Source organism: Corythoichthys intestinalis, chromosome 4, assembly GCF_030265065.1.
Source record: "Corythoichthys intestinalis isolate RoL2023-P3 chromosome 4, ASM3026506v1, whole genome shotgun sequence".
Lineage (NCBI taxonomy): Eukaryota > Metazoa > Chordata > Actinopteri > Syngnathiformes > Syngnathidae > Corythoichthys > Corythoichthys intestinalis.
The window spans coordinates 18,038,028-18,945,543 of NC_080398.1; the positions used below are offsets into that span (position 1 = coordinate 18,038,028).

Here is a 907,516-nt window from a genome sequence, read left to right on the forward strand (position 1 = left end):
TTAGGTTGCAGAGGGGATTTAAAGACTAAACTTGCCGCAGAAGTGTGGTTCTGCCACGACCTATAACACGGCGCCAGTCACATGATGATGGTGGGAGTCAATGAGAGCGACAGAGAGAGAGAGAGAGCGAGAGAGAGAGAGAGAGAGAGAGAGAGAGAGAGAGAGAGAGAGAGAGAGACTCAAGACAAACTCTTGGAAGTTGGAACAAAGTGGCGCAAGTGAAGGACTATATAGGCGACGAAAGCAGGTGATGGTCCATTCATCACTGTAGTAGTAGTTGTTTTCACTCCTACATGATTTTAGTGCGAGCGAACGGAACATTAGGTTACCGGGTAAGAGGGGGTCACCTGGAGTCACGGCGGCTTTGACACGGACCTATGTTGTGAGGATGGGCCGGTTCTGGGCTGTGTTATTATTCGATTTGGCTTGCAGTCTCGCGTTGAATCAGGTAAATCTTTGACGTGATCGCAGCACCTAGAAGGAGGCGTTCATAAACATGAACGTTGTAAAATTGCGAGTGTATAAAGGAAAACGCAATGTGTTAAGATTCATTCCACTTATGCAGATTCAATGCATTGAAATGAAACGTTGTTATGTGTGTTTGTATTAATTCTTTCAGGGTGATCTTTTAAGAAATGGTGCTGCAGGTGTTGACTATACCGGCTCATCTGATGTACTTCGTTCTCTTGGTTTATCTAAGCACACAGGTATTTTCATATAAAACTTTTTCAACTGAAATTTAATGAGATGACATTTAATTTTTTACGTGCTTCCCTCTTCAACTGTGCAGCATCTGCGCGCAAATGTTGTATCTCAGTTTACCTCTGTGGGATACGATTATTACACGTTCTCTGTGTGCATTCACCACAGTCTACATGGTTCATTCATCGCGTATTTGAAGCGAGGAGGCATAGTTCGGAAGGCTCTATAAAATAGTTTCATTCGTTTTTTTAGAATGGCTTCTTCTGCCATTAATATTTTATCAAATACCAAGTGTTTGTGCCCAGGTGATTTATTAATCTTAAGCAAGCGGTTATTTGAGGGCTACCCCCCGCCCCCCTTCAATAAAATCAGAGTGGTTTGCTGCATCAGCAACTGTTTTGGCCACTCAGCCATGCAGATTATTAGATAGTTTTACAAGTTGCCAATATAAGCAGAAACTGTGACAAATTAACCATCCAAAACTGAACTCGTGCATGTGGATGAGGACCATTGAAATTTTATGGTGTCTGATTGTCTGGCATGACATGAGGTTGTTACAGCTCTTTCGGCTTTTTAAACAGAAAAAAAAAAAAAAAAGTTTATCATATACAGTAGGCCTACATACAATAGATTATTTCTCAAGTAGATAGGAAAAGACCTCGCATGTCCATCCCAACCCATGTGGTGAGACTTCATATCAGTCAGCCTAGTAATGGCACTCAGGGGCTACTAAAGCCACAAACTAACCACTGCAGGATCTCGTCACGTTCCATCAGACAAGATATGTGTGTGCTTTCTGTGCTCAGTTCCCGCAGACTCTTTGTTTGTATACTGTCAGACATGGGTCGCTGCAGATGGTTTTAGAGTTAAGGGGTGTGGGGGACAAACATGAGTGGACTTAATTGTGTGTGTGTGTTGGGGGAAGGTTGACCAACATAGGAAGGCATATACTGTGTTTTGCCTAAGTACCTTCATGTCTGCAAAGTAGACTCTTCAGACTTGAAGGATTTGAGGGCTCCCTTGGGGTCTTTGTGGTATGATCACAGAGCTAAAACACTTCAAGGCTTCGAGATTGACTCCACGCTGTGACCACCCATGTTAAAAATAAGCAGAGGTAGCACCCAGTGCTTGAAATAAATGAACCCATTAAAAAGCATACATCATGTTGAGAGGATGTGCTTTTGTCAGCATCGAGATGCACCACCGAGTCTCTCTACCAGCACTTCATACCACCATTTAAGTCTCTGTGCTATTTGGGCTTTGTCATAGTATGTTGTAACTGAGAATGGCTTTTATTGACTTTGAGTCAAGGTTGTCACGATACTTATGTTCGCAAATAGCTGATAATTCTACCGTGTATCACTTTTAGTTGTCCATTTCATATAAGAGAATATCAAAGTCAAAAATGAAATTGAATATGATTGCTTGCTGGTGATTTGCAGACTCAAGTTTATAGTCACAGTAAACACTCTATAATGTGAATGAAAAGCTTTGTGTTCTTAGAATACTGTATATGCATGGGAGCAAAAAAAAGAATTGAGTTTTACAGGGCGATTCAGTACTGATCAGCACAATGTGGTGTGGAGTGGTTTCTACATTTGGAAAAGTAATTGTGTAGTGGCCCAAAAGGTTACACCACTTTTGGTTCAATTATCATGGGTCATTAAAGATACACATAGTTGGTCCAAGGAGACCATGTCTTTAACCATCTGCCTTTATGACCTGTAGTTACTTGACCTTAGCAAAGTTAACAAAAATAATTGAATACAAGAAATAAAGTAAAAACTATTGAAGTAGCTGGGTTGCAAATATCTCAAATTCTTCAATTTTTTATTTTTATTTTGACCCTTCCAACAAAATTAAGCAAGGCCTGTTGAGGAGAATTAATCAACAGGAACAATATGCATACTAAGAATATAAAACATGGGAACATATTTGAACAGGAGCAGCCACAATGAAAGGACATAAAGTTGTAAATGACTATATAAGGTAAAGACATCATATATGACAGAGAAGTATTAAACGAACAACCACCTGGTCCAGCCTGTGGACTGAGCAGCAGACTCACACAAATATACCAAAGTAAGAAGAGGCTCTGATCACTGGGTTGTTACTATCTGAACTAGTCAAGCAGATCAGGCCATTATTGAGCAGATGGCATTTGCTGTGAATGGACACACACGTATTATACCCGTATTTTAATGTGAATTAAAGTGGTATGTGAAGTGAAATAAAATGAATCTAAAGTTTATTTTAATCTTGACTTCAGTTGTTTGACTGCATTTTATTTATTTTCCTAATATTATTTTAATTTGTCACTCTCTAATCCTTACCAGAGTATGAGATTGTTTCTCCATATGAGGTCAACCATCAAGGGGTGTACATCACACATGAAATAACCCATCATCAACGTAGAAGACGACGAAGATCCCTGTCTTCAAATGCATCCACATCAAACGCTAATGATGGCGATGAAACGACTCACTTCCGGGTGAGCGGCTTGGGGCAGGACTTCCACATGGAGCTACAGGAGACATCCAAGACCCTGATTGCACCTGGCTTCACCATACAGGTCCTGGGAAAAAACGGCACCAAGAGCCTAAGGGCTTACCAACAGGACCACCAATGCTTTTACCAGGGATCACTGAGGCTAAAGGTCAACTCGTCAGTGGCGCTGTCCACATGCACGGGGATGGTGAGTCTGAACATGCCTAGAGTCAATTTATGGGAGGGTTTCATTGAGAAGGTGGGAGTTGATAAGGCAGGTCTGTGCAGAAAATGTGCACATTTCATCTTCATTTCAACAAATGTAGCAAGTGATTCGTAACAGTGCCAGGTAAGAACCATATTTTCGAAATTGATCTCCTATTGCGACCACTGACAGTATAGACATTCCGTGAGAATTTAAGTTCAACTAATGAGACTATAGATTTTTAAAGGAAAAAATGATGATCCTTTCAGAGTTTTAACACATTTATAAAAGGCAAAAGAACAGATAAACAACTGGATTTATGAACGTTATATTTCAGCTACTGAGTTGATGGAATGCCTAAATTGAAGATTCAGTTTCTAATGGCACAAATAGCAACCATAGTCAGTCTTGAAATCATGACAACTTCTATTTGACTGATCACATTCTGAAAACCAAAGTAGGAAATTTTCTGAATGAAAGTGTACTCGTTCCTCTGCCTTGTAAATGAATACATCAAAATGCATGGTAGGCATTGTGTTACAGTGACATGTAGTTAAACATTCTCATTCGCAGAAAGGTTTCATTAAACATGCGACCTCCCTTGATCATTAGTAACTGCAAATGAATTTGCTGAACAACAATATTATGTACAAAGTTATACACAGGCATTGCTTCAGCAGGAGCACAGCTCAACGCATCAGTGTCAAAATAAAGGATTGGGATTTTGCATGTACTGTAAGAACTATAACGTGCCTATCAGGCAGAACAATGCCGCCGACCTGATTGGATGACCTGGTGGGCCGTTTCCATGTGTTTGATAGCGTTGTTTTAAAAAAAATTTGGGTATTTTGGGGGGAGTGGGGGGATACATGCGCTTGTGCATGTTCAGGTGGTGTATTGTGGTCTTATTGAGACGATGACAAATCCTCACTTCATGCCCCACTTTTGTTCTGTGGAGACAGTTGGCAAAATTTCATTTTCTTTTCTCGGTGGTCGTATTTGCTGCATAAAAATAAAGAGGGAATGACAATGATTAAGCTTAAGTGAAGCAGCTCCAATATAAGACCACAAGTTGCTATGCAAGTCCTCTTAGCATTCAGGAGAACAAAGGACTACATTAATACACATGTAATCCGCTCAGAATTGAACAGACATTCACAGTAGGCAGATCAATTCCACATTGTTTTTTTTCCGAGTTCAAGTTCAAGTACAAAGCAGATGACATGTCATTCAAATTATTTCAAGGCTATATGAGCAGGTCAGGCTATTTTGTTGCTTATTATTTTGTTTATTTCAACCGATTACTGTATCCACTGGTATTCAGCAGTTCATCCATTCATTAAAAATATATACAGTACGGTATATACAGTATATACCACATTGAAGGTAAGTCAAAGGACGTTAACGTCAAAACACTGCTTCATGTTTTGGCTTTTGCCTATGAATATTTTTTACACAATCTCATGACAGACATGAGAGGGTAGAGAAATGGCAAATGGGAAACATTGGTCATTCAAATAAGTAGGAGAAATTCTGATTCGCCTAAACACCTTTTTGTGTGTGAAAAAGGTTTAAACATGTAAAGTCAATGCATGCATTTTCTTGGGCTGTGGGCACCCACATAGAGTTTGCTCAGCTCAGGACAAGGTGTTACAAGCAGAGCCAAGCAGACTACATATCTGAAATGGTCACCTGCAACTAACATGTGGAAATGGGAATATCTGAACTACTGAAATGTTTTTTTGCTCCCGATCCGATCTTGAACATTTTCGTTTGAGTATCTGCCGATCCCGATATTTCCCGATCCGACTGCTTTTTTTTTTGCTCCCGATTCAATTCCAATCATTCACGATAATTTTTCACGATATTATACATTTTGGCAATGCATTAAGAAAAAAATTAATAAAACTCAGACAAATATATACATTCAACATACAGTACATACAGTACTGTATTTGTTTATTATGACAATAAATCCTCAAGATGGCATTTACATTATTAACATTCATTCTGTGAGAGAGATCCACGGATAGAAAGACTTGTAATTCTAAATGTGACTTTGTATATTGTGACTAAATATTGCCATCTAGTGTATTTGTTGAGCTTTCAGTAAATGATACTGTAGCCATTTAACTTCTGCCCAAATGCATGATGGGAAGTGCAACCATGACTGTGCGTCGTGGTACCAATTGATATATCTTCTCTGCGTTGTGAAATAACATAGGGTGTTAAGAAAAAGATCAACTACTACCTTTCTTCCCCACATTGCTTCCCACGATTATTCTAATCATTGGGAGAGGGATTGTAAGGCTTTAGCCATTTAAAAAAAGGCTCCAAAGGCTGCCAAAATTCTCTCTACTCATTTTACGCTGCCTTTTAGCTCTATATGCTGTATGGGTAAAATGGCGCCATTATAGATTGAACGCGACAATGCGTGAGTGGGTCATGCAGCTCATGCATTAAATGTGTTAAATATTGTAACGTGATAAATGTAAAAAATATTAATTCTCGCCGTTAACGCGATAAATTTGATAACCTTACCTTAAGCTTAAACTAAAGACTCTGGAAGAGTGTAACACATAATGTCTTCAACGTTAAATACAATTAGAAAACGATTTAATTAAAAAATATATATACATTAAAAAAAGGCATGTCCAATATTTTTTTGCCGATTCCGATACTTTGAAAATGACGTGATCAGACTCGATCGATCGACATCTCTAATATATATATATATATATATATATATATATATATTAGGGCTGTCAAACGATTAAAATTTTTAATCGAGTTAATTACAGCTTAAAAATTAATTAATCGTAATTAATCGCAATTAATCGCAATTCAAACCATCTATATAATATGCCGTATTTTTCTGTAAATTATTTTTGGAACGGAAAGATAAGACACAAGATGGATATATATATTCAACATGCGGTACATAAGGACTGTATTTGTGTATTATAACAATAAATCAACAAGATGGCATTAACATTATTAACATTCTGTTAAAGTGATCCATAGAGAGAAAGACTTGTAGTTCTTAAAAGATAAAATGTTAGTACAAGTTATAGAAATTTTATATTAAAACCCCTCTTAATGTTTTCGTTTTAATAAAATTTGTAAAATTTTCAATCAAAAAATAAACTAGTAGCCCGCCATTGTTGATGTCAATAATTACTTACACTATAAAATCAGTCGCACCCAAGTGCCAGCAGAGGGCAGCAAAACTCCGCAAAACACAATTAACAAGTGGGCCTTTCACTCTACTGTCATTTAAATCTGTCTGAGCTGGGCAAGTGCGTTAATTGCGTCAAATATTTTAACGTGATTAATTAAAAAAAATAATTAACGCCCGTTAACGCGATAATTTTGACAGCCCTAATATATATATATAGTGTATATGTATAAGTATATATATATATAGTGTATATGTATGTGTGTATATATATATGTATATATAGTGTATATGTATGTGTGTGTGTATATAAATATATATATATATATATATATATATATATATATATATAGTATATATATATATATATATATATATATAGTGTATATGTATGTGTGTGTATATATATAGTGTGTATGTATATATATATATATATATATATATATATATATATATATATATATATATATATATATATATATATATATATGTATATATATATATATATATATATATATATATATATATATATATATATATATGTATTTATATATTTATATATATGTATATAGTGTATATGTATGCCCATAGTATCATGTTGCTCTTGAAAATCATATGAGCAAGTGTTCCACACATGGTAGCCTTCACTTTCACTCTGAACTGCTGACACAAGTTTTTGTTGGAGAGTTCATGTCTTTCCGCGGTTGTTTTTCATAAATCACTGTTCTTTGGTGCTATTTAATGATGCAAGTCTAGGGTATTGTTAGACAATTCTGTAGTTCGACAGAGAGAGAATCAAGTAGCTTTGACTGTGGAGCCAATAATGGAATATGACAGAATGTATGCATGACTGAACTGTAATTGTATGCAATGAAGCTGCAAGCGGCGCAATGTTTGAGATCGCAACATCCAACACCATTTTCTTTTAATCCAAAATTATTATTCCAAATCACTTTTCTGTACATCTTGTTATATAAATGCGTTGCTTTGCTGTAATTATTGCAAATTGGGTTGTTTCCAGAGAGGCATCCCTTTGCATAGTCAAAATGTACATATATATGTCCCTCAACCTAGTGGGCATGTTAAAATTCCTTCGGATTTATATGAAACTATTATTCATACGATTAAAAAAAAAATAGTCCGCCAAAAGGAAAAGTTCATGTTGCTCACAAATTACTGCAGGTACCTGTGCTTTCCTCTTGTAAAAGAGACGTTTCTTGCTTTAGGGCTTGTAGTGGTAGTAATAACAGAACGGTACGCCTCTGGGATTTCCAAGAATATTTAGAATGAGTGATGCGCCATTGATGTGATGCAGCTTTAAAGAATGCAGGAATGTTGCTACAGTCACTTTTCAAAACATGGAAGATCAATCAAGTGTTCTTAATGCATGACTTGTAAGACAGTTGGAAAATGTGTTGCTCTGTCTGTCTCAATATGTTTAAATTGGGGCTGTAAACGATTAAAATTTTTAATCGAATTAATCACAGCTTAAAAATTAATTAATCATAATTAATAGCAATTCAAACCATCTATAAAATATGCCATACTTTTCTGTAAATTATTGTTGGAATGGAAAGACACAAGACGGATATATACTGTACATTCAACATACGGTACATAAGTACTGTATTTGTTTATTATAACAATAAATCAACAAGATGGCATTAACATTAACATTCTGTTAAAGGGATCCTCTATTTTTAAGACAAGTAATTCTTAAAAGATAAATGTTAGTATGAGTTATAATAATTTGATATTAAAACCCCTCTTAATGTTTTTGTTTTAATAAAGTTTGTAAAATTATTTTAAGTGATAGGTCGCCATTCTTGTTACGTCGCAGTGCGTGACGTCACTGGTCCCGATGCCGAAATTCCAGCGTGTCACTAGTTAGCTTTCCCAACATGTCGTCAGTTCTACCCTTCCTATTTGAACCAGATCTGAAAAGTGAAGAGCAGGACAGCACTGTCGGTCGTTCACAAGACGAGCTTCAGGGAAAAATGCGTGCAGCAAATACCTGATCAGACAAAAGCTGGGCAAAACTGGTGATGCACTCACTGTCTCAATGGCAACAGAGCGACAGAGTGCTATAGACCCTACTCACATGACGTCACAACCACGCCCCCGCGCCATACTGTTGATGCATTACCGCTACGTAAATTCCTCATATTATGGCGTGTTTTTCTGCTCGTTAACATTAGTAATCAAAATGGTGAAGACGTGTGTGGCGGTCGGTTGCAATAACAGAGAAGATAGATGGAGAGACTTGAAGTTCTACCGGATTCCGAGAGACCCGGAGAGGAGAGCGAGATGGGCTGCTGCAATTCAACGAGAAAACTGGGCTCCAAACGATTACCACAGATTATGTAGTAGTCATTTTATATCTGGTAAGATGCATTTAATATATATTTAGAGGGTTTTGGGCTGACAACCACAATTAAGATCATTGCTAGGCTAATCGCCGACAACATACACTCAGACGTTGTGAATGAACTACCTGAAAATATATAATTATAAGGGGATAATAAGACAGTTGTCATACAATTAATTTACAATTCCACTATGAGGTCAAAAGCCAAAAAATAAATTCAACTAGGGACAATCTGGAGTAGTGCTATCGCACTTCATTTATTACATATCATATATGTATGTAGTGAGAGTGCTATCGCTAAACCATATAAACATTAAAAGCCCTAGCTCCATTGACAAATGACATGAAATACATTAGACTTGACAGTGGATGTTAGCAAGAACAAAAGATTTTGAATTGAAAATTTCGTAACTCACCTTCCCGAGCCCAAGATAGATTCCTGCCGAATTTTCGTGGACGAGGACCTGTTTCACCCAACCTCCTCCAAGCTCTTAAAGTTTTTCAAACTTTCGTGAGAATAGGCTGATTTTGTGTGGACAAGATAGTTGTAAATATCAGGGTAGCAGATGTCAAGCAGAGACGGCGAAGACAGCGGGTCGAAAAACATCGATTTAGGCATCAAATATGGATCTGGCGAATGGATAAACTGAAGCTTTTCCACATAACGCCTTTTATGCGATCCAATGAGTTTACAGCGTCAGATAACACCGGGGCTTCCATGAATTGCTCTATAAATTGCATGACTAATTGAAACAATTGAGAATAGGACTAAAAAATGACGGACAATATGGCGGCCGGATACAGCGACACGTCATTTTGTGACGTAGGTGAGTAGGGTCTATTGGGAACTCGGGTTGGGAGCGAGAGTGTTGGGAACTCCGGTTTTATTAGCAGATATTCAAGGTAGGCATATTGCGTTTTCAAACCTATCCCAATATAATTATGTAGATTGTTAGCATCCAGAGCTATCATGTGCTTTACATACAGTACAGGCCAAAGAGCACACCTTGTCTAATCCATGTCTTGTACATTGTAACGCGTGGTAGGTAGGATACGTGTATATAAGTACCAAAAAGGGGAGAAGCGTCCACTTACGCACATTTATTCTCAAAAAAATATTTCCACCTTGACCACTCTTCACTGGGGAGCTCAGCAGCACGCAAACCCGTGTTCCCTGACGAACTCCAACATTGTTGTAAGGTCCACGTCAGAGTCACTGTCGTCACTGTAGCGTGCCATAGTGCTTTAATTATTTAGTATGATTTGGGGAAAACTCCCACGAAGAATAGTCAACAAAAAAGATGGCAATAGTAATCCAAATCCGCGTTTTTTACTCACTCGAAGATCCAGGAATTAGACCGATCCCATGGCAATGTTCCAGCCGCGATCAGGCCGTCGATTCCACAAAATAGACTGATCCGAAAAGCCGCGGTGGGACCGACGAATCAAAACTATGGACAGATCCGAAACCAATATTGCAGACGCGGTGGGACCTGACTTGACTGAGGATCCAGGAAAAATGTTCGGGGGCCAGTTGTAATGCGTGGTGGGTAGGATACGTGCATACAGGGACCAAAAAGGGGGAGAACCTTCCACTTATGCACATTTATTCACTAAAAATAATAATTCCACCTTGACCACTCACTTCACTCCCCTTGTTTCCGTTTGACTGGAAATTGCATCCAAAAGCAGCACATCGTGGCATTTTACTCTGCGAGTTTAGGCAGCAATAAGCAATTGTTGAACACGCTACACATTTGGAAAGATGCCAATGACGTCATCACTGCGAGCCCGCAAACCATGGCGTCAACTAACGGTCAAAATATGTACTAAATATTATAAAATATTGCCATTGATTTAACATTTTATGTGTTTCTAACAACATATTTTAGTACAAGAAAACAATTGTGGTTTATTAGAGCCTACATGTATTTAAGTTAGAGGATCACTTTAAAGCGATCCATGGATAGACAGACTTGTAGTTCTTAAAAGAGAAATGTTAGTACAAGTTATAGAAATTTTATATTAAAGCCCCTCTTAATGTTTTCGTTTTAATAAAATTTGTAACATTTTCAATCAAAAAATAAACTAGTAGCTCGCCATTGTTGATGTCAACAATTTAAAAAATCAGTCGCACCCAAGCGCCAGCAGAGGGCGACAAAACACAGAAAAACACATGTAACAAGTGGACAAATCACTGTGCCGTCACTTTAATCTGTTTGAGCGGGGCATGTGCGTTAATTGCATCAAATATTTTAACATGATTAATTTAAAAAATTAACTACCGCCCGTTAACGTGATAATTTTGACAGCCCTAGTTTAAATATGTTTTGTATAGTGAGCTAGCACATGACTGAAGAATGGCTTGCATTGACACCAGCAACAATCCCGTGGCTTCATTGAGCCTCATGCATTGACAAAGCCCTATTAAAATAAATGGTGTGAATATCTTTGTTGGATTACCATTGCTCGGAGAACATTCAGGTCGATTCTATTGCAGCGCTGCATTTGCTTTTGCCACCTATAATATTAATTGTTGTTAGGAAAAAATGTGTTCCAAACTATTTTTGGACTTTACTCAAGGAGGAAAGGGGATTCCACACACGTGGTAAGGTGCACGATTTAACACACTGAATATTTCCTCTTCTTAGTTCCGTTTTCAGTAACCCTCCCACCCGTTCCTGTTGCAGCTTGTCTGGATGTGTCTGACTCCAAAGGGTCCAGCTGTTTGCGCCCTCCCAAGTAGTGTTTCGGGCATTTTATGACTGCTATTTGCACCTCGTAGAGTACAGTGTGTAATGTGATGACTTTGCTATGTAGGCCAACTCAATGTAGTGACCTCATCTCTTCACATAGGGATGTCGAAGCACTGGATGTACTGCATACTGTTTTGTTTACGATTATGCTTTAAGATGAATGAGTGACAGTGGTTTTGTAAAATCTATATCTGTTAACATTCAATTACTCATAGGTAAAAGTGTGTTTCGAATGAAGTCAAAAGGTTTACCAAATTGCATCAAAAGAACGTATTACTTTCTGTTTTATGCCGATTGTGAGTACAGGGATGCAAAAACAAAAACATCAGCATACATTTTGAACAGAAAAAAAATAGTATTTCTCTAAATGGTGGTCTGTGCTGCAAAATATGCAAGGCACTCATTCATGGTAGCTGCTCCTCTAAAAAGATGTTGGTTGTAGTCACACATAAACATCAAAAAAGGACATATTTGCTGCAATATGCCACTACAAGTACAGTGGTACCTTGACATATGATTGCTTCGACACACAATGTTTTTCGACATCCGACGTAAAATTTGACTCACCATTTGTTTCTACTTCCGCCGAAATGCTCAAAATACGACGATTTTTGACAGCGTCGCATTTTCATTGTTTCATTTTCTTGTGAGAGAAATCAACATGGGTTTCAAGAATGTTAAAGCAGGTGGTAAAAAAAGAAAAAAGGTGGGTCTTACCATTCAAATGAAGATGGAAATGATAGAAAAATATGAGTGTGGTGTGCCAGTTCATGAACTCCTTGTCAATACGGCCATAATCTCGACGGTCCTCCTCTGACCGCCGTTCGCCAGTCTTTATAAGTTAAGGTGACAATTATTATTGTGGTAACATCGCCAAAAAATCGCCAGCTTCGTAAGGTTTTTAATCATTTATTTCAAAACTTGTGCAACACAACATGCCTACTGTCTGCTGCAGCTGAACTAAGTGAAAGTAAAACATACTCTCTCACTCTGTCACGTCAGCCATGTGGTGCGTTCAGGTACACCATGCAAAACACATCTGCCACATTAGAGCCCAATTCATTACATTATTACTAGGGCTGTCAAAATTATCGCGTTAACGGGCAGTAATTAATTTTTTTTAATTAATCACGTTAAAATATTTGACGCGATTAACGCACATGCCCCCCTCAGACAGATTTAAATGAAAGTACAGTGAAATGCCCACTTCTTAATTGTGGTTTTGTGGAGTTTTGCTGCCTTCTGCTAGTGCTTGGGTGTGACTGATTTTATAGCCCATGCAACTTTGCCCCACCGTCTGATTTCTTTTTGGAACTTATGTTCGCTCTCTGTCAATTTGTGTACTCACACACATTGAGGACAGAATAGGGCTACTAGTTTATTTTTTGATTGAAAATGTTACAAATTTTATTAAAACGAAAACATTAAGATAGGGTTTTAATATGACATTTCTATAACTTGTACTAACATTTATCTTTTAAGAACTACAAGTCTTTCTATCCATGGATCGCTTTAACAGAATGTTAATAATGTTAATGCCATCTTGTTGATTTATTGCTATCATAAACAAATACAGTCCTTATGTACCCCATGTTGAATATATATATCCATCTTGTGTCTTATCTTTCCATTTCAACAATAATTTACAGAAAAATATGGCATATTTTATAGATGGTTTGAATTGCGATTAATTGCGATTAATTAATTTTTAAGCTGTAATTTACTCGATTAAAAATTTTAATCGTATGACAGCCCTAATTATTACCGGTATTATTATTAATATTATTATGATTACTATTCCCAATTTTTATTAATAATTTATTCCTTTTGCTCTGTGTAATTGCTATTTGCAATAGTACCAGCAGTATTTATTAAGGATTTAATGTAGGTTTTCGGGCTGTGGAACGAATTAATGGATTTATAATGTATTCTTATGGAGAAAAACCTGCTCAACATGCGACCATTTTGACTTACAAACAAGGTCCTGGAACAAATTAACTTCGTATGTAGAAGTACCACTGTATACTGTATTTTTATGTACAGCATAGGTAATAGAGTACCGAATTTTTTGGACTTTAAGTCACGTTTTTTTTTTTTATAGTTTGGCTGTGGGTGCGATGTATACTCTGGAGCGATTTATGTGTGAAATTATTACCACATTATTATATCATTTCACTTGTTATTTTGGTGTTTTGGAAATTTGGAGTTACACTGATGGTTTGGTATACTTGTTAGCATGTTATTTATGCTGTAGTTATCTGAATAACTCTTAATAGCTGTGTTACGTTAAAATACCGGCCACGTTCGCATTTCGTTGTTCATGCATCAGATAACATTATCATACTGAACACTTATTCAGCATGTTGTTCTCTATTGTATTTTTATTTTAAATTGCCTTTACAGATGACATATCTGTTCTATGTGTTGGTTTTATTAAGTAGATTTCCCCCCAAAATGCGACTTATACGTATATGACTTATACTCAGGTGCGACTTACAGTCCGAAAAATGTGGTAAATTAAATGCATACAGTAGCTATTACAAAACTGCATATGAATTTGATGTAAAAAAAAAAATCAATCAATCAATCAATCAATTTCTATGAATAATTTCTTGATTTCTGATTAAATGTTATAGGGCATTAGTTTTATTTGATATTGCGTCTGTTTTATTATGCTTTTTGGATGGGGGATCCACAAAGCACAAATGACTGATTGGCAGATTCAAGGAATTGAGAGGTTCAGGGGTAAAAATTAAAAAAATATGTACTAAAAGAATCGCAAATTTGCAGAATTCATTAAATACACTTAAAAATGACTCAATTAGCTGTTCAAATGATATCGTTTTTTCCCTCTTTCTTTCTTTTTGGTCATTTTACAAGACGTAACAGATGAGTACTTCCTTGTATGCATTGTGCCAATTTTTATTATGGGTTTAGGTCATTTTATTTCTCTTTTTCGGGGATGTGAGATGAAACCCACACAGGTATGGGGAGAACATGCAAACTCTTCATACTAACCACTCGTCCACCCTGCCACTCCTGGATTATTAGACAGCAGCCAGACGCTGAGACTCAGTAAATTCTCATTTAATGAGCGGAGTCAGTATGCAAATAAACAGTAGCTATGCACAGACCTAACTGACTGTTGACATTTACGAACATTTGTTGTATGTATCCAGACACAGTAACATACATACTATGCATACTTAATTTCTACTGAGCCAGCATATACATGCTGTACAAACTACATATACCAGGTTTCCCAACTTATGAAAATTATTGAGTGATAGAGTGTGGGTGCGTACACGTGTGTGTACAGTACTTTCTCTAGATCTTAGTAAACTCAAATTAAAAATGATATACTTGGGATGTCCACGATCTGATTATGTGAATGGAAATAAGCCCGATCACGTCATTTTCAGAAGACCAGAATCGGGTGAAAAAAACATGGTTTTACAGAGTTATTTATTGTTTTAATCTGTAAAGACTACTAAGCAACAAAATAATAAAAATGTACAAGGACATTGTATAAACGAAACGAAAAAGTATATTTTTTGTACTACGCAACATTACAAAACACACATACAGTAAACAAAGGAAGCAGAAGCAAACACCGCTGTTCGGAAAATGTTATGCTGGGTGTCTAGGGAGACTAACGTTAAAATAGACTCATGCAAGAATGATAGATAATGTCTGAAGTATGGAAATCTTTTACATTTGGATGTGGCGGAAAACACTCAGGTGACGTGAAGTTCTGCTCTGAGACCCCCAATTTGGCCAATTTTCCAAAATTGTCCCATATGCATGTGTGATACATCATTGAAAGCTTAAAATCTCAATTTTCTGGGGGAAGAAATATTTTGAACAGGAGGGCATTGTTTAAAAAACTTTTTTTTTTTTTTAACAGCAAAACCCTATCTGGAGGTGAGAGCACGCGAGAACAAATTTATAGACCCCATGACTTTAACGAGATATTATTGCGTACATACCTTGTTTCGATCCAAAAACTCCATGTAGCATGTATACCTGAGTGTCAAGACACAGCTGTGAATGGCCACAGCTGGATTTTTGAGGGATTTTATGGGTGACACATGGTAATATAACAAGGGTCGCGATGCAGAAATCACACACATTAAGGAGTGGTCTTTTTCATATATTTACCCATTTAACCTAAAAATAGTTCAGAGGCTTAATAGGCCATGGATCTGCTACGGCAGCATATAGACATATTGTTCTATCAAACACAACAGTTGTTTTGGCTTAAAATACAGCAGTTTCCTTTTAAAGAGAAGTGCAAGAGCAGAGACTGCTTTTTCACGTCTGGGTTTTCCGCTATGTGCTTTTTTTTTCATAAATAAAATTGCCGAGGTACTAAATGTATACTTGATATTGAAAGACCCTCAGAATCAAGTGTTCAGGACACGGGTGAAAAAAATGAGTGATCGGGACAACCCTATTACACTATATACTACAGAGAACATATTTAATGACTTGACCACTGTATCAATCTGCATTTTAACTGAGCATACATTGAGCAAACTTAAGACATTGTTGGAATATGAACCATTCATGCTCACACAATTTTCTTCTTATCTGACAGCATTATAAAGATTTCTCGATAAGGTGTAGCCCTGAGTAGCAAAACAGATGTTAAACATGAAGAAACACAGCCAGTAATTGAAGTGCGCCAAGTTGAATCTTGACTAATTGCTGACAGAGATGGCTAGAAAGGTTAGAGGAGAAAGAGAACGTTGGTATTTCTTTGTGGAATATAACTACATCCCTTCAGGCTACTTTCCATGAGTCGTTGTAGATGTTGGACCATATAACTTTTTGAATGGCATTTTTTATTTTTTTGTATGTATTTATTTTTCATTCATTTCTCTACTCATCTAGTGCTTGAAAATGTTGCAACTTGCATAGAAGTAGAACTTTTATCTGTTTGGATGTACTGAAAACAATAAATCATAATGTTTTGATAACCTTATTGTGGTTGTACACTATCCAGACACAATTCTGGCCGAGCACTATAATTAATTCCAATACAAAAGATGTATCAAATATTATATCTTAACAGTAATGTACAGTAAATTTTACATTTATTCTCTTTATAATGATCGATACAACTCTTAATATGATGTAGGGCAGCTTTACACTATTGCAACTGATCTAACATTCTGGCCGATGAATGTATGGCTTACTGTAATTGCAAATAAATATGAACTCTGCTTGTTTCATTGTTGGGAGCCACCGTTTTTAGGATAACTTGACTTTGCATTTTTCTTTCCAGACAGGTTTGATACGCACTCAAGATGCAGACTACTTCTTGAGGCCTGTGTCCCACCAATTAGCCCTGAGAGAGAACTACACAGCACCTTCCCATCACCAACCACACATCCTCTACAAGAGTGACAGGGAAAGAGGTCATCACTCTCGGGTGGTTCAGAAGAGATCAGCAGATTATACCAGTAAAATGCCAACCAAATTACAGACTGGTGAAGAAGACCAGGAGCGCCAGCAAAAGAATCATTTTCGTAACAGTGACACACATGATGAGCAGCAAGCACATCGCAGCAGGGGAAATGACCACAAATACTATCAAAAAGCCGAAGACTCCATACACACGGAGAAGCTGAGGCAACACTTCTGTGGAAGACGGAAGAAATGTATGTAAGGAAAATTTCTTATTATATTTAATGACCAAAACATGACAAAATTAATTTGTTATTGCTACCATTAACATGCACCAGAAATACAAAAATACAAAAAGCTGAGTCGACGCCACAATGAGCCAGAAAGAAAAGACGATTCACAAGTTGTTCAACTTCCGCCCATTAACTTTCTTCAGGCTAGTCTTTCCTCATTAAAGTGGCTGGTGTAAATATTCTGTGAGGTGTTCCCAAGAAAAAAAATATACATTTGTCAATGCAACAGTTCTTAAAAAGTGTATACTTCAATGGGGGGTTATGTGTGTGTGTTACCATATAAGCTTGAGGTAAATGATCACCAAGTTAGTACATGATGGCAACACTTTGTACCAAGCACTTTGTGTCAGTTTATGCTTTGGTTGACGTAATGTGGGAAAGGTTTAGGAATATATACAGTACATGGAATTAAATAGTCACTTTACATTGTGATGAATGTTTCTGCTTGACTTATGACTTTGAGATCATTTAAGCTGTGTAATAGACTGGTACTACCACCATTAACCTGCAGAACTCCAGCCTTTCTTGCACTAGTAAAAACAAAGTGAATGTTAATTTTTTTTGCAGAATGACATCAGTGAACACCTGCGCTGTTTACAGTCATAAACCCACACATCTTTTATTGTGCCACGTACAGTACATTACACTCCACAGGGGAGTTATGGGGGGCCGAGGCGATGGGGAAGATGTTCCTCGTTGTTGTCCCGCTGCTCCCTGTGTAGTGCAGTTTATGCTTCGGCAAAGAATATTCATTTCGGTGCATCCCTAGTTTCTCCTTACCCGGAGTATGACCAAAGCTTTTCATGCTGCTATAAAGTAAGAATTTTACATGGTGCACACTAGACATGTGCCGATTACCGGTTTCAAGGTATACAGTGGTATGAAAACGTCAAGGTTTCAGAACCGCAAAATTTTCCGTTATACCATCCCTTAGGTATTAGCTATTTTTTATGTCCCAAAAATGCAGGGAGAAATCCCTCGCTTGCAGCTGTAAGGCTCAACTCACCCCCAGCGGTTATTGCTCAGTGTATGTCAGCGGTCTCAAACCGACTCCACAAAGGGCCGCAGTGGGTCCTGGTTTTTGTTCCAACAGATCCAGCACAAACAGTTCAACCAATGAGGTTTCTACTAACATAAGCAGCACCTGATTGCAATCAACTGATTACACTTGCAAGAAACCAGATTGGTGAAAAGGTATTTGTCTCGTTTGGTTGGAATGAAATCCAGTACCCCCTGCGGCCCTTTGAGGACCGGTTTGAGACCACTGGTGTATGTGAATCAGCTGTGCTACTCAATGGCTGGAGGAGGTGAAACTCCTGAACTATTTCCCCCATTGAAGAAAACGAAATGGCTGGTATCGGAATACTTTGGCTACAGAAAAGTTACAAGCGGCCGCATCTTAGAGGAAGAGGGCCAACCGACATGTAAACGGAGGGTGGCTGCCGAGGAGGCAATACCTCCAATATGATTTCGCATTTACACAAAATTTAAGGTTAGCAAACACTGTCATGAAAGTTTCCCACCAGCTACGAGAGTTAACTTCAGCATGTTAAGTGTGTCTGGTGGTGGTAAAACGTGGTGTTTTTTTCTCTCTGGCAACTGTCTGTGTTGCGAAAGAGAGTGTGTGTATAATGTGAACATGATACGAGTCATACACGCGTGCTTTTTATGGAAAATAATTCAATTATTTTTGTCCTGATGGCAATAAGGTTGAGCTGTGGCTGTGGGTTTAGGCTCACCTAAAGGACTGTTGTTTATTTTAATTTTATTTAGGATATTTTTCAAATGTATTACTTATTCCTTTTAACTTTACATTTTACTTATGTTCCAATTACTAATATATTTCGAAAAATAAAATTTCTGTTCAATGGAAAAAAGTTGTTTTATTTTTTTGTAACTCAGATATCTTCAAGTCACACATTTTAGAGCTGTAATTGCAATACAGTGATACTGTGAAACCGTGATATTTTGGCTTAAGGTACATGATACAGTCAGAATATCATACGGCACATACCTAGTGCACACACAAAACTACAACCAATATCAAAAAGTCGACTTAAATGACAGTTTACCTCTGATATTATAAATCATAATCGAGTATTTTTTTTCTTTGTAAAGAATGAATGTCAGATAGAGAATCCAACTTGATCGTGCAATACCATAATTTTTTTTTCGTAGATACGTGTTCAATGTTGCATAGTTTGGAACTAATATCATTCTCTTCCAAGTGTTTCTGGTTTTTAAATTTTTACTTCACAGAGTAAGTTGTTTCAAATTACTAATGATTTATTTAATGTGTCTCAACACCCCCCACTCCTTCCCAGACATGCCAAAACCTCCAAGGGAACATCTCTTCCTGCTTCCAGATGAGTACAAGTTCATGTCCAGGAACAAGCGGGCAGTTATCATAAAGAACCAGAATAATCAACAGCTCAATGTTGAGACGCTAGTGGTGGTAGACAGAAAGATGATGGATGACCACGGCCATGAGAACATTACTACTTATGTTCTCACTGTGCTCAATATGGTGAGAAGATACTTTGTTAAACAACTGTGTCATGCGTTGATTCAACAGTAACCCTGTTATCCACTCCAAAGAACTGGAACTGTTTCTAGTCAATACTCTACAAGTTACAATTTTACAAGATTTATTGCATTTATACGCAAAGTCTCAAGTTTAATTTTGTTTGTTTTACTGCAAATATTAAATTCCTCTTTTATTTGAGTTAAGTGACTGCCATTCTTACGTATTGGACAGAATCCATTTAAAAACATGATACTGATACAAGATGAGCTCATGGCAGCACAGCTCAGTGTACCTTCTCGTCACTTTCAGCTGATCTGAAGGAAAATTCCGTCATGCTTCTTAATGACTGATTGACAAATCCAAAGATAAACCATCTATTTTAAAACATGGCTCCCACGTCCCAAATCGGTCAATCCATGTCAACTAATTGCAGTATGGAGTTTCACAGAAAAAAAGCTGACCCTGACCACACAAGCTCCCGTGGGCATCTACATATCAGATAATATTTTCTGAAACTAAAAGTGTACATCGTGAGCTATTTTACCGCCATTTGTAATACAGTAAATACTCTCCATAATATTCTGTATTTTTGGTTGTCAAACAAAATAAGATTTCATGTAAACACTTTTGTAATGATCTTTGAAATATTATGAAATATTTTATTGGTCCCATGTAACATGTCCAACTTTTATGTGAAAGTGAAAACAAAGTGATTCATTATTGCTGTTTTGGAATTTTGACAATCCATCTTGTGTTTTGGGAGATCTCAACTTTAAGTAAGTGGTTTTGATTGTCTCTTTGACCTCAGAGTTTGCGCTTGAATTCGGTAACAAAACATAGCTCTGAGTCAAGACATGTGTCAGTGCAGGAAAAAAAACCAAACATCAGGAACATAAGGAAAGAATGTGAATTTCAAGATAAGATAAATGCAGAGTGACAAGTACCTGTGGTATTTACTCAACCTGATTAAATGACAGAGTTAGTGAGGCACCAAGATCAAGAGACCATCAAAGCTTTAAAATGTCGGCAAACATCAAGAGCGCGTTCAAAAGCTAATGCCTAGAAAGTCTAATTGGCATGCGGCTTAGCATTTTTTTTTTGTTTGGACTGTTTTCTGTGCTTGTGTATTAATATCTGACAACTCATAAGTAAATGTCAAATTGCGTCAGTAGTTACAATATCTTTTGTTGTTCTGGTTAGGTTTCTAGTCTCTTCAAAGATGGTACCATTGGAGGGAGCATCAATATTGTAATCGTGGGACTTGTACTTCTTGATGAAGAGCAGGTAAGCGTGTAGTTTTACTTTTAGATTTAATGATAAGGCTTTTTCACTTATAGACAAGTTTCGTGAGCGAAAATTGGGCTGCGCCATCTTTGACATTTTCCACTACGGACTTGCGGTTTAGACAGAACACCATTAATTGCGGATGAAGTAGACAAAGTTTTAAACTGCTAAATCGGAACCCACGGATTCTCCAAAAATTGATTCAGCACGACGTAGATGACACTCCGAGACTTTCTGTGCTGTGCTTGGTTGTATGAACTCCTGGAAGCGCCTATATATAATCTTGGAAGTGGAATTTTTTGAACAGCGTCCAGCTTCAAAGTGCCTGTGTGGATCTACCTTGCCATACGCCTTCAATTGAAACTCGCATGTAACTTCATTAATCGTTCGTGGACAAAATTCTAACAATCTGTGCAGCCTGTGTTAACATGGGGTGTAGATTCATACGCCGGCCACTTGACTGACCAAAATGAGGCGAAATTACAAATAATATTACAGTTGAGAATGCAGAAGGGCTCAAACGGATTTTGTTGTATTATGAGCTCATCCCACATGTACAGTACATTTAAACACAAATACTATGTCATTCTTTTTTTATTGAAGCTGTTGATCACAATAAAACTTTTGGACAGCATGATTCGATTTCTTGTTCTATTTAAAACAATTGGTGCATGTGCAGGTCAACAGGTCGATAAATCACAATTTATAAAATTATTGGAAATATATTAAAGAAGGTGGAGCATAGCTCGAGCCTTCCATCATCAAGATAGTCTCGTAGTCTCGATATACGGTATGTAACGTAAGTGTTGTTGTGAAGCACATCAAGTCTTCCCTTGCCTAACAGGGTTTTCCACCTGTTAACAAATGAACAAAAAACGTGTAACACTTGAATTTATGCATTTAGGGTAAAAAGCCCGTGTATGAATTTTTCCATATTTTTATCGTTGAAGCTAATGCAAAGCTAATGATGTCTCACCTGTGACGCAACTCAGTCCCTGTTATTGCTTTGTGTGGCACTGTCTTGGTTCCACATCTGCCTTCATGAACACAAAATTCCCATATTCATGTATTGGGACGCATTCAACTAGATGCTTCGGAGATTATCAGGTCCCTGATTGCGTTTCCATCCACTGCCATTAGATCAATAAAATACAAAACTTTGTTTGTGGCCATTTCTTCATGTTGTCCTCCTACGTCGTGATGATTGCAGATGGATGCGGCATTTCCAAATTGTCTTTTTTAAGGGATTTTGATGAGTAATACCACCCCAGCTCCACTGTTGTTTTGGTTAGAGAAAGTGTAAAACGGAAGTCGCGAGCAGAAATGCGGAAGTAAAGCAGAAGTAGTACCTCGGAAACTTGTCTATATGGAGGGAAAAAAAGAAGACATGTTTTTGTAGTGTGTAACATAGTGCACCAATGTTACTGTACACTGTATGTGCAGTTCTCTCTCACTTGAACATTATGTATCATTTTAAAGTTGAGTTTTGTTTTATTTATTACTTTTATTCGGATTCATAGGATTGTTTGTCTCGTTGTGCCCTAAAAATTGGCTGAATTTAATGAGAACCAATACAAATAATTTATCTTTGGAAGGATAATAAGCAAAGATATAAAAGCTGAGTTTTGGCATTGACACTGTCATCAAAGTATTTTTTATACTGTACTGTAGATGTTTTGGTGTTGTGGTAGTTTAAAGAGATGTTTCAAACACAATGTTTAGCGATAGTATTTATAGCTACAGTAATTAGTCATGGCAATTAAAATTAGACAACTACATATTTCCTAAGCTTTGGAAATTTGGATTTCTAGAGGTGCAGAAGTACTGTACATAATGAAGTCTGGTCATAGATGTCTATGGTCATGTAAATACTTCTCAGTCATACCTTTTACCACTTTTTTTTTTCTCTTTACATCTTCAAGACCAACTATAATTGCCGTCTCTCCCATTATCACCTTTATGTCCCAGGATGGTTTGGTGATCAGTCACCATGCAGACCACACACTGAACAGTTTCTGTCAGTGGCAGTCCACTCTGGGAGGCCGAGAGGGTCAGCGTCATGACCATGCCATTCTACTCACCGGACTTGACATCTGCTCATGGAAGAATGAACCATGTGACACTCTGGGTAGGTCTTTGTCATTGTAATTGTACAGTTTGATATTATGCATTGTACTGTGAGTTAGAAATCAATTGTCCATACCTTTTGACCACTTTCTACAAATGTAAAGGGAAGAAAAAAAATTATAAATGACATATCAGAATGAAACTGAAAATGTGTCAGGAGAACTTGTTTTCATGACACAATGATGTCAACCTTGCTCATTTGTTTCATGGTCTTCCATCCATTATTTTCCCCTTAGTCTGGGAAGATGCCCCTGTCCTTTGTCACACGATGTGACACATAAAAAAAGATGAACAAATGAAAATATTCACTATTTTCTTTGTCAGTAAAATAAAAATGCTTACACAGAAAGCAAATGACGTCTCCTTAAAAATGTAATTAGTTACAGACCTTTGCATGATAAAGTATTAAAAACCATTTCATCATTTCAATAGTTTTACAATAATTGAGGTTATTGTTGTTTTTACCTAAACCACAGAACATTCTTCTCTGTGTAAGAAATTGAATAAGCTTTACACAAACGCGCACACACCCCCACTAGCTTTGAACTCAAAAAACAAAAAACAAAAAAAAAACGGGTGTGTTTGTGCACGTGAGCCTCTTTAATTAAGTTTAGGGAAAAAAAGGCACATCGGATTATAAGGCGCATCATCAATGATCTGAGTTTATTATCATTCATAGGTACATTAGTTCATCAATGTACTGCATTCGTCATTTGTTTTTTATCTTTTAACATTGTATTTGTTTGTTTTACTGTTTTATTCAAGCATACTCAATTGTTGCACACAAAATGTATTATGTTGACAATGACAACAGATAAACCAACCAAGCAAACAAAATTCAAAGAGTATTTTTTGTATCAATTTGTTCTTGATGAGCCTGATTGCATTGTTAATTCCCATCTAATTCCACTATGTCTTAAAACAAAATGTACTACTTGTTCAAGGTCTGGTCAGTTGTTCGGCAAGGATTTCACTATTTCCTATAATTTAACTGACATTTCTGCATGTAATATGAAACCTTGATACTTTTTTTTTCAGGTTTTGCCCCGATAAGTGGTATGTGTAGCAAGTACCGGAGCTGCACCATTAACGAGGACACAGGTCTGGGATTAGCATTTACCATTGCACATGAATCTGGACATAAGTAAGGATTTCCAATGATGTCATAATGACAAATAGAATAATTTTCTTTTACCATACAAATATTTTACACTTTAATACCTCAGTTTTGGGATGGTCCATGATGGTGAAGGAAACATTTGTAAGAAGTCAGAAGGCAACATCATGTCCCCAACATTAGCAGGTCACAATGGTATCTTCTCATGGTCTGTGTGCAGTCGTCAGTACCTCAGCCGCTTCCTCAAGTAAGAAAACACAAATTTGGTCTGATTACAGCTATTTACAGTATTAATAGCCATTAATTAAGTTATTAAAATAATTATTACAATTAAATCCCACTGATAGAATCAAGATAACACATACAGTGGTGTGAAAAAATATCTTAACCTTTTGGAATTTCTCACATTTCTGCATAAAATCCCCATCAAAAATTATCTGATCTTTGTCAAAATCACACAGATAAAAAAAACTGTGTCTGCTTTAACTGACCACCCAAACATTTATAGGTTTTCATATTTTAATAAGGGTAGCATGCAAAAAAATGACAGAAGGGGGGAAATAAGTAAGTAAACCCTTTGCTAAGGAGACTTAAAGAGCAATTGAAACTTGCCCAAACATTTTAAGTCAGGTGTGTGCCCAATCACTAATGAGTGTTTTAAAGCTGCCCTGCCCACTATAAAACACACACCTGGTAAAAAAAAATGTCTTGATGAGAAGCATTGTCTGATATGCATCATGTCTCGGTCAAAAGAGCTGTCTGAAGATCTGCGATCAAGGATTGTTGATTTGTATGAAGCTGGCAAAGGATACAAAACCATCTCTAAAAGTCTGGATGTTCATCAATGGACAGTCAGAAAAGTTGTCTACAAATGGAGAGAGTTTGGCAACTGTTGCTTCTCTTCCATGTAGTGGGTGTCCACCAAAGATGACGCCAAAAGTTCAGTGCAGAATACTCAGAGGTCAAAAAGAACCCTAGAGTGTTTTCTAAAGACTTACAGAAGTCACTGGCACAGTCCAATATCTCTGTGCACACATCAACTACTGTATATGTAAAACAATGGCCGAGAATTGTGTTCATGAGAGGACTCCACGGAGGAAGCCACTGCTGTCTAAAAAAAACAAAAAACATTGTTGCTCATTTAATGTTCACAAAAAGGCACTTGGACACTCCACAGAAGTTTTGGCAAAATATTTTGTGGACTGATAAAACCAAAGTTGAATTGTTTGGGAGTAACACACATCATGTGTGGAGGAAAAATGGAACAGCTCACCAACATCAACACCCCATCCCCACAGTGAAGCATGGTGGAGGAGAGCATCATGATTTGGGGCTGTTTCGCTGCCTCAGGGCCTGGCCAACTTGGAATCATCAATGGAAAAATTAATTAAAAAGTTTATCAGGAAGTTTGGCAGGAAACCTGAGGCCATCTGTCAGTCTGTTGAAGCTACAAACAGGATGGATGCTGCAACAAGACAAAACCAAAACACAGAAGTACAAAAAACTTCAGAATGGTTTCAGAAGAACAAAATATATACGTTGTCATTGTTTGCATACTGTCGTCATTAAAATATGAAAACCTATAAATGTTTGGGTGGTTTTAGTTAAAGCAGACACTGTTTTTCATCTGTGTGATTTTGACAAAGATCAGATCACATTTGATGGGGATTTTATGCAGAAATGTGAGACATTCCAAAAGGTTCAGAAGCTTTCATACCACTGCACCCTTTACCTAACTGGTGAAGATCATTCAACTCGATGAATGGAAGGTTTTAGGATATGACATTATGAGTTACAATGGTTTAGTATCCGCATTGAGTAGATTTCAGTGCTCATTTGTGAACATTTCGCAAGGATGTGAGGTTTTATTATATTATTATTGAACTTACTGGCAATGCAAACAGATGTTCCACTTAGAACACACATTTGTGTAAAGTCCCCTTTAAATTTGCAAAAGCGATAAAAAAATACTTTGGTATTATGTATGCAAGATTTGGAAATCTAGCAGTTACTGCAACTGAATTCATTCTTAGCATGAATATGAATATCCTCAAAGGCTGTAGTTGCATGTGTGCTGTATGTTTGTGCAGTAACTTTTTCACGCATGCAGCCTGCTCAGCCAAGCAAGCAAGTATGCATCACGTGTGTGTGTTGGGGTGTGTAGGCGTGAGTGTGTGCGCATGTACACATCATTCTGTCTGTCAGTCTGGCTTGCTGTCTGGTTGGGTGGCTGTCGGTCTGGTTGCGTGCGTTTCAGAGAGAGAATGAATGTTCTTGAAACAAGATAGCTTCCGTGCCGAGTGTTCCTACTAAATTTACCAGTGTGTTAACTGACCAGGCAGATCTTCCCGCTCACAGTCGTAGGGATAGTGTTTTCTTCGCTCAGTTACTAGAGCACAGTTGATGTCGTGTTAATTTGGCCTGTCAGTCTTATATTAAGCACAAGGCTACATGGTTATTGGGAATCTGTCAAACACTGATCCTGCTTGAGTTCAACTTTCACCAGTTCAATTTTACCAGTTTTTTCTTTAGATACAGATAGAAGAAGAATTGTGTGAACTGTTAGGAAATTAAAATATTGCCATAAAATTGTATCTGATCTTTCAACGAATTTTTATTGGAAACTACAATATACACAGTGTCATGAAAAAGTTTGTGCACGCACAGTGATAAAAAGTCATAACTAGGGATGGGAATCAAAATCCGATTCCAATTCGGAACCGGTTCCGAGTGTTTCGAGGCCTCGACATCACAATGAAAAAGCCTTAACGATCCCTTTAACGATTCCTAAAGACGCGTATTGTGTCGTGACGTGTCTTGTTGACGTAGGTTCGAACGCTCGAAAGTGTGTCTTCACGAGGAAAAATTACAACAAAGCGACTTGCAGTCATTGCAAAGTGGAGATAACTGCATCGGGATGGAATACGACTGCGCTGCCCTCACAGAGAGGCTAAGGCTCAGTCCTGGCTATACAGCTAGCTAAACTCCCAAATGACGATGCAGAAGACGTAGGTATAATTTGCTGACTTTATTCAACCATCACTTGAAGAGTGAAACTAAGAATAGAAATGAAACAAATCAATTTCGTCCCCAATAACAAACAGGTTTGCATCAACGTAAATCAGCGATGATTAGCTGCTAATAACAGTAATAACAAATGGTTAGCATTCGTTCGCTAGGATTAGCACATTGTTCAAACCACTACACAACTGGATTTAAGTGTCCGATCGCGAGTGGAAACACAACAACAACAACACAAAAGATGATACATACAGGCGTTGCCTCTGTAGATATTAACATTACCAAAGAACGTAGGCTCGTAGAAGTGTTTCCCTCTCTCACTAACTCGCTCACTCCCTTGGTTGCGGCATTTCTTCTTCAGGTGTAAGCGCGCTCTTCTTCACGTGAGCGCGTTCTTCTTCGCGTGAGGAAGCGCAAGGGCGCCCCCACTTGAGCATGTAAGCGCCACAAAAACCAAAAGGCATGCATTTCAATGTAATGGTAAATAATACACGTTAACCCATTAGTCCCAAAACTGCGGCCCACAGCCCAAATTTTTTTTTTTTTTTCTCAATCGTGTTATTTCCTGGCCTTTTCCTTGAATTCAGAGAGGGTTATCTGGTTATTATCTATTTAATTAATAGTGTTTTTATTATTAATTATTATTATTATTATTATTATTATTATTATATTATTATTTTTATTTTATTTACTTTCATTCCGTGAAGAATCCAGAAAGGGTTATTTGATTGTGGCTTTCTGAAAAACAATAATTTTTTACATTTATGCACTTCTGCAATCGTCACACTTTTTCTGTTACAAACTGACCCCGGCCCCTCATCAGAGAAGGGAAAAGTTATGTGGCCCTCACAGGAAAAAGTTTGGGGACCCCTGCTTTAACACATATTGCCAAAGGCAGAACAACAACCTATCTGCCAATATATACCGGTATTTTTTATTTCTATTAGTTAAATGTTTCAGTAAAATGTTACACATTCTTGTGTATTTGCCACTTATTGCCACAGTTAACTTTGAGGCTTTTGGGCCTCTTTTGATCTCGTTGTGAGTTTGTAAGGTTGTGACTTCTGATTAAACAAACTCGATGCCAATCAAAACGTTTGTTCTTCTTTTTCCCCAAATTAGAATCGATAAGAGAATCGATAAAGAATCGAATTGTTAAGCAATATCGATAATGGAATCGGAATCGTAAAAATCCTATCAATTCCCATCCCTAGTCATAACAGATGTTAGAGAGTCCATGGTTAAGAATAAAGGTCTGTTTAAATTCAGACAATTTAGTTCTGTAGCAACTCTTCCCGTTGAGTGGCTGTCCTGTAAAGAGGAAGATGTAAGAGCACAGTACAGAATGGCATAGTAGTTGGTGGTGGCTGTAGGGGATCCACAGACCAATGTGCTCAGGTTGTAAGGAGCTTTCCAAGAAACCATTTCTGACATAGAGTGTGTAGTCCGGACAAAGACGGTGCTCTTAAAGGACTTCTGAAGAAACCTGCCAATTGGTACAGAGGAGTCAGAGTTGCTCATTCCAATAGTGGTGCTGCCTCTCTTTCCAAATTGCATTCTTGCGCCTTACCACAAAATTACCAAAAAACCTGTCCTGAAATGTCCCTTTGCCTGGTGCAGACAAACGTTGGTTTCGATTTAGATGGTCCACAAAAATAGGGCCCTTCTTCTTCTTCTTCTTCTGGAGTCACTATGTATTATCAGATTATTCCAGCCCATTGTTTTGTCTGCAGTAAAAACATGATAACAGTTGTTCGAGTAATATTCGCTTCTTGTGATTCCCAATTTGTGACTTTGAAGTACTGTGATTTTTCTGACCAATTTATGCTGTATTAAATGTAATTTTCAAAGGTTTTTTGTAACTTTATGTTGTATTGCCTAGATATGTTGTATTTGGCTAAAACAGCTTCCACCATTCTAATTCCCTTGGCATTTCCCTATCTGTTCCCTTTTCATAGATTGTTTTTGAATTACTGTATTATGTTTAAATACACATCAGTTTAACAATGAAATCGCCATTCTATAATGAATATCAAATATAGATTGGAAAACACTAGAACAAACACTAATCTATTCCACCCATCTCTGCTTTTCAACAGCTCGGCCCAGGCTTTGTGCCTGTCGGATGAACCCAGTGGAGTGAAGGAGTATCGATATCCTGAGAAGCTCCCTGGCGAGCTCTATGATGCAGACACACAGTGCAAATGGCAGTTTGGTGAGAAGGCCAAGTTATGCACGCTTGATTTTAAGAAGGTAAACTTGTTTTGTAAGTTTTATACATTATACAATCTGGGCATTATGATGACTTAGTGATTGCTAGAACATTATTCACAAAGATGTTCTGAGACTTGATACAGAATGTTAGTTTCTCGGGGACAATGACGTCCTTCGAAATTACCAAAGCATGACTCTAAATTGTCAATAAGCGTAAATGTGAGTATGAATGTTTGCCCATCTACTATATACAGTAACTTCCCTGTAATTGACTAGTGACCGTTTGTCAGTGTACATGTCAATTAGGAGAAGAGTTGTATCATGCATTGTGCTGTTGTACTTTATCCAATGGAAGTATGATTAAGGGAATGAGGCCAAATGAAAATGAAACGATGAAGGGAAAACAAAATGGGAATCTCATATTTGCTTGCACTTGAACAAAAACATGCACGATCTCTCTTTGCACACACACACATAAACACACAAATCAAAACAAACAGTTCTACAATATATCCTATGAAATACTCACTGGACTGTTATGATTAAATATACACTGGAGCATTGCCAATGGGAATTGGTCCTTGTTACTCTCCCACTGTCTAATCACTGCTAATGTCTCTGTTTGACATAGACCAACAGGGTTCTAATTCCTTCATTTCTTAAATTGACTAAATTGACTTTTCACTGTGCAGGTGTACCTCATAAGTAGTCAATGTGTTAATGGACTGCCTGAGAGGCAATGAAGCTGCAAATATTGTAAACCACTTTCAATCCGACAATTGATCGACAAAACTAGCTACTGTGTGTCAATAACAAGGGCAAGCGTGTTTACACAGTAAACTCTGGAATAAAAATATCTCTAATTTTAATAACTGCTTTTTGTTATTGTTTATTTTTATTACAGAGCGAGCAATAAACAGGAAATAAGAGAAGAGGTATTTTTGTGAACAGTTTAGGGCGTAATCCGCCTTTTGCCCAAAGTCGGCTGGGATAGGCTCCTTTACCCGACGGGCTCTATGAGGAAATACGGTGTTCAAAATGGATGGATGGATGGATGGATGGATGGATGGATGGATGGATGGATGGATGGATGGATGGATGGATGGATGGATGGATGGATGGATGGATGGATGGATGGATGGATGGATGGATGGATGGATGGATGGATGGATGGATGGATGGATGGATGGATGGATGGATGGATGGATGGCATTAAATTTGTTGGTGTCAATTGTAGGGTAAGTTAGAGACTGATGTTCGTTCATTATCCGGACGGCTTATCCTGTGGTGCTAGAGCCTATCCAAGGTGACTTTGGGCAGGAGACAGTGTACAACCTGAATTTGTTGTCAACCAATTTCAGGGTACATATATACAATATATATAGACAACTTTTCAGAAACTCCATAAAGGACAATTTAGTGTCCTCAACTAAACTACCGTGCATATATTATTTTGGGAGGGAATGTGGGAAGAAACCCATAGTACCCAGGGAAAAACCACATAGGCTTGGGGAAAACATGTAAACTCCACAGTGGAAGGCAGGAGCCCAAAATCAAACCCTCGATCTCAGAACTGTAAGAAAGCGTTCTAACCAGTCCACCACCATGCCACCTGAAGCTTGCGTGATTTTGAAATGTAAACCTCCAGGGTTATGAACTTATTTATTTATTTAAATGTCCAACCTTTCCCCTCCAAATGGTTGAATCTCACTGTAACCTGCAAATTGAATTTAACATAGAGAATTAATGCAGCATGTTGAAAAGGTTTGGAACAAGGTTTCTGACTTCCTTATTACATAGATACGTCATCCTCCTAACATGCCTATCTAAACACCTAAACATTACAACACTCTCATAGTTTTTCTATTATGTTATCTTCATTTGTGCCTCGATTCACATTTTTCTTTTCTGCTCAAGCACGTGGTAGCACTAAAATGATTGAGCCCCAAATCTCTTAATAGCACTTGTAGTCTTGGCCTTTTTGGTGCTTGTCACTCATTAAAACAAAACACGACGAGAATCAGCCGCTCAGCTGGATTTTATTGCCTTATGAGATCATCTACTGTATTACCATTTTTTGGAAGGCAATTCAAAATTATCTCCATGCTGAGAGTATGGATCCAAAAAAAAAAAAAAGAGGTCTTTGAAAAACCCCATCAAATCAAGATACTGCAGGGTGTGTCAATGTGTATATTTCAATCTCATGGCTGGCTGTCATTTGTCCACTCACCATCTGTCTAACTTCCACTCTTTTTCTTTGTCACATTTTTTTGTCTCAAACAAGCAAAACATCTGGACAAATACACATTATGATGGACTCCAGGGTGGCTCTTGGGGCAAGGCTCTAAGGTGCCTGTCAGTGTCAGCATCTGTGCTGCCTTGTCAAACTTTGAGACAGTCATTCAGATAGTAAAAGAATGGAGTTGCTGAAAAGTAGCAGGCCATGTTTTTCTGGCAATATGATCTGGGAAACCACACAGTGCTCCCATTCGACTCTTTCAGACAACTGCTGAGAAACACGGCCGTTAGATCATGTGAATTGAGTTTGGCAGTTGTGCCCTATTATTCTTGTGATTGCAGATTATTATTTCTTTTTTCTATTTGTATCCGTCAGTTAAAATGAAAATACATTGAAAGTGACCCTCTTAATACAGTTTTCTTCCACTCTTACCAAAACACGCTCAGTACTGTGTGAAAGAATGAGACCCTCATTAAATCACTCAAGTGTCACTCCTCACTGGAGTGCACACTTCTGTAAAACTGCTACATTTTATTTTTGTTTTTCCTTGTTAGCAGATAGGCTACTTGTTTGAGGATGATCCCAAAAGCCACATTTTTACCAACTTGTATACACTGTTGGCCAAGAGTATTGGCACCCCTGCAATTCTGTCAGATAATGCTTAATTTCTCCCAGAAAATGATTGCAATTACAAATGCTTTGGTAGTAATATCTTCAGTGATTTTGCTTGCAATGAAAAAACACATAAGAGAATAAAAAAATAATAATAATAATAATTATTATCATTTTACAGAAAACTCCAAAAATGGGCTGGACAAAAGTATTGGCACCCTCAGCCTAATACTAGGTAGCACAACCTTTAGTCAAAAAAACTGCAAACAACCGCTTCCGGTATCCGCTTTTCGGTATGGGCGGCCGTGGAGCAGTTGGTAGCTAGAGTTGTCCTTGGATCGAAGGTTCAGTGGTTCGATTCCCGACTACGACTGCCCACTGTCTAAGTGCCCTTGGGCAAGGCACTGAACCCTGATTTGCCTCCAACGGGTTGACAGCGCCTTGCATTGCAGCAGCCCCATTGGTGTGTGAATGTGTGCGTGAATGGGTAAATGTGTGCTAATGCAAAGTGCTTTGGGCATGGAAACCATGCAGATAAATGTGCTATATAAATACAGTCCATTTACCATTTTTACCATCCATCAATGAGATTCTTACAATTCTCTGCTGGAATTTTAGACCATTCTTCTTTGGCCAACTGCTCCAGGTCTCTGAGATTCTATCCAAACTGCCATTTTCAGATCTCCACAGGTGTTCTATGGGATTCAGGTCTGGACTCATTGCTGGCCATTTTAGAAGTCTCCAGTGCTTTCTCTCAAACCATTGTCTAATGTTTTTTGTAGTGTGTTTTGGGTCATTGTCCCCCTGGAACACCCATGGCCTGTGAGGGAGACCCAGCTTTCTCACACTGAGCCCTACATTATGCTGCAAAATTTGTTGGTAGTCTTCAAACTTCATAATGCCATGCACACGGTCAAGCAGTCCAGTACCAGAGGGAGCAAAGCAACCCCAAAACATCAAAGAACCTCCACCAGGTTTCACTGTAGGGACCATGTTCTTTTCTTTAAAGGCCTCGTTTTTTTCCTGTAAGATCTATGTTGATGCCTTTTCCCAAAAAGCTCTACTTTTGTCTCATCTGACCAGAGAACATTCTTCCAAAACATTTTTGGCTTTCTCAGGTAAGTTTTGGCAAACTCCAGCCTGGCTTTTGTATGTCTCTGGGTCAAAAGTGGGGTCTTCCGGGGTATCCTACCATTGAGTCCCTTTTCATTCAGACACTGATGGATAGTATGGGTTGAGACTGTTGTACCCTCGGACTGCAGGACAGCTTGAACCTGTACGGATTTTAGTCAAGGTTCGTTATCCACCATCCGCACAGTCTTTCGTTGAAATCTCTCGTCAATTTTTCCTTCAGTCCACATCCAGGGAGGTTAGCCACAATGCCATGGGGTTTACACTTATTGATGGCACTGCCTACAGTAGACACATGATCATTCAGGTCTTTGGAGATGGACTTGTAGCCTTGAGATTGGCCAGGCTTCCTCACAATTTTGCTTCTCAAGTCCTCAAACAGTTCTTTTGTCTTCTTTCTTTCTGCTCAATGTGGTACACACAAGAACACAGGACAGAGGTTGAGTCAAATTGAATCCATTTTAACTGGCTGCAAGTGTGATTTAGTTGTTGCCACCACCTGTTATTTGCCACAGGTAAGTAACAGGTGCTGTTAATTACACAAATTAGAGAAGCATGATTTTTTTAAAGGGTGCCAATACTTTTTTTCCGGCCCGTTTTTGGAGTTTTGTGTAAAATGATAATGTTTTAATTTTTTTTTTTTTTTTTCGCATTCTCTTTTGTGGTTGTTAATTGCAAGCAAAGTAAATGCAGCTATTACTACCAAAGCATTTGTAATTGCAATCATTATCTGGGAGAAATTGAGCATTATCTGAAAGAATTGCAGGGGTGCCAATACTTTAGGACAGCAGTGTAGGTCATTTTAGTTTGCAATGATTCAGTTAAGATTGTTAAACATTGATCAAGCCTGTGCTTGTGTGTTTGACAGCTTCACCAGCAACACCATTACTTCATAGGAATTAGACATAGAGCATTGGTGTGTTAGTAAACAAAGCAATATACATACATTGAGTAAATTCGTCTCACTGTCATTAGCCACTGCATTTTCCCCCCTCCCATTACACTCATATGTTATTACACAAGTTTTCCATAAATTTAATCAACTTCACCTTGATGGATACAAATTTGAAATAGCAGATACTAAAAGTTTTCTGATTTTTTCCTCTTTTTTTAAGATGCAATTGTGTGCTAGAATAATTGCTTTGAAAAGGACAATGCAACAACAAGATGTTGTGACCTTGGACTTTTTCATAGTACTCTTCATTTACGACATGTAAAAATTTAGTTCTATCATCTTTCTTATGAAAAACAAATTATAATGTGCCATATTATGCATTGTTCTTCTCTTTGCTCTTGTTAAATACAATTTAAGTACAAATGGCAGTCTTCATACTTTTAACATTTGGAGAGAAAAGTAAAAAACAACAAAGTTGTCTTTATTTCTCCCAGGATATCTGCAAGGCTCTTTGGTGCCACCGAATTGGGAGGAAGTGTGAGACCAAATTCATGCCAGCGGCAGAAGGCTCTCTCTGTGGGCCTGATATGGTAACTCAGCATTGGTTTTAGCGCAAATGAAAAAGTTGAATGAATTTACCAAATAATATTGTTCAAGTTAAGCATAGCATGAAATTGCTGGCAGAGCGTACAGATTATAACTTGTATACTTTTTTTTAACTTAAATCTTTTGAGCAATAACATGGACAAAATTTTCCTTGTTGGGCTTCAATAATCATGTTCTGGAACGGAAACGCAGAACAATTGTGGCCCATCAAGCCAAGAAGCAGTAATTTGTGGGGGGGGGGGGTCGTTACTGTTTAGATCTGGTTGGTTTATATAAGTATGTGACTCCATGGCAACATATGAATTAAAATATATAACATAGGTGGAAAAAATCTCTTTGAAAAACAAACAACACAGCTGTAGCTTTGAAACTGGCTATATTTTCTCTTCAAGAATTAGTGGTGCCAAACATAAAGTCTTCCTCAAAAATACTCCTGAGAAATTAAGTGCCTCAAAAGACAACGAATGAGTAAGATACACTGAAGGAGACAATAGAATCAAATTACATTAGACGGTCAAAAGAAATAATGATATGACAAGACCTCGTAGTTCCCCCAATTGTTAAAAAAAAAAAAAAATTGACAGTAAAAACAATTTTATAAGAAGAATCAAATTTTATGAAAGCACGCTTGGGTGAGTGGTATGGAAGAACGTGAGAGGTCTGATTCCACTACCACTTCACAATAATCCAACTGTTAGCTTCTGTCCTACATATGTCAGATTTCATAATTAGACTTCTTTGATTAAACAGTATTTGAGATTATATCCATACAGGATAAATACAGTATGTTTTAATTATAGTGTTCAGGAAATAGCAGCAACTGCTTGATTGCTGATGTATCAAATTGTGCCCCAACAACAGCATTATCAGAAAAGGCAGTTTTCTGCATCATACTTATACAAAATATACGTTCAATAATAGAAACCGCCTGTTACGTAAGTCTGCATGTCCAAGAACTGCTCTAACATTATATTTGAATATTTGGAGCAAGTCTGTGCTTCTTTCGAAACAAGTATGTTGTTCATGAGTTGGTTAATGATTTTGTTTTAGGGGGAAAGAAAATCCATGAACTCTGCACAAATGCATCGTTCATCGGACAAACTAACACATGACAGCTAATCTACCGTCCGTGCTTTGGCTGGGTGGATAGATCACTTCATGTGACAATGCAGAGAGTGATGGTTATTATACGCAGTGAGACCTGACCCCATGTCTACTTGATCATTTTAAGCTCAAGACTAAATGCATCTGTGACAAGTGTTGAAATAAAGCAGGGGATCTGGCTTGAGTTTAGGAGACAAAAGACCCCCAAAGTAGCACTCAGTGTCTCATGTATCTTCTAAAAGGAAATTCGAAAGTGTGGCTTGATTGATTGAAATATGCTGTCCCACATGATTTCAAAATGTTTAATTTTTTTACGTTTCACCATCCATTGAAAGATTATTGAGAAATTATATACGAACAATGTATTTTTTTCAATACTATATTGTTAATTCAAATTAATTTAATATATGTGAAAGAAACTGTCAATAATTTACAAACCACTTTTAACGTGTTTATGTTCCTGATGGTTAGACAACACACTCATAACTTATAACTTATCGTCTCCAGTGGTGTCGAAGGGGTCAATGTGTGAAACACGGTGATGAAGGCCCAAGGCCACATCACGGCCAGTGGTCAGAGTGGTCGGCTTGGTCTATCTGCTCCCGAACCTGCCAGAGTGGTGTCACCTATCGGGACAGGCAGTGCAATAACCCCAGGTAGAGATATTACAAGATGCAGCACACACTTGCTTTCATGTAGTACAACAGCGCATCAAAAGAGCATCACACAAAATTGTCACTCAAAACTTGACTTGACGAATGGTAAATTGAAATTTTATTAAATGAGAACCATTACTATGGATGAATTTTTGGTAGCTGTTTTCCTAATCCTTCCATCCATTTGACAAAAGAAAAATTTTCAAGCATATCCACCAAATATTTATGACACAAAATTTACGAATGCCTACATAATAATGATCTTACCTTGGTTACACTAACGCATAAATTTACCTACTTAGAATTAAACCTGGCTAGAGTTTTTTCCATTTCGACTTTTTAAGATCAGTTGAATGTTGCAGGTTGCCTGCATACTATTTGCTACTGTGTGGGTCACATGATGTGTGTCTTCTTATCTGTTCATTTACTCACTGGCTCATTAATCACTTGGGAATATTTGCATAGCTAATCAGCCATGGAGCCTTCTATCTATCTATCAAAAGGTGAGGCCTCCTCTTTATCGGGTCCTGCCAAGATTCTGACAAATAACAGACGTAAGAGGTGTGGTGAGATGGGGGAGGTAGTGTAAGAGAGAAGAGAGAGATAGGAAACTATAGAGAGACTTAGTGGGTGAGAAAATGGTGACAGATAAATGTTTTTAGGAGATGACATGTCGGGATCCAAAGCAGGAAACGTAAGAAGATAGTATGAGAGTAAAAAAAAGAGATAAGTGACAGTGGGCTTATGTAGGAATTAACGGTAGGATCATTGGCCTGCAGATACACACCTGAGTCCTAAAGGAGCAAAAACACATTTACAGAGTGGAACTGCTCATAAAATGTTCGTATTATGACATTATTCATGATCTAACTGTGGATTTTTGTTACAGACCGGCCTATGGAGGAAAGTTCTGTGAAGGCTCCTCTCGGTCGTACAAGCTCTGCAACACACAAGACTGTCCCCAAAATGCTGTTGATTATAGAGCACAGCAGTGTGCTGCCTTCAACAGCAAACAGTTCAGAGGATGGCACTACACCTGGAGACCATATACAAGAGTGGATGGTAAGACACTATTTTAGTTCTAAACCAGAGGGGACAAAGGTTTGGTAACGGACATCTAATCAGTTCTTTACTCAACTTGCATTTGAGTAGTCTACCACATTCTTTATATACAGCTTTATGAGAACAATTTAAAAATTAACAAGTTCTGTTTTGTAAAACTGTGGTAAAATATGAAACATTGAAGGTATCCTATCCATCTGCTATAGATCAAGATGTCTGCAAACTATACTGCCTTGCTGAGGGGTATGACTTCTTTTTTGCCCTGGCCAGCAAAGTCAAAGATGGAACACTTTGCACTTATGACAGTAGTAACGTCTGTATTGATGGTCTGTGTGAGGTAATCCTTTTATAATCTTATGTCAAAGAATAAGACTTGTTTTAAATTCTGTATAATCATCATGTGTTGCCATGTTTTGAGACAACTATTAATATCATATCCGATTTTACAGTTCATTGAAATGCACAAAATATGTAAATCAATAATGAGGAAGGAATATAACAGTTTTTCTCCACAGAGAGTGGGCTGTGACCGTGTGTTGGGGTCCCCTGCAGTGCTTGATGTTTGTGGTGTGTGTAAAGGAGACAATTCTACCTGCAAGATCTACAAAGGACAGTACACAAAGCAGCATCATACTAATCGTAGGTCACAACTGTATCATGTGATTTGGGCGATTTTTAAATGTTTTTTTTTTCCTGATGAACTTTTTAAAACTCTTCCTTTCATTTTGTTATTTAGTGGCTAATGCACAACACATGGTAACTTTACAACCTTTATAAAATATTTTCATAACATTTGTGATAATATGTCGACTGAAAAGTAGTAGAATGGCACCTCTTTTATATCTTGACGGCGTCTGTATCGCTTTCATCGGCACTAATTAACTTTGAGGAGGTTTGCAAGAACCTTGCCACACAAAAAAACTACAATTGTGCTGACTGCTGTACGGCATACGTCACTTCCCCCTTTCCCCATTCATTATAAAGACGAAAGTCGATGCGAACGCTTTCATGCAAATTTTGCTAAGATGGCAGAGCAACAAGAGACAAAAAGTTTTTTTCTGAGGACAAAAAAAGGCAGGCTACCAGTACATACAGAATAAAAACTGGCCCGGCTTTCATTTGCTGTCGTGACACCCCCCACCCCAACGGAACTCATCTGGGGGGGCGGGGCTTTAGCCACACTAAGCCACACGGTTGCTAACTGACATATGCTATTGTTTAGCCACAACTGGATTCATTACCTTATTACTAGTCATCCTTCACCCAGCCGCTGGAAGCAGAAATGTCTTTTAATCCATCTGCAGGTGACCAGGAGATTGATTTTTGATCGATTAATGATTTTACGGCACTGTGGGTGTGCGCTGGTCCTCATGGGAAACGCAGTGTTGGTCCTAATGGGAAACATAGTCTGGCAAAACACTTCTGCTTTTGTCCACCGGCGTCACTAAAATCAACCAAAACTGAAAAGCTACCAAGTTTTTCTTTAAATGTTTTTTTTTTTTTTTTTTTTTTTTTTTTTAACATTATGATGTATTTCGATTGGAAGGATTTTTGACAGCTCATCATTTATCTTCTCTTACTTATTTAGAGAAGTTGACATATTTGGGTACTTGTGAATCTACAACATGAAATTAAAATGCCGTTTAATGTAATATAAAGTTCAAAATAAACCCGATTCATGTTCTTCATTTTCGGCTATTTCAGTCGGTTTAAATGGGAATTAATAAAAAACTGAAATCAACTATTTTAATCGTTTTTAGTTCATTTTAAAAATGCCTTGATTCATTTTCATGTGATATTACTTTCTAAAATTGACATTATAAGACTGATTTGAAATGATACCACTCAAAGATTTTGAGTTTGCAGATCTGATGGTATAATGCCTTGAATGAGCAGGGTGTCTCAGTGGCCTGCAAGAACAGGATCGTAACATGTATCGCCGCGTAACACCCTGACATCAACCACGCCCTTTCTTGCAAGTTCCGCCTCCGCCCTAGCCTCAACCACGCCCCTTCTTGAAAGTTCGGTCTCCGCCCTAGCCTTAACCACGCCCCATCTTGCCAGTTACGCCCTCGCCCATCCTCTTGCAGGCTACAGACAGATACACTTGCATTGAATGCGTTTTAACTGTGCACTGATGTAGTCAATCTCTACGGTACAGTATGTTCGATCTTTGTCAACACCATCCGACTTATAATTTACTGTGCTTTCTCACAGAGTACTATGGTCTGATAACCATTCCAGCAGGGGCCCGGTCTATCCGTGTTGTAGAACTGAATACATCAAGCTCCTACTTGGCGATCAGGGACACCCAGAGGCGTTACTACTTGAATGGACATTGGACAGTGGACTGGCCAGGCAGACATCTCATCGCGGGAGCCATTTTTGAATATAAAAGACCTTACAGCAGACCAGAGAGTGTCATATCAGCTGGACCCACAAATGAGACATTGGTTATTGAGGTACTGTATTGGTCAAATATACTGTAGGTTAAAGCTTTACATATGGCCTTTCATTCAGATTTTAGCAATTGTTATTGTGCTCAGGTATTTCACAAAACTTACATTGCACTTTTTATTTTGTACACTCTTTCAGATATTATTGCAAGGTTTGAACCCAGGTGTAAATTGGGAATACACTCTGATGAAAACTGATTCAGCAAGGAATCAAATCAAACACAACTATACTTGGGCCATCATACGCTCCAAGTGCTCAGCATCATGTGCAGGAGGTACACTTACTTGCTTTTTATATTACAAACATAAAAACTGCATGATGTTATGTTTTTAATCAGACACTACCAGATAGAATGAACCTGTAATCTTCCAAATGAGCAAAGTAATGTAGGTCAACAGAAAGATGATGATGATAGTTTGTAGATAAAGGGACCCACTCACAAAGCTCACACTCCTATGATCTGTAATATGGCCTCCGAAGTTAATTGGAGAAGTCATTGTTCCCATCATTACTTAGGGGACATTAACCACCTCCTCGACACTGTGTCCTATTTCACAGACACTCACACGCGCACACCCACACACAATAACAAGCAAGCATATACATGCAAGGGTTTGACCTGTGGCTTTTGTCCCACAGAAGCCCACTAATAACATGCTAGAACTAGGCACATTTACACGCCTGCTTTAATAACTGAGGTGGCCTGATGATTTAAGGTTGGAGGTCAGTGTGTGAACCTGGCTATGTATGTTGTGCATTATTTGCATTTCAGGGTTTCCCCTAGGATTTTTTGAAGCTGTGGTGGTGGTCTGCATAGGAGTCGGACAGCCTCAGCTTGCGAAACTTGGGGGGAAAAAAGTGCATTTATCAAGGTTTCGTCAAGCGTGATTGCGTATGTTTTTCTGCCGAAACAGCCTGATAGCATAGAAAAAAGTACGCTTGCCTCTCAGCTATTGGATGCGTTGTTGACATTAGCGCGGCGACGCTCTGAAAATAGAGTAAGGCTCCATTTTGGGCCCCCCTTCTCTGCACAAATTAATTCGAACTTGCTGTTCCGTCCAAGACGGCCGTCCACCGCTCACTTTCGCCGAAAAGTCCGATCCAAAATACTGTAATGCCCCGGATAGGGGGAAGAAGGAAAGGAGTTGGTAGTGTCTTCCCACTTTTTTGTGGCAACAATAATAAAGAAAACAATAATAAAATAACGGCAGGCTGCCGCGACGTACAACCGCTGTCTCTCTCTATCTCGCCCGTTCTCTCATTCCTCTAACCTACTTCCCACTACGTCACAGCTCCCCTGTCCGATCGACTCTTAAGGAGACCTCGCATAGTTACGGACATTACAATACACAATGAATAGGTTGCCACTGAGCCCTTCACACTAGGCTGCCGCTAGTTTGAAATGGCCTTAAAAAAAAAAAAAAAAAAATCTCATTTGCAAGGCGTGGCGTCTTTTATTTTTGTGTGGCGGTTCGCCACAATCTTATATGTAGGGGAAACCCAGCATTTTGAAATCCGCAGTGTGAAGGCAATTTATGCACATCTCAATGTAAAAGACTGAGGATGCAATAGATTCATCTATTGAAGTGCACTTGCCTTGATGACTGTGGTGGTGGTTCACAGTGTAGTTTGTTTTGATTGATATTGCTGGTTAAAGTTCCTAAACCTGTTTCGTTCCACTCCACCATTCCCACTGCCAGCTCAAAATGTCCTGACAGATGGGTTGGGGCCTTTTTCTTAGTAAAGAGTGCTGCAAACCTTGTTGGGTTGACCTTGCATCAGGTCAAAACTGACAAAATCCATTCAACTCCTGGCAAATTTGTATTCTTGAGTTGAAGTGCATATTTTACATTCTCTTGGATGTTTCCTGTTATTTTTAAGTGTTAGAGGGTTATATTTGCATAGAATACTGTATATGTAAAATACATTTTTATAATATATTTTCTAGCGCGTGTAGTTTTAGAGGATGAATTTTGATACAGCCTAGCAGCAGGGCTGTCTTTATTATTACTGTACTCTATTTGTGGAGCTCATTTATGGGACTTTGAATGAGAAAATGACAGCATCATTTTCCCATACAGGCCAAATGAACACAAAGCCTGCATGCTACAAAGACATGAGAGTCCAAGTGAATACATCATTCTGTAATCCCAGATCCAGGCCAACTACTGGAATAATACCTTGCAACACTCAACCATGCCCTGCCAGGTGAGTCAATACAGTTTGAACAAACCCACATGAAAATGTTTTCCAACAGAGAAAGTGTTCATCATTCAACAGTTAAAGGTTGGGTAGGCCTACGTTTGAGCCAAGTATTGCAACAACTACCAATGTCCTGTGTTCTTTATCCATAAAATGGTCAGATAATGTTAGAATATTGATGTAGGGTGACGGTGACAGATACAAATGCTTTTGACATTAAGTGGCCTCTACAACATCACATCTGCTCAATAAATTGTGCAAGGTTTAAAAAAAATGTGTTTATTGCATGAGTAGAATGTTCCAAACTTCTCCCACAATCTCCTAATAAAGAACAGACGATGTCAAGCTGAGACAGCTTTCTCCACCCTTTCCATATCCCACTAAACACCTGTTGTATAATTACACAATCTTTCCTTTCATATAATGTGAAAATAATTTGTCTTTTGGATAAAACATGTATGTGAGCCACAGTGAGAAAGGGGAAGTTTCTGTTGGATGTTATGTTTTTGCATGCATGTTTCTGTTTATCCAATTTTCTATGACACCTCAGTAACTGTCAGTACTGGTTAGCTTCTGTGTTTCTTTGGAACAGAGGGAGGACCAATTCTAATGTAGACCTAAGCTGAAAACAAAACATATCATATCAAAATCACAAGAGACATTGCATATGAATGTTACTTGTGAATAACAATCTCTGCTTGGCCTTATTGGTATATACTGTATACAGTTGTGGTCAAAAGTTTACATACACTTGTGAAGAACATAATGTCATGGCTCTCTTGAGTTTCCAGTTATTTCTACAACTCTGATTTTTCTCCGATAGAGTGATTGGAACAGATACTTCTTTGTCACAAAAAACATTCATGAAGTTTGGTTCTTTTATGACTTTATTATGGGTTAACAGAAAAAGTGATCAAATCTGCTGGGTCAAAAATATACTGTACATACATAGATCTGAAAAAGCGAATCACTGACTTGAACAAGTCAGGAAAGTCACTTGGAGCCATTTCAAAGCAGCTGCAGGTCCCAAGAGCAACAGTACAAACAATTGTTTGTAACTATAAAGTGCATGGCACTGTTTTGTCACTGCCACGATCAGGAAGAAAACGCAAGCTATCACCTGCTGCTGAGAGAAAATTGGTCAGGAGGGTGAAGATTCAACCAAGAATCACCAAAAAGCAGATCTGCCAAGAATTAGAAGCTGCTGGAACACAGGTGTCAGTGTCCACAGTCAAGCGTGTTTTGCATCTCCATGGACTGAGAGGCTGCCGTGCAAGAAGGAAGCCCTTGCTCCAAAAGCGGCACCTTAAGGCTCGACTGAAGTTTGCTGCTGATCACATGGACAAAGATAAGACCTTCTGGAGGAAAGTTCTGTGGTGAGACGAAACAAAAATCAAGCTGTTTGGCCACAATGCCCAGCAATATGTTTGGAGGAGAAAAGGTAAGGCCTTTAACCCCAAGTAAACCATGCCTAACGTCAAGCACGGTGGTGGTATTATTATGCTGTGGGGCTGTTTTGCTGCCAATGGAACTAGTGCTTTAAAGAGAGTAAATGGGATAATGAAGAAGGAGAATTACCTTCAAATTCTTCAAGATAACCTAACGTCATCAACCCGAAGATTGGGTCTTGGGCGCAGTTGGGTGTTCCAACAGGACAATGACCCCAAACACACATTAAAAGTGGTAATGGAATGGCTAAATCAGGCTAGAATTAAGGTTTTCGAATGGCCTTCCCAAAGTCCTGACTTAAACCCCATTGAGAACTTGTGGACAATGCTGAAGAAACAAGTCCATGTCAGAAAGCCATCAAATTTAACTGAACTGCACCAATTCTGTCAAGAGGAGTGGTCAAAGATTCAACCAGAAGCTTGCCAGAAGCTTGTGGATGGCTACCAAAAGCGCCTAATTGAAGTGAAAATGGCCAAGGGACATGTTACCAAATATTAGCGCTGCTGTATGTATATTTTTGACCCAGCAGATTTGATCACTTTTTTTCTGTTCACCCATAATAAAGTCATAAAAGAACCAAACTTCATGAATGTTTTTTGTGACAAAGTATCTGTTCCAATCACTCTATCAGAAAAAAATCAGAGTTGTAGAAATAACTGGAAACTCAAGAGAGCCATGACATTATGTTCTTCACAAGTGTATGTAAACTTTTGACCACAACTGTATATATGTGTGTGTGTGTGTGTGTGTGTGTGTGTGTGTGTGTGTGTATATATATATATATATATATTTAGTGCTGCCCAACGAGTAAATTTTTTAGAAAGAAGGAGAAATGCACAGTACTGAGCAGGAAAGTATTATTTTACTTATTTTACTGATTTTTATCCGTTTCATGAAGATAACTAATACCAAATATGGGACCAATGTAAATTGTACCCAAAAAACACTATCGGAATTTTGTGCAAGATTTTCTACCTGAATATCCAAGGCAAGTTTTTGTGTCTTGTTGTAGGGGTTTCACAAATGCATATCACAGTGTTTGAAAAGTTCACAACGCTGGAAAAGTGTTGCAAATTAAAAAATTATTACCTGTATGTTCAGTATAGTTTTCTATTAAATTTTGCTATGTTTTTTGAAATCAGAAAGAAAGATTGTGAATCTGTAGAATTACCTAGATGGCATACATGTGTTTATTAAAAACTTGAGGTATGTACTAGAGATGTCCCGATCGATCGGGTCCGATCACGTCATTTTCAAAGTATCGGAATAGGCAAAAAAATACTGGCCATGCCTTTTTTTAATATATGTAATATATGTGTATATATATATATATATATATATATATATATATATATATATATATATATATATATATATATATATATATATATATATATATATATTTTTTTTATTATTATTATCTTTTTCTAATTGTATTTAAAGTTACAGACATAATATGTTACACTCATCCAGAGTCTTTAGTTTAGGCTTAAGGTAGGGTTATCAAAGTTATCCCAAAACGGCGGTAATTAATTTTTTAAAAAATGTATCACGTTAAAATATTTAACGCAATTAATGCATGCACTGCACAACCCACTAACGCATTGTCGCGCTCAATCTGTAATGGCGCCATTTTACTTATATAGAGAGATAAAAGGCAGCGTAAAATGAGTAGAGTGAATTTTGGCAGCCTTTGGAGCCTTTTTTTAATTGGCTAAAGCCTTACAATCCCTCTCCCTATGATTAGAAATATCATGGGAAGCAATGTGGGCAAGCAAGGTAGCAATTGATCTTTTTCTTAACACCTTATGTTATTTCCCAACGCAGAGAAGATATATCAATTGGTAGCACTACGCACAGTCATGGTTCCACTTCCCATCATGCATTTGGGCATGGCTACAGTATCATTTACTAAAAGCTCAACAAATACACTAGATGGCAATATTTAGTCACAATATACAAAGTCACAAGTCTTTCTATTCATGGATCCCTCTCACAGAAAGAATGTTAATAATGTAAATGCCATCTTGAGGATTTATTGTCATAATAAACAAATACAGTACTAATGTACTGTATGTTGAATGTATATATTCGTCCTAGTTTTATTCATTTTTTTCTTAATGCATTGCCAAAATGTATATGATCGGGAAAAACTATCGGGAATGATTTAAAATTGAATCGGAGGCGAAAAAAAGCAATCGGATCGGGAAATATCGGGCTCGGCAGATACTCAAACTAAAACGATCGGGATTAGATCGGGAGCAAAAAAACATGATCGGAACAACCCTAGTATGTACTAAACACAAGCACATAAAAACACAACATCTAGTGATGGTGTGTTTTTGTGGGCTTTCATTTCACACACATCACTTTCCTCATTTGTCGGCTGAGATCTGCACAGTGTCACATGAGATGGAGCGCAGAGTAGGGAGAATGCAATGGATGACACACATGGGATTGTTTTAATCAGCAAGGTACATTGTTAATGATGAACATGTCATGCAAAATAAGTTTTCAAGTCAGATGTACAGGGCACAGACACACATACAGGTATGACAAAATATTTCAATAAAAGTAATCTCCTTCATTTAGTCATTTCAAATTGTTGGTACAGAAGTGTAGCAGGTGCAATTTCCACAAAATTATTTTTCAAAGACAAGCCACCATATAGTGTTGCACTCGATGAATGATTTCACTCCAGATGTATTAGACGTCCATCTCCAAAAAAATAACAGAATATTTTAGCTATCTGTGACAGCTGCTGCTGAAGCTTCAGTTCCTCTGGGTCTCTAAGTACTCCCACGTAATCGCTTTGCAGTGGTCTAAAAGATACAGTAAGTCAGATTCTTCCAAATGAAGTGGACACTGCTGAAAGCTACAACTTTCAAAGTGTGAAAAAAATAGCGTAACTGAGATACTGACCTCATCTTGCCTGTAGAGGTTTTTTTTTCTGCTATTTGTTGGCCAAGATATTGTATTTCGTTTTTTTCTCAATCTGGAACATGACCAAAGTGACACAATGGGCCTATATTGTGGCATGTCAGGGTTATGCGTGCAGGAACATCGTCTTTTAAGTGATAAGACTTTTATTTATTTATTTATTTTTTAAATTCTAATAGAGAACCTTGTTCAGCAACATACAATACCCTACCATAAAAATATGAAATGGTAAAATTCTCAAGGATAAGTCATTGGGTTACTTACAGTATTATGAAACAAGTGTCATTGGAATATAACATTATGTAGCCAATAATTGTCTAATTTCAAACAGTTTTACAAGCAAGGTTTTTTTTTTATTCATGAATCATTATGTTACATGTCGTTGGCTCAACTGCTGTCACTGTGAGTGTTTTTCAGAAGCACGGAGGAAGTAGTTGTTGGATATGTGGCTAGGTGATTGAAAACTAGAGATACTGGTTGTTGTACTGGGTACCGGGGAGGTGCTCCCTGGTGCCATTCTGTGCACCCCTCCTGGCCCGGGGGGGGGTTGGGGGGCCGCGCCTCTGTCCCCTTGGTCTGACTCTGGCCCTGTCCGCCTCTCCGGACCGCGCCGGCTGCCGCTGCCCTCCTATTGGCAGGGCCTCTGGTGGGGCTTGCTGTCCCTTGCTGGTGGGTTGGATGTCCCCTTGTCTCTGGCGCTCGGCGTAGCGTCTGTTCAGGGTGTTGAGTGGGTGCTCGGGCGGCGGGGGAGGGGTGGGCGGATGCGCCGGGGGTGATCTGGGGCGGGGGGTCATCGGGGCCCTGGCGCTTCTCCCGCCCTGCGGCCGGTGGTTCTGGCGGACGGGGCCACGCCTGTGGGAGCCTCCCTCTTAATTCACGCACTCCTCACTTTGCACTGTAAATACAGTATATTTCACCCTGGCAACTACATACTCATTCATTCCTCGGGAGAGTCGGGACGGGCCATACCTTGATTTTATTGCATCACACACCAAAGTTGTGGGATGGATGGGACCAGTTTGGGGGGTGACATCACAGTTACCTCTTCACCCAGGCCTCGCACATTTTTTTACACACCACACACATCATACTCCACGGGGGAGCTCCAGCAAAGGGCGGTGGGACGGGCGGCTGGGTAGAAATTTCATGCAGCAGTGCCACTGCCCCAAGCCGAGCTCTCCTATGGGGAGGCCGTGGCCCTTGGGTGGCGCCCACGCTCCATCTCCGCTCTTCTGCGCGGCTGTCGCGTGTTTGGTGGGGCTCGCGCACGGCTGGATGCGATTGGGCATGCTCGGGTAGGGGGCCCCGATGCTGGGATTGGCGATGGGGCGGCATAGGGTCGGTTGCCGACGGGCTTACACTCACAAGGGATTCACACGATCGCTGGTTTCTAGATCACAGATCTGATTTGTGTACACTCCACCCCTCCCAATCACTTATCTTATACTCTCCCCCACCCCCTCCCCTTCTTTCCCTGGTCAACAGGCCCCCCACATGGTGTCAACCGGAAATACATCTAGCTGACGATAGCACCAACATATTCATAGTTAGTGTAGGCGTTCAATGTATTTCTTGTTGTTGTTTGTGTTTCTTTTCTTTCTTTTCTTGTGTTTTTTTTTCTTCTGTTCCCCCATAACCCCTTTCTGTTCGCTGCTTTCTCATAATAAACGAGGTATGTTGAATGATCACAATGGGAGTATGTCATAGTATCAAAGTGAAACATTAAAACTGTTCAGACCAACCGGACACGTGGACTTCCATTCTCCGTGTCAAACAGCTGAACAGGACAGGTTAAAAAAAATAATAATAAAATAAGAGATACTGGTTGTTTTCATTCACGGTTCCTCTTCAGTTTCTCACACTGAGTTTGCTTATGATGTTACAGTACACATTTACTAATCCTAAGAATGCCAACACTTTGATGAGGAGACAGTCCTTGAGCATACTCTGAAGAACTTTTTGTTCAATGAAAGGTGCTCTGATTTCACAATGAAAAAGTCTATTTGGGAGTAATTTGATTTACCAGTAGTCATTCGATTTTATGTTTTTATACTTTTGTGGCATGTTTGTTTTGTGATATTCTGATATTTCTCATGAAAAGAGTTCCTTGGCTCACTAAAGGTGAATATGTACTGGATTACATCATAGAAGAGGGTTTCTGATGTCTACAAATGATACCATTCTTTTTTACAGCGTAAAATATATACAATGTAATACAACCTCGGTAAAGCAAAAGAACGGGGATTCACATAACCCATATACAGAAGTTAGAGGTTACGTAATGCTTCTACTAAACATCTACTGTAAACTAAACCCTCAACGGGTATGTGATCCCACACATTCGCTGTGAAGCTGACCTAATCATCTGCAATTCTAATGTGCCATATTTTATTTATGAAGATACACTTAATTAAATTTGTTTTTCTATGTGAACTTGTAGGTTTCGCAGCAGTGCCTAACATTTAGTGATAACAATATGTTGGATGGATTTTCAAGAGGGTCTTGGGGTACATTGGAGTGAGGTGTAGGAAAAATGACAAACCATGTAATAAAAGTATTTAAACAATTGTACTAGAATTTTTAGTAAACAAGCTGTTGCAGTAGCTTGATTTCAATGAGTCTCTGGACAAAGATTAAATAGTTGTGCAGAAAAAAGCAAAACAAAAAATAGATGCACATGATGGTTTCACAACAAGCAATCATTTGATTTTAAGACTTGTGTGTCTAACTACCCGTTGCAACACATTTGTTTCATAGGTTTAACGAAATATGTGCAATCAAAGCCAGATGTGGTGCTGTTTACTTCTAGAAGGGATGATCCCTGAGATAAGAAAAGGGTTTAAAATCTGTGGTTTTCATTTCCAGTCAAAAAGCTTTGAGTTTGGATTGTTATGACTTGCTCTGAAGCCAGTCAGCCATGAACAAATGTCTTACACCTTGGTTGGTTAAGCCTGAGGGCCATATCGCATGTGTCAGGTGTCAATGATATAAGAAGTAAAAAAAAAAAAAATCTTATGTTTTCAGTGGTGGATTATCTTTCTTGTCAGCGCTGCACCAGTTGTCTTCAAATGTTCGCAGGATTACTGTTCATTGTTGTGGTAACAAGGTGCAGGTTGGAATTTTGGCTCTTGGAATTTTGGCCGAGCCCCTTCTGTCTTGTGTTAGGCAGTATACAAAATAAATGGATGGTAGGATTTGGAAGAAAAATCGGCAAAACGTCAAGATGTCTAAGGCAGTTTATGTAAATATTTAAATCAGGGTAATGTTCCTTAGTTTTCTAGAAAAATCAGTTTTATTTTATTTATTTATTTATTTTTTTAATTAAAATACAAAATTTAGGAAATTGTTCATTACATGGGCTTGATTTTATTTACAGATTTTCAAAAAATGCCATGCTCAAAATTGTGCATTTCATAGGTTTACTGAGTCCATGGTCTTTCTCTAATAGTCAGTAGCATTGACTTTGTTATCAATGACTGCTTCTACACAATTCTTGTACGTGCCCACTGCCCTTAAGCCTCCTGTTTTTTCTTTTGGGATGTTGGCCCATTCCCCTTTGTCGAAAGCCTCAAGTTGTTTGGTTTCCTGGCCATTACTTTGGCCTTCAAGTCCCGTCACAAGTTCTTGATGGGATTCAGATCAGGACTCACTTGGCCATTCTAGGACGTTGAAATCATTATCCCACAATAATTTCTCCATTAACTTATTGGTAGGTTCAGTATCATTTTCTGTACGTCCATTTGTGGCCAAACTGGAGTTTTTCAAAAGATTCCTAGTTCCTACATATTTTCAACAGGGATCTTGATATGATCCTTCTTGCTCTTGATTCATTGGGCCTTGACGAGGTTCACTGTGCCACACACATGCTTGACAGTGGGTACAGTGTTTTTTGGATTCATCAGTCCATCATTGCACGGATCATGCACAAAGGAGTTTTCGACAGACGTAAGCCTCGGAAGATGTCACTGCTAAGGAAGAAACATTTAAAAGCTCACTATGCCTTTGTGCTTGCTAATTAGTTAATGGTGACTACGTCTATGGCACTACACATTTACAACATCTTAATGTTTATCTGCACGTTTTACCATGCCCATCGATTTTGATTGGCTCACATTCACCTATTCACGCCAGTGGTGCTGTCGCCAAGCAAAGCACTGACATAGCACACAATTTATGGTACAATGTCATGTCCAAGGACACTGAATGTAGGCAGTCACAGTCTGGATCAAACCGCTAACCCTTTGATTATTGGATGCGCTACTAACTGCCGTATGGCCACCACAAGTTTTAGATAACAGTCTTGTCAAACAAATGTCATAAAAATCAACTATTTCACAAATTATTCCTCAATCATGGATTGCATGTTCATTTGCATTCCGTGTTTCAGCTTTTAGAATGGTACCCTTACAATATTGTGTAGTTATCACATTGTCCTAAGTGAATTGGAGCCATGTAAATAAGGGATTGGGAGGCTGTGCTCAGGCATGAAAATCTCTCACCTTTCGGCGAAATTCACCGTTTTGAAGTCAAAAAGGGCGACCTACGTGAATTGCGTAGATCCGAGGAGAAATTCTTTTTGGGAGGAGGGGAGGTGGGGTCTGGAGGTTTTATTTAATTATTATTATTATTATTATCATCATGTGATTAACTTAGTACGTAAACTGAGCACTTAATAAGAACACAGTCAGCAAATCCTTCTAGATGCTTCGCTGACGAGAACCAATCATCGGCCCAAGCATGCGGGCTTTTATTCCAAACGCGCGCACTCCTTACGTGAAACAAGGAGTGCTCGGCGAGCCTTTGGTTGCATTGCAAAGCTGCGAAAACAAAAAAGCAGGCCTTATCCACACCGGGGCAGACCAGAGCGCAGCATACACACTTGCCTGTATTTGCCAGCAGATTGAATTTGGTGAGTAATGGTTTCAATCGTTTTCACATTTTGCGATATAAAAAAGTTAATGCCATTCGTTGCAGCTTGCGTTGAACACTGCCAGAGCTAGCCAAATCTCCCATGAAAAAAAATAGCTCCCGTTAAATTGGCGTCAAGCTTGTGTATTTGGCGGTAATATAAACGAAGAAACACACTGTTGAGTCAAATTAAGCGGCATGCTCTCGGATTGAGGGGTCGCCTCGCATCGCATCGCTCCCGTCGTCCGCCTTAGACGCGTTATTTTCGGCTGGGACTTGAGCTGACGGCCGGTGTCGGCACAACACCGGCCCGACGAGTGGTGGGAATGACTCTTGCTTCTTAAAGCTTTTCAGAAATACAGGGATCCCTCGTTTTTTGCAGTTAATGGGGACCAGAACCCGCCGCAATAAGTGAAAACCGCGAAGTAGCCCCCCCCCCGCCCCCCCCCCCATTTTTGGGGTGTGTGTTCAATGTATTTATTCAGATTTTACATTGGAAAAAAGATACATATATATAAGACATGTTTTTTCACTTTTTTCACCGAAGTATCATTTATAAATGGTTTTCAAGCACTTCAAAATGTAAGAATTATGATAAGTTTTAAACATGTTACTGCCCCACCGAATTATTTTTAAACAAGAATAAAGTAGTAAGAAAATGCTTGGCTTTATTAAATGCTTCATACTGAGTCTACTCAAACCCTCTCAGGCTTTGTTAAACGGTGATTGACACATGTGCAAAGTTTTTCTTTTTATATATATTTTTTGTTTGAAGCAACTTATTTGATTGAATAATAAAAACACAAATGTCCTAGCCAAAATGTGGCCCAAACGCAAAACAACGTTACTTCAATGGAAAAATTTGTTTCAATCAAGAAAAATAGTTTTCAAATGCTTTTTTTGTCTCAAATTTATTTTGCAGTCAAAAACATTTTTTTTTATTGAAGTGACTTTTGGGATTAAAAGTATAACTGTATTTTGATTGAAGCAACTTTGTTTTTGATAGAAGTAACTTTGTTTTTTGATTGAATAATAAAAACACAAATCTACCTCCATCGTTATGGAGAGAGAAAGAAATTAAGAAAGCTTTAAAACTAAAAGCCACCGGGGAGTCTTTTTTTTTTTTTTTTTTTTTTTTTTTTTATATTTATATTTCATTACATAGACATGCCTCTTAGGGAAAGGAGATTGAGGGATAAAAAAAGGAGTTGGATGAGGCTGCTAAAGGCAGCGGATACCTCATCAGCTGGGTGAATAGCAGACCTGGTAAGAACAGGTTTGCAAGGATAGTCGGGTATTAAATACAATTATAAACACATTACAATGTTATTTTTCTATAAGATTTTATGTCATTGCTTTATTAATCATTAGGTGCTAGAGTTGTTAAGTATGGATAATAATGAAATAATAGTTTTGAGAAAACTGTGCTGTTGGTGGCTCAGTGACCATCTGATGTGGTTTGTTCTCAGATGAACAAGTTGAGGAAGGAAGTTTTGATGCAGAGGTTGAAGGAAGAAAAGAGCTAGACTGACTGAGTCACAGCCAGAAAGTGTGGATGACAGTTTTGATTTCTATTCACTGTTGCCCCCTCCCAATTAAAGTATGTCACAGTCGCAGCCAATTATTATCTAAAGCTGGTTAAAATTGAAGTTATGTTGTTTTAAGGTGTATTAAATACTTGTTCATGTGCCCCTTTTGATCTACGAGCACCCGCCCCTCCACCGGTCTCTGCACGGCCCTGCTGAAACACAGTGTGGGTCGACAGAGCTCAATATTTTGTTGGGGTGTACAGTGTACTGGAACATATTTCCTCCACACCCTTCTCACCTTTTTAACCCCTGACCCATTTTCATGCCTGTGTGCTTGTTGACTCAGTTAGCTATGTTGTGTTTTCCCAGCTGGTCTATTGGGGCATGGGGGGCATGCAGTCAGAGCTGCGGAGGAGGGGAGCAGACACGACAGGTCCAATGTGTCCAAAGAAGTCAGACTACAAATGCCACCCTTGCTGATTCTCACTGTTCTCAGCCGACGCCAGCCAGGAGGCAGGCCTGCGGCATCCACAGTTGTCCACCAGCTTGGACCACCAGCTCATGGTCACAGGTAGGTTAGTTATTAAGCAAAATGCACCTAAAAATGAAATTGAGCACTACTGTGGTTGAGCTAATTAGAGATCATTTTAAAACAACAGAAATATATATTTTTTAATGATAAACTACTCTACCTGTAGTGGTTCTGTACATTCAGGTTTTAAAGAGCGCAGACAAGCTGTGACTTTACCGTGTCTTGTGACTATGAGCTCAATAGCTTGTAATGATTCCATTGACATCTACTCTATTGCCTCTGTCCAAAGATTTGTAACCTCAACTATCACCACTTTTTCAAAGACTATGAGCAAATAACTGGTCGTTTTTGGGAAAATGTGGGTGGTTTTTGGCCTTACCACTGGTATGCTGCTCATTGTGCCTCACAGTTGGGTTAGGGAGGTGTTTGCAGGCCTTTTATCATCCAGAAGCACAAGATGTTCTTCTGACTGGTTGATTTTCAATTCCAGTATTGTGAAGTTTCAATATGTCATTGTTTCTGCAAAATGATGCAGCTGTAATTGGGCCCTGGCCTGTTTTGTTAAGAGACGCTTATTTCCAGCATTCTTTTTATTACATTGTATCATATTGACCGAGTAGTTATGAATGGTACTCAATTTAAGATGAACGAAAAATATGATTTAAATCAGTAAATTTTCAGCCAATGGTCTTCAAATATTGAACGTTATATTTTAGATTTATAAATGTGAATTTAAAAATTGTCCACATCAGCATGTTGCTTTCCATTTACTTTTTGCCTTTATTGTATGCAGCAAAAAAAAGAAATTAGCAGATCGTTTGGCTTGAACAATGCTAAAATGTCACAATGTGTCTCCTTTTTCAAGAAAAGCTGAAAGGAGCATCTCCTTTCCAAGTATAGTAATTGTTGACGCATGTATGTTATTCATGTACAATTATTGCACGTTAGTTGAATACCCATTCCTTTGATGTATTTTATTGTTTGTTTTGTTAAGTGTATTATTTCTTTTCATCTTAGATCCTAGGTTCCTAACGGGGGTTTGATAACCCATTTCTTCCTTCGATTTTGAATTGACGGCTATGAGTTTTTCTCTGAGATAATGGAGTGTTCTCTCTCTATGTCTGAGCCCCATTCTGTAAACTTTGGGGTGATTACATTTCCATACATATTTTATGAGTTAGACTTCACATTTTTTTCACGCATGAAAACAACATAACCTGAACTCAACTAAAACTTGAATGCCAAATTTTAGAACCAAAGATGCAACAATTTTATCTGTAGTGCAGAAAACAACACGTCACACATGCTAGGAGGGATATCTGTGTGATTTTAGCACCATGCATGATGGGTAGTCTTATTTTCTCTTTCAGTGTTCTCGTCAGTGTGGCAATGGCTTGAGGAAGAGGACAGTGCTGTGTGCTAGACTTACCTCAGGGACACAGTCACAGACCTTGCAAGATACTTTGTGCGCAAGCTTGCCTAAACCTGCGAGTCAGGAATCTTGCTTTATCAAACGCTGTCTGAAACAACGCAAAGTCCAGTGGTTTGTCTCAACATGGCAAGAGGTAATTCTGGAGCAATTGTTGGACCAATACTAAAATTTGCTAGAATTTGTATACAAACTTATTTTCTGCTTCATATTTTGAATTCTTAGTGTTCAGTAACATGTGGCCGTGGCTATCAAGCACGTTTCATCAAATGTGCTGAAAAGGTATGCACTTCATAAGAGTTTGCAACACATACTAAAAGGATTCATTTGAAACAACAATTTTTTTCCCCCAAAATCTGATTACCGTATTTTCGGACTATAAGTCACACCTGAGTATAAGTTGCACCAGCCATAAAATGCCCAACGAAGAGGGAAAAAAACATATGTAAGTTACACATGAGTACAAGTTTCATTTTTGGGGGAAATTTACATGATAAAATCCAACACATAGAACAGATATATGTCTTCTTGAAAGGCAATTTAAAATAAAAATACAATAGAGAACAACATGCTGAATAAGTGTACAGTATGATAATGTTACATGATGCATGAACAACAAAATGCGAACGTGACCGGTATGTTAACGTAACAGCTATTAAGAGTTATTCAGATAACTATAGCATAAAGAACATGCTAACAAGTTTACCAAACCATGAGTGTCACTCCAAAACACCAAAATAAGATGTGAGATATTATAATGTGTTAATAATTTCACACATACAGTGGGGCAAACAAGTATTTAGTCAAACACCAATTGTGCAAGTTCTCCTACTTGAAAAGAATAGAGAGGCCTGTAATTGTCAACATGGGTAAACCTCAACCATGAGAGACAGAATGTGGGGAAAAAAATAGAAAATCACATTGTTTGATTTTTAAAGAATTTATTTCCTAATTAGAGTGGAAAATAAATATTTGGTCACCTACAAACAAGCAAGATTTCTGGCTGTCAAAGAGGTCTAACTTCTTCCAACGAGGTCTAACGAGGCTCCACTCCTTACCTGTATTAATGGCACCTGTTTTAACTCATTATCGGTATAAAAGACACCTGTCCACAATCTCAGTCAGTCACACTCCAAACTCCACTATGGCCAAGACCAAAGAGCTGTCGAAGGACACCAGAGACAAAATTGTAGACCTACACCAGGCTTGGAAGACTGAATCTGCAATAGGTAAAACGCTTGGTGTAAAGAAATCAACTGTGGGAGCAATTATTAGAAAATGGAAGACATAGAAGACCACTGATAATCTCCCTCGATCTGGGGCTCCATGCAAGATCTCACCCCGTGGCGTCAAAATGATAACAAGAACGGTGGGCAAAAATCCCAGAACCACACACGGGGACCTAGTGAATGACCTACAGAGAGCTGGGACCACAGTAACAAAGGCTACTATCAGTAACACCATGTGCCGCCAACGACTCAAATCCTGCACTGCCAGACGTGTCCCCCTGCTGAAGCCAGTACACATCCAGGCCCGTCTGGGGTTCGCTAGAGAGCATTTGGATGATCCAGAAGAGGACTGGGAGAATGTGTTATGGTCAGATGAAACCAAAATAGAACTTTTTGGTAGAAACACAGGTTCTCGTGTTTGGAGGAGAAAGAATACTGAATTGCATCCGAAGAACACCATACCCACTGTGAAGCATGGGGGTGTAAACATTGTGCTTTGGACGACTGATCTGTGTAAAGGAAAGAATGAATGGGGCCATGTATCGAGAGATTTTAAATGAAAATCTCCTTCCATCAGCAAGGGCATTGAAGATGAGATGTGTCTGGGTCTTTCAGCATGGCAATGATCCCAAACACACAGCCAGGGCAACAAAGGAGTGGCTTTGTAAGAAGCATTTCAAGGTTCTGGAGTGGCCTAGCCAGATCTTAACCCCATAGAAAATCTATGAAGGGAGTTGAAAGTCCATGTTGCCCAAAGACAGCTCCAAAACATCACTGCTCTAGAGGAGATCTGCATGGAGGAATGGGCCAAAATACCAGCAACAGTGTGTGAAAAGCTTGTGAAGAGTTACAGAAAACGTTTGGCCTCTGTTGTTGCCAACAAAAGGTACATAACAAAGTATTGAGATGAACTTTTGGTATTGACCAAATACTTATTTTCCACCATGGAAAATAAGTTCTTGGAATAAATTCTTTAAAAATCAAACAATATGATTTTCTGGTTGGTTTTTTTTCCACATTCTGTCTCTCATGCTTGAGGTTTACCCATGTTGACAATTACAGGCCTCTCTAATATTTTCAAGTGGGAGAACTTGCACAATTAGTGGTTGACTAAATACTTACTTACCCCACTCTAGGTCGCTCCAGAGTCGCACCCCCAGCCAAACTATGAAAAAGACTGCGACTTATAGTCCGAAAAATACGGCATACAGTGAGTCCTTTGAATATATTTCCTAATTTCTGGTTCTCTAACTGAAGGATGCAGCAGGCAAATACAGAGAGCTTGCCGCGAAAAAATGCCACCACATCCCCAGGCCCAATGTGGACCTTCAACGACTCTGTACCTTAGCTGAGTGTCAGGTTCGTACAACCCCATCAGTCCAGCAGTGGAATGTACATCATCATCATCATCATCATCATCCATCGTTACCTTACCCAAGACCTGAATGGCATGCATCTCCTTGGTCTCAGGTAAAGAACAAAACTTGAGATGAAACCTTTCAGTCTCCTCACAAAAGCAGCATGCGGTACTAACTTTTATTTAAATCAGGTTTATATCATTCATAGGACCAATTGTCTTTGTGCTAACAGTGTACAGTGACATGCGGAGGTGGGGTGCAGTCTAGGACAGTCCAATGCCTGGCACAGAGGAATCCCATTTCGGGCTGTGCCCTCCATCTAAAGCCTTCAATGTCCCAGGCTTGTAACACAAACTTCTGCCCACAAGAAGACAAAAAGGGTACAGAACTTCCTCTATGATTATAATGTACCGTATCTATTCATTGACTAAAACTCTTCATTACCCAGTTCAATCTGATGAATCTGATAAAAAAATAATAACTGACTGATGGATTCTGTTTTTAATAACGTTTAATTTTGATTTACACTCATTCCACAGATCTGGCATGTCAGGATTACTTCAACTGGTGTTATCTGGTGCCACAGCATGGCGTGTGCAACCACAAGTTTTATGGCAAGCAGTGCTGTCAGTCCTGTTTACATTCAAACCTATAATCTCATACAAGTGACAATGTCTGTGATGCAGACAGGAAGGTAATTAGATAGTCAAAAGACTATAATTGATGCCCATGCTTGGGAAGTTGTGTTGTGCTGTGATGTGCTTGTGTAAAGCACTAAAACACTCAAACAATAGTAGACAATGCAAGTTCCAGCGAGCTGCAATGACCGAATCTCTCCACGCAATCCTCGATATCTGAAAATGAGAACTTTTTACTGCGAATGTTACCGAGGAATGTGATAAGGACAGTGGTTAAAGAAGAATTGAGGTCCTGGAGAAACGAACCATTAGCGTACCTACCAAAAGAAGTGGAATCCCTGAAAATGTTCTTTTCAAGACAGAGGGAGAAAAGTTCAAACATCTGATGCATCCTTGTTGGCACTACACTGCTTGATGAACAAGAGCTAATGAAAAGGGACATCACTAAATCATTTTACTGTGAAACTTGAAGAAAAAGTCCTGAGTGGATTTTGTATTAGCTGGAGGAAAAAATGATCCTCTGTATTTACAAGGTTAAAAAATGAATAAATCTTGAATAAACTGAGGTACTCCTTACACTAGTTGTATACTCAGTGGTGCTATGGGGTTGTCATTTGCCACCATTACAATGAGGAATTAACATAAATAGTTGGCCCATGTACTGTATGTATGTTATTTATTGGCTTTTCAATACAGCAATGCTGGAAGGGTGTATTAATAAGCATTATAAATGTAACAGCTTATTACTCTACCCAAACCCATTCGTATTTTGCATTGTGTATCATAAAATACTGAAAATCTGCTTCATTTATTTGGAATACATTACTTTTCAATAAAAATATATACTTTGATAATGCTTAATTTGATAATGATAATGATTATTAACAACACTTCATGATATGACATGTGGTCGTCAACAACCTTGAAATATGTTGCTGTTTTTTATTCCAATCCAAAGTAAATAAGAGAGTGGGATGACTACAAGTACAGTATAAATGCATTAATTCAAGTTCAATATTGTGTTATATTTTGGCTGCAGAAGAACTGGAAAGTCATGGTTTGTGCAATGTCACAGCACAGCAATGTTTGCAATGTCAATAAAACAATTAAATGTGTTTTATTATCCAGAGTTCAAAATTATTCTGACTGAAATCGTGAAAAGTCCTACTGAACGTCTGTGTATCTTGATAGCCGTTTTCACTCGAGAACTTGCAGAGAATATTTGAACAATATCTAGACACAGTGGTACTGTGGGAGGTGTTTCCTTCAAATTTACCATAACTCTACACTCAAGCATCTGTGGGTGCTGCTGTGTCATATATTTTATGACATTCAGAGTCAGACTAAGGCTTTATTAATTCATGCCATCTGCTAAGAAAAAAAGCCACACACAGTCTTCAGACTGAAGTTTGTGGAATTTTCTGCTTGCGCCCCAGTCAAGTCAAAACTTGATTTAATTGTTTATGGCAAGAGAAGAGAACAACTTTCAAAGTTGTATTTCATAAAATACTATGTTGGGGTTAAAGTGTTTTTGTTTATGTGATAATGGCTTTCAGACAGTAACTTCCTGTAAACAGTCTAATGTGATCAAGATAAATCTGATAAAAGGCAAAACTTTACTAAAAGCAGGTCTTACTTAGTCCTGCTCTAAATGGTGCTATCTCTATCTGCATCTGTTTTGAAAGATTAGCCCTTTTGCCTGAAAACATTCAAATGGTCCACTTAAGGACACCGTTATCTTTCCATCAGGATGCATCCACATCAATCACAGCAACTTTAGTTGGATGCCACCAACTGATGACAACCTCCCACATTGGTGAAACGACTGAAGCAGTGCTGATTTCACAAAAAAACGGTTTCCTTGCGAACATAGGAAAACACAGCATTGCTTAAAATGAATTTGACACCGCTGTTCTTAAGCTATCTCCATCACCTGACAGTGACTTTTGCTGGAAATTAAAGTGCGTATGAAAACAAAAAGCATGTTTATTTCATATTTTAGCCTGTGTTTTATGCTCCTGAATTAAATGGACCGGTTGGATATGTGTGGAAGCGATCATGTTATATATTCAATTTTTGAATCCCGCGCCATGAAAATGAGTTACTTCCGGAAGTTCCGGCTCAAGTCTCGGGTTTAGGACGAATACGAATGTGACGTCACCCGGGTCAGCATCTCACCATACAGCATTGCTTTATAGCATGCAGATGGACAGCGGATTCATCTGATTTTGCGGATTAATTCATTTATTTTTCGCAGCATGCCAGTCAAACAGCTGCAGGCTTTTGTAGCTGCACCTGGGAGAGGCGTGTGAGCCTGTTTGGGTTTCAGAAAGTTCCTGTTCACCCCTAGAGCCCTTTAATGGTAGGCGTGGCTGAACGGCAGATTAAAATGTCATCTGCGCTTTGCCAAATTGATATATATAGTCGAATTGTCTCAAATTATGATTGTAATTCACTTAATAAGGCTATTTAAGACTTTTTTTCTCCTGTCGTAGGCATGTTAAGTACAGTTTGTCTAAAATTTGAATTCGGCATTTATTGTAGTTATCCTACGGTAACGTGAACGAGTCTATTGATTGGAAATATCAACTGTTATGCAAAGTTGTGACAAAAAGCAGTGGAGGATTTTTTTTCAGTTGCAGTCCACTTTATAAAAAGGCCTTTTGCACGCTGTTGAATGGCCGCCAAACCTAGGGTTAGCTAAATAGGGCCTAGGGCCAGTCTTATGCTATTCTGGGCCCAGGAGCAAAACCAGTGTGTATGGTAGGGGGGCCCACAACCAACACCAAGGCAAGGCAAGGCAAGGCAAATTTATTTATATAGCACAATTCAACACAAGGCAATTCAAAGTGCTTTACATCACATCCAAATGCCAAATCATTCAATTTTTTGCCAATCAATGTTTTCGTTTTATGGGTGCCATTGAATAGCTAGCATAGAATATATAGAATTGAGAAATTCAACGCCATATTTATTTTGTGCCTATTATAGCCCATCAAAGTAAAATAATTGATTTGGTCCAAAGTGACAAGTATGCAATTGTTGGACATGTTGAAGCCCCATTATTCTTTTTTTTTTTTTTTGCCAACCAGTTTGTTCATGATGGGTGTCAGTTCAAAGATGCTACAGTGTAAAATATGAAATACAGGAGAAAATTAACTCCATTAATGTTACAAATCATAGTCCATCAAAATAATTGATTTGCTGATTCCTAAATGACTATCATCTTGACAAAGTGACAAATTGGACACTTTCAACTCAAATTTTTCCTTATTTAATTTAAAAGTAGGTAAAGTATAGAGTGTGAAACATGCTAGAAACATGATCAAATCAAGAGTAACTCTCTTACAGAATTTTAACCAGTCGATATGTGAATGCAGCCAACGTGATAAAAAGCATTGCCATCCACAAGTAAAATAGAATAGACTTTATTTGTCATTGTAACAAGTACAACGAAATTAAAATGCAAAACAGATAAGGCAATTGCAGGTATTGAAGGTGGAACGGGGAGACAAATAGAAGGGAGCGCGACGGTTGTGCTAATTGACTTTATTTTGGTCGGTTGGAGGAGGGCCTCGATTGCACCTGTTGCTACCCCATAAAATCGCCCTTTAAAAATTAGAATTGAAAAAAAAAAAAACAGTCATTTAAAAGTCAAATTAAAATCAGGCAGGTTTTGTTCTAACCCTTTATTGCCAAATGTATCACAATTGATACACCTAAAATTTCATGATATTGAGACTAATTCAAAATTTGGACATTTCTTTTTGAAAAATAAAATGATGGATGCAAGTCAACCCATGCATCTACAGGTTCCATGAGAAAGAAAGAAAGAAAGAAAAAAAAACAGGATCTAGCTAGGGTTATAGATATTAGAGCGCTTATTACACATATTCATTTTGACTTTTCTTTTTACAAATTTGGGGGGGGTGTTTCATTAGGACCTTATTTTTCAAATTTTGGGATTCTCTGATAATTGCTTCATGTTGCAGGTATTTAAGGGTTAAGTATCTTTGAAATTAACGTATACATAAGTTCTGCCTTCCAAAGATCCATTTTACCTATGAAGTCGAGGCTCGCGACTCCACAAGCAGGACATGTTGTGGGTGCAACAGTACCATCTCGTGGCGATAGCGGGAAACACCCACCGAAATTCAAGTACAGTCAGACCCGATTTACTCAAATCAAAGGTGTTCGGTGTATAGAACATGGCAACTTAGTAATGTAGTGGCGATTATTGCGCTATAAAGTAATTAATATTCGTATTTGATTTAGTTTGGTAAATGGTGTGGAGGCAAGTTGAGGCGCTGCATCATTAAACCATTAAATTCCTCATTAAATCTTTACCATAAAGGCGCTGTTGACATTATTTCTTGCGGTTTGTACATATCTGGGTAACAAATACTTTACCTTATTGTGTCCTGTAAATTTGAAATAGAAACAAATCATGATACTTTAGCACTATTGCTGTATGACATGGTTTTGAATTAGTGAGGGGCGTTTTCTAGAATGACGATGATATAGGCTTTAAAACAATGCCTGAACAAAATTACTTCTAGTCTATAAAATATAACACAGAGTGGTTACAATAAGTTACATGGCTAAAATTTAAATATTTGAATTATTTATGATATATGTTTGAATACTTTTTGTCTTGAATATACTTGAACGAAAAGTGTTATTTTGTACACTGGCATTTACGGAAGTTTCCCTCCGCTGGGGCCTGATTTGGGTCCTTGACAACGTGGAAGACGCGAAAGATGTGTTTGTTTTGAACTTGTGTGAATATTCCCAATCACAGAACATGGTCGCCACTCTGTTTAGAGTCAGCTTGTAATATAGCTCTTCTTTTTGTTGTGTTTGTTCTTTATATACCATGATGCCCGGGGACACCCAGCCTAAAACTGTGGCAATAGCCTCAGACGCGACGCCTGTGAACTGTCAAAATTGCTCTGTTTTACACCAGGTATGATTTATTCTTTTATTAAGAGTCTTGGTATTCATGAAATAATCACACCCTTTCTTAATAATCTGTGTCACTTTACACAGAGTTTAACGGAGTATATATCATCATTTTTGACGCTGAAACAAAAAATTGCAGTCTCTGAGTGAGTATTGACTCGTTCGAATGACAATTAAAGACTCCGTAGTGGTGTCAGTTGCTCATTCTCCATCGTCTATGTTAATAATAATTTGGTATGCTTTTTTGCAGTGACACTATCACTCTGCGACAACAGTACAATGACCTTCAGCGCCAATTTGTCATTTTGGAGAAAAGAACAGAGGATTATGAGTCCGTGCAAACAGAGTTGGAAGAAAAAAAGGTATATCTAAAAAGGAATTGATTTTTTTTTTTTTTTTTTTTTTTTTTATTCCGATCGTGTCTTGATTATCAATAATAACTGATCGCTGACTACAATCATAATGCAACAATGAATCTCTCCGAAATATTCTACCTTTTCGAGGATAAATGCATTCATTGTATTATCCAGTAGTGTAACTAAATTAAGTCACGATCTTTCTTGATTACAGTAATCATACATTATATGAAATTTCTAGTTGGTTGTGTTGCGTTTTACTAATGTAAAGTCGGACACAGTACTATGGAGTGTTTTACTAGTCATTTCATTCAACTAACAATAGTTTTGTCAGTAACATCCATGCGAGTTATGAAAAAAGTTTCATAATAATAACAATTAGTGTTACTTTTGTATGAACTTCAAATGTGATTGAAATATGTCTTGTTTTAAATCTGATATGTCCTAAATTAAATTATTGCAGAAGATTCTTTTGGACTATGATCAGTTGTCTAAAGAGGTTGAAAAGTTGAAGCAAGAAAACAGTATTACACTGGCTGAGTAAGTTATTTATCCTACTTCAAAACATTGCCATTTATGAAATTATGGCTTTAATGTTCTTTTTGTCACCCCCACTCCCCCCATCCCTCAGGAATGGGAAGCTTGATACCCAACTCACAGGCATTGAAGGTACTTTAAAATGAAAATTTGAAGCATGGCTTTTTCATGATTAACAAAAAAAATCATTTAAATCTGTCTTTAAAACATAGAACTAATGGACTCTAAGTCACTTGAGAATGCACAGCTAAAACAAGAAAAGGCCGTTTTGGAAAATGATTTGCTGAACGTAAAAGTAAGTAAATGTGTCCTCTGGAAATGTTCTCTACCTTCTGATGTTATTGGAACGGGTCATGTTAAATGTCGCTTTGGCCTGTATCTACAGATATCGTTGAAGAAACTAATGGAATCGCAGTCACTTGAGAACGCACAGCTAAAGCAAGAAAAGGCCATTTTGGAAAATGATTTGCAGAATGTAAAAGTAAGTAAATGTGTCCTCTGGAAATGTTATCTACCTTCTGATGTCATCGGCACAGGTCATGTTACATGTTGCTTTGGCCTGTATCTACAGATATCCTTGAAGAAATCTGAAGAAAATGCAGAAAAAGTTGAAAAATTGACAGCGGATCAAGACAGATTAACAAACATGTAAGAAAAAAATAATAATAATAATTATGCACATTTAAGTTGCTTGTGCTCCTAACACAGTTTTGTCTCAACAGAAAAGAAAAGCTTGCCAATAGAGTTACGCAGCTCGAAGGTATTTAAAATACGTACCGTAATATCCATTTCCATGTATCAGAACAAAATGATAAATTATGCCTTCAATGTAATTTCACTTTTTCCTCCACTTGCAGAATCGGTTTCCCAAAGGAATGATCAAATATCACTGCTGAATAGGGAAAAGATGCTGCTGGAGAGAACCATTTTTGACTTTCAGGTAGAGTAGCCACAAACAATTCATTTGATAGTTGACTAATCAAAGAATATTTTTTGTGGTTAGTCAACTAATCTCTAATATGCGCGATAGTCCCATTGCAGGATGTGGGATTTTTTCCTTTGTTTATTTTTTGACCACACAAACCTTTGCTTTGCTTCATAAAAGCAGCAAGTGTACATAGACATGGCCACCTGGATCCCTTTTATATATAGAAATCTTCATCATTCACAGATGAACCCCCTTAGCTTGTATTAAACTATATTATACGAATACAATGCGGTCATGGTGAGTCAACCAAAGTCTTCCCAAGTCATCTGGTTAAAATTCTTTCCTTTTATTTTCCCCTCAATAAAATTCAAAATATAGCCATTAATATCTAAACCCCGGGCAACAAAAGTGAGTACACCCCTTTCAAAAAAACGTACATCCCCAAATGTCCAAATTGAGTACTGCTTGTCATTTTCCCTCCAAAATGTCATTGACTCATTACAGTAATGCTGTCAGCCTTGCTGCAGAAATTGAAGAGGTGGGGAGTCAGTCTCTTAGTGCTCAAACCACACACCGCACTCTACATCAAACTGGTGTGCATGGCTGTCACCCCAGGAGGAAGCCTCTTCTGAAGACTGTACACAAGAAAGCCCGCAAACAGTTTGCTGAAGACATGTCAACATAGCACATAGATTACTGGAACCATGTCCTGTGGTCTGATGACATAGATTACTGGAACCATGTCCTATGGTCTGATGCTGAAGACATGTCAACATAGCACATAGATTACTGGAACCATGTCCTGTGGTCTGATGACATAGATTACTGGAACCATGTCCTATGGTCTGATGAGACGGGCGGGCTTTCTTGTGTACCGTCTTCAGAAGAGGCTTCCTGCTGGGGTGATAGCCATGCACACCAATTTGATGTAGAGTGCGGCGTATGGTCTGAGCACTAACGGGCTGACCCCCCCACCTCTTCAATCTCAGCAGCAATGCCGACAGCATTCCTGTAACGAATCAGATGACATTTTGGAGGGAAAATGACAAGCAGTACTCAATTTGGAAATTTAAGGCTGTACGTTTTTTCAAAGGGGTGTACTCACTTTTGTTGCCAGGGGTTTAGATATTAATGGCTATATTTTGAGTAGTTTTGAGGGGAAAATAAATTATATTATAAACTGCACACAGAGTACTTTTCATTGTGTCATTTTGTCAGTGTTGTCCCATTAAAAGATATAATTCTCTGTAGAAATGCAAGGGGTGTACTCACTTTTGTGATACTGTATAACACAAACACCCAAAAACTCGCAATGTCAGTTTTTTCCGATATAGTTCAGCCCCAATATGAATCAAATATTATTTTATATTAATTTTGTTTTAAAGGAAGGCAAGTGGAATTATACCTTTTCAATTAAAATTGTGTGTTTTATTCACAGGGAAGATTGATAAAACTTGAAAGAGAAAGAAACAAAGGTAAGAAAACTCATTTTACACAGTAGTGGTTACCACAGTAATTTTCACTCACCTGTTCAACACTTGTTTCATACTAGTCTGAATTTCCTCTTTCTTTCCAGAATACAGGAGTGTATCAACTCAGGCACGATCATTGCCAGAACATAAAGTTGATAAAGGTTTGCTGTTTATATCATTTAGGACATACATACTATAGACCAGGGGTCCTCAAACTTTTTCTGTGAGGGCCACATACCTTTTCCCTTCTCTGATGAGGGGCCGGGGTCAGTTTATAACAGAAAAAGTGTGACGATTGCAGGAGTGCCTAAATGTAAAAATGTATTGTTTTTCAGAAAGCCACAATCAAATAACCCTTTCTGGATTCTTCACGGAACAAAAGTAAATAACATTAAAATAATTATAATATAATATAATAATAACACACACTATTAATTAAATAGATAATAACCAAATAACCCTCTCTGGGTTCTTCACAGAAAAAGCCAGGAAATAAATAACACAAGTAAAAAAAAAAAAAAAAAAAAATATATATATATATATATATATATATATATATATATATATATATATATATATATATATATATATATATTGTTCAGGGGGCCAGACCAAATGTGGAGGCGGGCCGTATCTGGCCCGCAAGCCGTAGTTTGGGGACCCCTGCTACAGACTCTTATAACTTATCGCAAGTTTTAAATATTTTCTGCGGATACTTTTTTTAAATTAAAAGAATTTTTTTTTTTTTTTTTTACACAGAAAAGGTTCGAATTCTTCTCGAGGATATTTGGGCTTGTGTGGAACCGCAACACCAGCAGTCATCCAATTTGTTGCATTTATGTGGTGAGGCTACATGAGTACATTCACTTCAGCAGCTTCCACCTAATTCAAAATTGTTGTTTTTGGGTTTCATTATATCCCTACCTCTCTTATATTTTAGTGCCCACCTCCTCACAGAGCAAATGTCAGCACAATGAAAGCCTGACTCCTTTCCATGGTTTTAGTGATATCCAAAGACCCCCCACACAGAAGAAATCCACTTACACTCAGTTGAAAATGTATCCACGTGCGAAGAAACGAAAACTATCTCCGCTAACAAAGAAAACAAATTCCAAACTACAAACATTTTCAACAAACAATCAAGTCAAACCAAAGGAGCCTTGTGATACCCCTGATCCTGCCGAGATATTGGAATGGTTCAAACCTCTTCCTCCTTGCCTGTCACCATTGCTGGAATCTGTAAGACATATAATACAGTTATTTACATACAATAAATGCAGTTTTGTAAACACAAATCCCACAAGTAACGCTTTTTTGTCAATAGATTGTTAACATGTCTCATTACTTTCAGGAGAACGGATCAGAGTCCATGGAGACAGAAACAGAAGATGTCACACATCATAATGAACAGGATTTTCCAGGCACAGTGACCAAGTCCCTTTCTCCAAAATCTCTTTCAACAGCCCCAGAGGAAAGTGTAGATTTTTCTAATGGCACAACACATGAAATTGAATGTAACTCCAGTAAACATGATTCAAGGGTCACCATAGAGCTGGAGGGCCCCAGCATGAATAATGAGGAAATTCAGTATGGAAAAAATACCGTGGAGCAGTTAGTATCAATTTCTACATCAGATACTGCTGTTTCAGTTGAGGATGCTCCAACAGGCACTACGGAACTGGAGATATGCGCTGCAGAACCTGCCACTAGTTCTGCTTCAAATAGTGTACAAGTAACAGACAACGGTAACCCAAGATATTTACAGGAACAAGCTAAAGGAAAACTAATCGAAGATGAGTGTGCTATTTCAGAGAACGATGGCAACAAAATATCTTGCCGCAAAACCCAAGACACTCTTTGTGGGGAATCTCCTAAAACAAAAACTATCATGAATGAAGTATTTGATACTTTTTCAACTTGTAACAACTCTGTAAAGGACACGGACAATTTATATAAGGAAGAAAAGCCTGAACAGAAAAATGAGGATCACAACTCGTGTCATTTAATGCAGGAAACTCAAAATGTGGCCGCCTTTAATCCACAAGAAAATGCAGAGCATGAAAAAAAAGACTCAGAAACGCAAGATGACCTGCACACAGCAGGCTGTGAAATTAATTGTAGCACCATCAATAAAGAAAGTGAAGATCTGAATGAAAATAAGGGAGTCTGTCTCATAGACAAACCACAGCAAGAAGCCCAAGAAACTAGAAGAGGTGAAACTATACCTCCTCCATCAGTTGCAAGCAGCATACCCCCTGTTCCAAACATTGATATTGCTGATGAAACCATTGCCAACAATATACCTTTTGTTGCAGAAGCTCCACTGACCAATCTTCAGAACTCCACATTGACAAAAGAGAAATCATTTTCTGACTCAGCTGTCAAATGTAAACCAAAAGAAAATATACATCTGCTGTGCAGTCATTTGAGTCGTTCTTCATTATTACCCAGTGTAAACACACATGTAACGGAAAAACATACAAAAACAGAAAAGTATCCTAGAATGAACAGAAAACACCTAGTAACCAAGAAAGAGCTGAAAACTTTTCAGAATGAGTGTGATGTGGAAGGGGCTGTTGTCAAACTCTTTCCACTTGACAAACCTTGCAATGAACAAAATGTTGACAATAAAAAGCATGCCGTTCTATGTGCAAATGGACAAGGTAAGTCAGAATTTTCAGCTGAAATGCCTGACAACCAAAACCAGGACATGATCAAAAGCAGTGCATCCACCACAGCTGTCCCAGTGACAAGTGCTACTGAAGAACCCAATGGGCAGTTGCAGTTAATAGGTGAAGCTTGCATTGAAATCGGTCCACCCCTCCCTCCTCTCATCACTCCTCTTAAGACACCCCCAAAAGCAGGCAAACCAATCAATCCAAGTCATGCCATTGGAAAAATTTCCTTTCCCTCCCCAATGGATGGATTGGCCTCTCCTTCCACTCAAATCCAGACAGCTGTTTCTCCCAACAGCCAAAACGTGAATTCAGCATTAAATCTCAGCAGTCCTCTCACTCAAAACAGATTACCCTCATCACCTCTTCAGTTTGGCTCTGCAACCCCAAAACATGCAGTGCCTGTCCCAGGTCGCCTGCCATCTGCTGTCAATTCCTCACCGTCCACAGCCTCTTGCCCATCTCAGGAAAACTCTGTGAGGATTCTGGATAGCATGTACCCAGACCTTTCTCCACATGCACGCACGTTGAGCATTCTAAGAGGGAACCTCAGTGTCAGTTCTTCAGAAAGCAACACCTCACCAACAACAACTGACAGTCAGATGTCCAGTTTTTCAACCGTCACGTCCACCACTACCGCATTCACCAAGACTGAGATGAATGGGAACAAACGACTTGCCGTAGAGTTGCCTCAACCTAAAAACAGCAAATGTCTCAGATTAGATGGCAGCTCTCCGGGTGTCAGCCAAGTAGTGGATGTTTCTGTGATAAATGGCAGCTCTGATTCACCATGTCGAACAGAAAAGCTAAAACCAACCCAATGTAATGAACGCGTTACATCAATGGAATGTGGAGAACCTGTTGAGAAAAATGTTATAAACCGACTTTTGAAGAGGATTGAACACCAGGTCTTTGATGTGTTACCTGTCATCCAAAGCCACATCTATGTTGGTAACATGCCCACAAAGCCAGTGCTGAGAGATGAGGAGAAAGAAGTTATTTCTGAGATTTCCCAGAGCAGTTTGGTTAGTATGTTTGTTTATTGTTGTAATTTGTCTTCCCTGTGAAGACAAACTGACCATTTTTCATGGCTGTAGTGTGAAGTAATGCTTTTTCCTCCTCTGTCTGAAGGCAAATGATATGACATTAGCCATCTTGAAAAAATTTAAAACGGAAGAGCTGGACATTGATGGAACATTTGCACAGGCCCTGTGCAGAGTCTACACAGCTATCTGTCGACAGAAGCGAGACTTTGAAAAAGCTCATGTCCTAGCTTATAGCTTGCTAGTTGAAGGTAAGTGGTATGATCGTGCTATTTAAAATTCAATTCATACAGCATTTCTAAGGCTATATTCTTTTACAGGATGTTTGACTGACTTGAGTGTTGGAATTCAGTATGTTACTTTTTTTTTTATTCATTGGAGAAGCATGTTTATTTGTAAAAATGGAAGCAATTTTAACATTTTATAATGTCTGGCCCCACTTAAAAACGGTAGAGGATGACCAGTTCCCAATTGCCTAGGGCAGCTAAAAAATATCACGTGCGCAGTAAGAAAACATACCACATTTAATCGGGCAAGCGTATGATCAAATATACAACAAGTGGAGATGATTTGATCGATCCGCCACTAATCAATATTTACTGATTTTCTTGTGATCAGTGACCATCAACATACACTGCTGGCCAAAAGTATTGCCCCCCCCCTGCAATTCTGTCAAACAATGCTCAAGTTCTCCCAGAAAATGATTCCAGTTACAAAAGCTTTGGTAGTAATATCTTCATTGATTTTACTTGCAATGAAAAAACATAAGAGAATGGGGAGAAAAAAAAAAACATGATCATTTTACACAAAACTCCAAAAATTGGGCGGACAAAAGTATTGGCACCCTCAGCCTAATACTTGGTAGCACAAGCTTTAGACTGAATGAACTGCGAACAACCGCTTCCGGTATCCATCAGTGAGTTTCTTACAATGCTCTGCTGGAATTTCGGACCATTCTTCTTTGGCCAACTGCTCCAGGTCTCTGAGGTTTGAAGGTTGCCTTCTCCAAACTGCCATTGTCATATCTCTCCACAGGTGTTCTATGGGATTCAGGTCTGGACTCATTGCTGGCCACTGTAGAATTCTCCAGTGCTCTCTCTCAAACCATATTTTAGTGCTTTTTGAAGTGTGTTTTGGGTCATTGTCCTGCTGGAAGACCCATGACCTCTGAGGCAGACCCAGCTTTCTCGCACTGGGCCCTACATTATGCTGCAAAATTTGTGGGTAGTCTTCAGACTTCATAATGCCATGCACACGGTCAAGCAGTCCAGTGCCAGAGGAAGCAGAGCAACCGTAAAACATCTGGGAACCACCGTTCCCTATTTGACTGTAGGGTCCGTGTTCTTTTCTTTGAAGGCCTCGTTTTTTGTCCTGTAAACTCTTATGTTGCTTTTGTCTCATCTGACCAGATAAACATTCTTCCAAAACGTTTTGGGCTTTCTCAGGTAAGTTTTGGCAAAATCCAGTCTTGCTTTTTTATGTCTCTGGGTCAAAAGTGTGGTCTTCCTGGTTATCCTACCATAGAGTCCCTTTTCAATCAGACGCCGACGGATAGTATGGGTTGACACTGTTGTACCCTCGGACTGCAGGACAGCTTGAACTTGTTTGGATGTTAGTCGAGGTTCTTTATCCACCATCCGCACAATCTTTCTCGTTGAAATCTCTTGTCAAATTTTCCTTCCGTCCAAATCTAGGGAGGTTAGCCACAGTGCCATGGGCTTTACTCTCATTGATGACACTGCGCACGGAAGACACAGGAACATTCAGGTCTTTGGAGATGGACTCGTAGCCTTCAGCTTGCCCATGCTTCCTCACAATTTTGCTTCTCAGGTCCTCAGATAGTTCTTTGGTCTTCTTTCTTTTCTCCATGCTCAATGTGGTACACACAAGGACACAGGACAGAGGTTGAGTCGACTTTAATCCATTTTAACTGGCTGTAAGTGTGATTTAGTTACTGCCACCATCTGTTATGTGTCACAGGTAAGTAACAGGTGCTGTTAATTACACATATTAGAGAAGCATCACATGAGTTTTCAAAGGGTGCCAATACTTTTGTCAAGCCCTTTTTTTTAGTTTTGCGTGAAATGATAATGATTTAATTTTTTCCCCCCATTCTCTTTTGTGTTTTTTCATTGCAAGCAAATTAAATTAAAATATTACTACCAAAGCATTTGTAATTGCAAAAATTTTCCGGGAGGAATTGAGCATTATCTGAAGGAATTGCAGGGGTGCCAATACTTTTGGCCAGCAGTATATGCCTTTGATTGCCAATCAAAATACATCAATAACCGGCCTCTTCTGGACAAGGCTGTGGTCAGGGCTAATACTCCCTCGTCATGCTCACCTCCTTCACACTGGATGGGCACAAGGGAAAGTTGTAGTGCATTTTAACTTCGATCCATCTTAAACAACTGGATTCATGCATTTTAATATACTGTACTGTCTTTCCTTTTCCAGATTTTCCCAATGTTGCCAAACTGATTTTGTTTATGGTGACAACATGGCCCAGTGTTTTGTCGCATAGCAGCCTTCTATGCCAGGCTATACATACAGTCACTAAACTTAAGGCAACAGAAGATATCTCAAAGTGCCTTTCAGCATACCTTGGATGGGAGCAGGTAAAATCTGTTTTAAACAACATTTTGTAAAGTTGCATTCAATAAACAAGTATTGCATAAAACTAATACTCTCTGTTGTTTGTCAAAACGTTATTTAATTCTGTAGTTGCTTGTGAGGGAACTATTAAATGTTTTGTGTATACAGTTTTTTTAAATACAGTGGTACCTCTACATACGATCGCTTCGACACACGAACTTTTCGACATCCGACGTAAAATTTGACTCGCCATTTGTTTCTACATCCGACGACATGCTCGAAATACGACGACAATGGCAGCACCGCAGACGAATGCACGGTGGATTTTCTTGTGTGACAAATCAACACTGGTTTCAGAAAAGGTTGGTACAGGTGGTGAAACAAGGAAAAAGTTGACGCTTACCTTCTAAATGAAGATGCAAATGACAGAAAAATATGAGCGTAGGGTGGGCATCCTTGAAATGGCTCAACAATACATCTCCACGGTCCTCCTCCGACCATTGTTCGCCAGTCTTAATAAGTTAAGCTGACAATTCTTATTGTGGTAACATCTCCAGAGAAATCGCCAACTTCGCCACGTTTTTATCATTTATTTCACAACTTATTCAAAACAAAAACACCTTCTGTCTGCTGCAATTGACGTTGTTCTCAAGAAAACATTCAAAGTGAAAGTGAAACTCAAGCTCACCGGTCTGTCTCTGGCAGTCAGCGCCGCGGTGCGTTCAGGGTCAGCAAAAAACGTCCGCCACATTAGAACCCGATTCGTTACATTAATACAGGAATTATTATTATTATTATTATTCCGATTTTGATTTATAATGTATTTGTTTTGCTATGTGTAACTGCCATTTGTAGTAGTACCAGCAGTATTATTTAAGGATTTAGTGAAGGTTTTTGGGCTGTGGAACGAATTAATGGAATTATAATGTATTCCTATGGGAAAATCCTGCTCGACATACGACCATTTCGATTTACAAACAAGGTCCTGGAACGGATTAACTTCGTATGTAGAGGTACCACTGTACTGTATTTTTTGCTTGTCGAATTCATGAGACCTACTAATACTGAGTATTTCTGTATCCCAACAGAGCCCACCCTGTGGTATTGAACTTCTATTGTCTAGGACCCTGTCAGAGATGCGGTCAGGGTCAGGGCTGTCTTTCTTGAAACACAGTCGATATGGTGATGATCTGGGAACGAAGGCTTGGGACCAGGTTTTCACCATCCATCTCCTCTGTGTACAGAAGTCATGGAAGTGGAGCTATGAACATATCTTGAGGTACTAAACTCTTTAAGTGCACAATTCTGCAATCACACTCAACCTAGTTCATTTTTAATTTCAATATTTGCAAACAGACCAATTTGTTTCAGGAATAAATTGCATTTCTGTATTGAAATTTGTTTTCCTTCAATATTTTGATTTCTAAATGAGTTTTTGACTTCTTTGCATCCCCATTTTGTCAATGTGGAGCAATGCATTGTAAAAAAAAAAAAAAATGCGCTTATACTCCAACAGTAAAGAGTTGTGGCCGCTCATGAACACCTGGGTGTCGCAGCCTCGAGAACAGCAAGTGCCCATCTCTGATGTGACAGTGGCAACCGTCCTGCGGCTAATTGGTGAGTTGTTTTGAGTATTCATCGTTTTCTCAAAAAAAAAAAAAAAAAAATTGTTCAACTAAGGATGGCCTTACACTACACGCTTTTCTTGGCATTGAAATTTGATAGCTTGAAAGACTACATGAGAATTGTCCCAGATTCTCGTGTCAGATATCTGATATCTAAACATGCATCCACTGCAGGATTTAAAAAAAAAAAAAAAAAAAAAAAAAGTGGGGTGCCACACACTACTACAATAATCTTTACTGAGTCAGGCCCAAACATGATCAAACGAATAACAATGTACGAGCAGAATTCCACATGCTCAGTATTGTAGCATCCGAAAGAATGGCGCCAAACCTCCGCTGTAGTTTCCCGGAGTTTTATTAGTATCACACCAAGACATCTGAATGAGCTACCACGCTATCGCTATTCACAGCCTTGTGCTGCATTCAGGAACAACACGGAAAATACTGCGTTTTGAGAAATACATTCAGCCCCGTAACCCGCAGAACACAGTCAACCTTAGTCGTCACCGTATGTTAAAGGATTAAACTAAACATATCTCGAGCTCGAAAATAAAGACACCATCAAATTACTCTTTTAAACATTTGTGTGTGTAAAAAATAATTTTATAATAAAAGATATAGACTAGAATTGTGCCCGACAATCACACTCGTCACTGCCCGAGCAGATGGCGTTATATTCATGCCACTATTCTGAGCGAGCAATGATAGATTTTGAACACTGAAAAAAAATGAGCGAGCAATTAAAGATTTTAACCGAGCAATAATACGTAGATTTTGAGCACATAAAATAAGGCTAGGTTCATACTGCATGTGTTTTTCCAACTCGAGTGAGGCATTTACTTGATATTCTGAACGGGACAGTTCGCTTGGAATTGGATCATTTCAAATCCTATCTGGGTAACTTTAGTGTGTGGTAGGGGTGTGGCAATATATCAAAATGGTGATATATCATGATATTTTGCATCCCAAAAGGTTATCGATACGCTCAGGCCAAGAATCGAGATATCGTTTTAAAAAGGTATCAATGTTTATTTAAAAAAAAAAAAGGAACCAACAAGTTGCTACCAAAATTTACTACATAATAGTGTTCCAGTTAACTCAATGGCAGCCATTGACAGTCACTCTTTCCGATTCTCAGGGCATTTACAGGTCACTTTCTAGAGGTGGGAATCTTTGGGCACCTAACGATTCGATTACGATTACGATTCATAGGCTCTGCTTTGATTATAAATCGATTATTGATGCACCACAACCCCCCCTCGCCCCTTCTAGAGAAGTCTACAGTTTTAAGATGGCGCCTGTTTACTAGCGCGGGAAAGTCCAAAAGAGTCTGGCTGCAGCCCGCCTCTCTCAGTATCCTGCGCCGCTCGTCTCAGTACCCACCCCGCAGACAGGAAGTGACGCAATATCGCAGCTGTCAGACCGGAAATGACAACATGATGCAGCGCTCGAGCTCCGAGCTTCCGGTTTTATCGTAATAGTTAGCGTCCATTCGAACGTAAATACTAGTTTACTTTTCTTTTCGGTTTCAGCATCACTCATTATTATTTAAATAATAATTTATTTCCATGCTCCTTAAATTGATTTGGTGAAATCGGGAGATTAACTCTTTAAGCGCGGTCAGTTTGTTAAAGCCTGCTGATTTTACCAAAATGAAAAACACGGTTACAGTACATCAAAATTAAAATACACACTACTGCAATAAAGGTTTAATTAGTGACTGAAAGATCGCCTGTGACCTATCACAGTGTGTACTTTAGTTTGTCAATTGTAAAATATACTCCAATTGAGAATTAGAAATGGCTGTCATCCTTACATTTTTATGAACGGACACATTAATATAGCTTCATTACAATTTAATGTATCAAAAACGTAATATTCTCTCAATGTTGCAACCAAACCAATTTTGTCTTTCATTTTGCTACTTAAATTCATTCATGTGGGTGAACATCCTAATTAACTAATTCAGAAACTATATTAAACTTTCTGCTCCAGGAAAGGCACCTTTATTTCAAACAGAAATGACAGAATAGTTGTCATGTGTTAGTTGTTTTTTTCTTTTATCTCAGACAATAGTTGTAGGTTGTTTTAATTACCTGACATTTTTCGGCAAGCACTCCCGCCTTCATCACAGGTAATTAAAACTACCTACAACTAACATCTGGGATAAAAGAAAAAAAAAACAACTAATTTATAAGTAGAAAAATGAACTCAATACAACCAGTTCTAATGTGGTAAACTTTATTTTTTTAGTTTTATTATTTTTTATTATTATTGAGAGAATACCAGATATTTTCTTTAGTCAACAATCTCCTCAAAAAAGGTAAATCCATCTTCCAGATGGTTGAAACAGAACTTGAATGGCTCCAAGACATTGTAGTTCGTGCTCATCCTCTTCCATCTGCAGGATGCTTGGGAACTCCTACTGCATTGATCCCCCCAGCCCTGTCCGAGGCTTTTGTGCTGTCTTGCACAATCCTTTTACCAAAACTGTTCATTGGAAAAGAGAAAGAAAAGAGCTATTTGAATATTACATAAGTAAAATAATAATGATGCTTTGTTAATTTTATACTTGATTTTTCTTTTCAGGCATTGCATTAAACTAGGTATATAAACAATCTTACCATTTTTTTCCCGCCATATCTTTTTGGAGTTAGCCACCACTAAGTTGAAGGAGCTGTGGTTGCACCTCTTCCTAAAAATAAATCAGTGAATAAAGGGGGGCATGTTCAAAAGTGCGTCAGAGTAATGGACACTAAAAAGTCTTTAAAAGCTTACCTCAGCAATTATATTCAAATTTCACTTCTGTAACTGATAGACTGGTGGCACTTCACCCTGCAGTAATGCTTTTGCCTCATCTGTCCAATGGGCAAACTCTTTCCTGTGGCTCACATAAGTTGAAAAAATACAAAAATAAGTATTCCACATTTTCCAACAAAGAATTAAGGTGCTGTGCACCTACTTTCCTATGAATGTCATATCAACAGTTTCAAAGACTTACCATGCACCCAAGTTTGAAATTGTCCGCTAGCAATATGCACCACCACTTCCTCAGAGTTGGCATATCAGTCTAACAAAAATTAAAAACAAGTGTAAATAAAGAATAACGACAAGGATATTTTGTAGCCCAATTTGAATGATTCGGTGAACTTCATTTTACAATGGTTAAACTCAAAGAGAGCATTGAGAACAGTGCAATGAGCATACTACAAATGGATAAATGAATACAAATATCACAGAGGGCAAAATTGGACAGTTAAACTCACCTACCATCAACATGAAGATGCCACAGTCCTTCCCCTATGGCTGTCCCGGAAAACCCTAACGTAAGAATTTAACTGAGTCACTTCCTTCAAGTTTTGAATCAATGAATATACACACTTTTACAAATACCTCTATTTCACTTCCAATCCTCTCTTTCCATGTCCTCCTGTTGATTGACTGTCAACGTTTTCTGCAATTGAAAATATAGGTTTATATTAAATACAGTAGTTAAACAATTACAAACGTGTTTCCATGCATAAGAACACCAACCAGTCAGGTTTAAATGATTCATGCAAACAAAACAAGGGCGTAGGTTTGCATAGGGACGGTAGGGACATAACACGACCAACTTTTCAGGATGCTAAAGTTGTCCCCACCAACTTTTGAGCAACCTTATTTGCATTATATTCGTCCCTACCAATGTTGAGACCGGGCCAACGCCCTTGAAACAAAACATTCGCAATTTTAGAGTGGCATTTTAGAAATTTGCTTCAAATGATTGGATGAATCATCTGGAGTGCAATTCTGCTTTAATTGAAGGGGCAACATAAAAGGATCGACTGGAACATACCTTCAAAACCAAACAAGGCTATTCTGGATCATCATGGAAACGCCATGCCAATATGAATGGATACTTAATTTCATTAGAGATAACAATAGTTCTCTGATCTCATGATTGGATCTGTTTTTCTTCCCACAAATGAATGGAATTTGGATCATTTAATTTGTTATGATTTGACTGTTCTTGGAAAATGAACCAATGCTCCGAGTTGTAGTTGTTACTAATCAGCCTTACAGGCAAATGCATGTGTGGGTCACATCCTGTAGGCTTTCACCATGTTGCAACAACATAGGGGTCAGCCACAAATATGGTCCTTCCCTGAAAAATACATAATCTATACACACGGACATATGTTATATAAATACAAACGTACGCAGACACCTACATGAGCCCATACAAGCATTCTGTAGGCTACATAGTTAAAATAATACCTTACACACGCCAAAAAATACTTTTTTATACCTTTGAATGAGCTACTTGTTAGACAAGTTATAAATATGCATTTCATATCTGCAAAAAAACAAACACAAAAAGTTACATTTTACTTAATTGTACAAATGACATTATGTTCTTTAGAGAAACTAAATCCTCAAAATTCACAGTTGATTCCATTTCATTGTTCAGGCCAGCGTTCCAAAAGTCAGCACGTGTCAATCAAACTTTCTTTTTTTAAACAATCAACACCATTTCTGGCCTCTTTATATTCAAGATTTGCATAAGCTAATGAGAATGTTGATTGGTTAAATAAACAAAGAGTAAATAATCAATTATGTCCAATTGTTAACTAATATAAGGAATAATAAGCCTATCCAGATTTCCACTGAGCACAACATTTGTCTCAGACATAAAAACATACCAGCCGTTCCTGTGGCCCATACTACGAAGCCAGTTTTCTGGCTTAGCAGGGTAACTTCGAGAGTAACTTCATCACGTGCGACCTAAGTTCGCAGCTAAGCGAGACTACGAAAGGTGGATATGTTGGAACCAAGAAGTGTTGCCATGGCAACACACGCCAAACCTGGTCGTCTCAGAGTTAGATCTTGCTTAACCCCAGAATTCTAATTAACCACGCTATAATTAAACAGCACTCCTCCGCGGACGTGTCCTCCTGACAATGACAGCGTACCTGGACGACCCATACGACATTGGCGCGCGGATTGTGAGGGGCTCTCTTCGGAGTGCACGGGTTTTTGGAGACCGCCAGAATCCGCTGGCGTACCCGGAAGATGTTCTCCATGAAAGATATAGATTTTCAGCTGAGGGAATTCTTTACCTGTGCCAAGTGATCGAGGCGGACGCCACTATAATGTAACCCGCCGAAGTCAGGCCCTCACAAACGGGCAGATTGTGTGCCTCTCCGTGCGCTCTTTCGCCAGGGACAATATATGCATTCCAATGGTGATGCTGAATATCTGCGTAAGAACACTGTATGCCGTGCGATTCGAAGTGGGGTATGGAAACGCTTCAAATTGATCGTTGAAATTGCTGAATGTAAACGAATGCGGAGCCTTGTTATTTCGTTGTGTAAATGAGTTAATAATCATCATAGAAATGTGCAGACTATTTAAACATTGAGAAAACTTGCGTTTTTTTTTTTGCCAACTCGAAGAGATTATTAAATGTCAAATCCACTGATAGGACAGACGCACAAATATAAAAGATATAAATGTTTATTGAATACTCATCTTACAGTCTTGTTTAACTGTGAAAATTCGTTACAAAAGACGGGCTTTAATTCACGCAACAACGCATGGCATCCCCGCATTTCCTTCTTCTCCTGAGTCCTCACAAAGATAACATAAAATTTTGGAGGGGGGGGTCGGGCTCGGGCCTGCAGATCAAGTTAATTGATCGGGCTCGGGTCGGGTCGGGCTTGATTTTTTAGGCCCAAACTAAGGGGAAAAAAAAGGACATACGTGTTCATACAGCCAATGGGACTAAAGATACAATTATCCTGCTTCATATGGTGATGCGCGATAAATTATTTCTTACTGTTAACGTACCAAATCTTATTTTGTTGTCCTGACAGCAGGCTTTATTTCTTTGCATGGACATAAGTAAACTGGCATATTGACGCATTCACAAATCACACGATCTGTAAATTCGCTGTCAATAGACCCGTCGCGCTCTACTCGCCGAAACGGTGTTCGATTTCGCGGTGAGGGTGGATTTGAATTCCTCATAACTCCGCATGATCATCGCGCATTCCTCCTCCGTGAAGTAAGGTGCCCGTGCCAACGTCACAAGTAGTGTTTGACTCTGGTCTCCACCCCTTTTTATGTGAACGCGCAGTAACTCTGACTGGGTTGACACAGGTTCGACTAATCAACCTCATAATCAGCGTCGTAGCACTGACTGACCACAAACTAGACAACCAGGTTTTGTCAACTCTGGTTACCCGCTGGTAAACTGGATTACTTCTGGGGAGGTTGAACTCAGTTGGTAGTATAGGCCACTGGGCAGGATGAGTTTGAACCGTCCATGAAGCTCGGCATGGTCTTATATTGTCACCATTGGTCGTGTCTGCACAGTGGGTTTTACAGTGTTCGATGTCTATCAAAAAAAAAAGTGTTCAGCACAGTCCAAAATCTAAAGTACATTACTACTTATGCTACTTACTTCCATTTGGATCTGTGTGACATCCCTGTATCTGCATGGGAAGACTACTATTTGGGGGTCGTGATTTAGTTTCTTCCCAATGGGGTGGTGATCTTGGAGCTAGTAAAAAAAAAAACAAAATAATGAAAAAATATATAGCTAAGCAGAGTAACAATATCAAGAAAAAAATTAGCTAAGCAGAGTAACAATATCAAGAAAAAATGATAACCTTGTCCTATTTGGATCATGCGACAACATTCAAACTACAAAGGACCAGACAAAACAAATGAAGGCAAAACAACAATACCATACAACAACAAAAACAGCGAGCTGCGAATTGCAGGCATGTACATAATGAAAAATAAGAGTGCAATATAATGAAAACTACACAAAGAAGACTGTTCATTGTGAAAAAAAAATGTAAAAAGCATTAGCAGCATTAGCCAATTCGCTGCTGAATTCATCAGTACGTATTAAACAATATAAGTAGAGCAAAGTCACATGCACTTAGTAAAGGAAGACATTATTTAAATTACATTAAGAATATTAGATATAAGTACAGTCTTTTCAACTCAGAATAAACACTTCATATTTTCACCGCAAGTGTTGTTTAACTATTTAACATTTTTAAACATGCATACGCTTTTAAAAACTTTTTTTCAGTGCGGCAACTTACCGTGTTTTCTTCGCGAGAGGTGAAATAACGTAACTTGTTTTCGTCGCAAGGGTTGACGACATTTCCGGTCTGAGGGGACTGAGAGCTGCGGTATTGCGTCATTTCCTGTCTGCGGGATGGGTACTGAGAAGAGCGGCGCAGGGTACTGAGAGAGGCGGGCTGCAGCCAGACTCCTCTCGGAAAGTCTGTCATTTCGCATCTAGTTCTTGGTATATGATCTAACACGGCTGTCGTCTGTCATTTCACATCTAGTTCTAGATATATGTGATATCTACCATAGCCGTATGTTGCTGTATGTTTGTAGCAACTAGCAACTGGGCGCTGTTTGCAGCAGCTGACAGCCGCAGTCAGGTATTTTTTTTTTTTTTTTTTTATCTAGCGACATGAGTTGAACGTGATATTTACTCTCGGTCCGTTCCTCATTGCATCCTGAAGACCGCGCTGACTGTGTTTTATTTCCGCTTTACCTGGTATAATTCAATAATCGGAATTTGGATGTTTGTGAATCGTTCTCCAATCTTCCACGGCCGAATCACGAATAATCTAAGAATCGGAAATTTCGCACGCCTCTATCACTTTCTGTTCATTTTAGGGCATTTACAGGTAACTTCGTTTTGAGTTTGAGTCACTGCCCATTCATTTGTGGGATTCCCGGCTCACTTCCTGTTCTGTAACCCAAAATCAACATGAAGTGGCCATAAAATGCCCCAAAATCAACAGGATGTGACTGAAAATCAACCTGAAATGGCCCCAAATGACTCCTTGGCTGGCATTAATTGGCTGCCACTCATGGCTATAGAAGTGGGAGGGGCCTGCTTAAAGTGGGAGTGGTTAATTTGCTGCCACCCTCCCAGTTCAAATGGATTGGACGTAAACTTACAGCAGAAGGATGAAGATAGCTTGTTTTTCTGTTTATTAGTCGTTTTGTAGAATGACTTCCTGACCAATGTATCGATAATTGCTGTATTGCTATATCGTGATATCATCGTTTTCGTGAGCTTCATATCGGAAATCGTATCGTGAGGTACCAAGAGGTTCCCACCCTGAGTATGTGGTTTAAATCTGATCTGGGCCACATTTTTCCAGAATGTGGTGGTGGTCTGAACTGTCAAGTCTCCCAAATCAGAATTCATGCAGCAATTACGTCAGCAAAGAACGAGAGCAGCACGCAAGACGGCAGCGATGTACCACTAGCTGTTCATTAGCGATAGCGCCTAGCTTGAACCAGGCTTCTACTACGCAGAAGAACGGGCTTGACAACAGTCATGAAAAAAATACAATGAAGGATAAGCCTGATAACGCACGGTTTTTTACTGTGCGCCAAATGAGCAATATTTAAGTATTGCTTACATGTCCGAGTTAGGGCAAACTGAAGCACACACATATGGCATATGTGTGTCATGCACGCACAGAAAAGCATAGATCTTGAGCCCGAACCCGACCCGAGTTTCGGGCCGTGTCGGCCGTTACTTCTCTCTCGCTAACTTTTTTAAAAATAAATATATATTCATATATTTATACTAAAACGATGCATGGATGTTAAACTAAGGAATACTTGTCATAAAAGAAATAATTTGGATAAAACAGAGTCCTGCCCTCTTTTTAATCTTCCCCTCCCGAGCTGGCACCCTCCGTGAGTCCGCATCCTGTTATTTCCGTTTCGATTTGAAACAGCAAAAAGTGAAAACCAACCTAAAGACGGGGGAATTGAAAAGGCACCGGTAGGAGTGGGACATGGAAAGACTTCAAATTGATTGAAGATAAGATGCTATAAAAAACATCAGCCGGCTTCGTTGAATGAAAACGAATGCAGTGATTTGCTTTCATACGAGGAATATATTTAACAAACTTTTCCAGCGTTATTTCGTTGTGTAAATGCATTTATAACGATCAGAAAAATATGTAGACTATTTAAACATTGAGAAAACTTGCGGGTTTTTTCTGCCACCTCGAAGAGCTTAAAATAAATGACAAATCCACTATCCGTCTGATGGAACAGACACACAAATATAAAAGATATATATAAAAGATATAAATGTTTATTGAATATCCATCTTACAGTCTTGTTTAACTGGGAGAATTTGTTACGAAAGACTGGCTTTAATTTGTTGTCATTATGCACAGGCATCGTCACAAATGTGATTACACAAAACTAGGGCTGCAGCTATCAAATATTTTAGTAATCGAGTAATCGACTGAAAATTCTATCGATTAATCGAGTAATCGGATAAAACATTTTTTTTTAGTTAAAGAGCAATTATAAATATACATGAGAAAAAAAGACATTTAATCCAATATTGAACCATTTTCAGTCAATCAATGTCTTTATTTTTGATATACAGTGCTGCTCGAAAGTTTGTGAACCCCACAGCGATGGTCAGATTTTTTGTAAAAAAAACTAAAATAACCTTATTAAATGTTAAGTTATACCCAAATCCACAATACTGACATTCCAAATAATGGACTGAAACAAAAGAAATAGTTATATTGTCATTCTTTATTTAACAAAAGTGGTTGATTTAAGAAAAACTCAGATATCATGTGTGCAAAAGTATGTGAACCCCTTCAGTTAATAGGATATTGCGCCTCCTTTTGCAGAGATTACCTCAACCAAACGGTTTCTGTAGTGACTAATCAGCCTCTCACATCTACTTTGGGGGATTTTTTCCCATTCTTCCTTGCAGAACGCAGTCAGTTGAGAGAGGTTTGATGGGCGTCTGGCATGAACTGCTCGCTTCAGGTCCCGCCACAGCATTTCAATGGGATTTAGGTCAGGACTTTGACTGGGCCAGTCCAGAACACGAATCTTCTTCTTTTTCAGCCATTCCTTGGTTGTATTGCTGGAATGCTTTGGATCATTATCATGTTGCATGATCCACCTTCTGCCAAGCTTTAACTTCAAAACAGATGGCGTCAGGTTATGTTCTAGGATTTGACAATATTCCTCAGAATTCATGATTCCCTGGACTATGTGGAGTTGTCCAGGTCCTGAGGATGAAAAGCAAGCCCAGATCTTGACATTCCCACCTCCGCTTCACTGTTGGGAGAAGGTTCTTTTGGTGGTATGCAGTGTTGACTTTTCGCCAGACATGGCGGTTTTGGTTGTGACCAAACAGTTCAATTTTGCACCTACATCAGTTGATGAAAACTCTTTTTAATTTAGTCTCGACAACACAGCTGTTAAAAAAACAAAAAAAAACTACTGAATTGATTGATTAGGAAATCAGGTTGAAATAATAGAAAATTCCAAAATGTTGAGGGGGTTCACAAACTTTTGAGCAGCACTGTACATTGTTGAAAACAGCCAAAAATTGCATCTAAGATGTAACTAGAAAAAAAATTCACTACTTTCACTCAAAAAACTTCTAGATCTTATTAAAAAAAAACATATTTCTTACCTAAAAATGTAATTACGCTTGATAACACACATCACTTGAAAGCTACGTGTTTTTCCCCACGTGTTTCAATTTCATTTCCATTCATGTCAAGCTATTTTTAAGTTCTAGTCAAGTTTTAAGTTAGTCTAAACTGTAAGTACTGATAGGATTTTGAGTTTTTGCAGTGTTCAAAATAAATGTATGATACCTGCTGTATTGGAGCACATTAGGGACCAGTGCTACTTGATGTTTTATTCAGCAATGACTACTGAGCTAAAACTGACAGTTAGCTTTATTATGTTTTTATTTTACACCCTCATCACTCTACAGCGCTGTGTTTTTACAGATTAAATAAAGCTTGTATGTAAGACACGTTAGCCACATATCGACAGTGGTCATAATCAATAGAAACCTAGCCCTCCGAAGGGCTAACGTTACGTGAGCAAGTGACAGTAACGTTATATTTATTAGCGATGAGAAGTCTACTACTTAAAGATGGCGGCTGTTTACTAACGCTAACCAGGCGCGGCCGAGTCTGTCATTTCGCATCTAGTCCTAAATGCATGCGATATCTATGAGACGCATCAGACACTACCTGCTACTAGCATCATGCGGGCGTAGTTTTTAGCAACGTCGGCGTAGTTTGTAGTGGCTGACGGCTGCGGTAAGTTTTTTTGTTGTTGTTGTTGTTTTATTGCTTCTTCCTCTACGCACGTGACGTCAGCGCGTTGTCCCGCATTAAAAATAGTCCGGGCAAAACGTGATGCTTAGAGCTGGCAAAATTAAACGATTCCTCGAGGTGAATAAAATTACTCGATCAGTTTTTAAACTCGAGTTACTCGAGTTGCTCGAGTATTCGTTTCAGCTCTACACAAAACCCAACCACGCATCGCATCCCCTCATTTCCTTCTTCTCCAGAGTCCTCACAAATAAAACATAAAATTTAAGGTTTTTTTTTTTTTCGGGCTCGGGCCTACAAATAAAACATAAAATGTTGGTGTTTTTTTTTTTTTTTTTTTTTTTTTCCGAGCTCGCACCTACAAATAAAACATAACCAAATTTCGGGTTTTTTCGGGCTCGGGCCTGCAAATCAAGTTAATTGATCGGGCTCGGGCCCGGTCGGGCTTATATACCAGCAGGTCGGGTCGGGCTGGATTGTTTAGGCCCGAGCTAACCTCGAATGCACAGTGCGTAGTTATTTGTTTTGATGCGTCCGCGCATGTGGGTCAGTTTGCTGAGCGCGTGTCGGACTGCGATACTTGAACGGTTGAACGGGCTCAATGGAAAAAGGCAGTCTGAACAGGCACGCAAAAAAACGGATATGATAAAATATCGGAATTGTGCATTAAGACCTGCGGTATGACCCCAGCCGATTATTGCACAAAAAAATCTACTCTGGGCTCCACAATTGTGGTTTTATCCCCTCCCACAGTCGCTCAAACTCAATTGGCTGTTTCCAAAGAAGTCATTCTGTCCAATTCAGCCAATCTGCGTACTTCCGCCAGCTCTCTGGTTGGCTTCGTGGCACTGCCAAACTGAGCGAGCAGAGAAAACAAACCAGCGAGAGCAGGGGTCGAGAGATTGAGCGAGAGCGGGAGGGGGGAATTGACCGGATAAATCCACAATTATGGAGCCCAGAGTAGTTTTTTTTTTTTTTTTTTGGCTCAATATTATTTTATGTGCTCAAAATCGCTCAATATATTTTTATGTGCTCGAAATCTGAAACTGCTCAGAATAGTGGCACAAATATAAAGCCATACGAGCGCCCAATTTCTCGTACGAGTCATTAAAAGCCCTTGTTTTGTGTAGTGCAAGGCCACTTTGTGTTACACATTCTTTTTGTTTGTTTTAAAGGGCTTCTCGGTCAGTGGGGAATCAAAGAAAAGAACATCTCTTCAGTATTAACTGTGGCCAATGTGATCAATACTTTTGGAAGGCACAGCCAGACTGAAGGTATGAAACTTCTGAGCAAAATGGAAATTATCCATATTAACTTGTATGTTGTGACATGTAAATATTAGGGGTGTCAAACGATTAAAATTTTTAATCGAGTTAATTACAGCTTAAAAATTAATTAATCGTAATTAATCACAATTAATCGCAATTCAAACCATCTATAAAATATGCCATATTTTTCTGTAAATTATTGTTGGAATGGAAAGATAAGACACGAGATGGAGATACATATATATATATATATATATATATATATATATATATATATATATATATATATATATATATATATATATATATATATATATATACATATATATATATATTAGGGCTGTCAAACGATTAAAAATTTTAATCGAGTTAATCACAGCTTTGAAATTAATTAATCGTAATTAATCGCAATTCAAACCATCTCTAAAATATGCCATATTTTTCTGTAAATTATTGTTAGAATGGCAAGATAAGACACAAGACAGATATATACATACAACATACGGTACATAAGTATTGTATGTGTTTATTATAACAATAAATCCACAAATGGCATTATTAACATTCTTTCTGTTAAAGTGATCCCCGGATAGAAAGACTTGTAGTTAAGTTTAGTTGTAGTAGATAAATGTTATAGTTACAAGTTATAGTCATTTTATATTAAAACCACTCTTCATGTTTTCGTTGTAATAAAATTTGTAAAATTTTCAATCAAAAGTAGAGTTAATATAATAATAATAATAATAATAAAAATAACAATAATAAGAATTGAGTGGCCAAAGTCTGAGTAATGCCTGTTCACTTTAATTGTTGTTTAGCTGTGTGAGAATAGGGCTTCATTACTACAGACTGAAGTGCTTTTCTTTTTGTGAACATTATTATTTTTTTGAGAGATAGAATATTATTTTTGTTGTGCTTTCACTAAATGATACTTATGTTTGTTGTGAAGGAGTTGCCGAAGCTTATGCCAATAAACGGCGCAGTCCAAAGAATGCCTGTGTCCACTCGCCTTTATAACAGATATATCTCTGTGCACATCTTACCCAAAATACAACAAGAGACACATAATTGCCACTAAAAGAAAGCAAACTTACCGAAATATGTGTTGAGCACAAATAGCACAATGCAACAGCATAAACGTCTCACAACTACTAATTCTCCCACTATTAGAAGGAATAACATTAGTATGGAACGGCGCTGCGCTGCCCCCAAGCGGCCAGTGGCATTCTCTTCACTCTTAATGTCCATAAACGGCGTCATTGAAATCTGTTTGAGGCAATGCGAGAGCAGGTCGTTCAATGCATGCGTTAATTGCGTCAAATATTTTAACGTGATTAATTTAAAAAATTAATTAACGCCCGTTAACGCGATAATTTTGACAGCCCTAGTAAATATATTACAATGTGGATTTTCATGAAAGATAAAACTTCTCATTTCACAATGTTGTTTCATGGCAAGGTGTACCGTGGGAAGTGCAGTTAGCAGCAGCGCACTGCATGTTTGACCTGTCACCATGCAACCCCAAAGAATCCCTGGATGCACTTGCAGGATGGCGGGCAGAAGCCGCACAAAATGTCCCCTCTGCCATCACAAGCTACATTTTCCAGCTGGCCTCGATCTGCAGAGAGGTCAAGAAATGAGTGGCGCATACTTTTCAATGTCATTTCTGGAAAAGCTTGAAAAGAACACTAACTTCAGCTAATGTTGACCATAGATGTGCTGAGCAAATTGGTTAATTTAGATCATGTATGTAAAGAGACGTTTTACAGTACACTCAAGTGTGCTTTTTTTCCACAGGAACTAGGGAAGAATTTTAAGTGTTTTTCCCCATTATTTTTGATTAAACATTTTTTAACTATTAACTTTCATTGTATAAATCGCAACAACTGTGTTTAGGCAATGTTTTAGATTGTTAATGTGTTTGTCGGACTCTGGTGTGCTTGGTAATGTTTCGTGTAAATACAAATTCGGTGTTTATGAAGAGCCCACCACAGTAATTGTTTGTACATATTCAGAGATTATTTATTTTTATTATTAAAGATATACATTCAGTGTGTAATAAAATCTGTGTCTCGACATCCAAGGACTCGTGTTTAAGGGTGGTCTTAAACAACAAATTAATCTGGGCATTGCAGTCTGGTAGCATGACACGACAGGGATAATTATTATTTTACCAGATTATCAAAACATTTCCAAACTACAAAATTAAACAAAAATTGGGGTACAGCATGTGTTGCAAGAGATCACTTCTACGTACATGAAATATTTAGTCAATTTGAGTTTCAAATTACATTTTAAAAAGTGTCATGTTCATATTTGCCAACATGAGATGCTCTTTTGTTGTTGCCTTGTTTTGAACTGTAATTATTTTGAGTAGGTATGGATATGTCATTTAGATGAGAGGAGTACATTGCTTCACTAACTTAAACATGCCTTTAAGACAATGAACGGTGCATGGTAACATGTGCTTATATTTTTAAGTTTGGAGTGGAAAAGTGCAATTGATTTTAAATTTATATTTGATAAATGATCATAAAATTTACGAATACCGATCTTTCAATATAGCAAATTTTGGTCATTTGTGTCTTGAATGTTGGTTTTAGTCATATTAAAATATATCTCGTGGTGAAATTTTATTTTTAATATTAAAAAAATATATAGACTAACAAAGAACTTAATAAAATACAAGCCCATTGTGCTGGAAACTTCCGGTTACATATCCATTAGTCTGAAGCATGTGGCCGAGAGGTGTGTTCAAAGATTTAAATCCCCACACATGCGCAGATGGCGGCGAGTGCTGCTGGGTGCGCCATTTTTGCTGGTTTACATGGAGAGCGGAGTTGGGGAAGCCGATTTTTAAAAACCACACCAGTTCCCGGACATGAAGCGCTTCAAGGATAACAAATGAACCAGAGCGGTAGGAAATAATTAGTTTACTTTAGTGCAAAGTGTTTCGTTAGTCTACTTGCTTGCAATTTCCCCCTTGTGAGGTTGTCGGTCAAACTCGAGTTCAATGGATCCCAGGACCGCTTGGATCCAGCCGGAGCAGAAGGGACCTGCCAATTCGTTATGGATGCACATTTGGGAAACGTCTCAGGGATTTGCGACCAATTCCGGCACCGACAACCAGCTTCAGTACCAACGCAACCACGCAAATGCGATCTCAAAAGACTCCAACAGCGAATACTGTAAAAGTATAGCCCCTCCGCCACCGCTCGGTGCTGTGTTCGGGAAACTGTCGAAGCGAGACGGCGGTGAGAGGGGGAGCGCCCGAAGGAAGGGCTCCTTGTCTCCGTCTTCCTCCTCTCTGGACTCTGAGGCCGAGAGCTCGTCTCCATCCGGCTCCTCTCTCCAAATAGACAGTTTGAACGTGGCAGAAGAGGCTAGCATGTTTTTACACTACGGCGAACACGAGCTGGACGAGAACGGCGTGAGGCGGCAACACCCCCCTCCTCCGCTGTCTTTCCACGCTGCTCCCCAACATTGTCGCAGCACGCAACAATCCGGCGGCCACACCCCCGCCAGGGTGAAGAACCAACACGGTAACAAGCAGCATCATTATCAGACATCGGTCCGCAGGAGGTATATGAACCGAGCCAACGTGCACGGCGTCAACGCGCTGCTTGGCTACGGCTGCTGTGGGCAACACGCCGACTCCTCATGTAGCCTGTGGAAGACGAGGCGCTACAGCCCAGGGGTCAATGGGTAGGTACAGAGGTCATATCTTCAGGTAACTGAACTTTGTTAGCTGTCATTTGCCGAGAAGTCAGTCCCTGGAGTCAGTATTTTGACAGATCTTTCAACTATCCCAGAATATTGTTTAATGACTATGTACACAGAAAAACTACCAAATGATTGATTCAATTTCTATTAGACTTACTTTCATCAGGAAATAAAGTTTATTTCTACTTTTATAGCAGTGGTTCTTAACCTTGCTAAAGTTACGAACCCCTTGAGTTTCACACGTGCATTAACCAAACCCTTTGGAATTCGATTTTTTTTTTCTTCCAAATTCTAAATCGATATATCTAAGCTAGCAAGCTAAAACCCAAGTGAATTTCTATTCCAAATTATTCTCATTTAGACGGCATGTTTGTAAAAATGTTTTTATCTAAACAGACTACTAAACCAAGACTCGCTGAATGCGCCAAATTTAGTGAAAAACCCACAAAATGATCGCAAAATTTGTACTCAAAGCCATTATGTTAAAAAAAATAAAATAAACATGCACATTCTCACAAATCCAATAAACTGTTTAAATTTACAACAAATAATTTTGCCTTTTGATTTATTTTACACATTGGCAAATTTAACTCTATTCATTTCACACTATTTCTATTTTAGTTTTCATGTCGACATTCTCATTTTTCCACATCCCTGCCTCACAAACTACTTTCATGTCATAAACTGTGACCCAAATGTTTTTTTTTTTTTTTCAATGTAAACTGCACGTTACCCGTAGGTCTGTTGTACTTCCTTATACCAAGTGAGAGTCAACCTTCCACTTAGCAATCCCGTTTCTCTTCCCATCAGGTAGAGGACTAGCAGTTGAAAGAATTGTAATAGAGCCTGTAAATTGCGGACTAAACAGTCTAAAACGCCACTTTGCCTAGATTTGGTCAACGTCCAAAAATAGGGCCCTGCGTGTCTGAACCTTCACCGAACCCCTGTGGTTCTATCGAACCCAGGTTATTAACCACTGTTTCGTAATTTTGGTTTCAGTGAGGAAAAACAACCTTTCGTGAAAAGATGCACGTGACCAGGTACTAGGGTGTCTCAAGCCCCCTATATAAAATCACATATTAACAGATTCGGACTCGCACACCCCTTCATTGTATTCGACTTGCTAAAAGAACCAAGCACACGAAATTTCACTCCCATAGCTGGTTGCTAAGGCTTCCCTCATTGACATTCCTACTGGACTGGCATTGGTTAACGTGTCGGTCTCGCACTCTTCTGACTAATGATCGCTCTCTCCCAGACCGGTTGTCTACCTTGCATAATTCACATTGGACAAGGTGTTACATGCACTGGTGCAATACAACTGGATAGTAGCAATACAACTGAAGACAGGGAAGTGACAGCTGCACTACTGGAAGTTGGCCTTGTCAGCCATGGGGAATTGGCGGCAGTGATGTTCGACGACCTGAAAGATGAGCTGCCGCTCGTCTTCGTCCTTCATCAGGCACTGGTTGAAGTCGGTCGCCAGCTTCACCGTTCGCTCGGCAACATCATTCACCGAATTCAGCTCGGACACGACAACTGGAACTTCCCGCAGATTTGCGACTGTAGCTGGGAGAGGCAGCTTCAGGCAGTGGAACAGTTTCTGCAACCTCCGGGTGATGAAGTCGCCCAGGTCAGCCCTCTTGAGTGTAAGGGTCCTCCTTCCTTCCAGCCGCCGCAGTTCCTTCCCTTTCTCCTGAGGTTGTGCAGCATCTTGGCCTTCTCCTCTTCCTTGGTCTTCGTTGAAAACATCGCCTGGGGGGCCAAGTCCTTGCTCAAGTACCAGAGATGCCAACGGAACTTCTTGAGAACAGCCGAGCCGACTTCACTGTCAACAGCTGTGTATCTGTCCAGGTCCTCGCACATCTCCAGGTCGTTGATAGGTGCATCGATGGTCACTGGAGCTTCGAACCACCGCTTGAGGTAGACCGTCACTGCGAACACGTTGATCTTGCTCAGAGCTCCTGCTTCATGTGGAGTGAGTTGGAACTGCTTCCGGAAGATGTAGATTTTCAGCGAGTAGATGCCTTTGGCCATCCGCCCCAGGCCGGTTGAAGCGGACAACTTCTGTTCCGGGGCCCGTGAGGAAGAAGCGGGCGAGGAGGAGGAACTCGCAGTAGTCGTCCCTGTAGTGGGTGGTCTCCAGCTGGCTGTCGATAAACCCGACGACTTCGTCCTTCTTGAGACGCACCCACTCGGAGAGGTTGTCGTTCGGATCGTCGTCAAAGGGAGATGCCTTCGAGTGGTCCAGAAAATTTCATTCTGCTTTGAAGCGGACGAACAGGGAAATATCAGGGCCAGATGATCGGAAGAAAGGTAAATGGTGTTATACTTAGAGTTCGAAGACAGCCGCGATGACCAGTTCCATGCTATGATCGCTTGAAAGTGTGATTTTCTCGAAGTAAAGTCACATTCTATCAGAAAAAGACTTGCTTAAACCACCTCCCACGAGGTAAGCTTCCCAAATCCGATGAGTTTTTCAAAATCGGTGATATTTTGGGGGGAAATCCCCCCCCCCCCTTCGAGTTTCAGATAGCTTTCCTGGATCGGCCACTGTCAACACCAGGTCAAGGCAACACCGCATACGTTCTATGCATGTGAGTGCAAATGGACAGTTGAAAACAGATCAGGATGACGCCCCTACCCGGCTGGACCCTGTATACGGCATAGCAGACATTACATGTGCTCTGAGGGAACCCTAAATATTAAGTGATCACAGTGAATTTTTTCTCACAGTACTTTGGCAAGAAATGGAATGCATTGAGAGGGTGTGCGAGATTAGTTTCCTGGATTTACTTTTTTGGGACACCCTACCAGGTACCGCAAAATGCTATTTTTAAGAACAGATTTTGGTATCATAGTAATAAAAATGATAAGTTAATAAAAATAAAGTGACGAGACTGTGGGGTAATAATCTGTCCAAGTGCCCATGTTCCTGGAGACAGCATCACTTGGGGATTCTTTGATAGGCTCTGTTGAGGCTACACCCCCATGCCATAAAACACCAGTTTGAAACAAAAAATATTTGAAGGTGAGGAAAATACGATTTTAAAACTGAAAACAAAAAAGATTTAGAAGGGAGAAAAAATCTTAAGGTGGGGAAAAAAGAAAAAATGTTTATTAACATGAACATATTTCTGCAACTGGAGGAAAAAAGTTTTTATATTTTACAAGATTTAAGAAATTAACCTTCAAGTTTGACTTTCGACATATTCAGACTACAATACTTTGGCCTTGATTTAGCTCCATAGATTAAAAATCATGAAATGAAGATTGATCAATTCCACTGTAGCGCTACCAAATGTTGTATCAGAAATACTAACCCCGTATTTAGTTGATATCTGATCATCATCAAAATGATATGTATTGGACACCACAAATAAAAACAATAAAACATGGCTTTTTGGATTGGTAACACAAGTGTTAGTAGCTCTCATATTCATTGTCTATATAGTATGGCCTTAGTGTGTTGTTGTATTTGTAGGTGATAATGGTGTAGTAGTATTCCAGTTTTTTTTTTTTCTTTCTTTCTTTGTTAAGAGGGACAACATACTGTACGGTGTTCACTTATTCTCTCCATGTTCTTGGCAAAATTATGAGAAGCTGTCAGAGTATTGAAGATTTATGTTCTGGCATTAGGTACAAATGTGTGTGTGGGGGGTGTTTTTATTATTTTTATTATTTATTACTTGCATACATTGACTATATATTGAATAATTTTTTTTGCTACTATATAGTCTCCATGAAGAGATAGTTGACTTCTTCAACTTCATGTCACCGCGTCCAGAGGAGGAGGCGATGAGAAGAGATGTTGTGAACAGAATTGAGGGTATCATAAAGGAACTATGGCCTACGGCACGGGTAAGTGTAGGAGTATGTCGCATGGGCACACAAATTCAAACTTTGGTGTGGAGGTGAACCATTAATTTGCTGTAAAAGACCGGTTCTCTGATCATGATGTACAATTCAAATTTTTAACGGAAGCAAGTGAAACCATCATATACAGTGGGGCAAATAAGTATTTAGTCAACCACTAATTGTGCAAGTTCTCCCACTTGAAAATATTAGAGAGGCCTGTAAGTGTCAACATGGGTAAACCTCAACCATCAGAGACAGAATGTGGGGAAAAAAATCCCAGAAAATCGCATTTTGATTTTTAAAGAATTTATTTGCAAATCATGGTGGAAAATAAGTATTTGGTCAATACCAAAAGTTCATCTCAATACTTTGTTATCTACCCTTTGTTGGCAATAAAGTAGGCCAGACGTTTTCTGTAACTCTTCACAAGCTTTTCACACACACGGTTGCTGGTATTTTGGCCCATTCCTCCATGCAGATCTCCTCTCGAGCAGTGATGTTTTGGGGCTGTCATTGGGCAACACAGACTTTTAACTCCCTCCACAGATTTTCTATGGGGTTGAGATCTGGAGACTGGCTAGGCCACTCCAGGACCTTGAAATGCTTCTTACGAAGCCACTCCTTTGTTGCCCTGGCTGTGTGTTTGGGATCATTGTCATGCTGAAAGACCCAGCCACGTCTCATCTTCAATGCCCTTGCTGATGGAAGGAGATTTTCACTCAAAATCTCTCAATACGTGGCGCCATTCATTCTTTGCTTTACACAGATCATTCGTCCTGGTCCCTTTGCAGAAAAACAGGCCCAAAGCATGATGTTTCTACCCCCATTCTTCACAGTGGGTATGGTGTTCTTCGGATGCAATTCAGTATTCTTTCTCCTCCAAACACGAGAACCTGTGTTTCTACCAAAAAGTTCTATTTTGGTTTCATCTGACCATAACACATTCTGCCAGTGCTCTTCTGGATCATCCAAATGCTCTCTAGCGAACCGCAGACGGGCCTGGGCGTGCACTGGCTTCAGCAGGGGGACACGTCTGGCAGTGCAGGATTTGAGTCGTTGGCCGCGCATTGTGCTACTGATAGTAGCCTTTGTTACTGTGGGGTCCCAGCTCTCTGTAGGTCATTCACTAGGTCCCCCCATGTGGTTCTGGGATTTTTGCTCACCGTTCTTGGTATTATTTTGACGCCATGGGGTGAGATCTTGCATGGAGCCCCAGATCGAGGGGGATTATCAGTGGTCTTGTATGTCTTCCATTTTCTAATAATTGCTCCCACAGTTGATTTCTTTACACCAAGCGTTTTACCTATTGCTGATTCAGTCTTCCCAGCCTGGTGCAGCTCTACAGTTTTGTCTCTGGTGTCCTTCAACAGCTTTTGGTCTTGGCCATAGTGGAGTTTGGAGTGTGACTGACTGAGGTTGTGGATAGGTGTCTTTTATACCGATGATTTTAAACAGGTGCCATTACTACAGGTAACGAGTGGAACCTCGTTAGACCTCGTTAGAAGAAGTTAGACCTCTTTGACAGCCAGAAATCTTGCTTGTTTGTAGGTGACCAAATACTTATTTTTCACTCTAATTTGGAAATAAATTATTTAAAAATCAAACAATGTGATTTTCTGTTCCACATTCTGTCTCTCATGGTTGAGGTTTACCCATGTTGACAATTACAGGCCTCTCTAATCTTTTCAAGCAGGAGAACTTGCACAATTGGTGGTTGACTAAATACTTATTTTCCCACTGTATGTTAACATTTTTATTTTTATCATGACACATGTTCTCAAAATCAATTGTTTTAAAGACCACACTTTAATCATAACACTCAAATTACAATACATTTTACTAACTTGACTTTGACAAAACTCAGTGAGATTGAGGTGATTAATGCACCAGGCATTACAGATAAAGACCGGACATGACCGCAAATTATGCTTTAGTATAACTTGGAACAAGTCACTATAGCAAAAATCATGATACGAAAGCCACTCCAGAACGAATTAATTTAGTTTCTTGTGGTACCACTGAATATGGGAAAAACTGAGGCCCTTTAAAACATTAAATTGCGATTTTACAAGGCTTTAGATTTTATTGGTATACTATTCAAGCTTTGACTATCCATGAATAGTCAATTGCCGTCGGGATTCTCAGTTTATGCCAACTGATTCTAAACAACAGCCTTTATGTGTACATTAAGTCAACCACTGATTAGCTGAGTAATATCAGGGGACCTGTGACGTTGCATGAGATTGGTTCATTCAACTTGCCTGTCAGGCTTTCATTTTTGCCTGCAATTTTAGTAAACCTAAAACTTCGATAGCCTGGTGGCATACTCAAAGCTAGGAGCTGCGGATTTAGGGAGGGGCGGGGGCTGTGTCACGCGACAGCAATTTTTAATTTTTTCTGTCCAAATGACCTTTGGTCGTCTTATGCACAACTCGAGAATTGTTTCACGTGTTTTCTAGGTGGAGATATTTGGCAGCTTCAGCACAGGTCTCTATCTTCCAACCAGGTAGCTTTTGTACCTTTACTCACTTTCTCTTTGATGCTAGCGTTTTGGAAGTAAGGGGTCAATGTTTGTATTGTTGATTTAAACATAATGTACACTTGCTTCTTTATCAAGACGGTGTTCTATCAAGGTTTTTTTTTTTTTTGTTAATGGTGGGGTGGGGGAGGGTGTGTCCAAGTGCAGCTACTGGTTGGCATCCAGTCAATTATTTAAGCTTTTGGGAAAATATGCTTTGGTGTTTGACTATGTTAAGGCATAGTTGGGGTACACGTTGCTCCAGCTTGTTTGTTCAACTCGGGATGATATCATTTGGGCTTGGCGTTATAACATTTTTATTGTTTAATAGCCTAAGACAAATTTAACTTGCATTGTCAGTGACATTGACCTGGTGGTGTTTGGAAAGTGGGACCACCCCCCACTGCAGGAACTGGAGCAAGCACTGAAGAGACACAATGTATCGGGCCCATATCCTATTAAGGTCCTTGACAAAGCTTCTGTGAGTCACTCAGATCCCTATGGGATTTCATTTGGTCTTTGCTTCAATTGGTTAATTGCTGTGAATGCTTGTACACTGATTCCAACTTTCTCTTTGTCCTCCAGGTGCCCATCATCAAACTCACAGACCATGAAACGGAGGTCAAAATTGACATCAGCTTCAATGTGGAGACTGCTGTCAAAGCAGCACAATTCATTAAGAGCTACCTGAAGGTAAAATTTCATACCTTCAGGAAATATCCACTTAATTTTTCTTACCCCCCAAATCTACTGTTTCATTCTTGCAGAGATACACTGTTCTGCCGCCACTGATCTTTGTTTTGAAGCAGTTCCTGCTCCAAAGGGATCTCAATGAAGTATTTACAGGAGGCATCAGCTCTTACAGTCTCATACTGATGGCTATCAGTTTCCTGCAGGTACACTTTTCTGCATGACCAAAAACGACAAACGATATTTGGAACATCACTCTGGAACTTGTTGACCTTGTGCTTGAACAGCTTTTGTGGCTTCCTCTTCCATTAAAAATAAACATGTCCATAGAGCTAATTAAATATTAAAGGTGGTGTAAAACAATTTTCATGATTTATTATTAGTTCAATTTTTCTTTAATCTCAGACATACGTTTTAGGTTGTTTTATTGATTTATTTTCATGATTACACATTAGTAGATCCCTGAGTTTCTGGCCAGGCCCTCCCAGTAGAGTACTGTATATGAGGAATAGGTGCTGTCAGTGGCCGTTTGCCGCAATTGCAACAGCCTCGTTCATAACTCTGCGACCAAGCTGTGCCTGATGGCAGATTGGAGTTCTTCTCCTAGCCACATAACTCCAGATGATGTAGGTGCATATTTGCCTTAACTTGAAGAGCTAGTCAAACACCTGTTTATACCGGTGTTTAAAACATGAGTGGCTATTTTAACCAAGTCAGAAGTACCCTCCTTGAACAGGGCGTTGACCTATGTCCACAAACATTTTTAGATATTTAAATTTTTTTAATGACACCAGGCAAAATGAAATGGCAAATATAATGCTTACTGTATGTTTAAATATGAATATAAAAAAAAAACACCCAAGTTGGTGTGACTGGGGGTTTGTATCTGCCTTATGAGTAACTACAGTAGTAGCCAATCCAGCACGTATCCTGCCTGTTATCCATTAGTACCTTGGAATACTGTAGGTTCCATTATGTGCGCCCCTGATGAATACAAGCGGTATCCCTGTTAATAGATTAATCGTAAACCTCTAATGATGCACATTAAAATCACGATCCTGTCTCGTGGTGTGAAGCAAATGTATTTTGGAACACATTTAAGCCAAGTTAAACCTAAATATTGGCATCTGGTGGTAACTCTCAACAAAACGGGCTGATTTGTTGACAATGACCTGTGTGCTTGCAAAAAACCCGAAGGGTTGCCCAAGCAGGGAGAAAACAATTCATGGGGAGAGGATGAGACAGAGGAGCTTGTCGGTGGGCACCCAATGGACATTGGCAATGTATTTGGTGACATTGACACATCGCAAAGACGTGGACTTGTTGGTTTGGTTGTAAAGTGTCCTTGAGTGACGTGAAAGGCGCTCTGAAATAAAATGTATTATTATTGTTATTACCATCGTTTTTCAATGACTATACTGCTCTACCACCTCTATACTGCTACCTTTTTATACAATTACAAATGCTTTGGTAGTAATATCTTCATTTATTTTTCTTGCAATGAAAAAAAACCCCACAAAAGAATGGAAAAAAAATAAATAAATCATTATAATTTTACATAAAACTCCAAAAATGGTCCGGACAAAAGTATTGGCACCCTCAGCCTAGTACTTGGTAGCACAAGATTTTGACAAAATAACTGCGAACAACCGCTTCCGATATCAATCAATGAGTTACTTACAATGCTCTGATGGAATTTTAGGCCATTCTTCTATGGCCAACTGCTCCGGGTCCCTGATATTTGAAGGGTGCCTTCTCCATTTTCAGATCTCTCCACGGGTGGTCTATGGGATTCAGGTCTGGACTCATTGCTGGCAACTTTAGAAGTCTCCAGTGCTTTCTCTCAAACTATTTTCTAGTGGTTTTTGAAGTGTGTTTTGGGTCATTATCCTGCTGGAAGACCCACGACCCCTGAGGGAGACCCAGCTTTCTCACACTGGGCCCTACATTATGCTGCAAAATTTGTTGGTAGTCTTCAGACTTCATAAATCCATGCACACGGTCAAGCAGTCCAGTGCCAGATGTAGCAAAGCAACCCCAAAACATCAGGGAACCTCTGCTATGTTTGACTGTGGGGACAGTGTTCTTTTCTTTGAAGGCCTCGTTTTTTTCCTGTAAATTCTATGTTAATGCATTTTCCCAAAAAGCTCTACTTTTGTCTCATCTGACCAGAGAATTTTGTTCCAAAACGGTTTGGCTTTCTCAGGTAAGTTTTGGCAAATTTCAGCCTGGCTTTATTATGTCCCTGGGTCAGAAGTGGAGTCTTCCTGTGTATCCTACCATAGAGTCCCTTTTCATTCAGACGCCGACGGATAGAACGGGTTAACACTCATGTACCCTTGAACTGCAGGACAGCTTTAACTTGTTTGGCTGTTAGTCGAGGTCCTTTATCCACCATCCGCACAATCTTTGGTTGAAATCTCTCGTCATTTTTTCTTTTCCGTCCGCTTCTAGGGAGGTTGGCCACAGTGCCATGGGCTTTACACTTATTGAAGACACTGTGCACGGTAGACAAAGGAAAAGACAATGTATTTGGAGATGGAGTTGTAGCCTTGAGATTGCCCATGCTTCCTCACAATTTTGCTTCTCAAGTCCTCAGACAATTCTTTGGTCTTTTTTCCTTTCTCCATGCTCAATATGGTACACACAAGGCAGGTAAAGAAAGTCTGTAAAGAACCAGACAAAGAGATACTTTTGTTGGTGTGCAAGTCGGGCAAAGTGCTTCTCGGGCGGCTAGAAAGAAACTGGCCATGTGACAAAAGTATTATACTAAACCAGCCCAAATGCACGTTTTGATGTACACTACTGGCCAAAAAGTATTGGCACCCCTGCAATTCTGTCAGATAATGCATATTTTCTCCCAGAAAATGATTAGAAATTACAAATGCTTTGGTACTAATATCTTCATTTATTTTGCTTGCAATGAAAAAACGCAAAATAGAATGAAAAAAACAAAAAAAAAATCATTATCATCTTACATAAAACTCCCCCAATTTTTTATTTTTAGAAACGTTACAGCCCAAATGAAATGATCACCATAGTAGTCAATTATGCGGTTAAACCATGAAACTGTTAAAAAAAAAAAAAATCTCTTAAAAAAAAAAAAAAAAAAAAAAACATTTGGCCTACCTTGGAATGCATTCTGTCTCCTAGTTGTGTTCATCTAGCTGTGTTTTTCTTAACAGCTGCACCCTCGCATTGACACGCGGCGTGCTAACATCAACCTGGGCATTCTGCTAATTGAGTTCTTTGAGCTGTATGGGCGTGACTTCAACTATATGAAGATGGGCATCCGGGTGAATGGTGGTGCCTACCTATCCAAAGAGGAGATGCTCAAAGCCATGGGGAATGGGAACAGGCCATCTATGCTCTGCATAGAGGATCCAATACAGCCAGGTCAGGAATTATACATTTTACTTATTTGACACTGAGACCATAATATGGTAACATGCTAATACATGTTGTTACTGCATTTTATGGGAGTTTGTTTATTTATTTATTTATTTCATCAGATGTTAATTTTTTGATTTATTGTTAATAGGTAATGATGTAGGCCGGAGTTCATATGGAGTTTTGCAAGTCAAGCAAGTGTTTGACTTTGCTTACATGGTACTCAGTCATGGTGTGTCTCCTCTAGCTCGTGCGTACCCCAACAAAGAGTATGAAAGGTAATCATCCCTTTTTTTGTGTGTGTGTGTGTGCGTGTCTATACTGTGTACAGTAAAAAGCCATTTAGTGTATTCCTGAAGATTAATATGACAAATATTCCTGTCTTGCAGTACTTTAGGTCGTATTATCAAAGTTTGCCCAGATGTTTTGGCCTACAGAGATTGGACTATAAAGACGTGGGGAGCTAAGCAGTATGCGAACCAAGAGAATCAAGGTGTGCTGTTAATTAAAATAAGTTCGATCCAGAATCAAAGAAACAAGTTTTTGGTCAAGTTGGTGTGATATCGGTAATGCAAGAATTTGTCATTATAAACTATTATAGTGCGTTGTTGTTGTTCGTTATGTTTTCAGTTCTCAAATCTAATTTGAGGATTACAATAGCTGTTTTACTGGATTTCAGATGTAGAGACCTGTGAGCAGGACCTTGCCAGACTAATGCTGGTTTCTGTGGCGGATCAACGAGACACGTCCTCCCCCGTCAGTGCTGATTCTTCCTCGCCCTCTCCAGTCTTCCTCAACAGCCCTCAGCACAATTCTTCATCCTCCTCTCCAAGCTCAAACTCTTCCTCCTCTGGGAGTGACATTGTAAGGCCAAAGTATAGTTTGTCTCAAAACATTGACTACATCAGTTAATCATTACTGTGCAGGACTTCAGAAAGGTTACAGTTGTGGTTAGAACACAACTGCTGTGTCAAATATTTGGTGCCCAGTAAAGTTTTTGAACACTCCCAGCTCTTAACGCTAAACATTTGTTTTTCTTTCAAGGAGTCTGACCCTCCCTTACTCACTAACGGGGTCAATCTCCAGGCCCTTAACCTGGCCTCTGTCCATTCCATAATGCAGATGGCTGCACATCCAGCAGGCTTTATCCACACGACACCGCAGGTTGGTTTCACCAGAACATGATCGTATTGTAAAATCTTCTAAATCAGCATAATGAAGTTGCGCAACCCTGTACTGTGCTTTGGTGCTGTGGAACAAGTTTATGTTTTGCTACAAAAATTCTCATTACACTTCGAGGTCCTGATGTCACTACCTGAAAACTTAACAATTTTCTCTTGATCTCTCTCTGATTGCCAGTTCTACCTTGAGAATCTACCATCCGTCAATATGGTGCACCGGCAAATGGTACAAGCTGCGGTTTCTCAGCACTCCAACTCCACAAGCCCTCTAACCAGTCCCCTCCACCAACTCCATCACCCCCAGTTGGGAGGGCAGCACCAGCACACAAATGCCATTCGGCCAGAGTCCAAGGGCTCATTTCAGCCCCCGAAATTTGGCTTCAAGCACAACCAAAGCAGTAGCCTCCGTGGTCAAACTCACTCCCAAGGTAGTTTCAGTCCCCAGCGGCAGTTTATTCCTCAGGGCCACAATACAGAACCAGGTTTGAGGAACCAGCAGCAGTACAACTGCAACACCTGGCGACGCAGGAAGAGGGAAAATCTCCCAGCTCTGAATCAGGGCAGATGAAGAATTGAAGCACTGATATAATCTACTTTTAAAGACTTTCCTCTTGTCGTCACAAACTGCCTGTTGCATAGCCAAGACAGTTATTGGGGACCTTTTATTGTCTCCAATTGTTTCAATTGGCCAGTACTTTTTCTTCTTCTGTTCTTCCAGCATGAAGCAACTACTTGACTCAGACAGGTGAACGACAATGGTCTTAAGTCTTAACTGTACTTGGTCAAAAGGTTTGAAATTTAGAAATACTCCGTCAACATTGGAAGCACACCAGCACCATGGCTGAGTTGACAACCCAGACTTGGTCCTCGCCAGTGTCACTTCCTTTAAACCTCTCAGAAAGCAGTCATGTGCCATATTAATCAATGGGTTCATTGAGACTGACCTGTGGTCTCTCTCTGTTTTTAATATTATTGAGCCTGTTGGGTCTGTTTTTTCCCCTTTGACTAATTTCTTACTCCGAATGCATCATTCCTTTTGCAACACAATTACAGCTTGGACTCTGTCCGTTCAACTGTAGTGACACACTACCTTTCTAGCTATGCAGCACAACGCTGACTAAATATTTTCGGTGTGATGGCACAAACCAGACCTTCTCAAGTGCTTAAACTGTGATGACTTGTTTGAATGTACTGAAGTAGTGCTTGTGTGTTGGAACTTATGTTCGCTGATGTTTGTCACTGAGGTTTTTCCCTTTCCCCCCCCCCCTCACATTGGCACTTTAATGTTGTCGCATTCATGTGCAATAGTTGGTTGCTTTTATTTATTTCACATTTTAGTTGTTCTTTTTAATTATTTAGTAGCCCACGCCCACTACCACCGCTCTCCAAGTCCTCATTGACCTGTGCAATATGTGGATTTTTAAGGGCCTTGAATGAATGTTTTCCACTTTCCAACAGAAGGGGGAGTTGTGGTGGAGTGACATGGAAAATGTGCCAAAAAATTCTCAAAAATCTCCCCCATGCACACTTGTAGTTCTCATTATAATTCTACCATTTGTTTTATTGGGGTGTCTTTCCTTGAAGGGGATACTATAGGGAAATACCATTTTACCATGTATTTCCTAATGCCATTTCAAAACTATTTGGTGCTACTTCGAACCAGCAAAGTGCTTTTGTTCTTGCCTTTATCTGCTTTAAAATGTGTCAAAGCAAAAGGTCCACTGCCTTCTTGGAAGACCAAATTCTCCCGTACATAGCCAGAGCTTTAGTTCAGTGTCCTGCTAGATTTATTACACATTAATAACGTAGGATCATAATGCGTCAGACATTGTAAGACGACATTGTTTTTTTTTTTTCCCTCCCACATCTAAAAATTTAAGTCCAGACCTGCATAACCTATAAGGAATCCATTCGGTTGATATGTAAAAGGGATGTGATTTGTTCAATGTTGCAGGAGTTTGGTGGAGTCTTCGAAAAGTTTAACAAAGTTGTTTTAGCATCCTATGTACCAAACTGATACAATCAGCCTGGTTTTGAAAACGTGTTTGTTTTCAATGCAGCTTTCCAAGATAATCAGCAAGCGGTTACGTATTGACATACCAAACCAATTCCCAGCTCATGTCTATGTTGTAATTAAGGATGTGTAAATGACTGACCTATAGATGTATTCTTTTTTTTAAGTCTTAAGTTTTTCTATTTTTTTAATAAACATTTTAAACGCCATTTTTTGATTGTTTAGTTGTATATCTATTGCATGTTGGTGCTCAACCCATCAGTTTTTGTGTGCTCATGTACGAGAAAAATTTAACCAAGAAGCATCTACAATAGCTGCACGTGTATCTCCCTCAGGGTCGTCCTAGCCAAACTGTGAGGGACATCTGTATGTAAGACACTTCCACATGCAGTCTGCGTCGTTGTCCTTTCGATACCTTACCAAAGCCCCAAACCCTTGGGTGAAAATGTACTGATATTTGGTTTTGGTATCCATATCTTACAAACCATTCTTCAACCACTGGTTAGCAAAACATAATTAAACTTCTCTAGATCAGCTAGCCATGTCCTCAGATATAGAAGTATGGTTCTCATTCCGGTGGCCTGAGCTGAGAAAACTACCACAAGGTAGGAGTAAGGTAATGAGCGCTATCCATTTTCTATATGGTGTACTTAAGGTAGCTAACTGGAACATATTCCATCTGAGTTTGCATGCATTTTAAAATGCATATTTATTTATTTATTTATCCCCCCCCCCCCCCCCCCCCCCCCCCCCCCCCCCCAACTTCCACATGCTGCTACATTTACATGCTGGTGCGTTAGTTTTCAATTTATATGCGTTTTATTTTTGTTTGGTCGCATATTGGGCTCCATTTAGAAACAATGTCTGATCCGATATACTTGCTCTGACATTTCAGAATGCAAAATGAATATCCAGTAATTTCCAAATCGAAAAATGTGGTTAAGTAATACAACTGCTTATTACTGCTCCTATAAATGAAATTGTAAGTGAAAGAAAAACATACCAAAATTCGAGATATCCAGACTTTCAAGCAAAGCTAGATAAACCCAAGTTAAAAAATAAAATAAATGAATAAAACAACGCCCCATTGATGAGATTACAACTAAATTCTGACTGCTGTGAAAATTTGAATCATAAAAGCACTTATTTTTTGTTCAGTAAATGTTGTAATTCCTATGGCCCACAGAAGAGAGCACTGCTGCGCCATTTTATTTTATTAATCGTTTAATTGTCACCGCTCAAACATCAACTAATTGTATATTTGATGCTAATGAAAACCGTAGTAGACAAGACCATTTTGCAACCTGACCCACATTAGAAGAAAAGGTTTGGTAGATTATTTTTGTCAAAAATAAAAACGAAAAACACATTAAAACAATAACGTATTTAACTCTGGGGATTAAATGTACTGTATATGTTGAAAACGTTTTTGTGTATTAATAACATGGTCACCAGTTGACACCTTGCTTGCTACCGGGTCACGTTGAATAAGGCGCTATTGGAACAGAAAAGTAAACTGTTTACAGACGAGGCGTTAACATGGCGCAAAAACGATTTTTTTTCTTTACAAAAATAGTGAAAATTTCTAAAATTCAATTTAAGGTAGAAAATGAAGATGATTAGCATGATAGTTCTATAATCGTGCCTAGCGAGGAAAAGTTAGCTGCAGATATACACTGTAGAGATAAAAAAGGAAATCTATTTTTGGTGTCTTCAAATAGGTAAGAGCATGGTATTGGTAAGACATGCTTGCATTATAGCTATACAGAGGTACCTCTACATACGAAGTTAATTTATTCCAGGACCTTGCTTGTCGAAATAGTCATTTGTCGAGCAAGATTTTCCAATAAGAATACAGTACATTATAATTCCATTAATTCGTTCCACAGCCCAAAAACCTCCTCAAAATTCTGAATAAATACTGCTGGTCCTATTAAAAATGTCAGTTATACATAGCAAAACAAATAAATTATGAATAAACATCGAAATAATATAGTAATAAGAATTCCTGTAATGATGTAACGACTTGGGTTCTAATGTGGCAGACGTTTTTTTTGCTGTACCTGAACACACACCGCGCGGCTGACGTGTCAGAGAGAGGGCGTGGTAAGGTTGACCTAAAAACCTGATGAAGCTGGCGATTTCTTTGGTGATGTTACCACAATAAAAATTGTCACTTTAACTTGTAAAGACTGGCGAACGGTGGTCGGAGGAGGACCGTGGAGATGTATTGTTGAGCCAGTTCACAGATGCGCACCCCATGCTGATATTTTTTTTACAATTTGCATCATTATTTCAATGGTAAGCGTCAATCACCTTTTTTCCTGTTTCACCACCTTTACCAACCTTTTTGAAACCTGTGTTGATTTCTCGCACAAGAAAATCTGCCGTGCGTTTATCTGCGGTGCTATCATGTCGTCGTATTACGAGCATGTCGTCGGATGTAGGAACAAATGGCGAATCAAATTTTACGTCGGATGTCGAAAAGATCGTGTGTCGAAGCGATTGTATGTCGAGGTACCACCGGATTATTATTAGGTGTTGCTGTTAAGCTTCAGCCGTTGGTTATACGTGTGCAATTGACCTGTGGCCTTTTAGTTTTCAAATATGTTCGTGTGTCATTGCGGCGTCTCGCTGCGGGGATTTTTGTTAAAATACACGGGCACTTTTATTTCCAGTACAAAAACTCTAACACACACTATAAGTCAACTAGAATGCTGTGTTTGTAGTAGCATAGTAATAGTACGTAAACTATCCAGCATGCATTTGTACTGCCATTGTGCACACCATGTATGGAGAAAATTCGCGAGCAGGACAAATTTGGACCAAAACGGCTGTTTTTGGATGGCACAAATTTAAAAAGATCATCAGCACCCCCTGCTGTGAGTCACTTCTAGCGCCCCTGCGTCAGGGCCACTTTATCCAACGGGCTAGGGTGGGCTGAAGCCCAGGGGCCTACGATCGAGGGGGGCCTGTCAGCGCGAGTGATTCTTCGCTAGCAAATCAAATAAGATTGAAGAACCTCCAGAAGATCAATGGGCCTTTTCTTTGCTATCAACTTCATTACTAGCATCACAGCAGGTAGTTAAAAAAAAGTAGTTAAGTTAAAACCCTGTTTTTTATTTTTTCCCCCAGACTGTTCCGAGCATTGTAAACTACATTATAGTTATGGTTGCCTTCAGATGTAGTGTATGAATGAATGTAAGAATGCCTCCTAATACAAACATATGACAAAATGAATGATGGAAGCAAGTATGTTTTTAGCAATATCTTAACATTTTTAAGAGTGGCATCCATCCATCCATCCATTATCTTCCGCTTATTCCGGGGTCGGGTCGCGGGGGCAACAGCTTCAGCAGGGAAGCCCAAACTTCCCTCTCCCCAGCCACTTCAGCCAGCTCCTCCGGCGGGATTCCAAGACGTTCCCAGGCCAGCCGAGCGACATAGTCTCTCCAGCGTGTCCTGGGTCGACCCCGGGGCCTCCCGTCGGTGGGACATGCCCGGAACACCTCTCCAGGGAGGCGTCCAGGAGGCATCCGAACCAGATGCCCGAGCCACCTCAACTGGCTCCTCTCAACGCGGAGGAGTAGCGGCTCGACACCAAGCCCCTCCCGGATGACCGAGCTTCTCACCCGATCTCTAAGGGAGAGCCCGGACACCCTGCGGAGGAAACTCATTTCGGCCGCTTGTATCCGGGATCTTGTTCTTTCGGTCACGACCCACAGCTCGTGACCATAGGTGAGGGTAGGAACGTAGATCGACCGGTAAATCGAGAGCTTCGCCTTTTGGCTCAGCTCCTTCTTCACCACAACGGACCGGTGCAGAGTCCGCATCACTGCAGACGCTGCACCGATCCGCCTGTCAATCTCCTGCTCCCTCCTACCCTCACTCGTGAACAAGACCCCAAGATACTTAAACTCCTCCACTTGGGGCAGGATCTCATCCCCGACCCGGAGAGGGCATGCCACCCTTTTCCGGCTGAGGACCATGGTCTCGGATTTGGAGGTGCTGATCTTCATCCCAACCGCTTCACACTCGGCTGCAAACCGCCCCAGTGAGAGTTGGAGGTCACGGCTTGATGAAGCCAACAGCACCACATCATCTGCAAAAAGCAGAGATGAGATGCTGAGGCCACCAAACCGGACCCCCTCAACGCTTCGGCTGCGCCTAGAAATTCTGTCCATAAAAATTATGAACAGAATCGGTGACAAAGGGCAGCCTTGGCGGAGTCCAATCCTCACTGGGAACGAATTCGACTTACTGCCGGCAATGCGGACCAGACTCTGACACTGGTCGTACAGGGACCGAACAGTCCTTACCAAGGGGCTCGGTACCCCGTACTCCCGGAGCACCCTCCACAGGACTCCCCTAGGCACACGGTCGAACGCCTTCTCCAAATCCACAAAACACATGTAGACTGGTTGAGCGAACTCCCATGCACCCTCGAGGACCCTGCCGAGGGTGTAGAGCTGGTCCACTGTTCCACGGCCGGGACGAAAACCACACTGCTCCTCCTGAATCCGAGATTCGACTTCCCGACGGACCCTCCTCTCCAGCACCCCTGAATAGACTTTACCGGGGAGGCTGAGGAGTGTGATCCCTCTATAATTGGAACACACCCTCCGGTCCCCCTTTTTAAAAAGGGGGACCACCACCCCGGTCTGCCAATCCAGAGGCACTGTCCCCGATGTCCACGCGATGTTGTAGAGGCGTGTCAGCCATGACAGCCCTACAACATCCAGAGCCTTTAGGAACTCTGGGCGGATCTCATCTACCCCCGGGGCCTTGCCACCGAGGAGCTTACCAACCACCTCAGTGACTTCAACCCCAGAGATTGAAGAGCCCACCTCAGAGTCCCCACACTTTAAGAGTGGCAATTTGTTTAAAATAGATTATTGTAGATGATGCGTTCTCTGGCCACAAAAATTTTGCGCCAGCGCCATATGGCTATAAATTCATAAAGCTGGCCACCACCTCTGCAATAAACACCAGCAGTACATCAGTTAAACAGATCATGCAATTGTACCACAAAATAAAATGAAAAAATCAATAAATACAATACAGTGCATCACAACAGTGAGTACACCCCTCGCATTTCTGCAGATATTTAACTATATCTTTTCATGGGGCAACACTGACAAAATGACACTTTGACACAATGAAAAGTAGTCTGTGTGCAGCTTATATAATAGAGTTAATTTATTTTCCCCTCAAAATAACAAAATATAGCCATTACTATCTAAAACCCTGGCTACCAAAGTGAGTACATCCCTTAGTGAAAGTTGTAAATATCCACATACAACACGTCAACTGTCAATATTTTTTGTGGCCACCACTATTATCCAGGAATGCCTTTACTCTCCCGGGCATGGAGTTGACCAGAACTTCACAGATTGTCACTGGAATGCTCTTCCACCCCTCCATGACGATGTTGTGGAGCTGCTGGATATTTTAGACTTTGCGCACCTCCACCTTCCGCTTCAGGATCCCCCAAAGATGTTCTATTGGGTTCAAGTCTGGAGACATGCTTGGCCAGTCCATCACCTTTACCCTCAGCCTCTTCAGTAAAGCAGTGGTCATCTTGGAGGTGTGTTAGGGGTCATTGTCAGGCTGGAACACTGCCCTGCGACCCAGTTTCTGGGGGGGAGGGGATCATGCTCTGCTGCAGTATTTTACAATACATGTTGGAGTTCACGTTTCCCTCAATGGAATGTAACTCACCAACACTTGCAGCACTGATGTAGCCACAAACCATGACATTCCCACCACCATGCTTGACTGTAGGCATGACGCATTTATCTTTGTGCTCCTCACCTGGTCGCTGCCACACATGCTTGAGACCATCGGAACCAAACAAATCAATCTTCGTCTCATCAAGCCATAGGACATGGCTCCAGTAATCCATGTGCGTTGTTGACATGTCTTTAGCAAATTGTTTGTGGGCTTTCTCCTGTACCGTCTTCAGAAGAGGCTTCCTCCTGGGGTAACAGCCATGCACACCAATTTGATGTAGAGTGCGGCATATGGTCTGAGCACTAACAGGCTGACCCCCCACCTCTTCAATCTAGGCAGCAATGCTGATAGCACTCCTGTAATGAGTTACGTGACATTTTGGAGGGAAAATGACAAGCTGTACTCAATTTGGACATTTCGGGATGTACGTAGTTTCTAAGGGGTGTACTCACTATTTTTGCCAGGGGTTTCGATATCAATGGCTATATTTTGAGTTATTTTGAGGGGAAAATAAATTAACTCTATTAAATAAGCTGCACACAGACTACTTTTCATTGTGTCAAAGTGTCATTTTGTCTGTGTTGTACCATGAAAAGACATAAAAGAAATATTCAAATACTTAAATATCTGCAGAAATGTGAGGGGGGTAATCACTTTTGTGATACAAACATTTGAAGTAATTACTTGAACACTGTATCTTTCTGGACAGACTAAACATCTAAAACAGACGGCTATGGGCCTTATTTTGGGGGAAGGTGACAATGTGTTATTTGCATGTACAAAGGTTGCCTGTTATACTGTTAAGCGCAACGGACGGACAGACGATTAAAAAAAAAAGTATTATATTCATGATACATTCATATTCCATGCTGTTCCCATCTGGCTACTTTGATTAAGCACTGTATATACCACCCTTGGAAGTAGCCCTTTGAACCCATCTCCAATAATAACAACACTAATAGTTTATTGACCGTAATAGAATGTAATACACTGTAAAACATTTTTCCTGACCATTTTATCTTAACTCATTGAAGTTCAGTGGTGGAAACACAAGTTCTGTACGTGATTGCTTTAAACTAGCTGTTTCCCTTTGGTGGCTTGTTTGAGGGAAGCGCTTAAGAAAATCCATCTGCTTTTCACAGATAAATTCATTTAAAGTGTTATGACAAAAACTGCATGATGAGATGCAGCTTTGAGGCAGGGCCTTGAACAAAAAACAAAATAAATCTGCTTGTTGCTGGATGGTTGCTGTCTGGCTATTCTACACTGTGTGCACTGAAGGGCTATACATTAACGCCTGCCAAATGAGGGTGAATTCCACTCCCACCTTAGCCCCTTGAGGGGATTTAATTTTTAAAATACAGTTTAAATGAATGGGGGCATTTTCTCCCAAAATGTCACAGGGCTGGCAAAATTTTATCTGCCCGCGGCTGTGCGACCAGTAATTTTGCTCAATTTGTTATTATTCTTGAAAATGTTACTGCTGCACACTGCCCAGTTTAACCAATAAATCACTAATGAAAAATTAATTTATCTATTAGTAATATAGTAGATTTGTGGAAGTGTGCATATTTACTACCCTGAACGTATTTCCTTCAATATGTACATTTTATTGTTGTGGCCCTAAACTTTTAAGTTTGGGGCTTGTGCACTTCTAGTAAAATGATAATAATAGCTAGAGGCTGCAATTTCTGGAGAAATTGCAATGGTAGCTTTGCTTTGACACGTAAACCTCGTGGATTCACTCCCTGTTGGTATCAGGTCATTTCCTGTTGATAGGGCATACATGGACGTCAATGGCATCGACTTACATACGCGTCAATGGAATCCAAGAACATTGGCATCAATAGAATGACATTAAGGGCCGTCAATGGCATTGACATACATGGCAGTCATTGACAAAGTCGTACATGGCTGTCAATCGCATAGACATACATGGCCGTCAATAGCATCGACTTACTTGGGCGCCAGTTGAATGTCAATGGACTGTAATCGTACGTTTTTGGTCAAAAATCACAACCACTCATGTTTTTCTGCCATTGAAAATGAAAGGAAATTTTTGGCCATTAGAAAATGAATGGTAGGACGTACATGACCGTCAATGGCATTCCTGTAGAAATGAATGGGAAGGTTTTTGGTGGATTTTAGGGGAACTATGTTTTTTGGCTAATTCTGTATACAACTTTTATGCCCCTTCCTGAAATTTTGATGTATGACTGTAAGAAGTGATGGTACATTTTGAAAAAAAAAAAAGTTTTGACATGAACGGTAATTTATGGGGGATCATTCTAAAGATTCCCTGCGTCGCACGAGAATTATGGTCATTTTGATATTCGAACGGTGTTGCTCAGTTTTTGGCTGGATGGCGCATCAAAGAAACGCCATGAAAAAAAAAAAAGAATTTTATAGATGTTAGCCTTCGCATTACATGCAAAGCTCCCATTTATTAATGATATTTAAGAAGTGAAAGCAGACCATTCAGGAGAGCAAACTGTATGTGTATATTCACTTACAAAGTAAATATTTAATCTTCTCGATTCCTTATATAACTAATAATACAGAGGCTCACTTCCAGGCGTTTCCGCTGCCATACTAGGTTAAGAGGGGAGAAAGTACACACTGATACTCCCCCATTATCCCTGATGTTGGCAACCTTTGCAACGCCACCACTGTAGCAACTGTACTGTATCCATTAAAAGACTCGTTTGAGGCCCTCTTTTTTAAAATTTGATCTTTCATCAGTTTCCCGGTCAGGAACAAAGCACAGATGGAAAATTAAACAATTAAAAGTTGGTCACTGCTGTCATGAAAACTTTGCAGTGATGCTTGATAGGGATTTGAATCTCTGCCCAGGAAAATTAATCATACAACGTCAATTTACCTTTCACTCTCTCCTCCAAAAGCCCTTCGCTGCGGGCTGAATTTAACCCTCTTGTCAAAGTGAAATACAATCACCAAGCTGCCTTTATTTCACACTATTGTGCATTTAATCTACTTCTCAAAGCCACACGGGTTGGATAGTAGTAATAGACAACAGTGGTCTTATAACCTACAGTGTACAGACAATCATTAACTGTTAATAACACTGGCAAAGTAGTATGTAATGCAGTAAGGTATAAATGTAAATATGAGTTTAAAGGCACTATTTCAGCTACTATTCCAACAAAACATTGTAGGTAACTTTTGAGAAATGAAAAAAGGAAGAAGAAGATATTCTTTTCCGGAATGTTTAAAAATTTGTAGGTAGATGTGAGGTTGGCATTTCCTATAGGTTAAACAACAAGGATCTGATAAGACCAAGGCTGGAGTACAACTCATTTTCAGCCCTGGAGTTTCATGCTACAGACCAGCCCACTTCATATCATGACTTACCATATTGAAATAATGTAATTATAACTGTACTGTCAAGCGTTTAAATTAAGCGATTAAACGGCTGTCTCCCAAAGCACTCATACAGTTCGAACATTTGTAAATTTCAGGGGACTTCACGCCCATCAATCCACATTAGAGTGCCATATTTTTGGTTAAAACACCAAAGTTATGGTTTGCCTGATAATGTGGATTTCACCCCAGTCCTCCATGTCTTTGTGCCTAAAAATAATGAGCTTCAGGTGGCTGTGACAGAAGCGCTAAGTGCCTGGTGCCTCCGTGCTGGAGTTTCTAGTAGTGCTCAAGAACATTCATATTCTTTGATTCAGTTTATCTGTGAATTTCAGTAATAAATGATAAGAATGCCACATTTTTGGCTAAAAAAGTTACATTTTGCCTGACAAGCGGATATCACCCTGAGCCTCCGTGTGCTTTTGCCCGCTTAAGTCTTGGGTGGCCACAACAGCTGCCCAAAGCTCCAGTAGGTTCATCACGTATTTTCTTCCAAACATGCTTGCAAACAACCAAATGTGTCGCGCCAAGCGGGTTTACACTCGTCACGCTGCCTCAATGTGCCCATTTTGGCCATTAAAACCCAAAATTAAGTTTTACCAGGTTAAAGTCAGAAAGATGATAATCTATCCCAGAGCTAAAAGCAATGGGAGGGGCCTTGAATTCCAAGCTACAGGGTGTGGGAAGTAACATAATTTATCGTACATAAAAAAAAAAAAAAAATTTAAAATTTTTTTTTTTAAAAAAGGCTTCAAAGAGGGGTTGCATTAATGCTGTTATTAACGGGTTTAACTTTATAAAAACGTATATTAAGACTGGCCCTCATCCCAACGTCAGGCCACTCCGGGCTTGGATAAGACCTTTTGGTGATAGATAAAAGCAAACAAAAAGAGAAACTGCAGGTTACATAATAAACCACAAACAATAGTGCTAAGATACTCTAGGTTTAAGATGGAACAATAGTCTTGGACCGAAAGATGGGCTACTCAAAGCCTGCAGGCTGTGCCTGTTGGAGATTCACAAACATAAAGATTGGACATTCAGAGGTTCTGTAAAAACACTGTTGGCCTTGAGCTTCATGAAAAAAGACATTCTGGCCTACTTACTATATACGGAATCTGAATATAAAACATCTTATTAGTCAATTTGACACATTTTGCCTGTCCATGTAGAAGTTTTTAATATCTAAGCAATAAATACACTCACCGGCCACTTTTTAGGCACACCTGTCCTACTGTTTGTTCACGCAAATTTCTAATCAGTCAATCACATGACAGCAACTCAATGCTTTCAGGCTTGGAGATTTGGTCAAGACACCATGTTGCTGTTCAAACCGAGCATCGGAATGTTGGAGAAAGGTGATTGAAATGACTTTGAATGTGGCATGGTTGTTGGTGACAGGCTCATCTCAGTTTTTCCATAAATCTATATATCCATCTATCTCAGAGGTGTCCAAACTTTTTGCAAAGGGGGCCAGAATCGGTGTGGTAAAAATGTGGGGGGCCGACCTTGGCTGACATCCTTTACGTAGAACAATATATTTATGCAAATTTTAGCAAGCCACATTTGCTTTATTTATTTTTATTTTATTTATTTATTTATTTATTTAAATTAATAATTTCCACAAAATCTTGCAACTAGCCTTTGTGGTGTTTTGTTTCGATTCTCGGGCTCTAGGAAATACTGCTGCTGTGAAATTAAACTAGCTTCAAGTTGCTTTAATTTCTCGCTACGTGTCTTCCCTGTAATCTTGTCGTACATGTCAGCCTGTCTTGTTTGGTAATATCGCCTCACATTGAACTCTTTAAAAACAGCGACTGTCTCTTTGCAAATGAGGCAGACATAGTTGTTGCGTATTTTAGTGAAGAAATAGTCAAATTTCCACCTATCCTTGAAGCGTCGGCCGTCGCAGTTAACTTTCTTTTTTGTGTTGATTGTCGCCATTTTAGAAAATTGGGAGTAAAGGGTCACGCGGGGTAATGTTGCGTTAAGTGCTGCTGCCTTTTAGTGGATAAATGAGGAGCAGCATTTGACAGCAATTGACAGTTACTTGTTCTGCCTCCTGACAGCGTCAGCTATCAGACTGTGCTCTTCGCGGTAGTACGCGATAATCGAGGAGGCACTGGACTTGTAGTGTGGTACCATATCTTTGTAATCTGACACTATGACCATTGAAAAGGACCACAAAAATTTTTATAGTTTAAATCTGGCATCATTCAAATGACCACTTATTACAAGCGAGGCACGGCTTGCACGCAGAAGAGCATCACTAAATGCACAACACGTCGAACCTTGCGAAAAACCAGCAGAAGATCACACCAGGTGCCACTCCTGTCAGCTAAGAACAGGAAACTAAGGCGGCAGTTCGCACAGGCTCAACAAAATTGTACAGTATAAGATTGAAAAAACATTGCCTGGTCTGTGAGTCATGATTTCTGCTGCTAAATTTAAATGGTATGGTCAGAATTTCGTGTGAATAACATGGATGCAAGCATTGGTTAAGGCCAGTGGTGGTGGTGTATTGCCACGGGGGATATTTTCTTGGTACACTTTGGGCCGTTTAGTACCAATTGAGCATTGCTGCAACGTCACTTCCTACCTGAGTAAACTGAAACTCCAAACACATCTGTTCAAATAATCCAAGCCATTTGAGCCTCACACCTATTGTCATGTCTGCGTGAGTTCTATTTTTCCTCTTTACAGCTTCTGGATGGTTGGGACCGTGCGACATTTTCGCGTTGTTGCTTGCCTTAGTCCTTATGCTTTGTTTTTGAAAGAACTTGGCGATCCCTTGATTTTGACTTTTACTGGCCATCCTTACCATTCTCTTTGTTTCACTCGGTTCGTGCTATTTTTATTCTTATTTTACTTGCTTTTTCTGGCGTACTTTCTTTGTTGTACTTTGTTATCATAAAACTGTACATATTATTTCTCGTCTCTGCATGTTTTGGGACCCACCTTCAATGACTTTCCGTTTCCATGTCATAATACCGTACATATGTATTATTTCTCGTGTCTGCATCTGCACCTTCAAGACTGTTTCTGTTTCATAACACTTATAATTTCAGTTTTGTTTTGTTGTATAACTCGTTAGTGTCTAGTTATATTCATAGTACTTTTTAAATTTCCATTTCTTGCACAGTGTCCTTGAGTGTTTTGAAAGGTGCTTTGAAATCAAATGTAGAATAAATCAAATGTATAGTAATAATAATAACATTATTATTATTGCAGGAAAGGAACCACACAGGTGTGCAGAAAGATGACACTGGAATCAATCGCATGAAATATTGGATGGAAAATAAATGATTGCCTCTATTGGTTGCTGGAATTTAATGGATGAGCTAAAAATGTCAATTTATTAATATTGTAATACATTAATATGTAATATTTTATAGATGTATATCACTGAGGTACTATTTTCCATTTGGAGTGGAAGAATTTGAATTTTAATGGCCGGGGATCATGCATAATAAGCGCAATTTATGAATTATCCATCAAGGTTTTTGTTTCTTCTGATCTTGTTATAAAACTAAATGACTCATTAAATTAATTCTCAGAGCAAGACTGAAAATAATAGCAGCATTTTTTATTTAAAAACAAAACAAATGTCAAGCAGATAAGCGGATAAATGTAATGTAGATGCCACAACTTCACCCTTCTCCCTCCTCCGATTCATGGCTTGACAATTAACACAACATCTAAACATAATTTTGTGTTTGTGTCTGATCCCGCTCTTAAATTTTTCTCAAAACTTTTTACATCATTTTGCATCATAATACTAAAATAAATAATCTAATCTAATCTAATCTAATCTAATCTATCTATCTGATCTCCCTTTTCTACACCACTTTTACACGTTATTGCGTTTGAGCCTATCTGAGATGGTTTCGGGCAAGTGGCCTTAATTAATAATCTTGAGTGAATAACATTAATTTATTTTATTGCTGTATATTATTTCGGTATAGTTCCAAGTTACAAAATTGTACATTAAACATAATATTCATTATTTACTGTACGATGTAGTTTGCAGCTCGGAAGAACAAGCCCAACATAAATTTCAATGGAAACACCATTTATTAAAACAGTTATAAGTTAAATTATTAAACTGTAAAAGTTACACAAATGACATTGCTGTAAAATTCATTAAGATTTGCGTATGCTGAGTAGATGAAAGGATTATTTAGATGATGGCAGATAAGATCCATGTGTTCTCTGTACTGTAACCTTTCCATTTATTTGGTAAAGGTCAGTGTTGTCTCATCAGTCTATAAATTCTTGCTAAAAAATTCACTCTGTCTAAAAAAAAAAAGACTCTTTCAGCAAATTTCACTCTAGCCCTCATGTTCGTCTTGCTAATGAGAAGTTAACATCTCTGATATTCTAACATCTCTACATGTTCATGTCACCTGTCCCCTCTTGAGGTTGTTGCTAAAGTCAATAACAAGTTTCTTTTTTTTTTTTTCGTTTCCTCTTAGTTTTTCTCAAAACTATTTGTTCAATCCTCACACTATCATATCACTAGTGCACATCAAAAACGCAGTTTCTCACTTCTTTGAGCAAGTTGGAGATGTTTTTGTGCATCCATGCAAATGATTTTGTACAATTCTCTGCTGTTTCCTACATTATCAGTTGCATCTGTCATGATGGTCAAAATCGATGATCATGTGTCTCCACTGAATAGTCCCACCACCCACAACATTTAGTCATTACTTCATTGCATAAGTCTTTACATGCAAACATTTACATTTCTAATCTTTATTTTGTTTTTTTCTTTGTGGTACTCAGTGCTGTCTTTTGCTTTCTGTATCGCAGTGACATGGTCTGACAAGAAATTGTAAAAATAGTAAAAGTGTAAACTGAATGTTGTCAAGTCTTTTGCACTCAATTTTTCACACAAAGGTGTAACTTCAAATTTTCATCAAAATTTACGTACACCAGAGCCTTCCACCAGAGTTACTGTTCAATTGAGAGCATGACGAAGCAATTTGACTGTCTTGTCTGTACACAATGAAACAAGGACTTGTTATTCTGACAGCAATGACATGTTCATTGACACAGAGATTATTTTGAGCGATAGACAAAGTATTTTGCACCAAAAAAAAAAAAACAACAAAAAAAACTGGCTTTTGCAGGTAATCCATGTTGTTTTGCTACTTGTGCGACATGTTGTGAAGATTAAACAAGTAGTTTGAGAATTTCAATTCTGATCCGAGAACTGTACCAAAGCAATTGAGAAAAACTGTAAAAGGTTTCTGTCTGTCATTATCCGGCACTATTTTCCTTTGGTCTAAGCTTGTTCTTACTTTCTTTTTCAAGACAATACAAATTCATGTGCCAAGTCCAAATTTTGGTATAATGGCAAAGATTTATTTCTCATTTTTCTAGCTATCTGGTTTCCATGTTGGGAACTACAGGTGACATCACATCATTAAGTGAGATTTATTTCAAGTCGTAAATACTTACCTTATTACCATATAATGTGGCACAATGTGATCATGTTTGGTATTCAACAATCACAAGCACACATAAAGCATATTTATTTCAAAAGCAATGATGGTGATTTTGATGGTGATGATGACGACCAATGAATGATTTCAACAAATTTAAGATGTCCAGCAATAAATCAATACAGATTTTGTGTACATAGTGTCCACATGCATATGTGCTAAATGGGGAAGGTGTGCACTTAAAACACCCCTTAGTTTGTTTTCTTAACCTTTACCTAACCCCTGACAGGTCAATAACTTCCAGCCGCTTCATTACTGCTTCTCATGCGTGAATTAACTAAATGACAAATTTAAAGTCTATTTCTGCATTGTTCTTATCACCTGTTAACTGTAGGGGACAGAGCCCAATTAGAATTTAAAAATTTATTCAACTCAACAGCCAGCAATCTTATTGTGACACTTTTCTATTATGGGCAGCTGGCAGGCAGTGGTGTAATTTAATACTTGCTTTTAGCGCCAACTAACAGTCCCAGTATGTTGATTCATTGCTGTTCATTTGTGTTTCATAAAACTGGGACTTTGTCTTCTCATTGATGATCCCATTGATGAAAATTGCACGCGAGATTAACACCAAATTACAGCTTTAGAAACTTTGTCCATGTGTAGATTTGACAAATATTTTTCTACCTGCACTTAGTATAAGGGCAATTTGAGAAGCTGAACTGATTGAATCAGTTTGTTCTGCAACCTTTGAATTAAAGTTTTACTCAGTAGTGAACGAGAAAACCACATTTCAGTGCACAAATAAGGTTAGAAAAATCAATGCCCTTGTCCACAAAACAAAAGTCAACTTTGGTTTTCCAAATGACTACTGGATATTGGTCAGGCCCCACGGTGGCATCCCTTCGTTCTCTCGTCTCCTCTCTTCCTCTCCCCCATCTACCTAGGTGTCCTCTTTTGGCCTTGGTGATGGTCGCCGGACTATTATTGCCGGTGGGGCGGCAGGTTGACGCTCCGGGTTGGAATCCTCTCCTGCCCTAGGCCATGGGGGTTCAGGGGTGCCCGGTCGGGTGGGGGTGGTTGCGGCGCTGGCGGAGGGTCCGGGTGGGTGAGTGGTGGTGGGCTTGAGGCGTGGTTCCACGTCTTGTAGTCCTCTTTTTTGACGGATGGCTCCTGGCTCTGAGCTGAGAGTGTTCCATCCGTTAGAGCTTGGCGACGTGCTGCGCTCGCTCCCCACTCGGCTGGCGGGGGCAGCACAGGGCCCACCCAGTGGCCCTTGCACAGCAGTTCCATTTTCTGCATGATTAGGTGCAACTAAGACACATTCAGATTCAGATTGTTGGTGCCAAAATTAGCGATCGATTAGCAAAGAGTAGGATGTCGACTTATCAATACTCACAGTTGACTTTCCTAATACTGGGTTTCGGAACTAAAAATAATAAATAGAATAATAAAATCAAAGAGTAATAAAAGAGAGAGAGAGAGAGAGAGAGAGAGAGAGTAGGAGCATTTCGATGGTGCTTAGGCACTAATGACGACACTTTTAGTGCCTCCTTCCCAGGTTCAATTCAATTTTATTTGTATAGACCTATATCACAACAAGGTTGTCTCAGAGGGCTTTGCAGAGTCAATATGATACACAGTCAGAAACAGTAGATGAATTAGATGAAGTTCATGTCCTGGGCATCCCACATCCTTAGACCCTCCATGTCGGCAAGGAAAAACTCCAAAAACCTTTTGGGAAAAATGAGAAACCTTGGGGAGAACCACAGTCAGGAGAGATCCACTCCCAGGACGGACAGGCTGTAGATGCACCATGACTGATGGTGGGTATTAGCAGCAGGAGGTCCAGTTTGTAGAGATGCAATGGAGTGAAGAAACAAGAGGGGGTCCATCTAGCCAGATGAGACGGGGGGGCAACAAGGACGTCCATCCAGCCACGGGTCAGGATAGTCAGAAGGCTGCGGCTGAAAAATAGTCCCTCCCCCAGAAGGGGAGGAGGGAAAGGGGACACCTGGTGACTAGTGATGAAGAGACTAGTCAACTAGATATTAGAATTAGAAAAGAGAAATAAAGACACGTGGTAGGTAGAGTGAGAAACAGGGGATAGGACTCAGTGGCTGTACTTTCCCCAGCATTATAGCTTCTAGTGCAGCTTAGACTGAACTGTGAGAGTCTAGTCCGATTTCAACTAGCCTGACCATAAGCTTTGTCAAATAGGAACATTTTTAGTATAATCTTAAATGTACAGACTGTGTCGGCTTCTTTAATACTAGCTGGAAACTGATTCCATAAGACAGGAGCTTGGTACAGTTGCGGTCAAAAGTTTACATACACTTGTGAAGAACATAATGTCATGGCTCTCTTGAGTTTCCAGTTATTTCTACAACTCTGATTTTTCTCCGATAGAGTGATTGGAACAGATACTTCTTTGTTCCAAAAAACATTCATGAAGTTTGGTTCTTTTATGACTTTATTATGGGTTAACAGAAAAAGTGATCAAATCTGCTGGGTCAAAAACATACATACATGGATCTGAAAAAGCGAATCATTGACTTGAACAAGTCAGGAAAGTCACTTGGAGCCATTTCAAAGCAGCTGCAGGTCCCAAGAGCAACAGTACAAACAATTGTTTGTAAGTATAAAGTGCATGGCACTGTTTTGTCACTGCCACGATCAGGAAGACAACGCAAGCTATCACCTGCTGCTGAGAGAAAATTGGTCAGGAGGGTGAAGATTCAACTGAGAATCACCAAAAAGCAGATTTGCCAAGAATTAGAAGCTGCTGGAACACAGGTGTCAGTGTCCACAGTCAAGCGTGTTTTGCATCTCCATGGACTGAGAGGCTGCCGTGCAAGAAGTAAGCCCTTGCTCCAAAAGCGGCACCTTAAGGCTCGACTGAAGTTTGCTGCTGATCACATGGACAAAGATAAGACCTTTTGGAGGAAAGTTCTGTGGTCAGACGAAACAAAAATCGAGCTGTTTGGCCACAATGCCCAGCAATATGTTTGGAGGAGAAAAGGTAAGGACTTTAACCCGAAGTACACCATGCCTACCGTCAAGCACGGTGGTGGTAGTATTATGCTGTGGGGCTGTTTTGCTGCCAATGGAACTGGTGCTTTACAGAGAGTAAATGGGATAATGAAGAAGGAGGATTACCTTCAAATGCTTCAAGATAACCTAACGTCATCAGCCCGAGGATTGGGTCTTGGGTGCAGTTGGGTGTTCCAACAGGACAATGACCCCAAACACACATCAAAAGTGGTAATGGAATGGCTAAATCAGGCTAGAATTAAGTTTTTCGAATGGCCTTCCCAAAGTCCTGACTTAAACCCCATTGAGAACTTGTGGACAATGCTGAAGAAACAAGTCCATGTCAGAAAGCCATCAAATTTAACTGAACTGCACCAATTCTGTCAAGAGAAGTGGTCAAAGATTCAACCAGAAGCTTGCCAGAACAGGGGTGCACATAATTTTTTTGCCCAGGTTCTCAGAGGAGGACCTGGAGATGTGACTTGGTCCTCATTGAGCTTGAGAGCCAACCCGCCTGATGCGATAAATTTATGACAAGCTTTACTTAGAGCCAATTAACTTTAATTAATTATATTAACAATTAATGCTTGATTAACATCAACTGGCACAACAAAATTGCCATTACTTTGAAGTGAAATGTAAAGAAATAAAAAGCACCAATTCAAAATAAAGGGCATTAGCGGCTCCCACATTAACTCCAAGCCTTTTTAAAAGTGGGATGTCCTCCTCATAAGACCTCATTGAACGTGCATGTTTAGCTTTGTAAAATGCGAGCAAAAACACGTTTGTCAGTGCATGTCGCTGTTCATTACCTTTATTCCGCGACTTGTCCATAGGGCGAGTGGGGTCCTGTTTGACATCGATAGTTTGCTTAATTGCCACATGCTCTGTTTTTTTCGTGCTTTTCAAAGTTTGGATGGCTGAAATTCTTTGACCCAACATAAAATGCGCTGCTCTTATCGGCGACATTGGGATTCTCACGGCACATTTTGTACCGCATTTCCGTGCGAGCATAATTTGCTTCTTGCTATGGTACCTCCTGTAGCCCCCTTTCAGCAAAAGTCCTTTTTTCGGTAGCTCCGGTGACGTCTGTCATCTGTCTGTCTTTTGACGGGGGTGGGGGAACACAGAAGTAATTACTCAGTGTGGCCTGCCTCTTCGACATTTTGAGAAGTTATTTTCTCGTGTCCGCCGCAAATACAGTGGTCAGCCATCGGTACGCAAAAGCGTATGGAAGACGTTGAGGGCCAGCGCGTTTGTCTACGTCCAGTACGCATGCGCGCATGCGGACCACTTATGTGCACCCCTGTTGCCAGAAGCTTGTGGATGGCTACCAAAAGCGCCTAATTGAAGTGAAAATGGCCAAGGGACATGTTACCAAATATTAGCGCAGCTGTATGTATATTTTTGACCCAGCAGATTTGATCACTTTTTTCTGTTCGCCCATAATAAAGTCATAAAAGAACCAAACTTCATGAATGTTTTTTGTGACAAAGAAGTATCTGTTCCAATCACTCTATCAGAGAAAAATCAGAGTTGTAGAAATAACTGGAAACTCAAGAGAGCCATGACATTATGTTCTTCACAAGTGTATGTAAACTTTTGACCACAACTGTAGCTAAAGGCTCTAGCTCCTACTGTACTTTTAGAGACCCTGGGAACTACCAGTAGTGGAGGAAAACAGGTAGCAAGAGTAGAAGGAGGAAAATAATGAAATAAACCCTTGCTTTCTTCTGGTAAGTCTGCAAAAAGCACCTGTGTTTTTCCCATCAAAGTAAGATATACATAAGTGCTGGGAGTAGTATTTCAATTGTATTATCATTTGTGGTACTAATCACCACACCATTATTGTCACTAATCAATTAATACATGGCAAATACTTCCTTATTCCAGGTGTGCTACCCCTCTCCTATCTCTTTTTTTCTCCCTTCATTCATTGCTCATTGTGAAAGACTTCAAATTGTTGGGAAATACAATATTTTCATCAAAAATGAAAATAAACAGAGATATAATGGCACGGAAAATAGGAATGCTGTCTTCTTCGATTGCCTATATACTGTATACGAGTATATTTGTATACCGTAACTGTGATGTACTTCGTAGGGCACCGACCGAATTGCGAGCTGAAGTGCCATGAAGTGCAGTCATCAAAAGACATGACAGAAATTGCCAAAAATGCTACATACAATTATAACAAAAGTCACTGTAAATCAAGATGTAGCAGAAAATATTGATTGTTCTTTGATTGCACCAGGTTAAATGTGACAATATTACCAATGAATTCATATTATTTTAAAAATTGAGTTTTATTTTTGTTTCATTTTGCACGTTATATAAAACGTTGTAAGATTAGTCGCTAATTTGTAAGGGCATACGTCACTATTTGTAAGATTGCCAACCGCCTTGGGTTGACAGGTATGTTCTACTCAGGTTGCTCAGTATACCGGTTGAAAAACACTGGTCTATTCGGCCAATGGCAGCCAATGAGTGAATGCAGGATTAGTTCTTCTAATGTTATTCAAACTGGAAATAACAAAGACAAAATGTGAATGTGGTCCTCCTATCATGTCTAACTTTGAAAAGTTAATTTGAAATCTGATAACTGTGATTATAAATTATTAACTTTTACCGAGGTAGTCATCATGAAATTTTCTCTTGCTTCCTTTTCTGCTGCTGCACCTTATTATATTCCATACCCTTCCCCCCATTAGGTTCTCCCCCCCCTCCCTTTTATCCTTCACTTCCCTCCCACTTTCTCCCTCTGACTCTAAAGAGCAGTCCATCTGAGCTCTCCCTTCACTTTCCGCTCCAACATGTTGGCAGAAGGAGGTGGGGGAGGAGGATGCTGCGCTCAAACCTTGGTGCGTTCTTGCCACCTCTACGGCCGGCGCATGGTGCCTCTGACTCAGAGCCACCTTTCACTTGCATTCGCCTGAAGGAATTAAAAAGGGAAAGGGGTGGCCAGATTACACAGGACATCAGGACTTCTCACACCAGGATCCCCAGAACAAGCAGCAGCAGAAGGAGAGTAGAACACAGCAACTGCCCCTCATCTTTTGTGGAAACTATTACCTCAGACGTCACCGCCTCCTCTGGTTTCCTTGACACTTCTCCCTTTTCAGCTCCAAGATCCATGTGGCAAGAAGCAATTAGAAAGAAGCGGTACCTCCTGGACCGGGCTGAGGGGTCTGGTGGGGGAGATAAGGGAGGTCAGGAGAGGAGGAGCACATCCCGGGACTGGTTGTATGAATCGTACTACTGTATGAGCCAGCAGCATCCGTTGATTGTGTTCCTGCTGCTCATAGTGATGGGAGCATGTCTGGCTCTGCTTACTGTATTCTTTGCGTCAGGACTGGTAAGTTCTACATCTACGCATATCTTCTGCAAATGTCATAAAACAAATGTTGTGTTAAGTCCTTATTTTTGCTTGGGCTTAACAACAGTATAAATATGCAGAATATTATAAGTATTCCTGCAAGGTTAACAGAATGTGGATGAGAGCATCTTCAAAAAAAAATTAATCAAAAAAAAATTAAAAAAGACAATTTCAAGAGAAAGTTTACCGCTAGGGACAAACAAAGTGTATGTAATGCACCCCTCACAAAATCACAAAATCTATCCACTGTCATCTGTGAAGCATGTGCCAACAACCTTATAACTTTTAAAAACATGAACACCCAAGCATGTGGGTTACATGATAGCACTAATGTGAAGCGAGGGTTACATAAAAGTGAGGGGGGAATGAAGTGCTTAGTTATTGTTTGAACTCACGGTTGACCGAACTACAAAGAAGAAAGAAGAGGCCATTTCTAGCTCAATATTTTGACACGGTTATCACCGCTTGGAAAGGATGACTCTCTGGAAAATAAAAAGGCACACATCTGTTTATCTGTTCAGAAATTTGTCACTTAATATGCAGTTCAGATGCATTCTGAAGTTTCAAGATTTTTTGTCTACCTAGAAATAGTCTCTTTGTTAGATAGTTGGTATAACACGTAACAAACGTAGAGAACTTCACTTTTTAAAGTATAAAAAACTAGTTTTGGTAGTTTGGGTACATGTATGTTTCTTAAATTTTGCTCCTCCTGTCATTCACTCAACTAATATGAAAGTACTGTCAAATAAAATTGACAATTGATAAAATGGACTTTGACCCAAAGCAAGGAAAATTATTGTTTAAAAAAAAAATCTGAATGGCAATAATTCACTGTTTGATAACATGGCTTTTCATACGCACCACAGTGCTTTTAGGGAAGTATAATCTCATCGTTTAACATATTTTACTAATAGAGCCCCTGTCTTGGTATATCCCTGATAAATCTGCTGTGATGGATGGATTATTCCAATCCACTCCGAAAGAGCCTCACAACACTGTCACAGAATCTTGCCAAATACCTAAGCATGGCAAGCATCATCCAAACTCTAGATCAATGATTTATGGGGAACTCATTTGCATAATTTGACAAACAGATGGTGACATCAGTAACATCCATTCCAGTGATATGCATTTATGATGAACATCACTTAACGTGTAACAGATTATAAGTAAATTGCCTACTGATAAGAGAAAATCATTAACTCAAAGAATATCTTGTCACATTTTAAATGGCTGAATGCTTTAACAAATTTTCTTCGCATGTTTAAAAATGGTTAATGAATAGATTTATTTACCATGCTAGCATATGCATGTGGGGAAGATTCTGACTCAGCATTTCAGCCTCGACTGGTGTTTCTTCCAGTATTGTGACTAAGATGTCTGGCGCTGGTAGCATTACAGTAGAATCTGGGGTTTAATTGCCTTGGTTTTTATAAGTTAAGCAAAGGCTGAGGTTTAAATGATAACAAGTATGTTCCATAACTTAAATTACTTGAATAAATACATTTTGAAAACAATGGATTCCTAGGCTGAAAACTCGCAAACATCTCGTGTCTTCCTGTCTTACATCCTGCCTTTTTGCTCTGGCTTCGTGCGAGATTGGTGTGACCTTTTGCTCCACCCTTCATTTCATTCTCCATCCTTCTCTATTTCTGTCCATTCTCAATTCTGTGCCTCTGTCATCTTTCACCTCCTCATATTTCTGTCTCTCTTTCACTTGTATCCTAGCGCCAACCCCCCTTCCTGCGAGCTGGCTGACCTAAATCCTGTTCTGTTTTGGACCTCAGCTCTGGGCGAGACAAACTCTGCAACCACATCCTCTCCTGTCCAACTGCATTGAATGCATACATGGGGGGAAAGACAGGGCATGTGGGGGGAGTGGAAGAACAACCTTAATGCCACGGAATAGATGGAAGGCAAAATGAAGAAATTATATGCGACGATGAGGTTTAAAATATTAACCAGCCAGTGAAACCTCTTGCGTTGCACAGAATCTGTTCCACAAGAAGGAATAATGTTTTGATATAAAATTTTTCCCAACAGAAAATCTTAAAGTAGCAAATAATTGAAGCACTTTTACTATTAACCTTAATATTGTTTGTTCTCACAGTTAAGAAAAAAAAAAAAAAAAGGGAAAAAAAGAAGATACCAACTGTCAATATTTTAATGTTGAGAAGCAAATACCATAACTTTCGGACTATAAGGTACATCTGACTATAAGCCGCCACCCACAAAATTTGACACGAAAATGACATTTGTTAATAGATGCGCCGCACTGGACTATACGCTGCAGCTGTCCTATGTATTATGGGATATTTACACCAAAAGATATTTAGAAAATAAAAAATATTTGACAGTCGCATCTAGGCATGTGCCGATTACCGGTTTCACGGTTTACCGTGGTGTGAAAACATCGCGGTTTCAAAACCACTAAAATTTTCTGTCAGACCGTAGTACGATATTCGCTATGTTTCATGTGTCAAAAATGCAGCCTGAAGTGGCTTGGTGCGGCAGCGCTCATCCCCTCCCGTTTGTTGCTGTGTGTGAACTGGGTGCCCCCAGGATTGATAAATCTAAATTCAAGACTTTTAAGACTTTTTTTAATGCCATTTCAACTGAAAATTAATGCTTTTCTCGCACCCATTATTTAATATTGAATCATATTGAAAAAATAAAGCACTGAACATCAAATTTAACCTCAATTACTAAGTGTGTTTGACAAAAGAATGCACATTTATTTAAGATATAATTAAAACACATTTAAATATAAGGTCTTTCAGAATTTTTTTATCCCAGGATAAAATGGATTTTACACTATTATTGTAAAGCAACTTCAGAAATTACATTTGCAATACAACAGGTTTCCCTGTTAAGAAAACACATGTTAATCCTTTGTTAGCTATTGAAGACATTTCTTTTTTTTATAATTTAAGTTTTTTATTTTTTTCGACTCACAAATAATACACAGTACTTTGTACTTACAATAGTGAATAAAGATCGTCCATTTCTCGATTCATTGCTTTTCCTATTAAAGGAAACGAGAAAAAAATAACACAATAACTTGAAAAAAAAAACAACAACAACAACAACAACAGGAATTTTTTTTTTTTTTTAAAATAAATAAATAAAGAATTTGGGAGCACATCAGGAATTGTTTTCTTACCCAGCAATAAGGGTAAGAAAACAATTAGGATAGGGATGTACTTTTTTGTTTGAGCGTCAATCGAAATCCATTCTAACTGGTTTCACGTACTCAGTCCATTTGGACCATATCAAGTAAAATCCATCCATCTGCAATATAAGTGAAGACATTTCTTTTAATCAGATAGAGAAAATCCATACTCTTATTTAATCAAGAAAAACATAAAACAAATATACCAGGAGGTGTTTTACTATCACCTACATTATAATTTGCCTATCACCATGCCATGTTATTCAGAGCAACGTTACCCCGCACTCGTTCCAATAATAGACTGTGTCAACCGTGTTGTGTATCTGAGAGTGATGGTGAATCTATGACTCCGGTTTATCCATGCTAAGGCTAGTGCACCCTCCAATACCCTATTGAACACGGCTAACTCTTGAGTTAAAACTGCGAAATTCACATTCATTCGAAAGGCAAACCGTGCAGAAATACATTATTACATCTAAGACATTTTAAATGGAGAAATTGGCTACTTACTTTGAAATGTCCACTGCCTTCGCATGACCCAAAAACTGCGACCCAAAGTATCTGGATGCGACTTAGTCGCCGATCCAATACCTCACATGCTGGTCCAACTGTTTGGACTTGGTTGTCTTGTTGAGGCTTTCGTCGAACATAACAACTAAGGCATCTGAGCAGTTCCTTGCATTAGCACACAGTACTGTGCGATTGCCTGCTGTTGTGATGTTGATGCTAATGATGCTAACAGCGCGCACGCACGCACGAGGTGCATTATGATTTGTAGTAAAGTGCATCGTAAAAATTCTACGCGTCATTTTCGTTATGGATTTAAAAAAAAAACAAAAAAAACAAACAAAAAAAAACATCACGGATATAATTTAGGTTGCACTAAGATGTTCTTGAAAATCAAAACCACAGTGAAAAAATTCCAGACTTACGACAGCTAATTTAATACTTTTAATACCTTTAATAATGGAAAATAAATTCAATGCTTTTTTAATACTTTTAATAACCCGCGGGTACCCTGGTGAAAGTGACGCTACCGGCTAGACAGCCAGTGAACCCAAAGACAAATACTCCAAACATAAGGCGTACTTTTCTTCAGTTTATTGAGCTCTCAAATCGTGGTAAGTGGAATATACAAAATGAATACATTTAAAACGTTGTACAATTGTATTTTTCCATGTGTGGGTAGCTTCAACAGATTAGCACCATGAAAAGTTCGCCAAAAACAAAGCACACATTTTCCTTTCAAATTCAATATACAAACTAACTAAAAGCTTACAAAGACGAATGTTAGCCTAAGCTTAGCTGGGAGAGCAACTTCGTCGAGTGTTACAGCCGCAGAGTGAGAAAACAAGCTTGATTCGCTTGAATGAAGGAGAGACAAGGGGATAGCATCAAAGATCGCTAATTGCGAAAGATGCTCTTGCCCTAAGCACAAATCCACATTCGCTGGATCAAGAAGAGGTCTCACTCCGAGTGTTTTTTTGTTTGTTTGTTTGTTTAGATGAAACCTTTCCACAACAATATTTACACTTTAAACTAACTTATACATTTTTAACTAACTTATGAATTCTTTATATTTTTTAACACTTATGATCATGATCATGTAGACTAGAGCTGACACAGTGGCTGAAAATGGCGAAACTTCACTTGAGCTTTTCCACCCTCCAAAAAAAGTCATGCAGTAGAATTAAAAAACATTTTCTTCAGAAGTGTTTTTACTTTTTTATAGAAATTATTTTGTTCTTGCTCTAATCTTGAGCAACTTGAGCTGTGGCTGTGGGTATAGTCATAAGTTATATTCATTTTATTTAAAATATTTGTTTTGTTTTTTTTATTGATAATTTATTTTAACAATATACTCATGTTTCAATTTGCAACTATGTTCTGAAAAAAAATCCCGTTCAATGGGAAAAAAAAATTAACCCATACATCTCTACATTTTGGAGCTATAATTGCAATACCGTGATACCGTGAAACCGTGGTATTTTTGCACACGGTTATCGTACTGTCAAAATCTCATACCGGCATATGCCTAGTCCCATCATAAGACTAAGTCCATATGAACCACCATTAAGCTTTGAACCAATTGGCTGCAAAGCTTCTTTTCTTCAAGAAGCTTCATTTGGACATCACTGTTCCCTTGGGGGAGACAGTCAACCTCTGCTGCCACCTGCTGTCAATGCTGTTGCCCTCCAACGTGCCTCCTAGCATGCATTGCAGCGCAATGCAGATGTCAGTTTGTGTCATCCGGCAAATTATCTTACTTTTGAATGAATGTAAACGATCTGAGCAAGACATAAATGGAGTTTGTGACAGAATTTGCCAGATGATACTGTATGATATCTGTCGTAAGCATTTATTAATGCCCCCGATAGGGTCATGTCTATACCTGCCAACCCTAGGCTGTTGGCAATCTTACAAATAGTGACCTATGCCCTTACAAAATGGTGACTAATCTTACATTTTATATATATTTATTTGTATAAAATTTATATAAAATTCAAAACTATTGAGAGAAATCCAAAAAACTACTTCATGCATTTTTCCATACGCTTTCATAAGCTTGAGTAAAATTACAGTGCATAATACAATACAATACTATACAACACTTTGGTAAACGAAATTAAAAAGGTCAGTTGATCACATTAAATTACCAATGCAATCTTTGAGTCAGGGAACATTTCTCTTGTTGATTCTGAGAAGTGATCAGCAATAGTTGCAGGCAAAGTGTGTTCGGCAACAAATTGGCAGAATAAAATCTCTGCTTTTGTCACAGCATCCGATGAGTGCGTGGTTTTGTTTTGCGATAAAAATTGAATCATTGCTAGGCTTGTAGCTTTTCATTCTGCAGACTGCATCTTTATGACCTTTTGTCTTGAAGGGCTTTCTGAGATCGAATAATCCTGATGCCAAAACTTTAATGTTCAACCACCCGGCACACAAAATGAATACTGTGGTCCTTTCGAAGACGCTTTTATCCATCCAGCGTATTCACCAGTTTGTGTCTCCCATTCTGGTAGATGGCGTCAGTTTTCCTATTCTTACGAGCTGGTTTATCCATATTTTTATCACGTTCGTATGAACTTTGTCAACTGCGAGTCACGAAATGGTGGCGGAAATGCAAGTGCAGTCACGTGATCGGAAGAAGCAAACGCTAAACCCAACACGCGAGCAAAGACTAATTCGGTGACAAAATTAGAACCGAAAAAAAAAAACGTAATGCACAAAAAACATACATATTTTGAACATACGGCGTACACATTTAAAAATCAGTGCTCACTTGTACAAATTACGCCGAAACCGTACAACTTCACAGGTATGCATGTCATTATTATGACTGTCTTATGGCAGTTTTATGACGCCGCTGTCAAATAAAGTGTTACCTATTAACCAACAAATCAACATATAAGGTGCACTGGACTATAAGCCGCAGGATTCGAAATGAGGGAAATTACGGCAACAGGTTTATCACTCTCTTCTACTTTCATTCTTTTCTCACACAAATTGTCTTGTTTGGGAGAACTCCATCAAAGCATGTTCAGGTATAGAATTACTACATTCTAAATTTGGAAAAATAATAACACATCATCCTTAAAAAAAAAGGTTATGACTTTTCAGAGAAAGTTCAATTTTTATCATTTGGACTAAAAAAATCTATACAGTGTTGTTAGTGCAGCTACTTGTTCAACCTTGACTCGCCTTCAAAATCAACATACATTTTGGCCTGATTCTGTTCACTGAGATAAAAGTCAGGAGTCTTTTATTTCATGTTATTAGGTGATGTCGATTACGTTGAGCAAATCTGATTAAAGTACTGAAATACCTTCAGTGAAAGGCTATTTGGTGTCTCAGTGGGTGACTTACACATGCCTGCTTGTTCGTTTAGTCAGAAAATTGAAGAGGGAATCTGGAAGAGAGGCTTAACTGTCTGGCTATCTCACGCCCCCTTGAGATGTATCAATTTTCTGTGTTTTTAAAGTCTTGTGTTCTTTACATCTCTCTGGAGAAAATTCTTTCACTTTACATTTGCTTGCTTAATATATCTTTTACCCTTCAAGTTGTGTTGTAATGATAACTAAACGTGGATGCATCACATGTAGGTGCAATGACGTGCATTACACTGATTAAAATTCATATATACAGTATCTGTTGAAGGCAGGACAGTGGTATAAACTTTAGTACACTGACTTATAGGTTTAAAGTTAGGGGATTGGTAAAATGTTAAATTAAGATGTTTTTGTTTCCTTCTAAATACGTCACAAAGTACACAAACTTCAATATTATATTTAGATTACTTTTTCTTGTATTGAAGACAAAATAATCTTTGTCATTGCTTTAGGAGTCATGGACTATCTACCTTCATAATACACACACAAACAGGGCTAGTGTGAGCACCTATCTTACTCCTTTTTTTATACGTAATACTGTATATGCAAGAAATAACTGACTTTAATTTAGATCATTGTATCGACTGGTAGGGGGAAAAAGCTGTGTTAGTATTAGGACGAACAACCTGTTTAGTGACTCCTCCATGTATTACTGTTTGAAATATTTGTTGCAAAATTGTTATGCAACCTAAAAGGTCCATAGTGCCAAGATAATCAATTTTTACTGACTTAGAGCCTGTGAAGTCACCACTCTTGTTGTTATTGATGGCAGTGTGTACACTGTCATTTTTTATCTGTTCCTCCATTATTTGTGGGAAGATCACAACAGGATTTGGTAGGTACTGTTAATTCTATGGATGTAAACGCATTGATCATCAGAGCCCCATTTTTTTCCTTTTTTTTTTTTAGTAGGTTGTTTTATTAATCTTTGCTTACTTGTTGCCTCTAGTTTAGGAGTTAGCATGTGTCTATTATATTATTATTGCATCTGCATGTGTGCTATTTGTCACAGCCTTCAGCCTGTAGTTTTTTTTTTTTTCATTAGTAAACAGTGTTTTTAATCTTCCTTATAAAAAGTAATTAGTTACAGTTACAAATTACTTCTCCCAAAAAGTAATTGAGTAAGGAACTAAATTACCTCAGGTAAGAGTAATTAGTTACGCAGCAAAGTAACTGATGTTACTTTTCATGTTCTACACGATATTACATTAAACATGCTATAACATCTTTCACTTCATAAATGTTTATATCACCTGACTGAAGAATAAAAACACTCTGTACAGTGTTTTAGAACATTTGGTATTTGTTTAGATCAAATATATTAGTCTGTTAAGAAAAAAAAATGTAAACTTAAGAAAAAAAAATGTAAACTGACCATTATTTGTGCAAATCTCTGAAACTGTATGTTAGACTGACAGCACAATGAGCAGAACACTATCACTATCCTTAAATATTCTGTAAAGTAACAATATTAACTAGGCCTGCAAGCAGGACTGAACGGGCCCTCGCAGTTTGGCACAACTCGGACGAACACCACGAAAAGGGGGGGGGGGGTACAGTGAAAAAACTTTTCGCTGTATGCCTGCGTTTTTATCCCCCCGCTTTTCGTGGTGGTTTACGAAAACCGCGAAAAATGGGGGAAAATGTTGAAAAAAAATTCTTCACGGTATTCCCCCGCTATTCGCGGTGTTCACGGTTTTTACGAAAACTGCGAGAAAAAAAAATTCCACTCTATTCCCTGGCTTTGCGGCAAAAAACTGCAAAAAACGAAGGAATACAGCGGAGAAAAATGTCACTGTATTCCCTCTTTTCTGCGTAAACCTCGAAAAACGAGTGAATCCGAAGAAATTTTTTTTCACTGTATCTCCCCACTTTTCCATGAAAACCACGAAAATCGCGAAAAATGAGGGAATACAGCGGAAAAAAATTCACCGCATTCCCTCGTTTTTTCACATTTTTGGGCCAATTCGACCAAGTGTGCCAAATTTCGATGCTCTATAATTTGCCTAAGTCCATGTAAAAAATCTGCTTTGTTTTCATGGCGTCACCTAATAAATCGATGAAAATTTCACATTCAATCCAAAGTACCCGAATTCCTGTTGAATTTGGAATATGGATGCAGTTTGGAGCAGTTTTGCATAGCGTATCGACTCCACAAATTTCCTCACTCTACGTTGAAAAAACCTAATATAAGAGGCCTTTTTGAAAAATTCAAGGGGGTGCCACTGAGCCATTTTGTTGCATTTTTTCGCAACGTTGCAAAATTATCCAAATTTATGCAAAGCCGCATGTATGTGTAAATTTTGGTAAGTTTTCGTGCATGTTAAGACCTCCAAATTGGCCATTTTCATTTGCTATGAAAAAATAAAAATCCTCTGCATTCCAATAGGGCTCTCGCGCCAGTTGGTGCTCGGGCCCTGAATATAAATCAAGTTTGAGAACCCTACCTTTGAAATTCCCTGGCCTGTCGCCATTATCTCTTTCATGTTGTGTTTGCCAGAGCGTGCAGTGAGACAGCGTGAACGAGCAGGGCATGATCCGCCCACTTAACCAATTATCATCGCGTATGCAACAGCGTCACGACTCACTTCCCACCTTCCCCCTTCCGCTCTGTTCTCTCCCAGGCAGCTGATGTATGACGAAATCTTCATTCAACAAATTGTAGTAACGGGCCCCTTCACATCCTCAGTAACGGTGTTGCAAAGATGGGAAAGTAGTTAATTAGATTACTCACTACTGAAAAAAAAAATGCCGTTAGAAATGCTGTTACACTCTAACGCCGTTATTAACAACACTGCTAATAAGCTACATATCTATGATGCTCCACCTGTTCTTAATGCAAAATCAGTAGAGGTGTGCATCGGCACTGCCCTCACGATTCGATTAGATTACGATTTGGAGGGCCACGATTCGATTCGATTCAGAGGGTCACGATTCGATTCGGTTCAATTCGCAAATGCATCTCGATGCATTAAAGCCTGGGATGCCTTAAAATTCTAAAGCAAAGCATAGTTTTCGTGAATCATGAGGCAACACAAGTGGTCACACATTAAACAACTTTTTATTGGCTCTTGTGTCACTCCTGTTGAAGTCAAATGAAAATACTTTCAGATATATATATTAAAAAAAACCAAAACAGATCACAGCATTTAATTAGTGCTTTGAATGAGACCAGGGCTTTCTCTTTTTTTTACACACTAGCAGCCTTTCACACAGTGCAACATCTGAACTCCTGTGCAAAATCAGTAATAGGAGTCACTGTATTTTAGTCACAACGACCCATCAATAAAAATATTCAAGTAAATATTAAAGAAAACGACAAAGAAAATATTGTAGTGCAGCAGCATCTTTATCGCAATATCAATCCAGGGATCAGTTCAGTTGCAAACAAAGCATCAACTCCTGTAAATTGCAATGTAGAACAAAAGTAAAATGTAGGCCTAGCCCACTATATATGTGCAATAGAGGTTAGATCGGACCTAAAAAATCCAGCCCGACCCAACATGGCCCGCTGGTATTAAAGCACGACCCGAGCCCGATCAATTAACTAGATTTGCAGGCACAGCCCGAAAAACCCGATTTTTTTTTTTTTTTTTGGGAGTGACACGGAAAAAAAAACGCAGCAGCAGCAATTTATTTTCATTTCTTCGAGTTGGCAGAAAAAACACAAGTTTCCTTAATGTTTAAATAGTCTAAATATTTTTATGATCATTATAAAAGCATTTACACAACGAAATAATGCTGGGAAAGTTTAATATACGTAAAAAAAAAAAAACCTTGGGTTTTGCAGACACACAGAAGATTAAAAAGGATCACATTTCTGTTGCCTTTGTGTGCATAAATAAAAGTGTCCTTCGTAACGAATTCTCAGTTGGCTGAAAAAAACCCGCAAGTTTTCTTCATATTTAAGTAGTCTACATACTTATATGATCATTGACCAAATAACGCCGGGAAAGTTTAATTAAAAAAAAAAAAAAACAAGCGGTTTTGTAGACACACAGAGGGGAAGATTCCAAAGGATCACATTTGTGTCGCCTTTGTGTGCATAAATAAAAGTCTTTCTCACTGAGTTCTCAGTTGGCAGAAAAAAACACAAGTTTTCTTAATGTTTAAATAGTCTACATATTTTTATGATCATTATAAAAGGATTTACACAACGAAATAACGCAGGGAAAGTTTAATATATTAAAAAATCAAAAAACATGCGGGCCACGGCGTTCATGTGCGTGCACAAGCAAATGCACAATACAGAGAGCCTGCTCTCGGTTTTATCCCATTTTATCCCGACCCGAACGTGAATGCTTAACATGTCGGGTCGCGCCCAAAATGTTAATCGGGTTTGGGCACAAGATCTCACCTCTAAGAGATAGCAGTGACGTGCGGTGAGGTTCATGGTTGGTGAGGCACTGACTCCTTTAGTGTTAGATTTCCAAATATATAAACCAAAAAGGGTAGCTTATTCAATTGGCTACTGGTTATTTCATATCTCATCAGCATTCTTCACAAAACACGCACACACGGTACATATTATCGATACGTAAAAGTAAGAAAATAACATGCATTTGCTCTACACCCTCAATGTGTTGGCCGTCGCAATTCTATAATTCATGCAACATAAATGAGAGTAAAGAGTGGTGTACAAAACCACAGAATTCAATTCTGACCTTTAGTGAAATATTCAGTTGTTTTTAAAACTTGTAATTCTGATACTTTAATCAATTTGTTACAGATTGCTAAACAAAAAGTGGTCTCAACATTCGTAGGGATGATATAACAGCATAACCTGCATGTAGGTACACTTTTTGCTGGGGACGGGACATTAATAAGACCAAACAGATTGGATGGAGGGGGCAAAGGGCCACATTTCTCATGTATATGAACCTAATTAATTAAAAGGCAAAATGATCAATGCAAAATAAATACTTATCTACTGATAATAACTTTTACATGCATTGGTTCAGATGATACACTGTTCGATTCAAACCTTTGTTTTCAAAAAATACTAAAGAAACATTTTGAAAACTTCCTGAATAAATGTCTGGTTTTTATTAGCAAACATAAACATAATGAAAATAATTCACTTAATAATGGTAGGGTCAATTCTATCCTTACAACATATGGAACTATTGAAAGATCTAAATTCTCTATGTAACTGAACATTATATCATGCAAAAAAGGTAAGGTTGCTTAAACGTTGGTGGGGACAATTTTAGCATCCTGAAAAGTTGGTAGTGTTATGTCCCTACCGTCCCTATGCAAACCTACGCCCTTTTTGTAAAAGTCCTCCTTATTTTCCTTTACATTAAAAAAATCTCTCCGCCTCAATGGAGAGGATTGCTTCAATTAGATCGTTCTGTGTTCTATTTGACAAGCCAGAAAACACAGTGGATGTGTCCAAATGTCTAGCTAACCTTTCATCTTTCGCAGCAAAACCATGTAATCGTTCTACATATATGCCACGTTTAGAAGAGTTTACACGCTCATCGTTACCACGAAATGTTAACTCCTGTTCAGCTAGGATGCAGGTTGCATTAATGAGGTCTTTCAAACTCTTTCGGATTTCCCTTACCGTAGCGTTATGGGTGCTACCGTTGAGCTTCCGCTGTTCGTCAAAGCCAAATCGATCCTTGAGCTTCCAAAAGTTTTTAAAGCAATCAGGCTTTGAATGTGAGTGGTCGAGCTCTCATGTTTGCTGAGGCTTCGTGGTAGTTTTTTAATGTCACAATATCTCGTGTTAGTCCAGACATTGGCACAAGTTGAGAAGAAAAGGAAGGGAAAGCAGCAAAGCCGATTTTTCGAAGGACAGCCACATAGCATCTTTTCGGGTGTACCAGTCCGTTTGAAAAGCGCGAGTTATCTTCTGTCCCGTAGTTTGAAGCAAACCTTTTAGCTCCGGTGTTGAGTTAATCGCGTCCACTTTTGACGGAAAGTCCCGTTTCACGTACGCCCCCTGCGCTTTTTCACTGCGGTTTTATTTCCCATCAGCAAAACTAAATATGTCGCTAACAAACATTAAATTTTAAGGGTTAAAGACATTAGCCAGACTGTGGAAAACCAGGTCAAATAAACGTATCTGGAAACATTATAATGGCGACATGCAGATGTACGGCAACCAGCACGCTCCAATTCAATATACCAACCCAGTTTGTTATGGATTGCGCAATCAGAGGTGAGGCTTTACTTGTTGCTGCCGCACCTCTCGTTTCATTTCTTTATTTGAACATGAAATAGGCAAATTCAGCGATTTTGACTATAAAAAATGTTTGAAATGAGTCATACATAAAGAGCAATGGACAAATATTAATATAAATTTGATGCTATAATTATTTTTTTGTCATGATGACAGGTGAGGCTCTGCCTCACCTGCCTCTCCTGACCGCACGTCACTGAGAGATAGGACATAACATAACAATGGCTGAAGCGGAGAAAGAGCGAGAAAGATTATTGATGCACCTAAGACATTGAAAGCAGACATCTGGAGACATTTTGGCTTCTACGAGGTTGGTGGGAAACTTGACCAGAGTTATGCAGTGTGTAAAAAAAATGAAACATGAGAATAATAATACAAATGGGGAAACCAAATCCGTTGCATCACCGGAATTGCGCAGGGAAGATACGTACGTAAGATAATGTACTTATATATTTTAAAATGCGCTGAATCGATTCGGCTTGTTGCCCGCATCGAATCGAATCGTCCATGCCCCGCATCGGGATGCATCGCCGTATCGATTATTGTTGACAGCAATAAAAATCAGTCCTGGTTTTGTTTTCTAATTTTTGTCATTCTTATTCCAGAACGTTGAGGACCATGTGGCCTTTGTAATCACAGTGCCCACAGCGTTGGCGATCTTCCTGACTGTATTTGTTTTGGTCTGCATTGAATCAATTTTCAAGAAGCTTCTACGGGTTTTCTCCCTTGTCATCTGGGCCTGCTTGGTTGCGATGGGTTACCTTTTTATGTTTTCCGGTGGGATCGTCTGTCCATGGGACCAGGTAAGGCCAAGAGTCGTATTTTGCTGTCAATTTATTTCTTGTGTAAAAGCTTGTGAAGCAACGTGTGATTTATTCATAGACAGTATAAATAACTAAATATAGCTTTCGGGTTTGAAAATGAGGCCAATGTGGAAGTGCCATAAACTTGAATTCTTTTGAATGCCCTGCAGGGAGAATTCTTGGCTGCCAAAAGCCTTCTTGTTAAGAGGTTTGAGAGAATTGAGCCTACCTCTCGCTTGATCTACTACCTCAATATTACAAATGAAACTTCACAAGTATCAATATTTTTGGACAGAAGAAACACAAACTCTAAAAAAGTAGAAATGATTTAGGATTTTTATGTGAATGATCAGCCTTTCTTTTTCATTTAGTCTTTAGAATCGTCATCAATGAAACATCCTAATTGCAGATTTTTCAAGCATTACTTGCGTAATGGGGCATTTATTCTAGCAAAACGCAATTCCTTTCAAGTACCTTTTCACTTCGTAGTCTAAATCCACCTGCTCAATACAGCTGAACGGCAATGCGCCGCTGTCAGCATCTTCTTGCCATTCTCAGAGGAGTTGAATAATAAATGCCTTCAATATATTTTTGAAGAAACTGCCTAGCATATAAGAACCAGAGTTGTTGTGTTCAGCTCATTTAGTGGAAGTAAAGATCACACTAATACATTTCCATGTTTAAGTAAGTGAGACACCCCCATTTTATTTTTGTAATTGCATGAATGAGGTGTGAATGTGGGTGTTAATGTGTATGAGATTTTTATTCCTTAATTGGGTTGCGAAATATGACCTCCTTGTGCTCATCATGTTTTGAATTTTCAGTTGTTTGTTTTTAACAATAAAAATGGGGGGGTAGGACACCCTGCGCCAAGCGTTATCAATAATGTACAGTATTAAAAGGTGTACATACAGCAATACTAAACTATATTTATTATTTCACCCAGTATGTCCTTGTGGATGAAATGACAAAATGTGGCTTCTCTGTTGGCAAAAATGTGCGCAGGCGATGTACATACATCCACATGAATGAGAGCAAGCTGAGCCTTTCATTTTACCCCCACTTTTCCCTTTATCCTCATCCAATTCCTGTAAAGCATTCTGCTTGTTCTTTGTCAGTTACCCCGCTGGTAACCTTTTCAATAGTACACCACCCTGGCTATCATTGCGGTAGGTGTAGGAAAAACGTTATATAAGATGATCCCTTGTAGTGATCCAATCAGAGCAAAGGTTTTCATAGTATGTTATACATGTTTTTTTTGTTTGTTTGTTTTTTAAGCAAGCTACAGCAGCTTTAAAAGGGCGTCTTAGACATTCATTTATTCATCTTCCATACCGGTTATCCTCTCGAGGGTTGTGGGCGTGCTGAAGTCAATGCCAGCTAACTATGGGCAGTAGGCGAGGTACACCCCAAACACATACTTTATAGAAAGACAACCATTCACACTCACAATCAAACTCAAAATCACACCAATGGAGAGTTTAGAGTGAATCTTTCCAACCTAAATTATATTTGAACCCAGATAAAAGGAGAAAATGTGATTAAAATAAAGAATACATGGTGGAACCTTTAAAACAGAACGACATTAGTACAACAAAGAGCTTTTTACGTGGAAACTTCTTGTGAATAAATCCGTAAATCTCTCAATTCTTTATAGACAGGGACATAAAATAGTCTCGATTCTTTAACAAAAGAGCAAAGAACTGTAAGCATTTGTTTTACGTAAATATGTCAACTGTGCTGCTAGTCTCTTAGCCACTGTAGCGCAGCTTTATCATCACAAAGAGCTTTTTCCCTTGAAAATTCTTGTGAATAAATGCTTAAATCCCTGAATTCTTTATAGATACAGTATGGACGTAAAACAGTCTTTATTCTTTGTTAAAAGATCAAAGTACCGGTGTTCTGCCAGAATATCCTACATCGGCGAAACGTCCTACATTAGTCGAATTTGACACCTAAAGTACTACCGTGTGCTGTAAACTTGTTTTGTTTAGATGCATACAGGAATAACGTACTAAAAAAATGCCTGCAAAAAATACTTAAATGTAGTTATATCAAATAAGGACGGTTTAAATACGCTACTCGACTAATGTGGTCAACTGCTTCAAAGCTAACACAAAAAAACACAATGATTAAAAGTATGAGAGGGTAATACATGCAAAAAGTATCTTTGAGGCTGTGAAAAGGTTATAAATAACTAAATAAAAACAAAAATAGTGAGTACTCGCCGCTTCCAACCGATGTGCGCATGCGTGTGAATGCATGCTCAAGCGCCCTGAGCATTGTGTAGGACGTTTCGCCGCGTAGTAAGGAATGGCCGAACACCGGGCAGTTAGCATTTATTTTACGTAAATATGTTGAATGTGCTGCGGCCGCCTTATGAAAACAAAGAGCTTTTTCCATTAAATTCTTGTGAATAGATGCTTAAATCCCTGAATTCTTCATAGATATGGACGTAAAACAGTCTCAATTCTTTGTTCAAGGAGCAAAGTGGGCAGTTAGCATTTATTTTACGTAAATATGTTGAATGTGCTGTGGCTGCCTTATGAAAACAAAGAGCTTTTTACATTGAAAATTCTTGTGAATAAATGCTTAAATCCCTTAATTCTTTATAGGTATGTACGTAAAACAGTCTTGGTTGAAAGTAAAAACAAAAACCGTGCAATTCGCATTTATTTTACGTAAATATTGTAAACTATGATGCCAATGCCGTAGCGGCTAATTTCTCCCATTGACTTTTTTACACAATGTTTCAAAATGCAAGCATGGTACGAAAAATATAATAATTATCTTCAATCCTCGAACAAATCACTCTTGAGACAATCCTTCCTGTTTGAATGCGATAGAGCTTTCGTACTTTATCAACCTAAATCCGACGTTAGATCGCTGCATGCATGTGTTATAGAATAACTCCTCTTGATGCTTGGTGTGGGCAGGCCCCCTAATTGAAGGCGTGGCGCAGTGTATGACGGAGGTGACCCGTCAATATCATTATGAAGTCAATGACAGTCAGTTAACATAAAATATGCAATAAATTTTCTGATTCTTTAGATTAGCTTAAATGAGTCCTAAAAGGTTTACAGAGTATTTAAAAAAAAAATCAGCTCGTCTGATTTAGAGCAACATTTTCCAATATTTGTTTGACAGATATTCACTCTTGTCACACTGGTTTGAAATTAGCAACGTTAAATGGTGAACGCAGACTTTGTCCCTCCCACCTGCATTGTTCCAGCCTAACACCGCACAATGATTAATCCTTTTGTGGATGTTGGCTATCTATCAAATTCCTCTTTTCAAACACTCAGTAAGCACCGCAACCAAACAGTGTGTTAATATGAGGCACTGTTTCTAACATGATGACAAGGGAAAATCTTCTATAAATTTGCTTTTCAAGGGAAATCTGTCAGAAAAACAGATGACATGACCAATATTTCTGACCTATCCAATATAACTAACTGTATATTATTTGTACACTTTTTAAAATAGCAATGAGTACAACATATTGATGTTCTTCACATAATGTTCCTTTTTTGATCAAATAGGCTCTTGCCACCAAGATGAAATGTACTTTTTCTGTGGCTACATTACATTAAGATCTGACAAGATTGCTTGCTATGCAGTGAAATATGTTGTTTAATGAAATTGCATAGAACATTGAATTGTTGCTTATACAAGTAACACACATTCACCAGTACCTTTTGAATGCAGATGTCTAATGTGGACTAATTTGTCACAAAGCACCATTTTGAGGTGTACTAATTCACACGTCATTCTATTCATCCCTCATCCACTGACTGAAAATATCAGCCCATTATGCCACCAGTGCACACCGACTACAGCACCCACATTAATTAACATTTGTCTGGCGAGATCAGCGTGTTGACTCACACTCCTGACTTGACTTCCATTTCTCAATAATTACATGCGTTTTTCCACTTACTTTTGGGCATCTTGAAATAAGAGATTTATGTCTTTTATGTGTTTCGTTTGTTAGAGTTCAGCTCGAAAAAGTCAAGATTTTTTAAATGCAATTTTAAAGCACTGAAAGCTCTGTACTAGTAATGTGCAGCGGTATGAAAAAGTATCTGAACCTTTTGGAATGTCTCATATTTCTACATTAAATCACCATCAAATGTGACCTGATCTGTGTCAAAATCACACAGATGTAAAAACAGTATCTGGTTTAACTAAAACCACCAAAACATTTATAGGTTTTCATATTTTAATGAGGATAGCATGCAAACAATGACAGAAGGGGGAAAAATAAGTAAGTGACCCCTCTACCTAAGGAGACCTAAAGAGCAATTGATACCAATTTTTACCAAACATTTTAAGTTAGGTGTGTGCCCAATCACTGATGAGTGGCTTACAGTTGCCCTGCCGACTATAAAACACACACCTGGTAAGAAATGTCTTGATGAGAAACGCTGTCTGGTGTGCATCATGGCTCGGTCAAAAGAGCTGTCTGAAGACCAGCGATCAAGGATTGTTGATCTGTAAAAAGCTGGGAAAGAATACAAAACCATCTCTAAAAGTCTGGACGTTCATCAATCGACAGTCAGAAAAGTTGTCTACAAATGGAGTTTTTCACTGTTGCTTCTCTCCCAAGGAGTGACCGTCCACCAAAGACGACGCCAAGAGTTCAGCACAGAATACTCAGAGAGGTAAAAAAAGAACCCTAGAGTGTCTGCTAAAGACTTACAGAAATCACTGGCACAGTCCAATATCTCTGTGCACACATCAACTATATGTAAAACTATGGCCAAGAATGGTGTTCATGGGAGGACTCCACGGAGGAAGCCACTGCTGTCTAAAAAAAAACATTGTTGCTTGTTTAATGTTTGCAAAAAGGCACTTGGACACTCCACAGAGGTTTTGGAAAAATATTTTGTGGACTAATGAAACAAAGTTGAATTGTTTGGGAGTAACACACGATGTCATGTGTGGAGGAAAAATAGAACAGCTCACCAAAATCAACACCGCATCCCCACCGTGAAGCATGTTGGAGGGAGTATCATGATTTCAAGCTGTTTTGCTGCCTCAGGGCCTGGACAACTTGTAATTATTAATGGAAGAATGAATTCAAAAGTTTATCAGGATGTTTTGCAGGAAAACCTAACGCCATCTGTCAGACAGTTGAAGCTAAAGAGAGGATGGATGCTGCGACAAGACAATGATCCAAAACACAGAAGTAAATCAACTTCAGAATAGTTTAAGAAGAACAAAATACACGTTCTGGAGTGGCCAAGTCAAAGTCCAGACTTGAACCCCATTAAGATGCAGCGGCATGACCTAAAGACCAGGATTCATACCAGACTTCCCAGGAATCTGACTGACCTACAGTTGTGAGAAGAATGGCCCAAAATTAGTCCTGATCGATGTGCCACAGATCTGCAGCTACAGGAAGCGTCTGGTTGAAGTTATTGCTGCCAAAAAAAAAGGGGGGGGGGGGCACAAAATATTAAATTTGATGGTGCACTTACTTGTTTTCCCCCTTCTGTCATTTTAGCATACTATCCTCATTAAAATATGAAAACCTATAAATGTTTGGGTGGTTTTAATTAAACCAGACACTGTTTTTTCATCTGAGTGGTTTTGACAAAAATCAGATCACATTTTATGGTTATTTTATGCAGAAATGTGAGAAATTCCAAAAGATTCAAATACTTTTTCATACTACTCTATTTCTGACTGTTTTTGCATTTTAGAGATACAATTTATAGCTGATAAAATTTATAGCCGACACATGTTGTCCTGCCAAAATAACAATATTATTTAGGTTGAGTGAAAAAAACAAAATGTCAGTACAGTAGTGACCTGCAAGTCAAGATAAACATCGTGCAATGGCTCAAAGTTAGATTTCCTTTTCTCAGTATGCTAGGGTTAGTTTGTATACATTTCAGTCTCCATTTCCCAACCTGAAATCAATTGAATGCTTATCCACTACCCACAAAGCCTCTCTGTTTGCAGTTGCTTGGGAGAAAGGCTTATCTGTGTGGTCCAGCTTCTGTCCCTTGCTGAGAAATGTCTGCGCCCTCCCTCATCTCCTTCCCATCATTCACCCACCTAGTCCCTCATGCAGGAACTTGTGTGCATGCGCCAAATTTCATCATTCATTGTTCACCACAACTCTGAATTCGTAATAATGAAATTAATAGATAATTAGATAATTACAATTGCTCCGATTACATTTTTGTGTATCTGTACTTTACTTAAGTACAAACATGAAGTGATACCTTTTACTTCATTACATTTTACACCACAGATCTGTACTTTTACTCCATTACTTTTCAAATTGTCACCTGCCTTACACATTACTTTAGTTTTTTTTTTTTTTTTTTCTCATTGTGAATTGATAGTTTTGTTTTCATGCCTCCGGCGCAATTGATAATTTGTGCACTAGAGGCAGCAACACAAGTACAAGCAGGATTAGGCAGGTGAAAAAGATATTGACTAACAGTGAGCAGGACACCTTCAGATTGTTGAGTGCTGAACACTCTTGTACAGTAGGTTGGGGTATGCACTAGACGGGAGCATGAATTATTTCGGGAAATCCCGCAAGTTACGGGACGGGAATAATAATCAACGGGAGCGGGCAGGAACACCTAAATAGATGATGATTTTCACCCGTGTTAAAAAACCGAGATGACCGAAGCGTCCATCTTTATAGTTTTATTTTCATGTGCCAACGCTGTCTCGACTTGTGTTGGCACGTCAAAAGAACTACACCAGGGGTGCCCAAGTCCGGTCCTCAAGAGCCCTTATCCAGCTTATTTTTTATTTCTCCCTCCTTTAACACACCTGAATCAAATGATCAGCTCCAGCTCATCGACAAGCTCTGCAGTAGCTTGATAACTATCTTGATTATTTGATCCAGGAGTGTTGGAGGAGGGAGACATGGAAAACCAGCTGGATTGGGGCTCTCGAGGACCAGACTTCAGCACTCCTGAACCACACATTGCATTTTTCCAAGTTTCCAACTCTCCGACATGAAAACCCGAAGAGAGAACTACACTTGAACCTGGGAAATAATGAACCATCAGTTAAACTGGAGGAGGAAGGTCCAAGGTATTAGAAAGCTTATTGAGAGTGAAATGCTACAGTGCCACTACAACAAGGGTCGGGAACCTATGGCTCGCAAGCCAGATCTGGCTCTTTTGATGGCTGCATCTGGCTCGCAGACAAATCTTTAATGATTAAAAAAAGTTTTGTTATACTCCTTTGTGCATTGCGTGAAACGGCGACAGTCACCAGTCATACGCTGGCGAAAAAACAAACTCCTAGTTTTTATGATATCTACAAAGAGAGTCTTCGCAAATACAACCAGGAACTGAAAAATGCTAGACAGTCATATTTTTCAGAGATCCTTAGTAGGAACACCAACAATACTCGCACACTATTTTATGTTGTTGACAAACTGACAAACCCACAAGGATCAATACCTCAGGAATTGGCATCTGAGCATCTGTAATAATTTCGCAGCATTCTTTACACACAAAGTACTAAAGATTAGACAGACTGTGTGCAACTCCAGATTAACAAATGTTACACTAAATGCCTCCCAAAATGTCTCCCACGTCAGTCTTAGACAGTTTAGCTTCTTGGACTATGCCACTTTAACAGAAATTGTGTCAAAATTAAAGCCCTCAACATGCTGCCGTGACATCCTTCCTTCAAACTTTTTCAAAACTGTTTTTCATTGCATAGCCCCAGACATACTTCAGATTATAAATACTTCTCTCCAAACAGAAGAGTTTCCACAGACTTTAAAAACTGCAGTTATAAAACCTCTCCTAAAAAACCTAATCTGGATGCCTCAACCTTTAGTAATTACAGGCCAACATCAAATCTGCCATTCCTGGGGAAAATTATCGAAAGGGTTGTGTTCGAACAGATCCAGACTTTTATGATGCAAAACAATCTTTTTAACTCATTTCAGTCTGGATTTTGGCCACAACACAGCACCGAGACCGTGCTTATCAAAGTCCTAAATGATATTCGTCGGAATACCGATGCAGGCAAATCATCTGTTCTGCTACTATTGGATCTCAGCGCCGCGTTCGACACGGTTGATCACAGCAGATGGGAACGGTGGGTAGGGCTTACTGACACTATTCTTCAGTGGTTCACATCCTATTTACATGATAGGGATTTCTTTGTGTCAATCGGAAACCATCAGTCAGAATGAACCAAATTCACGTGTGGAGTCTCTCAAGGGGTCAATTCGTGGACCACTCTTATTTAACATCTATATGCTTCCCTTAGCTCAGATTATGGAACAGTATGACATCTCCTATCACACCTATGCAGATGACACACAACTGTACATTTCTGTGTCCCCACATGATTATAGTCCCTTAGTCTCCCTGAGTAAATGCATTAATCAAATCAATGAATGGATGTGCCAGAATTTTCTCCAGTTAAATGTGGAGAAGACAGAAGTGATCATTTTGGGGCCAAAAAAGGAAAGGTCAAAGATAAGCAGGCACCTTAGCACAATGTCACTTACAGCTACAAATCAAGTCAGAAACCTTGGCGTAATTATTGACTCAGACCTAAAATTTGATAGCCATCTAAAGTCCGTCACTAAATCTGCTTATTACCACCTAAAAAATATAACCAGAATTAAGGGGCTTCTGACTCAACAAGACATGGAAAAACTTATGCATGCATTCATTTTCAGCAGATTGGACTATTGCAATGGTATATTTACGGGTCTTGATAAAAAATCAGTCAAGAAGCTGCGGCTAGTACAGAATGCTGCAGCCAGAATCCTCACAAATACAAGGAAGATGGACCACATTACACCGGTTTTGAAATCGCTACACTGGCTTCCAGTGAGTCAAAGGATAGACTATAAAATACTACTGCTCGTCTACAAAACACTTAATGGCCTTGGACCAAAATACATGCTTGATTTGTTAGATTCCTATGAGACATCTAGACCCCTAAAGTCGTCTGGAACCGGTCTCCTGCATGTTCCAAGAACAAGAACCAAGCAGGGTGAGGTTATTATAGTTATAGGTTATTAGTTATTATGCTCCTCACCTCTGGAACAAGTTACCTGAACGTCTGAAGTATGCTCAAACTGTTAGCTCCTTTACATAGGGGCTAAAAACGCTTTTGTTTAGCACTGCATATCCATAACTGTCTATATATCTCAATCTACTTGCTTTCTATTCCTCTTGTGCTTATCTCCATTGCTGATTATTATTTAGTAGTTCTTGTTTTATTTTTATTTATTTATTTTTATTCTATTTGTGATTAAATGCGATTTTTATGTATCATTTTACTTCCTATTTTGATTGTCCTGGTTTTTACGTTGTATTGATTTAAATGTGATTTTTATGATCTTCATGTGATGTAAAGCACTTTGAATTGCCTTGTGTTGAATTGTGCTATATAAATAAATTTGCCTTGTCTTGCCTTGCCTTGGTGTTGTGCAGTAATGAGCAGACGTGACTTTTGAGGCGTATGTTAACTTTTTTAATGCTCCGACAACACTTCCAATATCATCAAATAGCAACCTAGATGTGCTACGTTAGATCCCCCCAAGTCCTATGCCATTGGCTACATGACCCCAGGGTGATCATCGGACACATAATCCATATACTACAACCGGCGACTAGAAAGCCGGTTCGCAGTAATTTTAGTGGGAAAATGGCAAACATACCGGTTCATTTCGTTGTGTCTACCTATTTATCTATCAATCGCATAGGCAACGCGGATGAGGCAGAGACACTGTTCAAGTATTTTTGCGTATTTTGCTGTCGAAAATAGCGGCCGATGTGCGCGTGTGCGTGAGATCCTTGTTTTTAGTTTTGTTTTCAGTTTCGTTTTCTGCGTTGTGATCTAATTTTAGAAATCCTTTTGAGAAGATGGCAAAAAAAAAAAAAAAAAAAAAGACAAGGAGTATTGTACTTAGGAGGACATAAGGATATAAATGCGGCGCCGTTTTTTTCTCTCACTTTGAATGAGTCAACAGATGTAAGCAACTTCTCCCATTTTAGCGTGATTGCCAGGCTTTGACAAGAGGGGAGGATTTATTCAAGTCCTTCACTGAGTTCGCTAAAGAAAAAAATCTACTGATGGCTAAACATGAAAAGAGATGCATCCTAAGTTTCTCAACGCCTGCATGAAGTATTTTTATTTTTAAATATATTTTATAGCTCTCACGGCATTACATTTAAAAATATGTGGTGTTCATGGCTCTCTCAGCCAAAAAGGTTACCGACAACTGCATTACAACATAAGTGACGTGTAAAAAATGTGTGGGTCTAGTAGTAGTGACTCGGGGACGAGTGGTCTCAATTTGATTTTAAACTGCATTAAACACTGTTATCTAAAAAAAAAAAAAAAAAAACAATCAATTGACTTTCCAAATGACCGATTTAGAGGTGTTTTTAAAAAATCTGGGTGCGGGACAAATTTGAAAGTCATTCTACAGGAGTGGGACGGGATGGCATTTACATTTTTGACTCAACCTATTAATATTGGGATCGACAGTGGTGGAATGTAAGAAATTAAAAGTACTTAGTTACTCGACTTAAGTACACTTTTGTGCGTCTGTACTTTACTTGAGTACAAATATGAAGTGTTACTTTTTACTTCTCTTCATTTTACATCAGGTATCTGTTCTCTTTACGCCACTGCTTTTCAAATCATCACTTTCGTCACACGTTACTTTTGTTTATTTTCTTTTTTTCTCATTGTGAATTGATAGTTTTATTTTCATGCCTCAGGCACAATTGATAAGCCCCATGCAACTATACCATAACCAAGCACTGAAGGCAGCAACACGAGCACAAGCAAGATTGGCAGGTGAAGAAGATACTAACTCATTTGCTCCCAAAAACCTACAAGTACGTTCTATTTTTAATTGATTCAGTGTCCCAAAAACGTTTGCGGGTTTTTTTTTTTTTTTTTTTGACAAGAGGCATTTATAGGTTCCGATCTATCTGAAATATAATGTACAAAGCTCAAAACCCATTTTAAAGCAATAAATTGGCCACTGGAGGTCAGTAGCGCATTTTGTAAGAATTCATCTCGTCATCTCGGGCCAAGAAAGGAAGTGAAGAATAATAGTCGGGAAACAGAAGTTGGAGGGAACTTGTGAAGACGCGTGAGAATTTGAGAAAAATGTGTAGAATGATCGGGGGAAGAAAAGCAAAACGACACTGAAAAGAAAACGAAACCGTCATCAAAGAAGGATTCAAAAAAATCTATCTTGATGAGACAGACGGTGACGTCCGCAACAGCGTCAGGTTCCACACGTTCTGCGGAGCTCACGTTGTGTTACTCCTTAGCCCGAGGTTGAAACCAACGATGAAGATGATGAAAAAAGTGAGAACGATCTTGATCCGGACTCATCAGATTAGCCACGGAAGCAGCCGAGAGCCTTCCCCGTTGTTATGTGCGCAAATAGCTCAACAGTTCAATAGTTTAGTTATGTGTAAATAAATTGTTACTTTGCTATCAAAAGCTCTATTTGTCTTGTTGTTTATCTTATTTTGTAGAACAAAAACATTATTCAGATGTTTGGGATGTCACAAAAGCAAAAAATAGCTGTGTATAAGTCAAAGTTATGTTTGAAATGTATGCTTTCACAAAAAGCTCAATTACTCAGTTTTTTCATCAGAAATTGGAAAATTGCTCAAACTAAGCTATTTTCTAATGCTGATTTCTAAAGAATGGAAAAAGATATGAACTTTTTTTCCGCTGAAAGAATAGAGTCTAATCTTCCTTTAGGTTGGTTCCGTGTTTATATACTGTAGCAATAGAACAGAATTCTGTGAGCCTTGCAAATTCAGTCAAAATCCAGTAAAACGGGAGCGAAGGGGATTGCTCTGGTTAAAATGGCTGGGAGTGAATGAATTAACCAATAAAAAAACACCACCCTCTTGTACAGTAGGCGGTGTTATGCACCTGATAGTTGCTTGTAATCTGGTTTTAAACTAAGTTTTGGAATTTTTGATCTTAATTTCTGTTTACAGTGCAGTTTTAAATAAAACTGAGCAGTCATTTAATTTTCTGGTTCTTTCTTTGAATATTGACTCAGATCTCTGTATGTATGTGTGAAAATTTTACTTCGTACTTGTAAAGTAAATTTTAAAGCAAGTCCTTTGTATTTTTACTTGAGTACATTTTTCTTCGATACTTGTACTTTTACTTAAGTAATTTATTGCACCGTTATCTTATAACGTTATAAAAATGAGTACGCCATCCACCACTGAGGATTGGGAGTTTTTCTCTGGGAGCGGGAAGGAACAGGAGTGAAAATCCACTCCCGATTCATGCTCTAGTATGCACATGATAATTGCTTGGAATCTGCCATAAAGCTAAATTTTGAGCTAGTTAAGCTTCTGTTTACAGTGCAGTCAATTTTGTTGCGTGGTGTTTTCCATTTTGCACAGTTTTAAATAAAATTGAGCAGTCAATGAATTTTCTGGTTCTTTCTTTGCATATTGGCTCAGATCTCATATACCACATTTTTGCATCGGGAGAAAGTACTTTGATTTTTTACTTCTAAAGTAAATTCTAAAGCAAGTACTTTTGTACTTTTACTTGAGTAAACTTTTTCTTAGATAATTTTACTCATTTTTTCCCTCTGTATCTGTAATTATACTTTACTTTTACTTAATCCACCACTGTTATAAACATTATTGTCCATTGATTTTACCCTTGAATATTCATAAAATTGTAGAAAACGACAACATCAGTTAATTCATTTGTTTATAATTGTTTGAGAGAAGTTTCACAAAACAGAGAGTAGGGCGACAAGTCTTTTGAATTTAATTAGTTCGGTTGGAGTCTGGATGGTTAGAATACACAGTGCACTGTGTACCGGTACTCTGGTGTAGAAGTGAGTCCAGTAGTGGAGGTTGACAATGGCTGAGAAATATGTTTGTGCTTTCTAAGTCCTCATCCATATAATTAATCATTCATTTGTTTGGACTTACGTCTGTCCATATACGTTCAGTCATACTCTGAACGTCATTGGAGGGGACAAATATGCAGTGGTACCTGATACAGTACCTCAAATATAATTACAAGAAGTGAAGTTATAATTGCTAACAGCCGTAACACATCAACCCCTCCAATCAATCTAATATTTCACAAATGTCGTTATTGTCACTGTGATGTAATATGTATTCAAGGCAAACAAAAAAAAAAAGCAAAGGATCATTGGTGTGCTGTTAGACTTGTAATACAAACTAGTATGTCTTATTGGGTTTTGAATTTAATGACAAAACACGGCATCAACACGGATGACTCAACTCACAGACTTTAAGAGATTGAGCACTACAGGCACTTTGAAAGCTCTCAGTTTCAAACTGAAATATGTTCTGTGCAAACGGTGAAGTTTAAAAGAAAAGAAAAGAAAGGGGCTGATGCAACACAGGGATATAAAGTGAAATATGCGACTATGAAGAAGATCGTTTTTCTCTGGATATTTTGTGCCAAGCTCGTTTGCACAGCACACGGTCGCCTCTCTAGTGAAAGTGGGAGTGTATGTGAGACTGCTTAACTGCCTTGAAAGTGCTGCATTCAAATTATTTAGCAATACTGACCAGATTGATTTGAGAAGGTGCAAACTAACCACCTTAACAATGTGCATGTTTAGTATCATGTCTTTTATGCAGTAAATGTACTTTTGGAGAGAGGAGAAATAACAGATTGGTGAACATCACACATGCTTATGCTATAAATCAAGTCTTTAAGTGGATCCCATACAGATTGTCGACTAAAAGCTTCATGTAATCAGACACTCCATCTCCATAATTTGCTTTATGAAGCCGCTGTGGCATTATGGAGGATTTGCTGGAAGGGTGAAAGTAGCGCAATTTCCTTGATCTTGAAAATGCCTTAACGACATAATTGTCAGTGAGAAGCTCCTTATATGCTACCACACCAAAGAAGGATTCTCCGAATTTCATTACCACATCAAGCCACTGTACGGCATTGGCAGATATCTTTAAACCGGCTACCTGTTATATGTCTTTTTTAAAAAAATCCAATTACAGTAGAAACATTGAATATTAGAGGGTACTTTTTTAAAAATAAACATTCCACACTATGCTAATTATGCTGTGAGCCAGTTGGCATTGCTCAAAGATGAGCATTCTTATACATAGGTTGTGCTTTAAATGAATTTATTCATCCAGTATACTGTGGATCATGCAGTTCTTCTGATATCTCCTATATCTTACTTTACGATGGCTTTTGAAGCTCATATACATTGGGGCAAATAAGTATTTAGTCAACCACTAATTGTTTAAGTTCTCCCACTTGAAAATATTAGAGAGGCCTGTAATTGTCAACATGGATAAACCTCAACCATGAGAGACAGAATGTGGAAAAAAAAAAAAAAACCAGAAAATCACATTGTTTGATTTTAAAAGAATTTATTTGCAAATCATGGTGGAAAATAAGTATTTGGTCAATAACAAAAGTACATCTAAATGCTTTGATATGTACCCTTTGTTGGCAATAACGGAGGCCAAACGTTTTCTGTAACTCTTACAAGCTTTTCACACACTGTTGCTGGTATTTTGGCCCATTCCTCCACGCAGATCTCCTCTAGAGCAGTGATGTTTTGGGGCTGTCATTGAGCAACACGGACTTTCAACTCCCTTCACAGATTTTCTATGGGGTTGGGATCTGGTGACCAGTGTTGGGAGTAACGCCGTTATAAATAACGCTGTTACGTAACGGCGTTATTTTTTCAGTAACGGGGTAATCTAACTAATTACTTTTTCCGCCGTTACAGCGCCATTACCGTTACTGACGGTCAAAAGCGGTGCGTTACTTACTCTGAATAAACTGAAGAAACTACCAGCCGTGTCGAGTTGACTCTCTGCTCTGTTGATTTGTCATCCAAGACTTGGGGTGCGTTCAGGTTCGAGAATAGCGCACGTACTTCTGACTCCAAGCTGTTTATCCCTGCTCATTCAATCAGACAATGCTGTCCAAAGTTTGGTAACGTTTCTATGTTTGCTACACCTGATGCTAGCCTCGTTCCCATCTCCCACTGTCAGCCAGAAATAATTCTGCTCCCATCTTGAGGACGGCAGACGCTTTGAAGGTGACGTGAATTGTCGGGAAACGAGCCTACCTGAATGTAGCCCCTCTAGAGATGCGATGGAAGTGATTGTGATTGGCTGAGGGTTAGAGTCATGTGTGATTTCACAAGCAAACCGGAACAGCGCGTTCGGCAAACACACACACGCAAAACAGATGCACAGGGTCGGGATGGCAGAGCATTCAGAAGAAAAATTTTCCTATAAGAGGTGGAGATATAGACACTATTTCAAATTTGTCGAAATTAAAGGACCTGCATGTAATGTGTAATTTATGTCCCGGGGCAAACCTTTTGTCTACATCTGTGGTAAGCAATTCAAATCTGCTGAAGCACTTAACAAGTTAACTACCTGTCTGTTCTTCTCTATTCCACTGACTCGAATACTGCTCAGAAAATTTTAAATTCTTTGACATACAACAAGTTCTTTTTAAAGTAACGGAAATAGTTACTTTCCCTGGTAACTAGTTACTTTTACTATAGAGTAATTCAGTTACTAACTCAGTTACTTTTTGGAAGAAGTAGTGAGTAATGTAACTAATTACTTTTTTAAAGTAACGTGCCCAACACTGCTGGTGACTGGCTAAGCCACTCCAGGACCCTGAAATGCTTCTTACAAAGCCACTCCTTTGTTGCCCTGGCTGTGTGTTTGGGATCATTGTCATGCTAAAAGACCCAGCCACGTCTCATCTTCAATGCCCTTGCTGATCGAAGGAGATTTTCACTCGAAGTCTCTCAATACATGGCCCCATTCATTCTTTCCTTTACAAAGATCAGTCGTCCTGGTCCCTTTGCAGAAAAACAGCCCCAAAGCATGATGTTTCCACCCCCATGCTTCACAGTGGGTATGGTGTTCTTCCGATGCAATTCAGTATTCTTTCTCCTCCAAACACGAGAACCTGTGTTTCTACCAAAAACTTCTATTTTGGTTTCATCTGACCATAACACATTCTCCCAGTCCTCTTCTGGATCATCCAAATGCTCTCTAGCAAACCGCAGACGGGCCTGAACGTGTACTGGCTTCAGCAGGGGGACATGTCTGGCAGTGCAGGATTTGAGTCCCTGGCAGCGCATTGTATTACTGATAGTAGCCTTTGTTACTGTGGTACCAGCTCTCTGTAGGTCATTCACTAGGTCCCCCCGTGTGGTTCTCGGATTTTTGCTCACCGTTCTTGTTATCATTTTGACGCCACGGGGTGAGATCTTGCATGGAGCCCCCGATCGAGGGAGATTATCAGTGGTCTTGTATATCTTCCATTTATGCTCCCACAGTTGATTTCATTACACCAAGCGTTTTACCTATTGCAGATTCAGTCTTCCCAGCCTGGTGCAGGTCAGCAATTTTGTCTCTGGTGTCCTTCAATAGTTCTTTGGTCTTGGTCGTAGTGAGGCTTGGAGTGTGACTGACTGAGATTGTGGACAGCTTTCTTTTATACCGATAATGAGTTAAAACAGGTGCCATTAATACAGGTAACGAGTGGAGCCTCGTTAGACCTCGTTAGAAGAAGTTAGACCTCTTTGACAGCCAGTGTCTTGCTTGTTTGTAGGTGACCAAATACTTATTTTCCACTCTAATTTGGAAATAAATTCTTTTAAAAAAACAATGTGATTTTCTGGGGGGGGGGTTTTCACATTCTGTCTCTCATGGTTGAGGTTTACCCATGTTGACTATTACAGGAATCTGTAATATTTTCAAGTGGGAGAACTTAAACAATTAGTGGTTGACTAAATACTTATTTGCCCCACTGTATAAGAGCCTCAAAAGCCATCGTAAAGTAAGATATAGGAGATATGTGAACAACTGCATGATCCACAGTATACTGTATGAATAAATTAATTTAAAGCACAACCTATGTATAAGAATGGTCATCTTTGAGCAATGCCAACTGACTCACAGCATAATTAGCTTAGTCTGGAATGTTTATTTCTCAAAAAGTACCCTGTAATATTCAATGTTTCTACTGTAATTGGATTTGTTTTTTTTTTACAGACAAATAATGGTTGAGGTTTACCCATGTTGACAATTACAGGCCTCTCTAATCTTTTCAAAGTAGGAGAACTTGCACAATTGGTGGTTGACTAAATACTTGTTTGCCCCACCGTATATATATTTTTTACTCTCGCAAAAAAAAAAAAAAAAAAAAAAAACGGCCAAGCATGGAAGTCTCAAGGTCACCCTTGGCCCAAATGAGGACAATTAACAGAATATGGATGTTTACATTTCTAGATGGGTTAGTAAGGTGACATGATATTATTTTCATTTTCAGTTCATCTCCATTAATTTTTGTAACTCCATCAATTCGGTTGCCCCTAACCAGAGATAGGTTAACTGGCACTTCGCTACTGCCCGAAAGAACATTGACCTCTTTTGCAACACACATGCCAGCAGATGAGCTGCTTCAACTGTGCACCAAGAGAGAGTATTAAAGAGTAGGCCAATGTGTGTGGGTTCTAAGTCACAGCGATGTAAAATCGCGAAACACTCCCCGTGCTACATTAGAGCTGCCAGGTTCGGGGTAAAAGCGTTGACTGTCCCCTTTGCTTCATCTGCAGTCAAGGGAGGTTAGATAAGACATCAGAGACACTATTATTAATATGGGTCAACTTGTACACAGCACTAGAACATGATCACTGTCTTAATAAGAGCTGTTTATGACAAAATGTTTATTGCCAATGATTTAGTGGAAGAATGTTATTTTATGTTGTGAACTCTTTTGGAAATTCTTGCCTCATCCATACAGTATGTTGTCCAAACCTTTGCATTCATTTTTAGCCATAGCCTTTTCAGCGGTCTATACTCTATATCACCTTATGAATCCATGTTGAATTATTGATACTCTGGATCCCAGATCTTGATCATTAATATCAATATGTTCAATATTTCAGTCATTGGAGTGGCAATGTAGAGTATACCATCGGCGTTAATACAAAGTTGCTGAATTATTGCGCTCTTGTCCAAATGATAAGTGGTTAGTGGGAGTTGCTTTTGTGCAATTGTTTTGTTTAATTTATAAGTCCAGTAACTTCCGTCAGTCACTCAGTCTGACTCTACGAGGGTCCGATCACGTCATTTTTTAAAGTATCGGAATCGGCAAAAAAATATCGGACATGCCTTTTTTAATATATTTTTTTAATTAAATCGTTTTTTAATTGTATTCAACATTACAGACAAAATGTCTTACACTCATCCAGAGTCTTTAGTTTTGGCTTAAAGTGGAGCTGTCAAATTTATCGCGTCAACGGGGGTAATAATATTAAAATATTTAACGCAAATAGCGCATGCGCTGCACTACCCACTCGCGCATTGTCGCGTTCAATCTATAGTGGCCCCGTACTACATATACATAGAACTAAAAGGCAACGTAAAATGAGTAGAGCGAATTGTGGCAGCCTTTGAAGCCTTTTTTTAACTGGCTAAAGCCTTACAATCCCTCTCTCAACAATCAGAAATATCGTGGGAAGCAATGTGGGGAAGAAAGGTAGAATTTGATCTTTTTCTTAACACCCTATTTTATTTCCCGACGCTGCGAAGATATATCAATCGGTACCATTACGCACAGTCATGGTTGCACTTCCCATCATGCATTTGGCCAGAAGTTAAATGTCTGAATTATCATTTACTGAAAGCTCATAAAAATCCACTAGATGGCAATATTTAGTCACAATATACAAAGTCACATTTGTCCTTTAAGAATTGCAAGTCTTTCTATCCGTGGATCCCTCTCACAGAAAGAATGTTAATAATGTAAATGCCATCTTGAGGATTTATTGTCATAATAAGCAAATACAGTACTTATGTACTGTATATTGAATGTATATATTCGTCCATGTTTTATTCATTTTTTTCTTAATGCATTGCCAAAATGTATATGATCGGGAAAAATTATCGGGAATGATTGGAATTGAATCGGGAGCAAAAAAAAAAAAGCAATCGGATCGGGAAATATCGGGATCGGCAGATACTCAAACTATCACGATCGGGATCGGATCGGAAGCAAAAAAACATGATCGGAACAACCCTAGTATTTACAGTATGTACCGTATTTTTCGGACAATAAGTCGCAGTTTTTTTTTCAGTTTGGCTCGGGGTGCAACTTATACTCTGGAGCGATTTATGTGTGAAATTATTAACACAAGTTTATATCATTTCACATGTTATTTTGGTGTTTTGGAGTGACACTGATGGTTTGGTTGGCATGTTTTTTATGCCATAGTTATCTGAATAACTCTTAATAGCTATGTTACGTTCGCATTTTGTTGTTCATGCATCAAGTAACATTATCATACTGTAAACTTATTTAGCATGTTGTTCTCTATTGTATTTTTATCTTAAATTGCCTTTCAAGATGACATATGTGTTCTATGTGTTGGATTTTATCAAGTAAATTTCCCCCAAAAATGCGACGTATCCTCCAGTGCGACTTATGTTTTTTTTTTCCTCTTCATTGCGCAGTTTTGGGCTGGTGCAACTTATACTGAGGTGCGACATATAGTCCGAAAAATACGGTATTCTGTATTTATTCATATCTTTTTCATTATTATTCCAGGGCAACATCCAAAAACACAAAATCATGAGTGACATCCAATCAAATTGAGAACAGTAGACATTGCATTTAGGAAGAGTCCAAAAATGAATTGTGTGCAATGTCAACTCTGAACAGCCCAAATGTGATTTTTGATGTTTGTGGAAAAGCATAAGGAGTTGTGCCGACACAACAAACCTTGTGAAACACCTCAAGGCAAACCACAACATGTAATATGAGGCATTGATGATGGAGTGGTATTCCTCTGATGCTGCAGGGAGCTAAAGAGGGGGGAAATGTCGAGACTTTCAGTAATGCTAAATGATGTTGCTGTTAGAACTGACCGTATTATTGCTGTTGTGGAATAAGTACTTAATAAATACATGCCTTGACAGTAGCATGCATGAGTTCAACTTGGAGTAATAAATTCTTTATACAGTACGTGTAAAAGATGTTTTGAAAATTCCAATCATTTTCTTCAAATCTTACACACCATTTAAAAAATTCAAACAGCAGTGACAAGAACCTTCAATGGAAAGACATCATTTAACAAAAGGGAGACAATTGTCGGATCATAATTATGTTAAAATCGTCTTCTTTATTCACAACACGTAGTTACGAAGAGGATTAGGGCTAGTGAAGAAAGAAAAAAAACAGCCAAGATTCTAAGAATAAAGTCAGAATTCTCACTTTAAAAGACAGAATTCCAGCTTTATTCTCTGAATTCTCATTTTAAAGTCAGAATCCTGACATTCGACTGGAACCGGTCTTCTGTATGCTGCAAGAAAAAGAACCAAGCATGGCGAGGCAGCATTTAGTTATTATGCTCCTCACCTCTGAAACAAGTTACCTAAAAGTCTGAAGTGTGCTCAAACTGTTAGCTCCTTTAAATCAGGGCTAAAAACGCTTTTGTTTATCCCAGCACATCCATAACTCTCTATATATTTCAGATTTCAGGCTATTTGCTTTTTATTCATTTTATGTATAATTTTATTTAATGTTTCAATTGTCTTTGTTTTAACTTTCTTTTGATTTAATGTGATTTTTATGAATCCTTTTATCTCTGCGTGTGAATTTTCATGTGATGTAAAGCACTTTGGATTCCCTTGTGTTGAATTGCTCTATACAAATAAATTTGCCATGCCTTGCCTTCTCAGAATTCTCACTTTAAAGTCAGAATTCTGATTTTTTTTAAAATCTGACTTTAAAGTCAGAATTCTGACTTTTCAGTATTATGTGAATAATGTCAGAATTTTGACTTTAAAATGAGAATTCTGAGAATAAAGTCAAACTCTTGGCCGGCTTTTTTCCCCTTCAGTGGCCCTAATCTTCTTCCATAGTAGTTCAACAAGTGTCATAATAATTAAAAAGAAATAAACAAATAAAAGATGTCTTGAAACACCTTTTTCTGTACAGCACTGTATAGTCATTATGTAAAAATTAAAAAAGGAAGAAAGAAAGAAAGAAGAGGGGACGGATGGATGGACAGACAGAATAAAGGAAGGAAGGAAGGAAGGAAAATTACCTATTGACATTGTTTAGTCAGACTATTGTGGACATATTAAATCTGCATAGGTCGCTGTAGTATTGATATTTTGCATACATACCTGTAAAGTTGTATGGTTTCGGCGCAATTTGTACAAGTGAGCACTGTTTTTTATGTGTACGCCATACGTTCAAAATCTCTTCGTTTTTCGTGTATTACGTTTTTTTTTTTCTCTGTTCGGATTTTGTCGCTGTTTTGGCACTGAGACAACGTGCGTTACTATGTGTTACCACGTTGGTTGAATGACGCGAGAAAAGTCAGAGACACGGAGAGGATGTTCGTTGTAACGCTGTAGCAAACGCGATGCTAGGCTAGGTGCCGCCAATATTTCCTGACTGTAGCCGACAGCCTACAATCTACACCTAGATATCACATGCATATAGAACTACATGCAAAATGACAGACTCGGCGGCATTGGTAAACAGCCGCCATTTTAAAGCAGCAGACTTCTCAGAAAGGCTCTGTTGTAGTGAACCTTCCAAGCAAACCTAAGTAACTTTTTATGTAAAATACTCCTAAATCGGCAAAATCTTGACTTGAATCTATCTTTACAGGGTGACCCAAAAAAAAGTTTACACTCAGTTGACTGCTTGTTTAAAAGCCATTGAAACATATCTAAATAGGTTGTCATGGTTAAGTGATACATTAAGGTCACTCAATGCAGCTGGTAATCTCTCGTCTCTACAATTCCTGTGCTTCTGCTGAAAATGAAGAAAACTTTAGCTGTACCTGAATTGCTGCGTGCCGGTCTGACACCTACTGAGATTGCAGCAAATCTGAGAATATCCAGATGTGCAGTCTACAAAGTTAAAAAGAAGCTGAAAGATACTGGAACAGCCTCACGAAAACCTGGGTCCGGAAGTGACGATCTGTGCGGACCAAAAAGTTGATTGACAAGGTGATATGTGGCCACCCCAGAGTCCAGATCTCAATCCCCTGGATTATAGCATATGGGCAACTGTGGAGGACAGTGCCTGTAAGAAGCCACAAACTTCTGTGGCAGCCTTGGAGAGGTCCATTGTTAGATCTTGGGAAAAGATGACAGCATCCTACATAAAGAAGACTTGTCAAGCGTTCCGCAGGCGCCTGGAGGCTGTTGTGACACTTAAGGGAGGACACATTGAAAAATAGAGTGTACTGTACATGTTCTTTACAATAATGTATCTTTTGTGATGCAGTTCTAATTCTAAGATGAATAAACATGGCATTTAAGTTGTATTATGGCAGTGTAAACTTTTTTTTGGGTCACCCTGTAAATGATGAGACAGTTTTAAACGTCCACGTGTCAAAAGTAGAAAGAAGGGGACTAATGCAAAAAAGGGAGCAATTTTAACATCTTTAACAGTTGATTCACAACATTAAATGACTTCCAAACATAGCAAAGGTTACTATGTTTTTTGTTTTTTTTATTTTTATTTTTTTAAATGGAGAAAAAAAAAAAAAAACATGAAAGGTAACAACAGGTACTTTGCCAAATAACTAATTACCCTTACATTCAGTTAACTGAGTTACCAACTCAATTACTTTTTGGGAGAAGTAATTTGTAACTAATTAATTACTTTTTAAAAGTAAGATTAACAACACCGGTCATAAAGATGAAGTCTGCAGAATGAAAAGTGACGAAAGCGGAGTTTTATTCTGCCAATTTGTTACCGAACACAATTTGCCAACAACTATTGCTGATCACCTCTCAGAATTAATTAAATAAATGTTCCCTGACTCAAAGATTGCATTGGTAAGTTAATTTTATCAATTGACTTTTTTAATTTATAATTGGACACACTAATGAACTACCTTCAAGTCAAACTGAATTGCGAGCTGAAGTGCTATGAAGTGTAGCAATCAAAAGACATGATAGAAATTGCCAAAAGTGCTACATACTGTACAATTATAACAAAAGTCACTGTTAATCAAGATGTAGCAGAAGATGTCGATTGTTCTTTGATTGAACCAGGTTATATGTGACAATATTAACAATGAATTCATATATTTTAAAAATTGAGTTTTATTTTTGTTTCGTATTGCATGCTATATAAAACGTTGTAAGCTTAGTTACCAATATGTAAGAGCATACGTCACTATTTCTAAGATTGCCAACGGCCTCGGGTTGACAGGTATGATTCTACAAAAGTTGCTCATATTCATTTGAAATACAAAGTACATAATTGTTTTTTTGCCTTATACTTCTGCTTTTTTCCTCCATCATCTCACCACATTAACTCTGAAATCGTAAGTGTTATAAATGTGTGTATTTTTTGTGCTGTGATAACAACGTTTCCCCAATGATTCTCTTGAAATGTCTTTAATTGCTTTGAGCACATTGAAATGGTTTTGCTCAAGGTTTATCTAATATGGGTTTTTTTTTAGTCAACACTTTGTCTTTGCATGTTCACTGATAAATATAAAAGTAAAACTCATATCTTTCTCCACAGGTGTCCTTCTTTTTGTTCATTGTGTTTGTGGTTTATACGATGCTGCCATTCTCCATGCGGGACGCCATCATCGCCAGTGTTCTCACTTCTGCATCACACACTGCTGTGTTGAGTGTCTGCTTGTCCAATACAGCAGATCACATGGAACCTGTAGTGTGGCAGGTAGGCTTACAGTCTTCAAGCGGCAGGTGTGCTGCGATACTGTTGTCTGTTCCCACTGAAGTTAGAATAGATGAACCTTTATTCGCCATGTTTTTCGGATTACGAAATGCACCAGATTATAAAGCGCACCATCAATGAGCGAGTTTATTTTCATACAAAAAGCACATCTGATTATAAAGTGCATTACTACCCCAATGCAATGCACTCCATTTGTCATTTGTTCTTTAGCTTTGAACATGTAATTTTTTTTAATTGTATTTATTTGTGTAATTGTTTTATTCATGGGTTTGATGAAAGTGTGTCTTTAGATGTTTAGTGGAGCAGGAGAGTACAGCTATGATCCAACAAAATACGTTCTAGTGTTATGCACAACTATAATTCATACATGAAATACATGGGATTACTGTATAAGGCACACTGTCAATTTTTGGGAGTAATTAAGGATTTTAAATGCGCTTTTTAGTCCGAAAACTACAGTAGACCTTTTCCGCCCATTTAATATTCAACTGCCCGGTATGTAATCACTGGCTGAACATATTGTTTTGACATATAAAGCCACAGCCATATGTCATTTTTAGGGCTGTCAAAATTATCGCGTTAACGGGCGGTAATTAATTTTTTGAATTAATCACGTTAAAATATTTGACGCAATTAACGCACATGTCCCGCTCAGACAGTATTCTGCCTTTTGGTAAGTTTTACAGCAAGGCTTTTTGTGCTGTCTAACAGCGAACTCTTGTGGTCGCTTTGCGACATGGTTTATTGTTTTCTTGCCAGTTCAGTATGGCTGCACGACGTCTCGGGCTGACGCCTATGTTGTAATGTTGTGCTTATATGATCCTTGGACAAGATTTGTCCGTAAGTATGGTTGTTGTAAAGAATGTACATATTATGTTAGTTAGCGAAATGTTATATTTTTTGTATGAGACGCTTTTTTTTATGTTTAGTGAACCTGTATAGCGTGCTAAGCTAACGTTGTTGCTAATGCAATGCTTGTGTACTTTTTTTGTAGTTTTACGACGGTCTAAAGAGGGCAATGGTTTGAGACCATTTTATTAATAAATCAGATGAAAAAGGAAGAAGTCTGATTATTAAGGCGTCGTTCACTAACTGTCTAGCTTTGGAAAAAGTAGACGCTTCGGAGTGAGGACAGCAAAGACAGATTTAAATGACAGTAGAGTGAAATACCCACTAGTCCTTATGTACCGTATGTTGAATGTATATATCCATCTTGTGTCTTATCTTTCCATTCCAACAATTTATTTTACAGAATATATATATAATTTACAGAAAAATATGGCATATTTTATAGATGGTTTGAATTGCGATTAATTGCGATTAATTACGATTAATTAATTTTTAAGCTGTAATTAACTCGATTAAAAATTTTAATCGTTTGACAGCCCTAGTAATTTTATATCAATGAACCAATGGTGTCCATCAAATTAAAACAGATGATTATTCTAATGACACCTCATGCGTGTGCACAGTACGTGCAGTGAAATTATAGGCAGACAGAATTTAAATTCCATGTCAACATGCATATGTTTCCATTAAAACGTTTTTATAAATTTATTATTTGCTATTCTCCTGACTGTATTATTTAACAGAAATACTTTCAGACTGCATTTGCAGTGAATCGTTGTACATTTTCATTTTGCTGGCCAATTGAATTTATCCTAAGCAGATTGGGATAATCTTGAACTGTCCCAATAACACCAAATGTTTTCTCCAGCTTGTCCTAAAAAAAAACCACAAAATGAAAGCCCTCAGATAAATTTCACTTGCCTTCGTTGTCCACATTTTCTAGCACACACACACTTGAGGTTACTGTACTGTACATACAGTTTGAGTCCATAAGAGAGTGGAACTTGAATGATTTTTATTAACTTGAAGTTGTGATGATCACTTAAATCTTTTAACTTGGATTTAGCAACTCGGAATGAACACGATTGTCTCACTTAGGTCAGCTATTAAGTAGTTAAATTGTGTCTTCAGTCTTTAGTCTAACTCTGGAGAGCATAAACTACACTATTACCATAACTTCATTGAAACAATAGAATGCATGGCCTATGTAAGAAATGATTTAGTTGGTTTTATTGAAGAAAGCATAACATGTAAAACAGTTAAATACATCATTTTGAAGTTCCTGAGGCATTCAGGCAAATATAATTCATGCTTTTCTGTGCATTCTATGTGTGTGATTTTGATGCAGAAAACTCAGACGTACGGTACAATATGACGTGCCAGTAAATACACAGGTATGATCACCCACATTCAAAAGTACGTAGAAGAATAACAATAATTAATTAATAATTAATGCTAAATTCAAACTTGACTGCCTGTGCACTAATCGTCACAGCATTGTGTAAATGTATTATGATTGTGTTGACAAGATAAAAGCACAAAAATCTTGACAGTCCTCTATATGTATTTTTCCGTGTAGTGTCCTTATTGATCTCTGTTCAAATTCTTACATTTCGGGTTTTGTTTAGAAATATTTATTTTGATGTATGTGTTTTTCGGATTTGGAGAAGGCGTTTGATCGTGTCCCTCGGTGAGTTGTGTGGGAGGTGCATCGGCAGTACGGAGTACTGAGCACTTTGGTAAGGGCTATTCGGTCCCTGTACGACCGGTGTCAGAGTTTGGTCTGCATTGCAGGCAGTAAGTTGGATTTGCTCCCAATGAGGGTTGGACTCCGCCAAGGTTGCCCTTTGTCACCGATTCTGTTCATAACTTTTATGGACAGAATTTCTAGGCGCAGCCGAAGCGTTAAGGGTGTCTGGTTTGGTGGCCTCAGCATTGCATCTCTGCTTTTTGCAGATGATGTGGTGCTGTTCGTTTCATCCAATTGTGACCTGCAACTGTCTCTGGAGTGGTTCGCAGCTGAGTGTGAAGTGGCTGGGATGAAGATCAGATCAAATCTGAGACTATGAACCTCAATCGGAAAGGGTGGCGTGCCCTCTCCGGGTCAGGGATGAGATCCTGCCCTAAATGGAGTTCAAATATCTTGGGGTCTTGTTCACGAGTGAGGGTAGGAGGGAGCGGGAGATGGACAGGCGGAACGGTGCAGCGTCTGCAGTGATGCGGACTCTGTAGTGGTCCGTAATGGTGAAGGAGCTCAGCCAAAAGGCAAAGCTCGCGATTTACCAGTCGATTTACGTTCACACCAAGGGCGTAGGTTTGGTGTCCACATTGGTAGGGACGATATAACAGCATAACCTACATGTCCACTTTTTGCTGGGGACAGGACATTAATATGACCAAACAGATAGGGTGAACGGGGATCAGGGCTACATTTCTCATGAATATGAACCTAATTAATTGCTAGGCTAAATGATCAATGCAAAATAAACCTGTAATGACTCATACTTTAATGTGTATTGGTTCAGGTGATAAACAAAATAAATCTGATTGACTTATACTTTAATGTGTATTGGTTCAGTTGATAAACCGTTCGATTTGGACCTTTGTTTTCAAAAACTACTAAAACATTTTGAAAACTTCCAGAATAAAGGTCTGGATTTTATTAGCAAATTTAAATTGCAATATTTAAACATAAATTATATTAACATACACATATTAATCATCCCTTAACGATCCAGGAATGCACAAAAATTAACGTTTGTCTTTAAGACCACTAAACATTGTGTGTCTAAATAAAGAAATTAAATATAACTGAAAAAAGAAATCATAGTCATGGATCAACAAAAAAAAAAAGTTTAGTAAGTCTAATAAATGCTAACAGCTTCCTACTTGTATTTTGCAAGTTAGCAAATTCACACAGTTTAATGTTAACTTTGTGGTCGGACTTTTAGTAGCAAAATTAGTAGTGTGTTCCCCACCTCCATTACATTGATTTCTTTTTACATTACTTATAGTGGCTGCTACTGCTAGTGGTCGAAAAAAAAATTCAAAGGGGGCGGAAGAGGTGGCATGTTGTCGACATGTTACATTTTTGTGAGGGCTGTGAGTGTGTGTTTTGGGGGTGGGGGGTCAAGTCATCAGCCAATCAAATCGTGTGTTTGAGGGAAAAACATGGACTGGCACATTCAGCAAGTCGAAAGATGTAAATGTAATTCTGAACATAATGCAAATCACTTAATAATGATAGGGTCAATTCTATCCTTACAACATTTGGGAAGACATTCTAAATTACCCATATAATATGAAGTCATTATATAATGCAAATAGGGTTGCTTAAAAGTTGGTGGGGACAATTTGAGCGTCCTGAAATGTTGGTTGTGTTAAGTCCCTACCATCCCTATGCAAACCTACGCCCTTGGTTCACACCTTCACCTATGGTCACGAGCTGTGCGTCATGACCGAAAGAACAAGATCGCAGATACAAGTTGCCCTTAGAGATAGGGTGAGACGCTCAGTCATCCAGGACGGACTCCATGTCGAATCGCTACTCCTCCGTGTTGAGAGGAGCCAGTTGAGGTGGCTCGGGCATCTGGTTCGGATGCTTCCAGGACGCCTCCCCGGAGAGGTGTTCCGGGCATGTCTCACCGACGGGAGGCCCCAGAGACAAACCACGACACGCTGGAGATACTATCGCTACATTCATACTACAGGTCTTAATGCACGAATCCGATTTTTTCGTGTTTTTCCGACTCGAGTGAGGCATTAACTTGACGGTCTGAACGTGACAAGTCACATAGAACTGGACCATTTCAAATCCGATCTGCGTCACTTTCGTATGAGGTTCAAATCCGATTTGGCCCACATTTTTCCAGACTGTCGCGGCGGTATGTACTGTCCAGTCTCTCAAATTGGAATTCATGCAGCAATTACGTCATCAAAAAACGAGAGAGACGCTCTGGTAGCGGTGCGGCTGTGTGTCATTAGCGCCTAGCTTGCCTTGAACACGGCTTTTTAGGAAGGGTTGGACATGACAACAGTCATAAAAAAAAAATAAAAATGGGTTGAGGATAAGCCTGAGAATGATCGGTTTTCTGTCTGCTCCATATAAGCAATATTTCAACATTGCTTACACGGCCGAGAGTCGGGGCAAACTGCCCGTATGTGCGTGTGACATGCAAGGACAGTGCATGCATGCTATCGATCCATATACTTTGAATATAAGCCTAAACTGGAATTAATGTCTGATATTTGTGTCCTCTTTTTAAAAAGCAAGATATGGTATCCCTGGAATGACGGATGACAGCCAGCATGTGTGGTCATTTGTTTTGATGCTTCTGCGCATGCGGGTTGTCTTGCTCAGCGCGTGTCGGACTGCGAATTAATGCGCATGCGTAATACTTGAATGGTCTCAATGGACAAAGGCAGTCTGAACAGGGGCGCCAAAAAACCAGATATGACAAAAAAATCGGATTTGTGCATTAAGACCTGTAGTATGAACGTAGCCTAAGTCTCTCGGCTGGCTGGGAACGCCTAGGGATCCCGCCGGAGGAGCTAGTTGAAGTGGCTGGGTCGAGGGAAGTCTGGGCTTCACTGCTAAAGCTGCTGCCCCAGCAGTAGATAATGGATGAATGGATATTTTGATATTGGATCCATGAAAGAAACTGTCCTTTCCTAAAAAGAATTTCTTCTTGTTTAAAGCTGTTGCCTTTATATCACAATTGACCTTTAAAACTACTAGATTTAGAGTTTTGATAGAAGATAAATAAATACATTACAAAATAATTGCTGATGTATAGGTACATTAAACTCTCATTTATTGAAATACACAAATTGCAATCAACTAAGTATTTCTGTTATTATCCATATGTACTGTATTTTAGATTTTAAAATACATTATACACTTTGGTACCGTTGAATAAGGAGAGTAGAGTGTAATGCATGTGACGATGTTCTCTTGTTTCTTACATTTCAGGTCGGAAGTCACACTTTCTACACATGAAAAACGAACATTTCATGAAGTTCTATACGACAGCTATTTACTTGCTTATGAAATTAGCTGCCGTCATTCTAGGTTATCGGCTACGTTTTGTAACTGTTTTTTCTTTTTTTTTGTCTTAGTGATTGAATCTTCCAAATCACCTGTTATTGATTATGTTTCATTCAACTGAGACATACTAAGTTAGCTAATGATATTTACTGTAAGAGACATTAAGTTGTGTAACTGTTCTATAGGCCCTCGGTACAACAACAGCAACAAAAAATATGTGATGCACTGAGCCATCAATAAACAAACCACTACCTATTGAGAGATTAATACATACTATCCATATTCTGTACTGCATATCCTGACAAGGGTCATGGGGGTGCTGGAGACTATCCCAGCTAACAATCGGCAAGAGGCGGGGTATACCCTGAACCTGGTTGCCAGCCCAGTCGGTTTAAAAAGATAATCAGAATAATCGCTCAAATATTTGTACTGTATGATGCCCACATTTGGAAGGAAAAGCGGTACCAAAGTGATTAGTTGTTGTCAAGGTGTTTCGTCTTTTGTTCCCGCTCCTACAGAAGCCTGAACATAAATTAGACATGACTCGTCTAGCAACACAAAGGATGTCAAGCAGAGATTCTACAGCACTCTTTGTTGCTAAGACACTGGTGACCTTTTCGTAAACTGAAAGTATCTTTTAAATCAAGATTTCATTGTGTTGCGGATAAACATCCTCAGAAGAGTTTGGGACAAAATAGTTGTGTCTTGTGAGGTCATTTCATAATGTTGTAAAGACATTCATGGGAGCAGTTGTCTATGGTTACCACCTTAATGCAATTGAGACCCAGTTGCTATGGTTTGATGAATATATTTAGTTAGTTTTATTGCACTTCTCTCATGCACGTAGTAGGAACTTAGTTTCTGCTATTTCATGATTCTGAGTTCCTATAAACCATTCCTGGAACTCTGGTTCCTGAAACAGCATAAACTGCTATGTTAATAGTAGGTTCTCTGATTTATTCTAAAGTAAGCGTAGGGGTTTGGGAGAAGCTTTTCCTGAAATTGTATGTTTGATCTGTATAAAATAAACAAACACATACACGTTTAATGAGCTCTGACATTTGCATATGTACCGATTTTTGCAGATTTTGGCCAATATCATCATTTTCATGTGTGGCAACATGGCAGGGGCATACCACAAACACCTGATGGAGTTGGCACTTAAGCAGACATATCAGGATACCTGCAACTGCATCAAATCCCCCATAAAACTGGAATTTGAAAAGAGACAGCAGGTAACAGCGTCTATCTGTCAATGGGTAAATGTGAGACAGTAAAAATGAAGAGTGAAACTGCTTTTTGTCACATTACAGAAGAAGGGATGTCCCAAACGCATAGTTATGCACTCAAGTCACCTGATTTTAAGAATCTGTCGATACGGAGTCCCTATCCGATACCGAAAAAACAACAACATATAAATATTTTTTATTTTTATTTGAACAAAAGTTACAAACATGTTACAGTACTGTACTTTTTACAGTAAAGTGGTACCTCGACATACGATCGCTTCGACACACGATCTTTTTGACATCAGATGTAAAATTTGACTCGCCATTTGTTTCTACATCCGACAACATGCACGAAATACGCCGATTTATGACAACGATGTAGTTTATTTTCTTTTCCCGCGAGGTGGACGCATAATTTTTTGTAAGAGAAATCAACATGTTTTCCAAGAATGATTGTGCAGGTGGTGAAAAAAGGAAAAAGGTCAGGCCTACCATTGAAATGAATATGAAAATTATAGGAAAATATGAACGTGGTGTGCGTGTTCGTGAACTGGCTCGACAATACAGCAGTAGATTGTCTACGACCTCGACGGTCCTCCTCCGACCTCTGTTCGCCAATCTTGATAAGTTAAGGTGACAATTATTATTGAGGTAACATCGCCAAAAAATTGCCAGCTACGCCTACTGTCCGCCGCAGCTGAACAAAGTGAAAGTAAAAAGTCCCTCTCTTACTCTGTCAAGTTAGCAACGCGGTGAGTTCAGGTACACCACGCAAAACACATCCGCCACATTAGCCCGATTCGTTACATTATTACAGGTATATTATTATTTTTACTTTTATTATATTATTATTCCGATTTTTATTCAAAATGTATTTGTTTTGCTCTGAGTAATTGCTATTTGCAATAGTACCAGGAGTATTTATTAAGGATGTAGTGTAGGTTTTTGGGCTGTGAAACGAATTCATGGAATTATAATTTATTCTTATGAAAAAATCCTGCTTGACATACGACCATTTCTAGTTACAAACACAGTCCTGGAACGAATTAACTTTGAATGTACCACTGTACTTCCCTCTTACGCTTTTTCCAGGACTGTTGCGGGGTATAAAACGTTTATTTATTTATTTTTGTATCTTTTGGCAATGCCATTGTATTTCTTTAGTATTTTCTTACTTTTTAGGCATTAAAAAGCAAAAAAAAAAAAAAAAATGTATGAATTAAACCTGAAAGATATCACTGCGATTTTTTTTTTTTTTCTTTTTTTTGTGGTGGTGGTGGTGGTGGTGGGGGGGGTAATACTGGACTGTCTCAGGAAATTAGAATACACAATATTCTAATTTTTTGAGACAGTCCTGTGTATATATACATATTCTAATTTCCTGACTGTCTCAGGAAATTAGAATATTGTGTATTCTAATTTCCTGAGACAGTCCTGTATATATACACAGGACTGTCTCAAAAAATTAGAATATTGTGTATTCTAATTTCCTGAGACAGTCCAGTATATTGCGATAATAAAAATAGAAAAATTTTCAACAAATAACTTGAATTGCTGTTTGGGGTAGGCCTGAATGATATTGGAAAAAATTAGCATTGCGACAAAATGTAGGCGCACCCACATTTTTTTATTGCATCACCTTTAACAGCATACTTTTAATCACTCTACATAACGTTCATATAATTCATTCATTCAACTTCTGAACTGTTTATCCTTACGAGTTTCGCAGGGGTGCTGGAGTCTAGCACAGCTAACTCCAGGAAGAACACGGGGTATACCCTAAACCGGTTGCCAGCCAGTCACAGGGCACATATAGACACACAACCATTCACGCAAACACACCTACGGTCAATTTGGAGTGTTCAATCAGCATCCCATGCAGGTTTTTTTTGGGATGTGGCAGGAATCCTGACAAAACCATGGGAAGAACATGCAAACACCACACAGGAAGGCAGGAGCCGGGATTTAATCCACGATCCCAGAACTGTGAAGTTGATGTGCTAACCAGTTTCCTGCCTTCATAATGTGAATTATTTTAAAAAAATAACGTCCAAAAATGTGTGGCTATATTAAATGCTTCATTGAGTGAGTCCACTCAAATCCGCTCACGCAGATGAGAACAGCCTCTCACTAACACAATGAGTTGCCAAAGCACACTATCGCTAGTGTGTAACAACCTAAATGATGATTGACTGATGTGCGCCTTTGATAATAGAGTTACCAAGCTTCTCTGGCAAGATCAAAGTTACAAACCTTTCAATCATCGTTAACTTTACCTAGTAAACTCCAGTGCACTGCTGACCCAGAAAAGCAGTAGTAGGGAGAGAGAGGCTGTACAAGCATAAGCAGAAAAATAAAAATATATTTTTTAAAATTAAAAACCCAATCTTTTTCACCTGATTCCGATCCTCTGAAAAATGGCACAATCGGCCCAATATCCGGTCAGGTGATCGGATCGGGACATCCCCATACACAAGGTATATTAGCTCACAGACATATCTAGTATACCATTTGTAAAATGGATACGGCAGGGGTCCCCAAGCTTTTTTGCACCATGGACCGGTGTGATTTGGGTCTTTTTTCACAGACCGGTATTCTGTAAAATTTTGCACCCTTATAGAATTTTGCTCCCAAAGCTTTTGTGGCGGTGAAAAAAGCCCTCTTTTAAATTCAGTTGGACTCTCAATGTTATCCAACGATGCTAAAAAACTATTTCCATCATAAATATACATATGCAACACGAAAATGGTGTATATTAATGCTTAACGACACGGTGAAGTCGTTAAGTGAGAGAGCTGCGTGCAGTTGTTGTGTGCAGCTAACACGGCAAACGTAAGTTAATATTCCTTTCTTTAAAGAAAGTTTGTAGTGTGTACTTTGTAATCGCTGCATTCACGGTCATTTTTAACGTTACGTGCATGCCAAATTTGTCAGAACACCGGCAATGTGTGGCAGAAAAATACAGCAAATATAAAATAACAGTTGTTTTTAGCCCCGTCGTGTTAAGTGCAGGGAAGATACAACTCACCCGCTGAATCTGTGGGAGGCCTAAACTTGTTTGGTTGAGACGAGATGGTCCCGAGATGGGAGAGTGAGAGAAGCCCGCTTCACAAAGATACGATGTTGGAAATTGTGGCACAGTTTTCAGTGCTCTCCTAACGATGTTAGGATATTCAGAAATGACTTTAATCCAGAACCTCGGTAGAGTTGTTGTCTCAAATGTACGTTTAAGGTCACCGTAATTTGCGATCTCTACAAGCTGATATTCCTGTTGCACGACATGCTCGAATCACTCGGTTTATTCACATACGGGTCACGAATCCACTCCTTCGCAGTTCGTGGGTCTTTAGTGATTGGGTAGTAGCATAGATTTTGTTTTCTTCGAGGTTGTAGGCTCATCTTCTGGCTCGTCAGGTGCCCTTTTTCCCGTAAAAACTCTGTCCAAAGATGTCTGTTTTTCAGTCATTCTAGTTTGGGGGCTAATTATTTCCGGGAACAAATGTGATGCTCCTGCCCTACGTCATACATCATTATCGAGGACAAGCGCTCATAGATATGGTGGAAAACATTCAGGTGACTTGAAGTTCCACTCAGAGACCCCCAATTTGGCCAACTTTCAAAATTGTCCGATATGCATGTGTGATACATCATTGGAAAGCTTAAAATCTCAATTTTCTGGGGGAAGAAAAATTTTGAAGAGGAGGGCATTTTAAAAAAAAAATATTTTTTTTAAACAGCAAAACCCTATCTGGAGGTGAAAGCACACGAGAGCAGAATTACAGACGCCACGACTTTAACGAGATATTATCGCATACTTACCTTGTTTCGATCCAAAAACTCCATCTAGCATGTATCACTGAGTGTCAAGACACAGCTGTGAATGGCCGCAGCTGGATTTTTGGGGGATTTTATGGGTGAAATATGATAATATAACAAGGGTCACGATGCAGAAAATCGCAGACATCAAGGAGTGCTCGAGATTTTCTTTTTCATATATATACCCTATTAAACGTTTTTTTCAATTTTTCTTTGTTTGGATCGATTATTTATCATCTAACATATCGGAGAAAATGCAACATGTAACAAAAAATACAATTAAGCGATAGTTATGAGGTAGATAGCCGTGACTTTTTTACAGACGCCATTTTTTTCATTGTGACATAATTTGTATATGTGAGTGAATAATTTTTTTTAAGTCGTTTTTTTTTCTTAAAACAAAATATGAGACATCAATTAATGATTCTAAGCTAGAAACGACAGACATTTTGAATAGTAAATATAATTACCTTCGTTTAATGGCTGGGTTGAAGCAAAAGCGGTTGCGCGATGTCTGTAAATGGGGGTTTTCAGGGTAAAACGGGCAAATTAAAAATAGTTCTGGGGCTTAATGCGCCATGAATCTGCTATGGCAGCATATAGACATATTGTTCTATCAAACACAACAGTTGTCTTAAAATACAGCAGTTTATTTTAAAGAGGGGTGCAATAGCAGAAACTGTTTTTTCAGCCTTGTGTGTGTTTTCCGCCATATACAAAACAAGATGTACTGCTAGCAGTCCAATCAATGGATTTCTATGAAGACTCTCTATCCTGTAGTATTATATCTTGAGCAGACAGGGATATTAGAGTGTTAAGGGGCACACGCCAAAGATAATTTGGCCAGAATGCAGTCGTTAATAAGTTATTATTTCTGTGCGGCCCGGTAGCAATTGCGGCACGGACCGGTACCGGTTCGCGGCCCGGTGGTTGGGGACCCCCGGGATAAGGTATTAAAATATCATGGTATGATAGGATTTTGATATGATCGACAGTACGATATTTATTTTTGTGTTATTGGTGAGGCTCACGGTATTGTAAAATAGCTCACAAGCGATATTGTTTTTTTTGTTGCTGTTTTTTCAAATTATGTATATGTGTTTGCCAGATATTTGCACATACAAATACACCATCTGGAACACAGTGTGGTGTACATTGAGGTTGAGGTGTGTGTGAGCAAGGTGTTAATTGAAGTTTGGACTGCTGCTGTGTGTAACAGTCATTTTTAGAAGGTTGCAGTGATGGGGAATTGGAGGAGAAGGCTTCTGTTGGGCTCTATAGTTTACAAATATACAAAGAAGACTGTTTTGTTTCCTGCATGGTGAATCCAGATTGTGCTCTTTCATTTGAAGCTAAAAAGGCCTGGCTGGAGCGTTTCAAGTAGCTCGGGGGTAACGCTTTTGTGCTCAGTGCACTCATAATAGAAGCTGTTTCATGCATTCATCCAAAGTTCCAAATTGTGAGAGTGTACAGTATATTCAGAATCAGTAGTCCAAGAGGGGCAATGTGAATCATCATAAATTCCAAAGTTATATTTGCTGAGCAGACACCATGGAGTTCTGTTTCATTTGGGACTTAACAAATAAAACAACGGGGTGTAAGACATTGGCTCATACTTTTTACTGCCGCAAATGATAAAATAATGACCCTTGCCATATTTTGTTTTATGAATCACATCGCTGATTTGCACGCAAACATGGGATAAAATGTTAAATAAATCTGTCCTCATAATCATTGTCTCAACATTAGCCCGGGTCGATTACCGGTAATAATCAGAGTTTGACTTACAATATTTTTCTTTTGTTGTACCATCAGGAGCGTCTGTTGTTATCGCTGCTGCCAGCACATATAGCTCGTGTGATGAAAGCAGAGATCATTCAGAGACTAAAAGGACCAAATTTTGGTCAGATGGAGAACACAAACAATTTTCATAACCTCTATGTCCAGAGACATACGAATGTCAGGTAATTTATTGCTACTGTATGATAATCCTATGCAAATATCTGTAATGTAATGCACATTTTATGAGTGACATCTCGATGATAAATATTATATTTCTTTCATTTTTGTAGCATACTCTATGCCGACATAGTTGGATTCACACGCCTTGCCAGTGACTGCTCACCTGGCGAACTGGTTCACATGCTAAATGAATTGTTTGGCAAATTTGACCAGATTGCCAAGGTAAATCATATATCATTTCCGTCTCCGTATCACCAAAAAAACATATCCTAACATTGCCATGTTTTTTATTAGAGAATAATAATGATGGTAAATAATAATGATAAAACAATGGACAATGATACATGAAATGTAATAAAACAATGTCTATTGCAAATACGTAAATAAAAACTGAGAAAAGCAGCATTAAGGTTTCTTAAGGAAGCAAACTGCATTATGTTGCCATAGTGAGATGTAATCATAAGCGGATTTTAACAGGGGGCCAGCTCCCCCGGTGGCCGAAAAGTGTCATTACATGAAAATGACTTTCCTATAGATATGAAAGTTGTAAAGCAATAAAACTGCAACAAAAATGAATGAAATGAACAACAACATACATTTTTATAATGGGTCAAAATTATTTTTCGAACAGATCATGTGACTAGCACCTTCGAAGGTCATTTGCTTTGCATATAATTTTAAAAAAAAATTAGGGGAGGGCAATTTTATTTTTCAAATTGTTTTTTTTCTTTGATTGAAAATATTTTTTTGATTGAAGCAACTTGTTTTTGGGATTGAATGGTTTAGACACAAATGTCCTACTCATAATATGGCCCGAACACAAAAAGGATTGCTTCAATCAAAGAAAACTTTTTCAATGAAAAATTAAGTGTTCAAATGCACATTTTTCAATCTCAAATATTTTTTTCGCATTCAAAAACGTTTGAAATCTTTTTTTTTTTTTTTTTTTTTTTTTTTTTTTTGATTGAAGTGATTTTTCTTTTTGAAAGTATATATTTTTTGAAGCAACTTATTTTTGTATTGAATAATAAAGACAAAAACATCCTAGCCAAAATGTGGCCCAAACACAAATTAACATTACTTCAATCAAAAAAGTTGATTCAATCAAAAAAAAAAAAAAAAAAAAAACTGGACTCCAATCAAAAAAAAAAAAACATCAATCAAAGAAAAATAACTTTCACATGCATTATTTTGAGTTTCAAATTAATTTTTGCTTTTTTTTGATTGCAACAATTTTTTCATTTTTAATTGAAGCAACTTTTTTTTCATTGAATAATAAAGACACAAATCTACCTCCATATGGCCTAGCCCAGGAGATACAATTTTTGACTGGGGTAACTACATTGGCACGACACTGGCGGGGTTACCACATTCAATGGATGACGATCTTGGCTAAAACTATTGCCTAAGCAGCCTGATTTAGAATTCCCCTCAAGAATGATCGTAAACAAAAAAAAGCTCATTGTCAACTTATTATTATAAATATTCTTGTAAGTTAATTTTATTGCTGACTCTGCGTTTCGGGGCCATCAACATGTTGTGCCACCCTGCCCTAAAAGTCAAACTCTGCCTTTGATGTTAATCAAAGGAATTATTGAAAAAAAACTATCACAGCAATATTTGTTGATTACATTTGTAGTTGTGTCTAGTGTGTTTATGAGGCATCCTAAGTTCAGGAGGTTTAGTATGGAGATTTTCTTAGCCTGTGCTCTCTTGTACTCACAGGAAAATGAATGTATGCGGATAAAAATCCTTGGTGATTGTTACTATTGCGTATCTGGCCTACCAGAATCGCTACCAAATCATGCCAAGAACTGTGTCAAGATGGGGCTGGACATGTGTGAGGCCATCAAGTAAGTCAAATGTCTTCTTATGCAGGCCTTTATGCAACGCAGCATTCTGTCGACATGTTAAAAAACAAAACAAAACAAAAAACACACGATTGATAGTTTAAAATTTCACTACAGCTTTTGTTCTCTAAATCAAAAGATCCCTCCCACAATCATGAGATAATCACTCATAATTATTATGTCTACAGGGTGTGCAAATAGATTTTTACACAAGATGGTTGTGTCAACCTCCTTCCCCCCAAAATAATTTAAATAAATGATACTGGCTTGCCGCTACATAATTCACTTAATTTCCTAACAAGATTGATAGTTTGGATGTTGATTTTGTTCCCTCCTCCACAGTTATAAGTGTGGTTTTGATGCATGACAGGAAAGTGCGTGATGCCACAGGGGTTGACATCAATATGCGTGTTGGCGTGCATTCAGGAAACGTTCTGTGTGGGGTCATTGGACTTCAGAAATGGCAGTATGATGTTTGGTCACATGATGTCACGCTGGCCAACCACATGGAAGCAGGAGGTGTACCAGGGTGAGTGAAAATTGGCAAGAGCGCAGGAAGATGTGATATGTTTGGCAAAATATATACTATATACTATATACATCGCCAAAAATGCATTTGACAAATACATTTTTGGTTATTTACAGTACTGTATAGTGGAACCACTAATGTAGAATGCAATCCATTCAGGGACCCTCCACGGCCTTCAATATGTTTTTACCAGATTTCCTCAATAGTAAACAGTGTTGGGCACGTTACTTTAAGAAAGTAATTAGTTATAGTTACTCACTACTTCTTCCAAAAAGTAACTGAGTTAGTAACTGAATTACTCTATAGTAAAAGTAACTAGTCACCAGGGAAAGTAACTATTTCTGTTACTTTAAAAAGAAGTTGTTGTATGTCAAAGAATTTGAAATTTTCTGAGCAGTGTTCGAGCCAGTTGAATAGAGAAGAACAGACAGGTAGTTGTGTTATAGAACCTTGTAATATTTATTGCACCTCACCAGCAACAGATTTATCCTGCACTGGAAGGGCAATAAAAATAAACAGATTTGAATTGCTTACCACAGATCTCGACAAAAGCTTTGCCCCAGGACATAAATTACACTTTACATGCACGTTCTTTCCTTTAATTTCGACCAACTTGAAATAGTGTTTATATCTCCACCTCGTAAAGGACAAATTTTCCTCTCAATGCTCTGCCATCATATCCCTCTGCATCTGTTTTGCGTGTGTGTGTTCGCCGCACACGCTGTTCCGGTCTGTGTGTGAAAACACAGGCTCTGAAGTACGTGCACTATTAGGCTCCAGCGTTTACGTCACAGAATGGGGGATCACGTGAGATTTGACTACAACGCAGCCATATTGGAAGCAGGTCTGGCTCGCAGGACATTAAACTTTAGCTTCCCAGTTCGATAAAGAGACAAACTCGTTACTAAGGCGAATAACAGATATGTGATCAAACTTAAGGTTGTGAACAATGTTGACCCTTATGAGCAAGCTGAAGACAAATAGAGTAAAGACGTCGACGGGCTTCCACAATTACGCGAAATGGACATTCTGCTGTATTTATTATTTGGTTACTAAACTCATCAGCGATTCCGAAATTACAAATCGCTACAAAGCTACGAACAGTTTTGCTGCGGATAGGTGCAGGATATTCAGATTATGACCGTATCAAACGGCAACTCCATCGTTCTTGCAAAAGTAGGCTATGTGTGTTTACTATTTTCATTGCCGTGAACCTGAACGAACCCCAAGTCTTGGATGACAAATAAACAGAGCAGAGTAGACTTGCTTCGGCTGGTAGTTTCTTCAATTTATTCAAAGTAAGTAACGCACCGCTTTTGACCGTCAGTAACGGTAACGGCATTGTAACAGCGGAAAAAATAATTAGTTAGATTACCCCGTTACTGAAAAAAATAATGCCGTTATGTAACGGCGTTATTTATAACGGCGTTATTCCCAACACTGATAGTAAATAATTAAAATACAGGTTAAAAAATCCAAAATTCTTATCAAAAATTGAGATGGCATCAATTGATTAATTAGTTAAGAGCTGTTATGAAATTTTATTTTGATTCATAAAAATTATCACCCAACAAAAAAAACAAAAAAAAATATTATTTTTGTAAACAACAGACTTTAGAAGAGTTTAAAAGATTTATTGATAATCTGATTTATTAAGTGATAAAACTGAGCTATCGAATTATTCAACTTTATTTTGTACTAGCTTTTTAAGTCATAATAAATTTAATATTAAATTCCACACATAGCCTTTCTTGTGTGGTGCTATCAGCAAAAACACTTTAAAAAGGACCTTAGAAAAAGTGACAGATCAAAAGGCAAGGCAAGGCAAGGCAAATTTATTTATATGCACAATTTAATGTGCATCTTTAAACTGTTTGATGTCTCATATACAATTCTACCTGTGTGACAGCTCGAGGATACGATTTTAGCGGTTCCACTTTATATTATTGTTGATAGTTTGCGTCAGTGTTTAAAGGAAAGGACAACCAGGTTCATTATCATTCCCCCAAAATTGGACCAATTTGTCATTCCAGGCGAGTCCACATTACATCAGAGACACTGGAGCACCTAAATGCAGCCTATAAAGTAGAAGATGGGGATGGACAAGAGAGAGACCCTTATCTTAAAGAGCATGGGGTTGTCACATATTTGGTCATTAACCCAAAGGTAATGAAACACATTCAAATACTGTGTGTATTTATATTGAAATTAAAAAAAAAAAAAGAAAGAAAAAAAAGAAAACGTAAAGTTCTACAATAGTTTTCTTTGTTCAGGTGGAACGTCGCAGCCCGCAGCATCACTACAGGCCGAGACACACTCTTGATGGAGCAAAGATGAGAGCCTCTGTCAGGATGACCCGCTATCTGGAGTCTTGGGGGGCAGCCAAGCCTTTCGCTAATCTGCACCACAGGGACAGTATGACAAATGAGAACGGAAAGATCAACACAGCCGTGTGTAACTTTCTTAACGTTTACAATTTAGCGGTTGCTATTTGAAGTGATGGATGAAACTTGCTGTAATTGGTAACCTCTTGAATTCCTTTATCTGTCCAGGATGTGCCAATGGGGCAGTATCATTTCCAGAGATCTGAAAGGCAAGCGACTTATTTTACTGTTCCAGAATGATTTACTTTGACAGGATTATCCCTATTCCATGACTGTATAGTGACAGACAACTTTAGTGGTATTGTACCTCACGTACATTTTAGCACCTAACAAGCCCAACTCAGCCAACTGCTAAATTGTTTTTGTAGTTACTTATTTTCATACTTCTATTCATCATTGTTGTTGTCTGTCTTGCTTGTATAATTTTATGCACCTAACAATTTTGCTCTTTTATACTCATTTTGCTTTTATATTGGCTTTCAAAACGGGACCTGAGTTCTAATTTCTCAACATTAACATGTAAATGTGAACTGATGAGACAATAAAAATCCTTGAATCCTTGATCCTTGAAAAGTATCTGAACCTTTTCGGAATTTCTCACAATCAAATGTGATCTGATCTTTGTCAAAATCACACAGATGAAAATACAGTCTCTGCTTCGACTAACACCACCAAAAAATTTATATGTTTAAATATTTTAATGAGGATGGTATGCAAAAAATGACAGAGGGGGGAAAAATAAGTCTTCTCTACAAAACTGCTGACTGCTGTCTTGTTGGAGCATCCATCCTCTTTTTAGCTTCAACTGTCTGACAGACGGCTTCAGGTTTTCTTGCAAAACATCCTGATTAACTTTTGAATTCATTCTTCCATTAATCATTGCAAGTTGTCCAGGACCTGATGGAGCAAAACAGCCCCAAATCATGATACTCCTTCCACCATGCTTCACGGTGGGGATGAGGTGTTGACGAAGGTGAGCTGTTCCATTTTTCCTCCACACATGACGTTGTGTGTTACTCCCAAACAATTCAACGTTGGCTTCATCAGTCCACAAATTATATTTGTTATATACAGTATATATTTTGCCAAAACTTCTGCGGAGTGTCCGAGTGCCTTTTTGCAAACCTTAAACGAGCAACAATGTTTTTTTAGACAGCAGTGGCTTCCTCAATGGAGTCCTCCCAGCTACACCATTCTTGGCCAAGGTTTTACTTATGTGTGCACAGAGATATTGGACTATGCCACTGATATCTGTAAGTCTTTAGCAGACACTCTAGGGTTCTTTTTTTACCTCTCTGAGTATTCTGCGCTGAACTCTTGGCGTTATCTTTGGTGGACGGCCACTCCTTGGGAGAGAAGCAAGTGCCAACAGTGCCAAACTCTCTCCATTTGTAGACAACATCTCTGACTGTCGATTGATGAACATCCAGACTTTTAGAGATGGTTTTGTATCCTTTCCCAGCTTTATACAAATCAACAATCCTTGATCGCAGGTCTTCAGACAGCTCCTTTGATCTAGCCATAATGCACACCAGACAACGCTTCTCATCAAGACATTTCTTACCATGTGTGTCTTTTATAGTGGGCAGGGCCACTTTAAGCCACTGATTGGGCACACACCTGACTTAAAATGTTTGGTAATAATAAGTATCAATTGCTCTTTAGTTCTCCTTAGGTAGAGGGGTCACTTACTTAATTTTTCCCCCTTCTGTCATTGTTTGCATGCTATCCTCATTAAAATATGAAAACCTATAAATGTTTGGTTGGTTTTAGTTAGGGCAGAGACTGTATTTTTATCTGTGGGATTTTGACAAAGATCAGGTCACATTTGATGGTGATTTTATGCAGAAATGTGAGGAATTCCAAAAAGTTCAGATACATTTTCATAACACTGTATACTGTACTTTTAATAACTCTTGACTTCTGCTGAAGGCTTTGATACGCATTAACTATCCTGAGTCAAAACATACGAATATTCACTCTTTTTACTCTTGCATTCAGGACCAAGTCTCAGAAGAAGCGATTTGAGGAGGAACTTAATGAGAGGATGATCAGGACCTTTGATGGCATTAATTCACAAAAGTAAGGGTAAACACACGACTATATTATTTATATGGATTTTCACAATTTTGTAATGGTTGCAAATTCCAATTGTCTGGACACTGTGCTTCCAGGCAGTGGCTCAAGTCTGAGGACATCCAAAGAATATCATTGTTTTTTCACAATAAATCGCTGGAAAAGGAGGTAATAAGAAGCAATAGTTAACAAAACTACAGTACATGATAATTATTTTGTTAAAACTGTCTTTTTTTTATTTCAGTACAGAACGACAATCCTGCCAGCCTTCAAATACTACGTCACCTGCGCCTGTCTTATATTTTCCTGCATTTTCATTGTGCAGATACTCGTCTTACCAAAGTATGTTTATTTTGTATACTAATAACAGCAGTGAGTGAACAGCAAGCTGAAAAAAAACAAATGAAGAATGATTCAAATTTACAATTTATCTTTTCAGGACAGCAATCTTGGGAATATCTTTTGGTTTGGCATTCTTTTTCCTCTCCTTGATTGTCTTCATATGTTTCATTGGGCACTTCATGGTGAGTGACATGTTATTGTGTGGAAATTGATTCTTTCAACAAGACTAAATTCTGTGTTTCCTACATTTATCTTACGGTTTGAATTTTTTTGTATTTAATTGTCTGCCTGAAACCATGTGAAGTTTTTTAACACAGGTTTGATACTTTTCGTAAAATAGCATAATTCAACTTGGGGTAACGTTAAAAACACATCGACAAAAAAAACCCACACATTTGTTTTTAAAGGAGCCAAGTTGATTTTAATAATAATAATACATATTTATTTGAAGGCACCATTCTGGCACCAAATGTTGCTGTAGCATCATTTTAAAAAACATTTAAACACATTTAAGATTGAAAAATAGTAAAAAATAATAAAGAATTGAAAATTTAAGGCAGATTTAACATACTAAAGAGATGTAAAAACAATAAAAATTCGAATAGATGAAAATAAGTAGCAGAAAACTAAAACACAAAGAAATGGGGATTATTGTGGATAGGTGAGTCTGAACAGGTGAATTTTGAGTTTTGCCTGAAAAAGGGGATTGAGTCGGTGTTCCTGATGTCGGGTGATGGTGAATTCAAAAGCCGGGGAGCCGAGCGGCTAAATGCTCTGCTCTCCATGGTGCTGAGGCGAGAGGGAGGGACAGACAGGTGTAAGGAGGTGGAGGATCTGAGGGCATGGGTGGGAGTTGTAGCATGGAGAAGGTTGGACAGGTGTGACGGTGCGAGGTTGTGGATGGCTTGAATGTGAGGAAGAGAACTTTGAACCGGATGCCAAAGTGAACCAGGAGCCGATGGAGCTGGCGGAGGACTGGAGTGATGTGGTGGATGAAGCGGGTACTGGTTACGATGCACGAGCGACTGAATTTTTTTTTGGAATAATTTTATTGTCATCTTCATCGGTATCATTGACAATCATTGACAATTACAAAATGTGATATGATTTGCCCGAAGGAACCGAAGAAGAAGACAAAGGCGGATGGGAAGAAGCATATGCTTATCAGTTTCCCGACGCCCATACAAGTAAAGACGCACATTCAGACATGGTACATACATAAGATTGCCACAAAACAATCTGGGTTTAGTAACTCAGCGTCCAGTCAAGCAGCTCGTTTAATTTCAGGGCATACAAGGTTATGGCTTTGTCATGTCCTTGACATTTTTGCATCTGTTTGGTGTGGGAACATTTTGCTGTGGCTATATGCGTGGCAAAAGTGATTATGTATTATCACAGCTGGTATGAGTAGCGAGTCAAAAATGCTTTTCTTATAAGTCTCTTAAAAGGATACATTGCTAAGGTGTACATGGTGGCAACAATTGGCGCACACAAAGATCACTGTAACAATTTCATCAGACATGACGTCTCAACAGCGAGCTTATTATTCGTTTTATACAGTATCTTTTCCATATACTCAGTAAACTAGACATTTGAATCAGGAGCTCGGTAGACACAGCAGATAATTATGTTTTTACGTGTCATGTTATATCCGTGCAAATTAAAGTCAGAGCCTTTGTTATCTTTAGTAGATAATCCTTAATGTGTTCAAGATTCTTGTAGAGACTCCTGCCGTTGATAAGTTTCAGCTTACCGTCCACATCCACGAGTTGTTATACTGGTCCGCTGTGTAGTATTTACAGTTATCCAGCTATTGTAGAAGTTGTGGTCCAGAAGTGTGGTTTTAGATGTCATCATTAATTTTCGTCAGCTGGTCAAGACTCGTAATAGCTTTAATCTTCATATCTTGCATCTTGACAAGGATCCTGCAATCCGAGACCCAGGTGTTGGCTATTTCCTCAGCTTTCTTGAGTTGACGTGCTTTCCTTGCAATTTCGGCATTTCGGCGATTCAAGTTGTCATTCAAAAAAATCTTCAACCCTTTCAGGTGGCGGCGCTGGTTAAGCAGGGCAGTCCTGGTCTTGTGGTCTGCCAGCTTCATGAGCACCGTCGCCGGTCCTCTCCCCCCAGATGGGAGCAGAAAGCAGCAACGGCTGTCCAGTGGTTCCATGTTTATTCCATACTCTTTCAGCTTAGCAATTGCCAATTCTGGACCTGTTGGAGTTTATGTAGGTTATTTTGAGTGAGGCCAAAGAGGAGAGAGTTGCAGTAGTCCAGGCGGGAAGTGACAAGACTATGAATCCGGATGGCAGTAGAATGTGAAGGAGGGGCGGAGGAGATTGATGGTGTGTAGGTGGAAGTGGGGAATCCGGATAATGTAATTGTGTGATTGGAAAGAAAGTGTACTCTCCAGGATGACACCCAGGCTCTTGACTTGGCGGATGGGTGAAACGGTGGCATTGTCGATGGTGAGGGGATGGCTATGGTTTTTGGATGTGGTGGATTTGGAGCCGATGAGAAGCACCTCGGCACTGCTGTTGAGTTTGAGGAAATTGTGGGTATGCCCGTTTTTTAATTTGGTGATACAGTCAGTCAGGAAGGTGGGCGGGGGAGAGGAGGAGGGTTCGGGAGTGAGGTAGAGCTAGGTGTCATCAGCGTAACAGTGAATAGTGATGTTGAATTTACAGAGAATGTTGCCAATAGGAAGGAGGTATACTACCATTCAAACGTTCGGGGTATAAGCGACACCAAACTTTTGAACCGTAGTGTATCATATGGGATTTTTCATTGTGTACACTACGGTAAACTATTGAACGGTAGTGTAGATGATTAGGAGTAGCGGCCCGAGGACAGAGCCCTGAGGCACACCAGAGGTAATGGGGGAGGGAGTAGATTTAAGGGACTCGAGTTGTATAGAGTGAGTGTGTCCAGAAAGGTAGGATGAGAACCAGTTCAACAGGGTGTGGGTAATGCCAATGGTGGATAGCCGGTGGAGGAGGGTGGTGTGATTAATGGTGTCAAAAGCTGAAGATAGCTCCATGAGGATGAGGATGGTGAGGAGTCCAGAGTCAGCTGCCATGAGGAGGTCGTTGGTTATTTTTGACAAGTGCTGTTTCAGTGGAGTGGGCGAAAACCAGACTGGAACTGTTCATAGACATTATTGTGGGATAGGTGAAGATGGAGTTGAGAGGCAACAGTTCTTTCGAAGATTTTCGAGATGAGTCGAGACGAGTTTACTGCCGCCAAATTCTTAAATGATCCTTGTATTAAAGTATCAAGAAAAAGAAAGTAAAAAATTAAATTAATAAATATAAAACAGGCGGCACGGTGGCTGAGTGGTTAGCACGTCTGCCTCACAGTTCTAAGATCAAGGGTTCAATCCCGGGCTTCGGCCTTCCTGTGTGGAGTTTGCATGTTCTCCCCGTGCCTGCGTGGGTTTCCTCCGGGAACTCCGGTTTCCTCCCACATCCCAAAAACATGCTTGGTAGGCTGATTGAACACTCTAAATTGTCCGTAGGTATGAGTGTGTGCGTGAATGGTTGTATGTCTCCTTGTGCCCTGCAATTGGCTGGCAACCAGTTCAGGGTGTCCCCTGCCTACTGCCCCGAGTTAGCAGGGATAGGCTCCAGCACCTCCGCGACCCTCGTGAGGAAAAGCGGCATGGAAAATGAATGAATGAAAATATAAAACAAAACAAAAAATGCTAAATGATGACTCATATCTCAAAAAGTCACAAGTCAAGTCAATTGCATCTCAAGGCACCAATGATTTGCGTTTATACAGTATATATTTTGTACCTAAATAAAATTGAGAAGGCGTTGAATGTATTCTGAAGCAGACAATCTAGATAACACAGTGTTCAATGCCCTTGCTCATGTAATTGTACTGGCAGGAGGCATGAATTTAAAAATTTAAATCGCATCTGACCATTTGACCATGTATTTGACCTGCAAGTAGGCCTGCGACAACAAATAAATCGAATTATCGTCCAATATATAGAATTGCCAACGGTTTAGTTTTTCAGGGGGTGGTAATATACAGTACGTCTCCAATTTACATTCTTTAATTAGACATACGCATATTCCCAGAATTTATATGCTGTTTCCATATCTAAATCTGTTTTCTTTCGGTGTATGCATGTCATCTTTCAGCACTGCAGCAAAAGCGGCCCCACTTCATGGATGTGGCTGCTAAGGTCTTCATTCATTATTGCCAACAAGCCATTAGCCCGGATCACACTCACCTTGACAACCACAGCTCTCATACTCACTATGGCAGTATTTAACATGGTAAGTTCTAATGTGCAGACATACTGCTGGGATGTCATGGGAAATAATTAGGCTTGGTAATGGCTTCCAGGATAACAGTCCAGCAGATAACGCTACCCAATTAACTATGCGTTAATTGAGTGTTGAGTGCTGAGTATAATTCATAGGTCAAAAGCCAGATTTTTAGTATATTTTTTAATATCACCACAACAGCAAATTGATAAAGTTTCAACCTGCAGTCATGCACATGAAAATAAGACCATCACTTAGAAAAATGGTCACAGATGGCATAAAAATTAGCAGTAAAAGAACGGAAGACTTTAAGCCTGGGACCAATGTGCATTTGTTTTGTGTTTGTTTGGTTGTTAGTTGGTTTGCTTGTTTGTTATGTTACCATCACATCTTGATTTGACTGAACTCTGGAGAACTGTGGCATTGGTCCAAGAAAATACAATCATATTTCAGAAAATATTAAAGATCTATGAGTCCTTATTGTAAAAATTATCTAAGCCACCTCAGCTTTTATGAAAGGATTTTAGCACCACTGTTAGTAATAATGTAATTTAGTAATAGTTTAAGTTATTGACTAATGGTAATTGTACTTAATTTCATTTGTTCTTGTGTGGTAGCATCCAAGTAGAACAATTAAGATGGTGGTTGATAAAAACTATGGATTGCAATAGCATAATAAGTGAAATATTAGTGCTGTGAATTAAACCTTTCCACAAATTGTTTCCTGAGATGATAATCTTATTTTGTGTCTGTCATGGGTCAGTTGCTCTGGGCAGCTGAACAAAATTAACTTGGCTGTGTTTGCTCGTGCAGCCAATTCTTATTTTTGGACTTATTTGAGACCATCTCTCACCCAAGTCAGCTAGGATATGTAATAACCCTTTTTGACCCTGAACAGTAGTTTGAAAAATAGATGGATGACCTAAAAACAATTCAGATATTGTTTGGAAGAGCAGATTAAAGAATGTGTTCATCATATCAAGCGGGTGATGTTATCTCTGTTTCAGTTCTTTTTGGAAGACACTCCATTGCCTCCAATTTCTGAATACAATTCCTCCAATGAAACGCAGCTTTCCCCAGACGCAGCTGCTCTCATAGGAAAAAACAACTTCTACCTTCCTGTAAATTAAAGTTTGGATTATTAACTCGATATTTTTTCTACCACATTTCATTTTAATACATATTTATATTTCCCTTCTTGTCTTTCTAGTATTTAATTTACAGCTGCATTCTGGGCCTGATTTCTTGCTCTGTGTTCCTGAGGATAAACTATGAGTTGAAAATGTTAACCATGTTGACAGCTGTGGTGGTTTACAACATCATTATTCTCCAAACACATGCATCCCTGTTGGATGAATATAGCCGATTCCTGTACAGATCTGAAAGCCTAGACAGGTATGTGTGATGACAAATATATATAAGAGTGCTAAAATGCGTATATAATCCATTTGCGAGAGAGGCATTTATTTGCGGTCTCGCTGAGATGTCATTGTACTGTGTGAACGTGAGTAAAAAGAAAGCACTAGAGGGACATGAAAGTGCCTTTCCAGTCCATCTGGTCGAAATAGCTTGAAACAAGGCAATCAACATTTCCTCAAACACCTTTTTTCTTCCCTATTCCTCTCAGACGAAGATTATTTCATCTCTAGTCCATGACATTGCTGGCACAAAATTTGGAAGGATTCCAGTAATTTATTATATAACCCATTATTAAGAAAAAAATATTGATAGTGTAAGGCAGACATGTCCAAAGTCCGGCCCGGGGGCCAAATGCGGCCCGTGGTCAAATTTCATCCGGCCCCCAGCCTCTGTCATAAAATCAATAACACCTGGCCCGCACACAGACTTAATAAACTGGTCAGCAGTACTGCTACCAGCATATGAATGAGCTTACACAGTAAATTCTGCTGCTCATTTACCCACTAAAAGGCAGCAGCACTGTAAGCAACATTACACCGTGTGACCCTTTCCTCCCAATTTTCTAAAATGGCGACAATCAACAAAAAAAAGAAAGTTGACTGCAACGGCCAATGCTTCAAGGATAGAAAGAAATTGGACTATTTCATCACTAAAATATGCAACAACTGTGTCTGCCTCATTTGAGAAGAGTCAGTCGCTGTTTTTAAAGAGTTCAATGTTAGGCGATATAACCAAACAAGACACACTGACATGTATGACAAGATTACAGGGAAGATACGTAGCGAGAAATTGAACTAACTTGAAGCTAGTTTAATTTCACAGTAGCAGTATTTCGCAAGATCCCAAGAGTCGAAAGAGAACGCCACAAAGAATAGTTGCGAGATTGTTGAAATTAATAATTAAAAATAATAATAATAACGTAAATGTCACACACAGAAATATATTGTTCTACATAAAGGACATCAGCCAAGGTCGGCCCCCCACATTTTTACCAAACTAAATCTGGCCCCCTTTGCAAAAGGTTTGGACACCCCTGGTGTAAGGGATTTACAGTGGGGCAAATAAGTATTTAGTCAACCACCAATTGTGCAAGTTCTCCTACTTGAAAAGATTAGAGAGGCCTGTAATTGTCAACATGGGTAAACCTCAACCATGAGAGATAGAATTTGGGGAAAAAAACTGAAAATCACATTGTTTGATTTATAAAGAATTTATTTCCAAATTAGAGTGGAAAATAAGTATTTGGTCACCTACAAACAAGCAAGATTTCTGGCTGTCAAAGAGGTCTAACTTCTTCTAACGAGGTCTAACGAGGCTCCACTCGTTACCTGTATTTATGGCACCTGTTTTAACTCATTATCGGTATAAGACTCCACTATGGCCAAGACCAGAGAGCTGTCGAAGGACACCAGAGACAAAATTGAAGACCTGAACCAGGCTGGGAAGACTGAATCTGCAATAGGTAAAACACTTGGTTTAAAGAAATCAACTGTGGGAGGAATTATTAAAAAATGGAAGACATACAACACCACTGATAATCTCCCTCGATCTGGGGCTCCATGCAATATCTCACCCCGTGGCGTCAAAATGATAGCAAGAACGGTGAGCAAAAATCCCAGAACCACACGGGGGGACCTAGTGAATTACCTACAGAGAACTGGGACCACAGTAACAAAGGCTACTATCAGTAACACAATGTGCCGTCAGGGACTCAAATCCTGCACTGCCAGACGTGTCCCCCTGCTGAAGCCAGTACACGTCCAGGCCCGTCAGTTACAGAAAACGTTTGGCCTTTGTTGTTGCCAACAAAGGGTACATAACAAAGTATTGAGATGAACTTTTGGTATTGACCAAATACCTATTTTCCACCATGATTTGCATATAAATTCTTTAAAAATCAAACAATGTGATTTTCTGGGTTTTTTTCCACATTCTCTCTCTCATGGTTGAGGTTTACCCATGTTGACAATTACAGGCCTCTCTAATATTTTGAGTGGGAGAACTTGCACAATTAGTGGTTGACTAAATACTTACTTGCCCCACTGTATATTCAGTATATAAATACTGTAGTACTTATAAGATTACAGGTTGCAATAACAAAGTATATAGTGGAAAAAATACTCCAGAATGTTTATGCGCATTGAAAGAATCAGGACATGAGTGGGTGAGGGTATACAGTCCTTGAAAATGTGCGTGCTGTTGGCAATTATGCCTTAACGGAAATGGTTTTTCTTTCTTTTATTTATATAGAGATTAAATCAGGGACCTGGTTAGTTTTCTTGAGAATGATCACACATTTTTAGGAGCATTTTTAGGAACGTAATTATTTATATTAAAATTCTATTAAACCACTAAAGCCCCTTTCAAACACTCCAAAACACTGGGAATATCGCAGGATTTACAGTAACTGTGCAGCAGTTGTATGTGAAAACAATTTCCTGGGTCGACTGACACGAAGATTACGCTGACATTTCACGGGTCCTGTCTCAGTATAATGTCCGGGACTTTGCCGAGAAGTGGTGCGCGTGAAAGCAGGCGATAAATTCCCGGGTCACAGCACGATGGCTGATGACGCAAATATCATGGCGGGCCGATCGTCACTTCCTCTCTCTTCGCAGTAAGATGAAAAGCGGTAAACAAACATCGCAATTAGCAACATAGCAAGCTTGAAATTGCTAAATTAAACTGAAAACATAATGAAATTAAATTGCAACGGGATCGTAGAACCCAGGAAGGGAATCCATCATCCTTCTTTGGGAAAGTGTGGTTTATTTTGTTGCCGATGTTTGGGTCCGCTACTGCACAAACAAGGTTGTACTTCAAAGCAAAAAACAATTGAGGGAAGCGTTCAAGGGTTTATGAAATGCTAACAAAAATGCACTCGATCGCTGAAAAGAGCGAATAACACAACGGGTCCGTGACAGTAGAACCGAGGAAGAGAGTCCATCGTCCATCTTTGGAAATGTGTGGTTTATTTTGTTGCCGACGTTAGGGTTCGCTACTGCGGAAACAAGGTTGTACTTCAGAACAGACAACAACGGAGGGAAGCGTTCAGGGGTTTATGAAATAACAAACAAAAATACACGCTATCGCAGAAAAGAGGGAATAACACAATGGGTCCGTGATATCTTGACACCCTTCTCTTGGTTCGCCTGGGCCTAAATAGAGTATTGATGAGCATGTATTGGCAGCAGTTACGAAATCTGGAACGCTCACTCTAGAACAAAACACGATTTTACCAACATTGTGACAGCTGATGCCGACCACAAATGATGTAAATATCAGGGTTATAAAATCGCACCAGTACCTCTCCCCGCACAGAGAGCGCCAGTAGGCAACACGGGATAAGTGTGTGAAAGTGTCCAACCGCGTCATTCTCGGGACATCTCTACCTGCGTGAAAGCAATGACGCGAGTAAATCCCGTGTCACCTTACACGGGAATTTCCCTGGATATGTGTGTGAAAAGGGCTAAAGTAATAATATGGCAATATTTTAAGGTTCTCCAGAGTTTGCCTCACTTAATGACCAATCAAAGTGACTCCACTCATACCCTACAAAATTCTTTGCATTAGTCTCCCAATGAGAGTACATTTGAGGCAAACCTTGGACCGCCAGAAAAATTTTGCGCTATACCACAATTAGGTTGTTTACGAAAATAACACCCAAAGTGTATTGTGGTTTTTGTCCTCTTCGTCGCAGACATATAAATCCCCAGTCCTCCTGTGAAACCTCAATCGACCCAGTCTGTTTCTGTGCCAAGAACTAATGCAATAATGAACGAGACAGTTGTCTGAAGAACTCTTCTCTTGATAAGGCTGAACGTTCATTAATATGCAAAACATGCTTCCAAAAATGATTGCACTTACTTGAATGGTATGCACATTTGAAACTTCCATTAAATAATCAGTTTAATTGTAGATTCTAGGAAATCTAATTACAATACATTATCTTCCCACTAAATTAACATTTAAGTAGTCTTGATTTGTGAACACGGAAACAAAGTCCGTCTCTTAACACATTTACATGTGGCAGTAATTAGAGCACGCGCTGAATTAAGAGTCCTGAATTTCTTCATATGCTTTGTCTTTGATTATGTGTCTTCTGAAAAACATGGCACAGCAAGGGAGCGCGAATTGTAAACAAGCGCTTGTCACAGCAAAACAGAAGAGACAGTTTTAATTGAGTAAGAGCTTGAAATAATATGCTCTGTTAACCAATCATGTGACAAACTGATTGCTGTCTGCATGGCAAATGACGCAATGCTTTTATTTACTTGACACCGTCTCCTGGCCGTTGCCACACTTTCATTTTTCACAACTTATCATCATAAAAAATATCATCTTAATTGTTATCTATACAGTATTTGATATACTAGTACTGTTCACTCATAATGATTTTTTATCTTTTTCCTCTGCGCTTCAAGACCAGGAGTCCTCAAAGATCTGAAGACTATGGGTTCTATTTCACTCTTCATCTTTTTCATCACTCTACTCGTGCTTGCTCGGCAGGTAAGTTCGTTCACAAATGGTTTGAGCAATTCACCCACAGTGGGGCAAATAAGTATTTAGTCAACCACCAATTGTGCAAGTTCTCCTACTTGAAAAGATAAAAGAGGCCTGTAATTGTCAACATGGGTAAACCTCAACCATGAGAGACAGAATGTGGAAAAAAAAAAAAAAAAACAGAAAATCGCATTATTTGATTTTTAAATAATTTATTTTCAAATTAGAGTGGAAAATAAGTATTTGGTCGCCTACCAACAAGCAAGATTTCTGGCTGTCAAAGAGGTCTAACTTCTTCTAATGAGGTCTCACGAGGCTCCACTCGTTACCTGTATTAATGGCACCTGTTTTATCTCATTATCGGTATAAAAGACAACTGTCCACAACCTCAGTCAGTCACACTCCAAACTCCACTATGGCCAAGACCAAAGAGCTGTCGAAGGACACAGAGACAAAATTGTAGACCTGCACCAGGCTGGCAAGACTGAATCTGCAATAGGTAAAACGATTGGTGTAAAGAAATCAAGTGTGGGAGCAATTAGAAAATGGAAGACATACAAGACCACTGATAATCTCCCTCGATTTGGGGCTCCATGCAAGATCTCACCCCGTGGCGTCAAAATGATAACAAGAACGGTGAGCAAAAATCCCAGAACCACACGGGGGGACCTAGTGAATGACCTACAGAGAGCTGGGACCACAGTAACAAAGGCTACTATCAGTAACACAATGTGCCGCCAGGGACTCAAATCCTGCACTGCCAGACGTGTCCCCCTGCTGAAGAAAGTACACACCCAGGCCCGTCTGCGGTTCGTTAGGGAGCATTCGGATGATCCAGATGAGGACTGGGAGAATGTGTCATGGTCAGATGAAACCAAAATAGAACTTTTTGGTAGAAACACCGATTCTCGTGTTTGGAGGAGAAAGAATACTGAATTGCATTGGAAGAACACCATACCCACTGTGAAGCATGGGGGTGGAAACATCATGCTTTGGGGTTGTTTTTCTGCAAAGGGACCAGGGCGACTGATCTGTGTAAAGGAAAGAATGAATGGGGCCATGTATCGAGAGATTTTGAGTGAAAATCTCCTTCCATCATCAAGGGCATTGAAGATGAGACGTGGCTGGGTCTTTCAGCATGACAATGATCCCAAACACACAGCCAGGGCAACAAAGGAGAGGCTTCGTAAGAACCATTTCAAGGTCCTAGAGTGGCCTAGCCAGTATCCAGATCTCAGCCCCATAGAAAATCTGAGGAGGGAGTTGAAAGTCCGTGTTACCCAACGACAGCCCCAAAACATTACTGCTCTAGAGGAGATCTGCATGAAGGAATGGGCCAAAATACCAGCACCAGTGTGTGAAAAGCTTGTGAGGAGTTACAGAAAACGTTTGGCCTCCGTTATTGCCAACAAAGGGTACATAACAAAGTATTGAGATGATCTTTTGGTATTGACCAAATACTTATTTTCCACCATGATTTGCTAATAAATTATTTAAAAATCAAACAATGTGATTTTCTGGGGGGATTTTATCCACATTCTGTCTCACATGGTTGAGGTTTACCCATGTTGACAATTACAGGCCTGTCTAATATTTTCAAGTGGGAGAACTTGCATAATTATAGGTTTACTAAATACTTATTTGCCCCACTGTAGGTGAAGTGCAGCAACTGCTGCCGATGTAGAACTGCAACCTTTCACAGTGATATTGTAGTGTTTGAGTGAAGGAAATATGTTTTGCAGGATACAAATCACCATATTCCCAGTTTAGCTGTTACATTTAGATAAACAAAATTGTTAATTTATTCATCTGCTCTCATTTCCTAAAGCGTGCATTTTTTATCACCTTCCTGTCATTCCACCTGTTTTAACTAATTGCGATTATATGGAGTCTTGTGGCTCCGCTATAGGACAATTTTTTCTCTTTCCAATCAGATTGTCTAACAACTTTTAATTATGCATTTCTCCTTGTTTTATGCCTCCTCTTTATTAAAACTGCTCCTGTCTAGCTCTCGTCGAAATTTAAACACTAAATGTATTACACAAGGGCAGATTAGCTGTGATCGTGAAACTTCTAATTGTATTGAAAATATTTGTTATACTGAAACTGGGTGAGAGCATGAGGGATGACTGAATAGCACATTTAACTTCACTGTTTTAAACTTCCAAACACAGACTTTGGCCTTCCGTTGTTCTAAATTGGTTGAACAGTCTAAATTGTCCATAGTTATGATTATGAGTGTAAAATGTTTTATTTCTTTCTTTCTTTATTTTTGTCTAAATGTGGTCTTTGATTGGCTGTCAAACAATTTGGAGTGAACCACATCTCCGTCCCATAGTCTGATGGCATGGGTTCCAGCTAAACAACAACTCTCATGAGGATAAATGTGAAGGATAAATAAAATAAAAATTATTAGCTATATAACATTATTGTTACAATTAGCAGAAATAGTAGACTTGCAATATAGAATTATATCCCTAAAAATGCACAACTTTCACTTTTTTTTTTTCAAACAAATACAACTAAATTAAACTTTTTTTTTTTTTTTAAACCAAAGTGATTAAGAAGCTTTGTTGCTTATGTGGTGCAACCTCTAAATTCAAATACAGTCTGCTTTGAGACATTGTGCTCCCTCAGATTCGTTTTTGTTGAATTGAAGTCCTTGTAGAACAGAGAAAAATTTCCCATGATAAAATCATAGACTTCACTATCAGTTGAAGAGACAGCTCCTACAGACTTTGTGCCACGGCTTCCTGTAGGGGGGCTGGCCAGGCAAGTCGTCGTGGCAGCTTTCACTTCGATAAACTCAAACACACGCTGCGTTCTAACACCAGATTTAGGTGGAAGTCTGACGAACATTTTAGTGCAGGCAGGAGTGTCTCAAGAGTGATTTGGTAAAGGATTTAAGGTAATTATTATTTAAAATAACACCATGCATGCATTTTGAAACCTTGTGAAAAAAAATGATAGGAAAAAATGTGCGTAACTTTAGCTTAAAATATTTACGGAAAATTATTGATGACTGCCCTTTCTTTTTTTTTTGCTTTTATCAAAAATCTACATTGTTTTACGTTCATGTCTATTGAAATTCCGGGATTTACACACTTATTTACAAGAATTTTCAACTTAAAAAGCTTTGTTTTGTGGTGGCCGCCTTAAAAAGCTTTGTTCTGCGGTGGCCGCCATGTTGGATTTTGTATCCATACACAATATTGTAACTTTACATTCAATTAATCAGGTAATTTTTGGCCAACTGCCCGGTTTTTGGCAAAAAAATAGTAATTTGACATTTCTGCATCCATACAAATGTTTTTGGCTTTTAGGTGTTTTGATTTATGTAACACTTCAATCTAAAAACGGCAAGACGTGCTGAGGCAATCGTGACATCGGAATTCTACCTATATAAGTTGTGATTGTGTATAGAAAAATGCTAAATTTGCTTTAGTTGAGTAAAACATAAGATGATTCTGCATGCTTTCCTTAAGTATTAATTTTCTGATGGGAAAATTGAGTAGTTTATTAGCTGTTGAAAACTTACTTCAAAATTGCACTAAATAAAAATAATAATAATAATAATAATAACTATTTTGGGTAAAAACTTATATATTTTAAATATTGCGATTGATTCTGAAAATATAGGTGATTATCTCTGCATTTGGTGATTTTTGTGCATCTAGCGTAAAATCTGAGAATTTTATAGCCATTTTAAGTTATTTAAATTATACTTATATAAAAACTAACTAATCTGGATTTTATTAGGTAACGACTGAAATTTTTGGGTGCTGCTGCTCATGGAGACTCTTATATGCCTAAGGGAGGTGCCTGTTTTGGTTTTAGGTCCCTAGTGGTTTTGGTCTGAAAATATTTTTTAAAATTTTTTAATTATTTTTTAAAAATTTTAAATGGGCCCCCTAAAGAGCGGCCCTGCATCCCGTTTCCCGTCAACTGATAGTGAAATCTATGGTAAAATGTAAAACTGGGGTTTTTACACTGAATTTATGTACAACTCATATTTTTCCTGAAAGATTTCAATTTTTTTTCAGCAGTGAAATGAGAGATTCACCTTTTATGTGCATGTATGTGTGCTTTTAAAGACTTTTCACACTAGTGCAAGCAACATGCAGTGTGCCGTCGACAAACACATTCATTGTGTATGTGGTCAGGAGGTACAACCTGCACGAAGAAGTGTTGCTACATTTGTACGAAGTGGAGAGTCCACAAATAAAAAGTTATTCGAGAGTTGCAACACTAATGTCAGAAAGTGCATCCAATAAGAGAGTGGCTGGTGAAGGGATTTCGTGATATTTTAGTAAAAGTATCATCATGTAATAAAATTAGTACGTCTTGATAGATATGCATTCTTGGAATTTGCCAAACTACGGGTCATTTGAAAAGAGGGTTTCAAACTTGTTCACGCTCTGCCTAAATGATCTGTCATAACTGTTTGGTGGTCATTGTGTCTCACTAAGAGATTTTAAACTCGCCGCAATCTGACCAAAACTGGTAGAGCCTTTTTATTATGGGGTGTCTGTTGTTGCTGAATCCTTTTACTGACACTAGTGTGAAAAGGCCTTTATTTTTCAATTATTAAAGTATTCTTGATGTAAACAAGCTGTGCAAATGTACCTTCAGTCTCTTCATCTCTGTGTCCTCTTGTAACAGAATGAATATTACTGTAGGTTAGACTTTCTGTGGAAGAACAAGTTCAAGAAGGAGTGCGAGGAAATCGAAACTATGGAAAATCTCAACCGTGTCTTGCTGGAGAATGTCTTGCCCGCACATGTTGCTGAGCACTTCCTGGCACGGAACTGGAAGAATGAGGTTAGACCTATTAATAATGTTCATTTTGGGGTTTTGAGCCCCTTTTAACCGGAGTAGGTAAAAAAAAATCCCTGTGGTCTACGGTAGAGGTCGACCGATATGGGATCTTCAAATGCCAAAGCCGACACTATCTAAAAAAAATTTCAGTCAATCAGTCAAAACTGATTTTGTAAGCCGAAATTTAAAGCAGATATACTTTTCTTATTAATTATTAATTAATAATAATTAAAAAAAAAAAAAAAAAAAAAAAAACTGCTTCAACAGCTTCAAATTTACAATGATGACCTGAAACTTAAAGGATTGATTCGGTCTAGTGCTCCTAAACCAATGAACACAGCACTTCTTTTTTTGATTCTATACACTCAGCAAGGACAGTACATTATTTTCAAATAATTAAACCCACCAGGTTACGAGATTTTAACAAGTGAAAGTTAAAGTTTAAGGGGTACTCGCCATGCTAAAGCTAATGCGAATGGTATGCTAACGCTATTAGTTATATTTATCGTGTAAGGATCACTCAGTAAACACCTTAAAAGGCTAAAGCAGCTTTGCATATTCTCTCATGAAAAACAAAATAATCTTACAAGAGTTACAAAATAGGCAAGCCTCAACCTTCCTGATGCAGCCTGCCTTCAAGCGAGAAGGGTCTGATTGCAGCTACAGCCACGCTACAAACCACGCCTCATTAAAACTACGCCCCTCCAAACAACCCCTGCTGTTGGTACGGTGGCGCAAAAAAAATATTTACTGTACTACTTGAAGTTTAAAGGGTTTTTGGGACAATAGGCCCAAGTCAAATTCTTTACCCTAAACTTAACTAGACACAGGGGGATTTGCGGATATTGTGATAACTAGATTGTAACCTTTGCTATGTTTGGAAGTAATTTTATGGTGTGAATCAACCGTTAAACTTGTTACAATTGCTCCATTTATTGCATCATTTCCCTTCTTTCTACTTTCGATATGTGAAAGTTTTAAAATTGTTTAATCATTTAAAGATAGATTCAAGTCAAGATTTTGCAGATTTAGGAGAATTTTGATAAAAAGTTACTTAGGTTCGCTAGGAACGTTCGGTACAACAGAGCCTTCCTGAGAAGTCTACTGCTTTAAAATGGCGGATGTTTACTAACGCCGGCGAGTCTGTCATTACTCATCTACTTTTCTAAACAAGTCCTAACGCCACCGAGTCCGTCACTTCGCATCTCGTTCTATATACATGTAATATCTACTGTAGCATCATGTGGGCGTAGTTTGTCGCAGCGTGAGCGTAGTTTGTAGCTGCTGTCGGCTGCAGTCAGGTATTATTGCTTCAAGCTGCTGCAGGGTCCTTCCGGGGTCCAACCGTCACTCAGTGGCGGTCACAGTTGCCCACACAAATGACTGATCAAAATCCTTTTTTACCGGCTTATTCTTTTTGTTAATCGGCTGACAACCGATGTTGGGAAAAAGTCCATATATCGGCCAGCCGATATATCAGCCGACCTCTAGTCTACGGTGTGCAATGACTAACGTTACAAAGAGCTCAAAACTGGTCATGATTAAAAATAGTAAAACAAACAAAACAGTAAGATTTTTACAGTCAAAATCCTATTGCAAGCAGACATCGCAGATGACGTCTGAGCAACAGACATGTTGATTGTCAACTTGGGACAGGATCTCACCGTGGAACAAGACTTTGAAATATACCTACTCACTGAGTTATGAAAATTGTTTGTCTTATGCAAAGCAAAAATAATTGACAGTAAATTACCACCACAATAAAATTGTCAGATAAAATAGATAGCCTAGTGGCTTTTTTTTTCCTGTAATGTTTCACCAATCTGGGTGCCCTGTTCTGCAGTAGACTACATTAGGTCTCATTAAATCACGTTTCCAGGATGAGAAGCTACATTTTCATCATACAAATCAGCAAATTTTGTTGTACTGTAAGGTAGTCTCATGAACACCGGACACATTTTTGATGGTAGAATTTGTTTTATAGAATGACAGTTCTGATTAACTATTCAGAAAAGTCTATGTAAATACCAGTATGTGTCTAAATTATGAAGGTTTGAATACAAAGACCAATGGCATCTCAAGTGATGCTGATATACAAATCCGTATCTGGCTCCATCTTGGCTGTATCAATTTCATTATAATATTCCATGTTTTATCTAGGTTTTTTATCTTTATTTTTTTTTCATCTTGCAGGATCTTTACCACCAGTCTTATGATCTGGTATGCGTCATGTTTGCCTCCATTCCAGACTTTAAAGAGTTTTACACAGAATCTGATGTCAACAAGGAAGGATTAGAGTGTCTCCGGCTTCTCAATGAGATTATTGCCGATTTTGATGAGGTAATTGAAAATCGGAAGCAACCTGTGTAGCTTTTGTCTGATTTATCTGATATAAGTAATATATAAAGTAAGTTACTAATCACCCTATAAGTACTAATGTATGACAAGAAAAAATGTCTTCCCAAAATGTGACGCTGAATCAATTCGTAGTATACATATTTTTCAAGGATTATACATCATGTTGTTATACATGTATACATATTAGATATTCTGTGTATTGTTCAGCTATTGTCGAAGCCAAAGTTCAGTGGTGTGGAAAAGATCAAAACTATTGGGAGTACATACATGGCTGCTACAGGGCTCAACGCCTCACCTGGACTGGAGTATTCATCTCAGGTTAATACCATCACACATACTTTAAAAATACTACTCAATACATTATGATAACCTAACTCTCTCTGTGTTAAATTTTGTATTTTGTATTCATAGGAACATGACAGGCAGTACATGCACATTGGGACAATGGTGGAGTTCGCATTTGCTTTAGTTGGGAAGCTTGATGTCATCAACAGACACTCCTTCAATGACTTCAAACTCAGAGTTGGTGGGTTTAAAAGTGTGCATCGTGGTAACAGTTAATAGTTTGATAATATTTGATGTTTTTACCATTTTAAAAAAAAAACATACTTTAGTTGCTTGTTGAAACAGGGGTCAACTGAAATAATAGAATCTTCATCCATGCTTTAGATATAAACTGTATATAGTATACTGTTGGAAACCCGATAACAAAGAGAAAAGCAAAACGGACAGCAGGGTCCCAGCTCACTGCATGTAGCAAGTGCAAGAGTTCAATAGCTTCAACCTGTCTAAAGAGCACAGCATGTGATGCTCCATTAACTCAGCAGTGTGCATGTGTGTGACAGTACATCCCTGCTGTTTCCAGACAGACGCAAAGGAAAGCTGGTGGAAGTTCCCACCTACTGTTTTAACAGGATAAATGAGTATCACTGTATGGCAGTGATGAACTTCCTCTGTAGAAATTAACTCATTGGCCAACGTGGAGGCATGCTGTGCAGTATTCGTGAGCATAAAGAGCCTCATATTATTTAACCACTTACAAAAAGCGCCCACGTGCAAAATAATTGTTGTACATTTATTGCATTTTGAAGCATTATCTTCCCAGAATTGAATTAGAAAACCCCCATGTTCAAACAAAATCATTTCAGACAAATCAGAACATGGTTCATATGTCTTCATTTAGTACTGTAATGTTAGTAAATTACTGGAAAACATTGGGATAGAAGACATTGACCATGGCAGTGTGCAAACTCCAAACAGTCAAAGAGTGTGTCATTAGGACAGTACGATGACAAGAATTTAGGCTCAAAGTGCCTATGACAGCAAAAAGAATGTTTATTTCATATATTACACAGTATTTAGTGTTCCTTAATGAAATGGACCCCTTGGATGTGTGTGGAAGCGATCCATTTACATAATCAATTTTTTGAATCCTGCGCCATGAAAATGAATAACTTTCTGTTTTGAGGAGGGATGCAAATGTGACGTCACCCGGGTCAGCATCTCACAATACAACATTGCTTTATAATATGCAGATGGACTGCAGATTCAGCTGATTTAGAGGATTAATTCGTTTATTTTTCGCATCACACCAGTCAAATGTGCTCTAGGGTTTTATTGCTGCACCAGGGAGGGGCGTGTGAGCTTTTTTGGGTTTCAAAAACCCTCACCCAGAGGGGGTGGTAAAAACAAGTCCGATAACTGTGTGGGACCATTAGACTTACAAAGAAGTGAGTAAACATTTTTTGTATTATGTCAAGTACTGGGATCATGTCATTTGTCCGGCGGTCATTCTCCAGCTGCTTCCAGAGCAAACGAGTTCTCCTGCCCGCAGCAGGGGAACGACGAGCTGTAACTTGCTCGCTGCTGGAGGAGTTGCCGATCAATGAAGACAATCAACAACCCCGCCCCCGTGTGAAATGATCCAGGATAGTTTTGTGTTATTTTTCGCTTTAAAAGGCGAGAATAAAGCTTTGAAACGATGCTTGGTTTGGGTCACCATGTTGGCTAGCTGTCACGCCACCTGGTTTGTCTACGCTCTCCGAAGCTGGAGCAGGGAAATGTCAAAAGCCGGACTAACTCCGGTGGCATAAAATATCGTTCAGGAGGTGCGAGAAGTTGATAGTTTTGACCATTATGGAGTAATTTTGCCATGTCGTACTGAATAAATGCATTTTGAATATTTCATATGCCATTTAGCACAAGACTCTTATTGTCATGACCATACAATTTATCTAACAATTGTGGAAAAATACTTAGATAAAAAGAATATCCTGTAAAAATATTGGCGTAGAGATTAAAACAGTACTTCTCAAATAGTGGGGCGCGCCCCCCTAGGGGGGCGCAGAGGGATGCCAGGGGGGGCGCGTGTGACCTCGGGGAACATGCTTTTTTTTTTCTTTTCTGCCGCACTGGAATAAAGTGTACTTGCGCATCCACTCAGTGGGTGGCAGTGGCGCTCTCATTTTCAGAGTGTGTGCAGTATTTTTGAACTAAGGAAGAGCACTCATCACACAGAAAACAAATATGAAGAGCAGTGCGCCGCCGCCGTTTTCGAAAGACGTTTTCCGACCGGACTCACTCACGCAGCGACCCACTGTCTTGTCCGGTTCTCACGCCGCCGCCCGATAAGTGCCATTTTCGGCTTGGGATCGTCACGATGACCGCCCTCACCTACGGTTCTACCTCGGCCGCCGAGAATGCGCTTTGTTCGTGCCGTTTGCCTTTTAGCTTTGACTTTTAATACTGTGGGTGATGAGGAAAGACTGTTTACTGTGTCTAAAAATAATTATAGCGGACCGCCAGAAGCCAAATCCATTAAGACGCCACTTAAAGACATTCGACCCCAATCTCATTGATAAGCCGCTTGATTGTTTTTCAGCGAAAACGTGCCGAATATTGCCAACAATCGTCCTGCTTTGTCAGTGTTATATCAGTAAACCAGTGAGCATTGTTAGCATGCTCATTGCAAAATGACTCCACACCATTGCAAAGGAGGTAATACTGAGTGTGAGCAGCAAAAATAAAAACTGTCCTTCTGTCCAAGGACACTCTTTTTTTCCTTTATTCATTTTTGTTTTTTCAGTCAAATTTTTTGGCATATTGTCCTCATGAGTGAATGTTTCTAATCAATTTGAATTTGTTATTATTTACTGATTTTATTACATTTTATTTTTCTGTATCAAATGGTCAAAAATGTACCTTGAGTGTATTTTTACAGTTTGAATGTGACTTTTTTTTTTTTTTTAATTCAGGCAAATTGATGCACGTTCAAGTCTTCTCTGTTACAAACAAAACAATGTTAATAAAGTTATACTTTATTATAGGTTGATCTATGTTACTTTTTTTCTTTATTAGAAAAAAAGGACACAATATTAGGCAGATGCGTATTTATAATAGTAATTTTATAGACAAATAATACTATTTACAGTGGCGGCAGAGAGTTTGGGGGGGCGCGAAACATTTACGTCTTGCTTGGGGGGGGCGTAGCAGAGAATAATTGAGAAGCACTGGATTAAAACAATGACATTTTGTTGCTCTTTTCGTCGCATTTTCCTCATTCTGAATAATTCCCCCTCAATGGGCTGAATTCTAAATCAAATGAAATCGTGACCCTGCCGATGTCATCCTCCAGCTGGGCACGCTAGAGCGCTATAATGACAGGCAGGGTAAAACAGGATTAAAAGGCTCGTCATCTGCGCTTTGCCAAATTGTTGTATTTAGTCGAATCATCTCAAAATATGAGATATATTCACATAATAATGCTATTTAAGATTTTGTTTATGCTGTCGCAGGCACTTTAAGTCCTTTCAACTTTTAAAAAAAAAATTTGTTGCTTTTTACAAAGTTGAATGACAATAGTTCAAGTGCATTTTCATTCTAATACTGACTTTTTTTGGTTTGATGTAGGAATCAACCATGGCCCGGTGATTGCTGGAGTTATTGGAGCACAGAAACCACAGTATGATATATGGGGAAACACTGTGAATGTAGCCAGTCGAATGGACAGTACAGGGATACTGGGAAAAATACAGGTAAACATGGGAGATAAATTCCAAAAAACAACACATTAAGCAATTCAATCAACTTTATAATAGGAGTACAAAGATATGCAACAATGTGTATTACTATAGATTGTTATTTGTTCATTAGTAAAAGTTTATTATGCATCATGTGCCACAATATGTGCTTGTGTATGAATAAAGTAAGTAGGAGGGTAATATGTAAACGCAGTTAATGGCCACCATGCCCAACCAATGGTCAGTAATAATAGCCCATCTTTGTAAAAGCAAAAACTAATTGTATGAAATTTATAGAAAAGAAAAACATCAACTGTTATCTGTGCTGCTCTCAAGGACAAATCAGATTGAGTGCTTCTCTGGAACTGTATTTGCTCAATTCTTTGTTTCCTAAGCACGGCCATTTCATTTGTCGCTGTTGACATTTTAAATGACAGAACAGATGCGTCAAAGATAAAACTATTATTCTTGCTAGACAATCTATTTATAGCAGCAGGAACATCACATCCCAAGTGACGCCTTCTGCTTTTTCTATTTGCTCTCTGCCTGAGCACTGATAAACTGTAATGGTTTTCCACCTGAGTGACGTAAAGGATCTATTCATGCCTGCGGGCTGCACACATCTTACAGTCTTGAATACTGCACAATGTAAGTGTAGAAAGAATCATTTCCATCAAGAATATCTATTTGCAATGGTCCAACAGTAGAGCACAGTATTCAGAAGGTTGAGTCATACCTCATATGCTTTGTTCTTCACAAACTCATTTTTCTTGTCTATTGTGGTTCATTCAGAAGGCTGAAGGCATTGGCAAGTGAAATCGTGAACATAAAAAGATATAAATCAATGGATTTGTATCTATTTATGCACTGTATGTGTACTATATGTATATACAGTATGTATGTATTCATAACATCTAAATAAGATTTTCTTATATCTAATCAAATAACTTTTTTTGTTTTGAGTGTTGAAAACTGACAGATTAATGTGTATGATTATTAGACTTATTCATTTTTCACCTAAATAAAGAAAACATGCTTTAAAATAATGTTTTGAACAACATCTATTCTTAAATTAAGAACATTTCTGACAAATCCCCCCCATATAAAAAAATAAAACACTCCAATGTAACAAACAAATCACTTTTATTGACAGAGTTCATCTCATATTTTCAAAAAATAATTGATTTTTTTAATGTAAAACCAGAGGTGGGTAGAGTAGCCAAAAATTTGACTCAATTAAGAGTAGCGTTAATTCAAAATAATATTACCAAAGTAAAAGTAATCTTCCAAAAAATGTACTCAAGTACAAGTAAAAAAGTATTTGGCGAAAAGAATTCTTACAGTGGGGCAAATAAGTATTTAGTCAACCACCAATTGTGCAAGTTCTCCTACTTGAAAAGATTAGAGAGGCCTGTTATTGTCAACATGGGTAAACCTCAACCATGAGAGACAGAATGTGGAAAAAAAACAGAAAATCACATTGTTTGATTTTTAAAGAATTTATTTCCAAATTACAGTGGAAGATAACTATTTGGTCACCTACAAACAAGCAAGATTGCTGGCTGTCAAAGAGATCTAACTTCTTCTGACAAGGTGTAACGAGGCTCGACTAGTTACCTATATTAATGCCACCTGTTTTAACTCATTATCGGTATAAAAGACACCTGTCCACAATCTCAGTCAGTCACACTCCAAACTCCACTATGGCCAAGACCAAAGAGCTGTCGAAGGACACCAGAGACAAAATTGTAGACCTGCACCAGGCTGGGAAGACTGAATCTGCAATAGGTAAAGCACTTGGTGTAAAGAAATCAACTGTGGGAGCAATTATTAGAAAATGGAAGACATACAACACCACTGATAATCTCCCTCGATCTGGGGCCCCATGCAAGATCTCACCCCGTAGCGTCAAAATGATAACAAGAACGGTGAGCAAAAATCCCAGAACCACACGGGGGGACCTAGTGAATGACCTACAGAGAGCTGGGACCACAGTAACAAAGGCTACTATCAGTAACACAATGCGCCGCCAGGGACTCAAATCCTGCACTGCCGGACGTGTCCCCCTGCTGAAGCCAGTACACGTCCAGGCCCGTTTGCGGTTCGCTAGAGAGCTTTAGGATGATCCAGTAGAGGACTGGGAGAATGTGTTATGGTCAGATGAAACCAAAATAGAACTGTTTGGTAGAAACACAGGTTCTCGTGTTTGGAGGAGAAAGAATACTGAATCGCATTCAAAGAACACCATACCGACTATGAAGCATGGGGGTGGAAATGTCATGCTTTGGGTCTGTTTTTCTGCAAAGGGACCAGGAGGACTGATCTGTGTAAAGGAAATAATGATTGTGGCCATGTATCGAGAGATTTTGAGTGAAAATCTCCTTCCATTAGCAAGCGCATTGAAGATGAGACATGGCTGGGTCTTTCAGCATGACAATGATCCCAAACACACAGCCTGGGCATCAAAGGAGTGGTTTTGTAAGAAGAATTTCAAGGTCCTGGAGTGGCCTAGCCAGTCTCCAGATCTCAATCCCATAGAAAATCTGTGGAGGGAGTTGAAAGTCCGTGTTGCCCAACGACAGCCCCAAAATATCACTGCTCTAGAGGAGATCTGCATGGAGGAATGGGCCAAAATACCAGCAACAGTGTGTGAAAAGGTTGTGAGGAGCTACAGAAAACATTTGGCCTCCGTTATTGCCAACAAAGGGTACATAACAAAGTAGTGAGATGAACTTTTGGTATTGACCAAATACTTATTTTCCACCATGATTTGCTAATAAATTATTTAAAATCAAACAATGTGATTTTCTGGGGGGTTTTTATCCACATTCTGTCTCACATGGTTGAGGTTTACCGATGTTGACAATTACAGGCCTGTCTAATATTTTTAAGTGGGAGAACTTGCACAATTAGTGGTTGACTAAATACTTATTTGACCCACTGTAAGTAATGAGTGGCATTGTAACTGCTTATATATATATATATATATATATATATATATATATATATATATATATATATATATATATATATGTTTTTTTTTTTAAACAATTGTATTTTTTTCCTGAGTTTTTTCACAGTTATCTACAGTATATGGACTGTTGTTATAATGATACTGTATAATAACCCATTGCATAACCACATTAAGCCAAAGAAATACCAAAAAAATATATATCATCAAATTCCAACGAGACAAAAAAAATAACATAAATGAAGCATTATTCGTCTAAACAGATGAATGCCCTCTGGTGGAGAAAATAGTTCCAAGTTTAAATAGTGAAGAGTTCCTTCATAATTACGATTTTGAAATTAAAAGGATCATATCTCCAGTTTTTGTGGTCATTTGGTGCCAAATATAAACTGGGAGAAAGGTTAAAATCCGCGCTTTCGAGTCATGTTGAAGGCAGCACTCTGTAGCAAATACTTGATAGATTGAACAGGCTGGCGTGAAGATAGAAAGGCAAGCTTGCGTCTGATTGGTATAATGGAGTCGTGTGATTATCGCCACGAAGTCTCAATGTTGAAATCGGTAGAGCTACACCGGTAATACGCCAGGCACGTCTCTACTCTTGGCATCGCTGGCAAAAAAAAAAAAAAAAAAAAAATTCTAATATGTAGAATAAAGAGAAAAAATGTAACAGATCTTGTGTAGCCCAAAGTAGCAGAGTAAGAGTAGCATTTTTTTCTTCACAAATCTACCCAGTAAAAAGTATAACTAAGTAAAAAGTATAGCTTAGTAAAACTACTCTTAGGAGTACGTTTTTCTCATGTAACGCGTTACTATTCACCTCTGGTTAAAACAAGTAACAAACAGTGTTGTTAATAATGGCGTCAGAGTATAACGGCGTTACTAACGGTGTTACTTTTTTCAGTAGTGAGAAATGATAGACTCGCTGGCGTTAGTAAACAGCCGCCATCTTAAAGCAGTCGACTCTTCAGGAAGGCTCTGTTGTAGAGAACCTTCCTAGCGAACCTAAGTAACTTTTTATCTAAAATACTCTTCAAATACTCTTAAATCTTTACTTGAATCTACAGGGTGACCCAAAAAAAACTTTACACTCAGTTGACTGCTTGTTTAAAAGCCATTGAAACATATCTAAATAGGTTGTCATGCTTAAGTGATTCATTAAGGTCACTCAATGCAGCTGGTAATCTCTCGTCTCTACAATTCCTGTGCTTCTGCTGAAAATGAAGAAAACTTTATCTGTACCTGAATTGCTGCGTGCCAGTCTGACACTACTGAGATTGCAGCAAATCTGAGAATATCCAGATGTGCAGTCTACAAAGTTAAAAAGCTGAAAGATACTGGAACAGCCTCACGAAAACCTGGGTCTGGAAGTGCCCGATCTGTAGGGACCAAAAAGTTGACAAGGTGATATGTGGCCACCCAGAGTCCAGATCTCAATCCCCTGGATTATAGCATATGGGCAACTGTGGAGGACAGTGCCTGTAAGAAGCCACAAACTTCTGTGGCAGCCTTGGAGAGGTCCATTGTTAGATCTTGGGAAAAGATGACAGCATCCTACATAAAGAAGACCTGTCAAGCGTTCCGCAGGCGCCTGGAGGCTGTTGTGACACTTAAGGGAGGACACATTGAAAAATAGTGTACTGTACATGTTCTTTACAATAATGTATAATTTGTGATTAAATTCTAATTCTAAACTGAATAAATATGGCATTTAAGTTGTATTATGGCAGTGTAAACTTTTTTTGGGGTCACCCTGTATCTTTAAATGATGAAGCAGTTATAAAACTTTCACATATCGAAATTAGACAGAAGGGAACTAATCCTATAACAGGAGCAATTTTAACAACTTTTACGGTTGATTTACAACATTAAATGACTTCCAAACATTGCAAAGGTTATCTAGTTATCACGATATCTGCAATACTACTGTGTTTATTTGAGTTTAGGGTAAAGAATTGGGCTAGGGCCAGCTGTCCCAAAAATGCTTTGAACTTCACATAGGTTGACCTATGTTTTTTTTTTTTGTTTGGAATGAAAAAAAAAAACAATTAAAAGTAACACCAATTACTTTGCCAAGTAACTAATTACTCTTAAAATCAGGTAACTGAGTCACTAACTCAATTGCTTTTTGGGAGAAGTAAATTTGTAAATGTAATTCATTCCTTTTTCAAGTACGATTAACAACACTGGTAACAAAACATTTTAATCTTTGAAAACAAGTGTTTCAAGTTTATTTAACGATTTAACCGAGTTGTTCTGTTGCTTAGAATAGGAGACTTAAGCTTTTCTAAGGCTTAATTCCCTAGATTTGTTGCTTAGAATGAGTAAATCTATTTTTTTGCTTGCTCTAAACCAGACATGTCCAAAGTCCGGCCCGGGGGCCAAATATGGCCCGTGATCAAATTTCATCCGGCCCCCAGCCTCTGTCATAAAATCAATAATGTCTGGCCCGCACACAGACTTAATAAATTGGTCAGCAGTACTGCTACCAGCATATGAAGTAGCTTACACCTTAAATGCTGCTCCTCCTTTACCCACTAAAAGGCAGCAGCACTCTAAGCAACATTACCCCGTGTGACCCTTTACTCCCAATTTTCTAAAATGGCGACAATCAACAAAAAAAAAATAAAGAAAGTTGACTGCGATGGCCGACCGTCAAGGATAGGTGGAAATTGGACTATTTCTTCACTAAAATACGCAACAACTGTGTCTGCCTCATTTACAAAGAGACAGTCGCTGTTTTTAAAGAGTTCAACGTGAGGCGATATTACCAAACAAGACATGCTGACGTGTACAACAAGATTACAGGGAAGATGCGTAGCGAGAAATTGAAGCAACTTGAAGCTAGTTTAATTTTACAGCAGCAGTATTTCGCAAGAGCCCGAAAGTCGAAGGAGAACGCCACAAAGGGTAGTTGCGAGACTGTTGAAATTATTAATAAAAAAATAATAATAATGAAAATGTGACACACAGAATGCCTTGCTAAAATTTGCTTAAATATATCGTTCTACGTAAAGGACGTAAGCTAAGGTCGGCCCCCCCAAATTTTTACCACACTAAATCTGGCCCCCTTTGCAAAAAGTTTGGACACCCCTGCTCTAAACAATATGTTGCTTAGAGTGTTTAATGCTTTTTTTTACAGATTGAATCTACTTGATTTTTTGCTTGTTTTTTTTTTTTTTTTTTCCTTAATTTGCTGTTTAGAATAAGTAATTTTTGCTTGTTATACACAAAATATTACTTAAAATGAGTGTGTAAAGCTCTTGTTTTTTTTTTTTAAGATTAAATATATTATTGCCTGAAATAAGTCTGTTAAGCCTATTTTCAGCTTCTTTTTTTTTCTTGTTTCAAGAAATCTTAGTAAAATTTACTTGAAGCACTGGGAGATAATTTCATTTATCTCTAGGAGATTTACACTAAAAACAAGGGAATTTAAATATTTTAAGGAGGTGTTTTTGCAGTGTAGAAAGATAAGAGTTCTAAGTAAAATAGCATGTGCCATTGGTTAGCATTCATATGATGAGAAAAATAAAAACTGGATGGGCCTAATCAACTTTTTCCCCATTTGCAGGTGACAGAGGAAACCAGCCGCATCCTTCTAACACTGGGCTACATGTGCTCCTGTCGAGGCATCATTAACGTCAAGGGCAAAGGAGAGCTCAAAACTTACTTTGTTCACACAGAAATGACCCGCTCACTGTCTCAAGGGAATTTGGTGCCATGAGACTTGAGTTATACTGTTGTTATACTGATATCAGGTTGGAGATTTTTTTAGTGGCAGTGAAAGCATTTGTATTTGCATATTGTATAATAATAAAAAAAAAGAAAGTTTATGTTGCCTTGCCACAGTTGTAGTATATATTTGTCACTTATCTACGTGTAGCATGTACAGCAAGTAGGAAATAAAAAACATCTACAGTGATGTGACAAAGTATCTGAACCTTTTGAAATTTCTCACATTTCTGCATAAAATTACCATCAAATGTGATCTGATCTTTGTCAAAATAACTGTCTGCTTTAACTAAAACCACCCAAACATTTATGGGTTTTCGTACTTTAATGAGGATAGCATGCAAACAATGACAGAAGGTGGAAAAATAAGTTAGTGAACCTTCACATTTAGTATTTTGTGGCCCCTCTTTGGCAGCAATAACTACAACCAGACGCTTCCTGTAGCTGCAGATCAGTCTGGCTCATCGATCAGGACTAATATTAGCCCATTCTTTTCTACAAAACTGCTGTATTTCAGTCAGATTCCTGTGATGTCTGGCGTGAATCACTGTCTTCAAGTCATGCCACAACATCTCAATGGGGTTCATGTCTGGACTTTGACCTGGCCGCTCATGAATGAGTATTTTGTTCTTCTAAAACCATTCTGAAGTTGATTTACTTCTTTCTTTTGGATCGTTGTCTTTTTGCAGCACCCATCCTCTTTTTAGCTTCAACTGTCTGACAGATGGCCTCAAGTTTTCCAGCAAAACATTCTGACAAACTTTGGAGGTCATTCTTCCAATAAGGATTGCAAGTGGTCTAGGCCCTGAGACAGCAAAACAGCCCCAAATCATGAAACTCCCTCCACCATGCTTCACAGTGGGGATGAGGTGTTGATGTTGGTGAGCTGTTACATTTTTCCCCCACACATGACGTTGTGTGTTATTCCCAAACAATTCAACTTTGGTTTCATCAGTCAACAAAATATATTGACACAACTTCTGTGGAGTGTCCATGTGCTTTTTTGCGAACATTAAACGAGCAACAATGGTTTTTAGACAGCAGTTGCTTCTTCCGTAGAGTCCTCCCATGAACACCATTCTTGGCTATAGTTTTACTTATAGTTGATGTGTGCATAGTGATATTGGACTGTACCAATGATTTCTGTAAGCTTTTAGCAAGCACTATATGGTTCTTTTTTTACCTCTATTATTATTATTATTCTGCGCTGAACTCTTGGCGTTATCTTTGGTGGACGGCCTCTCCTTGGGAGAAAAGCAACTGTGAGTGTCAAACTCTCTCCATTTGTAGACAACGTCTCTGAATTTTGATTGATGAACATCTAGACTTTTAGAGATGGTTTTGTATCCCTTCCCAGCTTTATACAACAATCCTTGATCGCAGATTTTCAGACAGCTCTTTTGACCGAACCGAGCCATGATGCACATCAGACAATGCTTCTCATCAAGACAATTATTACCAAGTGTGCGTTTTATAGTGGGCAGGGCAGCTTTAAACTATTCATCAGTGATTTGGACCTGATTTAAATTGTTTGGTAAAAATTGGTTTCAATTGCTCTTTAATTCTCCTTAGGCAGAGGGTTCACGTACTTATTTTTCCCCCTTATGTCATTTGACAAAGATCAGATCACATTTGATGGTGATTTTATGCAGAAATGTGAGAAATTCCAAAAGGTTCAGATACTTTTTCATACCACTGTATTATAATTTGAATATTGGATTAGGAAAGCCCAAGTGGCATGAATCGGGCAAACCAAGTAAGTTCTGCTCTATAAGCAATCCAAAATATACTAACTCAATTCTGGCATGCTTCAAAGAGTTTATTGCCGCGGCAGTTTATCGCATCAAAAAGAAGACTGTATTCCATTCGCGTTACACATGACGAGTTGGATTAAGGCTGATGTGTGATGTGAAAGTGTGTGGAGAACAACAAGAAAGCCTTTTGTTCTACTTTGAAAATAACCAGCTCAGCGTGACCAATGAAAATGACACAATTTGACGTGCTTTAATTGAAAGATACAGGCCAGGAGGTTGTTGAATTGTCTTTTATTAAAATGAGGACTACAAAACAATACAGAGGAATACCTCCTGACTAAAGTTTCGGACATAGAAACGTGAATATATAACTACATCTACCTTTTTAGAAGCATGAGGCAATGAATGTCTATGAATGAATGAATTTAGTAAAATATTCATGTAGGGCTATGTTTTTACACTTGAATCAACTTGTCAAAATTGGCTATTTGCACAACACAAGCAGGTTAACCTCACACATTGTAAAAGAAAAACGGGTAGAGATTACATATGTGTAGGGTTTCTGCTTGTATCTGTGTAGAGGTTAGCTATAAGTAAGTGTTGTGGTATGGTGGTTTTGTAAGAAAAGAAAATACTACTCAAAAAGTGTTTTGATGTTTTGTTGATTAAGTTGTTTTTTTCTTAAAAACAAATCAATAAATCTTTGTGTATTTCTTTCTTAGTATGCTTTTTTAAAAATGAGAACAATAATAACTAGAAACTCCAATGGAGAAAGTCCTGTTGATATCACGTCCCATCCTGTCGATTTGGGGACATTTCGGGGACACGTCCTCTTGATATCAGGTCACTTTCTTTTGATTTGGGGATATTTCAGGGAGAAGTCCTGTTGATACCAGGTCACTTAATGTTGATTTGGGCACTTTTCAGAAGACTACCTGCTGATATTAGATCACTTCCTGTTGATTTGGGAACATTTCAGGGACACGTACTGTTGATATTAGGTCACTTCCTGTTAATCTGGGGACATTTCGGGGACCCTTCCTGTCAATACCAGGTCTTTCGTTGATTCGGGCACACAGTTTTTTTTTTGTTTGGTTTTTTTTTCCATTGAAAATGAATGGGCAAGTTTTTGGCAAATTTTGGGGGAGTCATAAGTTTATGGCAATTTCTGTATACAAGTTTTATGCCCCTTACCGTCCTACAAATTGTAGGACTATTACATTTGAAAATTTTCTTTATTGTTTTTCAGGGTCATTCGAAAAATTCCCTGCGTCGCGCGAAAATTCCGTTTTTTATGTGGCGCGCAGGAGAAACGACATTCAAAAAAAAAAAAAAAAAAAATGTAAAAAGGGAATTTTACTATCTGGGCTTTTGCCTTGCAAAGCCCCATCTCATATTAATACAGCTCCAATATGATGATCAGCTCATGTAACAAAAAGAAAAATCAAATCTGGGCATCAATTGAATAACTAGTTGCATATACTTCGGTGCAGACTTAATTTTTCTTCTACTTTTTAAGGTGAACCATTTTACCACACATTGAAATAGTCGATTAGTGATCATTTGACATCACAGAGGAGTGCCACACCCCGCAGGATCCAGTGTTCTGGAGCAAGGGAGGTCTTAAGGTCAACCGCTGCAATGTAGTTCAAGTCCGTCCTAACTGGCTTTTTGTAGATTGGACAGGAATAAAGGCGGCCGTCCTTCGTTCCTGCAGAATGTGAGGAAAGGTACATCTAATTTGAAAAATAAATAAATGAAAGATGTGAAGGAAAAAAAGTTTCATCACTGGCAGGCACCTGATGAAGATCTCAATAATCGTGCCAAAGTACTTATCCTTGAATTGCCGTTATTGCAACATCATTTGACGTCATTGCTTTGAAATATAGTGGTACCTCTACATAAGAAGTTAATTCGTTCCAAGACCTTGCTTTTAAGTCGAAATGGTCGCATGTCGAGCAAGATTTTCCCATAAGAATACATTACAATTCTATTAATTCGTTCCATAGCCCGAAAACCTGAAGTAAATCCTTAAAATATACTGCTGGTACTGTTGCAAACAGCAATTTGTCATGCCTTGAGTAGAGTTTTGTTAAGATTTTGCCCTAGTGTGTCTGGTCATTGTGATTACCAATTGATTTCACCTGTTTTGCCTGCTCCTTGTGTCTCGACCAATCCGCTCCCTCTTGTATCAACCACCTGTGTCTTATTTTCTCGTTACCCCATGTCTGTGTAGTTAAGCTCGCAGTTTATGTTCACTTCTTGTTGGGTCATTGTCAAGCCATGTGTCTATCCCAGTGTCTGTAGCTTCGTCCAAGCCCTTGTGCCTGTTTGAGTAAGTTTTGATCCACAGTCTTTTGTTCTTCTTGAGTTTGGTTTGTACTTTGCCTTTTTGGACTTTTAGTTATTATTAAAACCATTTTGAGATCACCGCCACCCTGCATTGCCTCCCTGCATTTGTTTTCCTACATTTGGGTCCTCCATGCCGCTCACCCATGACACAATTACAAAGAATGAATAAAAATCGGAATAATAATATTATAATACTACTAATAATAATACCTGTAATAATGTAACGGATTGGGTTCTAATGGTGCAGATGTATTTTTGCATGGTGTACCTGAACGCATCGCATAGCTGATGCGTCAGAGTGATGGAAGACTTTTTATTTTCACTTCACTTGTTCAGTTGCGGGGGACAGTAGGCATGTTGTGTTGCACAAGTTCTGAAATAAATGATTAAAAATCTGACAATTCTGGCAATTTTTTTGGGCGATGTTACAATAATAATAATTGTCACCTTAACTTAAGACTGGCGAACGGAGGAGGACCGCCGAGATCATAGACAGTCTACGGCCATATTGTTGAGCCAGTTCACGGGAATCACGGATGCACACCCCACTCTCATCTTTTATCATTTCCATTTTCATTTTAATGGTAAGCTCATCTTTTTTACTTTTTTCACCACCTGCACTGACATTCTTGGAACCAGGTGTCGCGTTAACCGAAAATTTTCCGTCGTTGACCGGTTTTTTAAAACGGTGACGGAAAAAACTGAAGTCCATCCATCATTTTGACAGGTTGCAAGTCACACCCCAGACCACAGGGTGGCGAGTGAGCATATTAATTAGCTATTGTCTCTCTTGATGCATGACGTCGTTGGCCTTACTCGGAAAAATGTCAAGGCAACTGAGCGTCCGAACTAATAAGGCTACGTTAATACAGCTACGTTCATACTACAGGTCTTAATGCACGAATCCGATTTTTTCGTGTTTTTCCGACTCGAGTGAGGCATTAACTTGAGGGTCTGAACGTGACAAGTCGCATAGAACGGGACCATTTCAAATCCGATCTGAGTCACTTTCGTATGTGGTCTAAATCCGATCTGGGCCACATTTTTCCAGACTGCCGCGGCGGTCTGTACTGTCCAGTCCCGCAAATCGGATTTAATGCAGCAATCACGTCATCAAAAAGCGAGAGACGGTACGGTAGCTACGGTAGCGATGCAGCTGTGCGTTATTAGCGCCTAGCTTGCCTTGAACACGGCTTTTTAGGAAGGGTCGGACTTGACAACAGTCATAAAAAAATAAAAATAGGTCGGTTTTCTCTCTGCTCCATATAAGCAATATTTCAACAGAGAGTCGGGGCACAGTGCATGCATGCTATCGATCCATATACTTTGAATATAAGCCTAAACGGGGATAATATATGCCTGTTATTTGTGTCCTCTTTTTAACAGCAACAAGCCTATGGCTACGTTCATACTACAGGTCTTAATGCACGAATCCGATTTTTTGTCATATCTGTTTTTTTGGCGTGCCCGTTCAGTCTGCCTGTCTGTCTGTCCATTGAGACTGTTCAAGTATTACGCATGCGCACTAATTCGCAGTCCGACATGCGCTGAGCAAGACGACCCGCATGCGCAGAAGCATCAAAACAAATGACCATACAATCACACATGCTGGCTGTCATCCGTCATTCCAGGGATATCATATTTTCCTTATTAAAAAGAGGACACAAATAACAGGCATAAATAATCCCTGTACAGGTTTATATTCAAAGTATATGGATCGATAGCATGCACGCACTGTTCGTGCATGTCACACACACATACGAGCAGTTTGCCCCGACTCTCGGCCGTGTAAGCAATGTTGAAATATTGCTTATATGGTGCAGAGAGAAAACCGATCATTCTCAGGCTTATCCTCAAACCCTTTTATTTTATTTTATTTTATTTATTTTTTTTTTTTATGACTTGTCAAGTCCGACCCTTCCTAAAAAGCCATGTTCAAGGCAAGCTAGGCGCTAATAACGCACAGCTGCTTGATGTGTGATGGCGCGGTGTGGATTCTCTGTTAAGCTTGTTCGGACAGAATATTAATTAAAGATGAATGAAAACTAAATACTATTGAATATGTCATTATTAACATTTTAAAAATTTAAGTGACGGGTAAAAATAGATTATGACCGGATTTTTATGACCCTGTCAGTCAAAATGACAGACAACGAAAAAGTCTAGCGCAACCTCTGCTTGGAGCCCAGTTCGATTTCTCTGACGCGAAAATCCGCCGTGCGTCCGTCTTGCGGGAAAACAATGAAACTGCGAAGTTGTTATAAAGCGTCGTATTTCGAGCATGTCATCGAATGTAGAAACTAATAGCGAGTCAAATTTTACGTCGGCTGTCAAAAAGATGGTGTGTCAAAGCAATCGTATGTCGAGGTACCACTGTAGTTGTTTTAAATTTTGATGATACTCAACAAACTCAAAGCTATTCCGAGATCATAAACATGCTAGGCTGTATAGAAGTTATAAATAATTGTCGTATTATTCATCAAATTTCAAACCCTTATCATTATAAACCCCAAAGAGTTTTGCTGTGTTCACTTCTTGATTTCATGAGACAAATGTTTAGGTGTCATGTAGGTCTTCAATACTGAAAATTAAAGCCAATTTGCCAAACAAATCTGTATGAAGATGCTACTATAATTTAATGAATACAAAAATTATATGTTAATGTTATTAAGTGAATTTTGTTTTTCATTTCTTGCTTGCTGTTTAAAACACGTTGTGGTACGTTTAATGTCAGCAATGAAAGTGTAGCAAAGTCAAAACATATTTTTGGGAGGAATTTGACCCATGTCTGTTGTCAGTCAATAAAATAGAAACAGTCTTGACAGTACGTATGATCAATCTAGACCCCTACGTATCCACACGTTTTACCAGTCTGCCTCAATTATAAACACAGCAGGGTGTTGCCTTTAAAGAAAAAAACTGAGGGATGGTGTTAGCTGAAAAAAAGTCTTTTCTTATCATGAAAAAACATTAGTGCCATCAATCAATACTTGAGCTAAATTGCTCTGTCAGTCAGCGTGTGTGGAAGGAAAATTGAGAGGAGGCTGGAAATGGTGTGTTTCTAAATACCCAAAATCAGGAAAAGGTTTAATTCACTATGTGCCCACAAACGTGAATTAACAATCTTACCATTATTCTCTGCATACATCCGGATTACGGGCATCATCTCAAAAAGGACTTTGGGTTTGGAATCAATGAGTTTGCAGTTGCGACGATCCCAGCCAGCACCCTCCAGATGGAGGCCATAGACATACACACCCTCGGCTGGGGGCTGCATGATGTCATCTTTCATCCACTTGGTCACTTCGTTACAAAGCACCATACGGTCCAACGCCCAGCCTTTATTGGCCCGGGTGATTTCCTGAAGGAAGACGTGTTAGACATATGAGCAGAATCAACAGCAAAGGTGAAATATGATGTCTTTCAACAAAAGAATCAATGTTGATAACAAGGCTGAAATAAAGGTTAAATCAAAACACTGTTGAGCGAAGAAGTACACTCCATCAACTAAATTGTTTGCGAAATGTGCGCCAACAGGAAGAAAATCAATCGAATATGACTAGAAAAAGAGCAAAGGGGAAACTAAGAGAGCCAATATAATAGAAGGAATGTAATAGTTGAATCATTTCAGGCAATGTTATTACTCAGACATGAAAATCTTTTGTGTGTAAACTAGAAAGATTTGAAGTCACAAATGTGAAAAGCACATACAGTCATGTGAAAAAATTAGGATACCCCATTAAATATTCAGTTCTTTATTAAGAAATGTTCACATATCAATGTCTGATCTTGTTTTTCATTTATCTCTGGGAAAGAAAGTGATTTAATTGCAGGTAAACAACAAAAATTAACATTGTTTTACTCATTAAACCAAATATATCAACGAAAATGCATATTCTAACAGAGGAAAAAGTTAGGACACCCTACCACCTAACAGCTAGTGTTACCTTCTTTGGCTGAAATGGCTTCAGTGAGACGCTTCTTGTAGCCACCTACCAGTCTTTGACATTGGTCTGAAGAAAGTTTGCCCCACATCTCAGCGCAAAATACTCTCAGCTGTGAGATATTTGAGGGGTTTCTTGCATATACAGCCATTTTTAAGTCACCCCATACCATCTCAATGGGATTAAGATCTGGGCTTTGACTCTGCCATTTATTCCTTTTCAGCAAGTCTTTGTGGATTTACTGGAATGTTTTGGGTCATGGTAATGTTGCAGATTCCAGTTTCGCTTCAGCTTTAATTTTGATGATCTCACATGTTCCTCAAGCATCCTCTGATACACGATATAATTCATGGTGGATTCTATGATGGTGAGCTGGCCAGGTCCTGCTGCAGCAAAGCATCCCCAAACCATGATACTTCCACCTCCATGCTTCACAGTTGGTTTGAGGTTCTTTTCCTGGAAGGCTATATTGGGTTTACGCCAAATAATTCCACATAATTTAATTTCAGATTCATCTGTCCAAAGAACATTATTCCAGAAGTCCTAGTCTTTGTCTACATTCACTCTGGCAAATTTCAGTCTGGCCTTCATGTTCTTCTTGGAGAGCAAAAGTTTCCTCCTTGGACACATCCCATGAAGGTTATACTTGTGAAGTCGCTTTCTGATTTAAGGGGCATATACTTTCACATCGAGAGTAGCAGGAGCCGCCTATAGGTTCCGTGATTACATTTTAGGGTTTTTGGAGATTTCATTTAACATCTTGCGGTCTACTCTCGGGGTGAACTTCCTTGAAAGGGGTAAGACTAGCTATTCGGTGGTAGGGTGTCCTAACTTTTTCCTCAGTCAGAATATGTATTTTTGTTGACATATTTGGGTTATGAGTAAAACAATGATACATTTTGTTGTTTGCCCGCAATTAAATCCCTTTTTTCCCCTCAGAGATAAGGAAAAACAAATCAGACATTGACATGTAAACATTTCTTAATAAAGAACTGAATATTTAATGGAGTGACCTAATTTTTTCACATGACTGTATGCATCGAGCTAGGATTTCAACCTGAGCCAGAAACCTCTTTTTTTATGAGTTTTTGAGGGCACTAGTACTACCATCGTACAGGTTTAAAATTAATAATCATGTAGTCACTGCTGCATTATACCAATTATAGAAACAAATTCCCTGCATGTAAAGTAATTAATCAAACATTTATGTGCAGTATATAGCACCTTCCAGATCTAAAAGCAACACAATTCGTCCTATACTCATTTTGCTCCATTTGCTTGAGGCATTTGAACACCTGTGACTGTTTGCACATGTGACCTTATGGTAACCTTTCACTTTCCCTAGCGTTTGGTGACACCCTCAGTTGTGGACATGTAGCCCAGTGCTGTGTGTACCTGTCTCATGGCTGTCAGAAAGCCCTGCGGGTTGAAGAAGCCAGTCATCCAGAAGCAGTTTGGTCGCCCCTCGAAGATCCAAGCCTGAAACTGCCGGTTACGCTCAAGTAACTCAGTAAACCAGAACCCCAGAGTGCTGGAGGCCCACGATTCCTTCAGAAAATGACAACATAAAATAACAATGTAAACATTTGGCGGTGCATTTCAGGGACAAAAGGTGGACATTAAAAGCTGTGAAATGTGAATCGCTGCTCAGTCGATGACAAGTAAAAAAGAATGAAGTCTAGCCAAGAACCACATGAATTATGATTAAAATATGTATTATAGTAACTAAACTGATCAAACTGAATCATCACAAGAAAGAGCTTACACTTTGCTGATTTAATAGTTTACAACAACTTTGAAATCAGATGTTTGTTGTTAAACTGTTAAAATGACATTGACATTCAACTGATTGATTGGTTTATGCTGCTTTCATGTTTAGCTTCAATGAAACGTCTCGTCCACATCCACTCAAAAAATTATTCCGTGTTTGAATAATTTATTATTTCCCTTCACTTTATTTTCTTATATCCATAGTGCCGCTGTGTGTGTAAACAAAAAATAACATGCACACATGTAAGGCATTGCAAAAAAGATAATTGGCCAGCACCTGTCAAATTTATGCAAATGACCTTTTGATGGATGACGTAAGCAACGTCCCTTTTGTGCAACAGTCAAAAATATGGTATTGTTAGGTGTTCCTTTTGACACCTGTTAAAGAACTATGGTTATTGGGTGTCTCTGAAGTCTGGTTCGTGTGTAGGTGTGAGAGGAAACCTGTGGAGCTGAGGCGCCAGGGTGTCTGGTAGTCTTTTGTTATTTGGGGTCTCCCAACGTGGCGAGGGGTTTAGGAGGAAGCGGGCTGTGTGTTCGTGGTGAGACACTGCGTCTGCGTTCGGCGGGGGGTCCGCCATGCAGGTGTTGTGGGGCGTCTTTGATGAGAAGAATAGTTGAGACATGTCCAGACAGCCCCACCTATGTAGGACCACGTGATCGGCGTGGGGTGGTCCCAGCGATTAGGTTAGTTTAGCCATGCAATGTTAAAAAGTCATTTCTGGTTAGCCTACCTTAAGAGCGCGCTGCGAAGCATCTTTCCTCCCCGGCTGTGGACCAAATTTCCTGACTTTCACGGTTTTGTTGAGCTAAAAGTTTTAAAAGTCTTTTCAACGTGAGGACAGGACCGACCATGATCAACATTGATGACACTACAGCTAGCCTGAAGCTGCTCCAGGTGAGTTTATTCAATCTTCTCTACGGTTTTTGATAGCTAGCATGTTCTATGATTACTTTAATTTATTTTACAAGAGCTTTTGTCAGTTAGCATGCTCTATTTAATGCAAAGCATCCAAATAAGAGTTAAATAGCGACCTACCAGCAATGTTACTGAAATGGAGACAAGCTTTTTAAGATGCATCATCCTCGCGTTGTCGTGGGATACTGATTTCCCACATGTTTCATTACACCTCGCGAATCTCCGCCCCCATTTTTGAGCAGCCCTATAAGGTTTGTGGTGGGGTTTGAAAAGTTGATGACATAGCTGAAAACCACGCCCTATAAACATGAACGCCATGCCCCTGAAACATGATACAATTTCCAAACCTGAATGTTTGACCGTAAAGTAGATTTAATGTTTGAATAACTGTAGACATAGCCTTTCTATTGACTTAGGTGAAGTTTTTTTTTTTTTTTTTTTTTTAATATAAAACATGTCTGCAACGCGTTGAGAAGCTGATGCCATGTGATACATAGAACTCGAGCGCCATCTAGAGACCCTCCACTATTTAAAAAAAAAAGGTGGAGTTACTTATTCATGTTTCTTTAAAACAAAGCATTTTCACACCTTGGCGATGGTTATATACTTCGCTCGCCAGACAGAGCATAGCTCCTTTACCTACAACCCAAACGCTGACCGCTGAGGAGAAAAGACATTGATTGGGAAAAGTATGATCTATTTTAACTTAATTGAAACTTAATATGTGATGTGTTGACATGATGTCTTTTTTAATTTTATTTTAATTCCCACAGTGATCAATACACATCCTAAAAAGCCACAGAATACAGGTAAACGCTCTTTTTTAAATATATTTTTCACAGCGCGGGGTTGAGTACACCAGTGATAAAAATGTTTAAACATGCCTCCTTTTCAACAGATGCTGATGCGTTTGATCTCACAGACGCGGGTATGCATTCTATTGACCACCATTTTGTATTTTAAAAGCAACTGGAGAAACCATGTCTTTTTTCCCTACCAGAACTTGTAAGGCATTATGATGACTTCTACTCAAAACACGGCGATACAGCGGCTTTAGACGGCTTCGAGGGCGAGAATGGACGCATGCGCGACAGCCAATTAGCAACTACGTCATATGCTACCGTGGACAACGCAGGTCATATTGTGGTACATCGTCCAGAGGCGACCGCGGGATTATATTTCCCGGAGTTATCATCCGACGAGGACGACGACGAAGCGGGGGGTAGACGACGTTGGCTCCCTGAATGGGCAGACCCCAAATATTATGGGAGTCAAGAGTCATATTTTGAATGTGGACAAAGGCTACTGACACCAACGCCGCCATCCACGTTGATAGAGCTGTGCACGCCTGGGATATATCTTCCACCTCGTGAGTATGCGTTTTGCAATATTGAAAATCAAACGCTTAAATGGGAACTATACAAAACGTTCGCTTTTTATTTTTCTTTTGGAAAAGAAAAAAGAAAAGAAAAGAAGAAAAACATCGGTACCTCGGTGGACCGACGCTCGAGCTACGGGACTATTACGCCACCACCACCACAGACAACGCGGGGTGTTGGTGAGTTTGTCTTTTTTATTTTACTAAACCAGCAAGTAAAAAAAAAAAAAAAAAAAAAAAAAAAAATTCTTTCACACGTGGAAACATTACGGGTTTTAAACTACCAACGACAACTTTTTTTTTTTTGCCACGTGCGATACATCATAACGCATGCATTGTTTATTAGGTTGGATACAGAGTGCGCTCACGCAAACATTTCCTAAGTCGGAGTACATCCATTTTGTTTTTCCAGCCCCACAACTTTTTCGTGAAATATGTTCTATTTTGTTTTTACAACAACATACACCGCCATTTTGCTTGACTAACACCACGTGCGTGTCTAACACCACGCACGGATGCAGCATGTTTGATAGACATCGGCGTCGGCCATTTTGTGACATCACAGGGGTCCATTTTGTTTTTTCCAGCCCCACAACTTTTTCGTGAAATATGCTCTATTTTGTTTTTACAACAACATACACCGCCATTTTGCTTGACTAACACCACGTGCGTGTCTAACACCACGCACGGATGCAGCATGTTTGATAGACATCGGCGTCGGCCATTTTGTGACATCACAGGGGTCCATTTTGTTTTTTCCAGCCCCACAACTTTTCGTGAAATATGTTCTATTTTGTTTTTACAACAACATACACCGCCATTTTGCTTGACTAACACTACGCACGGATGCAGCATGTTTGATAGACATCGGTGTCGGCTATTTTGTGACATCACTGGCAGCCATTTTTATTTTATTTATCAGCCATATTTTATTTATTAAAGGTTTATCAATATACTTTTCTCCTACAGATGCAGAGATACAGGCCGGGTTTGGCGATGTTAATCTCCGTAAGTGTTTTTTCATTCATAAAACAACACCGATTAGTGGTCGATTGACACATTTGTTTACTTTAGGCGTGTGTACATGTTCAACATTTTCTCATGACATGATTTGCTGTAAATATTTCAAGGTGTTCAAACCGATGTATCGACCCAGACGGACCCTTTAATTGATGTTTCAACAGATGGTATGCATTTTCTCATATTTCCAAAAATTGTATTGGTTGAGGGTTGAACGCTAAAGCCATCTATTTTTTAACAGATGCCGTGCGAGTGGTTGACACCCGTGGACGTAAGTCTTTTCTGAACAATATTAAGATTCTATTTAAATTGATTTTACCAACTAGCTCACACCGTTGCGTTTGTCTATTCCAGCCGGCGGAGGTCCAATAAGACACACAATTCAACTGCAAATCTCCACACCCTACGAGGACCGCCCGAGACCTGATTCCGCTTCTAGACAACGTCGAGGAGGTCATCCAAACTTAGATTCGGCGTCTACACATAGCAGTGTGGGGGTGCCTACCCCACCGTTGAGCCCTGCTCGAGGTCGTGAAGATCAGCCTTCTCCAGCGAGCACCTTGGTGGCACAGCATGAAGAACATCCTGCAACCTCGACAAGAATAACCAAGCCATCAGTATCGATTACGATTGGTGATGTCGTGGTATCCATCCACTCTAATTTTATTTGATGTGTGAAGGTTTGTGGGGGAGGTCATATTTTCTGATTTTTTTTTTTGTTTTTTTGTTTTTTGTTTTGTATATAATGGCTGGCGTTAATGACGAAGTACCGCACGATCTACAAAATATTGTGACGCAAATAAACAATGAAATTGTGGTGGAACAACCCGAGTCTTTTTCAACAGAGCTGGACAATGATCCATTTTTTCATATTCGTATGATAGATGATTTTGTAGACTTTTTCAATCCACTCAACGAGGCACTCAGGCTTTTAAATCAGCCGCATGAGCCAAACGCATCTGATGAGATAGTCCAAACTCCCACCTCTCCAGATTGCTTAAGCCCACCCGTGCGGGAGGTGTATACAGCCCCCCTTAATGACCCCGCAGCAACAATCTGTGATGTTGCTGATGGAGGATGCTCGGCGTCGTCAGAGCATCCTCCAACATCTGCACCACAAGATGTTGAGGACAATGATCCATTTTTTCATATTCGTATGATAGATGATTTTGTAGACTTTTTCAATCCACTCAACGAGGCGCTCAGGCTTTTAAATCAGCCGCATGAGCCAAACGCATCTGATGAGATAGTCCAAACTCCCACCTCTCCAGATTGCTTAAGCCCACCCGTGCGGGAGGTGTATACAACCCCCCTTAAAGACCCCGCCACAACAAACTGTGATGCTGATGTTATGGGATGCTCGACGTCGTCAGAGCATCCTCCAACATCAGTACCACAAGATGCAGATGTTGGAGGATGCTCGACGTCGTCAGAGCATCCTCCAACATCAGTACCACAAGATGCAGATGTTGGAGGATGCTCGACGTCGTCAGAGCATCCTCCAACATCAGTACCACAAGATGCTTTGCTGGCTGGGGTATCTGCGGTGACCGGACCTCTCGTTACACATGACAGTGTACATCAGCACATTTCCCCAGAACCTAGCGAACCACAGATTGGGGGTGAATTAATTAACAGATCTAAATTCAATGCTCTTGAGATCAGACTCGATTTGATTCCACCATTAGACGATCGCCCACCTGATTTTTCAGTCTTTTACAACGGCGTAATGGCTAACATAGATCGTCAGGTCGACAACGTGCTCGAACTAGCATCTCGCGGTGACATTATCCAAATTGAGATAATTGGTGACGGCGTTAGTCAAAATGATATTTTACAAATGGATGGCGATTCTGAAGACATACGTCAAGGTTTTCAAAATTTGTTTGACAGGGTGGTACAATCAAACGGTGAAGTTCTTTGCGACTCGAGGTTGGAATTAGTTGTTAAAATAGCCAAAGACAAAAAAGGCGGTGGCGGATGTAGGAGAAAACTATCACAGATGCTTGGGAGTGAGGTTATTCGTAAAAAACGACGTAGTCTTTGCATACCGCCGCCCCAAAACAATAATCTCTGTTTAGCAATTTCATTGGCCGGATTGATTGATAGCAAACTAACAACCGAAAATTTAATAGCGAGGGCTAAAGAAATACAAGCTGCGGTGGGATTGGATATTCAAACCCTAGCAGGGCTCGGTGACATACACAAATTTGAAAGGGTTTTAAATCGTAAAATTGTGGTTTTGATTTGGGATGACGACCTCGGTAAACCCCAAATGCATTTTGAAACCGATGCCGCAAAGTCGCCAGACGCTCTGATAGTGCTTTTAAAAGAAAGTCATTTTTACGGCGTTAAAAATCCAGCTCAATTTGTAGGCTATAGCTACTTTTGTAAGGGGTGTTACAAAGGTCACCAAAGTCTACACACCCACACATGCTCCCACAGCTGTAATGTCTGCGGTAACTCTACATGCAGACAAAGCAGACGTGAAATAATCCAATGCAACGATTGTCACAAAATCTGTCATAACAGGCTCTGCTATGCTAAACACAAAGAGAGAGTCCTGTTGCAGGCAAGTGGTTTGAGCGCGAGCATTTGCGAACGGTATAAGAAGTGTCAACAATGCAGTCTGCTATATTACACCCGGGTGGGGGGTCAGTCGAGAGCCCACGTTTGCCCAGTAGCTAAATGTCGACTGTGTGACGTGCCGTTGGACACGGATGACCTCGCTAGAAGCCAACACCAGTGCTACATTCAACCAATACGAGCAGCACCCCCTAACGAAAAATTGCTATTTTATGATTTTGAGACATTTGTATCGGCTGACGGTAAACATGTACCCTTCTTAGTATGTGCAAAAACATTGTCTGGAGCTGAACACACATTTTACGGATTAGACTGCGCTGAACGTTTCATCCGACATTTTAGGCAACCTAGATTCAAAAATTATGTTCTTCTGGGTCATAACTCGAGAGGTTTTGATTCCTACATTCTGATCTCTAAAATGCTAGAGCTGGGTATAAATCTTAAACCAATTATGCAAGGTTCAAAGGTTATTTGCATGCAGGACGCTAGTTACAAATTGAGATTTATCGACTCCTTATCGTTTTTAACGATGAAGTTGAGCGCCATGCCAAAAGCTCTCGGTTTTGAGGACAAGCTGAAGGGGTATTTCCCACACATCTTCAGCAGCGAAGCAAATATGAATTATGTTGGGCCATATCCGCAACCGGAATATTACGCCCCCGACCGCATGTCACCCAGCGAGCGGTCAAAATTCTATGCTTGGTACAATGCCGAGTGCGGAGGTGTTTTTGACTTCAAAAAAGAGGTCTTAATGTACTGTCGGAACGACGTGGACATTCTTGCGTTAGGCTGTCAAAAATTTCGTGATGCTTTTTTAAAGGCTACACGTGTCGACCCTTTTAATTGTGTGACGATTGCATCTGCATGCATGACCGTTTTCAGGTCGAATTACCTGGAGGTCAACACTCTGGCCATAACACCACCTGATGAATACAGACGACAACACAAAGCCTTCTCCCACGATTCGATACAATACTTGATGTGGGTGGCTTATAAAAAAGGTGTGCATATAAGACATGCCATGAACGGCGGCGAGCAAAAGGTCGCGGGCTTACACGTCGACGGCTTTTGTTACGTTTCAGATAATGTCATTTATGTCTGGGAATACGAAGGATGTTTTTTTCACGGCTGTCCCATTTGTTTTGACCTAGAGAGGGCGTGTCCGCTGACAAAACGTCCTTTTGCAGAGCTGTACGCCGCTTGTCAGAGGAAACACCAGCTTCTGAGAGCAGTACCTGGCGTGCGACTGACTGTTATGTGGGAGCATGAATGGGTCGCGCTTAAGCAGTCAGACCCGGAGGTGAGAGAGTTTCTCTCCAGATCAGAGTTCCCTAAACCTCTTAAGCCGAGAGACGCGCTTTTCGGCGGGAGAACAAATGCTTTCGTGTTGAGTTACACAGCAAAACCTGATGAGAATGTATCTTACGTCGACGTCGTTAGTCTGTATCCCACAGTAAACCATAAATGTGAATATCCCATTGGACACCCCACTGTTATCCACAACAACTTTGGTGACGATCTAACCAAATTTTTTGGTTTCATCAGAGCAGAGGTGCACCCGCCAAGACGGCTTTATTTCCCGGTGCTCCCCTTCAAAACAGCCCGAGGCAAACTTGTATTCACACTATGCCGCACCTGTGCTGAGGAGAACAATCAAGCCACCGAATGCACACACGACGACTCAGCCAGGTGTCTGACTGGCGTGTGGACGACTTTTGAGTTTAACAAGGCTGTCTCATTAGGCTACAGAGTTGGGAAAATATCCGAGGTGTGGCATTTTGAGCATTCGAGCACCGAGATATTCAAAAAATATATCTCTGCTTTTCTGAAAGACAAGCAGGAGGCGTCAGGCTACCCTGCAAATGTCGTTACCCCCGCAGAGAAGGAGCAGTACATTCAGGACTACCGGACACACCAAGGCATCCAGCTTGATCCCGATTCCATTCAAATGAACCCGGGTAAAAGACAGGTTGCTAAATTGTGTTTAAACAGTCTCTGGGGGAAATTTGGTCAACGAGATAACATGACTCAGACACAATTTGTGAAAAACGCTGATGAGTTTTTTAAAATTTTGTTCTCAGGTCTGTATGAAATCAAATATTTTGACTTTATTAACGATGATGTGGCGATGATTCAGTATATTTTCAGGAAGGAGAATGTCGTGCTACCAGGTCCAACGTCGAATGTATTTGTCGCATGTATGACTACTTCGTATGCCAGACTAATTATGTACGAGTATTTGGAGCAGCTACAGGAGCGTCTCATTTATATGGACACAGACAGTCTAATCTACACCACAGGCGCTGGACAGACACAGCTCAAGCTAGGTCCCTATCTCGGTGATTTATCAAATGAGCTTGAGCCTGGAGAAAGTATCGAGACGTTTGTTTCCGCCGGGCCAAAATCTTATGCCTACCGAACTCGGAATTCTCAAAAAACTGTGATGAAGGTAAAAGGTATTACACAGACATTTGAATGTGGACAGCATGTCAATTTTGACAGCTTTAAGCAATTGGTTGATGGATATGTTAATAACCACGGCGGCGAACACTCTGATTGTATCTACACACCACAACACACGATTACTCGCGATAAAAAAGGCTTTCATTTGAAAAATGCTTCATTTCTCAAAAGGGTGCGCGTCGTGTTTGACAAACGGAGAGTGTTGGCTGGTGGGAAAACGCTACCATTTGGCTATTAAATCTTAGGGGGGGAAAAAAAAAAAATGGATTTAGCAGAAACTGAGTTTGACCCACGGCTCCAGCCGCCATTCTCAATACTCATTTGTGGGCCCAGCTCCTCGGGAAAGACCTATTTTGTGAAAAATGCATTACAAAACCATGCTCATGTCATTAAAAATCTGCCTCAAAATGTTGTCTGGATTTACACATCGATGCAGCCCATGTATGATGAATTGAAAAAGTTGAATAAACAGATAAAATTTCTCAAGGGCCTCCCTGATTCATTTGATGATGAAAGTTTATTTCCTAGGGATCAAAGTCATCTCATAATTCTTGATGACCTAATTTTCCAAGCTTCGGACCACCCTGAAGTCGTGAAAATCTTTACACAATATAGACATCATTTAAACATGAGTGTAATTTTCATAAGCCAAAACATTTTTCACCAAGGTAAATACAGCCGTGCAATAAGTCTGAATAGTACGCATTTAATTTTGTTTAAAAACCCCCGAGACAAATTGCAGGTTAGCGTGTTGGCTAATCAGATCCTCCCAACAAAAAAAAAGTATTTCTTAGAGGCTTTTGAGGATGCGACGCGCCCTCCTCACGGCTATTTAGTCGTCGACTTGACGCCCAACTGCCCAGAACAATACAGACTAAGGACAGGGTTATTGCCAAATCAGTGGCCTACTGTTTACCTCCCGAAATTATAATATGTCTCAGCTAATAAAAAGCAATGCAGCTCTACTTAGGGCTCTGTTTCGTGCCAAAACAGGTGAGCGTAAGCACATCTTAGCTCAAAGCCCTGATAGTCTAATTAAGGCTTTATGTGAGATTGCACTTAATCTCGTGAGAGGGAACATCCCGCTGACTACCTGTCAACTCAGAAAGTTGAAAAAACAAAAAAACATCTTCCGCCTGCTCGCTGACAAGAAAAAGAGTCTGAAGAGAAAACGCGCCGCTTTGAAGCAAAGGGGTGGATTCATTTTCCCCCTTCTGGCAACATTGGCACCGGTCGTGGGGAGTCTCATAGGCGGCTTGATAAAAAAAGACTGAAGAAAAATGTCCCTTAAATCTGCAGACAAGATGTACCTCATCTCACCGCAACAGCTGGAACGATTAAGAAGTACCACCCCTAATATACGTGAGAAAGCAGAACAAGATTTGGACACTAGAATAAGGGATGTGTTAGAAGACCGGTCCTTAACTCAATTTGAAAAAATAAAAAAGTATGAATCTCTGATGCAGCGTTACTTAAGTCTCATTAAGCAGGGGGAAAAAGAGATGGAAAAAACAGTCGTAAGGGTTACCCAGGAAACTCCAGACCACCAGGGGGCGCTCAAATCCGTTGTCAAAGACGTCATCGAAGAAGAAAAGAAAACGGCAAAGGAAGACGTAATGGAGGGGGAGTCATGGCAGGAGCTGGTTCAAAACATACCAATCAGATATCGGAAAAATGCGTTGTGCGTGCTAAAAAAATTAACAGAGCATGGGATAAAATGGACGTCTAGGCATGAATTCATCTACCAAGCCAATGCTGTGAGGGGATCTCATATGACAGATCTGCTTAAACATTTGACAGCAGCTGGCAAGTCAACATCGTCACCGCCACCTAGAGGATGGGAGGTGTTCCTGCAGACGCTGTATGAGATCAACATACCGGAATCCCTTGTGACTAACGCCGGCGCCCGCCAGCAGTTCAGAAACGTGAAGCTGAACGGCGGTTTGAACGAAACCGTTCCCCCTGACGGTGGGGTCTCGAGTTGTAAAAAGAGAAGACCACGTAGGAAGAAGTCACCTCCATCTGTGCGCAAGTGGATAGGATTTACCCCATAGCGAATAATGAGACTGAGACGTGTGCTTTTACATTTTTCACCATTTTTATTCAATAAATTTTTTTTGAACAAATCAAACGTCTACAGACAATGGTATTTCTTAAATTTTTCATACGAACAGGTTTGTTGACCTGCGCACACATTGGTAGTACAGGCCTGATAATGCTTGACAAAAGCAGAAACCATAGCATCATTTTTAAGTGTGTCATTACTGTAACACGCTAAGACGTCATCATAAGACATACCGCATCCACGGTGGGCTAGGTAAAACACACAATGCTGCCCGCATGTCACCGAGAGTTCATTTTGCAGCTGGCGGTTGTGATAATATATCCGTAGCGCGTGTTTTTCCAAGAAAGACATGATGGTGTGTGGATAGTAATTGAAATCTGGTGAATATCCGTAAGCGTCAAAAAAAGTAGCTGTCCCGTTCGACTCCATCGTTAATGCCAGCCAGTGTTCTCCGGGTCGGCTTCGCGGGTGTGTATTCACAATATAAAATGTTGTTGACGCGGGGTTTAAATAAGCTAGTTCATCCGAAGCATAAACACCGCCGAATAACTTGCCTTGGAGTCGTTTCATAAGCGTTTCCAGTGCTTTGCCATTCATCCTCTATCAGTAATAATCCAATAACACCTCGCGTTTAGAATTTATTTCCAAAATGGAGTCGTAGCACGCGTAGACAATTAAGGTGACGGTTTGGGGCAATGCTGCTCGGAACCTCATCTCCAATCGGACGCTGCCGCTAGTGAGCGCGGAAAAAGCAGCAGAGTCGTCACTCGCCGCCAGGTTGAAGACGTACAGAGCATAGCCGGATAAAAAGTCATCGCGATCAATGCACAGAGGTAAGTCTTTCAAATGTCTTCCAGTCGCCGTGTACAGATTATAGAACTCTCGCTCCACGTTACCGCCGTCAAATTGCGGCTGAAACGCTTTAGACGGGATCTGACGTCCTTCCGAGCACAGGGAGAGAAATTCTAAGTCAAAATGATGAAAATTAAACGGATTACCGTGCCTCCTCCCGACAAAATTATTGTGGGATACTAGACTTAAAACCACATAACGTGGAATCGGCCCAAGAAAAAGATTGTCTTGTTGACAACTCCTCGAATTTTGTGGAATGGTATATGTCTTTATGTTAATACGTGATAACGGGTACAGCGCGTTTTCTTTGTTGAGTGCAGCTGCGTGGCCGAGGGCTATGGCCGGCGAGACGGCGACTCTCTTCACGAAGAGGGAGGCGCTTAATATCCTCAATTTGTGATCGGACCCGGCTGGAGCCATGAGACAAAAGTCATCGTTTGCTTTAATAAGTTTGATGCGCAAATCCACATTGTTTAGTAAGAGGCGTTCACAAAATAATATATCCGCATGCAGAGGTCCGATGACTTGAAAGGGTCTCGAACCCACAACGCGCTGGGCGCGTTTAACTAGCCCTTCGTTCACATTTTCCCCCTCGAGAGCAGTGGACTCCATCTGGCCGCGCGTGTCTTTATGGAACATCGACGCTGTAAATTGACTTTTCAAAGTCGAATCAGAAAAATTTAATAAAGTTTCTATGATAGCTCGGTATGGATGCGTGGCACTCGATTGAGAGATAAGACGGTCGCCGAGCGTGACATCTACTTGTGAAAAAATACTGTTTAGTGGATAATTAATTATGCCGACGCGCTCCTGCGCGGGTAGGTCTGATCCATCGGCGCGCGTAACCTTTAATTGTAGCTGAAGCAATGTGTCAGCCAAATCCAAATACTTTGAGCCATCCCCTGGAATAAAAAACTCAATAGGGCCTCCTTCGGTGAGAGCTGATATTGGTAGCATTTCGACATAATGGCTATGGTCGATGGATAATTGCGTTAATGGCGGGCTAAACAAATCCAGCTCGGCCATGCTGCATTCTTGAGACCGGTGGTGGATCAGCGCCATTTCGTGTCAGAGTGAATTAGGAAAAGATATCCAAGTTGCTTCTTCTACGCTTTGTTCTGGAGACTGTTCTCCTCCTAGACACGCTGCGTCGCTTTTTACGCTGCTTCTGACGACCCCGCCCCTTTCTGACGAGTCTTTGCGTAGGTCTTCTTACAGGCCTGCGTGCTAGGACCATTAAGCCGGATCCTTGTTGTGAGGACACCTTGTTATTGTTTTTAAATCGTTCCACGACACGCCCAGCTACGTCCGATGCTATGTTTTTAGCTGCTGTCTGTAGATGAGGCTTAGCCATGCTGAAACCTCTCCTGAGTAGCGGGCTTACAAAACGGAACAGTTTGGCGAAGATGGAACCCAACCCCCGGCCATATTGAACAGGTGTACCGTGGAATCCTGGTAGAGCGCCCCCTGCCTGAGTCTCATAGTATTCCACAAATCGATGGAGATCCGGGTGTGTCTCTAGCATTACCATCTTTTAAAAAAAACGGGGTCTGAAATGTAGTGTGACGATAACTTTTCCGTGTTTAAACTCCACAGGTTTGTTCTGGTCTGTCTTGACCTCGATCGAGATGTCCTCAATATGCTTCCTGTTAACTGGCATGTAATAAACTGGGTTAAAGCTATTAAACACTGTTTCTTTGGGCGCCCCTGTCACTGTGATTGTCCTTAGTAGCGGAGCCAGTACGTCACCGACCAGTTGGTGTTGAATAACATCGGTATAAAGAAAAAAATGTGAAAGCCCCGCACTTATATCCGCGGGGTACGGAGCCTGAGTGCCCCGGGTGTCGCAGGTGTACCATACACCTGCATCTAGACCTAAAATATGTGTCAACGGCGGATTAAAGCGTATTTTGTAGTCCCCTGTTCCTTGAAAAAAAAATCGACTTGTCAGCGAGTTGTAGAGAAAACGTATGTGGTTTTCACATCTTTTGTACAAGGCAGCTTGTATGGCCTTGGTAATTTTATCAGGTGAATCATAATACCCCTCAGGAATCTGTAGACTTGTGACAGAATATTCTCCACGCTCCGTCGCACTCTCCTTAGAAGCCTCATCACACTTCAAGTGTATGACGTCAAAAGTAGTCCGGTTTTCTGGAACGTTTAGCCAAGTATGTGGGTATGACAGTTCAGCCAGCCCGACCTCCCAGTCGCCTTGTAGATCGAGGTGTTGTGCCAAGCTTACTCTGAATTGAGCTATCGAATTGTCTGAAAAGACTTGGGAGCTGGCGTTGGAAGGCAGGGTGATGTAAAACCCGGCCGTTAAGCTCGGATTCATAGCTTGAATGAGAATAACCCTGATAGTTTATTTGCTTTTATATGTCAATGACCTGGCTCGAAGGCAACCACGTGTCAAATTTGGCTGGGTAACCTTTAAAGCGGATTAGAAATTGTTCAACCCCGCCCACTTTGCGTTTCTTCAATATTTTGTCAACTTTGTACAAATAGTCTTTTGCTAACTTCACTTTCTGGAGTTCTGCTTCGTAAAACGTTCCTCCTATCACCTCGTTGGCGCTATCTTTTAGTCTGTAGACGGGGTGTTTTCTACGCAGGCATTCCACCACGGTAAAGACCTCATCAGAATAGCTCTGTTCATATTTCTTATCAAATACTCCACGCAATTTTGACACTCTAACAAAGTCACCTACTTTGAATTTCATTGGCCGACGTCTTCGCGGGCATATGAACCCGTCGTACAAGTTACGAAACACCTGTTGCGCTGTCTCTGCGTTAACCTGGTTGGGCCTCATTTTAATACTAGAGTGATAGCTGTCATTGTAGCTAGCCACTAGATCCTGGACAATGTCAATGTAACGATGAGTGTTTTTAAATGTGAAATATCTCCACATGCGTGTTTTAAGAGTTCTGTTGAATCTCTCAACCACTGAAGCCTTCTTATCTGATGCCGTCGCGAAATGCGTAATTTTATGTTGTTTCATCAACTTTTGGAAGCTTTTGTTAAAAAATTCTTTACCGGCGTCAGTTTGTATTTTTTTTGGAACACCGCTCTGTGATAGAACAGCTTTAAATGCGTTGGTCACCTCGATAGCTGTCTTATTTTTCAAAACTTGTACATAGGCCTTTTTAGAAAAAATATCAATGACTGTCAATAGAAATTTAAACTGATCATTAAACTCTGATAAGCTATTCATATCACAAAGATCTGCCTGGAATTGTGAAAGTGGGGCTGACACAAAAACTTTATTCGTGGGGAATGTAATTCTGGCTGGTTTATGTAGGGTGTAAGCATCTTCACCGGACAAAAAATTGATAACTGTATCACGTTTTATTTTTTTCCCCGTTTCATCTTGCACCCCCTGGCGCAGTCTGGCCACACCCCCGAGACTCGCAGGGTGACCTACATCGTAGTAAATCTCTTTCATACGCCTCTTCAAGGCCATGATGGTGAATGAACCAGATCTGTGAAGCTGTATGTTTTTATGCAAAATGGGAAATAATGTACTGACAAGTTTTTTTTTTTTTTTTTTTTAATTTATTTATTTATTTATTTATTTATTTTTTTTTTAATGCACACATGTTGTTAGGTACAAAATACATTTCAGCATGACACCTTTATACAAAGGAATACAAATTATTTGTGAATGGTCTTTGAGATCTTGGTCAGGATCTGAGCTGGAATTCTTTTTTTCATAACACATTCAAAAGCATCCAGTTCTGACATTATATCGACAGGGTGGTTGTTGTCTAAACAAAATTTGGCGGCATCAACAAACAAGGCAATCATCGTCATAGTCCTACCTACCGAGGGGACGTCCACCCAAGTTTCTAATAGATTGTCACAGGTCTCTGCTAGACGTGCTTTGGCTGTACACGTAAATATACTCAGTAAAACCACGTACTTCACAAAACCGGTCCATCGCATATTAAATAGCATGGCTGAAAAAGGCCTTGCCAAATCCAACAAATACATCAATACCTCCACATGATCATCTATGGCTGTGTCACGGTTGTAACGAATGGTCCTGTGTAAAATATCCTTCCAATCATACTTTGTGGAAGCCTCCTGCTGGCAGCGCGTGGTATCCCACGCTTCAGATCTCTTTATCGGGGCTTTCACACCCCCCACCTCCACCTCCAACTCCTCCTCCCCCTCCTCCTTCTCCAGCAGACGTGAGCTGCGGCTACCCATGTTTCTCCTTCTTCCTCAAAGTCCAAAGTAAATTTGATCCAAACTCTGTTTAAGATCAGGTGTAAATGAGTCCTTGTTTACTGCATCCAATGTCTTAAAAATAAAGTCAGCCCGCTGGAGCTCGAGTAGAATGATCTCGGCCGCCGCTTCGACTTTTTTGCGTTCAATTGCACGACCGTGGAGTCTCAACATGTATTGTATACTGGGAATAAACTCTGGCTTGTACAGACGTTGGATCACGAGACGAAACTGAATGCCCAGGTAGTACTCTTCCGGGATGTATAAGCAAGAGTGTTGTTCTTGACTCGGGTGGCCGACTCTACATCCATAACATTCTTGTTTAATAAAGCTAGTTAGCACCCTTTCAAACAGGTAGAATATGGTATTTTTAATACAATCATATTCATCGGGGGTCAACCAACCTTCTCTAATTTCCCGGAAAAATACTCCAGCCCAACGGGGTGTTCTAGCCTTCTTTAGAGAATGATAGGGTGTGTCAACCACCACGTAGTCCTCAGAATTTGTGGAGGACTCGTCATTCTCAGCAGGTTTCTCTGGAGGGGAGGGGTTCACAGTGATCCGGGGAGATGGTGGTGGTGACGTATCCTTTTCCTTTGGGAAGATCGGTGATGCCGGTGACGCGGGCGTCCTGGGCTCCTCCGACGGGAACACAGGTGATACGCAGCCCCCCGTCAGCGCCGCCTCCAGACCTGCGCGCCTTTTTCCAAGTCTCACAGGGCGTGTGGGTGGGGGGTGCTCTTCAGGCCAAAAAGATGGTGAACCAGGCATGGTCACTGCAGCGTTTGAGCCCGCACCCTCAGGCTCGGTGGCAGGGTGGCTAATGGCGACCTCTGGACCGTTAAAAACCGAAGGCGCTGTAGATGGTGTAACAACGCCATCCTCAAAGGGAGTCCATGTTGTTTGTATGCGTCTCAGCGTGCGTGCTTCCATCTCCACAGGTCTCTGCTCAGAAGGTGATGTGATTGGCTCTCTCGTGGTTACTTGGTATACTCACAGTCAGGCTGTGGCCGTTTATAAAAACTGTTGAGGTGGGCGGGTCTGTAGGTGGGTCTTTTTCTCAGGGGGCCTGGTTTAAACATACGTCAGCGTTTTTTTCACACCTATAATGTTATGCCACAACCTCGCATTTTGGAAAAGGGCGGAGATTCGTGTCGCATACCGGCCCATGGTAGCACTCCAGTCAGATAGAGGCAATGATAGGATGGGTTCAAATACACCGCATTCGCTGCTAAACGAGTCCAGTTGGAAATCCAAATCGTCGTGGTCAATGGCTTCGCCATCCTCCTTGTCCAACTCAGGCTGCTGAGTGATCATCACACGGAAAAACCAACGCCCGCCATTGGAGGATCTGGATAGCCACACAAAACTCAAGTCGTCCCAACCCTCAGCTGAGGTCATGGAATTCTCCACTACCCCAGGTATGACATCACACAACACACCCCAATCATTTGAATTTACGTTGGCTGTTTCTGAAGACACCATCTGACCATCCTCGCCTTCACGCCGTGAAAAAAAGCGTAACTCTCCCATAGCATAGTTGAATTTGAAGCCCCACGAACCTGTGTCAGAAATGGGCTTCTCCACTGACAACTCCTCGTTTGGGGGTCGTTGTACACGGCGTAGGTACATCTGAGTCTTGCGTGGGGCTTCTCCATTCACGTTAGGACGCCCACGGGTAATATTCACACATGTCTCGTTGATCATGGTCGGTCCTGTCCTCACGTTGAAAAGACTTTTAAAACTTTTAGCTCAACAAAACCGTGAAAGTCAGGAAATTTGGTCCACAGCCGGGGAGGAAAGATGCTTCGCAGCGCGCTCTTAAGGTAGGCTAACCAGAAATGACTTTTTAACATTGCATGGCTAAACTAACCTAATCGCTGGGACCACCCCACGCCGATCACGTGGTCCTACATAGGTGGGGCTGTCTGGACATGTCTCAACTATTCTTCTCATCAAAGACGCCCCACAACACCTGCATGGCGGACCCCCCGCCGAACGCAGACGCAGTGTCTCACCACGAACACACAGCCCGCTTCCTCCTAAACCCCTCGCCACGTTGGGAGACCCCAAATAACAAAAGACTACCAGACACCCTGGCGCCTCAGCTCCACAGGTTTCCTCTCACACCTACACACGAACCAGACTTCAGAGACACCCAATAACCATAGTTCTTTAACAGGTGTCAAAAGGAACACCTAACAATACCATATTTTTGACTGTTGCACAAAAGGGACGTTGCTTACGTCATCCATCAAAAGGTCATTTGCATAAATTTGACAGGTGCTGGCCAATTATCTTTTTTCATTGCTGCTAGTTTGCCACGCTGACCAAATAACTTATTCAGTGAGGTGAACATGTAGTTAATGCCAAAACACGCAATTGGTAATGAATTAACTCTAAGCTTTCACATTTGTTACGGAGTGGTGAAGTCGACTGTTGTCTAGTTGACTTCACCGGTCGAACAACAGTCTAACGGTTGAATGGTTGGTTCAACAATTACCCTGGTGTAGCTAGTGATTACTTCATGAGTCTTTTCTGCATTTGAGTAAAATGTTTAAACCCGACAGGATAAAAGTCAATTGTGGCCCCCATTTCCATTAAAAGAAAAGGGAAAGTTGTGTCAGCAGACTTTACACGATTCAACAATCATTTGTCAATCACTGGCCAACGAGACAGAATCATGATATTCCAAAAAAAAAAAAATCCTCCAACTGAATTCAGCTGCTAGACAGATTTAACACTGACATTAACGGTTTTATTTCTTTGTGTATCTTGAAGTGCCTGTGACACGAAAAAGCATGTTTATTTCATATTACATGCGGTATTTTATGCTCCTGAATGAAATGGACCGCTTGGATGTGTGTGGAAGCGATCGGGATATTTATTTAGTTTTTTTGAATCCCACGCCATGAAAATGAATGACATCCGGCAACAGTCTCGAGTTGAGAAAGAGGGCTCTGTGACGTGTATGGAGGAGTCCTCTTCACTATACAGCCGTACTGTTGTATGAGAAGGAGTAAGGATTCAGCTGATTTTGCGGATTAATACGTTTATTTTTCGCATCACGCCAGCTAAACAGCTGCAGAAAAATCTTGCTGTAGGAGGGAGAGGCGTGTGCACCTTTTTGGAGTTTCAAAGGTTCCCATTCACCGGTGGATATTGGCCAAAACAAGCCCTACTACTGTGGAACCATGGGACTTACGAGGACGTGAGTAAACATCGTATTTTGTATAATGTCAAATACTGGGATCATTGTAGGTGGGTGGCTTGCATTTTGTGACATGCTCCTTGTCCCCTCAGCCGACGACCGGCGGGAGAGCACTACTAGTATACTCGGCTTATTCCCCTCTTCAAGTGCCCGGTGTTCTGTCAAATTTTCCGACCGATCAGAAATTGCAACTTTGTGTTAAAAATAGCCGCGAATATAGCGATTACAAAGTAAACTTTCTTTAAATAAAGGACGACTTACGTTTGATCATAGATTGGTATATAAATGTTCAGCGGTCGCTGTCCAGCTGCTTCATCGGCAAGCTCTCCTGTCCGTATTAGCAGGGGAACGAACTGTAAATTGCTCTCCGCCGGGCGGTTTGCCGATCGGCGAAGACAATCGACAACCCAGTCGTCATGTGAAATGATCCGGGCTAGTTAAGTGTGATTTTCCGCTTCAAAGACTTTGAAACATCACTCGGTTCGGGTTAGCGTGTCGGCTAGCTGTCACGCCTCTTGGTTTGTTTACATTCTTCGAAGCCAGGGAAGGGAAATGAGATAACCCCGATTTAGGTGGCATAAAATATCGTTCGGGAGGTGCGACAGTAAAGGTGAAGTCGACAGTTTTGACCATTATGGAGTAATTTTGCCATGTCATCTTGAATAAATGCATTTATTATTTCATATTTCATTTTGCACAAGGCTGTTATTTGTCATGACCATGCCATTTATTTAACTATTGGGGGAAAATACTTGGATAAAAAATGATATCCTGTAAAAATATTGCAATAGAGAGACTGAAACAATGACATTTTGCGGCTCTCTTTGTCACATTCTCCTCATTCTGAATAATTCCCCCTCGACAGGGTGACTGGTCTTTCTCAAGCCATTTATTTAGCTATTGGGGAAAATACCTGGATAAAAAGAATATCCTGTAAAAATATTGGAGTAGAGAGACTGAAACAATGACATTTTGCAGCTCTCTTCGTCGTGTTTTTGTCGTTGTGAATAATTCCCACTCAATGGGCTGCATACTAAATCAGATGAAATCGCAACTCCGCTGACATCATCCTCCTGTTGGGGATGCTAGAGCCCTATAATGGTAGGCGTGGCTAACAGGCAGATTAAAAGACTAATTTCTCGTCACCTGCGCTTTGCTAAATTGTTGTATATAGTTGAATCGTTTCAAAATATGATTCTAATTCACATAATAATCCTATTTAAGACTTTTATTCTCGTGTCGTACGCACTTTAAAGCAATTGTGAGCATTCCATTCAGCAAGCCAAAAAGTGTTTTGAGCTGACCTTCCTCCAGCGTTCAGGAATGCGGGCATCATACATGCAGTCCAAGGCATCTCGCAGGTTCTCACTCATGATGATGGTACCATCAATCGCCAGTTTAAGATCAGTCAGGGTGTTCCGGACCAGAACTATGATCCTCTGCATGCGGTCTATTTCTTGACGCAGGAAGATGTTCATTGGTTGGAAAGGACCCATCTTCTGAAGGTGTTCTTTCACCTGTTACGTTTATTTAGTCAGAAAAAAAAAAAAAAACGGCAGTGGATTTATTCTGAACTGGCCTTATGTCGTTATGTTGAAAGTGTCTCTAGAAACAGTAATAGTTCACATAGTTTTAAAATCTTAAAATGTTACAAAATCAGGTATTTCACAGGTTTTTGTCGTACTGTTGGTGCGCTTCAACAATGTCAACACACAAAATGAAAGATTCTAATCCCCCACCAATCCAGAAGTAGCTTACTTTTGTCCCACCCAAAACTAAAAAGGCAAAGCTGGATGAACTGTGTGATCCTCATATGATACTTTTGTAGTACAGTATGTGTATGCACCTTACCAGTGGCGAACTGTGAATAGTGCAGTTGAGCATTCACCTCCCAAAAAACATGCTCAAATGAGCTATACAGGCTGAAGGCTGTGACGAACAGTGTAGATGTACTCTAACACTAACTCCTAACTAGCAAACACAATAAATCCACAATAAGTTAAAAAAAATAATGGCTTCGAAGGATCTATGTTTATACATCCCGAGAATAGATCTGCCAAATTTTATTGCTATACGTCCATGAATGGCGTACTGCAAGCAACAAGTCACTTCCGCTCATTAATATTCATCACGTTAGCTACTGTTACTAAGGGAGGACACGCCACCCTTGTCCTTTATGAATGAAAATCGTCTACGAAGGAGATGTTTACAAAACTAAACCAAACAATTGTGTCTGAAAATGATGTCCCTGGTGCCAAATTCACTTGCAAAGATGTGGAAGTATACAAAAATGTTCAGTTAGAGAGATGGCTTGAGTGTCGAGGGCTAAAAAAGACAAAAAAAACGAGCCAACCTTAGCATAGCCTTAGCTTGTTTATCGACACCTTTTTCTTACGCGACTCACAATGACATTGTCCTGTTTCAACAAGCTATCCTTTACCACCAGCCCCGTCTTTCCTATATAGTATATCTTCTGGTTGTGCTACGTCTCTGACTGTTCTGTGGGGGGATTTATATTTTGTGTAGCAATGGCAAATGCTACTCAGTGACAGCCAAAGAACACTTTTAATTTTTCCGTTATTAACAAATCTTAATTCTATGATTTATTTACACTTCCCCCTTACTAAAGTTTTTTTTTTTTTACAACAGAAACGGTACCAGTGGTAGTCAGATACCATTGTTATTCTTTTCAGGTCATTCATTGTCAGACAGAAGCAGTACGGCACAACGTCATGCTATAAATAAGTTAAAAATATAAAAAATGGCTTACCTCTTTGTCCTCTGAAAGACCATGCCAACCCAACAAAATGTTTACGGCAAATGAAATGTGAATGGATTCACCGAGTTGGTGTTAAAGTCCGCGCAAGTTGATTCAGTCTTCACATTTTTTTCTCCCGAGATTTGGTTTCGGGAACCGTACGAAGAAAACATCCTTCGTATGTCGTAATGTCTAGAGTCGTTTCTACAAGTTTCAAAAAAGCAATGTGTGATCGTCATGTTCGTTTTTGAAAGATTACCGGAGAAAAGTAGCACAAATAACGTTGTTTCTATGCAAGGGCGGGTCTAAAATGTCCCACTTCGGCTTTACTTCCGCTTTACAATGCGACGTCACGGTCTAAAACTAGCATGCGTGCAGTACGCTATTACAGGGGAATACCTCAAAATGAAAGTGGACTCATCAACAACATGAGCAGTGACTTGACAAGCATTCCACCTCGAAAAATACATTGTCATACCAACAGTATACAACAAAGCTAGTAGAAAAGACAGAAAGACCAGAGCTATATTGCTATACAGTTTTCAGAATCTCATTGTCAATATACCCCAATTTTCGCACTATAAGGCGCACCTGACTATAAGCCGCCACCAACCAAATTTGGCACGAAAACGGCATTTGTTCATATATAAGCTGCACTGGACTATAAGCCGCAGCTGTAATCACTGTATTATGGGATATTTACACCAAAAGATAGCAACCGGTAACACTTTATTTGACAGCAGCATCATATGACTGTCATAAGACCAAATGAACCACTATTCATTGCTTCAAGAAGCTTCATTTGGCCATCACTGCTCCCTTGGGGGAGACAGTCAACCTCTTCTGCCACTTGCTCTCAACACTGTTGTCGTCCAACATGCCTTCTAGCATACATTGCAGTGCTACAGATGTAAATAATGATCAAAAATCCTGTTCTGTGCTAAATATTTCTTCAATTAATGTTCCAGTTGTTTCATTAATCGCTAGTTATGGTATTTGATAACAATTTATTTAACAGTGGCACCAAAAGACTGTACTGGTGTCAACAATAATCGATGCGGCGATGCATCCCGATGCGGGCCATGGACGATGCGATTCGATGCGGGCAACAAGCCGAATCGATTCAGCACATAGTAAAATATATAAGTCCGTTCAAAAATCTTCCAGTGATGCAATGGATTTGGTTTCCCCATTTGTATTATTATTCTCATGTTTACCTGTAGAGGGAGCTACTGTCCAAGAACTGCAGGGGGGAAATGCGTGGCCCTCTGAATCGAATCGAATCGAATCGTGGCCCTCCGAATCGTAATCGAATCGAATCGTGAGGGCAGTGCCGATGCACACCTCTATAAGACTGTCATTAGACAATCATAATTAAGACATGACACTGTCATGAGCATTAATGAATGCTTATAACAGATGTCATTTAGTGTTATCTGGCAAATTATCTCACTTTTGAATGGATGTAAAAGATCCGAGCTGGACATAAATGGAGTTAGTGACACAATTTGCCGGATGACACTTAATGGCATCTTTCATAAGCATTCAGTAATGCCCATGATAGTGTCATGTCATAATTATGACGGTCTTATGACAGTCTTATGAAACCGCTGTCAAAAAAAGTGTTGCCTATTAACCCAAATAAATGAACAAATAAGCCGCACTGGACAATAAGCTACAGGTATCAAAATGAATGAAAAAAGTAGCGGTTTATAGTCCAAAAATTACGGTTTTATCTTTATATTTTTTTGTAATACATTAGCTGTGATTTCAGGAAAAGTGCTTGCCACCACCTAACAAGCATTTGAAATTTGACTCCCTGTGTTAGAAAAATACACATTTTTGAGATAAATTAAGTATGAAAATTTTACACTAAAACATCAGTTCCCCAAAGCATTTAAAGTGCCTGTGACACGAAAAAGCATGTTTATTTCATAATACACGCAGAATTTTCTGCTCCTGAATGAAATGGACCGCTTGGACGTGTGTGGAAGCGATCGCTATGTTTATTTAGTTTTTTGAATCCCGCGCCATGAAAATGAATGACTTCCGGCAACAGTCTCGAGTTGAGAAAGAGGGCGCTGTGACGAGTACGGAGGAAGGAGTCCTCTTCACTAAACAGCCGTACTGTTGTATGAGAAGGACTAAAGATTCAGCTGATTTTGCAGATTAATACGTTTATTTTTCGTATCACGCCAGCCAAACGGCTGCAGAAAAATCTTGCTGTACGAGAGAGAGGCGTGTGCGCCTTTTTGGGGTTTCAAAAGGTTCCCATTCACAGGTGGATATTGGCCAAAACAAGCCCTACTACTGTGGGACCATGGGACTTACGAGGAAGTGAGTAAAAATCGTGTTTTGTATTATGTCAAATACTGGGATCATTTTAATATGTAGGTGGCTTGCATTTTGTGGCTGACGTGCACGCGGGGCGGCTATTTTTCGGCACAACACCGCCGGCTTGTCGCACATCCCCCCGCCAGGAGAGCACTATACTCCGCTTATTGTGCTCATGTGCTCGGTGTTCTGTCAAATTTTCCGACCGATCAGAAATTGCAACTTTGAGTTAACAATAGCCGCGAATACAGCGATTACAACGTATACACTACAAAATTTCTTTAAATAAAGGACTACTTACGTTTGATCACAGATGGGCATGTAAAAAGCTCTTCTCATACACATTAGCTGCACATGTTAGTTGCACGACAACTGCAGCCGCCCTCCTCCACTGAGTCTCTCGCTGTTTACGACTTCGCCGTGTAGTAAAGCATTATTTTGCCATATTCATGTTGACCATTTGGCAGCTACACACTCCTTCGACGTCGGCCGGTATGTTCAGCGGTCATTGTCCAGCTGCTTCCCCAGCGAGCGCTCCTGTCTGTAGTATCGTGGGAATGAGTTGTAAATTGCTCTCCGCCGGGCGGTTTGCCGATCGGCAAAGACAATCGACAATCCAGTCGTTATGTGTTATGTGTGATTTTCCGCTTCGAAGACTTTGAAACATCACTCGGTTCGGGTTAGCATTTCGGCTAGCTGTCACGCCTCTTGGTTTGTTTACATTCTCCGAAGCCGGGGAAGGGAAATGACATAAGCCCGATTTAGGTGGCATAAAATATCGTTCGGGAGGTGCGACAGTAAAGGTGAAGTCGACAGTTTTGACCATTATGGAGTAATTTTGTCATGTCGTCTTGAATAAATGCATTTTTATTATTTAATATTCCATTTACCACAAGACTGTTATTTGTCATGACCATGCCATTTATTTAGCTACTGGGGAAAAATATTTGCATAAAAAAGAATTTCCTGTAAAAATATTGGAGTTGAGAGACAGAAACAATGACATTTTGACATTTTGCTGCTCTCTTCGTCACGTTTTCCTCGTTCTGAATAATTCCCCCTCAACGGGCTGACTGGTCCTTCTCAAGCAATTTATTTAGCTATTGGGGAAAATACATGGATAAAAACAATATCCTGTAAAAATATTGGAGTAGAGAGACTGAAACAATGACATTTTGCGGCTCTCTTCGTCGTGTTTTCCTCGTTGTGAATAATTCCCCCTCAATGGGCTGCATACTAAATCAAATGAAATCGTGACTCCGTTGACGTCATCCACCTGTTGGGATGCTAGAGCCCTATAATGGTAGGCATGGTTAACCGGCGGATTAAAAGACAAATTTCTCGTCATCTGCGGTTAGCTAAATTGTTGTATATAGACGAATCGTCCCAAAATATGATTGTAATTCACATAATAATCCTATTTGATACTTTTCTCCTGTCGTACGCACTTTAAATAAACTCAAAATCCATTCTCCTTCCATTCTTCAAGAGGACTTCATTCGACATCTTGTTCTACAGTTTATCTGTGCATTTCAGCGCAGTGATGGGCTAGTGGGTTTGTGCCGGTCAATCCGCTTATAAGTGCCAAATATTGGGCTAAAAGTTCAAACTTTTGGAGCATTGTATGCCTTCAGAGAAGGACTAAAAAAACAGACCATTTAAAGAACATATTATACAAACGAGTGTTACATCTTGCTGGATAACTGTGATTTGACCCCGATCCACCGTGCGATTGTGGCCGAATAGCTCTCTCTTTCTTTATTGCTCGTTCTCACCAATCAGCGTCATAGTTTAGGACTTGATAAAGGACAGGGTGGCGCCTTGTCTAAAACAAATGGATACGGTTGCTTCCCCTGTCACTCTCGAAACCAACACATACAGCTTGGCCTTCCCAACCAGCCAGCTAACCAGATATTGTTAGAGGTTGACAATTCTCAATGGATAATATGCTTTCTGGATAGTAGGCCTTTGGTTGCTGATGTAAACTTAATAATGGACCTGAATAGACCACAGAAGAAATGTTTTGATGTATTCATTAAATTACATGATTTTTTGTTTGAATATAAATGTGTTGAATGGTCCTTCTCTGAATGCGCACAATGCTCTGAAAGTTCGTCACTGTATCTTACCTTTTTCTTCCACTCGTTGTTCTTGTAATGTACTAAATACGTAATTTGTATTCTTTTTAAATCCCCGTTTTCTCTATTACTGTCTTTAACACACACTAATGCACACTCCACCCCTCTGTTTGTCTTTACCACCCTGACACTTAGCACGTTACCAGTGAAAGGTGAAGAGTATTACTCATGATGTTTGGCTCCTCTGAAACACTTCCCTTAGGGCTCACAAACGCACCCACCAACATTTGCTGAGAAACACACACGTACGTTCGCTCAAACACATACATACAGGCACCCCCCCCCCCCACACACACACACACACACACACACACACTTACTTCAAAAGGTACATAGTCTGCGGGCAGTTTCTTCAGCATGTCGTCAGCCAGCCTGGACACCACAGCCTCTCTGGTCTCCCCTCCTCCTGATGAGCTATCTTTAGGCTGAATACTGAGAATTGTGTCTAACACATCTTTTGCCAATTTACTTTGGTAGGTGATGTCTGCATTCGGGTGCAGACCAAACACCTCTGGTGTGTCGTAAGCTGGGAGACCCTAACGGGAAAAAAAAAAAAAAGATTTCAGACAAGCTTTTGAATATTGGACACCAGTGTACCATTATACAAAGCTTTTACAGTATATGGGATACAAGGCATTAAATGATCAGACATCTTTTGAAAAAATCTATGAAATAAATCTTATTTTCATCTTTTCTTAGGACAACAACTTCTAAAGATCCTGATGGATCAGCCAATCGCAACAATTTAATTTAGCTAATCTTCCCTTAAATTGCTTTTACAGCCATAACATGATAAATAGACCATGTGAATATCAGTTATTAAATAAATAAAGGATAGGAAGAAGCTATATACTGACTTATCCTTTAGCTTTACCATACATTTGACTTAAATTCTCCGTAATATAACACCGTAAAATGTTTGTCCACAGTTGCAAGTAAAATAATTTCCATGTACTGAATAGCATGTAGGTTTTTTTTTTATTCACCACTTCACAATCACAGCAGGGTCAGATGGTTATCCCAGATGACCAGGAGTGAAAGTGGCGAGAATTTCTTGCCGGCCACGGAGCCAGAAATTGTTTATTTATTTATTATTTATTTTGGGGAGGGGGGGTGTCACCCTCCTAAAATCACCGGAATGCAAAGAACATTGCATTTAGCACAGTTATTCCTGCACACAATCAAACAAAGCAGATTTTACACATGCATTAGGCCAGTGGCATTTTACTTACTGTAACAAGGCAAACACGTAAAAACTGATTTTCATTCAAGATTGTATTTTTTCTGTTATGTGCAAAATAAGTTAATAATTTTAACTACTTTAGGACATAACTTAAGGACATGGAACGTACATTAAAGTTGAAGATAATGTAAATAGTCACTTATTTTCAGATTTTTATTATTTTAATTAATAATGAAATAAGTAACATTAACAAAAATATTGACAATTGACCCTAGGCAGAGTTTGTCTTTTAGGGCAGGGGGGGCACAACATGTGGATGACCCCGAAACGCAGTGTTAGCAATAAAAGTTAGCAAAAAAATAAAATATTCTTGACTTACAAGAATATTTATATTAATAAGTTAACAATGAGTGTTTTTTGTTTCCCATCATTCTTGAGGGCAATTCTAAATCAGGCTGTTTTGGCAATACTTTTCGCCAAGATCGTCATCCATTGAATATGGTACGCCCGCCCATGTCGTGCCAATGTAGTTACCCCAGTCAAAAATTGTATCCCTTGGGTGGAGTCATATGGAGGTAGATTGTGTCTTTATTATTCAATCAAAAAAAGTTGCTTCAATCAAAATATATATTTTCAACCCCAAAAAAAGTCGCTTCAATCAGAAAAAAAAAAAAAAAAAATGTGTTTGAATGCAAAAATACATTTGAAACTCAAAAAACTAAAACAAAAAAAAATCTATAAAATAGAAAATTCAATCATAGAAAAAGTTTTTGAATGTGAAAAAATATTTGAGATTGAAAATTTTGCATTTCAACACTTAATTTTTCATTGAAAAAGTTCTCTTTGATTGAAGCAATCCTTTTTGTGTTCGGGCCATACAAGTATTATGGGTAAGACATTTGTGTCTAAATCATTCAATCCCCCAAAAAAGTTGCTTCAATAAAAAAAATACATATATATATTTTCAATAAAAGAAAAAAAATCATTTGAAAATTAAAATTGGCCTCCCCTAATATATATATATTATTTTTTTTGTATTTTTTTTTTCGAAAATTATATGTAAAGCAAATGACCGTCTAAGGTGCTAGTCACGTGATCCGTTCGAAAAATAATTTTGACCCATTATAGAAATATATTTTTAAATATACGTATTTCATTCATTTTTGTTGCAGTTTTATTGCTTTACAACTTTTATATATAGCAAAGTCAATTACATGCAATGGCACTTTTCGGCCACCAGGGAGGGGCCTGGCCCCCAGCCACCCCTTACAATCCGCTTGCGCAATTGAAGTACATTATGCAAATAGAAATTAATTAATATTATATATTATTATAAATATCTTAATATTGTAAAAAAAATATTATACTGTATTTTATAAAAATAACTCAAAGATATATATTTTTTAAAATAATAAGGAAATAGATAAGTAGCCTAACAGAAATGAACACAAATAAGTCCAAATGTGCACAGCAACATGGAAGATGTGAACCTTCCAATCAGAGCAAATAAAATAAAATAAGCCTTTTCAACTCTTTCCTTTCTCATAAAGATCTGGTCAATTTTCCGTTGCATTGTCCTGTTTTATCGTAATAAATCAACAAGTTTGTCCGTTTGTTACATCTCTGATTTGTTCTTTTTTTCCCTTTTTGTTGTTCCAGAAAACGCATCTGCATTTGAACCAATAAGAGCTAACTATCAGTGCTGATCACATGTCAGTCTCTCAGTCAATCGAATGGACAACTGAGTCCAGAGTGGTTCGCTGCGCGCATGCGCATATCGACGTGACTCGTCAGATAGTGTGAGAAAGAGCCGGTGGACACAACTCTGTGGAAAAAAAAAAAACATTTCGGTGGCAACGGATTACGCTTCACAAGCACTTTACTGTGTTAGGTTTGTTAACATTTGTGTGTGTAAATCTGACGTTGGTAGATTGTTTTCTTTTGAAGATGCAGTGTGGCAGCCAGGCAGGTTTTTTAGCATGGGGTTTTGACAATTCATTTCCCTCCACAATGTGTTCTAAAGTTCCTCCTTTCATTTTGTAAGTTAAATAATAAAGTGGAAGTTCAGAATTTTTGACATCAGGCTTAATCTTCGAGTTAGCGAGGGTTCAATTAGTTGGTAATGTTGATTTCAACAAATTCCGTGTAGTTTGTTAGTTATTTGTTAGTTTCAGGACTCCGGAGTGGCTAAGCTAGCGCTAGTCAATTGGGCCGACTTAGCATACTTATAAAAAAACAAGAAGCTATGCACACATGAAAATCATCGATGACCTATGGAATCAATAGTGTTGGCAATGTTTCCAGGATAAAGTTAAGTAGTAAAGTAAAACTTACCATTGCGTGTCAATAATTGCAGTATGAACAGCAACATTTGTAATCCAAAAGCTTTGCAGAGGAGCAGGGCGGAGTGATATCACATAGTTTTGTTTTTTTTCACCGCTGATTTTTTATGTCGTAGCCAGCAGCAAGTAACCAGTTTATATTGTTCCTCGTTCTTCATAGGGAATTTGTGGAAACTTTCCTTTGCCCATTTCTTTTGTCTGTTTCCACAACCTCTAAATGTGCATTTCACCATGTTGCTGGCTGTCAGTTACCTCAGCAGACTGATGCTGCATTCGAGGAAGGTGGGAAGTCAGAGTTTTCAACCCACGAGCTGGAAAATATCATTGGAACGCCTCCACTATTTTATCGCTTACGAAAAGGCAGGTTAGCTAGAGATGAAAATCTCCTTTGATTGTCAAAATAAATAAACAACTTGTCACGATCAGCCATCTTTGCAGTTTACATTTGCTTGGAACGCTTTGAGGTTGCAACTTGTACCCTCTGAGCGGAATAAGTCCGACTTCCCACCTTCCTCGAATGCAGCGTGAGGTCGAGTAGCCGAAGCTTTCCCCTTTATTGTGGTCGTATTACGCATCTAAAAAACATAGCCCTGCAGAATGAAATGAATTACGGCAGTTTTTTGTGGGACAATTTTTTGGCCGCATCGGTGTTTAGGAACAATGATCTGCATTTTTAATTCATTTGACTAAGTTGCATCTGTTTGTAGATCTGTATCTTTTTTTATTGTCATGCTAAGTTGGCTCCATTGACTCACGATAGCTTAGGCACTCTGGCGCCCTGAAACTAGCAAATAACTTACAAACTGCACAGAATTTCAACTCCACCAACTAATTAAACCCCCGCTAACTCCAAGATTAAGCCTAATGTCAAAAATTCTGACCTTGCGCTTTAATTGTATTTTAGGTCGCTAAACATCTAAGTGATTTCTGGTCATCATTGTTAAAAATATGACATTTATCCCTGCAATACTTTCCTGACATGTTTTAATATTGCAATGGGCAGTTTTCAATGCAATAGTGGCAGTTTCTGCAATCTCCTTAATTGGTTTACAATATGTGCTTGAGGCAAGCGAAATATCCTTCTAGAAAAGAGTAAAATTAACAAGACTCCACGGGAGACTGAGGATCAAATCCCAAACAAATGAATGTGAAGGATGAGAAACCCCGAGGCATTTCACGCAATGATTGTTTCAGCTCATAGTCGTTTCTAATTCTTGCATTTTAGAAGATTGAGGTCAAGTCACGTCATATTGTGTCAAGCAGAACATAAGTTTAAAATATTGTATGCTTTTAAATTAGTCCAATCACTTAACCTTGTCTTCCTGTAGTCTGAAATAAAATCACAAATGAATAGCGCGTCTGGTTTGTATGGGAGGGAGAAGGTGAAGATGAGTAACCCTTGGGTGCTTAACACAATTACCTTTTGTCGTAGTTACTTTATTGCCTTTAGGGACTTGACACCGCTTCTGTCTTTTCGCATAAAGTTAAATACACAAATGCATGTGTGAGCACATAAAAGTGCAGCCTTTTGTCCAAGTAAAGGGAAACAAACCAATGGACAAACCAATGGATTTTTTTTTTTTTTTCCTGATAGAAAAAAATGTATATTCAGTATAATAAGTGTGTGTGCCTTTCCTTCATCTGAGCACAATAAGCTTCTATACAGACCCTGACAGCCACAAACATCCATCATAATGAAACAAGCCCATAAGCTGCCCACAACAGTTCAGCGCGCTTATTCTATCAGTAGTATTTTGGGGGAAAGGAATATATTTGCACTTAATCTAGACATATAGCTATCCAAATCCACATATGACAACAACATTGTTATGTTGATATGTTTTTGTTGATATGTTTTTGTAACAAAAATGTAAATGCATTCCCTTAAATAAACGTACCTGGATATATGTAAGATACTGGTCCACACTAGAACATTTTGGGATGCTATAACCTTTAAAGAAGTTAAATGCAGGTCCAAACATTTCCTCACTGAACCAAACTTTGGCAAAAGTGTTGAGAAGGCGCTTGTCATAGTCGTCCGTCACACGACCGCCATACTGAATTTCTCCAATCATGTATCGCACTGTACTCCATGACACACCCTGTGGAGCATAGAGTAAGCATTAAAAAAATAAATAAAACAGGAATATCTGTATCATTCATGGAAATGTATGCAACGAGCAATAACCTCCATTTTCCCTTCAGGATACGCAAAAGTCGCCATAATTGTCATAATTTTGTCTCTTTGTTGCTAACCAAGGTAGAAGCAATAGCGCAGAGCATTTGTGCTTTGTCCCATAGCCAAGAAATAAAAGATTAATATGTCAAAATCTAAAGTGCTAGACAATATGAGGAAAGCCAACAGTGTTGGGAGCAGTGTTGTTAATCTTACTTTAAAAAAGTAGTTAATAACAGTTACAAATTACTTCTCCCAAAAAGTAATTGCCTTAGTAACTCAGTTACCTGAATGTAAGAGTAATTAGTTACTTGGCAAAGAAACTGGTGATAATTTTCATGTTTTTTTTATCAAAAAAAAAAAAAAAACAGGTCACACAATGTGAAGTTTAAAGGGTTTTTGGACAATTGGCCCTAGCCCAATTCTTTACCCTAAACTTAACTAGACGGACTCATGGAGACGAGAAAGCAGAGCAGGAGTGGGGAGGAGGTAAGGGAGTGTGACGCCATTGCAAACGCGATGCTAGGTGGCTCCAATAATACCTGACTGTAGCCGATAGCCTACAAACTACACCCACATAATGCTTTGGTAGATATCACATATATACAGAACTAGATGCAAATGACAGACACAGCGGCATTAGCAACAAGTATAATAAAGAACTAGATGCGTGGGTAAACAGCCGCCATCTTAAAGCAGTAGACTTCTCAAGAAGGCTCTGTTGTAGAGAACCTTCCTAGCGAACCTAAGTCACTTTTTATCCTAAATACTCCTAAATCGGCATAACTTAACTTAAATCTATCTTTAAATGATGAAACCGTTTTATAACTTACACATGTCAAAAGTATACAGAAGGGAACTAATGCAATAACGGGAGCAATTTTAATAACTTTAACGGTTGATTTATAACATTAAATGACTTCCACACATAGCAAAGGTTACTATCTAGTTTAGAGAGAGAGAGAGAGAGAGAGAGAGAGAGAGAGAGAGAGAGAGAGAGAGAGAGAGAGAGAGAGAGAGAGAGAGAGAGAGCTGCGAACCTACGTTTATTTTTTATGCTTGTAAAATATCTCTACAGAGGCAACGCCTGTGTGTATCATCTTTTCTGTTGTTGTTGTGTGTTTTCCACCCGCCATCGGACACTTAGGCTAGGTTCATACTACAGGTCTTAATGCACGAATCCGATTTTTTGTCATATCCGTTTTTTTGGCGTGCCCGTTCATACTGCCTTTATCCATTGAGACCGTTCAAGTATTACGCATGCGCACTAATTCGCAGTCCGACACCCGCTAAGCAAGAAGACCCGCATGCGCAGAACCATCAAAACAAATGACAGACGTCATCCGTCATTCCAGGGATATCATATTTTGCTTTTCAAAAGGTGGACACAAATAACAGACATAAATAATCCCCGTTTAGGCAAATATTCAAAGTTTATATGGATCGACAGCATGCACGCACTGTCCGTGCACGTCACACACACATACGGGCAGTTTGTCCCGACTCTCGGCCGTGGAGGCAATGTTGAAATATTGCTCACTTGGAACAGAGAGAAAACTGAGCATTCTCAGGCTTATCCTCAACCCATTTTTATTTTTTATGACTGTTGTCAAGCTCAGCTCTTCCTCAAAAGCCGTGTTCACTGCAAGCTAGGCGCTAATAACGCACAGGTGCATCGCTACGGTAACGACTCTCTCGCTATTTGATGACGTAATTGCTGCATTAAATCCGATTTGCGGGACTGGACAGTACAGACCGCCGCGACAGTCTGGGAAAATGTGGCCCAGATCGGATTTAGACCACATACAAAAGTGACCCAGATCGGATTTGAAATGGTCCCGTTCTATGCGACTTGTCACGTTCAGACCGTCAAGTTAATGCCTCACTCGAGTCGGAAAAACACGAAAAAATCGGATTCGTGCATTAAGACCTGTAGTATGAACGTAGCCTTAGAGCCAGTTGTGTGGTTTTTTTGAACGATGTGCTAATGCTAGTGCTAATGCTAACCATTTGTGTCATTACATTATTTACGTTGATGCGAAACTGTTTGGTATCGATGACAAAATTGATTTGTATTATTGCTATTTCAAGTTTCACTCTTCAAATGATGATGTCATAACGACAGCCAAAATAAAGTCAGAAAAATTATACGGACGTCCAGCATCATCATTTGGGAGTTGAGCTCGCTGTATAGCCAGGACCGAGCAGTAACGTCCTGGTGAGGACAGTATATTCGCATTTCGTTGTTCATGCGTCATGTAACATTATCGTACTGTACACTTATTCGGCATGTTGTTCTCTATTGTATTTTTATATTAAATTGCCTTTCAAAATGACATATCTGTTCTATGTGTTGGATTTTACCAAGTAAATTTCCCCCCAAATGCGACTTAAATATTTTTCCTCTTCGTTGGCCATTTTTTGGCTAGTGCGACTTATAGTCCGAAAAATACAGTACTTGTGGCCTGAAAAAGAAATTACAAGACTTCCTAGGTAAGTTGCTTTTAAAAATAAAAAATATTTTCGATATCACAATATAACATGTAGTTAAAGTGAGTTCAAAATATGCAATTCAACTGGGCAGTATTTGGTCATTTTTTAGAACATGAGTGTGCAGTTAGGCTACTATATTCCCACTTAAGGCAAAACAATTAAAAGGTGCCCTTGAGCATGACACTAGGACACTCACGCCTAGAATTCTATTCAATTAAACTCTGGATGAAAATACGTATATCTGTGAAGGTCAGAGTAGTGTTGGCTGTGACTGGTCCATCTTAGGAGTGCTACAGTATAAGGGCAGCAGGGACAAAGGTTGCTTTCCTCCCGTGAGTCCTGCTGCATGGGCAATTGGCGCTGATTTAATTATGCTCACACGTGGAGGAGAATGTCTTGAGAGGGATACTACTTCTGGAAAATTTTCACTGTATTCTCCAGCTTTTCTGCGAAAATGGCGAAAAACGAGGGAATACAGTAAACATTTTTTTCGCTGTATTACCTCGTTTTTTACGTTTTTGCGGAAATGCGGGAGAACACAGTGAAATTTGATTTTGCTGTAAAATGTGAAATGCGGGGAATACAGTGGGTAAAAAAATCGTTGTATTCCCTCGTTTTTCGCGGAAAAGCGGGGGAATATAGTGAATATAACAATTGGCACAATTTTTGCCATTTTTTTAATTAAAATGGGGGGCTCGTTGACCTCAGATTGACCTATAAAAGAATTGTAAATATCTTAAAAACGATAGCAGCACACATTTTTACAGCAGACACAAGCACAAACGTAGCACAAATGATTGACATCATGTTTACATACATTTTTTATCTGATGGGGGACCAACTTCACGTTGGTCAAAGACCTTTGTTAACCCTCATTATTTTATAACACTTATTGCAGCAGACAATTAATCCATCAATTAAATTACAATTGCTATTTGAGGGAATTTAAAGGCTAATATATAGTAAATCTTTGTTGTCCAAAATATTTCACTCAGTGGTTGGAGATTTCCTACCTTTTTGACATCCATGTCATCTAGGTGGTTCTGAACAAATTGGACAGTGGCATTAAAGTCTGCCTGGTTAAACTCATAGGGAATATTCCACCCCAGAGGGCCGTACTTTCTTCTTTCCTGCACAGTGCTATGGAGAAATGCAACCCCATACAACATTGGCTTCCACTGGGCCATGTTGCTGACATCCAAAAGGTCCTGGTTAATGCCTGGCGAGGGAAACATGGATAAATGCGAGAGAGATACACTTGTAACATTTGAGCTATGACACAAAGTCGTCTAGCAAAAAGATTATACATTTCTACTGTGGATTTAGCCAGCAACTCGAAGGTGTTTATAAATTACACATACAGTATATTAGAAATGTCCAAAGTCCGGCCCGGGGGCCAAATGCGGCCCATGGTCAAATTTCGTCCGGCCCCCAGCCTCTGTCATGAAATCAATAACGTCTGGCCCGCACACAGACTTAATAAATTGGTCAGCAGTACTGCTACCAGCATATGAAGTAGCTTACACACTAAATGCTGCTCCTCATTTACCCACTAAAAGGCAGCAGCACTCTAACGAACATTACCCCATGTTACCCTTTATTCCCCATTTCTAAAATGGCGACATTCATTCATTCATTTTCCATGCCGCTTTTTCCTCACGAGGGTCGACAATCAACAACAAAAAATAAAGTTGACTGTGACGGCTGACGCTTCAAGGGTAAGTGGAAATTGGACTATTTCTTCTCAAAAATACGCAACAACTGTGTCTGCGTCATTTGCAAAGAGACAGTCGCCGTTTTTAAAGAGTTCAATGTGAGGCGATATTACCAAACAAGACACGCTGACATGTACGACAAGATTACAGGGAAGATACGTAGCGAGAAATTGAAGCAACTTGAAGCTAGTTTAATTTTACAGCAGCAGTATTTCGCAAGAGCCCGAGAGTCGCGAGAGAACGCCACAAAGGCTAGTTGCGAGATTGTTGAAATAATTTAGGGCTGTCAAACGATTATAATTTTTAATCGAGTTAATCACAGCTTAAAAATTAATTAATCATAATTAATCGCAATTCAAACCATCTATAAAATATGCCATATTTTTTTGTAAATTATTGTTAGAATGGAAAGATAAGATGCAAGACGGATATATACATTCAACATACTGTAGATAAGTACTGTATTTGTTTATTATAACAATAAATCAACAAGATGCATTAACATTAACATTCTGTTAAAGTGACCCATGGCTAGAAAGACTTGTGGTTCTTAAAAGATAAATGTTAGTACAAGTTATAGAAATTTTATATTAAAACCCCTCTTAATGTTTCGTTGTAATAAAATTTGTAAAATTTTCAATCAAAAAATAAACTAGTAGCTCGCCATTTTTGATGTCAATAATTGCACAATGCGCATGTTGCTGAAACCCATAAAATCAGTCGCACCCAAGCGCCAGCAGAGGGAAACAAAACACCAAAAAACACAAGTAACAAGTGGCCATGACACTGTGCTGTCATTTTAATCTGTTTGAGCGGGGCATGTGCATTAATTGCGTCAAATATTTTAACGTGATTAATTCAAAAAATTAATTATCGACTGTTAACGCGATAATTTTGACAGCCCTAAATTAATTTAAAAAATAATAATAAAGCAAATGTAACACACAGAATGGCTTGCTAAAATTTTCTTAAATATATTGTTCTACATAAAGGACGTCAGCCAAGATCGGCCCTCCACATTTTTACCACACCAAATCTGGCCCCCTTTGCAAAAAGTTTGGACACCCCTGCAGTATATCAAACATGGTTCATGTGAATGAAATGAGACGAAGTGATTTGAAATAGTTGGTCCTAATAGAATTCACTGGGAAATAAGATTGGTTTATTATTTATAATTCCAGCAATCAAAACAGTTCAAAAATAGAACTGTTTCGTTGGTGTTCTACGTCGTTCTTGTTCAATATATTCTAAATGTGCTTTGTTACTACTTTCATAATGAATTGAAAGTCACTGGGCTCAAGTGCTGAAAGTAAGTACTCTACACACCACATCTTTCGAATGTCCCTTGGACCCTTGTGTTTCCCTTCCAGCTTGAGGCAAGCAGAACCAGCTGGTTTATACATATTAATTATATTTTTCCGTCTCCAAATACACTCAAATGGTTATTTAAAATTTCAAGAGCTTCTCGTGCTGTTAGTGTTCAGGTATTAAATTTAATGAATTTATCTGCACATTATCCTCGCACAGTTTGTTCTGATGACACATCCAAACAATTTGGACAGGTTTTGAGAAACAGGAAAAGCATATACATGATAATAATTGACTTCCTTTTTCAATCATTTAAAGCTATTGACTGCCTACGCGATGATGAACTACGGATCGATCTGCTTAGATTTTAATTCATTTTTGCCATATTAATGCTTAGCAACGATTTTAGGCCGAAGCAGAAAATGGACTGAGATCAATATGTGTGAATCTTTATTCCTAGCACAACCACGTCTCTGGTGCCTTACTTTGTAGATTCTGATTTACCCTTATAATTTAAAATTAACACAAACACAGAACTGAGGCAATTATTCTGGCTTGGCAAAGCCAGGTTAAAAAAAATGAAAAATTGAAAATCCTTTGAAAGAGCTATCAAAACACTGGATTAAGGTTCAATTGTCAAGGTTTACGCTACGTCTATACTAGGACGGATCATGGCCTTAAACATGTAATTAGTTAGACTATACGGCGTGTCGGCTACACAAATGTGCCTCTTATCCGTGCAAGAACTTACACAGATAAGTTACCCAACTAATATCACCCGCAGCTTAATTTATACTAGTGTGTCCAAACAACAATTGGATACTAAAGAAGTGACGTCTTGCCATCGCCATTTTTTGTGTGGCATGAAGGGCTTGTAAACAATGGAGGCGGACAATCAAGAGGTGGCATTCCTGCTCCTCTTTTCTTATCCACAGTCATTGTTTTCAGTTCATCATCTAGAGCAGACATGTCCAAAGTCCGGCCCGGGGGCCAAATGCAGCCCGTGGTCAAATTTCATCTAGCCCCCAGCCTCTGTCATAAAATCAGTATCGTTTGGCCCGCACACAGACTTAATAAATTGGTCAGGTCCACTGCTACCAGCATATGAATGAGCTTACACACTAAATGCTGCTCCTCATTTACCAACTAAAAGGCAGAAGCACTCTAAGCAACATTACCCCATGTGACCTCTTACTTCCAATTTTCTAAAATGTTGACTATCAACAAAAAAAAAAAAGAAAGTTGACTGCGACGACCGACGCTTCAAGGATAGGTGGAAATTGGACTATTTCTTCACTAAAATAGGCAACAACTGTGTCTTGCCTCATTTGCAAAGAGACAGTCACATTTTTTAAAGAGTTCAATGTGAGGCGATATTACCAAACAAGAAACGCTGACATGTACAACAAGATTACAGGAATGATACGCAGCGAGAAATTGAAGCAACTTGAAGCTAGTTTAATTTCACAGCAGCAGTATTTCGCATGAGCCCGAGAGTAGAAGAGAACACCACGAAGGCTAGTTGCGAGATTGTTGAAATTATTAATTTAAAAAAATAATACAGCAAGTGTGACACAAAAAATGGCTTGCTAAAATTTCCTTAAATATATTGTTCTACGTAAAGGACGTCAGCCAAGGTCGGCCCCCCACATTTTTTCCACACCAAATCTGGCCCCTTTGCAAAAAGTTTGGACACCCCTGATCTAGAGTGTAGAACAGGTGTCAGGAAACTATGTCTTCACGAGTCATTTCTGGCTCTTTTGATGAGTGCATCTGCCTCTCCACCAACCCGTAATTTCAAATGTTGTACCGGCCGGCTGGCTCGCTCAACTTGAACGAGCAGTGATGAACTGATCATGCATACATTTTTCTTGAACCTTCAAATGTACTGTACGTTGCAATTCAGTGCCCATTTGTGATCCTCCCATCGCTGATTACACGGAGATGAGCATTTTATTACAGCGCTCGTCTCCCGCATTAAGTCTCCAATCAGCCATCTGCGGGGCTGGGCCCTTCCAACTCAATGCCAATCAAACGAGAGTATATAAAAATGCGTAGAATAAAATTAAAACCCCGAGAAGTAAACTGCGTGGTACCCCAAGTCACAGCTGCTAGATCAGTTTCTTTTTGATGACATTTCCGCCTGTCAAAACTGTCGCCACTGCCACTGATAGCGCAACTGAGCTTCGATTGTAACATCCCAAGTAATGATGTCAGGCTTTCGTTGTTTTCTGAAGATTTATTTCAATCACAACTCGGCGACCCTCCCTTCACTCTCGCTCCCGCGTGATGCGTTCAATTGTGTTTACAAAAAAAGCAGTAATCTCAAAATGGAGTTCCTGATCCCTGGTCGAGGTGGTGTAGTAATTTCGAAATTTCTCGCTGGCGAGTAACGCGTTTCCGGTTCTGAGGTAAACTGCGCGGGTGATGACGTAACACATGAGGCTGCTCCTTTCTACGCATGCGTAGTTTGCACAAATGCAACCCTACCTTGCAGAAGTGGGGGGGCCTTAAACGCACCTTCAACTTAGTGCGAACAGGTATAAAAATTGTCGGCATTATACCCTGGAGAAAATTACCTGTCCTAGTGTAGATGTAGCGTTAATATGCTGCTTATATATAGTTTCCCTGGTGAAATGTATTGCAATTAGCAATTGTCTGTTTCTACACTCTCAAAACCGCTATATATCTGTTTTTTTTTTTATCATTATTTTTTCTTCCAATCAGAATAAAACTGCATTGGATAAGACAGAGTAAAACAAAATGTAAAATAATTGAAAAAAATACAGTATTTATGACCTCATTCACTACCGAATACAAATAAACAATGTTCTTTATGATGCACAACTGCTCAAATGTCATTGCACACTGTTTAATGACAATAAAGGCTTTCTATTCTATAACTAAAGAACAAAAAAGAGTAAAAACACAATTTTGTTTATGATGAAAGAGGGGGACTCTTTCTTTTTGTATGTTCTGTGTTCATTGTAGCTAGAGAACACAATACTATGTGTTGGTTAAAAGAAGGGGATTTTTTGTGAAAAATGGCTGCGAGTGAATGAGTTCACTACAATTACTGGATGTTAAAAACAGCCCTCAACTCAAAAGAAGTATCTGGGTTAGTGGCAACATATTGCCCAACAAAACAAGGTTGAGCTTTCCCTTCATGTAGGTCCTTGTGAGTGTTATTGTTTTGTATTTATGTTCTGACTCTTTTCCTCAATAAACAAACACCTTGTCAACCATTTTACAATATTTGGGAACCTTTTATTGATACGGCTAAGTGTTATTCCCTTCATGCCTGAAGAGTTATTTTTACTCAGGTTTTAATGATTCATGTTGTGACTGAAAACAAACCACGAATACCTCCGTAGGTCCTTTTAAGCCCCGCTCTCAAGCCCTGTGGTGGCTCATTTGTGAACTTAATGGACATTTGAAGAAGGGTGATAGGGAAGTGTCTGTGGACTTCAGTGGTCATCCACAAGCGGAAACTATCATGGACAAAGTCTGTCTCTGTCACTATGTCCATGAGCTCATTCATGAAGTCCAGACCCAGGTGGCAGTTCTGGAGTAAAGCCCAGCCACCCTGAAAACAAGGAATATTGCCTCTAGTAACTTGCTCAGAATTTATAATCAAATGTGACCAAACGCTAAAAGACATACATTTTTAGACAAAAGGCGTAGCTCAACCTCTAATCAGTCACTTACATTAGCCATGTTCTGCTGCAGAAGTTTACGGGCATGGACCTCTTGTCCTTGTCCCATGGAGACGTATCGCGTCTCTATCTTCAGTCGTTTTCCCAAAGCAATGATGGAGTCTGTTGGGTCGGAACCCATCGACAGGAAACAGATCAGAGGCGTTCGAGAGTCTGATTCCTCCCAAGTCTTTTCCAAGTCTAGAACTGCCCCTTCAGTATATTTCTCTCCCATTGCATCCATTATGTATTTACGGGCCTGCAAGAGAGGATCAAAGTGATGAGAGTGAAATGTAGCGATAATTATTTATAAAAAGCAACATCTGACAGCGTTATTTTAATGGGTGACTGAATGAAATGTTGAAGGTCTTTCTTTCCTTTCTTTTGATTCAGGAGTAAACCTTGCTATAAGGGAACAGACAGACAAGGACAGCTGCACAGAAACAAAAACTGCACTTCAGGCTTGAAAGCATCATGCAATAAACCTATCTGTTAAGAGAAAAGTAAATGTCCATTAGCCTCAGAAAGACTAATTGTTTATGAAATACTTAGATGCATGTCCTACTTTCTGGAAAGCCTAGAACAGGGAAATAATGTAGCATGCATGTACATTTCTAATAAGCACACTAGCAAGGTGTGGTTTATATCACCACAAACATATGTAAAAAACATAAAACAAAAAATCCCTGAGAGCTTTCCATGCCCTCTCAGCTGGCCTAAATACAATGAGGAGAAATAATTGCGTTTTTCAAGCAAGATTATTTTTTTCTTGTTAAGAAAAAAAACTTTATTTTGATTTAATGTTTTGTGTTTTAACTTTCAGACTGCCTCAGAGAAGACAATTGGGATTTGTTAATTTGTGGCTCCTCCTACAATTAAAGCAACACTATGTAACTTTTCAGTTTTGGTCGATTTTAGCGACGCCGGTGGACAAAAGGGGTAGTGTTTTGCCTTAAGGAAGACCTGTGTTTCTCATGAGGACCAGCGCGCACCCGCACAGTGTCGTAATGATCTCCCGGTGGCCTGCAGATGGATTACACAAAATTTCTGTTTCCAGCGGCTGTGTGAAGGATCAATAGTAATAAGGTAATGAATCCAGTTGTGGCTAAACAATAGCATATGATGGTTAGCAACCGTGTGGTTTAGTGTGTTACGCCTGAGTTATTCTCCTGCGTTGCGGTGATGGCGAAGTGACTACGGCGTCAATGAGCATTCGATAGTTCTGCGGTGAGGTAGCGCATTGCTCTGTAATTCACCGCCAAGCCTCTAGTGGGGTGTGGCGTTATGTTTGTAAGGTTTTGGGGCATGCTTGTTGACTTCCTCTAGTTGAACGGAGAAAAAAAATAAAACATCACTAGATGGAACGCTTGAATGTGGATCTTGAGCGCATCAACATTGAATAAATGTTGATCATACAAATGTTGAGGCGCAGGCGACGCAGAAGACTGCTTCGAGGCGGTCTGTCCAACTTTTAATGGTGCACAGAAAGTTCTAGCCTTGGGTGGAAACCAGTAAGCTGTGGCGGCTAGCTTCAAACTGGCGTCAAGCACTGCGTCCAGCGTTATGTCCGAGGTCTGCAAAGTCCTCCAGCCCAATTTGTTTGCCAAGTCCGACAACCAGCCAGTGGGAAGCCATAGCAGATTTCTGGCGGCTATGGAACTTCTCAAACAGCGATGGAAGCCTTGATCTTAACGTTATCATAAAAGCACCGAGGCACTCTCAATCAGTGATGATGTATCGAGTGTGAACTGTCTGTTGTTGAAAATTAAATATCAAAACAACTCTTTTGACACCAAACCTGTGCTTTATTCTTCATATACTTGAAGTGTGACACGTAAATAAGTCACAGACTAACAGCAAACATATGTACACAATAAATGATGAAGTGCACCAACCAAAAATACGACAAAAAGTGATAAAAACTTGGCAGTTTCTGGCCGACTGGGTGACTGCGTCATATAGCCATTCGATTCCAAACACACACATACTTGTCTCAGTGGTTCTTCCATTTTTTTTATTCAATCGCTGGCTGACCTCCAGCTCCGTATTTTTTGCAATCTCCTCCCATGAATTACTTGCCTTTTGGTAATCTTCAGAATGTCTTGACGAGACATTGTGGAAGTTGTCATACTTGCTCTTCGTTGATACTCTTGTCGGCTTGGTCCATTTTGCGTGTAGCAAAATCATGTTTAACAATGGCGGTGATTTCGCGCTGAACCGGAAACAACAGTCTGAGCGGACCAATCACAGTCCATTTGCGCCACGTTGACGTGACGCGAAGTCAGAAAATTGAGAGGGAACAAGACGGCGGAGGGTCGTAAATCAAGTTTTACTTGACGGCGCACGTCTGACGCGGAAGCATAACTCGGCCTTCATAGGGGCTAAAAACTCAAGAGTTTGGGTGGGGATCACGTCAGTGGGTGAAAGCCTGGCAAATGTGTGTTGTTGAGTATCCTTTTATCCCTGGGAGCTTCCTTTTTTTGTCCCTCCTCGCACTAAACTTTTTGTCTCTATTGTTGCTCTGTCATCTTTGCAGAATTTGTGTGAAAGCATTCAGATCGACTTCTGTCTTTACAATGAGAGGGGGAAGCAGTGTTAGTTTTGACAGCCATTTTAATTTTTGTCTTAGTCTTTTGGATAAAAATACTTTTTAGTCATATTTTAGTCATTTCAAAATGTGTTCGTCTTCGTCTAATTTTAGTCAACGAAAAATCAGACAAATTTTGTCTAGTTTTAGTCGACAATTCTCAGAATGTTATCGTCTAGAAAATTCCGAAAGTTTTAGTCCGTGAATAAATAAATAAATAAATAAATAAATAGTTTCCAACAATTTTGAATGAACATGACAGACGAGCACATAATTGAACAGTGTACGAGGACATCACCATTTTCATGATAATAATACACACTCAGCAGGAAAACAGCATATTATTTGCAATTAATTAAACTCACATGGATGACACGAATTGTATGTAAAACGTTTTCCAAGAGATTAGAAGACACCGAGTCACCACGCTAAATGCTAATGCTAAAACGAACGCTGTGTTAACGCTACAAGCTAGTTTAGTATGTGATGATCACTCAGCACAGACCTTCAAAGGCTAAAACATCACGGTATAGTCAAGATAAGAAAACAAAACATACCAAGCAGCACCTGACACGTTTAACAAAAGGAGCCTGGAATGGGCACACGCTTAAGCTTGTGTGTGTGGTGTGGGGGGCACGTCACATGAGTGACACGACCAAACACTGCCAAATGTGTTCTAACTACACATACAATAAGAAAATATCACATATTGTGAATTTATGACGGAAACTATGGTGAATTTTCATCTCGACAAATGGCACCCAAAAAAATGCTCGTTGACCAAAAATTTTCATTATTGTCATTGTTGACGAAAACAACACTGAGGGGAAGTGACGTATGCAGCAAAACAATCAGCACATTTGTATTTTTTTGTGTGGCAGGGTTCCTGCTACCCTCCTCAAAGGTGAAAGCGATACAGACCCTCTCACGATATAAAAGAGGTGTCATTCAACTAGTTGTCAGTCGGCATATCATCACAAATGTAACGAAAATTGTTTATAAAGGTTGAAAAGTTACCTAGTATTGCCTTAAGTCGCTGCAGGTAGAGCACGCACTCAGCATGTTGATGTTAATTTGGTTGATAAATTCATTTTTGATCAATTAAATGTTTCCATGCAACATCTCTCCCTATAAATATCTCATATTAAGACATAGACACATGTAGCAGTCAGGTTCACCGTATACAGTATATGGATTTCTTTTCCTAAATTCGGAGAAGTTTGGGCTGTGCGGCTAATAGTCAGGTGCACTCTATAGTGGGTTAGGGTTAAAGTAAATTTGTATATATTTTTTCTCATATTCATTTATCATTTCATTGTGTTACTATCTCCTTAATTTCGCAGTTCCCATCCCATGTTTTCTCTCAAATAAGTTTCAGTTGCTTGGTGTTGCAATGTAATTGTTATCTGCCCACTTAGAATCCTGCCCTCTATAATTCAGGTTTCAATTTGAACAAATAGAATTCAGAAATGCCGGTTCACAAATTTGTTAGGGCGGGACTAATGCTAAATTTTGCTATTTATACTATTTATATTTATATTAGTTTGTATTGTTTTTGTTTGCTTTGTTTCTGGGAAAAAAAAAAACAGACATTGTGAGAAGGTGTTGGCAAACACCGCTGCTAGCTGGTTTCAAGTAACAAAAGAATGAATTTGTTTATTGATATGTCTTTTCCTACCTGTGCGATAGTTCGGTCAGGACACCAGCTGCGAATAAGAAGCAGGCGCCTAAAACAGTCTAGTGCCTGATCGTAGGAATTTGGGAGCTTTTCCTCTTCTGGTGCTTCTTTATCAAACCACAGCTTCCACTGCTTTTCATTGCGACCAATCTGTGAGGAAAATTTCAAATCAAATCTTAATTTAAGCATCATAAAGATATTCTAGTTTTGGTTGATGAAGTTCAATTGATCAGAAATTAGCATAAAATCAAAGACGGAAGCTATCTTGAATTTCTATTAAATGGTTAAATATATTCTGTGCACTAGTTAAAACAAGTCACGAATTGTCCAGATGAATTTTGGGAACACAATGAACATCAGCCTTGCTGCACAAATCTGCAACATATTTTGATAGGATACCTAGGCAGTAATTTTCCAAGTAAACAATGACAAAATAATCACTTTGGATACAAAATAATTTCTCTGTACAACATGACTGGGGAGGATGGGGGTACAGCATTTAAATTTTCCTTAAATTTCCTAAATAAATTAAATTTCCTTAAGTGGGAATTTTCTAGGGTTGCGTGGGATGGTTTTTGACGGTTCTTTTTCTCTCTCTCTCTCTCTCTCTCTCTCTCTCTCTCTCTCTCTCTCTCTCTCTCTCTGGAGAGGACAGAGGAAGCTGTCAAACGATTACAACTTTTAATCGACATAATTACAGCTTAAAAATTAACTAATCGTAATTAATCGCAATTCAAACCATCTATGCCATATTTTTCTGTAAATTATTGTTGGAATGGAAAGATAAGACACAAGATGGATATATACATTCGACATACGGTACATAAGTACTGTATTTATTTATTATAACAATAAATCAAGATGGCATTAACATTTTTAACATTCTGTTAAAGCGATCCATGGATAGAAAGACTTGTAGTTCTTAAAAGATAAATGTTAGTACAAGTTATAGAAATTTTATATTAAAACCCCTCTTAATGTTTTCGTTTTAACAAAACTTTCCCAAAAAAAATTTCAATCAAAAAATAAACTAGTAGCCCGCCATTGTTGATGTCAATAATTACACAATGCTCATGGGTGCTTAAGCCCATAAAATTAGTCGCACCCAAGCGCCAGCAGAAGGCGACAAAACTCCAAAAAAACACAAGTAACAAGTCAACAATGCACTTTGCTGTCATTTTGATCTGTTTGAGCGGGGAATGTGCGTTTATTGCGTCAAATATTTTAACGTGATTAATTTAAAAAATTAATTACCGCCCGTTAACGCGATAATTTTGACAGCCCTAATTATAATAAATAATGATAAAAAATAGTAAATATATTAAAATATTTTTAGAATTGGGTTTTTTGTGTTGTACCTGATCCAATACATCCGAAAACTCCCACAGTGTGCTGAGTGCCACAAGGTTGAGCCAGGTCATGTCAAGTATCCATTTTGCTGGTTTTGGAGGGCATGCTTTTAAGTCCAGGGATGCACCTCCTGGATGGTAGACAAAGTCACAAAAATATACCCTCAAGATAGTTTAATTTTCAACCTTCCTTAATCTATTGTTATATGAGCATCCAAAAACACGTTGTTCATGCATACATCTTACTAAACATCCAACTGCTTGGCAGTGTTTTTTTGAAAACTCATTGTTTTATCAAATGGGACAAAGTGGATCAAATTTCACCTTATTGAAAAAATGAATTCATACTGAGTCACTGGTCAGTAAGCCTAAACTGGCAGATCATGGATATGCATGCATGTAGGGTACTGTCGGAGCCTGTTTTTGTTTTGTTCCTAAACTGAGGAGCAATTTGCTTTGGTGCCAGTGTTTCAAATGTCTATAGCCTGCCACTTAATATAACATAAATACATTGAATCTACAGCCATGTATTTTCAAATTCAGTTGCACCTTTTCAAGGAACCTTGTGGCTCTTTTCAGAGTTATTGCTTTTATCAGTTAAAAGCTGGCTCATGTTGACAATATGGTTCTCTGCAGGGTCAGCATCTATACGGCAGTTGTTTTGTACTTCCATTTCACTTCATAATTTGCTACATCGCTTCACTGCTTTTTTCAATACGGGAAGCACTCGAGTTACGAACAAGCTCTGTTCCTACTCTGGTGAGGAAATTTCCGCGTTAGTCATATTTCACTGTTAAAGTTGAAATTTACGTCAAAATTCTTCAAAATTAGATAAATATATTAGAATAAAAAATTGAGTTGCAGTATTTACACGGGGTGGGAATCTTAGGGAACCTAATGATTTGATTATGATTCAGAGGCTATGATTCAATTATAAATCAATTATTGATGCACAACCCCTTCCCCCAGCTATTAGCTGCTTTTAATGTTTCGTGCATTAGTTTAAAAAAATAGTACAAAAATCCTCTCAGGCTTAAATAAACTACTATTTTAGTATCAAGTTAGCAAGTTCAAAACAGTAAATAAAATACTCAAGTCCCCATTCTGTATCAGCAGCTTTAAACTACATTCAATTAATTTAATGTTGTGATTCAACTGTTAAAGTTGTTAAAATTGCTCCCGTAATTTCCTTCTGTCTACTTTCGACATGTGAAAGTTTTAAAACTGTTTCATCATTTAAAGATAGATTCAAGTCAACATTTCGCCAATTTAGGAGTATTTTAGATTAAAAGTTATTTAGGTTCGCTAGGAAGGTTCGCTACAACAGCCTTCCAGAGAGGTAAACTGCTTTAAGATGGTGGCTGTTTACTAATGCTGGCGAGTCTGTCATTTCGCATCTAGTTTTCTATTCATGTGCTGCTATCACCTCAGAGTCTGTCATTTTGCATCTAGTTCTTTATACATGTGATAGCTACCGTAGCATTATGTGGGCGTAGTTTGTAGAAGCTATCGGCCACAGTCAGGTATTATTGTTTTTTTATCTAGCAGCATGAGTTGAGCCAGAGCCGTGAGTTGCGCATGACGTTTACTCTCGGTCCGTTCCCCATTGCGTCTCGAAGACCGCTCTGACTGTGTTTTAGTTTTTCTTTATCATATATCTCATATTTCAATAATCGGAATTTGGATGTTTGAATCATTCTCGAATCTTCCACGGCCGAATCACGAATAATCTAAGAACCGGAAATTTCGCACACCTGTAGTACATACCATTATTGCTGAGAGATGGCTGGAGCGTTAGTGTTTTCAACGGCTTATTTGCAACCGAAAACACAGAACACGAATACTGTAGGCCATAGCTGACGCCAACAAAACAAAAACAACTCACCAACACCTCCCCCACTTCCTCTCTTACTTCAGGCAAATATGTAGTGCATTTAGGGACATCCCAGAAAACACAAAACCCATCAAGCCAATTCTTTACAATAATGTCGTTATTTTAACGTTACATGAACTGGATGTGGTTTGGTTTCACGACTTTGACTGTTGGCGACATAAGATCAATGTGAACACAAAACTGCATTTGGCGATGACCAAGGCGTTTAAGCTTAAGTTTAATGAATACACATTACACACACATATCTTTACCGATATTCGTCAGTGTCTCTTCATTCTATGATTTGAGCTTCGCTTCAGTGGTTTTCAATTGATTTTCTTTTGGCATCGTAAATAGTAAGTATTTCTGTAATATATTATAATACGAAAATAATATAATGCTGGATATTAACCTGCCTGTTGAGTAACTTACATTCTACAGTATGTCTTTTGAGGAGTTTATGCCAATACAAATACTGAATTATATCAATTTTACATCCCGACTTAATCCCAAGCTTTAAAACAACTTTTACCTGAAGTAGAATACATAACTATACATTATTCCAAGTGATGAGCTCGTATATTTGTCTTTCACCTTTAATTAGTGTGAGAAACTCCTCATGCTTGACCTTGCTACATTGCATGTCGATCTTCAAAGTCAAGAGAAGAGTAAAAAGAAACTTGTGCTTCTCGTACAAGCCACGCACTGCGTACTTGTACACCTCGAAGGTCATGAACTCTATAATGTTGATGATACGCTTGCTGGTGATTGGACTTTTGAAGGACCTGTTTTGACAGAAATATCACACATTAAAACCCCAAAATCTATAAAGTATCATAATGGCGAGAAATTACTAAACAATACAGTAAAAACAACAAAAATCACATCAAGGTCCAGCTGATGATATGCTCCGAAATGACTTCTGTAATATTTTGGGTATGTAAAAATTTCAAAATATACCGTATTTTTCGGACTATAAGTCGCACCAGCCATAAAATGCCCAACAAAGAGGAAAAAACATATAAGTCGTACCGGAGTATAAGTCACATTTTGGTGGGAAATGTACTTGATCAAATCCAACACATAGAACAGATGTGATCTTGAAAGGCAATTTAAAATAAAAATACAATAGAGAACATGCTGAATAAGTGTACAGTACGATAATGTTACATGATGCATGAACAACCAAATGCGAACGTGGACGGTATGTTAACATTACATAACTATTAAGAGTTATTCAGATAAATATACTTGCTAACAAGTTTACCAAACCATCAGTGTTACTCCAAAACACCAGAATAACATATGAACTGATATAATAATGGGTTAATGATTTCACACATAAGTCGCTCCGGAGTATAGGTCGCACCCGCAGCCAAACTATGAAAAAAAAATGCGACTTATAGTCCGAAAATACGGTATTTGAATTCATAAAAAACAACAAATTAGAAAGCATTTGTGATCTCGGAAAAATACACATATTTAGTTATTTAATACTTCTTTTTCTTGAAATTTCGGAGGATATTTTGAATAACCGTAATTTTCAGACTATAAACCCATACTTTTTCCCCTCCTTTTGGATCCTGCGGCTAATTGTCCTGTGCGGCTTATTTGCTGATTTATTTGGGCGAATGAGAAACACTTTATTTGACAGTGGCGTCATAAGACTGCCATAAGACCATCATAATTGTGACATGACACTATCATGGGCTTTAATGAATGCTTATGACAGATGTCATTAAGTATCATCCGGCAGATTATGTCACTAATGAATGCTTATGACAGATGTCATTAAGTATCATCCGGCAGATTATGTCACTAACTCCATTTATATCCAGTTTGGATCTTTTACATCTATTCAAACATGAGATAATTTGCCGGATGACACAAAATGTCATAAACATTCATTAATGCTCATGGCAGGGTCATGTCATAATCATGATAGTCTTATGACAGTTTTATGGCGCTGCTGTCAAATAAAGTGTTAATAAATACCAGAGCTAGCAATTAATGAAACAACTTGAAGAGTAACTGAACAAATAATAGCACAGAACATGAGTTTTTATTGATAATTACGTCTGTAGCGCTGCAATGCAGGCTAGGAGGCATGTTTGATGATGACAATGTTGACAGCAAGTGGCAGCAGGGGTTGACTGTCTCTCCCAAGGGAGAAGTGATGGCCAAATGAAGCTTCTTGAAGCAATGACACTTTGCAGCCAATTGGTTCAAAGCTTCACGGTGGTTAACCCTTTAAGGTCTGGGCCTATTTTGTCTTATTTTGCATGCCTTTGAAGTTGCCTTTATATTTCAAAGAAAGAATTGTTTACGATGGCCTGGTTTGGTCCCTTTTTTTGTGACACCTTGAACTTCATGTCCAAACTGTTGTTTCCTTCACTGACCAATTATAAATCATCATTTTGGGCCCAAAAAGACCAAAAATTCCAAAATCGTTTTGTCAAAATTTTTAATATTGATGTCCAATTGACAACCAAACATGCGTAACGAACCGTTTTGAAACTTTGTAATATTTATTCAACATGTTAGGATGAACATTCAACCAAAAAAACTTAGAATAAATAGTCTTATATTTGACAAGTCATCATAAACAACAGGTATAGCCATAGGCGTTTTTTGCCTTTATACATGCTCTAGTCAAAACAGGTTATATACAGCAGACCAAACAGTGAAGAACAGTGAACAAATATACCATCTAACACAAAAAGTGTTTAGAGGCCATCTCTATATGAGTTTAGGTATTGCGGCCCATCACCTGATGAAAACTATGTACACACAATCAAGCTTCTTGAACACACATTTATTTCCACAAATTGAGAAGACTGATTGTGGGAAAAAAAATATATATATAACATTGGGGAAAAAAAGTGTTTTCAAAAATATTTACAATAAATAAGTTAAATTTTTTTCAGGCATGCCACTCCGAAAAGCAGTTTCGTCCTGGAATTAGACACAGGGCTACATCACACAGCCCACACTTCCATGGGGTGTCGGTCCTCTTTCCACCCTTTCATTTTCATTTCACTTTACTTTCATTGTCACTATAAATGTACATGAAAAAAAAGTCAGTATTTATGAAAATAATAAAATATAAAATAAAAATGAATGAAATGAACAAAAAAACATTTTTATAATGGGTCGAAATTATTTTGCACCTTAGACAGTCATTTGCTTTGCATATAGTTAAAAAAAAAATTATATATATATATATATATATATATATTAGAGAAAAAATATGTATTTTTAAAAATGATATTTTTCTCTGATTGAAAATATTTTTTTTGATTGAAGCAACGTTTTGGGGGATTGAATGATTTAGACACAAATGTCCTAATCATAATATGGCCTAAACACAAAAAGGATTGCTTCAATCAAAGAAAACTTTTTCAATGAAAATTGAAGTGTTCAAATGCAAATTTTTCAATCTAAAATATTTTTTCGCATTCAAAAACTTTCTATAACTGAAATTTTTCTGTTTTTGATTGAAGTGATTTTTCTTTTTGAAAATCTATATTTTTTTGAAGCAACTTATTTTTTAATTGAATAATAGAGGAAAAATGTTGGAGCCAAAATCTGACCCAAACACAAATCAACATGACTTCAATCAAAAAGTTGCTTAAATTAAAAAAAAAAAACTTGACTTCAATTTAAAAAAAAACATAATAATAATAATCCAAAAAAATAACTTTCACGTGCATTTTTGGGAGTTTCTTAAGTTTCAAACTTATTTTGCATTCAAACACATTTTTTTTTGATTGAAGCAACTTTTTTTGTTTGAAAACATATATTTTAATTGAAGCAACTTTTTTAAATTTTTATTGAAGCAACTTTATTTGGATTGAATAATAAAGACACAAATTAACCTCCATATGGCTCCGCCCAAGGGAAACAATTTTTGACTCGGGTAACTACATTGGCACGAAACCGGCGAGCGTACCAAATTCAATGGATGACGATCTTGCCGAAAAGTATTGCCTAAGCAGCCTGATTTGAATTCCCCTCAAGAATGATGGGAAACAGAAAATGCTCATTGTCAACTTATTATTATAAATATTCTTGTAAGTTAAGAACGATTAAGAAAGGTTTGGACCAGGGCATCACTGAGCTCCTGGACAGTCTGAGGAGCAACCTAGCTTTGCCAGATGGACCTAAACACAATGTCCCAGAGGTGTTTTATTGGATTTAGGTCAGGCGAATCAGACCATCGTAATGGAGCCCATTTCTGATTGTTTGGTCACAAACATTCACACCAGTGGCCTGCTGGAGGTCATTTTGTATGGCTCTGGCAGCGTTCATCCTATTCCTCCTTGAACAAAGGAGTGGATATCGAACATGCTAAGGGTTTAAGGATCTTCTACGGCCCTGTCCAGCTCTCCTGGAGAAACTACCTGTCTCCTGGAATCTCCTACAGGACGACAGGTTGGTCCTCAGAATGTCCAGGAACTCAGTGATGTGCTGGTCCAGATCTGGGTGGAAATTCCTCAGGAGAACATCTGCCACCTCATCAGGACCATGTCCAGGCATTGCAGCGAGATCATATACGCATGCAGAGGCCAAACACACTACTAAGCTTAATTTTGACTTGTTTAAAGGACATTACATCAAAGTTGGATCAGCCTATTGTGTGTTTTTCCACTTTCATTTTGAGTATAAATCCAAATCCGGACCTCCATGGGTTGATACATTTCATTTTCATGGATAATTTTAGTCTGACTTTGCTGTCAGCACGTTTAACCATGGAAAGAACAACGTATTTAATAAAATATTTCATTCATTCAGATCTACAACGTGTTATGTTAGTGTTCCCTTTATTTGTTTGAGCAGTATATGTATAAAGAAGGCTTTTTTTAAGTCACTGTGGCAAAACTGTTCATATGCAAAATTGTGGCGGATTCTCACCTAACCAGAGAAAGGTCAAAAAGTCCCAGGAACTGCCTCAGGGAAGTCTGATACATCACATTCACCATGCTCATTTCTGTGATTAGGAAATACAAGATACTTCCCCTGGTCGCCACTGAAATCAGACAGACAAGTAATCAGTACAAGACAAATTGTATCTTATGCTTTAATGAGTAGCGAGTACATGTCAGTGTTTCAACCAGACCATTGCAGCTCTATGTACAGTTATTGTTAGTGCTGATGCCTCAAAAAAAATAAACATTCTATCTTAATGTAATCCCACATGTAAATTATTTTGGGTTAAATGAAGATACAGAAAAGTTTGTTGATGTGAATGGTTGTACAGTAGTGATCTGTGATTTACTTGTAAACGATTAACGGTCTCCAGTCTTACTCCATTCTAACTTAACCCTTAACTGACAAAGAAAATATCCCACCCCCAAGTCTGAAGGGTATTGAAAATGGATGGCCAAAACCTGGTCGTAACATTCAATTTCACTCCATAAAACATTCAATAAAAGGGGAAATGTTGCCCCAAAGGTTGTAAACTCTGCTATAACCTACCAGGTCGATACTCCTCCCTGGCAGCATTGATTTGAACCTCTGTGTCAGCTGCAATCTGAAGTTTTTGATTGACCTCTTCAGCTGTGCACTTGGTGTTGGCAAGAACAGCAATCAGACTTTCATCATCCACTAGTGAGCCCTACAAATACAAACACAGTATTGATAACACTAAGTCGGGAAAGTGTTAATGTGGAATAGCTATCATAACGCAACATTAAAGTACGAGGAAAACGTTGCTTTTTAATGCACAAAATTTGCAAAATTGCACTAGTTAATGTTAATGATTTGTTTTTGTATCCGTCACAAAATTTATGCTGATGTTCTATCATAATAAAATAAGGATAATTGGGGGAAAAAAATCAATTGCAATCATTTCGATTACATTTTGCATATATGTTTTGGTTTAGAATGGGATTTCAATTATCGTCCGATATAGTGTTGGTTGAAATGGAGTGGGTGTCCTTTCCTGTGTGCTGGTCAGTCGACACAGGAGGTTGTCTTCAAGCTCCTTCATCTTCCGTTTGTTCAATGTAACATCTTCTAAAAGATCTGTCCGTTCCTTCTCCAGTTCCTGATGACATAAAAAAAAAAAAAAAAACCTAAAATACTGAATATGCACACAGTAGCCCTAAAATGTTTGTACATTTGATGAATTCCGTAGTAATATGTTAAAAAGTGTTATCCCCTTCGTTTTCTGAGACTTTTTTGAGAGGGTGGCCCTTTCACATCTAAGTCAGTAACTTTTTAGCGTAGTCCCCTAACTGTAGCGCAATGATTATGACAAATTTAGGCAGCACTAGGGCATTACTACTCCAATTTAAAAAAAAAAGAAATCAAGTGTGAAGCCCAGCATCATAAATAAAACACTTGTGGAGTCAGCACTTCTCCGCCATTCCACTGAATTAGACTTGTCAATTAAGGTACTGAGCCATGTCCTGTATAAGGCATATGTAGTGGATGCATCGTCAAACACACACTGGCTTTTTCATTTCACACTTGATAGGTGAGTGGCACCCCAGAGAGTCAACATTAGCATTTGTATGCAAGCAATTAAAAAGTGCAGTTTCTATAACATTAATCAACATATCGAAGTTCAGATAAATTCTGTTTAATGATTGAAAGAAAATTAAAAATAAATAAAAACTATTACAACTACTCTAAAATAACCAAGCAATCAAAATTGTGTATGCTGTGTCTATAAGAACGTGTCACCTGTTTTTCTTTGAGGATGACTCTGCCCAGAAGCTGGTCTTCCAGTCCTCGCATTGTTACAGTGAAGTCAATGATGGAGGTGCGGGCACTGATCTCAGGGGTGTATGCTGGGTTAGGCAGCTTGGTAGTCATATAGAGCCTGAACCCCTTCATGACATCCACCTCTTTGTCCCCAATTTTTACCTACATAAAGTAAGGCAGAAGTATTTCTTAAACTGCATTCTTTGCAATTATAGTATGCAGCAACCACTGTGGCTTAGGTCAGTAATCTCTCAATCTAAATGTTGTGAGTTCCATATCCAGCTTCCCCAGAACTATGGTAAACTGTCCTTGCACAATATCCCGGTACAGAATCCCCATTGTTTTTTTTTGCCATTTTTTTCCTAACCTGTCTTGTTTAGCTGCTTGACAGAGAGAATGGAAATATGAGTGTCCGATTGGTCTGAACAGTTTTAATGTATCACATGGAAGTATGAAGTGCTCCCATTGTGACCATTCAACGTGCCTCGTTTATTAGGAGAAAGCAGCGAACAGGAAGGGGTTATGGGCGTGATAGAAAAAAAATATATAGGAGAGAGAGACAGAAGTAGCACAAACAACAACAAGAAATACATTGAACGCCTACACTAACTATGAATATGTTGGTGCTATCGTGAGTTAGCTGTATTTCCAGTTGACACCATGTGGGGGCCTGATGACCAAGGAGAAAGGGCGGTGGGGAAGAGTCAGAAAGATAAATGATTTGGAGGGGTTAAGTGTACACAAATCAGACTTGTGAGGTGTATAGCCCATCATTTGTGTAAACCCTTATGAGTGTGAATATGTTGGCATCCTAGTCTATGCTGCCTGATCGCTAATCATAACACTGAGTTTCTTTACTTGAGTGTGTCTAATTGCACCTGCGTGAATCCCATCAGACATACTGTATGATAGTCCTGCAAATGGGTGGAAATGCCACACGGGAGCCACCCCAGGGCCATGGCCCTTCCCCAGCCAATCGTGGGGGGCTAAGCCAGCGCAGCCCATCCCTCCTCCCGCATCGCCAGCAAGAGGGCTGCTGTCATCCAGGAAGGTTCCCCGGGCCATCCATGCCCCCATCAACCGGCCTTCAGGGATGGGACGTGGGGAAGCGCCACCGCCCCCCACGCCAACTCCCACGCCAACCTCCACCCCAAACGAGCCATCCAGCCCATGAGCCACCGCAGCAGCCCCCCAACCAACATGGCACACCGCGGGACCCCCACGGCCTGCTAAGCCCAGGCAGGACAGGATCCACACCCAGAACAGGCGATACCTGGCTGACCCACTGCCGCCCAACCAGCGACCTATGCCGGGGCACAGGGAGGACACCCAGGCAGAAAAGAGAGGGGAAGGCAGAAGCAGGAGAGCGCCCAGAAGCCGCCGTGGGGCAGCGCGGGATCGGAGACCCAACCCCCCCGCCCCTGCGGCAGCCCAGGCAGAGAGGAGGCCATGCTCCAGGAGCCATGCCATTGCTCTCGTAGATAAAAAGTCAACCAATCCTAGTTGTGTCAACATTGGGTGGATGACATGTGTAGAATTTACCTGAAGTAACATTATATTCCTTTACCTGGCTGAATGAGGTGACAGTGTAAAACCTAGTGAAAATGCAAGATAATGTATAGTTGCACTTCTTTCCAGCTGTAACAGCTACTTTCATTGCGAGTTTGTTTGTACTAGTTGTTTGTTTGTTTGTTTGTCAGGCAAGTGGGACTGAACTGAACATTTTGTTTGTCATCGTAACAAGCAGACCTTTCTTATGTTCAATCAGGTTCAGTCTCAAGCCATATCTACACGTAGCAAGGTATTTGGCGAAAAGAAGAACTTTTTCTAAGGTTTGGACTGTCATCCACATGCACATTTAGACGAGGGTTCTTAAAACCTTCGTCCAAAATGAAGATGTGCGAATTCTGCGTTTGTGGCGCCATCATGTCGACAAGAAGATTTAACTGGTAGGGCCTCTGTCCCTCTTTCCTGAGCCCTGCCTTAGGTGAATGATGTTTGCCTGATTACATGTCGGACGTCAAATGGTTAGAGCTAGGGTTTCCACCTTTCAGAAATAGAAATAAGGGACGCCCCCCCATCGCGCCCGAAGCCTTACAGGCGAAAAAAAAAGGGGCATCCTCTAAACACCTAAAATGCATAGAAATGTATCTATGTTTAAATAAGAAAACTGTATTGTTCACTATGTGGGCATGGCAGTTTCTTTGCACTAGATTGTTGTTTTTTTTCTTTTTTTCTGCAGGTTAGTGAAAACAAAGTTGTGAATAACGTAATTAACATTTATGTTGTCGGCACTGGATGCGGTCACGTGATCCATTGACAAGCCAAATTTTTCAAGTGAATGTTCTAGGGGAGCTACAATTCCAGCAGCTGACTCGTCTGCATTCTCTATGAAGTCCAGCGTTTTGTTGGTGAACCTAGACTCTGGACTGAAATACAGGACAGCAAGGGGAAACGTCTTCCTGCTCAATTTATTCGAGGGATCGGTCTATATGGAGAATGGGACGGGTGAGGTTAAGATCTAGAGCACATCACCCACTGTCTTCGGAACCAGGACTTGTTTCAACAGTGCCTCTTGCTTTGTTCTCCCCAAAGTCATTTTCTTCACCATTTTGGAAACACATAGAATCTTCTGATTGAGCTTGTGTCCACAGTCAGCACTGTTGTGGCTCTGGCCACGTTTTACTGTGTGGTATACCTGTGTCACCTCAGCTGCAGTAATTTAGAGGGTAGGAGTGGGATGATGTCAAATTATTGCTTTAATTTTGGTATCACTTTTAATCAATTAATAGATAGTATATATTTGCATTAGGACTATTTATTGTGTTTATTTGCTATAAATCTCTTAGGAATAATTTCAAATGAGGAGCATTAGTTAGCATAACAAAATAAGATGTTCTTTATAGGTACATAAAGTCATTCTATATTGATTGATAATAAATACATGTTTCAAAAAAAAACAAAAAATCAACATTCCTGAAAATAATAAAGCATAGTAGCAACTGAAATAGCCTAGCTATGCTCCTATCAATGCAAGATGTATGAAGGTAAATATAAATATAGCCTATATGTTATCCATAATAAGATACCAAATCAAGCTCAGGGGATGTTTCAGGTACAAAAAAATGTGACGAAGGCTCCTCTGGGATCTTATATTCCGTTTGTGGAGGTCCCCTGCAGCATGCTGTTTCACATCTGCCACACCTCTATGAAACACTGCAAAAACTTTCCTGCCTGCCTTGCAGACGTTTCCTCTTTTGAGGACGAGGTGGGGTGTCCAGAGCATCTGATGTTGAAGACATCTTTGTTTTGAAGACGCGCGGGGAGGTGCACTGAGCAGAGCGAGCGAGGTAACTTCCGTAACTAGGCAACGAACCTGGAAGAGGAGTGCAGCGCAGGGCAGGGCAGACGGCAGCGGGCAGGCAGATAACTATTTTAGTGTCTTTAATCTCTCCTGCCCTTTTTGTTCAATATTGTTGGCTCAGTGTTCACTTATGAACGCGGGTTTGTGTTTGCCTGTGGCAGACGTGAATGTGCTAGGCGCACCGCCGCCAGGGCCACGGGTCGCGCGGGGTTGCCCCATGGGACAATTGTGAAATACGGAATAAACTGTTCCGTATTGGTTCAATACGGAACGCAACTTTTAATTCCCAATTATGGAACGATTCCGTATTTCAAGGGACGGGTGGCAGGACTAGTTAGAGCGGCCACAGCTGAGAGCAATTGTCATCAGCCAGCTTTAAAAGCCCAGCAGACACACCACCACATCGCCCGTGCAACTTGTCTGCTTTCTCCGCCAGTTGATTCTCACACTCCTATTATATACTAGTATATTGATTTTGACACCGGCTCATGATATTCTTTTCTCGCCTCAGGACCTGATCAGCGCGCCCCTCCATTTACCCGGTGAACCGTCAACCCGACAACCGCCGGCTACCCACATTGGCATTTACAGTACCCACCACAACCACTCCTCCTTCCGCCTGTGCAATATTCGTGTGCTAAATAAAAAGTGGCATCTACCCACTCTGTTTTCCTGTTGTCTGCGTTGGGATCCCCCACCGGTTCCGCGATCCCTAACTTTAACTGTGGAAACGTCACTGACTGCTACAAACTCAGGTCAGGTGCTTTTTTTGCTTCCATTTATTCACAAACTCTTGCAGTGCTTCATATTGAAGAACTTATGGACAATTATTTTTCACGCGTCGTTATGAATTTACTTAAAAATGAATGAATGAATGAATGAATGAGTTTGGCTACGTACTGGTGTGGACGTAATCATTTTTTCCCGACGTATTAGGGCAGGATCCTCGGTTTGGAAAAAAAAAAAAAAAAAACTGCTAAGTGCAGACATGGCCTCAGTCTCAGAAACAAAATCAGAGCAAACAAGCCTAGAAAGCTAAATGTCTATGTAGCCGATTGAAGTCATTACCTTGTAAGTGGATCCAGTCTTGATGAAATTTTTCTCAAGGATGTTATCGAGGGCAGGGTCCAACTCCTCTCCGATGTCCTCAATTAAGAGGGGGCGACCAAGAGACAAACTGTCTTCTAGGTGGTTCTTGAAGTATTTATGGTTCAATGAGGTGATCTGAGAATAAGAGCATATTCATAAATCTGCCCCATTTGACATGAGAATTATATTTTGGTACAAAAATGACAGGAATGTTAAGCATTTCTTTTTGGGATGCATCAATTACTGATAACTTAATGGAACCAGTATTTATTAATTGTGGCCAGTTAGTATCTATATCGAATATAATAACTAAATAAACAGACACTACATTAATTCAGCACATAGAGCAACGGAGGAAGGAATGGCCAATCCTGCTACAACTGACGTATTAAACCGAAGGCTAAACAAAAGCAAATGCATGTAGGCACAGATTAAGAGCACATTTTCTATCAGTGAATACTGAAGAGGATGTACTGCGCCAAACAGTTTAATAATGGCCCTCCTGTGGCATTTTTTTAAAGTCTATGTTGCCATGATGACACAATACTCCCCAAGGGTATGAATGAATTCCCATTTAAAAGGGATGAGGTACTCTCAAAATGAGTCCATTATTTCTCAGGAATGATGCACTGACCTACAGTAACCAATGTTTGCACATGTTGCCATTTATATCAGAATAATATATGTGTGTTCAACTAAACATGCCCGGGGTAAATAAATGAATATATTGAGGCAAGATCATGATTATTTTTAGTATATAGGACACTGTAATAATTTATGACAAACAACAATCCAAACCAAATATAAAACAAACCTGCAGCTCATTCTTCGCTTCTTTGTTCTTAATCCAAATTTTTCCTTGTGTTTGAGGGTCAACAAGAAGAGGAAAACGTGCAGCTTTTGTGACAATGATGCCATTCTGTATCGAGAGGTCATCATTAGGGAGCCCCTGTTAAAAGAAAGGATAAATGGCAAGAACATTTTTAACTATAAGTAATCATAGCCCCCAAAATTACATTTCACATTCATTTGTACCAGGTAATGTTTGTTTTGCTGTTACTTGTACCCCACAGTTACAACCAAATTAACAGATCAAAGTTTGATCACTGACCTGTAGATTCCACTCACTGACAGTTGGTGCATCAATAAGCAGGTCGGTCAGATTGAGATTGCTGTCAAACGGGATTTGACGCTGCTTCAGTTCATTTTGCCAATCAATGAGTAGGAGGTTACGGAACTCCTGGTTAAAAGGACCGGAGTAAGACAAGAACGCTGTGGCGAGGAGTATGTCACCTAGGGCAAAAAGACACATACAGTAAATGCATCCATCACTTTTCAATATTGCTTATTGTGTTCAGGGTTACAGGGAAACTACATTCTGCAATCTGGACTGACCTTCCACCAACCAAAGGACTGACATAAAGAGATGGAGGACAACTCACCCTAGCATTTACTATATACCAGAGGTGTCCAAACTTTTTGCAAAGGGGGCCAGATTTTGCGTGGTAAAAATGTGGGGGGCCGACCTTGGCTGACGTCCTTTACGTAGAACAATATATTTAAGCAAAATTTAGCAAGCCATTCAGTGTGTCACATTTGCTTTGTTATTTTATTAATGAATAATTTCAACAATCTCGCAACTACCCTTTGCGGCGTTCTCTTTCAACTCTCTGGCTCTTGCGAAATACTACTGCTGTAAAATTAAACTAGCTTCAAGTTGCTTCAATTTCTCACTGCATATCATCCCTGTAATCTTGTCGTACATGTCAGAGGGTCTTGTTTGGTAATATCGCCTCACATTGAAATCTTTAAAAACAGCGACTGTCTCTTTGCAAATGAGGCAAGACACAGTTGTTGCATATTTTACTGAAAAAATAGTCCAATTTCCACCTATCCTTGAAGCGTCGGCCGTCACAGTCAACTTTTTTTTGTTGATTGTCACCATTTTAGAAAATTGGAAGTAGAGGGTCACACGGAGTAATGTTGCTTAGCTCTTAAATACTTGCAACATGAAGCAATTATCAGAGAATCCCAAAATTTGAAAAATAAGGTCCTAATGAAACCTTTTTTTCAGATTTGTGAAAAGTCAAAATGAATATGTGTAATAAGCGCTCTAATATCTATAACCCATGCTAAATCGTGTATTTTTTCTCATGGAACCTGCAGATGCATGTGTTGACTTGCATCCATCATTTTTTTTTTTTTTTTCAAAAAGAAATATCAAAATCATGAAATTTTAGGTGTATCAAATGTGATACATTTGGCAATAAAGGGTTAAAGTGCTGCTGCCTTTTAGTGGGTAAATGAGGAGCAGCATTTCGTGTGTAAGCTACTTCATATGCTGGTTGCAGTACTGCTGACCAATTTATTAAGTCTGTGTGCGGGCCAGATGTTATTGATTTTATGACAGAGGCTGGGGGCCGGATGAAATTTAACCATGGGCCGCATTTGGCCCCCGGGCCGGACTTTGGACATGTCTGCTATATACGGTACCTAATTTACTGTAGCCAATGCTTTACATTAGAGTTGGGAATCTTGGGGCACCTAACTATTTGATTACGATTACGATTCAGAGGCTACGATTCGATTATGAATTGATTATTGATGCACCCCCCACCCCCACAGCTATTAGCTGCTTTTAATGTTTCGTACATTATTTACAAAAATTGTACAAAAATCCTCTTAGGCTTAAATAAACTACTATTTCAGTATCAAGTTAACAGTTCAAAACAGTAAATAAAATACACAAGTCCCCATTCTGTATCAGCAGCTTGAAACTACATTGAATTAATTTAATGTTGTTAATCAACCGTTAAAGTTGTTACAATTGCCCCCGTTATTCCATAATTTCCCTTCCGTCAACTTTCGACATGTGAAAGTTTTAAAACTGTTTCATCATTTAAAGATGGACTCAAGTCAAGTTTTTGTCGATTTAGGAGTATTTTAGACAAAGTTAATTAGGTTTGCTTGGAAGGTTCGCTACAACAGCCTTCCAGAGAAGTCTACTGCTTTAAGATGGCGGCTGTTTACTAATTCCAGCAAGTCATTTTGCATCTAGTTTTCTATACATGTGCTAACGCCGCCGAGTGTCATTTCGCATCTAGTTCTATACACACGTGATATCTACCGTAGCACTATGTGGATGTAGTTTGAAGCGGCTGTCGGCCCCAGTCAGGCATTATTGGTTTTTTATCTTGATGCATGAGTTGAGCATGATGTTTACTCTCGAGCCGTTTCTCATTGTGTCCCAAAGACCGTGCGGACTGTATTTTAGTTCAGCTTTCCTGGATATATTTCAATAATTGGAATTTGGATCTTTGTGAATCGTTCTCGAATCTTCCACAGCTAAATCGCGAATAATCTAAGAATCGGGAATTTCGTACACCTCTACTTAACATACAATTTTTCTCTTAGTTAAGCAACTTAAAGTGTCTTTTGGTAGGTTGCCTTAAAACACCTTTTAAAATAATTGGACTGAGCGAGGAATAGACAAATGCATCTGTTTTCTGTGTGGTTTGAATGCCAACCACTGTATTTCTGTGCCAGTCATAAGTAAAGGCAGATTTAAAAATAATAACAATAATATTAATACTCATTATGAAACCAACCGACGAGACGCTTGGTCTGAGCAGCAAATTCTTTACTCTGCTCTGTCCATCTCTCCTTCTCGCCAGCCAAGCCACTGATCAGACTGGAGGCAGTCTGCATCTTGTACCTGCAACGCTCAGCATCCTCCAACAGTGTCTGAAAGGGAGTGAAGACAGACACACAGATGAGTAATTAGGGTTTGGAGTTTCAGAATTAAAGTTTCAATTTAACAGTCTAAATAACATCATTTAATATTATATTTTATTTTATTTCAAATTGGATACATATTATCTGATACATTTCATCCAGGTGTTGAAAAAAAAAACATATAACATCTTGCCTACGGCACCACATAGTGTAATATAGTTTCAAAATATCTTTCTACATACTGGGCTATTTTTTTCTGCGTGTTCTGTAACCGCTAATGAAGCCACCTACCTGTTTCTCCATCATGGCCTTTTCATACTCGCACTGTACCACATCCAGTTCTGCCTGCTTGGCGTCCAGCTCTGCCTGAGCTTTCTGAAAATCCATGTGAGCGATGGTCAGACGATTCTCTTGCACTGCCAAGTTAGCCTGGAATGAGAGAGGGAGAAAAATTTAAAAAACATGATTTGTGCTGGATTTATTCCACACAAAACAGTGAAAAAGGTTTTGCCCACCCCCTTTCTAGGGCGCTGTAAAGGTAGATGGAATGAGTGAGAAATGATAAATAAGGAAAAATAAAGACTAAGTGGAAAATTAGTAATCTACTCACTACATGAGATATCTTAAAGAGAACTCAGTAAAGTGTAGACCTCAGCCGGGGTGGGATGCTTGTCTCCGTGGTCTGTGTAACAACTCGAATGATCCCTAATGAAACAGTTTCATACCAGAAAAAAAAATGCTTTGATTCAAGAAGTTGCCAAAATTTACCTGGAGTCTGGTTAATGCAGTTTGCTATTTAGTGCGTGTCCCTGAGGCTATACCATTAAGATTAGCAGGGGGTTGACTGTTTGATTGCAAAAATACATGCACACATGTAACAACACTGCTAATTTATGGTACTAAAATGAAAAGAGTGCAAAAAGGCAAAACCGGTAATATTATATATATAATATTTAAAGCTTTTTTTTTTTTTTTTTTATGCATCTTGTACGTGAAGACAATTTTTAAATGAGGGCTTCAAAGAATGGAGATTTACAAGAGGAAATTAGAAAGGTTGAGGGAAAAGCCAAGAAATAAAAGGGGATGATGTAGTGATATGGAGAACATGGCAGGAGGGAAAGGAATCAAGAGTACAGCAGTCACAGCACAGGGGTGATGAAAGAGCATTGGGGGCATTTTCTGATTAGAGTTGCAGTGAAAGCCTTGGTTTGAACACAGATTTAGAAAACGGTGTCAAGTACTTTTAGCCATGTGAGTCTGATTGCACAGAATTTGTGCAGAGAAGCCCAAGTGTTGAGAGGAGAAGGGTGCTCCTGTTCCTCTGAATGCCTCTTTGTTTGGCAGACCAGCTCATGGAGGGGGTACCATTAGATTGGAAATCAGAAAATCAATTTGTTAGTCTGTGCTCCATAGTGTGGGTAAAAAAATAGTAGCAGGAAGTTATTATCGCGCCTTCAAGACTGAATGTGTTAGTGAAGAGGGAGGAACAAATAAGAGGCAGGTCTAACAAGAGGCAAGTCAAGTGTTAGAATAACACAAATTCAGTCTGCACAACACGATAGTAGATAGTAGGGGTGTTTTAAAAAATCCATTCTGAGATATATCGCAATATTACGTCACGCAATCCTCGTATCGATTCAAAATCCGTCTGTATCGATCCCGACACATGTGCTTTGGTGGAAATAATTCAGTGGCTGCACTTCTACTCCCGTCCACTAGTTGGCAGTGCACAGCAGTAACAGCAGTAACAACAACATTAGATTAATCCGAGTAGAGATTTGTGTACGTTACCCTCAAGTAGTTGGCTGCCATTACTGGCATGTTTACACACCTATAGCAGCCCAGTGTCAGTCAATGTAAACTGTAACATTAGCTGCTGTTAGCTGTGTGCTGCGGGTGGCACACTTCAGCAATGGCGGACGTTTTTTTTTTTTTTTTTTTTTTTTTTTTTTTTGCTCGGATTAGTCATCCGAAATTTGGGCTCATTTTGGCTTTTACTGCAAAAATGGAGGCATGGAGTATATAGAATCCCGCATTTGAGCAGGTTTGGACTAAAGCAGTTTTGCACTAAAAAAAGAGAAAATGTTATAATGAAAGCCATATTTTGTTCAAACATTAAAAAAAAGTACTTGAGTGCTGGATGACGTTTCAGGGATAAATTGATTTAAATGTACTTTATGTCCATTTTGATTAGTTTTTTTTTCTAAAATCATCTTCAAGTGTAGTATCGGGATCAATCGAATCGAATCATGACCTGTGACTCGTGATACAAATTGTATCACCACATATGAGGCAATACACACCCCTAATAGATACTCTAGGAAAATCAAATGTTGTCCCTTCCTGCCAGGACTTGAATAGACTTATCACATTCACTCTCTTATTGTTATAAAACACATCTGAAGTTAATTCAAGGTTTTTAACAATTTCATACAAAATTCTATTGTGCTCAAGGTGCTTTGTGAATCAGATAAGTTAAATGTGGCCAGGTTAAATGGCCACGACTTGTCAAATTACATAATTTAGGTTTTCTTTCTTAAGGGCACTTTCACATTAGCTGTTTACATGGTGACTCTCCGAGAAGACGAAAAATGTCATGTTTGCATTTATATGGGCCCGTTTCCATTCGAACAATGTCGCAATTCCGCATGAAAACGATGTAGTTTTCATTCCAGGCCCTAGGGGGCAGTGCAGATTTACAAGGTGGCAGCAAATGATGCACTTTGACCCCACCAAAGTTCCTCAGCCCGGAAAAAAATATGCCCGGCCACTTGAAGCGATGGCATTTTTCTTTTGTTCAAAAAAGGCACAAAAAATTGAAACATTCAACATATTTAATTTAAAAATATTATTAAAAACAGTAAATTAAAGCCGACATTCCGCCATATTTGCTGTTTTTAATGTTTATTAGCACCGCTCTGCACGCCCAATGTGACGTGTACGAGTGCTGACGTTATCGGCGCGGTGTCGCGCTGCGGGAGCCTTCGATATGCATGCTGGGATAGCCCCCCTCAATCCCCCGCAATCGAATTCTTTCACTTTGGAGGCATGATTGAGAATTGTTCGTCTTCGCCTTCTGTCTTCGCCGACACCATATGCAAGCGAGGCCACTCCGCAACACAGTCATTGCGTCTTCCTGTCGCAGAGTCGCCATGTAAACTGCCCCCAAGAGGACCAGGGTCCGGTTGGAGACCTACCTCGCAACAACACTTGCAAATGACTTGATAAAAAAGTTTTTATTCACACTGCTCCAACCAAACTTTCGTAGTAGCATCACATGGATGAAAGGTGCACTCATTGATTGGACAAATTTAGAAGAGGAAATACCTACGTCCTGGGAGGGGACGTACCCCGGTCCGCTTGCATTCACAAGCGAACCAGGGTGTGCTTAAAGCTGACTAAGATCCACGATTTTTGAGTGGTCCAGAGTTCGTTTGTTTGGTCCGAACTTGAATTCGAAAGCATGTTGATATTTACAAAACGAAGCGGACTATCTGGAAAAAAACTAAACAAAACAAAAAAACGGTCCATTTAAAATGGACCCAACAGTGCTAGTGTGAAAGCGCCCTAAATGCCAATGTTCTTAACTGTTTTAAACTTTTTATGCAAATAGATTATATGTAAAGTAATAAAAATAAATGTTCAATTGTATAGCATAAATCCAATGAAAAGCATGCTGTATCGTGGACATGCAATTTATAGTCAACGAACCAGTGCCATGCTCTGTTAAGTATTACATTATTTTCAGAAATTCTCTGTTCATTGTTGAGGGATGTGGGTGAGTTGGAGCCTGTATCATCTAACTTTGCATGACAAACAGGGTACAGTCTGGAGGTTTTCAATAATGGTTATGTTTTCTCTTTTTGGGGGGGGGGTTGAAAAATAACATTGCAGAAACACAGTTGTAGAGCAGTGATGAATTTACATGTAGTACTCAGTTTTTTATCTAAATGTTTCAGCAGGACCTTGGTGAAAGGTTTATGACTGGAATGACAATGCTTTATTGCTCTCACTGTGTCCTACATATTGGCTTGTTAGGCCCGAGCACCAACAGGTGCGAAGACCCTATTGTTCTGCAAAGGATTTTTTTTTTTTTTTTTTTCATGGCAAATGAAAACGGCCAATTTGGAGGCCTGAACATGCACGAAAAGTCACCAAAATTTGCACATACGTGCGGAAAATTGGAAATTTTGATAATTTTACAACGTTGAAAAAAAAATGTAACAAAATGGCTCAGTGGCGCCCCCTTGAAATTTTAAAATTGGCCTATAACATTAGGGTCTGTCAGCGTAGAGCAGGGGTCCCCAACCTATTCCACTAAGGCACACTGTGGGTGCAGGATTTCATTCTTACCAAACAAGATGACAACACTTTTTCCCCAATCTGGTGTTTTACAAGTGCAATCAGTTGATTGCAGTCAGGTGTGGCTTGTTTTAGCAGAAGCCTCATTGGTTCAACTGTCTCTGCTGGATCGGCTGGAACAAAAACCAGGACCCACAGTGTGCCTTGAGGACTGGGTTGAAAACCCCTGGCGTAGAGCAATGAAATTTGGGGAGTCTATACCTTGTCCAAAACCGCTCCAAAAAAGCATTGGCACCCATATTCCAAACCCAACAGGAAATCTGTTATTTTGGATCGAATATGAAATTTTTATCGATTTACAGGGTGCACATTTGAGGCCTTTCCGCCAAGGGAATTAGTTGGATCATCTTCAAAATTGGTGAGACTGTCCAGGAGACATATGAAATCTTAAGTTTTTAAAATGGTGCGTTTTCATTCACGGGTCTGACCTGGGCGTGGTGCCAAAGTCGGCCATTTTTTCGGCAAAATGACAAATTCAGGAAATGACCAATAGTTCCTTGACACAACGTTCAATCTTTTTCATATCTGGCATGTACGTGCGGTATACCACCCTTAACACGAGTGCATTGAAATATTACCCATTAGGCCTAGCGCCCCCTAGTGAGAACAGGAAATGCCTTTTTTTACGAGACAGGTTCCTCCTCCAAGGGAAAAAAATCTTTTGACCTCAAACCTGCATCAGGGGAGCCTTAAGACCTGTGTTCAGGTGCCTGATGAAAAATATTGAGGTTTCGTTGAAGCGGAGGGGTTCAAACAGGAAAGTGAAAATGACAGTCAACAATTTGTCTCGCAAAAAAGTTTGAACAGTCATAACTCGGCAGATGTACAACATATCTGCGCCAAACTTCCCGTGCTTGTTGAGAGTCATACCCTGAAGGATCTTGTAGGGGTCATTTGCATCAACTCTACAGTGCCAACTAGTGGCGACAGAAAGGAGTTTTAAAAAAGGCCTTTCCTATTAGGTTTTTTCAACGTAGAGCAATGAAATTTGGGGAGTCCATACATTATGCAAAACTGCTCCAAAAAGTCTCTTGCACCCATTTTCCAAATCCAACAGAAAATCGGGTATTTTGGATCGAATGTGAAATTTTTATCCATTTGTAGTATAGTTTACATTTGGAGGCCTGAACATGCACGAAAACTCACCAAATTTTGCACATACATGCGGTTTTGCGTTGATTTCGATAATGTTGCAACGTTACAAAAAAATGTAACAAAATGGCTCAGTGGCGCCCCCTTGAATTTTTCAAAAAGGCGTTTCCTATTAGGTTTTTTTAACGTAGAGCAATGAAATTTGGGGAGTCGATACCATGTGCATAACTGCTCCAAAAAGTCTCTTGAACCCATATTCCAAACCCAACAGGAAATCGGTTATTTTGGATCGAATATGAATTTTTTATCAATTAACAGGGTGCACATTTGAGACCTTGTCACAGAAGGAGTTAGTTGGATCATCTTCAAAATTGGTGAGACTATTCAGGAGACATAGGAGATCTAAAATTTTCAAAATGGTGCGTTTTCATTCATGGGTCTGACCTGGGCGTGGTGCCAAAGTCGGCCATTTTTTCGGCAAAATGACAAATTCAGTAAATGACTAATAGCTGCTTGACACAACGTTCAATCTTTTATATCTCTGGTATGTATGTGCGGGATCTCACCCTTAACACGAGTGCATTGAAATATTACCCATTAGGCCTAGCGCCCCCTAGTGGGAACAGGAAAGGCCTTTTTTTAACAAAACAGGCTCCTCGTCCAAGGAAATAAAATCTATTCACCTCAAACCTGCATCAGGGGAGCCATAAGACATGTGTTCAGGTGCCTGATGGAGAATACTGAGGTTTGGTTGGAAGCAGAAGGGTCCAACAGGAGAAGTGAACATGACTGAAGCCATTTCGTCTCACCACAAGTTTTGAACAGTCATAACTTGGAAGATCTACAACATATCTGCGCCAAACATCTCGTACTTGTCTAGTCATACTCTGAAGGGTCCTGTAGGGGTCATTTGCATCAACCCTACAGCGCCAACTAGTGGCAATAGAAAGTCACTCGTTTTTCCAATACATGTCCAGTTCTTTTCAGGTTGGTTATTGTAGTTTTAAGACCTTTTGAAATACTTATTTTACGGCCCATGTCCACATGTCTCTGTCTGTTGCCGTGACGACCCTTTGTTTGCCATTAAAAGGAAATATTTTTTTTCTGAGACTCAGGCAGCTTTTAGAGCCACAGAATTTGGCACACTTGGTGGAATTGGCCTAGTTAGAAGATTCATTTTGGTTTTGAATAAGGGCTTGGCTGCACAGCTCAATAGCGGCTCCTTTTTTCTAGTACTTTCTCCAATAGGGTTTTTTATCTCTTAGGTGTGTGAATGTAAAGAGGCGATTTTCGAGCATGATAGGTTCTAATGAGATGATTAGAGAGGAGGATCTGCCACCACCCTGACCTGCACACTGTCCGGGTTGTGTGACGTCCGAGTTGCGCTAGATTGCGAGGGCCCGTTCAGTCCTGCTTGCAGGCCTAGTTATTATTCTTTTTTCATGGCAAATGAAAATGGCCCATTTGGAGGTCTTAACATGCTCAAAAACTTGCACAAAATTTGCACAAACATGCGGATTCGCGAAAACTTCGATAATTTGGCAACATTATGAAAAAATGTCAAAAAATGGCTCAGTTACGCCCGTGGAATTTTTAAAAAAGGCCTCTCCATTTAGGTTTTTTCAACGTAGAGCGATGAAATTTGGGGAGTCGATACCTTGTGCAAAAATGCCTCAAAATGTCTCTTGCACCCATATTCCAAACCCAACAGGAAATCGGGTATTTTGGATTGAGTATTGAAAAACATGCCATTTTTGTCGAAATCCAGGGTGCACGTTTGAGACCATTGCGCCGAGGCAGTTAGTTGGATCCTCCTCAAAATTGGTGAGACTCTTCATGAGACATATGACATGTTAAGTTATCAAAATTGTGAGTTCTCATTCACGGGCCAGACCTGGGCGGAGTACCAAAATCGGGCTTATTTGGGGATTAGGGTTAGGGTTTAGGGTTAGGGCTTTTTCAGGGCAAGTGAAAATGGCCAATTTGAAGTTCTGAACTTGCTCGAAAACTCACCAAAATTTGCACATATCAAAATGGTGAGTTTTCATTCACGGGCCTGACCTGTGCGGGGTGTTTTTTTTTTGTGTGTGGTGTGTTAGGGTTCACACTCTGCTACTTCTTCTGTGGGAGAAAAAAATACTTATATACTTTTCAATTAAATATATTAGGGATAAAACTACTTCTGTGGGAGAAAAAAAATACTATGTACTTTTCAATGAAATATATTAGGGATAAATTGGTTCATCTGACAACAGCAGTGAACTGCTTTGACTCATTAAGGCTGTTGCTTCACTCTGCTATTTCATCTGTAGGAGAAAAAAAGATACAATGTATTTTTCATTGTGCCAAAGTCGGACATTTTTTTGACAAAACACCAAATTCAGAAAATGACTAATAACTCTCCCATACAACTTTTCTTTTTCATATTTGGCATGTATGTGATGTATCTCAGCCTTAACTCGACTTCATTGAAATATCACCCATTAGGCCTGGCGCCCTCTGCTGGGAACAGGAAATGGCCTTTTTTACGAGACTGACTCCTCCTGGAAGGGAAAAAAACCTAATGACCTCCCCAAAAAAATCACCAAAAAGAAATTGGAGAAATTGACACAGGACTCCCGAGGGCCCGTTGAGTCCTGCTTGCAGGGCCAGTTTCACATTGTTCTTTTATTCAGTCATTTAGCCATTCATCTACGTATTATTTAATTTCATTGTAATCTTTAAATATTCCTCTTAGGCTGGAGTTGTATTTACTGTACTAGTATATACAGAATTGATTGCATAGTGGTGCATATAAATGAGTGAGCTGAAAGTTTCTTGACCAAGATTTTTGCCTGGGGAGAAATATTTTTGGATCTGTGCTAAAAGGATTAAAATTCAAAAGGGACATGGAAAGTTTCGTTGAGTATGCCTTTTTTTCTTGCTTTCAATTTCAGGGACACATAATCTGCAGTCAAGAAGCCAAAATGTTGGGGATATAAATGAATCTTTTAATATGAAACGGCACTGTGTTGTAGCCTGTGGCTCTGGTCTCCAGTAAAGTCCATGTTCATCAGTCAGAAAAAGCGGATGGAGCAGAGGATCTTAATGTGAATGTGTACTTGATCTGTTTCTTGCCAAGAAAATTCTAATTTGTCGAAAAATCATATTGCATTATTACCTTTAAGGGCAAGACTTCCTTGTTGATGGAAAAGAAAGAAGCCATGGCTTTGGTCCATGATGCAAGCCCGGCCACGTTGCCACATACTCTCTTGGCTGTTTCAATGTTGTAGTCGGGCATGTCAAAATAGGGTTGCAGGAGCTCCACCATCTCTTCATTAATGGTGTCTTTGGGGAATTGCTGCAAGGAAGAAAGGGTGTCGGGGTTAAAAATACAAAAGCATAAGAAGGGGCACATGTGGAACAGAGGAACAAATACAGAAGGTGGGGTTAGAGCTCAAGCCCAAGAGAGGGAGAAGGTATTAGATGCTCCGAGGTTGCAGTTCCAATGCACTAATGAGCAGATGAGGTTAGCACTGTGGAGCAGATAGATACACCACAATATTAAGTCAATGATGATAAAAGAAATGGGGAAACAGAATGATACGTTTTTATCTGTACCTTTGTACAAAAAAAAAAGATAATATAAAATTTAAAAATATCACCTGCCATTTATCCTTCCGACCCTGCTATGGTCTGTGTGCTTTCGTGTCACCAGCATAATATTGTGCCGTGTAAAGTTAAATTGCTATTTTTTACTTTGCAACGTTATGCAGTATAAAGAGGTGGATCTGGTCACATAAACATTCCAAATGCACCGACTGCCACAACTATATATAATAAATTTCTCCAGCTCAGTCATGACCATGAAAAGAATAAGTGGTAGAAAAATTAATTCTTTTGAAATCAGAAGTGAGGTCGAACAGTGTCTGAGATTAAATCATGTTTGTGGACCGTAAAGTTGGCACATTTGCTATAAAACTGTACAAGATTCTTCAAAGAACATATCCAAGGATTGCCTTGGTTGGCCTAGTCATGTTTTTTGCCAATGTAGAGCATATGTTTAGAATTTCTTGTACGGTTATTCTGTCTAAAAACTACTTTTTAACATTATACTGGCACATTTCCAACCCTAAGTCAAACAGACACTACATATGGCAGAAAACACTCAACTGACTTGAAGTTCCGCTCTGAGACCCCGAGTTTGGCCAGATTTCAAAATTGTCCTATATGCATGTGTGATACATCATTGGAAAGGTTAAAATTTCAATTTTCTGGGGGAAGAAACATTTTGAACAGGAGGGCATTTTAAAAAATAGATAAATTTAAAAAAAAAAAAAAATTTAAACCGCAAAACCCTAACTGGAGGTGAGAGCACGCGAGAGCAGAATTAAAGACGCCACGATTTTAACAAGATATTATTCCGTACTTACCTGTTTTTGATCCAAAAACGCCATGTAGCATGTATCACCAAGTGTCAGGACACAGCTGTGAATGGCCACAGCCGGACTTTTGGGGGATTTTATGGGTGAAACATGGTGATATAACAAGGGTCGCAATGCAGAAATCACAGACATCAAGGATTGGTTGAGATTTTCTTTTTCATATATTTAGTTTTAAACCTTTTTTTTTCCTTTGTTTGGATCGATTATTTATTGTCTAACATAATGGAGAAAATGCAACAGTAACAAAAAATATATATATATACAATTAAGCGATAGTTATGAGGTAGATATCCGTGACTTTTTACAGACGCCAATTTTTTCATTGTGATGTAATTTGTTTAAAAGTTTAAAATATGCGAGTGAATAATTTTCTAAGTCGTTTTTTTATTTTTAAAGTAAATGTTAGACATCAATTAATGATTTTAAGCTAAAAATGACAGACATTTCTTTTCAGACCTTCTTTTTATGGCTAGGTTGAAACAAAAGCAGTTGCGACGTCTGCAAATGGGGGTTTCCAGGGTAAAACGGAAAAATTAAAAATAGTTTGGGTGTTTATTGCGCCATGAATCTGCTATGGCAGCATATAGACATATTGTTCTATCAAACACAACAGTTCTTTTGGCTTAAAATACCGCAATTTATTTTAAAGAGGGGTGCAAGAGCAGAAACTGCTTTATCAGCCTTATCGGTGTTTTCCGCCATTTACTGATAAGTGAGAACTGATAAAACCATGGAAATCAGGAGCGATCTGAATTAATATGATAGATGAATAATGATTGTATAATATGCTGATGATTTGAAGAACAAACTACTGTATTAAATTCTTTATTTGCAAACTGTACCTGTAGGCTGCCTAAAAAATTTCCAGCCGTCATGAGTTTGAGAGACTCCTGCCATGATGGAGTGTTGCAGTTTTTCTCATGGTCAAGCTTCACAGGGTTTACCCTCCTTTGGAAGAGCAGCAGCACGCAGTCCATAATCCTCATGATGAGATGTGGGGGACGCCCTAAAGTGCGTACTGTTGCAATGTCAGATGGCTTGATTGTCTAAGTCGAGAGAAGAGATTTATATAAAACTGGATATTCACTGATTCAGTACAGTTAATGAGGGTATCGTTCCCTGGAAAATTCACATGTACTGTATGTATTTTTGGAACTGTAAATTAATAACCAACACTGTCAACACTGTACCTGCAGTGCTGCCTCTGCTTCCTCCAATGCAGGTTTGGCAGCTTTAAGTTTCTGCTCAGCAATGGCCTTGTCAGCTGAGATCAGTTCTAAAATGGCCTCAGCCTTGTCCTTGACTTTCTGAACCTCCACTTTTACACGCTCTGCTGCCTGGGCTTTGACTGTCACCTCTTTCAGCACCTATGAAATACCACAATTTTTTTCAGTCCGTACTGTACTAGCACTAAAATGATGGTGAATGAAATCAAAGTGAGAAAATATTTCACTTACTGCAAGGATTTGCTTAAAATGAACAACACACTGAAAATGTCTACTTTTTAATTAAATTTGTCTTTAAGGACAAAAGGTTGCCACATGGAAAATAAACAGATAAACTACAAAACAACATAGTGGTGTCTCAATGAAACCGTCTTTCAAGCAGGATATTTCTTTATTTCAGTTAACATTTTATGTACAAGTAAAGTGGATGTTCTCGGGGTGACATGCAAATAAAAAAGTAAAAAGAGCTGTTAATTAACATAAAGTTAAGACTTGTAAAACTCACCATATCTGCCTTTTCATTGGCCACCTGAAGCTCTTTCTCTTTTACCTCTAGCTCTTTGCTGAGTCCTGCTACTGACTCTGATGCTTCTTTCAACTTCTTAAGGCCTGTGTTCATCCTAAATACAAGCACAGGATTGGGTGAAAACAACAAATGTAACTCTAATGACAATTCATTTACATGTTTATCACTCTGACAATACAGTATCGGTCAAACATCTATCACATCTAATAATCTTCCCTGCATGTTTTTGTTCCTTCCTATGGATATAATTTTCTGCTTCAATGTCAAAATGTTCTTTGAGGTTATGGCTAAAGAGGAACTATTTTTCCATAATAGGGAAATTTGATGGCGTTGTTGGTTTACCTGTTGGCCAGATTCTTGACCTCAGCTCTCTTTTCCTCATAGATGTTCTTGTAGCCCTGTATGAAGGATAGGTAGGACTTTGGTGTAACGTGGGTTGAGCGACGGTATCTAAAACCACAATTAAAATACATCAATTTACATGTACTATACAGTAGCTTTATTATTTTGTTTTTCTAAACTGACGGTAGCGCAAGTAAAAATGTCAGACTTTTTTGTAATCGGAAATGAAACTAGCTTGAGCAATAACAATCCTTAGGGTCAAATATATTGTTTTGAAGTTACCGTATTTTCCGCACTATAAGGCACACCTAAAAGCTTTCAATTTTCTCAAAAGCCGACAGAGCGCCCTTTAATCTGAGGCGCCTTATACAGGGTGGGGCAGAGCAACTTTCTTATTTAAATTTGGCGCCCTGAAGCAATGGTTGCTTTGAGAATGGTAAGGCTGGACTTTTTTCGGAGGGTGGGGCTTAAGGTTTGGTTCTTAACGTGTGTTATTTATTTTGTGTTTATTTTTCAGGAACTCGAGCATCATGGAGTGGACGAAGTTGGATCGCACTTTTGCTGTTGTGGCATTTTAGTCAAGCGGATGCTCAATCGTCGCAATGCAATGTGCATTTCATAGACATTTCAATATTGGCCCACATTGTCGTGTTCCTGGCCGGGAGTCAATTATTTAATGGGTAAACAACTTCAGGGAAATGGATGATGTAAAGAAGAAGATATCTTTAAGAAATTATTTAATTTAATTTAATTTAATTTAAATAATTTAATTTAATTAAAGAAAGGCCAGGTTTCTTTTTCCCTACCGTCCTCAGAGCAGCCATCGCTTCAGGGCGCCAAATTTAAATAATCAATTTGCTCTGCCCCACCCTGTATATGGATCAATATTGGTTTATCATGTCATGACATTCCCTTTAGCACAGCTCCATCTAGTGGATGCATTATGCAACCACTACTACTACTACTACTGCGCCTTATAATGCGGTGCGCCCTATACAGGTAGTCCCCGGGTTACAAACGAGTTCTGTTCCTACGCTGGCGAAATAAAAAATTAACCCTTTAAGTACCCCTAATTTAAAAAAAAAAAAAAAAAAGTACACCTAAATACCCCCTAAATCTCAAAAATTACTATCCAAAAAAATTCTTATAAATCATACTAAAACAATTTAGTCAAAAATAATATATTATGAGATACTTTGCGTTAAATGCCGTTGTATCGGCCTTTACTCGCAAGTGAGTCGCCTTGCTGAGAGAAAAGGGTGCTGTAGAAAGCATAGGGAGGTGAGAAAGAAGGATATCTTTGCCGCTCTGGTCGCCAGTGTTGCATCTTTCAATGCGAGCCCGCCGTCTGAACTCAAAAATACAGATTGGGACTCGCAAGAGGAGTCGTCGCTGGAGGAGAAGCAGTAGTAGCGGCATGAAAACAAGGAAGCGGGGCCGGGCGGTGGATCTCCTGGCCGAAAGAAACTGCAGAACGGCAGCGACGATGAGGGGATCCTCATATAAAGAACGGAAAGGGGAACTAGGTACTGTTTACGAGACTATGTATATATTTTTTTAATACTTAAAAAAAAAAAACAACAACAACTGGAGATAATATGGCAGACGAGAGTCCAACGTCGTACAGTCAAAATCACATAAGTCGGGTACGTCGTAACTCAGGGACTAAATGTGTATGAAAACGGTTATAAAATAAGCCATTCATTGAGGGTGCGCCTTATACTCCAATGCGCTTTATAGAGCGGAAAATACGATACATGCAAAATACTAATTTCATTTTCTGTAAGCTTGAGTTTTGACATTTCCTAAAAAATGTCTTTTACACTGTTCATCACAGACAAACTGCAGCATCCATGATCTCCCTACTATGCTATCACAACATCCAGAGAGGCTTTAAGGTAACAAATTGTTTAAAGTAGCCAATCAGAGTCGGTGGACCACCCTGGATCCCAGGTGGGGGGGCGATAGCTCCTTTGCTGGGCTGCGAGAAGAGGGATGGGCTGCGCTGAACCCCCGCCCCGCACGCCCTCCCTCCCAGGCGTGGCTGAATGGGGGCCGTGGCCCTGGGTTGGCACCCGAGTGGCGTCTCCACTCGTCAGCGTGGCTGTCGCACGGCTGGTGGGGCTCTCATGCGGCTGGATGTGATAGGGCGCGCTCGGGTGGGGGGTCCCGGTGCCAGGATTGGTGATTGGGCGGTGTAGGGTCGGTCGTCAACAGGCTTACACTCACAAGGGATTCATACGATTACTGGGTTCCAGATCACAGAGCTGATTTGTGTACACTCTACCCCTTTCAATCACTTAGCTTATAGACTCCCCCACCCCCAACCCCCTCTTTCCCTGGTCAACAGGCACCCCACATGGTGTCAACAGGAAGTACATCTAGCTGACGATAGCACTAACATATTAGTAGTTAGTGTAGACATTCAATGTATTTCTTGCTGTAGTTTGTGTTTTTTTTCTTTCTTCTCTTGTGTTTCTTTTCTTCTCTTCCCCCATAACCCCTTCCTGTTCGCTGCTTTGTCATAATAAACGAGGTATGCTGAATGATCACAATGGGAGTATGTCAGACTCTCAATGTGAAACATTAAAACTGTTCAGACCATCCGGGCACTTAAAATTCCATTCTCCGTGTCAAACAGCTGAACAGGACAAGTTGAAATAAATAAATAAATAAAGTAGCCAATCAATTTGATATGGATACCTCTGGAAGTAATCCACACACTTCTCAGCCACGCCATCCTGGAAAGATCCCATGCATTGAACTACCTCACGCTTGACTTGTTGTGAGCAGTCAATATCAAATCCACACACAAAGTGCTCCGATACTGAAAATAAAATGCACAAAATTACCGCACAGTACAGCTCAGTGCATTGACAGACATAATATAGACTGTTGCAGTTCAGCAATGGTCAATATAATCTTAGTGGAAGAAATGTTTTCAATGTGGCAATGCCAGGGATTTATAATCAAATTCAATCCTGAAATGCTTATTTAGAAGCTAGAATAAAAGACAAAAAAACAAAACTAGAAAGATTTAAAAAAAAAAAAAAAAAAAAAAAAAAAGTTCATAAAGTTCAACTGTTCATATGTACCTGCAACAAGAGCATCTTTAGGCCAGCGTCGGAACCAGTCCATTGTGCAACCAGATATGAGTGCCGGGAATTTTAGAGCCCTGTTGCGGAACTTTTCCCCAACAGGTGAAAAGCACAGTATGACATGAAGGTTGTGTCGAACTCGTGCCATGAAGTACTCATACAGATTTTCATTGGTTGGTGGCCGTTTTGGAAACTCTCGCTTCATGATCGGGACTAGATCACTTAGGATCTCGTCTATTTCATCTCGAGCAAACAGGTTTGACACCTGAGGAGAAAAATGTAAACAATCACAGAATTTTTTAAATATAGTTGGATATACCGTATTTTTCGGACTATAAGTTGCAGGGTTTTTTTCATAGTTTGGCTGGGGGTGCGACTTATACTCAGAAGCGACTTATGTGTGAAATTATTAACACATTATTATATAATTTCACTTTTTTTGGGGGGGTGTTTTGGAGTGACACTGATGGTTTGGTAAACTTGTTAGCATGTTCTTTATGCTAAAGTTATCTGAATAACTCTTAATAGCTGTGTTATGCTAACATACCAGCAACGTTCGTGTTCTGCCTTTGGCAATGTGTGTTCAATTGTATTATTGACTTTTTTATGTTGAAATGCATGCTTTTAGTTTGTGGCATTTTCACGCCCAAGTGGGGGCGCACTAGCACTTGTTCAGACGCCAGAAGAAGACTGACAGCTACGCAGCTCTGAGCGAGTGGGCAAGTTAGCGAGAGGGAGAGAAACACGGCTGCGAACCTACGTTCATTGTTTATGCTTCTGAAATAGCTCTACAGAGGCAACGCCTGTGTGTATATCATCTTTTCTGTTGTTGTTGTGTATTTTCCACCCGCGATTGGACACTTAGAGCCAGCTGCGTGGTTGTTTGAACGATGTGCTAATACTAGTGAACACATGCTAACCGTTTGTGTCATTGCTATGATAGCAGCTAATTATTATTTATTTACGTTGATGCGAACCTGTTTGGTATCGAGGACGAAATGGATTTGTATTATTTCTATTTTTAGTTTCACTCTTCAAATTATGGTGTCATAAAGACGGCCAAAATAAAGTCAGCAAATTATACGGACGTCCATCATCGTCATTTGGGAGTTTAGCTCGCTGTATAGCCAGGACCGAGCTATAGCGTCCTGGTGAGGACAGTATATTCGCATTTCGTTGTTCATGCATCATGTAACATTATCATACTGTACATTTATTCAGCATTTTGTTCTCTATTGTATTTTTATTTTAAATTGCCTTTCAAGATGACATATCTGTTCTATGTGTTGGATTTTATCAAGTAAATTTCCCCCAAAAATGCGATTTATACTCCGGTGCGACTTATATACGTTTTTTTTCCTCTTCGTTGGGCATTTTATGGCTGGTTCGACTTATACTCAGGTGCGACTTATAGTCCGAAAAATACAGTAATTATTTTGTTATGTATGCACTTCATATCTACACCAATATAAAGATTAAGCAACCCTTCTAAGTTAATTGAAGTGAAAAATCAAACATTTCACCTTTGCAAACAATGTAATCCAAAAACCAAACATTTAAAGCAGTAATGTGAAGTAATTTCTTCACATGCCAAATAGGGTCACAAGTAAAGTAATTAAACATTGTCCAACAAACAAAGCATGAAAAAATAATTTATATGTTGTATATTTGACAAAATAATCGCGTTTCCGAAGTTCGAGCCTGAAAGGGGACGAACCCGGGAGTGATACGTCACACCGGGAACGCGATGGCACCTCCATACATACGGCCGCCACACAAAGCCCTTCAAACAATGATTCAAACAGCGATATAAGCGATAGATCAAGCGCAAGGGAGGAGATCCAAGTTTTTGAAGAGTTGGAGGAAGAAGAGGAGATTGGAATTTCATGTCATTAGCCAGACGCTAATCATGATGCAAACAATGTGCCTAGACTTCCTGACATGGAATGGATACAAGACCCATCGAGATTACAACATTGGTAAGATATAGGCTGTTATTATTTTCATGATTTGAAGATGCAGATATTTGCACACAATTTTATGTTTTTGTCTATCTGCTGACATTGTTAAAAAAAATAATAATCAGACTTCATGTTCATTTTGGCAGATCCGGCAGCTCTCGTGCATATAAAATAATAATATAAAAACGTTGGGGGGAAAGAAGGAGATGAGTCATTGTTATATCTTGACCGAGTGACCCACACGACACCTTTATTGGCTTTTACAACTTTAATCAACGTCTTGCCAAGTGACTCTGAACAACTTTTCTCTGTTTTAGTGAAGGAGTAAGGCACAAACAATAACACATCTAAATGACATGCGTACACTCTACTGGTGAACTCCCGTATTACAACTAAATAAAATCCACTATATCACAGTCGCCGATTGCTTTCTCCACTTTATTGTGGCAACAATAAGAAAACAAAGTGGCGTCTAATGGCGTGAGGAAATGTAGTTTTTTCACACAAGCGAACAGATTACAAAGCACCACTTCAGTGTTGTCCCGAGACTACATTTCCCATGATTCACTGCGTGGCCTGGGCGCTTGCTGATTCGCTGCCAGACATTAAAAGCAACATTTGTCACCTGTCAGCAGCTCTCGCGAAGCGGCGAAGCACAAACTAGAAGGCTTCAAAGCGATCACCGTGAAAGAAACGGCGAACTGTACAAATGCAATGCAAGGCTTGAAGCATGAAGGTGGAAATACATAATACAAATACAGATAAATAAAAAATAAATAAACAAACTCACCGGCGGTGTGTGTCTCTTACTGCAACGTGACCGTGAATTACGCGACGCTGACCCGCTTATGTGCACATCCACACCCCTTTCCCGATTTACAGTGGATTAACCCTTTCTGGCAAGATCGTAGATTACGCACAATTTAAACACGCTTAACATAGCGAACGCAACAACAACTATAATCGGGGATAGCCTCGGCTAACGTCGCTAGCTTATACTGTTCATTCCACAACAGTTGGCAGCTCTGCTTTGACAAAGTCATCAGTCATCTATCCAAAAATCACACATAAATTACTTTTTGGCAAATCCTTGATCATAAGCAGACATCTTCGAAGTGTTTGCAGCAGAGAACACTACTCGATGATGGCATGAAATTCATTCGCTTCGTGCGAACGAAAGATGTCCATTTACGTGCCCTTCTATCCTTTGACCACTCATACAACTTTTTGTTTGAGTGAGAACAAAACATCGCCACACACTGCCATGGCATCTTACCGAGAAGCAATGCAACAAACAATACTGTTCTATGGCGGACTTCCCTCGCACTTCCCGGTGTGAAGCAATTTCCGAAGATTTCCGAAGATTGCCGAAGAAAAGCATTTTCGTTGTCAAGGGCGTTGCTATGGGTTAAACAAAGAATCTGGAAGGGTTGCGTTAAAAAAAAAATGAAAATATGCTTATAATTGTTTAGCCATTGATATTATTCAAAAACATGGTTGGCCAACCTTAGTTCACATTTGGCCTTTAAAGGTAAATACAACTAAGGAACCTTTTAATGTGTAATATGAACACCACACATTTACACCACACAGTATGTAATGTGTTTTGCATGTCAAATTCTGGATGAGAAAAAGCTATCATGTTCAGGTCTAAAAACCCTGATGGGACTGTGTGCATAAAATTACAGGTTATTCATTCAAGTTACCTTTATACATTCAATTTAATTGATCTCATTTTTTTAGTGTACAAAACGAACAGTAATGAAAATAAAATGGCAATTCATCATACAACACATTTTCAAACTTTTCTTTGCTAAATTAATATAGCAAATCTCGGAAATCAGTGACTCAGACATACATGATGTTTCTTAATATGTTAGCTTAGATTTTAAAAAAATCACAAGAGGTTGGTCCTGATTGGTTTTTTTTTTTTTTTTTTTTTTTTTTTTTTTTTTTTTTTTTTTTTACTTTTTCACCACCAGCTAACTAATTGGAGTTTTTCTGTGTGCTTGTATGTGTTGTGTAGGTTACACATCTCACATAATGTACTCTCTGCTGGCCAACAACAACAAAGAAACAAGCCTAAAAAACACCAGCCTTGCTCTCCTATTTGCTTCTCAACACCTACACCTTTGTCACCTCTCTCACTCACGCACACCATCAAATTTTCTCTCAATCTCGCCTCCATACAAAACAACTGCAAACCCATACACATTGTTCCTTGGTTCTCAATTCAGCATCTCTGGAAAAAGTAATCTCTGCCATAAAGCTAGCAAGGCAATGAGGAGGAAAATAAGCAGACAAAGAGAATAATGAAAAAATTATGAATGACGGGAGACAGACTTGTGAGACAAATCTATGAATGCATGTATTTTTGTGGTTGACTGCAAACTGGTTCAGCTAAGCTTTACTTCCAGTTAGTTTAAATCCAGATCTGTTACATATCTTTGAATAAAGTGTTATTTGCAAAGGAAAAACAGAAAAAAAATATTGGAAAAGACAGAACTAAAATAGAATATGAAATAACAGTGGTGCAAATAAGTATTTAGTCAACCACTAGTTGTGCAAGTTCTCCCGCTTGAAAATATTAGACAGGCCTGTAATTATCTGCATGGGTAAACCTCAACCATGAGAGACAGAATGTGAAAAAAAAAAAAAACAGAAAATCACAGTATTTGATTTTTAAAGAATTTATTTTCCAAATCATGGGGAAAATAAGTATTTCGACAATACCAAAAGTTCATCTCAATTCTTTGTTATGTACGCTTTGGAGGCAATAACGGAGGTCAAACGTTTTCTGTAACTCTTCACAAGCTTTTCACACACTGTTGCTGGTATCTTGGCCCATTCCTCCATGCAGATCTCCTCTAGAGCAGTGATGTTTTGGGGCTGGCGTTGGGCAACACGGACTTTCAACTCCCTCTACAGATTTTCTATGAGGTTGAGATCTGGAGACTGGCTAGGCAACTGCAGGACCTTGAAATGCTTCTTACGAAGCCACTCCTTTGTTGCCCTGGCTGTGTTTTTGGGATCATTGTCATGCTGAAAGACCCAGCCACGTCTCATCTTCAATGCCCTTGCTGATGGAAGGAGATTTTCACTCAAAATCTCTCGATATATGACCCCATTCATTCTTTCCTTTACACAGATCAGTCGTCCTGGTCCCTTTGCAGAAATACAGCCCCAAAGCATGATGTTTCCACCCCAATGCATCACAGTGAGTATGGTGTTCTTCGGATGCAATTCAGTATTCTTTCTCCTCCAAACACGAGAACCTGTGTTTCTACCAAAAAGTTCTATTTTGGTTTCATCTGACCATAACACATTCTCCCAGACCTCTTCTGGATCATCCAAATGGTCTCTAGCGGACCGCAGACAAGCCTGGACGTGTACTGGCTTCAGCAGGGGGACACGTCTGGCAGTGCAGGATTTGACTCCCTGGCGGCGCATTGTGTTACTGATAGTAGCCTTTGTTACTGTGGTCCCAGCTCTCTGTAGGTCATTCACTAGGTCCCCCCGTGTGGTTCTGGGATTTTTGCTCACCGTTTGTTATCACTTTGACGCCACGGGGTGACATCTTGCATGGAGCCCCCGATCGAGGGAGATTATCAGTGGTCTTGTCTTCCATTTTCTAATAATTGCTCCCACAGTTGATTTCTTTACACCAAGCATTTTACCTGTTACAGATTCAGTCTTCCCAGCCTGGTGCAGGTCTACAATTATGTTTCTGGTGTCCTTCGACAGCTCTTTGATTTTGGCCATAGTGGAATTTGGAGTGTGACTGACTGAGGTTGTGGACAGGTGTCTTTTATACCGATAATGAGTTAAAACAGGTGCCATTAATACAGGTAACAAGTGGAGCCTCGTTAGACCTATTTAGAAGAAGTTAGACCTGTTTGACAGCCAAAAATTTTGCTTGTTTGTAGGTACCAAATACTTTTTTTCCACTCTAATTTGGAAATTCTTTAAAAATCGAACAATGTGATTTTCTGGGGGGGTTTTCCACATTCTGTCTCTCGTGGTTGAGGTTTACCCATGTTGACAATTACAGGCCTCTCTAATCTTTTCAAGTAGGAGAACTTGCACAATTGGTGGTTGACTAAATACTTATTTGCCCCACTGTATATGTCATCACACTTTGGAATCCTCATTTCTAATGGTTTTCTCACATTGGATTTTGTTTGTCTTTATACAAACTAAAATACATAAGGATAAAGATTTTTATATTGAAAAATTGTTGTCTGAGTCTTAAAGTCTTTCTTATGTGCATGTGTAATTATTTTATGTAACTACAGGACATAATTATTCCCTGTACGACCTGTCTAATATCATTCATCACAGCACTTTATGAGCAATAACAGCATGGGGTAGGAATACGTTGCATAATTTGACAGCAGGTGGGCAGCCAATGATTAGCCTAATAGTCGTCTCCCACGGACCTTGTAATCGAATAATTTAATAATTTACATTTTGTACTTGTGGAATAATTGCATTTTATTTTGATTAGTTTGTTCTCCTTGAATTGCTTTCCAAACTTATGATTTTTCCAGCAGTTCTATGTGAATGCAGTCAGAATTTTGTGGATTGTTGGAAACAAAACTGTGAAAGTTATATAATTTCATTTTGCTGAAATGCACAAAATACCTAATTTTATAGGCGGAGAGTGACTTTTGCGCAGTGTCAGCAATAAAATTAACTTACAAGAATGTTTAAAATAATAAGTTGAAAATGAGCATTTTTTTGTTTCCCATGATTTCTGAGGGGAATTCTAAATCAGGCTGCTTAGGACAGCTATACTTTTCGCAAGGATCGTCATCCATTGAATATGGTCCGCCCACCAGTGTCGTACCAATGTAGTTACCTCTGTCAAAAATTGTATCCCCTTGGCAGAGCCACTGCGCTGCACCGATTTGCTTGATTTCCGTGTTTTGGTGATGCAGTCATCTACAAGGTTTTAAAACATGGCCCATCCATAAAAAAGAATAAATAAAATAAAAATAAAAACTTTTTTTTTTTCTGTCGTATAAAGTAACATACGTACTGAACGTTAAAAAAGGCAATGTTTTATTGTTTTACCTATAACTGTTATTACTGGAATTCAAGTCCTGTATGGAGTGTCTCTAGTTTAATAAAAGTCGATGTCCAAAATACATAACTGTCGTTCTTTTCTGGCTTCAATTAATTGTTTAAGTCGACATACTAATGTGTGTGTGTGCGCTCCCACGGCCAGGGGATACCATTTATGACTGGGGTAACTACATTGGCAAGACACCGGTGGTGGCTCTGTTGTACAATTCGCATCTTTAGTGGGGGACATTGGAACTCCATGCACCATTTTGGCGGTGCTCTCTGGCATTCCATGGTCCAGATTTTCAATCCTTGGTTCTTGCTCAGTAGTTGTTGTTGCTTTTGAAAGCTTAGGTTTAAAAAAAAATTACACATATCCATCCTGCCTCTTCAGTCATTGGGTGGGTTTGGCTAAGCAAGCAAAGCAAATGACCGTCTAAAATGCTAGTCACATGATCTGTTCGTAAAATAATTTTGACCCATTATAAAAAAAATTTTTAAATTGTTCATTTCATTCATTTTTGTTGTTTGTTTTATTGCTTTACAACTTTTATAGACAATTCTTTTTACCGGAAAACTCTTCATTTTAAAATCACATATAGGAAAGTCAATTACATGAAATGACACTCCCCCCTTGAACTCTGCGTATGCTCAATCATCATGTTTAAAGGCTGATCATTTTAGCAAGGAGGAATTCCACTGCTCCCACATACTTTGTTGCTTAAGTATTGGGTTATGAAACTGTACAGAAAATATCTGAAACTGATATGAGGTGCTATTAACTGACACAACTTGTGGTCCATACAGAAAAAAAACTGCAAATAAAAAGTGAGATTCCCCTGTGTGCTTAAAGTAGGGTATAATGATGTGGTATAACTTGTTATACAGATCATCACCCAAACAATAATATTCTTTGAATACGCCTTTACTGAAAGCTGCTCCAATAAAGTATGAGAAATTGGGGTCTGGAGACTGTGGTAAAGAGTAAGACAGTAGTATTAGCATTTGGGATAGAAAGTCAATGGTTTTGCAGCAATGCACATTTACCACCTGGAAATCAGCAGTGCAGTTTTTTTTTTTTTTTTCATAACACTTTTTCATGTCTATTTCTGCAAATTTGCACTTGTTTATGGTAACGCAGAGCTAGAGATCTAAGGCAAAGAGGATGGAAGATAATGTTGAACTTGTTACTGGGAATGGACATAGAAGGAAAAGAAAGCTTGGTAATGGAAGTCATTTATAAAAGAAAGGGAGAGGTGAGCCAGAAGATGAGATTTAAATGGAAGGTAAATTAATCATAACAGAAAGGAGGGACTATTAGGTGTGGAAGACTAGAATACAAACATATATGGGTGTTATGGCTGGAAGAAAAGACCACTGAGTATAATTCATAAGCAGAGAAATGCACTGAAAATGCTTTTCAGAGGATGAAAAGGAGTGTTTGCATTCAACGGCTGAACATACAATCAGACAAATATTTTAGCAGATGCATTTGACCTTGAAACTATTTGCTGCTTTTGCGGATAAAAGGGAAAAAATGTCACTTGCAGCTGACATCAGACTTAAGTTCCTTTATCAAAAACAACATACTCTCAGTAAGAACTTGGCCAAAGTACAAACAACTATTGTACATCCTTTTTGGACTATTTCTTACTAAGAAATATGTTATTATATATATAATATTATTATATTATTATAATATACGTATTTCTTACTGTGGAAATGCCTACCTAGAGCAATGCTTTCTAAATCACTCATTCACCGGAAAATACCGCAGACCTACACAATATACACAGTACAAGAACATTTTAGTTTATTAAGTACTCCTTCATGATTTTTAATATATATATATTTTTTAAATAATTGTCATACTGGGGGCTTACAAAAACAAATATACATTGTGTATAGCCAATGTATTGGCTAATATCAACTGACTATCTGATGTATAAAATGAGATGCGCAAATGCTATGCTTCCAAGTGGGAATGGTTTACAGAAGGTCCTTTTTATTTCAAATATGATGTGTCCCATTCCAGAAATCACGGTGAATGCATATGACTACACTGCTGGCCAAAAGTATTGGCACCCATGCAATTCTGTCAGATAATGCTCAGTTTCTCCCAGAAAATGATTGTAGGGCTGTCAAACGATTAAAATTTTTAATCGAGTTAATCACAGCTTAAAAATTAATTAATCGTAATCAATCGCAATTCAAACCATCTCTAAAAATATTTTTCTGTGAATTATTGTTGGAATGGAAAGATAAGACAAGACGGCTATATACATTCAACATGCTGTACATAAGTACTGTATTTGTTTATTATAACAATAAATCCACAAGATGGCATTAACATTATTAATATTCTTTCTGTTAAAGGGATCCACGGATAGAAAGCCTTGTAGTTCTTAAAAGATGTTAGTACAAGTTATAGTAATTTTATTATTAAAACCCCTCTTAATGTTTCGTTTTAATAAAATTAGTTAAATTTTCACTCAAAAAATAAACTACTAGCTCGCCGTTGTTGACGTTGCCGAGCGGTGACGTCACAGCCGTTCTTCCACAGTGTCTTTAACTACGTGAGGTAGTGATTGAAATACACCACAAGGTGTCAAGGGCGAGTTTTAAATTAATCAGAGATCTAGACAAGTTTTTCTAGTGCGTTTTGCCCCTCGACTGATATCGTAGATTCCAGGTTCATTGTACCTTACGTTCATTTGAGTGTTGACATCACAACGTACGAGACCTCTAAGAGTTTGTATATTGTGACTAAATATTGCCGTCTAGTGTATTTGTTGAGCTAAACGAAATGTTTGACTAGAGTTTGACCAAAGTCTGAGTAAGTTTTATGTGTATTTTGCATTGCTATTTTGATTGGGAATGCCAGTTCTCTTTGCATTGAGCGCTTTTCTTTTTGTGAACATTATTTTTTGAAGGATAGGAATATTATTTTTGTTGTGCTTTCACTAAATGATACTGTAGCGACTTAACTGTTCTGCCCAAATGCATGATGGGAAGTTGGGCAACCATGACTGTCTGTGGTGGCTGCAAATGGTCTGTGTTCTGCGTTGTGTTCAATGAAGCGTGTTAAGAAAAAAAAAATCATCTCCTGTCAATCTTGCCCACGCTGCTCGCCACAACAGTTATGATCGTTGTGAAAGCGTTGCCACAGCTTATGCAAATAAATGGCGCAGCACCAATGAATGCCTGTGTTCACTCGCTTTTCTCTGCCTCTTAGCTCTCACTTAACAAAAACGGCGCCATTGTAGTCCGTTTGCGGCAATGCATTAGTGGGTCATTCCGCGCCGGCGTTAAACGCGTTAAATATTTTAACGTGATTGACTAAAAAAAATAATTATCACCCGTTAATGCGTTAAATTTAACAGCTCTATTGCAATCATTTAAAAAACAAATATGTAAAATTATAATGATTTAATTTTTTTTCATTCTCCTTTGTGTTTTTTCATTGGAAGCAAAATAAATGAAGATATTACTACTAAAGCATTTGTAATTGCAATCATTTTCTGGGAGAAACTGGGCATTATCTGACAGAATTGCAGGGGTGCCAATAACTTTGGTCGGCAGTGTATACATTTAAAAGAGTATGCTTCTCACCTCTCCAGATGACAAAACATTGTTCATGTATTCAAGGAAGGATTCCTCTTTGATTTCGTTGTCAGTGAAGAGGAAGCTGATGCCTTTTCCAAGCAGTCCTGCAGTCCTGTATAAACCTTTCAGGTCATCCATCAAGTTGGTCGTATTGTAGGAGCTGGAAAGGAATTAGCATGTAATCTCAATAAAATGGAATTTCTAGGAAAGTGGATTATTAGTTCTCTATAGACATAATTAACAAGGTGAGTCTGTTGTCTAAAAACATGAGGTGACCTTTCGTTGCCTTTTGCTTTATTTGTGTTTCATTTTCAAGCTATTTTGAGATATGATTCCCTAATCAAGCAGCAGCATTTGTGCTGGAAATAACCAATTTGCATTTCCAAGATAGTGGGGCTTTTTTATTTTCTGCTTAAGTGATTATCTTCGTCCATCCGCTTTTTTTTTTGTTTGTTTGGCAGTTTTGTTGAAGTACAAAGACAGATTCGAAATATAAACTAAAAGGAGACAATACTTTGAAAATAACGACTGGCATTAAAAGAATAATAATGAAATGCAAATGAATTTGCAAAAGCGTTGGGAGAGAAAGAGACTGACAGGAATGATGAGAAAGCAGGAGAGACAAGAAGATTTGGAGACAAGCTATTGACTTTCTGGTTTGCCCCACAGGGACCAAGAGAAGGAATACAAGAATATAGAATACTAAGTAGCTAAACCTATCTGCAAGGGGAATTAAAAAGGAAATCAGACGATGACAAATGCACATGAGAACAGGGGAAAGAAAGCTATTCAGGAAAAAAAGTTGGCAGGGGTCGCACCGAACAATAAGGCGAGAGGGACAAAGCTGAGACAAATGACACTGTTGAAAATGGTAGATTTTTACTAAAAGTTCAATTAAAAGGGAAATAAAACTGTCAAGTGAAAAAAAAGGAAATTGTTGAGAAATTAAAAAAACAAAAAACAAACTCAATTTACTCAATTTCTTACTCTGAGAGTCTACATTTGAATCCAATCTTGCATGGCAGCTCTGGAATTATGAATCTTAAATTGTGCTTTTCAAATTTTAGAAAATAGGACTAGCCTGAATTGCTTGAAAAGATCCCGTAGTTGTCGATGTGTTTGCTTGTTGGGGGGGGGGTCAATGGATTCAGTTCTTATTCTCATTCAAATTTGTTCCACATCTTTTAAAGGGCAACTGAGGACCTTTCCGGATTTTGGTGTAATTTTACGAATATAAACTTTAAACGAGTTCGTCAAAACAACCATGACATTATCAACACGTAATTGCAAGGATAATTTGCGTTTTTTTAGGGTGTTTTGCACTCCGTTAATGGTCCCTTCGCAAACCCGGAAGTGTGACGTAGATTCCCCGACGCAACAGGGAAGACTATCCACAGCTAGCATAGCAGCAACAACGATGTCAGTGATATTTCCACCAAAGGTAACCATTCAGGATCGCTCTTTCGTGACGCTACCGATGGCAAAGGCTCCCAGAAAAGATTTGTAAAACCAAGGTTGCATTGTTGTAGTTTTTCCAAGCTGTCGTGGCTGAAATGATGAAAACAATGAGCCGATTGGGGACCTGTATGCATGCTCACAAAAACGGTCCAAACCTTTGCAGAAGTTTTTTTGGACCACTCCGAGAGTCTCGAGTCTTCCTGTGAGCAATTCATCGCTACACATCGAGATGGCATGACGAATCCCGTGAGTAAAACCCAGAAAATGTTTTTAATATAAGGCGAGGATAGCGTGGTGCTAAATTTCCGTGTTCAGAGTGGTGGTGAGGCTTCCTGGAAGTTGTGTCATGAGGTAGCGGTCGGCAGGACGGCGCGTCCCTCGTTGCTATGGTGTTGCTATGGCCATAACTCAAAAACTACGCGGTCAATTATTTATTTTATTATTTTTTTTATGTGACTTTTTGAGACAGCAAATGATGCATTTAATACAATTCAACTAAGTAAAGCACTCAGGAGCGAAATCCGAAAAGCTCTTCAGTTGCCCTTTAAGCGTATCAAAGTAAGAGTACCGTGTAAGAGTGATCTGGAAAATCTTGTATCCAGCGATGAATGAGGCCAGTCTGGTCAAGCTCTGTTTTCCTGAACCTCCAACACCAACCAATAAGGCATTACCGCCGGGTGTCCGGATTATTCTTGATATCTAGCATAAACCACACAATCTTTTATATTTACCTTCTAATACAATCGATGCAAAGGTACAGAATGCTACAGTAAGCATTTCCACCCCCCAAAGTGCACTTGTATAGCACTTACACTTCAAATAGGTACTTTGATATTCCAAAAATGCGAGCAGATAGGAGTTTTTAATGCAACACTGGAGTCCTCATTGATTTAAAAAAAAAAAAAAAATCCATAGAGACTGAGAGTGAGGCGTACTTTACCTTGACCAAATGTATCATTGCATCCTGAAAGAAGACCATGTCCATGGCAGCACCCCTAACACTCTCATTGTAAAGATCGAGGAACATGTTCAGTCTGTTCTTTAAGCTCTCAAATGTCTCAATTGTCTCGTACACTTTGGGTAAATCCATATCAGAATCTTCAGGCTCCTCTCCTTTTAATGAAAATATTTCACATTAAGGCAATGACAATCTCAATGTCCCAAATTGCGTTACTGCAATGCAGTGTTGAAATTCCATATAATCATATTACGCTACCTGTTGCTTCAGGTGTGTCACGCAGAAAGTCAACAAAATATTTATCCACACCGAGGTCCACAATGCTTTTGTGCTTCTCGCCAAGCGTGTCCCCTACCAGTTTTGCCAAAGCTAGGTCAAACCACTCCACTTCTTCAGGCATAATAAATCTGTCAGCTATCACACGTTTGCATTCATGCTTCCATAATGCCAACAGCACCTGAAAAATGATTGACTGAAATTAAAAGTCAGTTAGGAGACGTCTGCAGGCTGTCATATTTGAATGCTACATAATTTTGACCGAGAATATAAATTTAGGTTACCTTGAGGCAATATTTTAAAGGGAACCTTGGACTTAAAGACTTGTAGGCTCTAATAAACCACAATTGCTCTCTTTTACTAAAATATGTTATTAGAAACACATAAATATTGCCATTAATTTAAAAATCTAGAATATTTAGTACATTTTTTGACCTGCAGAGGGCACCATGTTTTATGCGTGCAATGGACGCTCGGGGTGATAGCATTGTTTGTCACTTTCACTAGACGAACAGTACCTGTTTTCTGCAATTCCTTCTACGCGGCAAGACATTCAATACATGCGCACATCGGTTAAAAGCCTTGAGTACTTTCTATTTGTGTTTTTATTGAGTCTTTTATTACCTTTTAATTGCCTCAAAATACTTTTTGCATGTGCTTCTCTGTCATACTTTTAAGCATTGTGCTTTCTTGTGGTAGGTTTCAAGCAGATTGTTGATCTGTTGATATAAATTTAGGTTACCTTGAGGCAATACTTTAAAGGGAACCTTGGACTTTAAGACTTGTAGGCTCTAATAAGCCACAATTGTTCTCTTTTAGGCAAGGCAAGGCAAGGCAAATTTATTTATATGGCACATAGCACATAGCACATAGTCTATCCTTTGATTCACTGGAAGTCAGTGTAGCGATTTCAAAACCAGTGTAATGTGGTCCAGCTTCCTTGTATTTGTGAGGCCTCTGGCTGCAGCATTCTGTACTAGCTGCAGCTTCCTAACTGATTTTTTATCAAGACCTGTAAATGTACCGTTGCAATAGTCCAATCTGCTGAAAATGAATGCATGCATAAGTTTTTCCATGTCTTGTTGAGTCAGAAGCCCCTTAATTCTGGTTATATTTTTTAGGTGGTAATAAGCGGATTTAGTGACGGACTTTAGATGGCTATCAAATTTTAGGTCTGAGTCAATAATTACGCCAAGGTTTCTGACTTGATTTGTAGCTGTAAGTGACATTGTGCTAAGTTGGCTGCTTATCTTTGACCTTTCCTTTTTTGGCCCAAAAATGATCACCTCTGTCTTCTCCACATTTAACTGGAGAAAATTCTGGCACATCCATTCATTGATTTGATGAATGCATTTACTCAGGGAGACTAAGGGACTATAATCATGTGGGGACACAGAAATGTACAGTTGTGTGTCTTCTGCATAGACGTGATAGGAGATATCATACTGTTCCATTATCTGAGTTAACGGAAGCATGCAGATGTTAAATAAGAGTGGTCCAAGAATTGACCTTTGAGGGACTCCACACGTGAATTTACTTTACATGTGAATTTTACTAAAATATGTTATTAGAAACACATAAATATTGCCATTAATTTATAAATCTAGAATATTTAGTACATGTTTTGACCTACAGAGGGCACCATGTTTTATGCGTGCAATGGACGCTCGGGGTGATGACGTTGTTTGTCACTTGTTACTCTCACTGATTCATACGAATACTTAGGAATTTGGATTGACAGTAATTTATCATTCAAAACTCATATTCATCACCTAATCCATAAATTTATGTAAATTTAAACTTAGCTTCCTGTATAGAATCAAAGGCTGTCTGTCAACTTCTAACCGAAAAACCATTGTATTCTATTCTTTTGTTTCTGTTCTTGATTATGGGGACATCTTGTACTGTCATGCAGCTCCATCAACTCTTCAACAGTTAAACCCGGTTTATCACAGTGTACTACGTTTCATCACCAATGACCATTTCTGCATTCGTCATTGTACCCTTTATCAAAATGTTGGTTGGTCCTCACTACAGTCAAGAAGAAATATCCACATCATGTTATTCATCTATAAGGCTTTACTGTGCAAACTTCCTAACTACCTCACATCTCCTGTCATTCAAATCCAGTAACTACAAAACACGATCATCCAACTACTTAACCCCAAACATTCCACTCACACGCACTAATGTTGGCAGAACTGGCTTTAGCAACTATGCTCCTCTTAAATGGAACGAATTGCAATCTAGTCTTTAAACTACAGTCAATCATTCATCTTAGTGATTTTAAATCTCTTTTGTCTGATGTTTTTACTGATTATTGTAACTGTTTCCGTTAGTGTATTTTGTGTTGTTTGATATTTGTGAATGTTTTTTGTGCTCAGGCCTCTCTTGTAAAAGAGATATTAATCTCAATGAGACTGCCTGATAAAATAAAGATTAAATTAAATAAAATTTAAGAAATAAGACGACCCCCTCTTTTTCAAGACTCAAGTTTAAAAAACCAAATTAACTTTTATACAGAAAATAGTTATCGTACATCTGAAACAAATGATTATAACAATATTTCTGAGAGAAAAAGGATGTTATTTTGCCTCATTCAAATCTTAATATCTGAACATTTAAATATGTAAACTAAAGTCCAATCACATTCGTAAATGAATGGCTTCTCGTTTTTGAATTGTAAATAAACTAATCTATTGTGATAAAACAACAAAATTGCAATAACTGCATTAACCATCAAAGTGAAGTCTAACTAACTGTAGTCTTGAAACAAATCTGAATAAGGAAAAACATTGCAATAAAATAATGCAAACTGGTTAAACTAGTAGCTGAGATCTGCCATGACAGAACATCGCTTCAATGATATCTGGCTCCATCTAGCGTCGTGAATGGGGAGAGTAGCTGAGATCTGTCATACCAGAACATCGCTTCAATGATATCTGGCGTCATTTAGCGTCGTGAATGGGTATAATGTCTAGAACGCGAATATAAAACGACCCCCTCTTTTTCAATCTTATTTCAATGCAAAAACACCGTCTTATATTTGGGCCAATCTGGTATTTAAACCACCCTTATTTGATATTACAACGTTAAGTGTTTACTTAAGGCATCTTTAGTATGTTCTGTCTGCATGCATCAAAACAAAACAAGCTGAAATAGCACTGTAGTACTTTGGCTGTCAAATTTGCCTCTTGTAGCACGTTTCGCTGGTGAAGCATATTTTGACAGAAAAGTTTTTTTTTTCCTACTCTTGTCTCGTCTCATCCCGCCTTTCCTGTTCATTTTTCTTTTGCTGCTCGTTTTGTGAAATATCGCCAGTGCTATCATGCTCAATAATGTTCCTCTCAGGTTCAAATTGAAAGGGATGGAGAGAGTTTACGTCACTAAAGTCATACTCTGAAAGCCCGGCAGCGTACCCTTGTGATGTCACCGTCCTGCAACGTCAACAAAAACGGCGACCTACTACTAGGTAAACTAATTTTACAAATTGTATAATAACGAAAACATCAAGAGGGGTTTTAATATCAAAGTCTTTTAACTCATAATAACATTTATCTTTTAAGAACTACAAGTCTTTCTATCCGTGGATCCCTTTAAACAACAAGGTTGTCAGCAGTATTTGCTGTATGCTAGTTCTTATTATACACTGGACTGTCTTAATCATTCTTGAAAAAATGATTTTCCTTTCCTTATCTCTTGATTCCTATCCACCCGTGGCGTGAATTATGTTAAGTGTTTGTTGAGCCATTTCGTGAGACGGATACATCGTCTCACCTGGGTGGAATTAACCACCTCTGCCGTTGTATTAAGCATGCCTTGCCAGACCCTTGAGAGATCCCGAAGGTTGAAAATGTAATGGAACTTGGCAGGAGTTGGAAGCATCTTAATCTTAGTTAGCTGCCAAAGATGACGAGTCATGGACACCAGAGAGGACACTGTGCTTTGAACATCATCAGAAAAACTGCGACGAGCACAGAAGTAGCCTTCACCAATCACACCTGCAAGAAACAACAAGTTGACGACATAAAGTGAGTTACAAATTAGAAGTCAAAACATAAAGGGACATATAAATTGTCTACAATATAATCTGATGGTGGCATAGCTACATTTTTTAATCCATAGAGATTCTGTTTTGGTTTATTTTATTATTACCAAATATCTTGTCAATGGAGGAATTGGAGGGAAGTGTACAGTTAAAGATGGAAAACTGTCTTTTGAGTCTTTGTGGGATGTCATTACGCCCTCCTCCGGGATGTATCATAGCTGCAAGGAACTGGACGTCAATGATTCCAGTGAATTCTCCTGGTTTTTCCAGGTTGAAAAAGCCATTCTGGTCCATTAGCTGACGAACAATTTCATTTGTCACCTGTGTCCAAAATATTATATAAACATTATTTTTATTTTTTTAAAATATAAATACAAAAATGTTACTTTTATCCCAAACCTGATCACCCCACTCATTGATGACAGGCATGTTGACATCATCGATGAAGACTGACATCTTTTTCCCAGCAGGGGGTCCATAAGTGCTCCCCATCCTCTTATCTACATAACTCTCAATAGTTCGCTTAAAAGGAAACAGGACACAATTAAGAGACATATTTCTAAAGAAGAAGACAGGGAAGAATGTCGATGAAAAAGATGTTGTGGCCTTTGGGATATGAATAATCCATCATGACAGTGTAATCAATATACTACTGAGCCATGGACAGGGACAAAATGGTGCTCTCAATTTCAGCCTGCACACTTTCATTCAGGCAACCTAATCAATACCACTTTAAATATTATACCTGTTTCCATCATATTGTATCATTTAACTTGCTTATTTTATGACAACTCTAGAGCATTAAGCATGGTGATATTAATACAGAACGTGGCAGAAAACTAAATTGGTACTGTACTGTACCTGGAATATGAGTGGTGTAGTGGCAGAGGAAAAATTAAGACTCTTCCCCATGTGTGTCTCGGAATGGAGCTTAGACATATAGCCCTTCATCATGACCGTCTTGGCTGTACCTTGCTCTCCAATAAGCAAAACTGCCTAAAAATACATGTTTCAGTGTTAGTACTTGTGAGAAATGTACAAATGAAACACCACCCTACCCTTCAACAACAACAAAAAACAATAGCTTTGCATTGCGTTTGCTTCACACTAATTTCAGACTCTATGCATTGTTGGCATAAAGAATGGTAAACAAAGGGGGGGGGGGGGGGGGGGGGGGGACTTTTTTTTTGTTTGTTTGTTTTTTTTTGTTATTAAACATCACCTTGCCCTGCCTGGCAATGGTCTGTATCAGGAAGTCAGTTCGAACATTGTCAACATTGGGAACCAAGATGGAACTGTACTCTGGGGTTATTTCTGATGGATAAACATATTCCTCCACTTGTGTGCACCAGTGGACCCACTGACCTAGAATAAAATACAAATATTACAGCACACAGCAGTTATCTACATGTTGATGAGAAAAAAAATCATTCTAAGTGAAGGCACGGCTTAATGTTTTGCACATCTAGCTCACAGTTTCAACTGAGGAATTTGTAGTTACCCCCCCCCCCCCCAAAAAAAAAATGCATGTTATATTTAAATAGACTCTGAACTGCCTGAAAAGTCTCTTAAAATGACTGCACTCCTGTCTACCGTCTGATGTGACATAATAGTCGAACATGGTGTCTTCACAGTCAGGAGGGATATCAGGCAAGTTTAGATGGATACTGTCATGTCCTCTTAGCCACATCTCCATTTTCTTGCGGTTATCCAACTCAAGGACAGCTCCTGTGCTCCACATCAAGGCAAATACATACAGTCGCTCCAAGTGCTCTTGAGATAAGTCGACATACTGTTCCTGTGAAGAAACACTTATCAATAGTATAACTTAGAGGAAGGATGAACGATTATCATCAATCAATCAATGTCTTTTTGGTTTTACTATAAAAAAGTAAATGCACTTACAATAAGGGAAAAAGTGGTAAACCCATATTGGCTAGTTAACAAGCAAATTTAATGGAATTTGCATGTAAAATGTTCGAAAATACTGCATATAGTGTTTTTATTTTTCAATCAGTTAATGCAAACATCTTTGATGTGAAAGATGTTGTACAATGTATAATGTAATAATGTGTAGAAGATGAAAAGTAACCCCAATTACTTTGCTGAGGAACTAATAATGAGTGACTGAGTTACTAACTCAATTACTTTTTAGTATTTTGTAACTGTAACTACCATATTTTTCGGACTATAAGATGCACCTGAGTATAAGTCGCACCAGCCATAAAATGCCAAACGAAGAGGAAAAAAACAATTAAGTCGCACCTGAGTATAAGTCAAATTTTGGGGGGAAATTTACTTGAGAAAATCCAACACATCGAACAGATATGTAATCTTGAAAGGTATTTTAAAATACAAAAACTATAGAGAACAACATGCTGATTAAGTGTACAGTATGATATGATGAATGTGGCCGGTATGTTAACGTAACATAACTATTAGGAGTTATTCCGATAACTATAGCATAAAGAACATTCTAACAATTTTATCAAACCATCAGTGTCACTCCAAAACACCAAAATAACATGTGAAATTATATAATAAATAGTGCTGTCAAATTTATCGCGTTAACGGACGGTAATTAATTTTTTAAATTAATCACGGGTTTAAATTTTTGACGCAATTAACGCATGCACGGAATGACCCGTTCATGCGTTTACTCAAACAGTTTACAATGACACCATTTTATCACATGGAGAGCAAAAAGGCAGAGAAATGCGAGTGGACACAGGCGTTCATTGGACTGCGCCTTTTATTGGCTTAAGCTTTGGCAACTCATTCATAACAAATAAAAGTATTGTGGCGAACGACGTAGGGAAGAATGACAGGAGACGATCTTTTTCTTAACACGTTTAAATGAACACATCGCAGATCATAATACCATTTGCAGCCACCACTAACAGTTGTGGTTGCCCAATTTCCCATCATGCAGTCCAGCGGAACAGTTAAGTCACTACAGTGTCATTTAGTGAAAGCACAACAAAAATAATATTCCTATCCTTCAAAAAAATAATGTTCACAAAAAGAAAAGCGCTCAATGCAAAGAGAACTGGCATTCCCAATCAAACTATCTATGCAAAATACACATAAAACCTACTCAGACTTTGCCGTGGCTAGATCTCTAATTAATTTAAAACTCGCCTTTGACACCTAGTGGTGTATTTCAATCACTACCTTACGCAGTTAAAGACACTGTGTAAGACTTCCCGCTCGGCGACGTCAATAATGGCGAGCTATTAGTTTATTTTTTTGATTGAAAAAAAATTTTTTAATTATCAAATGAAAATATTAAGAGGGTTTTTAATATAAAATTACTATAACTTGTACTCAAATGTATCTTTTAAAAACTACAAGTCTTTCTATCCGTGGATCCCTTTAGCAGAAAGAATGTTAATAATGTTAATGCCATCTTGTGGATTTATTGTTATAATAAACAAATACAGTACTTATGTACAGTATGTTGAAAGTATGTTTATGTCCGTCTTGTGTCTTATCTTTCCATGCCAACAATAATTTACAGAAAAATATGGCATATCTTAGAGATGGTTTGAATTGCGATTAATTACAATTAATTAATTTTTAAGCTGTGATTAACTCGATTAAAAATGTTAATCGTTTGACAGTCCTAATGATAAAGTGTTAATAATTTCACACATTAGTCGTTCCAGAGTATAAGTCTACCCCCTGCCAAACTATGAAAAAAACTGCGACTTATAGTCCGAAAAATACAGTAATTACTTTTTTAAAGTAAGATTAACAACACTGAACATGCAAAGACACAAAAAGCTCCACAATCATACATTGAATTGCTTGATTAAAACCTTGAAAATAACATTTTGAATGTACAAAGGAGAAAAAACATGAGAAAAGCCTGCGCTTTAATTGGAAATGTTGAGCAACATCACCCCAACCTTTGTTGGTATGAGTCCTTGCAGCATGTTGATGCATTGCATGATGACAAAAGCCTCAAGCAGGTCTATTTTAAACTCAAGTGACTGTACACAGAAGCGGTATAGTTTGGTGAAAGATGACGAGAAGAGGCCCCTCAGAATCTGTACCTCCTGGGGGCACCGTTTTTTCAACCACCCCTGGACACACAATTAACAATGTTAGGCTTTTTTACAACATTCTTCTTCTGTACTGTATGTGTAAGTTTCATCTAAAAAAAAAAGATTTTATTGCATTTCATAACATTATTAGTATCACAGTCATGTTCTGCTCTGAAACAAACTAAATGCAATGAATTTGTTATATTTAATCACCTCTAATATAGGGCTCCAGCTGAGCACAGAAGAGCTCATGAACACCATGCCGTTGCGTGATACAGTAGCTGGAGAAGCATTGTCGATGTTATGTGGCTCAAACACCACTTTACAGTTGAGTGCCATGGGTATACGGTCTCCATTTGCCAATGTAAGAGTTCTGTTGTCATCCAAAACCGAGTTAAGATTCTCTATCCAGATTGCATCAACTGGCCCATCCAGGACAATCCATATGTGTTCTCCTGAAAGGTTTTGAAGCAAGATTTACACTGGGTGAAATAAAATATTGATTGTTTTGGATTATAAATAAAATAAATATGCAGTGAACGACACCATTAGTGCATCGAAATGATGGAACCACAAGCCTCAGAAGAATTAGTAGCTGGAGCAACTTTTATAGCATGGATGAATGGTCCTTCTTGTGTGGTGAGCAGCAAGCAGAACATAAATGTGAACATATAAAAGCCAACACATTCTATGGACTGTAAATTCACACCAGTGTACGCATACATCTTTAATGAATGCCCTAAGAAGATAGGAAGATAAAACAAACTCTAGTGTGGTGAGCTAGGACTGCAAGGACATCCCTAGGCAATTAAACTTTTCTGCGACATACAACATTACAGGTTTTCACACAGCTCTCTGTGAAAAAAAGATGCCCCTTCATCTACAAGGACCCGAAAGAATCATGGGAGAAATCAGTTCTGAGCTCTCCAGGGGCACTCTTTCATGTTTTTCATTTCTTTCCCTCATGCAACTAAGCAGAAAAGATGCATTTCTAATGCCATTCTTTCTGTGCACCAATGATACCAACCAAGGGCGTAGGTTTGGTCTCAACATTGGTAAGGACGCTATAACAGCATGACATGCATGTACATTTTTTGCTGGGGACAGGACATTAATAACACCAAACAGATTAGGTAAACGGGGGTCAGAGCTACATTTCCTACGAAAATGCTGATGAGTTTCCTACGTAAAAATTAAAAAAGTTAAAAATTATCATTTTCATGGGAAGAAGTCATTTTTCAAAATAGGGGAATCCTATTGGTTGGTTGGTTGTTTTTTGTGTTTTGGGGGCTGGGCGCTGTGGGTGGGGAGATAGAGTGGTATGAAAAAGTATCTGAACCTATTGGAATCTCACATTTCTGCATAAAATCATCATCAAATGTGATCTGAACTTTGTCAAAATCACACAGATGTAAAAACAGTGTCTGCTTTAAACACTGCTAAAACCACCCAAACATTTATAGGTTTTTATATTTTAATGAGGATAGCATGCAAACAATGACAGAAGGGGGAAGAATAAGTAAGTGAACAATCTGCCTCAGGAGACTTAAAGGTGTGTGCCCAATCACTGCTGAGTGGTTTAAAGCTGCCCTGCCCACTATAAAACACACACCTGGTAAGAATTGTCTTGATGAGAAGCATTGTCTGATGTGCATAATGGCTCGGTCAAAAGAGCTGTCTGAAGACCTGCGATCAAGGATTGTTGATTTGTATAAAGCTGGGAAAGGATACAAAACCATCTCTAAAAGTCTGGATGTTCATCAATCGACAGTCAGAAAAGTTGTCTACAAATGGAGAGAGTTTGGCACTGTTGCTTCTCTCCCAAGGAGTGGCCGTCCACCAAAGATGACGGCAAAAGTTCAGGCAGAATACTCAAAGAGGTAAAAAAGAACCCAAGAGTGTCTGCTAAAGACTTACAGAAATAACTGGCACAGTCCAATATCTGTGCACACATAGACTATTTGTAAAACTATAGCTAAGAATGGTGTTCATGCAAGGACTCCACAGAGGAAGCCACTGCTGTCTAAAACAAAAATTGTTGCTTGATTAGTGTTCGCAAAAAGGCATTTGGACACTCCACAGAAGTTGTGGCAAAATATTTTGTGGAAAGATGAAAACAAACTTGAATTGTCTGGGAGTAACACACAACGTCATGTGTGGAAGAAGAATGGAACAGCTTACCAACATCAACACCTCATCACCACTGTGAAGCATGGTCGAGGGAGCGTCATGATTTGGGGCTGTTTTGCTTACTCAGGGCCTGGACAACTTGCAATCATTAATGGAAGAATGAATTCAAAAGTTTATCAGGGTGTTTTGCAGGAAACCAGAGGCCGTCTGTCAGACAGTTGAAGCCAAAAAGAGGATGGGTGCTGCAACAAGGCAATGATCCAAAACACAGAAGTTAATCAACTTCAGAATGGTTTCGGGAGAACAAAATACACGTTCTGGAGTGGCCAAGTCAAAGTCCAGACTTGAACCCCATTGAGAGGCTGTGGCATGACCCAAAGACAGCGATTCATGCCAGAAATCCCAGGAATCTGACTCAACTACAACACCTTTGTAGAGAAGACTGGAACAAGATTAGTCCTGATGGATGTGCCAGACTGATCTGCAGCAACAGGAAGCGTCTAGTTGAAGTTGCTGCCAAAGTATGTGTGTGTGTGTGTGTGGGGGGGGGGTACAAAATATTAAATGTGATGGTTCACTTTCTTTTTTTTCCACCTTCTGCCATTGCTTGCATACTATCCTCATTACAATATGAAAACGTATAAATTAGATTAAACTTTTTATCTCGATTATTATAAATGTATGATTATCTGAAAATGATGTCTGTTGACAGAAAATAAATGAATACATTTTAATGAATGAATGCACTACTAGGTATTTGGTTTAAAAAGTGTAAAGTCACAACATGCTCTTCTAGTCTTCTTTCCTTCTAAACCAGGCTGTTTACAAAAAGAAAAGTAGCAGCATGTGTTCTTTTGACTGTCAACACTTTTCCTTCTAAACACAGACTGGGTCCTGGGACCTCTCTCACTAAGCAGCTTCTTGCACCAGGTTTGCTGGTTCTATAGCTTCTAGCAGAGTTCACTATATTTCTCACAGTTCAATTAACAATAACAGTACAAAACACATTGCAGATTTTAAATTAGACCGTAAATAAGCCTGTCAATCTTACTTTCAGCTAGCTATGTTTCTTATTTCCGTAAGTCAAATTTACTTCTAGCAGTGGCAGATAATTTCACCTATTTTATAGTAGAATTAAACTGAAATCAAGGGAATTTCACTCGTTTTAAGGAGGTATGTTTTTGCAGTGTACCCGAGTTCTGTAGGTTAGCAAGTTCACACAGTTTAATGCTATGCAAACTCTGATGCCGGTCGGACTGTCAGTAGCAAAATTAGTAGTGCGTTCCCCACCGTTCACAACACTGACGTCTTTTTACATTACTAGCAGTGGCTGCTGCCACTGGTGGTGGTGGCAGAAAAGGACTTCCAATATCCCTCCTCTTCGAAGGGGGCGCAGGAGGAGGCATGTAGACATGAGGTTATGTGTGTGCGTTTTTGTTGGGGGTGGTTCAGTCATCAGCCAATAAAACGTGTGTTTGGTTGGGTGGGGGGCTTGGAGATGGACCAGCACATTCAGCAAGAAAAAGGGGTTAATGTAAATCTGAACATATTGAGAATAATTTACTTAATACTGGTAGGGTCAATTCTATCAATACAACATATGGAAAGACAGTCTAAATGACCTATATAACTGAAGTCATTATATAATGCAAATGAGGTTGCTTAAAAATTGGTGGGGACAATTTGAGCATCCTGAAAAGTTGGTCATGTTTTGTCCCTACCGTCCCTATGCAAACCTACGCCCTTGATACCAACTACTACCTCCTTATCCTCGTACAGAATATAAAGTCTGTCGGAAAAGTTCCAGCACTGGTGTCGGCAAAGAGTGTTAAGTGTTACCATTCAATGTGGAGCAGACAACTAACCACTACTTGTACAAAAGCATCACCACACTTCTTGTACAAGAAGAGCAGAGAAGTGCTGGAACAACCTTCATATTTATCCATACCTTTTCATAAGAACCCCACCCCCCAATTTACAAACACACAAGAGGAAATTATTTCTTTAAATGTTACATTGTCAATGTAATTCTACATCTAAATTTATATTTTTAATATCTTTATATTCAAATGAATCATAAATGATGGAATAGCGATTTGATAAATGTGTTAACAGTCTTGTCACTTTCTCTGACCTTTCTTCGCCTTCAGTGTTTTCCTCCAAAGTGTTGAGAAGATGCCATCGGTCCAGTCATTTGTAGCCACATCAAGTCGACCAAACATCTGAGGCGCAGTGATGGCTTTGGGGTTCATGCGCATCTCTCTGTGAGGCTGACCGCACTCTGTGAATCAGGACAAGGACATTTTTTTCCCCAGAGCATCAAAATTCTTCAACATCATAACTTTGTGTTTTTACATGGACCTCCTCATTTGTTTTTAAATGCGTGACCAAATTTGACACTGTGTTAATCTCCCACCTGTCATCGCCTTCATCAGTGTATGGATACAAGTTGTCTTCCCTGCACCACTGGGACCCAGGGCCATCATGCCGTGACGGACCCTCTGAGTCTCAAAGAGCTGGATGATCTTCAGTTTCCAGGGTGGATGACAGATAAGACCTGCACCTTCAACCTGAAAAAAAAAAAGATTATATTGAAATCTTTCCATTCCTTTTTTTCGAATGCATAAATACTGCTTTCAACACAGCCATGCAGAAATGTCACAGGATGAGAATGGAATTATATTAGAAAAGAAAGATACAAACCAATAGTTTATAATCTAGAACAGTATGTACTTCAACAAAACGATCAACACCTTGCTGCAGTGGTGAAAGTACATTTTTGTGTATCTTTACTTCATTTGAGTACAGATATGAAGTGGTACTTTTGACTTTTACTTCACTACATATTACAGCAAGTATCTGTACTTTTTACTCCTCTACTTTTCAAATTGTCTTTTGTTTGTTTTCTATTTTTCTCATTGTGAATTGATAGTTTCGTTTTCATGCCTCTGGCTCAATTGATAAGCCCCGTGCAACTATACCGTAACTGAGCACTAGAGGCAGCAACACGAGTACAAGGAAGATTAGGCAAGTGAACAAATATTGACCAATAAAAACCACTACACTCTTTTATAGTAGGTGGCAGTATGCACCTTATGGTTGCTTGCAATGCGCCGTAAAGTTTTGGAGTTTTTCAGGTTGTTAAGCTTATGTTTACAGTGCAGTCAATTTTATTGCTTGTTTTTTTTCAGCACAGTTTTAAATTAAAGTGAGTAGTCAATGAATTTTCTGGTTCTTTCTTTGAATATTGACTCAAATCTCTGTATGTCAGTGCATCAGGAGAAAATACTTTTCCTTTTTACGTGTAAAGTAAATTTTAAAGCAGGTACTTTTGTACTTGAGAAAATTTTTCTTAGATACTACTAATATAACTTTTAATTAAGTATTTTTTTGCACCTGGATCTGTACTTTTAATGAAGTGAAAAAAGAAAAAAAAAGGGATTACTTCATCCACCACTGCCTGAGTGAGAGATCTGACTCTCAGTCTAAGGGAAAGGCTGCAACTGAAGAACATGGGTTGATATGGTTAAACAAGATCCAATAGAAAAAAGGGGCCAAGACCTTGAAGGGTTTGATAAATGACAACGCGAGCATTCAAATTGATCCGGAAACACAGTGAGCCAAGGCAGGGCATTTAAACCCAGTGAATGTGCTCCGTCTTTTTTTATCCTTTTATTTTATTTATTATTTATACGCATTCAATGCGGCTGAAGATAGTCTACAATAGTACCCCGTTTTCTCTAGACAACTGAGCATATTCTAGTAAAGTTTATTAGATGGAAAAATCAATTTTCATCTTAGTATAATTGTTGTATAAGTATATTGTATAATTTACATTTTTTCTATGTTTCTCTCCCTAAAATTTAGGAAAGACATCAAAACATTGGTTTTGAATTTCCTAATGTCTATAGAGCTGCATTTTTTTCATTCTTGTAGTGTGTCACTATTTTTGTGACAAAGCACCCATTTGTTAACAGACGATGGTAGTAATGTGTTACATTTACTCCGTTTCATTTACTTGAGTAACCTTTCTGAGAAAAATGTACTTCTAAGATTGGTTTCACCACGCCATACTTTTTACTTTTACTTGAGTAAATTTGTGAAGAACACTACTCTTACTCCGCTACTTTTTGCAACACTACTAGTCCTTCTCAAAAAATTAGCATATTGTGATAAAGGTAATTATTTTCTGTAATGTACTAATAAACATTAGACTTTCATATATGTTAGATTCATTACAGACAACTAAAGTAGTTCAAGCCTTTTATTGTTTTAATATTGATGATTTTGGCAAAAAAGTCATCAAAAACCGAAAATCCCTATCTCAAAAAATTAGCATATCATGAAAAGGTACTCTAAAGAAGCTACTAACCTAATCCTCTGAATCAACGAATTAACTCAAAACCCCTCCGAAAGATTCCTGAGGATTTTAAAAACTCTCAGCCTGGTTAATTACGCAAAACCGCAATCATGGGCAAGACTGCCGACTTGACTGCTGTCCAGAAGGCCATCATTGACACCCTCAACAAGAGGCTAAGACACAGAAAGAAATTTCTGAGCGAATAGGCTGTTCCCAGAGTGCTGTATCAAGGCACCTCAGTGGGAAGTCTGTGGGAAGTAAAAAGTGTGGCAGGAAATGCTGCACAATCAGAAGAAGGGACCGCACCCTGAGAAAGTTTGTGTAGAAGGGCCGATTCCAGACCTTGGGGGACCTGCAGAAACAGTGGACTGAGTCTGGAGTAGAAACATCCAGAGTCAACGTGCACAGGGGTGTGCTAGAAATGGCAGAAGCGCCTTACCTGGGCTACCGAGAAGCAGCACTGGACTGTTGCTCAGTGGTCCAAAGTACTTTTTTCAGATGACAGCAAATTTTGCATGTCATTCAGAAATCAAGGTGCCAGAGTTTGGAGGAATACTGGGGAGAAGGAAATGACAAAATGCCTGAAGTCCAGTGTCAAGTACCCACAGTCAGTGATGGTCTAGCGTGCCATGTCAGCTGCTGGTGTTGGCCTACTGTGTTTTATCTAGGGCAGGGTCAATGCAGCTAGCTATCGGGAGATTTTGGAGCACTTCATGCTTCCATCTGCTGAAAAGCTTTATGGAGATGAAGATTTCATTTTTCAGCACGACCTGGCACCTGGTTTACTGACCATGGCATTACTGTGCTCAATTGGCCTGCCAACTCTCCTGACCTGAAACCCATAGTAAATCTGTGGGACATTGTGAAGAGGAAGTTGAGGGACACCAGACCCAACACTGTGGATGAGCTTAAGGCCGCTATCGAAGCATCCTGGGCCTCTGTAACACCTCAGCAGTGCCACAGGCTGATTGCCTCCATGTCACGGCGCATTGAAGTAGTCATTTCTACAAAAGGATTCTCGACCAAGTATTGAGTGCATAGCTGATATAATTAATTGAAGGTTGACTTTTTTGCATTAAAAACAATTTTTTTTATTGTTTGGATGAAATATGCAAATTTTTTTGAGGTAGGGATTTTTGGGTTTTCTTGACTTTTTTGCCAAAATCATCTATATTAAAACAATAAAAGGCTTGAACTACTTTAGTTGTGTGTAATGAATCTAAAATATATGAAAGTCTAATGTTTATCAGTACATTATAGATAATAATGAATTTTATCACAATATGCTTTTTTTTTTTTTTTTAGAAGGACTAGTAGTCATTACATTTTTTTATTCCACATATTAGATTTTACTTTATTATTGCCAGAGATGCCCACAGTACCTCTACCATATTCAACAATGAGACGTCGCAACAATAAGCACATGACTCCATTATACCAAACGGACGTAACAGTACAGTCACATGACCACACACAGGCTTGCAGCCAGATGTCCAATGATCGTGCCGACCTGTTCAATCCCATAGTGTATTTAGAGCACCGTGAGGACTTTTGCCTATACCGCTGCCATTGACATTACTCGAAAGCAGCAATTTCAACCTCTCTCCCAGTTTTTATTTTGCATCGAATAACCACAGAAAACCAGAGATGTGATTTTCTAAGATTCCATGGTACGGCACTCATGCTCTTTGGATGGGTGATATTTAATTTCTGTAGATTTTTCTCACCGGAATTCAGTCTTTTTTTGGCCTAATATTGTCATGTAGTATAGTAAAATAATTATAACAGCTCAGTATGGACAGTACAATTATAACGGTTCATATAGATGACATGCTGAGAAAAAAAATATTAATAAAAATCAAACGATGTAAGCATTCATTACTTGAATCTTTTTTTTATTGAATAATTGTATTACTTGTACTTGGGTACATTTTTTAGATGGCTTATTTGACTTTTACCCACCTATGCTTTTTAACATTCAGATACCTCTTTCCTACCTGTTTGTCAATGGCTGCCTCAAGTTCAGGGTACCCGACTTTATCAAGCTGTATGCCCGGAAAGAGGTCTTCAATCAAGCTGAGGAAGAGTGGCTCATCTTCATCGATCTATGAAATGCATTCATGTGTACATTAATTTGAATAAATAATGAACAAAGGGTGAATATTACATGATTTAACTCATATCCCCTATTCAAACTGACCAGCTTTGAAAGATTCATATCTCTGAGGACCCTCATAACAATGGTAGACTCCGTGTCACTGGGATTGGCTCGTTTGGCTGCTCCCAGAGTCCGCAACACGGAAAGGATGTTCCTCAAGCCAAAGTCATAGTGAACCTGATGATGCAGTCAACAATATTAACTCAGCTATTTCTTATCACTAAAGTATGTCTTTCTTACTTGCTACAATTTCTTTAGCTTGGATGATTGTCTTGATTGCCAATTTTAGAAAACTGTGGGAACCTTGATGCTTCATTTACATGGACATATTATAAAACCCCAGACAAACATTAACAGTAATTAAATTAAGGTAATTCAAGGTATTCAAATAGCTAACTAAAAGAGAGGAGAATGATTGTTTTGGAAAGGCACTGCTACAGCATGTTCCCCCTGAGAAAGGCTTGGCTTATGTATTTAACTTTCTAATTGCATTGTAAACATGTAAAAGGTGTGTATATAATTCTCAATTAGTCATGAGTCCTCAAAGAAGATAATGCAATCAATTTGATTACTGTAATAGCCTGTGCCAATGCAACAATATTCCAGATAAAATAACTAATCAAACAAACAAAAAAACCACTGTGGAAAATTTCAGATCTTGGCCTTTGCTTACCTGCTTGGAGAGCTGCTCTTCACAGAGCTTGTAGAGAGTAAAAAATTTCCGAGCCAGCTCCATATTGTCTATGAAGCCACAGCTGGCTAGCTTCACTCTGATGATAATTTGACGGTCAGGAACCATCATGGCCACAGACCGAAAGTTTATCTTAAGGTTCTCTGGGAGTTCTTGTCGCCCTGCATAACCTGGGTTCTGAATGTCCAAGTAAGACAAGCAATGACAGACATGAATGAGTACACACCCTTTGCAGAGTCAGCTCTTTCTTCATTTCATAGCGAATGACAATATAAGAATTTTAAGAATGGCAAAATTCACCTGTGTCTGTGGCCAACATTTGGTTTTGATAGACTTACTTTATATTGGTGTCGTCTCATTTTTACAATGCTGCAATATCATATGACTGCAGTGACCGTCATGTGAAAAAATTAGAACACCCCATTAAATGTTCAGTTCTTTATTAAGAAATGTTCACATATAAATGTCTGATCTTGTTTTTCTCTGGGAAAGAAAGTGATTGAATTGTAGGTAAACATAAAAAATAACATTGTTTTACTCATGAAACCAGATATATCAACAGAAAATATATATTCTAACTGAGGAAAAAGTTAGGACAACCTACCACCTAATAGCTAGTGTTATCTCTTTTGGCTGAAATAACTTCAGTGAGACGCTTTTTGTAGCCATCTACGAGTCTTTGACATCCATCTGAAGAAAGTTTGCAACACTCCTTAACGCAGAATACTTTCAGCTGTGAGATGTTTGAGGGGTTTCTTGCATGTACAGCCCGTTTCAAGTCACCCCACAGCATCTCAATGGGATTCAGATCTGGGCTTTGACTCAGCCATTCAAGGACTTTCTTCCTTTTCAGTCAGTCCTTGGTGGATTTACTGGTATGTTATGCGTCATTGTCATTTTGCTGGATCCAGTTCTGTTTAAGCTATACATTTTTCACAGATGATCTCACATGATTCTCAAGCACCCTCTGATACACGATATAATTCATGGTGCAGTAATGAATCCCCAAACAATGACACTTCCAACTCCATGCTTCACAGTTGGGATGAGGTTCTTTTCCTGGAATGCTGTATTGGGTTTACGCCAAACATGTCCTTTGTTCTAGTGTCCAAATAATTACATTTTAGATTCATCTGTCCAAAGAACATTATTTCAGAAGCCCTGGTCTTTGTCTACATTCACTCTGGCAAACCAGTCTGGCCTTCGTGTTCTTCTTGGAGAGCAAAGGTTTCCTCCTTGCACAAATCCCATTAAGGTTAAACTTGTGAAGTCTCTTTCTGATTGTAGAGGCATGTACTTTCACATCGACAGTAGCAAAAGCATGCTCTAGGTCCTGTGATGACAATTTAGGGTTTTGGAGACTTATTTAACCATCTTGCGGTCCGCTCTCGGGTGAACTTGCTTGGACGGCCAGACCTGGACATGTTGGCAGTTGTTTTGAATGTCCTCCATTTGTAGACTATTTTCCGGACAGTGGAATGGCTGATTTTATATTCCTTTAAGATCTTTTGAAATGCCTTACCAGACTCATAAGCGTCTGCAATCTTCTTCCTGAAGGGCTCAGACAGCTCCTTTGATCTCACCATGGTGTTTTTTCTCACTTCAACAGTCAGTCACTGTTGAAAGTATTCTGCATTGAGGAGAGGGGCAATCTTTCTTCAGACCGATGTCAAAGACTGGTAGATGGTTACAAAAAGTGTCTCACTGAAGTTATTTCAGCCAAAGGGGGTAACACTCGCTATTAGGTGGTAGGGAGTCCTAACTTTTTCCTCTGTTAAAACATGCAATTTTGTTGATATATTTGGTTTAATGAGTACAACAATGTTATTTTTTGTTGTTTACCTGAAATTAAATCTCTCTCTTCTAAATCTCAAGATCAAACATTGATATGTGATTAATGCAGTGTCCTAATTTTTTCACATGACTGTATACTCGATAATACTTACTTTTAATATTTTTTTACATTGATTAAAAAAAAACTTAAAAATTGTAGATGCGTTTCAGAGCCCGTCCATCCAATTATTAGTGAAAATGTAATATTATATACAGTATTATATATTAATACAGAATAATACTTGATATGAACATTTGTGTGGAGGGTAGGAGTACAATGTGTTAAAAAGAGTAGTGCGGAACCATGATCAGGCTACGTCAAAACCAAGTAATCTACAACTTTCAAAATCAAGCAAAATGATAATAATAAAAAGTCGCAGGGGCCGAAACAGAGTATGTTTAGGTAATTTGAATCCGAACTTGTTTGTCGATAGTAACATTACCACGCAGATACTGGAGGTAATGTCCCCAAGTGCTCTTTTTCTTCATTTAAAAAAAAGGTGCCATTAGTTCACTAAATCCCTATGGAAAAATGATAGAGTGTTCATTCCATTGTGCCAGCCTTTAATTAACCCCTGTGTGCACACGAACACGGACATGCACACACACAAAGCATACATACACATATGCACATGAGCACACTCAAGGGGGATGAAGGGGATGAATAATCGTCCTTTACATATAACCCTACTTACCACATAGAGAAATAATCCCATTGCTCTTTTTTTCTTACTTCAATATTTTAATTGTGCCAACAACAATAATCTGTGATTGAACCTCGAGTATGCTAATTACAGTGATCCCTTGCTACTTCGCGCTTCAAACCTCGTACCTTCAGTCCATCGCGGATTTTTATTTATTTATTTTTTTTGATTAAAAGAATAAATAAAGTATTTTATAGAGCTGTCCCAATCCGATCACATAGGGTCTCACCCTCCCTCCTGCCTTTTTTCTTGGTCAGGCAGTACACTCGAGTTGCTTATTAAAGTTAACGATGATTGACAGACGTTAAGCTTTGATATTGCCAGAGATGCTGGGAAGCCAAAGCTTCAAAGCGCTGCATGCATCAATCATCATTAACTCAAACAGTTGCTGTGGCAACTCATTGTGTACAGTATAAGTGATCAGCTTGAGCGGATTTAAGTGGACTCAATGAAGCATTTAATAAATACAATTATCATTATACTTTATTGTTGTCTCAAAATATTTTGGTGGTATAGTAACATGTTTTTAAAAAAAATCATAATCACAGTGCATTTGAAGTGCTTCAAAAGCATTTATTAAAATCAAAAGTTTTTATTTATTTATTTATTTATTTATTTTTAATAATAATACTTTGGGGTTGAAAAGTGAAAAAACGTGCCTTATTTGTATCTCTTTCCAATGCTAAATCTGAATAAATACATTGAACACACCAAAAAATTTGGGGGTTGAGGGTGGGGGCGCTCATTCACGGTTTTTCACTTAACGCGGCGGGTTCTGGTCCCCATTAACCGCGAAAAACGAGGGATCACTGTACAGTAATACTGATACAATTATTGTACATCTTTGAACTGACCATTAGGAGAATTTTTCCAAGTCAATTAAATTACTTTCATTATTAATTTTAGGTTTTCAAACTGAATAAAAATGTTTGGACGAATATTTTCATTGATATTGGGAACATCTCTAAATACACACTAGTTATCTGTCACCTAGTCAACCTAATTTTTCATAGTATGTTACTTATTTACAGATCAACCAAATAAAGTGATTAATGTTTACTAATTACATAAACATGGCTATTAGTCCACTGTATTTTTTGGACTATAAATCGCACCTGAGTATAAGTCGCACCAGCCCAAAAATGCGCAATGAAGAGGGAAAAAATACATATAAGTCGCATTGGAGTATACGTAAATCGAATTTATGGGGGAAAATTTACTTTTTTAAATCCAACACATAGAACAGGTATTTCATCTTGAAAGGAAATTTAAAATAAAAATATAATAGAGAACAACATGCTGTATAAGTGTACAGTGTGATAATGTTACATAATGCATGAACAACGAAATGCAAACGTGGCCGGTATGTTAACGTAACATAGCTATTAAGAGTTCTTCAGATAACTATAGCATAAAGAACATGCTAACAAGTTTACCAAACCATCATTGTCACTCCAAAACACGAAAATAACATGTGAAATGATATAATAATGTGTTAATAATTTCACACATAAGTCGCTACAGAGTATAAGTCGCACCCCCAGCCAAACTATGAAAAAAACTGCTACTTATAGTCCGAAAAATACGGTAAATTGATAAAAACTTTATTTTGTGTTATTTTGAATGTTGTATATAAACGTGTGGGTAAAGTGAAATCATGTAAGTCAAAAACTCCATAAATTCTACAGGGCTAGTGTAGTAAATTTCTCCAGCACATAAGGCAGTTTCTCATCCATTTAGTTAGGCGGATTAAACTAGTGTAAATATTTCTGCTCTTTTAAAGTGAAAGAAATGCTACTTCTGTTTGAGCTACACTAGCTTTTGCAGTGTAAGCAATTTAAGATACAGCTAGCGTATCTCCCAAGAGTGTAAAAGTGTATCATAAAGCTTTTTCTGGAGAAACTGCAGAATGTGGTGTTCTAAGTACTGTTTTATCTTGGTGAGTGAGCTAACCTAGGCTACAAAATTCATTAAATTTCTGTGTAGAAAACTCAGTGTAAATGCCTTCTAAAATGGTGGTTTAGTTTTTTTTTTTTTTTTTTTTTTTAATTGTCGCATTATTTTTAATTTTATTACTTCTTGTTGAATGTTTCTGGACATAATTATAATCAATGAGATATTTATATGCCCCTGTAAGAAAAAAAAATGTTTAAGTATGAATATAAATGTAAAACCCACCATTGTTAAAAAGATACCAAATTCTGGATTCATCTCGACATTTTCTCCATCGGTAAAGACAAAATTTTTGCGGCGTTCTTTTTTGCATGTAAGCACTATTGAAATCTGCTGGGCTGCCACCGATAGGACGGGAAGGTCAATGCGGTTGAATTCATCAAAACATCCCCACGAACCAGACTGAGCGAGACCTGCAATGCATATACAGGCCAATGACATATTAGTGTTAGTGAAATTAAATAATGACACAATCTGTTATCTTCTATGGTCAAAGCTTAACACTCAAGCACTGTAAGTATTAGCATACATACTGTAACCCTACTAACCCTTGAATATTCTTCCTAGACCTCTGAAGTCCATCTGGTCAGAACAGTTGAAAACCACCACATACTTCCCCAGACATCGCCCCATATCTTTAATGGTTTCTGTTTTGCCTAAAATGAAAGAACAGGTTGTTAAACAAAAAAAGTCATATATTTCTAGGCCTACCAAATAAACGAAATATATACTCTTGTAATGTTAACCGTCTGTGAGCTTCCTGTTTGTGAAAAACAAAAATATGTTTGAGGTGTCTTTCATACCTGTTCCTGCAGGCCCTGCAGGTGCCCCACCCATATTCATATAGAGAGCTTGGGCAAGGGTGATGTAGCACCTATACCATGTAAGTGAACATAGAACAAACTGTTACATCAGGAGAATTATTTTGTTTTGCTTCTTAAAACAACAGACCAATTATCTCTTTAAAGTGTGTATTTCTCTTGTTCCTCATTTTCAATCTTGAGGCTGTGCCCGAGGGAGAATGCAGGGCAGACAAAGACAGAGTGCAGTGTGGAGAAAATGGCAAAAGCAGCAGTGGACACTGTGGATGAAGATACGTAGTATGCAAAAGATTGGAATATACTGTCACTGCGGTTGTTTAACATTGCTTTACCTTTGCTGTGTTAGTCAAACAATGTTTGTAAATTAATTATAGTGTCTCTCTGTGAGAGAGTTGCTCCTAGTAAATAAATCCCTGTCCCCAGTTACTGGCATCTGTGTAAATTAGGTATTGTTCACATTAAGGCATAATAAAATGGTTAGCAGCTGACAAAGTCCAACAATTTGACTTCTCCACACTGAATTGTATGCATGTGTTGATATTTATTCTATTCTGTCATTTAGCCCTTTTATATAATTCAAACATTTCCCTTTTGTATTTTTTTAAGCCCCATTCAGACATACGACATAGTCCGGTATTATTGTACCAGTATAGTGGCTCTACTAACAAAATTAATTGGTTCTAGAAGTAGTTTCGTGAACTGAAAATTCCATAAGTAGAGACACGTTTTCCCTGTAGATAATCCGTTCCAAGCACCCCAAAATTCAGATATAAATCTTTAATAAAGCATAAAAATGCATCAAATAACATAAAATCATCAAATAACAAATACATGTTACTATTAGATAATTGCACAATAACAATAAAATGACAGTTGGGCATAATGTAAAAAAATAAAGCTGTCGGAACACGAGGGGCGCTGGGATAGACACATACACGAACAACAGAGGTCCCTCTTAGCCAATTGGATGCCAGGAAGATGCTAGGCAATAGCTAATAGCAGAACAGCTATGCGTATGTTATGTTCAGTAAATACCATACTGTATCTTTCGTATCCTGAAATTTCTTTTGTAACACCAGGCAATATTTTCCTGTTGAGGCGTGTCTTAACCTGAAAATTTCTTACGCAGATGTTCATAAGTAGAGGTACCACTGTATCTACCCGCCATGCTCTACGTGTAAATGCAATTTGCTGGCTCAGCTGACACAGACATTAGCCGGAACAAAAGGTAATATTATGCTTCAGAGCGCAGCGGTTGATTGCGTAGCTATCATGTGACTACAGAGCAGTTCAATAAAATCCTCAGTTTTCTTCACTACATTTGACAAGCAGCAAACAAAGAAGTTATTAACTAATTTATTAACAAAAATAGATCACATGACTGTTCACACATCCGAGGACTGAGGAAAAGACTTCCCCAGTAGCAGGCGATCGTGTGCCGGATCTGGCCTAAGCTCGCCAGATCCGCATAGCAATCACATCCGATTAACGTCAGTGTGCCAGATGCAGCCCGGATCAGCACTATAACAGTTTTGCTTTAATTCTCGCCTTGATTGCACAGAGGGGTGAGCCAAGGGCCAGGTGCCACTGATTATTGTCAGCAGCTTACTTAAACCGGTCCTGCGGCCTCACATAATTGCCAGATCAACAACTCACCTACAGTTATGTGACTTTCAGCTAACAAAAAAATCTTGTAATCCTGATACTGAGCTCATTTTTGTGTTTTTTCCCTCCTAGATCCTATACTGCTTGTCTGGCAAAACGCCTGCCTGCCTGTTCTATCACCAAACTGCCCACCGGATTCTTTGGACACTATCTACCACTCCCTCTCATTGTCAATGAATTAGGTCCCCCATTACCCTAGCACCTTAATAAATACAATATGTTGCTTACAGTCTAAAAATGGGTCACCTTTAATGTAGAGTTGCTTGTTCCGAATAAAATATTTTGTGAAAAAAAACAGTTACCTTGTTATGTTGTTGTATGTCGCATCAATATCTTAGCATTAATAAATGGCATGAAAAAAGTGTTGTCACTATTGCTTTTAATAGACAAATTCATTTGCAATATAAACACCTTTCAGCATGGTACACTGAACAAAATAAACTCCAAATTTAATAATGAAAACAGTTTTGATACAAATCTGGCCCAGATTGGGTAACGTGGGACATATCCGGGCCATACATTAATATCGTGTCTGCTACTTTGGATCAGTTTTGGCCCAAAACTGTTTGCTGATCCAACAAGTGACTCATTACTGAGTTTGGGCCCTTGTTCAAAAAGACACTGGGACGGATCCGTTTTATAAAATTTTATGAAATTTAATGAAATTTGCAGTACATACATCCGCTCCAGTTATTATTTGCTATCTGGGTTAAATTTTGAATGGGACCATGCGGAACGAGTACAAATGTATTTTCTTTGTATTATTGATATTATTATTATTATTATTATTATTATTATTATCATTTAAACGTTGTGAGTAAGGCGGTGTCGTTGTCCATTCTGGTCTCTTTCAAATGAATGGGTCCGAATGGAACAGAAGCTAAAAAAACCCATCAGGCATGACTTCATGCCCGAGTCGCACTCTTCGTGTGAAAGCTGCCGAGCCAGGAAGATGTTACCCAGTAATGTTCCGGTACGTCATGTTTGAAAGCAGTTTAATTTAATCTTATGTGTGGTACTAACCTGTCAGTCAATGGCGTAATGACAAGCCTTTCAGTGCAGCCCAAAAATTCATTCTGGTAGACAAAGCCTACGTCTGTGATGCTGATGATCATTTTGTCAGAGTCCTCATTAAAGTAGAAACGACACTGCTTCAGCCATTCAAAGTCTCCAGGGTTTTTGACATGCAGTCGGCACTTGATAATGAAAGTGAAAAAGGAAGGAGGATTAATAAATTCATAGGAGTAAAAAATCAAGGGTGACAGGTCAGGATTAATAAAGGGATGGTGGTTGAAATTAAAAATACAAAGACGGTGGATAGAGGGTGAGAACAGAATAAAAAAAGAGGTTAAAAAGTAGGTGTGCGCATCATCAGTTTCATGACAACACAATATCGATTCTTCGGACAACAATACAATATTTGCAGACATTATAAAGGCTGACATGAATTTACAGTGGTATGAAAATGTATCTGAACCTTTTGGAATTTCTCACATTTCTGCATAAAATCACCATCAAATGTGATCTGAGCTGTGTCAAAATCACACAGATGTAAAAACAGTGTCTGCTTTCACTAAAACTACCCAAACGTTTATAAGTGTTCATCTTAAATGAGGATAGCATGCAAACAATGGCAGAAGGGGGGAATATAAGTAAGTGAACCCTCTGAAGAGAACAAAGGAAGAACAAAATACAAGTTCTGGAGTGGCCTATTCAAAGTCCAGACTTGTACCCTATTGAAATGCTGTGGCATGACCTAAAGACAGCGATTCATGCCAAACTGAAGTACAGCAGTTTTGTAGAGAAGAATGGGCCAAGATTAGTCCTGATCTATGTGCCGGACTGATCTGCAGCTACAGCAGGCGTCTGGTTGAAGTTATTGCTGTCAAAGGGGGGGCCACAAAATAGTAAATGTGATGGTTCAATTACTTATCTTCCCCCTTCTGTCATTGTTTGCATACTATCCCCATTAAAATATGAAAACCAATAAATGTTTGGGTGGTTTTAGTTAAAGCAGACACTGCTTTTTCGTCTGTGTAATTTTGACAAAGATCAGATCCCATTTGATGGTGATCTTATGTAAAAATGTGAGAAATTCTAAAAGGTTAAGATACTTTTTCATACCACTGTATGCGATTCAAGGGCCTTTAATCGATAAATAATTTGTTCATATTGAACACAGCAATAGAAAATACAACTCAATGTTGATGGTTTTGACAATTTTGTTCATGAAACATTTCAGGTATTTGAAATAAAACCACCTTTTGACAAAACTGCATATTTTTTATATCGATTTCAATTTGATTGTGCATGACCAATCAATATATCGATCCAAATTAATCGATGTATAGATAACTTTTTTTTAACTTTTTTAAAATTGTTGTTTCTAAGTTTATGGAACGAGGAAAGGGATGTAAAATTTTGTTTTGTAATAAGCAGCAAGAACACAGTGACTATTCAGTCAGAAAGGAAAAGAGAGAGGACTGCTCTGAAGATAAGAGGAGCGGTAACAAGGAGAGATAGATAATATTTGAGAAAACATGGTTCAAATTGAATAATAAATTAAGAGAAATAAAACATCAAATCAAAGCACTTTTGTTCTCCTTAGTGACAAGCAAGGCAATTAATGTGCCCAAAAAAGAACCTTTCATGACGTCCTAAAAAAATTAAAAGGCTGATTTTTTTTCTGGACTCTTTTCAAATAGTGGTACGCTGACAGCCAGAGCCTCATATGTTGGTATAAAAGGTAATTTAACAAAAGGAACAGTTTCCTATTTGATATACAGTTAGTGGCATCTAAAATTATAAGGCTCTTTTCAGTGTAACATTGTGGAAAGCATTAGCATTTATTGCTTGATCCCTTCAGACCCGCTGTTGGAGCCTATCCCAGCTAACTATGGACAGTAGGCAGGGAACCCCCTGAATCGGTTGCCAGCCAATCACAAGGCACAAGGACATGAACAGCCATTCACGCACACCTATGGACAATTTAGAGTGTTCAATCAGCCTACCATGCATGTTTTTGGGATTCCGCATTACCCGGAGAACCCCCACGGCAGTACAGGGAGAACATGCAAACCCCACACAGGAAGGACGGAGCCCGGGACTGAACCCTTGATCTCAGAACTGCGACACAGACATGCCATTCACTCGACCACCATGCCACCGGTTATTTTTAATGTTATCGTATATGAGTTAATGTGGTTTTGTTGAGAACTGAGCACTTTACATTAACCTTTTTAAAGTTGCGTTTGGTCAGCCATTTTCAAAGAGCCAAAAATTGCATGATTTGATTTTGATGGGTAAAGTTTCATCCAATCATCTCCCAGAAGAGGCAATAGCAACTAAATTCAGTGTATTTATTGGTTTAGAGACGTGAACGTGTTATGTCCTTCAGCAGCATGCTTAGGTCTGAAGGGGTAAAATTATCATATCCATTCCATACTTACAAGGTCGTCAAATATGTCCCTTTGATGAACATGGATAGTGATCAGCGTCTCATATTTGGTCCGATCAATGGCACTCAAGTCTCTTGTGGTCATGTCGATCAGAGTATTGAGCAGATCTAAAAATAATTGATTGGTTTTAGCCATAATACGACGATCATATCGAGCGTTTGTGAGAGCGTCCTCAGAATCTCTTGTCCATATCATCTGGATGCCCAGTAAGCCCACCTGAATAAAAAAATTAACAGGCCATGGTCAAGTTTGCGGTTTTCTTGTGTTTTTTTTTTTTCACAAACATGCTTGTGCATACGGAACATGTTCGAAAAAGGGGAAGAAAAAGTACAAACTCTGTCATTCCTACCCATTTAATCTTCACTCCATCATCAATAAATCAAAAGTTCTCTATATATAATTACACTGTCTGTTTTAATATTTGCTGTAACTTTAATATAATAATGATGTACCCTGTATTTCCAATACTCATGATCAAGTCCTTCCTCTTTTCTGTACATCTCAAAAATATTTATTGTATAATTCTTTTTTAACTGTTGCATGATTGGACATTGTTGAAGGTCAATATTCAATTTGCTCCAGGCTTTCACTCCATATACAGATAAACGAAAGCTCTGCAGTGTGCTTTGTCCTTGAATACTTTGTCATGAAGTTTTACATTTCCCTCAAACTGTAGCCACCTTCTCGCTCTGAAAATATATTTCTAATATTTCCCAGCAGTAAAATATGATCGTCCCTTCTCTGCTTTCGCTGAAGTAATAATATAAATTAAGTATTCCTTATGTCCCTTTAGAATACGAATGTGAACCAAGTTAGTCCAACAAGGAATGAATATATTACATCAAAATTTGTCTGTGTTTGACTCACTTGAGCTGGAAAAGCATTGAGAAAGTCAATTAGCTGAAAACCAGGTTCCTGAATGGCCAGGATAGCCTGCCGGATGATCATGTGCAAAGACCTTTGGGATTCGTTAAGGAGGGCATTGAGCCAAACCTCAACATTTCCTTCTGCTGTGACTGGTCGATCCAGTTCCATAGTTTCCCCCTCGCGAGATGATACAGACAGGATGCGGTCATATACCTTGAGAGGGTGTTACAAAGGTACGTTGAACAAAGGGAAATTCATTTGCAGCCTTGTTTGCCTGATTTAAATAATTAACCATGTACTTTATTTATATATATATCAGAATAAGAATGCCCTTTATGTGACTATGTGACTATGACTATGTGACATGTACAGTGGACCACCGCTTTTTGCCAGGTCTATTCGTAAATGTTATTTCAGGATTAATTTCAATATTTTTAAGGACGTTTGGGGGAGTTGAGGGCTTTATCATGAGGTAAAATGGTTAAATGACTCCAGTGACTATGCTGATATCACATCAGTGTAGCACAAGAGCAGTGGGGGTGCATCCATATTCCTAATGGAAAGTGAACATTTTGGAGACAGATTTTTTACAGATTGCTTCAAAGTTGATTGAAAAAATATTTTCAATTTCATTGTCCTAATCGAAAAATACATAAGATAAGTTTGTTAGTGAAAAATGGATTGTCTTGGCTGCAGAATCCTTTTAGTTTAAGCTATTGGCTTTAAGGCCTGGTCCACTGTATGTAAATATTGTAATGTCTTAGGTTGTAAGAATCACAAGAATTTCACCTTGTCATGGAATCTGACAGTTTTAATGTTATCAAAGACATTAAGAAGGTGGGCTTGGATGGTATGGGAGTCTGAAGCTTGACCCAGGATCTCAAGCAGGGCAGGGTCGGAGACGAAGAAGAATCGAGGAAATAGCAGACGTTTCTTTTCCAAATATCTATGAACGCATCCAATGTAACAATGTAATACATTAAAATAACAATGTTGTTTGAGTATAGAATTGTTAATATGGGTCTAACCCTGTCAAAGATTTCTGGCAGATCTCAAGCTGTTCCATTAGGTGAGGAAGTAGCTGTCCCATGGTCTCATCTCCGACACATGACTGGATCACATTGGGCATATCGTGGGCCCGTGTCATGATCTTAACCCATGATTTGTCAATATTAGAAAAACGCTTTGCTTCCTAGTGGACAATGAAAAGATCAGCTTTAGACACTGTAGTAATTAATCACCCAGTTTTGTTTATGAGGTGTCTTGCACTCTTGTCAAATACATATATTAACAAGTAGGCCTCTAAGGCTAATTACATAAAAGAGTCAGGAATGAGTTCCATTGTGTCATTTTAATAACATTGAATTTCAACTACATCTTGAGCCATAACAAACAATTGGATTACCTTAGGAAGCTGTTTGGCGATGTCTCCCCCCACAAACACAGCCTCGAGATAGATCCATAGATTCTGGACAGTCATCCAGTTTTCTATGATGTCTGTGGTGTTGGACAGATTCAGAACCCATTTTTGTATCTGAGCTTTAAATGGTGTGTTGTACCTGGACAGGAGGAAATATTGTCCTGCTTACTTAGGGTAGCTACTAAAATTGTTGGCTATTGATCGAGCCATACCTGTTGCTCATAAGAGATCCTAAAACCATTAGGCTGTCTTCCATACTGGCAATGATCTCTGATGTGCTGTCTCCTCTCAGTAAGAGCTCCCCACGGGTTTTAAAGTTGGCAAATGTAAATGTTTTATTGTCCCACTCAACAATAACTTGCTTCAGCTTCTGCTCAATGTCCCTCTCTTTCACTGCACTGATGCAAATATCCTGTATCAAACAAAAATACAACCAACATTATTGAATGTACATCATTTCTGTACCACATATTTTAAACATAAGGGCAGACAACATCAATACTCATACCACTTGATCTATTTCAGTCTTCAGTTAACCAAATATAAATAACAAATATAAAAATCATCTTGAACCAAACCATTAAATTACCTCAATCTCCTCTTTGTACTTGAGTAGAGGAGCCTCCATAATACTACGTAGTTTGAAAGTCTCAGTCTCAACTTCAAATGTATGTCCTGTCACCTGCTCAAATAACCAGAAAGATGGTAAATATTTAGCATGTATAATATGGCTACTTCAACATATTGTTTTACCGACCTCGGTAATTCTCTTCCAGTGCCGCATCATCATGGCTTTGTTGGCCATGAGCTCCAACAGGGGGCAGCACTCATTGAATTCATCTATAATTTTCTTGAGCTCCAGGAAGGCTTGCCATTCCTTCAGAGCCTTAGGTAGCTTTCGACATCTGGAGTTTGAAAAAAAATAATAATTAAAAATAAAAATGTACTAAGTCATAATTTACAATACAGTGATCCCTCAATAATTGTGGTAAATGGGAACCAGAACCGACCACGTAAAGCAAGAAACTGCAAAGTAGTGTCACCCCCCCCCCCCCGCCCATTTTTAATATACTTTTTTTTGTATACAAAATATCAATATGTGTATATAGAACCCTATAAATGCATATTTTATCATTAGAACATTAAATAAAAATGAATGAATGAGGTCATGAATGCGGCCTTCCTTCACTGTGTATGGGAGAGAAGTTGGGTGAAACATCTCGGCCAATCAGCTTGCGAGATTTCCGAGTCAGGAGGAATCTCTCGGGGGAGATCCTGGCCAGCGAATCAGAGAGGTGAATTTTGAGTTGTGCAGGCTCTCTCAGCCGTATACTAGCGCACAGGCAACTAACTAATATCTTCTCAATTTTGAATTTTTGATTAATATTTTTAACAATCCGCAATGCACTAGGGGCACCAAACTTGAGCCGCGAAGTAGTGAGAGATTACTGTATGTGTGTCTCAAAATATTATTTTCTACCAATATCCAATATTGTGTGCTGTGCAGATATTTGTTCCCATATGTTTGTTCATTGTACATGTACATTCTATATTGTTTTGTCTTTCTCATATAATTTGCACAGCTCTCAGTGTCTTCTCTGAAGGTCATAAACAGATAACACAGCTGCCTAGTATAATTCCACTTTCTTGTGAGCCACTTCATGGGCAAACATGGGGGTCTGCCTATTCGCATTGGAAATAACAAAAGGTGTATGCATTGAGAGTTCGGGGCAGATCTTTCGAGAGCACCTGTGCGGGGCTCTCGGGGTTGTTTATCCTGGCCGGCGGACTTGTAATTATTCTTTTCTTAATAAATGTATTTATCTCTGGTGATTATTGTTTTATTTTTGTTCCTGAATTGTGTGTACCGTATTTTCGGACTATAAGTCGCAGGTTTTTTTTCATTGTTTGGCTGGGGGGGGGCTTTACTTTGGAGCGACTTATATGTGAAATTATTAACACATTATTATATCTTTTCACATGTTATTTTGGTGTTTTGGAATGACACTGATGGTTTGGTAAACGTGTTAGCATGTTCTTTATGCTATAGTTATCTGAATAACTCTTAATAGCTATGTTTTGTTAACATACCGGCCACGTTGTTCATGCATCATGTAACATTATCATACTGTACATTTATTTAGCATGTTGTTCTCTATTGTATTTTTATTAGGGCTATCAAAATTATCGCGTTAACGGGCAGTAATTAATTTTTTTTTAATTAATCACGTTAAAATATTTGACGCAATTCACGCACATGCCCCGCTCAAACAGATTAAAATGACAGCAGAGTGTAATGTCCGCTTGTGACTTGTTTTTTGGTGTTTGGCGCCCTCTGCTGACGCTTGGGTCCAACTGATTTTATGGCTTTCAGCACAATGGAGTGAGCATGGTGTAATTGTTGACATTAGTTTGACATTAGTTTAATTTTTGATTGACAATTTTAAAAATTTTAATAAAACGAAAACATTAAGGGGGGTTTTAATATAACATTTCTATAACTTGTACTAACATTTATCTTTTAAGAACTACAAGTCTTTCTATCCATGGATCGCTTTAAGAGAATGCTAATAATGTTAATGTTGATTTATTGTTATAATAAACTAATACAGCACTTATGTACCGTATGCTGAATGTATATATCCGTCTTGTGTCTTATCTTTCCATTCCAACAATAATTTACAGAAAAATATGGCATATTTTATAGATGGTTTGAATTGCGATTAATTACGATTAATTAATTTTTAAGCTGTAATTAACTCGATTAAAAATTTTAATCATTTGACAGCCCTAATTTTTATTTTAAATTACCTTTCAAGATGACATATCTGTTATATGTATTGGATTTTATCAAGTAAGTTTCACCCAAAAATTCGACTTATACTCTGGTGCGACTTATAGTCAGAAAAATACGGTAATCAACTCCTGTTCATTAAGAGAATAAAGGAACCTATAAAAAGAGAAAATCAACTTTTTTCTTTTTCAGTATCATCTTCGTCCCTCTGTAAGTACATCTATTGATTTTTTTTTCCCCCCGAGTGGGTGATCACATAAGAGCATATGGCTTTAGAAAACATTACCTCATCAAAAATGTTTGGCAACAGATATAAAGACTAATTCTTCAAAATGAGGCTTTGTTTCCACTGAGCAACTTTTAAGTGAATAATCCACACAGATACAAGGTAGGGATAAATGTTGATGGGAAATTGAAATAATTCAGCCTTACACTTTTAAACAACACTATTTTTATATATTTGTATATATACTATGTATATACATATATATGGCGGAAAAAACAGACAAGGCTGAAAAAGCAGTTTCTGCTGTTGCACCCCTCTTTAAAATAAACTGCTGTATTTTAAGCCAAAAGAACTGTTATGTTTGATAGAACTATATGTTTATATACTGCCATAGCAGATTCATGGCCCATTTAGCCCCAGAACTATTTCTAATTTGTCCCTTTTACCCTCGAAACCCCCGTTTACAGACGTCGCGCAACCGCTTTTGTTTCAACCCAGCCATAAAAAGAAGTAATTGTATTTATTATTTAAAATGTCTGTCATTTTTAGCTTAGAATCATTAATCGATGTCCAATATTTCGTTTAAAAAAAAAAAAAAGACTTTAAAAAATTATTCACTCGCATATTTGAAACTTTTAAACAAATTACGTTACAATGAAAAAAATGGTGTCTGTAAAAAAGTGACGGATGTCTACCTCATAACTATCGTTTTATTTATTTTTTTATTTTTTTTTTTGTTAGTGTCGCATTTTCCCCGATATGTTAGATGATAAATATTCGATCCAAACAACAACAAAAATCTGAAAAAAAAAACATTTAAAAGGGTAAATATATAAGAAAGAAAATCTCGACCACTCCTTGATGTCTGCGATTTCTGCATCGCGACACTTGTTATATTACCATGTCTCACTCATGAAATTCCCCACAAATGCAGCTCTGGCCATTCACAGCTGTGTCTTGACACTCCGTGATACATGCTACATGGAGTTTTTGGATCGAAAAGAGGTAAGTACGCAATAATATCTCGCTAAAATCGTGGAGTCTTTAATTCTGCTCTCGCGTGCTCTCGCCTCCAGTTAAGGTTTTGCTGTTTAGAATTTTTTTTTTTTCAAAATGCCCTCCTGTTCAAAATTTTTCTTCACCCGGAAAATTGAAATTTTAAGCTTTCCAATGATGTATCACACATGCATATAGGACAATTTTAAAATTCGGCCAAATTGGGGTCTCAGAGCGGAACTTCAAGTCACCTGAGTGTTTCCCGCCATATATTGTTTTATTTTCATATTATATATATATTTATATACATATATTTATACTATATATTTTTCTATTTTATGTACACTATTAAAAAATATATAATTCTCCAGAAGCAGTTTTTTCAAATTTGATTTTCTTCAGAACAGCTGTACTGTATTGTCTATTCATTTCTGTTGCAAAGTTATTATTTGCACCTGTAATTTTTATTGTCCCGATCTAATACAAAACCACTGTAAGATGGTACAATCATTCTTTTCTCTCTGACTGTTGCGCTGGAATTTTCCACTCTGCTGGTGGTCACACCTCAGCTAAATAGTGTACCACCTACACCGTGCCACTTCAGCTATGCCAGGTCATCTTTATGTGATAACTGACCTTCCAGTGTTGGCATCCAATAGGTAGATGAGGCATTGTGAACCGTTGTGGCACATTAGTCAATTTGTTAAAATTATGGTATCCATTGCATCTCATTAGAATGTGAAACTTATGATGATATAGGGTGAGTTTATAAGCTTTAAAATTTATCAGTTGGATAGTCTCATTGAAATTGCTACAGCAAATTACTTTTCTCACCTTGTTTGAAAGTCCAGTAGATCATTATTGATTTTTTCAATGTGCAAGTCAGCCCAAAGGATGTCATTGTACCCATTAACAGTTTCAATGACATTGTTGTAAAGGCCGTACAACTTTTGCAGTAGCGACAGCTGCTTTTTAATTTCTAAGAGCTGAGGATGCTGAGTGACAGGAAGTCCAAACAGCTCCTCACCACCTGTGTAGGTGATGTATTTTCTGAACAGGTTATCAAATCGATTCTAAAGGGAGGGAAGAAGCAGAACGACAATTCAATCATTATCAATAGTCATTGACTATAATTTCTAATTCATAAGGAAACTATTTCACGTACCTGGTACATGATAAGTCTATCACTGGCATCCTGAGGTGCTAACCCCAACACCATTGGACCATCCTGTCATAGGAGTGGGGGAAAAGTCAATTTTGAGTATGATTATCATACAAACAGTATATAACTTTGAAAGTATATCCTTGTACCTTGTCATAGTCCATGTAAAATTGTTTACAGTCTTCCACGAATACTTGCATGTTGGTAAAAAGTTCACCTCGAAATTTGGGCTGCAAAGCAATCAGTTCATTTTGCACCTCAGTGCTCCGGAGCAGCAACTTCTCCCACATATAGCGTAGTGTGTCTACTTTTTCTGCCTCTTCTTTGGCAACCGAGAGCTCATACTTGTGAAGCATGGCGTAAGACTCCTGCAAGACACAGTTAGAGGAGTTGGCTTTTCATGTAAAGGTGATTGCTTTTGGAAGATGCCTGAATATGTTACCATTGATTACCACTGATTGTTACTGATTACCCTGAATTCAACAATGTCAAGTTAAGCCACCTTGTCTAACAAGATTTTCAGCTTTACCTCAATGGGACCAACTTGAAAGTCAATATCTATTTGGCTTTCTCTGATTTCCTTGAATGCTGCCATGGCAATGCGAATGTCATCCAGATCTTTAATCTGGCGATTTAGTTTTTTCCCTGCTTCATCAACGAAAGTGAAGATCTGATCCATCTCAGAACGATATTTCCTGTTGCAGTACAGCCCGTAATCCACCATCCAGTTCTTGGTTTCAGCAGTTAGAGACATCTTCAAACCCACTTGTAGAAGACACAACAAAACTTGTCATTTTATTAGTTAATCGGGATACAATTAGTATGATTGTTTAACTAACCTGTAAATAGAGCCAATGCCCCAACAGTGATGCACTCAGGTTCTGAATTTATTTCCAGTTGCATGTCTCGATAGTAGAGAATCTGGCTCTCAAACTCTGACAGCAATGGATGACCCTGAAGGAACCTGAAGTGGGCAAAGTAAATTACTGTAATGTTCTTTTTATGAAGTACTTTACCTGCCAAGCTACAGTGGGGCAAATGAGTATTTAGTTAACCAGCAATTGTGCAAGTTCTCCTCCATGAAAAGTTTAGAGAGGCCTGTAATTGTCAACATGGGTAAACCTCAACCATGAGAGACAGAATGTGGAAGGAGAAAAAAAACAGAAAATTACATTGTTTTATTTTTAAAGAATTTATTTCCAAATTAGAGTGGAAAATAAGTATTTGGTCACCTACAAACAAGCAAGATTTCTGGCTGTCAAAGAGGTCTAACTTCTTCTAACGAGGTTGAACGGGGCTCCACTAATTACCTGTATTAATGGCACCTGTTTTAACTATCGGTATAAAAGACACCTGTCCACAACTCAGTCAGTCACACTCCAAACTCCACTATGGCCAAGACCAAAGAGCTGTCGAAGGACACCAGAGACAAAATTGTAGACCTGCACCAGGCTGGGAAGACTGAATCTGCAACAGGCAAAACACTTGGTGTAAAGACATAACTGTGGGAGCAATTATTAGAAAATGGAAGACATACAAGACCACTGATAATCTCCCTCGATCTGGGGCTCCATGCAAGACCTCACCCCGTGGCGTCAAAATGATAACAAGAACAGTGAGCAAAAATACCAGAACCACGCGGGGGGACCTAGTGAATGACCTACGGAGAACTGGGACCACAGTAACAAAGGCTACTATCAGTAACACAATGCGCCGCCAAGGACTCAAATCCTGCACTGCCAGACATGTCCCCCTGCTGAAAAAAGTACATGTCCAGGCCCGTCTGCGGTTCGCTAAAGAGCATTTGGATGATCCAGAAGAGGACTGGGAGAATGTGTTATGCTCCGATGAAACCAAAATAGAACTTTTTGGTAGGAACACAGGTTCTCGTGTTTGGAGGAGAAAGAATACTGAATTGCATCTGAAGAACACTATACCCACTGTGAAGCATGGGGGTGGAAACATCATAGAAAATCTGTGGAGTTGAAAGTCCGTGTTGCCCAACGACAAACCCAAAACAAAATTGCTCTAGAGGAGATCTGCATGGAGGAATGGGCAAAAATACCAGCAACAGTGTGTGAAAAGCTTGTGAAGAGTTACAGAAAACGTTTGGCCTCCGTTATTGCCAACAAAGAGTACAAAACAAAGTATTGAGATGAACTTTTGGTATTGACCAAATACTTATTTTCCACCATGACTTGCAAATAAATTCTTTAAAAATCAAACAATGTGATTTTCTGTTTTTTTTTTTTCCACATTCTGTCTCTCATGGTTGAGGTTTACCCATGTTGACAATTACAGGCCTCTCTAATATTTTCAAGTGGGAGAACTTGCACAATTAGTGGTTGACTAAATACTTATTTGCCCCACTCTAAGTGTTAAGTGGTTGTATTGCCAATAGATTGATACAGTATATGTGCCAATAGAGGTTTATACTTTTGCATGGTGTCACCACGGTCCTTTCTCCAAATGTGATGGTAACTGCTGAAACGATCCAATGCTTGCATCACCTCCTGCACAACCAAGCATTACAATAAAACGTATAAATCAGAATATAATTGATGTCAGTATTTATTGTCCCTATTAATATCCCATAAATGGAAGTTCGAAGGTTTTAAAAAGAGATATCATAGTGATGAGACATGTCCGAGTTTGATGGTAAACTTCAGCTAAGAATGTCATTAAAAAGTGTGAAGCCTCTTTATGGAGGACTTGTTAAATGTTTATGTAAGTTTGAACAACTGGTTCAGTATCACGAAAAAAAATCCATGGTCTGGTCACTCCCACCTCAATGAACCACTGTTCTTGGAACTTATTTGGTATAATTGCAAACCTACCATTCGAGTTACACTGATTTCAAAATGACATTACCTTTCTGTTAGAGACAATTGATGTGCCAAGGACAGAAATCAGTTTGACAATCTCTTTGTTTTCAGAAACAGTCTTGTAGTAGTTTCTGGCTTGCAAAGGAATCGCTTGGCTCACATGCGCTGATATGTCCGACCCGCTGCCGTCTAAAAGGTATGAAGTTCAAAATGTGGCACATTTTTTTTAATGGTCAGAGCAATGAATGATATTATTTCTTTTCTATACCAGCAAGGCTGCGGTATGTTGTTGTTCCATCCTCAGATTCACTTTCAGAACTTTCTGGCTTCAAAGCTGCTATTCTTCTTTCATTCATTTTTCTCTGCAAAAGATTAAAAACTATGGTTTTGAGCATGTGTTGATCAACTTGTAGAGTACTTGATCAGTTGTTTCATGAGAGATGCATGCTACTTTTAATGCTACCTAATGAAGCATACCTTGGATATCCTTTCTTTGTTCCACTGGCCAATTCCTTTGCTAACACTGACCACATATTCTACCGCTCTATTCAATGCCTGCTGTACATCCTCCAGAGTTGGAACGATGGCAATGTTTGGGATAGAGAGGATCACATTGACTTTAAAGATGGCCTGCTGGCTGTTAAACCTCCCACGTCTGGGTGAATCGTTTTCACCTAAAAGACAGTTGAGTTTCTTGCTAGACAATATGACAGCTTAACAGAGTAGCATTTTTTTTCAGCTCGCTAGCCGGGTAAAGAAAAATAAAATCCTCTCGGTAATAAAAAATTGTGTTATAATATGGAAGCACTCAAATCAAAATCCCACCGATGAAGTGGCCAAGTGGGGAGGTCTGGATTCGCTTGCGTAGCATCTCCAAGGTGTTGCGCGTCAGTCTGAGCAAAGCATCTACATTGCGGTAGTTGAAATATGACAGCAGTTCCTGGGCTTCTACCTCCATCGCTTGCATCAGGTCCTTCTTCTTCTTCCTCCTCACCAAAGGGGAAGACAAACCAACACTGGCCGAAGGTAGCAAGGTGCTTCTAGAAAAGGAATGGGCTTCTAAGATGCCCCCAACATTCATTGGACAGCGTCACCATTTGTAGAAATAGTTGCTCAAACTAATGTTAAAGGATTAATAAAGTATACATTGTACAAGACAAAATGTTGACTGAAAAAATGTTCCTGTTACTTTATCCCTGTTTAGCATTATTAAACAGGTGCGGAAAATGTTGAATTTTGTAGAAGCAATTGCCAAAATAATCTCTGAATTCACATAAATTATCCAGGTTCAAAAAAAAAAAATAGCGCACAAGGGACTACAGATGCCAATGTAGTTGCTTCGTTGCTTTGTGAGAATTATAAGGATATTATCGTCTTGATCTTATTAGTAATGACCTTTCATTGTTCTTGCAGCTTTTTTGCTCATCATCGTATTGTGCATCACTGTTTTTCTACTGGATAAAGTGGTAAATACCTTCCCTGTTGACACTTTCTTCTGTTTTCCTCTTAGGGCAGTTTTCTTCTTCGATCTTTTCACCCTCCTCCCTTTGATTGTGGTTAAACTCCAGCAGCATGTTGATCAGTTCATTAGCGGCTTCCTCCACCTGCAGACTCTTTGTGTGCAGGCTCTGAGCTTGCTTTATACACAAGTCCTATACACACAAAGTAAAAGGACAAAAGGGCACATAGAATTACAGCCCAACATCAGCCCTTAAGGTTATGTCATGGATTGAGGCCTCACTTTTTTCATTCAGTGCATTTCCTCCCATTTAATTCAAAGCAAGCAGCACTGTAACAAGTACAGTAGATGCTTTTAATGTTCTATAGCTTGTCTCTAGTAAGTATCTTAACAACTGTACTTTACTGCTTTTGAACAATATCCAGTCTTGAACCAGAATGAGTTCAATGAACAAAAATTACAAACTAGACATATTTTGGCCACACGTGAACTAAATGCAGAATATTTCGGTTTCCTGTAGTCTTTTTAAACACATTTAATATGGTGCCAATGAAGAGATGGAATGATGAACTAGTTTGCTTTTTAGAGCAATGAATTTACTTCAAAAATTTGAATTTATGAATCTATGAACTGTGACATGAACTTCTCATTTTGGAAATTTTGAGCTAGTTCACCAAGAAAAGGAGCTCTGCCATCACTGTGTGTGTGTGTGTGTGTGTGTGTTTGTGGGGGGGGGGGGGTTGTCATCAATATTCATCTCTATTACTTAAAAAAAAAAAGTCATCCCTTGCTGTATCGCGCATCATATTTTGCGCCCTTAGTCAATTGTGGATTTTTTTTTTTTTTCAATAAAAAAATTAATGAATAAATAAATTCAGCGTTTTATTTAAAAAAATTTAGGATACATACATGTATACATGTACAAATTTTTGTTGTCTTTTATACATATGTCATATCATAATTAGGGCTGTCAAAATTATCGCGTTAACGGGCGGTAATTAATTTTTTAAATGAATCACGTTAAAATATTTGACGCAATTAACGCACATGCCCCGCTCAAACAGACTAAAATGACAGTTCAGTGTAATGTCCAGTTGTTACTTTTTTTGGGTGTTTGGCTCCATCTGCTGGCGCTTGGGTCCAACTGATTTTATGGGTTAGTACCATGAGTGAGCATGGTGTAATTATTGACATCAACAATGGCGAGCTACTAGTTTATTTTTTGATTGAAAATTTTACAAATTTTAATTAAACGAAAACATTAAGAGGGGTTTTAATATAAAATTTCTATAACTTGTACTAACATTTATGTTTTAAGAACTACCACGTCTTTCTATCCATGGATCGCTTTAAGAGAATGTTAATAATGTTGATGCCATCTTGTTGATTTATTGTTATAATAAACAAATACAGCACTTACTGCATGTACCGTTTGTTGAATGTATATATCCGTCTTGTGTCTTATCTTTCCATTCCAATAATAATTTACAGAAAAATATGGCATATTTTATAGATGGTTTGAATTGCGATTAATTACGATTAATTAATTTTCAAGCTGTAATTAACTCGATTAAAAATTTTAACCGTTTGACAGCCCTAATCATATTTATTTCATTTGAAATGCTTACAAACCATTTATTAAAATTGACATAGACATATAAGTTTTTTTTGTTTGTTTCTATTTTGTTTTTTCAAAAAGAAAAAAAGGGGGAAAGCATGTCTTATATGTATCTTTTCCCAATGCTGTCAAACCTGAATGAATACATTGAACACACCCAAATAAATGTAAACAAGCTCCGCCTCTACTTCGTGGATTTTCGATTTTCACGGGGGTGGGAGGTGCTTTGGGAGGGTCCTCATGAACCGCGAAAAATGAGGGATCACTGTATATCATTTTATAAAGTTCTGATTAGAAATTTTGCTTTTAATTGATGTTTTACTAAAAAGGAACAGTTTTGGTTATTGGTTAAAATTTTAGCTCAGGCTGATAATACATTTAATTCATTGCATCTTACATTATAAAGTCAGCACACCTGTATATTTTATTTACCGCTATGAATGCATTTACCCTGGTGGTCCTGGCAAAGTCCTCACAGGTAACTGGTTCATCTTCTGGGAGAATGCACAGTGTGCTTGTGCTCATATCTTGCAGCACTGCATCTATCCTGAACTCTGCCAGGTCATTGACTCTGTCCATCAACAGCTCCAGATTCTCTGGAGGTGAGAGGGAAACAAGACGCAGTTGCAGACGAATGGGGAAAATGATGACAAACAGTGAACAAGGACACAGGGAGAGTTTTGATTGACAGGAGTTGGAGCAGCCACCATATGTAAAGAATAATAATTCTAATATAATGTGAATATAATGAAGAGCATCACTGAGGCTGTACATTATATCAGTTATGAATGATGGCATATATTCATATATTGTAAAATAGCACATACTGGAATGATAAATATATTTGATCAGAGGCAGCCTATGCTGAGATGTAAAATAACTAATTGATTAAAGTAAGGACTTGAGCTTACTTGATGAACTTACCCAATGATTTTTCAATGTTACTGAGGTACGTGTCTATGTTCATTGATGTCCAATTTAGGGAGGTTAACCCTGGCTGTATTGCCTCATCAACCTGTCGAATTAGAAAAAAATTGAAGAAAAAAAATAGAATACACATTGTAATTATGTTTTGTACTGTACTCAATAGCTTCACTTACACAATCAGATGACCTAAAAATGATTTTAAAATAAATAATGATAATTTTAAATAAAAAAATAAAACATCATCCTTTAATATGTTTCTTTTCCAATCTTACAGCTACACTGTAAATGCTAATATTCAACTTAATGGCGTACCGCACGCAGGCTATTTTTAGACCGTGACGTCGCATCGTAAAGCGGAAGTAAAACCGAAGTGGGACATTATAGACCCGCCCTCGCATTGACCCAACGTAAAAAGTGCTACTTTTCGCCGGTAATCTTTCAAAAACCAACATGCCGATCACGCATTGCTTTTTTGGAACTTGTAGAAACGACTCTAGACATTACGACCATGAAGGATGTTTTCTTCATACGTTCCCGGAAACCAAAAACTCGGGAGGAAAAAATGTGAAGACCGAATCAACTTGCGCGGACTTTAACACCAGCTCGGCGAATCCATTCACGTTTCATATGCAGTAAACATTATGTTGGGTTGGCATGGTCTTTCAGAGGACAATGAGGTAAGCCATTTTTATATTTTTAACTTATTTTTTTAGCGTAACGTTGTGCCGTACTGCTTCTGTCTGACAATGAATGACCTGAAAAGAATTATAATGGTATCTGACTGCCACTGTTACCGTTTCTGTTATATATATATATATATATAAAAAACAACTTTAGTAAGGGGGGAGTGTAAATAAATTATTGGATTAAGATGTGTTATCAATGAAAAAATAAAAGTGTTCGTTGGCTGTCACTGAGTAGCATTTGCGATCGCTACACAAAGCTAACTAAATTACCCCCAAGAACGGTAAGAGACGTAGGACAACCAGAGGATATGTAAGAAAGACAGGGCTGATGGTAAAGGATAGCTTGTTGAAACGGGAGAATGTCATTGTCAGTCGCGTCGATAAAAAAGCTAAAGCTATGCTTAGGTCGGCTCGTTTTTTTCGTCTTTTTCAGCCTTCGACACAAAAGCCATCTCTTTAACTGAATATTTTTATGTTCTTCCACATCTATGCCAGTCAATTTGGCACCAGGCACATCATTTTCGGAGAGAATTGGTAGGTTTAGCGCTGTAAACGTCTCCTTCGTACACGAGTTCCATTCATTTCCTATTAGGGACAAACGATGGCTTGTCCTCGGTTAGCAACGGTAGCTAATGTCATGAATATTAATGAGCGGAAGTGACGTGTTGCTTGCGGTACGCCATTAAGTATGATATTTGAAGCAAACTCAATTTTGATCAACCTGTTGTGATTGATTTTAATAAGTAAGTAGTAATTTGGATCTATAACATGCTTAACTTGATGCATCTCAGTTACTGTAAGTCAACTTATAAAAAATATTTTTTTGTACCCAGCGTTCTTTGGACATTCTTTCAGACATGTGCAGATCTGCCTCGTCTATTTCACGCTTTTCCGACAAACAAAACATTTAACACGTCCACGGTGAACTGCACCATCAACCATAGCTCTCTTCAGCACCTTCAACTTACCTTACTTACTTCACATTGATTTGGTATGTAAATATTTTACTGTATTATAAACTGTCACACTGCCTTGTATACAACTGCTGTGTTGCAATACAACAGTTTATAAAAGAATAAAATATTGTAGCGACTGTGCATTGTTGAGCATTTTAAAATACTTAATTCCCCTGAGTTAATCCATTGAGTGTTCTTCATTTATTTACAGGTAGGATCATTACTTTTTGAAAATGCGTTTTTAGGTAAATTAGCATGTGCTATTTATATTGTTGAGTTCACCTGCATATGATGAATTAGCAGCACGAAAGCTAACTAAGGCTACATCTACACTAGGACGGATAATTTTCTCATGAGTATTTTGCCGACTATTTTTATACACTTCGTTTAAGGTGCGTTTAAGGCACCCCCGCTTCTGCAAGGTACACCTGCATTTGCGCAAACTACGCATGCGTAGAAAGGAGAAGTGTGTTACATATGTTACGTCATCACCCGCGCGGTTTACCTCTGAACCGGAAACCCCTTACTCACCGGCGGAAAATTTACCAAACCTTCTAGACCAGGGCTCGGAAACTTCTTGTGATCACAGTTTTTTTTTCGTGATCGCAATTGAACGACTCATGCGGGAGCGGGAGTGAGTGAAGGGAGGGGACGCTCGGCTTTTATGAGTAGTCGCCGAGTTTTGATTGAAGTAAATCTTTACAAAACAACAATGAAAGCCTGACATCGTTACTTGTGATGTTACAATCGATGCTCAGTTTTGACAGGCAGAAATGTCATCAAAATGAAAATGATCTAGTGCCTCTGTGACTTGGGGTACCACGCAGTTCATTTTTCGGCGTTTAATTTTCCTCTACGCATTTTTATATACTCCAGTTCGGCCGGCATTGTGTTGGGAGGGACCAGCCCTACTGCTGGCTGATCGGAGACGATGAACTAATCGTGATGGGAGGACCACAAATGGGCACTAAATTGAAGTAAAAATATTGTGACGTACGTTTGAAGGTTCTAAGAAAATATGTGAATGCATGATCAGCTCATCACAGCTCGTTCAAGTCGAGCCAGCCCGCCTGTGGAAAAGAAAGGAGCAGGAACGGCAAGTCGTGATCGTCCGTCCGCCTCCATTGTTTACAATGCCGACATGCCGCACTAAAAATGGCGATGGCACGCTCCATGTCGTCATGTCCTCAGTATCCGATTGTTGCGGCAGTCCATATTAAGCCGTGGCTAATATTACCCACCTAAATTATCTGTGTAGCAACCAATCCGGACAAGTGGTATACTAGTGCTGCCGACATGCTGTATAGTCTAACTAATTACACATTTATGGCCACATCCGTCCTAGTGTAGACGTAGCCTAAGGTATCAGTTCAGTGCTGGAAGCTTGCAATAAATAAATTGCTGTAATCTAATTCATTCAAGTTAATTTGAGTACTGCAAATTCAAAATAAACAATTCACTATAATCCACTTATCAAGGTTAATTTGAGTCCTTAAAACTTGAATTAAGTAAATTGAATCTAATTAATGGAAATAACATAAATTACGGTGTCTAATGCAGCTAGTTTGCATTTTGTTACGTAAAGTCAACTTGTCAAATTTTACAGTGTATAATCTACAGACTTGCCAGGAGCTGAAGCCATACAGTCTGTTAGTTATTTTTAGTTATTTATCCAGGGGTTTGACAAAATAATGGAAACACCTTAAAAAAAAAAATCAACAAACACTAATTTAATATGGTGTAGGTCCTCCTTTTGTGGCAATAACAGCCTCAATTCTCCGAGGTATTGATTAATACAACTTGTGATTTGTTTCCAAAGGAGTTTTAAGACATTTTTCGGTTAGAATACCCTCTAACTCTTTAAGAAACGATGGCGGTGGAAATCGACGTCTTCATTGAATCTCTACAACTGACAATAAATGCTCAATGATGTTGAAATTTCGGGGATTGTGCCGGCCATACGAGATGCTCAACTTCATTAGAATGCTCTTCATGCCGTTTTTTAACAATTATGTTCAATGATTATGAGGCCAAAATGTTCAGTGTTTCCATTATTTTGTCCAACCCCTGTAGTGATTTTCAATAAAAAACATGAGCTTTTCAGTACAATTTTGGGTTCTACTTAAAATAGCTTTAGACTCATTTCTCTCCACTAAATAGAGCCAATTGCAATAATGGAAAAAACTGACTTGACGTGATGTGACGTCATTTAGTTTTCTATGTCTGGCGAAAATAGACCTTACCTTAGCTACATGTGGCATGGCCAGTTGTTCAAAGGCACTCTGAATCTTTCCACGCACTCTGGCATTCTCACTCAACATGAACTGCAATAGCAAAGGTTAACACAGTATACTGTATTCACATTTATTTAATTATTTATATTTTTTTATATGTGAATGTGTGTGGGTTGATAGCAACCTGTAAGTTGTTTATGTTCTTTTTGAAGGTGTCCTGTTTACGCTGCAGCAGAGCAGCAAAGGGTGGGACCTCCAAATTGTTCCTGCTCATGCAGTTTGCCTCTCTGATCTGTGTCATAATCTCTGGGTCAAAATTCACGAATAGCTCTCCAGTCTCTGTTGATCGGATCAGCAAAGAGGCCTTTAGTCCTGGCCTGGCGTCCTCAACCTGATTAAAAAACGGATATATGTGATGCATAGGCTGAGTTTGACTTTTGGGGCAGGGGGGGCACAACATGTTGATGACCTCGAAATGCAGTGTCAATAATAAAATCAACTTACAAGGATATTTATAATAATAAGTTGACAATGAGCATTTTTTGTTTCCGATCATTCTTGACGGGAATTCTAAATCAGGCTGCTAAGGTAATAATTTTCGCCAAGATCGTCATCCATTGAATATGGTGTCGTGCCAATGTAGTTACCCCAGTCAAAAATTGTATCCCCTGGGCGGAGCCATATGGAGGTAGATTTGTGTCTTTATTATTCAATCAAAAAAAGTTGGTTCAATTAAAAAAAAAGTTGCTTCAATCAAAATATATATTTTCAATTTCAACCCAAAAAAGTTGCTTCAATAAAAAAAGTGTTTGAATGCAAAAATACATTTTAAACTCAAAAAACTAAAAAAAACAAAATGTTTTTTTAAATGCATTCATCTGAAAGCTATTTTTCTTTGGGGGTTTTTTTGTTGTTGTTGTTTTGTTTTGTTTGGTTTGGTTTTTTTGATTGAAGCAACTTTTTTGATTGAAGTAATGTCGATTTGTGTTTGGGCCACATTTTGGCAAGGACATTTTTGTCTTTAGTGTTCAATCAAAAAATAAGTTGCTGCAAAAAACATATTTGCAAAAAGAAAAATCATTTCAGTCAAAAATAGAAACATTTCAATCATAGAAAGGTTTTTGAATGCGACAAAACATTTGAGATTGAAAAATTTGCATTTGAAGACTTAACTTTTCATTGAAAAAGTTTTCTTTGATTGAAAAAAAAATCCTTGTTTGGGCCATATTATGGGTAGGACATTTGTGTAAAAATCATTCAATCCCCCAAAAAGTTTCTTCATTCAAAAAAAAAATATTTTCAATCAAAGAAAAAAAATCATTTGAAAAATAAAATTGCCCTCCCCCCCCTTTTTTTTTTTAATTGTATGCAAAGCAAATGACCGTCTAAGGTGCCAGTCACATGATGTGTTCGAAATATAATTCTGACCCATCATAAAAATATTTTTTTTTTGTTCATTTCATTCATTTTTGTTGCAGTTGTATTGCTTTACAACTTTTATTTTATATATATATATATATATATATATATATATATACACACACACACACACAGGGCTGCACATAATTTTTTTGCCCAGGTTCTCAGAGGAGGACCTGGAGATGTGACTTGGTCCTCATTGAGCTTGAGAGCCGACCCGCCTGATGCGATAAATTTATGACAAGCTTTACTTAGAGCCAATTAACTTTAATTAATTGTATTAACAATTAATGCTTGATTAACATCAACTGGCACAACAAAATTGCCATTACTTTGAAGTGAAATGTAAAGAAATAAAAAGCACCAATTCAAAATAAAGGGCATTATGCGGCTCCCACATTAACTCCAAGCCTTTTTAAAAGTGGGATGTCCTCCACATAAGACCTCATTGAACGTGCATGTTAAGCTTTGTAAAATGCGAGCAAAAGCACGTTTGTCAGTGCATGTCGCTGTTCATTACCTTTATTCCGCCCTATTCCGCCACTTGTCCATAGGGCGAGTGGGGTCCTGTTTGACATTGATAGTTTGCTTAAATGCCACATGCTCTGTTTTTTTCGTGCTTTTCAAAGTTTGGATGGCTGAAATTCTTTGACCCTACATAAAATGCGCTGCTCTTATCGGCGACATTGGGATTCTCACGGCACATTTTGTACCGCATTTCCGTGCGAGCATCATTTGCTTCTAGCCATGGTACCTCCTGTAGCCACTTTTCAGCCAAAGTCCTTTTTTTCGGTAGCTCCGGTGACATCTCTGTCGTCTGTCTGTCTTTTGACGGGGGAACACGGAAGTAATTACTCAGTGTGGCCTGCCTCTTCGACATTTTGAGAAGTTATTTTCTCGTGTCCGCCGCAAATACAGTGGTCAGCCATCGGTACGCAAAAGCATATGGAAGCCGTTGAGGGCCAGCACGTTTGTCTACGTCCAGTACGCATGCGCGCATGCGGACCACTTATGTGCACCCCTGTATATATATATATATATATATATATATATATATATATATACACATATACATACATAGGAAAGTCAATTAAATGCAATGACACTTTCAGCCACTGGGGGGCTGGCCCCCTGGCACCTCCTTAAAATCCGCTTATGATGTGATAGTGTGATGAAAAAAACAAAGTGTGTTTCTTCTACAGTTTACCTTTTTCATCCAGCTTTGGTGGTAAAGTATCTCATACTCAAGCAGAACTGTTGCTACCCTGTTGTAATTCCTGATGATCTTCTTAGCCTCTGGTATGGAAAGGACTCCAGTTTGCTATTCAGATATACAGTAAAAGGAGCAAAGGCAAAGTTTTCTTAAACACCATTTAAACATGTTAATAATACAGTTGATGTTTAAAATTAAAGATAGTATCAACCTTTTGAAACATATCCATGGGACCCTGAATTCTGCCGTACAGCTGCCGAGCCCACATGATCCGGCCAGACACCGGAGGCAGATCTCGGCCAATTGGGGGGTCTAGTTTTTGTTTCATGTAGAGATTAAACACCATTTCAATGTCCCAGCCATAGCTCTTGAGAACATGCTGGTACTTCTCATCAATGCCAAGGTTGGGGATACCCAGTCTATAGAATTATAAAATATATTGAAAAAAATACAAAAAAAATATTAAATAAGTCAATGAATGTCTGTACAATTACAGGTTAGTCCTGTAATTTCAGTTGTTCATTTTTAGTGTGTCAAACAATGCAAAACCTTTTAACATGTAGCATTTCCGTTTTGTTTTTGTATCTCAAATATTGACAAGGAGCAAAATACAAGAAAGTACAGTGGACTACCTTTCAAACCTTTTAAGCACATCAAGAGCTTGTTCAGTAGTTTGAATGTTGGAGAAAGTACAATCCATAAAATTTATTAGCTGCTCCTAAATAACCCACAAAAAAAGAGAAAGTATTTCAATTGAATTACTGGACCAGTAGTCTGTAAGTTAATGTTTAACATACATGAAGTTCATTGGTGCTTTTGCAGAATTCCTCATAGTCCACATCAAAGTCAGTTCTTCTCTGGTCAAGGAAACTGTAATGTTTTGTCTTCATGTTCAGCATTATTGCCTGCCACATTAACAATCACAAGCCCTCTCAAAAAATATATATATATAAATATATATATATATATATATATATATTTTTTTTTTTTACCCTGTCGGATCAAAATGAGGTAAGAGCTATCTAATCTTAAATTAATAATGAAAAATGTTTGCCATTCTTACCTCCCATTTCGCCTGCATTTCTTTAGTCTTGTTCACCCATCAAAGCAAATGCATGGAAAAATTCAGATTATTCATTGGACGATGGAATACGATAAATAATATTAAAAACAAAATACAGCACATTATTACAGCACAACATGATAAATGATATCAGTTGTGACCTCAAGCTGTAGGTTAGTAAAAGTGTGTTGGGGAAAATCACAATTTGAAATCAGAGTACGGATTCAATCAAGTACATTTAATTGCACTTACTTTTGTTAGTGAAACAAAAAATGGACTTGCAAAGCTAATAAAAATGACTTTAAAAAATACGAAAAATATTGTAATAGATAGATAGATAGATAATGAAAGTTTACCTTATATAATGCTTGTAATACCACATACCCTTGAATATCCTATACAAAGTTAACATTTTGTTAGGGACTCAAATAGCATCTGATCTTACTTGAAACCTGGTGGCCACTGTCTCAAGCCCCTCTATTTTTGCATCCTGAAGGGCCGAGTAGGTAGAAATGGTGCCCAACATTTCCAGGATCTTGTTGAGTCGTCGCTGGAATGTGTCAAATTTTCCAAAAATATACATCTCACTGAAGTCAAATTGTCTTTCTATTGGAGTTTGTTCTAGCTTTGCCTTGGTCTTATGAAAACAATCCTGATACTCCTAAAGAAATGCAAAATGGGGAGCACCAAATACTTTGACCAGGGAAACTTCTTTGATCGGTAAAAAAAAAAAAAAAAAACTCAATAATGAGTGAGGTCACTACCTTGTTTAATTGGATGGCTGCTCTGATTTTCTCCTCTACCATTTTTTGGGACTGATCCCAAATTGAATGTTCGCCATTGTTAGTGATGTACCCTTTGCAGGCTGTTATCATTTGGTTTGTTACCTACAAAGAAAAACATTATCTTGGACTACAATGCCTAAACATCCATATGCCACCTCAGCTAAGATCGGTATGATATGATCCATTGTCATAAGTTAAAAATAATGGCAAAATTCACAGTAAACAGAGCAAGAAATATATGCTTTGTAAAATATGTATTCTTTACCTTGACAAAGAGTGATGTAATCTTTTCTGATGTGTTATAGTAGCGAGAGATTTTGTGAATCATTCTTATAGCATTTATAAGACCCGGTATGGCATCAACCATTGATACCTGGTAATAAGCAAACATGCATAATATTGAATTTGTAAAATTATGCCCATTCTCGCAAAAATGTTAGGAAAAAGGAAGTTCTCATATTTAAGTGAATAAAAGGAGTTGCCTTACAGGATCACAGTTGTAAAGAGGATCACAAAACTTCTCCAAACTGTAGAGATACTTGACATTATCTTTGGCTTCGTTGGCTGACTCTGTGATTCTGGTGTCCAGTTCCCGCCACAACTGATAAAAGCAAATCATTATTGAGTTTACAATGGTGCGACAGTGCCATTTGCATGCAATTGATTCCTTACCTTAATGATTTTAGACTTTGCCATTAAGAGCACACCCAATATGGCCTTAACATCCGGACTTTTAAGTTGATCTAGAAGGTAGTTAAAGCGAGACATTCGTTTCTTCCAATGGTCCAGCTCAGCTCTTGGGCCAAGGTCTTCGGCTTCTTTCCTCAACTGGTCACTCTCAGCTAATACCTAAAGCATAACATCATCTGTGATGCAATTTACTATTTATTGGAAATACTGCATATATGGCAGAAAACACTCAGGTGACTTGAAGTTCCGCTCTGAGACTCCCAATTTGGCCAAATTTCAAAATTGTCCGATATGCATGTGTTATACATCATTGGAAAGCTTAAAATCTCAATTTTCTGGGTGAAAAAAATTTTGAACAGGAGGGCATTTTTGAAAAAAAAATAAAAAACATTTAAACAGCAAAACCCTATCTTGAGATGAGAGCACGCAAGAGCAAAATTACAGACGCCATGACTTTAACGAGATATTATCGCGGACTCACCTTGTTTCGATCCAAAACTCCATGTAGCATGTATCACCGAGTGTCAAGACACAGCTGTGAATGGTCACAGCTGGATTTTGGGGGGATTTTATGGGTGAAACATGGTAATATAACAAGGGTCGCGATGCAGGAATCGCAGACATCAAGGAATGGTTGAGATGTTCTTTTTCATATATTTACCCTTTTAAACTTTTTTTTTCCAAATTTTCTTTGTTTGGATCGATTATTTATCATCTAATATAACGGAAAAATGCGATAGTGACAAAAAAAATACAATTAAGCAATAGTTATGAGGTAGATATCCGTGACTTTTTTACAGACACCATTTTTTTCATTGTGACGTCATTTGTTTAAAGGTTTAAAATATGCGAGTGAATAATTTTTTTTTAAGATTTTTATTTTTTTTTTAAACGAAATGTTAGACATCAATTAATGATTCTAATCATTTCGAATAATAAATACAATTACTTACCTTCTTTTTATGGCTAGGTTGAAACAAAAGTGGTTGTGCGACATCTGCAAACAGGGGTTTCAAGGGTAAAACTGACAAATTAAAAATAGTTCTTATTACGCCATGAATCGTCTCTGGCATTATATAGACATATTGTTCTATCAAACACAACAGTTCTTTTGGCTTAAAATACAGCAGTTTATTTTAAAGAGGGGTGCAAGAGCAGAAACTGCTTTTTCAGTCTTGTCTGTGTTTTCCGCCATATATATTTTAAATCATTTGGAAGTTGAATTAAGGCATGTACTTTCACCAAAATTCATGGTTAAGGCATGGTATGTCTGATTTTTAATTTGAGAAAATATCCTATAATTCATGGAAGAATAGCGTGAATGTATTTGGCATTTAACAACTTTTACATAAGGGTTCTTACCCGTTCAATCTGTTTAATCCAGACTTTCATGCAAGCTTCTGCCTTTTCTATGGTATCTGTGTTGTTGGCTGCAGCCATGTAGTCCGATGGTCCTTTCAGGACCCTCACATCAAATGTGTCACACGGTTTCAAAGTAACCTGGACATATATGGACAATGGCATAGTCATAATACATGGATGCTGCACTGACTGTACTACAGGAGTCTTGAAGTATGCTTATGAAATAATAATTAATTAATTCCAGCATTTATCCATTTCATATTTTTCCATCCATCAATATAATTTCCATTGTTTCTGTGTGTAGAAATGCTCATTGTGTTTTATGTTACATTATCATTATACTGGGCTCTATTGTTCATGTAACCTACAGTACCTTTTCTTGTAGACTCTCCTGTGCCCCTGCCAATACGGACACAAAGTTTTCCAGTGATGATATGAAGTCCTTTTTAACTGTTTGGGCCTGAGGGCTGGCCAGCTCTCCCCAGCCATGATTCATCTTTGTCAGTGTTGGTATGAAGACTTCAGAGAGCAGCTGCTCCACACTTTTTAGCAACCCTCCTTCAGAGGTGTCCAACATATTGAAATTGACTTCCTAGGAATAATCAGTTCGCAAAACTTAATACAGTCATATCACATATTTAAAATGGAACTAATATTTGACTGCTGCTAAATTGAATTTGTTAATCTAGTAGCGTGCATTTGGAGCTCCTCTTCATCCTGTACATTAATGACTTTGTTAATTCCTCATCCGTGTTTCATAAAGTACTATTTGCTGATGTACAAATTTATTCTTTTCCCATAAACATCCCTCTGCACTTGAGCAAATCATAAATAGTGAACTAAAGAAAATAGACACATGGTTCAAATGTAATAAACTCTCACTAAATATCAATAAAACAAATTACATTTTGTTTCACTCCTATAAAAACAGCCCATCAAACAAATTTGTTTAAACATAAATGGAGAAACCACTGAAAGAGTCTGCTCTACAAAATTCCTGGGGATCCATATTGATGAGTACCTTAATCTTAAAAAACATATCGATGAGCTCACAAATAAACTGTCGAAATATGCTGCTCTGTTTTTTAAACTGCGACATTATATCCCACTATCTGCACTTCTCACCCTGTATAAATCTTTATTTGAACCACATTTACAATATTGTAATATCATATGGTGCAACACATTTCCAACCTATCTAAAAAAGCTTGAAACACTACAGAAAAAAAAAGTCATACGTGCCATAACATGGTCCGGGTTCAATCTCCAACTAAATTAATATTTCACCAGCACCACCTTCTGAAGCTAAAAGAACACAACTACTTTCAAAATGCTTGCATAATGTATCAGGTCATCCATAAACTAAACCATAAATTAAGTGATCTCATCCCAATCTATACTCCTCAGAACACATATACTACCAGAAGAAAAAAAAACACATCACAGGAAAAAACAGAAGGCTAAAGTCTACAAGCTTTGGCATTGTGTGCAGAGGACCACAGATCTGGAATGAACTGGACGAAACACTTAAAATGTCACACTCAATCTCCATTTTTGAGAAAAAACTGAAAACTCACCTCCTTGCAATGTATGCTTAATATGCTGTCCTTGAATAACATTACCAAGGTATTACATGTAAAATCCGATTTAATCAGAATTTTGAAATTTTCCATAGTTAATTGTATGTATGTGTATGGATGTGTGTATGTGTGCGCTGTTTGACTGGGCCCCTACTAAAAGCTTTAAATAGCTTATTCAGAGTGTCCCTTTCATGCATTCTGTGAGATGAACTGCTTGTATATATGACCATGTTCTTGTGTGTACCATGGTACGATGTGTGAATAAACTGAAACTGAAACAGATTTTTTATATTTTATCAGTAATATTGAGAAATTGTGTATATTTTCTTTACATTATACTGTACATATTATACGGCTACACTCAAGCATTGGCAAAATTACCATAACATAACAGTTTCTAGAGCATCCAATCAGTCAGTCAACCCAACCACCTTGTAAAATGAGACTAAATAAACAATGATGGTGATTGCTGTAATCTAAATAAAGCACAAAACACACCGTTTAGTCATGAGATCTTGGCAAGAGTCTGTCAAACTTAAGTGAGCCAGCTTTCATAAAAATAGATCTGGAATGCTTCCTTGAAAAAAACACATATTGCTTTATCACCCAGACAACGTTTATCATTCTAAGTAATTTTCCTCTCGTATGTACACGGTCTAAAAATGTATATTTCCAATCTAGCGTAGATTATAAAACTAAGTGAGAGTGAATTTGTTGTAAAATTTACAAATGTGCTAATAGCATTTGAAAGGAAGGTTTGATTCAAGTTGAAAATTAATCTAGGGTTGTTAAGCTTCTCTGTAATTGCTTCAAATGGCCTTACTCTGTGTATATTCTCAGAGGTGATCGCCTTGGAAGCAGTAGCTCTGGTGAAAAATACACACACTCCAGTCAGCGCCACATCCCTCCCATCAGTCACAAACACTTTTTTCTTATTATTTTGACTAGGTGGCTGAGGCAATTGTAGGGATGATGATGATGGTGTTCCTGCAAGGTACAAGTTGACATCATATTCATTAGCATATTTCCTTTAAAGGTTATTTTTAAATCTCATTGGTAGCCGCTGTTGTAAAGATTAAAATTCAATTGTTATAATAAATCATAAGTACCACCATCCAATGATCCAGCTTCTTGATAATAAAACATGAGGTGTAGAAGCCCCTCAGCCACAAAAAACTGCTCCATCCGATGAAGCTAAGGCAAAAATAAAAGTATTTCATTATTCATACAGCTATCCTAAAATTAGTTTGATTATTTAGACCACGCTACACTGAATAGAAAATACAACTCATGCATTTAAAACACTGACATTTATCACAAATCAGACCTGGTCTCCCTCCAGTATAGCATCCTCGACATCAGCCTTCTCCAATCCCAGGCATGAGGCCACAATACTGAGAACATAGTCATGTCTTCCATCAAGCTGGGCACGCTTGGCTTCACGCTCCTCCTTTAACTTTTGCTGTGTAACAGATACAGACTGTATATTAATATCAAGATGAAGGTAAGATGTAGGAGTTTTGAATTCTCTTCTACTTTGACGGGGTTTCTCAAGATCACAGTCAGTAATCAAAATGGGTCATGGATCAGTGGGCCAAGGGCTTAATGCTCTTCTGTATTCCTTTTATTTATGTATCTGATCCCACAGCACATATTTCCTCTGATATTACGCCGAGCAATATGTAGAAAGGAAATAACAGATAATTGTCTCTGGGAACTCTGCCCAAAAACAGTTTGGAGATAAGTGTCTTACTCAAACGACACTTTGAAAGTTCCTCTCAAGGATGGTGCAACTATCTCATAAATAATTTATTGGCATCTTGTGGTTTATAAATTAGAAATAATTTAGTTTCTTCAAGATGGTAGAATTTATTATAATGAACCGGTGATCGATCAAATTTAGTATAGTGTCTATGAGATGATCACTAATCAGAAAAATAATGAATGAAATCTTAAGTAAAGGACCTGAGGGAATTACACATTTTTAGATACTGTTTTAACAAAATACAAACTTAATATTCATTTGAAAAGGATGTTCACGCTTTTACCATTTCATTTGTGTCCTTTTGACATTGGCTTTATTGCGAATGGTGTTGCTTCAAGCTTCGAATCGTGTAGAGACATTTAAAGGTAGCATATTTGCAACCATACAGTTACCGTATAGTTAATAATTTCCACTGCAGATTTATTCTAGTGTCAATTTTCAGTAACCACTGGCTTTTCATGGTACAAATACTCTGAGCAGTTCAACAGAACAAAGTGTTCAGAATTATAACGGAAAGATTATGTGAATGATAGCAATACAAAAACACAAACAAAAACAATTACACTAATTGTTTCTAGTCGTAAGTAAATTAGTTAAAAGTGAATCCTGATTAGCCATACACAGGCAATTCCTTTTGACATTTACAACAATGCACCTCAAAAGCGCAGCGACATCCATGTAGTTTGGTTTTAGTTGGACTGCAATTATATAACATTTTACAATACATAAAATGATAAAATGTCAGCCTCCCTACCAGCTTTGTCATATGTGAACATTACATGTCAGCCTTGCCCAACCACCACATGCTTCCAAAAATGTGACACAACTCAACAAGAGGGAACCTTAAACAACTGCCGGCTGACCTTTTTGCAACAAGCAACAAACACCACACTCTTTCTGTTGCTATACCGCCCATTGTGTGAACAGCCCAGGCAAACAACACAGCTGCAGTGTAGTGACATGAAAACAAGCTGAGGCCAAAATCAAATTTACATGTACATTGCACAAGCCTGTAAAAGATTCCTATAACGGCAAGCGCAAACAAATTGTGTTTGTGCGTTTTTTCTGTTCATACAGCAGATATAGAAAACAGTTGAGCAAAAATGAAAACCCAGAGACAAAGAATGGTAAGACTAACAATCTTGAGCAAACAGACACTTTCATGATTGAGGTGAAAAAAGCACTGTTAAAATATATTCCGGTATGACTTTTTGGCAAAAACAAGTAATTAGATAACACATACAGTATGTTAAAAGTTTGTTTGTATTGTTTTTGTTCATTTTAAATACACAGTAAAGGATTGAACTAATTTACTAACTAAATCCACAAGGTAATTTAATTTACTACGAAAATCAATATCATTACATACATTGCTTTGCTGCCAGTCTTCCACTTGAAACATAATTGTTTGCTTACCTGGATAACCTTGGAGACTCCGTGTTTCCAGAGCTGTTTCCCAAACACCTGAGACATGACAACTCAACTCGCTACCTCACACCCCTGTAGAGTATCTCTGAGTGGTAATCTGCATTCAATTACTAATTTACATGAAGACAGAGCAACTGCGATTTTCACATCCAATCAATTTAGCACTGAAGCTCATTCTTTAACTCAGCAGTGGACAACATTTCTATTCTTAAATTATTACTTTGTAAGTTTTAGTAACATGTTGTTCAAAAACCAATACAAATAATATGTTTACTCAACTTGAAGTGTAAACTATGAGACAAAAATCACGTCTGTCATCATGTTATTACAATTTTAATTGGTTATAAATTGTCTTAAATCCACTACATTTGCATCAAGCTAGTTCAAATTCATACAGTACACAATAACATTAATAGAATTTCGAATTGTCAAAAAGTTAAAAAGTTACTCTTTATGTAACTGGTTCTGAATCATGTGACTTAGAATACTGTATTTAAATAAATGATCCTTTTCAAATAATGCTAGATACAGTGCTATACAAAAAAGCCTCTTTATACTGATACTTATACTTATGATGAAGTAACTGTAATTATTGTGAAAAAGCATCACCAAATATTTGGTAGGAAAATTTTCACTATGCATAGTTGTCAACTTGTATCAAAAGCCTCCTTTTGTAAATAATGTAATTTTAAAATATGTCATATACGAACGTAACTCACAATATATCTGTATTCTATTACATTTATATATCTCCAGCTGCAAGTGTATGGCTTAAATGCTGTCTTATGCACATGTAGTGGGGAGCAGAAGTATTTGAACCCTTTGTGTTTTTGCAGGTTCACCCACTTAGGAAATAGGTAGACATCTGAAATTTCAGTCATAGATGCATTTACACTTATAGGGACCTAATCTAAAAAAAAAAAAAAATTTTTTAATCCGTAACCAACATTGTATGATTTTTCAATACTTTCTTTGTAATTTACTGGGGCTCATAAGCATTTGTACCCCTCTCCTGAGAATATCAGTGTTAATAAATAAACGTCACGTAGGCACACCGAAAAAAAAAACTTTTTTTTTTTTTTTTTTTTTTTTTTTTTTAAATCACTACGAAATCTGAATGTCAAAAATTGATATTCGATATTTTCTGCGTCCTATATGGTATACTGGGGACGGGTTTCAATAAGCTTCGGCTTCTCCCGTCAGCCCTTTTCTTTTCGGGTTGAATTAATTGTAAACACATATAAATGCTGTATGTTTGTTTGGATTTGTCACGCCTGAAGGGAAAATAAATAAAAATAAATCAATCAATAAATAATATTTAGTAAAACAAAAAAGCCTTTGTTTGCAATTACTTTGCTTGCTTTCTGCTTTGATGCTTTCTGTAGTTTTTCACCAGGTTTTCACAAATGGAAACAAGGATTTTGGCCCATTCCTCCACACAAATACTCTCTTGCTCTGTCAGGTTTTGGGACTGTCGTTGAGGAACAGGAAGTTACAGCTCCATCCTGAGATTTTCTATTGGATTGAGGTCTGGAGACTAACTAGGCCACTCCAGAACCTTGATATGCTTTTTATGTAGCCACTACTTGCTCAGTTTGGCTGTGAGCTTCAGATCATTGTCATGTTGGAAGATCCAGCCACGACTCATCTTTAAGTCTCTGACTGGGGAAAGGAGGTTGTGGCTCAAAATGTGACGATATATTTCACCATTCATCCTCTGCTTTATACAGAACAGTCGTCCTGTCCCTTTTGCTAAAAAGCAGCCCCAAAGCATGAGGTTTCCACCCCCATACTTCACAGTCGGGATGGTGTTCTTAGGATTGTACTCATCCTTATTTTTCCTCCACACATGACGAGTAAAGTTTGCAACTGAAAGTCCTACTTTGGTCTCATCTGACCACATCTGACTTTCTCCCATGACCCCTCTGCATCATTGAGATGGTCCATGGCAAACTTTAGTTCTACTGACAGTAGCCTTTGAAATTGTGTATCCAGCTCTCTTCAGGTCATTGACCAGCCCCCGCCGTGTAGTTCTAGGCTAAGCACTCACTTTTCTCATCATGAGTGATGCCCCATGAGAAGATATTTTAAATGGAGCCCAGTCCGAGGTAGGTTATCAGTCATATTTAGCTTTTTCCATTTTCTAACAATTGCTGCAACTGCTGATTTATTCTCACCAAGCTGCTATCCAATTGTCCCATAGCATTTTCCAAGTTTGTGGAGCTCAACAATTTTTTCTCTGGTGTTTTTCGAAAGCTCTCTGGTCTTACCCATGGTAGCAGTTGGATTATGATTGACTGTGGGGTGCACAGGTGACAATAATGGGCTCAAAGGGGTGGTGGCTGGGTGTTTACTCATTGGGTAAAGGTGGACCATTCTTAGGGTAGACTGACAACTCTTTGAGTGTCGTAATTATTGCGGATTCTCAGGGGTACAAATACTTATGAACCTCAGTAAATTATAAATGAAATTAATTTTTAAAATGATACAATTTTAAGTCTGGATTTTTTACATTATGTTTCTATGAGTGGAACTGCATGTAAGATTGAAATTTCAGACCTCTACCCATTTTCTAAGTAGGTGAACTTGCAAAATCACAAGGGGTGCAAATACGTCTGTTCCTCACTGTATATTCCATTATAATTTTGACAAAACACCAAAAGGACTCATTTCTCAAATTGTACTGTTCAAGGTGTTTTGTTTACAAGTATCACAATTGACAATTACCAATGTAAAGAGAATAAATAAAAAGAGTTTGAAGCACTTTTCAGAATTTGCATACAATAGTTCATGTTTTCCCACAACATTTTCACATGCATCTCACTAAGCATGCATTTTTTTTAATATGTTCGTTGAATATAAACCGAGTCATGTATGATACGTGTCACTTGAATTATCATCCAGATGAAGTCAAAATGAAATTGGAAACATCCATGATGGGATGTTAAACCACCATAATTCTCAATATACTGCATACCATTTTCCTTTACAACCAAATTATTTGTTTCTACGCACATGATATAGCTTACTAAAGATTACCCCCACTGATGACAGAATAATTGCATTTTGACCTGAAAAGCCTTGCTGTCTAAAACTTCAGAACACTTGGGTCACCTTACCTCATTTTGATATTCTGAATGCAGCATCGTTGTTGCCCTTTCACACTGACATTTCTTTTCAAGTCAGTCCACCCTCCTAATTGGCTTCGGTTTTAGTGACATGGGAGAATTAGGGCAGCCAACAAAGACAAGACAGAGAACAAGTGGCTATGTGAGCAATCAACTTTCTTTTTTGCTATGTGAGAATGGTTGCTGCCTAGACATGATCTGTGTTGCTCTCAAACGAAGACTGCTAGCAGGATAATGCAGTGTAGGATAACCAGCTGTCGACCAGGTAATTATCATGGCCCTGTTCTCACCTTTCATGTCAGCACAATAGAGTGGGAGGAACAAGGGGAGGAATGAGGAGCTTTAGGTGTGGAGATGAAGGCGGAACAAGTGCAGCACTTTAAGAGTATAAATGCAAGTGTTTGCGTTGTCCGTTTGTTTACAGGTGGAAAATGCTGTTAGGCAAGGGAAGACCACTGTGGAAAATGCTGTTAGGCAAGGGAAGAGCACTCAATGTGCCTCACAACAACACTTACTGAACGTCGATGAACATATATCGAGACTAAGTGCGTTCTAGTTTGATGATGGTAGACTCGAATTATGCTCCACCCTCGTTAATTTTTTTTTGTAATGTTATAAATTGTGATTTATTGACCTGTTTTGCACATGCACCAATCGTTTTAAATAAAACAAGAAATGGAATCATGTTGTCCAAATGTTTTATTGTGATCAATATCTGCAATAAAAAAATAATGTCATACTATTTTTGTTTATACGTACTGTGCTGTCCTCACAACACGTCACGTGTGTTGCTATACAGCCAGCGAACCAATAAATGAAACTCTCCAAAGACAAGGCGTACTTTTCTTGATTTTATGGAGGTCTCAATTTGTGTGTATAACGTATGTTGTTGTTGTGATGCGGTAACTGAAATACAATACGAAATATAAATTAATAATACATTCAAAATGTTATACATTAATATCTTGCACGTGTGAGTAGCTTAGCACAAACACAATGTCTCCAGTCATATCAATGAATAACGAAAAAGTTCGCCATAAACAAAACACACATTTTTCCTTCAAACTCAACATACAAACCAACTAAAAACTCACAAAGACGAAGGTTAGCCAAGGCTTAGCCGGCAGAGCAAGTTCGTCGATGTTTTAAGCCTCGCAGGCGCTGAGAAACATGCTTGGAAGGAGGAAAAAAGGCTGGCGACAAAGATCGCTAATTGCGACAGATGCTCTTGCTTTCAACATAAATGCACGTTTGCTGGAAAAGGCGAGGTCTCACTCGCTATCATTTTTAGATGAACTCTTTGGACTACAATATTTACATTTGAACTAACTTATAGAATTTTAACTAACTTATTAACTTATGAATTACTTTTGTCTTTTTAACAAAAAGGCATGACACTCCCCGCTTGATATAATTACATTATATCACTATTAAACGAGAAACATATGACATCACATGTGGTATTCAGTTAATATCTGAAAGTAAAACAACAATTTCTGACACAGGTCTTAAGAACACTTTGGCTGTGCCATCTCTCACGATCCGCACTTCAACTTTGCGGACCCTATTGTCACCGCTGGGTACAGTTCTAACTATCAGTCCCATTGGCCATTCGTTCCTGTGTGCTTGAGCATCTTTCAACAGGACAATATCTCCTTCTTTCACATTCGGTTGATTGTTCGTCCATTTTGAACGTTTTTGCAAGCTAGACAAATATTCCATTTTCCATCTTTTCCAAAACGTGTCCGCCAGATGTTGGACCCGTTTCCATTGTTTCCCATATAGCTGACCCTGGGAAAAGTTTCCGGACGGAGCTGAAACGGAACTTGCCTTTTGAGTTAGTAGCATTGCTGGAGTGAGTACTGTTGGGGACTCAGGATCTGTGGACACTGGGACTAGAGGTCTTGCATTCATAATAGCCATCACTTCAGCCATGAATGTGCTTAAAATCTCATGAGATAGATTGGTCTGAGCATTTTTTGTCAACATAGCTTCCAGGATGCGCCTAGCTACCCCAATGAGACGTTCCCAAGACCCTCCCATGTGGGATGCATGAGGTGGGTTAAATGTCCATGCACATCCTTTCTCTTGAAGGAACTTTCCTGTAGCTGACTTATCAGTGTCCAAGCCCAGTTCTTTACAAGCTCCAACAAAATTAGTTCCTCGGTCTGAACGCAAAAGTTTAGCTGGCCCACGAACTGCAAAAAATCTCCTTAATGCATTTATAAAGCTGTCAGTTGACATGCTTTCAATTAGCTCGATATGTACGGCCCTAGTTGTCATGCATGAGAAAATAACAGCCCACCGTTTGCTTAGTGCACTGCCACCTCTCATGCGACGTGTAACTATTGTCCATGGCCCGAACACGTCCAAGCCCACTGTTGTGAAAGGGGGCTCTGGAGTCACTCGGTCAGCAGGCAAATCAGCCATTTTCTGAAACTGCATTTTGCCACGCAACTTGCGGCAGGTGACACAGTTGTGTATCAAAGAAGAAACGAGCCGCTTACCTCCCACTATCCAGAACCCAGCACTACGGACAGCTCCTTCTGTGATGTGCCGTCCCTGATGAGCAGACTGTTCGTGGAAGTGTCGCACTAGGAGTGTGGCTACGTGACTGGAAGATGGGATGATCAGAGGGTGTTTTTCATCTTCATTAAGTTCAGCAGAAGATAGGCGCCCACCGATTCGCAAAAGTCCATCCTTGTCCAAAACTGGGTTAAGTTTCATGAGTGTCTCTTTTCTTGAACCAATCATTTTTCCCTGTTTTACTTTTTTAATGATCCCACTGTATGCATCCTGCTGGACTGATCTTATAATGATATTTTTGGCTTGAGTGAATTCTTCCATACTTGTTATGTGACTTGAAAACCCTGCTTTTCTTTGCTTAAAGAGGGCAACAAATTGAATGAGCCTGGATATTGCCTTGCATGCTGTTGTCCAGCTTGAGAACCTTTTGAAGCGCTCTGAACCAAGCTCTGACTCTAGTACTGAGGTAGTAAGCGTTTTTACTTCTTGACGCATTTCTTTGTCATTTTCGGGTTCGACAAGTGGGAACTGACTGACTTTGGGCGAGTCATTTGAATACAGAAATTTTGGCCCGGTGAACCAGTTACTGTTTTTGAGTTCAGCAGCTTGGAGTGACCTAGTCGCCTGATCTGCTGGGTTTAACTCTGTTGGCACGTAGCACCATTGTTCTGGTTGTGTAGATCTCCTAATTCGTGTGACTCGGTTGGCTACATACATGTAGAATCTTTTCGAAGAATTATGTATGTATCCTAACACAATACGGCTGTCGGTGAAAAACTTGACATTGTGAATTTGAATGTCCATCTCATCTCGGATTAACTCGTACATCTCTACTGCGAGCACGGCAGCACAAAGTTCAAGCCGAGGAACAGTGTGTGCCGGACGAGGAGCTAGTTTAGACTTTCCCATCACGAAGCCTACGTGATATTGGCCTTGACTGTCCACAGAGCGCAGGTAAGCTGCTGCCCCTATCGCCACAGTTGATGCATCTGAGAAAACAAACAAATCATGACTTTGCATAGTACTCACTGAACCTGGCCCATAGCACCTTTTTATTTCCAGATCCTCAAGAGCATTCAAAGAGTCTTTCCACGAGATCCACAACTGCTCTTTTTCAGGGGGAAGATGTGCGTCCCAGTCTTTCTCATCACATGACAGTTCTCTGAGCAGTGCCTTGCCCTGCAGGATTATAGGAGCAGCAAATCCTAACGGGTCATAGAGGCTATTGATGGTCGATAGCACTCCTCTGCGTGTGAATGGTTTTGTTTCATTGGATACGCGATAAGTGAAACTGTCAGTTTCCAAATTCCAACAAAGTCCTAAGCTTTTCTGAACTGGAAGGGGATCAACTCCAAGGTCCAGATGTTTCAGTTCCTTTGCACGGTCCTCCATAGGAAATGCTTCCATGACCAAGCTGCAATTCGATGCAATTTTGTGAAGGTGCAGGTTGGATTCTGCTAACAAGTTTTTTGTTCTTGTTAACAGGTCAATTGCATGTTCTGGAGTAGGAACAGATGTAAGTCCATCGTCAACATAGAACTGTGTCTCGACAAACTGTCTAGCATCTGTGCCGTGTTCTTGCTCACCCTCCTCTGCTGCCCGGCGCATACAGTAAATGGCAACAGCAGGTGATGGACTGTTACCGAAGACATGTACTTTCATTCGGTATTCCACTACATTTTTTGTAAGGTCATTGTCTTTAAACCAGAGGTAGCGAAGATAGTCCCTGTGGTCTTCGCACACCTCAAAGCAATAAAACATTTGCTGAATGTCCGCTGTTAAGGCAACTGGTTCCTTCCGGAATCGCATCAAGACACCTAACAGGGAATTGTTCAGATCGGGTCCACTTAATAGCACTTGGTTAAGGGACGTACCATCACACTCTGCACTAGAATCGAACACGACTCTAATTTGATCTGGTTTCTGCGGGTGATATACGCCAAATGTTGGCAAATACCAGTGTTCTTTACCTTCAGGTAGAGGCGGTGCAAGTTCAGCTTGATCATTATCCAGCATTTTCTGCATAAATTGGATGTAATGCTCTTTCATTTTTGGTTTCTTTTCCAAAGTCTTTTTAAGTGAATAGAGACGCTTCAGGGTTGCATCTCTATTGTTTGGAAGCCTCCTCCTTGGTCTGCGGAAAGGCAAAGGAGCGACCCAATTGTTCTCTTTGTTTTTGCTCACGTTGTTCTTCATGATCGTTAGGAAGGTTTTGTCATCTATGGACAGTGCTACCTTGTCATCTGATTCATCTCTGTCAAACACAGATTGACCTAGCTTGTCTGTGATGTCTACAGAGTCCATTCTGTTTGTACTTGTCAGTATGTTTTGCTCAATCCCAACACTATGGTCCTCTTTTACAGTAATGACATTTGGACATGGCTGAAGAAAGGTTGTGCGCCCATTGTCCAACATGTGCGTTTTGTAAACATTGACCTCTGTGTTGCCGTGAATCTTGCCTAAACATACCTCCCCCACTACAACCCAACCCAAATCCAGTCTTTGGGCGTAGGGAGCGTTGTTGGGCCCGTTAATCTGCTCACGTACCTTATGAACCCTGAGAACGTCTCTTCCCAGGAGTAGAAGGATTGGAGCGTGGTGATCAATGGGTTGAATTTTGTCTGCAATTCTGAAGAGATGAGGATGGTGCTTTGCAATCTCAGGTGATGGTATTTCTGATCTGTCATCGAGTATTGAGTCACATTCAATCAAAGGAGGCAGTTTGATGTCAGTTTTGCCATCCATTGACTGTATGAAGAAGTTTGCTGCTCTTCTGCCTGAGGTTTCTGCCTTTCCAGAACATGTTTTCAGGGTGTATGGAGCAGGTTTGGCCTTGATTTCAAACAAATTAAAGAACTCTGTTCTTGCCAGGGACCTATTGCTTTGTTCATCGATCACTGCGTACATATTTAGCATTTTGTGTTTTTGGCCTTCTGGATAAGCTCTCACTAAACAGATTTTGGAGCAAGAGCGAGGGCTTTCATTTTGACCGCATACTTCCGTACACATGGAAAGCACTGCAGTTTCCTGCTCAGTAACTGAACTTTCTGAGACGTCATTTTTGGGAACAGAAGTGGGACCTGGATGAAGTGCCCACACGTGGTTAGGACTGTTGCACTCAACACACTTGACTGCCACCTTGCAATCTTTTGCAACATGTTGTACTGAGCCACAACACCTATAACAAATGCGATGCTCTTTGAGGAAGGCGCGGCGCTCTTCCATAGGCTTGTCTCTAAACAGTTTGCATTTTTTGAGAGGATGTGGCTTTTTGTGAATTGGGCATTGCCGATCTGGCTCCTCTATTTTATTTTGGTCAGGCCCACTCTGATTTTCGATTGCAACGTCTGTTCTGTGTACTGTCACAGCAAATTTACGATTGTGTGGTGTCGACCTCTCTGTGCGGCTGGACGTTTGAGCGTTACTGTTGTATAAGGCGAAGCTCGGATCATTTCGCATTTTCGCCTGTTGCTGTACAAACTGCACGAAAACTGAGAAAGGGGGAAACGGCACACTGTAAGTGTCTTTATATTGTGAGCCCACTACTGTCCACCTTTCTTGTAAATTAAAGGGGAGTTTTTCAACTATTTGCCTTACCCCTCGTGCCGTGTCAAGATACGCAAGCCCTGGAAGTGTTCCGTCTGATTTTGCCCACTCTAACTCTAACAAGATGTCACCAAGTTCTCTAAGCTTGGTTGGATCTTTATTTGTTAGTCTTGGGAACTCTTCTATCTTTTTTAGAAGTGCATCTTCGATCGCTTCTGAGGATCCATAACACTCTTCGAGGCGTTCCCAAATCATTTTTGTACCTTTAGCGGGATTAAGAGTGTGAACTATGCGGATTCTTTTAGCTTGTTCTGCTGATTTTGGCCCCAACCACTTTGTTAGTAAGTCTAATTCCTCTCTAGCGGACAAATTCAGATCTTTTGTCGAGCTGACGAAGGACGCCTTCCAAGCTCGGAGGTTTTCTGGTTTATCATCAAATTGCAGTAAACCAGTACTGACCAATTCTTTGCGTATGAGATATTTAGCGAACTCTGCTGCTCCATTTAGTTCAATTTGGTTGTTTTTTGCCGGTTGAAACGTATGAGCGTGTGGGTTCAAAGATTGGGTGTTATTTATATTTTGATTTATTTTCATTTCGTGTTTGACGCCCTGAATCGTGGGTTCTGAGACGTGCGAAGTTTCGGCTTTAACTCTGACATGTTCATTTGTGACTTGCATGTCCGAGCTATTAACTACTGTTTTTGATGACACTAATAATTTGTGTTGCTGTTCAACATATTCACTAGTGCGCTGTATTGAATTCAAAGGCACATTTTCAATTTGAGGTTCTATGTCTGACTCCCCGCTCTGACGTTCTACTTCTTCGTAGGCTGCAGCTTCAGCTTCAGCTGCAGCTATTTCTTTTTCACATTTCAGAACGTGGAGACTAGCCTCTAATTCTGCTCTTTGCCTCATCATGTTAGCTTCCTTTTCAGCAAAGCTAAGTTGGGCCTTGGCTGCCTGAGCTTTGGCGTAAGCCCTTGTTGCTGAGAAAACCGACGATGAAGATGAGTGTGACCGCCGACTGGGAGCGCTGGACCTAGTGCTGCGTGGAGGTGAAGGCTGTCGTCGAGGCGAGGACCACTGTTGAGGCGAAAGTTGTTGGCGAGGCGAAGACCACTGTTGAGGTGAAGGCTGTCGCCGCGGTGAAGGCTGCTGCCGAGGTGAAGGCTGACGCTGCGGTGAAGGCCGCTGTTGAGGTGAAGACCGCTGTTGAGGTGAAGAACGTTGCTCCATCGACGACGGCTGGACTGTAGGGTCTAGTCGATCTGTGGCTGTCCCGGCGTCCAGTTCGTCTTCCGAGTCGATTTGTGGCTGGAGGGCTGCTTCATCTTCAGTCTGTTGGTCGTAACCTCCCAGATAGCTTCTTCCTGAGCGGAGACTCATGTTGCCTCGATATAGCTCTGTGCTGCTGGAGCCTGCTGAGTAATCGTCTTTTTACTGTGCTGTCCTCACAACACGTCACGTGTGTTGCTATACAGCCAGCGAACCAATAAATGAAACTCTCCAAAGACAAGGCGTACTTTTCTTGATTTTATGGAGGTCTCAATTTGTGTGTATAACGTATGTTGTTGTTGTGATGCGGTAACTGAAATACAATACGAAATATAAATTAATAATACATTCAAAATGTTATACATTAATATCTTGCACGTGTGAGTAGCTTAGCACAAACACAATGTCTCCAGTCATATCAATGAATAACGAAAAAGTTCGCCATAAACAAAACACACATTTTTCCTTCAAACTCAACATACAAACCAACTAAAAACTCACAAAGACGAAGGTTAGCCAAGGCTTAGCCGGCAGAGCAAGTTCGTCGATGTTTTAAGCCTCGCAGGCGCTGAGAAACATGCTTGGAAGGAGGAAAAAAGGCTGGCGACAAAGATCGCTAATTGCGACAGATGCTCTTGCTTTCAACATAAATGCACGTTTGCTGGAAAAGGCGAGGTCTCACTCGCTATCATTTTTAGATGAACTCTTTGGACTACAATATTTACATTTGAACTAACTTATAGAATTTTAACTAACTTATTAACTTATGAATTACTTTTGTCTTTTTAACAAAAAGGCATGACACGTACATACCTTGTAGTATTTCCTTGTAACAACAAAATCCATGTCAGCCCTTCTGCACTGAGCAACTGTAATACTATTTGTAATTTCACCTCATTTTGGTCACTCAAGTGGCCAGCGTTAATAGAGGCTGCGCACACACAGGTTGTTTCAATTTTGTCCACAAATGATCAACGAAGTGATAAGAACAAACATACAATCTTTTAGAAGAATCCTTAGGTTTTAGGCAAGCTCTTAACTTATTGTCTGCAGCTGGTTTCAATTTAGGGCGTGTGACGAAGTAGATCCACACTGGCACATTGTAGCTACTAGCTGGTCGCAGATCAAAACATTCCACTTCCAACCATATATATAGGTGCTTCCAGTTCACACATAGGACAGAAAGTCTCGGCAACTCATCTATGTCACGCTGAACTCATTATTGGAGATTCCGTGGGTTTGATTTTGCAGTTTTAACTTTGTCAACACACTGCTTACTTCAACCGCGCTTCATGTAGTTCTGTCTAAATCGGACGTTCGGTGCAGAAATGATCAAAGATGGCGCCGCCCATGTTTCGCTTAGAAAACTTGTTGATATGGTATCTTCTGCCCTCAGTTGAGCGTATGGCTACTCGACTTCGGCAGCGAGCTAAAGAGTTGAGCGTATGGCTACTCGACTTCGGCAGCGAGCTAAACCAACAAAGAAAAATGGAGGCCCAAACTCCTTCCTCTCATTTATTTCTTCGTGTGAACGTGTGTGTGCGTGTGGTGAAACTGAAACATACATAAAACACCAATGTTATACACAAAATAAAAGGTTCTATACAATAACATGTTTATGTAAATAACAGAAAACTGGCTCCATTATGAGCTAATAAAATGAAGTGGCTACTTTAGCTTAGCACAAAACGCGTGGGTTCGCGCCACATCAATAACAACAAAATAACAGAATAGACACACCAAAATCACGAATAACCCATTGTTAAAACGTACAAATTTACAGATTTTGTTTTGACAAGGGTTCCCAACGATGTATGGTGCAGAGGAGGTGTGCAACGTCTTAACACCTCAAGGCCTCTTTTCCAACTGAAATAAAAAGGTTCTTTCTGCCTGCTGCTTACAGCAAGTCGCCACTAGGGGAAGCCAAGCGCACCCAGCAATACCAACGAAAAACTGCAAAGTCAGAGTTACAATAGCGATATCCTGTGGACGGATGAACAATGTACAATCCTAGAAAGAAATTAAACCCACATAGTCAACATCAGACCAGAGGACATAACACAGTATATCTACAGTATATGCACTCGAGGGTTCTGCACAGTATTTTAGCTGTTCCTAGGACAGCACTCTTCTGGATTGAAGCTTCAGATGTTGTTCCTCGGATCTGCTGGAGTCTTTCTCCCTGTTTGGGTGTTACTGCCCGGAGGGCTTCCACTACCACGGGAACCACACGAGCCTTCACCTTCCAAATTCGTTCCAACTGCTCTTTCAGCACTCAGTACTTCACCACCTTCACCTTCCACATTTGCTCCAACTGCTCTTTCAGCCCTCAGTACTTCTCCACCTTCTCGTGTTCCTTCGTGCTTATGTTGGCATTAGCTGGTATTGCCACATCTATCACAGTTACATATACATATGTGTATATATATACAGATACTGTATACGTGTGGGTGGGTGGGTGTTGTGGTGGGGGTGCATGTGTAAGGCTTGATCTCCTTCACAATGCAATGTCCATGACAATTTTAGATATGTAAGTTTTCAGCATGTATTCTGTACTTAAAGACACTATAGTCATATTGTACATCCAACATTCGTTGTGCTGAAACTGATACATTTGGCAATACGAGAATCCTGACTGACAGCTGCAATATGTACATAAATTATGTATTTCCATCACAATCTATCAAAGCTAGACTGGTATGACAACTTCCATATATTCAATGAGAATGTCCACTGACCCTACATTCACATTAGGTCAATTCTTCATAACTCTCACTGTGGGAAATTGCTTTTGCGCCTGTCAATGGAAGCGAGTGCTTAGGACAGTGATTTTGACACAAATGAGTTATACCCTCAAAAAAATCATCTTACGCATACATATGCACATACACACCGACCTCCCACCAATTGATAATAAATTCCATTTGTTTTTGTGACATCCAGCAAATGAATGGTACATCTCTCTTCACATGGATTCAAATGATGGACTTTTATTGAAAAACATCATTGCGTAGCATTGCATTTAAAAACAGTTATTATATCAATTATTCAATACACCATGACTGATTTTCTGGATTGAACTGTCAGCTTGTGAGCTACCGTGAAACAGGAGACTGGCTGTGAATTATACATGTGTTGAGATCTAAGAAAGCTACAGAGAGAGGGAGCAAGAGGCTTTTCTGTTAAATTCAACACTCTGAAAAAGGCATTCAGAGATTATACATTTATCTATATTTTATTGTTTGTTTGTTTATTTATTTATTTGTAAAGTTAATTAATTTCAGTAAAAATAGTACACCAATTGGAAACAATTTTAAGTTATTTGACATTAAATGTATAATCATGGTTGTAGATTTCAGCGGTATTAGTATTGCATCAATATGAACGCTTTTTGCGATATGTAGTTTGCAATTGCATAAAATGAGACACGCTTACCTCAAAACACCACTCTTAACCAGCATGTTTTTAGAGTGTGATACCTTTGCAATAATTCATGATTTTAAGAGTACTGGATTCTGAAGCTGGATTCAATTACTTTCAATTTGGGGGAAACAAATGTTACTAACAAACATTTAGGATCAAGTCAGTGGTCACTGACATTGGATGAAAGTTCACGCTTTTTTCTAGTTCATCCTTGTGGGTTTTTTTTTTTTTTTTTTTTTTTTTTTTTCCATTCAAACCAGGCATGCGCAAACCTGGTGTGCACTTGGATAGAAACTTGATCTCCCCAAACGTTTCCCGTCCAATTGTCTAATTGTCCAGTGTAATATGTAAGTTAAAGAAATGTGGGGTGAAACGATCCAACATATATACAGTCTATAGGTCATAACCAGAGGTGGGTAGTAAAACATTACATGTACTCTGTTATATTTACTTGAGTAACTTTTTAAGAAAAATTTACTTCTAAGAGTGGTTTTACTAAGCCATACTTTTTACTTGTTTACATTTGTGAAGAAAAAAATGCTACTCTTACTCCCCTACTTTGGGCTACACAAGAGTCATTACATTTTTCCTGTACATATTAGATTTATTATGTTTTTGCAAGTGATGCCAAGAGTAGCTCTACCAATTGCCCCAATGAGACATCGCAACAATAACCACATGACTCCATTATACCAATCAGACGCACGCTCACCGTTTTATGATCACGCCACTGACTCCAGCCTGTTCAATCACGTGGTGTCTTTAAAGTACCGTATAAAAATGAATTATTTGACATAAAGAGCCTTCAACATGACTCGAAAGCGCGGATTTAAAGCTCTCTCCCAGTTTTTTTTGGCATTGATTGACCACAGAAAACATATATATGATCTTTTTAATTTCTTAATAGTAACTGTGAAGGAACTATTCACAATTCAAACTAAGAACTAATTTTCTTCACTAGTCCAATCATGCTCTTTGGATGAATCCAGATTCAGATTCAGAGATTTATTTGTCATTGACACCAGACAGATGCAATGAAATCCCATTCGATGAGTGAGCATCGGGACGCTGCAGACTTTTTTCCGCGCCGCCACTTCTCACTCTTCTTCAGGCAGGAAGAAGAAATCATAATAAATAATAATAAGGTAGAAATAATACTTTTTTTCTCTCGGCAAACTTCATTATTTTTTTCTTCTTTATTTTGTATTTCTTTTGCTTAATGTGGTTATGTAATAGGTTATAGACCCCAATCACGTGACGTCACAACTCCACCCCCCTGACTGGTGCCACCATATTGTCCGTCAGCTCATCGTGTTTACATATTACCGCTACGTACATTCCTCCTATTACTGCGTCTTTTTCTGCTTGTCAAAGGAATCACCGCCTAGTAAATGAACCCAAAAACCTTCCTGACAATCGTTAACATTGATTAATCAAAATGGTGAAGGCATGTGTGGCGGTTGGTTGCAGTAACAGAGAAGATAAACGGTCATTTTAGTAGTTGCTATGTGCCCATTGTTAAAAGGGCCAATCTCTAAAGCAGCACGGTTTGTTTATCTCGGTCCATGATGCGTTTGTGTCGACGCCGTTAGAGAGCGGCAAAAACATCAATATGATGCCAACACGATCGCAGACATCATCAGACGGAGACTACGAAGCTCATCGCCACGGTCGCGCAGCAAGAGGGTGAGCGCAAAAACAGGTGTTGTGCCGAAAAATAGCTGCCCTGCGTGAAATGTCCCCCTTGACAGGAGCGCCCACACGGAAACGACTTTCTTGTACCGTGAATATGTATTATTTTACTCTGCTTGAACTAATAAATGTCATACCTGTGTGATTGTCATTGGGATATGGTCGTGAAAACCTGTAGACTAATACATTTCTGTTCAAAGATGGTTATGTGGCCCAGTCCACGATTTGTTACTAAAATACAGTACTAATATTTTGTGTAATTATTTAAAAGTGATCTTACAGTCGTAAATCCCTTACTGTAATGCGTCCATAAAAACATTTGATGTTTTCACGTCAATAAAGCGTTATAAATAAGCGCTCCCGTCAGGGGAGACATTTCATGCGGGGCAGTTATTTTTCAGCACACACTGGCCCGTTGTCGATCAAGTTTCATTTTACAATCGTGACAACGGTGACGCTCAGCTGATCAAATGTCGGTTTACATTCGGGCCGGTGCTGATTTTGGGTACCCGACTCCTCATCGTGACATAAACTGGAGTATGATTGGAAATTTTGTGCTCTCAGAACGAGCTCTGACGCACGGGACGGGACCGGACGGGAGAAAACATCGGTTTGGGCATCAAATATGGATCTGGCGACTGGATCGACCGAAGCTTTTCCAAATAACTGCTTTTATGCAATTCATCCAATGAGTTTACAGTGTCTGAAAGCACCGGGGCTTCCATAATTTGCAAGTGAATCCACCTTTAGAAACTACGATCAATGACAATACGGACACACAATGACGGACAATATGGCGGCACAATACAGCGATCACGTGACGTTGGTGATGGTGATTGGGGTCTATTGTACAGTATCATTATAAGAACAGTTCATATAGATAACTCTGTGCTGAGAGTAAAAAAATACCATTAAAAAAAAAAAATCAAACAAAAATGTAAGCAGTTACTCACAAGGTTACTCATTACTTGAGTATTATTTTCACCAAATACTTTTTTACTTCTATTTGAGTACATTTTTTGGATGACTACTTTTACTTTTACTTGAGTAATATTATTCTGAAGTAACGCTACTCTTACTTGAGTAAAATTTTTGCCTACTCTACCCACTCCTGGTCATAACACGGCATTTTCTCATGTCAGTGACCTTTTCCATGCATCCTATTCACAAATCACAATCCAATCATCCTATACTGTAGAAATGCTGCTATCTAGTGGACTATTCATGGCAATGCATGATACCGCATTCATGAATCACAGCTGCAAAAGTCCAAATAGAAGTGATTCTAAAACTTTTCATGGGAAAAACACGCTTACGCTGTCTAGAAAAATGCCATCTCGAAATGCACAGCCTGCAGTCGCTCATACCTGCAGTTCCTTGAGGGACTCCACGGGCCCAGTTGCCTGGCTGCTTCGGTTCCTATAGCTGACTTTAACGGGGCGAGACGTTGCTGACATCCCTCATGTAGCGGCCCCACCCCCTTTCGTCGATTCCAGTTGATTTCGTCAACAAATGTTTTGATATGACGACTGTTTCTTCAAATCCCTCGAGATTTGGTTCTGCTGTTCCTTCATTTAGCCAGTAGTGGTCATTGTGCTGTTGTTAGTGGTTACCAAGGTTACGCACACAAGTGCGAGAGATATTTTTTCTTTAAATTGTACGAGCCAGTCCTTAAAAAATATTTAATAATAACAATAACGACCCCCGCGGAGATATGCTCTTCAGAATATGATTGAATGAATAATGTTGTTTAATGATTGAAAAAATAATGTGTTGAATTCTTTGCAATAAATGCAGGGGAGAAACTTGGTTTAGTCAGTCACCAGCTGTTATTAATAATCATATATGTAGGTATTGAAGTTTGTTATTATATAGCAGGTGACTTCAGCAGTGTTTGGTTCCTTTACACTGCTGGCCAAAAGTATTGCCCCCCCCCCCCCCCCCCCCAAGCAATTCTTTCAGATAATGCTAAATTTATCCGAGAAAATGATTGCCATTACAAATGCTTTGGTAGTAATGCCTTCATTTATTTTACTTGCAATGAAAAACAACAAAAGAGTATGTTTTTTTTTATTTTTTATTTTTTTTTAATCATTATCATTTTACACAAAATTCCAAAAACTGGCCGGACAAAAGTATTGTCACCCTCAGCCTAATACTTAGTAGCACAACCATTAGACAAAATAACTGTGAACAACTGCTTCTGGTATCCATGAGAATTTTAGACCATTCTTCTTTGGCCAACTGCTTCAGGTCTCTGAGATTTGAAGGGTGCCCTCTCCAAACTGCCATTTTCAGCTCTCTCCACAGTTGTTCTATTCAGGTCTGGACTCATTGCTAGCCACTTTAGAAGCCTCCAATGCTTTCTCTCAAACCATTTCTAGTGCTTTTTAAAGTGTGTTTTGGGTTATTGTCCTGCTGAAAGACCCATGACCTCTGAGGCAATACATTATACTGCAAAATTTGTTGGTAGTCTTCAGACTTCATAATGCCATGCACAGGGTCAAGCAGTCCAGTGCCACAGGCAGCAAAGCAACCCCAAAACATCAGGGAACCTCCACCATGTTTGACTGTTGGGACTTGTGTTTTTTCTTTGAAGGACTCGTTTTTGTTTCTGTAAACTCTATGTTGATGCCTTTTCCCCAAAAGCTCTACTTTTGTCTCATCTGACCAGAGAACATTCTTCCAAAACGTTTTTGGCTTTCTCAGGTACGTTTTGGCAAACCCCCGCCTGGCTTTTTTATATATCTGGGTCAGAAGTGGGGTCTTCCTGGGTATCCTACCATAGAGTCCCTTTTCATTCAGATGCTGACAGATAGTACGGGTTGACACTGTTGTATCTGCGGACTGCGGGAAAGCTTAAACTTGTTTGGATGTCAGTCGAGGTTCTTTATTCACCATCCGCACAATCTTTCATTGAAATCTCGTTAATTTTTCTTTTCCGTCCACATCTAGGGGGGTTAGCCACAGTGCCATGGGCTTTACACTTATTGATGACACTGTGCACGGTAGACACAGGAACATTCAGGTCTTTGGAGATGGAATTGTAACCTTGAGATCGCCCATGCTTCTTCACAATTTTGCTTCTCAGGTCCTCAGAGTTCTTTGGTCTTCTTTCTTAATGCTCAATGTGCTACACACAAGGACACAGGACAGAGGTTGAGTCAACTTTAATCAATTTTAACTGGCGGCAAGTGTGATTTAGTTATTGCCACCACCTCTTATGTGCCACAGGTAAGTAACAGGCGCTGTTAATTACACAAATTAGAGAAGCATCACATGATTTTTGATAGGGTGCCAATACTTTTGTCCGGCCCATTTTTGGAGTTTTGTGTAAAATGATAATGATTTAATTTTTTTCCCCATTCTCTTTGGTGTTGTTTTTTTTTTTTTTTTTTGTCATTTCAAGCAAAATAAATGAAGATATTACAACCAAAGCATTTGTAATAGCAATCATTTCTTGGAGAAAATGAGCCTTATCTGACAGAATTGCAGGGGTGCCAATACTTTTGGCCAGCATTGTAAATTAATCATGATGATGTATTTATCTCTCTCGCATATTTAACAGTTGTTATCATCATCATCATCATTATTATACTGTATTTTTCGGACTATAAGTCGCAGTTTTTTTCATAGTGGCTGGGGGTGCGACTTATACTCTGGAGTGACTTATGTGTGAAATTATTAACACATATGTTATATCATTTCACATGTTATCTTGGTGTTTTGGAGTGACACTGATGGTTTGGTAAACTTGTTAGCATGTTCTTTATGTTATAGTTATCTGAATAACTCTTAATAGCTATGTTATGTTAACATACCGGCCACGTCCGCATTGCGTTGTTCATGTAACATTATCATACTGTTCACTTATTCAGCATGTTGTTCTCTATTGTATTTTTATTTTAAATTGCCTTTCAAGATGACATATCTGTTCTATGTGTTGGATTTCATTAAGTAAATTTCCCCCCCAAAACGCGACTTATACTCCAGTGTGACTTATATATGTTTTTTACCTCTTCAATGAGCATTTTATGGCTGGTGTGACTTATACTCAGGTGCGGCTTATAGTCCGAAAATACGGGTAATTATTATCATTATTAGTATTATTATTATTATCAGAAGTTGTAAGAGGAAGAGAGTTTTGCTGTTTTTGTTGTTGCATGGTAGACAGTTTGTACGTTTTTTTAATTTCATGTACAAACAAAATGATCAGGAAGTTATTGCCAGACTTTTTTCAATTTACGTCTTTAAGTGATACCCATTTTAACCCTTTGAACTCATTGAACTCACTGTCCGCCACTGACGACTCTAGTCATCCAATCCATTTTGACTAGGAAGGCTGGCAGCGAATGATCACTGCCATCCCCCAAAATGGACAGGACGTCTATTGCACTGTCCATGCACTGAATAGTCACTGCCAATTCTCCCAGTTTTATGGAATTTAAGGTCTATCGTAAGTGGCAGACAATGAGTTGGACACTGTGAAATAAATAAATAAAAATCTTAAAAATATTAGTGCATTTTTGTTTTTATTCATTCTGATTTTATAAATTTTGCTTCTATTAAATTTTATTAGTTCACATATGTAACTTAATTTATAAAAATATAATAATAAGTACAATACACATTAATAATAAAAGAATGGGTTTTAGTTTTTTTTTTCTTAACTAAATTTTAATTTGGTTTCATTAACATTTTACTAATTTATAAATATTTAATGAGATTCATAATTATCAACTTTAGAGTGCTATCGGGGGACATAACCAGCGTGTATTTATGTTTTTATTCATTTTTATTTTTGTTTGTTTGCTTGCATTAATGTTTTCTTTTTTTGTCCAGCTCAGATGGAATATTTTCTTTTTTTGTCCAGCTCAGATGGAATATAAATGATAGAAGCATTCTATTAATTTATCAATTAGTATTGAATTTTTTTTTTAAATAGGCTTTTATTGGGGGCCATGACCAGAGTGTTTGTTTTTATTCATTTTAATTGTATTAATATTCTTCTTGTCACATTTGATAAATATAAAAAAAAGTATTTTCAAAAATGTTTACAAATATAAAATCAATATTAAACAATGCTAATATAATAATATGAAAATCAAGTTTTTTTAATGACCAAAAATAGTAATAATAATTGCCCTGTGAGAAAATAGCCCTGAAGCAAAACAAGTACAAGTGTTGAAGTCCGCCACTAGGTGGCAGCAGCGCACTGTAACGCATCGACAAGCTCCAAGGAAGTATTGTCAGGAAAAGGAGAACCAGATTAGCATTGTGGGCCAAATGACCTCATACTGTGGCATCGTCCTCCTGAAAGCCGACAGAGATAGGCACGAACGCTGCATATATGATTGTGTGGATGTTTGACGTCCAAAAATATATTTCCTCACTCATTTGCTCGTGAGTCCAAGATCTGACACGCCTACGCCGGACGCTAAGCAGAGCTGTCAATGAGCTCATCATGTGCGTTTCATCTCGTGTGAAAAACCAGGAGAATGACACTCCCTCACGGCCCGCATCAGCACCGCAGTGACGTGGGAGGGGGATAAATCCAAAGTGGTGCACAATGCACCAACCCCACCTCCTCCATGAACGGAATCCCAGGATATCCCACCCCCAATCGTTTCCAATCCTCCTCCCCTATTTTCTTTTTTCATCCACCTTCTCACTACAGTATCTATCACCCCTCCCTTCTCTTCCTCCGTTCAACTCGGGAGCGCCGCCGCTCGGTCGTGAGGGTTTCTCCCTTCTCGGTCAAAATGGAGGAGGAGGTCTTTGGCTTAATGAGGGGAGCGCCGATTCTACGGTCGAATCTGCGCCGATGAAAGGCTCAGGCTCAGTCGTATGAGAAGAGCCTATACCGAATCGCTCCGGTTTGTGGATTTTCGGGGGGCTGGTTCGCGCACGAAAGCGCAGCCATGAGCGCGGCGGAGGGGCTGGATGAAGCTGCAAAGGACGCTCCAGACGTAGCGGCGTTTTTCAAATCCGGTAAGTCAGGAAGGGGCGAGTCTCGCTCCAAGCCAGGGGGAGTAACGGCACGACTGTCGGTGTGCTCACCAGCGGGTTGTATCGGTGTTAGCTGGCCTCACGGTAACTCTCGATGAGCACGAGACCTTTGGCCGCATTTGATTCCACCGGCTTGTCATGCTGTAGATCACAACCATTTATGATAGACTAAATGTGCGTGATCAAGTGCTGCGTGGCCGCCTTGGAGATAGACCGTCATGCACGGATTGCTGCACCTTATGAAACCAAACTGGACACGTATCATCAATACATTACGAAGAACAGGCCAATAATGTTTTATTCATTCATGAAAGGGCAATGTAACGCACGCACGAGGCCTCTCTGACATGATGGACGTCACCACCATCATCATAACGAATTGCCAAGCCCTTCTGTAACAATGCATTCAAAACATAGACACGTTTTATGGCCCTGCACTGGTGGGTGACATCATACACTAGTGTTGTTGTGATGATACTTGAGAGAAAAGAGCTATAATCATCTGATTTGTATTACCAGGCATGCATGGTGTCATTTCATCCCCTCAGTGTCAAACACACACAATATTAGTGTGCGCTCGCACACTGCAGAGTCGAGATCCAATACCAGAGCTGCATATGTAGACATCTAACAATGATCAGACACTGGCTGACAGTTTTTAGAGAGCTACTATTTTTAAATATCGTTTTGTCATGAAGTGAACTTTCCAGTACGGCAGTACAATCCATCACACCATAAGAGTTGTCTCTTATCAAGGACAAAAAAATACCATGACTTATACTGATGCGTTGCTGTTTGACGTCACTATAAACTACATCCGCATTAGTAAACAACCATCTAGAAACGTACAGACTTGTATTCCAGCTGACCTCAATGTCATTGAACAAAATAATTCGTTTGCATTTACCAAGTAATGTGGACCTAGGACCCACAGTGGCCCTTGTGGAAAGGTTACGACACCCCTGCTTTAGGGTGTTCCCTCCTGCCTCTTGCCTGTAGTCAGCTGGGATAGGCTCTAGCACCTCCGAAACCCTTGTGATGATAAACATAGTAGACGATGAACGAATATAAGTAAGTTAAAGAGATACAATTTTGACCTACTGTACGTCAATATATCAAATACTGTACTGCTTCCTGCTACCAACACTCCAAAAAATTGTGCATTGTTAGCCAAGTCAAAATGGACTGTTACTATGCATGTACAGTCGTGGGATCGGTTTTTTATAGAATGTAATTAGATTGTAAAACTATGAACTGGCACGTGGGTTATATGATTGCACTGTGTGGATGCTCACCCAGTTAAATTATTTTGCACATTTTATATACAAGCAACAATTACAATGAAGCTGTGCAGATTGTAAATTAAAAACAGAATTCAGTCATTTATAGATCTTTTTTAAAATTATCATAAATTGAATGCATTTCAATGAAAAGATGTTTTCGTATTTAATTAATTAAGTTTAATTATGTATATAATAGGCCTGCACAATATATCGTTTGAACATCGCAACGTGTGCATACGCTGTAGTCCCATCGCAGGCCATGCAATTTTTTTAATGTAACTTTTTGTTTTGCTTCATAAAAGCAGCAATTGTGCAGTGACATGGCTTCCTGGGTTCCCTTTATAAACACCAATCTTCATCATTCAACCCCCTTAGCCTAGCTTAAACGGTATTATATGAACACTAGGGATGTCCCGATCGCATATTTTGAAAATCTCCCGATACTGAGTCCAGATCCGATACCGAATTTTTTGTTTTGTTTTTTTGCTTTGACGCTCACACTGCCGAGAACAGCCTCTGACTTAAACAATGAATGAGTTGCCACAGCACACTTCAGACTGTGTACCAAGCTTAACGATGATTACCACATTTGTGCCTTTTTTCATAGAGCTACCGAGCCATTTCTAGCCAGATCAACGCTACAGAGCTGTCAATCATAGTTAACTGTTAAGTACCAAATGCCGGCTGCACTGACGACCAAGAAAAACAGTTTGGTCGCTTTGCTTAGGAAGAGGGAGGGTGAGAGGTTATACGAGCATAAAGCAGAAAAATATAAATACAGTGATACCTCAGCTCACGAACATAATTGGTTCCCAGAAAGTGTGTGTAAGGCGAAAAGTTCGTCTTCCGAACATTTATTTCCCATAAGAAACCATTAAAATGAGAATAATCCGTTCCCAGGTCCCCATAAAACATAATTTTCTACTAAATAAGTAATAATAACAAAAGTACACTCAATATGGTCCAAAATGTCTATCAAACACAAACCACGTCCGCACTCAACGAAAGGGAGGGGACGAACTGGGACGCCGTGAGCGTGCGTGAGCTTCTCATGGCGCTGTTCGACCGCGTGGTTTGGTTCGTCCGCCGAAAACTAGTTCGTCAGCAGAGGCTATATGCTCGCGAATTTAATGTTCTTGAGGCGAAAAGTTCGTGAGCTTAAGCGTTCGTGAGCTGAGGTATCACTGTATATATTTTTTTTCTATTAAAAACCTGATCCTTTTCACCCGATTCCGATCTTCTGAAAAATGGAGCGATTGACCTCATTTCCAATCACGTGATCACATCGGGACATCTCTAATGAATACAATGTGGTCATAGTGAGTCAACCAAAGTCTTCCCAAACGGAGCTATTCAAGTCATCCGGTGAAAATTCTTCTAGTTTCAATATCGCAATATACTGTATATCGCAAACGCCCAAAAAGTCGCAATGTCAGTTTTTTCCAATACCGTTCAGCCCTACTATTTAATATTTAACTGATGGATTTTTTTTCTCCCATTTTGGATTTGATTCTGAAAATATTTGACCACTGAATTTTCGGTGTAAACATATATTGTGGGTCGTATGTGATAGAATTAGGGCTGTCAAACGATTAAAATTTTTAATCAAGTTAATCACAGCTTAAAAATTAATAAATCGTAATTAATCGCAATTCAAACCATCGCTAAAATATGCCATATTTTTTCTGTAAATTATAGTTGGAATGGAAAGACAAGACGGATATATACATTCAGCATACTGTACATAAGTACTGTATTTGTTTATTACAACAATAAATTCACAAGATAGCATTAACATTATTAACATTCTTTCTGTGAAAGGATCCATCGATAGAAAGACTTCTAATTCTTACAGAATAAATGTGAGTTTGTATATTGTGACTAAATATTGCCATTTAGAGTATTTGTTGAGCTTTCAGTAAATGATACTGTAGCGACTTAACTGTTCTGCCCAAATGCATGCTGGGAAGTGGTGCAACCATGACTGTGTGTGGTGGCTGCAAATAGTATATCTTCTCTGCGTTGGGAACAATACAGGGTGTGCAGAAAAAGAAACTCCTGTCAGTCTTCCCCAACTCACTTCCTACAATAGTTATAGATGTTGTGGAAGAGATGTCAAAGCCTTTACCAATTAAAAGCACGGCCCCACTGAATGCCTGTATCTACTCTACTTACTTGACGCTGCCATTTAGATCTGTATATACGCAAGACAGCGCCTTTGTAGTGTATTTGTGTCAATTCGTGAGTGGGTCTTTCCATGCATGCGTTAATTGCGTTAAATATTTTAACGTGATTCATTTTTAAAAAAAATAATTACTGCCCGTTAACGCGATAAATTTGACAGCCCTAGAATAGAATAGAATAGAATAGAATAGAATAGAATAGAATAGAATAGAATAGAATAGAATAGAATAGAATAGAATAGAATAGGGCAATGGTATCGGTAATATGCACACCTGTGAAGGTACCATTATTGCTTAAAGGTATGCACAGGTTTTTGATGATAATATTTAAATGAACATCTTTACAGACGTCACTTCTTATTTCAGAAGACAATAAGAAAAGACACAAGACCCATTATCACAGTTTTTTAAAAAGTACATTTTCAGGTAGTGCATAGTGGATGCTAGATGTGATACTGCCCCTGTAAGACCACCACTTATCCACACCACCACCAACAAGAAGCAGCTGTCTCCCCCTCTCTTACTCAGCTGTTTCTCTGTCTTGACACCTGGTGCCACTGGGTCTGCTGTTCACCTTCTCCAAACTAGCACACAGCCTGCACACATTTGCCAAATTACATATGATGCATTCAAAACAGGAAACTTTATGCATGCACGTGTTTATTTCACTCATATTTCTTGAAAAAGCCATGTTAAGCAAATTTATTTGATGACAAATATGTCATTCATGTCAGAACAGACATGTTTATTTCATTTGTAATTCCCCATATTTTCTATGGTCAGTATTTACCTATGGCGGAAAACACTCGCTCTGTGACCCCCAATTTGCAATTTGGCCAAATTTCATCCTATATGCATGTGTGATACATTATTGGAAAGCTTAAAATCTCTATTTTCTGGGGGAAGAAAAATTTTGAACAGGGGTGCATTATAAGAAAAAATATAAACCCCTAAACCCTAACTCGAGTTGAGAGCATGAGAGAGCACAATTAAGGCCACCATGAATTTAACGAGATATTATCGCGCACTTACTTTCGATCCAAAAACTCTGTGTAGCATGTCTTACCGAGTGTCAAGACAAAGCTGTGAATGGCCACAGCCGGACTTTTTGGGGATTTTATGGGTGAAACACGGTAATATAACAAGGGTGGCAATGCAAAAATCGCAAACATCAGATTTTATTTTTCAAATATTTACCCTTTTAAATATTTTGTATTTTTTTCATTGTGACGTAATTTGTTGAAAGTTTAAAATATGCGAGTGAATAATTTTTTTTTTTTTTTAACTAAATATTAGACATCAAATAATGATTATGAGCTAAAAATGATAGACATTTCGAGTAATAAATATAATTATTTACCTTCTTTATATGGCTGGACTGAAACAAAAACGGTTGTGTGGTGTCTGTTAACGGGTGTCTCCAGGGTAAAACGGAAAAATTATAAAAATAGTTTGGGGGCTTAATGCGCCATGAAACAGCTATGGCAGCATATGGACATATTGTTCTATCAAACACAACAGTTTTTTGGCTTAAAATACAGCAGTTTATTTTAAAGAGGGGTGCAAGAGCAGAAACTGCTTTTTTAGCCTTGTCTGTGTTTTCCGCCCTATACATTTCGAAATATAAAATCATTTGTGACTTTCAAAATTGTATTTTCTCTCGTTTCATTACAAAATATCCCAGCAAATACAGTATTTTGGAGATGGCCTTTCACTTTCATAGTACTTTTCAGCGTTGAAGGTACTAAGAGCATGTGAACAGGCTTAACACTTCTCACCTCTTTGTTGACTTTCTGATTATCCTACTCTGATCAATTACAATTCGATATACTATGGGCATAGCGATGGTCTAATAAATTGTCTGTGAGAAATGAAATTTTCTAGCCTAAGTTGGGAATGTTGCCTTATATAAGTATTGTTAGAATTGCTCTACTTTTATTGTTGCATTATTGCATAGATGCCTTCCAATTTATTTTCTCCAAACTGTCATTTTGGACAATGAAGATGTCTCACAATTTAGTTGGGTCGTTTAGATGTTTATATAGCAGCAAAGGCAGCTCATACAGTATTCATGACGGAGAATGAAATGGGTAGGCCTCTAGAAACGAGGCTATTGTAGAGAATGTCAGGGAAAACACATTTTTGTTTTAAGGGGATAGACAATACCTTGATCATGTGCATCCCAGTGGAAAGAATCTTGTTTAATAAAGGGAAAAGAAACAGAATTTCATCTTTTTTAATGTGTTATCGTGGAGGAAAAAGTAAATGAAAGCCAATTTTTCCTAGTATAAGAATAAATAGCTATTGTCAGACATTTTTAAATTCCAGTAAAATCGAGTATCTCAGATTGTCCCAAAGCACTAACCTGTATAATAATCATAATATGTAAAAGTAATGGGAAGAACAATAACTATGCATTGAAATCCACAGTGGTTGGTTGTTCCTACTCATCTTGTTGTTTTTCTTGCCACTAGCACACTCAAATTATTATGGCCATGAGGGAATGCAACAAATTAAACATGCATTCATTCATTTAAGGTCCTTCTGTAACCTAATCCTCTTCATCCATCCATGCAAACATAGTATTGATTTCCTCAGTCAGTATTCTAATCTATCATTGTTGTGCAAAGTGCTCTTGAGCTTTAACTGCTGTTCAGTCAGTATTTATTTGGATAAATGGTCAATGGTATTTTTGTTTTAGTTATGCCTCTATACTAGGGGTGGGCAAACCGGTCCTCGAGGGCCACAGTGGGTCCTGGTCTTTGTTCCAACTGATTCAGCACAGACAGTTTAACCAATGAGGTTTCAATGGAAACAAGAAGCACCCGACTGCAATCAACTGATTGCACTTGTAAGAAACCAGATTGGGGAAAGGCTGTCCTCATGATGGGTATGAACAAAAACCCGCACCCACTGCGGCCCTTTGTGGAATAGTTTGCCCACCCCTGCTCTATACTCAAGTTTTATTAATGCCTTCAAATTTACCGTAGTTTGACTGAAGATGGCATGAAATCCTTAGATTTACATATATGTATGAATGAAATAGGATGGAAACCGTTTTATGTGAGTTTCGTCTTTTTGGTTATTTGGGGACTTTATCATTCTATTTTATGTACTCTTAAATTGCCAAGAATAGAATCTACAGTGGTACAAACATCTGGTACACACATATGTGTTAGCATTGGAATGATTCCTCCTCAAAGACTACATGCTGCTGTAAATGGTTGCAGTCGACGACCACCAATCTAGGGTGTAGTCTACCTTTCACCCAGTCAGTTAGGATCGACTCTTGTGTCCCTATCACAGATTAGGATTAGCAATACAAAATGGATGGATTTTATCTACTGCTAAATGTGACTCTATGGAATTACTTGACGTACTTCATATTTTAGGCTCACCTTGATTAGCCCTTGTCAATTTAAAACAAGTGATTTATTACCGGTAGAGCTTTATATCGACATCTGAGTCAGGCCCAGAGTATTACTCAAAATAGCCTCTAAATGATGCACTTTTTACAATTTATTATTAATTTAACGTTCTCTTGAGTAATATATAATGGAGTTACTGGGCGTGTGCAGTGGCATTATTGTACAAAACTGCATTGGGAAATTCAATTGGCGCAGAAGCTATTGGACGCACTCTGCAATAATATGTCAGATTGTCAGACCATCTTAACCTTATTGTAGCTGCATTCATGCCTAACTAGACTTGCCATACAATTGCAGTCTGTCCAAGAAAACTCGGTTTGGACAGGTTGAGTGTTTGCTCCTTTTTTTCCATCAAACACAATAGACCCGCGGTCGAACATTTTGAGACACTTTCTCATTCTGCTGAATGGTGAAGTGTCTCAAAACTATTGACCGATGGTGAACATTGTAGACAGGATTTCCAATGTGCGCATGCCTCTAGTGTTGAATAATGGATTTTTCCACATCAAGAGAATAATTTATAAATTAAAGCCTAAGAAATTCCAGAGCATTTTCTCTCTGTATTCAAAAGGGTTGTTTTTCATTAGAATTTCCTTACGTAGAGAACAAAGGGAGAATTACCAAATGGTGTATTTCATATGTAAGCACACTTAGGCATAGTGGATAAAGAGAGTGACAAATTAAAAAGAAAAAGTTAGGCATACTTGAAGGGATAAACAAGCCTTCACCCATCAAATTACAGAGTTCAAGTTTGTATGGACCACGCCTTGCAAAAGTAGGCTTCTTTGCTCTCCATGAGTCTGAACTCTTTTGGTTATATCAAGGGACAGTATAATTGGCAGTTGGTCAGAGATGAAGACCAAAAGCATATATCGGCATTGGCTTGTTTCTGAATAGCTGACCTTTGAAAAAAGAGGTTTCGAGGACAGATTTTATTTTTACCTTTTTTCTTTTTTTTTTTTTAATTCTGTGCAGTCACCACAATGTCTTGTATAGCCATCTCTGAATTACTAACTAGAACAAAAAGTAAGGACTACAACAGTCTGCTGAAGAAGTTATTTAGGATTTGGGTATTTTCACAAGTGTGTCTTCCTCAGTAGAGAATACCATTAATTTATTGATTCATTTAGATGACAGGGGAAAAACTAGATAAAAAATAAAAATGTACTGTATCAGTGCATAAACATTGCTGCTGTAAATATACATTTCACAGAATCCTTTCAATCTATATTAAGTGAACGTAACATAATATGTGCTAGGACTTGAAAGATTGAAGATCTAGTCATTGCCCACTGTAGGATGTAGGACGTGTTGAAATGTAAGTTGAAGTTATGTAATCAATGATGTCATTGATATTTTTTATTACAATCCAGCCTGCTTTTTGAGCCACTGACTGGTTTGATGTAAAAAGTAAGACATGTAGCAACTAACGGACAGTTTTCCTTGTAGGTTAGACATTTTGCTGCTAGAGCATGTTATAGTACAGCCATGGCTGCTGGCTGACTACTCGAAAGTCTTTTGGACATTGGCCACTTGGAAGACGAGGTGCAAAAAGCATTTAATTTAAAAAGCAAACGTCAATCTTTAAACAATGATGCAGAGTAGAGATGTCCCGAACTGATCATGTGATTGGAAATCGGGCTGATTACGCCATTTTTCAGAGGATCGGAATCGGGTGAAAAGGATTGGGTTTTTAAATAAATATATTTATGTTCTTCTTCATGCTCACGCAGCCTCTCACTCTCCCTCCTGCTGCTTTTCTTGGTCAGCAGTGCACTGGAGTTTGCTTGTTAAAGGTAACGATGAGTGACAGCTTTGATCTTGCCAGGGAAGCTTGGTAGCGCTACCTTCAAAGCCGCAGATCTGTCAACCATCATTTAGATTTTGTTAATGATTAGCGATAGTGTGCTGAGGTAACTTTTTGTGTAAGTGATATTATTCTCAGCAGCGTAAGTGGATTTGAGTTGACTCACTCAATGAAGCATTTAATCAAGACAAGCATTTTTCTACGTTATTCTTGTTTAACAATAATTCGGTGGGACAGTAATATGTTTTTTTCTTACGTATCGGATCGTGACTTGTTAGCGGCAGATTCTCAAAGTCAGGTGACCGGACTCGGATGCAAAATATGCGATGAGGACATCCCTAATGCAGAGTAGTAAAGACAGTCCGTTTCCTTTCAATATTTGCGTCTCTGAATAAATTGGTCATTTATGGCCAGCAACCATGAGGTAAAATGTCCGGCGAGTGTCGCAGAGGTTAATGATTTAAAGCATATGGTCCAGGAAGCCTCACATAATTCAAAATCATATGTTTAGATTGTTTTTCACTTGATGTTCATCATACAGCCCTGAGCAAAAAGTATGGAATTACCAATCTCGGACAAGCACTCACTCAGACATTTTATTATGTAGAACAAACTCGGATAAAACGCTTGAAAAAATAATGAATTAGTTCAAAATTGCAACTCTTTAGCATTCAGAAACATTAAAAAAAAATGAATAAAGAACATTGTGGTGGTCAGTAAATGTTACTTTTATAGAGCAAGTGCAGGGAAATAAATATAGAATCACTCCATTCTGAGGAAAAATATATGGAATCATGAGAAACAAACAAAAAAATAACAATTAAAACACATGTCTACTATTTAGTTGCACCACCTCTGGCTTTTATGGCATCTCTGAGGCATAGACTTGATGAGTGACAAACTATATTCTCCATCAATTTGGTGCCAACTCTTTGATTGCAGTTGCCAGATTACCTTTGCAGGCCGGAGCCTTGCTGTGGACCATTTTTTTTCCATTTCCACCACAGGTTTTCAATAGGGTCGAGATCTGGGCTATTTGAAGGCCATGACATTGACTGGATGAGTCTTTCTCCAAGGAATGCTTTAACAGTTTTAGCTCTGTGGCATGATGCATTGTCATCTAGGAAAATGATTTCATTATCCTCAAACATATTTTCAATTCAAGGGATAAGAAAGCTGTCTACAATTTCAATGTAAACTTGTGCATTTATTGAAGATTTAACCACAGCCATCTCCCCAGTGCCTTTGCCTGACATGCAGCACCATATCATCAAGGACTGATGGAATTTTGATGTTTTCGTCAGGCAGTCATCTTTGTAAATCTCACTGGACCAGCACCAAACAAAAGTTCCAGCATCATCACCTTGTCCAATGCAGATTCTTGACTCATCACTGAAAATAACCTTCATCCAGTCATTCACAGTCCATGGTTGCCTCTCCTTATTCCATTGCAGTCTTGTTCTTTTCTGTTTAAGTGTCAATGATGGTTTCCTCTTAGCTTACCTGTATGAAAATCCCATTTCCTTTAGGTGCTTTTGCACAGTTCTGTCACATACCTTGACTCCAGCTTCCTCCCATTTCTTCATTTGTCTTGTTGTACATCTTCTGTTTTCAAGACATATGGCCTATAGTTGTTTATCATGACGTTTGGATGTCTTCCTCGGTCTACCAGTACGCTTAACTTTAACAATCTTGCCATGCTGTTTGTACTTGGTCCAGCTGACTGTGAACAGCCCACATCTTTGGCAACCATAGGTGTTCAAGACGTTTGATAATCCTCTCCTTGGTCTCAAGAGACATCTTTCTTGTTGGAGCCATGATTCTTGCTAATCCACTTGGTCCAGCAGCCCTCCAAGGTGTGATAACTGCACTGTTTTTAACTGCTGACTAACAGGCAAATCTAGTCTGAGGCAGGGGCCCAATTAAGGAAAGGAAGTTGACTGGGCGTGTCTGTATTTTCTACTCAAAATGGAGTGATTCCATATTTTTTACTTCAGAATGGAGTGATTCTAAATTTATTTCCCTGGACTTGCTCTATAAATGTAACATTTACTGACCACCACAATGTTTTTTTTCATTTATTTTAGTGTTTTTCTTTTAGTGTCATTCTTTTTTCAAAGCTTTTTATCGGAGTTTGTTCTACATAATAAAATGTTTGAGTGAGTGCTCGTCCAAGACTGGTGATTCCATACTTTTTGCTAGGAGTTGTACATCTGTTTGAACCAGTGTTGATCGAGCTCAGTGTAGACTCCATGCTTTCGAATGGTCTAATGCTCTCTGCGCAAGTTACCCTCCTACATGTCACTAAAATATTGATTTGTTGAAAATATCATGTGTAGTACATACTGTACTTGCATGCGAAAGGTCATGTAATTGTCATATTTGGCCGAGAATGTTAAGGATTCTTTGTTATATATACGTATAGCTTCAGACTACTGGAAGAACATACTGTTTCCACTCTCTTTAATGTAACAAAGTGCGTCCCCATATATTTTATAATATATTTGCAAAAATATAAATAAAATTGCATTTCCCATTAGTAATTGCTTTTGAATGCTGAGAATGAATCCCATCCAACTGAAAGACCAAATAGGTAAATTATTTTAGCCACATACTGACATGGCTTCTGAATCTAGCCTTGTGATTGACAGCAGCGCTGTACACGATCCTGGAATCGCTATTTTAATAAAGATGACGCTGGTATTTAAATGATGACATTTAGGAATGCCAATAAAAAGTAATCTATTTGTATACGTACTCTCAGATATGTTGAGTGTATCTGGATGGCCTCATTACTTCACTTATACAGTGATTGCAATAGCAAAGAGGTATAAATCACTACATCCCACCCACGTCGCGTTGGGACCTGGAAATATGGACAAGGGGGTGGAGAAATGATGCCTGAGTGAGGCAAGTGTAGAAGAAGGATGGGTTGGGGGACATAAAAATAGAATGCGGGCTGGTCTCTGTGTCTCCTGCAAACCCCTCATCTGATAAGAGAGAACCCTCCAATGGTTAACTGGCGACTCCCACTGGTTATGTTATTTCATTCCTTGAAATGCCTCTTCTTGCACTCATCCCCCACACAGCAGGCTGTTATACGTATACAGTATATTTTGGACATTAAATCACTCTGGAGTACAAATTGCACCAGTCAAAAAATGAAAAATAAAGAGGGAAAAACATGTAAATCGCGTTGGACATACATTTCATCTTAAAATGCAAGTTGTAATAATAAATAGGAATATCATTTTTGCACCAGAGGGAGAGTCATCTGATTTTGAGACTCTGCTGATAGAGTCCTGATCCGATACAGAAAAAAAAAAGTTTATTTTTTTTCATTTTCAGGTTCATTTTTTTTTTTTTTTTACAAAAGTTCCAAAAATGTTACAATACTGTACTGTTTAGTGTTTACAGTACTTCCTCTTTTTCTGGCAGTGTTGCGTAGTATAAAATGAATATATATTTTTGTTTCTTTTGGCAATGCCATTGTATTTCTGGAATATTTTGTTACTTTTTAGCCCTTAAAAAATATTTTTTTAAAAATATTTTTTTAAAAATATTTTTTTGTTTTTTTGTTTGTTTTTTTAACATTAAAAACCAGATCCTTTTTATCCGATTCCGATCCTCTGAAGAATGGCGCGATCGGCCAGATTTCCAATCATGTGATTGTATCGGGGACGTCCCTAATAAAATAACAATGAAGAACACACTGAAAAGCTCTACTCTATGTTAATGTAACTCATTAATGGTTATTCAGCTACACGAAACAAAGACACCAAACTAAAAGGATGTCCGGATAGGTTAATGTAACATTTACAGTTATTCAGGTACAATATAGCATAAAGTGTAGGAAGGGTGAATACAAATAAAAAAATAAAGTTGTGACACACCATAAAGCAATTTTATCAATATCTCCATTTGCAACTGTAACATCGATGTATCAGTAATTTTAGCCCGGGCTCTTCCTTATTGTTGAGTCATGACCACTGACCTAAACTGAGGCAAGGGAGGTCTGCAGTTTTGTAGATGCGCTTCTGGGTTCATTTGTTACCTCATTGTTGTGTTGTCACTGTGCACTCATATTTGTTTGGGAAATTATATTATACCATTCTTTTCTTCATTTTTGGAAAATGGCTTTCACCATGGCTTTGAATTGGGTTTTTTGTAACCCCTTCCAGATTTATAGATGCCACTTTGTTTTTCTGTGGAGCTTGAATTTCTTCGGTTGGTCACTTTTAACTATGGTTGATACTTCAACTTGTTAATTACAAATAATTAATTACGCTTAGTTAATTAATGAACAAGTTAGAGAAATTTAACACATTAAGGCGATTAGATCGATTAATACATTACTTGCCAACTAAATTGACAATTGATTTTTGCCCCGTTTGGGTCCTTGTTTGTGTGCAATGTGAGGCTGCGCGGGTGTCAGTGATTAGAACGAGAGCGAGAGAGGTCACTGCTGCAACTGCTGCTGCAAGTTCTGCTGCTGCTGTTGGGTTGCTGAATCAATATTACTAAATGTTGAGAGTTCTTTTGCTTTGTTATAATCTAGTGTGCCTCAATCAGAGGTGAGTATATGAAGCCAATTGTATTGTTTCTATTATTTGTTGATGAGATGTTACTACTTAGCACAGAGTGCTAAGCTAGTTAGCGATTATGCTAATTATTGCCTTAAGTGTCAGTTTGTAATGTGTTTTGGAGAAGCATATTAGCACTTGAGTCATTGTTAGATAGTAAAGCTGTCTCATTTCTTTTTTTTTCTTTTTTTTCCCATAAAGAAACACTACAAATAACCACTTCATATAACAGCTTAGAGCAGGGGTGTCCAAGCTTTTTGCAAAGGGGGCCAGATTTGGCGTGGTAAAAATGTGGGGGGCCGACCTTGGCTGACGTCCTTTACGTAGAACAATATATTAAAGCAAACTTTAGCAAGCCATTCAGTGTGTCAGATTTGCTTTATTATTTTTTTAATGAATAATTTAAACAATCTCGCAACTAGCCTTTGTGGCGTTCTCTTTCGACTCTCGGGCTCTTGCGATATACTGCTGCTGTGAAATTAATCTAGCTTCAAATTGCTTCAATTTCTCACTGCGTACAAGTCTTCCCTGTAATCTTGTCGTACATGGCAGCGTGCCTTGTTTGGTAATATCGCCTCACATTGAAATCTTTAAAAACAGCGACTATCTCTTTGCAAATTAGGCAAATTAGTGAAGAAATAGTCCAATTTCCACCTATCCTTGAAGCGTCGGCCGTCACAGTCAACTTTTTGTTGTTGTTGATTGTCGCCATTTTAGAAAAGGGAAGTACTGGTTCACACGGAGTAATGTTGCTTAGCCCTTAAATACCTGCAACATGAAGCAATTATCAGAGAATCCCAAAATTTGAAAAATAAGGTCCTAATGAAACCTAATTCTCTAATATCTACAGTATAACCCATGCTAAATCATATTTTTTTCCCATGGAACCTGCAGATGCATGTGTTGACTTGCAGCCATCATTTTTTTTTTTTTTTTTCAAAAAGAAATTTCAAAATTCTAAATTAGTCTCAAAGTCATGAAATTTTAGGTGTATCGAATGTGATACATTTGCCAATAAAGGGTCAAAGTGCTGCTGCCTTTTAGTGGGTAAATGAGGAGCAGCATTTCGTGTGTAAGCTACTTCATATGCTGGTTGCAGTACTGCTGACCAATTTATTAAGTCTGTGTGCGGGCCAGACGTTATTGATTTTATGACAGAGGCTGGGGGCCAGATGAAATTTGACCACAGGCCGCATTTGGCCCCCGGGCCAGACTTTGGACATGTCTGGCTTAGAGTATCTTTTCAACACAAACTCAAAACTAAATAGTAATCCAAGAGTGTGCTTTGAAATTGGATTTGGATTGTATTCATGAACAACTGATAAGGAAAACTAATTCATTACAGTCTGCCTCCTTATATGATTTTGTTGTTTAGTTTTTATAAAGAAAGTAAATGAGTCATTGACACAGTTTATATTTGCACCTAAAACACTTTTTTTAATTTTAATGAACAGGACTTTTGTCTGATTTGTGTACTGAGAAATTATTTTAATGTTTTATACTCAAAACCTTTATTAAAAACTTTAATAAGTTTTATGTACTTATAACAGTACAGTTGTTGACTAACAGTTAAGTCAGGAGGCTGTAATAAAATATTTTTGAAGGACATAGAGTCATCTATTTTGCCTTCATTGTTACTTACAACATGCCTAAAACAACTTCAGGTTAAATTTTCTGATTAATCGTTTCATTAAAATCGTCTGATTAATCAATGATAAAAATTAATGTTAGTTCCAACCCTATAACACATTTTAATCGCAGGTTGCATTACAAACATGGAACCTTTATACAACAAGGAAACTTTGGCAGTGAGTGCACAACTTTCCAGCACTGACTTAATAGATTCACATGTTAATTGAGCTAATGGCTACTAAAATAAGAGAAATCCAATTAAATAAACACCTTTCATTTAAGAAAATGGAGTGGCCTTATTTTATTTCACTCACAAAACAAAGAATCTTGAGGATGTTCTGAAGGAATGTCGTTGTGGACTGGTTCTTCAGAATTTCTGTTTAATTTTGCCTCTCTGGCACCCACCACCACCTTATGTTATTCATTTGTACCAGTGGCAGCAATAAAGAACAAGTAAAGTTCCTTATTTCTTGCCCCAATAACATGCATGGACATACAGTAGATGCTAAAGAGAAGAGGACCTTATTCATCAAGGTTGTGGCTACAAGCATACGGAAATATTGGACCAAGAACGGTCCGCTAAATGGAGTTTGACTCACGTTTTGTGTGTGGAAGTACATGCAAAACTTACCGGCAGTTTACATGAATTTGGCCAGGGAATTATGCTCAATGAAATGAGCTCTTGTTTTAAAAAATATTTTCAATTCAAACTTTAGCATTTGATTCAGATGTTGGCTGTATCCCCTCGAGCTCCAAGGCCATGGTGAGTGACAGCTCAAGGCTGCTCTCTGCTTCTCGAAAGTTGGAAGTCTTGGATAACTGGAGTTCAATTGCTAATTCCCCTCTTTGTTCCACTTTACCCTTGGGTGTACGAGACATAGATATTAGTTGTTGATTTATTTTCGAATCCACCTTATTTATTGTTTATGTGTAATGTGATATGCACACCCATAGCCACACTTTGCGCCGAGTGTTCTCTCACTGCCCCATTCCGTCTCTCTCTTTCTCTCCCTCTCACTGAGCCCTTAAAGGGGCTGAACACACCCATCTACATAAAAATGCAGTCGTAACGATAATTCAAAATTAAAGCACTCTCTAAAAAGAGATGACTCATTTTAAGGGGGTATTTCAATAATAAAGGTTTCTTTAAAAGACAGCATTTCTGTGGTTCTAAGTTTTATCACAGATTTTGGTAGACTGCAACACACTTCATTTTTTTTCACAGTTCCTCTTTTAAAACAAAACCGGCTTTTTTGGATGGATCACACTCATCTGAAGGTGTATTTACATGCACTACGTGTGTGAGCTCCAGACTACTTGTCTTCTGTCAACAGCTGTGCATGGCCGTCCAACACAATCTGCGCTCTCTCTCCCTCTCAAGAGTGCACACAACATTCCCATTTGCTTTGAAGACAGCAGCAGGCTTTGATCCGCGTCGCGTGAACACTGCCAGCCCACTGGTCCTCTGGTTTAGAGAGGCTAAACTGCTTCTCGGCCTTCCCGGCGTGAATAGAGGATCAAACTTGGCATCCTACCACTTTTAGGCTTGCAGAATTACTGACATAGATTACATTCATACAGCAAATGCCCAGAGAGTAATGCATGTTTGAGCATCATGAATGTCTTTAAGGCTATTTGGTAGTAGCATTATCTTTTGATTTCCAGTTCCACACCCCTTGCATAGAAATTGTGTCTATAAGCATTCGCTCTTGCCCAGACGCCCATGCCAAACCACTTCGTATAAAATGATCCATACAGGAAGTGGACAGGTGCTTTCTGTAATCCCAAAGCATATGCCATGCTGTTCTTTTATAGAGAGACAGCTGGGTGAAGCTGAGGCAGAGGAGACATAAGCTGACCCTCATCCTTAGCTTTCTCTCGATGTTATCTTGTGCTACAACAGTGTCCTACTGAGGTGACCCAGAAAGAGGGCTTATCAGTGCATAGCTTGATGCAAGACAAATTCATCTAAATAAAGGTGTCTTCAGTGTCAGTCATGCTATAATACAACAAATTTTATGTCCTTTGTGTAAGCAGTGGAAACTTCTTTCAAAACCGTAACATCTTTAACATTCAAAAAATCAGCATCTCAAAGCCCTTGACCGCCAGTAGATTGAATGGAAATGTTCTTGTTTCAGTGTGAGAGTGTGTAAAAGTTCAAGTGAGTCAGAGTGAAAAGTGTTTTTGCACCTCTGATGTAATTATTAGAGTCTGAGTCACCCTGGGAATTAAGAATGAGTGATACTGAGCATTACCGATCAGGAACAATAATGATAAATTTTGCCATACAACACAATGCCGATGCTTGGATTTACACATACATTTTAAAATATACCAGAAAGACTTTTTTTTCATCAGTAATTTAACAGAAACATTACATATTTTACTTTCCACAATTAAAAGAACTTTAAAAGTAGTTTTCTTAAACATATTTTGGTCAAAATATTTCAATACCTGGATTACACATCAATAGGTCCTTTCAAGAAATCGTATAATTACTAGAGGTGTGCATTCGGCACTGCCCTCACGATTCGATTCGATTATGATTCGGAGGGCCACGATTCGATTCACAGGGTCACGATTCGATTCGGTTCGATTCGGCAATGCATCGCGATGCCTTAAAGCCTGGGATGCATTAAAATTCTAAAGCAAAGCATATTTTTCGTGAATCATGAGGCAACACAAGCGGTCAGACATTAAAAAACTTTTTATTGGCTCTTGTGTCACTCCTGGTTGAAGTCAAAAGAAAATACTTTCAGATGTATATATTTAAAAAAAAAAAAAACAGATCAAAGCATTTAATTTGTGCTTTGAATGAGACCAGGGCTTTCTCTTTTTTTTTACACACAGTAGCAGCCTTTCACACAGTGCAACATCTGAACTCCTGATTAAAATCAGTAATAACAGTCACTGTATTTTAGTCACAACAACCCATCAATAAAAATATTCAAGTAAATATTAAAGAAAACGACAAAGAAAATATTGTAGTGCAGCAGCATCTTTATCGCAATATCAATCCAGGAATCAGTTCAGTTGCAAACAAAACATCAACTAAATTGCAATGTAGAACAAAAGTAAAATGTAGGCCTAGCCCACTATATATGTGAAATCAACTTAGGAATGCAATCAGTAACTACCACATAACAATAAAAAATAATGAATTAAAATGAAGTGCAGCAGCATTTTAGCAGCCATAACAATCTGTTTCAACATGAGGAAATATCAGTTTTTTGCAATCGAGAGAGCAGAGAGATAGTAGAGGTTAGATCGGGCCTAAAAAATCCAGCCCGACCCGACACGACCCGCTGGTATTGAAGCCCGACCCGGCTTGGAGGTACGCGAAAAAAAAACAAAACGCAGCAGCAGCAATTTATTTTCATTTCTTCGAGTTGGCAGAAAAAAACGCAAGTTTTCTTAATGTTTAAATAGTCTACATATTTTTATGATCATTATAAAAGCATTTACACAACGAAATAACGCTTGGAAAGTTAAATATTAAAAAAAACATGCGATTTTGCAGACACACAGAGGAGAAGATTCAAAAGGATCACATTTGTGTTGCCTTTGTGTGTATGAATAAAAGTGTCATTCGTAACAAATCGCAAGCGCCACCGCGGAGGAGAAGAAGAAAAAGCGGGCGGCGCCACTGCGTTCATGTGCGTGCACAAGCAAATGCACAATACAGAGAGCCTGCTCTCGGTTTTATCCCATTTTTCAAAATAATTTATTAGTCCGGCGCAGCGGCCCGACCCGACCCGAACGTGAATGCTTAACATTTTGGGCCCGACCCGACCCGTTCGGGTTTGGGCATAAGATCTAACCTCTAAGAGATAGGACATAACATAACAATGGCTGAAGCGGAGAAAGAGGGAGTGAGAAAGATTATTGATGCACCTAAGACATTGAAAGCAGACATCTGGAGACATTTTGGCTTCTACGAGGTTGGTGGGAAACTTGACCAGAGTTATGCAGTGTGTAAAAAATGAAACATGAGAATAATAATACAAATGGGGAAACCAAATCCAGTCCATCACCGGAATTGCGCAGGGAAGATTTTTGAACGTACTTATATATTTTAAAATGCGCTGAATCAATTCGACTTGTTGCCCTCATCGAATCGTCCATACCCCGCATCGGGATGCATCGCCGCATCGATTATTGTTGACACCACTAGTAATTACGTTTTTTTTTAATTGTATATGAACTCTTTTAGGTTATTATTGTTATTTTTATTTAAGTTGCATTTGGACATTCCGTCCCGTTGATAACTTTTCAACTCAAAATACAGAGTAAATGGCTGTACATGTTTGGTTTTATTCACATTTATTAACTCTGAAGTCTAAATTTGTCCTCTGTCTTTTCCAGATTTCTCACTTCCAAAATGTGAATCTAAACTGGATGGACCTGGTCAGACTTCAGGTAGGATTCACTTATCCCACAGTTTTGGCAGCGCACCATGCAGTTTACATGTTTAGCGTGGAGGACTATTTTAACAGAATTTCCATTCCCTTGTGTCAGTCGCATCAGTGATTACACTAAGGATTACGTGTACTCTAATTGGTTTGACATCAAACCGCATTACTTGTTGCGAGGTAAACTGGGATTATCACAGTTAGGCAAACTTGAGAACTTGATGAATGAATTTCTTAGACGGTTTGTTGCAGCTGGTACAGAATGCTGCAGCCAGAGTCCTCACAAATACAAGGAAGCTGGACCACATTACACCAGTTTTGAAATCGCTACACTGGCTTCCAGTAAGTCAAAGGATAGACTATAAAATACTACTGCTCGTCTACAAAACACTTAATGGCCTTGGACCAAAATACATGCTTGACTTGTTAGAGTCCTATGAGACATCTAGACCCCTAAGGTCGTCTGGAACCGGTCTTCTGCATGTTCCAAGAACAAGAACCAAGCAGGGTGAGGCAGCATTTAGTTATTATGCTCCTCACCTCTGGAACAAGTTACCCGAACGTCTGAAGTATGCCCAAACTGTTAGCTCTTTTAAATCAGGGCTAAAAACGCTTTTGTTTAGCACTGCATATCTATAACTGTCTATATATTTCAATCTACCTGCTTTCTTTTCCTCTTGTTTTTATCTCCATTGCTGATTTCAATTATTATTATTTGTAGTAGTTTTTGTTTTATTTTTATTTTATTTATTTATTTTTATTCTGTGATTAAATGCGATCTTTTGTCTTCGTTTCTACGTTGTGTTGATTTAAATGTGATTTTTATGATCTTCATGTGATGTAAAGCACTTTGAATTGCCTTGTGTTGAATTGTGCTATATAAATAAATTTGCCTTGCCTTGCCTTGTTCGGCCATACCAACCTTTACAGGGAATACATTAAATGCTCGGGTAACATGGCTTCCAGGGAGTTTCACAACAAAAAGCATATTCAATAGGTAGTTTTTAACTTTTTAAAATAAAGTCACTAACACAGATAGAAAATTAAAACAATTCACTTATATTTATGTATATTAAATAGTGTGTTCCTAAAAGATAAAAGTACAGTGGTACCTCGACGTACAATCGCTTCAACACACAATCTTTTCGACATCCGACGTAAAATTGGACTTGCCATTTGTTTCTACATCAGACGACATGCTCGAAATACGACGATTTATGACAGCGCAGCAGTTTTTTTGTTTTTCCGCTAAACAGATGCACGGCCGTGTTAGGTTGTGCGTGAGCAGGAAGGGATCCCAATGCAGACAACTTCTGGCGAGCAGTATTTTATTAGCAATCGCGAGAAGAGCGTGGCGGGTGGAAGTTTGCTTGGCTCGGGGTAGTTGAGCTGACGAGGAAGCTCGGAAGGGAGGCAGGCGTGGAATCCGACGAGGGGCGCGCAGAAAACAGGACCTGGGGCGAAAGCAAGGTAGTCGTGAGCCAGTGAGCAAAGATATCATGTAAGGAATGCGAGATACAACTGACGTGAGTAACAGACGAGTTGATCGGGCGATGTGGTGGTGCGTCCGCTGGGCTTTTAAAGCTGGCTGATGGTAATTGCCCACAGCTGTGGCCGCTCCACCCATCTGACATCAGACCTGTAATCAGGCAAAATCCCCTCACCTGAGGCAGGGCTCAGGAAGGAGGCGCGGAGGCCCTAACAGGACCCCCCCTCCCACGGGCGCCACCTGGCGTCCGACGGAGAGCACCGGGATGGGCGCGGTGGAAATCCCGGATGAGAGCCCGAGACAGCACCCACCGGGATGGGACCCAAGAGCGCTCCTCAGGACCATAGCCCTCCCAGTCGACGAGGTACTGAAGCCCCCGGCCGCGGCGACGGACGTCCAACAGGCGCCGCACCTGGTACGCAGGACCCCCATCGACCGACAGAGGCGGAGGAGGGGGCGGAACAGGGGGGGACAAAGGACATGAAGAAACAGGCTTGACCTGGGAGACGTGGAACGTGGGATGGACGCGGAAATGACGAGGGAGCCTGAGGCGCACGGCTGCAGGGTTCACCACCTTTACAATTTCGTACGGGCCTACAAACCGGGGGGTCAGCTTAGTCGATCCAGTCTTCACAGGCAGGGACTTGGCCGCGAGCCAAACCTTCTGGCCCACGGTGTAAACGGGCGCTGGCATGCGACGGCGGTTGGCCTGGACACACGTTGCTTGCGAAGCCCGTTGGAGCGCCGTGCGAGCCCGTTCCCAGACCCGGGAGCACCGGCTGACGTGAGCTTGGACCGAGGGGACTGCAATGTCTTTTTCCTGTGATGGGAATAACGGCGGCTGATAGCCAAGGGAGCAGAGGAACGGGGACATACCAGATGAGGCGTTCGGGAGGGAGTTGTGGGCATACTCAATCCATGCCAGATTGTCGCTCCAGGAGGCAGGATGGGCCTGCGTGGCGCATCGAAGGGCGGCCTCCAGCTGTTGATTCGTGCGCTCGCATTGCCCATTTGACTGCGGGTGATAGCCGGAGGAAAGACTCACCGAGATGCCCAATGCCGCGCAGAAAGCCCTCCACACCTGGGAGGTGAATTGTGGTCCCCGGTCCGAGACCACATCTGCTGGGATACCATGCAGGCGGAGAACATGGTGAGTGAGCAGATCAGCCGTTTCTGAGGCGGTGGGAAGCTTGCGAAGAGGAACGAAGTGGGCTGCCTTGGAAAACCGATCAACTATTGTGAGGATTGCTGTGTTGCCTTTGGAGGGAGGAAGACCGGTGACAAAGTCCAGGGCGATATGTGACCATGGTCGGCTCGGGATAGGTAGTGGGTGTAGCAGTCCTGCGCTGGGCCGGGTGGTAGTCTTGCTGCGTGCGCAAACCGTGCATGCAAGGACGAACGAGCGGGCGTCTGTCACAAGGGTCGGCCACCAAAACCGCTGTCGCAGCACCGACAACGTCCTCCTAATGCCAGGGTGGCAAAACAAACGAGATGAGTGGGCCCATTCTAATACCTGGGCTCGAAGGTCCGGAGGAACAAAGAGCGTAGACTGTGGCTCCCCACGAGGGTCGGGGTGGTCCCTGAGTGCCTCTTTGACCTTCGCCTCGATCTCCCACTCCATGGCAGCGAGGAAGCAGGTTGGAGGGAGGATGGTTGAGGGTTCCGCCTGAGACTGGCTCTTCTGGAATTGCCGGGACAGGGCATCGGGTTTTGTATTCTTGGAGCCTGGAATGTAGGACAAATTAAAATTGAACCGGCAAAAATACATGGCCCACCTTGCTTGACGCGGATTGAGACGTTTGGCGGACTTGAGATATTCAAGGTTTTTGTGATCGGTGCGCACAAGGAACGGTGAAGACGCTCCTTCCAGGTGATGGCGCCATTCCTCAAGGGCCATCTTCACAGCAAGGAGTTCTCTATCGCCGATGCTGTAGTTACGCTCTGCTGAGGACAACCTGCGGGAAAAATAGGCGCAGGGGTGCACTTTGCCGTCGGCTCTGCGTTGGGACAACACTGCACCCACTCCGACCTCGGAGGCGTCGACCTCCACAATGAACTGAAGTGCTGGGTCGGGATTGACCAGCACAGGAGCCGTGGTGAAACGTGCTTTGAGGTCACGGAAGGCTGCGCCGGCAGCGTCAGACCAGCAAAAAGGCGTAGCTGTGGAGGTGAGGGCCGTGAGAGGAGCAGCAATCCGGCTGTAGTCACGGATGAAGCGACGATAGTAATTCGCAAAGCCCAAGAAGCGCTGGAGCTGTTTCCGGTCGGCAGGAAGTGGCCAATTCATGACCGCCGAGACCTTAGCTGGGTCCATGCGTAGTTGGCCCTTGCCAATGATGTAGCCCAGGAATTTGGTTTCAGGGACGTGGAACTCGCACTTTTCGGCCTTAACAAAGAGCTTGTTCTCCAGTAGACGCTGTAGTACTTGACGGACATGTTCCTGGTGTTCAAGGGGGGTGCGAGAGTAGACCAGGATGTCATCGAGGTAGACCACCACGAACCGATTGATCAAGTTTCCGAGGACATCGTTCACGAGGTTCTGAAAGACGGCGGGGGCGTTGGTGAGACCGAACGGCATAACGAGGTATTCAAAGTGACCCAGGGGGGTGTTGAATGCGGTCTTCCACTCATCCCCCTCTCGGATACGGACGAGATGATAGGCGCTGTGGAGATCAAGTTTGGTGAATATGGTGGCGTCCTGAAGGGGGGTGAACGCAGACTCGAGGAGCGGGAGCGGATATTTGTTCTTCACTGTGATGTCATTCAGCGATCGATAATCAATGCACGGGCGTAAGCCGCCATCTTTTTTCGGCACAAAGAAGAATCCGGCGCCCACCGGGGAAGAGGACGGCCGTATAATGCCGGTTGCCAAGGATTCCTTAATATACTGCTCCATCGCCTCCCTCTCAGGCCGTGAGATCGAAAACAGGCGCCCCCTAGGGAGGACTGCACCTGGGAGGAGGTCAATGGCGCAGTCGTACGGGCGGTGTGGGGGTAGCGAAGCTGCGCGTTCCTTACTGAAAACTTGCCCGAGATCATGATAACACTCTGGGACTGTGGAGAGGTCGGGTGGCTCCACTTCTGGGACAGGGCAGGACGGCATTAGTGACGACAGAAGACAGTGTGCGTGACAATACGAGCTCCAGGCGGTTATCTTGGGGTGTGACCAGTCAATGGAGGGGTTGTGTTTTTTCAGCCAAGGCAGCCCGAGGACAAGAGGAGAGCGAGGGCTCCTGAATACGAGGAAAGGGCTCACCTCCCGATGATTACCGGATACGAGGACGTTGACGGCTTCGGTCTGATGGGTCACCCGGAACAAGACTTGGCCATCCAAGGCAGTGGTCTGTAAAGGGGCAGAGAGAGTCTGCGTCGCCAACCCCAATTGATGAGCCAGCTCCCCGTCGATGAAATTTTCATCTGAGCCGCAGTCCACCAAGGCGGTGATGGTCCGTGACTGGCCCCTACAGGAGAGCGTAACCGGGAGTTGGAGCCGGCGAGAGGGAATGTTGCTCATATGGCTCACGAGTAGCCCCTCTGCTACTGGCGAGCCCGAGTTTCCCGGGCGTATTGGGCAGTTGCGGAGGAAGTGTCCTGCTGTTCCACAGTAGATACATAATTTGTTGTTAAATCTTCGCTCACGTTCACCTGTAGTTAGTCTGGTTCGGCCAAATTGCACAGGCTCCGGGTTGTTGACCGGGGGCGCTCCTCCGTGCACGCGCGCAGCCCTGGGTGACGGACCGGGAGGCGAAAGTGGCCGGGGGAGAGTGACGCGGGCGGGCGGAGCCTCCAGCTGCTCCCGGCGCTGTCTCTGTCGTTCGCGTAGCCGATTGTCCAGCTTGATCGAAAGAGCGACCAAGTGATCAAGCGAGGAAGCTTCTCTTGTGGCTAGTTCATCTTTGAGGGATTCGCTCAGTGCCCGGATGAAAACTTCCTGTAGTGCCTCGTCATTAAATCGGCTTTGCGCCGCCAGCGTTCGGAACTCTATGGCGAACTCTGCAACGCTGCGGGCTCCCTGGCGCACAGACATGAGTCGCTTGGCGGCTTCTTTGCCCCGAACAGGGTGGTCGAAGACCTTTTTCATTTCGTCTGTGAAGCAGGCGTAGGAATTGCACACGGGGGAATTATGCTGCCACACTGAGGAAGCCCACTCCAATGCGGCGTCGCGGAGACAGCTGATCAAATACGCTATCTTCGCCCGGTCATCCCGGTAAGTAGATGGCTGTTGTTCGAACACCAGGCTACATTGCACAAGAAAGGCGCGACAAGTGCCGAGGTTGCCGTCGTACGGGGCCGGTGCGGGGACGTGAGGCTCTCGGCCCGTCGTCGATGACGCCGGGTTGCTTGCGGGTATGTGGCACGGAGGGGTAGCGGCGTGACGTGGGGCTGACTGGGCTAATCGGGCTGGCGGAGGTGGTGTGAGCTGCTCTTGTATGGTTTGGAGTGAATGGGAAATGTCCGTTACCTTATTGAAGAGGAATTCTATGGCTTGGTGGTGGTCGCGGAGTGACGTGGGTGAGTCGGCGGGTTTGTCTGCGGGATCCATAATGGCCCGATCAAACTGTTAGGTTGTGCGTGAGCAGGAAGGGATCCCAATGCAGACAACTTCTGGCGAGCAGTATTTTATTAGCAATCGCGAGAAGAGCGTGGCGGGTGGAAGTTTGCTTGGCTCGGGGTAGTTGAGCTGACGAGGAAGCTCGGAAGGGAGGCAGGCGTGGAATCCGACGAGGGGCGCGCAGAAAACAGGACCTGGGGCGAAAGCAAGGTAGTCGTGAGCCAGTGAGCAAAGATATCATGTAAGGAATGCGAGATACAACTGACGTGAGTAACAGACGAGTTGATCGGGCGATGTGGTGGTGCGTCCGCTGGGCTTTTAAAGCTGGCTGATGGTAATTGCCCACAGCTGTGGCCGCTCCACCCATCTGACATCAGACCTGTAATCAGGCAAAATCCCCTCACCTGAGGCAGGGCTCAGGAAGGAGGCGCGGAGGCCCTAACAGGCCGTAAGAGAACTCAACATGGATTCCAAGAATGTTAGTGCAGGTGGTGAAAAAAAGAAAAAGATGAGGCTTACCATAGACATGAAGATGGAAATGGTAGAAAAATACGAGCGTGGTGTGTGTATCCGTGAACTGGCTCGACAATACGGCCGTAGAATGTCTACGATCTCGACAGTCCTCCTCCAACCTTCGTTCGCCAGTCTTTATAAGTTAAGGTGACAGTTATTATTGTAATAACATCGCCAAACAAATCACCATCTTTGTCAGGTTTATACTCATTTATTTCAGAACTTGTGTAACACAACATGCCTGCCATGCCTTGTCTGCCACAGCTGGACGACAGAAAAATGAGAAGAGAAAGTCAAAAGTCCTCTCTTTTGCACGTCAGCCACGCGATGCGTTCAGGTACACAGCGCAAAACACATCCGCCACATTAGAACCTCATTCGTTACATTATTACAGTATTATTATTATTACTATTCCGATTTTTATTCATAATTTACTTGTTTTGCTATGTGTAATTGCCATTTGTAATGGTACCGCAGTATTTTTTTAAGGATTTAGTGTAGGTTTTCGGGCTGTGGAAGGAATTAATGGAATTATAATTTATTCCTATGGGAAAACCCTGCTCCACATACAACCATTTCGACTTACAAACAAGGTCCTGGAACGAATTAACTTCGTATGTAGAGGTACCACTGTACGTACTTACTTCACTCTCACCCCTTATGTTGGTTACTAGTTGGAAACTAATGCCCAATGCAAAATTTCAGCTGGATCTTTTTTTTTTTTTTAAACGAAAAACATTACTACTCTCTAGCTTTTCATTAGCTATTTCCTCCCGCCTTTGCCTTCACAGTAATAATGGCTGATTGGATTTAGTGAAAGCAGCATTTTTGGGTGCAAACTTCCATTAAAACTTCAGGTTCTAAAGCTTTTTCTTTTACTATCAATACTGGTCTTCCTGAACAAGCAGTTGCAGCAGTATCAGCCAAGAGACGACTACAAGGAGCAGCTTGATCTTGCCATTATCATTCTCAATGGGAAGCCAGCAAGTTAAGTGCACTTGCTACGACCTGGCACCCTTTACCAGACCAGATGGATGGAGATGCGTCTCTAGTTGTTTAAGATATGGATGTTTCAAGACCAGTTTCTCCTGACCAATAAAGCGGGGTCTCCATGACGTGTGTCTTTTGTGTCCAAATCTATATCCCAGCAAGTGTTGCTGTTGTTGATCAACACTTTCTCAAGCAGTTGCTGTCTTTTGAAACCTACAACAATGTTATGTCCAAGGCTACAACTGCAACATTTCAGCGGCATCTTTGATGCCTATCTGAAACTTTGGTTGCCTTGTCCCCGTTTGATGATGGTGTGTCCAATCAAGAGAAGGAAGCGATTGTTTCCGCGCTGACCCAACTTTCACGTCATGGAAACAGAAGACTGAAAGCTACTTTCACTCTTACACAAGTTGAGAACATCCAACTGTATGAATTTGCTGGACCTGGCACAAAGTCATTTTTTTAAATTCTTGGACTGGACTTTCCTGAATTCTTGCAGCATCCACCTAGCGAGTGGCAAAATCCAACATATACATTATACAGCAACTGCTGAAGTCCTAAAGGAGCTTGCAGTCATCAATGATCATGCTGAGCGTGGAGTTGCCCTGATTCAAGACTTCAATTGTCACTTGACAGAGAATGAGGGCCAGCTGCAATTCTTATTGCGAGTGGTAGAAGCACACAGGAAAGGTTTTCCAATTGCTATCAAGTCTAATAATGTAAACTAGTCATTGTCATCAAATTAACCTATGTATTAACCTAAGTGAAACATGTTCATATTGTTATTTTTCATTGCAACCGTTTCTGTATATAACCAAACAAAAGAACTGTGCTTGTGCTACCAGTAAAAATGATCAGAAATGTTTCATTTTTTGGTATTTGCTAAGTTCAGACTGATGTGGATCTCATTTCTAGGGGTGAGACTAAAGAAAATCTGATTTTTTGGGGGGTATAGCTTTGGACCAGCCTAAAATTATATATATGTCTATTAGGGATGTCCCGATCCAGGTTTTTGCACTTCCGATCCGATACCGATACTGGCCGATACCGATACCGACCTATCTGAGCATGTGTTAAAGTTTGAAGTTATTTAGCCTCCTTACTTAGTTGTCAGACTCATGTTGAAAAAGGTTTTAGTACCCTTGATAACAACTAGCCAGCTGAATTAGGTGAGTTTGAATAACACACAACGGTTGGTAACAAGAAACTGACCTGTTTATTAGTGACAAACACAAAACATTATAAATAACAAACAGAAATGGCATAGTCAGTCAGTAAAACGTGCAAATAATATTGTACACTGTCTTAAAAAAGCAAAACACACCAACAACCTCAGTGGAAAATCCCACAAATCCCCCAAGCTATTAGATGCTTTTAATGTTTCGTGCATTAGTTACAAAAATTGTATAAAAAGCCTCTCAGGTTTAAATAAACGACTATTTCAGTATCAAGTTAACATTTTAAAACAGTAAATAAAATACTCAAGTCCCCATTCTGTATCAGCAGCTTTAAACTACATTCAATTCATTTAATTTTGCGAATCAACTGTTAAAGTTGTTAAAATTGCTCCCGTTATTCCATAATTTCCCTTCTGTCTACTTTCGACATGTGAAAGTTTTAAAACTGTTTTGAAGATAGATTCAAGTCAAGATTTTCCCGATTTAGGAGTATTTTAGATAAAAAGTTAATTAGGTTCGCTTGGAAGGTTCACAAAAGCCTACTAGGGAAGTCTCCTGCTTTAAGATGGCGGCCATTTAGTTTTCCATACTTCAATGTTGTTAACGCAGTCGAGTCTGTCATGTAGAATCTGGTTCTATTTACATATGATATCTATTATCTCCAGTAAAACGACGTTGACGTAGTTTGTTGCGGCTGTCAGCAGAAGTCAGGTATTCTTGTGTTTTTTATCCAGCGGCATGAGTTGAGCTAAAGCCGTGAGTTGAGCATTGGCATCTAAGACAAGTTATATTTACTTTGCGCAATGCGTCCCGAAGACCGTGCTGTGTATTAGTTCCGCTTTACTTGACATATTTCAATAATCGGAATTTGGATGTTTGTGAATCGTTCTCGAATCTTCAGCGGCCGAATTGCGTGTTGGATGGTGCGTCTTTACTCACGTGAGATAATGGCTTGTCATCCAGAATGAATTCTTCGGCAATGACTCTTGTTATTCCCTGGGCTTTGGGACTGTCCAGTGCCAGTTTGTCACGCATAGCAAAAGTTTCTGCCAGTGTTAGTTGCGTAGGACCTTTCTTTTTGTCTTCGGTTTTCTTAACATACTCCTCATATTGTTTGTGGTGGTATTTTATGGTAGTATTTCGCTAAATGCTTGATTAGGTTGGTTGCAATAAAACTTCTTACAGCTTTACCACTACGCTTGACTTTATTGTGGCATATGTTGCTCTCTGCCTCTTCGTCTTTGTCCTCCTTTAAGGTGAAATGATCCCACACAGCTGGCATTTTTACCGATAAAGTCTCTCGGTAAATTGGGAGACGGTAATGTAAATGTAGTGTGTTGAAGGTGTGCCGTAAAATGCGGACCGGATTTTAGGGAAACCGAAGCAAAAACTGGAATGGATTATGTAAATCTGTGCGCTGGAAAACCCGGACCGGACATTAAAAAAAAAAATGGATCGGAAGTCTGGATCGGAATTTTTCCCGTGTTCCGATCCGATACCGATGCGCATTTTTTTGCCCATATCAGCGTCCGAGCCGATCCAAATATCGGATCGGGACATCTCCAATGTCTATATATATTTAGGCATGTAACAGTACACTAAAATGCAATTTTGGTTGGTTTTCGATGAAGTGCTCAGTTCGCTTCATCTTTGGTACAAAAAAGGCTGGAAAAATACTTGCTATGCTTTTATTTTTAAAAGTGTAAACTTTAGAACTAGTGTAAATAAATAATAGTGACCCTTTTTGGGTGATATTTTAAATAAAATTACCCTGAGTTCTTAAGTTAAAACAAAGAAAATTGAACAATTATAACATTTTAAAATTATGAATAAATATGCAAAACTCTTAAGCTTCCTTAGCAGCAAGAACCTAAAAATGATAATGTAATTATCTAGGTTTTAACTTGTTTAGTGGAAGAGATTGACTACAGAAAAGACATAGCTGGTTGCAATGACAATATCCAGCCTATTTTCTTAATGTGTAGATTCAACATTCTTTATGGGATTGTGCCATATTAAATGGATTAAAGTATCTGTGTTCCATTGTCGATATAACCTCGGATTTAATCCACCTTCCTTTGTCCATTAGTAAGTTTAACAGGGAAACCAAATGGTGTTCCCCACGCTGCCACCAGTTGTAAAACCTAACCTGCTGGGCGCAGCCTGAGCGTCTGTTATAAGACCGCCGACTGCACCCGGCGGGACGGCCTATCAGTAGTAAAGTAAAAGGGAGCCCTGAGCGTCCGACGCTTAAGGCGTCTGTGCGGAAACTCCTCCAGCTGCTTCCGCACGTAGAGCTTAGCTTGCGCAAATAAAAGACATTTTAGAAAGAAAAAAATGCACAAAGTCAAACTGAAACGGTATGTGAGTGTACCAAACCAAAAATGCAAAACCGAAACAATACATCCACATGAACCGTTACACCCCCTAATATATATATATATATATATATATGTATATGTATATGTGTGTATATACACACACGCACACACACAGTATATGCACTATATAACTTTGTTGACAATGGCAGGAGAGTGGCCAAAGTGTAGACAAAGGTGGCAGACTGCCTATCTATCAGACATCAGTTGTATGTGGTGTCTGTAGCTCAGTGAGGGCCGTGTGGTTTACACAATTTTGTCCTGATGTTTCCAATTGGGTCATCCAGGGATAAACATTTCACAAGACCTTTTTCAACTGACATTCTGGTCTATTATTCCCAGTTACTAGGATGTGAAAGAGGTGTTAATAGGAAGCGATTGGACGTGCCAGCCAAATCCTGTGCTCAGCCTTAGCCCAAAACCTTTCAAATTTCTTTGTCGTAAATGCAGTGAAAAAGAGGTTTGTATCTTCACTTAACTACAGTCCATGAATGGGATTTTCACATTAAATTGAATGTAATGAGATTGCAGCAGAGATGTGGATGTTCTTCCTTTAAGAAAATGGATGGATAGATTTCAGATGTTTAAAGGTTTTTTTTTTTTTTATAGTTTAAAAAAAACATTGGTGAAAATGTGTAAACATTTTCTATCAACCAACATTGTCTTCCTTGAGTTGTCTTTCAAGTCGTGAAAATCTCCACTCACTTACTTTTAAAAAAAAATGTATTTGTGTAAAAATCAAGTTTTACTTGAATTTGTTGGATTATTTCCTTGTATCCAAAACGTAGCAATTAACATTATGACGCTAATTTTTTCTCTCGATTTGAATCCTGCGGCTTTATACCGAAGTGGCTTATTTTTGTATTTTTATTTTTATTCATTTTTTTAAATAATAAACGAGCTTCATGGGTTCTCGTTAAAAAATAAAAAACAAAAAACTTTCATTTACATTTTATTGCACTCCATGGCCCGGTGCGTCATAATGACATTGGGTCAACATTGTGTGCTCAAACGCAAATGCATCCTTAGCTTTGCTTTAGCGGTCCAAAAGCTCTGTTTGTGAGAGGGTGAGCATTTTCCAAGGATGCTTACTTTGAATATTAACGACTTTTGTTTGCGCTGTCCTTTCAAACAAATGAAAAGTTTGACAAACTGCGAAAAGCAGATTGCAAGACATGAAGTCTGCTTTAGCCAGAGACTGAGCTGTACTCTATTGGTTGCGGAGTAGCGTATGGTGAAAGTGTGAGGCAGTTCGACTTTAGGGGTCAACAATATAAATGGCCAGGTGGCCCGGACGTACTTTTAAAACCGTCAGGGCCACCAGAATGCTCCCACCACTGGCCCGGTGGGGCCAGTAAAAATAATGTGTCGATTAAGAAAAAAAAATCTTACTTCATATTAATTCCCAGTTGTTCCGTGTTTTGATGACGTTACGCTATCCCGATCAAAGACAACCTTTACAGTCTATTCAGCAGCCGTTGATCTCTGTGGGGTGTAAACACACCTCTGTCGCTCGCTCCCACATGACCTAATTTACTGCTGCTGATTGATTGTCATTATCTCAGTACCCACCTTATGTTATACGACAAGAAAACATATTTCTGAAACCCCCAGCAACTGGCCAAGCACTGGGGGGGGGGGGGCACTCAAGAAAGAGAGTCACCAGAGGAGTTGAAGGAAATCAAAATACAATATGAAAAGGGACCGAAGGTTTCAGCCCCAATGGCGAGACCGCTGGGATTGGCTCGGCTACGATCAGGCAAAACACGATGTTTACTATGAGGCAGGCCCGGATCTAGGTTTACCCACCAGAGTGGGCACTAAAAAATCTTGAGGGGGCACCCCCAATGCAGGCTTTTTTTAAACCTCTGCATTTCTCCGGGCTTGGGACCGGCGCAAGTCGGACACTGGCTTGTTGAAGCTGCATTAATTTTTGGGGGGTTTATTTATTTATTTTTTTCATCTAGCTACTTATTCTCGTAGTCGGCGTGATGTCACGATGACGTCATCTCGCATAGCAACCTGTCGCCATTTTGAAATGGGGACACGCACAGGTGAACATCCGTAGACAAACGTTGTATGAAATTCATATATTTCAGCTGTGTTTTGTTTTTTGTTGTTTTTTTTTTTTTTTGATAAAAACGTCTTAAGCATGACTTATTATTATCATGAGTCACTGCCGACAGACGCGAGGAGGCGATACAACTTAAAATTAGCGTTGAGGGCGTGCAAATCTGCCCATACAAAGTCGCAGCTGATAGCTGGATAAACAATCCAAAGGAATTGCCTGCAGTGGAGTTCGGAAACATCTACAGCTACCTCATAAAGTCACCCAGTAAGTTGACCTTTAGCAATTACGTGGAATATGTACTGTGTGAAATTAAGAAAACTGGTAGTATATACGGAGTGATTATTTCTGCCGTAACCAGTAATTCGCCTCCAAGTGTTATTTAGCCGTGAACACGTCATGGCAAAATAACCAATTGCCACCATGCCAATAATATACCGATTGACCGATCAAAGCAGTTCACGGCAAAAGAAAAATAACGCTTTGCGAGTTGTCGGTTACGGTAATAATAACCACTGCCTATTGTAATGAATCCTAGCAGCTAATTGGGGCAAAAAATAAAAATCGATTGAAGTTTACTCACCAGTAATAAAATGTCGGCTGCAAACGTAAATGTGCCTGGATTTAGGTTCCCACTGGCGAGAATGGTCCACAGAACAGTCTTCTTTTACTGTTCCTCGATTGATTGCTTTCAGCCATTTGCTTGTCCTTCTCACGAGGAAGAATGAAGAACTTCAAATGCGGCTCCAAGCTCCCCGATCTTTTAGTCATTCCAACGGAAAAAAAGACCGCAAAAAAGACAAAAGTTCAACGCGTTTGTACCACAATGCACGGCAGAGAAACTGCTTGTGACTTGTGTTTTGCCCCCATTTCAATATGGCGACGCCTTGTTGTGGCCGGTGATGTCATTAACGCCCGGATGTCTGACTGCGAGAATGTGTCTGAAGGAGAGAAAGAAAGCGCGCGGATGACAGACGAGGTTGGAAAAACAGCTTGTTTTGGTGATTGCTTGTTCAGCGTGGTTACGGCCAACAGAAACCGTTAATCCTGCAATAAAAAAGGTAGGCGAGACCAACTCTCCGTGCGTTCTCTATATCCAGTGCGATGCTACAATAGATATTCCCGACATTTTGATTGGGTGGGCAAGGCAAGACTCACGTCTGGGTGGGCCGTGCCCACCCCGGCCCCCCCATACATCCGGCCCCGCTATGAGGTGTGCAGCTCAATGGCCACATATGCAGACAAGTAAATTTGAGAATGAGTATGAAACCTTTAGTATGAACATAACGTGATAGTTCAGTTTAGCTTAAAAATCATGAGCCATAATTGCCTTAGTCATCTCTTTGTCTTGCCATGACAACTGAGCCGGGGAAGACTTCCAGAGGGCAGTAAGGGGAAAACATGAAAGCTTTGCCCAGCCTCGGGGCTCTACCGCGGGCCCGCCTCTCCATGGAGCTCCTAAGAAAAAAATGTTTTTTTGGTGTGTGTTTTTCCCGAAAACATTAAAATATGTGTAAGTGTTCAGTGTATTCGATTTGTGTTTATTCATGCTTCTGTTTGGGTCATTAGTGTTCCAGGTTGGTGCAAGTTGAAAACGCGTAGATGCTGACGGCACACAGAAATAATCAAAATTATAAACATCATTTTAGCGCAACAACTCCCTGATCGTGTGACCAATAGACTCAAAATCTCTGTGGGATAACAGCACTCCACTGGCTGCATGAGTTCGGCTATGCCTCTTGTTGGTGCATTATATATGATTTTAGATTGGAGCAGGGGTGTTGTTGAAATGTTGAAAGAGCCATATTGGACCAAAAAACAAATATGTCTGGAGCCGCAAAAAATTAAAAGTAGGGCTGTCAAACGATTACAAATTTTAATCGAGTTAATTACAGCTTAAAAATTAATTAATCGTAATTAATCGCAATTAATCGCAATTCAAACCATCTATAAAATGTGCCATATTTTTCTGTAAATTATTGTTGGAATGGAAAGATAAGACAAGATGGATATATACATTCAACATATGGTACATAAGGACTGTATTTGTTTATTATAACAATAAATCAACATTATTAACATTCTGTTAAAGTGATCCATGGATAGAAAGACTTGTAGTTCTTAAAAGATGAATATTAGTACAAGTTATAGAAATGTCATATTAAAACGCCTCTTAATGTTTTCGTTTTAATAAAATTTGTAAAATTTTCAATCAAAAAATAAACTAGTAGCCCTATTCTGTCCTCAATGTGTGTGAGTACACAAATTGACAGATAGCGAACATAAGTTCCAAAAAGAAATCAGACAGTGTGGCAAAGTTGCATGGGCTTTACTGAAGTCATCTCTTTTTGACAGGAGCACATTTCTTGTATTTTTGTAAAACTGAAAATAACAAGGCAATGTGTCAATAACTTGCATAAATCACAAAATAACATAAAATGTACACACACGTGTCCATTTGAGCAGTAGCACTAGCCAATTAGCTCACAAGCATCTAACAATGTAACTGCATTTCACCATATATGTGAACAAATTCAAATACACATAATCAATAACTATCTAATGCTCATGAATATAAACAAAGGAGGAATATAACTCACCAGCGATGCATGTATTAGACACAAACAGTGTGATGGGGCTATGAGAACTGCCATTGAATACTGGATGCGGACATTAGCTGGTGTGAATAGCACTGTCTATTAAGGCCGAGTTATACTTCCGCGTCAGACCTACGCCGTCAAGGAAGAATCGAGTTACGACCCTACGCCGTAGCCTGACGCGCACCTCTCGATTTTTCTAACCTTCGCGTCGCGTAGACGCGTTGACGTAGCGAAAACGGACTGTGATTGGTCCGCTCAGACTGTTGTTTCCGGGCGAAAATACCGCCATTGTAGAATAGAATCAAACATTATTTTCTACACGCAAAAATGCACCAAGCCGATGGGAGTATCATCGAAGAGCAAGTCTCGCCAAGAAATTATTATTGTGACTGCCAAATGGCAAGGTCGGCGATCGAAAAAATAAATAAATGGAAGAACCACCGAGACGTGGGTGGTCGGAATCGAGTGGCCACACGAAGCGGTGACACAGTCGGCCAAAAACTGCCAACTTTTTATCACTTTATGTCGTTTTTTTTGTTGGTGCACTTCATCATTTACTGTGTACATATGTTTCAAGTATATGAAGAATAAAGCACAGATTTGGTGTCAAAAGAGTTGTTTTGATCTTTAATTTTCAATAACAGACAGTTCACACACACAATACATCATCACTGATTGAGAGTGCCTCGGTGCTTTTTATGATAACCTTAAAATCAAGCCTCCCAACGCAGTTTGGGAAGTTCCCTAGACGCCAGAAATCTGCTATGGCTTCCCACTGGTTGTAGGACACGGCAAACAAATCAGGCTGGAGGGCTTTGCAGACCTTGAACGCAGTGCTCGACGCCAGTTTGAAGCTAGCCGCCACAGCTAGCTCTCTCCACCCGAGTCTAAAACTCTCTAAGTGCGGCATCAAAAGTCGGCCAGACCGCCTCGAAACCGTGTTCTGCGTCGCCTGCCCCTCAACATTTGTATGTTCAATATTTATTCAGTGTTGATGAGCAGAATATTTACTTTCAAGAGTTCCATCTTGCATTGTTTATTTTTTCTCCGACTAGCGGAAGTAGTCAACAATCATGCCCCAAAACCGTACAAACATAACGCCACATCCCTCTAGTGGCTTGGCGGTGAATTACAGAGCAACGCGTTCCCTCACCGCAGAACTATCGAATGTCGAATGATGCCGTAGTCGCTACGCCGTCACCGCAACGCGGGAGTATAACTCAGGCTTTAGTGTGAGTTCGCGTCGACATATAATCACGTCAGAAAAGCGCGCCGAAACCCAAATAATCAGCTGCACTGAATTGGCAGCAGAGGGCGACATTACGCCAAATAACATATGCAAGTCACACCCAAGCGCCAGCAGAGGGCGGAAAAACTCCATAAAACACAATTAACAAGTTGGCCTTTCACTGTACTGACATTTAAATCTGTCTGAGCGGGCCTAGTGCGTTAATTGCGTCAAATATTTTAACGTGATTAATTTAAAAAATTAATTAACGCCCGTTAACGCGATAATTTTGACAGCCCTAATTAAAAGCCTTAAATAACCCTAATAATGAAGGCAACACATGCTTGTAATTACAGTGGGGCAAATAAATATTTAGTCAACCACTAATTGTGCAAGTTCTCCCACTTGAAAACATTAGAGAGGCCTGTAATTGTCAACATGGTTAAACCTCAACCATGAGAGACAGAATGTGGAAAAAACCCTAGAAAATCACATTGTTTGATTTTTAAATAGTTTATTTGCAAATCATGGTGAAAAATACCGGCATTTGGTCAATACCAAAAGTTCATCTCAATACTTTGTTATGTACCCTTTTTTGGCAATAACGGAGGCCAAACGTTTTCTGTAACTTCACAAGCTTTTCACACACTGTTGCTGGTATTTTGGCCCATTCCTCCTTGCAGATCTCCTCTAGAGCAGTGATGTTTTGGGGCTGTCGTTGGGCAACACGGACTTTCAACTCCCACCGCAGATTTTCTATGGGGTTGAGAGACCTGGAGACTGGCTAGGCCACTCCAGGACCTTGAAATGCTTCTTACGAAGCCACTCCTTTGTTGCCCTGGCTGTGTGTTTGGGATCATTGTCATGCTGACAGACCCAGCCACGTCTCATCTTCAATGCCCTTGCTGATGGAGGAGATTTTCACTCAAAATCTCTCGATACATGGCCAGCCACGTCTCATCTTCAATGCCCTTGCTGATGGAAGGAGATTTTCACTCAAAATCTCTCGATACATGGCCCCATTCATTCTTTCCTTCACACAGATCAGTCGTCCTGGTCCCTTTGCAGAAAAACAGCCCCAAAGCACGATGTTTCCACCCCCATGCTTCACAGTGGGTATGGTGCAATTCAGTATTCTTTTTCCTCCAAACAAGAGAACCTGTGTTTCTATCAAAAAGTTCTATTTTGCTTTCATCTGACCATAACACATTCCCCCAGTCCTCTTCTGGATCATCCAAATGCTCTCTAGCGAACACAGACGGACCTGGACGTGTACTTTCTTCATCAGGGGGACACGTCTGGCAGTGCAGGATTTGAGTCCCTGGCAGCGCATTGTGTTACTGTGGTCCCAGCTCTCTGTAGGTCATTCACTAGGTCCCCCCGTGTGGTTCTGGGATTTTTGCTCCCTGTTCTTGTTATCATTTTGACGCCACGGGGTGAGGAGGGAGCTGAAGGTCTGTGTTGCCCAACGACAGCCCCAAAACATCACTGCTCTAGAGGAGATCTGTATGGAGGAATGGGCCAAAATACCAGCACTTGACAGTGACGTTTCGTTATTTTCGCTATATTTTTGGCCGAAGAGTCGAAATACTCTCCCATGAAATGCCTGCTTAAAAATAGTCCGGTTGTTCTTGAATGCGTTCGCTGAAACGTGCCTATTTAAAAATGCGTATGTAAAGTGATTGATGATATCGCACACAGAGAGTGTTATTAACAAATGCTAAAGTAATATGAAAGAGCAAATGTGTGCACACACATCTGTCGCTCTCGAAAGTGGGCCGAAAAATGTGGGGCTTTCGGCCCTTGGTACATATTGAGGAGAGACTCCTGATGCTGTAGTCTCCCGTCTTTCAGTAGTAGAAAATTTCCTCATATAAATCGTCCATGGTTATAGAAAAAAAGAACCCAACAGTTCGTGCAAGTGGTTTTGTGACCGACGTTTCATTTTTAAACAGGTTTTTTTAGAGAGAATTTCAAATCTTCGGCCAATAATATAACGAGAATAACGAATGTCACTGTCAAGCGCAGGCCCCCCCGATGGGATCGCGAGGGCGAGTGGAGAGTTGTCTATAATAGCCACAGAAATGTTGAAATTTAATATTTATTCGACACATTCTTACAGGATTGGAAAACATTAAGAATGTTTGTGTCATTTTTGTCCCTCTACAGAAACCATATCAAAACGAAAAATATATTTCCCTCAACCATTTTTTTCCATTTTCAAAGATTTTTGAAAATGCTCCAGGGAGCCACTGGGGTAGCGCTAAAGAGCCACATGCAGCTCTCAAAATACGGTTGCTGAGCCCCGGATTAGGGCTAGGATTATTTGCACTAGATTCATGTTTTTGCATGGTTTTGTTACACTTTTCAATAAATGTATCGCGAAAAATAAATGTTATTCATGTTATTCAAGCAAATTGTTCTTTTTCGTGATTATTGCGATCAATAACTGACGCGTTGACCTGGGCCAGTGGTTTTGATAGTGGGGCCAGTGACCTTCAAAAGAACGGGCCAATGGCTAATTTCCCTTAATGTACCCCTGCACTTTCTGTTGGAGCTCAACTATGTCTCTGTACTGTGCCCTGATAATTTAATGTTTTTCTATTGATCTTTTTTTATGTGGCACTTTGTGTCTGGTCGCCGTTTTGTTTCCTTTTAAGGATTTGACAGAATCTTCACTGGATACTTCCTGTTTTTCAGTCCAAACCGTGCAGGCTTGTTTGCCCGCGGTGTTTTTCAAAACACTGTTGTTTTCATGATTTTGTGAGTGTCCTCTAAGGCACTGACTGATGGTCTTTAAACACAGGGAAGCACCTTGCTTGTGTGGGTTTGTTATTAAAGACAGCATTTCCTGTTGGATAATAACAGAAAATAATACATTTAACTTGATTTAGAGATTATTTATTGTTACGCTTTCAGATTGGTCACGCACCAGAAAACAAGACATTGTCATCCATTGTTTGAGCTGGTATTGTTTTGTTTTTTTCAGTAACAGTGAGGAGGGCCTTGGGTCAAACTTCTGTTTCCTGTTGGTGCTGCACATCATTATAAGTGTTACATAAATAACGTAAGCAGTGACAACTTAATTCGGCATTTTAAAGATGTTTTTGACCAAGTTGTTGGGGTGTTTAAATTTAATAACCAAAAAGATGCCAAGATAATCAAACTGACACTGTGAAAGGATGGCAATTTTTTATAATTACAATTTTGATTTGTACTTCAAATTGGGATGTTTATAATTTCAGTTACATTATTTAGCTTCCGAAGGGCAACATATCGTAGCATATAAGTACAGTAGGTGTACGTAATGTTAAAGCAAGTGAATTTCTACTTTTTAGTGCATTACCTATGCACTTTCATCATGTTTTTTAGTTTGTTTAAAGGTTGTAGTTTAAATCCATTGGTTAATGGTTGAATGGTTGGACTTTTTCGTGGTAATGCTTGCACACGCACACATACCCTTATGAACTTACATGCGCCATGGAGGCAAATGTCCCGGAAACACTTTTGTCCCACATATGGATTTACAGACTAAGCGTGATCAGAGTAAATATTTGGACGCTCACCAGTTATGGTCTCGCTCTTAGGCCCAGATAATCTGCAAGAGTAGCCAAACGGCTGTTCAATCAGGATGATTTGGATCTCCTTCTGTCTTGATAATATTATCCTATTTAGCGTTAGGGGTCCAAGTGGTATGGGAATAAGTCCAACAATGATTCAGTGGTTCATTCACTCGTCATCTGTGTGGGGGTGATTCCTATAAATATTCAATCATCAAGATACACTATTTAGTCCTTCAATATATGGCGGAAAACACTCAGGTGACGTGAAGTTACGCTCTGAGACCCCCAATTTGGCCAAATTTCAAAACTGTCCATATGTGTGCATATGTGGAAAGCTTAAAATTTCAATTTTCTGGGAGAAGAAAAAATTTGAACAGGAGGGTATTTAGAAAAAATAAATAATTAAACAGCAAAACCCTAACTGGAGGTGAGAACACGTGAGAGCATAATTAAAGACGCCATGATTTTTACGAGATATTATCGCATACTTGCCTCTTTTTGATCCAAAAACTCGATGTAGCATGTATCGCCGAGTGTCAAGACACAGCTGTGAATGGCCACAGCTGGATTTTTGAGGGATTTTATGGGTGAAACATGGTAATATAACAAGGGTCGCGATGCAGAAATCGCAGACATCAAGGAGTGGTCGAGATTTTCATTTTCGTATATTTACCCTTTTATACGTTTTTTTTTTCTCCATTTTTCTTTGTTTGGATCGATTTTTTTCTCATCTAAAATATTGGGGGGAAGCGAAAGTAACAAAAAAAATACAATTAAATTATGGTTATGATGTAGATATCTGTGACTTTTTTACAGACGCTATTTTTTTCATTGTGACGTAATTTGTTTAAAAGTTTAAAATATGCGAGTGACTAATTTTTTAAAGTCGTTTTTTTATAACTAAATATTAGACATCAATTAATGACATAAAATGACAGACATTTCAAATGATAAATTCGACTACTTACCTTCTTTTTATGGCTAGGTTGAAACAAAAGCGGTTGCGTGGTGTCTGTAAACGGGGGGTTTCCAGAGTAAAACGGACAAATTAAAAATAGTTTGGGGGCTTAATGCACCATGAATCTGCTATGGCAGCATATAGACATGTTGTTCTATGAAGCACAAAAGTTCTTTTGGCTTAAAATAGAGCAGTTTAAAGAGGGGTGCAAGACCAGAAACTGCTTTTTCAGCCTTGTCTGTGTTTTCCGCCATATTTAAAGAATAATTAATAAGTATTATAATGAGTGTAATTACGCCATAATTCTTTTAACCAGTGCTTCTCAAATAGTGGGCTGCGACCCTCTGGGAAGTCGAGGGGTGATGCCAGTTGGGTCGCAAGTGACCCTTCGGAACATGTAATTGCACATCCACTATAGTAGGTGGCAGTGGCGGATTCCTTGTCACTATGCTTCAGGGCCTTTTTGCACAGAGATAAAAAGAAAGGCGGTTTTGTGAGCACTGCTTCGTTTTACATGTACGTAAGAGTGCAGTGCGCGCATGTCTGGTAGTGTTGAGTGAGTGAGAATGCGCTCTTTGGTAGTGTTGAGTGAGTGGATGATGAGAAAGCTAGCCGTATTTTTTGTGCGCTGTAGTTATCACATGCTGTGCTACAAAACACATCTGGCAATAAAGGCACCCAGCAAGTGCAACCCTGTGAGGAGATTTTCACTCTTGGACAATGCCGGAAGGGCAATCAATGAGGGTTAGGCTTAGTTTTTTTTTTTTTTTTTTTTTTAGTAGTACTTAACTTATTCTCTGCAATTGAAAACAATAATAATCCAATTCATTTCAACTGGGTGGACTGGCTGCGAGTGCTCATCTTTCAGTGACATTGACGGCGCTGGGCGGGTTAGGGTCTCCCAGTCAAAATGAATTGCACATCTAGTGCTGACAATGATAGTCAATGAGGTAAAGAAGTGACCTGTAAAAATGTGGGTCATGTATACTGTACAACCTTTCCTAGTGTTCTATTTATTTAGGAAATATTCCTTCTTTACTTGCTTCTAAATGTGAAAAGACAAAGGCACCCCCTTTTTCTTCCTTCCTGCTCCATGTGGTTCTGTTTAGTTTAATTCAGTTCAGTAGTGAACTTCAGCTGTGTTTCTCATCTGTACCCATGTCACTCTGCGGTCCCTTTTGAATTTGCCTTTGAATACTAAACATGTGCACTGCAGCCAGGCAAACAGGCTGGCATAACCACACATACTGTATTCAAATAACCTTTTTAAGAAGTAATGGAAGTGGTATTCGTTCAAGTTTTTGTTGTTGCATTCACCCTGTAGAGGTGGGCTTGAAATATATTGAACTGCATATTTGTGTGGTTGCTGGTATGATGTAATGCATTCTTATTCATTCATTTATTGATTTATTCATTCATTCATTCATCTTATCTTTCAACATAATTTTTCTTACATGCAGGATGTGCAGTAGAGTGAGTATGTAACATTCATTCAAGTATGCTTGAACACATTCCAGGATTTAGAAAATGCTTCTACAATAACAGTGATCAGTGAAAAATGCATTATTACTGTGATGGTAAAACACACTTTTGGATAAGAGAACTTGGTGTGCACCTGCAGATGGTGTGTTTTTCCAGCTATGAGTGAAGAGGGAGTTTAAAAATGCCATGCTTTGCATGGATGTACTTAATGTTAAAATTTAAATGAAAATGTGTGACGAGTAGGAGTGTGCCATCTAAGGCACCCCACGATTTGATTCGATTACGATTCAGGGTGCTACGATTCGATTACCAAACAATTATCACAGAATTAACGGTGATCACAATTTTAGATGCATATTTCCCCCCTTTCAGAATTTCTTTTTTCTTACTTTGTTGCTACTTCATACTTTTAAGCAAGGTACATTTGTCAGTATTCAGAATCAGCCGATTCCTGATCCAATACCGGGAAAAAAAGTGTGCTTTTTCCTTTTTTTTTTTGCACGTTACCTTCCCACCGTGCCACCTTCATAATGTGAATTATTTTAAAACAAGAATAACGAAAAAAAAATGCTTATCTTTATCAAATGTTTCATTAAGGTAGTCCACTCAAATCCGGTCACGCTGCTAAGAACAGCCTCTCACTTACACAATGAGTTGCTACAGCACACTACCGCTAGTATGTAACAAGCTAAACTACGATTGACACATTTGCGCCTCTGATTGTAGCGCTACCAAGCCTCTCTGGCAAGATCAAAGCTACAAACCCGTCAATCATCGTTAACTTTAAATAGCTAACTTCAGGCCACTGTTGACCAAGAAAAGCAGCAGGAGAGAGCGTGAGATGCTGTACAACATGGTAGAACATCTCGGTCATTGCTCAACTCACTCATAAAGTGCAGTGTAACCATGACATATGATTCTGTAGCAACTGACCCATGTCCTTAACAATCCTTAGCAATAAAGGTTGCGATGGATGATGCGATTCATTTCGCCCTTTCAGAGCTGCGGAAAAGTTTTGGCAGTCCTTCGTCTATTGGTTGCTGGATAGCAGCAACAACTGGCTGAATCGACTTCTTTAAATCGGGGTGGAAACACGAGAGGTGCTGTTGCATGTTTGTAGTGTTACCGCTGTACTTAATCCTGGTTTTACACGTTCTACATATGGAATAACTTTTGTCAATGCCCTTTCCATTGTCATGTTGATAAAAACGGAAATGCTTCCAAATGCTAGTTTGTAATCCTGTGGAGTAAATCTCTCGCTCAGTAACTTCAGCTGCAGCCATCCACACTTTGTGCATTCCTTTAGCATGCCCGGGTGGCATGCGTCTTTTACTTTCATTCAGCGAGCAGCGGTAGTGTTCCTGTCATTAAGTTATTATGGAAAATATTCGCTTTAGAACATTTATTAATCGTAATCAAATCGTCACGTGTCGAATCTTGATGAATCTTAATAATCGACGTATTGGCACTCCGCTAGTGACGAGTGCGTTCATATTCAGGCATCGGGACAGTGTTGCATACATTACAATTATAACTTCTCCAGTACAGTACATCACTCAATATAATGTAAACCATACTATGAATCCCTTGAATCTGTCTTCTTCTCTCCGTCCGGTTTTATTCGAAGACCATAAATTGCATATTGATCAAACTTGCTGGGAGGGTACATCTAGGGCAAAGGAAGAACGAGTTCATATTTTATAAGCAATTGCTAAAGAAATGGGCTCAAAATGGCAAAGAAATGTGATATAGTAAACCAAACGCAAATAATAATTTGGGTTTTGACTACCAGGCGTTGCCAGAACCATGGTAGCCAGCTGGTCCCCATCAAATGAAACAAAACACTCTTTATTATCACAAAGAGCTAACAATTCAATTCAGTTTTATTTGTATAGCCCTGGATCACAACAACGTTGTCTCAAAGGGCTTTGCAGAGGCAATATGATACGCAATCAGAAACAGCAAATGAAGCAACAAAGATGAATAAATAAAGTTCAAGTCCTGGGTATCCCCCATCCTTAGACCCTCCATGTCGGCAAGGAAAAACTCCAAAAACTCCAGAGTCTTTGGGAGAAAATGAGAAACCTTGGGGAGTACCACAGTCAGGAGAGATCCACTCCCAGGACGGATAGACAGGAATCCCCAGGACTGCTAATGGGAATTTAGCCGGCGAAGTTACAGTCCGTAAAGATGCAGTGGAGTAAAGGAACAAGAAGAGGTCCATCTAGCCAGATGAGATGGGGGTAGCAATGAGGACGTCCATCCAGCCAGGGGTCCGGACAGTCAGGAGGCTGCAGCTGAAAAATAGCCCCTACCCTCTGGGGAGGTGGGAAAGGGGACACCGGGTGACTAAAACTTAATGAAGCTTAATGAACAAAACTTAATGAACAAATAAAGCCAAAATATAACATCTCAACGGGATCCCTTGATCAAAAATAAATTATCTTTATGCATGGTTAATTGCTGATTTAATGAAGAGCCTGTAAGGTCAAATAATGGCAACGTATGAAATTAAATTAATGCTAAATTACTGGCCTGCTAGTAAACTATATGGTAACTGACTCCCCAGAGCAAATTCACTTCAGGGGTGTTCTGTTTGTGACCATCCAACATATGACGTTTTAAGCTTGCAAAGGACATGCAATGAAGTTGTCTACAAAGTTGCTAAGTCATTTCCTTCTCTCTGCACCTGTTTTTAATGTATTGTCATAATGTGAGTGATATGCAATAGCAGAAGCTGCATTTGCTGCTCTCTTCTTCAAATTATTTATTGGTCATGTTTGATCTATGTTTGAATAGAATATTAATTTCTAAATAGTGTTTATGTTATTACTGCACCATTAAGCTAAACAGCTCTGTCATAGTCAATGCACTATTACTCATGTGACATTGTCAAATCTTATATAACATTTGGTTGTGTGTAAGAGAAGGGAGGGCTTTATAAGGCACATGACCAAGTGTCAGGCCTGAGGCAGGCAACATCATTTACACAAAAACACTTAGACAAACCATGAGCATACACACTTCTCACCACAAACACATGCACAATAAATACATAAAGTATACCATACTGCATGCTAATTAGATCCTTCTGTTCTGAATAACAATTGCCCGAGAGGAAATTTTTCTTGCCTGCCAACATCATCACCGTACTACTCATCGTCATCATCATTATAAAGCCAAAATTGATCTAAGTTTAAAAAGCATTATGAGTTTATTGTTATTGTATTGTATGTTACATTTTAAGCTTTTTAGTTTCCTATCTGTCTGTTTTTCTCCTTTCCTCCCTTCTCTGACTCCACATCCCCTCTATCAAGAAAGATTTCTCTTCCCCACATCGTCATCCTTGTCCTCCTTTGCTGCCTCCGATCTGCTCTTTTCCTGGAAAGCAATGATGCATAGAGGAGCAAGGGTTCCGCCATTTCCTCCAGTCCATTCACCATTGGCCTCTCACCTTCTGTTGGCCAATTGCATCAAGACATGGCAAATGGGAGGCGGGCTAAGCATAAATGGGTGGGTCGGATGGGGGAAGTTGTGTGCATGCTCTTTGATGTGGGGGTATATTGAATAAGGATGCATGGCTGCAGGAACACTGGAATGTCACTGGATCTTGGATTAATTTAGATTCCTTGCAGGACTGATGCTCATATGTATAGGGAGAGAGAGTGTATGATGCTGAATAATTTTTCACCAGTGGATGGATACAACTTGAGTTTCTCCTGAAAATGATATCTTGTGATTAAGGAAAAGGGAAATTGATTTTGTAAAAGGGGATTCTCCGTTTTTACTGTTGATGTTATAGCAGAAAAGAAATCAGTGGATGGTAGCTGGAGTATATGAAATGCAATACTTGAGTAGATTCTCATATATGCATGGACCTAATCATGCACATGCTTTTATTCGTCTTGTGGAGATGACCAGCAAGTGCCATGTCCATCCACATCATCACTTCTGTTTCTTGTAAGTATAATATCTTGTATATGAACTAAAATTGAGCCTCTTCTCAACAGCGTTACTACATTGTATGTTTTTGGTCCCCTTGCTAATTAATGAATTTGCACTAGTTATACGATTTCGCTTCTCATAATAATTAGTTTTCATTTGACAAATCCTTTTCTTGCTGCAACAATATGGCTTGAGCTGAGCTAGCCTTAACCAGAAAGCTTGCAGTTAAAGCTGACTCTTTTATGATTGGCTTGCAGGTTAAAAGTGTTTTTATTAGTGTATATTTTGCCTTCAGTACAGAAAGTTCAAATACCTCCTGAATCCTCCCTGCCCAATTAAATGAATGGAGACTAAACTGGCCTTTTTATTGTAAATTTCTGGCTTTAATAGAGAATAACTGATTTTTTTTTTAGACCACCCAAGGGGACGTACCAACATCTCACTTTGTTGTTATTGTTCTTCTTGGAGATGACTCTCACTAAAATTAATACTCCTTCGCTATTCATGGACAGCTCACAATGAAATTTGGTAGGTACAGTATATTCTAGGCATGGATACACAAAATTTTACATCTTTACCATCACAGAGACACAGCTCCTAAGCCACTCTCGACATCAAGGCTAACCTCATGTAAATACTTCTCACATTGGCATTTTGGCACAAAAGACACTACGTCCAGTGTTTTACGATTCTAGATCCAGATTAAAAAAATTTTTTAAATTGTGTCAGGACTGTTTAATTACATGAATTAATCATTAAATTAAATTGCTACTCCTCCGTTATTTATGGATGGATCAAATTGAAATTGTATAATTACCCTATTTTGCGGACTATAAGTCGCACCTGAGTATAAGTCGCACCAGCCATAAAATGCCCAACGAAGAGGAAAAAAACATATAAGTCGCACCGGAGTATAAGTCGCATTTTTGGGGGGAAATTTACTTGATAAAATCCAACACATAGAACAGATGTGTCATCTTGAAAGGCAATTTAATATAAAATTACAATAGAGAACAACATGCTGAATAAGTATACAGAGTACACTAGTGCATGAACAACGAAATGCGAATATACTGTCCTCACCAGGACGCTACGGCTCGGCCCTGGCTGTACAGCGAGTTAAACTCCCAAATGACGATGCTGGACGTCCATATAATTTGCTGAATCAGTTTTGTCCTCGATACCAAACAGGTTCGCATCAATGTAAATAAATGATAATTAGGTGCTATTACAGCAATGACACAAACAGTTAGCAATTTACTTGATAAAATCCAACACATAGAAACACAATAGAGAACAATATGCTGAAAAAGTGTACAGTATGATAATGTTAAATGATGCATGAACAACGAAATGCGAATGTGGCCGGTATGTTAATGTAACATCGCTATTAATAGTTATTCAGATAAATATAGCATAAAGAACATGCTAACAAGTTCACCAAACTATCAGTGTCACTCCAAAACACCAAAATAACACGTGAAATGATATAATAATGTGTTAATAATTTCACAAATAAGTCGCTCCAGAGTATAAGTCGCACCCCCAGCCAAACTATGAAAAAAAACTTTGACTTATAGTCCGAAAAATACGGTATATTCTAGGGATGTATACGCATCGAGCCTTGTAGACCTTTTTTTTTTTTTTTTTTTTTTTTTTTTAAAACATTTTTTTTTCAGTTCTTATAAATCATTTTGATAATTTTGAAAGTAAGATTGCTACTCCTCCGTTATTTTCTGGATGGATCTGGATTAAATTAGATAGGTGTATTATAGGTATGTAATTTCAATTTTTTTTTTTGTCTCAATGCCGATAAATTACATTAATTAATGCAAAATTAACATTTCTATTCTTCTGTTCATCGTAGATGGATCACAATGAAATTTTGGTAAGTAAAATGCGTTCTAGTGATGTATTGGCATCAATCGAAGATAATAATCATCTGCCGATTGAAAATAGTTCTATTGAATATGTTAATGAGAACGTAAGTAATATTAGTCGACGAAAAAGCTTGTAAGTGTTCTGAAGTAAGAGTTTTGACATGGTAGGTTCCGAGTGTTGCAAGCTTCCGTTTCTGCCGCTTGAAACATCAAGATGAAGAAAAAGATGAGGATGCTCAGAAGACTTTTAATATTTTTGTCTGAGGGCTGATTAATTACGTTAATTATTGTGGAAGTAAGATTGCAGCTCCTTTGTTATTCATGGACAGATCAGAATGAAATTTTGTAGATATGTTCTGGATATGTACAGAATATTCATTAATCCTCTGAGCCTTATTTCTTTTTTTTTTTCTCAAGTTTGGCGATTACAGTAATTAATTGCAGACTTATTGTTGCCGGTAGATTCTGAGATAGCACGGAGAAGGAGTCAGTCAGTCATAGTTCATTTTGAACGTTTTATACCCCTTTTGAATTTTTTTTCATCCTCACAAGAAAATATATGCTGCTTGATTCAAAACATGTATTTACACTTACACCCGCAGTCACACACTGGGAAATTTTTTACCATTCAGTTGAATGAGAAAAACTAACCTAATGGTATAGTTTTGACATTTTGTCAAATGTGCCACAATTCTTAGGTTAAAAAATGCTGAATCCTTATCATACAAGATACTCGAGTGACCTCTACATGCTGAAAACTGTTACCGTATTTTTCGGACTATAAGTCGTACCAGCCAAAAAATGCGCAATGAAAAGGAAAAAAACATATATAAGTCACACCAGAGTATAAGTCGCATTTTTGGGGAAAAATTTATTTGATAGAATTCAGCACCAAGAACAGACATGTCATCTTGAAATGCAATTTAAAATACAATAGAGAACAACAGGCTAAATAGGTGTACGGTATGATAACATTACATGACGCTAGAAGTTAGATCGGGCCTAAAAAATCCAGCCCGACCCGACCGGTCCGCGGGTATTAAGCCCGACGCGGCCCGAGCCCGATCAATTAAGTTGATTTGCTTGCATGAGCCCAATAAACCCTGAAATTTTATGTTTTATTTATAGGCAGGAACTCGAAAAAAAACAAACTTTTATGTTTCATTTGTGAGGACTCAGGAGAAGGAGGAAATGCGGGGATGCGATGCGTGGTTGCGTTTTGTGTGATCACGTTTGTGACGATGCAGGTGCATATATGCATAATGATAACAAATTAAAGCCTGTCTTTTGCAACAAATTCTCTCTGTTAAACAAGACTGTAAGATGGATATTCAATAAACATTTATCTTTTCTGTTCCAACAGGCGGATAGCGGATTTGACATTTATTTTAATCTCCTTAAGTTGTCAGATGAAGAAACGCAAGTTTTCTCAATGTTTAAGAAGTCTACATATTTTTATGATCATTATAAAGGCATTTACACAACGAAATAACGCTGGAAAAATTTGTTAAATATATTTCTTGTATGAGACCAAAGCGCCACATTCGTTTACATTCAGCGAAGCCGACACAGATTTCCGTATCTTCAACAATCAATTTGAATCCTTTCTATATCCCACTCCTACTACAGTAGTTTGGTTTTCAATTCCCCTGTGTTTTCAATTCCCCTGTCTTTAGTTTGTTTTTTCCTCCTACAGCTGCTTACGATCGAAAAGGAAATACCAGGATGCTTGCGGTGGGGAAGATTGAAAAGAGAGCGGGGCCACTGCGTTCATGTACGCAGGCATGCACAGCGCCTTCTCTGTTTCATCCAAATTATTTTTTTTAACATCCATACATCGTTTAAGTATAAATATATGAATATATATTTATTTTTTTAAAAGTTAGCGAGAGAGAAGTCGGCCCAAACGGACCGTAAATAATCACACATAAGTCGCTCCAGAGTATAAGACGCACCCTCTGCCAAACTATGAATAAAACTGCGACTTATAGTCCGAAAAATACGGTACTTGTCAACTGCATGTTCATGTCAAAGCCTCAGCAAGATCAAACTGAGGAAATCTGATTTGGGACTTCTTTATAGTTAAGAAAATTGATATATTTTCCGAAAGTCCGAGCACTCTTCCATTGGTTATATCATTTGCTGCTTTTGGTTAGGTTTTTCATGGGTAACCATTGTGTGTATTGTATAATTGGATGCAAATGGATTCTGATATTGTTTACCTGTTGATTAAACCATTTTGTACCAATAGCCATCACATCAGTGTGGAGTGTGTGCATGCATGCTCACATTTGTGTGTGTTCATGCATGCAGATATTTCAACAACTAGGCCTGTTTGTTTAAGACAGTTGTTTTCAGAGTTGTAGCAACGCTCCAGAGCTGTTGCATCCACTGACCACCTCCTGGCCAAAAACTAAGTTCCCTGTCTGTTGGGTGTTTACTCAACAGGAGAGCAGTCTTTGTGGAGGACTAGTCTAGTGAGAATCTATTCACAGAGGAATAGAGGCAGAGAGGAGAGATGCATATTGCTTTGATAGTTGTCAAAAAAGCAGGGAAGAGAAAATTAGCAAACAATACACTTGCAGCAAATTTTCAATGTACAAAATTGGCATGGCTTCAAAAGACGCATACAACTTGCATGAACAAACAAAAGGATTAAATCGTCATGCTTTGTCTGTTTCTGTTTGTTTGAACGTAGACATAGAGACTGCTGGTCTATGATCAATGCAGATATTTGTGACAAAATGTTCTTGTGAAGAAGGTAAACAAAAGCAATTGCTCAGCAGCAGATAGTGCTTGTAATTTTTGCCTACTGCAATTTCTCTATTAATTGCATTTCACTGACTTTAAGAAGAAAAATACAGTCTATCACCTCTTTAGAAATATTTCTTCACAAATGAAAATCCCTTTGTAATTACAAACTCTGATTAGATTAGGATGTTACTCAGTACAAAGCTGTCTTTGTTGTTTTGGATGACACGACAATTTTGCAGTAAAATGTTATGACTGTCAGAATAGATTCTTTGTCTTTTTTATTTGCATTTTAAACGACCTTCTGTATATCTGATGTCACAATGTTAAGAATTTGATCTGGATATTGTACAATATTCCAGTATAGAACTACTGTACATAAATGTTAATGTCACTCAATAAAAACATGTCACTGTATAATTATTAGGGGTGGGAATCGAAATCCGATTCCAATTCCGAACCGGTTCCTAGTGTGTCGAGGCCTCGACATCACAATGAAAAAGGCTGAACGATCCCTTTAACAATTCCTAAAGACACATATTGCGTCGTGCCGTGTCTTGTTGTCCAGATGCATCAAACTAGCATGGCGCCAAGAACCACCCGCTCCAAAGTTTGGCTACACTTCACCAGGAAATAGGGTGAAAATGAAAGGTTACAATGTTTTAGCACGAGCATGGTAGCCGTAAACATAACAATGACAGCACGTAGGTTCAAATGCCCGAAAGTGTGTCTTCACTTCTCGAGGAAAAATTACAACAAAACGACTTGCAGTAATTGCAAGGTGGAGATAACTGCATTGGGAGGGAATACGACTGCACTGTCCTCACCGAGTCGGTAAGGCTCAGTCCAGGCTATACAGCTAGCTAAACTCCCAAATGACGATACAGAAGACGTTGGTATAATTTGCTGACTTTATTCAACCATCACTTGAAGAGTGAAACTAAAAATAGAAATGAAACAAATCAATTTCGTCCCCAATAACAAACAGGTTTGCATCAACGTAAATCAGCGATGATTAGCTGCTACTACAGTAATAACAAAACGGTTAGCATGCGTTCGCTAGCATTAGCACATCGTTCAAACCACTACACAACTGGACTTAAGTGTCCGATCGCGAGTGGGAACACACAACAACAACACAAAAGATGATACATACAGGAGTTGCCTCTGTAGATAATTTACAAACATTGACAAAGAATGTAGCGCCAGTGTTTCCCTCTCTCACTAACTCGCTCACTCGCTTGGATGCGGCATTTCTTCTTCGCCTGTAAGCGCGCTCTTCTTCACGTGAGTGCGTTCTTCTTCACGTGAGGAAGCGCAAGGGCGCCCCCACTTGAGCATGAAAGCACTATAAAAACTAAAAGGCATGCATTTCAATATACTGGTAAATAATACACTTTCAGGGGTCCCCAAACTATGGCCCGCGGGCCGGAAACGGCCCGCCTCCACATTTGGTCCGGCCCCCTGAACAATACCAGAGAGCATTTTGATTTTTTTTTTTCTCAATTGTGTTATTTATTTTCTGGCCTTTTTCTGTGAAGAACTCAGAGAGGGTTATTTGGTTATTATCTTTTTGATTAATAGTGTTATTATTATTTATTATTATTATATTATTATTTTTTATTTTATTTACTTTTGTTCCGTGAAGAATCCAGAAAGGGTTATTTGATTGTGGCTTTCTGAAAACAATAATTTTTGACATTCAGGCACTCCTGCAATCGTCACACTTTTTCTGTTACAAACTGACCCCGGCCCCTCATCACAGAAGGGAAAAGTTATGTGGCACTCACAGGAAAAAGTTTGGGGACCCCTGCAAGTTTAACAAATATTGCCAACAGAACAACGACCTATCTACCAATATATACCAATATTTTTTAATTTCTATTAGAAAAATGTTTCAGTAAAATGTTACACATGTGTCTTGTGCATTTGCCACTTATTGCCACAGTTAATATTGAGGCTTTGGGCCTCTTTTGACCTCGTGAGTTTGTAAGGTTGTGACTTCTGATTAAACAAACTCAATGACAATAAAAACGTTTGTTCTTTTTCCCCAAATTAGAATCAATAAGAGAATCGATAAAAAATCGAATCATTAAGCAATATCGATAATGGAATCGGAATTGTAAAAATCCTATCAATTCCCATCCCTAATAATTATCATGTGTAATAGTGCATGTTGCATCTAGGAGATTGTGCTATATCACGTCATGATATCAATCAATCGTTAATATCCCTGCCCAATTTAATAGGATATGGTTAGAGATTGACTGTTACTTCAATGTACCAGCATGTTTTTTTGGTTTTTTTTTTTTTAATACAGTGGTACCGCGACATAAGATCGCTTTGACACCCGATGTTTTCTACATACGACGTAAAATTTGACTCACCATTTGTTTCTACATCCGACGACATGCTCGAAATACAACGCTCTATGACAGCACTGCAGTTTATTTGTTTTCACGCGAGACGGACGCATGGCAGATATTCTTGTAAAGGGAATCAACATGGGTTCCAACAATGCTAGTGCAGGTGGTGAAAAAAAAGGGAAAATGGTAATGCTTACCGTTACCATTGGCATGAAGATAGATATGATACAAAAATATGAGTGTAGGGTGAGCATCCGTCATATGGCTCGCTCAAAAATACAGCCGTAGAAGGTCTATGACAGTCCTCCTCCGTTCGCCAGTCTTTAAAAGTTAAGGTGGCAATTATTATTGTAGTAACATCGCCAAAGAAATCGCCAGCTTCGTCAAGTGTCATTTATTCCATCAACTTGCGCCTAGTGTTGTCCCCCGCAGTAAGGAAACAAAGTGAAAGTGAAACTAAAAAGGCTCACTCAGCCACGCGATGCGTTCAGGTACACCACACAAACACATTCGCCACATTAGAACCCGGTTTGTTACAGTATTACAGGTATTATTATTGCTATTATTATATTATTATTTCGATTTTTATTTCTAATGTATTTGTTTTGCTCTTTGTAATTGATATTTGCAATATTAATATCGATATTATTGAGAATTTAGTGTAGGTTTTTGGTCTGTGGAACGAATACATGGAATTGTAATGTATTCTTATGGGAAAATCCTGCTCGACATACGACCATTTCAACTTTCAAACAAGGTCCTGGAAGTCCTGGAACCAATTAACTTTGTATGTAGAGGTACCACTGTGTTTGTGATTCCCATTTAGATTTAGATGTTAAAACACTTCCAGTCGTGACTGAGTGTGTAAGAATAGGGCTTGTGACAGAAGAGGTCACTCTATCATTTACTCTTAAGACCTCTAACTACCTCATACTGTTGTACCTGAAACTGCAGTCAGTGTAGTCATCTGTTTGAACAGAATTTTTGGGAAATGCAAATCTGTCGTTGATTCCATCCACCAGTCTGGTGTGAAATCTTTCAAGAACGATGTTCCCCAAAATCTTCCATCCACCTCATCTTCACTTTCCTTAGCATTTTGTATCATGTCATCAGTTCACCTCCCATCTGGTCCTTAACAGATGTGCTGTTATTTCCAACCCATTCTTTAAACTTCCTATTTCCTACGCTGTGCTCTGGGGCAGCAATGGAGATGTACTCATATACAAACTAAGACAAACACACTTCTGTCCCTTGTGAGGCCTGTCTGTGAAGTGTTATTTGGTGTACTGTGGCTTGTTGGCAGTTTTTTTGTTGTTGTGTGTCAGTACAATCGGTGGATTGAGCAAAGTTTGTATTGAGGAAGCTGATGAATGGTGTTCCTTGAGCTGTATAAAGTGTGCTCCCATGCTGCTTTGTCTCATTCATTGATGTATTTATGCAACTCAGCTGGCTACACTGTGAGTTTCTACTGTTTTCAAAAGGAGTCTTAAATACAGATAGTTGCACATGCTACTCAATACTGAAAAAGGCCTTGTCTTCCTTTATCATGCTGATTACACTGAGCACGGATCTAGGCATGGATACAGGACGGAAAGGCAAAAATATCAAGGGAGCATTATGCGCACATGTCCAACTCGAAAACATTTGTTGTTCAGTGGTTTTTGTCTTAACAGATTGCCTCAATAGGTCTCCCTCTACTGTAAGACCTGTCAAAATGAGGTGCACCAGTTAAAGACAAAGGTTTATCAGGCACCATGTCACCACGCCCCCTTCCTTATTATGTTAAAAGCAAATTGGAGGCCCCATTTAAACCGTAAACTAATATCTCAAAACTGTTTGTTCTTGTATTTATATCTCACTCATTGTTACCAGCCCAAATGTGGCAATTGCAATGCACCCTAAATTGAATCCCTAACATTTGGGATGTATTTTTTATTCATTTTGTTTCTCCATAACCTACCTACCTACCTACCTACCTACCTACCTACCTACCTACCGACCTACCTACCGACCGACCGACCGACCGACCGACCGACCGACCGACCGACCGACCGACCGACCGACCGACCGACCGACCGACCGACCGACCGACCGACCTATCTACCTATCTACCTATCCATCTATCTATCTATCCATCTATCCATCTATCCATCTATCTATCTATCCATCTATCCATCTATCTATCTATCCATCTATCCATCTATCCATCTATCCATCCAATGTATTTATATAGCTCTTTACAAAACCCGAAAGGTCCCCAAAGTGCTTTACAACAACAACCTATAAACTTTGAATGCACAATCAAAACATTACTTGGTTAAAACAAAATATTCTAACTCCATAAATAGTGCAGCAATGCAGAAATTTGGCTACTCGTACTAATTTTCATGCTAAACTTTGACTGGGTGTTTACCTGTGTGTGGCTCGGCTCTCACTGCCGAGCCCAACAGTAGATCACAAACAGCCAAGATCCAATGAAGATATACCAGATAGTTAAGGAAGTGTGTTTGAATTCTTTGCTTCACAATCCAACTTTCCTGTTTTATCCATTTTGTTTTAGCATCATGTTATCCACAGTCTTCCCTTCTATCACTTCACCTCAAGTTTTTATAAAACCATTTCATGCACAAATTCTAATGAACTAAATGGCCTAAATCCCAATTCTCAAGTTTTTATACAACTCCTTAAGCATGATCATAAATAATACACTAGCTGTCCACTCTAGTGGCCACTGTCCCTGAATGGGTTAAAGTTCTTATTTAACTGTGAACGTATTCATTCTGTTTTATATTGTACAGGTAGTCCCCGGGTTACGAACGAGTTGTGTTCCTAGGCTGGCGATGTAACCCGAAATTCCACCTAAGTCTGAATTAACCCTTAATGTACCTTTTAACACCCTCCAAATGTAAAAAAAAAAACAAAAAAAACTATCCCAAAACATGTATTTTACGTCATATTAATAAATGAAAGTCAAAAAAAAAAAAAAGATATTACTTCCCTCTGGTAACACTAATCACACCATAGTTCTTCTTCAAATGGCATTGACGTCAGACAAGGCCGAGTACAACAAAGGTAAGCGGACCCACGTAATTGTAGTATAATGAAATACCAGTTATACATAGCTATTACTGTAGAAATCCACCATTTAGATTAATTAGACCTAATGAGCAAAAGTAGCAAAAGTAAATGGCAAATAATTTACTGTACTTACCATCAATGCTGAGAGGTGGCAGACGCTGTTACGCGATTTAAAAAAAAAAAAAAAACTGCAGACGAGACACGCGTCGTAAAGTCAAAATCGCGTAGGTCGGGAATGTCATAACCCGGGAACTACCTGTATTCCATTCTTGAGGTTATGAAGTTATGGCACTAGCTAAAAGCACATAGCTAATCCAATTTCCATTACTTTTATGTTTGTGAGGTAACAGTACCTCACAGTTATTTATTCTAGTTGTATCAGTAAGAAATGTGACCTACATAGAATATGCCGCAATATACAGTACAAATGTAGATGTAATTTTTTAACTCGACACCAGAAAAGCCTATCATGTCATCTGTAACTGAAACGAGATGACAACAACTATTGAGTCACATTTATCATTCATCTGCTGCTTTGGATTTTTACTTTTTTATCGGCAGTTGGAAAGATCAAGAAGTTTATTACCCTAGCCCTTCAGTTAGAATTATAAGGCATTAATCATTCGGATCACTTACCCTAAGGGTTATCTTTTGTGACTATGATCATGTCCAGTATGACCACGCTTCTACATTTCACAGAATAGCCATTCTCAGCAACACAAACGGATTTACAGCTTTGGATCCATGGCTACTATCCACAATTAGTAGATAGTATTATAAAGTATTTAAGGACGCTGGATTTAAAGTAACGGAACTGGAAATGTGAATTGATGACAAACAAATGTACGACTTGTACTGATTCAGAAACGTTTGATTGTAAAGAAGTAGCTTAATAATTTGAGTCTTTCTATGGTCTGCATTGAAACGGAAATTGCAAACGTATTTGTTTTAAGATCATTAAACAATGGCTATAAGAAATATTTATATTACAATTTTATTTTATTTTATTTTTTATCTAAGTAGAGAGAGAACACAAAGGATGAGAAGCAATCATTATTAAAGCCTATTCCAACCAAAAATCTAACAGTATACAATAACTGTATTTGGCTGGTTTAACTTCTCACAGTTTTTTGTGGAGTAGCTCCTCAGGCAATCATGGGCTGGTAATGCAAAGCATTCGTTGTTCCTAAATCTTGTCTTGGGGAGGGGTTACTGACATGGAGGGACAAGGCAAAGAAAAGACAGTTGTGTCAGCAAAAAAGAGTTGGCAGTGCGTTTCTGCCGCTCAATGGGTGACAGGACATTAGTCGATATATGGTTCTGCTTTTCTCTGGATGCCTTCTTGCCATGCAACCATGTTACAGTCAGAAAGCAAGAGTGGTTGGAAGCTGGTCATGCTCGAGCTTACCAAGGGTGCAACATTTGCCTAGGCTGTTAAAGTTGTGTTCAGGACGGTTTTGTATAAATGGCGGTGTTGGACAACCATAGCTGGCAATATGCTCAAGCAGGGAAAGTTCTGATCAGACTCTCAGGTAATGGATTTTTTAAAATCATACACTCACACTGTTTATTTACTTCTTTGCTAAAGTAGCTTAAATGTGGCAGTCTACGTAGCATGTAAGAAAACTTTTCTAGAACTGTAGAAGCATGTCTAAAACTCCATTCGTATTTTTTTCTTGTGGCTGTATAGTCCATGCAGTATACCATTTTTATTTTCATACCAGCATTTTTAGGTAGTATTTACTCAGGTCCCCTTTGTTTTTATAGATGCTGCTGTTGACTGTAGCGTAAGACACGACACAAGTGTATTTCATATCATGCCAGCCAGACCACACCCAGACCAAGTAACAATTTTGTGAATGAAATGTGTAATTTTGCTGTGCGAGATGAGGTTTAAGTTCTGGTAAAAGGTAGATTGCTGGTCTTGCGTATGAGTGCAAAAGTTACCCTAACCCTAGTCAGACAGATACGGACACCAGTGTTCATTTTAGTGGGCAGAGCTTAACAAAATTAATTGACAGTGCCCCTCAGGTCTGCTCATACTTCCTCATACCAAGCGTCTGTCAACCATCAACTGAGCAAACCAGTATCCTGTTCCGTCACATTGTTAAAGGGAATGTACAGAAGACTGCTTACTGGTGTGAAAGTTGGTGGTGCTCATCCCTATTACCAATGCATACTGCCCTCTTTCCAAAATGCATGCTTTCGCGTGTCTTCAAAACATTGTCTAAAATGCTTGTTCCACACTCACACTGGTCTACATTTAAATGGAATATGAAAATACAGTAATTTATTTGGTGTCATTCTGGGACTCCATAATTGGTACATGTTGCTGGCGAAGATGCACTTATACAGTATTTTATGTTGTTGTCCGCCAAGTGGATCAATATGATGAAATGATTGTGGAACAGTCAAGATATAAATAAAGTATATGGTGCCATTACATCTCCCATGCTGCATTATTTAAAGATGCATACAATTGGTCAGGCTCTTGAGCATATGCAATGCATTAGTAGAAAACACTAACACAGATGGCCTAAATGATGCATCAGTTCAACTTCCATTTGGGAAGTCATTTAGCAAGTGCAGCAAATCAGGAAAACGAACTAACATTCCAGCTAAATGCAGGACTGTTTGTAGTTTAATTTTGTCTCACAAGCTGATAGACTAAAACACAAATCATATTGCTTTTACAGTGTGCCAGTAATTTGACTGAAAGCTCGACCAGGTTTCACTAAAAGATATATGGTAACGTATTTACCGTGTTAAAGTTGTAGAATATATCTGACACATTGTTGTACAAACCATTAGAAAACATCAAGCTGTACCTGAAAGCATATCACAACACTTGTCACCAAGGCTTTAATTTCAAATGCAAATACATCAGTAGTACAGTACAATACCATATGAAAAAAATACTTTCTTCTTTTGCGATTGTTGCCAGGCCTTGCTAGTTTGTTTTAGGGATGATTGCAAGTCATTCACTCAGTGTATCACATCAGGGCCGGCCCAGCCTATACGCAGACTATGCAGCTGCTTAGGGCCCCTGACCACTAGGGGGTCCCCAATCTGGCAATTGTTTAATTTATATTCTATTTTGTTTACTACAGTTTGCTTTATTTAACTTTTGTGAGTTTTGATACTTGATTACAAGCTTTAAAAAATAAAAGTTCTTCCTTAACTTCTTTCTTTCCTCTTTTAGAAAAAGGTTTGGTGCTATCTACTGTAAGTACTGACAATCATTTGGGGTGAGAAGTTTGAAGTATGCAGTGCAACAAAATCTGATTAATATACAAAATATGGACGTATGGCTTGGATTGCATGTATGGGTTTCACAGTACACTGTGACGAAATGGTGGGCCAAAAATATGGGCCCCTTTGCATTATTTTGCTTAGGGCCCCCAAATGGCCTGGGCCGGCCCTGTATCACATAGATTAAGTTGATGATGTTTCACTTTGTTTATTTCTTCGACACACACAAGATTCCATTTCGAGTGTTATCCTTTTCAATATGAACTTTAGGAGAGGAGAGGTCAACAACCTTTCAACAATCTTTTAAATATATATTTTTTTAAACCTCACTGTTTTTTTATTCAGGTACTGTTGATCATGGACTAAATATTCTTAAGTAAGAAATAATTAAGTAACGTTAAGTGATGCAGACAGTTGCCAATAGTGAGGCCAGGGGTACCATAGGGAGGGAGTGAGAGCACTGCATTGTGTCATGAATGATGACATCAAAGCCAATGGGAAGAATAACTTGGGTATTTGTTAATCTCCTCAGAGGAAAGTTTGTTAATCAGGCCTACCAAGGTGTGAAATGAACATAGAAATAGTTGTAGCAGAATTATAAAACCACAAGCATTACATCAGGAGTGAGTAGAAGACAAAGCAGCAAAAAACTGCTTAAACTATACACTCTAATATACTTGCAGTTTGCTCTGTAAGATAGTTTTTCCTCCAATGAAAGCCTCTAGTCTGCTGTTTAAGCTGCCTTTGAATTGCAAATAAGCTGGTAAACAACTACTACTGTAGATTGGACAACATGTGTTAAAATGTCAGTCACATTTTCCTTTTAAATGGAACAGTACCTATTTTTTACCAAGATTTACACAACGTTAGAATCAACATATATCATTTTCCGAACAGCAATGTGAGATTTCAGTCATCAGTACAAAAGTCCCTACATTGTCGAATTATTGTGACACATTAATCTCGCTTTGTATCTCTCAGGGTTATATTCAGGCCAAGGAGTTGTTGTATGAGTGAAGTGTTATTTTTACTGTAAGTCACACTGTAACAACAATATGAGAAACCCATTGAAAGTTGAGCTTACCACAGTCATCATGCCTCCTGCCAGCACTGGCTGAAGGTCACACAACTCAACTGAGGATCTTTTTAAGTGGTTTACCCAAGACATGGATATGATGACTTGTACTCAACTGTAAAGAAATAACAGAAAATGTGTGTACTGTGTACATGAATATACAGTAAATAGGTTGAGAGACACAGAGATTTAACTCATGGTTGTTTGCATCAATATGTGTGTCGGGTGTGTGCGTGTTTTGTAGTTTTCACACAGCTGACAAGACAAGCTTGTGACTGCCCATTCTAGACTTTACTGTTGTAAGTACTTGTTGTGCAGCCCATGACAAAACGACGTCCCTACCAAAGACAGCACCTACAGGACACAACACTGCAACTGCACACTAAAACTACAAAAAGAGGCAATTGTGGCCAAAAGTATAATCCCCAACTATGTAGTTGCCCGAAAGGTGTGGCCAGAATACCCAAGTTCATGCATTCTTTTAAACGGCATGCACTACCTGTATTTACAGTGAAGAAAATAAGTATTTGAACACCCTGCTATTTTGCAAGTTCTCCCACTCAGAAATTATGGAGGAGTCTGAAATTTTCATCGTAAAATTATGTCCATCGTGAGAGAGATAATCTAAAAAAAAAAAAAATCCAGAAATCACAATGCATGATTTTTAAAAAAAATATTTATGTGAGACAGCTGCAAATAAGGAATTTGAATACCTGTCTATCAGCTGGAATTCTGACCGTGAAAGGCCTGTTAGTCCGCCTATTAAAAATCAACCTCCACTCCATGTATTATCCTGAATCAGATGCACCTGTTTAAGGTTGATCGATGCAGAAATACAACTGTCCGCCCCATACAATCAGTAAGATTCAGACTTGTAACATGACTAAGACCAACGAGCTGTCCAAAGACACCAGAGACAAAATTGTACACCTCCAAAAGGCTTGAAATCATGCACGGCACGAAAGGTTCCCCTGCTCAAAACCGCAAATGTCAAGGTCCGTTTTAAGTTTGCCTATGACAATTTGGATGATGCAGAGGAGTCATGGGAGCAAGTTTTGTGGCTAGATGAGAGAAAAACTGAACCTTTTGGTTATAATTCCACTAACCGTGTTTGGAGGAAGAAGAATGATGCGTACTATCCCAAGAACACCGTCCCTACTGTTTAGCATGGGAGTGGTAGCATCATGCTTTGGGGGTGTTTTTCTGCGCATGGGACAGGATGAGTGCACTGTATTAAAGAGAGGATGACTGGAGCCCTGTATTGTAAGATTTTGGGAAGCAACCTCCTTCCCTCAGCCAGAGCGTGGAAGATGGGTCGTGGCTGGGTCTTCCAGCATGACAGTGACCCAAAGCACACAGCCAGGAAAACCAAGGAGTGGCTCCATCAGAAGCATATCAAGGTTCTAGCATGGCCTAGCCTTTGGAGGGAGCTCAAACTCAGCGACAGCCCATAAACCTGACTGATCTAGAGAAGATCTGTGTGGAGGAGTGGGCCAAGATCCCTCCTGCAGTGTGTGCAAACCTGGTGAAAAACTATAGGAAACGTTTGCCCTCTGTAATTGCAAACAAAGGCTACTGTACCAAATATTTACATTAGTTTTCTCAGGTGTTCAAATACTTATTTGCAGCTGCATCACACAAATAAATCATTTAAAAATCATCCATTGTGATTTCTAGATTTTGATTTTTAGATTCCCTCTCTCACACTGGACAGACATCTATGCTGAAAATTTCAGACCCCTCTGATTTCTATGTGAGAGAACTTGCAAAATAGCAGGGTGTTCAAATACTTACTTCACTGTATTTACTATTACAAATAAATGTTATGTAATGTACCACATATTAATCATTTAAACTTTGATGTTAAAAGTATTGTGGGTAGTGCTGCGCTTCAAATTTACATATGCCGCAATATTTTTTATATTACGCCTTCTGAAATGGTCCTTAATGTGTTCACGTAATATAGGACATATAATGTGTCCCATAAAGAAGGCTCCTTAAGTTACACATGCCTGTAAACATTCATACCTCTATGAATTGTCCACTGTTGCGAGCGCAAATCAGTCTTCCCAGTTTAAACAGAGCATTTCCCATATTTGGTGATGTCATTATTAATAGCATAGTCACCAGCTTGTGCATAAAAATAAGATTTAATGGATGTTATATGAAATTCCTTTCTAATCTAACTCACATGAACAATCATGTCCTTAAATTTCCTACTTTTCTTGCCTCACCATGTCGCCAAAGTGAACACAACCAGACCAGTGTGACAAACCGCCAACTTTTGCATTTAAAAACACCCTATAGTATGGTTCACACACTCGGCCTGGGCCCAGAAATGATGTATGAAATTCATCAGTCTTGCTGTGTGACAGTTTGCATGTGAGTTCATATAGCTCTGATTAAAAATAAATCACTTGTGGGATATTAGAATAGCTGAAAAAGACTTAGGAGTTGGAACAAAGTCAGCCATCAGAAGAAATATGGAAATATAAAACTGGAACAATTGGATTTTTCAACCCTGTTACCTAAAACATCTTTTGAAAATTAGTTGGGAAGCATTTCATATACAGTATCAGGTGACAGAACAAAATGTGTGTCAAGTAACGAATAGTTCCCCTAGCATTAACATTAAAAACAAAGCAAAGGGGTTCATTCATCATCACAGTATAAAATATGTTTTGTGTTGTGTTTTTAAACTCTAGTGACTCGATAGTCATATCCTCTCCTTGTCTTGATAACTGGATACCATATATGTAAAAACAAAAGATTAGATGGGGAAGAAAAAAAATACCTTTTGTTCAGGGAAAAAAATGACAACTGTCTTCAAGGTGGCAGATCAAGTTTCTATGCCAGTTTGTTACAATGTTGTGAAGTGGGAAAGCTCTATACATATATTCAGTTGGGTTCCATTCAGATCCCTTAGAAAAGTTGAGGTGCCTGGAAGAGAGACATTTTTGTTACCACACATATTGCAATTTAGGGTTTGGTCTATAAATGGTTCCTGTTGGAGTCCAAATTTAAGGCATTTATTCTAGTTTCATCTAATTGAATGAACTCACACACTGCATAATTTTGGTTTGAAGGATGTTTCAAATCTGTGTTGTAATCAAAAGTAAAAGGGGCCTCAGGAGGAAATGTAAAATATAGCAATGCATGTGTGTCTGGTCCACTGTAGAACAAAAAAAAAAATGTTTACACAAATCATACATCAGAAGAAAAAGCTAAACATTCATATTGTTGAATTGCAGTTCTGAAGACAAGAAGAATGCCCAGCTGAGCGCAGGCAATCTGATACATTTCAGTCCAATACCCCTGCAATTGTTTTCACATCGTACCAATATATTTTGATATCAAAAAGCAAAGACATCCTACAGAGACCTAATTTTAAAACGAACCATGAACTTCTTTAGTCCCACGCTCATTCTGTGACCTCAGCATGTAAGCTTCAATTTTGTCTCCCCCTCTGTATTCAGTGGTTTTGTGTTGTCTCCAATATCTCATCTAGAAACCAAGGGGTGGCTAATCTTGAAATATTCTACTTCAAGTTACTAGAGATACAGTACAGTAAAAAGTAAATAAGTAGTAAAACTAAGGATGAAGCTGACAGTTTCTTAAAATATGACTGGAAAACATTTTATTTCCACTGTTAGCCTGCTTCTTCCAGCAACTGTTTTGAGAAAAAAGGATAAATTTAAATCTTGCTGGTGTTCCAGTATTACTGTTACTGACGTTGTTGTCAAGAGTTTACTAACTAATGCATGCATGCAAATATGCAATCATACAGCATAATGTTTTCTATCTGACTACATGCATACAGTACGTGCATTCGAATGGAGACATCTAATAAGCCTGCACTGCTAAATGATTAACTACCTGTCGTGTGCTTAGCGGATCAACTAGATGATCGATGTGTCACAGTCTTTTGCAGGGATACTTTCATCTCTGCTCGTCTAGCTAGCTATCCATCCATCTTCTACATCAAATTAAAAATTAAAAAAAGAGCCCACTGTGACCAAAGGTATAAATTGCAGATCATATTACAGGTCCTCTGACTGTCTGTATAATGGATTGCTTTTATTATGAGTGTGCGACACACGAGCAGGGATTGAAAATATGTGATTCATGCTTGGCAGACTTTTTAATTAGTTTATTTGAAGTAAAGAGAAATGATTGCAGCTGTGGTTGTATTGTTACATTTATTGCACGTGCAATAAAGGGTGATGATAGGATTTCTTGAATGACAGTTTGCAAGCAAATGCCCAAGTCCTGGATTTGAATATTTGGGTTATCAGTTTGGCCTGCCTATGTTCAACAAATTTTCGCGTTTATTGTTAATAGTCATTAGCACTTTATTTTTGGCAGAAGAAGTCTTGTTAAGTCACTTATCTCTAGGCTAAATTTAGTTACAGGATATTACAGCAAATGTATGTTTTTTTTTATTTTAACTTTTTAAATTTTAACATGATATTGGGTGTGATTGGATTTGTATCAGGCCTTACACATGATAAACATGATCATGTATTCTTCTTTTTCCGTTATGAAATCAAGCAGCAGTTTCATTTCTTAATTTACAGTACTTCATTTGACTTTGATTCTTTGTTTTGTTTTTTTGTTTTTTTACAAATGCCTACACGTGTCATGGTTAAAAAAGTAGTCTAAGCATACTCAACTTTAAAAGATTGTTAGCAAGTCTGAAACTGAAATTGATTTTTTTTTTGTTGGGGGGGGTGATCACAGACCTTTCAAGGCTAAAGCAACATTGCATATTCTCTCTTGCCAAGATAAGTAAACAAATTTACCGTGTTTCCAAAGAAGCAAGATGCTCGTTATCATTTCGTCACACAAAAACTGGCATTGGTCTCGTTACGTTCTAGTCTCCTAAGCCACATTTTTAGCTTGTCATTGTCATGAAAAAAATTGTCATTGGCGAAATATTTTTGTTGTATTACCGTATTTTTCGGACTATAAGTCACACCTGAGTATACGTCGCACCGGAGTATAAGTCACATTTTTGGGGGAAATTTACTTGATAAAATCCAGCACATAGAACAGATATGTCATCTTGAAAGGCAATTTAATATAAAAATACAATAGAGAACAACATGCTGAATAAGTGTACAGTATAAATAATGTTACTTGACGCATGAACAACGAAATGCGAACGTGGCCGGTATGTTAACACAACATAGCTATTAAGAGTTATTCAGATAACTATAGCATAAACAACATGCTAACAAGTTTACCAAACCATCAGTGTCACTCCAAAACACCAAAATAACATGTGAAATGATGTCATAATGTGTTAATAATTTCACACATAAGTCGCTCCTGAGTATAAGTCTCACCCCCAGCCAAACTATGAAAAAAACTGCGACTTATAGTCCAAAAAATACGGTAATCGTAGACGAAAACAACACTGTTCCATGGTGTCTCTAGAATGGTTAATGTCTTCATGTCTGTATTCAGAACATGCACAGACACGATGTCCATTGTGTACTTGGTACTTTGGTGTACTTTGGGAAATGAAATCAAAACTTAATGGTAATTTAATTTGTTTTGACAAGTTACAAATTGTCGCTGATAGTGTAGTGGTACATTCGCCTGAATTCGGCAAAGGCAGCGTGGGATCGATTCCCACTCTGTGGCAGTGTGATTGTGAGTGCGAATGGTTATCTGTTTCTGTGTGAGCCCTTTGACTGACTGGCGACCAGTTTAGGGTGTGGTCAGCCTTTAGCCCGACTCAGCTCGGATAGGCTCCAGCACCTCATGACCCAGACAAGGATAGGCTGTGTAAAAATGGATGTATAGAAGTTAATAATTCTGGTGGTCCTTTCATTTCTGACCACTTTTGTTCTTTGTCTAGGTTTTCATCGCAATGAAGACATGAAGGCCATTGATGTGCTTCCTATCCTCAAGGAGAAGGTGGCCTTCCTCTCAGGTTGGACACTTAGATCAGATTATTAAATCATACAATAATACAACGGTATTGCTTAAGTGCAAAATTGCTGCACGTATTCATCTGTAAAGTCACTTATACTATACATGTACTCCAGACTGTCTCATGATGTACTTCTTACCTCACCCCCTGTCCATTGGGACCAATGTCGAGTGTGCTTTTGTTACCTTGACAACCAAGGGCAGGATGACACAAATGGCCACTGATAGCCCAGAGTGGAAAGAAAAATGTGTCACTGAAAGAAAACGCCCATTCAAATAATTGTTATTTTTCACTCATGGAACTAGTGTTTACAGTTGGAACGTACAATTTTGGGAATGCAAAATTTTTGCTGGTTTTGATAATATACATATTGTTCATTTAATGTTAATATTAATAATATGAGGGATTTTATTTTCTACACTGCCAGAAAGTGACACAACCACTTGATATTTCTGTTTCATGTTAATTTGAACTTGTACACCAGCGGTATCCAACTCTGGTCCTTAAGAGCCCCATATCCAGCTGGTTTTCCATGTCTCCTTCCTCCAACACATCTGACTCAAATAATCAGTATCGTTATCAGGCTCCTGCAGAGCTTGCTGATGAGCTGATCATTTGATTCAGGTGTGTTAAAGGAGGGAGACATGGAAAACAAGCTGGATAGGGGCTCTCGGGGACCAGAGTTAGATACCCCTGGTGTACAATGTATGGATAGTAATTATTTAGTCAATTAATTCAACGTTAGAAATTCTGTAAATTGTGCGTGATTGTTCTGTTATTTTGTCTTGAGCAGAGGTGCTAGTGAGTGAGCCTAAAATAGTTTGGTATAAAGAAGAAAAGCATGAATACACCAATGGGAACTTGAGCTGGATCAACACAGACCTTGGCTGTGATGCAAAACTTCAAAGAAAAAACAATTCAGTTCATTGCAAAACTGTCATCAAAACAGGTTTTTAAAACCTTCAATAACAGTAGAGCAAATAACTCATTAAAAGACTTGTTCCAAATACCCGATCAAGGAAATTTATTTGAGGGTTTGTGCCGTAGATTTGTTAACGTTGACCTCTTGCGCCGGCATATTAACTCCATGCAGGAGGCAGAGACAGACGAGGAGGTCCTGTTCTCACATTCCCAGCACGGAGCAACCATGATAGAATACGAGCAGAAGACCTGCGCCGGCTCGTAGCCTACTTGGCCACAATCCCAAGGCAAGTAATTCGTAAATCATGTGTATCTGTAAAGCAAAACCATAACACTTTTTATGTATTTGTTTAATTAATGCTCTTAGCCAGTGGTTCTTAACCTTGCTAAAGGTACTGAACCCCACGAGTTTCACAGCTGCATTCACTGAACCTTTAGGAAATTCATAATTAAGCCATTTTTTTTGCAAATTCAAAACTTAGCAAGCTAACATCTAATTGAATTCCTGTTCAAATTTCTACCAGTTTTCTAATTTACTACAAACAATTTTGCATTTTTTCCTGTTGATTTTATTTCACACTGTTCCTTTTTGTTTCCATGTCTACATTCTCGTTGGATTGCCGCATCACATACTGTTTACATGACGTAAAATGACGCTAATGTTTTTTAATTAATTATCCACGCAGTTCACGCTGCCTGTAGGTCTGTTATACTTCCTCATGCCGAGTGCGAGTCAACCTTCCACCGAGCAAACTGATTTCTCCTCCCATTTGATAGAGGGCTATTATTAGAAAGAAATGGAATAAAGCCTGTAAAATTTGGGCAAACCATTCCAAAACCTGTTCTAAAACGCTACTTTGCCTGGATTTAGTCAGCGTACAAAACAGGGCTCTGCGTTTCTTAACCTTCATCGAATCCCTAAGGATTACTACTGAACCCCTCGGGTTCGATCGAACCACAGTTAAGAACCGCTGCTCTAAACCATGTCCATGTATATTCTCTCTCAACCGGGTCATTTCACTCTAAGGGCACTAAATCAACCACAACTGAACTGTTCTGGTTGGTTGTTCATGCAACAAGTCTTATTTAGGACAGTAGAAACTTTAAACTAGAACTACCAAGGGTGGCTCAGTTGATACAAATCCCTTTTATACCCAGAGAAGGGTCATCTGACTTTAATCATCATATCTTTTGTGAGCATTAAGGTCCTTATTAGTCATTCCCATTCACACTCGCAAAACCACAGGTTTGGATTGCTCTAATTAGCATCTTGAGTGTTTTCAGGGCAGGGCTGCCTTGGCATTGTCGGACAGTGGACCGCTCAGGCAGGCAATCGGGCGGACAACCTTTTTACTATATGTTTTAGTGTTTGGTAACTGCTCAGTATGGTTGTCTCATGTGATCGAATTGTGCATGATTTGACAAAATTGGGAAGATACCAGAGCACTTTTTTTTTTTTTTAACTAGGGATTTGTTGCGGAGGATTGTCTGACATCACAGCAATGAGAAAAACAGCTGTCTCAATCTCTCATAATATTTTGTTGCACTGCTTCTTGTATGTGTGGAGCTATAATTGTCATATTGCGGATGACGGATGGCTGATGATGCACAAAACAAGTCATTTTTTTGCACAAAAAAAGCTTTTTATTCATTTAAGAAATGTATAAGAAAAAAGACAACAAAAGAAACTATATACAAGAGATGGTGTAATAAAAAAACAAAACAAAACAAAACATTTTTTTATGTGGTGACATATGACACTTCGCCCTTTTCCTGGGGCTAGGTGTTGGAGGTTGTTGCTGAAGCAATTTTTCCTTCTGCGCCCTCTTTGCGCCCACATGAGAGTGAGCCAATTCCTTTGCAAGACCCACCAAGAAGTCCACCCGTCTCTTTTGCCTTCCAGTGCATGCCTGATACAACACATATGCATTCAATGCTGCCATGTCAATCATATTGCAGAATACGGCGACTGGACATCTCCGTGTTCCTCCAGGTTTGAAAAAGCCAAGGGAGCCTTGGATTTGCAAATATTCAAGATGCTAATTGCAGTTATCCAGAGTGAAACCCCCCTTCGCACCTAGGGAGCAACTCCACAGGAGTATGTAGGGGGTTTTTCTGCTCGATTGCTTGTTTGAGTTGTCTATTGTTTGACAAAGCCAAGTAGTCAGTTTGGTATCGGGGTTATCTGACGCCCTTCTGGTCTTTCTTTATAGCCAAAACTGCCCCGTTACTTCCAGTGTAAATCAAATCAGAATCAAATCCACAAAGTGCTTTGCAACAACGATATAGTTCATAATAAATAAAAGGCAGGAAATTATTATACAATGACATTGAGAGGAAAAACAAGAACAACCCATCACAATAAAAGTCAATAAAGCAAATAAAACAATAAAACAGATCAAATTCAAAGCATCATAAGAAATAAAACCAGGCTACCCTAGTCTGGATAAATGGCGAGTCTAAAAAAGTGGGTCTTTAACCGTGATTTAAAAAGGTCTAATTCTTAATGGTGCGGATTTCAGGAGGCAGGCTGTTCCGCAATCTGGGGGCAGCAACTGCAAAAGATAGATCACTTCACTGTTTTAAGTCTCAACCTTTGAACTTGCAAAAGAAACTGGCCGGTAAATCTGCATTATAATGAACAAGAGGTATTTGATCACATTTACAGTGTCAATGAAAATGTACGTTTGGGGCTTATAGTACGTACACTGCAATTTTTAAAGTATTAATAATTTTTCTTGTATCTAGTCAAATAATTTTCTCCATCTTGTTTTGACTGTTAAAGACTAGTTAACAGATTAACTCATCAAATTATTCCATTTACTTCGAGTGAATGTTACTATTTGTTCTCATTAAACCCACACATCTAAAAGTTGGTAATTTTTCACCTAAATAAAAAAAAATTGGCTTTCAAATAACTATACTATAATAACTAATAACTAACTAAATATTCAGAACAATATCTATTTTTGCATTAAGAACGTTTCGACATTTCAACGCTTTTTTTTTTTTAAGATTAAACATACAAATTTATTGCTTAAAATAATTCTTTTAAGCTTATTTTCAGCTAGCTTTTTTCTTATTTTAAGAAATTTGAGTAAAACTTGAAGCGCTGACAGATAATTCCACTTATTTCTAGTAGATTTACACTGAAAACAGGGAAATTTAACTAGTTTTATGGAGGTGTGTTTTTGCTGTGCAATACAGGATGAAATATTTTCGATGAGAGAAAATGATATGTTATGAATGTTAATTTTCTACCTATTTTCTTTCACTCGATAACTAGGGGATTAGAAAGAGATGAATTATATTATTTCACTTAGTGCTGCAACGATTAATCGATTAACTCAAGTAATTCAATTATAAAAAATATTCGAATTAAATTTTGCTGCTTCGAGTATTCGTTTAATTAAAGTGGCGTTGTAATGGTTTGTTTTGAAACTGTTTGCATTTAGTGTCATTGATTTGGGTGGACACATTGCCTTCTAGTGTCAACAGTGAATATGACATAACTCATTTTACATGGCTGAATCCAGCTGCTCCCTGTTAAGACCAACATAAGCTAAGTTTTTGTTTGTGCTAATGTTTTTTAATGCATTCGTAATTTAGTTTATAGGTACATTTAGCTGATTTTTGTGGGAATATGTGTTTGAACCGTTTGTTAAGAGCGTTGTTAAAAAAATAAGTTAACATTTTATAGAATTTAAGCTAGCGGACTTTTGCTATATAAGTTAGCCAATTTGTTCTTTTGTTGTACTTAGATCCTAATTTATTCATTTTTTTATACCATTTGAGCCTCAATACAGGGATTTTAGTTTATTATCTCTCTTGTCCGATTACTCGATTATTCAAATTAACGAGTTCATCGATTAATCGACAGCTAAAATAATCGATAGCTGCAGCCCTAATTTCATTTGATTAAAGTACTCAAAGTAATCTTTCTCACTCTCGCTCTCTCTCTCTGGCACGTTCTCTCTAACCCTCCCCTCTTTTTCTGTGGAGCCCTTTGGCGGCTGCGGATCTGTTTTCATAGTGAGGTCAAAGCGAGTTACAGCAGGAGGCCTTTTGTGTTTTGCTATCCTAACCAGACAGATTCTGATTTAAACCTTCTAACACCAAAAAAATTACCTTTTATGGACTCATAGAGCCGTACAACACGTGGTAAGCAGTGGTGGATTTTTTTTTTTAAACTCCATTTACATAGTGATATCATTACCCACAGAGTTTAACTTTGTATTTGCTTTTGAAGTTCTACAAATGTTTACCAGGAAAGGTTTTATGAAATTGTTTATTATTTCTTATTGTATGATCTGTACTGCAGTGAGGAAGTGGTCAGACATGGCTTCACAGTTATTGTGGACATGCGTGGCTCCAAATGGGACAGCATCAAGCCTCTGCTGAAGATCTTACAGGAGTCCTTCCCATCCTGCATCCACGTTGCCCTCATCATCAAGCCAGATAATTTCTGGCAGAAGCAGAGGACCAACTTTGGCAGCTCCAAGTTTGAGTTTGAGGTAGGGGATTTAAATCACTGTTTGACTGCTTAGCAAATGCATTACTATATTAGCATTACTTTATTTGACTGGGCTGAAACTGATCAACTATTCAGATACATTCTAATATCATATTCTGTAAATTTTTCATATGGTATCATTCCTATTTTATTGGTGCCAATTGCATTACTCCTCAGTGACAGTGACACTGTTCGGTCCCATGTGGTCATGTGATACTGGTATATTTAGTCCTGACCCAGTTACTATGGAAACTGGATATATAGGACACCATGATGTATTTCACCCTTGTGGTGAGTTGGCCTAGGATAAGTTACTTATTGTTGAAACTATAGTTCAACTAAGTTCAGTTAACTATTATTTAGTAAGTATATGGGGTTTTTTACTGTTAAAGGCTGGAAATAATACGGTTGACAAATGTCTTTAATACAAAACTGGGAAAATTACTTGCTTAATCAAAAACTTTAAACGTTATTTGGCATTTGTTGTGGCTCTTCAGCAGTGTGTTGTCAATGTCATTTCTTAGTTCATATTAATTGAGTAGCCCACCATCTAAATTAACGATAACAGTGAAATTGTTACATAAAGTGAATGGAATGTTTTCACACCTGTCCAAACAGTAGATGTGAAAATCCACACAAAGCTCCACATACTTTATGTTAGGTAAGTAATACTGTGGGAAATATTCTCACATATTTGTGGTTTGGTTGTTTGGATTGTGACGTGAATAATCATCGCTGTGCTTTTCACCATTTGGTTTCTTTCTTCTTTGTGACACCAACAGACAGTAATGGTCTCCTTAGAAGGTTTATCCAAAATCGTCGACCCATCGCAGCTGACAGCGGACTTTGATGGCAGCTTAGAGTACAACCATGATGATTGGATTGAGGTTTGGCTGCATTCTCAAACATAAAACCATCACTTAGTTCACATAGACAGTCTAAGCTTAGATTTAGACTTAGTGTATGTATTTATATTTTGAAAGAAATGCATTTTTCCCTAGGTGCGGCTATCATTTGAGACTTTTGCCAGCGATGCAGCACGAGCTTTGGCACGACTCGAGGAGCTGCAGGAAACTTTGTCCCAGCGAGATCTCCCACGGGACCTGGAGGGGGCTAGGCGTCTTATGGAAGAACATGCGGCACTAAAGAAGAGGGCCACTAAAGCCTCAGTAGAGGAGTTGGACACACAGGGACGCAGGCTGCTTCAGAGGCTACAGTCCCAAACTGTGGGAAGCGGGAGTAGTGTTGAAAGCGTGTTTGGGAACCGAATTGGAGGTGCAAGTGGGGAATCCAATGATCACCATCATGGTTTCTACACGCATGCCGATGCTCACAACCTTGGAACCAAAGTGACTAATTTACTGGATAAGCTTCACGGGACGCGTCAGAATCTGCAACAGCTGTGGCACATGAGGAAGCTAAAACTGGACCAGTGTTTCCAGCTACGTCTTTTCGAGCAAGATGCAGAAAAGGTCAGAATGCTTTTAACACTTAACCTCTGAACTGTTCATGTCAGGCATCACAAAAAGCTCCCTAGTCTAGGCCCTCCTCACCATCTAATATGTAATTGAGATTTTTTCCTAATATGACATGACTTCCACACATTTAAGTAAGTTGACCATTTTTCACACAAATGCTGGCTAAATAGCAAGGCTGCATTTTGTTCTACTGGAAAGGTATCCGTTCTCTGATATGGGCCTCTGCAGACAGAAAAGAAATTAAAATGTTGTTTTTGATCAGATACTGGCAAAATTATAGGTATGCTGCTGGCCAAAAGTATTGGCACCCCTGCAATTCTGTCAGATAATGTTCAATTTCTCCCAGAAAAAGATTGCAAGTACAAATGCTTTGGTAGTAATATCTTCTTTTATTTTGCTTGGCATGAAAAAAAAACACAAAAGAGAATGGGGAAAAAAATTAAATCATTATCATTTTAAACAAAACTCCAAAAACAGGCCAGACAAAAGTATTGGCACCCTCTGAATAATCATGCGATGCTTCTGTAATTTGATTTGCTTCCTCTGGCACTGGACTGCTTGACCGTGTGCATGGCATTATGAAGTCTGAAGACTACCAACAAATTTTGCAGCATAATGTAGGGCCCAGTGTGAGAAAGCTGGGTCTCTCTCAGAGTTCACAGGTCTTCCAGCAGGACAATGACCCAAAATACAATTGAAAAAGCACTAGAAAATGGTTATAGAGAAAGCACTGGAGACTTCGCAAGTGGCCAGCAATGAGTCCAGACCTGAATACCATAGAACACCTGTGGAGAGACCTAAAATGGCAGTTTGGAGAAGGCACCCGTCAAATCTTAGACCTGGAGCAGTTGGCCAAAGAAGAATGGTCTAAAATTCCAGCAGAGCATTGTAAGAAACTCATTGATGGATACCGGAAGCGGTTGTTTGCTGTTATTTTGTCTAAAGGTTGCGCTACCAAGTATTAGCCTGAGGGTGCCAATAATAAAATAAATGAAGATATTACTACCAAAGCATTTGTAATTGCAATCATTTTCTGGGAGAAATTGAGCATTATCTGACAGAATTGCAGGGGTGCCGATACTTTTGGCCAGCAGTGTATGAGAAAGTGTTAAAAAACAGCGGAAAATGTTTGTGACTGCATGTTTGTTCTCAGTATTCCGCGAGCGTGAGTGGCATGCGTAGAGCTGATGAATGTAGTTATGCTGTGCAGAGCTGGGGGCGAATGTGGAGTCCTGCTGTGAAAAGTCTTAAGGCTGTAATTTAACACGCATTTTCATACAGAAAGCATGTCAACATAGAGGGAGTCACTAACGCCACTTCAAAGTTGAAGCATGGTGGACACACAGGCTCTGTTTTCATATGCAGCGCACATCTACTCTTGCGCAATCTTGCGCCAGGCCAGGAGACGTGTTGGCAATATAGTGGACGTACATAAGAAGGTACTTCTGAAAGTGCATTTTGTGCTGCTGTAAGCATGAACACTGCTGACTCCATTTGTAGCCAATGAGAAGCCATCTTGGCATTCTCTTTGAATGCAGTGCACAAGTGGCGCGTTTTCATTTTGACTTGAGAAAGAAGAAGCTGATTTGCTTGAGTTTGGTATATACTGTAGAAGCACACAAAGAATGAAAAACTGTTAGCAAACATCCACATTTGGTTGATGTTAAGTTGATAAGGAAGATAATTTACTAAGAGTTATTGTCTATGCCTGTTGTTTTTAAAAATGTACTGTATAATTTTAATGCGACTTTCAATCAAATATTGTTCATAATATTATAGAAGCCCTTCTTGGAATGGGCATTGGAAATTAGCATGAGCTACAAATGCTGTGGTGCTATTACTTAGAAATTTGTTCCTACATTAGCAATGTTGACATTCAATGAAAGTAAGTAAATGAAAAGAGATGGCATATCTGCACTGTGACACGGCTTCTTGGAGACCACCCTCCACCCTAATTGTTCATCATTAGTGTGTAATTCCTTCGAAAAATTGAGAGGATCAATAACAGTGTGTTTATTGAAGAAAATAGTTATGAATGTACTGTATAAACTTAAAATTTTTATTTAAAAATGTTTTTGGAGTTCAAGACATACAATAATATCCTGGCAGAAGCTGTCCGTTAAATCGCAAATTCGTTCGCGCCGCAGTATTCAGTGGAAGTTCTAGGATTTTTTTTTAAACGGGCCAAGAGTAGAATAGAATAGACTTTGTTTGTCATTATCCATAGTACAGTGAGATTAAAAGAAGCAACTCCCTTTCAGTGCATCGCACCATGAATTCATTTCATACATAAATAAATAACATACGATAAAATTTACCTTAAAATTAAAAATAAAAAACACCAGGCATAGGAGGTAGATTATTACGCACAGGGGTGCTGGAGCCTATCACGACCAACTCTAGGCAGAAGTCATGTTACACCCTAAACTGGTTGCCAGCCAGTCGCAGCGCACATACAGACACAGAACCATTCACGCACATGCTCACACCTACGGGCAATTTGGAGTGTTCAATCAGCATACCATCCACATTTTTTCGGAATGAGGCAGGAACCCGGAGAAAACCCACGCACGCCGCCTTCATAATGTGAAATTTTTTTTAAACAAGAATAAGGTAGAAAAATGCTTGTCTTATTAAATGCTTCATTCAATGAGTCCACTCAAATTCACTCATGGTTTGACTCTCATGCTGCCGAGAACAGCCTCTCACTTACACAATGAATAAGTTGCCACAGCACACTTGAGACTAGGCTACCGCAAGTGTGTGACAAGCTTAACGATGATTAACACATTTGTCCTTTTTATCGTAGAGCTACCTAAGCCCCTCTCACACACGCCGAAACACAGTGAGAATCGCAGGATTTAAACGGGATGCCCTTGTAAGTGAAGGCAATTTCCCGGGTCGATTGACACAGAGATTACGCGGACATTTCACGGGTCGCGTTTTATTATAATTCCCGTGAACGCTCCGGGACGAGGCTTATGTGAAAGCAAGCGTTAAATTCCCGTGTCACAGCACGATGACTGATGACGTCAATATCATGGCTGGCCGATCATCACTTCCGCTTTCTTCGCAGTAAGACGCAAAGCGGTAAACAAACATCACAATTATCAACATAGCAGGCTGGAAATAGCTAAATTAAACTGAAAACATAACAAAATTAAATTGCTACTGGCTCGTAGAGTCGAGGAAAAGTGTCCATCGTCCATCTTTGGAAATGTGTGATTTATTTTGTTGCCGATCACAACAGCGGAAACAAGGTTGTACCTCAATGCATAAAACAACAGAGGGATGGGTTCAAGGGTTTATTCAATACAAACAAAAATATACGCTATTGTGCAAAAGGGGGAATAACACAATGGGTCCGTGACAGTAGGTTGACAAAACAAATACCAGCACAAAGTAGAGGATTTCAAAACAAGGGGGGCAGAGGTGTCGAATGGCGTCCAGCAAGTTAATATCTCCGCACCCTTCTCTTGGATCGCCTGGGCTCAAATACAGTCTTAATGAGCGTGAATTGGCTTCAGTTACGACGGGTTATAAGGTCGCGCCAGCACAGGGAGCGCCAGTGGGCAACATGGGACAAGTGTGTGAAAGTGTCCAATCCGCATCATTATCGGGACATCTCTACATGTGCGAAAGCAATGTTGCAAGTAAATCCTGTGTCACCTTACACAGGAATTTCCCGGGATATGTGTGTGAAAAGGGTACTTGTCTTCTCTGTCCAGATCATAGCTACAAACCTGTCAATCATCGTTAACTTTAGGTACCAAATGCCAGCTGCACTGGTTACCAAGAAAAACAGTTTGGTCGCCCTGCTTAGCAGGAGGGAGGGTGAGAAGCTGTGGCGCTGTACGAGCATGAAGCAGAAAAACAAGTTTGTGTGTTCCCAAAAATAAATAAATAAATAAAGCACATCCTTGAGATGCGATTATTGCACATCCGCACAACGCCATGACGATGTTCAAACTATATATCCTTCAGGCCAAGTTTGGAAACAACATTCTCTCTCACTTCAGAAAACAAGGATTCACCGATTGCCATGCTTTGTGCTAAAATGGGAACCTGGGCACTTCAGGGGCCATTCAAATTAGAGGTGGGGCAGTGCCTCTCTGGCCCCACCCCTAAGAACGCCACTGACAGTATTACATTTGAGATAATATCATTGAAAAGAAACAGCTTTATTTATGGCCTGTTAAATTCAGAAAATAATTAAACAAACATTAAGCCACTTCTTATAACAAGACACATTTAGTCTATTGCATCACCTAACTCGTTCTTCTTTCCCATTTCTGTGCATAGATGTTCGACTGGATCATGCACAATAAGGGGCTTTTCCTCACCAGCTACACGGAAATCGGGGGTAACCACCAGCATGCTGTTGAACTGCAGACCCAGCACAACCACTTTGCAATGAACTGCATGGTAAGACGTTGCTGTGTTGTGTAAATGTACACGTACGCGCGCACATGCGTACACGCACACAGCGGAGCAGCAATCGCCAGCTATCATCATTACTGTCATTCATAGTAACCAGTAACACTCCGCACTCACACACAGACGCAAACGCACAGACCCTTCTCTTCTCAGCCTTTTTCCCAAACCCTTCCCCTCGCTTTGCCTGTGACTTGCCACTGTGTCTGTCCTATTATTCAGCTGTTTGCCACTCAGCCTCGCTCTGTCATATCTTATCACAGCTCTGTCCCAATAATTGACCCATATTGCCTCCATGCCCCTCCCAAAGCTGTGTGCTGCTCTCTGCTGCCCTCCTTGCTGGAGCAAGCAAAACTCCTAACTACTGGAGGACATTATACTGTATTGACCCTGTTGTCCAACACTGTTCTGCTCTGCTTGTTCATGAAAAAAAGAGAACCTAATGAATTTCTCCAGTGCAAACACCCAGTTTAAAATCAATGTTTGACCATATATTTTGTTGTCTCATTTATGTATTTTTATGTTCTGAATATATGATCCCTCTCTTTGACATATAATTAAAGGGGAAATTTCACAGCAAAACTAATAACAAAATATGAAAAATATACAAGCTTTCATAATCCCAACCTGTTTTGAAATAATACAGCAGCATAGTCTTTTTTATAGGCATTTTCATCAGTCTCGCGGTTCATCAGTGTCAAATGAAAATTCAAATGACATGATCGGGGCCTCTTGTGAATTTTCGGCGATGACGTCAACTATGGGAGACGAATGTAGAAAGCCTGCCGTTTAGTATAGGCATCAATGTGGGAACTGTATGCCACAAAATGCCAAACTATTGTGTTGTCGTTGGATCCAGGGATTTAAGAATATAATTGTAATTTAGCGGATTATAAACAGAATTTTCAAAAAAGAATGCACTTAGATGAGGGTGGGTGAGATTTGTGCAGCAAACAGTGAGCAATTTTCATGAACCTGGACCAGGGCTTTGGTCAAGCTAGATGAGGCGACACGCAGGCAAACACAGCATTTCTGTCATCCATGACCATATATTGAATGTTGCTTGATTATTTTTAGGAGATACCAACCAATTTTCCAGAATGTTCACGGCCATTTCTTCAACTTTTCTCTCATCAACGGCAGCGATCGCGTCATCTGCTGGAGGCTCTGACTCCAGCTTATAATAATATCGGGAAGACTAGTTGTCCAACGATTGTGCCGTATTAAGTGGGTTACAATATCCGTGCCGATGTGTCGATATAACTTTGGATTTATCCACCTACCTTCGTCCATTCCTAAATTTAATGGGGAAGCCAAATATATTTCCCCGCACTGCCCCGGGTTGTTACCAGTGTTGTTAATCTTATTTTAAAAAAGTAATTAATTACAGTCACAAAAAACCTCTCCCAAAGAGTAATTGAGTTAGTAACTCAGTTACTTCATCGTAAGAGTAATTAGTTACTCTGCAAAGTAACTGACCTTCATGTTGTACACGTTATTACATGATCCATTCTATAACATCTTTCATATCAAATATGCAGGTGAGAATTGAATCTCTTCCCTCTTCTATCTTTGCTCTAGTTGTTTTGATGTAAAAAATCACACACGGTTTAAATGGAAACGCCATTCAAGAAAAGTTTAGGGCAAGTGACTATTTTTTGTAATAAAAAAATAAAACAAATTATTATTATACAGAGTGTCCATAAAGTCGCTTTACCATTTCAAAAATTTATTGAAAATGCAATTAATTAGATATTTTATTAGATTTGTTTTATTGTATTCAGCGTTTATTGAAGTTTTTTTTTTTTTTGCCTCTTTTAACACTTCTACATTGGCACCATTAGTTGCACGAAGCACATCAAGACGGTACTCGATTTCTTGCCATGTTTGCTGTAGCATAGCCTCATCAATTGTGGCATTGGCATCAATTGTCACACAATGGTACACACAAATGCTGTGTAATAAAAAAAATTAATAAACACTGAATACAATAGAACAAATCTGAATAAAATATCTAACCAATTGCATTTTTAACAAATTTTTTAAATGGTAAAGAGACTTTATGGACACCCTGTATTGTTACATCTACAAGGACAACACCCATTTGGTGATGAAAATGCATAATGAACAGGAAAACAGTCTCTTATTTTCACTTAATTGTACCTGCTTGAACGCCACGAACTGTATGTAAAAAGTTTCCCGTGAATTTAACATGACACTCGCAATGCTAAAGGCTAATGTTAGCGAGATCGCGAATGCTATGCTAACGCTCCAAGCCACCTAGCATCGCGTTTGCAACGGCATCACAGCCCCCTTCCCCTCTCCCCTCTCCGGCTCTGCTCTCTCCGTGTCTGAGACATTTCTCCCGTCATTCAACCAACGTAGTAACGCATACGCACACCTTTACATCCTCAGTAACAGTAACAGCGTTGCAAAGATGGCAAAAGTAATAAATTAGATTACTCACGACTGACAAAACTAACGTCGTTAGTAATGCCATTATACTCTAACGCTATTATTAACAACACTGGTTGTAACGTCTCCTGCCAGGCACAGCCTGGTAGTCCGTTGCCACACCGCCAGCAGCTCCAGGCGGGCCGTGCAGAAACCCCCACAGTTGGTTCCGCACATAGCACTTGCGCTAAGAATCAATCTCATCAGGGGGAAAAAAAAATCATAAAACAAAACCGAAACGGTCCGTAAGTGAACCAAACCGAAAATGCAAAACCGAAACGGTTCACTACAGCCACGTGAACCATTACAGGCTTTGTGAAAAGGCGTCAGACACTTAAGGCGTTTGTGCGGAAACTCTCACAGTTGGTTTAGCATTTATTGCATAGCTTGCGCTAATAATACATTTTATGAGGAAAAAAAAAAATCATAAAACAAAACCGAAACGGTAGTTAAGTGAACCGAATCAAAAATGCAAAACTGAAAAGGTTTATTACATCCACGTAAATCGTTACATCCTTAGTGATTAGTGTATCGAGTTGTATATACTGGTATGTGTCAATACAACTGCCTCACGCCGATGATGTCACACCGTCGAGTAAACAATGTTTGTCCACGCTGATGAATTGGCCAATTGTCTTCGGAACTCCTGCAGCGTGGGAGAGCAAAACCAGCTTTTCTTCAATAAGTGTGATAAATGTTTTACGGTGGGTGACAGATTATTTCTGCACACACTATATTGTAATAGAAACAACCAAAATGATGTCATTTTCGGAAAGCGAAGTATTTCCCCTTTAAACGATGCTGTAATCTGCTCATCTTTGAATATGCATACTGTACTCTCATGGGCTATAACTAGGGTTGCCTACCGTCCCTTGAAAAACGTAATCGTCCCGTATTCAGAAACAAAAGTACGCTACTCGTATCAAGCTTACAATGGACGCTCTTTGTCCCGTATTATCATGAAAATCGAAAATAGTGTTTTATTTGTAGACTGAACGAATACAGTGGTAACTCGACATACAGTACGATCGCTTCGACACACAATCTTTGCGACATTCAACGTAAAATTTGACTCGCCACTTGTTTCTACATCTGACGACATGCTCGAAATATGCCGATTTATGACAGCGCCGCAGTTTCTTTGTTTTACTGCAAGACGGGCGCATGGCGGGTTTTCTTGAAAGAGAAATCAACATGGGTTCCATGAATGTTAATGCAGGTGGTAAAAAAGGAAAAAAGGTGAGGCTTACCATTGAAATGAAGATGGAAATGATAGAAAAATATGAGCTTGGTGTGCACACCCGTGAACTGGCTCGACAATACGGCCGTAGAATGTCTACTATTTCGAAGGTCCTCCTCCGATCTCCGTTCGCCAGTCTTTATAAGTTAAGGTGACAATTATTATGTGGTAAAATCGCCAGCTTCATCAGGTTTTTAATCATTTACTTCAGAACTGTTGCAACACAACATGCCTACTGTCCGCGGCAGCTGAACAAAGTGAAAGTAAAAAGTCCTCCCTTACTCTGTCAAGTCCACCACGCTGTGCGTTCAGGTACACCACGCAAAACACATCTGCCACATTACAACCCGATTCGTTTGATTAATATTTGATATAATTATTATAATTATTTTAGTTATAATTACTATTATCATAGTATTAATATGATTTTTGTTCATAATTTGTTTTTACTCTGCGTAATTGCTATTTGCAATACTACTAGCAGCATTTATTAGGGATTTTGTGTAGGTTTTCAGGATGTGGAACGAATTAATGGAATTATAATGTATGGGAAAATCCTGCTCGACATACGACCATTTCGACTTACAAACAAGGTCCTGGAACGAATTAACTTCGTATGTAGATGTACCACTGTATTAGTATAGCCCTTTTCAAGAAGATGTAGGGGAACACATTCACCAGCCCCTCCTGCTTTCTGACCAATGAGCTGACAGAACAATGACAATCCCTCTCATCTCATTGGTCGAGGAGGTACTGTCACTTGCCATAAGGAATACAGAAGACAACATAAGAATGTGGAAGATCAGAGGTTTGAGTGAAGCTCATGTAAAAAGCATGTTCAAAGTATTGACATTTGCTTTTTTGTTCTTCTCTGTTTACTTTATGTTTACTATTTGTATTATATTTTTGTGTTCTGTGATTTTCGTTTGCATTTCCACATTATATTTTTGGAGTGATCATTTGTGAAACTGTTGTTGCTGAGGGGACTTTGAACGCACTTCAATTGTTTTTTTAAAAAAAGTTTATCTCACAGTTAATGTTTGCACGTTTAAAAAAAAAAAAAAAAAAAAAAAGTATTTAAAAAAAATGCTCAAACACACAAAAAGTCATGAACCTTCATGGTTAAATTATACACTTTTAATTTTAGAATGACAGATGTTAATTTTATTTTTTTTACCATTTTTTTGGGGTTAAAAAAACATTGCTGATAATTATTGTTTTTCATGTACTTACGTCGAGAAAATATATACCTAATTAATTCAGTTTCTTTCTCTTTTTTTTTTTAAATCCAGTGCTGTCAGGGACGCGGGCAGGCAGGCAGGTTTGTGTGGACCCAAACGCAGGAAACAAAAATGCAAGGCAGGAGGCAGATGGCGATGAACTCAAAAAACGTTTTAATGATATCTAACAAAAACACAAAGTACAACCAAAACCGCTGGGGATCAAAAGGGCAAGATTCAAACAAAACTTACTTAAATCGGAGGGACGGATACACGAGGGCTTGGAAACGGACTTGACTTTGGCAGAGACGGACATAGACAATGACGCAACAAGGAGTGACAAGAAACTGGGTCATTATATACGCAGACAAGGGGTAACGAGACGAGGAACAGCTGGGTAACACAGGTGGATGCAGATTGCAGGATACACTGGGAAAACACACACAGGTGAGAGCAATGGGTAATCACAGGGACAAGTCACACAAGGAGAAACCAAACACAAAACCTAACAAGTGCAAAACACATACAAAAAAAAAAAAAAAATTAAAAGGTGACTTATCAGGCAAGCCAGCTCTACCAAAGAGGTTTCCTTTATTATTTTTTCAGGGAGTTGGCAACCCTAGTCCTAACATTGGGAGCCTCCTCACTAATTCATATGTGATTATATGATATTGAATTCATTTTAAGATCATAGTTCTGAAGACATACTCCTAGTTTTGATTAAAAGAGTTAGATAATAGAACTCTCAGCATCACTTTTGAAATACAGTACATTAAGATGTACAGGTAAGCCTAGATTTGTGGCCATAAAACCTAAGCATTGGACTCATTCAAGATAATTGCTCATGGCGGAAAAGCAAGCAACATTGCTAAAATCATCATGCAAAACTATGACTGGAGTACAAAAAGCCACAAAGCAGCGTCATTTTGAGCACACTCTAGAAAAACTACCCCAAAGCCAGTTGTGTCAACACCGCGGATCAGAAAAAGAAACAATAAATCCTGAGACAACAGGAGTACAAAAGACAGATGAGACTGCAGTATAAACGTGTTCATATATGAACAAAAACACATACAGGCTCGTCCAAACTGACCACCCATTCTTCCACAGGAAGCCACATTTCCCTTTCCTGTTGCCTGCCTGCATGGCTGAATGGAAACACTGCGCGAAAGAACAATGCGTGAGCAAGCGTGATTGAATTTGTTCATGTTATAACTAAGGCAAAAAAAAACAAAAATTTCTCTTGTTCCTATTTACCACTTGCCTTTTATAGTATGGCATACTAATGGTTTGTCATCCATTTAACTTTCTATAAGCAGACTCTTGAATAGATTGTAACTATTACTTTATGGATTTATAAAGAGTGATAGAGTAGATAAGTTTCCAACTTGACAATCATGTAGCATTATGTCAGTGTGTTGGTCATGTTTTTCTTAGACATATTCAACCAAAACATTGTAAGTGCACCGGCAACAAACTCCACACCTGTCACGACATGGGGGCACGGAGGACCCAAACGCAGCGAAACAAAGGCAGGGAGGCAAGGCAGGATGGCGGTCAACTCAAAATGCTTTAATAATAATACTAACTAACAAAAACACCAAGTAGAAACAAAAGCCTTCAAAAAGAGGATAAACAGAGGATGCACGATTACGAGGGCTATGGACGGCGAAATCGACATGAAAAAGAACAGACCTTGGGATAGACAATGAGAAAACAAAGCACATGGGGATCTTAAATACCTACTAAGCATGTGCCGATTACCGGTTTAAAGGTATACTGTGGTATGAAAACGTCAAACTTTCAAAACCGCAAAAAAATTCTTTCATACCGGCCCTAAGGTATTAGCTAGTTTTTTATGTCCCAAAAATGCACGTAGAAATCCCTCGCTTGGAGCTGGAAGGCTGAACCCTCCCCCACCGGTTGTTGCTCAGTGTCTGTGAGTCAGCTGTGCTACACGATGGCTGGAGGAGGTGAAAGTTCTTGAATTTTTTTTTTCCCCCATCGAAGAAAATGAAATTGCTGGTATGGGAATACTTCAGCTACATAAAAGTTACAGACGCCCACGGCTAAGAGGAGGACCAACCGACATGTTAAACATGTTTGCGGTGGGTGGCTGCCGAGGGGGCAATACCTTCAATATGATTTCGCATTTATACAAAATTAAAGATTAGTAAACATTGTCATGAACGTTTCTCACCAGCTACCAGAGTTAACTCCAGCGTATTTAGTATGTCTAGCGGTGGTGAAATTTTTTTTTTTTTTTTTCCTCTCTCTGGCAACTGCCTGTGTTGAGAAAGAGAGTGTATCTATAATGTAAACATGATACGAGTCATACACACGTGGTTTTTATGTAAAATAAGTCAATTATTTTTGTTCTGATGGTAATTATGTTTAGCTGTGGCTGTGGGCTTAGGCTCACCTAAAGGACCGCATTTATTTAAATTGTATTTGTATATTTATGTATTTGTTTTATTTTATTTATTTGTTTTTTAAACTTATTGTAACTGAACATTATACTTAAGTTCCAATTTGTTAATGTTTTGAAAAATAAAAATCCAGTTCAATGGAAAAAAGATTTTTATTTTTTTTTCCAGATATCTCATAGTAACACCTTTTAGAGCTTTAATTGCAATACCGTGATACCGTGAAATTGGAATCTCATACCGGCACATGCCTGATACCGACATGGGGTAATGAGACAATGAGAAACAGGTGGGTGACACAAGAGACAGCGGATTGGTCAACACACAAGTAGCAGGCCACAACAGGTTAAATCAATGGGTAATCACATGGACAAGATACACTAAGGCACAGAAGCAAACACAAACCATGACAACACCTCCACCAATGTGGCAGATGTGATATGCCAAATATTGTATATGTGTTAATCTATTACTCATAATGCATAACATTACACTAAAAAAATAATCACCTAAATTCCTAGTTGCTACATTACCGGTAGTTATGTTAGTAAACTATTGTAGCTAATAAATGTATTTTATCACTGTATCCACAGTGGGGAGAACAAGTTTTTGATACACTGCCGATTTTGCTGGTTTTCCCACTTGCAAGCCATGTAGAGGTCTGTCATTTGTATCATAAGCTCTCTTCAACTGTGAGGGATGGAATCTAATACAAAAATCCGGAAAATCACATTGTATAATTTTTAAATAATAAATTTGTATTTAGCTGCATGAAATAAGTATTTGATACATTACCAACTAGTAAATATTTCGGCTCTTAGTTCTTTTTTAAGAACCACTCATTACCGGAAGTAACTGCACCTGTTTGAACTTGTTACCTGTATAAAAGACACCTGTTCACATGCTCAAACAAACAAACTCCAACCTCTCCACAATGGCCAAGACCAAAGAGCTGTGTAAGGACATCAGGGATAAAATAATAGACCTGCACAAGGCTGGGATGGGCTACAGGAAAATAAGCAAGCAGCTTGGTGAGAAGGTAACAACTGTTGGAGCGATTATTAGAAAATGTAAGAAGTTCAAGTTGACGGTCAATCTGCCTCGTTCTGGGGCTCCATGCAAGATCTCACCTCGTCGGGCATCACTGATCATGAGGAAGGTGAGGGATCAGCCCAGAACTACACGGCAGGACCTGGTCAATGACCTGAAGAGAGCTGGAACCACAGTCTCGAAGAAAAACCATCGGAAACACATTACGCCGTCATGGATGAAAATCCTACAGCGCGTGCAAGGTCCCGCTGCTGAAGCCAGTGTATGTCCAAACACGTCTGAAGTTTGCCACTGACCATCTGGATGATCCAGAGGAGCAATGGGAGAAGGTCATGTGGTCGGATTAGACCAAAATTGAACTTTTTGGTCTAAACTTGGCTCGTCGTGTTTGGAGGAAAAAGAAGGATGAGTACAACCCCAAGATTACCATCCCAACCGTGAAACATGGAGGAGGAAACATCATTTTTTGGGGCTGCTTCTCTGCCAAGGGTACAGGACGACTGCACCGTATTGAGGGGAGGATGGATGGGGCTATGTATCGCCAGATCTTGGCTGACAACCTCCTTCCTTCAGTGAGAGCCCTGAAGATGGGTCGTGGCTGGGTCTTCCAGCATGACAACGACCCAAGGCACACTGCCAAGGCAACTAAAGAGTGGCTCCGTAAGAACCATCTTAAGGTCCTGGAGTTGCCTAGCCAGTCACCAGATCTGAACCCGATAGAAAATCTATGGAGGGAGCTGAAAGTCCATGTTGCCCGGCAGCAGCCCCGAAACCTGTAGGCTCTGGAGAAGATCTGCATGGAGGAGTGGGCCAAAATCCCTGCTGCAGTGTGTGCAAACCTTGTCAAGGACTACAGGAAACGTTTGGTATCTGTAATAGCAAACAAAGGTTTCTGTACCAAATATTAAGTTCGATTTTTTTGTGATGCATCAAATACTTATTTCATGCAATTAAATCCAAATTTATTATTTAAAAATCATACAACGTGATTTTCTGTTTTTTTGTATTAGATTCCGTCCCTCACATTTGAAGAGAACTCATGATAAAAATTACAGAACTCCACATGCTTTGCAAGTGGGAAAACCAGCAAAATCGGCAGTGTATCAAATACTTGCTCTCCCCACTGTATCTATCTATGCTAATAGAATGATTTGGCCTGGACGACCATTTTTTTATAGTTTACAGTTATTACAAACCAGGTAGTTTTGTTGCCAAGGTATGTGATGACTTTTTGGGAATTCATTTTTGTCTTGTTGCATTTTCCTCTTGCCCTCAGCCGGTTTAAATTAGGAATACCGGCTCCCCATCCCAACCCGACCTTGCTTTCAATCCATCAGTTTTAGATTAAGCCTTTACCACCGGCTGAGTTCTATTCGTCCAGCCTCCGTTATTTAATCTCATTCATAATGTCTTGCAGATGGTTCAAAAGGCCTTCAGGTGCCTTGGTTGCAACTTGGTAACCCTATGCCCCTGTTCTTCTCTTTATCTGTCTGTATATATGTGTTTAATGTCTGGCTGTCCGCCTGTTTTTCCCACTGACTTTTAGTTGCCATAATACCTTCAAGCCACCATTCATAAGATCTGTTCTCCTGGGATGTTTGATTTGTAAAATTGCATAATAAGATTAAAGTTCCTCTATTCACTGCGGTACTTTGTGTTCTCTACTGACTGCTGTGAGTTTGAGGACTGTTGGAGTCTTCAAGTGCTCATGTGAGCTTAAGCTCCAAGCACACCGCTGCTTCACAGCATCAAGCTGAGTGCATCTCTGTTGAGACACAGCAGCAAGAAGTGTCTTGACCTAAAATTTGTGACATAAGTGTGCATTTTTTTTAATATCAAAAAATCTGTCCTAATGTCTTGCAGCTGAAAAGAGCACACCACTTAATGACTTTATAGTTTTGATGAAAGCTCATTATTTAGGATGCAGAAACCACATTGTGTTCGTTTTAGGGGCACTGTTAATATTTAGTTAATCTTCCCTTCCCTTTGTGATCAAGACAAGAAAAGTAAGAAGCCTAATGTGCGCCGGGAGCGGTAATTGAATAGAATAACAGGCTGTTACCACTGTGTGTTAATTAGTGTTCGCTGATCTGTGCCTATCTACACACAACAGCTTGAAGCCCAGCTCTTTAAAAAGAAAAGATGTTGGAGGGGCAAATCGTTTTTCTCATTACTCACATGGGAGACGTACTCCCATGTGAGTTAAAACTTGTGTGTGAACTTGCATCAAAAAGTATTGACTTTTCCTCCCTCTTGTATTGCTTGCCCTATGAGATTATAATCACGCCCTACAAAGTAAATGCCACAGACTGGACATCAGTGTTTCCACATTCTTGAAATTGCTTGAATTTCAAGCTTGCTTTTTCAAATGAGAAAAAACTTTTAATAAAGCATTAGCATTAATATATGCCTAAACCAGGGGTCGCGTTAACCGAATATGTTCCGTCGTTGACCGTTTTTTTAAAAAGGTGACGGAAAAAAATGAAGTCCATCTGTCATTTTGACAGGTTGCAATTCACACCCCAGACCACAGGGCGGCGAGTGAGCATATTAATTAGCTATTGTCTCTCTTGATGCATGACGTCGTTGGCCTTACTCGGAAAAATGTCAAGGCAACTGAGTGTCCGAAGTTTCTTCAAAAAGCCCCAAAACGACGATGGTGTTGATAAAAGAGGTGAAAAAAGAGGGACTGATGCAGTGGAGGATGAAGGACAGCCTCTGCAGCAATCCCACTTGAGACATTTGATTATGCACAAGCGGGCACGCAATGGCGTACCGCACGCAGGCTATTTTTAGACCGTGACGTCGCATCGTAAAGCGGAAGTAAAGCCGAAGTGGGACATTATAGACCCACCCTCGCATAGACCCAACGTAAAAAGTGGTACTTTTCTCTGGTAATCTTTCAAAAACGAACATGCCGATCACGCATTGCTTTTTTGGAATTTGTAGAAACGACTCTAGACATTACGACGCATGAAGGATGTTTTCGTCATACGTTTCTGGAACCAAAAACTAGGGAGGAAAAAATGTGAAGACCGAATCAACTTGCGCGGACTTTAACACCAGCTCGGCGAATCCATTCACGTTTCATATGCAGTAAACATTATGTTGGGTTGGCATGGTCTTTCAGAGGACAAAGAGGTAAGCCATTTTAATATTTTATTTTTTTAGCGTAACATTGTGCCGTACTGCTTCTGTCTGACAATGAATGACCTGAAAAGTATTACAATGATATTTGACTGCCACTGTTACCGTTTCTGTTATATATATATATATATATATATTAAAAAAAAAACTTTAGTAAGGGGGAAGTGTAAATAAATTATAGGATTAAGATATGTTATCAATGAAGAAATTACAAGTGTTCGTTGGCTGTCACCGAGTAGCATTTGTGATCGCTACACAAAGCTAACTAAATTACCCCCAAGAACGGTAAGAGACGTAGGACAACCAGAGGATATATAAGAAAGACAGGGCTGATGGTAAAGGATAGCTTGTTGAAACAGGAGAATGTCATTGTTAGTCGCGTCGATAAAAAAGCTAAAGCTATGCTTCGGTCGGCTCGTAGCCTACCTGCTGGGGCCACAGTCAGCTGTTTTTGTCACTGCGGAGAAAAAGTTACATATTCATCTGCTTGATGTGTGATGGCATGGTGTGGATTCTCTGTTAAGCTTGTTCGGACAGAATATTAATTAAAAATGAATGAAAACTAAATATTAGTGAATATGTCATTATTATCATTTTCAAAAATTAAGTGACGGGTAAAAATAGATTATGACCGGATTTTTATGACCCTGTCAGTCAAAATGACAGACAACGAAAAAGTCTAGCGCAACCTCCTAAACTACCTTTTCCTACTTGTACATTTAAATATACTAGAGCTGAAACGAATACACGAGGAACTCGAGTAACTCGAGTTTAAAAAGTGGTCCAGGTAATTTTATTCACCTCGAGGAATCGTTTAATTTTGCCAGCTCTAAGCATCATGTTTTGCCCGGACTACTTTTAATGCGGGACAACGCGCTGATGTCATGTGCGTAGAGGAAGAAGCAATAAAAAAAATATAAAAAACCTTTCTGCAGCCGACAGCCGCTCCAAACTACGCCGACGTTGCTAAAAACTAGCCCGCATCATGTTACGGTGGTGTATGTTGAACTAGATGCGAAGTGACAAAGTCAGCGGTGTTAGTAAACAGCTGCCATCTTAAAGCAGTACAATTCTCAGCGCTAATAAATAAGATTAACGTTACTGTCACTCGCTCACGTAATGATAGCCCTGCGTGGCTAACGTGTCTTACATACAGGCTTTATTTACTCTGGAAAACATAGCGCTGTAGAGTGATGAGGGTGTAAAATGAAAATATGATAAAGCTGTCAGTTTTAGCTCAGTAGTCATTGCTGGATAAAACATCGGTCCCTAATGTGCTCCAATACAGCAGGTATTATACTAGGCCTGAACGATATATCGTTTAAACATCGCCATCGCGATGTGCGCATGCGCAATAGTCCCATCGCAAGGACGTGCGATAGTTTTTTCATTTCATTTTTTTAAATCCACAAACATTTGTTTTGAGGAAGGAGCGCGAAGGAGAGCGCACAGCCTGTCATCTCATTCCCTCCAACTCGCAGTCATCGGCTCCTCCCCCTCCCCTGCTACAGCGGAGTGGAGGGAGGAGGGGCCGAACAGCAGAGCGGAGGGAGGAGGGGCCGTTTTCAAAGTGAAAGCAAGCAACACGTTGAATAGGGAAGACTGTCTCCAAAAGGAGTTTTGGAAGTATTTTGGCTATCGACAAGAATATAAGGAACAAAAAACAGCCCTGTTGACAGTGCCTCGCCATGGTTGCCTCAACAAGAAGTAATCCGTCGAACATGTGGGACCATTTAAAACGCAGGTATCTATGCATTCCTGCTACGAGCTTCCCATCAGAGGCTTTTTAGTACAGGTGGGAACATTGTTACGTGCCAACGTTGTTGTCTCAAGCCTGCGATGGTGGATAAACTAGTAGTCTTGGCCAAAAACCTATGAGACCCAGTTGAGAATTGCTGAGCAAGGAAGGTGGACGATATGCAGACAAATACATAACACAGCTGCAGGAATGTCTTTTCTTCTTTTTATTCATGTGACAGCTAACAGGAAGGCAGGAAATTTGGGAGTTAAAATGGTTCTGTTATTCATCAGTTATTTGCTGTTATTCAGTTCAATTATTTACAAGTTCAATTGAGTTTCTGTTTCTTTTATATTTAAATTAATTGTAAATCGTATTTTTCAAATAACTATAGTACAGCTGCACATAAAGTTTTGATACTTAATATTTTTTAAATATTTTTACAACTTTGTTGCAGTTTTGCAGTTTTATATTGTTATATTTTGTGTAAACAACTCAGGGGACTAATGCACTTGCACTTTTATTTGACAGATTTAATATTTAAGTTCAAATATGTTGACAACTTTATTGTTTTACTGAGGTTTTTATTTATTGTTATAGTTTGTGAACAACTCTTATTTGTCATATTTAATATTTTTGTTCAACTATGTTTACAACTTTGTTGTTATTTTACAGAAGTTTTTATTTATTGTTATATTTTGTCAAAAACTTAGGGGACGAATGCACCTGCAGTGTTTCCCCTAGGATTTTTTGAAGCTGTGGTGGTGGGCTGCATCGGAGTCGGACAGCCTCACCATGTCGTGCCACAGCGAATTTTTTTTTCTTCATTTTTTCCCCCAAGAAGAACCATAACAAAGATATAGTTGAAATATTTCATTAGCCAGGCTAATGTTGTACCTCTCAGCTACAGTACATGTATGTAAAATGCGTAGCTGATTACAGCTACGTTACCCGATGTACTAATGCGACTTTTTTTCTCGTGGCAATAGTACGACTTACATCTCGTAGTGACTCAGGGTTGGCAACCCAAACTGTTGAAAGAGCCATATTTGACCCCCAAAAAAACACAAAAAAAACTGATACAGTATGTCTGGAGCCACAAAAAATTAAAAGCCTTTTACAAGCCTTATAATTATCAATACTAGCTATATTAGCCTACTATAGAAATACGTAATTAGCCTTCATGATTAAATGTTTGTTTTCCCTGCAGTGGATCCTATAGAGAATGACGCACCACGTGACTACTCTGTTGTACTATGCCACCACAAGTTTAACTTCATTACAATATTAATGAATTGAAAGAATGTTTGTGTCATGTTTGTCCTCCTAGAAATCCTATTAAAACAAAAAAATATATTTCCCTCCCCCATCTTTTTCCATTAAAAAAAAAAAAAAAAGCTCCGAAGCATCGCTAAAGAGCCGCATGCGGCCCGAGAGCCGCGGGTTGCAGACCACCGTCGTAGTCCTCCTTTTTCCTTTTATTTGACCCTCATAAGTACTACATTACCACAACAATAACAGTCCTTCTGTCAACTGACCCATTTAGAGCACTGGGGGAATTCTAATAGCCGTGTAAAGAGTTTTACTTGATTCGGTGAGAAGGTGAATAGTTTTTTCCCCGTTGTTCGTAAACTAAATTTCCACACAAAGGCACGTCGAGGTACCATTAACTTAGCAAGGAGAGGTATGAGAGTCATTTTTCGAGTGTCCCAGAGCTCGCGAAATTTGGGTGGAGGGGGCGCATTTATCAAAGTTTGAACTGATAAATCGTTTACTGTGACCAACGCTCTGAAAATAGAGCAAGGCTTTATTTTGGGCCCCGCCTCTCCGCAGTCTCTCAGCGCAAGTTAGTCAAAGTTTGCTTTCCGTCCAAGACGGCCGTCCACCGCTCACTTTCGCCGAAAAGTCCGATCCAAATTATTGTAATGCCCCGGATATGGGCAAGAAGGAGAGAAGTCTGTATTTGCTTACCCACTTTATTGTGGTAACAATAATAAAGAAAAACAATAACAAAATAACAGCGGGCTGCTACAACATGCGACCGCTATCTCTCGCTATCTCGCTCGTTCTCCCATTCTTCCTACTCGTTCCCCTTGCGTCTCTTAAGGGGGGGCCTGCATAGTTACGAACATTAGGCTACAATACACAATGAATAGGTGTCCGCTGAACTCCTCCCACTCGGCTGCCGCTAGTTTGAAGCGGCCTTAAAATTTTTTATTTATTTAAATAAATAAATAAAATACATCTCATTTGCCAGGCGTGGCGGCTTTCATTTTAGTGTGGCGGTGCGCCACAATCTGTTGAATATAGGGGAATCCCTGACCTGCTCTTTTATTTGTCATTTAATGTATTTGCTGCTGTTGAAGTGTCAAATATTGTGTTCAATAAATTATCTATTTTGTGCAGACATTGCTTCCTGGATCCCTTCATAATAATACAGCAATCTTAATCATTCACAAATGAAACGGTATTATATGAATACACTGTGGTCACGGTGTGTCATGCAAAGTATTTCCAAACAGCTATTCAAGTCATCTAGTGAAAATTTCTTTTAAAAAAAAAAACAATTATATATATATATATATATTTTTTTTTTTTTACTATCGCAATATAATATCGCAATATATTGCACACCTCAAAAAAATCGCAACAATAGTTTTTTCCAATATCGTTCAGGCCTATATTATACTGTAACGTTGACAAAGAGTCGCCCGCTTCGTTAGGTTGCAATTATTTCTTTTTCGCGAACTTGTGGAACTACAACAGCAACAGGAAGGCACGTCTCTCGCTCTCCCGCACCTCCCTCACCCCCGCACGTCAGGCGGTGCATTCAGGAATGCATGCAAATATCACCGCCATATTATAACCTGATATGTTACAATACATTTATTTTGAATTCTGCAAAACCTCAAAGTCCTATCAGAACTTACAGTTTAGACTAAATTAAAACTTAACTAGAATTTAAAAATGGCTTGAGACAAATGAAAATTCAATTGAAACTCGTGGGAAAAACACTTAACTTTTAAGTGATGTGTGTTATCAAGCGTAATAGCATTTTTAGGTAAGAAATATATATATTTTTTATAAGATCTAAAAGTTTTTGGAGTGAAAGCAGTAAATTGGTCTTTTTTTTATTTTAGTCACATCTGAGAGGCAATTGTTGGCTGTTTTCAACAATGTACATCGAAAGTAAAGACATTGATTGACTGAAAATGGTTCAATATTAGATGAAATGTCTTGTTTTCTCGTGTATATTTATAATTGCTCTTTACCTAAAAAATATGTTTTATCCGATTACTCGATTAATCGATAGGATTTTCAGTCGATTACTCGATTACTAAAATATTCGATAGCTGCAGCCCTAAAATATATCAACTTTGAGTACGTAGGACTAGTTGTATGAATATACAATGTATCACAAAAGTGAGTACACCCGCATTTCTGCAGATATTTAAGTATATCTTTTCATGGGGCAACACTGACAAAATGTCACTTGACACAATGAAAAGTAGTCTGTGTGCAACTTATATAATAGAGTTAATTTATTTTCCCCTCAAAATAACTCAAAATATAGCCATTAATATCTAAACCCCGGCAACAAAAGTGAGTACGCCGCCAAATTGAGTACTGCTTGTCATTTTCCCTCCAAAATGTCATGTGACTCATTATAAGAGTGCTGTCAGCATTGCTGCAGAGATTGAAGGGGGGGGGGGGGGGGGGGGGTCATTCCCACCACAATGCTTGACTGTAGGCATGACACGCTTATCTTTGTACTCCTCACCTGGTCGCTGCCACACATGCTTGAGACCAACCGAACCAAACAAATTAATCTTCGTCTCATCAGACAATAGGACATGGTTCCAGTAATCCATGTGCTTTGTTGACAGTTCTTCAGAAAACTGTTTGCGGGCTTTCTTGTGTACCGTCTTCAGAAGAGGCTTCCTCCTGGGGTGACAGCCATGCACACCAATTTGATGTAGACTACGGCGTATGGCCTGAGCACTAAAAGGCTGTCCCCCCAAACCTCTTCAATCTCTGCAGCAATGCTGACAGCACTCCCGTAACGAGTAACATGACATTTTGGAGGGAAAATGACAAGCAGTACTCAATTTGGACATTTAGGGATGTACGTAGTTCCCATGCGGTGTACTCACTTTTGTTGCCAGGGGTTTAGATATTAATGGCTATTGAAGGAATTCGCCCCCCCGGCCAAACCGCACAGAAATGGTGCTTCGCTGCTTACCGCTTCCGTGAGTCAATCGGGAGGGCCGATATTCCGCGCGTTCACCTCTTGTGTAAACCCTTTGTACTGAACCCATGTTCCAAAAATTTGAAGAAGGCTCACCGAAAACAGGTTGACAATTTATTCGTCGACAATGGTCAAAAAACAAGGCAAAAACAGACGACGGAGGAACAATGCTGAATCCAAAACAAGGCTACATAGAAAAGTTTCCGAGCAGCGAACTATTTGTTATCTCAGTGTCCAGTGTTTTTGAAGGCTATGGTGGACTGGGCCGGGCCGAAGGTGTGGCTGAGTGTTGTCTTGAGATAATCCCTCTGTGGCCGGTTTTGGGCGGTTAGGTTCGTGCGTGGATGGGACGTGGTTGCCACAGCGACCGATGCTGGTCTCGACGTCCCAAGCACCCGCTATCAACTTTGTTATCCTGGCTGGGCGAGACACTACTTGTTTTAGGACAGAGCGCCCTGCTCTTTGTCCTTGGCGTGGTCGGGAGAACAGATTGCTAGAGTTGGTGCGTCAATCTTGCTCATGACGCACACGTTGGGCTTCTGTGATAAGATGGCGTTGTGTATCTATTCTGCTTCTTTTCATTAAACTATGGTGTGCTATTTATTTCATATTAGGGGTGTTAGAGTAGTACAGTCCTACAGTAAATATGAGAAATTATATTATTCCCTGATTAATTATATCAGGTGTGTTAGAGGAATGCAAACAGTTATATGGTGTGTGCGAGAAAGGTAACTATTCCCTTCACTATATTTTGAGTTATTTTGAGGGGAAAATAATTGAACTCTATTACTGTATATAAGCTGCACACAGACTACTTTTCATTGTGTCAAAGTGTCATTTTGTCAGTGTTGTCCCATGAAAAGATATACTTAAATATCTGCAGAAATGCGAGGGGTGTACTCACTTTTGTGATACACTGTAGAATTCATATCTGCACAATGTTTCATAAATTTGACGTATTACTCTGAAAGTGCTTAAAGTATTTGAATTTTACCTTTAAAAATGGAGGGGGGGTGGTTTGTTATACTTCTGATACACTGTAGTGTATGTTTTACGGTTACAGTATTTGGCTGGTAGGCATAGTCAACTGAACCAGATAAATAAACATGACAGGACACAGTTCGCACTGATACCAGCTGCTGTTTGTATGTATTTTACTTACATGGCCTTGATTGTGCAGAGTTTTAATCAAACAGCAGTATCCATTCTATGTTGCACCATCTGTCCTCAATTATGAGAAGTCATTGATTCTAAATAAGAATACCATTAAAAACGCAATTGCAAAATACTATTAGAATCAATAAAAGCAAATGAATGTCATCTAAATCTTTGCCGTGTTGTGTATTTTCATCTCTCTATTCCCAGAATGTGTACGTGAACATCAACCGGATTATGTCAGTAGGGAATCGGCTCCTGGAATCAGGCCACTATGCCTCCCAGCAGATCCAGCAGATTTCAGGCCAGTTGGAGCAGGAGTGGAAGGCCTTTGCTGCAGCACTGGACGAACGCAGCACCCTCCTAGAGATGTCAGCCAGCTTCCATCAAAAAGCCGATCAGGTATGCACATATACACACATGCATACACTAGAAAATGGTAAACTGCATGAATTTTGCATTACTAAATTTTTAAATGACAATATCAGACATTTGCATGATAAATACTGTTATAATATTTATAGTGTTTGACATCCAAGCTTATTTTAGCTTTATAACCATAAAAACAGAATAAAGAAAATCTTTCTACTGTGTTTTTGATTAACAGTTTTTCTGTCCGACCTACTAATTATTGTCACTCTTCATCAGTGTTGTCTCAGATTACTTGAAAAAGTAATTTGATTACTGATCACGCCTCAAAAAGTAATGTAGTTACTTTACTGATTACTTTATTATCAAAGTTACTTGAAAAATAATTTATTGGTTACTTTATGCCGATTTTTCTCCCTTTGCTGCCTCAACATAAGAGTGACAACAGAAAAATGTCATCGCATGTAACTGACTTTCTGGTAATTGAATTTATGGGGGAAGATCAGAATTTTTCACATAAGGCTTATTCTTTTAGTTAGCGGGGGTTTAATTAGTCGATGGAGTTGATTTCAGCCAGCTTTGACTCGTGCTATTTTAACCACTCCGGAGCGCTGAAACTAACAAATGACTGACAAACTGCATAGAATTTGTTGAAATCAACACCACCAACTAATTAAACCCCCGCTAACTCAAAGATTAAACCTAATCTAAAAAATTCTGAACTTCGGGTTAGGGTTAACAGCATATCAGTGCCAATGTAAAAAATTGCAAATTGACGGCACAATAATCAACAACACACAAATGAATTCCACAGTGCAAAAAACACAAATGTGGGGGCGGGCACGAATGTGCGCGTACAACCCTGAAGTACACCGTACACACAAGGGGTCAAATTTGGCCACAAAACGTGGCGGCAACTAGGTACTTTACACTCAGTCGGACTTACAACACATCCCAAAATTGCTAAACGAACACTTCACCTCACAGCATAAATGTGCAGCACAATTATGATGTAAACAATTCTTGCAGACTTCACGGGGACGAGCGGGAGCAACAACTACGCGCCGATTCAACGGCAAAGCTAGGAAACAGTCGGCAATGTAACGGCTCCAACCTATCGCTGGAACCCTCCAGAATAAAGGAAAAATACTCCCGTTCATTCATGGACACACACAGAACAACATTCCCTCGCACACTCGTGACCAAAACAGGAAGTAACTAAGAGCGGTTACCATGGAAACAAACATTTTATTATTTAAAATGCTCTTCTTACATGACTACAATATTCTTCATTCTACATACATTATAAGGCAATAGCAAAATAGTAATGTATGGACACTAAGGAAACTAATCAGATTACTGGTTTGGAAAAATGAACGCGTTTGATTGCTTGTTACTGAAAGAAGGTAATCAGATTACAGTAACACTTTACTGACTACACTGCTCTTTAGCAGCAATATTTGAGTACTTTTGGCGATATGATCATAACTTAACAGTAGTTGAGTATACTGTAATCTCTGCGAGGAAGTTAAAGGTTGGGTTAGCAACTATCGTCTGATACAGCAAAAACGTTTTCCAGTCTTGGCCCTGGAGAACATAGCAATCTTGAGACATCTAATCAAACCAATTTTTAGGGAAATTCTCATCTTGGTGCTTTGCATTACTTTGCATATTTCTAAAGCATAGCCCATGCCTAAATCTTTGTTCTCTTCTCAGTACATGAGTAAAGTGGAGCCATGGTGTAAAGCTTGTGGTGAAGGAGACTTGCCTTCAGAACTCCAAGACCTGGAGGACACAATCCACCGCCATCAGGGCCTATATGAGCACATTACCTCTGCATACTCTGAGGTCAGTACACAATATTTAGTCCCACCAATCTAAAATGCAAAAAGACATTGAAAAAGAATTGGTTTCGTACTTGACAATGTTCACTTTTCACATTGGCAAAATTTCACAGCATCACACAAGTTAGTTCGGAAAGAGCAAAACCGGATAAGGATAACATAATCGTACAATCATTTTGATGTTTTTTTTTTGTCTTGTTTTTTGATAGCGCGCTAATATTGTAACAATGATTTTGTTTTTTATTGTTCCCAAAAATATGGCTTAGGTGAGCCAAGATGGGAAGTCTCTTCTGGACAAACTACAGCGACCTTTGACCCCAGGGAGCACAGATTCTTTGATGGCATCAGCTAACTATTCTAAGGCGGTTCACCATGTCCTGGATATTATCCATGAGGTGCTCCATCATCAGAGGCAACTTGAGAACATCTGGCAGCATCGCAAAGTTCGCCTTCACCAACGTCTGCAACTGTGTGTTTTCCAGCAAGATGTACAGCAAGTAAGCAACACTTCCATTGTTTTAAATACAGCCATTTATTATTGATGAGTTTCTGTATCACTGGTAACGGTGAACATTTCAACACTAGAGTGCAGACAGAGTGCATGATTCTGTGGCTCTCTACACTCGCACACTCTCGTCCTCAATCTCTTTTATTCAGCATCTCAATGATTCTGGTATTCACGTCTTCTATCCTGCCTCTCATCACTCATCTCTCTTGGTAGTGGTTTCCATGGTGATGCAGTTTGCTGCCTCAAAGTGCGCAAAGGGCATTATGAATGTTATAGAAACATTGCCTGAAACCTTGAAATTAGCCTAACAAACCCTGTCATTAGTCATGTATAGCAATGTGTTCCTCAATGTTTCAGTTCGGTAAATGCATGTATTAATTCTTATGGGAAACACTAAGCTTGTGTTACTTTATGTTGCTTTAAAGAAACGTATAATAATTCTAACATATAGCAATGTATTTGGTTGAGGGAATAACAAGAAAAAAATTAAGGAAAGCACGAGCCATACAGTAGATGACAGTAGAGTAGATACTGTTCATCCTTTTAATTTAAATGGGCTGCAGTCACTTTATAGTCAGCTGCACCACCTGCTGGTTTTTAAACTGTACTGCATTATTAATTCAAAGTTTAAAAATCAGTTTCGTGTGTAAAACAAAAAGTTATGTGTGTCTCAAGGTACTAGACTGGATAGAAAACCATGGTGAGGCTTTCCTCAGTAAACACACTGGCGTCGGGAAGTCTTTGCACAGAGCGCGAGCGCTGCAGAAGAGACATGAGGACTTTGAAGAGGTTGCACAGGTGAGCTGTGAAAGTCAACATACCTTTCTGTCTGTCTGTCTGTCTGTCTGTCTGTCTCACGGTCTATTCACTAAATTAATTCCTGTAATTAAGTGAGTATTGAAAAATTATTCAGGCAGTCAAGAACATAGATGACTTTGTGTAATCTTCATGTTACAGAACACCTACACTAATGCTGACAAGCTGCTCGAGGCAGCAGAGCAGTTGGCTCAAACCGGAGAATGTGACCCCGAGGAAATTTACCAGGCTGCCCACCAGCTTGAAGATCGCATTCAGGACTTCGTGCGACGTGTGGAACAACGCAAGGTTCTGTTGGATATGTCGGTTTCCTTCCACACACACGTCAAAGAGGTGGGTGCTGTTCACCCTCGGCCTTCATGTGTATCCATCTATTTCCTGTACCGCTTGTCCTCATTTTTAGTTTTTTACCCTTTGTTTGGAGCCTATCCAACATGACTTAGCAAGAGATGTGGGGTTTACCTTAGACTAGTTGCAAAGTAATCAGAGGGCACATACAGACAAACAGCCATTTTTGTATACATTCACAATGAGGTTTAATGAGTTTTCTGTTAACCCGGCATGCATCTTTTTGTAATTTCAAGGAAGCCAGATAGCCAGAGGTGAGAGTTGAACTTAGAACCCCTAAACTGTGAGACAAATGTACTAACCACAAGGTCTCCTTCACAGTTTAGTTTTGTATTACAGCATTGTAATTTTTCACTGCATCCAAGCTCAATCAACTTCATCCAATCAACCATTCATCATTTTACAAATGATGTTTCCAGAAGATCATAGAAATTTTGAGTGATACTAAGTTGCTCACTATGCTGTCAGAAGTCAGATCAGTGCCAATAAAAGTCAATTAGACGACTGGTGCTTGGCATTGGTTGAATTACAAATTATAGTACTGTATCGTCATATCATTAGAAAAACATTAGTGAATGTACTGTAAATTTCGTACTATAAGCACTTACTTTTTCCCATCATTTTGAATCCTGAGGCTTATAGTCCAATGTGGCTTATTTGTTGATTTGTTTGGGTAATACTTAGGTAACATTTTATTTGACAGCGGTGTCATAAGACTGTCATAAGATCGTCATAATTATGACATGACATTATCATGGGCATTACTGAATGCTTATGTCATTAAGTATCATCCAGCAAATTGCGTCACTAACTCCATTTATGTCCAGCTTGGATCTTTTACATCCATTCAAAAGAAATAATTTGCTGGATAACACTAAAGGACATCTGTTATAAGCATTCATTAATGCTCATGACAGTGTCATGTCATAATTATCATTCTCTAATGATAGTCTTATTGAGCTACTGTCAAATAAAGTGTTGCTAAATACCATAAATAGCAAATAATGAAACAACTGGAACAGTAACTGAAGAAATTATCAGCACAGAACATGAATTTTGATTGTTATTTACATCTGTAGCGCTGCAATGCATGCTAGGAGGCATGTTGGACGACAACATTGTTGACAGCAGGTGGCAGCAGAGGTTGACTGTCTCCCCCAGGGGAGCAGGGATAGCTAAATGAAGCTCCTTGAAGCAATGAAGCTTTGCAGCCAATTGGTTCAAAGCTTCATGGTGTTTAATTTGGTCTTATGACAGTCGTTTGATGCCGCTGTCAAACAAATTGTTACCGGTTAACATCTTTTGGTGTGAATATCCCATAATACAGTGTGGACAGCTGCGGCTTATAGTCCATTGCAGCTTATCTATGAACAAATGGCCTTTTCGTGCCAAATTTGGTGGGTGGCGGCTTATAGTCAGGTGTGCCTTATAGTGCGAAAATTACAGTAATGTTTTCCGTGTCTAAGCCTAATTTAGTTGTAGATAAATATGTATGGCCTATATTTCTTCTGTAATGTCAGTTGTTAGATAGCAGTAAAGCCTTCTGATTTGAAACCCTAACTCTTCTAATGGTTCTTATTGAGCTGTATCACACACCTTTAAATGTCTAAATTAACCTTTACTCTCTGACAAAGTATACTGATGTGCATATGTTAACCCTCTGCCCTGTTTACATAAAACCATGACAGAATCATGGGTTAATAATGAAGCTAGTCTTTAATGTCCATATGGACTAATCGCCCTCATCCCATCTGTCAGCTCACACCAGGTTAGCGCTTGTGTATGTGTGCATGTTAATGTCTATTTCTGTGCTTGGGTGAATGGTTCCAACTGGTTAGCAGATATTGGAAGCAGTCCAGTCGATCTAAACTGTTCATGTTGGATTCTAGTACATGGATCAAATTAGAACGGAAACAAAAATTCACCGTTTGCAGTCATGGTCACTGGTGACTTTTATCCCAGCTGACTTTCGGTCAATGAGGAAGATTTAAAAATTACACAATCTACAAAATATTGTAGATGCACTGTGTTAAAGTTCACAGTTTGATATGTACACAATAGTACTACGTATGTTCTGAGAACTATTAATGTAGTTTGCATTAAATACCATTGTTGTAAGTTTTATCTGTATGCTACAGATAGAAATCACATATCAATTAACTCATTGTCTGCCATTTATAGTGATCGATGAACCATATCTGATCAAATAATGATATATTTCTGCATAGAGAACTGAAATTAATTAAACAGATCAAAATATTTCCCACTGTTTTAACTGCTTTAAAGTTGTTTAATTAATCAATAAATCTTAAAGTGCCTGTGACACGAAAAAGCATGTTTATTTCATAATACACGCGGTATTTTATGCCCCTGAATGATATGGGCCGCTTGGATGTGTGTGGAAGCGATCGCTATTTTTATTTAGTTTTTTGAATCCCGCGCCATGAAAATGAGTGACTTCCGGCTTCGGTCTTGCATTGAGGAGGAGGGCGCTGTGACGTGTACGGTAGAAGACGTCCTCTTCACGCTACAGTGTACTGTTGTGTATGAGGACGAAGGATTCAGCTGATTTTGCGGATTAATACGTTTATTTTTCGCATCACGCCAGCCAAACGGCTGCAGAAAAATCATTCTGTATGAGGGAGAGGCGTATGCGCCTTTTTGGAGTTTCAAAAGGTTCCCATTCACCGCGGGTATTTACTGTGGGACCATTGGACTTACGAGGAAGTGAGTAAACATCTTGTTTTGTATTATGTCAAATACGAATACAGCGATTACAAAGTAAACACTACAAACTTCCTTTAAATGAAGGACTACTTACGTTTGATCATTGATAGGCATGTAAAAAGCTCTCCTAATGCTCATTAGCAGCAGCACATTAGCTGCACAACAACTCCAGCCACCCTCCTCCGGGGAACGAACTGTAAATTGCTCTCTGCCGGGCGGTTTGCCGATCCGCGAAGACAATCGACAACCGGGTCGTCATGTCAAATAATCCAGGATAGTTATGTGTGATTTTCCGCTTCGAAGACTTTGAAACATCACTCGGTTCGGGTTAGCATGTCGGCTAGCTGTCACGCCTTCTGGTTTGTTTACATTCTCCGAAGCCGGGGAAGGGAAATGACATATGTCCGATTTAGGTGTCATAAAATATCGTTCGGGAGGTGCGACAGTAAAGGTGAAGTCGACAGTTTTGACCATTATGGAGTAATTTTGCCATGTCGTCCTGAATAAATGCATTTTTATTATTTCATATTCCATTCAGCACAAGACTGTTATTTGTCATCATCATGCCATTTATTTAGCAATTGGGGAAAATACTTGGATGAAAAGAATATCCTGTAAAAATATTGAAGTAAAGAGACAGAAACAATGACATTTTGCCGCTCTCTTCGTCGCGTTTTCCTCGTTGTGAATAGTTCCCCCTCGAAGGGCTGACTGGTCCTTCTTAAGCCATTTATATAGCTATTGGGGAAAATACTTGGATAAAAAGAATATCCTGTAAAAATATTGAAGTAAAGAGACAGAAACAATGACATTTTGCCGCTCTCTTCGTCGCGTTTTCTTCGTTGTGAATAGTTCCCCCTCGACGGGCTGACTGGTCCTTCTCAAGCCATTTATATAGCTATTGGGGAAAAATACTTGGATAAAAAGAATATCCTGTAAAAATATTGGAGTAGAGAGACTGAAACAATGACATTTTGCGGCTCTCTTCGTCGCATTTTCCTCGTTCTGAATAATTCCCCCTCGATGGGCTGAATAGTAAAACCGATGAGCCCAGTCTACCGCTGACGTCATCCACCTGTTGGGGACGCTAAAGCCCTATAATGGTAGGCGTGGCTAACCGGCAGATTAAAAGACTAATTTCTCGTCATCTGTGCTTTGCTAAATTGTTGTATATAGTCGAATCGTCTCAAAATGTGATTCTAATTCACATAATAATGTCATTTAAGACTTTTTTTCTCGTGTCATATGCTCTTTAATGTTATCTCCCTGAAGCTAAATTTTCAATGTACGGTATCTCATTCATTAGTTCTTATTTGATTATAAAAATGTACTGAATATTGAGGCCAGTGAACATTTACTGTAGTTGCCTACAAGAATGTCTCTGCAGATGCCAAGTAATATGTACAGAATGTTACTCAGGGGGTGGCAGTAAAGGTTGACTAGATTTTGTGAAGTCATTGTGGGTGTTAGACAGGCAGCGGGTGCCAGCCACAATGCCTTTGCCAGAGTTTTAATGCGCCCAGCCAAAGCACCCAGATGGCTAATCTGTTACAAAGATGACCACTGACAAAACAGCCGTGTGGAACAGTACTGGTGGGATTTAGATTACCCTTTTCCCTCTTCTTTGTGTACATTTGGCAGTTTGTATGACTAGTTTGTACACGTGTTCACAGCTCCGCATGTGTATACAGTACTTACACATAATAAAAGACTGTATCGTATTGTACTGTACTAGTCCTTCTCAAAAAATTAGCATAATGTGATGAAGTTCATTATTTTCTGTAATGTACTGATAAACATTAGACTTTCATATATTTTAGATTCATTACACACAACTGAAGTAGTTCAAGCCTTTTATTGTTTTAATATTGATGATTTTGGCAAAAAAGTCAAGAAAAAACAAAAATCCCTATCTAAAAAAATTAGCATATTTCATCTGAACAATACAAAAAAGTTTTTTAATACAAAAAAGTCAACCTTCAATTAATTATATCAGCTATGCACTTAATACTTTGTCGAGAATCGTTTTGCAGAAATGACTGCTTCAATGCGGCGTGACATGGAGACAATCAGCCTGCGGCACTGCTGAGGTATTACGGAGGCCCAGGATGCTTCGATAGCAGCCTTAAGCTCATCCACAGTGTTGGGTCTGGTGTCTCTCAACTTCCTCTTCACTATATCCCACAGATTCTCTATGGGGTTCTGGTCAGGAGAGTTGGCAGGCCAATTGAGCACAGTAATGCCATGGTCAGTAAACCATTTACCACTGGTTTTGGCACTGTGAGCAGGTGCCAGATCGTGCTGAAAAATTGAAATCTTCATCACCATAAAGCTTTTCAGCAGATGGAAGTATGAAATGCTCCAAAATCTCCTGATAGCTAGCTGCATTGACCCTGCCCTTGATAAAACACAGTAGACCAACACCAGCAGCTGACATGGCACCCCAGACCATCACTGACTGTGGTTATTTGACACTGGACTTCAGGCATTTTGGCATTTCCTTCTCCCCAGTCTTCCTCCAAACTCTGGCACCTTGATTTCGGAATGACATGGAAAATTTGCTTTCATCTGAAAAAAGTACTTTGGACCACTAAGCAACAGTCCAGTGCTGCTTCTCTGTAGCCCAGGTCAGGCGCTTCTGCCATTTCCAGCACACCCCTGTGCACGGTGGCTCTGGATGTTTCTACTCCAGACTCAGTCCACTGTTTCTGCAGGTCCCCCAAGGTCTGGAATCGGCCCTTCTCCACAATCTTTCTCAGGGTGCGGTCCCCTCTTCTGATTGTGCAGCATTTCCTGCCACACTTTTTACTTCCGACAGACTTCCCACTAAGGTGCCTTGATACAGAACTCTGCGAACAGCCTATTCGCTCAGAAATTTCTTTCTGTGTCTTAGCCTCTTGTTTAGGGTGTCAATGATGGCCTTCTAGACAGCAGTCAGGTCGGCAGTCTTGCCCATGATTGCGGTTTTTAGTAATGAACCAGGCTGGGAGTTTTTAAAAGTCTCAGGGATCTTTCGCAGGGGTTTTGAGTTAATTCGTTGATTTAGATGATTAGGTTAGTAGCTTCTTTAGAGTACCTTTTCATGATATGCAAATTTTTTGAGATAGGGGTTTTTGTTTTTTCTTTACTTTTTTGCCAAAATCATCAATATCAAAACAACAAAAGGCTTGAAGTACTTCAGTTGTGTGTGATGAATCTAGAATATATGAAAGTCTAATGTTTATCAGTACATTACAGAAAATAATGAACTTTGTCACAATATGCTAACTTTTTGAGAAGGACTAGTACTGTCTTGCAAAATATGGTTGAACTATTTGTTTGATTTTGCAAAACCATCTTTTTCCACATCAATGGATTCTAACCGGCGTAACTTTCTTGTTAGCTGTGGACTTGGTTGGAGGAGCTTCAGAAGGAACTGCTGGATGATGTGTATGCAGAGTCTGTGGAGGCAGTGCAGGATTTGATCAAACGTTTTGGTCAGCAACAACAGACCACCCTACAAGCGACTGTCAATGTCATTAAGGAAGGTGAAGACCTCATACAGCAGCTCAGGTGAGCATCAATTGCACACACCACTGTAATATCCCTGTGCAAATGTCATTCAAGAAAAAATTAAATCTCTCAGTACAAACAATTTTTTTTTTTACTTGATTGGCACTGGAGTTCACAATCCATGTATGTTATATTTACTATAAATGGTGGCAATATTCCAACAGAATGATGTAATAACTATATTAAGACACACCTGGGCTTCTATTGACAGAGACTCTGCCATTTCAAGCAACAAGACCCCCCACAACAGCTCCATGGCGCACATCGAGAGTGTGCTACAGCAGCTGGATGAGGCTCAGGGCCAGATGGAGGAGCTTTTCCAGGAGCGGAAGATCAAACTGGAACTCTTCCTTCAGCTTCGCATCTTTGAGAGAGATGCCATTGATGTGAGTAGACATATGATGAATTTATTTGTGCTTCATCTTCAACTGATCAAATAAACACAAAAAGCACCAAATAAATAGACAAAACTAAAAACCTAATCATACCATGTTTAAATAATCCAAATCCCACTGTTATATTTTCCCTCTCATTATCATAAAGCTAAAAATTAATATCCTACTGTGAGAGGAAATTATTGAGCTGGTTGGGGGGTAGCTGAGCTTTTAATGTCACCATTTACTCACAGAGTGTAATTAGAACTCACATAGTGTTTACATTACATAAATGTATAACTAAAACCACCAGAGCAAACATTTAAAATTTAAATATTCAAATTCGATCCAGTCAGCCGCATAGTACTAAAGTCCACATACTGTATAATACTTTTTTACACGTTTATTGTACATTTTTGCCGAAGGAAATGAATGGAGCTTTTTTTGTGTAAATGTTTGAGGGCAAAATATTAAATGTGATGGTTCACTTACTTATTTTTCCCCCTTCTTTTATTGTTTGCATACTATCCTCATTAAAATATGAAAACTTGAAATGTTTGGGTGGTTTTAGTTAAAGCAGACACTGTTTTTTTCATCTGTGTCATTTTGACAAAGATCAGATTTGTTGGTGATTTTATGCAGAGATGTGAGAAATTCCAAAAGGTCCAAAAGGTTTTTTATACCACTGGTGGTGGTGGTAGTAGTAGTAGTAGTAGTAGTAGTAGTAGTGGTTGGGGTTGCGTAATGCATCCACTGTCATGCCATGATTAACTGTGCACTGTCTTCTTTTGAGAAAATTGAACGCTTTTAGGTGCGGCTTATAGAGCGGAAAATATGGTAACTAAAATTGCTCGAAAAATGACTTCCGGTAAATTCCAATAGTCTTGTATTCCTATGAAAAATGATGTAAATAAATAATGCAAGGTCACTTTTAAGAATTAGTAATGGTATATTCAACATTGACTCTGAGAGAAAATCAAAAACTGATTGCAACAACAATATAATGTGAAATGGCCATTGAAAACAGTTTAGTGCTCTTTACTCTTTAAAACCAAGAGATGTACTAAATCTGAGCCCATAGAATTGTGGCAATGCTGCAAATCACTCTGACTAAATCCAAAATCACATAAGGGATTAATCCAGCAAAGATCCAGGGCACGGCCACTGGTGTGGGAGGTATTTATTTCTCTCCCTACCCCACATACTCACAGGGACACTCCCTCCTTCCTTGAATGTGAAAGAGGGGGTGTGCCTGAGGAGAGGTGAGACATGTGTTGCCTCATGGAGGTTTCTCTTTAGAAGATCCTCCTTATATCCTAGCACACTGCTGTGAAAAAAAGAGGCTAAGGAGGTTTATCACTTCTCTCGGTCGGAGTTTATAGCAGTGACAGAAAAGGGATATGATCTTTCTGCCTGCTGAAGGTATTTTACTCAACTGTACGCAGAGAGGAAGGAAGCGTAACGATGATTGTTTGGTAAGTTTGTGAAAGGTTGCCAGGTTAGTTGAATTAGAAGTGTTCAGGTATTGTATGACAGTAATTTGGCTTACGATCACTCCAATTCCTCCTTATGTTTCCAAAGTAATGGAACTTGGATAGCGTAAATCCAGATGTCTGCAGTACAGTACATACTGTAAAAGGAAAAACTGAAACTTTGTATTAAAAGTAAATCCATGCATATAATCTACTTACACGTCTTTGTTGTAATAAATTAATGATATCGGGAAATCAATTATATTATTTAAATTGGTAAAAATGTAATATACACACAAGTATAGTCCTGCTTGTTGCATTACTTCACCGTATGTTTTACACAGCAGATTTGTTTTCCGTTTTATCATAGACTCCACTGTAGTCTAGTGAAGTACCTGTAAAATAGAGGGGTATTAAATTTTTCTCATGTTCCACTGTTCTAACACAATTATTGCAAAATCCCTGTTCGAGGTCCAGTCTGAAGGATCTATGACAGCTGCAAAAGCATTTTCCATTTATCTACACACACATATCAAGTTTTACTGCAGTTCCGAGTTCGTATAGTGTCTTGAATGATTCTATTACTGCACATGATGACACATAGTCCATACATTTAGTTTTTTTGCATGTGGTTTAAATACATACATATAATTTGGAGAAATTCTCAGATTTTCAAAATTCATTCTATTCAAATATTTGATAACAATGAGTACCCAAAAATAGATATTTGTTGGACATCATCATCCTCTTAAAATAATTCCCTAAGTCATTTTTTTTTCACAAAAAAATCTTAAACTTACTCGTAAATATCGAAAATGAATCAATTATTTCTGTTTCCTGAAAATACTTTAAGACAGTGTCAAATTTATATGTTATGCGATTATTAAATATTCCTAGTTGCCTCATGATTGCCTCACATTTATTGCTGATATTATTAAGTTGTAGGATCCACTGCATGTTTCTTCAGTTTTAAAACACTGTCTTGTCAGTTGTGTCATTAGTCAGTGTGGGATTTAAGACAAGCACTAACTCACTATATCTGCCATACCAGCCATAAATCATGAGTAAGATGCAATCCCATATTACTGCAGACGTTGCACGTTACACCAGCTGTCTGGCTTTAGGTTCAGTGTTTTCTTTAAGACAAGATGGCTGATTTTGTGTGCAATAGACAGACTGCATTTCAAGCTTGCACTTGTTGAAATATTTTTTCATGGAAGCTTTATGTCCCAGAATTTAATGTCCTGAAGTGTACCTGAATTCAAACATTTTGTGAAAATGTTTTTCCAACCTAGAGAAATAACAATAAAGAGTTTTGAAACCATAATGATTTAAAAAAAATAAATAAATAAATAAACATGAAATACAATAGTGTCCTATGGTGTAATACCAATCATCATACAGTATTAAATGCAATTTACACTTACCAGGTGGACTTTACAAAACGTTTTTCCAAAAATAGTGATTTTAAATCCTATGTTATTATACAACTGTACTCACAAGTGAACTTACATAAATGCTGCATTTTTCTTGTTGGACTTCAAAAACAGATTTTTACAACAGATTGTTGTGTCATTGTGTCAATGAGGCCCAGTCATTCAAGCCTGATAAAGCTCCGTTTTACTTTTTCACAGCCTTTACTTCCTATCTTTTTTTCCCCATCATCTAGGTAATCTCTGACCTAGAGTCATGGAATGAAGAACTGACCCAGCAGATGAGTGACTTTGACACAGAGGATCTGACACTGGCTGAACAGAGGCTTCAGCACCACGCAGACAAGGCACTCACCATGAACAACCTCACCTTTGACGTTATCCATCAAGGCCAAGAGTTGCTTCAGTACGTCACAGAAGTCCAAGCATCTGGTGAGTGAAGGATAGGAACAAGAAATTAAAATACTATGTCCAATGCCCCTTTGCCAAGGCAACTATCATTCCTAAATCCTCAACAGATGCACCTTGCATCAGTGTTTAAAGTGCACAAATTTCCTTAGAAAATGTACACCAGTATGAAAAAATATCTGAACCTTTTGGAATTTCTCACATCTCTGCATAAAATCACCATCAAATGTGATCTGATCTTTGTCAAAATCACACAGATATAAATACAGTGTCTGCTTTAACTAAAACCACCCAAACATTTATAGGTTTTCATATTTTAATGAAGATAGCATGCAAACATTGACAGAAGGGGGAAAATAAGTATGTGAACCCTCTCCCTTAGAAGACTTAAAGAGCAATTGAAACCATTTTTTTTACCAAATATTCTCAGACAGGTGTGCGCCCAATCACTGATAAGTGGTTTAAAGCTGCCCTGCCCACAATCAAACACACACCTGGTAAGAAATGTCTTGATGAGAAGCATTGTATAATGTGCATCATGGCTCGGTCAAAAGAGCTGTCTGAAGACCTACGATCAAGGATTGTTGATTTATATAAAGCTGGGAAAGGATACAAAACTATCTGTAAATGTCTGGGTGTTCATCAATCAGCAGTCAGAGAAGTTGTCTACAAATGGAGGGTGTTTGGCACTGTTGCTTCTCTCCCAAGGAGTGGCCGTCACCCAGAGATGGCGCCAAGAGTTCAGCGCAGAATACTCAGAGAGGTAAAAAAGAACCCTAGAGTGTCTGCTAAAGACTTACAGAAATCACTGGCACAGTCCAATATCTCTGTGCACACATCAACTATATGTAAAACTATGGCCAATAATGGTGTTCATGGGAGGACTCCACAGAATAACAAAATATTAAATGTGATGGTTCACTTACTTCTTTTTCTCCCTTCTGTCATTGTTTGCATACTATCCTCATTAAAATATAACGTATAAATGTTTGGGGGGTTTTAGTTAAAGCAGACACTATTTTGTTCATCTGTATGATTTTGACAACGATCACATTTGATGGTGATTTTATGGAGAAATGTGAGGAATTCCAAAAGGTTCAGATACTTTTTCATACCACTGTAATGTTATTATAACCATTCTTTGTTACTTAGGCAACATATTTGCTACTATGTGGGTATGTCTGTTGTGCAGGCGTGGAGCTGTTATGTGACCGAGATGTGGACATGGCCACCCGCGTTCAGGATCTCCTGGAGTTTCTCCACGAGAAGCAGCAGGAGCTGGACCTAGCAGCCGAGCAACACCGCAGGCATTTGGAGCAGTGTGTCCAGTTAAGACACCTTCAGGCTGAGGTCAAACAGGTAAATGACATTAAGGAGAAAATGCTTTAGTGAATAAACCTGTTGTTTGTTTGAGAAAAGGTAGGAGTGCACAAGATTTTAACAACAGGTCTTGCTAGACTAGCTTATTATGATGCCACATAATCATGCTAAATAGGGTATGTCTCTACATGACTTGGACTGGTGACTCACCTCATGTCAATACTTTCTCGCTCGCTCTTTCACTGTTTGAGAACGATCACGATCGTCTAAGAGTTTTCACCAGGTGTTGTTTTTCAGAACCAAAATTCTATTTTAATTGTAATTTCTAAATTCTAAATTTACTGTGGTACGAAACAAAGCCTAAAAAGACCATCTGCATTCCCATGTAGCACATTTGTGTACATCATTCAGATATTCGCCAGCTAACGCTTATAGCTGGCCTGCCTCAGGACATTCAAAACAGCAGTGGTGATAGGGTAGCTGAAACGTCTAAACTCTGTTACGTCATTGTTTTTCTAGGAAAGTTTGAGTCGTGACTCTGAACTTCTTCCACACTGCAGGTGTGCATACTGAGTCAGAGAGAAATTGGGTGTTTTGTTTGTTGTTTTGTTCATTCTGACTACCTGAAAATTGATGGAAACAGTGTTAGGATACATGGTAATTCAGACAACTTGGTTAAAAAAATAATAATAATAATGGCCATGACAATGGCCACTACTATTTGATGAAATAAGGTTAACGAAGAGAGCAGTTAGCCAGCTGGTTTGTCACGAGCATACTGAAGCTGTTATAGTCTGATATCTTTATTGTCACATCCCATATCCTAAACACTACTCCACTGAAAGTCAATGCGCTGTAAGTGAGACATGTCATATGTGGTCATGTCTGTCATTCAGGTGCTGGGCTGGATCCGCAATGGCGAGTCAATGCTGAACGCTGGGCTGATCACGGCTAGTTCGTTACAAGAGGCTGAGCAGTTACAGAAGGAACATGAACAATTTCAGCATGCAATTGAGGTAAAATCAAAACCAAATATAATAAAGAGAATTTCTGGCCATGAGACGAAGCAATAGTGGAGTAATAATTTATTGCTGGTTGTCAGATCTTACCAAACCCATCTTATATAGTGCACTTTGAGTCTCATTATATTGCCTACATACATAATATAATACCCATGAACCGTATCATCTAGCATTTCACTCACACACGATTCACAGGAGTTGGTACAGATAATTTTATAAATTTCATTTCATCAACATAATATTGCTAAGGTTCATAAAGCTGGACTCCAGAGTCTTCGGTTCTCCCTTTCCCTTTATCCTTCAATTTTTTTGCATCTCCACATGCGAACATCTTCTCACAGGTCGTTGCGAGAAATGGAATTAGGAATTAATAATTTATCAGCGAGTTTCTTTGTTCTCCTCGCTTCTTTTTCTCTATCTTTGTCTGATAAAACTGATTCCTTTTCTTTAAACACTAGACTAGGTTTTTCATGCATGTGCGAGCAGAATTATAATGTACATGGTTTATTAATGGTCATAGAATGATCATCGCAACAGGTCATGCACTGAGACAATGAACCTGGAATATAAAAAAAGATGTTAAATAGAACAATTAGTCATGTCCTTCTCTTCAAACGCAGGAAAATATTAAATGCCACATGTTCAGCATCAATAATGCTTGAACATTTTAACCCAACCAGCGTTGTTTTTGACAGCCCTTTTAATTTTCGTCTTAGTTTTAGTCTTTTGGACGATAATACTTATTAGTTTTAGTCATATTTTAGTCATTTCAAAATGTGTTCGTCTTAGTCTAGTTTTAGTCGACAATTACTCAAAATGTTTTCCTCTATAAACTTAGACGTTTTACTCCACGATTAAATAAAGGTTTGCAACAATTTATAATGAACACTGACAGACGAGCACATACTTGTAGCGCGTAAAAGGACATCACCATCTTCGTGATGATAATATACACTCAGCAGGAACACTATACATTATTTTCAATGAATTAACCTCACCTGGACACCACAAACTGTTTGTAAAAGTTTTCCAAGAGTTTAAGATGACACTCACCATGCTAAATGCTAATGCTAATTCGAGCGCTATGCTAGGGTAACCATATTTTGATTTCCAAAAAGACGACACTCGGCCCGGCCTCGAGATACTTGAATTTTACTCAAAGTTCAAGCAAAGATGCCAATATCACTTAAATAAATTTAAAGCCTGCCTCCGCTGTCTGGATAGAAACATTCAGTTTCATTAAAAAAAAAAACAAAAAAAAAAAAAAAACAACGAAGTAACTAATGATAAAAAAAAAATAATACAATGCAGATCCATGGAAATGTAGTCCAGTCAATACTCACACACAGTAAGCTATGTGCCAACTAAGCATTTTCATAAATAACTATCACAACAATTGTCGTTGACGAATTGTTATTCTCATTCAATGTTGTAGATTGCACGCACATAATAACCGACAATAAACTGACAAACTATTCAACCAGCATGTTTCCAAACGCAGCAGTTCAACTCTGCATTTCCCATAAAGCCTAGCACAGCTTAGCTCACTAATAGCTACCCAATTAGCAAGTACCGGGAGCCGCGGCCAAATCAAACTTTGCTGTGAAATTTTACAATCATCGGCAGCGCAGTGATGCGACACCAAATGAGATTTTACAGACCACGCCAGTACAAAGCTCCGACAGAAGTCAACAGTTGCCATTATTCACGTATTTATCGTAAAAATACTCAACAAAACTGGGCAGGCGCTCATGGAACACATCACAGGCAGCAGTACCGTAGTATTATGTGCAAAGTGTCAATTTCAACACACGCTAATTGTGAAGAAATACTCCTCAGTGTCAATTTTGAATATCCTTTCATTACCATAGATGACAGAACCCCGAGGCATAAAAAACCTTGCCTGGCACAGCCAGACTATTCTCCCTATATTTTTCAAACACTGTGAGAAATAGTCTGGGACCCAGCCCATTAACGGCCTCTCGAGCAAGGTACAAAATCAATCGTCCAATCAGATTCGTTTATTGGCGTGACGTGTTCTTAACGAGTAACGTCACTCTTGCGCGCCGAAAGTCGTCTCTACAACAACACAGATGGCGAACGGGAGAGCCGAGAATATGTTCCAATCCGCGGTAAAACCAGTTTTAAATTACCAAAAACACATCGAAACAAGTCATTGACAACAGTCAACATGGCTCGCGCTAGCCATGTTGAATAAACGTCTCCATTCTCCGCTCACGCTAATTACTTGTCGCTTTAACAACGTCACGTCTGCCCGTCGCTGATTGGTCCAATCCGCTGTCTGTTTGCTGTGGCTTGCTCCACCCTCGGAATTTGATCCGCTGGATGGTCGCCAGACTCAATTGCTGGAACAGTGGTGAGTCTGGTATACCAGGCAATAAAAAACCCACCTACTTAGAATATAATACTAACATTCAACCAAATACACGAATGCAGAACAATTACAAGACTATTACAATATACTGCATCTCTGTGTACACATATAATCCAATATACGACAGAAGACAAATGACTTTGTGTAAGTTTATCACCTGTTAATGTCGACATTAACAGGTGATAAAGTTTCATAACAACGACAAAATCATGTTTATCTCCTTTTTCATGAAGAAAACCCATCAGAGTGCGCTTCAGGTCCAGCAGAAGGCAGAGGGTCTACTTCAGGCTAACCACTATGACATGGACATGATCCGAGACTGTGCAGAAAAGGTCTTCCCCTCCCATTTCAATTTTAGAGAGAGCAAGAATTTGCTATGCTAGCTGACAGCACTCTTACCTTTGTACATTTAATGTAAAGGTGGCAGACCACTGGCAGCAGCTGATGCTGAAGATGGAGGACAGACTCAAACTGGTTAATGCTTCTGTGGCCTTTTATAAGACCTCTGAACAAGTGAGTATGTGTGTGTTAGACTATGTTTGTGCAAGGGATGCTAGGTATCATCTTACATTCTTACAGACACTTAACATTGGAGTGAGAGTGTCAGTAGATTAAGTAAAACTGATGGAAATGCAGTTTGGGAATTAAACGTTTTTTCTTTGCGATGAAGTATGGGATCCTTGGCCTGCAGAGTCAGTGTTATGGCTATTTGTGAATTGCATTCATATCTCAGGTGTGCAGTGTGTTGGAAAGCCTGGAGCAGGAGTACAAAAGAGAGGAGGACTGGTGTGGTGGTGCTGATAAACTGGGCCCTAACAGTGAGTCTGATCATGTCACTCCAATGGTCAGCAAACATTTGGAGCAGAAGGAGGCTTTTCTCAAAGTAAGTCTTTTCCATTAAAAATTTTTAATAAATAGTATCTTATTTTAATTGTAGTCAGTTTTTGTCACACATTAATAGTAGAAGTGCCATATTGTTCATCTACCAGTCAGTCAGACATTCTATTGTTTTTTGTTCATTTGTTTCAACTAACAGGCCTGCACACTGGCTAGACGCAATGCTGATGTCTTCCTTAAGTACCTGCACAGGAACAGTGTCAACATGCCTGGAATGTTGTCCCATGTCAAAGCTCCAGAGACTCAGGTTAAAAGTAAGTGGGCAAATATGACTTGTCCTGATTTTCTAGCTTGTACCTTTATGTATCTTCAACTCACAAACTTGGGTTGCTTTCACACTGTCTGAGCGAAACGACGAGGTGGACTCAGCTGCAGAGTTTCAGGCAAAATTTTTATTTAGAAAACAGAGGTTCTTTCGCTGGGATGCGGGCATGAGGAAAAGTACCAACATAAAGCGCTCCAAACGGAAGAATAAGTCAGGATAACAACAATCAAAAGTACAAACAAAAGACACTCCAAAAGGAGGAAAAGCATAAACATAAAACACCCCAAATGGAGGAAAAGCCAAGATAACTATGATCAAAAGTTCAAACAAAAGGCACTCCAAATGGAGGATAAAATCTTGACAACTATGATTGCTATGAAATAAGTCTGACGTGACCAACATGGGTTGTAAGACACTTCTGCACAAGACAAGAGAAACTAAGGCAATATATACACAGGAGGTAATGGGGAACAGGTGAAAACAATACATGATTAGGTGACCAGAGGAAGGGCAAGTACGCAGACACGAGGAGGGTGAAGCCTTCAAAATAAAACAGGAAATGACATAACATGACATGACACGCACCTATGGTCCATTTGATTTGTTCCAATTCAGAGGCTAAATCGATACAGTTGTCTCCATTTCAGTTTGCGGCATTTGTGTTCTCAACATTCTGTATCTCGGCGCAACAATGGCTATAAAATTCATCCACCATCTTTTTTTGGGTCACTATTAAAGTTTTCCTATTTTCTCCTGTTGGGGTTTGTGTTCTTGCTCATTTGGGAGTCCAGATCAGTAGATGTAATAAATGCCAACTATGGGTATGCGAAGCCTTTTGAGACAGTACAGTAAAGAAATGTGACTTGACTTACAAAGATTGATATGCTGAAAATTTGAGCTGTGGTCATTAGTATCAGTCCATTACCCTTACTATAGCAATAACGAGAGTCTATGCATTGTTCTTTAGTGAATATTTTTTGTCTCAGATATGTTATTTGTGGACCGTTCACAAGAGACGGCAGGAGAAACGCAACGCCGAGTGCTATTTTTATATATAAATTTGTAGATATAACAAATGCACTAATTGTCCGAAGTACGATTGTGATGTAGTCGCATAAGCAGCTTTGAGGTAGTGTACAGCCAAATTTTAGCTGCTACCCCAGCAGAAATAACAACAATGGAGCATCATAAGCCTGTGTGGTGATATTTTTGTGACTTATTTTTGTGGTTAGTATAGCTGATTTGTCTAAGTAAGGAAAATATCCAATTTTATTGCCAATCCAAACTGCACTAGGAAAATAATGCCCGACTGTTCACGATGATAAGACATGTCCAACTGACATGTATACAATCTGCACGTCACAATATGCTACTCAAAAGAGACGTGCGAAATTTCTGATTCTTAGGTTATTCGCGATTCGGCCGTGCAAGATTCGAGAACGATTTACAAACATCTAAATTCCGATTATTTAATTATACCAGGTAAAGCAGAACTAAAACACAGCGCGGTCTTCGGGACGCAATAAGGAACGGACCGAGAGTAAATATCATGTTCAACTCATGCCGCTAAATAAAAAAAACAATAACACCTGACTGCGGCCGACAGCCGCTACAAACAAAGCCCAGTTGCTAGTTGCTACAAACATATGGCCGCATAATGCAACGGTAGATATCACATACAGTATATATAGAACTAGATGCGAAATGACAGATAACGGCGGTGTTTATAGAGAACTAGATGCGAACAGACTTGCCGACGTTAGTAAACAGCCGCCATCTAAACCAGTAGACTTCTCTGGAAGGCTCTGTTGTAGCAAACCTAATTTACTTTTTATCGAAAATAATCCTAAATCGGCAAGATCTTGACTTGAATCTATCTTTAAATGATGAAACCGTTTTAAAACTTTCACATGTCGACAGTAAACACAAGGGAAATTATGGAATAATGGGAGCAATTTTAACAACTTTAACGGTTGATTCACAAAATTAAATAAATTGAATGTAGTTTAAAGCTGCTGATACAAAATGGGTCCTTGATTATTTTATTTACTGTTTTGAACTGTTAACGTGGTACTGAAATAGTAGTTTGGTTTGGCCTGAGAGGATTTTTGAACAATTTTGGAACTAATGTACAAAACATTAAAAGCGGGGAGGGGGGTGTGCATCAATAATCGATTTATAATCGAATCGTAGCCTCTGAATTGTAATTGAATCGTTAGGTGCCCAAAGATTCCCACATCTACCGCCTATGGTGCATAAGATACACCTCGTTAGGTTATTGCTAGCTTCTTAACCCCTCCTCTTGGAAGTCGAAACACAGGGAGTTGTGTCAGTTGCTCTTGGTTTTGTTCTCACCATGAATGGACCGCAGCAAAGCGCGAAGGGAAGCCACCTCACAGGCCCTCTCAGCTCAGATGTTTTATTCCGCATCTGAACGAGTTTAAGGGGAGGCCAGGGGGGCATGACCCCGCCCGCCCGCTGGCCGAAAAGTGTCATTGCATGTAATTGACTTTCCTATTTATGATTTTAAAATTAAGAGTCCCCCGTGAGTCATCACCTTATCGTGGTGGAGGGGTTTGCGTGTCTCAATGATCCTAGGAGCTATGTTGTCTGGGGCTTTAAGCCCCTGGTAGGGTCACCCATGGTAAACAGGTCCTAGGTGAGAGGCCAGACAAAGTATGGCTCAAAAAGACCCCTTATGATGAGCAACATTAATGAACCCCAGTTTCCCTTGCCCGGACGTGGGTTACCGGGGCCCCCCTCTGGAGCCAGGCCTGGAGGTGGGGCTCGAAGGCAAGCGTCTGGTGGCCGGGCCTGTCCCCATGGGGCCCGGCCGGGCTCAGCCCGAAAAGGCAACGTGCGTTCCCCTTCCCATGGGCTCACCACCTGTGGGAGGGGCCAAAGGGGTCGGGTGCGTAGGGAGTTGGGCGGCAGCCAAAGGCGGGGGCCTTGGCGGTCCGACCCCCAGCTGCTGAAGCTAACTCTTGGGACATGGAATGTCACCTTTCTGGCAGGGAAGGAGCCTGAGCTGGTGTGTGAGGTGGAGAAGTTCCGACCAGATATAGTCGGACTCTCCTCCACACACAGCTTGGGTTCTGGTACCAATCCTCTCGAGAGGGGTTGGACTCTCTTCCACTCTGGAGTTGCCCATGGTGAGAGGCGCCGGGCAGGTGTGGGCATACTTATTGCCCCCCGGCTTGGCGCCTGTACGTTGGGGTTTACCCCGGTGGACGAGAGGGTAGCCTCCCTCCGCCTTCGGGTGGGGGGACGGGTTCTAACTGTTGTTTGCGCTTATGCACCGAACAGCAGTTCAGAATACCCACCCTTTTTGGAGTCCTTGGAGGGTGTGCTAGAGAGCGCCCCCTCTGGGGACTCCCTCGTTCTACTGGGGGACTTCAACGCTCACGTGGGCAATGACAGTGAGACCTGGAGGGGCGTGATTGGGAGGAACGGCCCCCCCGATCAGAACCCGAGTGGTGTTCTGTTATTGGACTTCTGTGCTCGTCACGGTTTGTCTATAACGAACACCATGTTCAAACATAGGGGTGTCCATATGTGCACTTGGCACCAGGACACCCTAGGCCGCAGTTCGATGATCGACTTCGTAATCGTGTCATCGGACTTGCGGCCGCATGTTTTGGACACTCGGGTGAAGAGAGGGGTGGAGCTGTCAACTGATCACCACCTGATGGTGTGTTGGCTCCGATGGCGGGGGAAGATGCTGGCCAGACCTGGCAGGCCCAAACGTATTGTGAGGGTCTGCTGGGAACGTCTGGCAGAATCCCCTGTCAGAAAGAGTTTCAACATCCACCTCCGGCAGAACTTCTCCCTTGTCCCTGGGGAGGTGGGGGACATTGAGTCCGAGTGGGCTATGTTCCGCACCTCCATTGTTGAGGCGGCTGATCGGAGCTGTGGCCGTAAGGTGGTTGGTGCCTGTCGTGGCGGCAATCCCCGAACCCGCTGGTGGACACCAGCGGTAAGGGATGCCGTCAAGCTGAAGAAGGAGGCCTATCGGGCCTTTTTGGCCTGTGGGACTCCGGAGGCAGCTGACAGGTACCGGCTGGCCAAGCGGACTGCGGCTTCGGCGGTCGCCGAGGCAAAAACCCGGACATGGGAGGAGTTCGGCGAGGCCATGGAAAACGACTTCCGGACGGCTTCGAGGAAATTCTGGTCCACCATCCGGCGCCTGAGGAGGGGAAAGCAGTGCACCATTAACACTGTGTATAGTGAAGATGGTGTACTGCTGACCTCGACTCGGGACGTCGTGAGCCGGTGGGGAGAATACTTCGAGGCCCTCCTCAATTCCACCGACACGCCTTCCTTTGAGGAAGCAGAGTCTGGGGACTCCGTGGTGGGCTCTTCGATCTCTGGTGTTGAAGTCACTGAGATGGTTGGAAAGCTCCTCGGTGGCAAGGCCCCGGGGGTAGATGAGATCCGCCCAGAGTTCCTGAAGGCTCTGGATGTCGTAGGGGTGTCGTGGCTTACACGTCTCTACAACATCGCGTGGACATCGGGGACAGTGCCTCTGGATTGGCAGACCGGGGTGGTGGTCCCCCTTTTTAAGAAGGGGGACCGGAGGGTGTGTTCCAATTATAGAGGGATCACACTCCTCAGCCTCCCTGGTAAAATCTATTCAGGGGTGCTGGAGAGGAGAGTCCGCCGAGAAGTCGAATCTCGGATTCAGGAGGAGCAGTGTGGTTTTCGTCCCGGCCGTGGAACAGTGGACCAGCTCTACACCCTCGGCAGGGTCCTCGAGGGTGCATGGGAGTTCGCCCGATCAGTCTACATGTGTTTTGTGGATCTGGAGAAGGCGTTCGACCGTGTGCCTCGGGGAGTCCTGTGGGGGGTGCTCCGGGAGTACGGGGTACCGAGCCCCTTGGTAAGGGCTGTTCGGTCCCTGTACGACCGGTGTCAGAGTTTGGTCCGCATTGCCGGCAGTAAGTCGAATTCGTTCCCAGTAAGGGTTGGACTCCGCCAAGGCTGCCCTTTGTCACCGATTTTGTTCATAATTTTTATGGACAGAATTTCTAGGCGCAGCCGAAGCGTTGAGGGGGTCCGGTTTGGTGACCTCAGCATTGAATCTCTGCTTTTTGCAGATGATTTAGTGCTGTTGGCTTCATCAAGCCGTGACCCCCAACTCTCACTGGAGCGGTTCGCAGCTGAGTGTGAAGCGGTTGGGATGAAAATCAGCACCTCCAAATCCGAGACCATGGTCCTCAGTCGGAAAAGGGTGGAGTGCCCTCTCCGGGTCGGGGATGAGATCCTGCCCCAAGTGGAGGAGTTCAAGTATCTTGGGGTCTTGTTCACGAGTGACGGTAGGAGAGAGCGGGAGATCGACAGGCGAATCGGTGCGGCGTCTGCAGTAATGCGGACTCTGCACCGGTCCGTAGTGGTGAAGAAGGAGCTGAGCCAAAAGGCAAAGCTCTCAATTTACCAGTCGATCTACGTTCCTACCCTCACCTATGGTCACGAGCTTTGGGTCGTGACCGAAAGAACAAGATCCCGGATACAAGCGGCCGAAATGAGTTTCCTCCGCAGGGTGTCCGGGCTTTCCCTTAGAGATAGGGTGAGAAGCTCGGTCATCCGGGAGGGACTCGGCGTCGAGCCGCTACTCCTCCGCGTAGAGAGGAGCCAGCTGAGGTGGCTCGGGCATCTGGTTCGGATGCCTCCCGGACGCCTCCCTGGAGAGGTGTTCCGGGCATGTCCCACCGGCGGGAGGCCCCGGGGACGACCCAGGACACGCTGGAGAGACTATGTCTCTCAGCTGGCCTGGGAACGCCTTGGGATCCCGCCGGAGGAGCTGGTTGAAGTGGCTGGGGAGAGGGAAGTCTGGGCTTCCCTGTTAAAGCTGCTGCCCCCGCGACCCGACCCCGGAACAAGCGGAAGATAATGGATGGATGGATGGATGGAAAAATAAGAGTTTTCCGGTAAAATGTTGTCTGTAAAAGTTGTAGGCAATAAAACAAACAACAAAAATGAATGAAATGAACAAAAACTTTTTTTTTTTTTTGCAAAATGGATATATGTAATTTTTTTCAAACCTAAGCTTTCAAAAGCAACAATAAATACTGAGCAAGAAACATGAATTGAAAATGAGGACCATGAAACGCCAGAGAGCACTGCCAAAATGGTGAGCGGACTTTCAATTTGCCCCCACTAAAGACGCTAATTGTACAACAGAGACACCACCGGCGGGTGTGCTATATTCAATGGATGGCGATCTTGCCGAAAATGATAGCAGACTGATTTAGAATTCCCCTTAAAAATCAAGAAAAAAAAATGCTCATTATCAAATTACTGTATTATTATAAATATTCTTGTAACTTAATTTTATTGCTGACACTGCGTTTCGGGGTCATCAGCTTGTTGTGCCCCACCTGCGCTAAAAGCCAAACTCCGCCTATGCTGTCCAAACATATCGATTTTAAGATTTGTTTTTGTAATAAACGCTTAAAATGGGACAGCAAAACTGCTGTTAATTAAAGCAATGAAATGTTTAGCAAATGAATATTCTGTTTAGCACCACATGTAGTGAAAAGTTCTCTTCCTCTTTGTATCATCATGATTGTCTTTATCATCTTGACTTGTCATCGCAATAACCTTGTGAAAGCGTATTCACACACAAACAAAAAAACAAAAGCAATTTGAGTTCTGATGTTCCAATGCACAACTTCTTGTTCCTGTTTATTTAATTCTAATTGTCGTTTTTGTTTGTTTGATGTATTTTCATTAGACATCTTAAATGAATTGCTGCAGAGAGAGAACAGGGTGCTCCATTTCTGGACCATGAGAAAGCGGAGGCTGGATCAGTGCCAGCAATATGTGGTGTTTGAACGCAGTGCCAAGCAGGTGTGTGCTATGATTTTCTTCCTTTGAATGTATGACTGAGCAGAAAATTATACAGTATGATGTCAGTCCTTACTGAATTGATATGACAATCGTATTTTAACCCTCTGGCCTCGTTCAATTTTTACAACTATTTGAGCTCGTTGGTGGCCACTAATGGGAGGGAGAGTGTACTTCTTATATTAAAATGTAATTCCTGCTAGTGGTCAGTAGGGGGTAATCCAATTCTAAAAATTAACATTATGCATTTTTCTGCTAAATGGGAGTGCAATTAAGCATGAAAGGTTAGACGCTTAGAAATATTACCGTACATGCAATTGCTGTCATGACCAAAAATTGCCATTTAATGTAACTTGTTTTTTTTTTAAGTTGAGGGTTGAGTCTACACTCTTCCTAAATAAACAAGTGAAGGAATATAAAATTGAAGTCAATTGGTCAAAAGTGGCTATGATTGAGCCAAAGGTGTGATTTGATTTAAGAGTTTAAGTTGGAAATTACAAAATTAAACAAATATTGCATTACATATTCATTAACTCATATGCTGCCACTCATGGCAATACACTTCTTACCGATTTGAACTGTGAAGTCTGGTAGTTAATGATCATTCTTTATTATGGCAACAGACGTCCAGTGGATTTCAATTAGGAAGGACTTGCAGCGAATTAGTTAATGACTTAATTTAGCTAAAGAGGGAAAAAAAACAATAGTCAAAAAAAGGAGGAGGTGGACAGAAACAGCCAGAATTGAACATATGGTTTAACTAATATACTGTATATGTAGTTGTACTTATGAGTGACCAATCAGCCATAGGTCACTACTTTGACCCTTTTGAGGGGACACACAGCCTCCATTGTTTTGTCTCGTAGCTTTGTCGTGTTTGTTTTTCACAGTAATAATATGTGTCTTATTCAGGAAGTGGTGTAAACTGGTAGACATTTGTAACAATGACAGTCTTATAGAAAGCTATAATTACGCGGTCCAGAAACTTCACATTCTGAGTTTATTACAAGCAAGGTTCAAGAGCTGTGTCTCCAAGAGCCTCTTATTCCCTCCCCTTCAGGCAGCATTTAACATGAACATGAACATAATTTATGTAGAACTATCCATCCATGTGCCGGAGCCAAAACTAGTCTGCGGACAATTGACAATTGCAGCGTTATGTCAAATTAAATGACTAAAAAAAAAAGCGCTTAAACTTAATTAAATGTTTCACTGATCATGTGACATGAGCCTATCACAGCCTTCTTGGGACCATACACGACATGCTGTCCTTTTTCTTTTTTAGCACAAGACAAGATCTTGACCACGTGCATCTCAGCAAAAACCTAGTCTAATAAAGTGAAAAGAAGCATAATTAAATGTTTGCGGTGTGTAAAGTGGTGAAACATGTAAATTTGAAGGGGGGGTGGCTAATATGTCCCAGAAGTAGGCAAAATAGCCATTGTCTGACATTTTTAAATGCCATCACTATTCTAGCGAATCAATGAGCCTTCAATGGCATGTACGTGGATTGATGGACCGAGTAAGTGAAGCATTTCATCTGAGTCTCTGACAGACAAGAAAGACAGATACATATTGAACAGGTACAAAATCTATGAAGTGTTGTGAGCCTTTTTTCTTAGCTACTTATTACTTTTGAGTTTCGAGTGTATCAGCATTAATGTGCTGTAGAGTGCCCGTGGTGTGACTGACATCACATTTGTCACTTGCAAGTGGTGTCATTTTCTGTATTTAAACATTGTTTTATCTCTCATCATACTACCTAGAAATCTGTAATTTCCATATTTAGATTCCATAAGCAACATTCTTTCACATGAAGGTCATTTATACTTGCTCTTTTCTTTTTATTTACATGAATTGTTGTTATAGAAAAAGCTCCCACATTGAGGTGTTTGGTTAACAGCACAGGCATGCATAAGAAACGGCGTCATATAATCTGTGTACATTTATTGAAATCAGGTCCATAGCCGTATCAAAGTTCTGCATAAACAAATATAAAACACAAAGAAACTGCCACACAAACTTTTAAGTACACACTAAAACCAGTCTGATTACAAAAACATATCGATCCATTTCATAGACAGAAGAAAATGTCTTGACATAATCGAGGGTGTGTCAATTTTATGTAACTAGAATCCCTATCCTCTGGTTGTCCTAAACTTTGATTGGCTGTTTCCACAGGCCTTGGAGTGGATCCATGACACGGGGGAGTTTTACCTGTCCACACACACTTCCACTGGCTCCAGCATTCACCACACACAGGAGCTTTTAAAAGAGCATGAAGACTTTCAGATAACAGCTAAGGTGAACATTTCTTGCTTTACATTAGAACCACCTTTTTTCATCAGGCAGGATGTTATATAAGTTGTAACTTTGTTTTTAGCTAGTACATTTTTTTAATGCTTGTAGAGATATGCTGGGAGTATGTTTGCACACTCCTGCAGTCAACTGGGAGGCCCATTCTTTGTGTCACATATTGTTGTGTTTCCATTTTAGGTATCACTGGTATTGTTTTGGAGAACAGCTTGTGTGCCAATCACTGATTCCCAACTCTCCCTCGCGCTCCCCCTATGTGTTTTCTACCTTTCCCTCCCTCAATGTGCCGCTATTGACAGCAAACCAAAGAGCGTGTAAAGCTGTTGATCCAGCTGGCTGATGGTTTTTGTGACAAGGGCCACGCCCATGCCGTGGAGATAAAGAAATGGGTGTCCTCAGTGGACAAGCGCTACAGGGACTTTTCTATCCGTATGGACAAATACAGGACCTGCCTGGAATCGGCGCTTGGCATTTCATCCGACTCCAACAAGGCAGTGAGTGTTCACAAACGATATAAACAAAAATCGTCTCTTGTACATTAAGGCCTCGGGTGGAGGTTCTTTTTACAATTTTAATGTATGTGTTGTGATACATAGACAAATTGTAGTATAATCAACCCTGTGTTATAGTCATTGTGTCATCCTATTCAGACGACATATTTCCCCAGCATGCTTTAATAAGCTGGTGCAAAGAGAAGGCAAACATATTGTTACTGTGATGAGTGGTGAAAGGCTACCAAGGCCATTGTGCACGGCATAATGGTGAATGTCTGATGTGTTTTCAGAGTAAAGAGCTTCAACTGGACATCATCCCAGCTAGTGCTCCGGGTTCAGAGGTCAAGTTGAGAGATGCTGCCCATGAACTTAATGAGGAAAAGAGGAAGTCCGCAAGGAGGAAAGAGTGGGTGACATAAATCTTATAATTTACTAATAATGGACAAAACTACAGTACTAAAATAGTTTTCCTTTTTAATATATTTATTTATTGGGCTCGACGGTGGCGTAGGTGGTTGAGCAGGTCATCCAGGGGTTCGAATCCAGCTTCCACTTGTACCCATTGTTGTTGAATTCTTGGGCAAGATACATCACCCTAGTGGCCTCTGTGAAAGTAGTGTTAGAATGAGTATGAGTGGTTGATCGTGGTCAGAAGGGCCAATGGCGTGAATTGGCTGCCTCGCTTCTGTCAGACTGCCCAAGGGCTTCTCTGGCTACAACCTCCTGAGTTTACCACCATCGAATGTGGAGTGAAATAATGCAATGTAAAGCATCTTTGAGTGTCCTGAAAAGCGCTCTGTAAATCCAATGCATTATTATTATTTATTTATTGTATTTTACTGAATCTGGGGATGTAATGTGTTCTCAGATTGGTGTCGCATGATGCCAACTAATCCCAATAATGTTCTAAATTCTAATCAATAAAAATATAGAATTTTGATGAAGGAAACTATGGTCTCATCAGTCTCCATGTTAATCCTTATAAAATGTGTACACACTGGTAGTCAACAGTTTAAGTTGGTAAAGTATGATATGATTGGTATATAATCACATCATAAATGTAATCGAGACAATTTTTGTTGTTGTTGTTTTTTTTATCTGTTCATGTCTTTGTCATTTTAGATTTATAATGGCTGAGTTGATCCAAACAGAGAAAGCCTACGTCAGAGACCTGCGTGAGTGTATGGATGTAAGTGAAAGACTACCTACATTTTATAGTAGTTACAATTTCACAACTGTAGAGGGAGACCTGGAGCAAAAAGTAAACGTTTCAGTTGAATTACTATGCTTACTAAAGCAGACACTACTCGCATACTAGTGAGTAGGGATGGGAATTGATAGGATTTTTACGATTCCGATTCCATTATCGATATTGCTTAACGATTCGATTCTTTATCGATTCTCTTATCGATTCTAGTTTGGGGAAAAAGAACAAACGTTTTGATTGGCATCGAGTTTGTTTAATCAGAACTCACAACCTTACAAACTCACAACGAAATCAAAAGAGGCCCAAAGCCTCAATGTTAACTGTGGCAATAAGTGGCAAATACACAAGAATGTGTAACATTTTACCGAAACATTTATCTAATAGAAATAAAAAATATTGGTATATATTGGCAGATAGGTTGTTGTTCTGCCTTTGGCAATATGTGTTAAAGCAGGGGTCCCCAAACTTTTTCCTGTGAGAGCCACATAACTTTTCCCTTCTCTGATGAGGGGCCGGGGTCAGTTTGTAACAGAAAAAGTGTGCCGATTGCAGAAGTGCATAAATGTAAAAAAATTATTGTTTTTCAGAAAGCCACAATCAAATAACCCTTTCTGGATTCTTCACGGAATGAAAGTAAAAAAAATAAAAATAATAATATAATAATAATAATTAATAATAAAAACACTATTAATTAAATAGATAATAACAAAATAACCCTCTCTGAATTCTTCAAGGAAAAAGGCCAGGAAATAAATAACACGATTGAGAAAAAAAATTTTTTTTAAATGGCCGGACCAAATGTGGAGGCGGGCCGTATTTGGGCCGTGGGCCGCAGTTTGGGCACCCGAAGAAATGCCGCATCCAAGCGAGTGAGCGAGCGAAGTGAGAGAGGGAAACACTTCTACGAGCCTACGTTCTTTGTTAATGTTAATATCTACAGAGGCAACGCCTGTATGTATCATCTTTTGTGTTGTTGTTGTTGTGTTTCCACTCGCGATCGGACACTTAAATCCAGTTGTGTAGTGGTTTGAACGATGTGCTAATGCTAGCGAACGAATGCTAACCATACTGTTATTAGCAGCTAATCATCGCTGATTTACGTTGATGCAAACCTGTTTGTTATTGGGGACGGAATTGATTTGTTTCATTTCTATTCTTAGTTTCACTCTTCAAGTGATGGTTGAATAAAGTCAGCAAATTATACCAACGTCATTCTACATCGGGAGTTTAGCTAGCTGTATACCCAGAACTGAGCTTTAGCCTCTCTGTGAGGACAGCGCAGTCGTATTCCCTCCCGATGCAGTTACCTCCACCTTGCAATGACTGCAAGTCGCTTTGTTGTAATTTTTCCTCGTGAAGTGAGGACACACTTTCGAGCGTTTGAACCTACGTGCTGTCATTTTTATGTTTATGGCTGCAATGCTCGTGCTTACCCGTCGTAACCTTTCATTTTCACACTTTCCTGGTGAAGTTTTGTCAAACTTTGGAGCGAGTGGTTCTTGGCGCCATGCTAGTTTGATGCGTATGGACAACAAGACACGTCACGACGCAATACGCGTCTTTAGGAATCGTTAAAGGGATCGTTAAGGCTTTTTCATTGTGATGTCGAGGCCTCGAAACACTCGGAACCGGTTCCGAATTGGAATCGGATTTCGATTCCCATCCCTACTAGTGAGGTTTTTAATGTTTTTTTAATTTCTTTTTGTTTGTTTTTTTAATGACTGAGTTTTAATTATCTATACTCCATGTAGACATATCTATGGGAGATGACCAGTGGTGTGGAGGAAATCCCTCCAGGCATTGTCAACAAGGAGCACATCATCTTTGGGAACATGCAAGACCTCTATGAGTTTCATCACAAGTTAGTTGCACAATTATATTTGACTTTTTGTGATCTGAACACACACACATTCAATGGGATTTTAGACTAACATCATTCTTGTCTTCCTTAACAATTTCACTTGATAATAGCTGTGGTATAGACAGTAAGTATACAGTATATAATCAGAGGTGGGGAGTAACGCGTTACATGTACTCCGTTACATTTATTTGAGTAACTTTTTGAGGAAAATGTACTTCTAAGAGTAGTTTTACTAAGACATACTTTTTACTTTTACTTGAGTAAATTTGCGAAGAAGAAAAACAACTCTTACTCCACTACATTGGGCTACACAAGTCATTACATTTACCCTCTTTAGTCTACGTATTAGATCTGTTTTTTTGGCAGCGATGCCAAGAGTAGCTCGACCAATTTCACCAATGAGACGTCGCAACAATAATCACATGACTCCATTACACTAATCTGATGCAAGCTCGTCGTTCTATGATCCCGCCAGCCTGTTCAATCACGTGGAGTCTTTAAAACATCTTTAAAAAATGAATATTTGACATAGAGCGCTGACCTCAACATGACTCAAAAGCGAGGATTTAAACCTCCCTCCCAGTTTTTATTTGGCACGGATTGACCACGGAAATGATCAATTTGATCCTTGTAATTTCATAATAGTAACTATGAAGGAACGACAGTGTTCACTATTAACTACTATAAACTAGGAACCATTTTCTCCACTAGAGGGCACTCATGCTTTTTGGAGAAATAATGCTTCATTTCTGTCTTTTATTTTTTCTCTCGCCGGAGTTCAATAATGTTTTTTTTTTTTGTTTTGTTTTGTTTTGCTTTTTTTGTATTTCTGTAATTGGTTATTGAACAGTATCATTATAACAACAGTTCATAAAGATGAGTTTGTACTGAAAGAAAAAAAAAGTTGTTTAAAAAAACAGTTACAATTTTACTGATTACTTGAGTATTCTTTTTACTGGATACTTTTTTACTTGTACTTGAATACATTTTTTTGGATGACTACGTTTACTTTTACTTGAGTAATATTATTTTGAAGTAACGCTACTCTTACTTGAGTAATATTTTGGGTACTTTACCCACCTCTGTACATAATATCCAACATGACTTAAACCAGTATGTTTGTTATTGTACAGCATCTTCTTGAAAGAGTTGGAGAAATATGAGCAGCTTCCAGAGGATGTGGGTCATTGTTTTGTTACCTGGGTGAGTTGTTTTTCTGCTCAGAATTACAAACACTTGTCAATAATTTATTTTAGTGTCAGTTCCAACTTTGAAATTCATGTTCAAACAAATGTTGTACACTAATCAGTAGTGTACAACAATTAAATTCCATTAGTGACTAATGGAATTTAATTGTTTTATGCTGATGAGTTGTCCTGTGATTTTTACCGGCAATATTTTTTTGAAGATGATGTATTGTACCTTAGAACGGTAGGGACAAATGGTTTTCAATTCAACACTTATCATCTTAAGTGTTAAGTGTGTACATTTTATGAGCAGCAAAATGTGCCCTTTAAATGGCAGGAAAAAGCATGTTGTTTGTTCTTCAAGGCAGCAGTATACTCCTGACAACACTTCCTTTTTAAATCAAAACGTTCTTAAGCACAGCAGGTTGCAAGTGCAATTACTTTATAAGGAACATTTACAATAATAAAACACCAAGATTTCTTACTTCAATCACCTAGGCTGACAAGTTTCAGATGTACGTAAACTATTGTAAGAACAAGCCAGACTCCACGCAGCTCATATTGGAACATGCTGGCCCCTATTTTGATGTAAGTAACCACAGTACTTGTCTTTGTTTATTTTTCATTTTTTGGGGTGATGTTTTTTTTCTTTCTTTTTTTTTCTATTTACAAAGACTCGACATACTGTGATGTTTTACAGGAAATCCAGCAAAGACATCGCCTTGCCAATTCTATCTCATCTTACTTGATCAAACCTGTCCAAAGAATAACAAAGTACCAACTGCTTCTAAAGGTACATTAGAGCAACCCCGAAAGAATGTACAATAAAGTGTGATAAATAATAATTCATGTTATTTTAATGTATTTTTGCTTATGTTTTAGGAACTGTTGACATGCTGTGAGGAAGGAAAAGGAGAAATCAAGGACGGTCTTGAGGTGATGCTAAGTGTTCCCAAAAGAGCCAATGATGCCATGCACCTCTCCATGCTAGATGGTTAGTCTAAACATAAGCACAAACAGACCCACATCTCACATACTTGTTTCCACAGTTTAAAATGTCACAAAACGGGTCATTTGAAGACTTTTTTTTTACACTGCACTTTTTTTTGTGTATGTGCGTGTTCGATGTGGGGCATGGCACATGCAGGCGCAAGGACAACAGCGGGCGGTGCTAGCATATGTCAACATTTAAAACTTTACAACTCTGCAAAAGTCTTTTGCTGTCACTTTCAAATAACTCTGCCACCACCTTTCCTTTTGGCTGTGTTTTCTGTAGTCAGGGCTCACTGCCATCTCAGTTAAACATTCAATTCAGTTGTGCTGGTCAACTGCAAATGTCCACTTCACAGACACTCCTCTCCTGGTATACTATGAAAATACTACATGAAGAGCATATTCTTGTCTATTAGCGCCATTAATTTCTGTTTTTGTCACTAAAACGTCGTCATTGTCATTCAGAGCAAATTCTTCAAGTACTGTATGACTCGGCATTCAAATTACCACCCACGTTTGCACAGACATGGACTCAAATCTTTCCTTTTGTCTTGGTGTTATTTCAGGGTTCGATGGGAACATAGACTCACAAGGAGAACTGATTCTTCAAGAGTCCTTCCAGGTTTGGGATCCTAAAACTTTGATCCGAAAAGGCAGAGACCGCCACCTTTTCCTCTTCGAGATGTCACTGGTTTTTAGTAAAGAAGTAAAAGATTCCAACGGGCGTAGCAAGTACCTTTACAAGAGCAAGCTGTTTGTGAGTAAAGGACACATTCATTTTTAGACTATATTGTGTTAATGCGTGTTTTTTTTTTTTTTTTATCAATGTATGCTATGGGATGTTCACATCCTCAGACATCAGAGCTCGGAGTCACAGAGCATGTGGAAGGAGATCCTTGTAAATTTGCCCTCTGGGTAGGCAGAACCCCAACCTCGGACAACAAGATCGTGCTTAAGGTGCAGTATTACCATAATGCAGATTCACCATGTTTTTACTTAAAGTACGGTGAAAAATAATTATTTGATCAGTGTACCGTAATTTTCGGACTATAAACTGCTACTTTTTTCCTCACATTTGATCCCTGCAGCAGATAGTTCAGTACATTTTATTTATGGATTTTTACAGTGTAATGAGCTTCATGTCTTTTAGTGTAATTACACCTGCGGCTTATGGTCCAATGGGGCTTGTATATACTGTATGTATATATGAACCAATACAGTTGGTGGGTGAAGCGTATCAGGTGCATCTTATAAATACAGTAACTCCTCATTAATGAAGACATTAGGTTGCACTTTTGTTTTAATTTTCATTTTAGATGTGAGAACTAAATACAGCATGTTTCCCAAATTAAAATCGTCTAAAAACAACAGTGTCACATTTTTTAACCTTTTCATACTAACTTCTCATTAGAACTTAATGACAAGATCACCTTTTGCCTTGGCTCCAGTACCACTAAATCCCCCAAATCTTACTAGTGTTCACCCTAGAGAGGGAACTGCCTCTCAGGCAAGAGGAGTGCTTTCTGCTCCTCCCACTGTGCCCTTCACACTGAAATTTTAGCATAACATTTGGTGGATCAAAAAGCGTGTGACAAACTATGCAGCTTGCATGCAGTGAGAATAAATTCTACATGCGACTTGCATACTTATGTAAACTGTACGTGTGACTTGAGTACTGTACTGAACTGGAAGATATTCTGTTTAGGGCAAGAATGTTTCAATCCAATCGCACATTTTTTGTTTGTTTTTTATTAATTACTCGCTGTATAGAAATTAAACTACTTACAGTACGTTCGATTAGTGAAACACTTTTCGTTGTAGAAAATAATAATACAGTATAACAAAACTTTAGCATGACTTTTAAAATTTTAAATAATGAAAATTTGTCACAATCTGTTTAATTTTTTATATAAATGGGAATGTTTCATCTATCACACTAAATTCTACCGTATTTGTAACTATAAGGTGCTCTTACAGTAAAATCTTAATTTTTCTCCTCAAAATGACAGTGCGCTTTTCGTATGAACTGTGGTTGCTGAATGACCTCGGACATATTTTGTTGGAGCACAATTGTATGATACTGCTCCAGTAAAGTGCTCAAGACGCACATTCATCAAATCCATGAATAAAACAGTAAAACTGATTATGAATATATTCATTTTGTCTTGCTTATCCCAGGTCAAGAATGTATAAATGAAACAATAATTACAGTGTTAAATTAAAAATGAATGAAAATGCAGCACATTGATTGCACTAATGTGTTTTATAATCCGGGGCATTTATAGTACGGTACTAACCTTTTACTTTTTCATCTGTCAGACCAAACTATGTAAGGTTAAGACAGATTTTTGACAGGGTTCTTCATATAAATATATGTTTACGTCCACCCAAAGTTGGGACATCCCTAAATGTTTTTAATGAGAAGATGTCTGGTAGGCGTCTGTCTATCTATGTGCCTCATTATGTAATTCATGATGACCATCAAAATCTGTTCCTTGTGTAACATATCACCATTGCAGCCTCAGTGCTTCTGGTGTCAAAAGTGAAGGAGGAAGCAGGATGCGTCAGTGACAGAAATTAGACGCTGACAATAAATATCCTTGTGAAGTTTGGTAATTAGCAGAAGAGACCATTATGATTACATCATTGCACCTTACTGCCGTCCCACCAGTTAACTCATTGACTGCCACTGACGGTCCTAGATTTGCAACCATTACAATTGGGATAGCTGGCAGTAAATGTTCATGTTTCAGTGCAACTGACGGCGATACACGTCCAATCCATTTCAACAGACTTACTAATTAGTGACTTTTACATTTGTGCATTCTTTAATTCATGATTAAGTGTAGTAGATGTTCTGTTTTGTTCCAGGGTTCAAGCATTGAAAACAAGCAGGACTGGATCAAACACATTCGTGAGGTCATTCAAGAGCGAACAGTCCATCTGCGCGGTGCTCTGAAGGAGCCCATTCACATCCCCAAAGCCACCACCACCAAGCATAAAGGCAGACGGTAGGCTAACAGAGCATCACTTGTTTGTTGGGCTCATTTTGACAGCACTCACTAAAAGAACGAGTGTAGTCTTTCGTAGCGTCCAGTTAACACAGCTGGGCTCTGTTTGAATCAAACAATGCGATTTCATCTAAAATGAACAATATGCTGACACGAGTCTGTAAAAACTGTCTATCCACCTGCAGAGATGGAGAAGAGCTAGACAGCCAAGGAGACGCTAGCAGTCAACCAGACACCATCTCAATTGCCTCAAGGACATCCCAGAACACACTGGACAGTGATAAGGTAGAGGAACGCACAAACAAACACTAAAGTGGACTTTTGGACCCTGTTTTTCTTTTAAATGTTAGCTCCAGTTGTCTAATCACTTGATCGTGTGTTCCAAAATTTAGTGATATGAGTTACCATACAACTGGAACAATATTTTACAGTGGTGGCTCGAGACTTGAGTCACATGCCTGCTGAGTTTTTCAGTTGTGAGGTGTAATTATAGCCATTTTTTGCTGTGACTTACAAATGCAAACAAAATATACAAGAGCTGTGGACAAGGTGAACTACTTCAAAATAAGTTGCACTTTGGCAAATACAGTGATCCTTGCTGCTTCGCGCTTCAAACGTTGTACCCTCAGTCCATCATGGATTTTTTTGTAATTAAAAAAAAAAAAAGGCAGGATTTTATAGAGATGTTGCATTGGATCACGTACAGCCTCTCACTCTGCCTCCTGAAGCTTCTTTGAACTTGCCAGAGAAGCTTGAGAGTACTACCTTTCAAAGGCACCGACTTGTTTAACCTGTTAAACATTGACTGTAGTGTGCTATGGCAACTCATTGTGTTGTGTTATGTGCTGTTCTAAACAGCATACAGTGCTGCTCAAAAGTTTGTGAACCCCCTCAACATTTTGGAATTTTCTATTATTTCAACCTGATTTCCTAATCAATCAATTCAGTAGTTTTTTTTTTTGTTTTTTTAACAGTTGTGTTGTCGAGACTAAATTAAAAAGAGTTTTCATCAACTGATGTAGGTGCAAAATTGAACTGTTTGGTCACAACCAAAACCGCCATGTCTGGCGAAAAGTCAACACTGCATACCACCAAAAGAACCTTCTCCCAACAGTGAAGCATGGAGGTGGGAATGTCAAGATCTGGGCTTGCTTTTCATCCTCAGGACCTGGACAACTCCACATAGTCCAGGGAATCATGAATTCTGAGGAATATTGTCAAATCCTAGAACATAACCTGACGCCATCTGTTTTGAAGTTCAAGCTTGGCAGAAGGTGGATCATGCAACATGATAATGATCCAAAGCATTCCAGCAATACAACCAAGGAATGGCTGAAAAAGAAGAAGATTCGTGTTCTGGACTGGCCCAGTCAAAGTCCTGACCTAAATCCCATTGAAATGCTGTGGCGGGACCTGAAGCGAGCAGTTCATGCCAGACGCCCATCAAACCTCTCTCAACTGACTGCGTTCTGCAAGGAAGAATGGGCAAAAATCCCCCAAAGTAGATGTGAGAGGCTGATTAGTCACTACAGAAACCGTTTGGTTGAGGTAATCTCTGCAAAAGGAGGCGCAATATCCTATTAACTGAAGGGGTTCACATACTTTTGCACACATGATATCTGAGTTTTTCTTAAATCAACCACTTTTGTTAAATAAAGAATGACAATATAACTATTTCTTTTGTTTCAGTCCATTATTTGGAATGTCAGTATTGTGGATTTGGGTATAACTTAACATTTAATAAGGTTATTTTAGTTTTTTTTACAAAAAATCTGACCATCGCTGTGGGGTTCACAAACTTTCGAGCAGCACTGTAAGTTGATTTGAGAGGACTTACTCAATGAAGCATTTAATAAAGAATTATACTTTGGGGGAAAAAAGGGAAAAAACATGGCTCATATGTATCTCGTTTCAATGCTAAATCTGAATAAATACACTGAACACACCAACAACAACAAAAAAGCTACACTTCTACTTTCTGGATTTTGATTATTTCGATTAAAAACGAGATCACTGTAGTCAACAATTCATCAAAGACAGAGACATTAATATGTATAATGCCTCCCTCATTATAAGTTTTCAATCAAACATAAAGAGAATTATGTGTTGTGTGTGTAAAACAACCGAACAACTTTGTAAAGGAAGTCCCTATTAGCTCAATGCTAGCTGTTGACATGCTAACAATTAGCATGGTGGTTTTAATACAATAATCACAGGCACGTATTCTCAGAGTTCATTTACTAGAGTAACTTTTGAGAAAAATGTACTTCTAAGAGTAGTCTAACCCTAAGCCGTAGTTTTTACTTGAGTAGATTTGTGAAGAAAAAAAACGCTACTCTTACTCCACTACTTTATGCTACATAAGAGTCATTAGATTTTTCCTCTTTTTTCTTTATATTACATTTATTATTTTTTTCCCAGCGATGCCAACAGTACAGTGTATCACAAAAGTGAGTACCCCCCTCGCATTTATTTACAGATAACTTTAAATGGGACAACACTGACAAAATGACACTTTGACACTAGCCATTAATATCTAAACCCCTGGCAACAAAAGTGAGTACACCCCTTAGTGAAAGTTGTCAATATTAACATACATGTCAACTGTCAATATTTTGTGTGGCCACCACTATTATCCAGAACTGCCTTTACTCTCCTGGGCATGGAGTTGGCCTGAGCTTCAAAAGTTGCCACAGGAATGCTCTTGCACTCCTCCATGACGACGTTGCGGAACTGCCGGATAATTGAGACTTTGCGCACCTCCACCTTCCGCTTGAGGATCCCCCAAAGATGTTCTATTGGGTTCAAGTCTGGAGACATGCTTGGCCAGTCCATCACCTTTACCCTCAGCCTCTTCAGTAAAGCAGTGGTCATCTTGGAGGTGTGTTTGAGGTCATTGTCATGCTGGAACACTGCCCTGCGACCCAGTTCCTGGAGGGAGGATCATGCTCTGCTGCAATATTTCACAGTACATGTTGGACTTCATGTTTCCCTCAATGGAATGTAACTCTCCAACACCTGCAGCACTCATGCAGCCCCAGACCATGATATTCCGACCACCATACTTGACTGTAGGCATGACACCCTTTTCTTTGTACCCCTCACCTGGTCGCCGCCACACATGCTTGAGACAATCGGAACCAAACAAATTAACCTTCGTCTCATCACACCATAAGACATGGTTCCAGTAATCCATGTGCTTTGTTCACGTCTTCAGCAAACTGTTTGCAGGCTTTCTTGTGTACCGTCTTCAGAAGAGGCTTCCTCCTGGGGTGACAGCCATGCACATCAATTTGATGTAGAGTGCGGCGTATGGTCTGAGCACTAACAGGCTGACCCCCCACCTCTTCAATCTCTGCAGTAATGCCGACAGCACTCCTGCGAGAATCTTTCAAAGAAAGCATTTGGATGTGACGCTCAGCACGTGCGCTCAGCTTCTTTGGACGACCAACCCGAGGCCTGTTCTGATTGGACCCTGCTCTTTTAAAACACTGGATGATCTTAACCACTGTGCTGCAGCTCAGTTTCAGGGTGTTTTCAATCATCTTGTAGCCTTGGCCATCTTCATGTAGCGCAACAACACGTCTTTTAAGATCCTCAGAGAGTTCTTTGCTATGTGGTGCCACGTTGGAACTTTCCATGACCAGTATGAGAGAGTGTGAGAGCTTGTAACAGTCACCTCCTTGAGTGGTCTTCCTCCCGACGTCCACCGCGCGGTGGCGCTGCTTTATTTATGTTGTATATGTTCTTCTTCTGTTATTGCTTACTTGTGTTGGGGGAGTTCGTCTGGGAACGCGTGTGTGCGTACCGCTGAGCTCCGAGTGACGAGTGGTAGAGCTGGAGTTATTTTTGACTATTAAAAGTGCATGGGTGGACGTCTGCTTCTTTTTTTTTTTTCCAGAAGGGTCCAGGGTTCAAGTCCCTGTTCGGGCGCCACTTGTAACGCTTGGCAGGGCAGGATGAGCGTATAGAAGGCAAAAAAAGAAGCAGACGTCCACCCATGCACTTTTAATAGTCAAAAATAACTCCAGCTCTACCACTCGTCACTCGGAGCTCAGCGGTACGCACACACGCGTTCCCAGACGAACTCCCCCAACACAAGTAAGCAATAACAGAAGAAGAACATATACAACATAAATAAAGCAGCGCCACCGCGCGGTGGACGTCGGGAGGAAGACCACTCAAGGAGGTGACTGTTACAAGCTGCACTACAAATTTGAACACACCTGCTCCCTCTGCACACCTGGACCTACAGGCTGACCCAAAAAAAAGTTTACACTGCCATAATACAACTTAAATGCCATGTTTATTCATCTTAGAATTAGAATTTAATCACAAATTATACATTATTGTAAAGAACATGTACAGTACACTCTATTTTTCAATGTGTCCTCCCTTAAGTGTCACAACAGCCTCCAGGCGCCTGCGGAACGCTTGACAGGTCTTCTTTATGTAGGATGCTGTCATCTTTTCCCAAGATCTAACAATGGACCTCTCCAAGGCTGCCACAGAAGGGCGTGGCTTCTTACAGGCACTGTCCTCCACAGTTGCCCATATGCTATATTCCAGGGGATTGAGATCTGGACTCTGGGGTGGCCACATATCACCTTGTCAATCAACTTTTTGGTCCGCACAGATCGGGCACGTCCAGACCCAGGTTTCCGTGAGGCTGTTCCAGTATCTTTCAGCTTCTTTTTAATTTTGTAGACTGCACATCTGGATATTCCCAGATTTTCTGCAATCTCAGTAGGTGTCAGACTGGCACGCAGCAATTCAGGTACAGCTAAAGTTTTCTTCATTTTCAGCAGAAGCACAGGAATTGTAGAGACGAGAGATTACCAGCCGCATTGAGTGACCTTAATGAATCACTTAAGCCTGACAACCTATTTAGATATGTTTCAATGGCTTTTAACCAAGCAGTCAACTGAGTGTAAACTTTTTTTTGGGTCACCCTGTAGTAACACTAACGAGTCACATGACATTTTGGAGGGAAAATGACAAGCAGTACTCAGTTTGGACATTTAGGGATGTAGTGTCTAAAGGGTGTCCTCACTTTTGTTGCCAGGGGTTTAGATATCAATAGCTATATTTTGAGTTATTTTGAGGGGGAAATAAATCAAGTCTATTATATAAGCTGCACGCAGACTACTTTTCATGGTGTCAAAGTGTCATTTTGTCAGTGTTGTCCCATGAAAAGATATACTTAAATACTGTATCTGCAGAAATGCGAGGGGTGTACTCACCTCTGTGATACACTGTAGCTCTACCAGTTTCACCAATGAGACATCGCAACAGCAATCACATGACTCCATTACCCCAATCAGACTCAAGCTTGCCGTTGTACGATCACGCAAGCCTGTTCAATCACGTGGCGTCTTTAAAGCACCGTAAAAAAGGACGTATTTGACATCAAGCGCTACCCTCAACATGACTCGAAAGCGCTGATTTAAACCTCTATCCCAGTTTTTATTTGGCACCGATTGATCATGGTTAACCAGAGATATGGGCCTTTTAATTTCATAATAGTAAACATGCAGGAACTACAGTATTCACTATTCAAACTAGGAACTATTTTCTCCACTAGAGGGCACTCATGCTCTTTAGAAGAATAATGCTTCATTTCTGTTTTTCTCTAACTGGAATTCAATGATTTTTTTTTTTATATCTTTTAATTACTTTGGCTTAGTGCGGTTATATAATGGGTTATTGTACAGTATCATTATAACAACAGTTCATATAGATAAGTTTATGCTGAGAGAAAAAAAATACCATTGTTTAAAAAAATAAAATAAGCAGTTACTCACAATGTTAGTCATTACTTGAGTATTATTTTCACTGGTTACTCTTTTACTTGTACCTGAGTACAGTTTTTTGGATGATTACTTTTACATGAGTTACTTGTACTTGAGTACATTTTTTGCATGATTACTTTTACTTGAGTAATATTATTTTGAAGTAATGCTACTCATACTTGAGTAACATTTTTGGCTCCTCTACCCACCTCTGCGTATTCTTTATCTTTTGCCCACAAGACTAATATGATTGCAGCTTATTGAGTCACTGAATACATTAGACAGCATTTCCATTCATTTTGAAATGGAAGATTAGAGATACAGAATCCTAAAAGAGGCATTACTGTACTGTGTTTCTGACACCCACTACTTTCACTTGTTATTGCACGCGATGACTGCAGCTTGTGGACATGCAACCATCTCAGTTCAAAGTGATTCCTTTGGAAGTGTTGTGTGACAGTCCATCTGACTGATTTAATGCTGTGTATGCGTTTGTGTTTGAGAGATTCACTGGTAGCTGGGACAGTCGGCTCTGGTTATATCTAGTAATAGCACCACAGAAGGCCCATCCTCCTACGCTCAATATGAGCAAAGCTAACAAACACATGCACATTCCCGCAAAAAATTCTATACTTATAAGTCCCCCTCGTTGTAAGGTGAAGCCTGACTTGTTTGTCCTCATTTTATCCTGCTTTCTCCTTTTTTTATGAAACAGTACATTTTTCAGTAGTTTATAAGATTCAGTGTATTAATAATGACTCATATGACTAAATCGTTTATGTGCAGAGTATCTCTTTCAAATAGATATTACAGGTCAATTTCCCAGCTTTGAATGCCTCTTTATCTCTCTCGCTCTCTGTGAGGATTCTGTGTGAACCTCTCATTCAGGAGGCGGTGACACTGGTGTGTTTGTGTATTTATTTTTTTGTATGCAAGGGCTCGTGTTCCTGTGTGCATCCGCTTTAGTGACTGACTTGTCAGCTGCTTAAGCCTCCCACTCGCAGAGGATGCTCTATGCCAGACAGGAAAGAACCCTTTTTAAGTCCTCACTGCTTTCACTCTACTGCTTGGCTTCTTAGAAAGAGAGATTGCTGACGACCCCTAAGTTGCTGGTATATTTCTGTTGCCGAACTGCTTTTAGAAGGCGTCAGTGGATTTCATGTATTGAAGAGCTCTGTGGTGTTTCTTGCCTAAATCGAGTTATATTGACTGTTTAAGTGGACAGCAGTGGACGGAGGAACAACAATTGATGGCTTATTGCATTATTTTTCCCAGTGCAAGTGAATGATTTTTTTTTTCTGTTAGCCGGCACTTTACGTGAGCTTATCTGTGGTATTAAGGAAGTCGTATTGGGTCTTGCCTTCTGATTTCTCTTGGAGTTGAGAACACTTTGGAGCATTTTTTTACAATGAGGGAGTGGAAAACAATGGAAAAATTGGAGGAAAGAATCGCACATCCAGTTTCTCAGCTTCTCAGCTCGCTGGCTTTACCACACTACCAAAGGGTATGTAGAAAAGCGTGATGGAAACATTTATTCATTGGGCAATGTGTAATGTAATCAGTTTTTATCCACTTACTTAGAGTTAAACCAAATACTAGGATTGTCATTTTTTCTGCTTTTATATGTAATTCTATTCTAGGTGGTTTCTAATCACCACAGTGCATACTTACTCCAATCCAAACAATTACTTCCATAAAGATAACAAGGGAGATGTATGATGGAGTGATTATTACATATTACATGGTTATCCATTTAACAATGCAATGTTTATTTCACTGTTATAGAACAGTAATGAATGCATCATACAAAGTGATGTTTCTAAATGTTCCCATTATTATACAGAAAAAGGTAGTCCAAAAAAATCATTTTTACCTTATTGTACCTTATTAAAAAAAATATGTTGATGTATCCCTGATTTATCTAACACTGTGACTGATTGTTTTTTTAACATTATATATATATATATATATATATATATATATATATATATATATATATATATATATATATATATATATATATATATATATATATAAAGCATCTCTTGTTGGAGTGTACACATTTATATTACACACGCATAAAGTACATTTTAAACATTTAGAAATAGAAACCTCTACAGGGGAAGAAGTAAAAATTTTAGAAAAGAAATTTAATTTAGTCAGGCATTTCAATTCCTATTATTTAACACAGCTAAGTGCCAGATCATTTTCAATATAAACAGCACGGTTTACAGTTAATGAACTACTGTATATAAAATTAAAACATCATACGTTCTTCTTAGAAATGTTTAAATTAGGGCTGTCAAAATTATCGCGTTAACGAGCGGTAATTAATTTTTTAAATTAATCCCGTTAAAATATTTGACGCAATTAACGCACAAATGCCCCGCTCAAACAGATTAAAATGAGAGCACAGTGAAAGGTGTACTTGTTGTGTTTTTCGGAGTTTTGCCGCCCTCTGCTGGCGCTTGGGTGGAACTGATTTTATAGGCTTCAGCACCCATGAGCATTGTGTAAGTAATTATTGACATCAACAATGGCGGGCTACTAGTTTATTTTTTGATCTAAAATTTTACAAATTTTATCAAAACGAATACATGAAGAGGGATTTTGATCTAAAATTTCTATAACTTGTCTTTTAAGAACTACAAGTCTTTCTATCCATGGATCGCTTTAACAGAATGTTAATAATGGTAATGCCATCTTGTTGATTTATTGTTATAATAAAGAAATACAGTACTTATGTACTGTATGTTGAATGTGTATATCCATCTTGTGTCTTATCTTTCCATTCCAACAATAATTTACAGAAAAATATGGCATGTTTTATAGATGGTTTGAATTGCGATTAATTGCGATTAATTACGATTAGTTAATTTTTAAGCTGTAATTAACTCGATCGAAATTTTTAATCGTTTGATACCCCTAGTTTAAATCAACATACATGTAACATACTCAGTGAAGTAAAAAAATGAAAAAAATGAAAAGAATCAACTGGGGAATGGTATGTTTAAGAGAAATTATCAAATAAAGCATACTCATATGATTACTATTTTTATAAGTTAAAGAAATACTCGTTATAAAAAGCACTGTTTTTTAAACTGAAACCACAACGTTATACTTTTCCTGCCATAATTTACTCTTCTGTTTGATGTTTCATTTTGTTGGTTGGATCACAAGATAGTGAAACTGACAACACGACTCTCAAGAACAGACTTTATTGAATTTAAAACTAAAAATGTCCTGTTTTTTTCAGCTGTCGGGTGGTTGCGAGCTGACAGTGGTCATCCATGACTTTGTGGGCAGCAACGGTGGCACCAGTGGGGAGCTGACAGTGCGACGAGGCCAGACAGTCGAGGTTCTGGAGCGACTCCATGATAAACCGGACTGGTGCCTGGTCCGGACCACGGACCGTTCTCCCGCTCAAGAGGGCATCGTTCCATGTTCCATGCTCTGCATCGCACACTCCAGGTCATCCATGGAGATGGAAGGGCTCTTCAACCACAAAGGTAGGAGAAGTCTTTTGCTCAATTGAGTCACTATATGAGAAGCTGATCTACTAAATAAGCACATTCAGTAATGTTAGACAAATGTGCAAAATTGCCACGTAGGTAATTTTGTGCTTTGTTGTTTTGTGGAGTTTCCGAAAAGCAGGTGTAAACCAGCAAACTAGGGGTGCGGCATCTAAGGCACCCCACGATTCGATTCGATTACGATTCGATTATTGAGCGATCTTCACGGTATTAATGATAATCGCGATTTTTTAATGCATCTTTCCCCCCTACCTTTCAGGATTTCTTTTTTCTTACTTTGTGGCTACTTCATACTTTTAAACAAGCTAAATTGGCCAGTATTCAATAATTAAAGCAGCCAAACAAATTTATGTCCGTTACGTTTTACTTCCAATCACCTAATGATCTAGCAGTAACAATGGAAACATGCCTATACAACGCAAAGCTGACCTTAAGATGCTCTTTTTCACAAGAAGGTGCAAAAACATTAGCTGTTTCAAAGACAGCACTTATTTCTCTCAACAATACAATAAAATTTGTACTGGTGGATAAATTCCACATTTTCTGGAAACAATCATAAAGTGCCTTTAAAAACAAGACTTCTTTTAACCAATATACTTAGTTTTCAGGGATTTCTGTACTATTTTGCATGTTTGTAGTGTTACCACTATACTTAATCCTGGTTTTACACATTCTGCTTATGGAGTAACTTTTGTACACTATCGAACAAAGCACAAATGGACATGGAAATACACGTTAGTGAATTTGCTAATTAGCATAGCGCTTGGCGCTAACAAGTTACATCTCAAAAACAACAACAATAGAGGTTAAACAGTACATGAGGGTTTGTGTACTCACCTCTTATAGACACACACGGGACTTAGCAACACACTAGAGAAATTTTCCAATTAACACTTGAACCTACTGCTGGACAACTGAAAGGCAAGGAGCAACGAACTATCTCTCTTCCCCTCTCGCTCTAAAAAATAACTTGCGCACAGAAGAGGACCTAAAACGCGACCGCCCTTTACTTGCCTGTCTCATACACAAATTTATTTTCTAGTATTTTGTACGTACAGGAGTAAATCTCTCACTCAGTAACTTCCGCTGCAGCCATCCTCACCTTGTGCGTCCCTTAAGGTGTCCAGGCAGCAGACATGTCTCTTCAATTTCGTGCCGCTAGCAACGGCTGCCATTAAGTTATTAGGGAAAATCATTGTTTTTGAACATTTATAAATTGTAATCGAATCGTCTCGTGTCGAATCTCGATTAATCTAATAATCGATGTATTGGCACACCGCTATAGCAAACCATGTCATATAGGTATAGATTTTCCGTTAAATCCCCCCCTTAAAAAAAATAACATTTTTTTCTATTCAACAATTTTATTTTATTTTTTTTAAGACCAAATGTGAAGTAAGGTTTGGCCACCCATGTTTTTGAATAATATCATTGGCTAAACAATTATAAGCATATTTTCGTTATTTTTTTTAACGCAACCCTTCGAGATTCGTTGTTTAACCCTTAGCAACGCCCTTGACAACGAAAATGCTTTTCTTCGACAATCTTCGGAAATCTTCGGAAATTACGTCACACAGAGAACTGCGAGGGAAGTCCGCCATAGAACAGTATTGCTTCTCGGTAAGATGCCACGGCAGTGTGTGACGATGTATTGTTCTCAATCTAAAGTAAAGTTGTCTGAGTGGCCAAAGGATAGCAGGGCACATAAACTGACATCTTTTGTTCGCACGAAGCGAATGAATTTCACGCCACCATCGAGTACTGTTCTCTGCTACAAACACTTTGAAGATGCCCGCTTCCTCAACCGGTCTGCTTATGATTAAGGATTTGCAAAAAAGAAAGTGTGATTTTTGGATAGATGACTGATGAATCTGTCAAAGCAGAACCGCCAACTGTTGTGGAGTGAACAGTAGAAGGTAGAGAAGTTAGCCGAAAGGTAACTCGAGGCAATCCCCGATCATAGTTGTATTGAGTTCATTTTGCCTACACTTATAAATTTGTCAAAACTTTTCTTTTATCCCAGGCAATAGTCGTTGGTTTATTTACCTGACATGTTTCGGCAAACACTTCCGCCTTCGTCAGAGGGTCCGAAGGCGGAAGTGTTCGCCAAAACATGTCAGGTAAATAAAAGCTAATGTCGCTAGCTTCTACTGTTCATTCCACAACATGATCGGGGATTCGTCAAAACTTTTCTTTAATCCCAGGCAATAGTAGGTGGTTTATTTACCTGACATGCTTCAAATCATAAAAATAATAACAGCCTATATCTTACCAATCTTGTGATCTCGATGGGTCTTGTCTCCATTCCATGTCAGGTAGTCTGGGCACATTGTTTGCATCCTGATTAGCGTCTGGCTAATACATGTACGGTCCAACATAAAATTCCAACCTCCTCCTCTTCCTCCAACTCTTCAAAAACTTGGATCTCCTCACTTGCGCTCAATCTGTTGCTTATATCGCTGTTTGAATCATTGTTTCAAGGGCTTTGTATGGCGGCCGTATGGAGCGCTGCCCATCGCTGTTCTCGGTGTGACGTATCACTTCCGGGTTCGTCCACTTTCAGGCTCGAACTTCGGAAACGCGATTATTTTGTCAAATATACAACATATAAATTATTTTTTCATGCTTTATTTGTTGGGCAATGTTTAATTACTTTAATTCAGACCCTATTTGGCATTTTATGAAATTACTTCACATTTGGTCTTTAACTTCTGAATAATATAAACAGGGCTGACTTGTAGCGAGTCACAAGAAGGAGTCATGCCGTGCCTATTTTATATACAATTGTGCAGCTGCACCTGGAGTACCAGCGGGGAAGCTCCCCAAAATTTTGGAGGTCAATCTGCCTCACGAGTTCGACTCTAGAGAAAAGAAACTGAGAAAGGAGGAGAGTTATGAGACATTATTGGTACTCATACTGTTTGTCTTACGTATGGACTCACTGACTCATCCACTTTGATTGTTCATTTGCTATTATTATGTTAATAGTCCATAAGTGGATGAGCAGTGGATTATTTGCCGTCTCAATTCAAACCCCTCCACACGTACAGGAGCTTTTCATGTTTGCTCATAAACTTCATGCAAATCACTTTTTTACCAAACAGAACATTTCAAACCAGCTTCTTTTGTATCAGGTTAGAACAGAAAATTTGTCTCAATCGGACTACAGCTCACACCTCCGAATGAGTAGGTTTGCTGGGAGAAGACACATCTAGTGCGACCACACACCAAGGCAAAGAGTACAACAAAGAGAATGAATGTGATTAAAGAAAATTAATGAAGATAATTAATCATTTGTTTTTTTATTTGTATTATGGTTAGACAGATCAGTCATTTTGTGTTGTATTTGTATTGGAAGGAACTGACTGTCAGTGACCTAACACAGATCAGTCATTTTGGTTCCAAAGGAGACGTTTGCAAATCCAACTGCAAAATAAGACATACAATCCCAAGATGGAAACAAGCCGTGAGCACAAGCATTCTTGGATGTCATTGCTTATGAATTTGCACCACGTTAAAGTGTAGCATAAATATTCACAGATCTAACCATCAAAGTCTCTTTAATCTTAAAGTGGGTGAGTGCAAGGCAGCTTGTTTCTATGGCAATATGGCATACAAATATTGTGTTTGCGCTTTCATGTTATGTTTATCTGTACAAGAAATATTGGAAGTCACAGCTTGGGTTTTAGCTGAGTGGTTACCTTATGCAGCCATGGAAGGTGAGACTGCTTATCTAACACTTCTAAGTCGTTCTCATCTTTATTTTGCTGGCAGAGGTTCATGTTTTCAGCTTGCCTTTCCATGATTCCAATGTTTGTAGGTTTTATGAGGCCAGAGAGAAAGCTAAAAAGAGTTCTTTCTACAGGGAATGTTGAAGCTTAACGAATGCAGTAGACACGCATGACAAAAGGTCTTTGCCACTTGATTACGTATTCCTTTGTGTTTGCTGACTACCAAGGAAGTAAATTTGTCCCAAACTGTAAAAGTGAGAATGTTCAAAGGATTACTACAGAGTAACATTTTTCAGCAATTCCTGAAAGTAAGGAATAAATGACTGTTAGAAGTCACTACAGTACGTGAAAACAAATGTAGTTTTTACATTGTATGTGTCAAAGATGGACTCAGTTGTCTTTAATCATATTTTGATGTACTGACTAGGTGGTTCCTGAGTTGTGCAGCTACGGTTTTAAATGGGGTATTTTATCAATCAATTTCTGAATTTTGTTCTCAATCTAAAGAAATGACTTGGGGTATGTCAGAAATTACAGCTTTGATGAAAGGGACTTTGCAAGGTGCAGAGAAGTGATGTTGTATGTACATTCTTAAGAGGAAATACTCATTCAAGTGCTGAGTGACTAAAAGAAAGCTCTTTAGTGTGTCTGAGTCACACACAATAGATCGTCTCAGGTACTTTAAGCTGTCATTGTCAAGGTTTCAGTTGCTGCAGTTAAGAGAAAAGCTTGCAGTGGGCAACAATCGAATATGACGCACTTTTTTTTTCAACTAAATACTTTGGCTGCTTTGTTTGCATTTCAAAACCAAATCTATATTTGTTTTAAGGCATGGTGTACAACTTCTGTGCATCCTCATGTCTGTAAAATATGCACCCGCCCCCTCAAACTAAGTGGGTGTGCCTACAAATGGTAAATCGGCAGATGCACTGCGTGTATCCAGACGTTCCCCTAGAACACATACAACATAGGCTCGCCCACTGTCCTTATAGCATCCCACTCATGAGGGAGGGAAGGAGAAACTCATGCTGCATTTGATTTTTGTCTTTCTCCTCGCTGTGGACTTAATACTTAGTCTACATCTACTGGGAATTTATCATTCTTGAGAATGCATTCTAGCAATTAAATGTGGAGGCTTTAAGAGATAGGTTCAAGAAGGAAATCCTGAGGATACATATTTGACTGACATGGCCCATGGGATCCAGTCGGTTTACCCTTTTTGCCCCATGGATTCAGCACAGCAAGGTCACTCTCATAACTGCAAGTTCTGGTTGCTAGATCTGGGTAAGATGCCGCTACCATATTCGCATGATTTTTCTGTCAGTCTTGTCGCAGTTTCATGCAGTTTTCTACAGCATACAATACATAACAAAGTAAATAAAATTGCTTTGCGAATTTTAAGGTATTTAAGGGAGATCGGATTTTTAATCTACGTTTTCAATATGAAGAAATGTGTAGTGGACTTGGTCCAAGTCAGTGGACTTGGTCGGATGATCGAGCTTGATGTTTTAGAATATGTTCAGCAGAAGAAGGCAATTGACTTCTTGCAAACTGTTAGTCTAAAAATGCAATTTTTGACGAGTGCTTGGTCCACTCCCTTATCTAGCATGCCAACTCCACACCCTTCCTAAATGTGGCTTTTGGTTACTAGAGCTTTTCACCATTGTCCTCAGAACCACACAAACCCAATGGAACTTGCCTGCCCACTGCTCCTAAAAAGCATGCCTCCACCCTCCACTGACTCATGTTTGTGTTACTCCAAGATGTCCTGGGGATTTTTAGACCTCACTAAAGATGCTCTACTGGTGACACGTCTGGAATCTCAGGCATGTTCCTGCAAAGCCATGGCTGCTTTTCAAATTATCCCCCCCCCCCCCCCTTTTTTTTTTTTTTTTTTTTTTTGAGAAACAAGCATGAATGCAATTGGCTATATACCAGTATACAGTGCCCTCCATAATTATTGGCACCCCTGGTTCAGATGTGTTTTTTAGCTTCTAATATTTTTTTAATTCAAATAATATGGGACCTTGATGGAAAAAAAGAAAAATCCAACCTTCAGTACAAGTGCATATATTCAGTGGGGAAAAATGTCACATAAAGAAATAATTATTTGACATCAAATAATGTGTGTCACAATTATTAGCACTCGTGGTGTTAATACTTTGTACAACCCCCTTTTGCCAACAAAACAAGATCTGGGGACTGAGATGGCCACGGGAGGAGCTTGATTTTGTGTCTGGTGAACCATTTCTGTGTAGAATTGGCCATATGTTTAGGGTCATTGTATCGCAGAAAGACCCAGTGACGACCCATCTTCAGCTTTCGGGCAGAGGGCAACAGATTTTGATTTAAAATGTCCTGGTATTTCAAAGCATTCATGATGCCATGCACCCTAACAAGGTTCCCAGGGCCTTTGGAAGCGAAACAGCCCCACAGCATCACTGACCCACCCCCATACTTCACAGTGGGTATGAGTTGCTTTTCAGCATGCGCATCTTTTGTGGCACGCCAGACCCACTTAGAGTGTTTGGTTCCAAAAAGCTCAATCTTGGTCTCATCTGACCAAAGCACACGGTCCCAGTTGAAGCCTGGGACCGTGCCAGGCCATCATGCTGTACCTATTTAGCCTGTTGTTCTATTTAGCCTGTTGTTCTCTATTGTATTTTAAAATGCCTTTCAAGATGACATGTCTGTTATTGGTGCTGGATTCTATCAAATAAATTTCCCCCCAAAAATGCGAATTATACTCCGGTGCGACTTATAGCTTATGTTTTTTCCCTTTTCATTGCACATTTTTTGGCTGGTGCGACTTATACTGAGGTGCGACATATAGTCCGAAAAATACGGTAAATTGATTTATGAGAATATTTACTGTTTGGAAGCATAAATACCGGGGACATAGATAAATAAATTTTAAGTTAAACAAAGGCTCCAAACGTCCAAACAATTATCTACCATCAAAATAGATGTCGATTCCTTTCATAGTTAATTAGTTGTCCATTAATTGACTATTTTTACACCTCTATCATATTGTTTTCGATGCAGATGCATTGATCATTTTGAATTACCGGTAAATCAGATTTAGCATAGCTGGCTTTTATGTCCTAAATAGAAAAACAATTAAGATTGGGACTGTTCAAGATCAAAAGGCAGATACACGAGAACATAGCCTCCTTTTTGTGATAAGAATGTAGATGTGAAAATGCTAGTCCTGGTCTTTTTCTTTCCCTCAGCTGGGCCAACAGTTTTTTTTAGGAGTCGTAACATTCAAAGTCTATGTACACAGCAAAGGGCAAAGAGCTAGACCTTTCTTTGTATGTGTGTGTCTTCAGGGGTTATTTTCTACTTGGCAGGAATGTGTCAAGGCTACTGACCTCATGTTTCACCATTGACCCTTTCCTTAGACCTGTGTGTAGTTATATTAAACAAATTCATTTACTTAAACCTCTAATCCAAAATATTGTCGAGATATTTTTTATTTGTTTAATAAATTCAAATTCCAGTGTTCCATCAATAATTAGGGCGGTAAGAGTTTGATATACTTACTGGGACAGTAAGTCCAACAGTGAAAACATTTTGTTTGACGAAAGATGAAGAATTTCAGCTTTATTTCTTATTATCTGGCTGTCTGCTGGTTATTTTTATAAGGAAGTTTGAAAATGCAACTTTTTTCTGGTTCATAAAATAACACTGCCTTATTGACAGTCAATGTAACTGTCTTTGAAGTCTCACACTTTTTGTGTAGAAATGTACACGTAAGAATGATTTGTCATTTGTTAGATAACAGTCTTTGAGGGCTAACATTGCTAAATGCTCTGGCCTTGTGATTCATCTTGATGCAGACTTAAATGATGAAAATGTCCATGATGACTAAAACCAAAAATACAGCAGTATGTATTAGGTGCTATGAAAAGGTTTCCCATTCAACTACTTTATATGTACTTCTTATCCTCATTTTGATCACTGGTAAGCTAGAGTTTAGCCAGTTTGACTAAGGTAGGGTACACGCTGAACTGGTTGAGGGTTTGTGAGCCGTCACAGGGAAGGTATATCCTAAAATCTTGGGATTTACACATCATATGTAAATAGCTATGCTGTTATAATTTATATACTGTGATTTTCGGACTATAAGACGCTACTTTTGTCCCTCATTTTGAATCCTGCGGCTGTTTTGTTGAGTTTTGGTTAATATGTAACACTTTATTTGACAGCGGCGTCATAGGATTGCCGTAAGTGGTACCAGATACCATAACTAGCAATTAATCAAACAACTGGAACAGTTACTGAAGAAATAATTAGCACAGAACGTGAGTTTTGATTGTTACTTACATATGTAGCGCTGTAATGCATGCGAGGAGGCATGTTGGACGAAAACAGTGTTAACAGCAGGTGGCAGCAGAGATTGACTGTCTCCTCCAAGGGAGCAGTGATGGCCAAATGAAGCTTCTTGAAGCAATGAAGCTTCATGGTGGTTCATTTGGTCTTATGACAGACTTATGATGCCACTGTCAAATAAAGTGTAATTATCCCATAATACAGTGAGAACAGCTGCGGCTTATAGTCTGATGCGGCTTATTTATGAACACAGGCCGTTTTCCTGTCAAATTTGGTGGGTAGTGGCTTATAGTCAGGAGCGCCTTATAGTCTGAAAATTTTGGTGAATTATATAGAGTACAGTTGTGCGATTTAGTTAATAAATGCAGGATATGTGAAATATAACAAGCACCAGGACCTAATTAGCTCAAACCAAATATGGACACTAATCATCTTTTCATTGCTAATTTCCCCGTGCACGTGATATGAGAATACATGTTTCATATGACCAATTTTAAAAAGCCGTTTTTACGGCAGAATGAATACACCTTCACATACTGTTTTATATATTACTAGCATAGGCTTAAACCAGAAATATGAAGGACTGTGTTTAAGTCTGGTCAAATTTAAGAAGGACACCATTCCCTTTCCGCCATCTTAAGTCTTATGTACAGCCTGCATCACATGGCAAAATACTTGACGGTTTAGACAATTAAATTTTATCCTCTAACATTTTCAGTCTCTGCATGTCAAACTGTAACTTCTTATCAAGCCCACTAGCTCTTCAAGATGTTCAACAATTTGAAATGCCACATGACTTAAACTATTTAAACAACGATGTAGGCGTAGTCTGTGAGTCAGCATCAGCCCCCATACATATATACTTTTTCATCTTCCCCTGTACCAAGAGAGAAGTATGTGATTAAGTTCAGTTTGAGCTCAAAAATCTGCATAATACTGACCCAGCCTTTTAAATTACCATTTTCAAAGGCTTATCATTAAGCTGTGCTTATTACATGAATGCTGGTTAATGTTCTTCAAATGCATAAGGTGGAAAACACTCAGGTGACTTGAAGTTCCACTCTTGACCTCTAATTTGGCCGAATTTCAAAATTGTCCGATATGCATGTGTGATACATCATTGGAAAGCTTTAAATCTTTACTTACTGGGAGAAGAAACATTTTGAATAGGAGGGCATTCTTTGACACCTTAAGAGTAGGTCAAATCAGGTGGGTGAAAATTAGACGTTATAATAGCGCTGGCACCTTTTTAAAATATTTACACTTTTGAACGTTTATTTATTTATTTTTTTTAAATTTTTCGTTGTTTGGATCAATTATTTATCATCTAAAATATCGGGGGGAAATGCGACAGCAGCAAAACAAAAAAAATACAATTAAATAAATATTAGACCTCGGTTAATGATTCTAAGCTAAAAATGATAGACAATTCAAATAATAAATATAATTGCTTACTTTCTTCTTATGGCTGGGTTAAAACAAAAGCGGTGGCGATGTGTCCGTAAACATGGGTCTCCGGAATAAAACAGACAAATTAAAAATAATCCAGGGGAGTATTGCACCATGAAACTGCTATGGCAGAATATAGACATATTATTCTATGAAACACAACAGTTATTTTGGCTTAAAATACAGCAGTTTATTTAAAAGAAGGGGGCAAGAGCAGAAACTGCTTTTTCGGCATTGTGTGTGTTTTCCGCCATAAGTGTTTATGCAAATGGAGTGAATTATGAATGTCGACGGAAAACAGAAAAAAATGCAGGGAGGAAATAAAACAACTGAAGCAGACTGTATGTAAATCTTTAAAAAATATATACAGTATGTGTATACGTATAACATGTACTTTATAGACAATTTACAAAAATTTGGGAAGAGTGCCTAAACTTTTGCATGCGACGGTAAACATAAATAGAAGACCACAAGGAACAGTTTTTTAATTACTCTTAATTTGTATATACTGTTTTTCCTCTCATCTTTAGATACCTTGTCTGTATCCAACAATGACACATTACAGCCAGGCTCCAGCCAAACCTTGGGCCCTCATAGCTCACCAGGACCAAAGCGTCCAGGGAACACATTAAGGAAATGGCTGACCAGTCCCGTACGGCGGCTGAGCTCTGGCAAGGCAGATGGTCATGTGAAAAAGCTGGCCCACAAACACAAAAAGAACCGTGAAGGTCCACGGAAGAACCTGGATGTTATGCAAGGTCCTCAGAAAGACTCTGACGACAGTGCAGCCACGCCACAGGATGAGACACTAGAGGAGGTGAGTAACAATAGATTTCTGTTGCTTTAATGTTGATTATGACCTGATGCGCTATCATCCCTTCACCAGCGCATGCGTAATGAAGGACTGAGCAGTGGTACGCTCTCCAAGTCTTCATCATCAGGCATGCAGAGCTGTGGAGAGGAGGAAGGTGAGGAGGGTGCTGACGCTGTCCCGCTTCCTCCCCCGATGGCCATCCAGCAACACAGTCTGCTGCAGCCTGACACCCAGGATGATAAGGTGGGAAAAAACGTACATCTTTTTTTTTTTTTTTTTTTTTTTTTTTACTAATTTAAACTCAAGAACAATAGTGGCCCACAGCAAATAGAGAAAATCCCTGGCTGACTGACGTTGCCCAAGTAAGGGCACTGTTTTTGTCAAAATAAAGCCTACCAATTCACTTTAAAAAAATCATTCCTTGGCAAAAATCAAATACTTTTGACAAAATAGACAGCAATAGGTGAGTTTTTCAGGAAGTGAAAATCTACAAAAAGGTGAAAAGGATTCACTGCATCCAGCCAAAGTATTAACTGACCTAATATACATACTATACATTACATTAATTTCATACATGTATTCAGCCATAGACTTCACTATCAGTTGACGGGAAACGGGGCGCGGGGCCGCTCCTTAAGGGGCCTATTTTCATAAACTTAAAATGAAAAACTTAAACTTAAAAAAATCTAATATTTTCAAAACCAAAGCCACTAGCGACCTAAAACCAAAACAGGCACCTCCCTTAAGCCTGAGTTAAGGCAGAGTTATGCTTCCTCGCCAGACATGCGCCGTCAAGGAAGACCCGATTTACGACCCTCCGCCAAGCCTGACGTGCACCTCCAGAATTTTGTGACTTTGTGTCACGTCGACACATATAACGTGGTGGAAATAGGCTGTGATTGGTCCGCTCAGACTGTTGCTTCTGGTTCAGCGCAAAATCACCGCCATTGTCAAACATGATTTTTCTACACTCAAAAGTGGACCAACCCGACGAGAGTTATCAACAAAGAGCAATTACGACAACTTCTACAATGTCTCGTCAAGACATTATGAAGATTGCCAAATGGCAAGCAATTTGTGGGAGGAGATTGCTGAAAATATGGGGCTGGAGGTCAGCCAGCGATTGAATAAAAAAATGGAAGAACCACCGAGACAAGTATGTGTGTGTTCGGAATCGAATGGCCACACAAAGCAGTGACCCAGTCGGCCAAAAACTGCCAGCTTTTTATCACTTTGTCGTATTTTTGGTTGGTGCACTTCATCATTTATTATGTGCATAAGTTTGCTGTGAGTGTGACTTATTTACGTGTCACACTTCAAGTATATGAAGAATAAAGCACATGTTTGGTATCAAAAGAGTTGATGTTTAATTTTCAACAACAGACATTTTACACTCGATACATCATCACTGATTGAGAGTGCCTCGGTGCTTTTATGATAACGTTAACATCAAGGCTTCCAACGTAATTTGGGAAGTTCCATAGCCACCAGAAATCTGCTATGGCTTCCCACTGACTGGTTGTAGGACATGGCAAACAAATCGGGCTGGAGGGCTTTGCAGAACTCGGACAAAACGCTGGACGCAGTGCTCGACGCCAGTTTGAAGCTGGCCACCACAGCTTGCTGGTTTCCACCCGAGGCTAGAACTCTGTGCAGCATCAAAAGTCGGACAGACCGCCTCGAAACAGTCTTCTGCGTCGCCTGTGCCTCAACATTTGTATGATCAACATTTATTCAATGTTGATGAGTTGATGATCCACATTCAAGCGTTCCATCTTGTATTGTTTATTTTTTTCGCTGTTAAACTAGAGGAAGTCGACAATACAAACACAACGCCACACCCTTCTTGTGGCTTGGCGGTGAATTACAGAGCAATGCGTTCCCTCACCGCAGAGTTATCGAATGCGCATTGACGCCGTCACTTTGCCATCACCGCAACGCAGGAGCATATATGAGTCTCCATGAGCAGCTGCATCAAAAAATTCCAAGTTGTTCCCCAGTAAGATCACAATTAATTCTTTTTATATAAGTATAACAAAATTTAAAATGGATATGAAATTCTCAGATTCTATGCTAGATGCACAAAAATCACCAAATGCAGAGATAATCACCTATATTTTCAGGATCAAAACATATAAGTTTTTTGCCCGAAATAGCAACTTTTTTTTTCTTATTTAGTGTAGTTTTCAACAGCTAATAAAATACTCAATTTTCACATCAGAAACTTAATACTCACGGAAAGCAATGCAGAATCATCTTAATTTTACTCAACAAAAGCAAAATGTGCATTTATGTATATACATTCACAACTTATTTAGGTTGAATTCCAATGTCACTATTGCCTCAGCACGTCTTGCCAGCTATCTGGCCCTCGACATTTTTAGATTGAAATGTGACATAATATAAAACACTTAAAAGCCCCCCCAAAAAATTGTATGGACGCAGAAATGTTTAAATTACAATTTTTTTTTTTTTTTGCCCAAAAACGGGCAGTTGGCCGAAAATTGTCTGATTGTTTGAATCTAAAGTTACGCTACTGTGTATGGATACAAAATCCAACATGGCGGCCATCACAAAACAAAGAGCTTTTTCAGTTGAAGATTCTTGTAAATAAATGTGTAAATCCTAGAATCTCTATAGATACGAATGTAAAAGAGTCTAGATTCTTGGTTAAAAGCACACCAAAAAAAAACAAAAACAAAAAACGGGCAGTTATCTTTCATTTTACGTAAATATTTCCAGCTAAAGTGTTTTTTTCCCCATTCATTTCATTTTTTAAACAACGTTTCAAAGTGCATGCATGGTGCTATTTTATAGAATCATTACCTTGAATCCTCGACCAAAACACTCATGAGACACTCCTGCCTGCTTGTATGCAGTAAAACATTTGTCCTCTTTCCACCTAAATCCGGCATTAGAACACAACGTGTGTTTGAGTTTATCGGTGTGAAAGATCACAACGCTCTGCCTGGGCCAGCCCCCTACGGGAAGCCGTGGCATAATGTCTGTCGAAGGTGTCTCGTCAACTGATAGTGAAGTCTATGATTTCAGCCCAATTTTTTTCTTTCTAAAAAAATATCTACAGTATATCTACCTATCCATTGATAAATGTAAATCTTTTACACTAATCATGTTTCCCTTTTTCCCCTCTTATTTTCTCAATGATGGCATGTTTTGTATGTCAGCATTATGCTGATTTTTGTTCTGCCTCTCTTCTTTCCCAGTTTCCCTATCTTTCCATGTAAAGAAAAACACCTTCATTGCCAAACCTTTTGTACATTTTCTCAACTTTTCCTTTTATGATTGCAACTATATGTGATTCCCTTGGAAAGTTTCTTTGTGCAGTATGTGTTTGCTAAAGAGAATACTCCTTTAAGCAGTGGAGAGGCTAAACCTTTGCCTGCCTCAAATTGGACCTGTCCATTTGTGGAGTATTAAGCAACACTTATTTCTCATTACTCGCCTAATGAGTGTTAAAACAACAGTTCAATCCAAGAGCATGCCCTTGACCTCAAACCAATCCATGTTTCCCCAAAATCAGCCTGTGGGTGGCTCCAACCTGGCCCCAATTTAACCTTTTTATTAGGAACTGCATACCCACCAAGTCCTTTTTTGAACATGTGGCGTTTCGGGGGACAAAGTCTCCACTGGTGAGCGAGCCTGATCACAAACACAGACATTAGTAGCCAAAGTGTCTGCATGGCCTCTCTAGCATGATTATTGCTACATTTGTGATATCACCCTGAATTACTTGTCTTTTTTGTCCAGTCTGCGTCCCGACTGTCTGGTCGGCCTAGCAGCTCAGAGACGCCCAGTGCTGCTGAACTGGTCAGTGCCATAGAACAACTGGTCAAAAGCAAGATGGTAAGAGAAACAATCTCACATTCACTTATAGAGGCGTGCGAAATTTCCGATTCTTAGATTATTTGCGATTCGGCCGTGGAAGATTCGAGAACGATTCACAAACATCCAAATTCCAATTACTGAATTATACCAGGTAAAGCGGAAATAAAACACAGTCAGTGCAGTCTTCAGGACGCAATGAGGAACGGACCGAGAGTAAATATCATGTTCAACTCATGCCGCTCAATAAAATAAAAACAATAATACCTGATTGCGGCCGTCAGCCGCTACAAACAGCGCCCAATTGCTAGTTGCTACAAACATACGGCAACATACGGCTATGGTAGATATCACATATATCTAGAACTAGATGTGAAATGACAGACGACGGCCGTGTTAGATCATATACCAAGAACTAGATGCTACATATACCAAGAACTAGATGCTAGTAAACAGGCGCCACCTCAAAGCAGTAGACTTCTCTAGAAGATTCTGTTGTAGCGAACTTAATTACTTTGTATCTTAAAAAAAAAAAAAAAAAAAAGTCTGTAAAATCTTGACTTGAATCTATCTTTAAATGATGAAACAGTTTTAAAACTTTCACGTCGAAGATAGACAGAAGGGAAATTATATAACGGGAGCATTTTTAACAACTTTAACGGTTGATTCACATTAAATTAATTGAATGTAGTTTAAAGCTGCTGATACAGAAAGGGGACTTGAGTATTTTATTTACTGTTTTTAACAGTTAACTTGATCCTGAAAGAGTAGGATTTTTGAACAATTTTGGAACTAGTGTACAAAAAATTAAAAGCTGGGGGGGTTGTGGTGCATCAATAATTGATTTATAATCGAATCAGAGCCTGTGAATCGTAATCGAATCGTGCCCAAAGATTCCCACCTCTATATTTACATGTGGTCAGGTTTTACGTGGTATAGGGGAGATTGATGCATGCACACTTTGCTTGGGTGTTGTTTAACAGAGACACGGTGTCCTACCAGTCATTCTGACTCACGAAGGCCAGCTGTCCTCTTTTCAAACAAAAGGATATTGACTCACCATTTTCCCCCAGGACGTTTTCTCCCTGGATGGACAATATATGTAAAAAAAAAAAATGTGTTTACCTGGACTTTACAAACAAAGCTTCGTTTTTTTTTTTCTTTCTCTAGACCATGAAGTTGAACAAAGTTGTGTATATGTGTGTGTATTCCTCTCGGTATATATACAGTGTATCACAAAAGTGATTACACCCCTTAGAAACTACGTACATCCCTAAATGTCCAAATTGAGTACTGCTTGTCATTTTCCCTCTAAAATGTCACGTGACTCATTACAGGAGTGCTGTCAAACATTGCTGCAGAGACTGAAGGGGTGTACTGACTTTTGTTGCCAGGGGTTTAGATATTAATGGCTATATTTTGAGTTATTTTGAGGGGAAAATGAATTAACTCTATTATATAAGCTGCACACAGACTACTTTTCATTGTGTCGAAGTGTCATATTGTCAGCGTTGTTCCATGAAAAGATATACTTAAATATCTGCTGAAATGCGAGGGGTGTACTCACTTTTGTGATACACTGTACATCTTCATCCTTATTTTATAGACTTAGTTTGACCCGAAACAAAAAAAAGACATTTAACAAATATTTACTGCCTATCTAGGATGTAAAATCGTAAATTTTGAATATCACCTCTAATTTTAACAAAACCACATTTTTACATTTTTGGTTATTTTTTCATTTAGTTTGGACCCGCGCAACACAAATAAAATGATTACAAGCCAGGAACATGGCTTTTTTGTAGCATGATATTTTTAACTGATTCTGGTGATTAAGTTAAGTCAAAAGAAATACCTTTTCCATCACTATCTTGATTTACGCGTTAACCTTTTTAAGCACTGTGGTAATCGCATATTTTTTTTCTATCTCCATTCATCTCACACACTCTTCAGTCACTGGAGGATCGTCCCAGTTCTCTATCTGTGGAGCAAGGTGACAGCAGTTCTCCTTCCCTAAACCCTTCTGACAACTCCCTCCTCTCATCCTCTTCGCCCATGGAAGAGTTGGACGAACGCAAATCCGGCTTCCTCAAGAGAAGACAGTGAGTTACAAGCATGTACCTTGTTTTCCTTTTCAGCATACAGAGCTTTGCAAAAGTGAGTTTTGCAGATGTGTGCTTGTACTGAACATTTCCTTCCTTGCTGCTATTACCGTAGTTCATTTTATTTGTATCTAATAGAACCAATTCCTTTTTGTTTTATAGTTATGTCTTATTAGAGTTGGTGGAGACTGAACGAGACTATGTCAGAGACTTGGGATCAGTTGTGGAGGTAATAGAACATTACATATGAATCTACACCTGCAGTCCTAAGTTTTGAGACTTTTTCACCATTCAGTATATAGTGTATGAATAAGGACTTCAGTTTTTACTATGTGTGTTGACAAGACTACATTCAACGAAAACTATGTAAACCTGTGGGATACTACCTAAAGTGTACCTAATCTTGCATTATAACTCCTCTAGGGTTACATGAGCAGAATGAAAGAGGAAGGTGTTCCAGATGACATGCGAGGAAAAGACAAGATTGTCTTTGGAAACATCCATCAGATTTATGATTGGCACAAAGAGTACGTAGTGTATGTAAGAGTTCTTGAAAGATGCTAAAATAATGTGTTTTCTTTCTGTGTGGCCACAGTTTTTTCTTGGGAGAGATTGAAAAGTGTTTAGAGGATCCTGACAGACTTGCTTCTTTATTTGTCAAACAGGTAAACAGCTCTTCTGGATATTCTTTCCACATAAACTTATTTTGTCAACAATATGAAATTGTATATATACCGTATTGGCCCGAATATAAGACGACCCCGATTATAAGACGACCCCCTCTTTTTCAAGACTTAAGTTTGAAAAAAAACTTTTTGAACACCAAATTAATTTTTATACAGAAACGACCATGGAAAGCTTTTCTCTGACTGAGCATTTTTTAGGCGATCTTTTTGAGCTCTCCATCTCCGTACATTACACTCTGTGACACCATATTTCACAGCCGCTTTACAGTTGTTTGAAGACACCGCCTCATTTATCACCATCAACTTGAAGTTTGCGTCATAACTTCTCCTCAGCTGCCGGTGTTCTGCCAAAATGTCCTACATCGGCGAAACGTCTACATTAGTCGAATTTGACACCTAAATTACTACCGTGCGCTCTAAACTTGTTTTGTTTAGATGCATACAGGAATAACGTACTAAAGAAATGCCTGCAGAAAATACTTAAATGTAGTTATGTCAAATAAGGACGATTTAAATACGCTACGTGACTAATGTGGTCAACTGCTTCAAAGCTAACACAAAAAAACACAATGGTTAAAAGTATGAGAGGGTAATACATGCAAAAAGTATCTTTGAGGCTGTGAAAAGGTTCTAAATAACTAAATAAAAACAAAAATAGTGAGTACTCGCCGCTTCCAACCGATGTGCGCATGCGTGTGAATGCATATGCAAGCGCCCTGAGCATTGTGTAGGACGTTTCGCCGCGTAGTAAGGAATGGCCAAACACCGGTTAACCTGGGCAATCTTCGACCCACTTTTCTCCAAATTGTCGCGAAGTTTCTCCATTTTCGGTTATCTCTTCTATTACCGGTATTTTCTTCTCTTTTCCTTCTTACCACTTTCTTCTTCGTGTCAGGGGTTCGCTTTGGCCACCCGAGTCGCGTTCAGCATTCGATTCATTGATGACTGGCGCCATCAAGCGTCGTGAATGGGTATATGTCTAGGCCGCAGTTTTTTTTTTTTTTTTTTTTTTAGACCGCAGTTATAAGACGACCTTCTCTTTTTCAATCTTATTTCAGTGCAAAAAACATCGTCTTATATTCGGGCCAATACGGTAATTCAAGTGCATTTCATCATGCATCCTAATTACTGGTAATCAGGATACAATATTTTTAGCTGTTTCAATAGAAAAGTGAAGCTAACATAGATTCACCCAATACAAAGTAAAATATTTCAGTCATTTATTATCTTGATTATTAAAGCTGACATCATTGCTTAAAAAAAAAAAAAAAAAAAAAATGGGGGAAAAAAAAGCCCACAACACACAAATGCACAACACTCACAGGCTAAAAAAAAAAAAAAATTGGGGAAAAAAAAAGCCCACAACACACAAATGCACAACACTCACAGGCTAATGTTCTTTGTACACAGCCAAAAACAAGTTCAAACGCTCATCAATTGTAAAAAACAAAGAAACATTACATAACACAGATTACCCACCTGGTCGACCGTTAACTTTCGCTTTCTCCCATTCTTTCCACTCACTTCCCGCTACGTCACCGCACCCCAGTCTGATCGCCTCTTAAAGGACCCGCGCATAGTTACGGACATTACAGTATGATCAACATTTGTTGTTTAATGTTGATGAGCTGAAGATCCACAACCAAGCGTTCCATCTCTGTTGGCATTGTTGTGTAACCAGAAGAAAACTAGAGGAAGTCGACAAGAGCCCCCCAAAACCTTACAAACACAACGCCACACCCCTCTAGTGGCTTGGCGGTGAATTACAGAGCAACGCATTCCCTTGCCGCAGAACTATCGAATGCTCTTTGACGCCATAGGGTCTAAATCGTCGCTACGCCGTCACTGCAACGCAGATGCATAACTTAGGCTTTATCCACGCGAGACCTCTGACTGCTCCTGTATGGAAGCTTTATTGAGCGACAGTCCAGCCAGACCCAACGCTGCCACCAGAGGGCAGTGTGTCCTCCACCATTAAACAAAATACAATACTTTTGAAGGGATTTTGAATTTTTAAAGTGTTCATTCCGATTTATGCAGATTTTTTAAAAAATTGGTAACACTTTACAATAAGGGTCCCTTAATTAACATTAGTTAATGCATTTTTAGACAATAACTAATGTTTAAGTAACATTGCAATAATTAACATTACAATAATTAATATAATTGATTATCTAACATTAATATATTAATTAACATGAGTTAATGCATTAACTAATGCATTAGCTAATGCATAACAGACAGCAATTAATAGTTTGGTAAAATTAAAAATATATATAAGCCTATATAGGGTTAGAGTTTAGGGTTAGGGTTTGTTAACTTAGCATTCATAATTTCATAGTTAAGGGACACATGTGCTACACTTTACAGTAAGGGTCCAAAAAACATTCAGTCATGGTTAATAAAGGTTAAGTAATACTTATGAGGTATGTTCAAGTGAAATAATACCATACTAAAGGTTAGGTTAGCAGCACCCAAGGACTCACGGAGCAATGTTTCTCATTTTAAAATAACATATTCGCTTACTAGTACCAGTATACATAACTATTTATCAATGCACTAATGTATATGTGAAATAATGTTAAGGAATGTATTATACATATTATATATTATAACCTAATTTTAAGTATGGTATTATTTCACATGAACGTACCTCATAAGTATTACTTAACCATTATTAACCATCACTGAATGCTTTTTGGACCCTTATTGTAAAGAGTACTACATGTGTCCCTTAACTAATTATAAATGCTTAAGTTAACAAACCCTAACCCTATATAGGCCTATTTTTTATTTCATTTTACCAAACGATTAGTTACTGTCTGGTTATGCATTAACTAATGCATTAACTCGTGTTAATGAGTATATTAATAAATGTTATATAAGCAATTATATTAATTATTGTAATGTTACTTAAACATTAGTTATTGTCTTTAAATGCATTAACTAATGCATTAACTCATGTTAATTTATATATTAATAAATGTTAGATAAAGGATTAAATGAATGATTGTCATGTTACTTAAACATGAGTTATTGTCTAAAAATGCATTAACTAATGTTAATGAAGAGACCCTTATTGTAAAGGTTTACCAAATTTTTAAATTGTAAATCAATTCATATTACATATTAATGACTTTTTAAAATGAACTGAGAATAAGGAACTTTTCTGACTTTTGAAACTTACTTTTCTCACGCCTGCAATTTGTATATAATTTGAATATTTTTTTCTTTTGTCGTCTTCTTCACTACAGGAGCGCAGGTTTCACATGTACATCGTATACTGCCAAAACAAGCCAAAATCGGAGCACATTGTGTCAGAATACATTGACACTTATTTTGAAGTAAGTGTTTTTTTTTTATTTTGTTTATGCATTGTTCTGAACAAGTGGGTGATTTCATCATTGTACTACCTTTAATCAGGAGCTCAAGCAGCGATTAGGTCACAGGTTGCAGATCACTGATCTGCTTATCAAACCTGTCCAGCGCATAATGAAATACCAGTTATTACTAAAGGTAAATACAACTTAAATATTTATTTCAGTAACACCTGTGACATTTTTTCAACACTCATGTTGTTATCTGTCCATGTTTATATTAATAGGATCTTCTCAAGGTTTGTAAGAAGGCTGGAATGGATTCCTCAGAGCTCGAGGTAATACTAACTGCTCAGGTTCACCCTTAACACAATAATGTAATAACAGTAGCCACTTAAACCGAACTTGATGAAAGCAACAATAATTTCCTGTTTAAGATTTAAGGTTATGGGTGAAACGAACAACACAAAGTAGTCTTTCCTGCGCCTGTGCTCTTAAAGTGTGTTTTTATTTCTTGTTTTGTTTTAGAAAGCTGTAGAGGTGATGTGTGTTGTCCCTAAGCGCTGCAACGACATGATGAATGTTGGCCGCCTTCAAGGCTTTGATGTAAGACTGCTCTCAGAATAGTTTACTTGTCTCTATATGTCGGCAATATAAATTTACAGTACAAATTCTCATGTTATAAATTACCACTAGGTGGCTCTGTGTACTAACATATATGGCCTTCCCTTCTACTTTAATTCACTTTTTCTTCATTTCCTTGTATCTGCTACTTACACTTTTCTGATTTTATCTTTTAGGGGAAAATTGTGGCACAGGGCAGATTGCTCCTGCAAGACACTTTCTTGGTTTCAGACCAGGATGGGGGACTTTTGTCAAGAATGAAGGAAAGGAGAGTCTTTCTTTTTGAGCAGATTGTTATATTTAGTGAACCCATAGAAAAGAAAAAGGGCTTCTCTACTCCTGGCTACCTCTTCAAGAACAGCATCAAGGTTCATATACGGCTACAAAATCTATATTTATTCTTATGATTATAGAATGCATAGAGTTTAATAAGAAAACTAAAGTCCTTAAATATTGCCTGTCCCTTTCCTGTATGCTGATGCACTGTCACAGGTGAGCTGGCTTGGTCTGGAAGAAAATGCAGAAGACCACTGCAAATTCACACTAACCTCCAGGTCATCTAGTGGCAATGTGGAGAGGTATACCCTCCATTCAGCAAGCCCTGGAGTCAGTCAGATCTGGCTTCACCAGGTCAGCCAGATTCTGGAAAACCAGCGCAATTTCCTTAATGGTGAGAAAATGATTTGAAGATTTCCTGAAATTTTGCGTTCAGACAGAATGTTAATTAACTCTGTAGGGTGCAGTAATGTTGCTCTCATGTTCCGGATGTCAAAAGCTGAAGCATTCTCTAATAGAAGCACTTATGATTGAGAAAATAGAATAGAATATGAATGAATAAAAGTTAATGCCTTTTTCTCTACAATTATTTTTCTTCCACCTGATATCTCTGTGGAATTACCTTTCAATCAAGTGCCCGCCTTATTCACTTCAGCTAAATTGTTTACAAAAAGAGCTCAAAACTGGCATATGCCTGAACTATGATACATTGCACTATATATTTTTTTAAAGCCCAGTGCAATCATGTAAGAGGAAATTTTACAGCAAAACCAATGCCCAGATATGAAAAATATTCAATAAATTCTTCTACAATTGAAACCTGTTTTGAAGTAATACAGTGGCATAGTTTTTCAAAGGCTTTTTTTTTTTTTTTTTAATCAGTCTCACGGGTCGTCAGCGACAAATGGTAAATCAATTGGCGCAATCGGGTACTCGGCAATTTTCAGCGATGATGTCAGCTAAGGGAGACGAATGTTGAAAAGTGCAATTTACGATCATTTAGTAATTGATTAATCTATCGATTAGTTTGTTTGAATAATCAAGTAATCGGATTACGAACATTTAATGCGCTGCAGAATACGTTTTAGGATTTGTAAAACAAATAAACAAGTGTTTATGAATTCAAAATACAATTCCTCAGTGTTTCATCAAACAATGCAGCATTGCACTTTCATTCCACAAGAGCAATAAATGCATTTAAAAATCAATGAAAATACATATGCTTGGAAATTTAAAAAATACATTAATTAAAAAAAAGAACAATTGGCTAACTTGCATAGCAAATGTCCACTAGCTTAAATGCTATAAAATGCTAACTTATTTTTGTTACAAAGTTTTTAACAAGTCGTTCAAACACATATTCCCACAAAACCCTACTAAATATACTTATAAGCTAAATAAACATTAACTGAAACAAAAACATACCTTATGTTGGAAGCAGCTGGATTCAGCCATGTTAGATGGGGTTTTGGCATATTCACTGTCTGCAACAAAATGCCGAACTATTGCATTGTTGGTGGATGCAAGAGTGTATGAAACAAAGATTTAGAGATTTCAAAGTATGGATTTTTAAAAAAAAAAAAAAGGATGCACTTAGATGTGGGTGGGTGAAATTTGTGTAGCAAACACATAGCGATTTTCATTAAACTGGACCCAGGGGCTGTGGTGACGCGAGGCGAAAAGACGGGCAGGTGAACAAAGCATTTTTGTCATCCATTACCGTATCTTGAATATTGCTTGAATATTAAAGAGTTTTTAGGAGATGCGAACCAATTTTCCAAAATGTTGACGTCAATTTCTGCAACTTCTCTCTCATCACCGTCGGTGATCACATCGTCTGCTCAAGGTTCCGCCTTCGGCTCATACATGTACAGACCAATAATATCGGGAAGATTTCCATCGTCATCAATTCATTTGTCGTCCTCAAAATCATCTTCTACGAAAACATTTTTATCTGATTCAATGTCTGAATCGCTGAAGATAGATGGGTTGTCCGACGATTGTGCCGTATTAAGTGGGTTAAAATATCCATGTTGATATAACTTTGGATCTATCCACCTGCCTCTGTCCATTGCTAAGTTTAACGTGGAAGCCAAAAAATAATCCACATGCTGCCATTGGTTGTAGCGTCTCCCGCCGGGCTCAGCCTGGGTATCGATTGCAACACAGCCAGCGCCTAGTGAAAAGGTAGCCCTGAGCGTACGACCGACACTAAAGGCGTCTGTGCGCAAACTAGGCCTGAACGATATATCGTTTAAACATCGCCATCGCGATGTGCGCATGCGCAATAGTCCCATCGCAAGGACGTGCGATAGTTTTTTCATTTCATTTTTTTAAATCCACAAACGTTTGTTTTGAGCAAGGAGCGAGAAAGAGAGTGCACAGTCTCTCATTCTCTCCAGCTCGCAGTCATCGGCTCCTCCCCCTCCCCTGCTAGAGCGGAGTGGAGGGAGGAGGGGCCGAACAGCAGAGCGGAGGGAGGAGGGGCCGTTTTCAAAGTGAAAGCAAGCAATCAAGCAGCACGTTGAATAGGGAAGACTGTCTCCAAAAGGAGTTTTGGAAGTATTTTGGCTATCGACAAGAATATAAGGAACAAAAAACAGCCCTGTTGACAGTGCCTCGCCATGGTTGCCTCAACAAGAAGTAATCCGTCAAACATGTGGGACCATTTAAAACGCAGGTATCTATGCATTCCTGCTACGAGCTTCCCATCAGAGGCTTTTTAGTACAGGTGGGAACATTGTTACGTGCCAACGTTGTTGTCTCAAGCCTGCAATGGTGGATAAACTAGTAGTCTTGGCCAAAAACCTATGAGACCCAGTTGAGAATTGCTGAGCAAGGAAGGTGTACGATATGCAGACAAATACATAAATTTGGGAGTTAAAATGGTTCTGTTATTCATCAGTTATTTGCTGTTATTCAGTTCAATTATTTACAAGTTCAATTGAGTTTCTGTTTCTTTTATATTTAAATTAACTGTAAATCGTATTTTTCAAATAACTATAGTACAGCTGCACATAAAGTTTTGATACTTAATATTTTTTAAATATTTTTACAACTTTGTTGCAGTTTTGCAGTTCTATATTGTTATATTTTGTGTAAACAACTCAGGGGACTAATGCACTTGCACTTTTATTTGACAGATTTAATATTTAAGTTCAAATATGTTGACAACTTTATTGTTTTACTGAGGTTCTTATTTATTGTTATAGTTTGTGAACAACTCTTATTTGTCATATTTAATATTTTTGTTCAAATATGTTTACAACTTTGTTGTTATTTTACCGAAGTTGTTATTTATTGTTATATTTTGTCAAAAACTCAGGGGACGAATGCACCTGCTCTTTTATTTGTCATTTAATGTATTTGCTGCTGTTGAAGTGTCAAATATTGTGTTCAAGAAATTATCTATTTTGTGCAGACATGGCTTCCTGGATCCCTTCATAATAATACAGCAATCTTAATCATTCACAAATGAAACCGTATTATATGAATAGACTGTGGTCACGGTGTGTCATGCAAAGTATTTCCAAACAGCTATTCAAGTCATCTAGTGAATATTTCTTTAAAATTATATATATATATATATATTTTTTTTTACTATCGCAATATAATATCGCAATATATTGCACACCTAAAAAAAATCGCAACAATAGTTTTTTCCAATATCGTTCAGGCCTAGCGCAAACTATCACAGTTGGGTCCGCATGTAGCGCTTAGCTTGCGCTAATTATGAGTTTAACGTAGGAAAAAAATCATAAAACCAAAACGGTATGTAAGTGAACAAAACAGAAAATACAAAACCGAAACAGTTCAATACATCCACCTGATCCATAACACCCTTTGTAATCAGTCTACCAAGTTGTAAGTACTGGTTTGTGGGCATACATCTATCTCCCTTTGCTGACATCACACCGCCTAGGAAACAATGTTTGGCCACTCTGATGAATTGGTCATTTGTCTTTGGAACTCCTGTGGTGTGCGCAAGAAAAATCAGCTTTTCTTCAATAAGGCTGGAAAATATTTAATCGAGGGTGGCAGTTTATTTCTGCATACAATACAAACAAACAAAATTATTATAAAATTACTCTCCCGCAGACCACATTTTGCACCCAGACCTCAAGTTTGGGACCCCTGGTCTACAACATTAAGCAAATCTAAAATATTGGGGCAGCACTCGGCATGTGCCGGTGTAATATTCTGACGGTTTTATAACCTTAAGCCAAAATACCACGTTTTCACGTTATTACAGTATTGCAATTACAGCTCCAAAATGTGTTACCTTGAGATATTTGGTTTGAAAAAAAAAAAAAACTTTTTTCCATTGAACACGATTTTTATCAAAATATTTTAGCAAATTCGAACATACGTATAATGTTAAGTTGAAATAAACAAAAATAAATAAATCACTGAAATATTCTAAGTAAAATTAAAATAAATGCAGTCGTGAGCCTAAACCCACAGCCACAGCCCAACATTATTGCCATCACAGCAAAAATGATTGAATTATTTTCCATAAAAAGCAAGTGTGTATGACTCGTTTCATGTTTACATTATACACACACTGTATCTCAACACAGACAGTTACCACAGCTAGACACACTAAACACGGTGGAATTGCCTCTCGTAGCTGATGGGAAACGTTCATGACTGTGTTTACTAACCTTTGATTTTGTATAAATGCAAAATCCTATTGGAGGTATTGCCTCCTCGGCAGCCGCGCTCCGCAAACATGTTTTACATCTCTGTTGGCCCTCCTCCTCTAAGTCGAGGCCGTGCATAACTTTTCTGTAGCCGAAGTATTCCCATACCAGTGATTTCGTTTTCTTCGATGGGGGAAAAAGTCCAGGGAAAAAAATACCTACCGGTAATATCGTAGGGACAGTATGACAGAATTTTTTTTGCAATTTTGAAACCTTGATGTTTTCATACCATGGTACACCTTGTAACTTGTAATTGTCACATATCTAGGCAGCACATTCTCATATTTTCAGAGGAGGAAGTGGGCATTACTAGGTACTGTACATTTCCTCATATACATGGAACGTTGCTTCCAGACATAAAGCATTTTTACATTTTAGTATTTTAAACTGGAAGCTGTTGTTTTACTCAAATTCTGAGGAAGAAGCATTACATGACTCACCCTTTTTTTCCCTCCCACAGCTCTGACGTCACCCATTGAGTACCAAAGGAACCACGTGAGTGGCAGTGGGCCTGGGGGTCCACCCAATAGTAGCAGTACAGGAGGCCTTCCCGGAGGAAGTACCTCCACCTCTGGTTTAGGAGGTGGCGGCGGTGGCTCCGGAGGATCAGGAGGCAGCTCCACTTCACTTTGTGGCCCACGCTCCAGACCGTCAAGAATTCCTCAACCGTCCTCCCGCCTACCCCAGCCCGTCCACCACCACCACCACCCAGGCCCTGAGGGGCCTGACAGATCAGCAGGTATGTGGTCACCCAGCCAGCCCCAGTCCAATCCCGCTAGCCTGTATTCAGACACCGTCTCAAATGGCAAGATATTAAATTCTGAGGTCTACAAAATGGAGGTGCCAGATGGTAGTGATGGAGAAAACTCTAATAACAGTAGCAAACCACTAGGTAGCTTGGAAAAAGGAGTCAGGCAGGGTCCAGGAGGTTGTGAAGAAACCCAAAAACCTCAACCAGTCGCTGTCCCACAAATGGCTGTCGCACCTCTGCATTTGGGCCTTAAGAATCATCGAGTCAAGACAGTCTCACCTCTGGTTTCACCCCAGTCTCCTGGAAGTGTCAAGGAAGCTTTTGTCTCCACCAGCCAGTCTCACAAAGGCAACTCTTTCTGGGGTACAGTCCCGTCAGTGCCTCCTTCTCCTAATAGCCGACCAAGTTCCTGCCTTGGTGATGGTATTGGTGGAGGGGACTCATTCAGCAGAGGGAGCCACGGGATTCCTGCTCATCATCGCAACTCCACCCACAGTAAGGATTTAGACCGCGTGAGCACATGCTCCTCCACCAGCGAGCAGTCCATTCACTCCACCCAAAGTAACGGGGTAAGACGACAAATCGGCGTCACGGCTTCTCACCTTCACTAACCCCGCCTTAACTGACTGACCGCAGTCAGTCAGCTCGCCGCCACATCTGAGAACAGCTTGCAACGACTACTACACTGGGGATTAATGGCTATCCGAGTGCACTAACTTCACAGTGAATGTGTGTGAGACCAACATGTTGATCTTGTACTAACAGAGAAAGTCTTAGGTCATAGAGAAGCTGTTTCCGCATAGTTTTCTCTTTGAGCTTTTTTCCTGTTGGCCAACATTTTAAATGCATCTTCTTTCTTTCATCTAATTTTTCCATGGATGGCTCCTGTGAAAGAGAGTGTATGTAAATCTAAAGGGGAAGCACACCTCCAGGAACTCGAGTGACTAATGCTACTGTACACTTCAACTGTTCCTTTTGGCCACGTCAGCTCCTTTTGCCCAAAACATTGTGCAACGTGGCAAAAAAAAAAAAATGCTCATTACTCAAAGCCTATTCCCGTCAACATGATACACTGAAAACCTGAGGCCTGCTGGGTCCCGGCTGCTCAAAGGAACACTTACGTTTTGGCACTTAGTTTACCACAGATGAAAGTACAGTGCATTTACTGCTGGCAACATCATGTTTCTCACAGACTGTTAAGGCTTCTGCGACTGAAACCTACTCTCCATTGCAATGCATTGACAAAGTCAAACACGACAGATCGCATCCTAGTTTTGTTATGCCCTATTGCGTATGGTTAACTTTACTTGCATGTTTTCCCCGCTGAACTGCAAGTTTATCATACGCACTGTGACTGCATGTTGACTATTTAAACATCTCAATGATTATGGCCTCTCACTTTTGCCAATCCCATACTGCTATTTTCTTAAGATTATACTTTTTTCGTCCTAAATTGTGGGTGCCTTGGCCAACAGGGACATAGTGTCAAGGGTGTAGGTTTGCATAGAGACGATAGGGACATAACACTAGTAACTTTTTAGGATGCTCAAACTGTCCCCGGCAACTTTTAAGCCACCTTATTTGCATTCTAAAATGAGTTCAGTTATATGGGTAATTTAGATCATCTTCTCATATGTTGTAAGGATAAAATAGACACTACCATTATTAAGTGAACTATTTACATTATGTTCAGACTTACATTTATTATTATATTAAACGTTTTTGGGCCAGCACAAGCCACTGTAAATAATGTAAAAAGATGTTAATGTTGTGGAGGTGGGGGAAACACCACTAATTTTGCTACTAAAATCTGACCTGCATCAGATTTAGCATAGCACTAATCTGTATGAACTTGCTAACCTGCAAAACTACTGCAATTAGGCCAGCCTTCACAAGGAACAACAAATTCAAGCTAGCCGTCCCTCATTTAGATCAATTTTTGCCTTATGTGCATTACCGTAATGCAACACTGTGGCTTTAGAGTGCAAGTCCCAAGAATGGGTCCGCTTTAAAGAGACACTGACAGGAAAATAAACTGACTTGGGGAAAAAAAATCTGTGAAATGAAATGACACATCAGAATTTCAGCAGCGTTCTTTGGTTGGGGTCTTGGGGTAGTATAGTAAGCCTCAGATGTAGATCGGTCCGTAGATATCTCAGATTTTTTTTTTTTTTCATGATTTTTTTCCCAAATCACTTTTATATTACAATCCCCCAGAAGTGGAATCATTCTTGGATAGCTCCCTGTTTTTTTTTGTTTTGTTTTGTTTTTTTTTTTGGAATGAAGGGACTTACACTTCAAAATGTTTCTTTAGTATTTTTTGAAAGCATAATCGAACCTTGTATCACACGAACCAGAACACATAAAAGTTAGTCAATACACATTTAACCCTAACCCATTTCGCCTATCAATTTATTAGGTTCATATTGGTAAGAAATGTATCCCTGACCCCCGTCTTATTAATGTCCTGTTCCCAGCAAAAAGTGTACATGCAGGTTATGCTTTTATATCGTCCCTACCAATGTTGAGACCAAACCTACGCCCTTGCATAGTGTAAACATAGTCAAACCCTTAATAAACAAACATGACGAGCTCGTCAATACTTCCCTCTTCTTGGCCTTTCTGTGACTTGTCTTTTCTGACTAATTTTGATGTTTATCACCAGAAAACATCATTTGTTTTTTTAACTGCCATTTACCATAAATTCTGAGACAAGATCAGTACTTCTGCTTTACACTCAAAACCTGCCGCTGTAAATTAAATACAGATCGTCCCTGGGTTACGAACAAGTTGCGCGTAAATTGGAATTAACCCTTTAAATACCCCTAAATACCCTCTAAATCTCAAAATAACTATCCAAAAATATGTAGTATACGACATTGTACTGTTTCCAAGACATTGGAGTTAAGTCCTAGCCAGACAGCGAGCTACACTCCGAAATGACGATGTCAGACGTCCTTTTAGTTTGCTGACTTTATTCAGCTGTTCATGACGTCAAAATTTGCAGAATGAAACTAAATAAAAATGAAATTAAGTCAGTTTCATCTTCAATAACAGCAATTCAAATTTTCGTTTATAACTAGCTGCTGATAGAGTAATAACAATCCATACAAACGATTGGCATGTATCAGTTAGCGTCTGAACATCATCAAAAACAATCACATAAACTTGCCCCAAGTATTCCACCACAATTTAAAACGCACAATTAACAATACAAAAAGTGCTAAATACACGTGATGCCTCTGTGGATGCTTCACAAGCAACAAATGTGCGCGTTTTTTTGCACATTTTTTCCCCCCTCGCTTTCTCTCTCTCACTCAGCTGCGTGACTTCTTCGTGGGAACAATTGTGCTCCTCTTTGTGTGTACATGTACTCTTAGTCGCATGTTGAAGTACTAGCTACTCTACGTTTCCTGCGCCAAAATAAAAGCTTGCATAAAGCAATAGTCAAAATTATAAAAAAAGAAAATAAATAATTACATTTTTTTTTTTTTTAATTTAAAAACGACTGGAGACAAAATGGCAGACGTGACTCAGGCGTCATAGTCGAAATCACATAAGTCAGTTACGTCATAACCCGGGGACTACCTGTACTTCCATATCACTGCAATATTCAAAGCAATTAAACTTGCTTCCATCAATGCATGTGTCGAGTCAATTGAGTTTCAAGAGATGTCAATCAAATCCTGTTATTTGATTGATGGAAGCAGATACTACAAACTTCATGCTTTGCTCCTTTGTCAGCTAATTTTTATTTGACTTTTGAACTTCTTGTATTCTGGCAGAGTGAAAGTAGTAGCAGCAGCAGCAGTGTGTCCACCATGTTGGTTACCCAAGACTATGTGGCAGTGAAGGAGGATGAGATCAGTGTGGCACAGGGTGAGGTTGTCCAAATACTAGCCAGCAACCAGCAAAACATGTTCTTGGTATACCGAGCTGCCAATGAGCATTGCCCTGCAGCTGAGGGATGGATTCCTGGCTTTGTATTAGGACATACTTCATCCTCTACTACACCTGATTTCCCAGAGGGAACCATCAAGTAAGTCAACAGGGACATTTATCCTGTTTTGTAACTAATCAACTTCAAAGAAAAAAAGTCTTAGAAGTAAATGTGATCTCTTTTCCTTGGTCTAGAAAATCCGTATCATGGCATACTGCGCTTCGCATTCGCCGCAAGTCAGAGAAAAGAGACAAGGACGGTAGGAAATTGGAGAATGGCTACCGTAAATCTCAGGACAACTTGGCTAACAAAGTCTCTGGCAAGGTACAGGGTGCAAGTGATCATCATATTGGTTCCCTTTCTTTGACACTACATTATCCTGAAAATGTTTGTCTCATTGATATTTCAGCTTCTGAATCCCAACTTCATCAGTGATGGTGAGTGCATTCAAGGATACACTGTATTGTCAGTACTCAATATACAGTCATGGATGAAATTATTGGCACCCCTGGAATTTTTCCAGAAAATACAGCATTTCTCACAGAAATTAATGCAATTGCAAATGTTTTCAGTATGAATGTGTTTATTTCTTGGATGTGCATTGGAAAAACACAAAAAAAGGCCAAAATGTACACAATTTTACACAGAATGCAAATGCTGGACGAAACTGTTGGCACCCTCTACTAGGGTTGGGCATCTTTTAAAATTGAATGATTCCGGTTCCGATTCCGGTTCCATGTTTTGATTCCGGTTCCGAACGATTCTCGATTCCGATTCTTTTAGAGGCAGGGTCCAAAAAAAAAAAAAATTATTATTATGTTAATTATATTATTAATTATATTAATTTAAAAATTATGATTATTATTATTATTTAAATGAATTTAAAATTATTATCATTATTATTTATTATTTATATTAATACAATTAATATGAAATTCATAAATTATATGAAACTCTCACAGAGTTATTTTTAACCTGTATATAAATATCAGTCTCTGAACTCGAATGTGAGGAAGTTTCTTTCCACAGGAGTGCACTTTCACAATGTTTATTTTTCAAAAGCTCACGGAGAAAACATTTACTTATATTCTTTTGCCATACATGTACCTTAGCTGGGAGCTACAACGAAGCATTAGTATAAATTCTTCTATTGATTATAATTTGATGTAGATGAGGCAACATAATAAGGTTTCCTTATTTGTAAAACCGATTCTGTTGTGTTTACAGACACCTGCAATGTTTATGTTTTGACAATACCAGTTACGCCAGTGAGTGGTACTGTAGGCGTGTGTACGTATATTGCGGAGAAGAAGAGATGAGAGCATCTGGTAGTGATGGGTCCGTGAGACCTCATGAAGCGTGTCGACACAGTGTGGATACTATGTCATTGAATACTGACACCTGCTGGACATAAAAAAATCCCTACAGGCAACCCACTTGGCAGAATTACACTGAATTGACGACATAGTAAAATCAAATCATTTAAGTCTTTGCATTCATATTGCATTATTCCATATCTTTAAATTATGTGAACATATACAGTATTATAATGTGAAAATGTAAGTAACAATGAATGGGTGAATGAGGATGCTTGTGGACTTTTTGTTCTGATAAAATTTTATTCAAAAACATAGTTTTTTTTCATGTTTACAATTTAGTTGGTTCTTTTTTATTTTTTTTTTATTTTTTAAAAAGCAATTTCACCTGCTGTGGACAACACACACTGCATGGAACCAACGATGCCAGCATGCACAATAATTTCTTAGCCAGTTGAAAGAGTTTTGGATAAGATGTCCATTGGCTCCTCCAGTATTGAAAAAAATCTGCATTGCGTGCCATGTTCGGCTCAGCCATTCATCGTTGCACTTTTGCAATTTCATCTACAGTTGCATTGCCTCCTTGACTCCCCAGTTCGTCATCTAAGCGCTACCATAGCCCATCAGAAAAAAAATTGAAGTGGACAATAAATAAATTATAGCTTAATTACCGATTTATAATAAATTACCAAAAAAGCTACTGTGGGAAAGTAAAGGAATGGCTCTATACCTGTGTTATCTTGGGATTATCAGAACTTGGCGCAATAATGCTTCAGCATTGAGTATGGGGCTACTGTTTGTATATGACAGATTGAAAGTACAAATGCGACATTTCACCTGCAAAAAAAATAACGTTAATAAAATATCCAGTGTGCTACGGGCTGCGCCGTGCAACGCGATCCATTCATACGAAAGGCGAGTGCTCTGACCACTGTGCTAAATGCCATCGGTTTCTCTTGAAGGCATCAAAATGGATATTTCCACGCACCGCAAATGACGAACCCGCGGGCAACCGTCACACTAATAAACTAAGAGTTAACTTAAAATTAATTGTATTTTGAATGGAAGATGACAAGTGCGTTTTCCCTATGTTACGTCCATTTCCACAGCATGTAGACAACGAGGAAGTAACCGTGAGATGTGGATTGTTTCAGCAGCTCCATCGCGTTGACAGACGCTCTTCCTTTTGAACCAGTTTGCCACGTCATAACTGTGTCGACACAGTTCAATGAGTTCATGCCTCGGTCACTTGATTTTCTTGTAGCGATACGCGCACCAACGCAGGGGTTGCTTCATGAGCTCGGCGCGCACGCCGGCGCATTAGTATCACTGGACCCATCACTAGCGTCTGGCTAGGATGCTTTGTAATGTTATAACTGCTGCGAGTTCATTAAAAAGCAATTGAATGCTTCATAAGGCTGCTTCTTTCTAAATAAGCAACACAACAGATTCCAAAACAAAAATCCTTTTAATACTGTTGATTTTAACTGAGGCGTCTGCTGCTTTAAGATGGTGGCTGTTTACTACTACTGCATCTATTTCTCTTTATATGTTCTAACACCGCCGACTCTGTCATTTTGCATGTAGTTCTATATACATGATATCGACTATAGCCCGACGTAATAATACGATTTACTCTCGTACTATTTTTTCATTCATCCATCCATCCATCCATCCATCCATCCATCCATCCATCCATCCATCCATCCATCATCTACTGCTTAACCCGGGGTCGGATCGCGAGAACAGCAGAAGACAGAAGTAATGTATTGTTTTACTTACCTGGTTTTGACGGCGCAGCGTGTCAACTACGTAGCTCTCGGCTAGCTTTGCACATGGCACATAGGCTTCCATGAAGCCGGTCGTGCATAATTGGTCATGCAGCCACCTTTGCATGGTATAGTTGTGTTGCAAATATTGCACTGAGCTGACTGGTCTTTTTTTGTAAAGTTTAAGCCAAACTTTTGAGCACCACCGCACCATGTCCATGGTTGTAATCAAGTTGCAATGCACAAGCATGCGCCTCTTGTGGCTTCCTCTTCGTGATTTTCGGCAGAATTTTTTTCCGCTCGGTGGTCAGGGCATCGAAACATGGAATCGATATTTAAAAATTCCAACGGTTCCGGGAGAACTGGAATGTAAGAACCGGGTCCCATCGATGCTCAATCCTTGATGCCCAACCCTACCCTCTACTCAATATTTGGTTGCGCATCCTTTTGAAGAAATAACAGAAAGCAATCGCTTCCTACAACCATCAACAAGTTTCGAGCACCTCTCAGATGGGATTTTGGACAACTCTTCTTTTTTTTCTTTTTTCTGGCACTGGGTGCCTTGACAGTGTGCAAGGAGTCATGAAATATGGAGAGTATCAAAATGTTTTGGGACGGTCATGGGTTTTCCAACAGGACATTGACCCAAAACATACCTCAAATAGCACAATGAAATGGTTGGGGATCAGTGCTCAGTCACAGAAAAAAGAATGAGGCCTCCAAAGAAAAGAAACAGTGTCTATACTAAAACATGGTGGAGGTCCAGTTATGTTTTGGGGTTGTTTTGCTGCCTCTGGCATTTGACAGTGTGCAAGGAGTCATGAAATATGGAGACTATCAAAATGTTTTGGGTCGGAATGTATGGTGTAGTGTCAGAAAACTGGGTCTGCGTCAGAGGTCATGGGTGTTCCAACAGGACAATGACCGAAAACACATCTCAAATAGCACCAAGAAATGGTTGGAGACAAAGCGCTGGAGAATTCTGAGGTGGCCATAGGATCTAAATCATATTGAACACTATGGAGAGATCAGAATTGCTGTTGCAAGAAGGCACCCTTCAAATCTGAGAGACCTGGAATAGTTGGCAAAAGAACAGTGGTCCAAAATTCCATCTGAGAGGGGCACGAAACTTGTTGATGGTTATAGGAAGCGATTACTTTGTTATTTCTTCTAAAGGATGCGCAACCAAATATTGAGTTGAGGGTGCCAACAATTTTGTCTAGCCCTATTTTTGTATTATTGTGTCTTCAGCTTTTTTGTGTTTTTCCAATGCACATCCAAGAAATAAACACATTCATACTGAAAACATGTAATTGCATTAATTTCTGTGAGAAATGCTGTATTTTCTGGAAAAATTCCAGGGGTGCCAAATACATTCATCCATGACTGTATTTGTGGTGACTAGGGATGTCCTGATCACATATTTCGCACCCGAGTCCAAGACCGAGTGACCTGATTTTGATAATATGCCGATACTGAGTCCCGATTCGATCCCGAACTAAGTCTTTTGTTTGTTTGTTTCTTGAACAAAAGTTTTAAACATGTTAATGTCACCGTGCTGCCTTCATAATGTGAATTTGTTTTAAACAAGAATAACGTAGAAAAATACTTTTTTTTAACAAATGATTCATATGAGTCCACTCAAATCCGCTCACGCCGTTGAGAACAGCCTCTCACATACACAATCAGTTGCCACAGCACACTACCACTAGTTTGTAACAAGCTAAATGATGATTGTAGAGCTACCAAGCTTTCTTGGCAAGATCAAAGCTACAAGCATATCAATCATTATTAACTTTAACTAGCAAACTCCAGCGCACTGCTGACCAAGAAAAGCAGCAAGTGGGAGAGTTAAAGGCTGTACAAGCATGAAGCAAAAAATCATAAATATATTTCTAAAATTAAAAACCCAATCATTTTCACCCAATTCCAATCCTTAGAGAAATAGCGCGATCGGCCCAATTTCAGATCACGTGATCGGATCAGGACATCATTAACGATAAAAACAGTTTAATCTCTTATGTCAAGCGCAGAACTCACATTAGTTGATGACTAATTTCATTCAGTCATTTAATAAAGAACAAGCTGATGCAACACTCTAATATTTAATAACAGTGACATTATACTCGATAGGTAAATCTTCGAATCACAGTATTATAGCATTTGGTTCATGAGATTCCACTGTGTGACATAGTAAAATAAAAGTGAAATTATTGAAGCCATACTAGTCTTTCTGTTTTTTTATTGTATATCATTTAGACATTTTCTATTGTCATTCTGCCATGCAGCTCCTCCAGAGTTCCTCATTCCACTTTGTGATGTAGCATGCGAGAGTGGTGAAAGTGTTACTCTTAGATGCAAGATAAGTGGCCGGCCACGAGCCACTGTCACCTGGCGAGGTCCGGACAACAACACTCTTAGCAACAATGGGCAATACAGCATCACCTACAGGTAATTCAATAGGTTTTAAACTCTTACTAACCATGTTTTTTTGTTTTTTCTTTTAACTTTTTCAGGCACCTCACGCCTGTTTTTATCAAGCCTACAATTACCGTGTTTTTCGGACTATAAGTCGCACCTGAGTATAAGTCGCACCAGCCATAAAATGCCCAACGAAGAGGGAAAAAAAACATATATAAGTCGCACCAGAGTATAAGTCGCATTTATGGGGGAAATTTACTTGATAAAATCCAACACATAGAACAGACATGTCATCTTCAAAGGCAATATAATATAAAAATACAATAGAGAACAACATGCTGAATAAGTGTACAGTATGATAATGTTACATGATGCATGAACAACGAAATGCGAATATACTGTCCTAACCAGGACGCTATGGCCCGGTCCTGGCTATACAGCGAGCTAAACTCCCAAATGACGATGCTTGACGTCCGTATAATTTGTGGACTTTATTTTGGCCGTCATTATCACACCATCAATTGAAGAGTGAAACTAAAAATAGAAATAACACAAATCAATTTCGTCCTCGATACCAAACAGGTTCGCATCAACGTAAATACATGATAATTAGCTGCTATTATAGCAATGACACAAACGTTTAGCATATGTTCACTAGCATTAGCACATCGTTCACACAACCACACAACCGGCTCTAGGTGTCCGATCGCGGGTGGAAAAAAAACACACAACAACAACAGAAAAGATGATACACACAGGCGTTGCCTCTGTAGAGATATTTTTCGAGCATAAACAATGAACATAGGTTCACAGCAGTGTTTCTCTCGCCCACTCGCTGCGTAGCTGTGAGCGCTCTTCTTCGCGTAAACAAGTGCGAGTGCGCCCCCACTTGGGCACGAAAGTGCCACAAACTAAAAGCATGCATTTCAATATAAAAAAGTCAATAATACAATTGAACACACATTGTCAAAGGCAGAACGCGAACCTGGCCATAGCTATTAAGAGTTATTCAGATAACTAATACATAAAGAACATGCTAATAAGTTTACCAAACCATCAGTGTCACTCCAAAACACGAAAATAACATGTGAAATGATATCATAATGTGTTAATAATTTCACACGTAAGTCGCTCCTGAGTATAAGTCGCACCCCCAACCAAACTATGAAAAAAACTGCGACTTATAGTCCGAAAAATACAGTAGTCACAATACTGGAACATTCTGACATGATCTGCATCTATTTTAAAAATGTCACTTTTTCAAGAACACATTTCCCACAATTTGGAGATATACAGTAATTGCTCTTTTCTCTGCAGTGAGACAGGAGAGGCGACGCTGTGTATCCTGGGGGTGACTATGGAGGACAACGGAAGATACACTTGTGTTGCTATGAATGTAACAGGTTCTGTCACCTCCTCTGCCAGCCTCAGAGTATCAGGTTAGAGTTCAGCAACTAAATTTGGCCGTTTTTTTCTGAAAATCATATAGAAGATGAAAATTTCAACTAAAAAAGAATTTTTTTCCTAATTTATTTTATTGTATTATGTAGAAAAATGTATTGATTGAAGTTATTAATTTAAAAAGTCTTGGCGCTAATAACGCACAGGTGCATCGCTACGGTAACGACGCTCTCGCTATTTGATGACGTAATTGCTGCATTAAATCCGATTTGCGGGACTGGACAGTACAGACCGCCGCGACAGTCTGGGAAAATGTGGCCCAGATCGGATTTAGACCACATACGAAAGTGACCCAGATCGGATTTGAAATGGTCCCGTTCTATGCGACTTGTCACGTTCAGACCGTCAAGTTAATGCCTCACTTGAGTCGGAAAAACACGAAAAAATCGGATTCGTGCATTAAGACCTGTAGTATGAACGTAGCCAAAGTGTTCGTATTTCAAACGGGATTTTCCCATAAGAATACATTATAATTCCATTAATTCGTTCCACATCCCGAAAACCAACACTAAATCATTAATAAATACTGCTGGTACGATTACAAATGGCATTTACACATAGCAAAACAAATAAATTATAAATAAAAATCGTAATAATAATAATTCCTGTAATAATGTAACGAATCGGGTTCTAACTAGAGGTGGGAATCTTTTGGCACCTAACGGTTCGATTACGGTTACGATTCAGAGGCTCCGATTCGATTATAAATCGATTATTGATGTTACCACCCCCCTTTTAATGTTTTGTACATTAATTTCAAAATTGTTCAAAAATCCTCTCAGGCTAACCCAAACTAATATTTCAGTAACATGTTAACAGTTTAAAACGGTAAATAAAATACTCAGGTCCCATTCTATATCAGCAGCTTTAAACTACATTCAATTAATTTAATGATGTGAATCAACTGTTACAGTTGTTAAAATTCTCCCGTTATTCCATAATTTCCCGTCTGTCTACTTTCGATATTTCAAAGTTTTAAAACTTTTTCATCATTTAAGATGGATTCAAGTTAAGATTTTGCCGATTTAGGAGTATTTTAGATAAAAAGTTAATTAGGTTCGCTACAACAGAGCCTTCTAGAGAAGTCTACTGCTTTAAGATAGCGGCTGTTAACAACGCGGCAACTACTAAATAGCAAGTCTGTCATTTTGCATCTAGTTCTTTTTACATGTTCTACCGGCGCCGTCATCTTGTCATTTTGCATCTAGTTCTACATGTATGTGATATCTGCCGTATGTGGCCGTATGTTTGTAGCAACTAGCAACTGGGCGTTGTTTGAAGTAGCTGTCGGCCGCAGTCAGGTATTATTGTTTTTTTTTTTATCTAGCGGCATGAGTTGAACATGACATTTACTCTCGGTCCGTTCCTCATTGCGTCCCGAAGACTGCGTTGACTGTGTTTTAGGTCTGCTTTACCTGGTATAATTAAATAATCGGAATTTGGATTTTTGTGAATCGCACTCGAATCTTCCACGGCCGAATCGCGAATAATCTCAGAATTGGAAATTTCGCACGCCTCTAGTTCTAACGTGATGGATGTGTTTTGCGGGCTGTTCCTGAACGCATGGCGTGGCTGACGTGACAAAGATGCGGTAGAGATTTTACTTGCTCTTTTAATGTTCTATTGTTGTTGGTTTCAACTGCAGCGGACAGTAGGCATGTTGTGTTGCACAAGTTCTGAAATAAATGATTAAAAACATAACGAAGATGGCGATTTCTTTGGCGATGTTACCACAATAATAATTGTGGCAACGGCCGTATTGTCAAGCCAGTTCACAGATGGCACACCACCAGGGGCATTACCGGGGGGGCAGCGCCCACCTACGGACACGCTCTGCCCGCCTAAAGAAAACTGGATGTAGTACTAACGGCAATTTGGGCACCGCGTATGGTCCCATTCATATAGTACTAATGTGTTCTAAGTTTTAACCTTTGCTTTGTTACCTCCTCTTTCACCTTAAAAAAAAAAGAAATGTTGGTTTTGTTCCTAGGGGGCGCTAGATACGCATATTTTGATTTTTTTTTTTTTTTGTCATTTTATCAAAGTTTTCACCAGTGTTCACCTGGCTGTTGAGTTTGGTGAGTTTTGAAGCATTCTGAGGGGGTCAAAGTAGGACTCAAAGCATCGGCGGAACAAAGAATGACTGCTAGGGGGTGTTACATAGTGTCTTTGGAATTTGTCTTTACACGGTATCAAAGATTGGACCCGTCTTGACCTGCCTGCCGATTTTGGTGCATTTTGAAGCATTCTAAGAGGGTCAAATTGAGCTCAAAGGGCCTGTGGAACAAAGAATAACTATAATAATGATGATAAAACCGTGGAACCACAATCGGTTACCTAGAAAAAACATTGTCACCTGCATGTCCATACTGTTCAGTTATGGATGTGTTCTAAGTCAAATAAAATCAAATCAACTTTTATTTGTTTAGACCAGGGGTGTCCAGACTTTCTGCGAAGGGGGCCAGATTTGGTGTGTTAAAAATGTGGGGGGCCGACCTTGGCTTACGTCCTTTACGTAGAACAATATATTTAAGCAAATTTTAGCAAGCCATTGTGTGTGTCACATTTGCTTTATTTTTTTTTTAAATTAATAATTTCAACAATCTCGCAACCAGCCTTTGTGGGTTACTCTTTCAAATCTCTGGCTCTTGCGAAATACTGCTGCTGTGAAATTAAACTAGCTTCAAGTTGCTTCAGTTTATCGCTATGTATCTTCCCTGTAATCTTGTCAAACATGTCAGCCTGTCTTGTTTGGTAATATCGCCTCACATTGAACTCTTTAAAAGCAGTGACTGTCTCTTTGCAAATGAGGCAGACACAGTTGTTGCATATTTTTAAGAAGAAATAGTCCAATTTCCACCTATCCTTGAAGCGGCGGCCATCGCAATCAACTTTCTTTTTTTTGTTGATTGTCGCCATTTTAGAAAATTGGGAGTAAAGGGTCACACGGGGTAATGTTGCGTGAGAGTGCCGCTGCCTTTTAGTGGGTAAATGAGGAGCAGCATTTAGTGTGTAAGCTACTTCATATGCTGGTAGCAGTGCTGCTGACCAGTTTATTAAGTCTGTGTGTGGACCAGACGTTATTGATTTTATGACAGAGGCTGGGGGCCGCGGGCCACATTTGGCCCCCGGGCCTGACTTTGGACATGTCTGGTTTAGACCAAATCACAACAACAGTTATCTCAAGGAGAAAACAAAACATGTTTTAAGGTGCAGTCGCCCTACACTAATTTCTACCTACTTGAGCATTGTAGGTTTTTTTTTTTTTTTCCCCAGGTAAGACTAATGCCTACCCACACCTGGCATCTTGGTAACACCACTGCACACCACGCTCATATTTTTGTGTCATTTCCATCTTCATTTCAATGGGAAATGTCACCTTTTTCTTTTTTTTCACCACCTGCACTAACCTTCTTGGGACCCATGTTGGTTTCTCTCATAAGAAAACCCGCTGTGCGTCTATCTTGCGGGAAAACAAACTGCGGTGCTGTCATAAATCCTCATATTTCGAGCATGTCTTCAGATGTAGAACCAAATGGCGAGTCAAATTTTACATCGGATGTCGAGAAGATCGTGTGTCGAAGCGATAATATGTCGAGGTACCACTGTATATTGCTTATATCACCACTATGATGGGCAGTTACAATGTTTTCAATGTTTTACTGAACACTGTATTATGCTGTTTTTTTTGTTGTTGTTTTTTTTTTCAGGAAGCCCTGATGATAGCAACAATGCAATTTGGAAACGTGGTTTTGAGTCCCACTACACTGATATTTCTGAACTTGGAAGGTAAAAATTCAAGTTAAACTGAATTCATGATCATATCAAACAAATGCTTGGAACATCCGAATACAAATATTCACTTGACTTCCAATTTGCTTGGCAGAGGCCGCTTCTCAGTGACCAAGAGGTGCGACCAGAGAGGCAGCAAATGGACTGTGGCGGCGAAACATGTAAACAAGAAGCTGATGCGTCGAGAACAAGTGCTGCAGGAGGTCAAACTCCTCCAAACTGTGGATCATCCAAACCTGGTCCGCTTCCTGGACATGTATGAGACGACCAACAGTTATGTTCTTATATTAGAGATGTAAGTCAAAGTGCAACATGTTAACAAGCAACTTAGTGCAACTCATTGACTTAAACAGGGAAATTATAGTTATCCAATTGTCGATTTCATCGATATTAATTATACTTTGCTATTCTTCAAAATGTAATCAAGTTTCATTTTGACTGTTCTGATTGGAACCTTCACCCTTTGTAGTGCATATAGTTTGCTCATTGCAATACAGTATTAAAGGCCACCTATTAAAATGTTAGGTTCTTACGAGCAATATGACTCAAATAGTATTGGCTGTTGTATTTTTTAGGGCAGACCAAGGACGTTTCCTAGATTACATCGTGAGCTGGGGAAATCTGACAGAGGAGAAAGTAGCCCTGTATCTCAGAGACATTCTGGAAGCGCTCCAGTACCTACACGGCTGGAGGATAGTGCACCTTGATCTCAAAGTATATAAATATCTGTATTATTGCATATTTTTGCAAACCATTTGTAATGTGGAAGGGGACCTAACTGTATCATGTCTCCATGTTTTTGACAGCCCGAGAACATTGTTGTAGAACAGGTGTCTTCCCAGCCTGTGGTGAAGCTCACTGACTTTGGTGATGCTGTTCAGCTAAACCCACCATCCACCTACATTCATCCTCTTTTAGGGAGCCCAGAGTTCTCTGCCCCCGAGCTTGTCCTGGGTCAGCCTGCCTCTCTGATGTCCGACATATGGAGCTTAGGTCTGTCTTCCAGACACAGATAAGCAATGGAGAGTTTTGTGTCATGATCTTTATTTGATGAAAATGACCCAAAAAAATCCACAGAAACACACTTGCTACTAGGCATGTGCTGGTATGATGATGCGGTATGATAACCTAAAGCAAAAATATGACATTTTCATGGTATCACGGTATTGCAATTACAGTTCTAAAATGAGTTACTTTGAAATATTTTAGTTAAAAAATGTCTTTTTTTCCATTCAACGGGAATTTTATTTTTCAAAACATATTAGCAAATCGGAACATACAGTAAGTATAATGTTAAAATAATTTTTTTAAAAATAACAAAAAATATTCAAAACTAAATTAAAATAAATGCAGTCCTTGGGGTGAGCGTAAACCCACAGCCACAGCTTAACATTATTACCATCAGAACAACAATTATAATTTGAATTATTATAAAATGCATGTGTGTATGACTCGTATCATGTTTACATTATACACACACTCTCTTTCTCAACACAGGCAGTTGCCAGACAGAAAAAAACATGTTTTACCACCGCTAGACCAGTGCTTCTCATTTTTCTGTTATGCCCCCCACGGGAAGACGTAAACGTTCCGCGCCTGCCCATCTCTGCCGCCACTATAAATATACTGTAGTATCATTTGTATATAAAATTCTTAGTATTATTAGGTGTATTATAAGTACACCTCTGCATAACATTGTGTTCTTTTCAATAATAAAAGAAAAAAGTAATATAGATCAACTTTCAATAAAGTGTAAAAAAAAAAAAAAAAAAACACAACCACACTGTAAAAATACAATCAAGTTACATAGTTTGACCGTTTGATACTGAAAATTGAAATTGATTAAAATTGATAAATAGTAATAAATTCAAATTGATTAGCAACATTAACTCATCAGGATAATATGCCAAACAATTAGACCGAAAAAAACGAAAATAAATAGAACAAAAACGACAGTGTCATTGGACGGTTTTTATTTTTGCTGCAGGCAGTATCAGCTCTTTTGCTATGGTGTGGGGTTATTTTGCACTGAGCAACTAGGTATGCCACCTTTTGTGATGCTGACAGTGCTTGCTGGTTTACTTAGGTAACACTGACTAAGCAGAAGGATTGTTGGCAATATTTGACACGTTTTCGCAAAACAAAATAATTCCTGCTGTCTGCTGTGAACATTTTTAGACAAAATAAACAGATTGGTCATTCTTCGTGTCCCACTATACTAAAAGTCAAAGCCAAATGCTGCATACGCTTCGTTATATTTCCTTGTCTTAGATTTTCATATCTCTGGTGCTCTTTGCTGTGTGCTCTTGTTTGGCTGAAAAATACTGCGCACACGCTGAAAATGGGAGCGGCACTGCCACCCACTGAGTGGATGTGCAATTACATATTGCTCTGTGCCCCCCTGGGGGTGGGGGGCGCCCCACTATTTGAGAAGTATTGTGCTAGATGCACTAAACACACTGGAGTTAACTCTCATTGCTGGTGGGAAACGTCCATGATATTGTTTACTAACCTTTAATTTTGTGGTTTTGAAACCATGATGTTTTCACACCACGGTATTCCTTGAAACCTGTAATCGGAACATGTCTACTTGCTACATTATAATCATCCAAAAACGTGTGTTGTTCCCGAGAAAATAAAAGAAACTGATGCCAGTGACAATGTAACCTCCTTAGCAGAGGTAATACTTATTTTTTAATACCAAGTATGTTTTAGATATGACAGCTGTTTTCAACTAAATTTCAAGTGCAGAATCTAAAACTGATTTTTTTTCTCTCTATCATGTCAAGTTTTTTTCTCCACAGGCTACCTCCTCACAATAATGTTACTACATGCACACAACGAGCCTTATCCTTTGTGTAGCCCAGAGAAAAATATTGACGCGTTATACCCAATAACAACACTAGAGGTCATGAGCGACATTTGAATGAAGTCAGAGACTCACAACTGTGACCTCAGCGCATGCGCACTTCCTTATGGGGACGTTGGCCTTTTCTAAGTAAGGGGACAAAGTTTTGTTCGCTCCAGAAAGAAATAAAAAAAGATAAAGAAAAAGCAAATTGACGAATGCACCAACCACTGCTGTGTGGCGTCTGTTGCTTAATGCGAATTCAGACGGTCGCGTGGTGAAAATATTGAACGGAGACCACTCGGTAAGATGTGGAAATACGTACACTTCTCTAAATCGTTAAAGCCAAATCTACATTCATGGCTAACTGCTAGCGCCTTATTTATGCAGGCCAAAAGCCTTGTGTGAGAGGAAGAGGACCAGGCGTCGTCAGTTAAGACTATTCGGTGAGAAATTTTTGTCAAGATTTACTGCTGTTTGCGATGTTATAAAATATATTTTCCATTTGAAAGGAAAAGAGATGTAATTTGTGTTTTTGGTTATGGAAAATGTACCATTTACAGTAAATGTTGCATGAAAAAAAAACGCTTTTGAAAGTGTAGTTAACATTTTTGTTATGAAAATGTCATTTATTGCATACAAAATGCTTTGGAATGAATAATAGTTTTTGGTGATTACTGAGTAATGTTTGAAAAAGTTGTACAACGTATATGAAACTGAAACATTGAAACTGAAAAGATTGTAACCCAAGACCTGTGTTAAATACAGGTCAGGTTTTTTTTCTGATTGGAAAAAAAAAGATCATCAGATTGGCTTCAACGATGGCGAGCTAACCCAGAGTGATTTGAAGAACCAAGAATATCAAAAATTCTGGAATAACAGACGGACTGTCTGTGTGGTAGGATTGTATCAGTCATCGGACTGATTCCTACATTTTTCTTTTTTTCTTCCAAAGAGTGTACTCCACCGAACATTGAAAAAAAAGTATTGCAATAGTTAAAAACTTGAGACATTGAATTAGTTGCCATTTCAACTAATATTGGACAATTTTGACTTTGACCAAAGAATTGACTGAGACTAAACTGAAAAGTATTTTTTCTCTGTTTCTTGTTAGTTTGTTATAACTAGTTCATTGTGTGTTATTGTTAAAATGGTTTATTGTTTGTTTATTATATTGTTCATTAAAAATATACAAAAGGATTCGAATTGCCTAAACCTGATGTTTGATGTGGTCATCGTATCAATACCGATTGAGCCGAACCTAGAACGCAGCTCCTATCAGTATACATACAGAAGGGTATAGATAGGGGCTACATTTGTATAAACATTATAGCGTTCAATAAACATTTCAGTCGTGTCTGTTGCTTTATTTCACTGTATGTCATTTATTTATTTGTGTTGTAAAACAAGTACATACCGTATGTTTGGTAAAGTGGTTTTTCATATTTTTCTCCGAAAATGGGGACTTAATATTCAAATACTTGACGTGATAGAGAAAAACTGAGGTCAGTTTTGGATTCTGCAACCAATTTTTTTTAAACAGCTGTCTTACCTAAAACCACAGAAACTGTGTTTCCCAGTTTTAATATATTGTAACCACAATTTGTTTCTACCTTTCCCATGCCTTTGTAATCAGCGGTCCATCATACATTGGGTAGATCATACAAAACTTCCACTGGAAAATAGTTTATCACTGCCATCTACTGGTATTTTTGTCTTAGTACAATTGTTTCCAAGATTGAAATTCACAGTAGAGAAGCATTAGAATCTTACAAAGCCCTCCCCATTGAGAAATTTAATCGACGAGGATACTTGTCAATGCCAGTGAACGTCTGGATTGTCGCTGATAATCGTATTTGTCAACGGCAGAGTTGAAAAGCATTCCGTGAGTCCTTGCATGAACGCTAATCTTATTTTCCGTTGACTGTTTGCTGATGCGTCTTACAGGTGTGTTGACCTACGTTGTGCTCAGCGGTGCGTCGCCTTTCCTAGACGAGAGTCTGGAGGAGACGTGTCTGAACATCTGCCGACTGGATTTCAGCTTCCCCGAGGACTACTTTGAAGGCGTGAGCACAGCTGCCCGCGACTTTGTGTGCCTGCTCCTGCAAGGGGAGCCTGAGCAACGGCCCTCAGCAACGGCTTGCCTGCAGGAACCGTGGCTCCGCCTCCCGGGCGTAGCGGACAGGGACACCGGATACGCCACTTCCAATCGCATGCAGCTTCCCCCGGTCCAGAATCACACCTCCCATTTGGATACGTCCCGGCTCATTTCCTTCATCGAGAGGCGGAAACACCTGAATGACGCCAGGCCCATCGGGACGTTGAAGACGTTTCTTCAAAGCCGGCTGCTTAATTATATGTGACTGAAGTACCTCGATCGTCCCTCTCAACCGGGTTGCCGTTCCTAACCGCAGATCAACATCTCCACACTGATGCCATGTTCTCTCACTGATCCACAAGTGTCCTGCTGCTGCTGACTGACTGAATGACATCTGCTGACAAAACCTTTGACTTCCCCCTCTTCACTTCCCTCCTAACCTCGGCATGTTTATGCCTGCACAACAAACTGTCAGAATTTGTGCGAGACTTCCAACCCCGACTTGGCAGTGAGAAAAGCAAGCTTTTCTTTTCTCGCGAGTCATAGTCTTTCAAAGAGGAAATAGAATACTGTATAGTCTGTGTGTGTCAGGCTGCTTATCGTTGACCACAGAACAAGCCTTTTTCTTTGTAAAAAAGAGATTACTTTTTGTAAGTGAAACCGTGTACAGTTAGGAAACAAAACGCTAGTCACCTTTGAGGAAAACAAAAGTTTGTAGAAGGAAAAAAACAAGATGGCGTCCATTAGTGACGTCATACCAACATGAAGACTAGACCATGTTTTTTTTTTCCCTACTTGGTTACTTTGAGTGCAATAGTGTGTGCTGTCTGTCCTCTTGCTTGCCTTCAGCATCAAAACTGAAGTCGTTTCAGCACAAGCTTAATGAAGAAATGTTAAAGGTAACGCTTCCTAGATCTCCGCCTTACTTGTAAATACATATTCATGCTTTTTCATTTATTTTTCAACAATCTTTTGCCACTGAACAAAGTCTTATTTGTAAGATGATGAAAAAATTTAGAAATGCACTCGTTTTATGTCTGTTTCCATGTGCAATGTTGCAGCTTGAACATTTATGCAACTATTTATGAAGATTTTTGTTGTAGGTGTAGTCTTTAAAGGAGATAAAGGCATGTACGTAACCGGTACTGCAATAGACGTCTGTATTGTGTTAACTCTTCTGTATTAAGTTCAGTACTAATATCTGCAAAACCTCAATTAAATGAGTGTTGACAACAATGTAAAATGTGTATATTGTAAAAAAATAAAACAAAAAAAACAAGCACTTATGCTTTTCCTTTGTCATAGTTTCCATAATAATACCAAAGTTTTCTATTTGTTTTCCTGTATTATTTTGATTTTTCATGTTAATTTATAGAGAGCACAGTGAACCCAGATTATTTAAGAGTTTACATGGACTTTTATTTATTTTATGACTATGTTTAGCGATTCATTTGCTGCGTTAGGGTGGACTTTGCTTGCTTTATGGTTGCATCCTTACGCAATATAGCATGATCTTAGCATGGGGTGCCTAATCAATTTAGGAGACAAAATTTCCTTTTGCTCTATATCTTGTTTACTCAGCAGTCGAGAATGGTTGCTAAACTTTCATTGGAAAATTTATGTCTACTAATCTGTGGGAAAATGTTGAGTTCTCTAAGGTTTTGCTGTAATTTTTCTTTTTTTTTTTTTTTTGTCTTTATGTATCTGGGTTCCCGGGGAAAAATATTAATCTAGTTCTGTAAAAGCTTCTATTCAGCAAAATATGTTGTATGTAATAAAATGCCTTTGTGAAGCCCTCATCCTCCTCTTGCTTGTGATGTAAAGATGTACAGAGAGGGGCAGAGGGCAGTTTGCCTCCACCCAGGATGTAAACCTGTTTCATATTTGAAATACACCTACAACACTGACTGCGGCAATGTCAATTTGAATGTTGTATGATGACTTCATTTTTACTTTTGCATGTATATTCCTCTGTACAGAAGACTGTGTTTACATGTAAGTGTAAATATTTTAGTTTGTGGTGTTATTTTGCCATTAAACGTTCAAAGAGCAACTGTTGCTTCCACTAGCTAATTGAAAAGGCACCACACTCAATATGTCCTGCAGACATCAGGGGAAAAAATAGGCAAGATTTAAATTTGAAAAGTAGTGTCTGTGCTTCCATTTTGAGGCGGAAGCACAATGGATCTTGATTTGCATTTCATGTTCTAAGTCTAAATCTCACCTTTTCCTTCCCCAGTTTTGGCCCAACCGCAACCTTCACGACAAGTACTACAAGAATTTGGGTTTCTGTCACATAAAAAAATATTATTTACAGGCATGAAAATCTCTCACCTTTCGGCGAAATTTGCCGTTTTGAAGTCAAAAAGGGTGACCTACTTGAATTGTGTATATCCCAGTAGAAAATTTTTAGGGGGGGGCGTGAGATTTATTTAATGTCGGACGCTTGGTATACAATAGGAAAAGCGGCACAAAGCCAAAAAAGCGCACCAGAGTGGCCAAAACATTGACTTATTTCAATGAAACAAAGGAGGGTACACTGTTGTGTCCCATCTCTTCAATGCCAAGCTTGGCTGCACGTCGGCCGTGAATGAACACCTAAAGCGTTGTCACCCAGTTGTAATTTTGGAAGACGCTGGGAGACAGTTACAAGGTGGCAGATCGTAAGTCCATCTAACTAACGACATGTTTTATTGAAGTTGCTAAGCCTGTCGCGATATGCAATGAGTCAATTTATTGCACGGCAAATAAAAAGGAAGAAGGTAATTTTCCGTTTTATCGCCGCACCCACGCGTGTGTTCATACATTTGTGTGTGCTGATGGTACATGAGACTCCATTTCCTTTAACAGATGTTAATTGGTCATTAACACGCTGTAATTAATTATGCTAATACTGAAGAGTCATAGAGCAGACTAGCATCTCTTTTTTTCATCATTTAGCACTGGTCTACAAATTATCATTATTTAAAATGTTGGTGTGATGGATAATTTAGGACAATTTTCCTGTGGTGAATCAAAATATCACATTGTTTTTGCTCAGTCAGATGAATTCATTTTTAACTACGGCCACGTTTTTTTGTTTGTTTGTCATATTTTTATTCACATATTTTGCTTTATATCGGGTTCACCAACTGGAGGGTACCAGCATAGAGAGGGGGGTGACTCCTTGTAAGAAATGAATGACACTCACAGCCAGAGAATAGATTTTTTTTTTTTTTTTTTTTTTAATATTTCAAAGATCAATTTAGTATAAATACTGAGCCTGAACAAGAGAAACATCATTTTGGATTTCGCAATGCGAAATTGTCCTTAATCAGTTGAAAAACATAGACAACATAGGCGGAGTTTACTTTTGGTGCAGGGGGAGCACAACATGTTGATGACTCCAAAACGCAGTGTTAGCAATAAAATTAACTTAAAAGAATAAATAAGTTGACAATAAGCGTTTTTTTGTTTCCCATCATTCTTGAGGGGAATTCTAAATCAGACTGCTTAGGCAATACTTTTCGCCAAGATAGTCATCCATTGAATTTGGTACGCCCGCCGGTGTCATGCCAATGTAGTTAGCCCAGTCAAAAATTGTATCCCCTGGGCGGAGCCCCATATGGAGGTAGATTTGTCTCTTCATTATTCAGTCAAAAAAAAAATGTGTTTGAATGCAAAAAATAAATCTGAAACTCAAAAAAAAAAAAAAAAAAGCATTTGAAAGCTATTTTTTCTTTGATTTTTTTCTTTTGATTGAAGTGATTTTTTTTTTTTGTTTTGTTTTTTTTTTTTTTTGATTGAAGCAACTTTTTTGATTGAAGTAATATTGTTTTGCGTTTGGGCCACATTTTGGCTAGGATATTTCTGTCTTTATTATCCAATAAAAAATAAGTTGCTTCAAACAAAAAATATATATCTTCAAACAAAAAAATCACCTCAATCAAAAAAAGAGAAAAATGTCATAGAAAAAAAGTTTTTGAATGCGAGAAAATATTTGAGACTCAAATATTTACATTAGAACACTTATTTTTTTATTTAAAAATATTATTATTATTTGTTATTAATATTATAGGTAGGACATTTGTGTCTAAATCATTCAATCCCCCAAAAAGTTGCTTCAGTCAAAAAAAATAAAAATTTCAAACAAAGAAAAAAATCATTTGAAAAATGCCCTCCCCTATTTTTTTTTCTCAATAATATGCAAAGCAAATGAGCGTCGAAGGTGCTATTCACATGACCTGTTCGAAAAATAATTTTGACCCATTGTAAAAATATCTTTTTTCGTTCATTTCATTCAATTTTGTTTGCTTTAATGCTTTACAACTTTTATATATATAGACCCCAATCACCAAGGTGACAAAATCACGTGATCGATTTATTATGCCGCCATATTGTCCGTCATTGTGTGTACGTATTGTCAATGATCGTAGTTTCCAAAGGTGGATTCACTTGCAAATTATGGAAGCCCGGTGCTTTCAGACGCTGTAAACTCATTGGATGAGTTGCATAAAAGTCGTTATTTGGAAAAGCTTCGGTCGATCCAGTCGCCAGATCCATATTTGATGCCCAAACCGATGTTTCCTCCCGTCCGGTCCCGTCCCGTGCGTCAGAGCTCGTCCTGAGACCACAAAATTTCCAATCATAGTCCAGTTTATGTCACGATGAGGAGTCTGGTCTGGTACCCAAAATCGGCACCGGCCCGAATATAAACCGACGTTTGGTCAGCTGAGCGTCACCGTTGTCACGATTGTAAAATGAAACTTGATCAACAACGGGCCGGTGTGTGCCGAAAAACAGCTGCCCAGCGTGAAATGCCCCCCCTGACGGGAGCGCTTATTTATAACGCTTTAATGATGTGAAAACATCAAATGTTTACATGGATGCATTGCAGTAATGGATTTACGACTTTAAGATCAGTTTTAAATAATTAAATTACACAAAATATTAGTACTGTATTTTAGTAACAAATCGTGGACTGGGCCACATAGCCATCTTTGAACAGAAATGTATTAGTCTACAGGTTTTCACAACCATATCCCAATGACAATCACACAGGTATGACATTTATTAGTTCAAGCAGAGTAAAATAATACATATTCACAGTACAAGAAAGTCGTTTCCGTGTGGGCGCTCCCGTCAGGGGGGACATTTCACGCAGGGCGGCTATTTTTCAGCACAATACCTGTTGTTGCGCACACTTTCTTGCTGCGCGACCGTGGCGACGAGCTTCGTAGTCTCCGTCTGATGATGTCTGTGATCGTGTTGGCATCATATTGATGTTTTCGCCGCTGTCTAACGGCTGTCGACACAAACGCATCATGGACCGAGATAAATAAACCGTGCTGCTTTAGAGATTTGCCCTTTTAACAATGGGCACACAGCAACTACTAAAATAACCGTTTATCTTCTCTGTTACTGCAACCAACCGCCACACATGCCTTCACCCAGAGGTTGTGCTAGACTTTTTCGTTGTCTGTCATTTTGACTGACAGGGTCATAAAAATCCGGTCATAATCTGTTTTTACCTGTCACTTAAATTTTTAAAATGATGATAATGACATTGTGGTGACCCTTTGTTTGGCATAATTCACCTTCCGTACTTGTGTGTCCATTTGGCCGAGCGCGTTCCCGGCTACGACAGTCACGTGACAGAGACACTTAAGGTTCAAACACACCAGCAACGTGAACGTCGCGTCAACGATCTCGCCGCGATTACGCACCAGTGACGCTCGGCGTCAATTTCCATAGGACGCGTTTCACGAGCAGCGCGTCTGTGGAGCGGCTCGATCTGTTCACGCGAGGATTGCAAGATCGCGCGAGAATAGTGGGTATTTAAAGGTAATAAAACAAGAACACTTTGCCTTTCAGACCCCGCGTATTGGCGAGCTTTCTTTTTGAAAGAAGAAAAAAGAAGTCATGTGCTAAAGCAAAAAGCAATCCCAATGACAAAGATTTTAACATTTTTTTTCTTATGAACATTTTTCTAAGCTTTATTGATGTTTTTTTCTCAAGTTAAAGCACCACGCAGGAATTAATTTTATTGTGTAGCAGGATTTGTGTATTATTCGTATTAATTGCAGGTGTTTTAGCTCATTTCAGTTTATTATATTTATATAGGAAGTTACGGTTGCATATTATTTTGAAAATCGACCGGATCCACCGTATTTTTACACGAGTGACTTCCGGCCTGCCCGATCCTACCTAGTAGTATTGACGCAGGGGGGCTGCGTCTCGCGTCAAAAAACAAATTCTGCTGTTCTTTTCGCGTGCGTCGCGTTTAGCGCTTCTGGGACGCGTCTAACACGCGGACGCACTGCGCCTGGTGTGCATTGGCTGATTGACTTTAACGGCCGCGTTTCGAAGCGTAATCGCGGCGAGATCGTTGACGCGACGTTCACGTTGCTGGTGTGTTTGAGCCTTTAAGATCCGCGCGCGGTCCCCTCACTATCCACTCGCTCTCGCTATATGATTGGCCGAAGAGTCGAAATGCTCTCCCGTGAACTGCCTGTTTAAAAATGTTCCCGTTGTTACTTCTTGCGTTCGCTTATAAGTGCCCATTTAAAAAGGAAAAGCGATGGATGATACTACACACAGAGCGTATTATTAACAAATGTTAAAGTTGTATAATCATCTAGCGAGAATAAGGAACGTCACTGACAAGCGCAGGCCCCCACGAGTGGATAGTGAGGGGTCTAGGATAGTGCGCCTACAGCTAACAAGACTCTTAACATTGCATACCGCTTCAACATATTCAATAGTATTTAGTTTTCATTCATTTAAAATTAATATTCTGTCCGAACAAGCTTAACAGAGAATCCACACTGTGCCATCACACATCAAGCAGATGAATATGTAACTTTTTGTCCGCAGTGACAAAAACAGCTGACTGTGGCCCCAGTAGTTAGGTAGCCTACCATATGTAGCATATGGTACAATGAAATTAATAGTTCACCTGCTGTGGCCTGAACGTAGTCTCACACTTTCCTCCTGGTGTGCATGGACTTGAATTGCATGCCCGCTTGTACAGTCCCTGTTTTTTCACCTCTTTTATCAACACCATCGTCGTTTTGGGGCTTTTTGAAGAAACTTTAGACACTCAGTTGCCTTGACATTTTTCAGAGTAAGGCCAACGACGTCATGCATCAAGAGAGACAATAGCTAATTAATATGCTCACTCGTCACCCTGTGGTCTGGGGTGTGAATTGCAACCGGTCAAAATGACGGCTGGACTTCAGTTTTTTCCGTCACCGTTTTAAAAAATCGGTCAACGACGGAAAATATTCGGTTAACGCGACCCCGGCCTTCACCATTTTGATTAATCAATGTTAACGATTGTCAGGAGGGTTTTTGGGTTCATTTACTAGGGGGTGATTCCTTAGACAAGCAGAAAAACACGCAGTAATAGGAGGAATGTACGTAGCGGTAATATGTAAACACTATGAGCTGACGGACAATATGGCGGCACCAGTCAGGGGGGCGGAGTTGTGACGTCAAGTGATTGGGGTCCATAGGAAAATCAATTATATGCAATGACACTTTTCGGCCACCGGGGGGTGGCGTGGCCCCCCTTTAAAACTCCGCTTATGATAGACAACTCACAATACACATACTTTTGGGGGTTTGGGGAGTGTGATTTATTTCATTCATGACACAGTCCTTGTTGTAGCAGTTTGTGCAACTTGTTAGAAAAGCTATTTGTGTACAAACCAACTCTGTAAAATAAAACCCACTGGTTCTACGGCTAATCTATTGGGACTTAACGGGCTGATCTGAATTATTGACATAAAAGAAATCCCCTGAGAAAATAGTCCAAACTGAATGATGCACCAACTTCATACAGCTGTGCTCCTCTCATCCAGGCTGCTGGTTTGGGAGATGTTGAACCTGCTCAATTGTTGCTGTGGTATGAGTACCTTGAGACGCTGGCACAGACCACAGGGAGTCCGGTTGATCAACCTCAGTAGGTTCCTCCGGAACTTCTGTCCCACAAACACGTACAGCACAGGGTTGAGGCAGCTGTGGAGGTAGGCGATGACCTCTGTGATTTGTCCAGCCAATCTGATGACTTTGCTGCTATTGCACTTTGTGTAAACATGCAACAGCTCAAGTGCTTGGAAGAAGGACACCACATTGTAGGGCACCCAGCATAAGAAGAAGACGGCAACCACAGTGACGACCAAATAGATGGTTTGTCTTTTTGATGACTGACTGGAAAGCAGCCGCCTGATTATTTGCGAGTAGCAGAAAGACATGATGACGATGGGAATCAACATGCCCAAAATGTTCATTTTAAAAAGGCCAAAAACCCACCAGAAGTGATGATCTGTGTCTGTGGAATACACGGGGTAACAGACTGTGGAGTTCATGGGACCTGGCTGCTGTTTTAGGTAGATGAGTTCAGGAAAAGAGGCCAAAAATCCTGTTGCCCATGTGACACTGGCTGCAAATATACCAAAGGAGCGTGTTCGTGCCCTCATGGCATAAACTGCCTGCACTATTGCTAAGTACCTGTCAATGCTCATAACCGTGATGAAAAAAATGCTCGAATAAAAAACGATACGGTAAATACCCAGCAACACTTTGCACATAGTGTCCCCAAATATCCACTGGTCCCGGCTTTGGTAGGCTAAGAAGGGAAGGCAGCCGACCAACAGGAGATCCGCAACGGCCAAATTCAGGAGGCACACGTCAGTCATGTTGCGTAGTTGCACACCACAGACGATGACCCACACAACCAGAGAGTTCCCGACAAAGCCCAGGAGGAAGAATGTACAGTAGATGCCCGGAAGAAAAGAAGCTCCATGTCGCTCGTAAACACACGAGCCATATTCACCATAGTCACCATCGTCAAGATATTCACCATAGTCTCCATAGATTTCAGAATCAAATGTTGTGTTTTCTGGGAAAGCTGTTGAGGAAGGCCTGGGGGAAAAAAAGTATATACATACAGTATATGAGCAGTTTCTTTTGTTTGTTTGTTTGTTTTTTGCAAAATGATTAGCACCAAGACACAAATCCTCTAAATTACAGTGGGGAGAACAAGTATTTGATACACTGCCGATTTTGCTGGTTTTCCCACTCGCACAGCATGTAGAGGTCTGTAATTTGTATCATAAGTTCTCTTCAACTGTGAGGGACGGAATCTAATACAAAAAAAAAACAGAAAATCACGTATGATTTTTAAATAATAAATTTGCATTTAATTGCATGAAATAAGTATTTGATACATCACAAAAATCGAACTTAATATTTGGTACAGAAACCTTTGTTTGCTATTACAGATACCAAACGTTTCCTGTAGTCCTTGACAAGGACACACACTGCAGCAGGGATTTTGCCCCACTCCTCCATGCAGATCTTCTCCAGAGCCTTCAGGTTTCGGGGCTGCTGCCGGGCAACACGGACTTTCAACTCCCTCCATAGATTTTCTAGCGGGTTCAGATCTGGTGACTGGCTAGGCCACTCCAGGACCTTAAGATGCTTCTTACGGAGCCACTCTTTAGTTGCCTTGGCTGTGTGCTTTCGGTCGTTGTCATGCTGGAAGACCCAGCCACGACCCATCTTCAGGGCTCTCACTGAAGGAAGGAGGTTGTCAGCCAAGATCTGGCAATACATAGCCCCATCCATCCTCCCCTCAATACGGTGCAGTCGTCCTGTACCCTTGGCAGAGAAGCAGCCCCAAAAAATGATGTTTCCTCCTCAATGTTTCACAGTTGGGATGGTGTTCTTGGGGTTTTACTCATCCTTCTTTTTCCTCCAAACACGACGAGCCAAGTTTAGACCAAAAAATTCAATTTTGGTCTCATCCGACCACATGACCTTCTCCCATTGCTCCTCTGGATCATCCAGATGGTCAGTGGCAAACTTTAGATATGTCTGGACATGCACTGGCTTCAGCAGTGGGACCTTGCGTCCGCTGTAGGATTTTAATCCATGACGGCGTAATGTGTTTCCGATGGTTTTCTTCGAGACTGTGGTTCCAGCTCTCTTCAGGTCATTGACCAGGTCCTGCCATGTAGTTCTGGGCAGATCCCTCACCTTCCTCATGATCAGTGATGCCCCACGAGGTGATGCCCCACGAGGTGAGATCTTGCATGGAGCCCCAGAACGAGGCAGATTGACCGTCAACTTGAACTTCTTACATTTTCTAATAATCGCTCCAACAGTTGTTACCTTCTCACCAAGCTGCTTGCTTATTTTCCTGCAGCCCATCCCAGCCTTGTGCAGGTCTATTATTTTATCCCTGATGTCCTTACACAGCTCTTTGGTCTTGCCCATTGTGGAGAGGTTAGAGTTTGTTTGTTTGAGCATGTGAACAGGTGTCTTTTATACAGGTAACAAGTTTAAACAGGTGCAGTTACTTCCGGTAATGAGTGGAGAACAGGAGGGGTTCTTAAAAAAGAACTAAGAGCCGAAATATTTACTAGTTGGTAATGTGTCAAATACTTGTTTCATGCAGTTAAATACAAATTTATTATTTAAAAATTATACAATGTGATTTTCTGGACTTTTGTATTAGATTCCGTCCCTCACAGTTGAAGAGAACTTATGATACAAATTACAGACCTCTACATGGCTTGCAAGTGGGAAAACCAGCAAAATCGGCAGTGTATCTAATACCTGTTCTCCCCACTGTATGTCTACATAAGTGATTCTAATGGACAATTAGTCAGAAAGAAAACTTTATAAAATATATACAGAAATAAAAAAAGATAAAGAAATTGACATATGAGATTGCTAATGCTGTATTTTGATTTTATTTAGTTTGGTACTCAGTCTATGTTTCCTGCGTTTTTTACTTCTGTCTTGTTATTGTGATTACCTTTTAGTTCTGTTGTCGGCTCTGCTCCTTATGTGTCAACCAATCAGCTTCCCCCTTGTGTCCTGTCTAGTTGTTTATAGTTGTCTCGTCAATCTGCATTATTTACATTAAATCCCTGCTTTCTTTCAGTTCTTGATGGTTCTAATCAGGGTATTCGCTAGGTCTTAAAAAGTCTTAAATCCAATAATTACAATTTGAGGTCTTAAAATGTCTAAAATTCACCTAAAATCTCACAAAAGGTCTTAAATACGATTTTGAAAGGTCTTAGAAATTTATTGACATTGCTTTTATTTAGAATTAGCATGAACTTCAGTCTCGCGTTTAAAGGGTACCATGGGAGTTCATGTGTCAAGTTCGCTAGTGACAGCATTCCTCCCTCTGCTCTAGTGACGAGGGCAGGAGAGTGTTTGATGTCAAAAGATATGCCATGTGCTTTAAATGTAATTTAGGTATACAGTGAAACACAGCAGTTTGATGATTTTTGCTGATAGCCCCGGGCCGTGCGTCACAACACACGAAAATGTTTGCCTCTACCGAGATGTCTAATGACACCTTATTTTTGTCACGTAAAACCCGATGTCCAGATTATTAATCATCCTGCCAGTTGCTTCCCGGTGAATAAGTGACACGGAAAACGAATACATTTATTAATGCCCAACAGATTATAATGACGCCTTATTTTGCACATTGAGACATAGGAGACAAAGAAAGGCGAGTGGACACAGGCGTTCAGATTCGTAGCTCGGACCACACCGTTTATTGGCATAGGCTTCGGCAGCTCCTTCACAACAAACGTAAGTATCTTATAGTGAAAATACAACAAAAATAATATTAGTATCTCTCAAAAAATTATGTTCACAAAAAGAGAAGTGCTTCAATCTGTCTTAATGAGGCCCTATTTTCTGTCATTCACAAATTATCAAAATAGATATGCAAAATACACATAAAACTTATTCAGACTTTGGTCGAACTCTATTTAAACATTTTAGCAACTCGTTTAGCTCAACAAATACACTGGATGGCAATATTTAGTCACAATATGCAAACTATGACGCTGGGAGCCATTAGCAAGAGTCTTGTAATGAAGGTAAGGTACAAGGACCAGCAGTAAACAGGAAACTGCGGCGTCAGTCAAGGGACAAAACACACTCATTGGCTTGATCTCTAATTAATTGAAAACTCGTCATTGACACCTTGTGGTATATTTAAATCACTACCTTACATAGTTAAAAAGTGACACTGTGGAAGTACGGCAGGGAACCCATGTGAAGTCACCGCCCTGCGACATTAACAACAATGGCTAGCTACTAGTTTATTTTATTTAAAATTTTACAAGTTTTATTAAAACGAAAACATTGAGAGGGGTTATAATATCAATTTTTTATCACTCATGCTAACATTTATCTTTAAAGAAGTACATGTCTTTCTATCCGTGGTACCCTTTAAATGTTTTGATTTTTGAGGACGCTATAATCCCTAATTATTGGACCCAACTAGAAGCCGTCACCCACCAAATTTGACACAAAAACAGCATTTGTTCATAGATAAGCTGGGCCCGAGGATAAGCATCATGGGATATTTTCACCAAAAGATATTAACCTGTAACACTTTATTTGACAGCGGTGTCATAAATCTGTCATTAGACCGTCATGATTATGACATGACACTGTCATGAGCATTAATGTATGCTTATAACAGATGTCATTTAGTGTCATCCGGCAAATTATTTCACTTTTGAATTTATGTAATAGATTTATGCTGGACAAAAATGGAGTTAGTGACAAAATTTGCCAGATGACAATGACATCTGTCACAAGCATTCATTAATGTCCATCACAGTGTCATGTCATAATTATGACAGTCCATAGACTTCACTATCCGTTGACAAGACATCTCCCACAAACATTGCACCACGCTTTCCCTTTGGGGGCCGACCTAGGCAGAGCTGAGTCGGCTTTTACTGTAATAAACTCAAACACGCTGCATTCAAATGCCGGATTTAGGTGGAAACAGGGTGAATGTTTTACTGTGTACAAGGAGGCAGGATTGTCTCAAGAGTGATTTGGTTGACGTTTCAAGGTAATCATTATATAACACAGCCCTATGCATGCAGTTTCAATTTAAAAAGCTCTTTGTTTTGTGACGGCTGCCGCCACAATGGATTACACACAGCGTAATTTTAACTTGAAATATTTACGTAATATGAATGATAATGGACCGTTTTTTTGTTTTTAACCAAGAATCCAGACCGTTTTATATTCATATCTATAGAAATTCCGGTGATGTTCACATTTATTTACAAGAATTTTCAACTTTAAAATTTTTTCATTTTGTGATGGCCGACATGTTGTATCCATACACAGTAGCGTAAGTTTACATTCAAATGATGAGGTAATTTTTGGCCAATTTCCCATTTTTTGCAAAAAGGTAGTAATTTAAACATTTCTGCGTCCATACAAAAAACAAATTTGCCTTTTACGCGTTTTATATTATGTAACATTTCCAGTCTATAAATGAAGAGGGTCAGATAGCCGGCAAGACATGCTGAGGCAATAGTAACATCGGAATTTAACCTAAATAAGTTTTGTGATTGTATATTAAAAAAATGAAAATTTTGCTTTTTTTGATTCTGCATGCTTTCCTCTAGTATTACTGTATTTTTCGGACTGTAAGTCGCACCTGAGTATAAGTCGCACCAGCCCAAAAATGCGCAATGAAGAGGAAAATAAAAACATATAAGACACACCGGAGTATAAATCGCATTTTTTGGGGAAATTTACTTGATAAAATCCAACAGATAGAGCAGATATGAAATGTAGGTAATTATCTCTGCATTTGGTGATTTTTGTGCATCTAGCGTAAAATTTGAGAATATTATAGCCATTTTAAGTTTTGCTATGCTTGGATAAAACAATAATCGGGATTTTATTAGGGAGCGACTTTGAATTTTATGATATCGCTGCTCATGGAGATTCATACACGCCTAAGTGAGGTGCCTAATTTGGTTTTGGGTCGCTAGCGCTTTGGTTTTGAAAATATTTGAATTTTATTTTTTTGAAAATAGGCACCTTACGGATCGGCCCTGATAAGTGAAGTTTATGGACAGTGTTATGATTGTCTTTGGATGCCGGTGTCAAATGAAGTGTTACCTTATTAACCTAAATTAATCAACAAAAAAGCTGCACTAGACTATAAGCCTCAGGATTCAAAATGAGGGAAAAAGTAGCAGCTTATAGTCCAAAAATTACGGTAAGTACAAAGTGGATCGACCTGTACTGCCCGGTCCTTTTCCTTTAAGCTTTTTTTACAGTTTTTTTTTTTGTTTTTTTTTGCCAGTATCGATCTAAAATTGGTCTTAAACTGTTCAATATGGTCTTTAAAAATTCTTAAATTTGGCTTGTTGAAACCTGCAGAGACCCTGTTCTTTTTTTTATTGTTACATTAGTCATGTATGCTGTTGTGGTGATGTTTTGAATGGTCTAATCACAACCACCATTGCAAAACCGTAACCCTTTTATTTAATTTATTCACAATCCCTCCTGAAATATTTAAACCATCATAATGTTATTCGCTAAGATAAAAGTACACACACAACATCCCTACAAACTAGCACATTGTACGTGGCTGAAGGGTGACATTTTTGCCACAGTTTGATTCACAAACTTGGAAAAGAGTATTATCAGAGCAATATGATTTTATTCTTACCTTGTTAATTCCCCTGTTAATAGATTCTCTGACGTGACACTAAGAACCGACGAAATGTTAGCCATGGTTATCTGTAAAATATAACATAATATGAGCCAGCCTTCTATACCAATATAATGGTATTCCCCCGCCTCCAATTTAATACAGTTCTTATTGAAATTGAAGTTTATTTTCAGTGGAATTAATATTTCATTTAATTCATCTCTCAATGTCACAATTGTGACATTAAATAATCAAAGAAAGTACAGTCTAATATTACAGCACTGATATAAATTTGATGTTTGCAAATTTACTTGCTTTTTTCGTTGTTAAAAATATTCAGTTTAAAAAAAAAAAATAGGTGGACAAGATACATCTGAAATTATATTTCAGTTTTTAAATCTTTATTATTTACATGGATGATACACTTTAAAACATTGTATTACATCAGTGCTTGCCAACCCAACAGATGTTTTTGGTAAGTCACCAACCTGTTGATAAGTAATATACTAGTGAAACTAAAAATTTAAAAAAAGATTGAACTTTTACCTTTCGATGATTTTAAAATGTGAAATTCTAAATTGATCACATTGGTCAATAAATGGTTGCCCCTAAACAGCCAGATATAGCAGCCCGCTGTATTGTTCATGAGAAAATGCAAGCTACATCTTTTATAGCGATACTTCCTGAGGATGCTTTCAAATATATACAACCACAAGTCAGTGGTTTTTGTTTTAAAAATATGGTTTGCAAATGCACGCTGCTCAGATGCGCTTAATGTCGCTCAATGCTATGTAACACTTTCACAAGTTTTGAGGTGACATTTGCCACCAAGATGTACTGCACCTGCAATGTTAACATTTAATGCATGACCTGAGACAAAAATGTTGAGGCTTTGGCCTTAGAGTTACCCTTTGCTCGAAAGGTCTTGTGTAGAGGGAGATTTCTTAAAAACCCCACTGGCCAATCTAATATTTTGTGAAATGTTCTTATTTTTTTTACTGTCACATACAGTAGACCTCATCAAACTCTAAACCTTGCTGTGAATAGCGAATTACCCTGAATAATTTACATTCCATTGAATGAATGTGCCTACATTCAGGGATGTACTGTAAATAATGTGCATTGTTTGAAAAGTTGAAAGCCACTGTTGAAGTCATATTCGATCTCCATTAGTTTGCCAAAAAAGCATGTGGAAGACTCAACGGTCAAGTGGAAGAAGATCATTGGTCTGATGAGACCAAAACGGAGCTTTTTGGCCATCAGACAGGACTGTATATTTGACGGAAACCAAACACTGCACATAACAAAAAAAAAACACCATCCCTACTATGAAGCATGGTGGTGGCAGCATCGTGCTGTGGGGATGTTTCTCAGCAGCCGGACCTGGAATGCTGCAAAATACACTGACATCCTGGTGTATAATCTTCTTCAGTCTGCAAGAGAATTACGGCTTTGAAGAAGATTTATTTTCCAGCAAGACAGTAATCCAAAGCAATGTTGTTTTCATCAACAATGACGACAATGAAAATATTTCGGCCACGAACAATTTGTTACATGACGATGACGTCACGATGACTCGCCGAAAACGTGTCTTGGGAGACTAAAACATCACGAGATGGATGCCAGTTGTCGTCTGACGACACGAGAGCAAGATGAAAATGATAGTTTCCGTCATAAATTCGCAATGTGTGATATTTATTATTGTAATTGTAGTTAGCACGCATTTAGCAGTGTTTGGTCGTGTCACTCATGTGATATGCTGCGCCTCCCCCCTGACTTCCCCGCCTCACACACACATGCTTACTCATAGTAAGCCTGTGCCCATTCCAGGCTCCTTTTGTGAAACATGAGTCAGGTGTTGCTTGGTAAGTTTTCTTTTCTTATCTTGGCTAGATGTGCCATGTTGCTTTCGCCTTTAAAGGTCTGTGCTGAGTGATCATCACACACTAAACTAACTTGTAGTGTTAGCATAGCGTTCGCATTAGCATTAGCATTAAGCGTGGTGACTCAGTGTCTTTTTAAACAGTTAGAAAACATTTGACATACAGTTAGTTGCGTCCAAGTGAGTTTAATTAAATGCAAATAATGTGCTGTTTTCCTGCTGAGTGGGTTTTATCATCATGAAAACAGTGATATCCTTGTGGACAGTTACAGTTATGTGCTCGTCTGTCATGTTCATTCGAAATTGTTGGAAACCTTTTATTTATTTTATTTACTTATTCATAGACTAAAACTTTTGAAATTTATAGACTAAAACATTTTGAGAATTGTTGACTAAAACTAGACGAAATTTGTCTGAGTTTTGGTTGACTAAAACTAGATGAAGATGAACACATTTTGAAATGACTAGAATATAACTGAGACAAATAAGTATTTTCGTCCAAAAGACTGAGACAAAAATTAAAATGGCTGCCAAGAACAACACTGATCCAACGAATACTGCAAAAGCTATACTGGAATTGTTAAAATAGAACCAGGTAAATGTCCTGGAGTTGCCCAGTCACAGCCCAGAGCTCAATCCTGTAGAAATTTTTTGGCTGAACTTGAAAAGGGCTGTTACATTTTGTGGGGGGGGGCACACTTTTTCAACGTAAATTTAGCCTGAACAGTGGCGTTTTTACCCATTATATTTTGTGATGATGGTGTCAGTCAGTGAAACTGCAGGAGGTGGCAGCGCTATCCCTTCATGTTGGCTTTCGGCCGTGTCTTTGTCATGGCTTGAGTTCGTCTTTAGTTTCTTGAAGAAAAAACACTGATGTCCATTCCAATTTGAATTAGCCATGGAGGAGTCGTTCAATCGCCATTTCTGTAACCGAAGCAATCCCTAACCAATCGCAGTACCCAATGGCCGGCTACTCGGTTCGTCCCCTTATCTGTGATTGGCTAGAAATAGCCTTAATTCGCTGCTCAGATTGGTTGAATTCAATGACGATAGCTCAAGATTGGATGAATAGAGCAGTGTTTTTCAACCTTTTCTGAGTCACGGGACGTTTTTACTTTCGAAAAAATCTCACGGCACACTACACCAAAATGTTCCAAAATTACTTTCTGTACAGTATATTTAATTATAAAATAATTTCTCAGTATTTATACTTACTCAGTGTGAAACTTGAGCCTGTTAAGATGAACACAAAGCCAAAAAACTGATCTGTCTTTTTATTTGTTTTAGCAGTTAGGCTTGAAAAACTCAGAATTATCTGACAGGGGGACTTGAGCAATGTATTTAAGCACATCAGGGCTGGTCATCTCGCTGACAATGGCTTTGCAGGCTGGTAGTATTAACGTCTCTGCCACAGTTTGGGAATTTTTGGATTTAGCAACAAAGTAACTGGCCTTCAAGGCTTTCTTATTTACCTTTGTAGTTTTTCTCAAAAAAGTTGCCCATTTCTCTGTGTTTTCACAAAGGCGAACAAAATAGTCCATCGACTTGTTCTGAAGCGACGGGCGTTCATTTGGAGATGACGTTTAAGCTTGTATGGCGCCATGGCGCTAGATAGCTGCCCATGTCGCGTTCAAGCACTGCTCGGATTTCTAGCCATCACCCACCTTGCTGTCCTCGATAATGTGTTTGAATAAAACATAGTGGGAGGATTGACGTTCCTCACATATGGATAAAATGGGAAGGACACTTTTGTGTATATCGACACTTGACGAGTCAAATGATGAACAGTAGACGTGCTGGGTTCCACATTGTTGCAGAGAGCAAGGTGGCTGATGGCTAGAAATCCGAGCAGTTCTTGAACGTAACACGAGCAATGCCTCGCTCATCTGCACATAACCGAGAACTTTTTGTGTACTCCTTTACTCCTTCCTTCCTACTGCAACTTAGCCCGACGATGTTAAAAAAAAAAAGCGACATTGGATAATCTCTCGCGGCACACCTGACGATCTCTCACGGCGGTGGCACAATCAGTTGAAAAACACTGGAATAGAGGGTTCGTCCTCTCCGTGTGTGTGTTTTTGTGGAAGATTAAAAAAAAAATGCCAATACCGTCTAATCGAGCTAGGGCGGGCACAGCAGTCTTTCAGGGCGGGCCGGCCCCCTAATGCCCGCCCATGCCGCCGGGTCTGGTTTAAAAACGTAATTAATTACAGTTACAAATTACTTCTCCCAAAAAGTAATTGAGTTAGTATCTCAGTTACCTGAATGTAGGAGTAATTAGTTACTCGGCAAAGTAACTGGTGTTACCGTTCATGTTTTTTTTTTTCATTGAAAAAAAAAACAAAAAAAACATAGCAACCTTTGCTATGTTTGGAAGTCATTTAATGTTGTGAATCAACAGTTAAAGTTGTTAAAATTGCCCCCGTTTTTGCATTAGTTCCCTTTTGTCTACTTTTGACATGTGAAAGTTTTAAAACTGTTTCATCATTTAAAGATAGATTCAAGTCAAGATTTTGCCGATTTAGGAGTATTTTAGATACAAGGCAACTTAGGTTCGCTAGGAAGGATCACTAAAAGAGAGCCTTTCTGAGAAGTCTGCTGCTTTAATATGGCGGCTGTTTACCAACGCCAGCAAGTGTATCATTTCGCATCTAGTTCATATACATGTGATATCTAGCGTAGCATTATGTGGGCGTAGTTTGTAGGCTGTCGCGGCTCTGGGCTGTCGGCTACAGTCAGGTATTATTGGAGCCACCTAGCCTAGCATCGCGTTTGCAACGGCGTCACAACTCCCCCTTTCCCACTCCCGCTCTTCTTTCTCCGTGTCTCTGACTTTTCTCGCGTCATTCAACCAGCGTAGTAACCCATAGTTACGCACATTGACTCGTTGCCGGAACGGTGACAAAATCCGAACGGTGAAAAAAAAATGTAATGCACGAAAAACGTACACATTTTGAACGTACGGCGAACACATTTAAAAATCAGTGCTCACTTGTTACAAATTACGCCGAAACCTTACAACTTGCCAGGTGTGATTATGCAAACAATTATTTTCATTTATATATTTTATTTTTATTTCATTGTTACTACTCTGTAGAAATCTGTTTTCACATTGACATTAAAAAGGGTTTTCCGAGAAATTTTTGTGTTAAAAATGCCAAATGGTTTGACTACAGTTGTCCGATAATTACTTTTTAATCAACATCCCGAGATTGTCCAACTCCAAAAATCCAATAGCGATATCAAACCGATACTGATATATGCGGTCGTGGACTTAACATTTTATGTTTAATTGTATTGTGATTTCCCAATGGATACATTAATAATGATAATGCTCATATAACAAATCCAAAGCATCAAATGACCAATACACATAACTGCTGTGCTAAACTGTGACCAGCCCTTGTATAAAGGCAGAGGCAGAAGGCTTCAACATTCACTTTGAAGGCAACATGCGTATTGGCCCAAAACCGATATAATTTGATATCATTTTAGAATGCTTTTATCAGCCGAAATCATCGGGCACCCGAGAATATCGGACAACCCTAGGTTTGACCATGACAAATTTATAAATGGGGAAAGGGGAAAAGATCAATGGGGTGAATATTTATGATAGGCACTGTCATAATAATACAAACTCTGAGCAAGAGATAAACAGTGACAGGCAATAATAACATCTCAGTACTGCATAAACACACAATAGGTGACATTCGTGACATCAACTGGGGCGATTTAGGTGGAATATTAATCAAAGTACACAACAAAACCAGAACATTTTAATCAAAAACATCATATTTACAAGAAATGCTGATTATTATTGTAATTTATCATACAAGGATATATGTTTTGTTTAGGGCTGTCAAATGATTAAAATTTGTAATCGAGTTAATCACAGTTTAAAAATTAATTAATCGTAATTAATTTCAATTCAAACCATCTATGAAATATGCCATATTTTTCTGTAAATTATTGTTGGAATGGAAAGATAAGACACAAGACGGATTTATACATTCAACAAGTACTGTATTTGTTTATTATAACAATAAATCAACAAGATGGCATTAACACTATTAACATTCTGTTAAAGCGATTCATGGAAAGAAAGACTTGAAGTTGTTAAAAGATAAATGTTAGTACAAGTTATAGAATTTTTTTTGTTAAAACCCCTCTTAATGTTTTCGTTTTAATAAAATTTGTAAAATGTTCACTCAAAAAATAAACTAGTAGCTCACCATTGTTGATGTCAATAATTACACAATGCTCATGGTGCTGAAACCCATAAAATCATTCGCACCCAAGCACCAGCAGAGGGCGACAAAACGCCAAAAAAACAAGTAACAAGTGAACATGACACTGTGCTGTCATTTTAATCTGTTTTAGGGGCATGTGCGTTAAAAGCGTCAAATATTTTAACGTGATTAATTTTAAAAAAATACCGCCCGTTAACGCGATAATTTCGACAGACCTAGTTTTTTCTTCTTTTCTCTTGCTAAAACCATCACCAAAAATCAAGGTTGCGTGTTTTACATACGTATAAGCAAAATTAAGAAAAAAATTGTCACATGACATTAACCAGTACCTTAGGGTTGTGTTAAGGTACTTTGATTCTTCATCGCGTTCATGCGGAAATGCATTCTGAGGTGTTCTGCGACTGAATTGCGCCACCATGGTGTGGCCAGGGGTGGCCACAGCCCCCCCTATAAATTTGTTTGGCCACCGCACCAGCCACCCCATTCGCCTATATAATGTCAGATTGTAGTAGCTGTGAAACTCAAAATGTTGACTGGACTGTTATGGACGATGCACATTAAATCATTAGTAACTTGAAATATAACATAATAAACCAAAGTAAATCAGTAAGAGTGTCCTGAAGTCTTTCTGACAGTTTTCTACTGGCCCGTTTACTACTACAACATAATAAAAACCTAAAATTATAGCTTTTAGTTTTGGTGTGGCACTCCAAGATTTTAAGTGACTCCATTTGCTCACCCCTATTAAAAATTTCCATTGGCGCCACTGCTCCGACCTGCAGACTGCTTTGAAAACTCGTTGTAGTATCGTTGGAATGTAACGTCATATTCGCACCATCATTGTAGAATGAGGGCATCAGATTGAATTTCCAAACACATTTGTAGTTTTAAACGTTACAAGTTTATATACAGCATCACATCACAATTTGGTAAACATCAATACGTACAGTTAGGAAAATAAGTATTTGAACCTTGTGATTCCACTTGGAAATGATGGGTGGGTTTGAATTTTTCTGTTGAGAGAAAAAAAAATCCAGAAATCATACAGTATGATTTTTAAAGATTTTTTTCACTTGTATTATACTGCTACAAATAAGTATTTGAACTTCTGAGCAAATCAATATCAATATTTGGTACAGAAGCCTTTGTTTACAATTACAGAGGTTAAATGTTTCCTGTAACGTTTCACCAGGTTTGCACACACTGCAGCAGGGATTTTACAACACTGCTCCAAACAGATCTTCTCTAGATCAATCAGGTTTCTGGACTGTCACTGAGAAACATGGAGTTTAAGCTTCCTCCAAAGATTTTCTATTGAGTATAGGTCTGTAGACTGGCTTGGCCCCTCCAGAACCTTAATATGCTTTTTACGAAGCCACTCCTTGGATATTCGTGCTGTCTGCTTCGGGCCATTGTCATGTTGCAAGACATTTTCAATGCTCTAACTGAGGGAAGGAGGTTATTCCCCCAAATCTCACAATACATGGCCCTGGTCATCCTCTCCTTAATACAGTGCAGTCATTCAGTCACATGTGCAGAAAAACACCCCCGTAGCATGATGCTACCACCCCCATTCTTCACAGTAGGGATGGTGTTCTTATGATGGTACTCATCATTCTTCCTCCTCCAAACACTATGAGCGGAAAAAGTTCCATTTTGATCTCATATGACCACATGACGTTCTCCCATGACTCTTCTGGATCATCCAAAGAGTAATTGGCAATATTAAAACAGGCCTGGACATGGTTTAAGCAGAGGAACCTTCCGTGCCATGCATGATTTTAAACCATGATGTCTTGGTGTATTACCAACAGTACCCTTGGAAATGGTGGTCCCGGCTCCTTTCAGCTCATTGACCAGCTACTCCTGTGTAGTTTTTGGTTGATTCAACACAATTCTTAGAATCATTAAGACCCTACGAGGTAGATCTTGCATATAGCCCCAGTCCGAGGGAAATTGACAGTCATGTTTAGCTTCTTCCATTTTTATAATTGCTCCAACGGTGGATCTTATATCACAGGGCTGCTTGGCAATTGCCCCGTAACTTTTTCCAGCCTTGTAGTGGTCTAAAATTCTGTTTCTGGTGTCTTTGGACAGCTCTTTGCGGTGTATGGGGTGAATAGGTGTTTATATGCAGCTGTCTCAAACAGGTAAAAAATTCTGAGAAGTCCACCTCCACTCTACTTATCTAGGTGAATAAGAAGAGTGGAGGTGGACTTTTTAAAGGCGACTAACAGGTCTTTGAGGCTCACAATTCTAGCTAATAGACCGGTGTTCAAATACTTATTTGCAATAGTATAATACAAATTCATTGTTTTAAAAAATCATACACAGTCTCTCACAGTGGACAAGCACCTACCATGGAAATTTCAAACCCGCCCTTCATTTCTGAGTTGGAGAACAGCTCAGATGTTATAGCTTATATCTTTTTATTGTTTGCTTCCACTCTATCAAGAATCAAATCCACTATTGTACGCATACTTTTCAATCAATTTACACATATTGTACTTATCCCTAATTTCGAGTATCCGAATGGGATCTCAGAGCGGTGTTTGAAGTGTCTTTCTCCGAGTTGTCTTTGTATCTCACAGACCGTCTGTTCTTGAAAAAGTATCTTGACAACAAATTGCCCAAAGGCTTCCGAAATTTCTCCCCGGCTAATGCGTATATGACTGGATTTACACAGCAATGTGACAGTGCAATTATCTCAGACCAGGCCATGGCCAGATTGATAGCTGCTGATTCCGTGTGAGTATTAAACATCTCAAACAGTTGTAGTGTTTGAAGGAAAACTACAATATTGTAAGGGACCCAGCACATAACAAATATGCAGACGATGGTGAATATCAATTTCACAGCTCGATGCTTCTTAGAGTTCTTCGTCTTGAACAGCACAAGCAGGATCTTCAGGTAGCAAAAAAGCTGTATGGGCAGACACAGGAAAAGACTCACTGTGTTCTCACTAAAGTTGCGGAACATCTTCCAAAACTGCTGACTTTCTTCCGGATAGAGAGGCTGGCAACTCAGGGAGCTGTGGTCACTCATTTCAACGGAGGCAAATACCACCTGTGGGGTTGCCATGATGAGGGACACAACCCAGATTGCGATGCTTGCTGCCACTCCATATTTAGGTTTCCGGGTTGGCATGGTTGCAACAGCACAGACGATGGCCAGGTAGCGGTCCACACTCATCAAAGTCACAAACAAAGTCCCGCTGTAAAATCCCAGCTGTTCAGAAGAGCAGAGGTTGACACATATCAAATGGAAGGTCACTGTGCCTTCATGATTTAGCATCATACATACAGTGCCTTGCAAAAGTATTCGGCCCCCTTGAACCTTGCAACCTTTCGCCACATTTCAGGCTTCAAACATAAAGATATGAAATTTAAATTTTTTGTCAAGAATCAACAACAAGTGGGACACAATTGTGAAGTGGAACAACATTTATTGGATAATTTAAACTTTTTTAACAAATAAAAAACTGAAAAGTGGGGCGTGCAATATTATTCGGCCCCCTTGCGTTAATACTTTGTAGCGCCACCTTTTGCTCCAATTACAGCTGCAAGTCGCTTGGGGTATGTTTCTATCAGTTTTGCACATCGAGAGACTGACATTCTTGCCCATTCTTCCTTGCAAAACAGTTCGAGCTCAGTGAGGTTGGATGGAGAGTGTTTGTGAACAGCAGTCTTCAGCTCTTTCCACAGATTCTCGATTGGATTCAGGTCTGGACTTTGACTTGGCCATTCTAACACCTGGATACGTTTATTTTTGAACCATTCCATTGTAGATTTGGCTTTATGTTTTGGATCATTGTCCTGTTGGAAGATAAATCTCTGTCCCAGTCTCAGGTCTTGTGCAGATACCAACAGGTTTTCTTACAGAATGTTCCTGTATTTGGCTGCGTCCATCTTCCCGTCAATTTTAACCATCTTCCCTGTCCCTGCTGAAGAAAAGCAGGCCCAAACCATGATGCTGCCACCACCATGTTTGACAGTGGGGATGGTGTGTTCAGGGTGATGAGCTGTGTTGCTTTTACGCCAAACATATCGTTTTGCATTGTGGCCAAAAAGTTCAATTTTGGTTTCATCTGACCAGAGCACCTTCTTCCACATGTTTGGTGTGTCTCCCAGGTGGCTTGTGGCAAACTTTAAACAAGACTTTTTATGGATATCTTTGAGAAATGGCTTTCTTCTTGCTACTCTTCCATAAAGGCCAGATTTGTGCAGTGTACGACTGATTGTTGTCCTATGGACAGACTCTCCCACCTCAGCTGTAGATCTCTGCAGTTCATCCAGAGTGATCATGGCCCTCTTGGCTGCATCTCTGATCAGTTTTCTCCTTGTTTGAGAAGAAAGTTTGGAAGGACGGCCGGGTCTTGGTAGATTTGCAGTGGTCTGATGCTCCTTCCATTTCAATATGATGGCTTGCACAGTGCTCCTTGAGATGTTTAAAGCTTGGGAAATCTTTTTGTATCCAAATCCGGCTTTAAACTTCTCCACAACAGTATCTCGGACCTGCCTGGTGTGTTCCTTGGTTTTCATAATGCTCTCTGCACTTTAAACAGAACCCTGAGACTATCACAGAGCAGGTGCATTTATACGGAGACTTGGTTACACACAGGTGGATTCTATTTATCATCATCGGTCATTTAGGACAACACTGGATCATTCAGAGATCCTCACTGAACTTCTGGAGTGAGTTTGCTGCACTGAAAGTAAAGGGGCCGAATAATATTGCACGCCCCACTTTTCAGTTTTTTATTTGTTAAAAAAGTTTAAATTATCCAATAAATGTTGTTCCACTTCACGATTGTGTCCCACTTGTTGTTGATTCTTGACAAAAAAATTAAATTTCATATCTTTATGTTTGAAGCCTGAAATGTGGCGAAAGGTTGCAAGATTCAAGGGGGCCGAATACTTTTGCAAGGCACTGTAAATCTAGATTAAAATTGAGAGTTGCTACCAGTTGTGTTATCCAGGATGCCAGGTGTGGGTGGGCAATAATCTTACCTGGGGGGGCTACAATTCTCAATTAGGTCGAAATTCAGCGTAGGGCTACTGCACCTTAAAACATGTTTTATTTTCTCCTTGAGATAACTGTTGTTGTGATTTGGTCTAAACAAAAAAAAAGTTGATTTGGTTTTATTTGACTTAGAACACATCCATAACTGAACAGTATGGACATGCATGTGACAACGTTTTTTTTTTGGTAACCTATTGTGGTTCCACGGTTTTATCATTTTTCTATCATCGAACTATTATCGGTTTTATTATGATTATGATAGTTATTCTTTGTTCCGCAGCCCCTTTGAGCTGGATTTGACCCCCTTAGAATGCTTCAAAATGCACCAAAATTGGCAGGAAGGTCAAGACAGGTGCAATCTTTGATACCGTGTAAAGACAAATTCCAAATACACTATGTAGCGCCCCCTAGCAGTCATTCACTGTCGCGACAACGCTTTGAGCCCTACTTTGACCCCCTCAGAATGCTTCAAAAGAATCAAAACTCACCAAACTCAACAGCCAGGTGAACACTGGTGAAAATTTGGATAAAATGTAAAAAACAAAAAAAATTTTTTTTAAAGCTGAATATGCGTAAATGTGTGTACCACCCCCTAAGAACAAAACCAACATTTCTTTTTTTTTTTTTTTTTTTGAGGTGAAAGAGGAGGTAACAACGCAAAGGTTAAAATTTAGAACACATAAGTACTATATGAATGGGATACCATACGCGGTGCCCAAACTGCCATTAGTACTACATCCAGTTTTCATTAGGTGGGCAGAGCGTATCCGTGGGTGGGCACTGCCCCCACCCCCGCCCAAGTAACGCCCCTGGTTGCCACCGTATTTTGCTGTTTCAGCAACAGGCAAACTCTTTACTTTCTGAAACACGAAACATTAAAATTTGAGGTAAGTATTGGAAAAGATATGATGGAGACTGCATTGGCTGAAACATAATATTCAGTTACAAATGTTTCGTTTGCAATAGTGTCAACAATCCTGTGACCCACTTAGTTTGTGGGGTGTCTGCGCTCATTCTCCTCTGTAAAACAAATTTTTGAGGCTCAAGACTGGTCAAGTCACCACTCATGTTGTTGTAAGTGGTAGTGTTTATACTATTTAGATATAGTAAAATTCCTTTATTTAAAAAAAAATATTATTTTTTTTGAATGGCGTTTCTTCGCCATGCCGCACACCCGAACCTTTTGAACCTTTCAAAACATCGAAATGACCAGAATTTTCGCGCAATGCAGGGAATTTTTCTAAAGACCCCCCAAAATGTTCATTTCGCCCGTAAACGTAGATCTTTTGAAAAAACAAAATGTTTAAAAACGCTAGTTGTCCTACAATTTTTTACCAAATCGCATAACATACACATCAAAAATTCCAGGACGGTAAGGGGCAAATAAAGTTGTATACAGAATTTGGCAAAAACCTACGGTTCCCCCATAATTCGCCAAAAACCCATGTACGTCCGACAGGAAAACATAGGTTCATGTGATTTTTTTTTTTTAACACTTACCATGACAGCCAACTGGCATCCAATTAAGTCGATGCCATTAACAGCCATAAACGTCCATGCCATTGACGGCTATGTACGTCCAAATTTCCCCTCCATTTACAATGGCAGAAAAATCTGTTTGGTTGTGATTTTTGACGAAAAACTTACAGTTACAGCCCATTGACATTCAACTGGCGCCCAAGTAAGTCGATGCCATTAACAGCCATTCAACCGGACGTGTCCCCGAAATGTCCCCAAATCAACAGACAGTGACATGATAGATCTATATCTACCACAGCAAAGCTCTTATCATAATTTCTCCAGAAATAGTATCTTGATATATTTCTCCATTAAGCGTCGATGGATCACAATGAAATTTCTTAGGTACTGTATATTCTATGGATTTATGCACACTGATACATGGAGCCTGTTTTTTGTTTTTTGCATCAGGGGTGATTAATTAATTGCGAAGTTATTGACACCTGCAGGTTAGGAGTTAGCCAGTAGAAAGCATGCATGCTCTTCACGTCACAACCTTTGGCCTGTAGTAGCACGTTGACGCATTTTTTTCCTCTCTGTTGGTGTGTGTCTTTTAGTCTATATTTGTGGTTTTCTGTACCGTAACTGAGTCTCACCTGATAGACTCCTGTTGTAGCTTTGCACACTGCAATGTTCTGAGAATCGTAGGCCCACAAGAATAGAGACACAGCCAGAGTAAGGTCTGATAGCGCCAGATTGAGTAGGCAAATGTCAGTCAATGTCTTCAGTTTGATGTGGCGGTGGAGAATCCAGAGTACAATGCTGTTGCCTGTGAAATAGAATATTCGTCTGCAGGTTTTTTTGAGCAATGAACAGTTGATTGTTTTTTGGTTTTTTTTAGTAGATGTGGAATACAATATATTGCAATTTCTTAACGTACCAAGAAAACCAAGGAAAAACAGGATGCAGAGGACAATCCGCGTAGCCATGAATTCTTTAGATAGTTGTGGACTCTCATACCCATTGTGGGTGGAATTTGTATCATAATTTTCATATTCATACTTATTAATGTAAATATACATCATCTCAGTCGCCATCCCTTCCATAAATCTGTGGAGACAGAGCTGAAAATGAAACAAGAAACTTGCATGTTTCAAATAACATTCGATCCATTTACGAGTCTGCTAATTTTTACATACACGTTTTTTTCTACAATGCAAATATTTGAAAATGAGAAACGAAATGAAAAAAAAGACACACACTAAACATTACTGTTTTTGCAGAAGCTGCCACATCAGCCCTTACTGGCAATCATAGTCGAGTGAAGGCCAAAATTATTTATAGACCTAGTTAAAGTCATCTTAAAGTGTCCGGTTATTGTATATATATATATATATATATATATATATATATATATATATATATTTTTTTTTTTCAAGTGTATTTATATCTATTAAACTTACAGTATGACTAATTTCTATCTTAAATGTATGTATGGATAACAGCAAGCAAATTCACAGCTATTGTATAACCGTACTTTCATGCCCTTTACTATTCACATTTCAGATAAACATTATGAGTCATCACTGAATGACTTCAGCAGCTAAGCAACCTCTGCAAAACTTAAAATATCTTTAACAACTTTGTTTCCATTTCTTCTAGATTAATTTCTAATATGTTGGTGATAGTCTTATTTGTTTAATTTGATTGCTGTACAATACTGACAACCTGAAGTTATAGATTTCAATAGCAACATTAACAAACCTCATGTCATGTCATGTGGTCTTCGTTTTTGTAATTTATAGGTTTTACTGTCAGGTACCACGAAGCCACAACACTGACACACATAGGACCCCCACTTCCTGTGACATTGCTCCACACACAATAGGCATGTTGTACAAGCAAAAAACTAAAACAATGCTCTGTAATAATTATGGGAGAGCTGCCACTAGTCAAAGCTAAACACGTTTTATCAAAATAAAATGTAAATTACCACAATCGCTGACGAACTTGGTCCTCCTTGTTTTCTGCTTGCTGAGTGTCTGATGCGCTTGTGATGTATTATGTCACCTTTTAGAGTCAAATCCTGTGGCAAAGCTGTTTTCACGGAAAAAACAACTGAAGGTGATATTTCCGACGTACTACACAGAGGTAATGTGATTTTCTGAGAAATGACATCCTTGTTTGGATAAACAAGAATAAAGAAAGCTTATCAGTAGTATCACTCTTTTTTCTTTTCTTTCTTTCTTTCTTTTTTCTTTTTTTTTTTTAACTTTGTAAAACAGGAAACACCCGCACACTTTTTAGCATTTGCTTGTAATGGAATGTCGTTGACTCGGTCTTCCACAGGGCGTTTTGCAGAGGTTGTTCGATTTTTCTTCCCCCTTCTTGTATAGGGCAATCATTGCTACTTGTGTTTCGTCGTATGCACACTATGTGACACCAAGAGGACACAAATGATCACATTTTTGTCTTAAATCTGTGCTGCTAACTGCTATCCATAATACAATGGTAAAATAGTGGGCTATTTTCATGTCAATTTGGGGCTCCTACAGAACAGACTTGGCCATATGTTTGACAGCGGGTACAGGATATTATTATACTTTTATTGTGGGAATTTACTGCTCAGTCCATCACGTTAAACTAAATTCATATGCTCAGTTTGTCCATTCATATCTATATTCATCTTCTCTACTAATTATAACATCCTTTTTTTGTGGCTGAGCATGGGTCTATCCATGGGCGCAGTGGTTATCTGTAGCTTCTGGAGGATCACAGAACGGCCGGTGCTTTGGGTGGCCGGCGGGCGCCATACATACATCACTGTTTTTATAGACCTCAATCACGTGACGTCACAACTCCGCCCCCCTGACAGGTGCCGCCATATTGTCCGTCAGCTCATCGTGTTTACATATTACCGCTACGTACATTCCTCCCATTACTGCGTATTTTTCTGCTTGTCTAAGGAATCACCGCCTAGTAAACGAAACCAAAAACCTTCCTGACAATCGTTAACATTGATTAATCAAAATGGTGAAGGGATGTGTGGCGGTTGGTTGCAGTAACAAAGAAGATAAACGGTCATTTTAGTAGTTGCTGTGTGCCCATTGTTAAAAGGGAAAATCTCGAAAGCAGCACGGTTTGTTTATCTCGGTCCATGATGCGTTTGTGTCGACAGCCGTTAGACAGCGGCGAAAACATCAATATGATGCCAACACGATCGCAGATATCATCAGACGGAGACTACGAAGCTCGTCGCCACGGTCGCACAGCAAGGAGGTGAGCGCAACAACAGGTGTTGTGCCGAAAAATAGCCGCCCTGCATGAAATGTCCCCCCTGACGGGAGCGCCCGCACTGAAATGACTTTCTTGTACCGTGAATATGTATTATTTTACTCTGCTTGAACTAATAAATGTCATTCATGTGTGATTGTTATCGGGATACGGACATGAAAACCTGTAGAGTGTAGACTACTACATTTCTGTTCAAAGATGGTTATGTGGCCCAGTCCACGATTTGTTACTAAAATACATTACTAATATTTTGTGTAATTATTTAAAACTGATCTTACAGTCGTAAATCCATTACTGGAATGCGTCCATGAAAACATTTGATGTTTTCACGTCAATAAAGCGTTATAAATAGGCGCTCCCGGCAGGCGGAACATTTCACGCGGGGCAGCTATTTTTCGGCACACACCGGCCCGTTGTCGATCAAATTTCATTTTACAATCGTGACAACAGTGACGCTCAGCTGACCAAATGTCGGTTTATATTCGGGCCGGTGCCGATTTTGGGTACCCGACTCCTCATCGTGACATAAACTGGAGTATGATTGGAAATTATGTGGTCTCAGGACGAGCTCTGACACACGGGACGGGACCGGACGGGAGGAAACATCGGTCCGGGCATTAAATATGGATCTGCGACTGGATCGACTGAAGCTTTTCCAAATAACGGCTTTTATGCAACTCATCCAATGAGTTTACAACGTCTGAAAGCACCGGGGCTTCCATAATTTGCAAGTGAATCCACCTTTACAAACTACGATCATTGACAATACGACACACAATGACGGACAATATGGTGGCACAATACAGCGATCACATGATTGTGTGACGTTGGTGATTGGGGTCTATACTCCCTATCCTCTATGATTATTTACAGTTCGCATCCAATCCGACAGGTGGCAGCAATGCGCCTGGCTGTTAACCGCCAATCTGATAGGAGAAGAACGAAGAAAGCACAGAGTAGCCTACTTTGGTAAAGCCTTACTCACTGTGGAAGTAAAATAGCGACGAGCATAGATAAACAATATGGATAGTGGTGGCAAAAAAAGAAAAGAGAAGGGTGGCGCGGAGAAGGTTAGAGAGAAAGAACTGAAGAAACTCGAGAGCGAAGCGTCGAAATGTCACAAGTTGCCACACATGTTCGCAAGCAACAGTCTCGCTGCAACGGCCACGCCGGCTAGCAACAGCCCAGCCCCCGGCGACGGTGAGAGTGGGAGCGGTGTAGGGAGAGACAACAGACGAGGGAGTTATGAGCTGGTGGAAGTTCCCCAGACAAGCGCAGGGCAAGTAAGTAGGGATGAAGAGGGTTACTTGCTAGGTATATTGGCAATTGTTATCCACCAGGGAGCTACATTTTAAATGTTCAATGCATGTTCTCCCCGTGCCTGCGTGGGTTTCCTCCGGGAACTCCGGTTTCCTCCCACATCCCAAAAACATGCATGGTAGGCTGATTGAACACTCTAAATTGTCCATAGGTATGAGTGTGTGCTTGAATGGTTGTATGTCTCCATGTGTGGAAAAGCGACATGGAAAAAGAATGAATGAATGAATAAATGGCAATTAAAGGGTTAGTGCCGGCTAGTCCATGTCCCCGTTTGCAATCGTGTGAAGTTCCAGTATGCTAGTCCTACTATCCCTCTCCTAAGAAAAAATATTTTAGCTGTAAAACAAAGTATGCACACGAAACAGCAATATTAATTCAGAAGAAATATAACAAAATATTAATAAAATGAATGGTTTACTTTAAAGTTTAGGTAGTTAAATTGATATGATATATATTTTTAATCATTTATATATCGTTTTTGTTTTCTGGTCAATACTTTCCAATGAAGATTATGTATACAGGATTTGTCTTGAAATGTTTATTGTATTTTCATTGAAATTGAAATTGTTAATTTCTCAGTGAGTATTCAGGTGAAAATGTATAATAATTAGGGGAGTAATGGTACACAAAAATCTCGGTTCGGTATGTTCCTCGGTTTTGAGGTCATGGTTTGGTTCATTTTCGGTACAGTAAGAAAACAAAATGCAAAATATAAATGTGCTAGTTGTTTATTACACACTTTGGTGCTTTCAACAATAGGAACAGTAGTCTATACAAAGCTAGAATTCTGCTCAAAAAGTAGCGGGTATTTAAAGATAATAATCCAACAACAATTTGCCTTTCAGACCCCGCCTATTGGTCTGGTCAGCTTTCTTTCTGAAAGAAAGAAGACAAAAGAAGTCCTGTGCTAAAAAAAAAAAAAAGCAATTCTAATGACAAAGATTTTAACATGTATTTTACAAATGAAATGCCTCAATGATTTTTTTTTCTCATGAACGGTTTCCAAAAGCTTTATTGGTGGATTTTCTCAAGTTAAAGCGCCACACAGAAATTAATAAATTTAATTGTGTAAGCAGTATCTGTGTATTTTTATTATTTAATTACAGGTGTTTTAGCTCATTTCAATGTATTTTATTTAAATGGGCTATTATTTATTTTGTGTTTGTATTTTACAAATGTGATGTAGTATTCATTTACTGTATATTGTATATTTTATGTTGTATAACTTTAGTTCCTATGTGAATATTAATTCCTACTTGTTTTGTTGTGGTAGGAGGGTTTTGTATTGAACACGGGGCGTTGATTATTATTATAGCAGAGAAGACAGCAGTAAATCAACAAAGACAAGTCAACTGTGCCCTGATCTACCACTCAAGAGATCTGATGGACACACAAAGTGGGTTACAATTGCATATTAGTTTGAAAATCGACCGGATCCACCGTATTTTTACACGAGTGACTTCCGGTCTGCCCGGTCTGCTAGTTAGTAGTATTGACGCAGGATGGCCGCGTCTCGCGTCAAATAATAAACTGCCGTTTTTTTCGCGTGCATCGCATTGAGCCGCTTCTGGGACGCGTCTAACACGTGGCCGCACTGCGACTAGTGTGCATTGGCTGATTGACTTTAATGGCCACGTTGTCGCGCCGTTGACGTTTCTTACTGTCCTACCGTGTTGGTCCTCATTATAGTCGAGAAGACGGAGTAAATATAATCTACACAAAGAAACTGTAACCTGATCGACTCACAGCCTCGAAAAGTAAGGGTTACATTACGTCAGAAAGTCTTTCGGTACGTCTCCGTTCCGATCCGAGCACCAAGTACCGAAACGGTTCAATACGAATACATGTACCGTTACACCCTTAATGATAATGCAATGTGTAGTTCTTCATAGCCACTTCATTTTTATCTCAAAGTGCACGAAATTGATGCATTTTACAATAAAATGTTTTTAAAAAAAATTCTCCTGGGGGGGGGGGCATGCCTTCGGACCCCCCTAGAGGGTCTGTGTTTTTCTTCATACAGTGATTCTTGTGGGCTGGGCTGAGTCAAAGTCCAGGGCTGCTTTTTAGTCCCAGTTCACCCATGGGTCTATCTCACCTGACTGAGACAGAGGAAGACTTCATCTTAGACCCATCAATCACACAATGTAATTAGGAATACACTAAAAATTGTGATTGTGATTAACTATTGTGAACCAACACTCATTCCAGAATTCTCTTCAGTTTGTCTTTCTGCATAGACAAGTCTCCGAGGTACTTCCGCTTTACTTCCTTATGTCTGCAAGCAATTTCCATTTTAGAATTTCTCCATCCATAACAACTGTTGAGCTGGAGTAACATTACTCATCAAAATCCCTTAAAAAAGACAATTTGGAAATATCGCATCCATCTGCCATCATCACAACAGGGGAGGACAACATGTTCATGAAGGCAGATGTGGAATCAAGCTCGTGCCACCACAAAGACCGGGTGTTTTTGTAGCCATGTTGCTGCTGTGTTATGTAAGGTATGTTCTTGCTATCCCTGCATTTTCATGTGTCCGGGGCTCAAAAAATACCAAAGCTAAAATCTTGCGCCTGACTTGCTGCGTTTGATTTTGTTATTACGATGATGATTGTAAATATAATAATCTTTAATATTATTTACTACAACTACTGTATCCGCTACTAGCCTCTTTCTAATCAATTTTGTTCATTTGTTTACAAGTGGAAAACGTTGTTAGGCAAGGGAAGATAAGTTCATGTGCCTTGCAACAACATTTACTGTACGTTGATGGACATATATCGAGACTACGTACTTTCTACCCGGGGGTGGCCGAGAGGCTGAGGCTGGAGACGGTGGCTCGCCTCACGGGGGACCATCAGCACAATCCCGAGATCCAACTTTGAACTTTTTAACTGCATCAACTTTAAGATACACTTTTGGAGCTGGAATTACCAAGGACACCGGGAGAAAGCCCATCTGGATGCCGCCGAGGGTCTCCTTGATGTCGGGTGAAAGGAGAAGCTCCTATAAGCTCTGCTGTCTGAATGCACATTCCTCGTATGCTCAACCTTCATTAATATTTTTCTAATAATTTGATAAATTGTGATATATTGAGCTGTTATGCGCATGCACCAATCGTTTTAAATAAAACAAAAAATGGAAACGTGTCCAAATGTTTTATTGCGATCAATATCTGCAATAAAAAAGAACGACATACTATTTTTGTTTATATGTACAAACCTTGTAGTATTTCCTTGTAACAGCAAAATCCGTGTCAGCCCATCTGAATGTATGGCAAATGTAATATAGTTTGTAATTTCACCTCATTTTGGTCACACAAGTGCCCGGCGTATTAATCTACACCTCACGTCAACACAGGCTGACAGGTTGTTATAATTTTGTCCACGAATGAGCAACGAAGTGATAAGAACAATCATACAATCTCATCTACGTCTCATCTACGTCGTGCTGAATCCATGTTTGGAGATTCCGTGGAATTCCTCTGGCTTGATTTTGCAGTTTTAACTCTGTCAACACACTGCTAACTTCAATCGCAACTCATGAGGCTTTTTCTAAACCGGAAGGTCGGAGCAGAAATTTTCCAAGATGGCGCTGCCCGTATTTCACTCAGGAAACTTGTCTATACATTGTCTGTAATGTGCAGATATCACTGGAGAACAACGCAATATGTAACATAAACTTTTAAATCAGTATACAGGTTTTTCCGCATTTTTCTATAATTCTGAACTATTATCAACATTGAATTGGAAGCACATCGTACTATTGCCCCTTACGATCCCTTCACAGTCTCATGTTAATGGTTGCAAGTCATAACCAAGCAACCATAATAACAGGGTGGTAGGTACGATCTTCTTTTCTTTTGGTTCAGCTCTTTGGGTGGGGCCTTCCTCTCAAGGGTGGAGGACTGCGGTAGAGGGTGCCTTGGCTCTCTCCCCCTTCATCTCAATGTGTCTTTTCATTTTCTTGCCCTTGTTTTCACCCATCTGTCTTGATGTCTTGCTTGAGCCCCGGTGGTGGTCGGCGTGCTGCTCGCACCAGTGTGGTGGTGGGTTGTCACGCTCCCTCGATGGGTGCTACCAGACACATACCGGTATATAAAACCATCTGGTGCCAGGATTAACGATCACATAACTAAAAGTAGGATGTCAGCTCAATACTCATGGGTGATTTGTCCTAATACTGGGTTCCCAACTACATATTACTAACATTGCTTGCGCGCTCACCTTACTCCATCACACTCCAATCTGACCTATCTTCCCCCTTCCAACAGGGTGTCCTTTTGAGGGGAGTAGTCAATTTGAGATTGCAATGCTACTTACATTAGGTTGCATATATATTCAATCACGTTGTTCTATCGTTACAACTCCAGGCACGTGCAGAGGAGGAGGCCGAGGGTGCTTAAGCACCTGCTCCATTGCCCCTACATGCCCAAAGTGCCCCTTTTTTTTTTTTTTTTTTTTGTGATGAGTATGTGTGTGCTGACCTACTGTGCAGGCGAGCAACCGAGTACTTTACCTGAACACCAAAACCTTAAAAAAAAAAAAAATTAAAAAAAAAAAAAAAACTGTCGGCGTGCCGCTAAGCCACCGCATAACACCCACCCCCCTTGCCTACTGCACACTGTTTCTCTGTGACCTGGGTGTGGGGTGAGGAGTCTAAGGACATCTGGTGGTTGAAAACAAATGGTGTTTTCATTATAAACTGTGAGCAAATAGTGAAAATTCTTACACCAGGTGTATTGTGAGGATTAGAAAAAAAAAAAAAAAAAAAGTAATTTTCTCTTACATAGAGTTCTAATTTAATAATTAATTTGCCCCGCACCATGGCTATTTCGGTCTCCCTTTAAATTTAAGATTTATATTTCATTATGTAGACGTGCCTCGTGAGGAAAGAAAGTTGAGGGATTGAAAAAAAAAAAAAGAGCTTGACGAGACTGCTAAAGGCAGTGGATCCCTCATCAGCTGGGTGAAGAGCACAATTAGTCAGAATAACACAGTTTGCAAGGATATTAAAATATAAAATACAACAAGTTTAAACACAATTACAATTATTGTTCTATAACATTTTATGCCATTACTTTAGGGCTGCAGCTATCGAATATTTTAGTAATCGAGTAATCGACTGAAAATTCTATCGATTAATCGAGTAATCGGATAAAACATATATATTTTTGGGTGAAGAGCAATTATAAATATACATGAGAAAACAAGACCTTTCATCGAATATTGAACCATTTTCAGTCAATCAATGTCTTTGTTTTCGATGTACATTGTTGAAAACAGCCAACAATTGCATCTCAGATGTAACTAGAATAAAAAAAAAGACTAAGTCACTGCTTTCACTCAAAAAACTTTTAGATCTTATAAAAATATATATATTCAATATATATATTCATATACACACACACACACACACACATATGTATATATATATGTATATGTATATATATATATGTATATATATATATGTATATATATATATATATATATATATGTATATATATATATATATATCAGGGGTCGCGTTAACCGAATATTTTCCGTCGTTGACCAGTTTTTTAAAACGGTGACGGAAAAAACTGAAGTCCATCCGTCATTTTGACAGGTTGCAATTCACACCCCAGACCACAGGGTGGCGGCGAGTGAGCATATTAATTAGCTATTGTCTCTCTTGATGCATTACGTCGTTGGCCTTACTCGGAAAAATGTCAAGGCAACTGAGTGTTTGCCTAGCACGGCCAGACTGTTCTCCCTGTATTTTTCACACACTGAGAGACAAGTCTGGGACACAGCCTCTCGAGTAGGTACAAAATCAATCGACAAATCCGATTTGTTTATTTGCGTGACGTGTTCTTCACGAGCAAAGTCACTCTTGCGCGCCGAAAGACGTCTCTAGAACAACACGGATGGCGAACGGGAGAGCCGAGAATATGTTTCAATCCGCGGTAAATTCAGTTTTAAATGAGCTAAAACACATCGACACGAATCATTGACAACAGTCTGTCTCGCGCTAGCCATGTTGAATAAACTCTGTTCTCCCCGTATGTTTACTTCCGCGCGCAAGTCCCTCGTCCTGCCCTCGTCGCTGTGCTAACGGCACGTCTGCCCGTCGCTGATTGGTGCACTCCGCTGTCTGTTTGCCTCTTGTTAAGCTTGTTCGGACAGAATATTAATTAAAAATGAATGAAAACTAAATACTATTGAATATGTCATTATTATCATTTTAAAAATGTAGGTGACGGGTAAAAATAGATTATGACCGGATTTTTATGACACTGTCAGTCAAAATGACAGACAACGAAAAAGTCTAGCGCAACCTCTGATATATATATATATATATATATATATATATATATATATATATATATATATATATATATATATATATATATATATATATATTTTTTTTTTAAATTTATTTATTTTTTATTTATTTATTTATTTATTTTTTCTTAACTAAATATGCCATTACGCTCGATAACACACATCACTTAAAAGTTAGGTGTTTTTCCCACGTTTTTCAGTTGAATTTGTATCAATTGTGTCAAGCTGTTTTTAAGTTCTAGTTAAGTTTTAAGTTAGTCTAAACTGCAAATCCTGATAGGATTTTGAGTTTTTGCATTCTTCAAAATTAATGTATGATACCTGCCGTATTGGAGCACATTAGGGACCAGTGCTACATGGTGTTTTATCCAGCAATGACTACTGAGCTAAAATTGATAGTTAGCATTATTTAGCATTATTAAGTTTTTATTTTACACCCTCATCACTCTACAGCGCTATGTTTTCACAGATTAAATAAAGCCTGTATGTAAGACACATTAGCCACAGTTGTCATAATTAATAGAAACCTAGCCCTCCGCAGGGCTAACGTTACGTGAGCGAGTGACAGTAATGTTAATCTTATTTATCAGCGCTTAGAAGTCTACTGCTTTAAGATGGCCGCTGTTTACTAACGCCGCTGACTCTGTCATTTTGCATCTAGTTCAACATACATGTGATCGCTATGAGACGCATCAGACGCTACCTGCTACCACTGTAGCATCATGCGGGCTAGTTTTTAGCAAAGTCGCTGTCGTTTGTAGCGGCTGTCGCCTGCAATAAGTTTTTTTTTTTCTTTTTATATTGCTTCTTCCTCTACGCACGTGACATCAGCGTGTTGTCCCGCATTAAAAGTATTCCGGGCAAAACATGATGCTTAGAGCTGTCAAAATTAAACGATTACTCTAGGTGAATAAAATTACACGGATCAGTTTTTAAACTCGAGTTACTCGAGTTGCTCGAGTACTCGTTTCAGCTTTACATTGCTTTATGAATTATTAGGTGCTAGAGTTGTCAAATATGGATAATAATGAAATAAGGGTTTTGAAAATACTGTGCTGATGGTGGCTCAGTGAACATCTGATGCGGTTTGCTCTCAAATGAACAAGTTGAGGAAGGAAGTTTTGATATAGAGGTTGAAGGATGAAAAGAGGCTAAGACTGACTGAGTCACAGCCAGAAAGTGTTGATGACAGTGTTGATTTCTCTTCATTATTGTCCCCCTCACAATAAAAGTCTGTCACAGTCACAGCCAATTATACTGTAAGTCTGGTTAAACTGGAAGTTATGTTGTACGGTGTATTAAATTTGTGTTCATGTGCCCCTAATAATCTAGGAGCACCTGCCCCTCCATCGGTCTCTGCACATCCCTGAACAACACAATATAAACAACCACAGTAGGAGTACACCAAACTCCCATGTGGCTCATTAGAACTATAAAGACACTCAGATTTACCATTATTTATGTCTAAACAGCTAAATAAAACAGGGGTAAGAAGAAGAAGAAGAAAAAAATTGCCTATTGCCACAGATCATGGTACCACAAAAGGACGAAAGACATTGTAGTATAGTCTCCAATAAACCGTAACAAGCTCCAGAAAAATACACAACAGCACCTTACAAGAGGAATCAAAATGTCACTTTTATTAACACACCTCTTTGTAAACCGACTTTATTGCAATAAATGATTGGAAATCAAAGAAATAATACATACATATAGAAGATGGTGATTAAATATTGATAACACATTTGTCTAATCAAGTAAAAATAAAAAGGCTGAATTGTTCTGACCCTTCTGTAAAAGCAAACCGTAACAATGGTCATTAAAATAGCCAAGAAGAGTACAGCGATATATAGAAATGTACACAATTACTTGAAAAAAAAAATCAAACAACATCCAATACTTGCTTGTTTTTGAGAGCCAATCGAAAAATTAAAGTAAAAAATAAAAAAAACCTTGATGAAAATGCACCATTAACTACAGTATTTATTTCCAGGCAAACTTTTTAGAGGCAATCTTAGTCATCAAACAATTTGTGCAATTGTCCTTAACACTTGAATTCTGCACTTGTCGCTCATGTATTTTGGTCTACTGCTGTCTCCATTTTAAAGGTGACTTCTAAAAATTTCATGTTTCAGCTACTTCCACAGATGTTTTGTCACCTTGACCTGCCACTAGGACCAAATTTTCTTGCACTAGACTCTGTCCTTAGCAAACTATGTATGTTATTAAAGTTAGAGGATAGATGTGCGCTCAGAAGATCTGGAAATGGACAAACTCTTCCGAGAGTAGTAGTCTGACGAATGTCTGCTGACAGACATACATTTACCCAGTAGAAAGACACGCCTCATGAACCTTTGTCCCACAAAAGCATATATGATGGGATTTAAGCAGCAGTGAGTGTATGCAATTGTTTCAGTGACTGCGATTGATAATTTCAAATGTTTTAAAGAGTCACAGTCTTTTGGAAATCTCTCTTGAGTCTGCAGATATCTCAGAAAAAGGGAAATGTTATATGGAGCCCATAAGAGAAAGAAGGTAACCACTATGGAAATAATCAGCTTGACAACACGTTGCTTCTTCGTACTCTTTATCCTCATTAAGACTGGTAAGATCCTGGAGTAACAGAGCACCATAACCAGCAAAGGGAGCACCAGACCCAAAATATTTATTGATGAGATTCCATACACCTTCCAGGCATTATTGTTTGGGACGTAACTGCAACCCAGCCCGTTAGATTGTTGTATCTCTGTAGTGAAAATGAAAGATGGGAGGGAGATACACAAGCTCAGAAACCACACAACTACAGTGAGAGTGTACCCTGTTTTCACAGTGCGATATTGGACCACTTTGGCATCATGCAGGATAACCATATAGCGATCCAGTGTCATGACAACCATGAAAAAAATGCTGCAGAAGAAACCAGTGCTATGCAGGCCACCACTTAAATGGCACAAAAAGTTACCACTGGTCCATGTTTTGACCATAGTGTAGTGTGTATAAAGTGGAAGCGTGACTACAAATAGTAGGTCAGACAAAGCTAAGTTGAAAAGACAGATATCTGTCAAAGATGTCTGGTTGATATCTGTCAAAGATGTCTGGTTCCGATGTTTCACCAGGACACACACCACCAGGACATTGCCTTGAAAGATGTGCAAAAACATGAATTAAGGACAATCTAAAATCTTTAGTTAAAATGTATATTCAGCACTTACCGATGAAGCCGAGGATGGTAACCAAAGAGTAGAGTGTAATGATAAACACTCTGCTGAAATCTATTATGTCACCACTGTCGCAAGGAGACTGATATTCAATGTTGTCTTCATAGTAGGCTGAATAATCATCCTCACTATTCACTGAATAATCAAAATCACTATTCACTGTCATCATAGCTAAAGTTGATTCTGCAGAAACAAAGCAGACAGCGGACTTTACTATAGTGTGAGTTAGCGTGAGTTTTAGTCCTTAAAAAAGGGACCAGGTCAAACTCTGTATGTAATTTTCAAAATGTGCATTGAAAGCAAGGATTTTTTCATAAGTATTTACAAAATAACAAGAATTGATTAATGAATTTTCTAAAGTACTATTGCTAAAATATTCAAAATCCATTCACCTGACATGATGACAGCTGTTTTGCAGCTCTTTCGTCTCGCCGCAGCTCTTTATCGATTAAATGTTTCAGTTGATAGTGAATATAAATGCCCTTGTTTCTTCGCTACTACAACTTGCGAGAAGAAGTACAAAAACTGCTATTGTTTCCTGTATGTCATGAACGCGACGATCATTATCAGACTTGCACACTTGGTGTGTTGAGATAACCAAAATAAGGAAGGACCATCACAACAGTGTACACACCATCATACAACACAAATACAAATAAATATATTAAAATAATAAATTGATCAGCGATCTGAGAGCAATGTGAACTTGGGGTCATTAATGGCGATACATCAGCCTCCAAGGCCTTTATCTAAAGTCCCTATGACAGCAAAAAGTATGTTCATTTCATATTTCATGCGATATGTTATGCTCCTGAATGAAATGGACCGCTTGGATGTGTGTGGAAGAGATTGATATATTAATTCAATGTTTTTAAATCCTGTAAGTGACTTAAAGAGCATACGACACGAGAAAAAAAGTCTTAAATGGCATTATTATGTGAATTAGAATCATATTTTGAGACGATTCGACTATATACAACAATTTAGCAAAGCACAGATGACGAGAAATTAGTCTTTTAATCTGCTGGTTAGCCACGCCTACCATTATAGGGCTTTAGCGTCCCCAACAGGTGGATGACGTCAGCGGTAGACTGGGCTCATCGGTTTTACTATTCAGCCCAATGAGGGGGAATTATTCAGAACGAGGAAAACGGCACGAAGAGAGCCGCAAAATGTCATTGTTTCAGTCTCTCTACTCCAATATTTTTACAGGATATTGTTTTTATCCAAGTATTTTTCCCCAATAGCTATATAAATGGCTTGAGAAGGACCAGTCAGCCCGTCGAGGGGGAACTATTCACAACGAGGAAAACGCGACGAAGAGAGCGGCAAAATGTCATTGTTTCTGTCTCTTTACTTCAATATTTTTACAGGATATTCTTTTTAGCCAAGTATTTTCCCCAATTGCTCAATAAATGGCATGGTCATGATAAATAACAGTCTTGTGCTGAATGGAATATGAAATAATAAAAATGCATTTATTCAGGACGACATGGCAAAATTACTCCATAATGGTCAAAACTGTCGACTTCACCTTTAATGTCGCACCTCCCAAACGATATTTTATGACACCTAAATCGGACATATGTAATATCCCTTCCCCGGCTTCGGAGAATGTAAACAAACCAGAAGGCGTGACAGCTAGCCGACATGCTAACCCGAACCGAGTGATGTTTCAAAGTCTTCGAAGCGGAAAATCACACATAACTATCCTGGAATATTTGACATGACGACCCGGTTGTCGATTGTCTTTTCGGATCGGCAAACCGCCCGGCGGAGAGCAATTTACAGTTCGCTCCCTGGAGGAGGGTGGCTGGAGTTGTTGTGCAGCTAACGTGCTGCTGCTAATGAGCATTAGGAGAGCTTTTTACATGCCTATCAATGATCAAACGTAAGTAGTCCTTCATTTAAAGGAAGTTTGTAGTGTTTACTTTGTAATCGCTGTATTCGTATTTGACATAATACAAAACAAGATGTTTACTCACTTCCTCGTAAGTCCAATGGTCCCACAGTAAACATCCACGGTGAATGGGAACCTTTTGAAACTCCAAAAAGGCGCATACGCCTCTCCCTCATACAGAATGATTTTTCTGCAGCCGTTTGGCTGGCGTGATGCGAAAAATAAACGTATTAATCCGCAAAATCAGCTGAATCCTTCGTCCTCATACACAACAGTACACTGTAGCGTGAAGAGGACGTCTTCTACCGTACACATCACAGCGCCCTCCTCCTCAATGCAAGACCGAAGCCGGAAGTCACTCACTTTCATGGCGCGGGATTCAAAAAACTAAATAAAAATAGCGATTCCTTCCACACACATCCAAGCGGCCCATATCATTCAGGGGCATAAAATACCGCGTGTATTATGAAATAAACATGCTTTTTCGGGTCACAGGCACTTTAAATAAGTGACTTCCGGCCAGAGTCTGGCTTGAGAAAGGGGCGAATGTGACGTCAGCGGAAGAGATCATCTTCATTATACAGCCATGCTATTGTATGCAGAAAGACTGCAGATTCAGGTGATTTTGCCGATTAATTTGTTTATTTTTCGCATCACACCAGCCCAATATACTGCAGGCTTTTCTTGCTGCACCAGCAAGAGGCGTGTGAGCCTTTTTGGGTTTCAAAAAGATCCTGTTCACAGCAAAAAATGGGCAAAACAAGTCCTACAACCATGCGACCACTGGACGGACGAGAAAGTGAGTAAGCTACGTGCTTTATATTATACCAAAGACTGGGATCGTGGCACATGTTTTAATAAGGAGGTGGCTTGCACTTTGTGGGTGACAATACTCCCTGTCCACCAAGAAGGCGGGAGTGGCCGACGACCGGCGGCTTGTCGCACACCATGGTCCCCGGCCGATGAGCGCCTGTACTCGGACAGCCACGTGCTATTGGATCCGGTTCTTGATTGTGTCGAGACTTCCACCCCACTCGGCCCTCTACGTATGCCCGCCAAGAGAGCGTTATACCCGGCTTGGCCTCGGGCAGCCACACGCTCAGACGTCGGCCAGTTTGTCCACCGAGAATGCGCCATTATTGTCGTACATTCCCCTGCTGCGTCCGCGGCACCGAGCACTCCTGCAGGGGCCGCAGCAGTGGAACGACGAGACGAAACTTGTTCGCCGCTGGGGGCTGGCCGATCGGTGAAGGCAATCACCCTCGCCGCCGTGTGATATGACTCGGGGTAGTTTTGTGTGATTTTTCGTGTTCGAAAGGCAACGAAGAGACTTGGAGGAGCCGCTCGGTTCAGGTTAGCATGTAGCCTAGTCTCCAAGTCCCTGCAGGGAAATGACAAGAGCTGGACTAACTCCGGTGGCATAAAATGCCGTTCAGGAGGTTTAAGAAGTCGGCAGTCTTGACCATTATGCAGTAATTTAGCCCTGTCGTACTCAATAAATGCATTTTTAATATTTCAAATTCCATTTAGCACTAGACTGTTATTTGTCATGACCATAGGGATAAAAACAATGATGACATTTGCAGTCTGCTCTGTCACCTTTGTCACGTTCTAAATCTTCCTCCTCCATTGGGCTCGATTGTAAATCTGGCGAAATCGCTACTCCGTCGACGTCACCACCCAGATGTAGGCGCCAGCGCTATAATGACAGGAGGAGCTAAACATTAGATTTAAAGACTCATTTCCCGTCATCTGCGCTTTGCCAAATTGTTGTATATAGTCAAATCGCCTCAAAATATGATTTTAATTCCATTGATAATACAATTTAAGATTTTTTTCAGGTGCCATGTGCTCTTTAAAGGAGCAATGTACTGTATAAGTTTGTGACCAAAAATGGCCCTGCAACCAGAATCAAAATATTGAAGCCTACAACATCCCCATACCCATTGGACTGTCAGACAAGTGCTTCACAATGGAAAATGAAGCTGTGTTATCATACCAATGTTACATTTCAATCAGAAACTAGAAAATTAAATTTCTGGAGGGATTAGAAATTGCATTTGTAGTTTTGCTGTGCTGGTCGGTATACCTGTCCATATTATCAGCAAAGCTATTGCTTTTTTGATAGAATAAAACATGAGACAATGCTAGCAGCTCTAGCTTCTTTTTCTTCTGCTCAGTACAAGTAATATGGCGGAAAACACAGACAAGGCTGAAAAAACAGTTTCTGCCCTTGCACCCCTCTTTAAAATATACTGCTGTATTTTAAGCACAAGAACTGTTGTGTTTGATAGAACAAATGTAAATATGCTGCCATAGCAGATTCATGGCGCATTAAGCCCCCGACTATTTTTAATTTGTTCGTTTTACCCCGGAGACCCCCGTTTATAAACGTCCCACAACCGCTTTTGTTTCAACCAAACCATAAAAGGAAGGTAATTATATTTATTACATGAAATGTCTGTCATTTTTAGCATAGAATCATTAATTGATGTCTAATATTTAGTTTTTAAAAAATCGACTTAAAAAAATTATTCACTTGCATATTTTAAACTTTTAAACAATTTACGTCACAATGAAAAAAAAATAGTGTCTGTAAATAAGTCACGGATATCTACTTCATAACTATTGCTTAATTGTATTTTTTTTTGTCACTGTTGCATTTTCACCAATATTTTAGATGATAAATAATCAATCTAAACAAGGAAAAATGGGGGGAAAAAAAACAAAAACAAAAAAATGAAAAAGAAAATCTCGACCTCTCCTTGATGTCTGCGGTTTCTGCTTCGCGACACTTGTTATATTACCGTGTTTCACCCATAAAATCCACACAGTCCGGCTGTGGCCATTCACAGCTGTGTCTTGACACTGGGTGATATATGCTACATGGAGTTTTTGGATCGAAAAGAGGTAAGTACGCGATAATATCTCGTTAAAATCATGGCGTCTTTAATTATGCTCTCATGCTCTCACCTCCAGTTAGGGTTTTGCTGTTTAATAAAAAAAAAAAGTTTTTTAAAATGCCCTCCGATTCAAAATTTTCCTTCCCCCAGAAAATGGAGATTTTAAGCTTTCCAATGATGTATCACACATGCATATAGGACAATTTTGAAATTTTGCCAAATTGGGGGTCTCAGAGCGGAACTTCAAGTCACCTGAGAGTTTTCCACCATATACAATTTATTATTATTATTAGGGTTGTTCCGATCATGTTTTTTTTTTGTTCCCGATCCGATCCCGATCGTTTTAGTTTGAGTATCTGCCGATCCCGATATTTCCCGATCCGATTGCTTTTTTTTGCTCCCAATTCAATTTCAATCATTCCCGATAATTTTTCCCGATCATATACATTTTGGCAATGCATTAAGAAAAAAATGAATAAAACTCGGACGAATATATACATTCAACATACAGTACAAAAGTACTGTATTTGTTTATTGTGACAATAAATCCTCAAGATGGCATTTACATTATTAACATTCTTTCTGTGAGAGGGATCCATGGATAGAAACACTTGTGACTTTGTATATTGTGACTAAATATTGCCATCTAGTGTATTTGTTGAGCTTTCAGTAAATGATACTGTAGCCATGCCCAAATGCATGATGGGAAATGGAACCATGACTGTGCGTAGTGCTACCAATTGATATATTTTCTCTGCATTGAGAAATAACATAAGGTGATAAGAAAAAGATCAATTGCTACCTTGCATCCCCACATTGTTTCCCATGATATTTCTAATCGTGGGAAAAGGGATTGAAAGGCTTTAACCAATTAAAAAAAAGGCTCAAAGGCTGCCATAATTCACTCTACTCATTTTACGCTGCCTTTTATCTCTCTATATAGGTAAAACGGCGTCATTACAGATTGAGCGCGACAATGCGTAAGTGGATCGTGCAGCGCATGCATTAATTGCGTTAAATATTTTAACTAGGGCTGTCAAACGATTAAAATTTTTAATCGAGTTAATTACAGCTTAAAAATTAATTAATCGTAATTAATCGCAATTAATCGCAATTCAAACCATCTATAAAATATGCCATATTTTTCTGTAAATTATTGTTGGAATGGAAAGATAAGACACAAGATGGATATATACATTCAACATACGGTACATAAGGACTATTTGTTTATTATACCAATAAATCAACAAGATGGCATTAACATTATTAACATTCTGTTAAAGCGATCCATGGATAGAAAGACTTGTAGTTCTTAATAGAAAAATGTTGTACAAGTTAGAGAAATTTTATATTAAAACCCCTCTTAATGTTTTCGTTTTAATAAAATTTGTAAAATTTTCAATCAAAAAATAAACTAGTAGCTCGCCATTGTTGATGTCAATAATTACTTACTCAATGCTCATGGATGCCTATAAAATCAGTCGCATCCAAGCGCCAGCAGAGGGCGGCAAAACTCCATAAAACACAACAAGTGAGCGTTTCAATGTGTACTGTCATTTAAAACTCTCTGAGCGGGGCATCTGCGTCAGTTGCATCAAATATTTTAACGTGATTAATTTAAAAAATTAATTAACGCCCGTTAACGCGATAATTTTGACAGCCCTAATTTTAACGTGATACATTTTTTAAAAAATTAATTACCGCCGTTATCGGGATAAATTTGATAACCCTACCTTAAGCCTAAACTAAAGACTCTGGATGAGTGTAACATATTATGTCTGTAATGTGAAATACAATTAGAAAACGATTTAATTAAAAAAAAAAAAAAAAAAAAAAAAAAGGCATGGCCGATATTTTTTGCCGATTCCGATACTTTGAAAATGACGTGATCGGACCCGATCGATCGGCATCGGACCCGATCTATCGGCCTCCCGTTCGATCGGGACAGCTCTAATTATTATTATTTTTATTATTACATAAAGAAATTAAAATATAATATATATCAATTTTGGACACAAATATCAGTGCTTAATAATACACAATCATTAATTTAGCAGCACCCAAGGTCATCTAACAAAATAAGAAGTGAAATGCAACTAAAGGATCAATAGGTCATCAATAGAACAACGGAAAAAGTTCCACTGAAAAGTAATATAATCATGAATATGAATAAAGAAGGAGGATGCATTATTGTGTTGTGTAGTGGCCTCTTGTGGTAGACAATTATGCTGCTTGGAAAATCGAATGCTGGTCGTAAACATGCAGTAAATTATATACTGTGTAAAGATTTCTTAAAATTGGCGTTTTTATTAAGCAAAATACACCTATGATTATGATTTAAAATCGATCATCATCAATTCTCAAATGAATGGCTGAGAAGAGTGTTAACCAAAAATTTTTTTTTTTTTTTTTTAATGGAAAACAGGCTGGATTGACGTCTCGAGCAGGATTTGAGATTGATACATCAAAAACACATTGTAAAAAAATACAATGGTTTCAAAATAAAAGTTGATTTATTGTACTTCAGCTGTAGTCACTGATCATTAAATTTGCCCTGCTTTGTTATTTTCTGTGCAATATTATTTATGATGACGGGTTGTTGACGGGACAAACATGCGTTCTCTTTTTAATGTTCACTTAATCAACTCAGTAACACGTCATTATTTTATACTGTGCCGTGTTGTTTCGTTAGTCGTGAACGTAAACTTTTATTTCGAAACATCAAACCGGAAACACACTGCTGTTTTTACTTTTGTGTAGTTCGGACTAATCAACTGGGGGAGCGTTCAGATTAAATCAAGTGGATTTGACAGGGAGTAAAACAACGCGCTGAAAAGCGCAATGAGCATGTGAGTGCGTCTTCTACCAAATATTTTATTTGAAAATACGCCATGACTCGATTATTGCGTCGTGGTTATCCTTCAAAACACTTTAGCGCTCGAGGACCGCGTCATCTTTGCTCACCTACTTGTTGGACTGTATGACGGGACAGAATATGTCACAGTCGTTACTTTTCTGGCAACAATACGTCATTTTTATTGGTAGTGAGTCGATTAAATGTGGTCTATGCAAACTCTTAGGTGCAAGTATGGTGGCTATCAAGCGAGGCTGGGTTAAGTAGCGGAGCTTTGGACTCTATCTTGGGCGCTGCAATCTTCTCCTCAAGTTGGATTTCACTGCAATGACCGAAACTCCAGAACTGAGGTAATTCTGAACAATTTAAGTACTAAAATTATTATGGGTAAACTCGGTTATTGGAGAAAATCAGGTTCTTTTACTTTTAAACTATGACTCAACCGCACAGTCTACTAACAGGTGTTATGCGCGTTCTCATTAATCTTCATTTTCCCTTCAATTTTCATGTTTTTCAATTGGGATTGTTTAACTTTTTTGATAGTGTACAACACATTTATTTGGTCCACTACAAAATATTAATGAGGTCGAACAGCGCTCCTATAGAATTTCATAACAGTACAGTATTGTGTCAGTAGGATTGAGCTCCTTTGTTGCCACTTTCCTGGCAACAGAAAGTTGCAGCATGAGTATGATGAACCTTCCCCCTGCCCCTGTCTTTTTTCCTCTATCGGAGCCAGCCAAAAATAATTTAATTGTGGCTTCTGTTGCTTGTGTAGAGAAAACACCACCTATTTGTGTGTTAGTGAAACATCAACAATTTAGCTAATGTCTGAAATAATCATTGCCTTTGGCAGTTGCTCAAGTTTACACCAAAGGCTGTTGATGTTTTGACCTAACTCATCAAAATAGTTCTTTATCAGGTCTTTTCAGTTGCTTCATTTTCTAGGGATTGTGAATACTGTCATTCATCACAAATGGTTTTTACCTCCACTGACACTAATATCAACCTAAAAATGGTGTTGTCATGATACTCAGGTGACTAAATGTAAATCTTTCTACTCACTTAAGAGTTGAGATTTCTAAAATGTGAGGCCATTAGGCCAAATTACAACAAATACTTGCTGCAGTGAGATACTCTTTCAGGCAGGCAGTGTAGCCCTTCAATCTCTAGATTACAGTGGATAACACAAATACCGGTAACAATTTGCAATAATAATTGTTGTCATCACTGGTTGATGTAACAGTATTGCTCTGTTAAATTTGGATTGAGACAAAGCACAGATAAAAATTGGTAACAGTAATGGAGTTATACTTGTATAGCGCCTTTCCACCTTCAAGGCCCTAAAAGCGCTTTACACTACATCCCTATCCACCTACTGGTGACACAGCATCAGGAGCAACGTGGGGTCCAGTATCTTGCTCAAGGATACTTAGACGAGTTCATCAGGGCAGGGAATCAAACACACAACCTCTGGGTTGTGGGCAATTACTCTACTACTGAGCATCGCCATGCCCATTCCAAGTTTTTGTTTTGTTTGATTGGAATGCAGTGGTACCTCTACATACAATTGCTTCGACACACGACTTTTTTTTTTTTTTTTTTTACACCCGATGTAAAATTATTAAAATTTGACTCGCCATTTGTTTCTACATCAGATGACATCCTTAAAATAGGGTGATTTTGACAGCGGCGTAGTTTGTTTTTCCGCAAGACGGACGCATGGCAGATTTTCTTGTGAGAGAAAGCAACATGTGTTCCAGGAATGTTAGTGCAGGTGGTGAAAAAAAGGAAAAAGGTAACTCTTACCATTGAAATGAAGATGGAAAAATATGAGCGTGGCGTTCGTGTCCGTGAACTGACTTGACAATACGGCCGTAGAATGTCTACGATCTCGACGGTCATCCTCCGACCTCCGTTGCACAGTCTTTATAAGTTAAGGTGACAATTATTATTATTGTAGCATCGCCAAAGAAATCACCAGCTTAATCAGGTTTTTAATAATTTATTTCGGAACTCAACACACCCCCTGTCCAACGCAGCTGACGCCAACAACAAAACATGAAAAGTTTAAATAAAAACTTTAATGCACCTTTCTCTCTCTGTCACATCAGCCTAGCAGTGCGTTCAGGTACACCACGCAAAACACATCCGCCACATTGGAACCCAATTCGTTACATTATTACAGGTATTATTATTATTACCATTACTGTACTATTCTTTTTTTAATTTATAAGTTAGTTTTGCTCTGTGTAATTGCTATTTGAGATACGACCAGCAGTATTTATTCAGATTTAAAGTAGCTTTTCGGCCTATGGAACGAATTAATGGAACTATAATGTATTCTTATGGGAAAATCCTGCTAGACATACGACCATTCCGACTTACCAACAATGTCCTGGAACGAATTAACTTCGTATGTAGAGGTACCACTGTATATCTGTTTTATTATTACTGTCCAACTACGACTCATTTTACTTTTTAAATTGATCTGTATTTGATTTTGCATGTATTATTCCACAAAGCTTGATTTTTTTTTTTTTTTTTTTTTCATATAAATTCTTATGGCTCCCCAATGAAATTCTAACAACAACCCGGCAGTTTGTTCGTGACCAGTGTACAAGAGTGTATCCTACCTCCCCTCCAAAGTTAGCTCAGATAGGTAACTGGTATAGAACTTGGTTGGCTGGATGTGTGAATTCTAACATTGATAGGAGGAACATTTTTATTTTTATTATTCAAGCCGCCTAAAAGTTTTCCATTTTTTTTTCACACCATTTGGTGGAGACATGTCAAAAATCACCCACGATTTCAAACATCCGTACGCTCACTTTGACAGATTCCTCAATTTTGCTCATGTGTACTTACAAGGGATTGTTTTTTAAGCTTCTTGTGTGTCTTCAACTATTAAAACACATGTAGGAAGACGAAAAAAGTATAGAATTACAAATAACTGTCTCCGAAACCCATCACACACCCATAATTATTGGCGACTACACATCATTTTTGTGTGACTTGCTCACTTCAAAAATGCTGTTTTAACTGTTGAGTGGAAGCTGTATTCAAATTGATGTTGCTCGGATTCCATATGTATACATCTAAAATGTCCCACGAGGATAATGACTACATTCCTCTGTATCCTTCTGTATCTCATATGATGGAAAAATATGAGACAGATTCAAATAAAAGTTCTCCACCCAAGACTGTCATCACAAAATTGCCCTTGGTAGAGCTTCACGTGGTTAGCCACGAGTTCAGCATTTCTGCCAAAGGGTGTTCTGCTTTTTCCCGTTCAGTTACCTCCTAGTGCAGTACATGAATAGTCTTAAAGAAGAGTGAAATGTAACTCTCTGAAAGCGGAGAACATGAGTGGTAGGTGAACAGTGATTCTGCACCGTGGCAGAAATGTCTACACCGGCTTGTTTTTTTTGGTCAAATGCTTGAGCAAAATTAATTTAATGTGTTCTGTCAAAAGTGGCCATATTATTCCCTGATTTTCACTTTGACTAGATTCTGTGGTTGGCACACTGATACTGACTTTACCTGGTCTCTTTTTCCCTGAAGAGCTCATTTTATGGCGAAACGTATTACAAATGTCTGATATTTTTTTATTTGATCTGAATGCCATTAACAATTTCTAAATTATCCTTTGTCATGACTTTGTCCAGGCACATTGTTCTTGTAAAATGCAACCGCCAGCGTTGTTTGAACATGAATGAGTGGCTATAGAACAGTCAAACAATGAAGAGATGTTGCAAAGCAAGAAATCTGTTCCGAAACAGACTTCAATCACAAAACTGGTAGACACCTGTTAATTAGGAGAAACAACTTAAATGTACTTGTGTGATACGTGGCAAGTATCTGCCGTGGACTACTAGTATTGTGCAGCTGGTTTGGGCAAGATATTTATTTTTCGTGGCCTGCAAGGATGTGTGTTGTTTGGACTGGACGATTGACCAACTGCATTGTGACTGAAAGGAATCCTAACATAAAGGTCAACCGATGCTATTTGCTTGCTTACTTAGGTGTCTATTCTATCTTGCTAACTGGTTTATTCCAGGGGTGAAAGTGGGCCACAACGGTCAGGAACGCAGTTCCGGTATAAGAATCAGGGCAGGAACGCAGTTCCGGTATAAGATTTAGGGCCTGAATGCTGTACACGGTGCTTTGATTCCAAAAATATGACGGCAACTATCAAAACACTATGTAAAAAAAAAAAAAAATGCTAAGCTGCCAGACATATATTTCATCTACCTACTAACATCAGATTTACATACAAAAGTGTTAACAACAAGCATAATAAAGTGCTTGTGTTGCGTAATCCGTTTCCACCAATATTGCTTACTTTATTCCACGGACGGCATGGAGGTTTCCCCAGCTGCTGCAGTTATCCGAGTCTGAGGATGATGAGTCACGTCAATATGCCAATTAGGGCTGGGCGATATGGCCTTAAACATGTATCACGATAAATTGAGCAGATTTATCTCGATAACGATAAATGACGATAAATTCGCCCAAGCGGACTGTTATATAATTTGAAAATCTGAATCAATGCATGAAATACAGATTAACTATTTCTTGTTGATTTATTTACCAGCATTCAATTTGATATACTGTATTTAACAATTGTACATGCAGTCTAAACATTAAATGTATAAAAATTAGGGCTGTCAAAATTATCGCGTTAACTGGCGTTAATTAATTTTTTAAATTAATCACGTTAAAATATTTGACGCAATTAACGCACTTGCCCAGCTCAGACATATTTAAATGTCACTAGAGTGAAAGGCCCACCTGTTAATTGTGTTTTGCGGAGTTTTGCTGCCCTCTGCTGGCGTTTGGGTGCGACTGATTTTATAGTGTAAGTAATTATTGCCATCAACAATGGCGGGCTACTAGTTTATTTTTTGATTGAAAATTTAACAAATTTTATTAAAACGAAAACATTGAGAGGGGTTTTAATATAAAATTTCTATAACTGATTTAGAACTGATTTATTGTTATAATAAACAAATACAGTCCTTATGTACCGCATGTTGAAAATATATATCCATCTTGCGTCTTATCTTTCCATTCCAACAATAATTTAGAGAAAAATATGGCATATTATATAGATGGTTTGAATTGCGATTAATTACGATTAATTAATTTTTAAGCTGTAATTAACTCGATTAAAAATTTTAATCGTTTGACAGCCCTAATAAAAATGTATTGTAAGCAATAAGAATTCAAGTATGAACATTTATAACAGCGTGTATGACTTGAACAATGTACATTGTCAAAATCAATATGCCTGTGCAAACATGTAATTGTAACACAAATGACTTGCAGCTTGAACAGTACACTTCAACTTATTACAACTTATTGTTAATGGCTGCTGTGATATAATTATTAAATACAAGTGTTTACTTTATGGTTTAAGGGTTTTTTTCCCCCCCAGTGCATTTTTTCATAAATGCACGCACAATAAAAATAGCTGGGGCCATTTCTCGGTCATTATAAGTTTCGCCGTTGGATTGTACTTTATGCAGAATTCTTTACCATCACAAAAGCTATCAGAGGAATCACACACACAGACAGATACAAAATAACGCCACATAGTAATTGCTAGATGCAGTCCGTGCCCAATCCACTCATTAAGTTCAGCCGTTTCGACAAGGTTAGAGCCTCTATCCGACTCCATAACGTTCATTTGTAGCGTTAGCCGCTAGCTAGCGTTAGCCTGGCTACCAGTAGAAAGCACTGAAAGCACCATCTCCGGAAATCGTGAGAACAAAGGAGGACAGCGGGTGAAAGCCCGTCTGGATGCCACCAAGAGTCTACTAAATGTCGGTTGAAAGTTTGGTGAACCTCCCTTAAGCCACACTCCATCACGTTTTGCTTGTAGCGTTAGCTGCTAGCGTTAGCTTACCGGGCTTTTGTTTGATTGGCTTCCTGATGATCACGTGACTTCCTACGTAAGCACATTCACTGCTTTCTTAAAGGGGAATGAACATAGACGAACAACACAGAATCAAAGCGGGATGAAAAGACTATTTTCTTGTTTAATTAATTTACCGAATTTACCGACATGGTCAAAATTGCGTCGGTCATCGTTAAGAATTTCGGTGACGGTAAATTTTCGGTTTACCGCCCTGCTCTAATGCCAATACACGCAGCAAAGCAAAACGCCTGGACTCAATTTATCCGTTCAATTGGCTGACATACTGACATGTGATCAGCAGAGATAATTAGCTCTGATTGGTTCAAATGTGCATGTTTTCTGGAACAGCCAAAAAAAAAAAAAAAAATTGAATTGATGCGACAAAAAAAGGGCAATGCAACAGAAAATAGATCAAATCTTTAAGAGCAAGGAAAGAGTTGAGGACGCTTATCATATTTAGTTTTATTTGCTCTGATGGGAAGGTTCTGAACATCTTAGCTGTCAATGTGCACTTTGGACTTTTATTTGTTCATTTATGTTAGGGTACTTATTCATTTCCTTATGATTTAAAGAAGGCTATGTTTGCGCGATCTTGAAAATATATTCCATTTCACTCTGCATTATATATGTCATTTGTACTTATTTTTCTGAATTGTGCTACTTGTATCTTTATTATTTAAAAAAAAAAAAAAAAAAAAAAAAGCAAAAGTACGTAAGTAAATGTTTACATTAACTTCAATTTTAATATACATCCTATGTTCTTAAGTAGTTAAAATTGAGATTTGGCATTTAGTATGTGAGGAAATGTGGGAAAATAAAAATTAGGAGATGGAGGTTGGGGTTGTTGCTGTTTTTGTTAAGTTTAGTTTGCAAATCATTGAAAAAATACAATTTTGAATGAAAATCAGCTTTTGTATGTGTTATAGAAATAACTGTGCCAAAACAGTTTTCTTTGCATTTCAGTAGTTTTAGGAGGTTTGAACCACCCCCCCAAAAATGAAGATAGATGGATAAATAAATAAATAAATAAATACAATTTCTGGCTCCGTGGCGACGGGGAGTTCCGGCAAGAAATTCCAGCCACTTTCACCCCTGGTTTATGCGTATATATCAGACATTTTTGGCTTTTTTTTAAAATGTTTCTTAATCTGTTAAACACTGTGATTTAGTTGGAGTGTCATAATGGGATGTATTTTTAATACATGATATTGTAACCTGAGAGTCAACACACATGCTGTATTAAGAAGCAGTATATAATTTGAATTGTTTATCTGGTCCTTTTCCCCCTCAGTTTGTTAGGCATACAGCTTACAGTACTTTTGCTTTTAAAAAAAAAATCACTGAAACTGTGGTCTACACTTCCCAACAGTCAAGTGGCGTAAACATAGGTTCCCATGGAGATGCCTGCTCCATGGCACCAAAGTTAAATGCTGGCTTGGTAGCAGTGTAGGGGTGTGTGTGTGTGCTTAGGTTTAGTAAGGCGTGGTTGAATGCAGTGTGGGTCCCTCTCTCAAACTGTCTCCATTGAAAAGAGATTTAAACTCCAGGGTGAGCACAGTGTGGTATATTCCTTTAGTTCAGGGGTTTTCAACCCAGTCCTCAAGGCACACTGTGGGTCCTGGTTTTTGTTCCAGCCGATCCAGCAGAGACAGTTGAACCAATGAGGCTTCTGCTAAAACAAGCCACACCTGACTGCAATCAACTGATTGCACTTGTAAAACACCAGATTGGGGAAAAAGTGTTGTCATCTTGTTTGGTAAGAATGAAATCCTGCACCCACAGTGTGCCTTAGTGGAATAGGTTGGGAACCCCTGCTTTAGTTAATTTGACTTAACACATGTGTACTTGAAGGTGTGGTTTCAAAGCAGTAATTTTGTTTTCAAACACATTTTGCCCCATTTACTAATATTGCCTTTGGAAGTAAGTAAGTTTCATACAATCCTGCCACAACAATAATAATAATTAATAATAAATGGCAGGAATGCCAAAAATTAGTCTGTAACCTAGTGTAAATTTCGTACTTAGCTGTTTGGGTCCGACGGATCTTAATTTGCTGTGATGTCCGATTTCTGTGATGTAATGTCAAGTGTTCACTTCGTTATTGGTACCCACCCAACCCAACATAGGCTACGTTCCCATGGATGGGCGTGATGCCCAATTCAGATTTTTGTTAATTCCGATAGTTTTGTGTAGCCATTCATAATTCATAAATATATGCGACTCGTACTGTGAAAGGAACGATTCCAAGACGTCACAACATGCGCACTGTGACATGTTATCACGTGTCATGGTTTTTACGGAAGTGCAGTGGTACCTTTACTCACGAAATGAATTCGTTCTGGAAGTAGTTCCTTAACTTAAATTCTGTAAGGAGAGACGCGTTTTCCATGAACACGCCCTAATCTGTTCCAAGCCCCCCAATTTTCAGACATAAATCTTTTATAATGCATAAAAATGCACCAAAACATGTAACAAATACATATTACAGTTGGATTATTGCACAATAAACATCAAATCTGACATGTGCATAATATAAAAAACCAAGAATAGCGTAGAGAAGTTAATACACTCATGTAAAGCTGTGGGAACACAAGGGGCGAATGAAGACGACGCTGGGATACACACATACACATACAGTAGAGGTCCCTCTTAGCCAATTGGATACCAGGAATGGTAGGTAGGCAATAACAAGTGGCAGAGCATCTATAAGTATGTTACGTTCAGTAAACTCTGGGAGCGTACCAGCCATATTGTATTTTTGCCTTTCGTATCCTGAAATTTGTTTCTTATATGGAGGCAACATTTTATTTAGCCTTATAGCTTCACGTGCGGTATAAAAAAAATTTAAGGCATTTTTTGCGCCTTTATCCACCATTGCTTGTTCACATCTGCTGTGTGTTCTGTTGAACAGTGGTGACGTATTACACTTTTTAATGATGTATAGTTCGGATGTGTACGGATGCACGTTCATAGTATGGATGCATCGGATACATATCGGAATTATATCAATATATGAAAAAGGCCGAGGTCGGATTTGAAAACATCGGAATTAGACTGTTCGTACTGTATGAAAATTTCCACTTATGAGCAAACAATTGGAATTGACCTGCAGTGTGATGCAATAATCTAGGCTTGCACGATATTGGAAAAAACTGCGTTTGCAATATACATACATCATATATGTAGCCGTACACACATTTTTCATTGTATCACCTTTAAACGCCATTCTTTTAATCATTTTCTGTAACTATCATCTAATTCATTCATTTTCCTCACGAGGGCCACGGGAATGCTGGAGTTTATCACAACTAACTCAAGGCAGAAGGCGGGGTACACCCTGAACTGGTTGCCAGCTGTCGCATGGCACATATAGACACACAACCATTCATGCACACACTCACACCTATGGACAATTTGGAGTGTTCAATCAGCAGGAGCCAGAAGAAAACCAACGCAGGCACGGAAAGAACATGCAAAGAGCCAGGATTGAACCCGCGATCCTAGATCTGTAAGGTGTACGTCCTAACCACTGTGCCACCATCATAATGTGAATTATTTTTAAACAAGGATAACTTGGAAAGATGATTGTCTTTATTGAGTGCTTCATTGAGTGAGTGCACTCAAACTGTTTTTCTTGGTCATCAGTGCAGCAGTACTTAAAGTTAACGATAATTGACAGGTTTGTAGCTTTGTTCTGGCCAATGACAACTCGGTGGCTCTACGATCAACAACGACTCATTAATTGAGAAGCTGTTCTCGGCAGTGTGAGCGTCAAAGCGTGAGTAAATTTGTGGCACTGTACAAGCACGAAGCAGAAAAATGAGTTTGCGTATTCAGAATTAATTGAATAAATAAACATCGCACGTCCTTCTGATGCGAGTATTGCACATCCGCACATCGAGATGACGATGTTCAAACGATATTTCGTTTAGGCCTGTACAGTAGTCCTTATATGCAAATATCATGCAAATACATTTCCAGATTTTAAGGTATCGTATGGCCACCAAAGGGTGCTGCCAGACTCACTGGGTGCAAATAAGGGCTTAATGTCTGTGTTCTAGCCCAAGAACACTTTGACGACAGATGGTGAAGGTGGAATTTGAACTGCTGACTCTTTTCATTGTTTCTTTTATGTGCCTTGTAATTGGCTGGCTAACAAGTTAAGGTTGTTTCCTGCCTTTCATTTAAGTTAAACTGGCTTCAGCTCACTGTTGTTGACCATAGTTCGAATAAGCAGTTGGCAAAATGAATGGATGTCGAGGGTTGTTACTGTAATATCTACAGGACATAATAAAATATGGTTGAGTTAATGAAGCATGTCTTGTAATATTCTTGGGCTTTGATTGGCTTTTTTTGTTTACTTTAATCAGTATAAACCCAATCTCTCTCAGTTTTAGAAGATTTTCTTCAGGCGGACTGTGCATGTGTTGTCGAGAAAGCTTGGCCAAGACACAACTCTACATTCACAAGTCGTTATGTATCATTCAAATATATACTACACGAGAGAAAGAAAAGGAAAATATACACGGTATATATATTTTTTATTTAGCATCTAACATCATGCTAGGGGCATTGTTAAAATTCCAGAACACCTGATGTCTAATGAGAAAATAATTTGACATTGCGTAATGATATACTTGATATCTTACTTCGCTGTTAATAGTTAACTTTAGGTCAGAGTCCGGTTGCTCTGCCTTGTTCATACTTTTGTGTAGTTTGTATGTCGAATAGTTATACCTTCACTGATAAGCAGTTGAATCTCATAGAGACACACACACATACGCAGACCGCCAGACCTACGCACGTACTGTGTTATGAGAGAGAGAAATCCTTGGAAGTGGATTTATAAACAGTGTGGTAGTCAACAATTGTGGAACATTTAATCTACACAAGAGCTCCTTGTGACGTAAGTGGGATCTTTTCCTATTGTTATCTTTGCGTGTGTTTAGACTGAGCGAGTGCATAAAGTTATACAATTGCAATTATTGTTTTGTTCATGGCAAATCAGCTGGAACCCTGTGTTATGTTTTTCAATTGCACTCTGAGGGGATAAAAATGGCCAAAATATATTTAAATAGTTCCACACTTAAAAATAGACAACCTTCATTATCAGTTTAACCCTAATCATCTTGACAACTTTAGAGCAGTGATTCCCAAAGTTTGGTATGAGTACCATGAATGTTACATGGGTTCCCTTCCAGTAATATGTGTGTGTGTGTGTGTGTGTGTGTGTGTGTGTGGGGGGGGGGTAATGAATTGAATGTTCAAATGCAATGCAAAAGCACAATTTCGTTGTATTTACCTTATGTAGCAATACGTTTGTTTTCAATAATTCAACATTCACGCCACAACTTTTATGTTTAATATATTTTTATTGAATCAGTATTTAAATAGTTTTAGTGAAATATGCAACTAGTGCTGCAATGATTAATCGATTAACTCGAGTATTCGATTAGAAAAAAAAAAAATTCCAATTAAATTTTGTTGCTTTGAGTATTCGTTTAATTAAAGAGGCGTTGTTTGTTTTGAAAGTGTTTGCATTTAGTTTTATTGATTTGGGTGGATCCATACCCTCTAGTCTGCCTCAATTCACATGGCTGAATCCAACTGCTCCCTGTTAAGACCAACATAAGCTAAGTTTTTGTTTGAGCTAATGTTTTTTTTTATTAATACATTCGTAATTTAGTTAAAAGGTATATTTAGCCGTTTTTTTTGTGGAAATATGTGTTTGAACTATTTCTTAAGAGCATTGTAAAAAAACGTCTGCCTCATGGCTGAATCCAGCTGCTCCCTGTTAAGACCAATGTTAAGCTTTTGTTTCAGCTGTTTTTTTAATGCATTCATAATTTAGTTTATAGGTATATTCAGCCGTTTTTTGATGGAATATGTGTCTGAACCATTTGTTAAGAGCAGTGTAAAAAAACGTTGGCATTTTAAAGCATTTAAGCTTGCGAACTTTTTCTGTGTAAGTTGGCCAATTGTTCTTTTGTTGTACATAGATCCTCATTTATTTATTTTTTATACCGTTTAAGGCTCAGCTCAGGTATTTAAATTTTTTATGTTCCTTAACCGATTACTCGATTATTCGAACTAAGTAGTTCATCGATTAATCGACTATTAAAATAATCGACAGCTGCAGCCCTATATGCAACTTTATTGTGATCATTATGGTGGTACTGGGATTACCACATATTTTTGGGGAACTTTGTGGAAAATGTTTAGACTCACTAGTAATAAACTGTAAGTGAAGCAATTGTGTAGCAAACTGGAAAAGAGAACAGAGTGCATTGATGGGTTTGCTGGCATTGGGCCAAAACCTCCAATAGTCGTACTTCTAGGACTGCATATTTCCTAATTATTGACCAGTCTAGTGTTGAAAATGGCTTGCTGTTTCATGCGATATATGTAGTGCTATTTTTAGGGTTTCCCGAAAAGTGATGTTTTTTAAAATGCAAGGTTTTTGTTGATCTCCAGCAAATTGTTTTTATCTCTCTTGTTCTTTGTGTTTAAATAAGACTTAGTTGTCTCAAGAATAGGACTAACTGGAAGCGTATAGTTATCGATTTACTGGAACCGTATAGTTTATAATGTTATTTAGTTTCAGTTATTTGTTGTTGCATTTTTTATTTATAAAATCAGAACCAGAAGTTTAAATTGTTTTCTTTGCCACTTAGGAGGAGAATGAAGACTCGAGCTCCACCTCCACCCCTGGCCACCCATCACATCTTTACAAACTCTGTACATGATGTGGGTGGGACACTGTGCATGGAAACGAAAGAGAACATGATGAGACCCACTGTCAATTTTAAATTGACATCACCACAGGGATTCCAGACATCTGTAACTGAGGATGGAAGGTAAGAAGGACACCCACTTTTTTTTTTTTATTTTTTTTATTTTTAAAAGGACTCCGGTTTACGCTATTTTTTTTTTTTTCTCTAAACTTAAAAATTATAAAATAAAATATGACCCGTCCTGTACACTGTTTTGATATTATTATTCTCCTGTTTGAGTGATGTTGACTATGTTGTCACCATTTGCAGCGCCAGTTAGAATTTTTTGTCAGTGTTTGTCCCCTTTGGGTTTACGTGCCAATGGGGCCTTTTCAAGGGTCCAATTCCCGTTCTCAGCAGAGGCTTTGTCCCTGAGAGTGAACAGATGGAAGCTGAGCTTTCTCACTGCCCCTAATGAGTTGCTGTCCTTTTGGGCAGAAAATTGTGGCTTGCTCACTTGTACAGAATTAGGCTTACCAAGCAGTGATTTATGTTTGGGTTGCAATTATAAAATTAACTTTTACCATGGGAGGTTACATAGCAGACAAAATCCTCGAACTAGCTGATAAGTATTTGATGTGTTATATGTATTTTACAGCTTCATGTGTTCACTTTAGAGCTGAAACGAATACTCGAGCAACTCGAGTAACTCAAGTTTAAAAACTGATCCGAGTAATTTTATTCACCTCGAGTAATCGTTAATTTTGACAGCTCTAAGCATCACATTTTGCTCGGACTACTTTTAATGCGGGACAACGCGCTGATGTCACGTGCGCAGAGGAAGAAGCAAAAAAAAAAACCCAAACAAACAAACAAAAAAAACTTACATCAGCCGACAGCCGCTACAAACGACGCCGACGTTGCTAAATACTAGCCCGCACGATGCTACGTTGATAGCAGGTAGCGTCTGATGAGTCTCATAGAGATCACATGAATGTCGAACTAGATGTAAAATGACAGACACGGCCGCGTCTGGGCAGCGTTAGTAAACAGCCGCCATCTTAAAGCAGTAGAGCGCTAAGCGCTAATAAAGAGCGCTAAACGCTAATAAATAAGATTAACGTTACTGTCACTAGCTTACGCACACAGGCTTTAACATAACATAGCGTTGTGGAGTGATGAGGGTGTAAAATAAAAACTCAATAATGCTAACTATCAATTTTAGCTCAGTAGTCATTGCTGAATAAAACACCAAGTAGCACTGGTCCCTAATGTGCTCCAATACAGCCTGTATCATACATTTATTTTGAACACTGCAAAAACTCAAAATCCTTTTTATCAGGACTTACAGTTTAGACTAACTTAAAACTTAACTAGAACTTAAAAATGGCTTGACACAAATAGAAATTCAATTGAAACACGTGGGAAAAAATCCAAACTTTTAAGAGATGTGTGTTATCAAGCGTAACGGGATTTTTAGGTATATATATATATATATATATATATATATATATATATATATATGTATTTTTTAATAAGATCTAAAGGTTTTTTGAGTGAAAGCAGTGAATTAGTCTTTTTTTTTTTTTTATTCTAGTTAGATCTGATGCAATTGTTGGCTGTTTTCAACAATATACATCGAAAATAAAGACATTGATTGACTGAAAATGGTTCAAGATTAGATGAAATGTCTTGTTTTCTCATGTATATTTATAATTGCTCTTCACCTAAAAATATATATGTTTTATCCGATTACTCGATTAATCGATAGAATTTTCAGTCGATTACTCGGTTACTAAAATATTCGATAGCTGCAGCCCTAGTTCACTTTACCACCAACAATCTGTAGACGCAGGTATAATTCCTGTGCAGTTGGGATTGCACAATTTACTCTATTGTAATTATGACTATGAAGGTTTTTTGCCTTTTTAAGTCAGGCCTGGTCTGTTGAGTGACATAGAAGTGAATGTAAGAGGACGTATTATTGGCTGGCTGTTTACTGGTTATAGTTTTAACCTCCTTGTGTTCAGGGACGGTGTCAATTTATAATTAAGACCGGTGTGGTTCTGTTGACTGTATTTTGTCAGTTTGTTTAATAAAATGATTGAAAAGGCCCTGTAGCTGTTTCCATCCATACCATTAGCACTTGATTTTACCAGGGATGTGTAATTCAATCACTGTAATCTACTGTGATACAAAAAGTCTGATTCATTTCTAACATATGCTACTAGTAAGTGAACATTTTTTATGGTATCTCCTTTTCCTTTTGGCTTTTCCCTTCAGAGGTCGCCACAGTGAATCAGTTGTCTCCATCTAACCCTGTCCTCTGCATTCTCTGCCTTAACACTAACCACCTTCATGTCCTCTTTAAATACATCCAAACAAAAAAAACCTCATAGATGTTGACCAATTTGGTCTGGTTCAGTTATATAAATTTTACTTTAATAAGCGACACTGAAAATGAATTTGATGAATATTGAGTCTCATTAATTATTGACGTTCGCAGAAAAAAATATGAAGATATTTAGGTTATCGCTCAGCAATACAAAATCCCCAAACATTTCACAACCACAGTTTCAGCCCATTTTGTGAAGCTTGACTTTGTAAGTGACACACAATATGCACATTTCCTGGTTTTCTGCAGTGGTGGAATGTAACAAAATAAAAGTACTTTGTTACTGTACTTAAGTACATTTTTAGTGTAACAGTGCTTTACTTGAGTACAAATATGAAGTGGTACGTTTTACTTCACTATATTTTACAGCACATAGCCATACTTTTTACTCCACTACTTTAAAAATTGTCACCTGCGTTACTATTTTTGTTTGTTTGCTTTTTCTCTCATTGTGAAGTGATAGTTTTCATGCCTCCGGCGCAATTGACAAGCCCTGTGTAACTATAACATAACCGAGGACTAGAGGCAGAAATACGAGTACAAGCAAGATTAGGCAGGTGAGCAAAATATTGACCAATAAAGACCAACAGTGAGAGTAGCGCACCTTCAATGTTGCAGTGTTGCCACAACATGGTGACTTTCTCACTAAATCTGGTGACTTTTTAAAGACTCTTGGTGACTTTTGTCTAAGTGACTAGCGATTTTTTTCCTGGTGTTTTCTTTACCCACTTTTTGCTTCTCCCACGTTATTTCTCTGTCTTACAGCGTCTGTTACAGTTACATGCAAATCAGGCGATGACGTCATTTAGCAACTTCCTGCGACTTTTAGAACAGTCAATAGCTACTTTCCATACTGGGAAGTTGGTGGTGGTATGCACCTGATAGTTGGTTGCAATCCGCCATTACGCTTTTCATTAATCATTTTGCCCGGAGATATTATTTGCTCTAGATTAGGGGTGTCCTAAACGACTATTTTTCTCTTGATTAGTCAGCAGACTTGTTTTAACGATTATTTGACTGATCTAATCTAATCTAATTTTTTTTTTTTTTTTTTTTTTTTTTTTTAAACTAGCAATTAAGTTTTTGTTGACTCTTATTAATTCACAAGAAACATTTTGGAACAGTTAAATCCTTTATTAAAGTGCAAATCAAAACTAAATAAAAATAATAAATCACAAATAAACAATGAAGTGAAATGCTGGTAGCATTAACTAGTGCAAAAAAATGTAATGTAAACAGATTCAGAACACTGACTTCGCCTTTCCAACATGATTCAAAACAATTCTGACAATTTTTTTTTTTTTTTTTAAATATGTGTATGGATTAACTCCAGAAATCGTTATTTATATGTTGAAAATGACGTCCTTTTATTTTGAAATGTTCACCGAAAGTACGTTCGCTAAACCGCTAACCGTAAGCTTTACACTCCGCAAAATAAGTGCAATTTTCGTCATTGCATGTGGAGTCATAGATTTTTTTTTTGTTTGCAAATTCTGTTAACAGCGATTTTTCATGTTTGAAGTGTCACCTTTTAACCACAAATTTGCGTTGTGGAGGAGACTCCCCAGGCTAAAGTGGTTAGTAGGATGTCTTTTTTTCCCCATTAGCCTCAATGGAGCAACGTTTACAGTGTTTAATATGGATGTTTCCTTATTTTGTATGTCTGAACTTTAATTCTACGGCATTTCGATGACCAATAAACATCTGTGAAAGGAACTGGAGTCTCATGCCATCCACACGCAAGTATACACGCACGCACAAATGAATGCACGCATGCCCGGGGCGATAAAACGCAGCCTTGAAAATTACCGCCCTCATTTATATTTACTGTGCGATAAATGGACATCGGACAGGCTTAGCATCTTCAATAAAAAATGTCTTTAGTTGGTTAGATGCACTTACGATCTGCCAGCTTGTTGTCTCCTGTCGTCTTTCAAAATTACAACTGGGTGACAGTGCTTTAGGTGTTCATTCACAGCCGAAGTGCAGTCTGGTATGCAAGCTTGGCATTGAAGAGACGGGACACAACAGTGTACTCTCCTTTATTTCAAGTCAATGTTTTGGCCACTCTGGTGCGCTTTTTTGGCTTTCTGCCACTTTCCCCGCTTGCATACCGAGCTTCATACCGAAAAATTTGAAACAGGTGAAAGTGTCTTTCATTTGAAGTACCTGTAATTGGTATTTACTAGCGTGAGGGTAGATTGAATTCGTAACCTAATCTTCTCGTCTTCCTTGGTTCTTCCAAACACCCTCCCTCAATTTCTCCTCACCACCCTCTTCTTAACTCTTTCACTTTTAACACTCCGCCCACTCCCTACCTTTACTCTTTTCAGTAAGCCGCTGATGGACTTGCTGGTTGACCTGTGTGGCCGCTACCGTCTAAATCCCGCACTGCACACGCTGGAGCTGTTGTCACCTGAAGGCCACTCTTTGGGGTTCAAGCCCAACGTGTTGCTAGGCTCTTTAGATGTGGCGTCTGTCCTCATCAAAGAGAAATCCTGGGAAGAGATAGGGCCGCGCAGATCGGCACCGAGAATCCCTGAGGTGAACTATTAGAGATATTGTGAGAATAGTAGTTTAAACTGTGATGGTAAATGTGTACATGTTCTGTGGTTTTTGGTGTGTTCTGAATGGAGCGATGTGTATTTTTGTACTTCACCTGAGCAATTAATGTACTGTAGTTATAAGCATGATGACACTGACTGTGAAGCAAAATGTGATTAGAAAGTGAGCTTTCTTACTTTTAAGATGAATAGCTCTTCATTCTAAAGCGGTGTATATCCATGCCAAACCCACCTTTTTGTTTCTTATCACAGAAAGCGAGTCCTGGAAAGGTACATGGTAGGAACTATATGATAGATGATGATGATTTTGGCATGTTTTTTTTTTTTTTCTTTTAAATGGGATTCTTTTTTTTTGTGTATGTTTCCTGATTACATTCGACTACGATCTTAATGGTCTTTCTCGTTTTTTTTTTTTTTTTTTTGTAATGCCTGAATATTTTATGAGTGCTTTGCCTTTGGTTACCATGCATTATTTCTCTACCCCTCTCAGGACTCACTAGCTGCTCTCACTCGAGATGAACCTCTACTGGTTTAATGCCAGAGAGTGACACTTTTTCAATGTTCACATTTGACTTTGCTGTAGATAATTATTCATACAATACATGCAAATATATTGTACAGGCTGGTTGAAAAAGAACTCTGATTAAGTGCTTGTAATTTATTTGTGAACTCTAATCCTTACAAGAAGTGAACGTGAGAAGAAAGTGTATATGCATGGAGTTTTAGTTCAAATTTGATACTGGTGCCAGTATTAGCTACAACTTTTTCATACCACCTGGGAACCGCTTTAACTGATTTTACAAGAACTCTTGTGGGATGGACGACATAAATGAAAAAATTTTACACAATATTTTCTGCAAACCAGAACATACGTCCCTTACATCATGGAACATACACAAAACAATGGGGAAAAAAATTACAAAATATGAATACATTATAAGTGTTTTAAACTAGGGAGTTTTTGATCACCCTTTATATATGCATATATACTGTATACAGTGGGGCAAATAAGTATTTAGTCAACCACCAATTGTGCAAGTTCTCCTACTTGAAAAGAATAGAGGCCTGTAATTGTCAACATGGGTAAACCTCAACCATGAGAGACAGAATGTGGGGAAAAAAACTGAAAATCACATTGTTCGATTTTTAAAGAATTTATTTCCAAATTACAGTGGAAAATAAGTATTTTGTCACCTACAAACGAGCAAGATTTCTGGCTGTCAAAGAGGTCTAACTTCTTCTAACGAGGCTCCACTCGTTACCTGTATTAATGGCACCTATTTTAACCCATTATCGGTATAAAAGACACCTGTCCACAACTTCAGTCAGTCACACTCCAAACGCCACTATGGCCAAGACCAAAGATCTGTCGAAGGACACCAGAGACAAAATTGTAGACCTGCACCAGGCTGGGAAGACTGAATCTGCAATAAGTAAAACGCTTGGTGTAAAGAAATCAACTGTGGGAGCAATTATTAAATAATGGAAGACATACAAGACCACTGATAATCTCCCTCGATCTGGGGCTCCATGCAAGATCTCACCCTGTGACGTCAAAATGATAACAAGAACGGTGAGCAAAAATCCCAGAACCACACGGTGGGACCTAGTGAATGACGTACAGAGAGCTGGGACCACAGTAACAAAGGCTACTATCAGTAACAAAATGCGCCGCCTGGGACTCAAATGCCAGACTGCCAGACGTGTCCACCTGCTGAAAGGCCTGTCTGCGGTTCGCTAGAGAGCATTTGTATGATCCAGAAGAGGATTGGAAGAATGTGTTATGGTCAGATGAAACCAAAATAGAACTTTTTGGTAGAAACGCAGGTTCTCGTGTTTGGAGGAGAAAGAATACTGAATTGCATCTGACGAACACCATACCCACTGTGAAGCATGGGGGTGGAAACATCATGCTTTGGGGCTGTTTTTCTGCAAAGTAACCAGGACGACTGATCTGTGTAAAGGAAAGAATGAATGGGGCCATGTATCGAGAGATTTTGAGTGAAAATCTCCTTCCATCAGCAAGGGCATTGAAGATGAGACGTGGCTGGGTCTTTCAGCATGACAATGATCCCAAACACACAGCCAGGGCAACAAAGGAGTGGCTTTGTAAGAAGCATTTCAAGGTCCTGGAGTGGCCTAGCCAGTCTCCAGATCTCAACCCCATAGAAAATCTGTGGAGGGAGTTGAAAGTCCGTGTTGCCCAACGACAGCCCCAAAACATCACTGCTCTAGAGGAGATCTGCATGGAGAAATGGGCCAAAATACCAGCAACAGTGTGTGAAAAGCTTGTGAAGAGTTACAGAAAACGTTTGGCCTCCGTTATTGCCAACAAAGGGTACATAACAAAGTATTGAGATGAAGTTTTGGTATTGACCGAATACTTATTTCCCACTATGATTAGCAAATAAATTCTTTAAAAATCAAACAATGTGATTTTCTATTTTTTCCCCACATTCTCTCTCATGGTTGAGGTTTACCCATGTTGACAATTACAGGCCTCTCTTAATATTTTCGAGTGGGAGAACTTGCACAATTAGTGGTTGACTAAATACTTATTTGCCCCACTGTGTATATGTGCGTGTGTGTGTGTATATATATATATCGATGCTGCCGGGCAAAAAATAAAATATGTATCAAACCTCCATCTTCTGAACCCTTGTCCTCACAAGGGTCGCGACGGTCCTGGAGCCTCTCCCAGCTAATGGGCAGGAGGTAGGGCACACGCTGAGCTGGTTGCCAGCAAGTCACAGGGCACATAGAGACAAACAACCATTCACACAGACACTCACACCTACGGGCAATTTGGAGTGTCAATCAAGCCTACCATGCATATTTTTAGGACGTGGGAAGATGCCAGAGTTCCTGGGGGGATCCCACACAGGCACGAGGAGAACATGCAAACTCCACACAAGGAGGCCAGAGCAGGGATTGAACTGACAATCGCAAAACTGTGAGGCGGACGTGCTAACCACTCTTCCACAATGCTGCTGTGTCATACATTTTTGTTAGTTTTTCATTGTTTTTGAAAACTGGGTTCTGCTTCAGAAATTTTTTTTTCTAAATGTTGGAGCTGTATTTTTAGCTCTGCAGCATCGATATATATTTACATGTTGTCCCCCCAAAAAATGTATACACCCTTTAGCAGCTAACTGAATTGTTTGTGGGTTTTTTGTGGATTGAAGTCAGTAATGGCAGCCAGACTAGACTACTAGGCTACAACTACACTAAAATGTAGTTCATCCATCCTCATTAAAGATGTAGTTCATAATTATTTAGTGTGTATACATTTTTGGGACACTCGTTATGTTTCAGTGTATTTTTATTTTATTTTTTAAATCTTCCCCATCTCTGTATCAGAGAACAGTGCGTTTGATGGTGAACTATCACAGCAGCCAGAAGGCAGTGGTACGGGTCAACCCATTGATTCCACTCCAGGCCCTGATACCAGTCATCTGTGAAAAATGCGAGTTTGATCCTTCATGTGTCCAGCTCCTTAAGGATAGCGTCAGTCGCCAAAAGTTACCACTGGATAAATCTTTAACACAGCTGGGAATTAAGGAGCTGTATGTTCTCGATCGGAGTTTCGGTAAATATTGACATCCCAAATCTTTGTTTTTGAGCCATTTTTTTCGCATGAATATGAATGATGATAAAGACATCTGTTACAGTGGGGAAAACAAGTATTTGATACACTGCCAATTGGTTTTCCCATTGGCAGTGTATGAAATACTTGTTCTCCCCACTGTAGTTGGATCAGCACAAAAAATCTGTATCCAAATCTGGACAACAGTCAACAAAGCAAACACAATTTTAAATGATTCTACAAACTAATGTAAACAGTTGAAAAGTAATAAATCTGTCCTTTTGCAGTTTATGCTTTTTTTTTTTTTTTTCCTAGATAAAAATGGTGCCAAATACTAAAATGCATAGTAGACACCTCACCAAGTTAAACATGTTACATACAATTAGCCTGAAATCTGCTCTTGTTCTGCTGTAAAATGTACTCCAAAAGAGTAATTCATGATGACAGTTTAAGTTGCTACCAATAAATGGATAAGTAATGATTTGTTAAAAAGTAAATCCAGCTACCGTAATTTTCGGACTATTAAGTGGCTACATTTTTCCTCCATTTTTCCTCTGCAATTTATAGTCCAGTGTGGCTTATTCGTTGATTCATTTGGATTAAAAGTTACACTTTATTTGAAAGCGGTGTCATTAGAGTGGCATAATTATGACTTGACACAGTCATGACTGAATGACACTGAATGACCTCTGTCATGACTCTAAGCATTCATCAATGCTCATGACCGTGTTATGACAGTCTTGTGACACCACTGTCAAATAAAGGGTTACCAGTTAAAATATTTTGGTGTAAATATCCCATATTACAGTGGGGACAGTTGCGGTTTGTAGTCCAGTCCGGCTTATCGCTGATCAAATGCTGTGTCCTGCTTATAGTCAGGTGTGCCTTATAGTTCGAAAACTACAGTAATTAATGTTTTTATTCATCTGTTTTTCCTGGATAACTATTGATTTGCTAAAAGGAAAATACAGCTGATTAATGTTTTTATTCATCTGTTTTTCCTAGTTCTGCAGCCTAAAATGGGTTCAACTCCAGCTCTAAACTATTCAGGTAAATTAAATTGTTATTCCTTAACAGAATGTTATTTACATCCTTGCTTTTTTTTTTACTTTAGTATCAAACGGTGTTCACCAATATTTTTATAATCAAAGCACCTATTTGAATTATAAACAAATGACTGCTTCTGTTGTATGAATGGCATCAAGTGGATATTAGTTTAATTGAAACTGCCATATAATTTACCAGCATTTTTCACGTAGAAATTGATGCTTTTCCTCCTGTATCATGGTTGGTAATCACTGCTGTTAAGGATTATACCATTACCATCGGGGTTCAATTAAAAGTTGTTCTTAACATTTCCATTTTTTCCAATCGAAATGGTTACTGTTATTGTAACAGTATTTCACTTAGAAGAGTAGGTGTTCTTGGAAACAAATCGAAATATAAACCCGCTACGCCCTCTGCTGTTAAAATCATAGAATTGAATTCTAGTTGAGATAGAAAAACAGCATCTTTTTCTGATTGTTTTTGTTCTGATTAATACCTTTTCATTAAAGTGTTTCAAATATTTTTAAACTCTGTTCTACCTTGCTTGAGCGGTAACTTTGTCATTTAGTATTTAATGTTAATTGTTTTATTTATTTGTTTTTTCCAGAATCCATTAGCGCCAGCACTAACAGTTTGGACAGAGGGACTAAAAAAGGCCTTTTAGGTTTATTCCATTTCGGCAGGAAGAAATCGAGGGTGAGATTGAAATTATTAGTTCATAGTTTAACCCTGAACAGTGTTTGTTTCCATATGTTTTCTGTATTTGTTTTAAACCCTTTTTATCATACCTCTTGACAACGGAATGCATGGCCTGAAAGCACAATTTTGCATTTTTGCTTTTTCTTTTGCAGTCAGAGACCTCGTCTTTGGGCATGGAGGACTCTAATGATAAAATAATCCAAAATGAAGAACGATGTTCTGTAAGTGTTCCTAAAACATGCATAATGAGTTTTGTAAAAATTTGGGTATTAATGGTATTAAAAGTGCCTATGACAGCAAAAAGCATGTTTATTTCATATTTTGCGCTGTATTTTATGCTCTTGAATGATATGGACCGATTGGATGTGTGTGGAAGCGATCGATTTATATATTCAATTTTTTGAATCCTGCGCAATGAGTGATTCCTGGATTAAGGAGGAATGCGAATGTGACGTCACCCGGGTCAGCATCTCAAAATACAGCTTTGCTTTATAGCCTGCAGATGGACTGTGGATTCAGCTGATTTTGCGGATTTATTTTTCGCATCACACCAGCCAAATGCGCTGCAGGGTTTTGTTGCTGCACCAGGGAGAGGCGTGTGAGGCTTTTTGGGTTTCAAAAAGTTCCCGCTCACCGCGGAGATTGGCCAAAACAAGTCCGACAACTGTGAGACCATTGGACTTTGGAGGAAGTAAGTAAACATCGTGTTTTATTATGCCAAATATTGGGATCATGGCACACATTTTAATAAGGAGGTGGCGAGCATTTGTGGCTGACAATGCTCCTTGTCCACCGAGAGGGCCACTCGGCCAACGACCGGCGGCTTGTCGCACACCCCCTTCGGTCCTTTTCGCATGCCGCAGAGAGTGCGTATAGGCTACTATGCTCAGGTTGGGCTCGGGCAGCTATGCGCTGCTCCGACGTCTGCCGGTTTGTCCGGCGGTCATTCTCCAGCTGCTTCCCCGGCAATAATCCCTGCCTGCAGCAGGGGAACGACGAGCTGTAACTTGCTCGCCGCCAGGCGGGTTTGCCTATTGGTGAAGACAATCAACAAGCCCGCCCCCGTGTGATATGATCCGGGGTAGTTTTGTGTGATTTTTCGCTTCGAAAGGCGAGTATAAGACTTGGAAACGGCGCTTGGTTCGGGGTAGCATGTCGGCTAGCTGTGATGCCTCCTGGTTTGTTTACGCTTTCAGAAGCTGAGGCAGGGAAATGAACTAACTCCGGTGGCATGGAATATCGTTCGGGAGGTGCAAGAAGTCTGTTTTGACCATTATGGTGTAATTTTGGTATGTCGTCCTGAATAAATGCATTTTTAATATTTCATATTCCATTTAGCACAAGACTGTTTTTTGTCATGACCATACCATTTATTTTGCAAATAGGGAAAAATACTTAGATAAAAAGAATATCCTGTAAAAATATTGGCGTAGAGAGATCAAAACAATGACATTTTGCTGCTCTCTTCGTCACATTTACCTCGTTCTTAATAATTCCCCTTCAATGGGCTGAATTTTAAATTAGATGAAATCGTGACCCTTCCGACGTCATCCTCCAGCTGGGGACGCTAGAGCGCTATAATGATAGGCGAGCTAAATGCAAGATTAAGACTAATTTCTTGTCATCTGCGCTTTTTGAAATTATTATATATTGTCGAATCGTCTCAAAATATGATTCTGTAATGCTATTTAAGGTTTTTTATGCTGTCACAGGCACTTTAACATGATCTGTAATTGCTATTTTTTCCCACATTCAGGATCGTCAAAAATAACACATTTACAGAACATAGGATCGTGGTTGATAAACATTGTCCAATGTACTTTAGGTCCTAATTCGACTTGAGATAAAATGCACAAATTCTGGAGTTGAGTCTTCTCTAAAGAAATATCTGTACAATAGTGTTGAAATCCTTATTGGAGTCACTGGAGTGCATTTAAAAAATTTTAAAGTTTTTTTTTTTTTTTTTTTTTCGGTGGTGGTATTGCATGTATAACAGTCCTGTCCTGGGCGTTGCTGTCAATACTTCATTATTCTAATTAAGCTTTTCGGAAAACATACTGAATTAAAAGTTATTCAGGGTGTTGTCTTTTTATATTAAACAGTGGTCCAATTAACAATCTTTTAAAAGGGATGGAAAGGAAAGGCTGTTTCATTTACTGCATTACGCACAAGGTAACTCAATGTGCTTCACATGATTAAGAGTACGTATATCATTCAACTTTTTTTTCTAAACAGTGTAGCGTGGCATTAAAACATTCACAATTTGGTGTACTTTGTTGCACTTCTTTTTGCAGTTTATTCCACTTATGTGCAGAACATCAGATAGATTCTACTTCTCTGTTTGCTTTGAACTCAGAGCTACACTATATGACCCTGGTTTGCATCGCTCTGAGCCCTACTTATGTTCCATTAGCCTTTCTTGAATGTATTCAAGACCTGTCTTAAATCATTCCGTGATTTATTGAGCAGTAGCAGAACTTTAAAGAATTTTCTATAGCTGACTTGGCACCAGCGTCATGACTTTAGCACAGGGGTAATATGTTCAGATCTCTTTGTTGTCGATTGATCCCCAGCTATGCAAAGTTTTGAGTGAATCACGCCTGTCTAATCCTCTTTGGAGAGGTCCACTGAGAAGCAATTGCAATAGAATGGGAACTCTGGGGAGCATTGTAGTGTAGTGTCCTGTAGAGGGCAGGAAGTAACCACAAAGTATATCTTAGAAAGCACTCTATTCGTCCACTTTTTTGCAGCTGTACTACAACTCTGTTTGTCAGTGTCAAATGCCAGTCATCTCAAACTAACTTGAAAGGGGTATTTTAGTCGTGCGGTCCATTATAATGCAGTTGTAGCCTTCTTTTAGGAGACGGCTGTGCAGCGCAAATTTATGATTCACTGATGTGGTTAAAAATGCATTAGGAAGCTCTGCAAATGTTCTAGTCACATTAGTTTGATTGCAAAGCCATGAACCTCAGTTCAGCCATTGTCATCTGCTGCTCACCTCAGATCTGTTTGACGTTCAGTTATTCTGTATAGTTATATGAGCTGTCTGCTTCACTTTAAATGAATCAGGTGACCTACCAAGTTTAAAATTTCAGCTAAACTTCCATTGCCTTTTATCTCAAGCCCCATGAAGCCTTTGTATTTGTTATTGCCACTGTCTTCCAGTTTTAACGTTATTTTATTATGTCACTACTATATAAATTAATATTACCTACCATATTTTCATCTATAAATGACAGTAATTAAGCAAATTGATTATTTTTTTTGTCAGTAAAACAACGCACTGTGGAAATCTTATATATTTTATTTAGTATATTTATTTCACTAAAATCTGACTTATTTATCTTAATGCAGATGGGTGTGGGTGTCTCTCTAACCACACACACATTTTTGTGCACACACAAACAGGATCATTGGCAAGAAAGCATCATATTACTCGAGCTTGGCTACATCTGCACTAAAAGCCCAACGTCTTATATGAAATTGTTCATTAGGGGCCTAACCATGTAACCGTTTCTTTTTTGTTTTGTTTTTTTGCTTGTGTGTGTGGTCTTAAACTGTCATAGCCCTACAACTGAAAACATGTTAGCGCCTCTCTGAAAGAATTCTAATCATGTTCAAGACAAAGGTTTTACATAGTAAAATGTTGGAAAATCAAAAATACATGCCCCATCTGAATGTGCCTGCCGTTGCTCACGTCCAATTGTCCTTCTAAAGGGGCAGTGGCTAATACGGCTGTAGTTGCTTTAGGTCAGGGGTGTCCAAACTTTTTGCGAAGGGGGAGATTTGGTGTGGTAAACATGTGGGGGGCCGACCTTTGCTGATGTTCTTTATGCTGAACAATATATTTAAGCAAATTTTAGCGAGCCATTATGTGTGTCACATTTGCATTTAAAAAAAATTTTTTTTTAATTAATAATTTCAACAATCTCGCAACTCGCCTTTGTGGCTAAGCCTTCGACTCTCGGGCTCTTGGGAAACACTGCTGCTGTAACATTAAACTTCAAGTTGCTTCAATTTCTCGCTACGTATATTCCCTGTAATCCTGTCGTACATGTCAGCGTGTCATGTTTGGTAAAATCGCCATACATTGAACTCTTTAAAAACAGCAACTGTCTCTTTGCAAATGAGGCGGACACACTTATTTTAGTGAAGAAATAGTCCAATTTCCAGTGAAGAAATAGTCCAATTTCCACCTATCATTGAAGCGTCGGCCGTCACAGTCAACTTTCTTTTTTGTTGTTGTTGTTGATTGTCGCCATTTTAGAAAATTGGGAGTAAAAGGTCACATGGGGTAATGTTGCTTAGAGTAATGTTGCTTTTTAGTGGGTAAATGACCCACGGGGTAATGTTGCTTAGAGTAATGTTGCTTTTTAGTGGGTGAATGAGGAGCAGCATTTAGTGTGTAAGCTACCTCATATGCTGGTAGCAGTACTGCTGACCAATTTATTAAGTCTGTGTGCGGGCCAGATGTTATTGATTTTATGACAGAGGCTGGGGGCCTGATGAAATTTGACCACGGGCCGCATTTGGCCCCCGGGCCAGACTTGGGACATGTCTGCTTTAAGTTATACTGGAGCAGAGGTTGCGCTAGACTTTTTCGTTGTCTGTCATTTTGACTGACAGTGTCATAAAAATCCGGTCATAATCTATTTTTACCCGTCACTTAAATTTTTAAAATGATAACAATGACATATTCAATGGTATTTAGTTTTCATTCATTTTCAATTAATATTCTGTCCGAACAAGCTTAACAAGAGGCAAACAGACAGCGGAGTGCACCAATCAGCGAAGGGCAGACGTGCCGTTAGCAAAGCGACGAGGGCACGATGAGGGACTTGCGCGCGGAAGTAAACATACGAGGAGAATGGAGTTTATTCAACATGGCTAGCGCGAGACAGACTGTTGTCAATGTCTCGTGTCGATGTGTTTTAGCTCATTTAAAACTGAATTTACCGCCGATTGGAACATATTCTCGGCTCACCCGTTCGCCATCCGTGTTGATGTAGAGACGACTTTCGGCGCGCAAGAGTGACGTTGCTCGTGAAGAACACGTCACGCAAATAAACAAATCTGATTTGTCGATTGATTTTGTACCTACTCGAGAGGCTGTGTCCCAGACTTTTCTCTCAGTGTTTGAAAAATACAGGGAGAACAGTCTGGCCGTGCCAGGCAAACACTCCGTTGCCTTGACATTTTTCCGAGTAAGGCCAACGACATCATGCATCAAGAGAGACAATAGCAAATTAATATGCTCACAGGCCACCCTGTGGTCTGGGGTGTGAATTGCAACCTGTCAAAATGACGGATGGACTTCATTTTTTTCCGTCACCGTTTTAAAAAAAAACGGTCAACGACGGAAAATATTCGGTTAACGCGACCCCTGTACTGGAGTTAAATTTAGTTATACCCAAGGGCGTAGGTTTGGTCTCAATATTGGTAGGGACGATATAACAGCATAACTTGCATGTACACTTTTTGCTGGGGACGGGACATTAATAAGACCAAACAGATTGGGTGAACGGCGGTCAGGGCTACTTTGTCACCAATAAGAACTTAATTGATTGGCTAAATGATTAATGCAAAATAAATCTATTGACTTATACTAACTTTTTACACTGTAAATTTACTACAGTATGATGTCTTAATCTGATATTTTTTTCTTAAATCTAGTCAAATAATTTTCTTCATCTTGTTTTGAGCTTTAAAGGCTTTTTAACAGATTGTGTCAGATTCTTCCACCTTTTAGTAAATATTACCATTTGTTCTTATTAAATCCATACATCTAAAAGTGTCATTTTTCACCTAAATCAAAAAATGTTTTCATATCACGTTTTGAACAATTTCTATTTTTGAATTGAGAACATTTCATTAAATATACAGTTTTTGCTTAAAATAAGTCTGTTAAGCTTGTTTTCAGCTGGGTATTTTTCTAAAGAAATCTGAGTAAAATTTACTTGAAGCACTGGCAGATAATCTCACTTATTTCTAGTAGATTTATACTGAAAACAAGGGAATTTAAGTTTTTTTTCCCCCCGCAGTTTTAAGGAGGTGGGTTTTTGCAGTGTATATGTATTGGTTCAAGTGATGCACTGTTCGAGTCAAACCTTTCTTTTCAAAAACTACTAAAGAAAGTTTTTTTTAAACACAAATTATATTAACATACACAAGAAATACAAAGTTTTTAATCATCACTTAAGTATCCAGGAATGCAAAAAAATATTTGTCTTAATACTGCTCAAAATTGTCTAAATAAATTAAATACAACAAATTCAATTCAATTTTATTTGTATAACCCTAAATCACAACAAGGTTGTCTCAAAGGGCTTTGCAGAGGCAATACACGATCAGAAACAGCAATTGAAGCAACAAAGATGAATAAATAAAGTTCAAGTCCTGGGCATCCCCCATCCTTAGACCCTCCCAGTCGGCAAGGAAAAACTCAAAAAACTCCAGTCTTTGGGAGAAAATGAGAAACTTTGGGGAGTACCACAGTCAGGAGAGATCCACTCCCAGGACGGGATTGACAGGAAGCACCAGGACTGCTAATGGGAATTAGCAGGCGAAGTTACAGTCCGTAAAGATGCAGTGGAGTAAAGGGACAGGAAGAGGTCCATCTAGCCAGATGAGACAGGGGTCAACAAAAAGAAATTCTTAGTCGGGGAATAACAAAAATAAATAAAAATGGAGCCTTCCTTCAGGAAAAACAATACTGCTTTTATCCACAAGCACAGCCAAACTCAATAAAAAATGAAAGCTCCTTTGAGCTGCTTTAAGACCACATAAGTAAAATAAAAATGAAAACTGGGGAAAAAGGGGTAAACCTTGGTTCACTACATTTCTTACAGCTGAGCAGCGTCCACTACATTTCTCACAGTTTAATTAATGTTAACATAGTAGAAAACACAGGAGGACACTTCTTCCCAAGCAGCTTCCTACTGAGGTTAGCAAGTTCACACGGTTTAATGTAAAGATAATGCTAATTCTGATGCAGGTCGGACTTTAGCAAAATTAGTGGTGCGTTTCCCACCTTCACAACAATGACTTTTTACATTACTTACAGTGGCTGCTGGCAAAGAAAAACTTGTACCGTAATATCCCTCCTCTTTGAAGCGGGCAAAGGAGGCGGCATGTCGACATATAACATAATTCTGTACTGTGAGAGTGTGCGTGTCCAAGTCATCAGCCAATCAAACGTGCGTTTGAGGAAAAAACATGGGCTGGCACTTTCAAAAAGTGAAAAACGGAAATGGAAGACTGAGCACAATTAAAATAATTCACTTAATAATGGTAGGATCAATTCTATCGTTACAACATCTAACATATAACTGAACACATCATATAATGCAAATAAGGTTACTTAAAAGTTGTTGGGGACAATTTGAGCATCCTGAAAAGTTGGTAGTGTTTTGGCCCTACCGTCCGTATGCAAACCTACGCTCTAGGTTTATACCTCAGCATTTAGAGTTGCAATTCCTCCCAAATCCTTGGGTGTATTTCCCTCTTATGTTTTCATCTCTTGCTCCTGACACATTTCCGATTGTATACCAAAGAGTGATGAAGTAAAGAACAGGTGAAAAAGTCAGACAGAGTTCATATCACTTTGAACAGTGTGTTTATAGTGAGGTGGGAACATTCTTTTTTAGGGGCCCAAATGGAAGTTGCATCAAGGCTTCTCTTCTATTATTTATTTTTCTTCTATCAGACTCCATTTGACACACACCCCACCTCCAAGTTTTCATTCTCTCTGTCAATCAGACAGCACAGTGAACAATATGTATAATTTACCAGTACTGCTTTCTTGGACTTTGTTCTTATTCAAAAATTTAGGATGCATAGAGCGTGGCTCTGCATCGACGATCATTTTCCAATGAAACTTGTCAACGTGTAGATTGTCAACATAAATGAAAATGTTGACAATTTTTTTCTTCATAATTGTATCTTTGCGATATTTTAGCCAGATATCGCTCTTGTGAATATATCAATATTCTGATATCCCTTTTCTAGTGGTTTGATATATTCTAGAAATGTAGATTTTGTTTGTTTTTATAATTGTCTTTTTATTTCCATGTGGTTGATTGGTGCAGGTTGTAGTCTGATTGGAAGTCCTCTGCTGACTTAAAGTCAGACTCCAGCAATGTATGACGCAAAGCAGAATGGGTATTTAAAAAAATTAGGTGGACAGTCACTGAAATAACATTTCACTAAAAATGTCCTTAGTGTATGAAACACAAGCATTACTTTATTTTTGTGAGCCATCAGAATTATTTATCAGAAGACAACATTTTTTGTGAGCCATCAGAATTATTTATCAGAAGACAAACTAATAAAACTGGCCCGTTGCCCGACCTGCCACAAAACAATTTCTGTAAGTTTCAATTATGTGTATGCAAAAAAAATTGTCCTATGTGTTTTGATAGCTACGTCGGCTTTGTTACCAGAGTTCATAAAGGCAACTCCAGCATACTGCTAAATCTTCTTAGCTAGTGTTCATGTGAATTGTTGTGATACATATTTGACTTTATACCCCTTTACATCTCTAGGCACTTTCTGCAATCTCAGCTGTTCCTAACAGAGAGGATCAACTTAGTACAACGGGGACGTCTCGTTCAGTCATGAATGTTTACAGGACATCGCCAAAGTATGAAATCAAGAAGAGAAGGGCTCCAGCACCACCTCCAGCGCCCTCGATCATCTCAATGGAACACAATAATTTGGAAGAGTATCAGGTGAGTACACTGGGGTATAGAAACATTCTAATTAAAAAAATTAGACACATTACTAAAAGGAAAATGTACTGCAAATTGGATGTTAATGGAACAATTTTATGTTGTAGCACTCACTGTAAAGCCATGCCTTTTTGTTTGGAAAAAAATATAATAATTATATAATTTTAGTAATTTAAAATAATTAATATTCCCAACCTGTGTAAAGTAGTGTATCAAGGAAAGAGTGTCAAAAGAGTATCTTAAACGACGCATTATCAATTTCACCCTACACATTTGCACTGCCTGAAACACTTAAGCTTGGTTCACACCACAGGCCTTAATGCACAATTCCGTTTTTTTGTCTTATCTGCTTTTTTTTGGCATGCATGTTCAGACTACCTTTGTCCACTGAGCCCATTCAAGTATTGCGCATGCGCACTAACTCGCAGTCGGACACATGTTGCGCAAACTGACCCGCATGCGCAGAATCATCAAAACAAATGACTACACATGCTGGCTGTACGTCTTTCCACGGTGATTATATTTTGATTTCCAAAAAGGACAAATAACAGACATTAATAATCCATGTTTAGTCTCAAAGTTTATATGGATTGATAGAAGGCAGGCACGCGCTGTGCGTGCATGGCGAACACACAAGCCTTGTGTGTGCGTCAGTTTGACCCGACTCGGCCATTTAAACAATACTGAAATATTGCTCCTTTGGCACACAGAAAGAAAACCAACCATTACCAGGCTTATCCTTTTCTTAGTTTTATGTTTTTTATTTTTATTTTTATGACTGTGGTCAAGCCCACCTACTGTGTAAAAGCCCAGTTCAAGCTAGGCGCTAGGGCTGGGCGATATGGCCGTAAGTACATATCACGATAAATTGAGCAGATTTACCTCGATAACGATAAATGACGATAAATTCACCAAAGCTGAGTGTTATATAATTTGAAAATCTGAATCAATGCATGACATACAAATGAACAGTTTCTCGTTGATTTATTTACCATCTTTCAATTGAACATATTTAACAATTGTACATAGTCTAAACATAAAGTATATAAAGATTTCTTGTGAACAGTATGAACATTTATAACAGCTTGTATGACTTGAACAATGTACAACATTATAAAAATCAATACGACGACTTTGCAAACATGTCATTGTAACACAAATGCCTTACACTTGAAAGTACACTTCAAACCACTTATTGTTAATGGCTGCTGTGACATACTCAACACAGGTGTCTACTTCAAGGTTTTTTTTTTTTTTTTTACCAGAGCATTTTTTTAATACATGCACCCCCCCACACAGACACACATTAAAGCTATATTGCTCTTGTGCCAATGAAACATTTAAGATTTTATTGATGGCAGTAATGACACAGAATTAAGCAAGCACATACAGAAAAATAGCTGTGGCCATTAAACGGTCTCTGTTGGATTATAATTTATGATCAGTGCTTTACCATCATAAAAGATATCAAAGAAATCACACACACACACAGAGGTACAAAATAACGCGACATACTAATTGCTAGATGCAGTCCGTGCACAGTTCCGCCATTTCAACAAAGTTAGAGCCGCTATTAGACTCATCACGTTCATTTGTAGCCGCTGTTAGCCGCTAGCGTTAGCCTGTGGCCTGGCTATCAGTAGAAAGCACTGAAAGAACACGTTCCTGAAATCATGAGAACCAGGGAGGAAAGCGGGTGAAAGCCTGTCTGGAGGCCGCCAAGCGTCTACTTAATGTCGGGTGAAAGTTTGGCGAAGCTCCCTTAAGCCCGACTCCATCACGCTTGCTTGTAGCGTTAGCCGCTAGCGTTAGCCTACTGGGCATCTGTTTGTGTGAGTTCCTGATAACCACGTGACTTCATACGTAAGTGGATGAAAAGACTATATTTTCTTGCTTTATTAAATTACCGAATTTACCGACATGGTCAAAATTAGGTCGGTCATCGTGAAGAATTTCGGTAACGGTAAATTTTCGGTACACCGCCCGGCTCTACTAGGCGCTAACACTAATACATCGCTGCCGTCCTGCCTGGCGCTCTCGCTCTTTGCTGACGTCATTGCTGCATGAATTCCGATTTCGGAGACTTGACAGTTCAGACCGCCGCCACATTCTGGAAAAATGTAGCCCAGATCGGATTTAAACCACAAACAAAAGTGACCCAGCTCGGATTTGGAATGGTCCACTTCTATTTGACTTGCCACGTTCAGACCCTCAAGTCAGTGCCTCACTTGAGTGGGAGTAATGAAAAAATCATATTCGTGCATGACCACCTGCTGTCTAAACCTAGCTTTAGACCTACCAGGAATGATCAAATTGCATCATCTCTTATAATTTGAATTCCAGAATTATTCTTTTACGTACTTCAAACAAGCTTTTATTTGGATGTTCTGCTTGACTGCAGCTTAAGACAGAGTAGTCTGTGTCATCATACAAAAATCATTTCCCTACTGTCTCATTATTTATGGTTGTATTTGATAGACTGGGAAATGTTAAGGTCCTCATTGCCTTCCACAATAAACTATTTCTTATTTACATTAAGATGATTTTTATTTACATTAAGATGAATTAATAAATGTATTTGAAGTGGGGGATCTTGCAATCTGCCTTTTGTAATTTACTGGCTTAATATTTAAAACAAAAACGGATTATTGAAAGTATAAACAGCCAGGTTTACAGGTAAAAAATAGTGACAATGAATAAACATCGTTTACTGTTATTGATGTGTAAAAATCTTAAAGTAGTGCTTGTAAATTCAGATGATTTGAACAAAGGTCCAAGTAACATCCTCGCTGACATTTCGCAGAGCTTCTATTTGTGGTTGCTGCCATTGAACTACGTATCTTGGCTTTGCTCATTTGTCATTGTCAAACGATTTGAAATGAATTCCCCTTTATATACACAGACATAAAGAATGTGTATTATCTTGTCAGATTTAGAGTGATGGACACACCATCTTTTAAAATAGTGAGACATAACTAGAAGTCTGAAGGTCAGCCTCAGAGAATAATTTAGGAAACTCAGGACTTGTTGACTGGCTTAATAATAGATATATCTGTCTTTGCTCTAATACCTTGTCTGAACTGTTACCCCGTCTGACACTGTCTCATGGATATTCATAGCTGTCCATGCATGGCAAGGGCTTGCTGAATTACAAATGCCTCATGTTTTCTTTCTTTTTTTTTCTGAACAGAATGATTGCATGAGAATTACACCAAATTGAATTGTTTTTGAACACTAAGTCCAGAAAAACAAAACCAGAAGTGATAGGCTTTCTGATACTCTTGTTTGTGAAATGGAGCTTTGTCTTCATCGCCTGTTTTGATGAAGTTTGAATCTTTCTGCTTTACAGTATAACTATAATAGTAATTGCATCTTGGGTAAATGTTCAGTAATTCTTCTCCTGTCTGTTGTTTTATGGGGAAATGGAAATAACTGAATAACTAAGAGAACATTGAAGAACAAGAACACATACAGAAGGAAGTATATGATACGGTAATGTCTTACAAGGGTTCTAATGCAGGTCCACTTTGTGTAACGTACAGTATAAACCTTTTTAGTTCTTGAGTGGTATATCATTAACAATCTGGTTGTGCGCTAGGTGCCACACCCTAGAGAAGAACTTGACAGGATAAAATATTCACGGTAAAATACATGAGATTGTTATTTTAATGGAAATCGAAATGACTTCCAGCCATCAATTCTCTGTACCGCTTCTCCACACTTGAGGAGTGGTTGAGTTCGAGATCACAGCATCTGACTTTAGGCGAGAGGCAGGGTACACCTTGGACTAGTTGCTAGCTGCTAATTGTAGCTAATTTCTAGGCTACTTGGGTTATACAAAATACAGTAACAGCGTCCTTCATATATAAAAACAATGGCATATTGAAAGTTACATTTTAACATGTTGACTTTTATACAAGTATAAAGTGTAAGTTTTATATATTTTCGAACACAAGTACTCAAGTCAACTTTCGTAACACTGCCTAAGATTTAGGATGAAGTGAAAAAGGGATAGTTAAAAAATAAATGAATAAAAAACATCTTTAAAATACTTGAGACATACTGTAGCAGCAGGATGACAAAAGGTAGGTCACAATTAGAGATCTCCGGATTGATCGGCTCCGATCACGTCATTTTCAAAGTATCGGAATCGGCAAAAAAATATCGGCCATGCCTTTTTTTAATATATATTTTTTTTATTAAATCGTTTTCTAATTGTATATAACGTTACAGACATAATATCTTACACTCATCCACAGTCTTTAGTTTAAACTTAAGGTAGGGTTATCAAATTTATCCTGATTACGGCGGTAATTAATTTTTTAAAAAATGTATCACGTTAAAATATTTAACGCAATTAATGCATGTGCTGCAGGACCCACTCACGCATTGTCGCGCTCAATCTGTAGTGGCGACGTTTTACCTATATAGAGAGGTTAAAGGCAGTATAAAATGAGTAGCGTGAAATTTGGCAGCCTTTGTAGCCTTTTAATTGGCTAAAGCCTTACAATCCCTCTCCCTATGATTAGAAATATCATGGGAAGGAATGTGGGGAAGCAAGGTAGCAACTGATCTCTTTCTTAACACTTTTAAGTTATTTCCCAACGCAAAGATATATCAATTAGTAGCACTATGCACAGTCATGGTTCCACTTCCCATCATGCATTTGGGCATGCCTAGAGTATCATTTACTGAAAGCTCAACAAATACACTAGATGGCAATATTTAGTCACAATATACAAAGTCACAAGTCTTTCTATCCGTGGATCCCTCTCACAGAAAGAATGTTAATAATGTAAATGCCATCTTGAGGATTTATTGTCATAATAAACAAATACAGTACTTATGTACTGTATGTTGAATGTATATATTAGTCCGAGTTTTATTCATTTTTTTCTTAATGCATTGCCAAAATGTATATGATCGGGAAAAATTATTGGGAATGATTGGAATTGAATCTGGAGCAAAAAAAAGCAGTCGGATCGGGAAATATCAGGATCGGCAGATACTCAAACTAAAACAATCGGGATCGGATCGGGAGCAAAAAAACATGATCGAAACAACCCTAGTCACAATGACTGTCGATCCTTGAACAACATACAGTGGTAAAACCACTGTGCTATCTCTCATCAGGCTACATAACTAACAAATCACAAATTGAATACGTGTTTTTGCTCTCACGGCACAAATTGAATACATGTTTTTGCTCTATGCTTGGGAAGACTGAAGCATGCAATTTAGTTTTTCACATTTTTATTTAACTGTTTCTATGTTATTGTTGTTGAAGTCAAAGCATTTTTAGTCATAGGTTGTTAGTATTAAATACTCAAGAATAAGAGGGTAATTGTGTTGCCACTTTTGCAGTACTCTTAAAAGTTTAGTTTGTGTACTTCCCCATAGCTTGTGAACATACTGTTACTTTTCTGGACCCAATTTATGTTTTTTTTTTTTTTTTTTTTTCCGTGATTTTTTTTTTTCAATACCTTCCACCTTTTCTTCCTCTTCATAATGTAACGTGTAATATGGTATTTTAAGTACAGTAAAGAGCATGATGCATTTGGAGTACTTTGTCTGCTACACATTTGTTTTTCTGCTTGCTGCTTTCTTACTTGTGTCTGCCTGGCTGCTTGTTTGATTGAGGTGGCTGTCTTGTATCTTTGTGGAGAAATAAATCTTGCGCAGCAAAGGGAGTCTTGTTTTTCACCACTATCAATCAGTCCAATAATTGTCTTGAAAAGCATTCATCTTTAATTTTTATTAATGTCATCTCTGGCTCAATCCCCAGATGTATATTATTCCTTCTTTCACAATAAATGTCCGGTTATTGTTTATTGGTTCAAAAGTATTTTATTTTTTATTTTTTTTTCACACCATGATTAGTTCACTTATTTTTGGTTAAAAGGTTTTCTTGATATACATTTCTCTGCAATGTACCTAGCACAACACTTGTTGACTAGTAATGCAGGTTTATTTTGTCAATTTAGTTTGTATCATATAGTGTTGCACCGATACCATTTTTTGGGCCCGATACCGATAGATACCTGGCTGTGCAGTATCGGCCGATACCGATACCATTCCGATACCACTGTTTGCAAAATAAAAAAAAATATATATATATATGTATAAGGGATGCAACGATACAGTTAAGTCACGGTTCGGTACGATTTTCGATACAATTCAATACATTTAATGCTCTGAAACAGAAAATACAACTCTTATTATTATTATTATTATTTTTTTTTTTTTTTGCTAACAATCAAAAATAACAGTGCCATCATTTTAGTAAGCATTTTAGTGCATAATATTTATGTGCCCACTTCTTACTGATGTGAAGAAATTTTGTATATAAGTGCTGAGAACAATCTTAACTGTTTGTAAAGTGGGGCACACTGTTGATTGCTGCAGCTCTCTTAGCAGCTTTATTTACCATATAAGCAAAACATCCTATTTGTGGTCTGAGTCCATCTGTAACATGTGCTGAATTAACAGTATTTGCAGCATTATCTATCGTCACTGGTATGGATTGATTTGGCCTGCTTAACTTCCATTCAGTCACGGCGGTTTCTAATTCATCAATGGACAATATGGCGTCGCTCTGGGCTCACGCAGCTAATGGCATGGGATCTAATGTAGCACATCTAGGTTGCTATTTGATGATATCTAGTGTGTGTGCGTGAGAGTTAGCATGGGATCTAACATAGGACATCTAGGTTGCTATCTGATGATATCTCGTGTTCGCGCTGCGCCGCTTGAGTGTTTTCTGGCCACACTTCTGCTCATTACTGCACAACACCGGCATATGAGAATCGACTTTCATAAACAAGACGAGTTTGAAGTAGGCGCTCTTAATTTGCCACTCATTGTTCATCATGAAACCATGAGTTTGCTTAGTCTCTCACAGTCTTAACCTTTCTGATCCCATCGGCGCTCCAACAGCGGGCGTTAGCTTACGCATGCTAATCGTTTGTGAATGTCATGTTAGAAAAGCCGCGCAACATCGCGGATATGCGTTGTAGTGAACATCCTGAATATTGAAGACTTAAATATTTTCGTGTGGTAATTTCGAGTCAAAATCATACAGACGTCATGCATCGGGATTTGGGAAGTTAGCTCACGTGGGGAGGTCAGTTCATTTGCGCTCAAGTGACGCCAGTTGATGGTATCGGCGCCCTAAATGTTGGTACTCGTCCATACCGATACCACCAATTCGGGCCGGATCGGCACCCCCTGTCGATACTGGTATCGGTATCGGTACAACTTTAGTATCATATTACGTTAAATATTTAATTTCTGGTGGATAGAATAATCAGTACACCCTCCTCACATGAACCTTCCTGTGCATATAAGGGTGGCCTTACACTACAAGATAATCTGACATTGAAATCTGATATAAATCATGGGTACCACTCACTACAATACTCTATCCAGATTGAGTCAGGCAAAAACCTAACGACCATTTATTATTGAATGTATATAAAGGTCAAAGGCGGTCAGGTGGATGGCAATGGGGTGGAAGAGAGACTATTTCTTCATTACACGTCCATTCTCTTCCACACTCATGTCAAGATCTCGGCCGTATCCTGGGGTAGCAGGGGTCTTTTTTTTTTTGTAGTAGTAGTAGTAGTTGACAGATACCGGTTTAATGGATGATTTAGGTAAAAAAACAACTTTGTAGCTGTTTTTTTGGGTCAGTATGCTGTGTGAGGACCCTTGACCTACAGTATGTACTGCATCTATTGATGTTGGACAGCACTTTTTGCTCCAGTATGCATTGAGTCTTGAGATGTCATTGTACTCTTCAAAGATTACAAACATTTGACAAAGCAGCTTCAGAATATAATTAAGGTCCATCCGTTTTTTTCTTTGTGTGCTTTCGTTTCACATCTGTAAACATAAAACTAGGTAATGTAGTGTACAGATGTATAGGTTTCCACTGTAAGCCTCTGTCATATAGGCTCATACTCCATTTCACATTCCATATTAGTGCCGTCATGTTGCCCTGGTACAAAGCCCCTCACCCATCAAGAGTGCCTCAAAACAAGTGATGAATGGTCACGCCACCAGGTTGAAGCCACCATGGGTGGTCCTATCTGATCAACATGCTCTAACATGGGGCCCTTTGCCTCTTAAACCATGGAGTGGAAAATTTAATAGACACGCCAAACTGTCCTGTCAAGACCCTCTAATCGGTTTTGCATAAAGGCGCATTCCCTTTTATAACCTACCCGTGTTCTCACATGTGTTGTTTTTGAGTTACTGTTCATTGAAGATCACATAATGTTCAGAAAGCAAAACACAACAATTCTCAAATGTGTTGTTTCTGAGTTACTTTTCATTGAAGATCATATAATGTTCAAAAAGCAAAACACAACAGTTTAGCATAAACTTCTTTAAGAGGTGTTGCTGCACTTTCAAAGTTGTGACCTTGAATCTAATGAAATGCAGCCAGTCAATGTCACTCACAAGTTTAAAAAAGTTGCGTCCGTAAGGCAACAAGAGCAGCATTGGCTTAATTTTGCCATCTTATATTACACTCTGCAGGGAACATTCACTAACATGCTTCCACACATGCATGTGCTTGCACCACATACACACATTTGTCTTCATTGGAAAGTCAGTCATCCATTTCAGCTTCAACTTTGGCCCACATCCACTGGTATGTGACAGTATTCATGTATGTATGAATACAAGTGAGGCAGAGAAGTGGGGGACCATCAAGGGAGAAAGACAACCAGTTGGGGGGCATTTAGATTTACATAGCATGCCATGCAGTGAGTTCAGTGAGTTCACGGGTAAACTTAGTCTTGCTGGCAAAAACCCAGTTTGGATTGACCTACTGCATGATGAAACACTACATGCAGCTCCAGGCATGTTGTCAGTGTTTTGTATTGAAGAGCTGAATTCAGCAGTAATTGGGCTTTTTAGAGAAAGGCTTTATACACTGTTGAAACTTGCCCATAGTCCTTCACATTGATTCATAGATAATTGACTTCATGAAGACCAACCTGTCCGTCGACCTGTTCATTCTCCTTTGTCCCCCCCATAGATTAAAAGAAAGTACAAACAGCATCTTGTAATAGAGGAGCATGTGTTAAATTGATTTATATAGACACATTTCTTGAGCGAAACATGGGCGGCGCCATCTTTGACATTTTCTGCTATGAACTTTCGGTTTAAACGGGAACACCACGAAGTGCAGTTGAAGTAGACAGACTTCCGGGTTAGACAGAACATCATGAAGTACGGTTGAAGTAGACAAAGTTTTAAAGTTTTAAACTGCAAAATCAAAGCAGAAGAACCAACGGAATTTCCAAAAATGAATTCAGCACAACGTAGATGAGGCCTGAAAGTGCCTATGTATGTATGTATGTGAATATGTACAGTGGGGAGAACAAGTATTTGATACACTGCCAATGGGAAAACCCATTGGCAGTGTATCAAATACTTGTTCTCCCCACTGTATATATTGGTATATATGTATACGTATACATATACAGTATACATGTATTAGAAAATTTAACGTAGGTGGAGCATAACTGGAGCCTTCACTCATCAGTCATCTACAACTTTAGGCAGCATTTGTGAAAAATAGAATGCACATAGTCTCAACATATGTCCATCAACATACAGTAAGTCGTTGTGAGGCACATCAAAATGTCTTCTCTTGCCTAACATGTAAACAAAAAACTTGTAACACTCGCATTCATGCATTTAGGGTAAGAAGCCCGTGTATGATTTGTAGTAGATGAGTTTTTTCCATTTCTTTATCGTTGTTTAATATAGTTCAGCAAAGCTAATGATGTCTCAGCTGTGACACACAACACAGAATTGGTGTCAAATTGAACATAACTGTACAATCCTACACAGACATTACATACAGTATACTGATTAGCATCAGTTGCGAGCATAGCTTAGTAGTTAGCATGTGTTGCAGCCATAGCTGTAGTTGTAGTAAATAATATTAAACTTAATCACAATGACAATCATCATCATTTCTTGGTTCCACATCTGCCTTCATGAACACAAAATTCCCGTGTTCATGTATTAGGACACATTCAATTTTGTTGCTGTGCCTTGGAGGTTTTTAGTTTCCTGATTGTGTTTCTTTCCAAAGCCATTAAATCAATACAATACAAGATTTTTTTGACTGCTGTGACTTTTTGCCATTTCTTCATGTTGTCTTCCCATGTCGTAATGATGGCAGATGGATGCGGTATTTCCAAATTGTCTTTTATGAGGGATTTTGATGAGTGATGCAACTCTAGTTTCATTGTTGTTTTGGTTAGAGAACGTGTAAAACGGAAGTCTCGAGCAGGAATGCGGAAGTAACTCGGAAACGTGTCGGTATTTACCTTTTTACTGTAATTTCTATTGGAGACAAATGGCAAAGAAGTGTTTAAATACTTATATTTTGTTGGCACTTGTTCACAAATTATTTTTGAACCAGTTGACAACCCATCCGTTACTGGCTTGTAAATTCAATCTCAAAGGTGATCAATGGTTCAACGTTAAAACATGCCATTTAGCAGGGGTGCATTACATATTAGCCGTGCCTTGAACAATAAAAGTGATGTCATCATAATGGAATGAGTGATAGTGATGTAAAAAAGTACTTCATTGAATTAATTCTATTACTGATGACATGCATTATAATGTTTGCTGTTGAGACACGTAAGAGAAGTGTTGGCATTGTGAATTGAGTACTCAGATGCTTGCCAAAAGTCCACTTGGATTTAATTACTTGAAAGTTCATTCTTGACGGTGTCATTTTGCAGGCTGATTTACTATACAGACACATACACACACAAATAACTTTCGCAATTTGCACTTTGAAGTTTGAATGCCGTAAAAGAAAATGTTTTCATCATGATTTTCTTGTGAGCCATTAGAACTCTATACTTGGTAGCCCTGAACTGCATATTCTACACACACGGTCATACATTTTGAGACTTTTCACCGTACAGTTGAACGAGACCCTCAAAACCTTTGGCTAAGGGTGTACTGTTGTGAGCTATTGGTTAGAAAAAAACACAAAAAAACAAAACTCTCATTCCAATAATTAACAATTTGACCGCCCATCCCCCTGCCCCAAATTAGTTTTTTTTTCTCTGAAATTTTTCAATAGAGAAAACAATAAAAATGACCTATCTGTACCCACTGAAGTTATATAAACATTTGTCTGAGAACTTTCATTTGGGTTCGATTCAGTGCCATGATAGTTATCTCTGAAAGTGATAAACAATGATTATCACTGACGCTAGTACTTTAAGTAAGTTGCTACTTCCTATTGAACTTGATTTTGTTTTTGGGAATGGAAGAATACCGATTAGCATGAACTGATCGACCTCTGCCTACAGTACACTTGTATGACTATCAATTAAATATCCATCCACTGGCTTCAGCTTTTCTCAGGTTGGGTCAGATTGGTTGCAGCTTTATCAATGAAACCCAGATTCCTATCTCCCCAGCCACTTCATCTAGCTCTTGGGAGATCCTGAGTTGTTCCTCATCCAGCTGGGAGATGTGGTTTCTCCAGCATGTTCTGGGTCATCCCTGGGGCCTCCTGAGTGGAATGTACTCTGAACAGCCGCCTCATCTAGCATCTCACAACCCTGAGGCCCTCCCAGTAACCAAGTCACTCATGCAATTACTAGGGGAATCAGACACCCTGTAGCGGGAACTCATTTCACCCTCTTGTACGATCTGTAATCTTGACCCACAGCTCATTATTATGAAATGAGGGAAGGAGGGTTCATCAACCAGTAAAATGCTTGCTGATTTCACCACCATAACAGACCAAGAGTCTACAGCGCTCACATGCACCAGTTTTCTATTGATCTTACTCTCCATTATTCTTTAAAAAATTATTGAATATAAATAATCGAATGTTGTATAAAACCTCGCCTCTACATTACTCACGGTTATAAATAAATTATGGTCATGGCAGTTTGGACTCTGGAATAATTTATTCCAAATATAATTGATCTCAATGGGAATTTTTGTCCAATGGAAGTGCTACCAGCACTTTGAGGTTTTTAATATAATTTCACTAATCATGACTATTTTTCCCCTCTTTTCACTTTTTTTTTTCATCAGATGGGCTCTGAGTCAGAAAGCCAGCAGAGGAGAAGGAAGGCCCCAGCCCCCCCTGCAAGTACAGATTCAATCCCCCCAGACTCTTATGGTGCTTCTACTTGTATTCCCATCCCTGTTAGCCAATCAAGTCAAAAACATTCTCCAGCTTTGTGCACTAAGATGGCTCAGTCACCAACAATCTCATCGAAAATTTTAAAAACTATGAGGCCACAATCCCCAAAGCCCAAAATTCAACCTCAATCTCTCTTCACTGTTGCACCCAAAAGTATCACCCCTTCCCTGAGCAACAGCATTGCCGAAAGCCAAGTACTTCAGGACTCTAGCTCTAAACTATGCCACAGCCTTGACCATGATCTTGACACAGATGACACCGTATCCCTGACCAGCAGTGCTGCAAGTGGATCAGTCCATATTAAACACCCTACAAAACATAATGGCACAAAATTGAAAGAATTAGATAAAGATAGCAGTATGAAGGCCAAAGTGGAAAGTGGACCTACTTCAAGTCCAATCTCCAAGACACCGTGTGAGTCAGTCCTTAACCGGAAAACGGATGAAATTGAGAACAAGAGACGTGGCACAGGTAAATATGCACACTGCACACCATACAAACCCAGTATCAAACCAGAATAAACAGCTTGGTTGCATTAATGTAATTTTCCTTTGGTTATAGACCCTACCCACCGACGTCACAAAATCACGTGATCGCTGTATTGTTCCGCCCCCTTGTCCGTCATTTTGTGTCTGTATTATCAATGGTCTCAATTGATCGAGCAATTTATAATGCATTTCATGGAAGACCCGGTGCTTTCGGATGCCGTAAACTCACTGGATGCGTTGCATAAAAGGCGTTATGTGGAAAAGCTTCAGTTTATCCATTCGCCAGATCCATATTTGATGCCTAAATCGATGTTTTTCGACCCGCGGTCTACGCCGTCTTTGCCTGACATCTGCTAGCTACCCTGATATTTACAACTATCTTGTCCACACAAAATCAGCCTATTCTCACGAAAGTTTGAAAAACTTTAAGCGCTTGGAGGCTTATAAATACTTCGTTGCTGGTTGGGTGAAACAGGTCCTCGTCCACGAAAATTCGGCAGGAATCTATTTTGTGCTTGGAAAGGTGAGTTACGAAATTTTCAATTCAAAATCTTTTGTTCTTGCTAACATCCACTGTCAAGTCTAATGTATTTCATGTCATTTGTCAATGGAGCTAGGGCTTTTAATGTTTATATGGTTTAGCGATAGCACTCTCACTACATACATACGTGTATGTTGTCGGCGATTAGCCTAGCAATGATCTTAATTGTGGTTGTCAGCCCAAAACCCTCTAAATATATATTAAATGCATCTTACCAGATATAAAATGACGACTACATAATCTGTGGTAATCGTTTGGAGCCCAGTTTTCTCGTCGAATTGCAGCAGCCCATCTCGCTCTCCTCTCTGGGGTCTCTCGGAATCCGGTAGAACTTCAAGTCTCTCCGTCTATCTTCTCTGTTATTGCAACCGACCGCCACACACGCCTTCACCATTTTGATTATTAATGTTAACGAGCAGAAAAACACGCCGTAAATAAGAGGAATGTACGTAGCCGTAACAGGTAAACACGATGTGTTGACGGACAATTGGGCGGCACCAGTCAGGAGGACGGAGTTGTGACGTCACGTGGGTAGGGTCTATTAATTAGAAATTTAGTTTCAAATAATGATTCCTCAAGTAACTTCAATTTTACTCTACCAACATTTTAAAACGGTATACATCTTTTATTAACCATTTTTCTTTTGCCAGCTAAAGATAGCAGTGATGAAGTACCCGAATGAAAAATGTGCAATTGCTCATATGGAGATGATCAATGAAAAATTTTAGGATTTCATTTCCATCACTTAGTATTTCATAATTTTCTGCTCCATCTTGGAAATAATTTATTTTCAATGAAAATGTGTTTAATGAATGGGAGTGAAATTGAAGACGAACACACGTGTTACAGAAGTCTGGAATTGCCTGTAGTGTTTTTTGCTGTTATAGTGAAACTGGCAAGTCCGATGCTGGAGAGCTATCAGACTGAAGAATAATTAATGCGGAAAAAAATACAAGAATTCTAACCTGGTGAAAGACTATCTCATGCTTCAATTTACCACTGGACCTAATGTTTATCATATTTTTGAAACATCATAAGCCTTTACACTTGCCCTCACTTGACAATCCCTTATATATATCCCTTTCCCCCCTCTTTGCCTCTTATATTCATGTAGCTACTCACATAATCCCTCAAAGCTTGCAAATGCAAAGACAAACACATCCATCACAGATTTAAACTGGATATACTTGAACCTCGGCAAGCCCTCTATTGATCAGGCCTTGTTTTCCATAGCAGAGTGAGATTGCAGCAGGGTGCTTTCGTGTGTGGAGGCAGAGATGATAGCATTGTAGACCTTAGAAAGGGGGTGAGGAAGGTGAGAGAGTGAGAGTTCAAAAAATGGAGCATGGGAATGTTTAGGTAGCAGGATGCATGATTAAGGTTGAATCAAGGCTGGGGTGGTTTCAAAGAGCTCGTATTCAACAATTGGATACAAATTAGAAGGATAAAGCTTGGTGGAGTTGGTTTGTTTGGGACACAACAAAGAGCATGAGGATAATTATTGGTGTAAAGGTTCCCACCGTAGCTTCTTATGCTACCGCCTGAGAGCTTTCGTCTCTTCCTTGGCAATTTTAGGAGTTTTTGGCTCTCATGATCCCTAACTCTGTATTGATAGAACTCCATATTGTAATTTTGGGTGGCTATTTAAACTTCAAATCAAACTCCAAACTAATTTGGTGAATATTTGAACTTGAAAGTACTCTTGAGTTTTTACGGTATTATTATGTTAATATCACTCATTACTTGCATGTAAGATATCTGTTTGGATAAAATCCTAACCTTATTTGAATATGTTTGTGTTCTGATAGGATACTGTTGTTCGGCATGTCATCAAATTAAGATAAAAATATAAAGTAGCACATCAACAATACTGACTAGGCAGCACAATGATGTATTTCAATCCCTGTGAGGGATGTTTGCTCTGTATAGGAATGTTTTTCTTATCAAGTAAGTAACAGATGATCTAGATTGCAGTCCTATCCAGTCATAAAATATACTTTATATTTTTATATTTCATCAAATTAACCCTGATCAAATGAAAAAGTTGAGTACTTTTAAGGACACAATTCCAATTAGGATAGCCAGATCATTGGTTGCAAGCATTTCATTGGACAGGGATGTGGGAACCTCAACTGTTTTTTTTTTTGTTTTTTTTAATTGTAAACTTACCAAAATGGTAAGGGATTCAACTAACCCTGAAACATTATGTTGGCAGATTTCACTACTGCTGATAATCAAGCATTAGTGCTGTCAACAGCAATTTAAGAAAAAAAGTACTGGATGGATAAAACAGCCTTCATGCCTGCAGAGACCTGAAATTTATCACCATAAAATCTAAGCATAAAGAAGCTATTGTGTAAGTAAGGATCACTCACTAGGATATAGTGTTTACCTACAGTACGTCTCCAAGTTGTTGCCAAAACAATTTAAAAACAACGTTGACAGTTATGTATTGCTAGTATTTTCAAGTCAGGCACAGTGCTCAACATAAATGAGTACACCGAAAAATATAAATGTGAAAATATATATCAGCTGGTTTTTCGAATCAAATTTTTCATTGAATAAAATGATTGACCCAACTTCATCCCTGCCAAGCTTGGGTCACAGGGAGAGCAACTTGATCCATCTTCCATCTGCTTGTCCAAGCTCAGTTCGGTCAAATTTAAAAGAATCAACAACACCTTGATCATTTGTATCTCGATTGAAGTAATCTTAATAAAGTGAAAAGTAACATGATTTCATTTTTCTAATGTGAAAGTGACGCAAACGTACATCACCGCCAATATTCCCTATATGTAGGTGAAATAGCTGTTGTCAAAACATTTTTAAATGGCCTTAATATTTGAGCCAATCAAATGCACATATTTCAGATTGTCTCTCCTACTTGTCACGGATTGGCTACACATTGTGCTATGCTCCAACAATACATGCTTTAATGGTCACAGGAAGTGAAGCAGGCTTTGTCTGAGTCTCGGACAAAGAAAGGAGAAAGACGGCAACAGGTTACACATGTACAGAAAAAAATCAAGCGTGCACGCCTAGTTTCTTTGCTACTTTTTACTTGTTTCAAGTGCATCAGCATTTATGTGCTGTACAAGTGTGGCCTGACTAATATCACGTTCGTCACAAAAACGCTGCACTCATAGGCAGTGCCATTTTTTTGTTTAAACATTTTTTTCCATTGTCAGATGTGTAAGAAATAGGATTTGCATACGTAAAAAGTGGTCCAATCATCTTTCACTTGGTTATTTTATACTTACTGTTGTCTACTGCTTTAATGTTGTAAGTACACCAAAGAAAGCTACATTTCAAACAGAGGGTCCCATTTATGTTTAGATATTTGCATCACTTTACTTGTAGTTGTACAATGACAGTGCTTGCATGTCATTTTCTTCCAGGATCACCTGATCTCACAGCACCACCCAAACCCCGACGTTCACCAGCCTGGGAACACCGTACCCTATCTACACCTCCCCAATTATCTTTATATGAACCCACAAAAAGCAGTACTCCACAGAGAACCAAAGAAAAGGAAGAAACTGCTTCCCAGAGTAGGTGGATTCTCTGTTTGCATTATTTCATTTTTTTCCCAGAATAGCATATGAATGTCAGACTCTATGAGCTTTCCATCAGTTACTGGATGAGCAGATTTGGGAGGTGATGGCATGGTCCATGTTGTATTTGAATAATACACTGATCTCTGAAGATTTTTTTTAGTCAAGACACCAGTAAGTGCACTAATATATGCATGTGTGCATACATATGCGCATGCATGTCTGATATGCAGTGTTGTTAATAACGGTTGTGGAATGAACAGTATAAACTAGCGACGTTAGCCGAAAGTTAACTCGTGGCAATCCCCGATCATAGTTGCTTTTGCATTCGCTAGGTTAAGCGTGTTTAAATTGTGCGTCATCTACGATCTTGTCCGAAAAGGTTATTCCACTGTCAATCGGGAAAGGGGTGTGGATGTGCACATAAGCAGGTCGGCGTCACGGTAATTCACAGTCACACTGCAGTAAGAGACACACACCGCCTTCTAGTTTGTTTCGCGAGAGCCGCTGACAGGTGACAATTTAGCGTGTTGGCATTGAGTCAATCTCGCAGCGAATCAGCGAGCGCGCAGGTCACGCAGTGAATCATGGGAAATGTAGTCTCGGGACAACACTGAAGTGGTGCTTTGTAATCTGTTCGCTTGTGTGAAAAAACTACATTCCTCACGCCATTAGATGCCACTTTGTTTTCTTATTGTTGCCACAATAAAGTGGAGAAAGCCATCGACGACTGTGATATAGTGGATATTATTTAGTTGTAATACGGGAGTTCACCAGTAGAGGGTACGCATGTCATTTAGATGTGTTATTGTTTGTGCCTTACTCCTTGACTAAAAGAGAGAAAAGTTGTTGTTCAGAGTCACTTGGCAAGAAGTTGAGTAAAGTTGTAAAAGCCAATAAAGGTGTCGTGTGGGTCACTCGGTCAAGATATCCCCCAACGTTTTTATATTATTATTTTATATGCACGAGAGCTGCCAGATCTGCCAAAATGAACATGAAGTCTGAATATTATTTTTTTTAACAATGTCATCAGATAGACAAAAACAAAAAATTATGTGCAAATGCCTGCATCTTCAAATCATGAAAATAATAACAGCCTATATCTTACCAATGTTGTAATCTCGATGGGTCTTGTATCCATTCCATGTCAGGTAGTCTAGGCACATTGTTTGCATCCTGATTAGCGTCTGGCTAATACATGTTAGGTCCAACATAAAATTCCAAGCTCCTCTTTTTCCTCCAAGTCTTCAAAAACTTGGATCTCCTCCCTTGCGCTCGATCTATCGCTTATATCGCTTTTTGAATCATTGTTTGAAGGGCTTTGTATGGCGGCCGTATGCATGGAAGTGCCATCGCGTTCCCGGTGTGACGTATCACTTCCGGGTTCGTCCCCTTTCGGACTCGAACTTCAGAAACGCGATTATTTTGTCAAATATACAACATATAAATTATTTTTTCATGCTTTATTTGTTGGACAATGTTTAATTACTTTACTTGTGACCCTATTTGGCATGTGAAGAAATTACTTCACATTACTGCTTTAAAGAAACTTGTCTCTGTGTGCACGATTATATTTCTGGTTATGTTATATATCTAATGTGACATTCTTAACTTATGCTGATCCTACCTTAATTGGATCTGGTTACTGTTGATTATGTAAGAATAATTTTCCTTTCTAAAAACGGGCAGAAAGTATGCGGTCAGAACATTTTACAATGACAGATAAGCTCAGGGTGGAATCCTGAGAAGTATCACTTACAAAGTGATTGATGACTGATGTTAAGATGATGCTATGGCTAGGAAACGTGATATCCATCAGCCAATAGTTCGGTGACATGATATCTAAAGATCAATCATTTCACCATCTTATCTGTGGCTGATTGTTATGCATTGTTGGGACTTTAATGCAAGCCTGATGATCTGGTTTTGCATTGGTTGACTTATGCAAGCTTGATGGCAAAAAACTTACATTACTGTGCTGTGAAAAAGTACGTGTCCCAATGTTAAATTCTTAAGTTTTGGATGGTTCACCACATTATGTTGCGTAATGTGATGTTTAACCCTATCAGACCCGCATTTTTTCTGCTGGGCAAAAAAAAAATCTGCGCTGAATTTTCCTCTACTCAAACACCAGAACAATGTGCAGTTTTTTTGATGGGGGGGATATTTCATCCTTTTATTGCTTATTTTTAATGTTAATGTGTTTTTAATGAGAAATGAGCACTTTATGTTATCCTTTTTAAAGTTGCTTTTGGTCAGCCATTTTCAAAGAGCCAAAAATAGCAGAGGGCATGCCATACCTTATGTTTTGATTTCGATTGGTAACGTTTCATTCAATCATCTTCCAGAAGTGGTAATAGCAACTAAATTCAGTGTTTTTATTGGTTTACAGACGCAAACGCGTCATATCCTTCAGCAGCATGCTTAGGTCTGAAGGGGTTAAGATCACCAAACAAATGTAAATATCAGACAAAGGTAACCCGAGCTTACGTAAAATTAGTTTTAAAATGTATTGACAAGAAAAAAACATTCAAAACTATCTTGCCTTGTGTGAAAAAAAATTCTCTCCCAAGCTAATAACTGGTTGGCCCACCGTCAGCAGCAACAATTTAAATCAAACATTTTGCTTGGCTCACTCCTCTTTGCACTATTGTTTAATTCAGCAACGCTGGAGGGTTTTTGAGTGTTAATAACCTTTTTAAGGTCATGCAACAACATTTCAATTCGATTCAAATCCGGAGTTTCACGGTTTGTTTTAAAAAATTAATTAATTAAATAAGATTAAATAAATATATAAAAACCCGCGCAAAAACCCTGCCAAACCTTCATTTTTTTAAAAGCCTTTTCAAACCAGGTACTGTACCTTTGATAGTATTTTACCCTTATTTAATGAGATCACAATTCATAAACACCATTTTTAATCTTTACTTGGGTTATCTTTATCTGATATTTGGATTTGTTTGTAAGTCTTAAATGGTCAAGTCTGGATACTAGACAAATTTGATTGCTGTTTGCAAATACTTTTTAATGGCACTGTGTTAGCGCTTAAAGTTAGACACTAAAACATGCATCCGAGGTCACGACAGTTGAGATTTGACAACAGTGGATTTTGTGTGTTTATAGACAGGCCAAGTCTTTATGTGACACTAAATTTTTGCACATGTGCATGTGTGCGTACAGTGGTTGTGGCTGTAGCTGGCATGAGTAAGCTGTTGCTGGGAATGAGTTGGGAGGATAAGATAGCTTTGTGACTCAGCACCACATAATGACTTGACAGCCTAAATATATGCGCGTGTACGCACACACACAAAGTCAGTAATATGTCACATACCAAGTTGGCTCTCATTTCCAAGAATTGGAAGTATTGAGCCTTCAGTTTGTGAATGCTGGTCCAAAAAGCCAATAAATGGGACAGTTTGTTGGCAGAGGATTTCAGTTAATGGCCGTTAGAATAGGTTTTCCAGAATTCACTGAAGTGCACAAAAGTGTATTGTTGAGGTGAGAGGGTATGAAGCAGTTTTGTATTCCCGGGAACGTAAAACACGCTCGATAAAAAAAAATTATATACTAATAATAATCAAAGTGATTTGTTTACATTCTATCCACCCGCACATCATTAAAGTTGTTTTATCAAGCCACAAGTGGTTGTACTCTAGGCCAATGTATGTATATTTGGCTTGTGTTTTCTGGTTTGTTTGTTAGTGGTGTGAGAGTGAATGCTGTAACTAACAAATACTTCCTCTGTTTGCCTATGAAGGATGGTGAAGCTGCATCCTGTGTTTCTTTTATAACAACTATCTTGTTTTTGCCATCCGCGCTGCAAGAACTCTAATAGTATCATCCAGTAACTATCAACCTTAGTACTGCAGATCAAACTCGAGAAATGCCGTTTTTAGTCATTCCTGTTCAACTTTTAGACTGTTGTTAAATTTGAAAGTGATGTATTTATTAATTTTATTGAATAAGAATCCTGTTAGTAATATCTCCCATTTTCCTTCAGCCTGGTTCCATTCTATAAAGAGCAGGGACGTCAGTGTCCAGGCCTCAGGAACTGAAGCCCCTGAGGCTGAGACGTTGTCCCTGGGAAACGGCAGTAGTGGCAGCAGTCTACCAGATCAAGGTTATGCTGCTTCTGAAGGAATGGCAGATGGTGAAGACTCAGGACTTGTGAGCACTCCATCTGATACCCAACCCACATCTCCAGATGGGAGTTTGCTTTTTGAGCGAAGTTGTGTAGCCAGACGAGCGAAACCACCTAGGCCTATTCGAGACCTTTCCAGCGATAGTGATGAAGGATGTGCCACTTGGGGATCAAAAAACAGGTAAAGTCACCAAATGGTGTTTTAGAAGGGTTAAGGGAACATGTCTCGTTTCATGTGCAACATTCATTGTTTGTTTGTACTGTATGAATGATCTGATGCAACTAAGAAATATTTTGACTGACCAGCATTTATGTACTGTATGTAAAATCAATTTATAAAATCCAACTAACCTTTATGCTCAATGTAGATGTAATTAGTGTGAGGCCTGCACTTGTTTCCTCTCAAAGAGCCTGGGTAATGTGGTTTGCCACCAAGCATGACACTCTCAATGCACTTGCATTTTTGATGCATTTGCCATCAAGTAATTGCATGTCGTTCTTGTTCATGTTTTTCTTTCACAAACCTCCAAAGTCTTGTCTTTTAATGAATAAAATATTATTTGTTCAGTCTCTGCTGCCCGGAACCAAATGGCTGCAGACTAGTGGTTGGGTACCCCGGTATTATCTTAGAACTATAACAAACTAAAATTCTCAGAGGAAAAAAATGCTGACTGCCGGGTTATCTACAGTGCATTCAGAAAGCATTCTCAAAGCTTCTCAGGTCATTTGAATGCATAACATATCTTTTCAGGTGAATCTTGAACTTTTAAACAATCTGCCAAAAAGTTTAGGAATTTTTTTCCCCTTAAATATATCATGGTCTTTATGATGGAGATTCATTCCTTTCATGTTGGTGTTTGTGATGAGTCAACATCTTCACTGTTTACCTTAAGAACTTAACTATTAAAGCTCATTTTCAGGATTAAGTTCTCTTTAGTTCTCACTATGTGTGCAGTATTGTATCCAAAATTGGTGTTGTTATGGTTTTCTGTCATTAATTAAAGGCCTTAGTGGAAAGTGAACGCTATCCCATATCACTTTTATGGAATAAAATATGTGTGGTAGTGTGCCTGGAATGGGAATTCAAGATCAATGATCTCACTCAAAGGCTATTTTTGAACTCTCGCCCTTGATGCTTTTACTGGTGAGTGTTCCAGGAAAGCAGTCTTTTTTTTTTTTTTTAATCTGAATTCTTTGAAGACAAATTCTATTTAATTTGGCTGTCTTGTTGTGCTGAAATGCCCACAACTCAAGACAATGGTCTATATAACCTTCAATGTGAATGAAATCTGAAGTGAAAAATGTCCCGAATGCCTTATAATCTTTCTTGCAAGCACATACACTGTCCAATATGTCTTGATGTCATCTGATTTTTTTTCTTTTTTGTGTATGTGTATCCACAGTCAAAGCAAACTCAAGGCTACGTCAACTAAAGTAAGCAGTACCTTTCAGGAGAAATACAAATGGCTCCATCAGGCAAAAACAGATCCCGTCTTTCCAGGTGAGGTACAAGCCACTGTGCATATTGTGTATATTTGTCTTCGAATATTATGCTCTTACTGTTACTAAATGTTATTTTTTCGCATCTTTTAACTGTTTTGTTTGGTTCCATATAAGTGATTAGTATTTTTCTAGTGAAGTGAATAGAGTACTCCTCAATGATTTTTTTTAAAATTGCAATTGAACATATTTTTATGAATCTTGCCAAGTATGTATTGTCTTTGGTTGTCCTCATTTGAACCATATTTAAAAAAGAAAAATCAATTTCAACAGTGATTCCTGGTGTGCCAATGTCCATAGTGGACCTAAATATACCTGTCACGGCCATAGATGAAGTACTGGAGGAATATAAACCTCTTCTAGAAAAAAATGAGTCAACAGTACTCAGAGAGACAAATGTGGCACATCATAAAGGTAAGACAAATTAACAATAGAAGCTTGCTATTTAGCTAGTTGTTACTGCTGACAAATCACAAACATATGTAAAGAAAAAATAATGCTGACGCAAAAACATCTTTTTTGCTTTACAACCAAGTTACGCTTGAGTTAGTTTTGTGTTCTTTCAAAAAGAAACATAGAACATCTGTAGAGAGCGAATGTTCCCTAGTTTCTGCGTGTGTTAGCATACTATGTCAGTACCAGTGTTGTAGTAACGCGTCACTAAGTAGCACGTTACTGTAATCTGATTACTTTCTTTCAATAACGAGCAATCTAACGCGTTCATTTTTCCAGGCCAGTAATCTGATTAAAGTTAGTTTCCTCGGTGCCTGTGCGTTACTATTTTGTTGTTGCCTCATACTGTAGCCTATGTAGAATGCCGACTATTGTAGTCATGTACGCAGAGCATTTGAAAAGAAAATACTGCGCTTGAGTTTGGGAATGACATCACATCTCACGTTTTCTCTTCGGGGGGGGGGGGAACGGGTCACGTGTAATACCATGCCACGGCGGTCAACAACATAGCCTGGTAGCTATCAGGATGCTAACAGTAAAGGAGCCGGAGAGATACAACAAACTGCTGCATTTGCTCACTGGAGATACAGCCATTACTTCACATATCCGTCCAGTAAAGATGACAAAAATATCTCCGTGCGTTGCAAACTCTGCGCTGGCTCAGAAAGACTGTCGACCGCTATATACTCGACATCCAATTCAACAAGGAAGCACTTGGAATTACAGCAAAACGCGTCGCGGAAAAAAAAAGCTGACAGGTAACGAGACAGCCAGCTCTTCTACAGTTTGTAACCAGCCTTTATAATATGTGTTACCATGTACATTTTATAGTTAGAGTTTGTAATCATAGGCGGACTTTTACATTTGTGGGACTGGGGGGAGAAGCATGTTGAAGACTGAAACGAAAGTCAAAAGTTTGGACACACATTTTGCGTTTTATATATTTTCACTACTATTAAAGATTCTCACTGAAGACATCAAAACTATGAACGAACATGTGGAATGGCAAAAAAAAAAGTGAAATAACTGAAAACAGGTTTTGTTTTCTACATTCTTCAAAGTATCCACCTTTGAGGTGTCTCCAAACTTTTGGCCAATACTGATATATATATATATATATATACATATATATATATATATATATATATATATATATATATATATACACACATCTTGACACTGTTCGAGTTCAATCAACTGTTCAAGTAGTTGTTGGCAGCGTTTGAAAGCTTAGGTTTAAAGAAATTCTAAATATCCGTCTTGCCTCCTCTGGTGTATGATTTTGACCCATTATGAAAACTTTACGTTGTAGGATTTTTGTTCATTTCATTAATTTTTGTTGTTTGTTTTATTGCTTTACAACTTTTAGAAACATTTCAACGGCTAGGTCTTTATTTCAAAGGGGAAGTTCAGAATTTTTTACATTAGGCTTTATCTTGGAGTCATCGGGGGTTTAATTAGTCGTTGGAGTTGATTTCAACAAATTTTGTGCAGTTTGTCAGTTAGTTGTTAGTTTTAGGGCTCCGGAATGGCTAAGCAAGGGCGAGTCAATGGTGGTCGACTAATTAAACCCCCGCTACCTCAAAGATTAAGCCTTATGTGAAAAACTCAATTACACGCGATGACATTTTTCTGTTATTTTTATGTTGAGGCAGCAAAAGGGAAAAAAATGGTAAAAAGTAACTGATAAGTTACTTTTAAAGTAACTTAGTTGCTTTGATAATAAAGCAATCAGTAAAGTAACTAGATTACTTTTTTGAGGTGTAATCAGTAATCAGTAATTAAATTACTTTTTTAAGTAATCCGTGACAACACTGGTCAGAACACCTAGTTTATTTATTAATTAATTTATTTATTTTACAGGTTCAGAGAGTGTTGCAGAGTGGCACAAAAAGAACAATTCCTCCACAGATGTTTTCAATGAAAAAAATAGCATTGTGAATGCTAAATCTGACCAATATAAGAACACTATGGAGAATGGGACAAGTAGTTATACAAAGGAAGGGAAAAAGGAAGACATGAAAGAGGCTTCACATAGACTGGCACTAGTAAAACCTTTTGAGCCCGAGGAAAAATGCACAAGCTTAATGATAAAAAGTCAAACTCTTAGATCGGATTCCTTGATGGAGAGTAACACTCATTTTTTACAAGAGGACAATCTCGTCCTTCCCAAAGACAGCCAGAGATCACTGTCCACAGAAAAAGTAGATAATCAGAGTGTTTTCCGCAGTAACGCCAGTTCACCTATGTTGCACAGGAAAGTTACCTGCAATCCCACCTCTCGATTTGGTATGAAAACCTTCACTGTTGTTCCATCCAAGCCCTCTGCTTTGCAAAGTGGTGCACAAAGTGCATCGGCCTCTTCAACCGTCGGTGCTATTAAAATTGATGAACAAGGAAATATCATGAAATATAATGGCCCTCAACACAGAGTTGGTGATGCAACAGAATCAGGGATTACCAGAAGCGAGGAGTGTCCGCTTATTGGAAAAGCCAAAGCCTTTTGGAGCTCCAGTGAAAGACAAGACTGTTCTCTTTCTTGTCGCCCAGGTGTGACTGACAAGGAAAAAGCAAGCTTAGAGAACATTGAAAGTAGTCACACAACTGTGACTTCTTTTACCGCGAACAGACGAGAACCCCTGAAAACACAACCAACCATCACAAGTACTGCAGACAGTGTTCCGCCTAAAGAGACTAGTGGGAAAATCAATGAAACGATGCATCGTGCCATCATTAAAAACAAGCCCCAAGCAATTGTTAATGATATTTCAGTACCTGAAAGTATTAAGCAACCACAGTCACCCTTTCCTTCCTTCCTTAAACCAACAAGACGTACGTCAAGCCAGTATGTGGCATCTGCCATCAATAAATACGGCCCAATGGGATCCACAAAACACAACATGTTGTCTTTTCCCTCTCAGTCCTCTCCTTTAACACAGAACCTTGCCTTCCATACATTGGGTCACTCAATGCAAGTAAATCCACGACAGTCCTCCAAGATATCATTGACAGATAAGACATTTAACACAGCGGGTCTTCACGACCCTTGTCATGCAAGGTCCATGAGCGACCCCGAATTTGTATCAGAAAGCCAGAAAGAAAGCAAAGAGGACAAGAAGGAAAACCGTGTTGAATCCACCAACGAAAGCTCTTTCTCACTAGGACCGGTATCAGACAGAATTAAACACTTTCAGCCAAGTGTTCCCACTCAAATAGCCATGACTGAACGTGAAATTAGAGACGTCAAAGATAATCATTGTAAAAGCCCCATCATTTTACGCAGAAATGATCCACAACCGACTGCCAAACCCCAGATAACCACACGTCTAACAGCTACAGCAAAGTCAGAACCTTCACGTACGATGTCAGACAGTGGTGTCATCCCTGGATCCCCACCCGTTAACATATTTGGACCCGTGAAAAAGTTCAAACCAGTGGTGTGCAGATCTATTGAGAAAGATACCTCTTTGCACAGTAATCTAATGGAGGCCATCCAGGCAGGAGGAGGCAAGGACCGGCTCAGGAAGGTGAGATCACTACAGGCCTTTATGTACAGCAATAAGTCTTTGTTTTTAGAATTCCATTTTGGTCTTCTATTGACATGACTAGATATCATCTGGTGCCAGAAGCCGGAAGGAGACAGAAGAGAATGAGCGGGCAGCTCTTCTTGCAGCTATTAGAGCCCAGAACAGCACTGGAAGGCTTAGGAAGGTAAAAGACTCAATTAGCTAATTGTATATGTCACTGCATAAAAAGTTGTTAAAATAAAATAACTATTGCTGTCAAATTTATCGCGTTAACGGGCGGTAATTAATTTTTTTAAATTAATCACCTTACAATATTTGATGCATTTAATGACCCGGTCATGCATTGCCTCAAACAGATTACAATGACGCCGTTTTTTGCACATTGAGAGCTTAGAGGCAGAGAAAGGCGAGTGAACACAGGCGTTCATTGGACTCCGCCGTTTGTTGGCATAAGCTTCGGCAACTCCTTCACAACAAACATAAGTATCATTTAGTGAAAGCATAACAAAAATAACATTCCTATCTCTCAAAAAAAAATAATGTTCACAAAAAGAAAAGCGCTCAATGAAAAGAGAACTGGCATTCCCAATCAAAATAGCTATGCAAAATACACAGAAAACTTACTCAGACTTCGGTCAAACTCTATTAAAAAAATTAATTTAGCTCAACAAATACACTGGATGGCAATATTTAGTCACAATATACAAACTATCAGAGGTCTCGTACGTTGTAAAGCCAGCACTCGAATGACTGTGGATGGATCAGTAAAAAGGGAACTTTGGCATCAGTCGAGGGACAAAACACACTCATTGGCTTGATTTTTCTAAGTAATTTAAAACTCGCCATTGACACCTTGTGGTGCATTTCAATCACTACCTTATGTAGTTAAAGACACTGTGGAAGAAAGGCAGGGAGCCCATGTGATGTCACCGCTCGGCGACGTCAACAATGGCGAGCTACTAGTTTATTTTTTAATTGAAAATTTTACACATTTTATTAAAATGAAAACCTTAAGAGGGGTTTTAATATAAAATTAATATAACTTGTACTAACATTTATCTTTTAAGAACTACACGTCTTTCTATCCGTGGATCCCTTTAACACATGGGTGTCCAAACCTGTCCGCAAGGGCCGCTGTGGGTCCAGGTTTTTGTTCCTACCAATCGAGCACAGACAGTTTAACCAATGAAGTTTATGCTAAAACAAGCAGCACCTGACTGCAGTCAACTGATTACACTTTTGAGACACCAGATTGGTGAAAAAATGTTATCTTGTTTTGTAGGAATGAAATCCAGCACCCACTGCGGCCCTATGTGGAATAGTTTGGACACCAATGCTTTAACAGAAAGAATGTTAATAATGTTAATGCCATCTTGTGGATTTATTGTTATAATAAACAAATGCAGTACTTATGTACAGTATGTTGAATGTATATATCAGTCTTGTGTCTTATCTTTCCATTCCAACAATAATTTACAGAAAAATATGGCATATTTTAGAGATGGTTTGAATTACAATTAATTACGATTAATTTTTAAGCTGTGATTAACTCGATTAAAAATTCTAATAGTTTGACAGGCCTAAAAAAAACTAAATGTATACTTGAGCTTTTAAAGCACTTGGCATTCCATAGTATCTACAGTAAATTCACACTGGTTTGCTTGTGTCCTACAGACTAAATCTGGTGCTGCTGCTGAATTAGAAAGGTTCAGGTTAGCTTCACAGGAGGACCAAAGGACAGATGGTCCCTCTTCTCCTTCACCAATATCTTTTACTTGCACTTCTCCTGTTACTTCATCTCAGCCTCCTTCCATGCATGCTTCGCTTCCTCCCTTTTCTCCTTTCTTGCACCAGTCTAAGCCTTCCAATGTCACATTTAAAAATGCCAATGCCCTCAAGAACCCTGCCTTGGCCAGGGAAGCTGTGATGGAAGCGATCCGTTCTGGAACTGCGGCTGAGAATCTAAAAAAGGTAAAAATCTGAGATAGTGTTTCATATGAAAGCTTGAAGACATTGTTGGATTTTTTTTTTTTTAGCCGTTGGGCGCTTTCATAAAAGGCTATTGGCAAATGCTGTGATTTGTGCTCAACGCATCCCCATGGATCAAATTACACCCGACAACTCTGGCTTTGCTTTTGTCTGCTCATTTCATTGTGCAGAGTAAAGGGAACTCTTCACACATGGAGAAATCAAACATTAAATAAGTTATCATAAATATTGTATTGAAATTACCAGTAGTCCTGCAAGCGAGAGACTTTTGAATAAAAAAGTAACAAACTGGAATGGTATGATGAAGGCGAGAGAGAGACATCAACATAAAAACAGAATTTGACCACAACTTCAGTTTGCTCTTTTGTTGACAGAACAAAGCCTTCCCAAGCTGCTGTAGCTGGGTGACTGATAGAATATCAGATTGTTTCCCATTGGAGTAACCAGACATCCACTATTGATTTAAAAAGTTTATCAAGAAGAAAGTTCAATTTTAGAACACAGCTTAAAATTCAAGACCTTGATTTTAGGTTGTATTTGATGTATTATTTCTACTATTGACCACATCTTACTTAAAACCCAGCGTAATCAGTTCGCTTTTCAATTTTTGTGTTTTTTTTTTTTCCTGTCCTAATAATTCCCAACTTTAATAGAGCGGATGCAAAAATGTGGGCCACCACCAAACACATGTTACAAAAACTACAAATGTGGGTACTATAAAGTTGATAGACAGTAGACTACTGACAGAACATACAAAACATACTACCAAATTGGAGCATAGGTATAATGTTTAATTAAAACACATTTAAAAAATAACAAAAACTAACAAATATTCTAAATAAATGCAGTCCTTTAGGTGAGTGTGAACCCACAGCCACAGCTTTACATTATTATTATCAGAACAAAAATATTTGAATTATTTTCCATAAAAAAAACCTGTGTGTATGACTCGTTTCATGTTTACATTATACAGACTCTCTCAACACAGTTGCCAGAGAAAACAAACATGTTTTAACACCGCTAGACACACTAAACATGCTGGAGGTAAATCTCGTAGCTGGTGGGAAACGTTCATGGTAGTGTTTACTAACCTTTAATTTTATATAAATACAAAGTCATATTGGCGGTATTGTCTACAACTTTTCTGTAGCCGAAATATTCCCATACCAGCGATTTCGTTTTCTTCAATGGGGGGGGGGGGGGGGGGGGGGAGTTAGAGTTTAACCTCCTCCAGCCATCGTGTAGTAAAGCTGACTCATTGACACTGAGCAACACCGGTGAAGAAGTGTTGAGCCTTGCAGGTGCAAGCGAGGGATTTCTTCCTGTATTTATGGTACATAAAAAATAGCTAATAACTTAGGGACGGTATGATGGAAAAATTTTGCGGTTCTGAAACCATGAAACCCGTTTTCATACCATTGTATACAGTATTACAAAAGTGAGTACACTTCTGCAGATATTTAAGTGTTGCTTTTCATGGGACAACACTGACAAAATGACACTTTGACACAATGAAGTCGTTTGTGTGCAGCTTATATAATAGTTCATTTATTTTGCCCTCAAAATAACTCAAAATATAGCCATTAATATCTAAACCCTGGCAACAAAAGTGAGTACACCCCTTAGTAAATACGTAGATCCCTAAATGTCCAAATTGAGCACTGCTTGTCATTTTCCATCCAAAATGTCATGTGACTCGTTACAGGAGTGCTGTCAGCATTGCTGCAGAGATTGAAGAGGTGGGGCTCAGCCTATTAGTACTCAGATCATACGCCACACTCTACATCAACTTGGTGTGCATCGCTGTCACCCCAGAAGGAAGCCTCTTCTGAAGACTACACAAGAAAGACCGCAAACAGTTTGCTGAAGACATGTCAACAAAGCACATGGATTACTGTAACCATGTCCTATGGTCTGATGAGACGGGCGGGCTTTCTTGTGTACTGTTTTCAGAAGAGGCTTCCTCCTGGGGTGACAGCCATGCACACCAATTTGATGGTACATTACATTTTGGAGGAAAAATGACAAGCAGTACTCAATTTGGACATTTAGGGATGTACGTATTTACTAAGGGGTGTACTCACTTATGTTGGCAGGGGTTTAGATATTAATTGCTATATTTTGAGTTATTTTGAGGGGAAGATAAACTCTATTATATAAGATCCACACAGACTACTTTTCATTATATGTTATTTTGTCATTGTTGTTCCATGAAATGATATAGTTAAATATCTGCAGAAATGCGAGGGGTGTACTCACTTTTGTGATACACTGTACCTTGAAAGTGGTTATCGGCACACGCCTACAGTAGTCTCACAGGAAGCTTTCTGTTATTTGAATGGCATTTCGTGGCTGCACAGGTTAATTCTATCCCATGACAATCAGTTGAATAGCGTTTAATTGTTCTGCTTGTCAATATACGTTGCTGGCATGCATATATGAAAATATATTTGCAATAAAATTAATAAAACTAAATCAATGTCCCCTTCCCATGGGCTCACCACCTGTGGGAGGGTCCAAAGGGGTCGGGTGCGTAGAGAGTTGGGCGGCAGCCAAAGGCGGGGGCCTTGGCGGTCCAACCCCCAGCTGCAGAAGCTAACTCTTGGGACATGGAATGTCACCTCTCTGGCAGGGAAGGAGCCTGAGCTGGTGGGTGAGGCAGAGAAGTTCCGACTAGATATAGTCGGACTCTCCTCCACACACAGCTTGGGTTCTGGTACCAATCCTCTCGAGAGGGGTTGGACTCTCTTCCATTCTGGAGTTGCCCACGGTGAGAGGCGCCGAGCAGGTGTGGGCATACTTATTGCCCCCCGGCTTGGTGCCTGTACGTTGGGGTTTACCCCCGTAGACGAGAGGGTAGCCTCCCTCCGCCTTCGGGTGGAGGGACGGGTTCTGACTGTTGTTTGCGCTTATGCACCGAACAGCAGCTCAGAATACCCACCCTTTTTGGAGTCCTTGGAGGGTGTGCTGGAGAGCGCCCCCTCTGGGGACTCCCTCGTTCTTCTGGGGGACTTCAACGCTCACGTGGGCAATGACAGTGAGACCTGGAGGGGCGTGATTGGGAGGAACGGCCCCCCCGATCAGAACCCGAGTGGTGTTCTGTTATTGGACTTCTGTGCTCGTCACGGTTTGTCCATAACGAACACCATGTTCAAACATAGGGGTGTCCACATGTGCACTTGGCACCAGGACACCCTAGGCCGCAGTTCAATGATCGACTTTGTAATCGTGTCATCGGACTTGCGGCCACATGTTTTGGACACTCGGGTGAAGAGAGGGGCGGAGCTGTCAACTGATCACCACCTGGTGGTGTGTTGGCTCCGATGGAGGGGGAAGTTGCTGGCCAGACCTGGCAGGCCCAAACGTATTGTGAGGGTCTGCTGGGAACGTCTGGCAGAATCCCCTGTCAGAAAGAGTTTCAACACCCACCTCCGGCAGAACTTCTCCTTTGTCCCGGGGGAGGTGAGGGACTTTGAGTCCGAGTGGGCCATGTTCCGCACCTCCATTGTTGAGGCGGCCGATCGGAGCTGTGGCCGTAAGGTGGTTGGTGCCTGTCGTGGCGGCAATCCCCGAACCCGTCAAGGGATGCCGTCAAGCTCTGAAGAAGGAGGCCTATCGGGCCTTTTTGGCCTGTGGGACTCCGGAGGCAGCTGACAGGTACCGGCTGGCCAAGCGGACTGCGGCTTCGGCGGTCGCCGATGCAAAAACTCGGACATGGGAGGAGTTCGGAGAGGCCATGGAAAACGACTTCCGGACAGCTTCGAGGAAATTCTGGTCCACCATCCGGCGTCTGAGGAGAGGAAAGCAGTGCACCATTAACACTGTGTATAGTGAAGATGGTGTACTGCTGACCTCGACTCGGGACGTCGTGAGTAGGTGGGGAGAATACTTCGAAGCCCTCCTCAATTCCACCGACACGCCTTCCTTTGAGGGAGCAGAGTCTGGGGACTCTGAGGTGGGCTCTTCGATCTCTGGGGTTGAAGTCACTGAGGCGGTTGGTAAGCTCCTCGGTGGCAAGGCCCCAGGGGTAGATGAGATCCGCCCGGAGTTCCTAAAGGCTCTGGATGTTGTGGGGCTGTCATGGCTTACACGCCTCTACAACATTGCGTGGACATCGGGGACAGTGCCTCTGGATTGGCAGACCGGGGTGGTGGTCCCCCTTTTTAAAAAGGGGGACCGGAGGGTGTGTTCCAATTATAGAGGGATCACACTCCTCAGCCTCCCCGGTAAAGTCTATTCAGGGGTGCTGGAGAGGAGGGTCCGTCGGGAAGTCGAATCTCGGATTCAGGAGGAGCAGTGTGGTTTTCGTCCCGGCCGTGGAACAGTGGACCAGCTCTACACCCTCGGCAGGGTCCTCGAGGGTGCATGGGAGTTCGCCCAACCAGTCCACATGTGTTTTGTGGATTTGGAGAAGGCGTTCGACCGTGTGCCTAGGGGAGTCCTGTGGAGGGTGCTCCGGGAGTATGGGGTACCGAGCCCCCTGGTAAGGGCTGTTCGGTCCCTGTACGACCGGTGTCAGAGTCTGGTCCGCATTGCCGGCAGTAAGTCGAATTCTTTCCCAGTGAGCATTGGACTCCGCCAAGGCTGCCCTTTGTCACCGATTCTGTTCATAATTTTTATGGACAGAATTTCTAGGCGCAGCCGAAGCATTGAGGGTGTCCGGTTTGGTGGCCTCAGCATTGCATCTCTGCTTTTTGCAGATGATGTGGTGCTGTTGGCTTCATAAAGCCGTGACCTCCAACTCTCACTGGGGCGGTTCGCGGCCGAGTGTGAAGCGGTTGGGATGAAGATCAGCACCTCCAAATCCGAGACCATGGTCCTCAGCCGGAAAAGGGTGGAGTGCCCTCTCCGGGTCGGGGATGAGATCCTGCCCCAAGTGGAGGAGTTCAAGTATCTTGGGGTCTTGTTCACGAGTGAGGGTAGGAGGGAGCGGGAGATTGACAGGCGGATCGGTGCAGCGTCTGCAGTGATGCGGACTCTGCACCGGTCCGTTGTGGTGAAGAAGGAGCTGAGCCAAAAGGCGAAGCTCTCGATTTACCGGTCGATCTACGTTCCTACCCTCACCTATGGTCACGAGCTGTGGGTCGTGACCGAAAGAACAAGACCCCGGATACAAGCGGCTGAAATGAGTTTCCTCCGCAGGGTGTCCGGGCTCTCCCTTAGAGATAGGGTGAGAAGCTCGGTCATCCGGGAGGGGCTTGGTGTCGAGCCGCTACTCCTCCGCGTTGAGAGGAGCCAGTTGAGGTGGCTCGGGCATTTGGTTCGGATGCCTCCTGGACGCCTCCCTGGAGAGGTGTTCCGGGCATGTCCCACCGGCAGGAGGCCCCGGGGTCGACCCAGGACACGCTGGAGAGACTATGTCGCTCGGCTGGCCTGGGAACGCCTTGGAATCCCGCCGGAGGAGCTGGCTGAAGTGGCTGGGGAGAGGGAAGTCTGGGCTTCCCTGCTAAAGCTGCTGCCGACCCCAGACTAAGCGGAAGATAATGGATGGATGGATGGATAAATCAATGTCATTGGAGCCTATGAAGGTCAAATATCCATGTTAACACAGAAATCTGCCAGAAAGTAATTGTCTATATGGTTTACCAGTGTGCCATGGCACCATGGTTGGGAATCAGTGTTCTATACACTCAGACAAAGAGGAAACTTCATGGTTTGTTCATGTGTGTGCGTGTGCATGTGTCTTTTATCTAGGTCGCAGTGCCCACAAAGACAGTACAAGTGAATGGCAGATTGGGAACAATGCATCCGACCTCCTCCAGTCTTCCCTCAGAATAAACATACAGTCAAAACAAGTAAAAATATTTCCAAAATTCCTTTAGTAAGTTGTGTTTTACCACAATGCTTTGGAATAGACATTTTTAAAACTGGTCAAGTGATGACAAGAATAAGGCAGATATCTAAGGGGGAAAACGCTTTTTTTTTTTTTTCCATTTTATGACCTTCATAGCTCAGAACTTCTTGTCTCGTGCCTCCTATTAAAGAAGTGCAAGTCTGAAATGACAACTTGATAGGAAACTGTAATTTAGTTTTAAAATGCCTGCCTTCTCACGGGAGGAACATTTCATTTAAAACACCTGTCTGGTGAAGTTATGGCAAGTGTTATGTTTATTTGTAAAATCAGGTCTGTTCATTAGTTTTGTCAGTCACTGGCAGCCTTCCCTGAGAGTTTGATAATACAAAAATTTGCTAGACTTTCTCAACTCTAGTTTTTGGGAACTTTAACTGGAGTGGTATTCAACAATAAGTGCCAATGAAAACAGAATATTCCACAACCAGTTCTTTTGTTCTGTTTGTGTTTTATTTTTGTTTACCACAGCTTAGATTTGGATGCCTTATAGTATTGTGTTGCACAGTGTTATGTACAAAAATGTCTCCTGTTAAAATTCCAAATGTGGTGCAATTCTTTATGAAGTTAATATATCCAGACTTGACATACTTATGTTAACACATTTGAACTACACTGAAGGAGAGTGTATTTTATGTAAATCTTTGCTAAAGAATGCCAACTTTTACAGTAATGCTTGTGTAAAGGAGGGGGGGAATGGTTTTGACCCACTAGTGCCTGTTAGCTTATAATGCTATTGTTTTGGCTTCTAACTTAATGTCTGCTGCTGTTTAACACAGGTTCATGCAGTAACATATATAGCACAAGGGAAGTAGCTTACATTTGACTTTTACATTCACAATCATTTTTTGTTATAAGTCAGAGAAATTACACTAATGGTAGTAATGAACAAATACCACATCACCTGTGTGTGCGCTGGCTTTGCAATATTAATGTCATGTAACATGGCAGTTTTAGGAAACCAGTAACTTCTGGTGCATTTGAGTTATTTCATTTAATACCTCGGAAAAGTTTACAGTTTGGAACAGCTCATTGATTTAGGAAAAGTCAGATGTTGCCATTGGTATGAATTGGTAGGAAATGGTTTTATTTATACGGAGCAGGTTTTCAAATGAGAAATAACTAGCATTCATATGCTTGTCTAAATGTTTGCTGCTGTTCAATAGGATGAGTGAAGAGATTTTACTTTCCTACTTTCACATAGATTATTTATGTTCATTTTACATCTAAAATTGTTTTATCAAGAGACACGATCCTTGATTTTTTTTTTTTTTTTTTTTGTCTGACTATAATGTTCTGATTAGCTCGTAACAGATTGCATTTCACAGTAGAATTGTATATTTTGTAAACAAATCATCACCATCGATTTATATTTGTATTATTATTAGGGACTCATTCAGCGGATGGGTAGAGATGTATTTAAGCCTCTGCATTTTACGTTTTTCCTAAAGTTTGTACATTGATTTTGTCTACCTTTATTTTTGATTGAATAAACTATTTTGTAATTGCACCAATGCTTTCTGTAATGTCTTTATTGGAGTCAAAGCTCATCTCCAGTCATTGGAAAATCCTCAACGGGGCTTGTGTCATTTCCAGTAGTACAGCTGCTGTCGTGAAATACAGTGTAACATCTCGCTCACTCAGGCTTGCCACGGTTGAGCTGCTATTCCCGGCAGTACCTCAGTGCCTGACTCATCACTGTGGCTGTACAAAATGACTTTCCACAAATTTTGGCACTGCATTGCTCCTTCGAATTATAGAACTAAAGTTTGGAAGTTGGAGAAAAATAACCTGATAATTTCCCCATTGGGAAATGCATTTTATGTTTGAAATCGTTCTGGTTGCAGTTACAATGGCGTTTATAATAGTTATGACAAGTTATATTAATACAAACAATAGAGTAATTTGAATTGTAAACAGGTAATGTTTCGCAACTGCAGTCAGAGCCAAGTTCTGCAAATGCAATAAAGTTGTCCTGTTGTGTCTTGAGACTTGATTTTTGCACAGCATGTAATGCCAAACTACTCAAAACTATGTTGTACCATTTTATAATAACTAATTTTATTTGAATAAGTCTTATACCATTAAATCTAGTCCAACACTAAAAAGGGGGCGCTGGTAATTTTCAAAATCCATTTTTGTCATTTTACAACGATATGGTCTCTTGTGTGTCCGGTGTAAATCCAACAGCCGATAAAGTGTAGACAATTTCATTGACCTTCAAAACTGCACATCTCTAGGTAGGCAGACTGCACCACTAGGGTAGTGTTAGTAGTCGACAGTTATCGCAAATCAAAGTGCGCATCTCCAGGTAGGCAGACTGCGCCACTATGGGAGTGTTTGCAGTCGACAATTATCGCAAATCAAAGTGGCTCCTCTGATTGCCTTTAAATGTTGCAGAGACATCTCTTTGTGGAAGGTGGTTACGCATTGAACTTATCTGTGAGTATCATTTCAGACCACGGTGTAGCAACAAAATTTAAGCGCATTTCCTGATGACCTGGTGATAACACAAATCTGAATGTATATCAGAATCTGCCTATGCCCTGATCAAATTAACAAAAATCATCAAAACAACAAAAAGCATCTGTGCCAGCGTTTAGACAAGTTTAAACGGTTTGCTACCAAACTGTCACACTGCCATGTGCATCTCAAAGGACATACCCTTATTCAATTATTGTATGACCATATGTTCCAGGTGAGGATATTTTCAGTCTTCTTTCCACAGTGTTTGGTGTCATGCCTTCTCTATGGTGGTTTCTTACACTTGGCAATGGTGTCCAGCAAAAATTTCAAACTTGTTCACACATAACATTTTTCACAATCTTACACGCATGTTTTTTGAATGTAGGAAGAAGCTAGAGTACCTAGGCGTCAAAAGTATGCGAGTTTGGGAAGAACACGACATGAGAAGCAGGAGCTAAGGTTCAAGCCCAGGACCTCAACTGGGACATATTTGTTAATAAACTGGACATTTTCACGACTCTTCTACTATGCTGTCCATATTTTTTCACCCCTCAAAATTAAGCTTGTCTTCCATCAATGTATAAATAGGCTCTGTCAACACTGATCTTGAAGAGTGTTTAGAGTAGATTGACATGAAAGACGTGTTAGGTTGTAAGTTGTAACTTAAGCAGACCATGTGCCTTGTAAGTGAAAGATAAATTATGAATAATGAAAACCTTTTGAATTTCCACTAAAAGCATCTTCAGCCACTGTCCTGTGGGACACAGTGAAAGGCTTTTTACAGACTGCCTTTGCTCATGTTACACAGCTTTGTTAGCCTCAACTGGCAGACAGGAGTGATGGACACTATGACACCCACAACCAGCAGGGTGTTGTATTGACTTTGTTTTCTAATGTTTGGCTGTCTACAAAGTAAATGATCAATCAATTCAAACAAAAGGCCTTTGCGGTGTTGAATGTTTGAGGCGGCGAAATAAGCACAATTGGTGTTGTGTTTATGTCTCGGTGTCAGTCTCAGCTTTGTTTCCAGATTGACATATGTGTATGTGTCTCTTTGAGTGAGCATCTCCTGTCTGCCTTTTGCTGTCTCACATGTATAACTAGGTGGTGTTAAGAAATTGTAGCAACAGTATGCGCACCCTGCCGTTTTGAAACAGACACACACTGCTGAGGACTCCAAACTCCCATTGAGTGGATCCATTCAGATCTCAATTGCACCTTGCGTAGGACGATGAATTTGGGGCGAGAAACTTTTCTCCTATCGTTGACCTTTGGTTGTGCCCTAATTCTAGAATCTCGCTTTAACCTAGTATTACAGTGAGTCATTTTTTGCAGTTTTAATGGCTACCACAATAAATAACTTCTAAAACTCAACATACAGAATTGTGATACTCTTATATCAATAAGAAATGGCTATTAACATTTGAATTGAAGGTTAAAATCAAGAGAATCCTGGCATTGTCCTTAAGAGTCATTAATTACTACCATGTGAAAAACTGGAATTTACCCATTTTCTCCTCCAAAGACTAAAGTTTAGAGTATTGCAAAATCACATGACCTAATGTAAACCTCTTGATGTTGTTCTCTGTCGAATAAACATCACAGGGATCTTGTGCAATGACGCTGACGTATCAAATCTCACCATTGCTGGGAAGGTAACTGTGACGCCTCCGGCTTGTGCAATACCAAGCACATGCCACTGATGTTTACATTTCAGTGAATTCAGAGCCATCTGCATGGAGATGCATAATCTCCATTAAAAACATAGTTTTTTTTTTTTTTAGATAAGGCCTTTTATAAGTCACAATAGATGTGCATCTATTGTTTTCTTTATCTTGTACTACTTTGCATGGCCAAAATCATTTGGAAAAGGGCCGTACACAGTATGGATTACGTGACCAATTTACTTGTTCCTTCTAGTAGCTCATGGTAAATTGACTTGTATAGGGCTTTTCTATCTTCAAGGTACCCAAAGCGCTTTGACATCTATCCTCATTTACCTGTTGATGTTGCAGCATCAGGAGCAACGTGGAGTTCAGTTTCTTGCTCAAGGATACCTGGACAAGACCATCAGGGAGGGGAATCAAACCCACAACTGCTGGGATGGGGAACGACAACCACTAAACATGCTCCCCAATCTAGCATTTACTGTTTGTTCAGAATCTTTAGAAAACAGTGGCAGCACATGCAAATTACTTTTCCCAAAAAGTAATTGAGTTAGTAACTCAGTTACCTCAATGTAAGAATAATCAGTTACTTGGCAAAGTAACTGGTTTTACTTTTCATGTTTTTTTTCCCCTCATTAAAAAAAAAAAAAAAACATAGGTCACACTATGTGAAATTCAATGGGCTTTTGGGACAGTCACCCTAGCCCAATTCTTTACCTAAAACTTAACTAGACACGGGGGTTATTATGGATATTGCGATAACTAGATAGTAACCTTTGCTATGTTTGGAAGTCATTTAATGTTGTGAATCAACCGTTAAAGCTGGTAAAATTGCTCCCGTTACTGCATTAGTTCCCTTCTGTCTACATGTGAAAGTTTTAAAACTGTTTCATCATTTAAAGATAGATTCAAGTCAAGATTTTGCTGATTTGGGAGTATTTTAGATAAAATGTTAATTAGGTTCGCTAGGAAGGTTCTCTACAACAGAGCCTTTCTGAAAAGTAATGATTTAAGATGGCAGCTGTTTACTAACGCCGGCAAGTGTATCATTTCGCATCTTCTTCTCTATACATTTGCTAACACTGCCGAGTCTGTCATTTCGCATCTAGTTCATATAAATGTGATATATAGCGTAGCATCATGTGGGCGTAGTTTGTAGGCTGTCCGCAACAGTCAGGTATTATTGGAGACACCTAGCCTAGCATCGCGTCTGCAATGGAGTCACAACTCCCTCTTTCCCACTCCCGCTCTTCTCTCTCCGTATCTCGCACACTTTTCTCGCGTCATTCAACCAACATAGTAATGCAAAGTAACGCACGCCTTTACATCCTCAGTAACGGTAACGGCGTTGCAAAGATGACAAAAGTAATTAATTGGATTACTCACTACAGAAAAAAATAACGCCGTTATACTCTAACGCCGTTATTAACAACACACTTGATAGCATACATGCCTTAGGAAAACATGGTTAATTCAAATCTCTAAATATTTACCATATTTTCCGCACAATAAGGCACACTTGAAAATGGTTAAGAATATATATATAATGTATAGGCCTATATACAACCCTTAGCAAAAAGTATGGAATTACCAGTCTCGGACGAGCACTCTCTCAAACATTTTATTATGTAGAACAAACTCTGATAAAAAGCTTGAAAAAAATAATGAATTAGTTGAAAAGTGCAACTCTTTAGCATTCAGAAACACTAAAAGAAATGAATAGAAAACATTGTGGTGGTCAGGAAATGTTACTTTTATAGAGCAAGTGCAGGGAAATATAGAATCACTCCATTCTGAAGAGAAAAATATGGAATCACTCTCTAAATACTAGAGATGTGTTTTGTTATTTTTTTGTTAGTTTCTCATGATTACATATTTTTTTCCTCATAATGGAGTGATTCCATATTTATTTCTCTGCACTTGCTCTATAAAAGTAACATTTACTGACCACCACAATAATTTTCATTAATTTCCTTTAGTGTTTCTGAATGCTAAAGAGTTGAACTTTTGAACTAATTCATTATTTTTTTCAAGCTTTTTATCGGATGTTTGTTCTCCATAATAAAATGTCTGAGTGAGTGCTCGTCGGAGATTGGTGATTCCATTCTTTTTTCTATGGGTTCTATGTTTTTTTACCATTTTTAGTATTTTTTTTTCAAAATATAAATACAACCTGCATTAATTGGATAAAGTTTTTAATGTTTTAAATATAATTTCGAACTAAGGACAAAATAAATTTTATTCCATGACTAGAAAATTTAAAAAAAAAACAAAAAAACACAGGTTTAGGTCCTTTAAGTACTGTAAGAAAGTGTTTATTTTAATTATTAAATGCTATGACGTTTATCTTGCCAAATAGCCTCAAGTTAGCTTGCAGTTACTTTGGGCTCACTACGAACATTTTGAATATTTGCATGAGTCCTATGCCCTCATGCAAATGCCCGGCATTCGGTTCAGGGTGTATGCCGCCTCCTGCCATATTTAGCCTGGATAGGCTCCAGCACCCCCGCAACCTTCGTGAGGATAAGCGGCTCGAAGATGAATGAATTCTTAAAACAATGTGTTATTTATTGCTTTTAACTAGGGCTGTCAAACGATTTAATTAAAATTTTTAATCGAGTTAATTACAGCTTAAAAATTAATCGTAATTAATCACAATTCAAACCATCTATAAAATATGCCATATTTTTCTGTAAATTACTGTTGGAATGGAAAGATAAGACACAAGACGGATATATACATTCAAAACCCAGGACTTGAATTTATTTATTCATCTTTGTTGCTTCATTTGCTGTTTCTGATTGTGTATCATATTGCCTCTGCAAAGCCCTTTGAGACAATGTTGTTGTGATCTAGGGCTATAGACCCTACCCACCGACGTCACAAAACCACATGCTCGCTGTATGGTTCCGGCCACTTGTCCGTCATTTTGTCTCTGTATTAGCATTGGTTTCAATTGATCGAGGAATTTAAAATGCATTTCATGGAAGAGCCGGTGCTTTCTGATGCCGTAAACTCACTGGATGTGTTGCATAAAAGGCGTTATGTGGAAAAGCTTCATTCTATACAGTCGCCAGATCCATATTTGATGCCCAAATCGATGTTTTTCGACCCACTGTCTTCGCCCTGTCTGCCTGACATCTGCTACGCTGATATTATCTTGTCCACACAAAATCAGCGTATTCTCACGAAAATTTGAAAAACTTCAAGAGCTTGGAGGCTTATAAATACTTCGTTGCTGGTTGGGTGAAACAGGTCCTCGTCCACGAAAATTCGGCAGGAATCTATCTTGTGCTTGGAAAGGTGAGTTACGAAATGTTCAATTCAAAATCTTTTGTTATTGCTAACATCCACTGTCAAGTCTAATGTATTTCATGTCGTTTGTCAATGGAGTTAAGGCTTTTAATGTTTATATGGTTTAGCGATAGCACTCTCACTACATACATACGTGTATGTTGTCGGCGATTAGCCTAGCAATGATCTTAATTGTGGTTATTTGTCAGCCCAAAACCCTCTAAGTATATCTTAAATGCATCTTACCGGATATAAAATGACTACTACATAGTCTGTGGTGATTTTTTTGGTGGCCAGTTTTCACGTCGAATTGCAGCCGTCCATTTCGCTCTCCTCTTTGGATCCCTCGGAATACGGTAAAACTTCAAGTCTCTCCTTCCATCTTCTCTGTTAGTGCAACCAACAGCCACACACGCCTTCACCATTTTGATTATTAATGTTGAGCAGAAAAACACGCCGTAAATAGGAGGAATGTACGTAGCCGTAACAGGTTAACACTATGTTTTGACGGACAATTGGGCGGTACCATTCAGGACAGCGGAGTTATGACGTCACGTGGGTAGGGTCTATACAAATAAAACTGAATTGAATTGAATTCACGGTACATAAGTACTGTATTTGTTTATTATAACAATAAATCAAGAAGATGGCATTAACATTATTAACATTCTCTTAAAGCGATCCATGGATAGAAAGACTTGTAGTTCTTAAAAGATAAATGTTGGTACAAGTTATAGAAATTTTATATTAAAACCCCTCTTAATGTTTTCGTTTTAATAAAATTTGTAAAAATTTCAGTCAAAAAATAAACTAGTAGCTCACCATTGTTGATGTCAATAATTACACAATGCTCACTCATGGTGCTGAAACCCATAAAATCAGTCGGACCCAAGCGCCAGCAGAGGGTGACAAAACACCAAAAACAAAAGTAACAAGTGGACATTACACTGTGCTGTCATTTTAATCTGTTTGACTGGCTCCATAGTTTGAGCGGGGTATGTGCGTTAAATGCGCCAAATATTTTAACATGATTAATTAAAAAAGTTAATTACCGCCCGTTAACGCGATCATTTTGACAGCCCTACTTTTAACATGAATAATTGTGATCATAAGTGGCTGCGAGGGGTGGCACCAGTTGAGAAACAATGTTCTATGATTAGTCTCAAACAAAAGTCAAGTAATGAGCTGATAGCATACACTCTTGTTCCCAGTAGCCGTGAACGCAACATTAATAGAATTGATGGTCCTCGCCTGAAAGGCGTGGTTAGGCCTCAAGGGGCGGAGAAGCTTGCCTGCGCGCGAGCATGCTTGTGTTTGCGAGTCTGCCTGCCCGAGTGTGTTTATGTGTCTGTCCCGCTTGGCTGCTCATTAGGGATGACCTGACTTGGGAGTCTTTACAACTACTTGAGTCGTTCTCTTCTTGCGTGGCTGCTCTCGCCTACTCTTCCTGATTCTTCTTCTTTCTCTCTCCCCGTGACTGGGCGAGGGAATGTTGACCACCGTGGCCTGAACCGTTACTGCCCGCCGGTCCCTTCACCTCCACCCGGCCGTGCGTGTCCGCAAGGGTCGTAGCCTGGTTGGCTGGCTGAATGTGAGGTGAGTGCTTCCGAATGAACACGTTTCAGCCCCCCGTCCGCATTGCCGCACTCCTGACACGCGGCGAAGTGTCCGCGAACTCTAAACTGTTGTCGGTCATTCAACTTAAAATAAACTTACTTGACAAGCGCTACGTTAACTCATTTTTATCACTGTTCGTTCTGGAGATTTCTGTACTCTTCTGTTTGGGCTTCGCCGTCTCCCGAGCAGGGTCCGCCTGCCAGCATGTCATGTTGTTGACTATTGCATAACATCAATCAAGAGTAGTACACAGGCAACTTTTTGCATCCAGTGGGACTCCTGCCCTCCCCTCTTCAACAATTTGGCAGCAATTGCCTTTTAGGTGCGAATGGGTTGGCGGGGCAAGGAATACTCTGCTTGTCACACTGCATGCATGGGTGCTGAGGGGTCCCGTAATGGAATCCTCCGTTTAGTGGGAGCGTGACTCAGTTTTGTTTTGATTAAACCTCCAGGCTTTTCAGCACCCACTCTCATTTGCATAGTTATGATACAGTACTATGTTCGACAGCAGTGGTCCGCCGGTAGCTTTTTATGTAAAGAAATGTATTTGATGGACCGTAATACAATTGAAAACATTTTTACAAGTGAAACTCAACATTTTGTTTCATGTAGTTTTGTGGCAGTCCTGCGCCTGCTCCTCTTTCACGGGCCAGTCCCATTGTAGGCTGATAGGAATAAATTGTCACCACAAGTGTAACTCATTTCTAGTCCAATCTGTAATCGTGTTTCGGTCACTTTTACTATTGGGTTTTTCCTAGATTGACCATTGATTTATTCTAAGCGTGTTATGTGAGGTTATGTGAGGCATGAGTAGGGTTGGGCATTGTTTGAATTTGAACGATTCTGGTTCCGATTTCACCTTTAGATTCCGGATCCGAATGATTCTCGAATCTGATTCTTTTAATAGGCACGGTAAAAAAAAAAAAAAAAAAAAAAAAAAAAAAAAAAAAAAAAACATTGTTTATATTAGTGCTGCAACGATTAATCGATTAACTCGAGTATTCGATTAGGAAAAAATATTTGAATTATTTTTTTTGTTTCAAATATTAATTAAAGTGGCGTACTAATTGTTTTTTTTTAATTGTTTGCATTTGATTTTATTGATTAAGGTGGATACACTGTCTTCTGGTCTGCCTCATTTAACATGGCTGAATCCAACTGCTCCCTGTTAAGTTTTTGTTTAAGCTCGTTTTTTTTTTAATGCATTCTTAAATTTGTTAATAGATATTTTTAGCCGTTTTTTTGTGGGAATATGTGTCTGAACCATTTGTTAAGAGCATTGTAAAAAAAAAAAACTAGCATTTTATAGCATTTAAGCTAACGGACTTTTGCTATGTAAGTTAGCCAATTGTTCTTTTTTTGTACATAGATCCTCTTTTGGTAACTCGATTATTCGAACTGACTAGTTCATCGATTAATCGACTACTGAAATAATCGATAGCTGCTCCTAGTTTATATTAATGTCTTAACGTCTCGACCTATTAAATTGCATGAACTTTCAATTAACTTTGCTATGAATTTCTCATAGGACTATTTTTAACTTGTATATAAATATCAGTCTTTGAACTTGAATATGATAGTTATGATGTTATATGAAGTTTCTTTCCACTGGAGTGTACTTTCACCAAGATGTTTATTTTTCTAAAGCTCACGGAGAAAACATTAACCATATTCTTTTACCATATTCTTTTGCCTATGTTTTAGAGTGTCTTATGCTGCTAGCACCTTTACATGTTATTGAGCTCCTACTAATGGGTGAACCTGGTGCAGAATATCAAACAAACACACACAAAAACCAACAATTTGTAAAACCCAATCCAGATAAGCAGCGGGCACTGTATAAAATCAGAAAAAGATTTGATATCTAAATATAATATAGAATATATCTGATATATAAAATGATATCTGCCTTCTTAGCCATTAGGCGTGAGCGTTCTGGACAGATAGTGTCTCCTGTAGTTCACTGGGTGTAGATGAAGTTTAAACGCATAAGTATGAGAAAGCAAGATCTGACAGCAAAATTTAAGTCTTTCTTTCGTTTCACCACCATGCAGCAGGGTCCTCAGACAAAATGGCTGATGCTCACACCAGCAGAGTAAATAAATGTATATATAAAAATTTCACATATCACTGGAGTGAAATACGTGGAAAAAAAACCATAACGATGCAGACTGATACGACGGAGTTTTAGGGCCAAATAAATAATCTTATTAAAAAAGGACTACGAGATTAGTCATACAATTGCGACGAGAAAAAAAAAGTTGCATTATTACACAGGGGTAATGTAGCTGTGAGCTGCTATGCACTTTACTGTCATGTACCTTACCTGGGAGCTACGACGAAGCATTAGAATAAATTCTTCTATTGATCATAATTTGATGTACAGTACTGTGCAAAGGTTTTAGGCAGGACACCTGCCTAAAACTTTTGCACAGTACTATATATATATTTTTTTAATTATTAAATTTATTAGGATCATGGAAGCTTCCACTTGGGGAAAATATATACATACAGTATATTCTGTATAAACATAATATAATAAAAATGCACAGTACTGTAGATGAGGCGAAATAATGATTTCCTTATTTTTAAAACATTCTAAAACACAAGATGCTTTCAATATCGTTGATTTTGACGGCGGCGGCAACTTGCTATGTAAAGTACGTAGCTGCTTATATAGCTACATTAGCCCGACGTAATAATATGACTTATTCTCGTACTTTTAATTTCACATCTGTTCTCCAACCGTATTAACAGTACAATTTGTTTGCCACCCCAATTATAGCATAAGATGGATGTAATTTATTGTTTTACTTACCTGGTTCTGACTGGTGAGAGGACTGGCACAGCGTGCCATATATGCAGCACTCGGTGATAAGCCTGAACGATATATCGTTTAAACATCGCCATCGCGATGTGTACGTGCGCAATAGTCCCATCGCAAGCACGTGCGATAGTTTTTATTTTTTATTATCCACATACGCCGTGCTTTCTGCTCTGCGCACAGCCTCACACCCTCCCTCTCCAAGCCTTTTGTTCCTCTCAGTCACTGGCACTTGCTTATTAAAGTTAACGAAGGCTTTGAGCTGGCCAAAGAAGCCAGGCAGCAATCTGTCAATCATCGTTTAATGTTAAACAGTTTCTGCAAGGAAGCCGCGCTGGAATGAATTTGTGTGTGTATGTGGAGACGTTGGAGACATATAAATAAATGCCAGAAGTGATCATGAGGAGTTTGAAATTTCTACATGCCACTCCAAGAGTCACAGGTAAAGTAGGTAAACAAAAGCATTTAATAAAGCCAAGCATTTTTCTACTACAGTACTTTATTCTTGTTCAAAAATGATTTGGTTGGACAGGTATGTTTAAAACTGGTAATATTTCCGACATTTGATGTGCTTCAAAAACATTTATTTTAGGGCTGTCAAACGATTAAAATTTTTAATCGAGTTGATTACAGCTTAAAAATTAATTAATCACAATTAATCGCAATTCAAACCATCTATTAAAATATGCCAAATTTTTCTGTAAATTATTGTTGGAATGGAAAGATAAGACATAAGATGGATATATATACATTCAAAATACAGTACATAAGGACTATTTGTTTATTATAACAATAAATCAACAAGATGGCATTCACATTATTAACATTCTCTTAAACCGATCCATGGATAGAAAGACTTGTAGTTCTTAAAAGAAAAATGTTAGTACAAGTTATAGAAATTTTATATTTAAAACCCCTCTTAATGTTTTCGTTTTAATAAAATTTGTAAAAAAAAAAAAAAAAAAAAAAAAAAAAAAAAACAGTATTCCCGCCATTATTGATGTCAATAATTACTTACACAATGCTCATGGGTGCTGAAGCCTACAAAATCAGTCGCACCCAAGCGCCAGCAGAGGGCGGCAAAACTCCATAAAACACAATTAACAAGCAGCTCACTGTACTGTCATTTAAATCTGTCTGAGCGGGGGAGTGCGTTAATTGCGTCAAATATTTTAACGTGATTAATTTTAAAAATAATTAACGCCCGTTAACGCGATAATTTTGACAGCCCTAATTTATTTATATACATTTTTAAAAACACTTTGGGGGGAAAAAGTGAGGAAAAAAACAAAAACCAATGCTAAATCTGAATAAATACACTGAGCACAAAAAACACACTAACACACAAAAAAATAATAATGGGGGGTGCACTACTTTGCGATTTTACACTTATCGCGGCGGGTTCTGGTCCCCGTTAACCGCAAAAAACGAGGGATCACTGTACACTGTGGTGATGGTGAGTCATCCAAAGTCTTTCCAAACAGCTATTCAAGTCATCTAGTGAAAATTTCTTTAAAAAATATATATATATTTTTTTAATATCGCAATATAATATCGCAATATATCGCAAACCCCCCAAAAATCGCAATAATAGTTTTTTCCAATATCGTTCAGGCCTACTCAGTGACTTGTATTCCATGAAGCCGGAGGTGTTTAATCATATTGGCTGTGCAGCCACCTTTACATGATATAGCTGTTGCAAATGTTGCACTGAGCTGACTGGTCATTTTTCTTTGTGAAGGTGAGCCAAACTTTTGAGCACTGCCGCTCAATGTCTATGGTTGAAATCAAGTTGCAATGCACAAACACACACTTCATGTCGCTTCTTCGTGGTGTTCGGCAGCTATTTATTCTGGTCGGTCATCAGGGCATCGAAACCTAAAATCGAAATTTGAACGGTTCCGGGAGAATTGGAGTGTTAGTCCCGAATCACATCGATGCCCAAAGCTAGTTATGAGTTATGTGTGCGAGCCTTTTTTTAAGTACCATTTTGCCATTTGGGATCCAGTCCCTGTTTGGTCCGCATAGCCGGTTGTAAGTCCAATCCGTTTCCAGTGAGGGTTGGACTCCGCCAAGACTGCCTTATGTCACCAGTTATGTTCATAACTTTTATGGACAGAATATCTAGACGCAGCCGAGGCACTGAGGGGGTCCTGTTTGGTGGCCTCAGTATTGCATCTCTGCTTTTTGCAGATGATGAAGTTCTTTTGGCGTGATCAAGCCGTGACCTTCAACTTCCAATGGAACGGTTCGCAGCAGAGTGTAAAGCGGTCAGGATGAGAATCAGCACCTCCAAATCTGAGACCATGGTCCTCAGTGGGGAAAAGGTGGAATGCCCTCTCCGGGTCAGAGATAAGGTCCTTCCCCAAGTGGAGGAGTTAAAGTATCTCAGGGTCTTGTTCATGAGTGACAGAAAAATGGAACAGGAGATCGACAGGCAGATGGGTGGTGTGTCTGCAGTGATGCTGACTCTGCATTGGTCCTTCGTGGTGAAGAGGGAGCTGAGCTGAAAGGCGAAGCTCTCTATTTACCGGTCGAGCTACGTTCCTACCCTCACCTATGGTCACGAGCTGTGGGTCGTGACGGAAAGGACAAAATTCTAGGTACAAGCGGCTGAAATGAGTTTCCTCCGTAGGGTGTCCGAGTTCTCCCTTAGAGATAAGGTTAGAAGCTCGTTCATCTGGGAGGGTCTCTCAGTAGAGCCGCTGCCCCTCCACATCGAGAGGAGCCAGATGAGGTGGCTCGATCATCTGATTAGGATACCATGGGGGCACCTTCCTAGTGAGGTGTCCTGTGCACGACACACTGGGCGGAGGCCATCGGGCCGACCCAGGACATACCGGGGAGACTACATGTCCCGGCTGCCCTGAGAATGCCTTTGGATCCCCCGAGAAGAACTGGATGAAATGGCTGGGGAAAGGGAAGTCTTGGGCTTTCCTGCTGAAGCTGCTTCCCCCGCAACCTGACCTTTGATAAGCGGGAGGAAACAGATGATGGATGGATTTTGCCATGTGTATAAAGGCATTGACGGACATACTTATTTTCAGGAATTGTGTTCTATTTCGTCTTTCATCATGCAAGAAGATGGGACAGTTGTGCCAAAACAACTCGTGGCTGCAGTACTGTCACAACACACCTGCTCACAATTCCCTGAACATCGGACAGTTCCCGGCTGAGAAGCATGTAGCCATGTATAGGGCAGCCTCCTCATTCACCTAATCTAGCTTTGTTTATTTATTTATTTATATTCTATTTTCCACGCACATTGAGTCATCATGAGATGCATTTTGAAGACATGGACAACATCAAGATGGCTGTGAAAACAAAGCAATGCAAAATTCTTAAAAAAATCTTCCATTAAGGGGCAGCAGAGAAGGCTAAAAAAAACATCTTTTATTGAATCAATGTCACATTATCAAGAAATCAACATTGTTCAAATGTTCAATAATTCTGTTTTGGAAAATGTACGCCACCAAGATGAAAATGAAAATTTTGCAAAAACAACCGCTCATTTACTTTCCATTTTTGTAAATATCCACTCGGAAATCCACAACTTACTGGTATTGGTATAAAATTTTCTTTTATAAACCCATTTTAGTGATTTTACATCATTGAGATAAAATTAGGGTGGAGATACATCAGGATTTTCCAAAAAGCTCCAATTCCATTGTAAATTGCTGCTATCCAAACATTTGATGGATTGTATTTGAAATGATCAAAATCTTAGTTTTCAAAAAAGAGTTATTGTGGAATATATTGCTGTGCCTGGTCACAAATTATATGCAAAACGACTTACTTAACTTAAATAGTGTTCACTTGTGTACAGTTTGTACACTCCATCCATATGATTATTTTTTGCTCAAATGAACATATCTGACATCCCTCCATTCGATGCAAAGTGGTTTTACACTACTACCACAATAAAACTGTTAAATGAATACCTATCTAACAGCGTCACTCAGAAAATTACTTTGTAAAAGCAAAACTTTTCATTAAAAACTGCACCACCTTTTTCAGGAAGACATTTTTTATTTTTTTTTTGTTTTTTTTTTTGCTCATGCCAGACAAATTTTGCTTTAACATCGTGATAATATAAGTAACTTGATGTAAGTTATGCGGACTTACCGGGCCTCCTTAATATTCTATTGTGTGAAAAACATCTTCATACATCATCATCTTCACTAGTAGTTCATCTATCATATTTGCTTAGTGGCCTTTGATAAAGTGCATTTCAAATATAGGTCAGCTGTTCGTTGCCGCCACATGTGCAAGTGTCGTCGTTATCAGTTTCCACTCATTGTTCGAAGGAAACAGTCAAGTGATCTTGTAGTTGATTTTAGTTTTATTTTTTCTAAACAAGTGCCATAACACAGCGATGACGCCCATTAGCAAGTCGAGAAAATATGTCACAAGTGTTACATTACCTTGAAAATGTTGGCCCAAAACCTTCAAGCTTTCACTTGGAAGCAAAATTTGGTCAGGAAAAGTCTTCTGTAACAGCTGGGCTTTCTGTTGGGTTCTTCATAGAAATTGGTGGCAGGTGTTTGCTTATCCCATTCAACAAGCGATTGAATGAGGTTGGTTATTTGTAAACAGGACTATTTTACCTGTGCCCACCCATCCATATTTTTCTTTGCTTTTTTAACGGTTAAAGGCCATATGAATAGTAGAAAAATGCTTTGTTTCATTTGATATACAGTGATACCTCGTTTTTTTGCTGTTAGTGGGGACAAGAACCCGCCACAAAAAGTGAAAAACCCCAAAGTAGCACCCCCCCTTTTTTCCCCCGATGTATTTATTTAGATTTATCATTGGAAAGAGAAGCATATAAAACATGTTTTTTTTTTTCACTTTTTCCCCCCCAAGTATAATAAAAAAACTTGTATGTACTGTATATATACATTTAATAAATGGTTTGTTTTAAACATGTTATTGTCCTACCGAATTATTTTAAAACAAGAAAAAAAGTAGACGCCCAATCCATTGAAAAAAAAAATTGAAAATGCTTTTCTTTATTAAATGCTTCATTTAGTGAGTCCACTCAAATCCGCTCCAGATGCTCACTTACAGACAATGAGTTGCCACAGCAACTGTTTAACAAGTTAAACGATGTTGACGCATGCAGCGCTTTGAAATCTTGACTTACCAGCGTCTATGGCAAGTATAATAAAAAACTTATGTATTGTATATATACATTTTAATAAATGGTTTGTTTTAAACATGTTACTGTCCCACCAAATTATTTTAAAACAAGAAAAAAAGTAGACGCCTAATCCATTTTTAAAAAGGTGAAAAATGCCTTTCCTTTTTTAAATGCTTCATTGAGTGAGTCCTCTCAAATCCGCTCAAGCTGCTCACTTAACACACAATGACTTGCCACAGCAACTTTTAACAAGTTGATGCACTTGGCGCTTTGAAGTCTCGACTTACCAGCGTCTCTGGCAAGATCAAACCCTAACTGTCTGTCAATCATCGTTAACTTCTATAAGTAACTCCAGTGTACTGCCTGACCAACAAAGAGCAGGGAGAGTGAGACTACGCGATCGGTTCGGGACAGCTCATCTGTATTTATGTATTTTTTTTATACGTGATGAACTGAGGGAGCGAACTTTGATGCGCGAAGTAGCGAGGGATCGCTAGACCACAAAAACTTAAGAACAGGAACGTGCAGACCTCTTGGATGTGAAACCTGATGTAGTTTTACTTACTGTATAACCAATTGAACAATTGACAACCAATTTATTTTGGATTGTAGAATGGGACCACAACATGGAATATGCACTAAGTATGGGTCGGTCACTCATGAGTAGTTAAAAAAATATAGTTTGTTTCTTGTTCTCAACTTATTTTGAAGTGGCTCACAACTTAGGGACTGTAGGAAAATGCAGTGTGACAACAGTAGAGAATCATTGCACCGAAGCAACTCTAAAAATTGGTAGGCACATGTTGCCAGCTGACTGCTGACAAAATCATAGCCACTTCATGTATGGTACTTTTTTAAAACACTTACCCGTCCAAAACCAAAAAGGGTTTCTCTTCCCTGCCTTTACCATTAATCCCTACTTTGGTTTAATTATGTTGCGGTCCCATCCCTGTGCACAAGGCGGCCGCTCGAGCTGTGGTTTGCGCTCACCCCTTCGCACCAGGCATGCTATTTCAAGCCAGTGCTCACTAAGCACAGACATGATGGGGCATGAACTCTGCAGGCAGCCAAAATGCTGCTGACTGCACATATTGCTCATAATCATACGCACAGTAAACTCATTTTACTGCAGCATTCAAAATGAGTGCAACTTCCCCTTGATAAATCGCAAGACCTTCCATGGCTTATTTGTCAAAGATGCAACAATTTGGGGGGGACTAAAATATTTGGTTTAGACTAAAGGAAAAATGCCATTTTATTTTAAATATGAGCTTTTTTTTCTGGGCACAGATTACTACACTTGTTCTTGCTTGTATGCATGCATTTAGAGTTACTGTAAACATCTTTATGGTACCTTCAGCCTATCAACTGGTATTGGAGCAATAAGAGTTTGTGGCTCTGCTCGAGGCAGCATTCCATTGGGTCTTGCGTCAGCTAGCAGTCATTCACCAGTAGTTAGTCTCAGCTTATACACTGTTAATACCCTGTCCCTGATGTAATGACACCATTAACCCACTGCCTGCTGGGGGACCACAGCAACGGTTTGTTAGTCACCTGACTAGATCGAAATGCAACTTTTCTTTCCCCAGCCAAATGCTCAGATGGACTGTCCATGGTGAAAATGTATCCCATTAGCGGAAATCTTTTATGTTTCTTGGCCTTATTTTGGCTTGGATTGCACAATCTGTATTATTCTGGATGCCTCATACTTGGGATGTCTCAATCCAATTCTCTGTATCGGTATCGGCACCCGATTCGGCTATTTATGGAGTATCGCACAGTATCGGATTTGGTGACAAGATCGGATCCGATCCAGTAGTCTAATTATTATCATTTAATTATTAATACAAAAAATGATTTTTGCATTATTTTTACGAGTCTAAAAATAAGGACATTGGATCGGAATCAGATTGGATCGATATCAGAAAAACATCCTGAAAAAAATCTGGATCGGAAGCAGTGGCGTCGTTAGGCAAATATTCTCAAGCCCTCCCTAAATTGGTGTTCTTTTACGAAGAAGAATTAAAAAAAAAAATTTTTTTTAAATGCTGGCATATTCACTATGAAGTTACCAGAATATTAGTTTGAATCAATAATCATATAACCTATAATTATTAACTTAAATATGGTATATATGACATAAACCTGTCAGTGTTCCCTCACTTCATAGAGTAAGGTACATCCAATCCATTCCACCTGTGCATATACAGTGGGGAGAACAAGTATTTGATACACAGTCAATGGGAAAACCCATTGGCAGTGTATCAAATACTTGTTCTCCCCACTGTAGAAAATGCCCACATCACTAAAAATCCACTCTGCGTTTTCTAACACTTTTTTTTTTCTTTCAGTTGTGAGTAATCTAATTAATTACTTTTCCCATCTTTGCAACGCCGTTGCTGTTACCATTACTGAGGATGTGAAGGGACGAATTTCTACAATTTGGTTGAATGAAACGCGAATTGTCTGATTTTGACAACTGTCTGGATAGAGCTGAGCGGGAGGGAAGGGGGGGGGGGGTGACGCCATTTCAAACATGATGATGATGATGATGATCTAGCTTGCAGCGTTAGCATAGCATTAGCGTTCTCGTTAGCATTAGCGATTAGCGCGGTGAGCGTCATCTTAAATGGCGTACCGCAAGCAACACGTCACTTTCGCGTATTAATATTCATGACGTTAGCTACTGTTGCTAAGGGAGGACATGCCACCGTTTCTCCCCAATAGGAAATTAATGGAAATCGTGTACGAAGGAGATGTTTACAAAGCTAAACCTATCAATTCTCTCCTAAAATGATGTCCCTGGTGCCAAATTCACTTGCAAAGATTTGGAAGGACATAAAAATGTTCAGCACAATGTCTCACTAAAAAATAGGTTAAAAATATCAAAGTGGCTTACCTCTTTGTCCTCTGAAAGACCATGCCAACCCAACAAAATGTTTACTGCGTATGAAATGTGAATGGATTCACCGAGCTGGTGTTAAAAGTCCGCGCAAGTTGATTCATTTTTCACCTTTTTTCCTCCCGATGTTTTGGTTTCGGAAAACTTATGAAGAAAACATCCTTCACATGTCGTAATGTCTAGAGTCGTTTCTACAAGTTCCAAAAAAGCAATGTGTGATCGGCATGTTCGTTTTTGACAGATTACCGGCGAAAAGTAGCAGAATTAACACGGTTTCTATGTGAGGGCGGGTCTATAATGTCCCACTTTCTGCTTTACTTCCGCTTTACGATGCGACATCACGGTCTAAAACTAGCATGCGTGTGGTACGCCATTCTTGGGCAACTTTTTTTTTTTTTTTTTAACATACAGTTTGTGAGTGAGGTGAGTAATATTAATTGAAAATAATGCGTTGTTTTCCAGCTAAGTGTGCATTATCATCACCAAGTTAGCGTTGCTTTGTAGCTAATACAATATAATATATAATGAATTTAAATTTTATTATTATGTCCAAAAATAGTCACTTGCCCCAAACCTTTCTTGAATATCCATGAATCTTGTTTGATGTTCAAAACAACTAAAGCAAAGACAGGAAAGACAGGAGATTCAGAGCCTCACCTGCATATTGAAAAATATATCGATATTAGGGCTGTCAAATGATTAAAATTTTTAATCGAGTTAATCACAGCTTAAAAATTAATCGTAACTAGGCCTGCAAGCAGGACTGAACGGGCCCTCGCAATCTAGCGCAACTCGGACGTCATGCAACTCGGACAGTGTGCAGGTCAGGGTGGTGGCAGATCGTCCTCTCTCGTCATCTCATTAGAACCAAACATGCTCCAAAGTTGGCTCTTTAAATTCACACACCTAAGAGATAAAAACCCCTATTGGAGAGAGTACTACAAAAAAGGAGCGAATAAAGGGTCGTCACGGCAACAGACAGAGACATGTGGACATGGGCCGTAAAATAGGTATTTCAAAAGGTCTTGAAACTACAACGACCAACCTGAAAAGAACTGGACATATGTTAGAAAAATGAGTGACTTTCTATTGCCACTAGTTGGCGCTATAGGGTTGATGCAAATGACCCCTACAGGACCCTTCAGAGTATGACTCAACAAGCACGAGATGTTTGGCGCAGATATGTTGTAGAAGTTATGACTGTTCAAAACTTGTGGTGAGACGAAATGGCTTCAGTCATTTTCACTTCTCCTGTTGGACTCTTCTGCTTCAACCAAACCTCAGTATTTTTCATCTGGCACCTGAACACATGTCTTATGGCTCCCCTGATGCAGGTTTCAGGTGAATATTTTTTTTTTCCTTGGAGGAGGAGGCTGTTTAGTAAAAAAAAAAGGCATTTCCTGTTCCCACTAGGGGGCGCTAGGCCTAATGGGTAATGTTTCAATGCACTCGTGTTAAGGGTGGGATCCCGCACATACATGTCAGATATGAAAAAGATTGAACGTTGTGTCAAGGAGCTATTAGTCTTTTACTGAATTTGTCATTTTGCCGAAAAAATGGCCGACTTTGGCACCACGCTCAGGTCAGACTCATGAATGAAAATGCACCATTTTGAAAATTTTAGATCTCCTATTTCTCCTGAATAGTCTCACCAATTTTGAAGATGATCCAACTAACTCCCTCGGCGAAAAGGTCTCAATTGTGCACCCTGTAAATCGATAAAAATTTCACATTCGATCCAAAATAACCGATTTCCTGTTGGGTTTGGAATATGGGTGTAAATGCTTTTTTGGAGCGGTTTTGGACAAGGTATAGACTCCCCAAATTTCATCGCTCTACGCTGACAGACCCTAATGTTATAGGCCAATTTTAAAATTTCAAGGGGGCGCCACTGAGCCATTTTGTTACATTTTTTTGCAACGTTGCCAAATTATCGAAATTTACAATTTTCCGCATGTATGTGCAAATTTTGGTGACTTTTCGTGCATTTTCAGGCCTCCAAATTGGCCGTTTTCATTTGCCCTGAGGGGAAAAAAAAAAAAAAAAAATCCTTTGCAAAACAATAGGGCCTTCGCACGCTTAGTGCTCGGGCCCTAACTAGGCCTGCAAGCAGGAGTGAACGGGCCCTCGCAATCTAGCGCAACTCGGACGTCACGCAACTCGGACAGTGTGCAGGTCAGCCTGGTGGCAGATCGTCCTCTCTAATCATCTCATTAGAACCTAACATGCTCGAACGTTGCCTCTTTACATTCACACACCTAAGAGATAAAAACCCCTATTGGACAGAGTATTACAAAAAAAGAGCGAATAAAGGGTCGTCACGGCAACAGACTGAGACATGTGGACATGGGACGTAAAATATTTCAAAAGGTCTTGAAACTATAATGACCAATCTGAAAAGAACTGGACATATATTAGAAAAATGAGTGACTTTCTATTGCCACTAGTTGGCGCTGTAGGGTTGATGCAAATGACCCCTACAGGACCCTTCAGAGTATGACTCAACAAGCACGAGATGTTTGGCGCAGATATGTTGTAGAAGTTATGACTGTTCAAAACTTGTGGTGAGACGAAATGGCTTCAGTCATTTTCACTTCTCCTGTTGGACTCTTCTGCTTCAACCAAACCTCAGCATTTTTCATTAGGCACCTGAACACATGTCTTATGGCTCCCCTGATGCAGGTTTCAGGTGAATTTTTTTTTTTTCCTTGGAGTAGGAGCCTGTTTAGTAAAAAAAGGCATTTCCTGTTCCCAATAGGGGGCGCTTGGCCTAATGGGTAAATTTTCAATGCACTCGTGTGAAGGGTGGGATCCCGCACATACAAACCAGATATGAAAAAGATTGAACTTTGTGTCAAGGAGCTATTAGTCTTTTACTGAATTTGTCATTTTGCCGAAAAAATGGCCGACTTAGGTCCATGCCCAGGTCAGACCCGTGAATAAAAACGCACCATTTTGAAAATTTTAGATCTCTTATGTCTCCTGAATAGTCTCATCAATTTTGAAGATGATCCAACTAACTCCCTCTGTTACAAGGTCTCAAATGTGCACCCTGTTAATTGATAAAAATTTCACATTCGATCAAAATACCCAAAATTCCTGTTGGGTCTGGAATATGGGTTCAAGAGACTTTTTGGAGCAGTTTTGCACAAGGTATTGACTCCCCAAATTTCATTTCTCTACGTTAAAAAAACCTAATAGGAAACGCCTTTTTGAAAAATTCAAGGGGGCGCCACTGAGTCCTTTTGTGACATTTTTTTGTAACGTCGCAAGATTATCGAAATACATGCAAAGCCGCATGTGTGTGCAAAATTTGGTGAGTTTTCGTGCATGTTCAGGCCTCCAAATGTAAACTGTACTACAAATGGATAAAAATTTCACATTCGATCCAAAATGCCCGATTTTCTGTTGGATTTGGAAAATGGGTGCAAGAGACTTTTTGGAGCAGTTTTGCATAAGGTATGGACTCCCCAAATTTCATTGCTCTACGTTGAAAAAACCCAATAGGAAAGGCCTTTTTTAAAACTCCTTTCTGTCGCCACTAGTTGGCACTGTAGAGTTGATGCAAATGACCCCTACAAGACCCTTCAGGGTATGACTCTCAACAAGCACGGGAAGTTTGGCACAGATATGTTGTATATCTGCTGAGTTATGACTGTTCAAAGTTTTTTGCGTGACAAATTGTTGACGGTCATTTTCACTTTCCTGTTTGGACCCCTCTGCCTCAACGAAACCTCAATATTTTTCATCAAGCACCTGAACACAGGTCTTAAGGCTCATCTGATGCAGGTTTGAGGTCAACAGATTTTTTTCCCTTGGATGAGGAACCTGTCTCGTAAAAAAAGGCATTTCCTGTTCTCACTAGGGGGCACTAGGCCTAATGGGTAATATTTCAATGCACTCGTGTTAAGGGTGGGATATCGCACATACATGCCAGATATGAAAAAGATTGAACATTGTGTCAAGGAACTATTAGTCATTTACTGAATTTGTCATTTTGCCGAAAAAATGGCTGACTTTGGCACCACGCCCAGGTCAGACCCGTGAATGAAAACGCACCATTTTAAAAACTTAAGATCTCATATATCTCCTGAACAGTCTCACCAATTTTGAAGATGATCCAACTAACTCCCTCGGCGAAAAGGTCTCAAATGTGCACCCTGTAAATCGATAAAAATTTCATATTCGATCGAAAATAACCGATTTCCTGTTGGGTTTGGAATATGGGTGTAAATGCTTTTTTGGAGCGGTTTTGGACAAGGTATAGACCCCCCAAATTTCATCGCTCTGCGCTGACAGACCCTAATGTTAGAGGCCAATTTTAAAATTTCAAGGGGACGCCACTGAGCCATTTTGTTACATTTTTTTGCAACGTTGCAAAATTATCGAAATTTACAATTTTCCGCACATATGTGCAAATTTTGGTGACTTTTCGTGCATGTTCAGGCCTCCAAATTGGCCGTTTTCATTTGCCCTGAAAAAAAAAAAAAAAAAAATCCTTTGCAAAACAATAGGGCCTTCGCACGCTTAGTGCTCGTGCCGTAATTAATCACAATTAATCGCAATTCAAACCATCTCTAAAATACGCCATATTTTTCTGTAAATTATTGTTGGAATGGAAAGATAAGACAAGACGGATATATACATTCAACATACTGTACATAAGTACTGTATTTGTTTATTATAACAATAAATCCACCAGACGGATAGAAAGACTTGTAATTCTTAAAAGATAAGTGTGAAATAAATGCCTGCGTGACCAATTCGCCCTTCTTGGTAATTGACGATTCTATGCGCCGGCGTTTCATGTTGGCTCGTTGTCGTCGGTTGGCTTGGTTCGTCCCATTTCCTACTGAGGAAGACGGCGGCGTACATATAAACACCGAGAGGGGTTGGATGACTTCTTGTGGATGCTTTTATTAACAAAACAAAAGCATGTGGGGGACGCAGCACTTGAGCCTGTGCTAACTGGGCACTTTCTCTACTCTCTCGCTCCCTCTCTCGCTCGACCACTTTCTCCCTCACTGCTCACTGCTAAATAAATAAATAAAAAAGTTAAAAGTGTGACATCCTTACATCCTGTGCTAAGCCCCCCCTGTTCTTAAGACCTCATGACGCCCCTGATGAGAAGTTAATAAAATCTGCACCAGGACATCCCGACATACAGTCGGCCTTTTTCGAGTTCATTTAACAACTACTTTTCTGAACAGCTTGTCCACCAGGTTACAATGTATCAGATAATTTGAAACACACTGTCAAGTAATTTTATAAATATGTTTCTGAATGCACTATATTGTTTGAAGATAACTGTTTCATTTTTTTGTGGGCGAGTCTCCAAAACTATGTAGTCCTAGGGAGGGAGTTGGGCGACTGGCTTGATTTTACAGTCCCCCATTCTATATGAATGTATGTGTCTTTGCATCTTTTGTTTTTGCTGTCTGTCTGTTTGTTCTGACCGAAGTCTTAGGCTATGTCCAAACTAGGATGGATAACATTATGTAGGGTATTTCACACTTAACAATTTACCTGGCCACACAGGTATTTAAGCAGCCTGCCCCCGCTGTGCAAACCAAGCCCACATTTGCTCAGATAAGCCATTCTCGACCGTCAGTGCGGTCTAATTTTTAAAATTGCTGATCATCCTTTTTTAAAATCACATGATTTGTGTCTTAAAATACATGAATATCATGATTAAATTACCATAATATCCCGAATATAACGCACACTTTTTTCCCCCCAAATCAACTTGTAAAATCATGGTGCGCATTATAAACGGGTACATGGATGGAGACAGAAATGTATATATATTACACATATATATAAACCGATTTTTTATTATTGATACAGCCACGTTGTGTTGAAGAAACGTATGCGGCGACCCGTTGCCGACCATTACGGTACGTGACGTCACCATTTTGTTTCGGTAATACTTCACTCTGATCGGCCGAATGACTTCGTCTGTGTTAAATTCTGTTTTTTTAACTTTTCATAAAGCACAGAATTTAGTTTCTTGAACTCATTTGAGTCAACGTTTATTGCAGCTCCGCAACTCTGACAATAACAAACGTAAGCACACAGACTTCCTGTGTCCGTCAACTATATCTGTCCCTCGGGAAACTCAAACCCAAATAACAATAGTTCCTATTGTTACTGTCGCGTTGACAGCGATGAGCTCTCACGGATTTCCGACTTACGTTCTCACTTTCATTTTACCGTATCAATCCATGGAAGAAACATTTATTCATCATGATGAAACGAGCAAGTTATACAGCAGCCTTTAAAAGAAAAGTCACATCTGTTTTGTTTTCTCCTAGATTTTGGTAAATTGGAGAAGTTGTCAAATCATATTATTACCGTAAATATTGTCAGTTTATGGTAATGTTTTGAACTACCAATGTGCTATGCTTGTGCTGTGTTTCACCAGTCATTAAAAGGACATTTCTGTATCTGTACACGAGCTCTGTTTTCTTGTATTCTTCTATTTATTGGTGCTAAAATTAGGGTGCGCGTTATAAACGGGTACAATAATTTTCCCTAGATTTTACAAGTAAATTTGGGGTGCGCATTATACACGGGTGCGCCTTATATTCGGGAAATTACGGTAAATATTTCGTTCAGCATTTATTTGCACCAGGACAGACTTTTCCACCCAGAGACTACAACAGTAGCACATTTAAATTCACAAAGCCATCTTGTGTCTGCTCACTTCCTACCTGCACAGCTACAGCTACCAGATAAATTCTTATAGCTATGGGACTCAATCTCAGGACCTTTATACTTACAATTATGCCTAGTGGAGACAATTTTTAAAAATTAATTTCTGCCTAATGGAAGAATTTTAGGAAACAACTGATACTGAAGGCTCTGGTGTCATTGAATACTTCCAAAAGATTGCAGTTGTTGTGGGGAGACAATGGTTTTGAACTACTGCTCTATATGATGAACACCAAATAGTATTTTTCTTCTATGCAAGGGGTCGTTCTAAGTAGTAACGGACCTAAGGCAATGCAGAGCTTTCTTGACTAACCTCAAGAGTGTTCAATAGATTAAGTTTCTCACTGTCTGGTTTTGGTCCAAATATGGATGAAACCCGAACCTGTGTGAGTGACTTGAAAGGTGTCACCTTTTTTTTTTCCACAGGTAACTCAACACCTGATGGACCAGTGGCACGGGGGGGCATTGACAAAATAATATCTCTTCCATATGTTTGTGTTTTCTCACTTTAACCAAAAAATATCTCGGCTCACCTTTGCTGCTTTGTTCATCTATCTACCACATTCCCCACCCCCACTGCTACCCACCCCAAAACCAGTTTTCCCCTTTCAACTTCTCTCTCGTATCATTGACAAGCTGTTTCACTTCTACATGTTTCATCAAACAAGCCTCAAAGGACACTGCAAATTCAAATCAAAACCATCTGTAATCCTGATTGCATTGTCCAAAGGTATCTTTCAGAAGAAAGGTACGAAACAGCGTCTGAGGCATTTAATACACTATTTTAGGGCTGCAGCTATCGAATATTTTAGTAGTCGATTAATCGATAGACTGGTTAGTTGGAATAATTGAGTAATCGGATAAGGAAGATGAAAAATTAAAATACCTGAGCTGAGCCTCAAACGGTAGACATATACCATATATATATTTTTTTAAATGAGGATCTATGTACAACAAAAGATCAATTGGCTAACTTACATAGAAAAAGTCAGCTAGCTTAGATGCTACAAAATGCTAGTTTTTGTTGTTGTTGGTCTTAACAGGGAGCAGTTGGATTCATCCATGTGAAAAGAGGCAGACCAGAGGGCAGTGTATCCATCCTAATCTATAAAACTAAATGTAAACACTTTCAAAATAAACCATTACAACGTCACTTTAATGAAACGAATACTCAAAGCAACAAAATTTAATTTGAATATTTTTATCTAATCAAATACTCAAGTTAATCAATTCATCGTTGCAGTGGATTCAGCCATGTGAAAAGAGGCAGACCAGAGGACAGTGTATCCACCCTAATCAATAAAACTAGATGCAAACACTTTCAAAATAAACCATTACAACGTCACTTTAATTAAACGAATACTCGAAGCAACAAAATTTAATTAGAATATTTTTTTTTTCTTATCAAATACTCGAGTTAATCGATTCATCGTTGCAGCTCTACACTATTCAACACCACATTGTCATTTACAAGTCGGGAAAATACAGCACAGATGTGGCATTACCATTTAGCATGAGTTTGTGAACACAGTCACATCCCCAGCAATTAAAAGGTGTTACATAATCGTTTAGCCACTTTATCTCAGTAGTTTTTTTATTTCCACGCACAAGAAGCATTCTGTTGTATGGGTTTTAGATCAGATTAATGTTAGGAGAACATTTTCTTAGTCTGACGTTACTGTCTCACAAAAGCCCTGACATTTAAACAGCGATGTGTAGAAATCACATCGTCTGTAAATAGCCATCAAAGCCTAAAAGTAAACAACTACCAATACCGCACTTTTTAAACAAAGAACAGAATTTCTAGTCCTCTAGTTTTCTAATATCATTCTCGGTGATTTGATCCGACAATAGTGTACTTAGGAGCCAGTCCCCCCCCAAAACAAACCAAGATTCTTGGCATTCCTAAGAGTATGATCAAGCTCCTGTTCCATGATCACACATCTCTAGCCTTTGTAGTACAATTTGTACATACAATGTTAAAAACTCTCGACGGGACAGTGGAATTTATGATGATGTTTAAAAATCAGGTTGTAAAATCTTGTAATGCAGATCAGGGTTTCCCCTAGGATTTTTTAAAGCTGTGCTGGTGGTGGGCAACATCATAGTCAGACAGCCTCATCATAATGTGCTATGGCGAAATTGCTTCATATCATGACAAATGAGAATTTTTTTTCACATTTATTTTTTCCAAGAAGAACCATAACATATATCTATTTAAAATATTTAATAAGCCAGGCTCATGTCACAAAGAACGTTATTTCAATGTCAATATTAAGGTCCTTTTTCACAGGCTTACACCATAATCACATTCTTTAACTTGAAATACCTTTCTGTGGATTTTTCTCCCAATTTCTAACGCCGCGCCAACGTAGTCAGGCACAAGCTTGCAACAGGAGAACCGATATGATTTTCAAAATAAAGCGCGTAAGAAACAATTTTTATTTGACGTGCTATTTCAGAAGACTTCTGGCAAATAGTGCGTAAATAATTAGCTATATATCTTCATTTAGACGTATTGTTAAATTATACAAATTATATAAATAAGAATGCATCTGTAAATTTTAAAAAAAATCAAATTTGCAAGGCGTGGTGGCTTTTATTTTAGTGTGGCGGTGCGCCACAATCTTTTTTTGTTGTTGGGGAAACCCTGCAGATAGTGCTCGGTGGGTTTTTTCTTTTTTTTTATTTTGTTGCTCTAAATCAACTGAAGATCCCACAGAAAACGATTTGGCATTAAAATATTGAATAATGAGATAAATAATAGTAAATTAGTAATAAAAGCATTATTTAAACATAAGCGTAATTGATGACATTCCCTGATCTAACAAAAAAGCAAAGCAAAAAACAGGAAGGATACTCTTCATTACACATGTATTTATTTGTGACAAGTCTGTTTACTGTCAATTCAAAATAAAGTGGTGGTGGTGGGGGGGGTTGTCAATTGTATATATTTTCTCTATTATTGTTTTTTAAATATACCTATATTTATATTCATTGCATATTATTATTGTGATATAATATGGCCCATGTTGTGACTGAATACTTTTTCCCATTTTGCCCAGCAGTAATTCCAATACTTTGTAACCTTAGGTAGTTGTGACAAAAAGGGGCAGATGTATGTAAGCTAACTAACCTTTGTGAGGTCACCAATACCCACAACTTTCACAATATTGCACCGAAGCTCCAACCATTCATCTTGCCATTGCATAACACTGGTTCTCCCAAAAAAATCCTCATCCAATTAGGATTCCAAAAGACCTTTCTCTCATTGACTGGTGCTATTCAGCTTGCCCCGGCATGACATCATGCCCTCTCTTATAGCCCCACTTTACGCTACTGCGCTCAAATAATGAAAGCTGCCAATTAATGACTAATCAACATGTGAAACAAGCACATCCAGTGAGGAGTGACTACCATCTAATCTCCTGATTAAAACAGAATACAGAGATGCTCTGTTCAACTTGTTCTGTTGCATTGCAGAAGCAATAACAGGCAGCCCACACACGGCTCTAGATTTGCAAACTCATTTTTCACATTCTGCTTTAAGTTGATAATTGCAAGGAAAAGTCTGATTTCAGAGTTACTTACAATACAACATTACACACAAATACGCGTTGAGCAGCTGTAGTGTGCACAAGTTTTCATTTAAGCAATTTTATAATGAAATGGTTCACGTTGAAATTATTTTTACAATGGGTGTACATTTTAAAATCTGGTCCTATTGAGCTCTAGATTGATATGAATCAGAGGAACATAATGCATTTCAGGCAATCACAGCAAACTGTAACAACTTATATCCCCCCATATGGTTCTATAGGTCATGTTGCCATAGGAAGTTTTGATAACTCCCAGCATCAACCTCTAATATTGTCATTGAAAGTGGCTAACTAGTTTAAACATACACAGCAATAATTGACCTCCCCTCTTTAGGGGTTGTGGTACGGTCAGTACATTAATTTCAATGGGCTGTAGACAAGACTCCACACTTTGACTTGGATCTGTGCCATTTTTTGAATTAAGGGTATGTTTATGTTCTGGATTGAAGCGCTGCAAGCTTTTTTTTTTGTATAGAGTGTGTTTGGGGGGGTGGGAAGGGTCAACCATGGGGAATGGACGAGGATTTCAGACAAGAGTGAGTGGAGGTAGTGTGGTGGTGACGCATGGAATAATAGTCAGAATTAGTGAACTGCTTGTGACCATAGTCTTGACTCAGATTGAAGGGTTGAGTGGCCTTGTCTATCCCATCAATTTTCCTAGAAGAATGCAAACTTGTCATAAAGTTTTGACTGCTTAACCATTCAATACAGTGGTACTTCCACATGCGAGCACATCTGCATACAATCCTTTTGACGTCCGACGTAAAATTTGACTTGTCAGGTTGTCATTTGTCTCGACGTATGATGACATGCTTTTTTGTGAGAGAAATCAACATGGGTACCAAGAAGGTTAGCACAGGTGGTGACAGAAAGGAAAAAAGTGACTTTTACCATTGATTAAGATGGAAATGATAGAAAAATATGAGCATGGTGTCGAGTCAGTGAACTGGCTCAACAATACGACCGGAATATGTCTACGATCTTGACGGTCCTCCTCCTCTACTTCCTCCCGACATCTCCGATGATTATTGTAACATCGGCAAGGAAGTCGCCAGCTTCGCCAGGTTTTTAATCATTTTTTCTGTCCGCCGTAGCAGATGCCAACAACAACAGAACATGAAAAGAGAAAGTAAAAACTTCCCACTCGTCCCCACCTCTCTCGCTCTCTCCTCAGCCACATGGTGAGTTCAGGTACAGCATGCAAAACACAACTGCCACATTAGAACCCGATTCCATCAATTTTCCTAGAAGAATACAAACTTGTCATTATGTTTTGACTACTTAACCATTCAGTACAGTGGTACTTCCACATGCGAACACATCTGCATACAATCCTTTTGACGTCCGATGTAAAATTTGACTTGTCAAGTTGTCATTTGTCTCGACGTATGATGACATGCTTGAAATACGACGATTTACAACAGCGTCGCGATTTCATTGGTTTCCGGCAAGACGGCAACGCGGCAATTTTTAATTTTTTTTTTGGTGAGAGAAATCAACATGGGTCCCGAGAAGGTTAGCACAGTTGGTGACAAAAAGGAAGAAAAGTGACTTTTACCATTGATTAAGATGGAAATGATTGAAAAATATGATCATGGTGTTGAGTCAGTGAACTGGCTCAACAATATGACCGGAATATGTCTACGATCTTGACGGTCCTCCTCCTCTACTTCCTCCCGCCATCTCCGATGATTATTGTAACATCGGCAAGGAAGTCGCCAGCTTCGCCAGGTTTTTAATCATTTTTTCTGTCCGCCGTAGCAGATGCCAACAACAACAGAACATGAAAAGAGAAAGTAAAAACTTCCCACTCGTCCCCACCTCTCTCGCTCTCTCGTCAGCCACATGGTGAGTTCAGGTACAGCATGCAAAACACAACTGCCACGTTAGAACCCGATTCATGACATTATTACTATTACGATTTGTATGTATAATTTATTTGTTTTGCTATGTGTAATCGTACCTACAGTATTTATGAAGGATTTAGCGTAGGTTTTTGGGCTGTAGAACGAATTAATCGGATTATAATGTACAGGTAGTCCCGGGTTACGACGGAACCAACCTATGTGATTTTGACCTTACGACGCCTGAGTCTCATCGAGAATAGTCTGGGACCCACCTCCTTAACGGCCTCTCGAGCCAGTACGAAATCATCCGTCCAATCAGATTTGTTTATTTGCGAGACATATTCTTAACGAGCAACGTCACTCTTCCGCGTCGAAAGTCGTCTCCACAACAACACAGATGGTGAACAGGTGAGCCGAGAATATGTTCCAATCAACGGTAAAATCAGTAAAATCAGTTTTAAAGTCATTGACAACAGGCTGTCTCACGCTAGCCATGGTAAATAAACGTCTATGTTCTCCGCTCGCGCCACGCGAGAGTTGTCGCTCTGCCCGTCGCTGATTGGTCCGCTCCGCTGTCAGTTTGCTGTAGCTTGCTCCGCCCTGGAAATTTGAACCGCTCATTGGTCGCCAGACTCTATAGCTGGAACAGTGGTGAGTCTGGTGTACCAGGCTATTAGAACAGGAAGCGAGTGCATGTACAGAGACGCGCGCCGCCCTCCCTACACATGCACACACAGAGCAGCCGAGTGACAGATGTGACAGCCTGCGCACACATTTGTTGCTTGTGAATCATCCAGAGGCGACGGCTGTATGTAACCCCTTTTGCATTGTTTACTGTGCGTTTTAATTTTGGTCGAATACTTGGGACGAGGTTATGTGATTGTTTTTGATGATGTGCGGACGCTAACTGATACATGCTAATCATATGTTATTGCTGTATCAGCAACTACTTGTCAACGCACTTTGTTGTTATTGAAGATGAGACTGATTTCATTTTAATTTAGCTTCATTCTGCAAGTGTTGATGTCATGAGCAGCTGAATGAAGTCAGCAAACCACAGGGACGTCTGACATAGTCTTTCCTGAGCTTAGCTCACTCTCTAGCTAGGATTTAGCTCCAACTTCTTGGCCAGGACAGTACGATGACCTATAATACATGTTTTTTTTTTTTTTTATTTAGAGGGTGTTTTGAGGAATTTAAAGGGATAATTCCGATTTTCGTGGAAATATGGGTTACATATCCAGCGCAGGAACTGAACTCGTTCGTAAACCGGGGACTACCTGTATTCTGATGGGAAAATTCCACTCAACATATGACTATTTCGATTTACAAACCAGGTCGTGGAACTGATTAAATTTGTATGAAGAGGCACCACAGTATTGGAATTGAGCAGTTGAGTAATGTACTGTACATACATACAGTACAAGTTTATTTGTGGGTACAACTTTGAAGCCCTGCGTTACTAGGCAAAGCCCATACAACGAAACACATAAACATGCAATAGAGCATGGGTCATGAATTAAAAATCCTCTAGGTCCGAAATTTAAAAATTACAACAATCTCGGGTCCGGAAATATTTTTAATGCTTTTTTTTCCCCCAAAAATACAAATGTATCTTTACGTGGCTATGCTGATAATTACAACATTCAAAAATGTAAATAAAATATAAAAAATAAATTTATAGTAAGTAATAAATAGTATTTAATAATAATTAATTAGTAATAAATAATACAGCAATAATAGTGAGCCCTTAATTCCGCTATTTTTTGAGAACGGATGGCAGAGTTCATAGGGAAACTTAGCGAAAAAGCTGCGTGCTTCGTCTCATAGTGCCTTTTCAAATTGCTGCTTTTTACAAGCACTACCATTGTTCGGCCATTCCTTACTACTCGGTGAAACGTCTACACAACGCTCAGCGCGCTTGCACAAGCATCCGAACGCATGCGCACATCGGTCAGAAGCGGCAAGTACTCACTATTTTTGTTTTCATTTAGTTTTTAAGAACCTTTTCATTGATTCAAAAATACTTTTTGCATTTATTACACTCTCATACTTTTAACCATTGTGGTTTTTTGTGTTAGCTTTGAAGCAGTTGACCACATTAGTCACGTAGCGTATTTAAACCGTCCTTATTTGGTATAATTGCATTTAAGTATTTTCTTAAGGCATTTTTAGTACGTTCTGCCTGTATGCATCCAAACAAACCAAGTTTAGCGCGCACGGTAGTACTTTGGGTGTCAAATTCGACTAATGTAGGACGTTTCGCCGATGTAGCAGATTTTGGCAGAACACCGTCTCTTAACAGATGAGGCATAGCGGTCTTGTGCTGCCGCCAGGTAAAATTAACAAAAATGTGTTGGTCTACTCCTCCTTAAACACTCTGTTTTCTGCAACAATCTTGCGTAGTTTTGAGCACGCCATCTGCCGTACCTTTTCACCTCTTCCTCCAACTTCATTCAGCTCAGTGTTTGGCTGTCACTGCGCGGAGTCTGGAAAGCGAGTGTGAGACATGCTGTTCTAAAAATAACTTTCAAATGCTTTACTCTCATTGGCTGGCTCATGCGCGTCACCGTTAAGATTTTTGTTTATTGCCCACCTCTGCTCTGCAAAAATGATTTTTGTTGTTGAAACGTGCATTAGTCCGGACAGCTTGAGATCCGTTCCAGACGGCTTGGGGGTCCGGAACCGGACCGAGGTCCGCGGTTCCGTGACCTCTGCAATACAGTGTGTATTTGGTGGGTCAGGATTACATCTAGTTCACAAATCACTTTTGTCAATTCAGTAGTCTAAGTACTTTATAAGTTGAGCTAAGATGTCGCTCTAAGCAAGTAACATAGTTGACTTTGAAGTGCCTATGACAGCAAAAAGCATGTTTTTTTCACATTTCACACAGTATTTTATGCTCCTGAATGAAATGGACTGCTTGGATGTGTGTGGAAGCGATCGTTTTATTTATTGAATTTTTGAATCCCTCGCCATAAAAATGAGTGACTTCCAGCTCCAGTCTCGAGTTCAGGACGAAAGCGAATGTTACATCACCCGGGTCAGCATCTCACAATACAGCATTGCTTTATGGCATGCAGACGGACTGCGGATGCAGCTGATTTTGCTGATTAAGTTTCCATTAACCCTCGCAGAATGGCGAAAACAAGTCCGACAACTGTGGGACCATTGGACTTACGAGAAAGTGAGTAGACATGGTATTTTGGAATCATGGCACACGTTTTAATACGGAGGTGGCTTGCATATTGTGGCTGACAATGCTCCTTGTCCACCGAGAATGCCACTCGACTGGCGGCTTGTCGCACATGCCCCTCGGTCCTTCGTGTGCCTGCCTGGAGAGCGCTTTACTCGGCTTATTGCCCTCTTCGTGTGCCCAGTGTTCTGTCAAATTTTCCACTCCATCAGAAATTCCAACTTTGTGTTAAAAATGGCTGCAAATACAAAGTAAACACTACAAACTTTCTTTAAATAAAGGACTATTTACTTACGGTTGATCATGGACGGACATATAGAAAAGTTTTCCTCAAACACATCCTGGCATGTTAGCTGCACAACAATTGCACGCCGCTCTCTCACTGTTTACGTCTTCGCCGTCTAGTTAAGCATTAATTTACGCCATATTTGTGCTGACCATGTGGCAGCTATGCGCTCCTCCGACGTTAGCTGGAATGTCCGGCGGTCATTCTCTAGCTGCTTCCCCGGCAAACGAGCTCTTCTGCCCGCAGCAGGGGAACCACGAGCTGTAACTTGCTCGCCGCCAGGCGAGTTGCTGATAGGCGAAGACAGTCGACAACCCCCGCCGCCGTCTCAGAATATGATTCTAATTCAAATAATAATGCTATTTAAGACTTTTTTTTTATCCTGTCATAGACACTTTAAATGTGTAGACATACACGTTTGATTAATCAATACAGTATTCCTTCTTTCATCTTCATTTATATTTTCCCCACTTTGGCATGTCCTTTAAAATAACAGAACTAAACAGAAAGATTTGTGAGACAGCGTGTGAGATTATTGAAATGAGTATTTTCTTTTATTAATATATTCTGAGAGAAAAATGCTGAGTTTTTTCTAAATCACTCCATATTTGATCAACCTGCCCAATGCATCTCTCCCGCCCCAAGTCTTTGGGCTGGCCCTGGCCGCTATTTTCAATCTGGCATCACTGGCCGCGTGTTATGTCTTTTTAGCATCCTGTACAGTGCATGCAAACTTATCTGCAATTCCCATTTCTGATTTGCCAACAAAGTCAGGAACGTAAGGGGTCGACGCGATTAGTGAATAGGTTTGTCACTCAAATGTGAGAGTGGTTAAAAAAAAACGGCTTAATGAGGTTAGTTTAATTATCACAGCAGTTAAAACCTCACTGTTGATGCAATGTAGGTTAATCGTTGAGCTCTGTGCGTATCTGTATATAACATCTCTGGCAGCTAAAGGGAAGGTGACTGGGGTCTTGCTATATCGCACATACTTTTTCACCCAGTACCCAATACGGAAAAAAAATGTGCTCTGTGCATTCCAAAGATGACTGAGCAGAACAGCCCAGTGTTCAGCTGTGTCCCGTCCAATCAACTGTAGGCAAGCTGAGTAAGATGAACACATTTTACAATTATATCCACAAAAAGAGAAGTTGACACAGCTGCAAACCTTAGTTAGAGCCGCTTTTTCAGTTTATGATAATGAATGCTCCAGTACATGCAATGGCTGTATCCCAAAGTAACACAAAAGACTATTGTTATTTGAAAGTACAGTGGATATAGGTATATTTTTGACCTTATGAAACAGGGACTGTTTCTCCAATATTTATTCTTCTGCCACATAACTTATGTGACTCAAACGTCACGTTATGTACAGTATATGCTTCAATATTTAAGCTAATATCTGGATGGCTTCTCTTTTCGAAGTAAGACTTTGACTAAAATGTAACCATAGGAAGGCAAGATTGCACAAAAGTAGATTGAATGACTGGGCAGACAAATTTAACCAACAGTTCGGTGGGGGGGGGGGGGGGGGGGGGGCTTATTTGGGGCCTTAATTTGGGTTTCTATGTATTTTGTAAGGTAGTATGTAAGGTTAAAGTTTAGTATTTCAGTTGTCCTGCCTGTTTTTATTGGACTCAATTGTGGGCAGGACTACAAGTCATAATTAATTTAAATATTGGCTTTAATTAGTAATGACAGTATGCAAAAATGTAGTTGAACATAGAAAATTAATTTAATCTCCCAGTATTTGCCAAAACTACATAACATAGCTGATTTCATTATATGTATATGTATATATATATATATATATATATATATATATATATATATATATATATATATATATATATAATATGTATGTATATATGTATATATGTATATACAGTTGTGGTCAAAAGTTTACATACACTTGTGAAGAACATAATATCATGGCTCTCTTGAGTTTCCAGTTATTTCTACAACTCTGATTTTTCTCCGATAGAGTGATTGGAACAGATACTTCTTTGTCACAAAAAACATTCATGAAGTTTGGTTCTTTTATGACTTTATTATGGGTTAAAAGAATAAATGATCAAATCTGCTGGGTCAAAAATATACATACAGCAACACGAATTAATAATTTCTTGTGAGTGATTATTAACTTGAACAATCATTGACTTGAACAAGTCAGGAAAGTCACTTGGAGCCATTTCAAAGCAGCTGCAGGTCCCAAGAGCAACAGTGCAAACAATTGTTTGTAAGTATAAAGTGCATGGCACTGTTTTGTCACTGCCACGATCAGGAAGAAAACGCAAGCTATCACCTGCTGCTGAGAGAAAATTGGTCAGGAGGGTGAAGATTCAACCGAGAATCACCAAAAAGCAGATCTGCCAAGAATTAGAAGCTGCTGGAACACAGGTGTCTGTGTCCACAGTCAAGCGTGTTTTGCATCTCCATGGACTGAGAGGCTGCCGTGCAAGAAGGAAGCCCTTGCTCCAAAAGCGGCACCTTAAGGCTCGACTGAAGTTTGCTGCTGATCACATGGACAAAGATAAGACCTTCTGGAGGAAAGTTCTGTGGTCAGACGAAACAAAAATCGAGCTGTTTGGCCACAATGCCCAGCAATATGTTTGGAGGAGAAAAGGTGAGGCCTTTAACCCCAAGTACACCATGCCTACCGTCAAGCACGGTGGTGGTAGTGTTATGCTGTGGGGCTGTTTTGCTACCAATGGAACTGGTGCTTTACAGAGAGTAAATGGGATAATGAAGAAGGAGGATTACCTTCAAATTCTTCAAGATAACCTAACGTCATCAGCCCGAAGATTGGGTCTTGGGCGCAGTTGGGTGTTCCAACAGGACAATGACCCCAAACACACATCAAAAGTGGTAATGGAATGGCTAAATCAGGCTAGAATTAAGGTTTTCGAATGGCCTTCCCAAAGTCCCATTGAGAACTTGTGGACAATGCTGAAGAAACAAGTCCATGTCAGAAAGCCATCAAATTTAACTGAACTGCACCAAGAGGAGTGGTCAAAGATTCAACCAGAAGCTTGCCAGAAGCTTGTGGATGGCTACCAAAAGCGCCTAATTGAAGTGAAAATGGCCAAGGGACATGTTACCAAATATTAGCGCTGCTGTATGTATATTTTTGACCCAGCAGATTTGATCACTTTTTTTCTGTTCACCCATAATAAAGTTATAAAAGAACCAAACTTCATGAATGTTTTTTGTGACAAAGAAGTATCTGTTCCAATCACTCTATTGGAGAAAAATCAGAGTTGTAGAAACAACTGGAAACTCAAGAGAGCCATGACATTATGTTCTTCACAAGTGTATGTAAACTTTTGACCACAACTGTATAAATATATATATATATATTAAAAAGAAAAAAAATTGAGTCTGTGTGTTTAAAGTATTTGTCGTTAAATTGATGTGTTCAGGCAATAAAAATAATAGTGATTTTTTTTTTTATCCACCTACCCTATGATGGATGCAAGTCAGCTCATACATCTGCAGGTTCCATGAGAAAAAAAACATGATTTAGCATGGGTTATAGATATTAGAGCGCTTATTACACATATTCATTTTGACTTTTCGTTTTACAAATTTGAAAAAAAGGTTTCATTAGGACCTTATTTTTCAAATTTTTGGATTCTCTTGTAATTGCTTCATGTTGCAGGTATTTAAGGGCTAAGCAACATTACCCTGTGTGACCCATTACTTCCATTTTCTAAAATGGCGACAACAACAAAAAGAAAGTTGACTGTGACGGCCGACGCTTCAGGGATAGGTGGAAATTGGACTATTTCTTCACTAAAATACGCAACAACTGTGTCTGCCTCATTTGCAAAGAGACAGTCGCTGTTTTTAAAGATTTCAATGTTAGGCGATTTTACCAAACAAGACTGTCTGACATGTACGACAAGATTACAGGGAACGTACGCAGCGAGAAATTGAAGCAACTTGAAGCAAGTTTAATTTCACAGCAGCAGTATTTCGCAAATGCCCTAAAGTCGAAAGAGAACGCCACAAAGGCTATTTGCAAGATTGTTGAAATTCATTCATTCATTCATTCATTCATTTTCCATGCCGCTTATTCCTCACGAGGGTCACGGAGGCGCTGGAGCCTATCCCAGCTAACTTCGGGCAGTAGGCAGGTGACACCCTGAATTGGTTGCCAGCCAATCGCAGGGCACAAGGAGACACACAACCATTCACGCACACACTCACACCTATGGACAATATAGAGTGTTCAATCAGCCTACCATGCACGTTGTTGGGATGTGGGAGGAAACCGGAGTTCCCGGAGGAAACCCACGCAGGCACGGGGAGAACATGCAAACTCCACACAGGAAGGCCGAAGCCCGGGATTGAACCCTTGATCTCAGAACTGTGAGGCAGACGTGCTAACCACTCAGCCACCGTGCCGCCGATTGTTGAAATTATTAATTAAAAAATAATAATAAAGAAAATGTGCCACACTGAATGGCTTGCTAAAATTTGCTTAAATATATTGTTCTACGTAAAGCACGTCAGCCAAGGTCGGCCCCCCACATTTTTACCACACCAAATCTGGCCCCCTTTGCAGAAAGTTTGGACACCCCTGCTCTAGGAGTTTATCACTATGTTAAATTGTTTGGAGCTGACCACATATTAGCACATTAACCTGAGACTGACCTAACATGTTTATAGACATACGGCTGCTGTTTCTGATGTACCGTACTCTTTAGGAAATACAGCTACTGGATAACTGTTTTTATGGCAACATCCATGCTATTTATTTGTTTTGGTTACATCTCGGCCACCAGCAGACGCCGTCTCCACAGTATTCCATTCACAAGCCTACCCATTTAAAATTAGCCAAGATTTTTTTATATATTCTCATCTTTTAGTTTGGTTTCCTGTATTATTCAGCTGACATGCAAAAATGTTCTCTAGATATCAGATTATACACACCTAATGTACTGACTTTCGATGACTTTCAGAGATTTGTTGCTGATGTTCATTAATAGGGTTGGGCATTGATGGGATCCCGTTCTAACACTCTGATGCTCCCGGAACCGTTCGAATTTATAAATTTCGATTCTATATTTCGATGCCCTGACCAACGAGTGCAAAATATTTGCAGCCGAAAACCACGAAGAAGCCAAGAGAAGCCTGTGTTTGTGCATTTTATCTGTATTAGAAGCTAGAACCATGGACACGTAGCGGTGGTGCTCAAAAGTTTGGCTCAACTTTAAAAATAAATAACTAAATAAAAAGACCAGTCAGCTCAGTGAAACATTTGCAACACAACTATATCATGCAAATGTGGCTGCACGACCAATATGATTAAACACCTTTCACTTCATGAAATACAGGTGCCAAGTACATAGCTGAGTGCCGCGCATTTGACACGCTGCGCCGTCAGAACCAGGTAAATAAAACAATAAATTACATCTGTCTTCTGCTGTCCCTGCGACCCAACCCCGGATTAAGCAGTAAATGATTGATGGATGAATGTAATAGGAGAAAAAGTCGTACTATTACGTAGGGCTACGGTGGATATCAGATGTATATAGAACTAGTTGCGAAATGACACTCGGGTGGTGTTAGCACATGTATAGCGAACTAGATGCGAAATGACAGACTCGCCGGCATTAGTAAACAGCAGCCGTCTTTAAGCAGTCGACTTCTCATTCTGTATAGCCTATTTAAGCAGCTACATACTTTACGTAGCGCGTTGCCGCCTCCGTTAAAAGCAACAGTATTAAAAGATCATCAAATTATAATCAATAGAATAATTTATACAAATACATTGTCGTAGCTCCCAGCTAAGGTACATATATGGCAAAAGAATATGTGTAAATGTTTTCTCCTTTAGCTTTTGAAAATTAAACATCTTTGTGAAAGTGCGCTTCTATGGAAAGAAACTTCATCACTTTCATGTTCAAAGACTGATATTTACATCCAAGTTAAAGATAACCCTGAGAGGTTCATATAATTTAAAAAATCATCAAGAAGTTAAGACATTAATATAAACTAAGCAATATTTTTACCTTGCCTCTTAAAAGAATTGGAATCGAGAATCAGTCGGAATCGGAATTGGAACCGGAATCGTTCAATTTCAAACGATGCCCAACCCTATTCATGAACAGATTTGGGCATGAAAGACTAGTCGATGTTACTACTTAGTGATGTTGTGGCTCACATTCTTGACCTTCACTCATGCCCTATGGAGGGTGTTGATGTCACTGCACTGGGGTCTTTCTCTACAGCTCACAAAATGTTTTTGTCATCAACGGCTGTTCTCAGCTGTTGTTTTCCTTTTGGCCAGTTTCAAAGTTTATTACTTTTTATTATTTATTACTGTTAGTACAAGAGTGGTTTACTTTTTTGTCCAGTGCATTCCAAATGTTTGTATTGGCTTTGGCCTGCATTTATACAAAGACTCAGTTTGTGTTCCCGTCCTCTCTCATCATCCCAATTACAAGTCATTGGTTATCATGTAGGTTACACAACTGACAAATAAATGCTGAATTGATACCACAAAGAGATTTGCCATCACAGGTTACTGTAGCACTTACAGATATATATGTTGTAGAGATAGACCGATATATCGGCCTGGCCATATATCGGGCCAATATTTGGAAATTTGATGTATATCTGTATCGGCCTTTTTTTTTTTTTTTTTAACCGACCGGCCGAGTCGAATCGGGTTTTTAATTAAAAAAAAAAAATTAAATAAAATTGTTTTCAGCTTCATGCTGGTACAGCCTCACTCTCCCTCCTGCTGCTTTTCTTGGTCGGCAGTGCACTGCGAGTTTTGCTTGTTAAAGTTAACCATGATTAACAGGCGTTGACGTTTGATCTTGGCAGAAAAGCTTGGCAGCGCTGCCTTCAAAGACGCCGAATGTGTCAATCATCGTTTAGCTTTTTAAACACTACTGTGCTGTGACAACTCATTTTGTGTTGTGTGTGTGTGTGTGTGTGTGTGTGTGTGTGCGTGGTTGTTCTAAGCAGTGAGCGGATTTGGCTGGACTCACTCAGTGAAGCATTTAACGAAGGCAAAATTTTTTTACGTTTTTCTTGTCTAAAAATAATTCACGTTATGAAGACAGTAACATGTTTAAAATTTTTTTTTTTTTTTTATTGAACAATTTTTTTTTTCTAGAGAGCTATTTATTTAACCTTTTATTGTACTTTATAAGAGATGTTTCTGATTCTAGGAAATTCAGGAGCTAGTATTTTTTGTTTGGGTGATTCAATAAACATGCATTAGGCATTTCAATGAAGTTCAGTGTTTGCATTGCTCAATTTTTTTATTGCAATTTTTACACTTTTACTGCAAATGAATATCGGCTCCAAAAATAGGTTATCGGCCCCTCTAACTACTAATAATCAGTATCGCTCCTGAAAAACTCATATCGGTCGATCTCTCATATATAGTAGTTCAAAATTATACCAAGCACAAATTATAACTGGAGATGTCCCGATTTTCAAAGTATCGGAATTGGCAAAAAAATATCAGACTTTTTTTTTCTTTAATTTATATATATTTTTTAATTAAATCGTTTTCTAATTGTATTTAACGTTACAGACATAATATGTTACACTCATCCAGAGTCTTTAGTTTTGGCTTAAGGTAGGGTTATCAAATTTATCCCGATAATGGCGGTAATTAATTTTAAAAAATATGTATCACGTTAAAATATTTAACGCAATTAATGCATGCACTGCACGACCCACTCACGCATTGTCGCGCTCAATCTGTAATGGCGCCGTCTTACCTATATAGAGAGCTAAAAGGCAGCGTAAAATGAGCAGAGTGAATTTTGGAAGCCTTTGGAGCCTTTTTTTTAAATTGGCTAAAGCCTTACAATCCCTCTCCCTACGATTAGATTTATCGTGGGAAGCAATGTGGGGAAGCAAGGTAGTAGTTGATCTTTTTCTTAACACCCTATCTTATTTCCCAACGCAGAGAAGATATATCAATTGGTAGCACTACGCACAGTCATGGTTGCACTTCCCATCATGCATTTGGGTATGGCTACAATATCATTTACTGAAAGCTCAACAAATACACTAGATGGCAATATTTAGTCACAATATACAAAGTCACATTTGGCCTCTAAGAATTACAAGTCTTTCTATCCGTGGATCCCTCTCACAGAAAGAATGTTAATAATGTAAATGCCATCTTGAGGATTTATTGTCATAATAAACAAATACAGTATGCTTACAATAACAATATGTTGGATGTATATATTCGTCCGAGTTTTATTCATTTTTTTTCTTAATGCATTGCCAAAATGTATTTGATCGGGAAAAATTATCGGGAATGATTGGAATTAGGAGCAACAAAAAAGCAATCGGATCGGGAAATATCGGGATCGGCAGATACTCAAACTAAACGATCGGGATCGGATCGGGAGCAAAAAAACATGATCGGAACAACCCTAACTATAACATGAGTGTATCCTTTTGCATTGTGATGGGACGAGACATTGGAGTATTATATGCCTCAAATACAACTTCTTCTAACTGTGGCCAGGGAGAAATTTTGAAATTAACCTAAAAGATTGTCTTGCTTTGGTTTTAATGTTTTAACACGTCTCAGTGTTGTATCAATGCATTGTGGTTTTTGTCGCCTCTCTTTTTAATACAGTCAAGCAGAAAACCGATGAGTAGTGCTCAGCTGAACCTAGCCTGCACTGTGCAACTAAAAAATGTTTTTTTTTTTTTTTTTTCATTCTCTAATGTTAGCTATTCAAGCTTATTTATGTCAATCCCAAACAATTTCTGGCTCCTAATAAACATACAGTGGAAGTGCATCTCTCGTCAAGAAATCCATGGCGCCTAATGAGAAGCCGCCTGGAGAGTTTAGGTTGATGTTAATTTGTTTTGTTTTTGTTATAAACTGTGTGTCTGTAAATAATGTGTAAATGACGAGCTGGCCTTGCATGCCAGCTGGCTAGACCACACAAGCATTTACACAGCAATGCACACATACACACATTCTGATGCACACTCATTACAAGGAAGCCCATTCAGCAGTCTTTACTAAACCATTGCCAAGGTCTTTGTTTAGATTTCATTCATGGTTTGATCATTATTTGCGAGCAGTTTTGGATGTTCTAAAAAAGCCTAATGTTCTCTACATTTCTTGGAAGGGGAAAAAAATCGGGTCAGATGAAAGGAAACTGAGGATAGTCAACTTGTAGTCAGAATAAATACTGGATAGTTTTGCTAATAGATTTCCCTTTGAAAAGACTTCAATGAAAGGTCAAGTAGGACAGTCTATGTTTTTCTGGCTATCTGTCTTTTGGGAGGCCAATGGCGTGTTGGGTTTCATCGTTCGGAAAAAGTGATTGATATTTGAGAGACTGGAACATTCCAAAATTTTTATTTTTACATCTGAACTTGTTCTTCTTGTTTAATTATGGAGCACTTGCTTCATATCATGATTGGTGTCATTTTATGCTTTAAATGAAGCAACCTGGCAATAAATAACTCCACGGTCCACGTGTGCCACTTTAGAAATCATTCACAAATAGCATGAAAGTTCTCACATTGGTAGTTTTGCATACCTACGCATGCCCCAAGTGTAAACATGCTCACTGAAACACATACAGTACATGCACAGATGCACAGTTACATAAAAAGAAACTTACACATACACACGTGTACACATTTCTAGCTAGTGCCAAGATAAAATTAGCTATAATTAATTGCAGGCCATATTTTGGGAGGGCCAAAGGGGGTCATGAACTGCAGTATATGAGCACTCATAGTATTGAGCCTGAGTAGCTGGCCTCTAAATATACCCTCGGGGTCTAACTTAAGACCTGGAGAGGTGCCTGTAGTGTATTTTGGGGTTAGCGTTCAGAGGTGTTTGTACAGTGGTAGCAGTACCAAAATGTAAGTTGGTGGACCACTTTAAGAAGTGAAAATATATTAAATTTTGTGGTATCCTAATTTTTTTGTAACGCAAGATCTCTAGGGCTGATAAAAAATATATTAAAAAAAAGAGTGGAAGCCACTTTTCAAGTCTTTTAAGGACTTGTTACACTGAAGGCAAGTTTTGTGTAATTCTCTACTATATTTTAAGGATCAATATCCTGGACCATCCCGCACGCACATCCACACTACCGCAGAATGGGAACTGAATCCTTGTTGCCGGCACATCAGTGACTTTCTTTTTAATAATCAATATTTACCTTCCTTTGTTTTTTTTGTTTTTTTTTCCTTCTGCAGGTTTATCTTCTAACAGGACTCATCTAACGAGAGATACTAGAAAAAAGAACTGAACAGCTCGAAGCATGGCAGTGGCTGGATGTCCTGATTATTTCCTGCATCATCCTAATTATCAGGTAAATTGCAACAGAGATTTTTCCGTCAGTGTGAGATTCTCTCTAGTTTGACCCAATGGATGACTAACTTTTGAACAGAGACTTAATAATTCCTTTTAAAACTTAGATTTGCTACAGCATATAAAAAACAATTTGTGTATCAAGCGGACATATCTGTATACATTTTCTTCATATTTGGATAAAAATGTGCAAAAAAAATGCAATATTTATTTTGTTTCAATTATGAAAGTTGACCTAAAAACGCATAATCTTATTTTGTAGCTTGATTTATGACCTACCTAAAATGAACTGAGGTATGACTCTTAGGCTAGGTTCATACTGCAGGTCTTAATGCACGAATCCAATTTTTTCGTGTTTTTCCGACTCGAGTGAGGCATACACTTGACGGTCTGAACGGGACAAGTGGCATAGAAGTGGGCCATTTCAAATCCGTTTAAATCCGATCTGGGCCACATTTTTCCAGAATGTGGCGGCGGTCTGAACTGTCAAGTCTCCCAAATTGGTATTCATGCAGCAATTACGTCCGCAAAGAGCAAGAGAGGCACGCCTAGCTTGAACTCTGCTTTTACTATGCAGGAGGCGAGTTTGACCACAGTCATAAAAAATACAATGAAAAAAAAGATAAGCCTGGTAAAGCTCAGTATGAACCTAGCCTTATTCACTGTAGACATTACTTAGGTATTAAGTTAAGTGTTCTCTGCAATGAAAATTTCAACCACTGCAAATCTTAATGGCTCTACAGTTAAGCACTGAACAGGGAAACTGTGAAATGCATCATGATAAAAAAAGAGTGTTAGTTAAAGGATGACAAAGAAGCCTTACTACTTGTGTTCTGATAACAAAGCTAAAAATATGTGGCGAAATGCATGAACATTAATGTTCTTGTCACAATGCTTTATATTTTCATACTGAAATAGGGCTGTACCTATCGATTATTTTAGTAGTCGATTAATCTATGAACTAATTAGTTCAAATAATCGAGTAATCGGATAAGGAAAAAAAAAATTAAAAATTAAAAATACTTGATCTGAGCCTCAAACGGTGTTTAAAAAAAAAAAAATTAGGATCTAAGTACAACAATAGAAAAATTTACTAACTTACATAGCAATAGTCCGCGAGCTTAAATGCTATAGAATGCTGACTTTTTTTTTTTTTTTTTTACAATGCTCTTTACAAATGGTTCAAACGTATATTCCCACAAAAACGGCTAAATATACCTATAAACTAAATTACGAACGCGTTAAAAAAAAATAACTCCAAAAAAAAAAAAACTTATGTAAGCTTATGTTGTTCTTAACAGGGAACAGCTGGATTCAGCCATGTGAAATGAGTTACATCATATTCACTGTTGCCACTAGAGGGCAATGTATCCACCCAAATCAATAAAACTAAATGTAAACACTTTCAAAACACCACCATTACAACACCACTTTAATAAAACAAATACTCGAAGCAGCAAAATATAATTCGAATCTTTTTTTCTAATCGAATTATTCGAGTTATTCGATTAATCATTGCAGCACTAAACTCAAACTATGAATGGTTTTCTTAAATTATTTTGTAGCGACATTATAATGCTAAACTATAGATATAATTTCAATTCATTAAAAAATAGGGTGTTCGTCTGTGTCTCATTTACTTCCCTCCTTCTGCCATATACAAAATCAATCAATACTAGTGTATGGGGCAGAGGTTGCGCTAGACATTTTCGTTGTCTGTCATTTTGACTGACAGGGTCATAAAAATCCGGTCATAATCTATTTTTACCCGTCACTTAAATTTTTAAAATGATAATGATGACATATTCAGTAGTATTTAGTTTTCATTCATTTTTAATTAATATTGTAATGCTTGCTTGGCGGCGAAAAATTAGACACGGAAGTCGTGGTATTTTTCTCCCTCTTTTTACTCTGCTTACCGCCAGCAACACCAACAAAACAACAACTCCGCCCCCAAAGAAAAAGAGGCAACTATATAGACCCCAATCACCAACGTCACACAATGATCTTAATTGTGGCTGTCAGCCCAAAATCTTCTAAATATATATTAAATGCATCTTACCAGATATAAAATAACTACTACATAGTCTGTGGTGATCGTTTGGTGCCCAGATTTCTTGTCGAATAACAGCAGTCCATCTCGCTCTCCTCTTCGGGTCTCTCAGAATACGGTAGAACTTCAAGTCTCTCCGTCTATCTTCTCTGTTACTGCAACCAACCGCCAAACACGCCTTCACCATTTTGATTATTAATGTTAACGAGCAGAAAACAGGCCGTAATAGGAGGCATGTACGTAGCGGTAATGTGTAAACACGACGAGCTGACACACAATATGGCGGCTCCAGTCAGGGGAGCGGAGTTGTGACGTCATGTGATTGGGGTCTATACACAGGTGGCAATCTAGTCCACCAATTGGATGACGCGCTGGCACACCGGGTGCACCAATAAGAACCTCGCGTTGATGTGTCAATCACGGTGCCGCCGCCAGACCCCGGTGACGTTACAATATTCTGACAGAATAGCCAACGACGTCATGCATTAAGAGAGACAATAGCTAATTAATATGCTCACTCGCCACCCTGTGGTCTGGGGTGTGAATTGCAACCTGTCAAAATGACGGACGCACTTCAGTTTTTTCCTTCACCGTTTTAAAAAACCGGTCAACGACGGAAAATATTCAGTTAACGCGACCCCTGGTATGGGGTGAAAGATTCCCGAGTTTTGTTCTGTGGAGTTGCACCATAACCTGAATGCACATGCTTAGAATTTGTGCTCTACCGCCAAACCATTGATGTAAGGCGTCTTGGATGACTGAGTAAGGGATCAGTCACAGTCTGGTTGCCTAACCTTCAGGCCGTGTTTGTGGATAATGGTGGTCTACTATTTGGTTGTGCAAATTGGGTGATGCAGTGTTGACTTCATTATGATTTTACATCACAATGATGCTCTTCTCATTATGATACAAAATGTCACTTTCAGTCTGACCAACAGAGCTCAAACATGAGACGAATGATTGGATAAGGTTGGGTTGTTTGGTGATGTTGCTCATCATGCCTTCTTGTCTCGCTTGTTTGTTGAGTACAAAGATGGGTGTTACAGTCCAATCCTCACCATGAAAAGACCTGCATTGAGGAACCTTTATTGCTGGAGGCAAACCAGGCTGAGGGCGACATTTTCTTTTTCCTTAGTTGATGTTTATTGTGTTACTCCTCCATGCACCATTCATATGAGACAGGCACCTCAGAAGCCTGTGAGGCCTGCCATGTCAAGATGTCTTGTGCTGTTTCAAAATCAGTAGATTGAGGCTTTGGCATATTTGTCATGGCCTTTTATGTGGAATGTGTTGCTTTTCCACATTCTATTATGCTTAATTAGTTGCAGGGAAACATACTGTGCAGCAGTTTGACTCTAACCATTAAAGGAGCGGTTTATTCATTGTCAACTAGAGTAAAGAACAACAAAATGAGGTTTAGTAAATGATTAATGATTAGTGCTGCAACGATTAATAGATTAGAAAAAAGCTTCAAACCCAATCTTGCTGCTTCGAGTATTCGTTTAATTAGAGTGGCATTGTAATTGCTTGTTTTAAAAGTTTGCATTTAATTTTATTGATTTGGGTGGATACACTGTCCTCTAGTGGCAACAGTGAATATGACATAACTCATTTAACATGGCTGAATCCAGCTGCTCCCTGTTCAGAACAACATAAGGTAAGTTTTTGTTTGAGTTCATGTTTTTTTATGCATTCGTAATTTAGTTTATAGGTATATTTAGCCTTTTTTTTTGTGGGAATACGTGTTTGAACAATTTGTTAAAAGCATTGTATTAAAAAATCGTTAGCATTATATAGCATTTGAGCTAGTGAACTTTTGATATGCCAGTAAGCCAAATGTTCTCTTGTTGTACTTGGAACCTCGTATTTTTTAATACCGTTTGAGGCTAAGCTCAGGTATTTTCATTTATTTTTAATCAAAGTGCAATTATGCATAGCTTGAAAAAACTCAGGAATTTTATTTTTGTATTCACATTTAATGCTCTTATGAAAGTGTAATCTTAGCAAGCCTTTGTTTTACATCTCCTAATATTTATTCTGCAATGCATTAAATGTTCCTATTTCGATTACTGTAATTTCCCGAATATAAGGCGCACCCGTGTATAATGCGCACCCCAAATTTACTTGTAAAATCTAGGGGAAATTATTGTACAAGTTTATAACGCGCACCCTAATTTTAGCACCAATAAATAGAAGAATACAAGAAAACAGAGCTCGTTTACGGACACAGAAATGTCATTTTACTGACTGGTGAAACACAGCACAAGCATAGCACATTGGTAGTTCAAAACATTACCATAAACTGACAATATTTACGGTAATAATATGATTTGACAACTTCAACTTACCAGAATCTAGGAGAAAACAAAACAGATGAGACTTTTCTTTTAAAGGCTGCTGTATAACTTGCTCATTTCATCATGTTAAATAAATGTTTCTTCCAAGGATTGATACAGTAAAATGAAAGTGATAACGTAAATCGGAAATCCGTGCGAGCTCATCACTGTCAACACAACAGTAACAATAGGAACTATTGTTATTTAGGTTTGAGTTTTCCGAGGGACAGATATAGTTGACGGACACAGGAAGTCTGTGTGCTCACGATTGTTATGGTCAGAGTTGCGGAGCTGCAATAAACGTTGACTCAAATGAGTTCAAGAAACTAAATTCTGTGCTTTATGAAGAGTGAAAAAAGCAGAATTTAACACAGATGAAATCATTCGGCCAATCAGAGTGAAGTATTACCGAAACAACATGGTGACGTCACGTACCGTAATGGTCGGCAACGGGTCGCCGCGTACGTTTCTTCAACACTACGTGGCCGTGTCAATAAAAAAAAAAATCGGTTTATATATATATATATATATATATGTAATATATATATATATATATATATATATATATGTAATATATATCTATTTCTGTCTCCATCCATGTACCTGTTTATAATGCGCACCATGATTTTACAAGTTGATTTTGGGGGGAAAAAGTGTGCGTTATATTCGGGAAATTACGGTACTCGATTATTCGAATTAACTAGTGGATAGATTAATTGACTTCTAAAATAATCAATAGCTGCAGCCCTATTCATGATTATTTATTTTAAGTATCTTAAAGTTGAGTTCAATGTTCATGCAGACCTCCACGATGGCAATCCTCCGAGCAGAATTGTATGCTTCTAAATAAGACACTGGCATGGACCTAGAGTTCAAAATAGTCAAAAGTCGCCCATAAATGAATGAAGAAAAAACAACTTTGTGATGACTTGATTTTATGGTCAGTTTAGTGAAAAATTGTTACAGTAAACACCTTTGCCTACTAGTGTGGCTTTCATTGCAGACTAGATGCAATACTAGTTGTGTAATGAATAATACACAGTGAGATTACACTGTATGCCACCTTGGGCCATGAAGTTTTCATTTGTACGTGTGGGCTATATTGTCTGCATATGTTAATGACCCTTTGCTTCTAGCCAAGCAGTTGAACTGTCTGCTGATGTGCTACAACAAACACTGAAACTCTGTTTCGGGTTTTGAGGCACCACACACACACATATATATGTGTATATATATATTAATTGATACAAAGACATAGCATGATTTTCAGATTGTTTATAATAATTTTTACTCATTTATTTTAAATCATAATATTTTTACTCATTTACTGTTATGTAGTTGTGTATTTTATATATCAATATTATTTACTATTTTACTGTCAATTGTATTTCTGAACCCTTAGGGTAAATTAACTTGGCTCAACATGACATTCCTGCAAGAAATTAAATTGGATGGTTTCATGTTGGTTGTCTGACATGAACATGTGGTCAGGAGTGATCCAAGGGTTAAAAATGACCATCTGGCACAGTACAAGAGAGAAACCTGACCCAACTACATCATGTCAAATAGTCCCTCAACTGTAAGACTGCCATTGGTCCCACAGTCTGTAAATGTGGCAAGGGCACAGAAACTAATCAGCAGAGTAGACTTCACACAAAACATTTTTTTGGGGGGTGTCAGCAGTTCTCCAGAGGTCTTTTACTGGACAGCGGGCGATAAAATGGCTTTAGCAGAGGCAAAGACGGGCCTGTCGGCGACACTTGCGCTTCTCCGAGTTGAGGCTGGTGCGGCTTAGTTCAGTGGTTCAGGCCGTCCTGCTGGCAAAACTGCAGCAACGGCGGAACTATTGACAAAGGAGGATCCGCGAAGGCGTGCTCGAGAGTGACGGCCCAATATTCCATGCCGCTTCTGTCTCCGAGCCTGGATGCGTAGGTCCACCCTAATAGCCAATTCAATCACCCCGTCCAGTGTGACTGGAAGAGCATGCAGAAGCAGTTCCTTCTTAATGAAATCAGCTAGGGCGTTGAGAAAACTGTAGCAGAGAACTGAGGAATTGAGATTGCTCTGACGGGCTTTGTTGCGAAAGGCACTGGCGAAGGCTGCCACTGTCTGATACCCTTGCCGCATGTTTAGTAAATACCGGGTGCAGGGAGGAGCCCGCCTTTCCCACTCGGTGTTTTCCCAGAAGGGGACGCACTCCTTCAAATGGTTGATCATGAAGCCCACCTTCGCATCCTCTGAGGCTAAAGTGTGGGGTTTCAATTAAAATATAAAAGGGCAGTTTGTCACCGAGGGAACACAAGTCTCAGGGTCCCCCACATAATGCTTCAGTTCCTCCACACTGGCCTTGGGAGTATTTCCAAGTAGTGAGGATGGAGCAGTTAGTGGAGCTGAGGAAGGGGACGGAACATCTTGAGTTAGAGTAACAGTTAGCTGCTGCATCTTGGTGGTTAATGTCATTACTGCCTTTGCTTGTACGTCAATTGACTGTTTTTCTTCGGCATCGCCTATCGTCATTCCGTGCTGTTGCAGGACAGCCTCATTCCTCTCAAAGTGGTTAAGCCAAGAGATGGTGTGTTCTATGTCCATGACTACCCAGATTGTACTGACGGATGTGGTGTTGAACCTAAGAGCAGCACACCGGAAGAGTGGGAAACGACTTTAATGATCACTTGAATATCAACTTTAGCAGACCATTTCAATGCCCAGATACGGAGCAGTTAACTTCACAGTCGAGATGGTATGACTTTGAAGAATTTGTCTTGGGCCAAAGTCATGTAATGCTCAGTAAACCACACATATCAGGTCAGGGATGCTCACATTCCATTGTTGCCATCTTGATCCAAAATTCACAGAAAGCAGGAAGGGGAATTCACATGGTTTTCTTTGTTGCAGAATTCCCAACAGCCACGGGTACAGTAAAACCAATGTAGTCAAAGGCAGAAGACTGGGCAAACAGCTGCAGGAACAGGCAAACTAATTTGGCAGGACTTTTGGTTGGAGGAGGGGGATTCACAGGGTTCAATTCAATGTTGTAAACGTCTTCAATGAATGAATGTCAAACTGGCAAAAGAGTAAGTCATCAACAAAGCCTTAAATAAGTAGGTGGCGCTGACAAACAGGGGTGGGAGTGGCTGACAGACTGATGTAATTTATTTTCTTTCCATCATATTTTGGATGATCCCTTTTTGAGTACCCCATTCCTGTTTAAGGTTGATATAAAGTACAGGCCAAAAGTTTCGACACACCTTCTCATTTATGCGTTTTCCTTATTTTCATTACTATTTACATTGTAAATTCTTACTGAAAGTAATAACACTATGAAAGAGCATTTATATAATTACAGTGGTACCTCTACATACGATCACTTCGACACACGATCTTTTCGACATCCGACGTAAAATTTGAGCCGCCATTTGTTTCTACACCCGACGAGTTGCTCGAAATACGACGACATGACAGCACTGCAAACGAACGCACGGTGGATTTTCTTGTGTGAGAAATCAACACAGTTTTCAAAAAAAGTTGATACAGTTGGAGAAACAAGGAAAAAAGTAATGCTTACCTTTGAAATGAAGATGCAAGTTATAGAAAAATATGAGCTTGGGGTGCGCGTCCCTGAACTGGCTCAACAATACAGCTCCATGGTCCTCTTCCGACCACCGTTCGCCACTATTTATAAGTTAAGGTGACAATTATTATTGTGGTAACATTGCCAAGGAAATCGCCAGCTTCGTCACGTTTTTATCATTTATTTAAGAACTTATCCAACACAAAACGCCCATTGTCTTAAGCAGTTGACTGCTCTCAAGAAAACGAAAGTATTATCTCTACCGCACCGACCTATCTCACTATGACGTCAGCTTCGCGGTGCGTTCAGGGACAGTAAAAAGTGTCCGCCATATTAGAATCCAATTCGTTACATTATTTACAGGAATAATTATTAATTATTCTTCTTATTATTATATTATTCTGACTTATTTATTTATAACTTATTTGTTTTTCTATGTTTAATTGCCATTTGTAACAGTGCCAGCAGTATTTATTAAGAATTTAGTGTATGTTTTTAGGCTTTGGAACGAATTAATGGAATTATAATGTATTCCTATGGGAAAATCCTGCTCGACATACGACCATTTCGACTTACAAACAAGGTCCTGGAACGAATTAAATTCGTATGTAGAGGTACCACTGTATATACTTAGCAAGAAAATTTGAAATAACTAAAAACATGTATACAATTCTAGTTTCTTTAAAGTAGCCACCCTTTGCTCTGATTACTTTTTGCACACTCTTGTCATTCTCTTGATGAGCTTCAAGAGAAAAAATGGTTTTTGACTTCACAGGTATGCCTTTTGAGCGTTAATTAGTGGGATTTATTGCTATATCAATGTGGTTGGGACCTTCATTTGTGTTGCATTTAATGAGGTGTGTCCAAACTTTTGGCCTGTACTGTATATACTTAGTCATACAGTTGTAATGTGTTTATATACACCCTGTGCTCAAGTCATAAATTTTGTGGCTGATATACTATAGATCGGGGTGCCCAAGTCCGGTCCTCGATAGCCCCTATCCTGCTTGTTTTCTACGTCTCCCTCCTTTAACACACCTGAATCAAACGATCAGCTCATCAGCAAGCTCCGCAGGAGCCTGATAACGATCCTGATTATTTGATTCAGGTGTGTTGGAGGTGGGAGACATGGAAAACATGTTGGATAGGGGCTCTCGAGTACCGGACTTGGGCACACCTACTATGGATGCTATGATAAACCCACACGATACTATGGAAAAATTTGCATATTGTGATAAAGTTCATTATTTTCTGTAATGTACTGATCATAAACATTAGACTTGTATATATTTTAGATTTCTTTACACACAACTGAAGTAGTTCAAGCCTTTTATTGTTTTAACATTGATGATTTTGGCAAAAAAGTCAAGAAAAAACAAAAATCCCCATCTCAAAACATTAGCATATTTCATCCGACCAATACAAAAAAGTATTTTTTGTATTTTTTGTGTTTTTTCAAAAAAAGTCAACCTTCATTTATATCAGCTATGCACTCAATATTTGGTCGGGAACCCTTTTTCAGAAATGACTGCTTCAATGGGGCGGGGCATGTAGGCAATCAGCCTGTGGCACTGCTGAGGTGTTATGGAGGCCCAGGATGCTTCGATAGCGGCCTTAAGCTCATCCACAGTGTTGAGTCTGGTGTCTCTCAACGTCCTCTTCACAATATCCCACAGATTCTCTATGGCAGTGGTCTCAAACCGGTCCTCAAAGGGCCGCAGGGGGTACTGGATTTCATTCCAACCAAATGAGACAAATACCTTTTCACCAATCTGGTTTCTTACAAGTGTAATCAGTTGATTGCAATCAGGTGCTGCTTATGTTAGTAGAAACCTCATTGGTTGAACTGTTTGTGCTGGATCTGTTGGAACAAAAACCAGGACCCACTGCGGCCCTTTGTGGAGTCGGTTTGAGACCGCTGCTCTATGGGGTTCAGGTCAGGAGAGTTGGCAGGCCAATTGAGCACAGTAATTCAATTAAATTCTATTTTATTTCTATAGCCCTATATCACAACAAGGTTGTGTCAGAGGGCTTTAAAGAGTCAATTTGATACACAGTCAGATACAGTAAATGAATGAGATGAGTTCATGTCCTGGGCAGGCATCCTTAGACCCTCCATGGCCGCAAGGAAAAACTCCAAAAACCCAGTGGGAAAAAAGAAACCTTGGGGAGAACCACATGGTGCCATGGTCAGTAAACATTTACCAGTGGTTTTGGCACTGTGAGCAGGTGCCAGGCGGTACTGAAAAATGAAATCTTCATCTCCATAGAGCTTTTCAGCAGATGGAAGCACAAAGTGCTCCAAAATCTCCCGATAGCTAGCTGCATTGAGCCTGCCCTTGATAAAACATAGTAGACCAACACCAGCAGCTGACATGGCACCCCAGACCATCACTGACTGTGGGTACTTGACACTGGACTTCAGGCATTTTGGCATTTCGTTCACGCCAGTCTTCCTCCAAACCCCGGTACCTTGATTTCCAAATGACATGAAAAATTTGCTTTCATCTGAAAAAAGTACTTTGGACCACTGAGCAACAGTCCAGTGCTGCTTCTCTGTAGCCCAGGTCAGGCGCTTCTGCCACCGTTTCAGGTTCAAAAGTGGCTTGACCTGGGGAATGCGGCACCTGTAGCCCATTTCCAACACACGCCTGTGCACGGTACGGTGGCTCTGGATGTTTCTACTCCAGACTCAATCCAGTGTTTCTGCAGGTCCCCCGAGGTCCTGAATCGGCCCTTCTCCACAATCTTTCTCAGGGTGCTGTCGCCTCTTCTGGTTTTGCAGCGTTTCCTGCCACCCTTTTTTCATCCCACAGACATCCCACTGAGGTGCCTTGATACAACACTCTGGGAACAGCCTATTCGATCAGACATTTCTTTCTGTGTCTTAGCCTCTTGCTTGAGGGTGTCAATGATGGCCTTCTGGACAGCAGTCAGGTCGGCAGTCGTGCCCATGATTGCGGTTTTGAGTAATGAACCAGTCTGGGAGTTTTTAAAAGCCTCAGGAATCTTTCGCAGGGGTTTTGAGTTAATTCGCTGATTCAGATGATTAGGTTAGTAGCTTCTTTAGAGTACCTTTTCATGATATGCTAATTTTTTGAGATAGGGATTTTTGTTTTTTCTTGACTTTTTGCCAAAATCATCAATATTAAAACAATAAAAGGCTTGAACTACTTCAGTTGTGTGTAATGAATTTAAAATATATGAAAGTCTAATGTTTATCAGTACATTATAGAAAATAATGAACTTCATCACAATATGCAAATTTTTTTGAGAAGGACCAGTATATACTATTTGGGTTTGCTAGCGTAAATTGATCGAGCAGACTAGCAAAACTGCAATCCATGCAATGCTATCAATAGCACAAAGATGAATTAGGGGCACACTGCAATAATATTAAGAGACAAAAGCCAGAAACTTTGAGAATAGCTGTAATTTTTCCACCAAGAAAATATAAAATTGTGAATGACGTTACACTTTTGCAAATTCAGTCATAATATTAGTAACTACTTCCATTAGCAAAAAGGCTGACTTTACTTTTCTAACTACAGCTTTAATGTTTTTGTTCAATGACTTGGTAAATTGTAGAATATTTTATTTTTTGTTGAAAAAGCATGTCTGGCATTCTTAATTGCATTCCTTTTGATCTGACTTTGCCTTGTTGTCCGTATTTTTGTTTCTATCAGCAGGACAACATCGATCGGTCCACCAATCATAGACAAGCAAACCTCATTGGGCAGGGCTTCCAGCAATCAACCAACCACAATTTGCCAAACCATCAAGGTTTGTTACATCTGTGTTTTCATTAGAACAGGAATATAGAGGCAAAGTTTGTATTGTGCTTTTTTGAACAGCAAGTAAATATGTAAGGGTTGTCAAATTTTTTAAATTGTGATTACTCACATGTATTAGTGGTCAAATACTGTATATTCACTGTATACATACATATATGGTGTACTGTACACACATGCGCAAATACAGTATACTGTACCTACATATATGGTATATATCTCAGGAGATGGGGGTTGTTTTATATCTGGTCCTCTTCCGCTATAAACATTTGAGCAGTTCAAAGGGTGTGTAGACACAGGGTGCCATTATAATTACGTGGTCTATCTAATTGTACTATACAAGATTGGTCCAGGACAATCGGAGCATGAGATTTAAGCACAATATTGGCTCAGCATGGGAGGAGAGGGAGGGCAGTCTGTGAGGGCTCGACCAGTGAATTAGAACGCTTGGCCATGGCATGGGAAATAAATGGAGCAGAAATTACATTGTCATTTTTTAGGATCAACCCAATTGAGGGAATGGCGAGAGATGAATTGAGATGACTTTATCTAAAGAACATTTTTTGACACTAGATTTATATCAGACGCGTGTTAACGACTGATTATTTAACACACATACTGTTTACTTTCAGTGCTAGTGGTTCCCGTCCGTGGACTTTTTTTTTTTTTTTATGGACCAGAAATGTGTGCAGGAAATTACAGCAAATATAAAAGGCATGACGGGGCTAAAAACGAACGTTAAGTGCAGGGAAAATGTAATTCACCATACGCTGAATCAAACTTTTTTGACAGCGGCCTCTCCTAAAACTTGACTGCAAATATCCTTGGTCACAGGCATAAAAAAAGGTTTCTTGGCTTTAGAAATACAGTTAGCTCTCAGTGCATTGATGTTTAGTCTGTATGTGCCAAAGCAGCTTTGAAGGTCTCATTGTCTTGTTTGCTAGCTTTTGGCCACATACAGTGTTATGCTGAGTGGACTTGGCGCCTGAGAGTCACCTGTTGTGACAAACCCATATTTTGGGTGGGATTCCTGTTATTGTCTGTTAAAAGAAGTTTTCTTCGAGGTAGTAGGAACTTCTTCTGGCTTGTCAGGTGGCGTTTTCCCTGAAAAAAAGCTTTTCAAGGACGTCTGTTTTTCAGTCATTTTTGCTAGTGTGTGGATTTAACATTTCCGGGAACAAATCCGACGCGCCTATGTCATACCTCATTATCGAGGACAGGCGTACATAGATATAAAGCAAAGTAGATGCTAGATGCTAGATCCAATGAATTTCTATGACTGCATCCAATCCAGTTTTATTATTACAACCCCTAGCAAAAAGTATGGAATCACCAGTCTCGGCTGAGCACTTAGTCAGACATTTTATCATGTAGAACAAACTCCGATAAAAAGCTTGGAAAAAATAATGAATTAGTTCAAAAGTGCAACTCTTTAGCACTCAAAAACACTAAAAGAAATGAATAAAAACATTGTGGCTGTCAGTAAATGTTACTTTTATAGATCAAGTGCAGGGAAATATATATGGAATCACTCCATTCTGAGGAATAAAATATAGAATCATGAGAAACAAACAAAGAAATAACAATCAAAACACATCTCTAGTATATAGTAGCACCACCTCTGGCTTTTATGACAGCTTGCAGTCTCTGAGGCATGGACTTGATGAGTATTCTTCATCAATTTGGTGCCAACTCTCTTTGATTGCAGTTCCCAGATCATCCTTGCAGGTCGGAGCCTTGCTGTGGACCATTATTTTCCATTTCCACCACAGGGTTTCAATAGTATTGAGATCTGAGCTATTTGCAAGCCATGCCATTGACTGGATGAGTCTTTCTCCAAGGAATGTTTTAACAGTTTTAGCTCTGTGGCATGACGCATTGTGATCTTAGAAAATGACAAACATATTTTCAAATGAAGGGGTAAGAAGGCTGTCATCTTTGTAAATCTCACTCGAACAGCACCAAACGAAAGTTCCAACATCATCAACTTGTCAAGACTCAAGAATCTGCATTGGACAAGGTGTCAAGAGTCAAGAATCTGCATTGGACAAGGTGATGATGTCGGAACTTTGGTTTGGCGCTGTTCCAGTGAGATTTACAGAGATGACTGCCTGAAGAAAACATAAAAATTCCCTCAGTCCTTGATGATATGGCGCTGCATGTCAGGCAAAGGCACTGGGATGATGGCTGTGGTTAAATATTCACTAAGTTTGCACAAGTTTACATTGAAATTTTAGACAGCCTTCTTATCCCTTCAATTGAAAATATGTCATTTTCCAACATGACAATGCATCATGCCACAGAACTAAAACTGTTAAAGCATTCCTTGGAGAAAGACTCATCCAGTCAATGTCATGGCCTGCAAATAGCCCAGATCTCAACCCTATTGAAAACCTGTGGTGGAAATTGAAAGAAACGGTCCACAGCAAGGCTCCGACCTGCAAGGATGACCTGATGACTTGGCAACTGCAGTCGAAGAGAGTTGGCACCAAATTGATGAAGAATACTCATCAAGTCCATGCCTCAGAGACTGCAAGCTGTCATAAAAGCCAGAGATGGTGCTACTACGTGAATACTAGAGATGTGTTTTGATTGTTATTTCTGTGTTTGTTTCTCATAATTCCATACCCATATTTTTTTCCTCAGGATGGAGTGATTCCATATATATTTCCCTGCACTTGCTCTACAAAAGTAACATTTACTGACCACCACAATGTTTTTTTATTCATTTCTTTCAGTGTTTCTGAATGCTAAAGAGTTGCACTTTTGAACTAATTCATTATTTTTTCAAGCTTTTTATCGGAGTTTGTTCTACATGATAAATGTCTGAGTGAGTGCTCGTCCGAGACTGGGCATTCCATAATTTTTGCTAGGGGTTGTATATATTTAGAGTAGACAGATTGGTGTTTCAAGACGCACAGACCAGAATGTGGTCGTCAATAAATTATTTCTTATTTCTGTGCTACTGGGAATTATTTTTTATTTCTTTGCGACTCGGTCGTAAATGCGCCACGGAATGGCACCGGTTTTTAGCCTTAAAAGAGATCAAACGCAATGTCCTACTCCTAAAATGTGACCTTGCTTGTAGCGCGATTAGACGGGTGATAGCCAGGGATACACTGATCCGCATTTTTTAACTTCCGATCCCTATTTATGAATCAGGATATATGCCGATACTGATACAATCTTAATACCCGATCTTTTTTTCCCTCTTGTTCTTGGAGCTCTCCACAGCATTTGCCCCCATATGGCAAACCTGAAGACTATTATGACTTGCCGGCATCAAAATCTGTCAAGTGTTGATGCCAAGATTGCTCATTAAAAGCAACAAACCACACGAGGATGTCTTGCATCATCCTTTCAGAGTTTAGCTTGCTGTCAAGATCAGACAAAGCACAGCGTCTTAGCGAGGGCATTTCACCGATCAAACCACCCATTTTACATTAGATCATGTGCGCCCGTGCGTGTACGCCGAATGCCACCGATGCAGTCTTGAACCAGAAGTTGTGATGGACTTGTAAACAGGCAACAACTGCTCATGAATTCGGACGCGAAATCAAATATTAGCATTGCGTTTCTGTTGATAATACAACTGAGAAGCATTATAAAGATGTTCCCCTAGTTACATACACAGTCATGCGTTTTGGATGACCAGGCCTGAGATATGGCCAATGCATCAGAAATTTTCACAGGTTGACCCCATTCATGAATTAAACTTGTACCTGATACAGATACTGTAATGGATAGCCGCCATCACAAGTGATAATACGTAACAAATTTTTTGTGCTGGAACGATTATTCGATTAACTCGAGTATTCGATTAGAAAAATTCAAATTAAATTTTATTGCTTCGAGTATTCGTTTAATTAAAGTGGTGTTGAAATGGTTTATTTTAAAAGTGTTTGCATTTAATTTTATTGATCAGGGTGGATACACTGCCCTCTGGTCTGCCTCATTTCACATGGCTGAATCCAACTGCTCCCTGTTAAGACGAACGTAAGCTAAGTTTTTGTTTGAGCTGATGTTTTTTATGCATTCATAATTTAGTTTATAGGCATATTTAGCCATTTTTTTGTGTGAATGTGTCTGAACCATTTGTTAAGAGCATTGTAAAAAAAAAGTTAGCATTTTATCGCATTTAAGATTGCGGACTTTTGCTATGTAAGTTAGCCAATTGTTCTTTTGTTGTACATAGATCCTCCTTTTTTTTTTTAATACCGTTTGAGGCTCAGGTCAGGTATTTTAATTTTTCATGTTCCTTATCCGATTACTCGATTATTTGAACGAACTAGTTCATCGATTGTTCGACTACTAAAATAATCGATAGCTGCTGCCCTACACATTTTATTAAAATTATTCTCAAGTGATCTGGCTCTTTCAGACATTTCCTGTGTTGGCTCCCCAGCCAGAATTGTCACGAACCTGCTTGCGTGAACAAGGAAACTTTGAATGCCTATGACTTACTACTCTGTGTTTGATAAACCTGGATTGAGATGTTGTTGAGCAACTTCTAATGGGAATTTGCACCTATTGTTTGCTTAGAAACAGCAGCTTTTGTCACAATGTATTTCATCCACAGGCTCATACTCTCAATGCTGAAATTCACATGTACTGCAGCGTGTGATAAAAATGTTTAGTACCGATGTCAATGGCTTGCGCTGTTATCATGCCGGTGTTGTGTATCTCACCTGCGCACCGTGCAGTAAATCGCATAGATGAGCTCACATATACAAAACAGCTACTGTATATCCATAAAATGTAAAGGCACTCAAATCTGCCTTTTCATGAGGTAAAATGAACTTAGCAGGGTGTTTGTGTTCCTGCAGCTGCTTGGTAAGAAATCCCATCAATGGTGCCAATGCAGTGGAGTAATCTTACAGCAGGGCTCTCATGAGCTCATAGCTTGAAATGAAACTCCGAGCTCCAGTTATTCCTGTTTTGCCCTTGTACAGCGAGCACGACATGACACAGGCACGCATTAGCGGGCATTCAGTACAAGTGCAGGAACATGTGTTCCCTCTCAAATACTGGATAGCAAAGAAAAATGGGACTTAATAACAGCAAACTTTGGCAAATGTGGGTAAAGACCAGGGCTTCTCAATTTTTTTCTGTTATGCCCCCCAGTAAGACGTAAATGTTCCGCGTCGCCACTGTAAATAGTATCATTCGTCTATAACATTATTATTATAATTACACCTTTGCATAACATTGTGTTGTTTTTAATATTAAAGAAAAAAAGTAATATGCTGTAGATCAACTTTCAATAAAGTATAACTTTATTAACATTGTTATATTTCCAATGGAAAGCACATCTATTTGCCTGAATTAAACAAAAAAACAAAACAAAAAAGTCACATCCAAACTGTAAATACAGCAAAGGTACATTTTTTTGACCATTTGATACCGGAAAATAAATTTCGATAAAATCAATAAAAAATAATTCAAATTGATTAACAACATTAACTCATGAGGACAATATGCCAAACAATTTGCCCGAAAAAAAATCCCTAAATTAATAGAACAAAAACGACAGTGTCATTGGACAGAGGGACTGTTTTTATTTTTGCTGCAGGCATTGTCAGCTCCTTTGCTATGATGTGGGGTTATTTTGCACTGAGCAACTTGGTATGCCAGTTTATATGATGCAAACAGTGCTCGCTAGTTTACCGATGTAACACTGTGAAACAAAGCAGAATGATTGTTGGCAAAATTCAGTTTTCGCTGAAAAAATATCAAGCGGCTTATCAATGTGAATGAGGTCTAATTATGTCTTTAACCTAAATGTCTTTAAGTGACATCCTAATTGATTTGGCTGCCTGCTGTCCGCTGCAAACATTTTTAGACACAGTAAACAGACTGGTCTTTCCTCATCTCCCACTGCATTAAAAGTCAAAGCCAAAAGCCAGCTTTGTCATTGTTCCTCATCTTAGCACTTCATATCTCCTCCAGTGCTCTTTGCTGTGTGCTCTTGTTTGGTTCAAAAATACTGCGCACATTCTGAAAATGAGAGTGCCATTGCCACCACTGAGTAGATGTGCAATTACACTTTATTCTAGTACGGCAAAAAAGTATGTTTCCCAAGGTCACATGCACCACCCCGCCATTGCTCTGTGCCCCACTATTTGAGATGTACTGGTTTTAGCTAAAATCTGAGAGAATAATTCACTAGCTACTGAGCATTCAAATATTCACCTCACCTCAGGGGCACCGTATAGGTGTGAAAAGTGATACTGATTGTAAGAGCCCATCCCCTGATAGGGGGTCCACAAAGAAAATTAGAACATTAAGTAATCGTTTGAAAATTTAAATATTAACCCGACCCCGGAACAAGCGGAAGATAATGGATGGATGGATGGAATCATTATAATTTTAATACGAATAACACGAAGGCTTTCTTTTTCTTGTTTTATTTTTGGCAAAAAGGAAACACCCAGAGAGCATATGTTTTGCCAGCCACCCCCCAACCCCCGCATTTTCATTAAATGGTTTGGTCTGCCCTTCCTACGATCAGACAGGGAACAGCGGTGTGCATTTACACCAATGACTCGGAGTGCGCTGAGCATGGTACAGCAGAAATGTTTTCAAAACAAGAATCAGGTTTTCAAAAGAGGAAAGAAAAGAAAGCAAAGCAGGAGATGGGTAGAAAAGGCCAACAGGATGTGACAAAGTACTTCACAAAGGAAGGTTGGTGTCTTGTGTCAGTGTAGTGCTGAAAATTAACCTGTTATCTTTTCTCCGAAGCGAGGTCTCAGCTCTCTCCGTAAGAAATACGGGATTTTCCCGGCCTCAATGAGCGACATTCACCTATTCAAAAACATGAATTCCAAATAATGATGGCATTTTTTGGTATCCTGCAGATGTTGAAACTAAGTTGTGGAAATTTTCTTTTTTAAAATCTGCTTGAATCCAGTTTGTCAAGAGTTTATTGAATTTAGTTTGTCATCAATTGAATTTAGTTTGTTAACAAGAGACCTCGCTTCGGAGTTGTAGCCTATAGTGGAGATCGCAAATTTCCAGATGAGGCTAAACCTACTCCATAATGAAATACTGTAATTGTTTTTTAGCTAGTGTTTGCTCCACTTTTACCTTACATTTAATCAGTACAGCAGACAAACCCTTAGCAATCTCTTCATACTAAAACAGTTGTATACTGTATACCAGAGTTCACTAAATCTGGACCTCGGTGCCACTTTTCCTGTCGTGTTTTCCATGTCTCCCTCCTCCAACACACCTGAATCAAAATAATCAGGATCATCATCAGGCTTCTGGAGAGGTTGCTGATTACATAATCATCATTATAACATTAAATACAATGCATATATTTCAATATAATACATTATAACAATAGATATAACATTCTATTGTTATTTGGATTTGAGTTTCCCGAGGGACAGATATAGTTGACGGACACAGAAAGTCTGTGTTGTGTTACGTTTGTTACGGTCCGAGTTGCGGAGCTGCAATAAACGTTGACTCAAATGAGTTCAAGAAACTAAATTCTGTGCTTTATGAAGAGTGAAAAAAGCAGAATTAAACACAGACGAAATCATTGGACCAATCAGAGTGAAGTATTACCGTGTAGCGAGTTAACACAGAATTCACGACGGAACTTATGTTCCATGTTGTATAGTTCCCGGGGGAGGTATTTTGTTGAGGGAACAGCCAGAAAGATAGTTATATTCCGCGGGTTGCATGTGAGACAGACATTGCTACCGTATTTTGTTGCAGCCTAAAGTCAATAAAGCAACGCGGATGAGTTCCGTTGTTTGATACTCCGCCCCCGACTCCTTCCCTAGCTCGCCACGACCGAAACAAAATAGTGACGTCACGTACCGTAATGGTCGGCAACGGATCGCCGCATACGTTTCTTCATCACAACATGCCCGTGACAATAAAAAAAAAAAATCGGTCTTTATATATACATTAGGGGTCGCGTTAACCGAATATTTTCCGTCGTTGACCGATTTTTTAAAACGGTGACGGAAAAAACTGAAGTCCATCCGTCATTTTGACCGTTTGCAATTCACACCCCAGACCACAGGGTGGCAAGTGAGCATATTAATTAGCTATTGTCTCTCTTGATGCATGACGTCGTTGGCCTTACTCTGAAAAATGTCAAGGCAACTGAGTGTCCGAAGTTTCTTCAAAAAGCCCCAAAACGACGATGGTGTTGATAAAAGAGGTGAAAAAACAGGGACTGCACAAGCGGGCACGCAATTCAAGTCCATGCGCACCAGGAGGAAAGTGTGAGACTACGTTCAGGCCACAGCAGGTGAACTGTTAATTTCATTGTTCCATATGCTACATATGGTAGGCTACCTACCTACTGGGGCCACAGTCAGCTGTTTTTGTCACTGCGGAGAAAAAGTTACATATTCATCTGCTTGATGTGTGATGGCACAGTGTGGATTCTCTGTTAAGCTTGTTCGGACAGAATATTAATTTAAAATGAATGAAAACTAAATACTATTGAATATGTTGAAGCGGTATGCAATGTTAAGAGTCTTGTTAGCTGTAGGCGCACTGTCCTATTCCCCTCACTATCCACTCGCGGGGGCCTGCGCTTGTCAGTGACGTTTCTTATTCTCGCTATATGATTATACAACTTTAACATTTGTTAGTAATACGCTCTGTGTGTAGTATCATCCATCGCTTTTCCTTTTTAAATGGGCACTTATAAGCGAACGCAAGAAGTAGCAACGGGAACATTTTTAAACAGGCAATTCACGGGAGAGCATTTCGACTCTTCGGCCAATCATGTAGCGAGAGCGAGCGGATAGTGAGGGGACCGCGCGCGGCTCTTAAGTGTCTCTGTCACGGGACTGTGTCGTAGCCGGTTACGTGCTCGGCCAAATGGACACACAAGTACGGAAGGTGAATTATGCCAAACAAAGGGTCACCACGATGTCATTATCATCATTTTAAAAATTTAAGTGACCGGTAAAAATAGATTATGACCGGATTTTTATGACCCTGTCAGTCAAAATGACAGACAACGAAAAAGTCTAGCGCAACCTCTGATATACATATATATTTATATTTTTGTCTCCATCCCTGTACCCGTTTATAATGCGCACCATGATTTTACAAGTTGATTTTGGGGGGAAAAAAATGCGCGTTATATTCGGGAAATTACTGTATTTGAGTCAGGTGTGTTGGAGGAGGGAGAAATGGAAAACAAGGGGCTCTCGAGGACTGGACTTGAGCACCTCTGCTGTAATGCATAACTCAGCACTAAATTGATCTTTGTCTTTGTACTTACCTTCAAACATAATGTATTTCATGTATTCAAAAACAAATGACGAAAATGGCTTTACAGGACCCTTAACGTTCAATGCCAATTCTCTCTCATAGCATCCTGATTAATGTTTTGCAATGCTGCGGTGTTGAGCATTTGATAGGTGTTCTAGCTAGGTCTCCTTTCAAAATGTGGACAGGACATTCATTCTTAGTGTGATTGTAAAGACATACCCTGCATTTTTCTTTCCTAGTTTAAATTTTTATTCCATAAAAACTAGAGTAAGAAACTGCTTGCTAACTGAGAAAGTTGTGTCCTCTGATTACCCTTACCCTGAGTCCCCTCCCTAAACTACTCTCATAGTACCCTTTAAATAAGAGTCTGCACTGATCTCTCCTTTCCCTCCATTGCTTCATCTGTTTTACTTGGACCCTCCCACACTGTCGCTCTCGCCCCTACAGGAGGCTTGGCCCTCTATGTGCGTGCGTGTGTGTATGCACATGGTGTCATCAGTGGGATTGTACACCCCACAGCCACACTTTACAGTTTAAACCTGCTCTGTCTATACCCCCACTTTCCCGTTTGAGTTGAAGCCCCTCTGCTGGGTTTAAATTTTCTGGGGTTGTGTGCATGTGTGCCAATACATGCCTGTTTAATCTATGCTCTGTACACGTATATCTCTTGACAAAATTCCTTTTTCCAAGTGAGCGCATGTCTTCTTTGCAGTTTTCAACCAGTTGAATAAAGAGTGCACAGACTGCATTCTTGGCTTAAGGACAAACAGTGAGCCATATGCATCTGCCATCACTACAATGGTCATGTTTTGGCTTTTAGTTTCATTCCCTAATTACCAGCAATATTCAAAACAAGCTATTATGCGGATTCCAACAGACTTATCCAGTTTTACAGTTGGTTAGTACTGCATATAAATTGGGTAAGACAGTGGAGGATGTTGGAGGATCTTAACCACCAATTTAAGCAATTATATGTTCTTAAAGAGAAGGGAAAGGGGCTAAACATGTCAGAGGAGTAAATGAACACTGCCCATGAAAGAAAGTAAGTTTTAAAACATTAATGACAGTGTGTTACTTTGTACCTGTGACGAACTTGTGTTCGGTGTTGGCTCTCTACAGTGAACCAATACAATAATATGCAGCAGTTTTGGCCACCATTATAGGTCTTGTTGTTTAATAAAAAGTTAGATGAACAAAAATTTTACTTTTGTTGTTCTGAAAAACAATGGGACCATTCGTAAGAGCTTCTCATGGGCAGCTACTGTAAATTGGGGTGATGTTTATTCTTTTATACGCTGACCATTGGTTAGTGTTGCACTGATACCATTTTTTGGCCCCGATACCGAGCTGTGCGGTATCGGCTGATACCAGTACCATTCCAATCCCACTCCGTCTGAAATGTATATATGTATAATAGTATATATGTATACATACGTATATATAGTCATAAGCAGAGTTCAATGGGGGAGGGGAGCCAGCCCCCCCGGTGGCCGAAAAGTGTCATTGCATGTAATTGACTTTCCTGTATATGATTTTAAAATTAAAATTTCTGTAAATAAAAGTTGTAAAGCAATAAAACAAACAATAAAAATTAATTAAATGAACAAAAAAGATTTTATAATGTGTCCAAATTATTTTTCGAACAGATCATGTGACTAGCACCTTAGACGGTCATTCGCTTGGCTTAGCCAAAACCACCCGAGGACCGAAGAGGCAAGATGGATATACGTAATTTTTTCAAACCTAAGCTTTCAAAAGCGACAACAACTACTGGGCAAAAACCAAGGATAGGAAATGTGGACCGTTAAACGCCAGAGAGCACCGCCAAAATAGTGAGCGGAATTTCAATTTGCCCTACTAAAGACGCTAATTGTAGAACTGAGCCACCACCGGTGTCTTGCCAATGTAGTTACACCCGTTACTGTTGTCCGGGCAACGAGGGTTGTGGATTTTGCCACCTCAGCGTCAAAAGGGCTTTTGGGGTCTTGTCAGTTGTTTTATCAGTTGGATATCCGGCGTTCACCGGTGTTCCTTGTGTTGGGACAGAGCGTCCCGCCATTTGTTCTGGACTGTCTGGGAGAACTGATTGCGAGTCAATTGCATGACACACGTTGGGCTTCCATGATAAGGAGGCGTCATGTACCTCATGCCCTATATTGTGCTTGTTTTCCTGAAACTCTGGTATAAGTGCTTCTGTATTTATTTTATATTGGGTTTGTTAGAGTAATACAAACAGTAAATACGAGAAAAGATACTGTTCTGTGATTGATTATATTAAGTGTGGTAGAATGATGCAAACAGTTAGACGGTGCCTACGAGAAAAGGTACTATTTCCTTCACACACGCACACAACTTAGCCGATTAGCTTACTTCTACGGCACTTTTGAAACAGGTCTCAAATTACTGCGGCATTTCTTTCAGTAATAGACAATAAAAGTAAAGTAGATGAAGTGAAGTGACCAGGGTTTGTTGCTGCGGTCCAGCCCCCTTTCTCTTGGTAGCAGTTGCTGCTGTTGCAGCCTCACAGTCTTTGTGTTCATTCACATGTTTCGTCTTCAAATGTTTTATCAGGTTCGAGGTATTGAAACTGGCCAATTTAACCACACCTCTTGAAACTTGCATGCAGCCATAGTACTCGATGAAGTTTCTATGCTGAAATATTCCCAGATCGCCAACATTTTCTTCTGGTTTGTTTTCCTCCATATGAAAAAGCTGCCCTGGCATTGGTAAAGAGCGGCTATTGGCCAGCTCACATTGGTCTTGAGCAGGCCAATAGCGATAGCTGCTTGGCATGCAAAGTGATCACATAACACAGAGTGTAGCTCTCCAGTGTTGTTGTGAGTGTCAGGAGAAGTAAAGCTGCGTCCTGCGTAAGTCATACCGGTAAATGGTTTCGGAGCCCTATTTGTTAGTACTCGCCGATTCCGATACCACCATTTTAGTGCCGGATCGCCCCCTCCCCCCGCCACTACTAGTATCGGTGCAACATTAATTGTTGAATCAAGTCAAGGTACATCACTTGATCAAAACACCTAAACGGGCAACGAAAAATCAACTAAGTGATTGGCTTCCATCGACGGTGATAGACGAACCAGATCAGCTCAAATTAACTAGTTTTACATTGGCCTCACAGTACCTTTGGTATTTTACCAGTTGCAATGCGAAACTAAGAAAACTGACTGTTGTAAGCTGCTGTAGTGTTTTAAATAAATTATGTCAGTGGCTGCCACTAAATTTCCTTGTCCAAGATGTCTAACAAAAATGGCATTGGCAATTGCTTCAGGATTCATCACATTTATCCAATCCACACTGAAGGCATAGAGACTTCGACTTTACTCAGGGGAGATGTCCTGAGTTTGAATACAAGTTCAAATCAGAGTGTCCAGTTTTATGGGAGGCACTAACCACATGACTTGCTCCTAAAATACGTTTCAGTAAAGCAACTGCATCACAGCCCCAAATTCCTACTGTCAGCAGCTCTGCTTTGTGTGCTCCCTGGTGCCTGAGCTGCTCTGATATTTTAAGAGGATCTAATGATTGGCTGTAATAATGTAAGGTCAAACGTGTCATGACAACAGCCAAACAGGCATGAATGTGTGTTTATTTAGTATGAATAAAGGCCTTTACGTCTACACTTTGCCTGCCAAAGGAAAGAAGTTTGTAGAACTTGCTGCACTCGTCAGGTTCTACTAGGTTTAGTCACGTGCACCGTCGTCATGCATTGCGCTGTCAACATCCCGCGTGACGCACACCTTTGTTTGCCTTATTGCAACATGCAAAGGTGATTATGATCATGCGACTGATAATGACTCACAAATCCTTGATCCATTGGTAAACGTGTGGGTTGTGCTTCTTTATATAAGCAGTCGTGTCATTTTATTTGAAAATGCCATGCTAGTTTGACCTAAAAAGTTTTCGCTTAATTCATGTAATTTTACATGAACTGTTTAACCATGTTGCACTCTAAAAAACATGAACTCCTGCTTGCTTTACCCATCCTGTCCTTAGCCCTGTATCTGGCCTTGTATGCACTCTGTGTCCTGTGGTTTACATCTCTTTAACTCCCCAGGCTATCTATAAGTAGCTGCTCCAGCTTACATGTTGCTATTAATACTAGCAGATTAACCACCTGTGATTTACAAGCACCTGTGATTCAGTTACCTGACACGTTTTCAGGAAAAACGTATCCAAGAAAAATTATCCCGATTGTTTATTTCAAGGCAAAGCTAATCTTCTCCATATATAATATAATATAATATAATATAATATAATATAATATAATATAATATAATATAATATAATATAATATAATATAATATAATATAATATGTATGTATTTATTTATTTATTTATTTATCTTAAGAACTACTTTTTTGTTTGTTTGTTACAATGGGTTGTTAGTGCGACATCACTAAAAACTCCCAATTTCTTAACAGGATCCAGCTGTCAACTGTCCTGCTAGATTCAATATAATACTTTTTACAATATTTAAAAATGTGTGTTATTGAGTTGAATTAATGATATCTCCTAAAACCCATTTTACTGCTTTCCACAGTGTTTGATTGTCGGCCACTTACAAGGGGTTCTTGTCTCCCCCCAGTGGCGTAAAAGTAACTTACACTTCATTTGGACTGGATGCAGGGATTTGATGATGATTTCATGAACTTGGTTTGTTTTTTGAAATGAAGAGTTGTTAATTAGTCGTCATTGCAGATAGTAATTTGGAGAGCGCAAAATTCTGTGCCCAGATTACACTTTATAAGATAAAACTTTCACAGCATGAAGCAATTAAGTGAGAACTTCCCCCATCAATTGCACTCTCTTCAAACTTTGATACATAATGCTTCTGGAGTCAGTTGAAAAATTCACTTCATGAATTTCAATGTGCCTGGAGGTTTTCACTGGGGCTTTGAAGATAGATTTCTCCTCAAAAAAGAATTTGACTTCTGGTTTTTAAGACCTCTAAAAGCAGAATGTTCGATACATGCGGTGAATTTTTAGCAGATGCCAACAATATGATGCCTTAGCGATGAACTCCAGTGCTGAGAGTTGAAAAGTGTTACAGACAGGTTTGTGCATGTACCTGTTGTCCTGGAGATTTACCCAGAGGGCAGCATTATGTACATGGTAAAGATAATCCTACTAAATTAGTGTTTCGTCAAAACTGTGCGTGGTGTGTGTCTGTGTTTTGAGAGTTCTGTGTTTTTTCTTTTATGGGATTACTGAGAATTAAGGTGGTGAGGTTAACGGTTCACATCCCAACCACAATGAAATGTTAGAGAAACTAAAATAGAAGTGGAAAGGTCCCAACTATATCCAGGGATTTTACAGTTTTTCATCCCTCAACTATTTGAAAAGAAAGCATGCAAATATTTCACTTGTATGCTCGATTTCGGATTTGAATCTTCTTGCAGATTTATCAATCTGCACTCTAAGCAAGGCATTTGTTTCTTCACTTGTCTTCCAGAGGATGATGTTGATCTGGAGGCCCTGGTGAATGACATGAATTCTTCACTAGAGAGCTTATACTCCACATGCAGTGCCCAGCAAACAGATTCTACTTTGCTACTTCAAAATGGAAAGACCTCAACATCCTCCCAGCAACACCACAACCACCATCGCCCTCATGCACAGCACACCCAACTGCGGCAGGGTCACCATGGGCTCGGCCATGCCTCTCCAGAACCACCATCCACCACCTCCACAGACCTACCCCAAGCAAGCCTACGGCGGTCACAGCCCATGCATATCCTGGCTGTCCGGTGAGTGCCAACCAATTTAACATCAAGGGGCATAAATGTGCCTGGTCATAGAGCAGTTGTTCAAGTTGGAACCCCGCTGTACCACTGTGTTGTATGTAGGCCTGTCGCGATAACAAATTTTAGTGTGCGATAATTATTCTCATAAATTATTGCGATATGCGATATTATTGCGCCCCCCCCCCCCCCCAATTTTTTTTAACCAATTTACAATAACACAGTGCGAATACAGTATATATTAATAGATCAAGTACACCCATTTAAACACGATAAATATTTACTCTTAAATTCAAATATACTTTTTAAGAAATCACAACTAAAAACAATAGACCCTGCCTCTTAAGTAAAAAACAACAATATTGATACCGCACAGAAACACAGAATAAATAAAATGTGTTTAAAAAAAAAAAAATTGCACTTAATAACTTAAGCATTTAGGAAAATGAAAACATTTCCCGTCATAGCTTCTGCAATGGTGTTCCATAGGGATGCAACGATATAGTTAAGTCATGGTTCGGTCCGAATTTTGATACGGGGGACACGATTTTCGATCCGATTCAATACATTTAATGCTCTGTAAAAAAAAAAAATAACAATTGTATTTTTTGTTTCTTTTTTTTTTTTTTTTTTTTTTTTTTTTGCTAACGAGCAAAAATTAAATTCATTCATTCATTCATTCATTTTCCATGCCGCTTTTCCTCACGAAAATTGCCATCATATAAACATGCATTTTAGTGCATAATATTTACGTGCTTACTTCTTACTGATATGAAAAAAAATTGGATAAAAGTGCTGCGAACAATCTTTACTGTTTGTAAAGTGAGGCAGGGCACACCGTTGATTGCTACAGCTCTCTTAGCAGCTAGGTTTACTACATGAGCAAGACATCCTATTTATGGTCCGAATCCATCTGTGTCACGTACTGAATTGACAATATTTGCAACATTATCTATAGTCACTGGTATGGATTGATTTGGCCTTCTTAACCTCATGTGACAAATGACAGTTTAGAATTCATCGATGTAGTATATGGACTACATGTCCCATAATCACTCTGGGCTCACGTAGCCAATGGCATGGGACGTAGCACATCTAGTTTGCCATTTCATGATATCTAGTGTGTGCGCGCAACCACGCATTAAAAAAGTTAGCAAGCGCCGCTGAAGTCACGTCTGCTCATTATTACACAACACCAGCATATGACGGCTTTCATAAACAGGACGAGTTTGAAGTACAGCGCTCTTAATTTCATTCAGCTGTTCGTTGTCAAAGTGAGGTTATTCGTAGCAGCCAAGTCGGTAACAATGTTTTAGCGGACTTCGTTGTAAATATCCAGCGTTGTGCCGAAAAATAGCCGTCCCGCGTGAAATGTCACTCCTGACGGGAGCGCCCACACGTCAACAACACCGGCGCACCATAGATGGTCCACAGTCACTCCGGAGCAGTGACGCGGCCGGTATACGTTGAACAATAGGATATAATGGGAACGATTGGCTCTGGCGCTACTTTTTGCCGGACCTGGAACGAAGATGCATTTTGCGCAGTTGGTAACGAACTTTTAACAGCACGTCTGCCGCACGCGCGCACACACGTGCACGCAAGGCGATAAATCGCAGCGGAAAAATTACCGCCTTCATTTTTATATATCGCGCGATAAATGGAATTATTGCATATTGCGACAGGCTTAGTTGTATGCATAGTAGTGTACATTATTATTTGTGTTGCATCGATACCATTTTTTGGCCCCGATACGATACCTGGCAGTGCAGTAATGGCCGATACCATACCGATACCACCCCGTTTATATATATATATATATATATATATATTCCCCCCCCCCCCCCCCCCCCCCCCCCCCAAAGAGATACATAATTGGATGTGAAATCATTGCTGTCAATGCTTTGTCAGGCTGTTGCTTACCATTGCAAAATAGGAAAAAGAATAGTACAAAGTATAATACTAGCCCAACAGTAAGAAAGTAAAAATAAATTCATAATAATAAACTCTGAATGAACTGAGTAAACTTTTTTAAACCTCTCAAAGGCCAAACAGTGCAACTTTCATGAAATTATTGTCACATTCTGCTGCTGGTTAGATTGTGTTTTGTTGCTGGGCTGTTAGTGGGGGCGTTCCTGACGTTGCACCTGAATCCAATGCAGGCTCATCAACGCAGCATTTAAGCACGGGTGATCTCAGAGAAGGCTGCCGAGATATTTGCCTTGCTGATCGCCATTTGACATCTCGCACTATAGTCTCGCTACATTTGCTTGTAAAGCCCCTGCATTGGGTTTTTTTCTGTTAGTGTCCTGCACTCGTTTGTAACCTCTACCCTGTGCAGGTATTTGAGTGTTTTTATTTTGGCTTTTTGGCTCACTGAGCCTATCGTCTTAGTTAACCTTCAAGTTTGTAGTATTGAGCTCCGTCGACCTGCTGTCACGGACTCCTTTTGTTATTTCTACTATCCCACGATCGTGTGTTATTTTTTGTTTGCAATCATTAAATCCTTGTACGTATCCCCCGCTTGTTGTCCGCTTCAAGGTCCAACCTTGTTTCCGCATTTGCGGACGCTAACAATTATAAGTAATAATAATTGACCACAGCATCCCATCTCTCTATTAGCCTCCTTTTTTCGGGATGGGGGAGTCCCTTATTTCTATTTCTGAAAGGTGGCAACCCTACTTTGGAAACAGTTCCCAAATCACTGCAGCATTTCTTTAAGTAAAAGACAAAGTAAAGTTGACGTAGTGAACTTACCAGAGATTGTTGCACCGGTCCAGCGCCCTTCCTCTGGATAGCAGTCCTGCTTTTGCAGGCTCAAACTCGTTGTGTTCGTTCACGTTTCGTCTTCAAATGTTTTACCAGGTTCGAGGTATTGAAACTGGCCGATTTAACTCCACATCTCGAAACTTTCAGGCTGCAAATCTTGCATGCAGCCATTGATTTTAATCGACGGGATTTGTATTTTGAAATATTTCCCGACCGCCGCCATTTCTCCTGGTTTATTTTTCCTCCATATGAAAAAGCGCCATTGTCATTGGTCGGGAGTGGCTATTGGCCCGTTCTCATTGGTCTGGAGCAGGCCAATAGCGATAGCTGCTTGGTGTTCACGTGTCATCACACAACACAGAGACAGAGTGTAGTGAGCGCCAGGAGAAAAAAAAGGCTGCGGTCAAATGTTATAATAATGGACCGGTAAATGGTACCGGCTCCGTCTTTGTTGGTACTCGCCGATTCCGATACCACCATTTCGGGCCGGATCGGCGCCCCCTGCCGATACTAGTATCAGTATCGGTGCATCTTTAATTATTATTAACATATATAGTTAGATTTTAGTCAAATTGCAAAGAGTGTTGTATTTACAAATCACAGTGAATTACAAAATACACATGTGAAAGTACCTTATTTTTCGGACTATATGTCATACCTGGGTATAAGTCGTACCAGCCAAAAAACGCGCAATGAAAAGGAAAAAAACATATAAATCGTACCGGAGTATAAGTCGCATTTTTGGGGGGGGGAATTTATTTGATAGAATCCAGAACCAAGAACAGACATGTCATCTTGAAAGGCAATTTAAAATACAATAGAGAACAACAGGCTGAATAGGTGTACAGTATGCTAACATTACATGACGCTAGAAGTTAGATCGGGCCTAAAAAATTTAGCCCACCCGACTGGCCCGCGGTTATTAAAGCCCGACGCAGCCCAAGCCCGATCAATTAACTTGATTTGCTTGCCCGAGCCCGAAAAAAAACCCGGAAATTTTGTGTTTTATTTGTAGGCACGATCCTGAAAAAAACCCGAAGTTTTATGTTTTATTTGTGAGGACTCAGGGGAAGGAGGAAATGCGGGGATGCGATGCGTGGTTGTGTTTTGTGTGATCACGTTTGTGACGATGCCGGTGCGTATATGCATAATGATAACAAATTAAAGCCTGTCTTTTGTAACGAATTCTCCCAGTTAAACAAAACTATAAGATGGATATTCAATCAACATTTATATCTTTTATATTTGCGTGTCTGTTCTAACAGGCGCATAGTGGATGTGACATTTATTTTAATCTCCTTGAGTTGGCAGAAAAACTTTTTTTCAATGTTTAAATAGTCTACATATTTTTATGATCATTATAAATGCATTTACACAACGAAATAACGCTGGAAAGGTTTTTTAAATATATTTCTCGCACGAGACCAAAGCGCCGCATTTGTTAGCATTCAGCGAAGCCGACACAGGTTTCCATATCATCAACAATCAATTTAAATCCTTTCCATATTCCAGTCTTACCGCAGTTGTTAGCTTTTCAATTCCCCTGTCTTTAGTTTGTTTTTCAGTCCTGTAGCTGCTCCATATCGAAAAGGAAATACCAGGATGCTCGCTGGGGGGGGGGTTGAAAAGAGAGCAGGGCCACTGCGTTCACGTGCGCAGGCATGCACAGCACCTTCTCTGTTTTATCCAAATTATTTATTTTATTTAACATCCATACACCATTTTAGTTTAAATTAGGGCTGTCAAACGATTAAAATTTTTAATCGAGTTAATTACAGCTTAAAAATTAATTAATCGTAATTATCGTAATTAATCGCAATTAAAAACCATCTATAAAATATGCCATATTTTTCTGTAAATTATATATATATTCTGTAAAATAAATTGTTGGAATGGAAAGATAAGACACAAGATGGATATATATACATTCAACATACGGTACATAAGGACTGTAGTGGGCATTTCACTCTACTGTCATTTAAATCTGTCTATGCTGTCCTCACTCCGAAGCGTCTACTTTTTCCAAAGCTAGACAGCTAGTGCACGACACTTTAATAATTAGACTTCTTCCTTTTTCATCTGATTTATTAATAAAATAACCCCCAAACCATTGTCCTCTTTAGACCGTCGTAAAACTACCAAAAAAAGTACACAAGCATTGCATTACCAACAACGTTAGCTTAGCACGCTATACAGGTTCACTAAACATAAACGAAAAGCGTCTCATACAAAAAATATAACATTTCGCTTACTAACATAATATGTACATTCTTTACAACAACCATACTCAAGGACAAATCTTGTCCAAGGATCATATAAGCACAACATTATCAGCCCGAGACGTCGTGCAGCCATAATGAACTGGCAAGAAAACAATAAACCATGTCGCAAAGCGACCACAAGAGTTCGCTGTTGGACAGCACAAAAAGCCTTGCTGTAAAACTTACCAAAAGGCAGAATACTTTCTGAGCGGGACATGTGCATTAATTGCGTCAAATATTTTAACGTGATTAATTTAAAAAATTAATTACCGCGCGTTAACGCGATAATTTTGACAGCCCTAGTTTAAATATATGAATATACAGTATATTTATTTAAAGAAAAGTTAGCCAGAGAGAAGTGGCCCGACCCGACCGTAAATAATCACACATAAGTAGCTCCAAAGTATAAGATGCACCCTCTGCCAACCTATGAAAAAAACTGCGACTTATAGTCTGAAAAATACGGTATTTAAAATTGAAAGTAACTATAGTTCATTTCAGCCAGCCTGTTGCTGTTTTTGGAAAGATTGTGGGTAGGTAGAAGACTCCTAGCCAGGTTAGTGGTCGTGCTGGAAGTAGCCTGTGGATTCGGTTTCCCCACAACCATGCTCAGTATTGTCGTACTACTCGGTTACGGCTGTTCCTCGAGAATCGTTTAATGAAGGTCTATCATGTGAAGAACAGAATGTCAGTACACAATACATAGTCTTATAAACCAAAGAAATACCACACTCCAAATGCAAAAGAATAGATGACTGATGTATTCTAATGACTAAGCACTCAGTTATTGTCAAACAATCTTAGTAAAATCAGTAACTAGGGAACAACATTAGGGCTGCAGCTATCGAATATTTTAGTAATCGAGTAATCGACTGAAAATTCTATCGATTAATCGAGTAATCGGATAAAACAAATATATTTTTAGGTGAAGAGCAATTATACATATACGTGAGAAAACAAGACATTTCATCTAATCTTGAACCATTTTCAGTCAATCAATGTCTTTATTTTCGTTGTATATTGTTGAAAACAGCCAACAATTGCATCTCAGGTGTAACTAGAATTTAAAAAAAAAGACTAATTCACTGCTTTCACTCAAAAAACTTTTAGATCTTATTAATATATATATATATATATCTTACCTAAAAATGCCGTTACGCTTGATAACACACATCACTTAAAAGTTAGGATTTTTTCCCCACGTGTTTCAATTGAATTTCTCTTTGTGTCAAGCCATTTTTAAGTTCTAGTTAAGTTTTAAGTTAGTCTAAACTGTAAGTCCTGATAGGATTTTGAGTTTTTGCAGTGTTCAAAATAAATGTATGATACAGGCTGTATTGGAGCACATTAGGGACCAGTGCTACTTGGTGTTTTATCCAGCAATGACTACTGAGCTAAAATTGATAGTTAGCATGATTAAGTTTTTATTTTACACCCTCATCACTCCACAATGCTATGTTATGTTAAAGCCTGTATGTAAGACACGTTAGCCACGCATCGACAGTGGTCATAATTAATTGAAACCTAGCCCTCCGCAGGGCTAACGTTCCGTGAGCTAGTAGCGACAGTAACGTTAATCTTATTTATTAGCGCTTAGCGCTCTTTATTAGCGCTTAGCGCTGTACTGCTTTAAGATGGCGGCTGTTTACAAACGCTGCTCAGACGCGGCAGAGTCTGTCATTTCGCATCTAGTTCAACAGACATGTGATCTCTATGAGACGCGCCAGACGCTGCCTGTTACCAATGTAGCATTGTGCGGGCTAGTATTTAGCAACGTCGGCGTCGTTTGTGGCGGCTGTCGGCTGCGGTAAGTTTTTTTTTTTTTTCCCCTTCTTCCTCTCCGCACGTGACAGCGCGTTGTCCCGCATTAAAAGTTGTCCTAGCAAAACGTGATGCTTAGAGCTGTCAAAATAAACGATTACTCGAGGTGAATAAAATTACTCGGATCAGTTTTTAAACTCGAGTTACTCGAGTTGCTCGAGTACTCGTTTCAGCTCTAAACAACATTCAACATTCTTTTCAGGGTTCCCGTGGTGTCGTAAAAAGTCTTAAAAGCATTGAATTTATGAATTTGGAATTTGGAAATAATACCTTAAAAAGTATTGAAAAAATTTGTGGGTATTAAAAATTCATGATGTATGTAACTTCTCCGTGTCTCACTTCTCCTCAAAAGTGTCATTTGACATTTTGTTTAAATAATGTAGCCTAAATAAATAAACGGGGCAGAGGAGCCAATCATTCAGAACGCAACGCAGCCCCAGGGTAAAATCGTCGATTGGAAGCACTGATGGATTATGGGATATTGTGTAGTTCTTTTGACTTGCTAACCCAAGTCAAAACAGTGAAAGATAACTACGGTACAAATGTGGCTGCATCTTCAATTTGGTGTGCTGTGCGACCACCTGAAAAAGATCAATATTATTATTAGAGATGTCCCGATCGATCGGGATGCCGATCGATCAGGTCCGATCACGTCATTTTCAAAGTATCGGAACTGGCAAAAAAAATATCGGACATGCCTTTATTTAATATATATATATATTTTTTTTCATTAAATAGTTTTCTAATTGTGTTTAACGTTACAGACATAATATGTTACACTCAACCAGAGTCTTTAGTTTAGGCCTATGGTAGGGTTATCAAATTTATCCCGTTAATATTTTTTCTATTTTATCACGTTAAAATATTTAACGCAATTAACGCATGCGCTGCACGACCCACTCACGCATTGTCGCGTTCAATCTGTAATGGCACCGTTTTACCTATACAGCAGGGGTGCTCAGTGTTTTTTGCTCCAAGATCTACTTTTAAATGAGACAACCTCCCGCGAGCTACCTTAAGAGAGGAGGGTGACCTAAAGGAAGAAAAAAATTTAAATGTACAGTTACAGTAATTATGCTTTGTGAGCAACATATGATGTTATGTTGCTCACAAAACACAAATAACTGTGTACATTTAAAAAAATATAAATAAAAAATGGACAGTAAATTATGTTTGCTCACATAACATAATTAACCATGTACATTTAAAAAAAAAAAAACATTTTTTTTTTTTTTTTTTTTGGGGGGGGGGGGGGGGGATGCCGCGAGCTACCGACACTAGCGTTGCGATCGACGTAATGAGCACCCCTGCTATACAGTATATGGAGCTAACAAGAAGCATAAAATGAGTAGAGTGAATTTTGGCAGCCTTTGGAACCTTTTTTTAATTGGCTATAACCTTAGAATCCCTCTCCCTACGATTAGAAATATCGTGGGAAGCAATGTGGGGAAAATAGTAATAGATTTCTTAACTCTCTATTTTATTTCCCAACGCAGAGAAGATATATCAATTGGTACCACTACGCAAAGTCATGGTTGCACTTCCCATCATGCATTTGGGCAGAAGTTAAATGGCTACAGTATCATTTAATGAAAGCTCAACAAATACACTAGATGGCAATATTTAGTCACAATATACAAAGTCACATTTATCCTTTAAGAATTACAAGTCATTCTATCCATGGATCCCTCTCACAGAAAGAATGTTAATAATGTAAATGCCATCTTGAGGATTTATTGTCATAATAAACAAATACAGTACTTATGTACTGTATGTTGAATGTATATATTCGTCCGAGTTTTATTCATTTTTTTCTTAATGCATTGCCAAAATGTATATGATCGGGAAAAATTATCGGGAATGATTGGAATTGAATCGGAGCAACAACAAAAAAAAAGCAATCGGATCGGGAAATATCGGCAGATACTCAAACAAAAATGATCGGGATCGGATCGGGAGCAAAAAAACATGATCGGAACAACCCTAATTATTATACAGATCGATGTCACTCCAGCTCCTGCACGCTCCCGTTGACTTTCATTCACGTCCTGTCAAAATCACGGGATTAATAAAATTATTAATCCCGTCCGGCGGGATTCCCGCATGAATCCCGTGTCACGACGGAAGTCCTGACAAAATGTCATGCACTGCACTATACAGAGGCAGATTTTTTTCTTTTTTTACACGTAGCCATACATTTCATACTAGACAGATGAGGAAATGTAAATTCAACGAAGCATGGTTGAGTAAACAATCCATTCACCTTTGGCTCAAACCAGTGTATAGCAGTGTGTCCGAATCTTTTTGCATCATATGCAAAAAAAAAATTCAGCTTGGTGCAACTGGCATGAAGGCGCCCTTGCTCAATCGTCCAAGCACGTAACCTCCATGAGAGTAAAGAAACATACTCCCTCCATTGCCAGCGTTTTTCAATCTGTCTGTTTAAGCCAGCCAGCTGCTCACGAGCCTGAGGAGACAGAAGCTAAAGCTAGCTAGCAAGCTGCTAATGTAAACGAAGCGACAGGAGCTAACAGTAGCCAGCTAGCTGATAGTGCTGCAACCACACTATTCAATATGCTGCATTCTTACATCCTGCACACATTTTACATTTCCACTTTAGAGGAATAAATTAACACAAATTCACAGATTTTGTTTTTCTTTGTCGATATGACTGTAAAATAGGTATTAAGTTAAAAAAAATGGTCTTAATTCGGTCTTAAAAAGTTTTAAATTTGTGTAATTTTCAGACTATAAGCCACTACTTTTTCCCCTCATTTTGAACCCTGCGGCTTATAGTATATAGGGCGGTTTATTTGTTGATTTATTTGGGTTAATAGGCAACACTTTGACAGCAGCGTCATAAGACTGTCGTAATACCGCCATGACATGACACTATCATGGGCATTAATGAATGCTTACAACAGATGTCATTAAGTGCCATCTGGCAAATTATGTCACTAACTCCACTTATGTCCAGCTCTGATCTCAAAAGTGAGATAATTTGCCGGATGGCACGAAATGGCATCTGTCATATGCATTCATTAATGCTCATGGCAGTGTCATGTCATAAGTATGATGGTCTTATGGCGCCATTTTCTAATAAAGTGTTACCAAATATCATAACTAGCAATTAATGAAACAACTGGGACAGTAACTGAAGAAATAATTAGCACAGAACATGAATTTTGATTGTCATTTACACCTGTAGCGCTGCAATGCATGCTAGGAGGCATGTTGGATGACAACAGTGTTGACTGCAGGTGGCAGCAAAGGTTGACTGTCTCCCCCAAGGGAGCAGTGATGGTCAAATGAAACTTTTTGAATTGATGAAGCTTTGCAGCCAATTGGCTCAAAGCTTCATGGTGGTTCAATTGGTCTTGTGACAGACATATGATGCCGCTGTCAAATAGGGCTGGGCGATATGGCCTTAAACATGTATCACGATAAATTGAGCAGATTTATCTCGATAACGATAAATGACGATAAATCCTCCCAAGCGGACTGTTATATAATTTGAAAATCTGAATCAATGCATGAAATACAGATTAACTATTTCTTGTTGATTTATTTACCAGCATTCAATTTGATATACTTTATTTAACAATTGTACATGCAGTCTAAACATTAAGTTTATAAAAATGTATTGTAAGCAATAAGAATTCAAGTATGAACATTTATAACAGCGTGTATGACTTGAACAATGTACATTGTCAAAATCAATATGCCTGTGCAAACATGTAATTGTAACACAAATGACTTGCAGCTTGAACAGTACACTTCAAATAGACAACTTATTGTTAATGGCTGCTGTGACATAATTATTAAATACAAGTGTTTACTTTATGGTTTAAGGGTTTTTTCCCCCCCAGTGCATTTTTTAATAAATGCACGCACAATAAAAATAGCTGGGGCCATTTCTCGGTCATTATAAGTTTCGCCGTTGGATTGTACTTTATGCTGAATGCTTTACCATCACAAAAGCTATCAGAGGAATCACACACTGACAGATACAAAATAACGTCACATAGTAATTGCTAGATGCAGTCTGTGCCCAATCCACTCATTAAATTCAGCCGTTTCGACAAGGTTAGAGCCGCTATCCGACTCTATAACGTTCATTTGTAGCGTTAGCCGCTAGCTAGCGTTAGCCTGGCTACCAGTAGAAAGCACTGAAAGCACCATCTCCGGAAATCGTGAGAACAAAGGAGGACAGCGGGTGAAAGCCCGTCTGGATGCCACCAAGAGTCTACTAAATGTCGGTTGAAAGTTTGGTGAACCTCCCTTAAGCCACACTCCATCACGTTTTGCTTGTAGCGTTAGCTGCTAGCGTTAGCTTACCGGGCTTTTGTTTGATTGGCTTCCTGATGGTCACGTGACTTCCTACGTAAGCACATTCACTGCTTTCTTAAAGGGGAATGAACATAGACGACCAACACAGAATCAAAGCGGGATGAAAAGACTATATTTTCTTGTTTTATTAATTTACCGAATTTACCGACATGGTCAAAATTACGTCGGTCATCGTTAAGAATTTCGGTGACGGTAAATTTTCGGTTTACCGCCCTGCTCTACTGTCAAATAAAGTGTGTAATATCTTTTAGGGTAAATATCCATAATACATACGGCCTCCACACCAGTGCGGCTTATCTACCAACAAATGTCGTTTTCTTATCAAATTTAGTGGCTGGCGGCTTTTAGTCAACTGCGCCTTATGGTCTGAAAATTATGGTACGTAGCTTTGATTTTTAATGAACTTTTGCACAATTTGCTGATGTCTTTGCTTCAAGTCCCAAATGTCGCGCTAGTACAAAGGTATATACTGTATATATATATATATATATATATATATGTCTATATTTTGGATAGTTGTTAACAATTCTTAAGTTGTACAATTACCGCCACACTCAATTTAAGAGGCCTTACTGTATTTTTTTTTCTCGCCACTTTCCAGTAATTGTATGAACGTAGCTAGAATTTGATAGCCCTCTATTACCATACCCAGCTACACAGCTTCCATATACATAAATGTTTCCATATACTCCCTTATCTGTAAACTTTCAATGCACTCTTCCTTCTTGTCAGGTCCTGTTTGTCTCAAACAACACCATCAGGTCAAATTATCATAAATTTTATCATTGAGCACAAGCCTCTTCTCGTTTTAAGTAGTAGTAGTTCACTGGCTCCCCTAAGCGATCATTATAGACATTATCATATGCATTCACTGCCGAGCGCTCTGTAATAATTATCCCTGTCCAGATTATTTGACAGAAGTAGTGAAGAAATGATCAGGTAATGGAGTGTTCTGTGTTTAAGAACTCTCACTTTCTCGCCTCTTCTTACACAAGCACAGACTCAGGCCCTGAAGTTCTTATTATTCAGAGCTGACCCCTGGATAACCCTGTTCTCTAGCTCAGATGGGACGACATCAAAAGGCCCGCTCCCTTTTGAACTCGCTGGGTTCTACAGAGAAATGATAGAAGCAGGGAGAAACAGTCGAAAAGAGAGTCTCCCACAATGGCTTTCAGTGCGCACTATTCACCGCCCAAAAAAAAGATTAAATCCTGAAAAGTTTATGATCAGCTGTCAAACCATCATCCCTCTTTTGAGCCACAAGCTTATAGTGTATGGGCCTAATTTAAAAAGCAAAAAATGCTTTAAAGCAATGTCTTATTTAATATTGATGTGTGATAAATATTGCAGAAAATTAGCCAGCAGGCTGCAGGGGTCTGTGATTTCTCCTGGCTTAGAGACTGTTCATTACGGCCTAGATCAGACAGAAACAGACATGAGCTTGGGCGCTATACAGAAATGATCTTCAAATCCCCCCTCCTGCACATATTTCACATGTCAGCGGGTCTTGTTATCCCAAAGTTATACCCATTTTGCACTATTCAGAAAGCTGTATCATGTCATTAGCATAAATGTCAGTTCATATTTTAATTTAATACCAACATAACATTTTTAAGTTAGTCATCCACACCAGTCAGTAGTTTTACACACACAAAAACATGTTTAGTTTCAACGAAATTGGATTTAAAAACATTAGCTCCTTAGTCCGACTGAATTATTTTTACATTGAATTGAACACCCATGAATGGAAATTGAATTCATATTTCATAGTCAGGTCAGACTACACTTTCTCCACGTCTTTCAACATTCACTCCGGAAGGCAGACCAGAATAACACCATTATGACAGCAATAGCAAAGGAAACAAAACAGGGATGTTATCGGAGTCATCTTTTTTTTTTCTTCAAATATATGGAAATGGACAATATGTTGTTGGATTTGAACAAAGTGTGAATTTTCATGTACAATGATGGGACCAAAGATCAAAATTATGGCTTGATAAATTTGTGGTCACTCATCAAAAAAACTGCACAATTCAAAAGGAAAATTGATCGAATGTGTGTTAGGTGGAAGTAGACATAACACCAGAAAGAAAAACTGAAAAAAGGGGTTCCCACAAAGTGTCTTTTTAAAAATGTAAAAAAATTTTAATTTATCATTTTGATTCGGGCTGCAGCTATCGATTATTTTAGTTATCGATTAATCTATCAACTAGTTAGTTCGAATAATCGAGCAATCGGATTAGGAACATTTAATGTGTTGCAGAATAAATTTTAGGAAATTAAGATTGCAGTTTCAAAAGAGCATTAAATGCGAATACAAAATAAAATTCCCCAGTGTTAGTTCAAACTATGCAGAATTGCACTTTCATTTAAACATATATTTACAATAACTAAGCTTAGCCTAAAATGGAATAAATAAAAAAAATCAATAAATTAGAATTAGCACTTGGTTAACTTTCATAGCAAAATTTTATTTACAATGCTCCTAACAAATCATGAAAACACATATTCCCTCATAAAACGGCTCTATACACTTATTAACTAAATTATGAATACATTAAAAAACATATTAGCTCAAATAAAAAAAAAAACTACCTCTGGTTGGTCTAAACAGGGGGCAGCTGGATTCAGCCATGTTAAATGAGTTATGTCATATTCACTTCACTGTTGCTACTAGAGGGCAGTATATCCACCCAAATCAAAAAAATTGAATGCAAACACCTTCATAACAAACCAGTACAACATTACTATAATAATAATAATACTCAAAGCAGCAAAATTGGATTCGAAACTTTTTCTAATCGAGTTAATCGATTAATCAATTCAGCACTAATTTTGATCTAGATTAAGACTCAGGTAAATTCTGTTTCGATTATGCTTTATATCTTTTTTTCATACCACCCAGGTAACCAAATAAATAAAACCCCCATCAAAACAAATGGGAAGGATTTCTACAGTTTCCATTATTATCCTGTATATCACCAAAGTGACTTAGTTAATTATTAAATTTCTAAAGATGGGTCCGATCACGTCATTTTCAAAGTATCGAAATCGGCAAAAAAATATCGGGCATGCCTTTTTTAAAAAATATATATATATATATATTTTTTTTAAATTGAATCGTTTTCTAATTGTATTTAACATTACAAAATGTCTTACACTCATCCAGAGACTTTAGTTTTGGCTTAAAATAGGGCTATCAAATTTATCGCGTTAACGGCGGTAATTAATTTTTAAAAAATTAATCACGTTAAAATATTTAACGCAATTACCGCATGCGCTGCACGATCCACTCACGCATTGTCGCGTTCAATTTATAATGGTGCCGTTTTATCTATATATAGAGGTAAAAGGCAGCGTAAAATGAGTAGAGTGAGTTTCGGCAGTCTTTGTATACTTTTTTAATTGGCTAAAGCCTTAAAATCCCTCTCTCAACAATTAGAAATATCGTGAGAAGCAATGTGGGGAAGAGAGGTAGTGGTTGATCTTTTTCTTAACACCGTATGTTATTTCCCAACGCAGAGAAGATATATCAATTGGTGCCACTACGCACAGTCATGGTTGCACTTCCCATCAAGCATTTGGTCAGAACAGTTAAATGGCTACAGTATCATTTACTGAAAGCTCAACAAATACACTAGATGGTAATATTTAGTCACAATATACAAAGTCACATTTATCCTTTAAGAATTACAAGTCTTTCTATCCGTGGATCCCTCTCATAGAAAGAATGTTAATAATGTAAATGCCATCTTAAGGATTTATTGCCATAATAAACAAATACAGTACTTATGTACTGTATTTTGAATGTATATATTCGTCCGAGTTTTATTCATTTTTTTCTTAATGCATTGCCAAAATGTATATGATCGGGAAAAATTATCGGGAATGATTGGAATTGAATCGGGAGCAAAAAAAAAAAAAAAGCAATCGGATCGGGAAATATCGGGATCGGCAGATACTCAAACTAAAACGATCGGGAATGGATCGGGAGAAAAAAAAAACATGATTGGAAACCCCCTAAAAATTTCTTCTAACAGATTCTACGGTGCATATACCCTAATTTTCGAACAATAGGGCGCACTTGACTATAAGCCGCCACACACCAAATTTGACAGGAAAACGGCATTTGTTCAGAATAAGCTCCACTGGACTATAAAGCGTAGCAGTCCTCACTGTGTTATGGGATATTTACACCAAAATATATTAACCGGTAACACTTTAATTGACAGCGGCATCTTAAGACTGTCATCAGACCAAATGAACCACCATGAAGCTTTGAAATGACTGCAAAGCTTCATTGCTTCAAGAAGCTTCATTTGGCCATCACTGCTCCCATGGGGGAGACAGTCAACCTCCTGCTGTCAACGCTGTTGTCATCCAACATGCCTCCTAGCATGCATTGCAGCGCAACAGATGTAAATAACACTCAAATTCTGTGCGAACTATTTCATCAGTTGCTGTTCCAGTTGTTTCATTAATTTGTAGTTATTGTATTTGGTAACACTTTATTTGATAGTGGCGCCATAAGACAATCGTAATTATGAAATAACACTGTCATGAGCATTAATGACTGCTTATAACAGATGTCATCTAGTCTCATCCGGCAAATTATCTCACTTTTGAATAGATGTAAAAGATCCCAGCTGGACATAAATGGAGTTAGTGACATAATTTGTCGGATAACACTGAATGGCATCTGTCATAAGCATTCAGTAATGCCGGGCCAGGCATGAAAACCACTCACCTTTCGGCGAAATTCGCCGTTTTGAAGTCAAAAAGGGTGACCTACGTGAATTGTGTAGATCCGAGGAGAACATTTTTAGAGGGGGAGGGGGGGGTCGTAAGTCCATCTAAGTAACTAACGACAAGTTTTATTGAAGTTGCTAAGCCTGTCGCGATATGCAATGAGTCCATTTATCGCAAGGTAAAGAAAAATGAAAGCGGTACTTTTCACGGCTGCGTTTTATCACCGCGTGCGTATATACATTTGTGCGTGCGTGTCGATGAAATATGAGACTCCAGTTGTTGTGTCCAGATGTTTATTGGTCAACAACACGCCGCAGAATTACAGTTCACACATAAGGAAACACATCTATATTAAACACTGTAAACGTTAGCATTGCTACACTGAGACAATGGGGAAAAAGACAACTTACTTTAGCCTGCTATATAAAACATTGGCAGTCTTTTCCAAAACGCAAACTTGCGGTTCAAAGGTGACACTTAAAACATGAAAAATCGCTGGTTAACAGCATTTGCAAGCAAAAAAATGAAGAAAAAAAAAATGAAAAGTGCTTTTTGCGGAGTGTAACGTTGTTAGCGGTTTAGCAAACGTACTTCCGGTGAACATTTCAAAATAAAAGCGCGTCACGTTTGTCATAAATAACGATTTCTGAAGTTAATCCCACATACTTCAGAATTAATATATAATATGCAAATACTGTAATACTACAGAATTCAGATTTTACACTAAGAATAACTTTAAAATGACACCCTTTTTAAAAAAATATGACTGGCAATTAATATTATAATTATTATAATACTATTATACAGTTGTGGTCAAAAGTTTACATACACTTGTGAAGAACATAATGTCATGGCTCTCTTGAGTTTCCAGTTATTTCTACAACTCGGATTTTTCTCTGATAGGGTGATTGGAACAGATACTTCTTTGTCACAAAAAACATTCATAAAGTTTGGTTCTTTTATGACTTTATTATGGGTGAACAGAAAAAAGTGATCAAATCTGCTGGGTCGAAAATATACATACAGCAGCGCTAATATTTGGTAACATGTCCCTTGGCCATTTTCACGTCAATTAGGCGCTTTTGGTAGCCATCCACAAGCTTCTGGCAAGCTTCTGGTTGAATCTTTGACCAGAATTGGTGCAGTTCAGTTAAATTTGATGGCTTTCTAACATGGACTTGTTTCTTCAGCATTGTCCACAAGTTCTCAATGGGGTTTAAGTCAGGACTTTGGGAAGGCCATTCGAGCCATTCCATTACCACTTTTGATGTGTGTTTGGGGTCATTGTCCTGTTGGAACACCCAACTGCGCCCAAGACCCAATCTTCGGGCTGTTGACGTTAGGTTATCTTGAAGAATTTGAAGGTAATCCTCCTTCTTCATTATCCCATTTACTCTCTGTAAAGCACCAGTTCCATTGGTAGCAAAACAGCCCCACAGCATAATACTACCACCACCGTGCTTGACGGTAGGCATGGTGTACTTGGGGTTAAAGGCCTCACCTTTTCTCCTCCAAACATATTGCTGGGCATTGTGGCCAAACAGCTCGATTTTTGTTTCGTCTGACCACAGAACTTTCCTCCAGAAGGTCTGATCTTTGTCTATGTGATCAGCAGCAAACTTCAGTCGAGCCTTAAGGTGCCGCTTTTGGAGCAAGGGCTTCCTTCTTGCACGGCAGCCTCTCAGTCCATGGAGATGCAAAACATGCTTGACTGTGGACACTGACACCTGTGTTCCAGCAGCTTCTAATTCTTGGCAGAACTGCTTTTTGGTGATTCTCGGTTGAATCTGATTCTTCACCCTCCTGACCAATTTTCTCTCAGCAGCAGGTGATAGCTTGCGATTTCTTCCTGATCGTGGCAGTGACAAAAAAGTGCCATGCACTTTATACTTACAAACAATTGTTTGCACTGTTGCTCTTGGGACCTGCAGCTGCTTTGAAATGGCTCCAAGTGACTTTCCTGACTTGTTCAAGTCAATGATTGTTCAAGTCAATAATCACTCGCTAATTTGTGTTGCTGTATGTATATTTTTGACCCAGCAGATTTGATCACTTTTTCTGTTAACCCATAATAAAGTCGTAAAAGAACCAAACTTCATGAATGTTTTTTGTGACAAAGAAGTATCTGTTCCAATCACTCTATCGGAGAAAAATCAGAGTTGTAGAAATAACTGGAAACTCAAGAGAGCCATGACATTATGTTCTTCACAAGTGTATGTAAACTTTTGACCACAACTGTATATAGTAGTATACTATAATAATAATGCTAGACATTTTTTTTTTTTTTTTTTGATAAGAATTGTTTTGAATCATGTTGGAAAGGCGAAGTCAATGTTCTGAATCTGTTTACATTCCATTCTTTTGCACTAGTAAATGCTATCAGCTAAGCCTGCACAATATATCGTTTAAACATCGTCTTCGCACTGTGCGCATGCGCAATTATCACATCGCAGGACGTGCAATTTTTTTTCTTTTTTTTTTTTTCAACATTTAAACTTTTGTTTTACTTTATGAACACAGTAAGTGTGCGATCCTGGATTAAACTGAGTTATAATGGCACCATTTTTCAGAGCATTGGAATTTAAAAACAACCTACATTCATGTTTTTCTGCTTCATGCTCTTACAGCACCATAGTGTCTCACTCTCCCTCCTGCTAGGCAGCGCGACCAAACTGTTTTTCTTCGTCAACAGTGCAGCTATCCCGAACGGAGCTATTCAAGTTATTTGCAGAAAAATTTCTCGTATTAATATCGCTATATAATATCGCAAACTCCCCAAAAATCGCAATGATCGTTTTTTCCAATATCGTTCAGACCTATTATCAGCATTTGACCTCAATGTTCATGTGTGATTACCGTAATTTCCCGAATATAACGCGCACTTTTTTTCCCCAAAATCAACTTGTAAAACCATGATGCGCATTATCAACGGGTACATGGATGGAGACAGAAATATACGTATATATATTACATGTATATATAAACCGATTTTTTTTTTATTGACACGGCCACGTTGTGTTGAAGAAACATATGCGGCGACCCGTTGCCGACCATTACGATACGTGACGTCACCATTTTTTTTCGTTAATACTTCACTTTAATCGGCCGAATGATTTCGTCTGTTTTTTTCACTCTTCATAAAGCACAGAATTTAGCTTCTTGAACTCATTTGAGTCAACATTTATTGCAGCTCCGCAACTCTGACCATCACAAACGTAAGCACACACTTCCTGTGTCCGTCAAGTATATCTGTCCCTCAGGAAACTCAAACCCAGATAACAATAGTTCCTATTGTTACTGTCGTGTTGACAGCGATGAGCTCTCACGGATTTCCGACTTACGTTCTCACTTTCATTTTACCGTATCAATCCATGGAAGAAACATTTATTCATCATGATGAAATGAGCAAGTTATACAGCAGCCTTTAAAAGAAAAGTCACATCTGTTTTGTTTTCTCCTAGATTCTGGTAAGTTGGAGAAGTTATCAAATCATATTATTACCGTACATATTGTCAGTTTATGGTAATGTTTTGAACTACCAATGTGCTATGCTTGTGCTGTGTTTCACCAGTCAGTAAAATGACATTTCTGTATCTGTACACGAGCTCTATTTTCTTGTATTCTTCTATTTATTGGTGCTAAAATTAGAGTGCGCGTTATAAACAGGTACAATAACGCGTAAAATAATTTTGCCTAGATTTTGCAAGTAAATTTGGGGTGCGCATTATACACGGGTGCGCCTTATATTCGGGAAATTATGGTAATTATTGTAATTTACATGTTTATTTGTACTTTAAGAAAGAATTTAAGTGTTCCAAAATGTTTTTGTGAATTAATAAATGTCAACAAAAGTTTAATTGCTAAATTACTAAAAAAAAATTAGTCGACTAATTGTAAAAATAGTTGGCTGACTAATCGGGAGAAAATTAGTCGTTTGGGACAGCCCTACCGGAACATATTTCCTCCACACCCTTCTCACCTTTTTAACCCCTGACCCATTTTCATGCCTACCCATGATAGTGTCATGTCATAATTATGACGTTCTTATGACGGTCTTATGACAGTCTTATGACTCCGCTGTCAAATAAAGTGTTACCTGTTAACCCAAATAAATCAAGAAATAAGCCACACTGGCCGAAAAGCCGCAGGATGCAATATGAGGGGGAAAAGTAGCGGCTTATAGTCCGAAAATTACGGTATATACTAAGACAATGATAGTAGTCCAATAAAATGGAGAAGTCGAACTGGGGAAGTAACTAGATGTTTTTGGATTAAAACATGCTGATTGTTTTTGTCTCCTCGTACCCCTTATTCAGGAGGTTGCGAGAGGAGCAGCAACAACTCAGGACATCCTCACTCCCTGCCATCCCCAACCCCTTTCCTGAGCTCTGCAGTCCAGCCAGCTCGCCTGTACTCGGTCCTGGGTCACTACCTCCAAGAGAACCCTCCACAGGCATATATGTAAGTGCAACTCTCACCAAATCAAGAACATACATTCCACTCTGTTCGGGCTTTTATGTGGTTTTGCCCTTTTGAAATGTCAGTAAAACGGTATGTGGTTTTGCAAAATGTTAAAATACTGTCCACATACAGTAAGCCAGATGCCTCATCCCTTGGTGAAAGGGACATCTGTAATAAATGAGGGCATTTTGATTGACTTGATAGCTTGTGAAGCAGGCCACAGAGGAATTGTGTTTATTGTTTTGCAGATTTGGAATATCATAAATCAGTTGAACTGAGCGGTCTGGTGTGTGTTGCACATGGACATTTAGGAATTTCCCTGGCCAACAGCTGCCCCATATTTTGCTCATTTCAGACATTGTGATTGCTAGCACATGACTTCTTCAGTATATGTGTGTTGTGTGTAAATGTGTCCATGACAGGATTGTATATGACTGTGCCAGATTAACTTCTGTGTCTAAGATTAGGACACTGACCTGTCTGTTTCTGGAGATTGAATAGTCGTTGTCATCAATATTATAGTTGTTAATGATCTGCATATGGGGCCATCCAGTGCTGCTTCCAGTAATGTACTGTACTAGTTTACCGTAATGTGTGACCAAACTATCAGATGTGTCTTGCCTGTGATCCAGAGCCTGCACTTGACACTGATTCCTTTTGCACTCCCAGTAAAGGCATTTTGCACGTCTAAGTTTAATATTACTAGCTGACAATGAGTTTTGTGGGTAAATAGTATTTTATAGCATTTAAGCTAGAGGACTTTTGCTATGCAAGTTAGCAAATTGTTCTATTGTTGTACTTAGATCATCATTTATTTATTTATGTACCATTTGAGGCTCAGCTCAGGTATTTCATTTTTAAATGACTGAAGAAAAACTCACACACACTTTTATTTTGTTCTCGCTTTTAATGCTCTTTTGAAAGTGCAATCTTATTAAGTCCAAAGCTCCTAAAATGTATTCTGCAACGCATGAAATGTTCCTAATACGATTACTCAATTATTCGAACTGACTAGATGATAGATTAATCGACTACTAGAATAATCGATAGATGTAGCCCTAGTTAAGATTACAATTTGAGAAATTAATACACATGCTTAATGTTAAACACAGCTTCCAAACCTTAAGTTTCACTCAAGTTCATTATGAGGAGGGAAGTTGTTTATTTCCATGTGGAAAGCTTGTCAGCTTAAATTGCTAGCAGTGACATAGATTCAGTTCTGCACTGTAAATTTTAGTTGTAAAGGTCAAAAAGTCCAAAATGAATGTCTTTCAAAGTGACATAAGTATGGCTCAAAATAACTAGGCCAGGCAAGACGGGAATTTTGTTGACGTTTTAATTCCCAGATGGCCCATTAAGAGTGCCATGTGGACCAGGAAATGAGTGGGGGACTTGAAGAGGTGCAGGGGAGCTGTAAATGATGAACTGAGGTAAAGCTCTGTGACTTTTTCTGTAAACTAAGCTGACATTTAAATATCCCGTGATCCAACTGATCCAGAGAACTTTTTATTTTTTTCCACTCAATTCTTTTTTAGAGCAACTAGAAGGTGTTTGCAAGAATTAGTAGTGCACGTCTGCTGCCTTTAAAATGTTCTGTATATTAAAATGTTCTGAGGAGGAATAATTTTTTTCCCTAATTTTTGCCATGCGTTAGGTAGGAGCTGTGGAAAACTCATGTCCTAGTGTTTACAGTGTACACACTGCAAACGCTCATGTAAACTGGTGTGAGTGAGCTCCTGCATGTGTTTTCAGGTTGTGTGTTTGCAACTTTGCCTGGTAGTTTGCCTCTGACTTCTGTAAACTATTTACAGATTTGGCATGGTCTGTCCATTGTTGATGGCAATGGAAACTATGTCTCATTGTGGTTGTTCTTTAGTGGAAATCCAATTCAGCACCTTTCTACTCTGAAAAAACTTCCCGAAAATGTGGCTCACCAGACATTTGCAACTGAATGTGTACAAACCCAGTAACACCAGTTCCTTGCTGGCTCTTGAGTGATTTAAAGATAAAAATGATATGAGGATTATTGAGAATGATCATTACGGTAACTTATCAATGGTCATTGCCACACTTCACAACCCCTGACATTTTGTTTTAAACACAGGTATAATTTTCTTAGCATTTGCCTTGATTTCTATCTGTCTGTTCACTGTTAAGAGTCTTTCCACACCTCTTCACATACATGTTGTGCAGTCACCTGGAGCGCTGATTCTATTTGTTTTAGTGAATTCCTCCACACGCTCTTGACAGAAGCATAACACCCCAATGCTTTAAGTGCCTGTGACAGCATAAAAATAACATTATTATGTGAATTAGAATCATATTTTGAGACGATTCAACTATATACAACAATTTGGCAAAGGCAGATGACGAGAAATTAGTCTTTTGATCTGCCTTTTAGCCCTACGTGTCATTATAGCGCTCTAGTGTCCCCAGCTGGAGGATGACGTCGGCAGGGCACGATTTCATCTGATTTAAAATTCAGCCCATTGAGAAGGAACATTCAAAACGAGGAAAATGCGACTAAGAGAGCAGCAAAATGTCATATATGTCCAATATTTTTACAGGGTATTTGTTTTTCCCCAATTGCTATGTAAATGGTTTGGTCATGACAAATAACAGTCTTGTGCTAAATGGAATAAGAAATATTAAAAATACATGTATTCATTACGACAGGTGAAAATTACTGCATAATGGTCAAAACTGTCAACTTCTTGCACCTCTCGAACGGTATTTTATGCCACTGGAGTTAGTCCGGCTTTTGTCATTTCCCTGCCCCGGCTTCGGAGACCGAGGAAAGAGAGTAAACAAAACAGGTGGCGTGGCAGCTGGCGGAAATGCTACCCCAAACTGAGCGCTGTTTCAAAGTCTTATTCTCGCCTTTCGAAAACGAAAAATCACATAAAACTACCCCGGATTATGTCACACGGCGGCAGGATTGATTGTCTTCACCGATCGGCCAACACCTCGTCGGCAAGCAAGTTACAACTCATCGTTCCCCTGCTGCGGGCAGGAGTACTTCTTGCCGGGGAAGCAGCTGGAGAATGACCGCCGAGTGGCTGTTCCAATCTTTTTCGCCTTTCGAAAACAAAAAATAGCACAAAACTACCCCAACTCATGTCACACACGGCGGCGAGGCTGACAGCCTTCACAGATTGTCCAGCCTATGGCAGCGACCAAATTTCGGCTCGTCGCTGCGGGCAGTTCTCGTTGCCGGGGAAGAACCTGTAGAATGACTGCCCGACAAACCAGCTGCCGTCGGAGGAGCGTGTGGCTGCCCGAGCCCAACCCGAGGATAGTGGTCTATTGCCGGGCACAAGAATGACCGCCCGACAAACCAGCTGACGTCGGAGGAGCGTGTGGCTGCCCGAGCCCAACCCGAGGATATGGGTCTATTGCCGGGCACACGAAGAGGGCAGAGGGGGCTGGACGATATGAAGAACCGCGGACGAGAGCGGGGGGGCTGCACGAGCATAAGCAGAGTACGCGATGAGGACCGAGGGGTGTGCGCGACAAGCCGCCGGTTGTCGGCCGAGGGGCCTTCTCAGTGGACAAGGAGCATTGTCAGCCACAAAATGCAATTGCAAGCCACCTTCTTATTAAAACGTGTGCCGTGATCCCTGTATTTGACATAATACAAAACACATAGTTTACTAACTTCCTCGTAAGTCCAATGGTCCCACAGTTGTCTGACTTGTTTCGGACAATGTTCGCGGTGAACAGGAACTTTTTGAAACCCAATAAGGCTCACACGCCTCTCCCTAGTGCAGCAACAAAAACCTGCAGCACATTTGGCTGGCGTGATGTGAAAAATAAACGAATTCATCAGCAAAATCAGCTGAATCCATCTGCGTGCTATAAAGCAGGGGTCCCCAAACTACAGCCCGTGGGCTGGATACGGCCCGCCTCCACATTTGGTCCGGCCCCCTGAACAATACCAGAGGGCATTTTAAATTTTTTAATGTCAATAGTGTTATTTATTTCCTGGCCTTTTTCTGTGAAGAACTCAGAGAGGGTTATTTGGTTATTATCTATTTAATTAATAGTGTTATTATTATTATATTATATTATTATTTTTATTTTATTTACTTTTGTTCCGTGAAGAATCCAGAAAGGGTTTTTTGATTGTGGCTTTCTGAAAAACGATCATTTTCACATTTAGGCACTCCTGCAATCGACACACTTTTTCTGTCCAAAACTGACCCCGGCCGCTCATCAGAGAAGGGAAAAGTTATGTGGCCCTCACAGGAAAAAGTTTGGGGACCCCTGCTATAAAGCAATGCTGTATTGTGAGATGCTGACCCGGGTGACGTCACATTCGCATTTGTCCTCAATCGAGGAAGTCACTCATTTTCATGAATATATAAATCGATCGCTTCCACACACATCTAGGCGGTCCATTTCATTCAGGAGCATAAAATACCGCGTGAAATATGAAATAAACATGCTTTTGCTGTCTAGGCACTTTAACCTCAATGCAAAATATGCTCTCTGTCCTATTTTTTTTTAAAAATCAAATTTCCACAAGGGTGGATAACCACTGCTTTTAATGTGTAAATGTTCACACCCATACAATATCGGTGCTAGGCATTGCGAGAGAGACCACTGTTTCATTTACTGGACACCGTGCTGTTAAATCTGCCAAGACCTTCCAGTGTGGGGAATTGGACATATTTATTAGATCACAGTATTTTCAGACATTGCTGGATTTACTGTACTTGGACTGCATTTCCTCTAGATCACTGCTCTTTGGTATTGCACAATCCCCTCGTCTGTGCCTTATTGTCTTTGCCTATCTTTGAGTATATGTAGATTAGGGTTTCTCTTCATACGGAAGAAGCCATTTTTTAGTGACCCTTGCTCCCTTCAATCTCTTCATCACAGTTATAAAATTTGTCTGAGTGTTTGGGCTTGTGCTATTAAATGCTGTGTCCAGTCAAGTTTTAAAAATGCTTATTTACTCATGATGAAATGCAAGGCCTAAATTAGCCCATTGAGCTATATAGGCAGCAGTGGCAGATGGTGATCTTTCAAGGAGGGGAAGCTCAATTTGTGCCTATAATATAAACGTTGTCCCTTTATCTATTTGTAAATTCTACACTCCATTCTTTCTGATGGAGGAGGGTAGGAATGGTAAATTTGACTAACTTCCCTGCCGACTAGTCTCAGAGTTGTGACTGGTCTATAAGCAAGAAAACTCGCAATTTAATACACATGTTGGCATCAGAAACATCTTAAACCACACATTCCCAAAAATGGACAGTGGGCTGGATGGACAGCTCTTGAGATTTAATTTTGCTATCTTTTCAGTTTGCCATGTTGATAATTGCGATGTTTGTTTTCCTCTTGACAATCGGCCTGCCATGATATTTACATCATCAGCCTTCGCGTTGTGACCGGGGAATCAACAGGCTGCTCTCATGCATGCCGCGTCCCGGTAAAGTCACGGACATTAAATGAGGACATGACCCGGTTAATGTCCATGTCATCTCCGTGTCAGTCGGCCTAGGAAATTGCTTTCAGACATAAGGGCTACCCGTTTAAATCCCGGGACTTAACCGAAGTTCAGCATATATCTGAAATGGGCTCAAAATGCATGTTGCTGTTTAACCGAGTAGTAAAATACGAAATGTTTAATTATGAGTAGGCGGTTAAACGATTAAACGACTAGTCGTTCAGCAGCTCAGCAGCAACCTACTGCATGATAGGGACAAAAACTGTAGAATGACAGAAGTCAGTCTCCAAACACAAGAAGCTACAAAAGAAAAAAAAAAAAACACCAGAAATGGAAGCTCGATTTTTCTCCAGTCATTTTTAACAAAGAACGTGTCACAAGGATGTTTAGGAAAGTGTTTCAATTCAGAACAAGGAATGAAAACTGAAAAATGCTTCCGCGGATATTTCCACCACAAGATATCTGATTCCCTCATTTTGCTGTCAATCAAAAAGGGATTCAGCCTCAGTCAGATCATCCAATCATCATTCAGAAAAGCTGAGCGTCCAGGCCAGCCGAGCCCCGCCCACTGTCCATAGACTCGCAGAGACGTTGGGCGTCCAATGGGCGGCACAAGCCCGGCATTTATTCAATGACTTGTCTCGTTTCGAGGCAGTGGAACACAACGCACTCTCAACTCTGTAGACGCCCTGCGTCTACACTGTCTGAAGCACTGTGAAGCTGTGCCAATACATCAAAAGAAAGCCACATCGTAGCCATTGATAAGAAGCTGATTCTGAGCGCGTTGTAGCTCATATGACATACTGTATACACACAACAGTATACATTTGATCACTTATTTTTTAAAATTTTCGGGGAAGCTAAGCTTCTCTTGCAGTCTTACAGAAATCACAGCTGAGAGGCAGTGGTGTTGTGGTTGGCACTTTTGACAGAATATTCTGTTGAAGGAAAAGCAAGGGTGCTTTATTTACGTATGTACTGCATTCAAGGCAAAAGGTATGACCAAAGTAATCAAGGGTTATTGGCAGTGTTGTTTTAGTTAACGATGACGATAACGAAAATATTTAGTCAACGAACAATTTTTTTAATGACGATGACGTCACAATGACATGCTGAAAACGTGTCTTGAGAGACTAAAACATAAAGAGATGGATGCCAGTTGTCGTCTGACGACACGAGAACAAAATGAAGATTCGTTATAGTTTCCGTCATAAATTTACAATGTGTGATATTTTCTTATAGTGTATGTAGTTAGAACGTATTCGGAAGTGTTTGGTCGTGTCACTCATGTGATATGCTGTGCCTTCCCTCCGCCCCACACACACGCTTACTTACCGGCTGGTGAGCCTGTGCCCATAACAGGCTCATTTTGTGAAACATACGTGTCAGGTGCTGCTTGGTAAGTTTTGCTTTCTTATCTTGGCTAGATATGCCATTTTGCTTTAGTCTTTCAACGTCTGTGCTGAGTGATCATCACACACTAAACTAACTTGTAGCGTTAGCATAGCGTTAGCATTAGGATTTAGCGCGGTAACTCGATGTCTTTTTAAACTCTTGGAAAACATTTTACATACAGTTCGTGGCATCCAGGTGACTTTATTTAATTGCAAATAATGTGCTGTTTTCCTGCGGAGTGTTTTATCATCTTGAAAATGGAGATGTCCTTGTAGACTCTACAGTTATGTGATTGTCTGTCATGTTTATTTGAAATTATTCAAAAGCTTTTATTTATTTGTTCATGGACTAAAACTTTTTTTAATAAAGTTTTATAAGGTTTTATAAATTTTAAGTTTATAGACGAAAACATTTTTAGAATTGCTGACTAAAACTACACGGAATTTGTCTGAGTTTTCGTTGATTAAGACCAGATGAAGACGAACACATTTTGAAATGACTAAAATATGACTAAGACTAATAAGTACTTTCGTCCAAAAGAATAAGATTAAGATGAAAATTGAAATGGCTGCCAAAAACAACATTGGTAAGGGGTTAGGGGTTTTGGTGCCTTCCGCGTCACATGACGCAGAAAAGGGGTTAGGGTTCAAGGTTACGGTTTAGGAAAAGGTTAGGGTCGTTGACAGCAGGGGGTGCGGATGATGAACACTTGATCTGATTGGTCTTTGAAAGCAGAGGGCGCGATTGGCGGATGACGAACCTTCATCCAATTACTCGTTGAAAGCAGGGGCAGGGGGCGCAGTGGCGAGTACTGCGGGCCACAGCTGGACCCTTCTTAAACTAATGGGACAATTGGCTCCTCAACTGGCCAGGTACACATGTATGACTGCCAATGTAACTGAAGTGTTCCAGTCAGCATTATCTGCTCATATCCAGCCAAATGCACAATAACTCAATGGACAACCCTTCAACGTGCAGATGTACAATGAGCAGAAGAATTCTGTGAAAGCACCCAAAGACCTTTTTAAGGCAAATACTGGAAGTGGAATGTTATGCAATGACTAAGTCAATCACCTGACCTGTATATGAAAGCAAAATTGAAGAAAAAATGCTGCAAGAACAAGCAGTAATTGAAGACAGTTACATTCAAGGCTTGGCAGAGTATCACCAGGGATGCAATCCAATGTCTGGTGATGTCTGTGTTCTAGACTTCAGTCTGTAATGGATCACAAAGACTTGCAAGCAAGTATTCAAAAAATGATGGTTCCAGACAAAAAGATGGGAATGGGCCTATCCCGATATTTATGGTCTTGACTGTTAATACAGAGTTGTTAGAGAGGAGCTAGGAATTAGACTTGACTGTTAACATTAGCTTCTCGCATGAGTTTTGTAAGCAACCTACAGTAGCAGTGTGCATTCTCTGTCAAATTCAAGTTTGCCAGATATTGTTAAGATAAAGTAGGATAAGTTCATAATTTTTGACAATAGGCTCAGTCTTTGAGTTTGCGGGGGTCTAATTAATCGGTGGATTTGATTTCAACAAATTCCGTGCAGTTTGTCAGTTATTTGTTAGTTTCAGGGCTCTGGAGTAGCTAAGCTAGTGCAAGTCAATGGTACAATCTTTGCATGCCAAAATAAAACAACTTATGTACGTATGAAAACTAGAGATCGACCGATACCGATTATTAGTAGTTAGAGGGGCAGATAATCGATTGTTGGAGACGATATTCAGTTGCAGTAAGAATGTAAAAAATGGCATAAAAATGGAATAATGCAAAGACTGAACCCCGCAGAAATGCCTAAAGCATGTTTATTGAATGCATCTGCCACATGGGGGGGTGGCGTGGTTCAGTGGTAGTGTAGTCGTTCCCAAACCCAGAGGATTCTCTGCCCTGATGACCTCGTCTAAGTATCCTTGAGCAAGATACTAAACCCCACGTTGCACCAGTAAGTAGATGAGGATATAGTGTGAAACACTTTCAAGGCCTTAAAAAGGTGGAAAGGCACAATACAAGTGTAACTCCATTTATCGTTACCATTTAACAAGTCAGAGGAAGCAGACCGTCAATAGTAAAAATATAGAAGGCACTTTACGGCGTGTGCTATTTACCTCAGCCGTCGTTTTTCCTCCACTATTTGGTCGCTTCCATGAAGGCAAGTTTGCAGGAGGTCAAAATGTCTTTTGATGGCCAAAATAAAAAAACAACTGGTCGCGATCAGCCTTCTTTGCTGTTTACATTAGCTTGAACAACTATGAGGTCGCAACTGGTACCATCCGAGTGGGATAAGTCCGGCTTCCCACCTTCCTCAAATGCAGCATGAGCACGAGTGGCCGAAGCATTCCTCTATATTGTGGTGGCATAACGCATTTTTAAAAAAATAGTCCTGCAGAGTAAAATAAATTACGGCGGTTTGGTGTGACATTGTTTTGGCCGCATGGGTATTTTGAACAATGATCTGCATTTTCAATTTATTTGAGTGTCTTAGATTTGTTAATAGGGGTGTGACAAAATATCGAAATGATGATATATTGTGATACTGTGTTTCCCAAAAGGTTATCAATATGCTCCTGCCAAGAATCGAGATATCGTTTTAAAAAGATGTCACTGTCTAAAAAAAATAAATAAAAATGAACCAAGAAGTTGCTACCAAAATCTTCCACCATAATGGTGTCTCAGTTAACTTGAACGCTGCATTGACGGTGTTTGACGCCCAATCCATTTAGACTGGGAACGTTCGTTCATTCGAAACCAGAGCATTCACAGTCATTCTGTCCGATTTTCAGGGCATTTACAGGTCACTTACTGGTCATTTTAGAGCATTTACAGTTCATTTCCTGTTGAGTTTGAGTCACTGCTTTATTTGGGTGATTCCCAGGTCGCTTCCTGTTCTGTAACTCAAACTAAACAGGAAGAGACCCATAAAATCCTCCAAAATCAACAAGAAGTAACTGAAAATCAGCAAGTAAATGACCTTAAATGGCCCAAAATGACCTCATTGCCTAGCATTGGCTGCCACTGACGGCCATAGACGTTCAATCCGTTTGAAGTGGGAAGGATGGCAGCGAATGAACGTTCATTCGCTGCCACCCTCCCGGTTCAAATGGATTGGACGTCTACAAGTGATAAACTCATTCCAACTAACAGCAGAACCTTGTTTTTCTGTTTATTAGTTGTTTGTAGAATATCCTAGAATGATTTCCTGACCAATGTATCAATAACCGTTGTATCGCCATATCGTCAGATCATCGTTATCGTGAGCTTTGTATTGCAAATCGTATCGTATCGTGTGGTACCAAGAGGTTACCACTCCTATTTGTTAATATAATTTCATATTGGCATGCTAAGATTGTACCATTGACTCACACTAGCTTAGCCACTCCGGAGCCACATCAATATCAAAAATTCTGAAGTTCCCCTTTAAGTTAACATTTTTCCACATATAGAGCTAATTTAACCAAAGAAAAGCTTTAAAGGGATCCTCTATTTTTAAGACAAGCAATTCTTAAAAGATAAATGTTAGTATGAGTTATAAAAATTTGATATTAAAACCTCTCTTAATGTTTTTGCTTTAATAAAGTTTGTAAAATTATTTTAAGTGATAGGTCGCCATTCTTGTTACGTCGCAGGGCGTGACGTCACCAGGCTCGTTGCCGAAATTCCACCGTGTCACTCGTTAGCTTTCCCAACATGTCGTCAGTTCTACCCTTCCTATTCGAACCGGATCTGAAAAGTGAAGAGCAGGACAGCATTGTCGGTCATTCACAAGACGAGCTTCAGGGAAAAATGCATGCAATAATACCTGATAAGACAAAGTTGGGCAAAACGGTTGGGAGCGAGATTGTATGCTGTTTGGAACTCCGGTTTTATTAGCAGATATTCAAGGTAAGCATATTGCGTTTTCAAACTTATCCCAATATAATTATGTAGATTGTTAGCATCTAGAGATGTCGTGTGCTTTACATACAGTACAGGCCAAAGAGCACACCTTGTCTAATCCATGTCTTGTACATTGTAATGCGTGGTAGCTAGGATACGTGTATAAAAGTACCAAAAAGGGGAGAAGCTTCCACTTATGCACATTTATTCACAAAAAATAATATTTCCACCTTGACCACTCTTCACTCGGGAGCTCAGCAGTACGCAAACACGCGTTCCCTGACGAACTACAACATTGTTGTAAGGTCCACGTCAGAGTCACTGTAGCGTACCATAGTGCTTTAATTATTTAGTATGATTTGGGGAAAACTCCCACAAAGAATAGTCAACATAAAAGATAACAATAGTAATAGAAATCTGCATTTTTTACTCACTCGAAGAACCAGGAATTAGACCGATCCCATGGCAATGTCGCAGCTGCGATCAGGCCGTCGATTCCACAAAATAGACTGATCCGAAAAGCCGCTGTGGGACCGACGAATCAAAAAAATGGACAGATCCGAAACCAATATTGCAGACGCGGTGGGACCATCGGATCCAGAAAATAGACGGATCCCTTACTTGACTGAGGATCCAGGAAAAATGTTCGGGCGCCAGTTGTAACGCGTGGTGGGTAGGGTACGTGCATACAGGGACCAAAAAGGGGGAGAAGCTTCCACTTATGCACATTTATTCACTAAAAATAATAATTCCACCTTGACCACTCACTTCACTCCCCTTGTTTCCATTTGACTGGAAATTGCATCCAAAACCAGCACATCGTGGCATTTTACTTCGCGAGCAATGAGCAATTGTTGAACACGCTACACATTTGGAAAGATCCCAATTACGTCATCACTGCGAGCCCGCAAACCATGGCGCCAACTAACGGTCAAAATATGGACTAAATGTTATAAAATATTGCCATTGATTTAACATTTTATGTGTTTCTAACAACATATTTTAGTACAAGAGAACAATTGTGGGTTATTAGAGCCTACATGTATTTAAGTTAGAGGATCACTTTAAAAGTGAAACTATTATAATAGTGCCAGTTTTAGCCTGGAATTGATGCACTGTACATGCCTGTCTTTCACTTACACTGCAGTTCGATTCGAAGTCCAAGTGCACAAGCACACCCACACAGCCCCACACACACACAGTTTTGTTCTCACACACTTTCATGCTATCTGATGCTCTTTGTTGCAGAGGTAAATAGAGCATTCAGACAGTACAGTATAAGCCTTTGTCAGCATACGTCTCTGCCCTCTTTCCCTCTTTCTCTCTCACTCTTGCACTCTTTCTTAGACACACACACTCAATCAATTGCACGCATACACACACACACACACACACCCTCATACATTAAGTGACTGAGTGAGAGAGAGATTTTGCTGCTTTCAGAACAAATTGTTTGGCTGTCGTTGAACAAATGCTACCTGGAGGAGAGCCAGGCAGGTTGCGGTTGAGTCTGGAACATCTCATGTGTCAAGGCTGTATTTATTCCCTGCTGCTAAATGGAAACATGCCTCAACCTGCCAGCTCGGTCCGTTCGTGCCACACTGCCACAGAAACTTACATGCACACACTTACCTGCAGCCTTTTGTTGATTTATTAGATTGCCTGTCATGATTGGTCTGACTAATGATGCCATTTGAGTAAATAAGACTTTAACGCTGGCACTTAACAAAGTCACTCGGTAAAATGTCAACATTGACAGTCAGAGTGTAAAGATTATTGTTGGTGTGGAAATGAATATAGGTATTAGTTTAGTGCTCAGACCGGGTACTCTAAGTTTGACATTTTCATAAAAAAAGTTCTTCAAGGATCAAGATAATCTTAAAGGAACTTTGTGGCCAACTCTGTCAGAATTATCCCAATTATGCAAATAGTTTGACACGAAATACAGGATTGGCTTAAAATGATCCTGTTACATGCTAAATTATTTTACACGCTTCTTGGAAAAAATAGGTCAGCATCACTTAAGTGGCTAAGCCAAATACAGCAAAACTCCACTGCCTACTAACTACTTATGAAAGGGGCTACAATTGCCCTAAACTGATTTTAAAAAGTGCCAGTCTAAGTGCACATACTGTATTTCAACTACAAAAAAGCCCAGCAATAGTGTGACATAAAAAAGACAGTGGTACCGCTACAGTCCCTGACAAAAGTATTGTCGCCAATCCATTTTGTAGAAACAATTGCTAATAACTAGGGCAGTCAAATGATTAAAAATTTTAATCGAGTGAATTACAGCTTAAATTTTTTTTAATCGCAATTCAAACCATCTATAAAATATGCCTTATTTTTCTGTAAATTATTGTTGGAATGAAAAGATAAGACACAAGACGGATATATACATTCAACATACGGTACATAAGTACTGTATTTGTTTATTATAACATTAAATCACAAGATGACATTAACATTATTAACATTCTCTTAAAGCGATCCATGGATAGAAAGACTTGTAGTTCTTAAAAGATAAATGTTAGTACAAGTTATAGAAATTTTATATTAAAACCTCTTATTAAAATTTGTAAAATTTTCAATCAAAATATAAACTAGTAGCTCGCCATTGTTGATGTAAATAATTACACCATGCTCACTCATGGTGCTAACCCATAAAATCAGTTGGACCCAAGCACCAGCAGAGGGTGCCAAACACCAAAAAACAAGTAACAAGCTGACATTACACTGTACTGTACATTTTAATCTGTTTGAGCGGGGCATGTGCGGTAATTGCGTCAAATATTTTAACGTGATTAATTGAAAAAATTAATTACCGCCCGTTAATGCGATAATTTTTACCGCCCTACTAATAACCTGACTTTTAATTATTCAATTGGTTTCAGAAATGGCTCATATGAAAGCTAAGACCCTCCCAAATGATGTTGAATGTACAAAAATATATTTGTTTCACTGAAAAAAGATTTATCATTTAATGAAGACATAAAGGTCAAATTATGGCAAGACAAAAGTTTTGTCGCCTACAGAAAGTAGTGTGAAAATTGAACAAAACATGTACTTCAAACACAAAAATATGTTACATAACATAAGTGAATTAAGTAGTGGTGCTGTGAGATCCAAATTTAATATTTTGTATGACTTCCATGGGCTTGACGGACTGCATCCATGCGGTTCGGCAAGGATTCATACAATTTATTGTTGAAGTCTTTAGGAACATCAAAGAAAGCAGTCTTGCATGCCTTCCAGAGTTCATCTACATTCTTGGGTTTCGTCTTCCATGCTTCCTCTTTCATCCTGTTCATGTCAGGTGACTGGGCTGGCCAGTCCTGGAGGATCTTGATCTTCTTTGCCTTGAGGAACTTTGAGGTAGAGATTGAAGTATGCGATGGACCACCATCCTGCTGCAGAATTTGTCCCTTTTTATGGTTAGGAATGTAAGAGGCAGCTAAGATTTGTTGATATTTCAGACTATTTATGTTGCCTTCCACCCTGCAGATCTCTCGCACACCCAGGCCATGGTTTTGCCACCACCAAACTTCATTGTTTTCTGAGTGAATCTCTGATCCATGCGGCCTCCAGTAGGCCTCCAATATGTGCGGCGACTGTGGTGTAATTCAATGGAAGATTCATCAGAAAAATCCACCTTTTGCCAAAAATCAGTGATTGCACTTTATGTTGCATTGAGTTAATAATTTGATGATAAAGAACCGTTTTCTGCTTTATTACAACTAAGCAAAATTTCTTTCGTGAGTACTGACACTCCTGTGGGCCACAGCCGCTCAATGGGGACAGCAGATTGTCTGGTGAAGACACATTCAGCTTTTTGTGTCTCCACCTCATCATCGAGACATCGACTTGCGTGGGCAGCCCAGACCACACACAGAATTACTGTTGGCGAGTGTATACAAGGCACTTGTTAAAGGGGATATGGAGCGGCGATGGCTTGTGCCAAATCAGCCTATCAAAGGCTATGACTCTTTTTGTTTTCTAAAAGACAAAGACCGAGCAGCGATAGCTACATTTTGGCATCACTTTGGGGGCAGGGAGTGTTGGGGCTCCTGCCAAGACTGATGACCTGAATAGAGTTTGGACTTTCTATGTGTGCATGTGAACTTATAAAACTTGAAAATAAAGATACGCAGAGTTCAGCACAATATTAGCTTTGCAACAAGAATGAATGTCTGTATTATCGAGCCATGAAATTCTTGTGGAGATCTGGACGGTGGATCTAGGATTATTTTTATCACTACAAAGATTCAATGGATCAAAGGTGATAGCTTTATCTTATCTCTTTTATTTGTCTGTTAACCATGTTGCAATGCACATTGTCGCCATTGAAAGAAAGGAATATTATCAAAACCTCATTTCGTTTTTATTTGACTTTTTTATGTAAACAGAACAAATTAAAAACAAACATATGGGCCCATTAGCTATTTTTCCTTTGTACAACATTTGCTATCTATCACTTTGTCATTTTGGGGGTTTGGTGGTGATCTGCAGCTTGTTAAAACGTTTTTAAGTGGACATTTTATGAAAAGTTCATTTTTATAGCCCATCAAGCATGTAATTGCTCAGCCAGTAGGAATGTGCCATCTTAGCCCACGATTAGATTCGATTACGATTCAGGGTGCTACAATTCGGGTATTGACGATGATCACGGTTATCATGATTATCAATGCATCGTACATTACTAATTAATAAAGTAGACAAACAAATTTATGTCCATTATTTATTTAAAATATCCAAATTATTCAACAGGAACAATGGAAACATGCCCATACAACAAAAAGCTGACCTTGAGATATTCTTTTTCACAAGAAGGTGCAAAAACATTAACTGTTTTAAAGGCAGTACTTATTTCTCTCAACAATACAATAAAATTTACACTGGTGGAATGAATTCAACATTTTCTGGAATCAAAGTGTCTTTAGAAATAAGACTTCTTCTAACCAATATACTTTGTTTTCACAGATTTCTGTATTTCACATGTTTGTAATGTTACCACTAGACTTAATCCTGGTTTGAAACGTTATGCATCTGAAGTAACTTATGTACACCACCAAACAATTTGACATGGAAATACATGTTAGCTAATTAGCATAGCGCTCAGCGCTAACTAGTAAAATCTCAAAAACAACAACAATAAAGGCTAAACAGTACAGAAGGGTTCGTGTTCTCACCTTTGATAGACGGACATGGGACTTAGCAAAACACTACGGACTTTTTCCAATTAACACGACTTGAACCTACTGTTGGACAACTGAAAGACAAGGAGCAACGAACTATCTCTCTTCCCCTCTCGCTCTAAAACATAACTTGCACACAGAAGCGCAACCACCGGGTCCCTGCCTGTCTCATACACAAATTTATTTTCCAGTGTTTTAAAAATGAGTAAATCTCTCACTCAGTAACCGGCAGCATCCATCATAACGTGCGTGCGTCCAATTAAAGTGTCCGGGCGGCAGACGTGTCTTGAATTTCGTTTCGCTCCTAGCGGCTGTCATAAAGTTATTAGGGAAAATCATTGTTTTTGAACATTTATTACCGTAATTTCCCGAATATAACGCGCACTTTTTTTCCCAAAAATCAACTTGTAAAATCATGGTGCGCATTATAAACGGGTACATGGATGGAGACAGAAATATATATATATTACATATATATATAAACCGATTTTTTTTTTTATTGACACGGCCACGTTGTGTTGAAGAAACGTATGCGGCGACCCGTTGTCGACCATTACGGTACGTGACGTCACCATTTTGTTTCGGTAATACTTCACTCTAATCGGCCGAATGATTTCGTCTGTGTTAAATTCTGCTTTATTTACTCTTCATAAAGCACGGAATTTAGTTTCTTGAACTCATTTGAGTCAACGTTTATTGCAGCTCCGTAACTCTGACCATAATGTAAGCACACAGACTTCCTGTGTCCGTCAACTATAACTGTCCCTCAGGAAACTCAATCCCAAATAACAATAGTTCCTATTACTGTCGTGGTCATAGTGATGAGCTCTCACGGATTTCTGGCTTACGTTCTCACTTTCATTTTACCGTATCAATCCATGGAAGAAACATTTATTCATCATGATGAAACGAGCAAGTTATACAGCAGCCTTTAAAAAAAAAAGTCACATCTGTTTTGTTTTCTCCTAGATTCTGGTAAGCTGGAGAAGTTGTCAAATCGTATTATTACCGTAAATATTGTCAGTTTATGGTAATGTTTTGAACTACCAATATGCTATGCTTGTGCTGTGTTTCACCAGCCAGTAAAATGACATTTCTGTATCTGTACACGAGCTCTGTTTTCTTGTATTCTTCTATTTATTGGTGCTAAAATTAGGGTGCGCGTTATAAACGGGTACAATATTTTTCCCTAGATTTTACAAGTAAATTTGGGGTGCGCATTATACACGGGTGCGCCTTATATTCGGGAAATTACGGTAATCGTAATTGAATCGTCACGTGTCAAATCGCGATGCATCTAATAATCGTCTTTTTGCACTCCCTTATCAGCCAAGTTAATATTTAAATGTGTGTATATGAGCAAGCCATTCTATACAGTTCCACCCTGTTGATAACTACCATAATAGCCGCCCTTTAATGTCTTTCCCATCCAATGACTTTGCAGCTAGGCTAGCCTAACCCCAACCCTAACCCAAATTCCAGTGTGGTAGAACTGCTTTGACGTGCTGGTTGAAATAGTATCATGTCAAAGCCAAAAGTCAAGTTTAACAAGCTGCAGTACAAGAATTAATTGGCTCATGATGATAATAATAAAGCAAGTGATCTTGATCTTTCTGATGTTATAAAATGTTTCCCAGCGAAGGAAGAGTTTTTTTTTCTTCCCTCGGGTAAAGTTGTATAACATGGCCATGTGCAACAATGTGTCAAAGACACTATGTGACGCTATGAAACAACTTTTCAACGGGATCTTGGTTTTTCTTTTGACGTCACTTGGTAACACACATACCTTTTTCTTCTTAATGTTAGTCATTTTTCCAAGAGCTTCATACTGCTCACATGTAATGGACCCTAATGTCCATACAGTATATGTTTGAATGGCTAATGGCCGTTTCAAAGGTCTAATCATCCACAGAAACCCCTATCTGATGTAATGGCTTGTAATGCGTACGCAATGCCACCACAGCTATTAATAGAACAGCCGGCAGTTGTTGAAGCGTGGAGATTGATGCGTGTGAGCTGCTGGGCGTGCACACACACGTTTGTGTACATACTTCAGTTTGCACAAAGCTAGTTCTCATACAGTTCAGTTTACTTTTCCTTTGTCTCTGCGCCTGTCTAGTTTCACTCTTGCCGTCTATGTGAGTTTCTCTAAGAGGATTATGGCTGCATGAATGTGCACACAGATATCCATATATGTACATTATGTGCACGGGAGCATATATGATCGGGTGCACGTTTTAAAGCTTACACGAAAGTGAGCGTGTGTCTGTGTGTAGTTCTTGAAGATCACCATTTGGGGGATTGCATCACATTAGTTATCAGAACTGAGTCATCAAAAAGGTTGCGAGGCCCTGCCCTGCTGTGCTACTTCATCCAAATGAGGACACAGTTAAAAGTCTCTCATTCTATTCTGTCATTTCCTTCATTTCATCAGTCAACCAGCTCTATGGGACATGCAATTTTTTAGTATTACGCAAGCCTGTAAAGCACTTTAAGCACTGGATTGTTGTAGATAAAAATGCTCTCCATTTACTGGAATTCCATTTCCACGTTTTTTTTATATTTACTTTAAAGGAAACCCCGGACTTAAAGACTTGTAGACTCCAATAAGCGACAATTGTTCTCTTTTACTAAAATATCTTATTAGAAATGCATAAAATGTTGTCATTGATTTAAAGATCTATTATATTTAGTCCATGTTTTGACCTACAGAGGGCGCCATGTTTTAATCGTGCAATAGTCACTCGGGATGATGACATAGATTGTCACTGTCACTCGACGATTACTGCAATTCCTTCTATGCGGCGAGATGTCCAACACATGCACTCATTGGCTAAAAGCGGCGAGTACTTACTATTTCTGGTTTTATTAAGTCTTTTATTACCTTTTCATTGCCTCATAATACTTTTTGCATGTGTTTCCCTCTCATACTTTTAAAGGGATCCTCTATTTTTAAGACAAGTAATTCTTAAAAGATAAATGTTAGTATGAGTTATAATAATTTGATATTAAAACCCCTCTTAATGTTTTTGTTTTAATAAAGTTTGTAAAATTATTTTATATTAAAACCCCTCTTAATGTTTTTGTTTTAATAAAGTTTGTAAAATTATTTTAAGTGATAGGTCGCCATTCTTGTTACGTCGCAGTGCGTGACGTCACTGGTCCCGTTGCCAAAATTCCAGCGTGTCACTCGTTAGTTTTCCCAACATGTCGTCAGTTCTACCCTTTCTATTTGAACCAGATCTGAAAAGTGAAGAGCAGGACAGCGTGCAAATGCGTGCAGCAAATACAGTGGGGACAACAAATATTTGATACACTGCCAATGGGTTTCCCATTGGCAGTGTATCAAAAACTTGTTCTCCCCACTGTACCTGACAAGACAAAAGTTGGGCAAAACTGGTGATGTGAGAGAGTCCCGTTGGGTACTCCGGTTGGGAGCGAGAGTGTATGCTGTCCGGTTTTATTAGCAGATATTCAAGGTAAGCATATTGCGTTTTCAAACTTATCCCAATATAATTATGTAGATTGTTAGCATCCAGAGCTGTCGTGTGATTTACATACAGTACAGGCCAAAGAGCACACCTTGTGTAATCCATGTCTTGTACATTGTAACATGTGGTAGCTAGGATACGTGTATAAAAGTACCAAAAAGGGGAGAAGCTTCCACTATGCACATTTATTCACAAAAAATAATATTTCCACCTTGACCACTCTTCACTCGGGAGCTCAGCAGTATGCAAACACGCATTCCCTGATGAACTCCCAACATTGTTGTGAGGTCCACATCAGAGTCACAGTCATCATTTTATCGTGCCATAGTGCTTTAATTATTTAATATGATTTGGGGAAAACTCCCACGAAGAATAGTCAACATAAAAGATAGCAATAGTAATCCAAATCCTTGTTTTTAACTCACTCGAATATCGAGGAATTAGACCGATCCCATGGCAATATCGCAGCCGTGATCAGGCCGTTGATTCCACAAAATAGACTGATCCGAAAAGCCGCTGTGGGACCGACGAATCAAAAAAATGGACAGATCCGAAACCAAAATTGCAGACGTAGTGGGACCGTCGGATCCAGAAAATAGACGGATCCCTTACTTGACTGAGGATCCAGGAAAAATGTTCAGGCGCCAGTTGTAACGCGTGGTGGGTAGGGTACGTGCATACAGGGACCGAAAAGGGGGAGAAGCTTCCACTTATGCACATTTATTCACTAAAAATAATAATTCCACCTTGACCACTCACTTCACTCCCCTTGTTTCCATTTGACTGGAAATTGCATCCAAAAGCAGCACATCGTGGCATTTTACTTCGCGAGTTTAGACAGCAGTAAGCAATTGTTTAACACCCTACACATTTGGAAAGATACCAATTACGTCATCACTGCGAGCCCGCAAACCATGGCGCCAACTAACGGTCAAAATATGGACTAAATATTATAAAATATTGCCATTGATTTAACATTTTATGTGTTTCTAACAACATATTTTAGTACAAGAGAACAATTGTGGTTTATTAGAGCCTACATGTATTCAAGTTAGAGGATCACTTTAAGCATTTTTTGTTTTTTTGTTGTAGCTTTAAAGCATATTGTTGATCTGTTGACCATAGTAGTCACATAGCATATTTAAACCACCCTTATTTGATATTACTATGTTTAAGTACTTTCTTAAGGCATCTTTAGTATGTTCTGTCTGTTTGGGTTTCAAATTTGCCTCTTGTTGGACGTTTCGCCGGTGTAGCACATTTTGGCAGTACACCTTTTTTTCTCCTCTCATCTCGTCCCATCCCATCTTTCCTGTTCATTTTGCTTTTGCTGCTCGTTTTGTGAAATATCGACAGAGCTGTCATGCTCATTAACTCCCAGCCATTTTCACCGGCTCCCGGCCGTTTTACTGGATTTTGACAAATTTTGCAAGGCCCACAGAAAATTCTGTTCTATTGCTATATAAACATGGAACCCACCAAAAGTAAGATTAGACTCTCTTCTTTCAGCAGAAAAAAAGTAAGTTCATATCTTTTTCCATTCTTTAGAAATCAGCATTTGAAAATGGCTTAGTTTGAGCAATTTTCCAATTTCTGATGAAAAAACGAAGAAAATGAGCTTTTTGTAAACACATACGTTTCAAACATAACTTTGACTTTAACACAGCTATTTTTTGCTTTAGTTACATCCCATACATCTGAATAATGTTTTCCTTTTACAAAATAACATAAACAACCAGACAAATAGAGCTTTTGATAGCAAAGTAACAATGTATTTACACATAACTAACTGAGAGATGACGCTTGGTGGCCTCGACAGCGGGTTAAATTTTTCCCTCATCGCCGCCTGACTCGTAAAGATGGATTTTTTTTGTGTTTCTTTTGTGGTGACCACTGCCTCGTTCGCCTGGGGAACTTGTGTCCCTGGGGGGGAACTGGTTTGGTTGTGCGCGTTTCCGTGCGGGACACTGGGGGTTGCGGGGGATGCGAGCGGCGAGCACGGCTTGGCGGGCAGCACGGACTCAACTATATTACTGCATTAAAATGGGTTTTGAGCTTTGTGCATTCTATCTTAGGTACATGGGAACCTATAGATGCCAATTGTCAAAAAAAGCGCAAAAGACGTATAAATACGTTTTTGGGACACTGAAGCAATTAAAAATAGAACATATTTATACGTTTTGGGGAGCAAATGAGTTAATGTTCCTCTCGGGTTCCACTTTAAAGGGTTGAACAGATGACATGTTTATATCGCTTGAGTCATACTGTGGAAGCCCGGCAGCGTAGCCATGTGACGTCACCGCTCTGCGACGTCAAATACAATGGCGATCTACTAGTTAAACTAATTTTACCAATTATATAAAAACGAAAACACCGAGAGGGGTTTCAATATCAAATTATTTTAATTCATAATAATGTTTATCTTTTAAGAACTACAAGTCTTTCTATCCGTGGATCCCTCTAAAATGTTCTCGATTTCAAAGTTTGTGTGTAACTACAGTATTAAAAAGGACAAGTTTTCATTTTTCTTTAAGTGTCATCCAAAATATTAGCTCTTTTATCGTCTTGGCAGGATCCTGCCTCCTGTGGTGTGTCATTCTCAGAATAATGTCACAAAAGGAATTTGGTCTGAGCCAATCATACATAAAGTATGGCAAACTGTATTTTCATTACAATTACATTCATTCATGGATTTCAGAGCAGCGTGTTGCTGGAAATTACTCTGCAGCTAATATATTGTGCTCAACATTTTGTTCAGTTAACTTCTTAGCAAATGCGTATGACATCATCGTATAAACAAACAGTGCCACAATAGTCACTAATCTGTGTGAAAGAGGCTAATGTGCGCTGCTTTGTCAACTTTTTGCACAAATAATGCTGGGTGATAGCATTGCCAAAGTGGAAGATTATGCCTCGTCAATGAATGAAGGATCAGATCCAACTCAAATTATCCGACACCCGTGGCGCATCCTCTGATCTTGCCAGTTAAGATCACTGACTTAACACCTAAATCTTAATGTAAACGTCATTATGTGACGGGTATACATTTTTCATGACTCATGTTGATTTCGCTCCCTTCAAAGTGATGAGTGTAGATGCAGCACATTTGTAAGTGGTTAACCATGCTTAGTGTCCTGTTTGGTTCCTTGTCAGCATTTTACTTATTCTAGTTTACACATTATTCTCTTGGCACAGTAACACCAGTGCACATTTAATGCCAAAGTAGCTAATATCAAATGTCATCTGTAATCTTGTTGCTAAAACCTAATCTCATTATTATTTCCAAACGATATTCTAATTTCTCCAAGGCAAGAAAGCTAAGACTTTGTATTACACAACCAAAATTTGTTTGAGGTACAATAGGTCATAAAGGTTTTACATTCCATTGTTGTTTTAGCCATGTTTGTTTTCTGTAATTTGCTAGAAATGTAAAACTATAGCCCCTTTCACACACATATCCCGGTAAATGCCCGTGTAAGGTGACGCGGTATTTACTCGCGTCATTGCGTTCACGCATGGGGAGATCTCCCAGGAATGACGCGGGTTGGACACTTTCACAGACTTATCCCCTGTTGCATACGCGCGATTTTATAACCCGACGTTACGTCATTTTTGGTCGGCGTCGGCTATCACATTCTGTTGGTCAGATCGTGTTCTGTTACAGAGCAGGTTGTGGGATCGTTCCCGACATCGTACCTGTTGCCAATTCAAGCTCATCAAGACTGTATTTAAGCCCAGGCAATTCAAGAAAAAGAAGCCGAGATATTAACTTGCTGGGTGCCATTTGACACGTTGTACTCTCGAATTTCGTGCATTAGCTAGCTTGTTTGTCTGCCGCCCTTGTTTTGAAATCCCCTACGTTGTGCTGGTATTTGAGTGTATTTTTTTTTGGTGTCATCGGCTCTCTGCCTACCATTTAGGTTAGTATTATTAAGCCCCATCGACCTACTGTCACCGACCCATTGTGTTATTCCCCCTTTTCTGCAATCGCGTGTATTTCTGTTTGTATTTAATAAACCCCTTGAACACATCCCTCCATTGTTTTCTTCTTTGAGGTACAACCTTGTTTCCGCAGTTGCGGACCCTCACATCGGCAACAAAATTAACCACACATTTTCAAAGATGGACGATGGACTCACTTCCTCGGCTCTACGATCCAGTAGCAATTTAATTTCGTTGTTTTCAGTTTAATTTAGCTATTTCCGGCTTGTAATGTTTTTACATTTTTACAATTGTAATTGCTATGTATGTTTAACGCTTTTCGTCTTACTGCGGAGAAAGAGGAAGTGACGCTCGGCCCGCCATGATATTTATGTCATCAGCCATCGTGCTGTGACCCGTGAATTTAACGCCTGCTTTCACACACACCGCTTCCCGGGAATGTCCAGGACATTATACTAAGACGTGACTCGGTAAATGTTCACGTCATCTCCGTGTCAGGGAAATTGCTTTCACATATAAGGGCTACCTGTTTAAATCCCGGTATTTAAACGGTGTTCAGGTGTATGTGAAAGGGGCTTATGTAACCAGATACCTGACTTGGACCTTGAGTGACAGGACAAGACATCTTTTAGATACCAGAAGACGTATCAGTTGGTATTCGGTTGGTTGACAGGCTGAGAATTCTTTGGCAGAAACTAAGATTACAATTTCCATATTCAGAGCACTTCAACAAATAGGAAAGTTGTTACATTGTGAATTGCATAATTGTTTGACTTTGGTTTAGAATCAGTTTTAGTGGATTGATTAAAACCAAGCAGTATGTATAAAAATATATTCAGCTAACATAGGATTTGCGCTCTCTGCCTAAGTAAGAATTATGCAGATATGGTTGTTTCATGAGCAGGGGGTGGGGGGATGTGGTTCTGTTATACACACAGCTGTGCAGCCTAGATATGTAGTTAAGTCTAGGAAGCATACATGCTACACATTCTGCTGGACCGTGTCATCAGAAAGTCTGACTACCGCCCTTTACCTCCCACTTTTTGCCCGTCACGACTCATGTCTTTTTCCCAGTCTGACACACACGCATACACGTTCTCTTTCCCTCCCCTCCCCCAATTCCTGACTCCTTTCCCTCCTTCCCTTGCCAAGGTTTCCACTTCATTCAATAAAATTAAGTTGTATCTCCTCACTACCGCCACTTCCTCTTCCCTTCAGCAAAACCATGCTTACACGAAAAGTACACCCACACAAGTGTGCAAACATAAGTCGCTTCAAGGCTAATACTTGAGGCTGTTAGCCCCCTTCCCAGACGGGGTGTGTCAAGGATTTTGTCCGGATCGTGTCGTAATAAATCTGAGTTTGGCAAGGGGGTATACATTTTTTTTAAAAACTTGCCGATTTTTATTCTTTTTTTTTTCTTATTGTGAAAATAAGAAATTGGCACAAAGCTAGCCACAAGGGGTGAAGATGAAGGTTGGGGTCCTCAAGTGCTGCTCCAGGTTTGTTTCATTTCATTTGCTCTGTAATGAGTCTTGTTAGTGTAGTGCGAGGCTGCTAGATCTGACTCGGGAGTTCAAAGTCAAGCCACAGGGAGGGATGGAGGGAGGGCGTGAGAGGAAAAGGCAAGGCAAAGATGCAAAGAAAACATACAGCCTCAACAAGCCCTCACTTGAAAACTTTTGGTTGCAAGAAAATGTCAAACTTTTTTCTTTTTAAACTCACTTTCCCCCAATCGCTGGCCTGTCATATGAACCCTCTCACTTCAAGTTCTGAAAGGAAGGTGCAGCTTGAAGGATATTTGAAAAAGTTCACATCTCTACATGACTGTGCGTCTGTGTGTATACTGGGTGCATGTGTGTCCACTCACGTCTGAGTCTGTGGGAATGATTACATCAGCCCGCGAGTGTCTTATGATTGGTTGGTGAGCGTGTGGTTTGATTCACTGCGCCTTGGAGCCGGTGGCTGAGGCTGTAACCCTTTTGTGAGAGAGGGAGGGAGTGAGAAAGCGAGAGAGAAAGAGAGAGAGATGGGGGAGGAGGTAAAGAAAGATAGTTGTCAGACTCAGCCGGCACAGCCAGCTCTGTCCTATACCTGCTGCCGTCTCCTCGCAGTGTCTGTTCTGTGAGCTGAACCGGACTGAGACAGGCTGTTGGACTCACTAACAGTTCTTTGGTTCTGGTTGGCAGATAGATTGAAGTGTGTATGGTGTGTGACAGACAGAGCTACTGTCAACTGCTGGTATTTTTTGCCTTTCTCTTTCTGGACCAGAGAAGGTGACAGCTGGGCTTTCCGTCTTAGTGTGTGTGTATGCGAATGTGTGTATGAGTGGACAGACAGGCTCCTTCCAAAAATGCCTTCGTGTTCCCCGGACTGCTGCATATTGCGGGCCGTGGAGGTAAGACCGCTCTTCTTCTGTGTCTCATCCTTCCTAGCGTCCGGCTTTTTGCTGCATTTCAAGATTATTTGTCTTAGAAATTTCTGCTAGGCTCAGTCTGAGCTGAGGAATGGACTTTGTATATACTTAAAGAGCTCAAGACTATTTTTTTTTTTTTTTTTTTTTTTTTTTTTTTTTTGTGAGCCTCTTTGTGGAAATTTGAATGGATGATCCTCCCTTGCTTTCATATTTTTTTAGAATATGTTACACTGTATAATCTGAGTGGATTGGTTTATAGGTTTACATGGCTGGATTTTTCTACAGGCTTAGTAAGCCCCAACAGTTTTCATTATGAGATGTGAGTGCCCGCTTTCCTTCTGCTAAGCCAACCAGTGGGCAGTTATTGGAGGTTAATTTAGGACCGCTCACCCCAGTGCACTTCCTGTAAGTGACGGTTAGAAGGAAGCGCTTCATAATACCATCCAATGTAGAATGGTAAAGTTGATCCCCTATCTGGTCATGCTTGCATTTATTTCTACGATAGGAAATGATTAATAGCAATTTACCTTTGTCCTTAAAATCTATAAATCCTACGTGAACAATAGATTGGTTTATTTTTGCTCATAGTTTGTGACACTCTTTTTTTCTGAAATACTCAGTATTTTCTCATATGGTATCTAACGTTATATTGTACAGTCATACACAGTCAATTGAGACTCAGTACACAGTAATGCCCAGACATTAATTCAACAATATGTGTATTTCTTGACTTTTAGTCTCACAGAACTACACATTATAAAGAGAAGAGATTTGAATTCCTTGGTTATATTAATTACTCACATGGCAGTGACAGATTATTCAAAGATCTTATGAAATACTTTTTCAGCATTAGTTTGCACTTGACAGCGCACGGGAGAGGTTCCAGGTTTGAATCTTGACTCCTGTGTGGAATTTATCATTTCTCATCGTACTTGCGTTCATTGGTATTCTCTGGGTTCTGAAGCTTCCTCCGACATTCATCAACCATAAATGTTAGATTTGTGATCACTCTAAATCTGAGGTCTGAGGTGTGAAAGTAAGTGTGATTTGTCTATCATTTGCGCTGCAATTGACCAGATCTACACTGCCTCTGGCCCAAAGTCAACTGGGATAGGCTACAGACTAATAGATACAATTTGAGATACTAATAGATGCAATTCCCCTTAACCAAATGAAGTGTCTGAAAACTGTATAATAGTATATTAAACATAAATTTATTTTTAACAAAATAAATAGCACTCTTTATCCTCCTCCAAATGGTTAGATCTACTGTATTTTTTGGACTATAAGTCCCACCTGAGTATAAGTCGCACCAGCCCAAAAATGCGCAATGAAGAGGAAAAAAAAAAAACATATAAGTCGCACCGGAGTATGTTGCATTTGGGGGGGAAATTTACTTGATAAAATCCAACATATAGAACAGATATGTCATTTTGAAAGGCAATTTAAAATAAAAATCCAAAAGAGAACAACATGCTGAACAAGTGTACAGTACGATAATGTTACATGATGCATGAACAACGAAATGCGAACGGGGCCGGTATGTTAACGTAACATAGCTATTAAGAGTTAATCAGATAACTATAGCATTAAGAACATGCTAAGAAGTTTACCAAACCATCGATGTCACTCCAAAAAAAACAAAATAACATGTGAAATGATATGATAATGTGTTTATAATTTCACACATACAGTAAGTTGCACCCCCAGCCAAACTATGAAAAAAACTGCAACATATAGTCTGAAAAATACGATACCTTTTTTGTTGCCCTTTTTTGTTATCATGTTTATCACAATTATCAAAAACTTTTCCTTCATTCTTTTGTATGTCCTATAATTCTAAATTCATGTTTTTTGTTGTGCCTCTAGATTGTTAAGGTCTCAACTGAAGACGGCATGGGCAAAGTGGTGGAGATCCCAGCCGACATGACAGCCAGGGACCTTTGCCAGCTCCTGGTTTATAAAAGCCATTGTGTAGACGACAACAGTTGGGCACTTGTTGAGCACCACCCGCTGCTGGGTCTAGGTGAGTGGCTCAAGCTCGCTCGTCTACACACAAAAGACTTGAACATACACGAGCAGACCCTCACACTTGCACATGCAGAATAAACTCCCAAATGGGTCGAGACATGCAATGCATTCAGGCACAGGTGCATTCATGCGTGCATGCCAACATACTTGGGCACACAGGCGGGCTAGGCACATATTCTCACGAAGGCATGTATTGGAGCGTGAGTGCATGCACATATAATGCAGCATATGCACGCATTGCGCAGATATATTTTCCAGTCAACCTATGAGGTGAATTAAGGCTGTAGATTCAAAACGAAATGCACACGATGATCTCTTCATGGAATGTGTAGGTTAAATGTATTGATTGGCCTTCAGGCTGACATGATGGAAATGGATCGTGACATTGTGCATGAGGTCAGAGTAGCTGTCAACAATGAAGTGATGCTTAGTAATGCACAGCATTGATTTAAAAAAAAAGCAGACGATGTGTCTGAGGTGCCGCCTCACATAGAGGAAAAAAAGGATGATTTAAGAATGAGTGTCTGAGGAAATGATTTCAAATGGGGTATTTTTTCCTCAGATTTTTTAGGGTTGTTTGTGAATAATCAAGAAAATACATCAATCCAAGCAAAAGTAGAGCAATGAGCAAGTTCAAGCTAAAATAATAGAAACTGCTTACCAGAACATGTGAAATTTTTGAATTGAGGAAAATTTTGGTCAAATGCACTTTGTGTTTTCTGTTTACTCACATCTCGATGCACGGAAAAGACGCTTGTGTGTCACATAGGGATTTTCGTATTTGCAAAAGGATTACCTGACATATTTTTCTCACCCTTGATAGTTTTGTCCTCTGCGCAGCCTGACATTTATTCTGTTTTTTGGCTAAATGTGAATAATTCCGTGCAATGCTTTCTCCTTCTCACCCTTAAAGGATTCAAGATTAAAATCTAAAAAGGCAGAACACTGAAGATTACAGATTAGAAACTGGGGCTGATCAACACTGCAACACAGCCTTAACTCGGCAAGCCAGTAATTGAGTGCATAATTAACCAAACTAATACAGATAGGGTACAAAAAGTCAAACGTACGTTTCCAGAGGTTGGTTAGGGTGTGTGAACCTGTTGCTGCATGAGGACCTTTGCGTGGACTTTGAAGCGTAAAATTAAGTTTGGAGAATATTGACCAATTGAGTGTTCCCCCTGGGCAAGGTGGTGGTTGGAGTGTGGGGTTATAAAGCTCTAATGGAGCACAAACTCAGTTTCAGTGCTCGGGACTCCACAATTCACAAAAATGGGCAAGAAGCATTGGGGGTTAGTATCATATGTATCGCAATAGTACATATAAAAACAAATGTAAAAGCATTTTGTCTCTGCCGTTTCGACACGCTTCTCAGTGTGCCGTAATAAAATGTAATAAAATTTGGCAGAGGTGCGCACATAGACCTACTTCTGCCTTATTCAAGAAAATTGTATTATTCAAGTTTCATTCTTTTTCACAATCATCCACAATCTGATTGATTTTCTCATCTGCGCAGACAGCACGGTGCTGCCAAACACATTTAACTTTATTTGTTTGGAATGACATCATGTTTGGCTCCCGATTCCTTTTCTATAAATGATTTGTTCTTGTCTAGCCTCATGTGTCCCTGAATTGATCCCAGGTCTTTTTCTCTTTTAATATTATAGGGTTTCAAATGCAGATTGAAATTAACATTTCTAATGTGAATGAACAAAGTGAAGAATTAATTCATAATGTTGGCCTAAATGGCAACACTTTCAATTTTGACCATTTTAAGAGTTCATAAATTGAAACATGAACAGTTTAAGACACGTGTGCAGTTCTTTTGGAGTGCAGATGTAAACCTGTGCTGACTCTAGATCAGTCAGTTAGTTGCAGTGATTCTAATTTTTTTTTTCTTTGTCTTGTAGAAACAAGGTGACTAAAGCACAATTTAAAAAATAGTATAATGCACATATTAGCTGGATCACGATTAGAGCTGAAACGAATACTCGAGCAACTCGAGTTTAAAAACTGATCCGAGTAATTTTATTCACCTCGAGGAATCGTTTCATTTTGCCACCTCTAAGCATCACGTTTTGCCCTGACTACTTTTAATGCGGGACAATGCGCTGACGTCACGTGCGTAGAGGAAGAAGCAATTTAAAAAAAAAATAAATAACTTACTGCAGCCGACAGCCGCTACAAACTACGCCGACGTTGCTAAAAACTACGCCCGCATGATGCTAGTGTGGTAGCAAGTAGTGTCCGATGGGTCTCATAGATATCGCATGCATTTAGGACGAGATGCGAAATGACAGACTCGGCCGCGTCTGGGCAGTGTTAGTAAACAGCTGCCATCTTTAAGCTGTAGACTTCTCATCGCTAATAAATATAACGTTACTGTCACTCGCTCACGTAACGTTAGCCCTTCGGAGGGCTAGGTTTCTATTGATTATGACCACTGTCGATGCGTGGCTAACGTGTCCTAAATACAGGCTTTAACATAACATAGCACTGTGGAGTGATGAGGGTGTAAAATTAAAACATAATAAAGCTAACTGTCAGTTTTAGCTCAGTAGTCATTGCTGAATAAAACACCAAGTAGCACTGGTCCCTAATGTGCTCCAATGCAGCAGGTATCATACATTTATTTTGAACACTGCAAAAACTCAAAATCCTATCAGTACTTACAGTTTAGACTAACTTAGAACTTAACTAGAACTTAAAAATAGCTTGACACAAATGGAAATTAAATTGAAACACGTGGGGAAAACACATAGCTGTCAAGTGATATGTGTTATCAAGCGTAATTACATTCTTAGGTAAGAAATATGTTTGATCTAGAAGTTTTTTGAGTGAAAGCAGTGAATTTTTTTTTTCTAGTCACATCTGAGATACAATTGTTGGCTGTTTCCAACAATGTACATCGAAAATAAAGACATTGATTGACTGAAAATGGTTCAATATTGGATTAAATGTCTTTTTTCTCATGTATATTTCTAATTGCTCTTTATCTAAAAAAAAATGTTTTATCCGATTACTCGATTAATCGATAGAATTTTCAGTCGATTACTAAAATATTCGATAGCTGCAGCCCTAATCACGATAGCGTAGGAGCACCCACTGCCCTGACCGTTGCGTGTTTGTAGCGAACAAGATCTAAAGTGCATATGCATGACTATTATCAATATGCAAATTTGTTGTAGATGATAAACAAAAGAATTATTTTCAGAGTGAGATAAAGGGTTCACGAAATTCATGCGCCTACCATTCGTGATTTGGTGTGAGAGATGGACCAGAACAGAAACGGAGACATTAGAGAGGTTTGTTAGCGACCCGGACAATAGTACGTTGGAGGAGAGAGCCCTATTTTCGTCCATGGCTGCTTACTAGTCATACATTAGTGAATGGGATGAAACGGGCCTTTTGAGAAGTTAGGTCGACCTCCACTTGTCAGCCTGGAAAGGTTAATAAGGAACGAGACTGTGAGGTAGTATTGCCAGGGTGAGTCAGTGTCACGAACAGGAGTGACTCATCAGACAGGCGACAGGATGAAACGGAAATTTAAAAGAGGAGTCGTGACACCGTTCACGAGTTCTCCCAGGGAGCGTCCATGAAAATATCACATTAAAAAAAATTGCTTAAGTGAATTAAATTAAATTAAATTACACCTTTTCATGGTCTCAATCTGGAAAGATATTTGTTCCATTAAAGAGGAACTTATGAATCTGTTAAAATGGACTGAGTCATGTCTGGTGTCAGTGTTACAGGGGACGCAAATCATGTCTACACCAGGACCGCAATGACATTGGGACACACTTTTAGCAGAATCACACAATCTGACCTCAGTGAATAAGAATAGGCCACCTGGGATCATATTGGCACAGCTCATTTGAAAAGCTGGAGGAAAAAAAGCTATTTTTCTTACTTTAATGGATCCAGTGTTCTATTAAAACCAGTGCTCATTTCAATAAGAACACTTTAGTTTTCTTCAAAATGTATGAATCAGGGGTAAGTCATGTCACGGGAATGTACGCAACTTTGCGTAAGCACAGGAAATGACTACGATGGTGACTTTTTAACATCATAAACAGTGGCTTTTGTGTCCTTATCAAAATCACTACCAAAATTAAAATTATTATTACAATAAAAACATTTGCAAAGCTTTGTTTTTTAGCCTTTTTACGCTTATCAACTCCAGCAAAGCAAAACAAACAGATGTTATGTAAAAATGTAATCTTAAATTCTTTCTGTTGTCCCTTAGAGCGCTGTCTAGAGGATCATGAGTTGGTGGTACAGGTCCAGGCTTCCATGAGCAGTGATGCTAGATTCCTCTTTAGGAAGAACTATGCCAAATATGAATTCTTCAGAACTCCTCTGGTAATTACTTTGTCCAACAACTTCTTTCACATGCCATGTCACTCTCAACCTCGTGTTCTTGACATCATTATCATCATAAAGAAGTGAAGACATTTTTTATTTGAGCGTGTGTATCAGTTGACGGGAAACGGGGCTCCGTAGGGGGCCTATTTTCAAAAACCTAAAATTCAAATATTTTTAAAACCAAAGCCGCTAGCGACCTAAAACCAAAACAGGTAACCCCCTAAGCATATATGAGTCTCCATGAGCAGTGGCATAAAAAATTTCAAAGTAGTTTCTTAGTACAATCCCGATTAAATATTTTTATATCAGTATAACAAAGCTTAAAATGGCTATAAAATTGTCAGATTTTGCGCTAGAAGTCCAAAAATCACCAAATGCAGATTATCACTTATATTTTTAGGATCAATAGCAATATTTAACATATGTACGTTTTTGCCTGAAATAGCGACTTGTTTTTTTAGTTAATGCAATATTGACATGTTTTTAACAGCTAATAGATCACTCAATTTTCACATCAGAAACTTAATCCTTGAGGAAAGCATGTACAATCATCTTAATTTTACACTTCAAAAATAAATGTTGCATTTTTCTATATATAATCACAACTTATTAAGATCGAATTACGATGTCACTATTGCCTTAGCAGGTCTTATCTAGCCCTCGTCGTTTTTAGATTGAAATGTTAAATAAAATAAAAACACGTAAAAGCTGATTTTTTTTTTGTATGGATGCAGAAATATCTAAATTTATAGTTTTTTGCCAAAAAACAGGCAGCTGACCGAAAATCACCTGATTATTTGAATGTTAAGCTACGCTAATATGTATTGATACAAAATTCAACATGGTGGCCATCACAAAGAGTTTTTTAACTTGAAAATTCTTGTAAATAAATGCGCAAATCCCAGAATTTTAATAGATAGGAATGTAAAACAGTCTAGATCAGGGGTGGGCAAACCAGTCCTCGAGGGCCGCAGTGGGTCCTGGTCTTTGTTCCAACTGACCCAGCACAGATAGTATGACCAATGACGTTTCAGCAGAAATGAGAAGCACCTGACTGCAATCGACTGATTGCACTTGTAAAACAGCAGATTGGTGAAAATGTGTCCTCTTAATGGGTTGCAACAAAAACCCGCACCCACTGCGGCCCTTTGTGGAATAGTTTGCCCACCCCTGGTCTAGATTCTTGGTTAAAGCAAAAAAAATAAAAGCAAAAAAAAAAGGGCAGTTAGCATTCATTTTACATAAATATTTCAATTTTTTTCCACAACATTTCAAAGTGCATACAAGATGCTACTTTATATTATAATAATTATCTAGAATTCCTCGACCAAATCACTCATGAGAGACTCCTGCCAGCTTGTATGCACTAAAGCTTTCGTCCTGTTTCCACCTAAATCCGGTGTTAGAACACAGCGTGTTTGACTTTATCGCAGTGAAAGCTGCCACAATGCTCTGCCTGGCCCAGCCCCTGCGGGAAACCGTGGTGCAATGTCTGTAGGAGCTGTCTCGTCAACTGATAGTGAAGTCTGTGGCGTGTGTTTGCTTTAGATGACATGAAAGACAGCGTAGTTTCAAAGTCTTCATTTCATGCAGATGACGTATGTTCCAAGTGTGATTTTTGTGGGATTTTGTCTTTTTAACAGATTAAAACTAATTACTACCCTTGTCATATGTTACTTTTCTTCTACCAGACGTTTTTCCCAGAGCACATGGTTGCATGGTGCCAGGAAACCAATCGTCTGATTCCGCCATCGCAGCTCCTGCAGGTGTATATTGCACACAAGCAAACACACACTTTACGTCAGTAAGCCTTACCATGTCTTCCCTCACACGCGACCAATTATGTTTACCTGCAAGTCAGCATTACAAACTGAAAAATCAAGCTGACATACCTCACGTCTGACCCTGAGACAGTGTGTCTCGTCAGAGCCCGCAGTAATAACTACTGTTAATCCGCCGTTGACACATGACTGTCTCGGCACACGCAACGCAGGCCTCACATGCGTGACAGATGGAACGAGGTTGTCAAAAATATTGTGTAAGTTTGCACTGAACACACTTGTTTGTGGCCCACGCTCCGTGTGTTCACACAAGCCTCAGGAGCTAGTGAACTATGCGTTAATATGTAAAGGTAAAAAGAAGTTTTGGAAATCCGGAAAGCTCTGTCCTATTGGACTGAGGCAGTCTTGCTCTTTACTGCACCGTGTAATGGAGCTGTCAGACTCCCGACCACAAGTGGAAACCATCCGTTCATCCATGCCACTGACAGAAAGCTTTTAAATTTCCTGCTAATCATATGGACGTTCTGCTCTGTTATGCTCCATGAAGACTGCTAAATAAAAGACAGTCATGTGGTGAACCGGAGTTGTCAGGAATCGTCAAAGTTTTAAGTTTTCCGAGACACGCCATCGTTCCAGTTGGAGCGACTTCCAAAGTGGAGGCTTTCCGAATTTAAGCAGGTGTTTGTAATATTTGCCATAAGACCATGACTACCTGGTAACAGATTAAGACAGAACATACAGTGAGGAAAATAAGTATTTGAACACTCTCGATTTTGCAAGTTCTCCCACTTAGAAATGATGGGTGGGTTTGAAATTTTCATGGTAAGTGCTTGTCCACTGTGAGAGACAATCTAAAGAAAAAGAATCCAGAATTCACAGTGTATGATTTTTTTTTCCCAACAATCCTTGGTCTTATACGTATTTAGTATTTGAACACCTGTCTATTAGTTAGAATTATGATCCTCAAAGACCTGTTAATCGCGTTTAAAAAGTCCAACGAATAAGTGAAGTGGAGGTGGACTTTTTGAGTCTGACTTTTTGACCTGTTTTAGGCGGTTAGCTGCATATAAACACCTGTCCACCACATACAATCATGAAGACTCCAATTCCTAACATAGTCAAGACCAAAGAGCTGTCCAAAGACACCAGAGATTGTATTGTAGACCTCTACAAGGCTGAATAGGGTTACTATTGCCAAGAAACCTGGTGATATAGGATCTACTGTTGGAGCAATTATTAGAAAATTGAAGACGCTAAACATGACTGTTCATCTCCCTCGGACTGGGGCTCCATGCAAGATCTACCTCAGAGGGTCTCAATGATCCTAAGAATGGCGAAGAATCAGCCAAGAACTACCCCAGGAGGAGCAGTTCAATGACCTGAAAGGAGCTGGAAACACCATTTCCAAGATTACTGTTGGTAATACACTAAGACGTCATGGTTTAAAATAATGCATGGCACAGAAGTTCCCCTGCTTCAACCAGCACAGGTCCAGGCCCGTTTTAAGTTTGCCAATGACCATTTGGATGATCCAGAGGGGTCATGGGAGAAAGTCATGTGGTCATATGAGATCAAAATGGTAAATAGTTTTGGTCTTAATTCCACTCATAGTGTTTGGAGGGAGAAGAATGAAGAGTACCATCCCAAGAACACCATCCCTTCTGTGAAGCATGGGGTTGGTAGCATCATGCTTTGGGGATGTTTTTCTGCACAGGGGCTAGACAACTGCACGGTATTAAGGAGAGGATGACCAGGGCCATGTATTATGAGATTTTGGGGAATAACATCCTTCCCTCAGTTAGAGCATTGAAAACAGGTCGTGACTGGGTCTTCCAACATGACAATGGCCCAAAGTAGACAGCCAGAATAACTAAGGAGTAGCTTCGTAAAACGCATATAAAGGTTCTGGAGGGACCTAGCCATTCTTCAGACCTAAACCCAATAGAACATCTTTCAAAGAAGCTCAAACTTCGTGTTTCTCAGTGACAACACAGAAGCCTGAATGATCTAGAGAAGATCTGTGTGGAGCAGTGGTGCAAAATCCATGCTGCGGTCTGTGCAAACTCTATGAAAAGTAACAGGTCTGACCTCTGTAACTGTAATCAAAGGCTACTGTACCAAATATTAACATTGATTTTCTCAGGTGTTCAAATACTAAATACGTATAAGACCAATGAATTGTTAAAAAATCATACACTGTGATTTCTAGGCTTTTTTTGATTGTCTCTCACATTGGACAAGCACCTACCATGAAAATTTCTAACCCGCCCATCATTTCTAAGTGAGAGAACTTATAAAATGGCGGGGTGTTCAAATACTTATTTTCCTCACTGTAGAACTATTTTGTCTGCCGGGAGACCAAATCTCTCAAGTTATTGTTGTTCTTCTAAACTTGCTCCGCCTCTGTTAGTCATGGACGGATCACAATTAAACTTGTTAGGTATATTTTAGGGATGTATACTAGGGGTGGGAACCTCTTGGTATCTCGCGATATAATACGATTTGCGATACAATAACGATGATCTTACGATATGGCGATACAACAATATATTGGTCAGGAAATCATTCTAGAATATTATACAAAACAACTAATAAACAGAAAACCAAGCTATTTTCATCCATCTTCCTGCTATAAGTTTATCACTAGATGTCCTATCCATTTGAACAGGGAGGGTGGCAGCAAATGAATCCCTCCCACTTCTATGGCCGTCACTGGCAGCAAATGCCAGGCAAAAAGGTAATTTTGGGCAATTTCAGGTCATTACCTGTTGATTTTCAGTCACCTCCTGTTGATTTGGGGGCATTTTATCGGTCACTTCCTGTAGATTCTGGGTCACAAAACAGGAAGTGACTTGTAAATGTCCCTAAAATGAACAGAAAGTAACCAGTAAATGCCCCGAAAATCGGAAAGAGTGACTGTGAATGCTCTGGTTTGAATGAATGTCCCAGTCTTAGCGGATTTGGCATCGAGCGCCGTGGATGGCAGCCATATAGTTAACTGAGACACTATTATGGTGGAAGACTTTGGTAGCAACTTTTTGGTTCCTTTTTTTCTGTTTTAAACATTGACCCCTTTCTAAAACTATATCTCGATTCTTGGCATGAGGGTATCGATAACCTTTTGGGATGCAAAGTATCGCGACATATTACTATTTCAATATTTTGTCACATCCCTAATGTATACACTTCGATCCTCGGAGCCTGATTTTCGTTTTTTTGTCTCTGCGCTTACTGATTTATTCCAGACTTTTTGTTGTCTGTAGGTTCCGAGTTAGCCAGTAGACGTAATGCGGGCTCTTTGTGTGTGCTTATCATGTCTTTGGGCTGACATTTAGGTGGCGGCAGTTCAATTGAACTTTTTTGTTTGTTTTAAATCAGGAATAGCTAAACTACTCCAGAAAGGGCCGCGGTGGGTGCAGGTTTTCATTCCAACTGAGCGAGAGGACAGTTTTTCACTTATCTGGTGTTTTACAAGTCTAATCAGTTGATTACAGTCATATGCTGTTTGTTTCAGCAGAAACCTCATTGTTTAAACTGCCTGTGTTGTATCAGTTGGAACAAATACCTCCACCCACAGTGGCCATTGAAGACCGGTTTAGACACCCCTGTTTTAAATGAACATGACATGTGAAGGTGCGCTTTGAAATGATGGATTGTATGATTTACCCTGAAATCATTAGGCCAACTTTAGATATATTTATCTTTAGGCAACATTCCAATGACAAATCATCTTAATTTATTTCTTTGACAACAGAGAGGACGATTATTTTTGTCAAAACTTCACGTGGAGGTGTAAATTTATGAGCTAATGCATCAATGTTGTCTGGTACAATTTATTTCTTCAGTCAGGAGTAGGTATGTGCCGATGAGATTTTGATGATACGATAACCTGAAGCAAAAATACTGCGGTTTCACAGTATTGCAGTATTTTAATTATAGCTCTAAAATGTGTTATTTTGAGATGTGCGGGTTAAAAAAAATCCATTGAACAGGATTTTTTTTTTTCCCACAACATATTTTCAACTTGGATCATCAACATGAATACAATGTTAAAAATAAATAAATAAAATAACAAAAAATAAATAACTGAAATATTTTAAATAAAATTGAAATAAATAGAACTTAAACTAAACCAACAGCACAACACAAATTGCTAAACATTAGAACAAAAATAATTATTTTCCATAAAAAAGTAAAAACACTTCTAAATAAAACGTATATACTTATAAACTAGTTTAATATATATATATTTTTTTAAATTAAGAGACTTGCTCATTTTCTACATATTTCTCTCCTAGTTCAAGTTATGATGTAGGAATGTGACTATGTTCACCTCTTCAGGGTTCATATACCACTACTACCATTAATATTAAGAGACATGTGTATGACTCATATCATTATATTTACACATTATACATTTACACATTATACACAAACCCTCTCTCAACAGAGAAAAAGCACCACAGGCTGTATTATGAAAATGTTATTTTGAACAGATGTTTACAATGGCAGAAGACTTACCGTATTAGCCCGAATATAAGACGGTGTTTTTTGCATTGAAATAAGATTGAAAAAGAGGGGGTCGTCTTATATTCGCGGTCTAGACATTATACCCATTCACGACGCTAGATGACGCCAGATATCATTGAAGCGATGTTCTTTTATGACAGATCTCAGCTACTCTCCCTATTCACGACGATAGATGGCGCCAGATATCATTAAAACGATGTTCTGTCATGACAGATCTCAGCTACTAGTTTAACCAGTTTGCTTCATTTTATTGGAATGTTTTTCCTTATTCAGATTTGTTTTCAAGACTACAGTTACAGTTAGACTTCACTTTGAAGGTTAATGCAGTTATTGCAATCCTGTTGTTTTATCACAATAGATTGGTTTATTTACATTTCAAAAACCAGAAGCCATTCATTTACGAATGTGATTGCAATTTAGTTTACATATTTAAATGTTCGGATATTAAAATTTGAATGAGGCAAAATAACATGCTTTTTCTCTCAAATATATTGTTAGAATCATTTGTTTCATATGTACTGTAATTATTTTCTGTATAAAAAATAATTTGGTGTTCAAAAAGTCTTTTTTTCAAACTTGAGTCTTTAAAAAGAGTGGGTCTTCTTATAATCAGGGCCGTCTTATATTCGGGCCAATACAGTATATAAGTACTCTTATTGTAAGGAAATTGGTTAGCCGTCTTGGCATGCTAACGAGCCACGTTAACATGCTTACGCTACACTATTTGTTTTACCATCACTAGACACACCAAACACGCTGGAGTGAACTCTCGTAGATGGTGGGAAACGTTCATGACTGCGTTTACTTACCTTAATGATTGTGTAAAGTGACAGATGATGGTCATGTAAATGTGAAATCACATTGGAGGTGTTGCCTGCACGAAGGCTGTCCTTTCTCCTCTAAGCCGCGACGGTCTGTTTCTCTTCGGTAGCCGAAATGCTCCCATACTAGACTAGACTTTTTGAGGGGGTTTTGAAAAAAGCTCTGGTGTAGTTTTGACAGCAACAGTAGTGTCACTGACGGAGCAAAAACCGGAGGGGGAGGAGTGAGCGCTGCGGCTCCAAGCCATTTCCACAGTATGACGAAAAATTTTAGTGGTTATAAAACCGTGATGTTTTCATGTTACGGTAAACCGGTAACTGGCACATGGCTAGTCAGGAGTGACGAAAAGGTGTCACACTTGTGTTTGGCTTGAAATAAGTGGCAAACATATGTATAAAACTGAATAAAAAGGTCCATTAACTCATCGCATGGCATTGACAACAATAGACGTCCAATTCGTTGAAACTGGCTGGGAATGCTCATCTTTCAGTGCTATTGACAACACTGGACGTCCAGTCCATTTTAACTAGGAGGACTGATAGCAATCATTTGCTGCCAGTCCTCCCAGTCAGACATCCACTGTCGTCTGTGGGATCCAATGAGTTAATGATGTGATACAATACTGTAACCTATTATTTCCTATTGTTTCAGAACTTTCTAGCAACCAGTAGTTGTCCAGAGATTCAGGGTTATCTGTATGTAAAAGAGGTGGGCAGAAAGTCGTGGAAGAAAGTTTACATGTTCCTGCGGCGCTCAGGACTTTACTGTTCTACAAAAGGAACCTCAAAGGTGACACAAATTATATTTTACTCTGTAATTACTTGATAATAAGCCTATTTCGCTGAAGAATGCCTGTTCCTGCTGCAGTTATAATAATACAAAGCACATTTTTTTGTTTCAGAGGTCCCTCGGTGCCGATCTCTGTGTAACTTAAGGCGGTTTCTGTCTCTGTCATCATCTGACAAATGAATCATTTGTGTCTTCAGGAGCCCAGACATCTCCATTTACTAGCAGACCTTGAAGATAGTAACATCTTCACTGTCATCACAGGAAAAAAGCAGCACGGTGCACCCACAGACTATGAGTTTTGTATCAAGGTGAGTGTCAGATAACAGAAGGGAGCTGGAGTGAAATATTATGAGCGGAGGAAGGATTCACCTTTAGTTGAACTCTCATGAGAGGCCCCTGCCATGGATGCGTGTATAAAAGTGTGCTGCAGACGACTCTTCATCTTAAAAATGTTTTATATCACATCACTTTATATCCCATTGTTTATATTTTAAATAGTGTTCTCATTTATGTTTCTCTACAGCCTAATAAATGCAGAGGGGAGTTAAAGGATTTAAGGATTCTGTGTGCTGAAGATGAACAAGGGAGGACATGTTGGATGACTGCCTTTAGATTATTTAAGGTATCAGCATTGTGTTTTAATTTTTCCGAAGACTGAAGAACATATTAAAAGACTAAAGCACCGATGCAATATCTTCATTCCTGTTTATTTCATTTTAATCTGGAGCAGTCTTTGGCTCCAACCTTGAAATGTCTTTCCTCCCTAAGTAGTAAATAGTAATGGAAAAACACATCATACATTGTCATCACATTGACCTTTACTTATTAAAGAATAAAGAAGACTGTAATTTATAACAAACAAAACATCAGCTTCGTCTCTCATAATTTTAATTTATGATTTGACTACAAGTAACAGGCACTTTTGATTTCGCCTTAACTTGTTTACACTAGACTGGGACCAACTAAAAAATGATTAGAGGCTATATAAAAGCTTGAGATCGAAACCTAATGTACCAAAAAAAGTGTGCAAGCATAGGATTATTTCAATAATGTAAATCTGTAGGATTCAGAATATTACAATAATCTGTGAAATGTTGATTGATATTGGAGTTGAAAAGCTTTGAAAAAATACACATCTTCCTTCTTTAACTTGCGCTTATCAAGAAGGACTACTGAGTTTTCTTTTCTTTGCAGTATGGGATTATATTGTACCAGAATTACAAGATTCCCCAGCAAAGAAAAACCCTGCTTTCACACTTCTCAGCACCCGTGGTATGTTACCCTCATTACAGAAGGAGCTAAAGCCTCCTAAATCTGACATCCATAAACTCTTAAGACTTAATACCATTACTTTGAAATCCTGACAGATCAGTTTAGTATGTCCGCACACTAACACTCCTCATTTTGACTGTAACATGTTTCTTACCCTTCCCTCCCCCCCAGCGAAGTGTGTCCGAAAACTCTCTGGTCGCGATGGATTTTTCAGGAACAATAGGCCGGGTCATCGACAACCCTGTGGAAGCTCAGAGCGCCGCTATGGAGGAGGGACTGGCATGGAGGGTGAGTCTCAAACAGCAGAAGTCTAAAAGACACAAGGGAACACATTTTTTTGTTGAGTGACAGTTGTTCTGACAGCTGTTTTCAACTCATTTTTCGGTGCTGAATCCAAAACTGATCTCAGATTTTCTCTGCCACATCAAGAAAATACACCTTGGTTACAGCCCGGAGTAACACTCTAAATCGGTGGTTTTTAACCTAGGTTCGATCGAACCCAAAGGTAAAGAAATGCTAAGCCCTATTTTCTTACGCTGATTAAATCTAGGTAAAGTGGCTTTTTAGACCAGGTTTTAGACTGGTTTGCTCCCAATTTACTGGCCTAATCCAATTCTTTTAACTGTGAGTCCTTGATTTGGTGGGAAGGGGAACTGGTTTGCTCAATGGAAGGTTGACTTGCACTTGGTATGAGGGAATACAACAGACCAATGGGTAGTGTGGTCTCAAATTTTGACTTGTTTATAAACATGATGTCAAAATAAGAACAATTTTGAACGGGAATTTGCTAAATTATTAGCTTGCTAGCTTAGATATGGCGGAAAACATTCAGGTGACTTGAGGTTCTGCTCTGAGACCCTCAATTTGGCCAAATTTCAAGATTGTCCTATATGCATGTGTGATACATCACTGGAAAGATTAAAATCTCAATTTTCTGGGGGAAGAAAAAATTTGAACAGGAAGGCATTTTTTTTAAAAAAACTTTTTTTTTGAAACTTCTAAACTAGTGGTCTCCAAACTATTCTACAAAGGGTGGAGGATTTCACTCCAACAAAACAAGACGACACCTTTTTACCAATCTGGTGTTTTATAAGTGTAATCAGTTGATTGCAGTCAGGTGCTGCTTGTTTTAGTAGAAACCGCATTGGTTAAAAGGTCTGCGCTTGATCGGTATGAACAAAAACCAGGACCCACAGTGGCCCTTGAGGACCGTTTTGGAGACTCCTGTCCTAAACCCTAACTCGAGGTGAGAGCATGAGAGAGCATAATTAAAGACACCATGATTTTAACGAGATATTATCGCGTACTTACCTTGTTTGGATCCAAAAATTCTGTGTAGCATGTCTCACCGAGTGTCAAGACACAGCTGTTAATGGCCACAGCCGGACTTTTGGGGGATTTTATGGGTGAAACACGGTAGTACGTATAACAAGGGTCGCAATGCAGAAATTGCAGACATCAAGGAGTGGTCGAGATTTTTTTTTTTTTTTAACATTTACCCTTTTAAACGTTTCTTTTTCATTTTTTCTTTGTGTGGATGGATTATTTATCATCTAAAATATCGGGGAAATGCGACAGTAATAAAAAAAAAAACTATAATTAAGTTATAGTTAATTATAGTTATGGGGTAGATATCCGTGACCTACAGTATTTACAGACACTGTTTTTTTTCATTGTGACGTAATTTATTTAAAAGTTTAAAATGTGCCAGTGAATAATTTTAGTTTTTTTTTTTTTTTTTTTTTTAAACTAAATATTAGACATCAATTAATGATTCTAATCTAAAAATGATAGACATTTAGAATAATAAATATAATAACCTTTTTATGGCTGGGTCGAAACAAAAGCGGTTGCGTGATGTCTGTAAACGGGGGTCTCCAGGGTAAAAATGGACAAATTAAAAAAAGTTTGGGGACTTAATGCACCATGAAACTATTATGGAAGCATATAGACGTATTGTTCTATCAAACACAACAGTTCTTTTGACTTAAAATACAGCAGTTTATTTACATATATTAGTTTTGAATTTGAACAAAATAGCTTTATTATCTAATTCCAAAGGGTTCGGTGGATCCACATGTGAAACTTGTAGGGTTCGGTATCTTTAACAAGGTTAAGAACCGCTGCTCTAAATGTTTTTTTTTTAATATAGTGTTTAACTCATAGCAGGCCATTGAAGACACTAGATGTCCAGTCCATCCCAGTGAAAATGGATTGGACATCTAACGCTGTCAACGGCACTGAAAGATGAGTGTTCACAACCAGTCCTCTATGTTTAAATGAATTGGATGTCTATTGCTGTCAATGGCATGCAATGAATCAAAAAATTATCTGCTTTGGTGTGTTAATTGGGACTGTAACCAGAGTGTATCTCTGTTTTATTGATTTTGATTTGTTGAATTTAGCTTTTATTTACATTGTATTTATTTTAATATATATTCATAATATATAAAAAATCGTGGGGAAAAAATGCAACAATATTTTATTGAAATAATTTAATTGGTAAAGTATGTTTGTTTGTTTGTTCTTTTAATGACAGACAAGTCACTTGCCTCAAAAAGAGGTTGTCCTTTTTTCTTGGTACAAGTTTCATAGATTCATTGGCATACAACAAATTCTTCTTCCTTATAATCAGTAATGTATTTCAATAAATTGTTTTCTTAAAGAATCATGCACTTTCACAAAAAGTACCAGGTAAAAAGAAATATTGTGGCAACTGAGCAATAAATTAAGGTTTACCAGTGATGGAATGTTACGAAGTAACAGTACTTCGTTACTGTACTTAAGTACATTTTTGTGTATATATACTTTACTTGAATACAAATATCGGCTGTACTTTTTACTCCACTACTTTTCAAATTGTCGCCTGCGTTACACGTTACTTTTGCTTGTTTTCTTTTTTTCTCATTGCGAATTTATAGTTTCGTTTTCATGGCTCCGGCGCAATCGATAAGCCCCGTGCAACTATACCGTAACTGAGCACTAGGGGCAGTAACACGAGTACAAAATAGATTTGGCAGGTGAACAAGGTATTGACCAACAAAACTAACTGCACTCTTGTACAGTAGGTGGCAGTATGCATCTGATAGTTGCTTGCAATCCGCCATTAAGCTCATTTTAGGAGTTTTTGAGCTTGATAAGCTCCTGTTTACAGTGCAATCAATTTTATTACTTGTTTTCCATTCCGCAGTTTTAAATAAAACTGAGCAGCCAATGAATTTTCTGGTTGTGTCTTTGAATGTTGACTCAGATCTCTGTATGTATGTATGTAATAATCTATATTACATTTTTGTATCGGGAGAAAATACAGTGGTACCTCTACATACGAAGTTAATTCGTTGTAAGACCTTGTTTGTATGTCAAAATGGTCGTATGTCGAGCAGGATTTTCCCATAAGACTACATTATAATTCCATTAATTCTTTCCACTGCCCAAAAACATACACTAAATCTGTTAAAAAATGCCTGGTTGTTTGCATGTTACATGTTTTGGATCCCCCTGGTGGCGAGTTGCAATTTGTTGTTTTTCTGATCAGGCATATTTTGGCCACCAAAGAGCTAAGACCTATGTTCTAAAAAGGCAACGCGTTGATGAAGAGAAAGTTTTGTTTTGATTAATTCGGGACACGCATCATTATTGTTCTAACCGAACTATCTGCAGTGGTACCCATTCTTCTAGTCACACCAGGCCAGCGCTATTTTACAAAATCCTTAATAAATACTGCTGTTGCTATTGCAAAAAGCAATTACAATGAGCAAAACAAATAAATTATGAATAAAAATCTGAATTATAATACAATAATACGTAATAATAATAATCATACCTGTAATAATGTAGCAAATCGGGTTCTAATGTGCCGTTTGTATTATGCGTGGTGTACCTGAACGCAACGTGGAGCTGACGGCAGAGTGAGAGAGTGCAGTTGACTCTTTTCACGTCCTGTTGTTGCTATCAGTTGTGTTGTGTTGCACAAGTTCTGAAATAAATGATTAAAAAACATACGACGCGATCTCTTCGGCAATGGTACCAGAATAATAATTGTCACCTTAACTTATAAAGACTGGCGAACAGAGGTCAGAGTAGTATTGTCAAGCAGTTCACGGACATGCACCGCACGCTCATATTTTTCCATCATTCCATCTTCATTTCAATGGTAAGGCCCACCTTTTTTTCTTCTTTAACCAACTGCTTTAACATTATTGGAACCCATGTTGATTTCTCGCACAGGAAAATCCACTGTGCGTCAGTCTTGCGGGAAAACAATGAAATTGCGACATTGTCACAAATCGTCGTATTTCGAACATTTCGTCGGATGTAGAAACAAATGGCGTGTCAAATTTTACGTCGGATGTCGAAAAGATCGTGTGTCGAAGCGATCGTATGTCGAGGTACCACTGTACTTTTACTTTTTACTTGCAAAGTAAATTTTAAAGCAAGTACTTTTGTACTTGAGTAAATTTTTTCTTAGAGACTTGTACTTTTACTCAAGTATTTTTTTTGCTGTTATATAAAAAAATAAAAAAAAGTGAGACTTAGGTTTACAATAAAAAGGTGTGTTTTGTACACAAGCAGTTTCTTAGATCGTATCAAAACTAACTCTTTTGTTTTTGTTTGTCTTTTTGTTTGCATTTGACATCTGCCTCAGAAGAGGAATCACCGTATGAACATCTCAGGTTCCCACAGTCCATTACATCACTCCTCACTAAACTCAGGTAAATGGAATAATTAACACAGTTTTTCATTGAGTATAGAATCAAAATAGGATATTCCGCTTCACGTACACAAAAACAATTTTCAGTCATTCACATAGCCCAGCTGTGGTTCCACGGCAGAATTACCAGAGAAGAATCTCATCGCATTGTCCATCAGCAGGGTCAAGTCGATGGGTAATAAAACAACAAAAAAAAAACAGCCTTTACCACTTTCACTTTACTCAAGTAAACCGTGAAGCTAAAGTTGTGTGTCCGTGTGTTCTTATTTTACAGCTTGTTTCTTCTACGAGTCAGCCAGAGTAACCCCAAGGCTTTTGTTCTCACATTGTGCCATCACCAGAAAATCAAACATTTCCAGATACTACCGGTAGGCGTTCTTACATTTTTAAAAAGACTTTCTAATCCTATTTTATTTGTCATTTCATACTCAGAAAATTGCAGTAATTGGTGTGAAAAGTGGCTACCAATAAGTGGATGTCTATTGTTTTATACTAGTATATACCAAGGTCAAATAGAAATGAAGTAATATCGCGTTTGATCTAGGGCTGTATTATTTTTCTCCCGATTAGTCTGCTTTTTTAACGATTAGTCCACTAGTCTAATAATTTTTAATGAGCTTTTTTAGTTTTTTAAACTAATCTTGCAATTAAATTTTTTGTTGACGATTATTAATTCACCAAAAACATTTTGGAACACTTAAATTCTTTATTAAAGTACCGTATTTTCGGACTATAAGTCGCACCTAAGTATAAGCCGCACCAGCCATAAAATGCCCAACGAAAAGGAAAAAAAAACATATATAAGTCGCACCGGAGTATAAATCGCATTTTTGGGGGAAATTTACTTGATAAAATCCAACACATAGTACAGATATGTCATTTTGAAAGGCAATTTAATATTAAAACTAGGGTTGTTCCTATCATGTTTTTTGCTCCCGATCGTTTTAGTTTGACTATCTGCCGATCCCGATATTTCCCGATCCGATTGCTTTTTTTTTGCTCCCGATTCAATTCCAATCATTCCCGATAATTTTTCCCGATCATATACATTTTGGCAATGCATTAAGAAAAAAATGAATAAAACTCGGACGAATATATACATTCAACATACAGTACATAAGTACTGTATTTTTTTATTATGACAATAAATCCTCAAGATGGCATTTACATTATTAACATTCTTTCTGTGAGAGGGATCCACAGATAGAAAGACTTGTAATTCTTAAAGGATAAATGTGACTTTGTATATTGTGACTAAATATTGCCATCTAGTGTATTTGTTGACCTTTCAGTAAATGATACTGTAGCCATTTAACTGTTCTGCCCAAATGCATGATGGGAAGTGCAACCATGACTGTGCGTAGTGGTACCAATTGATATATCTTCTCTGCGTTGGGAAATAACATAGGGTGTTAAGAAAAAGATAAATTACTACCTTTCTTCCCCACATTGGTTTTCGGGATATTTCTAATCATAGGGAGAGGGATTGTAAGGCTTTAGCCAATTAAAAAAATTCTCCAAAGGCTGCCAAAATTCACTCTCCTCATTTTGCGCTGCCTTTTAGCTCTATATATAGGTAAAACGGCACCATTACAGATTGAACGCGACAATGCGTGACTGGGTCGTGCAGCGCATGCGTTAATTGCGTTAAATATTTTAACGTGATACATTTTTTTAAAAAATTAATTACCGCCGTTAACGGGATAAATTTGATAACTCTACCTTAAGCGTAAACTAAAGACTCTGGATGAGTGTAACATATTATGTCTGTAACGTTAAATACAATTAGAAAACGGTTTAATTAAAAAAAAAATTAAAAAAAAAAAAAAAAAAAATATATATATATATATATATATATATATATATATATATAAAAGGCATGTCTGATATTTTTTTGCCGATTCCGATACTTTGAAAATGGCGTGATCGGATCGATCGGGACATCTCTAATTAAAACACAATAGAGAACAACATGCTGAATAAGTGTACAGTATGATGTTACATGATGCGTGAACAACGAAATGCGAATATACTGTCCTCACCAGGACGCTACGGCTTAGTCCTGGCTATTCAGCAAGCTAAACTCCCAAATGACGTTTCTGCACGTCCATATAATTTGCTGAATCAATTTCGTCCTCGATACCAAACAGGTTCGCATCAACGTAAATAAATGATAATTAGCAGCTATTACAGCAATGACACAAACGATTAGCAGGCGTTCGCTAGCATTAGCACATAGTTCAAACAACCACACAACTGGTTCTAAGTGTCCGATCGCAGGTGGAAAACACACAACAACAACAGAAAAGATGATACACACAGGCGTTGCCTTTCTAGAGATATTTTACAAGCATAAACAATGAACGTAGGTTCGCAGCCGTGTTTCTCTCTCTCGCCCACTCGCTCAGAGACGCTGTGTAGCTTTCCGTCTTCTGGTGTGTGAGCGCTGTTCTTTGCGTAAACAAGTGCGAGTGCACCCCCACTTCGGCGTGAAAGCGCTACAAACTAAAAGCATGCATATCAATATAAAAAAGTCAATAATACAATTGAATACACTTGTCAAAGGCAGAACGCGAATATGGCCATAGCTATTAAGAGTTATTCAGATAACGATAGCATAAAGAACATGCTAACAACTTTACCAAACCATCAGTGTCACTCCAAAACACCAAAATAACGTGAAATAATATCATAATTTCACACATATCTCGCTCGTGAGTATTAGTCGCACCCCCAGCTAAACTATGAAAAAAAAAACTGCGACTTATAGTCCTAAAAATACGGTAGAAATAAACACATAAATAACAATAATAAATCACACATGTACAATGAGGTCAAATGCTGATGGCATTAACTAGTGCAAAAGAATGGAATGTAAACAGATTTAGAACACTGTGACTTCAACTTTTCCAACAGGATTCAAAACAATTCTTACTGTCTCTTTTTGTGGTATGTCTATATTGTTCTCAGCATTAGAGTGAGCACCAGCAGAGTAGATGAATAAATGTCACGTATCACTGGAGTGAAGTACGTGAAAAAAACTTGATGCACGTTCATACGACGTTACGACGGAGTATAAGAGCCAAATCACTATGTTTTTTTTTTTAAAAGACGAGATTTAAGTCCTAATATTGCTACGAGGAAATAAAATGTTGCATTATTGCGTAGGGTTAATGTAGCTGTGAGCCGCTACGCACCTTACATACATGTACCTTCGCTGGGAGCTATGAAGAAGCATTATTATAAATTCTTCTATTGGTTATAATATGATTTAGATGAAGCAAAATAATAACAATTTCCTTAAATTGTAAAACCGATTCTTAAACACAAGATGCTTTAAATATTCTTGATTTTAACGGCGGTGGCAACTCGCTACGTAAAGTACGTATCTGCTTATTCAGCTACATTAGCCCCTAATACTTTGTCGTACGACCCACATAAAGGCAACTTTACGAAAAAAATGCCGTTATATGGACTTACAATCCGCCAGGTTTTTGTCTCCTGTCATCTTTCAAAATTATACCTGGGTGACGGCACTTCAGTTTAAATAAGTCAATGCTTTGGTCAATCTGGTGCGTTTTTTTTTTTTTGGCTTTGGCTTTTTTTTTTTTAACCCTTTATCAACCGTCGATGCATTTAGCGTCGTCGATGACGTCGACTAGTCGGGACAGCTCTAGGCGTATCCCGTAAACTATTTACCCGTCTCGGGTCATTTTTTTTCCCAGCGTCTGTTTTCCACAGTGTAGTTTAGTAAATCCTGCACTTCCCTTTCCATTGCCATTCATTGCCAAAGACGTGTTTTTCACGTCTTTAACGTTTTTTCGCAGGGATTAATGTAGGAAATTATAAACTGTGAATTTGAGAAGTTTGGCGACAACATTATCTCATTCTTAACCTTGGATGGTGATATATCATGTCCAGTTCATTTTAAAAACGTTTTTGGCCTACATGGTTTACATTTGTTTGGGCTTAGGATTCCATTGGTTTTTAATGATTGAACATCTGTTATGTCAATGGCGGTGAACAGGGGTGAAAGTGGCTAGAATTGCCAGAACTCCCTAACAAAAAGGTTGCCACGGAGCCAGATTTCTTTCTTCCCTCCCCCTACCCCCCCCCCCCCCCCATTTATTTATTTATTTATTTATTTTGTGGGGGTGGGGGGGGCTCCTAAAAGCATAGGAAAAAAAAGTTACATACTGTAACTATGTATATACATGAGAAACTGATTTTCATTCCAAATTTCGTAAAGTAACATGCATGAACAAAATAAGTACAAATGACATTATATTTTGCACAGTGAAATGGAATATATTTTGTTTTGAAGATAAGAAAGACAGACTTTTTTCGATTATAAGGAAATAAGTAGCATCTCATTCAGATTAGTCAGAGATAACTATCCATGCTGATCACATGTCAGTATGTCAGCCAATTGAACCGGCAACCGGAGTCCCGGCCAGGGAGGCTGGTTAGCTTAACGAATGCACACATCGACACGACACATCAGACACACGGCGAGAAAATTCCGTGCTGTCCGTGGAATAAATAAATAATAAATATCAGTGTAAACGGATGACGTTACACAAGCCCTTTCTTGCTCCTGTTGTTAACACTTGTGTATGTAAATCCGACGTTAGTAGATTGTTTTCCTCTTAGAGATGCGTATGTAGCAGCCAGGCAGGTTGTTTTTAGCATGGGGTTTTGATGGTTGCTGTCATATTTACGGGATCAAAGCACCGTTCCGGCGCTGAGTTTCTTGCCGGAACGATGTTCCAGCCCACTTTCACACCTGGCAGTGAATGAATTAAAAGAACACTGTGACTCGTGTCTACTGTTTTCGCGGTCTCCTGACTTTTTTGTGTGTGCTCTTCGTTACATCGGATGTCCCACCCCGCCACTCCTTTTGGACACCGATCTGCTCCTCAGTGTGAAGAGGACGGACAAGTCTTCTTCAGCCTTGACGATGGTGCCACCAAATTCACCGACCTGATCCAATTGGTGGAGTTCTATCAGCTCAACCGAGGAGTGCTGCCTTGTAAACTCAAACACCCCTGCACCGTTGTGGCCTTATGACACCTCCTCCCGTGTGACACATGAGCCCTGCCGTCGCAATCCCTGGTCCTCCCCTCCCCCTCTCACTTGACCTGACTCTGCCCATAGCAGAGCGAATGTTAATATTGGTTGATTCTTCTGAGAAGTTTGTGAATTGACTAATGTGTCATTGCTGTTTTGTTTTTTTGTTTTGTTTTTTTTAATTATTATTATTGTTGTCGATGCGAGTCCGCCATATACTGCTGATTTATTGTATTCATTTTGGAGTGCGTTGAATGTTACCGAATTGCACGCAGAGTAGTAGTCAAGAGGACAAAGGGGTGAAAATGATGAACACTGCCATTTGTGTCAATGCTTTTGCAGAAACTGGTCTTTGTTAAGCTGGGGACTAGACTCAATGACTCTCCAAGAGTTTCAATCATGCAGCTCAAGTGAAGACTGTCGCCCTCATGTGGACAATCAACAGAACTATGAACCCTTTTGTGTGTGGACCACTCTGCACTTTGAGAACTGGAGTCTCATCTTCTCTTGTTCTCAGAGAATATTGTGTTGATTGTCACTTTTTTTTTCTTTTGCACTCATCCAACTGGGAGTGGCCTTTGAGGGTGCCGGACTTCTCCGTTGTTGGCATTATTTTTAACTGTGAGCTGACACCGCCCTCTATTGTCGAAGGTGTGTCGAGACAAGACTAAACTCAGCTTTGCAGCCAGAACAGAATGATTTTTACTTTTTATTTTTTTATTTTGAGGAGTTGGCCTGTTGGACGAATGAGCCCGCAGGAGGTGGTTTATGAACACTCATGAAATGTCGAAAAAATATTTTTTTAATTGGCTGACAATACAGAATGTTTTGTCCTGCTTCCCTTAGTTGCAAGTTGTTTTTTTTAACTCATCCATTTGCTAGAGTCTTAATATTCTAAATATGTCCATGTAAGCTACACAAACTCATGTCCAGTTTTTGGTAAGTTCAATTTTATTATGACATACTTTTCAGGAGAAAAACGATTCAGATAAGTGTCAGTTATGAACAAACTAAATATGATGTACGGAGGTTCTATTAGAAATATTGTATTGTGTCTCTTAGTATAACACGTTTAATACAGCAGGCAAGAGATGACAATAGCCAGCACATGAGATGCGTTAGACCTCGTGAAAATTTTCTTAAATTCTAACTTGGAATTTAAATTAGTGCAAAATATAATTACCGTAATTTTCGCACTATAAGGCGCACCTGACTATAAGCCGCCACCCACCAAATTTGACACGAAAACGCCATTTGTTCATAGATAAGCATACGACATACGACTTGTCATAAGACCAAATGAACCACCATGAAGCTTTGAACCAGTAGGCTGCAAAGCTTCATTGCTTCAAGAAGCTTCATTTGGTCATCACTGCTCCCTTAGGGGAGACAGTCAACCTCTGCTGCCACCTGCTGTCAACACTGTTATTGTCCAACATGCCCCCTAGCATGCATTGCAGCGCTACAGTTGTAAATACCAATTCAAATTTATGTTCTGTCCTAATTATTTCTGCAGTTACTGTTCCAGTTGTTTCATTAATTGCTAGTTATAGTATTTGGTAACACTTTATTTGGCAGGGGTGCCGTAAGACTGTCATTAGACAATCGTAATTATGACATGACCCCGTCATGAGCATTAATTAATGGTTATAACATGACATTTAGTGTTATATGGCAAATTATCTCACCTTTGAAAGGGTGTAAAAGATCCGATGTGGACATGAATGGAGTTAGTGACATAATTTGGTGGTCTTATGACACCACTGTCAGATAAAGTGTTACCTATTAACCCAAATAAATCAACAAATAAGCCGTGCTCGACGATAAGCCGCAGGATTCAAAATTAAGAAGAAAAGTACCATCTTATAGTCTAAAAATTGCGGGTATGCCAGTAAAAAGTATATTGACATCCAACTGCCAAATAGCCAATACTCAATAGTACAATAGCCTACAAGACAAGATAACTCTCATGCCTGGCTGTTACTGATTCCCAAACTGTCAGAAACATTTGTCTGCATACTGATACTTGTGTTATTAAAACTTATCAGAAGATTAATACTTGAAGGTCAGTACATAACAGTGATGACACAGACTAGCATAGAATTATGACATAAGAATAAAAGACAAAATATTCAGGAAAAACTCACATCTAAATGTCCCTATTTGTATGGGTGCGTGCCTAAATAGATATTAGGGTAGTTCACCTTCCGCCTTTTCTCACTAAAGTTGCCCCTCACCCTAAACTGTGACTTCTATACATTTAAATATAGCTCCTTGTTTTTAATGTAACATTGATGAAGCTCAGCAAAATATGCATCCAACTCGTACAGAGTTTGTTTGCATGCTGCATATGAGAGAATTTATACTTCAGATCTAAAGATAGTTTTCCATATAGTGTCAAGCCTCAAAGCTATTTGTATCTTTGGCTAAGTTTATCAATTAGAAAATGAAGATTACGACTCAGTGCCTTTAGATAAAATAGGGATTTGTTTATTAGATTTTTTTTTTCTTAAATGACACATTAAATTTGGCTGACATGACAATGCAACGAAGCCCAATTAGCAACCAATTGTAGGAAATTGTTTTTATGTTATTATTTTAATGGTTTGTCTGCTTATTTTCATATCCGGCATAAACCTTCTCATTGTCACTTAAGCAGTTGACAGTACATTGTATTGTTTTCTATTCAGACTGAGTTCTGATTGCATTTGTAACAGCTGATGCAAAATTTAACAGCCATCTTTATTTAGCTGCTGGTTGTCTTATGGTTTACTGAACAAATGATTTGCAGTATAGCTACACTCTTTGACCCTCTGCATGGTCACTGTTATTTATCTAAAATACATGATGAAACATTTTTTAAGTATTTGTAACAAATGTATCTGGATGTGGCTGATCTACTTGAAAATATTACATTTGTTTTTTTTTTCTTTCTTCTTTAGCACTGTTCTGTACTGGGTTTTTTTTTTTCCATCACCATGAAATGATTGAGCAGTGCAAGTTTAATATAATGACTATTGTAATGACATAGCATCTATTGATATATAATTTTTATTATTGTTATGTACTTTTTTGTTAGGATTGTCTATTAAAAAGAAAAAGTACAACTTCGAGATGTGAAGTTTTAAAGCACACTGATATTCATAATGTTCGTGTTTATGGCATTCCAATTGACAACAGGTGGAATGTTCACTCGCAAAGCATCCGGAATGAGGTCTATTAATTTTTTTTCTCAGATAAAAAAGCAAACCCCCCCCCTCCCTTTTTTTATTTTTCGCTATTATGCCTCTATATATTCTTTGTCTTGATGTTTATGTCAGGATAACTAGGCAGCATTAGTAGGTATATTTCTTTATAATGTCTTGCCCTTGTATATAATTTTTAAAAGTAACCAGAATTTTATGCTGAAAGCATTTTAAAAACGTTTTTCACATAAAGTTGTTTTGGCATTTATGTCACTTGCATTAATTATGTCGAAGCAGCTTTCAGAAATTTTCGAAAAATATGGACATCTACAGAAAAAGAAAAAGAACCATTATATTTTGAGATGATTCAACTATATACAACAATTTGGCAAAGCGCAGATGATGAGAAATTAGTCTTTTCTGCTGTTTAGCCCCTGCCTGTCATTGTAGCGCTCTAGCATCCACAGCTGGATGATGACGTTGGTGGGGTCACGATTTCCTCTGATTTCTGAATTACAATTCAGCCCATTGAGGGGGAATTATTCAGAACGAGGAAAATGCGACAGAGCCGCAAAATGTCATTGTTTCAATCTCTCTACTCCAATATTTTTAAAGGATATTCTTTTTATCGAAGTATTTTTATACAATTGCTAAATGGTATGGTCATGTCAAATAACAGTCTAAATGGAAAATGAAATATTAAAAATCCATTTATTCAAAAAGAAATTGCAAAATTACTCCATAATGGTCAAAACTGTCGACTTCTTGTACCTCCCGAACGGTATTTTATGCCACCGGAGTTAGTCCGGCTTTTGTCATTTCCCTGCCCCCAGCTTTGGAGAGCATAAACAAACCAGGAGGTGTGACAGTTAGCCGACATGCTAACCCGAACAGAGCGGCGTTTCCAAGTCTTATTCTCGCCTTTCGAAGCGAAAAATCACACAACGCTACCCCAAATCATGCCACACGGCAACAGGGGTTGTCAACTGTCTTCACCGATCGGAAATCTTTCCGGCGGTGAGCAAGTTACAGCTCATCGTTCCCTGCTGCGGGCAGGAGAGCTCGTTTGCCGGTGAAGCAGCTGGAGAATGACCGCCGGACAAACCGACCGACGTCAGAGGAGTGCGTAGCTGCCCGAGCCCAACCTGAGGATAGTGGTCTATGGCCGTGCACATGAAGAGGGCAGAAGGAGCTGGAAGTCTGGACGATATGGAGAACCGTACAAGCATAAGCCGAGTATAGCGCTCTTCCGGCGGGCACGCGAAGAGGACTGAGGGGGTGTGCGACAAGCCGCCGGTCGTCAGCCAAGTGGCGTTCTCGGTGGACAAGGAGCATTGTCAGCCCCAAAATGCAAGCCACCTCCGTATTACAACGTGTGCCATGATCCCAGTATTCGACATAATACAAAACACGATGTTTACTCACTTGCTCATAAGTCCAATGGTCTCACAGTTGTCGGACTTGTTTTGACTAATCTCGGGGTGAACGGTAGATTTTTGAAACCCAAAAAGGCTCACACGCCTCTCCCTGGTGGAGCAACAAAACCCTGCAGCACATTTGGCTGCGTGATGCGAAAAATAATCAATTTAACCCGCAAAATCAGCTGAATCCGCAGTCAATCTGCATGCTATAAAGCAATGCTGTATTATGAGAAGCTGACCCGGGTGACGTCACATTCGCATTGGTCCTCAACCCGAGACTGGAGCCGGAAGTCACTCATTTTCATGACGTGGGATTCAAAAACATGAAAAAAATAAAACGACTGCTTCCACACAAATCCAAGCGGTCCATTTCATTCAGGAGCATAAAATACCGCGTGAAATATTAAATAAACATGCTTTTTGCTGTCAAAGGCACTTTAACTAAAAACCCTACTTCACCAAGCCCTAAACCATTAGCCTCATACCTTTATCCCTACACTATAACTAAAAACCCTAACGCGAGTACGGTAAAGGGTTAGTGTTCAGGGACCACTAAAAGTCAGCTTTACCATGATTAGTATTGTGATTCCTCGCGCTTCAAACTTCAGTCCATCATGGACTTTTTTTCACTCATAAAATGAATAAATGCAGTATTTAATAGAGCTGTCCCGATCCGATCACGTAGTCTCTCACTCTGGCTCCTGCTGCTTTTCTTGGTCAGGCAGTGCACTGGAGTTGCTTATTAAAGTTCACAATGACTGACAGATGGTTAAGGTTTGATCTTGCCAGTGACGCGTATTCAAAGCGCCGCATGCGTCAATCATCGTGTGTAAGTGAGCAGCGTGAACGGATTTGAGTGGACACACTTAACGAAGCATTTAATAAAGACAAGAATTTTTCTATTTTATTCTTGGTTAAAAATAATTCGGTGGGTCAGTAACATGTTTAAAACATAATTGTTAAATTTGAAGTGCTTGAAAACCATTTATTAACATATTCTTTTTTTTTAAATCGTTGTCTTGCCTACCAGGGCGGTCTGTTCTCTCCTCTCAAGCTCGGGTCCTCTACCAGAGGCCTGGGAGCTTGAGGGTTCTGTGCAGGATCTTCGCTGTCCCTAGGATTGCGCTCTTCTGAACGGAGATGTCGGTCGTTGTTCCTGGTATCAGTTGGAGCCATTCACCCAGCTTGGGGGTTACTGCCCCTAGTGTCCCAATCACTACTGGCACCACTGTTGCCTTCACTCCCCACATTTTCTCCAACTCTTCCTTCAACTCTTGATATTTCTCCAGCTTTTCTTGTTCTTTTTTCCTGATGTTGATATCGCTCGGGATTGCTACATCTATCACTACTGCTGTCTTCTGATGTTTATCCACCACCACTATGTCAGGCTGGTTGGCCATCACCAGATTGTCTGTCTGGATCTGGAAGTCCCACAGGATCATAGCTCGATTGTTCTCGACCACTTTTGGAGGGGTCGCCCACCTTGACTCTGGGGTCTCCAGTCCGTACTCGGCAGGTATATATAAGTATATAATATTTATATATACATATAGATATATATATATATAATATATAATAGATATATACATACACATACGTTTCTTTTGTTTTGTTTTTTTGGAATTATTCTTTCAGTTATCACTTATCGCGGCGGTTTCTCGTCCCCATTAACCGCGAAAAACGAGAGATCACTGTAGTGCAGTTTGTTAATTGGTGCACTTCTTTTCTGTAAATCCCCTGGATCCACCGTCAGAGATCTTTTGGCTGTTTATCTGGTTAAACCAGGGGTCGGCAACCTGTGTTTTGAGAGCCGAATGCGGCTCTTTATTGCTGCCCAAGTGGTTCCCTGGAGCATTTTCAAAAATGTTTTAAAATGGAAAAAGACGGAGGAGTGAAATATGTTTTTGTTTTGATATGGTTTCTGTAGGAGGACAAAGATGACACTAACATCCATTCTTAACATTTCCCAATGCTCTAAAAATGTGCATAATAAATATTAAATTTCAACATTTTTGTCAACGAAGATTTGCGTCATAGCCTGCGACACATGGGTCATGGATCCGAAAGGGTAAAAAAGAAAATAACTGAGGAGAACAGAAGATTCAACATTTCTTGGACCGCATCATTTGCATTCATTGCCAATGCGGGAGGATTTCCTGAATGTTTACTCTATGGGGAGGAATTGTCAAATAACAAAAAGAGTAATGTGGAAAGACATTTCCAGGGAAGGCATGCTACATATGCAGCTGAGTACCCAGTTGGGCGTGAAAGAAAAAGTGTGATTGCATCGCTTCTGAAGAATTTAAAAGAGCACAAAAATAGATTTAAGTGGATTGCATTGCTCCACTCCACTACTGCTGCAAGTTTTGTTGCAACCCGGGAGATAATAAAGCGTGGAAAACCGTTCACAAATGGTGTGTACATGAAGGAGACATTCATCCACATACCACAACACCTATTTGCAGACTTCAAAAAACAAAACCGAGACAATACAGAAAATCAAAGACATGCTCAGATAAGAGGCATGTTATGCACGTCCCAAAATATAAATGACATCAAAATCGGATTTCTTTATTGCATTTCTTTAATTTTATAAAAGCAATGAAACAATTCATTAATATTGTAGTGAAGTTAAACTTGAGGTGATATCATACAACACAGTAGTCACGTTGTGCGTTGGGTGCACTGCAGGAAAAATAAACATTAAATCATGAAGGCTCGGAAATCTTCAGTTCCACCTACACAAGCATATTGGATCAAGGAGATGCTTTTCTTTCTTAAACTGGAAAGGATTAGACTGACGCTCTGTGGATCAGCTGGGTCCTTTGAAAACGCTTGGAACCCGTTTTTTGCATATGTCAGAAGCACAAATTGCCATCTCAGTGTGGATTCTTGAACTATGCCTGGAAAACTATACAATATAAAGGTGTATGTATCTATATATATATATATATATATATATATACACCGTATAAATATAAAAAAAAATATATATATATATATATATATATATATATATATATACATATGGCGGAAAACACTCAGGTGACTTGAAGTTCCGCTCTGAGACCCCTGATTTGGCCAAATTTCAAAATTGTCCGATATGCACGTGTGATACATCATTGGAAAGCTTAAAATCTCAATTTTCTGGGGGAAGGAAAATTTTGAACAGGAGGGCATTTTTGAAAAAAAAAATCTTTTTTTAAATAGCAAAACCCTAACTGGAGGCGAGAGCAGAATTAAAGACTTTAACGAGATATTACCGCCTACATACCTTGTTTCGATCCAAAAACTCCATGTAGCATGTATCACAGAGTGTCAAGACACAGCAGTGAATGGCCACACCCGGATTTTGGGGGGATTTTATAGGTGAAACATGGTGATATAACAAGGGTCGCGATGCAGAAATCGCAGACAACAAGGAGTGGTTGAGATTTTCTTTTTCATATAGTTACCCTTTTAAACTTTTTTTTTTTTTTTTTAATTTGTTTAGATTGATTATTTATCATCTAACAAATCAGGGAAAATGCGACAATAACAAAAAAATACAAAAAACAAAATAAATAACAAAAAAAAAAAAAATAACAAAAAAATAGTTATGAGGTAGATACTCGTGACTTTTTTACAGACGCCAAATTTTTCATTGTGACGTAATTTGTTTAAAAGTTTAAAATATGCCAGTGAATAATTTTTAAAAGTCTTTTTCTTTTTTTTAACTATATATGAGACATCAATTAATGATTCTAAGCCAAAATTTACAGACATTTTGAAAAATAAATATAAATACTTACCTTCTTTTTATGGCTAGGTTGAAACAAAAGCGGTTGCGCGACGTCTGTAAACGGAGGTTTTCAGGGTAAAACGGACAAATTAAAAATAGTTCGGGGGCTTAATGCGCCATGAATCTGCTATGGCAGCATATCGACATATTGTTCTATCAAACACAACAGTTGTTTTGGCTTAAAATACAGCAGTTTCTTTTAAAGAGGAGTGCAGGGGCAGAAACTGCTTTTTCAGTCTTGTCTGTGTTTTCTGCCATATATATATATATATATACAGTATATATATATATATATATATATATATATATATATATATATATATATATATATATATATTTGTTTTGTTTTTTTTGCTCGCTTCTTGATTTGTACTCTTTTCCCCTTTAAAGGGAAACAATAACACTAATAATATATTGTCTTTAGAGGATATGTGGATATGAGGGTGGGTGAGGTTTATATATATATATATATATATATATATATATATATATATATATATATATATATATATATATATATATATATATATATATATATATATATATATATTCATATGGGGGGATGCTTAAATTGTGTTACCTCATTTGCATATATTATATATATTGGTGCAATAAACAAAGTGTACAAAAAAAATTCATGAAGGCTCATTATGCATTTTTTGCCAACTAAGTCATTTTTGATTGTAGGCTAATATAGTTAATACAGATACATACAGCATCTGTTGCCTTCATTATAAGGCTTATGTAAGGCTTTTGATTTTTTACGGCTCCAGACATATTTCTTTTTTTTTTTTTTTTGTCTTTTTGGGGGGGGGTTAAACTACAGCAAGAAAAGTGTTGCTTTGCTGCCATCTTGTGGTAGTGGTATTGAGGCCTCAGCGACTCAAACAGAAAGGATGTACTGAATTTTATTGTTTTTGATTAGTCTTCATTAATATATTTTTAATGATTAAATAATATTATAACTCAGCTAAATGAAGAATTTTTTCCTGGTTATTAACTTGTTGACCGCTATTGATGGCACTAGAAGTCCAATAGATTTTGACTCCAAGTCAAAATGTCAGTCAGTGCGATGTCTATCCTAGAAGCACTTGTTGACAATATTCACATTCTCATCACTGTGTGTGGAGTACATTTACTGTTAGCACAGTGTAAGTTGCTGACATCCTTCGGATTTATTACCTGCAGTGTTGCAAGTGCGGTTGGACAGCACAGTCACTGGATCAGCTGCAGTCTTGTTATACGCTCACTGACGACATCATTAGATACACTTACTTGAGATCTATTTTGAGCCATGTGACAAATTTTATCTTCTGGGGGATTAGAACCATTAATTGAGCAATATGTTTACTGTGGTGCTTGTTGTTGAGCTTACATGACAAAGTCAGAGTTATTCCCCTCAAGCCGCCTCCGGCTACCACTTAAATCAGCAATCATTTCAAACTGTAAAGGCCTGTGTGCTTTATCAGCATCTTGTCCTTTCTCCTCTCTCTCAGGCAAGTTTTTGACTTTCTTGCATCCTCTGCATAGCCCTCCTTCCCCTCCTTCTCCTGTTCCTCTGTCTTCAATCATCCCCTCTGTCTCATTTCTGCCCCTTATCGCTATGCTCCACTAATCACTCCCTGCACCACAATCACTCTCTGGCTAGTTATCCTTTCACACCACCCCAATACTCTGTCATTATAAAAGTTCCATCAGAGGCGGTAAACCATATATTCAGAGGGGAATCATACACTTGCATTTAATCTTTGAGAATTTGTTCTTTTAATTTTTTATTGTAGTACATTTTTTAATTAAAATTAAATGAGCAATACTTTTTAATTTCATCATTATTTAAGTACAGATGTTTTGTGTGTGTTTGAACAACTATTTTGATGTGATATTAATACATTGGCTGCCATTGACGGCGATGGAAGCAAAATTGTTTGACTTATGAGGCCCTACTAAGCAACTGAAATTTAGTGTTGGACATGAAAGTAGTACTTTGAGAACCAAGTATTTTTTTGAAGTCTAAAATATTTCTTATTTATACAAAGCAGTCCATTCATCCTTTTTCTTCCACTTAAAATCACCGGGGTTTGCACGCTTGTCATCTAAAAGGATTCTCGCGTTCATGTTTCTCACAAAACCACCATGCGTATCCTGAAATGTATGAGCAACCACCAGAGAGGGTTGATGCGTTGAAATTTCAGGCTGACTGTAAATCATTTAATTTTCCTGAGGTTTGGAAATGTCAATGAAATACAGTACATTTGAAAGCTGACTTTAGCTACATATAAAAACACCTTATATAGCAGATATTCTCACTAGTTACATGCAGAATTGCCAATAATATACTTTAGAAATGCCACGAAAGCATGTGATATTTGGTATGAATACCCACCAGTTTCTCCACTGAACTTGTATACAGTTTGTTTTATCAAAGATAAAGATTTAAGACAGGGGTCCCCGAACTTTTTCCTGTGAGGGCCACATAAATTTTCCCTTATCTGATGAGGGGCCGGGGTCAGTTTGTAACAGAAAAGGTGTGACGATTGCAGGAGTGCCAAAATGTAAAGATTTATTGTTTTTCAGAAAGCCACAATCAAATAACCCTTTTTGGATTCTTCACAAAACAAAAGTAAATAAAGTAATAATATATTATAATAATAAATAATAATAACACTATTAATTATAAAGATGCACCGATACCGATACTAGTATCGGCAGGGGGTGCCGATCCGGCCCAAAATGGTGGTATCGGTATCGGCGAGTACCAACAAAGACAGCGCCGATACCATTTACCGGTCCATTATTATAACATTTGACCGCAGCCTTTTTTTTCCCCTCCTGGCGCTCACTACACTTTGTCTCTGTGTTGGGTGATGACACGTGACCACCAAACAGCTATCGCTATTGGCCTGTTCCAGACCAATGAGAATGGGCCAATAGCCACTTCTGACCAATGACATGGCCGACATGGCGACATGGCGGCGGTCGGGAAATATTTCAAAATAGAAATCCCGTCCATTAAAATCAATGGCTGCGTGCAAGATTTGCGGCCTGAAAGTTTCGAGATGTGGAGTTAAATCGGCCAGTTTCAATACCTCAAACCTGATAAAACATGTGAAGATGAAACGTGAACGAACACAACGAGTTTGTGCCTGCAAGAGCAGGACTGCTATCCAGAGGAAGGGCGCTGGACAGGTGCAACAATCTCTGGTCAGTTCACTACGTCTACTTAATTTTTATTGTCTTTTACTGAAAGAAATGCTGCAGTAATTTGGGAACTGTTTCCAAAGTAGGGTTGCCACCTTTTAGAAATAGAAATAAGGGTATCGGGTATCGGTATCGGGGCCAAAAAATGGTATCGGTGCAACACTAATTAATTAAATAGATAATAACCAAATAACCCTCTCTGGGTTCTTCACAGAACAAAGCCAGGAAACAAATAACACTATTAAAATATATATATAATAATAATAATAATAATATATATATTTTTTTTTCCCCCCAATTTTTTTTTTTTTTGTTCAGGGGGCCGGACTAAATGTGGAGGCGGGCCGTATCCAGCCCGCGGGCCGTAGTTTGGGGACCCCTGATTTAAGATTTTAAATGTGATTTACATGCATACACTCTGCATCATCATGTGATACATATTTTGAGTACTACAAAGAGAAATTCTGAATTTTTGACATACGTTTTCATTTTCAAGTTAGCAGGGTTTTAATTAGTTGGTGAAGTTGGTTTCAACAAATTCCGAGCAGTTTGTTAGTTGCAGGGCTCTGGAGTGGCAAAGCTAGTGCAAGTCAATGGTGCTTGCTAGCATGCCAATAAAAAAACGATATTAACAGATCTAACTGTTCAAACAAAACCATGTACATTGCATCAGGGGTGATTGATTTGCGGGACGGGGAGTCCCTTTTGTTCCCACCAAAAAAAATCTGTAGTGAAAAAATGGTGACGTCACTTCCCACTGCTTGCCCAGACATTTTGTTGCCTGCAGAGCTGCTGGATTACTAATGTTGCTGTTCATACTACAATTATTGACCTGCAATGGTAAATTTAATTAACTTTATCCTGAAAACATAACCAACACTTCTGATTGCATGGGTCACCGGTGATTCTGATGCATGCTTGTGGTTTTTTATCGGCATGCTAGCAAGCACCACTGACTCCCACTAGCTTAGCCACTCCGGAGCTCTGCAAAAAACAAATAACTAAGAAACTGCACGGAATTTGTTGAAACCAACTCCACCGACTAATTAGACCCCCCGCTAACTCGAAAATTAATCCTAATGTCAAGAATTCTGAACTTCCCCTTTAACTTCTTTGGTTGTCTTGGAAGATGTTTTGCATGTCAACTCAACTCTGAGTGATGAGTGTGTATCGAGCATAGATAGGCAACTATTTGACCCAAATATTAATGGGATCCACGGATGGAAAGACTTGTAGTTCTTAAAAGACAAACGTTATGTTGAGTTAATTATCGAGGGTTGGTTGAATATTTGCTTGATTGATTGAATATTTTCTTGTGCTCATATATACCTAATACATACATAATACATATTGCCATATTTTTTCTTATTTGATATAACCATTAAATGATTATTGCTTGCTATGCTAGGCTGTAGTATAATGTTTAAGTGTTACAAAGTGTTAAAAAGGGTCGGGGTGACAACTGCCTTGCTTTATGGCCGCAACATTGCGTAACTAGACCTTCTAGGACATCTTCAGCATCTTACGTCTGGACTTTCGTCTAGACTTTTGAGGACAATCTTCCATTCGAGGACGTCTTCCATGGCCGCAGCGTTGCATAACTGAAGTGTCTGGGTCATTCTGACCACTTTACCTAAGTGCCCTTTCTTACACACGTGTATTTAGTTAGTTCCACCTACATGCTCACACATAGCCAGCCAAAATCAAATGGGTGTCTCCAGCTTGCTTTCCCCCTCCCTTTAGGGCGGCACCCTTCTGTGTTAGGACAAACCCCTAATAAAAGAAAGAGCAAGGAGGGTTTTTTTTAGATCAATTTTGGTGACTATACAGCGTAATCCAGCATTTCACTGTCTAGTCCCTCCTTGCTCTCCTTGGCCAAGAAAACTGAGTGTCTTCTCTCCTTATTTTTGGGTAATTTTACAAATGTCTACCTAAGGGTCTATTTTTGAACTTGACATGTTATTATGAGTTAAAATAATTTGATATTGAAACCCCTTTTGATGTTTTAGTTTTTATACAATTTGTAAAATTAGTTTAACTAGTAGTCACCGTTGTTGTCGACGTCACAGGGCAATGACGTCACATGGTTACGCTGACGGGCTATCAGTGTATGACTCTAGTGACATAAACATGTCATCTGTTCAACCCTTTGAATTTGAACCAGAGAGGAACATTAATGAGCATGACAGCACTGTCGATTTATCACAAAACAAGCAGCAAACGCAAAATGAACAGGCAAGACGGGATGTGACAAGATGAAAGTAGGGGAAAAAACTGTGTTCTGCCAAAATGTGCAACACCGGCGAAACGGCTACAAGAGGCAAATTTTACACCCAAAGTACTACTGTGCGCTTTCAGCTTGTTTTGCTTAGATGCATACGGACAGAACATACTGAGGACGCCTTAAGAAAATACTTAAACGTAGTAATATCAAACAACGGTGGCTCAAATATGCTATGTGACTAATGTGGTCAGCAGATCAACAATCTCCTTTAAAACTACAACAAGAAAAACCCATGCTTAAAAGTATGAGAGGGAAACACATGCAAAAAGTATTTTGAGGTAATGAAAAGGTAATAAAAGGCTCAATAAAAACACATACTTGCCGCTTTTAATTGATGAGCGCATGTGTTGGACGTCTCGCCGCGTAGAAGGAATTGCAGTAACCCTGTAGTATTCGTCAAGTGAGTGTGACATACCATTGCAGGTATAAAAACATGGCGCCCTCCGTAGGTCAAAACATGTACTAAATATTATAGATTCTTTAATGAATGGCAATATTTTACGTGTTTCTAATAACATATTTTAGTAAAAGTGAACAATTGTGGTTTATTAGGGCCTTCAAGTCTTTAAGTTCGAGGTTCCTTTTAAAGATGTGGCCCGATAACTATTGGCTTTTCTTTAATTTTTCTGAACTTTTTTGTATCCGTAAGATTGATAATATTGTGGTGTGCTTATAATTTGCGGGATGAATATTGTGTGTTGTTATCACATCTGCTTGGATGAGAAGTAAAACGTCTTCTAAAACAACCAGAACAGTACAGTTTCAAGCCTTCAATGCCCTGAGAATGAAATGATCAGTAGGAATTAGAGGGTTTACAGGCACATGCACTTATCATATCTTCACATCAATCTAAACGACAAAATGTGTCTTTAAAGAAAAATTGAGAGACTGTGCTTTGAAAGACCCCTTCTTTTATCTTTTTTCTTCTCAGAGGAAGTCTTTCGCCAGAGCTTCTCCAAAGTTGGGTGCGGCCATGAGAATAGCAATGGTGCAGATTATGTTGAAGACGCTGAATCCGACCAGACACAGGCGGTCGATAACGGCTGCAGCGAACTGCCACTGTTCAGCTAGACTGAGCTGCCGGTCCTGTTCGCGAACCCGTTCCACTAAGAACTGTACTTCAGTGAGAAGAGCCTTGAGCTGGTTGTCCACTGCCCCGCTTCCAATGATGCCACTGTGGGTGTCTGAAAGGGCAGCCCTACCTGAACCTGTCCCCGCTTCTAAACCACCCGACCCTGGAGACATGGTTGACGACTCGGGGTTTATGGATGCTGTTTCCTGCAATTTGGCAGACAAAAATTGTTGATGACTCGGAATATCTCCCCCTCCATCTGAAGCTTCTCCATCTTCGCCCGTTGGTCCGTAGGAGCCCCTCATCTGATTGTGACTCTGGCCTTCTACTTCTGCAGTAGACTGAAAGGCCTGGAACCCCATGTAAGGCAGATGACCGTTTGGTTGAGGATGCAGATTGGGGCTAGGATCTCTATGGATGACATGCGGAAGAATAACGGCTTGGGAAATGCACTCATGAGGCGGGGTGTGATGGAGCTGAGCCAGGCTGGCTCTCAGGGACGCAAGGCTTTGGGGGATAATGGCGGTCAGTTGAGTGGCAGGTGAGGACAGGGTCTTGCTTTGAGTATCTGCCTGGCTGTGTGGACGATCATGTTCCATTCCCTCACCTGGACGTTTCATCCTCAGGAACCAAGGTACCCACTGCAGAAGAACTAGGTTGACCTGTCAGACAATGACAATGGTAAAAAGAGGTGAAAAAACTGAACTAAGGAGGACAAGTTCTATAGAAAATGGATGGAAAGCCTTAGTTCTGTGCTCTCAAGTCTCAAAGGAGTTATGAGATGATGATTCACAGGGGGAAAAAATCTAAATTGGCACCAATAGAAAATGGCTGGAACAGATCCTGTTGTCAAACCTCTATATTGTAAAGTGAGGCCGTGGTTGACTTGATGTAGTCTTACTAAATAGCTCTCACCTTCAGGTTTTAGCACGCAGAGGATCCAACTCACCCAATGTGGTATCTGTCCATTGTTGGGGTTGTGGTGATGGAATTGAAGGACAATGACTGTAGCCACTACAGACATCCCAACAATCACCATGGTGCTGGCAAAGTACTGACCTTTAACAGATGATTAGCAGGCTGTCAACATGGTAAGATATCTTTAAAATCCCTTAAGAGATATATCAAACAGTTAAAATAACAAAAATGACCCAAAATAAACGTAACGACTGACCTATGAGTGGTATAGAATCTGAAGTCGCTGGCATTATCTCAGCAACCATCAACATGAAGACAGTCAGAGAAAGTAGAACAGTAATTCCTGAAAGGAAGATAAAACAGTCATCTTTAATAGAATGTATCAGTGTATGGGATTACTTTGAAGTTACTTCAAACCATATTAGACAAGCTGTCGGTACACTTCCCTTGACCTCAATTCAGCAAGCATCAAAGGTGAACTCTGTGTTTCGAATTTTGCTTTTTTTTTTTTTTTCAAAAGGTACCATGAAATAAGCAAACTGTTCTAGGAGGGCGTATTGTGAAAGGTTAAATTGTTCAATATGGCTACACTTGCTCCGTGTCTCTCAAAGAAAGCCTGACTCAGAGATTGAAAACACTCAGCACACAAAGAGACATTTGGACCAGTTTCCCTCATAGAAGAAATCACAAGGATCCACAAAACCTGTTTGACATTTAAAATGAAAATTGCACCATACAGTATTTAATTTTTTTTTTTTTTTTTTAGATTTTGCCTCTACACTGTTATAAACAACCTATAGAATTTACTCAATAAAATTGAGATAACTCTTTACACTCAGTTTCATAGTGTAAAGTTTAGACAATTTTACTTCGTAAATATTACCTAAATACATCAACAATGATATACTCAAATAATTTGGGTAATTTTTACTTAACCTTTTGAAACAGATAAACAGATTAAATCACTTAATACCTAATAAAATGTAGTATTATTTACTCATGATTAGGGTTGTTCCGATCATGGTTTTTTGCTCCCGATCCGATCGTTTTAGTTTGAGTATCTGCCGATCCCGATATTTCCCGATCCGATTGCTTTTTTTTGCTCCCGATTCAATTCCAATCATTCCCGATAATTTTTCCCGATCATATACATTTTGGCAATGCATTAAGAAAAAAATGAATAAAACTCATATGCATATATATGCATTTAACATACAGTACAAAAGTACTGTATTTGTTTATTATGACAATAAATCCTCAAGATGGCATTTACATTATTAAGATTCTTTCTGTGAGAGGGATCCACGGATAGAAAGACTTGTGACTTTGTATATTGTGACTAAATATTGCCATCTAGTGTATTTGTTGAGCTTTCAGTAAATGATACTGTAGCCATACCCAAATGCATGATGGGAAGTGGAACCATGACTGTGCGTAGTGCTACCAGTTGATATATCTTCTCTGCGTTGGGAAATAATATAAGGTGTTAACTAAGAAAAAGATCGATTGCTACCTTGCTTCCCCACATTGCTTCCCATGATATTTCTAATCATAGGGAGAGGGATTGTAAGGCTTTCGCCAATTAAAAAAAAGGCTCCAGAGGCTGCCAAAATTCACTCTACTCATTTTGCGCTGCCTTTTATCTCTCTATATAGATAAAACGGCGCCATTACAGATTAAGCGCGACATTGCGTGGGTGGGTCGTGCAGCGCATGCATTAATTGCGTTAAATATGTTAACGTGATACATTTTTTAAAAAATTAATTACCGCCGTTATCGGGATAAATTTGATAACCCTACCTTAAGCCTAAACTAAAGACTCTGGATGAGTGTAACATATTATGTTTGTAACGTTAAATACAATCAGAAAACGATTTAATTAAAATATATACAGTATATATATTAAAAAAAGGCATGGCCGATATTTTTTTGCCGATTCCGATACTTTGAAAATGACGTGATCAGACCCGATCGATGGCGATCGATCGGGACATCTCTACTCATGATTGTAGTGTATTTGTATAATATATTTTGCTGAATGTTTTTTAATAAATACTAAGGAACAGCAATCTGGTTGATAGCTGATTTATTAAAGAAACCGTTTCATTGATATTACCATTTTACATGACTGAATTTGAAGGCTCTGGGCAGATGAGGCTGAAAATTCATTTGACAAAATAATGTAACATGCATATACAGTACTGAAAGCTGTGCGGCTAAAAGAAAATGCTACAAAACAAAGAGAATAGATTGTTGGGAATAAATGAATATAAATCCTTGAACAAAAAATTTGAATTTAGGTTGTAAATGTACCATGTTTTAAATAGTGTTGAGACCACCAGAGAAGGCCTCGCTTGTCTTGATCTGCAATGTGTTGTTTTTATCGTATGTTGAGTTTGTTTTACTTCTGTGAACAAATTATTGAGTTTGAGGCACAACTCTGCACTTGGTATGCTGTACTTGAGTTCTAATTCCACTGACTTTCTGACAACTTAAAATATATATATATATTTCACCCTCTTATCTTCCCTCCTGTCTGTTCTTTCTCTCCCTCTCAGTCCCATTGTAATTCTCCCTAAAGCGTCTTCATAGCTTGACAGAAAAATGTTCCCGTCATGTTGACAGAGCGAGACTCTAGGAAATCCACAAGAGTGTTGAATATGCAGACAGTCGTGTGTGTTTCAACTTATAACCCGAGTACGCTTTCTCACAATTGTGCCGCCTCACCCAAGCTAATCTTCTCTCCGGAGTTGGCTGGGAGCAGGAAGACGAGAAGTGTCATGGACGAGAGGAGCACGCAGGGGATGAGGAGGTTGAGAGCGTAATAAAGTGTCCGCCGGCGCAGGGTGACCACAAAAGTTACGTCGGGGTAAGGTTCTGCACAGCAGTCATAGAAAATCTCGTGCCGACCTCCGGGCACCTCTGAGGAGGACACAGGAAGGTCAAAGATGCGAAAAACCAACAAAAAAAAAAAGTCAGGAAAATCACAATCAAGATTACTCAGTTTATCACAATTGATTTTTTTTGAACAGGTGTATTTATGTAAAACAAAATCCTGAAATGCTACATTTTTGTACATTGATTTCAACAGGTCAGGTTTTCACCCCTGAGCTAATAGAGAGGCACTGTTTAAGTGATTAGCTCTATCTAGTCTTAAAGCAGAGAAGAGCAACAGAAAGTAAACTCAATTTATGCCTCTTGTGCTGTATTCAGGGCCGGCCCAGGCCATTTGGGGACCCTAAGCAAAATAATGCCAAGGGGCCCATATTTTTGTAAAAATGTATTAAAATTGTAACTTTATGTGCATCTTTCTTGATTTTTGATCTCATAACTATGTACACGACATTGCCAAGCATTACCTTGAATTGTACATTTGGGGAAATCATCATCTTGTGAAGAGGACGGCACTCCACCTCCAATTCAAAGATACTTCTCAATAGCTCTTTTCAATCATCCGAAGTACAAAATATGATTACATGGAACAAAATTCAGCCCAGGAAAATATTCGTCCACAAAAACGTGTACTGTTGGGAGTGCGCAACTAAGTAGATTCACCGTAGGCTGATACATGGCATACTACTTGATAATAATGTCCGATATAAATGAAATGACTAGGCTACGTCTACACTAGGACAGATATTTGGCCGACTATTTTTATACCTGTCCACACTTCGTTTAAGGTGCGTTTAAGGGCCTCCACGCTTCTGCGAGGTACGCCTGCATTTGCGCAAACTACGCATGCTCATGTGTTACATCATCGCCCGCGCGGTTTATCTCTGAAACGGAAACTCATTCCTGGCCCACGGAAAATTTCGAAATTACTACTCCTTTTAGACAGTCATTATTTTGTGATCACTGTTTTTTTCGTGATCGCAATTAAACGCATCACACAGGAGCAGGAGTGGAAGGGAGCGCACGCTCTGCAGGCGCCGTGTTGTGATTGAAATAAATCTTTATAAAACAACGGAAGCCTGACATCATTACTTGGGATGTTGCAATCGATGCTCAATTGCGCTCTCACCACTTGGAGAATAACAAACAGAAGCATATGGTGTGGCGCTGAGTATATTTCCTTGAAGCAGGACGGGACTGCTTGTGCATAAAAGTGGCGATCCTGGAAGTGGCAACAATTTTGACAGGCAGGTCTGGGTAAAAAAACTGATCGCGCGCCTCTTTGACTGGGGGTACCACGCAGGTCACTTTTCAGGGTTTAATTTTCCTCTACGTATTTTTATATACAGTACTCATGTTCAGTCGGCATTGAGTTGGGAGGGGTCAGCCCCACAGCTGGCTAATCGGAGACAACTCGGGAGACGAGCTCTGTAAAAAAACGTTCATCTCCACCTCATCCGCGATGGGAGGACCCCAAATGGGCACTGAATTGAAGCATAGTATTGAGACGTAGATTGAAGGTTCAAGAAGAGTGTATGGAAAAGAGCAGGAATGCCACGTCGTGATCGTCCGCCTCCATTGTTTACGATGCTGTCATGCTGCACTAAAAACAGCGACGGCATGACGTCCCTTGCTGAGTATCCGAATGTTGTACGTGACAGCAGTCCATATTAGGGCGGCGTGTAGGCGGCGGGTAACATTACCCGCCTACATTAGCTGTCTAACAACTAATCCGGATAATAGGCATACTAGTGTAGCAGGCATGTGGTATAGTCCAAGTAATTACACGTTTAAGGCCATTACCCGTCCTAGTGTAAACATAGCCTATATCTACGCTCTCCAGTCCAAATGCATATTATGCCAATATTTCATTTTACTACAATCAGCGGAAGCCGTACATTTGCCACTGCCGACAGGTGACAACTTGCTCGGCTTTACTTGAGTCGCTCCGGGACTTCGCCCTGCAGCTAATGGCAATTACCAACGTTCAAGTAAGAGTGTCTTGCACAACAACAACATGCTCTATTACCTTGAGACTGCTGTTTCTTTTCTTTTCGGATTTTCTTCTTCTTTTGTGTCTCTGCTACAGAAGGATAAATTCTTTTCGACATTTTCGTGCATCTATTTTCCAAGCAAGTTTGAGCACCAATCATCGCAAAGCAGGTTCAGCATCACTCCCCTGGTTGCCAGATTGTAATGACAAGAAAATGGATGTTTGCATGGATAAATGGCAATGCGCACCACATTATTCACGATGCTCAATTAACAACGTATGAAATGAGGTTTCCAGATAGGGGCCCTAAGCAGCTGCATAGGCTGCGTATAGGCTGGGCCAGCCTTGGCTGTATCCATTGATGCGACCACTGATGTAGACATTTAACCTCACCCAGTAGGTCCCACTCTCCATTGGGCATGTATCCCGACACATCTGCCTCCTTCATCTGAATGTCCAGCAGCCAGCCGTCGAATGTCCAGGATCCAAACTTCAACTCGCAACGTTGAATATCAAAGGGAAACCAGCGCACATCCACATTGCAGGTGCTGATAAATATTCCTTTAGAGAAAATGTAATGTAAATGTTCCAAAGGCATGAAAAATAAAAATATTTCAGAGAGTGAAAAAATAGCAACACACCTGGAGGCAGATACTCACAGAACCCACTGGAGTTTACCAGCACGTTGGTCTTAAAGGTGGCGTCAAACTTGTTGTGAGCACTGCAGTAGTGACAGTGATCAATGTGCGCGTGCGTGTATGCATGCCTGTTACTTTTTGTCGGCGTCACATACCTGTTATAAAGCAATATGTCTGGTGTCCATACTTGATCTGCAGTGAAGCGAAGGTTTTTAACTCCGGGGTACTCAGACTGATTCCACTGCAGGTAGTGATCATACCACTGCTGTGGGGCATGAATATACATTTTACTGATTATTATTCTAGTGCTCAGCTCAGCATAATAGACATAAAATATACAACAGTTATGTGTGGGTACAAGTATTAAATTATTCAATTCTGCATTTGTGTGCCACCTATTCCTGCCATCTGCGTTGCGACAGTGAGGGAGTGTATGTAAATACAGATACAATAGCAGATTATTAATGAATAACTTACCATCTGTAGCCATATATTTGTGGTGAGGATCTGGTTCTTTTCATCCTTGAACATTGCAAAAGTAAATGGTAAAACATGAAAATTAATGTGTAAAGTGACAAACGTAAAGACAGGCTTTGTATTAAAAGAAAAAAATAAAAAGACAGGATAACCTTGATTAAGACTGCTGGTTACCACTGTACAGTAGTCGAGACGGGCTTTAAGTAATTCAGCGGGGTAATACAAGTATACAGTGATATGAAAAAGTATCTGAACATTTTGGAATTTCTCACATTTCTGCATAAAATCACCATTAAAATGTGAAAATCACAGAGATGAAAAAACTGTGTGCTTTAGGGCTGCAGCTATTGAATATTTTAGTAGTTGATTAATCGATTGACTAGTTAGTTCGAATAATCGAGTAATCGGATAAGGAACATGAAAAATTAAAATACCTGAGCTGAGCCTCAAACGCTCTATATATATATATATATATATATATATATATATATATATATATTTATTTTTTTTTTTTAATGAGGATCTATGTACAACAAAAGAACAACTGGCTAACTTACATAGAAAAAGTCCGCTATCTTAAATGCTATAAAATGCTAAAGTTTTTTTTACAATGCTCTTAATAAATGGTTCAGACACATATTCCCACAAAAAACGGCTAAATATACATATAACTAATTAATGAATGCATTAAAAAAAAGAAAAAAATCATTAGCTCAAACAAAACTTAGCTTACGTTGGTCTTAACAGGGAGCAGTTGGATTCAGCCATGTGAAAAGAGGAAGACCAGAGGGCAGTGTATCCAACCTAATCAATAAAACTAAATGCAAACACTTTCAAAATAACCATTACAACGCCAATTTCATTAAACGAATATTCGAAGCAACAAAATTTAATTCAAATATTTTTTTCTAATCGAATACTCGACTTAATCGATTAATCTTTGCAGCACTAGTCTGCTTTAATTTAAATCACCCAAACATTGATAGGTTTTCATATTTTAATGAGGATAGTATGCAAACAATGACAGAAAGGGGAAAATAAGTAAGTGAACCATCACATATAATATTTTGTTGCCCCTCCCCTTGGCAGCAATAACTTCAACCAGATGCTTCCTGTAGTTGCAAATCAGTCTGGCACATCGATCAGGACTAATCTTGGCCCATTTTTCCTCTACAAAACTGCTGTAGTTCAGTCAGATTCCTGGGATGTCAGGCATGAATTGCTGTGTTTAGGTCATGCCACAGTATCTCAATGTGGTTCAAGTCTGGACCTTGACTTAGCCACACCAGAACATGTATTTTGTTCTTCTGAAACCATTCTGAATTTGATTTACTTCTGTGTTTTGGATCATTGTCTTGTTGCAGCATCCATCCTCTTTTTAGCTTCAACGGTCTAACAGACGGCCTCAGGGTTTCCTGCAAAAGATCCTGATAAACGTTTAAATTCATTCTTCCATTAGTGATTGCAAGTTGTCCAGGCCCTGAGGCAGCAAACAGCCCCAAATGATGATGCTCCCTCCACCATGCTTCACGGTGGGGATGTTGTTGATGTTGTTGAGCTGTTCCATTTTTCCTCCACACATGACATTGTGTGTTACTCCCAAACAATTCAACTTTGGTTTCATTAGTCCATCAAATAGTTTGCCAAAACGTCTGTGGAGTGTCCAAGTGCCTTTTTGCGAAAATTAAACGAGAAACACTGAGGGGGTTTTTTAGACAGCAGTGGCTTCCTCCGTGGAGTCCTCCCATGAACACCATTCTTGGCCATACTTTAACATATAGTTTATGTGTGCACAGAGATATTGGACTGTGCCAGTGATTTCTGTAAGTCTTTAGCAGACACTCTAGAATTCTGTTTTACCCCTCTGAGTATTCTGCACTGAACTCTTGGCGTCATCTTTGGTGGAGGGCCACTGCTTGGGAGAGAAGCAACAGTGCCAAACTCTCCCCATTTGTAGACAACTTCTCTGACTGTCGATTGATGAATATCCAGACCTTAAGAGATGGTTTTGTATCCCTTCCCAGCTTTATACACATCAACAATCCTTGATCGCAGGTCTTCAGACAGCTCTTTTGACCGAGCTATGATGCACATCAGACAATGCTTTTCATCAAGACAATTCTTACCAGGTGTGTGTTTTATAGTGGGCAGGGCAGCTTTAAACCACTCATTTGTGATTGGGCACACACCTGACTTAAATTGTTTGGTAAAAATTGGTTTCAATTGCTCTTTAAGTCTCCTTAGGCTAACTTCCCCCCCCCCCCCCGTCATTGTTTGCATCCTATCCCCATTTATATACGAAAACCTATAAATGTTTAGTGGTTTGGTGGTTTAGTTAAAGCAGACACTGTTTTTTTATCTTTGTGATTTTGACAACTTGATTTTGATTTTATGCAGAAATGTGAGAAATTCCAAGAGGTTCAGACACTTTTTCATCCAACTGTATGTCATGGAAAAGGTGGGACCACTGGCAAAAAATTTCATGCAATCCAGTTACACCATCGCTTAGCATTGTATCTTTGACAGCAAGACCAAATCGTCAACTCAAGCAAAAAAAAAGAAGAAAAAGAGTAATTCATGTACAGTATCAGTGAACAACAAGCACTTATACTGCTAACTTGTCACTTTACGCAAACAAGTAAGATTTTGTGACTTGTGGTAGTGCTATGTATTGTTTCTTGTTACATTATAGTATTGTTAAGAGCCTGTTTTTGTTTTTGATATATAATTGAGTTAATAAAAAAAACTTGTAACTTTACATAGGTCAGACCTTTGAAATTCAATAGCGTACTTATAATAATTTTGGGGGCTTTCCATCAGATGAGTAAATTCAATGTTGGTGGATTGTTGCTATTTACTACTGCTATTTACTACTAGGTATTTGGTTTCAAAAGTGTAAAGTCACAACACGCTCTACCTTCTTTCCTTCACAACATGGCTGTTTTCAAGAAGAAAAGCAGCAGCATGTTTTTTTTTTCTTTTTTTTTTTTTACTATCAACACTTTCCTGTGAAACACAGAATAGGACCACTCTCTCTGAGCAGCTTCTTGCTCACGTTTTGCCGGTTATATAGTTTCCAGCAGAGTTCACTACATTTCCCACAGTTTAATTAACGTTAACTGTAGAAAAGGCATACAGGAGGACACTTCTCTCTAAGCAGCTTCCTACTCGAGTTTTGCAGGTTAGCAAGTTCACACAGTTTAATGTTATGCTAACTGTGATGCAGGTCGGACTTTCAGCAGCAAAATTAGTGGAGTGTTCATCACCTCCACAACATTGACATCTTTTTACATTACTTACAGTGGCTGCTGACTGAAAAAAACTTCTGATATCCCTCCTCTTTGAAGGGGCAGAGGAGGCGACATGTTGATATGTATTTCTGTCAGAGATGTGTAAGTGTGTGTTAGGGTTGGAGTGGGGTCTAGTCATGAGCCAATCGAATGTGTGTTTGTAGGGGGGGGAAATGGACCGGCATATTCAGCAAGTGAAAAAAGGTAAATGTAAGTATGAACATCATGAAAATAATTCACTTAATAATGGTAGGGTCAATTGTATCCTGACAACATATGGGAAGACAATCTAAATCACCAATATACGTAACTGACCTCATTACATATTGAAAATTAAAAGTTGGTGGGGACAATTTGAGCATCCTGAAAACTTGGCAGTGTTCTGTCCCTACTGTCCCTATGCAAACCTACGTCCTCTAGTTAATGTCTTAAAATCATCATTTTAAGTAAACTGGACTTCTGTTGAGTATTTTAAACTCAAAATTCTAAGTAAACTGGACTTTAGTCAAAGCAGATATATGATAAATTACTCCAAGCAGCCTGCAATGGCAGTGGAACATGCAGACAACTGTGCTGAACTGCCTGGCTGACTGTCTTGTTGCCCACAAAATTATGCAAGTTCATTCAACTCACTTTGTCACGTTAACAAAGCTAAGTTACGTGAATCACTTAAGAGAACTTAAGAATGTGAATTGTGTTTACCTTAAATCTCAAAGAAGCATGATTCAAAGGAAGTTTAATTTTCACAGAGTAGTTGTGAATATGCTTTAACATGTACATCTTAAACCATTTGTCCTTCTTGGGAGCGGAGTTGTAAAATTCGCTTACGTTTTGCAAAGAAATGGGAGTAAAGTAAAAAATCGGGCGTATGGAAACACACTGACATTTTTCTGGGATTTAGACATGTTGGTGGACTGCATAAAACAGTTAGTCAGAAGTCAGCGGCGTATACCCCATTGGACATCATTTGTGTAGTGCTTACCACATCCATGACTTGCATTAGAGTGATGGAGAAGTGGACTGTGAGGGTGTGGGAGTCATTGGCCACAGGCCTTTCCATGGGATTGTAATCTCTCAGCAGCTCCCTGAGCAAAAAGCGTTGCTGAGGACCCTGCGTTGTCTCTTCGTCAGTCGATGTGATGGAGAATTTGGAACATATTGATTAGGTTAAGAGAGAAAAAAGATTCGTGAAAGTAGCGCTATTAAAAGAGAACGCTGTGTCAGAAGAAAGCAAAAGAGTAATAGAACCTCTGGGTACTTCTAATCAATTACATGCCCTGATTGATCACCGGCGGACATACAATCTCTTCCTGCTGTTGTAAAGATGTCTGCTTCGTTCCATACAAGGAAAGTGAGGCTGTTAAAGTAGAGCTAACCCGAACACACAGCATTCACTGGAATATGAGCTTTCACTCTATGGCCCATAACTTCAGATAAGGAGGCTTTGATTCAATGCTTCCTTAAGAGTGCAATTACAATGATGTGAACACAATGGTCGTTTGACAACCACATCCAAGTTTATATATGGACAAAAGCATTGTCCTATTTTGGTGCAAAAGTAACGTGAATTTGAGAAAAAATATCGTTTTTGTAAAAAAAAAATAATAATAATGATAATAATAAAATAAAATAGGGATTAACTTGGTGCTAAAGTAATTTGAAGTATAAAAATTAACATTTCTTTTGCCAATTGGGATTGGCAAAAAGCATTATATTACTCTAATACAAACCTACAAATCGGATTTCCAAACATGATGCTAAACGTCTAGGCACAAATGATAGATAAAAAAAAACTTTTGGGGGGCATTACAGGGTAGAGGTGGGAGAATCGCAAAACAATACAGAAGTGTAATTGGTATAAAAATGCACTTTAATCTCACCACAGTTAGGGATCAGTGGTGCAAAATATGATTGTTAAAAGTTGGGCTCCAAATGCTTTTTTTTTCCTAAATAAAAGATAGTAATTTACTTATCTTCATAGCAGGCGCTGTAAAAATTTATTGTGGCTTCTGGGTATTCTACTGAATGTGGTATGCAGTTTAACAATTGGATACATGAATTTCCCTGAAGAAAAATAGCATCCATGTAGCTTTTTGAAATCCCTGTTAACTCCTCAGTTACACTGCAGTAAGGTTTAAACACATAAACAAGAGTTCAACCAGGGTACTTACGGTTTGAGTATTATTTCATTTAAGACTAAAGGCATATCAAGTAGAGTGGTTATGAATAAAAAAAAGTAAATAAATAAATAGAAATAAGTAAATGAATGAATAAATAAACAGACAGACAGACAGACAGACAGACAGACAGACAGACAGATAGATAGATATGATCTTTGCTCAGGAATCACACAGGGTGTCCATAGCACACAAACCAACAGAAAAATGACTTGCGAAAACAGGAAGAAACCAAAACTAGAAAAGAAAGAACATTAAAAAAGGCACAAACTATCAATGCACAACAAACAGGCTTTTACACCAATGGTACCACATGCTTGACCTACATATATAGCTATTTCTAGGGTCCGTTATTTTCATTAAAAATATTATTTTCAGACTCAATTTATCGACAAATGAACTTATACATGAGATTTCTTAATATCCCTAAATTGGCTGGCGCTTCTAGGCACACGCAATAGCATGGTTATTTAGTGGGAAATTAACATATCAATTGATCCTTAATATGATCAATTAAATTACAAAAACAAATTACATAAAGAAAACCGCATTAATTCGCTCTCATTATTTCTTTTTTTTTTTTGCATGGACCCGCTAGCATAATGCTAAAATACAGTGGAATATGCCATTGAAGTGCCAACAATAATGAATATCTATTCTGATTTAACTATCACAAGAATAAATATCAACACACATAAGCGCCACCACATTTCTTATCATAAACAAGAAATATAACAACGCTCAACTCTTTGGACGCGGCCAAAAACCTTTTTAATCAACCATTGAATGTAAAAAAAAAAAACGCAACCAAAAAAAGGCATCAAGAAAGCGAGTGCGTTTCTACGAAGTGTTGGCTCCATGATGTGCATACATTGAAGGGTGTTCTTTTTCTAAATTAATTGCAATAATGAAGGAACTTCTTATTTTTCTTACTTTTTTTTTTTTTTTTTTTTTAATTATGTATACTATACCTCATAAAAAGACAATAAATTGTGATCCACAGTTACTTCTATACATTCTTGCATTGTTGGACAATTTAATTGTTATATATTTCTTTCTTTTTAAAACTACTATCAGTACTGTTGAGGGAGAAAAAATGTCCTGCGACAGCAATGTATGTGTGTGTGTGTGTGTGTGTGTGTGTGTGTGTGTGTGTGTGTGTGTGTGTGTGTGTGTGTGTGTGTGTGTGTGTGTGTGTGTGTGTGTGTGTGTGTGTGTGTGTGTGTGTATGTACATTATATGTATGTATACGAATACATTTTGGCTGTGGTGGTAGGCTTTTGTTTATTTTTACGTCCCCTCTTGAAAAGGTTTTTTCTTCAGTTGAGTTGTACAGCATATTAATAGTAAAAACAGTTTTAGAATATGTATACAGTACTCACGCATATAAAGCTGTAACAACCCCCCAAAAAACAGCATATGATCAGAGATATGCAAACTTTATATCCATGTTATTGTATGTATGTGCATAATGGGCCAACATATTTCAAGTGATACTGTCCCACAGCATTTATGGTAGCAGTGAATTGTTGTCGGTTAGGGTATTCATACTATTCATTTGGTGTTAAATGTACATGATACAGATCATATTGATTGAGTCTATTCATTTAAAGTAATCACTTAAATATCTGTTAATCACTGCCTCGCTATACTGTAATGCTCAATCAATACACTCATGCATGTCTCAGCAATAATGAGAGAAATATATCACATGCATGACGCTTGTCATTACAAAGCTACTTCAGTGGTGCAAATATGCAAGGTCATACAAACACGCACATATAAACAAACAAACAAATTCACACACTTGTTTGAGCTCACTCCTGTCAAAGTCACTCACCAGGTAGCTGGGTAGCAAGTGTCAAAAGCCAAAGTGCCGCAGCCTGCAACATGCTGCACGTATTCCCCTTTTGTATGCTCGGAGACAGAATGAGAGAAGATGATTGATGAATCCAGATGTGAGGAGAAGTTGAGTGTGAAATGAACAGCAGTGGAGTGAAGGAAGAAGCATTAGAAGGAGTGAGGAGAAAGAGGAGGAGTAGTGGTGAAGAAAGAGAGGGTGAGCGAGAGAGATGCATTAAAACAAACACTAGGACAGGGAGCAGGGAGGCTGTCTTTTACCTGTAGTGTTCCTTACTCTGACCTGAACTCACCCTCCTTCATCTATCTTGACACTTTTTACGACAATCTGTGATTTAGTTAGGGGATTTCATCAATTGCCATAATTCTACGTATTCACATATGAACCTATTTCTATTTGAAGGGCTATAAAGTATCGTGATGTATGAAGGTCTCCCCAAACATACAATCAGTCACAAAACCACTAGAACCACAATGCAGTATCGGTGTGTTAAATCTCGCAATTTAAAGAAACACTTGGTAACTTTTCAGTTTTGGTTGATTTTAGCGACAAAGGCGGTAGGATTTTGCCTTAAGGAAGACTGCGTTTCCCATGAGGACCAGCGCACCCCCGCATAGTGTCGTAAAATTATGATGGTCACCTGCAGATGGATTAAACAACATTTTTGTTTCCAGCTGCTGTGTGACGGACGAGAAGTAATAAGGTAATGAATCCAGTTGTGGCTAAATAGTAGCATGTGATGGTTTGCAAATGTCTGGCTTAGTGTGGATAACCCCCCTACCACACTCGAACTCATCAGCACTGGCAAGTTATGTTTGGGGGCGAGGTTGTCACAACAGGGAGAGAAATGTTTACTCTTGAGTATCCTTTTATCCCTATAGCCTCTCTTTGTTTTCCCTCCTCAGACAAAACTTTTTGTCTCTGTTGCTCTGCTATCTTTGCAGATTTCACGCGAAAGTGTTAGCATCGACTTCCGTCTTTATAATTAATGGGGAAAGTGACATATGTCATACAGCAGTCAGCACGTTTGTAGTTTATTTTTTTGTGTGTGGTAGGGTTCCTGCCACCCTCCTCAAAGTTAATTAGTTCTGGTGAAAGAGATACAGACCCCTTCAAGATATAAAAGAGGTGTCATTTAACTAGTTGTCAGTCAACATATCATCACAAATGTTATGAAAATATTTTCATTAAGGTTGAAAAGTTACCTAGTGTGTTACAGTTCACAATAGAGCAACGCTGACATCTCCTGGATACTAGAGTAAGTAAAACAAGATGCAACTACAGGTAGACTATTAGGGCCACTTGCACAAGGCAACGCATTTAACTTATTTGTCTTTGTTTGACACGTCTTAAACACAAGATTTGCTGTCGTAGTTGTATTTAGGAGTTTATAGGTTTGTCCTTCGTTTGTAGTATAAATGAAATAATAGGAAAGTACAGTAGTGTACATAAATACAAACAACTACCCACACTATTGTTAAATAAAATTCATATGCATGGACAGGACCTTACTGTCTATACCAGATATGTCCAAAGTCCGGCCCGGGGGCCAAATGCGGCCTGCGGTCCAATTTCATTCGGCCCCCAGCCTCTGTCATAAAATCAATAACGTCTGGCCCGCACACAGATCTAATAAATTGGTCAGCAGTACTGCTACCAGCATATGAAGTTACCTCCACACTAAATGCTGCTCCTCATTTACCCACTAAAAGGCAGCAGTACTCTAAGCAACATTACCCCGTGTGACCCTTTACTCCCAATTTTCTAAAGTGGCGAGAATCAACAAAAAAAAGAAAGTTGACTGCGATGGCCGACGCTTCAAGGATAGGTGGAAATTGGAATATTTCTTCACTAAAATACGCAACAACTGTGTCTGTCTCATTTGGAAAGAGACAGTCGCTGTTTTTAAAGAGTTCAATGTGAGGCGATATTACCAAACAAGACACGCTGACATGTACGACAAGATTACAGGGGAGATACGTAGCGAGAAAATGAAGCAACCTGAAGTTAGTTCAATTTTACAGCAGCAGTATTTTGCAAGAGCCCGAGAGATGAAAGAGAGCGCCACAAAGGCTAGTTGCGGGATTGTTGAAATTATTAACTAAAAAAAAAAAAATAAAGCAAGTGTGACACACAGAATGGCTAAAATTTGCTTAAATATATTGTTCTACATAAAGGACGTCAGTCAAGGTCGGCCCCCCACATTTTTACCACTCTAAATCTGGCCCCCATTGCAAAACGTTTGGACATCCCTGGTCTATACTTTGCATCCCTATGTAACTAAGCAGATAATCGCGGTTGTGTCATTTCCCTAGCTCCCGTAAAGGCAGCACTACGGCCTTCGCTGTCCCACCTGGACGCATCCCAAATCAGATCGTGAGCTGCTTTTCTGGGGTGGCTCAGTCGTGGGTGTCGGTTCTGTGAGTACTACTCTCTCCCAGATTTTAATTATGAAGTTGAATATATTTTGTTATTGACCTGAGGCTCTTATTACTCGTTGCGGCCATTGATGGGCAGACGTGGTTTCATTGTGTGTCTGGCACATTTCCCTTGTGTCGACAGTTAGTGGGACTGCATTGTTGTGTGAATGGCGACATCTGTTGGATTTTAAGCGTCATTGCATGCAACTTCAATAAAGACTGGAAACGATTTATATAAAAGTTCATCCACGTATTTTTGTTTGCCAGATCTACAACGGGCGATACAACAAAACATACATACAAAACATCCGAATTAAATTGTGCATTACACGTTAATTTCAACAGAAATATTTGTAATGGCGTCATCTTCACGCGACGCTTTCTCAGTGCTACTGGTCGAGAGTTGTTTTACGTCACAATTCCCTGTATCGTTCGTGAAATTCTTTCTTTCTCCGCGTTAGGCTGTTACTTGAGCCAGCGGGGACCAAATACCGGGGTTATTTCGAGGTAAGGCGAATGATTCCTTTGTATTAGTTTAAAACTTTGGAAGTTTGTTGAAGACTCTGTGTTTTATGCGGCCAATAAATTGTCTGTACGCCAGGCGGTAGGTTAGAAATGGTGCAATGGCGGTGCGGCGTATGGCCGCCAGCACATTGTAGATAATCGGACTCTTCCGTTAGCGCGAAGAGTAAGTATTGCAGGTCCATTTCGTTTTTAGCACGGTGGTTCAAATATATAAAAAAAAAAATTAATACGCTTTTCGTGTGCATCTTGCGTCTAAATTACACGGTTATATTAATATCGTTCTTTTCCGTTGCGTTGGCACTGTTGTTCTTTTGTTTTGCCACTTCAAAGTCGCCATGATCGAAAAAGAGCGGTTTAATGGTTGCACCACTGAACATTTTATTTGTTCGAGTGCCCGCTTTTATTTATATGTTTAAAAATACAAACATTATTTACTTGCTCTTATTGACCCAGTAGTACGTAGAACACGTGCTGCTGAACACACTCGCGTTAAATGTGGGTTGCGTGCAGACCAATGACACTAGAGGAGTGCTAAATGAGTGCAATTGAAATCGAGTCAAATTGCATTTAAAATCTTCGAACCCAGTGTTTTAACTGAGGTTTGCGTTTTAAGGGTTTAATCCGATTTGTGCAATTTTGTTTGTAATTGACACCGTTCGTTTTTGCTGCCCCCAGTGTTTTTTTTAAATTACATTTTTCCCGTGTGTGACCTTCACGTTTGCCCGAATTCCACTGATTTGCGCAATATTCATTCTGCCTTAACTAAGTGAAGTTTATAAAAGCGGTTTCTATTTTACTAGCCCCATTGAACTAAACAATGGTTGTTCGTCTGTCTTCCGGTCACATGACATAAACGAAAGCTAACTTTCTAGCAAGAAATGAAATCGAAACTCTTAAATCTAGTAGCTGTTCTTCCTCGCCCTTTTGCGTGATTCACAGTGCTTTTTTTTCCTCGTGTAAAAATTTTCTGCAATTTGACGGTGTGTTTCTTAAATGCGTTGCAGCATCACTCGTGTATTTTTCGCTCCGTGGAATAATCTGAGAATCAACATTTGGAAAAACGGCCTTACTCCCTCGACTAAAACAACCTTCAGAGCACCCGCGTGTACATTTTCCCTTTTCAACGACGTTCATTTTGATCAAACGTTTTATTCTCTTCGTCGCAGCTCCTTCCAACAAGGTAATGTTCATAATTTAATGACTCTGAATACGTGCTGTAATTCCGGTTATAACCATCATTCACTTTAAAAAATCTAAACAGAAACATCTTTTATTTCTTTGCTTCTTCGACAGCATTTGAACACAAACTTTTGCATAGATTTATTCCTTATTAAGACTGTTCACACATTCAGGACATTTGATTTTGTATTTCGCAACAGTGCTTTGGAACTGAAAACGGCAGCATTTTTGAAAATTATTTATAGATAATATCTATGGCAATTTTTCTTCCTCAAGAAATAAATTTGCATTTTTCATTAGGGTTTCTAAAACCATAACATTTCATGCGACACCAAACAAAAAGGTCCTAAAACTACAGAATAATCGCGCAATAATTTATTGGTAACAATAGAGGGCATTGCAGATAATTGTGGTGGTTAAGGGTAAGGTGCATTAGAAGCTGGTAGGCTATCTATAAACCGGTTTACCTGTAACTCTTGTTATTTTGAAAGGTAAGTGGAGCTTTCCGGAATCCATGTGCCTTGACAGTGCATGAGGAGAGTGGAGCGAGGCTTGAGCTACTACCACATTGTACACATAACCCTCTTGTTGTCAGCGCCGGCTCCGTTTGTCCTCAGGCTTCAGCCCATGTCAGCCCCAATTATTTTGATTCACCAACATTTTGATGTTGTCTATTGACGTGGCAGCATTCAGGCCTTCTCACGACTGAAAGGACAGATCTGCTGACTGAGGGAAATCTGACTCAGTATTGGGATTTGTTGTAAATCTTTGATTTTGGAAAGACTGCTTATAAAAAAATAATCTTATGCCATTAAGCAATTTTATTTTTAAAAGTAAAGACAATATTATAATGCTTAGTATGTGTATGGTGTGTTTCGGTTAAATTTGAGTTTGCAAATTTCATATCTTGTGCTTTGTCAATGATGGGTAACTTTTCACCTGCAATAGTTTCCAATTCTGTTACATTTGAATTCATCCACAAGTATTGTAAGTAGGCCTGAACGATATATCGTTTAAACATCGCCATCGCGATGTGCGCATGCGCAATAGTCCCATCGCAAGGACGTGCGATAGTTTTTTCATTTCATTTTTTTAAATCCACAAACGTTTGTTTTGAGGAAGCAGCCTCTCATTCCCTCCAACTCGCAGTCATCGGCTCCTCCCTCTCCCCTGCTACAGCGGAGTGGAGGGAGGAGGGGCCGAACAGCAGAGCGGAGGGAGGAGGGGCCGTTTTCAAAGTGAAAGCAAGCTAGCAAGCAACACGTTGAATAGGGAAGACTGTCAAGTTCAATTGAGTTTCTGTTTCTTTTATATTTAAATTAATTGTAAATCGTATTTTTCAAATAACTATAGTACAGCTGCACATAAAGTTTTGATACTTAATATTTTTTAAATATTTTTACAACTTTGTTGCAGTTTTGCAGTTTTATATTGTTATATTTTGTGTAAACAACTCAGGGGACTAATGCACTTGCACTTTTATTTGACAGATTTAATATTTAAGTTCAAATATGTTGACAACTTTATTGTTTTACTGAGGTTTTTATTTATTGTTATAGTTTGTGAACAACTCTTGTCATATTTATTATTTTTGTTCAACTATGTTTACAACTTTGCTGTTATTTTACAGAAGTTTTTATTTATTGTTATATTTTGTCAAAAACTTAGGGGGCGAATGCACCTGCTCTTTTATTTGTCATTTAATGTATTTGCTGCTGTTGAAGTGTCAAATATTGTGTTCAATATATTATCTATTTTGTGCAGACATTGCTTCCTGGATCCCTTCATAATAATACAGCAATCTTAATCATTCACAAATGAAACGGTATTATATGAATACACTGTGGTCACGGTGTGTCATGCAAAGTATTTCCAAACAGCTATTCAAGTCATCTAGTGAAAATTTCTTTAAAAAAAAAAAAAAATATATATATATATATATATATATATATATATATATATTTTTTTTTTTAATATATAAAAATATATATATAAAAAATATATATATATATATATATTTTTTTTTTATATATATATTTTTTATATATATTTTTTTTTTACTATTGCAATATAATATCGCAATATATTGCACACCTCAAAAAAATCGCAACAATAGTTTTTTCCAATATCGTTCAGGCCTAATTGTAAGGCTCAAAATATAATGAAATCCTCAAACCAAGATCTAAATTATTAATCACCGTCCCTTTACTCGGGGATTAAGTTTCAGTGCGACTGGGTCTGAGCCTGTATGTCACCTTGCAATATCATTGTTGACGGGCAAGGTTATATTCCTCAAGATGTGTACAACAGCAGCCATGGTGTTGATTTCCATAGCCGCCCTGCCCACATGCCACATAAAGTTTTTAGATCACACGGTAAAATTATTGGTAAAAGAATGGCCCCTCAGGTAGTATTGATTATTGTATATTCTATGCCATGTACTTCATTATTCAGAAACACTTGATTATGTCAGGTTTATGGGTCACCAACAGGGTCTAAACTTGAAATAACGTCTTGTATTACCCAGAGACCTTTATTGCTTTTGTTTCTAATGTTCTAATGTGATTCTTTGTCTTTCAGGTATACACCTACTCTGTCCTTCTCATTGAGGGTTTCTTGTTAAGTGTACATTTCTATTGACCCAGCACATCCAGCTGCTTCGGCCACACTCTATCTCAACCCCTGCGCTATGAGCAGAGGTAGAGGAGGGCCTTACAACGATCAGTACCACAGGCACCCATCACCATATTTTCAGGATTATTACGAAAGATCTGGCGCATCCACTTCCTTCCCAAGGACTTACCCGCACCCTCAGCAGAAAGTTTCAAATGACTACAACAGACCGACATGTTTTGTAGCATCCACCCAGCCCCCTTTTCCCCTTAGTCCTTCTGCCCCGCCCTCACTAAGCCAGACAAAGAAACCTCCCACCCCTAATACAACATCAAATTTTCATGGTTATGATCCCCAGCCTCTAAATTCCTTTCAGTATTTACAGGTCCAGTTTCTGAGAGGACAGAGTGCTGAGGCACCACAGTTCGAATTCAATCCCCAAAAACCTAGCAGGTCAAGCGATTCTTCATACCAGCAGCAGTCAGGATACAGTAGACATCCAAAGCCCCACCGTGGTAGAGGTTATTATAGTCAGGCTCCCAATCTTGCTGGAGATGTGAACCAAAACCAGGTACACAGTAGATACCAAAGCTCCTACAGTGACTGGACCGTACCAACTAACGCTCTCTGTAGCAGTTTTCAGAGCTTGTCCCTCTACCAAAAGAGGCCCAACAGTGAAGACAAGAATTTTAAAAGACTTCCTACATTGTGTGTTTCAAGTAAACCAAGCTACATCACTCTCACTCCAGAAATCCAGGAGCAGGTGCACAGGTCTTTAAAACCAAGCGAAAGTATCTCTGCAAAATTGCTGGGGAAAAAACTTCATCTTCCCAAAAAGATAATCAACCAAGCACTCTACTCTTTAGAGCGTTCACAAAAAGTCTTCAAGCAAGGATTGTACCCTCCAAAGTGGACTTTGAACCTCAAAACTGTAAGGGTTGAGGAACCGCAATCTTCCAACTTTCAACAACCTAAAGTTGAGTTAGAGATAAAATCTGAAATAGAAGACGACGACTCAGACACAGAAACCCTGTCAAACTGTTCTTCTTCAGAGTCCCCTGTTTTGGAAACGTTTCATTCATCTGGGCAACCTAGTGAACATTGCAATAGTAGCACATCTGCTGATCAACCTTTCACAATGGCAGACCTTAAAGAAGGCATTTTACAGCAGCTCCTGAAGTTAGCCCCGGTAACATCTCTAGTGTTAGCCAAAAATATGGGCTTGAAGAATTCCAAACAGGTCAATTCCACCTTGTACTCCCTGGAGAAGACAGGAGAAGTCGTGATGAACCGTGAAAAACCGCCCACCTGGGATCTCTCGGACCACCAAAAAGAGAGAATGAAGAGGACCCTTAAGGCGTCAAAGAGTGAGCAGTTTGAGTTACCGATGAAAGAAGAGCCACAGCCAGAACTAATGAAAGAAGAGCCGCTGCCATTTGAGGGAAGTTGGTTGCCAAAGACTGACGTGGTATGTCCTGTTTTATGTTTTATCCTTTGTTTTTTACTGCCAAATATACCTTGCCATCTGGCAAGAAAACGGCACATTCAAATGTTTTTCCATTTCGAGTGATCTTATTTCACTGCCATTGAGGACAATAGAAGTGCAATTTTTACTGGTTTTACTTAAGGACTTTAACATGTTGACAATCTCATAAAGCTGAAATTAAATCATCTCCTTTATGTCTATGTAACTTATCTGTACTCTTCAGGGCAGGGGTAGCCAACTCCGGTCCTTGAGGGCCCCTATCCAGCTTGTTTTTCCAAATCTCCCTCCTTCAAAACACCCGAATCAAATGATCAGCTCATCAGTAAGCCTGATAACGATCCTGATTATTTGAGTCAGGTGTGTTGGAGGAGGGAGATATGGAAAACAAGCTGGATAGGGGCCCTCGAGGACCGACGTTGGGTACCCCTGCTTCAGGGCATTGGTGGAGCTTGCATGGAGTACAAAAGTATTGTAAATTAACTTTAAAAGATTCCATATCATAACTTCAACAGGGCTGTGCAGTGTGAGCGCCTTGCTCGCATATGCGCTTAAAAATAATTTGGTGCGAGTGAAAATAAAAAAGAAAGGGCGAGCATAGATTTGACCCTTTTAATTCGCATTTTGCTCCTATAAAATATAAGAGATTTGAAGATCCCTTGATTCCCATCTTTTTAGCCTCCAATAAATCATTGGAGCGGCATGGCTCAGTGGTAGTGTAGTCATTCCCCGACCCAGAGGTTAAGAGTTCGATTCTCCACCCTCATAACCTCGTCTAAGTATCCTTAAGCAATATACTGAACCCCATTTGCTCCTGTTGTTGCATCACCAGTAGGTAGAGGAGCTAAACAAATGTAACTCCATTTACCGTTAGTTATTTTAGAGCTGACTATTTTTACAGGCTCTGTATGCCTCCGATAGGGCTGATAATAGGCGATGTGGCCAATCAGACGTGGCTTAAAACATACACAATACATTCACTGAAGTAAAATTCAACTGTGCCTTGTCTTGTCATTTGTAGCATATGAAACAATAAAATTTGAATCAAGGTACAGTTACAATGAAGAATCCTATTTTCAAAAAGGTTTAACAAGAAGGGAGACGAAATTGGCAAGAGAAATGCGGCAGGAGATGCTTCTGGGTCTGCGGTAGATGACAGTATCGACTCCGAAGGGATGCCGACAGTCACTGCTAACAAGATGTACAAGTTCTGATCAGATTGGATCAAACTCTTCCTTTGGTTATAGCTAGAGGATAATCTTATGTTCTATAGATATTGCAAAGGGCAGAAGCAAGCAGGTAATTTAGCATTTGTGACTAGAAATCATTTTTAAAAAGACCACGTAACTAACCACAACCAATCCAAGCGGCACGTAATCGGGAGAGACAGGTACGTGACGCGACAAAACAAGCCAGCCACAACTGAGTGCTGCACTCGATAGGCAGTTCATGATTTCCGAGGAGTAGAAACGAAGGCAGCGTAAAATCAAAATGATCGTCACCTACTTTATTGCTTTAGATACCAAAAAAGTACATGTATGTGTAAATTGAGCTTTTTGATAAACGTGCACTATAAGATGTAAAAAAAAATTGTTTTTTTTTTTTTTTTAATTTGTGAACACCTGTTCTCCTAATGAAAAACCCTTGTGTACAGCCCTTCTTAAAAATTCATATTTTTTATTCTTTATCTTTTTTTTTTTTTTACCGAAGTATGATTGTGTGAAAATTATGTGATCGGGACTGATTTTCGATCACATGATCGGATCTGGGACATCCCTACGTTAAATGTTTAATAATTTTCTTTTTTGCTGTCAGCTGTTCCCCACTCCGGCTCCACAACTGCCTGTACACACAAGCCAGGAGGAAGTGGCTGTTGAAGGACAGTGGGCTTCTGATGATATCCCAGAATATCTAAACAGCATTCGCAAGCAGACAGACATGGCAACTAATGAAAATGCCAACCCGGTTGGAACTATAGCGGTGTCTCTGGCAGCCCCACCAGCACAGAACCTTTGGGCAAAATTACAAGAGGTTCGTCAAAAGAATCCTGTGAGCGCCCTGATGGAATACGCCCAATATGTGGGCCACAGTTGTGAGTTCATACTTCTTGACCAGTCAGGACCCTCGCATGACCCCAGGTTAGTCCCCCAAGCTCATGCTTTACATTAGCTTCTTTCATGATGACGACATTTGTCAGTATGCTGAATCAAATTTCCTTGCTTCCGGCACTTCAATTGTACTTGTATTTATACTCTGGCAGATTCCGCATGCAGGTCATGCTCAACGGGAGACTTTTTCCAGTTGCTGAAGCCTCTGCAAAGAAGGTGGCCAAGAAAGATGCTGCCGCGGCAACCTTGCTAATGCTCGTTGGAGAAATGCAGGGAGGTGGTAATGAAGGTAGTAACGCCAATTTAAGCCAAGCAATGGACGTACTCGCCAACGCTGGTGTAAGTTTGGCCTATGGCCTGAACTGTATTTTCAGAAATGTAAGTTTCAATCATATTTAAATATTGAATTCCTGTTATTTTCAGGGTTCCACTGAGGGCTCAGGGGGTGCTTTTGAACCAGGCACTGTGGAAGTGATGGGCATGCCCGATGGACCTCTTCCACTTTCCCGCTCGCTCCCCGGAGGGAAGAATCCTGTATCTGTCCTCATGGAATACAGTCAGCACAGCGGGAATCCCATCGAGTTTATAATCACTGGTCAAGCTGGTCCGCCTCATGACCCTAGGTAATGACTACTACCTGGCATATACTATTTTTTTAAATTACCTTGGTAAAATTTTCTGTCCTTTCACTGTAGTTTACACACTTCAAATTTGTTGACGATCGTTGAACAAATGTGAATATCAAACTGATAGATCAAACATAAAATCTAGTTTTTAATGGTTTGAATTGTGGGGGGAAATACTTGCACCATTAACAAAAGTGTGTTGGGCCATAGTACCAGCAACTGAAATAGTCTTTTCCATGAGTCTTACACATTTATTAAGATATCTTTTGGCCCACTCTTCCTTCTTTAATTCAGCAATACCAGAGGGTTTTCAATAATAAAAAGCCTTTTTTAGAAGTGGGCAAATATTTTGTTCACAGCACTATTTTCGCTCAAATACAAGAGGAGAAAAACAAGTATAATTTTGCTTTTGTTTGAATTAAATGTCAACAAGTGGTTGAAGATAAACGCATACATATCATTGAGCATCTTGACTTAACAATTATGCAACAGTATCACCCATCTACTATAAGCAATATCTGGCATATGCTAGCTAAACTAACGCCTGTTCATTCCACCCCTGGATCTTTTCTTTTTGAATGTGGTGTTTCGCCAGCTCACATTTCTCATTTCCCCGGATTATCTCATTTCTCTCCGGGGGCATATTGTCACACAGGCCTTTCTTGTAGTCAGCTGACTATAACATACAACAAGCTTGTGTTTTCAGAATTTGCTACAAGCTAACCATTAATGTCATGCCTTACACCACAAGCTCATATTTTTACTTACATGTTGCTTGAATACCTAGGAAAAATTACAATTCTCACATAGAAATTGAATGGGATGTCTGAGGTCCTGTTTAGATGTCAGACAGTAAACTAAGCCACCTTTTGTTTCTGTTTTTCTCCTTAGGTTCATGTATAGAGTGAAGGTTGGAGAAAATCTCTTTGCAGAGGCTTCTGCTCCAAGCAAAAAGGCAGCACGCCAGCTGGCAGCTGAGGAGGCTGTCAAAGAATTGATGGCTGACGGGAGGCTGCAACTCAACAAGGTGAGGAACGACAAGATGTACTATCTAATCAAGGTTTTATTATTTTACTTCAGTTGTTTGTTCTGTAAAGTTTTTTACCTCATCTCCGTTTCATTTCTCCACAGCCTCAATTGCCCCTCGGCTCCTCGAGTGATAGTGATATGTGCGGGACTTGCCCATCTTTGCCACCTTTGACAGCTGATGAGTTGCGAGCAGCTCACGAGGCCGGCGTCGGAGATCTCATCAACCACCTGAACAACAATGCCGTGTCGGGGCTTCTAGAGTACGCTAGGGCCAGAGGATTTGCTGCGGAGATCCGTCTGGTGGGTCAGTCTGGGTCAGCGCACGAGCCTAAGTATGCTAATCTTCATATATCCTTGTCTCCATGGTCATGAAAATAACAAAAAGTGGAAAGACCTGATTTTCTTTTTGGCTTGCAGGTTCACCTATCAGGCGAAACTGGGTGGACGCTGGTTCCCGCCAGTTTGCGCATCCAACAAGAAGCAGGGCAAACAGGAGGCAGCAGACGCTGCGCTACGCGTACTGATTGGCGAGGCAGAGAGGGCAGCCCGCACTGGCGAGCTGATCCCCGCTGAGGTATCTCTCCCCTTGTCGACTGGCATTTTTGTTCCAATCTCTTTTTTATTGACAATGTACTTAATGGTGCAAGCATGACTAAATCTACATTCAACAGAATTGCTCCATTGGCCTAAAGCTATGACCCTCATAAACTCATTTAATGTGTAGTCATATAAATGCAATTACTATCATAATTTAATGACTGTTTCAGGAAATAGTTTTAAAAACCATCTCAGATCGATCTGATGATTGTTGAACATACTTAACCTATTCAGTCTGACTTCTGACTCTCCAGCTTCCCGTAAGTGGCAGCACATTGCACGACCAGATTGCCATGCTAAGCCACCAGCGTTTCAACGCCCTGACCACACGCATCCAGCACAGCTTGTTGGGACGCAAGATTTTGGCTACTATCGTCATGAGGAGGGGCGAAGGCCTGGGAACTGTTGTCAGCTTAGGAACTGGTATGTTTTCCAAAATTTGTTTGATATTTGACATATTTTAGTGATTGTGACGGCACAGGTGATGTCAAACGCTCCACCCCCCACCCCCCCCTTCTCAATTTCAGGCAATCGTTGCGTTAAGGGGGAGGAGCTGAGCTTAAAAGGTGACACTGTAAATGACGGTCATGCCGAAATCATCTCTAGAAGGGGATTTGTAAGGTACAAATTGATCTTTTTTTTTTTTTTTTTTGGTAACAAATACCACTTGTGTCCTAACTAATACATTTTCGTTCCTCTTAGATTTCTTTACAGTGAGTTGCTGAAACACTTTGAAGGCACAGACAACAGTATATTTGAGGCGGTGGCAGGGGATAACAAACTAAGGATCAAATCAGACATAACCTTTCACCTCTACATTAGGTAGGATGATTTTTTCCCTTTATCAATTTGATCATTTTCATATTAACACAGTATTTATATTTTTTTCTTTTTCTCATGTAAAGCACGGCGCCATGTGGCGATGGCGCTCTTTTTGACAAGTCTTGCAGCGAGACTGGGGAAGAGGTGGGTGGTCACCAACCTCTGTTTGAGAATGCCAAGCAAGGCAAGCTGCGCACTAAAGTGGAGAATGGTGAGGCACTCAAAATATGCGATGATGAACAGTGTACCCTTCGGGCCCATGTGACCTTGTCAGTTTGTGTCATGATCACTACCAGGCGAGGGAACCATCCCAGTTGAGTCTAGCGCTATTGTACCTACTTGGGATGGCATTCAACATGGGGAGAGGCTGCGCACCATGAGTTGCAGTGACAAGATCCTGCGCTGGAACGTGCTGGGCCTACAGGGGGCGCTGCTTACTCACTTTCTGCATCCCATCTACCTGAAGTCCATCACGCTTGGTAAACCATTTTAATGGACAGCTTGTTCAATGTAGCGTGAAAACGTCGGTTTATAATTACTGTAATTTTTTTTTTTTTTTTTTTACTATAAGCCCCACCCACCAAATTCCACAATAAAGCGGTATATGTTCATATTCATATATAAGTAACATGAGACTATAAACTGCAGCTCAAGGTGGGGGGCGGGGGGTTGAGGCTTATGGTCCGAAAATAAAGGTGGATAATTTTTCTTCGTATTAGCCACACCCACATCTGGTAATTAAATTCAGTACAAGAGCTGAGATCCAATTTAATAGCAATCAAGCTACACTATGAAAACTGCAATTGATGTAACCTTTCTTCCATTCAGGGTATCTGTACAGCCACGGTCACCTGACCCGGGCAGTTTGCTGCAGGCTGGCCAGAGATGGAGACGCATTCAGCCAAAGCCTTCCTCCTCCCTTCCAGCTCAACCACCCTGAGGTGAGAGCACTGTCATGAATCACTTTGTGGGTCTCACTGATTGAAGCCCTCCAGCCAGTTTCTTTCTCTTTAAAGCAAGCATATTGATCATTTGACACTAAATAAGTGGGTCCGACAAGTGAAGTTAAAATCAGACTACACAATGTGTTTTCGCAACGTGTGTTATACTCAACCAAGTTATAAATGAAACAACCAGACTAAAGGCAAAGAATTCTCGCATCCCTTTACCCCCTTCCCCACAATCACATTGTTTTCCATAGGTGGGTCGAGTCAGCGTGTACGATTCCACACGTCACACGGGCAAAACTAAGGAGTCCAGCGTTAATTGGAGCCTCCCTGACCATACAAGTGTGGAGGTTCTAGATGGCACTAAAGGCAAACTTGACGGGTATGTCACATCACTACAATAAATGGATATTAATAGCTTTTCAAATATAGAGGAACCTCCAAGTTGAATGCTGTTTGGAATATAAGGGGACATTTTTCAAACAAGTTGCGCAAATGGTGATCAAAAATATCCATAATGTGTTCAGTAACATTCAGTAAGACTTTTAACTCTATTAACTCTTTTTGTGAAATCTGATCCTGCGTGTATTACATCCTAGCCATCTTCTGCACTGCAGAGTTTTTAGTAAGTGAAACACCCTGTGAAGGTGATACATCAAATTACATGTTTTAATTCAGTTAACTGCCCAGCAACAGTCCGATGCCGACAGTGCGCAACACACCTGGCCAATAAAACGTTGACTGACTGCCCAATGGCCGTAATTTGTCTCTACCACACCACGCTGATGGTCAAAATTAAACAAATCATATTACTTGCAGGAAACAAAATTCAGCTTTTTTACTGATCTGCAAGTAACTTTTCTGCCTAAAACGTGCTGCTAGCGGCTTTTTTAAGCGCAGGACTCCCACTATTACGATCAGAATGATTGTGAAATGGTGCAGTGGTGAGTTACAGCTGAGCAATCACAAATATACGGCGGAAAACAGACAAGACTGAAAAAGCAGTTTCTGCTGTTGCACTCCTCTTTAAAAGAAACTGCTGTATTTTAAGCCAAAACAACTGTTGTGTTTGATAGAACAATATGTCTATATGCTGCCATAGCAGATTTATGGCGCATTAAGCCCCCTGGCTATTTTTAATTTGTCCGTTTTACCCTAGAAACCCCCGTTTACAGACGTTGCGCAACCGCTTTTGTTTCAATATAGCCATAAAACGAAAGTAATTATATTTATTATTCAAAATGTCTGTCATTTTTAGCTTAGAATCATTAATTGATGTCTAATAGTACGTTTAAAAAAAAAAAAAAAACTTCCAAAAATTATTCACTCGCATATTTTAAACTTTTAAACAAATGATGTTACAATGGAAAAAAAATGGCGTCTGTAAGAAAGTCACGGATATCCACCTCATAACTATCGCTTTATTGGAATTTTTTTTTTTATTGTCGCATTTTCTCCGATATGTTAGATGATAATCGATCCAAACAAAGAAAAATTGAAGAAGAAAAAAAAGTTTAAAAGGGTAAACTTTTTATATTAAAAAGAAAATCTCGAACACTCCTTGCTGTCTGCGATTTCTGCATCGCGACCCTTGTATTAACATGTATCACCCATAAAATCCCCCGAAAATCCAGCTGTAACAATTCACAGCTGTGTCTTGACACTAGGTGATACATGCTACATGGAGTTTTTGGATCAAAACAAGGTAATTACGCAATAATATCTCGTTAAAGTCATGGCATCTATAATTCTGCTCTCGCGTGCTCTCACCTCCAGATAGGGTTTTGCTGTTTAAAAGTTTTATTTTTTTAAATGCCCTCCTGTTCAAATGTTTTCTTCCCCCAGAAAATTGAGATTTTAAGCTTTCCAATAATGTATCACACATGCATATCGGACAACTTGAAAGTTGGCTAAATTGGGGGTCTCAGAGGAGAACTTGAAGTCACCTGAGTGTTTTCTGCCATATGTTTTTTTTTAAAAATATTGTATCGTGAATGCGGTTTTCCTTGAAATACAGTGGTACCTCTACCTACGAAGTTAATTCCAGGACCTTGTTTGTAAGTGGTAAATGGTCATGTGTTGAGCTGGATTTTCCCATAAAAATACATTATAATTCCATTAATTCGTTCACAACTCGAAAACCTACACTAAGTCATTGATAAATACTGCTGGTACTATTACAAAAGACAATTACACATAGCAAAATAAATAAAAATCGGAATGATAATAATTCCTGTAGTAATGTAACGAATCGGGTTCTAATGTGGCGGACGTGTTTTGCGTGCTGTTCCTGACCGCAAGGCGTGGCTGACGTGACAGTGAGAAAGGTGCGGTAGAGATTTTATTTTGTCTTTTAATGTTGTTGGCGTTGGCTACTGTGGACAATAGCTGCGTTGTGTTGCACGAGTTCTGAAATGATTAAAAACCTCACAAAGATGATGATTTCTGTGGCGATGTTACCACAATATTAATTGTCACCTTGTCACTGGCGAACTGAAGTTGGAGGAGGACCGTCGTGATAATAAACATTCTACGGTCGTTGTCGAGCCAGTTCACGGATACGCACACGACGCTCGTATTTTTCTATCAGTTCCATCTTCATTTCAGTAGTACGTGTCACCTTTTTCCGTTTTTCACCACCTGCACTAACATTCTTGGAACCCGTGTTGATTCTTCTCACAAGAAAATCTGCCGTGCTGCCTTCTTGCGGGAAAACAAACTGCGACGCTGTCATAAATTATCGTATTTCGAGCATGTCGTTGGACGTCAAAAGAAATTGAGAGTCCAATTTTACGTCGGATGTCGAAAAGATCATGTGTCGAAGCACCACTGTATATTCAATTTTTTTTGTGGGTAATATCGCGTCATGAATGCTGTTTTCCTTGAACTATTATAAATTATAATATTGCATTTAATGTAATTGGCTGCTGTGTACACATACTATTGTGTATGCAGCTGAATTGCACTTTGAACCAGCACACTGTGACAGCACCGTACAAGTAAAATGGTCAGTGTGTGCAGTGGGCCTTAAAATTTCATTGCAGTAGAAAAAACTTTTTTTTTTTTTAAATTTTGCCTAAACTTTGTTCCAAATGTGATCCTTATAGGAACAAGCTGGGCGTGTCCCGTGTGTCCAAGTCCAACCTGTTCTGTCTGTTCCGCACACTGTGCCAGCGTTGCAACCGCACCGACCTCCTCTCAATGCAGTCATACGCTCAGGCGAAGAAGGCGGCATACTCCTTCCAGCTCGCGAAAGACCGCTTCTTCCAAGCGCTCGGCGACCATGGCTATGGCGCCTGGATCGGTAAACCGCTGGAGGAGAAGAGCTTCGAGGCAGGGAAGGAGACGGTGAGCGGGTCTGCCGCATTTGAAAGTAGTCGGAATGGAGGGGCGATGGAATACAACCAACCAGGCGGAGGCGAAGCATTTGTCTAGTGTTTGATACGAAATGGGGGGAGGTAAGAAAAGGACAATCAAACTATAATTATCCACTGGCCATCCATGTGTCATCTGACGGAAACATGGCTAAAGGCTGACAAGTGACTTGATGGGGAAAGGACGGATGAAAGAGTTGGAAGGTTGAAATAATGAGAAGCCTGAAGGAGAAAGAGGCTTGAAAATAGCAATAGAAAGAGATAGGGGGGAAATAATGCTGCAATGTATGGCAAATTATGTTAGCCTTGTATATTCGCCATTTTGTTAAGATGACTGACTGGCTCTGTTTGAATATTGTGTGACCTGCTAGCGGATTCCTTTAGACTTGGATCTCTCTTCATGGCCATTGTTGAAGCGGGATGAGGACCAAGCAAGCTTTACTTTGAGAGGCTGTTCTAGTCTTGATTCAAACCACATCCCTCCTCACGTGGTCGCCGTGGTTACCATTAGTGCACCACAGGTCCGTGCGTGTCTTTGATCAGTTCGATGCTTTTATATACCAAGCAAGATGTCATTGCCTCTTGGCAGCACGAATTTTCTTCGTCAAGTTGTAGTTCCACAAGGTTGCCATCTATGTTTCTTTTTCCCTTCCTGCGGCCATATTTGGTCATTCTACTTTTGCAGTGAAAGTCTTGTGAGCTCCTTGTGGTCCTTGTAATCAATTGAGATTTGTGTTTTTTTTATTTAGATGATGCAATATGCAAACTATACAAATGCACAAGTGTGATCCAAATACTCGTCCAGGCAAAAGTAGGCCAACTAATATGTGACTGTCAGGTGAAATTTCCATACTGTAGTTCACCTACAGTGTTTCTGTCTGCTTGGTGTGTACACTCACTTCCACTGGAAAATAGGTTTGACTTTTTATCTTATTTCCCATGCGGCCACTTGATAAAGCGTCTAAAATCCACCGTGCGTTTCGTTTAATTGATTCAAGGCACCAGATCACCCCTGTAAACCTTTTTTTTTTTTTTTTTTAATGGCATTCTATTGTTTTCAAAGGTTTCAGCTTTCTGATTAGTAAAAGTTTTAACTCAAAAGTGAAGATTTCTTAATTATTGATTTGATTTACCTCTTAAAAAATAATGACTACACTGCTCTCTTAGCAATATGTTATATACACTTGTTTAATGTATAGACCTGTTTCGTAGTATGTTTTTTTTTTTTTTGTGTGTTTTTTTTTTTTTACGCGAATGAGTTGCAGTCTTAAAAAGAATAAATTAACCATGTTCCATTGGAATGTTTCCTCTCATCTGTCATAAAGAATTCATACGTAATCTGTTGCTTAGCCTTAAGGCAAGGGTGCTTTTACCTCCGGTCTGAATATTAGAAAGGGGGTTGGGCTCTATGTGACCCTCAGGAATTGCCCATCTTTGTCAAAGCTGCTAGTTATCCCTTCTTTGGTGTAACATGACTTCAGGGTGTGATGCTCTGGTATCAAAGGGAGAATGCAGCAAAAATGGTCTAACGTACACTGGGATCAGCAGATGGAAGTAAAAGGTGAGCAATTTGGGGCTATAGGAGTTGTGAATGTCAACCTTGTGGAATGGGCCCGGGTGACCCGATGTTTCTAATGCATTAACAAAAGCTTGTGGTTTGGAATTTCTTGTGTATGTCTTGAAGCAATGGGCCTACAACTTCCACTGGACTTTCAAGTTCTAAAATAATATAGTACTGAAGCTTGGATAAAACTGTCATGGGAAACTGGAGGGGGACCCTTCTCAAATAACAACATTCCAGATGCTTAAGATCACAGAGAAAAACAAGGGTCTATTTAATCGAAATTACGGGAAGATAAGTTGTACTTCAGCATAAGCCTAAATTGTTATCACGATAAAAATATTCTTAGTGTGATACTAATTGACATTGACTGATAATTTTTTTCTTCAAAATGTGAAGTCTGATTTTTGCCACTAAGTGTAAGTTGACAAAATCAGTTGCTGTTTTAGCCAGTCGTTAATGTCAGAACAAAGATTCAGGCATAGTGACAAACTACAGCATTTCACAAATATGTGGACCATTGCACAAAATTCAAAGTTAACAAAATACAGAGCATTGCACATGAGTTCATCAAAATGCAGAACATTGCACACAATCTGAGGTAGACATGCAATCCCCCAAAAATTAACCATAACGAGACAAACTAATTTACACCCGGCAACATGTTAAAGCCTTTTTTGGATGAAGCCATAAGGTGTCTGACAATGTCAACAAAATAGACGGATGAGAATGTTCTTTCAAAAATAATAAACAAGTTGAACATTGCTTTAAAAGTTACGGGCCAGAAAAATACATCTGTCCACAGTATCACGCTTTAATGCTGCTCTGACAGGGAATGTTCCCTCCTGTACTGAAAACCCTCTCAGAGCTAGCGTTCACATCGCAACAGCGCCCCTCTTCTTCGGTATTCGGGTGGTGTAATTACAGTTTAAATCTATCCCATGTTTTTTTATTATTTCTGTTGACAAAAATTATATGACAATAAACTTGTTTTATTGCCAAGGGTTGCTTCAGCGATCCCTTTAAGTCCTGTAGCCTCAAATCCAATGAAAAAGTCATTTACCTAATGAGCAACCAGGTGCAGTTTCTCATTATGTTACATTGAGGGGTTTTTTGAGACACTTGGGAAATTTTGGCTGAATAAAAACTAGAAAATTGCGGGAAAAAGTATGTTCGTTCATTCGCCCTTTTCTCGGACGTCTAACGCAGTCAGTGGCAGCCAATGAGTTGAATGAGTGCCGTATAATGGCTAAAAGAAAAATTTGCACGAAAGAGTTAATTATCTGATTGCAGCATATCCTGTTGCCAACACTGCACACAGTTATAGCAATTACCCTGCTTTTGCAGAGGTATATAAGAGGTGGATTTTAAGGACTATACAAAATAACAATTTGAAGTTTGACATGACAGAGCACTAGTTACTGTTCCTGTTAGGAGACCAGGCACAAATATTAACTAATTAATCTTGTTACTCATTATATTTTAATACACCTGCACACAAAAGACGATTACGCAGTACGAAATCAAGTCAAGCAGGTGTTAACTTCTGTATAAAGTCTCAAGTACTTGCAAGCAGAGAACTAATTTGCCATCAGCTTTGCATGTGAAAGTGTTCAATAATAGGGGCTTGTTTGAATGACTGCTCCCCCAAGTCTGCCTTTAAGTCAAGTATTTTGAGGGTGGGACTAATGATGAAGAGTGAGACATCAAGCATGCTGGAGGAAGAGGAATGGGTGGGGGAGTTCTTGGAGTGAAATATTAGTCCAGAGCCTAGTGCTTAGAGGAGCCAATCGATGCCTTCCAAAGGAAATAGATGAGAAGAGGGAAAGGGGGAATATCACAGAAGCTGTGCGGGGTGTGCAAAGGCTTTATTGGAGTCAAGCGTGAAAAGACACAAGATAACTTGTAAGTATATCTACACTTAATAAAGGCAACAACAAGGATGAGGCAGGGAAAGAACATGAGAATGGACAAGAGAAACATTCACTTAAAAAAAGGTTCTTCAAACACTTTTTTTATTTACAACTTTGTAACTGCAGGTTGCATATACTTATAGTGAGATGGCACCGTAGATCATCTGTGGTTGTCCCTGTGGAATACAATATACTGTATGATTTTTTTTTTTTGGGAGAACTGAATTTGAGTCATCCAAGTTTTATTTGGAAGTTTGTCCCTTTTCCCAACTGAATTCTACTTACCAACCTTAACTCAAGTGTAAAACTCTAAATGTAAATGTAATGTAAATGTAAAACTGATTAAGCACAATTTTATTTTAAATAAATTTAAGTACAGTGCCTTGCAAAAGTATTCGCCCCCCTTTGAATCTTGCAACCTTTCGCCACATTTCAGGCTTCAAACATAATGATAAGAAATTTAATTTTTTTGTCAATCAACAACAAGTGGGACACAATCGTGAAGTGGAACAACATTTATTGGATCATTTAAACTTTTTTAACAAAAAACTGAAAAGTGGGGTGTGCAATATTATTCGGCCCCTTTACTTTCAGTGCAGCAAACTCACTCCAGAAGTTCAGTGAGGATCTCTGAATGATCCAATGTTGTCCTAAATGACCGATGATGATAAATAGAATCCACCTGTGTGTAATCAAGTCTCCGTATAAATGCACCTGCTCTGTGATAGTCTCAGGGTTCTGTTTAAAGTGCAGAGAGCATTATGAAAACCAAGGAACACACCAGGCAGGTCCGAGATACTGTTGTGGAGAAGTTTAAAGCCGGATTTGGATACAAAAAGATTTCCCAAACTTTAAACATCTCAAGGAGCACTGTGCAAGCCATCATATTGAAATAGAAGGAGCATCAGACCACTGCAAATCTACCAAGACCCGGCCGTCCTTCCAAACTTTCTTCTCAAACAAGGAGAAAACTGATCAGAGATGCAGCCAAGAGGCCCATGATCACTCTGGATGAACTGCAGAGATCTACAGCTGAGGTGGGAGAGTCTGTCCATAGGACAACAATCAGTCGTACACTGCACAAATCTGGCCTTTATGGAAGAGTGGCAAGAAGAAAGCCATTTCTCAAAGATATCCATAAAAAGTCTCGTTTAAAGTTTGCCACAAGCCACCTGGGAGACACACCAAACATGTGGAAGAAGGTGCTTTGGTCAGATGAAACCAAAATTGAACTTTTTGGCCACAATGCAAAACGATATGTTTGGCGTAAAAGCAACACAGCTCATCACCCTGAACACACCATCCCCACTGTCAAACATGGTGGTGGCAGCATCATGGTTTGGGCCTGCTTTTCTTCAGCAGGGACAGGGAAGATGGTTAAAATTGACGGGAAGATGGATGCAGCCAAATACAGGAACGTTCTGGAAGAAAACCTGTTGGTGTATGCACAAAACCTGAGACTGGGACGGAGATTTATCTTCCAACAGGACAATGATCCGAAACATAAAGCCAAATCTACAGTGGAATGGTTCAAAAATAAACGTATCCAGGTGTTAGAATGGCCAAGTCAAAGTCCAGACCTGAATCCAATCGAGAATCTGTGGAAAGAGCTGAAGACTGCTGTTCACAAACACTCTCCATCCAACCTCACTGAGCTCGAGCTGTTTTGGAAGGAAGAATGGGCAAGAATGTCAGTCTCTCGATGTGCAAAACTGATAGAAACATACCCCAAGCGACTTGCAGCTGTAATTGGAGCAAAAGGTGGCGCTACAAAGTATTAACGCAAGGGGGCCGAATAATATTGCACGCCCCACTTTTGTATTTGTTAAAAAAGTTTAAATTATCCAATAAATTTTGTTCCACTTCACGATTGTGTCCCACTTGTTGTTGATTCTTGACAAAAAATTAAAATTTTATATCTTTATGTTTGAAGCCTGAAATGTGGCAAAAGGTTGCAACGTTCAAGGGGGCCGAATACTTTTGCAAGGCACTGTACATATATAATAAATTATTCCAAGAAAGACTCAAACCTGGGTTAGACAGTTCAATGTGTAAACAACTGGGCCAAACAGCCTAGCTGACTATGGTATTAGCAGCGCACTTGTTTGAAAGCATTGGGAGTGAGCAAGAATAAATTACCTAAGAAAACTAAAGAATTTATTTTTACTTGACTATTTCACTGCAATACCGTACGTAACACGTCACCTTTGCTCAATAATATTCATGACGTTAGCAACTCTTGCTAGTGGGGTCAAACTCACGTTTGTCCCTCAAGCTAAATGCATGTAAATAGTGTACGAACGAGATGTTTACTGACCCTAAACCTACCAATTCTGTCTGAAAATGATTTCCCTGGTGCCAAATTCACTCGTAAATACGTGGAAGAACATACAAATGTTCAGTTGAAGAGATGGCTTGAGTGTCGAGGGCTGAAAAAGACTGGGAAAAAGAGCCGACCTGATCCAGAGGTATCTTTTTTATCGGCACCTTTTTCTTGTGTCCATGACATTCTCCTGTTTCAACAAGCCAACCTTTACCACCATATGCCCTGTCTTGCTTATATTATATTAGAGCTGTCCCGACTAGTCGACATAGTCGACGTCATCGATGACGTAAATCCGTCGACGAGCACAACATCCCTTCGACGGTTAATGAAGAGTTAAAAAAATATATGCGTGGAAAGTTCAGAATGTCGGATGCTCTGTATGCAAGCGGGGAAAGCGGCACAAAGCCAAAAAAAGCGCACCAGAGTGTCCAACATTGACTTATTTCAGAGAAACAAAGGAGGGTAGGCCTACACTCTTCTATCCTGTCTCTTCAATGCCAAGCTTGGCAGCACGTCGGCCGTGAATAAACACCTCAAGCGCCGTCACCCAGTTTGTAAATTTTTATTTTTTTTTTATTTTTTGTACACCAGAGGGTGCTGTCGCCTTACTAAATAATGATGTTTCATTGGCAATGGGCCTATAAGTGCTGTTAATATTGTTCTTAATGATAATTGAAAGGTTTATTTCATGTTATGGTTTATTTTATGGTATAGACAATTATATAAGGTTAAAAGGTCATAAATATATACAGTATATACAGTGATTGCACTCAAGGGAGAGATTGTCAATGATAAGGTAATAATTTAAGGTAAAGACAATTCAGAAAGGCAATTCATTGATATATAAATAAGGTTTAAAAGGAAAAAGGTGAAAAGTTTTTGTTAATTTCTAATTGTGTTGTTTTATTTGTGTGCACCGTAGCTCTTACGGTGTGTTTACATCAAGGATGGAATAAAAGTTGTAAACCATCAGTTTAAGAGACCATCTTTCCAATCGGGATGCTACACTAGTTAATTCTGTCAGCATTCGAACTCATTGTTTATTTGTGATTTAGTATTGTTATTTATGTGTTTATTTGTACTTTAATAAATAATTTAAGCGTTCCAATAGGTTTTTGTGAATTGATAAGCGTCAACAAAAATTTCATTGCTAAATTAGTAAAAAAAAAAAAAAAATTTTTTTTAATTATTAGATTAGTCGACTAATCGTAAAAATAGTCGGCTGACTAATCAGGAGAAAATTAGTTGTTTGGGACAGCCCTATATTATATACTCTGGTTGTCTTACATCTGTGACCGTTCTTGGGGGTAATTTATATTTCTTTTTTGTGTAGCGATCGCAAATGCTACTCAGTGACAGCCAACGAACAATTTTAATTTTTTCATTAATAACAAATCTTAATTCTATTAATTTATATACACTTCCCCTTACTAAGTTTGTTTCTTTACGACAGACAAGATAAAGCTGTTAGATCTAGAGCCTACCTATAGGCATGAACAGGCTTACTACAAAAAGACCAAAGCCAAACATGGCTAATTTATTTAAATATCCGTATTTTAGAAAAATAGGCCTACATGACTGTTGTGGTATATAAATGAAATTTTATTGTCATTCATTGTCAGACATAAGCAGCACGACAAAAAAGCCACGCTAAAAAATAAAATTATCAAAATGCCTTACTTCTTCGGGGCAGGCAGTGGATCAGGATTGTCATCTGTAGGACCATGGCCCCCAACAAAATGTTTACTACCTCGCTGGCGTTAAACTGATCTTTTGGACGTCCGCACAAGATGACCCATTCATATTTTTTCCTCGCTGAGTTTTTGGCTTCAGGAAACGTATGAAGAAAACATCCTTCATATGTGGACGGTCGTAATGTCTAGACTCGTTTCTACAAGTTCTAAAGCAGCAGTGTTTACTCGGCATATTCTTTTTTGAAAGATTACTGGCAGAAAACAAGCAGTACTTCAAGCGTGGGTTGTATGTGAGTGCGCTTCAATGTTCGCCCCCTTCCGGTTTACGATGATGACGTCACGCAGCCTTGCGGTCTAAAAATAGCATTCGTTTGGTATGCTGTTGCCGATGATAGATGTCCAATCATGTGGCGAGCACTCCCACTTCAAATGGATTGGACATCTATTATTGTCAATGGCAGTCAATCAGTTAAGTAATGTTTGACCAAGCCATGATAGAATTACTTTACATTGTGAGTATGCAGGAATTTAGTATTAAAAGAAAAAAAAACGTATTTTTAAAAACAAGTGGCATCGGTACAATATCGGCTGATACCACACAGCCGGTTGTCTAATTATGTATCAGGAGCCAAAGAATGGTACCCGCATGACACTAATACCGACCCTGGTAATCTTTTTATGGTAAACTTCAAACTAGCCCCACGATAGTAGTTGTGGTGTAGCGTATGAGTCACATAAACCAGTGGCGTCACTTGGCTGAGGGTTTGGGTGCAGCTGACTCATGGGGAACGCGTGCAGTCATCTCTCAACGCCAACCCTGCATAAATTTTTACCATCACGCTGACATTTTGGAAGGGAGGAAGTGCAGCTAGCTTGTGCGGCACTTGTAAATACTGGTGTCGGGACAGCTGTGAGGGCCCGTCTCAGCCACAGTTTGAGTCTTCATCAATCACGTGACACAATAACAGGCAAGGTCTCGAAGGTCATTTTTAAATTGGTCATGGCATTTTATGAGGTTCTAATCGCTGTCGTTTAGATCATGATGGTTGATGAAGGTTAGAGACAATCACTTGTTTTTTTGTTTTTTTTTAACAGCACATCTGAATCATTTCTTCACAGGGCTTGGAAAATATACGACCAGAATTTTAAAGTGCCAGGAAGTGGGTTTAAGTGGAAGTCTGTGCGTGTCTGCGCACTCAAACGCACCATCCATGTCTTATTGCTGATGCAGCAAAATGGGTTAAGACTTGGCAAATTCACTCCTATATTATTTCATATCTTAAAGTCAACCCACTTCTCTGTGATCCAATTTGTTTATATCTTGAAAAATATTTTATCATAGGTCTTGAGTACACTTGTCGCACATTGCTGAGATTAGGAACTTGTATCTCAGTCACTGCATTCCTATGATGACTGATGAGCTTTCAAAAGTATTGGTTAAAACAATATCTTACCTTATCTTTTCTTACATAAGATATTTTTTCATTTAGTCTCCAGATTTAACGCTAGTAAAGTATTAACCAAAAATCTGAATATTTTTTTAAATAGAATGCTTTTTTTATGTGGCAATTGAAAGATTTTAATATGAATAGATGAGAAATAAAGCATAATAATTACATTTGCTCATGGGATGTTGACAACCTTGTGAGTTTTTAAGATATTTACAGTAAATTACTGTAACTGGAAGTGATATTCCATAACCTCATTTCACTGGCATTTGTGGAAGAAAAAGTTGAATATTTTTGGAAGCAGCATAATCCACTATTCATTTTCTTGTGTAGCACAAGAAATATAAAAAGAAAATTCTGAGAGACTTCATATTCAAAGGCAGTGCAGATTTATGAAAGCAATAATAAAGGCCTTCAACAGGGTGGAATGATGTCTCATATGTACAGCATAGCGATCCATCTGTCAGCAATTGCAGATCACAGGTTAGCTCATCCAGGCCCCATAATGTATTGCCAGCAATTTAATATGCAACATGGGAAATGCAGGGCGACAGTAATGAAGTGACTGACCTGACAGTACCTGTACACAAGTGGACAACAGGTGGCAAAAAAAAGTCAGGAATCATCTTGACCTTCAAATAATTTGTCATTCTATATGCTTTGGTTTCAGCAACATTATACAGTAGACCTTACAGACACCATAACAATTTGGATCTATCTGTCAATTCTAAAGACGGACATATCCGCTAATTACAAAGAAGGCTATATCTGTCAATTCCAAAGATGGATACATCTGTCAACTCTAATGATGGCTCTATCTGTCAATTCCAATGACAGCCCCAGTATATCCTGAGCCAATGGCGAAAATGTCAATTCCAGTGACGGAAATATCTCAATTCCAAGGATGGCTACATCCCTAAATTCCAAAGACAGAAATATCCATCAATTCCATTGATGGTTATATCCAACAAATAGATCGAAAATATCTGCTAATTCCAGTGACGGCTATATCCATCGTCTTCAATGATGGCTATATGAGTCAATTTCGATGAAGGCTATATCGGTCAATCCCAATGGCGAATGTCAATTCCAATTACATTGCTTTAACTGTTCATTTCAAAAGTCATTAAGTAACTGTCAATTCTAATGGCGGATATACAGTATGGGTCAATTCCAAAGGTAATTTAGAAAGTTACCAACTAACAGAACAAAGCACCCTTCACACAATTTCTCCAGAAACGGCATTATCTATTCATTGTAATTATTTCTTATTGTTTACAAATTTCAACTTTTAATATTCTCATGTTTTCATGTTGTTTATTTTTCTTTACAGTAAGGTCACAATATTTGTCATACTCATGACAATGCTTCGAAAATATGTGGGAAATAAGCTAAAAAATTAACATCTTGGAATACATCTAACTCCAACTCGTAACTCTAACTTTAAAATTAGTGCAGTAATGTAATTTTACATGTAGAAAAGGAATTTGGCAAGCAAATATGGCTGTTTTTTTTTTTACCATTTCATAGTTATTCCTCCCTAAAACAATGCATCAGTGAACCCCCCCCAGCAAATCTGGTTGTGACATCAAAACCGGAATTGATGATGATGTCTAGGTTTCTAGTGCTGTGCTAGCTAATACATGTTGACAGGATGACAGAACGGTGACACAGCAACAAGCGAATAGAAAGCCTATGAATAGCATGCTAGCCTGTCATGTACCAATGTACTATCATATTGCCAGCATATTGCATCATACCCATGCATCACAAAGCTTTCTTCACAAAGACTGTGTACTCTTTAATATGTCACAAAGAACAACTGAGAACAGTATAAAGGGCACGAATACATAGCATTCAGTGTCAGTTCGTCAGTATTCCAGCATACGTTTGCATGCCAACTATCCATTACCGCTTGACCTGATTGTTTTCTTTGCCTGTCAACATCATTAAAATCCTGTGTCTGCGATATGCAACTGGTTCTTCCGTCTCGTATCTGACAGTATGACCTGACCAACATGGAACCAGCGTATCAACTCTCTGTTCTGGACAGTCTTCACCAAACGGAAAAAGAGGTCTCCCGGATGTCTGGTGACCTCGCATCATTAATCCATATCGGCCATGAACACCAGCAACAACTCCAGCACCAGCCTGTACCAACTACAATGCCTTTGCCGATGTTATGATGAAAGTGTTCGACCTGGGCTTTTCTAACTCCGAGACATCCTCATGACCATTCCTCAAGGCAATCGGTCAGTGTCTGAGTATTCGATGGATTTCCAAACTCCGGTGAGACGCAGCGACTGGAACATGGAAGCCGTGATCGACGCATTCTATCACTGCCTGGCGGACTACACCAAAGATGAACTTGTCGCCTATGAATCACCCAGCACCCTTGACAAAGCCATTGTCCTGCCCCACTGATCGCCTCTTTGTTTCTGATAATCTGAGGGCTTTCTCTCAGCCCATGCCTGTATCTGACTCTGACTCTGAACCCAATCCGGTGCCATCGTTAGTTGATTCCTCCACTGGAAAGGAGGAGATTGAGCCGATGCCTGCTCTAAGCCTATGCCCGTATCTGACTCTGGCTCTGAACCCGACCCTGGATTAATAGCCCTTGGTGGGCTCAATTCTTGGGACTTCTGGAGCTTTCCCTTGCTAGGGGGGTTATGTCACTTGCGCTCATGTGCTATCATATTGCATCAGGCTTCCATCACAAAGTCTGTTCGGTCATGTGGCACCATATTGCATCACACTCATGCATCACAAAGGTTTCCATCATAAAGACTGTGCGCTCCTTGATATGTCACAAGAAACAACTGAGAACAGTATTAGTCCTTCTCAAAAAATGAGCATATTGTGATAAAGTTCATTTTTTTCTGTAATGTATTGATAAACATTAGACTTTCATATATTTTAGATTCATTACACACAACTGAAGTCGTTCAAGCCTTTTATCGTTTTAATATTGATGATTTTGGCAAAAAAGTCAAGAAAAAAACAAAAATCCCTATCTCAAAAAATTAGCACACTTCAACCGACCAATACAAAAAAGTGTTTTTTAATACAAAAAAAATCAACTTTCAATTAATTATATCAGCTATGCACTCAATACTTGGTCGGGAATTCTTTTGCAGAAATGACTGCTTCAATGCGGCGTGCCATGGAGGCAATCAGCCTGTGGCACTGCTGAGGTGTTATGGAGGCCCAGGATGCTTCGATAGCGGCTTTAAGCTCATCCAGAGTGTTGGGTCTGGTGTCTCTCAACTTCCTCTTCACAATATCCCACAGATTCTCTATGGGGTTCAGGTCACGACAGTTGGCAGGCCATTTGAGCACAATAATGCCATGGTGATTAAGCCATTTACCAGTGGTTTTGGCACTGTGAGCAGGTGCCAGGTCGTGCTGAAAAATGAAATCTTCATCTCCATAACGCTTTTCAGCAGATGGAAGCATGAAGTGCTCCAAAATCTCCTGATAGTTAGCTGCATTGACCCTGCCCTTGTTAAAACACAGTAGACCCACACCAGCAGCTGACATGGCACCCCAGACCATCACTGACTGTTGGTACTTGACACTGGACTTCAGGCATGTTGGCATTTCCGTCTCACCAGTCTTCTTTCAAACTCTGACACCTTGATTTCCGAGTGACATGCAAAATTTGCTTTCATCTGAAAAAAGTACTTTGGACCACTGAGCAACAGTCAAGTGCTGCTTCTCTGTAGCCAAGGTCAGGCGCTTCTGCCATTTACAGCACACCCCTGTGCACGTTGGCTCTGGATGTTTCTACTCCAGACTCAGTCCACTGTTTCTGCAGGTCCCCCAAGGTCTGGAATCGGCCCTTCTCCACAATCTTTCTCAGGGTGCGGTCCCCTCTTCTGATTGTGCAGCGTTTCCTGCCACACTTTTTCCTTCCCACAGACTTCCTACTGAGGTGCATTGATACAGCACTCTGGGAACAGCCTTTTCGCTCAGAAATTTCTTTCTGTGTCTTAGCCTCATGTTGAGGGTGTCAATGATGGCCTTCTGGACAGCACTCTTGCCCATGATTGCGGTTTTTTAGTAATGAACCAGGCTGGGAGTTTTTAATCTTTCGCAGGGGTTTTGAGTTAATTCGTTGATTCAGATGATTAGGTTATTTGCTTCTTTAGAGTACCTTTTCATTATATGCTAATTTTTTGAGATTTGGAATTTTTGGGTTTTCTTGACTTTTTTGCCAAAATCATCAATATTAAGACAACAAAAGGCTAGAACTACTTCAGTTATGTGTAATGAATCTAAAATATATGAAAGTTTAAAGTTTATCAGTACATTCCAGAAAATAATGAACTTTATTACAATATGCTAATTTTTTTAGAAGGACTATATAAGGCACAAACGAATAGCATTCAGTGTCAGGTCGTCAGCGTTCCAGCATACGCTAGCATGTCAACTGTCCATTACCGCTTGACCTGATTGTTTCCTTTGCCAGTCAACATTAATAAAGTCCTGTATCTGCAATACGCAACTGGTTCCTCCGTCTCGTACCTGACAGTAGCCAACTGCAAAACTCGTAATTTTTAGTGGGCGTTGTCAAAGCAGTTGAGAAAGGAAAACTAATTAGGATCTAATTTCATGATTAAAACTTTTCCGTCACTTTTTTGTGATGGTTTTGTGTCCAAAATCTGGTCTGCTATCATCTTAAAGTCGCTTTTTAATAACACTTTTCAAGGTTATAACTTGTGCTTATGATTGCAAGCCTGAAAGCATAATTTGCATATTGTCAAAATATCGTATGAATGCATTCCATTCCCTAAATAAAGCCCTAACAAAGCTTGCTATTACATCCTTTCCTCCCTCATTTTCCATCATTTATGCTCTATTGTCCATACAAAAGCTTTTCTACCTACTCTGACCTTTATGAGCCGTTCCCCATTACTACGCCATTATGAAGCCACAAATTCAGTGTAGGAACAAGCCTCTAACTAATTCCTCCCACCTTAAACAACACCTGAAATGATGCGAGCGTGACATTAAAATCAGCAAAAACAGTGACTCACACTTGTAGAAGAACTGCATGTTTTTTAATTGTGCACATGACTAATACTTGGGAATGTGCGCTATGATCTGCATTATTGACACACGTTTTAGCTGACCTGTGATCAGGATGTTCTCCAATCTGCTCCCACACACATTTTAGAGCTAAACTCATCCAATTAGGGTGTACATTAGCGCGCACTCAATACCCATCATATTCATACCATTAAAGCCAGGTAGAATAGTCTCATTAGCCAGGATTATGCTGAATAGACTCAGTGGAGTACACATTTATGAGTCATTGTATGACTGTATCACATGCTCCTCGTTATCATTTTTTGTCAAGGTGATGTATTTAATATACACTGGTGTAGTGATTCTGGGAATTTTGGACAACCACTACGATGCCCCTCCAACAGAAGTGCCAACTTCTCAACAAATAATTTCAACCACAGAATTTCGTTTTTGTAAAAATGAGTATGTTCTTGGCCAAAATATGACCTCTAAACAGGAGATTCTCACACATCAATTTGTTGCAGCTGGTGCTTGAGCCTGAAACCTGTTAATAAAAATTAATACTTTTTTACTGCAGGTTTGTTCAGCCAGTAACTCTTCAAGCACTGTTGTGGCACTTTATTGTACTGTGAAAAATTTGGTTTTGGACTGTAAAATTATCCGTTTGTAGGGTGCCGTGGCTCAGTTGTATAGTAGTCGTTCCCCAACCTGGAGCTTATGGGTTCAATTCTCCAGCCCTGTAAACTGTTTTAAGTAAGCTTGAGCAAGAGACTGACCCCCACGTTCCTCCTGGTGCTGCGTCATCTGTAGCTGAATAAAGATATCATGTCAAAGCACTTCAAGTGCCTAAATGGTGGAAAGGTGCTATACAAGTATACAATTAAAATGCTGTTATGTAAATGGCAGCATGTACAATTGTAACCTGTGTATCAATTGTTGCCAAATTAATAATATATTTGTGTTCAAGTCAACAGGCCCGGATACAAAACTACTAAAATTTGTGATGTGTAAAGTTATTATTTCAGGATATTTTACATACTTTTTGTGGCATTGTTGGATGGTGCTGTATTGTGAGATTTTGACTATATCTGTCTGCTACATTTAAACCAAAAATAATGGTTAAAAAATTAATACATTTTGATACTGTAATTGAAATATAGCTGGTCTTGATGGTCTGGAGTCAGCATATTCAACCGTCACACTGACGGCATAGGTTCAAACTCCAGTTGGAGTGCAATGACATCACCAAATGCACCTATCTATCTAACCTACCGTGCTATGAAAAAGTATCTGAACCTTTTGGAATTTCTCACATTTCTGCATAAAATCACCATCAAATGTGATCTGATCTTTGTCAAAATAACACAGATGAAAAAACTGTCTGCTTTAACTAAAACCACCCAAACGTTTAGAGGTTTTCATATTTTAATGAGGACAGTATGAAAACAATGACAGAAGGGGGAAAAATAAATAAGTGAACCATCACATTTAATATTCTGAGCCCCCCTCTTTTGGCAGCAATAACTTAAAGCAGATGCTTCCTGTAGCTGCAGATCAGTCTGGCACATCGATCAGGACTAATCTTGGCCCATTTTTCTCTACAAAACTGCTGTAGTTCAATCAGATACCTGGGATGTGTGGCATGAATCACTGTCTTTAGGTCATGCCACAGCATCTCAATGGGGTTCAAGTCTGGATTTTGACTTGGCCACTCCAGAACGTGTATTTTGTTCTTCTGGAAACCATTCCGAAGTTGATTTATGTCTGTGTTTTGCATCATTGTCTCGTTGCAGCATCCATTCTCTTTCTGGCTTCAACTGTCTGACAGACGGCCCCAGGTTTCCCTGCAAAACATCCTGATAAATTTTTGAATTAATTCTTCCATTAATGGTAGCAGAAAACAGCCCCAAATCTTGAGGTTCCCTCCACCATGCTTCACGGTGGGAATGAGGTGTTGATGTTGGTGAGCTGTTCCATTTTTTGTCCCCACACACTTTAAAGGCGTTTGCTGTAAATCAACAGTTATAATGAAGTTCTTATTAGAATGTTTTGGTAATTCGACAGTTTTTTAACAGTACTATTATACCAACCACAGCTCCCAGTATTTTAATCTAAACTGAAATGTTTTTGTTTTGTTTTTTCATTACTATTATTATTATTATTATTTTACACTGTAGCTCAATACAGCGTAAGGTGAAGACACAGTCTATTACACAGATTAGAGTTCATGACATTTACCATAAGACAGAAGTTATTAGCCTCTTTTGGGGTTTGCCACAATCATTAGACATAAAATGCACATTTTGTATGCAATGACTAAGTTTTCAGGTGAGCGAGGAACAGTACATCGGGTATGCTAATATAATTGAATGTCATCCACTAAGTCTGCTGTGAATATAAAATGTCTTTACACTAGCTGTTCAAATGCCAGGCTTCTGTGATATTAAGGAGGCCGAGATAAATCATTTTAAAATTCATCCATCATTGACTCATTCGCTGCCAATGACGGCAATAGACATTTTAACTCAAAGGGCTAGCATTCATATTGATTGTTTGCAACCCTTTATGTCCTGCATATGCATGCTTCCCGAAACGTGCGTTTGAAGGAAAAAATGGACTGGCACATTCAGCAAGTGAAAAGGTGTCAATGTAAGTCTGAACAGAATGAAAGTACTTTAATTCACTTAATAATGGTGGGTCAATTCTATCCTTATAACATGGGAAGACAATCTAAATGACTTACAGTGGGGCAAATAAGTATTTAGTCAACCACTAATTGTGCAAGTTCTCCCACTTGAAAATATTACACAGGCCTGTAATTCTCAACATGGGTAAACCTCAACCATGAGAGACAGAATGTGTGGGGGGGGAAAAAACAGAAAATCACATTGTTTGATTTTTTAAATAATTTATTTGCAAATCATGGTGGAAAATAAGTATTTGGCCAATACCAAAAGTTCATCTCAGTACTTTGTTATGTACCCTTTGTTAGCAATAACGGAGGCCAAATGTTTTCTGTAACTCTTCACAAGCTTTTCACACACTATTGCTGGTATTTTGGCCCATTCCTCCATGCAGATCTCCTCTAGAGCAGTGATGTTTTGGGGCTCTCGTTAGGCAACATGGACTTTCAACTCCCTCCACAGATTTTCTATGGGGTTTAGATCTGGAGACTGCCTAGGTCCCTCCAGGACCTTGAAATGCTTCTTACGAAGCCACTGCTTTGTTGCCCTGGCTGTGTGTTTGGGATCATTGTCATGCTGAAATACCCATCTTCATCTCATCTTCAATGCCCTTGCTGATGGAAGGAGATTTTTACTCAAAATCTCTCGATACATGGCCCCATTCATTCTTTACTTTACACAGATCAGACGTCCTGGTCCACTTGCAGAAAAACAGCCCCAAAGCATGATGTTTCCACCCCCATGCTTCACAGTGGGTATGGTGTTCTTCGGATGCAATTCAGTATTCTTTCTTCTCCAAACACGAGAACTTGTGTTTCTACCAAAAAGTTCTATTTTGGTTTCATCTGACCATAACACATTCTCCCAGCCCTCTTCTGGATCATCCAAATGCTCTCTAGCGAACCGCAGACGGGCCTGGACGTGTACTTTCTTCAGCAGGGATATACGTCTGGCAGTGCAGGATTTGAGTCACTGGCGGCGCATTGTGTTACTGATAGTAGCCTTTGTTACTGTGGTCCCAGCTCTCTGTAGGTCATTCACTAGGTCCCCCCGTATGGTTCTGGGATTTTTGCTCACCGTTCTTGTTATCATTTTGACCGCACGGGATGAGATCTTGCATGGAGCCCCAGATCGAGGGAGTTTATCAGTGGTCTTGTATGTCTTCCATTTTCTAATAATTGCTCCCACAGTTGATTTCTTTACACCAAGTGTTTTACCTATTGCAGATTCAGTCTTCCCAGCCTGGTGCAGGTCTACAATTTTGTCTCTGGTTTCCTTCGACGGCTCATTGTGTTACTGATAGTAGCCTTTGTTTCTGTGGTCCAAGCTCTCTGTAGGTCATTCACTAGGTCCCCCCGTGTGGTTCTGGGATTTTTGCTCACCGTTCTTGTTATCATTTTGACGGCACGGGGTGAGATCTTGCATGGAGCCCCAGATCGAGGGAGTTTATCAGTGGTCTTGTATGTCTTCCATTTTCTAATAATTGCTCCCACAGTTGATTTCTTCACACCAAGCGTTTTACCTATTGCAGACTCAGTCTTCCCAGCCTGGTGCAGGTCTACAATTTTGTCTCTGGTATCCTTCGACAGCTCTTTGGTCTTGGCCTTAGTGGAGTTTGGAGTGTGACTGACTGAGGTTGTGGACAGGTGTCTTTTATTCCGATAATGAGTTAAAACAGGTGCCATTAATACAGGTAACGAGTGGAGCCTCGTCAGACCACGTTAGAAGAAGGTAGCCAGAAATCTTGCTTGTTTGTAGGTGACCAAATACTTATTTTCCACTCTAATTTGGAAATACATTCTTTAAAAATCAAACAATGTGATTTTCTGTTTTTTCCCCCACATTCTGTCTCTCATGGTTGAGGTTTACCCAGGGGTGAAAGTGGTTAGAATTTCTTGCCAGAACTCCTCGACGTGAAGGTCGCCTTGGAGCCAGAATTTTTATTTTATTTATTTATTTATTTATTTATTTATTTATTTATTTATTATGGGGGGTTAAAACTACTTAAATGCAATGTCAGATATTTCTATAACACATAAGAAAACTGATTTCCATTCAAAATTGTATTTTTTCAATTATTTGCAAAATAAAAGTTACCAAAAACAGCTATAACCCAAACATCCATCTCCTAATTTTTATTTTCCCTCATTTCCTCACATACTAAATGCCAAATCTCAATTTTAACTACTTAAGAACATAGGATGTATATTAAGATTGGAGATAATGTAAACATTTACTTTTTGCTGTGTTTTTTAATAATATATTAGTAACATACTGTACATTCAGGAAAAATAAGTACAAATGACAATGATATTATGCAGAGTGAAATGGAATATATTTTGAAGATCGTGCAAACATTGACTTTTTTAAGTAATAGGAAAATGAATAAGAAGCCTAACATAAATGAACAAATATAAGTCCAAAGTGCACATTTGCCACGTTTACATGGAGCCAAATATTCCAATTACAATCGGAATATTTGTTCAAACCGAATAAATGTGTTCCATATGAACACCTCATTCGGAATGAACAGGCCCAAACCGAATGGAATTTCATTCCGATTCACAGGGGTGGAATATTCCTTTTCCCAAACCGATTAGAAGTAAAATTATATCATGTAAACAGGGAAGCGGAATGGTGTCTGGTTGCGTTCTTTCTGCACATGCTCCGTACTGACGTGGTGACGTCACTTGGTGACGTAAGTAACGTCACTTGCAACATGGCTTCCAAGCACACGCACAGCGCACCCACACAACTTTTTAAATGAACGGCGTATCATTCTGAAGTTTTGTTTCCACTCGAAAAGTTAAAACAGCAGCTGATCTGACGATCGATCTCCATGTTTTGCAACGTGACGCTTTGTTTTGATTAATCCGCGCATGTCAGACGGCAGTTGTCAAACGTCCTTTCAGAATAAAGGCAGACACATGTAAACGCTGGATCGGAATAGATGAAGTGACATGTAAACAGCTGATGTGAAAT

The 907,516-nt window shown here is 39.1% G+C and overlaps 15 protein-coding genes across 48 annotated transcripts; 9 read left to right on the top strand and 6 right to left on the bottom strand.

Moving 5' to 3' along the window:
- The first annotated feature begins 282 nt into the window (after window positions 1-282).
- On the top strand, window positions 283-59,735 carry LOC130914734 (A disintegrin and metalloproteinase with thrombospondin motifs 16). The gene is made up of 24 exons (XM_057834187.1): window positions 283-448; window positions 620-707; window positions 3,039-3,397; window positions 16,987-17,362; window positions 19,726-19,928; window positions 21,129-21,212; window positions 23,181-23,340; window positions 24,378-24,483; window positions 24,566-24,703; window positions 29,577-29,730; window positions 35,063-35,158; window positions 36,786-36,934; window positions 37,824-37,996; window positions 38,203-38,333; window positions 38,512-38,635; window positions 40,214-40,458; window positions 40,592-40,727; window positions 42,535-42,661; window positions 53,851-54,052; window positions 55,384-55,578; window positions 55,668-55,724; window positions 57,929-58,141; window positions 58,262-58,409; window positions 58,569-59,735. Exons 1-24 carry the CDS (start codon window positions 389-391, stop codon window positions 58,682-58,684), a joined length of 3,840 nt encoding a protein of 1,279 aa, XP_057690170.1. The 5' UTR covers window positions 283-388; the 3' UTR covers window positions 58,685-59,735.
- Window positions 59,736-63,391: 3,656 nt separating this feature from the next.
- ice1 (KIAA0947-like (H. sapiens)) lies at window positions 63,392-89,362 on the top strand. The gene is made up of 21 exons (XM_057834184.1): window positions 63,392-63,633; window positions 63,717-63,775; window positions 63,880-63,991; window positions 64,449-64,525; window positions 64,617-64,654; window positions 64,735-64,817; window positions 64,908-65,003; window positions 65,094-65,170; window positions 65,245-65,282; window positions 65,380-65,462; window positions 66,889-66,925; window positions 67,027-67,083; window positions 67,682-67,765; window positions 67,863-68,161; window positions 68,274-70,622; window positions 70,729-70,891; window positions 73,098-73,258; window positions 74,324-74,514; window positions 74,752-74,852; window positions 87,192-87,290; window positions 88,743-89,362. Exons 1-21 carry the CDS (start codon window positions 63,544-63,546, stop codon window positions 88,922-88,924), a joined length of 4,476 nt encoding a protein of 1,491 aa, XP_057690167.1. The 5' UTR covers window positions 63,392-63,543; the 3' UTR covers window positions 88,925-89,362.
- Window positions 89,363-89,988: 626 nt separating this feature from the next.
- On the top strand, window positions 89,989-104,861 carry LOC130914733 (terminal nucleotidyltransferase 4A-like). Of its 2 annotated transcripts, XM_057834186.1 has the most exons (13): window positions 89,989-90,201; window positions 90,309-90,989; window positions 94,745-94,868; window positions 97,325-97,371; window positions 97,744-97,864; window positions 97,969-98,076; window positions 98,151-98,279; window positions 101,259-101,469; window positions 101,615-101,741; window positions 101,853-101,956; window positions 102,143-102,327; window positions 102,508-102,627; window positions 102,823-104,861. In XM_057834186.1, the coding sequence occupies exons 2-13, from the start codon at window positions 90,358-90,360 to the stop codon at window positions 103,210-103,212; spliced, it is 2,298 nt and encodes a 765-aa protein (XP_057690169.1). In that variant the 5' UTR covers window positions 89,989-90,201; window positions 90,309-90,357; the 3' UTR covers window positions 103,213-104,861. The 2 variants fall into 2 exon arrangements, with proteins under 2 accessions (XP_057690169.1, XP_057690168.1); XM_057834185.1 differs by having other exon boundaries at window positions 89,990-90,989.
- A 20,205-nt stretch (window positions 104,862-125,066) lies between these two features.
- adcy2a (adenylate cyclase 2a) lies at window positions 125,067-216,462 on the top strand. 2 transcript variants are annotated; one of them, XM_057835050.1, is made up of 25 exons: window positions 125,067-125,607; window positions 139,486-139,683; window positions 163,264-163,425; window positions 170,425-170,574; window positions 176,200-176,348; window positions 176,457-176,568; window positions 178,072-178,199; window positions 178,567-178,725; window positions 180,759-180,891; window positions 180,999-181,175; window positions 181,278-181,318; window positions 183,111-183,191; window positions 183,284-183,353; window positions 183,430-183,527; window positions 183,625-183,709; window positions 187,679-187,816; window positions 188,815-188,928; window positions 189,018-189,202; window positions 193,651-193,735; window positions 198,392-198,550; window positions 200,741-200,887; window positions 201,113-201,223; window positions 201,317-201,431; window positions 204,815-204,939; window positions 211,464-216,462. In XM_057835050.1, the coding sequence occupies exons 1-25, from the start codon at window positions 125,095-125,097 to the stop codon at window positions 211,614-211,616; spliced, it is 3,588 nt and encodes a 1,195-aa protein (XP_057691033.1). In that variant the 5' UTR covers window positions 125,067-125,094; the 3' UTR covers window positions 211,617-216,462. The 2 variants fall into 2 exon arrangements, with proteins under 2 accessions (XP_057691033.1, XP_057691034.1); XM_057835051.1 differs by lacking the exons at window positions 201,113-201,223; window positions 201,317-201,431; window positions 204,815-204,939; window positions 211,464-216,462 and having other exon boundaries at window positions 198,409-198,550; window positions 200,741-200,886.
- On the bottom strand, window positions 213,562-387,479 carry dnah5 (dynein, axonemal, heavy chain 5). Of its 12 annotated transcripts, none has more exons than XM_057835036.1 (89): window positions 370,421-370,494; window positions 368,567-368,701; window positions 368,352-368,433; window positions 368,063-368,226; window positions 366,033-366,251; window positions 365,660-365,797; window positions 364,280-364,456; window positions 364,095-364,208; window positions 363,873-363,980; window positions 363,587-363,709; window positions 363,268-363,483; window positions 362,823-362,849; window positions 362,557-362,664; window positions 362,392-362,477; window positions 361,971-362,178; window positions 361,754-361,867; window positions 359,312-359,518; window positions 359,137-359,217; window positions 355,249-355,339; window positions 354,775-354,920; window positions 352,722-352,899; window positions 352,073-352,306; window positions 351,725-351,921; window positions 351,516-351,609; window positions 351,294-351,436; window positions 350,859-350,935; window positions 349,262-349,386; window positions 348,952-349,187; window positions 348,572-348,790; window positions 348,426-348,488; window positions 348,095-348,333; window positions 344,002-344,149; window positions 343,834-343,926; window positions 343,457-343,656; window positions 343,230-343,383; window positions 342,853-343,016; window positions 342,614-342,770; window positions 341,825-342,037; window positions 340,949-341,173; window positions 338,523-338,695; window positions 335,817-335,887; window positions 335,562-335,669; window positions 335,239-335,426; window positions 330,506-330,700; window positions 329,875-330,009; window positions 329,672-329,779; window positions 325,731-325,884; window positions 325,449-325,595; window positions 321,398-321,639; window positions 321,047-321,223; window positions 318,729-318,933; window positions 318,358-318,500; window positions 317,997-318,131; window positions 317,535-317,657; window positions 317,243-317,456; window positions 316,865-317,088; window positions 313,070-313,268; window positions 312,794-312,966; window positions 312,422-312,552; window positions 310,402-310,555; window positions 299,759-300,026; window positions 299,367-299,490; window positions 296,664-296,771; window positions 296,301-296,415; window positions 295,760-295,936; window positions 295,412-295,615; window positions 293,306-293,485; window positions 284,983-285,120; window positions 284,565-284,700; window positions 282,068-282,249; window positions 281,771-281,905; window positions 280,936-281,091; window positions 280,768-280,812; window positions 276,483-276,665; window positions 275,736-275,841; window positions 275,271-275,408; window positions 274,707-274,821; window positions 270,387-270,577; window positions 267,929-268,050; window positions 266,571-266,720; window positions 262,319-262,564; window positions 261,977-262,196; window positions 256,601-256,806; window positions 252,817-253,020; window positions 247,714-247,929; window positions 241,468-241,680; window positions 221,070-221,222; window positions 218,860-219,091; window positions 213,562-215,089 (listed from the first exon to the last, which is right to left on the bottom strand). In XM_057835036.1, the coding sequence occupies exons 1-89, from the start codon at window positions 370,475-370,477 to the stop codon at window positions 214,938-214,940; spliced, it is 13,974 nt and encodes a 4,657-aa protein (XP_057691019.1). In that variant the 5' UTR covers window positions 370,478-370,494; the 3' UTR covers window positions 213,562-214,937. The 12 variants fall into 12 exon arrangements, with proteins under 12 accessions (XP_057691019.1, XP_057691018.1, XP_057691025.1 ...); XM_057835035.1 differs by having other exon boundaries at window positions 368,349-368,433; XM_057835042.1 differs by lacking the exon at window positions 370,421-370,494 and adding an exon at window positions 374,655-374,759 and having other exon boundaries at window positions 213,563-215,089; window positions 368,349-368,433.
- On the top strand, window positions 221,690-225,447 carry LOC130915200 (uncharacterized). 2 transcript variants are annotated; one of them, XM_057835053.1, is made up of 9 exons: window positions 221,690-223,052; window positions 223,137-223,172; window positions 223,262-223,291; window positions 223,364-223,732; window positions 223,820-223,921; window positions 224,711-224,749; window positions 224,872-224,928; window positions 225,003-225,032; window positions 225,116-225,447. In XM_057835053.1, coding segments are annotated over exons 1-9 (981 nt in total). In that variant the 5' UTR covers window positions 221,690-223,051; the 3' UTR covers window positions 225,433-225,447. The 2 variants fall into 2 exon arrangements, with proteins under 2 accessions (XP_057691036.1, XP_057691035.1); XM_057835052.1 differs by having other exon boundaries at window positions 223,364-223,921.
- Window positions 375,022-381,711, bottom strand: LOC130915198 (uncharacterized). The gene is made up of 2 exons (XM_057835049.1): window positions 381,409-381,711; window positions 375,022-381,220 (listed from the first exon to the last, which is right to left on the bottom strand). Exon 2 carries the CDS (start codon window positions 381,016-381,018, stop codon window positions 375,025-375,027), a length of 5,994 nt encoding a protein of 1,997 aa, XP_057691032.1. The 5' UTR covers window positions 381,019-381,220; window positions 381,409-381,711; the 3' UTR covers window positions 375,022-375,024.
- Window positions 387,480-391,472: 3,993 nt separating the features above from the next.
- On the top strand, window positions 391,473-583,990 carry triob (trio Rho guanine nucleotide exchange factor b). 6 transcript variants are annotated; one of them, XM_057835068.1, is made up of 61 exons: window positions 391,479-392,013; window positions 411,313-411,366; window positions 458,572-458,646; window positions 459,740-459,858; window positions 463,893-464,081; window positions 464,863-464,967; window positions 465,082-465,552; window positions 469,861-469,983; window positions 488,882-489,073; window positions 490,757-490,888; window positions 491,151-491,381; window positions 492,068-492,190; window positions 492,350-492,541; window positions 498,666-498,835; window positions 499,047-499,221; window positions 502,351-502,546; window positions 503,715-503,881; window positions 504,739-504,858; window positions 507,493-507,591; window positions 507,680-507,772; window positions 507,993-508,142; window positions 508,296-508,410; window positions 515,155-515,270; window positions 517,449-517,571; window positions 517,883-518,077; window positions 518,368-518,483; window positions 519,200-519,266; window positions 521,036-521,145; window positions 522,279-522,348; window positions 522,831-522,920; window positions 523,033-523,125; window positions 523,215-523,326; window positions 523,892-524,082; window positions 524,181-524,282; window positions 526,197-526,336; window positions 526,522-526,621; window positions 535,385-535,637; window positions 545,707-545,993; window positions 546,063-546,233; window positions 549,759-549,854; window positions 551,787-551,935; window positions 552,098-552,164; window positions 552,359-552,462; window positions 552,531-552,600; window positions 555,876-555,965; window positions 556,045-556,137; window positions 556,226-556,276; window positions 556,467-556,544; window positions 556,739-556,930; window positions 557,055-557,232; window positions 562,002-562,861; window positions 566,078-566,331; window positions 566,427-566,556; window positions 566,642-566,669; window positions 571,606-571,768; window positions 573,056-573,177; window positions 576,910-576,988; window positions 577,086-577,286; window positions 577,567-577,705; window positions 577,798-577,984; window positions 581,787-583,990. In XM_057835068.1, the coding sequence occupies exons 1-61, from the start codon at window positions 391,944-391,946 to the stop codon at window positions 582,200-582,202; spliced, it is 9,444 nt and encodes a 3,147-aa protein (XP_057691051.1). In that variant the 5' UTR covers window positions 391,479-391,943; the 3' UTR covers window positions 582,203-583,990. The 6 variants fall into 6 exon arrangements, 4 of the variants coding, with proteins under 4 accessions (XP_057691054.1, XP_057691051.1, XP_057691052.1 ...); XM_057835069.1 differs by lacking the exon at window positions 391,479-392,013 and adding an exon at window positions 405,195-405,306; XM_057835070.1 differs by lacking the exons at window positions 391,479-392,013; window positions 411,313-411,366; window positions 458,572-458,646; window positions 459,740-459,858 and adding an exon at window positions 462,680-463,728 and having other exon boundaries at window positions 463,889-464,081.
- A 5,192-nt stretch (window positions 583,991-589,182) lies between these two features.
- Window positions 589,183-597,080, bottom strand: cabz01093075.1. 2 transcript variants are annotated; one of them, XM_057834600.1, is made up of 3 exons: window positions 596,978-597,080; window positions 596,450-596,520; window positions 589,183-590,844 (listed from the first exon to the last, which is right to left on the bottom strand). In XM_057834600.1, the coding sequence occupies exons 2-3, from the start codon at window positions 596,512-596,514 to the stop codon at window positions 589,755-589,757; spliced, it is 1,155 nt and encodes a 384-aa protein (XP_057690583.1). In that variant the 5' UTR covers window positions 596,515-596,520; window positions 596,978-597,080; the 3' UTR covers window positions 589,183-589,754. The 2 variants fall into 2 exon arrangements, with proteins under 2 accessions (XP_057690583.1, XP_057690585.1); XM_057834602.1 differs by lacking the exon at window positions 596,978-597,080 and having other exon boundaries at window positions 596,450-596,643.
- Window positions 597,081-602,449: 5,369 nt separating this feature from the next.
- Window positions 602,450-611,104, bottom strand: si:cabz01093077.1 (CX3C chemokine receptor 1). 2 transcript variants are annotated; one of them, XM_057834504.1, is made up of 4 exons: window positions 611,037-611,104; window positions 609,984-610,153; window positions 609,700-609,872; window positions 602,450-605,791 (listed from the first exon to the last, which is right to left on the bottom strand). In XM_057834504.1, the coding sequence occupies exons 2-4, from the start codon at window positions 610,147-610,149 to the stop codon at window positions 605,078-605,080; spliced, it is 1,053 nt and encodes a 350-aa protein (XP_057690487.1). In that variant the 5' UTR covers window positions 610,150-610,153; window positions 611,037-611,104; the 3' UTR covers window positions 602,450-605,077. The 2 variants fall into 2 exon arrangements, with proteins under 2 accessions (XP_057690487.1, XP_057690485.1); XM_057834502.1 differs by having other exon boundaries at window positions 609,700-610,153.
- A 10,541-nt stretch (window positions 611,105-621,645) lies between these two features.
- Window positions 621,646-623,721, bottom strand: LOC130914783 (CX3C chemokine receptor 1). The gene is made up of 3 exons (XM_057834289.1): window positions 623,597-623,721; window positions 623,199-623,387; window positions 621,646-623,125 (listed from the first exon to the last, which is right to left on the bottom strand). Exons 1-3 carry the CDS (start codon window positions 623,601-623,603, stop codon window positions 622,218-622,220), a joined length of 1,104 nt encoding a protein of 367 aa, XP_057690272.1. The 5' UTR covers window positions 623,604-623,721; the 3' UTR covers window positions 621,646-622,217.
- Window positions 623,722-630,756: 7,035 nt separating this feature from the next.
- cobl (cordon-bleu WH2 repeat protein) lies at window positions 630,757-698,255 on the top strand. Of its 4 annotated transcripts, XM_057834761.1 has the most exons (19): window positions 630,757-630,856; window positions 631,088-631,211; window positions 643,459-643,641; window positions 648,226-648,436; window positions 648,709-648,726; window positions 651,817-652,045; window positions 653,048-653,092; window positions 653,697-653,785; window positions 653,941-654,009; window positions 662,332-662,517; window positions 674,614-675,196; window positions 679,153-679,305; window positions 683,309-683,630; window positions 684,853-684,950; window positions 685,223-685,363; window positions 687,266-688,929; window positions 689,012-689,113; window positions 690,604-690,900; window positions 696,613-698,255. In XM_057834761.1, the coding sequence occupies exons 2-19, from the start codon at window positions 631,189-631,191 to the stop codon at window positions 696,694-696,696; spliced, it is 4,497 nt and encodes a 1,498-aa protein (XP_057690744.1). In that variant the 5' UTR covers window positions 630,757-630,856; window positions 631,088-631,188; the 3' UTR covers window positions 696,697-698,255. The 4 variants fall into 4 exon arrangements, with proteins under 4 accessions (XP_057690744.1, XP_057690747.1, XP_057690746.1 ...); XM_057834764.1 differs by lacking the exon at window positions 685,223-685,363; XM_057834763.1 differs by lacking the exon at window positions 648,709-648,726.
- A 7,125-nt stretch (window positions 698,256-705,380) lies between these two features.
- LOC130915364 (growth factor receptor-bound protein 10-like) lies at window positions 705,381-844,099 on the top strand. 7 transcript variants are annotated; one of them, XM_057835327.1, is made up of 17 exons: window positions 705,381-705,789; window positions 742,540-742,655; window positions 754,301-754,397; window positions 769,125-769,419; window positions 789,680-789,824; window positions 817,466-817,622; window positions 821,874-821,989; window positions 823,684-823,758; window positions 829,777-829,914; window positions 830,112-830,222; window positions 830,438-830,536; window positions 831,109-831,186; window positions 831,358-831,474; window positions 835,832-835,898; window positions 835,997-836,072; window positions 836,172-836,265; window positions 840,821-844,099. In XM_057835327.1, the coding sequence occupies exons 2-17, from the start codon at window positions 742,605-742,607 to the stop codon at window positions 840,965-840,967; spliced, it is 1,863 nt and encodes a 620-aa protein (XP_057691310.1). In that variant the 5' UTR covers window positions 705,381-705,789; window positions 742,540-742,604; the 3' UTR covers window positions 840,968-844,099. The 7 variants fall into 7 exon arrangements, with proteins under 7 accessions (XP_057691310.1, XP_057691311.1, XP_057691306.1 ...); XM_057835328.1 differs by having other exon boundaries at window positions 835,835-835,898; XM_057835323.1 differs by having other exon boundaries at window positions 705,382-705,789; window positions 835,985-836,072.
- Window positions 844,100-853,122: 9,023 nt separating this feature from the next.
- Window positions 853,123-874,890, bottom strand: LOC130914888 (neuronal acetylcholine receptor subunit alpha-7-like). 3 transcript variants are annotated; one of them, XM_057834465.1, is made up of 11 exons: window positions 874,746-874,890; window positions 870,134-870,210; window positions 867,099-867,238; window positions 862,827-862,871; window positions 862,505-862,614; window positions 862,353-862,432; window positions 862,105-862,272; window positions 859,554-859,748; window positions 857,083-857,169; window positions 856,858-856,967; window positions 853,123-856,570 (listed from the first exon to the last, which is right to left on the bottom strand). In XM_057834465.1, the coding sequence occupies exons 2-11, from the start codon at window positions 870,183-870,185 to the stop codon at window positions 855,764-855,766; spliced, it is 1,794 nt and encodes a 597-aa protein (XP_057690448.1). In that variant the 5' UTR covers window positions 870,186-870,210; window positions 874,746-874,890; the 3' UTR covers window positions 853,123-855,763. The 3 variants fall into 3 exon arrangements, with proteins under 3 accessions (XP_057690448.1, XP_057690449.1, XP_057690447.1); XM_057834466.1 differs by lacking the exon at window positions 870,134-870,210 and having other exon boundaries at window positions 867,099-867,201; XM_057834464.1 differs by lacking the exon at window positions 874,746-874,890 and having other exon boundaries at window positions 870,134-870,750.
- On the top strand, window positions 872,940-889,180 carry adar (adenosine deaminase RNA specific). Of its 2 annotated transcripts, none has more exons than XM_057834461.1 (16): window positions 872,940-873,081; window positions 876,859-878,359; window positions 880,190-880,512; window positions 880,635-880,821; window positions 880,906-881,105; window positions 882,000-882,135; window positions 882,240-882,469; window positions 882,555-882,711; window positions 882,989-883,157; window positions 883,262-883,355; window positions 883,437-883,556; window positions 883,640-883,767; window positions 883,853-884,035; window positions 884,385-884,497; window positions 884,758-884,885; window positions 887,611-889,180. In XM_057834461.1, exons 2-16 carry the CDS (start codon window positions 876,968-876,970, stop codon window positions 887,936-887,938), a joined length of 3,888 nt encoding a protein of 1,295 aa, XP_057690444.1. In that variant the 5' UTR covers window positions 872,940-873,081; window positions 876,859-876,967; the 3' UTR covers window positions 887,939-889,180. The 2 variants fall into 2 exon arrangements, with proteins under 2 accessions (XP_057690444.1, XP_057690445.1); XM_057834462.1 differs by lacking the exon at window positions 872,940-873,081 and adding an exon at window positions 873,956-874,279.
- The last annotated feature ends 18,336 nt before the right edge of the window (window positions 889,181-907,516 follow it).

What these genes read in the sequence shown, in the direction of transcription:
- dnah5 (XM_057835035.1), bottom strand. Translation starts at nt 370,477, where the DNA reads ATGTCTCAGGTGTTTGGGAAACAGCTCTGGAAACACGGAGTCTCCAAG. An exon ending in TGCAGGGCCTGCAGGAACAG is followed by an intron (nt 335,670 to 335,816) that starts GTATGAAAGACA and finishes CTTTCATTTTAG; the next exon opens with GCAAAACAGAAACCATTAAA. An exon ending in TGTGTGGATTACTTCCAGAG is followed by an intron (nt 296,772 to 299,366) that starts GTATCCATATCA and finishes TTGTGGTTTTAG; the next exon opens with ATACCGTCGCTCAACCCACG.
- LOC130915200 (XM_057835052.1), top strand. An exon ending in ACAGACAACGCGGGGTGTTG is followed by an intron (nt 223,922 to 224,710) that starts GTGAGTTTGTCT and finishes TTTCTCCTACAG; the next exon opens with ATGCAGAGATACAGGCCGGG. An exon ending in AGTGGTTGACACCCGTGGAC is followed by an intron (nt 225,033 to 225,115) that starts GTAAGTCTTTTC and finishes TGTCTATTCCAG; the next exon opens with CCGGCGGAGGTCCAATAAGA.
- triob (XM_057835068.1), top strand. Translation starts at nt 391,944, where the DNA reads ATGAGCGCGGCGGAGGGGCTGGATGAAGCTGCAAAGGACGCTCCAGAC. An exon ending in AGCGGCGTTTTTCAAATCCG is followed by an intron (nt 392,014 to 411,312) that starts GTAAGTCAGGAA and finishes TGTCTTTTCCAG; the next exon opens with ATTTCTCACTTCCAAAATGT. An exon ending in GAAGGTGGCCTTCCTCTCAG is followed by an intron (nt 458,647 to 459,739) that starts GTTGGACACTTA and finishes AACTCCATGCAG; the next exon opens with GAGGCAGAGACAGACGAGGA.
- LOC130914888 (XM_057834464.1), bottom strand. Translation starts at nt 870,371, where the DNA reads ATGCATCTCTCTCGCTCACCCTCTCTTTCTTCACCACTACTCCTCCTC. An exon ending in CAAATATATGGCTACAGATG is followed by an intron (nt 862,615 to 862,826) that starts GTAAGTTATTCA and finishes CATGCCCCACAG; the next exon opens with CAGTGGTATGATCACTACCT. An exon ending in CTGTGAGTATCTGCCTCCAG is followed by an intron (nt 862,273 to 862,352) that starts GTGTGTTGCTAT and finishes TTTTCTCTAAAG; the next exon opens with GAATATTTATCAGCACCTGC.
- adar (XM_057834461.1), top strand. Translation starts at nt 876,968, where the DNA reads ATGAGCAGAGGTAGAGGAGGGCCTTACAACGATCAGTACCACAGGCAC. An exon ending in GGAGGCTGCAACTCAACAAG is followed by an intron (nt 882,136 to 882,239) that starts GTGAGGAACGAC and finishes ATTTCTCCACAG; the next exon opens with CCTCAATTGCCCCTCGGCTC. An exon ending in GCGAGCTGATCCCCGCTGAG is followed by an intron (nt 882,712 to 882,988) that starts GTATCTCTCCCC and finishes CTGACTCTCCAG; the next exon opens with CTTCCCGTAAGTGGCAGCAC.
- LOC130914783 (XM_057834289.1), bottom strand. An exon ending in TACCATCCTCGGCTTCATCG is followed by an intron (nt 623,126 to 623,198) that starts GTAAGTGCTGAA and finishes ACATCTTTCAAG; the next exon opens with GCAATGTCCTGGTGGTGTGT.
- si:cabz01093077.1 (XM_057834502.1), bottom strand. Translation starts at nt 610,149, where the DNA reads ATGGAAGGGATGGCGACTGAGATGATGTATATTTACATTAATAAGTAT. An exon ending in CTACAACAGGAGTCTATCAG is followed by an intron (nt 605,792 to 609,699) that starts GTGAGACTCAGT and finishes TCTTCTGAACAG; the next exon opens with CTGGGATTTTACAGCGGGAC.
- LOC130914734 (XM_057834187.1), top strand. Translation starts at nt 389, where the DNA reads ATGGGCCGGTTCTGGGCTGTGTTATTATTCGATTTGGCTTGCAGTCTC. An exon ending in GCACATGAATCTGGACATAA is followed by an intron (nt 24,484 to 24,565) that starts GTAAGGATTTCC and finishes TTAATACCTCAG; the next exon opens with TTTTGGGATGGTCCATGATG. An exon ending in ACTCAACCATGCCCTGCCAG is followed by an intron (nt 42,662 to 53,850) that starts GTGAGTCAATAC and finishes GTGTTTTCCCAG; the next exon opens with CTGGTCTATTGGGGCATGGG.
- cabz01093075.1 (XM_057834600.1), bottom strand. Translation starts at nt 596,514, where the DNA reads ATGGCTAACATTTCGTCGGTTCTTAGTGTCACGTCAGAGAATCTATTA. An exon ending in TTAACAGGGGAATTAACAAG is followed by an intron (nt 590,845 to 596,449) that starts GTAAGAATAAAA and finishes TTTTTCCCCCAG; the next exon opens with GCCTTCCTCAACAGCTTTCC.
- ice1 (XM_057834184.1), top strand. Translation starts at nt 63,544, where the DNA reads ATGATGCCCGGGGACACCCAGCCTAAAACTGTGGCAATAGCCTCAGAC. An exon ending in ATTGCTCTGTTTTACACCAG is followed by an intron (nt 63,634 to 63,716) that starts GTATGATTTATT and finishes CACTTTACACAG; the next exon opens with AGTTTAACGGAGTATATATC. An exon ending in TAGAGTTACGCAGCTCGAAG is followed by an intron (nt 65,283 to 65,379) that starts GTATTTAAAATA and finishes CTCCACTTGCAG; the next exon opens with AATCGGTTTCCCAAAGGAAT.
- adcy2a (XM_057835050.1), top strand. Translation starts at nt 125,095, where the DNA reads ATGCTGCGCTCAAACCTTGGTGCGTTCTTGCCACCTCTACGGCCGGCG. An exon ending in TCGTCTGTCCATGGGACCAG is followed by an intron (nt 139,684 to 163,263) that starts GTAAGGCCAAGA and finishes CTTTCTCCACAG; the next exon opens with GTGTCCTTCTTTTTGTTCAT. An exon ending in CAGATACTCGTCTTACCAAA is followed by an intron (nt 183,528 to 183,624) that starts GTATGTTTATTT and finishes TTATCTTTTCAG; the next exon opens with GACAGCAATCTTGGGAATAT.
- cobl (XM_057834761.1), top strand. Translation starts at nt 631,189, where the DNA reads ATGACCGAAACTCCAGAACTGAG. An exon ending in TCGGCAGGAAGAAATCGAGG is followed by an intron (nt 653,786 to 653,940) that starts GTGAGATTGAAA and finishes TTTCTTTTGCAG; the next exon opens with TCAGAGACCTCGTCTTTGGG. An exon ending in GAACAAGAGACGTGGCACAG is followed by an intron (nt 675,197 to 679,152) that starts GTAAATATGCAC and finishes ATTTTCTTCCAG; the next exon opens with GATCACCTGATCTCACAGCA.
- LOC130914733 (XM_057834185.1), top strand. Translation starts at nt 90,298, where the DNA reads ATGGATCCCAGGACCGCTTGGATCCAGCCGGAGCAGAAGGGACCTGCC. An exon ending in AGGTCCTTGACAAAGCTTCT is followed by an intron (nt 97,865 to 97,968) that starts GTGAGTCACTCA and finishes TTTGTCCTCCAG; the next exon opens with GTGCCCATCATCAAACTCAC. An exon ending in TGCGAACCAAGAGAATCAAG is followed by an intron (nt 101,957 to 102,142) that starts GTGTGCTGTTAA and finishes ACTGGATTTCAG; the next exon opens with ATGTAGAGACCTGTGAGCAG.
- LOC130915198 (XM_057835049.1), bottom strand. Translation starts at nt 381,018, where the DNA reads ATGAGTCTCCGCTCAGGAAGAAGCTATCTGGGAGGTTACGACCAACAG.
- LOC130915364 (XM_057835323.1), top strand. Translation starts at nt 742,605, where the DNA reads ATGGCAGTGGCTGGATGTCCTGATTATTTCCTGCATCATCCTAATTAT. An exon ending in ATGCATATCCTGGCTGTCCG is followed by an intron (nt 769,420 to 789,679) that starts GTGAGTGCCAAC and finishes CCCCTTATTCAG; the next exon opens with GAGGTTGCGAGAGGAGCAGC. An exon ending in AACATTTCCAGATACTACCG is followed by an intron (nt 836,266 to 840,820) that starts GTAGGCGTTCTT and finishes TCTGCTCCTCAG; the next exon opens with TGTGAAGAGGACGGACAAGT.